We start from the raw sequence: 1,153,433 nt of genomic DNA on the forward strand, positions 1-1,153,433 counted from the left end.
TCAGAGACCTGAGGACAAAAACCTAGCCTTACACTTCAATGCACTATTGAGACGGTGCTGCAATGTCAGAGGACCCCTTTGTTGGGTAAGGTACTAAACTGTTCTCAGACCCTATTCAAGATGAACAGGGCATGTTGCAGCCAATACCTATCCCTCATTCAATATTACTAAAATGGATCATCTGTTCATTACCAAATTGTGGTTTGTGCAAGTTTATTATGTATAAACTGGCTGCCAAATTTCCTAAATTACAACAGCAACTTCAGAAGTGCTTAATTAGCTGCAAAATGCCTTCAAACATCCTGAAGTCATGAAGGGCACTACATAATATCGTTCCTTCTTCTCAAGTCCTTTATTTTTCTAACCAAACAGTGAATCACAGCACTCATTTCTTGTCCCTCACAGCTTTACATTCATTCTTTATTAGACACCAGCTGGCCTAACATTATTAAAAACGTAATTCAAAAATCTGGCAGGTACCAAATAATCACTTGAAAATAATTGTTTTTAAGCAAACCCTATTAATTCAACAAATATGAAGAATTCCTTGAAAGCTACAGAACATTGTAGAGGTTCAATTTGAATGTGGACTGCTTTTCTTTCTTTCCAAAGACAAATTCCGTTGCCTGAAGAGTGCAGTTTTATTCATTCACTTTTTTTTTTACTTTACTGTTGCCACAATTAAAAGTAATTAAAGTTCCTGTTTATGGCCCTCTTCCCCAGTCCCCTGCATTCCTGCTTCGGCTAGCAGGTGTTCTGAGCAATGGGGTGCTTATCCAGCTCAATATTGCTGATAGGAAGTAGATTTACCGAGGCCATAAGAGAGGTCATCTTGAGATAGAACAGGGGCATCAGGAAATGTGCAATCCGTTAATTGTGGGATCACCAGAACAGAGTAATACAATTAACAGAAGCTGAGTTAATGTCAATTAACATGAACCTTACTGACCCACCAAAAGTGAAATCATGTTATTATTTAGCCTACAAGGACAAAAAAAAGGAGCAGGATTAAACCACCTGACCTCTCAAGCCTTCTCCACCTTTCAGTCTCATTATGACTGATCTGCCCCAGGTCTCAACTCTTCTGTGCCAGTTCCCCATAGCCCTCAATTCCATCATCTTTCAACAATTTATCTCCCTCCTCTTTGAATAGCTCTTGTAATCTAGTCTCCACAACCCTCTGGATAGACAATTCCAGGAGTCACCACCCTCTGCAAGAAGAAATTCCACACACCTCAGTTGTAAATGACCTCCCCCGGTCCCTCGTTCAAACCCAATGTTGAGTAAGTACTAACTCTGAGAAATGACCTTATTTTATGGAAGGTTTGCTGTAAAATGAATGTGGATATCAACTGAGAACAGAGAATAGTCCTTATCTCCCATTCACTCAGTGTGTTCATACATGAAGATAAAATACCTGGATAAGATCCACGAAGGCTACTAGTGCTTGAAGAATCAGACCCCAAGAAGTAAAATGATGAATGGACTATTCTATTATCAATATTCTTAGAAAAAATCTTAAGAAATGCAGAAATAAAATACATACACTAAATGCTGAAAGCATTCTGCTGGTCAGGCAGCAATTACAGACATCGAACAGGACGAGGTGTCCTCCCTGCCTGTTTTCACATTCTAGGTTCCCCAACCATTCAAATCTTCACAGCTTTGCTGAATCTTTCATCTTCTCGTCCTCCTCCGCCACTTTCCCTAAAACCATTCATACCAACTCTGGCTCTCAGTTATCTGTCTTTTATATTATCTCTCTCTCTCTCTCTCTCTCTCTCTCTCTCTCTCTCTCTCTCATCTCTCACACACACACACACACACACACACACACACACACACACACACACACACACACACACACACACACACACACACACACACACACACACACAGTGGAAGATCAGCCATAATCTTGTTGAATTGCAGAGCAGGCTCCAGGGATAGAATTCCCTGCTCTGCTTCTGTTTCTTCTGTTCTAATGTAAAATGGCAACAGCACTAACCCAGCATTTATCCATTCAGGAGCTACAGAAGACAATTCCTCCCATGTAAAGAGAAATATCCAAATTTCTCTACTTTCCCTCTTTGGCAATTTGAGATGATACTTAATCACTTGTGACACTTATTTTTGATTCACTCCAACTCATTCCAAGCTGGTATTCTGAGACATCCTGAGACCCAACCATCACCACCTTCCTGAGACCTAACCGTCACCATTTTCCTGATACCTGACAGTGACCAGCTTCATCATTTCCAACAAGTAACACACAGTACTGACTTGAACAAATATTGCTGTTTCTGCCTCATCACCAGGCAAAAATATTGGCATTGCAACCTAGAGAACCAGAGATAAATAATATACATCAAATGCTGAAAGATTATGGAGTGTAGCAGTTCAGGAAGATGGCTGAACAGTAACACCTCAAGGACAGTTAGCAATGTGAAATAATCGTTGACCTAATCAGCAAAGCCCAAATCCTGCAAATGAATAAATTAAACTAATTCACAAACATAGTAATTTTCATCGTGATCAGGATGGTTTTAATATCTGGTGTTTGACCTGCAATGGTCACTCTGTTTCACAGATGCTGCCTGACCTGATGACTGTTTCCAGCAATTTTGTTTTTTATTTAATATCATATCCGGCCATCTGGCACCTGATTTTATCCTACATTATAGGCTAGAGAAAAGTGAGGAAAATATTTCATATTGCAAATTTCCTAGTTGTAAGTAGTGCAGTAAATCAAGATATCACAAGGACTAAGAAGCATTGCTTTCATGATTACAGTGGTTTCACCTAAAGATAATTTTCCATCCAGACTCCATTCTTCCCTTGGAGAATTCCCAATGATGGTTCCAACAGTCTGCAGCAATTTTTTGCTGACTCCTTCTTGTCATTCCAGCAATGGCTGCTTCAGATCCGTGATGTTGCCCAGGGACTCCTCTTCACAAGAGAATGGTCAACTTCACTCACATTGCGACATCCTGCAACAATATTTGACATTTAGTTTCGATGCTGAAAAATAAGGACGGTGCAATAAATCCCACGGAGGATTGTGGGGGATGGGGATGGGGAGGGTGAGAAGTTGTTCTCAGCACTAAGTGATGGGCAGAGCTGAGAAGGCAGAAACCTCGACTTTTCATATGGGGCCTGGATAAGCAGGTCTTCTTAACTTTCCCTCTGCACTATCGTCCCTCTCAGTCCTGATGCAGGGTGTCAACCCAAAACACAGCAATTCTTTTACCTCCATGGATGCCGCATGACCCACTGAGATCCTCCAACCTTTTGCTTTGTAATTTTCCCATTTTCTTACCAACAGAACATACTTAGCAAGAAGCCCATTCACCAGTGTATTGTCCTACTTACCCCTTTCATTGTAGTCACTAAAAATAAACCTGGCTTCTAACTATTTGTGGGAACTTGCGATGAGGAATGTAATGGCCACGTTTCCTTCATTGCAAGAATGGTTACACTTCAGAAGCACAGATAGCTGTAAAGTGCTCTGAGATCTCCAGCTGTCATGAAAGATGCTGTACAAATCCAGGTCTTTCCATTTTTTTAAATTTTTTTCCCATTTTAACAATAAGGTCAGAGCAGAGTACTCCATGTTCTGGAAATGTTCCATCAGACTTTGCCCAGATTAGGGAGAGGGGGTGGATCAGCTGGAGGAAATTTGGCTTGAACTCTTTTATATCTACCTTGGAGAACTCCAGTTCCTGTGCTTTGTGGACATTGTCCAGGGAAGGGGTGAATGTTACTTCTGGTACAATCGTATCGTGGGTATAGCTTGAAGGAAATTCAGCACGTCCCTGTTGACCCTCACCAATTTTTATAGATGCACCACAGAAAGCATCCTATCTGGATGCATCACAGCTTGGTATGGCAACTGCTCTTGCCCAAGACCAAAAGTAACTGCAGAGAGTTGTGAACACAGCTCAGCACATCATGAAAACCAGCCTCCCCTCCATTGACTCTGTCTACACTTCCAGCAGCCTCAGGAAAGCAGCCAACATAACCAAAGACTCCTCCCACCCCAGTCATTCTCTCTTCTCCCCCCTGCCATCAGGCAGAAGGTACGAAAGCTTCAAAGCACACACCTTCAAGCTCAAGGATAGCTTCTATCCTGTTGTTATAAGAATCTTGAACGGACCTCATGTACAATAAAGGTGATCTCTCAATCTATGTCACTGTGGCCCTTTGCACCTTATTTGTCTACCTGCACTGCACTTTCTCTGTAACTGTAACACTATATTCTGCATTCTGTTATTGTTTTTCCCTTCGTACTACCTCAATTTATCTATGTTTTGAAATGATCTGTAAGGATGGCATGCAAAACAAAATTTTTCACTGTATCTTGGTACATGTGACAATAGTAAACCAATAACTACTTTCTTAATGGTATGCCATACCACCCTGTTGGCCTATTTTCCTATCTGGTCCAGAGAAAACAGAAGGTGCAAACTAATTCACAACTTGTTAACGTCTCATGACGTGGAAATGGAGAGGATGATCCAACCATAGCCTTCATCTTCAGTTGCAAAATTGCTTTCCCTGAGAGTGATGGAATTCTATGTTCCCAGCTCCCAGGCCTGCCGAATTCCATCTGGACTCTGATCAGGATTTCTAAGGCCAATATCTAATGAGGCATGTTTCACATGCAAAGGAATAGATTTCCCTCTGTTGTTGGGAGCCGGGAGAGGGTTAATTCTATGTTTTAATATTTGAATAACAGCATAAGGAAGGTCAGCAACAGTTTGGGAGGAAGTATCCAATGTAACACAGAAACACAAATAACCAAAAGAGCAATTATGAAGCAGAGAACTAACTTGGACACATAAATATAAGCGAACATTAGTCACTTAAAGAAAATCAAGTGAACACATGCAGACATAATTATTGAAACAGATGTCGCTATTTAGAATGGAATAACGGAATGAACGTGTTGGGAGTTATGACAAGCTGAAACAGACAGTGATACTCACGTAAATGGTATGGGCTGTGGCTGCATCTTCACAGTGGGTACCACACCCAAGTGAACAACATCAGTTTGCACAACCAACAACGTGTTAAGACCACACTCAGGAGCAATAACAAGGCATAGCCTTCAATGCAGCCTCAGAAGTGACAATCTCACTCTCAAATAACATCAGAGAGATCCCATGCACGCTAGTGTCTACAATCACTGAGCACGCTATTTTGTTAACAACGGCTTTCACACCCTCCCTCTTCGTCATTTTTCTTTCAGGAGATCCAACACTGTGTCCAAAATCAAAAGCAAAATAAAAAGCAGTACAATCATTTATATAGGCAGCTTGAAGTCAAATGATTTTTTTGCCTTTTGACCCCTAGGCACGGGCAGGGACGGTAGTGTAGTGGTTAGCATAAAACTATTACGGCGCCAGTGACCCGGGTTCAATGCCGGCCACTGTCTGTAAGGAGTTTGTACGTTCTCCCCACAAAAGACTCTACGCAAAAGATGCATTTCACTGTGTGTTTCGATGTACATGTGACTAATAAAGATATCTTACCTTATCTTATCTTAGGTCTCACTCCTATATTCATTCACTAAGAGATCGTTGGATCTACAGATTTTTTTATATACTTTATTGTTTTTAATGATTATCCGTGCCATGATTGTTCTTTCAATCTCTTTGTATTACATGTACAAACATTGATATTATATATTAATCTGTATTAATTTGAAAACTAATAAAAAGATTGATAAAGAAAGAAAGATCTCACTCCAAGTTTCAGAGGTGTCTAGGATGGGGGTGGTGAGGGCAAAGAAGTGGGTTTCATCATTAGGTTGGACAAACAAGGTGAGTTTTCTCTGAAGCAGCAGAGACTGAGGGGAGACCTGATAGAGGTTTATAAAATTATGAGAGTCATAGGTAGGGTAAACAGCCAGTATCTTTTCCCCAGGGTCAAAATATCTAATACTAGAGGGCATGCATTTAAGGTGAGGGGGGAGATTTCAAAGGAGATGTGCAGGGCAGGTTTTTTTTACACAGAGAGTGGTGGATGCCTGGAATGCGCTGCCAGGAGTGGTGGTGGAGGTGGGTATGACAGAGGTGTTTAAGAGGCTCTTAGATAGGCACATGAAAATGCAGAGAATGGAGCGATATGGACCATGTGCAGGTCGAAGGGATTCAGTGTCATTATCTTAATTAGTTCAGCACAACATTGTGGACCAAGGGGCCTGTTCCTGTGCTGTATTGTTCTATGTTCTATTAAGTTGAAGCTCCAGTCCCTGCAGCAGTACTTGGGTGGGACTTGCCCTGACCCACCAGCACACAGTGAATTTGCCAAATGTGACTCTGCTGGAGGCAGGCACTGTTACCAAGATGGAATCAGGTAGTCTCTGCCATGGTGGTCGGGGTGGATAGGGAGTTGTCAGCTCTACTTAAGATCAAATAGGTCCCTCTGATTCAACAGGAGACTGCGAATAGGGAGTGTGATAGAACTGGTGCCCTTTCCAAATGGAGTCTGGGGCAGAGGTTACAGTTAATGGCTTTGGTTCTCCTGGAGAAACTGCAGCTGATTTAGCACTGGATGTTGGTCTAATAGAGGGAGGAGAGGGTTGGGGGAGGGGCAGGGAAGGCAGCATTCACTACTTCACTGATGTTGGATGCCATATGTGTACATATGAAACCTTCAGAGAGTTTTCTCTTTCTTACTGAAATGCACGCCAGAGGAAGAAAGGGTCAGGCCTCACAAGTCACCAGCAGATGATACAGGAGTGATTGTTCACCACAACATCCAGAGAACTCAAGAACATGAAAAATCATAAGAAAATAGGAGGAGGAATAGGCCACTCGGCCCCTTAAACCTGTCCCACCATCCATTATGATCATGGCTGACCTACCATAGGCCTCATCTCCTCTTCTGTGCCAATTCTCCACAGCTCTCAATTCCCTAATCTTTCAATAATGTATCTACCTCCTCTTTAAATACCCCTAGTGATCTAACCTGCACAACCCTTCGAGGTAGAGAATTCCAGAGGTTCACCACCCTCTGCCAGAAGTTCCAATGCGCCTCAGTTTTAAATGACTGAACCTCGCCCAGCGCCACCCAGTCTTGTAACCACACCTACTCGTTCGAGATTCCACCACTGATCAAAACAACCTGGATAGAAATGCATTGAAGAAAGCAAGCCTGCCTAGATGTTGATTTGTAATAGGCTCCTGGACCACGCAGTCACCTCAGGTTCACATGGCATAAAGTGTTTCCCTGCCACCTGTCCTCCTCTCATGATCTTGGGAATTCTCACACCCAAACAAACCTGGGAATGCTTACTACGCTTGGCAATGCTGCAGAAACAAGTACAAGCTGCAAATCACCACTCAAATTGTCATCATACTCTAATCTTACAAGAAACTTCACACATCAAATGCCTGTAGTGCAACTGAGCTGCATTGCACCAGTGCATTGGCACTAAAGGTGGGCTTTAAGATACCATTATAACTACCTCTTGATTTGCTTTAATTTGTACCACTGAAAACTATTTCTCTTTTGGAAGCTCAGTTTAGCTCATAATAGAATGGTGCAGAGTCAATGCGGAGAGAGTTTAGAAATTTTAAGGCAAAATGAATGGATAGAAGGTATTGGATTAATTGGATAGTCATTCAAAGAGCTGGAATAGACACAATGGGCTAAATAAACCCCTTTACTGCTAAAACCTTCAGTGAATCTAAGACTCTCTGTGGATGTATCATTCTGGACATGAGTGGCTATAAAAGATAAGATAAGATCTTTATTAGTCACATGTACATCAAAACACACAGTGAAATTCACCTTTGCGTGGAGTGTTCTGGGGCAGCCCACAGGTGTCACCACGCTTCCAGCGCCAACATAACATGCCCACGACTTCCTAACTCATACGTCTTTGGAATGTGGGAGGAAACCGGAGCACCCGGAGGAAACCCACGCAGACACAGGGAGAACGTACAAACTCCTTACATACAGTGACCGGAATTGAACCCAGGTTGCTGGTGCTGTAATAGTGTCACACTAACTGCTACACTACTGTGCCTGCCAGAGAAAGAGAAGAAGACTGAAGCTATCACCGTTCTAATTTTAAATCTGAGGCATTTTCTCCTTGGTGTGTCCACCCAGTACCTCATACACAGGTAAGCACTTGTTTATTGCTTGTTACAGAGCTCTGACATGTGGTGCTGGATTGCACTGGATCCACCGTACACTCCACTGGCAGTCACCCTCCACTCCCACTCAGTACTTGGACTTATCCTTTGCAGCACGGCAGCTTCCATCACACCGCCAGCATCACGGCATCGGTTGTCCCATAAAGTGGAGGGGACTGTGCACAGTGTCAAGGCCACCAGCAGTAGAAATCAAGGCCCCACTCACAGACCACTGTGTTGCTGTCAGCGGCCTTTCCCACTGTTTCCAAATGCCTGACCATCGGAGACATTTAGAAACAGCTGAAAAATATTCAGAGGATTAAAACCTTGAAAATTATTTACAAGGAAGTAAATGTCAGTTAATTAAACACTAATATTAATTAAAATACAGTAATTAAAATCATTTTCCTTCACTGTAAAGGTTGACGACCTGATTCACTTGAATAGGGCTGTGGCAGATGTCTCAGCTATGATCGAAGTAAAGCTGAGGGAGCAGATATGAAGCGTGTCCAATTCCTCAGCTCAATAACTTAAGGAAGGTCCGTGGACTCAGTGCTAAGTCCAAGGGCAGAGCGAGAGGTCCACATTTAACTTCCAATGCATTCCAGGCTTCAGTGTGCAAACATGGAAGTCCAGAGCACAGTGATGTCTGCACTGCAGTTAGTCAACATCTCTGTACTGAACACCTCTGTACTGTACTGTTTATAGGATGCAGAGCTGGGCTGAGAAGTGGCAGATGGAGTTCAACCCAGAAAAGTGTGAAGTGATACACTTTGGAAGATTGAATTTGAAGGCAGAATACAAGGTTAATGCAGGGCTCTTAGCAGTGTGGAGGAACAGAGGGATCTTGGGGTCCATGCCCATAGATCCCTTAAGGTTGCCACGCAGGTTGATAGGGTTGTTAAGAAGGCATATGGTGTGTTGGCCTTCATTAGTGAGGGGATAGAGTTTAAGAGCCGCGAGGTGATGTTGCAGTTCTTTAGAACTCTGGTTAGACCACACTTGGAGTATTGTGTTCAGTTCTGGTCGCCTCATTATAGGAAGGATGTGGAAGCTTTAGAGAGGGTGCAGAGTAGATTTACCAGGATGCTGCCTGGATTTTGAGAGCATGTCTTATGAGGATAGGTTGAGTGAGCTCGGGCTTTTCTCTTTGGAGAGAAGGAGGATGAGACATGACTTGATAGAGGTGTGTAAGATGATAAGAGGCATAGATCGAGTTGACAGTCAGAGACTTTTTCCCAGGGCAAAAATGGCAAACACGAGGTGCCATAATTTTAAGGTGATTGGAGCAAGGTATAAGGGGGATGTCAAAGGTAAGTTTTTTACACAGAGAGTGGTAGGCACGTTCAATGCACTGCCGGCAGAGGTGGTGGGGGCAGATACACTGGGGACATTTAAGAGACTCTTAGATAGCCACATGAATGATAGGAAAATGGAGGGCTATGTGATAGATAATAGAGCAGGATAAAATGCCAGCACAGCATCGTTGTCCGAAGGGCCTGTACTGTGCTGTAATGTTCTACCTTCTATGAACAACCAATTATCCATCAGTATAATCTGGCCCAAAGTGTACTGCAACACAAGAACGGTTTCAGGTGTCCTCAACAGCTAACGTGTTGCATTCCTTCTGGTTTTAAAGACACCGGGTTAGGACAGCCTCCCAACACTGGCTGTGGATCGAGGTAGCCAATACTTCATCGCAGCCTTCCTGGTCGGAGGCTCTAGATCATGATCCCTGAGGAGGATAGGTAGTGGAGAGACCAATCCGTGGACTGAAAGAGGTTTTAGGTGATGCATCCCAAATCTCAATTCCATTGCCACTAAAGTTGAGGAGGACTACTGGTTGTGACCCGAACAATTCACAAGTTAGAAACGCAACCAAGTTCCCACATGGCAGAAGATGCCTGCAGCCCCACAGCTGCTGGCAAAGCTGTCCCGCTGGTCTCCCTAACACTCGATCGTATGTACAGGCTGTACATAAGTCAGACGTTGGTAAACTGGGGAGGACTCATACTGAGATAAGGGAGCAGCAGGGTGTACAGCATTTATCCTCCCACCAGCTTAAGGATGGAGCTCCAGTGGTCTTGCTGGAGAAGAGCCACCGAGGCTAAAACAATTAAATTATGAGGACAGAAGCTTTGTATTGCTTCAAGAATGAATCATTGAACTGTGGTGTTTAAATGACTAAAGGTTTGTGTGGTATTTGGGTTCTTTGTCTTTTCTTGTGGGTGAAGAAGCAAACAGACTCGCAAAGAAACTGTTTGTTCCAAGAACCTGCCCAGACCGGTAGAGTAGTCCTCTGTAGACAATTACTGCAACCCAGGGGAACTCAACAGCCACAGTCACCACTTCTGAATGGATTACAGTCTGAATAGGATTGTGGGAGACCTGATTAAGGAGGCACAACCTTAAAAGTAGAGTTTGGCCATTAAAGAACATCAGCAGGAATTTTTTTCCACACGAAGGGTATTGAAATTTTCACTCTCACCACAAAATTGCTGTTGAGCATGGCAGATGGAATACACTTCACTTATCTGGATGGATGCCACTTCAACAATTTTCAGGAAGCTCGATACCATCCAGGAGAAAGCAACTGGTTTGCTTGGTACCCCATCAACCACCCTAAACATTCATCCCTTCACTTCTGGCTCACAGTGGTTGCAGTGTGTACTATCTACAAATTACACTGTGGTTACTCATGCAGGCTACTCTAACACTACTTCTCAAATCTCTGACCTTTACCAGCAAAAAGGACAAGGGCTTCAAGTGCATGTAAATCTTTTCTTGTTTTGTTCCCTCCCTCCTTTCCTTTGCAGGTTCCCCACCAAGTCACACATCATCCTGATTTGGAACGTCTTCCGGAACTCCCTCCCCAACAGATCTGTGAGAAGATCTTCAATGGAAAAAATCTAGCAGTTCAAGAAGGCAGCTCACTGCCACCTTTTCATGGGCAATAAGAGATGGGCAATAAATGCTGGCACACAGATCGCAAAAAATGAATTTGACAAAACAAGTGTAATGGCACGACACATTTCGCTGAGCTGGCAATGCTCTGTATTATGCATGTCACCGAGCACTCTAACAAACTTCTTCAGATGTACAGTTGAAAGCATCCTGGCTGGTTGCATCATTGTCTTCTACGGCAATTCGAATGTGCAGGAACATAAGAATCTGCAGAGAGAAGTGGACTCAGCCCAATTTATCACTGGCACATCCCTCCATTTGTCACACTCCCACCATTGGAAGTATCTAGATAGGACGCTGCCTTAAGAAGGCAACATCTATCATCAAAGATCCCCACCATCCAGGCCATGCCATCCTCTCACAGCTACTGTCGGACAGGAGGTACAGAAGCCTGAATTCCCACACCACCAGGTTCAAGAACAGCTACTCCCCTTCAACCATTTGGTTCTTGAACCAACCAGCACAACACTAATCACTACCTCAGTCCAACAACACTATGACCACTTTGCACTACAAAGGATTTCTGGTTTTTTTCATTCTAAATGTGACCTTTCTTGTATAATTTATGTTTAATTTATGTTTTTTCTTGCGAATGTTGCGTCTCTGATGCTATGTTCCTGTGATACTGCTGCAAGTAAGTTTTTCATTGCACCTGTGCATACATGTATTTGTGCAAATGACAATAAACTCGACTTTGACTTTATTTTACATGTTGCCTGGACTGCTGGAGAGTCAATACTCACTTACATCACTTACTCATCGTGTGTCCATTTCCTGTTGCAGAATTCTCAAGACAGCAAGTCAGTGCCTCTTGCCAACCAACACAATGCTCCATGTCACCACAATGACCTGAGGAGAGCCAAGCCCACTTTCCTCCATGCTAGGGGATTTTCATGATTTCAAGAGGGAAACAACAGAATGCGTCATTCCTGACAGGTTGTAGCTAGCATTGAATAGGTCAATGAAATTGGGCGGAAGCTGTGGGGTACATCCAACTCCTGAGAGAGGGCATTGCGACTCTGACCCTATTGGCCCAGGTATGAATGGATGCACAGGCTACTCGGCCCATCTCAGACCACTCTACGAATGGAGTGCGGTGGAGACTATCACCCCGCCAAACACACAGAAAGATCGAAAGAGAAAGAGAGGGATTAAAATGCATCTAAAACAATGATCGCACACTGAAATTCAAGAATCTCAGAAAGGAGGACTTGAATGAAAGGGGGAGAAACTGTTGTGTGATTGAAAGAGAGAAATAAAATGAAAACTAGACAAAGAAAGAAAGAAGAGGAAATGAGAGATTGACAGGAGCGTTAGACTATTAATATTGTAGACATTTTCACCCTCCAGCAGGATACGATTCACAGCGTTATGTAAATATTCTTAACGCCAGGGTAATTATTTCAGTGCTACTAACCTGCAAGAGCCAAGGCTAGCCTGAATTCTTCTTTTAGTATCTCTAGGACTTTGTGAACTCCTTCTTCCCCCTATTATTTAAAGAAAAAGTGCAATTAAAGAACAAATTTTGACAAGGCATACTGATAAGATGTAAGCCCCAAACTGTATCCAATTGTTCAGGGACAATTCTACTCACCAGAAATCTTGGGTGGGAAGGAGGAAGAACTTGGGATGAAATAGAGTTCCACTAAGAAGAGAATCACAGAAAATTTACCTTGCATAAGGCCATTCTGCCCATTATGTCCATGCCTGTCAAAAGGGAGCCACCAACCTAATCCCATTGTCCAGCACTAGATCCAGAGTCCTGCAGGTCACAGCTCTTTATGTGTACATCCAGGTACTTTTTAAATAAGATGAGAATTTCAGGAAGTGAGTTCCACTTCCCCACAACTCACATGGTAAAAAATGTTTCCTCATTTCCACTCTAATCCTTCCACCAATTAGTTTAAATCTATGTTCCCTGTTTCTGATCTCTCAGCTGAGGGAAATTGGACCACCTTCTTTTTCTATATAGGCCCCTCATAATTTTAAACACCTCAGCTAAATTTCCCCTCAGCCTCCTTTTTTCCAAAGAGAAGGAATCCCACTTATTTCCAGCATCTGACATTTTTTGCACTTAATCTATACGATTTTTCCTCATGGCTAATCTTTTTTCCCAGTGCTGCCAACTTCCTTGTAAACCTCCTCTGCCTCCTCCCTAGTATAATCACATTCTTCCTGCAGTGTGGAAAACAGAATTGTGCACAATATTCCTAACAATCCTGGAATAAGCTCCCTGCTCTTTTATTCTGTACATCATCTAATAAAAAATAATATCCAATATGCCTTTTTTTTACCATCTTATCTACTTGTCCTGCTCCCTTTAAGGACTTCACAGTCTGTTTATTCCATTACATTTCTCAGTGTTCTCTGATTTATTGTGTGTTCCCTTGCCTTGTTGGACCTCCCAACATGTATGACCTCATGCTTCTCTGGATTAAATTCCATTTGCCACTTTTCTGCCCAACTGACTAAGCCTTCTACATTATCCTGCAGACAAAAGCTTTCCTCCTCGCTGTCGACCATGAGTCCAATTGTCCTACCATTTACAAACTTAGTTATCATGCTGTCTATATTTAGGTGCAGGTCAGTGTTGTATAATACAAAAAGAGAGAAACAAGTACTGAACCTAGCGAACCCCACTAGTGATAGCTTTCCAGTTGCAAAAATATCTGTCAATTATTCCCCTCCACTTCTTGCCACTGCACCAGTTTTTAACCCAACTTTCCATTCTCCCTTGCCTCCTTGGCCTTTACTTTGTTGACCAGTCTGCTATGCAAGATCTTGTAAAAAGCCATGCTGAAATGTATGTGGATTACACCAACCACACCTCCCTCATCGACCTTCCTTGTTACCTACTCAAAAATTCAATCAAAGTCGTTAGACACGACTTTCCCTTGACAAATCCAGAGTGACTCTCCTTGAATAATCCATGTCTTCCCCAATGAAATAATTCAACTAATTTGCCCACCACTAATTAAAGTAACTGGCCTCTAATTACTGGATTTATGAGTTCACCCCTTTTTAATTATCTCTTTTGCATCGGCACAGTACAGTCAGTATCACTCTCAATTCTGAAGGTCATATGTCCAAGTTCCAATCTGGAGATTCAAGCATTAAGGACTGGCCTGATACCCCAAGCAGCACGGAGGGAGAGCTGCACTGCTAGAGATGTCATCTTTTCCGTGAGATGTTAAATCAGTATACTCTCTGCTCTTTCCAATGGACGTAAAAGATCCTGTGACATTACCTTAAGGAAGAATAGGGGAGGAAAACTGGTCACTGATTTATCTCTCAATCAATGTCGCAATAGCTGACCTAGTCAACTTCATCAGTTTGCCAAGCTTGCTGTTCACATGTTTCTTACAACAGTGGTAACACCCTGAATGGATTTGCTTAGTTATAAAGAATTTTCAGGAGATCTGAGGTTGTAAAAGTGCTGCATGGATACAAATCCTCCCATTTTTCTCTGGTGCTAAGTTAAAATTGCTGGAAGCAGAGAGATCAACATCCATCCGTAACCTGTGTTTGCTCTAAAACTTTGTTCTCCAACCTGTTTGACACCAACCCAACTGGAGTGACTAGGCTTACAGCAGGGCAAGGAACACAGGGGCCATTAAGAAGGATACCCACCTCCCCCCCCCCCCACGCCCCCATCCACATTAAGTGAATAAGCCTCCCCTTCACATCCCTGGACTAAAGATGAGGGAGCAAGAGACATGGCATGGTGGGGTTAAAGCAATAAAGCCCCCCAATCACAATAATCCAGAATTGACTCATTCCTTTTTACCTGATAAGCCAACCCCCACAGGACTGGCCTTCCCACAAACACAGCCTTGGCACCCAAAGCAAGAGCTTTCAGCACATCAGTGCCCTTCTGCACGCCACCGTCCAAGAAGACTTCAGCCTTCCCTTCCACAGCTTCAGTGATCTCAGCAAGGGCGTCAATCTGAAGGAAGACCGGACAAGCCAGAAACAGAAACTATCTTTTATTTCTGGGACTGTAAATCTTGTGCCTATTAAAATAAGCATGTCAGCTGTGGCTCAGTTAATGACATCCTGGCCTCTAAGTCAATCTCGGGTTGAAGTCCCACTCTAGAGACTAAAATAGAAATTCAGATTGTAATGGTCCTGGAATAACATAGTACAACACTGGTGTATTTTAAATTATCTGCTTAGGACCTTTATCAAATACCTTAGTAATAAATTTCTATTAGAATGGATAATGAGCTGTTACATTTGAAATGATATGCATGCACACAGGTCCCAAGAAATAACCATCCCTAACGAGAAAAAAATCTAAACGACTACTTAAAATTCTACGGCATGTCCACCGTTGAGTCCCACACCATCAACATTCTGAGGGAGACCACTGACGAGAAACTGAACCGCACATCCACATAAACACAGTGTCTACAAGAGCAAGTCAGATGCAGAGTACGCTGCAAGTGAGTGGTTCACTTCTTGACTCCTCAAAGCTTTACCGTTATCTCTGATTGTGATGACATACCCTTTACTTGCCTGGGTGAGAGCAACTCCAAAAACCTTGAAGAACTTGACACCATCCAGGACAAAGCCGCATGCTTAATTGGCACTACATCCATTCACTTCCAGGGCAGGGGATCTGGATTAATTGGGAAGTTCTTTCAAGAAACGGCACAAACACATTTAGCTGAGTTGCCTCCTATACCATATTATTCTATGATCCTAGGAAGAACCTTCTGCTCCTGCCGCATAAGAACTACATCAATGTTGATCTCTAGGAAAGCACCTTTCTCATAGCACTAAGATGTTCAGGCTATCATTAGATTTTTGACAACTAGAAAATTACAAATTTTCCAAAACTTCAAAAGTTGAAGCACCAAACTAATTTAAACATAGAAACATCGTGCTTTAAAGCCATGTTGTGCATCCAACTCCAGCCCTTCTAATGCAGCAAACAGAACTTTTGTTTAACGTGTTCAGTCACAGCAACTAACATACCTAACTTGCCTGCAGTTCTTTGTCACTGTACACTTTCAGCCAGTTCTGTTATGGGATGAATTTATAACCCTTAGTAACATCTCAGATTTCCAACATAATTGAAGATTTCCTATGACATTCAACCGGCAGCGGCAGGGGAACTATCTGATTGGCCATTCCTTGGTTGCTCTGAGCCCTCTGAGACCACCGTACTGTGTTCCAGGCACGTTCATGGATCATGGTATTATATCATTGAACTACAGGGAACAGAAAGAGGTCATACAACCTATCATGCCTGGGCCAGATCTTGGTTGTTCTGTCCCATTAATCTCACTCACCTACTTCTCATAGCTAAGACATTTTCTCTTTCTCTTTCAAGTATTTATTTAACCCTCTCCTGAATCTTCTGTTACACCTGCTTTCACCATCCCTTCATGCAGTGCCTTCCAGATCACTACTTCCTCGATCGGAAATCTTTCCTTGTTTTGAACACCTCCACCAATCCTCCTTTTAACCTTTACTGTTCTAAGGAGAATGACCCCTACTCTTCCAGTTTTCCACGTAACTTCCTAAGCCTATAATCCATGGAAACATTCTGAAGTCAAGACCCGTGATTAAAGGGATAAGGTAATTGGTATTGGTATTTGTTTATTATTGTCACTTGTACTGAGGTACAGTGAAAAACTTGTCTTGCATACCGTTCATACAGATCAATTCATTACACAGTGCATTGAGGTAGTACAGGGTAAAAACAGAATACAGAGGAAAGTGTCACAGCTACAGGGAAGTGCAACGCAGGTAGACAATAAGGTGCAAGTTCATAACAAGGTAGATTGTGAGGTCAAGAGTCCATCTCATCTCATCAGTGTTCTTAGGGCTAGAGGGATGATGGGATATGGGGAGAAAGTGGGACAGAGTACCGAATTTGGATGATCCATCATTATTTTATTGAACAGCGGAGCAGGCTTGAGGGGCCAAATGGTCTACTCCTGCTCCTATTTTGTATGCTTCTATATGGCTGTCGATGATAAGGCCACTAGTTTTTGCTGATTTTCTTAACTGGGTTCAATCCTGACATCCAATGCTGTCTGCGAGGAGTTCGCACGTTTGGAGAGAATGTGGGAGTAGTGATGGAAAGTGTGGGAATATTAGGGATATTGGGTTTGAGTGCCAGTGGAATGTAAATGCGCACAGTCTTTTTTCCCAGGGTTGGGGAATTAAGAACTAGAGGACATGGGTTTATGGTGAGAGGGGAGAGATTTAGTTGGAAGCTGAGGAGAAACTTTTTCACTCAGAGGGTGGGCCATATTTGGAATGAGTTGCCAGAGGAAGTGCTTGAGGCAGGTGCATTCACAACATTTAAAAGGCACTTGGACATTGGACAGGTACATAGATAGGAAAGGTTTAGAGGAATATAGGTTAAAAGTGGGCAAATGGGACTAGCTTAGATGGGATTCTTGGTCAGCATGGACCAGATAGACCAAAGGGCCTGCTTCCATGCTGTATGACTCCAAAGCAGAAATTAATTCTGTGCCTGTTCTGATTATTTATTGGTAATGATGACTGAAGAATGAATAAATTGTCATAAAATCTTCTCTGGTTCAATACTGTCCTTCAGGAAAGGAAATCCACTATCCTTACCCAGTCTGGCTTATATGTGACTGTATTATGGGATAATGTTCACCAGCAGGGCTACAGCAGCTCAAAAGGTATATTGAGGTACTGAGATGTATTATAGGTCTCAACCCTCGGCACTTGATAATCATTGCTCACCCAAAGCATTAGTATGCCCATTATATTCATGCCAAGAACCCCAGTACATCTTAACATTATGCCATGATGAAACGCAAAGACCATTCTTTGCAGTTAATGTCATGCATAGTAGATTGGTAGTAAGTGGAAGTTAACTTACAGTTGCTGGTACACAATCCAATTGCCTTGCTCCATGATTTGACACAAGTATTCCAACAATTCCATGCTTAACCGCTTCTCTGGCATCATCGGCTAAAATTACAAAGCCCTGGCAGTTAGTAACAGGAGCTAAAATAGTTTCTAGTCAAAATAAAATAACAGCATCTGTACAAACATTCAGGAATGACTGAATAAACTGTGAAAGTGCAAGTTTCCCTAAATGTGTCAGGTCCAGCAAGTCGGACTTGTGTCTTTACACTTTCATGGTCCTTTGCTTTTGTTATGCTTCTTCTCCATATTGTGGGTAAGGTCCCGCCTGTGGTATAGTTTTGCATCCAGCATGTCAGTCAGGTTACTTGGTATTCCTCTGTGCCATTTATCTCAATTTAGAAACCCTTCCACCAGATGTTTTTTTATAGATTTAAGTTATTAATATGATTACGGTAATAATCTGTTTAGTTTAACTGCTTCACCAGGTTATGCCAACATGATTGATTGCTGAATTTGTTAAAGAATAATAAAGTGCCATAGTAAAATGAATTACATCTCCCTCCTCTTGTATCATCCATATCATACTTTTATTTCCAAAAGAGTTTGCTCACCGTCCAAGCAAGCGAACCGGCTCAGCGGTCGGGTCGCGCGTCGTCGGAGCAGCGAGGCCCAAGATGGCGTTGGCCTTCATCTTCCCCGAGCGACAGGGAGAACCTGCGCACGGGAAAGGTTTGATGATGTAGCGTATACATCATTGTCGTTTGAAGTGGGCGGGAACAGTCTCTCTTAAAAGGCCCGCGCAAGGCGGGAAAATAAACCAGTTCTTGTTCTGAAACCCTTCGATTAGTGTCTTGTTTTCACATTGCGGTAGCAGCCGCTACATTGGTGACCCCGACGGTCCAAACGGATTTTGGACCCGCACAATGGACAACAACGCAGCAGCCAACGCAGTGGCACTCAAGCTGCCCACCTTTTGGACGCTTCGTCCCAGCGTCTGGTTCAAGCAGGCCGAAGCACAATTCCACCTTCGGCAGATCACCTCCGACTCCACAAAGTACTACCATGTGGTCAGCTCTCTGGACCAGGAGACAGCCGCCCAGTTCGGAGACTTCATCCAGTCTCTTCCGGAGGAAGATAAGTACCCAGCTTTCAAAGACCTTCTGATTTGGACCTTCGGCCTCTCCCGTCGCGAGCGCACCACCCGCCTGCTTCACCTCAACGGCCTGGGGGACAGATCCCCATCCACCCTAATGAATGAGATGCTGGCATTGGCTGAGGGACACAAGCCCTGCCTAATGTTCGAACAGGCCTTCCTCAAACAACTACCCGATGACATTCACCTGCTGTTGGCCGACGCCGATTTCAGCAATCCATGTGAGGTAGCTGCCCGGGCAGATGTCCTGTGGAAGGCCAAACGCGAGAGCAATTCGTCCGTCGGCCAAATCGCCAGGCTGCGAGCCCAACGCCTGCCTAAACCAGTCCCAGCAACCGAGCGACCACACCCCAGAAACACAGATGGCAACACTGGTGACCAGCTGTGTTTCTACCATCAGAGGTGGGGCGCGGAGGCCCGTCGATGCCGCCCACCCTGCAAGTCAGGGAAACACCAGGGCCAGCCGCCACTGATGGCTACGACGGCTGGCCACCGACAAAGTCTCCTATTTGTTCGGGACAAGCAGTCCGGGCGGCGTTTCCTCGTCGATACTGGAGCAGAGGTCAGTATTTTGCCCTCGACCGGCCGTGACACTCGTAACAGGAAACAAGGCCCGGTACTCAATGACGCAAACTGCACAACGATACGGACTTCCGGTACCCGTACATTTCAATTACAATTCAACGGCACCGTTTTACCTGGACCTTTACCCTTGCCACCGTCGCCCGACCACTCCTAGGAGCCGACTTCTTTCGGGCCCACAACCTGTTAGTCGACCTGTGAGGGAAGCAGCTAGTCCACTCCAGAACTTTCCAGACCTACCCTCTGGGAGAAGCCAGCCTACCAGCCCAGCGCCTGGACTCCACTTCCCTGTCTGGCAATGAGTTCACCAGGCTCCTAGCCGAATTCCCATCAGTTTTGGCACCTCAGTTTACAAATTCTATGCCCAAACACGGGGTCCAACACCACATCATTACCACAGGGCCACCCCTTCATGCCCGAGCACGACAACTACCTCCAGACAAGCTCCGCCTGGTAAAGGAAGAGTTCCGTCGCATGGAGGAGCTGGGGATCGGTCGCCGGTCAGACAGCCCCTGGGCCTCCCCCTTGCACATGGTTCCCAAAGCCACCGGCGGGTGGAGGCCCTGCAGCGACTACCTCAGGCTTAATGACGCCACCACACCGGACCGCTACCCCATCCCTCACATCCAGGACTTCGCAGCGAACCTACATGGGGCCCGCATCTTCTCCAAGGTGGACCTTGTTCGGGGATACCACCAAATCCCGGTCCACCCGGATGACGTCCCCAAAACTGCGATTATCACTCCATTCGGCCTCTTCGAGTTCCTTCAAATGCCGCTCGGCCTTAAGAATGCCGCGCAGACTTTCCAGCGGCTGATGGATGCGGTAGGCCGAGACCTGGACTTCGTGTTCATTTACTTAGATGGCATACTAATCACCAGCCGTGACTGCCAAGAACACCTTTCCCACCTCCGCCAACTGTATTCCCGTCTCCGTGATTTCAGCATCACAATCAACCCGGCCAAGTGCCAATTCGGACTTGACTCTATCGATTTCCTCGGCCACAAAATCACCAGCGATAGAGCAACACCCCTACCTGCCAAGGTAGACGCTATCCGCCATTTTGCCTGCCCCAACACGGTCAAAGGCCTACAGGAATTCCTGGGGATGGTCAACTTTTACCATCAGTTCATCCCTGCAGCAGCCCTTATCCTGCGCCCTTTGTTCTCGCTGATGGGTGGTAAGGGCAAGGACATCGCCTGGAACGACGAGGCTGCGGCTGCCTTCATTAAGGCCAAGGACGCCCTGGCAGATGCCACGATGCTTGTACACCCTAGGACAGACGTCCCAACCGCCCTCACGGTGGACACATCCAACACCACGGTTGGTGGAATACTGGAACAACTAATCAAAGGCCGTTGGCAACCCTTGGCATTTTTCAGTAGGCACGTTAGACCACCCAAACTGAAATACAGCGCTTTTGGTTGGGAACTTCTAGCACCGTACCTGGTGGTCCAGCATTTCCGGTACTTTCTAGAAGGCAGGCCTTTCACCGCTTTCACTGACCATAAGCCTTTGTCCTTCGCCTTCTCCAAAGTCTCTGATGCCTGGTCAGCTTGTCAGCAGAGACGTTTGTCCTACATTTCCGAATTCACAACGGATATCCAACATGTCTCCGGAGAGGACAATGTCGTTGCTGACGCACTTTCCAGACCGACCATCCACAGCCTGTCTCTGGGTATCGACTACGTGGCCCTGGCTGACTCACAGCAAGCCGACGACGAGCTGCCCAGCTACAGAACCGCAGTCTCGGGCCTGCAGCTCCAAGATTTCTTAGTCGGTCCAGGTCAGCAGACCCTCCTTTGCGACATTGCAACAGGTCAACCCCACCCTATAGTTCCTGCAGCCCGGCGGAAACGCGTTTTCGACTTGATACATGGGTTGGCGCACCCGTCCATCAGATCAACTGTCCGACTGGTCGCCAGCAAGTTCGTCTGGCATGGTCTGCGTAAACAGGTCAGTGAGTGGGCCAGGACTTGTCCACACTGCCAGACATCGAAAATTCAATGACACACCAAGGTCCCGCCACAGCAGTTCAAGCTTACCCGTAGAAGGTTCGACCACATCCACGTTGACCTCGTTGGTCCTCTGCCAGTTTCAAGAGGAGCCCGGTACCTCCTTACTGTCGTGGACCGGTTCACGAGGTAGCCAGAGGCAACCCCTCTATCTGACATCACAACTGATTCCTGCGCCCGGGCACTGCTCACAACTTGGATCTCATGTTTTGGGGTTCCGGCCCACATCACTTCAGACAGAGGCACCTAATTTACCTCCAGCCTCTGGTCTGCATTAGTGAACATGCTGGGGACGCAGCTGCACACCACCATGGCCTACCACCCTCAATCAAACGGGTTAGTGGAACGTTTCCACTGCCATCTAAAATCAGCCTTGATGGCCCGCCTGAAGGGTCCTAACTGGGTCGACGAACTGCCTTGGGTCCTGCTCAGCATACGCACTGCCCTCAAGGAAGACCTCCACGCTTCGTCAGCTGAACTCGTGTACAGGGCGCCCCTGGTCATCCCAGGGGATTTCATACCGGCCCTTCGGGACCAAGGGGAACAACCCACGGCAGTCCTGCAAAGACTGCGCGAGAGGCTCGGCACCTTGGCACCGATTCCCACTTCGCGGCATGGTCAAGCCCCATCCTGTGAGCCCAAGGAACTACAGGACTGTAAGTTTGTTTTCGTTCGCAGGGGCACACCTCGGGCACCGTTGCAATGACCATACGAGGGGCCGTTCCGAGTCATCAGGAATAATGGGTCCACCTTTATTTTGGACATTGGGGGCAAGGAATAGGTCTTCATGACGGACCGCCTCAAACCGGCCCATTTAGATCTACAACAACCAGTCGAGGTTCCAGCACTGCGACGCAGAGGCCGACCTCCTAAGCAACGGCTAACACAGCCCGTGGACCTTGGGGACCGTATCGCCGGTTCTGGGGGGGAGGTTGTGTAGCGACTCACTGTCTGAGCAAGCGAACTGGCTCGGCGGTCGGGTCGCGCGTCGTCGGAGCGGCGAGGCCCAAGATGGCGTTGGGTCTTCGTCTTCCCCAAGCGACAGGGAGAACCCACGCGCGGGAAAGGTTTAATGACATAGCGTATACGTCATTGCTGTTTGAAGTGGGTGGGAACAGTCTCTCTTAAAAGGCCCGCGCAAGGCGGGAAAATAAACCAGTTCTTGTTCTGAAACCCTTCAATTAGTGTCTTGTTTTCACATCGCGGTAGCAGCCGCTACATGCTCTTCAAATATAAATTATTCTTTCTACTCCATTTGTCATAAAACTCAGAAAAAAAGCTACAGACAAAATGTTTCTCTTCTGTTCAATGTTCCTCACCTACAAAGGATATATTGTATTTCGGGAAAAGCTTTCATTAAACAGCAGCTGATTAACTAAGAAGGGCCGATTTCACTCTTGCGTAATCATCATGCAGGCATATGATTATTTATTGAGGACAATTAAGCACCACAAAAGTGAAATATGGCTTGCAGAATATCATAAATCACTCAACGGTCACTTCACATCTTCGCACTTTTAAGGCTTCATTAGGAAAGCAGGTACCAAGATTGACAGGGAGGAAGCATGTGTTTATTACATAGCTGGAGGAAGAGCTAAGTACTTAAATCTAACATGGTACCTTGCACCTGAGGCCAGGAATGCCTTTGGACAAGCTACGTACCTCTCAAGATGCCCTTGAGAACAATAGGTAGTTTGGTCAATTGTCTCAGCCAGTCGATATCCTGCCATTTGATAGTGGGGTCAATCGCATTAGCTGTGTATACAGCCAGCCCACTGTCCTCTCCATAGTCCTTTCTGGAAAATGCCAAATCAAGGCTCTTGAAGTTTGCCATCCTGAAAGCAAACAGTTTATAACAAGAAACTTGGTCTCATCCATTAACAGTCATATAAATAAACTGATAGAAAGGCCTTTAGGTCGGCAGATATTTGGCTCAAGGACTCTGCCTTCTCATTTTTGTTATTCACTTTGCTCTATTTTGTTAACCTCAATTCCCTATTGTTTTTCTCTGTCCCTTAACGTCCTTCCTGTCAAGAGAAACAAAGGACTGCAGATGCTGGAATCTAGATGAAAACCACGATGATGCTGGAGGAACTCAGAAGGGTCCTGAAGAAGGGTCCTGACCCAAAACGTTGACTGCCTGCTTTTCTCCGTGGATGGTGCCTGGCCTGCTGAGTTCCTCCAGCATCATCATGTTTTTCATCCTTCCTGTCACAATTATTATGTACCTCCCTTTTAGACACCTCAATTCATTCAGCCTTCGGAGATCCTGTTTCCCTTTTTAACAGGGGCTTTTTTCAGGTTTCTTAAAGCCAGTTTAATTTGAATCCTAAATTCATACCCTCCTCAGCAGAGATGCATGCACGGATTGAGACGCTGTTTCTCAGGTAGTTTCAATATGAAGCCAGAAGAGTTGCAACAAATCAGATTTGTCCTGGGTTTGGTCACCAAAGCATTTTCCGATAAACAAAATGAACAATACTACAGCCACCCTCCTTGGAATAACCTATACCATATTTGAATATTAATTTAGCAAGGTGTTAAACCTGAACATCATTGTTTTGGCATTTTTTAAAGAAGGTGGAAATCTGCAATTAATACAAACAACACTGGAAATATTCAAGGCAACATCTGTGGAGAGAAACACAGACCAGCTGAGTTCCTCCAGCATTTTGTGTGTGTTGACCTGAAACATTTACTTCTTTCCTCTCTCTGCTGATTCTCTCTGCAGATTAACCTGTTCCTCTCTCTTTCTCAGATACTCTGACCCACTAAGTATTTCAAGCATTCCCTGTTTTGTATCACAAATGAAATCAGCAATCTTAGTTGTTCCACAGAATGGGAATGGGAAATGGAACTAACTGAATTTCTCTGCAAAAAACAGCAAGGAGTTGACGGTCTGAATTTCCTCCTTTTCTGCCATAATAATTCTACAATTCTATTCAATGATTCTAAGCAGCATGTTTAATGTCAAACACTCTATGACATTATGTGAAAGAACACATGCGCTATGGATAAGATAAAGAGAATCAAAGGAAAGAGGGAGGGAAGGAAACAAGAAAAGATTTATATTTATATAGCAAAACTTCCCAAGGGCTTTTAAAGCCAATGTTGAACAAAGAATAAATTTGTTCAGGAAACGCTTAGGAGAACTTCCCAGCTCTTCTTCAAAATAGTGCCGTGGGACCTTTCATATTCACGTGAGATAACAGTTGAGGTCTCAGTGAAATATTAAAGTAAGGTGATAGCAAGATATAAGAACTAAAGCGTCATGCAGAATCACAACTGAAACCACGTTTATGTTCTGCTGATAGAATGAGATTAGTATTCCATTTTAAATCCTTATCTACAAAAAAATTTGCATTTAGCAAAGGAAGGCATAATAAAAATCAGAAAGTTGTGATTCTCCTCCCGTATAAGGTGTAGTTTGAACTACTGCTTATAGCAATATTAACTTGCAATGTTATCAAAGATTTAACACTTGCTTTCATTTAATAATGCAGTGAATGTAATCTGTAATCTGGATCTTGCCAATAGTCACCTTGCCTACTTGAAGCAGCCATGCCACTTTCTAGGAGAAACAGAGCTATCAAGCTCACCTGTACCAAGGAAATGTGGGGAGTGCGACCTATTGTCACAAGAGTATGCCCCTGCATTAAAAGAGAATGCAGAAATAGAACAGTTTGTTATCTCTTCTCTTCAGAAACCCTTGTCTAAGATTTCAGGAAGAAGAATTCACTTCCATCCTGTGTTGTTTGTGTTAATTAAAAAGCCATTTGAATAAATCTAACCACATTTATGTTATAAATGATACATCAGAATAAAACACATTTAGATGCTAAAGTAAATACATTTCAGAAACAACGGTATATTTTTATCAGCAGAAATTTACCCTTCAATATCTGATCGCATTTCTTCCAATTCAGGAAGAAAGCAACAAAATAGAAAATGCTGGAGTAACTCAGCATATCAGGCAGCATCTGTGGAGAGAGAAACAGTCAATGTTTTGGGTCTTTGATTTTCACTCAGGAAGAACTTGGATTTCTATGGAGCCTCACCATTCCATCAAAACCCCAAGATGCTTCACAGCCAAATAAATCAGCTTTGAAGAACGAGAACTAATGTTAAATAGGCAAATTACCTCATAATGTGAGATCTGCAGTTTTGTTTTTATTTACATTTAGTTTGCAATGTGTTCACTGAGGTTGTGTGCAGTAAGTCTTTGATATAGACAGGAATGTCCAGCACTATTTAAACCTGATCTGTGTTCCTGCCAGGAAACTTTGTTAGGTACGTGGTATCAGCTCTGCTGCAGTTCAAACTATCAAAAGGTCCCAGTTTGTCCTCTTTCCTTGAAACTCAAATTGAGTCCAACTTTTCCACACTACAAGCATCCGATGGATGAGATGTTAATCCAAAGCCTACTTTTCTTCGCTGGTACAGATTTTTTTGTGCTGCTGCCAACTGTATTTCTCGACATTACAACAGTGACTTCAGAAGTACTTGACTGTAGTGTGTAATGGGATACTCAGAGATTGTCAGGGGCTTGACTTGTGATAGCCATTCCTTATTTGTAAATCGTGACAAGGCCTTAGGGTTATTACACCCCAACTCAACCTCCACACACACATGGTGCTGTTTGAAGAACCAAAATTACTACTGGTGTAGGAACGCAACATACCCCAGTCATTATGTATGCTGTACAAATGAGAATTGTTCTGGTACAAGATGATCTTCGCAATAGCTCTTTCTTCAAACATTTGTGGTATTTTCCTCTTCTGTGGATGAAGATTCCAATGGCAGTATTTGAGAATGAATATTGGCCCTGATGACCTGGGCCAATATTTATCACTCAACCAACATTACCAAAACAATTTTCTGGTTGTAATCCCACTGCCGGTTTTGGGGCCTTGGACAACTGTGATGCCACATTCCCCACTCTGCAACAGTAAACTCCAGTAAAGCTGTAAAGTGCTTTAGAATATCTAGAGGTTGTGAAATACACCACATAGGTGCAAGGCTTCCTTTTCAATCATTCATTCAAGACAGTAAGGCCTAGATATTCTAAAGGGAGCATTCTATGGGGGTCGCATTTTATTGTGGCCACGCCCTCAGGTGCAACTAATAAGCATTGCACATTTTCATACTAGCTAATGGTTTTGGCTAGGATAGATGAGTGGGAGGGTGGGAGAGAGGGTTGTATTGGAGCCCTGGGATGTATGGTAAATGGAGATCCCCACTCCACTCCCCAACATGACCGTTTACTGTGATGAATGGATATCCATTCATCATACATCACAGTAAATGGTCATGTTGGGGAGTGGAGTGGGGTTGAGAGATATTGGTGGACTACAAGGAGGTATGGGAGGGATCAGGAGTCAGAGCTTGACTTTTGGGTGGGTGGCAGAGTTAGGAAATCAAGATGGAAGTTGTTGGGGGAGATGGGGAGAGAGCGAGGAGAATTTGCTTAGAAAGGGGGGAGGGAGTTGAGGAATGAGTAGTAAGTAATGAATCTCGCTGGCATGAGTCCTAGCCCAATGATGCTCAAGAAAGACCAAGTTTACTGAGTGTGTCCATGATGGTCACTCACAGGACAATATGGTCCAAGTTCCCCTGCAATGTCCCAAGAATAGAGTTGCACGGAGAAGGCTGTCATGTGTATCCCTGAGGTAGAAGTCCACAAGGATTACTAGAGGCAGGAAATGCCTGCCCAAGTTTCCAGAGTGATGATTAACCACCCAGAGATTTTTGCTCCCAATTTCACTCTGCGGAGAAAACAATCTTCAGTCAAAAGAAAACAAGATAGTGCGACTGAATTTCTAGGCATCTGAGAGGTCTTTGAGAAACAACAAACACAGCACAGATTCATATGCATAACCAGACTGGATTAAAATTTTCCCTCCATGTGTGATTCATTGTAAACCTGGAACCACACTTTCAATACCACTGCAAATTCCACACAGACGATATCTTATTTCTGTGTTATTAAGAGCAGATTGTTTTTTTTCCTGGAAAATACAGCAGTCCATGTTCCTTAAGCTGAACCTTGCTTTTGTGTAAATTCTGCCACTCTGCATTGAACTTGATGGTGGAAAGGTTGAACTTAAATCCAATAAAGTAACAAAAATGTAAATGAAAATCAAATGAAACAGCAGATGCTGGAAATCTGAGATAAAAACAGAAAGTGCTAGAAACACTCAGGCAGTTTCTGTGGAGAGAGAAACAGAGGTAATGTTTCAGATCAATTATGTTGCAGCAGAACTGACGAAGAGACACCTGAGACAGTAGCTCTGTTTCTCTTTCAACAGATGTCGACTGACCTGTTGAGTGCTTCCAACATTTTGTGTCTTTGTTACAAAGAACGTAAGTAGTTTCTACCTCATCTGCCTTCAGGCTAGCGTTACCTGAATGGTATTCTGTACCTGTGGAATTAAAAAGACATGGGAGAGCATTGGTTGTCATACGCCAATATTACCTGAGGTGAGGGGGCAGTTTGAACTTGTTCCGTACATCTGCTAAACGCTTTCCCAGGTACGGCGTGTCCACGGTAAGAAAGATTCCTTGGTAGCCTGCCTTCTCGGCTCTCCTTACAAGTGATTTGGTGAGCATCCGGTCCTTGTAGATGTACAACTGCAGCCAACGGACGGCGCTGGGTGCAGCGTCCGCCACCTGCTCGATGCTGGAGGTGGCCCAGGTGCTGAGCATCATGCCCGTGCCCTGCGATCTGCAGGCTGCAAGGCCCCGGCAGAGGTGCGAAAACAAAAAGTGTTAGCTGCAGACATAATTGCCAAACAAGTATTAGAAGCGCAACATCTTAACTGAAACACATACAAAACGCTGGAGGAACAGCAGGTCAGGCAGCATCTATAGAGGGAAATAAACAGTCGACGTTTAAGCCAGAATCCCCTCAGTAAGACAGCATTTCCACATTTTGTATTCTATTGCCTGATGGCCATTCTTTGGGTTTCGCTACTATTTGGCACAGGAGTCAGAATCTGAATCAGATTTATTATCACTGTCTTATGGCAGGAAATTTGTTGGTTTGCAGAGCTACCTAAGATAAGATAAGATCAAATATCTTTATTAGTCCCACGTACATCAAAACACACAGTGAAATACACCTTTTGCGAAGAGTGTTCTGGGGGCAGCCTGCAGGTGTCGCCATGCTTCTGGCGTCAACATAGCATGCCCACAATTTCCTAACCCGTACGTCTTTGGAATGTAGGAGGAAACCGGAGCACCTGGAGGAAACCCACGCAGACACGGGGAGAACGTATAAACTCCTTATAGACAGCGGCCGGAATTGAACCCGGGTCTCTGGCACTGTAATAGCACTACACTAACCGCTACACTACCTGGATGAAAATATTAAATTTACCTCAGAAAAGATTAACTCCACAGGACAACCATGCATCAGGAATGTAAATTAAACTTGGCCGAAGCATACTGTATATCCACAATGGAATTTCACACATGCCACATCAGCTTGAGATAATTGGCTTTTTCTTTCAAGACACCCAAGTGAATCATTGCACAGATCATAGTGGACGGGGTTCATTCACGCAATCAAACCAAACAGCGTGCCGAGGTGGAAGGAAGTTCGATTGGGACAACAAACATAACCAGCTAACCTCTAAATACAGAGTGCTGAAGGAAGCTCAGAAGTGAAGGTTTCAGTGTCGCACTGAGAAAGAATATTGACAACAGTCTGCAGTAATCTGGGATTAATGCCAGGATTCAATCTGCACCAGTATATGCATTGTGCACTGGGGCGATATGCAAATAGACAGAATGAAGCAGATCCATCCGCAACATTGCAGGACAAGAGTCATTTAAATTGAAGAGCTGAAAGCTGCAGAAGCTGGCAACCCGAAATAAAAATAGAAAATCCTGGAGAAATTCAACGGGTCAGGCAGCTTCTGGGAAGAGAGAAATAAAGTTGATTTCTCAGGCTGATGGTGCTTCACTGAAAGTTATTTAAATAACAGTGTCTATTGACAGCTGTGTGTTAGAGTTGGATGAGGGTGGTGGTGGTGGGGTGCAGGATGTATCTCTGGGTTTACAGCCATTGTACACTGTGATGGTACAGCCAACAATTGGCTCTGTAAACAGTCATTTTAAAGGATGAAGTGACAATTTGTAAAACTATAGCAATTTCACACAAACTAAGGGGAGCATGCTTATACATGAATTATCTGTTTCAGTTCAAGCTATGTTGCTTACAATAATGTGGTTCCTTGGCTTGGCTAACTGTAAAGTTACTCAGGCATTACCACTCTATTCTGGAATAGCTTTTCTCTATATTCAGCCTTTAAATAATTCAGTATGACAGCCTGTACCCTTAAGAATGTTTCAAAGGCTCCCAGCCCACACTAACCCAGTCATTCCAACCTTAAGATCCCTGCTGACCACGTAAAAAGTATTAACATTAGCCTAAGTTTCAGTAAATTCAACAGTAGTTCATCCCCTGGCTGTATAAGTAGCAGACCAGAGCTTTCACTGTTCTCTGACCCTAGCAGCTATGGGAACCTGACATTTCTCCCATTCAAAACAAGCCAGAACTTGCTGCCAATGCCAAGCTCACCAGACCTGCCACAGCAACACATACTGATCACAGGCTTACCTTTCCTGAATGAGCTGACATTGACTTGTTAGCCAAGACCTTCCCTCCAAAATGGTGAGGCCCTGCACAGCAGCAGAGGTGGTGAGGACTAATACTGTCACAGGCTGCCAGAAGAGGCCCAGTCCATGAACCAGCTGAGAAAAACATTGACAGCCAACAAAGTTAGCCACTGGGCTTTGCCAGCTGTCAAAGCTATCAATAACTTTGAATATTTCTAAATGCTCCTAACAGTCAAAAGCCTATTGAAAGCCAATCAAACAATCTAACATTGAGGGAAATTATTAAATACTAAAAACAATACCTAAAACACAGAAGTATAATTACATAATTAAACAAAACTCTGTCAATTTATAAATATACAAATAGACTGACAGGCTATCCCCAAGTAAGGAACAGGTTCCATATTTTTCCAAGTTGGAAAATACACAAAAATCACTCGCGATGGTAACCAAACCACCACAGTGTTGTAATGAATGGCATCAAAAGCACATAAGACTGATAAGAAAGAACAATCACTAAAAGTGGAGGGGAGGAGCTCTGCCATTCGTAGGAAGAAACCTATGTATGTACATCAGACTTCTGAATTTAATGATATTATGGGAGCTCATTCATATGTAGGGGTGTCCGTAAGTCAGGTGCTTGTAGCCTGGGGATAGCCTATATAATCATTCACGCAGCTATTTTTCTTCATTCAATTGAAGGGGCTCACTGTTCCTGCATCTCATTGATGCAGCTTCGTACCCCACCACTGGATTAGGTAAGGAATCCAAGGTCACAGTACAAATGGGGAAGCACTGGCAAAGAGTGGCCAGCAAGTTCTGGACTTTGATGATTGTGGGGAAATCCTGAGCTTACACAGAAAACTTGCAGCAGTTCAATGTTCCAGTCAGTTCTGGCCCATTGTTTTGCAATGAAAGTGTCTGCAAAGCAGAGGTCTAAGAAGCAGTTCTAGATTGAGAATTGGCTGTAATTATTGTCAGATCCTCTAGGCTAAATTATTACCTTGGTAAATCTTCACAGAAAATAACAAACATTAAATGATTTGAGATTTCAATGGCAATTTCGTAAAGCATAATTCATTAGCTGCAAGCACAGCACAGGAGAATAGATTTCCAAATATTCCTCATAATACAAGGTGCATGTTTTTATCTGAAGAGATTCAGTACAGAAAGCTAACTAAAGTACATGGGAACATTTGTTATTCCTTAAAGGTGCTCAATGTCCAAATCAAGCCCTTTACCTTTCCACCGGAAGTAACCTGAAGTAGCAATAGACAAGATAACATTCATCTAAATCTTAGCACCTTATCAAAATGAGGTACTTAGAATTGTTAAAATGAGTGCAGTCCGGATGTCTAATACCAGATTTTCGAATTAATAGTGATTTTTTTGGCTAAGGCTCCACAGTAATCGTTGAACCAATGCTGAGGTCTGGGGCATCTTAAACAAAACTGAGTTCACTCAATGCTTCAAAAAGCCGGAAACACTCAGCAGGTCAGGCAGCATCTGAGAAAGAGAAACAATGAACACTTCAGCTCTGAGACCTGAATATTTTTGAGTTTCATTCACTCAAAGCTAGTTTGGTGATTTTTTTTTAACACTGGTCTAAGTTTCAGGCCACTCAGAAGTGGCCACAGTTCCGAATCATCTTTCCAAGGTTCCACCAAGAGTGAATGGAAACTCTTCAAAATGCACACATTTTCTTAGGCATACAGGCACTGGCAGGTATGTTTTTCATATCCACAAATATATAGTTTAGGAAGCCGAAATGTTCACCAAAGCAAGTGGAAAGTGATTCAGTGCAGTTTTTTTAAGTCATTCTGAAGACCGGGAGCTCTTAATGAAAATATTTGCTTGTTTGATAAACCCATTTTCAGCTACATTAGTACATCTGTGTCAGGTCACCACTTTTAAATACATCAAGGGATACTTTATAAAGGAAAGAAAAAGAAATAACAGCTTACATTTTATTCCTCTGCCCAATCTCTTGCTGGCTTATGGAATAGTTTACAGTTAGAGTCATACAGTTATACAGCATGGAAACAGTCCCTTCAGCCCAATTCGTCCATGAAGTCTATCCAAGCTAGAACATTTGCCTGCAATTGGCCCATATCGCTCTAAACCTTTTCTATCCATGTACTTGTCTAAATGTCTTTTAAATGTTGTAATTGTACCGTCTCCACAGCTTCCTCTGGCAGCTTGTTCCATATACCCACCACCCTCTGTGTGAAAATATTTCCACTCAGGTTCCTTTTAAATCTTTCCCCTCTCAGCTTAAACCCATGCCTTCTAGTTTTAGACTCCATTAACCTGGGAAAAAGACTGCGGCCATTCACCCTCTCTATGCCCCTCATGATGTTATATACCTCTGTAAGGTCACCCCCCCCCCCTTTGCAATTATTCAATGCATAACTGAAGCAGAGCAATTGCAAGCACGTTTTGGATCCAATTTCATAATTCCACCCACCCAAAGCAGAAATCCTACCATCAGCTCAGTCTTACCAAATATTTCTTGCTATGTTGTCCTCACTGTCAGTTTGGTGTGTAGCCCAGCAATGATTTCACGCTGTGTGAATCGTTTAACACCTACAGACTGATCTCACTGGGCTCCTTGCTCAGAATTACTCTGTATTTTTGTGTGAAACTAGTTCTGAAGACCAATTATTTGGCAGAGACGGGGACAGTGCAATATTTAATGACTAGAACAATGATTACTTTTGTGAAATCAAATCAAATCGATTGAACCATAAGTACCCCTGTAAATGAACTAGTCCCTAGACAGTGGATTAGGAACCCAGGGCAAAAGTCTATGAATACTCATAGAGACTATTCTCAAATCACTGATCAGGAACAATTCTTTTTTTTTCAACTTTAAAATAGTGAATTTTTAAATTTTGCTATATTTAGCAGTGATGTCGACATCCTATAAATAAGTAATAAAAACAAACCTTTTAAAAAATATTAAGTTATTTAAATTGGTAAATTGGTTTATTATTGTCATATGTATCGAGGTACAGTGAAAAATTTGTCTTGCATACTGTTCATACAGATCAATTCATTACACAGTGCATTGAGGCAGTACAAGGTAAAACAATAACAGAGTGCAGAATAAAGTGTTACAGTTACCTGGCCCTACACTCATCACTGGAGCATCTGGACAGTAAAGACACCTACGTTAGACTATTGTTTATTGACTACACCTCCACCTTCAATACTATAATTCCAAGCAAACTCATCTCCAAATTCCTAGTTCTGGGACTCAATACCTCCCTTTGCAACTGGATCCTTGACTTCCTGACCAACAGACGGCAATCAGTGAGGATAGGCAGCAACGCCTCCACCACGATTATTCTCAACACTGGTGCCCCACAAGGCTGCGTCCTCAGCCCCATAATGTACTCCCTATACACTCACGACTACGTGGCCAGGTTCTGCTCTAACTCCATCTACAGTTTGCAGATGATACGACCGTAGTGGGCCGTATCTCAAACAATGATGAGTTAGGGTACAGGAAGGAGATAGAGAGTCTAGTGGCATGGTGTCTTGACAAGAACCTTTCCCTCAATGTCAGCAAAACAAAAGAGCTGGTCATTGACTTCAGGAAGGGGGGCAGTGCACATGCTCCTGTTTACATCAACGGTGCTGAGGTTGAGTGGGTTGAGAGCTTCAAGTTCCTTGGAGTGAACATCACCAATAGCCTGTCCTGATCCAACCACATTGACACCACAGCCAAGAAGACTCACCAGTGCCTCTGCTTCCTCAGGAGGATAAAGAAATTTGGCATGTCCCCTTTGACCCTCGCCAATTTTTATCGATGCACCATGGAAAGCATGCTATCCAGATGCATCACGGTTTGGTATGCCTCCCCTCCTTGGACTCTGTCCTTACCTCTCGTTGTCTTGGCGAAGCAGCCAGCATAATCAAAGACCCCACCCACCCAGGACATTCTCTCTTCTCTCCTCTTCCATCGGGTAGAAGATACAGGAGCCTGAGGGCAAGTACCACCAGACTTAAGGACAGCTTCTACCCCACTGTGATAAGACTACTGAACGGTTCCCTTATACGATGAAATGGACTATGACCTCACAATCTACCTTGTTGTGACCTTGCACCTTATTGTGACACTTTACTCTGTACTGTTACTGTTTTTACCTGTACTACATCAATGCACTCTGTACTAACTCAATGTAACTGCATTGTGTAATGAACTGACCTGTACGATCGGCATGCAAGACAAGTTTTTCACTGTACCTCGGTACAAGTGAAAATAATAAACCAATACCAATACCAATTATATGGCAACTGCTCTGCTCATAACTGCAAGAAACTGCAGTGAGTTGTGGACACAGCTCAGCGCATCACAGAAACCAGCCTCCCCTCCATGAACTCTGTCTATACCTCTCGCTGCCTCGGTGAAGCAGCCAGTGTAATCAAAGACCCCACCCACCCCAGACATTCTCTCTCTTCCCCCTCCCATTGGACTGAAGATACAAAAGCCTGAAAGCACGTACCACCATCTGGAATGCACTGCCTGAACAGGGGGAGGTAACACATTCAATAATAATCTTTAAGAGGGAAATATTTGAAGAAAGATAATTGAAAGTGCACAGGGAAAGAGCCTGTACAGGCACAATGGGTCAGATGGCATCCTGTGCTGTCAGATTATTTGAGCAAGCAGATTCAATTGTACACAGTGCTTCACTGCCCCCTTGTGGTTTACTATGTCTCACAGTCAGGGCCTCTTTCACATTCGCAATTTATGTTGATACTTAACTGCAAGGGAGATTATTACTTTGGAGAATAGCCCAGAATGAATTATAAGGTAAAATTAGTAGATCATACTTAACCATTAAAGTACTGAAGGATATTTATTTGCATGATTGCAAAGTGGTCAGGCATGGTTAACCTCACAGAGTTACTTACACGCTCATAGCCATGGTACTTGTGTATTATCCTAACCAAAACTAAAATGAACGTTGCATTACAGCATACAGTGCTAATATTTTCCAATATAAATCTAGACAAGTGTTGATGGTGCAGTAGGGAGGGTATGCTCCACTCTAGAGGTGCTGCCTTTGGAATGAAATGTTGAACTGCGGCCCAACTTGTTCTCTCAAGAGGGTGTAAGACTCTTCTGAGTTATCTCCAGTATCTTGGGCAATATTTACCTGTTGAATTTCCTGCACTACAACTGTGATCAAACTTGAGAATTACTTCATTGTCTGTCAAAACATTTTTATTGGTATTGGTATTGGTTTATTATTGTCACTTGTACCAAGGTACAGTGAAAAGCTTGTCTTACAAACCGATCGTACAGGTCAATTCATTACACAGTGCAGTTACATTGAGTCAGTACAGAGTGCATTGATGTAGTACAGCTAAAAACAATAACAGTACAGAGGAAAGTGTCACAGCTACAGAGAAAGTGCAGTGCAATAAGCTGCAAGGTCACAACAAGGTAGATCGTGAAGTCATAGTCCATCTCATTGAATAAGGGAGCTGTTCAATAGTCTTATCACAGTGGGGTAGAAGCTGTCCTTAAGTCTGGTGGTATGTGCCTTCAGGCTCCTGTATCTTCTACCCGACGGAAGAGGAGAGAAGAGAGAATGTCCCGGGTGGGTGATGTCACAGCAATGTAAATTCTCCCTCTCTTTGGCTCAGAAAGACTTTGTGCCATAAAGGTTTAATACCCTGCAGTCATGGGTAAAGATATCATTTGTCCAATTTAAACATCCCTGATTGAATACCTGGTTCCCAAATAATGTGGGGCTCCATTACAGTGTAGTCCTTACCCAGAGTGTGCAGACCAGTTAGTATGTTAATTAGAAGGCCTCCCGCTAACTGGGCCACTGGAGAACCCAACAGAGAAGTTCTGCTTCATCCAACCAAAATGCTCCAGGCATTATCCTTCTTGAAGCTAAGAACCTCTTCTTTTTCCTTTGAGCGCCCTGATGGGCCTTTCCTCTGATGGTCAATGCCCCATTGGATGGTGAGCGTATGAACTCCCCATCCCCAGATTCCATCCCACCACCGTTTGCATGTAATCTGCACACCCGATGAAATGGTTTCATGACCACAGAAGGAGATCACGAAGGCCGACACACTTGACAATTTTGGTCTGATAGATTCTTTACTTTCAATTGCGAAAGTAGCGCACTTGCAATTCCAGTGCAATGCACCATCCATGTGGAAGAAAATCACTTCAATGTGTCCTCTTCCAAATCTGACTGAGGGCTCCTGTGCAGTTCTGATTCAAGTGTTGAAGGATTTCAGAGTCATTCTGGTTTTGAAGCAGAGGAAGCACTGATGCACTCCTACAATATGCCGTATGAGAGTGCCAAATAAGGATCCCAAAGTAACAGCAGATGTAAAAATGCAGCCACCTTCAGAGACTCCTTGCAACACTGCTTTGCATATCTAACTCATTCTTGCTCCATCTGCCTCTACAAAAATGTACAGACTTCTTTCTTCTAAGGGCTCTGTTTGGCGAGCAGCCTGCTATGGGCACAATAAAGAGAACTGCAACTGCGCCTCATAAGGTCCAGCATTAACAGGCAGAGGGTCTCTGGCAACGCTCACCCCTCTGGGAGTGCAAACTGCAAACTCTACAACCAACTTAGGGCTTTGAATTACTTCACCAAATGAGTGTTCTGCCTGAAAATCACATCAGGGCAATGTAGACACCTGCTAACAGCAGGGTAGTTCACAAAATTCAACCCCTGCCTGTCCTGGTTCTGAACAAACAGAGCAATTGAAAAGCAGTCCTATTTGCCCAAAAGTCAAGACCATGAGCAAGGTAGAATCTCCCTTTCCCTAAAGCCAAATGGACTCTTTGCACAAGCAAGTCATAAGATAAGATAAGATTATTAGTCACATGTACATCGAAACACACAGTGAAATGCATCTTTGTGTAGAGTGTTCTGGGGGCAGCCCGCAAGTGTCACCACACTTCCGGCGCTGACATAGCATGCCCACAACTTCCTCACCCGTATGTCTTTGGAATGTGGGAGGAAACTGGAGCACCCAGAGGAAACCCACGCAGACACGGGGAGAACATACAAACTCCTTACACACAGCGGCCGGAATTGAACCCCGGTCGCTGGCGCTGTAATAGTGTTACACTAATCGCTACACTACCGTGCCGCCTCCAGTGTGCATCTCCAGTCTGCCTGTTTTGCTCTTTCCATTGTTAGCCTGCTACTTGAACCCTTGAAGTGGCAGTCAGGGAGCACTTTGGCTCTAGTGACTATAATTCTATTAGTTTTAAGAGAGCGATGGAAAAGGATAGGACAGGTCCACAGGTTAGGGTCCTGGAACAGGAACAGGGCTAATTTTGGGGGAATTAGGCAGGATCACGTAAAGATTGATTGGGTGAGCCTGGTTGAAGGGAAAGGAATGACTAGCAAGTGGGAGGTTTTCAAGAGTGCGATATCAGGAGTCCGGGAGCAGCATGTTCCTGTTAGGGTGAAGGATAAACCCAGCAAGTTTAGGGAACCTTGGCTGATGAGAGGTATTGAGGCTCTGGTCATAAAGATGAAGGAAGCTTACATTGGGTTTAGGAGGTTTGGGCCAAGTGAATCCTTTAATGATTATAAAATGATTAAGAATACTCTTGAGAGGGTATTCAGGAGGGCGAAGGATGGTTATGAGATGGATCTGGCACGTAGAGTTAAGGAAAAGGTTCCATGAGGTTCTATAGCTATATTAAGAGTAAAAGGGTGGCGATGGAGAGAGTAGGTCCCCTTAGAGATCAGCTGGGCTACCTATGGCTCGAGCCACAGGAGTTGGGTGGGATTTTTAATGAATATTTCTACTCCGTGTTTACTGAGGAGAAAATCATGGTTGCTCAAGAGATAAGGGAAATAAGTGGCAATGTTTTGGAAGACTTTTTGCAGCCTTACGATACAGTAAGGTGGATAAACCCCCAGGGCCTGACCGAGTGCATCCTCGGATTTTATGGGAAGCTAAAGAAGAAATTGCGGAGGCCTTTGCGGAGATACTTGCTTCATCGTTAGCCACTGGTGAAGTTCACAAAGATTGGAAGAAGGCTAATGTTGTTCCACTGTATCAGAATGGTAGCAAGGACAAGCCAGGGAACTACAGGCCAGTCAGCCTGACATCAGTAGTGGGGAAGTTACTGGAGGGAATTCTGAGGGATAGGATCTACCAGCATTTGGATAGACAGGGTCTGATTAGGAGGAGTCAGCATGGCTTTGTGTGTGGAAAGTTGTGTTTGATGCACCTTTTAGAGTTTTTTGAAGAGGTAACCATAAAGGCAGATGAGTGTAGGGCAGTGGATGTTGTCTATTTGGATTTTAGTAAGGCCTTCGACAAGGTCCTGCATGGTAGGCTGGTCTGGAAGGTTAGGTCCCATGGAATCTGTGGAGAACTAGTTGGGTGGATTCAAAACGGGCTAGGAGGTAGGAAGCAGAGGATGGTGGTTGAAGGTTGTTTCTCAGAATGGAGGCCGATGACTAGTGGTGTGCTGCAGGGGTCAGGGTTGGGACCCTTGTTATTCGTGATTTATATAAATGATTTGGATGCAAAAGCACAAGGCTTGATCAGTAAATTTGCAGATGACATGAAATTAGGAGGTGTTGTTGATAGTGAAGAAGGTTATTGTAGATTACAGGGGGATCTTGATCAATTAGGGAAGTGGACCAAATGGATTTCAATACAGATAAGTGTGAGGTGATGCATTTTGGAAAGTCAAACCAGCGTAGGACTTATACTATGAATGGGAAGGCACTATGGGAGTGTAATGGAACAGAGGGACCTAGGAGTACAAGTGCATAGTTCACTGAAAGAGGCATCACAGGTACACAGGGTGGTGTAAAAGACGTTTCGCACGCTGGCCTTCATCAGTCAGGGCACTGAGTATAGGAGTTGGGACATTATGTTGCAGTTGTATAAGTCATTGGTGAGGCTGCACTTGGAGTACTGTGTACAGTTTTGCTCACCCTGTTATAGGAAAGACATGGTTGAACTGGAAAGAGTGTAGAAAAGATTTACGAGGACATTGCCAGGACTAGAAGGCCTGAGTTATAGGGAGAGGTTGGTCAGGCAAAGTCTTTATTCCTTGGAATGTAGGAGAATGAGGGACAACCTTATAGAAATGTTTAAAATTATGAGAGGCATAGACAAGGTGGATGGTAACAGTCTTTCGCCAGGGTAGGGGAGTCCAAAACTAGGGGGCATAGATTTAGGGTGAGGGGAAAGATTTAAAAGGGACCTGAGGGGCAACTTTTTCACGCAGAGGGTGGTGAGTATATGGAACAAGCTGCCAGAGGAAGTGGTTGAGGCAGGTACACCAGCATCATTTAAGAAGCACTTGGATAGGTACGTGGAGGGGCAGGGCTTAGAGGGATATGGGCCAAACATAGGAAATTGGGACTAGCTGGGTGGGCACCATGGTCGGCATGGACACATTGGGCCAAAGGGCCTGTATCCGTGCTGTATTGCTCTATGACTCTACTGATGCTTGCCACTAGCATGTAATCTTCAGGATCAGTATTGATGCCCTTTTCGTGTTGGTGTACTATGGTTCATCAGCCTCCAGTCATATCTAATGGATTTTCCACAAATTTCCTCCTTAGCACCATCAAACTTCAGACATGAAGTCCTTCAAATCAAACTCACTGAGCTCAAAATCAATTGCCCTGCTGGATGTACTACAAAAACAGGGAGCCAGATGAGTATTATTTGTGGCATAAAAATGCTTCTGAAAAATATTCCTTTGGTATTTTAATTATTTTACCTTTAATTTTGCAGCCAATTTAAGTCTTTAAAGGTTTAACTCCCTGGTGCACTATTTTGCTGTCACAATCTTGAATGAATGTTTTATTACCATGCTTAACATTTTCTGTGTGTTCATCCCTCAGGCCCTCTTTGCACTTCCAACACTTTAATCGGTTTTAGCAATTTCCTCCCTAGGGTTCTCTCTGTTCCCCCGCAGAGTTAATGTGATTTGTTTTTCTTTTTTATATTTTCCATTTTAAATGACCAATACAGCTACTGCAGAGAAAGCTTGCACTGGGACAGAATTCACTGTCAAAATAATGATGAGGCTAATAATGCTCATCCTTATTCAAGCACCAAGCAGACAGCAAATTCAGGAGATACAGTTGCAACAGTCCAGATGTCTGAGATTAGGTGCTTCTCGGTAAAGCAGGCTAAAGTGGTTCCTCACAGAAGGTAGTGAATCCCTGAAGGGCTAGATCATTGGGGAGAAAGTAGTTAAATTTTTGAAAGATCAGGGAATTGAGGGCAATGGGGAACCGGAACAGAAGAGGAGTTGAGGCCTGGGGTAGATCAGCCATGGTCATAATGAATGGTGGGGCAGGTTTGAGGGGTTGAGTTGATTGCTCCTGTCCCCATTTTGTAATGTTCTAAGTTCTCATGCTGCCATTCATATCAAGTTCCTGTGACGAGCTGTTAGATGAACAATGGTGGGATTGCTTCATTTCATTCTAAGATATGGCAAATACCAAAGCAACCTCTCTGGAACTGAAAATTAACCTTTGCAGGTATGAAGCTCCTTTCAGTCATTGGTGGAGAGGTTTTACATTTCCTTTTGACATAAAAAGGGACCATTCCACCCACCAAGTCAATGCTAGCTTGCAGAGCAATCCCATCATCCCATTGAAAACTAAAAGGTTTTAGTAGATGGTTTAGTAAGAGGTTATAGTAGACACACTTGCCATAATGTACCAAAATTCTCTGGACTCTAGGCAGGTCCCAGCAGATAGGAAGACAGCGAATGTCACACCACTGTTTGAAAAAGGATGTAGGTAACTATAAACCAGTTAGCTTAACGTCTGTAGTCTGGAAAATGCTTGAAACTATCATTGAGGAAGAAATAGCGAGACATCTGGATAGAAATGGTTCCATCAGGCAAATGCAGCATGGATTCAGGAAGGGCAGATCCTGTTTGACAAAATTATTGGAGTTCTTTGAGGATAGAATGAGTGCAGTGGAACCAGCAGAACAGGTGGATGTTGTATACTTGGATTTCCAGAAGGTGTTTGATAAGGTGCCGCATAAAGATAAGGATGCATGGAGTTGGGGGTAATGTATTAGCATAGATAGAGGATTGATTAACCAATAGAAGGCAGAGAGTTGGGATAAATAGGGGTTTCTCTGGTTGGCAATCAGTGGTGAGCAGGGTGCTGCAGGGGTCAGTGCTGGGCCCGCAACTATTCACAATATACATTAACAATTTGGAAGAGGGAACCAAATGTAGTGTGTCTAAGTTTGCTGATGACACTAAATTGAGTGGAAAAGCAAACTGTGCAGAGGATATGGAGAGTCTGCAGAGGGATATAGATAGGCTAAATGATTGGGCAAGGGTCTCGCAGATGGAATACAATGTTGGTAAATGCGAGGTCATCCACTTTGGAAGGAAAAATAGAAGATCAGATTATTATTTAAATGGTGAAAGATTGCAGCATGCTGTTGTGCAGAGTGACTTGGGAGTACTTGTGCATGAATCGCAAAAGGTTGGTTTGCAGGTGGAACAGGCTATCAAGAAGGCAAATTGAATGCTGGCCTTCATTGATAGAGGGATTGAATTTAAGAGCAGAGAGGTTACGCTGCAACTGTACAGGGTGCTGGTAAGGCTGCATCTGGAGTACTATGTGCAGTTCTGGTCTCCTTACTTGAGAAAAGATATACTACCTTTGGAGGCGGTGCAGAGGAGGTTGACCAGCTTGATTCCGGAGATGAGGGGGTTAGTCTATGAAGAGAAATTGAGTCATCTGGGACCATACTCAATGGAATTCAGAAGAATGAGAGAGGATCTTATAGAAACATATAAAATTATGAAAGGGATAGATAAGATAGAGGCAGGAAGATTGTTTCCACTGGTAGGTGAGACTAGAACTAGGGGACATAGCCTCAAGGTTCGGGGGAGTAGATTTCGGACAGAGATGAGGAAAAACTGCTTTTCCCAGAGAGTAGTGAATCTGTGGAATTCTCTGCCCAGGAAAGCAGTGGAGGTTACCTCATTAAATATATTCAAGACACATTTAGATAGATTTTTGCATAGTAGGGGAATTAAGGGTTGTGGGGAAAAGGCAGGTAGGTGCATCTGAGTCCACAGCCAGATCAACAATGATCTTATTGAATGGCAGAGCAGTCTCGACAGGCCAGATGGCCTACTCCTGCTCCTATTTCTTAAGTTCTAATGTAAAAACTCAGATGCTGGAAATCTAAAATCAAAAAACAGAAAATGTTGGAAATACTCAGCAGGTCAGACCACATCTGTGGGAAGAGAAACAGTTAACATTTCAAGTCGACAGTCCTTCAGCAGAACCACTCTGACTTTCCTCCCAAAGATGCGCCCTGACCTGCTGAGTGTTTCCAGCATTTTCTGTTTTTATTATACCATCAATCCCATTCCTTATGCCCTTACAATCTATTCTCTTTCACCTGCCCAATCACCCCTCCTCCCCATTAATTCTCCTATAACCCACTTAATTTATCGGATCTAATTACTCAAACAAACAGCATGCCTTTGGGATGAGGGAGGAAAGCAAAGTAACCCGGAGAAACCCATGTGGTCACAGGGAAAGCTTGGAAACTCCATACGGACAACACCAGAGGTCAGGATTGAACCTGGGTTCTGGAGCTGTGAGGCAGCATCACTGTGCCCCCACCAGGAGGGAACTGCAACTGAAGGCATGGTTAACAATGGTGGGGTGATAAAACTCAGGGATGGTCATGGTGTCAGAACTCGAGAAGTGCAGGTATGTGTGAGATTATAGGCTGGGAAAGATCACAGAGATTTGGAGGAGTGAGGCCATTGAGGGATTGGAAAACAGGGACAAGAAATGTAGAACTGAGGAGGTGCAAATAAAGAGGATGTCATTCAGAAAGCTCAGGATGATGGGGTAATGGGGCTTCCTGTAAGTTAGGACGTTGACACCAGAAACCTGAATAACCTCAAGCTGATAAAGAGTAAAACAAGAGAGGACCGGCTTGATGGAATAGAAGTAAAAAGGCATAGATAAGGATTTCAGCAGCAGATGAGGAGTGCCAAGAACAGAGCCAACAATGCATGGGTAGGCTCAGAGACAGGTCAGTAAAAGAAAATCAACAATTGCCGATGCTGGAAATAAAAACAGAAAGTGTTGCAGAAACGTCACTCAGCATCTGTGGAAAGACAAACAGTTAACATTTCTCCATTTAACGGCTACATCATTTCACCCTATATTTGAAATTCTCTTTGTTCCACCCATTGGCCTCCCCCACTTTCTCTGCTACTTAGACTATCTTACTTTCTCTCTTTCTCAGTTCTGATAAAGGGTACCGGATCTGAAACGTTAACTGTTTCTCTTTCCACAGATGCTGTCTGACCTGTTGAGGTTTTTCCAGGATTTTTTGCTTTTATTTCAGAGATGCCTACCACTCTGACCATTCCCTAGTCTACCTAATGCCTTCTAGGAGAAGATACAGGAGACTGAGAGCCCAGATGACCAGACTCAAGAACAGTTTCTTCCCCACTGCAATCAGACCTCAGAACCAATCACCTCCTTCACATTCGCTTCCCAGTGCATTTCATTTTGCACAACTTCAGTTGCACTGCTATACTTTGCACCATTCTGTTGTTTTTGCGCTAATCGCTGTACTTATTGTTGTATTCATTACTACCAAGTATACTGTTTAGTCTGTGAGCTTCATGTGAGCAAAGAATTTCATCGCACCCCAGTGTATGTGACAAAAAAAACTAATCTGAATCTGATACAGCGCTAAGGTTGCAAATAGTTTGGTTCTATTTCTGACATTTATTGGGGAGCGGGTCTGAGTTGGTGGCTTGGGTCTGGCATTTGTGACAGGAATCAAGATCAAGATAGCTTTATTAGTCACATGTACCTCGAAACACACAGTGAAATTCATCTTTTGTGTAGTGTGTTCTAGGTGCAGCCCGCAAGTGTCGCCACGCTTCCGGCGCCAACATAGCATGCCCACAACTTCCTAACCCGTACGTCTTTGGAATGTGGGAGGAAACCAGACCACCCGGAGGAAACCCATGCAGACACAGGGAGAACGTACAAACTCCTACAGACAGTGGCCGCTACGTTTAAGAGGCATTTTGACAGACACTTAAATGGGAAAGGCAATAGAACAACAAGAAAACCACAAGGAGATAAAACCGGAGAGATCACCCAGAATCCACCAAGGGAATGGAAAGACTGCACCGTTGACCCTGTAAAGTTCTCCTTCGCAACAGCTGGGGGTTTGTGCCAGAGTTGGGAGAGCTGTCTCACAGGCTAGTCAAGCAGCAGGCTACACCGAGGCTCCTCAGATGGCACCTTCCAAGCCCACCACCTCTGCCAGCCAGAGGGACAAGGGGCAGCAGGTGCAGGGGGACACCACCCTTCGGGAAGTTGCCCTCCCAAGCCACACCCCATCCTGACTGGGAAACATATCGCCGTTCCTTCACCATCGCTGGGTCTAAACCCTGGGACTCCCTCCCCAACCACACCGTGGGGACACCACACCCCAAGGGCTGAAGCGGTTAGCCAATTTGGAAGTCAACTGGTCAGGAACCAAGGAGGATGGCTTCAATCTTCCCAACATTTAATCAAAGCAAGTTTTGGTTCATTCGGTTTTGTACGTCAAAAGTCACAGTGAGAGATGGAAAGAGCAAATAGTAAGGTAGAGCCAGGTGTCATTAGTGGACACTGGAAACCGACACTGTGTTTAGCTGAAGATAATTCTCAACCTAACATTTAACATTTAAAAGCCGTAGAGGTCTCCCTCCCTGTCTGTATAGCCTCCCTTAGTCCTACCCTAGCCCTTCTCCTCCCTCCAACTCTGGCCTTCTGTGCATTCCTCTCATTGTCCCATCATTGTACCTTCAGTAGCCTCAGTGACAAGCAATGAGTTTTCCTTTCTAAACCTTTCACTTACCCGCCTCTCATTCCTCTATCAAAAGCGATTTAACAGCAGCTTTGGTCATTTGAATTTGAAAAGAATTTGAACCTTTTAGAGTTTTCTGAAGAGGTAACCAAAAAGGTAGATGAGGGAGGGGTTGTAGATGTTGTCTACTTGGACTTTAGCAAGGCCTTCTACAAGGTCCCGTAGGGTAGGCTGGTCTGGAAGGTTAGGTCCCACAGAATCCAGGGAGAACTAGTTGGGTGGATTCAAAACTGGCTTGGAGATAGGAAGGTGGAGGTTGAAGGTTGTTTCTCAGAATGGAGGCTGGTGACTAGTGGTGTGCCGTGGGGTTGATGTTGGGCCCTTGTAATTCATTATTTATATAAATGATTTGGATGTGAATGCACAAGGCTTGATCAGTAAGTTTGCAGATGACGCAACATTAGGAGGTGTTGTTAATAGTGAAGAAGGTTATCGTAGATTACAGAGGGATCTTGATCAGTTAGGGAAGTGGGCTGAAGAGTGGCAAATGGATTTCAACTTAAATAAGTGTGATGTACCTCATTTTGGAAAGTCAAACCAGCGTAGCACTTATACTATGAATGGTAGGGGACTGGGGAGTGTAATGGAACAGAGAGACCAAAGAGTACAAGTGCATAGTTCATTGAAAGTGGCGCCACAGGTAGACAGGGTGGTGAAAAGTGCACTTAGCACGCTGGCCTTCATCAGTCAGGTCACTGAGTATAGAAGTTGGGACATTCTATTGCAGTTGTACAAGTCGTTGGTGAGGCCACACTTGGAGTACTGTGTACAGTTTTAGTCACCCTTTTATGGGAATGACATGGTCAAACTGGAAAGAGTGCAGAAAAGATTTACAAGGATGTTGCCAGGACTAGAGGACCTGAGTTACAGGGAGATATTGGCCAGGCTAGGTCTTCATTCCTTGGAGTATAGGAGAATGAGGGGCAACCCGATAGAAATGTATAAAATTATGAGAGGCATAGATAAGGTGGATGGTAACAGTCCTTTCCCCAGGGTAGGGGAGTCTAAAACTAGGGGACATAGGTTTAGGGTGAGAGGGGAAATATTTAACAGGGACCTGAGAGGCAATTTTTTCACACAGAGGGTGATGAGTATATGGAACAAGTTGCCAGAGGAAGTGGTTGAGGCAGGTACAATAGTGTTACTTAAAAGACTATTGGAGAGGTATGTAGAGGGGTGGGGCTTAGAGGGTTATGGGCTGAACGAAGGAAATTGGGACTAACTGGGTGGGCACTATACTAGGCATGGACTCATTGGGCCGAAGGGCCTGTATCCATGCTATATTGTTCTATGACTCTAAAATGCTTATTTGCACAGATTACACAGAGAAACACACTCTCTCTATTTACTACTGTAAAACAGAGCCATGTTGGGAAGGAAGATCCCAAACTTATACTCAGTCTGGTCTCGTTTTGTGACAATTAGTAATTAGTGAAAGACTTACAATTGCCCATTGACATTGTTAAATTTAATGGAGACACAATTGCAGATACAGGGTCTCAACCCAAATCACCTATAATTCCTTCCCCTCCACACCACCACCCCCCCCCCTCCACCCCCCGACAGATGCTGCTTGACCTGCTGAACTCTTCCGGCAGTTTGTTTTATGTGGTCAGCTTTTATACGGCAGTTTGCTGTCAGCTAAATACCCCAGAGATCATGCCAATATCTACAGAGTCTCTGGGATCTGTGTGAATACATTGAATATCTTCATATTCAATCAGATTGAATGATTGTTAAATCAGCAGAGTAATATCTGAATCATGAATTCAAGCCAAGTGAAGTGCAGAAAACAAAATAAAGGGGGCAGGTGAGAGGAAGGTGCTGGTGGGGGGGGACAGGGGGAAGAGCTTAACAGAGAAGTGTGAAGGACAGAAAGAAAAAAAGTTCAATAATTGACATATTTTTTAATTCTCCAATAATAATTTTGACCTTATGGAATAAGAAATCACACTTGTAAAAGTTAATTTACAGAGAAATATTGGCAATAATGAAGTCTTGCTGTGTTGTTTATAGTCAAGACCAGAATCATCTCCTGTCCAGTTGTTGCTATTAGGTAATTCCATCCTGATGCCCCACCTCATCCCCTCTACTTTCCCCTTCATCACCTGGTTTTCTGTCGGTGTTTGACTCCTGGTCATAATTCCAAGTCTCTCCCTTGTGCACAGCATCACTGTGGTGAAAATCAATCCCGCCAGATTTTACCAATAGGTTTCAGGGTAGGCATGCTCCCTGGAATTTTAACTCATGAAATGATACAGGAGGATATAGCCTCCAATTACGACTGACACACAAGCATTTCCATAAGTTTAACATAAAGTACAATAGCCATGGAGTGTTAGCACAAATCACACGCAAGGAGGTAGGTTTCTACTGTGGGCACCATGTGTTTGAAATTGTGCTCATTTTAAGGAATAAATTTTGCTCAAGGTCCTGCTCATTCATTTGTAAATTATCGAAGAAAAAAAATCTGCTTTGAATCAAGAAAGCTGGGCAGTGTTTTTGAACATAAATTTTTAAGATTAAAAATAAACCTTTAGTCTCTTTAAGATTAACACTGTAGAATAAGTGCAAAGGAAAATGGGTAATAAACAATTTAAAGTGTTAAAGCACCCGTGAATAACTGTTTAAATCAAAAATGACTCTAAAATAACAATAAAGAAAAATTGCTTGTATTGTAGTAATTAGTTTTTTAGCAAATCAAGAATATTGTAATATTGAAACACTATTAAAGAGCTGTCTATTGGTATCCTTGTATTTAAAATAACTAATTTGTTTTTCTTAGGAGGAATCATTGGGCAAGATGGAGTTTAGAAGAGTAAAGGATGAATTAATTGAAACATGTAGGATTCAGAGCAGAAAACCATGATCATGCTGGAGGAACTCAGCAGGTCAGGCAGCATCTGTGGAGAAAAGCAAGCGGTCAACGTTTGGGGTCAGGACCCTTCCTCAGGACTGAAGATAGGAAAAGGGGAAGCCCAATTTATAGGAGGGAAAAGCAGAGCAGTGATAGGTGGACACAAGAGGGGACACAGAGTGAGCACAAGGTGGTGGTAGGTAGATGCAGGTAAGAGATAGTGATAGACAGGTGCAGGGGAGGAGAGGAGAGCAGATCCATGGGGGGATGGGTCAAAGGTAAGGAGGAAAAACAGGGGGTAGAAACAAAAGAGATAGACTAGGAAAGGGAAGGAGAGGCATGGTTTTGTGTGTGTGTGTGGGGGGGGGGGTGACGTGGGGGTGGTGGTTGTTTGAAGGGATTACTTAAAGTGGGAGAATTCAATGTTCATGTCATTAGGCTGCAAAGTACCAAGATGGAAAATGAGGTGCTGTTCCTCCAGTTTGTGCTTGGAATTCTCCTGGGAGTGGAGGAGGCTGAGCACTGACATATCTGTGATGGAGGGGGAGGGGGAATTGAAGTGACTGGCAACGGGAAGATGCAGATCCCAGTTACGGACAGAGTGCAGGTGTTCTGCAAAACGGTCACCTAGTCTGCATTTGGTCTCACCAATGTAGAGGAGGCCACACTTGGAGCTCCGAATGCAGTAGATGATATTAAGGAAGGTGCAGGTAAATCTCTTTCTCACCTAGAAGGATTGTTTGGGTCTCTGTATGGAGGTGATGTAGGGGCAGGTGTTGCACCTATGGCAGGGGCAGTGGCAAGTCCCCAGGGTGGGAGCGGGATGGGTGGGGAGGCGGGAGTGAACCAGGAGTCATGGAGAGAGCAGGGCGGTCCCTGCGAAAAGCAGAAAGGTGTGGGGAGTAGAAGATATGCTTGGTGGTGGGGTCCCATTGGAGATAGCAGAAAATTATGTATTGGATACGTAGGCTGATAGGATGAAATGTGAGGGCAAGGGGGACCCTATCCCTGTTGGGTCTGGGAGAGGTGAGGGTGAGAGCAGAGGTGCGGGAAATGGCAAAGATCCGGGTGCAAGCTCTCTTAACCACAATAGGGGGGAAGCCCAGTAGGGGGGAAGCCATGATTAGTAAAGAAGTTGGACATCTTGGATGTCCCAGAGTGGAAAGCCTCATCATGGGAGCAGATGTGACGGAGGTGGAGAAATTGAGAAAAAGGGATAGCGTTCTTGCATGAGACAGGGTGGAAGAGCTGTAATCGAGGTATCTGTGGGCATCAGTGGATTTGTAGAAGATGTCATCTGCAGTCCTTTGTTTTTCTCTCTCTAGGATTCAAGCAGGTTGGCAGTCAAGATATGGAGAGGATGCTTCCTCATGAGGGAAATTGGAACTGGAGGCATAATTTCAGGAAAAAAAGGCTCACCGCTTTAAGGCAGAAATCAAGAGTAATTTCTTAGAGTTGAGGACTTTTTTGAATTTTCTACTCTAGAGAGCTCTGGAGGTTGTGCCATTGAATATAAGTTAAGGCCAAGGTTTTTGAATTATAGGAGATTCAAGGGACATGGGGAGCAGGTAGGAAAATGGAGCTGAGGCCAGGATCACGTTGACCATGGTTATATTGAAAGTGCAAAAGGCCATATGAATTATTCCTCCTCCTATTCTTTTAAAATTCTTAACGGCCTGCTCAAAAGCCCACAAATGGGCATGTTCAGTGAAAACTCACCAAGGAATTTCAAGTTGTGCACTTGAAATTCCTTTATCTTCCAAGCTAGTTTGCTCACATCCAAGTGAATTGCACTTCAGTGCAACCTTGAAGAAACTCCAAGTCACTAACTTCAGATATTTCAATCAGATTGTTGAAAATCAAGGAAAGAGTTGGTTATGTATTTCAATGTAAATTGTGGTAAGTAGCTACAAAAATGAATGTATTGGGAGCAACATCAATTACCTTTTACTGTTGCCACTTCTCCTTCTGGATGTGCCATCCGTTGCATAGCAGTAGCAGAAACACAAATGGGCATGCTAATTCTTTGCCCCAAGATAGTTACAGATAAATCCATGTGTGACACATCCCTAAGCACACGTGGGCAGAGTTGCCATCTAAAAAAGCAGACAGGTGGGTTAAAACTGCTCTCTGCTCTCCGATGTACTTACCAGCAGCACCAGGGGATGGGAAGAATCAGCCCAAATCTCAATTCCCCAGAGTAAAGTTGTCAGTGAGTAACGGCCTCAGCATTGAGGGACGATCTTGTGGGAATAAATGCAATGTAAAAAATAAAAAAAGACAACATGGCTGAATGAGGAGAGTTGTTTTTGCCAATATATAATAATCCTTTATAAATTTGGCCTTTTGTCTAATTAGGTTTCATTCAAGCCTACCTTATCAGGCTGTCATACACAGTTGATTCAGTGTTTTAATTGTTCTTTAGTGATGGCGTGGTAATGTACCAATGAGGACGAATGCTGCAGAGCCTGTGTGTAATTGTTACAGGGACATAGGCATGTCAGCCAAAGCACAAAGCAATCAAGTCAACCTTAGCAGCAACGGTTGCAAATTTTAGTGTGACGCTTTTCCCACCCCCCTGTCCCTTTCTTTTCAAATGGGGAGTTCCTCCTGCTCTTCCTCCAGGTGTAAACCTCTGGATAGTGAGGTTCTCCAACATTCATGACACTACCACAACACATGAGATTCTATAGCTGACCAGTCTAACCTACCTAAAACCATGCAAGGAGTGTAAACATGTGTTTGATGAACATCCTGGTGATCCTAAGGCTCTGGATGTAACTCATTTATGCAGAGGTGATTTAATCCTAACATTATTTGACATAAGTAGCAGTAGGATAATAGAAATATGTGATAATTAATTACTAGTAGAGTAATAGGTGAAATAATTAATAATGATAATGATAAATAATGTGAGAAATGGGTTGGTTGCTGTGTGGTGAAGGCAGTGAAACAACTACCTGGAAACCAGGCTCACAGCCACATGATTCTCCAAGGATCACTGCTGACCAACAACCTATTCATGCAAAGAATTTATTTCCTGTTAACAAATGCTGCTGACTGTTTTTCTGGTGTCTTGATGTTTACATGTTTGCATTCAATGACCCCTTGCACACAAGGGAAGTCAGCCACTTCAGTGAACCCCTGATTCCTTTCTCTCTGGTGGATTATGCCAGAGAGGAACAGCACGCTGCTGGTCCGATGGGCAATGTTGATGCTGGCAAAGAGGACTTAATAACTTCCAGCAGCAGCTGTGTGATGTGAGCGAGCATTTGAGTAAAGATCAGCGAAGCTAAACATGGCCAAACTGTAGCAAACCTCTGATCGCATCTATAAATCAATACAAAGACTAGATATCTATCTGCTGATGCATTAACGTAGCAGAATGCACATTGGTTCCTGAGCACTGTTAAACTAGTGGACTTTGGTTCATCAATTTCATGAGACATTAGAGAGAGTAAACAGTCACAGGCAGGTAGAGTTATGAACCCTGCTCTCCACTGGAGCTCCATAATTGGAAAGTAATCTCAATCTCTCATCGGCAGCACCGGTCCCTGGCACAAGGGCGTTAGAGTCATAGAATTACACAGCACAGAAATAGGCCCCTCAGCCGAACTTGTCCATGCTGACCAAGGTGTCTTTCTGAGTTAGTTCCATTTGTCTGCATTTCCTATTCATAAACCTGTCCAAATGTCTTTTAAATGTTTTAATTGTACCCACCTCTACCACTTCCTCTGGCAGCTCTTTCCACATACCCATCACTCTCTGCATTAAAAGCTTGCACCTCAGGTCTCCTTTAAATCATTCCCCTCTATCTTGCATTGAAGGCTTTAATTATGCTCTTTCATCCAGGAGGAGGAGTAGAAGGGTGAACTGATGTGAATTAGTTCTAAAAGAAGGCAGTAATAAGTAATAAAGGGTATTAATATGGCAGTATAAAGTAATAAGGGGTATTAGTAAGGCAGTAAAAAGTAATAAGGGATATTAGTAAGGCAGTGATAAGTGATAAGGGGTATTAATATGGCAGTAAAAAGTAATAAGGGATATTAGTAAGGCAGTGATAAGTGATAAGGGGTATTAATATGGCAGTAAAAAGTAATAAGGGGTATTATTGAGGCAGTAAAAAGTAATAAGGGATATTAGTAAGGCAGTGATAAGTGATAAGGGGTATTAATATGGCAGTAAAAAGTAATAAGGGATATTAGTAAGGCAGTAAAAAGTAATAAGGGATATTAGTAAGGCAGTGATAAGTGATAAGGGGTATTAATATGGCAGTAAAAAGTAATAAGGGGTATTAGTAAGGCAGTAAAAATTAATAAGGGATATTAGTAAGGCAGTGATAAGTGATAAGGGGTATTAATATGGCAGTAAAAAGTAATAAGGGGTATTAGTAAGGCAGTGATAAGTGATAAGGGGTATTAATATGGCAGTAAAAAGTAATAAGGGGTATTAGTAAGGCAGTAAAAAGTAATAAGGGATATTAGTAAGGCAGTAATAAGTGATAAGGGGTATTAATATGGCAGTAAAAAGTAATAAGGGATATTAGTAAGGCAGTGATAAGGGGTATTAATATGGCAGTAAAAAGTAATAAGGGATATTAGTAAGGCAGTGATAAGTGATAAGGGGTATTAATATGGCAGTAAAAAGTAATAAAGGGTATTAGTAAGGCAGTGATAAGTGATAAGGGGTATTAATATGGCAGTAAAAAGTAATAAAGGGTATTAGTAAGGCAGTGATAAGTAATAAAGAAAAAGGGATAGAAATATGACTTTGGTCACAAGCACTAATTGGGTTGCCCTTGCGCTCTCCTTTTCCCCATCAATATTGGGGGTGAGGGGGGCAGGGAATAGAACAGCACTCTGGTGTTTGATGGTAGCAATCAAAGTTATTTCCTCCCACAAAAATTCTGCCAGGGCGACAGCATTCAAGACTCACTGGATCGGAAAAAGCCCGAGCCAAGCAAGAAGACAAGATAACAACACAAGAGCAGAGCAATGTGAGAGGTAAAGCTGAGCCATCAGGACTGGCGGCAGTTCAGCTAATGGAAGAACAGCCTTTGTGAAGCTCAGCGTCTGAGATGTGTTAGCAAAACGAAATAACAGGAAATGAAAGGAATATTGAAAAAGGGAAGAATGGTGTTATGCTGGGCTGTATAAACCGCTCAGCTGATTGTCATGAACAGTTATTTATTCTCCATTAAATACACAAGGTCCAAAACATTGTGAGCTGCACGTTCAAGGCCTTTCCTTCATGAGGTTAAGTTCAGGGGCTGGGAGGGAAGAGGTGACCAGGACTGGAGAGGTCTGGGGGTCAGGGATCAAGAGAGGGTGAAGCGTGGGAAGTCTAACCAAGGAACAGTGAGGGAGGGGTAGGTTTAATCGTTAGGGGGATGGGATGTGGTGTGGATGGTCTTGGTTGAGGGATTAAGAGGAAGCCTTGTTAGTTATGTGAGGTAGGCTTGTTTGTCTGGAAAAAGTGCAGGATCACTAGTTGGGGGTGAAATTGTTGGTCAAGGTGTGTTATTGATCAGGGGTGTTGCAACTGAAGACCAAGGGAGGGAGGTCAGCGGTCAGGTGGGTCAGTGGTTTGGAAAGGCTACAATTGGTTGTCAGCAGATGGAGAGGCAAGTCAATCAAGTCATGTTTGGAAGCAACATGGGTGGACATTCTTTGGTGAGGCAGATGGCATTAGGATCCCAATTAAGTACTTAGGTTAAGATGGAACTCCTCAAGTTGCATTCCCAGTGCAAGTTTGGGTTCACTCATATAGGGTCCTTTAAATCCCATAGAAGCAGACTTCAAGGTGTGGGCCACATGCGTTTGAAAACTGTGGAGGTATCTGCCAGATGTGCATTGCTCACCGCCGGGCCCCCATTGCACAAGGCTGGATTCCTTCCTGTGTTGAAGCATCGGAGACACAGAAGATCCAAAGTAAAAATCACATACTTTGTGCGAGTTGCATGAAGTTCCTGACCATTTCCATTGAAATGGATAGTGCAGCATTCAAAACCACGCACTGTGCAGTCCAACGTCTGGACCCAGGTCTCTCTGTTTTACCATCTCCTAGCAAGTTCAAATTATGGGAATCAAAACTGCATGCTAAGACCAAACCTGTAAACTGGTGCAAATAACCCAGGGCCTGAATTTTCCTTCTCATCCAATGGATTCCTTAATAGCTTCACATAAAATCCATCTATACTCAATTTTGGCACAGCATTAAGCTACCTACAATAGTCTGTGCTCAAGTTAAGAAGGCAGACTGAGTAAAATCATTCATAAGTAGCACTTTAACGCAAGTAGTAATCTTTAGCCAAATGAGCTTCATGAAATGATTTGCAGAATTACTATCAGAATACAAAATGCAAATAAATGCACTGATCCAATGTTTCCTGATGTTCGCAACTTCAGAAAATTGTTATAGATTTAACAGACCAATATTTTTCCAAATACAGTGAAAACCATCCTTTGTGATTCAATGCTGTCTATTTTCCTACTTCAAAAGTACCTGGAGAAAGCAGCCACATTGTCCTTTAAGGTCTGTTGTTCATCTGCTCCTGAAGAGTAATAATCATAGACTGCTTTGGGTAGAATGTCTTTTGCATGTTTTTCAAAATCATGAATGCACACTGGATTGCTGGACATGATTTCTACTTTGACTTGTGCAGGAGTCAAAGGCAGTCAGTCAGTAACGACATGGCATTGCACTTTGTTTATCCATGTGGTTAACATTTAACTCTCAGGATGACAGTGGGTTTACCGTGGCAATCGATGTGCAAACGAGATTTATACAGGGGCAATTAGAAAACCAGCAAAACCTCACATTCTGCCACACAGTGGATAGTACGGAAATAACACTCTATTTCAGTACGTGGTGGTGGACTTTATACTCAGCTGCACATGTTGCAAAGCCACAGGATAATCAAGACAGTAGGCTTTTGGCACAGTTTGTACCAGTGCCCTTTTGCTGATTGAGCTTTGATTTGTTTTAGTGTCAATCAATAAAAACTGAACAAAAAGAAAAGCACCCCCAATTGACTGTTTGGGAAAATCTGATTTTTTCTTTTCAACCAAAAGATAACTGAACAGAGTTTTTTTGTCCAAAGTTGACATAAATTACATTTTGATCAGGACACTAGGGGAATTCCCATGTCCCGCTTTGAAGAGAGGTATTAGACCTCAACATGTCCATGAGCATCTCTTCCAAAAGGTTGCGAGCACATTGCCTTCTCCTGGCCTTGGGAAAAGGAGACAGTCATTCAATACCCACTCCCGCCCCATTCTACGCTGCCATTTAAATAGATGGTATCTTAAGTGCATGTGTGCTGATCTTGGTTGCACAGCTTTTGATACCTTAGCTTAAGCCTGTATCTGAATGCAAGTCAGGAGAAGCTATGGAAAAAATAGATGGATATGTCAGTAACAACAGACAGCAAGTCAGCTCCTGCATGAGTGCTAAATGGATTTTGCCGCCTTGTTCATCAGCACCAGCTTGCTCCAAAAGCAAACATGCACCACGCTGGAATCCGTGCAATACAATGAATGCTGAAACAAAAGCTGAGCTAAATTGCTTGTGATTGGTTTTATTGGGCTGGATCTTCCATTGACTGGTCACGACTTTGGACTATTTGGTTCTTCTGTCCTCATCCATGGGAACCTGGTTGTCAAGTGATCAGCTTGGCATAGCTCCATGTGCCAAACATTCTCCTGGAATGGCTTTTGCAGCCAGTGATGGCTTGCCTGGCTCACCTGCTGTCAAATCTGTCACTCAAATTGAATGCTGGTGAAAAGTTCTGATATTCAAATCTAGTCAGGCATTGTTAAAAAATATTGTTATTATTTAAAGTATCTTCAAAAATATGTAAATACATAAAACAGTCAGACAGACTTCAAATGTTAAAATAAGTCTGTGGAGAGCCATCTCTCACCATTGATTTTGATGGGACTGTAGTACTTATACCAAGTCTAACCTGACAACAGTGCAAGTGGGCATGTTTCCCAACCCAGGAGACGAAAAACCTGTAGAAGTCTGCACTAACCCATTAGACTTCATGTGGTCTCCTGACAGTTAACTAGAGTGGGAAATGTCATTGAGTCATAGTCATAGAGTAATACAGCACGGAAACAGGCCCTTCGGCCCAACTGGTCCATGCCGACCACAGCATCCTCTCTACTAGTCCCTGTTACCCGCATTCGGCCCATAACCCTCCAAGCCTCTCCCCTCCGTGTGCCTGTCCAAATGCCTCTTAAGTGTTGCAATTGTACCCACCTCGACCACTTCCTCTGGCAGCTCATTTCAGGTACTCACTATCCTCTGTGTAAGGAAGTTACCTCTCAGATCTCCTTTAAATCTCGCCCCTCTTGTCTTGCACCTGTGCCCTCTAGTTTTGGACTCCCCAACCCTGGGGAAAACTCTATGACCATCCACCATATCCATGCCCCTCGTGATTTTATAAACTTCTGTGAGGTAACCCCTCATTGTCCTACATTCCAAGGAATAAAGATCCAGAGTGGCCAACCCCTCCCTATAACTCAGGCCCTCTAGTCCAGGCAGCATCCTCATAAATCTCTTCTGCACCCTCTCCAGCTTGACAATGTCTTTCCTATAACAGGGTGACCAAAACTGTACACAATATTCCATGTGCAACCTCACCAATGACTTATAACTGCAACATACTGTCCCTACTCCTAAACTCGATGCCCTGACTGATGAAGGCCAGCGTGCTAAATGCCTTCTTCACCACACTGTCTACTTGTGCGGCCGCTTTCAGCAAACTATGCACTTGTACTCCCAGGTCCCCCTGTTCCACATCACTTATCAGTGTCCTGCCATTCACTGTACAAGTCCTACCATGGTTTGAATGTCCAGAATGAATTACGTCACACTTATCTAAGTTGAAATCCATTTACCATTCCACAGCCCATTTCCCTAGCTGATCAAGATCTCTTTGCAATTCAGTGAAGCAGGTTACAATATCAACAAGACTCCCTCATTTAGTATCATCAGCAAACTTGCTAATCGTGCCATGTACATTCATATCCAAATCATTTACATACTTAATGAATAACAGATGTCCCAACACTGACCCCTGGGGCACCCCACTAGTCACAGGCCTCCAGTCAGAGAATCAACCTTCAACCATCACCCTCTGCTTCCTATTGTTGAGCCAATTCTGTACCCACCTCACTAGCTCCCCCTGAATCCCATGCAACCTAACCTTCCTGATCAGCCTGCCATGCAGGACCTTGTCAAAGGCCTTACTAAAGTCCATAAAGACAACATCCACTGCCTTACCTTCATCTATCCCCTTCATTACCTCTTCAAATAAACTCCAAAACATTCATCAGACATGACCTCCCATGCACAAAATCATTCCTGATCAGGCCTTGACTATCCAAGTGATAGATCTTATCCCTCAGAAATCCCTCCAGTAACTTCCCTACAACTGAATTCAGGCTCACCGGCCTGTAGTTTCCTGGCCTATCCTTGCTACCCTTCTTGAACAATGGAACAACATTAGCCACCCTCCAGTCTTCTGGAACTTTGCCAGTGGCTAATGACGAAACAAATATCTCTACAAGGGCCTCCGCGATTTCTTCCCTGGCCTCCCATAAGGTCCAGGGGTGCACTTGGTCGGGCCCTGGGGATTTGTCCACCTTAATGCATTAATGCTGCAAATACCTCCTTCCTCGTAATGAGCATATAATCCAAGACCTCACTACTTATTACCCTCATTTCTTTGGCATCCATGATATTCTCCTTAGTAAACATCAAGGAGAAATAGATAAAAATCTCAGCAATCTCCTGTGGCTCCACACATAGGCGGCCCAGATGGTCTTTAAGAGGACCTAGTCTCTCCCTAGTCACCCTTTTACTGTTAATATAACTGAAGAATCTCTTGGGATTATCTTTAACCCTGCCTGCCAAATCCATCTCATACCCTCTTTTTGCCCTCCTGATTTCTCTCTAATGCCTGGTCTTAAACTTTTTATATTCGTCGAGGAATTCATTCTTACCCAGCTGCCTAAACACAATATACGCTTCTTTCTTGTTCCTGACCAGAGCCTCGATATCACTCATCAGCCAGGGTTCCTGAACTTGGTATATCTACCCTTCACCCTAACAGGAACTTATGCCGCCCTTGGACTCTTGATATGACCCTTTCAAAAGCCTCCCACTTACCAACTGTTCCTTTGCCTTTAAATAGAGTCACCCAGTCAACCCCAGCTAGATCCTACCTAATGCCCTCAAAGTTGGCCCTGCTGCAGTTCAGGACTTTAACCTGTGGACTTGTTCTATCTTTTTCCATAACTATTTTAAAACTAATAGAATTGTGGTCACTAGACCCAAAGTGCTCTCCAACTGCTACTTCAGTTACTTGGCCCACCTTATTCCCTAAGAGGAGGTCTAGTATTACCCCTTCCCGAATAGGGTAGAATACTCGCTATATATTGTGTGAGGAAACTGTCTTGAATGCACGGCACAAATTCCGCCCCATCCAGTCCCTTTGCTCTCTGGGTGGTCCAATCGATACAGGAAAAATTGAAATCTCCCACCCTAATATTCTTACAACGACGTGCAATTTCTCAACACCTCAGGTTCCTGCTGACTAATGGGGGGGGGGGGGGTCTATAATACAGCCCTACCAAGGTGACCATCCCCTTCCTATTTCTAAGTTCTACCCAAATGGCCTCACTAGATGATCCCTCAAGAACATCCTATCTAAGCACTGCTGTTATGTCCTCCCTTATCACCCCCTCCACTCTTACCTGTTCCTCTGTCATGCCTAAAGTATCGGTATCCCAGAACATTCTGTCAGTACTGCCCTTCTCTCAGCCACGTTTCTGCTATGGCCACAATATCCCAGCCCCTAGAGGCAATCCACACCTTCAGTCCTTACCTGTTCAGCTACGTGCATTGAAATAGATGTAATTTAAAGCAGAGGTCCCATGGCTTTCCTGATTGCTAGGTTGCTGCACATACCTGTCTTCTCACTGACTTCACTCTCTTGAATCCCACCCCCCTGTCAATCTAAGTTTAAACCCTCCCTGGTGGCAAAAGCAAATTTCCTCAGTAGGATATTGGTCCACCTCTGGTTCAAGTGCAACCAATCCCTCTTGTACAGGTTGCCTCTACCCTAGAAGAGATCCCAATAATCCAAGAACCTGAATCCCTGCCCCCTGCACCTGCTCTTCAGTAATGCATTCATCTGGCCTAGCCTTCTATTCCTGGACTCACTAGCATGTGACACCAGGAGTAATCTGGATATCACATTATTGTGTTCAGTTCTGGTTGCCTCATTATATGAAGGATGTGGAAGCTTTAGAGAGGGAGCGGAGGAGATTTACCAGGATGCTGCCTGGATTGGAGAGCATGTCTTATGAGGATAGGTTGAGCAAGCTAGGGCTTTTATCTTTGGAGAGAAGGAGGATGAGAGGTGACTTGATAGAGGTGTACAAGATGATAAGAGGCATAGATTGAGCGGATGGTCAGGGACATCTTCAAAGAGCTGCCCTCACTCCCAACACCTGGGGCACTTACTCCACCCCTTCACGCCAAAGTCTCAGCTCTCCACTCTTACACTGGCCCACTCCACTTGACCCAAGCTTTTCATTGGCTGCTGTTAATTAGCTAATTAGCCAATCAACTATTAACTAACAATTAGCAAATGTGCCTCTTTTCGGCTCCTGAAACTCACCAGAAAGTCCTGAGACCCACCTCTTTTAAACCCTTGTGCCTCTCGCTCCAGGTCCCAGGGCTCAGATGTCACAATGTGTTTTTTTTAAACTTACAGTTTGTTATATTCTTGCCAAGATGTCAGAGTGATTCAACAAGGATCGCATGTGTGTCTGGATGGAGAAGGGGTGGGGATTGCTAAGTGGGAAACAGCTCTGAGCTCATTGGGAAGCCAGTTCCAAATCACTGATTTCCCAGTTTTAAGGTGCCCACAAGTAGTGGGCAACCAATCTGTGTGCAGAACATAGGCTGGCAATTTAAATTCAGCCAGGATGACTTTAGGGAGAAGTGCCTTCACAGAGTTCATTGAAGTTTGCTGTAAAAAAAAGGGAACGGGGGTAAAGTAGATTACACTTCATGCTGTGCCTCATCATGTCCAGAGTTTAACTTGTAATACATTACTTGGTACAAGGAGGAGTGGAGTCCAGTGGGGAAGCCATCAAACAACAGAAGGATTAGTTGCCCCAGGAGGGCACAAGTGGCAAAGGCACTGTGTAAATAAATATGTTAACACTATCTAATATATGGACCAAATGACGCTGAGAATTGTAGAGTTTTGCAGTGTTTATTCCTTTTCTCCATATTTTTTTATCAATAAAGTTTATTTTAAAAATTAAAAAATTCCATTGGCTGTAAAGCACTTGGATTCACCACAACATCTTGCACAACTTATTTGATGTCACTTGTGCAAAGGGCCATTGTACATTCAAGGCCTGTGAAAATGCTGATGCTGGTCTTAGCCAGGATTTTGGTACCTAGTTAGCATTGGTTTTTGGGTTTCACTTGATGTTAGCTGTTGTAGGAGTCTCCCAGGTATCCATTGTCCTACAGTTGTTTATGCTCTGTTGACTGGATGGCTTCTAAACCAAACTGATTGAGGCAGTACATAGGTTTGCTCCCTCTCCTCACGCAACTAACCTTGCTACAGGTCAACCATTCAAAAGAGCTTCTTCTGCAGGTGTAACTTCTTTAACTTTCCATCATTACCTTTCAATTATCCCTCGACACCATGCCCCCCCCACCTGACTTCCCATTGACCATCAGATCTTCCCATTACCTCCCCAAAACAACCGCACAGCACCCTTTCTGCCCCCTCCGCAACAAAAAAAACAAAAAATTTGTCCTACCCTTCCCTATTCACAACCACACTGGTTGGCCTCTTCTCCAACAATGCATCCCTTCCCACCCCGTGGAATTGTCTTCTTCTTGCCAACCTCACTCCCCGTCTGATTGATAGAGTCTGGAATGGCATATCACAGATGAAAGACTAATTCTCTCTCTCTCTCTCACACACACACACACAATGTGTGTATATGTGTATAAAAAGTTGGAACATTCCCCCCCACCACCTCTCAGCATTCCCCTTAAGTTGGGTCATAGTTCAACCATCCCTGCACTGAATAGCCCAGTGACTAGCCAACATGTACATATGTGAATAAAAGCTCCTTGACTGACATCCGAGATGCCGGAGGAAGACCAGCAACCATGGATTTTGTGGGTAGTATAGACTGGATGAGGGGAGATATTTCTATGGAAACATCTAATAGAAAGCCACCAACAGCCAAGCAGAATCAGGCTTAGAGATTACAGATATCCAAGTGAAATGGATACAGCATTTTACATATGCTCAATGTGTAAAACCTGGGCAAAGATCTTTGAAGCAGTCTGTGGTAGACACTGTTACGGACTGGGTTACTATTGGTGAATCTCCCTTTAAGATAGAGCTCTGTGTGTGTGTGTGTGTGTGTGTGTGTGTGTGTGTGTGTGTTGGGGGGGGCGTGGTTACGACAACAGAAGATAAAGGACGTAATGACATTTTTGAAGCAGTCAGTCAGAATCAATCGGAGGAGGGAGAGAGAGAGGGAGAGAGGGAGAGAGGGAGAGAGGGAGAGAGGGACACTAGCCTGCTAGTCTCTATCGATGGATGAGAAACAGTAACTGTGTCTGTCACTACAATCCACGTATGGATTTTTGGAAATAATCCGGTGGAGTCCACTTTGTCGTTAACCTGTAGAGGGAAACAGGTATTTGTGTGGACGGCCACATCTCGGATGCCTTTCGGGGTGGCAGATACTTCGGAACAAAGCAGTGGAGTTCACTTTGTTGTTGACCTGTAGAAGGAAACAGGTATTTGTGTGGACGGCCACAACTCGAGAGCCTTTCGGGGTGAGGAAGATGCGGCAGAGTAGTCACTGCTGAGTAGATACTGAGGTGTCGTTTGGGTTCCAAAGTGGAACATTTGGATTTCGTAATTACTCTCTATTTTCTCTCTACATCTACGTTTTGTCTTCAGTCAACGGTGGTTGTTGAAGAAGCCTTTGCTCACGTTTCACCTTATGGCTTGCTGAACTGAACTTTAAGAACCATTCCTGGACTTGGAGTTTGGGAATCTGCCACACATACACACTACGAGTTTAGTTTTTGGGGTTAGTGTTTAAAGATTTAACATTTTTACTTCTAACATTCTTACTTTTATTTTTCTTATTATCATAAGTAGTTATTAATAAAGTAGTTTTTACACTGATACATGACTCTGTGTGTTTCTTTTGTTGCTGGTTCGTAACACCACCCAAAGGCAATGGAGAAGGATGAGATTCCCCATCGCACCTTTGGGGATAGCTGGTCTACGAGAGCCTGTTTGATGCATTTGCTGTGACTGTCAATTTGCATTTTCTCTGTGCAAATCCTTGAATGTTTCAGTTCTGTATCCATTATGGGTTAAAATGGTGCAATATGCAGTACTCGGCAAGATCCTTCACAAATAAGACAAGCAGAAGTGTACAAAGGCATGCTTTTATTGCATTTAACAGAAATAAACGGGTCACTAGAAATAACAGCTGCATTGTAAAAAGTGTATCTCTCCTTCCAAAAATAATAAACAGAAAGTGCTGTGCCAAAGTGATTACATACCTTCTGCCTTCTGACGGGTACAGCTAGTAACATATTGTAAAGCTCAAGTGGAAAGACTGTGCCATTAATCACTTGGTCCATGACACCTCCATTTTGTCTGGCTTCACAGTCTCAGAAGCATCTACACCTTTGAGCTTCAAGTATATTCATCAGTTAACACTGCACAGCATAACAATAAAACTTCTGAAAATAAAAAGGCAAGTTGGATGGATAAGTGCAATAGCCATTTTTTGTTTGTTTTACTGATGCACTCATTGTCACAGTGTAGAGACACGAAAGCTTTCACAAGCCTCTATGTGACTTGTAAACAAGGTCAGCCAAACTATGGGCAAAGCAATAAATACAAAATATAGCAGGTACTTCTGCATTTATCTTACAAAAGAGGTACATCGTGGACACTATTCTCATAAAATACAAAAGGTAATTTCAAAATACAGCCTTCTGTACCCCCTTAATACAAATCCAGAAAGAAATATTCTTTACAAAAATAGTACAAATCTTTGCACTTCAAGCCCAATTTTATAATGAGGGAGGATACCCACCGATTATGTACAAAGAGCAAAAGTTTTGTTAAACCCATCAGAAACACATGGGTCATGCAAACTTGCTAATATATTGCTTGAAATATTTCGAAGTGAACAATGTGATTACATTTTATTCCCAAAAATCAATGGCTCCCTGTTCCTTGAAAGTTACAATTCCAACCACACACACCAAAGGGTCCTTCAAATTTATCAGAGCTTCTGCGGAAAACATGATGCAGTCTAGTACGTCATCTGTGGAATTCATTGCCACAGACGGCTGTGGAAGCCAAATCATTGGGTATATTTAAAGCGGAGGTTGATAGGTTCTTGATTAGTAAGGGCGCCAAAGGTTATGGGGAGAAGGCTGGAGAATGGGGTTGAGAGGGAAAAATAAATCAGCCATGATCCAATGGTGGAGCAGACTCGAAGGACCGAATGGCCTAATTCCGCTCTTATGTCTTATGGTCATTCTTTACAAATCTTGATTTTTGGAAAGGTATGTAAATCAGGAAACGTGGTGCCTGTGTACTATGACAGTTGAATCCTTCCTGTATGGGAGGAAGCATAGGAATGCTTTTTAACCCAAATTAAAGCTGCACTGTCTCTCTGACTGCGTTGCATCTGGAGACGAAGGTTCACCCAGATCAGAAATTCAGAAAAAAACACCATAATCTCAGGCTAATTACTGTGCGTGCACCTAAAATGGACAGACTTCAAAACAGTGGCAATTGGGGTCAGATCCATTTCTGGAGTGGTCTGCAGTCACAAAATATATCGGCCAATCAGGAACAGGAATTAAAAGGCACCCACGATCAGAAATGTTACTGCATGAGTGCCATTAATGCTCAAACTAATTACATCTCTTTCCACTTTAACAGAAAACTTTAACCCACTTATTGAATCAATGGAGGCGGGAGCTTGTACCATGACTGACAACTACCTCTGCCTTTGCACATGCTGCAGTGCAAGGAGTATGAGTGTTCTTCAATTTACAGAAGTGCCGAAAGTAACCAACCCATCCACTGCCCAAGTTCATACACATGCTGGAGTGTCTCATAACTCACTCTCATCAAGTTAAAAGTGCAACATCAAGAACCAAAAGTTCCAACCAGTCTATTTCCTTTAATGCAAATCCTGTTTTAATTTAATTTTACTGGTTTATTGAAATCACATTTCCAAGTGTAGTGTGCCAAAAACTGCACACTCACTACATTCAAAGTTACATACTTTGATGCTTAAACCTTCCAACTTCTATGCAAAGATAGAATTCCTATTAAAATGTGCACTGTAAAAGGGTGTGCAGGAAGCCCAGGGAAACATTGGTTGGGCAATGACTCTGTATACTGTCCGCTAACATGTTAAATTTGTTTTAAAGATAACCTCCATTTGCACCTGTGTGGTCAGCTGCTAAAACATACCTACTGGAGAGCTGCTGCCCTCATCAACCATGGAATATTCATTAAGCCATTAAAAAGAAGCATTACAAAACTGTACAGGTATACCCTGCATATTAAATTTGATCAAGATTGTCATAGCCAATAAATTCAGAAATGAAAAACAAAAATTGAATCCAAACAAGCCAATTTTTTTTTTAAGTTTAAACAAAAAATTTGGGACAAAGTCCCCAGAAGCGCAATTCTTTGGTCCAAGTTCTGGCAAGTGGTATTCATTTATAAATTGTAGCATTTAGGAGTCATCCTTCAGTATCCTCTTCCTGACCACACCGTCCACCTCACAGCTGGAAGGCGGTGCTTCCAACTCATCCTCATGTTCACTGTTTTCAAGATCATCCTCAAAAGGGGATTCATCTCCACAGGCCTTGTCACTCAAGCCATCCCCTTCTGCCTCTGCTTCTGACCCATTTGCTTGCCATTCTGGAGCGTCTTGAGCCTTCTTCTCCCCTTCATCAGAGTCCTCCTCATCAGCCTCGTTCTCTCCATTTTCTCCTTCAATAACCTCTGCCAATACAGAAATCAGGAATACAGTATTCTCCGACACAGTCACTGAACTATATAACAGACTGGCAGCCACCAGATGAACTCCGTTCACCATTTAGCTAACAGTCAGTTCCTAATATCTGTTGGCCCACGTTTTAAGAACATATTAAACCACCTCCCGACCCATATTGCATCGCCTTTGCAATAAGGAGCTATTCTGAAAGCTTTACCAAGGTTCATAAACCAAACAGTACAGAGTCCAGCTTGAATCAGACTGAGAAAAACAGAGCAGGTTCTGCATCATTTCATTGTTCCTTCCTCATCCCTTCACTCTGGCCCCTTCAGATGCACTCTTCCGCAGGGCACTGTGCACCCAGCAAGTGGTTAAAATACAGCTTGCTCCTTCGGTTGCAGCTTGAGATCTATACAATAAGTGAAGCTACCTTGTTAAGTTTGTTCTCCTGACAGCAAGGGGATCGTGCCTCTCACTTTCACTTGACAAGCGTTCAAGTGAAAATTGGAAGCTCAGTTGGGCGAGGATTCACAAACACTGACACACAGTTCAATAATTTACTGCACCGTGACTTGCAACATTTTCAAGTTGACTCCTTGACCAAAGGACAGTAACATAAGTCATTTAAGCAGTTAATTTCTGGAAGCAACAAGAATATTTAAGAAGAATATGAGCAAGTATGTGCTATTCTCAGAAGAAATGTTTGGTTACCTGCAACAATCGAAACCACACAACCAACAAGCAAGTTGACTCATTCCTCCCTGCCTTTCAGTCTCCAATCAATCACTGACCACCCACCTGCCCAAGCTAATCTATCCACCACCTTCCCACCCAAGGTTGCCAACAGTCCTGTAGTGTATAGGACATCCTATATGGGAAAGGAAAACTCCATCCTGCATGAGGTGGGTATGACCTGTGATACCATCAAAGCTTCTGGAGGCAAAGGCCAGGAATCCCTAGGGGAGCCACAGCTTCTTGCAAGACCCTCTGTTGTCATCCACACTCAATGTATCCTAATAACCTGAAGGAACACTGTTGAGAATGCAGCAAAGGATTCCAGCCAACAAATGGGCTCCCTCTGCTGTCTGTCTGGTTCCCAGGTCCCAGGTGACCTTAAGCCTGAGTCTCAAGTAATGTCAAGCCCAAGGCTCACCTGTCATCAGGCTTGGGTACCAGGCTGATCCCTGGGAACGGTCTGAGCATCAGGTACTGGCTTGGGCCTGGATGGGCCTCTCACTGACACTAATCATAATCTCAAAGAGCTCTATTAAAAGAGCTGCAAACTGATCATCCCTGCTCTGGCCTCCCTCTGATATCTTCTTCACAAGTAAGTGAACTTGAGGCATTCCCGGATAAAGCCAAAGCTGCAGAAGATAGTGGTTTGAGGATGGGCGAGTAGGAAATATGTCAGCTTCTTGACGAGCCCAAAATGTTTGCCCTCTATGACCAAAGGTGACCAGATCACTTTCTGAGAAGAAAAAGCACTCAACTTTTATGTACATCTTTGGAGTGGCCTGGACTGTCACCTTTAGAGCAGTATAGTCAGGTATCACAAGTTAAGTTTACTGTCCAATGCACAAGTACATGTATGCACAGGTGCAATGAAAAACTTACTAGCAGCAGCATCACGGGCACATAGCATTAGAACTGGGTAAAAGGCAGATCGTTTAGTTTCCTTTTCCTCTCTATTGTTCTGTGTAAACTCCAGTTACAGGAGGCACCGTAGCCAACCAAACACATGCTGCTAAATGTAGGGCAGGCACGGTAGTGTAGTGGTTAGCGTAACGCTACTACAGCGCCGGCGACCCGGGTTCAATTCCCGCCGCTGTCTGCAAGGAGTTTGTACGTTCTCCCAGTGTCTGCATGGGTTTCCTCCGGGTGCTCCAGTTTCCTCCCACATTCCAAAGACGTACGGGTTAGGAAGTTGTGGGCATGCGCCCGAAGCATGGCAACACTTGTGGGCTGCCCCCAGAACACTCAACTCAAAAGATGCCTTTCACTGTGTGTTTCAATGTACATGTGTCTAATAAAGATATCTTATCTTATCCAGAGATACAGCTAAGCTGCGGGGCTTGTCCCCTACTGTGGAATGCAACCATGGTAACCCTACCTCCACCCAACTGTCCCCAGTCTCCAATCCCTCCGCATGACTTCCCTGGCGAACCAAGAGCCTGCAGATGCTGGAATCTGGAGCAACAAACAATCTGCTGGAGGAACTCTGCGGGTCGAGAGGAGAGGAATTGCTGACGTTTCAGGTCAAAACCCTGCATCAGGACTGAGAGTGGAGAGGCGAGATGGCCGGTATAAAGAGGGGCAGGGGAGTGGTGAGACAGGAGCCGGAGTTGATTGGCGGACTGAGGAGGGGTGTGAGATGACAGGCAGGCGGTGCCAGGTAGGGGAGGGGAGCAGGGGTGGAGTCGGGAGACAGTGGCGGGTGAATGAGAGATGGAGGCAGACAAAGAGAGAGAGGGAAGAGGAGAAAGGAAAAAGGAAATAAAAAACAGATGGAGCAAGGTGGGGGGAGGGGAGTGTGGGGGTGAGGATTGGAGACAGCTGCTGGAGGGAGATAGGCAGGAACACAAATGCTACAGTAGTGTGGGGGCAGGCGCGGTAGTGTAGCGGTTAGCATAACACTATTACAGCGCCAGCGGCCCGGGTTCAATTCCAACCGATGTCCATAAGGAGTTTGTACGTTTTCCCCGTGTCTGCGTGGGTTTCCTCCGGGTGCTCCGGTTTCCTCCCACATTCCAAAGACGTACAGGTTAGGAAGTTGTGGGCATGCTACATTGGTGCTGGAAGTGTGGCAACACTTGTGGGCTGCCCCCAGAACATTCTATGCAAAAGATGCATTTCACTGTGTGTTTTGATGTACATGTGACTAATAAAGATGCCTTATCTTATCTTATCCAGAGATACAGATACACTGCAGGGCATGTCCCCTACTGTGGAATGCAACCATGGTAACCCTACCTCCACCCAACTGTCCCCAGTCTCCAATCCCTCCGTATGACCTCCCTGGTGAACCAAGAGACTGTAGGTGATAATAAAGGTATCTTATCTTATCAGTGCTGGACTCAGATAAGTAAAGGAGGTGAGAACAGGGGAGAGGTGAATGGCAGTTGGAACCAGAACCATATTGGGGTTGGGAGGAACCTGTGGGTGAACTGTGTGGCAAAGAGGGTGGATGGAACCAGGAGGGGCAGGGGGACAAAGGTGGGAGGTCCTCCCACAGATGCTGCTCGACCCACTGAGTTCTTCCAGCAGCTTGGTGGTTGCTCCTGAATTCCCTGGCCACTGCCTGATAATAGAAACCAATCATCCAACATCTAGACAACTCCTCGATACGGTTGGTTGTGATCTGAAAACAGAACCAAAAACTGATGCAGGTCCTGCAACCAAATGCAGTGGGATCTGAGGGAAGCGGGCACATCCTGTCCCTGCATCCATTCATCTTCCCCACAAAAATAGTGGCCCACAAGCTGAATGAGTCAACTAATGAATTTGCCTTCTGGTCAATGCTTCTGGACACCAACAGGGGCACGAGCTGTAATGGGGTGCAAGTTTACTGAAAGATGATTACTCACTGGAATTCAGAAGAACATTATGAAAGGGATAAATGAGATAGAGGCAGGAAGGTTGTTTCCACTGGTAGGTGAGACTAGAACTAGAGGACATAGCCTCAAAATTTGGGGGAATAGATTTAGGACAGAGAATGAGGAGGAACTGCTTTTCCTAGAGAGTAGTGAATCTGTGGAATTCTCTTCCCAGGGAAGCAGTAGAGGCCACCTCATTAAATATATTCAAGACACAGTTAGATAGATTTTTGCATAGTAGGGGAATTAAGGGTTATGAGAAAAGGCAGGGAGGTATATCTGAGTCCATGGACAGATCAGCCATGATCTACTGAATGGTGGAGCAGGCTCGACGGGTCAGATAGCCTACTTCTGCTCCTATTTCTTATGTTCTTATCTGCAACACAGCAGTGAGCAAGAATATCTAAATAAAGGTGCTCTTACCTGCTAGTTCGAGCTTACGTTGGCGCTTTTGTGGACATATACAATCAGCAATTAAGACCAAAATCTAAAAAAAAATGATATAATTGGTCACTGACTTCTCAGAAAATAAAGAGTAAACATTCCAACGTTGCACCAGGCAGCAACTGTCCAAACAGACCAGTAACAATCAACCCAGTGGCACATCTAGTGGAGCTACTGCCTCACAGCTCCAGCAACACAGGTTCAATGTTGACCTCCAATGCTGACTGTGGAGTTTGTAGGTTCTCCATGTAACTGCATGGGTTTACCCGGATGCTCCCATATCCCAAAGGCATGCAAGTTGGTTGGTTAACTGGCCGCTGTAAGTTACCCCCAGTGTGTAGGTTCTGGGGGCAGGGGCAAGTTGGAAGAAATGTGTGAAGAAGGATAATGTGATTAGGATCGGTGCAAATGGGTACTTAATAGTCACCATGGACTTGGTAAGCCAAAGGGCCTGTTAAAATAAGAATTTATTTATTAGTCACATGTACATTGAAACATAGTGAAATGCGTCTTTTTGCGTTACTCAGAATGTGCTGGGGGCAGCCCACAAGTTCCGGCGCCAACAACAGCATGCCCACAACTCCTAACCTATACATCTTTGGAATGTGGGAGGAAACCGGAGCACCCGGAGGAAACCCACGCAGACACACGGAGAGAACATACAAACTGCCTACAGACAACGGCGGGAATTGAACCCGGGTCACCTGTTTCTGTCCCTCCTGACAGAGATAACTGTTTTTAAACATCTACATGAAAATTATTAAAATTAAAATCTGAATCCTCACTCATCTTTAACTTGGAATCCCAAAAGACTGTATCTTTAAATTAAAAAAAAGGGGCCTAAAGGATACAAAACTGTTGACCAACACTTGTTAAACATGTGACACTACAACTATTATATTTTCTATTTACGTAGCACCTTTTTAATGTGCAGTAAAACTCCAATCATTCAACACACTTGGGATGGCACCAGACGAGCTGGTTTTCCAGACTATTGGACGTTATTTTCATTAATTCATCTTTAATTCACTTACTTTTAGATGTTACACAGTATTATATTACACTTAGCAGTAAACCCAGTAAGTTTAAAGAAACATCGGAGCCACCAGGTCCCAAATGAGTTGGAAGGGGAGTGTGGGAACTGGGGCCCCAATGAGTGGAAGAGAACATGGCAAACATCACCTGGTGGTAATCAGAGACTTTTTCCCAGAACAGGAGAGTCCAGAACTAGGAGGGCACAGGTTTAAGGTGAGAGGGGAGGAATTTAAGGGAGATCTGAGGAATTAAGTTCTTCACACAGAGAGTGGTGAATATCTGGAACGAGCTGCCAGAGGAGGTGGTGGAGGCAGATACAATCACAATGTTTAAAAGCCTTTTGGATGGGTACTTGGATAGGAAAGGAGTAGAGAGATACATACACTGTACCTCATGTGAGCAAGTGGGATTAGCACAGATAGACTTCACAGTCAACGAGGATCAGATAGGCCAAAAGGGCCCCTTTCTGTGCGGTATGTTTCTATGATTCTACAAGCCAGATGCCGACTATTGGGATTTCCGAGTAGTCAAGAGACCAGATTGTTGGAGTTTTACGTTGTAACATGTCACAAGGAACTTCACAGAAGCAACCAAACAGAATATGATCCCAAGCCTAATGAGGAGATCATAAGGACAGGTGCTCAAAGGTTCGGTCAAAGAGGTAGGCTTTTAAAGGACCGTCTTAAATGAAGAGGCAGAGATGGTGAGGTTTAAGGAGGGGGCCCAGCACACCTTTAGTAAAGAAGCAATTGTATTGTAGGTATTGGTCTTAGCTTGGTAACACTGCAATGCGAGTGCAAGCAAACCAAGAGATATTACAAGCACTACATCAGTCTAGAATGCAAGGTGAGGTTTCCCTGGGAAAGCCAAAAGACACATTTACAAAGAAGTTACCAAGTACCTCAGAATAAGCATGGCTCAGTACAGATTTAGAATATCAAGTGGGGATATTAGCTTACCAGGCCAAGGATGAGACCAGTCATGAGAGTAGCCACAGCAAAAATGATGTAGGAACCCCAAACTGGAATTCCCAGTGTCTCAGTCAGGTAGTTGTGCATTTGCTGTAAATTAAAGAGAAATATTTGAGACTGACGGTTTAGGTTGTTCAAGACTTCCCTTGTTAATGCTGGAATCCCCATCTTCCTGATGCTTCATGCTTCATGGGGGGGGGGGGGGGGGGGGGGGGGGGGGGGGGGGGGGGGGGGGGGGGGGGGGAGGGGGGACAGTGCGGGAGGAGACTGCCACCACCTCTCAGGATAATCTGGGTCCTTGTTTGTCTCTGATGAGGATCTGGATATCTTTAACAACCATCTGATCCAGTAAAACAGATGCAGAATTCCAGTTCAACATCTCAGCAGGTGTGTGGGCAAAATCAACAACAAACAGAGGCGGTTTTGAATCACTTATCTTATTGAAAGTGCATCCTGATTTTCTTTAAGAAGGCCTGATAACGAGGCCTAAATTCAGATGTGTACTATGAGAGTTCGCTTTGGGTTGATCGAACACCAACTTCTCCCAACACACATTTCAGACGGTTGTTTGCAGCCAATTTGTTGGCTCTGCTGCCCAGTTTTCATTGAATTAGCCCAATGATCTTGGCAAAGTGGCTTTGGTGTTGCCAGCCAGTGTATATTTTACAGGAACACCAAATAATAAAAAAAAGCCCTCATAATCAGAGATGCCGCAAAGAGTAAAAGCACGAAATGCTCTATTCCACTAAATCAAATGGAGCATATAAATAGTCAGCAGCAGATTCTGAAGCAAAGACGACACCCATCCATCAGTACAAACTCAACACTACTCGTATTACTCATTCAAATACAAGGCCCTTTGCAGCAGTCCTATCAAGCAACATTTGACCAAATCATATAAAATAAAACTAGGGCAGATAACTAAGAGTCTGGTTGAAGATGTAGGTTTTGCAAAGTGCTGTGGTGGAGGCACTAGCTGTGGCATGGTGGGTGCAGCCAGCAGAACCACTGCCTCAGAGTTCCAGCAGCCAGGGTTCAGTCCTGACCTTCAGTGCTCTTTGTGTGGAGCTTGCACATTCTTCCTGCAACCGCATGGGTTCCTCTCAGGTGCTCCATTACTCCCTCCCCCCCCCCCCCCCCCCCCTCCCCGCCCAATGTCCTACAGGTTAATTGGCTGCTGTAAATTGCCTCAAATATGTACGCGAGTGGTAGAATCTGGTGGGGGAGTTGATGGGACTTGGGGGGGGGGGGGGGGAACTAAAAGGGGATTAGCATAGGATTAGTGTAAAAGGGTGGCCAACAGTCTGTGTGAATTCGATGAGGCTATTTCCACGACTCCATGAGAGTGATGATACAAAGGTTGGTGGTGTTATGGATAGTGTAGAAGGTTGCTGTAGATTACAACAGGTTATTGATAAAATGCAGACCTAGGCTGAGAAGTGGCAGATGGAGTTCAACCTGGATAAGTATGAAGTGATACAATTCGGGAGATCGAATTTGAAGGCAGAATACAAGGTTAATGGCAGGATTCTTAGCAGTGTGGAGGAACAGAGGGATCTTGGGGTCCACGACCATAGATCCCTCAAGGTTGCCACGCAGGTCGATAGGGTTGTTAAGAAGGCGTATGGTGCGTTGGCCTTCATTAGTCAGGGTATTGAGTTCAAGAGCCGTGAGGTGACGCTGCAGCTCTATAGGACTCTGTTCAGACCACACTTGGAGTATTATGTTCAGTTCTGGTCGCCTCATTATAGGAAGGATGCGGAAGTTTTAGAGAGAGTGCAGATGAGATTTACCAGGATGTTGCCTGGATTGGAGAGCATGTCTTATGAGGATAGGTTCAGCGAGCTAGGGTTTTTCTCTATGGAGAGAAGGAGGATGAGAGGTGACTTGATAGAGGTGTACAAGATGATAAGAGGCACAGATCGAGTCGACAGTCAGAGACTTTTTCCCAGGGTGACAATGGCTAACAAGAGGGGACGTAATTTTAAGGAGATTGGAGGAAGGTATAAGGGGGATGTCAGGGCTAAGTTTTTTTTTTACACAGAAAGTGGTGGGTGCGTGGAACGCACTGCCGGCAGAGGTTGTGGGGGCAGATACATTGAAGACATTTAAGAGACACTTAGATAGACACATGAATGATAGAAAAAAAAGGGGGGTATGTGGGAGGGAAGGGTTAGATAGATCTTAGAGCAGGATAAAATGTCAGCACAACATTGTGGGCCGAAGGGCCTCTACTGTGCTGTAGTGTTCTATGTTCTAGGTGAAAGGAGAGAAGCAGAACGTGTAGGGAGAGTAGTCCAAAGTTTAGGACCATGGACACTGTAAAAACAGTCACTGGTTGTGCAGCGATTAAATTCAGATATGATCCAGAGACCAGAATTGAACTGTATAAGAAATTGAATGAGGTTGTGGAGTTAGGGAGAGGTGAGACCTTGAAGAACCCTAAAAACAAGGATGCAAATTTCAAAAATCGAGACACTGCTTAACCAGGAGCCAAAGGCGGTCACCGTGCACGGTGGTGTTGGAACAGGACTTCACGCGTTTGGGTGGAGGCCGCAGAGTTTTGAATATGCTTATTTAATTAGCCTCGGAAATTGAGAGACTGGGCAGTGGAGCACTGGAATAATGAAATCTACAGTTAATGAAGGCATGGGTGAGAGTTTCAACAGCAGCTGAACAATGGCAGGAGGGAGGTTGGGCAATGTCATGGGGGCGGTAACAGATGACTCGAGTGAGTCCGAAAGCAAAATACTGCAGATGCTGGAAATCTGAAATGAAACCAGAAAAAGCTGGAGATATTCATCAGATAAGGCAGCAGCTACAAATAGAGAATGTATTTTCAAAGTTTCAGTTTGATGAGCTTTCAGTATAACTAGGATAAAATCCAAGCACCTAAAAGGGTGCAGCTCAGTTTAATCAGATTTGCCATTTCCACTGTGCATTTCAATAACACACACACACAAACATAATCTACAGACCTTCGTGACAACTAATTTACAATTCCAACTGTGGAATTGACCATGGCCACTTGTTCAATTCCTTCACTGGTGCCTGAGCACTCGTGGAATCTAAATGGCATTCATAAAGTACTCTATTCATACTGAACATTAAATTAAATAAAAAGATTGGTTAAAGACATTAAGGAGTTTAAAGTGATAGACTGCATGATGCAGCCCATCCATTTGCCATTTAGTTTCAACACAAGTAAGCTTGTCATGTATCTAGACAAATGCTTGCGAGAAAAGTGAAAGATGCATTTTGATGAATAATCTTCTGTTTATATTACGTCTTTCTTTTAATAAAAAGCAATACAGAACCACACTTGAACTGAGATTGCAACCTGTCCACAAGTTAATATCCAAACCTTCCACCTTCTGGGTGAACACAAGGGCAGCCTGCACAAAGGCATTCCTTATTAAGCATCAGTTTGATGCCTCATGATGGGAGGACATCAGTTATCAAGGCTAATTAACTCTAACCAAGCAGGTGTTTGAAATCAAATCAGGAGCCTCACTCCTATCCAACCACAAAACAGTGTTCCACCATTCAATGTAATGCAGACTTCATCCTTGCACAGCAAATTTGACGTTATAGAGAGTCAGTGAGTTAATCACCATGGAAACGGGCCTTACAGCCCAACTCATTCATGCTGACCATGACATTGATCTACACTAATCCCATTTGCCCACATTTGGTCTGTATCCCTCTACCCCTTTCCTATCCATGTATCTATCCCACGGCTTTTTAAACTGGAACTATTTCTGCCTCTACCACTTCCTCTGGCTACCACTTCTCTATAACCAGCACTCTCTGTGTGAAAAACTTGACCCTCAGATCTCATTAATTTTTCCCCTCTAACTTTAAACCTATGCCCTCCATTTTTAGACTCCCCCTATCCTAGGAAAAAGACAGTGACTATCCACTCCATCTATGCCCCTCTCAATCTTATAAATCTCTATATCACTCCTCAGACTCCTGCGTTCCACTGATAATAAACTTAGCCTATCCAATCTCTCCTTACAAGTAAAGTTCTCCATTCCAGGGTACATCCTTGTGAATTTGTTGTGCACTCTTTCTGATGCTACCTGGGGTAAGTGACGAGAACTGTCCATGTTACTCCAAGTGCAGCCTGACTAATGTATCGTACAGCTGCAACACGACATCCCAACTCTTATACTCGATGCCTCAGCCTGTGAAGGCAAGCATGTTGAATAACTTCTTCACTACCCCATCCATCAGGGTCACCATTTTGAGGGAGCTATGAACTAGCACCCCAAGGTCCCTCTGTACATCAACACTCCTGAGGTCCCTGGCACTTATTGGATATATCCTATTCGTGGCAGGCACAGTAGTGTAGTGGTTAGCATAATGCTATTACAGCACCAGTGACCTGAGTTCAATTCCCGTCGCTGTCTGTAAGGAGTTTGTGCATTCTCCCCATGACTGCATGGGTTTCCTCCGGGTGCTCCGGTTTCCTCCCACATTCCAAAGATGTACGGGTTAGGAAGTTGTGGGCATGTTATGTTGGCGCCAGAAGCATGGCAACACTTGTGGGCTGCCCCCAGAACACTCTGTGTAAAAGATGTATTTCACTGTGTGTTTCGATGTACATGTAACGAATAAAGATAAAGATATCTTATCTTAACTGTGTGGGTTTTCCCCGGATGCTCCCATATCCCAAAGACATGCAGGTTGGTAGGTTAACTGGTCACTCTAAATTACCCCCAGTGTGTAGTTCTGGGGACGGGGGGAAGTTGGAAGAAATATGTGAAGAAGGATAATGCGTTTCGATGTACAAGTGACTAATAAAGATATCTTATCTCATCTGGTGTCTCAAGTCCCAAAATGCACTACCTCACACTTGTCTAGGTTAAATTTAATCTGCCACTGTTTTACCCAACTTTCCCTTTGATCTATGTCCCTCTGTATCCTTTCACAACCTCCTTCGCTATCTACTACTCCGCCACTTTCTGTGCTGTCAGCCAACTTACTGATCAGCCCACCTACATTCTCATCCAAGTCATTTATATACAGGACAAACAACATTCCTGACACCGATCCCTGAAGTACACTACTGATTACAAACTTCCAGTCAGGAAAACACCTGTCGACCACTGCCCTCTGCCTTCTCTCACCGATCTACTGACCAATCTATTGACCTAACATTTACAAAAAACTAGCCACCCTCTGTGACTTTCTGCAAGAGAGTGACCCATTATCATTTACCTGAGCATCCACCTCAAGTGAGACCATGGGTGTAGAGATTGGTGATCAGGTTTTCTCACTTATAAGGAAAAGAGGAAGATACTGGTAATATACAGCACGTCAGGAGAAGAAAGGAAGGTGGATGGAGGAGAATGAAGAATCCTGGTTGTTGCCCAAATTGGAGGACTTAATTTAGAGGGGGAGATAGGATAGCCTGGGCTTGTTTTCCCTGGAGCAAAGGAGACTGAAGGGTGACCTGACAGAAGGATGAGTCCTGATGAAGGGTCTCAGCCCAAAACATCCATTTCCCTCCATAGATGCTGCCTGACCTGCCAAGTTCCTCCAGCACTTTTTGTATGTAAGATTATGAAAGGCATAGATACAGTTGGCTGACAAAATTTTTTTTTGCATGTTAGGAGTATCAAAAGCAAGAGAGCATAGGTTTAAGGTAAGGGGAAGAAGCTTTTAAGAGGATCTGAGGAGTACGTTTTTTTAAAAAAAAAGAGTGTGGTTGATACCTGGAACTTGCTGCCAGTGGAGGTGGTGGAATCGGATACAATTGCTTTATTTAAGAGACATTTAGTCAGACACTTAAATAGGCAAGGAAGAGAAGGATATGGACCTGGTGCAGATAAATGAGATTAGTGTAGGTGGGGAGAAAGATTGACATGGATGTGGTGGGCCGAAGGGCCCGTTTCTGTACGGTACAACTCTATGGCAATGACCCAAATTGCTTGGGTCATTGCCATAGAGTTGTACGGTACAGAATATTTTGCTCCAGTTGGTTTATAATGTTGTATCTGGACTTTGTGTTCGGCTTTCTGCATAGCATGAAAAACACGCTGGGCTTGGCTGGGGTAGAGTAATTCCTTGAGTAATGAACATTAGATTTACGAATTTTCACTACACATTCACTCTTTGGGGTATGCATTTGATTCATGAAGCTTTTTTTTCCCCCTATGACTGCATACCACTCTCTGTGCATAGCAACGCACTGTACCAAAATTACCATAGTGCATTTCACCCAGCTTTAATTCTGCTTAACAATATGTTTTCCAGGAACACATTCCATTTTTTATACATCAAGGAATGATTGTACACAGAGATACAAAGGACTGCAGATGCTGAATCTAGATGAATTCCATCAATGATTGTACACATTCCCTAAAATGAAACCAGCACATGAAGGGTTAAATTACAAGAGGAGGTGTACAATTTGATTAGCATTCTCTTAAATTTAGTAGCTCAATGGATAATCCAAGTAAAATTATTTAGAAGAGGGATTTAGTGGAATAGATACAGCAAAATTACTTTCCCTCATGGGAGAATCTAGACAACAGGGTTCAAGTGAAAAATTACAGCTGGGCCATTCTGAAGTGAAATCAGGAGACCCTAGAGGATAGTGCAGTTCTGCAGCACATTCCCACCTGAGGCAATGAAAGCTTTGACAATAATAGGCTTCAAGTCTGAGGTTCATTTTTTTTAAATCAGGTAAGTGCATCAAGGGACACAGAGCAAAGGGAGTTGAGGTGGAGCTGAGGATGTCGATCACTGACTATCCCACTGAATGTTCCCACGCTCCAAAACAATCAGAAAACATTTTTGTTTTAAACCTGATTTTCTGCTTAATTTACTTGCAACTCCTTCAAGGAAGTAATTCCCAATGCCACTTGGAGAATTCAATTAAAAATGACATTACAAAACACAATTTGGAAACATCAATAAGAGTTGGAGGATCGTCTGCCAATAAATCACTGCCAATTACATCGATCAATTCATTTCAATGGGATCAACCAATCAATCATCAGCTAGGACAGAACAAAGAAGACAATAAAAAGGTAAAGAAATGCAGGAAAAAAGCCAGACAGAGTCAAAATCTCTGGGTTACTTCCATCAACGTTTCAGTCGCACGAACATGGAAATTAAAACAGTAATACAAAACATACAGCAGGTAAATACCATTCATGCTTGCTAGTGTGGTCAATTTTACATTTTGGCAACAGTTAAAGCACTGATTCATTTTAGTTCTGACTGTTAAATATTTATTTATACTAAGGTGAATTTGTATAATCCACCTCTCAGGTTTGTGATATTCTGCGTTGAGAGTAGATCAATTACTTTCGAATAAAAATTGCTCTGTGAGGAGTTTTGTGTGGTTGGCACTTACTCTAATCCATACAGAGAGCCGGAAAAGACCTGCCATCCCAGACATCCTAAAGGAGGAATGGATAAAGCAAATTAATGACAGGAACCAATTAGCTCTGCTCCACTATCAGCCACATCATAACAAAGCTTCTCAACGTGACAAAGCCATCTGTTAGACCACAGGATAATGGAGTCAAAATCAGCCAGCACGGTTTCGGTAGGCCAAATGGTCTCCTTCCTTTCTGCATGATTCCATTCCAAAAGGTGAGTGCAAATTAAAACTCAAATTGCCTTCTGCTGATGCTGAATCTTTCTGTACTCCAGCAGCTGCTGTGGTGATTCCCGCTGGCTTCCCCCCCCCCCCCCCATTGCTACCTTCACCAATTATTTATTTCACTTCAAGCATTTCCCCACCTTGGCCGCGTGCCCTATTATCCTATTTCCCTGAACGTCAATTCTATTTAATACCTTGTCCCCGTTCCCAATTCGGTTCCCACCCAACTACGTCCCAGAAAATGCAGCAAATAGCACAAATCTAGCAACCCATTCGCTGGTCTCTGAAAGCAAATGAGCCCATACTGAACTGAAAATTCACATCTTCAGAAAAAATGATACAAGCAAGCCAGAACACACATCGCAGCTTTTAAAGAAGTATACTGATGAGATATACTTTATTCTTTTACACGCAGAGCTGGTGTGGGGTGCTATGTAAAATCAAGGCTGCCCCTTTTTGCCCCAGTAAAAATAAATCTAATCATTACACAATGGAAGATGGAGATTTCCACCCACTGATCGATTCCACAGCTTCCCACTTCTTCTCCTTAATGAAACTTTGGAAGTCTTCCAGCATCCGTGCGCCATGATATTTGCGAAAAACACCTTCTTTGGCACTGTGAAGAGGAAGGTGAAGTGTGGCAGAACCAAGATGTCATCAGCACATTTTAAATTCGAGGCTCAGCACATTCAAAACAATGCAGTCAGGCAACTCACATCTATGTACATAACCAAGATCAAGCTGAAGGAGGTTCAAAGTACTACAGACAGAAATCGCGGAGATAGAGTCATAGTCACACAGCACAGAAACATACCGTTCAGCCCACTGAATCACTGCCAACCATCAAGCACATGTTTAGACTGATCCTAATTTATCATTTTCTTCATTTTCATGAACCCCACACCATCACATTTAGACTAATCCCAAATTTTTATTTTCCCATAGTCCTCAACTCCCCCCATATTCTACCAATCACTACACACTAGAGATAATTTACAAGGAAATGCAGTGAAAATGCCAAAAAGATCCCAACTACTGCTCAAAGAGTAACGTAGAGAATGTAAAGAACCACCAATGTTAGCAGTGTACTGTGCACTCGTCTGGATACCCTGCTTTCAGTCCAAGTCAGTGCAGATTCATGAACATTTCCCCACCAGGGGCACCACGTGCCAGCAATTACTTTTAAAACTGGACAAGACCCATGCTCAGTTTGCAGGATCCCTAACTGTAGGATACACGGAGGCAACCCCGAAATTGAAAGCAGCAGCCGAGAGAAATTATCAGACCCACCCATGTCTAGCTAGCCTTAGCGAATTTTGCTAGCTTTTTATGCAGCCTCCAGCACAAGACCTCACAAGGTTAGGCTTCCTAAAAAAAAGGCACCTTGAGGAGAGGTGTTCTCAAGGTAGGAGGTTGAGTGAAGTTCGCAATTAAAGAACTTTAATCCAACCTCAATAATTATCCTACAGCAATATGAATTTTAAAATTCCCACATTAGCCACCTTGTGGTCCCACAGATTAAGTTTACTGCAGAACAGATTATTTCGTGCAAAAGGACTATGACATCTGAACTTCCTCCCTCTTCATCCACCATTATCTTGCCTTATGCATTAATTAACTTTCCCTTAAATACGTTTGTCTTACTTGCCTCAGTAATTCAGATGTTGGGGGTATGTTCCACATTCTAATCACTCTCTGGGCAATTCTTCCTGAGTTCCTTGGTGCAGATATTATACATTATGGCCCCTAGCTTTGGTCTCACTATAACAGGAAACATTTTCTCCATTTCTATTCTTATCAACCCTTGCCATCCTCTTCAAGACACCAAACACTCTTGACTAATGTTATACCATTGCTGGTGGATAAACTGTCCCAACTTAAAGCCAACAGCCATCAAAACAAGCAGGCTTCCATCACATCAGCTCCAGCTAGGTTTGAATACAGATGCCCGATAATGCGAGAACAGCGAAAAAAAAACTTTTCTTACAGCTTTTGGTTGCAAATAATCTGATCGTTTTAACACTTGTCAGAATGACACTTTGTGTCAATAAATCTGATTTTTGTCAATAAATCTGATTTTAATTATGACACAGCATTAAAAATTGAGCATGGAAACATCATAATAATCTTTATACTTACTGATAAATGGTTGGCAAAGTAGTAACAAAAAAACGACCACTCAAACCTAAAGAAAAGATTTTGAAAAAAAAAAACTTTTATGACAGTATTGTACTCCAATGCCTTATTATGTACAGAATTATTGATTTTAGAAAAGACAATACAATAAAAATTTACTTTAGTTATACATCATGCCCCAAGGACCCAATATACTTAGCATGATGTGTGTTTTTATTTTCAAATAAAACCTTGCATTTATACATTACCTTTCATCACGTCAGGACATCCTAAAGCAAATTAAGCACATCTGTAGTAACAACATGTGTATTCCAGTAAATGCCTTGAGCTTTAATCATTTGAATGGATTTAATTCCTGAGCCAATTTGGAACTCAGTATAGCCACACTTGAGGCACAGTCACCATTTCATTTACCAGTTTAGGAAACATGCCGATACATCAGGATGAGTCAGGGGAGACAGATGAAGCAATGTAATCGGCATTCCAAAACAACTCTACTGCAGATGCCTTTGCGATATATGCTCAGGCCTTATCCAGACGATTACTTCGAAAGCTACGTACGCTCTTGTCTGTGTTGCAAGTTTGCTTAATACAATCAGGGCACGTACAAGAATAATATAAAGGCATTAAAACTCCAGTCAGACAGAACGTAATAGCATTAGCAGCATGTAGCAGAATTCCAGATTGTAGAATCGATATCCTTTTGTGTAAAAAATTCAATTTCACCCATAGTTGACACTTTAAATGTGTTTTGCCAGGGGTCACCAAAAAGAATTTCGATACTGGGATGCACTGATTTTTAAAAAATGTGACCGTGGGTCTCTTCCACTTAGAAGCAGTAGAACATGTTTGCCGAGCTCAGAATGCCTTGTCATTTGCACGCTGCTCGTTGGAAGGCAGGTCGCCTCAGTTAAAGTGCAAGTCAGCTATACTGGTACAGAAAAACAGGGGTGTGCAGATGGGAGGGTCGGTAACAGCACTATAGTCTCCTCTTCGAGACCCACCGTGTATGGAGTGGGGCAATGATGTTTCATGCTGCAATAGGCCCCAGCCATTGCAAGCAACAGAATCATTGGAGGCACAAATCACCCCATCTTCATGCACGGTGCAAAGAGACTGGAGTTGGTGCAGGCTGCCCCGAAAAGATCAACAAATAAAATAACATTCCTGTGGCAACTGTCGAATTCAAGTATTGTGCGTGATTTTCTCCTCATCTTACTGTAAGGGGGAATGAAGATCGTAGGTCAAAACCTTTTAACTTCTGGATTCAATTAGCATTGCACAAGGTTTACGACACATGCAAATGATGCAGGGGAGGAGTGACATCCGGGGTATGTTATATCACACCCCAATTTGTGCAGTTCAGTTTCCCACTGGCCCAAAACAGGAAATTGGCACAAACATTTCAAGACATCTGCAAAGCGACATTTAGGTATGATTTTCACAAAAGCAGCACAATGGGTCCCATTGCTAGCCATTTGTCATTTGATAGCCAGTGAGTTTTTCTGCTTTAAGCTCAAGGCTCTTCCAAGGCAGGAGAAAAGACAACTTCCAGTAAAGCTAAGATATTAGTTTCACAATTGTATCATTCTGGGATTAAATCCACAGGAAATTACAAGCAGGATAACAACCAGACTGGATCCACTTCTGATCGGTCAACCAAAGAATTACATAACCACTCCACTAGATGGTGCAACTGCATTGGAAAATTGGAGTGTTGTGAATCAGGCTGGTCTCAGGTTATCAAGTTGAGTTTATTGTCATATGCACGATTACGGTGAGGTACAGGTACAATCAAAAACTTACTTGCAGCAGCATAATGGGCACGCAGATTCAGACAAGAAGTAGAACATAAATTATACATAAAGTTACACAAGACAATGAAGAAAAAGATTGTGCAAGGCAAGACATTAGTGCAAAAAACCACCATGCCTACCCCCAAAGAGTAATTCATCTCTAAAGCAGATGGACCTGAAGGCAAAATCAACTTTCTGCGATTAAAGTGAGCTCCCTCAAAAAATGCTGCTTCGATTAAATAACTAAATGAATATGAAGTCACTTGAGATCTGAAGAAGGGGCCTGACCCAAAATATTGACTGCCTGCTTTTCTCTACAGATGCTGCCTGGCCTGCTGAGTTCCTCCAGCATCAACGTGTTTTTCATCTAGATTCCAGTGTCTGCAGTCCTTTGTTTCTCTATGAAGTTATTTTATATCTCTTTTGCTCTGGAGACTAAAGTTAGCCAATGCAAACTTAGAAAAAGGTGAAATTAAAAAGAGAAAACCCATTTCTATATTGCTGATTCCTGTGGTCATTACCAAAGATTTTACAAACTGGCTTTACATAAAGATACAGTCCCAATGCATACAAGTAGGATTTGTGTAGATGGGCAAAAATAGTTGTCATGGGCATAGTGGGCTGACAAGCCAGTTTCTGTAGCAAAAAAACATTGTTGGAGTTACTCAGCGAGTCAGCAAGCATCAGTGGCGTCAAAGGGATAGTCGAGACCCTGCATCAGGATTGGGAGTGTAGAGGGGAGATTGCCTATGTAAAGATGAGGGGGATGGGTGAGGCAGGAGCTGACAGGCGATAGGTGGAACCAGCTGAGGAAGGACTGATGGGCTGTATAACTTTATGACTCATGCTTCTCCTCCCTCAAATGTTTCATAGCAGCCAATTTGAGTTGGATTTTGCAGTTCTGGGGAAAAAATAATTAATCTTCCTGGAATTGCAAAATGCAACTCGGGTACAATTTTGTTGAAGGAAAGAAGGCAATATTATCTTTCTTCCGAAGGCTGATTAGTAGAATTTAAGATCTTCACAAAAATACAGATGCAAGAGGTTCTCTTCCACTCGGCAAAGTCAATGAATAGTGGAAGCTTTGGGCCTCTACAATTATTGTGCTTGCTTTCTGATTGTTGCATTTTGAGAGGGGGGAATTGAATAAGATCACAAGATCACCATTCGGCCCATCGAGTCTGCTCCAGAATAAGAAGAGTTATGGTTGGGATGGGTGCATTGCTGGCAAGGCCAGCAGTTATTGCCCACTCTAGATTTCTCTTGGGAAGCTGGCGGTCAGCTATTTTGTTGATAAGATATAAGATATCTTTATTAGTCACATTTACATCGAAACACACAGTGAAATGCAGCTTTTATGTAGAGTGTTCTGGGGGCAGCCCGCAAGTGTCGCCATGCTTCCGGCACCAACATAACATGCCCACAACTTCCTAACCCGTACATCTTTGGAATGTGGGAGGAAACCGGAGCACCCAGAGGAAACCCACGCAGACACGGGGAGAACGTACAAACTCCTTACAGACAGCGGTTGGAATTGAACCTGGAACACTGGCGCTGTAATAGCGTTACGCTAACCGCTACACTACCGTGCCTACCCCTACACTACCATGCCTACTTTGTTGTGGATTTACTCCGATCGTGTTTTTAGGAAGGAAGTTGCAGAATTCTGTCTGGACAACAATGGAAGAATAGCTGATATTTTTCCTGGTCGGGATGGTTGGGGCTTTGGTGTTGAAGCAGCAGGTGGATGGCGTTCCCTTTCTCTGGCTGCCCTTGATGTCACAAGTTTACAACATGCTGCTGAAGAAGCCTTAACAAGGCACTACTGTCCAACTTGAAGGCAGTGCAGTGGAGCAGCAGTTAGTGCTGCTGCCTCACAGCTCCAGGTACACAGGCTCGATCCTGACCTCAGGTGCTACCTGTACGGAATTTGCATGTTCTCCAGTAGCTGTGCAGGTTTCCATGAGGTGCTCCAGTTTCCTCCCACATCCCCAAGGGGTGCTGGCAGGTTAATTGGCTATTGTAAATTAACCCCGCTGTAGGTCAATGGCAAAAGAATAAAAAGGGAGTTGATGGACAGATGTGACAGGGAAATAAGGAGAGCTGGAATGGGATTGCTCCTTTCGGAGTCGTCATGGATTCAATGAACCAAATGGCTTCCTTCTGCGTCATTGTAAATACTTCTACGACTTCCCTTGAATTTTCCCAACATTCAGTATCTCTCGGCCCCAGAGCCGGTGACAAAAATTGTTGGAATCTAGGACAGGAATCCTGGAAGTACCTGGAAAATATGCCATTTCATTGTGCTAAGTGGGTGTGAATTATCAATGGATGATGTCAAGCAGTTTAGCAGGGAACTTTAAGCTGATTAGTTGCCTGGAAATTTACCTGTGACGTTGGTGCTAAATGCCGTATATAGTCAGGTCAGTATAACGTGCTCTGCTTCTGAACTTTATTCCAAGGGCTCCAGCTGAATGAATTTCAGAGGCAGCTCCCAACATAATTATGTCATGGCAGTGATGTTCTCAGGACACAAGTTAAATGAGAAATGATACTGGGGATCATGGATGGAGCTCATGGTTTTGGGGGAAAATTCAGTGCCAAGTCCACACACATCCTCAAGCAGCAAGAGGTGCTGGGGCAGGGACACCAGATTCGACTGGCTTCCCTGCCGTCACCTGGAGAACAGAGGCCAATGTACAATGATCCCAATTCTGCTCCAGTTGAAATCAAGTAGCAAACCACATGCCATGTGCTATAATTAAGCCTGCTCTTCATTCCACGGAGTCCCAATAAAACCCAGTGCTGGGTGTCACTGTAAGAGTGTGGGTCGGAATAGCCTTTAAATTATTGAACCACCCTACCCGCAGATCGAAGAGATTGGCATCAAGTTAGTCTGAGTGCAGTGAGCTAAAATGTGCACAGCGATATTGTAGATTGACATGCAAAGTGAATTATGACAAACTGAAGGATGTTCAGCTTGGGGCGGGTATGATAGCCACACAGTGTATGTAGCTCCCATGTAGAGAATGCTGAACCAATCGAAACAAGGTGTTCGTGCAGTCGAGTTCAAGTGCATAATGCCCTGAGTTCCAGTGCCACTCCAGATAAACTAGGCTGACACGTCCATGAACATAAGTGAGAGTCAGGTGCCGTTGATCAAAGGAGAAACTAAACTGAGGTCCAGGCTAGCCATTTCAGGTTTAGCGGGAGCATCAGTTGACAGGATTTGAGTGACAGTAGATGCTCGTCGCCCATCCAACTACAGCTTTCTCTCAACCATTGTAAACAAGATCATATCAATTAGTCATACCAGTCACATGCTCTTTCTAGGCCCACACTATTGGCCAATTGGCTACAATCACTTGCCAACAACTGAACAAAGAATAAAAATGTTGAAACTGTTTGTGGGTTATGAAGTCTTTCAGTAAACTGCGACGGCACGATAAAATAAGATTAATCCATGCTCCTCACTGCAACAGCTTAATTTTTCAAATGTTTTAACCTTAAAAACGGATGTATACGAGACATCGAGATTTAAGTTTTATTTCAGAAAAATGGGAACAATTTGTTCCCAAAATTACAATTTGTACTGATTTATGGTGGATAAAACATGGAGTCCAGTTTGTGACAAAGCAACTGACCATGATATAAATGTCCAGATAATATCTGGCATGCAATAAAGTTACACTTTATGAAGATAATGAACATACAGTTCTCAGCTTTTGTCTCAGCTTTTGAATCACTGACAACTATTTTAATAAGCAAGTGAAAATAGCATCCAATTAACATATTTAAATAACATCTACCAAGGATGTTATTCTTGATGCGAATAACTTACAAAGGACAGCACTGGGAAAACTCATTTTCTAATTAACCCAACTGATTTAAGCTAGGAATTTCAGGCACCTGTACATAAGAGAATGCAAGGCTCTATTTCACAAAAAGCATGGGAATTATCACTGGGGTCCTGGCAAATATTTATCCCTCAATTAATAAACACCAAACCATATTTTCTGGTCATTAGCATGTTGCTTTTTTGTAGGAGCTTGCTGTGTGCAAATTTGCTGTCATGTTTCCTGCAGCTCCAGTGACCAGGGTTCAGTCCTCGCCTCTGATGTTGCCCGTGCAGAGTATGCACAGTTTCCTCCCACGGGCCAAAGACGTGTGGGTTGCAGGTTATTTGCCTGCTGAAAGTTGCCCCAAGCGTAGCTTTGCAGCAAGAGAATCAGGAGGGGAGTTGACGGGATTGCGAGAAGAAAGCAGGGTGTAGTGTAGACAGGTGATCGGCACCAACGAGGTGGATCAAAAAGCCTGTTTCTGTTGCTATACGACTTATGACTCAATGACAATGACTATCTCAAAACTACTCCATGGGTTGCAGAACATTTTGAAACAACCCAGGGCTGTTATAATCCTGGCTCTTTTTCAGACATCTGAAATTAAGTCTGAGTAAGGTACCTTGCTGATCCTTAGCATCTCTTTGGAGCTCTCAGTAGCTGAGCTGATTTCAGCCTTCCCTGCTTGTTGTGAATAATTTGTGTAATTCCAATGCAAGTTGTGATTGCAATAAACTATTTATTAGCAATGCAAATCTCCTTCGTAAAGAAACAGTAGTTTTGAAAGATCCCTCCCACCCTCCCCCAATTAATTATACACAGGAGTCATTTCTACCAGTTAGCAAGAGAATGGAAATAAACTTAACATATACACACATTATCTGAATAATAGTTTCAAAAGGCAGGGACAACATTAGCTTTGAGTATTATATGCAGAGGATGTTGAGGCTGCAATGTTGCATAACATTGTGGTTGAACATTGTGGTTGAACATTTTGTTTTGCCTTGCAGTAAATATCTGACAATGTTATGAAGGTATGAAAGAGATTAAAGATGATCCACATTATGGGTTCAAGAATGCATAAGAAACCATAAAGGTCTACAGGTACAAAGGCCCTCTAGCAGCATACCTGGCTCTCGAGTGACATCTATCTTTCCCACGTGGATGCCAAGTTCCCCACAGGACTTTCCGAGGTCTTCCCAGTCAGCCTGGATTTGCTTGCATGCTGGACACCAGGGGGCATGGCTGCAGAAGTGAAAGGAAAGCAAAACAAAACAGTTCACAACTGGAATTTTATTCAACCAAACGGTCAGGCCTTGGCAGAAGTTAAAGAATTTTAACACGGACGTTACTTCTCTGCTTCTGCCGCAAGTCAAAAAGACAGCGTTGTGTGTAGGCTGTTCCATGCCCTCCCTCCACACAATGTAAAACCTCCTTATGACAGTCGATGTATTACATGGTCCCCCCCCCCCCCCAGCCCCCCAATGAGCCCCATGCTCATTCATTGGAGGCAAGCCAATGCTGTTAACTGGAGTAGAGATTTTCTGCTTTTGCTAACCAGTGTTAACACCAAAAAACCTCCACTCAACCTTAATTAGTCCCTTCAGTCTAATTGCCCCCAATGCACTTATGGTGTGACATTACTTTTACCAAATCTCCCATCTCAATCTTCACAATAAGCCCTTGAGTGCAATAATGTGCAAAGCCACCAGCATCCTTTATATCACACCCTTTATGCCAACAGGAAGAACTTCATTAACCATTGGTTATATTTGAATCCTGGCTCCAAATATGAAAGCTACGATCCAAACCAGTTCACCACTTAGTCTTAAACAATAGTGAAGAATTGTATTTATGAAGTACCTATCATATCCACAAGATTTCCAAAGTGTTCTGCATCCAATAAAGTGCTCTAATGTAGAAAGCACAGCAGCAAACTGATTGGCACAGTGGTGTAGCTAGTAGAGCTGCTACCTCACAGCTCCAGTGACACAGGTTCAATCCCGACTACCGCCTGTGTGGAGTTTGCACAGACTCCAATTTTCTCCCACATCCCAAAATCTTCCAGGCTAGGAGATTAATTGTCCACTGTAAATTGCCCCCAGTATAGCTTGATGGTAGAATTAATTGGCACATAGGGAGAATAGATTATAGGAAAAATTAGTGGGCTAACATAATTGTTCCATGAGCCAGCATAGATTCAAGGGGCCAAATGGCCTCATTTTATGCCATAAAGAAGTATAATATAAAATATATAACACAGCAAATTCTCACAGACTTGAAGTCACAACGACCAATAAAAGCATAGTAGCACTTTGAGTGATAAATATTGACCACCACAAGTGCTTTGGCAGCTTTTAATTCCACTTGAGGGAGCAAATAGGGGCTCAGCCTAATGTAGGATTGACACCTCAAGTAGGGCAGTGTATCTGTCCTCCAGCATCTATATGATGCTGGACTACCAGCCTGGAATGTGGTCACAGAGAAACACGACACAGGGACGGCCTCTTTGGCCCACTGAGTCCACACCAAGTTGCCATTTACACCAATCCCACACGAGTCCCACTTTATTCTTTCCACAACCCCATTAATCCCCCCTTAACCTCAGATTCTATCACCCACTATATAAAAAAATACAGCATGCAGTTCTGATGGACACAATACAGAAAGGATGTGGAGGCTTTGGAGAGGGTGCAGAAGAGGCTCACCAGGATGTTGCCTGGATTTGAATATATTAGCTACAAGGAAAGGTTGGACAACTTGGATTGTTTTCTCTAGAATGTTGGAGGAGAAAATTATGAGAGGCATAGACAAGAAAGATAGTCAGAGCCTTCTTCCCCATGGTGGAAATGCCAAATACTAGGGGGGCATAGCTTTAAGGCAAGACGGGGAAAATATAAAGGAGATGTGTGGGTTAAGTTATTATTTTTAAACATAGAGAGTGATGGGCACCTGGGATGCCATCCCAGGGAATGGTAGAATCAGTTACAATAGTAACGTTTAAGAGGCAATTTGACAGACACATGAACAGTCAGGAAAAGGAGGGACACAGACCAGGCAGATGAGATTAGTTAGATTGGCATCATGGTCGGCCGAGACATGGTGGGCCGAAGGGCCTGCTCCTGTGCTATATTGCTCTATGTTCTATGTAAACTCAGGGCAAATTACAGTGGTCAATTAACCCATCAACCCACGCACCTTTGATGATGTGGGAGGAAACCGGAGCATCTGAAGGAATCCCACACGATCACAGGGAGAACGTGGCAAACTCCACACACATGGCCACGCAAGTCAGGATTGAACCCAGGTCCCTGGAGTTGAAAGGCAGCGGCTCTACCAGCCCGTTCACTGTGCTGCCTTCTGGTGCAGAAGTGAAGGTGATCCCTGCTGAACCACACCCATGCAACACACATGCTGCAGCTTAAGGAGCAGCAAACATTTGATGGTGCAATGGAACTTAAAACACCGAGGAATTGCATTTACACTGGAAATGCTTCAGTGTGGATGGTTCATTTTTATGAACTCTGCGCATAACCCACAACACAAGTCCCAAAAGTAGAAAAACAGCAGATGCTTGGTTTAAATATAAACATTTCATTCATCCTTCCAGTTCAGCAACCACGATCTTGTCCAATGGAATGCACCAGCTCTTGTTCTCTGTGTGATCTGTACAAGCAAAATCTAGTGGGTGGGCAGCCAATTCAACAGATGACTTTGCGCAACTTCTGTTGTACAACAAATGAAGGGCAATTGAAAAAAAAACTTTAAAAGATGTGTCAAAGGTGAACAGTGTCTGGATGGGACAGCAAGGGGCTGCAAGTGTCGTGGACACACAGTCCACAATTAAAAGCTCACAGTTAGGAGTGACATGGTTCAAAGAGAAACTAAAGTGATAAAAAGAGTGTTGAGAATAAATTTAATGCACTTTGCAATTCCATTAGTTCCTTCTCTGGATTCCCAGTTCAAAGAATAAGAAATCAATTTAGTCCATTACTTGATACCCTTAGTTCGTTCCGGTGCTTGTACAGAGTGCAGTTAAATTAAGGGAACAACACTGTGGTGCACCAGAAGAAGTGTGTAATATAATGACTGATAACTGATTAATCCTTGCCAAGATACTTTGTAAGCCCAACCCTTACCCAAACCCTAAAGCAGGATCAAAAAAGGTTAGAATACTTCCTTTAAAAAGTAGCTAACAACTTTTCACCACAAACTTAAGAGTTAAATCTCCAACCATGCTTATGATTGATTTTCCAGTGTATTCTGTACCTACCACATTCCTCTCTTCAATGATTCACCCACCACTCCTCTTGGCTGGTACTTGAAGTGGCAGAGGTCTAGCTTCCTTCTAACAATTCCAGAATGAGGGAGGCAGCTAGCGAACCATTTCCAAACTTTTTGACTGGGGTACCTCATAGACTAAACTGTATTACTAACCACAGCACATGCAGTACATGGGGAGGGAGGCATGGAATGGGAAATCCTGATGATATGGCATGTATGCAGGAGCATCCACAAGCTCATCCTAGCATCTTGTTCAAGGTGACACCACAGCAGAGAGTTTGGGGGTGGGGGAGAGAACTGTAGGAGACATGCACCTTCTTAAAGGCAGCAAAGAGAAACCAAGCCTAAGAATGATCTACAAATAGCTCAGAGAAAAGGCATGACATCTTTGGCTGCAGGAAGTATATGACCTTCAACCACATTCGACAACAGTAATCACTTGTCTATATCTCTGTAGCCAGCCATGATCTCAATGATTCACCAACTCTGCTCATGATTTTCTTTGCTTCATCATGGGTGGGCTGACCTTCAACTGCCAGAAGTTACACCCACGTCAAGGACTCTGGACTCCCAAATCAGGACAATGACAACTACTCTTGGCTCTCAATGAAAAACAACAGAAAAGAACGTCTCCATCAGGCACTGCCAGCTTCTGATGGAAATGTTAAGTAAAAACTATTTGTATAGTAGACCTGAACTTTTGACAGATACAAACTTCAATGGATTGTGTGCAAGCATTAATGCACTCAAATATATTTATATATGGCATAGTTAACCCACACTAAGGTGATACAACCATGCAGTCCATAAGAAGGTGTCTCTCCAGTAAGCCTGCATCCCTCTAACCCTCTGGTCTAAAACCCAAGAACGGTCAAAGCAGAAGACTGAGAGTTCAGAACAAAAGTTATGCTTTTGTTGCAATTGCCCAAACTCTGGAATTCTATTCCAGAATCTCTCTGTTTCTTTCTCCTTCTTTAAAACATTCTTTAAAACTTCTGACCATAGCGAGGCTTCTGGTCACCATGCCCCGGTACCTCCTTAGGTGTCCCGGTACAGGATTTTGGATGCACGTGCTAAATCATTGTGGGACATTTTGCTAAGTTAAAGGCCCGAAAAAAATACAAATGGTTGTTTATCACTTAAATCATTGTGACAAAGAGGCTATCACAACAAATCTTGGTGACAATTGCTGGACAACAGCATACCAGTCAAGTGAAATCATGATCATTCAGTCTGAACCACAATACCTGGAGCACTTTCTAACAAACAAAATTATTTTAAGCTACATTCATTAAACCCTATCAATATATTGTGGGCACCCTTAAAATTCAGTCCACATTTGCAGTCAATTCTCAGGAGTTCATTTAAATCGGACAATAAACAAAGTTTGCAAAATACACTTACTTTTTGCTCATATTTATTTTCATACTTAACAGTTAAACCTGGATCACAATCTTCAAGGGAATGGCGATTATGCAAGAGAAATTGACTATTGCTCATAAATGCAAGTACATTTTTCCACCTATTTGCATATAATTTTTAAAGAGTAACATTTAAAAATTACATAAATAAGTTTTTAAAAGGTGAAATTGGAAAAGGTTTTACAGCTTCTGCAATGTCAAGCACCAATTTTAAGCAAATATAGTTGTGAGCAGGCTAATAAATGCAACCACTGGATTATTCACCAGTGAATTTCTGAAAGGCACCATTACTTAAAGCCTGTTTGCCTGGTAATTTATGGACATGGAATAATTGCACATAAAAGTGGTGATATTATGTCAAAAGTATAATTTTGTTGGAATAATATCCTGAAATGAAGCCTCCCCCGACTTCAGAAGCTATATTTCTATAATAGTGAAATACAGACATGCTTCATGCAACAAACTGATCTTCCATGAAAGTGAGTCATTAAGAACAACATTATAGAGTCAGAGACCATGGGAAAGAAACAATCTTTCACAGTAGTTACAGCCACATTGAGGAAAATGGACTCCCAACCGGGTCAAAAAATCAGAACTACAACAATTGCTCCTGACTTTCAACAAAAAAAACTAGGCAAGTTACTACCAGCTTCTCATGGAATGACGCAAAAAAAATATAGTAAGCCTGAACTTTTGACAGATATAAATTTAATGGAATATGTGCAAACATTAAACATCAAAACATATTTACACAAGACATAGCTAAACAATACTACAAGCAACCCCCAATTTACAGCGGGTTGCGTTCCTAGAAAATAATCCATATCGCGATTTTCGTAACACGAAACCATGTCATCTGCGCTTGCTTAAGTAACTGGAGTTGAAAAGACCGTTCACAGAAATTCCGGGGTGGGGGGGGCGCGCAGAGGGGAGAGAGAGCGAGAGCGAGAGAGCGAGAGAGCGAGAGAGAGAATTTTATTCCATATCTCATATTCTTGAGTGGTGATTTGTGAACGGCAATGATGGCATGCACAATGAGAAGGGGCAAGCATTCAATTCTGATGAGGACCTGCACTGAGCAGTTGGATCGAATGCCTCTTATTCATAGTGCTCCATCATTTTACTCCATCAACTGCAATGGGTGGGGATGATCAAAAACACTCAAGATGAATATCCATCCTAACTACACATCAAACCCAACTGCCTTCACCAACTCTAAACCTCCATAAAAAAAGCTGTGTACAAGTCACATGGGCACACAAGCTATCCTTCATTTTAGCGACTTCAATTTTAGGAAGATTACTTTTGAGTTGAAAATGTATTTGGCTTTTCCCCCACAGCTTTGCAATGAAAAGAAAATCAATACCAGTTTTGAAATCTTATTTATTCCATTAATGATGTACTGTGTTGCTGTGTTATGTATGACAATTTCATTGCCTCCAATAAAGTTTGGTAAAATAGAAACAAATACGGAAATACAGGCATCCACATATACTTTTTGGAACAATAAGCAGCCAATTCTCCTTAGCCCAATTTTATTACTTAGTGGTATAGAAGCTGCAACAGTTTACAAGCAGCAGCAGCACCAACTCGCCACGTTCTTTAGAGCTTCCTAAAAATACCCAGAATGGCAGGCACTGTAGCGCAGCGGTTAGCATAATGCTATTATAGTGCCAGCGACGTGGGTTCAATTCCAGCCGCTGTCTGTAAGGAGTTTGTATGTTCTCCCCGTGACTGCGTAGGTTTCCTCCCAGTTCCTCCCACATTCCAAAGACATACGGGTTAGGAAGTTGTGGGCATGCTATGTTGGCGGAGGAAGAGTGGCGACACTTGCGGGCTGCCCCTAGAACACTCTATGCAAAAGAGACATTTCACTGTGTATTTCGATGTATATGTGACTAATAAAGAAATCTTATCTTATTATACACCAGAATTTACAGTAATTGTTGAGGAACAGATAGCAAAATAAAAGTATTTTGTTGTTTGTTTTTAATGGAAGCCCTCAAAGCAACAACTGACTGTAATTGCACAAGTTATGCTAGATTAATTTTAATGTGTAAAATTGGAAGGAAAGTAAACCAACCTTTTAGGTCCAATGCAAGTAACTATTATTCAGCACAGATCCCTCAAAGAAAAACAGCCTGTTTCTTGGAGTCATCTACAGCTACTGCAGACAAATTTATTTTACATGTTTAATATACCAGTTTTGAAATCTTATTTATTCCATTGATGATGTACTGTGTTGCTGTGTTACGTATTACAATTTCATTGCCTCCAGTAAAGTTTGGTAAAGTAGAAACTAATATGAAAATACAGGCATCCACATAAAACTAATAGGTCATTTTTGGTAATTTTTGCAGGCACAGTAGTGCAGCAGTTAGCGTAACACTATTACAGCACCAGCAACCTGGGTTCAATTCCTGCTGCTGCCTGTAAGGAGTTTGTACATTCTCCCCGTGTCTGCGTGGGTTTCCTCCGGGTGCTCCAGTTTCCTCCCACATTCCAAAGACGGACAGGTTGGGAGCTGTGGCCATGCTATGTTGGCACAGGAAGAGTGGTGACACTTGCGGGCTGCCCCCAGTACATTCTCACTAACGCAAAAAGACGCATTTCACTGTGTGTTTCGATATACATGTGACTAATAAATAAATATCTAATGTCTATCTATCTAATATCAATACAAACTCCCAGCTGATTTACCCCCAAGGCCAGTGTTAGAAGGAGAACCCCTGGTACTGTGCAAGCTGAGATCAGCTACATCATAAACCAAGAACCAAACCAGCAACCTTCCAGCTTTCTACAACTGAACTGTATTGTCTCTACCAACAGTGCTCATAGGTACTTCCTTCAGACACAAGCAGTGGCACAGAGGTTGCCTCACAGCTCCAGAGTTTGATCCTAACCTGGAGCTTACGTGTTTTCCCTAAGACTGCGTGTTCCAGTTTCCTCCCATATCCCAAGAAGCGTGCGAGTTGATAGGTTAATTGATGACTGTAAATTGATCCCAGTGTGTTGGTGAGTGGTGGAAGTGACAGGAGTGAGAATAGAAAATATGAGGCGAGTGTTGGATTGGTGTATATGGGTGCTTGATGATTGGTGCAGAGTTAGTGGGTTGAAGGACCTGTTTCCATGCTGTTTGACTCTATGACTCTATATAAGGCTCATCAGGTTGATAGCAAGTCTGGCCTTACTCCGTCACAGATATTCCTCTAATCCCATCCATCCCTCCTGCACATCTACGTAACTCAACCCATTCTAGGCAGCTGCCTTAGGTCATCAACAGTCCGAACCTGCACTTCTAGTTCTTCCTAGAGTCATCAGAGCTCAGAACTTCGCAAGCAAACTATTTCATATCCAAATAAATGAGAAAAAAAGAGCTTCACAGACCAAAATAGAGAGTATACTTGATACACATTTGCTGAGCAGGAGAGGAAATTCCAGCACCAGTGTCCAGCTCACCAAAGCATGAGCCCAGGGCCAACCAGTGGTAGAGAAAGCAAATAGCCGGCAATGGGGAAGGGGTGCAACTTTTTTGCGAAAAGCAATTTCATTGCCTTAGTCATCCCACAGCAGGTCCACGAAGTGTGCGGAGGGAAAGGGTGCAGGGGCGGGTTACTAAATTAATACCACCACTCATGCATGAGGAGCAATTAAGCACTCTGAGCTTTTTTTTAAAAACACTCCTAAAAGGGAAAGGCAGAGAGGAGGATAATTGAAGGTCTTTTTAGGGGCTCAATAAATAGTGGAAAAGCTCTTCTACTGTGTACAGAACTGGAGGACCAGAGAGGACTGATTCAAGATGACAAAAAAAATGAACAGTCAAATCAGCTATGTTGTCAACATTAGCATGATTAACATATCCATTAAGCTGTCACTACCAAATGCCTATGGGGAAGCTTTAAGTTGCTTCAAAGTGGAAATAGCTTTTAAAGAAAACTATTGCTCAATTTTATGAGCTCTCTCATGTTAATAAAGGAAGAAGCGGATGTGCAGATTCAGAGTTGATGGCCTAACACGTTGTCCATCAATAGGTTGTGCTACACATTTCAAGCACTTGGGAGAGGGAAAATAAAAGAGAAAAACCCGCAGATGCTGAAAATCTGAAATAAAATCAGAAAATGCTGGAAACACTCAGCAGGTCAGTCAGCACCTGTGGAAAGAGAAACAGAGTTAACGTTCCGGGTCAAACACCTTTCGTCAGAATGGACGGAGGCATAAGAAAATAGTTTTAAGTTGCACCACACCCTTCAGCACTGCTGTGCACCAGAAACTGCCAGCCACCGCAGAGATAAACTTATTAATAAAGGACTTTGTCAAGCTCTTAACTGCACGAGTTCTTTGCAAATCTCGCAACAAGTCCCCATAAATTCTAACATAACCCTGCTCTAATTCTTTCAAAAGAAGGCAAAGAGCCACCCAAATAAAGTGTACAAATCAAGTTTCTCTCTCGACACACTAAAGCACAGTTCACAACACTTGGCAGAGAATTTTGTCAGCAATGTATCTTTCTAGCTATCACCCCGGCTCACCTGGATCCACCTATCTCCTGCCAGCTCTTGCTCCACCCCTTCCCTCCACTTTTTTTATACTGGCTATCTCCTCCATCTTTCAATCCAGATGAAAGGTCTCATCCCGAAATGTTGACTGTCCATTTCCCTCCACAGATGCTGCCTGATCTGCTGAGTTCCTCCAGCATCTTGCTATCTTTTTAGCTACATCTTTATTTAAATAAAGTCCTGTGTGTGTAATTATTTAGAAAATACCAAGTCCTTGTTACTTGTGAGGAAAGGGGCACGGACTTCCCACGGATACCACAAAGGCTGTAATGACAGGGTGGCCAACCCTGCATGGATAATATAACTTCTATGTAAGCTTCACCTTGTCAAAAGAAGCTGAAATATACAAATACTCTGGACCCCAGCTCTGGCTGCAAATTGACTAATTTTTTACTTAACAACTGGCCATCCATCTCATGGCAAAGAAGATTCAACAGACACCACAGGAAAAAATCTCTGGAGCCACATGCTATATTTCCCAACTCTCCTAATAAGATATCTTGTAATAATACAGGACACAGATCCACAGACAGTATGCCAGAAGGTACAGAGGACTTAGTATATTCCAATGATGGTCTGAATGACCTCCTTTTGTGAGGAACCCTCCCACAGTTCTAATTTTAGTAGGAAGCTAACAATGGATTGTAATTTCTGAAAGGTGGCAATGGTCACACATGGTAATTGAAAGCTAATTAATATTACTTGCTTCATAACAAGATATATTGCAAAGCAACAACAAGTATTCTATTTTTTTTAAAAGATTGTGATGCACCAAACCGTTTAATAATTTATCTCTGGGAATTTTTTGGTCAAATCAAAATCCCTCTTTTCTCACCAGGACAAAAATGCTTGTAAAAGCACCCAATTCATTGCCTGGTCTTGACAGTCTTCAGCTGAATAGATGGATAAACCCAAGTTTTTGCAATTTGTTTAAACCTTTTATTTTTATTTCAGTTATTCATGTAAATGGCCTTGAATTGTGTTATGGGCATTTTGTGAAGTTTGAACCAGCTCACCCTTTGTTTACTGATATAACAGGTGCTAATAATTATTCTGGGGGTTTTCAGGCAAGTGTTGATTGACAGCACTGTGCCAGCCAATAAGCTGGTGGGGAAAATCTGTGGCAAGACTTGCAGCAAAGAGTATATTTTTCAGCAAAGTTAATTTTCTCAGCAAACTGTGTAGCAATGCAACTCTGGAGGGCCCCCAACCCTCACACTGCACTGTCACCGCGCAGGCCGCTTCTAGCGCCCAAGTCTGTGGTCTCAACCTCCAAGCTGTTCTCGTCTTGGTGGTGGTGGTGTCGGTGGGGTTATATACTGGCTCTCAGAGAGAACGAAACGATTAAGGGCGGCACGGTAGTGTAGCGGTTAGTGTAACGCTATTAAAGCGCCAACGACCCAGGTTCAATTCCAGCCGCTGTCTGTAAGGAGTTTGTACGTTCTTCCAGTGTCTGTGTGGGTTTCCTCTGGGTGCTCAGGTTTCCTCCCACATTCCAAAGACATACAGGTTAGGAGCTGTGGGCATGCTATGTTGGCACCAAAAGAGTGGCGACACTTGCAGGCTGTCCCCAGCACATTCTCAGTAACACAAAAAGATGCATTTCACTGTGTGTTTCGATGTACATGCAACTTATAAATAAATATATCTTATCAAATTGAGAATACCATATAAACACCGCACACCAAAAAGGAGGGAAAACAGATGTCCCAATATTTTAAACACAATGGGAAAAGAGAAACAAAAGACTGCAGATGTTGGAATATCTAGATGAAAAACATGATGATGCTGGAGGAACTCAGCAGGCCAGGCAGCATCCATGGAGAAAAGCAGGCCGTCAACATTTCAGGTCAGGACCCTTCTTCAGGACTAAAGATAGGAAAAGGAGAAGCCCAATATATAGGAGGGGAAAGCAGATGTAGAGCAGTGAGAGACGGACTCACGAAGCTCCCGAAGACAGGAAGAAGGGACCTGACCCGAAACACTGACCGCCTGCTTTTCTCCACGGATGCTGCCTGGCCTGCTGAGTTACTCCAGCATCATCGTGTTTTTCAATGGGAAAAGGGACTTGGGGAGCTTGTGTACTACATCAAGCGTTTTGCCAAATTCATCAGGAAGGATATGGGCATAAGGGTGACAATGCCAGGCAGTGGGGGACCCTGATCAAAGCCCCCCTGTACATGGATGATGTCACCATCTTCTGCTCAGATCCATGGTCAGTCTACAGATTAATCACTATCTGTAATCAGTTTGAACTGGCGTCAGAGGGTCAGAGTCAATCGCAGCAAGAGCGAGGCCACCTTCTCTGGCAACTGGACTGAATGATCCTCTGCTCCCTTCACCCAGTCAGGTCTGCCTACTTGAAGGTGCTGAGAATCTGATTTGAGAAAGCAGGGCACGTGGCAAGGATTGGCTGGAGTGGATAGTCAAGAGGAAACAGGGATTGGGAATGCTGGAGCGCTTCTCACTCTCTCTCTCTCTTCCCCCCCCCCCCCCACTCAAAGGTAGGCAAGAACCTGGTCATCAGGTGCGAGGTGCTCTCAGCATTGCTGTGTGTGGCGCAGGTATGGCCCACAGCAGGCTCTTGCGCCGTGGCAGACACCCGAGCCACCTTCTGCTTCAGCTGGAGATCCAAAATGGATTGCGTTCATCAGATTGTGATGTACCAGTCTCCAGAGAAAGTGTGGAGGGCGCGGGGGAGACGTACCCAACACTGCCCTCCTTCTGATGGGAACCTTTGCGTGTGGCTGCATCAAGCTGTGAAGTTCGTAAGCATCAAGTGTCACTACAAGCTGAGGTTTTACCTGTCCCCCGTGTTGCAAAGGATGGGCCTGGCTTCCTTCCATTCGGTTGGACTTGCTGCATGCACAACCTGTCTTTCATGGAAGTGTTTCTGCAAAAAAAAAATAACTTTGACCACAATTCCATCAGAGAGTGGTCAGCACAGAACGTCCTGAAAGCCCTGCGGGAGAAAGGCACGATGGATCTTGTGGGACGGTTGCCTCAGGAGACTGTCACAGTCATTTGACAGGATGCCACCGCCGCCAGAGCTCACGAACAAGCACCAAGATCTCACTTGGCTGCCAGTGAGAAGGGCCCCCGAAATGGCTGCAATGGAAATGAGGCAGTCGTCCATCTCCTCGTGGACTGTGCGTTTGCCAAAAAAGTCTGAAAAAGGATGCAAAGGTCCTTTCTGAAGTTTGCCCCAAGCAAAGGACTCTGTGATATATGGGCTGTTCCCAGGGACACATACCGAGACAAACATCATTCGCTCCTGGAAAATTACAAATACTGCTGCCTGGCACTTTGCAAGGTGCAGGAGTACATGCAGCCACCACAAAGGCTCTCTGGAGAAGGAACACAGTCTCGGGTGCTGCCACCTCTGGACATTGAGGGTGTAATGTGTAGCAGTCTCTCAAACTCTTTGTGAGTGTATTGTCAAAGGATAAACATGAATGGCATTAAATCGATTATACATTGAATGTGGAAAAAAATGTGCACTCATTGTATATTTTACGAATAAAGTACATTTTTGAAGTACAACGATAGGGAAGAGGCCCAGAGAGGTTAAAAGGAATGGGAAGAGAGGCCCAGAGAGTCTAAAGGGTCCTCTAATTGTTTGTGGGGGGGGACTGTTGAGTGTACAGTAAGGCCCTAGTGCAATGAGCAGGCTTTAATTTAACTGAAAGTAATTCAAGGACAAAGGGCAAGGATAAAAACTCCCACCTAGACCATGCTCCTCTTGTACTACATGGGAAACTGCGGGAATGTCCTCCTGGAATTATACAAATCCTTGGTGAGAACACAACGAATATGATGTGCAGTTGTATCCTTATCTGAGGACATTCTTGCTATGGAGGGAGCGCAGCAGATACCAACTCCCAGGATGACAGGACTGACACATAAAGAGAGATTGGGGCAATTGGATTTATATTCACTGGAGCTTAGAAGAATAAGAAATCTCACTGAAACTTATAAAATCCGGATGGAGCTGGACAGACTGGATGCAAGGAGGATGCCCTGATGATGGGGAAGTCTAGAACCAGGGCTCACAGCCCAAGGGTAGCCCATGCAGGACTGAGATGAGGAGAGATTTCTTCACCCAGAGTGATGAGCCTGTAGAATCCTCTGCCACATAAGGCAGTTGAGAGTGAATATATTCAAAGGAGGAACCAGCTCTAGGCTAAAGAGATCAAGGGATATTGGGGGGAAAGCAGGAACAAGATACTCAATCTGGATGATCAGCTATGATTGTGCAGTTAGACCTTGCCACTTATTGTCTACCTGCACTGCACTTCCCTGGAGCTGTGATACTTTACTCTGTATTGTGTTATTGTGTTTACCCTGTACTACCTCAATGCACTCTGTACTACCTCAGTGCACTGTGTAATGAATTGATCTGTACAAACGGCATGCAAGACAAGTTTTTCACTGTACCTCAGTACATGTGACAATAATAAACCAATATAGAATGGCAGAGCTGATCCCAAGGTCTGCATGGTCTACTCCTATTTCCTATATTTCTACGTCAACAGAATTTACAAAGTCTTGTGTACAGGAACAAACAGTATTCATGGTCAAAGCAGCAGCAACGTTACGCAATGAAAACAGGGTTATTTCAACACAAATCAACATACAAAGGACTGGAGGAACTCAGCAGGTCAGGCAGCATCTATGGAAGGAAATGAGAAGTCGACATTTCAGGTCAAGACCCTTTATCAGGACAGATGATCGGGACAGATCCGGATTTTAGCACAAAGTTGCAGTGACTTCAGCAGTGCAGTCTCCCAATGTGACTGATGGACAAGTTACCCAATCTTCTCATTTCTGGCCAAGAACAGGGGTATCATTAAAAAGCCAAGTCTCTGCTGCAGCTTGCTGCTGGGAGCTTTGTGTGCTGATCAAACATGGATAGTTATAACCATCACAAACTGGAGCATTAGCATTTAATGAGGTGAAAAAGACGTGAATGTAAATGAGCTGGTTACCAGGCATTTTTTTCATGCCCAAGCAAAAATGTTTGCAAAGTGCACTCAACTTGTCGACTGGCCTTAACAGTATTCAGCACAACAGCATTCAGCACAACAGCCATGTTTTTATACTTAATTTAAACCTTTCATTCCTCTAATTGACTTTTCACTTAAATGGGGTCAATTAAACACCCATTGTTACGACATGGGTGTTGAACCAGCTCATGCACTGTTTGCAAAATTTATTTACTAAATGATAATAGAAGTCCAAACACAAGTCCTACAAACATTCCACTGACAACTCACAACTATTGTTCTCTCTTTCAAAACCCCTAGCCTTTCTTCAATCTCACGTGTGGGCTCGAACCTTATGGTTGGAGTATTTCATGCAAATCAAGTATCGGGTAAGTTTAACAGCCATTATCTAACCCTATCTTCGAATTTATTGTCATGTGCACAAGTACGGTGAGATACAGACACAATGCAGCACCATCACAGGCACATGTTCAGAACATAAATTATACAAGACAGCAAAGAAAAAAAAGACTGTGCAAAACAAGACATTAGTACAAAAAACCCCCCATCTTAAAAACCAGCAGCAGTCAGAAAATGAACAAATTCATCCATCAATTCTAAAGCAAAGTCAATAACTGCAAGCAATGTGGCTTGGAGAACGGGTCACTGATTTGAAATAAAATTCTGTTTCTCTCTCCCTCTTGCCATCTGCTCCCTGACCAGCTGACTGTTTTCCAGCATTTCTCCTTTTGATTTCATCTATCCAGCAATCATCAAGATTTTGCTTGCAGCGCGCCCTTTAAATCTACGTTCCCTGGGGAAGATTCCTTACTCTGTCACTTGGCACCATTGTAACCAATTTTCTGCAAGTTAAAAGACAATTGGACAGGTATGTGGATAGAAAAGGTTTAAAGGGATATGGGTCAAACGCGGGCAAATGTGACTGGCTTAAATCTTGGTCAGCATGGACAAGTTGAGCTGAAGGGCCTGCTTCTATGTTGTATGATTCTATGACTCCAAGTTGGGTGATGGCGACAATTATGCTGCTCATCTTACTAAGTAAAAGGCTGGAGTTGTATTTGCTACTTTTTCTCCTCCTCAAATATTCCCTGTGATTGGAAAATATTAAAAAATGTACTACTAACCTTTCCCAATCCTTGAATACCCTGGGGTGAGGGATGGGAAGACCAAAATCTGGGCCTAGTGAGTGTCCACCTCTTGCGTCTGTAATATGCTGAAGAGCTGTTCTTCGGTAATCACTCTATTGTCCTGACTTATTCTCTTTCTCTCTCATTGCATCAGAAAACACTGCTCAGAATAAGGGCGAAGCATTTCAGCAATGTCCCATTCCTAAATATAATCACCTCACATCCTTCCTCCCTACTTTTCTGTACCACCCAGTCACAATAGTTTTTATCTGTGCTGCCTTCCAAAAATAGCAGACGTTCCACAGCAAGACAGGCTGAAGGGTCTCGGCCCAAAACATCGACTGTTTACTTCCCTCCATGGATGCTGCCTGACCTGCTGAGTTCCTCCAGCACTTTTTGTGCATTGCTCCAGATTCCACCATCTGCAGAATTTCTCATGACTCCAAACCCTGCTGTTTTTGACATGTGCAGCATTACAGATACAAGGGTGTGGCTTAGAACAACACAGCTATGCAGGGCAGGCCACGCCAGACATCTACAGAATGCACAAGTTCCAAAAGTTCTACTGGACGGGGCTCCACTGGGGCAGTGCAGAAGGGAGCCCTCAGAAAGAGGCACAAAGGCACACTCAGGACAAATCTGAAAGGTTGAGGCATTAACAGGAATAAAAACCGAAAATGCTAGAAATACTCAGTGGATCAGGCAGAGAAAAGTTAATTTTTCGGGTGCGAGACTTTTCATCAGACCTGGAGAAGACACAAAATAAGTTAGTTTTCAGTAACAAATAAAGGGGGAAAAGAAATGGATAAAATAAAGGGAATATCCCTTTGATAAGGAGAGACCAAATGAGTGAAATGTAGCAGTCAGAAACACATCATGCTTCACTGTCTACGTTATGTGTGGCCAATAGCAAGGCTGTGGGATGTGCCCAGCAAGGCAGGCTATACTAATAGGAGAAAAACAAAGCAGAAAGGATGATAGGCAGAAATGGCCAGTTCTCATACAGACAAAATGTTAATAGGAAATGGGAGACAACCAAAGGACAGAGTTACATGGTGCACCAGCTGCAGTTTATGATTCAGAGCTTCACTGACCAGGAGTCAGCAGACAGAAGAGGTGCCAGCACAGGGCCTGGACTGTCAATTCACAGCTGAGATAACCAAGTGATGTGTGCAGCTCCACTTGCAGATCACTGAGGAGTGTCGCATCACTCAAAAGCCTGCAGTTGATAGAGATCTGTTATTTCGACAATTCGGTCCAGCAGTAGTTAGCACCCAGCCAATGTAACTGACATTTAACTGCTCGTCTTTGATACACAGGTTCTCTTTTCCTTGCTGTGTTTATTTTGCAGCCTAGGCCAGCTTTATTCTATATATTTCACGCCTCTCTTCACAGACCAAGCTTTAGTTTTATCCATTAAAGACAAAGGTCACTGCAAAAGCTGGAGATTTGAGTTGAGACTGCAAAATAAAGGGCCATTAACTGTTCCTATTGCATTTGGAAATGAATGGAATTGAAAATGAAGATTTCAACAGGTGGACCAACTAGGGCCAGAGAAGGGCAAGGTTACAGTGGTGAAACTGGATAACCTTTATGAAGAAGAGATGGAAACGTGAGACTGAGAGCACCGAATAGAATTGATGGCTGTCAATCACAAATGGTGATCAAATTCTTCCTCATGTTTGGTTGGAGTTTCTTAGTAACCCAGCTGGAAACTGGACTGGGAAGGGGCAGGAAGTTTAAGCAAAGTTCTCGTTAAACAGATCTTTGCCAAAACCAAATCCCCAATCCATTAAGCTTAGCACTGCATAAACTTTAACCTTTGACATGTAAGTCGTACTCTATACATGATGGATTTCACTGCTCGGATAAATAAACAAGTCCAGAGTTAATCAGAATGCATTCACAAAAATAACATAATGTAAACATAAATTATAGAATATAGAACATTACAGCACAGTACAGGCCCTTCGGCCCATGTTGTGCCAACATTCTATCCTGCTCTATTACCTATCTAACCCTTCCCTCCCATATAGCCCTCCCTTTTTCTATCATTTATGTGTCTATCTAAGAGTCTCTTAAGTGTCCCTAATGTACCTGCCCCCACAACCTCTGCCAGCAGTGCGTTCCATGCACCCACCACTCTCTGTGTAAAAAACATCCCCCTTATACCTTCCTCCAATCACCTTAAAATTATGTCCCCTTGCATTAGCCATTTTCGCCCCGGGAAAAAATCTCTGTCCATTCGATCTATGCCTCTTATCATCTTGTACACCTCTATCAAGTCACCTCTCATCCTCCTCCTCTCCAAAGAGAAAAGCCCTAGCTCATTGAACTTTTACAAGAAAGTTCACAATAACAAGAACACAATTAGAACAGAAAAAAAGTCCATTGTTGTGCAGTTTCCTTACACGATGAGATCGACTCTTGACCTCACAATCTATCTTGTTATGACATTGCATCTTATTGTCTACCTGCAATGCACTTCCCTGTAGCTGTGACACTTTACTCTGTATTCTGTTATTGTTTTTACCCTGTACTACCTCAATGCACTGTGTAAAGAAATGATCTATACGAACAGTATGCAAGACAAGTTTTTTCACTGTATCTCGGTATAAGTGACAATAATAAACCAATACCAACAAAAAAAACTGCAGATACTGGAAATCTAAAATAAAAACAGAAAATGTTGGAAGTACTCAGGCCGCACCCGTGGAGAGAGAGAAACAGAGTGGGGAAACTCTTTCCTCACCAATGCTCCCCAAGTATTTTCAGCATTTGCTGTTTCTATTTCACCCCAACACTAAACTTAATGAAAAGTACTCAAGAAATACAAATGCTCACAAACCAGATGGACTTCACTTCCTCCTATAACAGAAGTCAGAGTCAAGTACAGAGTGGCCCTCTGGGGAGTAAAACTACCTTCATGGCTCAGCCACACTTAAACAGACACAGCAGGCTTCGAAATAGGGAAGGAAAATCCAACAATTCCCCTGTGGAACCAAGGCTGAAACAGTTTATAACCCCAATTCTCCAGCACATTAAAATTTAATGTGATACTTAAACAGTTTATGGCCCTAAAGGGCAAGAGCTCTTACACCAACGATAAATGATGCCGAGGACTAAAAGGGCATGGAACAACATAAAACGAAATAAAACACATTTAAATGTACTTGGAACGTAGAAACTAGCATAGCTCCTAACAACTACGAAAGATGCAAACTTAAAAATAAATATAACGCTGTTCATTTTATAAGTGATATTAGGAATTCACTGTACAGTTTGCAGCTCTAAAATAAAAACCAAAAATGCTGGAAACACTCAGCAGGTCAGGCAGCATCTGTGGAAGGAGAGACAGAGCTAACATTTCAATTCCGAGACCTTTCATGCAGCTCTCTAAACACTGACAGGTGCTGGACCAATTGTTAATTTTAAATCTGAAATTAAATATTTTTTTAATTGATCAGAGGTGTTTAGGAATAAAGGGCAGAGTGTGTGTGGTTTATTCGCAGATCAGCTACTGTCTTCACTGATGATAGAATGGTTCACGAGGCTAAATTAGCTGTTCCTGTTCATGATGGGGGAGGAGTAGCAATTTTATTATTTTCTATGCTCTTCTGCCAAGAATGCTAATTAATGCCAACTTAGGCAATAGTGAGGACAATTTTACATCATCATTATAAGCTCCTAAAAACTATTCCACAAACCATTCTTGCAAGGGAGTGGCAAGCTTTATTCTAATAGAAAGTCCTGGCCACTGAAGAAAAAAGAGAGCAAACCAGACCTCACAAAACTGCAAACCTGAACATTAGAAACTTGTCATGCTGTTTAGCAATTCCTTATCCCACTAAGTCATAATAGAAATCGGACGCACAGCACATTTGATCAAGTTTTTCCCAGCAACACGAGTGGGCTGTTCAGTTCCTCTAGTCAGCCCCACCATTCAACAATGGTGGGGTGGCACCTTAACTTGCATCCACCCACTTGGGTCTGTAACCCCGGGACTCTTACCTAACGCAAATGCATCAGCCTTTTTTTGATGTTTAATCCATTAGGGTGTTAGACTGCGCCAACATTATCCACTTTACAGTCTGGTGTCTATAACAGACCTCTACAGATGCATTTATTTTTGCACTCGTGATAACTCTGATATCATCTCCTCACAGCTGCTGCTATCAAGTGTGGCCTCATTGTAGTACGTGTTTTTTTTAACCCCACAAACATTTCTTTTTCAGTACCATTCCCTTTAGAACCGTCCTGATCGTTTCTGCCACAACATTTCTGGTTTGCCGGTCTTGGTTAATTTGTGACTAGTTTTCAGGTAACACTGATGTACGTACTTTCCAGTCCAAGTCTTTCAGCTCAATCAGTGGGTTCTTATAGTGCAGTGCGCCGTTTGGGAACATTCATCCCAGCAGTGTTATCAACAGACCCCATTTAACCTGAACATCCCAACGTTCGCTCAACAACCTCAGCATGAACATGATCCTTCTGAACTCATTGCTGGGACCAGTACTATCCAAGAATATAAAGTGAAGAACCTCTTCAGTATGGTAGGCTAGGATAAATAAAGTGCCAACCGTTACAACCATCCAGTACTGATCTTAACAAGCAAAGGATTATCCTGATTCTTGCAGGAAGCACAGCTATCCTTGGTTGCTAAGACTCTATTCATGTGAATTAATGTCATTTTCTCTTTCTAGACAAGGAAATTTTCAAATGCACATCTCTATTTCTGCCAGTTTCACTGTGCAAATTTAGTCACCGTTACACTTCCACCTTGATAGCTATCCTAGCCTCAGGATTTTTTCAATGAAATAATTTCATTTTGTACTGAGTCTCAACAGGCTTTCATTAATCCTAGGGAAGGCCTTAAGACACTCGACTCGGTTCTTACAACATTCCAAGTGCTGAGCAAATAGATTATTCAATACACAAAGTACTATTCTACATAGTTTTACTTAACATTGGGGACTTTTTTTTCTTTAAAACATTGTTGAAGAAGTTTGGACATTCGAAAAGCATGGGATAATGCAGATAGAAAATGACACAGTTCGTGGAACTGCAGTCACACAGCTCCAGTGACTCGGGTTGAATCCTGACCTTGGGTAGAGTTCATGTGGAGTTTACACGTTCTCCTGGAGATTGTGTGGGTTTCCTCCAGGTGCTACAGTTTCCTCCCAGACCTGTGGGTTGGTAGGTTAATAGGCCAGTGTAAAATGACCTCCCCAGGGTGGGAGGTAGAACTTAAAGGAAGTTGGTGGGAATGTACTAATAGATTACAGGGAAAATTAGTGGGGAGATAGGATTGCTTTGTGAGTCAGCATGGACACAACAGACTGAAATGCCACCATCTGTATTGTAAGGAAATATGGAAACTATCTCTATTTAGTGAGGGCTCCAGAATGCATCTGAAATACAAGGGATCAAGGCCAGACAACAGGTAAAAGGGGTTTCTTTCCTTTACAGACATGGTTGAGAGTCCGTCTTGCACAAACAGAAAGAGCAATTGAACCAGAAATGCATCCACATTTACCAATTAGTCATGCAAGCAGTTCAAAAGGGATGGTGAAAGCATACAGAAGCACCTGGTTCTGAATTAGCCAAAGATGTTTAACATTAACTAAATTTACACCAAGGAAGTGATGGAAATGGAGAATTTTGTTGCATGATTTTTTCCTGGTCGGATAGGTGATCTATAGTTAAATTAATGGAAGTTAGCTGTGCCTTCTGTATAGAATTAGGGCGACAGCTCAGTTGGAAGATAAATATTCGTGTGGACCAGCAAACTGAGTGCCTTGTCAATCAGATCAGCATACAGAATATCCTGGAGATACTTAACCTGAATTAAAAACAAAAGTTTGCCCCATGCACTTTTGCAAAGCTGCTCATATTTTCTTTTCAGATCATTTCCCCGAGTTATCTCAAAGGACTCCCAATCTCCAGCCCAATAAGAGCCATGTGCAAGAATGTGATAAACCCTCTCTGCACGCTGCTCAGAACCAGCCTGTTACAGATGCATGTTAGGGGTGGACCTTATGCAAAACTACTGTAACGTAAGATCAGAAGATTTCCCAAGCAGAATGATGAATAAACTCTTACATGTTTGTCTGTTCTGTGGTGTATGTGTAAATGTACCTTCAAGAACTTGGGCGCTCTGCACACAGCAGAACTAGATAATGGAGAAATGAAAATAGGAATGCTTAACCACATCTATTCCACACCCAAGGAGTGTGATAAGCACAGTTTATTTAAGACCCTCTTGTTGATTGAAGAAGCAACTGTAAACGTACTTCTTCATGGGGAGGCATATCAGTTACCCCTGTTGAAATGGAGCAAAACAGGTTTGGGAACATTTGTGTGAAAAACCACTCAAGCTATGGGAAGAGTGAAGTGTTGCATCTCCAGAAGAATAATAGGTCCAGTTGCTTTTCAGGGTTATGGACTGCGAGCATGCATCAATGATCATGCAAACAATCAAGTCGTAGCAGAGCTGTTGTCTTGAGCTGAGAACTGTTTTGAAGGGATCACTGCATTCGACAAGTGAGGAGATTCAGAAGCCAGTCACACACTAATGTGAACTGGCCACAACTGAGCAGACCACTGGTCGCATGGCCTTGGGAGGCGCAAATCAGTTGGCAGACCTCCTCCTCCGCCCGCTTCTGGGCCTGGCCAAGGTGGCCATTCACAGGTCCGGCCAGTGGGCAGTCAAGTATTCTGCCTGAGCAGACTGCTTACCCCTCTTCCAAGGATACGTCTGTGCCCAGCATCCCTGGAGAGGGAGCACAAGGTTCCTTCTGGCTCTCTGAAGAACTTCTGGGACCAGTGGGCGCCAGAGGGGCTGTAGTGCATTGTAAACAAGGATGATAATGGTTTAATTTGAATTAAATGTGAATTTTCCAAATATGCTGATGAAAGTGATTTAAAATTGTAGGAACGTAAATAAACCTTTTTAAAAGAAGTCCTCACAAACAAACACCAGCAGACCAAGGTTGCAGCTCCTTTGAGCTACCTATGGAAAAACGTTAGTTCATTGATTACCACGCAGCTACCTGGAACTGTAAGAGAAAGTACAGCCTGGGACGAGAGTGCAGTGGATGCGGGCAGCTCTCTCCATGAGACCCGGTGTGGTGATCAAGGCGAGGGTCATGATGCATTGGCACCATTGTAGATGGCATTTGACAACAACGTGCCTGACGAGGAATCTGAAGGTTGGACTGTATGGAGAGCCAAGCAGTTAAACGCAAACCCTTCCTCCTGGGAGGAGATTAACTGGCAGCTTGAGCAAAGCATGAAGATATCGTGTACAAAGAAAATCAATGGAAAGTCAGCGACGCTGCATGGGAGTGAATGGGAACCTGACGTCTCCAGAAGTGGGCTCACAATGCAGGTGGGTAAATACCTTCAGAGAAATAAAGAATACTGAGGGCATTATTGGAGTCATGGATTCGTAGCCGGGTTTCTACCAGAAAGGACCGGTACATGACCGTTTTGCCAAAAGTCAACAAATGACATGGGTTTTATAGTCACAGAGTCATTCAGCACAGAAGAGTACCATCAAGTACAATCAACCATCAAATGCAATCTCTGCTAATCCCATTTACCACCCGACAACACATCAGTGATTCAAGTGCTTGTCCAAATGCTTCTTATGCATTGTTTGCATCGTGGCAGCAGTGAAGTATTAGAGGCAGAAGACGTTGATTAAAGAGGCTAAACACCAGGTTGAGAAACAGATCTGCAAAGTAACAAGGTCAGAGAACTGGACCAAGCTGAGATGCCCAAGAGAGGAGGGGGGGAAACCTCATAGAGGCAGTGGAATATCATCCAATAGGCTGCACCTTCACAGTGCTTGAATAGTCTGAGGGAGCCAGTTCTCAGGAGGTTCAAGACAACAGATCTGCTGCTACAAGAGCCTATAAACAACGCGAGAAGCAGAAGGCTCAGCACAAGCCAGATTCAATCGGGTATCAGCAATATGATACCCGATTGAAACTGGCACAGACAATATTGACAGAGAAGATGAGACTGCACAAGCTCTGGAGAAGAGCCCAGTGTCAACAAGGCCATTGCTATTTATAGAATTACTGAACAACCCAAATGCTGCTCAGATTGAGCTGAGTGCTATAAGAAAGTTCTGCATTGTAGAGTGGGGCAGTTTCAAAACTCTGAAGATCCAATGAGGGATGTCAGAGCATGGATTTACTAATGTTGACCCAGTACAGGACTAGGGTGAGTGAGAGTGCAGAAAGATCAACTGAAAACAGTCAGGCCTTAGGGAAGATTCAGAAAGGAACTGTCAGAGGGGATGACATTGTTACGTCAAAAGTGACTGCAGGAAAAACAGTCCGGTTTCTACAAGTCAGAATCAAGGCAATGTGAATGCTGAGGCACAAAGATGGAGAGCATAAAAAAGCAACCAGAGACTCTTACAACTGAATTAGCTGTATCCGATAAAGTATCAAATACAATATATAACTGGAACGACTCTAGTTATTATTTCCCGCATTAAGCTTTATGTGGATAGTTAATGACAACAACATGGTGATCCAGAATCAGCAACAGAATGTGAAGATACAGATGTGGAAATACATTGTGATCCACTGAACTGACAAGTGCGAAGATCGGACATCATATAGAAGGCACGTGCAGCTTACTAAGATTAAGATATCTTTATTAGTCACACGTACATCAAAACACACAGTGAAATGCACCTTTGTGTAGAGTGTTCTGGGAGCAGCCCGCAATTGTCACCACGCTTCCGGTGCCAACATAGCATGCTCACACTTCCTAACCTGTACGTCTTTGGAACGTGGGAGGAAACTGGAGCACCCGGAGGAAACCCACGCAGTCACGGGGAGAACGTACAAACTCCTTACAGACAGCGGCCAGAGTCGAACCCGGGTCACTGGCGCTGTAATAGCGTTACGCTAACCGCTACACTACTGTGCCTGCCCCAAAAGAATTCCATCCTCCCCGGCAGGGAATTGAATCCCGGTCTCCTGCGTGACACACTATACTACCAAGGACTTGCTGTGAAGAGTTTGGGTAATAAAGAGATCAAGTGAAGTTACTATTGGTTGAATTTACCCACATGTTGATGTAAATAGTCAAGCCGTATATATGTGAATTGTTAATTGTAATTGCATACATACATCAAAGGCAAGAGGTTAACTAGGGAGCAGGTAGAACCACTCAAGGATAAAGGAGGGAACATGTGCTTGGAGGCAGAGGATAAGGGAGAGGTCCTAAACGAGTACTTTGCATCAGTATTTACCAAGGAGAAAGTCGTGGAGGACAGGGAGATCAGTGTGGAGCATGCTAATATGCGAGGCATTTCAAGACAAAGAAGGAGGCAGTATTGGGTCTCTTAAAGAAAATTAAGGTGGATAAGTCCCAAAGGCCTGATAGGATATACTGCAGGTTATTGAGAGAGGCAAGAGATGAGATTGCTGGGGCCTCGACCAATATCTTCGTGCCCTCTCTGGCCACAGGCAAGGTCCTGGAGGACTGGCAAGGAGCTATTGTTGTTCCATTATTCAAAAAGGGAAATAGGGATAATCCTGGAAACTATAGACCAGTGAGTCTCACATCAGTGGTAGTGAAGATAATGGAGAGAATTCTGAGGGAGAGGATTTACGACCATTTGGAAAACCATAGCCAATTAAGGACAGTCAGCATGGCTTTGTGCAGGGCAAGTCGTGTCTAACTCGAATGAGTTTTTCAAGAAGATGATTGATGAAAGTCGAGCTGTGGATGTTGTCTACGTAGATTTTAGTAAGGAGTTTGACAAGGTCCCTTATGGGAGGCTCATCCAGAAGATTAAGATGCACGGGATCCACAGTGAATTGGCCATTTGGATTCAGAATTGGTTTGCCCATAGAAGCCAGAGGGTAATAATCAATGGGACTTATTCTGGCTGGAGGTCTGTGCTTAGTGGTGTTCCGCAGGGATCCGCACTGGGACCGCTGCTGTTTATATGTATATAAATGACCTGGATGAAAATGTAGATGGGTGGGTTAGTAAATTTGCAGATGATACGAAGATTGGTGGTGTTGTGGATAGTGTAGAAGACTGGCAAAGGATACAGCGGGATTTAGATCAGTTGCAGATATGGGCAGAGAAAAGGAAGATGGAGTTCAACCCGGCCAAGTGTGAAGTGATGCACCTTGGGAGATCAAATGTAAAGGGACGGTACACCATTAACAGTAAGACCCTTAACAGAGGGATCTTGGGGTCCAAGTCCATAGCTCCCTGAAAGTGGTTACACAGGTTGATAGGGTGGTAAAGAAGGTGTACGACATGCTTGCCTTTATTAGTCGAGGAACTGAATTCAAGAGTCGGGAAGTTATGCTGCAACTTTATAAAACTCTAGTTAGGTTGTATCTGGAGTACTGCATTCAATTCTGGTCACCTCCTTTCAGGAAGGATGTGGAGGGTTTGGAGAGGGTGCAGAAGAGGGTTACCAGGATACTGCCTGGATTAGAGGGCAGGTGCTATAAGGAGAGGTTGGACAACCTTGGGTTGTTTTCCCTGGAGCGGCAGAGGCTGAGCAGAGATCTGATAGAGGTTTATAAGAAACATAGTCAGCCGTTATTTCCCAAGGTTGAAATGGCTAATACCAGAATGCATGCATTTAAGGTGAGAGGGGGTAACTTCAAAGGAGATGTGCGAGTTAACTTTTTTTTTTAAACAGAGAGTGGTGGGTGCCGGGAATGCGCTGCTGGGGTGGTGGTGGAGGCAGATACAATAGAGGTGTTCAAGAGGCTCTTAGATAGACACATGAATGTGCAGAAAATGAAGGGATATGGACATTGTGTAGGCAGAAAGGATTAGTTTAGTTTGGCATTTGATTACTAATTTAATTAGTTTGGCACAACATCATGGACCGAAGGGCCTGTTCCTGGTACTGCTCTATGTTCTATGTTAACGGTTGTATGGGGATATTTTTTGAAGGGGAAGTCATAGAGAACATATAAGTGTAAGCGTCCTTAAGAACTGAGTGTACAATGTGGGATGAATTTGAAACATTGTTGTAGCGATGCTGCCGTTTAGTAGAGAATTATTTCCTTCATAAAGGAAATTCTGTTGATAGCCCTACATTATGCACGCAGCAACACAAGTCTTCGTGCATTTTTACTAAAATATCCGTGACAGCACACACTTTAACTGGCCTATGCAATACGTTTACAAATGTAAGATAACTAGAAGTACTGTTTGCAAGACCTGAGCTCACGCCCCGCCCAAGATTTTACGTCCAGATCATGTTCTGTGACTTTTCAGTGCGTTATTGCACAAAATCAGTTTTACGACTATTTTAATATCTTGTGATATCAACTTCTTATCTGGGATATCCAAAAACGAAGATTTCCTTGTAACAGTGCTGAAACCTTCAGTCTTTGCTGCATCTCACATCTCTTTGACATTACCCTGCTGTTGACAAGCGTTGGCTAGAAGCTGTCATCAAATACCAAGCAATCTGACATCGCAAGCGCAGATTTGACACAGCACAGGCTCATGGAACAAAAAAACCCACTGGACATATAAAAGCTGGCATGCAGTAAGGTGCAACTGAATTGCAACAATCCTTGCCATTTGCTTACAGTGCGGTATCTGCGTGATTGCACCACTAGGTTTTCAATAGAAAGAGCCTACATGGATTCCACCCTGTAACCTGCACCAAGCTTCCGGAAGCGTGCAGAGCGCGGGCCCACATCCGCACTCTCACCAGCAGCCGCTTGGTGTGCCGCCTTTTGGGGCAACCTCTGGGGGTTGGTCTGTCCGCCCACCCTCCCGCCCCGGGGATCCCCTCGGCCCGTGTGCACCCGGGGGGGATTCCCCTGCGTCTGCCCGGCCCGCGCGCCCCGGGCCCGCGTTCCATTCCTGCTACTCACAACTGCAACATCCACTCGCCGGTCAGGATCAGGGTCCAGTTGGTGTCACCCAGCGATTCGACCGCGGGCGCGGCTGTCACACCGGCTCTGCTGCCCGGCTCTGCCATGCAGCGGGCCGACTGGGCCAGCACCAGGCATAGGCTCAAAATCCAGGACGCTTGCATTGTGCGACCCGCCATTTTTCACTCCCCGAGCTAAATGCAGAAGCGACTGCAACAAATTTTGACGAAGGTCGTAAAAAGCCAGCCGCCTTATTTCAAACTCTGTTCCCGCGCCCTGTGCTACCGCCCGTATCGTTGCTACCGCACAAGCCCCAGTGGGTGAGGTCAGAATTCCTTAAGTAACTCCGCCCTCAAACATAAATGCTGCATAGAAGTATTTACATCCACGTTCTGCGTGTAATGCAATAGATTTTAGAGGTGCGCGGCTACTAAGAAACTAGAAAGAAAGACTCGTATTTTGATACCACTTTTCAGAAACTCAAGATAATTGCAACCAAATTAAAATATGGTGTATGATGGATTTTGGTTCCCCTGGCAGTGAAGGCCTCAAGCACACCAATTCTGAAAAGTTGCAGAGAGGAGGGAACGTAAGCAATTCTTTGGATCATGAGAGTATAGTAACTGGAGTAAGCCATTCAGTTGAATCTCAAACACCTTTCAATTAGATGAGGGCCTATCTGCACCATAACTCCATCCACCCATTATACTTAGATATCTTTCATCGAGCAAAAATTCATCAATCTTTGAAGCAAAATTATTGACCAAGCTACAAACTCTTGTTTTTTTCCCCTCCTTGGTTAAAGTTCCAGATTTCTACAATACTTTGGATATTTCCTCACTTTCCTGGAAGGCCTGGCTGCAACTTTAAGGTTATTCATTTTTTTCCTGGACTGCCCCATCCATGGGGCAAGTGGAGACCCTTAAAATAGTGAAAGAGTACTATCATTTGCCCAAATTTTATGTCTTCTTTAAGAAGATTAGTTTGGCACAACATCGTGGGCCAAAGGGCCTGTTCCTTTGCTGTACCGTTCTATGTCAGAAAATGCAACTTTCTCTGGAATACGTGAAGGAACAAATCCCCTTTCTTCACCATCCCCAATCCTAGTCAGCTGTGTTTACAATAAATTTTATTTCTTATCTACAAAGGTAAATGCAAAAATACTCAGTTTATTGTAGGGCTATCAGTGATTCAAAGCTATTAAAAATCAATAATTTTAGACAATATTTTTTCTAAATTTTGACAATCTGGGCAGGTATGCTGAGATTTTGGTTGCGTGTGTTCCTTTCGATATATTAATATTTATATAATCTATCAATCATCTGTAGTGTCGCACATGGGTTGTCAAGACTAATTATGCTCTTCAGTTTAAGGAGGAGATTTAGTTGTTTAGATATGATGCAACTTCTACTTAATAGCACTGAATTTTGACTTCAATTATATGTTTCTATGTCCATGGAGTAATAGAAACTGCTTATGAACATATGTTGCTATGTAATTGTGTATTAGAATGGGAATAGTTGAGAGGAAAAGTGTGCCAAGATTTAGAAAATATTAAACAAAAGACTAGTCTGACAATAGCACCTGAAAAAGCCTTACAATCAATAAATTACTTTTAAAGTCTAGTTAAAGGTGTAGTACTGTATAGGAAACACAGCAGCAAATTTACATACAGTAAGTTCTTGTGAACTTCTTTGTGCCAGATAACCAGATAACCTGCTTTCCTTAGTTATCTTGATTGAAGGATAAATATTTGGGACTAGATTACAACATTGACTATTCCTAACAGGTACTTTATTGCCTCTAAAGTTCTCTGGGACATTCTGATGTCATAGAAGTTACTATGTAAGTTCAAACCTGCCCTTCATTCTTACGTTTGTTCCTGGTGGTGGACTGAAACAGATCTTATGGATAACATCAATATAATAATAAATAGCTGCACAACTGCTGGTGTTACAAACAACACATTGCCATTCTTATTCCAGTGAACAAGTCATGACAGCAGAAAAATTACATCTGATGCTAAGATTGGTGCATTGGGGAGGATAGTCAGAGTGCTCAAGGGGTGTGGGTTAGTGAAGAACAGAAATGAAAAATTTGGTGAAAAGCACAACCAACAGCAGGTTTCACAATCACTCGCTGTTGATGGGATCTCATGGGCGTAGATTGCTTTCCATATAATAATGGTGATGACACTTCAAGTAGGAAAATCATTGGATGCGATGCACCTTGCAACACATTGAAAAGCAAGAAGACACAATTAAAATGCACATCCCTTTTTATTGCAGGCCATGCATTAAGATGCTGCATATTAGAAAAAGCAGCTTTCCTCACTATGCACTATGTCAATGAACTGACCACTGCATAACTGGCTGTCCAACCCACTGAATTAAGCTCCCCGATCATTTGCAAAGAAAAATGCAAAACGCAACAGGATTGTGAAATCTGCCTTCAACACAACTTTCATGCAAGGAAGTTTGGGTCAGTATCTTTTCTAATATATTATTGCAATTACTCTGTTGATAATTGAAAGGGAATTAATACTGTTGTAAAACCATTTAATTTGCATTTTTATGACTTTCATTAACTTTCTGCTGCTGCCCACTAGTTTTCTTCTGGCTTCCGATGTGCATTTCTTCACCCTCCCACACCCCACCTTCACAGTCATCCGGATAAAGAGTGAATTCTCCACCAACACAGTAAATTACTGAGCCTTTTTGAAGTGGCATATTTTAAACCAGACTACAAATTCAGCAAAACATTTTCATTTTAGGACATCTGAGCTAGGCTGGAGATTGCGGACTGGGTAGGGAAACAGCAGGCATGTTACCTCAAGGTGTTTTATCAAAATTTTGCTGAGGCCCAAGTGAGGCAGAGAAGGAATGGCAGGGTGAAGGAGCCGTGGGTGACGAGAGAGGTGGAATGACTAGTTAGGGAGAAGAAGGTAGCATACATAAGGTATAAGCAGCAAAGTTCAGACAGGGCCCGTGAGGAATATAGAGTAGCGAGGAAGGAACTTAAGAAAGGGCTGAGGAGAGCCAGAAGGGGACATGAAAGGGCATTGGCTAGTAAGGTTAAGGAAAATCCCAAGGCCTTTTTCACCTACGTGAGGGCTAGGAGGATGGCTAGGGTAAAGGTAGGTCCGATTAAAGACAAAGGTGGGAGAATGTGCCTGGAGGTGGCGGAAGTGGGAGAAGTTCTCAATGAATACTTCTCTTCGGTATTCACCAAGGAGAGGGGTCTTGATGACGCGGAAGGAAGTACTGGTAAGGGTAATGTTCTTGAGGTTGTAGATATCAAGAGAGAGGATGTGTTGAAGTTGTTAAATAATGTCAAGATGGATAAATCTCCGGGGCCTGACGGGATTTTCCCCAGGCTGCTTCGAGAGGTGAGGGAGGAGATTGCTGAACCGCTGGTAAGGATCTTCGAGTCCTCGTTGTCCTCGGGGATGGTGCCGGAGGATTGGAGGGTGGCAAATGTTGTCCTCTTGTTCAAAAAAGGTAGTAGGGATAGTCCAGGGAATTACAGACCGGTGAACCTTACGTCTGTGGTGGGTAAGCTGTTAGAAAGGATTCTAAGGGATAGGATCTATGAACACCTGGAGAATCATGGACTGATTAGGGACAGCCAGCATGGCTTTGTGAAGGGAAGATCTTGCCTCACAAGCCTGATAGAGTTCTTTGAGGAGGTGACGAGGAAGATTGATGAGGGTAGTGCGGTGGATGTGGTCTGTATGGATTTTAGTAAGGCATTTGATAAGGTTCCTCATGGTAGGCTTCTTCAGAAGGTCAGAGGCCAATGGATCCAGGGAAGCTCCTGCTGTGTGGATTAGGAATTGGCTTGCCTGTAGAAAGCAGAGGGTTGTGGTGGAAGGAGTGCCCTCGGATTGGAGGGCAGTGACTAGTGGTGTCCCGCAGGGATCGGTTCTGGGACCTCTACTTTTTGTGATATTTATAGATGACTTAGATGAGGGGGGTGGAAGGCTGGGTTAGTAAGTTTGCGGACGACACTAAGATCGGCGGTGTTGTGGATAGTGTGGAGGGCTGTCAGAACTTACAGAGGGATATTGATAGGATGCAGAGCTGGGCTGACAAGTGGCAGATGGAGTTCAATCCAGAGAAGTGTGAGTTGGTACACTTTGGAAGGACAAACTCCAGGGCAGAGTACAGGATAAATGGCAAGGTACTTGGCAGTGTAGAGGAGCAGAGGGATCTGGGGGTTCATATTCACAGTTCACTGAAAGTTGCCTCACAGGTGGATAGAGCAGTTAAGAAGGCCTATGGGATGTTAGCTTTCCATAAATCGTGGGATTGAGTTTAAGAGCCGCGAAGTATGATGCAGCTTTACAAAACCTCTAGTTAGACCACACTTAGAGTACTGTGTTCAGTTTTGGTCGCCGCATTATAGGAAGGATGTGGAGGCGTTGGAGAGGGTGCAGAGGAGATTTACCAGGATGCTGCCTGGATTAGAGCGTATGGAATATGAGGAGAGGCTTAAGGTGCTAGGGCTTTATTCACTGGAAAGGAGGAGGATGAGGGGAGACATGATAGAGATATATAAAATATTGAGAGGAATAGATAGACAGCCAGCGCCTCCTTCCCAGGGCACCAATGCTCAAGACGAGAGGGCATGGCTTAAGGTTACGGGTGGGAGGTTCAGGGGAGATGTCAGGGGGAGGTTTTTCACCCAGAGAGTGGTTGGTGCATGCAATGCACTACCTGGGGTGGTGGTGGAGGCAGATACATTGGACAGGTTCAAGAGTTTGTTGGATAGGGACATGGAGGAATGTGAGATAGAGGGGTATGCGGGAGGAAAAGGTTTAGATAGTGTGAGGGTGGTTTGATGGACGGCACAACATGGTGGGCCAAAGGGCCTGTTTTGTGCTCTATGGTTCTATGGTTATTTGCATCGTAGTTTCACTGATGCCCTGGGACAATGCCAAACCATTTTGACCTGAATGTTAGTAGTGTTGAAACATTATGTGAACTAGTCTCGGGATAACTAAATAATAGCATCTGGAGGACTAACTACAGTTTAACACGAAATTTGTATCATGGTAAAGTAAAAATGATAATTATATAAATTTCTCTTTGAAACAGAGAACTTGACAAAACAGAAGGGGGCCTTTAAGCTGTGGTAAAACCATTTAATTTGCATTTTTATGTCTTTCATTAACTTTCTGCTACTGGCCATCACTTTATTTCTGGCTTCCGATGCGCATTTCTTTCTTTCACCCTCCCACACCCCACCTTCATAGTCACCTGGCTCCACCTATCATCTGCCAGCTATTGCTCCACCCCTTCCCTCCACCTTTTTAGACTAGCTATCTCCCCTCTATTTTTCAGTCCAGATGAAGGGTCTCGACCCAAAATGTTGACTGTCCATTTCCCTCCATCGATGCTGTCTGACCCACTGAGTTCCACCAGTGCTTTGTGTGAGGTCTTCAAGCCCATTGTGCCCCTGGTACAACTCTCAGCTGTAGTCCTGTAGCCTGGAGCACATCCTGTGGTCATCCAGATACTTCTAAGAAAAGATACCTTTATTCATTGTACATCTTTATTGTACATCAAAAGACACAGTGAAATGCATCTTCTTGCGTGGTGTTCTGAGGGCAGCCCGCAAGTGTCGCCACGCTTCCGGCGCCAACATGCCATGCCCACAACTTCCTAACCCATACATCTTTGGAATGTGGGAGGAAACCGGACCACCCGGAGGAAACCCACGCAGACACATGGGGAGAATGTACAAACTCCTTGCAGACAGTGGCTGGATTTGAACCCGGGTAGCTGGCACTGTAAAGCATTACGCTAACCGCTTCACTACTGTGCCTGCCTATGATGTGATAACTATGGTGTGGGTTTTTTTCCTCTGCCACACATTCATGTAGGAATTTCCAGACCTGCACAGCTTTATTTTCGTCATCAACTCCCCTCCAACCTTTCTACCAATCACCCTAATTCTATGCCTCCTAGTTACTGACTTCTCATCCAATGAAAATAAGTCCTTTCTGTTTACCCAGTCTAGTTCTCTCATAATTTTATAAACTTAAATTAAATCTTCACCCAGCCTGCTTTATTCCAAAGAAACAAACCACAGCATAGCTAACCACTCCTCATAACTAAAATTATTTACCCTGGAATCTGGACCCTCCAATGCTATCACATCCTTCCCATTATACAGCCTCACTAGTACTCATACAGTATCTTTATATTCTGCATCTCAACCAATAGAGTCCAGTGTCCTGTATGCCTGAAGCCATATTCAATGATCATGCCTTCCAAAGTCTCTCCATTTTTCTGCACTTCTCGTACTCTACCACTTAACACTTGCTTTGTTTGCCTTACCCAAATGTAATACCTCACACTTCTCTGCTTTGCATTTTATTTGCCACATTTCTGCCCATGGTCAGCCTCTTGTTATCTGCCTGCCATCTGCACCTTTCTTCCTTCCTATCAAATGCACAGTCAGTGTTGGTATTTTCTGAATTTTTCTAAATCATAGCACCCACATTCAACTCTAAATCATTGATGCATGCCACAAAAATTCTGTGCTCCAAGAAACCCACTGCACATCTGTCTTTAGTCACAAAATACCTGTCAACCAATACCCCTTCATTCTTCCCACTAAGACAAATTTGGACCTCACTTTTCACTTGTCCCTGGGTCCTAAGGTCTCTTACTTTTCTGATAGTATGCTATGTGTCTCTTCCTTAAATCTACTTGGATATATTATATTGATCCTCTTTTTAACTTTTCAAAAAAATTAGTCAGACATAATTTTCCCTTAGCTAATGTAGGGTTTCGACCCGAAACATTGACAAATCCTTTCCTCCCACGGATGCTGCTGTACCTGCTGATTTCCTCCAGCAGATTGTTTGTTGCTCCAGGTTCCAGCATCTGCAGTCTCTTGTGTCTCCACTTTCCCTTAGATGACTGTCCTTGATTATAATCCATGTTGTTTAAATGGTGATTTAATGTATCCCTTAAAATATAAGGTTGAATGGCCTATAATTACTTGTTCTATGTATGTCTTCTCTTTCAAACAATAGTATTCATTATCAGTCTTTCTGTTCTGGGGCATCATGATAGAATCTATTAAGAAAACAAAGAATAATGGCTGAACAAGTGAACTTTTAAAATAATGAAAGGAGTTAATGATTTGAAAATGCATCTGTCTTATGTACGATGGAAAATGGATTCCTTTGTTTAATTTGCATTATAAATATAATCTGAGAATACTTTTTATAAAAAACTGAATGTCCATCTTTTCTTTAACCTGAAAGCTTGCTTATATTTTATAACTCCACTACAATAATACAAGACAGATTAGCATCCAAATTGCGCATGACGTAAACTAATAATCCAACAAGCCCTTTTGTAAACATTTGGAATCCAACAGCATAAATTTATTACATTTTTCTGATGCTAAGTTGCAAACTAAATTCTTGGCCAGATCATATCGGTGTTGTGGATTCATGAGCTGGGAGTTGTAACTCCCCACTACCTAAATTATATTTTTTAAAAGTAAAATTAAAAGTTTGAAATATTAAAAGAAACCAGAGCCAAGAATGCTTTGGATCCAGACCAGAAATGTGGAAAGTTATTCAATAAGGAACCTTCCAAGAAGAATGAAATTTGCATTTGCTGTCAAATCAACTAATGTTTGGGCTAGTGGACCAATCCCAGGTGCTAAACTTCTCACTGCTCCTAGTAATTGGCCCTTGGACACTGTAGCCTGGATTTTGCTGCAATAATAACGTTTGCTGTCAGCATTCACTATGATTAACGGGTGAGCTGGACAGCAAGTACTGACATTTGCACATAGGTAGTTGAATGCATAAATTAAGAAGTTGCTATTACCTTTCCCTGCTCTTCTGCCAGCAATACTTTTGCTGTCCTTGTTAATAATCACTGCATTGATGGTTTTGCAACAAGATGATCTTGCTTTATTTGTCCACAACGAAAACAGAGAAAATGATTAGGGAGGGCTCATTCAACGGGAAATGAATTTTCAACCACATTATTACTAAACAACCCCTCTGAAATTGAAAGGTTAATTCTAGTATGGAGTTTCATTCCCTCATTAAATTTTGTTTACTGTTGCTGTCTGTGTCTTTTAGCTTTCTCCAAAAATCCCAGCTGCTCTTCCATTTTTATTTTACTTTCAATTCATCATTTAAATACATTTTGCATCTTCTGCTTCACAGCTCCAGGTGTTGACCCTGCATGAAGCACTTTTGAATTTGATGGGCTGAAGAACCTCGCTTATTCCTGCTCACAGTCTCTGTAGGCCCTCTGCAGAGTGAACCACCCCATAACACGAACCCAATCACAGAAGGTAGAATAAAGCCTGTCAATGCTTTCTAGGCAGCCATCACTGAGGTGCATGGTAAGCATCATTCTTCCATTGCTGGTTGCAGATTACAGCCATAATTTCTACTCTGTGGATCCATTTTGTACTTGTGCATGAAAGTGATGCAAATACCTAACTTCAAAGCATTTCAAAGTAACAAGTTCAGTCGTATTCAATTTCTATTAAAATTCTGTGTGCTCAAATTGAAGTCAGGGTCAAACTGAGAGACTCTGATGGTTCTTAATTAAGCCACAATTTATAACTGAGACTTTCAGTGGCATTTCATATTGATGGAAGGTGAAGTCTGAATCAGATTTTTGTCAGTCGATAAAATTCTGGGCCAAATCATACACAAGATTGCTTTAATTTTGTACATTATAACTAGATGCAAACACGTACGGGTTGAACGTCTCCAGTCTGACACCCTTGGGACCTGCCTGGTGTCAGACCACAGAAAATCTGGACCACAGAAGCTCCCCCTCCCACCACTTTTCAGTGGTTTTCTCAAACTATAGCATGTTTAAACTTAGAAAAAATTAGGAGTGGTACTGTTGATCCTTCGCTTAAATGTGAGAAAGTTTGGAGTCCATTTATTCAATACTTCCATATGATATAAGCTGACCTTTTTCAGATCTTTTTCAATAACCCTTGAATACAGAGGAGCGGAGTTAACGACATAATAATGTTTTTTTTCTTTTTGATTGAAGAAATATCAGTCTAGTTTTCTCTTGAAGTTTTTGGGTTTTTTTGGTTCATTATCAATATTGTTTTCTGATTTGGGGTTCTTCTTTCAGATAATTAAATTTCATTTCTTTTCAATCTTTCCTTTTATATTTGTTCACTTAATAAGAGAGCGGGAGGTCAAGATTACTTTTTTTAACTCCTTGTGATTATATATATTAACTGTTATGATTGTTATTCTGATCTCTTTGCACCATATGTATAATTACTAATGTTATATATATTACTTTGTACTAATTTGGAAATTAAAAAGAAAGAAGCTCCCCCGATCATCTTCCTCTGAGCAGGAGAACTGTTCTGTTTAGCTATTGACACTCCCCAGGTCACGTAAGGGTTCCGAGCACTGTCTGTAACCCAGAGTTTCCATAAGTCAGAAACACTGTAGGCCGAGATCACAAAAGTTGCACTGGTAGGTTAATTAGCTACAGATCAGCACAGGTCTTAGTTAATTTTAGATCTTAGTTAGAATTAGGTAATTAGTATGGGGGAATGGCGGCATGGTAGCGTAGCAGTTAGCGTAATGCTATTACAGCGCCAGTGATCGGGGTTCAATTCCCGCCGCTGTCTGTAAGGAGTTTGTACGTTCTCCCCGTGTCTGCGTGGGTTTCCTCTGGGTGCTCCAGTTTCCTCCCACATTCCAAAGACGTACGGATTAGTGGGTTAGCATGGGTGTAATTGGGCGGAGCGGGCTCATTAGGTCGGAATGGGCTATTACCGTGCTGTATAAATAAAGTATAGATCTGTACTGAAGATTCAAAACATGTTGGACTAGGCTGTATTGCCAGACCACAGAATGTCGGACTAGAGAGTTTTAAACCGTATTTACTGTAGGTAGTGTACAGTATTTATAAATACTTAAATGCTCACATGAACTCCTGTAGCTGTGAATCCATGTAACTTAGATAAATTATTATTGAAAACAGCCGCCTTCTTTGGCAGTGCCTCAGGACTGAGGATGACTTGCTTCTACTCCAGGTCTGTGGGTCTTGAGGTGACTGATGAGGCCAATACATTCGAAAGTCCAACAATCTGCGGCTGCTGGAAATCTGAAATAAAGACAGGAAACATTCAGCATTTCAGGCAGCATCTGTGGAAAGGGGAGCAGAGTTAGCATTTCAGGTCGAAGACCCTGTGTTAGTTCCACAGATGCTGCTTGACATGTGGAGTGAGACCCTCAGATTTTGCCACTGGTTGGGCAGGTGAGTAGTTTGTGAGATGGTACACTCCTTCCACAGTTTATCATGGGCTTCCATGTGCTCCCAGCACCTGGATTTTGAAATGCTCAGTGCAATCCCAAATGCTCCTTCTCCACTTGGAGAGGCCTGGGATTCCCAACAGTCAGCTCAAGGTCACCCCAGCCTCGCTGGGAGCTGACCTGCAGTCTGCGGTCAACACTTGCCTTTGCAAGCATTCAAAGGTTGGCCTCCAAGTCATTACCAGCTTGTTCACTGAAGCACAGGAAAGGATAGCCTTATCATCTGCAGAAGAACTGCCCTGTACCAACTTTCCCCTACTGTACAGCATCGTTCTCTGATGATAGAGCTTCACAACGAGACCCTGACAAAATGTGAACTACTTCCCATATCTCCAACACTAATGATGATATTCACCATCACCTTCAGTGCACCAGAACATCCTTTAGGCTAACTGAGGAAAAGAGTGTTTGAAGATCAGGCACCATAGGTCTACAAAACACAATGATCCTGGTCCTCCTGTATGTCTCTGAGATTTGGATTACCTACAGTGGGTACCTCAAAGCATTGGAGAGATATTGCCAATACTGTCTTCACAAAATCCTCCAAATCCACCAGAAGGACACGTGAACCAATATCAGTCTCTTCTCCCAGGTCAACATCCCCAGCATTGAGGCCTCAAAGTTACACTCAGTCAGTTCCATTGGGTGGGCCGCATACTTCATATGCCTGATGGCAGTCGCCCAAAACGAACACCCCATTCCGAGCTTGCCTTGGAAAGATATTACCAGGTGGACTGAGGAAAGGATTCAAGGATGTACAGAAAGCTTCCTTGAAAATAATGCAAACATCCCCACTGACTCCTGAGAATCCCTGTCAAACATTGATGCCTTTGCAAGTTGCAACTTTGGCAACTGAACACAAAAACGCAGATTGCAATTCCACAAATTAAGTGACAGGTGCCTGGGAAACTGTGGTTTCTCATCTGTAACTCTAGAGCTGAAAATGAGGCCCCAAGACATTTTTTTTGATAGAATCAACAAACAGCTTGATGCCTACCGATATTGATATGGTTTTAAAATGTGATTTTCCTTGAGGATTTCAAAACCACAATCAGAGACCGTGCTTAAGGTTGCGGAGGGATAAAAGTCCTTTTGTTGACTATGATCCACCACCCTTGCTACAGGTGCATATGCAGTTGGTTGGATTAGCTTCGACTGCAAACCTCCAGGGGCCAGCGCACTGAATCTTTGTCTTGCCTCACTGATAATGAACATCCACAGGCACAGTGGCAGAGGGCAGCAGGTGCCCTGGAAACGGTATTACTGCTTGATTAACGATCTCGAGGAGAGAAGGGCGAAGAGTTGTGAATAACTACATTATTCTGCTCAAGTGAGAAGGGAGCTGTAAGGATGTCACAGCAGCCACTTTTGGCATTGCAGTTTTGAACCAAAAATCAAGGTCAAATATTTGCCCTTGTTTCCTTTTCCCAGTTAATGAGACAATCCCATCAGAGTCAACTTTAACTCTGCCTGTGCTCGGGGGAAAAGAGGAAGCAGGTGTTTAAAATAGCCACATTGAGTTGTCTCATTTCACAGAATCACAACATGGTTACTGCACAGAAATGGTCATTCAGCCCTTCGATTCTGTGCTGCCTCTACGCAAGAGCAAGTCAGACAGTTCCACTCCCCTCGCCCTCTCCCCATAGTCCTGCAAATGCATTTCTTACAGATAGTTATTTACAATTGAATCTGCTTCCACTACTAACCCCAGCAGTACATTCCAGACCCCAACACCTTTAAAAAGATTCCTTATTTCACTTATAGTTCTTTTGCTAATCACCTCCATTTTTTATCCCCTGGTTCTTGACTCTTCTGCCAACAGGAATAATTTCTCTCTATCTATGACTGAAGCCTTCATGATTTTAAATACCTTTATCAGATCCCCGGTAACTTCCTCTCTTCGAAGAACAACCTTGGCTTCTCCAATCTGTCCTCATAACTGAAGTCCCTCATTCCTGGAATCATTTTGGCATCTCATTTGCACCCTCCCAAAAATCTTCACATCTTTCCTAAAGTGTGGAGCCCAGAACTAGGCACGATACTCCCAGCTGTGGCTGAACCAGCATTTTATAGAAGTCCATCCTGACTGCCTTGCTGTTGTACTTCAACCACCCATGCTACTTTCAATCAATTACTCATGTGCACCCCTATTTATGCACATATGATCCTGTTGTTTTTCAGCAAGATGCAATTTAAGCCCCTGGAGCAGACGAGCAGGACATTTACTAGAAAGTAACTTTGCTCCTTCTTTAAATGTGAATATTAGGCTCCAACAACGATACAGTCAGCAATTTTAGTCAAGGCTGGTGGTAGGAGGATCAGTGAGCAAAAAGACCCAGAGTAAGCTTGGATTCTTGAGCCAATCACTTTCATGCCTCGTTCTTGACCGTCCAGCAATGATACAGTTTCTGTCTATCTAACGTGTCTCTACCTTTCATACTTTTAAATAACTCTACCAGATCCCCTCACAACCCTTCTCTGTTCCAGAGAGAACAACCCCAGCTTCTTCAGTCAGTCCACATAACTGGAGCCCCTCAATCTTGGAATCACGTTGGTAAAGCTTTTCTGCGCCCTCTCCAAAATCTTCGCAACGTTTAAATAAATGTTTCCTTGTGGACTGACTGGAGCCTCTTTATAAATTCATCCCACGTTATCAGTCCTCCCTGCTCATTAACATCTTTCAGCAATGTCTTCAATTCTGGCCAATCCATGCTGTAGTTCCTCCAAGGGCAGCATATCTTTGCAGAGCAAATACTGGACAAAATACACCAGAAAGGGGAAATTGTCAAGGCTCTGTGCAGCTGAGGCTTCATTTTCTTTCATTTCTATTCAACTGAAATAAAGGCCAACACTCTGTTTGCCTCTTCAATTACTGATTTGTATCTTTACATTCTTGTTTAGTGCTCCATGGATTAGGACACCCACATCCCTTGCCTCCTCCATGATTGGACTCTCGTCTTCTAAATGTTATTGTTCAATATACGCAATCTGCTAACCTTCTATTCCTCCCATCCATACAACTTGCTGTGCTTCCTAACTTGGGCTCATCTCCAAAGCTGGACACATAATTCTATCATCCTCATTCCAAGTCATTTCCTTGCCAAGCCCTCACTACAGATCCTCTGGCCAATGCCACATTATCATGTCCTACCAGTTAGAGGACATTTCTTCTAATCTCCTTCAGAGCAGCCTGTTGAAGTGGCTTGGGATGTTTGACTCTATAAGTGAGAGTTGTGGAGTCCTTCTTGTTAATTAGACCTTTCAGAATTAAATCTTTCTGGTGCCTACCTTCTGGCACAAGGGTGCTTCCAATTCCACAGTAAGGTTCTTTTCTGCTCCATTCCACGTTCCAATTCTTTGAGACTCTGTGAAACAAGAAATCTCTTTGCTGTGACCAAGAATGCACTGTAAGTGGCTTCAGTTCTTTTCTTTATTATTAAGGCATGAAATGTGAACTGACTTTATTTGTTCATGGGAAGCAAGGGTACTCTGGCAAGGTTAGCATTTATTGCTTGTGACTTGTTTTCCTCAAGAAGATGGTGAACCTCTGTAGTCCATGTGGTGGTGAACAAAGGACCACTGTGCTGCTGGGTAGAGTTCCATCATTTAGATCCAGCACCAATGGAGGAGCAGCAATATATTTCCAAGTCAGGATGGTGTATCGCTTGGAGGAGAACTTGCAGGAGATGGAATTCTTGCTTTTCTGTTTGTAGTAATTCAAGGGTTTGCATAACTTAAAGATTGTAAATTGCCTTTTTGTAGGGAACATATCTAAAGGATTTTCTCAGGATCAAGCTGGGTAAACCCATTCAGTGCAAAGTATCAGCCCTGTTTATACTGCAGTTGTCAACCTTTGAGGACTATCTGTGAGGAAATGATCTAAATCTCCAAACAACATCCAATAACTAGCTGTCATACAAATATATTCAGCCATCATTCAAATAGGTTCTGGTTGATTGAAAAAGTTTCAAGATAAATTTCAGTCAAATTTATGAACTGTTACATGTTCCTATACCAAGCTTCTTAGAAAAAGAAAGAATTGAGTCACAAATCAATTCCTGCAAGCATGTTCCTTCACCAATATTTTGTTTTTCAGCATGGCTCCCTACAGCCTTAAAACATTAAGTTTTTCAGAAGGCTTGATTAAATGCATCACCATTAAGGACCCTCACCATTCAGGACATGCCCTCTTCTCATTACTACCATCAGGGAGGAGGTACAGGAGCCTGAAGACCCACACTCAGCGATTCAGGAACAGCTTCTTCCCCTCAGCCATCAGATTTCTGAACGATCCATGAACCCATGAACACTACCTCGTTATTCCTTCATGTTTTGCACTAATTATTTGTTTTTGTAGTTTATAGACTTTTATGTCTTTGCACTGTGCTGCTGCCGCAAAACAACAAATTTCACGTCAGTGATATAAATCTGATTCTGAAATGCAACTTACAAACATTGTGCACATTAATATTTTAATTTGAAGGCCTCAGCTTCTTCTACAAGTCTGGCCTGTAACTTAATATTTTTGATCGAACTTCAGTTTGCTTCCCAAGGAAAGCCTACTCTAAGCTTTGGAATATCCCAAGGCCTTGGAAAAACTTGAGATAAATGTAAGCTTTTCTTCCCTTATTCAAACTGTGTCTTTGCACATGCTTCCGTCAAAAGTTGCATTACTTAAACTACTGGATGATTTGAAGTACGCAGCCCATTCTGAGCAAGAGACTAATTTCACAGCAACCTTTCAGTTGACCTACATAGTGAGTCAAGCTAAAGGAAACACCCACTGAACAGTATCTTCTTGACTGATTATGATTACAAGTCCAAAACAAACCTGGATAGAAATTAATCACCAGTTAGTAACACATGCCGAAAATACCATATAGTCACGGTAGTTTGTGGTATTCCACCTCTGAATTCAGTGCATTGAAGTCTATGGACTGAATCTTGGAGGCAGAGTACATTGTGCTAAAGTGACCATAAAGTGGTTTAGTGCTAACAACTGGGGCTGCATTTCCATGCAGTAACTGGTGGTGTTGATATAACTCCAGTGGTCAGGGGAACAGTTACAGGTTCCAGTTCATCAGAAATTAAAACTGCATTAACTTTGAATTGAGGACATTTATACAAGCTAAAAATGAAATATTCTTCAGTCATTTTTTTTAAACAAAGACTAATAATGGGCTGGATCGCACTTGACACAGCGTCATCGCAATGCTGCCTCTACCACGGTCCCAATAACCTTTTGCGGCTATAAAGATCAAACCGACCTCTGGACCTCACTCTTATAAGGTGGGGTGGTTCATCCTGATCAAAGATGACACAGATTTCATGAAAATATTGTGCAAGTAGTAAAATAGTAAATTTAGAATTATATTTAACTGATACAAATTAATTAAATTAAAGAAAAAAAAGCACACATTTTTTCTACATCCAGGTTAATAACCCACCCCTAAGGATGGAGCTGTGTTACATCTGTCAATTAAAGCTGGCGTCTAACCTCCTGCACACTCCCGACTACACACTGCAATGTGAGCTGCTCATGGCAGGAGCATATCAAATAGCTCCTCTCTTTGGAACCATCACCTCAGGGTCTGGGCCATCAGGGTACCACAATGATGCTTCAGGTAGGTGTCACAGCTGTCTCTCAGCTCCAGTGACTTGGGTTCAGTTCTGATCTCTGACACTGTCGTGTGGAGTTTGCACATTCTTCCTTTGAACGTATGAGTTTCCCCCCAGTGCTCCGGTTTCCTCCAATGTTCCCAAAGTTGTGTGGGTTGATACATTAATTGGCTGCTGAAAATCAATCCTAGTGCAGCTGATTGGTGGGTGAACTAGTTGGGTGTTAACTGGCAAATGTGAGAGAGTAGGAATGCGTGTGTGTGTGCATGTGTGTGGTGGAGGGGGCGGAAGAGAAATGGAATTGAAAAGGTCTTTCTCCCCCCGAAGTGTAGCCATTCACAACAACGTGGAATTGAGAACGCAGAGAGCATATCATATCATTTTTATATCAAAAACACAGAAACAATGAACAACTTAATCATTAGGTCCGGTCCCAAACTAATCTCTTTACAGTTCCATCCAAAGCAGGTTCAAGGAGAGTTAATGATTGAAATCAAGCTGTAGTCTCTAAAAGCTATGCCACATTCATTCTAACAGTTGCAAAAATTGTTGACAGAAATGTATTGGTTGAATACAAGTAAATATATTTCTCTCTACCGGTTTTGCTTTATCCATTTGCCTTGTGAAGTATTACAATATAATGACATTTGAATTTTGCCAACCGACACCGTAAATCAATAGTTTTAATAAAACATCATCATTACATAAAACGATGTCCTTGTTGTAAAACAGCAGATCCTCTCATAACACAGTACATTTTCCATTGGCCCAGCTTGGCATCTACTGCACATCCAATACTCTGTCTTTAACAAAAGTAAATGGTTGTGTTAGAAAACAAAAACTAAGAAAGTGATTGGGCTATGGTCTGTTCGCAGTTAATAGGTTAACATCAATTGCATTTAAAGAATGTTAGCTACTGTAAGTTGTGGCCTTAAAATATTGTGGTAGGCTAGCAATTAAACATGGAGTACAAATAAAGACCACTTTGAAAAAGCAGTTAGTACATATACAAGTCCAACATGTGATGTGTATCTGTCCAGCCACCCTTCATATGTCATGCCTGTACATATGCACATTTCTGTGACACACACAGGTACAAATGTTAATATTCATCAAATGGCAACAAATCTTTTCACTCAAGGATGCAATTTTCCTTCCCTGGACCATGATAATTAGAGAGAAGACTGACGTGCGACCCAGGGCCATCAATTACACTAATAATGGTCAGTGAAGCAGCCTGCCTAATCTCCTTTGGAGGGAATTGAATCAAGATAAACAGGCAGGGGTCCAAATTTCATCATGTGATTGGATTACTTGATCGTTAGCCTGCCCCCACTGATGATCCATAGAAATGAAGTGGTAGGCATTGTCAGGCTACCCAACAGGTGAGTCATAAGAGGCAGGAAGCTGGAAATAACTTTTCCCATCTCTTCAAAATGATGATGGTCTGTTGCAGGTTCTCTGGTGTTATGTGGGAGAGCCCCAGGACACCTTTGCATGAATGGAGATCTGACAGCATACATTTCCAATTCTCGCTCTTCATTGTATCTGGAGAACAACACGAGTAGGAAATCATCCAAGACAACACTGTGATAACCGTCAAAGATGGAAATGCTGTTTACATAAATCTTATAGGAGAGCTATTGCAAACATATTGAAAGAAATAATAAATTAAACATCCCCCCAAAAAAAGAGAAATTAATCAAAATAATTCAAATAGTATGTAAAATTCTTTTTAGCATGCAACATGGTCTCTCACTACAGTTAAAAATCTTAGTATTGGAAAGAAGTTTTGCATTCATAATCTTTTTAAATTATGAACTTAAACTATACAGCAACACTTCACAAGTTACATTAAATATAATTCCCTACCATAGTTTTGATAAGGCTACTCTTCAGAATTTCAGAGCTTTTACTAATACTGCAGCAGTTTCAGCCAATTAGGAGAGCCAATTCTTGTTGGAACACTGCATCAGGGACTGCTTTTCACACTCCCTGTGCACAATATTGGGAGGAACAAGTTGTTTGCTTTGCTTATCAGCCTTCAAGGGGCTACACACAACCCTTGTATTTGTTTATTTTCAGGACCCTGTTTCTAAATAAATTATTTATGATTTTTGTTGTAAATTCATTCATCAAAGCTATGCTTCCCCCCCATCAAATTAATTAAAACAGCAGAACCTCCAAGTCACCAGTGCAATGGAAGAACCGTTAGAAATGAAGTCCGCACAAGATCACAAGCAATCAATTGTTCAACTCCTACTGACATTGCACCAGCTGCAAATGTTGCAGGTAATTTCCAGAAGGTTTAATTACTGAGCACCATTTGTGTGGCTAGATATTTCTAATTGCCAGGCCTAACAGAGCTCATTCATGTGTATGGGTTTAGATTTCCATATATACATCTTTCTGTCATATTAATATCAAACAATTTCCCCATAGCTTTGTGATGCTGAGGACTTGCAAACAGATGCCAAAACCACAGACATGTTTTCACTCTTAAGCCACTAATTACTTTAAGGCTGTGGCTAATTATACCAATTTGCCACAGGTGGCATATATCCAGTGTCATTAAAAGCAAAGCACAGGTTAAAGACAACACTTTTTTTTATTAGCTAAACATTAAACCTACTGTGTACAACTATTGGAGATCAGTGGGCCTTGTATAAATTACTGCTGCTCCCAGCTCTTCTTTCCTTAAAAGAAGTAAGTGTTTTACGAGTAACATTGACTCTACCTTTGTAGTATTTTCTGTTTGATTCAAATTACACACCTAATAGTTGTCATTTTACTTATTTCAACAAAATCTAATTTTGTTTGATCCTTTTTGAATCTCATGGAGTTCGAGAGGACTTCCTCTTCAACAGTGTGATTTTACTTAGTTCATGCCCATGTTGTAAATGCTATTCCTGTAGAATTTTGAAGTGGATGATATGATTCTTTTGGAATAGATATACAAATGTACCTAAATTTGTCATGAAAGGAGATCAGACAAAGGACTCTGGCTGAAGTTGGCTTTTGAATTGGTTGATTTTTGTTTACATGTGCAACACTGTGTGACTTTTGAAGTAGAAAGTTAGTTTAACAATACCAAATGACTCCAAAAGTAATGTAGTGAAAAATGAGATCCATTCTGCTGGCAAGTTGTTGTGTTTTCTGAATAAACTATTGTGGGGAAATATGGTATGATTGAGTTTTGGATATCGTTCTTCGAAGTCCAATTCTTGTGTGTGATTGTACAATGTGTATATGAGCCACTGCGAGAGCATGTTGCCTAGGATGGAGAGATTTACTTTAATAGGAAAGTTTGGCTACACTGAGGTTATTTTCATCAGAAAAGAAGTTGTGGGATGATTTCAATAGACGCATATAAACTGCAGGCCTCAATTGGGTGAATAGGATCGTCAATTTGTCATAAAGATGTTAATAACCAGGGAACAAAGATTGAAGTGAAAGGATTAGAGGGGAGTTAAAGAAGATTTTCCCCGGGGTTGTGTGTCTGTGCAAACTGCACGAAGGGGTATCTGAGGCAGAAAGCCTTGTCACTTGAATAACCAAGTTATGCAGTACAACTTTCAACTCAATCTCCAGATTCCCACTCCAGTCGTGTGATGCCATTTTGTCATGGTTGCTGAGTAAACATCCTGCAACACTGCACTGTGTGAATACTGTCATCCCACAAACTGCAGTGGTTCATTGCCACCTTTTGAGGGAAAGGGATGAGCAATGCATAATGGCCTCGTCAACCGTGCCTGTGTACCCAAAATGTTTTCTTTAAGAGGTAAAATTAGTTGATCTTTCTACTTTCCTCTCTCAATTCATTTTAAAACGTTGTCATGCAGGATTAAATGGAAACACTTGTATAAAATTAGCTGCTAAATCATCAGAAAAAGGCAAAAGACCATGTATATTTAATCAGCAGAAGCAAATAGTTCATGGGCTGAACTTTCAGTCTATATGTCGTTAGCTGCTACTCTTTTGAAGTGGCATTAGGACTGAGTTTTTTTAAAAAGAATCAGCCATGACTCCCTCCCACACACCATCACAAAACCTCCATCCACCCCTATCAAACAAAAGAATCATAGGACGGTTGCCTTCTCGTGTGTGGCACTTAGAATAAGGAGGAGTCGCAGTCCTGACGTGAAGTGTCAGATAATTGGATTGGAGGTGAGGATAACTTTCTTGGCCTTGTAGGATTATGAATCTTTAGAATTCCCTACCACAAATAACTGAAGATCTTCAGCCATCAAATACTTACAGGATTGACTATACTGTCCTGCTCCTCTTCTATCTCCTCTCCATTCCAAATGATAGCTTGCAACAGACTGTTCAGCATTTGAGTGGGGTTGAGGAGGTGAAAGAACTTTCAAGTTTTGCTGCCCTGAATCAGGATCCTTTCGGCTCAAGCTTTTTGGCATTTAAAAATTACTGAAACGTTTCAACATAATGATTAATGCTGAAAGATTATTTGAATTCACTAGCTTTGAGATAATGGGGAAAGGGATGGACAAAATAAAATCAGAAAATGCCAGAAATATTCCGCAGGTTAGGCGGCATCTGTAGAGCGAGAAAAGGAGTCAATGTTTTGGGTCGGTGCCCTTTCATCGAAACTAGGAAGTGTTGAAGATGTATCAGGTCTGTTACGAGTGGAAAAGGAAAGGGTGATAAGGTGGAGGACAGGAGAGATTAAATGACAGTTGGGATCAAGTGAGACCCTGGAGGAGTATAAGGGAGTACACTTAAGTAGGAAATTAGGAGAGCAAAAGGCCATGAGATATCCCTGGCAGATAAGGTAAAGGAGAATCCTGGAAGATTTTCTGAGTATAATAAGGGTAACTAGGGAGAGAGTAGGTCCAGTTAAGGAATAGTGTTGTGATCCATGTGTGGAGCCGTGGGAACTGGGTGAGGTCTTAAATGAATACTACTTGTCTATATTTACCATGGAGAAGGACATGAAAGCTGGTATGTTCAGGAGAAGGAACAGTGATATCCTGGAGCATATCAACATTACAAGGAGGAGGTGTTGGAGGCCTTGAAATCCATAAATTGGTTAAATCCCCAGGGCCTGACCAGGTGTATCCTAGGATGTTGTGGGAAGTAAGAGAAGAAGTTGTTAGGGCTATGGCAGAGATTACTGTATCTTTCTTCACCATGGGTGAGGTAACAGAAAGCTGGAGGATGGCTAATGTTGTGCCTTTTGTTTAAGAAGAGCAGCAGGGATAAGCCAGAGGACTATAGGCCTGTGAAACTTGCAGCAGTGGTGGGAAAGTTATTCGAAGGGATTCTGAGGGACAGGATTTATTTGCATTTGGAAAGGCAAGGACTGATTAGGGATAGTCAGTATGGCTTTGTGCGTGGGGAAATCGTGTGTCTCGAATTTGGTTGTGTTGTTGAAGAGGTAACCAAGAGGACTGATGAGAACAGGGCGATAGACATTGTTTACATGAGCCAAGCAAGGACTTTGACAAGATCCTGCATGGTTGGCTGATCTAGACGGTGAGGATACATGGGATCCATGTGAGCAATCAAATTGGGTACAAAGCTAGGTTGGTGGGAGAGGGTGGTAGTGGAAGGTTATTTTTCAGATTGAAGGCCCATGACCAGTGATGTGCCGCAGGGATTGGTGCTGGGTCTGTTGATGTTTGTCGTATATTAATGATATGGATGAGAACGTAGGTGGCACGATTAGAAAGTTTGTAGATGACGTCAAAACTGGTGGTATCGTGGACTGTGAAGAAGTTTGTCTAATGTTAGAACGGGCTCTAGATCAACCAGGAAAGTAGACAAGAGGATGGCAGGTGGAATTTAACTCTGGCCAGTGCAAAGTGATGCATTTCGGGAAGTTAAACCAGAGCAGGACACAAATAGTGAAAGGCAGAACGCTGGGGCGTGTTGTTGAACAGAAAGATATTGAGGTACAAGTACATGGTTCCCTGAAAATGGCAACCTAGGTAGACAGGTTGAGGAAGGTGTATGGCATGCTTGCATTCATCAGCCGAAGCATTGCGTGTAAGAGCTGGAACATCAAGTTAGTAATTGGTATCTTGATCGAGCTGCCAGAGGAGGTGGAGGCAGGTACAGTAACAACACTTAAGAGGCACCTTGACAGGTTCTCCAATGAACAGGGCACAGAGGGATATGGAATTAATGCAGGCAAGTGGGAACAGTATAGCTGGGCATAATGGTCGGCAAAGACCTGGTGGGCTGAAGGGCCTGTTTCTATGCTGTATAACTCTCTGAAAAAAGAAATCTGGTACAAGGTGATGTTGGTATAAGTAAAAGACTCATATGTATAATGGGATATCTAAATGGAAGTAACAGAATGACTGGGCTAGAATACAAATCTCTAACAGGTGGCATTTAATTTCAATGCTTCTAGAGTTAGATTAATTAAAAATTAAAGGTAAGAAGATTTGAAGTCCCCTCCTCCTTCCCTGTAATTCTCAGTGTAGGAATTAAGCCTAGAAGGCAAAAATCTGAGATAAGCATGCAAATCCTGCCTTGTGCACAAGCATAGAGACCTTGTGGAAATCCTAAAGACTGTAAAAGTACCTGGTCAGATGATGCATTCCCTCAGCTGGTGCTGAGCTTCATTGAAACAGTGTAGGACACCAAGGGTCAGAGTGGGACAGAGAATTAAAGTAACTGGAAATTCAGAGTCAGTCATGTGAAACAGGAAGAGCTCAAACTGTGAGCATTGAAGTTGACTGCTTACTCTTGCATTGACAATTTTTTTTCCCTTCAAACGAAAAATCTTGCTCTGTCATTGAATGCTGTTAAAATAAAAAGCTGTGAATATATGAAGGGTAGTTCTATGGAATAAAGTTCCCTTTGATGTCCACAGTGGTGAGCTTTCACCAAGTAGTCCAAATCTTTCTTTAAGTGTCCAGAGTTTGCTTCCTTTCCCCAGAATCTTCTGAGTTTCAGCATTCTATTTGGTGTACGTATCAGAACTTTAGACCAGGTGTTTAAAAAGGCATGTATTTCATGCCATGTCCCCTCTTGCATTACAGAAGTATAAGCCAGTATTATCCATGGAAATGAGGATCATGTATGACTGTATGGCAGAATACATATTATTGATCATGTCCCTGTCACATGGTCTGGACCAACTGCAGTGAGTGGTTGGATGGAGGCTTGGAATGCGCTGCATCACCTTGTATAAATTCTTTACACCTTGGGTTTTTCCACAAGCATGCCTTGCTTCGGTTCCGTCAGGTATTGATGACTGGGATTGTGCAGAATACACAATAACATGATTTATAATTGGACGAGCTGGCACCCCCCCCCCCCCCCCCCCCCCGAAGGTCGACGACTTAAACACATGCATTTTAAATAGAAGACGAGGGAGTTGGCAGGCCAGACAGACTGGGTATACAGGCCGTCCCTGGGTTATGAATGCCCGACCTGCAGTCACCTGGATGTGTGAACGAGCTCCCAAAATATTATTAAATTCAAAAGTTGGACATACATTTGTTCCTATGAACGGCAGAACTAGTTCGTGCTCTCTTGCTTTCTCTCCCCCCCTCCCCTTTTAGTAATTATTCTTTCTTATCAGTCTTGTGTTTTTATTTGATACCATTCATTACAATACTGTGGAGGTACAGTTGCCATATTGAGTGACCTTTGTGTATTTACTGACCTATGGACAACATTGACTGAAGGACATCTGTAAAAATGGAACCCATTTGTTACCTGGGATGGCTGGTATTGGGGAAATTCGGTAACTGTGATCAGATGCTATTGGTGGTCTTCACAATCAAAGCAAATGTTTTCAATGTTAACATAGAAGAAGCTGGTGAACACACCAGTGCACCAAATAAGGCCATTTAGGAGCAAAGATGAACCATTCTGTGGGTGCAAAAGGGTTGCATGTACATTGGTTAATTTGCTAGCATCTTGCAGGACCATTAATGTCCTGACAGTGAGGTTGCAGAGTCCATTTAATGCAGTACCATCAAAAAATTTTGAGTAATAAATTTAGAAACTGTAACCAAAAGCCTAAAAATTATCACCAACTGTAGTGTTATGTTAAAATATTTTGTGAGACACTGTCATTTCATGATGTTCCTATAATGGATATTGAGAGATTGATTTGCATGTGGGCTCAGTGACAAGTACATTCAGGTGAAGCTCTTCAACACATAGGATCTCATCCTTGACGGTCCATATAAATTATTGCTGCTATGGAAACAGTGTCAGGAAATGCAGGGGTATTTCAGCTGGCACAGGATGTAAATGTGTGTGCAGTATGCAAGTCTGCAATAATGGCAGCATCTCCATCAGGCCTAATCCAGGTGGTCTGATGAGGCATCTTTGGTGGGATAACCTGCCACCTTTGTCAGGTTAACCATTCAGTCTGTCCATGAAAGCTAGTCATCTTAACTGCAGAAAGATGGGGCACACAGTGTCAGTCTGCAAAGCCAGATAAAGCATATTGATAGGAGATGGTGACAGTCTGAAAAGCAGCCATAGTAAGTATGCTGCATGTGCATAAAGTGAATAAGGATCATGAAGAATGTATTCTAAAGAGCATGTATGTGAAGAACAGTGATGGGAGGAAGATAAATGATTTCAAGAGGACTATGATGTTGAATGGCCAACACCTTGAAGCAAGCATAAATGCTGATAGAGAATACATTATTGTGCAAAGAGACAGATTCAGCAATATCTCAGAGTAAGCAACAACATAGTATTATGTACATAGTCACACAACATGGAAACAGGCCCTTCAGCCCAACTTGTCCATGGTGCCCAGGTGCCTTCCTGAGCTAGTCCCATTTTCCTGCGTTTGGCCCTTATCCCTCAACCTTTCCTATCCATGCTCCTATCTAAATTTCTTATAAACGTTGTAATTGTGCCTGCCTCTACTACTTCCTCTGGCAGCTCACTTCATAAGCAGGTCCCGCCCAGTTTACAAATGCCTGACTTGTGTACAGTACTTGTTTAGGAACAAGTGTCTGGGAGACTGGCGGGATGGAGTTGCTGGCTGCTGTGGGGCTGCAGATACCTTCTGCTGCCTGGGAGCTCTGTTTGTGGCACGTTTCTGACTCTGAACTGTCCAGGTTACAAATTATTCACAGGAATGGAACCCTGCCATAGTCTGGGGAGGAACTAAACCCACCACCCTCTGTGGTGGGGGGGCGGTGGAAACATGTCTCTCAGGACCCCTTTAAATCTTTACTCTCTCAACTTAAACATAGGGCCTTCTAGTTTTGGACTCCCCTATCCTGGGGGAAAAAGACTGACCATCCACCTTGTGTATGACCCTCAAGATTTTACAAGCCTCTGATGTCATCCCTCAACCTCCTTCTCTCCAAGGAAAATGGTCCCAGCCTATCCAGTCTCTCATTGTAACTCGAGCCCTCCAATCCCAACAACATTCTTTTGAATCTCTTCTTCACCCTCTAGCTTAATCACACCCTTCCTATACTATGGCGAGCAGAACGGCGCACACTATTCCAAGTGTAGTCTCACCAACATTATACAGCTGTAATATGATGTCTCAACTCTTGTACTCAGTGCCCTATCTGATGAAGGCAAGTATGCCATATGCCGCCTTCACCACTTTGTCTACCCGTGTTGCTGTTTTAAGGGAATTATTTACTTTTACTGCAAGTCTCTCTGTTCTACAACATTCCATATCATTTACTGTGCAAGTTTTGCCCTGGTTCAACTTCCCAAAATGCAATGCTTCGCACTTGTTGGAGTGGGCCTGCTATGTTGGCGCAGGAAGCGTGCTGACACTTGTGGGCTGCCCCCAGAACACTCTATGCAAAATTGCATTTCACTGTTTCGATGAACATCTGACTAATAAAGAAATCTTATCTCATCTTAAATTCCATTTGCCATTCCTTTGCCCACTTTCCCAGTTGATTGAGATCCTGTTGTTACCTTGGACAACCTTCTTCACTGTCCATACCACCAACAATTTGGTGTCAGTGGCAAACTTGCCAATCATGCCACCAACATTCTCATCCAAATTGCTGATATACTATATATGATGAACAGCAGAGGACCCAGCACCAATCCCTGTGGCACACCAGTGGTCACAGGTCTCCAATTTGAAAGACAACCCTCCACTACCACCCTCTGCCTCCATCCACCAAACCAATGTTGTATCCAACTGGCTAGCTTGTTCATGATCCCAAGTGATCTCACCTTCCAGTCCAGTCTACCACATGAGACCTTGACAAAAGCCTTGAAGTCCATGTACACGTTGCCTACCACCCTGCCCTCATCAATCCTCTTGGTCACCTCGTGGAAAAAAAATCAATTAAATTCAAAGGGCACAATTTCCCCCATACAAAGCCATGCTGACTATCCTTATCAATTCTTGCCTTTACAAAAGCGATATATCTTGTCTCTCAGAATCCTCTCCAGTAACTTGCCCACCAATGTTTGGCTCCTTGTGTGTAGTTCCCTGACTTGTCCTTGTAACATTTAGTAAATAAAGGCACAAAGTTAGCTTCCTTTCAATCTTCCAGTAACTTGCCTGTGGCTAAGGAGGATGCAAAAATCTCTGCCAGGACCCCAGCAATTTCTTCCCTTGCTTCCCACAACATCCAAGGGTACACTTGGTCAGGCTGCAGGGATTTATCCACCGTTATGCAGGTTACAAACATTATTGTATACATTAGGTCTCAAACATTATTCAAGACCTCTAACACAATCTCTTTTATAATATTGATATGTTTTAGAACATCATTGTTCCCTCCCTGAACTCCCTAGCTTCCATGTTCTTCTCTATGGTAAGTACAGATGAGAAGTATTCATTTAAAATCTTGCCCATTTCCCATGGCTCCACACATGGATCACCACACTGAAGCTTAAGGTAACTACTCTCTCCCTAATTACCCTTAATCTCCTTTATCTTACCTACCAAGGATACCTAATGGCCCTTTTTTTTGCTCTCCTACTTTCCTTCTTCAGGTAGTTCTTCCTGCACTTCACTCTAACAGGAACATGTTGAACCTGACTCTCTCTAGCTCACTTTTCAAAAACTTCTTGCCAGATGTCCCTTTACCCCCTAACAGCCTCTCCTAATCAACCTTTGCAAGTTCCTGTCTAATGCAATTAGTATTAGCCTTGCTCCAATGTAGAACTTTAACTTATAGACCCATCCTATCTCTTTCCATAACTACTCTAAAACTAATAGAAGTATAGTCACTGTTCTCAATGTGCTCTCCCACTAATACTTCAGTCACTTGCCCAGCCTCATTTCCGAAGAGGAGGTAGAGTGTTTTCCCCTTCTCCAGTGGAGCCAACTACATATTGCTTGAAAACTTTCCTAGACACACTAGGTGACCGTTTCACAGAACACCTGCATTCTCTCCATAACCATGACCTGTATCTCCCCATTGCCAATCACTTCAACCCCCCCCCCCCCCCGCCCCCCGCACACACTATCACAGATATGTCAGTCCTCCACCTCCACTGCCAGGAGAATTCCAAGTGCAAACTGGAGGAACAGAGCCTCATTTTCCCTCTTGGAACCTTGCAGCCTAACAGAATGAACATTTCTCCCACTTTAAATAATCCCCACAACATGTTTCTCCTCTCCTTCCTTTTCCTAGCCTACCTCTCTTTTTCTAGCCCCCTTTCTCTCCTTTCCTTTGACCCATCCCCCAGTGGATCTGCTCTCCCCTCCTCCCCCCGCACCTGCCTATCACTATCTCTGCATCTCCCTTTCACCACCTTGTGCCCACCCCACCTCCCCTCTTTTGTCCACCTATCACTGCTCTGCTTTTCCCTCCTATATTGGGCTTCCCCTTTTCCTGACCTGAAATGCTGACCGCCTGCTTTTCTCCATGGATGCTGCCTGGCCTGCTGAGTTCCTCCAGCATCATCGTGTTTTTCATCTAGATTCCAGCATCTGCAGTCCTTTATTTCTCTACCCCATCAAATCCCTGTGACAGTCCTGGCCAATATTAGGGAAGTTAAAATTGCCTACTATTACAACTGTATCATTTCTTGCAGATATCTGTGATCTCCCCACATATTTTCTCCTCCAATTCCCCATGACCATCAGGGGACCTATAGTAAAATCCCGTCAAAGTGATCACCCCCTTCTTATTCTATCCATAAAGCCTCACTGGACCTTCCTCCAGGAATACCCTCTCTAAGTGCTGCCATGACGTTCTGCCTAATCAAAAATGGAACTCCCCCCTCCTCTCTCGCCTCCACCTCTATGATGCCTGTAGTGAAGACAATGGAATGAATTGTATGTCAAGTTCTCCAAAACGGTCAAGAAGTAAACTATGAGGAAATGTGGTGACACACGCTCGCGTGCATGCGCGCGCACACACCTCTGGTCCATGAGAATGGATTGGGGCATTGTCAAGGAAAATGCAGCAGAGTGCTGAATGTCCAAAGACTTGCAGAGCTGGAACTACTCTGGAAGGGCCAGAGTGTGGCGTAACTATCTCAGAATTTTGGCAATCATATTAGCAGCTCTCCATCAGCTACTGAGAAAGGATGAGCTGTGGCATTAGAATGAGGTTTAGGAAGGACTAATGTGTAAAAGGAGCCCCTGTAGTCAATCATTCCCTGTTCCCTTCAATAGTAAAAGGATGACAAAACTTGCAAGTGGCACCTTAAACTACTGTGTTGGGCAGTCATCGTTCATCCTATGGACAGTGGTCACAAGTAACTAATTGCAAATGTCCATGAGGAAGTGCCAAATGAATTACATGCCTATCAAGATCACAGAAGCCTCTTTTTTCACTGAAGTTTCTACAGGAACAGCACTTTTACGCTTGTGAAAAATCACATAAACCTTACTATCTTCATGGCTCCAATTCGTCTGACCCACTGTAGCAGATCTTTGCTTGTGTGAGTAAATTTCAAGAGTAGTTTTGTCATGGGATCATAATTTGGGATATCAGACCTCATGAGTTGAGGTTGCAAAATGAGTTACAAAATGTCATAGCAAATGCCTTCTTGAGGGATCTGCACAGAGGTTTTGGCAAATAACACTTGTATGGCTGAGTTGGTTGAAGACAACTGCTTTTTTTAAAAAAAAATTTTCAAGGGCCGCTTGGAAAACTTGTATTTTGAAGCAGGCTGACAAACTTACCCTTGCTGGTTGAAGGGGATCAAATGTAGGTCTGTGGTGCTGGAAAGATGAAATAAAAACAAGTACCAGGAATAGAATTGGGGTGTTCAGATATCCAGAGTTCCAGTATGTTTTGGGTTTTTCTAACTGCCCCAACTCATTCAGTAATTGAATAGATCTGAGGGCAGTTATTACCTGGACAACTTTGGACTCTCCCCTATCACATTTTTTTTTTTTTTACACCCCTTCCTTTCTCTGCAACAAGACTGATTTTCCTACTTCTCCAGTTCTGATGAAAGGTCATCAATTCTTTTCTCTGGTTCTCTCACACCATGGATGCTGTCTGACCTGCTGAGTACAAGATAAGGTATCTTTATTAGTCAGATGTACATCGAAACACACAGTGAAGTGCATCTTTTTGCATCGTGTTCTCTGGGCAGCCCGCAAATGTCGCCACACTTCCAGTGCCAACATAGCATGCCCACAATTTCCTAACCCGTACGTCTTTGGAATGTGGGAGGAAACCAGAGCACATGGAGGAAACCCATGCAGACACAGAACGTACAAACTCCTTCCAGACAGCGGCTGGAATTGAACCTGGGTCACTGGGGCTGTAATAGCGTTACACTAACCTCTATCTCCAGCATTGTCTGATTTACCTCAGATTTCCGACATTTGTAGTTTCGATTTTTTTTTTCCGTTTGTGTTTCAAAGGTAAAGCCTGACTGAGGGTGAAGCAGACAACTTCATGGTATCATTGGGTAGTTACTCCAAATGTCTGGAAGGTGTGATCTGACTTCATAGATGAGTAGCGTAAACTCGGTGTGGTATAGTGACTGATGGTCTGAAAGAGATCACAGCAGTGATCATGCCTCAAACAACTGGAGAAAAAAATGAACTACACACTGTGCCATGCTGACCTCCTTGAGCAAGTCCCAAAGCACTGGAGAAATTGCTGAAGTCTTTAAATCTGTTTACATGTGGTTAAAAGTAACTGCTTCCTTTTCTTTCTATTTCTAACTTGATGAGCAAGAGGTGAAGCAGTGTTTGCAATTATGATGTCACTGCATGGGCTGTACTGATTAGACTAGCAATCAGAAGACTTTGAATAAATAACCGCACACTTTATAAGCTCCCAACTCTGTATTTCCTAGAGCTTGCTTACTATGATTTCACCAGGAATGAGACTGGACACGATAGCATGAGTAATTATTACTAACAACTTCACCTGTATGGAAGCAACTATGTAATATATTCTATTGCCAAAGTTCAGTTTCATTGATACCAATGGAGCCAAGTTATGGAATGGGCAGCTGCTGCTATTACACATTCTTTAGTGCAAGTGACTGAGGATGAGCCAAGGCTCTGGTACACTTCAATTATTTGCACTGGTTTCCCCTTGGGGCCTCTGGTTTAGTCGGATGACCTGCTGTGGCTCAGCCTTCACTTTGTCCAAATGGGTAAATCTTGCTCTTAGTGCTCCGTGTACATTTCCGTCCAGTCTACAGTCTGTTATGCATTGAAGAACAAAGCTTATAATGCAGAAGGGATCTGTGGAGACTGACTGCCTCTTGTTCATGCCCTTTGTCAAGTGATTAATGAGCTGAGTTTTTCCTGTGATAATTACTAATTCATTAGAAAAGTGCAATTTGGTATTTTTGGACTCGTGATGAAAAGAGGTCCATTTCAAAAGGTCTCTGCTTCATTGCAATAAATTAAACCATTGTTCCATTTGATTCATTGTGTGAACTGCATCTTGCAAGGGTAAAAAAATATATATAATCAAAGGACTCTGCCCATGTAAAAAGGATAAATCTGCATTTTATTTCAGAATTTTTGCCCCCCAAGCTCCATCCAAAGGCTCTGGCAATTACAGGGAAGGTGGCGAGGACTTCAATCTTATTATTTTGCTTTAACCTTTAATTATTCTGGACCTTGAATCATTGTAAAAAGCCATCTGTTACAGAATTGTTTATTAGGATGGTCAGGATTCGAAACCAATGAAGCAGATGGTGGGCCATCTTCCAGAGTGACCAGAAGATCGATGGGGAGAAGCAAAGGATTGTATCAAAATGCAAGAATTGGGAGATGAATGGGGAAGGAGAAGGGAGAAAAGGAAATGGGGAACTAAGAAACACAATGGGAAGGTTTTGTATGTTGTAGCTAATGCTCAACAAAAATAGCAACAAATGTGGTCTGTTTCACTTCCAAGGGATCAGGAAGGTCCTGACAATATAGTTGTTATCCATGCTGCCTCATTAACTCCAATCTTTGCCAATTTTTAGGGCCCTATCATGGGTACGCACAAGTTGGGGAGGGGGGGTGTCAACAGAGATATTGGGGCACCCAGCCAGCATCAAAAGGAGTATGCATACATCTGTTGGGCCAGATCATGCTCGATCTAGAGCACACCTTTTGTGCTATACTCGTGGTCGTGTGAACCTTTTTGCAACCCCTGTCTATATCAAGCTCCAGGTTCACTTCCAGGGCCAGTACAGGAGGCCAGGAAGTGATGAGGTCCTAACATCCCACCCCCAGAGCTGATGACCTTTCGGCAACTCGCAGCTCGTGCTGTTCAAAGGCTGTTGTACTGCTTTTAAATGTCTGTGGATGAGATGTATTTAAAAATATCTTAAAAGGATTTAAAATAATTGAACTTATAAGTTAACACATTTAACTTTTTGTTTGAAGTAATTCTTATTTTGCAAAATAGAGGAAAAAGCATGAGTCCACTGACCTTTTCAATGCAATCTGGTACCTCCAGAAAGTGACGGGTTGGTGCCGCGTGAAACTGAGAGACTGGATGAAGTGCACCTGACTCCACAACGTGCAAGACTGAGCAGCTGCCCTCCATTCTCGTTCCTCACCACTTTGTATTCCCTGTAGGGCGGAAGTCAAGAATCCGCTGAGGCTCACAATACCATGCACCTGTTCCCTTTGGAACAGTGGGCTGCACCTCCATGTGATCCAAGCCAATGTGAACATAGTAACTGTGCTCCTCCAAAAAGGCAACTTTAAATTCTCCTGTATGCCCCTGGACTCTATCGCTTTAAGGCTAAAGTGGCTATTATAAAAATCTCAAGCCGTCAAGTAATATGAAAATCAGTCTTATGGCACATGCAGGACTTTGACTGTCTTTACCAATTCTCCTCCATCAATTGCAACTGATCTTTTAAAAAGTAGAGCCTTTGGCTTTCGAGTCATTACAGCATCTCTGCCTGATCATCCTCCCCTCCACCTCTGGTGTCCTTTCACCCATTCCACATTCTCTGCTCCTGATACAGCCCCACTCCACTCTCTAATTAACTTCAACGGATACAGAGGCTTATGATCCAGCTGTTCACTACCAGGACTAGTTGGGCCTTGGTATTCCAGCATCGTACTGCAACATAAAGATGACTCTGAATTAATTTCTCTACAGTAAATGTTTTAAAGACCCCTAGCCACAGATTGACCAGCAAGTATTTATTGCAAAGATTGAGACCATCTTTTTTTTATCTTCTCCTCCTCCTTCCTTGCCATAATCAATCAGACTGGGCTTCCTGGAGGTTCCTTATACCCTAGCCCTGAACTTGCATATTTTTTCCTGGTTTTTCTCCTACTATCCCTCTTGTCCTCTCCCAGTTCACACTGTACTTGAGATGCACCTTGACCCTCTTCCCACCAAACTGTGAACCACTTAATCTCCCTTCCCCACCTCCTTCCCTTTATTCCCTGGTCTACTGTCCTCTCCTACTGATTCTTCCTCCTTCAACCCTTTTGCATCTTCTACCTATCACCTCCCAGCTTCTTGCATCACTCCCTCTCATCCTCCCCCCACCCATCTACCTTCCCCCTTTCACCTGCCAGCCTGTGCTTCTCCCCCTCACCCGACCTTCTTATTCTGGCTTCTGCCCTCTTCCTCTCCAGTCCTGATGAAGGGTCTCAGCCCTGAAACATCAACTGTTTATTTCCCTCTGTAGATGGTGCCTGACCTGCTGAGTTCCTCCAGCATTGTGTGTGTTGTTCCAGATTCCAGCATCTGCAGAATGCCTTGCGTCTCTGTAATCTCCCTTCGTGGCCCCCACATTAGCCAAAAACAGAAGTGTAATTTAACTCGGAGCCCCACAAGGATTAAGTCAGCTGAACTAAAGCATGGTTGAAAAGAACTTTTGAAGGAGCTGTAGTAGAGAGACTAAAGGAGGACGTTTGAGAGCTTTTGGCCTACGCAGCAGCAATGATGGCTACTGATGGAGTGGTGAAGATATGCTTGACATTAACTGTGAATGATTAAATATCACTTTACCAGTTAGTATTGATCGCCCAGCAAACAGCAGTGCAATTTGTGATATTTCAAGTTCTAAGAGGAAAAATGTCAAATGGGATAGATTTTTCCTGCTTTTATTTTTGTAGTCAGACTACATGAAATATCTGTTCATGTTGGTCTCGCAATCACTCTGCTTTTGATTGACAGTGGGGAAAAATGATGATCATGGAAGTGTAAAAATAGCACCCTCGGGTCTGGCAGTACGTGTGTTTGGAATAATGGGAGAGTGAATCCATGTTATACATGAGGAACCTGTATCTGTTTTTATTATCTTAATCACTGTATATGTCACAATAATTGAATTTATCAGCTCTATTTTCTTGCTCACTGGCGGGTTATTTTTGTCACCAGTCATACTCTGCAAAGCATCCCTGCCGCATTCCAATAAAAATTAAATGCTAAAGTCAACAAAAAATCTAGGTGATGCAACTGCTGTGTCAATGCCACCTGAGCTTCAGCTGAGAGGAATATTTGGGACAATAGCTTTGCTGTGAATTGTGTGTCTAGATCACACAATCTGCAACTCGGTGTGCTGATGTAATGATACCCTGCAGGGTGTTGCTCCGAAATCTGAGGGCCTCCATGAGGGCAAACACTGTAAATGGTCCACCATTACATGTCAACGTGGCAGGTCAATTGTCAGTCATGAAACAAATGATAGCACCCTCACCTCCATGTGACTGGGGCATGAGTTCAAGCCACATACCTAAAGTTTCAAAGGACAATGAGCTAGATACTATGGGGAATTGTCACCAGGTTTGTGAATCCTGTGCGTGTACGAAGGAAACTGGGAGCCCCAAGTTAACTGGCTGCTCGTCACCAGATTCCTCCAATACCTGTCTGATGGCAGAATGTCATTTGAGGAATCTGCCCAGAACACCATGTTAGACTTGATGAGGGAACACCAAGAGAGAAGGCCAAATATTTTGCAATGTTCATATTAAGTTAAATATTCTCTCTTGTTTTAAAGTGTTTACACTTTTTTTTTAACCTATGTTTGTAACAGAATGCAACTCGCATCTGTCCCCTTTTTGATCTATAATTGTTTTCTTAACAGGGAGGATATCTTTTAACAGACCCACTGGGAAATCCATTTAAGACGTTTTGATATACAACCTTAATGAGAATTCACATCCTCCACTGAGACAGAGATACTCCCTCTATCGTTCTCAAATCAACTTCTTAAAGAACTAAACTACAGATGGGTTAAGGTTAAGTTTGCAGCTTTTAAGATTCCTAGTGTCTCTTGACTTAATTCTTGGAATGAAATAAATATTCAGCAGAATTATCTCATCATTATAAGGAGCGGATTTTGTTGCCTGTTTGTATCACATTTTGCAGTGATTTCTATTTTAAGGAGCAGATGCAAAAAGAAATTTGGGGATTATTTCATCTCAAGTCTTTGCTGTAGACCTAGCTCTTTTGAAAAAGAATACCCAAGTTTTATCCAATTTAACGTCAACTATGGAACATACTGAACAATGGTGCAGTTTAGTCAAAGCTGCTAGGTTGTCCAAGATGATAACCATCAGAAGAAATCTAATTATGCAATCTCTTAAACTGTACTAAATTCAATTTCTGCCAATAATGATGGCACAGTGTCTGATACCTAAAGCTTGATGGTCAATTATAACGTGGGTCTTCCTTTTTTTTTATCCATGTGAAATGACTGAAGTTGGTCTTTGTCTGCTTTTGCTCAGAAAGTTGCAGTTGTAAAATTGTTGAGGTAGGTGACAATTATAACAATAGAGATCAAAGCAGGCCAGCTCCTGAAATTGTGTGTCAATTTCTTCATGAGTCAAGGGATCCAAAGTGATAAGTTCATATTCTGTCAGTGGATGTGTCGGAAGGGTGAAACTTCTCCCTCTGATTGTATTGCAAATGCAGCCCCAGAGGTGGAGGAGGGATTTGTTGGATATGGTACCTAGAACGAGCTGCTCTGCCTAGATAAGGGAAGATTTAAAGCTGAGACAGATTTGGAGAGTGCTTGGGGCTGTGAATTATGGGGAGTAGCAAGGCTAGGAAGATTTGGAGGATTTGAGTAGTCAGCTGGGAGGAGATTGATGGCTGAGAAAAGTTTGGCTGATGATAGGATGCAGGCAGCAAGAATATAGATATGGTGACTCTTGAGTTTTCTCTCATGCAGATATCACGCTTTTACTTTGCAAACTTGCTTTGATTTTAAATTAAACAGTGGGAGCCTGTAGCCAAGGTTGTGCTATTTTTGTTCTAATGAGTTATTTCCCATACAGTTCCACCAGAGTGCACTGGTGATGACCTCTTCCCTTCTGCTATCTGCACAAACACCTGCCACCGAGACTGAGACCTCTACTCAGCTGACAGTCAATGAAGTACTAATTGATCAGTTCATGCTGCAAAGCTTTGAGATTTGTGTTTCCATTTCATTTGGAGTCGTACAGCATAGAAACAGGCCCTTCAAACCACTGCATCCATGCTGACCTTTTTGCCCACGACACTAACCCCATTTGTCCTCATTAGGTAGGTAGCCTTCTATGCCTTGTCTGATCAAGTGTCTATCTAAATGTCTCTTAAATGTAGTGATTGTATCTGACTCCATCTCTGGTAGTGCGTTCCAGATATCAAACACCCTTTTATTCGACCAAAAAAAACCCTCTGATCCCTTTTAAAGCTTCTTCCTCTCCCCTTAAACCTGAGCCCTCCTTGTTTTTGAAGGAAAACATGATATTTGCCTTCTCCACCACCTTTTCTACCTGTGTGGCCACTTTCAGGGAGCAATGGACTTGAACAGAGACACCTTAGGGTTCATCAACATTTCTTAATGCCCTACTATTTACCATAAATGTCCTGGCCTTATTTGACTTCCATTAGCTTCACCCATACTACTATTATGTGGTAAAGCAGCTAAATTAAAATTTTAAAAGTACAGAGCAGAAAAGGGCACCTTTTTCATGAATTATCCACTTCCCTCCACAGATGCTGCCTGACTTGCTGAGTTCCTCCAGAATCTTGTTTGTTGCCCTCTTTTACTGACTCCTCTGGGATAATCTAACCCATAGATTCTGAGAATTGTCAGCAATGATGCAAGCAAAGGAATCCAGAGATTGGCTAAATAATCCATGGGCCTGTTTCTTAAAAACTATTCCCCACAGTTATTGATGTTCAAAGAGCTTTCATTCAAAATGTACATTAACTTGGATGATGTAAAAGTTTATTCCAATTGGGCTTGTAAAAGTGTACTCAAAAAGGTAGCAATTACATGCCATGTTTGTTAATGAAATCTCTTGCATCGGACTATATCGCAGCTTCTGTTTGATGTCTAACTTACGGTGATGTTGATGAGAAATTTCCTTACTGCTAAGAAAGGAAAATGTCTTGCTTAAGAACCAGGTGTTAGTGGCCTGGGTGGTTACTTTATGCTGTCATCCACCTTGTGTGTTCTGCACCTGTGCTGTTACTCAAGACTGGCCTTCAGTCCCAGATAGGGCTGCCTCCTCTACTGCACTTCCTTGAACCCTTCAATGTCAAAAACGGGTGCCTGCTCAACAGCAATCAATTCATCAATGACTAGTTCTTAGTGCCGAAAGAATATCAAAACCTTTGGGTCGGGACTGGAAATCCCAGCAACGGCTCCCAAATATTCCACAGCCAGCCTCCATGGACAAGCTTTCCTGTCACTTGGAACCCATTCAAATTTTCTGCAGGGGAAAAAAAATCATGGGATGCCTATGCAAATGAACTGGAGAAGTAAGCCATCCAAAGTCCAATTTATACCAGCCGTATTCAGGGCCACAGTGTTGGCACTTTGCTGTAAATTGCAGGAAAAGTTTTGGACAAACTGGAGCCTGAAACTTGACTCAATTCATCCTCTTTGGTGAGAGATTGAATGTTCAATTGAATTTTGATACCACCAAAAGAGGAGGAGGAAGGGGAAAGGCAAGGACATGGAAAAGGGTAGAAGGGGATGGGATAAGTTCTGTTTTTTTTTTAAATGGTGATTCCAGATAAATGAATTTACTAATAATATGCAAAAAGCAAATATTATCTTGTTCACATTATTTTCCCTTTGTTGTGGAGTTCATGGGTATTGTTTAATATCAGATAATTTTGTTTCTTTCACACCGTTGCATCAAAAACTTGTTCCTTTTTTCAACAAATTATTCTTGTATTGGAGATGTCTGGGTACTTGACTAAAAATACACTTTCATAATTTCAAATGGCACCAAATATTGGAAACAAAGGGGTTTAAGAATATGTATTGGAAAAGGAAAGTGTTTAAACATTTTTAAACAGAATATTATCTTGAATTACCTACCTGCACTACCAAAGCAACTCTATTAGTTCTGTTTTTGTTAGTGTCTTTATTAAAGTTGTGAAGTCATTATATTTTTAATTTGAGCATTGAGTAGTGCCACCCACAGGCATAAAGTATATTGCAGGTAAATGTTGGCACTTTGTTCTTTAATTACCTCTGGCTTCTGATTGGCAAAGAGAATTTTCAATGCATTTTAACATTGGAATATTGCAATGAACCTACCATTTTCAATAATTTATTGTTCTGTGTCATAGTCATATAGCATGGGAATAGGTTTAACTTGTCCATGCTGACCAAGATTTCCATCTAAGCCAGTCCTATTTGGCCCGTATCTCTCCTAAACCTTTCCTATCCATGTACCTGTCCAAGTACCTTTTAAATGTTGTTAATGTACTTGCCTCAACCACTTCCCCTGGCAACTTATTCCATTTTCTGACCACCCTCTGGGTTAAAAAGTTGTCTCTTAGGTTCCTATTAAATCTCTCCCCTCTCACCTTAAACCTATGCCCTCTAGTTCTTGATTTTCCCCTACCTTCAAAGAAAGACTGTGTGCATTCACCCTATTTATGCCCCCTCATTTTATACACCCGTGTAAAATCACCCCTCATTCTCCTACACTCCAATGAATGAGGTCCCAACCTGCTCGACTTCTCTCCGTAACTCAGTTCTTCAAGTCCCAGCAACATATTTATAAATCTCCTCTGCACTTCTTCCAGCTTAATGGCATCTTTCCTAGAACAGGGTTACCAAAATTGAACAGTAATCCAATGTGGCCTCACCGATGTCTTGTCTCGTACAACTGCAACATAAAGGGAGGTAGTGTTTCCACTACCTCTTACCCAACCAATACCATAAACCATGCTGCGGGTAAGATCTAAGCTAACTGACACGTCACAAAACGTGATTTTTAGAGGGACTAAGAAAGCCCAAATTCTTCTCAAAATCCAGTTTTGTCTTCTGTTTCAGAATTTGTTGAAACTATATGTGATTGTTGTCATTTATTTCAGTGTGGTTTGTGTGAGTTAGCAGTTTATAAAGCCTTTTAATGAGAGCCAGACCATTCAAGTGTGATATCAGAAAGCATCTCTACAGCCAATGGGTGGTGGAAGATGAACTTGCCACCTCCCCAGCCCCCAGCACACCCCCCCCCAAAGAAAACTGGCTGGGGGTTCGATGGATAAGTTCAAAACTAATATTGATAGAATTTTAGCTGGCAAGCATATCAAGGGTCATAGGACCAAGTCTAACAGGCAATGTTGTAATAGTGCCTAAGAATGAGTGATCTAATTTTCCATACAATTACACAGCATGGAAACAGGCCCTTCAGCCCATTGAGTCTACACCAACCATCAAGCATCTGCTTGCACAAACCCTACAATAATTCCATTTTATTCTCCCCACATTCCCATCGCGTCCTCCCAGATTCGAACTCACACCAGGGGAAATTTACAGCAGCCATTTAACCTACCCACCCATGTCCCTGGGATGTCAGAGGAAACTGGAGCAATTGAAAGCTGAAATGAGTTTCTCCTTTTCCTTTTTATTAAACCTTCTGGCTCTTACACAAGGCTGCATCTTCACCACTTTAATCCAGCTTTTGTTCCTCAAGGCAGCTCATCCCTTGTGTGTCTGAATAGCTTGAATGGGCAGGCTGTTGCTACATCACTGGTAATAGGTTGTCTCTGCTGTCCTTTTACTCAAGCGGTGAGGTTTTGTTAAGACGTGGCATTGGATGCCTCCTCTTCAGAGAGGAAGCCCTAATGCTTTGCCACTGTAAAGAGCCAGGGATGAATTTAAGACGGTGTCAATGCAAATCTGAGGCATCTAACTCATGTGAATTGCTGCACTGACAGGTCCTGCTTCTGTGGCACCCACAAGTTTGCTAATGTTTCCATATTAAAAAGGAATAAACACCTACAGTAAACTCTTTGCACATTATACTGTGTGAATACAACAGTTGTGAGAGTAAGTTTGTGGAACTTGGGCAGCAAGCCAGACGGCTAAATATGTATTCTGGTTATCAGAGTATTCAAAAGAAAACAATAAAGTTACTCATTTAGAAAATGGGTTTAGATTTTTTTGGCTCTCTACTAATTTAGCAGAGAGATTTGCTTATTAAATGGTCACTTGTGGGCACTCATCTGAATCTAAGTAAGTAATCAGCCCTTGATATGCTTCACCAAGGTGCAAAGCTGGAATCTATAATCAATAAATGGAAAGAGTAGAGCAGAGAAATTACTTCATGTGCCATTCTTTATTTTCTTGAGAATGATGGATCATTTCTGTTTTGTATAGCTCATTGCATTTAATGTTAGTGGCTGAGACCTGTGAACAAGGGTGAAAGGTCAGACTACATGCAATCTACCACTACAGTATTTGTGCCAAACCACTAAAGTAGTAGTGGTAAAATGTCAGAAAATGCCCTATTTTGTATCTTTGTCTAGCGTAAACCAAATCACTTAAAAATTGCAATTTACTTGTCAAAGATCAATCATTTTAATTTATTTTTCAGCCTTTGAGCATTTTGGTCAGCTCTGCTCGAAGGCACCTGATGCCGCATTGATTTTTTTTTGTTAAAAGACAGTTTTCAAATGGTCTTTAATGTGAATCCTCCCAGCTGTGAGATTTAAATTGCAATTTTCGAACATATGGTAATGTTAACAGAATACTGCCAATAATGAATGCTTTAGTGCAGTGGGGGCCCAGTCCACTGTGGTTCGTCTCCCAGACACCTATTACTTCATCTTCTTGCATGTGGACTATTGCAGAAAGTTTAGTTTATAGAACACTACAGCACAGAAAACAGGCCATTCGACCCTTCTAGTCTGTGCCGAAACGTCATTCAGCTAGTCCCACTTACCTGCACCCAGTCTATAACCCTCCAGACCTCTCCCATCCATGTATCTATCCAATTTATTCTTAAAACTCAAGAGTGAGCCCGTATTTACTACATCAGATGGCAGCCCGTTCCACACTCCCACCACACTCTGAGTGAAGAAGTTTCCCCCTAAACCTTTCCCCTTTCACCCTAAAGCCATGTCCTCTTGTACTTATCTCTCCTAATCTAGGTGGAAAGAGCCTACTGGCATTTACTCTGTCTATGCCCCTCATAATTTTGTAAACCTCTATCAAATCTCCCCTCATTCTTCTGCGCTCCAAGGAATAAAGTCCTAACCTGTTCAATCTTTCCCTGTAACTCAACTCCTGAAGACCCGGCAACGTTTTAGTAAATCTCCTGCACTCTTTCAATCTTACTGATATCCTTCCTCGCTGTCCACTATGCCTCCAATCTTAGTGTCATCAGCAAACTTGCTGATCCAATTTACCACATTATCATCTAGATCATTGATATAGACAACAAACAACAATGGCCCCAGCACTGATCCCTGAGGCACACCACTAGTCACAGGCCTCCAGTCTGAGAAACAATCATTCACTACCACTCTCTGTCTTCTCCCACACAGCCAACCTTTCCATGGATGCCTAGTGACTGAACCTTATGAACTAACGTCCCATGTGGGACCTTGTCAAAGGCCTTACTAAAGTCCATGTAGACAACATCCACAGCCTTTCCTTCATCTACTTTCTTGGTAAGCTCCTCAAAAAAAAAAGACTCTACAAGATTCGTTAAACACGATCTACCACGCACAAAGCCATGCTGACTATTGTTAATCAGCCCTTGGCTGTCCAAATACTTGTATATCCGATCTCTCAGAACACCTTCCAATAATTTACCTACTACTGATGTCAGGCTCACTGGCCTGTAACCACCTGGTTTTTGCAAGATTCAGCATTATTTCTTCAAGTTCTTGGATTTCCTTCCTCACATTTGTCTTTTCACATTCATTATTGTTGGTAACTCTTGCTGTGTCTTGTAATGGAAAGTTACAGGTTCCAGTGATTTTAATATTTGGGAATTACATCTGAGCAACAGAATGATGAGCATCATATCTAGATTATTATCTGAATAGCATGCTAATTACTGAAGCAATAAGCAAATTAGGAAGGTGAGCATCTATCTGAAGGTATGGTGTGAAAAAGAATAATTCCCTTTCATAGCTGTGAAGTGGCAACATGTCTAAATGCAGAAATTAGACAAGCATGTAGTAAAGGCAGGCTGGTTTTAATAGCAAGGCTCAGCAAAGGAGGGAGTTTTTCCCAATTGTAACAATAAGGCTCAATCCCCAGAATTGCTTTGAAAACAGGTTGTCATACAGACTAAGAATAAGGAAATGGGAAAGGAATTCAACAAATATTTTGTGCCTGTCTTCATGGAAAGTTTAACAAAAAAAATCCATTGGGGGGGGGGGGTGGAATGGAGAACAGTAGGTCTAGAGTGAATGAGCATCTTAAGAAACTGACATTAATAAAAATGAAGTATTGGAGAAGTTAAACAGACTGAACACCAATAAATGTGGCTGAGGAGGTAATGAATGCACTGGTTGTCCCAACTTGCATAGATTCCAGAAGAATTCCCACAGATTGGGAAGAAGCAAATGTAACCCCGTTATTGAAGAAAGAACAGGGAGACAAAACTGCATTTACAACCAATAAGTTTGACAACGGATGCAGGGAAAATGTTGGCTTCCATTTTTAAGTAAGTGGTAATGGGGCAAGTAGTAATAATAGGATCGGGCAGATTTATGGACTTATGAAAGAGAAATCATGTCTGACAAATCCTGTGAAAGAATTTTGCAGTTGTAACAAGATAAGGGGGAACTAGTAGATGTATTTCATTTGGACTTTCAGAAAACATTCAAAATAAGGTACCACATAAAGTTATAGACTTGAACAAAATAGAGCACATTTGATTGGCGATAATATACAAGCATGGATCCTGCATTGGAATTGGTTTATTATTGTCACTTGTACCGAGGTACAGTGAAAAACTTGTCTTGCATACTGTGCACATAGATCGTTTCATTATACAGTGCATTGAGGGAGTACATTGGTCAACTAACAGAGTATAAGTGGATCACTTTAAGTTTGGAAGGCTGTGACTAGCGGGTATCAATACTGGAGCCCCAGCTGTCTGTGACCTATAATCAAGTATAATATATCAGTCTGCTGAGTGTCCAAAGCTGGGTTCCAGAGTGGGTTGTGAAGAGGATGGAGAGAATGCACGGCACGTAAACGGACTGAGTGAATGAACAAGAAGTGATAGGTGGAATATAATGTGGATAAATGTGGTGATGTCTATGTGGTTAGGAGAGCAGCAAGTGACTTTTAAGGGTGTTTAGAGGAACACTTTTTACATGATTTGTAGAACACCAACATGCAGGAAAAGCAAGCAGCTGTATTTTGGCCTTTTATTGGCAGAAGTATTTGTGTACAAGTGTATGGAAGAATCACTGCATGTATAATGGTCATCAGTGAATATTCTGTACAGGTTTGGTCTTCCTAAGAAATAATATACTTGTGATAGAGGGGAATGCAATGAAGGTTTACTGGATCAATGACACAAGAGACTGTAGATGGCTGGAATATGGAGCAAAAATCAAACTGATGAATGATACAAGATCTTGACCTAAAACATCGACCACCCCTTCGCCTCACAGATGCTGCTTGACCAGCTGAGTTGGAACAAGGAACAGGCCTTCGGCTCACCATGTCTGTGCTGAGCATGATGCCAAGTTAAACTAATCTTTTCTGCCTGCACATGATCCATATCCTTCCATTCACTGCATTTTCATGTGCTTGCCTAAAAGCCTGTCAGGTGCCACTATTGTATCTGCTTCCACTACCACCTCTGGCAGCGTGTTCCAGCCACCTACAGAACAGGAACGGGCCATTTGGCCCAAATAGTCCATGCCAACCTATTTTTGATAACTCTTGTTTGGCCCCACGGTAGTGTAGCAAGTTAACGTAATGCTTTATAGCGCAAGTGACCCGGGTTTCAATCTCTGGCCACCTGCCTGTAAGGAGTTTGTATGGTCTCCCTGTGTCTGCGTGGGTTTCCTCCAGGTCCTCTGCTTTCCTCCCACATTCCAAAGACATATAGGTTAGGAAGTTGTGGGCATGCTATGTTGGTGCCGGAAGCGTGGCAACACTTGGGGGCTGCCCCCAGAACACACACTGCGCAAAAGGTGCATTTCACTGTGTGTTTTGATGTACATGTGACTAAAAGATATCTTATCTCTAAATCTCTCCTATCCATGAACCTGTCCAAATGTCTTTTAAAGACTCCACTTTACCTGTGCAGCCACTTTCGGGGAGCTATGAATTTGGACTCCAAGATCCTTATGTACATCAACGGTGCTGAGGATCCTGCCAAAAAAAACATGTTTTCCTTGCAGTAGCATATTGACAATGGTTTTCTCTTTAATGGCTTATTACATGATTTAATTGCAGCAGAGGTTTCAGACTACTGCAGGTGAAGTAAGGTCATGCCTTGTCTAGGAGGGTTACCAAAACACCAATGCCAGTTGCCCTGCTGTGGTTTAAGAAGGATGCCCACCATAAATTCGTTTCGGCAACTAGACATGGAGAATAAATGGCCTTGCTATTGATGTCAGCATTTCAAGGAGGAACTTTTGTATTTAAAATTATGCTAATTAGCCCATTTTTCTCAAACCCAAATTCTTCTCATTTGTGAGAGATGATCAGCTGCAGATAAAAATGTTTCAGCTGATGATTTTAATCTTCAGCTGATTCCTGTGGCCATCACACAGACTGAAAGAATATTTATCGAGTGTTCCTGGGGTCACAGCAACATTGCATCTTAAATGCTGTTAAGTCCTGAAAAATTTTTATTTCATTTTCAGGATCTGAGCTGTGCTGGCAAGGCCAGTTTTTATTGCCCTTGAGGAGGTGGTGGTGAGCCACTGTCTTAAAACACTGAAGTTCTTCCAGTCAAGGAATTCCTGCAGTGCTGCTTCACAATGTTTTCCAGAATTTAGACCTGGCTACGAAGGACTGGTGATATATTACCATGTCAGGAGGCTGCATAACGTGGAGAGACACCCACAGGTGTTCCCATGAGCATACAGCCTTCATCCCTGTGGGTTTAGGAAGTACGGTCGTAATAGTCCAGGCATGCATTCTAAGGTAGATATTGGGGAAGATTTGTTATTCATTAGGTTAGAGGACATAATGCTCATTCCCATTGCTCCATTGCTCTCGATTTCTTCCTCCTCCCGCCTGTGGTCTCTTAACACATTGCCACACTTTATTTTCCATTTGATTCCCTACAATTTTAATGTTGCCATACACTATACACTTCTGGCCCTTTTGCAGTGTATAAACTTTTATTTTATTTTTAAAAAAAGGAAAGCTCATTAATTGGAGCATTGAATTCTACAGGCAGATTCCTCCATGAGGACATTTCGTGCTGTAGAGCATTGGGCTAGATTGAGCTGATTTTCTAGGGAATTGCCAGCTGCCAACCATTCACGGGCCAACTGGTTTTGGGCTTGCAGCATGGTCAGCCAAACAAGAAGTCTGAAGTGACCTGGATGTCACGGACTGGCATGTCCAACCTTCAGGTCCTCTGCTTGACATTCACTGAACTCTGCATTAGAGCACTGATGTGTGCTGCAGAGAGGGACTTTGATCTTGTTTTCAACTTAAAAATTATTTTCTTGAATTCTACTTGCATATTTTAAATCTTTCCTATTGGAGAAGTTTAAAAGTAACTCCCAAAACTTTGGGAATCTGTCTAAGACTGCTGGCACTATTCACAAGATGGTCCTTGGTGTTCCAATGCCTATTCATCTTGTTGAGCCTGCTCCAGCTCTCGGGTGGTAAAGGTCCATGGTGGGGAGAAAGAGAATGGCCAGTGGACCACTGTCCAGCATGACCCAGCCTGATGTCACTTATCTTTGCAAGTATTTGCCCTGTCCTTGAATAGATACTCAATCCTATTTAATAGAAATGATTAACAAAATAGTTCACATTCTTGAAATTTTGAGCAGTGCAGCAGGCTGTCAATGTGTTTGGAATATTGTGGGGGCAAAATATTAAATCTAGCAATAATGGCTTTTCAGTTTTGGATTTAAAAGAATGCATATTTATCATCACTAAGCAAACAAATCATCCATTCAGTAGTTAAGTGGAAAGAAAATGCTTTGGTATTTTTGATTTATTTTGTATATTACCTCATCAGTTAGTCATTGAAGTGGATTCAACTGTTATAAATTATGTGAAAAAGCAATCTCTTGGCTATCTTGTCTCTTAGCTTTCTCATGCATTTTGTCTTGCTTACATTAGGTTCATCATCCCTACTACCATAGATAGTAACTCTGACTTTGTCCCAGTTTATGGCTACCTTGTTAGTGGCCGGTAACTAAGCTTTAAAGCCTGGGCATCTGTCTCGGTCCCCTCTTCCAAGAATCGAACAAAAATGAGAAAATGCTGGTAATAGTCAACAGGTCATGTAATGTTGCTGGGAGGGGGCAGGAGAAATAAAGGCAACATTTCCAGCCACTAACCATTCCTTGGAGCTGGGCAAGGAACTTAAGCAAGTTTTTTTTTTAAATGTGAACAGAAACAGCACAAAGGGGTAGGAGGGAGGGATGAAACAAAAAGGGATGTCTGTTATGGGGCGGCAGGCAAGAGTGAATGGACAAAACGGATGATTGTGAAAAGGAATGAAATCTTAAAAGAAAAAAATGGGTCTAGAGAAATGTAAATGGCAACAATAGAATTGTTACCAACAGTTGCTATACTTATAAATTTTTTTTAAAATTGTGGGTAGGGTTAACATAGAACAGTACAGCACAATACAGGCCCTTCGGCCCACCATGTTGTGCTGACCTTTAAACCTCACCTAAGACTATCTAACCCCTTCCTCCCACATATCCCTCTATTTTAAATTCCTCCATATGCTTGTACAGTAATATCTTGAATTTGACCAATGTACCTGCCTCCACCAGTGCCCCAGGCAGCGCATTCCATGCCCCAACCACTCTCTGGGCAAGAAAACTTCCTCTGATACCTCCCTTGAACTTCCCACCCATTACCTTAAAGCCATGCCCTCTTGTATTGAGCATTGGTGCCCTGGGAAAGAGGTGCTGGCTGTCCACTCTATCTATTCCTCTCAATATTTTATATACCTCTATCATGTCCCCTCTCATCCTCCTTCTCTCCAAAGGGTAAAGCCCTAGCTCCCTTAGTCTCTCCTCATCTGATATATTTGAATGCTGGTTTGAACCTGGAATGGTTGGTCAAATGTATTTGGCTCCTAGTATCAGTGCAATGAAGTTCAGAACATTGAAGTTGAGAATAGGAGTGGGCAGTGAATTAGTCAGTTATACAGCACAGAAACAGGCTCTTCGGCCCAACTTGTCCATGCCGACCAAGTTGCCTCTCTGAGCTAATCCCATTTGCCTGCATTTGGCCCATATCCCTCTGAACCTTTCCTCTCCATGTACTTGTCAAAGTGACTTTTAAATGCATTAAAATGACCTATATCCCCAATGCAATCTTGGATTCGTCTCTCCCTGCTTCATTGGCTCGAATGTTCTTCTCTCCACAGGTACTTCCTGAACCACTGAGTATTTTAAGCAGTTTCTGTCTTTATTTCAAGCTTCCAGCATCTATGTACAATACTTTGCTTTTCCAAGGAGGTATTCTCTTTTGTTATGAGCACACTCATTTCACTTGTATTGAAATGAAGGGGAAAGCAAAGGAAAAGGAAATTGGTCTTGCGTGCCAGAAGATACGGTATATTTGTAACAGCAGCTTGGGCAATAACCATATCATAAATGGGTAATGAAGTAATAGGTAGTATCCACATTTTTATCTTGAGCACCCTTCCTCTCATTGAAGTACTTAATTAGTAGTAAAGTGCCTTTGGGATGTCCAAGGTTGTAGAAGGGGCTTTATGAATCCAAGTCTTATTATGATGGACAGAGTGTGGACATCTGGGGTATTGGGGGAAGTGGCACTATTAATGAGGGTAGTTCTGACTATGATCAATTATGCACAGGGGGAATTGGGTGAGGGCAGTCACACTGCTTGGCAATGGAGCAGAGGTGTTCACAAAGGATATTATTATCAACCATGTCAAGGGGCCACAACATTTGAGGGGAATGGGGAGTGATAATATGCTGTGGCCTTGATCACTGATAATAGCCCATGCAACAAAGGCCAACTGAGTTTTTGTATCTAATGCTTTGCCTATCTTTGGCATTTGCTTCAATTGCTTCAGCCAGTTTAGAACATTGTGCCTGAACTGGGTCATCATCTCAGTGAATTAACTAGATGATGAACTACAAGGTGTTCAACATTAAAGTTTGATTTGCTTTTATTCTAGATTAAGTAATACACTTTGTGCCATTAACTATGGACTTCAAAGTAAATTGGATGTCCTTGGCATTCCATTTGAATAGTTTTTCTATGCCATACCACCTGTTTGATCTTCCCACGTAGATATTTTTTCTTCAAACTTTGTATGTACGTAATAGATTTCATTTATGGGCAGGTCTTACACTGGTTTTGTTACCAGCTGGCGTTTTGCTCATCCTTTATAGCAAGCTATGGTATTGAAAGAGATCGGAGTTCTTTTACCTCTGACCTATTTGTTCCTTTCTATTTTGTTGTGTTGCTACGTCCATTTATGAAAATAAATCATCCATGTCCTTAATATCTGCCAGTAATTGAAATGACTCCTGTGATTTTTGTTTAGACTCATTACATGCAAACAAAATTTGACAGGCTGCCTGAAAGCTAATGTCAGATCTGTCGATATCCTGAGTTGTGGACTTTGGCAATGTGCTGAAACTTTTTATTTACTAGTAATGATGTTACTTTAAACTTTTACCTTTTTTCAAGCATATTGATATTGTTGGAAGCATCATGTGTGAGGGAAGGGAGAGAGAATGGAGTTTCCAGGATTGGGTTGGAGGCAATTTGTAAATGTTATGTCCCCTTATTCTATCATTGAGGTGTATCATGAGATTCACTTGCCTTACAAAAGAGCAATAAAGCTGATACCTTTTGTTTTTAGACATGCATTGCCTGGAAGCAGTAGTTCAGGTGTGATGTACTGTCATTGAAGGTACACAGTGTAGGCCTTGGGAACTACTGAACTATAGAACACTACAGCACAGTACAGGCCCTTCGGCTCACAATGTTGTGCTGACATTTTATCCTGCTCTAATATCTACCTAACCCTTCCCTCCCAAATGTTAACCCTTCTGTCCCATTTCTCTATCATTCCTGTGGCTATCTAAGAGTCTCTTAAATGTCCCTCATGTATCTTCCCCCCCCCCCCCCCCACAACCTCTGCTGGCAGTGCATTCCAGGCACCCACCACTTTCTGGGGGGAGGAAAAAAAATTGCCTCTGACATCCCCCTTATCACCTTAAAATTATGCCCCTCGTGTTAGCCATTGTTGCCCTGAGGAAAAAGTCTCTGACTGTCCACTCCATCTGTGCCTCTTATCTTGTAGACCATTATCAAGTCACCTCTCATCCTCCTCTCCAAAGAGAAAAGCCCTAATTCACTCAACCTATCCTCAAAAGACATGCTCTCCAATCTTGCAACTAGGGTTGCAAGTTTTCCTTCGTTCCTGTGGACCACACAAAGGATGATGCACCATTGGAAATGGAGATGGGGACCACAGCTTGGAGGTCAGTGGAGGTCTGGTTGGGGTAGCAGTGGAAGGGGATGGTAAGGGTGGGTCAAATTGGCCATTGGAGGGTAGTGGCTAGGAGCTCGGCTAATAGAGGATCAAAGCTGAGTAGAGGGCTGGCCAAAAGATGATGAGGTGGGGCTGTTGTGCTCCATCATTGGAGGAGATGAGAGGTATAGGAGTGTCGGTCATCACAGTGTTAAGGGTAGGAGGTGAGAGGGTTGTCAGCCATTGAGGGGTGGGCGAGTGTGGGTGTTGGCCGTCACAGGATTGAGGCAATGGAATGGCGTTCTGAGCCTCCATCGGAGTCTTGAATGGGAGTGGAGGGCACATTAGAGATGTCAAGGAAGCTATCGCTCAACCACTTGACCACAGGCTGACTTGGGCAAGGTATAATCAGTGGGTGGGGGGGTTGGTAGGTGGTGGGGAGGTGGTAAAGGACACACGTTAAGTGTATGATTAACTGGGTTCCCAGTCTGAAGCTGTGCAGTGAAAACATTGTCCCGGGAGTGCCCATGAATGATTTATTCTCAAGAAATGCGATCTCATTTCCCTTCCTCGACGACTCTCGACTTTGGTTTCGGTGCACCACTTAATGCCAGGAAGTGTCTGGTTAAATTTCGAGTATGGCATGAACAACCACTGCATTTCAGCTGTCCAAACTGCATTTCCAGTTGTCTAGTTCAGAAATATGCCGTGCTGATTGATGGAGCTTCTAGGGTAGTTTATTCTCCTTTCTGACTGATTATTTACACTGCCTTGGAACAATGACATCACTAAACATACACATACCAGTGCAAGTTGTAAGAATGTTTAATGTGAATGTCCATGCCTAATGGTGAAATGGTATAACTTCTTAGCACGGATGTTGCATTCTACTAATGCTATAACATGTGGTTAAATGATGCATGAGGAAAGTGCTGGTGGATGCCACCCTCAACTAATGTAATACAATTCTTTCATTGCTCTTGGCATGTATTCTCCTTGGTTGATGTACTGTCTTCTGTGCTATGTAGCAAATCTGAAGAAATTTTCCTATTGAAGCGACTCACAAATTTCAGGAAATTGTGATTACAGGTTTCTTGCAGATGTTTCTATTACCTTTTGTAAATTAAAGGAGCATGGGATGATGTTTGGAATATATTGCATTTTGAGTAAATCTTTATTTTCTACTGAGTTATTTTTGAAACAGGTGGAGGATGTAATTTTCTTTGGGTGTATAACAGCGTGTCAAGGTTGGATACCAAGCAGAATATAACCCACTGCCAGAAATGACAACATTTTAAAATGAAGTAACCTTGAAAAAAGCTGAAAGGCTGTTAATAGTGGACTTCAGGCTTTTCCTTCATTCACTTTTATTTATCAGTTATGACTTCCTAATAATGACTTTTCCTTGAAAGAATAATGTAACTTGTTTCCTTTTCCATTTGCTAAGGTTCAAAATGGAAATATTGGTGTCTCTTTTTACTGAGGTGCACAGACTGGCAAACACTAAATGAAAAAGGATTATAACTATAGACTTTAAATGCTCAGTGTTACAAAAATGGGAATGCTTGATCACTTGCAATGAAGCAATTGGAAAAGATGAATTCTACTTCCATTTTTTTTTGGGGGGGTGATACTATCTGATTCTTGGGCACAGAGCTTCCTTTGGCAATGACAGAACTTGATATTAATTTAAGGGCATTACAGGAATCAATGTAACAAGGTAGCAGCCCTTGTTTGGTTCCATATTTGATAACTTCTAGACCTGATCATTTGTGGACCAGAGGTGTGCTTCAGTGCAGTGGTGTCAGCCTATAATACCCACTAACTGAGCCACTGATGGATATACTCTGGCAATGATTCTTTGTTGGAGCAGGAAAATGTCCTGAGTGACATTTCCCTTTTTGAGCATTCATCATCAACACCTTGTGAGGGTAGCCATTGTTTTAATTGGAAGAGGAAAATTTTAACTTTTTATTCAAACAAGTAACACTTTGGAAGGATGTTTTGCATTTAACCACAACCCAGAAACAAAATTAAAATTGTTTCTCAAATCTGTCTATTTAAAACAAGCTTGTTTTTCCCTGACTAATTTTCCTCTAATTCTTATAACAAAATATCTGTGCACCTAATCAAAGACATCAAAACATTAACTTCACTACCAGCACTGCTTGGCTCTTCCCACACTTTGCTGCACTCTCTTGATAAGAGGTCAATTTCCTATTGACTGGTCTCGGTGTTGCTGCCAAGTCAGAGCCATCTCAGCTCACCAGATGAAGTATAACTGAGGATCTCAAATAGTTCTGGCAGCTCTACATTCCAAAAATGCCCTCCCCAGACATTATGGGTCAGTAAGGTCAAATTAACCAACACTACTATACCTGTTCAATGATAGCAACCACATCTCTATTCATTGGGATGTTTTGCTTCATCAGAAACCCAAAGTGATTCACAAGAGGGTTATCAAACAAATGATGCTGAACCATTTTAAGGAAATATTAAGACACATGAGCAAAATCTTGCCCAAATAGGAGAGTGTTAGGAGAAAGAGGCATAGAGTAGTACATTGGTTCCTAGTTAATGAATGACTCTGGGTTTTAAAATTTCTCTCATCCTTGTTTACAAATTCCCCAATGTTCATTGGTCTTTCCACCTCTGTATTCTTCTCCATTTCTCCAAGATCTTTCTGTTCCTCCAATTCTGGCCTTTAGTCACCCCACAACTGGTGGCTGAGACTTCTGCTGGAAGCTTAAGCTTTGAAATCCCTCCCCTACAGTCTCCTTGTGGTTGATCGCCAAGTTTTGTTTGATTACTGTTCATGCAAAGTGCTGAGACATTTTGTGACACTTGTCTTTGTTGTTAAGATGCTCCTTTTGAAAACTTGCTCTTTGATCAAGCATTTGTTTATCTCCTCGCCTGGCTCTTTCATTAAATTTTGTTTGTTAATGGTCCTGTGAAGCATTAAAGTACATTTTAGTAAAATGTTAAGTCTTTGCTGCTTGAACAGATTACAGGTAAACAAGTGTCAGCATGTCGCAATCTCTTCTTGTGTTCCTGTTTCTATTGATATTCACTGATGTGAAATCTCCTCAACTACAGGAAGCTGGTGGGATCAGCTGCAACGCTGGATTTGCACCCTGCCCATGATTGCTTCCTAACAAGAGTAATGTTGAACATGCTATAAAATCGCCAATGCTCTCTGATTGCCTCATTTTCCCATTTGGTTAAAATCCTAACTCCCTCACTACTGCCATCTTAATTTCAACAGTTAATATTGGGTTCTGTTTAAATCTTTATGCCGTGCTTCAAAGCAGACTGCTCTATATACATCCCAGCCGAGTGGTGGGTGCAGTTTTAACGAAGTGGGAATCTGAAGCATTTAGAGAACAATGCTGATTTTTTTTTTCTTTTTGCAGTCTATTCTCCTTTTACAGAGTAGTATCAGGCAGGTTGCAAATCCAGCTGGTTTCCTGATTAGCTAACCAAATGATACTCAGCTCTGACAGTAAGACATTTGCTAGGATCAGGTACATTGCAGAAAATCACTTCTCTTATTTGACCACCATTTGAATGGCAGGAAAACCTACTTCATTGAGGTGTCATAAACAATGAATGAATATCGTAGGGAATAGTTGATGCAGTGTTCCAAAATTGGCCATGATTACTCCCAAAAGAAAGCTCACCTTGAACCAATGGCCTACTTCATGAGTTACTTGAACTTAGGAATTCATATCATCTGGGATGAGCAGCTGGTTCATGAAATGTAATTAAATTTGCCAAACATACTATTATTCCTGTCATTGAATTTGTTTTTTTTTCTCCATGGAGTTTCAGCTGAAGCAGTCATCAAAATCTGGGGGAGGAGGGGTTGGGGAATCAAATATATACTCAACTAAACTAGGGCTAATAGTGATACGTATAGTATGTCCATATTTTCTTCTTTTTTGGATGTCATTGACTTGAACTGTGTATTTCTTATGATTCAATTTGCATCTTTACATTTTATTTAGATTTTTTGTTTATCAAAGGTGAAATATGTAAGTAGCTGAAATGATATGGGTGGATACTTCAGACGTCCAGTGTCTGTTATTTCAGGGCCATCTACAGATTAAAGGTTTTCATCTGTTCACATGTGTTGCAGCCCCAACATTGTCAGCTTTACTTGCTCTCTCTGGCTTTGCCAGGTGAGATTGATAACAAAGCCAGATAGTTCAATGCAGTGAGTGGAGGCTGGCTATTTGACCTTAACCAGATGGGACCTGACCACTGGTGTCGGGTTGGATTTGGATTGTGTGCATATTCTGATTAAAGCGGTTGGGTTGGGCCATGCCTTTAGTAGCTAGGCTCAAGTAGGGCAGGGTGAAGTATTTGAATTGCTAAGGCATAGAGGGCTATGGGCCTGCTGGGGGTAAATGGGATTAGTGCAGATAGGTAAAACAGGCAGCACAGACAAGTAGAACCAAAGGGTGTGTTTCTGTGTTGCATGACTCTCTTTGCTTGTTTTTCTGCTCTTGATCAATATTTGGTCATAGAATCATACAGCATGGAAACAGGCCCTTTTGGCCCACCAAGTCCAAGCCAACTGTTACATACTCGCAGATCACTAGTGTGGTTGGTATTGTTGTGCAATGGTCAGGTTGGGTATGGAAACAATTATAAGTGCTCTGTCTGAAGTCGGGTTCAGATTGGCTGTGATTGGGTTGGATTCATGTCAGGTTTTCATTTTATATCCACGTAGAGCTTTGGCAGTGAGCCAGAGCCCAATGAGCAAACTGCGGAACTATTTTTCAAATAAGACCCATCTAGCCAGTAGAATAAGAGGGATCACAGGCTGGGTAGTGTGTATGTGTACAGCTGAGGCCGAGGAAATCGCCTGTGAAAATGAGTGTACCTTTTCTAATCTGGTCTTCCTGCAGCAGAGCAGGTGACCCGTAATTTTGGGCTATAGATTGTCACTTGAACCCAGAACCCGCTTACTACCTCACCAGACTCCAAATGGCTCAAAGTAAAAAGGTTTCTTTCTTATCATCCTGGTGGAGAACTTCATCCCAATTGGAAAGTTTAAGTGGCCATCTATCTTAATCATCTTCAGTTTAACAGGAATTATTTGGAAAGGGAATTGCTAGAATGAAGGAGTGTCAGGCAAATGGTCTTTTAATTGCTGTGTCAAAAAAAAATTATGATTATATCAGTCCATTTTGTCTGCCAAAGGCATGGAAACTGTTGCCATTTTAGTGGCATTATTAACCGGTTCATTCAGTTTGCATCGGATCTGATTCATGTGATTGACACGAACAACTTCATGCTGTCTGGGCGTAACATGGGAGAATTGAAAACCCCTCAATCTTTTCCATAACTTGTCATAGAAACATTGATAGAGTCACAGACCTGAGGTTTTTTAAATATGTAGAGTGAGTTTTGGATAGTTCATACTTTATTTTGGCATAATTCAGACTGAAGTACTGGGCCATTGACAAGTTATTTTGAAGCACTTCAGTGAAATCAGGATGTACCAAAATGACACCGTGCAGATGACTGACTGCACCATTTTGCCCTGGGGTCAGTTGCACCAGGATAGTCGTATAGCACGTAAACAGGCTCTTCGACCCAATGTGTCCATGCTGACCAAGATGCCCATCTCCAGCAAGTTCCACTTGTCCGAGTTTGATCCATATCCCTTTCTGATAAGCAAAGTATTTAAGTAATACCAGTGTGCCGCTTTATACATTAAAGCGCACCCCATCAGATGGGTAAGGCAAACTTGGAAGCCGCCACTGTGCTTCTAGCTGTGATACATAGAGTGGGCTCCTGCATGCTCATTGAGGTTGGCTCGTGAGGGCCAATTTCCTTTGTATATAAGAGTGGTATCCTGTGAAATCAGAAATACTTACACAGAGAGAAAGAAAATTACAGGAATTGAAATTTGTCCAATGAGAGCAGCCAGTCATTGACAGACATAAGACTGTCACTTCGATCTAAAACTTCCCCTGAGTCCAAGGTGGTGAGATTTATGACAGCTGGACACGCACAATGACAAGTGTGAAAGGAACATTTATCGTGGGGCAGAAGCTCCAGAAGGAAGCATTGTAGAAGATGGTTCATCACTTTGCAACCGTCACAACAACCATTTGTTTTAATCTGGTGAAGTTCCCCAAGGTGCTTCACAAGATAACTATTGACACTGAGCCACATAAGGAGGAAGACGGATGACCAGAAGCTGGGTTAAACTGTGTTAAATATAGTGTGCTGCAAGAGGGAAGAATGGTCAAGGGAGAGATTTGGGGAGGGAATTCCAGAGCTTGATGGTCACAGCTGAAGTCAGAGATACTCGTGAGACAATGTTGGGAGGGTGACGGTACTCTGAAAGTTGTGGAGCTGGTGGAGATTCCTGATCAGGAGCAGCAAGGCAATGGAGATTGTAAACCAGGGCCAGAGTAAAGAAATTAAGGGATGTTCAAATGGGAGTTAAATGTTTAACAATGAGTGCAGAGATAATGGGGGAGCAGAAGGTTACCACTGAATTTTCTGTGTGTATCAAGGAGTGAGTGAATGTGATAAAGAAAGAAAAGCACAGTTTATCTACAAAAGGTTGGAGAAGACTTTATTGACTCAATGGCCAGAATTTCGATAACCTTGCTACTTGTCAAGAGTGACCCAAACCTCTATCCCCATTGTTTCTTGTCTACAGATTAGCCCTTGTGTATGTGAACCACGGCTTTCAAGCAAATGTGAAAGAGGCATATGCTAGATAGAGGAATGTGAGAAAGAACATGTGGCACCTAGCCACCAACCATTTGGGTATTTGTGAATATATTGGTTTCCTACACTTGCTACTTAAGGTGCTTTATATGAAGTTAGGAAAAAGGACAAAATGCCAGATAATCCATCATGCCTTTCCTTGCATGGCTTGGTATAACTCTTATTCTTTCACTTCTATCCCCTTATTCCATACATATAAACACTGCAAATTTACTTCATTCACTTCAGGAAGCTAAAGTAATAAAAAAACTGAGAAATTTCTCTCTGAACAACAAAAGCTCTCTCGAGAGATCACGTTGACTTGGTGACGTAATCTTCAATGACCAGCTGACCTTTCAAGGATAGATAGTTTTATCTTTTGCAAGCACATGACTTGCTTCCTCTATGTTTACTGTGACTTTTTTGGGGTGGGGGGTGGGGTGGAGTGGTGAGAAATGAGCCACATAGAATCTGCTTTTATTCTATTCCTTAATAAATTTGTTTCCTGTCCTTCCCTAATTTATTCAGGTCCAAATGGTCTGTCTAGCTGAACTTTTTATCATTTGAAAGATAATTTGAAGACTAAACCTTTATTAGCTTGTCCTAACAATTGAAAGCCATTAAATAAAGTATTGATTCAATGGAACTTTATTGAATATTTTTCAGACCCAATGTATGTGTCTTAATGTGAAGGAGCCAAAACTGGACACACCCATTGTCACGGTTAATGGGTTGCATGGATTGGATATCAAAGTTGCAACCGGCCCTTGTGGTTAGAGCTCGATGTAGTGGGATTTTAAAGCTCACCCATAAAATAGTATATTTACAAGGGAACATTGCATAACCCAGCAGACTTCTTTCTTACCTGCACAGCCAATGTGGAAATAATAGTTGTCCACCTCTCCAGCTGTTCAGTTCTACTATTTCTCTTCATTGGGGGGTGGGCCTTTATGTCACAATTTCCTACTTTTATTGCTTCCCGAGACTTCAGTGTCAGTTATGGGACAGTTTTAAGAGCACGCAACAGCTGCTTCTTCTGAATGTATTGGTGTGTGCATTATAATCATCATAATTTAAGCTGATCTTGTGAAAATGACATGGAAACAGCTCCTAAGATTGGAAGGGTATGAATGCTACCTATTATTTATATTTTTAAAAAAAATTGGTGAGAGCCAGTAATTGATTAGCCTAATACGCATTGTGAATAAAGTATCATTTTACTTGATATATTTGAGTAACCTCTGGAATGTACTACTTAAAAGGTTGGTGGAATCCATTTTGAAAGGAGCATTCAAAATGTAATTGAAAATACACTTTCAGAGTAATGTGGGGTGGGGGGTGGTGGAAGGAGTTGGGTGTCAGGGAGAAGCTTTGGTATTTATAAATAGTCCCCCGGCTCTAACTCTGGTGGTTGCGAATTCATGTCCCGCTCCAGAGAATTGAGCGCACAAATCAGGGATGACATTCTGATGTACCAGTGAGACAATGCTGCTTTTTCTGAAGAGCCACCCTTTGAAAGAGACTTCAAATTGAATCCCATCTGTCCTCTTGGATAGAGATAACCAATCCTGGTGTACAGCAAAGACCAGGGAAGAAATCCCTCGTTGAAAATCAAAGTGCAGATGCTGTAAGTCTGAAATGGAGCACCTTTTCAGCCCGCTGTGTCCATGCCAACCTCATGTCTGTCTACATTTGCCCGCATTGGGACTGCGTCCTTTTATGCCTAAGCTATTTAAGTGTATGTCTAAATGCCTCTTAAGCATAATAATTGTGTCCTAAGAATAGAAAATGCTGGAAATAGCAAGTGCATCAGGCAGCAAATGTGAAAAGAGCAATACAGTTAACAATTTGGGCTGAAGCCCTTTTGTCAGAACTGAGGAAGTGGGAAAATGAGTTAAAGGGTGGGGGAGGGATAGGATAAAGGGCAAGGCTGGGGTTGCCCAAGGTGCTCTGCTAATTAAGAATCCACTCAGTTTACTCCTTGTGGGGGGAGAAAAATAAACAAAGGGACATGTTAAAGCTGCAAAATGCAGGTCAGAGCTGATGTTGAAACCAAAAAGGAGAACGCTGGCAGCAGATCAATAGCACCTATGAGGAGAGAAAATTTTGAATTGCCATTATAGGTGCATAATTCTGTACCAGAACTGGCCAGATCTGAAACAAGCAGAAAATAGCAAGTCGTCTGAAATTGTTGAACTTGTGGGGCAGCCTCTAAGATCCAAATTTACCCAGGCAGAAGATGAGGTGCGGCTCTTCTGGGCCTCAGTGGAACAGTACAGGAGACCACAGACAGAGATGGGGGTGGGATAGAAAAACTACAGCACAATTCAGGCCCTTCAACCCACAGAGCTGTGCCGAACAATGGGAAACTGGAAGTTCAGGGTCACCTTTCACAGAATTGAGGTATTGTGCAAAGCAGACAACTAATCTGTGGGTTCCTTCAATATAAAGGCAACTACTATTTGAGCATCCAATTCAATACACCAAGTTGGAAGAAGTGCAAGTGAATTGCTGCTTTGCCTGCAGTGTTGCTTAAGTCTATGGCTGGTAGAAAGGGAGAAGGTAAAGGAGCAGGCTTTACACTGCTTTTACATGTTCCTTTTTGTTTTTTCTCTAATTGCCCTCCTTAATTTGTCAGCTAGATGGCTTCACGTGCAATGGAACAACCTTCACAACCCTAACCTCGCCCTATCAGCAATGATCCTTTTATCCTGTCCATTCTTTCACCAATTTAAGACACATACTTTTTTCTCTTTCTTGGTTTGATGAATGGGTTTTAATCTGAAAGAATAATTTCATTTCTTTTTCTACAGATACTGCCTGACCCAAGTGTTTCCAGCATTTTCTATTTTTTTTTATTTAAGATATCTCTGGTGACCAGGCCAATAGGTATTCCTCAGTGAACTTCCTATCAGTATTGCATTGTTTGCTGTGTGAATTGGCTACTTTTTTAATGGCTCTGAAATCTTTTATGATATCCAGAAGTTTTGAGGGGCTCCACAGAAATCTTTATTTTTTTGAACTGAGCAGCTCTTTCAAAGAAAAATCTTTTCATATTACTCAATTGAATGATTATCACTTGCAGACACAATGATTTAAGAGGTATGTTATTATTATCATCTTTCTGGTAACTGGTATTGATTACAATCAATCCTCCTGGAATTTATTCCATTGGTGAACACCAGCACTAACTGTAAACCTGCCTTGCGTTGTACTCTTCCATGCTTCTGAACGTCACGAGGGGCTGTACAGTTGGCGATGTGTTCCTTTAAATGTGAGCAGATGCACATGTTCAGACTGCCTAATCTGTATTCAGTTAACAGAATCGGCTGTGAGGAATAAATATTGTCCAGACGCAGTAGAAGGGTAAGGCCTCCAAATTAAAAACAAAATCCTTGATTACAAGCCACTGCATGGGGAAATATAATTGCCTTTATCAATAAACATAATCATGTAGACATACTTTATTTAATCACTAGTTTGGGGTGTTATATTTTGGATACAGAACAAATGGTGGATGAAGATTTTATTCCAAAAGGATTTTATGTGAATTATGATGAAAGGATGATTATACATTGCCACCTTATGGGCATGTTTGGTAAGAAATTATGACAAATGATTGACTCAGCAATTAAGAACGGAAGAAATGTACATCAAAATATTACACCTGGGTGGGGTGGTTAAAATATACAGATGTGACCAAGAATTATGGTGACCAGAAATAAAATTTTGAATGCTGGAAGTATATTGCCACAGCTGTAAGTAAATTTTCCAGTTTTTAAATGTTTCTGACATTTAGAAGCATTTGAAAACTAATAAAATTGAAGTAAGTAATTTTTAAAAATCACAATGGAAAAATATCAAATATCTTTTTTAAAAGTAACCTGCCTTCCCCATTTCCTTCTAAATTTGAGCCCTGGGGGTTTGTGATCCTGGGACTGGTCAGATCTGGCATGAGCTCTAAGAGCTGATTACACTAATGCTCCATGTGGAGTCCAGCGAGAGATGCACCTGAACAATTTGACTCTCTAAATCTCTCTCAGGAGGTTCTGGAATTCCTTGTTTTCACAGTTCATGCACAGAAGTCCAGGACTTGCTCTCATTTGAACTCTGGTGCAATGATCCCATAAGCTGTACAAATCTGCCCAATGTTCAGTTGATTTAAATTTGAACTCTGTATTAGTTCATTTAAAAATCCTGCTTGCGACTCTTAAATTTTTGGACCATGTGTATCATGACCATCTAGTCTACTATATAATACACATTCTTTTGCAAGTGCCCACTAAAACCTAGCCACCTAACTGTATCTTTCAGTTGTATCTTTCAGTGTGATGATCCATTGGTTAATGATGTATCTGTAAATTTCCTTTTAGAAAAATGGCATAAAAGCATGGGGTTGATATCCATTCATGATGTGTGATAATGTGTCATTTCACAACCAAATCTATACTGGAGACTGTCTGTACTGTACTTGCTAACATTGGGACTGATGTTTTTGGACTCTGTTCAAGTGGTAGTCTGACTGTTTGTTAGAAGCTATCATAAGATGCACCAATTTTCCCTCAGGACTAATCATCATAATATAGTTGACTTTGCATAGTGAATACTAAGGCCTCCAATCAAGAACAATCAATGAAAATTGCAACATGCCTGTATGATATTAAAAGCTTGTGGGTGACGAGAGAAAGTATTTGTATCCTGGCTTTTGGGATAACCTGTGGGCAAGCTTAAACTGGGAAGTACAGATCTTGTACAACTATGCCTGTTTTGTTCTGTCAGAACAGCAATTATGATTTTAAGTGCCAAAGGAAAAGATTCAGTTGCTGAATGATTCACAATCTTGACACAACATCACTATTTAACAGGGGACTGGTTGCGTCATAGCAGCCTGCTTATATGATGAGACATTTGCTGTTCAACCAGAGGGCTGGTTTGCATAGGAACGAACTGTTCAGGTGATGTGGGAGATTCAGTAGCTGCTGTATGAAGAGTGAGTGGTTTGGTTGATTAGCTTTGGAAGGAAGATAGTGAAGGCTATATTGTGCAAAGCATTTAAGAGTTGACTGAGACCATAATTTGTGGCACTGTTGTCCACAGACAATGGAGACAATGCCCAAAAGAAATTTGGAAGTCATTATCAGTTTAAATCCTTCCACAAACAGACCCTGAAATGCATCAGGTGTCCTGCTGATCTGCTAGTGTTAACTTCAATGAGCGATCAGTAAAATCCCAGGGTAGCAGTGTAAATAACTTGAAATAGAAGGTTGTTTACTCCATTTCTCCAAGTTCCTCCAGTCTTCCACTTGACTTCATGATGAGAGGAAGGAGGAACACTACACTATTTCAGGACCATAAAGGGCCCAGATAGTGTGCCCTGCCCCAAAAAGTTACATCCTTCCTTCCTTTGGATTGGGAAAAAATACTTCCTGTGAAGAACCATGACTCATCTCCCTGGTCACAGTTTAAGGTGATGTGGAGGGAATTTTCAACCGCTGATTAGACAATACACTAATGGAGCAGATGGGCAGCCTATTGTTGAATGTTGTTATTAAGCTGGAGAGGTTATGTAGTAAGCAGCTTGTTCAAGCTGCCATTTTTTTCACTGCTGTGGAGAAGATTAAAAATCATTTCCACAACAATACAATGCATATGGGAACATTTAAGCAAGCATGATTTTTTTTTCCACTGAGCTCCTTATTAATGTAGTGGAAAGGAACCTGGCTAACATTAAGATATCTTAGCATGGTTATTAATTAAGGTCTTGTACATCTATACAAAGCATCCATTTGTCAGTGGACAGGCCGGTGCTACTACAAGAGGATCCACTGCTAATCATTTATGTACTTGCATACCTCCTGCAGAATACCCTCCAGGTACATCTTTATCAGTTTGGAATAACCTAACTCTCTCTCCAATCTTTTGTCTTATTTCAGACATCAGCCCTATAGCCTAGCCTTTTGGTTCCTCTTTGTCCTGCATCTGGCAGTGTGAGTGTCTCTCTCAAATAGGTGGAAGGTGCTCAAGACTAAGACAAGCAGAGTACAGTGATAGATGAGGCCACTGAAATGACCCCCATAAAGTTCCTTGGTACTTGGATACCTTGTATTACTGTCATGATAAAATTTGAGTCAATGAGTAACTGGTTAATCCATTACCACGAGTTTCTTATTTTACTACCTCCCCGAATTCTGGTAATTTTCTCAAGAATCAACTTTGACATTCTCTGGGAGATGAAAGTGAAGATAAGGCAGATAAAGGTACCTTGTGTTTGCAAAATTACAGGGCATTTATAGATAACAAAGCACCTCTAGTCAAAATTAATTCATCTATCTAGAACAACACTCTGCTCCATCCAATTCTGCAGCCAATTGTCCCAACATAGTTTTTACCTCCATTACTCTCCTTGTAGGTCCATTGAAACATTGTTCACCCTTTGCATAAGCAACCATGCAAATTGTAAAATTAACTTTTACCAATTTGAACCCTTGTCCTTAATTTTAAATGTGTATTACATTAACTTTTGTTTCTCTACTGCTTATTATCTAACTTGTACACAATCATTTTTTGGTTGTTTTCTTTCCAAATTAAAGAGCCTTGGTCTCTGCACTTTACCCAAATCCTTGCTAATAGGATTCACCCTTGCACTTTTCCAAACTGTCTCCTGTATTTAAATGGCATCATTTTAAAACTTTAAAATTAAACAAAACTTTATTTATACAGCACGGTAACAGACCCTTCTGGCCCAATGAGCCCATGTTAACCTACTAATCCGTATGTCTTTGGAATGCAGGAGGAAACCGGAGCACCCGGAAGAATCCCATGCAGTCACGGGGAGAATGTACAAACTCCTTGCAGACAAAGTGGCGGGAACTCAACCCCAATAGCTGGTGCTGTAGTAGCATTACCATGCCACCCGCCACTATGCTACCATACTGTACCCTGTTGTTTCTTGAAAACCAGAATGGACAAGTACTTTTTTAAAAATGAGTGATTTGGAAAAGCAGAATACAGCTTTCTCACAAAGCCTCTTGTCTTTTCCTCTTTAATCAATATGGCTGAGATACTCTATTGATTTTTCTTGATTGATACTCTGCATTGGTATTTGAATATGCTTGGGCATCTGGGTCTCATTCATCTTTCAACACCATCATGGTTATTTCAACAGCAAGTATGTTTTTGTGTGTGTGTGTGTGTGTGTGTGTGTGTGTATGTATGTGTGTGTGTGTGTGTGTGTATATATATATACACACACACACATACTTGTTCACCTCCTGCATTAACTATCATCTGCCAGTGTTCAGCCCACTCGCACATTTTTATAGATGAATTGCATAATTCGTAGCACATCTTCAATTCAACCCATTTACATTTGTTTCTAAATTTATGTATTGATGCAAGTTAGAAGCAGCAGTGATGCCAAAACTGACCCCTGAGGCACTCCACTCTACTCTTTCCCAGCACCAGCACCACCTCTCCCTGATCTAATATCTTTCCTCTGATCAGTTCCTCTTGTCTCCCTCTTAACCAATTTCTTTTATTCATACCCACACTTAGCCTAAATCCTCACAGCTTTGGGTGCAGTTGGTGGTACGTTTTCACACAAGAATCACCAACTCCACCCAAGTTCCTTTTTGGAAATCAACATCTGTGGTGTTAGAGGATTTGATGCAAGTCACTCCCTCCAAGCATTCAAGAAAATTTTGTCCTGCAGAACCTTCTGCACCCAATGCCAAGTTGACCTGCTGATCAATGCCAGTTGATCGTTAAACCTGCTTATAAAAGTCAGTCAAGTTTATTGTCATATGTACAAGTACATGTATGCACAAACAAACTTGCTTGCAGCAGCATCACTGGCACATGGCATCATAAAATCAGCATTCACAAGAAAAACACAACTTCAACATAAATTATACACAATCTTAAAATGAGAGAACACAATTAGAACAAAAAGGAAGTCCAATTTAGTGTTCAAAGTGGTCATAGTGTTGCTGAACTGTAGTGATTAGGGTTGTGCCGGTTGGTTCGAGAACTGAATGGTTGAGGGGAAGCAGCTGTTGTTAAACCTGATGGTGTGGGACTTCGGGCTTGTGTACCTCCTGCCCAATGGTAGCTGCGAGAAGATGGCATGGCTGGGATGGTGGGTATCTTTTGATGGATGTTGCCTCCTTCAGGCAGTGCCTCCTGAAAATACTATTGATGGTGGGGAAGGAATGTGCCGGTGATGTATTAGGTAGTCTACTACTCTTAGCAGCTTGCGTTCCTGCGCATTTAAATTGCTGTACCAGCAATATCATTGACCCATGATGCAACCAGTCAATATACTTTCAATATTACATCTGTAGAAGTTTGTTAGTGTTCAGTGACAAGCCAAACCTCAAACTCCTAAGAAAGTAAAGACACTGGCACACCTTCCTTGTGATTGCATCCATGTGCTAGGACAAGTCGTCCAATATGTAAATACCCAGGAATTTAAAGCTGCTGACTCCACTGCCGATTTATTTCTTTCCTCCCAATGTAGACAGGTGCATGTTCGCCCTACTTCCCCCTTCCTGAAGTCAACAATCAACTCTTTAGTTTTACTGACATTGAGTGAGAGGTTGTTGCTGCAACACCACTCAGCCGGGTATCCTATCTCACTCAGGTAAGCTGACTTATCGCCACCTGTGATTCATTCAACAACAATGGTGTCATCAGTAAATTTGTATATTGCATAGGAGCTGTGCTTAGCCACACAGTCATGTGTGTATAGGGAGTAGAACAGGGGGCTAAGCACACAGCCTTGAGGTGCACCTGTGTTGGTGGTCAGTGAGGAGATGATTCTAGTTCATCAAATCTATTATTATAAATAGTACTGATGGAGATGCAACATACCTGCAACTGCTTATTTATTCACTGCCTTTTTGAGCCTCTGTGCCCCATTGGAAATTGTGAATCTAATGTCTTGTTTTTGCTCCTTTTGCTTGTCCATCTTTGCCCATGTCGGAACTTGACAGAAAGCAGATGCTGGAGCCCCCACAGAGCTTCCAGGAACTGAAGGGCCTCACCTTGGGGTGGACTGGGGAAAGATTATGGACAGAGCATGGGGGAACAGGAGCAAGGCTGCAGAGAAGGGAGACGAGGCAAACCCTTCATTGAAGGAGCGTGAAGGCAAGATCATGGATTCGCACGTGTTGGCTGGAAAGTCTCCTGGAAAATACACGGACAATGCATTTGTACCTGGGCCGTTTTGGAAAGGAATACAGACCTTGGACTTGAAAGAGCAATGGATGATGGACCTAACATATTGTGAAAACTTGCACTTTATTGACCCTTATTTGTCTGACTGCACTGTAGTTTTTCCACATCTGTAACACTATATTCTGCATACTGTTTATCTTTTTTCCTTTTGTACTATCTCACTGTACTTGCGCACGGAATGATCTGTCTGGATGTCACGCAAACAAAATCTTTTCACTGTATTTAGGTACATGTGACAATACTAAACCGATTTCTAACTGCAGCGGTGTTGCCATCCTACACCTGCGCGGACTGGTGCAACGAACTGAACAAACGGCAGCATCCTCGGGGAGACTGCAAGCACCCTCCCGACCTGCTGAGCATCCCACCCAAAACTGCCAGTCTTAAATTCTCTTCTGAGTGCTCAGACATTCTGCCTTGAAGCTACCGTTAATGGCTCTTCTTTTCGCAGGAACAGAGGGAATTAAATGAGGGAGATGTAATAAATAATTTCACCTTAAAATTAGCTCCCAAGTATTGAAAGTTCGTTAATCTGAAACCGTAACACTGTTTCTCTTCCATCTCTGCCGCCTGGTGCGCTGAGCTTCCCCAACGTTTTTATTTTATTGCATAGCGCCCAACTATTTTATTACTCTAGGTTATTCACACACGTCGCACCACGACAGTGTATAATTCAAAACAAAGGCTCTCTATAATACGAGATCATCATGAAAATCAACGGCAAAAACTTAAAATTGCCTTTATATTTAGGATCGAAGTGTCCCAAAGCCTTTCGACAGGATAGCAAACCATATAAGGCGAATGGCTAAGAGCTTGCTCTAAGAACACGGTGATAAGGAGCCCCTCAAAAGAGGAAAGATATGAACATCAGGCTGTTGATTTTTAATCTTTGTCGAATCACTGGATTTGTCAATACAAGTCGCACGGAAAAAAATAAAGCAAGTGCAACTTCTGGTGGCCGCTGCTCATCTAATCTGCACTTGAGTTTTGGGGACTCATTTTGTACCTGTTGATTCCAGCACACATTTAGAGGGATATGTACAAAATGTGTGTGTGTGTGCATATATATATAAAATCCCAACAAATTAAAAAGATGTTTGGAAGCATCAGTTCTTCTTGTGCTGTGTCTGGGTTGCTATTGGCTATGATTGTAGCTGTTCGCTTGGAGTCGCTGTGCACTGTATACATAGGTGCACAGTTTGTGTGTGAGAGGGAGAGAGGGAGCTGTATTCAACGGAGAAGCAGCCACTCTGGCTCTTTCCTCCCCAAATAATGTTGTTCTCTTTTGCCGGTGGCGTCTCCGGGATATCAGTGCAGCCTTCGCCGCTTGGTGTTCCTCAGTGACCGGGTTGCACTCTCCAGGACCACTGAGGAGACAACGTGGGACGTTGGGGGCTATCCCAGTGTGTGTGTGTGCGCGCTGCCCAGCCAGTTTCGCGGAGTGAGAAAAGAAGGAAGAAGGGACTGACACTTGAGTCATCGTCCCCGCTGCTTTTGAGTGCTCCCTGTTTCCATTTATTTGCCCCCCCCTCCCCTCCCCTCCCCTCCCACCCTCACTTGCACCTTGAGGAACTTTCAATGTATCTCAATGGCAGGAGCACAGCCTGGGGTCCACGCTCTGCAGCTCAAACCCGTCTGCGTGCCTGAGAACTTAAGGAAAGGGAACAAATTTATGAAATGGGATGATGTGAGTATTGACGGCGAGGCGAGCTTCAAGTGGCTTTGCAGCAGCGGGGGTGAAACATAATTTGTAACGAGGGGAGGGGCGGCGGATGGAAGCGACGCGTGACTCAGTGTTTAACCTCGGCGTGCAATCGTTGTACGTATTCCAGTGTGGTCCTGTGCTTGGTGGGTAACCCCCCTCCCCACCTTTACCACCACCACCACCACCCACTGCCCATGCCTTGGGTGCCGTTGCAGCGCTGGGCTCGGCTCCAGCCGAAAGGGTGCGAGCGGAGAACGGTCTCTCCGCAATCTCTCACCGGCCGCTGTGAGGACGGAGGAGGAGGAGAGACGTGTTTTAAAAATAGATCACTGGTCCCATGTCAGCGAGAGTCTGAATACATTGGCCTCAACCTCCCCGGCTGCTCGCTGTCTCCATTTCTCTCCGCCCTTCCACCAGATCTCCTCGCGTTCCCCCCACCCCCTCCCCACACTTTAATGTGTTGAATTGCTCTTGTCTGGTCCTCCAATCTCCTGTAGCATCGATTCGCCTCGATGCAACTCGTGTCATTTATATAAATCTTTGTGCGAGAGGCAGACTTGGGACGCGCCGTTTCTGTGTTTTGTTTCCAGCAAATGCCCTGATTACATCTCTTACTCATGGTGTGCTGTTGGCTACCCATGTGTGTGAGTGTGAGAGAGAGAGAGAGAGTTGGTCTCTTTGTAAAGGAACCTACCAGGAATTGACATTGTGCAACTCCGCAGGTGTGTGTTTTGAGCCTATGTGTGAATGCATCCTTGGGTCATGCTTATGTGAATCTGCGTTTAGTGGTGTGTGTTTAGTAGCTTCATCAGAGTATTTGAGTCTATGTGTGTGTGTGTGTAAATGGTGTTTATGTTAGGCAGTGTGTGCTTAATGCAAGGTTTGCATTTGATCCCATGTTCAATTGTCAGTGTGTATCGGGGGTGTGCATGCCCAATAATTGGTGTGTGTTTATACCAACCTCTTTGTCCAATGGCTGGTGTATATTTGAGCCTAATGATTGGTGTGTACATCAGAAAGTGCTTTTGTAGTAATAAGTGTGTATTTGAGCCTGCATGTCTTTTATGTCGGTGTGTAATTGAGCCTATAGGTGTTGAATGTCCTTTGTGTTTATACTTCCGCCTGTGTGTTATTTAGTCCGTGTGAATCTCTTGGTCAGTGTATGGTTGGCAGTGCTGGAAACTCTTCGATTGTGTGTTGGGCTGAAGATTGAAGGGCTATTGTGGCGCTGTTGGCAAAATGCGCACCCTTCAGTTTCAGCAGTCGCTGGTTCCATACAGCTCCCTCACTGTAAGATCAGAGGTATTTATTAGTTCATCAGAATGATGCCGATGGTCAACTGGTGTGCAATAACCCCTTTTCAAATCAATTTGTAACCGTGCAATTTGAATAGGCTGTTTCCCCTATCATTTAGTGCTATTCCCATGGCTGCACCAATCTTTTGCTGCTGCAGACCTCTTGTGCTCAGAGCCTGGCAGCTGCTGCCAGCCCTGGAAGCAGAATGAGCCTCAGGAGGCAGGTCCTGAGGTCCCATCCCTAGATTTCCCTCAGTTCCTTATGGTGGCTCCTGGTGTCAAAATCCTGTACAACTGCTTCTGTGTGTCTTGGATAATCAGATATTTTTAAAACAGTTGAAATAAACATAAATATTTTTTAAAAATACTACTTTTTAAAAAAAAAAGTCAATAGTAAATAAAATTTAAAACACTATGTGATGTAAATTGATTAAAATCATAAACAATAATTTTTAATAAAGCTTTCACATTTTCCATTTGGGCTGGTGGCCCCACACAAATGGTGCCAAGCTGAGGCAACAGATAAGGTGCATCTGGCCCCTCAGCTCAGGACGATCCAGAACTGCCCCTGGACTCGCTAGAGAGTCCAGGGGCAGAGCAAGAGGTCAGAAGTACTGGTGTCTGATCTCTCGCACATTCCCTGTTCCCATGCTGTGTTGTGCAGGAGCACAAATCTGGAATACACTTAACTGTGAGGGGCTCCTCACTAGTGATTCTCTTCTGAACACTTTGGGCCATTATTATTAGTTTCATACTGCCAAACCAGTCAACAAATTCTTGTCTGATAAGGGAAGGAATGACAGTGGGCTCAATGCACAGACCAAGAGAATTTTGCATGATCTAAAACAGGTCAGCTTAAAGCTGCTGCTGCAGTGTTCAACCTTTATTTAATCTTTGCTTCATCGGCACAAAGTTTTCTCTTCCAACTGACAGTCACAGCTCACTTTTTCCCTCTTTCACACTATTTGCTGCTCCTTGTGGGTTTTCAGTAACTGATGTACCAAGAAGTGTGGAATCAGTGAGTTGTAGTACTCTCTTGACCAAGACTAGCATGATTTAAAATTGTCCAAGACACAGAGGCAGTCTGTAAAGCACAGATCCTCAGATATTCTTGTTGCTTAATTAAAGCAGAAGCTAAATAATCAATAATTGTTATTTGTGTTGAATGCAATTATCTCATGCCATTTACCAACATTACTTTCAAGACTTTGGAAGTGGCTTCAGAATTATCTGCATCAAAAATTCAGAGTAGTAAGACAGAAGCATTGATGATGTAAGCATTACTCAATGTTGTGCATCTAAAAATCCCACAGCTTGATTTTATACTGAGCTTTCATCATAGTAAAGTGACCCAGTTGTTTTACCAAAGTGTTACATATAAACTGTGCATAAACCTTAGATGTACATCTGACATGCCCTTAGAAATTTCCATCCAGAGGTAATTGGTGTTATTCATTAACACCTTTTAACGATTAAGCAGTCACAAGTGAAAAGGGAACTTAATGTTCACTCTCTTTCCTGTTGCCAGGACTCCACAACTGTAACTCCCATTACCTTGAAAGTGGATCCACTGGGGTTGTTCCTTTACTGGACAGATCAAAATAAGGTAAGAACATAAACTCATTTTATTGCCTAGAACTTGTAACAGGTAAGCAATGCCTCATTAGCTCATAGACTTTTGGCAAGTAATACCATTAATTGACTTCCAATGGCATTATCATTATGGAATTAGACTGCTTGCAATGCAATGTGCACAGATTTAGAAACTTTGTACCAGTTATCTTCGATGTTACAGGATAATAATATTAAACTTATTTTCCACAACAAGTGATAAGATGAATGCCACTTACATTTTCTTCCTACTTGAAGGGTTGTTTAAATATTGTGCTAATGTAGCTTTGATTTGCCAGAGAATCATCCTGAGAAGTCTTGTGGTCTGTGAAAGTTGAGGCACTAAAATAGAAGTGACCTCCACTTGGAGAACGTGGAGACAAAATAAAAAAACAGCTGAAATGATGAGAGCTATAAATGGTCACTTTTCAACCATTTTGATTGCTCTCAGCCATGTTGTAATTGGCATGGAGAAAAGGTACTTTCTGTTTTGTATTCACAAGAAAACATGTTGGAAATATGCAGCCTACTGTTCACTCCTTCCTTGAAAGAGGATAGGTTAATGTTCCCAAGATGGGTTAGCTAAGATCTAACCAAGGGTTACACTTTGAATTTTGACACTTTTTTTTCATGTAGTTGTTGATTAACAATGTATTTTCTTCCTTTTTATTTCTAATTTCAGCATTTGTCTATTTTTTCAACTAATTTTTTTTCTGGCAGTTTTGCTGAAATAAAGTACTTTGAGGAACAAGAATAAATCTCGATCACAGCAACTGTTAAAAATGGATAAGTAATGCAATTAATTCTAAACACAGAGCTTTATACTATTTTGAGACCTCTGTGAAATGCAAATTGTGTTTTGCTGCTTCTATTTTTATACTCCCAAATTCCTGCTCTTGCAGTCAAAGATATTTTGTCCCTAGGGAGGCTCGGACAAAGTTACAGGGATGTCCTCAGGCTGCGGATGAAAGCAGTCATTTAGCTGAAGAACTACCAAAATTTTGAAAAGTATTTTGTGTGTGGTATTCTGTCAGAGGGTTGCCTTTCAAAATTTGCTTGTTAAAGACATTGTTTAATGAACAACTTGAGTTTCAACCAGCTTACTCCCACTTTGTTGCTTTTTTTTAATTCCTCATAGAAGGACCAAAGTAAGTAAACTGTAAGGATAATGCAAAGCCATGAATGATGAAAGCCTGAAGTAAAGTTGAATCCGAAGTGCAAAGTAGGTTGTTCAGTAGATTGCTATTTGATGATAAAACAATGATTGTCACAAGTGCAAGCTTGTGAGATGCTCTGTTTTTTTTAGTGGATGGTTGAGTGCAACATAGAGATGTGATATAACCTGCATTAGCAGTTAGCCTGTGATCAATTGGTGGCATTTTTAAAGAATTTAGTGAATTACGTTACTTTAGCCCCTCAGTCAAATTTTTGTGTTGTGAATTACAGCAATGCAACAGCTCTGATTTTCATCACAGGACCACTGTTTCTGGAGATTATTCCAATGTTAACTTCCATATTGCTGGGGAGTCCAGCAATTGCATCTGAAGAAAATGTTGGAAATTGTCAGATAAATGTTTAGAGAGATTGCAGGATGAGAGCCAAGCAGATTGTGAATACTCTCTCCAACTGATGGCCAATGTAGCCAACCTTATCAGACGCTGATCATGGGCTGATCAATTATCTATTGTGAGATGCAGGTAAAATTTTCTTTTAAGTAAACTGACTTTTTTTTTTGGACACATGGAAACCCTTCAGAATGTTTGTGCTTGAAATAGAAATGAGCAGAAAATACATCCAAGTTTCCATTCTAGGGTCTCCTAGCGTAACCACAGTCTCTACATTCATGATGCATGGTGACAAATGCCATAGATAGTTGGGGTTAACACTGAAATTTAACCAGCAAAAGCATGCAGTGTACCAGCATAGCACATCAATTAATGTCACTTGCTTTTTGAAATTCAATTAAGGAATGTGGGGGTGACTGCAAAGCTCCATATTTAATGCCCATCCCTATTTGACCTTGAATTGACTGGATGCTAGACTGTTTCAGAGAGCGGCTAAGAGCCAACCCATAGAAGCCAGACCATGTGTGTCTTGATAACAATCCTGTGGTTTCATTCCATATTTAATCACTTGAATTTAAATTTCCCTGTATCCAGAGTGGTCTTTTGTTCATTTGACCTCTGGATTTCTAGTCTAGTTGAAGTGCCACTCTAACCAGTAGTAGCCTGTCTAAATTAGCTCACCCTATGAATGCGTTGAGCAGCATCTAGATTTTCATCATTGTGGACTTCCGTTTAGATATGTAGAATAAAGCTTAATAGGCAATAAGAAGTATAATTATCATTTCCATTAATTTGTGAGGACATATCTCGAAACTTTAGCTATGGATAATCCTGTTTTGCGATTTGCCCACGAATGAATACAGAAGACAGTTCTTTACAAGTTGCCACGCCCATCCTATTCAAATAGGTTATTCATCAAAGGTACAAAGTCGGGGCTAGGCTGCTGCAACAGTTCTGCTGCGCCAGTGTCCAGCACTGATCAGTGGTAGCTGGTCAGTTATCAAATTTAATACAGACCTGCCTGCCTTGGGTTGCAAATCAGCCATAGAACTTGTCTTGGTTCCAAAGTTCCATCACCAGACGTGACATTTCGGAGCCATCTGGACTGTAAAGGGATGTTGCTTATCTCCAGCTCCCCCATCCCTCGCTCCCTCCACTCCAGAATCATGATAATCACAACTTAATTGCTTGAAGAGGAATGCAGAAATAAAATTCATGAACTGTTTGCTTAAGTATTGTTTTAAAATGATAACTGATCTCATGGTAACATTAAGTAAATTAAATAATTTTAATTAAATTTGTAATTAAAATGTTGACTCAAATGCTTTTGCATTACATGCATGTGAAATTTTAATGAATATCGTATATTTTGAAATGTTGAAAAAAAGTTAGAATCGCACTCCAGAAATAATAGATATTTTAATCAACTGCTTTTTTAAATATGGAGTGCAGGATTTCTTTTCAAATACTGTTTGTCCCATCAAGTCAGAAACATTTGTAAAGGGGTTCTACCAGGCCACAGCTCCTACGTTGCGTGTGATTACACGTCAATACCACTTGTTTATGCAGTAAAGCTTAGATATTCTGATTTCATAAAAGACACCTTTCTAAATATTTCTTTCATTGTAACTGAATGAGGCAGATATATGAAGATGGAAGTTATGGCTAAACAGTAGTCAGATTTTCAACAGTTCCAATTTGAGAAACTTGTGATGTTAGAACTTGTCAAAAGTTTACTCACCTGTCTATCAATCATATATCAATTCAATATGTGGACATGCAGTTCGTTGAAAACTCCTAAATACCTGCAGTATACATTACTCCTGTAGGTGGTGTGGTGCTAGGTTAGTTTCTGCTGAAAGCATGCCAAAGTTCATATTTGTAAGTTAAGAATACACCTTTGAGTAATTGTGCTGCAAGTTGTTCAAAAAGCTTGGTTAAGAAACATTTTAATGACTTTTTTCTCAATAACTTCTATTTCTATGCTAAGAATTATAACTGTAAAATCAAATAATTTGAAAAATTACATGCTGCATAAAGAACATGGAAGAAGGGTTTTTGGAGACGTTGCTCAATTCCCATCCAGGATTCTGTGAAGGAATCAAATGTTCTGAAGTTATTATGCCTCACTGTCAGTTAGCTGGTCACACTGCTTCCTGCAGATGTTCTGAACATAACAATGATTCACGCATGATGAGTCTTAAATACATCCAAGCTCATCCTGTACTTGGCTGTAACCCATCCAAAACCATGTCTTGGCAATGACAGAAAAAAAACAGGGTTTAAAACCCCTGGGCCAATTTCAGAGAAAAATGATTGAAATTTCTTTCTGGTCCAACCCGAGGCAATCCTCCATTAAGTCACTACTGTCCTGAATTCTCTAAAGTTACCAACCTATGTTGTACAGCATGGAAACACGCCCTTTGGACCACCACGTCCACGTCGACTTTTTTGCCAGTTGCACGAATCCTACTCGCCCACAATAGGACTGTTTCCTTCTATGCGTTGCTTATTTAAGTGTCTGTCTAAACGCCTCTTAAATGCAGTAATTCTGTCTGATTTCACCACCACAGTGTGTTTTAGATATCAACTACTCTTGTGCATGTAAACAAAAACCTGTGAGATTCCCTGTAAAACTCCTTTCTCTTACCTTAAACGCAAGCCCTCTTTGTTTTGATGCCACTACTATGAGAAAAAGATTCCGACTATCCACCCTATCCTATGCCTTTCATAATCGTATATACTTCTGTCAGGTCACCCCTCCGTCTCCTTCACTCCAGAGAAAATAAGCCAAACCTATATAATCTCTCCCCATAACTAAAGTTCTCCAATCCAGGCAACATCCTGGTGGATATCCTCTGCACTCTCTTCAGTGCAATCAGATCCTTTCTATGGCGTGGCAATCTGAACTGCCACAGGACTGTTACCAAAAAAATAATTCTGCACGTGGGAAGCTTTAGAGAGGGTGCAGAGGAGATTTACCAGGATGTTGCCTGGATTGTAGAGCATGTCTTATGAGGATAGGTTGAGCGAGCTCAGGCTTTTGTCTTTGGAGAGAAGGAGGATGAGAGGTGACTTGATAGAGGTGTACAAGATGATAAGAGACATAGATCGAGTGGACAGTCAGAAACTTTTTTCCCAGGGTGACAATGGCTAACGCGAGGGGTATGTAATTTAAAGGTGATTGGAGGAAGATATAAGGGGGATGTCAGGGGTAAGTTTCTTGCACAGAGAGTGGTGGGTGCGTGGATCGCACTGCCGGCAGAGGTTGTGGGGGCAGATACATTAGGGACATTTAAGAGACTCCTTAGGCACATAAATGATAGAAAAATGGGGGGCTATGTGGGAGGGAAGGGTTAGATACATCTTAGAGCAGAATAAAATGTCGGCACAACATTGTGGGCCGAAGGGCCTGTATTGTGCTGTAGTGTTCTATGTTAATGCCCATTGGTGAGATGGTAACCTTTTCCAGAGGTCTGCTGTCGGCTGGAGAAAGAAGCAGCCCCGATAGCTGAACCTGGATCTGGGCCTGCACAAAGAAATCTGTGACCGCTGATCCTCAATGTTATGAACCTGTCAGCTCTAACATATGGAATAACTGTGAAATTGCATTTGTGTAACATTGCTGACGTAACTTGCCTGAATGAGTGCCGCTTCAATAACACTCAATACTTGACACCACACAGGACGTAGCAGCCCGCTTGATCGGCACCCCATCCACAACGATTTGCTCACACCACCACTGATGCACAGTTGCAGCACTTTGTATCACCTTCAGGATGCACGTCAACATCTCACCAAAACTCCTTAAACGGCACCTTCCAAACCCACGACCTCTACCAGCTAGAAAGGCAAGGGCAGCAAAAGCATGGGGAGCACCGCCATCTGAAAGTTGCCCTTCAAGGCACACACCATCCTGACTTCAAATCACATCGCTGTTCCTTCACTGTCGCTGGGTCAAAATTCTGGAACTTCCTCCCTAACAGCATTGTGGACTGCAGTGGTTCAAGGAGGCAGCTTGACACCACCTTCAAATTAAATGCTGGCTCTGCCTGCAAAACCCACATCCCTTGAATGAATAACAAAAAAAAACAAAATACCAGTCAGGTGCTTCATAGCAGTGAACATTTCTGCTGCCAAGACACCAAAGGAAATATTTGGGCTTTTGGCCAAAAGCTTGATGGCAAAGGGAGGTATTAAGAGGAGATTTACAAGGAAAGGATAAGTAGAGGTAGATGTGGTGGGTCGTGGAGTTCTCTTGTTCCTGGTCCTTTTGCTGTTTTGTTTATAGTGAGTAAACACTGGAACAGCTTAGTCCCCTGGGCCTATAAAACATCAGTGAAGTCCATATAAAGAGGAGACGTACGGCACAGTGTGCAGCCTGTAGGGCTGCTGCTTCACAGCTCCAGCAGCTTGGGTTTAATCCTGATCTCAGGTGCTGTCTGCATGGAGTTGCACGTTCTTTCTATGACTAATTGGGTTTGCTCCCGATGCTCTAGGCCCCCTCCCACATCCCAAAGACGTACCTGTTGGTTGGTTGGTTAATTGGTTGCTGTAAAATTGTCCTGAGTGCATAGATGAGTGAAGGAATCCAGAGGGAGTTGATGGGAATGTGGGGAGATTACAATTAGATCATTGTAAATGGGTGCTTGGTAGTATGGACTTGTATGGTCGAAGGGCCTGTTTCCTTGCTGTATGACTCTATGAATCTTTGTCTCTGTCTTTGAATCTTTGAACTCTGCCCCGAAAACTATCTCCCTGCATAGCTGGCCATACCAAAATCCACCTTAAGCACTGTATTTTTTTAAGGCCAGATTATCTTTCTTAAACTGATTACAGTTTTAATTTTAAAAAAAGTGTTTAACTGTAATATAAATCAGTACAATTTTGAGGGAAATGAGGGGGAACTGTTGGGGTAGGAAAACAACTGACCTTGCCACACTCATTTTCTTGCTGGTGAGTAAAAATAGACTGGAGGGAAGGAGGGTGTTTGGGTCGGTGCATTCAGGGTATAGATGACTGATGAGAGTGAAAGGGGAATTAGTAAGAAAGTGAGTGGATAGAGAACTGAAAGGATTAGGAATTCATGAGATGGGTTATGGGACAAATTGGCCTTGCAGCCATGGTGGAAAATAGCACCAAGTCCAGATGGAGGGTTTCAACCCGAAACATCCACTGTCCATGTAAGGTATCTTTATTAGTCACATGTACATTGAAACACACAGTGAAATACACCTTTTTGCGTAGCGTGTTCTGGGGGCAGCCTGCAAGTGTCACCACGCTTCTGGCGCCAGCATAGCATGCCCACAACTTGCTAACCCGTACGTCTTTGGAATGTGGGAGGAAACCGGAGCACCTGGAGGAAACCCACATTTCCCTCCATAGATGCTGCCCGACCCGCTGAGTTCCTCCAGCATCTTGTGTGCTGCTGCAGTGGAAAACAGCACATGGCCACCGGGGATTTGCTCTCCTCTCCAAGTCGTGTAGATATCAGCATCTCCCACCTGAATGAAAAGAAGAAATTGAAATGAGAGGGGGAGAAGCAGGAGATGGCAGGTCAGGAGGAAAGCAACAAGACCCAGGGACAGAAAAACAAGGAAAATGATGCAGGAGAAGAGGAGGAAAGTTAGTCAAATAACAACACAGGGATGAGAGATGCTTTATTCCCCACTGTGCTGCATTGAGCCAGAGGAGATTCCTGGTATATAATTTACTTTTCACTGGTAGAAACAACAGCGAAAAATATTCAAAGAAACCAGCCTTATGAAATAATTAGCTGGGCCACTGGGGAATGAACTATCATAATATCATCAGTTTATTAACATGCTACATTATGGCCTGGCATGAGTACAGCTTGTTAAAGAAGGAACGTTACCATCTGTAGTTCTTTTAAAAGAAGAAAAATAATCAAATGCTCAAAATATTGCCATCTGTAGCTTAATGTTCAAATATTATATTTACTGTTAATTCTGATCCTTTTTGCTATTTTCATCTTTTCTTGTTTGATTCAAACATCATCATTAGGAAACTGTTTTGCAGGATTTGGCAATCGTAACAGCTGAATTGAGATGCAGCTGTTAATGGAAACTGCTCCTGTCACTTAAGCTGCATCTGTTAAAGGGGGGTTCTTGCAATGTCAGGCTCAGTAACTCCTACAACACTATTCTGGTGCTGGCAACATCCAACACTTCAACCAAAATCTCCGTACATGTCAACACCACTAAGAGCCGTGTATTATATATAAGAAAGTAAATGAGATGTTCCTTGGAAATGATGAAAATGAGAAACCAGGTAGCCTTGACTCTCAAATACATAAATCTCTAAAAGTTGAAATGCAGGTTGTTAAGACCATAAATAAAGGAAATCCCATCACTGGATTTGCTTTTGAGGAATGGAATTGAAAAGTAGAAAAGCTATGTAAAGCCCATATCAAACTTAAGATTGACTCTGCTTAGAGCACTGAGCACAATTCTGATTCACGTATAAGCAGTGAATAGAGATACTTGAGAGGGTCCAAAAACATTTACAAGGATGGTACAAGTAAGGCGAGGTTATCAGGAGAGAAAAAATACGCTGCATCTCTTTTTATCTTGAAACTGCAGGGAGTGGTTGAGGGGAAAATGCAGGTGCATTTTATGGGAAACTAGATAAGCACGTGAGAAGAAAAGAGAGCATAAAGTTACGCTTGATAGATTTGGGTAAAGAAACGTTGGGGGGGGTGGTGTGGGGGTGGATCTCAAGTGGAGCATAAGTGCCAACCTTGACTGGCTTTGCCAAATTACTTTTTTTTAAAAAGCATTATGTGTGCTTTATACAATCACAAAAGCACCACCACCCTCCTGCCCCCCCCCCCCCCCCCCAGCATTGACAAATAGATGGTTGAAGTTACTCCCAGTTCTTGGAGGGCTATTGATGACAGATTGGAAAAAAGACAAGAGAAGGCATTTTCTGTGGAGTAAGCAAACAGTGGACTGGTGAGATGTTGACACCTTATTGGAGGAAGGTTTGTCTGGTAAGAACTGACAGTCAGAGGGGGAATGTTTTACACTTCAGATTCAATGTGCAAAAATGTGATCGAGCTGCAGAGCACATTACATTGGCTTGTTACATTTTGCTGTTGAAATTCATTGCAACGAGAGTAAATTAGAATGCTTGCAATTATCAAAAATAATCTGATTGTTTCTGTTGATCGTATGTGCAAAAACAGCAACTTGTTTTGGAAATGGCACCTTTAGCAATGTAAAACTTCTCAGGATGCGTTACCTGACAACACGTTAGATGATTTACTCCACCTACTAAGCAGTTGTTTCAAGTCAAGTATTGTAAAAGTGGCACTCTGGTCTTCCATCACCGGCTTGTAACTAGTCCAGTTTACTTGTCAGCTGCTTGCAACTTGCGAAAGGAGGTGACATCTCTATCCCAGGTCTTGATGTAAATACGTAAGTTGCTTCTTTGTAGTTCACATCACTTTAATAGCTGTTAGTGGCAATTGAATTCTATTTGCAGCTATGCATTGAAAATGAATAAATGCATGATGTACCTCAAGTTCCAACCAAGTGATTTGCATGATATTATTTTTCCTATTGTTAAATACCGGTAATGTAATTAGTATGGAAGAAAATATTTAGCCCCTGAAGAACAGAGTGAAGTAATGGCACTCAACACCAGAAGTGACGTATTTCAATGCTTGGTTGCTGTTGTTGGCACAGTGCATGCACTTGTAATAAGTCTTCACTCAATAGACCATTTGAGGAGTTACGAGTATCCTGGTACGTGCACTTGAGAACACCACTTACTTTAAACTTCAGTCATTGTAAGTCTTAGTTTATACTGGCATTCATCTGTACCACAAGTAAGGCACTGAGAAGTGCTTTTGTTGATAATCCACTAATGTAACCCTCAATCAAGTACCTGATTGAAAACATGAAGGTACCAATGCGGGCAGCTCTGCCATTAAGAAGGTACGAGAAAGAAAGCTTGCATTTCTATGGTGTCTTTTGCAACCTCAGGACAGCCAAAAGGACTTGAAATCCTCGGACATCTGAGTGTGGTCATTGTTGTAATGTAAGAAAAACAGCAGCCAATTTACACCTGGATGAGTCTCACTGATAGCAATGTGATAGTGACCATAATCTATTTTAGCAATACTGCTGGAGGCATAAGTACTGTCTGTGACACTGCAGGGACTTCTCTGCTCTTTTAATTTTGAATAGCACAATGGGATCTTCTGCATTCATCTGAGTAATTACATGGAGGCTTAGTTTAAGGTCTTCTGTAAAGTTCAGTGCTCCTTCAGTCTTGCACTGAAGCATCAGACGAGACTCTGTTCAATTCAGTGGAGTGAGTCTGGAACCCACGACCGCAACTTGCTGAATGACAGTCGGTGCTAGATCTTGCGTATTGCTCAGGTCCTGAGAAAGTCAGCTGCCACAAGCACAACGTTGTAAATCAGGACTTTCAAACAACTTGTGCGCCAAAAGATGTTGTTGCATTTGTTGTCCTGACTGCTGCAAATGGTAGAACCACTGAATTCGAGCACATTCAGACCAGAATATCAGCTTCCTAATTCTTTTCTGATGCTTTGATTTTTGTTTTGAAAGCTGCTCTTTCCTCACCAGTTTGTGTCACTGCCTGCTACAATTGTATATACCATACAATTTCTCTTCACTGTCCCTCATATCCAAACAGCCCTGACATCGCTTTAGTCTACAGTAAAGACCACTTCAGTCCAAAATATACCCATCAACTTTGTTGTATAAACATTACTGTCTGAAAAGTTTATGTCACAGATCACATGACTACTGTGGTACATTTTATAAATATTTAAATTTTGCTCTTATTTTTAACTATAGCCACTATATTAGAGATTCATCAAAAATGTCAACATTTTTTTTGTTTACAATAGTAATATTTTAGATTTTAACTCGCTACATGAAATATTTAAAATAATAGAAGCAGTGATTATAAAGGTGCATATTGGCAGGAAGGCAAAAGTGATTTGAGTTGCTGGAAGTAGATGGCATAAAGCAATTAATCATTTGCTGTCTAAGACTATATGACCATGTAGAACACATGGGTTAGATGGGCAATATTGGTGAGGTAACAGATTATTTCATGGGACATGTGAGTTATCAGCAAGGCCAATGTTTATTACCCAATACAAATTGCTTTTGAGAAAGTGATGATGAGACTCTACTCTCTTGAACTGCAGCAGTCCATATGCTAAAGGGACTCCCACAATGCTCTTGTATAGGGTATTCTAGAAACTTGACTCAGAATAGATTATGAGGAATACGTGCAAGTCAGGATGGTATATGACAAGTATTGGTGTTTTTGTGCACTTGCTACCCTTCTCTCTCTAAGTGATGGATGCATAGTTTGGAAAAGGTTTCCAAAGAAGTCCTGGTAAGTAGCTGCAGTGCGTTTTGTGCATGATATACACTACAGGCAAAGAGCATGTCCAGTGGAGATCCGAATGCTTAAGATGATCAAGTGGGTGTCGATCAAGTGGGTGTCAGTCAATTGGGCTGTTATGTCTTGGATAATGTTCCAAGACATTGGGGAATGTTCCAATAAACTCCTGACTTGGGCCTCATTGGTGATGGAAGGGCTTTGGAAGATGAGATGTGAGACATTCACCACTGGATACCCAACCTCTGACCTAGTTTGCAGCACATTATTTATGTGGTTGGTCCAGTTGAGTTTCTGGTTTCTGGTAATCTACAGAATGCAAATGATGAGGAATGTACGAAAGTAATGTAGTTGAATATCAAAGGATATGGTTAGACTTGTGTTGATGGGCCTTCCAGAATTACTTCTTCATGCATTTCAGGAACAGCCATGTTCAATATTGGATAACAAAGTTTTGTGGCTGTTTGTCTCTTTACTGCAGTCGTTGACGTATCAGTCTCATAAATAATTGGTTATTCCTATTACCATTCCAATATAGGACTGAAGAATAACTAAGAGATATTTTAGGTGGATTAGTACAAGTGTAAAGAAAAAAGTGTCAAAAATTATAAAAATGTCAAAACTTAATGGTGAAAATTTGTAAACTTTTGGTTATGTATGTATGTATACACACAAAACTACACCTGGCACACATACAGGCACATGAGCTAATTATTTAACAGCTAAGAAAGAAAGATAATCTCCATAGGAGTACAAGAAGAAACAATTCAAGAAACAGGAAACAGTTGAGGGACTGGGTAGAACAGTGAGCGTGAAATACCGATCTTTCACTTGCGGAATCACAATGTAATCCTCGGTGTAAGAGGAGGTGACCCCGCGCCCCCCCCCCCAACCCCTGTGACGTCTAGTCCTAAACAAAATGAGATTAGACAGACCCGTTGATCATGTGTGCACGAGGAAAATGCTAATAATTCACCAAACTTAGTCTGAAACATTTCAAGGAGTGAATCCAAGCATGGTGTGTGTCATTAATTTAGGAGAAAATACGGCGAAGTTCATTAAGGAGTAACTGATATGGAATTTAAGACTTAGTCACAGTGAGCTTTATGTTGCACCTGATGCTATCCTGGGGGAGCTTGAGAGCATAATTAGGATAAAGGAAGCAATGCTGCATTCAGCATGTGTATGCTGCTGCTCCCGTAATTATACTGCTCATATAAAACAGATGGGGAGAATATTTTAACATTTTGTTATTTGTATTGAAATTGTGAACTCATCGTGTGTGTGTGTGTGTGTGTGTGTGTGTGTTCACTGTTTAATCTTACAAGATCTGCCTGATGAGTAATGGCTCTTCAGGGGGAGGGAAAGCTGATGGAGCAAGCTTGTTCAACTTGCCACTCAACTCGTTAACTTCATCAAAATTCTTCTGCCGTGACTGCAACGATGGTTCAAAATCTCCTCCTCCCAAAAGAAAGCTGACAAGTTTATGCAGAACTGTGGCCGTTTTCCTCTGTAGTTCTGTGGATATGCAGCGAAACCTGCTCATAAACCCCAGACTCCTCCACAGCTGATCATTGGAGTTAGGACCACAGATCCAGAGACCAGTGTTGGAGGGTGAACTTCTCTCTGTCACCCAGCAGCTTCTTGGGGGAATCCACCTGTTTGAATAGGCCCAGTTGCTTCCATTCATTTCAGCAGAGAGCATCAGCTGCAAGGAAGAGAGACATTTCATTTAATTTGCATTTTTTGCGTTAAATTATAGATGCATTGAATCACTGTGCAGTGTTTTTTTTAATGTTTTACTTTTAATTTCTTTATAGAAGTTCAAAATAATGTTATGACATCCTTAAAATAATTTTGAGGATCTGGTGTTGCTGGCATTTATCGCTCATCCCTAATTACCCTTGAGATTATGGTGGTGAACTGCTGCCTTGAACCACTATAGCCTTTCTGATGAAGGTATGCCCTTGGTATTGTTGGGAAGAGAGAGCCAGGATTCAGACTCTGTGACGATGAAGGACTGGCGATCGTGTTTCCAAATCTGGATGACGTGTGACTTGAAGGGGAACCTGCAGGTGGTGGTGTTCCCATGCACCTGCTGCCCTTGTCTGTCTTGATTATAGAGGATGGAATTTTGGGAGGTTGGCTTAGGTTAAGTAAGTGCAGTGCATTTTGCAGAGGGTAAGCACACCGAAGCCAATGTGTGCCAGTGACGGAGGGAATGAACTAATGTAGCGGGTGAGGTGCAATTTGAGCAGGCTGCTTTTTTTTATCGATGGTGTTGATCTCCTTGAGGGTTTTTGGAGCTGCACTCGTGGCAAGTGCTGAGTATTCTGTCAGGCTCCTGACTTGTACCTTGTAGATAGGAGAAACACTTTGGACTGCAAGGAGGTGAGTCATTCACCACAAGACACATGACCTTTGACCTGTCCTTCTCGTATTTGTGACCAGCCTGGTTGGGTTTTGGGACAATGGTGACGCCCAAGGTTATTGATGGTGCGGGACTCGGTGATGATAATGCCATTGAATATCAAGGATAGCGGTAGATTCTTTTTATAGGTCGTTGCTTGGCACACTTGTGGTGTAAATATTACTGGCCACTTACCAGCCCATGCCTGAATGTATCTTGGTCTTGCTGTTTGCAGCCATGTGGTTGGTTCATTTGCTAAGGAATTGCAAATGGAGTTGAATATTGAAATTATCAGTGAACATCCCCATTTCTGACCTTGAGGGTAAAGGTGGATCAATGACATAACAATCTTGTTCAACTGGTCCCTCCTTGAAGCTCAGCTCATTAGCAGCTCATCAAATGTTTTATGCTGTGACAGAGATATTGGCTCAAAATCTCCACAAAGAACGCGGGCGTTCCTGCGTAGAACTATGGACACCTTGCCTGTAACCATTGGGTCCAGGCCACTGTAGTGATGAGCCCCTGGGGCTGAGGTGAGTGACCTCCTCCAACAACAACAACAATAACAACAACAACAATCTTCCCCCTTCTGTGTGAGGTATGACTCCAACAACTGGAGCATTTTCCCTTTCAGGTCCATCGGCTTGGCGTTGGTGAGCAGGTTATTGATGAACAAGTGCTGCATGATGGCACTGTTGATGACACCTACTGTCACTTTAAATGTAGACTGGGAAGTAATTAACCAGGTTTGGATTTGTCCTACTTTTTGTGAACATGATGTACCCAGGCAATTTGCCACAATGCTTGGTAGATGCCAGTGTTGTAATGTCACTGAAACAGCATTGTTAGAGGCACAGATTGTCCTGGAGCATAAGTCTTCAGTAAAACAACTAGGATTTTGTCCCATAGCCTTCGCTGTATCCAGAAATTGTGTCAGTATTCTGCAAAACCCATCTTGTCTTCCTCATGAGGAAGCCAAGATGGGTCTTGTGGAATATTTAAGCCTTGTCTTTAGCTCTCCTATTATTGGGCCCTGCCATGGTTGAGGAAGAGGTTATTCTCAGAGTGTTCCCATCATATTTAATTGTCCACCACCATTCATGACTAGATGTGGTGGGACTGCGGAGCTTTGATCTGGTCTGTTTATTGTGAGTGTCTATTGCAAACTACCTTTTTGCTATTCAGTGTGAATGTGATCCTGTGTCGCAAAGTCACTTGGTCGGCACCACATTTTTGGGTCTTGCTTGTCCCAGCACACCCTTCTGCACTCTTCATTGAACTAGTGTTAGACTGCTGGCTTGATGGTGATGGTAGGAAAATAGGTTATGCTGGGCTTTGAAGTTGGATATTGCAATGGCGTGCATTTTCATTGCTGCTGATATTCCGTGGCACATTTTGAGCTGCCAGATCTGTTACGAGCCTATCTCATTTAGCACAATTCTAGTGCCACGTAGAATGATGAAGGGTGGCCTTGGTGTGCAGGCAGGACTTCTATAAATTACTTCTATAAATTACTTCTATAAATGCTAGCGAGGGCAGGTACATCTCCCACTGGTACAAGGTGAGGTTTTTCCCTTGCATTGGTTCACTTGCAACCTGTCACAGATCTGTGGGAGCTACATTTGTGAGAAGCTGGCAGCTCCAGTCTGTGGTGGTCATTGGTGGACATTGAAGTCTCCCACACAGAATGTATTCAGTGCCTTTGCTCCTTTCAATGCTTCTTCCAAGTTCTGTTCAACATGGGAAAAACTGATTCATCAGCGGAGGGTGGATGGTAGGTGATAGTCGGAAGAAGGATTTCTTCCCCATGTTTGACCTGATACCATGAGACTTCATGGGGTCTGGAATCAAGGTTGGGGACTCTCAAGAATTACTCCCTCCTGCCTGTATACCACTGTGCCACCACCTCTAGTGGGTCTATCCTGCTATACCCTAATGGAGGTGTCTGGCATGTTATCTGTTGGGTATGATTTTTGAAAGGTGGATCATGTCAGACTGATGCTGGACTAATCAGTGGGACAGTTCTCCTAATATAGGCATCAGACCCCAGAAGTACGTGCTTGCGAGTGGCCAGCAGTCTGGCAGTCATTTACGACCAACATCCTGCAGGGTAAATCCTCTGCCTCATTTGAAATAGTTGTGCTGATAAAGGAAAGGGAAATGATCCTCCTTGTGCCTCTTGGTAAGGACGGACAAAGGAAAAATTATGGGTTGACACAATGGGTTAAAATTCCCAGTGCCCCCCAAATCAAATGTGATGACCTGCATTATACCCCCTAGGAGCTAAACATCCTAGGATACACATCCTATCGAAAAGGCAGGCAGGTGGGCAGAGGGGGGTGGGGTGGCTCTGTTGGTAAAAAATGAAATCAAATCCTTAGCACGAAGTGACACAGGATCAGAAGATGTAGAATCCTTGTGAGTAGAGGTAAGAAACTGCAAGGGTAAGAAGATCCTGATGTTATATGCAGGCCTCCAAATAGTAGCCAGGATATGGGGTACAAATTACAATAGGAGATAGTAAGAAGGGCAGTGTTGCAGTGGTTATGGGGGATTTCAATATGCAGGTAGATTGGAAAAATCAGGTTGGTACTGGATCCCAAGAGAAGGAATTTGTACAATGCCTACGAGGTGGCTTTTTTAGAGCAGCTTGTGGTTGAGCCCACTAGGGAAAAGGCAATTCTGGATTTGGCGTTGTGCAATGAACTAGATTTGATTCAGGAGCATATAAGATAAATGAACCCTGAGGAGATAGTGATCATAATATGATAGAATTCATCCTGCAGTTTGAGAGGGAGCAGTGAAAACTGGATATAATGGTATTACAGTTGAGTAAAGGTAACTACAGAGGCATGAGAGAGGAGCTGGCCAAAGTTGATTGGAAAGGGACCCGAGCAGGAATGATGGTAGAGCAGTAATGGCAGGAGTTTCTGGGAGTAATTCGGAAGATGCAGGATAATTTCATCCTAAAGAAGAAGAAGCATCGTAAAGAGAGGATGAAGCAACTGTGGCTGACAAGGACAAAGTCAAAGACAGCATAAAAGCAAAAGAGAGGGCATACAATATTGCAAAAATTAGTGGGAAGCTAGAGGATTGGGAAGCTTTTGAAAACCAATGAGAAGGCAACTAACAAAGCAATAAGGGGAGAAAAGATGGAATTTGAAGGTAAGCTAGTCAATGATATAAAAGGGGATACCAAAAGTTTTCTCAGATATATAAAGAGTAAAAGAGAGCCAAGAGTGGACATCGGATGAACTGATTAAGTATTTTGCGTCAGTCTTCGCTGTGGAAGACACCAGCAACATGCCAGAAATTTGAGAGAGTCGGAGCAGAAGTGAGTGTAGTCGCTATTACTAAGGAGAAGGTGCTTGGGAAGCTGAAAGGCCTGACGGTGGATAAGTCACCTGGACCAGATGGACTACATGCCAGGATTCTTAAAGAGGTAGCTGAAGAGATTGTGGAGGCATTGGTAGTGATCTTTCAAGAATCACTAGATTCAGGACTGGAAAATCACAAATGTCACTTCACTCCTTAAGAGGGGAGGGAGGCAAAAGACAGGAAATTCTAGGCCAGTTAACCTGACTTCAGTGGTTGGTAAGATGTTAGTCTATTATTAAGGATGAGGTTTCAGGGTACTTGGAAGCACATGATAAAATAGGCCAAAGTCAGCATGGTTTCCTTAAGGAGAGATCTTGGCTGACAAATCTGTTGAAATTCTTTGAGGAAGTAACAGGCAGGATAGACGATGGAGAGTCGGTGGACGTTATTTACTTGAATTTTCAGAAGGCCTTTGACAAGGTGCTGCACACGACAAGGAGCCCATGGTATTACAGAAAAGGTACTAGCGTGGATAGAAGATTGGTTGACTGGCAGAAGGCAAAGAGTGAGAATAAAGCGGGCCTTCTCTGGTTGGCTGCCGATGACTAGTGGTGTTCCGCAGGGATCTGTATTGGGTCCGCTGCTTTTTGCTTTAGATGTTAATGATCTGGATAACAGAATCGATGGCTTTGTGGCCAAATTTGTGGATGATACAAAGATAGGTGGAGTGGCAGGTAGTGTTGAGGAAGCAGGGAGTCTGCAGAAGGACTTGGACAGGCTGAGAGAATGGGCAAAGAAGTGGCAGATGGAATACAGGGTGGGGAAGTGTGTGGTCATGCACTTTGGTGGAAGGAATAAAAGACTATTTTCTAAACTGGGAGCGAATTCAGAAATTGGAGGTGCAAAGGGACTTGGGAGTCCTAGTGCAGGATTCCCTAAAGGTTCACTTGCAGGTTGAGTCGGTAGTAAGGAAGGCACTCATTTTGAGAGGACTACAATATAAAAGCAAGGATGTAAAGCTGAGGATTTATAAGGCGTTGGTCAGACCACATTTGGAGTATTGAGAGCAGTTTTGGGCTCCATATCTAAGGGAGGATGTGTTGGCATTGGAGAGGGTCCGGAGGAGGTTTATGAGAATGATCCAGGCTATGAAAGGGTTAACATATGAGGGGCTTTTGGTGGCTCTGGGCCTGTACTCGGTGGAGTTGAGAAGGATGAGGGGGGATCTCATTGAAACCTACCAAATATTGAAAGGCCTGGATAGAGTGGATGTGGAGAGAATGTTTCCAGTAGTGGGAGAGTCTAGGACCAGAGGGCACAGCCTCAGAATAGAAGGACATCCCTTTAGAACAGAGATGAGGAGGAATTTCTTTCGAGGGTGGTGAATCTGTGGAATTCATTGCCAAAGATGGCTGTGGAGGCCAAGTCATTGGGTATGTTTAAACCGGAGATTGATAGGTTCTTGATTAGTGAAGGCATCAAAGGTTATGGGGAGAAGGCAGGAGAATGGGATTGAGAGGGAAAAATAAATCAGCTATGATCGAATGGCAGAGCAGACTTGATGAGCCAAATGGCCTAATTCTGTTCCTATATCTTATGGAATTGTTGGCTTTGATCAAATAAAATGCCACTGACTTTTATACATTTCCTACTTTATGGCCCTTTGCTTAAGATATCAGTATTACCATTATGACAGAAAGGGCACAATGTTAAATGGTACCAAACCAGTTTAACTGAACTCCAGTTACTGTTGTGACAAGTGGAGATTTCATCGAATAAATATTTGAAGTTACTGATTGATGATTGTGCATTTTTCCTTGTAATAAAAGGGAGAGACCTGGACATTCATCTATACCTTGGATTGCACTGAAGGGCCACTGTGGTGTGTGCCAGTCACCATGTTGGTTGTGGGCCTTCTTCAGGTATCTGTGTCCCAAGGTAACAGGGGCTCTATTTGTGGGTTGTTGCACACTTCCATGAGGCTGAGGTAACCACAGTGAGTTACTGCAGTAATCCCATTTTTATTCTCCTCAAATTCTTATCAACTCCCCCCAGACTCTACCACTTAGATACACAACAGGAGATCTTACAGCAGCCAATTAGTCTATCAACTGGCATGTTTTTGAGATATGGGAGGAAACTAGAGCACCAGAGGAAACCCACATGGTCACAGGGAGAATGTGCAAACTCCACACAGGCAGCACTGTCTTGATTTCCCTTTGAAAAGGCGGTGCTCAGCCAACCACAACTGAGTGGCTTGCTGGGCCATTTCAGAGGGAATTTTAGCAGTCAACTATATGGGGTGGGAATGGTGTCACATATAGGGCAGACCAAGGGAGGGCAGGTCTCTTCTCCTGTAGGGCATACATGAATCACATGGGTCACATGGTTATAAAGTCTGGGCCTGGCTATTGGCAATTGGGGGAGAAAGACTGTCAGCCGTTTGAGGTGTTGGGTGGGGACTGCCCAAAGATTGGAGCGTTTGAGGCGGGAGGGAGTGGGTATGGTGTCCGGTGATCAAAAAATCTTGGGGGCAGGGTAAGGGGATCGGGAATCGAGATTGGGGCCCGTTGTGTGTGAACTGGATGGAATGTGGGTGGGGACCAGGAGCGGGATGAAGTGGGTTGGGATCTGACAAAAGTCGGAATGTTTGTCTAAAAGAAAATTTAAAGGGGACATGGTTGATGGGTTTCTAGTGTTGAACAGCCATGGTCCAGGAACCCCCCCCTCCCCCCCCCTTAGATAACTTTATTGAAAACAGGGTGGTTACGGGCATGGCTGCTGACAGATGCTCTTTGGGAGAAACATGACGTAGACTCCCAGGCAGTGTTTCAAAAGAGCAATTCATGGGCTGAAGTAACTAGTCAAGTTTTCAGACTGAAACGATGTGACCTGAAAATTGTTGTGACTGCATTCCACTCTGGAAGAAAGCAAGTTTTCGGTCATGTCAAGTTGCAGAACAGTGCCATGCAGTCATGTTTCTAGGACATGAACTGACCCTTCTGGCTTGTTGCTGTTGCAATAACTCCAGTGGTCATTGGAGCTATGGCCCCAGAGACAGTGAACTGAGAAAATTCGCTCTGCACACTTAATTTTGTTACGGTGTTGTAGCTGCTGCTTCTCTTGTTTCTGAATTGCAAAATGAAATGGTTAATTTCTACTGCAGGCCAGGGTAGGCTGGTAGCAGTGGTTGAATTACCACTCTAGTAACGGAGAGGACTAACAACCCAGAGACCGAAGTTCAATTCCCACCACGGCAGGGGTGAAATTCAGTTAGTAATCTGGAATGTGAGACGATAACTTGTCTCAGAAGCGATGACCATTTAAAAAAAAAAGAAATAAAAAAAAAACACCCGAATCCTTGCAATGAACCATGTGATTCACTGGTGTCCTACAGGAGAAGAGACCTGACCTCCCTTGGTCTGCCCTATATGTGACACCATTCCCAGCCCATGTAGTCGACTCTTAAAATTCCCTCTGAAATGGCCCAGCAGGCCACTCAGTTGTGATTGGCTGAGCACCGCCTTTTCAAAGGGAAATTGGGGCAGTGCTGCCTGTGTGGAGTTTGCACATTCTCCCTGTGACCAAGTGGGTTTCCTTTGGTGCTCTGGTTTCCTCCCATATCTCAAAAACATGCCGGTTGATAGACTAATTGGCTGCTGTAAGATCTGTTGTGTATGTAAGTGTTAGAATTTGGGGTGAGTTGATAAGAATTTGAAGAGAATTAAAATGGGATTAGTGTTAATGACTGGCGTGGACTCGGTGGGCTATAGGACCTGTGTTCATGCTGTATCTCCCTATGTCTAGGAGTGGGCAATAAATTTTGGCTTTGCCAGTGATGCAAAGAGATTGGAAAATTGAACAAACAAAAATACAAGTTCTTGGAATGCACAAAACTTAAAAAGATCAAGAGAGACAACACGTTTTTCATGTTCATTTTGGAGCGTCCAGAGCATTCTGCAACCATTGACGTATGTATGAAATGTAGGTCAATGTTGTAGTGTGGGAAACCCATAAGTTACTTGGCACACAGTAAGGTACCACAAAGAACTATGTGATTATCATAAGATAAACACTTCAATAACTTTGAGTAAGGAATAAATATTGGCCAGACAATTTCTTTTACCAAAACAGAATATTCTGCAACATGGAACAGCCTTTTAATATTTCAGTTTTCTACCTTCCAGCATTGTGGTATGAACTTTCTCTGTATAGTGTTGGATATATCTAATTATGTGATGGTACAGTTTCCTAATGTTGTGGAGTGTTTCACTAGAATTTCAAAATAGCACAATGCATTTGTGTCAAATTACTCTCTCCACAATTTGAAGATCATAATAGTATTTTCATGCAAATGAACTAAATGATCGTCGCATACTTTCTAGGCTTCATGATATTGAAGAAACTGATAACTTAGGGGTTGGGAGGGGGCAAATAAAACTGGAAATTTTAGACTCCTTGAAAATGGTCACAAAATCAATACCAGACTGATCAAAATGAGTACAGATGAAGGGTCTCGACCCGAAGCGTCTTCTGTCCATTTCTCTCCATGGATGCTACCTTACCCGCTGAGTTCTTCCAGTGCTTTGTGTGACGCTGCAACATCGCCACCATTGGTTCTGATGTGGTAATTTCCTTCACCATCTTAAATGTCCCCTACCCCAACTTGTGTGACTGTCCAAATGAATAACAGAAGAGGCTATAAATAAATAAAGGTCCTCCCTTCCTGACTTAAACTTCTCCCATCTCTTGGATCGAGGCTCAGCTCTCATCCAGAGTCTTCTGGGATGACTGCTTTCAATCAGGTACTTGGTCCCACAGTCCATTGTTCAGGTTCTTTCCCCCTCCCTCCCCCCACCCAACCTTAGCCTCTTGTGCTCCTGCATGCTTTCAGTTTTTTGATGTTATTTTGGGGGGGATGGTGGGGGGAGAAGAACTTGGCTTTATAAATGCCCTGTTAGGGTATGACTCTCCAATATGCTTCGTGGCTATTGAAGAAAATTCTAAGTGTAGCTATTATTACAACAGACACCTCACCAAAGACTGACATGGACACCTTTAGGATTGAAGGCTACAAGTTTCAGTTGGTGCTTGTGTGTGCCTCATTCAGGAACATGCACACCAATTGGAGCCAAACCTGGTTAGTCAGCCTGAAAAAGACCTTCCTTTGAGGGGCGTGTATGTGCAGGCTTGAGTTTTCGGGTCATCCAGAGTATTAGGTGCAGTATTCACAGACATGGGTAGAGAGCCAGAATCTTTTTCCCAGGGTAAAAATGTCGAATACTAGAGGGCGTAGCTTTAATGTAAGAGGGGGAAAGTTTAAAGGATGAAAAACACAGTGATGCTGGAGGAACTCAGCAGGCCAGACAGCATCCATGGAGAAAAGCAGGCGGTCAATGTTTCGGGTCAGGACCCTTCTTCAAGACTGAAGATAGGAAAGGGGGAAGCCCATTATATAGGAGGGAAAAGCAGAACGGTGATAGGTGGACAAAAGAGGGGAGGTGAGGGGTGGGCACAAGGTGGTGATAGGTAGATGCAGGTAAGAGATGGTGATAGGCAGGTGTGGGATGGAGGGAAGAGCAGACCCACTGGGTGATGGGTCAAAGGTGAGAGAGAGAGAGAGAGAGAGAGAGAGAGATAGATAGATATTAGGAAAAGGAAGAAGAGAAGAAGCATGGTGTGGGGGGGGGGGGTGGGGGGAGTTTGTGGGGATTACCTAAAGTGGGAGAATTCTAAGATTTTAGAAAGTGAAAGTTTAAAGGAGATGTGTGGGGCATGTTTTGTTTTACACAGAGAGTGGTGGGTGCCTGGAACATGCTGTCAGGGGTGCTAGTTGGAAACAGATACGATCGTGATGTTCAAGAGTCTTTTAGATAGTTACATGAATATGTGGGGAATGGAGGAATATGGATCATGTGTGGGCAGAAGAGGTTAGTTTAATTTGGCAATATGCTCGGCCAGACATTGTGGGCTGAAAGGCCTGTTCCTGTGCTGTACTGTACTGTTCTATGTTTCATTCAAAGCTTCGGTAGTTTCACAATTTATTGGAACCTCTCGTTCAAACCCTGGAGTTCCCAGGACTGGTCACTCTTACGATACCAGATGGCATTCAATTTTCACATAGTAAATTCCCACACACAGCAGTAAGACAAATAACCAGCTAATCTACATGGTGTGGTGATGGCTGACAGGAACGTCGGCCAGGATACTTCAAAGAGCACCATGGGACCTTTCAAGGATGGAGGTGCCTTTGAAAGGTAGTGAGGGACAAATTTGTCATTGGAGGCAAACGCTGAATGCATTTCCAGATGTACTCGGAGCTGAACCCTCACTGCCTGTGTATGGGACACCCTCAATACCACACTGAGGTCTTGGCTCTGATTCCATAATTATTTATGAGAGTTAAGAAGGGTGGATACTGATCTCCCAATCCTCAGTGAGTACAGGTGCTCCCCAGCTTGGGAACACCCAGCGTCCATGCAACCCGTACATATGAACGGGTGTTTGGGTGACTGGTGGAATGGATTTGCTGGCTGCTGCGGGGCTGCAGGCACATTTTGCTGCGGGGCTGCAGGCACATTTTGCTGCCTGGGAACTTGCCTTTTGGCTGCATTTCCGACTTGCAAACTGTCCGGGCTCTGACAGGACTGGATCCTTGCCGTAACCTGGGGAGGACCTGCAGATGTTCGTGGTTATGTTTGCGCCCAAGCTGCGGGTGACTGCTGCATCTTCACCGCCAGCTGGTGCCTCTGAACAGGATGACTGGCAGTTCGTTGGGTGGGAGAAGGGCTGGAATGGACAAGCATAACTCGCAGGCTTGAGCCGACACAAAAATAGTGTGGCTGTGCAGCTGGTAGAGCTGCTGTCCCACAACTCCGGCGACCCAGGTTAGATCCTGACCGGTGGTGCTGTCTGTGTGGAGTTTGCTCCTTCTCCCTGTGACCGCATGGGTCTCCTCCCACATCCCAAGGGTGTGTGGGTTGGTGGGTTAATTGGCCACTGCAAGTTGCCCCCAGCATCCAGGTGAGTGGTAGAACCTGCGGGGAGCTGATGAGAATGTGGAAAAAATCTAAAAATTGGTGTTTGATGATTGGCATGGACTCGGTGGGCTGAAGCAGCTGTTTCTGTGCTGTCCAGCTCTGACTCCATGACCCATGATCATGACTATGGAGTTGCGAATGTACACAGAAAAAAAAATCTCATTGCTGGTCTATTTTCAAGCAATCATGGGCAATTTTGTTGCACAGAGACTAGCATTTATTGATGGCTTGACAGCCCAGGAAGTGCTCCTGAAAGATGATGTCAATTATAGTACAGAAAATGTGACAGCTGGTTTACTTATAGAAAAGTTTCACCAACAATAACGTAATAATGACCAAATTGTCTGTTGATGAACAAATATTGGGCCAGGACACCTGTTGTTTGCAATAATGCCACAGGATCTCATCCAAAAGTGGCATCTTCAACAATGCAGCACTTGCTTGGAGTCAGCCAAGCGGCTCCTGCTCGAGACTTGCACTTGCAAACTGACGACAGAAAGCACGCTGCCAATGGAACCACAACTTGGAATGAAGACACAAGAAATTCTGCAGATGCTGGAATCTGGAGCAATACACAAAAATACACTCAGCAGGTCAGGCAGCATCCACGGAGGGAAATAAACGGTTGACATTTTGGGCCGAGACCCTTCATCAGGACTGGAAAGGAAGAGGGCAGAAGCCAGAATAAGAAGGTGGGGGGAGGCAAGTCCAGGTGAGAGGGGGAAGGTAGTGGGTGGGGGAGAGAGAGAAGATGTAATAAGCTGAGAGGTGATAGGTAGAAGAGGCAAAGGGCTGAAGAAGGAGGAATCCGGTAGAAGAGGGCAATGAACCATGGAATTAAGGATGGGGGTGGGGAGGGGAGGAGGTGGGCAGGTCATCAAGGTAGCGGAAGGGAGTCATAGGATTAAGGGAAGACAAAGGAGTGGGGTGGGGGGCAAAGAAAATGAAGGGGTGGGGTTACCAGAAGTTGGAGATGTTGAGGCCATCAGGTTGGAGACTCCCAAGGTGGAATATGAGGTGTTGTTCTTCATATGAAGGCCATGGTTAAATTCACATTGGTAGACTCACTTGAAAGCAAAATGGTCCTTATAGTCATGGTTGTGAAGGAATAATTCCAAACACTTTCTGGCGCCTGATAGCGTATGAATGAACAAATGAGCAATTTGAACGAAAAATAAATTAACATGTCCTCAAAGATTTTTCTTCATGTTAGAGATAATGATAGGATAGATCACATCATCAATTGACCACTTCTCCTTTGCACTCTTAGTGCAGAAAATATTGATTAATTTAATTATTTAACAAAGGAAATTTCTTTTGAGTTGATATGCTGTGTGGCCAATCGTAAATGCTCACATCTTCAGTTGCACCATACAATTCTTTCCTGCTTTGTTATCTGCCCTGTGAAGCATATTGCCAGAAGTACCACTGGGAAGCTTCTGGTAAATAAATCTGAAGAAACACCTTTTTAGTCTCCTGATGATTACCTAATTAATTTTACACAGTGGTAATGAAAAGATAATATGGCATTGGTGTATAGATAAATTAATATCATTTAAAGGTATCTTGAGTCCTTTCACCCTACAATAAGGCCTTGGCAATTAATACTTCACACCTGACTTCATTAATCTTCTTATTAGCTTTAATATTCATTGGACTCATTTCAGAACACAACAACATAAGAATGAGGAGCAGGAGCAAGCCGTCTGGCCCTCTGAGCCTACTTTGCCATTTATCAAGCTCATGATTGATCTTCTACATTAGCGCCATTTTTCTACATTAGCCCCCAAATCCCTTGATTTTATTAATGCCGAAAGATCGATCAATATCTGTTTTGGAATTCTCTGGGGTAGAGAATTCCAAAGCTGCTTCATCCTCATTCCAGTCCTAAACAGCCAATCGTTTGACTGTGACCCCTGATTCTAGACTCCTCTGTCAGGGGAAACGTCCTGTCAAGACCTGTAAGAATTTTGTCTCATTCTTCAAAACTCTGAGGAATACATGACGAGTCAACTCGATCTCTCTTCATTTGGCAAACCTGCCCTCCCAGGTAGCTGTCGAGTGAATGATTGCTCTGCTCCCTCTTCAGCAAGTATAAAGGTAACCAAAATCGAACACAATATTCAGATGTGATTTCACAGAGTCCCTATATAATTGTAATAAGACATCTTTATTCCTGGAAGATCAAGATGCCATTTTCTTTCCTTCTTTTGCTGTACCTGCATGTTGGCTCTGAGTGACTTGTATACAAGGACTTATAAAGAGAGCTTTTGGCATTTTGGCCTTCATAAATCAGCGTATTAAGTACAGGAGTCGGGATGTTATGTTGACGTTGTACAAGACGTTGGTGAGGCCAAATTTAGAGTATTGTGTGCAGTTCGAGTCACCTACCTACAGGAAAGATATCAATAAGCTTGAAAGAGTGCAGAGAAAATTTACACGAGTGTCGTCAGGACTTGAGTTACAGGGATTGGTTGAATAGGTTAGGACTTTATTCCCTAGAGTGCAGGAGAATGAAGGGAGATCTTATAGAAGTATACAAAATTATGAGGGGTATAGATAGGGTGAATGCATGCAGGCCTTTTCCCCTCAGGTTGGGTGAGACTAGAACCAGAGGTCATAGGTTTAGGGTGAAAGGTGAAATAATTTAAGGGGAATCTGAGGGGGAACTACTTCACCCAGAGGGTGGAGCGAGTGTGGCACGAACTGCCAGCGGAAGTGGTGGATGCAGGTTCAATTGTAATATTTAAGAGAAGGTTTGGATAGGTACATGAATGAGAGATTTATGGAGGGCTATGGCCCGGGTGCAGGCGGATGGGACTAGGCAGAAAACAAGACCAGCATGGACTGGATGGGCTGAAAAGCCTGTTTCTGTGCTGTAGTGCTCTATGACACCTAGGTCCCATTGAATATTGGTGTTTCCCAATCTCCCACTATTTATAAAGTACGCTGCTTTCCTGTTTGGTGCATGGAACTGGAGGCTCTTGCATTTCTTTCCAAGTGATATTCCATCTGCTGTAGTCTCACCCACTCATCCAATTTGCCCAAGGCCCCTTTAGACCTTCCTTCCTAATCTTAATCCCACCCTACTTTTGTATCAGCAGGAAGTTTGGGGAAAATGATACTTGGTCCTCTCAGACAAATAGAGTCTGAATAACTGGAGTCTAAGCACTGATCCCTGTGGTATCCCACTCATTGCAGCCTGCCAGCCTGAGAAAGATCTGTTTATTCCCACTCTTTGCTTTCTATCCATGAACTAATTCCTAATCCATGCTACAGTACTATATTCCCTCCTATTGTATTTCTCTCTTGTTCTTGTTAACACAGCTCCCGTGAGGGGCATTATCAAATTACACAGCACCCACTTGTTCCTCCTTAACTGTCATAACAGCTAAATACTCAAAGAACTCTGGTAGGCCAGCAAAACCTTATTTCCCTTTCATAAATCCGTATTGGCTCTGCTCAATCCTATTATTCCTTTCTAGGTGTCCTGTTATCACATCAGTGATCTCAGCATTTTTCCTACTCCTGACATTAGGCTAATAGGCGACCCTATAGAGGTATATAAAATCATGAGGAGCATAAGTAAAGTGAATGGTTGCGGTCTTTGTCCCAGGGTCATGGAGTCTAAAACTGGAGGGATAAATTTAAAGTGAGAGGGGAAAATTTAAAAGGGACCTGAAGGGCAACTTTTTCACACAGCGGGTGATAGGTACATGGAACGAGCTTGCCAGAGGAAGTGGCAGAGGCGGGTACAATTACAACATTTGAAAGACATTTAGAGGGAGACATGGATAGGAAAGACTTAGTGGGATATGGGCCAAATGTAGGCAAATGGGACTAGCTCAGGTAGGCACCTTGGTTGGTGTGGAAGAGTTGGGCTGAAGGGCCTATTTCCATGAGATACATCACCAAGACTCCCTGTCTTCTTTCTCCCTTGAAAAGTGGGGGTCACATTTTGCTATTCTGCAATCTGCAGGAATAGTTCCTCTCAATGATTATTGGACCGGATTGTTCTGGACCTAGTCTACAGCCCAGCTGACCAATCACAGTCCTCAGCTGCCCAACACGTGTGTTGTCCAGATGGGATGAGCTGATCCTCCAGACCCAGTGGGCGGAATGGGCTCTGAGAGATGTGCAGTCCTCAGGCAGGGCACAGTGAGGACTGACCCTGGAATTTCCTGCTGGACAGCTGTCCAAGGCTACAAGGGGCATTTTAATGTTTCTTAAATTACTCTGTTAGAAACATTTAAACACCAATGAGATAGATTTGAAATATAACAACGATAAAAAATATAACAAGTAAAAACAGCTTCAGAGAGTTAATGAATGAATAATAGAACGCTAGAGTAAAATAAGTGAAGCAATTGCCTGCATGCACAATGTCAGTGACTCGTTCAAATGAATGGGGTTGTGGTTGGTATGCCAGCCCTCCCTGGTGTAAAGCTGAGGATGTGATGCAGCTGGACCCTCTCTGCACTGCTCTGCCTATTGGCTTGATGGGGACACTGATGATGGAGTTAGATGCACTGATGCCTGGATTTTGACTTCTGTGCAGTCGCACGTGGGAGAGCTGGAGTCCAGGAAACCCTGAGGCATGAGCAGATCTTAGTTGGCTGTTCTCTCCAGAAGGGCCAACTAGCAGTCGGCACAATTCAGCCTGCTGATTGATGTGAATGTTGTTGGTGAATGACTTACGGGGCATTAGACTTTAAGTCCAGGATTGGAAAGCTAAGTTTATCGGCATGATCTCCTTGTTCCTTTTCTAGTGTCGTTGAAGCTTAAAGTTGGGAAACTTAAATTTTCTGAAAAATGAAAATCCAATAAAACTGCAGATTCTGAAAATCAGAACATGCTGGAAACACTCAGCCCCTCAAATAGCTTCTGTGAAAAGTGAAACAGTTATTGTTTGAAGTCAGAACATAATTTACTGAATTGGGTTATCCTTGTAAGGAATAAAAGTGCAAATTATTGTCTGATAGCAGAAAACATCAATGCAATTCAAAGCCTTGAATGGGTGAGAGAAGTGTGTTGTGAACTGAGTGGCAAAATCCACATCTGTGTATTTTCTACTAGTTGCAAAAGTGATGCTTAACATAGGAATTGTTGTAATTTGAAGAATGTTGAGTGAGACGCACTTAGTTCTTTGTGTGTCCCATTGAATCAATGCCTAAAATTTGTGGACCTTTATGAAGAAATCTTTGTTTGAAGGACTTCTTTGCAGAGGCTGAGATGGAAATTTCATCCCAAAAATGCATAGCTGTCGGGTGGACATCTGATTACCCCCACACAAAAGCCAACTTGAGACAGGTGATAACAGCTGTTGAAAGTTGTAGGGCCAGAGAAGTGGGAATATCTAGCAATAGCCATGCGACGGATATGAAGTTTTAAGAGACGGATAAGGTCCCTGTTTAGTTCGTCGGTGTGGTTGAAGTGTTCTAACAGCAAGTCCTTTTACTTTTCTCATTGATACTGCTCATCATCAGATTTCTTCAGGCAGTGGTCTCTTAGAGAAGGATCAAATGAAGTCCTAATGTACTTGGATGCAGGTGGCCATAAACACCAGCTCAGGACAGTGTACTGTAATTCGAATGTTTCTGATAACATCACAAACTTCAAGTGCAAAGCTTAAATTAGGTGATGATGTGTTGTTGCAATAGTAATCCTGCACAGTGTGAGAGGAACCGCAGGTGTGGACATTTGGTGTATGCGTTTGGCTGAGGAGCCAATGGTGAACAGCAGTGCATTGTACATTGCCTCTGATGTTCAGTTCCATTGACTTGCACCTTATAAGATAAGATATCTTTATTAGTCACATGTACATTGAAACACACAGTGAAATGCATCTTTTACATAGTGTTTTGGGGACAGCCCGCTAGTGTTGCCACGCTTCTGGCGCCAACGTAGCATGCCCACAACTTCCTAATCAGTACGTATGTGGAATGTGGGAGGAAACCAGAGCACCCGGAGGAAACCCACGCAGACATGGGGAGTATCCTACCACGTTAAAATTTGGTTGCGGTTCCTGAATATAACCAGTGTATGTTGCACGTTCCTATTCTTTAAAATGTGCTGCCTGCTGCTCCTCTCTCGGGTTTGGAGCCACACCTGCATTCCTGAACACCGGGTGGCAGAACTCATGGGGAAGGGAGGAGACCAGAGAGCAGAGTGGCACGATGTTGGGGGGAGGGCAAGATCATGAAGCAGGGCTGTACTTGATTGGAGGGTGGGACCAGGGTTTAGCTGAACATGATAGATGGGAGGGACAGAAGATGTGGGGAAGGGGAGCCACAGATTGGGCATCAGGAGTCCACTGAGGGCTCATAGATTTTTCTAGGTTGTTTTGTAGGTCTTCCAGGTCACTGGTGCAGGTTTTCCAATTTACGGACAAATTCAGCTTGCGCACGTCTTAAAATCGGAATACGTTCGTTACCTGTAAACTCATCGATCGGGCTTATGGTCACTTGAATCTGTTTGTATGGTCCAGTGTCAAATTTTCTGTGAGAATTGCTCATGTAACGCATAATGGAACATTAGTCCTATTTAAATACTAGCTCACATTGTTAGTCACTGAGTCATGGGAGAAGTCTCAAAGCATCTCTGACCAATGATGAGACCACATTGTCTCAGGAACACCTTAAAATAGCACTTCCAAGACAATGTGATCCAAGTTCTTCAGCAATGCTCCGAAAGGAGTGTTGTGCAGGCATTGACGTCCTGCAAACTGACAGGGAAATCTTCTTGGGAACACAAGGGTGATTCATGAAAAAATGCCTATTCAGATTGCAAGATTGTGTGGTTTGATCCAGAAATAGGTTGCAAATGTGATTTATGCTGCATTACGTGAAGTCTGAATCACAAAGCACAAATAAAAACAATATTACCTGAATGGAATTATAGTTCACATTTTAGTGTTTGTGTGGAACCTGGAATAGCCAAATAAAGACTATTTACTGGAAGGCATCTCCAAACTCCAATCGCAGCATCTGAAAGTTTTCAACAGATTGAAGAGGACTTGGGCAAAGGTGTTACTAGAGATCAGAGAAAAGCAAGGTATATGAGTGAGAAAAGTATGGGGAGAAGCTTGCCGTGAACAATTCCGATACATCTCTGGAAATTATTAGGCTGGATTGGATGAAAATTTGGCTCATCAAACATCTCCACATCAAAAAATGTTTACTAGTAATTTTGACCAAGCTGTTTCTTTTATTAGTGCTGATTTGATCTGTGGTAATGGGAAATCAGTATGTTTTCTCTACTGCATGACAAAAACATATGGCCTGATCTAAATCAGCAGAAGCTAGCAGGAAGATTAAATACTTCCGAGGTGACACTGGCTATTATTTTATGTAGAATAAAATTTGTTGGCTGGCTTATGTAGAATAAGTGAGTTGGTGAGAATTTCAACTGAAGAACTATTCTCTGTAAAATAAAACCTGAATTTTTTACGACTTTTGAATGAGGTATGACTTAGTTTTAAACAGTGCACAAATCAATTATTACTGTTTAGCAATCCCTTTGGCCCTGAAAATGTATTTTCATGTGTGGGTTGTCATTCCTTCAGAATTTCAATATTAAAAATTAATTTTAACCAAGTTTGGAATTGCAGAAGCTTTTCAAGTATTGTCCAGATATTGGAGTTGTGTGAACCAAATTAATAGACGTCGATTGTGGTCGACCTGAATAGTGTTGGAAAGGTGCACTGGGGACCAGTAGATGTTATAATGTATCACGTTCTTCGTGGAGGAGCAGCTGTTGTAGTTGAAATAAATTCCTGAATAGTTCTCTTTTCGAAAAAGAAATCTTCACATTAATTAATTTGGAGGGTTATGCTGCCGATGGTAAATGGAGCTTTTAAAAAAGAATTTGTACTGGGCTGTAGAGTAAGCAAATGGTTTGAGTATTAAAATAAGTGAGAGCTGAACTTCTAATATGTGCTTCATAGTATGGCAGTGTCCAGGAGGACAAGCTTGCCTTCATTAAAGATTAAAATTTATTGCCTACGAGAGAAGAGACAGTTGAAGTACTTTGCTTACTGATTATTAAAAGTGAAGCTTCCTGGCAGCTGTTCATTATTTATTGGATCATAACGCTGCAAGGAACCACTTGGTTAGTTAAAAATTATACTCTGGAAATGGATCTGCTCTGTACTTATACGATGAATACTACAAAAAGGACTTCTGTGATCTTTAATGGCTTGAGGATAGTCTAGTTGACACATTTTTTATTAATAGAACACTATTGGATGCAATTATCACAAGATCACAAGACAAGGGAGCAGAAGCAGGCCATTTGGCCCATCGAGTCTGCTCCAAGGAAAGGGAAAAAAGAAATGAAAAATGGGGAATGGGGGGGAAAAAAACCTATTCTAATCCCAATTTCTGGCCTTATCCCCATATCCCTTGATATCCTGACTATTTAGATATCTATCTATCTCCTGCTTGAACGCCCCCACTGATCTTGCCTCCACTGCTGTACGTGGCAAGGAGTTCCACAAATTCACCACCCTCTGGCTAAAGAAATTTTTCCTCATCCCTGTTTTGAAACTGTACCCTCTAATTCTAAGATTGTGCCCTCTGGTCCTGGACTCACCCATCAAGGGAAACAGCCTAGCCACATCTACTCTGTCCTTTCCTATCAATATCTTAAATGTCGCTATGAGGTCCCCTCTCATTCTTCTTTACTCCAGGGAGTACAGTCCAAGAGCCGACAAACGCTCCTCATACGTAAGCCCTTTCATTCCTGGAATCATCCTCATAAATCTCCTCTGAACCCTCTCCAACGTCAGCACATCCTTCCTAAGATGTGGGGCCCAAAACTGCGCACAATATTCCAAATGAGGCCTCACTAGTGCCCCGTAGAGCCTCATCAACACTTCCTTACTTTTATACACTATACCTCTCGAAATGAATGCCAACATAGCATTCGCTTTCTTTACCACCAATCCGACCTGGTGGTTAACCTTTAAGGTATCCTGCACGAGTACCCCCAAGTCCCTTTGTACTTCCGTACTTTGAATTTTCTCTCCTCCTAGATAATAATTTGCCCGCTTATTTCTGCTTCCAAAGTGTACAACTGCACATTTCTCAACATTGAATCTCATCTGCCATTTCCTTGCTCATTCTTCTAAACTGTCTAGGTCCCTCTGCAACCTTCCTATCTCTTCAATACTCCCTACTCTTCCACCTATCTTGGTGTCATCCGCAAACTTAGCCACGAAACCATTTATTCCATTATCCAAATCGTTAATGTAGAAGGTAAAAAGGAGCGGTCCCAACACCGACCCCTGCGGCACACCACTAGTAACCGGTAACCAACCAGGACGAGATCCTTTTATTTCCACTCTTTGCTTCCTGCCAACCAGCCAATGCTCCATCCATTCTGTTATCCTACCCGTAATTCCATGACCTCTCATCTTATTAATCAGTCTCTTGTGAGGCACCTTATCAAAGGCCTTTTGAAAGTCTAAATACACAACATCTACCGCCTCTCCCTTATCCACCCTACCTGTGATTTCTTCAAAAAACTCCAATAGGTTGGTCAGGCAGGATCTTCCCTTCACAAAACCATGTTGGCTAGGACCTATCTTGCCTTGCGCCTCTAATTATATGGAATTGCATAGAACTTGCAGGATATGAATAGGCTGTTCAGCCCAGTTGGCACATGCAAGTAACCAAATACGGTAGTGTAGCGGTTAGCATAATGCTATTACAGCGCCAGCGACCCGGGTTCAATTCCAGCCGCTGTCAGTAAGGAGTTTGTACTTTCTGCCCATGTCTGCGTGGGTTTCCTCCAGGTGCTCTGGTTTCCTCCCACATTCCAAAGACGTTACAGGTTAGGAAGTTGTGGCATGCTATGTTGGCACCAGAAGCGTGGCGACACTTGCAGGCTGCCCCCAGAGCACTCTACGCAAAAGATGTACTTCACTGTGCATTTCATTGTACGTGACAAATAAAGATATCTTGTATTGCACATGAGCTTGCTAGTATCACCCTTATTGTAGTCTTCTGCTCCTTCCTCCCATGAGTTTATCTAGATCTCCCGAAAGATTTATCTCTGCTTTGTTTTGCAAGAACTAGTAAAATATTGAATGACTTGATATGATGAGATCAAAACAGGATCTGAGTGGATGGCGTCGCTTACAGGGAGGTCCATCTCCGCAGACTGCAAGGCCCATAGCTCATGAATAGTGTATATTCATATTAATGAACTGAAGATTGTGGAGTGCCTGCCATGAGTCTGGATACTGGTTCCTTGTCAGCACAGCTCCCTGCTGCAAGCACAAAAGTAACCTCATCAAAAACACTGGAGACAGAAGAAAGACTGCAGATGCCAGAAATCTGGAGCAACACAAGATGCTGGAGGAACTCAGCAGGTCAGACAGCCTCTATGGAGGGAAATGGACAGTCGATGTTTTGGGTCGAGACCCTTCGTCAGGACACTGATCAATAGCACATTGTTCATCTTGTAAACTCACTCTTTACCAGCTGCTTGAAACCATGGAACTTTTTACCCGCCCCAGGCTACCTTTCATCCAACAACTTGCCCCCTTTTATAATTTTCCCCCGTTTTCAAATCGCTTTGCTTTTTGATATATATTTTCAATTCTTTGTAGCTTATTATCTCTGTACCATCTGTAGCCTCTGAGTACTCTGTAGGTCTTCACTCCTATCCTCTTGAACAGCCCCAGTTATTTACTCCTTTTGGTGTTTGTACCTTCGGCTGCCTTGATCCTAACAGTGGGAATTCCCTCCTAAAGAGTCTGCACCTCTGCTCCTTTTAAAACGTCTTTAAATCTCCTTTTAAACAGAGTCAGTTTCCTGTCCAAAATCTAATATTGTCGTATGTGGCACTGTGTTTGCTAGTGTTCCTGAAAAGTGCTTTGAGATGTTTTACTATCTGGAGATGCTGATGTAAAAGCAAGCTGTTGTTTCAAACCTTCATTTATCTGGTCTTCTCTCTTCAAAGCAACATCCTGCAGTCTTTCTCAAAAGGGTTCAAGAGAGGGAAGATCTTCTATAGATGTTTCAATGTGATGCTTGCGTAGTTGAGGGGTTTGGTTCATGTTCTGAGTGGACTTCTCAAGCTGCGGGGTTTGGGAATGAAATTGGGACCATGTCTTTACGTTAGGTGGGAACTGAGCACCCACTTCTGGGAATGAAACTGGGACCATGTCTTTACGTTAGGTGGGAACTGAGAACCCACTTCTCTAAAACACTATTAATGCTCCATCAATTGTACAGCAGAGCAGGGGTGAGGGCGGAATGGCTGACTCGAGCCCTTGTGTTGAGATCGTGTTGATGGCATTTCAGACAAAGATGTGGTTGACTTTCTATTTAAGAAGTGTTCAGCTGTAGCTATGACTATGGTTTTGCAGATAGGCCCTGCTTGTTCCTTCCTATTCTATTGTCATCACAAGTACTTGAATCTGTGCCAGCGCACTGCTGTATTATTCTACAGCTGAAAAATCCTGGTTCCTGTGTAGGATTTTTCACCTTGAGGTTTGAGACATCTTCTCAGCAGGGGGTTGGATTAGAGTTTGAAGAATTGAACCTAATTGGTTCACTTAAACATTTCAAGGAAGAAAAGCCATCATCCTTGTAGAAACCTTGTAGCTCCAGCAACCAGGGTTCAATTCTGACCTCTACTGCTGTCTGTGTGGCGTTTCCATGTCTTCCCTGTGACTGTGTTAGTTTCCCCTGGGCACTCTAATTTCTTCCGTATTCCAAAGAAGTACTGGTTAGTCGGTTTACTGGCTTCTGTAATTTGGATGTAGACTAATGGGCGGTTGGAAGTTGGGAGTGGATGGGCATGGGAGAAAGCCTAGGTCACAGGGAAATAAGTGTGGGAATGGGATTGTTCTGCCATCCAGCATAGACTCCAAAGGCTGAGGAAATATGAGAAATAAATATGAGAAATAAATATGAGAACTGAATCCTTTGAGAGGTGAGGAGAAGGAAGAAATCTAGAAAAAGAACATGTATTATTAAAAGGTATCAGTGAACCTTTGGGAATGAAATCAGGACTACATCTTTTCATATGGTGGAAAAGAGGAACTCATTTCTGCAAAGAATTGTTGCCTTGGTCAACCTTCTGGCAAATTGGGGGCAGGAACTGAATGGCCTCTCACTCCTGTCTAAAATCTTCTTGATGGGTTTTCACCTCTTGTGCAGAGAATTGAAATGTTTAGATGGAAACAAGCTCGCTCACCGAAGTTCAGTTAATGGACTTGTTAAACTCTGGCAGAGTTTCTTTCCACCACAGTCTTTACCAAGTTCTTCTGCCATCTGGTTCTGTGTCACCAATGGTGTATTGAAGTTGGTTGGCATGCTCAGAGGCTTGAGTGAAGACAAGAATTTCCTACCAAACATCACTGAGATTTTCAACTGTCCTACTTTTTGCCTTTGATGGCTTGAAATGATAGTCAGCCATTCCGCCCCTCACCCCTGATCTGCTATGCAATTGAAGTGCACTCCATGCATTTCAAACACACATCCATTTAAACTTGTAAAGAACACCGTGACATGCTCAGTTACACATTTCATTCTTGTGGGAACTTAAAAATCTTTTAAGTTACTTGTTCAAATAAACCAAAAAAGAACTAAATAAACCGACACATTGGTTTCCATACAAAACTGAAGAGCAATGGACAGTTTGAAAGTGCGTGATGTTCTGAGATTCTAAATAGTAAAGTTTCCAAATGAGGATTAACATCTTTGGAAGCTGCAATATACATGACTGCTGGCTGGGTTTCAGTGAGCAAGGCTGACAAAGTTACAGCGCAGGCTTGAAGTAATTAACCTTGATTTTTTTTTGTTAAAAAACAACTTGACTAACACCTGGCTATCTTCAGTAACTAAGTATTACCTTCCAGAGACACCGAGAGCACATCAGCAACTCCACCGGCGAGTGAGTCCCAATGGCTCTCTAATGCAGGAACCGCTATCATTTTGGCTACTGTGTTGGTTTTGTGCAGTGAAGGGGAAGATATATTATGCAACCTCGATCTTTGAATTTTATGCATCCTATAATCATAGTGGTAATCAATGTCAGTGCAATGATATAATTCTTTCTGGAAATGTGCAGCTAAGTGGTTGTGCAGTTTCACTTTACCCTCTGGACAAAATTAAGTGGTGTGGTTACACAGATCCTGAGCTTTTATAATTTATTGGAGGAAGGAGACTGCCTGTCTCCCACCACATCTACAATAGTCACGATAACCTCTATTGTGTGTTTCTTCAGCACCCAGTTTCACCAGGACCCACTAGTTTCAGCTGCAAATCCAAGGGGTTTTGAGTTGCATTACATCTACAGGATCAGGGATTTTGTGAAATGTCTTGGGTGCTGCTGAAGACGAGGTATTTTCTAAAAAAATAGCTATCCTCCGCTGTTGAAATATACATTTCTCTCCCAAGCAGTATTTCTATCTTTTTAGTGTGAAATGTGAATTTATTTAAATATGCCTTCCTAAAATGGAGGTCCCTGTAACTAGGTGACCCATGTGGTAGCTGGGGTTTAAGGTTGGAGTGGGCCAGCTTTCTTTTTTTTAAGGGGACCAAATCAGCACTGAACTTTGCATTTTGATGGTATGATAAATTTGGGAACAAATTTTTGTTGAGATTGCATGCCTAGAAATTCATTTACGTGCAACTGAAAATCGATTGTCTCTTTTCTGGAGTGGAATGTGTTAACAGCCTGAACCTGGATCATTTTGCCTTACTTGGAAATTCAGCCAGCCACCTCCAAGCATTATGTGTCCTTTTATGACCTCCTTGGGCATTTGGGATGCTATTGTGCCCCATACAATCCTGCTTTTGGAACAAAGCAGGGGAACTAGGACCATGATGCTCTGGGAGTGACCATCATTGGGCTGACCTGACCTTCCCAATAGTGTCGAACTGGGATGCCTGCCAGGTTAGTTAACCCTTCTGTGTTAGGGTCAACATCTATAATGTGTAGAATTCCCTCTGCTGCTCACCCCATCATTCCACCCCAACCCCCCACGATTTCCATCACAACCCTCTGATCAGTGTCCCCAAAACCCATGCAGTTTTGTTTCCTTTTCATTGAAAATGCCGACTCTTCCAAAACGCAGTGCTCTGCTGTCTCCCCCACCCTGTCCGACCTCAGGCACAGCAACAGCCAGAACTGCCAGCTCCCCAAACAACCTGCCCTTTTACAGACAAAGCAACAACTTCCTCATGAAGTACGTAACTCAGTACATCTCACTGAACCTTGTAAAGCACTTGGAGATTCCTCTGAGGGTATTAGGTTTCTATAAAAATTCAAGTCTTTATTTCACCATTGCACATTCCAATTCTCTCTTGCGATTTCTTGCAATGCTGAAACCTGATGATGCATTTCATGCATTTTCAAACACCTTTGCCAGTACCTCTCAACAGGGCAGCTTCTCCATCTACATTTGATTGACTTCTAAAATGCAGAGGGGACAGGAGGGTGGATTTTAACCTGACGTTACTGACTCTCACAATTTCTTTTTTAATTCCATTGATTTAAATCAAGCACTTCAGTGATAAAGAAACTGTTGAGAGGGATGAAGATGCCAATCTACCCCTCGCTGAAACTCCAAGCTTCGATTTGCCCTGCCTTGAATTCCCTGATCTCGAACTGCCCTTGAACTGATTTGTTTTATATAGTCATTCCCTGGATACCTGACAAATTAACCATATAAGCCTGGAGTCATGTGGTATTAGAGCAGGTAAGAATGGCCGTTTCCTACTTCGGAGAGCAATAGTAAATGAGTTTACTTTTTACTACAAGCTGGGAGTTTCAAGATTGCCATTCCTATAGCTGATCTTAATTTTTAAATTTATTTAACTAACAGAATTTGAAATTCCCACAGAGCTACAGTGGAATTTGAATGTGTCTCCAAATCATTAGTTCCAATCCAGATTTGTAGTCCAGTAATGTAACCACTATAAAAACTACATGCTGTATTGCCAGAGTAAGAGCACCATGTAGTGCTACAGTTTCCACAGCGGTCCCATTTAAAAATATAATCAACCTCTGTCAATTCACTAAAAGCTTCAGTATTAATTAAAATAAAGTTTAAAGCACAAACTCTCCTCACTTATCTCTATAATGAAGGTCGGCAACCCCATTCAAGTGTCTGCTGATAGAAGTAACAGACAAACTGCAGATGCTGGGAATCTGAAATAAAAGAATATACTGGCAACACTCAGCAGGTCACGCAGCATCAGAGTGACCTAAAGCATTTAACTCTGCATCTCTCCGCAGTTGCTGCTCGAATTGCTGAGCATTTCCAGCATTTTCTATCAAACGTTGACCCCTTGTTCCGTTGCTTGTGGAACTGCTCCTGGGCCCTGGGCCGACTCCAGGCTCGGAGTAAGAGTTCACTCTGGACTTCCACGCTGCAGTGGGCAGGTAATGAAGTCCAGAATGTCGTCACAAGTGGACTGCAGCCAGCTGGCGTTTTTATGTGGAACCACTGGCAAAACATCCGTGCAGTCTGGCCCACTATTCCTGAAGGAGGTGAGGAGCTAAATTAACACAGTTGTAAAGAGAGGAAAACACACCAACAATGTTGACTCATTACATTGACTGTCTTCTAATAATAACGCAGCTTCTTCACGGTTTGGACGTTGAGCATGACAGTCTTTGATGGTGTGATCGGTTATTACTTGTCGAAAGTAGGAAAATATTGTTACTTACCAACTTAATAATGTGGATCTCGACAGTGATACTAATGGTGCCCTTCCACTTTAAACTGCCACCTGTGCCGTTAAAATAGGAATCAAATTAGCTGAAACTGACTTTCTATGTAATTATAACCTGGAGGTGGCTGTATTGGGCAGGCCAGATGAATCCTCTGTTACGTGTATAACTGAAGTGTGGTTGATTTTAACTTGCCCTGTTTCCTTCCTCCCTCCCACCACCCCCTCCAGTTTTGCCTCCTCATTGTTGCCTTGCCACCCATTACTAACCCATCCCCCACTGCCACCCACCAGAATCGAAAAGAGGGAGTGGAGGTATTTAAAATAGAGCAGGGGACTCGTGCATTCCTCCCCAGCCCAATCTGGCTGACTGTATGTTTTAAAGCATTTGGCAGGAGGAAGAGTCCTTTTACTCTGACCCACACTGTGGCTCACTCAAAGAATTGCCACTGCCTTCAGTTGCTGCAACGGTGCTTTCATCCTTAAGGACAGAAGGCTCTGTTGCTGCCATGACTAATTTGTTATACCTGCGTATTTAACTCCCGCATAGATCTGTGGGAGTTAAACCGTCTCTTTAAACTATTGAGGCCTTTAACCCGGTTTTTATTGATATTCTAGCCCCTTCTTCTTTCTTATCCCACCTCAATGTTTGGACAACTGGTGGTTGGTATTTGCTCTGTATGGTTCCCCCATTCTGTACAAATGTTATGAACCAGGAGACAGGGGTGGTTAAAGGTAAAGCTGCAGGTGTGTGAAGTTGGAATTTCACACAGCTTCGAGTAGGTTGTCCTCAGAGATTGGACTTGAGGTACTTTTTGTTTGTAAGATTGTACCTTTTTAGTTTTCATGTGTCATGTGTTGTTAATCACTGTAGATCATGTTAGAATTTGAAAGTGTTCTATATATATTGTTCCTGCTGCAAGTCATAACTGTGAAATCCAGTAGTTACAAAAATTATGAAGATTAAAGTTCTTTTGTGTATTTTTGTTTCAACCTTAGAGTCACTGTCCAGTAGTCAGGGAAAATTGAGCTAATATGTAGATAACATGGTTATTGAAGCCTTCTGGAGTAACAATTATTTCCATGTATTAAGTTAGGTCCTTTGTGTTGAGGATTGATGGACTTGCAGGAATTTTGCCCCAGTTCAATCTCTTTAATGGGGAAGCTAGTTCTTTGAGTTTCTGCTTTGCAGTGTGTAATACTGGAAGGTTGAAGGTGTATGCTAGCACTTCACCATTGTGGAGCTTGGAACTGGAGCGAAGGTGGGGGTTGGAAATTATATGATTAATGAAATAAGAGCATTGCCCCATGCTTTCAGCAAAAATCTCTCATCAGATTATATTTGAGTCGCAATCTTGGTGTGCTTCCAATTTGAATTCCAAAGGTTGAAAAGAGATGATGTAGTTGTAAGGTACAACACATCTGACAGCCATTTAGTAAACAAATGAGCAGCAATCTTGAAAAGGAGATGCTACATCTCACTGTAGACCAAGGTAATTAAGGCACTCAATTGGAGGCTGAACTAAAGTATGCGCATGTTCCCTCGTATATAAAACTGCTTGCTTCAAATCAAGTAAACATAAATTCATCAGTGATTTAAATAACTGTCCAGAAAGCTCGATCGATATTCTATTTAAATAATATAATTGGGCTTTTGTGTTTAATGCATCGCCGAATGAGCAGCTGTGTTGCTTAGATTAACCTGAAACTTGGCAGCTCTGATGGTTTCTGGGTTCTTTGAAATGGCAAATTTTAAAAAGATTTCAGTTCCTACAATATAATGCTGAAAAAGTGTCATGTCTGGCCTTAATGCCAATTTGCACAGATTTTCTTGTCAGCTTTTATTCCTAGTGTCTCTCCAGGTGATACCATACCACGCTGAGAGATACTGCCCTAAACTTTATCCTCCATCGATGAAGTGTCATTGACCTGAAATCTAAATGCATTTTCTCTTTCAGAGACACTACCTGACTTTCTAAATCTCTTTTTTTTATTTTCTGATTTCCAGCATCGGTATTATTTTTTATTTTTCAACTGCTGTTAAAGTTATTTGATTTGCTTAGACAATCAGATCCAAAAGAGAATCCATACCTAATGTGTCCTTCAATAGAGAAAATTAAAAAGAAAACCCTGCAAATGCTGGAAAATTGATTTAAGAGCAGAAAATGTCAGAAACAGCAGGTTAGGCAGTGTTGGTAGAAGGAGAAACGTTTAACATTTTGAGCCCAGGACTTGCTGATTGTTTCTGTGCCTTTTATTAATGCTAGCACAATTGGTTACTGGGTGAGGAAGGAGTCATAGGAGAGGTTAGGATCATGAACAAAATTCATAACCTCAACTTTACAGGACAAGCTCTTGTATTGGACCTGTTTGTTCATTTGGACATTTCCAATGACACCATATAATGGTTGATATCTCCTAAGTCGAGCAGAACCAATATACACATATCCAGACTTGGGAACTGGTTCCAAGGCAGGGACTACTTTGCCTGTGGGCTAGGATGATTCCTGCAGCAATGATATTCTGTGTATCCCCTTCTCCTGTACCCTATAGGATGTCTCTGTCACCTTTCGCAAGTTCATTGGACACTTGAATTACGTTGCTGTACTATTTTCCTGCGTCAGTGTGTACAGAAGACAGTGACCGATTGTGCTGGTGTTATTGAAGGGCACATTGGGTGTAGAATTTGTACTAGGCTCTGATTGTCCAAGGAAACCAAATAATTAGGACAGCGTGAAAATCAAAAACAAAACTGCAAATGCTGGAAATGTGAAAGTAAATAAAAACAATGCTCAGCAAATCAGGAGCATCAACAGAAAGGGGAAAACACTTTATATCGACCTGGAACGTCAACAGTGTTTTGCGTCAGTGCTCCCTGCACAGCAATGTTTTGTTTGTTTTTTTATTTAATTAGAAAAGCAGAACCAACTTGCACTTGACAACTGAGACGTTGTTGGGTAAGTTCAATGCTCTAACTCTCAGCATGGTGTGGCATTACCTGGAGAGATTCTTGGAATAAAAGTTGACAAGAAAGTCTATTCAAACTGGCAAAAGGGCGCTCCCCTCCAACACCTACCGACGCACCAAAATTCCTTAGCTTCTAATCCTGAGTTGATTTCTTGTCACTACGGGCACTGATGGACTGAGCGCAGCTCCATTTATGAACCAAAGTGAGCAGCCATTGCATGAACGTGCACCTGGTCTGTGTCTGTATGAAAAGAATATTCACCCTTGCCAATCTTTAGTTATTCACTCCCAACCATCCCCATCTCCATCTCTGTTGCAGGGCCAAATTTAACGATGACAAGCAGACTGCCACTGCTCCCAGAAACTCCAACATGCTGCCATTGCATCCTTGACTATTTGTCAGTGTGTGTTGCAGTGCAAGAGCATTCTGCCAGAATTGTGTCACTGTCCCCTTCTGCGTGAAGTTAAAGCTGTGGGGACTTGCAGAAGGGCGAGGCTGCTTCACGCAGGGGAGCATGTGATGCATGTTTGACCTTAATGGGAAATGCATGTTAAAATAATGAAGCTGTTGAAATTGCCTTCCTCGCCACTGGCGGCTGACGTAAATTAAACCTTAATACTCTGCAGGACTTTGTCTCCGGCAATTCTCTGTGTCAGGCAGTCTGTGTGGTGATCTGTAGTGATGAAGGTAATTGAGCAACCTATGCTAGATAAGTTGTTTAATAATTAGCTGCATCTGCTCAGTGTCATTACCTGCAATCCTCCGAGTCAAGCCAGTTTGCTCACTGTCGATGCAGGATAAAGATTGGAACTTGCATCTCATTTCTCCATTTTTTAAAAGAAAAAGTACAGACCCCTTGTGCTGAGTAGCAGCTGCAAAAAGTGATGATTGGGGAAAGAGTGCTTCATCTTGGGAATACTTCTGTATAATTGCCAAACTGTCAGTAATCTCACTGCCTCATTGTCCATGGTGCATAATCTCAGTGTAACTGCTTGAGTGAGCATTGGATCCTGAGCTGGAAAGAGAGGGAGAAACTGAAACCCTAAATGCACTCAGACAATGTATTTTGACTGGTCTCTTATTTTCATGCTTGGTGAGACTGAGGATGTGGGAAGGAGAGGAGGGGTGGGACGGACTGGGTTGTTCCAGAGAAACTTGTGTGGGCTCAATGGCCTCTTTCATTTGGTGATGATAATTTGTAATGTCAGCGAGTGGCACTGTCCTCCACTCATTGGGAATTGTTAAGAAAATTCCATCTCTTTGTATTATGTTAAGCATTTTAGCAGAAGAACTTTCAAAGCTGGAAGAAACTTCTCCCGTCAAATCCTCTGGGACAGTGCAGGGGGACTCCAGAATCCTGAACATCACAAACGTCCCATTGATGTGCATTGCTGGCAAATGTGTAATTTATTTAAAAGTAACCAGGGGAAACACAGGAAAAACTCATCAGGATCGGGCAGCGTCTATGGAGGAAAATAACAATGTAAATAGACCAGATTGTGCTTAACCCTGTCTTCCATGGGATCGCTGCTGTTTGTGGCTGTATGGATCTCAGAACCCTGGAGCCCTTGCTGGCATGGCCATTGTAGAAGCCAGCTAAGTCCATGAGTGGCAATTAGACCACAGGTGGTGGTAACCGAGGACAGTCCAGACAGTCCTGATGACCTTCTGACAGCTTGTGCTGTCTACGGTCTTGCCTACTGTTTAAAAATGGCTCTGATGTTCGGAGACATTTAGAAACAGTTTAAATACTTTGGGGGTGAAGGAATAATGTTTTTAAAAGTGAAAAATAAATACTTGAAAACACTTTTCAGCGTGTGCAGATTAATTAAACATAATTAATTAAAAGAAAGCAAGAGAAACCTCTCTGCTTCACCCAACTTTTTCTCGTAGTCTTGTTACCCCATTCAAGTGAATGGGGTCATACTGGATATGCATTTACAGTTGCTTTGGAGCTTGAAGGGCCATTTGCACCTTTATGCAATGCCTCTGGACTCGGTTGCTATGCCCATACACAGAGCAAGTCAGGTGTGTTCCACACTTTTGTGCTCAAGTGTGCAGATGTGACACGAAGGAAGAGGCTGATGTGTATGTATTGATGAAAGTAGCTGGCATTTCTTCATTCCACCAGCACAGCCCTGTCCAATGTTTTGGGTCAAGGATCAGAAATTGAAAATGGTGGTGATGCAATGGTTTTTAAGTACAGCTGCTTGGAAAAGTGAATGGAGGAATGAACAAAAGGAAATATCCTTTACGAGAGAGCGGGAGATGACAATAAGAATGATGATACAAGCCAAGAAAACTGATTATAGTAAATGGGAACAGTGGAATTGTTACTGGCTATAAAGCAGGAAGCATTGGTCTATTACAAGAAGAATTCTGAATCGTCAGCTCCCTCACGTGAATCTGCAAAACCAATGAGCAGTGAAAATTTCTTTGAATAAATTAACTTGTCATTAAGGTGGTTGTACTTGAAATAGTTTGCATGTGGAGGGCAAAGAAAGAAGTAGAATTAGGACACAGAAAGGAGCTGTTAGGTTCAGTAGTTACCTGAGCTGTGCAGTAGTACTGATTCCATTTATTTATCATGTTTTCCAATCCCTTTTTATATTCCCTTCCTTTTACTGACCAGTCCAGTGCACTCCTAAATATTACCATGCCCACAGCTTTAATCCTTAAGTTCAGTACTGATTCCATGGTCTCGCATTCCTTTTGGAATAATCTTCTTCTAAGGCAGGTGGATGGGAAGACTTGCTTCCCCTCCAGTTTTATAAGTTTTGAGATGGTTAATGAGGCCAATGTGTTAACTATGGTCTTGCCCACAGATGGGGCAGGTGGATTAATAGTGTACAAAGTTTTAAATGTATTGTGTGCATCATTCTAAAACATCTAAGGCTCTATTTCATTTTGAAATACTATTCCTGTCTCCTGAGACTGACAAATCCAGGGCGAATTTCATCTAAGAAGTGACAATATTTCTCCTCATCTAGTTGATGAGAATAACCAATATTTCCCTTCTTTCCTTTGCTTTTTGGAATGTGCAGAATGATCTAAGATCCCTGAGGTCCTTTTATCATCCAACAGGAGCTTGCACCAACTGCTTCAGTGGATGGCAAGCAAGGAGCTAAAACTGGGAACTGCATGATCTGGCACACTTTCCAAGCAGCTAGATCTGTTCTGTTTTAGAGCTGAGCATGATTTACTTTTACTCTCTTTCTAACAGACCATTTGTGACCAGCCTAAAGTGGTCCAGTTGAAAAGCAGCCAGAGTTTCATTTTCAGCACCATAATACATAGAAATGAAACCAAGCATAATCTTTCCATCTGTTCTGAGTATGACTGGGCTCGATCTTTCCTCCACCCATCTGGAGGGAGCATAAGGGAGCTATGTGGACACCAGAAACACTTAAAAGGACCAGGCTTTCCATCTTTTTCTACTTTCCCATTTTATGCTCGATTTTATAGAATCATACAGCCTGGAAGCAGGTCTGTTGGCCCACCAAGTCTGCACTGACTATCAGGTGTCTCTTTACACTCTTCCTACTCTAATCCATTTTATTCTCCCCACGTTCTCAGCAACCACCACCCTCACCTCCCTACGAATCAACCACTCACCTACACTCAGGGCAACTTACAGTGGCCAGTTAACCTACCGATTCGAAAGTCTGTGGGATGTGGGAGGAAACTGAGGGGAAACTCGCGTGGTCAGAGGGAGAACATGCAAATTCCACCCTGACAGCACTGGAGTTGACGATTGAACCCAGGTCACTGGAGCTGTGAGGCAGTACCTTTATTAGCTGTGTCAAGGGCATTAGTTATTTTTGATGATTTTTTTTCCCCTTTCTCCTTACAGGTCTTAAATGTTAAAAACAGAATCTTTAACTAAATATTGAGCCAGATTTTATCAGACTGAGCTCAGTGCCCAGAACAGTTGCCTGCAGTCTCTCCATATTCCTGCTTGCCGAGTTTGGGCATGGAGGATTGATCTTGCTGGCTCTCTGCGTCCTTTGATCGATCGGCGATCTATGAGGTAGCGTGCTGGAGAGATTCCGCCTCCGAAATGCCACTAACACCTGGAGGGTGGAGTTTGTTGGCTGTGAAAGCTGTGAATCATTTTGAGTTTTAAATGTCTTTCACATTCAGGAACACTTAACGGTCCCATCATCCATCAAGTAACCTATCTGCACCAATTTTATTTACCAGCTCTTGGTCCATTGCATTCTGTGCCTTCGCGATTCATATGCTTATCTAGATACTTAATTGTTGTGAGAGTACTTGCCTCCATCATCCATTATGCAATTGTTCGAGGGTCTATATGCATTATGCAGGTACTTGGTGCTGGACTCATTGCAAGTGTGAAACCCTTTATAGCTATGTGTGCCAAGGGTCAGTTGTAAATTGCACTTGAGTCTGGGTGAACAACGTATACAATGAAGGACAACTGTGATTTTTTTTCTCTAATTTGGAATTCAGGCCACACTTGGAATTATCTCTTCTGAGTTTCCGACCTTTTAATTTTGTTTTTTTTCCCTATCTTTCCATAACCTCTCAGGTGTCTTTGCACTTAAAGTAGCTTCTTCAAGGATCCAATGATGGAGCTTTGGAAATTCGTGAAAGGTGATTGAAAGACCCAGACGAATCAACAGAGCTGCCATTGGTTGGAAATGCCCTGTGCATAGCTGTATGGTAAATTAGGTATAAACACAGTAAATTATTAGACTTGTACTTTTAATACATTTTAGAACAGATTTTCTTGTTTGGTTTAAGTAAAATTGATTTGTTTTGCGCAATTTGGTATCAATTTCATGTTATCATTTCTTTACTTCATCCTATAACCATTGCCATTTTCCATCCAGATTGTATTTCTCCTTCATCCCTTCTTGCTGATTCATTAACCAAAATGTCATGTTTTGATGAATTACCAGCAATGTGGCCTTTCCCCTCCTTGTGTCTGGGTATCTCTTGCCCCCTTTATCACACTTAGCTTGTTTTGTCAGGTCTTTTGGTTTGATTTATTTTCTGTTTTTTTTTGTTACAAGTGGTATGATTTCCTGTTGAAATAACTTCCAATCAATAACTTTCAAGGCTCCACTTCAGAATTTTGGACCTCATGTTAAGCTGCTGGTCTATTTTCAGTATTATTGAATTACCCATCTCCCTAATTAAACTGCTCAAGCACCAAAAAAAAATTCAAGTGGAGTTCTGAAATGGTCATTATGATTGTTGGCTGCTCACTACCAAACAGGTGGAGCTTCCTCCGAGCCCAGCTCATCGCATTGGTTGTAGTACACAACCTAACCCTTCGCTCGAGGGAAAGCAAACCCTTTTATGAGGAACAGCATTATTATTTCTGCAGGAACTGACTATGTCAGAGTATAACAAAATGTCCAACTTCATGAATACAAACTGACTCACACCACAATAGGTCATGCATTACATTGTCATCTCCAATGCCCTTTCCAGATTTCTCAAGCTATTTATTCCCTCTGTTTCAGGATTTGGGTTTTAAGCTGTCGTGTTTCCCCAAACCACTGTCGTGTTTTCCCATTCCAGAGCGTTAAGTATGAAAACCTGAGCTGATATTACAGTGTTGTGCCATGTTTTTCATGAGGCGTAACACTCATGCGCTGGGTCATCTTAAAGATCTAGTGACAATGTTTTGAATCAAAACAGGGGAGTTAATTCCAGGTCCCTGACTCGCATTTTTTCCCCAATTAACATCTGTTCTTTTTTTATGAACAGATAATCTAGCTATGATCACATTGCTTTCTGTGGGAGCTTGCTGGTCATAAACTGGCTGTGACTTGCATTATAGCAGTGAGTATAGCTCATGAGTAATTCATCAGCTGTAAAGTGCCTTTGGGATGTCCTGAGTTTGTGAAGGGACACTAAATTAATGCAAGTCTTTCTTTAATCCTTTATGGATAACCTATAAATTGAATCAGTGGTTTGACCATAAATTTGGATCTTAATGGACAAATGCTGTGGAGCTGGATAAAGGATTCTGTTTCATCTGTTTGCGTAACTGCTAAATCAGCCTGGATGGGTAATTAATCTCGAGGGGGGATAAAAATCCAAACAAAACTCAGGCGACCTGGCAATAGATTAGAGAAATGTGAAAGAAGGCTGCCCATTAGAAATATCAAAGTAAACAAGCAGGCGAAATATTATACAGAGGAAAAGTGTAACAATAACATTTTTTTTCTGCTTATACACCAAGTACTTGAAAGTAATGGTGAAGGATGAATCCAACTATGTTTACAGTAGAGGAACTGTAATTACCTAGAAGTCACATTGAAGAAAACTATCAATTGCACGGTACGATCCTGATCACTGGTGAATTCAGGGATATAGAATGTATTTCCTTTAATTTATTCATGGGATAAGGGTGTCACTGACAAGCCAGTATTTAGTGACCGTCCCTAATTGCCTTTGACAAGATGGTGATGGTCATCAACAGCAGTCTGTCTGTTGAAACTACTCTGACATGATTGAGAATCAGTATTTAGACCCTGCACCGATGAAGGATTGTTGTTTATTTTCCAACTCTGAATGCTGTGTGACTTGGATGTAATGGTGTTCACATCACCCTACTTACCTTCTAAGTGACTGAGGTGTCAGGTTTGAGAACTGCTATCAGAGAAGTTTTTGCTGCAGTTCCCCATGTGGATGGTACACCCTGTGGGTATACTTGTCAGCATTGGAGGTAGTGCCAGGCAATCCAGCTGCTTTGACGTGAATAGCAGAGAGATTTGTGACCATTGTCGGAGCTATGCTTAGTTGGGCAAGGAAGGATATTGTATCATACTTCTGAAGTGCCTTTAGATAGTGACAAGTCTTCAAAGAGTTGAGATGAAAACTACTCACATGTCACAAAGTACTTAGCTGAGGTGATGGCTTCTCCCTTTTGTGCTAGTTTTTTCCATTGACTTCAATTTTACCAGGGTTCCTTGATGCAACTCTTGATCAATGTCAGTCACTCCCATTATTGCCTCTGGATTCAACTCTTTTATCTACTTTGGATTGAGGTTGCTATAAGGTCAGGAGTCAACTAGTCCTGGCAGAACCAAGGCTCAGTGAGAGAGTGCCAGTTGATGACACCTGCTGTTGCTTTGCTCATGAATGAGAGTGGACTGATTCTGTGGTTATTGGCTGGATAATTGAACCAGGTTTGATTGTAATGTAGAGGAAAGGTTTGTACAAGGCCATTAGGTAACAGTGGTTTGGTGGTGTGCATTTCTAGAACCGTGCAGTAGGGAAACAGGCCATTCAGCCTGCCTTGTCCACGCTGACCAGTGAACACCTATTTGTATTAATCCACTCTTCCAGCACTTGGCCCATAGCCTTCTGTGCCGAGGCAATTCAAGTGCTCATCTAGACACTTCTAAAATGATGTCCGGACTCTGCTTCCACCACTCTTTCCAGCAGTGCATTCCAGTTACACACTATTATCTGGGTGTAAATTGTTCCCCCTCAGATTCACCTCCAAGTCTCTTGCCCCTTATCCTAAATCTATGTCCTCTAGCTTTATTGACTCTGATAAGGGGAAAATTTCCTCCAGCCTACACTATCTATATCCCTTTTTAATTTCATGTACCTCAATCGTGTCCCTTGTAACCTCCTCCTCCCTAGAGAAAACAGAAGAGTCTGCTGAAGAGTCTCAACACCTCATGGATGCCAGTTCTGAGTTGTCAGACCTGCTCTGAATGCAGCCCACTTAGCACAATAGAGGGCGTGAAAATGGGACTTGATCTCTATGATAATTCTGCAGTCATTGCACCCCCCCATTACTGGGGTGGACAGATGCATCTACAATGGGTAGATTGGTGATGACCAAGTTAACTAGTATGGATTATTCAGATTTGTTCTCTTGCCATCTGCTGCAGTCCTATTCTTGCAACTCAGTCCTTCTGTGGTGGTGTAAATCAAGTCCTTCTTGGCGATGGACATTGAAGTCCCCCACCCAGGCTACCACGTGTTTGTGTCCGTGAATTCACCAAGGAGATGCCTTGTGTTTGCCTGTGATGTTTTTCAGGATTAGACTATTCAGCAAGCATCCTCTCTGGCAGGATGGACCGGGAAAATGGTTGCTTGGGCAAGGCTCCAGGAGTCTGCTAGTGTCGGCGGACGCAGACTTTTGCATGAATCAAAGCCTTTGGGAAAGGCTGTAGGGGAACAAAAAATGTGCTGCTTAAGGTGGGGCATAAAGTAGTATTTCACAGCAAAATAAATTCTGCCAGAGACACAGTTGAAACCAAACTGTTGAGGTTACTGTGTGCAGCGACGTTACAAATCCATTCAAAAAGAATTTCACAGTGCATAGTAGCCAGAATAATGCTGCCTGTCATGGCAAAGATCCAAGTTGTTCCCAATCATGTGTGATTGTCTCTGCAGACTTATGAGTGCCACATTCAAGTTTGTGCTGACAAGATGTACTTTTGCAATGCAGTGTTTAAAGCTGGCCTCAGCAGCAAGTGGGAAATAGATTTGCAAAATCAGCCAACAGTGGTAACCTTTGATGGTGTTCTTGTCAATAGATCACTTGTAAGCTCCGTTGAAGGTGCAAAATGAGGGCAAGTGGTTGTATGATTCAATATATTATGATTAAGACTCCCATCTATTTAACCTAAGGCAGTTCTGGATCTTGTTTTGGTTTTATGGATCAAAGATGCACAAAGCAGACAAACTTGATGCAAAAATATGCATGCAATTTTCTAATAATGTCATATGCCAAGATTTGTGCTTTGTCTGTTTCTAATGAGATTGACTTGGGAATAAACCAAATCAGTAGACAGGTTCCAGATAATTGGCAATAGTGTAGAGGAAGACATCTCCATAGAAAATGTGTTCTGTTATTATGCAGTATTGTACCTGGATTTGCAAAGTGGTAAGTATTAACTTAAAATAAATAAGGTCTATTACTCATCATCATGCTTAGGCGGTCAAATTTTTATAGGTTAGTTTGTGTGTGTGTGCACTTGTGCCCATGTGTGCATTTAATGTGTTCTTGCCTAGAATTTCAATAGCATGGTGTTGGTTTCCTTCTCTGCTACATGATTGAAAGTCAATATAAGCTGCAGAAATAGCATTTGCAATTGTTTCTGGGTCAAATTATGGCAATCTAAGCATTACAGTGAAATCAGTCCTGGAATGGCCAGGCTTCAGACGCTCTGAGGACCATGTACTTGTAATTCCACAGCAGCAACCTGGGATGCTGGCATGAAGGTGAAATACTTGTATGATTCCTTGGGGTCCCCTCCTCCTCATTGCATTGACCCTCCACCCTCCTTCTCCTCCTCAGTGTATAGTTGATCTCCCAACACCCAACCTCTTTTCCCCCCCCTCACCAAATGCTCGTTTTTATAAAATTTTCTCATTCCCTCACTCCCCTCGCCCTGTCTCCCAACCCACATGAAAAGCATGTTCTGTTTCTTCCCCTCTTGCTATTTACATGAATTACCCACTTGTTGATGGCCATTACTGACCTTCCAAGTGCAGTCCCTGCTTGGAACCTGAGCTGCTGATTCCCGAAGATAAATTCCAAGGCCCATAGCTCCCCACCCCTCCAAACATCCATAGTCAAAGAGTACTACAGCACAGAAACAGACCCTTCAGCCCATCCAGTCCATGCTGACCTGATCTTTCTGTCTAGTCCCATCTACCTGCACCTGGACCATATCCCTCCAAACCCCTCCCATCCATGTACCTATCCAAACTTCTGTTAAATATTATAATTGAACCTGCATCTACCACTTCTGCTGGCAGCTCGTTCCACACTCGCACCACCCTCTGAGTGAAGAAGTTTCCCCTCAGGTTCCCCTCAAGTACTTCACCTTTCACTCTAAACCTATGACCTCTAGTTCTAGTCTCGCCCAACTTGAGGGGAAAAAGCCCGCAAGCATTTACTCTATTTATACCCCTCATAATTCAGAGAGGTACTGTGCTCCAGGGAATAAAATCCTAACCTATTCAACCTTTCCCTATAGTTCAGGTCGTCAACTCCTGCCAACATCCTTGTAAATTTTCTCTGCACTGTTTCAAGCTTACTGATATCTTTCCTGTAGGTAGATGACCAGAACTGCATACAATACTTTAAATTCAGCCTCACCAACATCTTGTACAACTTCAACATAACATCCCACCCCCTGTACTGAATGCCCTGATTTATGAAGGCCAATGTGCCAAAAGCTCTCTTTCTGACCCTATCTACCTGTGATGCTACTTTCAAGGAATTATGGATCTGTATTCCCAGGTCCCTACCACACCTCAGTGCCCTACCATTCAATCTGTAAGTCTTACTCTGGTTTGTTCTCCCAAAGTGCAACACCTCACACTTGTCTGCATTAAATTTCATCTGCCATTCTTCAGCCTATTTTCCTGGCTGGTCAAGATCACGCTGCAAGCTTTGAAGGCCTTCCTCTCTGTCCACTATGCCCCCAATCTTGGTGTCATCTGCAAATTTGCTGATCAAGTTTACCATATTTATCATCTATGTTAATGATTTAGATGATAACAACAATGGACCCAGCACCGATCCCTGTGGCACCCCACTATTTACAGGCCTCCAGTCAGAGAGACAACTATCTACTGCCACTCTCTAACTTCTCCCACTAAGCCAATATTGAATCCAATTGACTACTGCATCCTGAGTGCCAAGCCACTTAACCTTCTGGACCAGCCTCCCATGTGGGACTTTGTCAAAGGCCTTGCTAAAGTCCATGTAGACGACGGTCCACCACCTCCCCAGCCCCTCCCCCGAAACCACCAAACCTCCCTCCCTTTTTTGGCACAGACCCAATCAAGGCCTATTCTCAGGAATTCAGGATTGGTTGGCACATTTTCAAGGGCAAAGGCAAGGCCTTGATCACTTTTGCTCCATACTCCATGCAGCCCATGTTCCATGTGACCTAACTGTGGACTACCTCCTCGTTCTGTGAGACCTGACTCTTAGCACCCATTGTTCACTAGAACCTGGCTCTGTGTAACTCCCCGGTTCCGCAGGACCTGGCTCTCTGTAGCCTCCCCCGTTCTTCCACATTTCAAAATAGCTTGGTTTAACTAAAGTTTATCAATGTCAGATTTAAAATAATAACTATCCTATATTCAAATGCCTTTGGTGGAAGAGAATTGGAAATGTGAGCAAAACTTTGCATGTGGGAGTCTTTCTAAACTTCATTCCCAGAGCTCTTGGCTCTAATTTTTAGTCATTTTCCAGTCCTAGGCTCCCCAGCCAGTAGAAACATTTTTTTTCTGTTTACCATGTTCTACATCCATTACCAGCTAATGTAGGAATGTCCCAGTGTACATCCAAATATGCATATTGCATTCGAATTCACAGTGAAACATTCTAAATGGCAATTGGTTGCCCAGTATCTATTCTGAAATGATGTGGTTCAAGTATCTTCCTTGAGATTGAAATGTGCACCTTTTCGAATTGAACTAGATGAGTCTGACTACTTGATTCTAAAACATTGCATATTTACGGCACATTTCTCTGAGATGGTTCCAGATTTGTTTTCATTCCCAGGCTGCAGTAGTCTGGTAGATTGCCATGGAAAACTTGGTCGTTTGCCACACATAATTCGCTATCCTATTTAAATGAATGCTGTAGCTGGGCATGTTCACTTATGACATTTCGTTGAAGCATTCTCATAAGCTACCCTGAGCAGGTTGATAAGCTGCCAAACTGCTAGATGGGCACTGTCTTCCAGCCATAGGGGCATTGTTTGAACAAAGGTGGTTGAATGAAAGAATTACTGTCAATAAAAAAGATTTTAAAGCTTCTCAAACGACATCCTAGCCAGTGAAGAGCTTTCAAAACTCATTTGCTGTTGTAGGTAGGAAACTATAATTACATATTCAGCGAAGGTCCCACAAAAAGTAATGAAGTAATGATCAGATAATGAATTTTAGTGAGGTTCGTTATTAATGAGGACATCATGAGAACTCCCCTGTTCACTTTTTAAATAGTGTTATTGGGATCATTTATGTCCCGTCAACAACAGCAGACAGCAACCATATCTGAATAATATCACTCCCTCAGAACTGTGCTGGAGTGCCGAGATTTGGATATCAATGCATAACCTTTGGACTTGGCTCATCGTGGAAAGAAATGATCAAGGGAACCGCTCATGAGAATACAAAACATTTTTGACCCAAGTCAAAGACTTGGTTAATTAAGGTTATCTGTACACAACCAGGAACCTCACCTGATTGGTTTGCCTTGACGGTGTGATGTTGGGTGTGTAGTTAGCTGTAACCTGAAAAGAGGTCCTTTGCTACTCTTTGTCACTCTACACAGGTGTTAATTACTTCAATGACGAGATTAAAATTCAGTTAATGGTATGGTTTTATTTTTGCCTCATCATATCCTGAGCACCTTTAATTACCACTGACAAGAAATCATTTTAGTTCGATGCAATTACTTTAAAACATGGTCAAAACTCTGCCAAAACTAAAGCAGCTGCAGTTTTCTAATTGCAGTCCGTTCTAACACTGACATTCCTCAACCATTGTTGGCCTTCAACCAGAGAGGCAGTAAACCAGTTATCACGGCAATATTTTAGTAACCTCTTTTATTAAGTGGATGCCGGTGCATCAAAGCCTATTCCTTTTCCATCTTCATCCACGTCATTTGCTCATGTCTGTGGTCATTGCTCCAATTAACCTCACAGGTTTGGCAACTGACGTTCTCAAACGTTCAGTCTGTAATCTGCTTGAATTGCTGCAATTGAATTCCAGACGCAGGCTCTTTGCTATTGTTTTCCAGTTTCCGAGATCTGTTCTTTTATGGCACAAGTGGGTTGTTGCTTTTTGAAACAACATTTTCCAGTCAGTGCGATAACCTTGGAGGCCAGTGCACTGCTTTTTCTCGCTTATCTTGTGTGTGCTCACTGCAGCCCACATTTCCAGCTGATTTCTTTACGTGTACGTGTGCACATCACAGTTATTGTTGCCAGTTTTAATGTAGGAAGGTGTAGCTTTTCACTTTGGTTTTATGTGTTGATGCAGTTGAGGGATATGGGCAGAGAAATGGAACACCTTCTCCCTCACCCCCCCTACAGAGTCTGCATCTAATACTCCCAGAAGCTCAATTGCAGACTAAAGCTAGTGTGTCCTTTCAAAATGTATCTTTCCAATACATTTGACAAGTTACTTTCAAAGTACCACAACACTCAGCTCTGCAAACCTCAAAGAGCCACCAATGTCAAATTAGTTTTTCTTATTGCTGATCCTACCCACTGATAACTTTCTGGTTTGCTTTTGGTTCGCATTCAGCAGAGAAGACTTACATTGCCTCTGTGTGGACTGTACCTGAAACAAGGTGTTGGAAGGAATGACCTGGTGCATTTTGCAGCAGTGTCCAGCTTTTGAGGTTAACCAAATTTGAAAATTAACATTTTGGGTTGCATCCATGGGTGGGCATAGTTTGAATGATCAGAAAATGACATGTTATGCAATACAACTTTCTCAGAAGAATGTCAGCATAAGTGAGAGTATTGGTTTGTGAACCAGTATTAGGGAATTCAGTCTGCGACTGCATGTGTCTCCAAGGCCTTTCACTTTACTGTGACTCCATGAATCCAGTTGTCACAATGCAACATTCCTGGTCAGTCAGCACTGTGCAAACTACTTCCCACCCCTTGACATCTGAAATATTTTCCATTGTCTATATACTTTTGACAATAACTCGCACTTCCACAACACACAAAGCATATCACAGGTCTGTGGTAATAAGTGGCTGTTAACACTCACAGAAAGGGCATGGTTGTAATCAGCAGAGGGACAATCTGGAGCTGAGGTGAATTGTTGTCTTGAAGGCAGGTAAGGTAGCAGCAAGGCAGAAATCTTGAAGGAGGTCAAATTCTTCATTTTTAGCAAGAGTTTAATTATTTTTGAAGTATACCACACACAGTACTTGGTTGCTACTGATTTATAGCTCCCCACCTCCGTTTTAAATCCTCCTACAGCCTTTTCTCTTCTTGCCGATCTTGTTTCTCACTGTTTGCCTGCTGCTCTGCTTCACTAGCCCCATTTTATCATTCATAGCTTCTCCTTTGGCTTTTGTCTGGGAATTAAGGGCTATTGGGAACTGGCTCAAGAGGAGTTGAGCCTGGGGCAGATCAGCCATGATCATATTTCAATGACTTGGGACTCTACGCATACTCCTATTTTCTCATGTTATAGGGTCGTAGAGTAAATACAGCACGGAAACAGGCCCTTTGGCCCAACTTGTCTGTGCCGACCAAGATGCTCATTTGAGTTGGTCCCATTTGCCCGCTTTTGGCCCCTATCCCGCTAACCCTTTCCTATCCATGTACCTGTCCAAATTACGGACACCAGCCTCCCGTCCATGGACTCTGTCTTGCTGCCTTTGTGAAGCAGCCAACATAATCAAAGACCCCACCCACCTGGGTCATTCTCTCTTCTCTCCTCTCCCATCAGGCAGAAGATACAGGAGCCTGAGGGCACATGCCACCAGGCTCAAGGACAGCTTCTATCCCATGGTGATAAGACTATTCAACAGTTCCTTTGTACGATGAGATGGACTCTTGACCTCAGAATCTACCTTGTTATGACCTTGCACCTTATTGTCTACCTGCAATGCACTTCCCTGTAGCTGTGACACTTTACTCTGTATTCTGTTATTGTTTTTACCCTGTACTACCTCAATGCACTGTGTAATGAATTGATCTGTATGAACAGTATGCAAGACAAGTTTTTCACTGGACCTCGGTACATGTGACAATAATATACCAATACCAATAAATGTACCTGCCTCAACCACTTTGGCAGCTTATTCGATGTACGTACCACCCTCTGTGCGAAGAAGTTGCCCCTCAGCTCCTTTTTAAATCTTCCCTAGCATTAGATCCCACACAAATAATACTGCCTTTTGTACATTTCGTTCTTATCTTCTGTCCTCAAGCTCTCTCCTTTAACATTTCTGCCGCACCGCTGCCATCCTTAAAAGCTACAATCCACTTTAGCTTCCTGTTTGTCCTTCTGATTACAGTCCTGCCCCTCTGCCCATCAAGCCAACTGATTCCTGTCAGCATGACAGCCACTTATTGCCCCAGCCAGTGAAGTGCCCTTGAGATGTAACGTGTGCTGTAGAAGGCACGGTAGTGTAGCGGTTAGCATAACGCTATTACAGTGCCAGCGACCCGGGTTCAATTCTGGCCACTGTCTGTAAGGAGCTTTTACGTTCTCCCCGTGTCTGCGTGGGTTTCCTCCGGGTGCTCTGGTTTCCTCCCACATTCCAAAGACGTACGGGTTAGGAAGTTGTGGGCATGCTATGTTGGCGCCAGAAGCGTGGCGACACTTGCGGACTGCCCCCAGAATATTCTACGTAAAGGTGCATTTCACTGTGTGTTTCGATGTACATGTGACTAATAAAGAAATCTTATAAAGTGTGACATTGCAAGAAGTGCAAATTCAGTGGAAAGTAGTTCAGATGACAAGAGGTGCGAAATAGTTTGCACCAGTGCTGACTTCTGCCAGGCGTGTTGTGTTGAGGCAATTGGTGTCGTGGAGCACAGGAACACGGAAGTCCTTACCTCATGAGATCTGTGCCATTGTGCACAGTTCCTTGGGCATCATGTGCTGTTGCATTCCATAGTACTGTGTCACAAACTAATGTCAGGTTTATAGTCATATAGCACAGAAACAGGCCCTTCGGTCAACGATGTCCATGCCAGCTATCAAGTATAGGCAATATGTTATAGCTGTCTGCAGCTTTAAATGCCTTGGTGATTCAAGTGCTTGTCTGGACACTTTTATTAAATGTTGTGAGAGTACCTGCCTCCATCCAATGAGCAAGCAGCTTATGCCAGATTGCAACCACCCACTGGTTGAAAGAATTCTTCCTCGGGTCTCCTCTCAACTTCTCTCTCTTTACCCTAAACCTGTGCCCTCCACCTGTGCTATGGACTTATCAGCAGCTCAAGATCTATGTCTGTGGAAGCCCATTGCAGGGTGGTTCACTACCAACCTTGGGGCCCAGCTTGTCTCTTGTCTGGGGACATTGTTAAGCTACCAGCAAGGTAAAGATGCTGGGCATAAGTTTCAAGCCAGTGCTGATCTTGTGCATCAGACCAAGTGATCCTTGTTTGACTGGCATTTAGTTTTCTTAGAAGCTCTGGAGTTAGGTTTGCCTGCTCTGGAGCTTGTATCATACAAGCTTCTTCACCCTGATTACCGCTTCACCCACTCATCCTTGTTCTTTTGCCCTCTGATATTTGTAGAACCAATACGCAAAAGTGTTTGAGGAAAATGAAAGTGTTTTAATAGTGGTGGTATTTCTCCATTCATTGGAGTGAGTGTCCGGGAGATTAATCTTTGGCTTGAGAGAGTTGGCACCATTACATAGTCTCAGCAGTGATAAAACTGGCTGGTGTTCCTGTTTTCCACACTAAGGAGGGTTGTGTGTCGCTTTAAGTCTCCTCTCTGCAGTCATCGCCTCGCCATACCTCTCTCTCCAATGCATAAAATGTTCCTCTGGTCCCTCAATATGAAGACCAGCCAGCACCTCCCCGGGCATCATTACCTTGCACACCCCAAGCTGCGAAAAACCAGTGTCCCAAGAAGTCGTTTATGTGGGTGCATTTTAACAGTGGTTTTGTCACTGTGCTAGTAATTCAGAGACAGAGAGTAATGATCTGGTGACGTGCATTCAAATCCCACCATGGCAACTTGGGGATTTGAATTCATTTAGTTAATTGAATCTAGAATAAAAAATCAGTCAGTTCTGGTGGCCACGATAGTACTGGATTAATTTTAAGTAAAATATCTAGTTTACTGGCTTTCTCTGGCTTTGGAGGCAGTGCAGAGGAGGTTCAACAGGTTGATTCCGGAGATGAGGGGGTTAGCTTATGAGAGAGATTAAGTCGCCTGGGACAATACTTGCTGGAATTCAGAAGAATGAGAGGGGATATTATAGCAGCATATAAAATTATGAAAGGGAATAGATAAGATAAAGGCAGGAAGGTTGTTTCCACTGGTTGGTGAGACTAGAACCAGATTCAAGGAAATAGATTTAGGAGGGAGATGAGGAGAAACTGCTTTTCCCAGAGAGTAGTGAATCTGTGGAATTCTCTGCCCATGCAAGCAGTTGAGGCTACCTCATTAAATATATTTAAAACAGTTGGATAGATTTTTGCGTAGTAGGGGAATTAAGGGTAATGGGGAAAAGGCAGGTAGATGGAGCTGTGTCCACGGCCAGATCAGCCATGATCTTATGGAACGGCGGAGCAGGCTTGACGGGTCAGATGGCCTACTCCTGCTCCTATTTCTTATGTTCTCTCTTTTACCAAGACTTGGCAGGTTAATTGATCACTGTAAATTGCCCCTCATGTGCTTGTGAGTGGTAGAATCAGGGGAGTTGATGGGAATATTTGGGAAAATAAAAGGGGATTATTGGAGGATATGTGTGAATGGTCAGTGTAACTCAGTGGGCTGAAGGGCCTGTGTCTGTGTTGTCTGACTTCAGGTTACCCTGTAAGTAACTCTGTACCTACAGCACTGTGTTAAACGCCCTCTGAGATGGTGAATTTAATGGCAATCAGAAATGGACGGTAAATGCTTACCTTGCCAGTATTGTGCCTAATGAATGAATGGATAAATAAAAAAAAATTGCAGATATGACCTGAACTAAAATTGCAAACATTGGACCTGTAGTGATGCTGAGGATAAGATTTGGGGAACTGTTTATTGACAAAAGTAAGGAAATGATTCCTTTATTTACTTTGTGGGTGCGGTAATGTAGGACTAGTTGGAAGGCAGTGAGATAGTGCCACCATCTCAGTTTCAGATTTTGGTTTCACTTTTGAGGGGGATAAATATCTTGCTTTCACCTAGTGTAAGGATTGAGCTATCAGACTGTCATTAGTTTAGGGAAATAAAAGTTTTCAGTGCAGGTTTTCTTGAAAGGAAATACCCTCACTGCTTTTACCTATGACTCCTGCCCAACACCAGTGGTTTATACTTATCTACTATCCCAGGTGATCTAGGCTGCACTCTGTTGTATCAAAGCAGGTAGCTAGTAATGGGCATAGCAAGTAATTACCATTGACTCCCTAAGCCTGACAATTTTTTTCTAAAGTGATAGAAACCTGTGTCAGAGGAGGTATTCTCTTCGTCATTAATCCTCGTTGTCCCCCTCATCCTTCCCCTCCCCCCCACCCAAATCCTCGCATCTGAAGGCAAATTCTTTTGCCGATGGCTCTACCTCTGTTTGTCCAGTGCTTTATCCAAGTGACCAGTCTTCTTGATGAGTGTCACAAGCTTGACGATCCTTGATGGGGTGAGGGGCCGCAATGCAGCTTGAGAATTACAAAGAGCACATACCTGCATTACTCCACTCCTACTCCACCCTGCTTTGATCTTTGGCCATACCAGTGTATTTAAAAAAAACATTGTTGATTTTAAGCATATCAGTCAGCCAGACTTTTTTTTATTTTCGATGCCTCCTGAAGTCATTAAAGCTTTGAAACTGAAATTTAAAATGTGTTAGTGTGTGTTACCTCTTTTGTCATTTTTGCCACGGACTTGGTTTTGAAAATGGAACTCGATAAATCAGTTTTGGGGGAGGGGAAAGAAAATCCACTTTCATAATTTTGCCAGAGGCAAGGAAAACAAAATTTCTAAGTAAACTCCCCTCCCCTCCCTTCCCCTCCCCCCCCCCAACCCCCACAATCCTTTTCATCATCCACTGGATTTCTGTATATTATGCCCAGAAAATGCTTTACTCTATAACCAGTCACTAGAAGGCACTTGAGTGCAGCAAAGGATCAAAGCTCTGAATTATCCCTCCCCACAAGGTAACACCTACACTTAGCATGGTGGCTTTGCTCAGTAGCATCTCCACCAGCCTAGGGGAGTGGGGTTTGAGGATATAATAATTCGTTGTGGTTGCAAAACTTGATCATCACTGCATTGCTTAAAGAAATCCAAGTAGGTTCTTAGCAAAAGGACTCTATTTTCAAATGATGGCTGTGTGCAATATGTTTCGCCATCCTTGTCTTGTACAGAAACAAACCAAGCTTTGACATGAATGACCAATGTCCATGTTTCTGCTTTTAACTCTGAGCTGCCATTTTGTCATCTGATACCAGCTTCTTTTAAATTCATCGTGTGTTCAAAGCAGAGGGAGAGGACAATTGCAAACACTCTTGGATCTCCTTTTCGTAAAGGGTTATCTCTTCAGTGGTTGATTGAATTAGCTTCTTCCAGGCAGTTGGCAAAACTTACAAGGCTGTAATCAAGGGGATCAGAGAAAGATCTTCATAACCCCGTTGTGGAAGGGAATACCGGGATTGGATGAGAAAGTGAACTTGAGGCCCAGAATCAGCGATGTTCTCACTGAATGGTACAGCAGGCTCCTGAGGCTAAATAGCAAACTCCTGCTCCCTTTCCATTTCCTCTTATGTTGTCCATCCCTCACTAAGTTTTGGTAGGCTTTCTATTGGTTTCAATGACTAGATATTATGCTAAATTAGTTCAGAAGGTATTGAAAGTCAACCACATTGATCAGTATACTGAAATAAAAACACAAAATGCTAGAAACACTCAGCAGGTTGGGCAGCATCTGTTGGAGGAGAAACACTCAATGCTTCAAGTGCAGGACTCTTCATCAGAACTGGAAAAAAAAACATTCTGAAGGGTTCTAGAACTGAAACACTGACTCTGATTTTCTTTCCAAAGATTATGTTTTACCTGCTGACTGATTCCAGAATTTCTGTTTTGTTTTTATTTCAGATTTCCAGCATTTGAAGTTTTTTCGTTTGATTTTCATTTCTTGTTCTGAAAGATTTGAATTGGGGTTTCATGATCATTCAATAATCTTCATGGTTGTTAATTTAGGGCTTTGCAGTGAAGAAATAGAACGAGATAACAAATCCAATTTTTATAAACTCTCTTTGGGATCAGAATTTTCAACTCCTTGCTCATAACAAATCCATGACTCTGGTGTTTCCAGAACCAGCAAGTGATCACTGAACTACAAATGATCAGCTTTGGCCAAATCTGTCCACCTGATCTCAATCGTTTCCTCGTTCGGATTGCTAAACCTCCCAGAACTACTTTCTCTTTCCCTTTAAGACGATCCAACCTCTTTCCTCACAGGGCAACATTTTGAATTGTGGTTATTTAAAATCATGGAATTGTAGAGCATGGAAACAGGCCCTACAGCCCCACTCATCCAGGGCACCCACAATACCCTCCTGAGCTAGTCCCATTTGCCTCCACCTGGCCTTTCCTAACCATGTACCCATCCAAATAGCCATTAAGCATTGTAGTTGTACCTGCCTCTACCACTTCCTCTAGCAGCTTGTTCCATATAGCCCCACACTGTGTGGGGGGGAAACCTGCCCCTCAGGTCCCTTTTTAAATTTTTCCCCTCACACCTTTGCCCTTGAGTTTTATTTGTTGTAGTATTGCTGTGAGATAGTTAAGTAGTTTGTTTTACTGAGCAATGTTCATTCATGCAGGGGCACTACTCCTGCCTCCCACTCCCACCACCTTCTACCGCAATTCCAGATTCTTACCCTGCATGCCAACAGGAGAAGCTTGCTCTTTAAGGTCCCTAAAGTAATTAACTTCATAAGGCAATGCTGGTTCAGTTTTCAGCCGTGGTATTGGAAGATGTACACAGTTTTATGCTTGAACTCCTTTGACCCGTGAATAAACTTTCTTTCAAAGGAGTGTAATGTTACCCAGCCTGCCTCCTGGTACTCGATCCAGCTCCCAGCAGCTGTGTTCGTGTTGATATTGCAGGCAGCCCAAATGACATCATCGGATCAGCTTCAGGTAACTTACGACTGCATGTAGGCAACTCGGATGCGAATGAATGGGGTATGTCCCCATTACAGTCTAGCTGTTGAATGAAGGGGTTAACGATTCTTCTTTTTGTTTTTTTTTCACTCAAGTACCAGAAATGTTTCGTAACTTGCAGAATGCCACCATGATCCCAGTAATGCACTGAACCTAGTTTTGACCTGAACACTGCACATACCTCTGCACCTGTCCCTGCTGAGTTGATGAGGATGCAGCACGTAAGAGTTCTACTTTCCACTGAGGGCGGAGGATGCATTAATCAACTAAAGGCCAGAAGTCCCCTCCTCTAACATTTTCTCCATTTGTACCAGCTGCTGATGCAATTTTCAGGAATCCAGCAGCTTTGCAATGTCCATCTTTGAGATTATTATGTTGTTGGTGGTTATTTAATTGTGGAAAAAGTTGGCATTCGTGGTTTACTGTTGGGGAAAACTTCCTGTTTTAATCAGCCTCTGGTTATGTGCCACAGTGCACTGGATGCTATTTGAGTACTGAGCTTTCTTCAGTATTGCCAGAATATCTTTATGGAAAAATAATGATTAATTTTGTTTAATTTAACTGACCTCTTGTGCATTTTAATATAAAAATGGAGAAGACATTCATATGTTTAATATATGCAAATTTACCTTATGATAAAGTGGGTATTAATTTTGTTTTTAAATCGCTCTGGAAACATTATGGTTTTATTGGTGCATATGAATGGCAAATTCATTTTGCTGATTTTAAATCTGTTAATATCTCAGTCCAATATCTTCTACAGCTGTAATATGCCAGTATCAGTTATGGATTGCTCTTGTACTGGATCCTACTTTAGTGGGCATCATCAGTTTGAAGACCAGTTAACCACAGTAACTTGCAATTTTACTGCACCTTTAGTAGAGGAATAAACAATTCCAAGGGACTTCCCAGGAGAGTAATAGACAAAAGCTGAAGGGGATAATAGCATGGGTAAGCAAAAACTTGGACAAAGGCATCCTTTATTTGGTGCATGCCAAACATCAAGTTTTGGAAGTTAGAGAGGTTGGGATGATGGCCACCCATGGTGGGATGAAGGATGCATAAATTGCCAGATTCTGAGCATTGTAGAGCTCCTGATGGGGTGGGAGGGTGGTTGGGGGGGAGGAAAGGAAAGCAGTTGCATTGTTGGAGGACAAGGGGGGGAGACAAGATTTGGTAGATTGGGATTTGACTTGATGGATTTTAGATGATACAAAAATTGGTACTTGAATTGCCAATGTATAGAAGACTACAGAACTAACGTGGGTGAATGTAATTAGTGTAGGTGGGTACAGTGGGTGGCATGGACATGGCGGGCCAAATGGCCCAAATGCTGTACTACTCCATGACTGAGAAGGAGAAGAATATCAAGCTCTGAAATCTATCTTGGCAAGATAGATGTTGTGAGGGTGTCTAGAACAAGAAGGCATTGTTTCAGAATCAGGAGTCATTGAATAAAAATGGAGGTGAGAAGGATTTTTTTCTCACAGGGCTGTGAATCAGTGGAACTCTCTGCCCAAGAGAGCTGTAGAAGTTGAACCATTGTCTTTACTGGGTGAGAATACCTTCAGGTTTTTGGATAGGGTGTTTGAGGATTATGAGGAATTATGAGGGATTGACAGAAAAGTGGAGCGGGGAACAAGATCAGACCAGCCACAACCTTATTGAATGGTGAAGAAAGCTCAAGAAGTCATATGACCATCTCCTGCCCCTATTTCCTTTTGTTGCTAAATTCGGTCATGCAGTGGTTGGAATTTTAAAATCAAATTGTTGGACTGGGACCCAGGTACAGAAAGTGAACAGGGCTCTGTGTGGTAAAGGATACTGGCAGCTGAGTGATCTTGTAAAGTCCTTTCCCTTTTTCTAATACTCTGTAACTTGAACTGTGACTTAAGCATTGTCATGACCAATGGTGAATGTTTTCTATTCCTATAAATGGTAACAATCTTCTCAGGGAAAGAAGCAGTGACCAGCATCTATGACTTGTGGCTTAATGCTCAAGGGCCAAGGATGGAACTCTTGTTTTCAATTGATTTTGTGTTTAGATAAAATCTAACATTAAATGCAAGACTTTTACAGTAAATGGTAGGGCCCTGGGGAGTGTTATGGACGGAGGGAACTAGGAGTGCAAGTGTGTAGTTTTGCTGAAGCGGTGTCCACAGGTAGGCAGGGTGGTGAAGAAGGCGTTTGGCACGCTGGCCTTCAGTCAGGGCAATGAGTATAGGAGTTGGGAAGTTGTGTTGTAGTATGTAAGACATTGCTGAGGCTGCACTTGAGGTATTGTGTACAGTTTTGCACACCCTGTTATAGGAATAATGTTATTAAACTAGAAAGAGTGTAAAAAGGAATTACTAGCATGGTGCCTGAACTTAGGGGGCTTGAGTTACAAGGAAAGGTTGCCTGACCCGATAGAGGTATATAAGATCATGAGGGGCATAGATAGGGTGAAAGCACATAGTTTTTTTGCCAGGGAATAGGGTGCTAAAAACAAGAGAGCATAAGTTTAAGATTTGAGGCGAGAGATTTAAAAGGGACATCAGGGGCAGCTGCTTCACTCAAAAGGTGGTGCGTATTGGAATGAGCTGCCAGAAATAGTGCTTGAGGCGGGCATACTAGCAACATTCAAAAGCCATCTGTATAAGTACATGGATAGGAGAGGTTTAGAGGGCTATGGGCCAAAGGTGGGCAGATGGGACTAGCTTGCTGGGCAACACACTTGGCATGGATGAGTTGGGCTGAAGGGCCTGTTTCCATGCTGTATGATTCAAGTGAGAAATGAATTACAAGCTTATTAAGGCTTGCAACATCTTGTAGTGTCTCCCATCAGTTTACAAATCCTGCCGTGGTCTTTCCCACTTCCAATCTGGGTCCAACTGGGGCACCAGTGGTGCCTTTGGTGTTTGGGAATATCTCAGAATGACACACACACAGGTTGTTACAGGTACTAAGAACAAATTGATGCCGATGTATTCCATTATGCTGCCACCTTCTGTTTGCCAGTCTTCCTGCACAGCTTGTGAGTTTTGCAGGAGAACCTGCAAACCTCGGGCTCTGCTGCTGACTGCCAATGGAATTTTGCCCATTCCTTCCACCTGTACTCCATGATATGCAATTGGCTGGAGCAATCCCATCCACTGTTGCCGTGGATGGTTAACTCAAGATAAGTTAGACTGGTGGGAGAGAGAGAGAACATTTAGTTGAGAAATGCTGGAAGTTTTGAATGGGGCAGGTTGCATCTGTGGGGAGAGAAAAGGAGTGAGCGTCTTCAGCTGATGAACTTAGCTGATGATGGGTCAGTGACCTGAAATTTTAACTCTGCTTCTCTCTTCACAGATGCTGCCTGACCAGCATTTTCTGCATTTGTATTGGTCGTTATGCTTGTGGAAAAAAATGTTATTAAAGCTTTAGGAGGACTGTGGTTACAGGAGAGAGTGCCAGTGCTCCCACAGACAATGAAGGTGACGTGGCTGCCACCACCTCTGGTAACCTTGTTTGTTGCATTTCATGACGAGAGCCCCAGAGGTGTAGAAATGCCAGCACTGATCCGAGGTTGGGATGCAATAACTCAAACACTGAATGGCCTTTGAGTTCTTTTGCCAAGTTATGCCTGCAGCATTTGATATGGGAAGTCCAAGTAAAGATTGTCTGTAATGGAGGCCAAGTTCCTCTGGTTACAGTCCTCCATCGTCCCCAGGGTGCAACACCCCAGCAGTGTAACTCCTTCCCCAGCTTTGGACTTCTCCCTTGTTTTTTCACCCACAAGTTGTCACTGTTCAAGCACAAGTCCTTTGATTCTGGCAACTTCATGCACTTTGGCAAGTGTTGCAGCACAAGCAAAAATACTTACTGATGTGCAGAATAATGTTGTTAGACCCCCAGCAATCACACCCACCGGAATGCATTCAACACTTAGCTTCTGCTCCCTACTTGTTTGGACATTCACCCAAGTGAAGGCTGACTAAGAGATATTTTCCTAGTATCAACACGAGTGCTATTTTGTGCAGCTCCCACAATGCACGGTTTTCGGTTCAGTGTCTGCACTTGTCCATTACTATTAATTTTACCTTGAATTTTATTGTTCATCTGTTGTAAATCGTAACTTATTGAAACCTGCTCCAGAGGAAACCAGCCATAGTTAGTGTCTGCCAGGTACAAGTGATTTTCCTGCTTTAAAATCTCTGGGAATAATTTCAAGGATGACCTAAAACCTTCAGCATTCAGTGGTCACCCAACAGAGACCAAATGGCCAAGGCTCTGGCCAGTGAGGCTCTGTGGATTGTAGATTGTTAACTTTGCTGATCATTCCTCCTGTTTATCAATCCCTCTTGAATTTTATGACCTCAGTTCTGGGGACACAGGGTTACCGGTACTACAGAGCTCAGTCTCCCCTTATAAACCAAAGGCTAGCTAAAATGAGAGTCTTCTCTAATGCAGGATCAATGTGCATGAGCCAATGAGGGGTACTGCCGAGTTGCTGGTATCCCCAAAGGGTTTGATTATCAAGTTCTTGTCCTATTAATCATCTGTACTGCCATTGAGAATAGTCCAGACATGACTCTCCATGTTTTCCTTCTATGGTGCTTGCACTAAATTACCTAAGCTCAGGACATAAAAGGAAATTGGGTGAAGCAGCGTACACACTGGTAATATTCATTTATGTTAAGGAGAGCAAAATTAGTTGTACAATACCTCTTCTTATCACCCCCTCCCACCACTTTCCACAATTTTGGGAGTTGCTCTTCGCACTGCCTTGAGTTTTAATTTTAAACCAAAAGGTTGTCATGGCACTTAAATCTAAGATAAACGAGCATTAATATCCCATCTTAGCCATATCTTCAATCTTTAAAATATTTGTGAAAATTCACCCTTGCGATTCTTTTATATAGTGTAATTGGAATGATGGACTTGTGCTACTATAAGGTGGTCATTCATCAGTTGAAGCGGAGATGGCAGAAGGAATAGCTGGGTGAAAATTTGAAAGGCAGCGTGTACTGGGAAGGCTGGATGTTTTTAGAGCAGATAAATCACTAGGTCCAGGTGGCTTGTAATCTGGGTTGCTCAGGGAAGCTGTGATGGAGATAATGGAAGGATTTGCTCTAATCTTCCAATATTCCCTTGCTCTGGGGAAAGTGCCAGAAGATGATAGACTGGCAAATGTAACACACTTATTCAAGAAAAAGTGTTCTCATATTCCAGGATCAGTTTAACATCAGAAGTGGGTAAGGTTTTAGAAAAAGTAAATGGGGGGGGGGGGGGGGGGGGTGGGAGGGGTTGGCGGCGCAGAAATTAACAGGCACTTGGACAGGTTTGGGTTAGCTGAGGAGAGCAAGCATGAATTTGTGAAAGGCAAATCATGTCCGACTAAATTTTTTTTGGTGAGGTTAGTGAAAGGAATGCAGGAGATGATGTCTACTTGAATTTGTATTTGACAAAGCCATCCAAAATCCTAGGGATGAATTGGAGTTGGGGGTGGTCAGGGGAGGAAGAACTGTTGTATGTCTAATTTTCTAGTCCTTCATTTAAAAGAACATTACCAGGGTGTTCCGTGCCCCAGCTGATTTCCTTGCGTATTGTGCTCAACAATTCAATGTTCCCAAGCTCCATGACAGGAAAATGTGGCTAATTTTTCTCTGAACTGTTCTCAGTGTCAATACTGTTAATTATTTAACAAAATTGAGCCTTGCGGAACAAGAAGGTCAGTGTCAACTTAGAGAGAGAATTTTCTTAAGGAAACAAAACAGCAAGTCATGGTAAATGGTTGCTTTTTAGACAAGAAGAGAGTGGACAGTGGTATTCACTAAGGGGTCTGTGCTTAGACTGCTGTTTTTTTTAATCTATACATAGCTTGCTTGGCTATTAGAATGCCAGAGTGAAATTTCAAATTTGTTGAAGATGTCAAATTTGAGGAGAAACTAAACTGAGGATGGTACTAATCGACTGCAGCAGGACCGAGGTAGGTCAGCAGAATGGATAGGCAAATGGCAGATGGCATTTAATACAGTGCAAAGTGATGCCTTTTGGTAGAAGGAATGGGAAGAGGCAAGTTAGACAACTGCAGTTTTCAAAGTGCATGCATTTGATGGGGCGTGGGACCAGTGCATAGATCTTTGAAGGTGGCAGAACATGTGAAAGAGAAGTTAATGAAGCAAATTAGATCTTGAGTTTCATGACAGGAGGGAAGGTATCCTAACCTTCAGAGTTCTGTTTAAATCACAACTAGCATATTGCATCCAGTCCCGCAGATTAGGACAGATTTGAAGGTCCTTGAGCGGACGCAGAAGAAGCTTATCAGAATAGTTCAAGGGGTGGGGGGATTTTAGCTACGAGGTTAGTTGATTGGAGTTCCCCTTGGATCAAGAAAGGTTGAGGGACAGGTTGATCAAGACAACCCATTAGTTGTTTATGTAAGGATTAGGGGTCCCATCATTTCTGGGTAAAAGTCATTGGGGGAGGGGGTTTGTGAGGAAAACCTTTTTTACTGCAGAAAGTGGTGCTGACCTGAATTGCACTGTACAGAAAGGTGGGGGAACTGAAGTTGATCAATAATTTCAAAAGAACACTTGATACTCACTGAAGGGGGGGGGGGATCCTTTCAGCTTATGGGGATAGAGTGGGAACATTTCTTCCTGCTGTGCTATTATGACACTCTGCTCTCCACCCATTTATTCCCAAAGCACCTGGCCACGGTAACATGAAGATCTCCTCTGGATTCTTCTGTGATTATTTTTGAAATCCATCGTTCAACCTAGAAAAAGCCATTGGGCTGGTTGCTGTAACTAAACCTGACCCAATCTATGGTCAGCTGCTGATACCAGATATACATTTAAGATGTTCTCGTAGCGTGTGCATAGGTTTACAGTTTTCCCTCTGCTTACCCACATCTTTTGGAGTGGCTTCTTGTACTTCCTGAGGTGGGTGTGGTGTAGCCTGGAAGTCTGGCGGTTGGTATGTTGGGCATGGCCATTTGTGTTGGAGTCTGGAGTGGCTGCTGATCCTATGCCCATGCTTCCTTTCACTCTGTGCTGTGCTATTTTAATTGCTCCACCAATGGATGGATGTGTTTTTGAACTGCTTCAGCCTTAACTCTGGTTACTTCACTGAACTTCTCCGCCTCTTTTCTGTTTAAAACCCAACTCTCTGATAAAGCTTACTGCCTTAATAACTCATTGCAGGATTCAAATTTTGCTTGATAACACCCCCATGAAATGACGCATGACATTTTATAACTAAGTGTGCTATGTAAATACCAGCTGCTGTTGTACTATGGCGACCATTCGGTACTGCATTTGATGTACTTCAGAACCATGTCCCAGAAAGGCTCTACATTTTGATGTCTTGTACTTCCTGAGTTTTTTAAAAAAAATTATGGCCCCATTCCAAATATTGTGGCTAATTCTGGGCGCCGTTCTGGAGGAAGGATGTGAAGATCCTAGAGAGGGTGCAGGAAAAAATTTACTAAGATGGTAGCTTGGATGTGGGACTTCAGACATTAGAGAGGCTAGGCATTTACTCTTCCAGAGCAGAGAAGGTTCAGGGGACATTTACTACAAGTGTTCAAATTTGTAACTGGCATTACTGAAAGAGAAGCTTTTTTTCAGTGGGAGGAGGGTGTCTGACCAAACGTCACATATTGAGGCAATTGGCAAAAGAGCCAGAAGCAAGATGTCAAATCATCTTGTTTTACTTAACATGTCATGATCTGTAATCCTGGAAAGGTGGAGGGAGTAAATTCAGTATTAAATTTCAGGAGATAATTATGTAAATGCCTGGAGGGGAAGTGTTTCCTGATGAAGGGACAGGAGAATGGCTCCACCCAAATAATTTGTTCAGAGACTGACACATGCCATTGATCACCACCTGTGGTGTACTGGACAGTCAGAGCAATGCATTCAAGGGTATGCTCCAAGCATCCTTGGAACAGTCCCACCAACTCTTGGGAACTTCTGGAAGGTGACCACTCAAAGTGGACAAAGTGCGTTTGAGGTGATATCGAGTCTGTTGAGTGCCAGCATTGGGAGTGTACAAGCCCTGTGTTAACAGCAGAAGGAGGGCATCGCTATACATGCGCCAGCCCCGTCAACCATCTGCCCCATCAATGGACAAGTCTGCAGTTCCCACAGTGGCCTCATCAATCACCTCAGAACTTAGGAAACCAAAGTGGAAGCAAATCATCCTCACTGCCAGGGGATTGCCAAAGAAGGTGTACTATTCACACCGGAAAAGTGTGAAGTGATACACTTTGGGAGATCAAATTCGAAGGCAAAATACAAGGTTAATGGCAGGACCCTTAGCAGTGTGGAGGAACAGAGGGCTCTTGGGGTCCACATCCATAGATCCCTCAAGGTTGCCGTGCAGGTCGATAGGGTTGTTGAGAAGCCATATGGTGTGTTGGCCTTCATGAGTTGGGGTATTGCGTTCAAGAGCTGCGAGGTGATGTTGCAGCTTTATAGAACTCTGGTAAGACCACACTTGGAGTATTGTGTTCAGTTCTGGTCGCCTCATTATAGGAAGGATGTGGAAGCTTTAGAGAGGGTGCAGGGGAGATTTACCAGGATGCTGCCTGGATTGGAGAGTATGTCTTATGAGGATAGGTTGAGTGAGCTCGGGCTTTTCTCTTTGGAGTGAAGGAGGATGAGAGGTGACTTGATAGGGGTGTACAAGATAATAAGAGGCATAGATCGAGTGGACAGTCAGAGACTTTTTCCCAGGGTGACAATGGCTAACACGAGGGGACATCATTTTAAGGTGATTGGAGGAAGGTGTAAGGGGGTTGTTCGAGGTAAGATTTTTTTGCACAGAGTAGTGGGTGCGTGGAACGCGCTGCCAGCAGAGGTTGCGGGGGCAGATACATTAGGGACATTTAAGAGACTCTTAGATAGACACATGAATGATAGAGAAATGGAGGGCAATGTGGGAGGGAAGGGTTAGATAGATCTTAGAGCGGGATAAAATGTCGGCCTGTACTGTGCTGTAATGTTCTATGTTCTATTCTAAGAGTTTCTCATTGTCCATTTTTTCCCCACTATACTGTATTATTGTAGACTTCTTGAATTGGCCAACTATATTTGTTTGTTTTGGGTTGACATGAATGTGAGCTACAGTTGAGAGAATGTTCAGCGCTTTTTTTTTGAAATTTGTCCTGAAATTTACCAACAGAAGTCTGTAACAAAAGTTAAATCTAGTTTAACAAAAATTAAAAAGCTAAATGGCCTAAGCTGCTTATGAATTCCATCATCTCATGGAGCTTCCCCTAAATAGACATCAGGGCTTTGACTTCATGCATTCATGGAAGATGATTCATTCAAGATTCAGGGGAATAGATTTAGGACGGAGATGAGGAGAAATTACTTTTCCCAGAAAGTAGTGTATCTGTGGAATTCTCTGCCCAGGAACGCAGTAGAGGCTACCTCATTAAATGCATTTAAGACACAGTAAGATAGATTTTTGCATAGCAGGGGAATTAAGGGTTATGGGGAAAAGGCAGGTAGGTGGATCTGAGTCCACGGCCAGATCAGCCATGTTCTTATTGAATGGCAGAGCAGGCTCAACGGGCCAGATGGCCTACTCCTGCTCCTATTTCTTTTGTTCTTATGGAAATAAAAATCAGGAGAGGTGTAAACTTCTGACTCACCAAAACCCATTCTACACAGTAGAATATTGGAATGACCTTCGGATATCTCAAGGGAATACAGAGTGTAGTTATATTCTTAGCAGAGACGAAATCACATTAAGCTTTGCTTAGGGGTCTTATAGTCCTCAAATCACACTTTGGGCTCTTCACTGAGATTATCTCAGGAAGCACCATCCAGGACAAAGAAATCCACTTGATTGGTACCCTATCCACCATCCTAAATGTTCATTCCCTCCCACCATGATGCATAGTGTACATTTTCTACAAAATGCACCGAGGTTACTAGCCTGGACTATTCCAACAGCACCTTCCAAACCTGTGACCCCTGCCTCAAAGAAGGGCAAAGGCTTCTGGCGCACCACCCCGACTTGGACTTATATGGCTGTTCCTTTGTTGTTGCTTGGTCTAAATCCTGGAACTCCCCCCAACGAACAACGGGAGTGAGCCGTCTGTTGGGAAACAGTTGCTTAAGGAGTAGGTTAGGAAGCACTTCTGCACGTGAAAGGCTGTTAGGAGTTTGGAGCTCCCTTTTACAAATGGCAGCTGATGTTGAATCAGTTTGTAATTTTAAGACTGTGTAGAGTGATTGTGCTATTTTCAGATGGAGTGGACATGATTGGGTGATTCAAGTCTGGTGATCGTGTTGCTGGAAGTGACTCAAATTGAACTGAAGCGCATCATGCAACTATCTTCCACACAGTGCTTTTCCGATGAAAGACCTTGCATTTGCTGCAGTTTCTTACATAATTTCCGCTTCCTCTTCTCTTTAAATAGCCCATTTGCTGAGTGAATTGATGTTGTTAGCTGGGCACTTGACCCCTTGCTGGGAGCCCAGACATGTGTTCTGCCCCTCGTTCATCTCCATTGGCAAATATGAACGGAGACTCTAATTTTTAAATCAGAGACCGATAACTTTTATTTTAACCAAAGGCATTGAGGGAAATGGGAGAAGGCTTTTGGTCACAGGTCAGCCAAGATCTCGTGAAAGGAAGCTTGAGTGAGCAAATACCTGACCCGATGGTTTGCTTGGCACTGTACTGGTACAGATCTGGCTGAATGGGATGGTAATATGATATTTTGGTCCCCTTACACTGACTCGACTGCTGTGTCCCAAGGCCCACAGATGTGATTCTCTGTAGAATTCCCATCTGTTGGTTACTGTTTATAGCAAGTGTTCTGTTGACCACCTCATGACATGTGTTCACTACAAGTTGTGCAGGATCTGATCAGTTTGCCAGCGATTGGGGGGAAGCAGTTTTTCAGGGGAGCTGAATTATTGAAAGCTTGAATTATTACTTTCTCGAATTTAACTTTGGCGGGATGTCGAAACTGCTTTGCATCAATAGCAAACTTGAATGCCAGCCAAGTGCAAAGTCCCAAACTAATTCTAAATTAAGTGACAAATGGCTGGGAGAGTGGGAAGTCTCACTGCAGTTCCGTGCTGAGCCTGGAACCCAAAGCCTGCTGACACCATAATTCCAACCAAGGAACAAGGTGCAAGTGCTTTCTGTTGACAGAGTAGTCGAGTCATAGAATGATACAGCATAGAAATGTGCCCTTTAGCCACCAAGTCTGTACCGAGTACTTTTGTTGTTCAATGTTATTACTTTAAATATCTGATTTTATTGCATTAAAACACTTTTTAGTATCAGGGAAAGATCTGCTCCACTTTTAATCTTTTCTCTCCTTCACAATTATGTAACATCAGGCTCAAATTACTGCCAGCACTATTATCCCACTGATCATATCATATTACATATTGCCACATAACTTAGGAGGTCATTCAGCCCATAAGTCAGTGCTAGCTTACTAAGCATTCCCATCAGTCCAATTTCCCCCACTTATTTTCCTGTAACTACTTCTCCCTCCATGTGCCCATCAGCTCTCTCCCCATTTTCCTGCCATCCGCCTCTACCTAGTGGCGTTTTACAGTGACCAATTAACCTACCTGATCGTTTTTGAGTCATGGAAGGAAATCCATGTGGTCACAGGGTGAACGTACAAACTCCACACAGACAGCACCTGAGGTCAGGATCAATCTCAGTCACTGGAGCCCTACGACAGCAGCACTAACCACAGGGCCATTGCCCGGGATCAAAGTCCTCCCACGGGAACCTTAATGGAACATTAACCACAGATTATTATTGGAGAGGAATTTGGTTAAGAGAATTCTAAACTTTCACTGTGTTGGTTGATTTATTTTGTTTTACCAGACAAAAATAAGCAAACCTTGCTCTGCCCCAGAGATGACAGGAGGGGCAGCAGCATGTCTTTATAAGTTGGGGAGGACTAAGGTTCATTCTTCTGTTGCACTCAAACTGAGGAAGTGACTGGGCCACTTATGCCGTCAGTCCTGAGAGAACTGCTTGTGCCGTGGTCAGAGTTCGAACCTTGCACCATTTTCAACGTGCTGAGTGCAGTGGTTACATGCTGGAGCCGAGTGGTTCTGAATGACAAGCTGAGCCTTGCATTCGCAGGTCTTTTCTTTGTCAGGTGATTTGAGAATTTAGCACTCTCCTTCTCATTATTGGAAGAACAGCAAATTTAGAAGAAGAATATTGTATGGCAGGTATAAAATGCTTTCCATGGTGATCCTGGGTGCAAACATGCCCACACCATTACCAGCCAAACCCAAGGATCACTTTGTTTTGGTGCTCAACCAGGCACAGTTATGATCTGAACGTTGCGCTCACTGGCAAAATGATGGTAACCCTTTTGCAGTATAACAGGGATAAATTTGGTCAGAAAGGCAGTGTATTAAGTGGTGATGGTTAGGAAATGTTGATCTACAAAGTGATCTGAGTGTCCTTGTACATCAGCCGTGGAAAGCAAACAGTTAAGATTTCAATGACGTGTCGGCTTTGATGGCAAAAGGATTTGGGTACAGGAGCAAAGATATCCTTCCTAGAGTGTGAGGTGCTAGTCTGTGTTACTCTTCTGCAGAAATATATCTAGAGTAAGGATATCTAGTGGTGTTCATTAATTTTGTTACTCTTGGTATTTACATGACACAGAGGATTGCAGGTCTGAGTAATTTATTGATCTGTTACATTTTCAAATATGTATGGGAGATTGTGTTGAATTGGCCTCATGGATAAATTAAATGCTGGGCAAGGAAATGGCAGGAGAATATTCAAATGGATAAATGAAAGCAAATGTTTATTGGAACATAAAACATTAAATGCATGCTTTCATTTGATCAGCATTGAAGGGTAACATATTTGAATGTGATTATTGATTTATTATAAAAGCACATGAACGTTCCAAAGCAAATAGGATGTTCAGTCAGTCAGTGTTTATCTTCCTCATGAACAAGGAGTCCAAGTTGCATTTACCCACGTCTACCTCGTCAATCCTTTATTCTAGATTCATCTTTCCAAACTAATCTTGAAATCATTCTTTTTTTTGAAAGGGTACTTTGCAAGATCATAACTTTCTGTGCAAAGAGCTTTTTCTTATCTGCAGCTATTGAATTTGTGAAGTTGTTAATCAACAAGACTAATAACTTAGTGAGGCATTTTTTTCAGGACATTTGATCACTGCGCGTCATGAGGCAGTATTTGGATTGTCATGATCAGTTGTGGACTTCTTAACTTTGGTACATTCAGCAAATTCAAGAAAGTGTGGCAGATCAAGGAGAGACTTGGAAATACACGACAGCCCAGATTTACGTGCTGATTTGCACATAATATGAAGGTTATAAGCTAACGTTAACTATAATCAAAGAAGGATTTCTATGTATTCAGAGACCTTCACGACCTCAGAATGTCTGAAATGTAGCCACCGCAGTAAGTTTCCATGAACAGCAGAGTGATAATGACCAGATAAACTGGTGTAGGGATGTGAATTGTTCTGGCCAATATTTTCCCTCAATCTTCCAAATGGTGCTGTGGGATCTTTGGCATCATCAACTGCAAATACAAATGGAGACTTGGTCGAACATCCAAGATTTTACCATCGAATTTAAGCACCAGGATACTTTAACATAGAAGTTACTGGTCGAGCACCCAGAATTCTGGATTGTTGATCCAGAGACACTAGTTTTAATCCCAACCTGGGGAATTAATTTCAGGTAATTTTGGGACAGCACGGTGGTGGAGCTAGTAGAGCTGCTGCCTTACAGCGCTACTGACCTGGGTTCAACCCTGACCTTGGGTATTGCCTGAGTGGAATTTGCACGTTCTCCCTATAGAACGTAGAACAATTACAGCACAATTCAGGCCCTTCGGCCCACAAAGCTGTGCTGAACATGTCCCTACCCTAGAAATTACTAGGTTTACCCATAGCCCTCTATTTTACTCAGCTCCATATACCTATCTAACAGTCTCTTGAAAGACCCTATCGTATCAGCCTCCACCACTGTTTCCAGCAGCCCATTCCACACACTCACCACTCTGAGTAAAAAAAACTTACCCCTGACATCTCCTCTATATCTACTCTCCAGCACCTTAAACCTGTGTTCTCTTGTGGCCACCAATTCAGCCCTGGGGAAAAGCCTCAGACTGTCTACCCTATCAATACCTCTCATCGCCTTATACACCTCAATTTCCCTTGAGGAATTTCCCTTGGGGGTTGTGAAACAGATTCTGGTTCTCAGAAGGCAAGGACTCTGAACACAGTCTTAGAGAGAAATGATTTATTTACAAAAGACAAACGCAGGGAAAGGGTAACGGGAATAACACATGCACACAGTTTATAGCGAGCGCGGGAAAATCGCAACGGAGTAACACACACACACACACACACACACACACACACACACACAAAACGAACTAGGTACAGACAATCAAGGGAAAACAATACGATACCCGCCACACCTTGACTCAGTTCAGATGCAGCTCTATGCTACCAGGGATACTAACTAGAATGCTCCCAACCCTATTAACAGTGCACACCTTACCAACAATTTCTCCAGCGACGTTCCACAGTTCCTCAGCCAGATGAAGCAGGGTGATCCCTCAGGGCAGGCAACGTAGAGAGAGCCAAGCACATGTGGCACTCTTCATAGTGCTGGAGGGTTGGGGGGTCCAGCCCAGGTAATTTTACAAAGGCCAATGGCCCGGTGCCAGCAAGGACTAATCGATCAGAAAGGCCAGTGGTCAGGTGTGCACTGATGGTGGGGAGGGGCCAAACCTTGATTGGCAGTGGTGCCTTCCTACCAGGTAGGGGCAGTGCTGTCACGTGACAGCCACGACCCTCCACAATACACTTGGGTTCTCTGGTTTCCTCCCTCATCTCAAAGACATGAGGGTTGATTGGCCACTGTAAATCGCTCCTAGTGTATGTGGGTGGTGGAAGCTGGGGCAAGTTGATGGGATGTAAGGAGAATAAAATGGGATTAGCATAGGATTGGAGTGAATGGGTACCTAACACTTGGTGGGCCAAAGGGCCTGTTTCCATGTTATATAATTATCAGCCTCTATGACTCTGTGATCTCACCCAGTAACTTCAGCATTCCCTTAGCACTGCACCAAGGTGTCAACCTAGACTTCTGTGCCTAAGTCTTTGGACGTATACCTTTGGCCTTTGACTCCAAGGCAATAATGACTGCAATTGAGTCAAAAAAGTGTCCAACAGTTTGAACTTTGGATAAGAATATGCAGGAAGGAATAACTTTCTTACAAGCATGCTTGGAGAGCACAAAATATTTTCAAGTTATATAATGACTTGCATAAGACTGTAGACCAGCATCTTTTATGGAATTGGAGTGAAGGTTCTTCTTTAAATTTTTTATTTACTGCGTGGTAACAGGGCCTTCCGGCCCAACGAGTCCGCGCCGCCCATTTTAAACCCAAATTAACCTATACCTACTTTTATAAAGATTCATTCTGGTTGGAACTGTGAACGTGGTGTTCTGGATTGAATAGTTGAGATATTTTAATGCTCGGCTGTTCTGGGTTTTAATTTGCTCAGTGTGTTATATTTAGTGGATTGATTTAAGAGATAGCTATATTTCTTTCTGTGCCATATTATCACACCTGTTAACCCGTTTAATGAAGATCCATTAACCAGCTTGTTAAAAATAGTGCAGAGAAGAAACGAAACACCCAGAGTCCTCCTTGAATTTATCTGTTGCCAGGGAAACCTTCCATTAATGACTCGTTTTACTTGGAAAGTTACCAGTGGGTTTTCAGTACTGTGGAAAAATTAAGGAATTTGGGGACAGCCTCATGTATAGAGAAAAACATCACCGAGCACAACAGAGGTTTGATGGATTGGGAAGTCCGACCAAAGGTGTGCTCACAAAGTTGATCTGAAGGAGGAGAGTATTCTTGAGGATATCAGGAAGTGGATGAGGGCCCAAGTAGTTGAAAGAATGGGCAAGGCAAATAAAAGGGAGGGGATATCCAAGAGGAAGAACTTAAAACAAGTATAATTTATGAAAGGTGAGATACATAGCTAGAAGAGGTTCTGGAGACTGAGAGACGCTGATAACAATGACATAAAGCTCATTGCTTTGTGCCATATCACAATATATGTAATAAAGAATGCAAGTTAATTTGACTCGTGTCAGTTCTCCTCTAAGAATAAACATGAGATGTGTATTTCCGAAATTATGTCCAACATTTCTCCTACCATTTCCCAATGGGGAAATCCATTTCATGTGTCAGGCAGGCTTTCGGTTCTCTGGCCACATGTTACATTGGCGGGTTCCTCACTCTGTTACCTTCAGTTCAGTGTAATGTGTCATTCAAGTAAGCAGACTGCTTATAAGGATGAGGAGGGGTTGGATTTATATTGCAGCTTTCCCTATCTTATGACATTCCCAAGTACTTTCCATCCAGTGAAGTTCTTTTGAAGTCATTCTGGTAATGCTGAAAATGCAGAAGCAAATTTGCACACAGCAGCATTTCCAAACAGCAAAGTGATAGTGGGCTGAAACGTATTCCTCTTCTGTGGGGAAGATGTCTTTTGTGGAGAAGACAACTATTTGGCACGAGAATGTGCAGAGAATGGAGGGATATGGACCATGTGCGGGCATTAATCCCTTGTAAATTGGCATCATTAGCCTGATTAGTTCAGCACAAGATGATGGGCCGAAGGGCCTGTTCCTGCGCTGTACTGTTCTGTCTGTTTTTTTTTAAAGTGAGGTTGGACAGGTGGAGATGATGTAAGTTTGGGGCCTCAGTTTGGGAATAAGATGGCTTGAGTTTGTTAACACTGTAGTTCTGCGGTGGTGAAGTAGTTAGTTATTCTGCATCGAAAAATAAACTGCTGCTGGAAGAACTCAGCGGGTGGAGCATTATCTGTGGAGGCAAAGGGATGGTCAAAGTTTTGGGCCGAGACCCTGCATCAGGTTTTGAACCAAAACTTTGACCATCCTTTTGCCTCCACAGATGCTGCTTGACCTGCAGAGTTCTTCCAGGGGTATATGTTTTTTCCTCCGGATTCCACCTAGTTATCTTGCATTGTTGATAATGCTGGCCCCTGAGTGCAGATGGTTCCAAAGCGAGCTTGTAATTGAGTATATAAGAATATTTTCTAGGGGTTGTTGGGAATAGGTGTGTAGAGTACAAGGGTTTAAGGGCAGGAAGATGAGCTCCTCTTCTGACTAGCTTCAAAGACTGGATGGCCATTGAATGATTGGAATATGCTACCTCTCAAGCTTTATACCAAAGGGAAACAAACCACGAATATTTGTCCTTCCAATTATTTAATTTTGCACCTTCTCATACTGCATGAGCTTTGCACCATAACTCGCAGTATCAACACAAGGTTCACGTTTATCTGGAGCAGCAAACAAGTCGAAACCCTTTATCAACCCTGGCTCCTGAGGCAGGATTTTGACCCAAAATGTCAGCAGTTCCTTTTCTCCCGCAGATGCTGCTCAACCCAGTTGGTTCTTCCTGCAGATTGTTTGTTGCTCCAGATTCCAGCATCCGCAGTCTCTTGTGTCTCCAGGTTCATGTTTAAGTTTTGTACTGGGCATTGTCAATCTCTTGAAATTTTTTCATTAAATATAACAGTTTGTAATGATGAAAATGTATAATAACTGAAAATATCTTTTCAGGAACTATCTTTATATGGTTATTGTGTATGAAATACATAATTTTTGCCAATGAATCTTTTTTATGAACATTCAGCTAAAAGTGTATAATCAATGTTTTTTTCCAAATTTAACATCAGTATTTGGACTCATTCATTGTTAGTGTTTTGGGAATTTTGTTACAAAATTAGAGGAGATTTAGTTTCCTTGAGCAATTCATTTACTTGCTCCTTTTTGTGGAAAAATGGGAGCGTGCAACTCAGTTTGCTTCACAAATTTGGGTTTGTTCCAAGTTGGTTAACGCCAATGGAAAGCAGCCAGTTGTTTTCATTAAAGTGACTTCCATGTTTTCCTCAGTTGCCGTAACTGGTGTGTAACCATCCTAAATGAAGCACTTTTGACTTCCTCGATAATAAATTTTGTACATCCTGTTTTATAGATGGGGACACACATCTATTGATAGAGTGTGAGATCCAGAAGTGCAGTGTCATTTTCAGGCAAAGGAGCTGAGCTGACTTGAATCTACAATACACTGGCAGAAAATGGTGGATTTAGTGATCATCATTAACCCAATTTCCCACTGGTACCTTGTACAATTGAACTTGGAGCTGGCCAATTGATCGCATCGTGACTATGTGATAGGCTTGTGTGAATTCTCTCAGGTGCTGGGTTTATACACTTCCCGGAGCTGGGTCTTGTAAATCTCTTAATTTTAACTCTGCTACCGTCAGCATTAACCAGTGTTTAAAGAATGAAAATGTTTATAAGATGAAGTATTAAGACTTTAATACAAGGTTAGGGCAAGTTAAATTTAATATTGATTGATTAAAGTACACCTTTGCCTTAACTTCCTTGTAACAGAAATTATTAATTTTTTATATGAATGAGTGGGCCAGTTTTTCTGCTCTCATTTATCCACAGGAAGTATCTAATTAACATTTCCACTTTCAATTGAGCCGTGGAATTCTCATTTTGGATCTGTTCTCCAATAACAGTGCTCTTTGTTAACAGTTAACCTACAAAAAGGAAATGCTCATTAGATTCTGTACCGTGTCCCTCCCTTGATTCTATAACCGTAACCTTGTCAGCAGTAGTACTGCACTAGATGAATTCCAGAATTGGGATTAATCTGCTGCAGAGGTTGTGGTGTAGCCCATCATTGCTACCAACAGGTGCCAGGACCACTTCTTCATCTCTCCATTTGAAAGCTCTCCTCGAGTCGAAGGACAGACACCACTGTGGGGAGGTGTCATCACTCAAGTTGAAGTCTATAGAGAGGAGGAGGAAGATGAGAAGTATTAATAGACTGCGCTAACAGGAACTTGGAGGGTTGTTGACAACTTTAGTTTTGTGATGTGGACCAGCTGGAAACCTTACTGGAGAAGTTTAAACAGCATTATGGGCAAGCATCTGTGACAGGTGGGAACTTCCAACAGGATCAGCACCCTGCCTCCCCCGGCCCCCCCCCACCCCACCACCACCAGAAGGAAGTTCTCCACTTTCCACATTGGCCCTCATTACAAGGTCAGTGATTAGGAAAGGCAATAGAGTCAGTCAAATACCACACGGAAACCGGCCCTTTGGCCCAACTCATCCATGCCAACCGAGATGCCCATCTAAGTGAGCCCCATTTACCCACGTTTGGCCCATATCCTGATAAACCTTCGCTGTTCATGTACCTGTCCAAATGTCTTTAAAATATTGTTGTTATTCATTAACAAACTGTGATTGTGTTTTATGTGTTATGATCATGTTAAGGTAAAGGGGCAGTGTTGTATGATCAACGGCATACCAAATTCGTTTCAATAAAATAACTTTAAAGGACTTTTTTTTACTGGTACTCATTTCAGACAAAAAAAAAACCTGGGTTTTGATTACTTTCACAGTTGAACAATTTTGGGTTATAACTAATTGGGTTGCTTGAATAGATATTTGTGATGTACCACATTAGCTCTCCAAAGTGATTTGATGCTACTGAGAATCTTTTTGAAGACTGTTGCAGAAATTGGAGTTCGGGAATGTTCTTTCTGCAACTTAGTGTTCTCATACGAAGGGCCTATTGTGAACGTTCCAAATTATTATATGTTCTAATGGATTTGTTTCAGGGAGCCCAGCTAGAAATATTCCTTGCTAACCATGAAGTATGATACTTGACTTTAATGTGTTCAGGAATTGGTGCCGTTTTGTACCAGCGACTCATAATTTTTCAGAGAAAAGCACCCTATTTTATTCAGTCTTTTGTTAAAGATGATTAGAATGAAACTGATAATTAAGAATATATTTTAAGCACTATGACCTGATTAATGAACTGAATATATTTCCCACACTTTGTCACTTCTTAAGGAAACATAACTGAGATCATGATGCAGGTTGTGTTCTTCCCATTGCTCCTGTTTTTTTTATTTAAGGGGGAAACGCATTATATGCATGAAAAGTCCCACACTTCATTTTGAGGCTTAGTTATGTTATGAGATAACTCTGTTTGAGTCCTGGCAATTCCATGTTCAGGAAGTCTGTTCCCTAAACCTCAGTTCCATCCTTCTCCCTGGCATCTGTTCCGAAATGAACCAGGCTGTTTCCAACCTTGGTTTTATATATGACCCTGAGGTTAGCTTAGAAGCATCACTCAGTGCCTATTTCCACTTGCTCAGCATTGGCTGACTCTACCCTTGCCTCAGCTCTCATGCCTTTGATTGCTCTAGAGTTGACTGTTCTAATATATTCCTGATTGTCTTCCCTCGTTCTCCCAACACCAAAGTCGCTCAAAGCTCAGCAGCTGATTTCAGTATTTGCTCCAAGTCTAGTCTTTCCACCTCCCCTGCTGTGACTTCCAATTAAGGAAGACCTCAATTTTAAATTTCCCACGCATGTTGCTAAATCCCTCCATATGTTGCCCATCTATGCTTCTGATCTTCCCCATCACCACAAACCCTCTGAGATATCTTTCTCCTCCAATTTTGGCTTCTTGAATACTCCACAGTCTAATTCCTCCAAATTATGTCTCTGAGAATCATAGAGTCATACAGCACGGAAACAGGCCCTTCAGTCCGACTTGCCGGTGCTGACTAAGGTGCCCACTTAAACTAGGCCCACTTGCCCATGCTTGGCACATATCCCATATCCCTCTAAGCCTTTCATATCCATTTACTTACCCAAATGCTCTTCCTAAATCTTTCCACCTCTCTTTTCATTAAGATTCTCCTAGAAACCAACCTCTTCAGCCTTTTGAACCCTTCATATTTCAAGAAGAAATTTCACACTTTATGTTGTGGTAGGAAGAGTGAGAAGATGCAATATAATTGAAAGGACACAATTCTAAAATGGGTACAGGATCCGGGAGTATGTGTGCATTGTACGTTGAGGGTGACGTGGCAGGTTAAAAAAAGCTTTTCGGATCCTGGGCTTTAGAGGTTGAGTCAAGGAGTTAACAAGAGCAAGGAAGTCATGATGATTCTTCATAAAACACTGGTTTAGCCACAGCTGGAATATTGAGTCCACTGCTGTGTTCCACAGGGTGAGGACTTTAAAAAAAAACGTGCAGAAGAAATTGATGAAAATAATTCCAAGTCCTTGGTTATTCAGATGGACTGGAAAAACGGATTCATTCACTTTTAAGGAGAGTTAAGGAGAGGGCTGTAGTGCCGGGGTGATCGGGGATGCAAATTCAATTTGGAAAGGACCTGAAGTATTGGAAAGGAAGGAATCTACAGGGCTATAGAGAGTGGGACCAGCTGGATTCCTCTTGCATAGAGTTGCTCAAGATTTAATGGGCTGAATGATTTTCTATGACAATTCAGAATTTCTGTGATTTTTTTTTTAAAAAGGATTTTTGTTTTTAAGTTCACTGTAGAGTTAATTCTAGGTTTATTTGCAAATGGCTTTTGGGGAGAATGGAGCACTTCTTTCACTAATTGGCAGGGGTCTCCAATGAAAGTAGTAGTATTAGTAAACTAATATTTTGACATGTCGAAGTGTGGGATTGAGCATTTTGGGAATGGGTTAAATGTCACTGGTGGTGAGGTCTTTGGAAGAGGTTGAGAAGTCTGTTTAGCGATGCCCAGTTCTTCAACTTTCACACTACTATGGCACCAGACTTCCAGTCAGAAGGTTTATGCTGGCACTTTGGGTCAAACCTTACAATCCAGTTCCAGCTCTAATGCAGAGACTTTCCTGTGTTTTTAAACGGAAGTCTGAGTGTCCTGCACCGTAATGGGTTAAAACCAGCGGTGGCACCTTCTACTATGTTGCCAGCACCCCCTGCAGTGCCCCAGTCGACTCCACGTGGAGTCCAACTGGACAGTGGCAACTTCTGCAACTTGGGTGAGGAAATCCATCTGCTGAATTTGCACCATTTTGGGGCTGGGCAAGTACAATGGCCCCATTCAAATAAGTGTGTGTGCCAGGGTGTTTTTGTCATAAAATGTTTCTTAAAATTTTTTTTTTATTTCTTTGCCTGATCCCAAGTGATTTTCAATGTTTATGTCAGTGGGCTTAAAAAAACAAATGGTGACAAGTTTGAGACACAAGAAATTCTGCAGATGCTGGAATTTGGAGCAATACACAAAAAGTGCTGGAGGAACTCAGCAGGTCAGGCAGCATCCATGGAGGGAAATAAACAGTCGACGTTTTGGGCCAAGACCCTTCATCAGGACTGGAAAGGAAAAGGGCAGAAGCCAGAATAAGTTCACCAGTTTGACAGGTTTGACACTGATGAATCTGGGAGGGTGAGGGGTGGGTGATGCCCATTTGGCTATCAGAGCTATTCTATGAGTGCAGCCAGCTGGGGTCCCAGTAGGAGAGGCAAAGGCCTCCCAATAAAGCAATGAGAAGCCTGCCAACAATTAATAGTAGCTGGAAGCCCAGTATAATGCTGAAAGAAATGGTGTGATCCAAGAGCAGGGGCAATCTAAGGACAATGAAAAAGTTGCCCCATTACACACACAGAACTTGGTGCCATTCTATAATATTGTTGAATCCACTTGCACTGTGTGCTTTTATTTTCTTAGCCACTCATTAAATTTAATCCTTTATTTTTCTGAGCAGGACTTGCACAGTAAATGGCAGGGCCCTGGAGAGTGTTGTAGAACAGAGTCCTAGAGGTACAGGTATGTAGTTCCCTGAAAGTGTCGACACGGGTAGACAGGGTGGCAAAGAAGGTGTTTGGCACACTTGCCTTCATCGGTCAGGACACTGAGCACAAGAGTTGGGACATGGCGTACGAGACGCTGGTGAGACTACACTTGGAGTATTGTGTGCAGTTTTGGCTGCCGGGTTATAGGAAGGATATCATTGAACTGGAAAGGGTGCAGAAGATTCACAAGCATGTTACTAGAACTGGAGGGCTTGAGTTATAAGGAGAGACTGAATATACTCTTTTCTCTCGAGTGCGGGAGGCTGAGGGTTGACCTCATAAAGGTTTATAAAATCATGTGGGGCATACATAGGGTTAATGGTCACAGTCTTTTTCTCAGGGTGGTGGAGTCTAAGACCAGAAGGCATAGATTTAAGGTGAGAGAGGAAAGATTTAAAGGGGACGTAAGGGGCAACCTTTTCACACACAGGGTGATGGGTATAGAATAGAACAGTACTGTACAGCGCAGGAACAGGCCTTTCAGCCCATAATGTCTGGCCGAGCATATTGCCAAATTAAACTAACCTCTTCTGCCCACACATGATCCATATTCCTCCATTCCCCACATATTCATGTAACTATCTAAAAGACTCTTGAACGTCACGATCGTATGTTTCCACTAGCACCCCTGACAGCATGTTCCAGGCACCCACCACTCTCTGTGTAAAACAAAACATGCCCCACACATCTCCTTTAAACTTTCACTTTCTAAAATCTTAGAATTCTCCCACTTTAGGTAATCCCCACAAACTCCCCCCACCCCCCCCCCCACACCATGCTTCTTCTCTTCTTCCTTTTCCTAATATCTCTCTCTCTCTGTCTCTCTCTCTCTCTCACCTTTGACCCATCACCCAGTGGGTCTGCTCTTCCCTCCATCCCACACCTGCCTATCACCATCTCTTACCTGCATCTACCTATCACCACCTTGTGCCCACCCCACCTCCCCTCTTGTGTCCGCCTATCACAGTTCTGCTTTTCCCTCCTATATAATGGGCTTCCCCCTTTCCTATCTTCAGTCTTGAAGAAGGGTCCTGACCCGAAACATTGACCGCCTGCTTTTCTCCATGGATGCTGTCTGGCCTGCTGAGTTCCTCCAGCATCACTGTGTTTTTCATCCTTTAAACTTTCCCCCTCTCACATTAAAGCTACGCCCTCTAGTATTCGACATTTTTACCCTGGGAAAAAGATTCTGGCTCTCTACCCATGTCTGTGAATACTACACCTAATACTCTGGATGACCCGAAAACTCAAGCCTGCCCATACACGCCCCTCAAAGGAAGGTCTTTTTCAGGCTGACTAACCAGGTTTGGCTCCAATTGGTGTGCATGTTCCTGAATGAGGCACACACAAGCACCAACTGAAACTTGTAGCTTTCAATCCTAAAGGTGTCCATGTCAGTCTTTGGTGAGGTGTCTGTTGTAATAATAGCTACACTTAGAATTTTCTTCAATAGCCACGAAGCATATTGGAGAGTCATACCCTAACAGGGCATTTATAAAGCCAAGTTCTTCTCCCCCCACCATCCCCCCCAAAATAACATCAAAAAACTGAAAGCATGCAGGAGCACAAGAGGCTAAGGTTGGGTGGGGGGAGGGAGGGGGAAAGAACCTGAACAATGGACTGTGGGACCAATTACCTAATTGAAAGCAGTCATGTTGAACAAGCTGCCAGAGGAAGCCGCAGAGGTGGGTACCATTACAACATTTAAAAGGCATTAAGGCAGGTACATGGATAGAAAAACTTTAGAGGGATGTGGGCCAAATACAAGCATATGGGACAAGCTCAGTTAGTCGACTTGGTTGGCTGTGGACGAGTTGGGCCAAAGGGCCTGTTTCCGTGCTGTATAATTCTGGCTCTAAATTTTAAACATTTTCAGGTGTTACTGAAGCAAGTGTTCCATGCTACTTTATCCAGCAAGGAAAAGATATTTTGTTTCAGTATCTGTAGTGGTAATGGGTACCATTTGAAGTCAGAGTTTGAAACACTGCCACATTTTTAAATAAATTTACAGATTCTGGAGATATCGGGGGAAAAAAAAACAAAATGCTGGATGTTGCCTGATTTGCTTCGTGTTTCCAGCATTTTCTGTTTTTATTTCATACTGCTGCAGTACTTGATTATTTCCTAAGGTTGTGAAACATGCTGTACAAATGCAAATCCTTTACTAAATAAGGATGGACAGAATTTCCTCACTGCTTTCAGTTTACTGAATACATTGGGGTTGCTATGTGATCCCGATGAATTTAGGAGATGGTAGAATAAACATTGTTGGACAAGATTTTGAGATGGAAGTTGCATAACACATTAATCAAGAATGATTCAATTAAAAGAGCCCACCAAAGAATAACAGCAGCTTAATGGAAAATGCAGACTTTTCACTTGCTTCTATCAACTAAGAGTACTTCAGCAATATGGTTACCATGCTATAACACAGAGAAGGGAACAAAGGATCCAGAGACAAGTTGAAATCTCACCACAGCAGTTAAGGAATTTAAATGCAGTTAATTAAATAAATCTGCAATAAAAAGTTTATTGTCAGTAATAATTAGTACTACTGAGCATGAAGCTACTGGATTGCCATAAAAGGCCATCTGGTTCACCAAAGGGGAAAGGATATTTACCATCTGTACCTGGTGTGGCCTGTATGCAACTCCAGACTCATGACAACATAATGAACCCTGAAAAGTCTTTGCAAATTGCTCTATTTTCACAGACATACAGCAAAGAAACAGGCCCTTTGGCTCTCTGAGATGATGACTAACATCAAGTGCCCATTTTTATTAATCCCATTTTAATCTTCTCACATTCCCACCATCTTCTTTCAGTCCCCACCATGATTAATTGCTCTACATTTTTTAGCAATATCATAACGAATTAACTTATTGACCCTTTGGGACGTGGGAGGAAATCGCAGGACTGTCGCATCCAGAGGAAACCAGCACTAACACAGGGAGAATGCGCAAGCTCCACCAAGGCAGCACCCCAAGGTCAGGATTAAACCCAGTTCCCTGGAACTCTTGAGTCAGCAGCTCTATCAGCTGCAGCTCTTGGCCACCCCAGCTTCCTAGAGAAAAATAGTGATGGGAAACTCATGTCACCCCACTTCTCTTGAATGTGGGAATACAAGTTAATTCTCCCATGCCAAAAGATGACACAATTCTTGACAGCAAGCATGGTCCAAGAGAATGCATACTGCCGCATTCCTAAGTTGTGGCATTTATGTGGTGGCACTTTATTTCCTACCCCAGCCGTTCTTGCTTCTCCCCTCCCTTCCACCAGGCAGAAGATACAAAAGCTTGAGATAATACAATAAACTTCTTGTACAATAGAGATGAACTCTTGATCACTCAATCTACCCTGTCATGGCCCTCGGACTTGATTTGTTGCCTGCACTGCACTTTCTCTGTAACACCGCATTCTGTTTTGTTTTCCTTTGGTACTTCCTCGATGTACTTACGTGTGGAACGATTTGTCTGGATGGTATGCCAACAAAAGCTTTTCACTGTATCTCAGTCCATGTGACAACAATAAACCAATTACCAACAGGCTAATTCAGGATACATGTTCAAATCCTGGGCTCTGACTGACCAGGTCCAGGTCCCCCTTGTGTAAAGGGAGGATATTTTCTTCTAGTTCCACGGTTGCATCTTTTGATCCAGAACCAAAAAAAAATAATGATGAGCATTGTGAAAGAATGTCACTCCCGTACCTATACACTGGTCAGGTGTTTAAATTTAAACAGGAACTGTGCAGTAATGGCAGTACTGTAGGAAATGTTTAAGACGTAGAGTGTCATATTAAACTCTATTGCAGATTGAAGAAAAAAGTTAAGGATTGTGCTAAGTACCGGTTCTGATCTGAGACCAGAGGTTTGAAAGGAATGACTTTACCGTGGACTGGATAAGGCCTTGGATAAACACCCGAGGATAGGAAAAGGAAGATTAATTTTTATATTGTGTCTTTCACAAGCTCTGAATGTCCCAAAATGCCTCACAGACTGAAGATTTTTTGAAGTTTGGTCATTTTTATAACTGCAGCCAAATGATGTGGAGCAAGTTACAACAAAAAACAATGTGATAATGAACGGTAGATCTACTTCCAGTCTCCTGTTTTTGTGATGATGATTGACCAACAGGAGATTGGAGATAGATCCACTGCTGCTCTTTTTGGAATCCTTAAATGTGTGAACCACAGACTCCTCCTCAGATAGGGCAGGAGCTGGGTGACTGGGTTTACCAGCGAGTACTTTTTGAGGTGGCATGTTTCTCCTGCTGTCAATACAGGGCTTCTATGTGCTCCTGTTGTCTGGATTCAAGGATCTCAGTAACATTCCGTGTGCTCCCACTCCACTTCTGAGTGGTCATGAACCAGGGTCTCCCAAAGATTGACACAAGAGACTGCAGGTGTTGGAACCTGGAGCAACAAACAATCTGCTGGAGGAACTCAGTGGGTCGAGCAGCATCTGTGGGAGGGAAGGGATTGTCGGACGGTGACGGGAATGATGGATGGAGGCAGACAGAGAGGAAAGAGGGGTAAAAAAACAGCCTGTCTCCCAACTCCACACAGCTCCCCTCCCCTACCTGGCACTATCTGCCTGTCATCTTACACCCATCCTCATTCTGCCAGTCACCTTGGACTCCTTTCTCACCACTCCCCTTCTCCTCTTCATACTGGTCACCTTGCCTCTCTGCTCTCAGTCCTGATGCAGGGTTTTGACCCGCAACGTCAACAGTTCCTTTCCTCCCACAGATGTTGCTCGACCTGCTGAGTTCCTCCAGCAGATTGTTCATTGTTGTGAAAAAGATTGAGAAAAGCGTTAGGTTGGATGCAACCTTGTCTGACACTGGTTTTCACTGAGATTGTCTCAGTTGTAGACCAATTGGTTACTATGTTGGCTTTTGTGCAATCGCGAAGTAATCGTAAGATATATATTTGCAGGCAGCTGAGGAGGTGCTTCACAGTTTGCCGGGCTGATGGAGACAAAGACTTTACTGGGTCAAAAAAGGCCATGAGTAATGGTCATTGCTGTTCCCCACATTTCTCTTGGAGTGGGGCGTTGTGAAGATCATGTGGATTGTTCCTCTGGATGGACAGAATCCACAGTGTGATTTGGGGAGCAGCTTCTCAGCCACTGGGAGGAGGCAGTTGAGGAGGATTGTGGCAAACAACAGGAAAACCCTTCTGTGGTAACCACGGTTGGACTTGTATCACTTCTCGTTGGTCACAATTATGGAATCACTGAGGTCCATTGGTGTATCTTCCTCTTCCCAGATGTGGATGATGAGATTGTGGACTTGTGAATGAAGCTCTTCACAGGTGTGTTTTTGAACTTCAAGGGGTTAAAAGGGAGGTCTGAAGGCCAATTTGGTGATTGAAGGCATCTTTTGATTTGCCCTGTGACTTGGTTTGGACTGAATCTGGACTGAGAACAAAACACAAGACCACCCACTCTGGGTGATCCAACTGTCCACTCCATAAACTTGCTGAGTAACTGAGGGTTAAAGTAATACATAATTTAATATTTCATCTACCGTATTAATGTGAAAGTACTGAGTTGTTTTAGGCCCACACAAAGGAAGACGCATGCAGTATTTTGCCAAATTTAAAAGAGTTAGCTGACAGACTTGACATACACAGAGTGTTGAACCTATTATTTTCGGCAAGTGTGACTGCTATTTTGTACACTACACCATTGCTCAAACAACAAACCAAATACCAATGAATCTGAAAGGTCATTGACCTGTGCTGTTAACTCTGTTCAACTCTCCACAGATGCTGACTGACCTGCTGGTATTTCCAGCATCTTCTGCATTTATTATGAAAGGTAATTGATCTATATTTGATCATCTTAATTAAGAGAAGAATGTCTGTCAAGAGGCTGCCAAAGCTCCCTTCTCTGCAAATGATTTCACCACCTCTACCGATATTCACCTGCACAGTTTTGCATTTCCAGAGGTCATTTGATAACCTGCCGGTGCTTTGAAATTCCGAAGTACAGCAGGGTTTGTTTCAGCGCTGTGCATCTGAAAATCTGTTTCTGTTTCCAGGGTGGTAGTACTGAAATACTCCACCTTTAATGCTAATGAACGGTACCAGGAGAACATCCTTTTGGACATGTTACAGAATGTAGACAAAAGCCTTTAAAGAGGAGTAGCAAGGGACAAATAAGCCATCAGATTAGATATGCTTCATTTCTACAAATATATATTAATAGTACAGAGGAAGAAGTGATTTTCTGGTGGTTACCATTGTCTCTGAGTAACAAAGAAAAAGCTTTAAATGATTATCCAATACACTAGTGATTTAGTAGAGATTTTCTTCATTGAACACTGAAGGTAATGAATGCAATTTGTGAATGTTGATGCTTCAGTAACAGCATGCATTGTAGATGCACACCTCCAGAGAAAGATTCTGTCGTTCCAAATTCAGCTGCTTAACTGTTACTAGTCATTCTGCTACCCATAGCAACTAGAATGAGATATTTTTAGTTTTGCATGAGTGTAATATTTTGTCGCACACTGCTGTTTGTGGTGACATCTTCAGGCAGGTTTTTTGTAGTTGGTAGATTAGGAAACACTGAATTAATTAAAGTGGGGATTGTTGAGCATTACATCAGCAGTTGTGGTGACCCATGGTTTGCTGCTGTACTTTATATTTTGAATCTAGAAACTGGACTTCAGGCATTGGTGTGGTAAGTGGGTACTGCACTTTGCACCAAATCTTAAGCTGAAGTCGCCAGAAAATGTGAAAGTGGGATATTGTTGCTTTAAGAAAGCATTGGTGTTTGCTTCCTTTTAAGATCCTGTGACTGCCATGAGGGAAAGATGAGGTGTGATCGGAGAAATCACGAGCGGGCTGGTGGAAAGGGGAATGCCATGTGGGGGAGGTCACTTCGTAGGTGGAGTGGCTCAATAGCTTCCTCGCCATGAGAACAGTGATGATATTGGGTCCACAGAATGCGGGGTCTGCAGAGGGCAATTGCTGAACCCCTTGGTCTTCAGAGGGGCCTTTCAGCAGCAACTTCCATGTAAAATAATGGAGCCTGCTGCTTTACATGTTTAAAAGCAGAGCATGTCTGAAGGGCCATACATGGTTCATTACTTCTGGCATGATTGTACCTCATGTTTTTTAAAGTGAGTTATTTGCCAAGGTTGCAGGTTGCAACCATTTGATTCAATTTATGTTGCCAAGTACTCAATTGGTTTATTATTATCACATGAACCGTGAAAAGCTTTTGGTTGCCATCCAGACAGATCATTCCATACATAATACAAACAAAGCCATGCCATGCACATTGATGGCACTGTCACATGTGGGAACTGCAACAGGGAAATGGCATTAGGGTGATTCACAACAGGAGTTACTTGGTCCGGTCACCTGATGGGTAGGATTTCAACAGGGAAAGGCTACAAACATTTCAGTTCGGGTACAGAATGCTTTTTACAGATAAATTTACTCTTTAAAAACAAATGTAAATAGGTCCAGTTTCTCTGCACAAGTTTCCCCATCAGCTTTGAGTTCCATTGAAGACTCATGTTCCAGTGCAATGGTGAGGGTGGGCAGCAAAGCCCTTCATGCTTTTCGAAGCCCTTCTTCTCCCCTCTCCCATCAGGCAGAAGATACAGGAGCCTGAGGGCACATACCACCAGGCTCAAGGACAGCTTCTATCCCATGGTGATAAGACTTTTGAACGGTTCCCTTATACGATGAGATGGACTCTTGACCTCCCAGTCTACATTGTTATGACCTTACACGTTGCCTGCAATGCACTTCCCTGTAGCTATGACACTTTATTCTGTTATTGTTTTTACCCTGTACTACCCCAATGCACTCCGTACTACCTCAGTGCACTGTGTAATGAATTGATCTGTACGAACGGTATGCAAGACAAGTTTTTCTCTGTACCTCGGTACAAGTGACAATAATAAACCAATACCAATTCATGCTGTTTTGGTGGATATTGAATATCCCGTGATACTAATGAAGTAAGAAATTGAGGTTGTCTCAGTGTCTTCCTTGGAGGAGCCATCTCCATCTGACCAGTGGTTTTGATCGTTCGCCTTTGATCTCTGATATTGGCGGCATTGTTGCTCTAAAAATTAATGACTCAGTTAATGATTTTTTTGTTGTTTTTTATCCACCAGCAGCAGTTTGATGACAGATTCCCTTTTAGGAGCATACTCGAGGCAGCTTATAGGGAGCCTGTCTCTGATCTTTCAGGCTTTTGTTTGTCACTCTTCATCACAGTTTACTCTATGGTTCTGTAGTTTGTTTCTACTGCAAGAAGCAACAATACTATGAACTTGTCTCTGTAGTTCCACTTAAGCCCTCGATGCACAGTGTGAAACAGAACAGCATGCATCGATGCTGGAGAGAATGAAATTTTAACTTGGTGCTTGGGGTGGCGATTGATGTTCAGTGCACCACTACAAAGCAAAATAAACAAAATTTTTCAAGCGCTTTTATTTTTGATAAAGAAATCGCATGTACGTGACAAACTCTTGAATATGGAAATGTACCAGCTCTCGAGGAGAATGGAATAACTCTCTTGTAGCTGTGGTGCATGTAAGTGATGGAAGTCCCACTCATGAATGCCTTTCAGCTTGTGCTCAGACCTGCCCTACTTGTTGTTGCCACGGGCACATGTATTGCCATGGTTGCAGCCGACTGAGTTTACTTGACTCTCAAGTATCCGGAGCAAAGCTTTTCAAATCCTGGTTTCAAATCCCTGCCACTCGATGCTGCATGTAACATTGTCTGCAGCTTCACAAACCTCTCGCTTGGAGCACAGTTGCTGAAATATTCAGTAAGCTACTGAAAATCTCCCACTTGCCGCCTCCTGGGACTGATTCAAATTGTGCTGGGATATCAACAGGCTTTCAGGTTTTGAAGAGCTGCTTGCACTTGGACATCCCGGGGGCTTGGTCCACAAAATGCCAGAAAGAAATGACAAAAATGTGCATTTATACATCCCAGGGCATTCAACTGTAGGCTTATCAGGAGAAGTAAAGCTTGGTCAAGTAGAGAGGCTCTGAAAAGAGGAGAAGGAAGCCAAAGATGCAGAGAGATACAGGGAATGAACTGCAGTTTTGAGCTGAGAGAGCTAGGAGCGTGGCTACTGATGGTGGAGCCAAGAAATTGGAGGATATCCGAGTGACCACAGTGAGAAGAAATGTGGAGGTCTCTGAGAATTGAAGTGCCGGTGGAGGCCACAGAGATAGCAAGAATATAAGGTGTAGAAAATTGGGAAAACAAGGGTGTGGATCTTAAGCATTGCCAGGCCGGGAGCTGATGTTGCTCAGAAAGCAGAAGGGTGGAAAGTTAAATGGGGCTTTGTGCCGATTAGGATATGAACAGCAGGGGACAACAATTTAAGACTGAACTAATCTTAGTCTAGTATTGGTATTCAGCAAATAACAAGTCCTGAACAGAAGTACCTCCTGCAGAACTGCTGGTCACAAGAACACAAGAAAATAGGAACAGGAGTAGGCCACTCTGCCTGCCCTGGCTGATCTGTCCCAGCCCAAAAACTCTTGTTCCAGGCCAGTTCCCCGTGGCCCTTAATTCCCCAATTTTTGAGGAGGTAACTGAGCATATAGGTGAGGGAATTGTGGTAGATGCTGTCTACCTTTCTGAGAAGGTACAACATGGTAGGTCCAGAAGGTTAGAATCCATGGGATCCAGGGCAGGCTGGCAAATTGGATCCAAAATTAGCTTGGTAATCGGTGGTGGTGGAGGGTTACTTTTCTGATTGGAAGTTTGTGACGAATGGTGTACCACAAGGATTGGTGGCGGGACCCTTGATGTTTGTGATATACATCAATGACTTGGATGTGAATGTACGAGGTATGATAAGTAATTTTATAGATGATATGGAAATTGGTGTTGCAGAGAGTGAGGAAGTTGTCCAGGGCTACGGCATGATATTGGTCAGCTGGAAAGTTGGGCGGAGCAATGGCAAATGGAACTTAACCCTGACGAATGCGAGGTGATGCATTTTTGGAAGGCAGACAAGGGTAGGACACATGCAGTAAATGGTAGGGCCTTGGGGAGTGTTGATGAACAGAGGCACCTTGGGGTACAAGTCCATAGGTCCTTGAAAGTGGCAGCACAAGTGGATAAGGTGGTGAAGAAGGCGCATGGGATGCTTGCCTTCATTCGCCATGACATTGAGTGTAAGAGCTGGGACGCCATATTAGAGCTTGCTAAGACGTTGGTTAGGCCACACCTGGAGTACTGTATGCAGTTCAGGCCACCACACCATAGGAAGGATGTGATTTGCATTGGAAAGACTGAAGAGGAGGTTCGCCAGGATGTTTCCAGGATTATGGCATTCCAGTTTGCAGGAGAGATTGTTTTCCCCGGTGCTGTGGAAGTTAAGGTGTGACCTGATAGAGGTATATGAAATTATGAGAGGGATAGATGGGGTAGATGGTAAAAATCTGGTGGGGGTGTCTAGACAAGAGGAAATAGGTTTAAGGTGAGAGGTAGCATGTATAGAAGGCATTTGAGGTGGAATTTTTCTCACAAAGTGTGTGGTTGGTGTCCAGAATGCCCTGCCTGAAGAGATAGTGGAGGCAGATAATCTCTCGACATTTAAGAAGCATCAAGACAAGAACTTGAATCGCCAAGGCGCAGAAGGTTACAGTACTAATACGGGTAAATGGGATTAGTGTAGATCGATACAATGGTACGCTGAAGGGTCCATTTCTGTGCTGTATGACTCCATGACTCTTTCCAAAGTTTGAGTGCCTCCTCTTTAAATACCTCCACTGATGTGGCCTCCACAACTGTCCAGGGAAGAGAATTCCGGAGGTCCAGATGACTTAGTAACAGCGCTCCATGCTCCACTTGCGTTCAGTAGCAATAGGTTTCCAGACACTAGTTTGGTGTTCATGTTCTTTCTAACATCTTTCTGTCCTCCCATCGTTCTCCATTCAAAGCCTTAAGTGCAGTAATCGACAAATGACCCAGAGTCAGGAGTTTAAATCCTACCATGGCAACTGGGGAACTTAAGTTCAGTTTATTAAACAATCATGAATAAAATAACATTGCTCTCAGTTACGATGACCCTGAAGCTGGGGGATTGTCCTAAAATCCCCAAATGATTCTCTACTTTTCCCTGGGAGGGAAATTTGGCATTTTTACCTGGTCTGGTTTACGTGTAACTCCATTCCCACAGCTTTTGTTACTCTCAATGGGTGTCTGAAATGACCAAGCTGGATCAAACTGCTTTGTTTAAACTATAACCTACAGTGGTTCTAAAACTGGATTGCCAGTACCTTCTTGCAGGCAATTAGCAATGGACAATAAATGCTGGTCTTGCAGGGACCCTTATATCCTGATAATTAATGTGTTTTAAAAATTGACTACCTTGGATTGTTCTGCCATCAAATACTACTTGGAGAAAAAGACTACTGTTTTCTCTGGGGATTCTGCTTTGGCCCACTATCATGCGGTAAACAGACCTGTATGTTATTTTATTTCCAGTAGCAATTGTGTTTTACTATGGATAATAATACATGTGGAAGATACTTGAACTGATTTGAGGTAACTTTCACGAATCAGAGGGTCTTGGAAGTATTCTTCACAATGCTAAGAACATTCAAGGTGTGATTCCTTGCAGCCCTGGTAGTGATATATTTTAATAACATTCTACAGGATTGTTCAAGATTTCCAGCTTCGTAACGTGGGAATTTCAATATTCCAAGCAGATGTATAACTGGCTGCGACAGTAACATATTCCTCCAATGGTCCTCTTAGTGACAGCTAGGCTTGCAGTATATTTATGTTTAGAGCTGTTGACTCCCACAGGGAGAACGATAAACTGTCTCTTTGCTGAGTTATTAAAGTCTATTATTTCCAGAGCACCATCCGAGACAGGTGTGCGGCGTGAAGGGTGTGGGAAATGGTTCTCTGTCCACTCATCTGAATAAATTATGAAAATAAAAAACACTAAAGCATAGAGCAGTCTGGCCCAGTGCCAACTTGAGTTAAAATACATCCTGGCATAATTGAAAGGACTTGTGAGACAAGTTGTCTTATTTGTAAAATGTGGAGGTCAAAGTTACTTCACTGAGGTTCCCTCACTCTTGACAGCACGGTGTTTTTCTTTATTGATCTGCAGCCAGAAAGCCAAATATAAATATTCATCTTTACTGGGCTGATAGCTGAGGGAATGATCAAAATATCAAACAAGGTTGATAGGTGAGCGAGATTCACCTTTATCCATCTTTAGCAACAGTGGCAACTTCCGTTTATGTTTGCATCCTAAAATTGGCAGGAGAAAATGAGTAGTGAGCCAAAGAGGGAAGCAGAAGGAGGGGCGAGCAGAGGCATCAATTTAGTGCTTGAATGATTTATTCCCTGAGGTGTTCACAGCACTGTTGTCCCGCAGTAATTTTCATGATGGTTCAGTGGTACGGCCCACTTGTCCATGGGTCAGAAGGTTGCAAGTTCAGGTGTGATTTGAGAGATTGAGTCCACAGTGTTGGGACTTTGGTGCAGCGCCGAGGGAGTGATGTAGCTTGCCTGACGCGACATGAGCCACACGACAGCCAAGTCATAGAGGTCACGTGACTGGCTGACTCACGTGTGCTGATGATGTCCCTTCCTTCGTTACACTGGTGATTGACGTGGAGCCCCTGTGGACCTTTCTCGGTTGTGTGCGGCTTTGGGATAGAAAGTGGCTATGTACCTGCCTTTACCACCCCATGAAAGGATACAGTTGAGAAACTTCACCAGGGGTTTAATGTCATTCATTTGTTAGGAAATGGGACGGTGCAAAAAAAAATATTTTTTTTTAAAGTTAATCTTTTCCTTAAAATACTTGGACAGCTTCTGTCTTCAAACTTTTGCCTAAAGTACCTGCACCTTGTTGACTGATATTCTGGCAAGCAATGACAAGGGAACTGCTGAACCAAATTGAACCCCCTCTACCTCCCACCTCAGGAGTACCAGACTGTGCCAGAGACCCCTGAGAAGGGGTGGGGGCTCACTCAGCCACAGGCCTCTTGCCATTCAGTTGCGCTGAAAAATCTTGTTGGGCCGTTGGATATCTGAATGGTGGGAGTCTTCTGCTAAGGAGGCTGGATGGGAATCCATCTCCCCAGGACCCAGCAAGGGGCTTCGTCAGTGAGCGGGCAGTTGGGTGATCAGCAATTCACTCCCATCAGCCCCCACCACCCTTCCCCACTTTATGACTGCAAACAAAGGTTGATTCCAGCTCTTGTGACAGCCCATTGGATGATTCAACCCACAATGAGTTGAGTCATGGCATGGCCTGCCTTGTTGGCACTGACAGAGATGCATGGAGTCAGCACAGAGATGGGCTCATGGAGCCCAATTCAACCATCGAGTACCCTTTTTTTTTACACTAATCCTACCCTGACCCATCATTCTCCCCATATTCCCATCAATTCCACCCCTTCCTTCGATTCTACAACTCGCCCTCACTTGGGATAACTTATAGTACCGAATTAACCTACCGACCTACACGTTTTTGGGAATGTGGGAGGAAAACTGAGCACCCGGAGGAAACCCAAGTGGTCACGGAGAGCGTGCAAACTGCACACAGGCAGCTCTGGAGGGCAGGATAAAACCAGGCCACCAAAGCCATGAGGCAGAGAGCTCCACTATGTGCTGCTCTGCTGCCCTCTTTAACCATTGAAGAGAGCTGCTGAGATAGAGCATGTGTTAAGTTAGCTCAGAGAGCTGTCATTCATGCCTGATGTTCATATACCTGCAGATGAAAGCAGTAGCACCTCAGTTAGGTGTTCTATTCGTGCGGATTCCAGAACCAGAAAATAATTTACTTTTTAACATATGTATGTTTTATTGTATTTATTTAGGTTGTGTGGGCATTCCCTGCAGGCACAACATTCATTGTCAGTATATCATTAACTTCCAATCAGGCAGAAACCAAGAAGGAGGAGTACTCCTTCCAAACTTGTTCGCAAAAACCAGCCCTTTTTATAGATTTGCTGCATGATCATGAACGTGAAACAGTTGTTTCCTTTCTCTCTGCATGAACACTGTTTCACCTGCTGGTTTTATCTTCCTTAATTTGTGATCAGTTCAACTGATAACAAGTATAAAACTGGCTTGTGAAGATAACGTCTCCAACCGACACTGCCAAAGACTTTGGTGATGGCTTATGTTCCCAGACATCTGTAGAGATAAATGTTGTTGGGAGACTTGTTGCATCAGGTTTCTGTGCAATGTCTTGTTTTGCAAGGACTTCTCCTGATGAGGAGCAAATTTCCAGGAGCCACTTCAGCCAAGGGGTGCTGGGCTTTGATCTTAAGCATTTTCATTTCGTGCTCTCAGATCAATCCAAGGTCTCGCCCCTCACTATCTCGGTCACTTCCTCTAAGCCTGCCATCCTCAGAGATCTCTGCATCATTCCAGTTCTTGACTCTTGCTCATTGAGACCTGGACTCAGAAGGCACGGCCACCAGTGTCTGGAATTTCCTCTCCAAATCTCACTACTTCCCACCTTTTGAGAGGCCTCTGTAAAAGTATTTTAAGTGTTCAGTCGCCTGCCCTTCTATCACTCAGTGTCGAATTTTGTTGCTTGGATTTTTCTGATAATTGCCTTGAGTTAGCATCTCAAAGATGCTGCATAAATGCAAACTGTTGTTGCCAGCTCTTCCAGCAGGACCTCTCCACCACCAATTCCCACCCCCCCCCCACCACCTCTGACCTTAGGTCAAGGAAGGCCAATCAACAAGGTGAGAGGGCCCAGGTTGGTACGCACCCGCTCTCATACCAAAGATTTCTGAGCAGTACCACACGAGAGGCTCCAGACTGACCCACTGTGTCTGCAGCTTGCTCCAGATTCCTCCCTAGGCCTCTGGTGCAAAGTGTTGCCAGGACACCCAGCCTTCACCAGCACTGCAAATGGACCTGGCTAATGGCCTGGCCCATCACTTTGGAGCATAGTGGGATTTTGCAGCCAGGACAAATGGCTGAGCTTATCTGTTCTGTGCCTGGGTTCAATGGGAGAAAGAACCTTGGGAATGATAACAGGAGAAAGAAACTTTTACCGTTTGTTTTTTCTCCCCCACCAGCCTTTGCTTCCCTTCCCCACAATCCTCCCACTGCTCACCCTCGTCACTCAGCTGATTGAAGTAGTGAGCAACTAAACCAAACAGATCCAGAAGGTGCCTCACCTCTTTTGTCTGGATCAGCAGTAGCAATACTGCATTTGGCCTCACTACCCAGATTAGGAGATTCAGCTGGAAATATTGCTGTAGTGTCTGGATGGTGGCACCACGGGACAACTTATTGATGGGAGGGGTCTAGAGCGTCCCTCGGGGAACACTGCAAGTAGAGGTGCAGCATTGAATGACTTGCTTGCAACTCTGCTGCTTAATTGCCAGTGGTGCTGCTGTAGTTATGGGCTTTGAACTGACCAGCTGCAAAGATGTTTTCTATCGCTTGAATCGCTTGCGTGTGTTTGCTTCACTCTACAGTGGAGCTAAGCGGGCTGATGGATTTATTGTTCGTCCAAGAGGAGTCCCTCAATATTATGGTTGTTGGACCTGGGAGAGGTTAAATGTATGCACAGAGGAATACCTTTAAATTAAAATGCCTGGAAGATGAATTGATTTAAAACAAAAACCACTTTAGATGCAGCAGCAGGTTAGTGCGTAACAATCATCAGCCCTGTCAGTGCCAATAAAATGTTAAGAGCGAGATTTATGATCGCAAAGTGGAAGGTAGATTGCTTACCCACTTAAACAAATGCAGTTGTGTTTACTTTGAGTGAAAGGCATGAAAGCAAGCAAACATTTTCAATCACAAAGACTACCCACGACTCATACTTAGCGGGTCTTGACCAGACAGTTTATTAGAATAGTTGCCTGTGAGCTCCAACTCTTAAAGATCTTTTTGATCATTTGATCATGCTTTATGCTTCCCTCTTCCCAACCAATAATCTTTACCCCTCCCCCACACTCTCCATTTTGCTTTCACCTTAAACCAACAACACAGTTAAGGGATAAAGAAAACCAAACTGCCTTCTGCAAGTGATGCATGACCTCCTCCAGGGGTATAATGTGAGAACCAAAACCACTTTGAAATGGTCACAATCAGGAGCAAACCAACTTCCAGTAGCTTCGTACTCAGGGAGAAGTAAACTGTCAATATTCCTCAGCTTTATCAATGGACACCTCAAGGTTGATGAAGAATGAAGACCCTTTGAACACATAACTACGCATCAGGATGCAAGTCAGTGGAGCACCCTGCCCCAAGTACTTAGCCCATGCATGCTTAACCAGGACATGATGCAAGTAACTTCTGATACATCTCCCTGCGCTCTAACAGTCCTGTTATCGATTGGATGTATTCACTACATCATACTTTGTGAATATAGAGTACAATGCATTTATATGTGTTATGATTACCATAGTAGCCGAGGCAAGAGAAGTGGCCACAATGTGATTGCATGGTATGGTCATGATCTGATTTATAAATCTACCCTGTGCAAACTATTACTTCAGTGTTCCTTCTTTGCATAATATATTCAATGTCTGGGACAGTGATCATTTCCCTTACTAAGCCTTCAATCACTGGAACCATATGGAGACAGCAGTGACATTACGTTTTAATGATTTAGCAAAAATTAAAGACCCATGACTCATTGGGATTGAAAGCATTCTTTTGGAGAGGAAATGAATGAATTTTGCTACTGCAGCCCAGCAAGCTTGGTCTCAATCCACAATTCAGCTCTCCAGTCTACAGGTGTCTGTGAGCTGCTGAATGCTGAGCTGACGGCTGAGTGCAGACACCTGCTACTGCAAAAGGTGGCAAATTGCAGCACCTTTTGTATTTAACTGTGCAAAAACCAGTTCGAGTGCAGAGTCCATAGAATCGTGGAATGGTGCAGCTCAGGAGGAGGCTGCTTGGCCCATCAGGTTAATACTGGCTCATCTGAAGAGGAGTTAGTTCCACACCTCGCTGCTCTTTTCCATATCCTTGTAATTTTTCCTTCTGTTGTGTCCCGTTCCCCTTTGATAGGTGCTGTTGAATCTATTTCCAGGTATCTGCATTCCAAATCCTAACCACTCATTCTTTTGGAAGCATTCCTTCCCATTCTCAGCTTCTGACTGAGAGAGTTTGTGATGTATAAAAGGCAGATCCTGTTCAGTCACAGGAAGACTGGATGATCTGTCCTTCACTTGTCTGAGATGTTTTCTTGCATGTTCTTTAGAAAAAGGATAGCCTTCTTCAGGAGGTCAGTTTGTCACATGCAGTGATATTTTGAGGAGAAAGATAAAGGCATTCTTTTGGGACCGGTTTCTTATTGTGTTGTATAGGTTTCTTTTTGATGTCTCATTTTCTTGCTGCAAAGCAGGATAATCAGGAAACAAAAAGTAAAAATGTTTTTCTACTCATTGACCAGCTGATGCTTCTGTAAGTCGGTTTTTGAGCTGGCTTTGCAATGGATTGAAACTACAGATGAGAGCCCTGTCTGCACAGTGAAATTGGGGTTGAAGACCATTGACGTAAGATTCACGCATAACTAGATTGGATCCAGAGTATAGTCAAACATTAAACATAAAGGGTTGATGGCAAACGACCCTGCAAACGGGCATGGAGCCTTGGAGGTAGTAATTTTGGGTCAAGAGGTAATGATTTAAAGTAATTGGGAAAAGGTTTGGCGTGGAGAAAAAGGGAAGGAGTTTTCACTCGGGGGGTGGTCGGGGTTTGGGATTCACTGCCACAGCTTCACTCTGCCCTTCCCTCACTGGGCAGGCAGTGCCATACCTTTGTTGACGTGAGAGACTGCAGGTGTTGGAATCTGGGGAAATAAATAATCTGCTGGAGGAATTCTGGTCAAGTAACACAGACACACACACTACGACCTGCTGAGTTCCTTCAGCAGATTATTGGTTACACCATACCTTTGTCCTCTGCTTGCCATCCCTTCCAGTGCCACAGCTTCACGTCCTGCCCTTCTAGGAATGGATTCATACTAATAATAGTCCAATTCCTCCAAGTGTGGAAAGGCTCTATCAATATGTTGCAGGAAGTTTGACTTATTTTTGAATTCCCCAGTCTGAATAGCAAATGGTCTGAAGTCGGATGCTGACTACAGGTGTATCCAGAGTTCGTATTTCATTTTCAGTAGTGACATCGTAATCTTTGTACCTGTGCTGACTCTTTAACCGAGCTCACCACTTAGAAGGCACAGTAGTGCAGCTGTTAGCGTGATGCCATTACAGCACCAGCGATCTGGGTTCAATTCTGGCCGCTGTCTGTAAGGAGTTTATGTTCTCCCCGTGTCTGCGTGGGTTTCCTCTGGGAGCTCCGGTTTCCTCCCACGTTCCAAAGACATAGGGGGTAGGAAGTTGTAGGCATGCTCTGTTGGGCCAGAAGCGTGGTGACACTCTTATGCAGAAACTGCATTTTTCTGTGTGTTTCGATGTACATGTGACAAATATATCTTAGTTCCACTCCACTGTTTTCTCTCCACAGGCCTACAAAGGAGACCTTTGCAGGGTTTCGATCAGAAACATCGACAATTCCTTTCCTCCCACAGATGTTGTTCGACCCGATGAGTTATTCCAGCAGATTGTGTGTTGCTCCAGCTTCCAGCATCTGCAGTCTCTTGTGTCTCCATTATCCACTTCTCATTTGGATGTTATAGTTGAAGCTGCTTCTAAAGTCCAGTTAGACCAAGTGCATTCCAGATTACAACTACATTTTCAGCTTTGCAAGTAGAGCATCATGATGATTTGTCTTGCACAGTCTCAAAGGGTGAATGGAACAGACAAACACTGGAGAGATGCGGAGACACAAGAGACTGCGGATGCTGGAATCTGGAGCATAAAAACAAATTACTGGAGGAACTCAGTGGGTCACCAAACATCTGTAGATGCTGCCTGACCCGCTGAGTTCCTCCAGCAGTTTGTTTGTTACCAGAGAGAAGTACGAGTCTTTTCCACAATCATTTTGCTGGAGGCATTGCTTTTCAGTACAAGTTTAAATTCGCTTTAACTCCATTTTCACTTGAGCTATGTTTATTCTGGTCCATTGTCGTTTCCTTGTTCCATGGGCTTAGTGAATTGTATTCATTCTATTGATATCAGCAAAGGTCATCTGGGCTCTTAGAGTTCATTGAAAGTCATTTGAAGATTTTCTGCAATCATTAGGTAGAGTCATAAATTCTATTCAGTGTGTCATCAGCCTGTAAGAATCCCTCTAAGTACATCAGCACCAATGTAAGTTGGAGATGCTTCTGATCATGTGCCCGACGTCAGTCTGATTGTGAGTAGATCAGAGAGCATGCTGGTGGCAGTGAATGTTTGTAAGAGGAAGATAAATGCCAGAAAATTAAAGTTTGGAATGTGAAGTTTTGAAAAGTGAGGTTTTGGCTCGAGGCCTTGTAATACGTATTAATGACCAGGTCAATGATTAGAAGTATAGTTCTGAACTGCAGAGTTGAAAGATCCCAGGTCGGTCTTTATTCCCAGCTGAGGAGGAGGAGGTAAAAATAAACCATTGACTATCTTTAGTCAGTGAAGTGTGTAAGCATCAGGAGCACATGTTAGGCTTGACTAGTCCCCATCTGGGTAAAGTGGCATGTTGATATTATGTTGATGTACAAGCGCATCCATCTCAACAGTACCCACACAGACAAAGCAGTAGAGGTTGCTCATTGACATTGGGTTAGGAGGGATGGGGGTGAAAGGAAGTGTTGCTTTTGCTCAATTTAGAAAGTATGCCAGTATATCCTCCGAGGCTCTTCATTATCATTCACTTTTCTTCTGTGTTATTGATGCACTTGAGGCCAACGTGGAACTTTCCATCTAGCCGAGCTGATGGATCTATGTTATAGGTAGTCTGTAATGCATTGTAATAAGGGAATAAGCAGCTGATGGTGTCTAATTCTGTCTTCGGCTTTTGCCGTGGGCTCCTGGTATTGCAAATATTTGTGAGCTCTGCTAATTATATTGCAGTTCACATCTCTGGAACGTTTTGAGGATCAATTTCTTTGCGGGTTCCATTTCCTTACAGATCTAAAATACTGCTAGTGCTGGAAGTCTGAAACAAAATCAGATAATACTGGAAGTACTCAGCAGGTCAGAGATCAACTGGAACAAAATTAATGTTTCAGCTCAATGACCTTTTCATCAGAATTCTTTTGGTCATTGATTTACCACTTAATAGACCTACTGCAGGTATCTATACTGGAAGCTTTCCGATGGCAGAGTTGGATTGTCACTGGTCCAATCCAGACAGGAGTACAGCCAGCATATCCCTTACTCTTAGAAGTACTTTGCTTTTTTTCATTTCCCCAGTTGCATTTGATTTCCAGATTTAGTACAAAGCTTGAAAAGCTTGTGTGGGTTTTCTAATGCCTGATGTGCAATCTCAGTTACCTTTCACTAAACAGTTCAAAGAATTCACGTTTTAAAGCTATTGACCTTCCTCTGAAATTTCTGCTGTGCTTCCTTTAACCTTACCAGCATTAATTTGATCATCAAACCCATGTGACTTATCAGGTACTTTTCGGCAATCTATATGCACAACACCCACTCAATTTCCATGTTCAATGCTCTCTTTATTTCTTCAAATAATGTCAGGTTTTATTTTGATGCTTCTAATTTTTCACAAACGTTTTATTGACTGCCCTTAAATAATTCATCTTTCCAGGTTCTGATTCATTTATCCTAGATTATGACCTCTGGAAACATACTTGCTGTTTGTGTTAGGCTGTCTGGTCTATTGCCACCTAGTTCACTGTGCACTCCCTACATGTACACATAGATTGCACAGGCAACTCTCCAGTCCTCTAGTGCGCTCCCAAGGATGTTTGAAGCATTATAGTTGGAGCTTTACTATTTCCTTGCTGCCTTTCTATATGTCATCAGGGCTCAGTGAGTTTCACTGACAATCCCAGAACTGATTCCTTCGTGTTTGTCCAATTCAGTTGCTTAATTTCCTTCCTTCCTTCCTGCCTCTTTATTCAAATTTCTGCTCCTCTCTGCAAAAGGATAAGCGGAGTCCTCATCTAGTGTTTCTGCCTTTTCTGATTTGCTATTTCTTCATTGGCTCTAGCCTGCCTTTGTCTCATTCTGCTGCGTATGTGTTTATAAAACGTCTTTTTTATTGGGTTGGACTACCTGCTCGTCTTTGCTTCCTTGTCAGCCCTCCACTACTTTTTTTGTTGCTGTTTATTCTTTTGCAACAATTCCTATGCCCGCCCTCACCAGTTTTCCAGAGATGTGGGGACATTTTGACAAAATAAGAAGGTCACAAGCAAATCTGAGCTTAGGACGAGCATGCCCTTTTCAAAAAAAAAATTGCTATGGTTTGTGCATATTGTCGCATATCCAGGTCTTACAATGTATGTAGGCAACAGAGCAAGTTATGGATGTAAGGAAATATGTGTGCAAGAAGCAGAACGTCAGAAGTCAGGTTGATTGTGCTCTGGAGACGCAAGGCACTGCAGATGCTGGAATCTGGAGCAACAAATTGCTGGAGGAACTCAACGGGTCAGGCAGCATCTGTGGAGGGAAGTGGACAGTTGATGTTTTCGGACATGGAGGGTCGACTGTCCATTTCCCTCCACAGATACGGCCGACCCGCTGAGTTCCTCCAGCGTTTTGTTTGATTGCCCTCTGTTGTTTTTGGAAATGGCTGAAGAAGGCAATGGGTGCAATTTCTCTGGAACTTTCATTAATAAAATTAGTTTTATCTACAAGTATTACCGGGCAGCTGGTGTATCTTTCAGATTTTCCTGTTTCAGATGAATCGTGAACTTCAGGAGAAAGATCTTCCATGATTGGATAATTTCTTTGTTGCAGTGGAGATAATCTGAGAACAAAAAGGGGGAATGAAGAACTTGACTGATAATGTTATGAAGATGCATACAAAAATGTACTTGATACACAGTTTTCAATGCAGAGCCCACACTGGTGTTTGTTCTGATGTACCTACCATTCATTGTTGTTTCCGTGACAATAGTTTATTCTACAATGACAACACAAGCTCGTGTAGGTGCTTCTCACAGGCAATTCTTGATTCCAGCATCACAAGTTTCTTTTCATTAGCATTGGAACAAAGAACAAAAGATATCTGATTTCCACTTCAGAGGCTGTTGAATAATTGATAATTTCGCTTCGAAAGCAATGGCAAATTTTAAGAATTGTCCCCAGATTTAATGAAAGGTTGAGATGGATTTTATAATAATTCTATTCATAACATGGACAACTATATATTTTTCTTTGGTAATGTTACTTACGATTATGTAACCTTAAGAGCACAAGTCTCAGTATAAAATATTGAATCATTCAAAGCTGAGCTATATTTACAATGCCTTGTATTTTCTCTTCATATTAAAAATTCTTGCTATTGCAATGCACAGATCTACTTAATCAGTGGATGTATATCAATGCTGCAGTTCTGCAGAGCATAGAGTAAAACAGCAAGGATACAGGCCCTTCGGCCCAACGAGTCCATTGCTGACCATGGTGCCCACCCAGCTAGTTCCAATCCCCTGCATTCAGTCCATATCCCTCTTAAGCCCCACCCCTCCATGTACCTACCCAAGTGCTTCTTAAATGATACTATTGTACCTGCCTCAACCTCTTCCTCTAGCATTTGGTGTGTGGCCTTAATTGGCTAAGTTTTGGCCATGACCAAGCATTGTACACGTTAATTCCAGTGAGTATTTTCACTTGGCTGCTGAATTGCATACAGTGAAGCTGCTTTGCCCAAAGCTATGGTTGTCTCAGCAGATGTGTGAGACTCAAAAGGGAATTGATGTAATTGTGCAGAAGACTGGTAAATTAGTTTGTTCTTGTCACATGTACCAAGGTACAGTGAAAAACTTCGTTTTGCATGCCATCCATACAGATCATTTCATTACTGTTGTGAAACAGATTCAGGGTCTCAGAAGGCAAGGACTCTGAACACAGTCTGGAGATGAATGATTTATTTACAAAAGACTAACGTGGGAAAATGGCAACGGGGATAACACATGCGCACAGTTTATAGAGAGCGTGGGAAAATGTGTGCGTGCACACACACACACACCACACACACACACCACACACACAAAACGAACTAGGTACAGACAATCAAGGAAAAACAATACCATACCCGCCACCCCTTGACTCAGTGCAGGCACAGCTCTATGCTACTAGGGACATGAACTAAGACACTCCCAACCCTTTAACAGTGCACACCTCACCAATGATTTCTCCAGCACCGTCCACGGTCCTCAGCCTGGAGTGAAGCAGGGTGATCCCTTAAGGTAGACAGAGAGAGAGCCGAGCATATGTGTCACTCTATAGTGCTGGGGGGGTGGGGTCCAGCCCAGGTAATTTACAAAGGCCAATGGCCCGGTGCCAGCAAGGACAAGTCGATCACAAAGGTCAATGGCCCAAGGCCAAGTACAAAGGTGCTTAAAGGGACCAATGGTCAGGTGTGCGCTGATGGGTGGGGTGGAGCCAAACATTGGCAGTGGTGTGTCTTTCGACTAGGTAATGGGAGGTGTTGTCATGTGACAGCCGTGACCCTCCACAATACAATCATATCAGTGTATTAAGGTAGTACAAGAGGAAAAAACAACAAAATGCAGAGTAAGGTGTTACAATTGTTGAGTAAAGTGTTACAATTACAGAGAAAGTGCAGTACAGGTAGAGAATAAGGTGCAAGGCCATGACAAGGTAGATTGTGAGGTCTATCTTATCGTACTAGGGGACCATTCAGTAGTCTTAAAACAGTGGGATAGAAGCTGTCCTTGAGCCGGGTGGTATGTGCTTTCAGATTTTTGTATCTTCTGCCCCGAGGGGAGAAGGGAGAATGTCCATCGTGGGTGGGGTCTTTGATGATGTTGGCTGCTTTACTGAGACAGCGAGAAGTGTAAAGAGGGCCCATGGAGGAGATTGTTAGCTAGAAGTTCTAGTGCGTCCAGACAGGTACGCCAGATGGTTAAACCAATTACATGCCAACCATTGTTCGAATCATGGGTCCACCAGTTGCATATTTCAAAGGTACCGAAGGCCTTGGGTGCTATGGAAAGCATAATGTACATTTTCATTTTTGAAAATGTGCTGCCTTGTTCATTGGCAGGTCTGGAGTGGAAGAGAAAGGGTCTCAGTGGTTATAAGACAAGAATTGAGGTTTGGGGTTTAATCAATAAGCAATGTAAGTGACCCAGAAGTGAAGGCGGAGAGGGAGTAGGGTGGGGACGAGGCAGGGGAGGTTGCTTGCAAAGAAATATCAGGGACAGGATGCAGGGTCAGGGATTGCAGTCAGGAAGAAGATTATTGTGTTGGTTGAGATGTCCAGAGGAATAAGGAAATTAGTCAGTGGAGGAGGTGGAAGCCTTTGGAGGCGGTCTAGTGGCTTAGGGAGTTGGGACCATTGGGGTTCTGAGGGTCAGGCTTGGTTTAGGGAGAGAATATGTTGGCAAAGGTAATCGGACTACCTGAGTTCCAATTCAAGGCTGTGTTATTGAAATCCTGGTTTCCTCCAAAACAACTTGATCCAATTCCGCTTGCAGTACTCCAAAAGCTGCTTTGGGAATGATATCATGCTGTGTGTGACTGACGTGGGAATTGCATCAGCCATCTATGTTTCACTCGGGGGTAAATTAAATTTTCAGTTGCAGAGTGGTAAGTTTCTGTGCTCTAGAATTTTAAGGCAAATTGCACCTTGCAGTCCAAATGCATGATCGAAAAAAGGATCTGTTCCATTGGATTCTGAGCTCATTAATATCATTTGTGTAATTTACATTTTTGTGGCAAAATCGGCTTTAGTCTGAGGATCAAGTCAAGTCTGAAGTAAAAATATAGATGTTGTATGTCATCTTACTGATATTTCATGTTCAGGGTTCAGATTGTAGTTCTGTTGTGTTTCACTTACGTACTCGTAAAGTGGAATCTTTTGTGGAATAGCAGAAAGTAAATTTTAAGAAGTCACCTGGATTTCATAGACAGATAGGAGACTTTAAGATTCCTTCCGATGACATTTGTTTTAAGGCCAATATTTTGCACTAGTTTCAGTCTGGGGCCAATTATCTCTGTGCATTCATTGTTAAACAGCACAAAAGGAGGCCATTCGGCTCATTGCGCCTATGTTTGCCCTTCTCCCCAGAGGAGTTATTCTGTTCGACACATACCTCCTGTGTCAGGCTTGGGTGGGAAATGGATTACAACCTTGTGAAGTGTTTGCATTTGGGTTGGTTGGATGTTCCCTTCTGTCAGATAGATGGATAGAAAGATAGAGAGAGAGAGCGAGCGCGCACAGGTGACGGTTGTGTCAGGAAAATGCTCAGGCTCAGCTCGGATCCAAGTCTGCTTGGGCCAGGTCCCAGTTTTATATGCAATTTTGGGAGTGGGTAGTTCTTCCAAAGAGCTTGCACGGGCACAATGCACTAGGTGACGACCATTTGCACGGTAGTGAATCTCTGGAATTCTCTGCGCCCACGGGTGGTGGGGGACAGATCATTAGATATATTTAAGGTGGAGGTATAGGGCAGTACAGTAGTGTGACACTGTTACAGCGCCAGCGATTGGGATTCAATTCCTGTCACTGTCCCCGTGTACGTTTTGTACGTTCTGTACGTTCTCCCCGTGTCTGCGTGGGTTTCCTCCGGGTGCTCCGGTTTCCTCCCACATTCCAAAGATGTATGGGTTAGGAAGTTGTGGGCATGCTATGTTGGCGCCGGAAGCGTGGCGGCACTTGCGGGCTGCCCCCAGAACACTATGCAAAAGATGCATTTCACTGTGTTTCAATGTACATGTGACTAATAAAGAGATCTTAGTTCCACTCCACTGTTCTCTCTCCATAGGCCTACACGTGGGTTAACGTGGGTTTAAAGGGTGACACGGGCTCGTTAGGCCGGAAGTAAATAAAGATATATACCTGAAAGATAAAGGAATTGAGGGTTATGGGGAACTGGTACAGAAGAGGAGTTGAGGCCAGCATACATCATCCGTGATCATATTGAATAGTGGTGCAGGCTTGAGGGACCTCGTGGCCTACTCCTATTTTCTTGTGTTCTTGTGTGCCATCTTATAAAAATGAAAACCTGAAGAACTAACACAGAACTAGAACAAGATAGTTGAACAGTGCATGAAATGGTTTGATTTTATTTGCTGTTGTCATCGGATGCACGTTGTAAAATTAAGCATCCACCATTATATTGGGAAATGTCGGATCATAGATAATTTATAACACAGAAGGAAGTTGCTCAGCCAGTCGGGGAGGCAAACTAACCAACCTAATCCCACTTTTCAGCACTTAATCTACAATCATGGACATCACGGTTCTTCAAGGACCTGAAGTGTTCTTTAGTAATTGAACATTGTGTTTACTGCTCCTCTCTCTTAACTCTGTGTGGTCCACCGTCTGTTTCTTGTTCCATTTTTCTGCTTCTGCTGCTGGAATTGGAATTGGTTGATTATTGTGATATGTACCGAAATACAGTGAAAAGCTTTTGTTTGCGTGTCATCCAGATAGATCATTCCGTACATAAGTGTATCGAGGTGGTAAAAAGGAAAAACAGAATGCAGAATATAATGTTACAGTTACAGAGAAAGTATAATGCAGGTAGACAAATAAAGTGCAAGAGCCACAATGAGGTAGTTTGGGAGATCGAGAGTTCATCTTTTAGCGTATATAATTCTTCCCACTTCGTGAGGTGAAGGTTCCACAAACGCTTAAAATTCTCGTTGAGCTGTGAATGTTCGTCGGACTCTCTGTGGGACTTGGGCCACAGTCCATTAATTGCCCGGCAAAGATGTCAGGAAGACCAATGATTTGTACAAAGCAAGAGCTGTTCACACAAAATGGAAGACTCTGTATTTCTGAGTTTGTCTTTGTCTCCTGAGTGGCTGGAAGCATCGTTGCTTGTAGAAGAACCTCTGTAGGCAGAGTTCCATAAATTCTAAGGGGAAATGTGTTTGGATTGGCGTCTTTTACTTTGCTTCAATCCCAATGAGCTAATTTTTCCCGAGAGGTGACAATTTTTTTTGGGTTTCTGGCGAGTGATAGCTTTCCTGCAGTACAGATGCCAGCAGGCAAACCATCTGGCAGGTTTGTTTGCTTAAAAAGATAACATGTACAAAGCCCTTCCTGCTTACCAATCTGTTCATTGGTAGGTGGATGAATTATGCTTGGTTGCCTGTGTTTATTTATCTGCTTCAAGATCAACATGATTCTTCAGTTAATCCAGTTAAAGACTATGTTTAACAGCGGATAGATATGTTAACGGAAAGTTGTACATACCCCGTATAACCAGTTTATTTGGACGATTTTAACCTCTCTCAGCATCCCTGAATTTAATTGCTTCATCGCTGGTGACTGCTTTCAGTTATAGGATTTCCACCCTGAACCTATGCTTCCATAACCACTCGTTCATTTCAAGTATCTAATTAAAACCCATTTCCTTGGCCAAGTTGATTGGTTATATACCCTAACATCAGCTAATGTTGTTCGGAGTCAAAGCTTGTTTGATAAAGTTCCTGTAAAATTCTTTGGGTCATTTTGCTAGTTTATGCATGCTAGTTTATGCATTTTGCATATTTATGCAGAAGTGCAAGTTTAGTGTTTCCCTCAATACAATATGTTTAGAAATGTGTTGTACAGAAAGCAGACAATAATATTAAGCTTGGCAGTTAAATAGATTGCCATGTTGGATGGGTGGAGTTGATAAACAGGAAAGATCTTCATTGTATTTACCTTTATCTCTGGAGGGAAGGAAACCAGTTAGATTCAGTCCCTGGTAACACAGACTATATCTGGTCTGTGGGAGGAAGAAATATGCTAGGATTTCTCTCATTCCAAGATCCTGTTGCATTCTTAGTTCGACAGTTTTGCGGTTAGTGGCGGAGGTAGGTTCATTGGTGAACTCAAAGACAGCTGCCGACAAAGACGCAGTGATGTCAGTGGTGTGGAATTCTCCTTTCGCCAATACAGAGAAGATCCCCAGCATCCCGTAGCTGTGATCTCATCAAACAGTGATAGACAGCAAACCAGAAAGTAAAAGGCAAAATTTATGCCTAATACTTAAACAATTTAATGGAACATGAATTAAATGTTGGAATGTGGCGGATTAAATCTTGGCCTCAATGCCATTTTCCTGCTTCCTCCCAAAACCCCTTGACACCTTCTACATTAAATGTCTGTTTGTCTCCGCCCTGATATACTCAACAACTCTGCATTCGCAGCTCTCTTGGGTAGAGACTTCTAAAGAGTCATGACACTGAGAGAAAAAAATTCTCCCCATTTCCACCTTAACTGGGTGACCCCTTGTTCTGAAACTATGCCCTCAGGTTCTAGTTACCTGCATCCTTTCAGTGTCTGACCTGTTAATCCCTCTCAAATTTTACGTGTTTCAATAAGATCACCTCATGTTTCTAAACTTCAATGAGAATAGACCCAACCTATTCAATCTTTCCTCATGTCAACTCTTTCAGTCCAGGAATTCACCACTGATTAACATCAAAGCTGAAGTATCATAAGTCAGTTTTTAAACAAATATAAAAATGGCTATTACTTTAAAATCCCTTTGTTTTTTGAAGTATTAATCTGAGGGAATTGCAATTGATATGCATAAATTTGATAAGCATTTCTTGTAGCAGACTGTAACATTATTGGGGCACATTACAGCAAAAATATTTTCTCAAGGTACTCATCAATTCACCAATTTTTCTGGAGAAAGCTGCAAATCACTGCACCCTTTTTGTAGACCAGATAATTGTTGATGGGGACATTAGGATTTTTGCATCCAAGTGCAAATGTGTGCAGTTGCTGTCAGTTTTGACAGTGTGACAATGATGAATGCAGACCATTTGACATCATTACAAATGCAAAATTCCAGTCCATTAAAATCACTCAGACATCAAAGAGTCGGCATACAGTTTTATTTCATAACCCAGCATTGGGCATCAGATAAAACCAAAGCAAAAAAAAGCTGCTGGAGGAACTCTGGGTCAGGCAGCATCTGTGGAGGGAGATGGGCAGTCGACATTTTGGGATTGAGACCCTTCATCTGGATTGAGTTCCTCCAGAAACATCGTGTTTTTGCTCCAGATTCCAGCATCTGCAGTCTCTTCCATTTCCATCAGATCAAACCAGACAGCCAAAGTTTCACCAAAAAGGGTAGTCAATTTTTAATTATGAAGAAGAGCATTGCAAGATATAAATAGAAATTTCAACAGCTTGCTGCCTCTGGTATTCAGCAATTCTGACTGATTTCCACCCTATCCTTGCAATTTTGAACGACCACTTCCTTGCTAATTTTACAGAGGTTACTTGTAGTGTATTCTGCTTCAGCTTTGGTCAACAAGCTGGTTATGGTGGATTGAAGCTGTACACTTCTGTATGGGTAGGTGGTACACCAGCTTGTGCTTCAGTCATTGGACTGTCAAGAGAGCCAGTCTTTTAAATTTCACTAATAATTCCCTTTCCCTGCACTTCTTGACATAATAGGTGCACAACATGTGGTTAATTATTTCTGTGTTAGCTTACTGGAACGTGTTGTGGTTCAGATTACCTTGGTTATCATCATCCCTTGTTTTAGGTCTACTTCCAGTGTAGAATCCTCCTCTAGCTTGGTCCAAGAGCCTGAGGGATAATTTTCTATTGTGATGTGTAAGTGATTCAAGACTCACTGCAGGCAAACTTCTGTCCCTATGTTTGATTGCAAGCTTGTCCAAGCTTTGCAAACTCTCACTGTGCTGAGAAATGATCTGTAACCTCAGGGAAACTTTTGCCAACTGTTAAGGGATGGAAGTGACATTTGCTGGATATATCAGGGAGAGAAGACACATTGAATCATTGAGTCAAAGAGTCATACAGCATAGAAACAGGCCCTTTGGCCCAACTGGTCCATGCTGACCAAGATGCCCATCTAAACTAGTGCCATTTGGCCCATATCCCTCTAAACCTTGCCTATCCTTATTGGAAGATGCTTATTTTAGTTGCTTTGATTAAGTTGACCTGATGCATATTTAAATGATGCAATTCTTTTTTGAGATCTTAGGCTCCAAAATCATTAAAAAATATATGGTGCTGTCAATGAGGGTTGTACTTCGAGTAAAGGAACCTGTTGCTGTGGCACACTGAAAAGGAAAGGATGAGTTTACTCTGGAAGAACAACCCCTCCTGTTGACTAATTGGTATGGAGGCGATCCTGGTCATCATAATCCTGTTTCTGAAGGCTCAATGTAGACTTGGATCAGCGTGCAAGAATGTGAAGTGCGTTGGTCAGTGCTGCTGAAGATGATGTTGACTTTTGCTAATCTATTGTGTGGCTCTTGTGAGTTAGCAGTGCTGTAGGACCAATAATGGATGAGATATTTTTCACTGACGAATTGGCTACATGATGTTTGGTATGTCACTTTGGAACCTATAACAATATTAGGCAGGAGAAGACCTTGAGGAGGTCCATCAATTCACATGCAAATGTGCATATTTGCTGCCAAGGCCAGCAATTACTATCCATTTGTAGTTATTTCAGAATGGAGGAAGTATTTGATGGTGGGCCTTAACTCATCTTTGGACCGGCTGGGTAAAGATGTCACATTTCCTTTCCTGAAGGACATTAGTGAACTGGATGGATTTTTTTACAACAATCTAATAGTTCCATGGTCAGCACTAATAATGCTCACTTTTTATTGCAAATTTATTCATTACTTTAAATTCCCCAGATGCTGTGGTGAGTCTCAAATTTGTGACTGGATCAGTAGTCCATGCCTCTGGCCACAAGTTCAGTAACGTAACCATTAATCTACCATTGTGAATGGATACGGTCTGGCCTTCTGCAACATCCCACTCCACTGTCCTCAACACTTCCCATTGACTCCAGCCACTACCAACATCTACCTCACCTGCCCCAAACTTGGATGAGGCCGACAAAAAACAGATGTCTTTGGCCAGTAAAAGAACGGATATATCTGGATATCTCCTCCCAACTGCACTTAAGCAATGAAAACTAATCCAGGAGATTACTTGAACCATGAATTGAACATAAAGCATTGACATTTTATATGCTATGACCTTTTCTGCAGTCAAGAACCAATTCTGTTCCTCCCTTGTTTTTGCAGAGTCAAGACCCATCACTCCGCCTCATTTCAATAACTTATTATTCATTAGGAGAACTAACATCTAGTCTAGTCCTCCACTTGTGTAGTTTAAAATCCATGAGGCTCTCTGAGTAATTAATTTATTCAAAGCTGGAGATCATTTCATTGGCTGCCTTAGCACCTTTCCCAGACTATGGTATCACTCATTGTGTGAAGAGACCAAAATACTCCAATCATTTATCATGCTACAAAGTTTGTCGGATCAATGACTGTAAGTCATCATTTATCTAAAAGTTAGTCTTGCAGGAATGGATACTCGATCACAGTTTATAAATTAAAAAAAAAATTCTTGTGGATTAAATAATATGAAATAGATTACTTGTGCCAGTCCAGTTCAAACAGTGAAACAAGACACATTGTTCAAATTTTCAGACAGGGAACAAAATCGATTTGGAAGAGCTGTGCTATTTTGGTCTCTAATACATCATGTTTTCCAGAGAAGTAGAATGGAAGACTTATCTGTATTAGTTTTGATGCGGCCAGGTCAAATCAACTTGGGGAGTAGTTCATAGCACACAATTATAGATCAAAGCTGATGATTAATATTCCGTGTTAACTTTACATGGCGAGCACCCTGGTGTTAGAAGAGTTTCAGTGGAGTTCCTACTCTGAGATTGGTGTTGAGAAGAAAAGTCGGTACTACCTCCATGCACTGTGTAATGAATTGATCTGTGTGAAAGGTATGCAAGACAAGATTTTCACTGTACCTCGGTATAACTGATAATAATAAACCAATTCCAATTCCCTCACACCGCATTTATGGTTGGCTGAGGACTGTTTGATCCTATCATTGAGTGCAGAAGTTGTATTGTTCCTATGCCCTTGTGCATGTCACCAAGGTGAACATAGGGGTTAAACTTGAAACACACATATGAGATAAAAAAAATCATTTCATCAGTTGGACACCATCCTGTTGTAATTGAAAGAACTGGTAATATGTAATACATTGCTCTCGGGGAAAAAAAAGGCAAAAATGCAACAGCAGTGCTTTAAATGTCTATTTTTCACTGTGTGCTGTATACTGCACCTGAATGATTATTATGATAATATTAATTAGTACACTTTTAAATATTTATTTATATTTGTAATATATAGGCAGGTATTCATGGAGAAAAGATTCCAGCTATAATGCTCTTAGCCACATGAATGATAGAGAAATGGAGGGCTACGTGGGAGGGAAGGGTTAGATAGATATTAGAGCAGGATAAAATGTCGGCACAACATCATGGGCCGAAGGGCCTGTACTGTGCTGTAATATTCTATGTTAATGCATACTGTACCACAATAATCAGGTTAGAGTTGTAGAGTAGCACAGAAACAGGCCCTTCAGCCCTGCTCGTCCACCTAAACTAGTCCCGTTTGCCCATGTTTGGCTAAACCTTTCCTATCCATATACTTATCCGAATGTCTTTCAAATACTATTGTACCTGTCTCAACCACTCTCTCTGGCAGCTCATTCCATATATGCACCACCCTCTATGTGAAGAAGTTGCCCCTCAGGTCCCTTTTAAATCTTTCCCGTCTCACCTTAAATATATGTCCTCTAGTTTTTGGTTCCCTTTCTCTGGGGTAAAAGACTGTGTGGATTCTGTGTGGGGGGGGGAATATCAGCAGCATTGTATGGAGTAGATGTTCTTCATTTCAGTCGTACAGCCAGCTGTCGTTTGATTAAATACAGGCCAATGAAAGGTACGTTCTCAATTAGAGGGAGACAAGATCTGCCCAGAACAGTGCCAAGTGATGCAGAGCTCAAGAGCAAATCCAGCACAAGCCTTTCATCCTCACACTCAGTGTGGAGTTTGGGGTTTGGAGGTGGAACTGTGAGAGTGTGTCAGAGTTCCTGTCACATGGATGGCAGAGACCTGGGTTAATGCATCAAATAATCTTCCCCTCTTCATTTCCCAAACTTGAGTACATCTGATGCCAAACACGATGATGCTGGAGGAACTCAGCAGGCCGGGCAGCATCCGTGGAGAAAAGAAGGCGGTCAACGTTTCAGGTCAGGACCCTTCTTCAGGACTATAGTTCCAGCATCTGCAGTCCTTTGTTTCTCCGGTATATCTGATGCCCCTCATAGAGATATTTCAAGGGTCATTTGAAGCACTTTCTCCCGTACATAAATCGTGTGTGTCAGAGCGCAAGTCATTAGGGGAAAAGCAAGAAAAATTACTTTTCCTCATGAGCTTCAAAGAAATTAAAAATTAAATTTTGCAGACACTTCAAATTGCAGAATCTAGACTTGATTCACTCCACCAAATGTATTTTTGATTTTATTATTAAATCCTTTTTCACATAAACTGGAGATGGAAAGTTTACATTTTGACTGAGCAGAAGTAAACAATAAACCACACTTTACTCACTGTGCACAGAATCATTACAGTCTTCATTCCCACCAGTGGCACGACCTGAATGTTTGGAGATCCATTATGATTATCTGTTGGGAGCATTTAAAGCTCAGTGGCATTGTGTTAACAAAACAGCTTAAAAAGATAAAGCAAGTTTAGGATAAAAAGCTCAGTTGGTGCCTGATTGGGTCTCAAATGTGAAGGCTAAATATAATCTCAATTTTCCATAAAGCCTTTGCATATGTTGATAAATTGAAAATGGATGAATTTTACTGAGTGCTAAAGTACAGCGATAATGTAACAGTTGTGTTGAGACAAAATTGAACAAAATCCAAATATCAAGATTTGCCTAGAAGCTTTTGATTTTTATAATAGATCACTTTTCATCAAACAAGAGCACTATGGAGCCAAATTTTTAAGCCACTAACAGCATTGGTGTCTATTCTAATGCAAGTACATTGCAAGGTGACTTGACGTAAAAAGCTTTGTGCTCGGGGCATAAGTTTTCCATTGACCTTGTGGTTACATGCCAAATAATTTGAAGATAATTGTTGAGGCAAGAAGGAACAAAGAACAAAGTTGCCTTCATGCATAAGGTGTTCCACAGCACCAGCGTGGATCACGGGCATTGAGACCCACTGCAGGCTGCCCATCGCCCCCAGGATCCAGATGTGGACAGCTGGGCTCCCAGACCTTCCGCACCCTGGAGTCAGACAACAAGATCCAGATGGCAATAGGTCTGGCCTGGTGTGTGGTGATTTTTTTCTTCCTATACACTGCCGGGGGATTCCAGAAGGACTGGGCTCAACTGCTTGAGCCTGGCAATAGAACATTGTGACAGATGTGGCATCTGTCACCATTAAGCCCCAGAGTTATTTCATCGTGAATGGCTGATCGCTGACGATCCCCTTTGAACCGATGGCCACAGCCAGGAAGTATTGTGCCATTGAAGTGCGGTCACCACTGACATGTAGCCAATCGTGGCAAGCAAATTTTGCACAGCCAGATCCCAAAAGCAGGAGCAAAATAAATGGCAGTTGAACCATCGTGATGGTAATGGCCAAGGGAATTGCCCTTTGTCCTTTGCTCTTTGAACAGCTTGAGTCCCAATTTAAGATCTCGTCCAAAAAAATGGATAACTTTCACAGTTGATTGTTGGGATTGCTGTCGTGCTGGCTTTGGGAATGTGCAATCCAAGATTTTGGAGGTAAGGGTGCTTTAGAATATCACAGAAGAAGAAGAGGTTATTCAATCCATCAAGGTGGGCCAGCGGATTCATCCCACATTACTGCTTTTTCCTGATAATCCTGCACTCACTTAGTATTTATCTAATTCCATTTTGAAGGCTGTTGTTTAAATTAGTATTGACCAGTCCATACAGTGAATTCAAGTTCCTTACCACTCTCAGCAATATTAGCAAGTTTTTCCTCTGTTGCCTCTGGTTCATGAGCCAATCGTCTATAAAGTCTGTCCTAGCCAGCGATCCTTCAACTGTTGGAATCAGTTTTTCTTTGTTTACTGTGTGAATCTCTTCTGACTTTAATAAATGCCTATATCAAATCTACTCTTAGTTTTTTCTACTCCAAGGAATTTGGCTCCTTTCTGTGTAACTGTAATGTGTCATCCTTGAGCCTTTTATTAAATTTTCATGTCCATCCTGAAATGTGGTGTGTAGAATAATACAGAATTCTCCAGTTGGGTCTGAATTAATGTTTTATATTATGTAAGGGTAGCTTAACCCAAGATTGCTTTATTTTAACTGCTTTATTAAACCTTTGAATGCTGCAGAACAGGTTATGCAATAAAGCTATGTCCCTGCATTAAACTCCTCAGAGTTAAACCATTTGATCAGATGTTGGTGGTTCTTATTTATCCTGTTGTATGCCTCACATTATTTCTTGCTCTGTATTTTAACTGTCATGAGTCCATCCATTTGAGCATCAGGTCTATGTCCTTTCGAAGCATGTCAATATCTTCTTGCACTTCAATTTTGCAATTGCGCCTGTACCCTCAAGACAAAGCAGCAGTGCTCCATTCTGTTGCCCAAAGAATACAATGGAACAACTTCCCTGACTTGAAAAGCAGCCAGTCACCACATTGCCCCATTTTCCAATCCTCGGGATGAACGTTGGATAACAGGAGCACCATGAATACAATTGGCCTCTATCACATCGACAATCCTATTTAGGGCACTTAATCAAATATCTTTTGCAGTCCATCTGCACAACATGGATTCTAGCTTTCCAGAGGAGGACGATATCCTGGACCAGGCTGGGAGAAATCGAGTGACCCAAGGGTGGGCAACCAGAGAAGTTGGTTCCATTGAGCAACTGTTGCCTCATTAAAAGCTCAGTGGTGTTTGTCAAATGTGATTTACAGTTAACCAGAGCATGCTAACTCTCCTTTGTAAGTCCACACTTGTCCAAATGCTAGTTAATTTTTTTAAAAAAGTCTCCTCACAGCTAATGTTAAATTGACTGGCCAGTTTATTCTTCTGCCCTCTTTTGAAAAAGTATTTAATTCTCTTGTCCTCTGCTACCAGCTCTGGAACCAAAGACTACACAATTTCTACCATTGCATCACTCAGCAATACTTCTGTAGCGCAAACCTTTCTTGTAGCAACCCCACCCCTCCAACTTCCAACCATACTCCTCCAACTTCCAACCATGCTTCATCTAGAGAGACATAGGAGACTGCAGATGCTGGAATATAGAACATAGAGCATTACAGCATGGTACAGGCCCTTCAACCCATGATGTGGAGCAACAGACAAACTGCTGGAGGAACTCAGCGGGTCGAATAGTATCTGGGGGGAGGGGGTTCCGGGGGAGGAATTGTCAACGTTTTGGGTCGAAACCCTGCATCAGGACACCTCTAGCAGATCATGAGTTCCTCCAATTGGTTGTTTGTTGCTTCATGCTTCATCTGTTTTTGTCTCTTGTGGTGTTCCAACAACCTTTTCATTTTATCTTTGAGCTGCATTGAGAGTTTAAATGAGTCAGACCTTCTGCTCAAAAGGTCAGATCTGCTTGGATTGGCTGGTGTTTAAGCACGGGGCTGGGGGGGAAGCTCAGGAATCCTGAGCGGAGGCTGAAGCTATAAGGGGTTTGCTCTAGTTAAGTGCCTGCTCTGGGAGGTCTGTACTGCATCTTGGACCTTCCTGAGCTCAGATGAGGCAGCATAGACTTCCTCAGCTCCTGGCCTGCTGAGCAAGGTCAACAGCTCATTAAAATGAATTGAAAGAGACTGCTGCCAACAGAATGGTGAGCTTAACTGTACTTGATTTGTTTTTATTTTTCAGTGTGTAATTAAAAAAAAATAATTTTATATAAATAATACTTTTATTTCTTTTAATATATTTTTTGTTATTTCCTGTGTACTTTCACAAACACTCCATTCAAACAACAATTTTGACATCTGGTTAGCTGGAGGAGGAGCCTCGTTGACTCAAGTTCTTGTTCAGAGTGGAGCCAGCTGCTTGCATTGGGCTGGGACATCACTGAATAGCTGGGCTCTTGGCTTCCAAAGTTTGACAGTGCCCCCAGGACACAATGGAAGGAAAGGAGAGGTCCAAGGGCAGGTGACCAGTGAGTGTGGCTCAACTGTACAGCTGTTATGGAGTGTCACTGGTCAGGCATACTAGCACAGTTGACCTGAGGAGTTTTCTGATACCTGCTGAAATTAGTGTGAGGGCAGGCAAAGGTTTCAAGTTTACAACTGACCTCGTGATTCAAGGATTTGGAAGAGTGAACTGTAGGAGAAGCCAATCCTCCTACTGCACAGTACAGCACTGTTTTTCTCAAAACACTATCAGTATTAAAAGCAAACAAAACCAGCAACAGTACAAAGCTGTGCTGTGGAACAGACAGAATCTTAGGTAATACCTTGTTCAGGATCAGTTGTTATTGACATAGCAATAAATCTCTTCCGACTAAAACTGTTGGTTCAGCTCCAGTCGCACAACTTTAACTTTCTTTTGCAAGCCTTCAAGGGGAAGAAGGAATTCCTTGATAATCTTGCCCTTGTTTTTGTGCCACCCCTCCTACCTTTCACCCACTGCCCCCACCCCTCCCTCTCGCTCTCCATTGCTAATATGTTCAACTCCATCTTGTCATTTTAACAAAATTCTCCAGGAAATGAGACGTGATATCTTTATTACTATTTGTAAATCTGCTGCACAAACATTTCATCAAGCCTGCAAACTAAGTTGTCTGCGGTAATTATCTGATTGCACGGGTAAGGATTATATTTGCTCTTTCCCGGGCTCACCGTTGCTGCCTTCCCCTGCTCTCCCACCACCACCTCGTGTTCTGTGGTACCTATTACAGAGGTTGCCTGTCGCTGCCGGCTTCTGCTGCTTAATTGGACGCATTGGCCACCGGTGCAAGTCTCCGAGTGAAGTCAGCTTCAGGAACCTTGGCGTGTCATTCCTATTCTGAAGACGGGTCATCTGGGGTAGGGAGTTCAAGGTTTCGCCAGGGTGCATCAGGGATGGGTGGGGTGCTCCTGTTCCCACCCAGCCACACTGAGCCCCTTGCTACCAGTAACACTGATTGCTTGTCCTGGTCCCACCACGTAGACGCCGGGGCTAAGAAACTGCACCAGCGCCTCAACTTCCTCAGGAGGCTGAAGAAATTCAGCATATCCCCATTGACCCTCACCAATTGTTATAGATGCACTATCGAAAGCATCCTATCCAGATGCATCATGGCTCGGTAAGGCAACTGCTCTGCCTGAGACAGCAAGAAACTGCAGAGAGTTGTGGACACAGCTCAGCACATCACGGAAACCAGTCTCCCCTCCGTGGACTCTGTCGACACTTCTCACTGCCTAGGTAAAGTAGCCAACATAATGAAAGACCCCACGCCGACTCTGGACATTCTCTCTTCTTCCCCCTCCATCAGGCAGGAGTTGCAAAACCCTGAAAGCGCATACCACCAGGCTCAAGGAAAGCTTCTATCCCGCTGTTATAAGACTATTGAATGGACTTGTACGATAAGATGGACTCTTGACCTCGCAATCAACCTCGTTGTGGCCATGCACCTCAGTGCTTGCCTGCACTGCACTTTTTCTGTAACTGTAACACTATATTCTGCATTCTGTTATTGCTTTTCCCTTGTACTACCTTGACGTACTGATGTGATGAAATGATCTGTATGGATGGCATGCAAAACAAAGTTTTTCACTGCACCTCAATACATGTGACAATAATAAACCAATTAGCAATTACCATGATCCCCTGGACGGCCCCAGGCTTGGCTGATTCCCTTTGTGCATATTCTGCACCTTGTGAGATCTCTGCAGTAGTGCATGGATCCTTGGGCATCACATGTTCTTGATTTCCCAAGCGCTGGTCCACAGACCAATGTTGGAGTCATATAGTCATACAACGCAGAAACCTTTGGCCCACCATGTCCATGTTGTCCATCAAATATCAAGTGGGTAGATTGTTGGTTGGGGGAGCAATCTTGCAGTATAGTGAACTGCTCTGTAGTCTGGATAAAAAGTAAATATGGGAGTTACCCGTTGTGTGCTCCCAGTCTTGCACTGTGCTGTGAAAATACCATTGTCTGAGGAGTATATCATCACGGGCGCCTCTCCTGGAGCAACCTGGTCTCTGTAAGAAGAGGAATTACATCATTTGATGTGCTTCTGACATGCGTCAGATCACATCAAATGCAACAGTACAACTTGCAACAGTACAACTTGCACCGGCAAGTGCCTGGTCAAATTTGCAGAGTGATGTGAAATGACCTGTGAATGGTTGTTGTCATGTTTCACTCTATAGTTAGTTCTTTTTCAAACAAAAACAATGTCATGTCAGATGGTTAGCACTGTACTTGTTAGTGACACCACCATGATAAAACAGTGACTGATTCTTCCAAGTGGTCTTTTTATATATCAGCAAAGCGGACATTCACCACTGAATTGGGATTGACTCTTCCTATTGGTCAATTCACAGTATTTCAAATAATAAGACCATAAGACATAGGAACAGAACTAGGCCATTCAGCCCATCGAGTCTGTTCTGCCATTCAGTCATGGCTTTTATTTTAACCCCATTCTTCCACTTTCTCCCCGTAACCCTTAACCACCTTATCAATCAAGAACTTATCAATTTCTGCCTTAACTACACCCAGTGACTTGGCCTCCACAGCCCTCTGGCTACGTATTCCACTGATTCACCGCCCTCTAGCTGAAGAAATTCCTTCTTATCTCAGTTTTATAGGGACATCCCTTTATTCTGAGGTGGTGCCCTTGGATCATAGACTCTCATACCAATGGAAACATCCTCTCCACGTCCACTCTATCCAGGCCTTTCAGTATCCTGGACCAAATTTGGACCATCCTAGCCCAGATGAAGGGTCTTGACCCGAACCATCGACTGTCCATTTCCCTCCGTAGATGCTGCCTGACCCGCTGAGTTCCTCTAGCGCTTTGTGTGTTGCTCCAGATTCCAGTGTCTGTAGGCTCTTGTGTCTCAGTATTTGTTAATCTTATGTTAAACGTCTGTTACTGCTCCATCCCAACAACTCCCTTTGGTTGCAATTTTTCGATGCTGCCTTGTGTTCCCAACCAAGCATATAATAATTAGCCCCCCCAAACACAATGCAAATAAGTGGCCATTGTCAATTGAGTACATGCAGGTGAGTCTCTCGTCCGATTTCCACTCTCTCTGCCCAGATTTCTGCTGTGTCCCTGTTGGGGAGTGGGTTAATGGCTTCTAATCCATCAACCATTATCGACGCATCATAGAAAGCATCCTATCCAGATGCATCATGGCTTGGTATGGCAACTGCTCTGCCCAGGACCGCATGAAACTGCAGAGTTGTGGGCACAGCCCAGCGTGTCACAGAAACCAGCCTCTCCACCATGGACTCTGTCTATACCTCTCACTGCCTTGGTGAAGCAGCCAGCATAATCAAAGACCCCACCCATCCGGGTCATTCTCTCTTCTCTCCTCTCCCATCAGGCAGAAGATACAGGAGCCTGAAGGTACATACCACCAGGTGCAAGGACAGTTTCTATCCCACTGTGATAAGACTATTGAATGGTTCCCTTATACTTTGAGATGGACTCTTGACCTCACAATCTACCTTGTTGTGACCTTCCACCTTATTGTCTACCTGCAATGCACTTCCCTGTAGCTGTGACACTTTACTCTGTATTCTGTTATTGTTTGTTTACCGATACTATCTCAATGCACTCTGTACTGACTCAATGTATCTGCACTGTTCAGTGAATTGATCTGCAAGACAAGTTTTTCACTGTACCTCTGTACAAGTGACTATAATAAACCAATACCAATACGAACTACTAAGCTGTGATAGTGAATTGGGTCCTGGATCTCTTCATGGAGCATGGTGTGCTTGAGGCAGCTCCTACATGTTGAGGCCACCACCTTACCCATCTCAGTGACCTCAGTTTTAAGCTTGTGCCTCACCCCGAGTGACCTGACCACCATTCTTCACCCTGGTCCACATCCAGTGACTTGTGCTGGGGGAAACATCTGCGCAGTTACACCAGGGCAGTCATGGCTTATTTGGTAGCTCACCTGCCTCTGTGTTTGGAGGCTGTGGGTTCATGTCCAACTCAAGAAGACTTGACTGATCTAGGCTGACGCAGTTTCTGAACTGTGGAATGCTGCACTGCCATGGGTGTGGGTTTTGAGGAGAAAGTTTAATCCAAGCAATCCCTGCTCCCTAAAATGGATGTGAATTTATGCTTTTATCAAAGAGGAGCAGAGATGTTATCTCTGGATTTCTGACTAATATTTATCTCTTAATTAATATTCCTTTTAAACAAATATATTTATTGATTCAGCTGGATGCACTGACGTTGCTGTTGCAGCATGAAATTCACATTTCCTTACAACATAGGAGGGAGCCATTTCAGCCCATCGAGTCTCTGCTAGCTCACAGAGCAGTCCCATTCCTTAATAGTTTTCCCTGTGACAGATTCTCCCCACATAACAAGTCAAGTTGAATTTACTGTCATGTGCACGAGTACGGTGAGGTTACAGGTACAATGAAAAACTTGCAGCAGCATCACTAGCACATAGGTTCAGATGACACACACAATATAAATTATTCAAGACAGTGAAGAGAAGAAAAACTGTGCAAAACAAGACGTTAGTGCAAAAGAACACAATCAGACAAGTCCATGCTGGTGCAAGAGGTGGTCTATCGTGTTTTGTTGTTGAGGTACGATCGGGGTTGTGCAGGTCATTTCAAGAATGTGAGTATAGCAGGGGTTGGTGCCAGGACTAGAGAAGTTTGGTTATGAAGAAGAATTAGCTGGGTTGTGTTTTTATTGTTGGATCAGGCAATGCTCAGGGGAGATTTAATTGAAGTGTATAAAAATACAAGTGAAAACAAGTAAAAGTAATGCTGGAAATACCCAGCAGGTCTGGCAGCATCTGTGGAAAGAAAAATGGTTAGTGTTTTGGGTCTGACTCTTCTTCAGAACGGCAGTGTAATAGGCTTGGATGGCGTTAACCACAGGGATCTAAGACCAGACTAAAGCTGAGGGGTTTATATTTAACTTACTTGGTAAAAGGATAGGGAGCAAAAAAATGTATTGGTTTATTATTGTCACTTGTACCGAGGTACAGTGAAAAACTTGTCTTGCAAACCGATCGTACAGATCAATTCATTACACAGTGCAGTTACATTGGGTTAGTACAGAGTGCATTGAGGTAGTACAGGTAAAACAATAAACAGTACAGAGTAAACTGTCACAGCTACAGAGAAAGTGCAGTGCAATAAGGTGTAAGGTCACAACAAGGTAGATCGTGAGGTCATAGTCCATCTCATCGTATAAGGGAACCGTTCAATAGTCTTCTCACAATAGGGTAGGGACTTCTGCAACTTCTTACCTGAAAAGGCGGTGGAGGGTAAACCTCTCAATGTATACTTAAAATAAAAAACTGGATAAGGTCTTGATAGCTGAAGTGGTTTAAGTATAAATTGTTCTTCTTTTAGCTGGGCATGGGTGTAGTGGGCTGTCTGGCCATCGCTGTTACCAATTCCCCTGATTTTATAGAAGATGCTGCTGATTGGTTTAGGGAGGCGCCCTATCATTTGTAGTTTTAAAAAGTGGTTTAGAGCAACTATTTCTTTTCAAGCAACTATTTCTTTTCAACCAACACCCACTCCCTAGCCCATCTCTAATTTGGCTTCTGCTAGGCAAAGCGAGTTAAAAGTATGCTGTTAAAAGTATGAGTTAAAAAAAAATGGCTGAGATAACCACAAAGAGAGAAGCTTAAGTGTGGCTCATTTAACTATGATTTGAGTCCTGTGTCTGCTTAGAAAAGAAATAACGTATCAATTCAGCTTTTAAAACTGATGCATTAAAATCACCATGAGAATTCTGGAATGAACATTACATCTATTTAATAAATCATTTGTTCCGCAGGTTTCTACATCAGTTTTATGCATGTGAATTCCACACTGTTTGCTTCACAAGCTTTAGATCTGGCATTCTGAGATGTTTGGTAGCTGATCTTAATGTAGTTTCGGGGAAGGATCACGTCTGTTTGAGCCCACACTGTGTGAAAGTGTTGAAACTGAAAATGTCAATGTGTCCAAGTCTGCATCTCACTCGCATGTTTTGTGTTTTGCCTTTCTAATTCTGAAATGGCATGTGAGGCTTGTGTAATGAACATAATTGCTGATGAAAGAAGAATTTCTGAGGGTCTCATTGTGTGTGACAAAGTTGGTCATGTATTAATATTTCAGGTTATTCTCTCCTTCACTGATTCAGCTTCATAGCAGATCAAATGCAAATTACCTGAGGTCTGAAAAACAATTAAACTTGCAGGATGACAACTGGAAGGTTCCTTCTTTTACCACTACAAAGGAACAAATCAGTGATTAAAATTGCCAGTAAACTTTTGTGTGTGTCTCTATGAGTGTATACACATCTGTGTATTTATGTGGATCTTGTTGGTGTGTGGATTATGTCTAACAGCTGTCTGACTGTTAAATTCATTTCTTCAATTGCCCCAGAATTTCCAGAGAATACCCAATAGTTCCACACCAAAGTCCTGGATCTCCTCATTGCTGGTTAGTGCTCCCCTCCCAACGTTGTAGTTCAGTGGTGGAGCACAAGTTCCCAGTGGTTATGCTGGGAAATCTGCCTGCTGAGCCTCTGTCAGACTGGACCTGGGACGGTTCAGCAACTCCATCCATTTCAGTGGAGAGGAAAGGCTGCAAGAGGGAGGGATTAATTTCAGGCAGTTTACATTTTTGTTTGATTTAATTGAATGTGGTGGTAATTATTTTAAAATATCTTTGTGGTTTTTAGTTACATTTTCAAAAATGCCATGACATTTTTATTAATTTTTGAATGCTTGCATGCTGGAGATATTCCCAGACACGAGCTATCTGACAGCTTTCGCAGCTGGTTCAGTCTGTGGGCACGGCTTCACCAGTTCTCGAAGCATTCGCGTGGGATTCGCAATGTGAAGGCCCAGTGAGGCCAATCAATTTGGAGCTGGCTTTGGTGACCCAAGTTGCTGCTGGGAGAAGCTGCTCGCGGTGAAAGCAGGTTTGAGGGGTGGGTGTTTGTGCAGTGCTCATCACATGGAGGATTTTCTGTGCCAGTGAGCTGATTGGGCTCAAGTAAAAACAGAACGATGAAAGTACTTTGTAAGGTGAGGTATCGTCTGCGGAGAGAGACGTGGTCAATGATTCAGCTTGCGGACCTTTCATGAAAACTGAGAGAAATTAGAAATCGAGCATGTTTTAAGTTGAACGGAAGGTGGAGGGAACAATGGGAACGATCCCAAAAGTGTGGAGAGCAAGAGTGCTGGCTGAGAAGTGAATGTTGGTCAACACCTGATCAGAAACGAGGAGAAACAGAAACCAATGAGGGCAGTGCCATTCAGTTTTACGGATGCCTTTTGGGACGTGCACGTTGCTGGTAGGTTAGTGGTACTGCCCACCTGTGGTTGGTGCTGCCGAGCCACTGCCTTTTACTGTGTGGGAGAGGTCGTCCCATAGAAAGTTGAGGGATTTTGATCCAGTGACGATGAAGACTGATCAGTGCCCAAGTCCAGATGGAGCATTCCTGGAGGAGAATTCCTCCAGTCTTTTCAGTGATGGCCTGAAACCTTTGGTGCATTGAGGCTGGTTGTGAGTCATTAAACTACTTCACATCAACTGTGAACATAACAGAGTGATGGCCTTTGCAAATTCCCCCTATTTAACTCAGTATCACTGCTTCCCAGAAGGAGAAATGGAATATGACTTGTGCATTATCCCTCTCCATGGGCTGTACTTGTCAACTGCACCTGATCTTTCCAGACACCTTCAGTGCCAAAGGTCGATCTGGATTTTGGTTTCCGATTGTGGATGCCTATTTCTGAGTATAGTCTCTGACTTCACCAATGATTGCATTCACTTTTTCCATCCTGAACCAGGGGGAGGGTTTGGGCGCTGACGACCAATGGAACTGGCGGCCTCTGAAGTTTGGAAGAATGGGAAATGATCTGGCTGAAATCTCCCAAGTTTCCAAGAAGGCTTGACAGGAATGAAAGAGGACGTTTCCTGAGGCTCGAGGGTCCAGCATAGTGGGTATCAGTTCAGGACAATGAGTTAGCTGTTTAGGAGGAGACTGAGGATTGAATTCTGCAACCCAACAGTGGGGATTGAAATTTTTATAATTATGAAGTAGCCCAAGGAATATAGGGCTAGGTCAGGAAAGCGGTTTTGAGCCAGGGGATCCACTGTGAGATTAAGTGAGTCTAAGGGTCATTTAGTCAGTGCTTGCTCCGGTTGCTCAAGTTTGCTCCTCCTCTTCAGCCCTCCAACTGCAGCCTCTTGCTTTACATGTGAGTTTTCCAAAATGAAAATTGGGCATGCCTGGATGTTGGGAAAGCAAAAAGATTCCCCATGCTTTGATGTTGACCTTCCACTTATTCTGTCACAAGTTTCTCTGCCACTTCTGTGGTTGGATCCTAAGGCACAACGTGATTTTCCTTTCTTAAAAAAGTGTCCAGGGCTATCATTGAGTTGCTTAATATTGATCGTGGTAACATACAGACCAGGAAGATCCTGGAATTGATCACTGCTCTGTGGTGAACTGGGGAAAGGCAACAAATATCACAAAGAATCTTGGCATTCCTGGATTCCAGGGGAATCTACCAACGTTCCCACTTGGTTTTCCCATGACACCTGCTTCGAAGTGCACCTAGAACTGGGTGTTGCACGTAGATCAGGACACCTGGGGAAAATGGTAATGGAAGATGGTATTAGTATTGGTTTACTATTGTCACTTGTACCGAGGTCCAGTGAAAAACTTGTCTTGCATACTGTCCATACAGATCAATTCATTACACAGTACATTGAGGTAGTACAGAGTGCATTGAGGTAGTACAGGGTAAAAACAATAATAGAATACAGAGTAAAGTGTCACAGCTACAGGGAAGTGCATTGCTGGTAGACAATAAAGTGCAAGGTCAAACAAGGCAGATTGTGAGGTCAAGAGTCCACCTCATCGTATAAGGGAACCGTTCACTAGTCTAATCACTGTGGGATGAAGCTATCCTTGAGCCTAGTGGCATGTGCTCTCAGGCCCCTGTATCTTCTGCCTGATGGGAGAGGAGAGAAGAGAGAATGACCCGGGTGGATGCAGTCTTTGATTATGCTGGCTGCTTCACAAAGGCAGCGAGAGGTATGGGCAGAGTCCATGGAGGGGAGGCTGGTTTCCGTAATGTGCTGGGCTGTGTCCACAACTCTCTGCGGTTTTTTGCGGTCCTGTGCAGAGCAGTTTACATAGCAAGCTGGGATGCATCCAGATAGGATGCTTTCTATGGTGCATCGATAAAAATTGGTGAGTGTCAAAGGGGACATGCCAAATTTCTTTAGCCTCCTGAGGAAGTAGAGGTGCTGGTGAGCTATCTTGGCCATGGTGTCAAGGTGGTTGGACTAGGACAGGCTATTGATGATGTTCACTCCTTGGAACTTGAAGCTCTCAACCCTCTTGACCTCAGCACCATTGATGTAGATAGGTGCATATACACCACCCCCTTTCCTGAAGTCAATCCACCAGCTCTTTTGTTTCGCTGACACTGAGGGAAAGAATGTTGTCATGACACCATGTCACTTAGCTCTCTATCTCTTTCCTGTATTCCGACTCATTATTTGAGATGTGACCTACTGCTGTGGAATCATCTGCAGACTTGTAGATGGAGTTAGAGCAGAGTCTGGCCACGCAGTCTTGAGTATATAGGGAGTAGAGTAGAGGGCTGAGGACGCAGTCTTGTGAGGCACCAGTGTTGAGAATAATTGTGGCGGAGGTGTTGCTGCCTATCCTCACTGATTGCGGTCTGTTGGTCAGAAGGTAGGAAGAAGTTCAAGGTTAAAGTCCAGTCCTGGTATCTGGAAGCAGCAGGGCTTTTCAAGCTCCATGTGGTTGGGGAAATTTCTGATTCTGCATTGCTTTTTCATTCATTTTTTGGGCTGTGGTGTCACTAGCAAAGGTAGCATTCATTTCCCAACCCTAACTGCTCTGGAGAAGGCTTCTTGGATGACTGCAGTCCTTCTAGTAAAGGTACTCGCATAGTTCCATGGGGTTGAGTATTTCATGAGTTCGACACACAAACAACGAAAGAGCAGTGATGTATTTGCACGAGAACATTAGAATTAGAAGCGGGAGTAGGCCTTTAGCCTCTTGTACCTGGTTTGCCATTCCTAAGGTAACGTCACATCTTTCATCTCAAGACCACGTACTCCATGTCGCTTGGTACCTTCAACATCAAAAAGTCTACTATCAAAGTCAGGATGGTGTGTGATTTGGAAGAGAACCTACTTGTGAGGCTTGTGGAGGCCGTGTCATTGGACATAGTAACAAAGGAGATAAGTACATTTCTTGATGATCAAGGGGTTTTGGGAGAGTCTGACAACATGGCGTTGAGGCAGATGGTCATCATGATCTCATTGATTGATAGCAGATCAAAGGGCTGAATGGCCTATTGCTGCTCCTCTTTTCTATGTTTCTCATGCACTTGACTGATGATAGAGATCATGGGTGTGGGAGGTGCTGCTGGAGCAGATGAAGTGAATAACTGTGGTGTACTTTGTGAGTAGCACACATTGCAGCCCCATTGCTCTAGTGGTGGAAGGAATGGAAGCTTTGGGTAGTGGAGGGAATGTCAGTCAAGCTGGCTATTTTGTAGTGAGCACAAGGTGGTGAACAATCAAGGTAGGTCAATGACCATTCTTCTTGACGATCCTGATGACAACATCCATTCTGATGTTGTTCATTGTGATGGGTCACTGCCTGCTCACTAGTCATGTTGCTTAAGTGAACCATGCACAGTGTCCCAAGCAGATTTCAGATATTCTTGTTTACATTTCATTTTCTGACCACTGGCAAAATCTTCAAGGGCACAAGGCAATTTCAACATTACAACAGAGTATGCCTGTGTGTGTTGCTATTTAAATTGCACCTATTACATTTTGCAGGAAGACTTTCTGCTTAGTGCATGGAAATAGTGAAACCTTTGAATCTGAATTGAAAGCTAATAACAAATAGAAATAATATATTTTTCTCTGCATGTAAAATGTGCGTTTAGAGTTTATTGGAGTCGGAATGACATATTTTCTAACAATTTTTTAAGCAAGGTAACTTTTTGTTTACATTTTGACTCCAGTGCTTGTTTTCTTGAATTACAGCATGGTGAAATGCTGTTGTTCTGAGACATATTCATATCTGTTCTTAAATTAAATGCTTCATAGTTGTTTCTTAAAGCTTTTTTTTTAAATGCTTCACCATCTGCATTTTACTTTTGGCAATATTTACTCTGAGAAGGTGCGAAGGTTACTAAGGATTTTTCAAAAAACATTTCAGCATGGTAGTTTATGACAGCTTCTTGGTGGATATGTGACAATTAATAATGGGCTGATTTAATTGCATTGGGCTTTGCTGGGTGAAACTACACTAAATCTTTCAGTAGCAATTGTATTTTTTGTATCTATGCTTTTTACCATCTTATTACAAGATAAGATATCTTTAGTAGTCACATGTACATCGAAACACACAGTGAAATACATCTTTTTGCGTAGAGTGTTCAGGGGGCAGCCCACAAGTGTCACCATGTTTCTGGCGCCAAATTGCCATGCCCACAACTTCCGAACCCCTACGTCTTTGGAATGTAGGAGGAAACCGGAGCACCGGGAGGAAACCCATGCAGACACAGGGAGAACATACAAACTCCTTACAGTGGCCGGAATTGAACCTGGGTCACTGGCACTGTACTAGTTGACTTCAACACTACTGTTGACTTCGGTTCATTGAATGCAGATCTGGTGGCTTTGTGTTCTGAAGTGCAACCTGATACCTTTGTTTTCATGTCCTTCCATAGCCCTGCCCCTTCCTCTTTGATTTCCTCCAGCCCTGTGGTCCACTGAGATTCCTGCGGGCATACAGTTTTGGCCCCTTTGTGCCTCCTTGGTTTTTGGTGGCATTGTCTCGATCTGGCTGGGTTTGAAGCTCTGCAATTCCTTCCCTAAACCCTGCTGCGCCTCTCTCCTGCTTTTAAGCCACCCTTTAAATATCACCCCTTTGACTCAGCTTTTGGTCTGCTGAGTCAAGTCAGAGTCTTGATGCCCTGAACCCGTTAGGGCTGTTTTACTAAATTACAGTGGCTATACAAATGCAATTTCTTGTTCATTCTGGACATTTTAACAATGGCAAAAGTACTGCTAAAACCCACCTTCCTGTTCCTGTTCAAATAATGCAGAGTGCAAATAACACATATTTTTCCTCTCTTAACTCTTATCAATTTTATACAGTAACATTCATTGATGTATTCTTTGTTTTGATGAATGATTAATGTTATTTATGCAAAATATTTTCCCCAGACTTAAATATTGTGCATGCAGCTGTGCTTTTGATGCAGCATCATTACCACACCATGGGTCTCATGATAAGCCACAGACATCTGCATTAAAGCTGTGCAGTCAGTTCTCTCACCTGCATTCAGGAAAATGGCTTTCTCCGCAAATTTCTTACCTCTTCCTCTTTGAGACATCGCTTCAAATTTATTTCACCACGCACTTGGTCATCTGTTCGACTGTCTCCTCCTTTGATACAGAGAATGGAGGGATATGCATCATGTACTGGCGGAAAAGATTTAGTTTAATTTGGCATCACGTTCAGTGCAGACATCGTGGGCTGAAGGGCCTGTTCCTGTGGCGTACTGTTCTATTTTCTATGACATTGTCAATTTTCAAAAGCCTTGGGAACTTTCATTGCATTGAAGGCATAGTACAAAATCAACTTGTTTGTGGCATCAAAGGTAATTGTTCAGGGTTTTTTCATGGATACCTGGCTGCATTTTGGTGTATAATGCTTGAAGCACCGCCCCTCGTCTTTTAATGCTCTGTAGAAGCATGTTTACTGCAGCTACAATTACTCCAGTCCCTAATGGTGTTTCTTCACTGGCAGTGATAGAAGGTGGCCCATCTAAACCAGATCTGACCTTTTCCTCATCATGCATTCATATTGTCCTCAGTGGATCATAGCTGAACTGTTGGAGTCCAGTTTTCCAGGTCTACCTGGGGTTCCCACAGAAAAGGACACAGCCCTGGGCATACTGCTACCAGTGCAAGAAAACATTGCCCTTTATTCTTATTGGTTCAGATTGCTATTTACAGTCAGAGAGCCACGGGGTCACACAACACAGAAGCGCAGCTTTCGTCACATCAATCATCCATTTACACTAATCTTTCTTGATTCTCCTTGCATCCCCCCCCCCCTCCCCAGATTCTACCACTCACTTACACAGCAGGGGCAATTTACAGTGTCCAGTTACCCTACCAACCTGCACAACTTTTGGGATGTGGGAGGGAACCAAAGCCCCCCCCCACCCCCCGCTGAAACCCATCCAATCACAAAAAGAACATGCAAACTCTGCATCGAGTGCCAGGATGGAACCTGGATCTGTTTGCTCTCCACCTCCCCCCACCTCCTCTCGCCTGTCTGAAACCCCAAATGGGTTTAAAATCAGGAGCCACCTCCTGTAAGCTTTGGATGCACCTTCAAATATCAACAACTAACATTAAGAAATTACAATAAGAAACTATGTGGATTTTACACAAGAGAAAATGCATCTCTCACCCCAACCAGTCCATGATGTATTTAAGCTCCAGTCAATTTTGCCTTCAACTTCCACCCTGCCCTCAGCTTCACTTGGTCCATCTCCAACACCTCTCTCCCCTTTCTGGATCTCTCTGTCTCCATCTCCGGAGACAGATTAACCACAGGCATCCTTTACAAACCCACTGACTCCCACAGTTACCTTGACTACACCTTTTCCCACCCTGTCACTTGTAAGGATGCCATCCCCTTCTCCCAGTTCCTCTGCCTCCTCTGCATCTGTTCCCATGATGAGGCTTTCCATTCCAGGACATCGGAGATGCCCTCCTTTTTCAGTGACCGGGGTTTCCCTTCCATCACCATCAATGCTGCCCTTACCCGTATCCCCTCCACTTCCCGCACGTAAGCCCTCACCCCCTCCCCCCGCCGACATAACAGGGACAGGATTCCCCTTGTCCCCACGAGCCTCCATATCCAACACATCATTCTCCACAACTTCCGCCCCCTCCAACGGGATCCTACCACTAGGAACATCTTCCCCTCACCGTCTCCTGCTTTCCGAAGGGACGGCTCTCTCCACGGCTCCCTTGTCCACTCGTCCCTCCTCACTGATAACTGCCCTGGCACTTATGTCTGCAAACGCACCAAGTGCGGTTCACTTCCTCCCTCACCACCATTCAGGGTCCCAGATAATCCTTCCAAGTGAGGCAGCGCTTCACCTGTGAGTCTGAGGGTGTCATTTATTGCATCAGGTGCTCCCAGTGCATCCTCCTCTACATCAGTGAGACCCGACGCAGATTGGGTGACCGCTTGTTGAGCACCTTTGCACCACCCGCCACAACAGCCAGGACCTCCCGGTGGCCACCCACTTCAATTCCACATCCCACTCCCATACTGACATGTCTATCCACGGCCTCCTCCACTGCCACTTTGAGGCCAGATGCAGGTTGGAGGAACAACACTTCATATTCTGCCTTGGGAGTCTCCAACCTGATGGCTTCAACGTCGATTTATCTAACTTCTGGTAACTCAACCCCTTCTTTTTCTTCCCCCACCCACCCCCCCCCCCCACCCACTCCTTTGTCTTCCCTTATTCCTGTGGCTCCCTTCCCCTACCTTGATGACCTGCCCATCTCCTCTCCTTCTCTCCCCCATCCTTTTATTCCACAGTCCACTACCCTCTCCTACCGGATTCCTCCTCCTTCAGCCCTTTGCCTCTTCCACCTATCACCTCTCAGTTTATTACATCTTCTCCCCCTCCCTCACCCACCTACCTTCCCCTCTCATCTGGACTCACCTATCCCCTGCCTGCACGTGCTTCTCCCCCTCCCCCCACCTTATTATTCTGGCTTCTGCCCTCTTCCTTTCCAGTCCTGATAAAGAGTCTCAGCCCGAAACATCGACTGTTTATTTCCCTCCATGGATGCTGTCTGATCTGCTGAGTTCCTCCAGCACTTTTTGTGTATATCTCCAGATTCCAGCATCTGCAGAATTTTTTGTGTCTCTGTTTAGGCCTCCTCTCATCCTTTATCAATGACTCCTAATTTTTCCCTTGCTTTCTTTACAATCTAAAAGTAAATCAGCTCCAAGGTCCACTGAGAAAAGATAAAATGATCTCAAAGTGAAAGCCTTACTGTCCTCCCTGATTGTATTCAATTCTTTTTAATAGAAACATAGAAAAACTACAGCACAATTCAGGCCCTTTGGCCCACAAAGCTGTGCCGAACATGTCCCTACCCTAGAAATTACTAGGCTTACCCATAGCCCTCTATTTTACTCAGCTCTGTGTACATATCTAACAGTCTCTTGAAAGACCCTATCATATCCCTTCAAAGTCATGCTGCTGTTGTTAAGTAGTTTCGTGAAGAATGGAAGTAAATATAAAATTTAGTCAAGAGAATTTTTTGTTTACGGAAGGAATGAATCTGATTGTATGAAGGACCAGCAATTAAAGGGAGTTCTGATGGAGCATGAGATTGGTTCTTAAAGCTTTGCAAATAGGTTTGTGTTATCAGCTCTGTTAGACCAACCCCTACTGTCATTGATTTAATCCAACTACCAATGCAGTGGCTTTACTTTGTTTGGGGTATGAGTAGATTTGGTATGTCACCAAAGATACTTGCAGATTTCTATAGATATTCGGTGGAGAGCATTCTGACTGGTTGCATCACAGCCTGGTATGGAAGCTCCAATGCACAGGACCGTAAGAGGGTTCAGGGGGTTGGTTGTAGACTCAGCCAGCTCCATCATGGGCACAACCCTCCCCGCCATCGTGACATCTTCAAGAGGCAGTGCCTCAAGAAGGTGGCATCCATCACTGAGGACACTCACCATCTGGGACATGCCCTCTTCTCATTACTACCATCAGGGAGAAGGTACAGGAGCCTGAAGGCCCACGCTCAGTGATTCAGAAACAGCTTCTTCCCCTTTGCCATCAAATTTCTGAACAGTTCATGAACTCATAAACACTACCTAATTATTTTTTTTGCACAATTTATTTATTTTGTGATTTATAGTAATTTAATGTCTTTGCAATGTAGTGCTGCTGTTAAACAACAAATTTCACGTCATAAGACAGTGATAATAAATCTGATTCTGATTCCCTGCCCGCCTTACCTGCAGCCCATCTCTGAGTGCATGCATCTTGCATGCCCCCAGCTGTCAACATCTAACTTTTGAATGAGATTCCTGACTAGAACGAAGTGTGTTTCTGGATATCTGCGAATGATTTGCAGCTGATGAAATTGGGACCATCTTAGGCTGCTGTTGCTCCATTTCCTATCCGGCAGAGCACCCTAAAAATCACCCAGCATTTCCGAATATTTTGAAGTGAATTAGTCACCAAAGCATTCATGTTGCTCCATGTGGGGCCCCGTTTGAGATGCAATTTTTAACACAGGATGCCAGCTGTCAAGCTTTGACAGAAAAGTCAGAGCTGTGCTATTAACATTGACAGGGAGATGGGGGATGGTGAGCAAAATGAATGGGCAAGTTTATGGTGTTATTTATTGACTGGATGGTATTTAAAGTGACGGCTGATATTTGCTGCCTAGTTTATGACTTTGACAGTGATTGAGAGTGATTGGGTGCACCATTATGTAATGCAGTAACTTTGCACAGTACAGAATCCATTTATTTTTGCCATTTAGTTCCCAAGAGGAGGGATGTGTGTTTGTCAGGGACTTCTGAACAACTGAATGCTGCCTTTGTTGATTGATTTGCTTATGAGGGAGAAGCATGTGATAACATTGTGGATTTTCTTTAAAGAAAACTAGAATGGGACAAAAATAAGCCACTTACAAAAACAAGTGTCAGAGCCTGTGGGCAGGGATCCTTCTTGTTTACATTTCTGTCAAGTGTTCTTAAGAATGGGGAGGCTCAATAGACAAAAAAATTAAGTGGTTTTTATGTAGTTCAGATTAGTCTGTCAATGTCCATCTCAAACAAAGCTGTATACTTCAATACAATGCATTTTAATTTATTCATTTTTTAGGATCTTGTCATCGCTGGCAGTGCCTGCATTTATTGCCTATCCCTAAATTCCCTTGAGAAAGTGGCAGTGAGTCACCACCTTGAGCGATTGCAGTCCTTCTGGACCGTGCTGTTAGGAAGAAAGTTTCTGTGTTTAGAGCAAGTGATTGGTGCTTTGTAGATGGTGGAAAGACTTTGGCATGTCAAGAGGTGAGTCTCTTGCTGCAAGATACTTGGCCCCTGATCTGCTCTTGTGAAAACAGTACTTGTGTGGCTGGTTACGTGGTTGGACTCTTTTGTTGGAGACAGTTGTTGCCTGGCACTTCCAATGGTGTGAATATTACTTGCCATCAGCCCACACCCGAATGTTGACTAGGTCTTGCTGTATGCAGGCATGGGCAAATTCATTCGCTGAAGAGCTGAGAATGGAATTGAATGTTGTACAATCATAAGCAAAAAAATCCCTCTGACTATATTATGAAAGTAAAGATCATTGATGAAGCAGCTGAAGATGGAGGGTTTAGGATGTTGCCTCGGCAAATGCTGGGGAGGTTCTGCACTGAAGCTGACTGACCTCCAACAACCACGACCTTTTTGTGAGATATGACTTGAATCACTGGAATATTTTTCCCGTTTCTTATTTGTTTTAATTTCACCAGCCTCCTTGATGCCTACATTTGGTCAAATGCACGTCACAACGAGAAAGAAAGTCCTCTCACCTCCCCTCTGGAATTCAACTTCTTAGAACATAGAGCAGTACAGCATAGGAACAGGCCCTTTGTGCTGAACTAATTAAACGCCTAACTAACCTAATCCCTTCTGCCTACACAATATCCATATTCATCCATTCTCTGCACATTCATGTTTGTAATCAATGTTGTGCTGAGGACTGGAGACGAGTGGTCTTGGCAAACCCCAAGCTGCCCATCAGTGAGTGGGTTATTGGTGAGTCAATGCCACTTGACAGCAGTGTCAATGACGATCTTTCCAACACTTTGATGATTGAGAACAGACCGATGAAATGGTAATTAGCCAGATAGGATTTATTCTAAATTTTAGTAACGGGACATATTCTGGGCATAGATGTCCAATTGTTGGTTAGATTCCCAGGGTTGTAACAGCTCGACCGGAGCCACGGAAGGTTGCAGGGTACAGGTCTGCAGTAGAACAGGTGGGATGTCATCTAGTCTCTTAACCTTTGCTGTATCCAGGGTTCGTGAGCTGTTTCTGGCTAAACACAGTCAAGTATCAGTGATGGGGATGTGACTTGGAGTATCCGAATGTTGTTAGCTTTCGATTGTCCACCTCCATGCACAACTTGGTGTGGTAGGACTGCAGAGGTTTGATCTGGTCCATTGATTGTGGAATTGCTCACCTTTCTCTATTGCATGTTGTTTTTGCTGCTTGCCGCACACGTTGTTCTATGTTACGATGCCGGCTAAGTTGGAGTGTCTGTGTCACGTCTGAATTTGGTGCCTGGGTCACATGATCTCAATTGTTCTTTCCTTATTCCCTTTCAAGGTAATGGTCAAGGTGCAACTGAGTGGCTTGTTAAGCCATTTCAGAGGGCAGTTGGTCACCTCGACTCTTACCAGATGATCTATAACCTTGGTGTTCAATGATGCCGTCTTCAAAATGATAGCCCACAATCACCTGAGTTTGAAGTGGATTTGAGATGTGGGGTACTGAGGTTTCTATAAGAGAGCAATTGTTTTTTTTGTTTGACTTTCCAACATTTTGAGTGACTTAAGCTTTTACAATTTTAACTCTTTAACATTTTTACGTACATCCTGTCTAAATTTTTGTTCTTATTGCTACATTTTAAATTCCAAAATCCATATTTATACTGGAAACTGCTTCTGGAAATGTGTCACTGTGGAGGTGCACCTTTTTCCCATTGGAGCACCATAGCTCCTAACTAGCGTCCAACCAACTCCAGTTTACTTGAAGGAGTACTCCATGTGCTCCAGTTCTCTGCATTCCATAGGAGCATTAGCTTAACTTTTCATGTGTTTGTCGTAAAATGTGCAGGGGACCTGTTCCCAGCTTCAACTGCTCAATGACTTCAGAGTTTTAGCCAATAATGGATTGTGATTCCAAGCACCACTTGCCCACAGTCTTGACCAGCCCCAGCAAGTGGTGCACGAATCACACTGTGCAGACAGAGCGAGGGCAAGAGAGCTCTGGTGAAGGTTCAAAATGTTAAAATCGTTGTTAAAGCTGGAGGCTGCAAGGTGCCTGTGAAATGTTGTTGACGGGCTGTTCCTTGAGCTTTATCTGAACAGTACCAGAGGCCAAGGGTAGAGTGGTCAAAATTTGGGCAATCACAGCCTACGTCATTGAGTTGGACAACACAGATCCTTCATCCCACCATACTGAACATCTCCTAACCCATTCATCCTAATCCGATTTTGTTTCCCAACATGCCCACCACGTTGTTCGCGTGATTCTACCTCTCACCTACAGAGGATAATTTATTTACGGTGACCAGTCAGCCGCCCAACCCTTATGTCTTTCGGAAGGTGGGGGCAAAACCTGGGATTACCCGGAGGAAACGTCAACGCACGGGTCGTCAGTGAGAACCTGCAAACTCCACACAGAGACAGCATCAGAGGTCCAGCAATCAAAACCTCGGTTCTTGTGCTTCCTGAGTCAACAAGCACAAGCCTGGGGTAAACCTGTGGTTGATTGTCAACATCACTGTGTACAGTAACTTCCTTCGATGTCATGGTCCCTCCTGCTGGTGACTTGGCTGTGTTTTGCCGCCAAAGTGACAATTGTTTCATTTCTTCCACTGTTGGGCTTCCCTCTGATGAGCTTGGAAACTGAAAGAGTAAAATGTATAAACAGGGTTGAGCTAATGCAAATTAAAATGTTGAGGTTTATTCTGCTGATGAGGCAGTTACTGGGTGCATTCCAGCTCCATGGTGGTTCACACTATCATTCAGAAAATGCTCATTAAATAGCCCACACAGTTATTTTTAAACATCCCTGCAATCAGAGTTAATGCCGATAAAGTCATTAATTTGATGTTACATTGTTTGAAATTCCCTCCCAATGAGTATCGCTGGTGTCCATTCATCGTATAAAATGCAGCCTTAACAAACCCTTTATTGCTTATACTTCTTGCATCCATTAGATTATGCGCTAATTAAAAGGGAAATTTATACAACTTGCATTTATTTTAGCCAAAGTGACTACTATAAAGGGTAGAAATATCTCGAGCAGGTAATAGCATTTCTTGCATCAGCACTGATAACAGGAAAGGTAGTGTCGAGGAAATGTAAAGGCAATGTGGCTTCTGGTGTAAGATGAGGATATTTGTTACTTCATACCTATGTGAAAGCTTTGTTTGAGAAATGTACGTAAATAAAATGAGCACAAACAACCTTATCTGTATAGAGTATGGAAAATATTACACAATAAATATGTGAACTGCTGTATTTCTTCTCATCAATATTGGAATTTAGGTTAGGGTGCAATCCATTTAAACAGGGTTGGGTAGGAGATTTCGGGAAACTTAAAGAGGTTAATTACTTTATCCATTCACTGTGTCCATTGCAAGGTACGAAAATTCAATTGGCTCATTATTTTGGTGAACAAGTTAGTGATGATTCGCTGTATAGTGTTAGCCCTGAACAGGAAAGAATTTTATAAGTCCTCTCTCCTCTGAACTTTTGACTATAGACCTATAAGGATCTTGTGTCTTTATATGAGATGGTTTGCAAGCTTGTCAGTGAAACACAAAGATAGCATGGAGATATGGCAAGTGACTGGAAAGGCAAATAGTAAGTTTGATGATCTGAAATTGGTAGTGGTGTGGATAATGAGAAGATTGTCAGAGGCTACAGCAGGATATAGATCAGACAGAAAGTTGGGCAGAGCATTGGCCATGGAATTTAATCCCAGCAAGGTGTGAGGTGATGTATTTGGGAAGCCAAATAGGAGTAGGATAGTTTACAGAAAATGGTCGGGTGCTAAGGAATGTTGATGAACAGAGAGACCTTGGCTTCAAGTGCATCGTTCTCTGAAAGTGTCAGACACAGGTAGAAAGGGTGGTGAAGAAGGCATGTGGCATGCTTGCCTTTGTAGATCGGGGCACAGAATATAAAAGCTGGGATGTTTTGTTGCAACTTTATAAAACACTGGTTAGACTGCATTTAGAATATTATGATTGCCACATTGTAGGGAACAATGTGGTTACACTGGTGAGAGTACAGAGGAGATTCACCAAGATGTGCCTGGATTGGAGGACTTTAGTTATGGGGAGGGATAGGATAGGCTGGGATTGTTTTTCTCTGGAGTGAAGGAGGCTGATGGGGTTACCTGATTGAAATGTATATAATTATAAGTGACATAGGGGAGATTATTAGAAATCTTTCTCCCATGGTAGTAGTGTTAAAATCAAGAGATTATAGGTTGTGAGAGGAAAGACTTTAAAGGAGATTGGAGAGAAATATCTGGATATCTTGCCAAAGGAGATGCTTGGACACATTAGTTGTGTTTAAAGAGACATATAGGAAGTACTTAAATAGGCAAGGCACAGAAGGATATGGACCTAATAGAAGCAAATAGAGCTATGGGCTTAGTCTAGGTGGGCATGGATGTGGTGGGCTATAGAACTCTTTGTTACTCCAGCAGATTGAATATTAAAAGTAGGGAAGCCTTGCTACAACGTGTTACTGAGACAACATCAGATTTGCAGCATACATTTTTATCACCTTATTTAAGAAGAAATATATTGAGAGGAAATTCAACTTTGTTGATTCTTGGGAACTTAGGATCGTGTTATGAGGGAAATTGGAACTTGACACTTTGGGTTAGAAGAATGAGGTGATTTTATCGAAAGGACAGCATTCTCAGGGAGTTTGACAGGGTGGATCCTCAGAGGGATGGTTCCTCATGGTGGGAATTCAAAACTAGAGGGTATAACGCAGAACAAGGTGCTGTCCAAGTAAAACAAATATCAGGAAGTGTTTCTTCTCTCGGAGGGTAATAAATCTTTGGAATTCTGTACCCCAGAGATCAATGAATGCTGAATCATCAAAAATGTTCAAAGTGAAGGTAGGCAAAGTTTTGGACTGTCAGGGAATTGAGGGTTATGGGAAAACGGCAAGAAGGTGGGACGGAGGCAAAGATCAAACCAGCCATGACTTTTTTGAATGGTGGAGCGAGGTTAAGGGGCCAAATGGGCTCTATCTATTATTTTCTTTATTCTTATCTCCTTTCCACCTAACCTTTTGAAAATGCTCAAAAACATCAAATGAGGAACTTGAGCAGGCTGGCTGCCAGCTGATGCAATGTCCTGCCAAATATAAATTGGTGGCCCTCCAGATGAAACCTTCCCCTTGTAGGAGAAGGATACTCACTGTAACTTCATGGGAAAGGAAGAGCTTGCTTTTCCATATGTGTATTTTGCATCCTTTTTATATCCGGCGCACATCAAAGCTGATGAATTCATCTTCGACTTAGCAGTTGCTTGTGCATTGTAGGGCACAAAATTTATGGGTCTGCTGGAGAATTTGCAGATTATGCATGGCAAACACAGCTATTGTGACACTAAGTAGAATGTGTTTGCCAACTAAATCATGTATGCAGTTGAGAATAAAGCAAAGCTAACTTCTGATGCTAATTGTACTTTTATCCATTTTGAATCAACCCACAAGTCTATACTCATCAGCACACTGTGCAAACAATTTTTACTATAGAAATAAAATTAGGATTTTCTTATTTTCCGTGACTGCCTATCAGCTCAACACCACCCCCCCCCCCCCCCACCACCCCGCCACACCATCCTCTTTTATCCCCATCCTGATCATCATCATCTCATTATTCTTTTTCTTCAGCAGTCTCTTGGAATTGAGGATGACTTACTTGCCCACTCCAGTTTTGTGGGTTCTGAAGTAGCTAATGAGGCGCTATGGGAGCCACAGATGGGGCAGACTGGTGGGTATTTTGTCAAGTGGGTACACTCCTCCAACATTCATTGAGATCCTCTGTATACTCCACTGCATGGCTTACTAGTTCTCGACACTGTACCAAATGCTCCTCCTCCACGCTGAGTGGTTGTGGCCCAGAGGTTCCCAAGAGTCGAGAGGGATGTTGCATTTCTTCAAGGAAACTTCGAGCACATCCTTGAATTTTCTTCTCTGTCTTCCTGGAACTCTGAACGGAGTTTGGGAGTCTGGTGTTGAGCAAGCAAACGACACGGTCTGCCCAAAGTAGTTGACCGAGTGTAAATATATCCTCAGTGCTGGGGATGTTGTCCTGGGAGATGACGTTGGTGTTGATTCACTTATCTTTCCAGTGAATTTGGCAGATCTTACGGAGCATTGGTGGTATCTTTCCACTCTCTTGAGATGCTTGCTATAGTAGCCCTTGTCTCAGTAGCATTTTGGAGGGCAGGGATTACTGCTGCCTAGTAGTTTTGTGCCAAGTCTGTGGTCTTGGTCTTCAATATCAGAGCATGGTAGTGTAGCGGTTAGTGTAACACTATGACAGCACAAGCGACCCAGGTTCAATTCCTGCCTCTGTCTGCAAGGAGTTTGTATGTTCTCCCCGTGTCTGTGTGGGTTTCCTCCAGGTGCTCCGGTTTCCTTCCACATTCCAAAGATGTACAGGTTAGGAGCTGTGGGCATGCTATGTTGGCACCAGAAGAGTGGCAACACTTGTGGGCTACCCCCAGCACATTCTCAGTAATGCAAAAAGATGCATTTCACTGTGTATTTCGATGTACATGTGACTAATAAATAAATATCTTATATACCCTTTTCCTCAATCAACCAGAAGCTGTGTTGGTGTATTGAAAATGGTGGTGAATTTCACCATCGATGTCTGCTTTTGCCACGCGATCACTCTCAAGATATGGAAAGCGGTTCATGTAATCTGAGGTCTTGTTGTGAACCTTTATCGTTAGAGGATAGGGTGGTGCGGTGGGGGCAGGTTGGTAGAAGGTCTTCGTCATGCAGCTGTGAGTGTATGGCCCATCCTATCGCAAGCTTCACTGCATGAATTGATGATAGCTTGGAGACACAAGTCCTGATGAAGGGGCTCGGCCCAAAATGTCGACTGTTCATTTCCCTCCATAGATGCTGCCTGACCTGCTGAGTCCCTCCAGCACTTTGTGTTCTTTGCTGACGATGTCTTGGAGTTTGGCTCCGGAGGATGCGCAGATGCAGTTGTCATTTGCACACTGCGGCTTGACTACTGAGATTCTGTACCCTTGGTTCTGGAGTATATTCACCACAGGTTAAACAATTAGCCCCATTCCCTCAGGAGGTTTGTTGGAGGTGAAGTGCAACATTGTGGTGAGAAAGATTGAGAAAGGTAATGAGGCATTGACACAACACACACAGAATGCTAGAGGAGCTCAGCAAGTCAGGCAACATCTATGGAGGGAAATAAATGGTCGATAGTTCGGGTCGAGACCCTTCATCAAGACACAGCCTTGTTTGACACCAGCCTTTTCTGAGATCGGTTGGAGTCGTGGCTTGGGGCATAACTAAAGATGGAGGCGAATTGCTCTGCGCAGTTGAATTTGAGGAGGCTGTTCCAGAAGCCATGGGGATACTTGAGGCTTCCAGTCTCAACCCGAAATGTTGACTCTCCCTTTGCCTCCACAGATGCTGCCTGACCTGCTGAGTTCCACCAGCAGTTTGCTTTTAGCTCCAGATTCCAGCATCTGCATCCTCCAGTGTCTCTCTGTGTGATTCAATAAGCATCTCTTCAGCTGCTAGGAGGTGATGACTGAGGAGGACAGTGGCTATAACTTTCCTCGTGGTAATCGGCAGGGAGACCCCTCTGTAATTGCCCTAGTGGAACTTGTCTCATTTCTTTAAAAACGTTACATTGAAAACATTGAAAAACATTAGGATAGATATTGAAAAACATTAGGATAGATAAGTCACTGGGGCCGGATGGGATATATCCAAGGTTATTACGGGAAGCTAGGGAAGAGATTGCTGCGCCTTTGGCGACGACCTTTGCGTCCTCACTGGCCACAGGAGTTGTGCCGGATGATTGGAGGGTGGCCAGTGTTGTTCCTTTGTTCTAGAAAGGGAGTAGGGATAACCCTGGGAATTACAGACCAGTGAGTCTTACTTCAGTGGTGGGCAAATTACTGGAGAAGATTCTTAGAGACAGGATTTATAGGCATTTAGAGAAACATAGGCTGATTAGGGACAGTCAGCATGGCTTTGTGAGGGGCAGGTCATGCCTCACAAGCCTGATTGAATTCTTTGAGGATGTGACAAAGCACATTGATGAAGGTAGAGCAGTGGATGTGGGTGTATATGGATTTTAGTAAGGAGTTTGATAAGGTTCATCATGGAAGTCTTATTCAGAAAGTCAGGAGGCATGGGACCCAGGGAAACTTGGCTGTGTGGATTCAGAATTGGCTCGCCCATAGAAGACAGAGGGTGGTTGTAGATGGAGTGTATTCTGCCTGGAGGTCGGTGACTAGTGGTGTTTCACAGGGATCTTTTCTGGGACCCCTGCTCTTTGTGATTTTTATAATTGCCTTGGATGAGGATGTGGAAGGGTGGGTTAGTAAATTTGCTGATGATACAAAGGTTGGTGGTGTTGTGGATAGTGTAGAAAGTTGCTGTAGATTACAATAGGATATTGATAGAATGCAGAGCTGGGCTGAGAAGTGGCAGATGGAGTTCAACCTTGGTAAGTGTGAAGTGATACACTTCGGGAGATCATATATGAAGGCAGAATACAAGGTTAATGGCAGGACTTTTAGCAGTGTGGAGGAACAGAGGGATCTTGGGGTCCACATCCACAGATCCCTCAAGGTTGCCACGCAGGTCGATAGGGTTGTTAAGAAGGCATACTGAGTGTTGGCCTTCATTAGTCGGGGTATTGAGTTCAAGAGCCACGAGGTGATGTTGCAGCTTTATAGAACTCTGGTCAGACCACGCTTGGAGTATTGTGTTCAGTTCTGGTCGCCTCATTATAGGAAGGATGTGGAAGCGTTAGAGAGGGTGCAGAGGAGATTTACCAGGATGTTGCTTGGATTGGAGAGCATGTCTTATGAGGATAGGTTGAGCGAGCTAGGGCTTATCTCTTTGGAGAAAAGGAGGATGAGAGGTGACTTGATAGAGGTGTACAAGATGATGAGAGGCATAGATCGAGTGGACGGTCACTTTTTCCCAGTGCGACAATGGCTAACACGAGGGGACATAATTTTAAGGTGGTTGGAGGAAGGTATAGGGGGAGGTCAGGGGTAAGTTTTTTTACACAGAGAGTGGTGGGTGCATGGATCGCACTGCCAGCAGAGGTCATGGGGGCAGATACATTGGGGACATTTAAGACACTCTTAGACACATGAATGATAGAAAAGTAAGGGCTATGTGGGAGGGAAGGGTTAGATAGATCTTAGAGCAGGATAAAACGTCGGCACAACATTGTGGGCCGAAGGGCCTGTACTGTGCTGTGGTGTTCTATGTTCTATGTCACAATTATATTTACAGCATTTCTGAATTCCCCTGGTGTACCCTCATCCCAGAGATTTTAGCTTTATGACTGATGTTCTTCACCGGTAAGTTTGATAAATTCAGCGGGATTACCTTCTGCTCCTGCAGCCTTGTTGCTTTTGAGTTGGGATATGGATTCTTAACAGTCAGGAGTGTCAGCAAGGCTGGCTCAAGTAAGTTGCTGTGGGACAGAGTTAAGGACAGAATTGCAGTCGAAGAGGTCTTCCAGGTGTTGCTTCCAGCAAGTGTGTACCAGCCTTTTGTCCCTGATGAATTCACACTTATTCTTGGCTCTTCGTGAGGTGGAGCCTTGGCTGTTTTGGACCATGGGTTCCTTTCACACAGTTGAAGTGCCCACACTTGTCGTGGTTATCAGTGAGTTGCTAAGCTTATGTTCTCAGTTTGTATTACCAAAACCAAATTTCCGTAAGCTCTCAGCATACCAGGCAGCATGTGTGAAAAATGTCTACCTCTGCCATGAATCAGGAGGATCACATCCACGCTACAGACTTGAGCTCAAAATCCAAATGGATGGCAGCTGCGTGAGTGCCTAACAATCAGAGGTCATGGACTCGCACAGCACGGAAACAGGCCCAGTGGGTGCTGTTTTCAGAATGAGATGTTCAATTGTAGATCCAACTAACCTCCGAGACGTGCATGAAAGATCTAATGGCACTATTTCAGGGAAGAACCAAATTATACCAATGTCCTGGCCCAATATTTACCCTCACTAAATTTCTGGCATTCATTCATAGTGTTGTGGTTGTGATGAGTGGCTTCACCGTTTAATAATTATGACAGTAATTTCACTTCAAGAATAAGTTCATAATGATAAGGTGATTTTGGATGTCTTGCAGTCAGTAAAGACATTACATAAATGCAAATCTTTCTGTCTTTGCACTGTAAATTGAAATTCTTAATTTTAACTGTAACCCAAAATAGTTTTGCAGATATATGCTTTTATCTGCCAGACTTTTCAACTCTCACCTTGTCTTAAGTCAAATTTCATCTGACAGTTTGCCACAGCATTTTGTGTAACTCTTTCAGAGATTATAGTAAATGTCAAAATGCATCATTTAACGGGCAGTTCAGTTACTGTCACTTTGGCGCGTGCTATTTGCGATGCATTTTATGTGAAAGGGGACTGAAGAAATATTTTCCACATCCTTTTATTTTTTTCCAAACACTGCAATGTTTTTGTCAAACTCTGCATCAAGATGTTATCATCTCACTTGTGCATGACATCACCAGGACAAAAATGACCTTCAGCTATTTTTTCCTTCAGTTGCTGCATCGAAGACTTCACTGCAGTGCCATATTTCATATGTCGCAGTGTGTCCTTCAGAAATGTGCACTTTAAGTGATAGCATGTTGTTCTGGGGTTTAGTCAATTCAGTTTCCCACTTTAGGGATGCACAAAAAAAAATCTTGTTCTTGACTAGTTTTGCCATTGCGAGTAAGTGAAGGAAAAACAATCTCCTGTTGAGTCCAGTGAAGGGAAAAAGGTGCAATTGTAGCCTGGGATTAATAGGAGGAATGAGAGGCAAGCAGTCCTCTTCTGACCATAGCCCAGCCAGCAGTCATTCACTAGGAGGAAGTGGAGTGGGTGGGGAATACAGAGTTAGGGGTAGGCAGACAACGGAAGGAAGGTTCTATCGAGGGAAGGAGCGGGCTGCCAGGTAGCACCAGTTTACCCAGTTGTGTTAAGTGTCAGTAGGCTTACCAATGTTTTCACAACTGAAGAACTTGGGATTTGTCTGCCAACCATTGGAAGGAAATAATCTGCTGTTGTCAAAATATTATGAAGTGGGTTATGTGCAGGGAGATGGTTTGAGGGTTGAGTCCTCCATGTCCAACTCCAGGCTTTGATAATGCAAGAATGCTTCTTTTGACACTCCATTTACACCATGAGTTGCGGCCAGGGAACAGGTACAAGCAAGTCCTCTGGGAAAGTATGCTGGACATCTTGGAACTTGGTAGGAGGGTTCCCATCTTTGTGCAGAGTTCTCAAGTGGGAATGACTCAACCTGTGAGAATCCTTCTGGTCTCTTCAATTTGGCCAAACCTTAGGAATTGTTAAATTAGCCTAACCCCTGAAGAACATGTAACTTACTGTTGACTCTGCGCAGCATCTGTGTTGTTTATTTTCCTGTGTATATTGTATAAGAAAATCTTTGAAATAATTTGTTTTAAGGAGTGACAAAGTGAAAATAGTGCCGTGTGGTAAATCTGCCTTTACATGAAGATCAATTGATGTGTGTATGGTTCCGATCAGAAGCAACAGTCTTAATTAAGCAGAGTAAGGCATTGAATGATCTGCTGCATACAACCCCCCTCCCACTCCAAAATCCATCTGAGGTGGAAATGAAAGGAAGCCCAGATGCAGATTTGGGTTTGATTCACTGTCATTTAGTTTCAGGTTTCCATCTGAACCATCTCAAGCAACTCAAACATAGTCAGAGGCATCTTTTAGCAGGAAGGCACTCCAGAGCATCTGGGACCTCCCAGGTACATTGGCATCAATTTCTATTCACATCAGATGCTGGCTCCCTCTTCTGTTGTCGGGATAGGCGAATGGGGAATGCAAAACTCCAGCATTCATCCCAGAGACTAAACAGAGAGCGCTGCGGAAGATGAATGCATTTTCTATAGCTCAGTTCTGTCCTCGGGATCAGAAGGTTATGGCTTCAAGACCACTCCAGAGACTTCAGCACAAAGAGCTGAGTTGTATTGCCAGAGCTGTCATTTTTCAGACGAGTTCAAATCTTTTCATTCAGGTGGATGTAAAGGAGTCTGTGACATTGTTTCAATGAAGCTGCGGAGAGTTCTTTCTGGCAAATATTTATCCCTCCGTCAATATCTTCCAAAAGATTAACTGGCCCATCATATAACTAAGAATCTAATGGGAACTCTAGAGTTCTTCCTATCTGGAAGTTGGTGGGCAGGGGAGGGAGGATGCTGGGAGGCAAAGGCATCAGGTGGACTCCTTGTTTCTGGCTGCTGTCTGTGTTGTTGCTGGAAGTTGCATGTGTGCTCATGAGCTAAGGACCAAACTGGATGTTTTGTTGATGTTGCCATGGCAAAATGACCTGCTGACATTTAACTGCCTTGCTTCCCATTCTTTGCTTATGTGTGTACAATGTCAGCAGAAGCACGGTCCCTTCCATCAAACCACATCAACCTGGTAAATTGGATGATCTTCATATCACCATAAACATTGCTGCCACTAGGCCTTTGTTTCAGGTGTTCTTTGTCTCATTTCATGGGATTACATTACCAAAGATTGATAGATTACGTCAAAAGATGCCCTTGTGTGTCAAAGAGCTCTAAGGCAATGCCAGTTGTCTAAAATATATTTATCCAGCAGCAAAATGAATATTTGAGAATATTGAAAATAAAGAACTAACAATCATCCACTGGTTCTAGTGCCTGACTTTTATGTAATCACCTTAACTGGTGCTCTTATGAAGTAGATTCCCTCACCAAAAGTTTGGCTGTTGATCTTCTATTTGAGGAGGTCAATTGGTTCGGGTTGGAATGGAGCATAGGAGTTGAGAATTAGGTGCCTTGCCTTGGCGACCCTGGTGAGGCCAATAAAGCTCTTTCTAGTTCACATCCATATTCTGCTGGCATTGATGACTAAGCAGTCATCTCTGAGCAATCTGCCCCCGGATGGGGAGCAGCCCCTCCCTCCTCAATGAGTTCCTTCAGTGCTGCACAGGACACACTGACTAATCTTTGCTTCTACAGGCAGTTTCAGCCATTTTAACCCTTGAAGAAACCTTGCTGCTTGTCGTCAACAGGAACCTCTCTTGAGAGGGGTGCCAACTGCCTATAAATGGTATCGGTGTCCTTGAACTTCCAGGAACCCTGCCAGCAGGAATCTAACCAATCAGAAGTGAGGACGGGTGTGCCAAAATCATGTGGTCCTTGCAACTGTGTGCATGTGGGTACATTTGAGTCTGAATGGATTCTCAGGTTGTCTTGAGTGCTGTGGTTTCTTTCTGACACCCCTTTCATGGCATGGTGAGGGCTCAGTTTCTCATGAGCACATCAGTATAAAATTGAAATTAAATTAATGTCAGATGCTGACCTCATTTATTGCCTGGATTTAAAATGACATGAAAACCAAAACCATGGTTTTCCTGCTTACAGAGCCAGCTTTCAGTCTATGTACATTGCCAGTCAGAGCCCAGGACTTTGTCACATCTCATCATATTCTCATAGCTCATCCATCACCTATTGTCAACAAATGTTCCATTCCAATTGCCTTCAAAGTAATATTGCCAGATGTGAAAACCGCTGAAAGTACTTGATTTCCGAAAAACCTCAGCCAGCGGTTACTGTTTTGTCAGTGTGAGATTTGTCAACTCCTCCCACCATTCATGCACATATCCTTGACTCTTTCTCAGACACCCGCAGAAATTCACCCCCCCCCGCCTCCTCTCTGCTCTGCCCCCCTCTCTTGCCCCAACCACCTTGCCCTCTCCCCCCATTTCCCACTTCAAACATGTAATACATAAGGCGATCAATGTATATGAATGCACATTGCCATGAAAATAATACTTCATTTCGGGGAGTTTTGCTATTAATGTTAAAGTTCTAGAATACTTTGCAAGTTTTTTTTCCTTTTAAGTGTGTATATTTTGTGCTTATCAAGGCAAAGAATATTGATGTTGGGAATTTTCTACTTTGTACTTTGGGCTTCCCACGTGGGCAACAAGCACTCGCAGATCAAAAGTAAAATATGCCAACATGGCACCTCACTATCAATCCCTGAAGAACATCATCTTACTTCACAAGCATGATGTTCATAGACTTGCCACAACAGCCATCTTGTGGCTGCTTTACAGTGGGTTGAAAATTTCTGCCAAATTAAGCCTAATCCTGCTGAGCAGGTTGATGCCTCCCAGAGACTGGTGCAATGCTTTCCAAGTCAATAATTAATTTAGAAAGATCTCTTTTTTTTCATTATGCACATTGCGTACTTGCAGACCCCTATAAAGCAGCCAGCAAACACTTGCTTTATAGTGCACTAAAAGCGCCCTGTTAATTAAGCTGTGTTCTAATTCCATCATTTTGTTATAAACAGCAATCTGCCACAATTATTCTTCACACTTGAGCCATTCAGCAGTCCCATTTTTAGCTGCGTAGAGCATTTCATGAGAATATGCAGCTTGAGTGCAATGTTAATTGGATTCAGTTTTAATGTGATTGAAAATATTTGGTAGAGCATTTTATAGACACCTTTTTATACTTTATTTGTTGCTAATGCTTTATTTTCATTTATTTATTTTCTCCATCAGCATTTGTATTTCCATATAAATATGAAATAATCACAGTCTCTAAAGCCTATCAATTTTTTTTTTATTGATTGCAGAGCCTTATATATGGTCAATAATATTTATCTTCACAAACAAAACAAGGTGGCAAGGTTTTCATGATTTCCATTGCATAAGCGATTTAATGCAAATTGTATTTGATGTTAATTTCTTCAGATACCTGTAAAATTGTGAAAGAAAATAAACTGTTGTCTCAGTTATTAACTGTAACCCAAACCAAGACGATCTTAATGTGTGTGCAGAGTTGGCTTGTGATGGCTCATGCTGGACCATCATAATGACATCGGAGAATGTCAGCTGGCCTTTCCAGCCAGTGGCAACATCTAGTGAGCGGGGAAGTGAACAGGATGACAAAATTACTCTGTCCTTGCAATCGAACATTACCCTGCACTTGCAATCAAACACTCTAAACTCATACAAACTGAGAGACATTTCTCGAGGACACCTAGCATTTATAAATATATACCACAGTGTGAACCTTCATGAAGGTCTCTTTCAGGACATTTAACAGTTATTGTTCTTGTGAAGCGTCCTTCAACCTGAAACATTAACTCTGTTTCTCCCTCTACAGATGCTGCCTGACCGGCTGAGCGTTTATAACATTTTCTGTTTTTACTTTAGATTTAAAGCCTCTGCAATTTTTAACTTTCCTTAAATTTTCTTATCTATCCAGATCAATTTTGATCCCTTAACCAACGCCACCAAAACAGTTTGTCTGGTTATTTATCTCGTTGATATTTGTGTGAAATCTGTGTGAAAGTTGGCTGCCGTCTTTCCCACAGTGACTGTACTTAAAATGCTTTGCAGCTAATGAAATACCCCCTGAGCTTATGAAAAGTGTTATGGAAATGCAGGTTCTTTCTTCACTGTCTTGAAACAGAATGAGTTGCATTTCCTGTTCTGCCATTTGTATTCCTATTTCACCAATATTACCCATTGCTTCAAATGCATTGGCAGATAGCAATGAGTCAATGCTGCTTATCTTAGATTTGACTGGTTACAATGCCACTGTTTTAAGAGCGGGGTAACCTTATGCATTAAGCAGACATGATGGAAATGGCTGTGTGTAAGAGCTGTCTTTGTTTTGTCACATGGAACCCATTAAAAGCCTCATCATTGCTTGAATATCTTCTGGAACCTTTCCAACATCTAGTTTAATGGACGAAGCTGGTAAAGATAAATGCAGTCTACCATTAACAGAATCCGGCCATTAGCTTAGTGTCTACCAGACTCTGAGCAAACACCAGCACTTGTTTTCTGACCTGTGTGGTTATTGTGTGGTAGTAAGGATTTGTTGAAATGTCAGCAAAGTAAGTGAATAGACTGTCCAACAATTAATTTTTGTAATGAACCTGACTGTCATATGGCCTTGCTTGCATTGAGCAGTGGAGAGGTAAATGGGCACCATAATGCAGCAAGTTAGTAATTCAGGACGACCGTTGACAGTTGCCCTGAGTTACTGTTGTTGGGCTGGACCCAGGTTATCATTGTGTGGCTGGAGTAAGACTCTTCCTCCATGTTCTACTCAAGTATCCAAACATATCTTGGCTGTCTTGCTGGTGGAATGGACCAGTGCACACTGCAGGTACCTGGCAAATCCAATCCGTTATGCATGGGTTGTGAAGCGGCATTGTGAGTTCCTAGCATCTGCCTGCTTTTCACCGCTGATCAGACTGCATCTCTGTCTTCCTTGAGGTTTGTCAACACCCAATATTGCCACAGCCTTCAACTCGTGCATCTCCTTGGCTCCCTGCTGGATCTGAGCCCACTGGTGCACAGCGAGACGTTGTACTCCTGTCTAAGCTTGGCTCTGAACCACATTCTCAGACAGGTGTTCTGCAAGCTTGCCATCTCTGGGGGTTTGCCCCACCTCATTTGTGCTGCTTTGCAAATGTGATCACACCATCATCACGTTGAGGGTTGTTTCTTTTTCTCAAATGCCTTCCCCCCACGACCCTTTCTGACCTTTAATCATCCCCAACAATTTGAATGTAAAAAATTATCTCCCACGTGAAGTTTTGCACTTCCATTCTTCTTTTGTTCAACTACATTAACTCCCTACATCTCGCTGAATTGATGTCAAGTTTAAATCCTTTAATGTCCCACTCTGGAAATGTAGCTCCAGGTCTTGGCATGTCACATCTATTCCACTGCGTTATTGCTTGTTCTTCAGTCCCCCTTCCACAGTTGGCTTCCACTGTTATCTAAACTCGTGTTATTTCTTTCTTCTGGAATTTTTCATATGGTTTGTCTTTTTCCTTGATTTTTTCCTCTGCTTTGTTTTGCCTTGACAGTCATAGAACATAAAACAGCATAGCACAAGAATAGGCCCTTTGTCCCACAATGTCTGTGCTGAACACGATGCCAAATTAAACAAATCTCTTCTGCCGGTACATGATCCATATCTCTTAATTCCCTGCAACAAAAGAGGAAACCGTAGTGTAGCAGTTAGTGCGACGCTATTACAGCACCAGCGATCGGGGTTCGATTCCTGTCGCTGTCTGTAAGGAGTTTGTACGTTCTCCCGTGTCTGCGTGGGTTTCCTCCGGGTGCTCCGGTTTCCTCCCACATTGTAAAGATGTACGGGTAGGTTAATTTGGGTTTAAAAAATGGGCGGCGCGGACTCGTTGGAAGGGCCTGTTACCACGCTGTAAATAAAATTTTTAAAAAATTTAAAAAATTTTTAAAAAGTAGAACAGATGACAAAAATGCTCGGTGAAACAAATTTGAAGCAATGTCTTGAAAGGAGAGAAGTAAGAAGTTTGAGGAGAAAGCCATTTTCCTAAATGCAGGTGAAAGAACTGGCTGCACAGCTTTAATGCTGATGTATGTAGCATATCTTGAGACCCATGGTGTGGTAATGATGCTGATCAAAAGCACAGCTGCACACACAATATTTAAGTCCTCCAATAACTTTTGCAAGTCTCTTTGCATTTCTGGCAAGGGCCTGAGCATTGACAGGTTTACCAAGCACAGTAAGTGCCATGGCCAAACAGCATCTTGTTCTCAACCAACTCCAACCCCAACCTTTGAGGTGAAGTCACACAATATCATAAGACTCTTGAACAGACCTCTTATGCACTAAAGATCAACTCTTGATCCCTCAATCTACCTCGTCATGGCCCTAGCACCTTATTTGTCAACCTGCACTGCATTTTCTCTGTAATTGTAATGCTATATTCTGCATTCTATTTTAGTTTTTGTGCTATCTCGATGTACTTGTGTGCAGAATGATCTGTCTGGATGGCATCTGAACAAAAGCTTTTCACTGTATCTTTGTACACATGACAAGATAAGATATGATGTTTATTTATTAGTCATATGTGCATCGAAACACACAGTAAAATGCATCTTTTTGCATTACTGAGAATGTGCTGGGGGCAGCCTGCAAGTGTCGCCACGCTTCCGGCGCCAACAGAGCATGCCCACAGCTCCTAACCTGTACATCTTTGGAATGTGGGAGGGAACTAGAACACCCCGGGGAAACCCACACAGATAATAATAAACCAATTAGCAATTACCAATTTAAAAAAAAGATATTCTGACAAATAGTCTTTGACCTGAAACATTAGCTTTTTCTCATTCCACAGATGCTGGCTGATCTGCTAAGGATTTCCAGCATTTTCTGTTCCGTCTGTCAGAACCCAGAGTTAATTCTGCCACTCTACCTGCGTTTTTGTCTCCTGAGTGAGGAGAGGCAGGGGCTGACTGTCGCATTCCCTGTACAGGCTTACTTGTGCTCAGCGGTCAAGAGCTTGTGCCTGTAACAGCCCTGGTCTGTGCATTTCAACAACACACGTTCACCCACTCTTCTACAGTATTTATAACTTTGCTATGTCTGGATGTTACAGTTAATGTGCTTGAGTGATTGGGGGTGGGAGTGGTTAGTAATGGAAAGGAGAGAGAAAGTAACACACTTTAAATTCTTAAAAGCAGAGGAAGTCCATTTGGTCTATCGAGCCTTCACTGGCATTTGTTTCCCTCCTTTGTGTTCCTGCCCCCTCAAGACTCTCCTGTTTCAGCTCATCATTCACACTGTTGCTGGTATTGCTAAGCAAATATAACATTCACCAGAAAGCATCTGTCAACAAGGATCCTCACCAGCCAGGTCATGCCCTCTTCTTGCTGCTACTGTCAGGCAGGAGGCACAGAAGCCTGAAGTCCCACACCACCAGGTTCAGGGACCGCCACTTTCCTACAACCATCAGACCAATGGAACACTACAGACCGCCACTACCATGGACTTGTCTCTGATCGGTTTTTTTTGCACTCATGTCTTGTTTATTTTTACAGTCTTTTTTTTCTTCACCATCTTGTATAATTTATGTTCTGTGTGTTGTCTGAACCTACGTGCCTGTAATACTGCTGCAAACAGTCTTTAGGACACCTGTGTCCTACCTTTAGGACACCTGTGCCTCACTGTACTTGTGCACATGACAATAAAATCGACGTGAAGGCTCATTCCCAGCTTTGTGTGGCAAACCTTGCAGCCATGAAAACGTGGTAGAGCCCACGCAGCAGCCAGTCATCAGTTTCATCCTGGCCAGGAAGCTGCCTAATCTAATGAGCAGTGTGATTCCCGCGCTGTTGTTGTCGAGCACGTCCACATGTGGGGGGTCAGGGAGGGGGGAAACTTGCTGCAATACAGATTCTGCAGATCATCTCTGCCTTCACAATAATCTGTGAAGCTGTGAGCATCTGCTGTGTAGTGAGAATGCAGTGAAAAGTAGCCCCCTCCAAAGTAATACTTCTCTTGTGATCAGAGCTGCATTGCCTTGTAGGAACAAATGAATATAATAGTTGAGGAGTGGTAACAAAAATTGCCAGAAGCACAAAGCAGGTCAGGCAGCAGCTGTGGAGAGAGGAAGTTTCAAGTCAGTGACCTTTCATTAAGTGAACATGCTTTCCCTTAAGGCTGGATAGCCACGTTGCTTGTGATTAGTGACGTTGCAGGTGTGAGGAATAATGTCACCCTCGATACTTTAGTAGTGAAGGTGAATGGCAGTAGTTTTCACAATCACAGATAGCATGAGACTATTTTTGTGTGATGCTTTTGCCAAGAAATAATTGGGAGAATTTGAGTAATATTCTAGCTCTTGAATAGAGTAGCTTGCTAGGCCATTTCGAGCCTGAACAGCAAATGAATCAAACTGAGCTTCACATCGCACAAACTCTCCCTGCTATTTTTAGTTTTGAGCTCGTGCCTTGCTGGTGAAAGCTTTTATTGATTTTAAGTATAGAGCCTCTGCTGCATACTTAATATCCCAGATGAAGAGAAAATAATTACCAGTAACCAGCAGAAATTTTGGAAAGGACATCCATACTCAGTAAGGCTGATGAGAGTTCAGAAGTAGGTGACAGGTGTGAGTGGTCAAATGGAGACTGTTGGAGAAAAGCAAGGAGTGTGGAATAAGCAAAAAGATAATAACTTGGATTAAAAAGTGATTAGAAGTGACTTAGTAGAGAGTAGAGGTTAAGGACAGTTTCCCAAGGGATACAGGAGATAGAAAGCAGTTCTAATCAGCGACCACGTTGATGATGAACTGGACACAGTCAGAGGTGGCCTGTTTTAGATTTGCAAATGAAGATAAAATAGAGAGGGCTTTATAAATAATTCTGAAGGCCATGAGATGTTATTGGAACATCTTAATACAATGGGCAAGAAAGTAGCAAATAGAATTCAATGTAAGTGGGAATTGGTAGTTTGATTTGAAAATTAAAATGTTAAAGAAATTGTACTTTGGTGAATTGTTGGATGCTCATTGAATTAATCATCAAAACACCGAACATATTAGCTTTGAAGGACGGGTTGGGGGGTTGGTGGAAGGCCATGTCGGTTGGAACAAAGGAAAGGGTAGAATGGTGGTCGTGGTACTGGACTCCTGATCCAAAAACGGGAGTTCAAATCACACCAGAACAGCTAGAGACTGTAAATTCAGTTCAATAGTTTTCTTACGGCAGCTGCATGATCAATTATAAAGATCATAAGGCCACCAAATCGTTAGAAAAATTTAGCCAGTAAAAGAATCTACTTGACTGACTCGAGTCCTATCCCAATGTCTCGAACAACCCTCTGAAATGGCCGAGAAAGCTATTCTACTCTAGGGCTACTCGTAATAGGTAATCAATCCTGGCTTTACCCAGCATCTTCCATATCCAAAACTGAAGTAAAAAAAACTTTTCCTATACAGGCAATCTTACAGCTTACGAAGGAGGATGACCTTTCATCTCACACAATGTCATCACAACTATGATTTGAACAATATTAGAAATCTGAAATATTCGGTGGAATCTACATGATGTGCTGCCTCAAGAAGGAAACATCCATCATCATTATAGATCTCCACCATCAGGGCCATGCCATCTTCTCGCAGCTACCCTCAGGCAGAAGGTACAGAAGTCTGAAGTCCCACACCACCAGGTTCAAGAACAGCTACTTCCCTTCAACCATTCAGTTCTTGAACCAATCTGCACAACCCTCATTACTACAGTATAGCAACACTATGACCACTTTGCACTACAATCAACGTTTTTTTTTGTTCTAATTGTGTTCCTTCTTGAAAAGGTTGTGTATAATTTATGTTTAATTCATGTTTTTCTTGTGAATGTTGCGTGCCTGTGATGCTGTTGCAAGTAAGTTTTTCATTGCACCTGTGCATGCATGTACTTGTGCAGATGACCATAAACTCAATTTTGACTTTGACTTTGACTTTAGGTCAATCATTAGCAACCACACTGTGTTTTGGGACAAAGGAGAAGTTCCAATTTCAGAAATAGCTGCAGAATGGAGATTTCATCTCATGCAATAATCAAATATCACAGAGTCACAGGGGAGAGTTTTCGCAGTTCTTGCCCATGCTGGCTTGGGAATATCATGGTGAAGTGACAGACATTTTACTTAAGTGGTGATGAATTTCTGTTCTGTTAAACATGCCTGAAAGTATGGTAGCATAAGCCTTTTATTGCAGCGCAATGCAATTGAAGATTAAATCACGTTTGCCACCATTTCTGGATCAATCACGGCAATCATGAAATTCATCTGGTCGCTTCTGGTCACATCATCTGAGGTATCCTCATGCAATTTCCATGTTGGGAGCACTGTGGGAAATGTAGATTGTGTTGTCCTGGGAGAACCAGTCATTGGGCACTCCCAGGTCCACGTGCTTCTAGTTCCATCATGGTGACCTGTAGGTAAATAAGGAATTTACTCACATCCTCAGGTTAAATCCATGCCCTACACTGTTTCACCTCCACCCTCATTCACCAATATGTGCCCCCCCACCACGGTGTTTCCCCTCTTCAGCCGCTTCCTATCACTACCACTCCACCGCATCCCATCATCTTCCTGACTTGCCCTCCTGTTTTGCTGTCTGATCTCCAGTTCCATTTCTCTCTCCCTCCCCCTTCTCTCTCTCCCTCCCTCCCCCCTTCTCTCTCTCTCCCTCTCTCCCCCCCCCACCCCCCCCCCCCCCCCCAACTCACTCAAATGCTGTGTTCCAACACGAACCAACCTCTGGAGCTGGTCCCAGGCACGGGGACAGACTTGGCACACTTGCATACCCAAAACCCTGTGGCACCAGGTTACTTGCAACTGCTTTAGGGCGCACTGGAATTTCCAGGGCGCAGTTTTTCCAGCATAAACATTGTGTCATCCCTTCACACAATAACTTTTGTTTGGAAATGCAATTTCCATCCAAAGAGCTTTTTATCTTCAATTGAAGTTAAGAGAAGAATAAAGGCAGACTGTAAATGGAAGTCTGAGTGCCTGAAGCAAGTTAAACTTTCCTTTGCTCTTTGCATCTCATTGGTGTGAATTTATGTAAAAATGTTGATGTAAAACAAGGGCTTATTGATCCTTTTGCACAGAGGTGCCAGGAATTGACTGATTCACAAGGCTTATTACTTTGTTTTCTGGCTTTAACACCTAACTGTTGGGATTCAAGTTGGCAGTCATGCATAGAGGATTGTTATTAACTGACAAGGCAAACAGTGCAGGAGATATTGTATGGAAACCTGACTATAAACTTTCCATCATGGAAAAGACATTCCTTCATTCAGAAACAAACTAGAAATGATCAGAAACACTCAGACCATTTGTGGAGAGCGAATCAGAATTAATGTTTCAGGTCAATGAACCTTCATCAGTTGATTCTTTTTCCTTCTCCATAGATGCTGCCTGATCTGCTGAGTATTTTCAGCACTTTTTTGTTTCAGAATTTCAGTGTCTGCAGTTTGTTTTGTTTCAGAATGTTAATGGCAAGGATTGTGAATCATTGAATGCAGAGTGACCAAGTCTCAGCAGGAATACTTTAGTTCAGAGCACCACACTGCAGAAGTATATCAGGGCCTTGTAGATGGTGCAATAGAGATCTACTGAACTGGCGACTGGATGAAGGGCTTGAGTTCAGTGATTAGAGGTGTTGAGCTTGTTCTTATTGAGTCAAACATGAGTGAGAGGCAGTTTGATGAATAATTAACAAAAAATGAGTTGAAGTGATGAAAGCTTCAGTAAATGGATGACGCAAGTTTAAGTGATTGGTAAAGCGAAACCAAGACACTGGGGAAACGTTTCTTTTTACAAGCCATTTATGATCTAAAGAGTGGTGTCAAAAAGGATAGTGGAAGCGGATGAGCATCCAAAATAGAACTGAATGATTAGCCAAAGAGAAAATATTTTCAGAGCATCGGGGAGAGGGTGGGGTACGAAATCAGAGAGCTCTATCAAAGGTCTGGCACAGGTATGATGGGCCAAGCAGGCTTTTTCTGTGACACGTGATTATATGATCAAATCATAAATCCCTCTGTAATTACAGCAGGTTCTATAATTTGTTGAAACAAATGATTGTGATAAGTGGTAGAAACTTTTGTGTTTGACCTCAACTAGTATAGATTCTCGGTGATGCTTTGAAGATCTGAACAACAGTGAAGGGTGGAAATAATTGCTTGGGTCTCTGTAATTATTTGGGAAAGACCTGCAAAATAGGCTTCATGCAATTCTTGTCTGAATGCACATCTAATCACGTTATTATAAGAGTGATAGACTGGGTGGTTCTTCCAGAGCAGAAATTCTGCTTTACATTTTCCCTGTGTGGAAGGAGGGAGGGACAGACAAAGATTGTGAGATTGCAAAGATATTGAGAATGGACAGGTTGAATGAGGCGACAATCACACCTGGCTTCCTCCAGTGTTTTGACATTTTGTGCATTCTACAATTCTAAATTAGCAAAATGGCAATGAATTTGGATCAATACCAGCCCTGTATGATGGGAACACTTTGCTGCCGGCCTGGTTATGGCTCGAGGCAATGTTTTGGCTGTGTAACAGCTTTTCCACTCAAGATCTTGTGCCTAAGATTTTCCCAAGGCTGACAGCATTGGGCATTGTGTTGGTGATGTCACCTACACTGATGTGTTTGTGACCCACTCCAGTCAACTGCCGCTACAGTGCTCACTTGCTACATTGTCTCCTGGTCTAGTAATGCCTTAATTTGATATTTTCATCTCAGTTCGCCTGGGTTTGGTTCTTTCTGTGATCTCCTCCAGCCCTCCAACCCTCTGGATACTCTGCATTTCTCCAGATTTCCTTCACACCAGCCCTAGGGGTCATCCCTTTGGCTCCCAAGACCCAGATCTCTGTAATTTCCTAACTCGGCCTCTCTTCCCCTTCTCCATTCGCAGTGTTCTTCAAATCTTACCCCGTTTGGCTTTCGATCACCTGCCCTAAAATCTCCGTGTCACATTTTATGTGATCAGGTTGATCTTATGAAACATCTTGGGATGTTTTACTATGTTAGAGGAGCCTGCTGATGGGAAGTGGTTGCCACTGGCAACAACAGCTTTTATTTCCTATCCTAATTGCCAAGGAAGTTGAGATTCAACCCTGTTGGTGGATCTTGAGTCACACATAAACAAGATTGGGTAAGCTTGGCAAATTTCCTTTCTCGAAGGAGTTCAATGAACTTGTTCGATTTTTAAAGACAATCCAGTAGTTTCATTCTGGGCTGTTGCTTGTATCCTCAATGGAGAAGACTGATGCAAAATAGCTGTTTAGTTCATCTGTCATCTCCTTGGTTTCCATTATTAATTCCCCAGACTTGCCTTCAATATAGCACCAGTGCTCACATTGCCAGTTCATGTTAACCATTACTGAAATTAGCTTTTATTAATTCCAAATTTATTAAATCACTTCAACGCAAATGCAAGTTCATGCTCAGATGACTTGCTCTTCCTAATGCTTACCAACTGCTGACTTCTGTTTCAGTTCTGTTGAAAGTATAGCAACTGATAAATGAAAAGTGAATGGCATGCTTTCCTGAGAGAGCTCCTTCCAGATCCCCGTAAAAGCAACTTAATGCATCTGTGCCCATTTGTGAAATGATGTTCCATATAGATAAAGAGTTTTTAGGGGCACAGTTACCATGGATGAGTTATTTTTAAGATTCACTGGAGTGTTCTTATCATACTGAACCCTGGCAGTTACATTTCTGGCACTGAATGCATTATTAAATGAAACAGTCACATGGAACTCACAAATTAAGTAAAAGAAATCCAACTGAAAAAGAAGCGGGATAATTGGGGGAAAAATGCAGGCAATATTTAAGAACATACAAGGATACCGATTAGGAGCAAAAGCAGGTCACTCAACCCATCAAGCCTGTTTGTCATTTAATAAGATCCTGGCTGATCTGATTGTAATGTCAATTCCACATTGCTGTCCATCTGCAGTAACCTCACATCCCCTCACTTATCAAGTTTCTGTCCACCTCTGTCTTAATATTCAAAGATTCTGCTTGAGTTCCAAAGACTCGTGGCCTTCAGAGAGAGAGAAAAAACATTGTTTCACCTCTGTTTTAACCTCTTATTTTTCCACTAGGGGAAATATCCTCTCCATGTCCACCTTGTAAAGACCCCTCAGAATCTTATATATTTAAATCATCCCCTCTCACTCTTCCAAATTTCAGCTGGTACAAGCATAGCACATCTGACTTTTTCTCTTAAGGCGATCAGTCTATTCCACATATTTGTTTAGTAAAAGCTTCTTTCAATTGCTTCCATTGCGTTGACATCCTGAAATAAGGGACTAACACCATAGACAGCAATTCAGATGTGGTCCCATCAATGCCCTATATCACCGAAGCATAACCTCCCTATCTTTGTATTTAGTTCTCTGAACAATAAATAATAACTGGCTGTTAACTTTACTAATTACTTGCTGGACCTGCACATTAGCATTTTTGCAAATTATGCACTACTGGATCTCTCTACATCACAGGATTCTGCAATATTTCACCATTAAGATGATATGGTTTCTCAATTTAATTACCTGTCAATATGGAAGCTTTCACATTTTCCCACATCATACACCATCTGACATTTTTTTGCCCACTCACTTAACCTATCTATATCCCTTTATTGCCTCCTTATTTCTTTTTCACAAATTACTCTCCTTTTCATCTCTGTGTGATAAGCAAATTTAGCAACAATACTTGTAGTGCCTTCATCCAGGTCTTTGATATAAATTATTTTAAAAAAAATCAGAGTTCCTGTGGCACAGCTTGCTAACTAGGAAAAAAATCTATTTATGCCCACTCTCTGTTTCCCCATTATCCAGCTAGTTTTCTATTCGCTTGAATATGTTACATCCTACATCATAAGCTTTGATATAACTTTGATTTTTTAACTCGAGTTATCCACAATGTTCCTTCTTCAAAGAACTCCAGCAAGTTGGTCCAACATGACTTCCCTTTGTCAAAACCATGTTAACTTTGCCCAATGACCTTAATGTTTTCTAAGAGCCCTGCTATATTGATAATAGTTTCTGCTCTTTTCCCAGTCACAGATTTTAAGCTAACTGGCCCATGGTTTCTTGCTTTATGTCTCTCTCCCTATTTAAGTAAAGGAGTTAGATTTATAATTTTCTATTGTAATGGAACCTTCCACAATTCTAGGGAATTTTGGAAATTTAAAACTAACTATCTCTCGAGTCACTAGTATTAAGAACCAAGGATGAAGTGGATCAGGACCCATTACTTCTCAGTCTGCAGCTCCAACAATTTGCCCTAGTCATGGTAATTTTCTTGAGTTCCTTCCCCCATCTTCCACTTCCTGATGCCTGGCTGTGTCTTGTATCCTCTATCGTGAAGACTGGTGCAAAAATACCTGTTTAAGTCACTTTGATTTTCATTAATTACCTAGACTCATTTTCTACATACCAATGCTCACCTTGTTAATTTTTTGAATTAACTACAGAAACACTGACTCTCGATCTGTTTTTATGTTTTTGGCTAGCTTTGTCGCATAGTCTTTTTTCCTTATTAGTCTTTGAGTCATTCATTGCTGTTTTAATTTTCTGTCCAGTCTTCTGACCTGCTATCTGCCTTTGTGCAATTATGTACTTTTTCTTTGACTTTCATACTGTATTTCGCATTTCAGATAAACCGTGGATATTTGATCCTCCCCTTGGGATATTTCCTTCCCGTTGAAAGATGTCTATTCTGTGTATTCTGGAAAATCCCCTTAAATGTCAATAATTTACAGAGCCATTCCTTCACCTTTTCTATACTTCCCATCCTTAATAAATGTCATGTACCCTTCAATATTCAGGCCCCAGACTCTGGTTATCCCTCAGCCATGTCTCTGGAATGGCTGTCAGATCATTGTGACATGATTCAAGAATTATTCTAAGGACAGGGTTGATGTATTCATTGCGCTATTAATGAGATAGCTGTCTGACTCACCCACTCGTCGATAATAATGGAGAGGTTTAGGTATATGTTAGTGTTGTGGTTGGGTACTCGATTTGAAACAAAAAGGACTATCAATGCAACTGCTATCACATGACAAAAGATGAAGAAATAAAGTGTTCATGGTCTGATTCTTTGGGTTTCTGTGAAAGGGTGAAGACAATGAAAGGGGAATTGGACTTTTCCATAGTGCGCCGACTGGACCACTGAATACCAGTGCTCCAGAATAGACTGCAGATCCAGTATAGGTGAATCCCATCCACGAAAAGCAGGATAACTGCAAGCCAGCCAATTCATCCGATGATGGTTACATCAGCACAGTGATTTGCAGTGTTGTCAACCAATTTTTCCATTAACCTGGCTATTGATGCTCTATTTAGATGCAGAAATACTTCGTTACATATTTGGTTTAGATGTAGACAAAGGAGCTGAATTCCATTGAAGTTAGAGCAACTGTCCTTGATATTCGGTCAGCACTTGACTGCGTGTGGAATCAATGAGAATCGGGTGATATGGCTGGAAACATATCTCACACAAAGGAGGACGGTTGTGATTGTTGGGGGTCACACATCATTCATGAGTTTTACAGGTAGTGTCAAAGGCCCAATTGCATTCAACTATTTCATTTTTTTTGTCCATGGAAAGGTCAGAAGTGGGGATAGTTGCTCATGACACCACTGTGTTTGGTTCCATTTACTGTTTCAATAGATGAGGAACTATCTATGTGGCATTATCTGGGCAGTGTTAAAGTTAGTGCTGATTTACATTTTTAACACAAAAATGCCAAGCAATGATGCCCCCCAACAAGTGAAGTGCAGAAGCTACCCCTTGATGTTCAATGATATTATTTTATCTAGTCACCCATTGTCAAACTTCTGGGATCAACATTGACCACAAGCTGAGCTGAACCAGCCACAAAAATACTGTGGTTACAGGAGCAGGTCAGACGTGGTTATCCAGTGATGAAAGACTTTCCCTTTGACACCCTCGGGCTTTTTATTTTAAACAACAGCTACAAAGTGCAAATCACAAGTGTGATAGAATATTTGCCACTTGCTGAGATGTGTTCAGCTCCAGCAATGTGAGAGAATCCAGGACAAATCAGGCCTTTTAACTGGCCACCATTTTAAACATTCATTTTCTGCACCACTGACACACTGTAACTGAAATAGGCACCATCCACAAGATGCACTGGCAATTTCCAAACACATCTACTACCAACAAATGCAAGAGCAGCAGATGAACGGAAGCACCATAATCTCAGTGTCCCCCTCCAGACCACACACCTCTCACCTTGGAAATGTGTCACTGTTCCTTCATTGTCTCTTTCTCCCTACCCAGTATAAATATAGGGACCATACTGACTGGAGCAATTCAGGGAAGCAGCTCAACACCACCTTTCCAAGTAATAAGGGTTGAGCAATAAATGTCGGCGTTGCTGGCAACAACTGCAGCCTATATTCTTCACTCTGCTGTGTGTGATTTTGTGTCGGTGATTAAACCTAACTTGTGAATACTTTCTGGCGATTAATGCAAACTCAGCCTTACCTGGACAAGATGTACCATGTTCAATGAGTCAAAGTAAGGAATACAATATGCATGAATTTACTCATCATTTTTGTTACTTAACTCTTTTTTTTGTGCTCTCTTGCCCACAGGAGACAGACCTGCTGGAAATCAGCCTTGTCAAGGATGCCAGGACTGGGAAGTATGCAAGAAATCCCAAGGTAGGGAATGCGCATTGACTTTCAGAAATATGATGCTCCTCTCCCTCTTTACTTCCCCCTATAGAAATGTGAAGCAGTTTGTGCTAGTATTCAAATAAAAAGTCAAAATTGAGGTACTTTCCATCTGTCTCTTTCTCGGTGACTAAAGAATGCATTGAATTAAATACCCGAGGAAAACTGAAGTTCCTAATTAGCCAAGCTTCTGAAACCTTTGCCTGTAGCTCTTGCTGTGTATGTGACTCAGCACCTTGCGTTGATAAAATGTTGATCCATTGTTTTGTGCCACCAGTGTAATGGAAGAGAATTAGCAGAATGTCAAAGAGTTAGGCTGACACACATAACGATGTATAACAGCTGTCGCAACTGGCTGTTGGCCTTTGTGAGGGCTGTGACTTCAAGTCCCAGTGCTGACTTTGTTAGTCGATGAGATCTTCCCAGAGCTCAGCTCATCCAATAAAAACTAGTATGACTGGCAGACTTTATTATTTCTAGGAAGGGCAAGAAGAATGTAGGCAAGATAAAGACGTGCCTATGCAATTACTTTGGATAGCCAGTGAAAATGTCACTCACTGCGTCCCTGCAAGAGCTCATAATTTGTCAGGCTTCTAGTTCACCAGATGCCTTCCTGTGCACTGGGACTTGTGATGGGGCAAGCTGTCACAGAAGCTCATTCAGCTCCAGCATGCCTTGCACCAGGTAAATGGTGCGAAGAACCTCCCTGATAACAATGTAGGGAACAGCTGGAAGAAAAAATTCAGATCACAAATCTGCACAAAATTCTTCATGCATACTTCCCTGGACTCCCCATGTCACTTCCTCCTCCAGCCGGCATGCTTTGTGCTGTTGGCTCTGTGATTTCCTACTGGATTGTGAGCTTCAGCTGGTGGGACTGGCACTTCTCACCTGGCGTGGCAGCCCAGCAAAAAAAATAACTGAAATATAACGTGATGATGGTCTAAGTATTTGGTAATTGATCAAGCTGCACATGATTGCAAGAATTCTGTGCAAGTGAAATGTTTGACCCCTAGGTGTAAAGTAGTTTCATTGACCAACTGAATGGAACTGAGTGTGACGATGATTGCAATTTAATCTTTAACTTCCAGCGACTCAATTCTCATGACTTGGTCAACAACATATTGATTTCCCATTGTTTTCAAAGAAATTGATTCCGAGCAAAAACAATATGAACATGTGGTTGTTTCAATATGAACCAAGTATGTTGTGCATCAAAGGAAATGACTCTATATCTGGATAATTCTGCAGTAAACTAGCTGTTATACCTGACATTGCTCAGGTTATTATGCTTGGTAATCATGATGTTTGCATTTATTTCCATGCAATCGGGTTTTATAACAACTCTTGTAATTGAAATAACATCTAACTCGAATGTATAATTATTCCATGAATAATATAATTAGGATGTTAAAATTTTGTGATTTGACTAAAGTTACCAATAAATGCATACACACTGAAAATAAATATGTATACAAAAACACATTTAATATAGTTATCTCTAAGGAGCTGTGTAAATCTACTTGATTCCAATGTTGAAGTGCTTCAGAATACACTGTATTTCTTTCTTTTGAATCTGGTGTAAAAATGTGCAGATTAATTTTATCTCCAACTCTGGAGCAACCAACATGTAGCTTGAAAAGCAGAAAAGCAGATTGAGGCCAACAACTTTTACTGATTGTCCTTGTACCTTATTAATGCTCAAAGCAAAAGTAAGTTGAACAGGGAACTGAAGTCGCTTGAATTGAAAAGATAGATCAGATGAGATATTTGGTATCTGAGGGATGAAGACATTTTCCCCAACGGCATTACCACTGCAGCCTCAATTATATGTGGAAGTAATTTTTGGTTTGTTAATCTTGTGCCATTGTACAGTATTGGTAGATCAAAATTCCTGGGTAGTATGATTGGTGTTCCTTCTTTTAGTTCAAGATTATATGATGGCGCACTAGATGGTGACAGTGTGTTTAAAAATTCAGCAGGAAAATTTGTACAGGTTGTCCGGGAAGCTTCAAAAGAAGGTCTTTATTCATGGCCTGTGCTGCGTCATTTTTTGGTGCTAAAATTGCTCTTTCACACAACTACTGGTAATTCGAAAGTGTCGAGTGACATTTGGCAAAACAGTTTGAATCAAACCATTAAGTGATATAACAATTTGGCCCAAGTTTTTCATCAAAATCATTCCTGTTGAGTTTTCATCTTTAATTTCCCCTTTTCCTAATTTGAGTAAATTCGAAGTGAACTCTCTTGCAAATGTATTGCCTATTAAATGCACTTGCAGCTTAGTTTCCAAGTGTTTGACATTTTCCCAAATATATGATGTTTTAATTTGGGCTTTCAGTTCATCTGCTTTAGTACCTTGTGGAATTACTGGTAGCATTTGATGAAAATCTCCAGCTAGCATGAAAGTAACACCTTCCATTAATTTAATATCGTATCTAAGACCTTGCAATGTTTAATCTAAAGCTTCAATGGCTGCTTTGTGAGCCATTGTACATTCATCCCAGACGATAAATTTATAGTCTTTTAGAATTTTTTTCATTTGCAGTTCCCCTACAATTTTGCATTGTTGGAGTCTCCACATCTGTCAAATTTAAAGGGAGTTTAAAAGTTGAATGTGCAGTTGCCCCCTACCCCCCCCCCCCACCCCCGCTGTCAAAAGTGTTGAAGCAATGCCTGATGATGTCATGACCAGGGCAAGTATGTTTTACTTTTGAACTTTAGCCAAAAGTATATTCATAAGGAAAGTTTTCCCGTTCCACCAGAAGCATCCAAAAAAAATTCCTTGACTCATTGTAAACAGCCTCTGTAAAATTTTCTAAGGCATTTCTTTGGTATCTCACTAAAATTGGTTCTTTTTCTTGGATCTATTTATCTAAATGGTTTAAACCATAGTTGGTTTTCCACGGAAACTCTGCACAAATTTTCAGTTTCTCTTTGTGGTTCATATAGACACAAAGTACTTAGGACAGGTCTGCTCAACTATCTAGTGCCTTCAAAAATAGATCTGGAAAAAAAAATCTCATCAATTTTCAATGGTCAAAATTAAAATTAGGACCCCTTTAGGTTATGGTGGGGGTGGGGGGGAGTTTAGTTAAACCAGGTGTATAGTGCATATCCTTATACTAAATGTAACTTGCATGCACAATTTCAGATTTCTAGGTTGTATTGTTACTCAGCTTTACGCAGGGTACACAGATATTGATTTTAGTTTACGTCTTAAGAAATTTAAAACATTCTGTTTAAAATTATGTTCAGTATGTATATGTCCTGGCCCTAATAATGGGAAAATGGATTTCATAATGTCAGTTGATGTTACACTTGGTGCTCTGCTTGGGATCTGCACTTAAAAGATCTATTAGAGTAACATTGTCTGCAGAACAGGGTACTTCACTGATGTTGTAAGTGTGTGGCAGTTGGCTTGCAATTGAATTTGGTGTCTGTACAGTAAGATTTCACTGCAATGAATTCCATATGGTCCCAAAATCTGTTTGGTTTTGTGATATAATTACGTTGAACAAAATAATATTTTGTTCAACATAATCATATAACAAAATAAGGTAAATAAGAATCCAGAGAAAATTGTTGCAGCTCCTGTTGGAATATTTCAAATAAACATACGTAGCCCAAGCCTGAGGAATGCTTCTCAGGGTTACCTGAGCCCTTCCCTCTTTGTGTGTCTCCAGTCTTCCCGGTCCTGCTCATTATACAGGTTGCCTTCCCTTTATGCATTGGAACTATTCTTCCATCAGCTGATCTTGGCTGTGTGTCATAGTCACCCCAGGGACCTCTTGCAGAGCCGGACTTAAAGTTACACATTCAGACCCTGCCATCTGCAGCAACAACCAGTGTTGCCTGACCCCAGAAAATCCAGACTGTTGTGCTTGGCATTGCAAGCTTGAATATTTCACTTTCTTGGTAGCCAATACAAGAAGTCATGTTAAGTCAACAAAATTCTAACTGTTGGCAGCACTGCAATTCTCAATCATTGGTGGGAACGTAGGTCAAACTGATAATCTCAAACAATTTATTTATTTTTTTCCTCCCTATTTCTCTTCATCCCTCTTTCCCCTCTACCCCTTTGTCTCGTTCCTTCTCTCGACCCTCTTGTCTCTCTGATTATTAACCCCTCCATCTTCCTACATCACTCAACAACACACCCACACTCCTGCGTTCTTTTGTTTCTCCAGCTCACATATTGCTTCTTGAAGTGCATCCCTGTTTTGAAAGTGATGGACGGAACTCGGATGGTAACAAGCTAAAGACTGCTCATAATTTGAGCATCCTGGGACTCTTTGACGCTGCCACACTCTGTGTATCTTTCCAGATGCACCTCCTAGCACTTGTTTATCGCTGTTCTCATGCCAGGACTGTACCCCATTTTGTATCGACGAAATCCAATGCTGCTGCTGATCACTGAGTGTCATGAGTTAATATTAGCCCTGGCGTAGAATGTGAGAATATTAATGTGTTGTGACAGTTCAATGAAGCTTATGCTCTTTTGTTGTGTTAGTGTTCTGCAGTGCTTTTTAACTCTCTCCTTCTGTTGATCACCTGTCGTCTATTGTATTTTGCTGTTGAGATGCCAACAATTCCTTGTTAGAATTACAGTGATCTCGCCCTGTCCCACTAGCTCGGTCACTTCATGGAGGAGCTTCAACACAAATTCTCAGGTTTCATCCCTGGTCTCTGTCGTGTTCTGATTTTTGCTGGTGTGGATGGTGCACCTCGATTTAAATTTTGGGTTAATGTCAGTTGGGCTTCGGTCCAGAATTACCTACTTAATCGATACCGGATGTTGGGTGAGAACAGGATAAGGTATCCTTTTGTGTCCCGAGAGGCTGAACTGCTGCTGGCAGATGGGTCTGACTCAATGACTTATTTCGTTGAGCTATCAAAGTTAGAGTAAGGACCTTCGTCCCACTTTCCTCTCTTCAAGTGCAAAGTTTGGAGCCGTGAAGTGGTTTGTTGGGAACAGATTGGAATAATCATGTATAACATTGTCAGATGCAAAGGACAAGTGCAGAACCTTGCTTTGACGTTAATTAATGACTAAACACTCCAAGCAGACGCAGGGCAAGAAGGGCTCAGGAATTGATCTCCACTCTCTGATAATCTCAACAAGACCTGTAGCAGGGTGCTTCAAACAGTTCTGCTGCCTGGGCTGAGGAAGGTAAATGGTAGTTGGGTTATTATTGTCACATATCCTGAGATACAGTGAAAAACTTTTTTTGTGTGCTATCCATACAGAGCATTCCAAACATAAGTACATTGAGGTAGTACAAAGGGAAAAGCAGTAACAGAATGCAGAACGTCGTGTTACAGTTACAGAGAGAGTGCAGTGCAGGCAGACAAATAAGGTACAAGGGCCATGACCAGGTAGATTGAGAGATCAAGAGTTCATCCTTATTGTACAAGAGATCAGTTCAAGAGTCTTATAGTAGGAGCTCGTTGTCGGGTATTTCCCCCTCGATCTTTGACTAATGATTTCCTGATTTAGAAGACTTGATGAGGATTTATCCAGCTTTGTGGTGGTGCCTTTCAGAATTGAATAGTGAGTTGCACATGAAGGTTGGCCACCATGTCACAGATTCTGACAAATCTGACAAATGTGGAGATGAGGCCTGGAATAATAGCCAATAGGCAGGAGGAAAAAAGCAACTGAGCTTTCATAGAACACTAAGCATGCAACCCAAAAAACCAGAATTACAGAAGAAAAGGTAAAGAGTTGTGTTTTTCATCTTTTAACAATTGTTTTAAAGGCTCATAGTCTTTACTGAAAATCTTTTGATAAATACTGTTTAGTTTATCTAACATAGTGATACTGTGATACATCTTTGCCCTCACTTTGTCAATGCATTTCAGAATCATCAGTGAGTTGAGCAGACGGTGCTGATGAAATGCATGCTCACAAAGAACCAGTGCCACTTCCAACAAATTCCTTTTAAATGAGCTGTCATTCGTGACTATAGTTTGCTATTTATTCTTTTCCTTGGAAAATGTGTTAGATTTTCATGAGCCAAGAATTCCATATATATATATACACACACACACATCATTCTGAAAAACTGAATTATTGTTGAATAAGACTGTAAGAGCAAGGTGGTAATATTCATTTGTGATCTGTGTCGTTAGGCATATCCATTATTCCTTCCACATTGAAATCCCAGCTCCACCCTCTCTGATTCTTGGATCCAGAATCAGAGGAAGATTTTAAGATCTTTTCCTGTAGTAGATGAGGTTATTGACTCTTGTATTCAAAAGATTAGGTTAATCACTGTAAAAGTACCGCTCATTTTACAATTGTACAAACAGATAAAATTGATAGGCAGGATCAAGATCCATCTGATCCATCCAAATGATGGCCATACCATCATGACTCCCTCCTCCCAATATGTAAGTGAGATTTTGAAATAAAGGAAAAATAATTGCTTTGTTTTATTTAATGTCCTAAAGTCATTGCTGATGTTTAGGTTTTTAAGAATGATACCGCCACTGAGCTTTTCCACTCTGCATTGCTTCTCCTTGCATCAACAGGCCTCCAACAATTGAACCTTGGCAGAGAGCGATAGTAGGCAGTTTGGCCATGGTGAGGTGGTGTATGGTATCACATTGAGCCATAACCCTGGGCCTCTTTGGACATGAACACTTTTCAGTGTAGAGGCTGGTACTTCCAGGTCACTATCATATTGGGGAGTGTATTTCATAGTTGATCCATCAGAGGTACATCTACCAGGCAGTCCAGTTTGCAGCACAATCTGCCCATTCACATTGGTGAACTTGTAAACGTCACTGCACCTTGAGTCCCTATCAGTTCAAACTACGCATTGAACTGCAGAGAAATCCCTCCAGAAAAATTGAATAAATTTGACTTTCATTGTTGAATTTGTTAATTAATAGCATGCCTAATCACTTTAACAAATGAACAGTTGTTAAAGGCACCTCCAAGCACTCCCCATGTCACATTTACAAGCTTCCTGGGGAAAACCAATTTCAACAATTTCATTTTGAATCTGAAACATGATGAACTGACTTGAGGCGGGTTCAGTGGCATGCTAATGGTTATATCTTGATTAAATTCTGTGTGTGGGGGGGAGATTAAGCAGATTGCAAATTGAAAATGGTAAGATTCAACTTTCTAACAAGTTTCTATTATTTTATTCTGCTGGGAGATTTATTGTCTAATTCAGAAGCAGTTTCCTTGCATTTAAGATTAACGGTATGTTATGTACGGTATTTACAGATTTCCCTGATTGGTTAAATTATAAGCCATAATTAAGACCTGTCACTGGGGTCCTGTATTACTTGAGGCTGTAGCAAATCTCCTGAGCTTCCCAACCTAATTTATTTCTTGTTGGGTTAAAAGCAAAACCTTTGGATTTGGAACTGTCATTTGGTGGAATTCTGCATATGATTCAGAATCCTTAACCTTCTGTTAATCATACCTTTGCTGACTACAATTTATACATTGTTATCATCTGCTGACCCTCAGCTTTGATTTCCTCACTACCTGCTGAGCAGTCTTTCACTAAGATACATACACAGATGTCAGACAGATGCAATAAAAATATGCTTATGACATAGAACCTTACAGCCCTTCAGCCCACAATGTTGTGCCAACATTTTATCCTGCTCTAACCCTTCCCTCCCACATAGCCCTCCATTTCTCTATCATTCATATGTCTATCTAAGAGTCTCTTAAATGTCCCTTAATATGTCACTTAAATATCATACTGGAGGATTTCAGTTTCACAAATATTAACTGGGACTGCCCAAGTGTTAAGGGCTCGGAGGGGGTAGAATTTCTGAAGTGTGCTCAGGAGAGATTTTTGATGCAGTATGTAACTAGACCACTATGGGAAGGAACATTGGGGAATGTAGCTGGTTAAGTGGAGAGAGTGTCAGCAGGGAAACACTTTTGAAGATAATGACCATAACTCTGTACATTTTAAAGTGATAATGGAAAAGGATAGAGATGGATCAGTAATTAAGGTCTTAAATTGGGATGAGGCCAATTTCATTCACATAAGGGAGGACCTGGCAAAGTTAGATTGGGAGCATCGACTTGCAGATAAGTCCACATCTATAGAGTGGGAAACAGTCACAGGAGAAATAGCAAGGCTTCAAGGCCAACATGTTTCTGTACAAGTAAAAGCCAGGGATAACCAGGAACCCTGGAAGTTGAGGAATATTGAAGGCTGGATAAAGAGAAAGAAGGAAGCATATGCCTGGTGTAAGGAACTCATGATGGGTGGCACGTCAAGAGTATAAAAGTGGAGCAGGTTACTCCTCCTCCTGATCTGTATGTTTGCATGTTTGTTGTCAAAATGAGTTCTAATGTCATCATTTTTATGAAATTGCTATTCTTGAATGACAATCTCTCCATACCCTACATAGTTCCCTTCTGACTCTTTATTCCAGCTCAAAAAGTTCTCTTGACTATTCAGATTTCTGTTAATCTCATGAAATCCTATAAGACAAAACTGACAGACTTTCTGTATAGATCTTATACAGTAACAAAAATACTCAGGAACCTGAAAGTTGCACTGTTTTTATGTGATATTAAATCTTGCGCTCCACCCTATCATATACCTCTCTTGTGTTCTTTCTTCTCTGACACCACCCACCCAAACCACAGCCTCTTCTTTCTGACTTTACACTTTCATATAAACTGTTAAATCTCTACCCTCGCCCATGTCTACCCTCACCCATACCCTCTGACAAAATGTCATCAACCTCTAATGTAAACTTTGGCTTTCTCTCTCCTCAGACACAAAGTCTCTCTGCCATCTTCTACTTTTACTTAAGATTTCAAACATTCACTCTATTTTGTTTCGGTACAAGTGATGATTGGTGCCATACTTTGCAATTGTATCTGAATCCCAGACTGCATGTATTTTGTATTCAACTCCCCTTCCAGCAGATGGTTCACACCTTCTTTATACCCTGAGGTGATGCACAAATGGCCTGTTCTCAAGATTCTGGCAATACATGCAGTACACCCATGGTGATCATTTCTCTGGTTTTCACCCTCCCTGCTGAACTGGCAATTTTGAACACATTGTGCAAGAAGCCATTTGTAGACTGCCACAGTGCCTCAACCATCCTGAGTAACTGCTGGTCCCTGGTCTCTCTTTTTATTTCTCTGCCATTCCCTTTAATCAAAACAGTAAAGATCCAGTTTACTCACTTTGCTTTTTGAAAGGTTTTGAATGTCTGTTGAAACAGTTTAAACTGAAAGTGATTCCAATAGTATTATTCTGTTTTTCTCTTCTCACCAGCAGCTCCTGTGACAAATAGGGTTCCATTTCTAAGCAGTGATGTCAATGAAGGAGTTTGCCTTTCCGTATTAATACATTAAGCTTGCACATCAAGGATCTTGATGTGCAGTTTTGATTTGGAAATGGCTCTAAATTGGATTAATCACTTTTAATACTTGTGATTTTATTTTTCTGCACAATGGCTGCAGTTCCAAGACAATTTGCCCTGTCAATTAAGTGGAAAAGCGCCAGTGTAAGTAGTAGTATCTGCTCTAATTAGAGGGTATCGCAGGGTAAGAAAACTGGAGACCATAAATATAAGATATACAGAGCTATTAATCCATTACCAAGGCATTATATTGCAGTGGTTGATGGATTGAAGATAATGAGACTTCTCCTGCATTCAAAAGAAAATCAGTTTTGACATAAGTGATGGGTTACATTGCCCATGAAGCGATCATCAATCATTTTTGTGCTGCTGATCGAACTGTATTCCATGCAGATTTGTGGCACTTAAAAGTGTCCAAAATGGACTTCCTGCTCCATTAGCATGAGATTGTTTTATTGTTGCACTGGGCTGGTTCGCGTTGATGGCCAGAGCTGGCGATTACGGGGAAAATCATCGGATTGCTGCAGGGCGCATGTCAGTATCTTCCGGATTTCCACACCTGGCACAATGCAATGTGGAAATCGAGGATGTGTTGGGGGTCAAATGCAGATGTGTCTGACCTCTCGCTTCAACCCAGCACTCGGCATTGACTCTATAAACTTTCTGAGCTGAGAAGCAGGATACAGTTTGTATATGGCCCCTCAGCTTTACACCAGCCATCATGGTGCATCTAATGCAGCCCCATTCATTTGTATTGAGTCACCAATGTTTAAGAAGCTAAGTTTTTATTTATCTTTCTTTACTTCTGTGCCTTTAAGTTTTAATTAATTAAAAGTGGTTTATTTTGTCTTTAAATAAATGTACTTTTTAAATCATATTATATTAAAAGATATATATTAATCAATTTCAGTTGTGTTTGTATGATTCTCATTATCAAAGAACATCATGGTGATGTTGAGGACAGGGTCTCAGGCCTGGCTGGTACTTGTGGGAACTGAGGCCTTAATATTCCCAACAGCGAGAACTGTTGCTACAAAAGCTTAGTGCATCCATGGGCCGGAGAGTGGGAGCAGGGACTGGTGGGCGAGTATGGCAGAAGGTCAGATTGAGCATAATCTGGCCCATAATTTCTGTTGAGCATATTGTTCTCAAACCCCCTCCGGATGGGACCATGGTTGCCTGGCTGCATTCTTATATAAGCTGAAGTAGATGGAGACTCCTCTGCTTTTATTCCTCTGCACCCTCTCATGTTACTAGCTCTGGTAGTTACTACACATCTGATCATGGCTCCCTTCTCTTTCTCATCTCCATTCTCCCTCTCATCCATAACATCTGGAAATACCACCAGTTTCCACGTGAATGTTAACAATGCCCAGCCTTGTCTCACCACCACCCTCTCTTGACTCCTGCATGGCCTCTAGATTCACAGAATCATGCCCAACATATAGTGGTAAGTAGATTGGAAGTTTCCAGCAATTCAACGTGTGGTAGCTCAACATGATTATCCTTGTTTATCATCACAAACTCTATTTCCTGGTGGCCAATCAATCCCTCTCCTTGATGACATCTTTGGCCAAACCAGATTGTGAACAATCATGGTGTCTGACCTGAACCTGAGGAGAACTTCGGACTGCACATCCAAGCTATCGCTAATTTTACCACCTTAGCATTACCCAACTCTGCTATTGTCTCAGCGTACCTGCTGCTTGAGGCATTACTTCGTTGCTTTTTGATTTAACTATTTCATACACTCCTGGCTGGACTGCCTTTTCTATTCCTTAGCTCATCCAATATTCTGCTGCTTATATCTGATCTCACAGCAAATACTATTCACCCATTACCATCATTTGCAAGAGGTCTTGATTTCAAAATCCTTATTCTTTCAAATGCATCTGTGGCCTCACCACATCCTGCCTCTTTGATCTCCCTCATCCACTTAAGATTGCTTTGCTCCTCCACTTCCAGCTTCTTGAGCATTCCTGACTTTAATTGGCCTGTTGTCAAAAACCTTATTTTCAGCAGACAAGGCCCCAATCTTTGGCGATCCCTTCCTAAAGCTATCTACTCTCTCCCTTCCTTTAAAACATGCCATAAAGCCCAGCAACCAAAAAATAAGCGGATGCTGGAAATCAGAAAACGGAAAATGCAGGAAACACAGAGTGCTATCAGTATTTTCTGTTTTTGTTTCTTGAAGCCTACCTTGAGACGATCTGCCCTAATATCCGTTCATCTGGCTGAGTGAGAAGTTTTGCCTGACATGAAGCCTCTTGGTTTGTTTTTGATACACAAGTGGAGCTATGGAAGTATCTTATTACTTTTATTCTTATGGAGGGAAACATTATTAGGAAACAAGTGCATATCACATGCACACAGTTAATTTACCGAAAAAAGGAGTTAATATTTGAGGATTGTACATAAGTGCCCCTATCTGCTCTTGACCGTTTGCAAAACCTGGAGTTGACTTGTTGACAGAGTATTGGCTGTGCTATGGCTCAGCTCCTTTCAATTACAATGTAAGATTAACCTCATTTTACCTTTCTCATTATTCTAATTGGGTCTCTCATCTTGATTTTCCCCAAGCCTCTTGATACCAGTAGTTCAAGCTCTCAACACTTGCCAAGTGCCTTTTTTTTAATTTAACTTTTGTTTCCTTTCCCTTTGAGTTGGGGATGGTTGCCTTGGAAAATGATTGGAGTGTCTCAGTGGCAAGTAGCTCCTGATGGCTTTTACTCCCAATGATGCAATTTCAAGGAATCATCGCATGATTGCAACAGAGGGGGAGGCCATTTGGACTATTGTGTCAGTGCCAGCTCTCTCCAGAGCAAAATCCCAAGCTTCTATGGCTCAGGAAAGCCATCCAAAGCATGTTTCTCTCTCCAACCATATTTCATTGACATTCCCAGTTTGAGTGCAACTTAGTACTGAAGTAAATGTTTTTTTTAAACCTGTTTTGCCTGCCAAGAACAGAACCAAAACTGGTCAATGCTCGAGGAATATCAGAAGCCAGCCTTCCAAGGGTCTCTTTCGTCCTATCAATGTTTATTCCAGATTTGGTGATGAGAGGCCAGTCTCAGTACCCAGTTCCTTCAAACCACCAAAGCCCCAATGATACCTTGCTGAACTGCTTGGTTAGCATGAGCCAAGTTTTACACACCTGACATTATCAAATGGCCAGCCCCCAGTGATGAGTCCCTGCATGGTGGCAAGACTTTGGATATCCACTGGAGTGGGAGGGCGAGGGTGGCTGAACAAAACAGTCAAGGCAAAGCCATTCAGAACTTTTCAATGACAAATAAAAAAAAATCAAACAAGTGAATAAGTTTTTTAAAAAAAATAGACTTTTTAAATAATTAAAACTGTTCAAAAGAATTCAATGAATATAAAAATTGTAAACTACCAACTTCTTAACCTGCTCCCTCTCAACCAGGTCTCTATGCTTAAATGAATGGAGACCCTATTCCTGTTCCTTGCCTAACCCAGCACAGTGTCTATCATCAAATTCACCAGAGAAATATCGGGGAATTGCCTCAACTTGATGCTGTAGTACTGAGCTTCATGAGGCGTCCAATGTCGGAACAAAATTCAGTGAAATCTGTCAGACAGTGGCTGGAATATTTGGTATGTCTTTGATCGCTTGTGGCTTCTGGACTTGGTGGCATTTATGTGGAGAAAGCCCTGTAAAATGCAGTGCCCTGAAACTCCTGTGGTATTTGTGTGTGTGTGTGTGTGTGTGTGTGTGTGTGTGTGTGTGTGTGTGTTGCCCACTGCTGACAGTATCAAATGGTGCCTGCCATTTTGCTTTTGGTACAATTTTCAATTCTGCCCTTCCCCATTAGAACTTGGGTCAATTAGCACCTCAGCTTGATGTCCTAAGCTTCATTTGCTCATCACTCAGTCTGCCAGTTTTCTGTCCAAGCATGCCAGTTCGGTCTTCAACAGGCTTGTTGGGCAGTCTAATCCTGCTTTCCAAGATCCTTTTTCTTTCCACCATTGCTCTACACCCCCACCATCTCCATCCACTGCCTACTTTGATTAAAGTAACTTGGCAGTATGTAAAGTGGACCTCCATGAATCAGCAGCAAACAGTTTGATATTGGGGATGGTTTAGTACAACCCTATGGACTGAGATGCTGACGATCTCTTGTTGCACTCCTGAACTCTTGAGATATGGGATATCAAGGGGGACATTGTTCCCTGGGCAAAACCAGAGTTTAGTAAGGAATGGTGAATATTCTGGATTTCAGTCTGGGAAAATTTGAGGTTCAAGGTGTATTTATACTGCATTTTAAATTTTTTTTAAAATTTTAAATTTTATTTACAGCATAGTAACAGGCCCTTCCGGCCCAACGAGTCCGCGCCGCCCATTTTAGACCCAAATTAACCTACTTGTACGTCTTTGGAACGTGGGAGGAAACCAGAGCACCTGGAGGAAACCCACGCAGACACGGGAGAACGTACAAGCTCCTTACAGACAGCGACGGGAATCGAACCCCGATCGCTGGCGCTGTAATAGCATTGCGCTAACCGCTACGCTATTAAATGGGTTGAATAGATGTGTTAAGAGGGACAACTTGTTGTCTGTGGAATGAATAGCTTTGATTGACTAGTTGTGTGTCGTACATTGCTTCGTATTTTCTTATCAACTGTTTTGTGTGTACCCATAGCGACTTGAAAAATTTAATCAATTTTGATTAACCAATAAAACTGCAGTGCTTGGGTAACCCTTCTCTACCTCCTTCATTTTGTTGTGGGAGTTCAGCACATCCAGGGAGCTGTCTTGTCCTGACTATTATCAAAGCAAACAGCAAACAAAGTTTATTCTATCTGTGGGTGACTGATGCTGAGCACAAACGTCCTGAGGTAGCTCCCTCATTCTTGTTAAGTCAGCTGAACTGAACCGCGTGGATGCCCATGTGTTAGAAGGAGTCAATTCTGCTTTGAATCCCGTGTCTACTGACATGTCCTGCCCAGGATGTACGTTCAGGCAAAATTGGAGCAAACTGTCCACATTTTATTTATTCACTAGATGTGAACATCACTGGCAGTGCTAGTATTTATTGCCCATTCCTATTTGTTCCCAAGCAGAGGAGTCAGCCAAGAGGCATCCACATTTTTGCATCTGGAATACCATGGCAACAAGGCATGGATGATAGATTTCCTTCTCTGAAAGACATCAGTAGACCAGTTGAGTTTTCATGGAAAATCTGGTGGTTTCATGGTGACTGTTACTAAGACTACTTTTTCTTTCAATTCCAATGTTTTCTTTGAAAAAAAGAAGTAATTATGGTGGGATTTGAACTTGTGTCTCTCGATCTGGTCTAGAACCCTGGCTGCAACGTAATCCTTATGTAATTGTACTGTGCAGCAACTTGGAAAGGAAGTCAAGTAAAAATAAGTATTCTTCTGGTTCTTCTCTCTGCTTCAAACTCTGTCCGATCAAACATGAGACCTTAACAAGTACCTCTTGGGGTTTCTATTAGAGTGGGCTGGAAAACACTTTCGATGCTTCAGTCATCCTATTTTTGGGCATTGTTATGGGGCTCAATGAACCTCAGTAGAATAGAATCAGACTTATTATCACTGACTTGTATGAAGTGAAATGTGTTATTTTGTGACAGCAGTACAGTGCAAAGACATAAAAATTACTATAAGTTACAAATATAAATATATAGTGCAAAACGAAAAGGAATAATGAGGTAGTGTTCATGGACCATTCAGAAATCTGATGACAGAGGGGAAGAAGCTGTTCCTGAATCGTTGAGTGTGGGTCTTCAGGCTCCTGTACCTCCTCCCTGATGGTAGTAACAAGAAGGAGGCATGTCCTGGATGGTGAGGGTCCTTAGTGATGGCTGCTGCCTTCTTGAGGTACCACCTCTTGAAGATGTCCTCAATGGTGGGGAGGGTTGTGCCTGTGATGGAGCTGGCTGAGTCTACAACCCTCTGCAGCCTCTTGTGATCCTGTGCATTGGAGCCTCCATACCAGGCTGTGATACAACCAGTCAGCATGCTCTCCACTGTATATCTATAGAAATTTGTAAGAGTTTTTGGTGACATACTGAATCTCCTCAAACTCCTAACGAAGTAGAGCCCCTGGTGTGCAGCCTTTGTGATTGCATCAATGTGTTGGGCCCAAGATAGATCCTTTGAGATGTTGACACCCAGGAACTCAATGAGGACTGGTGTGTGTTCTCCCGATTTCCCCTTCCTCAAGTCCACAATCAATCCCTTGGTTTTGCTGATGTTGAGTGTAAGGTTGTTGTTGCAATACCACTCAACCAGCTGATCTACCTCACTCCTGTATGCCTCTTCGCCGCTGTCTGAGATTCTACCAATAACAGCGGTGTCACTGAACTTATAGATGGTGTTTAAGCTGTGCTTAGCCACACAGTCATATGTAGAAAGAGTAGAGCAGAGGGCTAAGCACGCATCCTTGAGGTGCACCTGTGTTGATTGTCAGTGAGGAGGAGATGTTATTATCGATCTGCACTGACTGTGGTCTCCCGAAAAGGAAGTTGAGGATCCGGTTGCAGAAGGAGGTACAGAGGCCCAGGTTTTGAAGTTTGGTGATCAGTGTAGTCCAGCAAGGTCTGGTGTGTTGGATGGTTATAGGTGTGAACTGTTTGACAAATCCAAAATATTATACTGCATCCTTTAACAAAACTGAGGAAACTAACAGGTGTTAGTTTTATTTCTGAGTATAGAAAAATCCACTGGAGGCCCAGCTAGTTACGACTTGTGTTATCTTCTCAGCAAAAATTATTAGTCCAACATAGTCCCCTGCTTTGCTCTTCCACTTCTGCCAACGCCCACTCCCTTTACACAGCATCTTCCCATACAACCACAGGACAGGTAACGCCTACCCTGAAACTACGGACACAACAATGCTTTTGAAGTACTTCCGTTTGTTGCTCACGATATTGCCTGCTCTACATTGGAGAAATCAAAGCCAGATAGGTAACCACTTTGGAGAACACCTTCACACCATCCACAAACATGAATTTGAGTCTCTTGTTGCCTTTCACTTTAATTTTCTCTTCCCTGCTCATTTAAATCTTGCTGTCTTTGGCCCCTTAAACTGATCCAAAATATTCCCAACACAAGCCCAAGGAACAGCATGTAAATGAAAACCAGAAAACATGGCAGATGCTGGAAATCTAAAATAGAAACAGAAAATGCTGGAAATACTCAGCTGGTCAAGCCACATCCGTGGGACCTAAAACATTAACTGTTTCTCTTCCCACAGATGCACTTTGACCTGTAGAGTAGGTTTGTTATAATTGGCAGGGCTTAATGTTGAATTCAGCAATTTCACATTTCCATCCTCAACAGTTCGTATCAAAACTGAAGGGTTATCAGTCTGAAACATTAATCAGTTTTTCTTTCTCTCTCCACAGAGGCTGCCTGACCTGCTGGTTATTTCCAACATACTCCTTTATTTCAGATTTCCAGCAACTGCGGTGTATTGTATTTCACAGTTCCAGCATCGTTTCTACAACTATATTTCTCTGCCTCCATTTGTATCTGTGTGAAGTAGAGAAGCTACAATGAACAAGGTTTCACCACCTTCTCTCAGCCAACACCACCATCACGTGTGTCATTGAGGTTCTCCTGATCTCCTTGTATTACTGACATTCCCTAAGTTTTTCCACTGCTCCCTCTTCTCTGTAAGTTAAAACATGTTGAATTTCTAACTTTTCCTCGTTGTGATGTATGGTTATCACCCTTCAACATAAACTTCTTTCTTTCTCAACTAATCTGCTGAGTATTTACAACAGTTTCAGTTTATATTCAGTGGAAAACCAGGAACACCCGTACATTATAAAATTTTCCCCAGGAACTAGTGCGACAAAATTCCCACATCAGCTGATGTTTGTCACAGTGTGAACATTTGCTGAAAGATGTCCATTATTTTCCTGATTGTTTTATTTCCCTTTTAAAACATTAAGGTGGGTCGGTAATAATGAAGCCATTGCATCACATAGCATATCTTTTGGTCGGAAAGCAAATCTCAGCAAGAAAACTTCCCCAGCCTCAGTAAAGTAATGAAACTTAAAATTGGCTGTTTTAATTTGTTTGATTGTCTGCTATTTATTAAATGGAGCTGCAAGATTTTTATTGCTTTTCATTGGAATGGGAAATGTATCAAATTCCCAAGCATTTAGTTTTGACTTAGCTTCCATTTAACCAGTGTGTTGCAATTCAGTGAAAATACATATGATGGCCACTACTTAAAATCAATCATACGCATCATCATGTTTTTTTAGTTAAAACCTATCAGCTTGGAAATTCGAGTAAATAGCAGATTTTTTTAAGGCTACACAAAGGAATATAATTTTTTTCCTGCCATTAAACCTGCATCATTTCAAAAATGGACAACTGAATTTCTGATCGAGATTTATCCTTGTCTGACGTGATTTCAATGCTATATGGGATTATATCATTCCCCTTGTAAAGCTTCTTTCGGAACATGGCCGAAATTGGACTATGTTGACCTTGGAGTGATCATTGTTGGGTATTCCTGGCACAGACGGGTCCTTACAACATTGTGTAGGATTGGGACACCTGCAGGTTAAGTCCCATTCTTAACTTTGATCACATCACAGCATAATCTCCCTCCCCCATTATGAGTTTGGTCCCAGCATCTGGAATGGGGGACAAACACCTGCACAGCAAACCCCACAATAACTCCCCAAACAAGGCCACTTAACCGATCACTTTCCCACCACAATGTCTTGATCCTCAGTATATGGCCGCTAGTCGCTCTTTGCTTATCCCCAGACCTGGCCCTGGTGAAGTCCCTGGTGGCAGTCTTCAACAATGAAGAGCTATAAAGCCATTCTGTATTCCTTTGAGGCCACACAGCCATGCTGGGCAGTACTGAAATTTGCAGTGCAAGGCATAAGCAGATGTTGTTGATGCATTGCTGCTATGACCATCCAGTGAATCTATTTGAATGGCAATGATTCTGGACCACCTAATTTTGAACCAAACTTGCAGTTACAGAAATGCATTTTCTGAAATGTTTCTGCTAAATTCATTTGTATAACCATAAATACAAAAGTAGCTTGAACCTGCACTTCAGTGTTTTAAGACTTCACATTTAAAACAAATACGGTAACTTCCTTCATGTATTTAAAAGAGAGAGTTTGTTAAAATGAGGAAAAGAACTGAAAATTGGCTCATCACACACAATTGTGGTCAGTTCGCCATTTGTGAATAAATCAGATTTAAAAGGTGAGAATTAACTTTTTGAAAGTAAATGCTGCTATTTTCTTCCAATATTAACAGAAGAACATCAGGAGTAGGCTGACCAGCCCTACGAGCCTGCCCAGCCATTCATTAAGGTCATGGCTTGCCTTCAACCTCAGCACCGTTTTCCTGTGCTATCCCTATATCCCTTGAGTCCCAGAATACCCAGAAATCTATTGATCTGTGTCTTGAATGAACATGATGACTGAGCCTCCACAGCACTCCCAGGTGGAGAATTCCAAAAGTTCACCAATCCCTGAATGAAGAATTTCTCCTAATCTTCTCCAGAAATGGTCGACCGCTTATTTTGAAACTGAACCTTTGGTACTGGACTCCTCAGTCAGGGAAACATCTTTCCTGCATCTATCCTGTCAAGCCCCTTAAGGATTTTATACATTTCAATAAGACCTCCTCTCATTCTTCTAAATACTAGGAAATATATTTTCTATTTCAGTGAAAAGGACATTATTCCATCTCTGTCTAGTTCAAAACCAGAATCACATTTAAAAGGTTTTAAAGTATACCTTTTAGTGTTCTTATACGTAAGATATAATCTTGATTGATTCTTGTAGCTTCACTTATGGTCTGCAAATAAACACAACTGGTAGAAACTCCCAATTGAATGCAACAAGTTTGTGGGGGGGAGGCTTGCATCTAAAGAAAGGTTTGTTAAACTAGTGCAGAAGGTTGCTTCAAATAACATGCTTCAAGGTTGCTTCAACGTGCTTCAAATAACAATTGTAATCAAGATTCTTCAATCTCTTGCAATGGATACACTGATATTGGGTGAATTACCCCAGGAAAGCAAGTGCATTTGAATTTTGAAGTTAAGATATCCAGCTGTTTCGCTCTTTGTCCTGACCAGCTTACTAATACAATAATTTATGTCAAATGAATACCGTTAGTACACTGTACGTGAAGCTGTAGTTGCCCATTAGTCAGGAGTCTCACGAATTGGAGCTGAGTTCAATTGAGATTAATAGGGAGAAGGTGCTTGGAAAACTAAAGGGGCTTAAGGCTGATAAGTCTCCCGGACCGGATGAGGTGCATCCCCGGGTTCTGAAGGAGGTGGCTGTGGAGATAGCGGAGGCGTTGGCGATTATTTTTCAGGAATCGATAGATTCTGGCATGGTTCCGGAGGACTGGAGGGTAGCGAATGTAGTTCCGTTATATAAGAAAGGTGGGAGGCAGCACAAAGGCAATTACAGACCTATTAGTCTGACGTCAGTGGTGGGAAAATTATTGGAGTCTATCCTCAAGGAGGAGGTTACCGAATACCTAGAGGCGCAAGGCAAGATAGGACCTAGTCAACATGGTTTTGTGAAGGGGAGGTCCTGTCTGACCAACCTATTGGAGTTTTTTGAAGAAATCACAGGTAGGGTGGATAAGGGAGAGGCGGTAGATGTTGTGTATTTAGACTTTCAAAAGGCCTTTGATAAGGTGCCTCACAAGAGACTGATTAATAAGATGAGAGGTCATGGAATTATGGGCAGGGTAGCAAAATGGGTGGAGAATTGGCTGGTTGGCAGGAAGCAAAGGGTGGAAATAAAAGGATCTCGTTCTGGTTGGTTACCGGTTACTAGTGGTGTGCCGCAAGGGTCGGTGTTGGGGCCTCTCCTTTTTACCTTGTACATCAATGATTTGGATGATGGAATAAATGGTTGTGTGGCTAAGTTTGCGGATGACACCAAGATAAGTGGAGGAGTAGGGAGCATAGAGGAAATAGAAAGAATGCAGAGGGACCTAGACAGTTTAGGAGAATGGGCAAGAAAATGGCAGATGAGATTCAATGTTGAGAAATGTGCAGTTGTACACTTTGGAAGTAGAAATAAGCGGGTAGATTATTATCTAGAAGGAGAGAAGATTGATAGTGCGGTAGTACAAAGGGACTTGGGGGTACTTATACAAGATACCTTAAAAGTTAACCACCAGGTTGGATCGGTGGTTAAGAAAGCGAATGCTATGTTGGCATTCATCTCGAGAGGTATAGTGTATAAAAGTAAGGAAGTGTTGATGAGGCTCTACGGGGCGCTAGTGAGGCCTCATTTGGAATACTGTGCGCAGTTTTGGGCCCCGCATCTTAGGAAGGATGTGCTGACGTTGGAGAGGGTTCAGAGGAGATTTACGAGAATGATTCCAGGAATGAAAGGGCTTAAGTACGATGAGCGTTTGTCGGCTCTTGGACTGTACTCGCTGGAGTACAGAAGGATGAGAGGGGACCTCGTAGCGACATTTAAAATGTTGACAGGTAAGGATAGAGTAGATGTGGCTAGGCTGTTTCCCTTGGTGGGCGTGTCCAGGACCAGAGGGCACAATCTTAGAATTAGAGGGTACAGTTTCAAGACAGAGATGAGGAGAAGTTTCTTTACCCAGAGGGTGGTGAAATTGTGGAACTCCTTGCCACGCACAGCAGTGGAGGCCAGATCAGTGGGGGTGTTCAAGGAGGAGATAGACAGATATCTAAATAGTCAGGGTATCAAGGGATATGGGGATAAGGCTGGCAAATGGGATTAGAATAGTTTTTTTTTTCTCTCTCTTTTTTTCCCACCCCATTTCTTTTTCCCTTTTCCTTGGAGCAGACTCGATGGGCCGAATGGCCTGCTTCTGCTCCCTTATCTTGTGATCTTGTGATCTTGTGAATACTAGTTGGAGATTTGGTACTGATCATCTATCAATGGTTACATGTAAATTTACCTGAATATAAACTACATATTAAATGGTGTTTCCTCTATTGATACCTCAGTGGACTTTCGTTCGTGTGCTATCATTAAACTTATTCCATTTCAATGTCTTTTTTAGAAGGTCTAACTCAAGATTTTCCAAATAAATGCTGTTTAATCCCAGTGAAGCTGTAAAGATGTCAGTCCTTGAATGGGTTGAATTCCCATTGCTGCTACTGCAGTCATGAGCTATTATACCAAGATTCCACGTGCTGACCAGATGCATGCTAAAAGTCATGGCACTGCATTGATTAAGGACAGAAACAGTTTCCATCCAATGGGCCTGCCAGTTTTTTCCCTCAATCAACTTTACTAAAAAAAGCAACAAATTATCTGGTAGCTATCACATTGCTGTTTGTGGAATCTGGCTGGAGACAATATTGGCTTTTCATTTCCTGCTTGACAAAACTGTTTACGCATCAGATGCACTTCCTTGGATTTAAAGCACTCTCGATCCTGATGCAGGGTCTTGACCAGAAATGTTGACTATCTCTTTCCCTCCTCAGATACTGCCTGACCTGCTGAGTTCCTCTGGCACCTTAGTTTTTTTGCTCAAGATTCCAGCACCTGCAGTCTCTTATGTCTCTGTATGAATTAATTGTTTCTTTCCTTGCTTAAGCAGTCTCCTGACCTGTTTACTAGTGCCATCCAATATCATAATTTATTTCATCTGAAAGCTGCAATTAAATAGTTAAATTCTGGTTAGAGGTTTTGTACTTGCCATCCATCACTGGAACATGTTGTCTACAGATATGTATTGTATTATCATGGTGGCAGTTGGACATTAGGTTGGTATACTGAGTCAGGAACTAGCACCAACACCTACTTGAAGGAGCAGAAAACTTTGTGCTGATGGTAACATTCAAACAGCAGCAAATGTGCATCATCACGAGGGGATATTTGTCAGCAATTCATGGTTCAGCTTGATGTTAGTTGTAAAGCACAGGTCACAGTGCATCATAGCACGGGTAATTTATCAGCATCATTTTGAACCAGATTTATTTTTATGAATTTTTTCCTCAGTGTTTCAAGCAAATACAATGTTGTCCTGTGGCATTGCATGGTTATGTTGGAAAAGCAGTGTTTACATATATAAATAGAACATTTAGTGATTCTTGAGAACGTTATCAGTTAAATAACAAAGCACTTGGTGTTCGAATGAAATCAGATGCCTTAGTTGTTGAGTTTATTGATTAAGGCACCTAGGTTGTGGTACGGACTTTGAATGTATGTATTTATATGTGTTTATTGCAGCCAGATATTGCATGAAGAAATTCGAAAAGCCTTGTACAATAAATGAGGTGAATTTCTCAGCAGCTTGCCAATCCATCCCAGATACCTAGGTCACTTACTTCCAGAAGTTTACATGCATCAGTCCTGATGCACTGTCTGTAACAGTCTGTCATTTGATTTTCTTTCTTAGTGCAGATTAATGGTTGTATTTGGTGCCCTTTCTTCCCTTGTCCTGTGGTGTCAATCTTCCAAGTTGCTATAAGAAAGGCAAAGGGGTAAAAATTATTTGTCACTGGGAGCATGAATCAATGGAAGAACTGTCTGTTTTACACTGCACCTGATTTTCTTTTCCATTGAAGTAGTCTTAGGAAATTGTGAGAAGTGACTGTATTAATTGGTAGGACAGAGAAACTGGTCTGAAGGAATTGCTTTGGTCTGACCTTTGAATGTCATACATTGTGTCTTGTAACCAATTCAATGGAATTTTCTCTTCTTTGGGAGCATGCTCATCAGCTTTCACTGGTAGGCAACAGATCTTGGGAGCTCTGCGTAGCTTGCACGGCTAACCAGAATTGGCATAATCACTTACTTTGCAGTCCTGATCACTGAATGGTAACACCCAGTACGCTCATCAAATGATGATTGTGTGACTGTAATCGGTGTGGGGATTGAGGTCAAGGGTTGAAAGTCCACCTGCGTTTGGCTGTGCAGAGCTTCCCTTTCTGACCAAAGTCATGACAGTCTTCCTTCGGGTTGGAGGAAGCACCTTGTCGCTTCAAGTGCCTGGGAGCCAGTTGCACATTGCCAGACGTATCAGTCCTTTGGTCCATGCCTTCCATGAGAGTTCATTACTAAAGTTGTGTCATCAGATTTGTGCCTTCCTTGAGTACTCAGTGGGTGTTGCTATCAGCTGGAGGCCTCCATCTCTGCAGTGACGTCCCCTTCTCTCCATGTATCTCCTCAACAGCCATTCCTGGTTTTTGGAGCTGAATAAGTATGGCCTGAACAGACATCATACACCATGAGTGGAGCCCACATTCTCAAAACAAAAAGATCAAGCGTATTTCTCCCCATGATATTCTGGATTGGTATCTGTCAATATAATATAAAAGGCAGCATCATTATAAAGAAATAATTTAAGAAATTTCCCTCGTGCAATCAATAGCATTTCTTGAAACCAGTAATGAGCTAAGAACCAGAATGTTGATTTTGATTTGGAACTGAGTGAAGTTTTGGTGCTGCCACGTTGTGGCAACCAGCCCAATTCAGTCAGATCTTGTGCGCGCTGTAAACACTGAGGAATGCCCAGATGCCTATCACTCATGACATTGCAAGAGTTGTTTGGGTGAAAATTGCATTGTTGCCAATGGTTGAGCTAGAGTGCTCGATTGGCCAAGTTGCTAGAGGTCAAAAAATAATGTGACTGTAATTGGTGCGGGGGCTGAGGTCAAGGATTAAAAGTCCACTTGCTGTCGGTGGAGGCACAAGGAAAGTTGTTGCAAAGCCATCTGCTTTAAGAAAGGAGGACTGTGGCAGACTAATGTCAGGTTTCTTAAAGAACTATTGTCATGTGGCATTTCTGGCTTGCTTCATCGCTAGCAAAGGTCAGTTGGAGAACTGAGGTCGCTGATAATTGGGAAAGTTGATGGCAATGCTGAACGAAACTTGCCTTTCTCTGTACCTTGTTAACATGCAAGAATTTCTGTTTTGAAGACTCAAATTCCATATGACAATGCTTTGTTGAAGTAGCTCCAGTTGAAAAGGAATGCCACTGGCAACAAACCTTCACTTCTGAGAAGTCAGAAGCAGTAATAATGGGCCCTATGATTGATAAGTAGGTCAGTGGCTATTCGAAGCAGCAGCAAGAGTCCAATACTAAACTAAACATTGCTTTGAAGTGAAAATTTACTTATTGCTTCTGAGGATCCAAGTTTTCATCTGCAAATTAGCTGATAGCTCATAATTTTTCATAAGTTAGGAAAAGAAAGGTGAAAGTCAACTTGCTATCTTGTTTTCATCTTGGGAAGTGATAAGATGGAAGAAAGATCTTGCATTTCTACATATATCGGATTACCAAGTTCCCAGTGCAGTATCTTTGAGCCAATTTGTGGGCAAGAAGCTCCCAAAAATAGTAATAACCAGATGATCTGATTTTAATTGCACGTCCGAGGGATAAATGTTGGTCAATTCATTGGAAGAAAATTCCTCTGCTCAAATAGCACTGCGATATCGTTTACATTCACGTTGGAAAACAGATAGGTCATTGGTTTAACTTCGTAGCGGAAATGCTGCACCTGCAAAACACTTTCCACCAATCCTTCTTCAGTTTGCTGCTGCACTGGGAGCATCAGCTTCGATGGAATTTGTGAATGCTTGGGACAGGTATCATGTTTAATCCCTGTCCCATTTCAAACCTGCAGGCAGTGAGTAAATCATTAAGTACAGAACCTGTATCTCTGTGCTTTCTGAAGGAACAGTTTCTCTGCTGATAGCAAGATTTTCCAACAAGTAGCAGGAATTTTAGAGTCCACTTCAGCCTGGAGTACAAAGCAATGGCAGGAGGATGAGTACGTTTTAAAACTGTTTTCAAAACCAAAATCACTCTTCAGTGTGGGAGTTACTTTTTTTTTGGAGAGGGGGCTGGGGAATTACAGTTAACAAATGCCATTGCACCAAGTGAAAGCTTTCATGGCGTGATTGCAAAACCTGAAGTTAGATAGCTAGATCTCAGTCTCATGAGTCACCAATCTATAAATGTGACAATTTGTTACGTGGAGTCCTCCATTCATGTGTATAATGCACAGACGCCCAAAGCACTCTGGGTACATATTGGCGACAGTGATCATTGTTCAACATATGTCAGAGTGGTGGATAGCATGGAACCAGGCCATTCGCCCCACCACATCCACACCAACCACTGGGCACCCACTTGCACGAATCTCATCTCCCAGCACTTGGCCCACACCCTTCTATAACCAGTTGAAGTTCTGCAATGGTGCAGAGGCCAGAACTTTGAAGATTCTCATCTGTATCTCATAAAATAGTACAGCATAGAAACAAGCCATTCAACCCAACTCATCCACAATGACCAGTGAGCACCCTTCCATATTAACCCCATCTCCCAGCACTTGGTCCATAGCCCTTGATGCCCAAGCAACTCAAGTGCTCAACTAGAGACCTCTTAATGCTATCAGCGACCCCGCTACCACCACTCTCTTGGGCAGGACATTCCAGGGTCCTGATGAAGGGTCTCGACCCGAAATGTCCACTGTTTATTTCCCTCCGTAGATGCTGCCTGACCTGCTGAGTTCTTCCAGTACTTTGTGTGTGCGTTGCTTCAGGTTCCAGCACTTGCAGTCTCTCTTGTGTCTCCGTCATTCCAGGTGTTCGTCGCTCTGTGGGTGGAAAAAGGCCTCCCCCAGATCCCATCTGAATCTTTACCCCCTTGCATGAAACCTCTGTCCTCTTGTTATGTCCAGCTTAGATGTGGGGAAAAGTTCAGTAATGTTGCTGCAGAGAAACTGGTCACACCCAGGGAAGCAGAATTTAACAGAAGGAAGCTGCTCCACCCGTATGAAGCTTGGTGATATACATTTACTTTTGTGGTTGCTGGGTTGTCTATTGCAGCACACACCCACTGGGTCAGCTGAGCTGCAAGGATGGAACGGGTGTCTGTTTATTACCCAAAAGAAACCTTCTATATTCGGTACAGATGAAGGGTCTCAACCCAAAACATCGATTGTCCATTTCCCTCCACGGATGCTGCCCGACCAGCTGAGTTCCTCCAGCATCTTGTTTGTTTCTCCAGATTCCAGCATCTGCAGTCTCTTGTGTCTATGTTTTTTTTGGGGGGTAGGGGGACCCCCATGTATCATCTCAAAGATCCCTGGATGGGCATCTTGGTCAGCAGGGACCAGATGGGCTGAAGGGCCTGTTTCCGTGCTGCGTGACTCTGACTCTCTCTCTCACTCGGTGTTCACATCTGCCATCACAATCCTTGAAGTGGGGTGCTCCATCCCAAGTCTGTCTCACCATTCTTCCAAATAGTTCTCTCCAAGCTGCCCCAAAATTTACAGAGGTTTGTTCTCTGTGATGTACATTATTCTTATAATTACCTGTGGTCGAAGGTGCGCAAAGATGGAAAAGATTGCCACTCATGTGCATGTAGTAACAGAACTATTCCTACCTGTTGATTATCAGTCTGCATTTGAGTGACGGCAATTGCGATTCAGAACAAATTGTAATAACGCATTGATGTGTGAGCCACAGGATACCTCAATATTCTGAAGGCTTGGCTTACAGTATTTATTCAATTGTGCATTGCCTATTAGGCACCTTATTTTATATTGAATATGGTGCATGTGATATTCTTGCAAGATGCCAAGAAAGGGAAAGCAAAGCCTGGAAAGAAACATAATGGGTTAGAAACATTCAGAGCAGTGGGTAGATGAAACGTGAACATGCACAAGGGGAAAGTTATGCCATTGGTTAAGTGTGAAAGGGTGGAAGAAATAGTTGCAAAATATTATTTTTCTGAAAATTAATTCCTGAAGGTGGGATAACAGATTCCCTTAGAATTGGAAATCCCATACCAAACTCTTCAAGGCAGAATCACAAATAAACCAGAGGTAAATGTCTCACTGCAGCAACCCTGAGTTATTTATGAGAATTTTTTTAAGTGCATGCAGAATGATTCCCCTGCTCTTCAGAACAGTAACTTGGGATCTTTACATTTAATAGAGAGAGCACAGGGCCTCAGTATCAGCATCTCTTTTGAAAGACAGCACTTCCAGGTGTGCAGAATTTAACAACAGTGCACTCTAGGTGTCAACCTAGATTCTTGTGCTCAGATCTGTGGATTGGTACTTGAGGTACAATCTTCTGACATGGGGGTGGGAGTGTTATCCACTGAGCCACAGCTGACAGAGGCTTAATACTATAGAATCAAAGACAGGTCCGTGTAACCACCAATCTAGTTGGGGTCATTTGTAAAAATAAAATTCCACTGAACTTTTTGCGACACATTGTATGACAATAGGCATTAATTATATTTCAGCAATAGAAATTCCAGTGTTGCCTGAAGTACATTTACTGCTGTGATTGTAAAGTGGATATTTTGTTGGATTGGTAATCTAGAAACGCAGACTAAAGATCCGGAGACAAAAATTCAAATCCCATCACAGCATTTGGGGAAATACGAATTCAATTAAATAAATCAAAAATTTAAAACCTAGTATTATTACTAGTGACCACTGGATATAATGAAGTTCACTCTGATTGACACACACGTTCTTTAAGCTGGGAGAGCTGTTGTCAAGAGCAGAGTGTGGCTGATACGAGACTCCAGACCCACAACACTGCAGCTGAACTTCATTCTGCTCTCTGGAATGGTCTGGCATGCCTTTCCGTTCAACGGCAGCCAGGAATGGGAAATAAAATATCAGCAGCAACCCCACAAATCTTGAGTGGAGAAAAGTTCACTTAACTTTCACGGTCAGCAGTGCAGTTGGAGTATTTATGCATCTCTGATAACAACTCAGTGTTGTTCTTTTATTTTGCTTGTGTAGCAGAAATAAAACAGTCAATGAGAAATCAACGTAATTGTGCTATTTTCATCCCTACGGGGTTTTCATCCCCTACAATGGGCACAGAGTTTAGTGGTGCTTGCACAGCAGCAGAAAGCAGTTAGTTTAAATGGCCATTTTGAATGCTGTAAATTGTTACAAGTCGCATAGAGACCCAGGACTCTTCCAACTGTTGCTTTATGTTCCACTGTCTGAAAATTGGTGATGGCTTGGTATTTCCTGTAGTTTTACTGCAGGAAAACAGGATTAGGATTGAGGCAGACTGCAATAGTACCTGACAATGTTTTGCACAAGCCCACAGAGTGAATTCTGTTTTTCATTCTTACACAGGACATTTCCCAGCAGATTTGCAGTGAGTGATTCTATTGTTGGTGAAAGGAAAATATGGAACAAATTGCATTGGTAACTGTTGGAAAATTTCATTTGCGGTCTTTGTGTAAGAGCAACAGTGTAAGTGGACACCGGAGATTGTGGTGCAGGTCAGGGGTCCAGGTTATGCATCAGCAGTAACCATGGTTAGGTCACCTCTGCCCTCCGAAAAGGTTGAGACTAGCCTTTGGCGATCCCCTCCAGGAGGAACTATGAGGAATCCATGGTGGCAAGAGCTGGTGCAGCAGAAGGCCTTTGTGCACCTGAATGATCTCACATGTGGTGGTCCACGTGAGCCCTGCCTGCAATAAGAAGATGAACCTTTAGAGAATGGGCAAAGCCGTGCCTCCTGAGTTAGCCAGGCTTGCCAAGGACTGATAAAGCATTAAAATACTTTGAATCTTCCTATGACGTTCAGGAACATTTAAAAACGTCCAAAATCTTAAAAATGACACAAGGAACATGTATCCAAAAAGACTTAAAAATCAAAGTTTTAAATGGTGAAAATACTAAATAATTCCCAGCACTTTAAAAGAATTCCGAACACAAAACATTTTTAAAACCCTTCAAACACATTTTAAAAAATCCGTTAGGGATTTTTCAAAATACTATTTGGTATTTAGAAAAAAATAATTGATCCAACAGTCAGATGTTTGAGCAACCCTTCCTATTTTTATTTAAGGCATGGAGAAAACAGTGGTCTTGCATCTTGTTCAAGGGGCATCAGTGAGCACAACAAATAATTGCCGGTCAGTTTTCCCAAGTTGTTGCACTGAACTCTTGAGTCCAGCATTGGAGCCCAGTCGACTGCCCAGGGCAGTCAGTGACAACGGCCTCTGGACCTCCAGGTTCGCATGCACTGACACAATTTTTGTCAGTGATGTTGGCAATTCCATGGATCACTTTCCATTATCACTGTGGGGTTGTTCACTTGAGGGATTCATTGAGAGAGCAGATGATATTTCACATAGTTTCTCTTATTCTCATATATTTCTCCTGTTCTCTTGCAGCAGAGAAAGACGACATTTGACCCATCTGATCTGTGTTCCCAGAATATCCCCAGCTATCCCACTCCCCCTGTTATTTCCCTGTGAGTTATTTTGCCTTTCAGTTCTATTTGGGCGTGATGATGGGCAAGTGAGGAAAAAAAAGGTCACAGGCAAATAAGTGGGGAAGTGGGATTTGATGGGTTTGTTCTTGACTCGATGGGCTGAATAGCTTCTTCCTGTGTTAGCAGGAAATTTGAGAATAATATGAGAGCTGCCACTTAATGAACCGTGACCAATTATCTGACCAGCACATCTCTCCACATTCCCTTCAGCTCCTCCCAGATTCTACCACGTGCCTACATACTAGGGACAACTTACAATGGCCAATTCACTCACCAACCAAAGCTCCTTTGGGATGTGGGAGGAAATTGGAGCACCCTGGGAGAAGCCCACGTGGTCAGACGAATGTGCAAACTCCACATAGACAGCACCAGTGGTCAGGATTGAACCTGGTTGGCTGGAGCTGTGCAGCAGTAGAACTAACTGAACAGCACAGCGGGCAGCAGTCTCCTGCTGGTTATTGCTATCCCCTGGTCAGGGGTTGTTCCAACGTTAGACCAGCCTTTGAATTCTTTTATTTTAAAACATTCAAGATTTGGTGTGAGGTTCCGATTATAAGGATTTGCAGTAAACTGGCCTTTCTGCTCACTGGCATTGTTGAGTACATTTCGTGCCTCTGTTTCCATCATCTTCCGATGTTTTATCCTCCCTCTCTGCTTTATTCACTTCTCTTTCTTATCCTCTCCTTCTCCCCATCCTCTTCCTAGTCCCTCCCTCCCCCACATGATTGCAAGCGCACACCTACACAGTCTAATTGTCTTCCCGTGATTTTGCATGAGAAAATCTGCTGTTAAATCTGGAAATTCCAATAGACGTGGGAGCAGTGGGGAGGGGAAAGCCTGGAGAAACCTAGGTGGGGAATTAGTTTGTTTTTGATCATCTGTTAATTGCTATAATTGCATATCTTCTAGCTCATTACTGCTGAACATTTTGACTGGCTTGGTGTAAATCAATTTTCAAAAGCTCTTTCAGATCCCTGGGTGTTTGCTATACCCATTTGCCAAGAAGAAGCTGTTTTTGAGAGACAGGAACTATAAAGTATCATGGCAAGCAACATGATATTAGTGCAACATTTCTCATTATTATAGCTGTGCCATAAGCACACTGGCCTTTACTTTCATTAACTTTTTTTTCATCCAAAGCATTGAGTATTTAATATGTGGTGGTACAAAAATATACTGGCCAAATTACTGGAGCAGCAGCCAGAGTTTGGGACCATTGATTCAGATAAGAGTTTGAATCTCATATGGCAGCTGCATTCCAGATTGTTTAATTAGTTGAATTTTAAAAAGAAAAGCTCATCTCAGTAACAGTAACCATGAATCGACTGGAGTTTGGTCAAAATCCCTCTGTTAATGTTGCTCAGGGAAGGAAATTTGCGATCCATGCCCAATCTGGTCTTTATGCAACTGGAGATGCACTGATGTGTTTGAGTCTTAACTATCTCCTCAGTTCAGGGCCAAATAGATGCTGGCATTCACACCCCATGAATGAATCAAAATAGAGTAAAACTCCAATAATCTGCTATCCAACCATTCGGAAATCTTGATCGTTCAGCATCTGGCTCAGTGGGTGAAGTTTGCCGGTCTCCCTTCCAAATCGCCAGGGCCCTGGCTCTCTCAGTCCCATTCAATTCATCAGGGCTCCAGTTCCCACGTTCTCATTCAAGTGACCAGGGTCCTGTTTCCCTTTAAACTAACCTGGTTCATGAGGAAATTCATTATAATGCCATGTGACAGCTAAGAAAAGTGAATTAAAAAATGTGTTCCAGATAAATGAATAATATTCAGTAACCTGGAAAAAATTGCAAAGTGTGCTGGATTGTCTAAATTTTACTAAGTGTTAATAAAACTTGCCCCTCTCATTTTTTTTGCCTTTCCACCTGCTGGGTTACAATGCAAAGAAGCACAACTGCCCTCTGCAAACTCCTGGAAGTGCCTGTTCTCCCAGATCAAAGATGGGGCTCAGTTTTATAAATGTATTTATAAATGGAAGATCCTCACAACATTGGAAGATATAGTTAATGAAAGAGTCAAATAATGCAGAAACAGATCCGTTGGCCCACTGAGTCTGTGCCACTCATCAACCACTCATTTACACTAGTCTCATCTTTTTCTAAGTTCCCCACTTTTTCATCAACTACCCCCTCACCCCGCCATCAGTTTCTATCACTTACTTACACACTAGGGGCAATATACAGTAGCCAATTCACTGACCAACCCAGATATCTTTGGGACATGGAAGGAAACACAGGAACATCTGGGAGAAACCCACAGGGAGAATGTGCAAACCCCGTGCAGACAGTACTCAAGATCAGGATTGAAACCGGGTCTCTGGAGTTGTGAGGCAGCGGCTTTACTAGCTGCCCCGAGAGGGTTGCATAAGTTATAAATTTGGAGCGTCTGCTTTAAGCTCCATTACTTACCAGCAAAAAGAATACATTAAAGACGGCATTTAATTGACATATTAGCCTTCAATTGAATTAGCTATGACAAAGCTGGTACAGTGACTCAGCTCTTCAAATCTGAATTTGCAATTAACAAATTTTACAGATTAGGAACTGTGCAGAGGCGATTACCTCGAGCTTCTTTCCGGAAATGCTGTTGAGATTTGTAGCAATTGTACTTGTAGCAGCTTTTGTTTTTTTTTACAGTACTCTCAATCTAAAATATTGTCTGTCCTAAACCACTTTCTGGAGGTTTAACCTGACAAATTATAGCAGATGTTAGAGAAGTGATGAGAAAATTTGACCGTCGCAGTGTGTAGAGGAGGGACTTGGAGGAGAGATGGGTGGGGAGCTTTTATGAGGGGAACTTTTATGAAGGGAACTTTGGAAACCAACTTCTTCAGAACACACACATTTGCTACCTTGATATTGTGCTTAATATTGTCCTGACAACAATCCTTTAGTATGGACTGCTTAAAATTGTCTCTTTTTTTCAATCATTTGTGGATTGGCCTGTTCTAATTTATTCCTCATCTCCAGTTGGCAGAAGAGTTGTGACCTGTTTTCCCGAACTGCTGTTGTCCATTTGCTGCTGGTTTCTTCAATTCCGGCAAGGTTGGAAGTGAGGGGTTTTCATCAGTGATGTTGAAAAATGATGATGTATATCCAATTCATGCACAACTTGGATAGGGTGGTGTTCCCATGTTCCTTCTGCCTTTGTCTTTCTACCCAACCAAGTTAATTGAGGTTGTGCACTTTGGAAGTTCTATTGAAGATGCCTTAGCAAGTTGCTGCAATGAATCTTGTGAATGGTATAAACTGCAGTGATAGCACACCAATGGTGGAGGGAGTGAACTTTCAGAGTGTTGGATGGGGTGCCATTGATGCAGGCTGCTTTGGAAAACTGCAGATGCTGGACTCTGAAACAAAATCTGAAATGCTGGAAGAACTCAGCTGGTCAAACTGCATCCGTGAAAAGAGAGACCAGTTAATGTTTTGGATTGGGGACCCTTCCTCAGAACTGGAGAAGCAGACAACTCTGTTCTAATAGTCTCGAACTTGTTGGGCTTCGCTCATCCAGGCTAGTGAAGGGTATTCTGTTACTCTGGACTTTGGCCTTGTAAATGGTAGTAGGGCTTTAGGGAACTGAGGTTTACACATGGCAGAATACCCAGGCTTTGAACTTCTCTTGTACTTAAAGTATGTAACTTTTATTATTGCAGTAGCGTACTGCTTCACTGTCAGCTTGCTTGCAAATACAAGTGATGTTATCACAGAGCCATTGTGCCAGTGGAATGAAGGAAAAATGCTTTTAGTTCATTCTTTTAGGAGCTGAGCAGGATCTGGAACAAGGGGGTAAAGACACAACATTAAATGTAAGGTATTCAGGACAGAGTGGAAGAGAAAACCTTTTCACAAGAAGTTCAGTCATTGAGCTCAGGATAGTGGTTAGTTGCCAAAGAGGGAGTTGGGGGAATGAAGTAGGCATATGGATTAAGACCCCTGATGACCTAGTGGTTACTTTGCTTGCATAGGTTAATGGGGATGAGCAACTGGTTTCAGCGTTGTAAACTTTTATTTGAAAATAAAATAATTATATCTTGCCTTATACAACCCAAAGAGTTCCAAAATGCTGTGTAGCCAACCAAGTACTCTCGTCTCTGAGGCATCAGGTGGTGGGTTTAAGTCCCGCTGTCAGATGGTGCTGCACTGTCTGAAGTGTCACTTTTCAGTTCAGAGGTTAAACCAGACTCCAACTCTTCTCCCAACTGGGCATAAATCGTCCCACAGTTTGAAGAGAGCAAGACAAACCTCTAGCTAGTTTTATGCAAGATAATGATCTTCTCAAATCTTTCTCTTTTGCTTCCTCCATCCAAACCTCCAACAACAGCTATGAATAGCATGTGGTTTCTTTATCACTGACTGTTCTGCTGCCTCTGCTGCACCCCTTATTGTCCACTTAGCCAAGATCTAGCCCCCCCCCCCCCCCCCCAGCCTAGATCTGAACTCACATTTTATACCAACTACTCTCCTACACCTTCTCCCTGTTCTTATCCAACTTCAGGAGAAACCGTACATATGTCATCATGTTCAAGCCCAAGCTGAGAATCCTTCCAGTGTAGTGTCCAGCACAAACCCTGCCAGCGTTGCCCATCTTGGACAATACTGTGGCCCATCTGCTGCAGAAATTCTCTTTTGTGTTGCCCCTGCTCCAGATGTGCTGCAGCCTTTCTGCTTGCTGATCCGAGGGGAAATTGGGAAATGTCTGATCACAGAAACAAAAATGCAGTGATGCCATATTACTAATGGAGTTATTGCAATGGCAATCAGCCCTGGCCTCCTGCAACTGTGATATTAGTGTCAAACACAGCAAAGCAGAGCACAGGAACAGGCCCTTTGGCCCACCATGTCTGCATCAACTAAGATGCCAAATTAAGTTTACCCCATCTTCCTGTATCCATATACTCCTTGCCTGTCCATATGTCTGTCTAAATGCCTCTTAAATGTTGCTATCATATCTGCTTCTACCACGTCCCCTGGCAGTGTATCCCAGGCACCTCCTACCCTCGGTTTAAATAGGCCACTGAACTTCTATCAATGAACCCAGATTCGCCCGCAGATCTTTTTACTTCATGCTTTACCACAGTCTTCAAAATAGCATTGCTCTAGTTTTGCATGCACAGGAGTGTCAAACTGGTGACCCGTGTTACATTATTCTTGACAGAAAAAGTTCCAGGAAAGTCGATGATAGGTAAATGCCCCTCGGAGAATTCAGTTGGATGTTACAGCCATAACAGACACAGTAATGTGGAATATCCTCCCTAGAAATCTCTTCCAAAATGTATTTCTGCAGGGCCTGCTGGTTTCCAGTTTATTCCACAATTTTATTTTTTATATTGGAACATTATAGTTAAAAGAAAGACTTGGATTTCCATATTTTCTTTTCCATTCTCTGGTTGTCTCGATCTGCTTTATAGCCACTTAAGTACGTTTGAAGTCTAGTTACTTTTATAATGCAGGAATTACATCAAGCAAATTTTCCGCTGTGAGCTCTTACAAATAGCAATGTGATAATGACCAGATAATCAATTTTGGCAAGCTTGCTTGGAAGAGTAATATTGGCCAGGATACTGGGGATAACTCCCCTGCTCTTCTTTGAAATATTGCTGTGAGAGCTCTAAGTTCACCTGAGAGAACAAACAGTACTTTTGTTTAATGTCTCACCCAGAAGATGTCATTTTAGACAATCCAACACTCTCATAGCACTGGAGGATGGGCCTGGATTTTTCTGCTAACCTCTGGAACCTATTACCTTCTTGCACAGAGTGGAGAGGGGGCCCAACTGATCCTTGAATGCTTTATTGTGAGCTTCATTTGCGCATCAGAGTCACAGAAACATTGTTTTATTTTGTGCTGTTAGATAAATGCCACTGTTTAAAAGGACTCACACTGGTGTCTAAGTAATGTTGATCAATGACCAAGGATAGCAAGAGGGATAAAAGAAAAAATTCTGTCTCTCACTTGTTGGTCACGGACCCATACTAGAAAATGCACTTGAAGTGTTGGGCGACGCTATGCACAGTGATTGGTTTATTATTGTCACATGTACCGAGATACAGTGAAAAGCTTTTGTTTGCGTGCCATCCAGATAGATCATTCCATACAAAGTATGTTGAGGGAGTACAAGAGGAAATTAAAACAGAATGTAGAATATAATGTTACAGTTACAGAGGAAGTGCGGTGCAAGGGTCATGAAGAGGTAAACTGAGAAATCAAGAGTTCGTCTCATTGTAAAGAGGTCCATTCGAGAGTCTTCTAGCAAGGGTTAGTAGTTGGTGACTGCCATGTAGCTTGCTCAGACATGAGAAGTGGTAAATGTGTGGAAGGACTACATAACACACAAAGCGCAAAAAACAGACCATTATGCCCAACACATCTCAGCATATTCTGCACATTCGAATTTTCCCATATTGTTATCTCACCCTATCAACCTAACAAGCTGTCTTTTCTCCCTCATCTGCTTATCTGTCTTCCCTTTACCTGCATCTGTATTTTGCCACAAGTACTTTTTGTGGTAGCATGTTCCACTTTCCAGCCACTACCTAGGTGAAGAAGTTTTTCCCCAAAGCTGTAATTAGGTCGATATTGATTGGCCTTTCATTTGTGGCCTCTGTCTTACTGAACTTTCCTCACAGGTGGAAACATCTTCACTACCAACACCCTAGTAGATCCCTTCATAATTTTTAAGACTTAAGTCTGTGCGTACTAGTGTAATAAGATGAGTACAGGGAGAGGAGAAGAGATGGGGCTGGGGCTTTGAAAATAATGAATGGAGAGTTACACATCAAAATGTTGACCCTGTTTCCCTCTCTACAGATGCTCAGTGACAAGTGAGTATATCAACAATTTGTTTTTATGTTGGGTTTCCAGTGCTTGCAATATTTTGCTTTAGGAATTTATTAATTTGTTTTCCAAAGCTCAAACTCTGTTTCAAGTTTATAAAGGAAATCATTATTGTTTTGTTATTATTCATCGCTTCTGAAGAGTAGATTCGATTTCCACTACCATTACCCTCTGAATTTTAATCATCCCTCAGTGTGCATGTAGCAACAACTCATAACCGCCTCCCAAATCAAACATTTGTACAAAGGCAGTTCAACAAAGTACAATGTACCAGGGCCAGCCAGTGGAAATCAGTTAAAAATACCTCTGCTAACCAGAAGCTAATGGAATGAGTTTCAAAACAGGAAATACAGTTGTGCTAACATCCTGTTCTGCAGCATTGGTTTGGAAGCAGCTAATGGGAATATAATGCAATGAAAACTAAAAATATACTGGGGATGAGAAATTCAAATATTAATTCGTGGTATTTTGGCACTGTGCCTGAGAATTAATGAATTTCTGAACAAAATATGTTGCAGTGGCATTGCCACAACAAACAAAGGTACTTTAACAGAAAAATTAACAGCTTACAGATTGTTGGCATGACAATGTTAAGGACATCATTTCAAAGCAAATGCCACTGCCTTTCAAAGCAAGATATCTGGTAAATTTCACTGTTCTGTAAATACCATAGAGACAGTTCAAATATTGGGAAAAAGAAACAGCTAAATTTTTTCAGTCCAATGAACAGATTTTTTTTCTTTCTGGAGAGACTAGAGAGGCTGCAGATTTTGGAAATCTGGTCCTTTTCTCTGCTGGAGGAGATGATGACCCATATTCAACCTTTCTATCAGCACTATTTCCAATTTATTATGGCCAGAAGTGGGCATCCTGGCTGATTATTTTCTGCATGTTTCTAGCTTAGCATTGCAATATCCCTATAGCATCCTGACGACAACAACAACAGCAAATGGCATTTCTGTAAGGCTTTTAACAGGGGAAAGATATTCCCAGATTGTTGCTGGGCAAATTTTAAAACAGAACCAAGAAAGGAATTATTAGAATGGCTGCTTAAAAAGCTTAGTCAAAAAGCTGAGTCTTAAAAAGTAAAAATACAGATTTTCATTCACATGGCACATTTCACATTTCTTTCAGAATGTCCTGAACTTTATCAGCAATGGAATAGCTTTGATGTATTGCCAATTTTGTAACATAGGCAATGCCACAACAAAATTGCGGAAAGCAAGCTCCCACAAATACTGATAAGATGATCCGTTTTAGAAATGTTGATTTCAGGGATAAGCATTGTCCAGGATGCTTCTCTCACCACTGCTTTTCACAAAATTAATGATGTGAGGTCTTTTATATACTTGTGAGAGAGCTGAGGAGATCTTGGCTTAACGTCCCATCCAAAAGACAGCATCTCTGATAATAGAGCACTCCCTCCCTATTGCATTGAAGCAGCAGCTAGGTTTTTGTGTTCAGGTATTAGGTGGAACACTCGAGCCCACAATCCTTTGACCCAACAGTGGCATGGCGAGCAGCTGAACTGTTGTTGATACTTAAAGGAGCTGAGGGCAGTGAAATAGTTTGGGGAGGGACTTCCATATCTCAGGGTCGAGACAGACAAAAGCACAACCATCAGTGACTGGATGCAGAAGTTTAATTGCAAGAGAGGCCAGCGATGGAGGAGCTTAGAGTTCTTGGGTTGATGTAGAATTCAATGTGTCTCTGAAGTACCAGATCATGAGAGGACTTGAGCAGGCGAGTGACATTTAATGATTGGAGGGTTGTGTTGGTGGGGAGAATGGGGTTTGTGGTGAGCACCAATACTTGTAGTGAACCACAGGAGAGATTGGGGAGCACAATTTGGTCAATGTTAGGATAAGGTAAGCTTAAGGAGATGAAGCGATTGGAAAGCAAGGATGCAGAGTTTGTGGCGTGGGCTAAAATGATCGATTTCGCATTCCCAACATTTAACTGGAAGAAGATAAGGTTTGTTCATGACTGGATATTGGAATAAGATGGACCACAACATAGAGGCATTGGCGGCAGGGTTGAGGAAGATGACGTACAAGTATAAATGTGCAAATGGATGTTGCCGATGGTGGCATTAGGATGAGGAAGAAGAGGTGGAGGCAAGGTTAGACACTAAGGTACTCAAGTGGCAATGGTGCTGGTGGATGTTGGGATGGGTTGAAGGTTAGTCTTTGCAGGAGGTGCCTTGGTTATGACTGACAGGTCAGAAGAGACTGACAGGTCATGATCAAGGCAACCCCACTCAACTGGACAATGGAGGAGAGGCTATGGAGGAGGATGGTGTGACCAACTATGCCAAAGGTCAAGAAGGATGACAAAGGATTGAGCATTATAGTCGCATAGGATATCATTTATGATTTTGGGCTAATCCAGTGAGCAGTCACAATGCAAACCGAACTGGAAAAGAAGTCTAGGCTCTGAGGGCTCAGAATAAAGGGACAGCCCTTTAAAACTGAGGTGAGGAGGTATTTCTTTGGCCAGAGGGTGGTGAATCTGTGGAATTCGTTGCTACAGAGGGTGGTGGAAGCCAAGCCATTGGGTATATTTAAGGCAGAGATTGATAAGTTGTTGATTGGTAAGGGGGTTAAGGGTTACAGGGAGAAGGAGGGAGGATGGGGTTGAGAAAAAAAATCAGCCCTGATTGAATGGCGGAGCAGATTCGATGGGCCGAATGGCCTAATCCTGCTCCTATGCCCTATGGTGGAAAGATTCGGATACAAATTTGGCGACTGTAAGTAAAAGGGAGATTTGAGATAGACCCCTGCTTTTTTATTGGATTTCCAGCTTTTCCCCCTCCCCCTCCCTCTCCCCCTCCCCCTCCCTCTCCCCCTCCCCTCAAATCTCTTGTGCGATTGAAGTCCCTTTACATTCCATCTGCCAGGTTGGAATTTAGGTGAGAGAGGTATGTGTGTTGATTTCATTGCAGTCATTTAACAAAAATGGTCTTTGCATTTCCAAAGTTTGTCCTGAATCAATAGTGTAATGAGCTTAAATTCCAGCAACTTCCAGTGTTTTAAAGGCCAGACGTATGGAAGACTTCTTCCTAACTCAGCTCAACAAAAGCCTAACAGCATGCTTTTGCGCCTTACTCGGTATATTAAGAGCCAGGGAACAATTTCATGCCTCAAACATTGAGTCTTTCAGTAACATAAAGGAGAAAGAAAGACCCACAGTGAATTATTCTGAAGCACAGTTCCTATTATGTAACCAAGCACAGCAACACTTTTGTGCACAGCAAGGTTCTGTTGTCAATAATGGGTGAAAGACTAAGTGCTCTATTTTGTTTTCTGCAGACGTTTAAAGGATGCTTAGGTTGTTGAAAGCACATATTTAAATAATATTACGTCTTTTCATAGTTTCCTCTGCCACTAGTGTAGATAGGATGGTCAACACGCTCATAATTAGGGCTCCTTGCAAATCCTGATCGTGCACCTTTTAATTCTTCCTTGGCTTTATTGTTACCACAGTAATGAACATGAAGCATGGTGTAGGTTTGTTTCAATGCTTTATCTTTCTAAATACACTACACTGATAACTTTGATGGCAAGAGTTTGGTTGTCAAGGATACCTTCACTTCCTCTCTGTATATGGTTGTCTAAGGATAAAATGAAAGTCCAATTGCTCCAATGTACAGGAAAGAAGCTTAGCAATGAGGACTAGGATGTAAGTCAATGCTCTTTCAATAAGTAGTATTACAAAATAATAGATGGTACAGTGGCACAGCTGACAGAGCCACTGCCTTACAACTCCAGCAGCCCAGGTTCAATCCTGACCTCGGGTGCTGTCTCTCAGAGTTTGCACTTTCCCCACTTTATCATGTGAATTACCTTCAGGTGCTCTGGTTTTCTCCTGCATTCCATGTGGGCCTATAGATTGATTTGTTGAGTGTGTAGGCCAGTGGTAGAATCTGGGAGGAGTTTAAGGGAATCTGGGGAGAATAAAGTGGGATTTGTGTAGATTAGTACACATGGTTGCTTGATAATGATGCAGACACGGTGGATCGAGGGGCCTGTTTCCATGCTGTATGAGTGTATGACTCTAACATTTTGAGTTCTTTCATTTTAGATCTGAAAGCAAATATAATATTTGTATTTCACAGTCCAAGCTTGTACTGTGATACCCAAACAGTGCAGGTCCACTGTGTTCAAGAGCAGTGTTGCTTGGCTGGCTCACCTAGCTTGTTAAGGTGACACAGGGACCTAGGTCCATCACCCAGAAGCCTTGCACGTTGCCCAACGTGCACCCACGTCCTCTTTAAAAGAAAAAGTGTGTACGTTGTCCCTGACAAACACAAAAGTGTGGATCAGGGCTCTTTAAATGTGGTGAGATTGTTTCTGTGCTTGTCACTGACCTGACTCAGCTGATTTTCACTTAGAAAGCTTCCAGATATTGTTGGTGTATGTTTTTACAGATTATTGAGCAGAAGCCTCTGCAAACTTTCAAATGTTGGTGGTGCCCTTTTTCCCTCCGGCGCTAATGCTAGATAATTATACCCTATCCTGTTTGGCTGCGAGGCGAGCTTTTGCTGTGAGCCACTTTTTTTGTGTTGATGGGTGACATCGATGCCCAGTGAGGATGTCTACAGGGGCTCCATGATCCTGTTGTCAGCAACTGACAGGACTCCGGTTACTTAATTACTGTTCTTTGGATGTCACTGACGATCTTGGCTGCAAAACAGCCTCCTGGAATCTTAGGCTGTGCAATGCAAACTTCAGATCTGCTGATCTCGTGTTCAAATCCAAAATGACAGAACTGAAATTGTTCTTTATAATACCATCTATTTATTTAAAGATTATCTTAGTAGAATATATGCGCACAACATTAACTGCATTAATTTTGAATGCATGGAACGGGTGCAGACTGGCAAAATTTAATTGCTGTATATTGCTTCTTTTGTTGGGTTTGTTCTGCTCATTAAGATGTAATCCATTATCTATACAAGACCCAGTATAACAGCCTATAATTTGGTTCCCAGCAAGGCATCCCACTCTCAGTCTAATCCTAGTTTTAAGTGAAACCACAAAATCAGCAGCAAATTGGACCTGTCCTTCATCATTCTGGGCTGATGGAGATTGTGATCGTTGGGATAAAAAGAAAGAGCACTATTCAATCCCACCACTCTCTGTCTAAACTTTTAGACAATATCACATTATAAAACCCGATCAAAGGTAATGCTATTCCTAGAGCTATGGAAACAATTGAGCAATAAATAGGGGAAGACAAAAGCAAAAGGGGGAAAAAATAATGATTGACAGTTGTAACTGAGTATGATTTGTACTGATATTAGAACTTAGTCTCCACAGGTAAGGGTCAGGAAAGGTGCCTGGGTGAGATGGCTTCATTCCATTGGCCAATGTTGTGTTGTTCACTCTGCTTCTGTGGTAGCAGCATGCTTGGCCTTTATAACAGACTGCATCCTCCCAGGTCATTGTCCATCCTGGCAGTCTGCATGTTCCTCTTGGGGCAGTCTTTCGAATGGAGATTAGGATGTCCAGTCATCAGGCTGCCTTTTTTGAGCTCACTGTATAATAATGTCTCAGGCAGTCGATCGCTGTCTATACACGTGAAGTGGCTCGTCCAGGACATTTGTTCCAGTGTGAGAATGGCTTACACCCTGGACTTGGCTCTTTGTCATACTGCTTTGTTGCTGGTGATTTATTTTCCTTTATGCTGTGTGGATGGTGTTATCACAGGCAGTTAGGTTATTTGATATAGTAATGATAACGTTTGGGAAGAGAGAATTTTAATCAGTAATGTACCTCCCTCTGCATGGATGGTTTAAGCAATTATAGTAATTGCTTTAAAACTGAATCTAAGTGATAACAAGCAGCAAGAGTATTGGTTATTTTAACTTGTGAACAGTTCTGAATTTTCAAATCTTCGGGTACTTTTACCAATTAATAAATCAACTGCTGCTTATAGGACAGTTTCTTGTGATCAAGAATGACTTGCTTCGACTATGATTCTGTGGGTTCTGAGATGACAAGGATCAGGGTGGAAATTGCAGACTCTTCCACAGGTGGGACAGGAGGTGACTGGATTGGTGGGTGGGTAGTTTGTGAGGTGGTCCACTGTGTATGCATGACTTCTGTGCCCTCTGATGCATGGACTCGAGTTCCTCAATGCCATCTTTAAGGTTGCTTCTCCACCTTAGAGTAATTGAGTTGGTAATTGGTTTATTATTGTCACATGTACTGAGATGCAGTGAAAAGCTTTTGTTTGTGTGCCATCCAGACAGATCATTCTGTACACAAGTACATCGAGGTAGTACAAAAGGTAAAAAAAAAATCAGAATGCAAAATAAAGCGTTACAGGTACAGAGAAGATGCAGTACAGGTAGACAAATAAAGTGCAAGGGCCATGACAAGCTGGATTGAGAGATCAAGAATTTGTCTTTTATCGTACAAGAAGTTATCCAGCACAGAAACAGGCCCTTCGACCCAACTCATCTATGCCGACCATGTTGTCTACTTGAGCTAGTTGCATTTCCCCATGTTTGGCCCATATTCCTCTCTACCTTTCCTATCCATGTACCCATCTAAATGTCTTTCAAACATTACAAATGTACCCACCTCCGTAACTTCATCTGTCAGCTTCTGTGTGGGGAAAAAGTTGCCCCTCCGATCCCTTTTAAACTTTCCCCTATCACCTTAAACCTATGCCCACTGGTTTTAGACCCCAGTTTAAGACTGTGACCTTGCGTGGTGATTGGCCAGAGATTCACAGTAGTCAGTGGGGACGTTGCATTTGTTTTTGGAGTATGCTTTGTGCTCATCATAGAATCCTTTGCTCTGCCTCTTTGGCAATCTCTTCCCATGACAGAGCCCAAAACAGAGTGCCTGTTTCCAGAGTCTAGCCTCGGGCGTGCAAATGAAATGGCCTGCCAACATAGCTGACTGAAGGGCTCAAAGCTGGGGATATTGGCCAGCTTATAAATGCATTGACAACAGTCTTTGTGAAGTGATAAAACAAATAGGAAGTTGACCAAACATTTTATGCTGTAAATGAGACCACTTGAGCCACTACGTTAATTCCTGTAAGAACTTTCACATCGATAGAAACTTTCCCTGCAGAGTGATAATGCTTCATTTCCCATTCGCACAACCCTGTCACTGGAGTTAAGGGTGAGTGGTTTGTTTCATTGTGCAAGTGACCTTCGCTCTGTGGACCTGTTCATGCCAATCACAGGGCCAGTGACTATGGCAACCAATAAAAGCCAGGGCAGTGAGCATATACAAACTGCTTTCCCAGTAGTCAGTCTCCTCAGTAACCTCCGGATGGATTTGGCTCCAGTCATTTAGGGGATACTGTTTCTTCCCCCTTCCTTCAAAAGCAAATTATCAGGCACAGTGCAAATGAGAGGCAAATACAGATGTAAATTAAATTTGAAAGAGGGGAATGGGTGGTGTAGGTGACAGGTGGTGTGCAAGCTGGGCTAGGTGGAGGAATTTGGGGGTATTATTGTTGGGGATGATGATGTAAGTGGAAGAGGTGGAGAGGAGGTTAGACCAGTTTTTCAGTGACTGTGTCTGGGATTTACTTTCGAAGTTTCTGTTCCATTGTCACAACTTCAGCACAAGGTTTCTTCCACACTGCTGGCTACGTGGAGTGGAAGCAGCTCTGTGGAAGTCCACAGTTCAGCTTTTTTTTGATGCACCGATAACCGGAGCAAATAATTAACTGATATTCTGGCAATGCTTCCCTTTCTGTTTCTCACTGTGCATCGTGTTAGTCTATCCCTCTGAATATTTGTGGTGGATTGTCTCTCTCGGAATTGATGTCACTTCACTGTTTGTAGTTGTCTGTCCTTTTCTGTCTCTGTGGTGCCATGTCTTTTATCTGTGGTTTTCTGTCTGTTTCTTTGTAGAGTTGATGTTACCAGTCCAATTTCTGGTTCTTTGTCCCTATATTACGATATGACACTGAGATATACCAAGCCGAAATCAAATCTCATTAAAGACTAATTTTGCCCTGGGTAAAAAGTGAAATCAAGCTTTTACAACCCTTCAGATTCTTCATTTCCGATTTCTTAGTCTATTTCAAACTGCTGAAGCAAATGTTCTGCGCTGATTTCAAAAAGGAAGATCATTCTTTGATATCAAGTAACCAACCTATTCTGTTTTTGTTCTCTCTGATCTTTTAACCTACTGTATTAATTGAATCTCAAATTACATCTCCAGCAAAGGATTTGTATTTCTGGTTTCTCTCTTTTCTCTCCACTTGTTGAGAAGATTTATTGGAACTGCAGTTCCTAAAGCAGATGAGTACATGATTACAACAAAACTGAAATGAGATTCAGTGCATTCTAAATTATCTATTATTTAACCATTTTCATTTTTTCCATTGGATATTTAAACTACCAAAGGACTATTTAATAAGCAGATTTTATTTCACGGTCTCCACATTTATTCATTAATTTTGATTTTAGTTTTACATATTCCTTGCTTTTTGTTCACTTCTACGTATATTTGATACAATTCACTTTGGAAAGAATGTGCATTTATATTAGGACTGTCAGTCGGTTAACTTGCAGTTAACACATGGGCATATTAATGCACGTGCTCACAAAGCCATAAAAAAAGGCTGTGCCCGCACACTTTTTGTGTGTGTGCGGAGTGTGTGGCGGTATGTGGTTGCTGGGAATGAGAGTTTGCAGGTGGTTTGCTGAACAAACCCAGCCCACAAATGGTGACACCACTCTCCATTCAGAACTCTTCAAACATGTTCATGTGTTAATCAAATGATTAACATTTTTATCATTATTAAAAACTAAGAAAAATGCATTAAATGATTAAAACACTTAACTAAACTCAATTTATTGAAAATAAATTATTGGTATTCTGTTACAGCTTAACAGTGTGATTTAAGCTGATTGCCTTGTGATTTCTTAAATTATTTGTTAGCTGTAATTTATGCAACATACTTTAACAAAAGTCAAATGAAATATTTTTGAAGAAGTGCCCTTGTTATTGAATCTGCATGCTCATTGTATTTTCATTTCCTTCAATTGCTCACTTCATTTTCCATGAACCTCTCTTCCTTCTTGCATGAATTAATTCCTATTCTTTGCTTCTTACCCTACAGTGCTCACCAATACTGTTCCCTGGGTCCACTTGTAAATATATGGCCTGATTAGGGATAATCAGCCTGGCTTTGTGTGGGCAAGTCGTGTCTTACAAACTTGATTGGGTTTTTTTTGAGGAGGTGACAAAGGTGATTGATGAGGGTAGGGCAGTGGATATTGTCTGCATGGACTTCAATAAAGCATTTGACAAGGTCCCTCATGGTAGGCTGATCCAGAAGATTAAGATGCATGGGTGATTTGGTAGTCTGGATTCAGAATTGGCTTGTCATTAGTAGATAGAGGGTAGTGGTGGACAGGTGTTATTCTAGCTGGAGGTCCGTGACCAGTGGTGTTCTGCAGGGATTCATGATGGAGCCTCTGTTGTTTGTGATATATATAAATGATTTGGATGAAAACGTAGATGGGTGGGTTAGTAAGTTTGCAGATGCCACAAAGATTGGTGGAGTTGTGGAAAGTGAGGAGGGTTGCCAAAGGATACAGTTCAGTAACAGATTGCAGCAGCAGGCAGTTCTTGACCTTTCTGGTCACACTCTGGTTTTAATGGGAACCTGGCTATAGACCCAAAGCCACCTGTTACTTGCCAGGTTCATCTGTTTTAGGAATCAGAATGTGCTGTGGGCATTTTGGGATTGGGAGGCGTGAATATTTTGGCCTTTTGACCTCTAGGGTTCTGCAGCCGCAAATGACCATGTAGGTTGCAACGGTAGAAGTGGCATTCCACAGTCGCACACAAGGTCTGGAGTGGATGTTATGCTTCTCAGTTGAACTTTGCATTCAACTGTCTTAAACCCACATGGTCAAAAGGATTTTTGTCATCCTTGGCCTTTCTTATGTCCTTGCATCTGGCAGTCTAGCTGCTTCACATAAAAGGAGGTTATTGCAACATCCTTAGCTGGCAAAATATATTCTCTTTTCCCCATCATCTCCACCTCCAGTGGGGCACTTGTTCACTTGAAGGTACTTCCTCCAGAAGGGCCAATGCAGCAGATGCACAGAAGCCCAACCACCTGCAGGATCCCCTTTGTATCACACAATATCCTGACCAAGAAATGGATCAGTAGACCCTTCATTGCCACCAGGTCAAAATCCTGGAACCAACGGCCTTTCAACACTACGTGATTACCTTCAACATAATGAAGAGAGGTTCAAAGTGGTGGCTGAACAGCGCCATCTCACTGGCACATGGGGTGGGCATTAACCACTGGCCTTGTTGGTGATGCCCACGTACTGTGGAAAAACTGTGTTGAGGGTTTTTTTTTTGCAAAAGATCATTCCAGGGTGGGGTTGAGTTGTGGATAATTCCTGGATTGAAAAATAACTTAATTGAATGCCCAGAGCATCATCATATTATGTAGAAAACAATTGCATTTCCACAATGCTGAGCGTGAATGTCTGCAGTAATTCCCCCATGCAACAGCTTTAACTTTGGCAAATCACTCTTCACCCAGAGGTTCAGCACTTATTCCATTAAAGTTATGATGAACAGCCAGGAGTACAGCCAAAATCTTGACTCGCTCATTCCTTTCATGCCTTCCCTGACATATCCACACTTAGAATTGATCCCTGCCTCTGTGAACTTTGCTGATTTGCTACTATTAATCTTTTAAAAAAAAAGATTGAATTTAACGCTTATCACTACACCAGAATTTTCCAAAGATACGGTCTAGCCCAAGAAGTACTTTTGAATCGTAGTTCTTGCTTTGCAGGAAATGCAGCTGCCATTTTGCACAAAGCAAATGCCCACAGACAGTGATGCAAACGTGACTGGACAATCCACTAGTCAGGGCTCTTCTTCGAGATAATATCCGAAATGTTTACATCCATCTGAGCAAGCAGGTCTTTGCCTTTAATATCTCTGTTCAAGAGTCAGTACTTCCCGGAGCCCAGTATTGTGGTTGAGGTCTTGCATGATAAGATAGGATCGTACAGCACAAAAGAGGCAATTTTGCCCATCGTAGATATGTCAGCTCTATTAATTCCACAATCTATTAGTTCCACAGGCCATCTCCCCCACTGCCACTCCCCTTTCCTTTTGGTCCTCCAATTTTTTCCTTTTCTGCTTTTTTCCCCTACTGCTTTTAGAAAGTTACTTTTGAGTCTGCTTTCTCCCATGTTCAGGCAGTCCACTTGAGATGTTTGTGAAACAAGTTATATGGGAAGGTGATATGGACAGGCAGTAGAGATGAGCTTATGTTGTTGCAATTCTGTTTCTTTCCTTCAAAGAAAACTCTAAAGATTTTCAAAAGTAAAGGATTTAGAAATCAACTAGAAATGGGGTGGAGGAAGATAATATGGAGTCCAATGAAAGGGAGATTTATTGCATAGGAACAAACTTGTCAACTTAGCTTTCTGTGTTCTTAACAGTTCTCATTACTGATTCTGGGAGTAGATTATCTGTCCACCACACTGGAGGAAGATGAGCACAAGATGTGGAAAGCTATAGCTAATCAATGACAGGCAGATGGTAGTGGTTACAATAGACCACCTCACTGAGATAATGATATTGGTATTGGTTTATTTATCGTCACTTGGTACAGTGAAAAACTTGTCTTGCATACCGATACTACAGGTCAATTCATTACACAGTGCAGTTACATTGAGTTAATATAGAGAGCATTGAGGTACAGGTAGAGTACAGGTAAAAACCATAACAGTACAGAGTAAAGTGTCACAGCTGCAGAGAAAGTGCAGTGCAATAAGGTCACAGCAAGATAGATCATGACGTTGATGAATTGCAAGATACTAACAAGGGCAAGTAGTTGTCATCTTTAAAAAGAGGCTTGCAATTTTGGAGCATCTTCCACAGTTCCAGACAGTCCCAAAGTGCTTTACAAACAATGAAGTACTTTTGAAATGCAGTCACTGTTGGAATGAAGGAAAGGTTATGAGTTTCCACTTCATTAGGTTTCAAGTTTGCTCACCAGTGCTCTGAACATGGTTTGATTTCTTACTGACTTTTGCAGAAGAAGGTTTACTTGGCCTCTAGCCACTTTGGCACATTTTAGCAACAAACATTCTCTACTCATTTGCTGTATAACTCCTTCTCTGAAAATTTAGACTGATGATTATAGCTTTGCTAAATTTTTTGAGGTTAGCAGCAAGCAAACTGCTGGGGCGTAGCTGGGTTCTGCAGATCGCAGTCAATTTCAGAATAAAATGGCACAGGGCAACCGAGCACAGACTCTGTCGTCCTCTCTCACACATCCTGAAGTATTTGATTTTATTGTTTGCTTGTGGTTTTGTGGGTTGGGGCTTTCTGACAGTTCTCTCACTGGATCAGAGTGCTCTGACCTGGCAGACTGAATCCCAAGGCTGCTGCACACAGCTTTTGGGAAGCTATGACTGAAAGTCATGACCACAGTCAGTCCATCAACCTGCATTAATACCCTGTCAAAAAAAAAATTCAGAAGCCTTTTCACAAGTAACAATGGCAAACAGGGGAGCGCATTGAGTGGAGCAGGAAGAGGTTAGTGGGCAATGGCCAAAGTTAAGCGAAGATGATAGGTTTTGAGATTTTTAATGAGAGGGGTGGGAAATTCTGGCCCTAGCTTCAATGATAGAGCAAAGGGGGGTTGAGGGAGAGGTGCGTAGGGAAGACTTTGGAGAAGGACAGAAAGAGAGAGACAGACAGACAGAGATATGAAAATAGTGAGAATAAATAAGGATCTTGGATATAAAGGTCTGAATAGCAGGAGGCCAGTGTAGCCCAGGCAAATGGCTGTAAGAGATGAGCAGGATCTCATCTGGCGCAGGATGTGGGTGGTTGATTTTGTTTAGCAAGGTTAAGTTTGTGATTAAACAAGTACAGGTGAACCCCGTGTTACAGTTATTCAGGTAATAGAAATTTGCCATTACAGACTTCACAAATGACTACCCAAGAATTTGAGATACAGAATGTAATTCGCCCTCACAGAATTTGTGTGAAAAAAGGAGTAAATAAATCAACACAAACTTTATTTTTTTTCAACACACATTTCTTGATGCATGCGCAGATGATATGGCTTTGCATTACGATAAATCGTGATACGGACCGTTGTCTGGGATCGCAACCCCCTCCATAACCCGGGGTCACCTGTCGCCTTATGGCGACCCCCGGCCACAAGGTGGAAGGGTTCAAGGAAGAAATTCAAGAATGCAAAGCTAAGCTGATGGTAAGAGGAGGAAAGTGGGAGACCAGCAATGAGGCTGCTGGAATAATACAATCTAGGAGAAAGAAAATACATGGATGAAGATTTAATTGCAGAGCTGGAGCATAGGCAAGGCATGTTGAAGATAGAAGTCAGTGGTTTTGGTGCTGGATAGGAACTAAGATTGGAAGATTAACTCTTTGTCTAAAGGATGAGAAGATTTTGCATGGTTTACTTCAGTGAACAGGGAAGGAATTTTGGGTGGTTGGGGGTGGGGATGGTGATGGGCCAAAGCACCTGTTGCTCATTGAGATGAATTGGTGACTCACTGAAGAGCAGAGGTCCATAAAGTGATTTTTGGGAAACTTCAAAAGTATAAGAGCTGGTAGGGTATCTGTTCCTGAAAGTGTGCTCAGTGCATTTGGAAAGGTAGGAGTGGAGCCTACCCAAATGGGCTATGACAGCTGGCAAAGCTGGGGGAAGTTTTCAAATGTTTGAGATTTGGAGACATTTAAAAACTGTCAAAACCAAAATAAACAATAAAGAAAAATAAAATATGCTAAAAACATTGAAAAAGTAAAAGTAGAACATAGCCAAACTAATGAAACCAATGACTCCTAATTAATCTAATCCCTCTTCCCCGCATGTCCCTCCCTTCTCAAAATTGTTAAAGTTAGTTAACAACACAGAAGTAATTTAAAACAATAAACTAAGGTAAAAATGATTTTCAAAAACACTTTTCTTCCTAATCCAAGGGCCTGGAATCCCCATTTGGAACCAGTGGGGTCTTGCTTTCTGTTTATGATCATGGGGAATCCCTCCAAGACTCAGCGCCATATCCCTTCAGCCACCAAGTTTCAGCCTTCTATTCACCTTTTTCCTCCTCTTACCATCAGCTTAGCTTTGTGTTCTTGAATTTCTTCCCTGAACCCTTCCACCTTGTGACCAGGGGTTGCCTTTGTAAAAGACGACAGGCAACCCTGGGTTATGGAGGGGGTTGTGATCCCAGACAACAGTTCGTATCATGATTTATCATAACGCAAAGCCGCATGATTTGCGCATGCATCAAGAACTGTGAGTTGGAAAAAGATAAAGTTTGTGTTTATTTATTTACTTTTTTTCACACAAATTCTGTGAGAGCAAATTACATTCTGTATCTCAAATTCTTGGGTAGTGATTTGTGAATTCTGTAAGGGCAAATTTCTGTTACCTGAATAGCCGTAACATGGGGGTTGCCTGTACTTGTTTAAATCATTTTTCTAGCAAATCATTTAATCCTCAATCCTAAATGCCCTTAAGAAGGTAGTACAGAGTCATCTTGCTAAAACAATGTCATCTTTGTCGTGAAAGTGATAATGAAAAAATAACAACAAGTTTCTGAATCTGGATCAGTGTGCAACTTTGAGGTGGTGGTGATGTTCCCACACGCTTGTTGCCCTTGTCCTTTTTGGTGAAACAGGTTGTGGCTTGGAGGCATCCTGTAGAAGAAACCTTGGCGAGTCACTGCAGTGCAGCTGTATATGGTATGCAGTGCGACCAGTAATAGGGAGGCTGAATGCTTAAGATGGTGGAAAGGGATCAGAGTCAAGTAGTCCCACGTGGTCTTGAGTTTTTTTGACTGCTGTTAAAATTATGCCCTTACAAAAAGTATCAAGTATTCCATTGCATTTCTGGCTTGTGCATTATGTAGATCGCGGTAAGGTTCAGGGGAGTCAGAAGGTGAATACCCAGGACATCCAGCCTCTGAGATGTTTTTGTAGTCACATTGTACATGCCGTTGGTCCATTTAACTATCTACTATGGTGCCCCATTCGATATACTGGGGGCATATTTGATGCTGAGAGGAGATGGTTAAAGCTTTTTGTTAGAGGAGATAGCCGTTGCTTGCATTGTATTTATTGTCATTGTCCTGCTATCGTTGTCCTGCACTGCACTTCCTCTGTAGCTGTGACATTCTGTTATTGTTTTTACCCTGTACTGTGTAATGAATTGACCTGTACGATCGGTATGCAGGACAAGTTTTTCACTGTGCCTCGATACAAGTGACAATAATATACCAATACCATTATCAGTTCGGGTCTTGTTTTTTGGGTACATGGCACACCGCCTTCTGAGGAGTTGTGGATGGAAAAGTGCAACCATCGGCAAACGTTCTCACTTTTGACCTCGTGAGGGAGGGAAGGTACTTTGGCCTTTACCACCCTGAAGAACTCCTGCAATATCCTACAGTTCAGATTTTGGCTTTGGCAAGCACACTCATTGTCCTTTGTGGTAACCATGATAGTTCACTGGGCAGTTGCTTAAAATCACTCCACTACTCTTAAGTGTTTCTTTCTCCTCGATGAAGCATCTTAAGATGAAAAAACAAGAAGATGCTAGAGGATCTCAGGCATCTTAAGATGCCTGCTAAACAACTGTGTGAAGTTAACTTCATTCAAGAATTCAACTGTTCATATTTGCTCCTGTGTTTTCCCTAACATTTCTGTGCCAGTATGCAGAAATGATAGTTGCAGAATGACATTTAAAGGGGTGTAAATGTTGTTTCTTCACTGAGCGAAGTGTAACTGGTTACCTAACTTCATTTTACCTGTGCTTCCCTTGCCTGCGGCAAAGCTTTGATTACTGCATGCTGCAGAATGTAGATAACCAACTGGAGGTGGTAGCTCAGGATGATGTTGCTGTTGGCAGCTGGATAAGAAATCATAAGCAGCTTTGAGCCAACATCATCACCTCAAATACGTATAACAATTGCTCACATCAAGGGGAAATGGCAGTCTGCTTGTCAATTGAAAACAGGTTGTTGAAGTTGAACAGGATCATTGTTGTGATGGCGCAAAAGAGAGAGGCTGCCGACATTTGCTAAAAAAAAATTAGCACACTCCAGTCATTCATCATGCGCACTCAGATCACTAATACGCGACGGTATTGGGAAAACTATTTTTTCCCCAACCCCATGTATACCAGCAGAATGCCCAATGCATTCCCACAATGAGTCAGAAGGCACACTTTTATACTAGTTAAGATACAGAGAATGGGGGTGTGCTGCCAGGAGAAGTGGTAGAAGCAGATACGATAGCAATATTTAAGGGGCATTTAGACAGACATGTGAACAGAGAGGGAAATGTGGGATATGGACCATATGCAAGCAGATGGGATTAGTTTAATTTGGCTTCATGGTTGGCAAAGAGGTGGTGGGGTAAAGGGCCTGTTTGTGTGCTGTGCTGTTCTGTGTTCTAAGGTTAGAGTCATAGAGTCATACAGCACAGAATTAGCCCCTCAGCCCACCATGCCCATACTGCCTGTTGTAGCTATCTAGAATAATAATAATATTTATTCATTAGTCACGTACATGGAAACACAGTGAAATGTGTCTTTTTGCGTTAACAACCAACACAGTCTGAGAATGTGCTGGGGGCAGCCCGCAAGTGTCGCCACGCTTCTGGCGCCAACATAGCATGCCCACAACTTCCTAACTCGTACATCTTTTGGAATGTGGGAGGAAACTGGAGCACCTGGAGGAAACCCACGCAGACACGGGGAGAACGTACAAACTCCTTACAGACAGCGGCAGAATTGAATCCGGGTGGCTGGCGCTGTAATAACATCACGCTAACCGCTACACTACCATGCCACCCTTTAATCCCCTTTACCTGCATTCATGCTAGGAAGACGGATGACTGGAGAGACCAAGATCAGTGTTTATTAAATTCTATACTCAGTCCTTTGTGAATTGAATTCCTTTGCTTTGTGGAAAACATAAGTGGATGTCCATGTATATTAATACATTTTCCTTTACCACATATTTGAATTTTGTCAATTACTATTTTTGAAGCTAAGGTTGTTTATCACGGTGACAGATAAAAGTGGGTATCTAGGTTACCATTTGTGCCCAGATTCCAATTTTGCCCAAATGTCACTAAAGATTTTCAAAATAGAGTTTCAAAGTCAAATTTATTGTCATATGCACAAGTACATGTATGCACAGGTGCAATGAAAAACTTACTTGCAGCAGCATCATGGGCACATAGCATCAGATACACAATATTCACAAGAAAAACATAAATTAAGCATAAATTATACAAAATTATACAAGAAAGACAACAATTAGAACAAAAGAGACCAAAGACCATTGTAGTGCAAAGTGGTCACAGTGTTGCTTTTCTGAGGTAGTGATTAGGGTTGTGATGGTTGGTTCAAGAACCAAATGGTTGAAGGGGAGTAGCTGTTTTGAACCTGGTGGTGTGGGATTAGGACCAGGAACTTGTGAATTTTCCAAATGGTTCTTGTTTTGTCTCAGATTTGCGTGCAAGGTCACGTGCAAATGCTTCAATTTTCTGAGGTAACTGAGGAACATTTTAGAGTACAATTGTTCATTCTTGCACCAAAAAGTAAGGTCCATAAGAGTGGCAGTTTGATTAATATTGATAAAAATGGGGTTATCTCAACAGAAGTATTCACTTTAATCAGAGTCCATCAGCTAACTTTCCATCACTTTGATTTTCATAACAGTAACTTCTTTACTAAATTTTAGGTGAAAATAGTTGTCTAATAATGGAGCCTGTTCAAAATTTGAAATATTTTTGATTGATTGTAAAAAAGTGAAGATGACTTGTAAACTACTAAACAGCTTTTTCTAGTTTAATTGGTGGAGAGTCATCAACTTCTTAGAGGTTTTGTTAATATTTAAAAAGCTTCTGAAAGGCATTTATTTGTGCCCCTTGAGTTTGGATGTACTACAGTTGGTACTTAAGTTGCAGAGTGTGATCAGTCTTGCCTACAGGAACAGTGGGATATAGTCCTGGTGATTATCGGCTTTTTGAGAAGATGGTTCTGAGATTTTGGGGAATAGAGGAGTCCCCAAAATCTCAGAACCATCTTCTCAAAAAGCCGATTTTGATTGTACTCCAATGATCTGCTGAGCCTTGGAATGTGACTATTAAAATCAGAAGAAGGAAAATGGTGGAAGGATGAAGGAAAGGAGGAACCTGATATTTGGTAGTTCCATGGAAAGGCAATTGCCAGAAATGGAGGAGCAGAAGGGGGAGATGAGTCTCACCAACACACTTGACTCTAGATTTTGGGTGCTGAGGAGTAAATGAGCTTGACTGAAGAGAGAGGAGCATTTGAATCCCTGTGGATTTCTTCCCTGGTCCTTTGATTTGTTTAGGAATATCTGACGTAGGCACCAAATGTTAAAATAGAAAAAAAATACTGTCCTTCAGCACTGGCATCGCTCATTCTGATGAGCTCACAAATAATAAATATCACAAGCTATTTACTATTCATTTAGCTTTTTCCCAGTAAAAATGTTGTTAATCCGTTTTACTTTTAATTGTTTGTGAAGTAATCTAAAGTTGACATAATGAATCTTGGCCTTCACTGATGGATTTAATCAAACACTGGAAGACAACAATCTGACGTTTGATGAATTATTACATAAATGACCCAAATAAAGCAGAAGCTAGAAGTGAAAATGCAATAACACATTTGTAAAGAATCCACATCTAAAGCCTGATCATACCCCTCTACCTTCATTGTTTCAGTGAATAATATTTTTTCATATGCTTGTCCCAGGGGACTGGCTTGAAGCCAATTTCTATCACTACTTCTGCCACACACAGGTTGAGTATAAGTTATTTTGTTTTGCCAGTTCAATTGGGTCCCAGAGATTTATGACGGCGTAAGAAAAATGGTAAAGTGGTTGTGCTGAACTGTAATTTCCGCAGGTATAGACGCTATAGCTGCTGTTATTTAATTCACCATTCTGAGCAGCACTGAGCAACGAGCAGCACTTTAGACACCGTGACTGACTTAATAAGTTCGGTTTCTTCTCAAGAATTGAAGATTTTGAATGTTATTTTATTTGTTCCAATATTTTGAGGTTATCTGTGGGGGAAAAAAGAATCAAATCCTTTTGAATTTCATAAAACAAAGTCCACGTGGTACAATGAGTAACGAATCTCATTTTAGATTCGGTTGGAGAGGATGACTTCATAGAGGAAGACCTCAGCAGCCAGGACCTTGGCACCGTGTCTGATACTGTGGTCCAGCAGAGGAAGAGACATGCAGTGGTCCAGCAGAGGAAGAGACATGCAGTGGTTATTGGGGATTCGATAGTAAGGGGTACGGATAGCAGATTCTGCGATAGCGATAATGAGTCTCGGATGGTGTGTTGCCTCCCTGGTGCCAGGGTACGGGATATCACAGACCGTGTCGAGAATATTCTGAGGGGGGAGGGTGAGCAGCCAGAAATCTTGGTACATGTAGGTACCAATGATGTAGGTAGGAAAAGAGAAGAGGTCCTGAAGGAGGAATACAAGGCATTAGGGAGAAGGTTGAAAAGTAGGACCTCAAGGGTAGTAATCTCAGGACTACTACCCGTGTCGCGTATCAATGACAGGAAGAATAGAAAGCTCTGGCAGTTAAATGCGTGGCTGAGTGACTGGTGCAAGGGGCAGGGCTTCAGATTCTTGGATACCTGGGACCTTTTTTGGGGGAGGCAAGACCTATTTGCTAAGGATGGGTTGCATCTAAACTCCAAAGGGTCCAATATCCTGGCGGGAATGTTTAATTTAGTTGTAGGGGAGGGTTTAAACTGATCTGGCAGGGGGATGGTAACCAGGATGCTAGGTTACAAGATGCTAAGGTGAGGGAGAAAGTGTATAGAAACGAATCCATTGAGGATGGCAAGAATGACAGGCAGGTGATAAGTCAGGATAATTTACTGAATAATAGAAGTACGACAAATCCGGATGTTAGGATACAGAATGTTAGGATCGGGGATGAGGATGTTCGGATACAGAATGTTAGGATAGGGGATGAGGTCTACACGAACATGTCTAAGATAGTAGGTAGCGAAGATAGTAAGAAGGATGGACAGGTAGAAAGTCAGGATAATCTGCTGATCAATAGAGGTACAATAAAATCAATAGCAGATACCAGTCTAAACATACTATATTTAAATGCACGTAGCATCAGGAATAAAGTAGATGACCTAGTGGCACAACTACAGGTTAATAAATATGACATCGTTGCAATCACTGAGTCGTGGCTTCATGATGGATGTGATTGGGAACTGAATGTCAAGGGGTATACAGTATATAGGAAGGATAGGAGGGTAGGCAGAGGGGGAGGTGTGGCCATGATGGTTAGTAGCGATATAAAATCAATAGAAAGGAAGGACATTGGGTCAGAGGAGGTGGAATCCTTATGGGTGGAGCTGAGAAATAGCAAGGGTAAAAGAACAATAATAGCAGTCATATATAGGCCCCCGAACAGCAGTCAGGAAGTGGACCATAAGTTGCAGATTGAGATAGAAAAAGCATGTCAGAGTGACAATGTGAAGATAATTATGGGGGATTTCAACATGAAGGTGGACTGGGAAATGCAGCAAGGCGGTAGTACTCAGGAGAGTGAGTTTGTGGAATGTCTAAGGGATGTTTTTCTGGAGCAACTTATTGAGGAGCCCACCAGGGGATCGGCTGTTTTGGATTGGGTGCTGTGTAGTGAACCCGAGGTGATTAGGGAACTAAAGGTAAAGGAACCACTGGGAACAAGTGATCACAATATGATTGAGTTTAGTTTCAAGTTTGAGAAGGAGAAGCTGATAACTGGTGTATCGATATTTCAGTGGAATAAGGGAAATTACAAAGGTATGAGAGATGAGTTGGCCCAAATTGATTGGAGGAGTAAGTTAGCTGGAGGGACGGCAGAGGAAAAATGGAAGAAATTTCTACAGGAAATAAGGACAATGCAGGACAGATATATTCCAAGAAAAAAGAAGGTTTTGAATGGAAAAAAGGCACAGATGTGGATAACGAGGGAGGTGAAGGATAAAATAAAAGCAAAAGGGGCGGCGTACAAAGTAGCAAAAATTAGTGGGAAAACAGAAGATTGGAACGATTTTAAAAATCTGCAGAGAGAAACTAAGAAGGTCATTAGGAAAGCAAAGATGAGTTACGAAAGGAAGCTGGCGGACAACATTCGCAAGGATTCTAAGAGTTTTTTTAAATACATAAGGAATAAAAGAGAGACACGGGTTGACATAGGACCAATTGATAACGGTGCAGGAGGTATTATAATGGATGATAGTGAGATGGCAAGGGAATTGAATGAATATTTTGCATCGGTCTTCACCGTGGAGGACATAAGCAATGTGCCCATTAGTCAGGAGTCTCACGAATTGGAGCTGAGTTCAATTGAGATTAATAGGGAGAAGGTGCTTGGAAAACTAAAGGGGCTTAAGGCTGATAAGTCTCCCGGACCGGATGAGGTGCATCCCCGGGTTCTGAAGGAGGTGGCTGTGGAGATAGCGGAGGCGTTGGCGATTATTTTTCAGGAATCGATAGATTCTGGCATGGTTCCGGAGGACTGGAGGGTAGCGAATGTAGTTCCGTTATATAAGAAAGGTGGGAGGCAGCACAAAGGCAATTACAGACCTATTAGTCTGACGTCAGTGGTGGGAAAATTATTGGAGTCTATCCTCAAGGAGGAGGTTACCGAATACCTAGAGGCGCAAGGCAAGATAGGACCTAGTCAACATGGTTTTGTGAAGGGGAGGTCCTGTCTGACCAACCTATTGGAGTTTTTTGAAGAAATCACAGGTAGGGTGGATAAGGGAGAGGCGGTAGATGTTGTGTATTTAGACTTTCAAAAGGCCTTTGATAAGGTGCCTCACAAGAGACTGATTAATAAGATGAGAGGTCATGGAATTATGGGCAGGGTAGCAAAATGGGTGGAGAATTGGCTGGTTGGCAGGAAGCAAAGGGTGGAAATAAAAGGATCTCGTTCTGGTTGGTTACCGGTTACTAGTGGTGTGCCGCAAGGGTCGGTGTTGGGGCCTCTCCTTTTTACCTTGTACATCAATGATTTGGATGATGGAATAAATGGTTGTGTGGCTAAGTTTGCGGATGACACCAAGATAAGTGGAGGAGTAGGGAGCATAGAGGAAATAGAAAGAATGCAGAGGGACCTAGACAGTTTAGGAGAATGGGCAAGAATATGGCAGATGAGATTCAATGTTGAGAAATGTGCAGTTGTACACTTTGGAAGTAGAAATAAGCGGGTAGATTATTATCTAGAAGGAGAGAAGATTGATAGTGCGGTAGTACAAAGGGACTTGGGGGTACTTATACAAGATACCTTAAAAGTTAACCACCAGGTTGGATCGGTGGTTAAGAAAGCGAATGCTATGTTGGCATTCATCTCGAGAGGTATAGTGTATAAAAGTAAGGAAGTGTTGATGAGGCTCTACGGGGCGCTAGTGAGGCCTCATTTGGAATACTGTGCGCAGTTTTGGGCCCCGCATCTTAGGAAGGATGTGCTGACGTTGGAGAGGGTTCAGAGGAGATTTACGAGAATGATTCCAGGAATGAAAGGGCTTAAGTACGATGAGCGTTTGTCGGCTCTTGGACTGTACTCGCTGGAGTACAGAAGGATGAGAGGGGACCTCGTAGCGACATTTAAAATGTTGACAGGTAAGGATAGAGTAGATGTGGCTAGGCTGTTTCCCTTGGTGGGCGTGTCCAGGACCAGAGGGCACAATCTTAGAATTAGAGGGTACAGTTTCAAGACAGAGATGAGGAGAAGTTTCTTTACCCAGAGGGTGGTGAAATTGTGGAACTCCTTGCCACGCACAGCAGTGGAGGCCAGATCAGTGGGGGTGTTCAAGGAGGAGATAGACAGATATCTAAATAGTCAGGGTATCAAGGGATATGGGGATAAGGCTGGCAAATGGGATTAGAATAGTTTTTTTTTTTTTTCTCTCTCTTTTTTTCCCACCCCATTTCTTTTTCCCTTTTCCTTGGAGCAGACTCGATGGGCCGAATGGCCTGCTTCTGCTCCCTTATCTTGTGATCTTGTGAAAATGCTTCATGAAGTGTTAAATTGGTTTTGTTGATGATATTCTCATCTCTTGCCAGAAAGGTGTGGATTCACCTTTCACTGCATAGACTTCAGCAGTGACGGAAAGCTGCAGTTTTGGAGGAGCTATCTTTTGGTTGCATTTAAACCCCAGTTCTTTCTCAGGTGGATGTAAAACTATGTTAACATTACTCACCTGGAGTGTTGTTTAACTGCGCATAAGTATTTCCTGCTATGTAGAACAATTACCCTTTTTCATTGGTTGAACAGACATCAGAATCGCTCATTTAGCCAAAGTACTGGGAAAGTACATCGAGTTATGATTAAAAAATTCTTGGATTTGATCACTAACATTGCAGCGGGATTGTGGATGGTTTACTTGCTACAGAAATCAGTGATTGTGAAATTATGGAGTGAGTATTGGGTGGTTTCTTGAAGTGGCAGCTGATCTCTGGTGCCATTTGTCAGTATTAATGATTTGGGTCCAGCCCTCCCTCCAGATTTATTAAACATCGAAGCATAACAAATGGAACAGGAGTAAGCAATTGGCCCTTCAAGGCTGATCAGCCATTTAAATTTAAATTTTTTAAAAAATTTTATTTACAGCATGGTAACAGGCCCTTGCAGCCCAATGAGTCCGCAGCCCATTTTAAACCCAAATTAACCTACCAGTACGTCTTTGCAATGTGGGAGGAAACCGGAGCACCGGGAGGAAACCCACGCAGACACGGGGAGAACGTACAAACTCCTTACAGACAGCGACGGGAATCAAACCCCAATCGCTGGCGCTGTAATAGCGTCGCGCTAACCGCTACACTACCATGCCGCCCAAAGAATATCAGAATATTAAGATATAGTTTACCTTCTGCCTCACCTCAACCTTCCTCAATTATCCTTCTATCCTTTGATTCCCTTGGAACCCAAAAATCTCCATCTTGAATTTACTTGATGACTACGCATCCATAACCTTCTGGGGTAGATTTTTCCAAAGATTCACAGTCATTTGTGTGAAGAAATTTCATCTCCTCAGCCCTAAATGAACAACCCCATATTCTGAGAAGTGGCCACACATTCTAAATACCCTGGTATCATGATACAGCCTCTCAGCATGTGCCCTGTAAATACATTTAAGAATATTAGAGAAACAAAGGATTGCAGATGCTGGAATCTTCTTGAAAAATACAATGATGCTGGAGGAACTCAGCAGGCCAGGCAGCATCAGTGGAGAAAAGCAGGCGGTCAACGTTTCAGGTCAGGACCCTTCTTCAGGACCAAGAATATTACGTGTTTCAGTGAGATCCTCTCTTATTCTTCTAGATTCTAGGAAACATAAGCTTAATCGGTCCTCTGAGGATAATCCACTGGATCCCAGCATTCAATCTAGTGAACCTTTGCTGTACTTTTTTTCCTTGCGTGAGAAGACTTAATCTGTACACCATAAACTATACATGGAGATTTCTGCACTTTTGTTCTGTGCATGTGGACAGAGATAACTGTGGTATCTGTTTGAAAATGTACTAGACCTTCACTTGATAACAGGAAGCTTGAGTAAGAGGTCTTTAGAAAAGACAAATCAGTGGTGTTACAACCCGATAGTAACAGGATAGGAAGCAACCCTCTGAGGGAGGAATGTACACTGTCGCAGAGGAGAGCTTCCAACATCTACCATCTGGCAGTTTATTGGAGTTTACCAGATAAACGGGCTTTAAATTGTAAGAAAATCCTTGGAAAAATGTTTTTTCTTTGTATTTATGTCAAGACAATCCCTCAGGAATTTCAGCATGTAAAGTTTAGCATGATCAAGGTAGGCCTTTGGGAGCTTTTAAGAAAAAAATATTTGTGTAGTGAATATCTAGAGATGATAGACACACAAGAGACTGCGATGCTGGAATGTGGAGTAACAAAAGATGCTGGAGGAACTTGGTGGGTCAGGCAGCGCCTGTGGAGGGAAATGGACAGCCGACGTTTTGGGCCGAGACCCTTCATCTGGATAGAGTGGGGCCTCAAACCAAAATGTCAACTGTCCATTTCCCTCCACGGATGCTGACTGACCCACCGAGTTCCTCCAGCATCTTGGTTGTTATGTAAAGATTAAAAATTTTAAGAATGCCAAGACTGGAGATTTCTTAAAATACACATTTTTTTACAAAATAGAATCTGAGACGTGATGTTTAACACGCACAAGAAAATGATTACATTCTCCAGTACTTTTATCTGAGGGTGTGCTGTAATGTTTCCTTGAGCATCCTCAATCCAGCCACAAAGGGATGTATGCCATTAATTGCTCAAAACTGACAACCTAGAGCACTGAACACAGAGTGCAGCAGTGAGGGTGTGCTATAACATCCTTTGGATCAGGTCTTCTTCTGCTCAGCCAGGTGGATGTAAAAGATACTATTGCACTATCCTGAAGAAGATTAAACAAGTGGCGTTGCAACCTGAAAGTAGCAGGTGGTGGGAGTGGAAGCATGTCTCTGTGGGAGGAATGTGCACGACAGCAGGGGAGGACTTATGAGACTTGAGCCATCTTGCAGTTTTGTACAATTTAGTGGCACTCATCCCTGAGCAGCCAGGTTGCAACTGCCCAGATAAATATTACTCAATGCCATGAAGACAAAAAAGGTAATAGGATGTAATCTCTTTCTTGTGCATGTAATTAGTGCTCATGTCTCAAATTGTTAATAATTGTAATTTAAGAAACCTCCAGTCCTGGCATCCTTACACTTTTTAATCTCTGTGTTAACTTCAAAAACACATACTCTTAAAAGTTCCAAAGACTATATTATTCCTCAGCATCTCACAGAAAAACAGATTAACTGACACTAATGTGAGCTTTTTGCATGCATGGTGACTGCAGCATTTCTTATATTGCAGCAATGACCGCACTTTTAAATTGTGCTTTGTTGACTGTGGGCCCCTTTCAATTGTCCTGAAGTCAAGATACATGCAATTTTCTAATAAATTGTACTAAATTGTTTGTCTAAACTGTAAGATCATAGTGCAGCTGGTGTGGGAATATGAAAATATTACACTGCTGTGTATTAGGAGATTCTTTTGTGAATAACGGACAGAGATGTGATTTAATCAGATGATCTGCACTTTCCTCTCTATCTATACCTGACTGGGGACCAATTGGTACGAGCATTGCTTGCTTGAAATGGGAAGCTATTATATCCGAGAGAAGCAAATACTCTTTTTGATGTAACTTAGGGCAAGAGGTACAGTTCAGTCAGATCACTGGCACTTTGTTTTCTATCTCAGTGCACTGCACCTAACCTGGGAGCAATTGGTTCTGGCATTGTGTGCCTGAAAATGGGGACACGTTATGAACTAAGAGAAGTAAACACCCTTCATGGCATAATTTATTCCTTGCTACTTTTTGGATGGAAGGTAGTCCAGTTGGAGTGATGCTGAAATGGAGGTGGATGCATAGCATCAACAAAGGTCTCTGAGCTGGAACATTAACTCTGTTCCTTTTTCCACAGATGCTGGCTGATCTGTTGAGTGTTTCCATTGTTTCATTTTTATTTTAGATTTCCAATATCCAACAAATTTTGTGTTCAATTTGTCTCGGGCTGGAAGCCTTACTTTTTGGCTGAAAGTCCAACTTTTTCACACTCAGTGACATACATGCCCCCACCCCATAATGCCTCATGTTATCACAAGCTGTTTGCCTTAAGCAGCTGGGCTGTCCCTAGAATTCCCAGTGGGTGACGGCAGCCCTAAGCTAGGGTAATCAGCATGGCGAGCACATTTATTTGTTTTTACTTTGCTTTTTGAACTCTTTAGCCAAATCATTTCAACAAAGCCTCATGTAATCTCATATAACGGTAGTGTAGCGGTTAGCATAACGCTGTTACAGCGCCAGCGACCCGGGTTCAATTCTGGCCACTGTCTGTAAGGAGTTTGTACGTTCTCCCCGTGTCTGCGTGGGTTTCCTCCGGGTGCTCCAGTTTCCTCCCACATTCCAAAGATGTATGGGTTAGGAAGTTGTGGGCATGCTATGTTGGCGCCGGAAGCGTGGCGACACTTGCGGGCTGCCCCCAGAACACTCTTTGCAAATGATGCCCTTCATTGTGTGTTTCGATGTACATGTGACTAATAAAGATATCTTATAATCCCTGCACCCCACCCCCCACACAATCTTTGGTACCCCTCTCTCCGAGGATGTCACACGTGCTAAATTTCAGAATTGCTGGGTAAGGAATTCTAGGCTGTTTATGTAGAACTTGTAACCAGGAAATTCAGTTCTTCAGATATGAGGGTACCAATAATATGAAGAAAGTTCATTGAACTGAAATGTTAATTCTGATTCCTGCTCTGTAAGTTGAACTTTCTGATAACTTTAAGCATTATATATTTTTAATTCAGATTTCCAACATCTGCAGTATTTTGCTTTTGTACATTTGAAATGCCTTCATTTGCTTCTTTTAGTGGAGATCATTTAACATAATTCCATTTACTCCAAACAGCTGCCTCTGAAATGGCGGAGGCAGAATCATTTCAGGATATTGCACTAAATGTAATTACAGCAAAATAAAGTTTATCTCCCGTTTTTCAATTAACATTTGATTTTTGAGAGCATTTCACAAAGTGATTCGTAGAATAATTTAAGATAGCCTCAGGTTGCATTTCCTGAAGCTCAGCTGTGTGAACAGACCTGCTGCTTTTGTCTCAAAGGCTACAGCACCAGTGAAAGAACTGTCACGGTTAGCTTGTTCGAAATAAAATTCCTACAGATATTAGCTCTCAAAATACTGAGGTTCCTCACCTGCTACCTCTTTTTTACTTGGTCGGGTTGCTGGTCGAGTTCTGGATCCGTGAGCTTGAGAGATGTGAGTTGAAATTCCATTACTGCAACTGGAGATTCAGATTTGGTGAATTAAGTAAATCTGAAATAAGAAACAGGAGACCTGAAAATGCCAAATTGTAAAATCCTGTCTGGTTCACCAATGGGGAAGGAAATCTGCCATCCTTACCTGGTATGGTGTTGTGTGAAAAGGTTCTTTTGGAATCTTAAAGATGGAAGGCTCTGGACACAGGCTTTGGATTTTAAAAATAGTTTAATCACAAAGGCAAACGTAGGGACAGAATGAATGGGAACAGATGCACACTTGCACACACACACGCATGAGACCGTGAACGTGAGGGGGAAATCGCAATGAGGATGAGACATACACACACACTCATGCACACAAACACACAATAAACAAGGTACAGCTTATCAAGGGATAAACACTTCAATGCCTGAACTCCTTGATCCAGACAAGCATTGGCCCTAACACTCCCTGGAATCTGACTAAGATGCTCCCAAACCACATGGTGGTGCACACTCTTACCAGTGGTCTCTGCAGTGTTGTCTCACTATTCCTGGGGGAGTTGAAAGAGGAAGGGCCAGGGGAGTGCAACACCTTTTATAGTGCTGGGAGGCTGGGTGGAGCCCGGCCAGGTGATTTAGACAGGTCAATGGCTTGGAGGTCGAGGACAAAGGTGTTTACCAAGGCCAATGGTCAGGCAGGTTCAGGAGCAAAGGTGCTCTCCAAGGCCAATCCCTATGCCCACACCTGATGGGTGGGGTGGAGCCAAACCTTTATTAACAGTGGTGTCACTTCTGATTCAATAAGCAATGCTGTCCTTCGACCAGAGAGGTCAGTGTTGTTACGGTCACGTGACAGCCATGTGCTCTCATACTACATAAGGCTAATCTGTGACTCCAGGTCCACTAAATTCACTCTGAGATGCCCTGGTCACTCAGTCCAGTGGATGATGGGGAGTGGGCAATAAATGATGTGACAGCCACATTCTGCGGGGGAAAAAATGTCTTTCTCAGAACCTTTACTCTGAAGTGTGACTACTGGAGAGTCTGATCACTGAGTGAGCAGATCAGTGGCAAGCTTTGCATTTTGAGTCCCCACCCTTGGTCATACCTGCAGCTTTTCCCTAACCCACAACTCATACTGGGACAAGAGCACCATGTGCAAGGGTAAAACATCTCCTGGAATTTTCCTTGCAAGTCTCTTGCCAGTCTGACATGGAAGTACACCGGTGTTCCTTCATCTCTGATCAGCCAAGGTCCTAGAATCTGCCCAAAAGCACAATGGAAGTATTTTAGAGTCACAGAGTCATACAACATAGCAACAGACTCTTCGGTCCACTGTGTCTGTACCAATCAGCAGGCATACATTAATAGTAATCCTATTTACCAGCATTTGCCCCATTGCCTTCTATACCTTGGAGATTTGATTGCTCTCATAGATACAGTAAAACTCCCAATAATCTGCTGTGCTCAGGCCTTTGGTGGTGCCAAAGTGGCAGATTTTTTCGACCCTTGATGTTATTCCTGTTTATATTCCAAAACACTATGAATTCACTTTTTATTTTAAGATGTTGCACTGTATTCTGAAAAAAAAATTCCAGTGGGCACTTGAAAGGGCCTCTGTGAGTTGAAAGATAATGCAGCAAACATCACACAGAACAAGTGGGGTTTCTGAACAGTCAGACTGCAAATTATCAGAGTTTTACTTGATTCCTTAAATGCTGTGAAAGTGTCTCTAGCACCCCCTCAGCCACTGCATTCCCAATTCCAATAACCCTCTGAGTGAAAAAGATCCTCCTCCAATCCCCCTCTAAACCTCCTGTCCTGCACCTTAAACCTAGCTTTTGACACCTCTGCTGTGAGAGAAACTTTCTTATGATTTACTCTCCTGCTGCCCCTGATATAGTTGATTGGCACAATCAACCTCCTGCGCTGTAAGGAAAACAAACCTGGCCTATCTGCTCATATTTTCATCTCAAGGACACCAGCAATTCAACAAGGGATTCACCATCTACTTCTTAAAGATAATTATGGACAAGTGATAAATGCTGACCTTGCCAGCAATGCCTATGCCCCACCTATGAATAAACAAAGTTGCCCCAACAAAGGTTTCAATCGATGGAGCGGAAACCGACCTCCAAAAGGTACAGTTGGGGTAATTTAATTGCAACTTTCAAGTCGCATAACACCGCTGTTTCATAAACAGCGTACTTAACTGGATCACGGTTGTGAGTCAGGTTCTAATATTAAACTCATTCAACAGAGCATGAAGCTGAATTGATCGCCACTCTGTGGTACTGAGCTGAGACTGCTAATTCTCAGTTACCTGCTGCCAAATTCTAGATTATGATTTAATCACATAATACAATTGAAGCACAACATAAGCCACCAGTGAGATTTCATAATTGCCATTTGTAAGGCTGGCTATGACACAGCTCAATGGGTAATTATGTCACGTCCTTTTATTTACTGGCATGGAAGTTGTGATGATAATGACCAATACTTTTCAGTCATTTTGTACTTTAAGACTTCTTAATTATTCTTGCAATCTGAATAAAACAAAAAGATAATTTTGGTCTGGGAGTATTGAACACTCTGTTCAGGAAAAGTAGGTGCTAATCCTTTGGGTTTGTTTGCTCCTGAGTTTTGCTGCATTTCCCGTACTGTGCACCAGACTCCACCAGTAGAAGATGCGCACTTTGCTTTACACAAATGAATGTCAGGAGTCTGTACAGTCAGACCTCATGTTTTGACACTAGTCCACTACTGGAACAGGCTGCACCCAAATTCAGACCAGCACATTTGCTTCCACATGCATGTGCTTTAAAGGGAAAGGCTGCTCTTGCCTTCAGTTTTGACCTTACAAATTTTAAGGAAGGGTTGCTTTTATTCAGTTTCACAAACTCTGGAATACCATAGTGCATCTGTCACACTAGATGTCATTCCTCATGCCTTTTGGAGCTTAAGATCTTTATTAGTCACCTGTACATTGAAACACACAGTGAAACACATTGAGCTTTGCAGGGACTGTAGAACAGTGGTTTTTAACCTTTTTCATGCTGTGGCCCCCCCAGAACATGTCCTTGTTAGATGGCGGACCCCCAAAGCCCACAAAATCAAACAGTTGATGATTCATGCATACAACACTTAAATTACTGCACAGAGGCCCTATTGAAATAGTGACTATTTCAATCACTGATAATTACCAGCGATGTCTTTCAGTGTTCAGTTCAATGTGAAGGTTGTGCCTGTTTTGCACTGCAGAGTTTGTCCAAACGTGGTGGTATGTGCGACAAACATACGCATATGTCATCCTCAATATTCAGTCTTGATCTGTATTTGGTTTTCATGGCAGTGACTGCAGAAAATGCTATTTCGCACAAATAAGTGGTTGCAAATGGTAACAGAACATTGACGGCTTTGCCGGACAGCAGTGGATGCTCCTGGGAATGTGCTATCCAGAACGACAACAGTGACATTCGGTTGAACTGCAAGCGCAAAGTCCTGTCAGATGACAGGTCAGCCAATTCTTCTTGTTCACGTCCAGTTAAATCCGTAAGCCTGCATTCAAACGGATTTCGAATCCAATCAAACATGCTCATGTCATCGTCACCGAAATACTCATGGAAATAATGTGACGGCTGTTGAATATGGTTCAAAGGGGTGCTCGCAATGGCCTGTGTCTTAGTCTCGTTCACTGTCAGAAAGTCAGCCAGCAATGGAAACATATCATAGACGCCTTGCTCGCATCTTCCCTTCCAGATACAGAGTTTTTTCTGGAAGGCATTGATTTTGTCATGCGTTTTAAGAACACTTGAGCCAGGTCCTTGCAATGATAGATTTAAGCTGTTCAAAATGTTGAAAATATCTGCAAGATAAGCTAATCTGGCAACCCACATTTCATCTGTCAAGAACTGTGCCAATGATCAGTTATGCTCATTTAGAAAAATGAGCAGTTCATCTCGCAATTCATATACACGCTGCACAACGCAGCCTCGTGACAGCCACCTGACTTCTGTATGCAGCAACAAATGCTTATGCTCAGCTTCCACTTCACGGCATATGTTTTCAAACAAACGATGATTGAGCTGCCTGGCTTTGATAAAGTTAACGATTTTAATGCACGTGGAAACCACATCCACAAGATTTTCATCCATATCCTTTGCAGCCAAAGCCTCACGGTGAATCATGCAGTGGGTTGCTCCTACGTGTGGAGCTACTTTTTTCACTCGTGCGACTAGACCTGACTTCCGTCCCGTCATTGCGGCAGCACCATCCGTGCATACACCAATACGCTGTGTCCACGCCAATGCCGATTGTACAAAAAAAGTGTCAAGCACACGGAAAAGTTCTTCACTGGTTGTACGCCCTGGGAGTGCCTTGCAAAACAAAAAGTCTTCCAAAGCCTCTCCTTCCCAGCAATATCGAACATAAACCAACAACTGCGCAGCACTGGTAACATCAGTACTTTCATCGAGCTGAATCGCAAATCTGACTTGCTGAAGGCGTGCTATCAGCTGGCTCCGTATATCTTCTGCCATATCTCCAATTCTTCTGCTTACTGTGTATCAGACAGTGGAATGGCTTTCAGTTTTTGACTGGATTCTTTTCCCAGTACAACTTTGCACATATCTACTGCTGCAGGCAGTATAAGCTCTTCTCCAATTATGTGAGGCTTTCTGGAACACGCTATTCGTAATGCTGCCAAATATGATGCGCGAAGAGCCCTCTCATTTACAGTGGCGCAGGCTGTCATTTTGCCTTTCTGCTTGAGGTACGCCTCCTTTTGCCGCTCAGAATATTCTTTCGGCTTACCGGCAACATCTAGATGCACTGTTGTTAAATGGCGCTTCAATTTCGCTGGTTTCATTGCATCGTTGGACAGTGTTTGCAAACACACAACACAGAGAGGTTGGTCCGCATTTGTCCCCACTGCGATGAAGCCATATGAAATGTATCCTGGATCGTATTTGCATTGTTTTCTCTTTCGGTCACCCTTATCCCCTTCGTCATCAGAATCTTCCGGTTTCTGGTGAGCTTTTCTCTTCAGAAATTTCTCTATACTCAGCAATACACGCTGGACAGTTTAATTACTATTACTGATAAACAAAATTATCAAAACTAATCTAAAATTTACACGCTTGCGCACTTTTCGTTTAATGATGACGTCACTGTGGCGTAAATGCACGGTAAGTAAGCAATATTATTAAGGCACACCAACAACGTCACTCAGTCTCGCTAACACTACAGTGCACAACAGAATAGTAGTGAGTAGTGAACACTACTGACTACTCTGACGACACAAATCGAATATTAAGCGGCAGCTTACCAGAAGGGAACACCATCTAAGTCTCTAAGATTGTCGCCTATAACAGATAGAGTAGATATGGCCGATTTTCTGAATAGTGGAAAACTGGAGCAAGCAAGTAAGCTACGTCTTTGTAACAGGTCGCTTTTCCATTTTTTTTTTCTTGGCTTGCTCGCGGACCCTCAGGGCCCACAAGTTGAAAACCTCTGCTGTAGAAGACTGAGTTGGTACTGGAAGTGATGATCTCTGGTCACACCCAGGACAGATGGGACTTAACAATGCAGTGCTGGATTAGGGTCCCGGAAGGCAAGTCCCATGCTTATCTTTGATCCTTTGAGCCAGAATCACTGACCTACGCACCATTCTCTGGCCTGACTCCCCAATCCCTTCATCCCCCAACCACACCTCCCACCCAAATACCCAAGGTAAGACCACCTGATCCCTTACTGCCTAGACCCCTGACCCACTGATCCCCAAAAGAAGCCCCAGTCTCCACCCTGGGGGCAAACCCAGCAATGGGCCTGATCCCAGCACACAAAATCAATTGCTCCTTACAAATTGACCCTCCTAGCCCTGGTTTTTGGTACTTGTACCTCTCCCTGCCTGGTATCTTGCTTGACAACCTGCTTCCAGGCTCCGTTCAGGTCTATGACTGTCTGCCCCGTCTCCCCACTGAATCTCGGACATATTGCGTGTTTTGTAGCAAGGTCTTGATTGGGGCTTGAATTTGCACTGGAGGTCCCTGCAGGGACTTTGAACACCATGGATTTGCCATGTCTTAGTTCTAGTTCTGACAGGCTATGAGACATCATCTTTGCCCAGACCAGTCCAGGTTGGGGTGTCAGTTTGTTCACGGCCGACTTGAGAACATGTCCAGCTCTACCCAATGGAACCTAATTATCCAACTTCTCCGAAGGAACACAGGGACAAGAGCAGCAATTCAGCCCTTTCAGTGTGTCCTGCCTTTTACTGGGATCTTACCTGATCTGTGACTTAATTCCATGTTAAGGCTTATCTATTCAAATCCCTCACTACCTCTGAGAAATAAAAACCTAACAGCTGTGTAGACACAGGATAAGATTAAAATTGGTCTCAGATGTAAGGCACAAACTGTGGTGGCAGTGACGGTGATGTTTAAGTTCAACCTTGAGTCGCAACTTTTCATTGTGACACTGGCCGGTGCTGAAGTCCATGCCCTACAAGCACTGTGTATCTTAAAGCAAAGTTAAATACCATGAACTGTGTAAGGTCTTCAGAATTCACTTCAATTGGTTTATTATTGATCACGTGTACCGAGGTACAGTGAAAATCTTTGTTTTGCGTGCCATCTATGCAGATCATTTCATCACATCAGTACATTGAGGTAGTGCAAGGGAAAAGCAATAACAGAATGCAGAATGTAGTGTTACAGTTACAGAGAAAGTACAGTGCAAGCAGACAATAACGTATAAGACCGTGACGAGGTAGATTGTGAAGTCAAGAGTCCATTGTATGGTACAAGAGGTCAGTTCAGTAGTCTTATAACAGCGGGATAGAAGCTGTCCTTGAGCCTGGTGGTACATGCTTTCAGGCTTTTGTATCTGCTGCCTGTTGGGATGGGGGAGAAGAGAGATATCCAGGGTGGGAGGGGTCCTTAATTATGTTGGCTGCTCTACCGAGGCAGCGAGAAGTGTAGACAGATTCCATGGAGGGAAGGCTGGTTTTCATCATGTCCTGAGCTGTGTCCACAACTCTGCACTTTCATGGAGATACTGCAAACATACATCCAAAGAGATGAAGCTGTATTGGCACAACTTTTACATGTTGAGTCTCTTAAGAGTTTGTGGTGCTAAGTGATCATTTGTGAATTGTAACCTTGTGCGTGAAGTAGGCATTCAGTCTGAATCTTCTTTTGAATAGGATCACAATGCAAATATTACAGAAAGCAGCATGTACCATCCCTAAAGATAAATTCAAAACTGTCATTGAATGCTAAAGCACAGACTGTATTTGTTGCAAAGGAAATATATACTGTGGATTGGTATATATTTGAGTATTCCCTTCATGCTGAAATTGTGTTGGCTTGTTGAACATGGGAAAAGGTCATTCAACTGATCATGTGACTTCAGGCACAAAAGTTTTTTAACCACCAGGCAGCCTGCTTCTTGAAAGCTATTCACAGTAAATGTCTGGACATGCTTTGAATGTGGATGGTTGCATTATAATTCAGGTTTAGAAATGTTATTTGTTTTAATGACTCCCAGAGGTGCACTTAGAAAATGCTTCAATCCGCTGAGTTCCCTTTCGGACCCTTTCTCCTCAAAAAAAAGGTCATTCAGCTGCCTCATTTTGACAGAGAAAAAGTCCATTAGACCTGCTGTGCCCAGGGTAGTATCTTAACACAAAACGTTAGCAGTCAGATACGGCATACAGTTATGAAAGGAAAAGCATGTTGATCTTAATTGCAAGAGGAATGGAGAAGGCAAGTCTTACAATTCCCACAGGGCTTTGAGATCACACCTGCAATACTGCAATTGGTTCTTGGCCCCTTATTTAAGCAAGAATGCACTTGCCTTGGAATCAATGCATTGAAGGGTTAGAAGACTGATTCCTGCAATGAAGAGGTTGTCTCATGAGGAAAGGTTGAGTAGATTGGCCAGTGCTTTCTTAGGTTTAAAAGAGTGAGAGGTGACAAGGACACAACGAGTCAGACTTCCATCAATAGAAAAGTAACAGAGAGTTGATTGTTAGCACTACGTCAACTAGTGTTGGGGGTGATGCTCACTGCAAACTTCCTCAGTAAATAGACTGTTCAAAGAGCACAGGAAATGAACGACAACAATCTCTCCTGGTGAAAACAAGGCAATTTCTACAGAAGAACGCAGTTAGTGGAGGATTGTTACATATCAATTGGGCATTTGGACAGGTACATGGATCGGAAGGGTTTCGAGGAATATGGCTCAAGTGCAGGCAAATGGGATTAGTGTACGTTGGGACCTTGGTCGGCATGGACGAGTTGGGCAGAAGGGCCTGTTTCCACGCTGTATAACTCTATGAGTCTATCTCCAGAGTTCAGAGTGGACTTGACCAGGTAGCTCTGTGAGGATGTTCCCCCAGCAGTGAAGAATGGAACTAAAATGTATGACCCGAGACATGGAGGGATTCATTCTCTGAGGGTGACGAATCTTTGTTATTCTTCACCCAGAGGCTGAATCATGAAGGTTGAGATAGATTTTGGGGGTTGAGGCTTCTTGATCTCTTTTTATGTTAGAGAAACAAAGGACTGCAGACGCTGGAATCTAGATGAACAACACGGTGATACTGGAGGAACTCAGCAGGCCAAGCAGCATCCGTGGAGAAAAGCAGGCGGTCAATGTTTCGGGTCAGGACCCTTCTTCAGGACTGAAGATAGGAAAAGTGGAAGTCCCAATATATAGGAGGGAAAAGCAGAGCGGTGATAGGTGGACAAAAGAGGGGAGGTGGGGTGGGCACAAGGTGGTGATAGGTAGATGTAGGTAAGAAATAGTGATAGGCAGGTGCGGGGGAGGAGGGGAGCAGGTCCGCTGGGGGATGGGTCAAAGGTAAGGAGGAAAAAAGGGTAGAAAAAAGAGAGAGAGGCTAGGAAAGGGAAGAAGAGGCATGGTTGGGAGGGGGTGGGGGGCTGTGGTTGAAGGGGTTACTTTAAGTGGGAGGATTCGATGTTCATGCTGTTAGGCTGCAAGGTTCCAAGACAGAAAATGAGGTGCTGTTCCTCCTTTTACGTTAATTTTGTCTGTGTGATCATCGGGGAGTGAAGGATGGGTGTTGCATTTCCAGTGGTTGTGTGGGAAAATACTGTAAGACAGGGAGTAATCGGTGGGTGTGGAAGAGTGGGCTAAGGGGTTGAGAAAGGAAAGAACCTGAATACTGAAAGGGGAGGGGATTGTACCTGGTGGTGGAATCTTGTTTGAACTGACAGAAGGTCCCTTCCCAATATCCAGGGCCCCAGCTGTCTTCCCAGATGAATCAATGATTGCTTGCACTCCCATTCTAGTTCTCTGCATTCAGTCTTCACATTGTGGTCTGCTCTACCAAATGCAGATTTGCCGATCTCTTTGCAGAGTATCTGCATCAGTCCGCAGGAGCTCCCTGTTGCCTGCCACTTTAGTTCTCCATCCCACTACCACTGACTAATCTGTCTGTGGCTTCCTGCACTGTTAGAGCGAGACCCAGAGCAAGCTACAGGAACAACACTTCAACTTCCATCTGTGCATGTTACAGCCATCCAGACTCACTACTGACTTCTCCAGTTTAAGGTTGCTCTCTTTCTGTCTGCTCCAGAGCTGGCCATTTTTGCTCCAAGTCACTTTTGACACTGCTTTTCTCTCTCCATTGGTACAATCTGACTTGCTGGGCAGGTCCCACAGCCCTGCTCTTAGCAACATGCAACACAGACAAGGAAGCATAATCACTCTTTAATTGCCCAATTCATCCATTTGACCTAGTCTCACCTTATCACAGATATTCCTTTTGTCCTATCCACTACTCCCCCCACCTTTTCTGCAACTTACAATTATATTTTTATCTCACTTTCCCAATTCTGATGAAGAGTCTCTGAAATGAAGCATTATTTCTGTTTCTCTCTCCACAGCTGCTGCCTAACCTGCTGAGTGTTTCCAGCATTTTCTGTTTTTATTTTCAGATCTCCAGCATCTGCAGTTATTTTTGATGCTTCAGGAAATAACTCCAATGATTTCAACTTTTAATAAATCTTAAAAAAATCTTACAAGAAGCTATTGATGATTCCAGTCAGAAAAGCAATTTGAAGAGATATTCCTGCAATTGCTAATTCTTGGCAACCAAACAGAATCACCCATCCAGCAAAATCAGAAAGAAAGAAAACCCTTTTAATTATGCTGTGTCATTTGCAATTTCCAAATGCCCTGAACTTTCAATGTAATTGCAAAGATTTCCTCTGTTCACATCTTCCAAAAGAAGGTAACTGTGATTTTTTGAGATTGATTGAGATTCATAGATTTATGGTGCCTCTACATTTAGTGACAAAAGGAACTTTTGCTTTAACTGGCATTTTATAGGATAGAATTACTTCAACTCCAGGAATGAGAAAAGGGAACCAGCTCGGCTGCCAGTAACATTCAACTTTGGATTATGCGTGTATCTTTGCCTGTATTATGTGTGTGTTTGTTTGTGTTAATGTGTGTGGGAGTGTGTATAGATGGATCTATGTTTCTGTCTGTCTTTCTCTAACTCCCCCTCTAGCTTCCTTCCTGGAGATAAACTATCTGGAAGAGAATAATTGGGGATAGTGTTTCGTGCTGTGTGCTATTTTTAGTTAAGGGCTGTGCAATATTTTCTATTGGATGCTTTATATGGAACAATTATTGTCTTGTTTCCCAATAAACATCTGAGATAAAATAACACAGCCAAAGGATTAACACATGTTATAACTAGCACATGGAGCAAATTTGTGTCCCTTAGACTGATAGCAGATTTGAAAAAGCAAGGACTTGATTTGGACTTGGGTTGCCTGTATTAGTGAGGCAGGTCTAGCAAGAAGAATGGTGGAGGTTACTAACGCTAATCTTCTGAAATGCAAGCAAAGTTAATGAAGATGTAAAAGTAGATAAAAAAAAAGAAAGGCACTTATAATAGCTATTCATAGTCTATGTTTAAACAAAGTTTTCTAATTAACCTGTAGGAAGGCAGATCTGTCTACTTAATCTTCATTGGTTTTATCTTTCTTGGGGCTCTTCCTGCCATCGTGTGGACATGTAGACCATGACAGTCTTTACTGAGAAAGAATGACCAGTGTGCTTTCTGTGTTCAGAGAGGAGTGCAATCATTGGATTGGAAAGTGAATGGAAAAGGCAAGAAACCTATCCTAGATTGATGGCAATAATATAAGTGTATGGAATTTCCTTCCCTCCTCTCCACCCCCCACCCTACCAAACTTGCCAGATATTCTTAATCCTATGTACAAAGACTCATTTGAAAGCCACTAGTGTGGCGACTCACCGTCTAGTCGGGCGAACCGGCTCAGCAGTCGGGTCGCGCGGCGTCGGAGCGACGAGGCCCAAGATGGCGGCGGGCCTCGTCTTTCCGAGCGACGGGGAGAACCCGCGCGCGGGAACGTCCTGATGACGTAGGACTTACGTCATTGCCGGTTTTTTTGGGCGGGAGTTTTTCTCCCTTAAAGGGCCCGCACAAGGCGGGAAAATAAACCAGTTCTGTTTGGCAATCCTCCGAGTAGAGTCTTGTTTTATTCCGCGGTAGCAACCGCTACACTAGTTTAATTTCTGTGACAATAAGGTCATCATAAGCCAAGAAACAGGAAGATACATTGTTTTGCTCTGACCAAGTGAACCCTAACCCTGGCTGTGGCTCAAGAAGTGATGTTGCATTGACGTTTGTAACTGCTGGGCCATCTGGCTCTCTGCTGTGGTTCCTTGAATCATTGTTCACTCCCTGAGTGTGGTGTTGGAATGCATGCTTTTATCAGGACTGTATGCACAGACGTAGATGTTCTTGAAGGGGCACAGTTGAGTCAACCATGGCTCAGCGATTAGCACCCTTGCCACTGAGTCAGAAGATTCCACTCCCGTATTCAGAGATACGAGCTACATAATCTTGGCTGATGCTTCCATGCAATATTGAGGGAGTGTGTCACTGCTGGGCGTGATGTTTCATTGAACTGTGGCCCTCCCTGCCTCATCAGTTACATGTAAAAGATCTCTTGCCATTCTTTCAAAGAAACGCAGGGCCAATAATTAAACCTCAAACAGCACTTTAGAAAAAAATACAAAAGACTATCTGGTCATGAGGAAATTTGGTGTTTGTGGGGAGGTCACTGTGTGTAAACTGCCAAGTTTTCCACATTAACTACAGAGGTTACACTTCAGAAGTACTTTATTCACTTGAAAGCAGTTCTGAAAGAGTTATAAGATGATAGAAAGATGGAAACATAGAAAAGTATAGCACAGGAACAGGCTCTTCGACTCACCGTGTCTGCGATGCCAAATTAAACTAATTCCATCTGCCTGCACATGATCTGCATCCCTCTATCCCCTGCCTGTTTATGTGTCTGTCTAAATGCTTCTTCAACATTGCTATTGTATCTGCTACCACTGATTCCCCTAACAGCGTGTTCCAGGCACCTGACCACTCACTGTGTTAAAAAAAAACACTTGCCTCTCAAATTGACTATAGACGCTACCTGTGCCTCTGATGGTATTACAGACTTTTATCGGGTTGCCCCTCTACTTCCGTGCTCCAGAGAAGACAATTCATGTTTGTCCAACCTCTCCTTGTACCTAAAATACATTCCAATCCACGTATATCCTGAGGAACCTCTTCTGCACCCTCTGCAAAGCCTCCACATCCTTCCTATGGTGTGCTTACCAGAACTGCACACAATAGTTCAAATATGGCCTGATCAAAGTTTTATACAGCGAAAAGATGACTTCCCAACTGTTATAATCAATGTGCCCCTCCCCCCCCACCCCCACCCCGCCCCCACCCCTTGAATCAGGGCGGTATATCTGGTAGAGAGGGTAATAGCTACAGGGGACTCCTGCCTGTCCTCCTGGTAGTCACTCGTCTATATGGCTGAACCTGCAGTGTGATACCACCCTGAAACTCCTATCTATGATACTTTCTCCCTCCTCTAAGCTCCTCAGTGAGTCTAACTGCCGCCCCAACTGATCCATGTGGTCTGAGAGAAGCTGCAGCCTGCAAATGTGGTCGTCAGGGACACCTGACCTCTCCCCTATCTCCCAAGTCTCACAGTCATTCACTAACTGCCATTTCTACCCCTCAAGTTACTACTGCATTAAAAGAAGGAAAGAAGAGGAAAGACTTTACCTTGACTCACCTTCTCATCGCTCAGCCTCCTCACCGAAGCCTCCCTCGTCAAAGCCTCTGCACTGAGACCTCAAGCACACCATTTTGACCTCAGAATGGCCGCTCCCAATAGAACTTGCCTCCCTTTTTTATGCTGTTCCTCGATTTTAGCACTGGGTCAACTGGTCAGAAAAAAACACTTTGCCTTGCATTCCACTGCCTTTTTGTTTATCTGATCTTTGTGATGGACCAGTGTGTTTTCTGTGTTCGGAGAGAAGTGACATCAGTAATTAAGGAGCAGTGGCAATGATTTGAGGTGGCTGACTGCCCCAAATGTGGGAAGCTCAGTCATCCTCTGCCTTTCTGAATTATGTTCTCCCTTAACACTTTATCTTGGGCCCCATATGGAATTGGCTGAAATTCTGATCTCTTCCCAGGATTTTTATTTGAATAGTGTGGCATAAGTTTTGTTTTGATCAGAGATATAAGCACTCCATCTTTGTGTGGAGTTCTAAAAGGATTCATCATACTGAAAATTGGTTAAATTGAGGGGACTTGCTCTATTCATTAAAATTGCTATCAAAAACACTTACCTGCTGAATTCGGAGTAGATGCATTTGGAGTAGGATTTTATATATTTAAAAATTTAACACCTTACTCCGACCACCAATCCATCAATTCCCCAAAAATTGTATGTACAGATACTGCAGTTGTATTGTAATTCTCATCTTAATACCAAATTAGATTGGCTGCTAACCCACATGAGGAATATTCTTTCACTTTTTGGCACTTCTTCTCCCAGAGCAGGTGCATGTTTTTCACTCAGCAGCTCTCCAAAGTAGCATTGTTGAGTCCGGGGATTCATTAGTGTTGCTATTAAACCTGTCTTTCATCACTACCATTGTGGCATCCACTGGCAAGATATGTTCTGCTCTCATGAATTGTGTATCAAGTGTTCGGAATCGCAAACAAGACACTTCTGTTATCAATAAGGCAGACATTTGGACCTCACTTGAATAATGGATATTGGCATCATGCTAAATGACAGAGACCTGAAAGGTCCCTGTGTCTGTTTGCGATGAGTGGCCCCAGCTGGAGAGGCTGAGGAATAAAACATGGTTGGCCTCATTGTCCCTGCACCAGAGAACATCAAGCTGTTCTTTGCATCCCTTATCATTTGACCACTGACTGCTCCTGTGAAGGCATGGGGCAAGCTCAGATGCCATGCTCATATTTTGTCAACTCTCCACTGATAAGCTGACAGAACTGTCTTTGGCGCTGCGCTGCAGTTTGAGTCCCAGCCTTTGAGAGAAGGAAGGAGAATGGCTGATTGGAAAGATGTCATCCTGCTCTCTGGTGATAGCAAAGGCAGCAGATGGCAGGCCAAGTTCACAAAAGATTTTTTATTTTAAACCCTCTTTTTTGACAGCTTCAAAAATAGCATCTTCATACAAATCACTTCCATTAAGATTCCTCTTTCAAAACTGCCAAAAGTAATGTTTGAGATTAAAATTGCTGCCAACTGTCTGATGCTATCTTTGACATCACCTCATGGGTTTCTCGATGAGTAGGAGTAACAGTATCTCTGAGTCTGTGGTTGTAAACAGGAGATGCTGACTGATAAATTGATCATTTAAATCATAGACATCATTGGAAGTAGCTCTAAAATTGCAAAGGGGAAAAAATGACTTGTGAATGGATATTTGTGATTTGTAGACACTGTTGAGAATTTTTGTTTGGTTTTTCACAGATTTTTTTATATTCATTGTTGGAAAGTGCAGACTGCTGACAAGGTCAGTACTTACTGCCCATCCTTGGGCTGCCTTCTTAAACAACTGCAGTTCACGTTGGTGAAGGGAACATCCACACGGATGTTAGTTACGCAGCAACTTTCAGAACTTTGACTCGCCAATGATGGCGCAACAGTTAGGTGAGTTCCTGTGAAGATGGTTGTGATTTCTGGGGCCAACCCAGAGATAATAGTGCTGCTAGTCACTCACTTCCCATGTCTTGCTGGGTGCTGGAGTCTGCCGGTTGTGATTTGCTGTTGATGAAACATTGTCGTTTTGCTGCTGTCGTTCTGTATGTAATGCACACGGGTGCCACATAATGCACACTGACCCCAGAGTGGAAAGGAGAATATCGGAGGTCAGATTCAGATCAGTTTATTGTCATATACACCAGGACTCAATGAAATTCCTTGCTTGCGCAAAGCTCACAGAGTAAACAGTGTACATGGTAATAAAAAATACAACAATAAATACAGCGGGTGCAAAAACAATGGAATGGTGCAAAGATAGTAGCGCAAACTGAGGTAGTACAAAAAGAAACACTAAAGTGACAATAATGGAAGAAGTAGAAATCAGGGTTCGAGAACATGGCAGCACTGCCGGAGAAGGGGGTGTGAAAGAGGTGATTGGTTCGGCAGTCTGATAGCAGTGAGGAAGAAGATGGTGAAGAGGTTTGTTCTGGATGCTATCTTGCTCCTTGAATGCTGTTGCAGTTGCGACGTCCTCCTCCCACCCCCGTCCCCGCCCCCCACCCTCCCCCAACCTTTTTCCCCCGAATGTGTTACACTTTTGAGATATTGTGTCGGTGGTTGTGGAAGTTCAGAATTTCTCAACAGAGAATACCCAGCTTTTGACCTGCATTTATATGACTGCTCTTACTGAGTTGATGAAAATGGATTGACTAGTGATAATATCTTTGAATGTCACAGATCCTTTGGATCTGTTTGAATGGTGTGGCATGAATTTTGTTTTAATCAGATGCAATTGCTCCATCTTTGTGTGGATTTCTAAAAGGATTCATCATACTGAAAGCTGGTTAACTTGAGGGGACTTGCTCTATTCATTAAAATTGTTATCAAAAGCACTTATCTGCTGAATTAGGAGTAAGATTTGCATATTTGACAATTTTAACACCCTACTCCCTAAATAACCTATTGTTCGATTCTCTCTTGTTGAAATTTGATTATTTATAGGAACTTTGAGTCATGAATTTTACCAACCATCTCTCAGTCTGTTTCTCAGCCAGAAAAGCTCATGTGCGGTAACATACTGGTTTGGCTGGCTGATTGGAAATAGGGAGTAGGCCTAAACTGACATTTTTTCTGATTGGTAAAATATAATGAATGGTGTGTCACAGGGATCAATGCTGGGGCCTCTTCTTTTTACAAGTTAATAAAATTGATTAGTATAGATGATACTTGATGGTCAGCATGGGCAGGGTGAATTGAAGGGACTGCTTCTGTGCAGTATGATGCTACGACTAATTTATATCATGACTTGGATGAAAGCACTGGAGGTCTGCTTGCTAAATTTGGTGGCACAAAGGTACGGAGGAGAGCAAGTTATGAGAGGGACAGAAGGAGACTACAAAGGAATGTAGACAGGTTAAGTGAGTGGGCAAAGATCTGGTAAGTGAAGTAGAATATGGGGGAAAAAGTAAAATTTTTTGCCAGGAAAACAAAAGAAAAGTGTACTATCTAAAGAAAAGCGTACTATCTGAGATGCAGAAAGAGCTGGGTGTTCTAGCACATGGTTTCCAAAAAGTTCAGTATGCAGATACAGTAAGTAATTAGCAAAGTTAACAGAATGTTATCATTTATTGCTATGGGAATTGAGTACAAAAGTAGGGAGGTTATTCTTCAATTGTATTAGACATTGTTGAAATCATATCTGAAGTATTGTGTACAGAACTGGTCTCCTTATTTAAGAAAATGTGTTAATTGATTGGAAACACAGAAGGTTTACTCGACAAACACCTGGAATGGGTGGCTTGTCCAATGAAGAATGGTTTGACAGGCTTAGATATCTGCTGGAGTTTAGAAGAGGGAGAGGGGACGATTGAAATATGTAAGATCCTATAGGGTCTCAATGGTGAATGCAGAGAGGATGATTCCTCTTGTGGATAATCTAGAAGTTATGGATTACTGTTTAAAAAAAATAAGTGCTATCCCATACCTGAGACAAAATTTTTACTGAGGGTTGTGTACCTTTCAAACTTCCTCACTGGTCTTAAATGCAGGTACCACAAGTAATTAAGAAGCAGAGTCTTTGAATATTTTAAGGCAGGGATAAATAAATAAGCAAGGAGCTGAAAGTGGACAGGACTACAGATTTGAGGTTACAATCAAATGAGCCATAATCTTGCAAAACAGCGAGGAAGGCTAATGGAGCAAAGTGCCTACTTTGCTCCTAATTCCTCTGTTTGGATGCTGTTCAGGTCTTAAAGGAGGTGGCCATAAACCGTTATTTGACTTGGAAATGGAGTTCAACGTGATTATAAGCAAAGAACGCAACTTTTGATCTTATAATGGAGTAAAGCTTATTGATGGAACAGGTAAGCATCATTGGAGCAAGGTACTGCTTTGAAAAGCTCCCGCAGACGTTCCTGAGACTGAGCTGATGTGTCTCCAACAACCATTTACCTTTGTTTTAGCTATTAATTAAGCCGATAGAATAAATTTCTCCTGATCTCAATTCACCTCAGTTTTACTCAGAGCCCTTAGTAGCATAGTCAACCAATCGCTTCCTCGATGTGAAGGGAAAATTCTTGCATCTTACCTCTGGGAATTCAATTCCTTTGTCCACAATTGGAACAATGCTGGAATGAGGTCTGGAGCTGAGCAGTCCTACAGAATCCAAACTGAGTGTGAGTGAGAAGGTTATTGGTTTGGTAGTTGTGTTGACAACTCTTTTCAGCACTTGGCTGGGGATGGAGCGTGTGCTATATATATATATATATACACACACACACATTATATATATATGTATGTATATCTCTCTCTCTCTCTCTCTCTCTATATATATATATATATACACACACACACACACACACACAGAGGAGGGAAAAACAGAGCAGTGATAGGTGGACAAAAGAGGAGAGGCAGGGTGGGCACAAGGTGGTGATAGGTACATTCAGGAAAGAGATAGTGATAGGCAGGTGCGGGGGAGGAGGGGAGAGTAGATCTACTGGACCCTGCTCTCCAATTCAATTGGACTATCTCCTGCACCTCTATCTCCTTCCTTGATCTTTCCATCTCCATCTCAGGAGATTCCTTATCACTGAAATCTTCTGCAAACCCACTGATGCCCACAGCTACCTCAATTACAGCTCCTCCCACCCTGTCTCTTGCAAGGATGCTAGCCCTTTTTCTCAATTTCTTCGCATCCACCACATCTGCTCCCATGATGAGGCTTTCCACTCCAGGACATTCGAGATGTCCAACTTCTTTTCTAACCGGGGCTTCCCCCTGACTGTGGTTGTGAGAGCTTGCATCCATATCTCTGCCATTTTCCTCACGTCTGTTCCCAGACCCAACAGGGATAGAGTCCCCCTTGTCCTCACGTTTCGTCCCACCAGCCTACTTATCCAACACATCATTCTCCGCCACTTCCGCCATCTCCAACGGGACCCCACTACCAAACAAACCTTCCCCTCCCCACCCCTTTCTGCCTTTCGAAGGGACTGGTCTCTCCGCGAATTTCTAGTTCACTCCTCCCCAACCCCCCCCCCCCCCCCCCACCATTCTGCTCCCACCCCGGGAACTTGCCACTGCCCCCACCAACCCACCATAGGTGCAACACCCTGCCCCTACAACACCTCCATCCAGGGACCCAAACAGTCCTTTCAGGTGAGATAGAGATTCACCTGCACCTCCCTTAATATCATCTACTGCATTTGGTGCTCCAAGTGTGGCCTCCTCTACACTGGCGAGACCAAACGCAGACTAGGTAACCGTTGCGCAGAACACCTGTGCTCTGTCCGTAACCTCGATCTGCACCTATCCATTGCCGGTCACTTCAACTCCCCCTCTCACACTGTCACAGATATATCAGTCCTCGGCCTCTTCCACTGCCAGGAAAATTCCAAGCGTAAACTGGAGGAACAGCACCTCATTTTCCATCTTGGAACCTTGCAGCCTAATGGCATTACCATTGAATTCTCCCACTTTAAATAATCCCCACCCCCCTTCCCCACAACATCCCCCCTCACCAAGCTTCTTCTCTTCTTCCCTTTCCTAGCCAATCTCTCTTTTTTCTACCCCCTTTTTTTTCCTTTCTCTCCTTACCTTTGACCCATCCCCTGGGGGATCTGCTCTCCCCTCCTCCCCCACACCTGCCTATCACTATTTCTTACCTGCATCTACCTATCACCACCTTGTGTCCACCCCACCTCCCCTCTTTTGTCCACCTGTCACCGCTCTGCTTTTCCCTCCCATACATTGGGCTTCCCCTTTTCCTATCTTCAGTCCTGAAGAAGGGTCCTGACCTGAAATGTTGACTGCCTGTTTTTCTCCACGGATGCTGCCTGGCCTGCTGAGTTCCTCCAGCATCATCGTGTTTTTCATGGAGTGTGTGCTGATGGATGGGTAATTGGCCAGATTGGATTTACTCTTTTTGTAGAAATGGATACTTCCCATTTTATTGGGCAGATGCCAGTACTGTAAGGTGTACTTAAACAGCTTGGCCAGGTGCCCAGCTTGTATTGGAGCACAGGTTTCAGCACCACAACTGAGACCTTATTGAGACACAAGAGATTCTGCTTGTGCTGGAATCTGAAGCAATGCACACAAATGCTGGAGGATGCAAGTTGGGCAGCATCTGTGCAAGAAAAGAAACAGTCCGCGTTTCGGGTTGAGACCCTTCATCAGGACTGGAAAGGAAGAGGGCAGAAGCCAGAATAAGGAGGGAGGGAGATGAGCATGGGCTGGCAGGTGATAGGTGAGTCCAGGTGAGAAGGGGGAAGGTAGGTGGGTGGGGGAGGGAGGGAGGGAGGGATGAAAGGGAATGATGTAAGAAGCTGAGAGGTGATAGGTAGAAAAAGCAAAGAGTTGAAGAAGAGGGAACCTAGTAGAAGAGGGCAGTAGACCATTAGAAAAAAGGGAAAGAGGTGGGGAATAGATGGGCAACTCATGAGGGTGGGGGAGGGGAAAGAGAAGGGGTGAGGGGGCCACAGGAATGAGGGAAGACAAAGGGGGAGGGGGGAAGGGGTTACCGGAAGTTAGAGAAATCAAGGTTGGAGACTACCAAGGTGGAATATGAGGTGTTGTTCCTCCAACCAGAATGTGACAGCAGGGATTGAGATTGGAAGCAATTGTTGTGTGCACTGCTCTCAAGCATTTCTTGATATTGCATAGGATGAATTAAATTGGCCTAAAAATGGTGGGGATCTCAGGAGGAGACAGCAAATGATAATTTCTTTGGCACTTCTGGTTGTAGATGGAACCATAGAACAATACAGCACAATACAGGCCCTTCGGCCCACCATGTTGTGCCGACCTTTTAAACCACACCTAAGACTATCTAACCCCTTCCTCCCACATATTCCCCCTATTTTAAATTCCTCCATATGCTTATCTAACAATCTCTTGAACTCGACCAACATACCTGCCTCCACCACTACCCTAGGCAGTGCATTCCATGCACCAACCACTCTCTGGGTGAAAAACCTCCCTCTGATATCTCCCTTGAACTTCCCACTCATTACTTTAAAGCCATGCCCTCTTGTATTGACTTTAAAGCCATGCCATCTTCAGTCTTGTCCTTTGAAGATAGGTACTGCCCGCTCCCCAATTACAATAGCCTGAATTCCATGAATTACATTGGCCAGAAAAACATGAATTGATACATGGATTGTGCACAATTTTTACAAGAAAGAATGGGATTGGAACAAAAAATATCTGGATCCACCTATTACCTGCCAGCTCTTGCTCCATCCCTTCCCTCCACCTTTTTTTACACTGGCTATCTCCTCTCTTTCTTTCAGTCCAGATGAAGAGTCTCGACCTGAAATGTTGACTGTCCATTTCCCTCCCAATGCTGCCTGACCCAGTGAGCTCCTTCAGCGCTTTGTGTGTTGCTCCAAGTTCAAGTTTATTGTCATGGGCATAATATGCCAGGATATAAATTGGAATTGGTTTATTCTTGTCACATATACTGAGACAGAGTGGAAAACAAGTTTGTAAGCCATAAGACCACCATCGGAAGTACCTACATGAGGTGCTGCATCAAGAAGGCAACATTTATCATCAACGATCCACACCATCTGAGCCATACCATCTTCTCACAGCTATAATTGGACAGGAGGTACAGAAGCCTGATGTCCAACACCACCAGGTTCAAGAACAGCTACTTCCCTTCAACCATTCGGTTCTTGAACCAACCTGCACAACCCTAATCACTACCTCAGTGCAGCAACATAATGACCACTGTGACCACTTTGCACCACAGTGGACTTCATTGTTGTTTTTGTTCTAATTGTGTTCTCTCTTGTATAATTTTGCATAATTTGTGTTTAATCTATGGTTTTCTTGTGAATGTTGTGAATCTGATGCTATGTGCCTGTGATGCTGCTACAAGTAAGTTTTTAATTGCACCTTTGCATACATGTACTTGTGCATATGACAATAAACTCAACTTTGACTTTGACTCAGCTTCCCATTAGCCTTTTGTCCCAGCCACATTCACTGAGGAAATCCAGTTGGAAAAATAAGGCTGATGAAATCACATGGTGAGTGCTGTCAATATTTTGATGGGGTAGTTACCATAAGATCAGGACATTCAGGAGAAAAATTTGGAAGCACATTTTCAAACAAGTCATGGCAGAACTGTGGAACTCTCCCAAAAAAGACAGTAGACGTTCACTCAGCTAGTGATCTTAAATGAGATTGACAGACCTTTGAGGGAATATACAGAGTTAGGATGCAGATCATTGAATATATCAATCAAAGTATCAACTCCTTTCTTCATTCATTGGTAAGGTCAGCGTTTAATGCCCATTTCCAGGAAAGCCCATCCATATCTGCCCTTGAGCTGAGTAACTTGCAAGGTGACATGCTACGAAGCAAGATAATACAAAATAACTGGAGGGTTGTTGGATAATAAGACATAGGAGCAAAATTAGGCTATTTGACCCACCGAGTCTGCTCCACCATTCAATCATGGCTGATTTATTTTTCCCCCTCAACCCCATTCTCCTGCCTTCTCCCTGTAACCTTCAATGCCCTTAGTATTCAAGAACCTCTCAACCTCCACTTTAAATATACCCAATGACTTGGCCTCCACAGCCGTCTGTGGCAATGAATTCCACAGATTCACCACCCTCTGGCTAAAAAAAATTCCTCCTCATCTCGATTCCATAGGGGTATCCTTCTATTCTGAGGCTGTGCCCTCTGGTCCTAGACTCTCCCACTACTGGAAACATCCTCTCCACGTCCACTCTATCCAGTGGTTAGACGCTTGTTGAGTGACACTTGTTGTACACACTTGGTGAGTGTGTTGAGGGACATTGGAGTGACATGCTAATCATTAAAAGGAACAAGACAGTTCAAAAAGATGTAGCCCTCTGTTCCTTTCTCCCCACATGCTTGCCCAGCCTCCCTTTAAATGTATCTATGCTCCTTGATGCATCCACTCTCTGATTAGGCTGGATGGCAAGCTCTCTTCCAATGATGGGCTGAATTGCCTCCTTTTGTGTAATAAATTTTCTATGATTTCAGAGGGCGATTATGAATCAGCCACATCACAGCAGTCTTAGAAATGGGCTAGATTGTACAAAGACGGGAAATTCCCTTCACTGAGGGACTGATACATCGATTTTTATGACAAATCAGTAGTTTAATGGTCACTGTTACTTATACCATCTTTTCACTCCCAAATTTAATTAATTGGATTTAAATGTCCTCACTGGCAAACTGCAATTTAAACTCCTTTCTCTGGATCATTTGTCAAGGATTCCAAATTACTTGCTCAGTAACTTTGCCATTATGTTCCCTTACCCTCTGTCCTTGTCCTCATCTATTCTGATGAAAGAAATCTCTGCTCCGGAAGCGTGCTCTCTTGAAGACTCAAAATTGGTCAGGTTCAACAAGGACATGGAAATTAATTTTAAAGCTGTTCTTATTTTGGAGAGAAAAGCAATCAGGTTATCTCAATGCCAGTCAGAAGTCTGAGGAGCACCATGTCAGATTTAATGCAATATCCCAGTATGATGACTCTTTTTAGTTTAATTTGTGTGCAGGATACAGACATTACTCGCAAGGTGAGCGTTTATTACCCATCCTGAAGTGTCCTTGAGAAGGAGGAAGGGAGCCGCCTCCTGAACTGCTGTGATGCTTTTGGGGAGGGATGAAAGGGCAACAGTACATTTCCAAGTCAGGGTAGTGTGGAGTTTGGCAAGGAATTTGTAAGTTGCATGTTCCCATGAGCCTGCTGCCCTTCTTGTAAGTGGTAGCATTAGAAAGCTTAGAAAGTGTTTTCAAAGAGAACTTGGTGTGGTCCTGCAATGCATTTTGTGCATAACACACATGCAACATCCGTGGCGCTCCTGTTTCATTGCAAAAATACTCAAAAACATCGGGGAATGGAGTCATGAGACTTGGAAAGAAGCCTGGGAAACAGCTTTAATCTACGCTGGGAGTAACATAATTCAGCTGAATATCTGCTTAGCACCTGGCAGTGTAAGGATATGAGTAATTCAACATTGTACCACAGGTAATTTGGCAAGATTTGATTCTTCATTGCCTTTCCTACTTTTTCAAAGGCAGAAGCAGATCCACTTTCACAGGAAAGCAGAATGAGAACAGATGGATGCAAGGACATGTTCGCTTGGTTGCAGTCTTGATATCAAAATCCTGTTATACACTCACTGAAAGATAGACTTGCCTTTGTGGAAGGCACATTATGCTGGCATGGAGATCCAAACCGCAGCCATCTGCTTCTCACTGGGAAAACACTGCATCAGAAAGTACCCATTTAAAAGCAAATTGTTTAAAGTATTTGTATGAATTTGGGAATAGATTAAAAAATTAATTTGGAGATGAAGGGACTGCAGATGCTGGAATCTGGAGCAACGAACAAAATGCTGGAGGAACTCAGTGGGTCAGGCAGCATCCGTGGAGGGAAATGGACGGTTGACATTCATTTTGGGTTGAGACCCTTCATCTGGACTGTATTTGTGGACTGTATTTGAGTCTACAAATACAGTTCAGATGAAGGGTCTCAATCCCAAACGTCGACTGTCCGTTTTGTACCAACGACATAGGTAGGAAAAGGGAAGAGGTCCTGAAAAAAGACTATAGGGAGTTAGGAAGGAAGTTGAGAAGCAGGACTTCAAAGGTAGTAATTTCAGGATTACTGCCTGTACCACGCGACAGTGAGTAGAGGAATAGAATGAGGTGGCGGTTGGAGTGTGAGGGGCAGGGATTCAGATTTCTGGAACATTGGGGCCTCTTTTGGGGCAGGAATGACCTGTACAAAAAGGACGGGTTGCACTTGAATCCCAGGGGGACCAATATCCTGGTGGGGAGGTTTGCTAAGGCTACTGGGGAGAGTTTAAACTAGAATTGTTGGGGGGTGGGATCCAAACTGGAGAGACTGGGGAAGAGGTGTTTGACTCTCAAATAGAGAAAGCTAGTAGTCGGTACGAGAGGGAAGATAGGCAGGTGATAGAAAAGGGACGTGCTCAGACCTACGGTTTGAGATGTGTCTATTTTAACGCAAGGAGTATAGTGAACAAGGTGGATGAGCTTAGAGCTTGGATGAATACTTGGAGCTACGATGTGATCGCCATTACAGAGACTTGGATAGCTCAGGGACAGGAATGGTTACTTCAAGTGCCAGGTTTTAGATGTTTCAGAAAGGACAGGGAGGGAGGCAAAAGAGGTAGGGGAGTGGCACTGTTGATCAGAGATAGTGTCACGGCTACAGAAAAGGTGGACGTCATGGAGGGGCTGTCTATGGAATCTCTGTGGGTGGAGGTTAGGAAGAAGAAGGGGTCAATAACTTTACTGGGTGTTTTTTATAGGCCGCCCAATAGTAACAGGGATATTGAGGAGCAGATAGGGAAGCAGATCCTAGAAAGGTGTGATAATAACAGAGTTGTTGTGATGGGAGATTTTAATTTCCTGAATATCGATTGGCATCTCCATATAGTGAGGGGTTTAGATGGGGTGTGTTCAGGAAGGATTCTTGACACAATATGTAGATAAGCCTACAAGAGGAGAGGCTGTGCTTGATTTGGTATTGGGAAGTGAACCTGGTCAGGTGTCAGATCTCAGTGGGACAGCATTTTGGAGATAGTGATCATAATTCTATCTCCTTTACGATAGTATTGGAGAGAGATAGGAACAGACAGACTAGAAAGGCGCTTAGTTGGAGTAAAGGGAATCATGAGGCTCTCAGGCAGGAAATTGGAAGCTTTAATTAGGAACAAATGTTCTCAGGGAAAAGTACGGAAGAAATGTGGCAAATATTCAGGGGATATTTGTGTGGAGTTCTGCATAGGCATGTTCCAATGAGACAGGGAAGTTATGATAGGATACAAGAACGGTGGTGTACAAAGGCTATAATAAATCTAGTCAAAAGGAGAAGAAAAGCTTACAAAAGGTTCAGAGAGCTAGGTAATCTGGAAGAGCATAAGGCTAACAAGAAAGAGTTTAAGAAGGAAATTAGGAGAGCCAGAAGGGGACATGAGAAGGCCTTGGCGGGCAGGATTAAGGAAAACCCCAAGGCATTCTACAAGTATGTGAAGAGCAAGAGGATAAGATGCGAAAGAATAGGACCTATCAAGTGCAACAGTGGGAGAGTGTGTATGGATCTGGAAGAAATAGCAGAGGTACTTAATGAATACTTTACATCAGTATTCACTACAGAAAAAGATCTGGGTGATTGTAGTGAGGACTTGCAGCAGCCTGAAAAGCTTGAGCAAGTAGGTATTAAGAAAGAGGAGGTGCTGGAACTTTTGGAAAATATCAAGTTGGATAAGTCGTTGGGACTGGATGAGATGCACCCCAGGCTGCTGTGGGAGGCGAGGGAGGAGATTGCGGAGCCTCTGACGATGATCTTTGCATCATTAATAGAGGCAGGAGAGGTTCCAGAGGATTGGAGGGTGGCGGATGTTGTTCCCTTATTCAAGAAAGGGAGTAGAGATAGCCCAGGAAATTATAGACCAGTGAGTCTTACTTCAGTGGTTGGTAAGCTGATGGAGGAAATCCTGAGAGGCAGGATTTATGAACATTTGGAGAGGTATAATATGATTAGGAATAGTCAGCATGGCTTTGTCAAGGGCAGGTCCTGCCTTACGAGCCTGATTGAATTTTTTGAGGATGTGACTAAACACATCGATGAAGGGAGAGTAGTAGATGTAGTGTATATGGATTTCAGCAAGGCATTTGATAAGATACCCCATGCAAGGCTTATTGAGAAAGTAAGGAGGCATGGGATCCAAGGGGACATTGCATTGTGGATCCAGAACTGGCTGACCCACAGAAGGCAAAGAGTGGTTGTTGAAGGGTCATATTCTGCATGGAGGTGGGTGACCAGTGGTGTACCTCAGGGATCTGTTCTGGGACCCTTACTCTTTGTGGTTTTTATAAATGACCTGGATGAGGAAGTGGAGGGATGGGTTAGTAAGTTTGCAGATGACACAAAGGTTGAAGGTGTTGTGGATAGTATGGAGGGCTGTCAGAGGTTAAAACGGGACATAGATAGGATGCAAAGCTGGGCTGAGAAGTGGCAGATGGAGTTCAACCCAGATAAGTGTGAAGTGGTTCATTTTGGTAGGTCAAATATGATTGCAGAGTATAGTATTAATGGTAGGACTCTTGGCAGTGTGGAGGATCAGTGGGATCTTGGGGTCCGAGTCTATAGGACACTCAAAGCGGCTGCACAGGTTGACACTGTGGTTAAGAAGGCATATGGTGTATTGTCCTTCATCAATCGTGGAATTGAATTTAGGAGCCGAGAGGTAATGTTGCAGCTATATAGGACCCTGGTCAGACCGTACTTGGAGTACTGTGCTCAGTTCTGGTCACCTCGCTACAAGAAGAATGCGGAAGCCATAGAGAGGGTGCAGGGGAGATTTACAAGAATACTGCCTAGAATGCGGAGCACGCCTTATGAAAGCAGGTTAAGGGAACTCGGCCTTTTCTCTTTGGAGCGACGGAGGATTGCGGGGGAGGGGGGGAACCTGATAGAGGTATATAAGATGATGAGAGGCATTGATCGGGTAGATAATGGGAGGCTTTTCCCCAGGGCTGAAATGGTTGCCACAAGAGGACATAGGTTTAAGGTGCTGGGCAGTAGGTACAGAGGAGATGTCAGGGGTAAGTTTTTTACTCAGAGTGGTGAGTGCATGGAATGGGCTGCTGGCAACGGTGGTGGAGGTGGATACGATAGGGTCTTTTAAGAGACTTTTGGATAGGTACATGGAACTGTGAAAAATAGAGGGCTATGGGTAAGCCTAGTAATTTCTAGGGTAGGGACATGTTCGGCACAGCTTTGAGGGCCGAAGAGCCTGAATTGTGCTGTAGATTTTCTATGTTCTATAACCATGACTCCTGCTTGCTTGGAGAAATGCAACTTACAACTATGTACAGTTGATTTTATATAATGACATAAAAATGATTTTCAGTTGCAAAATGCTGAAAATAGGTATGGTATGTTACTGAATTTCCAGGCATGAATATTGCAAATGGTACCTTTTCCCCAATGGACAACAGAAAAAAATTCCTTTATTGCAGGATGTTGTTTTCCTTTCATAAAAATGTAATCTTACTGACACTGCCCCTTCAAACATTTTCCCCATTGTTGCTTCCACTTAACTACACCATTCATTTATAATCTTCATTGTTCTTTGAGTCTCTATGGATTTGTCCATTGCAGCCTGGAGCCACGTATTTTAAATTGAGGCACTCCACCATAACTCCTCGTGGCACTGCTGTACTCCACAGAGACATGGACTGCAAATATTTGCCAGGAAACGTGCAGGGAATTTAACAATTGCAATGGCTATTTAAGTAGATGGATTTGCACAGTTGGTGGTTGATTATTGTATATTCTGTCTGTCAGATTGTTTGTGTCTTGAAGAATAGATCCCTTAAATGTTTTTAATCTAGTTTAATTGCAAAAGTATTCTTGTTGTGACATTGAATTACTAGAATAATTCATTTTATAACTCATTCTCGATTAGTTCTGCTTTAAGCATTAAATGTTTGCATCTATTGACTCAAGTGATGGGATTTCGGACTTTGGAAAAATCTCTAGTCAGGCAATGAATGAATCAGTTGAAACCATTTCGAGTGCCGGTGGCAGATACAAAAGATGCATGCTTTCTTCCAGTTCTTTCCAAGCAGTTTGTTGGGATTGTTATTACAGGCTGGGCTGATGATGGGCAGAGGGAAAATGTAAGGAATTGGGTGTGATTAAACACCATTCACTTAAATTACCAAAGAATATGAAAGTCATGTTTAACTGTCTCACAATATTTTTTCTGACTTTGCATGCCTAGTGGTGAAATCACTGTAGAAATACCTTAAATTTTCCGTGGCTTATTTTTGAATGGATATTGAAGCTTTAGAAAAGCAGCACAGATTTGCTTCAATGCTGTTTTTCAGGATTTGTTGCTCCAATAGGATTTTTTTATTGTTTTGCTGTAAATTATTGTGCCCTTACCTGATGGGGTGTTAAGGTCTTCTTAAGCCTCTCACCTCTCCATCACTCCTTCCCCAACTCCTGCCTCTATTTTAAATCACTTAAAATCTCATTCTCATCTATCCCAAAATCTTGCTTTGTGCTCATACCCTGAATTTATTTGGAACATAATTTGGTGTGTTTACATGTCAAAGAGGAATTAAAAGCATTGAGGTGAGACCTGATCCATCCATTTTTGAATGCCAAGAGGAATTAATAACTGCAGGCAGAATATTTTACCAGCGCTGTGAGGCAAGAAGTATAGTTCAACACACTTTAGAAAAGATGAGATTACAAGGTTTTCCTTAACAGTGCAGAAAATAGGGGAACTGCCTTCCAGTTAATGCAGTTAATCGTATGGTGATGATAATGTTGTTGGGGATGGGATGATTAGGCTGCTGAGGCAGCCACTCTTTCTAGGGCAGGTCATTCATTTGTGCCTAAACTGCAACTCAGCTTTTATGGAGAATTTCCCCTGCATGCAATCTAATCATAAATTAAAGGAGCTTTTGCTGTTTTCCATTTCCCGTTATCAGACAGGGGAAATCTGCCCCTCATGAAGATATGGTAAGCAAGTAAAGGGAGCTATTATCCAATTTTTGGCTTGGGTATAAAATTAAAACCCAACTTGAATGTGACCCATTGACAGCCACCTAGTGGGTCAGGCAGCATCAGTGGAAAGACTTAACACTTCAGGTCCAAGACTCTTCATCAGGACAGCTCTGAAGTTCTATTCTGGCCAAGGGTCTCTGACCTGAAGTGGTCTACCCTTTTTCTCTGAATTTCAAGGATAGCTCACCAATCTGTTGGAAAAGGACATCACAGACAATCATGGTGTCTGCCTCGCAGCCTGATCAGAGTTGTTCTGAAATTTTGTCCCTGCTGCCATCATAAAATTGACACGTCAGTAATGTATCTGTAAGCAGGGAACACACTATTCTCTCAGTATCTCATGATCCAATTAGATTGAAAAGACATGCGGCACGCCTGTTTCTCAACAACTTAACAGTTTCTGATTTTGGAGCAAATGTGATGGAGGCTGGATTGTATTTAATGTGGAGATATAGAAATTTTTGAAGGATTGAGGAATCGGTGATCTGGCACAGAGGAAGAGTTGAGGCCAGCATAGATCAGCCATGATCATATTGAATGGTGGTACAGGGTTGAGGAGCCTGGTGGCCTACTCCTGCTACTTTCTTGTGTCATTTAGATTTCTGCACAGCATAAAGTTACAGTGAAGCAAATGTGCAATTTTGCAACAAGAAGTAGAGCATCTTGATTTGAAATCTGCTGCCAAATTCTTAGAACCAGTAAGATAACAAGTAAAGGCTATCACCAATGCACCAAAGCTGGTAAATAGAGCATAGCTCAGATGGAGTATTGCACACAATTCCATGTGGAACCTACGCTGATGCCAACACCATTGCAATAGTTGTTGAAAAGATTGTGAAATGAACATAAAGCAAGGAGTAAAACAAAAGTGCATGCAGTCAATGTCAGCAAAGCTGTGCAAAGGGAGCTCTCACTGTTTATTACCATTCTGTGCAGGTTGAAGGTGCCTTGTGATGTCTCAAGGTGTGGGGTGGGTGCAGTGACAAGTGTTGTGAAGGACAACCGATAATGGGCAAGAGAAACCCAATTGCTTTTGTTTCTCATACTCTGACAAGGAACATGCACACTTGTGCATAAATGTGGAAGGAAGCACTTGAAATCATTTTTGGAATCAAAAAGTTACATAGGTTTTTGCTAAGCCAGCTTTTATTCCAGTAACAGATCCTGAGCCCCTACAAGCAATATTAGGTCTTAAATCAGTGGCTATCTATAATGGTGGCATCGAGATCCTGATATCCAAACAGTCCATTTCAATACTAAAACCAGGAAGGAGATCAGGGAGACTCTGGAAAGTAGTTATTAGACGACATTTATGGTCGTTATTGATAAAATGCACATAGTGATTGTTTTCGTATCTCACTGTTGCTTATAAAATAGAGCAAAGGGGTCAGTTTGTAATGTAACTTTAAGCATGGAACATGCTGTTCTCTCTGCAGTTGCATAGGAGTGTCATGTGGTATACCTGCTTCTCAACAATGTAACAGTTTCACACATTAGGTTTGCAGCAGGAGGTTGGACTTTCAGCAAATAATAGTTTGTATTACTGTCCAATAAATAAACCTGTCCATTACTGTCCACCTAAAATCTGTAAATGCTATTCAATGTATTTATAAATACATGACTGAATCTTAATGCCAAAATCCCTGAATTAGCCACCACCTTGACCTTTGCAAGTCTCACTATCATTGTCAAACTACGGCTTTGTACCTTGAGGTCCAGTTACTTTGGAGTTCTTGGGATAGATGTTGCTGTTCAGTTGGGCACTAGTCCAGGCATCATTGTAAATAGCTTTAACTGTCATTAACTTCCGGGGTCAGTTCACAACACCAGGTACCTCCAAGAAATCAGCTGTAACTTATGCTTGAATCTTCACCCTGAGTGTTGGACAATTAGTTCATCACAGTGTACAATCAAACACCTCGGCCTTGCAGATTTTTCCTCTCCCTTGCAGATGTCTGTATGCAGCTCTGTTGTAAGTTCAGCCAAAAAGAGCTAGCTCAGCAGAAATTAGTGAGCTTTGTGGTCTGTGATGGGTCAGTGCTGACTGGGTAAATGTGCTGAATCATTATTGGAGTTGAAACCTCAGGATGTGGCTCACAATTAGAAAAGCTTATTTCAAGACTGGCAAGAATATTGTCCTCCTCATTTACAGCTCAATTTGGAGCAAGAGTTTCTGACTTGGCTGTGTGTGGAAGCTTTTATCCATTGCTAATGGAAGCCAAGTTTTTCATATTTTCATTTCCCACTGGTGATATATATTTTATTACATCAATATATGGCTCACAGAACAGTGCATCATGGCAACATTCACAGGGATTAAAATTGGATAGCTTTCAAAGTGGGTGTTTGATTTGTTATGTTGGATTAACCCACATTAAATCACACCAGCTATACTGTCAGTTTATTTTAATGCTTCCGATATCCAACCGGAGTTAACCATGCTGTTAATTGACTATATGCAAAGACAGGAGGCCTTTTATCATAACTCGCCAGTCCCGGTTAAAGTCAATTTTGAATTATAAAAGGAGGTGGACAGCACTCAGAGCAGGGAATTACCACTCATACAGGAGGGGTATGTCATCGTCATTGAGTCCTACAGCATGGAAACAGTCCCTTTGGCCCAACTTGTCCATACTAACCAAGATGCCCATCTAAGTTAGTCCTGTATTTGACCCATATCCCTCTCATCGTTTTCTATCCATGTACCTGTCCAAATGTCTTTTAAGTGTTATTGTACCTGTCTCATCCACTTCCACTGGCAGCTCGTTCTATATAACGAGTGGAAAAAGTTGCCCTTCAGGTTCCTATTAAATCTCTCCCCTCTCATAAACCCGTACCCTCTAGTTCTTGATTCCACAATCCTGGGGAAAAAGCTGTGTGCACTCACCCTTTCTATACCCCTCATGATTTTATACACCTCTATAAGATCACCCCTCAGTCTCCTACGTTCCAAGGAAGGAAGTCCTAGCCTGCCCAACCTATCCTGATAAGACAGTCCTTCGAGTCCTGGCAACATGCTCGTAAATCTTTTCTGCAGTCTCTCCAGCTTAATGGTACCTTTCTTATAGCAGGCTGACTAAAAGTGTGCACAATATTCCAAGTACAGCCTCACCAACATCTTGTACAACTCTTTGACCAGGGATTCAATGAACTATGGAACAACATGGGAGCACGCAGATTCCCAAACCTTTTGGTGGCGCTCATCCTCGCGGATGAGGAAAATAGGAGGGATGATAGTGCATAGAGGAAAATGAACTCCTCTAGTCTCATCCTACTGAGGCCGTGGGAGCAGATGGCCATGAAGTTTGGTGGCAACAGTCAAGACCCAAGGTCTAGAAGCAGTGCTGCAGGAGGTTCAGTGGCTTAGCACAAGTGGTTGCAGTCAGTGAATGGATCTTCGAATGCCATACATGTGCAATCATTTGCACCACTAGCCTGAGATGCTGCTCAATCACCCTATGCCGTCATTGAGCTGTGTCGATCAGGACATCTACCCATTATCAATATACACCACCTCTCTCTCACAGACTTACCACTGTTCCAAGCCACACAGCCACTTTTCAGTTAGCACATGTTGCGAGCTGTTGAGTCAAGAATATAAGTGAGCATTAACCAGTGTTGTGCCATAATGTCTTCTTTGTTTGGACTTCCAGCATGTTGCATCATAAGTAGGCATGTCTCAGTATTGAGTGCTATTTTGGCCACAAAATTTGGCACCAATGGTGCCCAAACAAGAGGCACTATCAACTTCAGTTTTGCACCACATGTGTTGAGACATTGGAAGATATCTTCCAAGCAGTGAGGAGATCTTTATGTTCCTACACATTTTGGCACATTTCAGCTTGCTGGACTGATATTAAAATGAAAATTGTAATGAGGAGAGCAGTAGAATGTTGAGATAATTGCAAGTATTAGTCGCACTCAAAAATTGGCCATCTTGCGGTGTTATTAAAATCATGGAATTAAAACATCACCTTATGTGACCTGCTGTGAAAATAGGATCACTTAATTATTACTTAGCAGAGCTCTTTTGTTTAATTTTGTGACCTTTTATTGTAAATTATCATGGCTGGGTAAGTCTCAGAGTTGCCAAGAAAAAGCAGAGAGATCTCACAAGGCTCAGGATTAAAGGACTTCATGTGGAGAGAGTAAAAAATGAACAATGTTCCCTGCCCCTAGATTTCCCTGTGGTATATTTGGGAGGATAAAATCATGAATATTCATAATCATAATTTCTTCATTCCATGATTATTTGTTCCAACATCATACCATTTTCCCAGTCTCTAAATAGATCACCGATGTGATCTTTGTCCTTTTGTTTGAAAGGCTGCACTCCGGACATCAGCAACAAGGACCATCAACAAATAGTCTTACCATAGGTCTAACTGCAAAGTATTCCAGCTCAGGGATTCTGCTAGAATAACTGAAGAACATTCTTGGAATTTTATTTCTGGCCATATCTGGAAGGTGAAGAGTGCAGAGAGATAATTGGAGGAAATGGAGTGATACGGCAGCAAAGTGGAGATGGTAGATGACAGTGTAGACCTAGGCCAGGGTCGCATGCAGCTTAAATGAGGGACGAAGGCATTTCTTGGAATAATGACCACACTTGGGAGTATTGTGTGCAGTTCTGGTTGCCCAACTATTGGAAGGATGTCACTGAGCTGGAAAGGGTTCAGAAAAGATTCACAAGGATTTTATCGGGACTAGAGGGCTTGATTTAGAAGGAGAGACCAAATGGGCTGGGACTTTTTTCCCTGGAGCATAGGATGCTGAGAAATGACCTTGTAGAGGGATATAAACTCATGAGGGACATAGATAAGGTGGATGGTCATAGTCTTTTTCCCAGAGTAGCGGACTCTAAAATTAGAGGACATAGATTTAAGGTAAGAGGGGTAAAATTTAATGGGGACCTGAGGGGCAACCTTCTTACACCAGAGGGTGGTGGGTATATGGAACGAGCTGCCAGAGGAAGTGGTAGAAGTTGGTACAAATACAATGCGTAGAAGACATTTGGACAGATACATAGATAGAAAACATTTAGAGGGAATGGGCCAAATGCAGGCAAATGGGACTAACTCGGATAAACATCTCAGTTGGCATGGATGAGTAACGCAGAAGGGTCTGTCTTTGTGCTGGATAATTCTACGACTCTACGACTGTAGTGCTGAGAGTTGGGACGGAGTTAGGAAGAGAAGCTGTTGCAGGAATTTGACCAGGGATTCTGACCAGAGTAACTCAAACACACATTGGGAAAGCAGGACACAGATTTGGGAGGTGACTACACTTTCAAAAACCTTGTTAGTGTTTGGTTGGATAGAACTAGGTCAACAGTCGTAGAAGGACAAATGGATCAGGTAAATATTTTGACTAGAGGTGCTGATGGCCATTTTAAAAATGATGAGAGAACCCATTTACACACTCTTAACAGCACATAATTGTGACAAAGAAGCATAATCTGCTTACAATTCCCAAGTTAAGCCATTTGGTCTTGCCCTATAAGAGATATTCCTTTGCTCTCCCCAACCCACTCCTACCTTCTCTGCAACTGGAAACTAACTTGTTTACTCTCTTGGAGACACAAGGGACCCAGTCCAGACCACTTGGTCTCAACCCAAAACATTGCCTGTCCATTTCCCTCCACAGATGGTGCCTGACCCGCTGAGTTCCTCCAGCAGTTTGTTTCTCGCTTGTTTTCTCTCTTTCCCAGTTCTGATGATGGGTCTCAAACCTGAAACGTTGGCTCGGTTTCTCTTTCCGCATGTACAGTTTCGTTCCAAAATTATAAGCCTGTTTTCCATTGATCTTGATGACTAACAGCTTTGCTGAACATTACATTAAAATATTAGAACTCAAATTCCAGCATAAAAGCATTTCAACCTGATTAAAAGTCCAGAGTATAATGCCAGCTGCCTTGCTTATTAATTTCAGAAGCTGGGGCCTGTAGCTCTCATTTTGCACATTGAACATAACTTGCTGTGGAGAAGCTTTTTTTTAAAGAACCATTTTCTGATGCCAAAAAGAAATTCAAGTTGTGGAAAATGGTGTCTGGAGGGAGAAATAAAAGTAAGAAACTCTTAAAAGAAAATAATGCCATGAAACACTGGATATATTGCTTGTGGGCCCAGCCATGCGTTGAAATTTAAGGTGTAAATTTACTATCATTACCGGAAGGTTCTGTTTGCTGGCAGTCTGTATGAGACTAATGTTATAAGAAAGGGAAAAAAAAACCTTTCATTTATGTGATGGTTTTCACAGCATCAGTACGTCACTTAGTGGTCAATGTGTAACTTATTTGCAGGCTAGCATTAGCGGATAGCGTAATGCTTTACAGCGCCAGCGACCCAGGTTCAATTTCGACCGCTGTCTGTAAGGAGTTTGTACATTCTCCCCGTGTCTGCGTGGGTTTCCTCCGGGTGCTCCAGTTTCCTCCCACATTCCAAAAGACGTACAGGTTAGGAAGTTGTGGGCATGCTACGTTGGCGCTGGAAGCATGGCGACACTTGCAGGCTGCCCCCGAACACTACGCAAAAGATGCATTTCACTGTGTGTTTCGATGTACATGTGACTAATAAAGATATCTTATCTTAAGTGTTGTAATACAGAAGCCATGGCATCAGATTTGTGCACAGCAAGCTCCTGTAAACAGCTATGTGATCATAATCAGTTTTTTGAGTATTGCTTATGTTTCAAATGTCAGGCCTCACACATACTGTTCTTCAAATTTATGGCATGGGATCTTTTGCATACACCTGCAAAAGCAGACTCAGGTTTGGTCTAATAAATCATTTGAAATACATTTCCGCGAGCAGTCTGAAACCCTTACGGTATTGCACAAGAGCATAAGCGTTGCTTATGTCTTCAAGTCAACGGATTGTGATATGAGCCCACATCCTGTTGAGTGAAGGCTAGGCTGTGAACAGCTGAGCCATGGTTGATGCCTTATGTTAACAAGCCAAGTGAGTTGCTTTGACTGAAACTTGGGAGCAGTGCAAATGATCAAGGGAACTTGCGTTTGACAATGTTTCACATAATTCATAGATAATGTGGATGGTAACAGTCTTTTCCCCACGGTAGAGGAGTCCAAAACTAGGGGGCATAGATTGAGGGTGAGAGGGGAAAGATTTAAAAGGGAGCTGAGGGACAACTTTTTCATGCAGAGGATGGTGAGTATATGGAACAAGCTGCCAAGGGAAGTGGTTAAGGCAGGTACACCAGCATCATTTAAGAAGCATTTGGATAGGTACATGGAGGGGCAGGGCTTAGAGGGATATGGGCTGAATGCAGGAAATTGGGACTAGCTGGTTGGACCAAAAGGCCCGTATCTATGCTGTATTGCCCTTTGACACTTTGACTTTGACTCAAATCAGTTGACAAATCTCTGGGTGGAGGTGAAGGTGGAGTGGGCACAGAGGGAAAGGTGCAAGCAAGAAGGCAACATCCATCATCAAAGATCCCCACCATCCAGGACATGCCATCTTTTCGCAGCTACCATGGGGCAGGAGGTACAGAAGCCTGAAATCCCACACCACCAGGTTCAAGAGCAGCTACTTCCTTTCAACCATTCGGTTCTTGAACCAACTGGCAAAACCCTAATCACCACTACAGTTTAGCAACACTATGACCACTCTGATCATTTTGCACTAAAATGGACATTGTATTTTTTTTCTGTTTGTGTGATTTTTTTGTAATTGTGTATAATTTATGTTTTTCTCGTGAATGCTTCTTATGTGATGGTGCTGCAAGTAAGTTTTTCATTGTACCTGTGCCTACATGTGCATGTGACAATAAACTCAATTTTTAGCTTTTTTTTTTGACTTTTTTGAAGCCTGCCCTTGCGTTCTTGGTACACTAAATCCTTTGTGGAAATTGTGAGCCAAAATATTTCTGTGCAAGTCTTCTCTAGTGATGAGAATGCATAATTCCTTGAATTCTTGGGTGGTAAAAGGACAAGGCAGTGTCAACAATGGGTTGAGGGCTGGTGGTGGATGCAAGATTGCTGGGTGACGTCGTTGTCATGACGGAATTTTGTAGCATCCAAGGCTCCAGCTTGAACCTCTTTTCTGCAGTTCCTTCGGCCCACCTGTGTGTACAGAGGCTGTGTTGAAATGGGATAAAAAAGAAGCTGAATCTTTGGAGAACCCAACCCTGTCCTGAATTCAGGATGTCTCCAGTTGTGGTAATAGTTACAAGACCATCAGGCTCAAAGACTCCATGCAAGTTCTGTGCAGCAAGCCAATTAATATTTTATTCAAGTTAAAAATATCAGCTGCTCTTGTTTGAACAAATCATTATTCTTCAGTATGACAGCAGGATGAATTGTTACTGATTTCAGGTTTATGTTGCAGAAGAGCTGACAGCTTGCACGTGCATTTTTTCAGCTGTAAGCCAACCATGAGAGTGCACAAGATGAGGGATTATGGTTATGTGGCCAGACCAAGAAAGCTGGGACTGACCTCCTTTGATCAGAGAAGGCTAAGAAAAGATTTGAGTGTAAGTGCTTAAAATCCCAAGGAATTCAGGTAGAATAATTGAAAGGAAATTGTTCATGGAGGCTGAATGGTTAATAACCAGAGGGGAGACACTTAAGGCAAAAAACCAAAACCAGCTTGTGGATAAACTTTTCAAGGCAGCAGTGGACAGGGTTTGAGATACACTACGAGGTAATGCACAGCAATAAGTTTGTAGACTTTCAAACACGATCAGATAAATGTCTGAAGCAAAACAAAATAATGCAACAAAGTAAGGACAGCTCGTGGATATGGGACAACCGAAATTGGGCTCTGAATTGAGTTGGTCAATTGGTCAATGGGTTGAGTGTCCAACTCCATGGTTCTATAATGCGTGGCAAATGTGTGCAAGAAGATGGAAAGGACTTGCAAGCAGTGACATACATCATTGTTACAATGACCAGACGATCATTTATTGTGAGCTAGGAATAAAAATTTGCCAGGACCCCAGGAATAACTTTGCACTTTAATTTTGCCTTGTGATCTATCGTGTCCACCTGACAGGACACTTGAAGCTCTCATCTGAAAGTCTGCATTGCGTATATTATAACACTTTCTCAATACTGCATCAAAGTATGAATCAAGCCTTGGAAATTGGAACTAATCCCCAAATGACCTTGGGTCATGGATGTAAGCACTGACCCCTGAGCCAAGGGCCACCATCTCCCACCTCCACAACATTAAGCACACCTAATATTTTCTGGTAACCAAGAATACATTAGCTTATAAATTCTACTATATTGGACAGCATTTACATGCACCATGCCATTGAATTTCCAAGTAACAATTCCTCATATAAGTGGAGGAAATTAAGATATGGACTGTAAAGTACAGTGTTATTTTTCTGGGTCTTTTTGTGGGGATGTAATAATGCAGTAAAGCACATGCACATAACCTTCCAGCAAATATAATGCATGTCTGGATTCCCACTCCTGGGACCTTCGTTCATGTGTGTGTGACATGGGAACTGCACGGACCACTCATGCTAATGGAGGTTTTAACAAGATGTTTCTGGCCCCCTTTATCATAGATTCAAAGCGACTCTGCCCTTGGATTCCAGTGCTGAGAAACGGCTTCAGGTAGATCCACTTCGAGAACAGAATTTACTCTTGTCTCATGCCCCCAACTTCCCTCAGTAAGCTTAAAGCTGTCATCCTACTGGGCTTTATTCTTGCAGCTGCTTCAGTCGATGGGCGTCTATCTGCTTTTAGTTATTAGTCCATGAGGTTAGCATTTTCTGCCCGTCGCTATTTTGTCCTTGAGATGTTGGTGCAAAGCTTCCTTGTTGGGCTGATGTAGTCTGTGCTACGAGGAGCTCCCAGAAGCGCTGTTAAGTAGGGAATATTTGTATTTTTGTCCTTGTGCTGATGAAGGATGGGTTACTCATGATATTATGACGAATGACTCATGATAGACTTGGAGGAGAACATGGTGGTGGTGGTGGTGGTCCTCATCTTCCTTCTGACCAAGTCAGGATAGACTTGGAGGAGAACATGGTGGTGTTCCTTTTGTGCCATCTGCCCATGTCCTTCGAAATGGCGGGGATTGTGTTTGAAAGGTGTTGTTGAAGAAGCTCTAGTGAATTGCTACAGTGCATCTTCCACTCAATATTTTAGATTTCCAGCATCTGCAGTGTTTTGCATCTTTGTACTCAATTGAATTATTGCCTAGAAACTGCTGCAGTTCATCTCTTATACTTTATTCATGTTCCAAGCAAAACATTGTAGTAGCTACAGTCAGCTGGTTAATTAATTGGCCACTGTAGGGTTACTGCAGCATGTGGCAACATGTGGCAATAAGCTAAATAGCTTGATTAAAGTGCAACATTTATTAAAGAGTATTGGCAAAAAGATGACATGACGGTGGCATTATTATATCGTGCCCATCTTGCAGATGTAAAAGTGTTTTGTAATCTTTTTTTTTCTTTGCAATAGTGCCATTACTACTTTAAAGAGGGAAGGGTTTGCACAATGATTGTTAGAGCTATGGATGGTAAGTCAGAGATCTCTGTCTTGTTCTAAATCCCAGAGCTGACCATGGGATGTAAATTAATTGCAACCTGATTCTGGCCACAAAGTTGGTGAGCTGGGATGATGATTATCTTACTGGACTTGTCACTTAGAACCTCAAGTTTGAGGTTCTGGAGGCACCAATTCAAATCCCACCAAAGTTAAACAATTTAAATTTGGTTAGTTCAGTGTTGGGAAGTTGTGCTGGAAACTAGCATGTAGTTAGTTAATTAAGTAAATCAGGAACAAAGAAGCTAGCATCAGTTAGGATGCCCGTGAAACTCTCAGGTTTTAGTCAAAACTTACCTGGTTCAATAATATCCTTTTGGGAAGAAAGTCTTCACTCCATAACTTCGATTAATGTCTATAGTAGGAAAAAATCCAACAAAATAGTGAAAGATCACGGAAGTGGGGCAACCTGAATTGCTCTTTGATAGGGCAGGTTAGGTTCAATGGTCTGAATGTCCTCCTTTATTAGTGTCCAGTTCCGTGCTTTTTTTTTGTTCCTGATTTACATCCCATAAACTGCAACAAAATAGGGAAAGATCCAGGAAGGCTTGGCCTCAGATGGTCGATCCTGAGGAACTGCTCCAAGACTGCTTTTTGCCACCTCAATGCTAGCAAAAGTCTTTGAGCTACTTCTGACTGTGTTTTGGACAAGGAACATTTTGAAATATTTAAAGCATAAAAGTTACTTTAAAAATAGCTTTAAACCATTATCAATGCCTTTAACTGCTACAAATTCATTAGGAAATTAAGGTAAAGAAAAAAAATACTTGCATTTATTCTTTTCGCTCAAGGTCAGGGTTGGCGTAAAGCTCAAAGACCAGGTGCCAAGTGCAACTAGCTCCTTAGTTAGGACGGTTGCACTTTGTCCCTGAAACCAATGAGAGGGAGGTATCTGATGCACTGGTGTCTGACCTCCAGCTTGTCTCCAGCTTCTGCCTTGCAACACACAGGGGCAGAAGCCATACTTGAGCTGACCCATGCATCGGACTTGCTCTTGGTGCTTCTCTCTGATACCGCTGGCGCAAGTTCAGTATGTGCCAGGCCAATTAGAAAAATGTAGTCTGTTTGCTTGACTACTAAATTGGTCATGTACGGTTGTGACATTTGCAACAGTCAGATCAGTAGAATCTCAGCTAGATCATGTTAATGCAATAGCATTCAGCTCACTGGCACTCTGGTTCAAACCCTTTTTGGCAGCCTGAGTACCCAAGAGATCTGTATGTGATTGGCAGCTATATTTAATTACAAACGGCTCGCCTTTTGAACTTACCTTGGCCTGGTTTGGAATGAAATAAAAATAAGGAATAATTGGTGTCCCTGCATCAAGATTTCTATAGCGAATATCTGCATCACCAGACAGTAATGAGTTGGGGCTGATAGATTTGTCTATAAATAACTGATTTCATGAATAAATGTCACCTCATGGACTTTATACTGAACCAAGTGTGTAACTTCTGAGCTCCCACAGAGCTGCTGCAAGATATTTCATTGTTTTTGGGATAGATTTTCTAAGTTAGATGAACCACTGTGATTCATCCATCTGCTGTAATTTGACGTTTTTGTCTAATTTTATTTCTCAATAAATGTGATTCATCGTTGCAGCCGGCGATAGATGGTTTCCCTGCATGTCATTTGTCTGTTAGTTGGAGAGATTTGGAGTTTCTATTTCCAGTGTAAATGTATTGAGTAAACGGAAAGATATATCATTCACCCAGGGCATGCAGACTCTCAATACTTCATACATTATGTTGCATTTCCGAGGGCATGAGGAAGATTTGTGTGGAGAGTCTGTGAATTGTAACACTCTTAAAATGGTTCTCTTCCCTCTTCCGAAGGCATTGAATCTCTTGGGGAGGACCTGCAGCAGACTTGGACATTCAACACTTTCTCAGCAAAAGTGCCTTCAACCCCGATATATTTACTGACTGTGGAGTGAAACACAAGGTTGATCTGAGCAGCCCCAATAACCATGTGCATTGATAAAGGGATTGGGGAGTGGGAACCAAAGGGCCTTGTAAGTACTATAATCAGTGCAAGTGCAAGATTGACTGTCGCATCTTCACAGATAACCATTTTAATGCTTTGCACTCAGGATGGCCTTTGTTTAAAAATGTTTCCTTCATTGAGTAATTTACCCTCTTGTGTCAGATGCGCAGAATTCTCTCCAAGTGTTACTGACTCCCATCTGATCTTAAAGATCTAGCTGTGGAAACTGTCTTAGTCAGTGGAGAGCCTATGAAAAAATATTCATCTCAAAGCCACTCTCACCTGCTAACCACACTGCAACCCCAACTGGTCAAAACCTGTACTCATCAATTTTCCCTTTCTTTCTATTGGATTGTATTTAGTGCCTCCCAGTTGCTGCCAATTGTGATTCGGATCAGAACTTGGAAAAGACTATTGCTTTCTTTGCCAGGACGCAAATGCAGACACGCTCCAGTGCTCAGTAGAGCAGATTGGGTCTCAGTTGTATAATTAAAAGTTGTTTCGGTTCGGAAGAGTACATTATGTTTTGTTTCTGAATTACGTAGCCGGGAATGCCTTGTAATCAATCTTCCAATCCATGATGGAAGTGGTGCCAGAGAGGTAAGTAGGTTTGGCAGCATCTGTGGACTGAGAAAGAGAGTTAACATTTCAGGTCAATGAATGCAGAGTTAGATGTGTTTCTCTCTCCACAGAGAGAGGTGCTGCCTGACCTGCTGAGTATTTCCAGTATTTTTTGTTTTATTTCAGATTTCCAGAATCTGCAAAATTTCCTTCATGAAAGTCTATTAATATTGTCCGTCTGAGCACAAGAAACAAGCCGACAGCTCCATCACTGTCCAATGACCCTCACTGCAACCGTCATTGTGAAAACAGGAACAGATTGGGTTATGTTGCCTCCAGCTCTTGGGTAACCTGTCAGTCAAACAAGGAACCTATGACTCAATGTGCCAACTTGATACTTTGAGGAAAAGGAGACAGGGAAAATGATGGATAAGCATTTGGGGGAGATGCCATACCTGGGGAGCTGGACCCCAGCCAAGAATCAGACCTGTGGGAATTGGGAAAATTGTCAAAAGGCAAACAAGGAAATGGAATCAAAGTAAGAAATCATTAAGCATATGGCCAATGCAGTGAGCTGTAGCGCAGAATGAATATTTGTTCAGGTTGTTGTCTGAATCAGCGATGCATGTTTGAAGTGACCAGGACTGGTTCGAAGCCAGTACTTTATTAATCTGTTACCTGCAAGGGCAGCTGCTACTAATGTACCTTCATGACCCTCGCCTTGCATAAATGAGGAGTGATGAGATTTGCATTCTGCTTGCATCAGCATTTGGTGAATCATTCCTAAGATTAATTGGTTCTGTGAACTGCTAAATGATAAACCTGCTTGTAGGATCATTTCATCATGCAATCTTCTTATAATAATATGATAATAACAAAGTATGTTGAATTGATTTCAGTAATTATGCTCATGTGACTGCATGTTCCACAGGGCTGCATCTGAGAAGATCTGCAGCTGTTCCATCAGACATTTATGTAGTTTGTACTAAACTGTACCACCTTGGCTGTGTATGATAACCAGTTCAGCAACTGTTTTAATGTGACTTAGCAGGTGAAGATATTTAACAGCTGGTGTGGTACAGGTCGGACTGGTTATTTGCTCCCACGTTTTAGGCAATTATCCATTCAGCCTTGGCCTCAATTTGCCTTTTGCAATTCGTCTCAGTGCTTTGCCTGAGGCAGGGATCAGCAAGTCCTTTCTGTCCCATTCTCGATTCACTTGCTCTTCCTGGAATATGTCTGTATGTGGAGATAAGCAAGAGTAGTCCTTTTTCTTGTACAGTAAACATCTGAACGTGGGCTGAGGAGTGAAAGTGGGATATTCCTCGGCTGTATAGCTCAGAGTCAAAATATAAACTTTTGCCAACTGAAGCAACATAACTATACAACTGAAACCCAAAGTGCTCTCCTGAGCATGGTGTGTATCCACTTAATACCCCGACATGGAAGGCAACAGATGAAATCTCAGGTTTAGTTTTGGCTGCCACACTAATTGTGCACCCTTTGCAGATACTGCTTAAGCCTGCACACCAATCCATGCGATTTGGTTGAGGCATTGGAAGGAGCACAGTGGTGGGGGCAGGTTGCCGTTGCCTGGGAAACATTGCTGCTGGGAGAAGGAGGATACAAAGAAGACAGAAAACAAGAAAAATGAAAGATCCCCCATGAGAGCATTTGGCAGTCTTGTGGTTGAATTGTTTCTTTAAAAAGTCATTGCACTCTGTGAAAATGCAGCCCTGTGACACAGAGGGAAAGTTAGTCAAGGTGCCCAAGTGTGTGTGTGTGTGTGTGTGTGTGTGTGTGTGTGTGTGTTGTCAGAACTATTCTTCTGATCACTTGTCCCAGGTAGCTTGAGTGGACAGAGCAGCATATTATTAGCATATGGTATATTAAACAGCAAATTTAGATACTGTAGATCCTATCATTCATATTACTGTTGTGCAAATCAGATAAAGGTGGCAGGAGAATAAATGGCATTTTAAGTGATGCCCTGAAGGTTTGATGCCCAAACAAATATAATAACACTTAGTTAATCTTACAGATCACTTTCCTCAATTTACGGATTATCTCTCCCCCTCAACAATACTGTCCTCCCCAGAACCTCCGTCCGCCTCTCTCCCATTCGTCTTAGTCACAGAGTTGTACAGCACGGAAACAGGCCCTTCAGCCCAATTCATCCGTGCTGACCAAGTTGCCGAACTGAGCTAATCCCATTTCCCTCTAAACCTTTACAACCTGTGTAACTGTCCAAATGCCTTTTGACTGACATAATTGTTCCCTCCTCTGGTTTATACTTACCATGCTCTGTGTGAAATTTCTTAAAAATTAATGCCAGGAACCTGACTTGTATATTTTTTTTACTGCACCATGTGATTTGGTTTCTATAAAAGTGTGATAGAAAATTGGGGATATGACTTGTGAAGTTCTCTGTTTTCCTCCGGGTCCTCATGGAGGAACCAAGCTTGCGCAATGCAACCCTGTGACATGGAACTCGTGTATGGGTTCCATATGAAGCCTGCCTGGGCCACTCTATCTGCAGAAGCAGGCCTTCATTGCGCCGTGAGTCCTACCACATTACTAGCTTTGCACTTCAGCTAGGGTCCCTCATTTTAATTTGCTAACTGAACTCTCCCCACTTCACTGACCTGCACAATGGCCCAAACCGAAGGGTAACCCATCCCCACAAGACTGTAATTGTGACTGCACTTTCCCAACAACTCACTGTTGATCTGAACCAACTCATCTTCACCCCACCTTCCCACCTACTGATCTGCCAACCAGAATAGACTCTTGTCCACTAGAATCACTTAAAATGCCATTTATTCTCTTGCCAACTTAACCTGATTTGGATACCAACTAACGCCACATACCCCATACAACTGATTGCCAAGCACCAGTTGCAGCTCACACCCATGAAATCCTGGCAATCTGTCCCCTTCCTGATCCCCTAACCTGCTCAATCCAATGCCTATACTTGCCAATCAATCTCCTTACCCTTCTGATGCTCAGACCTCCCACGAGTTAACCCCTGCAGACGCGACTCTGAACTTAGCTGGTTTCCCTCACACACTGCAAGATGACACAGCACATGAAGGAAAGGCCTCTCCTTAACCAGGGCTGGTTCATTAGCATGTGATACCTTCGGTCCCGTGCAGCACTGAACTTCCCAGCTTCAGGCCTATCATAAACTGACCAGAGTGCCTTTCCAGGTACTGACCAGTTTCCGGGCTGGTGCTCATAATAAAGCTTTTTACATAGCAGTTGCTTTGTGACTCTTTTACATTTTTAGACTTATTTATCAAAAACAGTCGTGGCCATTGACTTTACTCCAGGATTGAGATTCTTTTGCAGGTCTTTCAAATTGATGTTTGCTGCAAGGCTCCTCCCCATGGGTGTTCAAGGGTTAATTAGCTTGTCAGTGCTCAACTCTTAAAGTTCATGTGTGAGTAATGGCTAGTTGGGTGAGGTAAAGGATGATAAATCGTGCCTGTGGGTCTCTAAACTGGGAAGCAATCTGAAGCAACCCCGATGGATGCAGGTGAAAGTCATACAGATGACCAGCTTACTTTTATTTCATCTAGACTCTCAGGCAGTGTCCCTTATTGCTCCTCTCTAAAACTCAAGGAGATGCAGCACTCAAAGCACATTAAAAATTGTGATCATGATTGGCTGTGCACTAGACCACTTGTGACATTCACCTGGAAAGGGAATCACTCTTGTAATCGTATGGATCGCACTTGCTCACACCAGATCTTCTCCTGTTTTTCTCTCTGATTGTGTTGAAGGAATTTCAAGTCAAGCCTGGATCATATTCCACCCTAAAACAGTACCATGAATGCAGCAATTAAATTAAGTAGACAGAACAGTGACATTGGGGCAACTTCCATTACAGCAGAGAAGACTAGGTGGGGTGGTAAGATAAGATTTAATAAAAGTGTTTAAAAATCTTGAAGGATTTTGAAAGGCTAAACAAAAATAAATATCTAGAAATTCTTACCTGATTGGTGGAGGACACACAGTCTTGGTGCTGTATGACACAATTTAAGCTACTGACCAGGGATGAATTTCCAGGTCACTTTGTTTAGAGTGGCAGAAGAGCTGGTAACCAGAGGTTACCAGTTTAATGTAATTGACAAGAGAATCTGAAGTGAGATGGGAATACCTAAAATCAAGAAAAACTGCAGATGCTAGAAATCTGAAATAAAAACAAAAAGTACTGGAAATGGTGAGCAGGTCAGGCTTCATCTGTGAGAAGAGAAAAAGAGTTAACATTTCAGGTTGAACTTGGGAATATGTTTGGGCACCAGTTATTTTTTAATCTGGGATCCACTGTCCAAAATGCTGATGGAAATGGCTTCAGCAATGGGCTGAATCACACTTGTTTTGGATGCTGGTTCCAAGGGGAACTGCTGGTGTTCAGCCAGAAGAACCAAAGCAAGCTTGGACTTGGTGTAGGCGGTGTGAATCATGGAACAATACAGCGTCAAAGGAACCAATTCAACCTGCGTTCTGAATGACTGAAGCTGCTACATCTGTCACTGTGTCGTATCACTGGATTCTTTGTGGTATGGAGTCCAATGGTGTGGCCCATGCATGCCTGGATTCAGAAGCATTAATCTGGAGAATCGCATCTCGGATCCCGTTCCGGTCAGATCTAGTGTGGGATCTGACTTGCTATTGATTTCAACAGAGATTTTCTGGCAAAGATATAGGAGGCAAAAGGGAAAACCTATTGTAAAATTTTAAAAGGTTACTAATTTTTAATGATTCTAATTATTTGTTTTAAGGGTTTTAGTTAACCACTTTTTAAATTATTTGTCGTTTTAAAGATTTAATTCAATTTTGATAGCTTTCAAATGTCCCTGAATGTCTGAGATATTTAAAGACTGTTAAAAATACTTACAGGTAACAAAGCTCCATCTCAGCTTTGTCTAATTTTGAAAGTCTGTTGGGGATCACTCCAAGGATGGAGCCTCTATCCTCCACACACCACCCCCGCCCCTCCCCCCCCCCCCACCAACCAAGGCCCAGTTGCTATTCAGATCTTGTTGCTTGACTCAAGGTTGTGGAGTCCCAGCAAAATTAACCCTCTACATCCAGCCCAGGTAGGTGCAGGCATGCTGGATCCATAGATGGTGAGCTTCAACCAGCCAAATCTGACCCAATCTTTTCTTTGCAAAGGAAGTTGAATCAATAAGGTAAGGAAAAAGAAATGTAAGGCTTTCTCTAGAGGGGATACATGTGGCAGGGCAGGCGATATGGGCTGAAAAGGTTCCTTTGGTGCTGTTTCATTCCATGATTCTGCAAGTGACCTTCCAGTGTTCCACCCAAGTGTTCAATTTTCATGTATTCAGTGAGAGAGCAGCAGATGCTGTGAGAGCGATGGACAGAGAGAGCCTGTGGCCCCTAATAGGGGAAGGTTGCACACATACCTTTTCAAGAAGGAACAAAATTGTTGCCTGATTTTGTTTTCCTGAGCGATCCAAATATTGAAGTCCATAAGAATTAGGAGCACAATTAGGCCATTCGGCCCATCAAGTCTTCACTACCATTCGATCATGGCTGATTTATTTTTCCCTTTCAACCCCATTCTCCTCAGAACCTTATTTGGGTCAACTGAATCAATACTCAATACCACAACCTGGGCTAACTTGGCAAAGACCAATGGTCATGCTGGGGATTTAGTTGTCTATTTGTCAACTGCTGTTTCTGGTGTTCAATGCATAAATAAAACTGCCACCATTGCACATTTAGAAGATTTTTTTTCTCTCTTTCTTCTGCAAACTTCTTTTCACAGTTGCCACAGAGTTTGTACGTGCAAAGGAAAAATCTAAATTAGCTTCAAGACGCATTTTCTTGGAGCGCCATTAAACAAGAGAGGGAGTGATTATAAAAAATTAGTGGGGTGCTTGAAAGTAACCATAGTAATGGTGCCATCCATCTGCTTGCAGAGATGTGTGGCACTGGAGTTTAAGCAGAAACAGCCAGTGCTGAAGAGACATGCAGAGTACAGCAAATGCTTAGCTGTTAAAAGTAAAATTCTGAATAAATTCTCACATCAGACTCACATTAGTAACAGTTGGATGCAGATTTCTACCCATTTCTCTCAGTTGTGAGTACTTCATTTCACGTGAGGAGGTCATTAGCCAGAAAAAGTGAGTTGAGTGCAGACTTCATTCCTTTAAAAAAAAATCTTGAGAAAATGTTGGTGTGTTGGTAAATTTCCCAGCTTTTGAGTGAACTGTGATTTCTATAATGTGCCTTCTGCCTGCTGTTAATATTGGATCAGATTACAATGTGTTGTATCTGTAGTATCAGGAGGCTGACCTTTTTTCTCTGTCGATTCACTTACTGGATGGAACATATAACAAAAAGATTTTCGGCAGTGTTTTATGTTTTGAACTTTAGCTCCTTTGGTTCTCTTTCAGTTCCTTTGTTTTTGCAATAGCACTTCTGGTTGTGGAAACACTGCCATAATGGTGTCTTCCTTTCATGTAGTGTTTATTGTGTAAATCCTGGGACTGAAATAATTCGAACACTAAATTGAATCAAAATAATGTTTACAAATTGCTCCCTCTCTTCTTCCAAATATTTGCCCTGTAATCCCCATTAAAATCTGACTGGCGCAGGATGTGAAGTGTGATCTCCTAGAATAATGCTGGAAAATCCCCTGAAAATCTCAGCCCTGCCATTGGACTTCACGTGGAGTTCAGCAGTAGGATGTAGTGATAGAAAATCAAAAGATCTGCAAATGCTGGAAATTTGAAATAAAAACAGAAAATGCCAGAAACTCGGATTAGGCAGCATCTGTGGAAGGAGAAACAGCGTTAATCTTTCGGGTCAAAACTTAGGTTTTCAAAAGCAGAGAAGATGGGAGGGGGATGGGAGGGATGGGTGTAGAACAGAGGGAATATCTCTGATAGGGTGAGACCAATGGGTTAATGTAGCAGTTAGAAGCACATTATGCTGCTTATGTGTTGCTGATAGCAGAGCTGTGGGACATGCCCAGCAATCCAGACTGGACAGATAGTAAGAGAAAAGCTGAGCCAAAATCACAGATGGATGACAGGCAGAAAAAGTGAGTTACCTAAAGTTTGAGAATTTGATATTGAGTCCAGAGTGATAGATGTGGCAGCGTCTGTCACTCTGAATCTCGGATTCACAGCAGACGGATGTTAAATGTGGGGATTAATTATATCATGTTGGTTGAATGCCGGTGTTTCCCTTTCTAGTCACCAGCCATGTCAAGCATTTTGGGGCTTAATACATAACTGGCTTCTACAAGCCTTTTTGATATTCTGTGCCCGCTCTTAAACTTCATTGCCTTGTCTTGCTTCTGATTCTTGCTATTTCATTGATCACCCTGGACAACCAAGATTTGGAAGCACTGAAATAATTCTTTAGCAAAGTCACTTTGGAAACATCAGACATCCAAAAGTACAGTACATAATAAGCAGCATTCGATTGTTTTTGGCTTTTAAATGTGTTTACGCAGGATAAGTTGAAAAGTTCACCTCAGCTTCGTAAACAGTAACTTCTGCTTAAAAAAAGGAAAGGAAATGTACAACATAATTGCCTGCTAGAGTTGGATGTCTTAATCTGTGGGGAGCTGTTAACTCGTGTTGAAAGACAAAGGAAAGGCTTGCATTTCTGTGCTGTTTCTTTTTTTTTCACAGCCTTGGCTTGTTCTCTATTTTTAATTTCAAAAATAAACTTTATTCAGAAAAATATATACAAGTACAGAAAGCACAGTACATGGCTCTCTTTACATTCCCGGTGGTGTCCAGTCCATACATTCGCAGTGTTACCGATTTTGTACATTGGTAGTGATAGCACGTTTTGTGTACACAGCATCATTGCAACTCATGTGGCATCCTGGGATGATACAAACCTCATGCTTCAGGGGGTTCTACGTTGCACTTATCCCCTCAATATCTAATGGCAGAGGACCCTAGACTGCAGTCCTTCCCCACAAAGCCTTTGTGTTTCTTGTCCTATTGTCCTGACCAGTCGGTGAAGTACTTTTGGAGTGTAGACTTTGCTGTCATGTGGGAAACAGACCTCATTTTTTCCCAGAAACAGCAATGTGATAATGACCAGATAATCTGGACTTCTTTTGGTGATTTTTGAATGATTGATAATTATTGGTCAGGATACAATGATAACACCTCTTCTTTTTTCAAAGTACTACCCGTGAGTCTTTTATTTACACCTGACAAACTGGACAGGACCGTGGTTTTAACATCTCTTCCAAAGGATGGGATGGCAGCTCCTGTAGTTGAGTGCTGATTTGTTTTCTTCTTATCAATCCTCTCATGGTAGATTCACTGTGGCATATTCTGATTTACCAGCACTGGCACATTGCATTTCTCTTAACCTTGTTGGATAGCTTACATTGATCACCAAGAGAAAGGGAATGCTTTCTGCTCAGCATCTCCCTAGTGTCGCCCTTGGCCTGACAGATGAGTGGGAGGAGGACACGAGGCCAAGCAAGCAGTAAAGAGGAAGAAAGGCAAGGTGGACCTCCAGCCCCCAGTTCCCAGACCCTGACTGCCCCAGCCTTCCCCTCTCATCCCAATGGGTACAGGGTGAAGTTCTTCTGGACCCCCTCCCCAGGACTTCCAGTATTGTGTCTGCAAATCTGAGCTCTTGAGCTGTCCTGAATCCAGCCGCTTTGTGTCAACGCACAACTCCAGGCCCTCTTTGAGATAGATGTGACGATCCAATGTCTACTGCTCCTTAAGCAAGGCTTCTGATCAGCTTCTGCCTTACACGTACAGGCAAGTCATGGTAATCGACAACTGGGACCAAAATGTCAAGCTAAAACCAGACTTAGAAAGAAGCACATATTATGGGACAGCACCCATTTTGTCCTTCCTAAACAAAATAGGTCCCACTGTTTTGATGTCAAAGTTGCATACCTCATTCAGTATATTTTTTTTAGCCAATGACAACGAACAAGGAGACTTTTCCGTGATAGAAACTTGTTTGGATAAAAAAGATGCATGTAAGTTCTTTTCCAAATGTTGGTGGCAATTTGATGGCAAACATATTTTTCAGCAGATTATAAGACAAGTTAATTTCCTTCATTTGAACAGGTAAGTTGTAGCTGTGAAGAAAGATTAGATAAACGAGGCTGCTTTCTTTGGACCAGAAGGCTGAGGGAAGGTAAGATAAGATCTAGATAGAGCAAATGGGAAAGATCTACTTCCCTCTGCACAAGGGCCAAAAACTAGGAGGCATAGATTTAATGTAATTGATAGAAAATTTAGGGTCAGAAATGAGGAACAATTTTTTCCCCTGAGGATGGAAATGGTCTGGAACTCACTGTCTGAAAGGGAGACAAAAGCCTTCATCACATTTAAAAAGGATTTTGTTGTGTAATTGAAGATCCATGACTTGTGAGGTGATGGACCTTGTGTGTTTAGATTAGGTAGCTTTTTTGACTGGCACAGACGTGATGGTCCGAATGGCCTATTTCTGTGCCGTTAATTTTCTATGATCTTGAAAGCATTTGGGGCTGGCTGTTTTTTAAACCAGACTCCAAACTTGCAGAGGTTAACTGGAATCTCCTCTCATTAAGACAAAATGAGACACACAGACAGCAGTATGTTTTCCTGCCCCACTTCCCACCTGACACCCAATATAACACCATAGAACATAGAACATTACAGCACAGTACAGGCCCTTCCGCCCACAATGTTGTGCCAACATTTTATCCTGCTCTAAGATCTATCTAACCCTTCCCTCCCACGCACCCACCGCTCTCTGTGTAAAAAAAACTTACCCCTGACATCCCCCTTATATCTTCCTCCAATCACCTTAAAATTATGCCCCCTTATGTTAGCCATTGTTGCCCTAAATGTCTCTGACTGTCCACTCGATCTATGCCTCTTTTCATCTTGTACACCTCTATCAAGTCACCTCTGCCATTGCCCATCCACTTCCTAATACCTCCCTATTTGGATTACTTAATGATTCCCATGGATGAATTTAAACTCCTGTAGCACATATAAAAATTATGTATTAAGAAACTCAGAGAGGTGACATTCGAACATTATGATCTTCAAGATTCCTTTGACAGACATGCTGAAGTATGCATATTTATCTGGTATGTGTCCAGTGGTTGTGCCAGATAATATTTTATTTCCCAATGGCAATGCAAAGCTACTTGGAACTATATGTACTTGAAATGCAGAAGATAAGGCTTTAAGTAGATCATAAGGAGGTGGGAAAAATGCTGTTGGTGGTGATACTGTGGCCAAAATAGTAAGCTAAATGAAAAGAAATAAAGGACTGCAGATGCTGGAATCTAGATGAAGAACACTATGGTGCTGGAGAAACTCAGCAGGCCAGGCAGCATCCGTGGAGAAAAGCAGGCGGTCAATGTTTTGGGTCAGGACCCTTCTTCAGGACTGAAGATAGGAAAAGCGGAAGCCAAATATATACAGTAGGAGGGAAAAGCAGAGCAGTGATAGGTGGACAAAAGAGAGAAGGTGGGGTAGGCACAGGGTGGTGATAGGTAGATGCAAGTAAGAGATAGTGAAAGGCAGGTGCGGGGGAGGAGGGGAGCAGATCCACCGGGGGATGGGTCAAAGGTAAGGAGGAAAAAAGGGTAGAAAAAGAGAGAGGCTAGGAAAGGGAAGAAAAGAAGAGACATAGTTGGGATGGGGGTGGGGGGGGGATGTTTGAAGGGATTATTCTAAAGTGGGAGAATCCAATCTTCATGCCATTAGGCTGCAAGTTTCCAAGACGGAAAATGAGGTGCTGTTCCTCCGGTTTGTGCTTGGATTTCTCCTGGCAGTGGAGGAGGCCGAGGACTGACATATCAATGATAGTGTGGGAGGGGGAGTTGAAGTGCCTGGCAATGGGGAGATGCAGATCACGGTTATGGATGGAGCGCAGGTGTTTTGCGAAACGGTCACCTAGTCTGCATTTGGTCTTGCCACACCTAGTCTGTGTTTGGTCACTAAATTGCAAATTACAAAATGAGTGACATTCAGTTAGAAATTAACATTTAGTAATTTTTATAGGGAATGATAATTGCAATTATAAAGTTATTTGTTTAACTCTACAAAACAAACCTGAAATATTTTTATATCTGACACTTTTTTTGCGATGAAAATTTTTTTTGCCTGTGATGCCATCTTTGTTGGACGTCAGAATTGTGTCTCAATCCTGCTGCAATTGGGCACTTCATCTAAATTTTCTTTTTCAACTTAAGAGTCAAATTATATTGAAAAACTGCTTCTCAAGAGTCTGTATGTAAAAGCAACTGGGAATAAAACCAAAATAAAGACTCCAGTTTCACAGAAAACTTCTTGTGGCTGATTATGAGCTCATGCCAGAAGCTTTGTGCCATTAAACCTTCCTCTATCTTTTCACGAAGCTATCCAGTTTGTTGGCTAAAGTATCTGATTTCCTGGAGAATACAATAACATTGATCTAATGTGAAATATATTTCACACTTTTGGCTAATTGTTTAACTGCACAGTGAAAGGACGGGAAGTCAAATGTCTTTTCAGACACAGATCTTGGCGAAGTTCCATAATTGAGTCTAAAGGAACTCGTTCTGTCTTCCTTTGTGATCGGAATAAATGAAGTTAACAAATAGAACAAAAGCAGAGAGTTCAACATGGGAGGATGTTCACTGGAGTCCGAGGTCTTGGGAAAACCTTTTATGGATTTTAGTAATGATTGATGTGATCTGCATAACCTAATAAACACTCAACTGATTTTACATTTCCAGCAATGTATAATCACTTCCACTGCATTTACACTTTAGTCTGGTGCAAGCAAACAAAACCGATGGGCAGGAAGAGACCTGCTGGTCCATCAGTTCTGATGAAGGGTCCCAGGCCTGAAATGTTAACTGTTTCACTTTCCATAGACACTGCCCGACCCTCTGAGCTTTTCAGAACATTTTATTTTATTATTGTTGATCCAAGCCTGTTACAAATCTCATGAGGGCTGATTGGACAGAATCTCCACTTTGCCGAGCCAATCATCTATATTCACAGACTTTTTACCGTCCACTGACCACTCATGTGGCATAACGTTCCTGACTCCTGTCCAAGGCAGCATGAGACTTACTCCTCCAACGCTGCACCTGGGGTGGAAGGAAGGCTTAGAAACAGATGCAAGAGTTAATTTTAGCACAGCACAATCTTTTTCTAAGCTCAAGGCCTTGCTGGGTTGCTTCTGCCCAATACGTTATGTAATTTGTTTTTAAAAAAACTTGGTCAATTATAATTATTCCATATACTTCTAAGGACCATACACACATTGGAAGGGAATATGAACCTAGAAATTCAACTGTACAATGCTGTTAGGTACAGTTGGAAATTAATATTTTTTCTCTGGAGTGAAGCACAATAATGGCAACATCAGAATCAGGTTTATTATCACTGACATATGTCGTGAAATTGTTGTTTTGCAGCAGCAGTACAGTGCAAGACATAAAAATGACTATAAGTCACAAAAATAAATAAATATTGCAAAGGAGGAATAACGAGGTAGTGTTCATGTGTTCATGAACCGTTCAGAAATCTAATGGCAGGGTGAAAGAAGCTGTTCCTGAAGTGTTGAGTATGGGTCTTCAGGCTCCTGTACCTCCTTGCCGATGATAGTAAAGTGAAGAGGGTATGTCCTGGGTGGTTACAGTCCTTAATGGTGGATGCTGCCTTCTTGAGGCACCGCATCTTGAAGGTGTCCTCGATGGTGGGGAGGGTCTGTTGGTGGCACTCCATGGACTGAGTCATAATTTGGCTTTGGTCCAGGCACTTTTCAATCTATTATTTACCACCCTTTAATAAGTCTTTTACAATACTGGCACAAGTTTAATCTTGATTTTTAACTGTGAAAATGACCACCAGATCTAAAGCCTCTGCTAATGGTAAAGGTATTGGAGAACAACCTACTTTGGAAGCTATTTCTAATCTGGACAGAAAGTTTGATCGGAGCTTTGCCGAATTGAAGTCTATTTTAAAAGACTTTGAAGAAAAGCAAAATACACTTATCCAGGAAAACGCCAAATAAAGGCAATTAATTGCTGAACTCGATCAAGCTGGTAAAGAGAGAGATGCCAAACTCCACTCACTTGAAAAAGCCTTAATTACGACCAAGCAAAACCTGGAAAAGCAACAACAGAGGATCATCGACCTGGAAGGATGCAGCAGGAGGAAAAATTTAAGGATCATCAATTTTCCAGAAAATACCGAGACTGGTAACCCTACAGAATTCTTCTCTAATCTTTTGGTCAACGTTTTTGGTTCCGAAATGTTCCCTCGTCAGCCCATTTTGGATAGGGCTCACAGAGCATTAAGATCCAAACCTGCTCCGGATCAAAAACCTCGGCCAGTAATACTGAGATTTCATTTTGTCAATGTCAAGGAGCTCCTGATTCGTACTGCTCGTAGACATGGAATGATTCAATTTAAACAATGGAAGTTTCGAATAGTTGAAGATTACACCCCAGAAGTTATGAAAGAAAGGCTGACCTACAAACCAATTATGGCTCGTCTTTATCAAAGCAATTATCATCCTGCATTATTATTCCCAGCAAGGCTGCGAATTACACTGCCTGATAAATCTCGGAACTGGTTTAAATCTATTCAAGAAGCCGAGAATTTTCTATTGAATTAGCTTTTAATTTTAGAAGCTAAGAAATTGCAGAAGAGACACAGTGTTTTGCCTTTGATTTACTACCTACTTGTTTTATTATCTAATTAATTTTTAGATTTAAACCTTTCTTTTTTCTTCTTTTAATATTTTTAATGTCTTGTTTTAATATCAATTAAGAATTTAACAAAATAACTGATCGTTTGCTTTCTTTTCGAAATAATTATTAAACTGTATTTTTTAACTGTCGGCTGTTAACGCCCTTTGGCTCTGCTTCAATCTCACAACTATGTTGTGAGTTCGTTATCTCTGTTTGTATTATGTTGTTCATTTTAAGACAAAACATGGGTGGTTTATATATTTTTTCAATTTGGACTATTGCCACCAATAGAACAGGGGTTAGTTCAATTAGAGGGTAGTGTACTGGCTGCCTATTGGCCAGTTTTCGGGCTGTTGGGGGAGGGGGGTGGGGTTTTTACATTTTTTTTCTTCTAGGCTAAACTACAAATTTTTCTAAATTGTTGTCACATCCGTTTCCTCTGAATATTTTTTTTTACTTCTTCCTGTTGGTAAGACTTGGAAATATTAAGATTAACCCTTTACATACCATATTTTTTTTTAACCTGTTAAAATGGATAAGACTATTAATTTTATTTCATGGAATGTTAACGGCTTAAATAATCCACTTAAACGTAAGAAGATTTTTAAAGTTTTTCATAGACTAAATGCTCAGATTATTTTCGTTCAGGAGACTCACATCAGGAAGAAAGATAATCAACGTTTTTTTAGATTTTGGAGGGGTCAACAGTTCCATTCGAATTCACAAGCAAAGGTGAAAGGAGCTTCTATTTTTATAGACTCCTCAATTTCGTTTGTTAATCATGAGACAATATCAGACCCAAATGGTAGATTTTTATTAATCACTGGTCTGCTTCATAATAAAAAAGTTGTTATGGTTAATTTTTATGCACCCAATGTAGATCACCCTGAATTTTTTAAACATCTATTTGCATTTTTTCCTAATTTAAATGAATACACTTTGATTATGGGTGGAGATTTTAACTGTTGTCTAAACCCTTCCATGGATAGATCTGCATCAAATCCTGCACTTCCAAACAAATCCACTGTCTTTATTAATTCCTTTTTAGTTGAATCTGGAATTTTAGATGCTTGGAGATTTCTACATCCATATGATAAAGAATTTTCAATCTACTACTTAAAAACAAAAGTCGATTTTATATACATGGTGACAAATCCGGTAAATTATTGGCCAACCAATTGAAAGCTACTTTATCTAAACATCAGATTAATAAAATTTGTAAACCAGATGGTACTTACACGATAGATCCTGTTCAAATCAACAAATCCTTTCAAGAATTTTATTCTTCTTTATACCAATCAGAATCCCCTGAGGATCTTACATCAATGTATGAATTTTTAAGAGATCTGAAGATTCCCCAACTACCTTTAAATGAACGTTCTACATTAGATGCTCCCATTTCGGAGGAAGAAATAAAGAAAGTAATATTTTCAATGAACTCGGGTAAAGCACCTTGCCCTGACGGATATACAGCTGAATTTTTAAAATCCTTTCCTGATATTCTTGTTCCCTGGTTAGCCAAAATTTTTAAAGATGCCCTATCAGTGGGTAAACTACCACAATCTTTCTATGAAGCAACTATTTCTTTAATTCTTAAGAAGGATAAAGATCCCACTGATTGTGCATCTTATAGACCTATTTCTTTATTAAATGTAAATTCAAAAATATTTTCCAAAATATTGGCCTTTAGACTGGAAAAGGTTCTCCCACAAATTATCTCTGAAGACCAGACAGGATTTATTCAGAATCGTTATTTACATTTTAATATCAGGAGATTAATGAATATTATATATACTCCTTCATCCCAAATTCCAGAATGTGTTGTTTCACTAGATACTGAAAAGGCGTTTGACAGAGTCGAATGGGAATATCTATTCACCACACTTCAAAAATTTAATTTTAGCCCTAAATTTATATCTGCGATTAAAATGATTTATTATACACCTATGGCTTCAATACTTACTAATAATCAAAGATCTCCTTTGTTTAGGCTTTTTCGAGGTACTAGACAAGGTTGCCCGTTAAGCCCTTTATTATTTGATATTGCTTTAGAACCCTTGGCTATTGCACTTCGGGACTCTTCAATTGTATGTGGCATTACTCGCGGACAGAAGATTCATAAGATATCTCTCTACGCCGATGACCTGTTACTTTATATTTCTAATCCGGATGAATCTAGCCCCGCAGTACTATCACTACTAGATCAGTTTAGTGTTTTTTCTGGCTATAGATTAAATCTTAATAAGAGCGAACTTTTTCCATTGAATATGCAGACCACAATTTATAGCCAATTACCTTTTAGATTGGTAACTGACTATTGTATGTACTTAGGTGTTAAGATTACCAAGAAACATAAGGACTTATTTAAAGCTAATCTATTGCCTTTAATTGACCATGTTAAACAATTATTTACTAAGTGGTCTCCACTGTCGTTATCATTGGTAGGCTGAATTAATGCGATTAGGATGAATATTTTACCAAAATTTTTATATTTATTTCAAGCGATTCCAATTTTTGTCCTGAAATCTTTTTTTGACACAATTGATTCTAAAATTCTTTCATATATTTGGCAGAATAAAAACCCAAGGTTAAGTAAGAAATATTTACAAAAATTAAAAAAGGATGGTGGTTTGACCTTGCCTAACTTTAGATTATACTATTGGGCAATTAATATTAGATATTTAATTTTTTGGATACAAGATGCTGATGTAATTCAATGCCCCAAATGGGTATGCCTTGAGCACCAATCAGTTCCTGACTTTTCATTAGTTTCTATTTTAGGTGCTTCTCTCCCTTTTGTACTTACCAAGTTAAGTAAACATACAACTAACCCAGTTGTTAAACATACAATACAAATATGGTTTCAATTTCGTAAATTTTTTGGATTGAATAAATTTAATTTGTCAAGTCCCATTCAATCTAATTTTTTCTTTCATCCATCTAGAGCTGACTCAGCTTTTTCCATATGGAAAAGGAAGGGAATAGTATATTTTTGGGATCTATTTATTGATAACTGTTTTTCATCTTTTGGACAATTGTCTAATAAATATAATTTGCCTAGATCACACTTCTTTCGATATTTGCAGATTAGAAATTTTTTAAAAACTGCTATACCCTCTTTCCCGACACCTTACAAAATTGAAACTACGGAAAAAATTTTAGGTCTTAATCCTTATCAGATGATAGCGATAATTTATGATTTAATTGTGAAAATACATCTAGAATCATTAGACAAAATTAAGAATGAATGGGAAAGTGAACTCCAGACATCTATACCTGTAGAGACTTGGAAGAAAATTCTTCATTTAGTCAATACATCTTCAATGTGTGCCAGACACTCGTTGATACAGTTTAAGGTAGTCCACAGGACCCATATGTCCAAAGATAAGTTAGCTCATTTCTATAACCATATAAATCCTATATGTGATAGATGTAAATCAAATGTGGCTTCTTTGACACATATGTTTTGGTCCTGTCCTCTTCTGGAGAAATATTGGAAAGACATTTTTAACATTATTTCAAACGTATTGAAGATTGATTTACAACCTCACCCTATCACTGCAATTTTTGGATTACCAAGGATAGAGTTTGGCCATTTATCTCCTTCCGCTAACCGTATGATTGCTTTTGTTACATTAATGGCCAAACGATCCATTTTGCTTAAATGGAAGGATCCAATACCCCCTACTACTTTTCAATGGTTTTCTCAAACTATATCATGTTTAAACTTGGAAAAAATTAGGAGTGGTACTGTTGATCCTTCGTTTAAATTTGAAGATATTTGGAGTCCATTTATTCAATATTTTCACATGATGTAGATCCCCTTTCAATAACTTTCCAACTTGGAGGAACGGACTTGACGGCATATTATTGCTCTGTTTCTACTGAGAAATTTTAGCCCAGTTTTTTTTTTCTTTTTTTTGTTGTTTGTTTTTCTTTTGAAAAGTTTTTTTTGTTTAGTTTATATTGTTTATAATTTCTATTATTGATTTGGGTTTTTTTAAAAAAAAATTATATAATAAATCTTTTTCTTTCGTTTCTTTTATATTATATTCATTTACTAAGAGATCATTGGATCTACAGATTTTTTTTATATTTTGTTGTTCTTTATGATTATATATGCTATGATTGTTATCCTGATCTCTTTGTATTACATGTATAAATATTGATGCTATATATCAATCTGTATTAATTTGAAAACTAATAAAAAGATTGAAAAAGAAAGATGGTGGGGAGGATTGTGCCCGTGATGGGCTGGCTGAGTCTACAACCCTCTGCAACCTCTTTCGATCCTGCACATTGGAGCTTCCATACCAGGTGGCAATGCAACCAGTCGGAATGCTCTCCACCATACACCTGCAGAAATTTGCAAGAGTCTTTGATGATGTACCAAATTTCCTCAAACTCCTAATGAAATAGAGCCACTGACGTGCCTTCATTGTGATTGCATCAATGTGTTGGGCCCAAGATAGATCCTCTGAGATGTTGATGCCCAGGAACTTGAAGCTGCTCACCCTTTCCACCGCTGACCCCTCAATGAGGACTGGTGTGTGTTCTCCCGACTTCCCCTTCCTGAAGTCCACAATCAATTCTTTGGTCTTGCCGACATTGAGTGTGAGGTTGTTGTTGTGACACCACTCAACAGCCGATCTGTCTCACTCCTGTGCACCGCCTCATCGCCATCTGAGATTCTGCCAACAACAGTGGTGTCATTTACGAATTTATAGATTTCTAGGTTGTTTTGAATCATTCTGGAAATCCAGCCATGTACTTCCAACTACCTTGTACCTTGATGCTTCTGATATAACTTGTATGTCAATCATGCCTAGGATGGTATTGCTTCACCATATAATCCTCCTTTTTGGAGCATTGTGGGGGAAATTGGATCAAGTTCAAAAATAGGAAATACATTGCAGCCATCATTTTAAGATGTGTGTATGTCACCAGTTGTTGAAAAGCTGTTACTTTGATGAAAACTGTGATGAGACTCTCCAAAATTTGCAGGATTTGCCAATCAAAATAACGTTTCCAAAAAGCCCTTTTGACTGGAAAGGGAAATGATCAGATGAGCAGATCAGAAGGGCGGGGAGCAGATGATAATAGGCTGTGTTGATTGTGGGGAGATGATCATGTAAATTAGTTTTAGTGTGGTTGGGATTGAGAAGGTAGTGGAAGATTGGCTGGCGGGGAGTGGTAATGGTCAGTTGTGAAGTTTGGAGGGAGTTTTATTTGTGAAATCTGTTATATTATAGGTGTTACAGCAATACAATTGTTTTGACCTATTGATTTGTCACACTTGTTGAAAGTTTTCCAAATGAACCTCTCGCCTGTCAAATCTTTGCAAAACTGCTTATGTGTACTGTGCCTCTCTTTAAATTGTGTTTTAAATACCTTCCAAGGTAGGATGGATTGGCTAGATGCTACTTCCTCTGACATGCAGTTATTATCATGAGCATTGATCACTTAAAAAAAAGAAACAGGAATTAAATTTTCAGCATAGCAAAGAAAAACACAGTGTACTTTTGGCAATGAGAGATGAAACCTTTTAATGAGGAGTATGAGAGAAAACAACTTCCAGTAGCTGAATGAAGGATTTCCAGAAGAAAATCGATTCAATTCACTTTGAATAATGTCGAGGAATTTAAGAAATATTTTTTCAATCACATGAAAGCACATTAATATTGAAGATAATCAGACCAAGCAACAATCATGCTCTTGACCTGCTGTCCACAAAGCAAGAACTCCTTATGAAATTCGACATCAAAGGCTGTTAGAAATAGCTATCGACTGCATGAACTAGGTGAATCAAAATGTTCAAATCAAGATTTTTCCTTTAGCAATTGAATTACTTTACTCTGAATACTTTCATATCAATCAAGTGTGCCCTTTTCTTTTTGCTATTTTTAATGATGGGCTGTTTTTATGTGTCATTCTCTGTGCAAGTCTAATCCTTAGCAAACTTCTGGTACCTTTATTAAAGAACCAATGTTTGCTTTGCTGCCACCCAAAAAAAGTTTTGGCCTTTTCTCCTCTCCAATGTGAAATGCCCCATTCAGTGGTCTGAGGCATTCTTTCTTCCCCCTCCTGCAGCCAAGTCTTGCCTTTTACATGTGTGGTTAAAGCAGATAGGGCTGAAGTCTCAAACTCCATCCTGGAATAGATAAATGGTGTTTTTTTTCTTTTGTCAGTTAAATGTCATTGAATTGTAGAATGACAGATATTGAAGTGGGGACGGGGAGGGAAGCATCTAGTTCATTGTGCCTGTGGTGGCTCTTGGTAACAGCTATGCAATTAATGTCAAACTTATAACTAAGTGCTGCCCTACAAGATTTTGTTACTGCTGTTATGGGAAAAGCGTGGTACGTTTGTTGTGTTAACGATTCTTTTTGACTTTTTCTGAAATCTGGATAATTCCATATATTTTCATTTCATGTTCACAATTATTTAGTAGTTTGGGTGTGACATGCTGAAGACAATGAACTGACAACAAAAAAGGGTCTACGATTCAATTTCCTTTGAGATGAAGAACTTGCTTGAGTCCTGCAACAGGTTAATAAAATTACCACTGGTGTGTCCATGTACACTGTGAAACTAGTGTACACAGTGCAGAAAAAAATGCACAGTGCTTCAATATGACCACAGCATAACAAAAGTAAATGCCAGATCTGAAGTATCGGATGCACCTCATGATGCCTGTTCTGCCCTCAGTGTGCCTGTACTGTTAAGGCTTATTTCACCATGAGTGGCCATGGCATCACGCAGCACCCTTGGATTATTCAGACTCAAAATGTATTGCAGTTCTTAGACGCATAGAACTCCACATCAAATTACACCTGAGCCACGTGCAGAGGTTGGAGGATTAACGTGACAGTGCTTTGCCTTATGTAACAAATTCAACACTCTCAATATAATCACAGCTATATTGTGAAAGAAAATTTTACTCTGAATCACATTAGGAAATATTGAGGCAGATAACTAAAGGTTGGTCAGAGAGGTTGTTTGAAGAGGCAGCTTGAAGGAACAAAGAGAGAGGCAGAGAGGTATGATGGGCTTTCTGAGGGTGCAAGGTGACAAACCATTGAGTTCTTCAGAGGAATAGTTAAGTTGAAAGATAACAAAGTAATGGTTGGAGGAGATGAGGCAAGGTTAAGGTCAGATTATGTTACAGGAGCTTCATTTCCCTTCAGTGGGGAAATGACATAGTGATATAATGGAGGTATTAAAAAAATTATTGCAGTTAACAGAGGCAGTCTGGCCTAGAAATGAAATGGCATAGTATAACTTTATTATATGCTATGCGATTAAATCTTTTTGGGAAATGTTAAATGACTAGGTACCTTGTTGATCGACAAACATGGAGACAGAAGAACATGCCAAGTTACCTCAAGTAGTGCACTATTGACATCATTCCCATGATTTTGGCCACATCTACATGCTTTATGGATGGGATGGATTTCAGCTGCAGGAACAGCCTTGCCCAGAGGTTTATGGTCCACTTCTGTGCCAATTAAAGGGCCTGGGGAACCTGGTTGTTGAGATTCACCCAGTTTTTGTCACTCATGAAGGCTAGTTCCTGTTTTCTCTTAACATTCTCAGCAATCACCCTAGTCTCTACCATATTGGATTCAGTCCCCACTGGATTGGACACCAATTCCTTCTGTAACCCTTCAGGTATCCTTCACTGCTTCTCATATCTCTCTCAGTAACGCTACTTCCACATCCCCTTCCCCTAGCCCCACCATCAGTGCCACCACTCTTTGCCTGTCCCAGTCCCATCCCCTCTCCCCATGACCTTCTCCCCAGAAATCCTGACAATCTCTCTGACTCCTCCCATGGCCCCTAACCCTAGCCTTTCTCTTTCCTAATCCCTGCACATCCTCCACCACCAATTTTCTCCCTGTATTGGTATTGGTTTATTATTGGCACTTGTACCAAGGTACAGTGAAAAAGTTGTCTTGCCTACCATTCATACAGATCAATTCATTATACAGTGCATTGAGGTAGTACAAGGTAAGATCAATAACAGAATACAGAGTCCTGTCATCTATTCCCCATCACTTTGCCCCCTCCACCATGGTAGAAGACTAAATGCACGTCTTAGGACTGGGATCGCCAGTTTAAACATGCACCGTTGGTGTTGCGTGTATTGGAATATCAGACTCCAGCAACCACACTCAAAACAGGCACAGAATCTCTGTATGACATTGCTTCAAAGTGTGTTAATGCAGGTCTTTCCATCCTTACCATTGTTAGTCTTTGACAGCATCTGTTTAAACCATGTGAACATAAAAACGAAGAAAAACAAAATTGAAAAGCGAGAGTTGTGAAGGAATGAAACTTCAGATTATAAATGATCACAGTCTGTCAAGCAATTTTATGCACACCATCATCTGCGTTTACTGTGGAACTGTAGCATACTTGAAACCTTTTTGCCTTTTGTTTAAAAACAAAGTGACTTATTTCTTCCTGATAGAGCAGATGTAACTGGCATAGGGTGTACCATCCCATCTAATGTCTAACTCTCATTTTCCCCAAGGAAATCATTAGTACTGCATCCAGAGAATTTCAGAATTCTCAACTATTTTGTGAAGTAAACTGCTGAATTCAGTTTCCTTTCTGTGACTAAGAATACTAACTTGAAACAAGTCCCATCGTTTTGTAAGTTAAAGAACTAAGCAATCTTTGAGTTTTACAGTTATATCTTTCTGCCTTGTCTAAAAAGTGATCACCGTTGGGAATGAATGGCTTCCAAGTTTTGGTTTATAGTTTCTTGTACTGCAAATCCGCTGTCATCTCTTTAATTGGATATTTCTGAAGCACTTAAACTATGCTTAGGAACATAGCAAATGTCAGAAATGGCTTTGGTGAGAATAGGGTGGCTTGACTTTCACTACTGTCATCTTGTTGGATACTGCAGTTGCTATTGGTAACTGCTTGCACTGTTGTAAGCTGTTAGCATAATTGCTAACCCTTCATCCTCCCCAGCAGGACAACACTGCCTCTTTAAAGCCTCATCATCACTGTCCAATTATTTACTTGTCAATCTGGTAATTTGAAAATTAGTCTACTTTGTACACCTGCCGAGGACCAATATGATTACTGCAAACAATTACAAATAACTGTTGATGAAAGATGGCCAGGCTGATATTTTTAGTTATATTTAAACAGAATCATGGTAGTTTTATTTATTGCAGATTCACTTCTGACCTTCCATAGACCTATGAGTTGCATCTGCTTTTAATTAATCTTCTTCCTGCATTTAAACATAATCATAAATTGCCTTTTTGTTTCAATTATTGAAAATGTTTCTTTGTTAACTGAAAATGTTTAACTAGACCAACATGCTTGTTGCCTTGCTGAAATTAAACTCCATCATTCTCTTCACATCTGACAAATGCGAGATCCCAGCCTTTAATTTCTGTGCTGATTTTTTCAATATGTTTTAAAAGTTCATATTTGAGGTACATTCGTTTTATCTTCCATTCTAGTTGCATTTGCTTACTCGTGTTTTATGTGGAACATTGCGTTTGTTTAATTCTGGCTTCATGCCTCTTCATTTTCTTTGCTTCACTATTAGCAGCCATGCTCTGGACTGCCAAGATCTGAAACTCTGAAATCCTCCCATTAAATCCCTTTTGTTCTTTTACTCTTTTGATTTCTCGTCTTCTCTCGCTCTTTCTTGCTCTCTCCCCCACCCCACCTCTCCGTGTCACTCCCCCTCCCCACTTCTCCGTCGTGCTCCCCCCCGCTGCCTCCCCACCTCTCTCCCCACCTCCATCCCCCTTCCCCACCTCTCACCTCCTCCCCACCCCTCTCTCTCTCCCCCCCACCCCCCCAACACATATGCCCCTTAAGACGAAAACACCAACTCCTGTGCAGCTGGCATCGAAATGCCTTAGATAATAGGGAGTGTTCTTGGGTGTTTTGCCCTATTAAAGGCACTAAATTACTGCATTGGTATTTTTCTCGGTTTAAACTGCCAAACTACCAGCCAGCATTAAACAGTAAATGAAATAGTAATGAGATAATGATACCACAGAGTAGCAGAAATTGTACATTTGCAGTGGCCCTAGATGACTTAGTCATCAATGGCTGTCTACAATGGTTTTGGAGGAAGTTTATTGTGTCCATGATCTTTGAAATAATATTGGGTGTTAATGGAGTTGTTAATGCTGTATTTGTACTGAATGGAAGCTGACAATTAGCAGTCCTGGAGGCAGTGCAAAGTGATTTCAGCCAGCTTTGTAGACTTATTTTAATTCTAGTCCTGTTGGATAGAATGGAATGGAACCCATCACACCTGTCCCTACCCCTCCTCCCTCACCACTATTCCAGGGACCTAAACAGTCCTTCCAGGTGAGGCAGACATTCGCGTGCGCTTCCTCCAACCTTGTCTATTGCATTCGGTGCTTTCGATGTGGCCTCCTCAGTGAGACCAAGCGCAGACAAGGTGACCGCTTTGTCGAGCACCTGCGCTCTGTCTGCCATGGCCATCTGGAGCCACTGGTTGCCAGCCATTTTAGTTCCCCTCCCCATTCCGGCACCAACCTGTCAGTCCTTGGCCTTCTCCACTGCAAGGGTGGAGACCAGACGCAAACTAGAGGAACAACACCTCGTATTCCGCCCGGGTAATCTACAACCTGACGGCATGAACGTTGAGTTCTCCAATTTAAGGTAATCTGCTCCCCCTCTGTCCCTTCATCTCTCCTCCCAGTCTACCCTGTTCCAACTGCACACACTTAACTCCCCCCCACTACCATTGGGGAGGAGGTACAAGAGTCTAAAGACCCAAACTCAATGATTCAGGAATAGCTTCTTCCCCTCCACCATCAGGTTTCTGAATGATCCATGAACCTACCTAATTATTCCTTTTTTTTTGCACTATTTATTTATTTTTGTAATTTATAGAATTTTACGTCATGCCACTACTGCTGCCGCAAAACAACAAACTTCACGTCCTGTATCAGTGATAATAAACCTGATTCTGATTCTGTTTCTTTCCCCTCCTCCACCTACTCCATCCGCTCATTACCCACACGCTCCTCCCACTGAGTTCTCTCCCACCACTGTTCCCATCAGCCTCACAGCTCCAGCAACCTGGTTCAATCCTGACCTCTGGTACTGTCTGTGTGGAGTTTGCATGTTCTCCCTGTGACCACACTGGTTTCCTCTAGGTGCCAAAGGAGTGTTGGTTGTTGGGTGAGTGAGCCCTTGTAAATTGTCCCTGGTATGTAGCTGAGTGGTAGAATCTGGGAGGAGTTGATGGGAATGTGGGGAGAATAATAATGGGATTAGCAGTGTAGGATTGGTGTAAATGGGTGCTTGGTGTGGCTAGGGGAGCCAGAGGCCAGTTTCTGTGGTGTATGACTCTATGATATAACTCGATGGAAGCCTGAAGAGGAAATTCAGATGCTGAAGATACAAAATTCGTGCTGCATTTCAAAGGAGACAGGTTGTCACAAGAACAAAATTGAATTTATAATCATGTCCTTAAGCTTAAAGACAGAAATGAAGATTTAGATTTTCCACTGATCAATCAGGCTGTTATGCAGCCAAAGGCCTAAATCCTGTCATTCAAACCACTGCCCTTGTCTCAGATCAGAAATTCTCTTCTCTGCTCTTGATTCAGATCATGGTTGTTATATCATTGCAAACAGACCCCACTGATCTTTCTCTCAGTACTTTCAATTTAAATGGGGTCCATCTCTCTGTTTACACATGAACATCATGTTCTTCTGCTGAATCAGGTAAGACTGTGCACTTCTTCCAGTCGCCAGCCCCGCCATGGCTACCACTTCCTCATTGCACTCACTGTTCCCACTCCCCTTTCCGCCTCCCTCAAGAAGCTTCTCCCTGTCCCAAAGTACACAGCCTATTTCTGCCACTCCCCTTTTCATTTTCATTATTAACTTCACGTCTGCTTCACTCTATTTTCGAGCAATCCCACCAGCCCTACCCCCCTCCCACCCCTCCCCAACCACCTCTCACTTTAACCCTCCCCCCACCCCCCATCCCAGTCCATTCTTCCAACCTCCTAACATCAGCTGGTCACCACAGGTTGCCCAATCCATTCCTGTCCGAATCCCTCACAGCTCTAAAGGCACAGCTTTTAATTCCTGTATACTGTAGACAGGAACACAGTTTCTAATGCAGTAAATGGGGGAGACAACTCAAGCTATAGAGTAGGAATGAAAGAATGTACCTTTAGATATTTTTTTTCATGATCTCGAGCTGATGCACAGTGCTTCGCAGCCAACCAAGTCTCTTTTTTGAACTGCCGCTATAAAACAATTTCTTGGGTTCATTAGAGATGCAGGCATGAATTTGTTGACATGAAAAGGTACCAGGCTCAAAAAAAAAGTTTCTGAAATTTCAAACTGTTGTCTGTTGGCATGAGAGTTCTCAGGATATGTAAGGCAAAGGAAAACATTATTTATAATCTTAATAAGATAATAAAACAAATGCTGATGGCAGTCTGGCTGTGGCTGATGAACATTTGCATTCCAGTTTGGAGAATTGATGTTATTTAAAATAGCATTGTTTGCAGGAGAAGGACAGTGAATTCTAACATTAATGGCTGAACATGTTTATCATCTTAGTGTTCTGGTATAGACAATACATTTACGTAGACCTAAGAATTAGTGGTAATAAATCAGGAATTAGCAACAGAAGGCTTCCCTCCCCCATCCCAACCAATATACCAACCTCACGGGAAAACTGGTGGAGGAAAAGACTTGAGTGTCCATTCCTCAGTACAAGGCATGAATATTTGTACACTTCATTTTGGGGCTTTGTGCACAATTGAATATTTTTATTATTTCAAAATACTGTTCATTTATAAAAGTTCTAAAATATGTAAATTCAGAGCATTCAAGTCAACATTTTCTGAACAAGTAATGCTCTTCCGTTACTAAACATTAACACATCATCAGTTATCTATTTACAGACTTAAAGTATTAAATAGTTCACGAAATTTTAACACAAATGTGGCTCTACTCCTTAGAGACATTACAATAGAGGAGTGCAGTAAGGACACAGCCACAAAATGTGCATTAGTTCACCCATGCATTGCCAGTTAAACATGTTCTTCCTGGTATGGGACATAGAATTATACATGATTTACAACACGGATGGAGGTCACACAGCCCATTGTGTCTGTGCCAGTAGAGAAAGCTTTCCAGTCCAATCCCAGCTTCCAACATTAGCCCTGTTGTTCTGAGTCACATCTCTTCGAGTTTGCAGCCTAGTACTAGACAAGGGTCCTGACCCGAAACATTGCCCGCCGGCTTTTCTCCATGGATGCTGCCTAGCCTGCTGAGTTCCTCCAGCATCATAGTGCTTTTCATTGTAGCCTAGTAGTGTTTCAATATGATGGTTTCTGCCTGGTAAATTTCCTTTGAACTGCCTTCAATGCTGCCGTTTTTTTTGTTAGCTCAGGGGCCCGAAACTGTGCACAGTATTTCCAGGTGTGGCCTCTTAAACACCCTGTACAACTATACCAAAACCTATTCTTAAACTCCAGCCCCTTCACAATAAAGGCAACAATGCTATTTGCCTTCTTATCTACCTTTTGGACCTGCCTGCTGACCTTTTCTGATCCATGTACTACAACACCTATTATTCCTCTAAACTTCATTCAGTTTTGTTCACTTTCCCTTTAGATAATTATCTACCTCTTCATTATTCTATCAAAGTATATGACCTCGCACGTCTCCACATTAAACTCCATTTGCCAGGTTTTCGCCCAGTCACTCAATATGGTGTTGCAGAGTCACAATGTCTTCATCACCACATGCCCTTCCACCTATTTTTGTATTATCGGAAAACTTGGAAACCTTAGATTTTGTTGTCTCCTCCAGGTCATTAATGTAAATGTTAAACAATTGAGGGCCAAGAACCAATCCCTGAGGTACTCCACTATTTTAATCCTTCCAGCCTGATAAGGACCTGTGTATTTCAACACTATTTTCCATGTGACAGCCTGTTTTCAATCCATGTTGACATCCGTCATCCAATATCTACCTATTAATTTATGTACCAGCCTCCTTTGTAGCACCTTGTCGAGTGCCTTTTGGAAATCTAAATACGCTACATCTACAGGGTGCCCTCTTTCAACTCTCCCTGTCACATCCTCAAAGAATTCAAGCAAATTTGTCAAGCATGACTTACCTTTCAAAAATGTTATTCAGCTTTCCTAAATGATTCATTATTTCCTTTTTGATTATTGACTCCAGCATCTTGCCAACAATAGATGTTAATCTAGTTCCCCACCTTTTCTCTTCCTTTTTGGACAAGGGAGTAACATTGGCTGTTATCCAATCCTCCTGTCCCCTCTTGGAATTCAACAATTTTACAAATTCAAAATAGGTTTTGTTAAAAACCCTTTTCTAAACTTCAATGCAAATTATCTCGGCAAGCCTTTCTGTTGCTTCCTCAAAAAAACAAATTGAGTAGGTCAAGCATGAACCTTCCCTTACAGATGCACACTGACCCTCTTCTTTTGTTCTTAATAACTTCTAAACCGTGGTTTTGGTTTTAATTTAGGTGTACTTTGATTTACTGACATGGCAGAGCCTTAACACTTGTGTGCATTTCAGTATCAATGTTTCAGAAGTAGAGACAAAAAGAAAATCAGAAAATCTAGAGAAGGGAAAAAGTAATGATGAGGTTGGTCAGCATTTGAAAGTGAAATATCAATTAACACCTAAGGTGTGGCATAGATGAACAAGAGGCTAACTTATTCCCCTTCATACTAAGAATCTTAATTCATTGTTCACTTGATCAAGGTGTACAAGATGATAAGAGGCTTAGATCCAGTGGACAGTCAGAGACTTTTTCCCAGGGCGACAATGGCTAACACAAGGGGACATAATTTTAAGGTGATTGGAGGAAGATATAAGGGGGACGTCAGGGGTAAGTTTTTTACACAGAGAGTGGTGGGTGTGCGGAACGCACTGCCTGCAGAGGTTTTGGGGGCAGATACATTCGGGACATTTAAGAGACTCTTAGATAGACACATGAATGACAGAAAAATGGGGGACTACGTGGGAGAGAAGGGTTAGATAGATTTTAGAGCAGGATAAAATGTCGTCACAACATTGTGGGCCGAAGGGCCTTTACTGTGCTGTAATGTTCTATGTTCTCACTTGTAACTGATTAATCATTGCTTTTATCACTTCAAACAGAATAGCTGGTAACCTATGTCTAATAACCCCGAGTGACCAAGAACTAATTTTTACCTCTGTGATAATTTCGTAAGTGGAATTTGGCACAATCCCATACCCGTTAAAGTGTTTGTACGTGAATTTGCTTCAGTTTTTGCTTGTGATACCTCATCTGTGAAATCCTAACTCACATTTGTCTTTGACAGTGCAGCAATTTTTTTCCAATTATCTTTCCTGTCTGCTCGATCTCCCTTTGCCTTGCTCACACTCAGAGGAAGATACATTTTATGACAAAAACATCAGGGCATGGAGATGGATGGAATAGGCAAGATTTAATCGAGCAGTTTTTAAGAGGAAGTGCATTGTTACTTAAGTGTTTGTTAGTGGGTCCAGTGAATGTTTAATTCATTTTAATTTGATAAGAAGAGATGTAACATGAGATATACAGCATAAGAGGAACAATGGAACAGCAGACCAATTAAATATGGGAGAACCTGAGAATTAATTTATTGCAGAGATGGAATGGTTTTCACTATTTAAGGTTTGAACAGTAGTGGAAGAAAACAGGTTATTGATTTTTTTTGCATCTAGGAATATTAAAAGGTCATTATAAGCTTAGTTTCATCCTCTTTATTGTTAATAAAAAATATATAATGTGTACATAAAGTAGTTTTTACAAATCAGAAATTGAGATTTTACATAAGGCAGTAAACTGGGGAAAAGATGGTGTCACAGCTATAATGTGAGAGAGAATATCGGCGTGGAAATGGAAGATGGGGGTTGGAGGAAACTCGGGGAATGGATAAAGAGTTATGAAAAGGGTGAGAGGGCAGTGGGCCGGGAAGTTAGGCTAGAGTTGGAGGTTGGACATAAAAGAAACAGTGGGTTAAAGGACAGAAGAACAAAGGTACAGCATGGGATAGAGAAGCAAGTAGATTGAGCACAGTTACAGGTCAGGCAGGGAACAATGAGAGGAAGGTAGAGCATAGGCAGAGGCCACAGGCGAGTTACGTGTTGGAACCTGGAAGGATTCACTTTAACACTTAAGCAAAACAGGAGCAGAGCTGGAGCATGGGTACATTCCTGTGATCAGTGTTGCCCTGTGTTCAGTTTAGCAATAATGAGTTGTTTGGGGGGTGGGGGACGTGGGCAGAACAGGGAGGTGATGAAACAACATGGACGTGGAGGGAAGCAGAAGGAGAGAAAGTGCAAAAGAAGAATAGGGGTGCTGAAATAAAAGGAGTGGAGAAGATAATTTGAGGCATGTGATTGACAAAACTAATAATGAAGCAGAAGTGATTCCGAACACATGATATTGCCCATGGTAGAACACAGAGTGGCAGAAGGTGAGCAGAGAATTTTGGGAATCTGATCACAACAGGGTATCTCACAGAAGGGCATACCAAACTGCAGAGCCTCTGAGGAGACCCAGAGTTGCAATTAAGAAACTGTGAGGAAGTAGAGAAGCTGCAGAGAGTAAATATTCCCTCATCCCTTGGTCCTGATGCAGGGTTTTGACCCAAAACTTTGTCAGTTCCAAACCCCCACCCCCACAGATGCTGCTCGACCCACTGAGTTCCTCCAGCAGTTTGTTTTTTGCTCCAGGTTCTGGCATCTACATTCTCTGGTGTTACTTGTGTGGTTGCCATCCCGTCTCCGTCTCCACTGCATCTGCTCTCAAGATGAGGACTTCCATTCCAAGACATCTGAAATGCCCTCTTTCAGGAAACGTGTCTTCTTTTCTGCTGCAGTTGATGAAGCCTTCTCCTGCATTCCTCTGTTTCCTGGACTTCTGCTCTCACTTCCCTTCCTCCAAACAGAACAGCAATGAGTTTCCCAGTTCCTCACCTTTCACCCTACTAGCCTCTGCACTGAGGACGTTATCCTTCGTCATTTCTGCCAACTTCAATGGGATCCCACCACCAGCCACATCTCCTTCCCACCCCTTTCTGCCTTCTGCAGGGACCACTCCCTCTGTGATTCCCTGGTCTGCTCATCTCTCCCCACCCACCCCTCCCTGACCCCTGGCACTTTCTCCTGCAACCGCAGGAGGTGCAACAGTTGTCCCTGCATCTCTTCCCTCACCACCATTCAGGGACCTACACAGCTCTTCCAGGTGAGGCAAAGATTCACGTGCACCTCCTCCAACCTCGTCTATTACATTTGATGCTCCCATTGTGGCTTCCTCTGCATCAGTGAAACTGGACAGATGAGGCAACTGGTTTGCAGAGCCCCTGTGCTATGTCCACAGTGGCCATCCCGAGTTCACAGTTGCTGGCCATTTCAGCTCCCTTTCCCATTTCCACACCAACCTGTCTGTCCTCGGCCTTCTCCACTGCCTGACAGAAGCCAAATGCAAACTAGAAGAACAGCATCTCATTTTCTTTGCCTGGGTAATCTACAATCTAATGATATGAACACTGCATTTTCCAATTTCAGTTAATTCTTATGTACTGTGTTCTTCTTTCTTTCTCCTTCCAATGTTTGTCACCCCATTTTTGTTCCCTTTTCCATACCCCCTCTCCAGCACCCCCCCCCATCACCCATTTTTGTCCCTCCCCCCATCCTGGTTCCATGCACCTGGTACCCACACACTTCACCCACTGGATCTCCCTCCAGTCTGGCCCAGTCTGGTTCTATCTGCCCTTCACTTCTCTCTTAATTTTTAAATTTTAAATTTTATTTACAGCATGGTAACAGGCCCTTCCTGCCCAACGAGTCTGCGCCGCCCATTTTAAACCCAAATTAACCTACCTGTACGTCTTTGCAATGTAGGAGGAAACCGGAGCACCCAGAGGAAACCCACGCAGACATGGGGAGAACGTACAAACTCCTTACAGACAGCGACGGGAATTGAAACCCGATCACTGGCACTGTAATAGCGTCGTGCTAACCGCTACGCTATCATGCCGCCCATCATCACCTTCCCATACTTCCCATTATCACCTTTCTTACATCAGATTCAAGCACTAGAAGCCTTTGTGTTCCCACTTATCACGGTCTAGCCTCTGTCTCCACCTTCACCCTCCCCTCCCCCTACCTGGCTCCATCTACCTTTTGTTTCCCCTTGTCTGCTTCCAACTATCACCCACCTGCCTCTGTCCCCCAGCCCTGCCCTCCCCCTCTCCTCTTCATACCAGCTATCTTCCCTCTCCATTCTCAGTCCTGATGCAGGCCTCAACCTGAAATGTAGCGGTTAGCGTAACACTATTACAGCGCCAGCGACCTGGGTTTGATTCTGGCCGCTGTCTGTAAAGAGTTTGTATGCTTTCCCCGTGTGTCTGCGTGGCTTTCCTCTGGGTGCTCTGGTTTCCTCATACGGGTACGGGTTAGGAAGTTGTGGGCATGCTATGTTGGCGCCGGAAGAGTGGCGACACTTGCGGGCTGCCCCCAGAACACTCTACGCAAAAAAAGATACATTTCACTGTGCGTTTCGATGTACATGTGACTAATAAAGATATATCTTATATAATTCCCTTTCCCCCCACGGATGCTGCTCGACCTGCTGAGCTACTCCAGCAGTTTTTTGCTCCAGATTCCAGTATCTGCATCTCTTGTGTCAACAGAGAGAAAATAATCTTTAGTAATTGAGCACATGAGTTCCAAAAGGCATTCCGTGCTCAGAAGTTTTAATCTGTGCTGCTTTAATTCATTATTATCTGCTTGTGGCCAAATATTTGTTGAAACCTTGTGCTTTGAAATTGAAAGTTAATTGTTGCTGCAAAGTGGCAAAAGGGAAAGGAAATTCAAAAATATCTAATGCACTTTGCATACAGTTATTTATTATGACTAAGAGTAAGCAGTATCAACGATTAATACAAATATCTGTTCATTTTGTTCCTCTAATTAGCAGTATTATTTATCGTAAAGATTTGGTAAAGTGTGCAATTGTAACTGAATGGACAGAATCTTTAACCAACCCAAGTTTTAATAAAGCACACCTGAAAATAGGAGCAGGTGTGGGTCACCTGGGCCCTTGGACAGTGCCCCATCACTCAGTCTGACCATAGCTAATCTGCCCAAGGCCTCAACTCCTATACTGCACCAGTTCCTCATAGCCCTTCATTCCCATGTGTTCCAAAAGTTTATCAGCCTCCTTTTTCAATGCTTCCAATGATCTAGCTTTTCCATCCTTTTGGGATGGGGAATTCCAGTGATTTACCACCTTGGTGAGAGGAATATTTTATGAATCCATTGTTGCTGATGCTACAGAATGCTGTTTGGTTGCTTCAGTCCTTTATACAGCATGAACATGAAGTAGATGGTCTCTCTTTCAGTGTGCAGTGTTTTGCAGATGTTGGATGTTAAAGCTGCACAACCATACAATCTGTTCTCTTCAGGGTGATGGCGCTCAAGAAATTACTGTTGCTTTTCTTTTGTAAAAAGCATTTCTTCAAGATCCATTTTGTTGAAGAAATATAAATCTGGGAAGGCAGTTGATTTCTTTTTTAAACCATTATTGGGCAAGTCAGAAACTGATTGGGAAAAAAAAGGACAATTACCAGAAATTCAACAGATTTTCCATTTTGATATTTCTTGCAAATTCAAGTCTCTACTGGAGCAGTACTTTCGTGCATGCCAGTGTCTTGATCAACCATCTTTAAAGGTGGTGTCTATAAATCAAAGTGCTTTGGAACATGAACTTTAAATTGGGGTATTATGTGTAAAAATTGATTAAACATTCTTTCAGTTTTATTTACTCAACACTTCAAAGGTTCTCATAATGTTCTGCTCCTTCACGCATGTAAACATAATTTATTCGTGGAATGATAGATTTTTCCTGATCTTCTGTTTCTGCGCATTGCCAATGATTTTAAAATGCATCAAAAACTTTGCTTACACACCATTTTTTTAAAATGTATTTTTATTCATTTTGCTGTATTCAGATGTGGCTAGCAAAGTCAATCCAGGTTGCCAAGTAGGGAGTTCCAGAATTTGGACTTGGCAACAATGAAGGAACAGTGATATATTTCGAAGTCAGGATGGTGTGCCCCCTGGAGGGAGACAGGCAGGTCTTTTGTGACTAACACCCACACTTTAGCATTTTGGTCAGGTTGAACCCTGTGATTAACAATAGTGTGATAAACAATGACCTAATGTTATGCATCCCTGCAGGAGAGATGCGGCAATGTGGACGGTTTTGAATAGTGGTTACCAAAAGTGTTGAATTGTTTTAACAGTAGGAAGAAACTGGTTGCTTGCAGTAAATCATGCAGCACAGTAGCATAGCTTATAGAGCCGCTACCTCACAGCTCCAGAGACCTGGATTCAATCCTGACAGCAGGTGCTGTCTGTGTGGAGTTTACACATTACCCCTCCCACCCACCCCCGTGACCATGTGGTTTTCTTCTGAATCCAGCGGTTTCCTCCCACATCCGAAAGACGTGCGGGTTGGTAGGTTAATTGGCTGCTGAAAATTTTCCCTGGTGTGTAGGTGAGTTGTAGAATCTGGTGGGTGGAGAGCTGATGAGAATGTGGGGAGAATAAAATGGGATTAGACTTAGTGTGTGAGTAGTTGATGGTTGGTGCAGACGGTGGGCTGAAGGGCCTGCCTCTGCGCTGTATCTCTCTATGACATTAAATCCTCAAAGTATGTTATATCTTTCAAATTGCTCGATATTGATGCTGGTGTTGTGACTATCAACACGCTTCTTCACGGTTGTCTGTGTTTAACTTTCTATGATTTTTTTCTTTGCTAATTGGTAATTTCTGAATTTTATCTCACAGTGCCAAAACTTCTCTCTTTACTTCAACTTTTCACTTAATCAAATTCCACTCTGTCAGATGTGTTACAATGCTACTTTATCAAATTCCAGCAAAAATATCTTCCACAAATTTCTGTTTGCATAGAAACATTGATAAAAATAACATACAATTGATTATCGCCTATCATAATCTTATGACTGCCCAAAGTACTTTAAACCCAAGGAGGTACTTTTAAACTATTGCTCATGTCATAATATCAGGAGAACACAGGCAATTTATGTTCAGCATAATCCCACAAACAGTAGTGAGGTGACGATGAGGCAATCTGATTCCTATTGATATTGACTGAGGGAAAATATCAGCCAGGCCACCACAAAGAACAACCTTTGTTCTTCTAAGTATGATGTGAATTTTTTTTCGAGGAGAATTGGGGCAGCAATTGATGGTTTTGAGTAATACGCACCTTTGACACTGTAGTACTCCCTTAGTACTGCACTGGAACATCAGTGTTCGTACTCCAAAGTCTGAAGTGGTTCTTGAACCATCTGACAGAAGCAAGAGTGCCTTTTATTGAGCAATACTTTTGTTGATATAGAGGTTATTTTCAGTACAATGACCTAGAAATCCTAAAACATAATGCAAAGGTTGTGTCCACAGTGCAATGCAGTCATTTGCAATACATAAGCCTTTACGTGCTGGACTGTTTTGTTTAGTTTCTTTGTGCATCTTACACACTAACCCAATGAGGTGCTGGAGTAGGTGCAGACTTGGAACGTACATCTGGATACCATTACCATGAATTGTTTGCACATGTACGCTGGGCCACTTCTACAGAAGCAGCCTTCACGAGATGTGAGGTTTGCTTTGTCATAAGTTAACTGGGTTCTACTTGAGCTGGTAGTAGGGCTTGAAGACTGGTGCTGAAAATCTGCTTTAGTGAGTACATTGTGCAAGTCTACTCTGGTATTTATGTACTGTTTTTCACTTGGATGTGTGTTGGTTAAACTTAGCAATGTGATCCTGTGGTCTACTAATGCACGTAGAACAGAGGGACCAAGGAGTACAAGTACATGGCTTCCTGTAAGTGGTGTCACAGGTAGTCAGGGTGGTTAAGAAGGTGTTTGGTATGCTGGCCTTCGTCAGTCAGGGCACTGAGTACAGAAGTTGGGACGTTTTTACAAGATGTGGGTGAGGCCAATCCAGGAGTATTGTGTACAGGTTTGGTCGCCCTGTGATAGAAAAGACGTCATTAAGCTGGAAAGAGTGCAAATAAGATTTACGAGAATGTTGCCAGGACTCGAGGACCTGAGTTATAGGGAAAGGTTGGGCAGGCTAGGACTTTATTCCTTGGAGCGTAGGAGACTGAGTGACCTTCTAGAGGTGTATACAATCATGAGGGGCATAGATCTTGTGAATGCAAACTGTCTTTTTCCCAGGGAAAGGGAATCAAGCATTCAGAGCGCAAAGGTTTAAAGTGAGCTGAGGGTCAATTTCTCACGCACAGGGTGTTGCGTAAATGGAATGGGAAAGGTACTTGTAAAAGGTACTTGGACAGGTACACGGACGGGAAAGGTTGAGAGGGATATGGTCCAAACACGGGCAAATGAGTCTTGGTTAGATGGGCATCTTGGTTGGCATGGATGAGTTGGGCCAAAGAGCCTGTTTCTATGCTGTATTACTCTACGACTCCATGTAAACCTGCAAAACTGCATGGATATCTTGGATATACACCTGCCTTGTGTGCTGATTATCCGAATAAACAAATGGTACGGAGAATGACAGTGCAACTTGAAAAAGAGTACTCGGCGGAACTACTGTTGGGGGATGGATTAGGAATATAGCCACAGGGTTTTGCTGAGAAAATGAAGCAGTCAATTGACAATTAGGAGTTCAGATAAGAAAGTGAAACAACTCTGCTGCATAAGGATCAGGGAGTGAAATACCGTGGTTTGGGCTTGCATCCAGTCCCAGTTGTTAAATTTATCTAATCGGTATTGCAAGCATCAGCTAAAACTTAGCAGCAAGATTCAGAATTTGATGCTTCAGTATTAAATCTTTCCACTTAATTCTTTTCATCCTGGTTATTGATTTTCTTCAGTCTGAATAGTCAATGATGGTGAAGAAGGCACTTTGCCAGCAACAACCACAGCTACTAGTGAATTTGCTGGCCTTTGAACCAAATAAAATGTTAAGTTAGAAATAGTTAAGTTCATTTAAGTATTTGGCCCCATGACGAAATGGAAAGGTGCAGGAGAAATTGCCCTGACTCTTCCTTGATTGAATGAGTTGTTTAAAATAAAATGTGAGTACAGCTCTGCAGCTTTTCTTGTGTTTTCTGAGTAGGTGCTGGCCCCAATTTACAAATGCTGAAGCTCAGGCTGGAAAAGACATGTAAAATTGTTCCTAAAACAAAGCAATGAAAAGTGGGTAAACGTAGGCTGGGAAACTACTCACCTAATGGAACAAGGGGATGTTTAATAAATTTGTTTGACTTTTTTTCCTCTCTGTCTCAGGTTTTACCTTGGTAATATTAAAAAGTCTAATAACTTTACACCACAATAAACACTGTCGGGATTAGGTGCAAATTAGCACTGGAACCTCTGAGGTGTCGATGTTTGTGCAAATCTACACGAATGACAGCTAATCTTATTTGATGCCGGAAGTCATTCTACTGTTAAGTCATGTCCTGGAACATCTGGAAGTGCCGTAACTTGTGACTTGCGATACCCACCCAGTGTGGTAGCCTGTTGCAGAGAGCTGGCGAAGCTGATCCTCCATACCCAAGAGACATCCCACAAGGCACAGCAGCTGGTGGGCAGTGACTCAGTCTCAGGCAGCATATCTGGAGGCTTCGCCCTTAGAATATCCTGATTGCCTTTGACAGCTCACCAGTGTCAAAGGCCTTTGAACTATTATTACATGTCTCTAATAGTTCAAATAAAACTAACTAAAAATATATTGGAGGTATTTTAAATAAGAAAACATCTTAAACGCTACAAATTAGAAGATAAAGTTAAATAAATGAATGCTTACCTGGACATCCTTTCACTGATGATCAGTGATCCCATTTCAAACTATGAAGTCACACTTCACATATCAGCCACTCCTGGCATAAAGCTGGATGTACCTTGTAATCTGTCTCTTTCTGCAGTGAATAATGAGGAGCAGGAGCAGGCCATTCAGCATGATCATGTTCTATCACCCACTTCAGTATCCTGTTCCCACCCGCTTCCCATATCCCATGATCACATAAGCATTAAGAAATGTATCTACCACCATGAATCCATTAAGGACTTGTCCTCCACTGCCACCTCTGGTAGAGAATTCCACAGGTTCCACAGGTGACATTTCTCCTGATCTGGGATTTAAATGGCACATCCCATATCCTGACGTTTTGACTCCTGGTTTTGGGCTCTCCAACCATCAGGAGCATTTTCCTTGGATCTTGTTTGCCTAGTCCTGTTTGAATTTTATCGGTTTTTGTGAAATCTCCATTCATTCTTTTAAACTTCAATGAATATTGACCTAATCAACCCAATCTTCCCTCATACATCAGTCCTGCCATCCCAGGAGTCAGTCTTGGAATTGCTCCCTCTGTGGAAACAATATCCTTCGTCAGATAAGGAGACCAGAACTGCACACACAGCTCCAGATGGGGTCTTACCAAAGCCCTGTACAACTGCAGCAAGACATCCTTGTTCCTAGAGCAAAAGACAAGCTGCTGGTAAGACACAGCAGGTCAAACAGCATCTGTGGAGGCAAGGGGATAGTCAATGTCCTGTCCTGATGCAGGGTCTCGGCCCAAAATGTAAACCATCTTGTTTTTTCTCTCTCTATCCCAATTCTGATAAAGGGTCTTTGACCTGAAATGTGAACATGTGGCTGTGGTAGCAAGTCTGAGTGAGAACTGGGTGAGTCCAGATGAAGGGTCTCGATCCGAAAAGTCAATTTCCCTCCACAGATGCTGCTTGACCCACTGAGTTCCTCCAGCATTTTCTATTTTTGTTAAACTTCTATGGGACTTTGCTGTGGGCAAAACTTGCTGTTTCTTGGGAAGCTATGGCATGTCATACTTCAATGTCGGGTTCTGACACTGTCCAAGTCAATATTACTCATTTGTCTTAATTGAGTTCTTTGAGTTGCATTTGTTAATAACTTAAACTTGGAAGTTAATAATTTAGAGCTTTGCTGTGATATGGATTTTGAGGTTAAATCGATAATAATCCAGCACCTTCAGGATTTTTTGGACTATTGGATGCTATCCAATTAATACTCCAACACATTTTTAATTCCCCTTTTTATGTTACACGGTATTATAATAAATTTTCCAGTGAACCAGATGTTTAAAAGGGAGCATGGGAAATAGGGTCCTGTTAAGTGTAAAAGGAATATGGGAATGCAGCCCAGGTGAGTTTAAAAGGAGATCCTGGTGAATGTGAAGCGTACGTCAGTGGTTCAGTTAAACCCTTTGAGACAGGAAGAACGTGTGGCTTGGTAGCAAGTCTGTGTGAGAACTGGGTGAGTCCAGACGAAGGGTCTCAATCCAAAACGTCGACCGTCCATTTCCTTCCACAGATGCTGCTTGACCCACTGAGTTCCTCCAGCATTTTGTTTGTTGCTTCAGATTCCAGCACCCACAGTCTCTTGTGTCTCCACAGTGAACAGTGACATCATGTTGAATTCGGTATCTTCCTACCATTGGTTTTAGCTTTAAGATGCCAAAGGTAGGGGAGTCAGTGATGCAGAAGTTGAGCAAGAAGTCGTCCTTCTCTGGATTTTGGAGTTTGAATAAAGACTTGTTGGGTGGAATGAGAGCCTGCTCTCTGCTCACTAAAAGGTTCTATTTGGTGTGAGGTTGTCTAGGCTCAAGTCTTTTACAGGCTGCCACAAACCCACTGATAAAGCTGCTCATTTAACAGCTATTGGAAACTCAGTCAAGCAGGAGCACTTGCTCATAGTGTCTGAAGAAGCTGAAATCTGTTTTCATTGCAGGTGAAAATTACTGCTTTTGGCAGCAATTCTGGGTTCTACCATTTCTCTGGAAATAAACAGTGCAATTTAAACAATTGCCACATAATATATTATGTTGCGGTATCCCCAATTTGCCTTTCCAATTTATTTTTTTTTTGCAATGGCTTGCTGCAACCATCAAAATCAAAGTAGCTTTTTAGTGCACTTGCCAAAGATTGAGGTATGTTAATGACCACACACAGTGATTGCAGAGGGAAATGAAATTTAAATGACAAGTGAATATCACATTGTAGGGAGCTGTACTATTAAACCAGTCAAACCTTGACATCCAGATCACCTGCAAGTTGCAGTTTCCCATCCTATCTTGTGCTTTGGAAGACTGAAATAGAAAATCCTGGACATCAGCAGCAGCATCTGTGAAGAGTGAAGCAGACTTGATGTTTGAGATCGGATCTGGGAAAAGCTGGAATAAATAAGTTTTGAGAGACTGCACAGGAGGGGGAGAGAACCAGAGTGAAGTTCTTGGATAGAGTGGATTGCAGAAGAGGTTCAATGAGCAGGTGGATGGCAGTTGAAAGTGAAAGAGGCAGGGGCAGTTCTCTATGTTGTTTTATTAATCAATTGAATGTTCAGCTGATGAGTAGCAGAGAGCTACCACCACTGGATCTTAGCCGTCTGATTTCTCATCCTCCAGGTTTTGCTTTACTCTGGTGTAACACTGGTATAGCAGAGCACACAATGCACCACAATACTTGGGAAGCAAGTGCGGAGAGGTGTGTACTCTCAGATTTTCAAATAATGTGCAAGGTAAATGCGTAAAGTGGAACTTGTTGAATCCATAGTCTGCTGTTCCAACAATCCAGTAATTTTAATTAATAAGCTGGAACAGAGAAAAACTAATTTTGTCTCAATAGTACACATTTTTGATGCACCTGGAATTTTTGTGGGGTAGGAGAGAAAATATAAGCTTTTTCTGCAAGGTTATTGGGAGGAAGTACCGTGTGAGGGGGTTGAGACAACAGGCTGTCCGTGGGTAACAAATGGATTACGTGTACAGACGTCAATAAGTAGATTTTGTCCTTAAGTTGAAAAATGAACAAAAATCACTCTATGGTAACTGTACCTCCACAGTATTGTAATGAACAGCAATGAAAGCATGTAAGACTGATAAGAAAGAGCAATTACTAAAAGTGAAGAGAGAGAGGAAACTCATCCTGCCATTTGTAGGAATGAACCTATGTATTTACATTGGGCTTTTGAATTTAATAATGTGATGGGAGCTCATTTGTATGTAGTGGTGTCATAACCTGGGAACTGCCTGTATTTTGGAAAGCTCTTTCAAAGGAATCAGCACAGGCTTGACGGTCTGAATGACCTCCTCTGTGCTGTAAGATTACATGAATGGAGCAGAGTTATGTGTACTGTAAATTACTCTTGCAGGTTGATGGAAACTTCAATTGAAGGTCAACAGCATTTCTTTGAGAGTCACTGTCATTTGGGTCCTACTGCATTGTTGTATTGGTTGTCCAGTCGTCTCCATGGCAACAGTTCATCAAATGATCAGTAGGCAGTACTCCGAGTTCTGTCTTTTCAAAGGATTTATTAAGAACAGAGAGAATTGACTGGAAGGTGGTGATGAACTGGGGGGAATTATTTGAGTCGGTGGATTGGTATTGGGTGGGATTTGGCAGCAGATCATTGAATTTCGCCCCAAATGAGAACCCGAGAAGAACTTGTAAACTGATGGCCTCAAATTACAAATTGCCTCATAATTACTTGCCTAGGCTACTCTGAAAGTACCTTGCACCCCCTTCTGACTTTGAAGTACATTGCTGTTCCTGCATTGTCACGGATAAATCTGAACAGCCGTGGGCAAGTACCTTCTGCAGAAGGGCTGCAGTGGTTCAAGAGCACAGCTCACCACCATCCTTGCAAGGTCAGAGAGAGTGGTGGTGAGCTGTGTTCTTGAACCACTGCAGTCCTTCTGCTGAAGGTACTTGCCCACGGCTGTTGTGCAAAGAGTTCAGATTTATCCCAGTGATGACGCAGGAACAGCAATATACTAAGTCAGAATGGGGCACAACTTGGAAGAAACAGGCCATAAATGTTGTCCATTGTCAGTGATGCCAATGTGCTGAGAATTAATAAATAAAATATAATTTCTATTAGGCCACTCAAATTCGTGACTTGTTTTCATTGTGAAGCAGTAAACCAACAGGGTGCCCCATAAAATGGTTAGTCAAGTAAAGAGTGAAAAAGGTAGATGTGAAGGATAGGAAGGTGTGCAAGTGGTCCATTTCCGAGGCTGAAATCACGTTGGGAATAGGGTAGAAATTGGCAGGTGCTATAGTTGACCCAGTGCCGCGATGCCTTGAGTTATAGAAAGGATGCATTGTTGGAAATGATTCATAACGTGAAATTCCATGCATCGATAAGGCTGGGCAAGACACATAATGAAACTTTTGGTACATTGTATTCCTCTAGCCGGGTAGTAGAGCGCTAATCAATATGGAGAAAATAGATTTAAGACACAGAGAGACATAATCCAAAGATTCAGTGGCAATGTAGTGAAAATTACTGATGTGCGTGCAAAATAAAAATCTGTATGCCATTCTGAAGCATTTTCACACAAGTTCCTGCAACAGAAAACACACCCCATTTTTAGTCATTGCTAGTTCTAGAAAATGTAAATTTGTACTGTGCCAACAACACTGGCACTGTTTTGTAAATCATTCTCTTAAATTTGCTGTAATCCTTGCTCCTCTTTATCCATTTGTGTTTTGTCTGTCAATAGGACCAGAATCCATTAATAAACGTGTAGGGTGCTTTGGTGGCACTGTTAATGGGTTCCACTACAATGGAGTTCTTTTACAGATTACAAATCTATTGAGTTCATTTGAAAATTAATTTTAGCATGTGATGCATCTAGTCATAATCTGGCACAGTCTGCATATAAAAAGAAAGATTAACTTCTTTTGCAGTGGAGTTTAATATTTCAAGACCTACACTGTATGGTTTATGGTGGTGCTAAGGCATAAATGTTGCTTGGGCTTTATTCAGGCATGATGTACGTCATAACATCAGCTTTATTAAGTGGAGCCACAGGGCCATCCATTCATTGTAGCTCCCTTGTTCAAAGAGATGGTCATGACATCAAGCAGTGCACAGTGAGTGAAAGAAAGAAGCAAAAAAATCCACACCATGTTTTCCAAGAACTTATTAAATTATCCTGGATCTAACAAGGAAACTGGGATTCTGTCAGACATCTTGAGTGTGATTGGCAAAACTGGTTTACTGGGAGATGTGAGTAGGAGATTTTGGTCACCTCTCTCAATGTATTTGTTGTGATTTACTTCCAATTTTTTTTTTGCAAATTCACTGCTTGTCAGGGAACTAACTCATCCACCAAGTCGTTTTCCGGTTATCCATGTTTTGCTCAGGCTATATTTGTCAATGCTTGTTGCACAGCCACTGGTTAAAATGGACTTCGTGGTGACCCAGTAGATCTAGGAAGTTCTGGTAGGATTCACACCCCAGATTGATGGTCAGTTGACTTTTCTAAGCCAAAATGATGGAAGGATACAGAAAGGGTTTCAAAGAGGAGGAATGTAGGAACTATGCAGTCTTTGCTTCACATGCACTCAATCTTGCTGCATTTCTTCAAACCTTTTCTAAAATTCAAGTCTTCAGCCAAACTCCCTCACCACATCAACCACCAATCCCTGCCTTTCCCTGAGTGGGTGGGTGGTTGTTGGTTTTGGAGAGTTATAAAGTGGTCAGTGTAGAATAGACTACCAACCCACTGCCTCAATCCTCAGAATCTTTTCTAACAGCACCTCAATGCTATGACTGAATGCCTCAATGTGCAGGTGGGGGACCCTGGTTACTGTAACTAAATCAGGCTACTGTTGTGGAGTTTTAAGTCCAGTTATGAAATTGGCTGATCTGCCACATGGGTTTCCGAGGGACAGGGAAACAGCAATGAAATGGAGGTGAGAATGGCCAGTGGATGCTTCCTTCAGCACTGCTTAGGAGTTGCGAGGAGGCACAGTACACCCCCCCCCCCCCCCCCCCCCGTGCATACCTCCACCTCCCCTGAATACCCTCAGGGAAACCCTCAATCTCCATCAGCCACGATTTGCCCACCTTCCTTACCACACTTGCAATTACTGATCTCCCCGCCCACCCCTTCCCAAACACAGCCGCAGTTAATGTCCCCACCTCTCTCCCATTACCAGGTACCATACCCAAGGTTTCTCAGCTACATGTTCCCGCTCCTGATGTTTCCTCCCATTCACCTCCCAAGCTGAGCATTACCAGAGCAATTTTGCATCTGATTTATGCTGAAACCACAAAACAGTTAAATGAAACTTGGATGTAGCTTGGATGTAGGTCTCAGGGAGACCCAACGAATGAATTCCCTGCACTGTACTGACGCTAGTGCTGCAGAACGTCAACTAGAAGGGCACAGTTTGTGTCTCCTTCTCTGTCCTGCAAACTACTTCATATTGAAAGCCCTGGTGAAAGAGTACCCCTCCTGGAAATGCCCATTCGTACAAAGCAATGTATGTATGTTTGACCAAATGTCACAGGCTATAGTGAATGGGACACATGATTTACATTGATATAGTGCCCCTCACATCCTCAAGTTATTTCTGAGCTAAGTACTTTAACAATGCAGTTACTGTTGTAATCTAGGAAACAATACAACTTATGAACACCGTGTTCCCACAAGCAACATGGTGACAATGACTGGGTAATGATGTTGATTGCAGAATGAGGGGCACCAAGCAGAACTCCTTTTCAAAATAGTACTTTTCAATCCACCTGAAAACTCAGTTCAATTTAATGTGTCAAATGCGAGAGCACTCCTCCGCCACTGCCTCATCACGAGACCTTATAATGTTGTGCTACAATGTTTGGAATGGGTCTCGACTCAGAGGCAAGGCGCTGACGCTGAGCAGTAACTGGGTTTGAGCATCCTATTATCTTGAAGTGCCTGTAAACATATTTATGCAAATTATGAGGCAAGACGTGTTCATGCTTGCTTAAAATGCAGGGGCACCGTGACATTGGTAATTTAGAAAACATGAATTTTGACTAGATTGTTTCCTGAGTGTTCCAAGAGCCAATCTGTCTTGTCCTATTGGCATTCCTTCCTCTAGCATCCCTTGTATTTGTGCAAAGTGATCACAGGTACCCTGTCCTTGGGTGTAAGTACAACATTAATTAATGTGGGAGCCAGGAGGGAAGTTTAGATTGGAGTTCATTGATACATTTATTCAGGCTGCTAGTTCTTCTAAACTCATCTACTTTGCAGTGGATTTTCTGGGCGTGATTAATTGCAGCCATCAGTGCTGACAAGCAGATGGGTTGTGTGGGACATGTCAGGATCTTATCAAGCCTATGCACTGGCAGCTTTGGATTTGCAACATTAGTGCAGTGGCCCTGTTTCAGAAGTAGGAGAGAGTACACAGGTGCTTCTGACAGAATTAGTAAACTTAGCTTATTTGCTGCTGAAGACATCACCAAAGAATTTAACTCCTCTGAGGATTTCAGTGGATTAATGTTTTAAACTCTTTGATCTTCTGTAGAACTGGAATTGAAATTAACACACACAGTTCTGTCTCCTCTGCTGCCATATGGGAAGATCTTTCTTTGGAAGTGCATTTAGAACTTTTTTTTTTAGATTTTTCAGGTTAAGTGTTGAAGAATGTATTTGCTGGTTCATATATTTTAATGAATTACCATCCTTAATGAGCAAAGATAAAGATTAATTATCATTCTTAATGCCTCTTTATACGTTTCAACAACTCAGCCAATTTCAACATCATTTGGTTTAATTTTGTTTGCATCTTTTGTTTTAGCAGTGGAACTGAATTAACCTTGAGTCATGACTACTTGCTGACTTAAGTATCATGGTCTTAGCCTTGACTGAACCCTGACACCATTGAATACTGTAATTCTGTCAAGCCAGCTTCCTTAATATTTGTCAAGTAATTAAGCAGTCACTTCAACATTAATCGAAGCTGTAAATCAGGCAGGATTGGACTGGGCATCCATTGCATGCCATGTCTTATTTTTCAGCTCTGATAAAGTCTTTGCAAAGGTAATCAGAGGGATGGGTGGGCAGAAGGGTTTCAGGGTGACATGTTCAGTCTATTATCATTTGTTTAGCACCTTTGCCAAATTATCATAGAATTGTGGAAAATTATGACCTCTCCTACCCTAACAGACAATGAGTTCTGGACCTCTTCAATCCTTTGTGTGTCAACATTATTCCCCAATTCTCTCCAGTCATTCCATTAACTACTTAAAATCTATGCCTACTGCTTTTTGACCCTTCTGGGAAGGTAAATAGGTTCTCCCTATTTATTTTATCTTGGCCTTTTTTTACTTCTCAGTTAAACCTTCCCTTTGCCTCCTCTACTTCAAGGAAAGCCCCAACCTATCTAATCTTTATCTGTATTCATAGCTTCAATTTTTTCTTCCTGATTACATTCTTGTGAATCTTTTCTGCACCCTTGAATGATATCGTTCCTGTAATGTTGAGACCAGATTTATACACAGTACTCAAGCCATAATCATGCTAATGTTGTACAGAGTTCAAGCACAAGCTCTTTGCTCTTATATTCTATACCTCAATAATGAAGAAGGGCATCCAGCTTGCCTTTTTACCCATCTAACTGACTTGTCGTGCGACCTTAATGGATTTTGCACACACTCTCCGAGGGCCCTCTGATCCTCTATGCCTCCCAGAGCCTTTCCATTTATTATGTATTCCCTGATTCGTTGTACCTCCCCAACTGGATTACCACACACTTAAACGGATTAAATTCCATTTGCCATTTTTCTGCCCAGCTAAACAGACCAGCTATATCTTCCTGAAGTTTTAAGTTTTATTTTCACTGTCAGCCATGTGTTCAGTTCTGAATATCATTTGCAAATTTCTTTATGGCACCCCCTAACATTTAGGTCAAAATCATTAACATGTTTACTAAATGCAAGGGACCAAATACTGAGCTCTGTAGAACCCACCAGTTACAGCCTAACAATCACACAAAACACCCTATTTGCTTCCTGTCACTGAGCTAATTTTGGATCTAATTTCCTTCTCAAAAGCTTTGCTATAGTTGATACAAGCTGCATTAAACACTGATTGAACCTCCTTGTTGCTTTCTCAAACAACTCAATCAAGTTCGTCTCAAACAACCTTCCCTTAACAAATTCATGCTGACTATTGGTGGTTAATTTGAGCCTTTCTAAATGAAGCTTTAAACTACCCCTCAGAATTGATTGCAGTAACTTGCCCACCAATGAAGTTAAACTAACCGGCATATAGTTACTTGGTTTATCTCTTCCTCCTTTGTAAACGACAATGCAATGTCAGTGGTCTTCCAATCTTCTGGGACCATTCCTGGAGCCAAGGATTGAAAAACGTTCACTAAAGCCTTTACCTTTTCTTTCCTTCTTTTCAAAGTCAGGGATATATTTCATTTGAGCTTGATGATTGAATCACTTTCAAAGGTGCTCTTCATCTGGTCCAATATTTCATAGCCTTCCTCCTTAATCACAACATCAGCAATCTTTAGTGAAAGCAAAATCAAAGTATTTGTAAAGAGTCTTACTTACATCCTCTGCCTCCACACATAGGTAATCTCTCTGGCCACCCAAAGGTCCCCATCTTTCCTTAGTTATGGCCTTTATGAATATATGTTATATGCTATATTACATTATATACTATGTCTTTATATTTTCTTTGGTTTTATATGAAGATTAAGATACCCTCAGAAAACATTGGTCAGGCACTTAATATTTTCATGTTTCTTGCTTCCTCTTAATTTTTCAGAATATTGACTGGTTCCTTGGTTATGGTCATCTGATGTATCATTATTCTTACCATAAGTCAACATGATAAAAGTTAATAACGTGCAAAGCTTTGGAAGAAGTTGTTAGGAGGGAGGACTAGTGATGTAGAGAAAGCAAGTTAAAATCTCTTGGCAGTTCATAAATTTATAGTCAATTTAAAGAAAAAAAAGCTATGGGAGTAGAAGTGACAGTAGTGCTTTTAGACTGTTATAAATGCCCAATATATTTACTTGTGTCCTATTGTCCTTTCCTAATCTAGTTTCAATGGGATTCCAATGGCACACCAATTAACTGCCCACTGTCACATTCTCTGGTCAACTAGCCTTGATCCTTAAGTGCTGCTGTTCTGTTAGCTACTCGTATCTCAAGAACAAATACATTTTTTAAATGTTGATATGGAGCAAAATTCCAGCACAGATCACTCCTTCCATCCTCTGCTTTTAGCTGTTTTAATGTTGCCTGAAACTCATAAAATTGTTGAAACTGGCTATGCCACAAAAGATAAACGTCCATTGTTTCTTGAACCTGTGTGCAATAAATCACCACAGCTGGTTTAATACATACAATAATGATTTCAAATCATTCTTCATTTCTTCCTTCAGTCCTGTACATATTATACCTTCTAGACTTCTGTATCTTCCTGTGTCATTGTTGATTTTTTTAAACATAGTCACAGATTCCTCGGAGCCTGATGCAAGGAGATTCTTGATTCCCATTTTACTTTCTGCATCAAAGTAGTTAAAATCCTATGAATGTTGACTATCTCCTGACCCCTCAAAAGAAGTGTCATACTTCATATTTGCGAAATGTGTGTTGACAAGCAGTCTGAATGTACAAGTTGAATGCAATTCTGATATGATTAGGAAACCATGCTCTTTATGTTTGAATCAGGAGCATTTTCCTGTCCAAAGAGTTCTTTATTCTTTTATTCATTTTTCTGTATCTGGGCATCATGACAAGGCAAGGATTTGTTGTCCATTCCAAATTGTCCTCAAGAAGGTGGTGGTCAGCCACTTTCTTGAACCAAAGTTGTCCCTTTGGCAAGGTTACTCCTGGAGTGCTGTTGGGGAGGGAGTTCCAGTGCTTCGACCCATAATGATAAAAAAACAGCTATGTATTTCCAAGTGGGGGAAGTGTATAACTTTGAATGAAAGCTGCAGTTGGTGGTGTTCCCTTGTGCGTGATGCCCATGTTTTTGGTGGTAGAGATCTTGAGTTTGGGAGATGCTGTTAGAATAGTCTGAGCAAGTATCTGCAGTGCATTTTATAGATGGTGTACACTGTAAACCCTGCAGTGGTGGTGGAGGGAATGAACGTTTCAGGTGGTAGATGTAGTGCCAGTCAAACAGGCTGCTGTGCAATGGGTGGTGTCATGCATCTTGAGAGTTTTGAAAAACACTATGATGCTGGAGGAACTCAGCAGGGCAGGCAGCATCCGTGGAGAAAAGCAGCCAGTCAACGTTTCGGGTTAGGACCCTTCTTCAGGACTGAAGATAGGAAAAGGGAAAGCCCAGTATATAGGAGGGAAAAGCAGAGCAGTGATAGGTGGACAAAAGAGGGGAGGTGGGGTGGGCACAAGGTGTTGATAGGTAGATGCAGGTAGGAGATAGTGATAGTTTTCATCTAGGAATTCCTCCAGCATCACAGTGTTTTTCGTCTAGTACGGACGCTGCCTGACCTGCTGAGTTCCTCCAGCATCATAGTGTTTTTCATCTAGATTCCAGCATCTGCAGTCCTTTGTTTCTCCTTCATCTTGAGAGTTTTTCTAGATAAGTAAATGGTATTCTATCGCACTTCCAACTTGAGCCTTGTAGAAAGTGGAAAGGCTTTGGGATGTCAGAAGGTGAGTCGCTCACTCTAGGCTGTGCAGTCTCTGATCTGTTCTTGCAGCCACGACGTTTATGTTGAGCTTCTGGTCAGTGGTTGACCCCAAGGATATTGATAACATAGAACAGTACAGCAGAGGAAGTGGCCCTTCGTCCCACAATGCCTGTGCTGAACACGATGCCCAATTGAACCAAATCTCTTCTGCATGTACATGAGCCATATCCCTCCATTCCCTGCATATTCATGTGTCTATTTAACTGCTTCTTGAACACCACTATCTGCTTCCACCACCACCCCTATAGGCACATTCCAGGCACCCACCACTCTGTGTCAAAAATAAAAATTGCCCCACACATCTCCTTTAAACTTTCTCCCTCTCACCTTAAATGCATGTCCTCTAGTATTGGACATTTCTGCCCTGAGAAAAATATTCCACCCTACCTATGCTCTCTTAATTTTATAAACTTCTAACAGGTCTTTGCTCAGCCTCTGATGGTCCAGAGAAAACAACCCTAGTTTGTCCAACCTCACCTTATAGTTCATACACTCTAATCCAGGCAGCATCCTGGTAAACCTCTCCTGCACCTTTTTGACTTGCCACTTCTCAGCCCATGTCAGGATGTTGTCTTGGTCTTCCTTCAAGCAGGCATGTACTGCTTCATTTGCTGAGGAGCTGCAGCTAGAATTGAGCAATTGTGCAATCATCAGCAAACATTGCCACCTTTCACCTTATGAAAGAAGGAAGATCATTGAAGTAACAGAATATGGTTGGACTGAGGACATTGCCCTCCTGCAGTTGAGCACTTTAACATATTGCAGGATGTTTTCTGTCACAAATGCACAAGAGGAAGATTTTTTGGAAAAATGAAACTACCTGCATTTGGATACCAATTTAGATTATGACAATATCTACTTTGCACCTTTAGTAAAAGGTAGAAGTGGCATTGATCAAACAAAGGAGCTGGGACTGTAATGAAAATCTGAAAGTTCGGCAGATGGTGGAAATCCAAAACAAAAATTGTGTGGCGGAACAGTGGCGCAGGTACCAGAGCCGCTGTCTTACAGAGCCAATGACCATGGTTTAATCGTGACCTCGGGTGCTGTCTGTGTGGGAGTTTGCACATTCTTCCTGTGATTGTGTGTGGGTTTCTTCCAAATGCTCCAGTTTCTTCACACTTCCCAAAGATATGCAGGTCGGTAGGTTAATTGGCTGCTGTAAATTGCCCTGAGAGTGTCAGTGAGTGGTAGAATTTGGGGGGGAATTGATGGGAATGTGGGGAGAACAAAAAATAGGATTAGTGTAGAGTCGATGGGCCGAGGGGCGTGTTTCCATGCTGTGCAACTCTGAGTGACAACAGAAAATGCTAGGAAAACTCAACAGTTCATGCAGCATCTGTGGAAAAAGAGACAGTTAACATTCCAGGTTGAAAACCCTTCATCAGAATAGTGAGGAGGAAAACAAAGTTGCAGAGGAGGTGGGGGGAGGGATGGGTGAGACAAAGGGAACATCTGTGATAGGTCGAGGCCAGGGTTGTCATGAGGATGGGTTCTTAATGGGCCAGTAAGATGACAAAAAATTGTGATGTGCTATAAACAGAAGGTCAGTGTGTCCGAAGAGAGGGGGAGAAAAGCAATAAAATTACAAAAAATATACCCAAGCCAATATCATAGATGTATGACTTAAAGCAAACAAATGGCCTGTTCTGATATAGACAGAGACTTGGATTGTACCATGAGAAGAAACTACCTGCCAACAGTCTGATTAAACTATTTAACAGACTGATCTGTTAATAGTAAGGAGGGAAAAAGGTTGTTTACCAGGAGTGAGTCAATTCAGGAGATGTACAGTTTATGGGTGGTGGATACATTTTCTGTAAGGGGAAACTGGTAGAGGAACATTGTCATCATGGAGTGGAATGTGTCATCAGGAATGAGCTAGTCTGGTATCTTGGTTACTCCCACTGTGGAATAACTGAATGTCTCATGGCCACTCAGCTCACTCTAACATGGAACCACCCCACTAAGTCGCCAGCACACTGGAAACTATGGATGAGGTAAAAGAAGGATTTCTACTCCAACTTTGAAACGAACCTGGTCTGTGTGCAAACTGATCCTCCTGGGCAACTTCAATGCCTGGGTCAGAAAAGACACAGACACCGGCAAGCCATGATTGATAAGGGACAGAGTAAGGAAAGCTAATTGCGCGGAGCATGGTTTTGCCATAATTAGCACCGTGTTTCACAGGAGAGATGAACACTTGCTCTCATGGCAACACACCCAATCTGTGCACAGTGAGATTATATCCTCAACTGCAAGAGAGTCTGCAAGGACGTCAGCATCATGGCAGGCGCCAATGACTTTTGGGATAACTACTGCTTAATTTGTTCCCTTACCTCCACCAGCCTGACTCCAGAACAATGGCAACAACAGAAATGTTCCCATGAGCAAGTCAAGGTTGCAAGAAGGCCATCAAGGTAGCTCTCCTCAGTCATCATCTTACAAATAACCTGATGACCACCCGCACCCCCCCCCCCCCGCCCCAAGCAAGGTGAGGAGCAGTGTATCCACCATGTCTGGACTGCCCTCTGTCTGCCATCACTAGCACCTGTGAAGGGACGCAAGTTCTTCACCTCCTCTGGGAAATGGAGGATATGCCGGGGACTCCAAAGATGTAATTATGACCATCTTCAAGGAAGGAACCTTCCTCTGATCGTGGTAACTACAGAGGGGTTTCCCTGCTGTCTGCAATTCGGAAAGTCATCACCAGAGCCCTCCTCAACCACCTCCTCCCAATGGCTGAGGAATTGCTCCCTGAATCGCACTGTGGATTCTGTCCCTCCAGAGAAAAATTCACGACATTATCACAGCACACCAGCCCCAAGAAGACTGCAGTGAGCAACATCAACCACTCTACGTAGCCTTTTTTGATCTCACAAAACTGTTTGCCTCTGTCCGTCAACTGCCTGCAGAAGTTCTTCTCCATCTTATGTCTGCTTCATGATGGTATGCAGGCCGTGATCCACAGCGGACCCAATCTCAGTACAAGCAGGTGTCAAGCCAGACTGCATCTTTGCCCTGACACTTTTCTTATTTGCAGTATCGCACCTCACCTCTCAGATTCCTCCTGGACTTGAACTCATCTAAAGACAAGTGGGAAACTGTTCACCCTCTGTCGCTGCCACTCCAGAACACAGGTCAACCCAGCTTGAGCCATTGAGCTGCAGAACACAGACAACCTTTGCATATGTGCATGTTCAGAGGCCAAGCACTAAGTCATTGTTAAATCTTTTGTGGCTGCATATGAGAGGATGAACTTTGTACCTTAATATACCCAAAATGAAGATACTGTATCGACCTGCCCCCTCTGAACAGCCCTTCCCCCTAATGACAAAGATCCACAGGAGATCCTGGAAAAGATGGACCACTTCCCATATCTCAGGAACCCACCCCAGTGATATCGATGAGGTTCACCATTGCCACGGGTGTGCCCACACAACCTTCAACCACTGAACAAAAGAGTAAAGATCAAGGCTGTTTGTGATGTACATAAATGAACTGGATGAGTATGTTGATGGGTGGGTTAGTAAGTTTGCAGACAATAGCAAGATTGGTGGAGTTCTGAATAGTGTAGAAGACTGGCGACGGATACAGCATGATATAGATCAGTTACAGATGTGGGAGGAAAATGGCAGATGGAGTTTAACCAGGATAAATGTGAGGTGTTGCATCTTGGTGGGACTAATGTCAAGAGGCAGTACACTCTAAAGGGCAAGACCCTTAAATGTGTTGAAGAGCAGAGAGACCTTGGGGTGCAAATCCATGTCAGTGTGTCCTAAGAGAGGAGGAGAAAAGCAATTAAAGTACAAAAAGTATATCTAAGCCAATATCATAGATGTGTGTATTAAAGCAAAAAATGGCCTCTGATGTAGACAGACTTGGATTGTACCATGAGAAGAAACTACCTGCCAACAGTCTGATTAAACTATTTGACAGACTGATCTGTTAATCGTAAGGGGGGAAAAGTGGCTACACAAGTAGATAGGGTGGTAAAGAAGGCTTATGGAATGCTTGCTTTCATGAATCGAGGTATTGAGTACAGGAGTCAACAAGTTATGATGCATCTCTATAGAACTCTGGTTAGGCTGCATTCAGAGTATTGCGTGCAATTCTGGTCACCTCACTATAGGAAGGATGTCAAGGCTTTAGAGGGGGTGCAGAGGAGGTTTACTAGGATGCTGCCTGGATTAGAGGGCATGTGCTCTCAGGAGAGACTGGACAAACTTGGGCTCTTTTCTCTGGAGCAGTAGAGGCTGAGAGGTGATCTATTGGAAGTGTATAAAATTATGAGGGGCATAGATAGGGTGGACAAGCGATATCTTTTTCCCATTATTGAGCGATCCAATACCAGAGGGCATGCATTTAAGGTGAGAGGGAGTAGGATCAGAACAAACGTCAGAGGCACGTTTTTTTTACTCAGAGAGTGGTGGACGCCTGGAATGCGTTGCTTGATAGGGTGGTGGAGGCAAATTCATTGGGGGCTTTTAAGAGGGGCTCGGATGGGCACATGAATGAGAGCAAAATGGAGGGATATGGGATTTCTGCAGGTAGAAGGGATTAGCCATGTCGGCATAACATTGTGGGCCGAAGGGCCTGTTCTGTGCTGTACTGTTCTATGTTTTAGGGCTCATTGTCTACAAAGTAGCAGTGATCCCTGCCACCTACTGTATACTCTTCTGAGACATGGGGCTAACTACAGCAGGCACCTCAGCACACTGGAGGGAAACCACCAACACACCTGCTGCAAAATACTCCAAGTCTACCGATAATATGTGAAAGAACATCATCAGTGTCCTTTCCCAAGCAACCAGCCCCAGTATTGAGGCTCCAATTACACCCAATTGGCTCTGCTGGGCATGCCGCATCATTGGTATGCCTGCCTCCAGGTTCACGAAACAAAAGCTCCCTTCTGAGCGATGTCACAGCAAAAGATTACCAGACAGACAGGAGAAGCAATTCAAGGAAGTCTCAAAGCCTCCTCGGGTGTGGGGGATGGGAGCGGGGCTGGTAAGTGCCTGGCCCAGGGCCCTTTAGGGATCCTTCAGGAAGTCATGGAAAACTTTCAGCCCATGGGTCAGGAGCTCACAAAAATCCAGTGTGAACTGTGGAAGAAGAGCATTGCCTTTCAAACTACCCACCCTGTTAAACACACCCTGCTCCAACTGTGGCAGAGTCTGCAGGTCCCACTTTGGGCCTCATCAATTCGCTGAAAATCCACAGAACTGGTGTGGAAGCAAGTCACCCTCAGCCCCAAGGTAGCTATTTAAGAAGAAGAGCTATCAGGTGTGCAAGTCATGGTCCACTCTGTTTATGCCTCCAAACTTTCTTCCTTTTTTAACATATAAATATTTATAATTAGTGTCTTTCATCCAATTGGCTCTGGTGGGCAGGCCACATCATTGGTATGCCTGCCTAACAGAGCCAAGTGGATGTAATTGGAGCCTCAATGCTAGGGGTGGTTGCTTCGGAAAGGATATTAGTGTTCTTAGAGACATTTCCAAGTGCTTCGCAGCTAAGTACTTTCATAAAGAGGCCAAATTTGAGCATGTCAACGTCCCACAAACAGGAATGTGGCCACATAATCTACTTTTTGGCATTGGTTGAGGAATAATATTGCCCAGAACAGCAGTGATGACTGTTGTACTCTTCATCAAAATGATACCTTGGGATTTTTTCTTTATGTCTGCCTGAAAGAGCAGTTTAACATTCCATGCAAAGACCAGAATTTGGAAATCCAGTGTGGCTGTGTTCCCTTTACTTACAAACCAAGGAATATTGATTAAAAAAAATTGAGTTGAAGCAAGTCATTGAAGTATGTAAGATGTAATCCAGCATTGACAAGGACCAACTAAGATAATTGAAATACTGCATGTCAAGAAAGCAACACCAGGGTATTCTGTGATTTAGTGGAAAGTAAGTTTAGAATTGACATCAAAACAGCATCTTAATGCAGAGTGGTAAATATTAAGGTAAAATGTAAAAAGGATTTCAGGAAATCAGTCAGCAAAATTAATGTTGGAGGGGGTGAGCCAAATAGCCTCTCTAATTCCTGAAAGTTCTCCTTTGGTTGTAAACTCTGCCCCAGGCTAGAATCTGCCAAACAGCCAAATGAGTATTTTGTTGGGTTAAGTCACGATTATTAGAACTATCAGATGTCATTCTCTCATAAATAGGGCTTACATTGTCATTTAATCCATGTTCATGGGGCACCTATTCAGTGCAATCAAAACTAATAAGGTGATATTTCTTTTATATATATACAAAAACATTTCTATCTTGCCTGGCCTGTTATGTTTAACCAATTTACTACTTAACATTAAGTCTGAGACCCTCATATTACTGTCTCCAGGATGGATACAGCTATTGCCTTTGTGTTTTTTGATCATATCTCGGTGTCTTTAACATTCAAGTGCCAACTTGCAAACTCTCCCTCGGTCAGAAATTGGTGCGTGTCTGGCTTGGAATTTTCCTTCCAACCTGAACCACTGTCATGGCTTTGGTTGGTGCAGTGGTGCAGCTAGTAGAGACGTGGTGTCACATTTCCAGAGACCCAGGTTCAATCTTGACCTCTGGTGTTCTTTGTGTGGAGCTTACACTTCCTCCCTGTGACAGCATGACTCTCCTCTTGGTGCTCCACTTTCCTCCCACATCCTAAAATTGATATATGCTTATTGGCCACTGTAAATTGTCTCTAACCTGTATGTGAATGGTTAAAATCTGTAGGGAGTTGATTCAAATGTGGAGAGAATAAAATAGGTTCGGATAATAATGTAAATGGGTGCTTGATGGTTGGTGTGGTTTTCTTTTACTCTCTCTCAGATGCTTATGGGTCTTTGGAACTCTCTTCCTCAAAGGGTGGTGGAAGCAGAGTCTTTGAATTTTTTTAAGGTAAGGGTAGATTGCTTCTTGATAAGCAAGGGGTGAAGGGTGACTGCAAGTAGACTGAAATGCAGAGTTTGGTTTACAGTCAGATCGAATTGAATGGTAGAGCAGGGTCAAGTAGTCGAGTGGCCTACTCCCACTGCTGATTCATATGCTTGTGTGATGTTTGGGGCTTTCTGCCCTTGTCACCTCCTAGCCTTCTGCCAGTACATACCACTGCTTTCAAATACCTCTTCTACCACTTCTTCATTATGCATCACCATTAACCAATGCTTTCAGCCCTAAGAATTCCACATCCATTTGCCTCCTTGTGCTGTAAACTCTGGTGCACTCTCACTCCTTGCCAGCACACATTAGTACAGCATCCTTGCACCTTATGCACTGAGTGTTTTCAGACCCTTGTTTCCTTATTCACATTACTGTTGCCCCCTCTACTGTCAGGCAGCAAGATAATCATTTAGAAAAAATCATCTTCCGAGTTCCCTTAACTCCTTCCAAATCCATGCTCCCACCTGTGGTAAGGTTTTCTGTCAGCGCCGTCATTACTGTTAGAGCACGCCCAATAATTGCTGCTAAATGCTAACACTGTGCTGTCCAGTTCTACTGTAACCTACCTTAACAATTTCATCTTCTGTAGTACTCTGCATCCTCCTAATCACCTTGCCATTGAGAAAACTAAAACATAGCAATTAATTATATAGATTAAGGAACTTATAACTTTTGGATATTATTTGAGCTATATAATACCTCTATAACACCCTTTGGCAGAAAAGGTAAAAGAGAATCCTAAAAGATTCAGTGTCTATTAAGAGCAAAAGGGTAACTGGGGGAGAGAGTAAGTCCCCTTTAGGATAAGCGTGGTGATCTATGTGTGGGACCACAGGATGTGGGCGAGGTCTTAAATGAATACTTCTCGTCTGCATTTACTGTGGAGAAGGACATGGAAGTGAGCGAGTTCAGGGAAGAGAACAGTGATATCCTGAAGCACATTAACATTACGAAAGAAGTCCTGAATCCCATAAAGGTGGATAAATCACTGGAGCCTGACCAAGTGTATCTTGGGATGTTGTGGGAAGCAAGGGAGAAAATTGCTGGGGCCCTGGCAGAGATTTTTGTATCTTAGTTTGCCACAGCTGTGCTACTGGAAGACTGGAGGGTGGCTAATGTTGTGCCTTTATTTAAGAAGGGCTACAAGGTGAAACTAGGGAACTATAGGCCAGTGAGCCTTGCATCCATAGTGGGAAAGTTAATGGGAGGGATTCTGAGGGACAGGATCTCTTTTCATTTAGAAAGGTGAGGACTGATTAGGGATGGTCAACACGGCTTTGTTTGCAGGAGATCATGTCTCTCAAATTTGATTGAAAGTTTTGAGGAGGTAATGAAGAGAACTGAAGAGGGCAGGACGGTGGACATTGTCTACATGGACTTTAGCAAGCCTCTGACAAGGTCCTCCATGGTAGGCTGGTCTAGAGGGTTAGAATACATGGGAACCAGGGTGAGAAAGCAAATTGGATACAAAATTAGCTTGGTGGTAGAAGGCAGAGGGTGGTAGCGGAGGGTTGCTTTTCAAATTGGAGGCCTGTAACCAGTGGTGTGCCGCAGGGATTGGTGTTGGGTCCTTTATTGTTTCTCATACACATTATAATTTGGAAAAGAATGAAGTGGCATGGTTCGTAACTTTTCAGATGACATCAAAATTGGTAGATAATGGACAGTGGAGAAGCTTGTCTCAGCTTACAACAGGATCTAGATCAACTGGGAAAGCAGGCAAGAAAATGGCAGATGGAATTTAATTTGTATAAATGCTAGGTGTTGCTCCTTGGTAAATTAAACCAGGCCAGGGCGTACACAGTGAAAGGCAGGGCCCCGGGGAGTGTTACTGAACAGCGAAACCTTGGGGTAAAAGTACCTAGTTCCCTGAAAGTGGTGACACAGGTAGACAGTGTTGAAGAAGGTGTATAGCATGCTTGCCTTCATCAGCTGAAGCATTGAATATTGGAGATGGGACGTCATGTTGTACAAGTCATTGGTTGGGCCGCACTTGGAGTATTGTCTGCAGTTCTCGTCACCACACGAGAGAAAGAATGTGATTAAGCTGGAGACGGTGCAGGAAAGATTCACAGTAATGTTGCCTGGACTGGAGGGCTTAAGTTAAAAGAGAAGATTGGATAGGCTGGGACAGTTTTCTCTGGAGCGAAGGAGACTATCAGGTGACCTTGCAAGGGTTTGTAAAATTATAAGGGGCATAGATAGGATAGATAGTCGCAGTCTTTTTCACAGGTTGGGAAGTCCATAACTAGAGGGCACAGGTTTAAGGTTAAAGGGGAAAGATTTAAAGGGGATCTGAAGGGCAGGTTTTTCACACAGAGTGTGGTGGGTATATGGAACAAGCTGCCAGAGGAGGTGCAGAGGTAAATACAATGAGAATGTTTAAAAGACATTTAGACAAGTACTTGGATAGGAAATGCTTTAGAGGGATTTGGGCCAAACGCAGGTAAATGGGATTAGCATAGTCAGGCACCTTGATCGGCATGGACAAGTTAGGTCGAAGGGTCTGTTTCTATGCTATATAACACTATGAATCAATGTACCGAATATTAAAGTGGCACTCTTTACACTTCTGATGACATAGCAGCCTAGAGTACTTTTGTTTTATTTTTGGTGGGGAAGGTGTAGTGATGCTGGCAAAACCACGTTACCTGCTCGTTCTTGGTTGCCTATAAAGATGGTGGTGGTTCAGGGGAAGTGGTTGCATTTGAAGGCATGTTGGACTCAAAGGGTGGAAATTCATTCATAACTCTTCAATATTGCAACAGCTATGTGTTGTACACGTGCTTCAGAAATACGAAAGAGAAATTAAGCATGAAAGCAACTGAAGATGAATTTCTGCTCTTGTCTGCTTTCTTGCTGGCTGTGAAAGTGCCACTGGTGCTACGGGTACAGGGCACCACTAGAGTTAAATTTACTTCAGGATTTGAATTTTCCATCAGAATCGCGTACTTAATTCTGAACGAAAGGCTCACCAATCGGTGGCAGATGCCTCCAATACCTCCCAATACATAAAGTAAAATGATGGCCTGTAGTAGCTCAGGAGATAAGGATGATGCCCCAGTTTGAAGGCTCTTTTATCCTTGTCATCTGGGATTAAAATTCGGATTCGTGTTTATTGTCTGACGAAGAAGTTTCAAACATCATTGTTCTCCTTGTTTATGATTTATGCAATTCGTTTAGCGTATTGGATTACTTTTAAGTTATGCAAAGGCATGTCCAGGCAATGTTATGCCTCAGAAAAATTGCACGTCCAAATTACAAGCAACCTTACCACACTTAATTAAACACACCATGTTTCAGATGCTAACTTATTGATTTATCTCCAAAGCTTCAATTCATCTCTGACTTATTGGCCGAAACATGTTCAGGTTGTGTGAGCAACAACACAAGTGGCTGAACTTTATTTTCATTTTACTTTAATATGAACATAGCCATAAATTTGTGGCTCCCAAACTCCCCTTAAGTCACCAGGAGGGAACTTTCTGGCTAGATTCAATAGGGAACAGCATTTCTTGGCTTATTTAATCTGTCTCTGATGGAGATTAATTGTGGCATCCCAATAGTACTCTGGCTGTAATCAAATAACTCCTCCAAAGACAAAGGATTACGTGTAATTAGTGCATCAATCATTGTAACCATTCTTGCCAATGTTCACAGGCCCAGATTTGGGCAGGTAATCAGATGCTGCAATAAACTTGTCTCACTGGTTTGAAGGCTTCCAGCAAGTTGGGCTGAATGCCAGGATGGTCAGGCAGGCATGTAAATATTTTACGCTGCTTTCTTCTCTCTTTCGCCTTCTGGCCTTGTTGCTGAATGTGATGATTCTTTGGACCTTGCCAAGGTGGCCATTCTTCTTTTGTGAGTGCACCAAGTGAGTGTTGGTTAGGTCATTCTAACATGGGAGCCTGACCACATCCATGTCCACATATGCGCTCTTCCCAATGTTAAGGTGATCAGTGACTCAAAGCCTGGCTTTTCCTCCCTAACCCAAGGGTTCTGGAGCCAATTATACAGTCTGGTTGCCACCTCTGTTTTTTTAATTCATATAGGATGTGTGCTGCTGGGAAGGCCAGAATTTATTTCCATCCCCACATCTGGAGTACTGTGCACCGTATTGGTCTCTTTATTTGATGAAGGATGTAAATACATAAGAGTCGGTTCAGAGAAATTTATCGGACTGATGCCTGGAATGGGCAGGTTGTCTTGTGAAGAAAGGTTGATCAGGCTCAGCTTGTACCTAGGATAGGATAGGAGAGCTTTATTAGTCACATGTACATTGAAACACACAGCTGCTGGAGTTTAGAAGAGGCAGAGGAGAGACTTGACTGAAACATACAAGACCCTGAAGGAACAGCAGATGTTGGAATCTGAAGCAAGGGAAACAGAATACTGGAAGAGCTCAGCAGGTCAGTCAGCATCCGTGGAAGGAAAAGGTGCAAGTTGATGTTTTAGGAGAAGACCCTGCATTAGGATTGAGAGAGAGAAGAGGAAAGGTTGTTAGTACAGTTCTGTTACTATGCTATACTGTTCTATGTATATAGTAGTACAAGAGGGCTTGGGATTGAAGGCAGGTAGATGATGGGTGGAACCAGATGGGGAGGGGATGATGGGCATATGGAACCAGGTGGGAAGAGGGGGCAGGAAAGGTGAATACAGAACACAGAAGAGTACAGCACAGAAACAGGCGCTTTGACTCACCACGTCTGCACTGACCATGATGTCAATCTGACTGATCCCATCTGCCTGTTCATGATCAGTAGCCCTCAATTCCCTGCTTATTCATGTGTCTGTCCAAATATCTCTTAAACATTGCTATCGAATCTGCTTCTACCACCTCCCCTGGTAGTGTGTTCCAGGTACTTACCACTCTGTGTGTAAAATAAAAATTGCCTCACAATTCTCCTTTTAAACTTTCCCCCTCTCACAATAAACATATGCCCTCTCGTATTTGACATTTCCACCCTGGGACAAAGACTCTAGTTATCTACTTACCTATATACTTCTATCAGGTCACCCCTCAGCCTCTAGTCCTGAAGAGAAAATGACCCACGTTTGTCTAACCTCTCCTTATAGCTAAAACACTCCAATCCAGGCAACATCCTGGTGAACCTCTTCTGCCCCCTCTCCAACCCTCCACATCTTTCCATTGTCTGGTGACCAGGACTGTACACAGTGCTCCAAATGTGGCCTAACCAAAGTTTTATCTAGCTGAAACATGACTTGCCAATTTTTATACTCAGTGCCCTGACCAATGAAGGCAAGCATGCCATATACCTTCTTTACCTCCTTATCTGGCCCTCTTCTTGTTACTATCATTGGGGAGGAGGTACAGGAGCCTGAAGACCCACACTCAGCGATTTAGGAACAGCTTCTTCCCCTCCGCCATCAGATTTCTGAACAGTCCATGAACCCATGAGCACCACCTCATTATTCCTCTTTTTGCAGAATTTATTTATTTTGTAATTTATCGTAATTTTATGCCTTTGCAATGTACTGCTGCTGCAAAACCACAAATTTCATGATATATAAGTCAGTGATAATGAATCTGATTCTGATGATCCACTTGTGTTGCCACTTTCAGGGAGTTCTGGACATGCACCCAAGATCCCTCTGTACATCAATGCTCCTAAGGGTCCTGTCATACTGCATACTTTCCTCTTGCATTTGAACTCTCAAAATGCATCACATCACACTTGTCTGGACCAAACTCCATCTGCCATTCCTCTGCCCAAATTCTCAACTGATCTATATCCTGCTGTATCCTTCCTCATTATCCACAACTCCACCAACTTTCATGAAGGGAGAAGAAGACTAGATGAACAGGTGAGTGTGTGGGAGAGGAGAACATTGGAGGTGTGTGTTACCTGAAAATGGAAAATTCAATATTCATTCCATTGGGTTGTAAGCTACTCAAGCGGAATATAAGATGTTGTTCTTCCAATTTTTGTTTGGCCTCTCTGCAGCAATAGAGAAGACAGAGGACAGATGGGTCGGTGTGGGAGTGGGAAGGAGACTTCACTGTACTGTCATAAAAAAGATATGGGTCCACTGACGTCTTATACTCTGGGCAATGTTTGATAGGCCAGTGCCCTGCAATCTTTCTTGCCCTCAAAAATTGCTTAGGAAGCCACCTGGCTCAGGGCTATTAGAAGTGAGCAGTAAATAATGGTGTTGCAAGGTGATATCCTTACCCCATGAACGATCAGAAAAATATCTGATCATGACAGTGAGTGTGATACAGTTGAAAGCACATCACAACCTGTTAAAATTATACTGAAGCACTATAACTGCGAAGGCTCTGAGACACTCAGCTGGCATTCATGCCAGGACCTTGAAATGCATTTGGTTCAGTAGATTGCTAAGAGATGTATACAAACCACAATTGGCTTTGTGTTTGCTGTTTATTTCTGAAACTGAAATAAAGGATTATCTATTACTGATGCAAATGATGTTGTTGCTTCTGAAAATCATTAATCTGTGATTTGATCTTTAATGACATTCCCCATTAAGCAACCCTTTCCTGCTATAATGCCACTTAATGCAACACTAGAATGCCAGTTAGACTTGCCTTGTACTCATCCACTGCAGATTTCACCCCATTTAAAAACAGATCATGTTTAGTGCCTTGTTGCTAGGTAGCTAGCTGGCCAAGTACCGTTTCTAGGGACACAATTCATGCTTTGTGCATTTAAATGCAACCTCTGTGAAATGTACAATTGATTTTGCCCAAGCAAGCTTCAACTCTCTCATTACACATTTCCATTTTTAGTAGCCAAGGTTGGTTAGGTTCTCTTTACAAGTGCAACATAGCTTGAAGCAGAGGCTATCCACCATACACTAAGACTGTGGAGAAGTTAATCAGCTGTGGAAGGTGTGTGAGGCTATTAATAGCCAACAAGCTTTGCAGCCAATTAAACATAGCATAGTTTCATCTATTCGATGAAATTTTATTTTTATTCAGTTTAACATTTGCACTGAATTACCAATTATAATCTATGAAAACATCAAGAGGTGCCACTAGGCCGTCAAAGATTGGGACACCAACCCACATACACTGTTTTCTAACTAGCGAAAGCCAGAGTTCCTTGTACACTGAGTTCACAGCAGTCGCTGTCCAGAGACCCAAATGGGTCAAGCATTTCCTCAGATGAGAGAACAGGGAGTGATGCAAAATCCAGGGAAAAGCTCTTGCCTCAGGAGTTTGCCACAGATTAACAGTGGTCCAAGGGCAGGTTATTTGTAGTCCTCCCTGTTCTGGCATTGGGCTTCATGCTAAAAACCGAGAGAGAGTTTATAAATCTAGAATGTTAGATACTTTTAACAAAAAAAACTTTGTCAGCAAACACTTAATTTGGTTTTGTAAAAAGATGATTTCATTTGGTTGAAATGCAGGATTAAGAGAGCAAAACAAAGGGAATACATTGGCCAAATTGAATTTTTTTGTTACATTCATCTTCTGAAAACAGCTGAATAAAATGTTGCTTTTCATTATTGGATCATAACTTGGCTGCTTTACATTTATTCCTGCCTTGACCTTAATATTACAACAAAATTCTTTCTTTTTGATGTGATATTATATTGTCATTTAATTTATGCAACAGGGACACAATTGCTGTTCTAATAAATGGGCAAGACTTCCTCCAACTTGCATTCCATTCTTTCAGCTATATTGTCCAATAGTTTATATTGCCCTATTGATTCCTGCTGTGTGGTGAATGAATGTATTAATTGCTAAGAATCCAAAATCACCTGTTTTTCTTTCCAATTCATTTTCAGTATTTTGTCATGACTTGTGAAGTTTATGGTTCAGTCAATTGTTTCTAGATGCAATGGGAATTGTATTTCCCATTGCTCTGTCAAATGGCAGACTTCATCTATTTTGTTTGATGACTGCCTCTTATTTAGTAATCACTTTTACCATTCCTTGTATCCCTATCCCTGTTCAATCCTGTTTATGGTCCTGGGCTAACAATCCAGAGTTTGCATGTTTAAATCAGTTCAGGCTTGATATGACATGAATTTCAATAAATCTTGTATTTTGTGCTCTGGAGCCAGAATTGCCAGTTTGCTTTGACAATGTCTTCCTGGAAAGGGACCTATCAACTCCAACTTGCATATGCTTTGCCTCTGCAATGCTCGATTAACTTTTAATCCCCTTTGGCCAATTGCAAAGACTCAGTAAACATATTGTTTGGATCGCCAAGGAAAGACTTTTTAAAAAAAAAGCTTGATGCAACCAAAGTAGTTTTCAAATACCTACCCAGAGCTTGAACACAGACATCTAGGCCTACCTTCCAGTGCATTGCTGCGCTATGCATTGTTTGAGGTGAGACATTAAATTTAAGGCTAAGTCTTCTCTCTCAGATGGGGGCACTATTTTGAGGAAGGGGAGGGGATATGTCAGCTGTGCTCTGGCTGACAATCATCCCTTACACAACATTATGAAAACACATTGTGGGAGCCTGCTGTGTACTGATTAGAACAATGATAATACTTCATAGGTACTTTAGGACACTCTGGAAGGTGCTTTGTAAATCCAAGTCTTACTTTTCTTTCTCTCATAAATCTGTCGAACCCATCCTAAATGTCCATGCTCAAGTTGTTATACTTGCTTGTATTGTCTTCGATTATGGGGCCATGTTACTAACATATTCTCCACTTAATTGTTGAATGTACAGTTTTGTGATCACTCCTAAATTATGTCATCAATCATTTGTCATATGCTAAAAACGATGTCCTACAAGTTGGGCTTTCCTTAATGAAGACAAGTTAAGATGTCCGACCTGAAAACTCAAGCCATCATAAGCAGCATGTCCCATTGGGATATAATAGTAAGAGATGGTTCAACTTGGATAAAATCTTCTTTAGAATGTGACAAATAAAATGATAAACAAAATTTAGGAGTGAACACAAAACTGTATGCTCAGCAATCACATAGCCTTTTATACAGGATAAGTTATGACCTGCGGGATTATCAATAAAATCTCACATAATTAATGAATCTACTTTCATAAATTTTTTTGCCAGCTGTGATATTCATCACCAGTGGGAAAGAGTGCTCAAAAGCAGGTTAAAGTCACATTCCCTCCCTCCAGTTTGAATGTCACCCATGCACATGTCTTTGTGGATTATAAAGCCACTTAGGAGCAAAGTTGGGCACATAGTCAAGGAGCCGGAGAACAGAAGAGATTACAGAGGTCTGTGATCAGATCGCAAAGTTTGTGAGCTTGAAAATGCTTGATATCTGAACAGCTTGCATCGTGGTGACCCTACTCAGTGCTTTAGTCATCTTCTGACTTGTTCTGTTATTGATTGCTACATAATTGTCCCTTCTAACTCTCAATTTGAGCATAGAGAATTTTCTTGGTAGCTCGGGCTGATAACTAGATGTGCAGGCCTTTAATCAGAAGGCAAAACTTAAGCAGGTTTGACTGTTGTGCTGCTATATAAAAATAATACATAAACTTTCAAAGGAGTCCTTCTGATAGATAATCTGAAAAGCTCGTTTACTTATTACATCGTACGATGGTCAAGATTTTTCAGTTCCAAGTGATGAGGTTGTGTAGCTTTGCCAAAGTTTACACTCCTGGGCAAAGCCAGAGTTGAGGATTTCTTCACAGTTGCTTGGTGCTGGCGGGGCAACTGTGCTCTGGAGTCTGCTGGAGGAGGACAAGCATCCACAGATTTCCCAGCACAGTTTGGGAAATCTGCCTGTTAAACCAGGCATAAATCCAGCAAGCCTTTTGATTTCAAGGGAGAAAATCAGCTAGAAGGAGAAGAGTAGAGATGTTAATTTTTTTCCTTTATTATTTAATTGAGTTGAATTAAATGTATTTAATTATTCTTAATTCTTTCCATGTGTTTCAAGTATTATTTTTACATTTTGCATCATTTTAAAATGTGTTGATAATTATTAATTTTGAATGTTTTTATTGCTTCTGGGTGTTGTTGATGTCTGTAAACATTCCATGTACTTGACAGCGTTGTGAGTTGCTTTACCTGGGAGTGGGGCTTAACAGGTGCTCAAACTAATTCTGGGGGTGGACTCTCTCAGTGTTAATTAGAAAGGTTTCACTGATCAAGGTGCCAGCTTCTCAGCGGAAGGTTGTGCCAGGGATTGCTCCAGTTATACATGAACCTCAAGATTTGACACTTGGGCAGGAGGGTTGGTAGAAATGCTATTTTCATTTGCCCTGCTCCCTCCCTACCCCTACCAAAATCTGCTCTCATCAGCCCAGTCCTCCTCATACCTTACCTACACCTTATGCTGCAGCAGTGTTCAGAATCAGGTTTATTATCACTGACTTGTATGTCTTGAAATTTGTTGTTTTGCGGCAGCAGTACAGTGCAGAGACATAAATTTACTATAAATTACAAAATAAATAGTACTGATAAAAAAAGAATAACGAGGTAGCGTTCGTGGACTATTCAGAAATCTGATGGTGGAGAGGAAGAAGCTGTTCCTGAATCACTGAGTGTGGGTCTTCAGGATCCTGTACCTCGTCCCTGACGAGAAGAGGGCATGTCCCAGATGGTGGGAGTCCTTCGTGATGGAGGCCACCTTCTTGAGGCACTGCCTCTTGAAGATGTCCGCGATGGTGGGGGAGGTTGTGCCCGTGATGAAGCTGGCTGAGTCTACAACCTGCTGCAACCTCTTGCCATCCTGTGCATTGGAGCCTCCATACCAGGCTGTGATGCAGCTGGTCAGAATGCTCTTCATTGTATATCTATAGGAATTTGCAAGCGCCTTTGGTGACATACCAAATCTCCTCAAACACCCAACGAAGTAGAGCTGCTGGCGTGCCTTCTTCATGATTGCATCAATGTTTTGGGCCCAGGATAGATCCTCCGAGATGTTGACGCCCAGGAACTTGAAGCTGCTCACCCTTTCCACGGCTGACCCCTCAATGAGGACTGGTGTGTGTTCTCCTGACTTCTCCTTCCTGAATCCACAATCAATTCCTTGGTCTTCCTGACGTTGAGCGTGAGATTGTTATTGCGACACCACTCAACCAGCCAATCTATCTCACTCCTGTACGCCTCCTCGTCACCATCTGAGATTCTGCCAACAACAGTAGTGTCATTGGCAAATTTATAGATGGTGTTTGAGCTGTCCTTGGCCACACAGTCATGAGTGTAGAGAGAGTAGAGCAGTGGGCTAAGTACAAATCCTTGAGGGCGCCTGTGTTGATTGTCAGCGAGGAGGAGATGTTGTTACTGATCCGCACTGACTGTGGTCTCTCGATAAGGAAGTCGAGGATCCAGTTGCAGAGGGAGGTACAGAGGCCCAGGTTTTGAAGCTTGTTGTTTAGTTCTGAGTGGTTGATGGTGTCGAATGCTGAGCTGTAATCGATAAACTGTTTATCCCAGCTCCAGAAGTTTCACATTCAATGAGTTTACTAGACATGGTTATTTCCCAGTGGAAGGTTGTGCCAGGGACTGCCTCAGTTGTGGGTGGGCTTCAAGGACAGGTGACAAGCAAGCTTAGGTAAGTCTGCTTGCCAGCAGAAGACTTGAGCCAAAGTTTACAGTGTAGAAACTCTGCCTCAGATCTGTGCAAGTGCTTATACTTAACATGAGGCTCATCTGTCTAACCCCATTTAAAAAAAGGGGGGTTTTGGGGGCATCTGGAATGGTGAAACCTTGGCCTAGTTTAGTACTTGCATCACAAAACCCATCAAATGTTCTGTGGTAAGGATAAGATGATCTGTATGTTTTTGATTGTCCAAACAGTAGGGCCAATCCTGTTGAAGTTTGGGGAGCCAGAATTTTATTGCAATACATCAGCAGGTTGGAAGATCCGCAATCCAAAATAGATTTCAGTCCACAATCAAAATTTACCATTTCCCAGTGCTTTCTCAGTGGCAGTGAAACAATCTCCCCTTCCACCAGGGTCTGGAATGGAGGCATGCTGTATCTGTGTAATAGTGCCATTGGGGACGGTCTACTGGGATTTGGGAAAGGTGACCAAATTCAGATTTTTCATCATGGCTACTGCAAGGTGTGAGCACATGAAACACCTGCTTCTGCACCCTGCAGACCAAAAGACTTGGCACCCCTGCAGGAATGTTGGTAGAAATGCTATCTCCATTCATGCTGACCCACTCCCCCACCCAGCGCCCACCAAAATCTGCTCTCCTCAGCCTAGTCCTCGTCACACGTTGCCCACACCTAATGCTACAGCAGTGTTCTCCCAGCCCCAAGGGTTTCACATTCAATGAGTTTACTGAACATGGTTATTTCCTTATTCCATTCTGATAGGTTATACATATGCAGGCAGATTTTGCTAGTTATCAGATTGAACTCTTTTGAGTCAATTGCAAAGCATCTCCAAATATTGTCAGATCATGCCATCAGTTCCAATAGTTTAACATGTTACAGAATCATACAGCACGGAAACGGGTCCTTCGGCCTAACTGGTTCATGCCAACCAAGATACCCATCTAAGCTCATCCCATTTGCCCGCATTTGGCCCATATCCCTCTAAACCTTTCCTATCCATGTACCCGTCCAAGTACCTTTTATGTTCTTCTAAGTATAGTGGAATGAGAATGTTCCTTGTCCCTTGGAAGATTTAGTGGAGGTTTATAAAATCAAGAGTTCTGGGCGGGTCCCTTTTATTAATTCAAATTCCCATCACCAGGAGGTTAATAACTGCTCAGTTGAGAGAGATAGAACAGGGGCAGGGAGTGATAGATTTAAAATGATAGGTGAGGGAAAATCTTCTCACCAAGGTTAGTTGGGAGTCTGAAATTCGCTGCATCAAATTTGCAAATACTTTGCATTGCTGAATTGTACAAAACTAACTTTATACTATTGAATTAAGTAGGCATGTAACATTTATCATGGAAATATGAATTGGTACAGCTAGTTCAGTCGATTTACAGAGCTGCTTCTGCTGCTAAGTTTTTGAAATGAACTCCCTGGTGCGTGACCAGAAAGATTGCCTTCGATGTGATTGATACATACCAAAATTGTTTGAATGCATTAATCCTCCTTCACAGTCTGAATGCTTTATCAGTCTGTGGCTCAGCTGGGTTGTAGAGTGTGTGTGCTCAGTACTAAGTACACTAAAGTCATTGCACAAAACTTTCTGATATTTGTAGAATTAAGTAGTCCCATACGACATTGTGTACAAGACTCCATTTTGAGGAACAGTGGAAAGTTCCAGCCAATCAGGTAATGAGCCCAACTTTCCTGACCTCACCTTGTTGAGGCTGAAATACAGGTGCATTTGTGATGAAGTCAGTGAACATGGTTTTCAATAAAGGTAACATCTGCTACCTCCAACAAATGATTTAATGGATGCATTCACCAACTGATGTCCGTAAACCTTTCACAGACTTAAAAGAACCCAGAAGCAGTCTGAGATGACCAATTAGCTCATCTGGGTCAGAACAAGGTAGGAATAGCATTATACAGCTGATCTCTGTGCAAGGGAGCTAGTGTTTATAATCACTTAACATGAATCTCTGTCAGAAAGTACTTAGCATAAATGCCACAATGATGTCATGTATTAACATATCTTTATCAGGGGAAAGCATTGTGTTACGGAGAGACGTTTTTCTGAGGAGGTGCTACACAAATATACCAATTGAAAATTATCTCAAGTAACCCGAATAACTTTTTCTTCTATGCAATCAACATGTAATATCCTGCAGCTGCTTTCAGTATGAGAAAAACAGCTATCTCTCAAGTTCAGTGGGTTGTGTTTGAAGAAAGGGAAAATGCGAATTCACTTGTGGCTTTCACTGAAGGCACACAAACCTACAAATTTGGTCAGTGAGTTGTTTATCTTCTGCCTTGCTTGAGAATGACTTTTTCTCAGGAGTGATGTGCACATAAGTGAATGGTTGTTTGTGTACCTTCAATGTATTAGCATTTTCCTTCTGGAAATAATTTAAAAAAAGAAAAACCCTCATAAAACCTCTGTATAGACACTTTTCAGTGGAGGTGAGGAGCCTGGTGCTGCTTCCATATTCCAATACCCTCTCCTGCCAATGGTAAGATCTATAACCCTCCAGTTCAATGCTTTGGGAAATATTGATATATCTCTTACTATTTTAAAAGCTTTGCAATTCCAGATGTCTTTCTAGCCTTTAATGTTTTCTCTTGGAAAATTAATAGTTAAACATTATGCTACAACATGGCCTTCCTCTCTCCATTCTTTCTTTGGCCACCATTTGGGTGACGCAGTGGTGCAGCTAGTAGAGCTGCTGCCTTGCAGCACCGCTTCAGCCCTGACCTCTGGCGCTGTCTGCATGGAGTTTGCATGTTCTCCCTGTGACTGCGTGGGCTTCCTCCCACATCTCGAAGAAGTTTGGGCTGTTGGGTTAATTGGCCATTGTAAATTGCCCCTAGTGTGTAGGTGGGTGGTAGAAATTGCGGGGATGGGGGGGGGGGTGGGCAATCGATGAGAATGTGTGAAGAATAAAAAAACAATGGGATTAACGTAAATGGGCGGTTGATGGTTGGTGCAGGCTCAGTGGGCCGAAGGGCTTGTTTGTGATGAAAACACGATGATGCTGGGGGAACTCAGCAGGCCAGGCAACATCCATGGAGAAAAGCAGATGGTCAACGTTTCGGGTCAGGATCCTTCTTCAGGTCTGAAGATAGGAAAAGGGGAAGCCCAATCTATAGGAGGGAAAAGTAGAGCCAGTGATAGGTGGACAAAAGAGGGGAGGGGGGTGGGCACAAGGTGGTGATAAGTAGATGCAGGTAAGAGATAGTGATAGGCAGGTGCAGGGGAGGAGGGAAGAGCAGATCCACCGAGGGATGGGTCAAAGGTAAGAAGAGAAGAGTAAACAAGGCCAGGAAAGGGAAGAAGAGAAGCATGGTGGTGGTGGGGGGGGGGGGGGGGGGGTGGGGATTACCTAAATTGGGAGAATTCAGTATTTATGCCATTAGGCTACAAGGTTCCAAGGTGGAAAATGAGGTGCTTTTCCTCCAGTTTGCGCTTGGAATTCTCCTGGCAATGGAGGAGGCCGAGGACTGACATATCAGTGATAGTGTGGGTGGGGGAGCTGAAGTGACTGGCAATGGGAAGATGTAGGTTGCGGTTACGGACAGAACACAGGTGTTCTGCGAAACGGTCATCTAGTCCTGTTTCTGTGCATTATCTTTCCATGAAGCATCATCATCTTAAGTGTAATATTTTCATGAGCAACAATACATTCATGCCTTGAATAACACCTGGCATTTAAACCCACATACTTCCTGTTTATTGCCTTGTAAGCCTCCCAATAACCAGAGGCATTGCCATGAATAAAACTATCAGGAAAGTAAGAATGCTTAAATTGGTTTTGCCAAAGCCATGGCAAAGTATCATCAAATACAGTGATCAATTCTGTCAGCCCCTCCTCGAACTTGAATAGTGGCGAGTGATAAGTGGCATAGTTGAACCATCCCACAACTGTGCCAAGGATTTCCATGGTCTCCTCATCCAAATGGACAGCTGCACACATGCCAGCTGGGAACAGTTTAAATGCACCCACCTGCACTGTGACAGATCAAACCCTTGTAGACACTTAGTGGTGAATCAGCGAGGAAGGAGTTCAGGAGTAGATCTGCTGCCACTAAACTTAGGCAGCATCAACCTGCAGCTGAAATGTTGCATATTAAAAAATTGGTTAAATGGTGAAAGAAAGAGAAGAATAGTCAAACTAACATGCAACAGGTATCTGTACATACTAACACCATATTGAGGAGGGCTTTGTTGTATTTGTTAGCATTTAAATTAATTCTGTTGTTGAAACATTATAGTGCTGCTTCAGGTAGTGTGTGATTGGTAAGCTAACTAATTCAGAATTTTTCACCTTATGAATAAGTATTGCAGATGTAGCATGCTTTCATGAAGACAACGTATCATGTTAATTAATCATGGGAGCATTTAAATGCTTTTGTTCTATGAAGCAAAGCATTTACAGCTTGGAACGTTGCTTAAGACAGACTGATTTGATCAAATTGGCTCGATCTGAAAATCAAACATACTCAGTCTCCTTTACAAAACTGAATTCTTCCTGAAATCCAAGGCATTTAATGAGTGCACATGCAATTAAGGAACTACAGGATCCATTTTTTGGTTCATTAAAATGCTTGAACTGATCTCGTTTTTGAAGGAATTACATTTATCAATCTTCTAATGTGTAAAAACTGACTTCTAAGTTCTTTCCACAACACTTGGATGCAGGAGAGAAGCTAATTCCACAGGCTGTGTTATTTGGAAGTGTTATGCGACAGGTTTTAAAGATAGTTGTGCCATCTGTACCTCATAAAGATCCAACTGTTAAGAAGAATTATGTTCAACTGTCCTGTTTTTTTTACTTTAAACAGTTGCTAATGATGATTGCTCTAGGGAGTTGACTTGGAGGCCTAAATCTGTTTTGAAATTATATTTGAAGTACTTTGCACGAATGGATATTTCTATATTAATGTTAATTTCAGTACTATAATTGCACAATAACACTGTCACTGGAGAAAACCAAGTCTGCTAAAGCATTGCTGTCACATAAATGACTGGTGCTCATGCTCTGATGCTTTTGCCTGTTTGACTGAGGAACAGTGATAATAGTGGCATAAAGCTCATTGCTTTCTGCCATATCACAATATACAGTATGTAATAAATGTAATAAAGAATGCCAGTTAATTAGACATGTCAGTTATCCTCAAAAAACAAGCAGTCCCCTCCCCCCACCCAATGAGATGTGTATTTCCGAAATTATATCCAACATTTCTCCTATCACTTCCCAAATGGGAAATCCATTTCACATGTCAGGCAGTCTTTCGGTTCTCTGGCCACGTTACATTGCAGGTTCCTCACTCTGTTACCTTCAGTTCAGTGTAACGTGTTGCTTCAGAAATCAGACTGCCTGAAAAGTCGAGGAAGAGTTGGATTTATTTTGAAACTTTCCCAATCTCATGACATTCCCAATTACTTTCCATCCAGTGAAGTTCTTTTGAAGTCATTGTGGTAATGCTGAAAATGCAGAAGCAAATTTGCACACAGCAGCATTTCCAAACAGCAAAGTGATAGTGGGCCAAAACGTATTCATCTTCTGTGGGGAAGACAACTATTTGGCACATAAATATTGCAGAGAATGAGGGATGTGGACCATGTGCAGGCAGAAGGGATTAGTGTAATTAGGCATCATTAGCTTGCTTAATTCAGCACAACATCGTGGGCCAAAGGGCCTGTTCCTATGCTACAGTGTTCTACGTTCTATTGGCAAGGTGCTCCTCACAAGTCACTGTGGAAATGCAGAGTATGCAGGAGGTCAGATACCAGAGACTTCCATGCCACTGCTGGACTCTGTTGTGTTGAGGAGGGAGCACATTTGTACCCAACAGTAAGGATGCACACATTTCACATTACTTGGCTGGTATGAACTTGGATAGAAAAGGTAATGGAAGTGAATATAAATTAATGTACAACAGTTAGTGTTTTTGGTTACTTGGATCTATTACAACAGTTCTGTTGAAAAGTTGAAAGGCCATTTGAAAGCATGAGTTGTCAAAAGTTTAATAGGACTCTCTGGAATCAGGGTCTTGGGATCTGCCACCCAGTTGTCGCTCACTAATGGAGTGACACCCAGTTGTCGCTCACTGGTGGAGTGACACCCAGTTGTCACTCAGTAATGGAGTGACACCCAGTTGTTGCTTACTGGTGGAGTGACACCCAGTTGTCACTCCACGACCTGGCAACCACAGCAGCAAGGGCTCAACACACACAAAATGATGGAGGAACTGAGCAAGTCAGGCAGCATCTATGGACAGAAATAAACAGATGACCTTTCGGTTCAAGACCCTTCATCAGGACCTGATGAAGGGTCTCAACCCGAAATGTCGACTGTTTATTTCTCTCCATAGATGCTGCCTGACTTGCTCAGTTCCTTCAGCATTTTGTGTGTGTTGCTCCAGATCCCAGCATCTGCAGAATCTCCTGCGTCTCAGCAAGGGCTCAAGCTTGACTTGACCCATGGAGTAGCCAGTGGTCACTGTGACTGAGAGGATTGTGCAGGAGGGTGAGCAGAAGGTGTGGGCTGCATCATACACAATCCAGCCAAGGACAAGATAGTTTGATTAGAGTAGAAGTGTTGATTGAAAAACAAACACTCTGGATAACTTCCTTGATGTTCTTGGAAGTCGCATCCTGTGATCCTTTAGACCCACATGGAAGCTAGATCATGTCTTGTGATTAGAGATGGTACCTTTGATGCTGTTGTCGTGGAGCATCAGTTAAGAGTTTTGTATTCCAGTTGCTGAAGTGAGACAAACACATAACACTCTCGCTCTGAGTCAGAAGGTTACAAGCTGAACACTTTCAAGCAATGCTTTCCCACTCAAAACCAAGGTAAATTATTGCACGAGCTTCACCAAAACAAAAGGATTAAGATTAAGATGTCTTTATTAGTCACTTGTACATCGAAACACACAGTGAAATGCATCTTTGCGTAGGGTGTTCTGGGGGCAGCTTGTAAATGTCACCATGCTTCCGGCGCCAACACAGCATGCCCACAACTTCCTAACCCATACGTCTTTGGAATGTGGGAGGAAACTGGAGCACTTGGAGGAAACCCATGCAGTCATGGGGAGAACGAACTCCTTACAGGCAGTGGCCGGAATTGAACCCGGGTCATTGGCACTGTAATAGTGTTACGCTAACCGCTACACTACTGTGCCTGCCTGTATTTATTGTTAACAATATCTCATTGCAGAAATTTTGAATTGGCTGATTGATAAGCATTCTTGAGAAGAAGTCAAATATATGAATGAAGGAAGATCTTTCTCGTGTTATGTTTGTGAATAAGCAGAGTACAGTTTCACTAATCTTCCAACAGGAGAAATCCTGTGGAAATCTGCAGATGCTGGAAATATGAAATAAAAGCAGCAAATGCTAGAAACAGCACACAGGTCTGTGGAAAGATAAACAAACTTAATGTTTCAGTTTGAAGACCCTTCGTCAGAACTTGGAAGGAGAGAAGTCAGTGTTTCACTTGGCCTTATTGGAAGGTATAATTAAAGTATCCTTTTCCGAGACAGATAAAGAAAAAAATCAAAGATGTCCCTTGGTCTTTTCCTCAGCTCTCTAGGTCAAGGATTGACTACGCAGCTGTCAATTAAGCATCATCTTAAATGAGAAAAAATGTCCCATGGTGTGGGAGTCATGGCAACCACATTGTCTGCTTCATTGAGATCCCTTGATGTGTTTCTCTAAAATTAAACCATTTAAACATTAGTTGTGTGAAAACCTCCATCATCTGTTGGATGACCAACACAGCCCCTCCCCCCATCATGTCTCTAACTTATAGTTACTTTGCCTGGTGCTCCAACTAATGGTCCTTATCAATATTCTTTAAATCTCTTACATTAAAAGGAGTTCACCATCTGTGTTACTACTACAACTTCATAGCAACATTGTAATAGAACTTGCTCCAAGATCCCTTTCACCCTGAATAATTTTTTTGAAACTGTCAGTGCTACAGATCGGCTGAATGGATTTTTCACCTCTGCATAAACTTGCATGGGAGAATTATAGTATTCAGGTCATCTTGTAAGCAGATCTACACAGGCATTAATAACAGAAAATGCGGGAAATACTTCACGGATCAGGAAGCATCTGGAGAGAGAAAGAGTTAGTGCTTCAGGCTGATGACTTCTCACCAGAATGAATGAAAGAGTTCTGATGAAAGGTGAAGGTGATTGGCCTGAAACGTTAACTCTGTTTGTCTCTCCAGATGCTTCCTGACCTGCTGAGTATTTCCAGCATTTTCTGTTCTTGTTTCAGCAACCATGGTGCTTTGTGTCTGTGCAGCTGCCTTCTGGCCTGTTTCCATTTCTCTGCCTGGTGCTTCTGGTGTCCTGTAGTCTGTTGTGCAATGCATTGCAGTGGAAGTGAGGGGACTCCCACGGAAGTGTGGCCATCAACACGGCGGTGATACTTGTACCATGAAATATCTGACAGATGCTCGTTGTTCATCTTCTCGCATGAAGAACGGTGGAGGCACCAGATTTCGGAAGGAGCATGTGGAATCAAACTGGAAAGTGGTTTGTCACTCAGAAAAGGAAGGAAAATTTGGAAAAATAGCAGCCAAAGATGGTGGAATTAGAAAGTAGCAGGTATGTATTTCAGCATGCTCAGCCTATGTTGGAGCACTCCTCAATACACTGAAAATGCTCCTGTTATCAGTTGCACCAATTCTTCAAGAAGAGCTTTCATAGTAACATGTGCCCTGCAAATTCACCAGACACCAGGAATCTTACGATGATTAAAACTTGCTTCGTGCTTAAACCATTGAACAAAATTGAGTGTCAGCCACTGAAGTAATCTGAAATCACAAGAGGTTACCTGACCAAGGGTGTGTGTGCCCAAACCACCAGGTTGCAAATACAACCCCCATGAGTGCTGAAGAGCATGTATGCCCTTGTCACATTGCTCTTTCACAATGACTGCGGTGCTGTGGTGAAAGGTTCATGCTGCTACAACAAAGTGTGAACAGCTTCTGGAGAGTGCTTTCGTCAGGCTGTGGCAGTGAAATGAACGATTTGAAAACGAGATGAATACTGTGGTAGTGATCTGAGTTCTAAATGATAAAATTGGAATCACTTCAACCATGGCATAATTTACCAATGAAAGCTTTCATGCCTAATTAGCTTGCCAATTTCTGAAGGTTACACATTGCTCAAATGCATGCTGCAGAATTTCACCATTTTTGGCCAGAGTGTTTCTCTTTTTTCCTGAGACAGCAAGGGTCTTAGAACACAATTCCACATGTTCTTCTGAGCTTCAGTGCCAGACTGTTTTTCATGTCTGAAGGCCATTTTTCACCTGTGAGCTAAGCTAATAAATGTCAGTGGTCTATTTGGGCATGATAGACTTGACAGCCAAATTTGATCCTGTCCTTGTCTGCATATTGACTTTCTGATGGGGCTCATGAGGTAATGACAAGAAATAATTATTTCCTCTGTTATAAAGTTTGAAGCAGAGGAACAATTGGCCAATATTTTTCAGCATGATAATATCCTGGATTCAGCACCTCTCAGATTTGACCACGCAGTGCCTTATGTGACATTTGACTGCAGTTTTCAAATGTTAGCAGTGAGGCTCACAAACCCAACTGGGATAGAAATTCATCCTTGGTCATTGGCGCTAAACGTGCAATATTGCAATTGATATATGGCTTCTGGACCTTGGTTCCATTGAAAGTGGTGGAAGCGTCATTCTGAAAGCTGAGTAAAATGCAGAGACCTTTCAGTATTGTATGTTGAGCCCCACTGAATCAAGGATAATTTTCTTTCTCACTCACTTGCTTCCCCGTCCACCATTTCTTCCCAAAGGTACTGAGGCGAGCTGTAACAAGAGGCCAAGACCAGGTAACTTGAAGTAATATATTTTTCAAGGACTATTTTTCAAACTTGATATGAATGGAAAAAATCAGAAGTCCAAGTACAATTGAAGTTACTTGTCCAACCATCAATAGTTCCAAGAAAAAAATGTTTCCATTGTAGACAGGGCCTATAACAACTTCCTGAAGCACTTTCCACACAATGAGATACTTTTGAATTTTTGTTGCTGATGTAATATTGGAAGTACAGTTGCCATTTTATGTACAGTAAGATACCACAGAGCAATATGATAACCACCAGATGATCTATTCCTTGCTCTTGTTTGAAAATGAATGTAGGTCCTCGCTGATTTTTTGCATCTGCTGAGGCTATTTTGACATTTTGGCTGAAAAGAAAGCACCTCCAGCGAGCAGCCATCTCTCAGTACTGTTCCAGCAGTCAGGCTAAATTTCTGGTTCCAGTTCTTGCTTGAACACACAAGCAGAAAAACAAATAAAGCTGCAGATACTGGAATTTGAAACTAAAACAGAAATGCTTGGAAAAACTCCCCAGTCAAGTAGTATCTGTGGAAACAGTTAACGTTTTATGTCAAAGATCCTTCATCAGACCTGAAACATTAATTGGTTTCTCATTCCACAGATGCTGCTTGACTGGCTGAGTTCTTTCAGCTTTTCTCTTTCTGTTGTTGAACACACAAGCCCTTGCTGCCTCTAGCAACAGCAAAGCGGCCAACCAATGAAATTGTCAGGATAAAAAAACACTATGGTGCTGGAGGAATTCAGGAGGCCAGGCAGCATCTGTGGAGAAAAGCAGGCGGTCAACATTTTGCGTCAGGATCCTTCTTCAGGATCCTGCTTTATAGAAGTCCCGAAGGGTCCTGACTGGAATCGTTGACCGCCTGCTTTTCTCCACGGATGCTGCCCGGCCTGCTGAGTTCCTCCAATATCATAGTATTTTTCATCTAGATTCCAGCATCTGCAGTCCTTTGTTTCTCTAAATTGTCAAGATATTTGGGAATTTTTCTGTAATTTCCCCCCCAAAAAACACGACTAGCATTGGATCGTTTAACAAAAGAAACAGCAGAGACAAGAGGGGGCAAATGGCAGCCACCTTGTTGCAAATATCTATGCTTCTATCAGCTTCTTTCTATCACATTACAGTACACAAGAGCCTAATCAGTTACTAAATGAAATATAGTTTAAAAAAAATGAATAATAAATTATACATCACAAAACATAAGAGTTCGGCATTGAGTCTAAAGCAGTCTTTATGAGCTCTGCAGCTTCATTCCTGTGGTCTATGACATCATCAGACTGCTCGATTGAATTAGTGCCTTGTTACTCACTGTCAGCCCTCTATTATCCAACAGCTATTTTGGTAGAATTACGGTTCCTGGACACAGCACAGAGGACAACTGTGGCTCCTTTTGATGTAAACGGCTTTTGTCTAGTGGAAAGTGATTGGAACTAAAATAATCGAATGAGCAGACAGGAGCTATTGGTCCCAATACGGTTCATGTCAGAAAGTTGTTACCCTTCCATCTTTATGCATTGGGATAATCTTGTTTGCTTTAATGAACTACACAGTACTTTTTTGATCTTTACACAAGGAACCAGTGGGCACTATGTTAATAGACTTTGCTGTTTCTGTGAGCATGAAACCATTTAATATTATTTAAAAACAAGTACATAGAACATAGATAGAACATGGAACAGTACAGCACAGAACAGGCCCTTCAGCCCACAATGTTGTGCCGACACAGCTAATCCCTCCTACCTACAGAATGCCCATATCCCTCCATTTTCCTCTCATTCATATGCCCATCCAAGCCTCTCTTAAAAGCACCCAATGAATTTGCCTCCACCACCCTATTAGGCAATGCATTCCAGGCATCCACCACTCTCTGAGTGAAACAACGTACCCCTCAGATCTGTTCTAAACCTTCCCCCTCTCACCTTAAATGAATGCCGAAGTGCTGGAAATGCTTGGGAGTTGGCCACCATTTGTGGAGAGAGAAACAACCTTTCATGACCTGTTGCACCTGCCTTGGGAAAATACCTTCCTCTGCTTAAGAGTGCAGACAGTTCTAGTGAAAGATCACCAATCTGAAATGCTAATTCAGTATCTCACTCCACAGATGCTGCCTGACCTGCTGAGTGTTTCCAGTGTTTTCAGTCTTTTTTATTTCAGACTGTATATAACTGTCCTGGAAATGCACCAAAGCAAGGAAATTAAAACAAAAATGAGACCCTTCAACAGGATATGAGTATATTAGTTTATTTCCATTGTTATCTTCTTGCGCACAATGCAGTAAGTAAAGCACCTGTACAAGTAGAGGTTGGAGAAGGCAGGAGCTGATTTTCCACAAAATGCATTCCTGAAGGATTAGATAGTGCTAAAGCCTTCAGATGATTGTTTTCTGGCCCAGTGCATTCTAAAAAAGTCACTAACAGCTTTTGAAAAGTGATGAGTGTGTTTTCAGAATCGAGGTAGCAATATCTAAATATTGGTGACCCTGCGATGCTTGGTGTGAATGGAACTCCAGGCATCAAAGCAGATGCTGGAAATCCAAAATAAGAATACAAAATGCTGTAAATACTCAGCAGGTCGGGCAACATCTGTGTAGAGTGGAACAGAGTTAACATTTTAGGTTCTTGCCATTATGCTGCATCAAGTAAGAACTGCATTCTGCTCTCCCAATTTCAGTTGTATCTGTTCTGATAATGATATGATCCACACACCATGACTTCCTTTTACCTCAAGCATGGTTTCCACTTCACAGCAGTTGTCAGAGTTCTCATTTGAGTTCCAATTGCCCACCTCTGCTTGCGTTCTCTCCCCATCCCCACTTGTCAGCATTCCAGAGCAACCTTTTCCTCTGCAATACTCCGGTCAACTCCTCCAGTACCTGCTGTCCCCTCACGATCTTCCTAAGCAACTGCACAGATCCAAGACAATGCTTTTACCTTTTTCCTTCCTGTTATCCAGTGACCCAGGCGTTCTTTCTGAGTAAAACAGTGATTTATTTGTTCTTCCAATTCAGTCAGGAGCATATGGTGGACACAGTATGGTCACCTCTACATGGGGGAAATCACAGATGGATAGGGTGACTGCATTTAAGAACACCTCCATTCATTTTGCGGGGATGTCTGTTAAGTCATCAGCTTTCACTTGCCCATCATTTTAGCTCTTCAAACCACTCCCACTCTGACTTGGCATCCTACATTGTTCCAACAAAACTCAAGGAACAGCACCTTTCCCTCATTGTAGTCTCTCTGTCTCTCTCTGTCTCTGTCTCTGTCTCTGTCTCTGTCTCTGTCTCTCTCTCTCTCTCTCTCTGTCATTCTCTCACTCTCTGTCTCTCTCACTCTCCGGGTCTTTGCGTCTCACTCTCTGCGTCTCTCTGTCTCTCTCTCCTTCTCCCTCTCTCCCTCTCCCTCCCTCTGTGTCTCTTATCCTCCCGATATATCATCACCCCTTTTCAGCTTGCATCAGCACCACTTGCCTCATTCAATCTCTCTTGGTCTCAATCCTGCCACAAACCTTATCACCTTTCATTTTCTGTCCCTTTCCCCAGATTTCTTTGTCACTTAATATTAGTTTTAGTTCTAACTTTTCCCAGCTCTGATGAATGATCATCTATCTGAAACATTAGTTTTTGCATTTCCCTCTCAACATGCTCCACCTTCAGCATCTCCTGTTTTTCTTCAGATTTCAAACATCTGTACAGTATTTTGCCTTTCAACAAACAGTGAAATTATCCTCAAACACTGTACATTCACTGGTTATTGAGTAGGGAACTCACACCAGGCTGACTTTTTTTTAGAAAAGTCTTATGTGCTTTCATGGAACCGCCCCACTCCCCACCACTGAGGAGCCTTTGAGTGGCACTTGTATGTGTGTGTCAATGGATTGATCTGATACGACCCAGACCTCACCCTGCAGAACTAACTTACCATTTATTAGAAGTATATAAGTTTATATACAATAGGTAGTTGTTCTGCTGTAAATAAAAATGGCATTTGAATAACATTTTTGAAATATGAGGAAAAAGCTTTATTAGCTGTTCCCTTTCAGAACAGTATCTTGTGTGTCTTCACTACCTTAGCCCTGTTTCCATGGTTGCCAGCAGTGTCAGAACAGAGTCATTTCCTATAAGAAAGAAAAGGAAGATGACCACATTTATTTGAATTGAAAAATGCTTTGTATTTCCTTTCAACACAGGAGACGAAGTAATATCTGGATCATTTCCTTTATAGCAGAGAAACATTCAGCACAGAAAGAGGCCATTCGTCCATTTGAATTTGTGCCGGCTCTTTGAAAAGGTTGTCCAATTAGTCACGCTCTCCTGCACCTTCCATGGACCTGCAAATATTTCCCGTTCAAGTATTTATCCCAATTTTGTTCTGAAATTCATTATTGAATCTGTTTCCACCATCTTTTCAGTTAATTTCATTCTCTCTTGTCTCCTTTTCCCTGGTTCTTTTGCCAATTATCTCATTTCTTTTGATGTTCAGTTTCCACCTCTCGCTCATTACTGTCACTTTTTCATGGTTATGTACTTAGGCATGTGTGCACATGTAAATGTAAATTCTTGAGAATCTTGCAAAAAATTAATCAAAGGAGGAGCTGTGAATAAAATCTCTGTTTGATATGACTCCTGCCAATGACTCTCTGCAGTGAAACTCACAGGAAATTGTGATATTTGTCAGAGATAATAAAATTAAAAGCGTTGAAACTCAAAATAAACTTTCAGGCACTTTTCCTTACATGGCAAATCTCAAGCTAAAGTTTATTGTCATAGGCATGCATACACAGGGTATAAATGTCATGAAAAATTAGCGTTTTGCAGCAGCTGCACAGTACATGACAAGCATAAGTTAACCTAAATTATACATAACTAAGATGACAAAATAAACATAATGACATTAGTGCAAATTGAGAGAGAGAAGTAGAAATATTGTCTGAAATAGTGTTAGGAAAGAGAGAAAAAAATAAGAGATCTCTGATGCTGCTTTTTTTCATTTTAATATGGCAACACTCTTCACTGCAGTTTGATTATTTTCTCTCATTTCTGTTACGCTACACTTTATTTAAATGCTGGCCGACTGTCAATGATTATGAAGCATATAATTTCTGTTGATACTGTTGAACACCCAACATTGGAGTCATGGGTTGCCATTTTGTGCCTTGAGGATTTTTGAGAGGACTGACCTCCATTTAACATCCCAACCAAAAGATGGCACTCTTGACGGTGCACCATATCCTGTGCACAGCATCGAGGTGCCAGGCTTGATCACTTGCCTTAATCTCTAGAGTGGGCTGGTGTTGGCAATTTTTTGACTCCAAATAAGTGCTGTTACTGGTAATTTCAAGCAATCAAGTAAATTGACAGGTGTTTTGGAGGCTTGTTGCCCAGACATTGAATGGTGAGGGGTGGACTTCCGGTGATATAACATTCTGTGGCCAGTGGCCTCGAGGAAAAAAATGCATGTGAGCAGATTAGTGTTTCTGTGTTTTGATTTTGCCTTACTGAGAATGGTTGGATTCTAGGAGGAATCATCGAGCATGTGATTAAATAATCAAGCTAATCAATGCAGCAGTTTCAAAATACTCATCCCTCCCTATCCCTATAATCATCCAAGATCTCTGTTCTACTCGAATTCTATTCTCTTGATTGTTCCTGATGGTAATTGCTCCACTATTGAAGGTCATGCCTTGAGGTGCTAAAGCTGTAAGGTCTGGAGTGAACTCTGTAAACTTTCCCACCTTTCCAGCTCTCTGCCTCTCTTTCTTCATCTTGGCAAAGAGATTGGAGAGCTTATGGAGGAGAAAGATGACCAATCCATTGGCCATCTGCCATCGTACATCATTATATGGCGATTTCTGTTAGATAATGCTGTTATGAAGCTGCTTGAGAGCATCTATAAAAATGAAGCTGTGGTTGTTGTTGTTTTTGTCCATTGCAAAAAGAAGCAATGATTATCCAGTAACTGCAGATACTCCATTCTTTAGACCGATACGGAAAATATTATGATGAAAAGACAATGGTGCAACCAAAAAAGAAGTTACTCTTGCTGGTAAGTTCAGATGATCAACTAAATAGACAGTTGTCGTGTTAGTCACGTTAGGAGCTTGACCTCCAGCTGTCTTTAGAGCAGTTTCCATACATGTACCCAAGATAGTGTGACCCCTAACAATTATGTAATGAATACTAAAGCATATAAAGACATGAATATGGCCATTAACTGAAGCATCATTGAATTATTAATGGAGTTTCTGAATAATACAGTAAAAGAATGCACACATGACTTTCTTTCTCATGCGTAAAAGACAGAAAACCATGCCTTTCACATTCTGTTCCCATTCTCAACACCCACCCCAACCACCTCCCTCAACTAATTTGAAAGAACAATTAAGAAAGATATCAACATCAACTGTCTCCTGCTCTGTTTTGGCCTTAGTCCACACCAAGAAATATCAAAATGTGTTGGCATTATCTCACATACCAAGCATTTATTAAAGCGGCAAAGCAAGTAAGGGGAATGCTAATCAAGTTAAAACACAGATTCACCTTCATTCAAACAATGGAGAAGCTGAAAGGTCATTTCCCACTATAATTACCTCTTGTTTGTCTTTGACTATGTCAATCTGTATATAGTTTATCTGCATAATTCAGTGATCATTTTGAAGCCATTGTGCACTTTATTCCCAATGTTTTGCAGAGCGTGATTTGTAAATCTTTCTGCAATCAAATGCATTCATTTAATACATTTTTAGAAATGGAGGTTGAAGTGCAAAATAAGTACTTTTTTTTTGATCTGTTGCCAGCATTAGATGGTGTTGAATCAATTATAGTGCAGATCAAAAGCTAGGGGGTTAATTTTAAACCCTCCCCAGTGAACCTGGGAGTGTTATGGTGACTGTACAGTCACTGTACTGCCCTGTTTCTTTGATTTTGCACATACTTCAAGCATTATCTACAATAGCCTGGATCTTCCAAGAATGAAACCCCTTCCTGTAAAGGGAACAAAATTTTGACTTTCGTTTGAACACAGGCTGTTCAAGTGTCAGTTTACATCAGGCATCAGTATTGTTTAAGCAAAATATTGAAGAACTCCCATTGTGATGTTCAGAAATAACTCCACAGCCTTGGGTCCAGGATCCAGTGGAGACCTGGGAAGTGCAGAAAGCATAAAACGCTCAGTAGAAAGCAACTGTGGAAAGAGAAATAATGTTTCAGGTCAAAGACTATCAGTGTTTCCAGCATTTTTTTTTTGCAAATTTCCAGTTTTATGGGTTTCAGCACATAAAGCAGATAGGTCATTTGTCAGGCTTCAGCTTGTTTATAACTCATCCCCATCTACCTGATGCGATTCTGCAGCCCTTGATACCCTTGATGCTGATCTAATAACCTCAGTCTTAATTTTTTGAAATGACCCACAGCTTCAAAAGCACTCTGAGGGTTCTGTAGGTATTTCTATTGTTTAAGAAAGTCACGGTAGTGTAGCGGTTAACATAACGCTATTACGGCGCCAGAGACCTGGGTTCAATTCCCGCCGCTGTCTGCAAGGGGATTGTACGTTCTCCCCGTGTCTGCATGGGTTTCCTCCTGGTGCTCCGGTTTCCTCCCACATTCCAAAGACGTACAGGTTAGGAAGTTGTGGGCATGCTATGTTGGCGCCAGAAGCGCAGCGACACTTGCGGGCTGCCCTCAGAACACTCTACGCAAAAAGATGTATTTCACTGTGTGTTTCGATGTACATGTGACTAATAAAGATATCTTATCTTAATAACATCAACCCTGAAAGACTAATTTTAAGTTTAAAGCCCCTTGATTTGGATTCCCCTGATAGAAGAAATTATTTATTTCCAATTTAATAAATAATTTTATAATTGAAAGCCTTACCCAATACTCCAGTATTGTACTGAGGTTTGAACAGAGCTGTGAACTGTTGCTGTCAGTGTGTTATGCCAGGCTGCAGTCGGTGAGTTGGCACGCTTTGGCTCTGCTGCATCAAGCAGGCACCAGATGGAACCATGCAAAGGGCTGGTGTGAATGTCAACATGGACAACCGGAGCCAAGATGAGCAGATTCAACATGAGCGCACTTGTTTTCATTCTTCCTCTGGTCTGACATAGATCCTTCTCAGAACTGAGGAGGAGTGAAAACAAGTTAGTTTGCAGTTGGAGAGAAAGTGTGGGAGGGAGGAATACCTCTGCTTGGGTGAGACCAGAAAAAGAAAGGGGAACATGTGTTTGGTGGTGAATTTGCAGTTCCCTCATTAGCACCTCAGAATTTACAACACCAGAGTGGAAGCAAGTCATCCTGGATCTTGAGGGGCTGGCTAAGGGGAAGAAGCAGATCAGTCATGGCATTTTCAAATACGGTGCACCAGACAATAGGGACAGTCAGGTTGCGGTAGTTGGTGATTCTGTTATCCCAATATGACTCCACAATGATCAGTCTTCAAAACAAAACTCAATTTAGGATGCTTTATCCAGTATATTACCAGAAGATTTTTTACCTCGTAATTAATGGATGATGATCTTCTAGTCACAGCTACAGACATCACTAAGAAAAGACTAAGGTGCACTGTATGAAAAATCATGGGTATGAAATGTTAACTTAGTTTTTCCCTCCACGTTTCCAGCATTTTCTGCTTTTATTTCAGATTTCCAACGCTTAAAGTATTTTGTTTATGGACAGAAAGATATGATTCTGAAATGAATCTACGAGCATACTCTCAAAGATTGGACCAAATCAGATAAGCATCTAAATGTGTTTTTGCATCTGCTTCACAATAGAAAGTTGACCTCGCCACTGAGCAAGGATGTTTGAAGTGGATAGCAAGTAGTTGTCATCAACATTCTGACCAAATGAGTCTGAAATAAAGTGCTTTCAAAGCATTGTAAATGTGAAGACTGTTACCAGCAGCTTCATGTTTTAGCCAGATATTGACAAAATTCTGCAAGGTTTTGTGTCTGTCAAGAGGGCAGAATGAAACCATCACAGACAGACAGGCAGAGTTACTCAATATGATAATATCTTAGAGTCCACCTTGGCTTTTACCAGTTAGACAAGGACATCTTTCAAATACTTTGAAGCACTCATTTGAAATTCAAATGTGGGATCATATACAGAACAGCAGAACATAGAAGTGAGATGGATTTTTGCAACTCATGGTATATCTAAAGAGTTGTTCTCGGATAATAGACCTCATTTCACCATGTCTTTTTGAAGATATGTGAGGTGCAATGATTGCAAGCATTCATTAATTCTCCCATATTTTCAGCCTCTAACAGTGCAGTTGAAAGGTCTGCATACTCTCCTAAGGAAGCCTTGAAGAGGCACATTTTGTAAAAATTGTTGGAATAATTATTTTTACCTAACTAACTTCTAAATCAGGATCATTGAATGCAGCATCCTGCCATAGGATTCGCCCCAGTACTATAGCTGCGTTGTGCACTTTGACTGCACTTGTGTTACAACAGCTTCGCTTGGAAGAGAGGGTGGAAGGTCCGCAGATGAAACATTAGGTTTATGATGAGGTACTTGTAGAAGATAAAAGCTCATCATGTAGAAGGTAACATAGCTTTGGAGCACCTAGACAACAGCAAAACATACATCAGGCTGCTGTTTATCCATTACAGCTCGGCATTCAACGCCATCATCCCGTCAGTACCAATCAACAAGCTTCAAAACCTGGGCCTCTGTACCTCCCTCTGCAACTGGATCCTCGACTTCCTTATCGGGAGACCACAGTCATTGTGGATCAGCAGTAACATCTCCCCCTTGCTGACAATCAACACAGGTGCACCTCAAGAATGCGTGCTTAGCCCACTGCTCTACTCTCTACACTCATGACTGTGTGGCTAGGCACAGCTCAAATGCCATCTATAAATTCACCGATGACACCACCGTTGTTGGCAGAATCTCAGATGGTGATGTGCAGGCGTACAGGAGTGAGATAGATTGGCTAGTTGAATGATGTTGCAACAACAACTTCACACTCAACGTCAGCTAGACCAAGGACTTGATTGTGGACTTCAGGAAGGGGAAGTCAGGAAAACACACACCAGTCCTCATTGAGGGGTCAGCGTTAGAAAGGGTGAGCAGCTTCAAATTCCTCAGCATCAACATCTCAGAGGGTCTATCCTGAGCCCATTGATGCAACCATGAAGAAGGTGCACCAGCGGCTTACTTCATTGGGAATTTGAGGAGATTTGGTATGTCACCAAGACTCTTGCAAATTTCTACAGATGTACGGTGGCGAGCATTGTGACTGGTTGCATCACCGCCTGGTATGGAGGCTCCAATGTGCAGGATCGAAAGAGGCTGCAGAGGGTTGTAGACTCAGCCAGCTCCATCATGGGCACAACCCTCCCTGCCATTGAGGACATCTTCAAGAGGCGGTGCCTCCAGAAGGCAGCATCCATCATTATGGACCTTCACCATCCAGGACATGCCCTCTTCTCGTTACTACCATCGGGGAGGAGGTACAGGAGCCTGAAGACCCTCACTCAGTGATTTTGGAACAGCTTCTTCCTCTCCGCCATCAGATTTCTGAACGGTCCATGAACTCTACCTCATTATTCCTCTTTTGCACCATCTATTTATTTTTGTAACTTATAGCAGTTTTTATATCTTGCACTGTACTGCTGCCACAAAACAGCAAATTTCATGACATGTGTCAGTGATAATAAACCTGATTCTGATTCTATTAGTTTGGGTAGAAGATTAGCTGGCTAACAGGAAAATAAGAGTAGTCTTAAGTGGATCCTTTTCTGGTTGGCAAAATGTAATGAATGGTGTGTCTCGAGGATCAGTGCAGGGGCTGCAACTTCTAACAGGTTTATATAGATGACTTGGGTGAATCTACCACAGGTATGGCTGCTGAATTTGCTGTTGACAGCAAAAAGGGAGGGAAATAAGTTATGACAAGGACATCAGGAGGCTACAAGGGGATATATGTAGGTTAAGTGAGTGGGCACAGATCTGGTGTATAATATAGGAAAATGTGAAATTGCCCAATTAGCAGTAAAAAAAAAGAAAAATCATCTAAATGGCAAGAGATTGCAGAGCTTTGATTTGTGGAGGGTTATGGGAAATCTGGTACAGGGTTCCCCAAAGGCTTGTATGCAGGTCCAGCAAGTAATTACGAATGCCAACAGAATATAAATGCATCAGAAGAAATTCAGAGAAGGTTTGTTCTACATGTGTGAAAAAAACATATTCAAAAAGGGAAAGCAGTCGTGTGCACATTTGAAAAATCAATATAAATGCACCAGAATGATTCCTGGACTCAGTAATAAGGTGAAACAATTTAGGCAGTCCTGATGCAGGGTTTCTACCCCAAACATAGACAATTCCCTCCACCTTCCCCCCCCCCCCCCCCCCCAACAGATGCTGCTCGATGCACTGAGATCCTTCAGCAGATTGCTTGACGTTCCAGAAGGTTAAGGGTGATTCTGTTGAACAAATGGTTTCCTTTAGCTTGCCCAACTGGGAGACCGTTTCTTTGCCTGCCCCAGTTGGCGGTCGTAGTCTAAAACTATATCCAAGCCCTTCAGAAAACATTTCAAAGGGTGGTGGATATTTGGAACTCTCCCAAAAATGCCAACTGAGGTTGAGTCAGTTAAATTTAAGTCTGAGATGGATCAATTACAGCTTTCCAGAAAACAGTATATGAAGGCAGCATGGAGTTGTTCAGATCCCTAATAATTTCATTCAAACGTGGAGGAGACTCAAGCAGCCTACTTAGAGTTACGGAGGCATGCAGCATGGAAACAGGCCCTTCGACGCAACTGGTCCATGGCGACCAAAATGCCCATCCAAGCTAGTCCCATTTGCCAGTGTTTGGTCCATAACCTTCTAAACCCTTTCCTATCCATGTACCTGTCCAACTATCTTTTAAAAGTTGCTATTGTACCTGCCTCAACCACTTTCTCTGGCAGCTCATTTCATATATGTACCACCCTCTGTGTGTAAAAAAAAAGTCACCCCTCAAGTTCCTATTAAATCTTTCCCCTCTCACCTTAATCCTATGCCCTCTAGTTCTAGATTCCCCAACCCTGGGAAAAAGACTGAGTGCATTCATCCTATCAATGCCCCTCATCATTTTATACACCTCTGTAAGATCACCTCTCGGTCTCCTACGCTTCAAGGAAAAAAGTCCTGGTCTGTTCGACCTCCCCCTATGACTCAGTCCTTTTTTTGTCTTATCTTCTCACTTTTGACTTGTTTTGTTCCCATGTTCCTTGATCATGTGCAGGATGTTATATGTAGAATCAAGTCCACACATTTCTTGATCCCAGGAATGGATTTCTGAAGTTAATTTGTGGCCTATTAAATGAATAAGGATCCTGGAATATCTCTGTAATGTTTCATCTAATGTTGCATTCCTTAGAACAATCATTGGTCTTCATCTGGCATGTTGACAGGCCCCAAAGCTCTGATATTATTGTGTCATGTGAATGCAGCGTATACGCATAAAGTTTCCACAAAAAGCAATGTAACAATGATGAGTATTTTTGTTTCTTGTTCTACTCTTGGTCAGGAAATGTGTTTGGCCAAGACACAGGAAAAGTCCACTGTTCCACTTCAAAATAGTGCCAAGTGATCATTCAAGGTCAGCGGAGAGGCAGAAATGCCTTAATGTAATGGTTCATTCAAAACCCGGTGGGCTAGAATTAGCAATACTGCCTTTTAATGGTATTCTGGGCCATTGTGTTGCTATATGTGGAAGTTGCATGAAGATGGAGAAGTTCAGTTGCGATGTTCACAGTTTCCAATGTAATGCCACACTGACACTGATTGAGATGTTCTGTGTCGAGGTGTTGCAACCTCACACAGATCTCTGCACTTAGCCCAGGAGGTGCAATGTCTTAAGTCAGCTCTTAAAGGGATATACCACATTGAGATTCACACTCTTCTATCCACTGGCAAGTGTTGCTACTGAAAGAATGTATACTGTGGTGAAGGGAGTGAGATGGCAAAGTATTCGAGTAGGGAGATGGGGGTTGTCAGAGGGATCTGAATAGCTGATGAAGAACGGTGCTTATAGGAGGGCATGTTCTTGGCTCTGCATAGACCCACTAGCGCTACAGTCAGGTGCTGCTGGCAGGAGATTGGCAGGAAGGACTCTTAAATATGAGTCATAATATCAGTCCTGATGAAGGGTCTCGGCTGAAAAGGTCAACATTTCCCTCCATAGATGCTGCCTGACCTGCCGAGTTCCTCCAGCATTTTCTGTGCGTTGCTCCAGACTTCCAGCATCTGCAGCCTCTCTTGTGTCTCAGATATGAGTGCAGTCTTTGAATGTTTGCACTTTGGGGAAACTTGCAATGCAGGTAAATGCCTGTGAATGCTGTGCCTGCTTCTGTGGGCTGAAGTCTCTCTCCTTGAGTATGAAGTTTTGGTGAGCTCCCTGATGCACAGTGTGCGGCAACTGCAGCACTAAGATGTGGCTGAGATCAGTAAGAGACCGGAATGACCCTGAGTCCAGGAAGCAAAGAGTGACTATAGTGTCGATCTCCACAGGCAAACCAGTCCAGACACGCACATAAGACTCTGTTTGAGGCTGCTGCAAGTCACAGATTCAATGAGGAGAAATAATACATTTTCATTATTTAAATAGCACAGTTTCGAGATAAAACCTGGTGTTTCTGTGAATAAGTTAGGACTGTCATTTCTCAGACCAGTGAGCTCACTACGGGCATATTTTGCATGTTGTGCAACTGTCGATGCCATTTGGGCAAGTTTTATGCCAAAATAAGTTGCTAGGCAAACAAAGATCTCGCCAAAAAAAAAGAGTCACATATTCTGAAGGAATTTGGACATTAAGGAATTCTGCAACATTGCCAGTTTTCAACTCGACAACACATTATTTTTGGAGTAGTACAAATGAAATTTTATACTGATGTTTCTGGCAATGCAGCACCCCCTCGGACCACCAGGGAGTTGGCTTGGACGTTTATATCCAGATCTCTGGAATGGGACTTGAACCCAGAAGCTAATTATTTGTAACCAGAGGTGCTTCTGACTAAGCCACAGTTAATGCGAGAAATTCATACTGTTTTTAGTCTGGAGTTAGTTTAAGTCAAGTTTTGGAAGATGAGTTGCCATGTGTTAGTTTGCAATGTTGGCATCACTAAATACCAAGAAGAGATTCTGATACTGCAGGTCCATTAAGGGAGCAGTTTAAATCTGGAATATCCCTTAAAGTTTTAAACCATTGGGGCATTAGTGCAAAAGTAGCTATGTGAAAGAACTACCAATAAACCATCGCAAGCAATGTTTGTTGGATCATTATTTTAAAAGTATTTTTCAGTACTTTTTAACTGCTTCCATTAACTAAAAGCTGTGTTAAGTGAATGGCAGAATTCATTAAGTCAGCAAGAAATGAGTGCCCCACATACACCATTGATATTTAGGTTTTGCTCTGATCCTTAAAGTGCTTCTTTTGGTGTTCAGCAGCCTTATACACAGCAATCTACTCTTGTTTCTGGCTCTGTGTCATTTCGGCATGTTATCTTCAGCACCTTATTGGGTGCAAGTATTATTGAAGAGTAACAGATTGTGAAATGGCAACTTTTCACATTTGTTTACCTTTCTCTTTTTCCTTTTCACAGTTCAGTGATTTAATTTGACACCAGTTTTTTTTTCCCAAAAGTATGTGTTGTTACAGGAGTGATAAGCCCAATCTCTGTTATGTACTATTCAGTCATTCATGTGTTAAACTGTTATCTGTACATTTAATTAGAAAAGGGCTGTTTGATATTTTTGTGAAGAGGGGTGGAGAAACATTTTCTGTGCAAATATTGATTTGCATGCCCAAAAACACTGAGGCTGTTAACAATCAAAGTCAGTCTCTTATAAGCATCACTTTGTTTTGATGAAATGTGCCTTATGCAACTGTGATATCAGATCCACAAATTGTTGCTCTGATCCAATTATTGTGCTAAAGCCAACTGCTGTGTCTTCCCTACTCCCCCTCATTTCCAACAGAACTGCACATTATAGCTAAAGGTTATCACTACCTTGAACTTTAATCTTTCTGACATTTCCTCGCATACCAAGATCGTAATATCATGGACCTCACCTCCAGGTTAGTCGATCACACAACGCAAGACTAAGTTACTGAGGGAAAGCATGAGGGTGCGTTCCTTTTTGATACGAGTAAATTGATTTCAGGACATGCTTAATGCTACAAATGTCTTCTGAGTAATTATATGGTGAGGGAAGCAACTCCTGCAAGGCTGAATGAGTGCAGCACTGTTGAAGCTGTGTTGGTTTTTCAGATGAAGTGTTAAACACCTCCGGACGTATAGCTGTAGTAGAAAGTTCTTGATCACCCCGGCCCCCCATCTCTGCCATTTCCTCCAGCCCTACACATTATAGGTATTGGTGCTCATCCAGGAGTTCTCTCTGGAGCATCCCCGAATTTATTAGCTCTGCCATCCTCTCTATGGTGGACACAGGTGATCCCTTGCATAGTTTGAAAGAGCAGGGGAGGTCTTCCTTGTGCCTTGGCCAACATTCATCCCTCAGTCAGCATAAATAAAGGATAGTAGATTATCTGGTCATAGCCACATTGCTGTTTATGGAATCTTGTTGAGTGAAAACTGCCTCTTGTGCTTTCCACAGTAACACCACTTCAGAAGTATTGATTGGCTGCAAAGCGTTTTGTGATGTTCAGAATTTAATGAAGAGCACTTTATAAATGTGTTTTTTTCTGGTCTTTAGTTCTTGAAAGACTCCTTTTAAATGCGAGCTCTTTTCATGTAGGCACCACTGTCGCAAACTGTATTTGTACAGACGTTGGGTATGGGCAAGATCAGACTAAGTTGTGGCAACTGATGTTCATCACCCCTATCTTCCAACGAAGAGTGTTTAAACTGAAATTTTGACTCTCTTTCTCTCTCCACAGATGCTGCCTGACCTACTGAGTGTTTCCAGCATTTTCTGTTTTCACGTCAGATTTCCAGTTTTCTTGATTTTTATTTGAAACAATAAAAAAAATCACTGTAGATACTGGAACCCAAAATTATTGGTTTGTAAAGTGTACAAGATTCTGATGTGTGTATGAACCAGAAAAAAGAGAGGGATGACCAAACTAAGAAAATTTATGAACAAACTGAGAGAAGGATAATTCTTTTCTGATGCGACTGTGCATTTCTTTTTAGAAAAGAACAAGAAACAGAAGCAGGATTAAGCCATTCAGCCCCTTTACACCTGCTCCAGGGAGCAGACTTTATAATAGCAGGCTAATAAATGGCATTTACCATTGATTATATGTGATATCTCATCAGTCAGCTCAAAATATCTTTGCCCACGAAGCTGCTGAAAGCATGAATTAATGATAGTGCGGCAGGGAAAACAATTAAACCAGCAGATGCCGGAATCTGAAACAAAAACAGAAAATGCTAGAACTCAGCTGGTCAAAGCAGCATCCATGGAAAGAGGAGCCATTTAGGGGCCCTTCCTCAGAACTGGGGGGAAGAGTGGAAGGAGGTGAGGTTCAAGACAAGATGGAGATTGGTTAAGATAGATTAAGCGATGAAGAGCAGGGGAAACATGACCTCTGGAACCCAAATAAGCAGGAAAACCAACGAGTCCAATAAAGGAAGTGAACACTGGAAAGACTAAAGGGCATAGTGAGGGTGGTATTATTGCCAATCCCTTGACAAGGTGATGGTGATGCACCTGAGAGGCTTGCTGATCCCATTTCAAAGGACAATTAAGAATAAACCTTGTTGCCATGGGTCTGGAGACATAATTCCTGGAAACACACACATGAACCAGATAATGTTCTGGTAGCTTCATGGATACTAAAGTGATTCTTGCTATCTTGTTTCCAGATTATTTAATTAATTGCATTAAATTTGTTGAATTGCTATGAGATTTGAACTCAAATCTCTGGTATATTACTCCAGTCTCCTAATCACTAGTGCGCTAACGTAACCAATCTTTTCAGGTAGAACATATCTGTAAGTAAATGCTAATAGTCTTGCTGTCACTTTGGCTGCAAATTCTGGCTCAAAATATTCAAAATATTGTCATTAATTCAGAGGAAATTGAAGCAGGGAAGAATATTTCTTTTGATCTAAGCACCACTGGATATATTGCAATTGCTGGTGAAATTAGTTTTTAACTACCTCTGCTGAGGTGTTGTCAATGTTACTGCCTGATCTGATTTCCTTTGATCATTACTGGTGAAACATAGCAATGGTTTACAAACTCAAAACTTTTCTCTCAAGGACATTCAATAAGGTGTATCCAGGATCTAAATCTAATCACTTTATAAGTCTGTACATAACTACAACCAGGTAGGTAATATAGAAGGATTGCAATTTAATTGCATTCAAAGCACTGCAGATGGATAATGTGAAAATTTCCAGACAAATACTTACAATATTTATCGCCATTGTGGGAGAGTTGCAGTGTTTTTGATGTGTGTGGTTTCTTTTACTGCTGGTGCTCAAATTCCAATTGCTTTTCTTCCTAGAACTCGAAGTATGAACCATTTTGAAATTTCTAAATGTTAGAAGTCTATATATTCTGTGAATCTCAATCTATTACAGAGCTCCCATCAGAAAAGCTGCATTAACTGTTAAGATTGTTATCTGGATCTCTTTGCACCATATGTATAATTATTTATGTTATATATATTAATTTGTACTAATTTGAAAATTAATAAAAGGATTGAGAAAGAAAGAAAAGCTGCAGACTGTAGGTGGAGTGAGGGTCATTTTCAACACCCCAATCTCCTCTGACACCCTCTTTCCCCACCCCCAATATCTCGACGACGGTAAACCTGCACCCCCCGCGCCCCCCCCCCCCCCCCCTACCGAATCCTCAAATTTGCTTCAGCATTGGTGGTTATACCTTCAGCTGCCTAGACCCAACTCTGGCCTTCCTGCGACCTATCTGGCTCCCTATCACCTTCTTCAGATCCCCCTTAAACACTATCTTTGATCAGGTATTTGGTCACTTGATATGATATTTTCTTACATGGTTAGATTTCAACTTTCCTTTGATAATTGCTCCTGTCAAGTGCCTTGGGCATGCAACGTGTTAAGAATTCTGTATAAATACAACTGGATGATGCTGCTACAGCCAAAGAGCATTGCGAGTCAAATACCCTTTATAGCAACCACTTAATATTGCCTTTTATTGATTGTCATGGTCAACCTTGCCTGAGATATACCTTCAATTAAAAAGCAGCACACGTGCTGAGAGAATGTGCCAAGTTGTACACTTGACAGAGTGGCATGGATAAAGGGAGGAGGCGTTGCCTCACGATGTTTCTTTTTGAAGAGGAGGTTTTTCAAGTTGAACTGATTGCTGTGTGATCTGTTTGTTATTTTACACTGTGGTTCCCACTTCCTTCATTAGCCTGATGTTTGAAGGAAGACTTACTCACCTTGCAGATAGTAACGGTGCAGCATTTCCATCATGTGATAATTGACTGTAAATGTAACACATAGCAGTTGAGAAATCTTAACCGTTTATAATTATCAGCACTTGCCAAACAGAATACGTCCGTAGGCTTTCATCCTTTTGAACCACACTGCCTCATTTGTTGGGTAAAATCATTTCTATTGATTCAATAAAAAGCCTAAGAAAATTCAACACCTTTATGTCTATCATATGCCAGAGCTCTACATGGAAAGCTTCAGGTGGATTTTATTGGCCTTGCCTCACCACAGAACGAGGGGTTGGAAGTGTCCTTTTTCTGCAATAGTGCAGTTGGCCCACAATTGCTCTCCTTCCCCATCAATTACTACTTCCTCCAATCACTGACCCCTCCCTCCACAATCACCGTCACCCTCTTCTTTCCATCACATGGCAGACCACTTTCTCTCTTCTCCCAGTTATCTGCCATTTCAATCCCCCTTTTGGGCTAATGGCCTGCCCCTCCATTCACTCCTTTTCTCCATTCACTCCCTCCCACATTTCCCTGTCCATCGGTCCCTCCCCTAGGAACGTGGATCTGTGCTTGACTAAGTTTGCCAAGCCCTGATGCATCATTGATTTCATGGCCCTCTCCCAGCCCTGATGGGTCATTTCCTGCAGTCGCTCAGACCACACTCAGGAAAGAAAATGATGCCATTTGCAAACAAGAACATATTTTCAAATTTACTTAATCTCAATGCACCAGTGACACTTTTCAGTGGATTAAATTCTGCAAGTTAACTTAATTTGAAGGGACACAAAAGTTCCCCCTAACCATTTCATGGGTCCCAACTCCGGCCACAAGACTGTTTAACTGTGTTCACAGAAGACATGCTCACAGCTCTAATGAATCTGACTTCTTCCAAGCATGACTGAATATTCAGAATGTTCTATACTTTTGCTCTTGATATACTTGTGTTAAAATATCTCTTCTTTCCCAAGCTCCTGTGCATCGACTCATGGGGACACTTGGTCCCCTGGTTCCTTGACTTTCCTGACCCTTTATGCCTGTGTCAAAAGCCAAAGGAATGGAGCTCACGCACCCGGTTAGGTATTTATGTGTGAGTCATGCAATGTCTCATTGTTAAAGTGGGAAAGCCAGAGTGGGGTCGAAGGGACTTGCCCCAAGTTTTCTCACTGAAGGAGCATGCATGGGCCACCAAGACCACAAGGAAGTAAAAAAGTATCAAAATAAATTTTTCCCTGGACCTATTGCAGGCCAGCAGCCACAGTGTTGTTTTGGCTTGCAGCATGAGCCTCGTTCAGTCCATGGGTTAAAACTGGAGTCAACTGAGCCTGATCGTTTCAGCAAAATACCATTGGATTCCCACCATTGACAAATAGAACCCACAAGAAAGTAACTAGATTGGAGAAGGAGGACACTGCATCCATTAAAACTACCTGCCCATTTCCGGCAAGGTTTAAACCATCTCTTTTGTTGTGGAAGAGATGGAAACCATGTTTTAGAGAATGGAAGGGCCATATGAGAATGAATGTGTCTGGAAGTGGCAAATTTGCTGAGGAGTTCATGGACTGCATTAGGTGAAGAAGCAGCGAATGGAACCACACCAGTGATTCGAGTCAACAACAACAGCATCAATCTTCCTGCTGGAGAAAACCGTGGCTCATTCACTTGATGCCAAAAAGTTGAACAGTACAAATGTGGTCAAGGGGTCAGGGCAAGTGATAAGGAGCAAAGTTGAGTAGCTTCAGTGGATGATATCTCTTGAGTTAGCTGAAGGTCGATAACGATTAACCTTAATACTCAGCTCACTTTCAGAGTCCATCAACATGCAGACACAGGAGGAGAATGAATTGCTGGAAATACACATGGACAGACTTGGAGGGGAAATCCATGGAAGTGCAGTCTCCCAGGATTTGACAATAGAAGGAAGTGAAGTTAGTCCACCACTTCAAGTACTGCAGAAATGTTGGGGAAAACATGGAAGAACAAATGAAATAGCCATGAGCACAAAGAATATTTTTCATTTCTCGGTGCAAAAGCTGTTTAAGTGATTAGCTATACTGGAGGGATTTGTGTTGGACAGAGTTACAAGGCAATGAGGCGTCTGCTGTGCAATACTTCCTGACAGGAAGGAGTATCTCCCTTCCGAGAATCCTCATGTACTTGGAAATTTCTAAGTGCAAGCTTCTGTCAAGCTATGTGAGAAAGCTTCCCTAAGTGAATTAAAGGAGTCTTAAAAGCAAATTTTTTATGAGATATCTTTATTAGTCAAATATACATCGAAACACACAGTGAAATGCAGCTTTTGCGTTGAGTGTTCTGGGACCAGCCCGCAAGTGTCGCCACGCTTCTGGCACCAACATAGCATGCCCACAACTTCCTAACCTGTACGTCTTTGGAATGTGGGAAGAAACCAGAGCACCCAGAGGAAACCCACACAGACACGGAGAGAACGTACAAACTCCTAACAGATAGCAGCCGGAATTGAACCCGGGTCGCTGGCACTTTAATAGCGTTACACTAACCACTACATTATTGTGCCTGGGGCAAGAAATTAGAATGAACTCTTGCAGAAATCAGTGTAGTTACCTAATAGAGAATTTAAACTCCAAGTAATAGTTTTTATGTTTCCAATCTTAAGATGGTAGCTTTTGAATTTCCTTTGTGAGCAGTGGTCCAGTGTGCAGTATTGGAGAACCATTGGTAACTTGTCAGATTTGATGCATATATTGGATGTTTTAAATGCAGAATCACAAATACCTGCCAATGAGTTGCAGTTCAAATTTGATCAAAAAATTGGGATTGCGGAGACGAGCAGTGCTGTTGCATTTAAGGCACAGTAAAAGCAAATAAGAGGAAAAGGAAAAAATTATATGCTGATAGGGTTATATAAGGTTATTTACTGGCTCATGGGATAAGCACACAAAAACACTGGCATAGAGAAGTTGAACAAATTGGTCTGATTATCTGTTGCGATTGTGTGTAACCTGGGGGTAAGACTACAAGAGTTCATGCTCTCTAAATATGAGATTCCCATCTCAATCCCTGGCACCTCCATCCAGAACTTAGACTTACAGTAAATAGGCAGGAGGGTTAGAGGGGAGATGAGGAAAATACTTTGCAACCAAAGCGTGGTGGGACTGCTAAATTGGGTGGTGGATGCAGTATGACTGGGACGATTGGGTATGGAGGCAAGATCACTGTCACATTTAAAAAGGTGAGAAGTGGTGAGGGTTTTTTCACCGCTGTAGATGAGATGAGTAATACTGTGTTCTTCTATGTTCTACTTCCTCTCTAAGTTTCAGAATTGTGGCACAATAGAAGTCATAAGGAAATGTCAAATAAGGTAGCAATTATACATAATTGTCTGCTATATGGAATCGATATAGAAGGAAAGAAAACTACTAGAGGAAAGTTAGAGAGAAATAATAGATACTGTAATATGTGAGACTGATGAAGTAAACAAACGAAACAGCAAAAACAAAGGCTGTGCCCTTTTAATGGAGCAGGCAATTGGAACTGGAGAGACAATATTATTGTATTTAGGCAACAGCTGTTGCTCAGTGTTTAGAGCCTGAGGGATCACTAATTGGAAATATGAAGAATCCTTTCTTTGTTTGTGAGACAAAAACTTCAGAGTGGGTAGCAATGATCACATCTTGAAGAGTCAGTATATTAACTACAGTGAAAAACTACAGAGGACATTGTTGAGCAGACAAAAAACAATACAGTGCTTTCCTTTCTCCTGAGCAATGGAATGCACTATTGTTTTGTGCATTTCCAAGTGGGTTTGATCTAATTCTTGCCAGTAACTGAGACCTTTCACTTCACAGAAAGGATTTTGTTGCAAGTTGGTCACAAACTTCCTCATTTCATGGAAGAGTTGCACCTTTTTACTATAAACAGACTGGACATCGACAGCATCAGTAAATGTTAAATAGCACTCCAGTCAGCCCTCCACCAGGAAGCCAAAAGCAAATACTAAGCTTTCAGGACGTCACTAGGTTTTTTAAATCTCCCTCTGATGCCCCCTCCGAAGGTTCAGACAATGAGTCAGAGTCATACAGCCCAGCATATCCATGCCGACTGATGTACTTTTCTATACGAGCCCCATTTACCTGCATTTGGTCCATAGCAACGTTTGCATTGAAGCCTTCCACTTCGAAGCAGTCATAGCTCAAGAATTGCCAGGATACGTTGGGCATGTTGAACTTTATCAAAGGAGCTTTGAGAACATCCTTGAAGCATTTCCTCTGTCCCCTTACTAATATCCTCCTGTGACAGAGTACAGAATGTCTGTTCCAGTGGCTTGGTATTGGGTTTACCCAACAAAACTGATTGGGTGTGATGAGGACCTTGATAGTGGGAGAGCTGGGGTAAAAGTGGCTACCACACTCCAGTACCTTAAGTAAGTGGCCAATGTAAAACTTTCACTCTAGTTTTCAAACTCCTCCATGGCCCCAGCCCTTCCATTTTCTGTATCCTCATTTGGACTGCAGCCCTTCAATGTATCTGCTCTGTTTCTTTTTAACCTCTTGCATATCCCCTATTTTAATTGCTCCATCACTGGTGGTCACGCCTTCAGTGACCAAGACCCAAGACCTGGAATTGATAGAACCTGGGGGGAGGGGGATGATGGGAATGTGGAGAGAATTTTTCTTTAAATGGGATTAATGTAGAATTAGTATAAATGGATGCTTAATGACTGGTGCAGACTTGGTGAGCCAAAGGCCCTATTTCGTGCTGCATGCCTCTGTGGCTCTAATTCTCGCCTTGAACCCCTCTCACTACATTCATTGAAGATGCTTTTTGAAACTGACCTCTTTGACCAGGCATTTGGTTGTTTGCAATTGTATCTCCTTACTTAGCTTGGTGTCAGAATTTGTTTGATCACATTCTTCTGTAGTGCCCTGGGACATTTTGCGCTATTGAAGGTACGATTACTGTTGTGGAGGTAGTTGAGTGGTGAGCCCACAAAATTCAAACTGTGAATTGTAGATGGTATTGCAACTGAGTCTGATTTTTGTTTTCCCCCTCCTCTTCCTAATCTTTTTTATCTGCTAACTTTTGCACATGTACACTTTTCCATTATAATCATTGGATAACTTTAGAGAGAGGGATTCCAGCCAATTTCCTCCGATTCCATTATCCTACTGCCCAACTTCCTGCAACCTCTGCTCACATCTGCTTTTTCCTGAAGAGCGTAGAGCAGACCAGTGTGACTTGTGTCCACCACTTCAATCAGGGATTATTTTTCGACCAAATAATACAAAAAAGAATTTATGCTGTTGAGTGATATATAGTTCGATCTGCTATCCAGGATTAATTATATTCCAGCAGCCCAATTTCTCCATACGTTGCAAGTATTTCCCTAGTATTTAACCCACATGCAGTGATCAGGAAAGTGAAGCACATACAAATATTAAAAAAACTTGTACAGTTTACCTTTTGTCTTGCTTTATCCTATTTTGCCAACTAATAGATGAAAATGCATATACTATCTTTTACCTGAGACTCAAATGAAACACTTGTGCATCTGAGAGAGATAATTTCAAGACACTCTGGAAATTTGCATGCAACAATCTATACTGAAACTCCGATGCAATATCAAGGGAGTGCTGCACTGTTGGAAATGCTATCTTTCAGCTTTGCTGTTTAATCAAGGTGTGTTCTCTTAAATGTGTGGGGACAATTCCATGATCACAGAAGATATCCCTGTCCTTGTGCCAAAATGTACCCTTCACCAAGAGATTACCTGGTCATTATTTGTGTGATATTGCTGTGAGGAACATTTTTTCCTACATTATGACTGAGACTACCTTTCAACAGTACCTTAACAGTGGCTGTAAAGTTGGCTGAAGTAATAAGAAAGTGGCATGTAAATATCAGCCTGTATTTCTTTTCAGTATTGATATCATCTGTCTGAAAGCATCTTCTACTCATTTTTTTTTAATTTACTATTCAAAGCTGCTTTAGATAACTCGTGTATAAGCCTGCAGGCCATATTTGGCAAACATATCAAGCAACCCTGCAATGGGATATATAATTCCCAGACTGACAGGTTTGTTTTGGGGATCTGGACCATAGTGGAGCTCACTATCTCCCTCTTGTGACTGATATCTGTTATCATTTGATTGGTTTGATTGCTGCTGTACGAGAACCCCGCCAATGACGCATTAGTGCATCCACGTGTCTGGGTGCCTAGCCTTCAAAACCTTACAAGCACCTCTATGAACATCAGGAGGCATCACAATTATGACAGGTAGTAATCAAATTGAATGTACTTTAAACATACAGCAGTTTTTGCTCCATTATTGGAAATGTAATCATAAAAATGGGTTTTTGAGCGGGGTGGAAAGTTTTTTTAAAATAATGAACGTTGTTAAATTTGAACGTGAATTACCACAAGTCCCCACTGGTCCAGATTTAAAGGAAGATGGGTAGTGTCTCCCAGGAGGCAAGGTGCTGATTTAATTTTTTTTACTGAGGCTGTGAGCCTCAGATTTTTGTCTTTATCTCGGCTTTACTGCTGGTCAGTCAGGTTTACAAGATCTGAGGAAACCCGGCAGATAAAAGCAGACTTGCACTGTTGCATGGAATAGCTGGAATGTCATTCCAGCCTCTACTTGCTTCTTAACAACCCCACGTCCCACCTTCTCTCCCAAGTAGAGACGTTAACTTCCTCAGCAACCTGATCTCACCTCCTGTGATTGGATGGCCTCTCAATGTTCCCATGGTGTACGATTTACTTACGAGATACCTGCTTCCCTACATACCTTCCTTTAGTCTTCTGTAATCTTCTACTCTGATTTCTCCATCCCAGGTTATTGTCCCAGAGAATCCCGATCTCTCCTCCTCTTTCACTGCTTGGTAGTCACCCAACAGCTAACCAGCAGCTGATATTCTTGGAACCATTCAGTGCAAATGAAAGCCAAATTTCTTCCCAAATAAATTTTGTTACATAGATATGGGTCCAGAAATTGTTTCTCAGTCCCTTGCGTTATTTGCATAATAATTTAGTGTCTATTTTGTGCATTGGAACCAAATTTCAGAAAGCAAATACAACTACCCATTACTTTAATGAACATTTGGATCGGTCCTACAGGAATTGTTTTTTGCCCCATGACTTTGTTTCGCTTTGTTGGCTAACTTTAGTGGAAGTTCAGCATTTTCCATTTTGGAACCTTTAACCCTAACCCTTCAACACAATGTTGAAGGTACAGTAAACTCCAATAATCTGTCTGATTGTTCAGAAATCCCAATGGTTTGGCACCTGACTCACCAGGGCCTCGTGTCCTCCATTACCTTTAAACTCGCTGTGGCCAGGTTTCCTGTGCTCCCTTTAAACTCACCAAGGCCCCATTTCCTGCACTCCTGAGTAAATTCACCAGGGCCCCACCCTGCACTTATTGTTTGCTCACTGGGTCCCCAATTTCCATGCTCATAAACACCCTGCTCTCTTTAAACTCATTGCATTCATTGGAAAGTTCATTATACTATTATGTAACATCTTTAAAAAAATGTATTGCTTTTATTAGGAGTAATATCCAAGAGTCCAGAAAATGCAGCTGCTCTCTACAGATCTACTCATTACCCTTACTATAATCATTCTGCACTTTTAAACTTACCTCAATGTACTCTGTACCAACTCAATGTAACTGCACTCTGTAATGAATTGACCTGTACGATCAGTATGCAAGACAAGTTTTTCACTGTACCTCGGTACAAGTGACAATAATAAACCAATAACAATACCAAAATGTGCTAGTCCAACACTGCCATTTATAAACAGACTCCATTAAATTAAAGATGAATAAAACTCTGCTGCCCATCTCCAAACTTGCAGCATCCAATTCCTCTATCAACCTTTTATTAACATTTATTTAGGAACTATATTTATTTCAATATAATTCACAATGAGGTGGTCTCTTCAGGTGTCATGTGACTTTTCCCAGAATTGTCATGGAGGAAACACTTTTCAAAAAAGCACCTTCAAGTTATTCCTCCTCAATTGGGGGAATGCCCAACTTCTCATCAGCTCATTGCCCTTTTAAGACTCTCAGCCTTAATTTCAAATTTCTACCTGGCATTGATCCTTCCTGTCACAAGAAAATACTCCAATTCTACAACTCCTGAAGATTTCTTATGCTCCACTATTTCTGGACTTTTGAGCATTCCCTATTTCCTTCACGCATATGTACGTTGCCAAAGTGGCCCTCAGCTCTGAACTTCATTTGCTAACTCTTTACGTCCCGATACCCCATTAAAGGGATCCTTTGAAACTTTTCTGTTTGGCCCAGTGTTGATCTATCTTAATATTTGCCTCAACTCTGTGTCAGTTTTTGTTTTGACTGGTGCATCTGCAAAGCCTCTCAGAATGTTTTACTACGTTATAGATCTTACATGAATGCAAGTTATTACTGTGGGTTCAGGATCCAACCCAGGATTTAATCATAGGCTCCAGGCTTATAAAAGGGATTGTGGTTTATCTGAAGTGACTTCATTTTGGATGAGGCTTGAAACCAAAGTTCTGTGTGCCCTTCCTAATTGAGAAATAGGAGATCCCAAGGCAGATATGAAAAAGAACAGAACTGTTCTCATTGTGCTTTGACCATTATCTATCTCACATTCAACACCATGAAAGCATATTATCTGGTAACATTTTTCATTGCAGTTTATGAGATCTTTCTGTACTTGAGTCTGCTGCCCCCTTTCCTATACTGGAACCTAACCCACTCTTCTCAGTAATTCATTGGCTGTGAGGTGATTTGGGACACTTGGAAGTCATGGGACATGTTGGACTACTGAATGCTTGTTCTTTCTTTCCTATTTTTCTGATTATGCTCACGTTTATCTCTATCAGGTCACTTTTACATCATTTCCTAAGGATAATATTGCCTAAAGCCATTTTCAATTAATTGTCTATTTGCATTTGTAATGTCCTAACTACATCAAAGGAGTGTGAACCACCTGCTGCTGGAACATTTTGAGTCTGCAGACATTCTGGACACTGCAGTATTCACTGGTGCTGAAAATATTGGATGCACATCACTGGAGGTCATTTTGCCATGAGTAATTTCTGATTGACGTGAAACCACAGAGATAAATATTTACAGGCTTTGTGACTGATAGGGAACTAGTGTGGCTGGAGAGACAAATTGCAATTGTGCCTAGATTCCCAATGAACAATGTAAATTCAAATGAATTGCTGTTGATTGAACACTGTGTATCTATCCATTGTGACAGCGCCAACAGATATACCACAGGGCTTGGTGAGAAGCAGAGAATAAAGGCCAAACTGTCATCATTCTGTCACCATCTTGTTAACAACACTGCAATTGAATTATATCTTTGAAGTCCGTAATGGTTTTCTGATGTTTTGTTATAATAGAGTTGACCTTTCCAAAAGCAAAGCATGGCTGTGGCCATACACACTCGACACACAATTGCTCAGTAACTGAGAAAAAATATAATAGAATTTGAATGAAAGTATTTCACAACCTCTCTTCAGGAACAATACCAATCGTCATTTGATAATTTCGCACGCAAAGCATTATTTCACGATAACAAAATGAGCTGCTTCTTTGTAAATATACTCTTTCCATCTCTCTTATACAATTAACAGAAAATATATTTGTATTGGGTAGGACTTGGATGATTGTTGTCTTTTTGTTGATAGTTGAAAACTAGTTCTTAAAAGTTTATCTGTTAACAGTGCATAGTACAAAGTTTAGTGTTGGTGGGCAGGTGTTTCAGCTTCACAGCCTGTTGAATGCAGAATGTGGACTGGTTATTTGCTGTTATGTGTCTTCCAACAGAAAACAAACAAAATTACCTTCTTCCCCGCCTCAGCCATGAAGTATTAAATATAGCCCCATGGGGTTGAACTTAAGAAAGGCTCCCCTCTTGATGAATGTCATCCTCCTCCATGTTAATTTGTATTCCTGAGGGCAGCACAATGGCGCAGCTAGTAGACCCGCTGCCTCATAGCGTCAGAGACCAGGGTTCAATCCTGATCTCAGGCGCTGTCCGTGCGGAGTTTGCATGTTCTCCTTGTGATCACATGGGTTTCCTCTGGGTGATTTCCTCCCACATCCCAAAGACAGGTGGGTTAGTAGAGTAATTGGCTACTGCAAATCGCCCGTAGTGTGTAGGAAGTGGTAGTGTCTGGGGGAATGTGGGGAGAATAGAAAATGGGATTGATGTAGGATTAATGTAAAAATAGGTGGTTGATGGTTGGTGCATACTCAGTGGGCCAAAGGGCTTGTTTCCATTGTGTATCGCTCTTCATGTATTTGGACTATAAGCACTGTAGGGACAACAGATCAAGAACTCTTTACCATAAAAGCTACAAAAATAGTGGGGTGCCCCTTAATGCATTAAATTGGGTAATATTTTTGCGTGGCTGTGTCAGGAATTTCTATGGAATCTCTTGCAAGACTTTTATTCTGCGATTATTTTTGAGGTTTCACATACCAAGAAAGTGTGCACGTGAGGAAAAAAACACACCACAACGGGGCATGATACTAAAAGCTATTGGAAACAGACCTGTCTCCTTCCATATCGCAGATATTGTTGATGTGCTTACCACTTATCGCACACCGCTCACTGGACCTGAGAAGTGGGCTGCCACCTTGACCAACTACAGTCAATGTGATGAAAGTTCTCCAGCAGTGCTGTTGGGTAAGGAGTTGCGGTATTTCAGATGACGCACAAGCAGCTATATACTTCCAAGTCAAAATGGCACGTGACTAGGAGAGTAATTTGGAGTAAAAGCCGTGGAAAAGGAAACAGTTAATGTTTTGGGCCCAAGACCATTCGGGCCCAAGAATCAGATGAAATCATGTTGATGGGTTCACATTAGTACAACAAAGAGGGGAAGTGATGGTGTGGGTCCAGTGGTCCTCTTTCCGTGTACTGAATAGTACAAAACCTTAGGTGCTCTAACTGATGGCAGCTCTATAGGAAGTTGCAGCATATTATCATAAGGCAAACAAGTACTGTTGTTACACTGATGGGAAGCAGATTACAGAGGAGTGTCTGCAATTATGGTGCTCTCTATTCTTGGGTTTCTTCCTGAGTGGAAGATAATCTGAGTGCACTGATTGATAGATTGTTCTGCTTTCATTTCAATTTTTAAATGTCCTTTAATTCATTGAATGTGAATGTCACTGGCAAAGCCAGTATTTGATGGCTCTGGAGAAGGTGTTGGTGAGTCATCTTCTGCTTGTGGTGTTTCCATGATGCCGCCAGATCGAGAGTTCCAGGATTTTGACCAAGTGATGACAAAGAAACTCTGATATTTTTCCATCAGCAGTGGGAATTGAAGGCACTGGTATTCTTGCAGCCTGCTATCCTTCTGAGTGGTGGAGGGCACAGGCATGGGGAGTGTTGTCGACAAAGCCTCGAGGGTTGTTGCCGTGCATGTTGAGGTTGGCACACACACAGTGGTTGGGTTGAACCGGGAGAGAAGGGACTGAATGTTTGCCATCAAAGAGGTGCCAGTCAAACTTTGTCCAGCATGTCCTTGGTGTCAACCTTTGTGCAACACAGGTGAACCCTGGGTTATGGCTGTTCGAGGTACGGAAATTCGCCGTTTTGGAGTTCACAAATCACCACCCAAAAATTTGAGATATGGAATAAAATTCACTCTGACACTATTTGTGTGTGTGGGGGGGTGGGGGTGGGTGGAAATAAATAGACAAAAAACACAAAAGGAACAATAAGTTTTGTCAGTTTTTATTTTTAGTCACTCAATACTGTGGGGCAATAAGATTGAGATGTGACATCACCGTGTCCATTGGGTTGGCAGTCCCAGCCAAGTCCCTCCTCTGCCACCGAGGACATGTGAAGAGACGTCTCAGAGTGCATAGCTGCCTTGCTCGTCATCTGAGAGGCATTTTCTCTGACGCACTGCAGTGTGGGGAGCCACGGTAGCCATGGCCAGCTCTTTAAAGTAATCCCTCCACTTTTACTCCACTTCCACCAAGTCACTGCGCTTTAACTCATTACACCCCCCCAAACTCCTTCTACACCACCTTTCTCCCATGACCCCCAATCCTCAAATACCATCTCTTTCCCTGATATCCCTGCTTCCTAAACCCTTTCCTGCTCTACAAGCCTTACATGTCAGAGAAAACTCCTCACAGATGAAGAGGGGCAGCGCTGCACTCTGTCCACATGTCCTCGGATGGGAGAGGGCCAACCCAATCGCTGCAGTGATATCATATCCAAATCTCCTTGGCCTACAGTATTGAGTGACCAAAATAAAAATTGACAAAATGTATTTCTTTTGCTTGAGACTTCTTCATCCCCCCCCGAGTCTAACGTTAGACTCCATAGTTAAATAACAGCAGTGGGTCACTTTGTCATTGCCAATAAAATAGCTTAATTAAAATGGCAAGAAAACATTCCATAGGAACCCATTTCTGCTTATGACATGCGATTCAGTGGGAAAAGAGGGCTGACATTCCAGAAAATCGTGCTACGGTCGTTTTTCAAAACGAGGGGTTTGCCTGCACAGCAAAGCTGGAGACCATTTGTATTGCTGTGGAAGTCCAGATCAACTCCCTTGAGGTATCTTTATGTTTGTTCCTGCCCTGCAGCTGACTTTCTTCTTCCCCATCATCTAAGCACTGGTTTTGACTTTCTTTGGACCTCGTGGACCTTAATAGACTGCTATTTTTTTCTTTGGAGCCACCTCTGCTCTCTGCATGCCTTACTGCTAAGGCGGGCTGTTCCCCTAGAAACACTTTCTGTCCATTGATGAAGGTGAATAATCTATAAAGATACAGACATAGAAATTTTGAGTATATGACTTAATCAGATTAGTACCTCTGAATAGATTTTTTAAAACAACTGGATTAGATTTGTGTGGGCAATGCATCACTGACATTGTGTCTTTCAGTTGCTCGTGGAGTTTAATCATTTACATTGTGTAACATCGAAAGATCTCTCAACAACATATAATTTAACTGCAGCTTCACAAAATAAAAGGATAAAATTATATAACCCTGCAATTTACTTTTTTAAATTCTGAAATCCGGAAAATAGACCCTGACTTGAAGAAGAAACAGAAGCAGCTTTCGTTTGACGTAATGGTCGAGAGTGGCATCGGTTATATTTGGTGGTAAATAACATGTGACTGACAAAGAACTTGGTGTTTGCATAGTGCCTGTTATAACCTCCAGAACATCCTAATATACCTTAAGCGTAATGTAGGCAATCTGTGAACAGCACGATTTCACATACAGCACTGTTGTAATGTCCAGAAAATCCATTTTTTTAAAAGTTATGTTTGCTGAGATATCAATATTGGCCAAGATAGTTGGCAGAACGATCCTGCTCTTTTTCAGCATCGTGTTATTGGGTTAGTAATGTCCAGCTGGCAGAATAGCCGAGGTGTTGATTTAACATCCCATCTGAAAGGTTGTGCCTCTGACAGTTCAGTGCCCCCTCAGTACTGTGCCCTGCTTTTCACCTTAGGCAGAGTTGACTAGAATGGGCCTTAATCCCAGAGCCTACTTCCTCCAAGGGAAGAGAGCTGCTCTTAAACCACAACTGGTACAGGAGAATCAGAACTGTAAAGAAGATGCAGGCAACATAACCAAGCATTTCCCTACTGCTCGCACTGTAATGGAGAAATTGACGTTTTCACCTCCAAACTAATGTTCTTTAAGCTTGTGTTTATTTATTCTGAAACAGAATGTTAATTGAAATAGAAAACGTGGCTCAGAGGTGGCTGTACATGTGACTACTTTCAATTCTCACAGTGTATCAATGAGGAGTGAGAGCCTTCTGTCTAATAGCATTGGTGGTGATAGTTTATTGCAGGTCATAATACCAGGTCAATACCTCTTCCATGCCATGACAAATGTTGTAGTCAGCCCTTTGTTCTATAACCATGGGGCAACAGACTGTTGGTAGCTGGGATTGGGGGCTTTATTAGTTAAGTTCAAGCTTGTCACAGAGTCGCAGAGAGAGACAGCACAGAAACAGATCCTTTGGCCTACCGAGTCCATGTCAACCATCAACTACCCATTTGCACTAATCCTACACGAATCCCATTTTATTCTCCCCGCATTCTCAATAACTCTCCCCAGATTCTACCACTCACCTACACACTTGGGGCAATTTGCAGTGGTCAACTGACCAACCAACCAATTTGTCTTTGGGATGTGACAGGAAACTGGAAGAAACCCACACAGTTATGGGGAGACTGTGCAAACTCCACACAGACAGGATCTGAGGCCAGGATTGAACCCAGGTCTATGGTGCTGTGTGGTTGACCGAGAACTGCACACAAAGAAAGTCAGGCATTCGTGACTATCTTGGATGAATAAATTTGTGAAATGAGGTATAACTCCGCTACAAATAACATTTTACTCCAGCTTTCTCTAGACCGCTGCCCAAGCAATGATAAATTTTCTTGGTGATTCAGTTTCTTAGCCACAACAGTGAGTTGTCAGGTTGATGAATTTTGTCCATCCTCTGCTCTATTCCGATGTAGTGGTAGTATTGTTTTACCTTGCTTTTTGCATCCCTTTTCACCTTTAGAAATACGTTTAACACCAGGCTATAACTCAACAGCTAAAACTTTTTGAAATTGAGCAAAAGCCCTGTGGTGAGGTTTGGACAGGATGGGGCAGTGGAGGTGTGGAGAGGAATGCAAGAATTCAAATGGCTGTTATTTAGAGGGGTCACATGCATGTGTTATTAATATTATGGGGTAAACATGCATGGGTGTGTATCCAAAACTTTTTTTCTCTATCCTTATTCAGGTGTGTTCCTCCTGTTGCACACCATGTCCATGCCACTTGGTGGGGAGACTGGGGAGATAGCTGCAATCCAGTTGCACGGTTTTGTGGAAGTCATAAGTGACAGGCAAACCTTGAACAATTTTCAAAAGCTCAGGAGTATCTTAATGTTAGGCATCTTATTGTCTGCATATTCTGTGTATGGATCCATTAACTTTGATTACCATTTATACACAATAGCATGCTCTGCAGTGCAGCTTTAATAAATCAGTATACTGGGGAGCCATCTTTCAGTGTAAGAGGGATAATTGTAAGGTGTTACCTGAAAGGTATATGGTGTCACATCATTAAAATGATGGTAACATCCTGTTTTATCAAGCAATGGGTTGCCAGGAAATGCACTGTATGTTAAAATATTTTATTGCTTTAACATTGAAAAGTTAGCATTCAGAAAGCTACAATTAGTGTACCTATTTCCCTTGAAGACAATTACCACTTGTCGTATCTGATGCATTGTGCTTGAAATAGTCAGTCCTTTAACTCTGTTGGTGCCTTCCACACTTCCAGTTCTGTTCTGTTTTTCATTTCCTCGTCTCCCAGCAGTGGCAGGATCTTAATGCCTCTCTGTCCCATGCCCTGCACCCCATCTGTTTACTACATGCCTTTGAAATCCTCCTGTAAGCAGATTGTTTCTGCATTAAACCACCTCCTTTCCACCCCGAGTTAAATTTTTAGCTTGTGGCCGAAGCTGACACTTCAGTGTATTACTCAGAGATGCTTTGCTCTCAGTCGTGGTGCCTTTTCCATGAGAAGTGAAATCGAGGCTTTCCCTGGCTTCTCTGAGGGAAGTAAGATATCTTAAGAGCAGAGAAGTTCTCCCCAGTTGCCTGGTCCCAATGTTGGTAAATGGATAACCAGATCATTATGAGTACTTGTGGGAGTTTGCTGTGAAATGCTCTGAGATCCCCTAGCCTGGGAAAGGCATACAGTTTTTTTTTCCCTGTGACTCACCTCCTCACACTCCAAAGCTTTTCCACGAGGCACAACTCAAGTGTGTTGTGGAAGACCCTCCACTTGCCTGGATGAGTGCAGCTCCAAAAACACTCAAGAAACTTGGCCTCATCCAGAACAAAACATCTTGATTGGTACGCCATCCACCACATCAACCAATCATTCCCTGCACCACGTTGTACGGAGGCTGCAGCGTGTACCATCTTCAAAATGTGCGACAGATTGGCCACTTCAACAGCACCACCCAAACCTGCAACCTCTGCCATCAAGAAGGACAAGGGCTTTGGGCGTGTGGGGATACCGCCACCTGCATCTTTACTTGCTATCTTGAATTGGAATTATATCGTGTTTCTTTAATTGTAGCTGGACCTAAATCCTGAAACTCCCAACACAACAGCACAGTGGGAGCAACTTCACCAGAAGAACTGCTGCGATTCAAGAAGGTGGCTCACCACTATCTTCTTAAGGGCAATTGAGGATGGGTGGTAAATATCAGCAATGCCCAGATCCCAAAAATTAATTAATTAACAAGAAACATTGACTTGCAAATCAGCTTGGAACATTTCTCTGTGTCCTTGGTGCTGTATAATTGTATCAAGGATCTGCTGTATTTCATTACTGTAAAAAGTTGATTGTTTTTTGTCAGTGAAGTTCGAGTTTCTGAATCTCTTATTCACAAGGTTTGAGGCAACAATTTGCACCTCTGCCTAAACCAATCCAATTAACGTTGGCAACCTAGACAGCTCAAGGGGAGCAGTCTGAATAATGAGTAATGAGCATTTTTATTGGAGCTGATAAGGTCAAGTAGAATGGTTCTTTTGTTAATTAGATGCTGCTTTTAGTACAAGCCTACACTGCCTTCACTGCAGAATCAATGTCAAATCCTTTCCTTATTCAAAGTATGTTTGCACCATTTTGGGAAGAGTTGAAAAATCATTGCAGTTCTGACAACTGAGTTGGGTGAGAAAAAGAGGGTCAGTAGTGCAGGATAACATGAGGTAAATGCTGAAGTAAAATGAATTATTATTCAAGCTATGATTATTTCTCCACGTGTATGTATTCCTTGCAACAGGCGGTAAGATTCATCTAATACATTAAGTATACCAGTCCAAAATGTTCCCAAAGTATCACATAGTATGTTTAAAACTCTGAATATTACCTGAGTTTGGTGCATGGCTATCCACTGAAGTATATGTTTCTGTGTGTATGTCTGTGGAGGAAGGGAAAATCCATTAAATAAGGTGTCTCGAAGTCTGGTACACTAATTGCAGTAGTTTCCTTGATACTGTTGGTTCTGTGCTACCAGATCCATCTGCTGAGCTTTCCTTTTTCAAAAAGTGAATTAGCAGAATTAGCAAAAGTTCATACAGATCATTTCATGCACTGTTGTAATGAATTGTTGTAATGAAAAGGACCTGGAGCTGCTGCAATTTACCTACCATCACAACAGGTCTACAGTGGATGCAATCTCCCTGGCTATTCACTCGGCTTTGGAGCACCCAGACAACAGCAAAACATACGTCAGGCTGCTGTTTATGAATTGCAGCTTGGCGTTCAACACCATCATCCCCTCAGTACTAATCAACAAGCTTCAAAACCTGGGTCTCTGTACCTCCGTCTGCAACTGGATTCTTGACTTCCCTATCAGGAGACCACAGTCAGTGCGGATCTGTAATAACACCTCCTCCTCGCTGACAGTCAACACAGGCACACCTCAAGGATCCGTGCTTAGCCCACTGCTCTACTCTCTCTACACTCACTACTGTATAGCTAGGCACAGCTCAAGTGCCATCTACAAATTCACCGATGACACCACTGTTGTTGATAGAATCTCAGATGGTGACGAAGAGGCATACAAGAGTGAGATAGATTGGCTGGTTGAGTGGTGTCACAGCAACAACCTAACACCCAACATCAGCAAGACCAAGGAATTGATTGTGGACCTCAGGAAGAGGAAGTCGGGCGAACACACACCAGTCCTCATTGAGGGGTCAGTGGTGGAACAGCTTCAAGTTCCTGGGCATCACCATCTCAGAGGATCTATCCTGGGCCCAACACATTGATGCAATCATGAAGAAGGCATGCCAGCGGCTCTGCTTCATTTAGGAGTTTGAGGAGATTTGATATGTCACCAAAGAATCTTGCAAATTCCTATAGATGTACAGTGGAGAGCATTCTGACTGGTTGGATCACTGCCTGGTATGGAGGCTGCAATGCACAGGATCGAAAGAGGCTGCAGAGGGTTGCAGACTCAGCCATCTCCATCATGGGCACAACCCTCCTCACCATCAAGGACATCCTCAAGAGGTGGTGCCTCAAGAAGGCGGCATCCATCATTAAGGACCCTTACCATCCGGACGTGCCCTCTTCTGATTGCTACCATCGGGGAGGAGGTACAGGAGCCTGAAGACCCACACTCAAAGTTTTAGAAACAGCTTCTTCCCCTCTGCCATTAGATTTCTGAACAGTCCATGAACACGTGGACACTACCTCATTATTGCTCTTTTGCACGATTTTTTTGGTAACTTATAGTAATTTTTATGTCTTTGCACTCTACTGCTGCTGCAAACCAAGAAATTTCATGACATATGTCAGTGATATTAAACCTGATTCTGAATTCATCTGTATGAACAGTATGCAAGACAAGTTTTTCACTGTACCTGGGTACATGTGACAATAATAAACCAATTTACCAATTTTAGCATGAACTGAAAATCAACTTTATAATTGAACTAAAAGGACTGGAGCCCTGTTTAAATGTTACCTAAAAGTCGGATAATGTAGTTCTGAGCACCGTGTACCAGAGAGGTGTCCTGCTTTGTTCTCTATTTATTCTGGTGAAAGATTGCAACATGCTGTTGTGCAAAGGGACTTGGGAGAGCTTGTGCATGAATCATAAAAGGTTGGTTTGCAGCTACAACAGGTTATCAAGAAGGCAAATGGAATGTTGGCCTTCATTGCTGGAGGCAATTTAAGAGCAGGGAGGTTATGTGCAACTGGACAGGGCACTAAGGAAGCCACACCTGGAGTACTGTGTGCAGTTCTGGTCTCCTTACTTGAGGAAGGATATACTTGGCTTTGGAGGTGGTGCAGAGGAAGTTCACCAGGTTGATACCGGAGATGAGGGGGTTAGTCTATGAGGAGACATTGAGTCGTCTGGCACTATACTCGCTGAAATTCAGAAGAATGAGAGGGCATCTTACAGAAACATGCAAAATTGTGAAAGGGATAGATAAGATAGAGGCAGGAAGGTTGTTTCCACTGGTAGGTGAGACTAGAACTAGGAGACATAGCCTCAAGATTCGGGGGGAATAGATTTAGGACGGAGATGAGGAGAAATGCTTTTCCAAAAGAGTAGTGAATCTGTGGAATTCTCTGCCCAGGGAAGCAGTAGAGACTACCCAATTAAATGTACTTAAGACACAATTAAATAGAATTTTGCATAGTAGGGGAATTAAGGGTTATGGGGAAAAGGCAGGTAGGTGGATCTGAGTCCACGGCCAGATCAGCCATGATCTTATTGAATAGGGAAGCAGGCTCGACGGGGCAGATGGCCTACTCCTGCTCCTATTTCTTATGTTCTGATGAGTTAATGAGTATCCTGAGGAGGCAAATGGGGTTGAAATGAAGAAGTGTTCCCAGTTTCTGCTCAATACCCCATGCTGCATTTACATATCGTTTGAAGAGAAGAATGCGCCACTGTCAGTCTGAAGACATTATCAACCTTCACCTTCCAAGCTCATGCCTGAAAATTAAGCAGCTTGGATGAATTTAGAATGGCAGTTGACATCTGAAAAGCTGTCCCCAGTAAGAAACATTTCACTTGTCTAAAACTCATCGGATCTGGCACAGCTAGCATCTATTGTCCATCTCTAATTGTCCTCTGAACTTAATAGCTTACTAGTAAATCACTTTGGTAGCTTTTGAGTCATATATAGGCCAGAGCTGGAAAGGATGGCAGATTTCCTGAAGGGCATTAGTGAAGCAGATAGATTTTCACAAGAATCCAGTAGTTTCCCTGTCACCATGATTGATAACAGATTTATTAGTTACTTCAATTTGAACCTGACCTTTGCTGTGGTGAGATTTGAACATGCATCTCTGGGTCAATAGCCCAGGAGGATACAGAGCTTGAGGATTGCAATGCTTCTTCTGCATTACTATCTAACTGGTGGACAGCTTATTAATAATAGAGTTGCACTGCTCTCCCCAACTCCCAACACTCTCATGCTCATTTCCCCTTTCATTGTCCTCTGCTGAAAGGTTGCAATGCCATTGTGATTAAGTTATTGGACTGTCATCCAGAGGGCATAGATTTATGGTGACTGACAGAAGGACCAGAAGTGAAATGCGGAAAGATGTTTTTACAGGAACGGTTAGGTTCCCTGACAGAGCGGTGGAACCAGTTTTAATGGCAACCTTTAAAAGGGAACTGGATAATAGTTGGAGAAAAAAGTTGCAGAGATATGAAGAAAGTGTGGGGTCATTCTTCGAGGGAGCTGGTGCAGACTCAAGGGGCTGAAAGGCCTCTCCTGTGCTGACTGATCTATGGTTTATGCGACAAAATTCCCTTCAGCTGTGACACAAGCTGGACGTGCATTTATGCTGAAATGTGTTAATCTTTCTGGAGCAGAGGGGCCTTGAAGTGGAAACACTTTAAACAAAAGCATTTAATTGCATTGGAATTTAAAGTGAGTAGGTGTGAGGGAGCAAGAATTGGATGAATCTTGCAGCACTGCCTATCTTTACCTCACTTTTGTCTGCTCTAACATGAAACTGGTTAGTCCATACTCATACTGAACTGACCTCAAAAGAGTTTGCAGTTACTTTATTGCTTGTGATATGATATGGCACTTTCCTTTCTTATGCAGTATGAGAGTGGAGAGCAAGGTAGGAGTTGGGTGGGAGGGGGTGTGGAGCAGTGCTGTGACTGGATTACTAATGATCTGTTTTCAATTGTAATGCAGAAGTAGTATAGGAGTCCTCATGGGTCAGTATATGATTCAAATTTTATGTCAACACCCACTCATTCAAAGATCTTTATTTTTGCATGGAGAGATTTAATTAACCCATGCACTCTCCTGCACAGACAGAATAATGCCTGATTCCTTCCATTCATATTTTGCTGCTAAATAATTGAGTTACTCAGATTAGCATCAACTTTGCTGGCTTCATTTCCATTTGAAAATGATTGCTGTTTGTATGTAAAGCAGAAGGTAAGGTGAAAAGTGAATGCTGGCTTCCTCTCGAGCATTTCCTAGGGAGCGCCTGTCATGACATGAATGTCTCAATCCAGGGGAATTTCTCAATGGGTTCTGATGTAGAGTCTCGACCCGAAACATTGATCATCCCTCTGCCTCCACAGATGCTGCTTGGCCTGCTGAATTCCTCCAGCAGTTTGTGTTTTTTTGTTTCAATACCAGTCTCCGGTTTGGGGTTTCCCGAATTTGAAGCTGGCTGGGGAAATGGTGGTATATTGTGTTTGAATATAAAGGCTGGATCATGCTTGGCAATACACGCATACACACACATGCACACACTCGCACACAGCTCTAACCTTTGTGGCCCCAGGTGAGCTGCAGGGTTCATCAATCTGGCCCTGAAGCAAAGAGATCTGTGGGTGTTGAGTCAATTAAGATTAGATAATGAAAACTTATTCAAAATAAAATTAAAATAATACGTTTAAATAGTATAAATTAAATTTTTAAAAATAAATTGAAATAATAAAAAAGTCACATTTACCTTTCCCATCCAACCTCCATGCAAAGGAGGACAAGGGACGCTCTCACCTCCAAGTTCCCCTTCAGGCGGCACACCATCCCGAATTGGAAATACATCACCTAACTCAGCTCCTTACTGAACATCACTATTGGGGGCACTTTTCACATTAAGGACTTCATGGATTCAATCCTCACCACCTCCTCAGGGGCAGTCAAAGATGGGCAATAATCCTTGGACTTTTCAGCAATTCCCACAAAATAAACAAATTTCTCTCATTTCCCAATCACATTTTCCAACTGTGAAGCCTTTCAATCCACCAAACAAAAGAGACTGCAGTTTGGAGACATTTCATTGCCCAGATCATTTTAAGATGTGTTTACCATCCTGAGGACAATGCACGGATGCAAGTTCTTAAAGGTGGGAAGGTGACTGCTGATTGTCAATGAGCATTACTGGTGTTAACACTCAGTAATTCAGGCAGGAAGATATGGGCGTCGGTAACTCATTGATCTCAGCTGGTACATGTGTTAGGTTCCCTGTAAACCCAATAGCCGGGTGTCTCATTTCAACACCATTCTGCACCCACGTGAGCTATTGAGCCCCACAGTTACCACTAAACAAACCCGAGACCACTGTCAAGTTAGCCCAGAATTTGGACAGCTTTTACTTTTGTTGTAGTCTTTTATTGAAAATATATTTCAATCTCTCATCTAAATTATACCAAAATGTAACAAAACCTGTGAATTTGTATTTAATCCATTTGCCAAACATTTAATTTGTCTTGCCTTATACCAGAAATTCAACCTGCAAAGCTCCTCTCACAAGGGGACTTGCTTCCTGATTTGTCCTTTTATGTAAATACATTAAATTTTTTTTTCACATTCTGGATCATTAGCTGCACATACAAGACAAAAAATTCATACGTCTGTGCATTTGACAACAAACGTTTGGTAGGTGGTAAAGCTTATACAAAATCCAATCACGAGCCGCAGGAGATCTCCACTCACTGCAAGCATTGATTCTCATGCACCACGTGCTTGGACTACAGGCCAGGAGTAATTACATTCAGCTCGGTAGGCTGGGCTCAGGGCTGCTCAGTGGAAAGTACGATTCTTCTCAGCCTCTGATCTGTCATAGCTTCAGGTTAAAGAGGTTTCTTCAGTGCACCCTGCTTGTAATTTGAATGCTGCCCTCCACTTGTCTGAAGTCTGTAGGTTTGTTGTGACCCCTGAGCTGAGTGATATGGGGAATTCATGGGGGAATAACATGCAAATGGTTCAGTGCTTCAGCCCAACAGGCGTGAGGAGCAGGATTTCCAGCTCTTGCTTGATGTGTTTCTGGAGGCTTCATCGCCTGACCAGCTACCCTGCAACCTTGCCCCTTCCCTCCCCTGCCCCTGTCCCATGCTTCTGTCATCTTCCATTAGAAGGAGATGAGACTCCACATTACCCAACTAAATGATGCTTGACCATCAGTCAACCAGACACTTTACCTCCCTGTCTCCAATATTCTCAAAGCTGATAAATAGAACTGTTCAGATAGATTGGAAGCAACACGCAGATTTGAAGGCCTAGATTATGTTTTCCCCTGGGTTATGATACCATTATCTGGAGATTCATCTTTAGTCAGGACAAACCTGGAGGGATGGCAGCCCTCTTGAAGGGACAAAGAGGGTAAAAATTAAATTATAAAGTTTTGAATATACATAGCACCCAATCACACTTCTCAGAAACGTTTCCAAATACTCCATGTACAAGGGAGGCTCTCAGTGAACCCATGCCTTTAGCTCCCAACAAAGCCCACAGGGAGTTAGGGTTTTGGTGTTGCAGCCCATCACCAACTGGTTCTTCCTTTGAACCAAATTCCCATGAGGTTGTGGATGTATCCCTGTATTGAATGTGAACGTGGTTGTCAATCTGTTCAGGGCATGTTCTTCAGGATCTTAAATATGCAAATCATACCATGGGATACTTGCTAGCCATTTAAGGCACTTGAACAAGCTGATGGGACTTTGGTTTAATATCTTACACAGAAGATATAGTCTCTGACAGTACAACACTGCCTTATGGTTTCACCAGCGTTGGACAAGATCATGTATTCAGCTCTGGAATGGGCCTGAAGTTTCACTGCTTCAGATCTGCAGTCGAGAGCATTCCTGCCATTGGGTAAATACAACCATCAAAGAACACTGCTGTCATTCTATAAGTTCCAATATTAAAGTCCTCTGACAGCTAATCTAATGCAGTGTAATATTCAATCTGCTGAGGTGTCTGTAAATTACTAAGGATTGACCCAATTGACCTTAAAAGACTTCTGTTCAATCAGTAAATTTGTTTTCCATTGATTTTGTGATGGAAATACTAAGGTATCATGCTTTCAACTTAATGGTAGCTTGATCCAGTGTTTTTGATTAAGTTGTATTGTCCGGATTGTTCTCAGTAAATTATAGCTGAGAGGGATGAAAGATGAACCAGATATCTACCTCGTTTACACTTAAAGCTGGATTGTTCCCAGTCTGAAGCTCTGTGATGGCAGAATCTCAAAACAAACTAGAGCAATGTTAATATGTCATTGCCATGTTGGCTATCGTACAGTGAAGGTATTATTGAAACAATTACCTGATACTTTAAAGGAAAGGCTCACACAATGATTATTTAGTACCTTTCTCTGGCATCATAGTCCAGATAGCAAAACAAAACTGACATCAGTGTTTAACCTGCTAGGAATAGTTGCCATAACCAGTGAAATTAAATAGCAAAACTATTGAAACATTAAAGATTAATATAAGATATATTTTAAAATTGTGAATAATATCCTGTTCAAATTCTGCTCTTTTTGCCTTGTTATATTTATATATATTACCTCCACCTATCTTATGAGGGGTTTTGCTTTGTACACATTGCTCTTATTGAAAATCAATGCTTTTGGTATTGGTTAGAGTAAATGGCTGCATGTTACATAGAACAATACAGCACAGGAACAGGCCCACGATGTTATGCCGAACTAATTAAATTAGTAATCAAATGCCCAACTAAACTAATCCCTTCTGCCATCACAATATCCATATCCCTCCATTTCCTGCACATTCATGTGTCTACCGAAGAGCCTCTTGAATGCTTCTATCATTTTTGCCTCCACCACCACTCCTGGCAGCACATTCCAGGCACCCACCACTCTCTGTGTTTAAAAAAAACTTGCCCCGCACATCTCCTTTGAACTTACCCTCTCTCACCTTAAATGCATACTTATCCTTGTCTATAGCTATCTTAAAACTTAAGGAGTTATGGTCACTCCAGCTGACAGTACATTTCAGACTGCTTTTTGACCAAGTTTACATTATGCAAAGAGCAGCATGGACTATTATAAAGAGTACCAACATTACTGAGTGAGAAATGAAAATAAGCTTTCAGCAGCTCCTACCAAGCAGTCTAATTTGTCAGAAAATTCATGCATGCTGCTTCCAAAAGAGAAAGCAAATTGTCATGGAATTGCTGGGAGAAATTGCTTGATCAGAGGCATTTTAAATTTAAGAAGAAAGCACGTTCATCAGTAAATGAAAAGCAAGAAACTGCAGATGCTGGAAATACAAAATAAATACAGCAAATGCTGGAAATGTTCATTGGGTCAGGAAATGTTTAAGGTGAGAGAAACAGAGTTAACATTTTGGGTTGATGATAGTTCTGAAGAAAGATCATTGACCTGAAACATGAAGTCTGTTTCTTTCTCCATAAATGCTGCCTGACTTTGAGTACTTTCAGCATTTACTGTATTTACTGCCTCACAGTAAGTACTTGCAATCGCATCTGAAGGGAATAAGGAAGCTTAGAGGAACAGAAAGGTTTCAGGAAGCACTTCTGGAGCTTAAGAGTTTGGCTGTTGAAGGCATAGGTGCAACGATTAACATTGGGAGTGAAGAAATGGCCAGAGTTAGATGAATGGAGTTACCTCAACCTTAAAAGGGCTGGAGGTAAATACAGAGAAAGGAAGAGGTGCAACCACAAATGAGTTGAAAACATGGTTGAAATTTTTTAAATTATTGCTTTTTAAGGAGCCAGTGCAAGTTAGCAAGCATGGCAATGATGGGTGAACAGGACTTTAGGGTGAATTTAAGTTTATCTAGAGGAGAAAGAGGGAGGCCAGCCAGGAGTACACTGGAAAAGTCCAGAAGTTAATGCTGCACAGACAGAGTGAAAAGATCAAATGATGGAAGTGCTCAGCAGGTCGGGCAGCATCTGTGGAGAAGGAACAGAGTTAATGTTTTGAGTTATTGTTAATATTTTGAAAGATCAGGAGATTAAGGGCTGTGGTGAACTGGCACGGAAGAGATAACATTTGGAGCACATTAGCCATGATCATATTGCAGAGCAGGCTCAAGGAGCTAAGTGGTCTAGTCATGCTCCTATGTTCTAATGGGTCTATGAAGTGATCTGTTAACAGCTCATTAACTCTGTTTTTCTCTCCCTGTGGATGCTGCCTGACCTGCTGAGTATATCCACCACTTACTGTTTTTAATTTGGATTTCTAGCATTTCCAGTGCTTTGTTTTTGTATAAAAGTATGGGTTTTCAGGAACAGAAGAGGTGAGAAGGTGGAAATAGTCATTCTTTGGGTTGGCACCATTATGTGACCATTATCTCAGGGCCAAATGTAATAGTAATTGTCTGGTTTAGATTCAGGTGGTTGTCCAAGGGAGGGATGGAGATGATGATGTTGGAAAGAGTTTGGGAAAGGACCAAATACAAGTGCAAGATATTTTTAAATGGTAAGAGATTGAAAGCTGATGGTGATCAGAGGGACCTTGGTGTCCTTGTCCACAAATCATAGAAACAGAAACAGGTAAAGCAAGCAATCCCTAAGGTAAGTGATATGTTGGCAGTTATTGCAAGAGAATTTGACTATGAGTGAAGAGTTGGCTTTCTCCAATTAGATACATACTGTAGGTTGCCCAAAGATGGATATACTTACAAGAGAGGGAGAGTCCTGAAAGTTCACCTGAGTGATTCCTGAGGAGGGGAAGTTTGTCCTATGGAGAGTTTAAGCAGACTGAACCTATACTCTTTTGAGTTTTGAAGAATGTGACATGATCTCATTGAAAAATGCAAAATTCTGAATGGCTTGAATGATTAGATGTTTCCTCTGACTGGGCAGTTTAAAACCATGGATCTCAGTCTTAAAATAATGGGTCAGCCAATGAGGATTGAGACCTGGAGAAGTTTCTTCACCCAGAGGATAGTGAATCTTTGGCATTCTCTACCCAAGATGGCTGTGGAGGCTCAGTCTATTCAAGATAAATATTGCTAGGTTTTTGATATTAAGGGATGTGATATTAGTTCAGGAGGTGAGGTAAGAGATCAGTCATGATCTAACTGAATGGTGGAACAGCCACAAAGGATGAATGGCTTATGCCTGTTTCTATTCTCTGTGTTGCTAGTCCAGGTAATATAAATCTAAAATAGGACTGAAATGATCAATCAGCAATATTTTTCCTTAGGTAACAAAGTTAATCCCTTTGGCACTATTTCTGGTGAAGTAAATCTTCCAGTGTTCCATGGAATTTGGGTTTGGAGGTTAGGGAATTTTCCTTGAAGTCCATAAATTCTTTCTGACACTGAACTTTCAGTCTAACTCAACCATGTATCAGTATAGTTGTTGAACAGCTGGCGATTACAATTACAGAGACACTCAGTAAGCTTGACTACACCTATGAGCAGTGGAGCAAAGTTAACTTTTCAGGTCAGTGAGTTCTCTCAGAATTGGGAAAAGCAGGTTTTAAGATGCAAAGTAAAAGGGGGGAAGAAGAAAAGACAGCATCTGTGATGGGAGCAAAGGCAGGAGAGATTAAGTGGCAAGAAGAATGATGGTGCAAAGTAACAGAAGTGCAGAGGAGCTGAAAGTGCAGAATGATTATCCAACATTGCCAAAGGAATTTTGAAGAAATTGAGGAATTATACATGTTGGGAAACTAATTATCTGAAATTGCCGATTTTCATGTTGAGTTTGGAAGGCTGTAGTGTGCCCAGTGAGAATACAAGGTGCAGTCCCTCAAGCTTATGTTCAACTTGACTGGAACAGTGTAGGAGGCTGAGGAAAAGGAAGTCAGAATCGGAGTGAGATAAAGAGTTAAACTGACAAGCAACTAGGATCTCAGGCAGATATTTGCAATCTGAATGTTATGTGTTCAGCGAGCAGTTGCCTGATCCGTGTTCCAGTTCTTGTCGGCCCATTCTGTTTTCTGCACTCCTGCTTTTATTCCTTTCCCCCATTCCAAGAACCAGGATAGGATTCCCCTCGTCTTCACATTCCATTTTCTGTTTTTATTTCAGATTTCCAGCACCTGCAATATTTTATTTTGTAATATTTAATTTAACACTGAAACTACAAAAGCGCTGTAAACCTACTGCCATGTACACATTATCTGAAAAAAGAAACCACAAGAGTAAGGCAGCAGACCTCAGAAGCTCACCCTAATATAACTTGCCCTATTCAAGCAGAAAAGAGGAATTAAAAAAAAGTTTGAAAAGAAAATGACCTCATTTTTCCATTGTGAAGAGTGTGAACAAATTCAACCTTTATCTTTAATTAAATTGTCATTTTACTATTGGTAAACTTTACCCACTCAACATCAGAGCTGTCACTGTGAAAGCTTTTGAACTTTCAAAAGAAGTATCATTTCATTCATCTGTAGAAATTATTTTCTACATCAATTGATTCTGATTATTTAGCATCCTAAGATGGAACAAAATATAAATATCTTTTGCTTGTGTTGTCTATTTTAATGTCAAAGTGTTCATCATAAAAAGGCAATGCTTAACTTACCCAGGAGACATGAAATGTTGGAATCTGGAACAAAAAACAAACTGCTGGAGGAATTCAACAGGTCAGGCAGAATCTGTGGAGGGAAATGAACAGTTGATGTTTTAGGTCTTAACCTGAAATGTCGACTATCCATTTTCCTCCATAGATACTGCTTGATCTACTGAGTTCCTTCAGCAGTTTATTTTTTGCTTACCCAGTTATTTTTTGGAGGGTCCCAAGGTTATTTGGGTGTTGAAGAATTTGGAGCTGCATGTGCTGTTATTGGATGAGAGTTTGATTGGCTTGGCTCTGAATCCCACTACCTTGGTGAAATGATCCATTGATACTCATCTGTATAAGATGCTGGAAGGTCTCTGGTGCCAGTATGAGCTGGAGTTGTAAATTGGGGGTGAAATAAATATTATTTGAACTGAAATTACTCCTGAAAAGAAGATCAAATGTGGACAGTGCAGTATAATTATGAAATTTCTCTGTCTGTAAGATGCCATTGGGACACAAAAGTTTGCTCCAAGCATATATGTATGGACATTCTCACAGCTAAATTGCTTCTCAGCCAGTACCTGATGCTTCATAGGACAGTCTGAAAAACCAAATATAATATTGGACAAATCACAAATGGTAATAATTTGTTACCAATAGCCTTGAGCATTGAAAATTTTCCCCTGCTCTGCCTCCCATCTTGAAATTGACTAACGTCCATTGCACTTCATGGATCTTGCATCAGGTCCCATTTTTGATCTTAAATGTTAACTTGAGCAATGCAAGATTTCAAAAGGGTTTGAGATGAGAAACATCACAGTGAGGCGCAAGGTATTGGATGGAACTGTAAGTAAGAGGGCAAGGCCATACATGAAGATCAGAATAAAACTGTGGATGTTGCAAATCTGAAATAAAAACTGAGAATGTTGGAAAAACTGAGCAGGTCAGGCAGCATCTATGGAAGGAGAAACAGTTGATGTTTAAGATATGCAACCCTGCATCAGATATCATGGCAGCTGTGCCTTTAAGTGTCAATGGCTAAAATCCTCATTTAACATATATGCCTCTTTACCCCTTTCATGTCCCTTTATGATGCTCCTCAAAACCTCTCTTTGAACAATATTCTTGTACACTATTGGTGTCAAATTTTCTTTGATACAGCTCCTGTGTGGCATCCTTGGGACTCTGAGACATTTTACCTTGTTAAAAGTGCTATATAAATGTAAGTTGTTGATGCTAAAATTGAAACCATCTCACCTGCCACACCACCTCGGTTCCTACCCACTATTGCAGGTAATTTGTAGTGATCTAATGGTCAGCCTCTCTCCGGCTTCCTCCCTCTCCCCTCACCTCTTCTCTGCATCACCACCAGTAACACGTATCCATCTACCTTTGAGACCAGAAGCAATTAAGATCAATTGTAGTTGAAGCAGGTGGCATAAAAAAGATATTGATAGCATGGATACAAAGTTAGTGAGGTAACACTCAGCAGAGGCTAATGGTGAATGGTTGTTTGCTGACCTGAAGGAAGGTGAGTAGCAGGGGGCTGGTGTTCTAACCACTGTGATCTATGTTAATTACCTAGATCTGGAACTGCAAAGCACAGTTTCTAAATTTACAGATGATACAAAACTTGGTGGGATTATGACCTTCAAAGAGAACAGTGATAAATCACAGTAGTATTATAAACGTTCTGGTAAAATGAGCAGGTTCATGGCAGATTAAGTTTAATGTGGAGAAATCTGAGGTGATTTGTTTTGGTAGGAAGAATGAGGAGAGGCAATATCGCAGAGAGGATACTGCTCTAAAAAGGGAGAGGAGCAGAGGGACCGAGGGGTATGGGTACAGGTCATTGAAAGTGGCAGGGCAGGTTCAGAAAACAGTCAGTAAGTCTTGTATAATTCTGAACTTCAATGAATGCATAAAATATGACAGCAGAGAAGTTATGCTGAACCTTTATAAAACACTGGCCTGTCCCCAACAGGCAAGGTAAGTCTTGTCGCCTCATTATAGTATGGATGTGAAGGCATTAGAGAGGATGCAGGAAAAGATTTATGAGAAGGATCTCTGGGATGAGGGACTAAAGTTACAAGGAAAGATTAAAGAGATTGGGACTTTTATTTTGGAGAGAAAAGAAGTTGAAGGTATATCTGATGGAAGCACATAAAATGAAGAGGGATCTGAACAGAGTAGATAGATGCTTTTCCTGTTGGTGAAGTGGTAGAGAATTAGAGGTATAAAATAAAAAGTAAGAGAATTAGGAGTGATTCAGGAAAAATCTCTTTTACACAGCTAATGACTGGAATCTGGATTGCACTGCCTAAAATGTGGTGGAGGTGGTGGCCTTCAAGAGGAAACTGGATAAATGGATGGTTAGGGGAAAATTGGCAAAATCTACAGAGAATGGTCCAGGGATGTAGAGCTGGTGCATTGTTCTGATGGAGAGCTGGCATGGACATGATGGACTGAATGGTCTCCTGTGGTTTTAACTGCTTTCTGATTCTATGTAATGTCATTAGCTGAAACTATCTCAGCTTCCTGGGCCATAAAGCAGAATACAGCTGCCACTGACCTTCATTTTTTTCATGTTATCTGGTAAGCACTGCCTTGGAGGTTCTGGGAACCAGATTCAAATGTTAACCCTTAAAGAAAAACGATAAATATGTAAACCTCCATTTTTTTTCTTTTATTGAGGAAAGAAGAGGGGAAATGGGATTAATTGAGTAGCAGAAATGAAGAAAATGTCTGTCTCTGGGTTGCACGTTGCTAAGATTTCTAAATTGTTATTATTAAACTTCTTATTTGCATTAGGAACAAATATATTCTCAGCACCTTTTTACATTTACTTTTAACTATTGTCACAAATTCAAACTAATCACTGCATTGCTCATCATAATGACAAGTTCCATTAGAGCTATTGAAGTTGGCGTTACAAGAAGGTGATATATTTCTCTGTAACGTTCACGAAGCGATTCACAAATTAAACCTCTTTCTCAAAGGTCTTATCGAACAGATCAGGCCTTGTCCCGTTTTCAAGAGGTAGGCAACTGGACACTTTGCCAAAGGCTTTGTGAGGGTGTGTCAGCACAGACACAAAAATCACATTGTTTCAGTGATTATACATGGTGGAGTGCTTCATTTAGTATCCATGCTTGGTTTCAGAGTATCAGCAGTGACTTGTTGGTTAGCATCCTCCACTCCTTGTTAGACAATTATGAGTTCAAGTTCCTTCCAAAGATTTGAGTGTAAAAACCTAAGCTGGCAGTCCAGCACAGTTATGATGGAGTACTCCAGTAGCAGCAGTGCCAGCTTTTGGATAAGGCAAATCTAAGTCCTGCCTGCTCCTGCAGGTCAGCATAAATGATCCTGTGGCACTATCTCAAAGAAGAGCAGGGATGTTCTCCCCAGTATCCTGGCCAATCTTGCACATATTACACCACCTCGATATATAGTCATCTGGAGATTCATTAGTGTCATCACCTATTAGAAGATGCAAAAGCCTGAAAGCACATACCACCAGGCTTAAGGACAGCTTCTATCCCACTGTTATAAGACGTTTGAACAGTCCCCTTGTACAATAAGATTGACTCTTGACCTCACGGCCTACCTTGTCAAAGTCTTGCACCTTATTGTCTGCCTGCACTGCACTTTCTCTGTAACTGTTACTCTTTATTCTGCATTCTGTTATTGTATTTCCCTTGTAATACCTCAGTGTACTGATGTGAAATGATCTGTATGGATGGCATATAGAATAGTTTTTCAGTGTACCTCAGTATATGTGACAATAATAAACCAATTTACCAATTTAATTTAACAATTTTATATTCCATCAACGAATAATAAGACACTCAATGATGCATAAAAAAGTACAACTGCTTTACAAGGATCAATGAGAAAAATAGTTTATACCCTGATGCAGGGTTTCGACCTGAAATGTCGCCATTTCCTCCCCCCCCCCCCCCCCCCCACCATGACAGATGCTGCTTGACCTGCTGAGTTCCTCCAGCAAATTGTTTGTTGCTCTAGGTTATGAGTAACATCAGCATATGTGGTTTCCAAGTGCCAAGGGAAGAGCAGAATCACTTTGCTTGGCAGAGTTGGTCGTTCTATAAAGTGCAGTTCTTTATTATATACTTTGTTGAGGTAGCACATTGCTGCTTCTACTCAGAGTGATTAAGAATGCATTTCAAGTATAAGTTCCCCCTCTAATGGTGGATTATTCTGTTGCAGTGACTGGGAGTGTGGGTGGAAGAGGGAGGATGAATTATATCATGGGACATACATTAGTATACCAAGTGATACACCCTTTTTCTGTACAGTTCATCAGCTTGGACTCCTGAAAAGTCTGAATCATGATGCCAGGCAGCCAGTTATTATAGATAATGTATCATGGTTACAATATAAATGCTTGTAAGGGTGAAAAGGACTATGGGAGTACCTGACACAGGCAACATAATAATAATGTTCTCACTGTCACTTCCTGGCAGCTGAAGTCTCAGTATATTATTCTCCACAGTAAATATGCCATCTAAATCGATATAAAAAGCATTGTTTTGCAGTTAGTTTTGTGTTCAGGTATACAGTAAACAGTCACTCAACCAAGAAAGAAACTGTACAATTGCAAAAGCACATCTATCAACTTGGTATTTTTTTTTACTTTGGTTTACCAATAACATAAATGTACCTTTTGCAAGGGTGAATACGAAACAAGCACTTTTTTTAAACAAAAAGTTTTTCTAAATTGGTTACACATGTTAACATGATGCAACTTCAGAAAAACATTTGGCATTCAGTGATTATCCAATCATACTTGGATAAATATTTGAAAGGGGAATATTTGCTGAGTGATGGAGGAAGGATGAATTAAATAGCTCTCTTTGAGTTTTAGGAGGAAACCAGTACTCCGGGAAATAGAATTTGGGTCCGGGGATGGAGGGGTTGTAATTGATGGGAATGTGGGTAGAATAAAATAGGTTAAGGTAAGGTGATTGATGGTTGGCATGCACTTGAGGGGCTGAAGGACCTGTTTCTGTGCTGTATCTCTCTATGACTAATGGAAAACCTCTGTATGTCCAAGACAAGATGATGTGCAAGTTGAAAGGCTACTTTGAAATAATGGGTCAAGACCATTACGTGTTTCAAGGGTGCACTTCTTTTTGGGAAGAAAATCATTTTAGTTGGCAATTTGTCCATTGAACAAGAGGACCATGAAATATTGGTTGTCTTGTGTTGTCAAGGATTGATGAGTGTAGCATGGACGGCAAGAGGCAGGAAGTCTTTTGCAAAAGGAGCAAATTCCAGACGCAACAAGCCAAGGTGTAAGGGGAAGCGATCAGTGCAGTGGGTGACTGTGAGCTGGGAGCAGCTCATTGTTACAATGTGATGCCCAGTACTGCTGTTCTGCTAATCCTGGCTGCATTTTGGAAGCCCAGCATTGTGATTCTCCCATTCCCTCCAGCAGCCTCTCCTACTTACCTGATGGAGCTTGATTAGTGATCATAAAGCAGTTAATGCATCTTTATTAGGCAGCCAGTGCAGCAGAGTGGTAATCATTGAACTAGCCACATCCGGGTGCAAGATCTCACATCCAGTATATATTTTCTATCCATTTATCTCTGACTGCGATCAATCTGCAGAAGGATCAATAGCCTGTGGGTAATTAATTACCGGAAGGATTAGAGCAGAGTCATAGAGTCACACAGTGCGGAAACCGGCCCTTCAGTGCACCAAGTCTGTGCCGACATTCGAGCACCTATTTACACTAATCCTACACTTCCATTAACTCCTCCAGGATTCATTCGCTCACTTGCACGCCAGAGGCAATTTACACTGGCTAAATAACCCACCAACCTTGGGATACAGAAGGAAACCGGAGCACATTGATGGTAACCCAAGTGCTCACAGAGAAAATGTGCAAACTGCACACGGACAGCACCAGAGTTCAGGACTGAACCTGGGTCGCTAGAGCTGTGAGCTGGTAGTTCTACTGGCTGCATCACTGTGTTATTCCCCCCCCCCAACCCCCACCCTCCCCCGTTGAAGATTTCTTTTCTTGCATCCAGAAGGTAGTGTTCACTGAAAAGATGACAAGGTGGATACACACATGACTTTTGCAAAGTTTTTGCTTGAGCATTTGATGTGGCATAACTCGCAAGGCTGCTAACCAAGAGGCATAAAGTGGGACTAGTCTGCATGGTTGCTTTTCAGCCAGATTGGTTGATTCGGCTCTCCAGACCGTGAATTTTCTGTGGTTCTAAGATTTATTCTGACTGTATCATATGTGCATTTCACTCTGGATCTAATAAGAAAAGAACAACCTCTATTTATAAAGTCCTTTCTTGACTTCTGAACATCCAAAAACACTTTGCAGCCAACAAAATACTGATTTGTTGGCTGTTGTAATGTTGGAAATTTGGCATGGGGAAACCTTTCATCAACGACAAAATGTTAATGCCTAAATAATCAGTTTTAGTGATGTTGATTGAGGGATACATTTGTCTGAGACTTGGGGAAGTCACCTATCTACCCTTCAAGATCTTGGAGGTCCATCTGAGCAAGCAGGAAGGGTCTTAGTTTAACATCTCAGCTGAAAAACCTCTGGCAGTGCAAGGTTCTCTCAGTGCTGTACTGAAGTGCCATCCTGGACTGTTGTCCTCATCTCTGGAGGAGGATTTGCACCTGTAAACTTATGGCACGGAAGCTGTAGATTTGACTCTTAGTTCCCCTTAGACAAGGTAACATTGATATTTAATGCTAACTGTATTTTACAGACAGATCAGAAGTCCAGAGAGCTGGGATACACTTTGGAATCTTAGTTACTTCAAATCTTGAGCAGAACTCAATTTGAATCAAATTGTTCTGCAAAGAAGCATCATCTTTCAAGAGGAAGTTGACATTGAATGTGTTTGTGAATGCATACACCAAATTTTTATAATTGCATCTGGCTTCCATGCCTGGCAATGTAAAATCATCACTTTCATATTGATGGCTGACTGACAGATACAATTGCTTGGTGTTCTCTAGCTGCCGCTAGCACACTGATACAAAGCAGGCAATTGCCATTCTCAGATCTTAGCTTTTCATTAATGTTGGAATTATAGAAAGTACAATCTCCTTTCTGATGGTTCAAACAAGAGCCAGAGGAACAAGAGTAGGATTGGTGGCATATAAGCAAGTGAGGGAGAATGTTTTCCTGATCTCCTACTGTTAATTCAACTGGAAGTCAACATAAACCTTTTTATGACTGTTGTTTTGAGATTCTCTTGGTGGAGTTAAGATAAACAGAACATTATCTGCAGAATTACAGGCCACAGTACAGTGTACCCCACGTTACAGAAGGGTTGCGTTCCTAGAAAACTGTCTGCGTCGCAATTTTCCATAACCCGAACCCTTTTTTCCCATTGAATCCCATGTTATGAGTGGAGATGTGTTCCTGTGGGCAGTTCTTTCTCACAACAAATAATATCTCCGTGGTTGTGCCGTCTATAGGCAAGAGACTTCTGATTGTATTGTAGGCAGAAGAGTAAGGGTTGTTGTTTTAATTAACTAGAAATTGATGCTGTATTGTTTGATGAAGTATCACTGTATAAGTATCAATAGAAGATATTGCCTTGTCAGTTTCCAAAGCAAATCCCTTAAGTGGCCTTCCGCTGTGAACCAGAATGCCTGTGATCCTTGACCTTGGTAAACTAGTTTAGTTCTCCGAATACATTGTGTTTCTTTTTTTTCCACATAGATTCTATAAGAGCAAATGTTAATACTATATTTCAAAAATTTTTGGTAGTGATTTCTGAATTCCATAAGGGCAAAATTCCATTAACTGAACTGCTGTAATGGGGTAGACTGTACTTGGGCAAATAATGTGGCTTTATTTGTAAATGTAGAAGTGATGACAACATTTGACTAGAGATGAATAGTTGTAACTTATTCTGATAGATTCCAAGTGAATTTTGAACACCTTTTAAAGACTACAATTTATTTTCATCTGTCTGGCAATGTCCATGAAAGTAAATCACACAAGAAATAAAAACAGAAAATGCTGGAAACACTCAGCAGGTCAGCAGCAGCTGTGGAAACAGAAACAGTTAACATTTTTAGGTTTGGGACTCTTCTTCAGGACTGGGAAAGAGATAAAACAAGTTAGTTTTTCACAGCAGAGAATATGAAGGAGAGATGGTAGAACAAAAAGAATATCTCTGATAGGGACAGTCCAGCTGATAGGGCAGTTACTAACATATTAAGGAGATTCAAAAAATTCTGCAGATGCTGGAATCTGGAGCAATACACAAAAAGTGCTGGAGGAACTCAGCAGGTCAGGCAGCATCCTTGGAGGGAAGTAAACAGTCAACATTTCGGGCCGAGACCCTTCATCAGGACTGGAAAGGAAGAGGGTAGAAGCCAGAATAAGAAGGTTGGGGGAGGGGAAGGAGTACATGCAGGCAGGTGATAGGTGAGTTCACGTGAGAGGGAGGGGGAGAAGATGTAATAAGCTGAGAGATGATAGGTGGAAGAGGCAAAGGACCTCTACCTGAAGAAGCAATCCGGTAGGAGAGGGCAGTGGACCATGGAATGAAGGATGGGGAAGGGGAGGAGAAGAGATGGGCAGGTCATCAAGGCAGGGGAAGGGAGCCACAGGAATAAGGGAAGACAAAGGAGTGGGGGAGGGGAGAAAAAGGAGTGGAATTACCAGAAGTTCGAGAAATTGATGTTGAGGCCATCAGGTTGGAGACTTCCAAGGCGGAATATGAGGTGTTGTTCTTTTCTCTGTGTAATGCATTGTAAACGGTGAGGATGTAGACCACACACACAAGACCAGACTATACAAATAGAATAAGAAACATGATGACAGGCAGGAATAGCCAGTTCTGATACAGATCAAAAGGGAGAGTGAGCAACCCAAAGTTCGAAAATTTGCTCTCTAGTCCAGAAGGCTGCAGTGTGTCCAGATGGAAGATGAGGTGTTGATACTCAAGGTTGCATTGGACCCAGTTGTAACAGCATCTTTCCACAGATGTGACCAAACTCGCTGAGTATTTTAAAAACACTTGCTGTTTTTTATTTCAGATTTTCCAGCAACTGTGTTTTTTTTTTAATTTCTTAGATCACAGAAGTACTGATTTTGCTTCAGGAAATGGGTACTTTTGTATTAAAACCAGTCAAGATCTGTGAGCGCTGAAACTTCCAGTAATCTGTGTATTTTCCCATGTATTCATTCATTCCAGTTAACAAGCTTATCTGACAGCAAAAGGGAAATAACTTGTTGCAATGTAGCACCTCATGGCGAATCCCATAAAATTCCAGACGTGTCACATGTAGCATGATTAATTGCCTGTGTGTACAGATTTGCATTTAGAAGTTCTACAAGTGAAATGAATGGCAGCTTAAGCAGATGTAGGCAATATCTGGTTCCATGAATCACTTTCTGTTCCTATCATGTAGATTCAAAAGCCACTCCAGTTATCAGCCACATTCATAATGCACAGACAAAAGAGATCAGTTTCTCTGTGTTACGTGTTTTAAGCTACATCTTTTTAATTTAATGGCACAATTTGTTAAGTCCATGAACTCATTAGAAGTACGTGATCAGGAATGGTTCTTAATTTGAGAATGACGTGATCCATTAAATGCTACAAGCAAAGCAATTGTGCTATCTTTGTCCTTGAACAAATCTATTGTGTGAAGTCAGTGGTTATGTTAGATTGCATTGCAGTTGTTCTTGTTAATCTTTAGGATGGGTACAAAGACAAGTAGTGGAAATAAGTATGAGGCTCTCTTCTGAAATGAAAAACACACTATAAGGCGAGTGTGGCTGATGCAGAATTAATTTCTGAGAAATGGCAAACTTTCGTGCCTTAAGCATGCTAAACCCAGCTGCAATGTAGGTCTCTTTCTTAAATTTATTCACTGAACATGGGTACCAGCAGCAAGGCTGGCATTTTTATTGCCCTTCCCTCACTCTGCCTGAGATACTAGTGTGAGGTGCCATCTTGAACTACTGCAGTCCTTCTGATGAAGCTACACCCCAGCAATATTGTTGAATATGGAGTTTCAGGATTTTGCTCCATCTGTGCTGGAGGAAAGTTGTTTTATCTCCACATTAGGATGGTCTGCGACTTTGAGGGAAAGCTGCAGGTGGTGTTGTACCCATACACCAGCTGCCTTACTCCAGGGTGACAGAGGTCATGGGTCGAGGGGTGGTGTCAACAAAGCCTCCGTGAGTTAAGTCTTGTCTATTAACACTGACTGATTTGGTTCAAATTCTGTGGTTAATTTATATGGTTCTTTTGTCTTTTTAAACTTTATTATTGTCTGTAGCGAGGAATTTTAGACAAAGATAGTATTCAGCGTCATCCAATTGAACATGCCACTGAAATACAAACTGGGCCGGCAGCAATGGAAAACTTGGCTTCTTGCATTCACATTCAACGTAAGCAGTCCTGCCGCCCTATTTATCTTCTTAGGCAGTCCCTCAGGGTCGAGGATAGTTTGTTTTCACTCCAGTTTTGTGAGATCTGAGGTGGGAGAAGAAAATAAATCCCCACCCCTGGCAAACCAAAGGCACAGGCTTCTCTGCAGCTTAGTGGCTTCATGATGATTCTTTGTTAAGATTCCAGAGGATTCTCACGGAACAACTCCTGTTCCAGTATCCCACTTTCACTCACAGCCAGGTTACGGCGGTTGTTTGGAGGAAGATCTTGATCCTTGTGAAATTTGCAAATAAAGCAAAAGTTTATGGAACGATGATGAAAAGTAGCGTGCAGGAGAGAGCTTCTGCTGAATTCCAATAGATTGGTAACAAGATTCCAACACATTCTCCTGAATCAGAGCAAAATACAGCAGGATTTTAAATATCGATAAATTGTGATTAAAACCATTTGCGGACATTTTTTCTGCAATGTTTTGTCTGGTTTAGGATCTGATTGGTAACTGACCACACCTCCAGGTAAACAATAAATGATTCTTCCAAATGCTCTGGCTTGGGAAGTGCTAGCAAGCACAATTTGAAAGTGTTTTCGTGGCCAAAAATAAGTTGTTGAGTAATTCATCAATGACTGCAGAAAATATAATTTCCAATTAATTTATAGGGATTTTTCCAGGAATCTTAAATCAGGCCAGACACAAGTGGAGGACTACACAACCTCCACTACGCAAGGACTTCTTCTTGTTAATAAACCCAGATTTAATAAAACAGCTAGGTTGCCACATTTTAATAGAACAAATATATGTTTGCATTATTTTATGTTATCCCATTGCACAGATTTTACATTTGGCAAAGTTGCAAAGGAATTTTATTGGAAACCTGAAGGGGAACCAATCAGGCACAGTCTGAAATTTTTTGATTGCACTTGGAGTAGATGCTGTTCCCCGCCTGTGGGTAAATCAGTTAACCAACAGCTACTGAACAACTGGTTATGGTGAGCCCTTCAGCTGATGGAAATGGCTCTGAACATCTCAAATTGTTTGTGTGGTTCTCTATATTGATTGATTGTGTAAGTAGAACCAGATCACCCTCCCCACCTGCACCCCCCCCCCCCATCGTACTTCAAAGCAACAAGTGGCAGCTCCTGCATTTTCCATTTCTCTCCCTCTCCAAACCGCTGCAGATATTTTATCCTATTTAGCCAACAGATAGATAAAGAATATCAGTCTCAGCTGCAACTGGAATCCTATACAAATTCTAGTCTCAGTAAATAGATAAATTTCCGATCAGCTGCCCTGTCATTTGGCATTGTGCAAGGTCTTGCAAAGTATCTGGGATAACGCAAAGGAGGACATGGTCCAACTTGGGCTGTTATGGAATGGGTATCTCTTCTTTGCGAAACTAATGTCACATCTACAAGCTTAAGTTTCTTTGCATTGATATTTTCCTAATATGTAATTGAGGGTCGTTTCGTGTCATAGCATTCTGATTTCACAAGATGTCTGAGGGAATAGTGAGGTTCTGTCCTGCTCCACGCTGCTTCTGGAGAATTTCCAACGGGTTCTGCAGTGTTTCTGTGCTGTTAAGAAAGACTTGAATTTCTGTTGCACCTTGCTCAGCTTTGGGATGCTTCCCATGTGAGGTTTGACTACTGCTGTGATGTTGGAAATGGGGCAGCCAGTTTACATGCAGCAAGCTCTCAAAATCAGCAATGTGAAGATAACCAGGTAGTATTCATGTTTTGTTTTATAAGATAAGATATCTTTATTAGTCACATGTACATCAAAACACACAGTGAAATGCATCTTTTGCGTAGAGTGCTTTAGGGGCAGCCCACAAGTGTCGCCACGCTTCCGGCGCCAACATAGCATGCCCACAACTGCCTAACTCATACATCTTTGGAATGTGAGAGGAAACCAGAGCACCTGGTGGAAACCCAGATAAACATTGGCCAGAATACGTATGTGAAGATTAAGAGGATGACTAGAGTGAGGGTAGAACCGATCAGGGATAAAAGAGGGAAACACGTGCCTGGAGTTGAAAGAGGTAGGGGAGGTCCTTAATGAATACTTTGCTTCAGTATTCACCAGAGAGAGAGACCTTGACATTTGTGAGGATGGCGTACGACAGACTGATATGCGAGGGCATGTCGATGCGAGGAAAGAGGATATGCTGGAACTATTGAAAAACATTAGGATAGGTAAGTCACTGGGGCCGGATGGGATATATCCAAGGTTAATACAGGAAGCCAGGATTGCTGCGCCTTTGGTGACGATCTTTGCGTCCTCACTGCCCACAGGAGTAGTGCCAGATGATTGGAGGGTGGCAAACATTGTTCCTTTGTTTAAGAAAGGAAGTAGGGATAACTCTGGGAATTACAGACCAGTGAGTCTTAATTCAGTGGTGGGAAAATTACTGGAGAAGATTCTTGGAGACAGGATTTATGGGCATTTAGAGAAGCATAGGCTGTCAGCATGGCTTTGTGAGGGGCAGGTCGTGCCTCACGATCCTGATTGAATCCTTGGAGGATGTTCAAAGCACATTGATGAAGGTAGAGCAGTGGATGTGATGTACATGGATTTTAGTAAGGCATTTGATAAGGTTCCTCATGGAAGGCTTATTCAGAAAGTCAGGAGGCATGGGATCCAGGCAGGCTTGGCTGTGTGGATTCAGAATTGGCTTGCCCATACAAGACAGAGAATGGTGGTAGATGGAGTGTATTCTGCCTGGAGGTCGGTGACCAGTGGTGTTCCGCAGGGATCTGTTCTGGGACCCCTGCTCTTTGTGATTTTTATACATGACTTGGATGAGGATGTGGAAGGGTGGGTTAGTAAGTTTGCTGATGATACAAAGGTTGATGGTGTTGTGGATAGTGTAGAAGGTTGCTGTAGATTACAACAGGATATTGATAGAATGCAGAGCTGGGCTGAGAAGTGGCAGATGGAGTTCAACCCAGATAAATGTGAAGTGATACACTTCTGGAGATCAAGTTCGAAGGCAGAATACAAGGTTAATGCAGAACTCTTAGCAGTGTGGAGGGACAAAGGGATCTTGGGGTCCACGTCCATAGATCCCTCAAGGTTGCCACGCAGGTCGATAGGGTTGTTAAGAAGGCATACTGAGTGTTGGCCTTCATTCGTCGGGGTATTGAGTTCAAGAGCTGTGAGGTGATGTTGAGCTCTATAGAACTCTAGTCAGACCACACTTGGAGTATTGTATTCAGTTCTGCTTGCCTCATTATAGAAACAATGTGGAAGCTTTAGAGAGGGTGCAGAGGAGATTTACCAGAATGCTGACCGGATTGGAGAGCATGTCTTATGAGGATAGGTTGAGCGAGCTAGGGCTTTTCTCTTTGGAGAGAAGGAGGATGAGAGGTGACTTGATAGAGGTGTACAAGATGATAAGAGGCATAGATCGAGTAGACAGTCAGAGACTTTTTCCCAGTGCGACAATGGCTAATACGAGGGGACATAATTTTAAGGTGATTGGAGGAAGGCATAAAGAGGATGTCAGGGGTAAGTTTTTTACACAGAGAGTGGCGGGTGCATGGAATGCACTGCCGGCAGAGGTTGTGGGGGCAGATACATTAGGGACACTTAAGAGACTCTTAGATAGACACATGATTGATAGCAAAATAGGGGGCTATGTGGGAGGGAAGGGTTAGGTAGATCTTGGAGCAGGATAATATATCAGCACAACTTTGTGGGCCGAAGGGCCTGTACTGTGCTGTAGTGTTCTATGTTCTAATACCATGGGAACTACGCTACTTTTCTTTAAAATAATGGCTTGGATTCTTATCAATTACCCTGAAAGAACAGGAATGGCCCCACTTTAATTTCTAATGCTGAAGTACTGAGGCTGCTATGTGCCGGTGCAGGATACCCTTGTATAAGAGCAGGACTTGAATCCTGAAATATCTGATTCCAAACTGAAAATAAAAAAAACGAATCAGATACTGCAACTGTGAAATATAAACAGAAAACCCGAGAAACAAAGGCAACTTTGGTGGAAAGAAAAGCCGAATTAATGTTTCAGGTCGAAGATCCTTCATCAGAACTGGGAAAATGAGAAGATGAGCATGTGTTAAATTGAACAAAAGATGGAGTTGGATGGGGGCACAGTAGATGGATGAAACAAAAGGGGAATCCTTGATAGGAATAGGCCAGGGTTGCTGAGATGATCCCAGTGTCTACAGAGGGGTCTAGTTAATTGATTATGAAAGCAGTTGGAGTGAGAGAAAATAAATAAATGCAGTTCAGGGTTATTGCTCAAACCTGAAATCAAAAGAATGCTGAAAATGCCCAAGGGTTTGCGCAGTGTTTGTGGAGAGAGAAAAAGTGAGTTAATGTTGCAAATGGATAACCTGCAGCAGAACTGGCCAGTTCTGATACAAATAGAAAAGCAAGTGATCTGAAATCATTTTATTCGATATTGAGTACCGAAGGCTACAGTATGCCAAGACAGAAGATGAGGTGCTGATCTTCAAGCTTACGTTGGTCCTCGTTGGACGAGTGCAGGAGTCAACAGTGTAAAAACACAGTAAATGTCAGCAGACAGTTCAAGTGCGGGCTGTTTCATTGTGAAGTCCAGCCCTTCCTCATCTGAAATCTATGTATGCCTACTTTTAAAATGGTGTCATTGGATAACAATATGGAACTAGAACTCTTGCTCATTCCAAATCAATCATTGCCAGCCTAAATTGTGATTAACTATGTCAAAACAGATGAAATATTTAATCTGTGACTTTTCTGGTCACTAGCACTCCACCATGACTAATTATTCTGTACATCCTTTACAATATTTTGTTGATTTAGCTGGTGTCTACAGAATGACTATTCAATTTTTCTTTATTTGCTTCTCATTGGCAATTTTCTGCTTCAGTAACTTGACACTGTGCAAAGCATTTATTTCAAGTTTTGTTTGTTTTCCTCTTCTATCAAATGGTACAAAATAAAACTCCATTCAATCACAGCACATCTAAGAAATTCTTTGGCATGCACTTGTCTTCCATCTCGGAGTAAATCCAAAAAACACTTGCCAGAAATTTCGTCACCACTTCTCTCATTTGGGAGACGAACAGTTATCAGAAACTATGGATAACTAGAACAACCAGGAAATTAATAGCAAGCATATTTAAGGCAAAGTAAAAATATTACTGATGTATCCAACCATGTTTACAATGGTTGTAGTGGTTTTCCATTGCTCAATATAATGTGGTAGGTCTCATCGACTGGTTTGAACTTGAGCATATCAATGCTTCAGGTCGTAGACCATAGAGTTGAACTTAATTCAAGGCATTCAAGACAACATAAGTATACAGAGAACGCAGTGTTCTCTTTGCTAGTTCATTACATCCTTTGCCTTTCTGAATAAATGAATCAGGAATGAAATATTCCCAGGACCCTATGTCCACCTCAGATGTTCTCAAATCTGTCCAAGGTACTGTACAGAACCAAGTCAAATAAGGAGGTATTTGGGTGAGATGTTACCAAAATTGATTGTTTCCAAAGTTAGATTTCATACAGGGTCTTAAAAAGCAGCTGTTGTGAATGCAGCCAGCAAAGGTCAAAGAGAATGGGTGCAACCAAGGTGCTCTTGCTTCAGGTGAAGAATGCAGGGAGAGGGCACAGTGCCTTGTGGTGTTGGAGAGGATGACAGAGATATAGAAAGGTAAGACTGTGAACACAAGCATGAGAATATTAATATCACTCTGCTGCTAGAAAAAAACAATACAAGTTCACAAGCAATTGATAAATGCAAGTTGGTATCCTAGCAGAGTTTTGGATTGGGATGAGTTTATGGCAGGAGAGTCAAAGATGACTGGCATAGTGGAGTGTGGATATCTCCCTCATTCCCACAGACAGTCCCTCAGATTCAAGCATTATCTGCTTCCACTTTAGTTTTCAGTTGGCTTATGAAACCAATGTCAGATCTGCAGACTCCTCCAAAGGTGAGGCAGTGGTGTCCGACAAGGCAGGTGGTGGATAGTTTGTGCGCCGCTCTTGCCATTTACGCCGGGCTTCCATGTGCTCCCAACCAGTGGACTTGAAGTTCCCGATTCTCCTCCACTTAAAGAAGTCACGTGCCAGGGGTTCCCAGGAGTTGGTGAGGATGTTAGACCTTTTCAAGGGCACTTTGGGAGCATCCTTGAATCATTTCCTCTGCCCACATGGTGTCTCGGCATGGTGGAGCTCAGTGTAGATTGTATATTTTGTGAATCTAGTGTCAGGCATGCACATTATGTGGTCTGCCCATTTGACTAATTATGTGTAATTACGGTCTCATTGCTGGGAAGGTTGGCCGAGAAGAGGACACTGAGGTTGGTTCATTTATCTTGCAGTGAATTTCGAGGATTTTCTGATCATACTGGTGGCATTTCTCCAATGTTTTGAGCTGCCTGCTGTTGGTAATCCATGTCTCTGAAGTGTACAAGAGGGCAAGAATCAAAGTTGCTTAGTACACTGTGAGCTTTGTGTCAGGTCTCAGGTCTTAATCTTCAAATGCTCTCATCATCAGACAGCCAAAGGCACTAAGGCAATGATAAATTTCATCATAAGTGTCTGCCTTCATTGAGAAATGGCTCATAAGATGGGGGAAATAGTCCGTATTTTCCGGGATCTTGTCACAAACTTTTTATTGTCAGGAACCTTTATTGCAGCAGGGCCAGGTTTTTTTTTACAAATATTTAGTGTACGGCCCATTCTCCTGCCTGCGAGTTGGTGATGACTTGGAGCTCGGCCTGTAAATGTGCACGTACACAAGTGTCGGTTACATACTGTAGCTCAATGACTGAATCTAGGGTGAAGAGTTTCCTGTTTGTCCTATACATTAGCTTCACCCCAGCAGGAAGGTTGTTGCAGGTGAGGTGCAACAATGTGGTGAGTAGGATCAAGAAAAATATTGAGCCTTTCTTGGTGCCAGTTCACACTGAGATTTGCTCTGTGGTGCACCTGTGGGTTAAGATCATGGTTTACATACCATCATGTAGTAGACATAAGGTGGAGACAAATTTCTGTGAGCAGCCAAATTTAAGAAGACTGCTCCATCGTCCGTCTTGATTGATGGAATCAAAGGATTTTGTGAGACAGAAATGGCCAGGTATAGTGATTGTTGCTGTTCCCAGCATTTCTCCAGGTGCTGAGATGTGGTAAAGATCCCTGGTGCCTATAAGTGGATGGAATTCACACCAGTTCTGAGAGCAGTTCTTTCCACTCACCATCATTTCATTAAGTCATTGGTTTTCCTTGGATCTCAGCAGCCAATTGGCCCTGGAGCTGTTTCGTTTGCCTTGAGGTGTGGTGGAGATTCCAATCCAAGAACGCCTTGCAGTTGGGGTTAGTTAGCACCTAAATCCCCTCGTCCTTCTCTGCAAACCAGCCCTGGAGTTTACTGTTGGAGAAGCCAATAGTTTCTTCATGGATGCTTATCATGATGGACTCAGGCAATGCACACTCTGCAGCTCCTCTTGGTTGGTTGGTGGTGGCTGGGTTGTCAGTGAAGAGCTAACTTTTGGGGACCTCAAGACCCTCAACATTGATTTTCTCACAGCAGCAGTCTGTTGGGGCCAGATGGATGGAAAAAGTAAGGTGGTCAGCCCAATGGTCATTGGTACTTGACTGTTGTTTGTATGCCAGAGGTATTAGTTATGACAAGTCCTCCTCCTGAGAAATGTCTGAAGATGGCCTTGTTATAACCAATACCTCTGAGAGACAAACATAAGATCGCATGGCAACACCCTCTGTTAATAGACCACCACCTTCTCGATGATTTCATCTTCTGAGCAACAAACAGCATGGATGCCAACACCACCAGTGTTGTGACAAGTGCCAATGACTGTTGGGCTGACCACCTTACTCTTGCCATCTGTCTGGCCCCAACAGATATGCTGCCACAAGAAAATCAATGTTGAGGGTCTCAATCAGCTTCATTCTTTGAGCTGCTCATCTCTACCCCTTCGTATCTCACTCAGTGCAACAATATTGCTGTCAAAGTATTTGTGATAGCAGCACGATGTTTTGGTCTGTTGCTGTTGGAGTTGTCTGTGAGGGCCCCAATGTTCCAGATCTCAAACTTCATGCAGAGGAGTTGAACTTGCCTGCACATGACTCCTCTTAATAAGGAATGGCAGTTGCACACCAGCTCTTACACAGATGCCGCAGGGCATGGTCCTAATTTAATGGCAAGGGGGTCCAAGATGATTGGGGTCCAAGATGATTGGAGACCAAGCTTTGCTGAATGGAGATTAACACACACAAGCGTAAGTGGAAATGCACATAAGTGCACATCGACATGTACGTACACGTTGGTGGTCTCAGGTTTCCAATGCCTCAGCTACTGCCTCCTCCTTGCTTCCTGCCCCCCCTCACCCATCTTCTTCTCGACAGCTCACACCTTTGATCTCCACTGGCTCTGAATCTCTGTTCCTGCTGTTGGCTCCTCACTACTAACACCAACGCCCACCTTCAACTCTCTTGCATCCTACCGCCTGGCCCCTTCTACCTTACCTGCACTGGGCACTCCTTTCTGCAGACCTCTACCCTCCACTCTGCACACTTTTTCTCACCCCGTGCCTTTCCCCATGACTTCCTTTGCTCTTCACCCCTCCAAAGAACCCTTTGCCCTGTCACTGAGTGGCGTTGGCTCAGCAACAGGTGGGTGGTGGCCTTCAGTCAGTGGGCTGGCACTGTGGGAAACCACAAACCCTTCCTTCTCCTAAACCCACGTCTACTGTGTCTGCTGCTAGCCCTAACCTACAGGGTCTCTATCCCTTGCTCTGCCACTTAACCCCCAGGGTTTCTCTCTCCCACACTGCCCTAAAACTCATGGGACATCAGTCTCTTGCTCTGCTTTTGGAGTCTTAGAGTCATACAGCACAGAAACAGGTCCTTCAGCTCAACTGGTCTTTGCTAGCCAAGATTCCCATCCAAGCTCGTCCCATTTGCCAGTGTTTGGCCCATAACCTCCTAAACCTTTTCTCTCCATGTACCTATCCAACTGACTTTTAAAAGTTGTTTTTGTACCAGCCTCAACCACTTCCTCTGGCAGTTCATTCCACATATATACCACCCTTTGTGTGTGTGTAATAAAAAAAGTTGCCCCTCAAGTTCCTGTTAAATTTTTCTCCTCTCACCTTAATCCTTTGCCCTCTAGTTCTTGATTCCCCAACTCTGGGAAAAAGACTGAGTGCATTTACCCTATCTAAGCCATTCATGATCTTATACACCTCTATAAAATCACCTTTCAGTCTCCTCAGCTTCTAGGAAAAAAAGTCCTAGCCTATCCAACCTCTCTCTATAACTCAGTCCCTTGAGTCCTGGCAACATCCTTGTAAATCTTTTCTGCACTCTTTTCAGTTTAGTAACGTCTTTCCTATAGCAGGGTGAACAAAACGGAACACAATACCCCACAAGTGTTTTAAACCCATGGGTCATCTTATTTCTGGCACTGTCCCTGAAGCCATCATTTTGGCACCCAGCATGGTACTGGAGAGGGGCCCCCAGAAATATGGTTCAAGGGACAAACCACAGAAGAAATTCCAGATGGCTCCAAATGTAATAAAAGCAAAGATAAGACTTTCAGCAATGACAAGATAAGTCTGATGTTATGGAGCCAATAATTATCTCCTAATCTACTGTACTCATTCAGGCTCTTCAGAGGCAGAGCCCTGTAATTATCACACATGACCAGCAGGTCAGCTGTTTTATTCCACTCATCCACCAGTGCTTTGTTTTCCTGCAATACGTTGTGTATATTCATTGTTGGAAAGGAGATGTGGTCACCAGGGTTACAGTGAAAGCATTGCCGAGATCATGCTGCACTGTGGCTTCGAATGTTTGGTCTCTGACTTAATTATGTGCTCATAACATTTAAATGATTATTTAAAAGAATAAAATCATAACAGTTTTGAGCAAAAAAAAACACAAACTGCTGGGGGAACTCAGCAGGTCAGGCAGCATCTGTGGAGGGAAATGGGGCAGTCGATGCTTTGGGTCGAGACCCTTCTTCCGGACTGAAAGGTAGAGGGAAGGTGGCTGGTATAGAGAGGTGAGGGGGTAGGTGGGGGGCAAGGGCTGGGAAGTGATAGGTGGATCCAGGTGAGGAGGGGTGATTGGCAGGTGGAGGAGGGAAGGGTGGAAATGGTGACAGAGGCTGGGAGGTGGAGGTGACGGGGGGCTGCAGGTGATGGACTCTGACAGGCAAGGAAGGTGGAGCATGGAAACAAATAAGGGAGATGGGGGTGGGCAGATGGGACCAGTGGGGGGGAGGGAGGAAGAGGACCCAGTGGAAGGAGTGTGTGGGTGATGGGCAGATGGCAGAGGAGGGGAAAGAAACTGGGTGATAGGAGGCTGTGAGGGTGGTGCAGGGGGAGCTGGGTAGACCAGGAGGAGAGAGAAAAGGGACAGAGGGGGAGCAGGTAGGTTACCCGAAATTGGAGAATTCTGTGTTCATGCCATCGGGCTGTAGACTACCCAAGTGGAATATGAGGTGCCATTCCTCTAGTTTACGTTTGGTCTCTCCCTGGCAGTGGAGGAGGATGAGGACAGACAGGTTGGTGTAGGAATGGGGAGGGGAATTAAAACGGCTGGTAACCAGGAACTCCAGAAGGCCATGGTGGATAGAGCACAGGTGCTCAGCAAAGTGGTCACCTGGTCTGCACTTGGCCTCACCAATATCGAGAGCACCAAATGCAAAGGAAAAGCTTGGAGGAGGTGCCTGTCGAACATTTTCAATATGTTCCACGCACAGGGGTTCCCTGGGTTACATGAGGGTTCCGCTCTTGAGAACTGTCTGTAAACTGAAGTCAGAAATGAACAATTTCCCCCAAAATCGTAACATGAAGTCTTTAACCTCAATAGCCCCCAGGGATTGATTTGCAAAGAGTAGACTGGGGAAGATCAGTGTAGGTGGTGGGAGTTATTACCTGCAGTGAACTGTTATAAATGTTTGTCTGAATGTAGCCCGGGTAGAGTGGTGGTAGGGGTGGGGGGTGGTTTGCTGGAGGTGGAGGGCTGATTTGCTAATCAGTGAGAAAACTGTTGGCAGTTTAATAAAAGGAAATGTGCAGTAACGAGAGGTGGCTTGGGGTTCGTAATGTTTGATCTTACATTGGCTTTTTTTTATGGGTGATCTCTGCACTGGTTCCTGGTGAAGAGATTCGAGGGCTTAAACTAGTTTGCGAGGGGGATGGGAACAGGAGGAGTAGGTCAGAGGAAGAAGGGGATGGGGAAAAGTCAAATCTAACAGGTAGAGAGGCTTTGAGGAAGGAGAAGCAGAGTACAGGCTATAAAATTAGTAAGGCAGATGGGCTAAAGTGCATTTACTTAAATATAAGAAGCATCAGGAATAAGGGAGATGAACTGAGAGCTTGGATAAATACATGGAACTATGATATTGTGGCTCTTGCAGAGACTTGGCTGTCATCAGGGCAGGAATGGATACTGAATATTCCTGGATTTCAGTGTTTTAAAAGGGATAGGGAGGGAGGAGAAGAGGAGGAGGGGTGGCGATACTGGTCAGGGACACTATTACAGCTGCAGAAAGGGTGGATAATGTAGAAGGATCCTCTCTAGAGTCAATATGGGTGGAAGTTAGGAACAAGAAAAGACCTGTTACTCTACTGGGAGTATTCTGTAGGCCCCCCGGTAGCAGCAGGGATACTGAGGAGCAGATTGGGAGGCAGATTTTGGAAAGATGCAAAAATAACAGGGTTATTATAGTGGGAGACTTCAACTTCCCAAATATTGATTGGCGCCTGCTTAGTGCCAAAGGTTTAGATGGGGTGGAGTTTGTTAAGTTTGTCCAGGACAGATTCCTGTCACAGTATGTTGACAGGCCGACTAGAGGAAATGCCATATTAGATCTAGTTTTAGGTAATGAACCAGGCCAGGTGACAGATCTATCGGTGGGTGAGCATTTGGGGGACAGCGACCATTGCTCCATAACCTTTAGAATTGTCATGGACAGGGATAGGAGCAAAGAGGACGGGAAGGTATTTAATTGGGGAAAGGCAAATTATGAGGCTATAAGGCGAGAACTTGAGAGTGTAAATTGGGATGACATATTTGAAGGGAAATGTACTATAGAGATGTGGTCGATGTTCAGGGATCTCTTGTAGGATGTTAGGGATAAATATGTCCCGGTGAGGCAGAGAAGGAATGGCAGGGTGAAGGAACCATGGGTGACAAGAGAGGTGGAACAACTAGTTAGGAAGAAGAAGGCAGCATACATAAGGTGTAAGCAGCAAGGATCAGACAGGGCTCCTGAGGAATATGGAGTAGCAAGGAGGGAACTTAAGAAGGGGCTGAGGAGAGCGAGAAGGGGACATGAAAAGGCTTTGGCGAGTAGGGTTAAGGAGAATCCCAAGGCTTTTTTCTCGTACGTGAAGAGCAGAAGGATGGCTTGAGTAAATGTAGGTCTGATTAAAGATAAAGGTGGGAAGATGTGCCTGGAAGCTGTGGAAGTGGGTGAGGTTCTCAATGAATACTTCTCTTCAGTATTCACCAAGGAGAGGGGTCTTGATGACCCTGAGGACAGTGTTGGTAAGGGTAATGTTCTAGAGTATGTGGATATCAAGAGAGAGGATGTGTTGGAGCTGTTAGAAAATATTAGGACAGATAAGTCCCCGGGGCCTGATGGAATATTCCCCAGGCTGCTTTGTGAGGCAAGGGAGGAAATTGCTGAACCGTTGGCTGGGATCTTTGATTCCTCGTTGTCCACTGGGATGGTACCGGAGGATTGGAGGGTGGCGAAAGTTGTCCCCTTATTCAATAAAGGTAGTAGGGATAGTCCAGGGAATTACAGACCAGTGAGCCTTACGTCTGTGGTGGGTAAGCTGCTAGAAAGGATTCTAAGAGATAGGATCTGTGATCATTTGGAGGATCATGGACTGATTAGGGACAGCCAGCATGGATTTGTAAAGGGAAGATCTTGCCTCACTAGCCTGATAGGGTTCTTTGAGGAGGTAACCAGGAAGATTGATAAGGGTAGTGCAGTAGATGTGGCCTACATGGATTTCAGTAAGGCATTTGACAAGGTTCCGCATGGTAGGGTCCTTCAGAAGGTCAGAGGCCAAGGGATCCAGGGAGGCTTGGCTGTGTGGATTCAGAATTGGCTTGCCTGTAGAAAGCAGAGGGTTGTGGTGGAGGGAGTGCATTCAGATTGGAGGGCTGTGACTAGTGCTGTCCCACAGGGATCGGTTCTGGGACCTCTACTTTTTGTGCTATTTATTAATGACTTAGATAAGGGGGTGGAAGGGTTGGTTAGCAAGTTTGCAGATGACACAAAGTGGATAGTGTGGAGGGCTGTTGAAGCTTACAGAGGGATATTGATAGGATGCAGAGCTGGGCTGACAAGTGGCAGATGGAGTTCAATCTGGAGAAGTGTGAGGTGGTACACTTTGGAAGGACAAACTCCAAGGTGGAATACGAGGTAAATGGCAGGATTCTGGGCAGTGTAGAGGAGCAGAGGGATCTGGGGGTTCATATCCACAGATCACTGAAAGTTGCCACACAGGTGGATAGGGTAGTTAAGAAAGCTTATGGGGTGTTAGGTTTCATAAGTCGTGGGATCGAGTTTAAGAGCCACGAAGTAATGATGCAGCTTTACAAAACTCTGGTTAGACCACACTTAGAGGACTGTGTCCAGTTCTGGTTGCCTCATTTTCAGAAGGATGTGGAGGCATTGGAAAGGGTGCAGAGGAGATTTACCAGGATAGTGCCTGGATTAGAGAGTATGGATTATGAGGAGAGACTTAAGGAGCTAGGGCTATTCTCATTGGAGAGAAGGAGGTATACAAGATATTGAGAGGAATAGATAAAGTGGACAGCCAGCGCCTCTTTCCCAGGGCACCAATGCTCAATACAAGAGGCCGTGGCTTTAAGGTAATGAGTGGGAAGTTCAAGGGAGACGTCAGAGGGAAGTTTTTCACCCAGAGAGTGGTTGGTGCGTGGAATGTGCTGCCTGGGGTGGTGGTGGAGGCTGATATGTTGGTCAAGTTCAAGAGATTGTTAGATAAGCATGTGGAGGAATTTAAGATAGAGGGATATGTGGGAGGAAGGGGTTAGATAGTCTTAGGAGTAGTTTGAAGGTCGGCACAACATGGTGGGCCGAAGGGCCTGTATTGTGCTGAATTGTTCTATGGTTCTATGGTGTTGTACCCGAGAGCAGAGTCTGGGAGAATTTACGTAAAGTTAGATTTCCCTAAGTCAGGTCTTCCGAAACCCAGGGGCCCCCTGTATATAAAATGACATGCAATTATGCAGATAGATGTGTTGATTAATCAATTGGTTATAATCATTGTTCTTCAAAAGTTATATGTGATTTTATGTAATCAATTAAATATTTAGTTTTATGTGTTTGTGATATTTTTAGGTTTCAAATCTGTTAAAATATAACTCGATAACATAACAAGATTCAAGGGTGGATGAATAATAGATTTTGTTATATAATGAAGTGAATGAGTGCCACAGCTTGACTTATTACTTTATTGATAGGAGTGGAGTAACTGATGAGGAACAAATTTATATATTTATGTATGTTCTCAATTATTCCTTTTTCAAATTTGCAGTCCTGAACACATTGTGAATAGCATTAAATATAATCTACCTTTAATCTGACATTCACTGCCAATCAAAGTGATGCTTCTTTGCACCCAGACTGGGTGACCATAGTGTCTAAAATATCAATTCATGATTTCTGATCTGCTGACAAAAGACATCGAGTTATAGAGGGACACAGCACGGAAACAAGCCCATCAACCCACCGAGTCCACATTGACTGTCAACTACCCATTTACACTAAACTTTAAACTTTATTTTTTCAGCACGGTAACAGGTCCTTCCGGACCAACGAGTCTGCGCTGCCCATTTAAACCCCATTAACCTACCTGTACATCTTTGAAATGTAGGAGGAAACCGGAGCACCTGGAGGAAACCCACGCACAGAGAGAACATGCAAACTCCTTACAGACAGCAACGGGAATTGAATCCCGATCGCTGGCACACTAACCGCTATGCACTGTGCCACCCATCCTACATTAATCCCATTCTCCCAACATTATATCAACTCCCCCATATTCTACCACTCAACTACGCATTTGGGGCAATTTGCATTGGCCAATAAACTGACCAACCCACACGTCTTTGGGATGCGGCAGGAAACCGGAGCACCTGGAGGAAACCCACGTGGTCATGGGAAGAACATGAATTACCCCTTAGAGGCAAAAGAATCAAAGAAGGACTTGGCCTTGTGGGAGAAAATAACTTGCAGGAATACAACTAAGGAGAGGGGGAAAGTGATTGACGGGATTGCTTTGCTGGGAACCAACATAAACTCAGGCAGCTGATTGGTCCCCTTTTGTGTTGTAATAAGTGAGTTACCATTTTCACCTGAGAATGCTGTCAGTTCCATGACCTTTCATCAACCTGAAACATTAATTCAATTTCTCTCACCACACAAGCTGTCTGACCTGCTGAGTGTTTCCAGCATTTTCTACTTTCATTTCAGACTTACAGCATCTGCAATTTTTTTTAACATCTGAGAAATAAAGGACTGCAGATGCTGGAGTCGAGATGAAAAAACAACAAGGTGGTGGAGGAAATCAGCAGGCCAGGCAGCATCCGTGAAGAAAAACAGACAGTCAATGTTTCAGGTCAAGACCTTTCTTCTGGACTGAAGATAGGAAAGGGGAAGCCCAATGTATAGGGGAGTAAGACAGAGCAGTAATAGGTGGACAAAAGAGGGGAGATGGGGTGGGCACAAGGTGGTGATAGGTAGATGCAGGTCAGAGACAGTGACAGGCAGATGCGGGAGAGGAGGGGAGCAGATCCACTGAGGATTGGGTCAAAGGTTGGGAGACATCCCCTGCTCTCTGCCCCCCCCCCCCATGCCGCTTGCCACCACCTTTTGTCCACCCTGCCTCCCCCTTTTGTCCACCTATCACTGCTCTGTTTCTCCCTCCTATATATTGGGCTTCCCCTTTTCCTATTTTCAGTCTTGAAGAAGGGTCCTGACCCAAAACGTTGACCATCTGTTTTTCTCCACGGATGCTGCCTGGCCTGCTGAGTTCCTCCAGCATCTTGTTTTTTTTTAACACCTGGCCTTTTTAAATCACATTTTAACTTAGAAGTATTTCCTTGTTGAATTTTGTTGTCAATGTGGGAATGCTGGGAGAGGTTCTACACAGAGCAAAATCTTGTGAAAAGTGAAAATTTTGCATGCTGTTGCAATTTGTGCCACTGATCGCTGCATGTGAAATGACGGTCAGCAAAGCTCGGGTAATGGATGTGAAGAGGCAGAAGAGTCAGACTGATCATTATTTCAGGAGCCATGGCTCTTAGTAGGAAAATGAGGTTGGAAGGTTTGAAATAAGATGTACCTTTTTAAGATGTTACTTCTGCTCTCTACAGTGTACCTCTACAGTGTACACATGGTGCATTTTAAAAATAAATGAAGCTCGCTTGAATTGTCTGCTGAAGATGAAATCTGGAGCATCAGATTAGAAATAATTCACTGGAAACACAGGATTAGCTCATTGCCTTCCTGTTCAAAACAATGGCTTTATCTGTCAGCTTTCTAAAGCTGAATTTATTGACTTGTTACACTTGTTTTCAAAATATCTGTATTTGCCTTGTTAAGTCTGGGTCAAAGACAAATATCTAAGGCATGTTAGTTTCCAGCTGATTTGTCCCACCTACATTAATTTAAAAGTGAATCTAATCTCATCCTCTGTTTAATAAGGAATTTAATCACATGTAATGTGAGAGACTGGACAACGATGGGTGAATTTTCTAAATAAGATGAAGTTGAAGGTGACTCACATGAGAACTTTGTACAAAATACTTCAGACAGAGCTTATGCAAGTAATCAAAACTGCATTAAACCCAAACTTGTTATTTTACTATCTATTTGCAATTTCAAGAAAGCATATTGTGACCTTAAATCATTTAGTGTTGATGATGCTTCAGCAGAATGAAAATGTAATTTTACTGTCAAACTTCTCCAATATCAGAAAATGGTCTTAATGGGATTCTACTATCCTTTTTATCCAACCAGCTACAGGAATCTCTTACCAAAATTGTCAGTGTGTATTTTAAGCTATAATCATCTCAAAGGGTATATTTTAATGTTAGGTTAATAGTGCTGTGTGTGCAGAGGCAAACTGATTCAACTTGATGAATGGCCAAGGCATTTCATATTCATAGTGTCTTCACTGGTGATGTGATAAAAATCCATTTCACAGAAGCTGAGAAAAATCTGTAAAACTGAGCAAAGCTGTCATTAGTTAATATAAGAAATCCGTCATCTCCCTCACTGGCTTAGGGTTGTCTATCACAGATTCATTTTCTATAGCTCTGTTCAGTGTGATATTTGCAAATATTGAATCTTAGCCTGTCTCTTAAAATGTGAATTCCTCAGGGCAAAACGTTGGGAGGCTTGCTTCCTTGATCACCTAGCAATCTGAAATAGACTGCTCAGCCATGTAGTTTATTATAACTGGGCAAAATGTTTATCCTGTGGGTTCAGGATTATCATGTGGTGATCAACTCCTTGTTTTTAGATCAACTCAGCTGGTAGTAATTGTGCACTTGCTATAAGTGTTTATGGGTTCACGTACTACTCCGAGTTATGATCACAATTCCTTGGTTAGCATCAGAAGGACTGAGATGTCATTAAGCAGCAAGGTGTTGAACATAAATTCAATCATCTGTGGTTTAAATGGAGGCCAAAGAGCCCATGGATGATGACGTGTGCAAGTCATTGCTATTAACAATTTACAGTGATATAGTCAATTGATATTTATGATGGTTAGCTTCCTAAGTTGTATCGTCAGCTATTTCTGGCAAAACTGGTGCTACTTTATATAGACCAGGAATTTTTAAACTTGGTCTTTCTGGACTTTGATTACTTTAATTATGGTTGAACATAAAATTACATTTAGCATTGCAGAAGGTCGGGTAGAAAGAAGATAATCATAGCTCGCGCTCTGGATTATCATCCGTGAACTCCGTTAAAAGATGGAAATTTTACTGGCTGAGGACAAATTTAGCACTCAGGGATCACACATGAAGAAGGGCTCCTCAGGTGAGACTCCAAGGAGCTAGTAGTTCCCATCAAACTGCACCTTTAGCACGAGCTGGATGTTTCAGGAGAGGAATGAAGTGCAATATAACTTTGCAGTGGGGAAACTGTTAAAAAGGATAATTACTTGTCACAGGAAGAATTTAGTAAAAAGAAGCCAGCTTGGATTTGTTGAAGACAAATCATGTTTGACTAAACCAATTTTTTTAGAAAGATCAAGAAGGTTGATAAAGAGAATGTAGTAGATGCCCTCTACATGGATTTTCAAAATTCCACACACAAGACTGTTAGCAAAATTGAGCCCAATAAAATAAAGGAGTCAGCAGCTGCATAGATAAAAATTGGCTTAAGAACAGAAAGCAGAGAAGCATGGCAAATGGTTGTTTAACAGAACTGAGATTGGTAAATGGTGCTGTTCTAAAGGTTCAGTATATTTCCTTTGATAGGTATTAAAGACTTGGAAATAGGTGTTCAAGGTAAAATTCCGAACTTTGCAAGTGACACCACACCTGGAGTAAACAGCAAGGGATATAACAAACTTGTAGAGAATTAAGACTGGCTGACAGAACGGACAGACAAAGGACAAATGAAATTTGATGCAGGGAGGTATGAAGCCATACATTTTGGCAGAAAGAACAAGGTCAAAGTCGAGTTTATTGTCAAATGCACAAATACATGTATGCACAGGAGCAATGAAAAACTTACTTGCGGTAGCATCACAAGCACATAGTATATAAGCAGCATCCACAAGAAAAACATGAATTAAACACAAGTCATTATTAACACTTAGTGATATAGTCAATAGATAATTATGATGGTCAGCTTTCCAAGTTATATAGTCAATAGTTATTTCTGGCAGAAGTGGTGCTTCTTTATACAGACCAGGAGTTTTTCCAAATTGGTCTTTCTGGATTTTGATTATTTTCATCATAATCAGATGTAAAATTAGATCAATTAGAGAGATAACATAGCTAAAGTGGAGCTAATTTAAAGAATGTGCCGGTGCATAAATCTTCAGAAGTTGTTGGACTTGTTAAGGGAACAGATAGTAAAGCATCTGGGACCCTGGCCTTCAGAAACAGAGGCAAAGCATTAGAGTGCTTTGTGTTGAACGTTTATAAAACACTAGTAATGCCACAACTGCACTCAGCCCTGATCATTGCACTTAGGAAGCATTCGATGGCCCTGGAGAGAATGCACAAAGATGTTTACCAGAACACCTCTAGGAATGAGAGCTGGCAGCTGCAAGGTTAAACAGGCTATGCTGGACATGTTCTGCTTGGAGCAAAGAAGGTTCAGAGGGGATTTAATTGAGATGTACAAGATCATGACAGGCTTAGCTGGGGTAATTAGAGATGAGCTGTTCCCATTAGCAGATGGTTCAAGAAGGACCAGGGGACAAAGTCTCAAAGCAATGAACAAAAGGAGTAGGAAGATGTAAGGATTTTATCTGCACATAAAGTGGATCTAATCTTGAGCTCACTGCTTATAAGGATGGTGGAAACAGAGGCAATCAAAGCTTTCAAAAAGGAATTGGTTGGGGACATGTGAGGGAATAATTCTGAAGTCTACAAGGGAATGGGATGAAATATATTGCTCTATGAGAAGCCAGCATAGACTCAACAGAATGAACAGCTTCCTTACATGAGTTATGATACTGTGATTATAAAGGGTTAATTAGCCAAATAAAGTGAGCCAGTGAATGATTGTGACTTGTGATGGTGCATTTGTATTCTACACCGCAATACCAGAGACTTATTATGTGATTCCAATATATTTCACGCCAGCTTTATAAGCCATTTTGGGCTCGAGCTGTTTTTGAGACAGCAGCAGTCCTGTGAGTCTGGTACATTTAGATCTACTTAGTGAATTTTCATTATGGCACCAGCCAGTTCAGAAGAGGTGAGAAGCAGCTCAATTGGCCAAATGGGAATGGTTAAAGTACCCTCCAGTTTATCAGAGTTCTCATTAAAGTAAATTTCAAAGGAGGTGAATAAAAACAATGGCTGTAAAATGGCATTTAAATCCATTTATGTGTTGGACGTGGAATAATCTATTTTAATCTGGACGTGCTGTCAGAGTTTTCGTTCCACTTCTGAACTAGCAGTGTATAATTCCAATCATGGCTACTGTATCCACTTCCGTGGAAAGGCAAGAATTGAAGTCCTTGGGTTTCTTGACAGAGTCCTGATGTGTAGTTGCAGATTCAAATAAAGTTAGGAATAAGGAAAGGCAGTTAAACCCATTCACTTGGTACCTTCATAGATTCTCATTTGTGGTTCTCAGAGCTTACTTTTAACTCCCACCTCAGAACCTTTCTATTCTTGCTGAATCTGGAACGTCCTTTGATTACTGCACTGCCTGATGTAGATTTCATGTTCAAGTTGATTGAATGAATGAGAACACATTCCTTAAATCTCCATGGAATATTTGACAAGGGTGGTGTAAATTGCAGTGCAGTCTGCCCACGTTAATTTTTGCTACTGACTACAGGATGTTATTTGTGGGCCTGAGCACCTCCTTCAATTTCCAGACGAGGTAAGGCACATCTTGCTGTGTAGATTCACACAAAGGCATATCATTTGTAGAAAGTTTGGAGAGTTAACTTGGGTATATTATCATGGTGAAGAATGCTGCTTAAGGAGGGTAAGAAAGAACTAACCAATTGCATGAATGAGCAACAAGAGAACATGCAAGTATCTGTCCTAAACTAAACAGGGACGCAACGGTCCTTTCAGGTGAGAGACAGATTCACCTGCACCTCCCTTAATATCATCTACTGCATTCAGTGCTCCAAGTGTGGCCTCCTCTACATTGGCGAGACCAAACGCAGACTAGGTGACCATTTCGCAGAACACCTGCACTCTGTCCGTAACCACGACCTGCATCTCCCCATTGCCAGTCACTTCAACTTCCCCCCTACTCCATCACAGATATGACAGTCCTCAGCCTTCTCCACTGCCAGGAGAATTCCAAGCGCAAACTGGAGGAACAGCACCTCATTTTCTGTCTTGGAACCTTGCAGCCTAACTGCATGAACATTGAATTCTCCCACTTTAAATAAGCCCCACACCCCTTCCCCACACTCACCCCCCCCCAAAAAAAACCATGCTTCTTCTTTTCTTCCCTTTTCTAGCCTATCTTTTTTTTTCTATCCCCTTTTTTTCCTCCTTACCTTTGACCCATCCCCCAGTGGATCTGCTCTCCCCACCTTCCCCGCACCTGCCTGTCACTAACTCTTACTTTCATCTACCTATCACTACCTTGTGCCCACCCTGCCTCCCCTCTTTTGTCCACCTATCACTGCTCTGCTTTTACCTCCTATATATTGGGCTTCCCCTTTTCTTATCTTCAGTCCTGAATAAGGTCCTGACCTGAAACATTGACCGCCTGCTTTTCTCCATGGATGCTGCCTGGCCTGCTGAGTTCCTCCAGCATCATCGTGTTTTTCATCCAGATTCCAGCATCTGCAGTCCTTTGTTTCTCCTGTCCTACACTAAATATGTCTGCCTTGGTTCAGAAGGTTGGAGATGTAGTCCTACTCCAGAGTTGAGGTTGATACTCCAATGCAGTCCTGGGGTGGTGTTGCTCTGTTGAAGGTAACAACTTTTGGATGAATTTGTTTACATTTGGTTTCATCTTCCCCTTCAAGTGGATGTGAAAGATCCAGTGGTAGTAATTCAAAAGGGGGAATATCCTAGTCCATGGTTTTTCCATCAACCAAAATCATTAAAACAGATAGTAATCTCCCTGCTGATTGTGCAAACTGGTAATGTGTAAATTGGCTATTGTATTTCTTACATTTCAAGAGCACTTGATTGACTGTAAAGTGCTTTAGGATATTGAGGTCATGCAAGTTTTCATTTAAATGCAAGTTCCTTTTAACTCCTATATATTTACATTTGAGATACCAATCAGCTCCTCTAATGAAAATAGCAGAGCCTAGCCAAGTTCCTAGTTCTGGTGAAGGATCCTGGACCTGAAATATGAACTCTGTTTCTCTCTCCACAGTTGTTGCCTGACCAGTTGAGTACTTGCAGATTTTCTGTTTTTATATCAGTTTCCAAGCAGCTGAAGTAATTTTATTTGCTTGATAATCTTGCAATTCTTCACGTTGAAGTGACCAATATAAGGGCAATTTTATGCAGGGCAATGGAGAAACAAATTTCTTATGGATGCAATGTGCAGCGACTGATGGGTGCAGGAAATGTGAATCCACGACCCTCCATAAAAATTGTACACTGAATGCTCAGTACTTTGAAAATTGTATGAGAGGCAAAAAAAACCTTCAAAGCATGATCTCCCATCATAGCAAGAACTCATAATTAGGATTGATTTGGGGCAATGCTGCTTTCATGTGTCAGAGAGGAGATGTTAGCAAGTACTGCACATCTCCAAAAGCCAATGGGACATTGCACCATTGTAGGCGGGTGCTTGAGGCAAGTGCTGATGTGATCATGCGGTCTTTCTTCCCAAAAAAAGAAACAAGCCTTCCATGACAACTCTAGACTGCCTCATCGATAAACTCCACAGTAGGGATTGAACCTTTAACTTGTGCTGGAACTGGCCTCCAGGACTGCTGGAGAAGCAAAGTCAGTCATGACTTGCAACACATTGAGTGTAAGTCAAAAGCATGGGAAGACCTTGGTGCAATCTACCATAGTTGCTAGATCCACATGGAGGTCCTGATTACACCAAGCAATTGTCCTTGATCCAAAAGTTGATGGCATGTTGATTAAAAATGTTATGCAGTACAATCGGATTTCTGGCTCCATGTATAGTCACTGATATGTTGTCATTATTTTTTAATGAAGCTTTCTATACCGAGTATTATTTTCTTTCAGTTTTTTCAGCACCAGAGCTAAATGGCACAGTTTGTAGTTTCAGACTAATTCAGTGATTTAAACCTGTGTAAATGCCTTTGGAATGGTTGCCAATCCTTGTTGGATATACATAACAGTAAGCTTAATTCACAAGGAGATCTTGGTCATGCATCCAACTGAACAAATCACAGAGTATATTTATGTTTGGATGTAGTTGGTCTCTGCTGTGTGACTTTTCCAGAGACAATCAATCAAATGAATTGAGTTATATTTGTACTGAGTTAAACTGGAGATATAATCCTAGGCGCATTTGGCTTTCAGCTCCCTGGTTTTCTGCTGAACTGTTCTCAGCTGCCCTAATGTAACATCCTTAATGCAACCCTTCACATTCTTCACCGAGGGAAAACAGATGCCATTGGGTATTCAGCAACAGGGTCAGGCAAGAGGAAATGAAACCTATCGTCTTTGCTGGAGCTAAATATCTGTGTTCTACTGTAAGGGTTTTGGTTTATGCTAGTGCATAGAATCTTTACTGCTGCAACACAGGAGGAATTCAGCCCATCATCCCTATACCAACTCTTGGACATAGCTACTCTATCTATCTGTTCTTTCCACAAAGTATGTTCTTTCCATGTGTTAAAAGCTGATTGTTTCTGGTTCTACTATCAATAGTACCTTCTGTCATTGGAAACAGTTCCTCCTTAATTACTCTATCAAAACCATTAATGATTTAGTATATTTCTGAGAGATCTCCTCTTGATTTTGTCTTGTCTGTGGAGGACAGCCCCACTATCTTCATTCCAACATTCCTAGTAAATTTCATCTGCACCTCTTCAAAGCCTTGACATCATTTCTAATGTGTGATGTCCACTGCTCAATGATTGGCTTTATTCCCTCTTATATAGTCAAAGACCTTGTAAACATTTTCATGTTGAACACTGAGCATTTTTCGTACATCTTCAAAAATGAGATGCTCAGAGAATGATTAATAGCAGACAGAATACCTGAGGCAGAGACATAAAAGACTGCAGATGCTGGAATCTGGAGTAAAAAAAAACAAACTTCTGGAGGAACAGCAGGTAGAGCAGCATCTGTGGGGGGAGGGGGGACTTTTGACATTTCAGGTCAAGATCTTCTATCAGAACTGAGAGCAGAGAGGGAAGGTAGCTTGTATAAAGATGAGAGGGGGATGGGTGAGGCAGGGCCTGATATGTGATAGATGGACTGAGTAGGGGTGAGGAATGGTGGGCAGATAGGTCGGTGAGGGAGGGGAGGGTTGGAGACAGAGGCAGGCGGGTGATAGGTGGAAGCAGACAAGGAGTAAAAACTGAAAAAACAGATAAAAAGGGGAGCAGATAAAACCAGGTGGGCCATGTTTTGAATACCTAAGCATCTGTTGTAAAATTCAGTTTCTGCTTTAGTGCAACGTATGTATTTGTTGTCCATGTCGTATAAAAGTAGGGAGATTGTACTGCAATTGAACAGGACTGTGATGGGCACATTACATGGAATACAGTGTGCAGTAAACCATTAACTTCGGCATATTTAATTTTCACAGATAATACCCAGTGGTGCAATACTCCCAGTGAGCCTTCTGGGTGGCCCGATCATGACAGAAGAGTTGGTGTGATTAGCTTTCTGTCTGCGTAATATTTCTGATTAGAGCATTTTGAATTTATTAGTTGAACGATCCTGCTTAGAAGCCACACAAACTCCAGATGAAGAGAATAACTTTTCTGCACTCCAATTGCTGTTAATGAAGTCCTCTTAAGCAACACTCTTTTCTCTGTAGCAGATCTGTTGAGGGTATTCGACTTTGGTGTAACTTTTCAATCCTCTTCGACCTGTTTTTTTTGTTTTGTAACTTGTTTGCAAATCTAACCTGTGTCAGGTGCCTTGCTGTCCCAATTTACTGTCCTGCTTTAACCCCTTCTATCCAATGCAAACTTGTTACAGGTCAGCTGATCGATTTCAACTCTCTGCGCTTCCCATTGCCATGGTTATGTATAAGAACAAAGCTGCCCTGCCTTTGCTGTATAGTATGTAAAAATGGTATTTGCAGTTTTGGGGTTTCACAGGCATTTCTGGAATATATCCCCTGCAAACACTGAGGGGTTACTGTGTAGTTTTGGTCCGCTTATTTAAGGAAGGATATACGGGTTGTCCCCAGGTAACGAATGAGTTCCGATTTTACAGACATCCATAAGTCGATTTTGTCTGTAAGTCAGAAAATACACAAAAATCACTCAATATGGAAATCGTACCTCCACAGTATTGTAATGAATGGTAACAAAAGCACATTAGATTGATAAAAAGAATAATTACTAAAAGTGGAGAGAGAGAGAGGAAACTAGTTCTGCCGTTTGTAGGAATAAACGTGTGCATACGTCATACTTTAAAATGTAATAATATTTTGGGAGCTCATTCATATGTAAGGATCTCCATAAGTCAGGCATCCATAACCCGGGGACAGCCTGTACTTGCATTAGAGACAGTGCAGACAAAGCTTATTAGATGGATTCCTGGGATAGACTTATCTATTTCCTCACAACATTGAAGGAAGCCATTCGGCCCATTGGTTCATGCCTGCTCACAGAGCCATCCAATCCCTTACAAGACTGAGCAGATTTGACATGTACTCACTGGAGTTTGGAATGATGATAGGTGATCATCTTCAGACATGGGATTCTGAGGGCTTTGATAGGGCAGTTACTGTGACAATGCTTCCCTTGGAGGGGAATCTGGAACTTGGAGGCAGTGTTATGCCATTGAAGACCGTGATGAGGAGAAACTTTCTTTTCTCAGTGTGCTGTAATTCTTTGACAGGCTGAGGTAAACTGATTTCTAGATACAAAAGGATTCCAGGACTACTGAGACCAATGATCACAGCAGCCATGATCTTGCTGAATGGCAGAGCAGGCTTGAGGGAAGCATGTGGCCCAATCTTCCTCATGTTTCTATTGGTCTTATCTCTAGTTGTGTTAAGAAAGTGGTGGCAGTGATCTATACTGTCTTGTTGGACCTATTCAGAGGATATTTGCGAGTTAATCACATTGATCTGGGACTGAAATCATATCCTGGGTTACATAAGGGTTCTGTTCCTGAGAGCTGTCTGTAAACTGATTTCTTCGTAAGTCAGACACGGCCATTTTCTATAGCTACCATATCATATCGCTCTACATACATCCTACTATAATTCTTCCATTTCATTGAATAATTACCCCCAACACTACCCATTATTAAACTGATGGAATATATACTGTATCCAGTCATTAATGAATACCAAGAAATATTTTATTATTATTATTATTATTGTTACGCACTTGAAAATTGTTTTAAAGTGTATGGGAGAATTTGTACAGTAAGTCAGGTGACTCATAACCCGGGGAGCCCCTGTACTTGATAGATTGGGCAACATCTCAGCATTAGTGAGTCATCTTTTTATATAATAATTCTACTTCAAGGCAAAGGGTACTGTTTGCAGGAATTAAATTTTCACATTTTTGAAACAAAAACTGGATTTGGATTCTCAAAATCCCATGGTGAGATTTGAATCTGGGCTCACTGGATTAACAATTTAGTAACATAATCACAATAATACCATAAACCTTGAATATATTTATTTTTTATAGTGGTGATTACTGGAGGAATTTGAAGAAATTTGTTTGATAATACCAGCTTTCTGTTCAGGGTCTGTCTTCTCCCGGCTAATGCAAAGGTCAGATTTCTGTGGGAAAATGCTACTTTTTCTCAGAGAACTTGTATGTTAAGAGCATATAGCTCAAGAATAAAATACATTTAATCTGGTTCGGCATGATTCTAACATTTTTGACATGTCTGATCAGTGGAGATTATTTATAATGCAACTTTTACTGCAGAGCGAGTATCAAGCAAATGGTTTATAAAGTTGAAATGCTTTATTTATGAGGAAATGATCTGTCTGGTTACATTATAAAATAAGACCTGTCTGTTATTGGGGTAGTCTTTAAATAGACAGTATGAATTCAGATAACCAAAATGTCTGTTTTAGAATCTCAAGCTTATATTAAAAAAATCCTTCAGAATCAGGAAGCACTAGAGTGCTTAGATGTGACAGGGAGCACAAATCAGAATATCACCTTTATTAGATCCAAATCGTCGTTATATCACTTCAAATAATGATGCAAAACCAAAGGGAACGAGGCAGTGAATGTGGGTTTAACAGGAGTTATTGCAAATAAAGTCTAGATCCTGCACAATTTATCATAAATCACTCTGTCAGAGGTATGTTGCCAGGTTGCCATAAACCATCACAAATTATTGCCTATTTTGAGAAAATAATGCTGTTTGTTTAGGAATAAGTCAGATAGATCTGTTGATAGTGAAGTTAAATAGTGTTTAGGTGATTCAGAAAACCATTCTGTAGCAATGTTTGGTTATAATTAAACAGTTTGGCCGTGCCTGTTCAATAAAAAGGAAAAAAAGATATAACTTTTCCACAGTGTTCCTTTTGTAAACTTGGGCTTAACTAAAATTTTCCTGTCTGGTATCTTGCACCGTGACCATATTCACTCGCCCCTCCTGTACTCACTGACCTGTACTGACTGTTCACTCCTGTACTCGCTGACCTGTACTGACTCTTCACTCCTATACTCACTGACCTGTACTGACTCTTCACTCCTGTACTCACTGACCTGTACAGACTCTTCACTCATCCCTCTTGTACTCACTAACCTCTACTACCTCTACTAACTGCTCATTGCTGTACTCACCAACCTGTACTGACTCCTCACTCCTGTCCTGACTTAATTAATACACCTCTCACCAAGCTATTGCAATGCAACTAGAATATCAGTACCTACCCAACAACGTCTAGATGTGTTTTGCCTGCAGAAAGCATGATAAATCCAGTCCAGCTACTTACTGCCCAGTCGACTTTCAATCATCAGCAAAATGATGAGAGATATCATTGACAGTGCCAGCAAGTGACACTCACTCACCAAAAACCTGTTCACCAATGTCCATTTTGTCTTTTGCTAGGACCACTCAGTTCCAGACCCCATCACAACCTTGGCCAAACCACGGTCCAAAGACTCTTCCACAGCTGGGGCAAGTGGTGGTTGAAAGAGTGAGTGGGTGGGTAGTTTCTGAGGTGGCCTGCCCCTTCTGCCATTTATGCAGCACCTCTGTGTGCTCCTGTTGTGTGAACTGGTAGTTCTTAATACCATCCCTGAACCCCCATCTCCAGTAGTCCCGGAGTAGAGATTTCAGGGAGTCGCTGGGGGTGCTGCATTTCTTTGAGGCTTTGGGTACATCCTTCAATCTTTACCACTCTCTGCCTGATAATCTCTTCCTAAGACATTTCCAATAAATGGCAAACAACCATTATGCCTTTGAAGTACCAACCATCCTCCCCAGCGAGAGAAGGTCTAACTGCCTATCTTTGGCTGTTATTTTAATTTCTTTAAAACCGAAAATTGAAGTTATTTTGAAACAAAGGAACAATTGCACGCACACATAATGGAACTGGGGGATAAAGGCTCAAAAAAAGGTTAGATACAGAGTGAAGCTCCCTCTACACTGTTCCATCAAACACTCCCAGGCCAAGGACAGCTTGAGCAGAAAAAAAGTAGGCATACAGTCACAGAGCCCTCTGCTATTTTAGAGAAAACATCAATGATAAGACGGGAGTAAATGTTCTAAATGAGGATGAGGATACTTTTACAAGGTTGAGAAGTGATTTAGCAAAAGTCGACTAGAACCTGCTGCGAGAGGGTGAACCAATCCAAGCAATTAGAGGCAATAAAGATGGAAGTTCAAGAGGTTCAGGGTAATCATGGTCTTACAGCACATCAACAGGCCCTTCAGCCCACCGAGTCCATAGTGACCATCAAACACTGAATCGCATTTTATTCTCACATGCCCATCTACTCCTCCCTGGATTTTTACCATACATCCACACACTAGAGGAAATTTTACAGTCACTAATTAACTTACCAAAACACAGGTCCTCAGAATATGGGAGGAAAGCAGAGCACCTTGGAGTCACAGGGAGAACATGCAAACTCCACACAGACTGCACCCCAAGTCAGGATTGAACCCAGATCTCTAGATCTGTCAGGCAGAAGCTCTACTAGTTGCGGTTCTGTGGTCTGCTTAATGCCTCCAAAACTCCATGAAGAACACCTCCCCTTTCCTGCTGAAAAGTCCAAGCCATAAATTGTATTTTCTTTAGTGGAGGAAATTTGGAAGCCTTCTTCTGTGTGCTAATTCCCCTGCTCATCAGTATACAGATCAATACACGATATAATATGGTCATAAGACAATTTATTATAAGTTATATATAAAGTCATGGACTGAAATGGAAAGAACATAAAACTCCGTAAAAATTGACAGCTCCATTAATCAGAGTTCCTTTGAGCCAAGCATTGAGAAAGCAGTTGCTGAATTTATTCATTAGGAAGTCTAATTTTACTTTGCCACGATGTCATTGGTGGTACATTACAGGAGTAATCTCTTATGCTGCCAATAATTGCCATCAAAGAGCACAATTAACACGATCTCAAATTAGAGTGTTAATGTTTTTCACGAGTCATTTAAAGTACTCATTGAGGACCTCACCCACTTCCTCTGGCTCCATGTGGAAATTCCCTCCTTTGTCCTTGAGTGGGCCTACCCTTTCCACTCAAAGACAAAGGAGGGAATTTATGCTTGGAGCCAGAGGAAGTGGGCGAGGGCATTAATGATTACATTGCACCGGTATTCACCAAGGAGAAGAATTTAGATGACGGTGAGATTAGGGAGCAGTGTATTGATACTCCAGGGCATGTCAACATTAAGAAGGAGAAGGTGTGAATATCTTGAAAAACATGGGTGGACAATCCTCAGTGCCCGTGGGATCTATCCCAGGATAGTGAAGGAAGAAAGGGAGAAAATTGCTGGGGCCTTGATAGAGATCTTTGAATTCACTTCAGCCATGAGCAAGGTGCCAGAACTGGAGAATAACCAATGCTCCTTTGTTTAAGAAGGGCACAGGTCCAACCCAGGAAATCGTAGGCCAGTGAGCCTTGCATCAGTGGTAGAAAAATTATTGGAGATTTACTTGTATTTAGAAAACCATGGAGTTCTTAGGGATAAGCCGTTGTCTGTAAGGAGTTTGTACGTTCTCCCCGTATTTGCATGGGTTTCATCCAGGTGCTCCGGTTTCCTCCCACATTCCAAAGACATACGGGTTAGGAAGTTGTGGGCATGCTATGTTGGCACCAGAAGCACGATGACACTTGCGGGCTGCCCCCAGAACACTACACAAAAGATGCATTTCACTGTGTGTTTCGATGTATATGTGACTAATAAAGCTGTCTTACATTATATCTTATCTCTTAGTTAGTATGGCCTTATGTGGGGGAGGTCCTGTCTCACAAGTTTGAGTTTTTTGAGGAAGTGATGAAAATGATTGGTGAGGGTAGGGCAGTAAATGTTGTCAACACAGACTTGAGGAAAGCATTTGACAAGGTCTGTCATGGTAGGCTGGTCCAGATGATTAAGTTGCATGGGTTCCACTGTGAGTTGGTAAATTGGGTACAAAATTGACTTGGTCATGGAAAACTGAGGGTTGTGGTAGATATGGTGGGCCATAGGACCTGTTTCTGTGCTGTATAGTTCTCTGTTTGACATTGTTTTCCCTCATCTGCAGCTCATTGCTGAGGATGCTGGAACCTTCACTTCACATTCCCCTCCCTTCTCTCCCTTCCTTTCCCTCCCCAGTCTTCTCCCTTCCTAGTCTCCTCCCCTCTTCTCCTTACCCCCTCATTCCCCTCTCCCTCCCTTTCTCTTGCTCCTCTCATCCCAACCTGCCCTCCTTCCCCCTCTCCATCTCCCTTAGTATCCCTCTCTCCATTCCCCAGTACTCGCCTTCACTTACCCCTTCTCTTCACTCCCACTCACCCTCATTTCCCTCTATCCCCTCACATTTCCCCACTCTCACTCTCCTCTTTTCCTTTCCCAAACCTCCCACTTCTGCACACCTCTCTTGCCCCCTCCTACCTTTTCTCTTGCCCACTCTCTCCCCTCACAAACTCTGCCCCTCTCTCAAAGGCAAAATATTTTCCTTTTGGTTCATTCAAACATTTTGGTAATCAATTATTATTTAATAATGCAATTAATATAGTAATTAATGACAGTTAACTTTTTGCATCATTCATTAGCTCTGGTAATTTCCATTCTGGGATTCATGAAAAGGTGGGGAGAATAAATAATGGGACTAGTATAGGATTGGTGCAAGTGAACGGTTGGTGATTGGCGCAAACTCAATGGACCAAAGGGCCTGTTTCCATGATATATGCTCTATGACTCTATATTTAATTTGCTAATCTGTGTGTGTAAAGTTCCAGTCTGTAGTCTGAGTGTGGTTGCCTAAGGACTGCTTTGGAATAATGTGGGCAATATTCAACTTGTGCACATTACTCATCTACTGAAAATAGCACAGAGAAGGATTCTTTAATCCTAAGGTTTTAATGTAATGTTATCACCCTGACTATTGCTTTTACAAAAGGCCTTTGGAGTTAAATTGCCGCAAAGAAAAAGAGGAAACGGAGAAACCCTTTTTTCCCTTTTAATTCTCCCTTTTAATCTTGTAAAAGCACTTCCTTACTTGCTTTGCAAGTGATCTGATAGGATTTCTAGCCAATGTGATCTCTTCCTGCCACTGCTCCATGCTTATGAAAAATCCATTCTCCCGTTTTCCCATCAGTTCCATTGCCCACTTATCTCCATGCAACCTATTCCCCATCACTTGCCCATCAACTCCCCCCTGATTCTCCTGCCACCCAGCTACACTAGGGGTGCAGTAGTCAGTTAACCCACCAGCATGTCTTTGGGACATGGGAGGAAACCAGAGCAGCTGGAGGAACCCACGCGGTCACAGGGAGAACGTGCAAACTCCACACAGACAGCACCCGTGGTCAGGATCGAACCCAGGTCTCTGGAGCAATGTGCCAGCAGCAGCTATCCAATAATGCAAGCACTGTTACGGTGCTTGGGTTAAACATTAACTAGCATCGCATAACTATGGTAGCACTGCCAACCCATCCCCACTGATTTCAAGTCTCCAGGAAGGTAAAATCACAAGGACAATGGGATGAGCAATCAGGAGGTAGATCACTGGGTCCTCATTTGATCTGATAGTAATATTTCCTTTGGATACTTTTGTTATGGGACAAAGAAAAAGATCACTGCTTGTCTAGCCTGGACATTTGGAGGCAGGCAGGTGAGAAGAGAACAGAAGACAATGATTCCAGGTTTATTGGCAAGTTCTGCAGGTTTGGGAACTCTTCCAACCCTTAGCAGCTCACTGCCTCACTATTTTCACACTGATGGAGCATGCCAGCTAGCCCCAGGCATAGAACATTACAGCACAGTACAGGCCCTTCAGCCCACATTGTGCCGACATTTTATCCTGCTCTAAGATTGATCTAACCCTTCCCTCCCACATAACCGTCCATTTATCTATCATTCATGTGGCTATCCAAGAGTCTCTTACACCCCACAGAAGCTTGAGCTATGGTGATGAAGCCAGGACCAGGGGTTCGAAGTCTCACAAGAAACAGAAAATGTGGAAATGGTTAATCAGTCAGGCAGCATTTGCGGAAGGGAACAGCGTTAATACTTCGTCATTGACCCTCAGTCAGAATTGAAGTTAGACAAGTCTCAATCAACTACATTAAAAGGGACGAGCTGAATACAAATGGGATGATCTGTGACTGGGAGGAAGGTGGGAGATCAGGATAAGAGAGGGTGGTAAACAGGGAAGGAAAGAACACAAAAATATGAAGCTTTCTTGGTTTGCAAGCTACTAAAAAGAAAGACAATAATTAATTCTTATAGCCAAAAGTGACATAATTCTTGTAACTAAACTGATTGCATTTGTCGCCACAATGTGTTGATGCTCTGCTACACAATGTGCTCGTCCTTTCCGTACTTGGTGTTCTGCATTTCTGTAGGAAGTTGGACAGCAGTAATCATGATGTAATTGCACTGCAAACTGGGGAGCAAAACAAGAGCTCCTCTATTTTCATTTGCTTGTCATTTACATTGTTTTATCCATTCACTTAAGCAAGTACAAATGTTGCTCGCTATGGCCTTAACTATTCTTGCAGAATACTTAATTAGCAGTTTTGAGTTAAAGACTTTATTTTTTAACACATATTGCCAATTGCTTACTTAATTGCTGTTATTAAGGTGGTTGATACCATACTTTTGTGTGTCAAATGATGAGGTTACCAGCTGTGATTGAAGACATTTCTGGAGGCTTGATCATGTCACATCTGATTGCATGATTAATCAAGCGGCTGGAATTGCAGATATTCTGGGGGGGAGGTGGAGGTGACAATGCCAGAAGAGATTACTGAGGGAGCTAGGTCAAGATACCAAAGGAGTATGAAGACAAAATGATAATTTTTATGTCAACATGCAGCTAGTGCAGGGGTGGTGGGTGATTGAGACTCGATGTCAGTGGAGTTTTGGAAGATCTCAAGCTTACAAGGGTCGACAGAGGAAGACTAGCCAGAAGTGTATGAGAATAATGGAGGCTAGTAGTAGCAGAGAGTCCCACCAGCAGAGAAATGAGTAGAGATGAATGATAGAAAAATAGGGGGCTTTGTGGGAGGGAAGAATTAGATAGATCTTAGAGCAGGATAAAATGTTGGCACAACATTGTGGGCCGAAGGGCCTGTACCGTGCTGCAGTGTTCTATGTAGATGCATACCTCTCAAGCCTCACTGGTTGTCTGTATTTCTTATGGGATCATTTAAACTTTGCACTCTTACAGCTGTAAGACAAAAATCTCAAAACAGTATACAGTTCAGATTCTCGTTACTGTTCCCTCCTCCCTGGGGTCAGACACTGCCAGGACTGTTCCCTGAGACCAAACTGTCAGCTTCCCTCTGGCTCCTGCAGCCTTGGCATGCTGTGTCATGAGGAGAGGCAGTGAGGGAACCTTCCTGAGGCTCATCAGCAAAACTGTAGGTTCCTAATCTGGCTGTCGGGAAGCAGGAACAGCCGAAAGAGAGGAGGAAAGGGGAGGGTGGGAGAGAGGGAGAGCGAGGGGCAAGGTGTGGCAGGAAAGAGAGGTGGGAGAGAGAGAGAGATGGAGAGAGAGAGATTCACTTGTCCACTTGCAGACTTGAGACAGCATTCCCACCCTGCATCTCCCTCCCCCCCTCTCTCTGCTCTCACACCTCCTCTGCCTGACTCCCCCTCGATAAGTCCTCTCTCTCTCCCTCTCTCCCACTATTCCTCTCTGCACGCAGTCCCACTCACTTTTCCCATTAACTCCTCCTCTCTCTGTCCCACACACCTCTGTATCCCACTCCCACTCTGTGTCCTTTACCCTCTTCCTAGCTCCCCACTCTCTACAACTCCATTTCCTTTCCCTATACCTTCCTACTTACGACAATCCCACTCCCCACCTCCCTCTACTCCTCACTCAGTCTCATTATCCCTGTCACTCCTCTCTTCACTGCCCCTATCCCATGTCTCTACACCCAGCTCCCCCCTTCCCTACTCCCCACTTCCTCTTTCTCCCCCCCCCAATCCCTGTCTCTCTATCCCCCAAAGCTTTTTCCTTCCGTACTTATCAAAAATATTACTATTATGTTATTGTTTTACAATGTAATTAAAATTGCAACTATCTCACAAATTTTTATACTCGCATGATTAATTGAGCTTAATTTTCTTCATCACTCAACAGCCCTAATTATAACATTATCATGTTAGAGGTGGCAATGATGTTGTGGTACATAATATTGTTTTAATGGTCATAGTGAATGATGCAACTGATAAAACTTATTATTTTTCAGATTTTGGATAAGTTAAAATTCTTTTCTTTTTCCATCATTTATTATTTCATAGTCTTATGTTATATTTTGAAATTAGTTTTTTTTAGTCTCGGCCAAATAACTAATGCATTTGAAAACTCTTGTCGACAAGTTGGTCTCAATGTGGCAATGGGTATAGAGTCAGGCAGCGCTGAGGAGGTGGTAATTGGTGATCCTAGTGATGGCACAGATGTAAGGTCTGAAGCTGATCTTGGGACCATGTTTGATACTTTGGTTGAACATTAGAACATAAGAAATAGGAGCAGGAGGAGGCCATCTGACCCATTGACCCTGCTCCGCCATTCAGTAAGATAATGATTGATCTGGCCGCGGACTCAGATCCACCTACCTGCCTTTTCCCCATAACCCTTAATTCCCCCAACTATGCAAAAATCTATCTAACTGCGTCTTTAAATATATTTAATGAGGCAGCCTCTAATGCTTCCCTAGGCAGCGAATTCCACAGATTCACTACTCTCTGGGAAAAGCATTTCTCCTTATCTCCATCCTAAATCTATTCCCCCCGAATCTTGAGGCGATGTCCCTTAGTTCCTGTCTCACCCACCAGTGGAAACAACCTTCCTGCCTCTATCTTATCTATCCTTTTCATAATTTTATATGTTTCTATAAGAACCCTTCTCATTTTTCTGAATTCCAGCAAGTATAGTCCCAGGCAACTCAATCTCTTCTCATAGACTAGCCCCCTCATCTCCAGAATCAACCTGGTGAACCTCCTCTGCACTACCTCCAAAGCCAGTTTATCTTTCCTCAAGTAAGGAGACCAGAACTGCAAGCAGTACTCCGGGTGCCACCTCACCAGTACCCTGTACAGTTGCAGCATAACCTCCCTGCTCTTAAATACAATCCCTCCAGCAATGAAAGCCAACGTTCCATTTCCCTTCTTGATAACCTGCAAACCAACCTTTTGTGATTCATGCACAAGCACTCCCAAGTCCCTCTGCACAATAGCATGCTTCAATCTTTCACCATTTAAATAATAATCTGATCTTCTATTTTTCCTTCCAAGTGGATGACCTCACATTTACCAACATTGTACTCCACCTGCCAGACCCTTGCCCACTCACTTAACCTATCGATATCTCTCTGCAGACTCTCTTCATCCTCTGCACCATTTGCTTTTCCACTCAATTTAGAGTCACCAGAAAACTTTGATACACTACACTTGGTCCCCTCTTCCAAATCATTAATGTATATCATGAACATTTGCAGGCCCAGCACCGACCCCGGCGGCAACCCACTCATCACTGATTGTCAACCAGAGAGACACCCATTTATCCCAATGCTCTGCCTTCGATTGGTTAACCAATCCTCTATCCATGCCAATACATTACCCCCAACTCCATGCGGCCTTATCTTATGGATAAGTCTTTAATGTAGCACCTTATCGAACGCCTTCTGGAAATCCAAGTATACAGCATCCACCTGTTCCCCTCTATCCACTGTGCTCATTATATCCTCAAAGAACTCCAGTAAGTTTGTCAAACAGGAGCTGCCCTTCCTGAATCCATGCTGTGTCTGCCTGATGGAACTACATCTGCCCAGATGTCTCGCTATTTCTTCCTTAATGATAGCTTCAAGCATTTTCCTGGCTACAGACGTTAAGCTAACTGACCTATAGTTACCTGCCTTTTGCCTACATCCTTTCTTTAAACAGTGGCGTGACATTCACTTTCTTCCACTGGGACTTGCCCAGAGTCCAGAGAATTTTGGTAAATTATCACAAATGCCTCTACTATAACTTCCACCATTTCTTTCAGCAACCTGCGATGCATCCCATCAGGACTAAGAGACTTGTCTACCTTTAGGTCCACTAGTTCACTCATCACTGCCTCTTTAGTGACAGCAATTGTATGGAGGTCCTCACCTCACCTTCCCACCGCCCCCCCCCCCCCCCACCCCACCCCCCATTGCATCCATAGCATCTCTCTTTGGCATGTTAGATATGTCCTCCACTGTGAAGACTGACACAGAATAGTCAAGGCCTCGGCCATTTCCACATTACCCAACGTTAATTTCCCCCTTCTCCTCTTCCAAGGGACCTACCTTCACTTTAGCCACCCTTTTCCGCTTTATATAATTATCAAAACTTTTACTATCTGTTTTTATATTTTGTGCTGTAAACCACGTTTCTCTATTGGCCACTAAATCACACCCCTTTGTACTGATTTGTGCCACAAGTTCACTGACCTTGTTTTGAATACTACAGTTGTAGTTGACTGACTCAATTTCACATTGATGCCAGGTAAAAGGGAAAGACCCAATTGCTGGGGAAAAAAAATGATGTGGGAACTAAAGATAATGCTTTTGAACTACTACTTTGTCTGTTCTTATGCCTTCAGCTCTGGAATTTCCTGCTGAAATCCTTCTACCTCTCTTTCCTCTTCTAAATTGCACGCAGATATATGAACATATGAATTAGGAGAAGACTATTCAGCCCCTCAAACCTGCTCCAGCAATCAATAACATCTTGGCTGATCTGATTGTGATCTCAACTCTACATTCCCACCAACCCCCAGTAACTGTTCACCCCCTTCTTTGTAAAATATCTGAACACCTGTGCCTTGAAAATATTCAGAGTTGCTCCTGAAAACCTGCTCCTTTGAGCTAGCTTTTGGTCATCAGCTCTACAAGCTTCTTCTGTGAATTTTGTTCAGTGATGCTATTTGTCACATTAGAGATAGAATATGGAACGTAGAACAGCGTAGCACAGGAGTAGTCGCTTCAACCAATGATGTTGTGCTGAACTAATTAAGCTAATGGTGCCTAATTAAACTAATCCCATCTGCCTGCACATGGTCCATATCCCTTAATTCTCTGCATGTTCATGTGCCTCCATGAGAGCCTCTAAACACCTCTATTGTATTTGCCTCCACCACCACCTCTGTCAGCGCATTCCAGACACCCATCACTCTCTGTGTAAAGAAACTTACTCCGCACATCTCCTTTGAACTCCCACCACCTTAAATGCATGCCCTCTAGTATTAGACATTTCAACCCTGGGCAAAAAGATGCCAGCTTTCTACTGTATCTATGCCTCTCATAATTTTATAAATTTCTATCAAGTCTCCCCTCAGCCACCACCGGTCCAGAGAAAACAACCCCAGTTTGTCCAACCTCTCCTTACAGCACCTGCTCTCTAATCCAGGCAGCATCCTGGTAAACCTCTTCTGCACCCTCTCCAAAGTCTCCACATCCTTCCTATAATGGGAGATGTAGTTCTAGTGCAAATTGTTCTTGTCGCTTTTGATCACTTGATATTCAGTCAGTCAAACTTGGGTCAGTCGTTGGTTATGTTCATCTGGACCCACGGACACAGCTCCAGAAAGTGCTGGTGTCCCCAAGCAGATGGGGAAAAAAAAGAAAAAGAATGCGCAAGTTCGTCTCAGGTCCTATGATCTTGAACAGAATGAAAAAGCTGACCTGCTTCAAACCAGACTTCATGCACTTTCTTACAGGTTTCCTGAGCTACTAATCTTTCAATACAATAGATACATTAGGTTTGCATTTTTATTGTTGATCATTAATACTGAAAGCCAGCAATAGCAGCAATAGAAAGTTGGAGCAGTGCACCAAGGCAAATGTCAAAAAAATTATTATTTGCACAACAACGTTTTAAAACCAGTTCTGGCTTTAATGAAAGTAATTCTGAAACTGGATTATCTGATAGATGCACCAGGCTGTGTCCATAATGCATCTGAAATTCTTCTTGAATTGAATTGAGATTGTGTTATTTGTAGTGGTATAAATAGAAGTCATTTGATACATTGATTCACTTTGAACGTTTCTGAAATGCCTCAGCTTTGTTGATTGGAACCTGCTGTGAAATATTCTCTGATATGCTGCTTTTCTCTGTTCACTGCTGACCAGCCATTGCAATTTATTTTCCTGGCTCAATTTTTCACCGTGGTCTGCCAAACGTACCGTGGCAGAAACAAAACCTGACCAACCTGTAGCCACAAATTCCCTTTGCGAAGCCTGACACTAATTCACTTGACCTTTTCAAGTGCAGAGAGACAGAGTAGGATCATATGGAGTCAGCAGAGGTATCACAGGCACACAAAAATGTTCAGATCCCTGCTTATGAATTCCTCATCCCAATTATTTCTCTTCCATCTGAAGCTGATCATCAATTCTTGACCCGTCAGTCAGTCCCAGATTTTTACAAACCTGCTTCAACTACAAGGATTGAGTTCTTCCAGGTCAAGGTGCTGAGCATGCTTACTGAATAAATACACCTTAGCCATAACATCAGCTGTTGCTGTACATACTCCCTGCATTGTAGTTTCAGGAATTCCTTGTGCTAACTAAGAATGTGACTGAATTCATCTAAACTCATTTAAACTGAAGACCCTTCCAGGTTACTGAGAGAAGGCTTCTCATTCATTCTCTCTGAACTTATGTGATGTTATTGCTGACCAACCAATGGAACTTAATTGTTTTACCCTCTTAATGACTAAAGCCGTTGTTGAGGAGCTATTTCTAAGCTAAATTTCTTAGCAGTAACATGTTGTCCTTTTTGCTCACCAGCACCATATATGTGTGCAAGTTCCAGATCCTGATCAAACCCACCTCTACATATTCAGCTTCATTAGAGTGGGACGGAATGTGCAGAGGCACCAACACCATTGGCTGATACTTGTGTATATATTTCGCGCTCCAGGACTAATTTCTCCCTTGTTATTTCCTATATCACCTTTTGCCCACTCTTAGAATACTGATTGCTTAGTAAGATTCCATAAAATTGGATAGAAATAGCTGTTTAATCCATGCCCAGACAACTATATTTTGTCAGCTCTTCAACAAAGCAGTTCATCTTGTCAAACCAAGTTCTGTCTAATGAACACAAATGATTACACTTAACATTACTGCTTTTGCCAAAAAAAGGTTTACAATATTTTAATAGTTTATGGTTAAGCAGAGTGTCATTTGACAACCTTATCAGCCAATGAGTTGCAAGTGGGCAAGCATATGACTTGCCTCACAGCAAAGAGTCTGTTGTAAAACAAACAAAGGTAGACACAAGAGACTGCAGATGCTGTAATCTGAGGCAAGAAAAAAACTGCCGGAGGAACTCAACAGGTCAGGCAGCATCTGTGGAGGCAGAGGGTATTGTCGACATTTCAGGTCAAGACCCTGCACCAGAACTTGTTCTTTTGCCCTTGTGAAACAAAGTCAATTTACTTAGAAATTAGAGTCTATTAGAGACTGGAGGAAACAGAAAGTAACAGAGAAACTGCAGCAACTTCATTCAATAAAATCAAGGTAATTTCTTCAGAAAAATGCACAGAGTGGAGGACAGTTGGAAATAAATTTATTGGATGGAATAAATCTCAGGCTTACATGGATTAATATTGCAATTGTATTCACTAATCAGAGGACTGCAACTTAGAAAAAAAAATCCAAAACAAGTACTTTGTCTTTCACATGACAACACAGGTGAATTCTGAACCACATTGGTGCCATCAGAGGGACCGCCTTTTTTCACTTCTGCAGTGTCCCCTGACTCCACCCTGAATCGGCTCGTTTGCTGCTGAAACTCTCATTCATGCCTTTGTATCCTCTGAATTTAACTATTCCCATTCATTCCTATCCAGACTTCCTCACTGTACTCTTTGTACATGCCCAACTGGTAATACCAGATGTGTTCTCATTCAGCATGTTATACTTCACAAATTCAGTTCATTAAAGCCAATGGGCCAGATTGCAGAGTATGACACACTGCTAGTACTACTTAGTGTGCTTAGCTCTAAGGACCAGGGATGAAATCAAGATAGAGGTCCTAAAAATCTGCTGCCTAGTTCCCAACAAGATCCATTCCTACATTAAGCCTATGTTGATTGTACTGATTTCTATTTTGACATCAGCTCAATTTTAAAATTCCCATCCTTCTTTCCAATAGCTTCAAGGCTATAACCTAATCTATCTCTGTGCATCCTCCCATTTTATAGCCCTGCAAGATATTGACATTCCTCTAATTCTGGCCTGCAGCTCAAAGCCCAGTATTTAATTGTTTTATCATCAGTGGCTTTTGGTCTGGAATTCCCTCCTGAAATCTCTGTCTCCTGCTAAAACCCTTCTTTGAAGTTCTTGAGATTTTGATAATTTGTCCTAATATCATCTTTTGTGTTTCAGTGTCAGTCACAGTTTTGTAATGCTCCTGGACTGCATTAAAAGCATAATATAATTGAAATAAAATAGTATAGAATGCCTTTTGGATTAAATTTATTAACTACTACAGCTGTTGGAGCTGGCTTGTGTTGTCAGTGTTCTTTGCCTTTTAGACTGATTTAGTCAACAACCCAAATCTTATGATGTCTGCAATTAAAAGGGGAAATTTCACATTAGCAACCTGTTTTTTTAACAATGATAAGAATCATGTTTACCCTGCAGTTCTTTTGTGTTTCCTGCCTGACATGTGCTAACCATTTTATAAATATTTTATGCAAAGTAGTGATCTGGCTTGGATTGATTGATGAGCAAAGCAGACTCCTTTTCAATACCATATAAACGAGGGCAACAGTTAATCAATCTTTTATATGTCACCAGTCTGTGCAGATAGACCTTTAGCCCTTTTATCTGCATCTTTTAATTCCACCAGCTCAATTTGTAAGTGCCCTTCAGATGCTGAAAGGGAGATTTTATAGATAGATAAGCTCAGGATGATTTTGGCATGTTGGCTTAATGGAAAAAGGTATGAGAGAACGCAGTGCTCATAATGCAGAAGATGAAATGAAAATGACTGACAGTTTGGAAGAATCAGAACTCTATACAAGTGACTGATTTACATGGTGTTTCAAAACAAATAGAATTTCAACTAGCTTGAGGATAAATTACAGTTTAACCTTTAATAATTGTAAAAGTGGAATTTGTTCTAGTTTGATCAGTAATCTGTTGCTCTCAATGAGAAACTCAGCTACAAATATGACAATGAAAAGCAGCACTTCACCAGGGCCCTGCTCTAAATAACTTGGTTTGCAATGTGGTTGTCGTGAATGTACAGCAGGTCCAACTTTGGTGGAAGATGAAGAACTGGAATTGCTGATGAGGTTCTGGACCATTGCAGTGATTAAAAATGGGTGCAGCACTTACGTATAAAAGACTCTGGCCTCAGGATGCCCTTGTTGAAACGATGTATCATTGAGGATACTTATGTGCGTTGGTAATTTGTCAATTAATGCAACCACTTTCAAATACCAGCTACATAGAATATATTTGAACCATACGGATCTAGAATATCTGGACTTCTATACAGCACCCTAGAGTAGCCCAAGCAATTAGTCTTCATTATCAAACTGGTCTCATGCTAGTGGTTGACTCACAATTAACATTGTCTGGATTAGATCTATTCAAGGCAGTGTTGTAAAGTACAAATTGGTCTGCATGTAGTACCGTGCTGGGCATTTTAACGGCTATCTGTCCATTCAAAGGATGTGTAATCGGGAAGATTCCTAATGATCATTCCTTGTCCAGTTGGAATTGCCCCTTTCTTTTGAGTGGCCTATCTGTTGAAAATATCTGCCCACCATCTGCCGTGATTACACTTCCACAGGAAAGTGGCTTTAGTGACCCAAGGAGCTTCACAGGAACAGTCTGTGCAAACCTTTCTTTCTTCAAATAATACTCAGGAGGATCAGGGTTTGAGTTTCCATTGTGATTCTTTTCGTTGCGAACATAACTGTGACAACAGGTCTGTGCAAGTCCCAGAGGAGCTCATCTGCAGTATGGAATTTTTTTTAGGTGCAAGAGATGATCAGGAAAAAAGGAGCTAGGAAATTCTAAACATAATCTCACTGTTTTGTAAAAAGGAACTGATATACATTAACACTTGGTCTGAATATTAAAGAAATGCTTATTCCTGATATTTATATATAGTCTCTTTAGTCTGGCACCTTTGGAACCTACCAGTGCAGGACCACAGAAAATTCAGACCACAGAAAATTCGGACCACAGAAATTGCCCCTGTCGTCATCTGAGCAGGAGAACTGTTCTTTTTAAGTATAGACACTCCCCAAATGGTGTGAGGGTTCCAAGAACTGTACGTAACCCAGGTAGGAAATGCTGTTGGCTGAGATCGCAAACATTGCACTGGTAGGTTAATTAGCTAACATAATAGTACGGATCTTAATTAATTTTAGGTCTCAGTCTGATCTTACTTAGATTTGGTTAATTAGTATGGGTCTGTACTACAGATTCAAAACATGCCGGACCACAGAATGCCGAGCTAGAGAGTTTCAACCTGCATCTAGTTTGTTATTCCAAACAGCTAGTCTAGTCAGCAACAGCAATAACTAATGAAAGCAAAATGTTGGTTTATTATTATTGTCACTTGTACCAAGGTACAGTGAAAAACTTGTCTTGCATACCGTTCATACAGATCAATTTATTATACAGTGCATCGAGGTGGTAGAAGGTAAAACAGAATGCAGAATAAAGTATAAAGCTACAGAGCAAGTGCAGTGCAGGTAGACAATAAGGTGCAAGGTCATAATGAGGTAGATTGTGAAGTCAAGAGTCCATTTTATTGTACTAGGGAACTGCTCAATAGTCTTGTAACAGCAGGATAGAAGCTGTCCTTGAGCTTGGTGGTATGTGCTTTCACGCTTTTGAATCTTCTGCTCGATGATGGGAGAGGGGAGAAGTCAGAATGTTTGGACTAGGTTAAATAGAGTTAATATGGAACACTAACTTCAATAAATAATAGTAGAAAGTTTGAAACGGGTGAGGCAGAAGCTGAGGGGAGAGAGAGAGGGTTGCTATTTCAGGTCAAAGCCTCATGTTATCAGGGTTTGCTATTGTGATGCCCTCCACAAACTGACAATTGTCTGTAATTTGTGTTTAATTTCAAGGAGGAAGTGTAGCATATAACTCTAATTTGTTGAATTATTTCTGCTTGCTTTTAGACATGATGATAGGCATATTTCTTCATGGATTCACTGCAGAGATTTCAAGAATCTGTGATTTAAGGTATAGCCCCGGTCAAATATGACCACTGGGCAACTGAAAAAAATATTCTCCAGAAGTATAAAGACTGAAAAAAAATAGTGTCATAAATTAATATTTACTCAGAGAAGCACAAAGTAGCAGGTGGAGTGGAAGATTTCATCCCAATTCTTTTCATTATCTTTCTGTTCCACACACCGCTTCAATTTAGAATTTTACACATGGCAAGACTTCATTGTCTATTGTGTCATCTCTCATGGATGCTCAGCTGACTTATAGAATCTCACTGACTTTTGTCCTTGGTGGTTTGGATTTGTGATGGTTTATCTGAGGCAAATTTGTCACTCACAGCTTATCAACACAGCTTTTTACTGAGTTCAGTGAGAGAGATATGATGGAAACTGATGAGACCGGCATTCATGTTGGTGAAACCTTGGCTTAATTGACCCCTGTGCATCTAGCTAGTCATTTTGCCTTAGCAATTACACAGATAATTATTTTATTCAGCAGTTAATATGCAGATTTAACAAGTGGCAGTGTTAGAACAGAGTTTCAATCAAATAACAGGAGTAAAATCAAAAGGGGTTGTGAAGTATGGTCTTTTATTTTGTGCCATATGCATTTTAATTTTGAAATGCAGAAATAGCAACAAAACTTCAACGACAACTCCATTCATACAGTTCCTCAATGCAATAAAATGCTGCAGTACACTGCCAGGGGTTACCAGAAGCATTTAAGATAGGTGACAGAAAGCATCAGCAGAGTGTTAGATTTGTAGGCGGATCATAAAGGAAGCACAGGGAGGGGAATATTAATATATTTAAATATTTGCAATTTAAAATAGGATTTTTTGTGAAAAAGGGACCTTGCATACCTCAAGATGTCTAAAAACACTTTTCTAAATTGCTCTGAGTGAAGCAAGAGTAAGCCACGTGGATCCTTGAGCCAATTCTGCCATTCAATAAGATCATGGTTGGTCTGATCTTTAACCTTAACCTTCCTGTCCAATCCCCAAAATCTTCAACTAAAGATCTATTATCTCAATTCAATATTCTTACCAACAGAGTGCCAATATCTTCATTGCTCTTAAATTGCTTTTCATCTTGGACTTAGTGGTTGGCCCCTTTCCTTGAGATTCTTTGCAACCCGTTTCTTGAATCCCACGTGGGGAATGTCCTCATAGCACCCACACCGTCAAACGCCTTCAGCAGGATTAGCTCTCAATCTTCTCAATGCCAGAGACCATTGATCCGTTCTGCTCAGTGATTCCTTATAGGGCAGCCCTCATATGCCAAGAATTAACCCAGTGAACCTTTGCTGCACCATTCCTCGGGCAAGTATATTTCTCCTTAAATAAGGAAATTATTAATAGTGCCCAGTTTTCCATGTATGTTCTCACCAAACAAGAGAACACAAGAAAATAGGAGCAACAGTAGGCCAGCAGGCCCCTCAAGCCTGCCCCGCCATTCAGTATGATCATGTCTGCTGGCCTTAAATCCTCTTGTGTGCCAGTTCTCCATAACCCTTAATTCCTTAATCTTTCAAATATTTATCTATCTCCACCTTAAAGATCTGGCATCAACTACCCTCAGGGACAGAGAATTCCAGAGATTCACTACCCTCTGAGAAAAGAAATTTCTACGCATGTCAGTTTTAAATAATTTTTTTTAAGCAAGCTGATATCGATTGAGTCTGGCACAGACAACACTGATGGAGAAGAACTCAGTCTCCACAAGACTTGTTTTTTTACAGAATTACTAAATGATCTGAATCAAATGCAGATTGATTTGAATCCACTTAGACGAGACTGCATTGCAGTGTGGGTGCAGTTCAAAACCTCTGAAGATACTACAAGGGATGTCACAACAGATATGGACTTATTGATATCAGCCCAATACACTGCAGCCTGAGCATGGAAAGACAGATTGAAAGCAGGCATGTGACGCTCAAAGCTTTGGCTTTGATTCAGAAAGTGAAAGTCACAGGTGATGCCTTTGTGTCTTCACAAGTGGCACATGAATGAAGAATGGTCCAGCGCGTATAGGGTGGAAGTCGGGATGAAAGATGGGTGCGATAGAGGAGGCACCAAAGAAAAGGACCTTAAGAAGCAGCCAAAGTAGAGAGTGTCACAGACACAAGAAACTGCAGATGCTGGGATTTGGACCCAATTACAGACTGCTGGAGGATCTCAGTAGTCAGGCAGCATCCGTGGAGGCAGAGGGATGGTCAACGTTTTGGGTTGAAACCCTGCATCAGGACTGAGATTGTTGCAGTTGACTTCGTGATATCAAAAAATATACCCAATACAATGTATGATGTCATACTTGAGAAGTTATTCACTCTGTGTTAGTTTGGTGTATAATTATATAAAAGATGGTGGTCAAGAATATGTAATAAAATGTATTCTACATAATGAAGACAATTACATTGAATCATTAACTGCAGGACAGGATGTAAGACTAGATGTGTATATTGCCTTCTCTGGAGAAGTGATCTACTGGAATGGCTAGTGCCTGGAGTAGATTAAACAGACCTGTCAAAGGTAGCCTACAGTGAAGAATGAGGAAACCAAGAAATTGAGTGAATTCATAATTGATTGAATTTGTAAATAGTTAAACATAGGTTGTAAACTGATTGTATAGTTTGACATGTAAATTGTTTATTTGATTATATGGGTTTATTTCCTTTCTTGAAGGGGAAGTAGTGTTATGTATTTATATGTGTAACATACCCCTACGACTGGTTTTATTATGTGGTATAATGTTATATTGTTGCACCGTGACTGTGTTGTTCAGTTGAGTGTTCACTGATTCAATAAGTTATGAAGATGATAAATGTTCTGCACCTATTAGTGCTATTGATCAACCTAATGTACATAAAACCTTACTCAGAGAGTAGTGAGTTCATGCCTCAGTCCAAAGACTTGAAGAGAATTCCAGGCATATACACTAGCATTGCAATGGAAGGTGGATCTTTTTGGATGAGATCTTAAGATGAGACCTGGTCTGCTCTCTCTGTGGAGGTGGCACTATTTTGGAGAGACAGGGCCTTCTCCCCATGTGCTGGCCAAGACTTACATTCCGAGTCAAGATCATAAAAAACACAAACTGATCACTGCACCATATTTCTGATATAACAGCACTAACTACTCTTCCAAAGTTCTTCATTGGCTGTAAAATGCATTGGAAAACTCTGAGGTGATTTTGAAGGGCACTGCATGAATATAAGTTTTTCTGGTTTCCTGCCAGTTTCAAATTAGTGCTTGGGTTATTGTCACGTGAAGGCATTTCTGTGAAGTGTATCTGTTGTTTTAATGCAAGACATTAGTCCAATGTAAGATAGTGAGAATCCCATGTCTGCTCTTAGGAAATGATGAGCTTGTATTAATGCACTTTTTTCATGTCTTTGGGATGCCCAGATGTACTTAACTGTTAATTAATCTCTTTTGAAGTGTGGTCACTCTTGTAGGCAGTCAATTTGTTCATAGCAGAAATCTACACAGCCAGTGTGAGATAATGGCCAGATAATCAATTTTTATTGCTTTTAGCTGTGTGGTAAATCTTGGCTAGAACAATAGCAATCTTCCTTTAAATGATACCTTCAGATAGTAAAAGGACCCAAGGAGCTTCATAGGAACATTAAACAGGACATCCCTGCCCTTTCTTGAGTAGAACCAAAGGATTTACCAAAAAATGCGGATGGCCACAAAATCCCTTCAGCAGAGAGAGTAATTGATGCAAATGTGTTCAGTGTGTCACAGAAACTTTTAGGGTGCAGTTCCTTCACCACTTCAACCAGCCTTTAAGTCAGATCCACAATGACACCGTAGAAGTTCTTTCACTCTGTCCGCTCTGCACTTTTTCTTGTGACGTAGATTTAAGAAACTTTGAGCTATGTTCTCAGAATACAAGGATTCACAGTGGAAAGTTGCATATAGTTCAACGCAAGTTAGCCACAGACTGGAAATTTCACACATGCCTTGGTGTGGTGTGATTCATGCAGATGCAATAGGTGATTGTCCTTACAGTGTTTGAGATCCAGGCATAATCCTGTGATTAATGGAGCTACCTTGTTGTGTATTTGATACAAGTTATGTAGGGAGATTTGGTTGTTCACACCAAAAGCAAAATACATTCTATTTCTCAGAACTGCTATCTTTAATCTTAAAAGATGATGTAGAAATGACTGACTTCTTACATATGGAAAATCAAAATGAGTTTTTAGCAAATATATCTATGCACTTTATAATGAAGAATTAAATGTTTTTGATTGATACAATATTGATCATATATGCTTGTTGAATAATTAGTTTGTTAAACTGATCAGAGGAGATGCATTAAAAACCGATGTTCCATTTTTGTTTGCTAGGACACCAAGCTCCGGGAGTTGTTGGATGTTGGAAATCAGGGAAGTCGTCTGGAGAACAGGATGGTGACGGTGGTTTACGGTCCTGACTTGGTCAACATTTCTTATCTCAATTTCATGGCCTTCCAGGAAGATGCAGCAAAGGTACTAGTGCAAAAGCACAAATCCCATCCAAACCAGTGCAGTGTAAATTTTGAGCTTAGAATTGCTAATTGGTAACTGGTTTATTATTGTCACATGACATACAGTGAAAAGTTTTGTTTACATACCATCCAAACAGTTCATTCCATACATAAGTACATCAAGGTAGTACAAAAGGGAAAAGAAAATAACGGAATGATAACTAAAATAACTAATATAGTGTTGCAGTTACAGAGGAAGTGCAGTGCAAGTGGACATTTAAGCTGCAAGGGCCATGAAGAGATAGATGAAAGATCAAGAGTTCATCCTTATTGTACAGGAGGTACATTCAAGAGTCTTACCCATCGTTCTGTATCCTGTGCGCTCAGGCACACCTGAAAGGACAGCAAAACAATTTTCAGAGAAGGTGCATCTCCTGTCTTTTTTCTGACTCCAGAAAACTTGCAGTTGGCATTGAATTGATCAGCTGAAGCTGAAGTAAAAGCCAACCTCTTGCATCCCTCCTCTTAAATTCTAAGTTCCCTTTCTCAAAGAACAAATGCAAGCCAAAAATCACTGCATTTATCCATGAGGCTGGAGCTGAATGGAGTTCAGCTGCCTAGACTCGTTGCTAATAATGCCCGCCCGCCCGAACTTGTCTGGGTCAGATACTGAGAGTCAAGCTGGTCTTCTGCTCCTGGGAAGCATGTTGAGAAGCACAGCAAAGTGTCAGCAGTGAGCAGACCTCAGCAAGCAGATCATAGATTTCTAATCCCGAGGGTGGCTCAACAGCCTTCAACGGGAGGCAAGGCTGTCCAACTTTCTGGGTATTTTGAATGGATAGTTGTCAGCACCTGGAGTGCATTGAATAACATAAGCAGATTCAAATCATGTTTCAAAGAGGAAATGGATAAATACTTAAAGGAGAATAAAATAGAAAGTGATGCGGTAAAAGGCAGGAGAGTGGGACGAACTGGATCCCTCTTTCAAAGAGCTGGCAAAAGGTCAGTGGGTTGACCATCCTTCCATGTTATTATCATTATTGTGGGGAAAAGGTGGCCCAATTGCACTGAAGAAAAATCTTTGCTAATATAGGGTATAAATTGAAAGCCTTATTTCCCAAAGGATATTCATCTTAAAACCACCTATGCAAGTGAAAGGAAAATTTACAACCACTACTATTTATGTAGTGATTTTAATATAACAGAGTGCTCAAAGTTACTTCACAGTATCGTTATCAAACAAGATTTAAGGCTTATCCATTAAGGAGATGTTAGAGCAGATGAGCAACACTTAGCAAAGATAGGTTTTAATGAGCCTCCAAAAGGAGGTGAGAGAGGAGTAGTAGTATGGAGCGGAAACTCTGGATCTTATCGCAACCAGTGGTGAAGTGCTTAAAGTTTCTTGGTGAGCTAGTGGTCAGAATTAGACGAGCATTGATAGCTTAGAGTTGCTTGCTTGGTCCACTAATGGTGGAATAATGCCGGAATTTCCAGAGCGATAAATCAGGGAGTAGCAGGGGCTGGAGGCATTTACAGAGATAAGGAGGGGTTGAGACCATGGGAAAAGTGTGCCATTGCTCAACTGGGCGCCAGGTTTAGGATACAGCCAGCACAGATTTAAAAGGTCTCAAGCTTGTAGAAGGTAGACTAAGGGACATGACAATAGTAGTCCAAGAATTGCAACTCCAATTTGTTATTTAGTTGAATTAAGTATGATTTCTTACTTTCTGATATCCAGAAAAGACAGTTTTCCCTTCTCTTTCAAAACCAGAGAACCACTTGTAATTGAAGTGATAAGTTTGTGAGCTGTTTCCTGTTCTCATTTAGTCACTGAAAGATATAGCAGGCAGGGCACAGTTCACTTTAATTTGATTGCTGGAGCAACATGCATGTAAATGTAAATATAGGACTGAGGTTTTCAGATGAACTCAAGTGCCTGACTACCACGGTACTGCATTCTGCCTAATAAACTCCTGTGCTGTGCAGCCCATTTGCTTGTCAGTACTGTTCAGTTCCCTGCTCAAGCCTTTGTAGGACTGAAAGCAGAAAATGCTGGAACCATCCAGCTATCCAGGCAGTTTTTGTGGAGAAAGACCTTTCTGGCTCTTATTCTCTCTCATGCCACATATTCTGCCTCATCTGTTGAATATATGAAGTACTGCTTGCTTTAATATAAGATATCTAGCAGCTGTGGTATTTTGTGTCAGTATTGCAGGGACATAAGAGTTTAAGACACAGAAGCAGCAACCAGAGGAGGCTATTTGGCCCCTTATCTGCTCTGCTGTTCTATAAGCTCATAGCTGATCTTTAACCTCTCCTGCACTAACCCACCATTCCTTTCATTCTTTTAATATCTAAAAATCTATTGATCTTGCCTTGAATATACTCAGCAACTGAGCCTCCAGAGCCCACTTGGGTGGAGAATTCCGAAGATTCACCACCTTTTGGGTGAAGCTACTTCCCTCATCTGTCCTGAATGACTGACCCCTTATTTTGAGACCGAGAGACCTGGTTCTCGACACCCCAGCAGGGGGAACATCATCCCAGCATTTTTCTTAAACCTGATAAGAATTTTGTATGTTACAATGAAGTCACCTCGCATTGTTCTTTACACAAGGGAGTACAGGATCAGTCTGTCTAATCTCTCCTCATATGTTAACCTGGTGAACTCCCTCTATAGCAAGTGTATCCTTCCTTGGGTAAGGAGACCAGAACATAATTTTGTCCTTATGCACACCCCCCCCCCCCCAATACCAGGGGCACAAAATACCACAATTGCTTGAAATGTGAAATTAAATCAAATAGTGCTCCCTGCATTAAACAGGTGAAGCAACAATTTTCCCTGTGTGGTCTTATCAGTTGCCATATATGACTGTGGTGAGATGCCTTTACTCTTGTACTCAAATCTTCTGGCAATAAAGGCCAACACTCTATTTGCCTTCCTTATTCATTGCTTTGCCTGCACTAACTTTCAGTGATTTCCTGCACAAGATCATCCTTACTCCACTTTTCTATTTTTTTCATACTAAGCTAGAGGACCTTACATATTTCACATCATTTAGTGTCTTTACCATTCACATAGCCTTTCTGTCTTCCAGAACTCTCTGTGTATCCTCCTCAAAACCGACAGTGGCATCTAGTTTTGTATCATCAGCCATCTTAGATTTATTATGCTTGGTCCCCTTATCCAAATAGATAGTGTCTGCAAAGTGTCTGCTCATTTAACCAATCTGTCCATGGCCTGTTAACACTCTCCCCACATTCATCTGTTTCTGGTTATTTGCTAGAGGGACAACATCAGGCACGGTAGTGTAGCAGTTAGCGTAATGCCTTACAGTGCCAGCAATCTGGGTTCAATTGTGGCCACTGTCTGTAAGGAGTTTGTATGTTCTCTCCATGTCTGCGTGGGTTTCCTTCGGGTGCTTCAGTTTCCTCCCACATTCCAAAGACATACGGGTTAGGAAGTTGTGGGCGTGCTATGTTGGCGCCGGAAGTGTGGCGACACTTGCGGGCTGCCCCCAGAACACTCTACGCAAAAGGTGCATTTCACTGTGTGTTTCAATGTGCATGTGACTAATAAAGGTATCTTATTGGGCAAAGCACCTGCAAAGAACTCCCCTCCAAGTTTTCTGCGATTAAAGTCACAGAGATTGTTTTAAATTTGGAGCCATGATTTAACAACTTAAGCTGAACATCACCACCTCCAGCTATGGAGCAACCCCTATGCACTGGATGCACATGCCAGCCTGGTTTATGTGCCTGAGCGTCAGATGTGGTGTTGGAACCCACAGCCTTCTGACCTGGAGGCAAGAGGTTGAGCAAATGAACCAAGGCTGTTTCCTGTTTCTTCAAGGGCATTGGACATTTCAATCAGTGGCCTCACTGAGACAATGGGTAGACTTCAGCTGCAACAAGAGGCAGTCTGTCTTTTTCTCAATATTCTTCCAGGAAGTGGATGGATGTTTTAACCTTCCCCCTCTCAATTTACTGGACAAACAAGAAATGGGTGAGTGTGTCATCATCATACTCTGACCCATCAGATCACCTTTAATGGAATAATAAAGTCATTTACATTATCTACTCAAGCAAATGGTGATCAGCATTTCATAGTCTAACCTCCTTAGACTAACTGGCAATGGAGAGAATCAAGGTTTGCATCAACCTATCTACCTCTACATTGGGATTGAGCAAACACATCACTATTCTGAGCCATTTTCCTTCATGAAAGCCCAGCAAAGATTGACTAGAGACACGACTCCTCTAAAACTATTCAACTTCTTGCATGCAAGACATTTTTTAAAAAGAGATTCGTAAGGAGCAGTGGGTGGAGTTGGGGAGCAGTAGGTGCTGGGTTACTTGTTAAGTTGGTAAAAATGTGGAACATGAAGGTGCCAACTTTCAGTTTAACTGTGGTTATGTATGGGCAACTGCATAACTTGCTGTGTAGAAGGAGGGAGCCTTGTGTTATGTAAATGAGGTGGTGCTTCAGATTCTATCATTAGTTCAATGATTTCCAGGTGTTTGGAACGCTGGCAGCCAGGGGGAGGCAGGAGCTCTCTGATCCAACGTGTGGATGCTTCACTGGTATGGGTTGAAGGCCAGAAGCAAGAGCACTTAAGTTCACCAAACCCCCATCCCCTATTCTCTTTTTCCCTTCAAACAAACATGTCTCCATCTCATATTCATATTTTGCTCATGTGACTCATGACGTTGAAGGAGAGCATTCGGCCCTTTGAATTTATTCCAGCCCCCAGTGCAATCCCATCAGTCCCATTCCCCCACTTAATTCTCTGTAACCTCTTCTCTCTCACGTGCCCGTCAACTCCACCCCACTTCTCCTCCGTCCAGCTACACTAGGGTTTACAGTCGCCAGTTAACCTACCAAATCACCTGTCTTTGGGATGTGGGAGGAAATCGGAGCACCCGGAGGAAACCCATGCGGTTACAGGGTGAACGTGCAAACTCCACACAGATCGCACTGGGGGACACGATCGAACCTGGGTTTCTGGAGCCGCGGGGCATCGGTTCTTCTGCATCTATCTGCACTGTGATCTCTCTCTCTCCTTCCCTTTCCACAGCAGCATTCCAAACCACTGACCCCTGACCTCTGGTCATGTGACCTTCCTGGCTGGCCAGCCTCTCAGTCGGGTCAATTGATGGGCAGCAAAGGGAGGAAAGAGGAAGGTGTAGTGAGTTTTGCATTTAAATTCAACATTATCTGCATCTCCCTGACACCCCTCAGCTGCTGACACGTTCCTTTCCTTTGATGCATGAAGAACGTGGAGAGAGCTTGAGCAGGTTGGGACCTTTTTTCATTGGAGTGTAGGAGAATGAGAGGTGATCTTAGAGAGGCATATAAAATTATGAGGGGCATAGGGTGAATGTGCACAGTCTTTTTCCCAGGGGTGGAGAATGAAGAACTGAGTGTTATAGGTTTAAGGTAAGAGGGGAGAGATTTAACAGGAAGTTGAGGGGCAACTTTTTCACCCAGAGATCAGTCAGTATGAGCTGCCAGACGAAGTGGTTGAGGCAGGTACATTGACAGCATTTAAAAGGTACTTGGACAGGAACATGGATAGGAAAGGTTTAGAGGGATATGGGCCAAATGGGGGCAAATGGGACTAGTAGCTTAGATGGGAATCTTGGTTGACGTGGACCAGTTGGACCGAAGGGCCCATTTCTGTGCTGTATGACTGTATGACCCCGCAAATAGTGGGACCTGAGTTTCTTGCTGCCCACTGCCTGAAAGAGTTAGAAAACGGTGACCCATCAGAGCAATGGGCTAAAATGAATAGTTCCAATCGAAGTGATGTGGTTCTGAAAACAGGTATGAATGGCCTCATTTTTTTTATTCACTTATGAATCAGGGGCAAGTAAGTTGAGGATTTTTGCTTCTTCGTTAGTGTCACAGTGTCATACCACATGGAAACAGGCCATTCAACCCACCACGTCCATGCTGATCAGTGGGCACCCATCCATACTAATCCCATCTTCCAGCATTTAGCCTATGGCCTTCAAAGCCTCGGTGATTCAAGTGCTCGCCTCGACATTTCTTAATTGCTGTCAGTGACTCTGCTTCCACCACTCTCTCAGACAGTGCATTCCATGTACTCGCCACTCTCTGGGTGAAAAAGGTGACCCTCAGATCCCCTCTAAATCTATTGCCCCTTACCCTAAATCCAGCTGGGTGGATAGAATCTCCAGAAACAGATGGACTCTTGTTAGACCACCCACCATTTCTCTACTAGAGTAGAGGAATAATTAGATAAATTAGCATTTGACTTGTGTAAATACTGCTTATTGGATAAGAATTGCTTAACAGGAATATTTTTATTTATCATACTTCCACTTTTTAGATCTTAATTCAATAATCCATATCTGAAATGTCATGGGCCATTGCTCTCTAGTGACTTAACATTTGTTGCTGATGTGGAAGTGCTTAAGTAAGATCTGTACCCTGCCCCACCACTCAGACATAACCTGAGGGGGAGAGAGAGGCCTGGAAGTCCATTACTTGCAGTGAGGGTTTTGACAGACTATTATGAACTGTACATACCCCAGGAGACCACATTATCAGCTATGAAATTCATCCTAAATCAGCTACTGTAAACTTTTATAAGACTTTTGAAGCACTCTGTTGTATTATGTGTTATTCATTGTAATAAAGTGAAAGTTGGCAGGAGCTCGGAATGGAGTGGAGACATTTAGAGATTTGAAATTGAGTGTAGATGGTGGTATGTGAATGCAAGATTGAATTCAACTGTTGAAGTAGTGAATTAAATCATTGCATTAAATACAATGTTCTCTGCTCCCCGTTCAGTGAACTGTATTAGTGCACTGCAAATCAAATTTAGCAGACCCAGTGTTGACAATTATAAAGTTACTTGTTTATTGTCGATAAAAAATTCAGAAACGACAGAACCAAAGTCAGAAAGAACAGTAAATGTTTGGTTGTCATTTTCCAGGCTGATTATTTTATAGTCATCAACTGTTTTGAAACCAACTATTTTTTTAATGTGAACATGCTTAAATTAATTGAAATTATTTTTGTCTCTGCAATTGTTACCCCTCCTTGCTTCTAACATCACTGTTTGGGCAGGGTCCTATAAATGCCAGATGCCCTCCCATACATTGGCCAGGTGGGCATTCTACGTGTGTGCTATGGACTGAAAGCTCTGTCTAATTATGTTAGCTCTTATGTTAGACAAGCCATATATTCAGTTATCTAATGTAGTGGTGTGGGATATGGAAATCAAACCCTTGCTTAGGATCTTATCTGTAGTGCTAAATGTGCAATATTGTAACTTGTAGCAGATATGACTGCATTTTGAAGGAGTATAACCCTGCTACTTTATAGTGAGTTTAGTACTACCAATTGAGGATGCATTTTTAGACACCTGTTACTTGTCTAAAATTCTGAAGTACTTTGCACATTTACGTAACATAATAATTATATAATTCCAAAGACGTATGGGTTAGGAAGTTGTGGGCATGCAATGTTGGTGCCGGAAATGTGGCGACTGTTGCAAACTGCCCCCAGAACACTCTGTGCAAAAGATGCATTTCACTGTGTGTTTCAATGTACATGTGACTAATAAAGCTATCTTGCGTGTGACATACAACAAAAATATCAAGTATTGATATGGCAGATAATACCTCTGGTCTGTATGACCATGCAGGTAGCATAAAACCATGAGAGTGTGAAGTCTTTTCTCTTCTGAAATTGGCTTAAGGTTGATGAATACCCTTAATAACCTTCTGTTTCTTCAACCAAGTCACAGTTCCCTGTTTGTCTTTCCAGGAATGGACTGATGCTCTATTCAACCTGGCAACCAACCTGCTGGCACAGAACCGGTCAAGGGACACCTTATTACACAAAGTGTAAGTGTGATCTTTTTTGGCTTTTATTTGACCTGTTTCAATACTCTCTAAAATACTAAAAACATCATGCCTTCAAGATCTTGAATGTATAGTCCACAATTGGAATCAACACTTTGGGGTTTAGCTTAATCTGGTTTCTAATGTCATTTCAATGGTTTATGCTTTGACTTTGCACCATGATCCAGAAACGATCACCTCAATTAAACATGCGACTGGAATATTACAGGTTTCCAAGAAGTTTGGACATTTGGTGAGAATATGTCAAATAGCAAACGCCATGTGACATATATAACCAGGCACCAAAAGAATTAAAGAGAAAATACTGACGTTCTGGTTGTGTTTCACTTAGGAAGAGAAATCACATAGACTGGGTTTGTTTTCCTTCGACCAGATGTGACTGAAGAGATATCTGGTTGAGGGGCACAAAATCACGAAGGGCACAGCTAGTGTTGATAGTTAGAAATTATTCCCCTAAGCAGAGGGATATAAAACCAGAGGGCATAGGTTTAAGATAGGAGATGTAGGTTTAGATGGGATCTTGGGAAGAAATTTCTCTCCAGAGGGTGATTGGAATCTGGAACACGCTGCCTGGGAGGACGGGAACGTGTAAAAAGTATCTGGAGAAGTACTTGGATTATCAATGCATGGAAGTCCATGCATAGTGCTGGAAAATGGGATTTGTACAGGTGCATACTTGATGATTGGCATGGAAACTGTGGGCTGAAGGGCCTCTTTCTGTTCTGCGTGACTGTGACTCTCCTCAGCAAGTCAGGCCAAATCTGTGAAGAGAGAAACAGAATTAACGTATTCAATCATTTTCAAGTGTATTGTTAATTCTATTTCTCTCTCCACAGTTGCTGCCTGAACTCATAAGTATTTTGCTTTTATAAAAAAACAATGTGCCAGAGGTAGTTAAGATGACAGTAATGGTGCTTCCTCAGGAATGGACTAATCGTGGTGGAAGGCATCCTCTTATTGGTAAAACAAAAAAATGTAGATGCTGGAAATCTAAGATGAAACCAGGTAATACTTGGCAAGTCAGGCAGTATCAAGGGAGAGAGAAACTCAGGGTTAATGTTCAGGTTGATGCCCTGAAATGTTAATTCTGTTTCTCTCACCACAGTGTCTGCCTAGCCTGCTGAATATTTACAACATTTTCAGCATTTATTTTTGCATCTTAGAAGGGAATTTGTCTCAGTTGACCTCCCTTTCCAGTCTGGTAGGTGTCATTGTTAAGCCCGTACACCCCTACTGAACCAATATTGCCTATTGTTCACACTTCTTTTTATCCCCTTTTTGGAGGCTACAATGCGTAGCTCCAAAAAGTGGTGCAAGATTTTCTCTTGTATTTTGCTTCTGACCCAGATGGCATGGCAGCTCTGCTGTTTGCTGATTGGCATGATTATAGCATGCAGCCGCAGTCTGTACTCCACGAGAAGAGCCCAAAGTTGTGTGAGGCTGGCACACTCAGACCCAACATGGTCTACTGAAAGCCAGACCGCACCTTTCAAAGTGACGAGGGCAGTTAGCAGATTTGACTGCACGTGCCCACGATGAAGCGCAGTTCCCTTCACTGTGTTCGGTGAAGTGAATTAATTCAATTCACATCTAACCTCCTCCTGAAAACCTTCCTCCCAGCCATACACCCAATCCTCTTCTGACAGCTGTTCATTGTCATAGAGTCATACAACATGGGAAAAGGCCCTTCAGCCCACATCTGTGCTGGCTGTCATTCACTCATTTACACTTATCCTACACTCATCCCATTTTATTCTCCACATAGTCCCCTCAACCTCACTTCAGTTTCTACCACTAACCTACACACTAGGAGCAATTCACAGTAGCCAATTAACCTGCCAGCTTGATGGTCTTTGAGATGTGGGACGAATTCAGAGCACCCGAAGGAAACCCACCTGATCACAGGGAGGATGTGGAAACATGAGACCCAAGGTCAGGATTGAACCTAGGTCACTGAACCTGAGGACCAGCAGCTGTACAAGCTGTACCACTGTGTCACCTAAACAATTCCTTCTCTGTGTGCCGTCTGCTCAGTCTCCTGGTTTGTTGTATCCCAAGGGAAATGCCTACCAGGACACTTGTGTGCAAAAGCTTTGAAGTCGTCCTGCAGAAGCTGTAACACACACACTGCAGAGTTCAGCAAGTTTAAACAAAAAGCACGAACTGCTTATACAATTGTAGCAATAGAAAGTAAAATTAATCCGAAATTAATCCAATCCCTTTCAATGACAGTAGTTGGAGAGGTGTCCCTCCTGCTGCTGAGCACATGTTGAGCAGTAAATATGTAACAGAGGCATTAGCTGGGGCATTGAGCTTCAATCTAGCAGCACTACTGTCAAATTAGCATCGTGCGCTAGCTGAATTCTGTATCTGTCTGCTCTGCATACTCTACTGTACATGTGCCGTTGTCCAAAGCAAGATGATCCTCAGCCTAATCTGCCCTGCAAGTGTGCACGTGCACTTCAGGTGCCACTTTGGAACTCATTGCACCCAAGTTAAATCTGGTTTTGCCCTCAAGGAATGAGGAAGACAATGGTTTCCGCATTCATCCATCTGAAAGGATTTGTTGTGATTAATTCTGCATTGGCCTTGAAATAGTCAACAGCTTTCACAAATGTAAAACTACTGATGCATATACAACTACTGGAAGCAATCTGACGAGTCAAATTATGATTACATTTAAACTGTTGCTTTCAGCATGCATGGATTATCAGAAATGTCTGCTGTGTCCAAGTATGAAAAGCATTGCAGCTCTGCAAGAGCTAAAACATACGTTTAGAATGACCCTTTGCTTTCCAGTCACAGTAAAAGCATTGCAGCAAAAGATAAACAACAGACATGTTATTCCTATTGGATTAAACTTGGGGTTTGAGAGTGAGGACATCATTTATAGCTCTCGATGGAGAAAAGGTACATTTGCCACGCAGAGCCATTGCCTGGCTTATGAAGATGTGCATGTTTGACTCAGTGTGGTCTTCAATGCAGCTCTTTCAGTTTAACAAGAGACAAATGAATGGAAGATTACAAATAGTGGGCAATGTTTCTTAGATGGCAGCAAGACTGCGGGGAAACCCAGAAAGTGGAGGTCCTGTCAAATTTAACTGGTTTTGCCATTTTTGTGTCAGAAACTGGTTCCAGTTCACCTAATGATCTATTAGAAGTCAATATGTGCTTTTGAGAAATGCACAACAGTAAGTAGTCTACAAGAACAAAAATCCTGAGAACCAATTTCTGGGACAAAATGCCCCAGATCAGAACTTGATATTTTGTTAAATTGTGAGTGAATCATTTCTAAATTCAGATGTCTCACATATGGAGAGAGATGACTGAAACGTAGAAATCCATTAGAAATATGTTTCTTACAACTTGACTATACTTAAATGATGAGGCACTTGGTCAGAAGTGGAAAGTTGCATTTGTCTTCTTCTAACTTTACGTAGAGTAACCTGCCACCTATTACCTGCATAGTTTAGGTATGTGCTAATAAGATAAATACATTTCAAATGTGCCTCTCCTTTGTGAATTTGTCCATCATTTTCTGTTCTTCTTTCAGATTTCCCCATTCAGAGTATTTTGCTTGTATAACCATTCCCTTGTGGCCATCACTGCATCTGTATTGCAGTTGTTCACCCACCTGCAATGATTTAAATTGCTGATTAAACATTGCAATTCCCTGGAGGTTCTAAATGCTGATAAATCTATTCTTGCCAACATAAATGATGATTGACATTGATGGGTATAATTATCACTGTTATAGACTGCTGTGGTAATATTTGATTATAATTTGAACTGAAAATAAGTGGAAGCAAAATATTTTGAGATGTGTGTATCACAATCTCTTTATTATGTTTGTATAACCCCTTTGGAAGAAACAATATTTGTAGATTCATCATCATGAGTTTACAACTAAATTGTCTTTTCGTCATCTCTCCCCATATGTAGAACATATGAACTTACAAATGATTTACTCCCAATTTAACAAAATATCCTCAAGTTGTGATTAGGGGCATTTTGTCTCAGAAGGTGGTTCTCAGATATTTTTTCTTGTCGACTACTTACTCTTGTGCAGTGTTCTGCATTTCTCAATTGTACATATTGCCTTCTGTATCATTGTAGCAGCTGGTTATGTGATAACCTTTCTAACTGTGCAGTAAACATTTCCACTGTCATTATGTATTCCCATGCAACCTGCTACTAGTTCCTGTATGATAAGGCTTTTGAGTATGCCAACAATTACACAGTTGCAATCTTATATGCCGCTGTTTTGATCTGGTACAACAGTAGGATGTAATGCACATTTGACATGATGGTCGTCATGAGTTATTATAAAAATACCTCACATAATATTGAATATCTGTACATATCACATGGTTAAATTTGCGCAAAAGAAATTGAAACTATCTAATGCCCACACAGTAGGAGGGTTGTAGGCAAGATGCCTTACTGCTATTGTTAAACAGAATCATATTCACTCTATAAAGGCAGGGATTTTGTAATCTGTGCCAAAATAACAATGCCCACTGTTTGCTCCAATGGTAGTTGCCCTTAAAAGGTATTGCAGACTTTTGAGTGAAGACTTGATCCAATCTGATGAAATGGAGCATCCTCTATGGGAGCATTTGTGTTGTCCATAGCCAGGAAAGAAACAACAAAGCTCTACAACTAATCACATTAATGCGGCATGTAGGTCTGAAGCAGAAATATAAATTAGATATTGAAAGCAAAAAAAAAGAATGTTGGAATAAGAGAGATAAAAGAGCCAGACAAAAAGAGGGGAAGAAGAGCTTTTTAATCTCCAGCTCCAATAAACATCTGAAAGAATATAGACCTATTAATTATCACATCACATTGCTAAAAAAAATTCACTTGCTCATAAGAACACCAACCTTAACTTTGACAGCCATTCTTAGTGGGGAACCCATAGGTAAGTACTGTAACTTCACCCTGTTACATTAACTTCAATGCTGATTCTATTGGCAAGGTTCTGTTACAGTGAAATGGAGACACAAAGGACTAGAGATGCTGGAATCTGGAGCAACAAACAATCTGCTGGAGGAACCCTGCAGGTTGAACAGCACCTGTGGGAGGAAGGGAATTGCTGACAATACCTCTCCGCCTACAGATGCTGCTTGACCCACTGAGCAGATTGTCTGTTGCTCTGTTACAGTACAATTTGTGGAGTGCCAGCATTTTTAGGCGAACCATTATTCCTATGCCAATTCCAGGCCATTACCTTTGGGGTCACTGGTTTGTAAAGGCCAAATAAATTTAGTTTTGTTTTTAACTATTGCAAAGAATTAATGAAATTACACTGACGTGCAGGGATCATATTCGATGATACTGGACAGTGTTGAGAGTGCAAATGTGCATTTCAGTAAAACTGGGGAGCCAATTTCTTTATTCACTTGAGTTTTTTTGTGTCACTTGTATTCTCAACAGTGCTGCTAAATGTAAGCCTATTAAAATAGGAGAGTTAAAAGATATGATGAACTGATTTGTCATATACTGCCCAGTACATATTGGAAATCCAAATTGGCATCTCAGGAAACTGATGATGGACGGAGAATTGATTCTTCTGACACTAAAGTGATGTTGCTGAGGCAATTTGAATATTAATGAGTTCTTTAAACTATATATAGAATAAACACAAGGAATCTTCTTTAATATTAAAAGGGATCTTTGAATCCCTGCAGTGTATTTTGTTCAAAGATGTGGGAATATTGTTATTTTGAAACTGGATATAAAATGAAATCTGAATGTTGAAATAGTGCGGTGTACAAATGTACTAACTGAGTGAATGATGTAGATGTGTGGCCAAATACAATAAACATTAAAATAGTGCAGCCTGATAAGAAAGATAATAATTTTGAGTGTCAAGTGGTCAAAAGTCATAATGTTTCTTCATGTCCCGTTATAAGCAATAGGCAGTAACCATGGATGTTGCAAACCATGGTTGCTAAAAGACTTAAAACCCCTACTAAATTCCCCATGCTTTGACAAGACAAATGTATCAGTTGTGGGAAAATTCATGATTACAGTAAATCATATGTAATATATCATAACGCTACATTTTGTGTTCAGGCTATTCGTGTACAGTTGTCCCTACCAGAGTAGTGAGAACTCCAAACTGTCTGCCTTCACTCAGATGCTACATGCTCTATTTTGTGTATCCCAACCCATGCAAATGCAAAAATTTTGGTTTGTTACAATTCCAAAAGGAAAAGTTAAATAAGAGAGCTCATATTTGGTGAAAATACAATCAACAAAAGAGGTATTCATATCTGATATTTAAAAAGTGACCTTGATTCTCTTTTATTGGTCTATTAAACCTTTTAATTGTGACACGGCCTCATAATGTGGTAGTTTAGTTTGACAAATTGTGCACACTTTGGTTAAATCCCAAAACCAAGGCGAATGGCTGGGTGATGCAATTTGTTTAGAAGCAGAGCCCCCTAGTGGCCATTCCACTCCCACTCTGGCCCAACTGTCTGTGGCTTCCTGCAGTATTAACCAGACCCAATGTGAGCTTGAGAAAAGCACCTCACTCTGGACCCAGTGCAGCCTTGCGGACTTGATATTAAACTTTACGGCCTCAGGTAACTCACTTTCTCTATCCATATCAGAACTGGCCACATACCTGTGATATTGGCTCAGTTTTTCTCTCTTCATTAGCACACCCTGACCTTCCAGGCTTCACACCTCTGCATTTTGTGCCTCGCCCTATCTCACCCTGAGATATTCCCTCAGTCCTCACAATCTGTCCCCACCCTCTCTGCAACTTAAAACCAACTGGTTTTCTCACTTTATGGCGATGAATCTTCAACCCAAAATGTTTCTCATTTACAGATGCTGCCTGACCTGCTGAGTGTTTCCAGCATTTTCAGCTTTTATTTCAGAGTTCCAACATTTGCTCTTTGTTTGATTTCTATCCAAACTTGGTGCAGTTAGCTTCCTGTTCATACATTTAGAAGGCAGTTGTAATACAGTGGATAAATAAACAGTGACTTGACCCCATGAGATTGTTCTTGTGAAAAAAATGACTGGTGAAGAGGTCAGACTGTATTTTACTTATTATTAGAACTAAATCAGTAAAAGATGTTCCATAAAACTAATATTCTGTGAAAGAGGTGTATGTATCAATGTGTTCAATGTGCCGTTTTCTTTGTGATCCTCATACAAATGCTGCAAATATGTGAGTCTTTGAGGTTGAATTTCTTAGTGTGATATGCTCATTTCATTATATAGGTTCAAATTCAATGTATGGTTTTTGCTTGTGCTGCCAAATGCTTCCAGCAACCCTTTATATAAATTTTAACATGGTTTTGAACCCACTTCTAAAATGAAAGACAGTGGGAGATTTAAAATCAACTCCAGCAGCATCATTTATAAATCATCCCCAGGTGCTTCACAAGAATGTTTCCAAATTGACACTCAGCCACATGAGGTGACAGTAAGGTGGATGACCAAAAGGTTGGTCCAAGGGTTAGATTTTAAGGAGTGTTTGAGAGTGAGGGAAGGAATTCTCAAGGATTGGGCCTCAATGGTTTAAGGCATGGCCACTCCTGCTGCGGTGCATTGATGAAGTTCAGAGTGCTCAGGAGTTCAGAATTGGAGGCATGCAGAGAACATTGATGTCTACAGACTGGAGAGGATTACTTAGACAAAAGGAGCAAGAGAATGGAGAGATATGAAAGCAAAGATTAGAATTTGAAAATCAAGGTAATGTGCAATGTGCCAGTCTAGATAAGGGGGTAGAGGATTCACAGATGAATGAATCTTGGTGTGGGTTAGGACATGGACAGCAGATTTTTGAATTAGCTCATGTTTGGACTCGGTAAAGAGTGTGTTAACTTATTGAGTCTTCAGGTAACAAAGGTACAAATGAGGGTTTCAGTGGTAACTCAGCATAATATAGCGACAGAATAAGGCAACATTATGGTGGTCTTACTGATATCACTCATACAAGATTCAAAACTCAATCAAGATTCAAAATCAGGGTTTATTGTTTATGGATTGTGGTTACATTTGAATTTCAAAGAAGAATTGGAAGTCTATTGATTTGTCCAACAAATTTTTTTGTAATTTGCAGGTACACCAAGCTGAGGCTTCAAACAAACCAGGATGCCCGGATCCCTGTCAAAAAGTAAGTGATTCCATGTAACTATCTGGCCAGGTCAGACCATTTCAGAATCTTCCAAACAGCTATTGCATCAGGGGCCAGTCTTTACATTGAACGATTTCCTCAGCTGGTTCACCTAATAGGTGCATTGTCTACTGTCAATCTAAGCCAGAAGAACAAACAGGGTCACAGTTGAAATGGGTTGTTTGCACTGTTAAAAAATGGGTCAAATCAGCCTCAATATCTCAATGGTTCTGGTTGGAAAACACTGGTGTGGATTTCGGGGAAATTTTTTGTGGATTTCTTATTTCCTTACAAAAGAGGAGTTGATTTGACCCATTGAATCTATGCCAGCTAACAGAGCAGACATGTCAATCCCATTAACCCAGTTATTTACACCTAACCATTTTTCTCTCACCACTAGGGTACCTTGTGGTAGCCACTTAACCTGCCAAATGGTATGACTTTGAGATGTGGTAGGAAACCAGAGGACATGGGGGAAACCCACACAGTCACAGGGAGAACATGCAAACTCCGCACAGTGTTGGAAGTCAAGTTGCCCAGAGTTGTGATACAGCAGTGCTTTCTGTAGTACAGTGTGCAGCAGTAGAGCACCTTCAAGAGAGTAGGCCTGAAATTCAATGCGAAGCTGATATTGTTTTCAATATTTTGATAAAGGTTTGAATATATAGTGGAATTCCAGGACTCAGAAGTCCAAACAAAATAACATTTTCTGATTGAGTCCTCTTTTGGCTACTCCAGAAATTATTTTGATTCATTTTTTATATTGGCAGACTCCCACTCCTTCTCTCTGGATCTCTTTTCCTTTGCCATTGTATAAGGCTTGGAGCTTTTTATAGGGTCACATGTGATTGTCTTTCGGCATTTTGCTGACCCCTTCCCTGGGATGTGGATGGTTCATATTTAATAGCTAGTTTAGGTGGGACAATTGATATTTAAACTGTACAGGTGGAGGATATGAATCCAATTTGTAGTCCTAATGATCTGAGGATAGTTAGGCTCTATAAAACTACTGCCAGACAATTTCATATTTGAATTTTTCTTTTGGAAATTTGGAATCTGTGCAACTGCACATGAACAATCTGTTGTCAGTATAGTTGAACAGCAAAGTTCCCCTTGTGTCTATAGAGCTACAAAAAAATTATCTCACAAAAATGTAAGAGCTTTTCCTTGGAACCCTTCGTAATCTTGGAATATTTGTGTAGATCTGCCCTTTATTTGATTAAATTAATGGGATAGATTCAGTTGAACCGTATATTTATATGGGCTGTGAACTGGTTAAGCCCAAGGGAGTTATCCTTTTTTTTAAATGCTATATTAAATGCTTTATTAACACATTAAATATCATTAATCATGTGCTGTTTGAATCATTTTCATTGTGTGCAGCATTTTCCGTTTGTTTTCTGCCGACCGAAAGAGAGTAGAAACTGCATTGGATGCTTGTGGGCTTCCTTCAGGCAGGGTAAGTACCTTAGTCAGACCTCTCAATTAACAGCCATGACCTTAATGTTGAAGAGAACTATAGACTGGTTTTTGTTTGTTCTAGCTAGCCACCGGATCGGATTGAATTGTCCCTTGGCTTTTGTTTACTTTGCGAAAGTGCAACATTTGTTTTCTGTTTTCAGCAGAAACAATTTTTTCTAATCTTGAAATTTTGTATGCAACATCAAGCACTCAATGCGGGATACATTTTCTCAGCTCCTGGAGAGCTGAGGAAAACAATCCCCTGAAAAATTAGGGGATTAAATTAGTAAATGTTTTGTGAAAGAAGTTAGTATCATTGAAAATTAATTTTGCTTATGATAAAAAAACTGTTGGCACTATTGAATTGTATTCTTGATTGCACTGACAATTACATAATAAAAATAGCATTTCTACTTCTTTGCACTTCAGTGTGACACACTCAACTAACCAAGTACAAATATCGTAACAATTATTGCTTCAAGAAATGTTCAGTTAGTGTAAATATTTTCATCAAATGTATGATTGATTATCAGGAGATTTATACAATTCCTTGGGGTTTGCAAATAAAGGGAATCTTATTAAAAACAGTCATTTCAAATATATATTACTTTTTTTCTATTGTATGATTCTATTTTATTCAAGGCATTTCTGTTATGCATCAAAGGAAGTAGATAAGAATTATTATTTATCTCAGTGCACTTGAGCGAACCGATTTAATGGGCATAGTTGCCGTGATGGGGTTCACTGAGGCATCGTTGAGTTGAACTTCCAGAATGTCAGATCTCAGCCAGCCACTAAATGTGCAAGAAGGGGTAGTCATTTCATTGGAAATAATAGAATGGACATAAAATAGTGCCCACACATTGACCGTTCCTTCCAGTAGTGAACAAAGTAGCACACAGACCTGGTATAAACTTTTTTTTTGGTTCTTGTTTAATGCTTGATTCAAAGTGAATTAATTGGGAATGCACAAATTTACATCACATTTGTTTCTTCCTCATGAAACATCTGACAGCCCATTGGAGGCCCAGGCAGTGTTAGAGAAGTGAGCAAAGAAGGGAGAAGTGTAATGAAACTAATTAGTAAAAGACTTTCAGTGGATCTTGCAGAATGTGTTTGGTCAAACCTAGGCCAGACTTGTTAAAAGAAAAGGTGCAGCAATGATAGCAAAAAAATGACAACTCTGGCTACTTAGGGTTATAGTTAATAAGGTTCACAGTCATAGAGTAACACAGCATGGATCTAAGTTGGTCCCATTTGCCTGTGTTTGGCCCATATTCCTCTAAACCTTTCCTATCCATGTACCTGTCCAAGTGTCTTTTAAATGTTGTTAATGTACTTGCCTCAGCCATTTCCTCTGGCAGCTCATTCCATATATGGACAACTCTCTGGGTGAAAAACTTGCCCCAGTTTCCTGTTAAATTTCTCTTCCTCATCCCAAACCTATGCCCTCCAGTTCTTGATTCCCCAACCCTGGAAAAAAGCAACACAGACAAAATGCTGGGGGGACTCAGCAGGTCAGGCAGCATCCACGGAGGGAAATAAATAGTCAGCGTTTCGGGTCAAGACCCTTCCTCATACTCCTGATGAAGGATCTCAACCCAAAACGTCGACTGTTTATTTCCCTCCATAGATGCTGCCTGACCTGCTGAGTTCCTCCAGCATTTTGTGCGTGTTGCTGCAGATTCCAGCATCTGTAGAATCTCTTGTGCCTGGGAAAAAGACTATGTGCATTCAACCCATCTAACCCCCTCATGATTCTATACACTGCTTTTAGATCAGCCCTCACTCTCCAATGAAAAAAATCCCAGCCTGCTCGACCTCTCTCCATAATTCAGACCCTCAAGTCCCAGCAATATCCTCATAAATCTCCTCTGCACTCTTTCCAGCTTAATAGCATCCTTCCTATAGCAGGGTGACCAAAACTGAACTCAATATTCCAAAAGTGGCCTCACTAACATCTTGTACAACTGCAACATAACATCACAACTTCTATACTCAATGCCCTGACTGATGAAGGCCAGCGTGCCAGAAGCCTTCACCACCCTGTCTAACTGTGATGCCGCTTTCAGGGAACCGTGCACTTGCACTGCTAGATCCACCACCACCCCCCCCCCCCCCCCACCCCCCATTCTACAAACACACCCCAGGGCCCTACCATTCACTGTGAAATTCCAACCCTGATTTGTCTTCCCAAAACTCAACACCTCACACCTGTGCAAATTAAACTCCATTTGCCATGCCTCAGCCCACTTACCCAGCTGATCAAGGTCGCTTTGTAATTCCTGATAACCATTTTCATTGTCTAATGACTAGCTTCACTGTCTAGTTCTTGAGGTATGGGTGTCACTGGAAAGCCTGGCATTAATTGCCCATCCATTGTCTCCCTGAGAAGGTATTGGTACATCTTGAACAATTCCATGCCTAGCACCCTCTGTGCTGTAGGGTTAAGACTTCCAGGACTTTGATTATGTGGTAGTGAAAGAACAATGATGGTTCTCCAACATTAGAGGGATTATGCTGTGGAAGGGAAATTGAAGATGATGATGTTCCAATGCATCTGCTGCAGTTGGTCCTCAAGGGATGGAGGTCACAGATTTGGGCAATCTGCCGTAGACATTTTGGGAAATTGCATTTCTGTTGATTGTATGTACTGCAATCATGTACACTTGGGGTGAAGGGCTGAGTGCTTAGGCTTGTGTGTGAGATAGCAATAAAATGCAGTCCTTTATCTTGAATGTTGTTGAGCTTCCTGGATGTTGTTCAAAGTCAAAGTTGAGTTTATTGTCCTATGCAAAATTACATGTATGTACAGGTGCAATGAAAAACTTACTTGCAGCAGTGTCACAGGCACACAGCATCAAAAAAGCAGCATTCACAAGAAAAACATAAGTTAAACATATGTTATACACAAATTTTACAAGAAAGAACATAGAACAAAAAAAGTCCATTGGAGTGCAAAGTGACCAAAGTGGTCATAGTGTTGCTACACTGAGGTAGTGATTAGGGTTGCAGCTGCACCTGTTAGAAAGATGATGGGTCTTCCACCATATTCTTGACATGTGCCTGGTAAGTGCTGGAGAGGCTCTGAGCATTTGGAAGTTGAGCCACTTGTATCGAATAACCCAGCTTCTGACCTCCTTGAGTAGCTAGGGCATTGGTGCTATAATCCAGGTGAAAATTCCACCCTGGCTTCTCTGGTCTGACAATGTGTAGAAGCTGGGATTGGCAGAGATGGCGGGGAATAATGTGTTGATGTCAGTTCACTAATGGGTTAGATTTGTCCTGCTTTCTGTGGGTAGAGCAAACCTGGGTCATTCCCAATATAGCAGGCATTGCCCATCTTTTCACACATCAGTGCAGCTGGAGATGTGCCAAAGCTGGAACACAGGATTCTGATGACGATATTGTCAGAGCCTAAAACCCTGGCTGTGTCCAGTGTCAGTCATTTGTTGGAATGAACTGAAAACTGCCATCCGTAATAGTCTGAACAATGGGATGAGGCTGGACAAAATCATCCAGGTGGTATTTCTGACCAGTAGAGAACTGCAAACATTTTGACCTTTTGCACTCACATTCTGGTCTCCACCTCCACTGAGGATAAGGAAGCTCCTTCTCTGTGTTTGCATTATAGTCAACCCATATTTAGTTGTGGCAGCTCCGCAAGGCTTTGACCCAATCTGTTGTATGAAGATCATGTAGTTCTGTTTATAGTGTCCAGATTCTGCTGCTCAGCATAGAGTTCTTCTCTGTTGTAGCCTCACTGGTCTGCTTTTGGCGTCCTCTTCTCCACTTCTTATTGAAAGAAGGATGAAGGCATCTGAACCTGTAGCTGGAGGTGCAATACAAATCTCCTCCTTCACCTGAGCCTTGATGATATCTGGAGTCGATATGAAGGACAGTCAGGCCCAGACTCATGTGGCTGTATTCCGCTGACCCAGTCAGATATTAATGGAAGAGTCTGGTACAATTTGGTGAGAATGCCTTTGTCATGCTGTTGGTGTGGGTCATTTCACCCAACTTTGCAATAAAACCAGGAAATGCTGCAAACGCTCAGCAGGCCAGGCAGCATCTTTGAGGAGAGAAACCGAGATATGGGGCTGGATTGCGCTGAGAGCAAGCCAGCAGCCCTGCAGGGAAGCATTGGCTAGCTTCAGTCTATTGCGGTAGCATTGTCTGCTCTTCCATGCCTGAGCAATCAGAGCCAAAGTATGGAAGGGGCAGGAGGTCAGATGCTGGCACATCTGACTTCTGCCTCTAGTGGACTCAGCACAGAGTCTGGGGCAAGTCCTGTAGCACAGAGCCCAGTGAGCTGAGAGATGTGATACCCATTGTATCAGTTCCCTCAGCTTTAACACTAGCCATAGCTGACACATCTCACACAGCCCCATTAGTTTATAAAAGGCTGCCAATCTTCACTAAAATGCTAAATGGACTTTTTAAATATTTAATTAATATCTGTGTTCTCAATTAATTTACATTTGTTGAATGTGATTTGCCTAGGTTTATATTTTAATCGTGTATTATTTTTTGAATTATTTAAATAGTTTTCAAATGTTCTGAGTGTCTTTATTAATCAACCAACATCATTAAAAGCAGAATATCTGGCTGCTTTCTCCTTGCTGTTAATGGGAGCTTGCCACATGTCCATTGGCTGATGTACCTCCTGTGTTGCAAATGATTTTAAAAAAATCATTAGCTGTGGAGCACTCTGGACATCCTGAGATAGTGAAAGAAGAATGAAAATCTCTTTCTTTCCTTGCACGGAATGAGGAAATCTCCTGCAGGTATGCGTTTGCTGAATTGTAGGTAAAAATCAGACATCCTTCACATGCAGCCTACACATGTCTCAAACTATCTACGGTCTGTCTCTTAAAGTGCTCTAATCTCAAAGAAATCTATCTAATATGTGTTTGAGTGAATTTATTCTCGCTGCTTCCAGTATCTCTCGAGGGAACATGGTTCATGGATTAGTAATATAGTGGAAGACATCACCAACAAAGGATAAAAGAATAGACAAGGTAAATCATGATGAAGTGATTAGTTGACCCCAAGGTTAAGTAGTAAAATTGAACAAGATTGCATTACTATTTATAGGTCTGACTACCAATTACCTTATACACTGTATTGGTAGAATTTTACTTTCAAGGATGTGGTGATGTCAGTCATACCTGCCTGAATAATTTAACAGAGAACATTGTTCGCCCATATTTAGTCACTCCATTGCAGTAAGTGGAGGTAATAAAGATATAAAAAGGGAGGCTTGTTTCTTAACTGCGAAGAGCTGATCACTGTTTATCCATGTATGTAACCAGAACTGACTAGACTAGAGAGTTTGCTCTGTTGGTTCACTTCCATCTCCAGCTGGAAAAATACATGACAATTCATTTTGTTAGCTCCAGTACTTTACCCAACGCCATGCAGTTGCAGCTTTTTTTTCCAGAGTTACAGCTGAGGTAATGCATCCTGAGCCTTTCCTCGCAGAAGGCAGCCTGCAGCAAACGGCAGCGACTGATGGGGCTCGGTTTGCCTAACTGGCTGAGTTGTGCCCAAACTCGAGAGTTATCTGACTTGGCAGAAGGGGAAGTGAGCTAGGAACTGGGTGTGTCAAAGGTGACTGAGGGGTGAACCTGTAGCTGTGTGAGTATAACTCCTGCTTCTTCTGTTGGAAGACTCTGGGTTCAAGTCCCATTCCAAGAAGTTGAACATAACGATCAAGGCCAACAGATACACAAGAGACTCCAGATGCTGGAATCTGGAGCAACAAATAGTCTGCTGGAGGGACTCAGTGGGTTGAGCAGCATCTGTGGGAGGAAAGGAATTGTTGACGTTTCAGGTCAAAACCCTGCATCAGGACTCATTGGTCGATAATTTATTTCCTCCCACAGATGCTGCTCGACCTGCTGAGTCCCTCCAGCAGATTGTTCATTAATCAAGGCTAACAGTGTGATGCACTACTTGGGGACACAGCACTGCAAGAGATGCTGTGTTCTGGACAAGGCATTAAACTGAGACCTTGTCTGCTCTCTCAGGTGAACATAAAAGATCCAATGGTACTGTTTCAAAGGCAAGCACAGGAATTTTCCACAGTGTCCTGGTCCATATTTATCCCTTAAGGAACACAGTTAAAAAAAAACATGGATTATCTGGTTTTAATCTCACTGATGTGTGCAAATTGGCTGAAACATTTCCTACATTATAACAATGATTGCACTTCCAGAGTACACCATTGATCTAGTGAGCACTGACGTGTTAAAGGTTCTGCAGAAATGCCCATCTTCCATCTGCCAAAGCAATGTCGGCCAATCAGAATTAATGGGTGAAAACTACTATGGTGCTGGAGGAACTCAGCAGGCCAGGCAGTCAGCGTTTCGGGTCAGGACCCTTCTTTTCTCCACGGATGCTACTTGGCTGGCTGAGTTCCTCCAGCATCATAGTGGTTTTCATCTGGATTCCAGTACCTGCAGTCCTTTGTTTCTCTAGAATGAATGGGTGGGGTGACAGAGACACAACCCTCACCTACCCCTCCATTGTGTGGCATCATGCTGGCACTGGCATTCAGAAAACAGACAGTGTTTGCATCCTCCTCCAACATTATATCATGGGGATGCTAGGCTGGAAGTTGTACACCATGTGGGCAAACTCTAAAACTTGTAAGGGCAATAGTATTCCTGTTTAGCAGAGTAAGAATTGCAAATATGCGAGGTAGAAATTATGTATTCTGTCATCAAGTGCAAAGCAGTGTTTCTGCTCTGCCACACGGAACAGCTTGATGTTTTATTTCAACTTGCAGAAAGGACACAGATGTTATAGAGGGAAATAAGTAGTGTTAGATCACAATGCTCACCTCAGCAGCGGGAAACAGTCCAGAGGTGCAGATTAGAGACTCTTAATGAGGTTAATATGGCAGCCCAACCAAATAATGGGTAGAGGTAGTGAATGAAGAAAAATTGGCTTTTATTCAGTCAAGATATAGCATTGTCATGTGGAACAACTGTCAAACTGGCCTGAATTAACAGGAAAATCACTTCTTTACTGCAGTGCAGTTTGTGCTGGGCTGAGCTGGAGGTTGTACCACCCAATACCCTGCAGACACGAAGCAGGGAAGTGTTGCCTTCTGTACCTCAGTCGAATTCTGTTCAGCATCAGCTGTATTTGCAGGCCCACCCTTCGAGCTAATAAACAACTTTCAGTGATGTACCCACAATGTAATGCAGGCTACTTTACACGTGTGGAAAACACACTGGATCGGGCTACGTTAGAAGGATATGAGGAACTGGCAGCAGTTCAATAGACTCAGAGCAGGAATTTACTTGACATCTGGTTATAGCATGCTTTCAGAAACACAAGACTCATCCCAAACCAATGTTTCCCCTTTGCCACCAATAATCTGTGAGCAATTGCAGTTTGCCCAATGCACTTGCTATTACAAAAGCTATTTCAAACACATGCACAGGACTATATATGTCTGCAACAAGTGAGGGAAAACTGCCAGTGGATTCAGAAGCATCTGTAAATGTTTACCCTGCAAATATTTAACCAATGTCCTTTTGTAAATTATTACTGACTCAATTTTCATCACCCTTTCATCCAGTACATTTGAGATCATAACATCTTGCTGGATTTTGTCTGTTCTTTGGAACTATTGGAGAACTTTTCTGTCACCTTGAATCTGAATGTATATGCATTTTCTCCCTGGAAAGACCAGCATCAATCTGCGTAATTTGTTTTGCCAGTGGCTACATATCACCTGAACGTTGAGGGAAGTTCTAACTTTCTCTGTTGATGAAAGAGATGGCACTATTCGCAAGGGCAAAACTGATGATTTGCATCACCAATCACTAACACACTGTTTTTGGAAATGACACATAGCTTGCAACTTTGAATCCGCCTCTCCATCTGGGGCTACATACCGATGTTGTACTTGTCATACATTGGCACACAGATAAAGGGAGCAACTGTTGCCTCTTTCATTCAGCAATCAATGCACTAGCTCTTATTGCTGTATCGGTCCCCAGATACACTTAGTGTTGTCGAGGTTTAATGTTTTCACTTCCATTGCTGTTCAAAGGTTGCTCATTGCAGGAACAGTCCCAGGGCCTGGGATCGATCCCCACAAGGCAGAACCACTTGAATTATTGTCCCTCTGTGGGATTTAACTAGACAGCATATATTACTCCCCTTGCAAAATGGAAGTAGTTAATAAGAAAGGATGGTGATCATATCCCTTGACCTTAAATATAGAGGTCAAGCCCATGAGCCCAACAAGCAAGAAGTCAAATCATCCTGCCTGTCTGATAAATTGAATTTGATTAGAATAAAGAACTGAAACACTAAAAAAGACAACGAAGGTGATGTAAAACCCAACTGTATTACTATGAGTTGGGAAGGAAAGCTGCCTTCCTTACATACTCTGGCTCATATGCAATTCTAGCCATACACTATGTGGCTTTCTCTTATCTGGTCTTTGAAATGACCGAGCAATTAGATCAAGCTTCTTTAATAAAGATTAATACCCGTTGGATTACTCGTCCATGATATAGGCATTGAATCAGAACATGATAAAGCTGTATCTGGGCTAATCAGCGATGCAGAGTCCTCATCACCAACATCCAGGCACCTTTAACAAAGTTGGGAAGTCAGTTAATCACCCCATTTATCATTCAAGCTCTCCTAGCTGCTAACCTATCATACACCTGTCACAGTGTGCTCTCCCTCCCTCCCCGATTTCTGCACCTTTAAGCATTTAGTCCCTCACTTCTGATGACAGATCATTTACTTAAAGTCTTGAGCTGGACCCTACTGAATCCAGCCCAGTCCTTGCATTTGCCCCTTCCAGTTGCCTCTCTATCGCAGCTGTCCCATTCAGAGGGTGGTCAACTCGCAGTAACCAGGCCACGGGCAGCGTAAATTTAGGCCCTGTGCCTGGGTGACCTAGGGAAGAACTCCCCTGTTATGCTAGGTGTTTGAGATTTTCCACACTCAGCTGAGAAGGCAAACATCAACTAAGCAACAGAGATTGATAGCTACCATTGTCATCAACTATTGAATCTTGTAGCTCTCAGAGAAGTAGAGGGTGAACAGTGACACGGGTCTGTCTTTCATCTGTCAGCTGTTATTTAGTGGGTAGCATTCCTGCCTCTAACTCAGGAGGTTGAATGTTCAAGTCCTACTCTTGAAACTTGGCAACAAGTTAATCCAGGCTGAAGGTATTGTCTTTGGGATCAGATGCAAGACCAAGGCCTAGTCTTCTCTCTGGAGATGTATTGCCTGGAATTTAAATGGCTAAGTGTGAATTATGGGGTAAGTAGCAAGTATTGAAATATTTATTATGGAATCTAGAATGGTGGCAGAGTCAAAAACTTAGATTTTTTTTCAGGAGTGAGGTTAGGAATTACCTGTACACAAAGTGTGGTAGATATTTTGAACTTTCTTCTTCAAAGAGCAATTTACATTAGTTAAATTGTTAGTGTTCAATGTGAAATTCTTCTTGCTATCCAAAACAGAAAATGCTAGAAATACTTAGCAGGTCAGGCAGCATTTGTGGAGAGGGAAACAGAGTTAACTTTTCAGGTCAATAACCTTTCATTAGATCTGAGGAAAGCTAATATAAATAAGTTTTAAGTTTTCAGAGGATGTGGAACACGTAAGTGGAGTTTTGTAACAGATCACCAAGATCTGATTGAATGTTGGAATGGTTTAGGTGAGCTAAATGGCCTATCGTTCCCTTGTAGCTCTAAGGTAAATGTAAATGATCCCATGAGAAAATTTTTAGTGAAGAGCAATATGTTGGCCTGGTCAATTTAAGCACTCAGCAACATCAGGAAAAAAAGACTTTATTACTGTTTATGGGAGCTAACTGTTTGTTGGAGCTTGCAGTGAACGAACAGTGCTGCATTGGCACTAAAGTGCTTTGGGACATCTTGATATTGGGAGAGGTATAATACTTCCTAGCAATTCCTTTGTTACTTTTACATCTTTTATCTTCATGATACATAACATGCAGGTGTGGTGATTTTAAAGGTTTTGTGATAATGAAAACTTTCCCAACCTAGACTAAACCAGAAGAAAACTTTGCACTTAGTTTAATTAAACTTTACCTTTTCCAAAAACTGGGCTTAGGTTTGAGGGTTCTCTTTTGTGTTCCAGATTGAACTTGCTTCTATCTAGTTTTATCAGGCTGCTGGTATTTTCCTCCCACGTTTCAATTACATGTTTCACTTATGAAAGCAGCAGCTGAAGGACTGCAGCAGTGAAAAGTTAATGCACCACTCATGTCACTTTAATTGACGAAGGACTCTTTGTTTACAAAACCTTTGCACCTAATTATATAAAAAACACAAATCACAAAGTAGTTCAGAAACAGGTGCAACATTTTCATGTGGTTTTTAGTAAATAATGACATGTGTTTTAAATGCATCTTCTTGCTGGATTTATAACTTTAAATAGAGTGTGGAATTATGACATTTACTGTGAATAGATCCTACACTTAACAAAAAGTGGTGCTTAAGCAATCCATTCAGGTATCCGAACTTGTAAAGGCTGGAAGAAGTTGACAGTCTCTTGCTTGAGGATACACTGCATGTATGCAGCCAAAATGTACACTCTTCAAAATAAATTACCATCACTATCAAAAACCAAAATTGCAAATTGAATCTTTTGTCATTACATGAGTCAATTAGTAAGGGCATTAGAGAGAGTCTGGAGAAGATTTATGAGACTGGTTCCTGGGATGAGGGACTGCAGTGACAAGGGTAGATTAGAGATGCTGAGCGGAAATTTAATAGCAGTTGGTATAATGATGAGGGGTCTGTACTGAGTGGACAGTAAGGAACTGTTCCCACTGGTGGAGGTCTGGAGGTCACAGGTATTAAGAGTGACATGAGGAAAAACATTTTCATGCAGCATTTGGCTGGAATATGGAATGCACTACCTGCAGATGTGACCGAGGCAGGTTCTCTTGTGGCTTTCAAGAAGAAATTGATAAAAACGCAAAATTTGCAAGGCTAAGGAAAAATGGGTCATGGTTGAGACTAGAGTGTTGCTCTGGTAATGAGCCAGTGTGGACCTGATGGGCCAAATAGCCTCCACCTGTGCTGTAGCCATCCTGTGATTCTGTGAAAGGCCTTGCCTCCTACAGGTGCTGGAAATTCAAAAAAGAAACAGAAAGGGCTCTAAACTTTCAGCAGTTCAGACAGTGGAGAGTTAACATTTCAGGTCAGTGATCTTTCATCAGAGCCCTAACCTTAATGATATTTCAGTGGCTTGAAAGATCACATCAGGGGCTTAGTGAGAGTTGGTGTAGGGTGGCATGTTTTTACAGTAATCCAGCACAATCTGTTTTTTAAAACTAAGTCCAGTTCTTCACTTTCACTTGTTTTTAAAACTGAATTCAAAAATTCTCAAGCTGTAATGCCACTGCATTTGTTCTGGGAAGGTATGGATTGATTGTAACAAAATGGAAGGAGAGTGACTGTTTTATCTCTTGTGCTCCATATGTGGGTGAGGACCATTTCACTCCCCTGTGGCTTCAACAGACACAGGGTTCCAAACCTCTTTGATCATTGTGAGCTTAACTATAAGATATTCAGATCATGAAACCATCAAGGCCATGGGGCCCATCTTGCATGTAACAGCAATCCAATTAGACCCACTCTTTGCATGTAGTCTGAAATATTGCAATTTCAAATGCGTAACCAATTCCTTCTTGAAAATTGCTTGAATCTGTTTCCTCTGCCCCTTCAGGCAAGGAATTCCAATGCACTGCAAAGCCAGAATTGAATGCTTCTACTCTTGCTTACCAGCAACAGGGGTACAAGGAAAGCATAGAATCAAAGAGCACAGAAGGAAGCCATTTAGTGCCTTTGTACCTAGGTTGGCTGCTTTGAAAGGATTGTCCACTTAGTCTTAATCCCTTGCTCTTTGCCCAAAGCCCTGCGTTTTTCTTTCTGATTGTCTATCTCCATTTTAAAAGCTGCTATAGAATCTGTTTCTAACCACTTTTAGGGCAATGTATTCCAGATTATTACACTTGTTTGCGCAATTAAAATTCTCTGTATTTTCCCTCTTTTTTTGTCAATCACCTGAAGCAGGTGTATGTGTTTTTTTAAAACCAATTCTCCCACAAATGAGAAGAGCTTTTCTTTTCGCTGCGCACTCCAAAACCCTCTGGATTTTGAGCATTTCTTTTAGCTTGCCCCTTAACCTTCTTTGCTTTGAAGAAACAATTACAACTTCTCTGATCTCCCTTATCCCTCACCGATCATTTACTATGCCTTCTCTACACCTCAATACCAGCCAAAAGAATTGGTGCCCAGAAATGGCTGAAAGAACCAAGTTTTCATCTGGAATTCGTGTTGAAGCTGCTTTCACAGTGTGATTTTACAGCAATGTCTTGCAAACAGTTAAAATGGAAATTGGCAAGATGCTGTTGGAGATGCTGTGTTTTCTAAAATTAGTATCACTCCGTCAGCTCATTATTCTGGCATGTAGTTCCTGCACATCTTCATAGATACAGAATAAACTTGCCAAAAACAATTGGGACTTGACCATTCAAGTGCAGGTCCTCTCTGAACAGTCAGTCTTACTGCAAAGCATCCTCTACACCACCGCACATTCTTTTTTATATTTTTGGAATCTCATTCCTTCACATTTTAATTATCTTTCCAGATTCAATTAATATTTGTCATTTGCCAGAATTGTTTTCTGACCTGCAAGTGTTTCTTTTCTGAATTATTGAACATTTGGATCTGATGTCAAAATAAAAACTGAAGCTAAAAATAACAGCACAATTATGCAAAATTTTAGGAAAGTAAATTGGAATTGTCAGATATTTCTAGAAGGACATCTGGGTTAGAGTTACAAAGGATGCAGAACTAGAAAGTGAAATAACCGAAGAACAAATCAAATATTTCTTGAGCTTGTTTTAGGATGTACAAGTTGCAAGCGTGTCTTGGATTTTATTTGATGGATGAAGGTTCATGAAAATTTTACTTGGTGTTGTTATTCATGTAAGGTTAAGATGAATGAAAATTATTGGACAAAAGATAGCTTTGACACTACTGCTAGGATTCCCCAAAGACACTTCGGGCAACAAAATTAATAGTGGAGAACCAACATGAAAAACTAGTTAAGTGGTTATTAATGTCTTTTAAAACCTTTTTAAAAAGGAAATTCTGCTCAACTTGTGCTGATTTCCTCAGGGAGCAATGTAACAAGTTTCCTTTTCTTTTTGTGAGATTAGGTGTTGGTTTTCATCTGAAGGTGTGAGTCAGCTCAATGGTTTAGAATTGGCCTAAAATATTAATTATTTGCTCCTAAGTTTCTTTTTAAATTCCTTCTTGTCATTTATAGCAGTTCACTGATAGTAATTGAACTGAATGGTGATGCTGGGTCATTTCAGAGAGCATTTAGGAGTCATCCACACTGATTGGAGTCACTAATTGTGATAGATATGACAGATTTCTGTCCCTGACTATATATTATTAGACTATTTGTTTGCGTAATTATTCACCGTATCAGGTATCAATGCTGACGAATGTTAGGACAACACAAGAAGCCCGAAAAGAAAATTCCCTGAAAATCAAAAGTAAAAAGATGGAGGCAATCATCAGGCCCATTTCTATGGTAAAATATTGGCTTGTAGATCCAAGTCTCATTTGTACCAGCCCAGCACAGGACAACTGACTGAAAACTATAAAAGAGTTAACCACCTTTTTTTTAGAACCATTGGTACAAAATGCTCACAAAAACCCAATTCCCAATATGAAAATTAAAATTAAAGTCCTTTCAAAATAGCTTGTCAGAATTAATGGGAATCTTTTAAAGGCTCTCTTCCCTGAAGCTTTCTTTCCACTAGACAAGCAAAGTTTGCTATGATAATAACACAGTTCTTTCACCTTCACTAGGAGATTTGACTGATTCTAATATCCACCATTGGGCTTGATCAGTAATATGCGTGAGGCTGAATTTCAGGAGTAATAGTATAAATGGTGGCTGCAAATCAGACATTAAAATCAGCCTCAGATGTTATAAGAAATGAGTGTGTGTCTGATTTCACTTACACTGTGGCAGTGTTATGAGATGAAGGCTATGCTACTTATGACTAACTTAACAGAATACTACCCCGACCCCTCTTCCCCCACCACCACTACTACGCAGCTGAGATAACCAAATCAGCATCAACTCAGCCTGCTGCACTATTCTAAGGAAGAACTTGCAATATTCTTAAGCAAATATATATTTAAGAGGCTCTTGGATAGGCACATGAATATGCAGACAGTGAGGGGAACCATTCAATAGTCTTATCACCGTGGGATAGAAGTTGTCCTTGAGCCTGGTGGTACGTGCCCTCAGGCTCCTGTATCTTCTGCCTGATGGGAGAGGGGCAAAGAGAGAATGACCCAGGTGGGTGGGGTCTTTGATTATGCTGGCTGCTTCACCAAGGCAGCGAGAGGGAAAGTCAGAGTCCCCGGAGGGGAGGCTAGTTTCTGTGATGTGCTGGGCTGGGTCCACAACTCTCTGCAGTTTCCATAGAAACCATAGAACAATACAGGCCCTTCGGTCCACCATGTTGTGCCACCCTTCAAACCACACCTAAGACTATCTAACTCCTTCCTCCCACATATCCTTCTATCTTAAATTCCTCCATATGCTTATCTAACAATCTCTTGAACTTGTCCAATGTATCGGCCTCCACCACCACCCCAGGCAGCGCATTCCATGCACCAACCACTCTCTGGGTGAAAAACCTCCCTCTGACATCTTCCTTGAACTTCCCACCCATTACCTTAAAGCCATGTCCTCTTGTTTTGAGCATTGGTGCCCTGGGAAAGAGGCGCTGGCTGTCCACTTTATCTATTCCTCTCAATATCTTGTATACCTCCTTCTCTCCAATGAGAATAGCCCTAGCTCCTTAAGTCTCTCCTCATAATCCATACTCTCTAATCCAGGCAGCATCCTGGTAAATCTCCTCTGCACCCTTTCCAATGCCTCCACATCCTCCTTATAATGAGGCGACCAGAACTGGACACAGTACTCTAAGTGTGGCCTAACCAGAGTTTTGTAAAGCTGCATCATCACTTCGCGGCTCTTAAACTCGATCCCCCGACTTATAAAAGCTAACATCCCATAAGCTTTCTTAACTACGCTATCCACCTGTGAGGCGACTTTCAGTGATCTGTGGATATAAATCCCTAGATCCCTCTGGTCCCCCACACTGCCCAGAATCCTGCCATTTACCTTGTACTCCGCCTTGGAGTTTGTCCTTCCAAAGTGTACCACCTCACACTTCTCCGGATTGAACTCCATCTGCATCCTATCAATATCCCTCTGTAAGCTTCGACAGCCCTCCACACTATCCACAACACCACCGACCTTTGTGTCATCTGCAAACTTGCTAACCCAGCCTTCCACCCCCTCATCTAAGTCGTTAATAAATATCACAAAATATCAATAAATATCTGGATGCATCACGACTTGGTATGGCAACTGCTCTGCCTGGGACTGCAAGAAACTGCAGAGAGTTGTGGACACAGCCCAGCACATCACGAAAACCTGCCTCCCCTCCGTGGGCTCTGTCTATACCTCTCACTGCCTTGGTGAAGCAACCAGCATAATCAAAGACCCCACCCACCCGGGTTATTCTCTCCTTTCCTCTCCCATCAAGCAGAAGAAACAGGAGCCTGAGGGCATATACCACCAGGCTCAAGGACAGCTTCTATTCCACGGTGATTCGACTATTGAACGGTTCCCTGATACAATGAAATGGACTCTTGACCTCACAATGTACCTAGTTATGACTTTGCACCTTATTGTCTATGTGCAATGCACTTCCCTGTAGCTGTGACACTTTACTCTGTATTTTGTTATTGTTTTTACCCTGTACTACCTCAATGCACTGTGGAAAAATTGATCTGTACAAACTGTATGCAAGACACTTTTTTCACTGTACCTCGGTACAAGTGACAATAATAAACCAATACCAGATATGGACCATGTGCAGGCAGAGCGGATTAGTTTAATTAGTTTAGCACTACATTATGGGCCGAAGGGCCTGTTCCTGTGCTGTACTGTTCTATGTTCTAAATAATGCAAGTAATGCATATACATTTATTAATATGCTCCTGAAACTCATTAACATAAAAAAATTCCCCTGTATACCTGGAATAACTAATTTGCTTACAATTGCATTATCAACCATTCTTAAATTAAGTGGAATGTGTTCATTGAAATATAATTCAAAGGAGTATGTGAAAATATCACCTTGCCAAAAATGGTGAATCCCAACTCTTGTGTCTTTGAAAAAGAAATCTATACTTGATGTTTTTCACATCCCAGTGCACTTTACAGCCAATGAAGTGGTTTTGTAATAGCGATATCTCTGTTGTAATATAGGAAACCCAGCAGCCAATTTGTGCACAGCAAGTTTCCACAAAAATCAATCTGTTAATGACCAGATAATTTGTTTCCTGTTGATGTCTGTGACATCCTGGAGTAACTCACTGATCTTTTACAATAGAGTCATAGAGTCATACAGCATGGAAACAGGCCCTTTGGCCCAACTGATCCATGCCGACCAAATGCCCACAGTGTCAAAAAATTTTTTATGTCTGTTTAAGAGACCAGCTGGAATCTTAGTTTAATGTCTCATCCAAAAGGCAGCATCTCTTGCAACACATTATTCCTCAGTACTGCACTTGAGCATCAGCCAATGTTTTTCCAATCAATTTACAGCCTTAATTTATTTGAAGCCTTGGTTGACAATCAATGAAGATTTTAAGAAAATACAATAGCAGAAAGTACAGGAGAACCTAAGTGTTTTTATACTATTAATACGCAACAACAAGTCTGCAGAATGCTGATGAGGAGACCACTGCAGATTGCCTTGAAGCTATTGAGCTGCTTTCGCACACATCCATCAGATATTATCAACATGAAACGAGAAGAAGACACATCCATTAACAATCTTGTTATAACAAAATGTTCAGACAAACAAAGTTGCGAGCAATGACAGCATACAAAATTTCAAATATGGTGAAGGCAAATTGCTCTTTTCAAAGGCATTCATCTGGTTATGTTAATTTAGACCGGAGCTTGAACAACAAATTCTTCTGAGTGCTTTTGATTTATTTTTAGCAATGTAAATTGCAATTTATATTACTTGCATGATTAGCTGAGCAGTATGGTGGTATTGGGTTTGCCTTTGTCTTGATAGAATGAGCAACAAACAATCTGCTGGAGGAACTCAGTGGGTCAAACAGTAACTGAAGGGGAGAAAGGAATTGCATCAAGGTTTTGACCTGAAACGCCAACAGTTCCTTTCGTCCCACAGTTGCTGCTCGACTCGTTGAGTTCTTCCAACATATTGTTTGTTGCTCCACATTCCAGCATCTGGAGTCTTATGTATCTCCTCTTGGTGGAAGGGTTTGTGAATTGGCAGCAGACATTTGTTCTATGTTGCTTGTGATATAGAATAATTATTTGTGTATTGATAACTACTGCACTATGTTTGTGAATTGCTCAGAATTTTTTTATATCCTCTGTATTTTGTTGCATCCCTCCTCCCCATTACCAACTATAACTAATGTAAAAGTATCTGAACATATTGCTTTGTGTATTGGTAATAGGTTACTGTGTATTGGAGCAGATTTTGTCAGTGTGTTGGAAGAAGGAGTTTGCCTCCATCGTGGTAGTGCAAGAAAGCTTGTTAAAGGTGCAAGAGAGAGATGAAATCCATTTACTAGTGGAGGATGGGAGAGATTTAGATGGTGAATGAAGGAAACGAGAGTACAGTTAGTACAGGAATTAGGAAGATGCATCGATCTGAAAAAGAAGATATACATCTGCACAGTTAACATGGGACTACAATAAATCCTTCAGGCACCAATGGGCTTACAAATTCTCACATTTGTCAACTGGTTGGATAGCTTATTGACAGATGGAGGAACGTGGGAATAAATATCTGTTTGATTCATATTCTTGGGACGTATGTCAATTATGATTCATTATTTTTGTGATGTGGGTATTCCTGGCATGGTGAGCATTTATTATTTATCCCTAATCGCTCTTGAGAAGGTGGTGGTGATCCATCTTAATCCATTGCAGTCCTCCCTGCAAAGGTGCTCCCTGTGATTTTTGGCTGGGGAATTCCAGGATTAAGACCCAGCAACAATGAGGGAATAGTCATATTTTTCCAAGTGAGGATGATGTGTGACTTGGAGGGGAAAAGTTCAGATCATGGTGTTCCTTTGCGCCAACTGCCCTAGTCCTTCTTGATAGTCGTCGTCATGGGCTTGGGAGGTGTTGCCAGAATAGTCTCGGTGAATAGATTGCACTCATTGTAGCCACAGTTTGGCGGAGGGTGTAAAAGTTCAGGGTGGTGGATGGGTTACTAATTGAGTAGAATGCTTTGTCCTAGATGATGTCAAGCTTCTTGACTGTTCCTGGTATGTTGGTAGTGGAGCTTGATATCAGTGATGCAATTGAATGTTAAGGGCAGGATGTTAGACTCGCTCAATTGAGAGATGGTCATAGAGATCAAATGTTACTTGCTGTTTATCAGCCATGACTCAATATTGTCCCAGTCTTGCTGCATGCAGGCATGGACTAATTCATTTGCTGATGAGCTGCACATGAAATTGAACGTTCTGTAGTCATCAGTGAACGTTACCACCTCTGACCTAATCATGGAAAGTGGGTCATTAATGAAATAAATAAGATACTTGGACTGTGTTCTGAGGAACCCCTGCAGTGATGTCCTGGGGCTGGGATGATTGACTTCCAACAATCGCAACCAAGTCAAGTTCATCGAGTCAAGTTCAAGTTTATTGTCATCACCATACATACCCAGGGTATAAATGCCATGAAAACTAGCTTCTTGCAGCAGTGGCACAGTCCATTACAAACATAAGTTAACATTAACTTGAATTAATATAAATTATACACAACTTACAGGACAAAAGTAAACAAGCCAAACAACATTAGTGCAAGTTGAGAGAGAGAAAAAAGAAATATCGAAATATAAAGCCATATTCCCTTATGTGAGGTATAACTCCAACCAGTGGAATGCTATAGTCTTGAAAGCAAGCTAGGAGCTAACACAAGAAAACTTGTAAGTTGCTATTGACATGATAGCTCATTAATATAATTGGCACAATTAACATCGAAGAGGAAATTATCTACCAAAATTGTCAGGAGCAAAATTAACAAGACTCAAGGTCGGATAACAAGCAAGGCCGCAGCATCCATGCCAAGAAACTGCGAAGTGTCTATCGCCAAAATACCTACTTAAGAGAACAATGTTAAAAGCATGTAAATAGACTAAAAGATTTTAAAACAATTTAAAAATGAAAGTAGTCATCTTGATCATTTGCAAGTGTTCTCTTCTGTTGAAGTCACTGGAGGAGCTGTCCCTATGACTTTCTGCACAACTTCTGAAAATTTGAGTGTCAGGGTATGTTTGGGAAGAATCCCCAGGACCACAACTTCAGGACCTCAGCTGTTGTTCTGTCAGTGCTGATGACTCCCCATGAAATCTGTGACAATCTTCTTCTGAAAACAATTCTTCATTTCTTCATTGTTTTATCTTTTCCTTTGTTAAACTATAATGCTATTTTAAAGGAATATTACCAATAGGTGGGCTCACAATCTATTCCTACAATAATACAGGTGTGGGTTCTCATTAAATACCGCGCCTTCTAATCAGCACACCTCTATGCAAGGAAGTGCAACTTCTCATAGTGATTTGGAGTTGCCATGGTGTCTAATTTGGGCGGCACAGTAGCACAGCTAGTAGAACTGCTGCCTCACAGCTCCAGTGACCCAGGTTCAACCCTGACCTCCGGTTTTGTCTGTGCAGAGTTTGCATGTTCTCCCTGTGACCACATGGGTGCTCCTGTTTACTCCCACATTCCCAAAGACGTGTAGGTTTGTAGGTGAATTGGCAACTATAAATTGCATCTGCCATGCAGTTGAGTGGTAAAATTTAGTGGTGTTGATGGGAATATGTGAAGGAACAAAATGGGATTACTGTAGGTTTCGTGTAAGTGGGTTGATGGTTGGCACTGACTCAGTGGGCCAAAGGGCATGACATGTAAAGGGGTTGGTTATTGCTTCCATCTTTTCTCAAGAATTTGCAGAGGAGATGGTACCCCAGTTGGGCAACTTTTACATTTTTGTGCATCAACTCATGGGTTGCAAGCACCTCTCACGATGTTTACCCCATACTCTTTTGAGGCTTTTTGTTCCTTGTGACGAGAAGCCTGTGACCTTTTGACTTCCTCACCTGTTATGTATTACCACCAAATCCATTGAGAAATCCTTTCTGAAGCTGTGCCACGCTCAGCTTCACCCAACCACAAATGCAAAGATCATTACACTCTTCTAGTCAGCTTCACATACAAACATGTTTTAATTGCCACTCATCAGTACCCCTCCCCGTGACATGTTGTCATCCGTTGCCCTTGCTCAGAAGTATAAGTGGATTCACACACACACTTTGCTCCTCTCTTGCCTGTTAGGAAAAAGAGAGGGAAGCATTAAGACTTATTGCAAAATATTTTATCATAAGTGGGCACAAGATTCATTTGTTAATTTTCCATCCCCCTTCTGCATTCAGAATCCCAAATGGAAGTGAGATCATTGTTTCTTCCTCACATGCTTTCTTGACTCAGCTGTCTGACAATAACTATCTTTGACAGCCTTCTTTTCACTTACTTATGGCAAACTTATTTCTGATGGGTTTAGTTGCAATGGAATGAGCAGGCTTTCAAAATAAATTTGTTCCATGTTTCAATTTCTGTGACACCCAAGCTGAAGGATCTTTCTCCCAAATTCATCATAATCTGAAAGCCAGTTGGTTGATGTTTGTCGGTTCCATTTTTTTTGCGGTATCTGATGTATGTTACCACATGTCTCAGGAAGGATCAAAGCACATGCTCAGAATTGATGCCTAATATCAGCCAAGGATTTATCTAACTGTAATAGACAAGCTGTGTGTTTTTCTGGTCACCTACTTAAGATCAGTTTCTCTTGTATACTTTTTGTAAGTGAAGAGTTCATTATATTGATGATTGTATCAAAATAACATGGGAGCAGAAAACTGAGTGTACCAGTTCAGCAGGTCATATTTAATGCCCTTGCCTAGAAATTGCATAACTATGATAAGGCTGGGGGTGAGCCAGGGTCTCTGTTGGGTCCGGAAATGAATCAGGGTCCACGACCAGGACGTAGGCTGTAAACAAGCCAGGGGTATGCCAGGGTCCACAATCAAGCCAAGGACGAGTCGAGTCAGGTGGAGTTTATTGTCATATGCACAAGTACGTGAATGCACTGGTGCAATGAACCTTACTTGCAGCAGCATCACAGGCACACAGCATTAGAGACACAACAACATTCGCAAGAAAAACATAAATTAGACAATGTTATACAAGAAAGAACACAATTAGAACAAAAAAAAAACAGTCCACTGTGGTGCAAAGTGGCCATAGTGTTGCTATACTGAGGTGGTGTTTAGGGTTGTTCGGGTTGGTTCAAGAACTGAAAGGAAGCAGCTGTTCTTGAACCTGGAGGTGTGGGGCTTCAGCCTTCTATACCTTCTTCCCGATGGTAGCTGCGAAAAGATGACATGGCCCGGATGGTGGTCTATGATCAGGTCAAGGATGAGCTGGAAACTGTGATTGGGCCAGGCACTAACCAGGGTTGGGATTGAGCTGGGGTCCTGAATACATCCCATGCCACAGGTGGGAGATATTTTTAATACGGTAAGTTTTACAGAGGAAATGGTGGTTCATCTTTAAAGTATAAAAACGATGTTCCAGTGATCTTTCTTTAAATCGACAGTTCACTACTTGCAGTGTGAGGTGAACATTCTTGAACCATGATTTAATTACAAAGGTCATAAATAGCGACCTACTTATCCAATTTCTGCTGTTAGGTAAACAGTGGGAGCAATGCAGTTCATATTGTCATCATGTTTGTTTAACCCAGTGGGGAAATGACAGCCATGTTTGGGCAAATCACGACTGGAATTGCTTTGGCCAATATCCCTTTCAGCAGGACTTCAACAGGAATTAGTGCAAATACTTCAAAATATGCACAAAACATTTTATTGTGCAATTTATGTAGGAAAAAAATGGCAACGGTGTCTAATCCAGTTTTTAAGTCCTGCCTGCATTGCTTGTTTAACTCATTTGTATACATTGCCTGTATTCCAATGAACCTGACCTGTACACCCTCCTGAAATAGTTTAGGGAAGAGAACTGAAGGCAATCAGCTTTTTGCCAAACTCATCACGGAGTCTGCATGGTGTCATAAAGAGTTTGCATTCTCCAGGGTGCAAAGAAAAAATGAACTTTTGTATCAGACTGGGTATGAACAGCTGACAATCAATGAGCTTCCTCATTTGCATGAGCTGCAGGTAGATGTGTGCCCAGATCTTATTAAAGTTGCACTGAGAAATGTTTGAATTGTTGACGGGTCATTGGCAGTGATATATTACTGCAAAGGCTTTTGAATTGCTATTGAGCTGCCAACACAGTCATTGCATTATCGTAAGTGACTGAAACCCAGGAACAAAAAAAAACATAATATAGCAGATGTTGAACAGATCTTGGCATTAAGTGGCACATTTATTACTAATTCTACAGCAGAAATATTACGAGGATACTGCAGTTTTGGTTTACTTTTAGTATAAAATGCATTGTCTCAATAATAAAGTCATGCTAAAGACATTAAGGAGAACTTAAATTTGGCCAAGCAGGTGCAATTTGAGAGTTTGAATAGAATAACTATTCTAAATGTGTTGACAAACCAATTTATAGGTCTTAGGGAGCCAGAACCAGGGGCTGCTGACCAGCCCGTTCCCAGGATGCAAGTTGACATCTTGAATATATATTAGAACATAGAACAGTGCAGCACAGGAATAGGCCCTTCAGCCCACAATGTTGTGCCAAACTAATTAGGCTAATGACACCGAATACCTTCTGCCCGCACATGGTCCATATCCTTCAATTCTCTGCATATTCATGTGCATATCTAAGAGCCACTCCATCACTTTATCATATCTGCCTCCACCTCCACCCCTAGCAGCATATTCCAGGCACCCACCACTCTCTGAGTAAAAAAAAACTTGCCCACACATCTCCTTTGAACTTGCCCCCTCTCACCTTAAATGCATGCCCTCTAGTATTAGACATTTCGACCCTGGGAAAAAGGTACTGGCTGTCTATACCTCTAAAAAAAATACTGTCTATTTATACCTCTCATAATTTTATAAACTTCTATCAAGCCTCCCCTCAGCCTCCGCTGCTCCAGAGAAAACAACCTTAGTTTGTCCAACCTCTCCTTATAACACATGCCCTCTAATCTAGGCAGCATCCTGGTAAACCTCCTCTGCACCCCCTCCATAGCCTCCACATCCTTCCTATAATGGGGTGAGCAGAATTGAATGCAGTACTCCAGATGCACCCTAATTGAGGCTCTGCAAGTTTTCAGTGGGTTTACAGGTTTGCCAGTCATTGGGGAGTGGACCAGCAACGGAGGTATGGTGGGAACAATCTCAGGGAATAGGTAAATACCTTCACAGCATCGCTTGTGGCCCATGAGGAGAAGGAGGTGGTGCTTCTTCTCCCACCCCACGAGTTGTAAGCATCATCAGACTGCTCACTAACCATACAAATTGCATCCTGCCCACCCAACCCCATTCCCAAGATAAGAGGCCAGATGTTTGGACCTCTGTCATGATTCAAAACACATCCAGCACATGATTCAAAACACACCCAATTAATCCTTCATTTCCCACAGTGGTTAGAGATTAGACAGAGGGTACAGGATCCCACATGGGCATTGAGTTCAAGAGTCAGCAAGTTATGTTGCAGCTTTATAAAACTCTGGTTAGGCTGCATCTTGGAGTATTGCATTCAATTCTGGTCACCCATTATATGAAGGATGTGGAGGCTATGGAGAGGGTGCAGAAGAGGTTTACCAGGATGCTGCCTGGATTGGAGGGTATGTGCTGTAAGGAGAGGTTGTACAAACTAGGGTTGTTTTTTCTGGACCAGCAGAGCTGAGGTGAGAGATGACAGAAGTTAATAAAATTATGAGAGGCAAAGATAAACAGCCGGTATCTTTTTCCCAGGGTTGAAATTTCTAATATTAGAGGGCATGCATTTAAAGTGCAAGGGGGAAAGTTAAAAGGAGATGTGCGGGGCAGGTTTTTTTTTAACACAGGGAGTGGTGAGTGCCTGGAATGCACTGCCAGGGGTGGTGGTGGAGACAAATACAATAGAGGCATTTAAGAAGCTCTTAGATAGGCACATATATACGCAGAGAATGGAGGGATATGGACCATGTGCAGGCAGAAGGGATTAGGTATGATTAGCTTAGTTAGTTCAGCACAACATTGTGAGCCAAAGGCCCTGTTCCTGTGCTGTACTGTTCTATGTTCTATAATGGCCCATAATGCAGGGTCAGGAATTAGACCTGTATCATCCTAGGGTCTCCTCTGAGTCAAGCCTGTTGATTAGGCTGACTCCTGGGCTGGTGTTCTTTGCTCTGGATCTAATGACCAGCCTATTGATATGATTTAAAAAAAAACGTACATCTTTGGGATAAAATCAGGTTATGTTAATCATTATATTGTTAGTTAGTTTCATTAGAGCCATACTAAAACATGCAAAAAGATATATAACCCAACAGAGTGAAACATTTGTGCCGAACAAAATGATAAAATCATCACCACAAAAGGAAATGTTACAAGGCGTTTTAATGGCAGCGATAACTTCAATTCATGACTGCAGTTATGGAACCAGTTGCAATTCAGGACCATGTCACCTGCTTTTGGTTTAAGGAGCTTGACTAACTCATATTTCAATATACCTCTGCTTTCAAGTCCTCATACTCACCCTAATTTAAGTTTAAATACTTATTTGGACCCATTCTTCTCTACCTCGCATTGAATACTTGTGGGCAAATGAACATGTGCATTCTGTTGCTCATCATCAAAGTGTACAATCAGATTGGTAACATCTACCTTATCAAAGACCAGAGTCTCTGACACTACAGCACCACTTCAACACTGCACTGAATAGTCAACCAAGATCATGCATTGCAGGACTGAAATGGGCTTGTAGATAAGGTACTGTACTTTCATCTATTTCCAAGCTACAAGAAGTTTCAAAAGGATTGTTTTACAAATTTATTTTTATCTCTTATAGGATTAGTCTGTGCCTCTAATTCTCCAGCATCTTTGGCAGCCATACATGGCATAAGCATTGACAAATAATTTGATCACGGGACATCACCACAGGGCCAAATATTTAATTACTGGCATCAAATAGTAATCAGTAGTGGGAATACTAGATATTTCCCTACAACATGACTCACGTGCATTGAAGTGATTTCAAGCAGTATTGTCCTTTACCGTCTGTAACCTACCCACACACAAGAAGTTTGGAATTAAACAAAGAATTTTTTTTGTTCTTTATGGACAATGCATTGCATTTGCCCACAAGTATTCAATGCGAGGTAGAGAAGAATGTGTCCAAATAAGTATTTTAAACTTAAATAAGGGTAAGTATGAGGACATGAAAGTAGAGGTATACTGAAATGTTAGTCAGTCAAAGTACAGTGGCAGGCATTTATGGGGATTTTTCAGAATGTACAGAATCAATATGTACTGACAGAAAGAAAAAAAAATCCGCGATGGACCCACTCTCCCATCCATGGTTAAATAAGGAATTTAAAGATAGCATCAAAGAAAAGGCATGTGATTGTTCAAAGGCAGGCGGCAGGACAGAAGAATTTTTTAAAAACAGCAAAGAATGATGAAAAGGTTACTAAAGAAGGAAAAATTAGAGTGCCAAATAAAGCAAGCCAGAAACATTAAAGCAGATAGATAGGAAGAGTCTCTTTGGCTATTTAATAAGAGAAGTTAAGAAGTCATTGCTGGTGCTTCGGAAAGTAAGTCTGGGAAATTAATAATGAAAAACAAGGAGATGGCAGATGAAATGAACTGGTCCTTTGCATCAGTCTTCACTACAGAGTATACATCTCACATATCAGAAATAGTTGTAGATCAGAAGGAAGGAATCCAAGAAAATTACCAATACCAGAGCAGTGTGAAAGAGAAGTTTGTTGGAGGCACATTAAATGAATGGACAAAGATCTGGCTAAATGGAGTTCAATGTGGAAAAATGTGAAATTACTCACTTTGACAGAAAAATGAAAGAGGTGCATATTATTTGAAAGGTGAGGGACTGCAGAGCTCTGAGAAATCCTAATACCTGAATCACAAAAGGTTAGTATGCAGAGAGAGCAAGTAATTAGGAAAGCTAACAAAATATTATTGTTTATTGCTGGGAGAACCGGATACAAAATTAGGGACGTTATGCTTATTATTATATTGGAGGCATTGGTGAAGCCATTTCTGGAATACTGTATACAGTATTGGGTCACGGTAGTGTAGTGGTTAGCATAACACTATTACAGCGCCAGCGACCCTGGTTCAATTCCCGCTGCTGTCTGTAAGAGTTTGTACGTTCTCCCCGTGTGTCTGCGTGGGTTTCCTCCGGGTGCTCTGGTTTCCTCCCATATTCCAAAGACATACAGGTTAGGAGCTGTGGGCATGCTATGTTGGCGCCGGAAGAGTGGCGACACTTGTGGGCTGCTCCCAGCACATTCTCAGTAACACAAAAAGATGCATTTCACTGTGTGTTTCGAAGTACATGTGACTAATAAATAAATATCTCGTCTCATTTCACTTTATCTAAGGCTGTTAATGCATTTGAAGCAATTCAGTTTTCTCAACTAATACCTAGCCCAAAGATTAATCAGCACCTGCAGAGGTGCAGGAAGGTTGGCCAACAATCATTTTGGTCATGGGCTTAAAACTATAATGGAGGAGCAAAGTGAGTAGAGTTTTGGTCTCGTAGCTCTAAGGACCAAGGTTCAGTCATGACCTCCATTGCTGTTGGTGTGGAGTTGTTGCTTTGGTTTTCTCCCACATCCCAAAGACATGTGGATTGTAGGTTAATCAGCCCTGAGCATATAGGTGAAGTTGATGGGAATGTATAAAGTGGGATTAGTGTAAATGGGTGCCTGATAATCAGCACAGACTCAATGCATGAACAGACCTATTTTCCATGCTGTATTATTACAATAGTGCCCCTGTTACAAGATGTCAGCCTTTACAAAATGGGTCTTGCACACAGCCCCTCATGTGCTGTGCCATTGTGGAATACTCTGAGGGAAAACACAGGTAGATCCAAGAGTGGAGCTGATCTAGGATGCCGTTGGCAAGAGAAGCTTGGTAGTCGGGGTCAAAAAAGCTCATGTATTCAGAGGTCAGGAGTGAGGATTTATTGACTAAGGATCCTGAGTTAGTGGTTAGTTGGGCACCGTGAACAGGAAGTACTGAAGGAGTGCAAGTAAGTAAGTAACTTAAGGCAAAGTACCTGATTTGGGTTTCCAGCTTCAGCCTGAGAGCTGTTCAGGGAGGCCCCCTTTAGATCAAGCAATGCTGTGAAATCTGAGGGTCTCTAACAATGGGTGCATTTCCCCAACAATGCTATATAGTCGTGTTGCATGGGAATTTATGTCGTTCAATTAGTTTCATCATTACAAACTTGCTTCTTGACCAGATTCCGGTCAAATTTTGGGAGTAGCACGATTTAACCCAAAAAGAATCATAATCTCTTTCCACTTCAGAAAAAGTTAGTGATCATACACTCAGCACTGAGGAAAAGCAAAACTCTGCATCCCAACCCAGACCTCCATTTTGCCTGTATTTTCAGAACTTTAGGAAGTCCAAAAGCACTTAACAACCAATTGAACACCTTTGAAACACAGTCACCATTCTGTCATAGGAAATACTACATCCTGTTTGTGCACAGCAAGCTCCCACAAATAGTTGTGAAATAAATGAGTAGGTCATCTGTTTTCCATTTAGCTGGAGAGCTCCCCTGCTTTCCTTCAGAATGTGCTGTGAGATCCATTACATGAGAACAAATGGGCAGTTTGGCCGACAGTGTCTGTGACTGAATAGCACTCCATAAGTATTGCAGTCTCAATTGTCAAATACGACCTCTGCCCAATTCCAGGTCCTGGAATTAGTTTGAGGCCATATTGTTTTGAGCTGGGACTATTGTCATCTGACATTTATGTTGAAAAGATGCATTAAACTGAAAACTAGAAAAGTCAATAAATTAAATCCATTGAATTAATTTCAAAGCTTGACACAAAAAAGACCATGTCTCAAGACCCATTTTCAGACACTCAATACATACGTCAAACTGAAAAATGCCCCATCTTAATAAAAGTTTGATTTACTTACTATATAATGACTTTGGGCTATTAAGGGGAAAAAAAAATCAAAGACAAAACAAATAAAACTGCAGATGCTGGAATCTGAAGCAAAAAAGGAAATGCTGGAAGAACTCAGCCAGTCAAGCAGCATCTGTGGAAAGAGAAACCGGTTAATGTTTCATTTCTGTGACCACCTCCTCAAAATATTTGTGTTTTTGTTCAAGAGTCAAAGGCAACTTGTTCTCAAAACATTCAAGTAGTTGCCAAAGAATTACCATTACCAACTTTATTGCACCCATCTCCTTTGTCAGAGATATCAGCCTGAGTGAGCTTCTGACGCTGGCTGGCAGCGAGCATTGTCAATATTGGTTTAGGGATAAGCAATTCTAAAGATGCTTCAGCTTAAATAGTAGGTGTTCAGCTTCCTTCGGACTCTATGATCTTGGTGATCCTTCCAAAATGCTGCCTCTGTTTATGTCAGCAATGTTGAAAGCAAAAATGTCATTTGATAAGAAAGCAGATTGGCAAGAGAGGGAAGAGAAACAAACAAATTCTTTACTAAAGTTTAAAAGACCAGCACTTCCTGAAACAGTATTGCAGTATTTTGTAAATTCTCTGTGGCTTAATGTACACAATTAATGAGGCTAGAACAAAGACAGAACAAAAAATATTCCCCTCTCACATACCTGCTAGCAATCTGCATTCATTAAACTCTTGGGGATATTAGGAAATTACTAACAGAATTTGAAGTGTTGTCATTGTTGTTGTTTTTGAAGCTCCTCTAAGTTCCTTGTCAGCATGGGGGAGATGTGGAAATTGTGAGAGTTAAGAAATATAAGCAGGAGTAGGATCTGAGCTGCTATTCATTAAGATCATGGTTATTTCTTTATCTTGGCTTGTCTTGGTTATTCTGTCTCTACATATCTGTTTATTTCTGTCTGTACACAATGTTCCTTGAAACCTGTTGTGTAACAACTTATTGGATGCTTTCTTTTTACTTTATAATTTAACTCTGATGTTAAAGATAATTATGTCTAAAGGGAAATGAAATACCACATCAACATTTTTTAAAATGTCAGATGAATAAAGCACTACAATGAACATTAATGTCCTTCATGATTTAACTGGGAATTGAGTAAACTTGAGTGAAAATGTCTTGAAGTCTCCTTAAATAGCCAAATCAGTCTGATAATTCTCCTGTGAGGTATCTTGGTTAAGTAATAAAGTTTTACTTTATTGAATGCGTTTTTTAAATGCTAGTTGTTGTGAAGCTCCCAGGTCTTTAGGCCTAATGTTGTTACAACATGTCCAGGGATGACTTGTCTTACTTTAGTTGTCCTAGCTGTCACAGTCATGCTGTTTCAGAGCTGACCTTCCGATCACTACAACTTCTTCACTGTGACTGTATTTTTGCCTTTCCCACATAGATATTCACTTCATTGTTATTACATATTGTAGAATAGAGTTTGGTATTGATGGTCTGGATAAGCAGAAATTTCCTTCAGATAAATATTGGTCTTGTCCATTCTGTAGCTATCAGCCACTCTCCCCTCAATCTGAAACTGAACCAGAGTGTTTGCATTCATGTTTGTTATTTGATTTCGAAATGAGCTTCAGCTGACATATCGAATCCATCATATTAATCTCCACCTCTGTAATATCACCCAACTCCATTCCTGCCTCAACTTACCTACTGCTGAAAGCCTCCTCCATGCATTTAAAACCTATAGATTTGACCATTCCTGATTAGTCTTTCTGATTCTGTTGCATAGTTTCTCGAGTCACACCATCCCATTCACCCTTCCACTTGTTGATCTATGTTGTAACATGGTTAAACTATGCTTCAGTTTTAAAATTTCCATCATTGTTTTCAAATCCCTCCATGGCATCATCCCTCCAACCCTTTTAATCTCCAACCTATGGCCACCTGAGAAGTGAACACTCTTCAAATCTTGCTCTCTTGAATATCCCTGCATTTAATTGTTCCACCATCAATGGCCGTGCCTTCATCTGCCCAGGCCCTAATCTTTCGAATTAAATTTAGTCACCTGTCTACCTCTCTCTCCTCCATTAGGATGCATCTTAAAGCTATTAACTTTGACCAAGCTTTTGATCATCTGTCCTAATATCTTCTTGAAGCTTGGTGTCAAATTTCATTTGAAAAGGGTCCAGTGAACCACTTTGGGAGTCAAAGTTCTAGCAGCAGTAGGACTGATGATGATTGTTGTTCAGGAAGTTATGAATTGTGGATCCAGTAAACCTGTGATTCTGACTGAAATCATATGAAAATGTAAAATGTGTGTATATGTGAGGAGAGAGGAAAACCAGAATAGGGACAATAATATTCATCTAAAAGCATCAGATAGAAACAAATGTGTTTCTAGAAGCAGAAAGTAGAAGGAATGGCAGGTTTTGTGGAAAAATTAGCTGATGACATGAAAGGTGACTGATTGAAGTCAGCCTAATCCTTTCAGCATATTTTGGTCAATGTTCCCGAAAAAGGAAATTCCATAATAGATTCATCAGAAGGCTAATGTTTCAAGTTCAGTTGTTTGTCCTGATGAAAATGTACATTTTTCATTCTCTTTTTTTTTATTTAACATTTCCTGCACTTTTTAGTAATCTTATCACATCCTCAGAGACGATGATTATGTTTGCAGAAAGTAAATACATTTAATACACACAATGACAACAGCTTATACCTCAAGATAAGTTTAAAATATTTTCCTTCTTTATAGTGTCTGAAACACTGGGAAACTGTAAAATTAAAGTAAATGTTTTATTGACAGTGAGAGGTGCAGTTGTTTCTAAATAACATTAACACTGAACCTTCTCAGGATATTAGCAGTCATGGCAGCACTAAAGCTTCCCACAGCATCTGCTGTCTCTCACATAATACTATAATATCTTTGTGAGATCTGTTCATTTCTGTCTGTACAAAATGTAGCTGAAATTAATTTCTTAAAAGGCAATATTTTCCAGTACCAGTAACATGCTGTTTTTATCATTGCCATCTGCAGAATGACTCCATTCCTCAAGAAAATTTCACAGCTGAAGTATTCCGAGCGTTCTTGAATAATATTTGTCCTCGGCCTGAAATTGACAGCATCTTTTCAGAATAGTAAGAAATCCATTTTCTTATTTGATTCAGTGTTGCTGTGTGATGAGTTATCTTAGACCTTATGTTTGAACTGAAGACTCTTTTTGTTTTGGCTGCAGTACTAATGAGGTAATCCTCTGTTGTATGTGTTTCACTTACAGAGCATTGTGTAAATGCAGAAAATTGGGTTCTCTCAGGATTAGATGGTTTGTCACAAAATAAATGGGATTCAATGTAACATGTCAATCTCTGAGTGTGGGGTGTCAACAGGGGGATAGTGTCCCCAGTCCACAACATTAATTGAGCTAGATGCTACAATGATACCGGAGCAAGAGCCTTCATTATTGTGAGGAGAATGGAGAAGCTAGGGTTGCTCACCTTGGAGTAAAGAATATTAAGGGATGGTGTGACAGAGGTGTTCGAAATGAGGAGTAAGTGAGAAACTATTTCCAGTATGAGAGAAATCAATAACCAGAGCTTACAGGTTTAAGAGGATTGGCAGAAGAATCAGGCATAACATGAGGATTTGTTTTTGATGCATTGAGTCTTGATGATCTGGAAAATGCAATGCCCAAGTGTATGATGGAAATAGATTCAGCAGCAAATTTCCAAAAGGAAAAAGGTAAATATTTATAAAGGGAAATAATTGCTCAGATTCGGAAAAGAGCAAATGAGTGGGATGAACTGGAGCGAAGTGGTACTGGTGTGATGGACTGAGTGACCTCCAGTTCTGTATTTTGAAAGACTTCATGATGAAAGCTACTGCGGGCCCCCATGCTCGACCCTGCAAAATTTTGCAGCAGAAGTAGTCACAGGAGAGAAATATCCTTGAAGGGAAGTAATCTGACATGACCCAGATGTGTACCCAGACTCCAGGTAATATGCTTGACTTCTAACTGCCTCATCAAGCCATTCTGGTCAAGGATAATTAGGGATAAGCAAGCTCCCACAAATATTGTCCTAGCTAGCATTGCACATGTCCAATGAATGAATAGATTATTTTAAAATTCTTTTGAAACAGTGTTATCCTCATAACGCAGTGTGGTGTCTCTTCACTCGACAAGGACTGACGTCTCTATCATAGAAATGAGTTGACATTGACTGTTGTGGAATGAAAATTGCAGCAGCAGATCAGGCCCTGATATTTTGTGGTTTGAGCTCAATTTTCCAACGCCCTCTGCAGAGAGTATTTGCCATTTATTGCAGTGCTGAATTCGGAGGCATTGAACATTTATCTTGTGATTTTTGCTAGTGCTCCTTTATTTTCCATGATAAACTTCAAAGTCAGCATGAAACAAAAGAGCTGGAATATACAGAGGTTGCCTCATTATGCAATTTTCAAAGAACTGCATGCCAACACACATTGAAACCAATTGTCATAACAGAGAAAATAATCAATTAAAATATGTATCTTTGTCCAAGGTAATCAAACCACTTAGTTTCTGAGTCATTGGTTAAGTATCCTAAGTGGCAACAAATTTACAAAGTTCAAAATAATTTCATTCATTCATTCTGCCTCTACATTCTCTCATGGTTTGGTGAGGCTGCACATTGTGATGATTACTGCTGGTCGTGAATTGTGCAATGTGCAACTTCCATTGGTCAGTCCCTGTTGAATTAGCTTCAAGCACTACTTTTGCACTCCACCTTCATGGCAAATATGATGCGAATACAAAACCACGCCCAGAGCAGCTGGAGCATAAATTCTATTCTGTTGTACCTGTGCTGTGAATGCACAATGAGAGCCAATCTAATGGGCAGAGGTCTCTATGGACATCTGGACCTAGCTAGCATTGCGTACATCCAATGAAAGGCCTTGAATTAAAGACAGCCCCACATCTGTCTGAAATAATAGGCCATTTCTGGATTCGAAAATACAACGGGAGTAATCAGAACTAGCACCACTCATTCTCCAGCCAGTATTCCTGGGCTTTGAGCAGACTAATTGGCAGATTTTTAAAAGCATTGCCTTGGTCCCCCAGGAAAAGGGAAAAAAAGATATTTTGAGGTGTGTAGTTTTTTTTATCTGCAGTTGAAAGGGCTTCTGGATACTCAACAGAACTCTACCTCTGGCAGTCAATGTTTGCCTGTGCACAGGATAGTGGTTAAGTCACTGGACACAAACCTGGAGGCATGGGCTATTGATCTGGAGACATGGGTTTGAATATCATGGTGCTCGTTTGGATTTAAACTGGAGTGATTAAATAAATTCGGGATTTTTTTAAAAGGCTAGTGTCGGTAATGGAGCTCATGAAACTGAAATTATCATTAAAGGCTATTTGGTTCCCTCTTCTCCTTTGGAAGAAGAAATTTGCCTTCCTCAAGTTTTCTGACCTCTCACAACAATGTGATTGATAATTGTTCTCTGAAATCATCCAGTAAGTCACTCAGCTCAAGGAATGGTAAATAAATGCCAGTCTCACCAGTTATATTCACATCTTGTGAATGAATAAAAAATAACTAGGAAGTCTAGCACTGTAGTTATAAGGTTGGAGGAACAACTGAGGGTTGTTCTGAGGAGCTGAGGAACAAAAGACTCAAATTGTGCCTATCCTTTCTAGGCGTGTCCTTGCTCATCACTGGGGCCTCTATTCAACTTCTACCCACTTTGTTTTACAAAACTGGAACCATGAGTAAGGCATGGGATGGTGAAAAATCTGCCTTAGCACATTTTGCAGACATTATCGAATAATCTTTTAACCATTGATCAAATTAACAAATGGAACTGAAAAAAATGAAGCTGGTCGAGCCATTAAGCTCATTCTTTTCACAGACTATGAGTGGATTGTACTTTCACCCTGGATCTCACAAGAGAGATTAATAGGCTTACAAAGGATATATTTCTCCCTAAATTCCAAATATAACTGAATGAAACTCTATGTTTGTAACCATAACTACGCTGATAAGAATCTAATATATTTTTTGATCTCTTTGCAACGCCCCTTTGAAAGATATGTTGCCCAAAACAATGACCGATGCCTGGCTTAACCAATGAATTGCATGAGGTTCAGAAGAATATAATTAAATCCTCAGTGATTAGCAGTTATTACCTTCACTTACCATGCTTACTAATAGAATGTGCAAACATATTCAAATTCACACTGTGTAATATTCATATGCACATCAAAATGCACCAGTTATCCTTCATTTTATTTAAATAATTGGCCCAACTCATTTTCAGTGCTGTCAACTGTTCTCTAATTTGTCAACTGAATAAATTATAGCACCATTTTCATCTGAGATTGATAAATTGTTGTGACAAGCCAGGTAGATAGAGTTGAGAGACAAATCAGCCTTGACCTTAGTGATTAACAGAACAAGTTCACTGGTGGGACATATGTGGTTGAGGTGGGTGTGCCCGGGTGGGAGTTCAATGCCTTATTCCCATTCCTATCTTCCCTCCTGATTGTGATGTGGTATTGAGGCTGGAGTGTGCTTCCTTCTTGGGCTAGCCAACCTACATCTTTGCCATATTAATTCTTCTGTTCTGAGTTGCTAGGAATTTCTCACAGTGAGTCAAATGTTGCTAAATAAAGAAACATTTTCAGTAATTAGAGTTTTCAGAATCTGTCTCCCCGAAATGACAGAAAAAAATAATTTATTCTCTTTATCTGCAAATGCAGTAAATGTGATTTGTAAGACTGTGTGAACTAGTTCTTTAGAATTTAGAAGAATTGTTTCATATATTGCACAAATTCAGCTCTTATGGCTGCCTGGGAAATAAATATGGTGCATTGCGGAATTTACTGCAAATTATTGGAAATCTCTGAATGTTGATGTGATTTATTCAGTGTTTTGAAAAATTCACAGGAAAGATTCAAATCTAAAGCCTCCAAGGCATTTCCGGCTTACTTCCATTTATGTTGAAGAGTTTACTGTATATTTCTTCAAGAAATAAAACAAATGAACGTTGCAGCAAAAAGTGTTATTTGGCCAGGAGTGCCTTTGGTTGGAGCAAAATATCAGCGGGACTCTGCTGGGTTTTGCTGGTAGTGAGAGAAACAAGAGAACAGAGCAGCCAATAAGATTGAATTACTGGGAAATAACCAATGGGAAGGACTGAGTAGGAAGGAAAATGAGGAATTCAATGTCATATTAGGTGCAGGAAGAAAAATAAAGAGAGGGAATGAAAGACTGGATCGAGAAATTAAAGGAAAAGGCTTGTTTTTTTTGGTTGCAGAGTGGTTTCATTGCCATTGCATATCAATTATCATGAAAGAATACTTGAACTTCTAATTATCAGCCCTAAATGTTTATGGAGTGTTTACTTTGTATCTACCCTTGCAATTATAGCAATATCATATCATTCAGTGCATTTCAATGAGGATCCAGGCAGCAACCTGCTGTCTCATAAAGTGACAGGCTGAGTCCCAACTATGTCAGCAGTTTTTGGCTTTTTGCTTCTGCTTCATACTTAAAATAGTAATACTATTTGTGCGTAAATAGTGGAAAGTGCCATTATCTTTACCATTGCCTTGATAATATAAAGGCTTTTAGAAGAACCTTGCATTGATTTTGAGAGCCTGAAAGTCAAGCTAATTAAAACAACAGTTGTGCTTATTTACCTGTCTCCTGATTACTGTGAAATTCTGAAGTTCTGACTTAAACTATTATTGTGAGTTTGTAAGTTGATTGCCACATTGTTTTAGTTTGCAGTGGTGGGGCGTGAATTTGTTTCCCTCACAGTTTGGTAGTTTCTGTCATTAGCTGGATTGGAGGTAACACAAAAGTGAGTGAAAGGAGATTTTGAAAACTTCGTCTTATATCTTCTTATTACCAGATATTATGAGTTCTTCCAGTGCAATGAAAACATATCGAGCCTTATTCTCCTTCATTTATTTCAGTGGTGCGAAGAGCAAGCCATACCTATCAGTGGACCAGATGACAGACTTCATCAATTCTAAGCAGAGAGATCCACGTTTGAATGAGATACTCTATCCTCCCATGAAACAAGAACAAGTGCAACAGCTCATTGAGAAGTATGAGCCAAATGACAACCTTGCAAAGAGAGGTTGGTTAATTATGGAGTTTATTCAGCTTGCATGCTTTGGGGGATTACAAAGTGGCAGAGTTAGACTGGGATTGCAATGCTATCCACTGATTAAACCGGCATTTGTGCTTTATATAATAAAACACACATATTGGGATGTACACGTGTATGCACAGAAAGCAATATATAGGTAATAATGCATAAGTTGGCAACCACAGCTAGTGACTTAAGTGATATTGCTGTCTGTGAGACTGAAGTTTGAGTGGGTTTGCAACACCTTCTCTATTCAGAGATTTGTTACCACGCTGAAGTTCATTTCAACATCATTCTATAAATTTTTGCCAAGGATGTTATAGGCATTTTGCAGTAAATTCCCAAAATAAGTGACAGTAATTAATTCTGAATTACATGATTCATAATGTGTGACTCATATTGGACTGGAGCTTTTGCTTCACGGTGTGTTACATATAGAATGGCACATAAGCTAATTAAACAAGGCAATAACACATCAAAGGATAGAGATGACATACCATCAACCATGCTTATTTCTGAATTGTCATCTCAATGTGCCCTGCATGACATTCAGAATCTCACTCCTAGCTGTGTTACTAGTGTATAATATCTGAAAGCAGATGCAAGTTAGCTAATTGTTTTAGAGAACAACAATTAACACATATTGTTGATATTGCCGAGTGCTCTAATGTAATCTAAACTTGACCTGAACCGAAATTTGGCATCAGGTGATGTGAATTGCAGTAGTATCTGGTTTTATTTCACAGCTTGTTAGAGGCATGAAAATAATGGCATAATAAGTGGTGATTCACTATTTCTGTAGAGCCTTTCACACACGTTAGTGGGCATGCACTGATGAGCACCACTCAATGCATGCATGTTCACATTCTCTCACACTCACATGTACAAAACAGACACACACACACACACACACACACCACACCCCCCCCCCCCCCCCCCCCCCCATGGGCACCACCTCTTGGTGAAGGCAGACATCTGGCACAAAATACATAATTCACCAGGCAGAGTGACCCCTTCTCTAAACTTCTGAGACTTTGACTACCTACAGCAGAACCTCAAGGCACTGGAAAGATATTACCAGTGTCTCTGCAAAATTCTCCAAATCTCTGAGATGGCAATGTGACAATGATCAGGTAATCTGTGTTGATGAGGTTGACGGAGGGAGAAATAACAGCCAGGACCCCAAGGATAATGTTCTTGTTCCTCTTCAAAAAAAAGTGATACAGGATCTTTTGCATTCACTAGAGAGAGCAGACAGAGCCTCTTTTTTGTTTTCTCATCTCAGTCAATACCTCTGCCAGCACAGCATGTGCTGCACTTGTGTCAGTCTAGATTGTGGTGCTCAGGTCTCTGGAGCAGCACCTGAACCTCCTGGCTCAGAGGTAAGAGTGCTGCCGATTGATTGCAATAACTGGTCCTCAGTCTGGAGCCATTGTTCAGGGGCTTGGCCACTGATGCTGGAGGACCACAGCTGGCTGACAGGTGAAAATGGGCCATGCACCAGCATCTTGCTGTATTTGAAGAGCTCTGTGACTGAATGGAAGAATGAAGTCAGAGACTAGATTTTCCTACAAATAAAGCCTATGCATTATTCTATGGGGATCTCTTTAGAGTTGGTAAAGGGTTGAATGCCAGCCGATTTCATACCCCTACTGCAAAATTCCCCTTCATTCTTCTCTCTTCCCCACTCCTGGACCAGGTTATCCAACTGTATGGTTCTGGAAGACCCACACAGTGCATTTCTGCACTGGATTGCTCAGGGGAGTTTTTGATGTTCATCAGAAATTCATCTCATGATGAGATTTGTTCTTCTACAGAACTTCTGCCAAGTTGTTCCTCACCAGAATTGCCTTGCTAATCTGGAATACATACCAGCAAGTGCAGGACAAAGCTCTTGCGAGGTCAGAAGTGGAAGTCCTGAAGCTACTCACCCATCATTGGCATTGCTCTTTGCAATGTCATTCGGCAGAGGAGCTGGAAAGTGCTGGGAGTCAGCTTTCGGAACCTATACCAGGCTAGATATGAGACTCATCTGTGTAAGGTTGTGAAAAAGACAGGGAAGAAGGTTTTTTGTTTCAATTAGTTGTATTTTGCTTAATATTCTTAATTATTTAAAACTTTTAAAGATATTTTTAAATGCTAATAATTTGTAGTTTTTTAAATTCTTTATTTCATTTTCAATATGTTCTTACATGCTTTTGAATATTAGAGACATTCGGGAACATTTACTTTGGATGTCGATGTGCACAGCCAGCAGAGCTGGAAGATTGGTTTTGCAGGCTCTCTGAGCTGTCAGGGGACTTTCGTGAGTTGGGGCCTTGCAACCACTCAGGACCTCTGCACCTGGATTAGGGAGGATGGTGAGTGTGGGTTAGTGGCCCATGCACCAGTATCCAGGTCCAAAAAATGGTTATGATGAGACAGGCTGCATCTGTTACAAACAGACACCTGCAAAAGATGTATTTAGTTTGGTGCTTTCAGCAGTGTTGTGTAAAGGCATTATAATTGACATCAGTATTTCTAAGATCTGGGGAAGAATGTAAAGAATCCCTTTCTTTCTCAACATATAGTGACACTGGTGCATTATCATCAGATGAATGCAAGGTTCTTGTATGTCTCTCACATCTAGATATCTGCCAGCATTCGCAGTCTGTGCTCACACATGATAAAGGCTACAGAGGTGAGATATCTGACTCACCCAGTTGCTCCCTTCAGAAGACAGGAGAACAACGAGGGGAAGATAGGAGGGGGCAGGGAGAAAACATGACTCTGTCACCCCCTTCCTGTTCTGCAGTCAGCTGTTCAGCATGGAAATTGCGATCTCATTGATCGGGTAGCTGCTGCTGGAGATTGATCCCTGGGCATGGAAATTTCCTGAGGACATTTGTGATGATGGCCCTGAACAAAGGTAATGCTGGACACTGAGGTCGACAAAGATGGGCAACGACCGACAGTTCCTCTCTTTTGTGGCCACTGACTTTTTCGATCCACTGAAGATTCAAGCAGAAGTAATTAGTAACTGACTGGGCTACTACTCATCATAATGCACCAACAAAATCATTACTAGTATGAACCTGAAGTAAAATGCCATTCTATAGCTTTTGGGGCTGGTTTTTGAGGCTCAGATCCACTAATGCTGATCCTCTTGAACACTTTGATGGTATGGTGTCATTATTGGGCCAAGTGCTTACATGAGTCAACGGTTGCGTGGGCTACTCATCGCTTCTTTCCAGCATTTTAATCCCCAGCCTATAACTATTTTTGACAGCAGTGGATGTTGCAACTGAAGTGGCTACCATGCTAATGTTTGATCCTTGAGCCAGAATGAACGCATGTGGAGCGTGTTCCCTTGTAACCAGAAATGACTAAGTGCATACCCATCGACCTTTAGTTGAACCATTTGCTGCAATGCTTCTTCAAAGGCTTTACTGTAAATCTCTCAGCCAACCATACAACTGCAAATAAACAAGCCAAGACACAACAGAAGATCTTTCTTTAGTCTCACGCAGCCACTTCATTTAACCCAGGACTGTATATTTTGTGATTCCCTACTTGTTAACCACGTTCATATAATTTCTTCAGGGATTAATATTAAAAGTGCATCAGTACTTTCTAGAGCCCCTGGTTCATCTGAAGCAGTTGCTGCCTTTGTAATTAGTTAGACACTCAGTTTAAAAGGCAACAGAATCACTTGGATCTGCGCCATTTCAAGCATTTAACTGAGTGGAAGTGTTTGTCTACGGAGCTGGTTTTCACACCAGTTAACCTCTGACCATGGGGTACCTGCACTGTGCTGGTGCACTCTTCAAGGAGTCCAGTGGGTTAGTGCAGAGTTCTGCAGCTCTCAAGCTGGGAATCTGCCAAACCTGCACTGAGATGACCAAATATGAGCACTGCAACCCATTGAAGTAAATAGGAAGAAACACTTGCTGAGAAACCAATATGTAGGCCTTATTAGTTCATGTGTTTTTGTGCCTGCTTTTTTTAATAGCTTAAACTTTGCAAAACAAAAAAAATTTAATAGCATTTTTCTTCCCAGATGTTTTTTTGAATGCTTGTTAAATATCACAATCGTTCAGTTTCAGTGACATTGAGAGTTGGGAGACTAGGGAAGGGCTTCACCCACTGTCAAAGCCTTTCAAAGGAGCACTTTCATTGGGAAGGGCCCTGTATTGCAGTAAACTGCACTTCAACTCCCTGAACATCTGGGAGCCAGGGGATGATGGTGCTTGAAGAAACATCACGATCCAAGGGAGGAGACTGGTGAGATTGGGAGGCTCACCAGTGAATGGAAGATCCATCCCAACATAGAGACATCCACACATTGACCTCAGTCCTGTGTCCACGGGGAGATCCAGTTCTGTCTTTGGAGCTCTGGGTCAGAGGAGAGGACATGTTAGAAGTTCCGCTATCGGTCCCGGGAAGGGCCATTCAATAAACGTGAGAAAAGGTCAAATGAAACTGAATCTGTGACAGTGCAGATTAGGATATGAACTGCTGAGGCTTGGGTGAGTTTAGGTCAGTGACCAGTAACACTCTTTCCAAACAGCTCTGACAATTGTCTAAATATGTGATGGAAATTTGCAGCCAGTTCCTTAACGACTGCGTGATTAATGTGCCTGAAATTTCCCAGGACTGTTTGAAATAGAATTGAGGATTAAACTGTTAGATGTAGCAACTGCAACAATAACCAATTATATAAAATTCTTTCATTCTTTGGCATGTTAAAGAGCACAGAGCACTACAGCTGAGAATAAATGGGTCATTCATTGCAACAAAGATGTGTTTCAGGATGAGATTCACAGGATTTGTTACAGGAGATCAGCTGCAACAGAATACTTGCACTAATAATAATTGTTTTCTGCATTTTATAGTGTGGTGCTCCTGCAATTATAAAACAGCACATCCTCTGTCTTGCAGTGAAACTAATTGTCTTTAGATTAGCAATAGCTGAGGTGTCCATGCCAATTCATTCAAACAGTCGCAAATAGCCACAGCTGCCAAGTTCTGATACACTGGCAGGGATACTGCATGTCCAGTGTGCTAAGGGGAGAAAAGGGGGAAGTAATTGAATTAATTTGGCTAACTCCAGGAAGTAGGTACAATATATTAAATCAGGATAGCTAATTAGGAAATTTTTGAGATAAGAAAACTGTCCAGTTTGGAAAGAGTACCAATATTTCTGAATGAAAATCAAAATAAAAACTGCAGATGTCAGAAATCAGAAGTATAAACAGAATATGCTGGAGACACTCAGCAGGTCAGGCAGCATCTGAAGAAAGAGAAACAAGGTTAACATTTCAAGTCTGAGACTCTTTGTCAGACATGGGAAAGACAGTAAAGAAGTTAGTTTCAGTTGCAGAGGAGTGGGGGAGGGATGTGGTTATAACGAAGGGAATATCTCCGATAGGATGAAACCAAATGAATAAATGTAGCAGTTAGAGACTGATTATGCTTCTTTGTCTGTGTTTAGTGTCACTAATAGCAGGAATGTGGGAGATATTCGGCAGGCCAGAGTATATAAATTGAAAGAGAAAAACTGAGCTAAAATTACAGATGGTTGACAGGCAAAAATGACCTGCTCTGATACAGAGACACAAGAAGTTCTGCAGATGCTGGAATCTGGAGCAATACACAAAAAGCTCTGGAGGAACTCAGCAGGTCAGGCAGCTTCTATGGAGGGAAATAAACAGTCGACGTTTCGGGCTGAGACCCTTCATTAGGACAGACAGACTGAAAGACTGAGTGAAAAGCAAACTGCTGGAGGAACTCAGCAGGCTAAACAGCATCTGTGGAGGCAAGGAGGTAGTCAACGTTTTGGGTCTGAATCAGGACTTCTTTTTTGCTCCAGATTCCAGTATCAGCAGTCTCTTGTGTTTCCAAGAAGGACTGAGTTACCTGTATAAAGTAGAGGGAGAGAAAAATGAGCCAAAATCGCAGACTACACTGTTAGAACATGGCTTAATTCAAGTTTGAGGAACAATATCTCTCCTTCCATCTGGTCATGTTTGCAGCCTTCTCAGCTGGATATTGAATTCCCCGACTTCAAGTAACTCACTCTGTTAGTGAGTCTTAGATCTGAAACGTTAACTCAGTTTCTCTTTCTTCTTAATTCTGTTTCTGATGTTCTGCTGAGTGTTTTTAGTATTTTCAGTTTTTATTCTTTATTTTTATTCCAATATGTTGAATAGCCACTTAGGATAAATTACAGGAGTTACTTTTTCCTCTTTCAATCTTGCCTGCACTTTTCTTCTCTTGAAGAAACTGAACTCTAGCTGGGAAGAGGTTATTGATAATCCACTCCAATATTCTCCCTATGTAAGCCTGAACAATGAGTTTTAAGGCTTGTGGTCATAGGTGGAGTCGTAGCTAAACCTTGTCATGTTATCACGCAGTGTCCAAAGATGGATTGTCTTTTGTGCCATTAATTTTCAACCCAACAGGTAAAATTCCTTCTCACGTCATGGGCCACTGTGAAATCAAACAATCAGGTATGGACTGGGGGTCAAACCTTCCAGCTTCCACCAAATCAGGCTCATGGTCTGGGAGCTGAAAAATAATTAGTTTTTTTTATTTCTCTTTGCCAATTGAAGATTGCTTTATGGGTTATTTGAACATAATGGGCAACTCTTAATTTAAAAAAAGCTAAAATATTAACATGTAAGATCTTTGCTTTGATTTTACTTAGATTTTTTTGGGGATCTGGGCATCATGTCAAGGCCAGTATTTATTGCTCATCCTTAATCACCTTTGAGAAGTTGGTAGTGAGCCACCATCTTGGACCCCTGCAGTCCTTCTGGGAAAGATATTCCCACGGTGTGCTTGGGGTGGGAGACTTCCAGCATTTATGATGGAATAATTGCTGCGTTCTCACTTCTCTTTCAATTTTGTTGGGCTTGTAAAGAGGTTATGAAAATCAAAAGAATGGCAAATGTTGCAATTTTGAATTAAAAACAGAAAATACTGGGAATGCTCCACGTGTCAGGCGACACCTGTGGAAAGAGAGACAGTTAATGGTTAAGATATCTTAATTTGTCACATGTACATCAAAACACACAGTGAAATGCATCTTTTGCATAGAGCATTCTGGGGGCAGCCTGCAAGTGTCGCCACGCTTCCAGCGCCAACATAGCTTGCCCACAACTTCCTAACCTGTACATCTTAGGAATGTGGGAGGAAACCAGAGCACCCAGAGGAAACCCATACAGACACGGGGAGAATGTACAAACTCCTTATAGACAACGGCTGGAATTGAACCCAGGTCACTGGCGCTGCAGTAGCGTTACGCTAACTGCTACACTACCGTGCCATCCCAGAACACAATTAGAGCAAAAAAAAAAGTCCATTTCAGTGCAAAGTGATCAAAGTGGTCATAGATTTATTAAACTGTAGTGATTAGGGTTGTGCAGGTTGGTTCAAGAACAGGATGGTTGAAGGGAAGTAGCTGTTCTTGAACCTGGTGGTGTGGGACTTCAGGCTTTTGTACCTCCTGCCAAGAGCTCATTGGAAGTGGCTTCACTCAAATCTCCTCAAACTCCAAACGAAGTAGAGCCGCTGGCCTGCCTAAGGTTAAGGTCTGGGATCCTTCATCAAAGAGCTTATCCTACTTCTTTTGAGACCACACTCAAAATATTCTTCCTTCCTAACTGCTTCTGGTACGGTTCAACTTGCAGTATGTATAACTGCACTGCTGTTCCATTTCCTGATTGCCAACCCTGATATTTGCTTTGTATCTCAAACAACACTTTTAATGAAGCCCTGCGTCAGGAAATAATCGTAAAGTGAAATGAATTCCCATCTATTTACATTTGGTGGCACATGGAGAGGGATTGATCAGGACAGATGTGGTTTCCATGTCATCTGCTGCTTCACAGTCATCAGCCTGAAAAACAGAGGAACAAGATGCATTTTCTTGTTGAGAGGGAAAATATTTCAGTCATCCGATTTGACTACAACACCCTTCAGGCTGCCCTTTTTCAGATGTACTTCCTGTCAGTTTTTCCACTCTTACTTACATTTGCCATAACCGTTCCCTGATTCTTCACAATAATTGGGATTGACAGTCTTGTCAAGACTGTCAGACCAAAGCACTAAATGTTTTCCCCAGCTCTGTCACCTGCCACTTCCAGATCAGCTTCAGTTAGAACTCCATTTGCTCTGGCCTAATTTCAAAAGAACTCTTCTGACCTCACATACCAATCATCCTTGCACTCCTTCACTGAGATTGCCAGTTTTGTTTTTGTTTTTCTTTTATTATTTATTTAATATAATTTGATATAACAATGGTTTAGTGTTATGGGCGATCAAATGGGTTGCCCTCTGTTTCATTTATCGTTGATTGTACCGTACGAAGATTGCTTTGATATTACCATCTCTCATTTGTACGAGTGGTATGCAAGACAGGTTTTTCACTGTACCTCGGTACAAGTGATAATAATATACCAATACCAATGGTGTGCAATTCTCAGCTGCTGTTGTATTTGAACCTTGGCCCCCGCATAATACTGCAGCCAAATTTCAGATGAGTTTATAGTTTTGCCACAAGCATAAGGGAACTGGATTGAGTAATTTAAATGTTGTGGTGTGTTGTGTGGACACAGGGATGTACAGCGGACTTCACTTTCACTGGCTTCTGCAGGGGTGCGTGTTCCCATGCTTAATGCATACAGGTTGCACTTGTGCATGCATATTCACTACCATGAGGTTGAGTTCTTGTGGTGATATTAGTGGGGAAAGGAGTGCCATTGTCTGGCAATGGTGCAAGAGAAATAGAACCCTATGGGCATATCGAGATTAAGTCTGTGCAGCTGGCTTCTTAACCATGGAGGGTTGAGGGGGTGCAAGAATGCATGAGAAACCAAAGTCAGAGGAGTGTACAGTTCCAGAGGGAACTTTTTGTAATTGTTCAAATTTTTTTTGGTATGTGGGCATAGCTAACATATATTGCCCATCTCCAGTTGCCCTTGAGAAAATGGTGGTGAGCTGCCTTCTTGAACCACTGCAATCCTTCTGATGTACGTAGCCTCACAGTTCCAATATTTAGGCAATGAAAGATTGGTGGTAAATTTCCATGGCAGGATTGTGTGCATTTGGATAGGGAAAGTTCATGCAGTGTGTTCCCATGTACCTGTCTATGTTCTGTTCGTTGGTAGAGGTTGTGGGTTTTGCAGATACTGTTAGAGTGTCCTGGGCAAGTAAATGGAGTGCATTTGTAGGTGGTATGTACTGCAACCACTGTGTGCAAGTGGTGGAGGATGGAGCATGGAGTGGTTTAGCATGGAGGATGGGGTGCCATCAAGTAGGCTGCTTTGCTCTAGATGATGTTGAACTTCTTGAATGTTTTTGAAGCTGCACACATCCATATGCAAGTAGAGAGTATTTCATTATGCTCTTGACTTATGGCTTTGGGGTACCAGCTTTTGATCTGCTGTTGTAATCATAGTATTTATGTGCTGTGTCCCATTGAGTTTCTGGTCAATGGTGTCTGCCAGGATATTGGTAATGTGTGACCCGGCTATGATATTACCACTGATGATCAAGCGGAGGTGGTTAGACTCTCTCTTGTTGGAGATAGTCATAGCCTGACACTTCTGTGGCATAAATATAATTTGCCACATTAGTCCATGCCTGAATGTTCTGTAGCCTTGTTGCATGCTTCATTTGCTTAGGAGTTGCAAATAGAATTGATCATGCTGTGACCCATCAGGAAACATCTCCACGTGTGACCTTTTGACAAAAGGAAGATGAAACAATTGAAGATGCTTGGACCTTGGACTCTGCCCTGTGGAATTCCTGCACTGGTGTCCTGGGGCTGAGATGTTTCAGCAACTACAACCATGTTCCTTTGTACAAAGTATGACTCCAACTATTTCCCTTGATACATGTTGACTTTAGTTTAAGCAGGGCTTCTTGATGCCACACTGAATCAAATACTGCCTTGATGTCAAGGGCATTTGCTCTAACCTCACTGCTGGAGTTTGGCTCATTAGCCCAAGCCTGTCATGAGCTTTGGAGCTGATGGCCTTGGTGAATTGCAAAGTGGGCAGGTTATTGTGGAGTTAATGCTACTTGACAGTGCTGTTGATGACAGCTTCTTCACTTTGTTAATGATTGAGAGTAGACTGATTGGACAGTACTTACCTAGATTAGATTTTTTCCTACTTTTTGTCATATCTTGGTAATTTTCCACATCATCGGGTGGCTGCCAATGTTATAATTGTACTGGAATATCTTGGTTAGAGTTACGGTCAAATCTGGTGTGCAGGTCTTCCGTACTGCAGCTGGGATACTGTCTGGACCTATAGCCTTTACTGTATCCAGTGTTCTCAGTTGTTGGGGTAATAGAATCATGGACTCGTACAGCCCACCAGGTCCACACTGACCATGAAGCACCCATTTACAGGAATTCCATCTTATTTCCCCACATGCCCATCAACTCCCAGAGATTCTACCATCCATCCACACACGAGAGGCCGAACTGGACTGAGGTAGCCTGAAGCCAGGTTACAGTGGCCGATTAACCCATCAACCCACACGCCTTTGGGATGTGGGAGGAAACCGGAGCAACTGGAGCACCATCCAATCATGAGGAGAACATGCAAACTCCGCACAAGGAGTGCCGGAGGTCAGGAATGAACATGAGTCGCTGGAGCTGTGAGGCAGCTTCTCGATCAGCTGTGCCCCTGTGCCGCCCCAGTGTCACCTGGAGTGAATCAAATTGATTGAAGGCTGACTGCCATGCTGGTGGGGATCTCATGATGAATCCAAGGTGCATTATTCATTCAGGACTTCTGGCCTTACGTGGTTGAAAGTGTAACCAGTGCAGTAAACGAGCAGGTGGTGGGTGATAGGGGTTAGAGCAGGTAAAAATTGTCAGGTCCACTGACCTTTACAGTGGGTGGAGCCTGGTCAGCTGTCCATAGGAGCATTGGAAGGTTGGAATAAAACAGCAAATGCTGGAAATGCTCAGCCAATCAGGCAGCATCTACAGAGGCAGTTGAGGCTGAATGTTTCAGATCAATGAATTTCCATCAGAATGTTTCATTTGGACTACCTTCCCACCCACTTTCCTCAGGGTCTTCAGGCTCCCTCAGTCCAGCCCTCAAGTAAAAGGTTATCTCGTACACTTGTAAGGGGAAAAGTCAACACTGAGCCATTGGCATTATTAGGAAGCATGATCATTTCTTCAATGATTCTCAAGTTTCTGCCTTGCCTCCTCAAGCTGAAGATTCATCCACACTGATCGTCTTTGTAAACAACAATTTTCTTTTGTTAATCCTCATATTATCTTCCTCTGATTTTGAATCTGTGCCCTAAATTGTACTCCAGAAGTTCAATTCAAAGTAACGCTAGGTTATTTTGTTCCACACGTTTATCACCACCTCAGTCGTGTTAATGTCATCTTGATCACTGTACCGTACTGCTGTTGTTAGAAACCTCAAAATCATTGGCAAAGTAAGCAAGGTATTATATATTGATGCATCAAGGTTATTGATGCAATCAAAATAGAATATATTATTCTTGGGAGATGTAGAGTCACACAGTATAGAAACAGACCCTTCGGCCCACCATGTTAATGCTGACTCTCAAGTACCTACCTATACTAATCCCATTTGCCAGCACTTGGTTCATAGCCTCCACTCTGCCTTGGCTTTTCGAGTGCTCATCCAGATGTTTCTTAAATGTTGTGAGAGTAGTTGATAGTGTTGTGAAAATTGCTGGTGGTGTTGATAGTGAAGAGGGCAGTGATATTGATCAGCTGGTAAAATTTTAAGTAGGGCAGTGGCAGATGGAATTTAATGCTGATAAGAATGTTTTGTAACAAGGATCGGATGCGTACCATGAATAGTAAAGCACGGGGGGTATTGAAGGACCTGAAGGTTTCAGCACAGATAGATAACGTGGTGAAGAAGGTACATGGGATACTTGCTTTCATTAGCTGAGACATGAGATATAAGCAGGAACTTTGGGTACATATTTGGTCAGCACACTAGAGGAAGGATGTGATTGCACTGGAGAGGGTGCAGAAGAGATTCACCAGGATGTTGCCTGGGATGGAATTCCTCAGTTACGAGGAGACACTAGATCAGCTGGATCTGCTTTTCTTGGAACAGAGGAGGCTGAGTGGGAACCTGATAGACATGTACAAAATGATGAGAGGCATAGATGGGGTAGATGTTAAGAAACTTTTCCCCAAGGCAGAACTGTGTAAGACCAGAGGGCATAGGTTTATGATGAGGAATAAGAGGTTTAGAGAGGATCTGAGGAAGATTTTTCACCCAGAGAGTGGTTGCAATCTAGAATCCACTACCTGAGAACGTGGTGGAGATAGGGACTCTTGCGACATTTAAGAAGCATCTGGACAAGCATTTGAATCATCAAGGCGTAATAGGCTATGGACCAAGTGCTGGTTAATGGGATTAGCATAGATGGGCACTTGATGGCCAGCACGGACATAGTGGGCCAAAGGGTCTGTTTCTGTGCTGTGTGATTCTTTGATTCTATCTGCCTCCACTGCTGTCTCAGACAATGCATTCCAGATTGCAACAGCCCTCCACTTTCTCTTCTCTGAGATTGGGATAGAAGAGGAAGGACGGGAGACGTCAAACCTCAGTGAATTTACCTCTGGATTCAACAGGCTGCACGTAAGCAATTTACTTCAAAGGCTTATTACAACCTCTGTTCTCACCTTGTTTAATTCAAGGTCAGTTCGAGTAAAATAAGCATCACAAGGGTGGAAGCTTGAATCAAGTGGCGTGGAGTTGTGTTGGATCTATGTGAGGGGTTAATGAGGCTGCCAGAGGGATCTAGTTTGGCAACCGTTATACATTTTTTTCTCTCAGATCTTTTGAGTTTAATGAGCTTGAGATAAAAATCTCAGAGTCCAAGGCATTTAGATGAAGCCTCATGCATAATAAGTTTGGATTAAAGATGTTGGAGTAGGTTCAGGAGGATTAAGATTTAGCCAAGTGTCATTTATTATTTCTTTGGAGCTTTATCAAAAGTTCAGCAATAAATTGAAACAGTTCCATTGATTTTCCATGCTTATCTTTTTTTCACTTCAAATGCATTAGATTTATAGTTTAAAGCCTACGGACATATTCCCACAGAACTTTAATAATTTCGACTATCGAAAGGGTAACAGAAAGTAAAAGGTCTTGTGGAAATTTTGAGTCTAAACACCAGCTCCATTGGGAATGCTACATCATCAGTTCTCATTACATGGAAGTTGGAATTTACCCTTATTTGGTGCACTAAATGGGTGCTGAATTTGGCACCAACATCTAATTGGACAACCAAACCCTCACCCCCGGAAGACGAAATTGGGAAAATGTATCTTTAAATGGTCCTTAGAAAAGTTTTCATGCTGATTAATGTGACCTGTGCAATTCCCAACGGGAGCTACTTGTCGAGATCACAGCTGCTGTGTCATTATGGCCAGAAATCATGGGAAGTGGGTCACAGCCTGAAAGAACTCTTCCCATGGCAGCCCAGTATAGCAGCATGAATGGTTGCTATGGAGGTATAGAGGTGTAGGAGAATGTTGGGTAGGGCAGGGGGAATGAGGGGGACATTGTGCATGGCCACACCTTGTCGCCCATCCCTTCACTCTACTCCATCTTCGCAGATCAGACCCTGTGCCGCAAGTAGCCCCCACCACTGCGTGGCACAGGCTTGTTATCCCATCAGAGGTGGCAGCAGCTCTAAGCTGCCCATTGAAAGTCTGCAGAAGGGAAGGGGAGAACCAGCAATAAGCACAGGACTGGAAGCTCAAATAGGCACCTGCAGACTGCACACGACCACATCCCAATCGAGACTCCTTAATTCGTGTCTCCCAACCAATTTGCTGTGGAGTTTGTTCGTGGTTCACTTGAAGTTGTAAACAAAGAGTGTATTTTTGCTTCATTTTCTATCAGTAAGAGGGTTGCATGTTGACATTGCCATTACACACTGGGACACTGGTACCCGGTCCACTTTATTGATGGGCACAGCTTCTAACAGAAATAAAAATCAAAAAAAATTGTGGATGCTGGAAATCTGAAATAAAAGCAGAAAATGCTGGAAAAACTCAGTAGGTCAGGCAGCATCTGTGGAAAGAGAAGTGGCCATTGTTTCAGGTCTGAGACTCTTCATCATAGCCTTCCATCAGAAATGATCACTGCCTTGTTCAAACTTACACTAAGTGGTTGTTATATGAGTGGAAATAGATCCAGTTGCTTTGCACGTGCAGGTCTAGTCACAACCTGGATCGCAGAGAAAGGAACCTGAGTTATAAGTCACTGAGAACTGGAATATAAATCTCTTGTAAACATCTTAAAATATAACATGCTTTTTACGGAATCACAAATCCAGATAGCAACCTACTTAATCTTTCTCAATGCTCTTGGCAACTCGACAATGTAACCAGGGTCTGGATGACAACGTACTCTGTTTGCATTGGTCAAGGAATGACACAGAGCTGGGACACAAACTAGGCTTACAGCAGAACCCGTAAAACCTTCCTACAACATCCCTTGTGTGTCATCACTTGCTGTGAACAACTCTGATACTCCTTGTCAGTTCTCATAGGCATTGGACTGTCAATTGATATTCTGCAGACAAAATGACACATGGTCTAACCCACACGTTAAGCGCTGCATACAAATCCAATCCACGTGATTTTGTGTTCCTTGCTTTTGTAGTCCTTTCTCGTGGGTTATGAAGCAAAGAAGCTGATAAATAAGGTTTATAATTAAAATATTAAGTAAATTGTTTCATTGCAACCTGTCACAATCTATCAGTCCTCGTATCACTCAGTTGTAATAGTCTCATATTAGTAACAATAACATAACAGAACACTTTGACTTTGTTTTTATTTTGTTTACTCGACTGTCAATTACCTCACTCAGGTTTCCTCAACTTGCCCGCAGTTATGAGGGAAAGGTATTTTACATGGATCACATATGACCAGAAATTGTCCATCAGAGATGCAGGGGAAAATATCATTCCACATGCAATGCTTGTTTTAGAGCCCCACGGGATTTTTTTTTCACACTGCAGCACCAAACTGGGTGGTTAGCAAGTTTAGAATCATAGAAATTTACCACATGGGAGGTGGCTATTCTGGTCAAAAAAGAATTACCCAGACTAATCCCCTCTTCCGGCACTTGATCAGTAGCCTTGGGGTGCCCAACTCTTTGAATATAATGAAGGTTTCTGCCTGTACCACCATTGGAACCGTGACAGATGGAATATAATGTAGAAAAATGTGAGACCATCCACTTAGAAGAAAAAATAGAACTTTTTTTAAAAAGGCGTGAAATTAAAAAAATTCAGGGGCTGTTCGAAAAGGTGCTCAGAAGGTCTGCATGTCCTTTTACATGAATTACTAACGGTGGTAAATAAAGCAATTTCGAAGGCAAATGGCATGCTTCATTGCAAGATTATTTTTGTATAAGGGTAAAGACATCTTAATGCAATTATATTAGGTGAGACTATACCTAGGTTTGTGAACTGGTCTAGTCTTTCTACTCAAGGAAGGTTATACTTGCAGTAGAGGGAATGCAGCAAAGGTTCACCAGCTTGAATCCTGGGACGGCAGTTTTGTCCATTGAGAAGAAATTCTTATAAACTCTTGAGTTTATAAGAATGAGAGGTGATCTCATTGACCCATTCAAAATTCTTATAGGGTGTGAGAGAGCTGGTGCAGGGATGATATTTCCCCAGGCTAGGGCATCCAGCATCAAAATAAGGGGTTGACCATCCAGAACTGAGAAGCTGTGAAGGTTCATTCACTGTGTACATTCAAGAGAGAGGATATTGAAGACAAAAATCATCAGGTTTTTGGATATTAAGAGAATGAGTGGATATGGGATTAGTTCAGGAAAGAGGTGCTGAAGTAAAAGATCGATCAAGAACTTTATTGAATGGTGGAGCAGGTGCAAAGGGCCGAATGGCCTCCTATTTCTATGTCCTGGCAATGAATTCTGGATCCCTACTTTGTAGGGGAAGAGGTTTTTCATCTCTGCTCTAATCATCTGCCAATCTATACCCACTGGTGTTTGAATCCTTGGCTGTAGGGTATAGGTCTTTCCTATTTACTCTGTCATTATTATATACATAATATTTGTTCCAAAGAAAACACCCTTAGCCTATCCAACCTTTCCTCATGGCTAAAATTTTTCAGTCCCAGCAACACCGTTGTTAGTCTCCTCTGCACCTTGTCCAGTATCATCACAACCTTCCTGTAATGTTACCAGAACTGTTGTACTATGGAGAACTATGCAGTCCTCAAGCTGTGGTCTGACTGTCGTTGTATACAGTTCTGTCACGGCCTCCCTACTATTAAATTGCGTGCCCTTGGCTAGTAAAGGAATGCATCCCATGCTTCCTTTCTAACCACCTAATTGATCTATCCTGCTTACCTTTAAGGATATTCTAAGCTTCCTTTGCCCCTCCGCCCTATTCAATATTTTTCCATTCATGGGTATTTGTTTGCCTTGTCACACCTTCCCAGATGCATTACCTAATATTTTCCCTGGATTAAATTCCATTGTCACTTCTCTACCCAACCAGTCAGACTATCTACATCTTCCTGAGTGGGGCCAATTTTTGTATCATCTGCAAACTTCTTTATCATATCTCCTACATTTAAGTCTAAATCATTGGTGTATAATCACAAAAACATCTGGGTACTGAGCCCTACAGAACTCCACAAGTTGCAAAAGCACCTGTCAACCATTACACTTTGCTTCTTAACACTAAACTGATTTTGTATCCAAGTTGTCAATGTCCTGGATCCCATGGGTTTTATGTCTTTAATCAGTCTGTTAAGTGGGGCCTTGTCAAGAGCTTTGCTAAAACCCATGCAGACTACATCAAACACATTGCCCTCATTGTCCCTCCTTGTCAATGCCTTTAAAAATTCTACGTGGACTTCAGCAAGACTTTTGACTCCTGCACAGGAGGCTGGTCTGGAAGGTTAGACAACATGCAATCCAGGGTGAGCTAGCCAATTGTATACAAAATGGGCTTGGTGGAAGGAGGCAGCAGTTGGTAATAGAGAGTTGTTTTTCAGATTGGAGACCTGTGACCAGTGGTTTGCTGCAGAGATTGATGCTGGGTCCATTGCTGTTTGTCATGTCTATTAACGATTTGGATGACAGTGTCGTTAACATGGTTAGTAAGTTTGCAGACGACACCCAAATTGGTTGTGTAGTGGACGGTGAAGAAAGTCACCTAAGTTTACAAGGGGATCTAGACCAACTTGCAAACTGGGCTAGAGAATGGCAAGTGGAATTTAACTCAGACAAGTGTGAGGTGTTGCACTTTGGGAAGTTAAATCAGGGCAGGACTTGCACAGTAAATGGAAGGGCCCTGGAAAGTGTTATAGAACAGAGGGACCTGGGGGTACAGGTATAGGTACATAGTTCCCTGAAAGTGGAGACGCGGGTAGACAAGGTGGTGAAGAAGGCATTTGGCACGCATGCCTTCATCAGTCAGGGCATCGAGTACAAGAGTTGGGATGTCACGTTACAGCTGTACAGGACGTTGGTGAGACCGCACTTGGAACGCAGAGTGGGGTTCTGGATGCCTGGGTATAGGAAGGATGTCATTAACCTGGAAAGGGCGCAGAAAAGATTCATGTGAATGTTACAGGGACTGGAGGGCTTGAGCTATAAGGAGAGACTGGAATAGGTGGGACTTTCTTCTCTGGAGTGTGGGAGACTGAGAGGTGACCTTGCAGAGGTTTATAAAAGCGTGAGGGGAAATCATGAATGGTCACAGTCTTTTTCCTAGGGAAAGGGAATCAAAAACTAGAGGCCATAGGTTTAAGATGAGAGGGGCAAGATTTAAAAGGGATCTGAGGGGAAAGCTTTTCCATGTAGAGGATGATGTGTATGTGGAATGAGCTACCAGAGGAAGTGGTGGGTAGAATTATAATGTTTAAAAGACATTTGGACAGGTATGTCAATAGGAAAAGTTTAGAGAGATATGGGCCAAATGCAAGGAAATGGGACCAGCTCAAGTAGACAACTTGGTCAGCATGGACAAATTGGGCCGAAGGGCCTCTCTCCCTGATGTATAACTATAATTCTATCAGTTAGTCAAACATAGCAAATCTATGGTGACTGCCTTGATTGATTGTGTTTTTGTTCTAAGCAAAGTGCTACTCTGTTCCTCAGACACGATTCCAATAAGTTGCCCACTACTGAGGTGAAGCTAATGGCCTGTAATTACTCAGTTTGTTCCTTCCTCTCTATTTAAACACTGGTACTTCAGCAGTCCCTCAGACCTCTGGCATCGTTCCTGCAGCCAAGGAGGATTGAAAAAATGATGGCCAGAGTCACTGAAATTTTTCCTTGCTATTTTTTAACAGTCAGTGATATATTTCATCCAGCTTCAGTGATTTATACACTTCCAAAGATGTCAAACTTCTTATACCCCACTCTCTTGCTGTTTCTACAATCCAATATCTCATACACTTCCTCCTCATCTACATTGTTGGCACTGCCCCCTTCCTTAGGGAAGATGACCATGAAATATTCATTATGTGCCTTATCCGTATCCTCCAGCTCCACACAGAGGTCACTTATTCGGTCCCTGATAGGCACCCCCCCCCCCCCCCCAAATTCCTTTTCTGAGTTATCCTCTTACCCTTTATGTCATCAGAAAACAACTTTGAATTGCTTTGATTTTTCTTGATCATATATTTTTCTGCCTTTTCTTTGTTTCCTTAATTTCCTTTTTTAATTTCATTCCCATACTTCTTGAACTTTTATGGGCTTTCTGAATGTTAAGTACATGGAATTACAATGTTGTGGTCATTACAGAGACTTGGCTGTCGCAAGGGCAGGAGTGGCTGCTTGATGTTCCAGGATTTAGATGTTTCAAAAGGGATAGGGAAGAGGGTAGAAGGGGTGGGGGGGGGGGTGGCATTGCAAATCAGGGCTAATGTCACAGCTGTAGGAAGGGTGGACATCACAGAAGGATTGCCTATTGAGTCAGTGTGGGTGGAAGTCAGAAACAGGAAGGGAGCGATCACTCTATTGGGAGTATTCTATAGGCCCCAGAATAGCCATCGGGACACTGAGGAGCAGATAAGTAGGCAAGCTTTGGAAAGGTGCAAAAATAACAGGGTTGTTGTCATGGGTGACTTTAACTTCCCTAATATTGATTGGCATCTACTTAGTTCAAAAGGTTTAGATGGAACAGAATTTGTCATGTGTGTCCAAGAAGGATTCCTGACACAGTATGTAGACAGGCTGACTAGAGGAGAGGCCATGCTGGATCTGGTATTAGGCAATGAGCCTGATCAGGTGAAAGACCTCTCGATGGGCAAGCATTTTGGGGTTAGTGACCACAACTCCCTAACCTTTAGCATAGCCATGGACAAAGATAGGAGCAGACATTATAGGAAAGTATTTAATTAGGGGAGGGCAAATTATGGTAGTATTAGGCAAGAACTTGGGAGTGTAAACTGGGAACAGATGTTCTCTGGTAAATGTACGACAAAAATGTGGAGGTTGTTTTGGGACCACTTGCATGGGGTTCTAGATAGTTTTGTCCCGCTGAGACAAGGAAAGGATGGTAGGGTGAAGGGACCATGGTTAACAAGAGAGGTGGAAGGTTTAGTCAAGAGGAAGAAGGAAGCGTATTTAAGGTTGAGGAAGTAAAACTCAGATAGGACTCTTAAGGATTATAAGGTAGCCAGGAAGGAGCTTAAGAAGGGACTGAGGAGAGCTAAAAGGGGACATGAGAAGGCCTTGGCAAGTAGCGTTAAGGAAAACCCTGAGGTATTCTACACATATGTGAGGAACAAGAGGATGACAAAGGTGAGGGTACGACTGCTCAGGGATAAGGGGGGGAAATGTGTCTGGAGGCGAAGGAGGTAGGGGAGGTCCTATATGAAAATTTTACTTCAGTGTTCACCAGTGAGAGGGACTTAGACGAATGTGCAGTTAGTGTAGAACAGGCAAATGTGTTGGAGCATGTCAAGATTAAGAAAGAAGCAGTGTTGGAGCTACTAAAAGGTATTAGGGTAGATAAGTCCCTGGAGTCGGACAGGATATACCCCAGGTTACTATGGGAAGCGAGGGAAGAGATTACTGGAGCATTAACGATGATCTCTGAGTTCTCCCTTGCCACAGGAGTGGTACCAGAGGATTGGAGAATGGCAAAAGTTGCTCCATTGTTCAAGAAAGGTAAGAGATAATCCTGGGAATTATAGAGCAGTGAGTCTTACGTCAGTGGTGGGCAAACTATTGGAGAGGATTCTTGGGGGCAGGAGTTATGAGCATTTGGAGAAGCATAGTCTTGTTAAGGACAGTTAATATGGCTTTGTGAAGGGCAAGTCGTACCTCATGAGCTTAATAGAGTTTTTTGAGCAAGTGACAAGACCAATTGATGAAGGTTGTGCAATGGATGTGGTATATATGGATTTTAGCAAGGCGTTTGACAAGGTTCCCCATTGTAATCTTATTCAGAGAGTCATGAGGTATGGGATCCATGAAAAATTGGTTGCGTGGATTCGAAATTGGTTTGCCTACAGAAGGTAGAGGGTAGTTGTAGAAGGGAAGTATTTGACCTGGAGGTCAGTGACCAGTGGTGTTCTGCAGGGATCTGTTCTGGGACCCCTGCTCTTCATGATTTTTATAAGTGATTTGGATGAGGAAGTGGAAGGACGGATTGGTAAGTTTACAGATGACAGGAAGGTTGGTGATGTAGTAGACAGTGAAGAAGGTTGTCAAAAGGTTGCACCGGGATTTAGACAGGATGCAGAGCTGGGCGGAGAAGTAGCAGATGGAGTTCAATCCAGAGAACTGTGAAGTGATACACCTTGGAAGAACAAACTTGAAGGCAGAGTACATGGTTAATGGCAGGATTCTTAGCAGTGTGGAGGAACAGAGAGATCTTGGAGTCCAAGTACATAGCTCCTTGAAAGTTGCCTCACAAGTGGATAGGGCAGTTAAGAAGGCGTATGGTGTGCTGCCCTTCATTAACCGGGGGATTGAGTTCTAGAACCGAAAGGTAATCTTGCAGCTCTATAAGACTCTGGTTCGACCACATTTGGAGTATTGTGTTCAGCTCTGGGCACCACACTATAGGAAGGATGTGGAAGCATTAGAGAGGTTGCAGAGGAGATTACAAGGATGCTATCTGGGTTGGAGAGCATGTCTTATGAGGAGAGTTTGAGCAAGTTAGGGCTATTCTCTTTGGAGTAACGGAGAATGAGAAGAGAGTTGATAGAGGTATAAAAGATTATGAAGGGCATAAACAGAATGGACAGCTGTCATCTTTTCCCTAGGGTGACAATAGCCAATACTAGAGGTCACCCATTTAAGGTGAGTGGAGGAAAGTTCAGGGTAGATGTCAGAGGTAGGTTTTTTTACACAGAGAGTGGTAGGTGCCTGGAATGCACTGCCGGGGGTGGTGATAGGGGCCAATACGAAAGGGTCATTTTAGAGACAAAAGAAAAATGGAGGGTTATGGGAGGTGAAGTAGAGAGGGGGATAGATTGAATGGGGATAAGGTTCATGGAGGTCGGCACAACATTGTGGGCCAAAGGGCCCGTACTGTATTGTACTGCTCTATGTACTTATAGTGAGTACTGCTGTAAAGTGATTACCAACAACCTTGGGCTTCAGAACACCTCCCAACCCTTGCATCAAAAGCACCCCTCTACAATCCTGATGTCCAGCTCTATCCCTGGCCCACACTTCATAGATTGGTAGAGAGATACAGCACAGAAACGGGCCCTTCAGCCAACTGAGTCCACGCTGACAATCAACCAACCATTTACACTAACCCTATGTTAATCCCATTTTTATTCTCCGCATTCTCATCAACTTCACCCCCCCCCCCAGATTCTACCACTCACCTACACACTAGGGACAAGTTACAGTGGCCAATTGAGCTACCATCCTGCACATCTGTGGGATGTGGGACGGAAGAGAAGCACCTGGGGGAAAGCTGCGCAGTCACAGGGAGAACGTGCAAATTCCACGCAGAGAGCAGCCGAGGTCAGGATTGAACCCAGGTCTCTGGTGCTGCGAGGCAGCGGCTCTACTGGCTGCACCACGGTGCCTCCCTCTCCAAACGCGCTGCCGCTCCTGATTTTCATCCCGAGCCTTTCCTAATATCCCTCCATCCTTCAAAACCATTGCCAATTCATTCTTAACAACCCAGATCTCCCAAGTCCACAGTTCCAATCCTTCCCATCTCCCCCTCCCCAAAACCCAAGAATTCCAGAACTCTTCCCATCCAACCCCAAATCCAAAATAACAGAATTGCCCTCAAGTTGAAAATGCCGACTTGAACACCCAGAGGAAACCCACACAATGTTAGGAAGAACATGCAAACTCCACATAGACAGTATTTGAGGTAAGGATTGAACCTGGATCTCTGGCACTACAAGCCAGTAGCTCTGTTAGCTCCACAACTGTGCCAAACTTACCCATCTTACTTCACAGAGCTCGCTAAGCAAAGCACCACTGCTGCGTTTACACTGGCAGCAGCATCTTCTGCAATGCTGTCTCTGCTCCTTACTCCCTGCTGCCCCTGGACTGCATCGGTGGACTCACTCTGGCATTCAATAGGACAGGGTGAACTTCCACAGGCTGTCAAAGCCCTTTTGAGAGTGCAACTGGCCATTGAGGTTTGTAAAGACCTTGGTATTGGTATTGGTTTGTTATTGTTACTTGTACCGAGGTACAATGAAAAACTTGTCTTGCATACCGTTCATACAGATCAATTCATTACACAGTGCATTGAGGTAGTACAGAGTGCATCAAGGTTGTATGGGGTAAAATCAATAAAAGAATACAGAGTAAAGTGTCACAGCCACAGGGTAGTGCATTGCAGGTAGACAATAAGGTGCAAGGTCATAACAAGGTAGAATGTGAGGTCAAGAGTCCATCTCATCATATAAGGAAAGCGTTCAATAGTCTTATCACTGTGGGATAGAAGCTGTCCTTGAGCCTGGTGGTACGTGCCCTCAGGCTCCTGTATCTTCTGCCTGATGGGAGAAGAGAGAAGAGAGAATGATCTGGTGGTTGGGGTCTTTGATTATGCTGGTTGCTTCACCAAGGCAGCGAGAGATAAAGACAGAGTCCATGGAGGGGAGGCTGGTTTCTGTGATGTGCTGGGCTGAATCCACAACTCTGCAGTTTCTTGCGATTCTGGGCAGAGCAGTTGCCATACCAAGCCATGATGCAACCAGATAGGATGCTTTCTATGGTGCATCGATAAAAGTTGGTGAGTGTCAAAGGGGACATACCAAATTTCTTTAGCCTCCTGAGGAAGTAAAAAGGGCTGGTGAGCTTTCTTGGCCGTGGCATCTATGTAGTTGGACCAGGACAAGGCTATTGATGATGTTCACTCCCAGGAACTTGAAGCTCTCAACCCTCGCAACCTCAGCACCATTGATGTGGACAGGTGCATGGACACCGCCCCCTTTCCTGAAGTCAATGACCAGCTCTTTTGTTTTGCTGATATTGAGGGAAAGGTTGTTGTCATGACACCATGTCACTAAGCTCTCTATCTCCTTCCTGCACTCTGACTCATCGATACTTGAGATACGGCCCACTCCGGTGGAATCATCTGCAAACTTGTAGTTGGAGTTAGAGCAGCATCTGGCCATGCAGCCGTGGGTATATAGGGAGTAGAGTAGAGGGCTGAGAACACAGCTTTGTGGGGCACCAGTGTTGAAAATAATTGTGCTGAAGGTATTGCTGCCTATCCTCGCTGATTGTGGTCTGTTGGTCAGAAAGTCAAGGATCCAGTTGCAGAGGGATGTGTTGAGTCCTTTGTGTGACACTACACTGCACTAGGCTATGCCAATGTCAAAATTGAGTTTATTGTCAAATGCACAAGTCCATGTATGCACAGGTGCAATGAAAAACTTAATTGCAGCAGCATCACAGGCACAAAGCATCATATAAGCAGCACTCAGGAAAAACATAAACATAAATTGTGCACAATTTTTGCAAGAAAGAACACATTTAGAACAAGAAAACACCCATTTTAGTGCAAAGTGATCAAAGTGGTCTTGGTGTTGCTATTCTGTAATGATTAGAGTTGTGTTGGTTGCTTCAAGAACCAAGTAGTTGAAGGGAAGTAGCTGTTCTAGAGCCTAATGGTGTGGGACTTCAGGCTTCTGTACCTCCTGCCTGATGGTAGTTGTGAGAAGATGGCAAGGCCCAGGTGGTGGGGATCTTAGATGATGGATGTTGCCTTCTCGAGGCAGCACCTCATGTAGATACTACCAATGGTGGGGAGGGATGTGCCCCTGATGTATGGGGCTGAGTCCACTACCCTCTGCAGCTTCTTACGTTCCTGCACATTTGAATTACCGTATCAGACCATGATGCAACCAGCTGTGTTGTGCTGGGACTGTGGTTCAAAGGCAGGCAGTAGGTGCTCACAGAGTCGGCAGAAGGTCTGGTCCCAAAGGATTTATAGTTCCATCTTGCAAGGTGGTTCTGTCGTGGCCAGAGAATGAATAAGTCTCCACTCTGCATCCCCAGGCAACACCTCAATCCAACCTACCATGAACAGTTTTAATCTGATGCTGGTGTTCTTCTATTAACATGTTAATAAGTAAATAGCAAATGGACCAGATTTCACTGCAGGCCACATTCCCAGCTTTATCCATTTTCATTCCACTTACTTCTATTATCCTTGCCTTGTTTTGCAGTGTGTGAACTATTCCTGATAGAGGTCCTTATGATTATATAAGAGCTTTCTGGGATAGACATAGTGATGGTGGCTCAGATTTGGCAACAGTGATGATTGCAAAGCTTTCAGGGTCACTACCTTCCTTTGTCAAGTTAGCAGCAGCTTCAGGATTTCTGCTCATGTAGCTCAGTGCACAGATCCCTAAGTTGCTGTTTGCAATTCAGGGCTCCTCCACACACTGCCCTTCTGCAGCCTTCTCCATTGCAATCAAGGGAAATCACTTAAATTGACATGAAATTAAGTTACTTATAAACCAGTGCCACGGTTAAGAACCTTAAAAGTCTTTCAATTCATTGCATGGAATATAAATGAGTTTTTAATGGTAGATGAGGAAAGCAAAATTTTATTTACTGCTTAGCAAATGATTTGGCCCTAAAAATCTCATTTTCTGTCAGCATATTGTGCTTCCCTTATAGATCAGGAATTTAAAATTAAAAAAATGTTTCATTAAGTTTTAACTTCAGTTTGTATCACAATTATATTGTGTGCCCCATTCTTTAGTTAGCAACCTGTAAAATGTTCAAAAGGTTAACTGAAAATTGTTTTTTGTGCTTTCTAATTTACTGATTTAATGCTTTTTTGAAATTTGCTCTTTGGTTGGCATGATGGCATCATAATTGCAGTATGCCAGATATCCTGTTAAAGAGGTGTGGGAAGAGAGGAAAATCTTACCATAGAGGTCATTATGTCTTTGCAAGGAGTACAGTTCAGGTCACTGGAAAATGCCATTGCTTCCCAGCTGACCACGCATTCTGGGCTGTTGATTGCACTGGTGGGAAAGAATCATAATGTGAAGTCATGAACATCAGATGGTCACTAATAAGACTAACAGGGAATTCAGGAGAAATTTCCCTTCCAAATTGTGGTAAGAAGTTAGGCCTCACAGTCACAAGAAGTGGCTCAGGCAAGTTGGCTAGAAGCTTTCCAGAGGAAGTTACAGAAAGGAGAGGGGAGTCAAAGAATGCTCTCAGAGTTGGGTGAAATCAGTGTGGAAAATGTTCTGTTGAATTAAATGGCCTTTTCAGTGATGTGGATTTTGCTCCATACAATTATAATGTACCCATATGGATGCTCTGAAATGCTGCAGGAGCAAGGTACCAATGGCAGTATTAGGCATTAGCCAACCACATGAACCATTAGTTGCTGCCAAGACCCTTGCAACATATTGGCATTGCACATTTTTATATCCAAAATGTGCTTCCCTCATCTTCCCCGAGGCTGGGTTTGTCTGCTTATCAGCCATAGGCCAGGAGGAGGGAAGGGGGCACTGGAGCCCAGCATCTTGGGCTGGAAATCGGGAACAGGACGGACAGCCTTCTCAACCATGGGGAAATGGGAGATGATTGCCATCTTGAGCTTGGGGGGCAGTCCTTTTCTTTTGGATTTGGGGATTAGACGGGAAGAGTTCTGGAATTCTGAGGCTGAGTTTTGGGAAGGTGGGTGGGAAGGTTTGGAACTCTGAACTTGGAGGTCTGAGTGGCAATGGTTCTAGGAATGGGGGTGCATTGGGAAAGGCTGGGGATGAAGACCAGGAGCGGCAGCACATCAAAAGAGGGAGGTGCAGTAGCACAACAAGTGACCTCGGGTGTTGTCTGTGTGAAGTTTGCACATTCTCCCTGTGACCGTATGGGTTTTCTCCTGGTGCTCCAGTTTCCTCTCATGTTCCAAAGGTGTGCGGGTTGGTCAGTTAATTGGCAAATTGCCTCAAGTGTGTAGGGGAGTGATAGAATCTGGGGCAAGTTGGTAAGAATGTGGAGAGAATAAAAATGGGATCAATGTAGAATGAGTGCAAATGATTGAAAGAGTCTGTTTCTGCACTGTATCTCTATGACTTCTATGAGATCCAACAGAAGCACTGGTGTCAGGTGATAAGTCTGTCCCTATATTCTGGCATCTTGTTGAAGTTTAATCAGCAGCATTGAGGTTGTTGAGTACTTCAGTAAACCACTTTGTAATACTTCAGAAAACAGCTTGAAAAACTTCCAAAATAACACTGGAGACATGAATTATTTAATGTGTTATGGCTCAACCAGCCCACTACAGCTCAATGTGAATGATGGCAAGCTGCATTTCTGAATGTATCAGATGTCTTATCAAATAAATTGGGCTGTTCTCGAGACTTGACCACATTCATCAAAATCCAAAATAAATGAATATATTTGTACTTCAGTTTTATGCCAAATCCATCTTGGCTGCAAACTGTTGGATTTGTTACAAACATATCACACAATCCCAAAAGCATCAACCCCCTGGCATTATCCAGGGGAGATTTTATTGAATTTGAACAGACAAGCCATATTTTTGAGAAGACTTTTCAACACTATTTTAACTTGCTTAGACAGTGCAGATAGCAGCATCTAACTTATGATTGTTCTAACATTTTCTCAGTTTTTTTTGCGATGAATTGGGAAGTATCGCTGTCATTGTTTAAGATGAAAGAAACGTGTGCTATTTCTTAAAAAGGTAACTCTCCCACTAAGCTGCTGCGTGGGCTGTTTGTAAATGAGAAATGCTGCATACTTGAAAGTTGTTATTCAATGGTCCAGAATATTGTCAGCATGCACTCCAAGTTACAAGAAGTTAGTGCGTGGACCAGAGGAAGAGAAAGGGTGTGTCTTGCACTTAACATCCTAATCCTGCTCTAGAACCACTGAGTTTCTTCCATGTGATTTGGTTTCATCCCAGGCCCCTGAGATGTGCTGGTTGGTAGGTGAATTGGCTATTGAAATTTCTTCCTAATGTAGGTGGATAGCAGGAAAAGATAGTAGTGGGGGGAGTTAATGGGGAGGTGAAAGGAGAAATAGGATTAGTGCACATGGATTCTTCATGGTTAATAGGAGCACGGTGGGCCAAAGGACCTGTTTCTGTGCTTTACACTCTATGATGACCACAGGTCCTAACTTTCAGTTGGCTCATCGTGGGAGGTATGATCAAGTGAACTGGGACATGGCTGGGTGTCAGGATTGGTTACGAGGGTGGGAGAACGTGGTGGATAGCTGAATGTTTAGGTTAGGTGGAGAGTGGGGAAAGAGAATCTACCCTCTCCGTCTGGCACCAATAAAGCACCCATTTTGGCATCTGGGATCTGACCTCGAACTGTTTCAGCCCTCCTGGCAGCAAGAAAGGGCTTTTAACAAGTACCTTCCACTCAGTGTCAGCAGCTGAATTCTCCATGAAAGTGTAGGAAGTTAAGTCAACCCTGGTAGCAACAATTTCCTCAGTCAATATTCACAAAGCCGGTGAGTTTGAATTTGGCACACCGCAGAGATCTAATTCCTTGGCTCCACCTACAGGTCAGAGCTTGCAAAAGCATTCAATAGAATTAAAGAAATTTACTTCCTATTCTTGAAAAGCAAGAATCTATTCAAAATGAGAACAAGGAAAAGTAGTAGGTCTTGCATTGCTGAGGCCATGCTTGATCTTTAACCACAACTTTGCTGTTTCACCGTGTCCCCAAATGTTTAGACAGACAGTTTTAGTGTTCAGTATAAGCATGACTAACTAGTGGCATCAGGATGTTTATCCTTATGCAATATTTTAATCAGACACTCTGTAATGTACAGCTTCAGTGTGACTCACACAACAGATCTGCATTGATGGGGTTACAGAAACCAAAGTCCTTCTGCTTACCCTAGAAATACAGCGACTGTTGTTACAGAAGCGAACCTTTTCTAAAGAAAGCATAATCTTTTCAGAGTGAATTTTCTTACATACAGTAACACAAAATGGAAAAGTATAGCTCTACAGAGAGTGTTGCTTAGAAATTGGATTCCACCCACTTTGATTCACTAAATATACTGTATATTGCAATTATGCAGTCGGATCTCTCACAAGTATTGGGTAAAAGTGCACTAGAAGCAGCAGAATGTTATTTTGAAACCAGAATCATGCACTAAAATGGGATCTGTGTGGTTGTTGATCGGCGTTGCGTGAAGAGCTTGCAATTGCCGCACGGAAGAATGTTAGACCTTAGAGGAACTACAGAACAGCTTCAGTAGAAGATGAGGAAAATGTGACGAAGGGTTCACAGCAATCTACTCAGTGTGTGAGCACCCTTCTCCCCATACAATGATCTACCCTGACTGAGCCCCATGCTGTCATTGAGAGTTGTGGGTTGTTTAAGGGGCCAGTGATAAAAACACACAGCTCCAATATGATTCGTACAAGATGGCTGTGAAGACTGAAGGGAGAACCACTGATTCAGTTTCCATTATCCTGACCAAGGTTGATCGATGCTGAGTGCAAGGCATCAACATCTCAGTGTGGACTCATTACTTGCTGTCTCCTTTATAACCTCCTGAAGAATGAGCTCCCAGTTTTTCCCTGAGTGATTAAGACAGGTTGTAGGTTGCACCCAGAAGCTCCAAGTTAAGTTGGGAATCAAGGAAACATGCAGTGCGTGACCTGCAACGTCATTCGGTGTACAACTGACCTTGAGAAACCCTCAGCTGCGCTAAAATGAATAGTGCACATCCGTCTCCAGGTCACTTTCCTGACGGGCATGATCTCATGTTAGCTTGCATGAACTACATCCAGTAAAATTGCTTGAAAAACATGGGCAAATTGGTCCAATTTGTAATCTATTTGAAAACTGTTCATAATAAGAAACTAAAGCAAAATGCCATGAATGCAGGAAACAGTATATAAACTCAAAATATTAGAAACACAGGCAGGACTGGTGGAGAAAGAAACAGTTAAGTTTTTTTGGTTGATGACTATGTGGAACTCTTGCTGGTCAGTGGTCAGAATTACAGTTTAATGATGAATACAGTTGTGATAAGCCAACTGAGCACAGATTGAGGATTAAACCATGGATTTTCTGGCCTTCGTGGCCTAGTGCATCAGTGAGTTTGAAGGAGAAAGGTCACCTGCCATCAGTGTTATTGCAAACTTTACCCTGCTCCTTTTCAATCCCCTGTATTTACTGACTTGTGCATTGTAGCTGTTAAATAATTCCTCTTTGTACCCAATTAATATACTCTGTGATCACTCGGCTTAGTGAATTGAAAAGCAAAAATATAAACTGCATATATTAGACATTATGCAAGGTCATCACCCTGAACTAGTAACTCTGTCTCCTGAGACACTGCCGGACCTGCTGAGTATTTCCAGCATTTTTTTGTTGGTATTGGTATTGGTTTTATTATTGTGGCATGTACCAAGATACAGTGAAAAACTTTGTTTTGCATGCCATCCAGACAGATCATTCCAAATGTAAGCACATCGAGGTAGTACAAAGGGAAAAGCAAAAACAAAATGCAGAATGTAGTGTTACAGTTACAGAGAAAGTGCAGTGCAAGTAGACAAATAAGGTGTTTCTGTATCTGTTTAATCAACACCCAAATAATTAATAAATAGCAACACTTTGGGATGTTTAAAAACTCCTCTGCAATGATGGATTAATACAAATTTAATTATGTGGTGTGCTGGAGTTACCTTAGATATTGATCTCTTGCCTTTCAACTGTCTATCAGATAGCAGGCTCCAAGAATGAATTGTATTGATGTTGCACGGTTGACCTCCTTTAAGGTTAAAACTTTCCAAATTTCCTACTCACAGCCAGTAGATGTATGAGAACAAGAATTGTTCCCATTTCAAAGCAAATCTGCCTTTCGTCAGGGGTGAATGTGTGGGATGGCCATACAAGTGTTTTTGTTGTGAGAAGTGATGTGTTGACAAAATATTCATGTGGAATGTTTGTTACTAGAGATTCTATCCCTGCTGGGCATACAGATTTAGTGTATTTATCCGTTGACCGACCGTGGTGTGTATTGATTCTTGCTTTGGGTGAATTTTGTTATTATCCACAGGAGGAACAGAAGTTTTGGAAGTTAAATATTTTTTCCCTTTCATTCACCCAAAGGGCTGATTTAATGCTGTTGATAGAGGACTTTGCACAGCAACCCAGATGTCAGGCAGTGCAACTGCATTGTTTCAATACTTGCTTCTGTCCTATGAGGCACCCCACTGATGGTTGTCAGTGTCACAACCTGGAGTATCATGAAATAAAAACAGAAAATGCTGGAGATGCTCAGCAGGTCTGGCAGCATCTGTGGAGAGAGTCACAGAGTTAACACTACGATCAAAGACAGTCCTGATGAAGGGCCTTGGCCCGAAACGTCGACTGTTCATTTCCCTCCACAGATGCTGCCTGACCTGCTGAGTACCTCCAGCATTTTGTGTGTGTTGCTCCAGATTTCCAGCATCTACAGTCTCTCTTGCATCTGTGATCAAAGATCTCAGATGTTGCTGACCTGTTGAGTATTTCCAGCACTTTCTGTTTTTATTTCAGATTTCCAGCATCTGCAGTTTTTTTTTTCAGTTTTTCAATTACTGGTAAATCATGACTTGGGCAGAAGCAGGAAGAAATTGATCTTTGGCCATTGTTGTTAAAAGAGGTGCTAGATTAGCAGTTACCTCTTGTGTTCCTCTCCCAACATTCAGTTTTATTAGTTTCAGTGGAACCAATTATAATGGAGAGCCAATACTCTGAAATTCTTCATTGCTAATGATCAAAGTGAATTTCTCCCCATAGTTTTCCTGTTTTTATTTGGACGGTCAAGTGTTTGACATCCTCAAAAGCCCAGCACTTGGCTTCAAGGGTCTGCAACCTAATTAAGTCTCAGCCTTGGTTCAGGGGTAGCAGTCTTGCCTCAGAGTCAGAGGGCAGAAGGTTTCCTGAGTAGTAAAAGGAATTTTTACAGTGGTAGTGGGTTTGTTTTCATTAATGAACACATTGGTTTTTGTTTAGCCTTTTCTCTTTTGGTGAGGTTTTGTAGTCATCAATCGAAGGAAAATTTGTGTTGTGGGAATTACAGATTTGTCGTTTAGTACAGGCACAAACTCCGTTAACTACATTGGAGTTCAAGCATGAACAGAATAAAGATCCCGCAGTTTCCTCTGAAAGCATGCACAAGCTTAACTAGCTTAAAAGGGTTCAACCTATTCCCCAGAGAGAAGGTTTCCAATTCTTCTTTATGGTATTCCGAGGTGAGGCTACCAATTTCATGCCACTTTGTGGCAAACTTTGCATCTGATGTGGCTTAGCGATTACTGGGAGCTCTAAAATTGATACCGACCGAGTCAATTTCAAACAGGTTCCATTCGGTTGACAGAGTAAAAGACTGCTTATCATACTAATCTGTGCTGTGTTCCCAGCCAGTGAAGTGCTTTGGTGCATTAATTCACTGCACAGTCCAGTTTCTCTTTTTTTGTTTCTTTCTTTAACCTGTTTCCCAGTTTGACACATCTCCCCTTGCACTGTACAACTAGCTATGGGTTGTTCTGCAGTGACTTCCAAACGTACTTCTGGTTGTTAATCATCTTAGAAATTTCTGTGACAAAATAAGGATTCACATACCTGAGTTAATAGAATGGCTCATGGTTTTTTGAAGAGGGCAAGGAATTAATATTGAACTGTTGTTTCCTTGGTGGTTAAAAGGCTCATTTTTCAGACCTAAATATAATCTCTTTGGAAGGATAAGCTTAAGTAGAAGCAAATCTGTACAAGGTGATATTGACTCATAAATGCTATTTATTTTTGAAGTGGGTATTGACTTCAGCCAATTTTGCTCTTTCCCTGGCTGTATACAGGTCCTCCCCAGGTTACGATGGTTCTGTTCCTGAGAGCTGTTCGTAACCCGAACTGTTTGTAAGTTGGAAATGAACAACAGTGTGTGGGAGAGGATCACAGAAGCAGCTGTGACAGGAGAGCGAGCAGGCGCGGGAAGAGCGGCCGCCAGTCGGCCTCACTGACTCAGTGAGTTTGCTCGGCTCGACCCAGCTCCTGCTTGTTGCAACTCAGGTGGAGGGAAGGGACGAAAGGCACACAGCAATGCCCCCTTCTGTTCCCATCTGGTAGGTGATGCCTGCAGCCCCTCAGCAGCCAGCAAGTCCATCCCGCCGGTCTCCCAAAAACTCATTCTTATGTATGAGCTGTCCTTAGGTCAGGCATTCATAACCTGGGGAGGATCTGTATGTTGATAGCTTAAGAGGGGTGAATGATAGCTTGCAGTCTTATTTAAATTAAAACACTCCATTTTAATTAGCCCTTTTGCCCAATTACTTTTTTTTGGAAGGTTTCTACATAGCCTTGCATCCAACACTTTTTTTTTGCGATGCTTTTTTTACCTTTGCTGTTCCATTAACTTGCTCGCTATCCTGAACCTTAAGCAACAAAATGGTAATGTTCAAAGCCATGTCATCTGGGGCCCTGGTCTAATGATCCAGTGGTATCAGATCAACTCCTCCCTTGGCAAACAAGAAATTTAAATACAATGAGTTGCTTCAATTTTTTTTCACTTTGTTGCATATGGGTGTTGTTGGCAAGGTCAACGTTCCTTGCTTGTCCATTATTGTCCTTGGATAGGTAGAGGTAAGCCAGCTTCTGCAGTCATATAGTCCTGCTGGTGATGCTGCTTCCACTGTGTTGTTGAGAAGAAAGTTATAAGATTTAGATCCAACAGCAATAAAAAAATCATGATATATTTTGAAGTCAGGATGGTGTGGAAAGTAACCTGCAGGTGGTGGTCTTCCCATGTGCCTGTTCCCTTTCTCCTTCCCGGTGGTAAAGGTTGTGGGTTTGAGGGGTGCTGTTGGTATAACCTGGGTGGGTAACTGCGGTGCATTTTGTAGATGGTACACACTGTGCAATAGTACACACACAATGGCTGCAGTGTGCACCGTCTACAAAATGGAAATGAATGCTTGGGGAGGTGGATGGAATACCAATCAAACAGCCTTTTCTAAACCACATAGTATAAAGCTTCTTGAATGTTGAGGGAGCTGCACTGATCCATGCAAGTGGGAAGTATTCCATCAGCTTCTCGATATATACCTTGCAGGTGGTAAGTGGGCTTTGGGGCATGAAGCACTCACTAAAGCATAGCCAGTTTCTGACATGCCCGAGGTCTTCATTTAGCTGGTTCAGCTAATGATGTTCGGGGATCTCTTGGCAATGGTAATAGCATTCATTGAATGTCAAGCATAGGTGGTTGGACTTTCTTTTGGTAATTTCCTTGTTCTAATTAAAGGAAATGTTAATCCTGTTTCTCTTCTGTGCTCAACCCCCAGGTAATTTCCATCATATTGATTATGATAAGTTCCTATTGGAGCACCATCCATGACTTGGAGGGTGGCAATTTTGACTCTGAATCAGAAAATTATGGCTTCAAGTCCCACAGTTTTGACTTGTACACAAATAATAGGCAGACACTTGAGAGTGCAGCACTGAAGGAGTGATGCTCTGTCATAGGTGCTGTCTTTCAGATGAGCCATTAAACTGAGGCTCCTCCTGCCTTCTCACATGGCTATAAAAGATCTGATTGCACTATTTTTCAGATGACCAGGGTATTAGATCAATGTCCTAGCATGTATTTATCAGCTTCACAAAAACAGACAGTCTGCTTGTTATATGATCATTGTTTGTTGTAGTTTGATATACATGGGTTTCCTACATTACAAGAGTGCCTATATTTCAGACATGGCTTTCAAGTACGTCCGAGGCCATTAGGGGCATCATCTAAATGCAAATTGTTCTTTTAGTTTATATTTCAATTTTATAACTTTCACAGTATGTTGTCATTTTAATCTATTTCTATGCTGTGATCTTTTTTCCTTGGTGCTACATCCCAAAGAAGACAAGAAACATCTGTAATTACAGTTGATATGCAGTTTGTCTTTGTGACAGCTAAAATATCTTTTCAGTGTTAATAGATCTGACTGGCAGTTTGTAGTCTGTTAGATTGTTTATTCGACAGCTTTTTGACATAACGTCATGTATCCAGTGAACTGAATTACAATGGCAAAGGGTCCATTCAACCCCTTGTTTATTCTGACAGCAGGCTTTTGCAATTTTCTAATTTGGATCTTTTTTCTGTACAGCTTCATCCTCTCAGGTGGATGTAAAAGATTCCTTGATCCTATTTTGAAGAAGAGAAATTCTCCTTGGTGTCCTTGTCAATACATATCTTTCGCCCAGCACTTAAAAAGAGATTGTCTGACATTTCTATTTCTTGCCTCTTGCTGTGTGTAAATTATTCTGTGCATTCCGAAATTAAAACTATTCTCAAAAAATATTCCATGAACTGTAAAGTGCATTAGAACAAACTGAGGTGGTGAAAGTTGTATAAATGGAACTCCTCATTTTCTCATAATGATATGCTAATTTCAGTTAGATTTAACAAGTAAATCAGACAGGCTGATTATTTAGATGTCTCTTTTATCCCTGAGAATTAAATGTAAGTACTCATCCTTTGATCAGAGTAATGGTTTCACATCAATGTTAAAGTAACAGGAGTCATTTTATAAAGGCATTCTGTGTTAGTAATATCTGTAATCTGCTCACAGCACATTTCTTGTTCTAAGTCTTTGCAGTGTTGGCAGTTTGGAGGCAATGTTATGGGCCTAAGATAAATAGATGACAGCTATTTTGGCCATTAACAGGAGTTAATGGATAATTTTGATTCCTAGCCATGTAGAGTATAATCATGGAATTCAGTTGTCGTGATTAATTTGGCTGATTACCCAAACATACACTATATTTGACCAGTCCTGTGGCCCCATATAATTTACTGCTCCATAGCATTGATCAGCACTTAAAGCAATTGATTAATCAACTGGTCAACCTCTCCTGATGCACTGTTCAGGATTTTATGTCTTAATGTTCAGTCCTTTTGTCCTGCAAGAACAGCCGTGATTACTCTGCCCTGATGTGGCAAACAGGAAACATTTATAAACTTCCAATCAGAATGGGCTGCCTAGCATATTGGGGAAGGAAAGCCACTGGTGTCAGGAACCAGGCCTGAAAAAGGTGTTTGGTTATCTGCACTTGCTAGTAGGGTCTGTTTGAAGCCGCCATGAACATATGAATGGTTTTCCACTCAGTTGGTCTGCGGCCATCACGTTACACTCAGTAGAACCCAATCTTGATCTGCAACCAAAAGGTTAAGTGTAAAATTGGCCTGAATGTGTAGCTGCTGGTACCGCGGTCTTGGATGGATGCTGCTCCCACTACTCCAGCCTCTGAAATCGCCTGAAAAACATGATGATGCTGGAGGAACTCAGCAGGCCAGGTAGCATCCATGGAGAAAAGCAGGCGGTCAACATTTCGGGTCAGGACCCTTCTTCAGGACTGGAGATTACAAAGGTGGAGTGGTGAGAGAGGGAGTCACAAAGCTCCCGTCAAAGAGAGGAAGAAAACTTCTTCAAAGTGGGCATCCTTGAAGAGACTTTGCAGTGGAGCAGTAGTACCCTTCCTGAGGTCCTGAAGAAGCGTCCTGACCCGAAACGTTGATCCCCTGCTTTTCTCCACGGATGCTATCTGGCCTGCTGAGTTCCTCCAGCATCATCATGTTTTTCCTCTAGATTCCAATGTCTGCAGTCCTTGTTTCTGTGAAATCACCTGCTCCCCAAGTTCATCCTGACTGCTCTCCTCTCACCCCATGATGCTGACCTCACTTACCTGAAGGCTGGTAATCGTGGACCATTTCCTCAACCCTGTTGGGTCCTTGTGTCACATCAACTCTGTTAGATTGTGTGACTCGCCACTCAATTGCAGGGAATGTATCTGCTCTCTCCTCCACTCCACGTATGCTAATTTCTACCCCACTGTTTGAATATGTACTGCCCCTTAACCAGCTACCTGTACAGCACTGCTCAGAATGCCAAAGCTCTAAGTGCTCTATTGCTGCATTTTGTTTCCCTTCTACTCCCATCTAGAATCCGTCATGCAACATTTGTCAACCCTGTGGGCAGCTGAGCCCTCTTGCAAGGAAAACAATGTCGGAAGTTCCAGTTTCTATCAGTTTTGCAGAATTTAGGAGCATTCTTACAGTCAACAAGAAATCAAGTAATTGCATTATGGATGCATAATTGAGTTTATACTGTATCTTGTGAGTGAACTATGTATCAGCTCTCTGCACCATTCTTCTCCATCTAGATTTTCATCTGGATTCCAGAATCTGTAGTCCTTTGTTTCTCTATTCTTCTCCAGGGCTTGGTTCTCATGTAAGGTCAGCTGGAACTGTGTAGTTGAAGTCTGGCTGATTCCGCCCAGCTCACACCTCCTGCACATAAGATATAAGATATCTTTATTAGTCATATGTACATTGAAACACACAATGAAGTGCCTCTTTTGCGTAGAGTGTTCTGGGGGCAGCCCGCAAGTGTCGCCACGCTTCCGGCTCCGACGTAGCATGCCCACAACTTCCTAACCCGTACGTCTTTGGAATGTGACAGGAAGCCAGAGCACCCGGAGGAAACCCACACAGACACAGGGAGAACGTACAAACTCCTTACAGACAGCGGTCAGAATTGAATCCGAGTCGCTGGCGCTGTAAAGCATTACGCTAACTGCTACACTACCATGCCTGCCCTACACAATCCCTCACCAGCATCTGATTTTTCAGCTGTGTTAGATATCTCCAAGTTGTCCTCCTTTATTGTGACCCACCACACCGTGATGCCATTCCTTTCCATGCATTGTTAATGAATTAAGATTCCTTTTACTTCTCTTCATCCAATCCACGAGCAGCTTCCCAGTACGTGACCTCCTCCTGGAATAAGGGCGGGAGTGTGTTGGTGACTGTCTTGCGATGTCTCTAAAGAATGCACTTATCTTGGTGAGAAAGGAAACAAGCCCCTTGGCCCAACTCGTCCATGCCAACTAAGATGTTTATTCAAGCTAGTTCCATTTACCTGCATTTGGCCCATATCCCTCTAAACCTTTCCTATCCATGTCCTTATTTAAGCGCCTTTTAAACATTGTAATTTTACCTACCTCTGGCAGGTTGTTCCATTTGCCCACCACCCTCTGTGTAAAAAAAAAAGTTTCCCCTTGGGTCCCTTTTAAATTTTTCCCCTCTTTTAAATCTTTCCCGTCTCATCTTAAATCTATGTCCTCTCATTTTAGACTCCCCTACCCTGGGAAGAAGACTGTGACCATCCTCCTGGTGTACGCCCCTCCTGATTTTATATACCCCCATAAGGTCACCCTTCGGCCTCCTACGCGCCAGGAAAAAAATGTCCCAGCCATCCAGCCTCTCCTTATAATTCGAGCCCTCCAGTCCTGGTAACATCCTTGTGAAGCTTTACTGTACCATTTCCAGCTTATTGACATCCTTCTCATATCTGGGCGACCAGAACTACTCACAATACTCCCAAGTGTGGGCTCATCAGCAACTTGTGCAGTTGCAACATGATGTCCCAACTCATGTACTCAGTGTCCTGACTGATGAAAGCAAGTGTGCCAAACGCCTTCTCCATCACCCTACCTACCTCTGTTGACACTTTCAGGGAACTATGTACCTGTGCCCCTAGGTCTCTCTGTTCTACAACAGTCTCCAGGAGAGTGCAAGTTGTGATGGAGTGAGGGATGAAATAGAGTCAGTTTACTGTGAGGGGATGTAAATAATGATGCTGGAGATGTGAGTGAGAGAGCATTGTTGTTACCTTGATAATTCTGTTGAAATATTTCAACTTGTATCATTCTGGTGGCCGTGTCCAGGAACTAAACATACGGCATTCACTTGCTTTTCCAATCTGCCCCTATTGATACCTGGAAGGCTTCCTACCTCTGGATATTCCATGTTTGCAGTAGAGCCTCTGGGGGTCAGCAGTGGAGAAATTGGGGGTTGTAATCTGCTGCTGACAACCAGATAGATAGAACAGAGTACAGCACAGGAACAGGTCCTTCAGCCCACAATGTTATGCCAAACTAATTAAACTAGTAATGAAATGCCTAACCAAACTAATCCCTTCTGCCAACAGAAGGTCCATATCCCTCCATTCTCTGCATATTTGTGTGCCTATCTAAGAGCCTCTTAAACGCCTCCATCTTATTTGCCTCCACTACCACCCTAGCAGCGCATTCCAGGCACCCACCACAACTTTCCCAGCACATCTCCTTTGAAATGTTTCCTTCCTTCTGCAGTCAAAGTGCCCCCCACTTCCAAAGGTTGTCACTTCTGAAAGCTGGCATTAGAAATGCTTGATTTCCAGCATTGCCCCCAGCCAGGTGTGTTTCCAATGGTTAGTGTAGGCAGTGGTGACAGCAAACCGTACTGATGTTACAGGCTGCCTGAGACAGCCTTAACAAACCCACTTTCAGGCACAATCTAATTTCCAGGCCATGGTGTCAAAGTCTGGTAATTCAGCTGATGAAGGCAATGAAGGGTCTAGATAAGGTCATCTCTGCCACTCTCACTCTTCAATAAGCTCCCTAGAGCTACCTTTCTGACTGAGCTTTCGATCACAGAGCTCCAAATGTGCCCTGTGTCAACTTTTGTTCGATTATACTTCTGTGAAACTCTTTGAGATGTTTCCCTCCAATTAACTGGGCTTTATAAATGCAGGTGGGTGCTTTTGGTTTGCAGAAAACCTGCCAGCAAGGTTGAAGGATGGAAAGCAGTCCCGAGGGGCTAGTGGGTCGATATTCAGTCAAACTTTTTTTTCCACCACTGTGTCCAGCTCTTATCAGTGATGTTGCTGGCACTGAACAGTTCAGCCATGTCTCTCCGTACCTACTGAGCCATCTGTGGGAATCATGACCTTGTTACAGATCTGACTTGTTCACTGTGCATCTCCAAACCATTGACTGAGGATGACCTATCCCCTGGTTGGTTCTTGCTCATCCAGAAATCAAGGCTCAGAACTCTGCTGATAAAATTAACCCACTCCCCTTTAAGGAAGGAGAAATTCTCCGGCAGTGAGTTACCTTTGATTATACCCGTTAGCACTGGCAACTCAATACCCTATTGGAATCGATCAGGTCTTCTGCCAGCAGCATTGGTGGTCGGACAGAACAATCGACCAACACACTGCCTGCCAAATGCATGCAATGCCTGAATATCGACCCACTGGCCACTCGGGACTGCTGTCTGTCCTTCAGCTTTGCTGGCAGCTTTTCTTCAAACCAAATCCGCCTGTGTTTATAAAGTCCCTTAAATTGGAGGGAAACATCTCAAAAGAGCTTCACAGAAGTATAATCGAACAAAAGTTGACACAGGGCATGCTGGCAGCTCTGTGGTCGAAGGGTCCGTCAGAAAGGCAGTTCCAGGGAGCATCTTAAAGAGGGAGAATGAGGTAGCGAGGAGGAGAGTTTAGGAGGGAATTGCAGCTCAAGTTAAAGGCGCATCGTCCAATCGTATTCGTATTGAAGCAGGCGCATTTTGTAGCAGACGTTTATTGAGTGAATTCAACCCAGGAAAAATGGGAAGCAGGGGTTCCAGGAAAGGTTGTTCCATCATGGAGATGTAGAGCATCCACATCACGTCCACTGGTGGGCACCCATCCACACGAATCCCATCGCCCAGCACTTGGTCAATATGCTCCAAGCTGAGGCAATTCAAATGCTCATCCAGAACCTTCTTAAATGCTGTCAGAGACCCCACTTCCACCACTCTCTTGGACAGTGCACTTCAGGTACTCACCACTCTCTGGGTGAAAATGGTACACCTCATATCCCCTATAAATCTCTCCCCTCTTCCCTAAATCTATGTCCTCTGTTTTTGGGAAAAGTTTCCCAAAGTCTACCAATATGCCTTCTTAACCACGTTATCTACTTGTGCCGTGACCTTCAAGGATCTCCATCTGCCACTTATCAACCCATTTTACCAGCATATCGATATCACTCTGCATCTTCAGACTAGCCTCCATATTATCCACGACTCTGCCAATCTTAGTGTCATCTGCAAACTTACTGATCATGCCTTCTACATCCACAGCCAAATCATTCACATATGTTACAAACAGCAAAGGTCCCAGCTCTGATCCCTGAGGAACACCACCAGTAACAGGCATCCAATCACTAAAACAACCCTCTACCGTCACCTTCCACAGATGCTGCTCGATCCACTGAGTTCCTCCAGCAGGTTGTTTGTTGCTCCATATTCCAGCATCTGCAGTCTCTTGTGTCTCCTCTGCCATCACCCTCTGACTTCTATTACCAAGCCAATTTTGGATCCAGTTAGCCAACTTGCACTGGATCCCAGGGGACCTAACCTTTTGGACCAGTCTTGTCAAAGGCCTTACTGAATCCATGTAAACTACATCTACTGCTCTGCCCTCATTGATACATTTGGTTACCTCTTCAAAAAGTTCATTGGAATTGGTCAGTCAGGATCTGCCCTTGACAAAGCTGTGTTGGCTGTTCCGGATTCGATCCTGTCGTTCCAAGTAATCATTAATCCTGTCCATCACCACTTTCTCCAAAAACTTCCCTTTCAACTGGATAATGCTGCCAACATTTCAACAAATCTATGTAATTGGCTTAATCTGCTCCATTTCGGACAAAATCCACTGTCATTTATTAAAATGTGCCTTTTGATTGTTTTTTTTTGCAAATTGAGCTTGTTTATTTTTCCATTGTCTGTTATCAGGTCAGATTTCAATTGATGGCTTCAAGAGATATTTGAGCGGCGATGAGAATGGAGTGATTCCACTTGAGAAATTGGATCTGAGTGAAGATATGACTCAACCTTTGTCCCACTATTTCATCAACTCCTCACATAATACCTACCTCACAGGTAAGAAATTGCTACTGCACATTGTGCCCTAAGTTCCTTCACATCAGAGGTAAATGTCACATCAGGCTGACTTCCCTAACAGTTGCACACTCATTGCAATTGAGTAGAATAGAGAAAACCGAGAATATGGGCATTTCCTCAACCATTGGCTGCCTGCTTCTTTTCTGCAAAATGGCTGGCAGCCATTAAATGTTAAGATCGGGGGAACGAGTGAAAGGTCCCCTCCGCTGATGTCTAAAGTCATTCCTGATGCAGTCTGCAGATAAACTTGTAAACAGGCAAAGTGTGCACCAGTTTGAAGCAAGAGGGATCTCTTAAATGTTGCCAGGTATAGGATGTTAGTATGCACCATATTTGCCTCACCTATTTATACTAGGCACGGTATCTCATCTACTTCACACACCTCTATTCTCACCCCTTCAGACATTCTGCAGAAGTGCCTCTGAAATGTCTTCCCTCTTTAACTGTGGCTTCCCCTCCACTATAGTGACTTCTCCTCCACTATCCTTGACTGGATCTCATGTATTTCACACACCTCTGCTCTCACCTCTTTGCAATACACTTTTTTGCCCAACTGAGCCTTTCAGTCTGTATTTGTAAAGGGTGTGCGGAGTTGGGGGGGGCGGGGGTGAGTTTGAATTGGTTTTGATGGAATGAGGGAAAGCAAGAAATTTCTTTGAGTTCTCTACCAACACGAGATGGTCTCTTCCCACCTCCGTGGAACTGCACCTCACCCACTGATCTAAACTGCTCGCTGATTCATCGTGGGAGTCAGATGTTTCATCTCCCTCCCAGAACTGGTGAGCACCAGTTGGGCACCTAATTTACACCCACAAATCTCCGGTGGCATTCAGACCTGGTCCAGAAGTGCTTCAGGCTTCACAATAAATAAAGAATGATGACCAAATATTTAACATATTACAGAACCTCAGAACTTACCTGATAAATGTTCAAAATTATGGCCTGGTATCTTTAAACCTCCATCTGAAGAGGCAGATGGAACCACAAATTAATGTCTTGTCCAAAAGTGGCCTCATCTAACAATGCAACACTGTCTCACAGAAGTGTTTGTCCAGATTATATATTCAAGTTGTTGAAGTGGGGCTTGAACCTACAAGCTTCCAACCCAGGGTGAGGGTGTTAGCAATGGAGGAGAAGAAAATAAATATCAAGTATGCTGACTGAAAATTTGGTAAAAGGAGGTAGATCTCATTGAGGGCTTAAAGAAAGTGCAGGGATAGTGGTGCAGAGAAATAGCAGACTTTTGGGCCTAGATCTAAAAGCATGTTGAAGGATGAGGGGCAAGGGGGTTTGCAATTAGATTTGGAGGAACAAACGGTTCTCGGGTTGAAGAGGTTATCTGTGGGAAGACGAGCTCACAAAGCAATCTGAATAGTTTTAAATTTGACTTGGGTTGGTGATCACACTCAGAGTGCAGGGACTGGTCTGAACAAGGGTTGGTTGGTTGGTGCAGGAGAGTTTTCACTGAGCTCAAGTTTATGAAAGGTGAAGGAGAGGTGACCAGGAGTGTACTGGAAGGCATAGATGAGGAATGTAAATAGCATTGTAAATATATTTTTTTCACTGATATAAAGATACAGAGTATGGCTTTGAGTGTGCACAATATGGAGGCTTTAAACAGCTTTGGAGCCAAAGGGAAAAGTTGGAAAGAACTTGTCTTTGTATATTGCCTTTTCCAGCTGCCATGCCCCAAAACTGTCATCTAGAGAAGTACTACATGAAGCCTAGTCACAATTGTAATGTGGGAAATGGATTAGTCAATTTCCACACAGAAAGATCCCACAGACACAAACTAGATGATTGTAGGAAGATATAAGGGGGATGTCAGAGGTAATTTTTTTACACGGAGGGTGGTGGGTGCATGGAATGCACTGCCGGCAGAGGTTGTGGGGGCAGATACATTAGGGACATTTAAGAGACTCTTAGATAGACATATGAATCATAGAGAAATGGGGAGCTATGTGGGAAGGAAGGGTTAGATGGATATTAGAGCAGGATAAAATGTCAGCATAACATCATGGGCCGAAGGGCCTATACTGTGCTGTAATGTTCTATGTTCGATGTAGATAAACTGTTTTAATGAGACTAGCAAACAGTAAATATAAGCCAAGACTCTGCAGTAGATCCCCAATGTAACTTGAAGTACTGGGAGAGAATGTTTAAGAATTGGAACTTCCAACAAAATTTGCAGTGCTCTTGCTGAATCTACTAGCAAGGTGTACAATCTGTATCTGGAGCATGAATACTATCATTTAACAAGGGACTTCCAGATCAAATGTTGCACTGTCCATATTACAAAACATTTAGTGGACAGAAAGAGGCCTCACTGGTCCCAGCCAGTGTGTTTCCTTCTTCATCTAACCGCATCAACACATAACTTTAAACTAGTTCCAGTCAAATGGATCTATGCCTGTTATCCCAAGTACCCATTATAGTAGCAACTTCCATATTCTAACTGTTCTCTGAGCAAAGGCATTCCACTGGGTTTATTACTGTCAATTTTGCATTTTCAGCCCCTCATTCTGGTCTCCCCACAATTCAAATTATCTTCTGCTATGAAATCCTTGGTCAAGTCATTCCTTTATCTTCCTTAATCTGGAGAAATGAGACCTTGCCTGTTCAATCTTTCCTGATGTACAACTTCTCAGTTCTGGTATCAAGTCAATATTTCTCCTTCTCCATTGCTTCTATATCCCTTTCAAAACCGTGCTCAGAGACACAGCACAATAGGAGCAGAGGCTTTGCAGTCTTGTCCACTACTCACCTTCAGTTGTGTAATGCTCTTGTCCTTTGGATTGCGAATTATCCGCACGGCCTAAAGATCAGTCTGCATGTTTTATTTCCCATCCAACTACATCATGGTAGTTTTGAATCACCTTGTATTCAGGGTGACAACAGTATTTGCCAAACACATTTGAGTTCACATTGGAGAAGAGATACTTGAAATCCAGCCACATCTGAAGGCATGCATTCAGCTAGCATAGTAATTCTGTGAAATAGACACCTCTCTGTTATAAATATGTGGATTGCACATTCTCCATATAAATTTGTTCTAATGTAGTTATTAATAGAATACATCAAAGGGGTATGTTTTAAGGCATTAGATAAAGAAAGTCTTGGGGATTAAATGAAGTTGAGGTTCATGTTAAACTCAAAAACCAACATGGACCTGTTATGCAGTATAGCCTCTACCTATGCTGTAAATATTATATAAGTAAAGCAATGCTTTACTTGGAAGCCCCTTGTCTAGATAGGGATTGTATACCCAGCTTGCAGACTTTGTTTAATTCTCTCCTGGGGGTGTTGGTGGCAAGGTCAGCATTTAATGCTCATCTCCTAATTGCACTTAAGAAGGTGGTTTTGAGTTGCCTTCATGAATCACTGTAGTCTTTCCGTGAAGATACTCCCACATTGCTGTTAAATAAAGAGTTGTGGAGGTTCAGTATAATGGAGAGGCTTGCTAGCTATTTCACAGGGTAGGTGCAGCAGTTAGGGCGTTAGTGAACTGCAAGTTATCATCATTACTAATACCAGCAATGAATACTTTATTCAAGATTTCTTTAATTATCTGAACTCCCCAATTTCTGTGGTGGGATTTGAATTTGAGTTGCCAGATGTTTTGTCAAGATCTCTGGAATATTGGTCCAGTACTTCAACCTTTTTATCACCATTCTCCTGATTCAACCTCAGCATCAAAAGCAGAAAATACTTAAAACAATCAGCAGGTCAGGCAGCATCTGTGGAAGGAGAAACAGATAACGGTTGGGGTTCTGGACTGGGAAAGAGAGAAAAGCAAGTTAATTTTTAGTGGGAGAGAAGATTGGGGAGGGATGTGTAAAACAAAGGCAATATCTCTGATATGGTGAGTCCAAAATGGGTTGATGACGAGTTACCAGCACATTAAGTTTCTTTAACTGTATTGTGCATGGAGAGGCTATGAACGTGTCCAGCAGGCCATCCTGTACAAATAGAATAAGAAAAACTGAGTGAACATGATGACAGTCAGAAACAGCCAGTTCTGATACAGACAGGAAGAAAGAGAGAACCACATAAAGTTGGAGAATTCATTGCTGAGTCCAGAGACTGCAACGTGCCCAGACAGAAGGTGAGGTGGGAGTGGGATGCTGTGGTAAAGTGACAGAGAAACAGAAACTCAGGGTCACTCCTACAGAGTGAGTGCAGGTGCCCTGCAAAGCGGTCACCCTATCTGCGTTCAGTGTCTCCATCGTAGAGCCTTGCCACCCTCAAAGTGAAAGTTGAGAATCAGAAATTGGTTTCCACCTGATTTTGGAATGTTCGTTGCCTGTGCTCATTCGGATGCCTTGCAACCATTATTCAAATGGTCCATGAAACAGCATCAGGGGATTTTACACCCAGAAACGTGCCCTGTGGGGTTCTCAACAGGTCCAGACACAGTTGGATGTAGCTTTTGATACCTCACTGTGCACAAACCTGAGAAGGGCATCCGCCCTTGAAGCAGTAGCCAAACAGCAGCAACACACACTGGAGCTGCCATGGAAGAGAGAGGATGCAAAGGAGAAGGACAGAGCCATTAGATTTAGAGAGAGAGAGATCTGGACATGATCATTGGTGAGAATAGTGCCAGGAAGGAGGTCCTATTGGGGAGGGGGGGGGAGGGGGCAACCAGAAGATCTGCTGGGACCACAAACGAAGTGCCCTACAGGAGGTGGCTCCAGATGTCTCCCCCAGGTGTGAGAATCCCACTCAATTGAGAAACACACAAATAAATTTCATGTCCTCGTCGAAATTGCCAGGGCGAGCTCCACTCCAGACCACTGAAAATATTTCGCTAATTGAATCAAGGATTTATTTATTGATGCTTCATGATTGGTGCAGGTTGACCTGCAAAGCTGCAGTGAGGAATTACTAGGAGTAATCTGCCTAATTATTTGTCTGCTGTCTTGTTGATGATCATTGGTATATGGAAACAGTCCATAACTAAACCAAGGGACCATAATTTATCATGCTCTGTATGAGAAGCATCTTTCTTTATATCGCAAACAAACAATGACAAGCCTTCTCCAGGAGAGTCTCTAGAGACACCACACCTCAGGTGGACCTCCACATGTCCTGTTGCAAGGTTCCCAGCTCACCCTAGCCACAATGAGGCCTCCAGTAATGGAATGCTGTTTAAAATTATCACTACTGAGGCACCATTTCAATGAACTTATTGCTGGAGAAAACACTTTCTGGTAGTGTTAGCACACTGTGGAATTTGGCAGATGACTGACCAGTGACAAAATTTGCATTTTACTTCCAGCAGTTTGGAATAAGTTCTACATCATGAATACAGCTACCAAATTTCTTATTGAAATGTCACATTCTTTTATAGTACTGCTGATCGCCAGAATGATTGCAAAACGTTGAATGCTTTAATGTGGTATTTTCAAAGCATCAAATGCTGTGTTGTTGCAGATTACATACTTGCAGTGATTTTTATTGCTTTTTCTGCCTCTGAAATTGTAAATTCAGAGTCTGCCATGCACCGTTTGTGGCTGGAAGTGATATCAAACTCCAGACAGACTTTCTCATCAATGTGTCACTGTCGCGTCACTACTTTCTACTTTGTGTTGTGTTATCACAGCCGGACAGCTGGCTGGGAACTCTTCCGTTGAAATGTACCGCCAAGTCCTCTTGGCAGGATGCCGGTGTGTCGAGCTGGACTGCTGGAAGGGGCGTTCTACTGAAGAAGAACCAGTTATCACTCATGGATTTACAATGACAACCGAAATATTATTCAAGGTGATTTTCTTTCCTTTATTTTGCAAATGTATCCTTGTTGTGTTAAGTTTATCCGTGTGACACTAAAATGCTGCACATTACAGGAGAGCCTTTTTACCCCATGGGTTTAAAATGAGCTGCAGATGGGACTTAATTCATTATTGGGATATGCAGTGGCTGCTTCAATGTGCAGGTTTTGTGTGCAACCTTGACTGTTTTCAAAGCACACAGCAACCCAGCTAATTAAATATGTTGCACATGTGTAGAATACACAGTTCCAGTTCAGGCTGCAGAGTCATGGGTTTTTGGTTGTTGGACAGTCCACAGAGACACTTGACTCCAGAAGAGAAAACTTGGTGCATGATTTTAATTGTGTTAGTTTGCAAGATCTTAAATATTTTCTTTGACAAGAACTTGTCTCAGACTTCAGTAATATGAGGAAAAGTGGTGATTGAGTAAACATTTCAAGGGTATGTGAATGACTTATGGGAATTTGGTGACCGAATTATGTGACCACTGGATAGTTAATATTCCTAATATCTAAAAATAGAATTGTAAGAGCAATATCTCTTATTAAAAAGGCAGATATCAAAATAATTAATAATGATTTTTAATCATACATGCACCAAATGTTTGTAGTATGAGACATAATATCAACGGAAACTTTTGTGCAAGCACTCCAATGATTCTAACCTGCAGTTTTGATTGACTTCTAAGAATGGCTGCAGGTTAAACCAAATTTGTCATTTCTCAGACAGTCCACTTAAATACACAATGGCCCAGAATAGGCAGCAAGAATAACAGTGTTGTAATCAGTGCTCACCATTACAACGAGTAAGCAACTTCCAACATCCAGATTCACAGTTAAAAATGAACAGTAGAAGTTGTTTTCACTGGCTTAGTTGAGAGATTCAACATATACCCTCTGAATACTCACAAAAAATTAGAGCTTTTGGTTCAAGTAACTCTGAGTTACTGGAAAAGAATTTCTCCAGGAAGTTCACTTTTATAATATGGAATCACACTCATTCAGATTTTATTATTTTTGAAGACAATTTCAAGTATTTTGAATTGTGTTTCTACTTTTCCTTTTCCTTTCAGTCTGTGCTTTCTCTTTCCCTCTCTCAGTTAATGATTTTACATTGAATTGAGGACTGCTCAACAGATACCTAACATTTTCATTTTGATAATGTAGTTAGTGAGATACAGCAAGGAGATGGAGTACAGCCATTTACAACCAATATGCTTTGGAGTACAGCCCTTTACAACCAACATTGTTAACTCAGATGAGGTGGCCAATGATAATATATTCATGTCTGCCATCAATAGAAAATTAAGGGGGATAAAAGGTGTGAGATCAGAATCAGAATTAGAATCAGGTTTATTATCAATGACATATGTAGTGAAATTTGTTGTTTTGCAGCAGCAGTACAGTGCAAGACATAAAAGTTACTTTAAGTTACAAAAATAAATAAATAGTGCAAGAGACGAATAACGAGGTAGTGTTCATGGGTTCATGGGCAGTTCAGAAATCTGGCGGCGGAGGGGAAGAAGCTGTTCCTAAAACGTTGAGTGTGGGTCTTCAGGCTCCTGTACCATCTCCCCGATGGTAGTAACGAAAAGAAAGCACATCCCAGGTGGTGAGGGTTCTTAATGACAATGAGAATCCTCAGGTGGGCTCAATGCAGGTGGAAAGCAATATGGATAGGTTAAGTGATTGGGCAAAAATGTACCAGATGAAGTACAATACAAAGAGAGACAAAGTTATTCAGCAGAAAAATAAAAAATAAGAAGCAAAATAGTGCAGAGACTGGAAAAATGGAATAAAAACAGAACATGCTGGAAACAGGTCAGGTAATGTGGAGGGAGAAAAGGAGTTAACACCTCAGGTTGATAACCTTCCAGTTGAAAGGAGAATGTTTTGTAAGCAATGAGAGACTCATTAATGTTAGCATTCAATATCTTTATAAATGGAAATTAGCATGTAGGTAGAGCAAAAAAATTCAGAAAACTCCTAAAAATTCTCTCACATTGGTTATAGTTTTTTTTAGGCCCTGTGTGGTTAAATTAAATCTAAAAATTGATTCCCTCAGCTTGGTGCTGGGGTTACGTAGGCTCCATGTTGGTTCCTGTTCCTCATGTGCACGTTTGCCACATGTACAGAGGCTGCCGGACATAAATAGGAGCCACAGACTGTGGGTAATACTTGTTTTGGCAATGCTTCCACTAAATTCAGTTGCACATGTATGTGCTGCAAATGGTGTGGGTGGGCGGTGGCGGGGAGGCAGGGGGTGCTACTGAGATGTGAGGATGGTTCTGTGCTGCTTGGAGGGGAGGGACTTAGCTGGTCTATCACCATGCTGTTTGATCCTTTTGAACATAGGAAAGTACAGCACAAGAACAGGCCCTTCAGCCCACTATGTTGTGCTGAACTAATTAAACGCCTAACTAAACTAATCCCTCTGCCTACACATTGTCCGTATCCCTCTATTCTCTGCATATTCATGTGCCTGCCTACGAGCCTCTGAAACACCTCTATCATATTTGCCTCGAGCACCACCCCCAGCAGTGCATTCCAGGCACACATCGCTCTCTGTGTAGTAAAATCTGCCCCACACGTCTCCTTTGAACTTTCCCCCCTCACCTTAAATGCATGCCCTCCAGTATTAGACATTTCAATTCTGTGAAAAAGATACTGGCTGTCTACTCTATCTATGCCTCTCATAGTCTTACAAACTTCTACCAGGTATCCCCTCAGCTCTGCTGCTCCGGAGAGAACAACCCAAGTTTGTCCAACCTCTCCTTATAGCACGCACCCTCTAATCCAGGCAGCATCTTGGTAAACTTCTTCTGCACCCCTTCCAAAGCCTCCACATCCTTACTATAATGGGGTGACCAGACTTGAATGCGATACTCCAGATGCGGGCTAACCACAGAGTTTCATAAAGCTGCAACGTTATTTCCTGACTCTTGAACTCAATGTCTCAACAAATAAAGGCAAGCATGCCATACGCCTTCTTTACCATGCAATCAACTTATGTTGCCACTTTCAGGGAGGTGTGGACTTGGACCGCAAGATCCCTCTGTACATCAACACTGTTAAGGGTCTTGCCATTAACAGTGCACTGTCCCTTTGCATTTTATCTCCCAAAATGCAACACCTCACATTTGGCCGGATTAAACTCCATCTGTCATTTCTCCACCCATGCCTGCAACTCATCTAAATCTCACTGTATCATTTAGTAATCTTCTGCACTATCCACAATGCCAACAATCTTTGGAGCAGACTCGATGGGCCGAATGGCCTACCTCTGCTCCCTTGTCTTGTGATCTTTGTATCATCTGCAAACTTACTAACCCACCCACTCACACTTTCATCCATGTCATTTATGTAAGTCACAAATGGCAGAGGTTCCAGTATGGATCCCTGTGGAACATGACTAGTCATGGACCTCCAGCCAGAAAAAGTCCCATCAACCACTACCCTCTGTCTCCTATGGGCAAGCCGATTCTGAATGCAAACGACCAAGTCACCGTGGATCAGGTCCTTTCCAATTTTAACTTGCCCTCTACATCCAACTCGTTCTTGTCATTTGGCTTTTGGACCTGCCAGCATCGGACTCTAGAGCAACTATTAACCCCGACTCCTCATTCCAAGCCACTCACCGTCACCCCTTCACACTGCTGCCCCTCCCACCCTCAATCTCTGATAACATCTGACCCTAATACCATTACTCTGGGCCTCTCTCAACAAGCCCCATCTACTTTAATCAACAGTTTCCTATCTTTGCTCTTCCTGACAAAGGGAAGGCCTTTGTGTGTATTTGGGTGACACTCTGAAGTGTGCAGTATTCTGGGTCTTATGCTTTGCCAAGCTTTGCTGTGGAGAAGCTGAACACATGTGTAGGCTGCTCATGTAACAATTTAACATAAGGGAATTTCTAACTCATGGCATTTAGCCTTTAAAACATTTATATTAACACCTGTCACTGCTTGAGGTTGTCTCAACAAACATTATAGTAATGAGTTCCTTTTGAAGCGTAGGTAGGCAATGTTGTACCATAGGCAACACAGCAGCCCACAAGATTCTGCAAACAACCATGAATTAATAACCAGACAATGTGTTTATGCAATGTTGAATGATAAGTATTTGCCAGTGCGACAAGATCTTTTGCATTCAGCAGAGAATTTAGGCCCTCGGTGTAATGCCATATGCACAAGACAGTATCTCTGGCAGTGTGGTGCGCCCTCAGTATTTTTGACCTCTTGTCTCTGGAGTGGGGCTTGAACCCATAATCTTCTGACTGAGAACTGAGCGTGCTGCCAACTGCTCTCAGATTGGAATAGAATATTAAAGAAATCCTACTGATGTGTAGATCCTTGGTGAAACCACACATGGATTGCTGTGTACATTTTCACTCTTCTTACCCAAGCATAGATCATATTGTTTTAGTGGGAATGAACAAAAAATCATCAGGCTGATTTCTGGGAAGAGGAAATTATTTTGTGCCATGAGATTGACTCAACTGGATCTGTGCTCCATAATGTTTAGAAGAATAAGAGATGATCTCATTTACACATGTAAAATTCTTAAAGAGCTGTACAAAACCAGCAAGCAGATTATGTGTTGGCCGTTATTACAGGGGCTTGAAGTACAAGAATAAGGAAGTCTTTTACAGGACTTCGATGAGATGAGACCGTGAGATCTGTTTGGATCTTTAATCTCCCCACTTTCACAATAGTGCAGGCCATTTTCTTACAAGCAATGCAGCACAAAGTAGACCCCAGCCACATGGCCATTGCCCTAAGAGAAGAGACTGAGTTGGATTGCACTATTTACACTAATCTTCTAAGTGACCTCATTGAAGCATTGAGGGATTGTTTCCTTCGACTGAGAGTCTAGAACTTGGAGTACAGTCCCAGAATAAGGAATCTGACTTCTTGGACTGAAGTAAGAAATTTCTTTGCTTAGAGTATCCTTAGAATGTTCTTTTGCAGTGATCTGCACATACTTAGTGAGTTTCAAAGAATGGTAGGAATTTGGCTGTAAGAATTGAGGGTGTTGGAGGTGGTGCTGAGATGAGGAGGTTAAGTGGAAGATCATTCACGATCTTATTGAACAGCTGAGCAGACCTGAGCAGGTGAAACTTCTGAATTAAATATTTTTATTTCCACTTCCCAGCTAAGAGTGCAAGGAGTACGTTAACATCTAAAAATGGGTAAGTTTGTGAGGGGTGGGACGACTGCCAACAGATTGTACAATTTTTCTCCTGATCTACAACTGTCTCCCAGAGTGATCACACTAAGCCTGGAAGCTACCCAAAGTCATTACATCTTTCCCTCACCCCCACCTGACCAAACCCCATGATTTCTATCTCAGCAACAGGAAATCTACTGGCTCCTGCCCACAGGCACCCAAGCCTGTAAATCAGGCTTGCTTGCAGTGAGGATACTTTTCCGATGAAAAGGCAAAGACGATCTGGAGTTAAAACTTCACCACCTTAGATGAACCCCAGACTCTGCATTTTTCTGGATTATTCGGTCTGATTGGTCTTTGATTAGGCAAGATCTCAGTAAATGGCAGAGCCACCTTGAGTTGCTGTGTAGCCTAATCCAGTTGCAGTCCTCCTGTAGAGAAACACTGATCCCTGTTCACACTGTGTGGTCTGTTGGATTTCTCTTCATAGTGCAAAAACCCAAATCATCTATGTACAATTCCAAGTGTACTGGCAATTTAACAGCTCTTTAGTAAAATCTGGGCCTTTGTATTGAAGTATCCAAATCACAGATTTATATTGGTGGGGGGTGTGGGAAAGGTGGTGGGAGAGGGGGTTGCATTGTCTCCATCAGTCTGCAGCAGATCAATGCAAATCTTTCCTTTCTGATACTTATCCAGGTCTCTGCAATTGAATCTGCCTCCACTAACACCCCAGACAGTGCACTCCAGACCCATACCATTTCCTGCATTTAGAAAAAGCTCATTAAGCTGACAGTGAAGCCCTTAGAATTTGTGCACGATTTCTTAGCTCTCTTGAGAACCAAATTCGCAGTTACAAGTGAGGAAGTCTAGAATGTCCTTAATTTGTTTTTCCTACTCACCTGTTAGATGGGTGAATATTTTGTTGTATACTGATGCTGCACAGTTTAATTGAATGGGTCTAAAGCTTGCTTTGTGTGCTTTTTCCTTCAGTTTTAATTTGAAATGTGCTTCATCTATTCTTTCCCCACAACTTTCAATCATTAGTACTGAAACTTCTGAATGTTGTGTGAAGTTGTGGTTAATATAAAGTGATATTCCAGTTGTTCATCATGCTTTCAAAGCAAAGTGAATCATTTGGTGATAATTCAGACTTTAAATGTCCAATCCAGAGGGTTATGTTTTCATGTCAAGACATAAGTAAGAGTTGTCCAAGGTTTGTAGGATATTGAAGACAGTCAACTCTGGTTATTCAATGGAGGACGGGTGGCAGGTAGGCTGGAGAATCAAATTATCTCCACAAATTGCAGTAGGCATGGATTAGATGGGCCGAAGAGCCTGTTTCTGTGCTGTAGTACTCTTATGACTTTAAATGAACTATTTTGTCTTCATCTCTTGTAGGAAGTAATTGAAGCTATCGCTGAGTGTGCTTTCAAGACTTCTCCATATCCAGTGATTCTTTCTTTTGAAAACCATGTTGACTCGTAAGTACAGGCAACCCCTGCCTTATGCCGTTCAGGTTACAGAAACGCCCCATTACAGAATTCATGAATCACTACCCAAAAATTTGAGATAAGGAATAAAATTCACTCTCGTGGAATTTATGTGAAAGAAAAGCAAACAAATCAATACAATTTTTTTTTCAACTTGTTTCTCTTGACATGTGTGCAGATGACCCGGCTTTGCGCTGGGGAAATTCATGATTGGGACAGTCTTCAAGGAACACAACGTTCCCGTAACATGGGGGTTGTCTGTATTTATAACAGTTGAACTGAGAAATACTACCACACTCGCAAGAAGGGGAAGATTATCAGGGCAGGCCATGTGCAATCCAAACTGCATCACTCACTCATTCCTCACGCTATTCCCACACCTGCATTCTTGTGGCTTCACAGGTCCAGTTGACCTGGAGGCCTTGAGGCAAAGCTGTCTGCAAGTGGCAACAAGGCCTCAGGTGGCAGATTCTGAGGCCACAACCGCCGGTCTGCCTGATGGCCTTTTGATCGCCCACTATTGCCAAAGAACTTTGAAGTGCTTTTAAGTGCCTCTGATTGATCAGTTCAAAAAGATTTAAATAATTTTAAAAAGAAACGAGTATTGAAAAATATTTACATAAAATAACGTTGAACTGATCCAAATCAATTAACAACATTAAGGTCAAGTAAAATAGAGAAAAATCATTTACCTGCGAGTACCTTTTCTATCAAGGGTGGCGGCCCCATTCAAATGAACAGGGTCGCTCTGTGTGGTAAAGCTGAGGAAGCACTTGTGAAGTGCCTCCAGCCACTCTGCTCAGGATGTCTGTACCACACTAAGACGTGAAGGAAGAACAAAATTGCTAGAATGCTGAGCAGATCAGGCAGCATCCACCAGAGAGAGACAGAGCAAATGTCTCACGTTGATTACTTTTCATCAGAACTGGATGAAAAGTTGTAATAAGTGGTCGGCAACCCAAAAAGTTTTTATCTTCTCCACATTACTTTCAGAATCATGTGATCTTTCTTCAGTCAGAAAGGAAATACAGATAATCTTCATTGTGCTTTTTAAACAAATACAGCTGGAGTATCAGAACATAGAACACTACAGCACAGTACAGGCCCTTCGGCTTACAATGTTGTGCCGACATTTTATCCTGCTCTAAGCTCTATCTAACCCTTCCCTCCCACATAGCCCCCTATCTTTCTATCATTCACGTATCCATCTAAGAGTCTCTTAAATGTCCCTAATGTATCTGCCCCCACAACCTCTGCCGGCAGTCCATTCCAGGTAACCAATTGCGGTTACAAGGCACAGTGCACCAAGGTGCATTTCCTGTTTCCAAATCTACTGAGTCTCCAGACTCAACCCTGGGCAACTGGCTCCCATACTGTTGAGTTGGAGGAAAAACATCAATAAGGAGGCCTAAGGTAAACTCATCCACTTTTTGTTTGTAAGAGGTGGATGCCATTGGAAACATCAAAAGGAGGAGAAACTGAAAAAGTAGAGAGCACTTGTTATGTATGTTCCAGAATTGATTAGTACTGCTTCATCACAATTTTTATTTATGTGCCTTTAGTCCCAAACAACAGGCAAAAATGGCAGAGTACTGCAGGTCGATATTTGGTGATGCGTTGCTAATAGAAGATCTGGAAAAATACCCGGTGGGTGCAAGATTCTTTTTCATTGCACTTTAATGATCCACACTTCATAAAATCATTGATTTTGGTTCTTTTTGTTTTATCTTTTTTAACTCTCGGATTAATGGAGGTTAAATCTTTCCTTAACAACATATGAGATGATAACTTTATTCTTCTGTGATTAAAGTTTATGAAAAGCAGGTGTTTCTTTGTAGCTGACAATGTAAAAGACTACAATTTAACTTGCATTACAAAGACAAGGAAAAAAGACTTCTCTTATGATTTCTCAGATTTTATACCAGTAAAATCTTGCATCAGTGTTATATTTACTGTACTGTGTATCCTATGTGGCTGAACACTCCCCTTGTCTGGGACTTGGGATATTAGGCCAATTTGGACACAAACATGAACTGCTTGCCTCTGTCAGCCACCAAACCCACTGTAACCTCGTAAAGCAGATATTGCACTTGACTTAATATTGTGGACACCTGATTCTGAATTTTGTGTCCTCATATTATGTCATTGACATCGTCACATGCACATTAGTCCTTTGCATTTTCACCTACATTTTTATCAGTGATCAAGCCTGACCCACTAATCGCAATGGAAGATCAAACAGCCTGCTGATGCTTCAAATCTGAAACCAAAACTGGAAAATGCTGGAAGTGCTCAGCAGGTCAGGCAGCATCTGTGGAAAGAGAACCAGGGTTAATGTGTCAGGTCAAGGACCCTCCTGAACGTTAAGTGTGTTTCTCTTTCCACAGATGCTGCTTGACCTGCTGAGTGCTTCCAGCGTTTTCAGTGTTTATTTCTTGTGATTGTGATGTGCAATTTCACGTGCAATGCAACACACATTCTTCATCCGACCCTAAAGCCAACTGATTTCCTGGGAGTTTCAAAGCAAAGAGATAAGATGACCAGTGGTTGGCAAGGGAGGACTCAGGAAATTCCTTTCCAACCCAGTGTGGGGTGTGACTTAGATAACCCAGATGCAAGTAATTCAGTTCTGTCCCTACCTTTTTCCATGAGGTAATCTCTGCCTCACCTGGAAACAGATCCAGCTTCCCTTTGAAGGAATTTATTGAATCCTCAGCCTATGCGCAATGTGCAAGTTCTGGATACCTATGTCTAGCCCCCTGCATGGTTGCCAAAGCTAGTGAATGAAAATGGCTGTTCTGAGTGTTAAATGGGTACAGGCAGGATGGGGAGGTAACAGTTCACTTTTCCCTGTATCTTTCTGCCTCGTGGATAAAAGGAGGGGCAACACAAAGTTGCAATGAACATTGGAATCAAAGTTAAATCCCCAAAATTGGCCTCGTCTCCTCAATCAAGAACAGGAAGCAAACTCTCCAGCTGAGGACTGAAAGGAACCAGTGAACCTCAAATACTGAAGCCAGCTGTCAGCTGAGCATCTTTAGTGTTTCACGACACCATCTGACAGCCGAAGTTCTATAATCAGTGCTGTCACAAACCACCGGCTCACCTTTCTCTGGGAGGGCATTATCAACGAGGTAAATGAAGGGCTCAGGAAGCCCTTGTTCCATGCCCACTTACTTTCCTGTCTAAGAATATGATCTCCTCTCGTTTGCCTCATACATACTCATCTTTGTAACGTATAATCACAAAGCACTGGAAACTCTCGGCAGGTCAGGCAGCATCAGTGGAGAGGGAAGCAGAGTTAATGTTTCAGCTCAGTGACCTGTCTTCAGAATTGTTTGGTGATTAACATTTTAGCAAGTACAGAGAAGGTATGAGGTGGGGATGGGAAATGGGTGAGAACAAAATGATTGGCAATCTTACTAATTCATTTCTGTCAATGGTTTGAATATTTCTTGGGCTTCTTTGTGTTGTTCATAACAAAAGATGTGAGATAAGGTGATAAAGAACTAGATCTAAATTCGAATTGATCCCAGAGTAGTTTTAAGAAAAAAAAGTGCACTTAGTCTGGCAAAAAGTCATACTCACAACTTAGCAATACAGAGTTCACTAAAATGTTTGATTGTGACACTTTTCCTGTGCCAGATTTGGATGTAAAGTTGTTTTCACATTCTCTTTTATATTTTAGCTTGAGTCAGGCGTTCCCCTTCCAAGCCCACAAGAGATGATGGGCAAGATTCTTATTAAAAACAAGAAGAAAGCTCACAAATCTTCCGATGGTAGTGCCAAAAAGAAGCTGTCAGAGCAAGCATCAAATACATACAGTGACTCATCCAGCGTTTTTGAACCCTCTTCTCCAGGTGCAGGTATGTTAAACCTAAACATCATATTTGCTGTGTTAGGTTCCTATTTCCTCATCAGCATAAGGATCGATCTCTATAACGGGGCCACAGTACAAGGAAGCCAATCAGTCTGTCTTTGAAGTCTGACTAAAAAGAACTAGTTTTTTCCTACCCCCATCTCTCTCCTGTTTCTTCCTTAACTCCATGGCTGTTGCTTCATTTTTTTTTACTTATATGAGAATCAGATATTTGAGAAATTTTTGTTTGTCATCAATCTTAAATTTATCTTTTTGCCAATTTAAACCAATTTCCTTCTCTCATGCCCAGGTTTAACGTGAGGTGGCCAACTGAGAGTCCAAACTGTATTGGGAATGAAGACACAGGAGACTGCAGATGCTGGAATCTGGAGCATCAAACGAGAAACTCAGCAAGTCAGGCAGCATCTGTGGAGAAAAAGAGGCAGTCGATGTTTTGGGTCGAGAACCTTCATCTGCACCAGATGAAGGATCTCAACCTGAAACGTCGACTGTCCATTTCCCTCCACAGGTGCTGCCCGACCCACTGAGTTCCTTCAGCATCTTGTGTGTTGGGAATGAGTTTCCTTACGTGATCCTGCATGACTTGGCGAAGGCTGCTCCGGCAATACCTTCCAAACTCCCAACTTTTCCAAGTATCTGCTGCTCTTGCCTTTCTTGGTGTGGTCGAAGTGGGGGATTTGGGAGGTGTTGCCATAGTAGCCAAAGTGAGTAACTGCTGAATAACATAAGGAAATTCATCCCTGATGCACTTTGGGCTATCAGTTGGCAATCCCATGGTAAACCAGGGCATGAGAAAAGAACCTGGTTAAAATTAATGAAAGGTAAATTCAGGATTGATTGCACTGTACTGCTGCCACAAAACAACAAACTTCATGTCATATAAGTCAGTGATAATAAACCTGATTCTGATTCTGAAAAAATGTTCTCAAATGATTAAATCTCATGTAAGTTAAAAAAAAAATGTGAAGCAACATCCTTTTCAGTTTGGGAAGACACGGCGAGAGATGGAGTGGTTCTTTTGAGTCAGGATGTATAGATTGCTCAGGGTCCCGATGCAGGGTTTTGATACAAAACGTCGACAATTCCTTTCCTCCCACAGATGTTGCTCAACCCGCTGAGTTCCTCCAGCGGATTGTTTTTTGCAGGAGAGAAAAGATATTGGGATGATGGGTTAGAAAGGAGGAGCAAGTCTAAGATACTGTGGAATATTCTTGTGTCACTGAGTGGCTGAATTCATGGCTGCCGCAAGCAGTCCAAACAGGAAAATTAAATGATAGCTAAGTGTTTTACTTCACCAGTGCAGGCTACATAGGCTCCATTATGTAGTCTAAGTGATGGATTGGGCATCAAATGAAGCCTAGGCTGTTTCTAATTGCAAGTGAAAATAATGGAGACTAGCTGTGTTTTAGATTGATTTGAAACTCGTTATTTTTATTTTCACACAAGGTGAAAGTATAAAAAATTCTGACTGAGGTGATATATGGAAAGACAGAATGTATAAACCAGAGGCAATGCAAAAATGATGTATTCGAAGACGAATATTGAGGATGTAGACAAAGAACATTTAATGTTCTTTGATGAAGGCTTTCAGCAGAGTACACATTCTACTCAATTTAAGATTTAAACACTGGCTTTGGGGATTTGACTGCTGCACTTCCTCAGGTTGCTGTCTCATGAGATCAAATACACCAAGTCAGCTCCATTATTGGCTGCACAACAAGAAATATTGGCCTGCAGAACTTTGTACCAAATCAGCCAGAACTTCGGCTGACTCAGCGCCTGGGCTAATCTTGTGTAACTTCATGGATTTGTAATTGGCTGAAAGGGACGACAGAAAGATGCATTCCACTTGTACATCTGGTAGCCGTCAAGTTATTTCTATTAAAAGTAACTCCTTCTCACTGAATAAAGTCGCCACAGTTAACAGGCACTTCTACGGATGAGACTACATGGACTGTTCTACATGGACAAATATTCTAGGAGAGGTAATTCCCTTAATCCATTCTGATAGAACTCTGGACTCACTATTCATTGTTGATTACAAACTAATTTCTGGTCACTGAACGCATCAAACCTGCATTCTTGTTTTGCTAACACTTATGATAAGGATACTAAAGAACAAGTTCCCTTCTTAAAGCTAACAAGTCCAGATGCCCTCCATTACCAGATTACAATGATCTGGATGAAGTTCGACCCATATGGGTATAAAATATTTCCCACTACATACTTGTGTTGACTTTACTGGTAGGCATTACTTCACCCCCTACACCCAGGGAAGCCAGGGTACACTCTTGGCTTGGTATCTCTCCAACAAAAGTACTTGAGGGTGGCATACCAAGGGTAAAGAAACCTGAATACTTGTTTGATGCTTCTCTGAGGATTAATGAAAACATTAAAGGAAAGAAAAGAGGAAAGTAGGTTAATGTTTTGGGTGAGGCCTTCCATCGGAACTCAACTTTTTGTAAAAATAGAAGCAAAATGCAGCAGCTGCTGGAAATCTGTTATTGTCTCCAGAGATGCTGCTTCATACTCCCTGTATTTTTTGTTCTTATCTTAACTCTTTGTGGCACTTTCTATTTCTCTTTTCAAATCTAAAGTGTTTAAGACGTGGACTTAATTTGTGGCAAATGTAATTAACTTTCTGAACGTGCAATCTGTGGCATAATCGTAGGAGCCTCTTAGATTCAGTTTACTGAGGGCTAACCATTAAGTGCTCCATTGGCCCCACTTTAAGGGAGCTGGAAGGTGTGTAAAAGGTAGTAGAATGGCACTGATTTCCCTCCCGCACCTGTGTGCAGCCTGGCATGTTAGGCTACTGATAACAGTGAACCAGCATTGCGTTCCGAACATTATCACATACAGAGAAGAGCATTCTCGGAGATGGAAAATGTCAGTGGTTTGGTCATAAAAACAATCCCTTGGTCTAGATTCTGAAACATGTGCAACAAGAATGATGTGTAGTTTTAAATTTCACCACTTCCTAATGGTGTGCCCTGGGTACACACACAAGCCCTTCCCCATTTTTATTTGCTTTCTAAAAGTATTTTGTTATGATCTCTAATCCTCTGAATGTTGTATTTTGTGGAACTGCAGCCAAGGCACAGTGGTCATTTTATTGTGGAATATGACAGAAAAAGGTGCTGCAGGAAGAAACAGTTATAGAGCAAGTCTCCCTGCCTTGGCACTTTACCTAAGGATGTAATATTTAAGGCTGAATGGCTCCATACTTAAGCTGATGTTGCATTTTTGCCCACTTGTGAATCAAGTTGACTTTCCTCTTAAAAGCAAGCCTTCCAACTAGGCGGCATATTTGAAACAGTAACCTGCTGCCTTGATAGGGACTCATTTGACTCACTGAATGGACTCATTGAGGCATAGCTTTTCCTGAACAGAAGTGAGACTCCAATGCTATGCTGGGAGACAGCAAATTAAAATTAGTAGCTGAACTGGCAACAGTAAACAATTCCAAAACAAACATCCAGTGATGAACCGCTGTCTGTGTAAGTGCTGGACTCGTGTGGACCCTATTTTCGTGGGAATTCCAAGCTTTGTAGATTAAGTAAGGAGTGGTAGGTAAGTTTGGTCAGTTTACATAGAATAGTACTGCACAGGAACAGGCTCTTTGGCCCACAGTGTCTATGCTGAGTACGATGCCAAGTTAAACTACTCCCTTCTGTCTGCACATGATCCATATCCCTCCGTTATTTGCATATTCATGTGCCTATTTAAAAGCCTCTTGAATGCCACTATTGTATCTGCTTCTACTTCTGCTCCTGGCTGTGAATTCCAGGCACCTACCACTCTCTGTGTGGAAGAAAAAACTACCCCCGCACATCTCCTTTAAACTTTCCCTCTCTCACCTTAAAGCTATGGCCTCTAGTATTTGACATTTCTACCCTGGGAAAAAGATTCTGGCTGTCTACCCTATATCCATGCCCCTCATAATTTTAAAAGCTTCTGTCAGGTCACCCCTCAGCCTCCAAACCTCCAGAGAAACCAATCCAAGTTCATCCAACCTCTGCTTGCAGCTAGTACCCTCTAATCCAGGCAGCATCCTGGTAAACCCCTTCTGCATCCCCTCCAAAGCCTCCACATCCTTCCCGTAATGGGCCAACCAGAACTGCACACAATACTCCAAGTGCGCCCTAACCAAAGTTTTATACAACTGCAACATAACTTCCTGGCTCTTGAACTCTGTGCCCCGAGCGATGAAGGCAAGTATGCCATATGCTATCTTTACCACCCTATCTACTTGTGTTGCCACTTTCAGGGAGGTATGGACTTGGACCCCAAGATCCCTCTGTACATATATTAGTTAATTATTTTATTATTTTATTGCTTCATGAGTTAATTAATTATAGTGTTTAATTGTTTAAGAACCTTCAGTAATTTTTATTTTCTTTATTAAGTATTGGTTTGGTATTGGTATTGGTTTATTATTGTCACTTGTACCGAGGTACAGTGAAAAACTTGTCTTGCATACCGATCGTACAGGTCAATTCATTACACAGTTCAGTTACATTGAGTGAGTACAGAGTGCATTGAGGTAGGACAAGTAAAAACAATAGCAGTACAGAGTAAAGTGTCACAGCTACAGAGAAAGTGCAGTGCAATAAGGTGTGAGGTAAATCGTGAGGTTAGAATCCATCTCATCGTATAAGGGAACCGTTCAATAGTCATAGAACCATAGAACAATGCAGCACAATACAGGCCCTTTGACCCACCATGTTGTGCTGACCTTCAAACCACACCTAAGACTATCTAACCCCTTCCTCCCACATATCCCTCTATTTTAAATTCCTCCATATACTTATCTAACAACCTCTTGAACTTGACCAACATATCAGCCTCCACCACCAGCCCAGGCAGCGCATTCCATGCACCAACCACTCTGGGTGAAAAACCTCCCTCTGACATCTCCCTTGAACTTCCCACCCATTACCTTAAAGCCATGCCCTCTTGTATTGAGCATTGGTGCCCTGGGGAAGAGGCGCTGGCTGTCCACTCTATCTATTCCTCTTAATATTTTGTATACCTCTATCATGTCTTCCCTCATCCTCCTTCTCTCCAATGAGTAAAGCCCTAGCTCCTTTAGTCTCTCCTCATAATCCATACTCTCTAATCCAGGCAGCACCCTGGTAAATCTCCTCTGCGCCCTCTCAATGCCTCCACATCCTTCCTATAATGAGGCAACCAGAACTGGACATGGTACTCTAAGTGTGGTCTAACCAGAGTTTTGTAAAGCTGCATCATTACTTCGCGGCTCTTAAACTCGATCCCACGACTTATGAAAGCTAACATCCCATAAGCATTCTTAACTACCTTATCCCCCTGTGAGGCAACTTTCAGTGATCTGTGGATATGAACCCTCAGATCCTTCTGCTCCTCCACACTGCCCAGAATCCTGCCGTTAACCTTGTACTTCGCCTTGGAGTTTGTCCTTCCAAAGTGTACCACCTCACACTTGTCCAGATTGAACTCCATCTGCCACTTGTCAGACCAGCTCCTCATCCTATCAATATCCCTCTGTAAGCTTCGACAGCCCTCCACACTATCCACAACACCGCCGATCTTTGTGTCATCTGCAAACTTGCTAACCCAGCTCTCCACCCCCTTATCTAAGTCATTAATAAATATCATAAAAAGTAGAGGTCCCAGAACCGATCCCTGTGAGACACCACTAGTCACAGCCCTCCAATCCAAATGCACTCCGTCCACCACAGCCCTCTGCTTTCTACAGGCAAGCCAATTCTGAATCCACACGGCCAAGCCTCCCTGGATCCCTTGGCCTCTGACCTTCTGAATAAGCCTCCCATGTGGAACCTTGTCAAATGCCTTACTAAAATCCATGTAGACCACATCTACTACACTTATCACAGTGGGGTAGAAGCTGTCCTTAAGCCTGGTGGTACGTGCCCTCAGGCTCCTGTATCTTCAACCTGACGGAAGAGCAGAGAAGAGAGAATGACCTGGGTGGGTGGGGTCTTTGATTATGCTGGCTGCTTCGCCAAGGCAGCGAGAGGTAAAGACAGAGTCCAAGGAGGGGAGGCTGGTTTCCACAATCACAGTAGTCTTTAACATACCTTTAAATATTGGAGGGAGGTTACAAAGCTTCAGCTGAGTGTGATAGGAGGTGAGCCTCTGCCCTCGGACTGTCAGGGCATTTTAAAGCAGGGCTGGAGCAGTCACCACCTCAACAAGTCCTCACCGGACTGCTCCACCTGCAAAGGTGCAGCTCACTTGGCCCCTCCACATCTGGGCCAGGAAAGCGGACGGTGAGTCCAGACAGTGGGCCAAACCCAGTTCAGCTCAGCCCATTCGTCGTCGTTATTTTGTTGGCAAAAGCTACGAGCTTGCTACGTGGCGAGTGTGTGTTAGGCACTGTACCATCATGGTCTGTCATTACTATCACATCAAGCCTGCATTCTTGTTTTGCTAATACTTATGATAAGGATATTAAAGAACAAGTTCCCTTCTTAAAGCTAACGAGTCCAAAAGCTCTTCGTTACCAGACTACAATGATCTGAATGAAGCTCGACCCATATGGGTATAAAATATTTCCCACTGCATACTTGTGTTGACTTTACTGGCAGGCATTACTTCACCCCCTACACCCAGGGAAGCCAGGGTACACTCTTGGGTTGGTATCTCTCCAGCAGAAGTACTTGAGGGTGGCATGCTGGGGGTATGAACATGAATGAGAAACCAGAGCAGAGGGTGACTGGGGCTTGTATTGAAGCTGTGGGGATCTGAAATGAGATAAATTCTTTCAATCCAGATGTAATTATTTCCTTTATTCATTCAAGGGATGTGGGCTTCACAGGCTGAGCCAGCATTTAATTGCCCATCCCTACTTGCCCTTGGGAAGGCAACTGCTGCAGTCCTTGAGGTGTGGGTATACCCACAGTGCTGTTGGGGAGGGAGTTCCAGGATTTTGACCCAGGGATTGGCAATTAAACAGGGATACATTTCGAAGTCGGGAGGGTGTGTGGGCTGCAGGGCAACTACCAGCTGGTGGTGCTCCCATGTCTTTGCTGTCTTTAGATTGTTTCTGTAATCCACGATTTTCAGTTCGCTGAGTGGAAAAACTGAGATCCTAATGACAGGAGGTGTTTAGGAATCTGCAGGATGTGGAAAGGAGTTCCCTTCTCGCTGCCATTTCCATTTTGCGGAGCCAGGTTAATTGGTCTGTAAAAACCAGCATTTACTGCCCATCCCTAATTGCACTTGAGAAAGTGATGGTGAGCTGCCTCCTTGAACCACTGCAGTCCTCTAGTGAAGGGAGTGCCACAGTGCTCATGGATAGGGAGCTTAGACCCAGCAACAATGAAGGAATCTGGATGTACTTCCAAGCCAGCATGATATGCGACTTGGAGAGGACCTGAAGGTAGTGGTGTTTCCATGCATCTGCTACCCTTTGTCCTTCTTGACAGTAGGGGTCACAGGCTCGGGAGATGCTGTCAGAATTGCAAAGATGAATAGCGACAGTACATTTTGTGGCACCGGCAGGGGAGGGAATGAGTGCGGAAAACAAATAAAACTGCAGATGCTGGAATCTGAAGCGAAAACAGAAAAGCTGGAAGAACTCAGCCAGTCAGGCAGCATCTGCAGAAAGAGCAATAGGTTAATGTTTTGGGTCAGAGCTATTCTGAGGAAGAGTCACTGCCCAAAACGTTAACTGGTTTCTCTTTTCACAGATGCTGCTTGACTGGCAGAGCTCTTCCAGCATTTCTGTTGTTGTTTGAGGGAATGAAAGTTTAGGGAAGTGGATGAGATACCAGGCAAGCAGGCAGCTTTATAAGAGATAGGATAAGATATTTATTTATTAGTCACATGTACATCGAAACACACAGTGAAATGTGTCTTTTTGTGTTACTGAGAATGTGCTGGGGGCAGCCCGCAAGTGTCACCACTCTTCCGGCGCCAACATAGCATGCCCACAGCTTCTAACCTGTATGTCTTTGGAATGTGGGAGGAAACCGGAGCACCCGGAGGATACCCACGCAGACACATGGAGAACGTACAAACTCCTTACAGACAGCAATGGGATTTGAACGCAGGTTGCTGGCGCTGTTATACCATTACGCTAACCGCTACACTACCATGCCGCTCTTAAGATATCCTGGATAGTGTCAAGTTCCATTCATCCAGACAAGTGGTGAGTACTGCACTGTGCTCCTGGCTTGTTCCTCGTAATTGTAGAGAGGCTTTGGTGGTGTCAAGGCAAGTCACACACCACAGAATACCCAGCCCCTGACCATTTCTTTCAGCCCATAATCCCAGTGCACTCTATTCTGTGATGAAGCTGATCTCACTCTTCACACAACCCTTTATCGATAGAGCCACTAACTTCCAGTTACCTCCAGTGACCTGAGCTCGATCCTGACCTGGGGTGCTATCTGTGGGGAGTTGCACAATCTGCATGTGATTACATGATGTTTCCTCCCACATCTCAATGAAGTGCTGGTAGGTTAATTGGCTATTGTAAACCGCCCTTACTATGGCTAGCTGCCAGGGGAACTGGGGAGGGAGCTGATGGGCATGTGAGAGAGAATAGGTCACAGGGAAATAGGTGGGGCAATGAGATTGCTGGGATTGCTCTGAAAGCCAGCATGGACTTGATGGGCTGAATGGCCTCCTTCTATGTCATAAGACCGTATGAAATATAACACGAAATACTCCCTGCCTCAGCTGCTCCGTGGGGCCAGATATTCTGACAATCACATTTCTCATTACCTTTCACTTCTTTTACTTGGTGATTATTTTAAAATGATGATCCTTCATCACTGACTCCCCAGCTAAAGGAAATGGCCTCTCCCCAGTGAATCTATCCAAATGCTTATTAATGATTAATGCCGGATATAATGAAAGAGAATGGGCACTAAGAGTGACAGAAACAAATTGGGACACCACCACCTTGCATGTCGACTCTACGCAAACTTTGCATCATCATCTGAAATCCATCTGCTGGTTCAGTGGAGTACTTAGCTAATTTGAACTACATATTTGTTTATTTCCAGTATTGGTTCCAACCAAGAGCTGCGACAGCAACTTACGATAATGAGCACTAATATATGTTAACTGATAATGGTACTCTACAGTATTACAGCAAATGACAAGGAATTAATGCAGCTTGTTCCTCCACAACTTTATGGGCGACTTTCTAATTCAATAGTACTTCTGATTGTCCACAAGGAAACTCTTAACTTCAGAGGAACCGTGTTCCACCTTTCTTCTCGGGCAGAATATTAACTTGGTGTCCTACCACTTGAGATATTTATATAAATATTAAGCGCAGGTGTACCTTTAAGAACTGACTGTACCATGTGGTATGGAGAGCTTACATCAACAATGGATCTTCTGTATATAGTTCTAGTTCTGTTATTTACAATACTAGGAGCCTACAGATACTACAATATCCTAATATTTTTGCCCATGAGTTGTTTATAGTGAAGTAATGATTTTTATCTTTCAGATCCTCATAGTTCTGATTGCCAGTGCAGTATCTCAGATATTGTTCTTTCTGTCATTTGTGCCTCCTGAGCAACTGCATGTCTTATCTTCTTCCTGGTTCTCTTGGCTTAACTTAGTCCGTTCGCTTCAGCTTAAAGCAATCCACCAGCATAGTCCCCTCTCCTTCCCCCCGCCAGAATTCCAGAGCAAGACATGATGGGATACTTGACCTTCTAATACTTTGTAGAATATTCTGTAAATTATCTTCTCTTGAGGATTCTCTTGAGGCCACCAAGCGATATGGATAGATTACGTGTGTGGGCAAAGATCTGGCAAATGGAGTTTAATGTAGGAAAATGTGAAACTCACCAAGAGCTAGAATGCAGGGTAGGCTATAAGAAATAGGAAAAGAAGTTGTCCATATAGTCTCTCGAGCTTGTTCTACCATTCAATAAGAACATGGCTTATCCAACCTTCTTCAAGTCTACTTCCCAGCCCTCTCACCGTAACCCTTGGTTCACTGACTGATCAAAATTCCATCTACCTCAGCTTTGAATAGGATCCAGCCTCCACAACTTTCTAAGCAAGGAATTCCACAGAGAGAGAGAAGAAATTCTTCCTCATGTAAATGGGCACCCACTTATTCTGCAACCATGCCCTCTGGTCCAAGACTTACTTGCAAGGAGAGATATCTTCCCAATATTTATGCTGTCAACCCCCCATGAATCCTATCTGTTTCAATAAGGTTGCCTCTCAATCTTCTAAAGTCTCATCTGTACCCTGGCCAAACCTGTCCAACCTTTCCTCAGAAGATGGTCCTTCAGTCCCCAGGATCTTCGCTGAACTGCCTCCAAGGATAATAAGGGGTCCAGAACTGTACGCAGTACTTTACACATAGTCTCACTAGTGCCCTGTACAGGTGTGGTAAGACTTCCCTACTTTCAAGTGAAGTGTGCAGCTTCATAACTTCCCCACACTATATTCCATTTGCATGATTTTGCCCACTCGTGTAACCCATCAGTATCTCTCTATCCTTCTCGCAGGTTATCTTCCCATCCTCTTTGTATCATCTGCACATTGGGCTACAGTGATGTTCCTCTAAGTCATTGATATATATCGTACACAACTGCAGTCCCCGCACTGATCCCCGTGGCACCTCACTGGTTCCAAGTTACCAGCCCTGAAAATGATCCTTTTATTCTACTGGCTGCTTCAACCCTCTGTCCATGCTGATGCGTGAACTCCAGCTCTTGTCTTGCAAAGTCACCTTTTGTGTGGCATCTTATTGAATGTCTTTTGAAAATACGAATCTGTTACATCTACTGGTTTCTCTCTGGTTGATACTTCCTCAAAGAACTCTAATATGTACGTCAGAGATGACATCCCCCTCGTGAAGCCATGCAGACTCTGCATGGTCAGGTTCTGACTTTCCAAGTATTCTGCTATTACCTCCTCAGTGATTGTAACATATTTCCAAAGATATGTTGGATTAACCAGCCTATAGTTGCCCAGCTTTTGCTTCCTACCCTTTTTGAATGAGGGTATCACCTTGGTAGTTTTCTAGTCCTCCGTTACTTTCCCATTATCGAAGGAAAATTGAAAGATTACAACACTACATCCATTATCTCCAAGGCCACTTCTTTGATTCTTCGTGCAAACTATCAGGTCCAGGGTATTTATCAGCCTGTAGCCCCACTAGTTGTCTAGCGATGGCATTTAATTCCTCCCCAGCATTATTTGGTATTCAGCATTCAGTCTTCTACTGTGAAGACAGATGCAAATACTTGTTTGACTCTTCTGTCCTTTCCTTGTTGCCCAAAACTGTTTCTCCAGCCTCATTCTCTAGACTTGCAGAAAGTCATTAGGAAAGCTAACAAAATGTTGGCATGAATATTGAGTTCTCCACTTTAGTTCATCCCAACCCCCCTTCCCCACAACCCTCCCCCCACCCACCATGCTTCATCTTCTTCCCTTTCCTAGACTCTTTTTTTGTACTTTTTTTCCCCTCTCTCTCCTTACCTTTGACCCATCTCCCGGTGGATCCGCTCTCCCTTCTTCCCCCACACCCGCCTATCACTATCTCTTACCTGCATCTACCTGTCACCACCTTGTGCCCATCCCACCTCCCCTCTTTTGTCCACCTATCACTGCTGGGCTTTCCCCTCTGACATATTGGGCTTCCCCTTTTCCTATCTTCAGTCCTGAAGAAGGGTCCTGACCCGAAACATTGACTGCCTGCTTTTCTCCACGGATGCTGCCTGGCCTGCTGAGTTCCTCCAGCATCATCGTGTTTTTCATCTGGATTCCAGCATCTGCAGTCCTTTGTTTCTCTAAGATGTTATTGTTTATTGCTCGGGGAATTGAATACAAAAGTAGTGAGGGTATGCTTCAGTTATGTAGGGCATTGATGAGTTTACGTCTGGAGTTCTGTGTGTGGCATTGGTCTCCTTGGTGCTGATGTGTGTAACCAGTTCAGAGGAGGAATGGGTGGGTTGTCTTGTGAGGAAATATTGAAATGGCAAGGTTTGTGCTTGCTAGAGTTTAGAAGAGTGAGAGAGGACTTGTTGCAACAAAGAAGATCCTGAGGGGCCTTCACATTGTGGATGTGGAAACGTTTCCTCTTATGGGACAATCTGGAGGCCAGTGTTTAACTATAAAAGAGGTTACATTTAAGACAGGGACAAGGTGATTTTTTTTCTCTCTCACAAATTTTTGGAACACTCTTCCTCAAAGGGCAATGAACCTACAGTCTTTGAATATTTTTAATGCAGAGGTAGAAAGGTAAGCGGGGGTTACGAATGTTTACAGTAGGTGGATGGGAATGCGGAATTTTGGTTACAATCAGAGCAGCCATGATTGTGATGGAGCAGATGGGAGGATCTGAGTGGTCTATCCCCTGCTCCTAATTCCTACGTTTATATACGTCGAATAATGCAGAGAGGAGCCTTCGATCGCGGCCTTAAATGCATGAATAATGCTGTCACCAGTGTCTCATATCAAGGCCCCTTGAATACGGTGCTAATGAATGAAGTGTTTCCTTGTCAAAACATTTACACCAATGTATTTCCCTCTTTGAAGAGCTGAGCAAATCATCCTGAATCACATCAAAACAATACATTTCTGGAAACTCAACATATGAGAAAAACACATTGTGATTTCTGATGAACAGTCTCATCTCTCTCAGGTGCTGCTGATTCAGCAGTACACTTGCTGGTGTTTGTTTTCACGTTATTCCCATCCTCCTTCCCCAACCTTTCACGTGCTTTTTGCATATCCGCACTTATTCCCCAAATGACTTTCTGCATTGCTAGGTTACATAGGACATAGAACAGTACAGCACAGGAACAGGCCCTTTGGCCCACGATGTTGTGCCGAACTAATTAAGCTAATGGTGCCTAATTGAACTAATCCCTTCCACCTGCACGTGGTCCATATCCCTCCATTCTCTCTATATTCATGTGCACCCCTGGCAGCACATTCCAGGCACCCACAGCTCTCTGTGTAAAAGAAAAACTTGCCCCACACATCTCCTTTGAACTTTCCCCCCTCACCTTAAATGCATGCCCTCTAGTATTAGACATTTCAGCCCCGGGAAAAAGATACCGGCTGTCTACACCTCTCATAATCTTATAAACTACTATCAGGTCTCCGCTCGGTCTCTGCCGCTCCAGAGGAAACAACCTAAGTTTGTCCTACCTCTCCTTATAGCACACACCCTCTAATCCAGGCAGCATCCTGGTAAACGTCTTCTGCACCCTCTCCAAAGCCTCCACATCCTTCCTATAATTGGGTGACCAGAATTGAATGCAATACTCCAGATGTGGCCTAACCAGAGTTTTATAAAGCTGCAGCACAACTTCCTGACTCTTGAACTTAATGCCTCGACCAATAAAGACAAGCATGCCATACGCCTTCTTTACCACCCTATCAACTTGTGCAGCCACTTTCAGGCAGCTAAGGACTTGGGCCCCAAGATCCCTGTGAACATTAAGATCCTTCTGTGCTCAGAACCTGCTTTCACCTTCACCCAGCACCCCAATCAGCCATGTGATCCAGAGTGCTGCAACGGACCTCAGGTTCTCTTCCCAGTACCTTGCAACTCGTCTGGTTACTTATTAGAGGTGGGGGCCAGTTTCTGTTGTGGAAGCAATCGTGGGAGAGGGACAGTGGGCTCTTCACTTTGTGTGACTACATGGTGAATGGACTTTTACAAATGTCCTCTGCTCGATGATTTTAATGAAATGAGGAATACATTTTTTGCAAGCATTACGGATGATTCACTTGCCTTGCACCTGGTGAAAACCACTGTACTCCCATGGGATTTGTGTCAGAGAATTTGGGCTGCACTTGCATAGCCCCATCTCTGATCCCACCCCTGTGCTTGTGGATCACTGAATTAATTCCTGTGAGCGTCTTGGTGCTCAATAATTCATTGACTTAAGTGTTACTGTTGGATTCGACTTTTTTAAGTAGTTTTTTAACATGTATAGTGTTTAATACACCTCAAGTGGCTGTCCAAGGTATAACCACTTTTTAGCTTATTGGTTCACTCATCAGGTGAATATGTGTTTTCTCATTGGTTGGTGTTGTCACAGGTGTTTTCTGATTGGACTATTGTTAGCTAAGGAGTACCTCTTATCTCAGGTATAAAAGGTGTCGTTTTTGTTAATCACTCTTCTTGCTTATCTTGCTCTCTCTCTCGCTCTCTTCCCCCTCCCACTAGCTCATTTTAGTTCCTTTTGTCTCGGCTCATCTCCTAATAGTAAAGCTCGTGCCGTGTGCTCTGTGACTGCTTCTTTATTTTAAACTTTTCCAATAAAACTTTGTGAAGCACCAAGTTGTTTTCAACTCATTCTTGGACTCCTGAAAGAACCTGCGGATTCGAAAATAACTGGATCTGACAATTTCAAACCAAAATTGTTGAATGTTAAGAAGACCAAATCTTTTACTGTATATTAACTCATACCCATGAAGGCCAGTTTTGTGTTGCTATTTGGAAGAAAAGCCACAGAGCAGAATCTTGGCCAACATTTATCCCTGAATCTCTATTCCTAAAATGCATCATTTGGTAATCGTACAATCATATTGTCACACGGCACAGAAGCAGGCCCTTCCTTCAGCCCACCTTGTCCATCCAACCATCAAATACCTGTCTATACCAATCCCACTTGCCAGCACTTGGTCCTTAGCTTTCTAGGCCTTGGCAATTCTACTTGTTGCTTGTGGTGGCCAAATTAGCCGTCAGGTTAAAAATACATTGGCTGCAAAACATTGGGATGTAGTGAAAGAAACATGAAAGATGCCATATGAATTCAAGTCTTGTCCCCTTTTCACAAAACATTTCCCACACTGTGTAATTTTTATTGACAGCAATGAACAAGGTGTATGCGAGGTTATTAATTGTGTTCCTGCAATTAGGTTTAATTGATACTTTAATAATGCAATAAAAATGGGTCCAAGTGTGCTGAGAGTGATAGTATTATGATTGCCATTATTTGGTCTGTGCTGCCATCTAGCGTTCAGCTGCAATAATAAAACAAGCATATTCTTTTCATTTTCAGGACATTACACCTGAAGTAGATCTGACATTTTTCAAATACCTAATCGATTCCATTTAATATCATTTTCATGTGTCATTTTTGATTTGTTGAAACATTGCAGTTTTCTTTACTCATGATATATTTTTGTTTAGTTTGACCCTTGAGACTCATAGGGCTAGAACGATGATTAAACTCCAATAACCTGGCACCCTTAGGACTGGTAGTGTCAGACTGGCAGGTGTTCTGGACCATTGCATGTTATTCCTATTAATACTCCCAACACACATTTTATTTCACTCTTTTATAGATATTATACAGTGGCATAATAAGTTTTCCAGTGAACCTGGTAAGTTTAAAGAGAGCACAGGAAACAGGCCCTGTTGAGTTTAAAAGAATTGCTAGAAGCAGGGCCTACTTAGTTTAAGGGGAGTGTGGGATGCAGGGCCCTGGTAATCCAAATGCCAAGCAATGGGGTAGCACATAACTGGAGTTTTACTGTAGCCTATTTTCATTCCCGCTTATCGGCCTCGGGTTCATAACCCCTTGCCTAACAAAATCTTATCAATCTCAGTTTCTCAAATTTTCAACTGGATCCTGGCATTTTGAGTGTAAATATTCGAGGTTCCCATTACATTTTGTGCAGGAACGTGCTTCCCACCAGGCTCAAGGACAGCTTCTATCCCACTGTTATAAGACTAGTGAACAGTCCCCTAGTATGATAAGCTGGACTCTAGACCTTACAGTCTTCCTTGTCGTGGCCTTGCACCTTATTGTCTGCCTGCACTGCACTTTCTGTGTGGCTGTAACACTTCATTCTGCATTTTGTTGTTGTTTTTCCTTGTATCTCAATGTACAGATGTGATGAAATGATCTGTATGGATGGCATGCAAAACAGTTTTTCACTGTACCTCGGTATATGTGACAATAATAAACCAATTTACTAATTTACCAATTCCTGACACCAACCTTGAACAGCATAATTCCAGCTTTAAGGTTACGTGCTTTGCTTCAGATGCCCCCCCACAATGGAAATAGCTTTGCTCTCTCAATTTAACTGAACAAATTCTTTACTCAACCAAAAAACCCCAGTTCAATCATCCTTAAAGTTTTATATTCAACCTGTCCTCAAAATGTTAGCCCCTCAAACAAAATAAGATGGCTAACTTCGAGACGCTGCCAATAACTCCAGCACCAACTGTGGAAGAGGCAGGTACATGTGTTGATAGACACAGTCAGTGTAAAGGCCACTGCCCTGCTCTGAGATTAGAGTTCTGCTTGAAGCTTTAGGCAGATTTTAAAGCTGATCTCCTTAGGATCAGGTGACTTGAGCCTTCATTGTCACTGAGTTTCGTAGAGTCAGAGAATTGCTATGGCACAGAAAGGGGCCCATCAAGTCTGTGCTAGCTCCTGGTAGATCACTCATCTCAACACCTTTCCACTGCTCCTTCTCTATAGACCTACAATTATTTCTCTCTCAAGTGCCTGTCCAATTCCCTCTTGACACCACTGATTGATTCTATTTCCATCATCCCTGTCTGCAGTGAATTCCAGACCTTAGCTCTTCTCCAAAAGTTAGAATTCTCTGAGCCAGTCCCTTCTCCCTCTCCCTTCTCCCTCTCCTAGCTCCTTAGAGCGATCTTACTAATGGCCATGCTCCATTCCAGGAGGCCAGTCTTATGGAGTCATACAGCACGGAAACAGGCCCTTCTGCCCAACTCGTCCATGTTGACTGAGATACCTAAAATGCTGCATTTAGCCCATTTCCCTCTTTTCCTGTCCTATTCCTCTATCTGTCCAAATACGTTTTGAATGCTGTGATTGTAGCTGCCTCCACTACCTCCATGAGCAGCTTGTTCCAAATATTCTTCACACTCTGTGTGGAAAAATTTACCCTTCCTGCAGTGCATTCATGTCCAGAAGCACCTCGCTGCTGCACTGTCGTTGCCTGGTTCAACGCATGCAGCTCCAAACCATCCCCTGAGTCAGGCACAACATCAAGATGTGAGCTGGAGACTGTGAGTGTGAAGTCCCATCATCACTGTTCTCTTGATCTCGCCACCCCTGCCTGGCCAGGTGACATCGCTAGAGTATCTGAAAGGGCAAAGTCACAGGCTATGGTTGTGCTTGGTGGCATTCAGGGAAAAGTAAGGGATGTACTCCCAATATCCACAGCTTGTAAGTAGGAAGAGATTGCACAAGTAGAGATAAGTGGAGCGTGAGGAGGAGAACTGCATGATGAGGAGTGGAATCCCTTTTGTTTCTGCTGTAGGCATGTGGTGCCCACACACCATGCAGTTTGTGGCTTCTGCAATCATTGCAAAGTCCTGTGTTCTCTCTACCTCTGGAAAGAAAGAGTGAAATCTAGCCGGCTCTCTCTGAAGGGAGAGCATCGGTGGAAAGCAGAAGTGAGACATTGCAAATATCTCTAATCCCAGCCTGAAAAAAGATGAGCATAAGATTGGATATCTTTATTAGTCACAGGTACATCGGAACACACAGTGAGAGGCATCTTTTGCATAGAGTGTTCTGGGGGCAGCCCGCAAGTGTCGCCGCTCTTCTGGCGCCACCATAGCATGCCCACAACTTCCTAACCCATACGACTTTGGAATGTGGGAGGAAACCGGAGCACCCGGAGGAAACCCACGCAGGCGTGGGGAAAACCTACAGACTCCTTCCAGACAGCGACCAGAATTGAACCCGGGTCGCTGGCACTGTAACAGCGCCACGCTGACCGCTTCACAAGGTTAATAGCCACTGCGACAGCTACGCAGAGAAGAATCTGTGGCTCTAGTATTGGCAACAGCAAGTGCCGTGTTCCACTGATGACATCCCAGCATGGAGCACACACCTTGCATGTTGCTCGCTGAGCTTCAGGTAGGAGTACAGTCTCCTGCACATTGTAGGGAGGATACGAATTGCTGCTGAGAGATCCTGTCTTCCTCCCCATCACCCCTCTTACTTGCTCCGCTCAGTATATCGTTCTCTGCTTGCAGTGCCAGCCGTGCTCTACTTGTAAGGGCTGAGGCCAAGGGGTTTGTGCAGACGCCTCGAGATCAGCTGACTGTTGTGAGTTCATAGGACCCCACTCTCTGCTACACTAGTACAATGTGAGGTAACAGTAGAAAGCACACACATGAATGATTTACTGACATCTGGAAGAATTAAAGCAGCAGCTATACTGAAGCTGGTTGTTGAACTCTTTAAACAGCAGAGGCAGAATCTTTGCTGCTGCTTCTGAGTTGTACAGAATCACCAGCCCATTCAGTCGAAAAAGCTAGGGATAAAGAAAACTACATTCTTTAAAATTATTTGTGTCTACATTGATGTTTTAAGTTATTTAAAGAGTTTTTATTGATGATAAAATCTCTTTAAATAACTTAAAACATCAATGTAAACACAATTAATTTTAAATAATGTAGTTTTCTTTATCCCTAGCTTTTCATACATTTTTTATTTGAAAAATGTAATAATTTTTAAAAATGTTTACATATTTATTTCATTTCTAGTAGTTCATAGATTTCTGTATGTCCAGGACAAACAGAGACACTGGGAGCTTTAACAGACCACAAAGCTGGACTCTTGGCCATCTGTCAATAGTTTCCAGATGAGTTCTGTAGATGGGGCTTGTCCTGCCCTCTGGTGCCACCAGTTTGTTGTTTGCGGCCTTGGGCAATATCAACTTAAGGATCCAGGGTAAGTTCAGAATATTGGGGAATGTGAGCAGTAAGTGTGGACAGTGAGCCCAACACAGGAACATCCAGACCGAGGAACTGGGTCATGTTCCAAGGAACATGGAACATAGACAAGGAACCAAGGTCACATTTCTCATCAGATGTGCTGCAAACCTCTGCAGAGCATTGAGCTTCGGGACTCGGTGCTTGCCAATGAAATCAGCTCAATATTATGACAAGCTACTGGCACTACGCAAGTGCAATAGCTGAGAAATGTGATGTACAGCCTATGAAAGTTACTTATTTTACCAGAACAAAGGCATGAACCAAGTGTTATTAGTCTTGCCACAGACTTGGAAGTGACACATGCACCTTGTGAGATTGCGCAAGAATTGGGGAGCAGTGATATCAGCAGAAGTAGCAATACAATTTTATCAATATTATTTTACCAGCTACTGTATTTAATATTGTAAACACTTGAACCTAATATATGATATTTTATCAGCTAGCTTTGTCAATTTTGGTCACTTTCTATGTTTTGAAGGACAGTTGTTCTGGACTTCCATATGGGTGTGTTATCTGGACCCTCTTCATAACCTTTCAATCGAGACACTGAGATTAATATAATGGTGCTTGGCCAATGTTTAATTCAGAGAATATAAGAGACTTCAAAAGAGACTTAAAGGCAGATCAGATAGGCTCAGGGAGAGGTGGTAACATCTGCACAAGTACTGCAAGCTAGAGGGCCGCCGAGGAAGGAAAGAATTTGAAAGAGGTCATCAGTGGGGAATTAAAATGAACACAAATGCATTTAATATTATTGAAGCAATTCCAATGTCACCTGATCAAATGTCACATGATCAATTCCCCAGAAAATGTTTCACCACATTTAGTGATCAGAACTGCAAGGACACTCATGTGCCTGCAAAGAAATGCTAATGAAAGAGCCTGACCCTTGAGCCCAACTGGTTGAATAAGAGGTGGTGTCATCCTTTGCCTGGTAAGGTAGTAGTGAAAAAGCTTTTTAGGTGGCCTCTGATCCAGTGTCTGTATTGATAACATACAATACCATTACATTCTCAGTACATTTCAGAGGCTGTTCAAGGTCAGCCTAGGACTCTTTTCAATGAGGACAGCAGAAAGACCATGATTAAAAGCTCTGCTGGCAACATCGTCTTTACAGAAACGGCAGACTTCTTTACTGAGTGTTCCTGCAATTTTATCAGTGGGTCGTTACATACAGAGTGAAGCAAGTGTTTTCTGGATTTTCATCAAATGAGGAATGTCATGAGGTGACCTCATTCACAATGGACTTCTTCGGAAGATGTGAAGATTGAGCTCTCATGTTCCCTGCCAGGTTCTCTCTCCTTTCTTTGACCAAGGGTTCCAGTGTTATAAGGAGAGAACCTCCTCCCTATGCCAGACAAACCAAAACTCTGTGACTGTCTTAGGAGCTGGATATGAAGAGTACTAAGTAGGATAGGTTGGTTCATACGTCTGTCTCCTGACTAGCCTAATGAAAACTTTGGTGCATTTTGTTGTTCACCTCTACTCTGACCAGAAGATCTGTTGACGGGACCCCTGGAAATGTGTTTAAGAATGCTTTGAAGAATAACCAGTGGTTGGGACATTTTCTGTAACATTTGCCTTTCAGATTAAACAACAGATACAAGGGGGAAGAAATAACCATCCAAATTCACAATACAAGAAGAATGTACGTTTTAGGAGAACCTTAATGTGTGATAAGGCACAGTAGAAATAAAGACAACAAGGCTGACATCAAAATATGAGAGAAAGGCCATGAAGAGGGGATGAAATATTGATCAGAGATCTAGGTCCATTGGAAATGTTTGTATAGGTGAAGAAGTGAGGCAATTTAAGAAGCAAATTCGGGAAAGATCAGAAGAGAAGGGTTGGGCAGTTGAAGCTCTGCTAACAATGGTAAGGCTAACAAAGCCAGGAGCCGTGTTTGGGAGAAATTAACAGGGTGGTGGACATACCAATGGAGAGAATCATGGACTAGAAGGTGGATTTTAAGTTTCATGAGCTGAGAAATGGAAAAGCAACCAAGAGGGCAGAGAAATTTTAACAATGCAAATTAAATTTGTCATTCCAGTGTCATACTAGAAGACAACTCTTTCCTTTTGTCTTGCATATGTTCTCTCAAACTATAAAAGAAAACTTGACAGCAACACTAGACCTGGCTTGCATTGCAAGTTAAACCAAAGGAATGTTGTGAAATTTTTTTTTAAAAAGCTGCAGATGCTGGAAATCTGCAAATAGACCAGAAAATGCTGGAAGTACTCAGCAGGTCAGGCAGCATCTGTGGAAAGAGAAACCTAACTAACCTTTCAGTCAAGCTTGAGGGACTCCGACCTGAAATGTTAACTCTTGTTTCTCTTTTCACAGATGCTGCCTGACCTGCCGAGTGAATCCAGCATTTTCTGCTTTTATTGAAGGAATATTGTAAATTGAAATGAACAGTTCCCCAACCTTAAATCGCGGTGCTGTAATTCTGGATTGTCGATCACAAGGGCATGCCAGTTGTCAAAGTGAATTTTCCACAAGGGACAATTTGCTCCTTTATGGAAAACGTTACTCTTGATTTATATTATATCTAGCTGTTGCACACTTAACTTTCCTATAATGTAGTGACCAGAACTGCAAACAGTATTCCACTGTGGTCTAACCAATGTGTTATAAAGTTGCACCAAGACTTCCTGGGTCTTGTATTCTATACGCAAGCACCCCATATGCCTTCTTCACCACCCTTCCTCTACCTGTGCTGCCATCTCTAGAGGTCTTTAGACTTGCACACCAAGGTCTCTTTCTTCCTCAATAATCTCTGGGGCTCTACGATTCAGTGTGTCTGTCCTACCCTTACTTGACCTCCACAAGATGCATCACCTCGCACTTACGTGGATTAAATTTCATCTGTCGTTGCCCTACCCAATTTACCAAATGATCAATTTCACTGAAAATTAGTGGTACTGTTGATAGTAATAGGCTAGGACTATCCTCCTTCCTATCAGCAGTACCACTAATTTTCACAACATCTGCAAACTCATTAATCATACCTCATACGTTTACATCTAAATTGTTAATGAATATAACAAACAGCAAGGGTCCCAGCACCAAATCCTGTCACTGGTCAAAGACTTTCAATCACAAAAACAACTCTCCATCATCGCCCTCTGTCTCCTTTTATCACGCTAATTGTTATTAAATCCAATAATATTAATTATAAACACAAAAAATATTATTTGTCTGCATTAACTCAACTTTATTATTAATTTTCCACCTGCAGCTTTCACCTTGAGTGATTTATTGTTCCTTCCCTATATGCTATACCCAGAATAGAAACTGCATGATCTATCACTGCATGTTACCCCAGGCACAAGCTGATCTTATTTTCTGAATGGATGGTGTATTCTCTGGACAATACAGTGTTCTCTATTTTTCAATCACTAATAACTTGGTTTTCATTAAAAGGCATTGATTTCCTCATCCACAATGTGTTAAAGGCTCTGTTAACACAACAATTTAGCACAAAGAAGCATTCATGCACTACTATTTCAGGAGCTCATCTTTGAGACAGAAACCTTTTTGATTGAATTTCTCCAGGACTGTGAAGAAATAACTACCAGGTCTTGTTACTGAAAACCAAGTTATTAGTGGTTGAAGAACAGCAGGTCAAGCATCATCTGACAAGATAAGAGGCCGGTCATTTAAAATGGAGTTGCATAGAAATTTATTTTTGCAGAGGGTGGCAAATCTCTGGAATTCTCTACTTCAGAGGGTTGTGGAGGAGAGATTGTTCAGGTGGAAGCAGATACATTTTTGAAAGATCGGGGAATTGAGGGCTGTGGGGAGCTGGCACAGAAGAGGCCTGTGTAGATCAGTCATGATCGTGTTGCATACCAGGGCAGGCTTGAGGGGCCTGGTGGTCTACACGTGCTCATATTCCTTGATTTCTTGTGTGTTCTTGTGGAAAGTGTAACAGGATAAAGGTTTCAGGCTAATGACCTGTTATCGACATCTTATTGACGGTTTAGTGTTTATCGTCAGTCTCCAATTAGTATCTTTATGCAAAATACCACATGCAACAATTTGTACCTGACAGCTTGCTCAGTTCTTGTGAGGACAACTGATTAAAAATTATGTCCTTTTTAAAATATGCACTTATTCAAAATTTTAATTCTTCCATCATCTGTACAACAGCCTCATCCAACCACGAGGAGCCAGACGTAACCCAACAGTCCAGTGCGGATGGAGCAGAAAAACCTGTGGAAAAATTAGGGAAGGAGGTGGTGGAGCAGAAGGCAGTTGGCAGAAAATCAATAGGTCAGAAAATGCGTAATTATTTTTAGCATTGCCATAGCAGAGATCATCCGCTAAAAGGTTAAGTAGCTGAATGCAAAAAAAATGTGCTTATCAGCAGACTTAAACTTACAGGAATGGCTGTAACAGTACATTGCTGGAGAAGTCACTGTGGGAATGGGAGTAGATCTTATAGCTCCTTGAATCTGTTCCTTGGTTGATCTGTATTTTAATGCCATCTGCCTCACTACTGGAGCCAGTGGGAGTGTGGAGGGAGTCAGTTACAATCCTTCTGGGCCCTAAAATAAAGGTTGGTAGGGTATTCTGCCCGAACACACATATACACAGGGGTCCCACAGTAAAATTTGCAACTCCCTCACCCCTCCTTCACGTTCCATCTTGACCTGTCCACTTGGGTTCCATAATCCTTAATACTGTTGGCTAACAAAAATGTATCAATTTCATTAGGGATTTGGATTGATTTCATGTTTTCCTATTCAGTTTCCTCCTACCATCTTCCTGAGGTATATTTCCTAGAATCTCATGGGTACTAATCAGGTTGCTTTATAAGTACATTGACCTTTTGGTTAAAATAGCAGAGGGAAGAATCTAGTGCAGAGATATTAAGCATTCCATACCAAAGTGAGCACTGCTTATGTGAGACACTGTGGGCTAAAGTTCCACTGTTTCATTACAAGCTGATTGGCTTAGAAATTGATTCGGACTTCATTATTATGATTGACGACTTGGTTTCCATGAAGATTTTGTCAATCCAGTCTGCGGGCTAAAACGTGAGCATTCTTTGATACACTGAAGAGGTCTTTCAGTAAAAAGGAGGCATCAATAATCTTCTAAATCAACTGTAAATCCCATCACAGAGATGGATGTGCAGAGAGGCCACTGTTGAAAGGGCTGTAGGTTTAAGCATGATTCAGTGAAGAGAAGCAAAGTGACAAATCTGTTCAGACACTTTGTTTGCTGTCACAGTCCTAGCAGCATGTTAGTGCAACCCAGTAGTCAGTCTATGTTCTTACCTCTTCCTGCTATCAATCATATAGAATAATAAATGCTGTACGTGTTGATGTTGAACCTTCAATGCAGAAAAATGGGGCAATTCACAGAAGATTAACTGAACAAAATGAGACGCAAGCTGAGTTAAGGAGATGTTAGAAAAGCTAAAAAAAACTGCAGATGCTGGAAATCTGAAATAAAAGCAGAAAAATGCTAGAAATACTCAACAGGTCAGGCAGCACCTGTGGAGAGGTAAACAGATTTAACATATTAAATTGAAGGCCTTTCATCACTATTGTTCAGTTCTGACAAGGAAATAGTCAAACTGAAACATTACCTACGTTTCTCTCTACATAGATTCTACCTGACTTGCTGATTATTTCCTGCACTTTTGTTTTTATTGAAGGAGATATTAGCACAACTAACTAAATGCTTTGCATAGGAAGCGGCTCGAAGGTGGGAAGAGAGAGAGAGAGTGAGGAAGAGGCTCTTAGAGCTAAGGGGCTTGTTAGCTTAAAGCAAAGGAGGCATTTGAGAGATGGTAAAGGAATTGGAGGAGTGCAGGTAGGAGGTCAGGAGGAAATTACAAAGTTCTTAGAGGGCTTGGGGAGAAATGGTCACAAAAAATGAAGGATTTGAAAACATTTGAGAATTTTCAAATTGAGGCGTTGCTCACCTGGGAACAGTTGTGGGTTGGCATGCATGGGGCCAATGGGTGTGGAGGACAGTCTGAGTTAGGGCACAGGCAGCAGAGCTTTAGAAGACATCTACTGGAATATTCAAGCCTCGAGGTATCAGAGGCATGGTGTGTGGAGCCCTTGGTGGAGACCAGAGGTAAAAGTGCAGGAGGTAGAAGAGGAACCAATGCAAGCTGTTCTTTCAATTATTTAAATAACTGAGAATGGAGTCAGGTGGGTGCATCCCAAGACAACAGGATGGCAGCAGTGAGGTATTGGAGGAGGTGGATGTTGTCAACCTTGACAAAGGTCAAGGTGGACAAGTGGGGCCAGGTTACCTCGCACATAATCATAAGATATCTTTATTGGTCACATGAACATCCAACCACACAGTGAAATGCATCTTTTACATAGAGTGTTCTGGGGATAGCCCACATGTGTCGCCACGCTTCTGGCGCCAACATAGCATGCCCACTGCTCCTAACCTGTACGTCTTTGGAATGTGGGAGGAAACCAGAGCACCCGGAGGAAACCCACGCAGACACGGGGAAACATACAAACTCCTTACAGACAGTGGCCAGAATTGGAACCCGGGTCACTGGCGCTGTAATCGTGTTACGCTAACTGCTATACTACCGTGCCTGCCCGGTTGGGGGCCATCAGAGTTCTTTCAGACCTGTGGCAGGGATGGAAGGAAACCTGCTTGGAGGGATTCAGTCAAGGAGTTTTCGGTAATGCAGACTGAACTTTGGGAGTGTACAACACATTCAGGCATTCTGGAGAGGAAAAGGAGGTTGGAGGTTGGGCAACAGATTTCCAAGCATCAAAGATTGGATTTTTGAGCAGGGCATGATAATGGGTACCCTCTTGCGTAAAAAAAAGCCTCAACTTCAGTGAGAAAAAAGAGACCCATCTCCATTTTTAGAGGCATTGACCCCTTTATATTGAATGTCCTTATTTGAAGGGAAGTACAGATGGTTAGGATATGACTAAAGCAGAGTTTTGGTAGACAAAATCCCTTCACCAGCCATTCCTCCAAGAAAGAAAGGTTCAACTAGCATTTTGAAATTAAAATTTCTGCAAGGATTTTGGAACTGTCAGGGAAAAGAAATTCCCCTCTCCCATGCACTCCTAAATCTTGCCGAAGTTCTTTTCCAAGGACCCTTGCTTAAGTAACTTTTTGCTTGATGCAGTCTATCCCCTGAAAGAAGCAGTTGTGTAGGTCTGGCACAGCCCATTGAAGCCATGGAGCAGGAGTTCTGATGGCTTTGAGGGGAAATTGAAATCACTGTTAGTGCATCAGCAAACTGAAAGTCTTAACACAAAGCTTGTTTTTGTCTCACTAAAAGTAACACCCTCTTGAATATTATCTGCAGGTGAAGGAGATGCAGAGAGTGAAGAGGACGATGATGATGATGAAGATTCTAAAAAATCTTCAATGGATGAGGTAGGCAGTACTGTTAACTCATCCATATTACTTTGTTTATCTGTGCAGTGCTCATTTTATGGTAAATCAAATTCTGCTGAAGGACAGAATAGTTTCCAGGATCTTTAATTTGGAATAGTGTCCAAGTTTGATGCTTTGAATCCAATTGAATTTATTGCTTGAAGCTAGACTCTGGGCATTTCCACACAGGTTCTCTGAAATCAACCTTTATATCAGCGCTCTCAGTCTGGGTCTGCAGTCCTAATGAAGGGTCTCGACCCAAAACGTCGACTGTTTATTTCTCTCCATAGATGCTGCCTGACCTGCTGAGTTCCTCCAGCGTTTTGTGTGGGTTGCTTCAGATTCCAGCATCTGCAGAATCTCTTTTCAGTGAAGAGTTTGGAAGGATGTATTGCGCTTCAGTGGAAGATGAGGTGCTGTCCCTCAAGCTTGCTTTGAGTTTCATTGGAACGTTTGTGATTGGCTTCCTCAGTGTAAAGGAGACCAAATCATGAGTACCAAATGCAGTTTATTGAATTGGAATAAGTGCAAAGGAACTTCTGCTTTACCTGGTAGAAATGCTTGGGTCCCTAGACAATAGAAAGAGAGAAGGTAAAAGAAGGTGTTTCTTGGTACCATCTGAAGTTGCACGGAAAGGTGTCAGGAGAAGGGGTGTAAGCAGAAGAGTCAACCAGGGTATTGTGGTGGGAATAGTCTCTTTAAGTGCAGAAAGAGGCAGGGAAGATGTTTCTAGTGGTATCACTATATCAGATGAGTGGGATATTACAGAGGATGATCTGTTAAAAGTGGAGGGTGGTGAAGCAGAAGGAGAAGACAAGGTGAACCTCATCCTTGTTCTCAGTGGGAAGAGACGGGATGAGAGCAGTACTGCAACAAATAGAATAGACATGGTTGAGAGCCCCGTCAACCTAGTGGAGGAAAAAGGGAGACCTTTTGGATGTGCTGATGTGGATGGTGGCACATCATCAGAACAGATGCAATGGAAATGGGCAAATTGAAAAAATGGAATGGAACCCTTACAGGAAGGGGTTGAGGGAGGAAGCATGGTCAAGATAGTTGTGGGAGTCCATATGTTTGTAGTGGATACTGGTGAATAACACATATCCTGAAATGGAGGTAGAAGCAGAGAAAGGGAAGGTAAAAATCCGAGATGGACCACGTGAATGTGGGAGCAGGTTTGCCAACTTTCAGCTGCCTGTCAGTTTAATTCTCCATCTCACTCCCACTCTAACCTCTGTCTTTGGCCTCCTACATTGTTCCAACAAAGCTGGCCATAACGTTAGGACAAAGACTACCTCATTTCCAACAAGGTGTAATGCCGCCTGCCAGACTCAACTCCTATTTGCACGTCCCCCAGATGTACCATTTGTTATTGACTGCCCTTTACCGGCATCTGCCGGCTGACATCATAGTCTCTACCCATCTCCACCCAACCACAGACCTTCTTTTCCCTCTGCCCCTCCCCATTTCTCCGAAATCTAAAACTTGTTTTATCTACAACATTTTCCAGTTCTGGGGAAAGATCATCAACTTGAAATGATAACTCTTGGTTTCCTCTCCACAGGCGCTTGCTGATCTGCTGGGTATTTCTAACGTTCTTTGCTTTATTTCTAAATGTGATAGTTTACTCAATGTTATGGGAATGTTCTGTTTTCATCAGTTGTCCTGGGATATCTTATATCAGAAAGGAGACAGGTGAAATTGGAGTCAGTGAGTAGGCCGAGATCAGGGACTGTGTGAACATCAGAATTGTACAGAACTGGGAGGAGCCAAACCAAGGTAGAGAGAGTGTAGAAAGGAAGGAGTGAGGTGTGTAGAGAGGTGAAAGAATATATTAGGGAAGTATTTCATTAGGGTGGCTCAGCGACACAGTTAGTAGAGCTGCCTGCATCACCGTGCCAGCGATTTGGGTTCAATCCTCAACTCTGGTGCTGTCTGTATGGAGTGTTGCATGTTCTCCCTGTGGCCACGTGAGTTTCCTCCAAGTGCTCCGATTTCCTCCACATCCCAAGGATTATATAGTCATAGAGTTTTACGGTACAAAAACGGGCCCTTCAGCCCAACAGTTCCATGCTGACCTTTTTGTCCATCTACACTCATCCCATTTGCCTGCATCAGGTCTGTTAGGCCCCTATCTAAATGCTTCTTAAACACAGTGATTGTACTTGACTCCACCACCTCCTCTTGCAGTGAGTTCTAGGCACCAACAACTCTTTGTGTAAATTTGCAGGTGGGTTAATTGGCCACTTACATTGCCCCCAGTGCACAGCTGAGTGATAGAATCTGTGAGGAATCAATGAGAATGGGATTGCTCTGTGAGCTGGCACAGATTTGATGGGCTGAATGACCTTGTTTTACGTTGAAAGAAAATTTGGACATAAACGTAGAAAAGGGAATCCAGAATTGGTAGAGGAAGAATGCTTTCACAGCTTTATTCATTTCTAGGAAAACATGGGGCTGTTATCAACTGAGCTTGCTCCTAACACCCAATACAGCTGTCCTTGGCACATGTTACTGTTTAAACACATTTTAAATATCCCATTGTATGCAGTGCAGTTAATATGTTTGATATTCAACTCCAGAACTGTTCAGAAAAAACAAGTATTACTTGATAGTCACAGTGCACTTTCTGAAAGGAACCTGAGAACAGTTAAAGAGGTTACGTAAATATTGAGGCTGATTCACTTTAAATCTCAAATTTATGGAGTACTCTTTTCTCACCTACTGTGTAAGCAATTCACAGCCATTAAAATAAATGTATTTTTGGAAACTATTCATTATTCCTTTGGCATGTATTATGGCATGCTGGTTGTGTAAAAAACATCCAGGAAAATTAGGATGATGTTCAACCAAATCACTACTGGGACTTAATTGCATTGTTAAAATGCATTTGTGGCATGTCTGATGGGCATGCAGCAGGACGTGGGGTATTTCGTTCACCATAAATTACAGCACTAACTATGCAGAGAATAAAGTAACCATGGAATAAAATAGATAGGACTCCATAATTCAGAAGACAAACATTTGTTCCCTATTTTTGGAACTAGACATAATATTTAAATAGAAAAAGGCATTCATCAAAAAGTATTAGGTTTTCATTTTCTTTGCTTGGAGAGTGATTAAATTTTAGGTCTTGTCCAATATAGATACAGAATTGATTAAGTTTACATAGTATTGTCCTTTAGCTATAAACAAATAGAGCAGTACATCATATTGTTTCATAATATAACTGTCCTTTTGTTTTTGCATGCTTTGATGGAAATGAAACCAAATTACATTTAAATCACTCCTTCAGCATTGAGAAATATCTGAATTCATTTCACAGTATAGTTAGACAGAAAATGGATAACAGGATAGAGAAAGAGACATCAGAAAGAGAATAAATTATTCAAAGAAGTCTAATTTATTCACATTGTAATTTTTAATAAATGTTTACAAAAAACATTCAAATCTTGCTGCATGCACTTCAAATGTGAAACGTAAGACATGCCAGAAATGTATTTTAACTTACAATATGTACTGAATGTCTCTGTACAGGTTGATAAAATAAAGTCATAACTTTCATGGATGTTTTTTCTACCACCAACATCATGTTTCAGAGATTAATAGTGGTTTTAAGAAATACAACATTTATTTTACTGACAGGAATGCTGACAACTGTTGGTGAAAATGATGCACCATAAGATGAATTAAAAATGAATGTGCTTTATTGTTTATTTCGGCTCTTTGGTGCTGTTCTCAGTTTCCCATAGGGATCTGCACTGTCACTGCCAGGTAACGAATACATTTTCTGAACAGCTCTGAAGCTGAAAACCAAACAAAATAGACAAACGATACAAAGCAACATATTTTAAGCAGGGCCTTGAAAACAAAGGTGGAGATGAACAGGTGGAAGCGTTGAGGAAGGCAGTTCTTGAGCTCGAGACTCAAGAAACTGAGCCACCAGTAGTGGAACACACACAAGAGGCTTGTCATTTAAGAGCAGCCAGTTAAAAGTTACAACGCTAAGAGATGTGGAGAGATTGTGAAAGTATTTAAACATGAGGAGGGGAATTTTAAGCAAGAATTTGAGAAGTCAGGAACCAATGTAGATCAAGGTCAATGGGTAAAAATGGTAATGTTTATTCTCCCCCTGTTTTGGAACATGATACATCATGTCCCAGATGAGAGAGCCATTGGAATTCTTTTCGTATTCCTCAGCTGGTGTAAACATTTCCTTGATAGGCAAAGAAAATAAAGGGGAGATTTGCTTCTTATCGCACCTTTCACAAAATCAGATATCCCAATGACTGATCATGTCAGCTCTGAATAAGTTGACGGGTTTCTCTCCCATAAGTCAGAGGTGTGGGCTGTAGGCCCATCCCAGAGCAGACCAATCCAGACTGATATTCCAGTACTGTACCAAGGAAATGCTGGACTATTGAATGCGCTGTCCATCGAGTGAAATATTTAAACCAAAGCCCATTTCGCACCCTCAGATGGATGTAAAGATTTTGTCATGAACCAGCAACAAAAGAAACACACTGAGCATGATTCAGTGTTAAAAACTATTTTATTAATCACTACTTATGATAATACGTAAAATAAAAGTTAAAAAAAATGTTAGTATGTTAGAATTCAAGAATGTTAAACCTCGAACGTTAACCCCAAAACTAAACTCTTCATGTGTGTGTGTGACAAAGTCCAAAACTCCCAGTTCCTGAATGGTTCTTAAAGTTCAGTTCCGCAAGCCATAAGGTGAAACATGAGCAAGGGCTTCTTCAACAACCACCGTTGTCTGAAGATAAGATGTAGATGTAGAAAAACATAGAGAGAGTACATACGAAATCCAAATGTTCCACGATGGAACCCAAACGACACTTCAGTGTTTACTCGGTAGTGACTTCCTCACCCCGAAAAGCATCCGAACCGTGGTCGTCCACACACAAATACCTGTTTCCTTCTGCAAACAAAGGTAAATGGATACCTTCGTCCCAATCCTTGGTGTTTTCAAAGCAATAAGTCTTCAGCATATTTTTGAGAGTAGAATGAAATCTCTCCAGAGCTCCTTGAGATTCTGGGTGATATGCAGATGATACAATCTGCTTTGCTCCCAGCTCATAGACTATTTGTTGAAAAATTTTTGACATAAAATTACTACCTTGATCAGATTGGATTTCTTTTGGCAAACCAAACAAGGAAAAAATTTTACAAGAGCCTTTGACACCGTCTTGGCCTTAATATTTCTAAGGGGTATTGCCTCTGGAAATCTAGAAGTGGCACACATGATGGTTAACAAATACTGATTTCCAGTCTTAGACTTTGGTAATGGGCCAACACAGTCCACAATCACCTTCGAAAAGGGCTCCCCAAAAGCAGGAATTGGTTTCAATGGAGCCACAGGGGGTTTTTGATTTGGTTTACCCACCATCTGACATGTGTGGCAGGTTCGACAAAACATCACCACATCTTTTCTCAAACCAGGCCAATAGAATTGTTTCAAGATCTTCCCTACAGTTTTATTCACCCCAAAATGACCACCCAAAGGCATACTATGGGCCAGGTTTAAAATCTCATCCCTATAAACTTTTGGAACAACAACCTGATGAATAACTTCCCATTCCTCAGTAACAGGAACATGAGGAGGTCTCCATTTCCTCATTAACACTCCATTTTTGACATAGTATCCAGTTGGCACCTTTTCAATCTCCTCACTTGAGAGTGCTTTTTCTTTCAATTCTGTCAACTCAGGGTCCTTTGTCTGTTCCACCATAAAATCCTTCCTCGACAAAGACAAATCTTTAAATTCAGGCTCACTATAAGGATGTTGATCCTCCAGTGAAGACAGAAAAGTCTCAGATAAGGCATCATAATTTTCTTCCTGTTTAGGACTGTCACAAGGAACCACATCAGACTGCACCGGACTGTCTGTCTTGGCTAATTCTCTAGCTCTAGCTCGAGTCACCGCACATGATGGGTAAACATCTGGATCATCCTCAGACTCATCAATCCTTGGTTTGGTTGTTAACCGTACCACAGGATCACTTTCTCCATCTGCAAGGTCATTTCCCAATAACAAAGAAACTCCTTCCACTGGCAAACTAGGTCTTATCCCTATCTCGACTGGTCCTTCTACGAACTTTGACTTTAAAATCACCCTGTGAAAAGGGACAGACATGGTCTCACCTGTAACGCCTCGTACTAGATTTACTTCACCAGTGTCACTTTCTTCACCAAAATTTAAAACACTGTCCAGCAGGAGAGATTGACTAGCCCCAGTATCTCTAAGAATTTTCACTGGCACCTGGGGTGACTCATCATTCAGTGAAACAAAACCCTCTGATACATACGAACGGAATTCTTTTCTCACCTCCTCCAACTTTTCCGCTTTTCCCTCTTGCAAGGACTGATCTTTAACAGCATCTCCTAAACCTTTTTGATTTTTAATTGCCTGAAAGCAAGCATTGGGCCCAGCTTCCTTCTTTTTCTTCAAAAGGGCACAATTAGATATCACGTGGCCAGGTTTCTTACAGTAATAACAAGTACGCTCAACAGGTTTCTCCAGCCCTGGCTTCTTTTCATCTTTTCCTTTTTGATTACCTCCCAATTTAATCTCCGGTTTACCTGGATTGTCTTTGTAACTCTTTTGAAAGGTTTTAGGTTGTCCCCATTTGGATTTATGGGTTAAAGCATAATCATCTGCCAACCTAGCAGTTTCTTGTAAAGTTTCCACTGCCTTTTCATTTAAATATGTTGTTAATTCAGCTGGAACACATCTTTTAAAGTCTTCCACTAGTATCAATTCTGTCAATTTATCATAATCCCCATCTACATTTTTAGCCAGGCACCATCGTTCAAAACATATTCTCTTTCCATTGGCAAATTCCATATAAGTCTGATCTGCAGATTTCCTCAAGTCTCTGAATTTTTGTCTATAAGCCTCAGGGACCAATTCATAGGCCTTCAAAATAGCTTGTTTTACCTTGGTATAATCAGCTGCATCCTCAGCAGACAAAGCAGAATAAGCTTTTTGAGCTTTACCTTTAATCACACTCTGTACCATAAGAGCCCATCCTTTCCTTGGCCAGTTTGAACTCACAGCAACCTTTTCAAAATGTTGGAAATACTGATCAACCTGATCTTCTTCAAACGGAGGGACTAATCGAACCTCCCTGCTGGCTGAAAAACCATCATCAGAATCAGATTCCGAACTCCTACGCTTCATTTGTAACTCATGCTGCCTCTGTTTCTCCTTCTCCTCACTATCCAGCTCCATCCTCTTCAATTCCATCTGCTTCATTGCTAGATCAGCCTCTATCTTCATCTGAGTTAGCTTTTGTTCGGCCTCTAATTTCTTTTGTTCGGCCTCTAATTTCTCTCGCTCGGCCTCTATCTTTAACTGGGTTTGCTCTCGTTCGGCCTCTAATCTCTTTTGTTCTCGTTCAGCTTCTAATTTATTTTGCTCTCGTTCAGCTTCTATCTTTAACTGGGTTTGCTCTCGTTCAGCTTCTATCTTTGCCAGCTGCACCTGTGCCTCAGAAATTGCTATTTCACTGCCAGGAAACTGTTTTAACACTTCCTTCTCAAACACCTTCTTTTCCACATAATGGCCAGCTATCAATCTCTGAATATCTGCCTTTCTCATAGACTGCTTTACTTCTGTAAGGTTTAGCCTTGTAGCAATCTTTATCAAATCATCCTTTTTCGCCACCTCCAATCCCTTTTGGGTTGGTGACTCCAAAAATGCCTTAATATCCATTGCTGCTGGTTTCCACACACACAAGCCAATTAAAAAGAATTTATCAGACCTCCCTCAAAAATCTTTGGATTGAATCCCGAACAAATCTCGTCAATCTGGGGTACAATCCCAGACGACACTCGTTAACCTTGGGAACTATCCCGGACGAATCTCGTTAACCTTGGGAACTAATCCCGGACCTCTCGCACCCCAAGCGAGAATCATACCCCTAGACCAACGAGATAAAGGACGTAATGACGTTGTTGAAGAAGTAAGTAGAAGAAGAAGGAGAGAGAGAGAGAAGGGAGAGAGACACCAGCCTGCTTGTTTTCTCTATCGATGGATGAGAAACAATAACTGTGTTTGCCACTGAAATTCATGTATGGAAGTTGGGAGTAATCCGGTGGAGTTCACTTTGTTGCTGACCTGTAGAAGGGGTATTTGTGTGTGGACGACCACGGTTCGGATGCTTTTCGGGGTGAGGAAGTCACTACCGAGTAAACACTGAAGTGTCGTTTGGGTTCCATCGTGGAACATTTGGATTTCGTATGTACTCTCTCTATGTTTTTCTACATCTACATCTTATCTTCAGACAACGGTGGTTGTTGAAGAAGCCCTTGCTCATGTTTCACCTTATGGCTTGCGGAACTGAACTTTAAGAACCATTCAGGAACTGGGAGTTTTGGACTTTGTCACACACACACACACGAAGAGTTTAGTTTTGGGGTTAACGTTCGAGGTTTAACATTTTTGAATTCTAACATACTAACATTTTTACTTTTATTTTACGTATTATCATAAGTAGTGATTAATAAAATAGTTTTTAACACTAAATCATGCTCAGTGTGTTTCTTTTGTTGCTGGTTTGTGACAGGTTCCATGGCACTATTTCAAGGAAAGCAGGAGAGGTATCACCATTGGCCTGAAAAATATTTACCCTTCAGTCAGCATTATAAAGAAAGCAGATAACCACATGCTTTGCAAGAGCTTACTATATAAGAATGTTGCTGCATTTCCTACAATACAATAATGAGCATACTTTAAATGTACTTCATCGGCATTTTTGAATGACATGATGTTGTAAAACGTGCTATATACATTCAAGTTGATGGCTGCCACAGAATTAGTTATTGGTAATGAAGTACCTTTGAAGTCAATCTCGGAAATGCAGTGGGGAGTTTGCATTCTCCAAGGTTCCTAAATAGCAATGTCAGAATGATCGGAAATCCCCATCTACTGATCTTGATGGTGGATTAATTTTAGCCAGGACACTAGTGATCTCCTCTGCTCTGCTTCAAAATACTGCCTTGGGATCTTCCCCTTCACCCATCCCCCAACCCAGAGAGAGGAGACAGATCCCAGGGTTAATATCTCATTCAAGAAATGGCAACTTCATTAGTGCACAACTTTCTCAGAACTGCACATTGTGTCACCAAATATTTTTTTTCTTGGATCCTTGAAGAGTAACTTGAATACACAATCTTCTGATGGTAAAGCGAGAGTACTAGGAATTCTGGATGGTGTTGATTCTGTTGCTGAGATAAGTACAAAAGCCGTCTAAACTGCTTCCCACATGCCTTCAGCTTAAGAAGATGTGCTCGACCTTTACTCTGTGCTCATGCAGTACAGCAGAGTCAAATTTACACTGTGGAGTTACAGTGGGGATGTGTATGAGACCTGCAACTGGAAATGACACATTAGCAATACTTAAGTATCTGATGCTACATTCAGAAAAAATCTTCCTTCACAAGACTGATATCATCGGGAACAAAATGCAGTGGAGTAGAAATTCGTCCTTGATTGCATTAACTGTGCAATCTTGTAATGTTTGCACGTTGCATTCCATTTCAAAAATTTCAGTCATAGAGACCTAAAAACAGGCCCTTTGGCCCACAACGTCCATGCCAACGATCAAGTACCCAATTATGCTAATCCCATCTACTTGACCAATAGCCCACTATGCCTTGCCGATGCAAGTGCCTGCATTGGTACTTATTTGGTTGCATTGACTTCAATGGAAACAAAATTTTGATGTCAGAGTCCAATGCACATCTGCTGCTATGTTGCACATTTGGGGATGTGACCAGGGACAAATTTCTACTGCACATGTACTCGGTAGCAGCTGCATACTTCTAACATTTTTGCTGACTTATATTGCAGGGAACTGCTGGATGTGAAGCAAATGCCACAGAGGAAATGTCCAATCTGGTTAACTACATTCAACCTGTAAAGTTTGAATCCTTTGAGGTGGCAAAGAGTGAGTGTCTTTTTATTTGTCTCATTGCACTGTACAGAATATCATGGTTCTTTGCTGTAATTTTGAGATTGGCCCGGCAGCCAAATGTAACCTGTAGGGAATTCAAGGGAAGCTTTCTTTGAGAATGGGAAACTTGCTGTTAAAAGGTATGCTTGAGGCAGAGGTGAATTTAAGAGGAAGTTAAATAAATATCTGAGGAAGAAAGGAATAAAAGAATGTGTGGGTAGGGCTGATGCAGAGGGAGGGATTAATGGATTATGTGTGGAGTTTAAAGAGCCTGCTCCTGTATTGCAGACTCCTCCACGCGACAGATGCTTCTGCAGTTCCTGACTGCGACCATCTGCAGGGCTGATGCATCATTCTTGCCCTGAGCGGTGAGAAGAGAGTCAGAATCTTGCAATACACTCAATGTTTCAGCAGCAAGTTGACTACAGAAACTAAATTCACAGGTTTTTCTTTGAGGACTTACTTACATGTCACAAATTTCTTCTGTTTTGGTTGCTTACTAATATTGCTTTGAGTTGGAAAATCCTCCTGCCTAGTTCTGTTTTGGTTAGTAAAATGACAGCCGCTATTTTCATGGAGATCTGTCGACGACCTGACTGAGGACATTGTGAAAGGCTGCACATCTGAGCTCCAAAGCGGTTGTAAATGGCACTTTGATCCTTCTGGTTATCTGTGCTCCAGGGAATTCTTTCTCAGCAACATTAATTCATTGAGCCCTTCATTACTTAATGCAGAGAATGGCTATGTACCTTGGAAATGTTGAAATGATACCTCATGTTATTGAAAGTTGGTCGGTTGTTCTGTCATGCTTGGCAGCCATCCAGGATTTATTGTGGCATGTCAGCAGTTTGGAGGTAATATCTTTTTTTTAAAGGAAAGCAGGATGGAAGAGGCCCTCACAATCAAATGGCACTATTGCTGATGGGAAATGGTTAGTGAGGGTGGGTGGGATGGATGTCAGGCAGGTGGCAGTAGTGCTTTGAGTAAAAGAGGGGAGCAAGGCTGAGGGTTGTACTTGGAGGGGTCGGGAGTGGTGCTTGCTTGCATGTGGGCGTTGGACCAGACAGGAATGGCACTTGTCAAGGTAGAAGGAAACTTGCAAGGAGCTGGAGGGAACAATTGTCTTGTTGAACTGGAGGAGGTGCAGAATGACAGCAGAGTCAGGAGAGGGCGATGACTGCCATTTGAATAGAGGAGGAATTAGAGTGCCGGCAGGAATCGAAAAGACACAGAGGGTGTGAGAGCAATCAGGATTTTCCTTTAAGTTACAGCCTGATTTGGGACAGTAAATGGAGTAAGCTTCTTGGAAACTACTACTCAGATGCTTAATTATTATGCCAAACAATTATTATGGCATAATAATTAAGCACCTGAATAGTAGTTTCCAAGAGTCCCCCTTAAGGTCCACTAGGAGTATTCTCTGATTCATATAACTGGTGTGTGGCTGACTCCTCCAACTCATCTCCATCAAATTTTCCCCCCATTTAAACGACAGTAGGAACTGCAGGAAGGTATCGTTGATACACTGCTACTGAAGGCTAATATTGTTTTGCTCACAAAGAGACTTCTTCAACACTTGACAATTTGAATCAGGCCTGATGCAGTTAATAAAAAAGTTCCATAGTTAAAGTTTTTACATTTAATTTCATTTAACTCTGGTCAAAGATCATGTTTTCATTTGGGATGTATATTTACTATGAGATGAAATTCAATTCTGGTATTTTGCAGAAGAGATTGCCATTTTCAGAGAGATTAGAAATGTGGATGTTTGAGTCAAGAGTCACAGAAAGTCTCTTTACCTTTATTCATCACAATTCTGACCCAGAGATTGTAAAATTAGGCCTTAATGAACATCTGGGCTTCAGAGGCAATGCTTGCCTCTACCTTCACCAGCCTAGAGTTTGGTGGGGAAATCTTGCTAAACTGTAGGTGACTTCCAGTGGGAAAGCACTACTGAGTGAACCAATCAGGTCACTTCTACCTTAGATTTCTTTGTATTTGGATCATTGTGACCCAGATCAATATCCTCTGCTACTTTAGTCAGGGAACTGGTCCCAAAACATCAACGGATATGTTGGAAGGGTGCAGTGCTTGCTGTACTAGCTCTGAAGGCAAGGGGACAATGAGAGGCTTACCTTACAGGTTGTATTGGTGGCTCAGAAGGGAAGCCCCCAGTATTCAGCTGCTCCCATGTATGTGACTTTGTATGGAGTTTATTGAGGGAATCCTATCATTAACTTGGGACATTGACTTCTCTTATCCTACACCTCACTCACCTGACGTTGGTCCAGGCCCCCATTCATTTGATTATCGATTCCAGAGTTGGGCTTAAGAGCAGGAGATAATTATTTTTTTGTATGTTTTATTTTGAAGTTTTTATTTCTGTTTTTGATTCTTGATTCTTTCATTTTTAAAAAAATACTTCTATATTTTAATAATTTAAAGGAATCTTTAAAAGTTTTTGAATGTTCATGAAAATCAGAGAGGGTCTGATGATGAGGCCACAGTGATATGGTTCCCGAGGCCTAGTTGCCCCCGAGACCTCACTACAGCTGGTGGCATGGGCTCATGGTTGTCGCTAGTTGTGAATGATCTGCTTTCTTGGTAAGGTGCTACACATCATTCAGTAATTTCCTTGGTTGTTGAGTTTATTGCATTTTCTTACAATGAATGGCTTACCCTTTCTTTTGAGATATATTTTGCAGTAAGTCCTTTTTTTTAGTCTTAGTAGAAAATGCATTTTACTAGATAATTTTCTGTTGCTTTAAGTATAATTTATAAGTGAATGCAATGTTCGGTGTAGCTGCAAGATAATTAAAACAATGCTTTCACGATTAGTTAGAATGCATACATTCCTATATTCACATATTTCAAACTTTTGGGTTAATTGAATTTAATAATTTTCTCTCCTCCCTCCCTCCATCCCTATTGGCCATGACTGTTTGGCCAAAATGTATCTTTGATGTTGAATCTTAGCAGCCTAGCCTAATTGTAGTGTGTGTAATGAAAGACATATGACTACTGGCATGAGACAGTGAACCACAATTTTCAAAGACAGTTGTACTTTGTTGAGAAATAGCTGGTATCAGTACTCTTTATCTTCCCTTAAAGCACATGATTTGTGAGACAAACAAGAATCTCAATAGGTTCGGGCTGTATTAATTCTCTTGTTGCGATGGCTTTGAAATTGATAACGAGAGTAACACAATGATGTGAGGTATCTCACACATGGACTATACAGAGGCCAACGACTTTTGTAATTAAGTAAAAGAAGATGGTGATTCGCTCTCCTTTCACTCTGAATTGTCTCTTGGGGGTTGTCAGGAACATGTGGCTTCACTGAAATTTTGAATTCATATTCAGCATCTAGCCCACCTCAAAATATATATTGTTTAACTGCTGCTGCACAGATAGCAAGGCACGGTTTCACTGGTTTGTTGGAGAAACTGGGTGTTCAGACCAGTTAATGATGAAGAGTAAATGAAAATCAAACTGTTGATGCTGAAAATTTGAAATAAAAACAGAAAACGCCGGAAACACTCAGCAGATCAGGCAGCCTCTCTGGAAAGAGGAACTGCGTTGACTTTTTCAGGTTGTCAAAAGCGTCTGACCTGAAGAGTTAACTCTGCTTCTCGTTCCACAGATGCTGTCTAACCTGAAGAGTGTCTTCAGCATTTTCTGTTTTTATTAATGAGGCTTGGTAATTGGAAATTAATTGGTAATTGGTTTATTATTGTCACAAACTCCGAGATACAGTAAAAAAAACTTTATTTTGCCATCTATATAGATCATTCCGTACATAAGTATGTCAAGGTGCGAAAGCAACACAGTAACAGAATGCATTACAGTTACAGAGAAAGTGCAGTCTAGGTAGGCAGATACGGTGCAAGGGTCATCACGAAGTAGATTGTGAGATCAAGAGGTCACCTTTATCACACGAGAGGTCTGTTCGAGAGTCTTATAACAATGGGGTAGAAGCTGCCTTTGAGCCTGGTGGTATGAGTTTTCAAGCTTTTGTATCTTCTGCCTAATAGAAGGGGGAGAAGAGAGAATGACTGGGGTGGGAGGACTCTTTTATTACGTTGGCTGCTTTCCCAAGGCAGCGGGAAGTGTAGACAGAGTCAGTGGAGGGGAGGCTGGGTTCCTGGGGCAACGATCCCAAGGCTTCGTCTCATCGGCAAGGGAACACAGATCCAAATTGTACCATGACTCAGCAGTGAGAGAAGAGTCTCGCTGAGACCTTGGGGAAAGATTGGGCTTGGTGAAGAGTTAAAAGTTGTTGAAGGGGAGAAGACTGCTGACAAATTCAAATGCATTTCCGAGTTGTTTTCCATGATTCTACAAATTCGACTGGGCATTTTTCAGTAAGAGTCACATTTGTATCCCTGACATGTTTTCCATGGGAAGGACAGTAAGGAAAATGCCATTCCTCATGCAGAATTCCTTTTGGTGCATTGTAGGAGAAGGTGTTCTGGGAGTGCCTATAGTTGGTCACTGTTTGGATAACCTGGTCCTCCCAGCACAGCAGAGGACTGATGTGCCACCGGGTAAATGAATTACAAGGCTTCACCCTCCAACTAGCTGCTCCCCTGCTGCACAAACGACGCCCCTGCCCTTGCTCCATATCACCCACCGATGTTTTTGCCTGTGTCTTAGTCCCCAAACTGCTGTTTCCTGACACCTGCTCACCTCCATCCCAGACACTGAGCTGCAGCCCTCTGACCCCATGGCCATCCGTCCCAGACACTGAGCTGCTGCCTTCTGACCCCATTGCCATCCATCCCAGACACTGAGCTGCAGCCCTCTGACCCCATGCCCACTCAAGTCCCAGACCCCATTCCAGATCCTCACCTGCTGCCCCTGACTTGATGACAACCCAAGTCCCTGACCCTATGCCTCAGCCAAGCCCCAGGCGCCAAACTGCTGGCCCATGACAACCCATCTTGGACCCCAGTTTGCTGCCTCAAGATCCCATTCCCACCCAAATTCCAGATCCTGATCTTACACCTTCTGACCCCATGCACACCTAAGTCCCAATCTACCCAATGATCACCATCATCTAAATAGCTATTCCAATTCCTACCCCGCCCTCACACCCCCCACCTCCACCATCAACCAAGTCGTCTTTTGGTCCCAGCCTTCCTCCTCCAGCCTCAGCCCAGATCTGAACGACCCGAGAGTGTGCAGCACCCAGTCAGTCGTGCCCCAGGGCCATCTGGAATTTCAAGGCAGATGCTGGTCTCGAAAGAGGAGGCTGAACTTCTTGCAGTGATGGAGGTGCAAGACTTCCATTTGGAAGACGGAGAAGAATAGGGAATCAAACCCTCCAGCTGACTGGGACTTTCCTGACTGGGACTTCCCTGTTTTATCTGTAATTTCCTCTTCATCAGCAGCTTGAATTGCCCCTTGTGTGGGGTGGCCATGTGAACTGCACGCAGTGATTTGAGATGTTATAAGTAATGACTGACTGGTGAGTTGCTTTAGTGTATGATTGGTGTAACTGGGTCCGTGCTGTGGACGGTCGGCAGAAGGGCCTATTTCCACACTGTGTGACTCTGATCGAGCTGAATTGAGAGGAGTGGAGCAAGACAAGTTACAGAGAGTGGAATGGACCAAAACTGGAGAATTTTCAGTGGAGCCAAGGCTTCCAAATCAGAATTGAGCAACATTTTATTGGCAGTAATTGTCTTCTGGCTGATGCTCATTTTCCTACTGCAAAACATTAGCCCAGCACTGGAAGGGCAGGGAGAGGGTGAGTTGCAAGGGGGTGTTTGAGCACCAGGCTTACGTCCATGGTTCAACAATGCTGTCTGCAGGAAGGCACATTACAGCTGGAAGTTGGGGCCCTGCATCAAGTAAAGCTCCAGGAATTATCACTTTATGCGTCCAGGTCAGGTTACACACTCCACACTTCGAGGCACTCACTTTCCCTGCCAAGAGGCCGGGGTGGCATCTCTGTTTGGTGATGTAACTGCAAACATGTCCAGCAGAGGGACCACGTCAGGCATTGAGTAGGTTTCAGGATGAGTAGGAGTTCAGTTGTAACGTGTAAATAAATCGGAGGCATCTTTTGGGTTTTATGGCTGTGATGATGACAACATTGTTGACATTCGCTGTCAGTTCACCAAGAAGCTGACAGCATTATCTGTGGTCTACATATGTGTAGCTGAACATGGAACTCCAGAGTTGCTGACAGTGATTCGCTGCTCCTCCTACACTGTGTCACTTAACTCCAAGGATATGCATGTGAATGATTTTTACCTCTTGGGATTTGCGCATTATTCTGTCTGTAAGCTACCCTGAAAATATTATCTTTGACTGCATATGATGTGAATGAGTTTTTTAATAACATACATTTGGTAGCAAATTCTGTGATCTTGAAAAAGAAAGGGATTTCCCCTCTCTCTATCATCATATCAAACCAGAGTGCCTACTGTGGTTTAGCGAGCAGTGCGGAAATGCATCACTCTCCTCAGATTGCTGTAACCCAGCATCAATGCCTCCTCCATTACACTGTTAGGCTGAGTTCCTATTCTCCAGTCTCCCACTCTCTATGAGGCCCCCTTCTTCCCCCCCCTCCCTTCGCTCTTTCTCTCACTTTATCTTTCCACCCTTCCTCTCTCAATCTTCTTCTCTCTGTGACCCCCCCCTCCACTTCCCTCTCCCTCTCTCCCTACTCCCATCTTTATCTCCAGCCTCCTTTCCCTCCCTTCCGTCCTCTTCATAGATGGGCTGTAGGTTTCGTCTACCTTTTCCTCAAGAGGAGTAAATATCCCAAACTATTACCTTCCTCAGGGTAAATTAATTTAGTTGATTTGAGTTTAGATGGATAGTAATATTCTCAGATATTATAAGGGTCTCCACAATATTGAAACTCCTCATTGTAGAGGGTACAGAAATGTGATTTGTGGGTAGATAAAGTATATTACGAGAGCCCATACAAAAGGTACAAAAGGTTTTTTAAGGAAATGATGTAATCAACAGGCAGTGAGTTCCAACAACCACACAGTTTCTTAACTTTATAAAATTAAAATCTTGTTTCCAGCTGCTACCTATAATTTCCTGAGACAGTTGGTTTGCAACATTAAGAAATAACTAAAAGTGCAAAGTCATAACTTTATTTAAAATAATGAATACAATATCTTGAGCTTATCACAGATCTTAAAATTAGCTCAACATGAAGTTATTAATATATTCATCAACTGATAAAGTAGACTTTACCTTCAAACCCCAAGCAGGTTGGAAGCTCATGATTATACTCATGGTTAAGAAATGCTTCAGCCCTTAAAGTGAATCTAAAAACCTTGAGCTGAACACATATTTTTATGCTATTTTTCATGGGTTGCTTGATATACGAATGTGAATATCTCATTTGAGGACTCAACTGAGTTGAATGTTATTAGATGACCATAGCGTTTCATAGCATGTTGAACACAACTGGCAAACAACCCTCTTACATGAGGTTTAGCTGATGTTACATTTTTGAGCATGATTATTCTTTGTTTAAACAAGTCTTCATGTTATCTGTGGACTAAGTTAATTATTCCTGATCGCATGGTTGCATTGTCATTGTTCAGTCAGCTGTTCTTGAACAAAGTCCGCAATTGTATTGTTATCATTGTTTCCATAAACTTGGTTAGCTAAACGTCTTCAATGTTTGATTAGTCACATTCCTTAAACAACCATTACAAAGTTTCCCTGATGATGTAATTCCAAGGATTGCCAGCATTTTTAACCTAATGACATTTTACAAAATCTTTTTAGCTAGAGAGGATTCATGTGATTTATTCAAACTTCACATCCACATAATCCATAAATGTCCATACCTCAAGGAAAGTAACTTGATAAGCATTGTTTAAACATAAATCCATTGAAGCCAGTGTGTTGGAAAGCAGGCATCTAATTTGTGAACAACATAACAGGTAGAACACTACTTTTTATTTTCATTTGCTTAAGTTGTGTTTCTTTTGACATGAGTGTGAACAATGAACACATTAGTGAAAAAAGCACATTAATTTGCATTTGTGTTCATCATATGAGTTAACACAGAGTGATGGCTCTAATAAAAACACAAGGTATAGAAGCGTGAGTCCAAAAGTGAAGTGTTGCAGATTCTGGAAATCTGAAATTAAAACAGAAAAGGCTGGAGATACTCAGCAGATCAGGCAGCAACTATTGGGAGAGAAACAGAGTTATTATTGTAGGACCTTTACCCGGAACTGGGGAAAGTTAGAGTTAGAAAAGTTTCAGATTGTAGAGAAATGGGGAGAGAATAAAAGGGAAGATCTGTGATAGACTGGAGACTTTACGTGACACAGGCAGTGGTGGAGCAGGTTGAGAGAGGGCAGGAACAGTAATGAATAACTAAATAGTGAATCAGATAAATCTGAGAGAGGTCAAAATAGAAGCAGGAGTTGCTCACACAGCACTTAAGCCTGCACTGCCATTCAGTAAGATCATGGCATATCCTGTGCCTCATTTGCACTTTTACACTCAATCCCAATATCCCTTAGTGCAAAACACTGTTGAGATCAACTTAGATTACCTTCAGTAATGGAGCATCCACTACCCTCCAGAGATTCACAATGCTCAGGCAGCATGGTGGCTGTTATTGCTGCTGCGTCACACCTTCAGTGAACTAGGTTCAATCGTGCCCTCAGGCGCTGCCAGTGCACTCTTTCTCCCCATGATCGCATGCATCTGGTTTCCTTCCACATCCCAAAGGTGTGCTGGCTAGTAGGTTAATTGACCACTGTAAATTACCCTTAATATGGATGGGTGGTAGGAGAATTGGGCTAGAGTGAATGGGCATATGAGAGAGAGCAGGTTATGGGGAAATAAGTGGGAGAATGAGGCTGAGCTTGTTCTGAAAACCAGCAGAGACTCAGTGGCCCAAATGGCCTCCTTAAATGTCATGAGAAATATGAATATGTTAAAAAAAAAATCCCCATCTCACTCCCAACTAGCTGACCTTTTATCTTGAAAGTCTGTCAGTATGCCTCATTACTAGCTCTGGACCCCCTCACCCCATTAAGAAGGAAGTATTTTGGCATCTTCCCTGTTGTTCCCTCTCAGAATCGATGCGACCACCTCTTGTTCTTCTAAACCCCAGTGAGTTTAGGCCGATCTTTCTCAATTTCTCCTCACAGGACATCACTCTCGACCCAAGAATCTCAATCTAGTGACCATGCACTGGACTGACTCCAGGATAGATTTATCCTGTATTATTTATGGGGACTAAAACTGTGCACAGAACATTGTTCCTGTGCTGGTTCTAGAATAGACCTCGCCAATTAGTCACATTCTTGTTCCTCCTCTATCGCTCTGAAGATGTATCTTTATTTTCCTCTACATCCCCTTCCTTCTTGAATGTCATTATTAAATCTGCTTCCTCCTTCCTTCCAGCTCATTGCTGGTCTGGTACATGGACATCTTGGTCTGTCAGTGGACATTAAAGAGATGGAAGATATCAGAAGGCAGTTCCACTGCATTGAAGGGCTGTGCAGACAATTCCTCCAAAACTACTGCAGTAAACAATTTAATAGTGAGCAATGTTTGCCACCGACATATCAAAGCTTTATAACAGTTGGAGAATCTACTTTCCAGGAACGGTGCTGTGTTGCATTCCATTCTCAACTGAGGTTTTCAAAATCCTGCAAGGTTTTGGGAGAGTAAACAATAAAACAAGATCCGCCTTTTCTGGGTAGAGTTTAGGTTGACTAAATTTACACAGAAGCAAGAGTATTCAAATAGATCCTTAGGATCCCTGTTCTACCAAGGGGCCAAGTCAAGTCCACTTTGTTAAAATACTTGCAGGTAGTTACTGGCACAGTGCAGTCGGGTGTTTTGCATTTAGGTTTTTGTAATAACGTGTCTATATTGGTTTCTGTTGATATAGGAATGAATATGTTAACTCCTGGTACTCTGCCAAGCAATAAAATTTGATGGCCAGCATTTCCCACAGCCTCACAAGGGCTTCATTATGTTTTATCAGGCCCACTCATCACATGAGTCATGCTCTCAGCAACCAGCTCAGAAGATAGTTGGCTGCAAGTAACTACCCATCCACTTCAAGGTTTTAAAATACTTTTGCTTGTTTTTCTTCTTTAGGTCGTAATATGATTTGAATTCCTCTATTAAATTACATCACTCCCAAGTATGCAGTGGCCTATTTCTGAAATAAATCCTAAATTATTTCACTTTTGGTGCCAAGTTGGATCAGTCTTAAAATCTATCTGTGGTTGAAATCTGGTGTTTATTGAATGTGTGTGCTTTACTTACAGAGAATAATAAGAGTTTTGAAATGTCATCTTTTGTGGAGACAAAGGCTCTGGAACAGTTGACCAAATCTCCAGTGGAATTTGTGGAGTATCCTTTCAAAGATGTTGTACGTAGCCAAACGCTATCTTGTGCTTCAAAGCACTCTCTGTCACCATTGGTTGAAAGTCATTCAGTGGAGCTGGTTCCACGGAGAGAAGTGATCTGCAGAGGTTCTAGTTATACTGTGTGATATAATCATATGAACAAAATATTAAACCATGTAAACTAAACAGGTTAATGTTGACTTTAAAATTGGACAAAGGAACTCATGTTAATGATCTAAAAGTACACAGCACAATTTTGAACACAAATAATGTTCTTCAAGCCCATCCAGAGTATTTAATCGAGTATTGGGAGTTAGTCAAACATTAATATATTTTGCTCTATAATTTCCTAACCAAAACCATCTCCTGAAATGATCTTTCAGAAAAAGAGCAGAAATTAATGAGAAATTAAAGAAAACCCAAACCTCAATGCAAAGTTTTGGAAGGAAGGTCTATGTTTTTATGAAGGGGCAAGGAAGACCTTCATAATGAATATTAAAATTTTTCTGGTGATATGCAGTAATCTTATTCTGAATCCAAATGTTGCCATTTGCTGCGACCAGTGGCTTACACCCTACTCTGTTTAAATATAAAGAAAATGGGTTACAACGTTTATGTATATTGCAGTGTTTATGTGCACCATGCAATAGAATTTCATCTGAGAAACGCTGCTGTATTTTTTGCAAGAGTCAGTAAATTGTCCATGAATCTTCAGTGCAGACGGTGGGCTTACTAACAGAGATGCCAGACCTTTGCAATGACACCAACGCAGTGTGTAATGCAGATTTGGATGCCACTTTTGCAAAATTCGTGGTGTGCACATGGATGGTAAGTAGCACACTCAAGCAAAAGCAGGCCTTCACAATAAATGTGAGGGCTGCTTCAGCAAAATTTAAAGGGATCCTGCCTGACAAGGTCCAATAGTGCAGAGGGCCATTGCCATGTACAGGTTGGTCCCCGTTACATTCTGTATATTGGCCTCTTCAAGCAGCTCCCTTGGGCATCCCCACCATGACTGCTGCTCCTCCCCAGCACCCTATTATGTCCCCAAGCTCCTCTCCCACCATCACAGCTTCAAACTTCCGCCTTTTCCCCAATCCCATAATGACCCAACTCAGTGCTCTCATCTCTGTCTCCCCCCCTGACTGAGGCTGTGACCCACACAACCAACACCGCCCTGCAGTCCTCCACTTGCTCCACAGTGGCAGAACGAGCTGGGACAAGGTGGTCCTGCGAGTTAAGGCATGCAAGACTATGCGCGGGGTGCCTCGGACCTCACCTGCAACGTAATTTTGCAGATGGAGCCCATATTGCAAAACCTGCCTTGGCCAGCCTCACTTCACCACTTCTGTACTTTGTTCCAGGCCCAGATCAATTGGTTAAAACTGGACTGTTCTTCCTGACAATGACCACTGTGTGGGGCTGTGTCTCAGCTGACACTGACAGCAAGAATCCAGTCTGATTCAAATTGATAATTTTAGTCACTCAAGCTATTTAAATTATTATTAGTAAATATAATTCAGTAAGTTCAGACTACGACGCAAGCCATAAGCAATGTTATTTTATATATGCAGGGCTTGGACTGCTGTTTGAAGAAGGTTCTCCATTTGGAAGGTCCTTGTTGGTACTCCTGTGGGAAAATGATAGGATCAGCTGCCTGCTGGTGGCATCAGAATTTGATTCTTCACCTTTGATCTTAAAACATTTTCTCAAAAGAATTCCCAAAATAACAAGTGTTACAAGCAGACACTGCTGAAGATATAAAGGCATATGGAGCCAAAATAAGTGGACAGGAGTTGGGATTTCAATCATTCCCCGTTGAATAGCCTGCTCCTGTGTTAAAGCCAGTCAGGAGTTCCTTTGGATCCTTACACAGTGATTACATTTGTAATACTGTTTCCACTTTCATCTGGAAAAAAAAATTGCATGTTCCTCATTTTCTGTTTACTCTTCCTTAGTAAATACTCTGCAGATACAACAAGCGACAGCTTAGTCGCATTTATCCCAAGGGAACCCGGGTGGATTCTTCCAATTACATGCCTCAGGTATTCTGGAATGCTGGATGTCATTTGGTGGCCCTGAACTACCAGACTGTTGGTGAGTAGCACAAGTGTATAAAATTCTTAAGAGTTTTTGACAAGAATGGATCCTGAAAGGCTTGTTTTCCCAAACTGGGAAGTAGAAGGTCACACACTCAGGACAAAGAGTTGCTTATTTAAGACCAACAGCAATTTCTCACAGAGGGATATTTAAAACCCAGAGAGCTGTGAGTGCAAAACACTGAGAATATTCAAGGCTGAGATGGATAGATGTTTGCACCTGAAAATAATTGAGGGTTATGGATGTAACAGAAATGGAGCTGATGCAGGAGATAGCCATGATCTTATTAAATAGCAGAGCAGGGTCAAGAAGCCATGTGGCCTACTCCTATTCCTATTTCATGTGCCTCCATGTAGCTCTGGGTAGAAGGTTCAGTTTTACAATAATGAAGCCACTCACTAGAATTATGTCCTTTGGAGTTGAAGCAACAGTTTCTGAGGCTGGAAATTGTAGGGCAATGAAAAGATAAAAACAGATGGTAAGAATTTCTGTAGATACTTAAGATAAAAAAAAGTTAACAAAAAGGAGCACTGTTCCTACAGAAAGTGAGTCTGGGGAATTACGAACGGTAAACAAGGAGGTGACAGATGAATTAAATAGCTATTTTGTCTCAGTCCTTGTTACAGAGGGAATAGGTAACATCTCAGAAATAGCTATAAATTGGGTATAGGAAAAGAGGAAGGAACTCAAGAAAATTACAACCAGCAGGCCAATAACATATCGTAATAAGTTGTTGCTGATGGACTTCATCCTTGCGTCTTAAAAGAACTGGCTAGTGAAGTAATTAATGTATCGGTTTTAATTTGCAAAATTCATTAGATTTGGAGAAGATTCTATCAGGTTGGAAAACAGAAAATTTAAATCCTTTACTCAAAAATGGAGACAGAAAGCAGGAAACTAAAGGCCAGTTGGCTTAACATTTGTCATTGGGAAAATACTTGGGACTTTTGTGAAACAAGTCATGACAGGGAAGTCAACATGATTTTGTGACAGGGAAGTCATAGAATGGCTACAACGCAGAAGAAAGTCATTTGGCCTACCGTGTCCACTCTGGCTCCACCTTTTATACCATGAACCTCAACACTGTTGATAAACCTGTTATGTGGCATCTTATCAAAAGCCTTCGGGAAGTCTCTGTACACCACATCGACTGCATTACTCTCATCAACACTATCTGCTTCCTCATCAAAAAATTCAATCACATTTGTTAAACATGATTTGCAGATCACTGCTGGATTGCCTTCAATCTTCCCTTTCCTCTGGGTGACTATTAATCACATCCCAGACCAATGTTTCAAAGAGCTTTCCCACTTCCATGGTGAAGGAGGTGCACAGGAGGGGGCGAGACAATTCCTTATGGTTGTACTGGTTGAATGAAGGGTATAACCATTTAGCTCTAGTACTTCTATTAGCTTTTACCCAGTAGCGTTGTATAAATTTCCCCTTCACTTCTCTTTGGTTATCATTATTGAATCAGCTTCCACCATCATAGATTCATATGGCATGTAAGCAGACCCTTCAGTCCATCAAGTCCATGCCAGCCATCAAGCACCTGTTTACATCAGTCCTTACACAGATTGCAATTTATTTTCCCACATTCCCATCAACTCCCCTCAGATTCTACCACTCACCTACACACTAGGGGCAATTTACAGTGGTTAATTATCCTTCCAACCCAGACATCTTCGGGATGTGGGAGGAAATCAAAGCACACAGAGGAAACCCAGGCAAAAGCAGGGGAAATGTGCAAACTCCACACAAGTAGCACTGCAGGATTGAACCCACGTCATTAAAGCTGCGAGGCAGCAGCTCTACCAGGTGTGCCACTGTGCTGCCCCATCCTTTCAGGCAACTGATTCCACATGAGCACTGCTGTTTGTGACTGATGTTAAGCACATCAGAGGAGGCCTTAGTGAAGGTGCGAAACTCTAACATCTGGCGGTGATTTCACAAGGTGTTTTTAATGTTAAGCAGATGCAATTAATGTTTGACAAGTAGGTGCCAGCAAAATGCTCGTCCATTTTACATGTTTAAGATTTGTGGGTGGACAGATGGTCTACTCCTGAATGTTACTGATTTGCCACCTCTGTTAAGTGCACTACACACGCACGCACACACACACACGCACTCACACACACTCTCACACGCACACACACTCTCTCACACACACACACACACACACACACACACACACACACACACGGGGTGAGAATTGTTGCCTGATGACACATGATCAAGACTGCCATGTGAGAGGTAGTTGTTTGGCTTCTACTTCTTCTGGAAATTGACCCAATGAAACTCCTCTTTCAGACGAAGAATGGGAAAGCTGCAGGGTTATTAATAATTTTAGATATGAAGGGAATCATGGGATAGGGATAAGTGCAAGAAAGTAGCACTGAGATAAAAGCTCATCCATGATCATATGGGATAGCAGATCAAGCATGAGGGGCTGAATGGTCTATTGCTGGTTCCATTTTTATGTTCTTAAATCTTCATGACACTTTTTCTGTCATAACAAAATATTGATGGGTCCCAATCCCTACGACTATGATGAAAGTCCCAAGCTAAATTTTCTTTCACTTTTTATTTTTTGCGTTAACGTAACATACCATGTACATGCAGAAGGGTGAAATCATAAAGCTAAAGTATCAATCATTTTTGTTTTTCTCTTGAATAATTTACACAGACCTGCCTATGCAGCTGAACATGGGGATGTTTGAACACAATGGGAAGAGTGGCTTCCGCCTGAAGCCGGAGTTCATGAGACGAACGGACAAACACTTTGATCCTTTCACTGAGAGCACAGTTGATGGGATCGTGGCCAACACCCTTTCAGTGAAGGTGCGAAACTCTAATATCTGACGGTGATTTCAAAAGTGTTTTTAATGTTAAACAGATGCAATTAATTTTGACAAGTACTGTAGGTGCCAACAAAATGCTAGTCCATTTTACATGTTTAACATTTGTAGGTAGACGAACTGCTGATTCACAGATCTGTTTTGCTACGCCCATCTGTGTACTCAATGTATCAGAGTAATACAGTTATTTTATGAACCTAAACTTTAATCTGCTGTTAATTCCATCAAAGAAGCAATCTGGAAATCTTTACTAGATTTACATTATACTGAGTTATACTCTAATTTCACTAAATCGTATAAATGTGAACTAACAAACATTCTAAATAATCAGCCCTCTATCAAATTGTATACTAAAGTATTTCAGCACATGTAAGTACTATGTCCTAAAAGCATTGTTTGAAACAATTACTATGCGAGTCTCTTGTAGTTTGTGCCTTATGTTTGCACATGAGCAAGCAGTAAAGAAATGAAGGCCTGAAATCCATGTACGCCAAGGAAAAGACAAACCGCTGGAGGAACTTGGCATTGTGGAGGCAGGCAGATGGTCAACATTTCAGATCAAGACCCTGATCAATCTATTTGTGGAGCCAGGGGACGTGGCCAGGGACCTAAACAAATACTTCTCATTTGTATTCACCTTGGAGAAGGGCATGGAAGATAGTAACTTCAGGGAGGGGTACATTGGTGGTCTGGAGCATGTCAGTCCTGATGCAGGGTCTTGACTCGAAACACTGGCCATCCCTCTACCTCCACGGGTGCTGCTCGACCCGCTGAGTTTGTCCAGCAGTTTGTTGTTTGCTCTAGATGCCAGCATCTGCTGTCTCTTCTGTATCCACATATGCAAATGTGGTTTCTATACATTTCTGGTGGTGAAATGTATAGAATGAGGGTGAACAGCTCTGTGAAGATTCTGGCCAGAGATACTGTATATTCAATTATAATTCACAAGACACATTGGGAGGGGGAAATGTTTTGCAATTCAGGAGGTCGGGAGTATGAGTGATTAAGTGTGATGGAATTATTCTCTCGATGAGTGCTGCTCCAACTATACTCAACATGCTCAACACCAACCGAACCCTCTCAATTGGCACCTCATCCCCTACATTTAACATTCACTCCCTCCAGCACCAGTACACTGTGGCTGCGGTGTGTGCCATCTACAAAATGCACTGCAATAACTCGCCCAGACTATTCCAACAGCATCTCCTCTGCCATCAGAGAGGATAAGGGCAGCATGTGCATGGGAACACCTCCAACTACCGATTCCTATCAGAGAGGCACACTGTTGTGACTTGGAAATATATTGCACTCTTTTCATCATCACTGGGCCTAAAGTTCTTGGACTCCCTACCAAAAGGTTTTGTGGGAGGACCTTCAGCAGAAGGATTTAAGTGGTTGATGAAAGTGGCTGCTTAAGAGCTATCAGGAATCTGGTATATACTGTATTGTTGGCCTTGCTAGCAACATTAATATCACCTGGGACTCTATGCTCTATGAGCTGTTCCCAGGGCTACATAATGAGACAAGCATCAACTGCTGCTGGAAGATAGGACGTATTAACTCTGCCTAAACCTTGCTGGTTTCCAGTGCAGGGAGCAGTCGGCAGCCAAGTGTTGCTGACTGGCACATTCCACAGTCCAGGACTATGTGTTGAGAGACATAGAACGTAGAACATTGCACCACAATGTTGTGCCGACATTTTATCCTGCTCTAAGATCTATCTAACCCTTCCCTCCCACATAGCCCCCCATTTCTCTATCATTCATGTGTCTATCTAAGAGTCTCTTAAATGTCCCTAATGTATCTGTCGCCACAACCTCTGCAGGCAGTGCATTCCACGCACCCACCACTCTCTGTGTAAAAAAAAACTTACCCCTGACATTCCCCCTTATACCTTCCTCCAATCACCTTAAAATTATGTCACCTCATGTTAGCCATTGTCACCCCGGGAAAAAGTCTCTGACTGTCCACTCGATCTATGCCTCTTATCATCTTGTACACCTCTATCAAGTCACCTCTCATCCTCCTTCTCTCTAAAGAGAAAAGCCTTAGCTCACTCAGCCTATCCTCATAAAACATGCTCTCCAATCCAGGCAACATCCTGGTAAATCTCTTCTGCACCCTCTCTAAAGCTTCCACATCCTTCCTATAATGAGGCGACCTGAACTGTACACAATACTCCAAGTGTGGTCTAACCAGAGTTCTACAGAGCTGCAACATCACCTCGCGGCTCTTGAACTCAATACCCCAACCAATGAAGGCCAACACATCATACACCTTCTTAACAACCCTATCGACCTGCATGGCAACCTTGAGGGATCTATGGACGTGGACCCCAAGATCCCTCTGTTCCTCCATACTGCTAAGAGTCCTGCCATTAACTTTGTATTCTTTCTTCAAATTCAATCTCCCAAAGACGTGCTGAAGTTTGTTATAGCTGCTGCAAACAGCATCCTCTGTTGTGTAAGGCCACAGTTTAAAGACCCAAAGGGGTATTCTACGTGTGGAGCCAGGTGATGTGGGTGGGTCTAAATGAGTACTTCTCATCTGTATTCACCAAGGAGAAGAGCATGGAAGGTAGGGAGTACAGGACGGAGTACATTGATAGTCTGGAGCATGTCAGTATTACGAAGGAGGAGGTGTTAGATGTCACAGAACCCATGAGTTGATAAATCCCCAGGGCTGGATAAGATCTATCCTAGGAAGGGAGGAAATAGGTGGGGCCCTGATGGAGATTATTGCATCTTTGTTAGCCATAGGTGAGGTACCAGAAGACTCCAGGAAACCTAATTTTGTTCCTTTATTTAAAAAGGGCAGCAGGGATAAACCGATCCAGAGGGATAGGCCAGTGAGCCCCACGTCAGTGGTGGTGAAATAAATGGAGAAAATTTTAAGAGATAGGATTTATGTACATTTGGAAAGGCAGGGGCTGATCGAGCATAGTCAGCTTGTTTTTGTGCGAGGGAAATCCTGCCTTACCAATTTTCTAATGACTTTGTTTGAGGAGGTAACGAAGAAGATTGATGAAGGCTGGGTGGTTGACATTGTCTATATTGGACCTTAGTAAGGCATTTCACAAGGTCCTACGTGGTAGGCTGGTCCAAAAGGTTAAGGCACATGGAATCCAAGGCAGGCTGGATAATTGGACCCAACTTGGCTTGGTGATAGGAGGCAGAGGGTGATGATGGACGATTGCTTTTCTGATTGAAGCCTGTAACCAGTGGTGTACTGCAGGGAATGGTGCCTGGGACCCCTGTTGGTAATGACTTGGATTTGATACTGTAATCTTGCAGATGACACAAAACTTGGCGGTGTTGTGGAGGGTGAGGAAAGTTGTCTAAGACTACAGCAGGATGTAGATTACGTAGAAGGTTGGGGTGGGGGAATGGCAGATGGAATGAAATCCTGACCCAAGTGAGAGGCAATGCATTTTGGGAAGTTGAATAGGGTAGGATTCAAATGGTGGGGTACTGAGGAATCCCGATGAACAGAAGAACCTTGGGGTTCAAGTCCATCATTCCTAAAAGTGTCAATATGGGTAGATAGGGTGGTGAATAAGGTGTATGGAATGCTTGCCTTCATAGGTTGGCACTTAGAATGTAAGAGTTTGGAAGTCATGTTGCAACTTCACAAAATACTGGTAACACTACACTTGGAGTTTGTGTGCAGTTCTGGTTGCCACTATAGGAAGGATGTGGTTGCGCTGGAGAGAGTGCAAAGGCGATTCAGCAGGATGTTGCCTGGATTGGATACTCTAGTTATGGGGAGAGGTTGGATAGGCTGGACTTGTTTTCCCTAGATGAAGGAAGCTTTGGTGACCTGATAGAGATATATAAAATTATGAGAGGCATTGGTAGGATAGATAATCAGACTCTTCTTCCCATGGTAGGGATATCATAAATAAGAGGGCACAGGGTTAAAGTGAGCGGAAGGAGTTATAAAGGTGATTTGAGGGGAAAGTTTTTTTTTTGCACAGAGAGTGGTTGATATTTGGAATTCTTTACCAGATGTGGAGTCAGATACAATCACAATGTTTAAGAGACAGTAGACAGGCATTTGAATAGGCAAGGCATAGAAGGATACTGACCTATTGGGATTAGCATAGATGGACAAAAAGGTCGGTATGGCTGTGGTGGGCCAAAGGGCCCGCTACTGTGCTGTACGACTCTGTGACTCAATGGTTCTTTAAGGCCCACCCCAACACTGCACACAAGGAAGCTGAAACCCACTGTAAAAGCTCCTTGGAATGACTTGATCACCCTTCTCCCCAGCCTTGATCTTGCTCACTGAAATCCCGCACCACCACTCCTCACCGATCTTGAGATCTTACAGTTTCATCCTTCCACGGCACTTTATCCATTCACTAAGTTGACCTCGTGACCCAATCTGGCCGACAGCCACAAGCCACCTCTCCACCGCAGACCCATCTCTCCACCACAGGCCCACCTCTCCACCACAGGCCCACAGAGTCTGACCTAAGTCCAGGCATCACATTTTCAACCATGGAAAATTGCAAAGCTCATTCCATAGTCTTGAGCCTCAGGCTCTTACAAGGGCAGTACTATCATTGGTGCATCCCTGCCATAACCAATTAGCACACTCATAAGTGTTCACTGGGGATTTCTTAAGCCATTAACTGCTTATTATCACACTGCCATATGTGGGAGCCAGCGTTGTCCAAATCTGCTGCCATGTTCCTTTGACGGAATTGACTATAAAAAGTATTTCATGGGTGGTAAGGCCCTGGGGTCTCAAAAAGCATGTTAGAAATGCAAGTCCTTTTATTCACAGCACCAATTCCCTGCTTAAAAGAACTGGTAGTGAGATAATCTCTGCAGGGAAGCAGCATTCTTTCTCTGTGTCAGCTTGTTCCATGGTTGCAGCGTTTAGGTTAACGGAGGTACTTGAATCACTCCTGAAGTTAATCTCCGATGGCCATTCAAATGACCCTCAAGAGATCTTCTGTAAGATGTATTTCTTTTTTTTCCCTTCAGGTTCTCTCTGGTCAGTTTCTTTCTGATAAGAAAGTTGGGACTTATGTGGAGATTGACATGTTTGGTTTACCTGTGGACACGAGACGAAAAGCTTTCAAAACTAAAACTTCACAAAATGCAGTGAATCCAGTCTGGGAAGATGACCCTATTGTGTTTAAAAAGGTTTGTACTTTAGCATTCGAGACAAATAAGTCTTACCATCTTTTTCTTTGTGAGCTGAGACAGAAAGCAAAACACATCATCCCGAGGTATATACACAGCCACGTTTAATCTCTGACTCATTGCATGTAAAGTTATACTACCCTTGTATATCAGTGGATCTCTGCAGCAATCCTTGTAGCACACCACTGTAACAAGATGAGCTATTAGGAAATGGAAGGGATTCAAGAATAATATGAATAGTCAATAAACTAAGTGATTGCAATGAGTTCCTGCAACATGTAGGCCTATTTTAATACTTACATTGGCTATGGTGGCATTATTTCCTAAAACATTTGGGGGAATTATGATACTTTTGTTGATTCTCATTATCTATTTGCAACAGAATATATAGAACACACATGCATGCTGCATCTTGCATATATTCCTATGCTGCACAATTTAGCAAATGCAACCAGGGGCAAATTTCTACCCTTTTTCTGCTTTATAAAAAAAGTTTTATTCCTAGCTAACACACAACATTTTATGAAGGCCACGGGCATTTTTCCAGCCATTTTCATCATTTTATTTTTTGTCGCTCCATTGCAGTGTACGAGTGCTTTACTTTAGGTCAGTCACAAAGCTCAATGGCTTGGACATGATAGGGCATGTACAGTAAGTGCACCTCATAGGCAGGCATTTAAGTACATTGGCAGCAGAACCTTCAGAGTGTTTCACCGTAAGCCAGAGGATTTGCTGAATCATGAAAATCAACTGGAATGAGAGCGAAGCCTTTAAGTATATACCATTTGTGGAGCGTAAGCCAAGTATACAGAGTCGTTTTCCTTCAAGTTCACATCCTCATTTCCTTCCTAATATAGAGAGAGAGATTTCTAAAGAGCACACCCAGTGCCAGGTTTTAGGATGGAAACAAAAAGTGGCTGTAACCTAAAAAAAAGAGCCCTGTCCACAGTTATCCAAAATAAGCAACAATTAATCTTGAAGATGCAAGCCAAGAGTAAACCATTTAAATTCCTGATAGCTTTTTATAAATGCCTTCCCATGAACTGGTGACATTAGAGGCTCAACTAGCTGAAGCGAGAATTTTGAAAATCTGTGTTTCTGGCATATTTGAGACAGAAATAGCCCACGCATTGAAGTTCCAAACACAGACTCACAATGCACATCGTGCTCACAATAGTAAATGATTTGAGCTAAGTCATTTATGGGCTTGCAGTTAGCCCCAGTCAACCACCTTGCTAATTTCCGTGGAAGCGTTTAATCAGCAGAAGCCAGAGATCTGAAATGGAATCAGCAGGAAGGCAGTAACTGGAGAAAAAAAAACAGAATTAACCTTTCATCAGAACTCACCCCATGAGCTTGTGAGGAGTTCCAGTCTTTTCTGCTTTATATTAGTTCTCTCTGTCCTCCACAGACTAGAGAAGGATGTAGCACTTTGTCAAAGTTAGTTCAGAGGTGTCAGCATCACTTGATTCAGAGTTCAATTGCACAGGAGCTGTGCAGGCATTTGTTTCGGGCTGCTGAGCCAGAACGTAGCTGACCAACTGACTCGGCCTCAATTAATTTGTGTGCCAACGTCAGCAGGTCCTCATTCCCAACGCTGTCTTGGCCGAATGACTGTCCTCCACACCCCATGAACTTGAGATCTTACAAAACTCAGTGACCGTAATTTAACTTGCACCATGTCCCACTCACCCCATCACCCTGTACTCCCAGCTTAGCACCAAGGTTAGCTCTCAATTAAACAATGCCTTGATTTTAAAATTCTTATCATTGTTTCAAATCACTCCCATGTCCTCTTTCCCCTTGTTATATCTGTAACCTCCTCCACCCCTAAACCCCCTCTGAGATCTCTGCACTCCTGTAGTACACTCACTAGATGCAGTCCTTGCAGCTCTGTAGCCCCTAAACTCAGCAATTCCTCCACTAGCCCTTGGCACTTGACTAATTGCTTCTCCTTCTTTAAGAACTGTCCAAAATATTTGCTGCCTAACCAAAAATCTCCCTGTGTGTCTCAGTGTCAATACACAAAAAGCACTGGAGGAACTCAGCAGGTCAGGCAGCATCTCTGGAAGGAAATAAACAGTCGACGTTTCGGGCTGAGACCCTTCACCGGGACTGCAAAGGAAGAGGGTGGAAGCCTGTGCCTCAGTGTCAAATTTTGTTTTGACGATACCTTATGACACTTGACTACTTTGATCATAGGATCATACAGCACAGAAATGGGTCCTTTCGACCCACCTCGTCCGTGCCAACCATGATGCCTGTGCTACTTGCCTGCATTAGGCCTGAATCCCTCTATGCTTTTCCTATCCAAATGCCTTTTAAATGTTGTAATTGCATCTGCCTCTACCACCTCCTCTGGCAGCTCATTCCAGGTAACCACCACCCTCTGAGTGGAAAAACTTACCCCTCAGATCTCCTTTAAATTTCTCCACTCTCACCTTCAACTTGTTCCCTCTAGTTCTAGGCTGTCCTGCCTGGGGAAAAGAAAGACTCTTACTATCCATGCCCCTCATAATTTTATAAACCTCTAGACGATCACCTCAGTCCCCAGCTTGCAACGTTGCAGCCTATCCTATTTCTCCTTATAACTACAGCCCTCCATTTGTCTTTGAAGATATTCCCAAATGTCTTTGGGAATATCTTCTGCATTCTCTCTGTTGCTACAACATCCTTCCTGTAGTGTGGTGATCAGAACTGTACAGAATACTCCTTTAAGGTAAAACGTAAATGCCTTATTATTATTTCAGATGACAGGGAAGTTACTCTAATTGAATGTTTATTCATCTGGCAAGCACAAGCCAGGGACCTTCCTTGCTTCTGCACTTACCACTGAAGCTAATGACAGAGGCACACTTACCACTGAAGCTAATGACAGAGGCACACTTACCCCTTGTGCCACAAGTAGGAAAATTGCACCGGTACCTCTGATTAGGACATCAGAGATCTGCTGCTTCACTGGTTATTCCTGAATCCACTGCCAGCTGCAGAACTTAATTCTGTCAACCGGTTATTTAATGCATCTGCTGGAAGTGGAAGCCAGATAATCATTGTGCATTCGGTGGGCAGTAGGACCCCTGCCTATTGTCTACTCCTGACCTTTACCCTCCCACCCCACCCTTTATCGTATTGATTATTTGCACCTATCTGGATGCATCATGGCTTGGTATGGCAACTGCTCTACCCAGGACCGCAAGAAACTGCAGAGAATTGTGGATGCAGCCCAGTGATCCATGGAAACCAGCCTCCCCTCCATGGACTGTCTATACCTCTCGCTGCCTTGGTGAAGCAGCCAGAATAATCAAAGACCCCACCCACCCGGGTCATTCTCTCTTCTCCCCTCTCCCATCAGGCAGAAGATACAGGAGCCCGAGGGCACATGCCACCAGGCTTAAGGACAGCTTCTATCCCACGGTGATAAGACTATTGAATGGTTTCCTTATGCGATGAGGTGGACTCTTGACCTCACAACCTACCTTGTTATTACCTTGCACCTTACTGTCTACCTGCACTGCACTTCCTCTGTAGCTGTGACACTTTACTCTGTATTCTGTTATTGTTTTCACCCTGTGCCACCTCAATGCACTGTGTAATGAATTGATCTGTACGTTTGTAACGAATTGATACCATTCGAACAGAACAGTATGCAAGACAAGTTTTCCACTGTACTTCAGTATGTGACAATAATAAACTAATACCAATAATTGAGTTAATTGAGCACAGCACAGTGATGCAGAGAGTAGAGCCACTGCCTCACAGTTGGTGGTAAAAATTAGAATGTGGAGAGGGTCACTTGACTTAAATTAGGTACTGTGAATTTTCAGGCTCCTTAGGAGAAGTGGCTCTTTATCAGGGAATCCTATATAACTGGTGCCAACAAAGCTTCCCTCCTTCACTTATCTGTAGATACTGAGCAGGGACATTCCCCTGGTAGAAGCCTCCTCCCTCTTGGTCTCTTGCTCCTGCTGTTCTTCAAGCTTTGCCTCGTGGCCCTCAGGCTCCGCGTCTCCTTTCTGCTCTTCCCCTGGCTGCCGTCTTCGGTTTGCAAGATCGTGCAGCAGGTAGCACACGATGAGAAGGTCTCTGCATCTGCCAGGCATCCCCAGTACCGACCACTGAAAATGTCTGGCAGTGCGAGCTCCCTTAGGGTAAACAACTCTTGTGTCCTCCCCAGACATGTGGTGTTCAGCTTGAGGAAATTCCTTTCAGAATCCAAAACTCTCCTCTTCATAAAGAGATCCCTAGTAGAGGAACCCTTGTGGGCACAGGAGTGCAGTTGATGGCTGCCTGCATTTGTAGGAAGCCAGCAATGCTGGTGGATCCCAGTGCCCAAGGTGCCAGTCATTCCTCGCTGAAATCAAAGCGGGTGACCTAATTTCTTAGTGCATAGGGTGCCTGCGTGACTGCTCTGATGCAGCAGTGAGCAGCATATTAGGAGATGTGGCCAGCTGGAAAGACTTGGAGTTGATGTGAACTTGACCTCCATGGAAGTGGCAGTCCAGGCAAGAGTACATGACTGAAGGTCTTCCTGCAGACTGTCACAGCTTTGACAAACCTGAGCCTGTGAATACATAGGTCACAGAATACTGCCTCCTACCAGCATCAGACCCCCACCCTACAATTCACCAAGTCTGCTCAACCATCATATTATTGTCTGAGATGTGTCAACAAGAAGGCTCTCTGATGATGGCCACATCTTTGTCTCCTGTTCACCTTCAATACTATAATTCCAAGCAAGCTGATCTCCAGACTCCGAGATCTGGGACTCAACACTTCCCTTTGCAAGTGGATCCTTGAGCCCGGTGGTACGTGCCCTCAGGCTCCTGTATCTTCTGCCTGACGGGAGAGGGGAGGAGAGAGAATGACCTGGGTGGGTGGGGACTTTGATCATGCTGGCTGCTTCACCAAGGCAGCGAGAGGTATAGACAGGAGTCCATGGAAGGGAGGCTGGTTTCCGTGATGAAACGTGCAGTGTGTGGCTGCTGATATGAGGTGTGCTCCTGATGCCAGAAGGAAATGGAGCCTCCCTAATATCAATTGCAAATGAAAGTATCCGATCCACTTTCAAGTTTGGTGCAATTCCACCTAGAAATGCTCACAATATACTCCAGGTAAAATCAAGTTTTGTAAGATTATCACCTTAAAAATGGACACTACCGAATCGAATTTCTGGTTTTAGTTCAAATGGTCATGCCTACACTCCCTGTTCCTTCTGAGGTTTTCAATGACTGATGGTTAGCCCTCTTTATCAAGCCCTCTTTAGTAAACCACATAAAATAAGGAGGTGTGATGGTGCGACTTTTACAAATGTAACCTTAAATAATTGATAGAAAAATAGGTGATTAATCAGAATGTGCTTTTGGAAACGCTTTTAAACAAAAATTACCAAACTCTTATAAATTTGATTTGATATAGTTTAAGATATCCCATTAATTCTCTGAAGTTGCAGTGCTGTCCTGACATGTTTTGTCCCCCCATTGGGGGATCACTTCATTTCAGGTTGTGCTGCCATCATTATCTTCCTTGAGGATTTCTGTCTATGAAGAAGGAGGTAAATTTATAGGTCACAGAATACTGCCCGTACAAGCTATTCGTCCAGGTAGGAAAAGTGCACATTTCCATTCCTGTGTTTATTGCTAACTTCTTTTGCTACCAGTTTACCAATTCTTCTCTGATGCTGGTTTTCTGAAATGTTTTAGGCTACCGCTATATCTGTCTGAGGAATGAACGGAATCTCCCACTGACGCTCCCTGCAATCTTTGTTTATATCGAGGTTAAGGATTATGTCCCTGATACCTTTGCAGGTAAAAGCAAGCAGCTTTGTTGTTTTTTCAGCTGAATCCAGTGGTGAATAAACCCAGCAGCACTGTTGCTGGTCAAAATAAGATATCACGTATATATTTTTAATGCAGTGAATATGAAGTTTTTTTTTTAAAATTGCCATCTACTCAAAAGTCTTTTTATGTAATTGTAATCCAATAAACTCTTCATCCCTTACCCAGTCCACTGAGAACTTGATCCAGAGGCTGATATAACTCTTCCATACCTTCACGGTTCAATTTCATTCACTGTTACAGATGTGATTGAGGCTCTGTCTAATCCAATTCGATATGTGAATCTGATGGAACAGAGAGCTCAACAGCTTGTGGCTCTTACTCTAGAGGATGAGGAAGAAGAAAAGAAAGATGTAAGGAATGCTTTCATCTTGTTTAATTGCACAAATGTGTTTAAAGCAGATACCAAAGACTTGAATTTTAACCTGGGGATGAGTTCTCTGCACTTGTGTGGGATTGAGGCTAATGACAACCTCATGTGGTCAGATGAATGGGTTTCCATAATATTCAGAAAATATTAACTGCAGGAATCTAGCAGACTTGGAGGCCTATCGACTGGAAGCCTCTGTCATGGGACTGAAGCCTATGAGTGTTGGGAGAGAGATCATCAGAGGGTTGAAGGGAGGGAGCATTGTGCGAGTGGAGCAGCTTCAATCGAAGAGCAGCCTTTGAATCTGGGGAGCATCACCTTTGCAGGAGAGGACCTGATTATGGAGGAATGCACTTTGCACAGAGGTTGGGGAGTCCAATAACCGTCAGGGGTCCTGATTGTAGGGTGGGGGTCTGATGCTGGTAGGAGGGGAGCAGATACTGTTTGGGGGTGTCCATTAGTGGTCAAAGGAGCAGATAGTCGTCAGGGAGCAATTGTTGTGAATGTTTGATAGTGGTTGGGAAGGTGCTGCAGTCATGGGGTCAGACAATAATATGATGGTTGAGCAGACTTGGTGAAACTAGATGGTAGTAGCCCCTATGAAATACTACCAGACTTGAAGCAAGATGGTTGTGCACTGAATCTTGCATTTGAGTAGATTCCAGTGCCATATAATTGATATTACAAAGGCTGTTTGGAACTGAAACGCACTTGGCACTGAAGCCAGTTGAAGTAAATGAATAGGTAGGTGGGGCAGTAGACGTTTGGACGATGAAAGCGGAGAAAAGGATTCATAGAGTCAAAGGGTCATACAGCATGGAAACAGGCCCTTCAGCGATATTTCCTAATTTTTGGCACAAAATGCTGAAACCAATCATAGCGTAACATACCCGTAATATGTTTATCTCTATGGCATCTTAACGAAGGAGTTAAACCATATTGTAACTGGCTCACACCCTTGTGGAAATGATAGATGAATTTTGGAACAATGCATTTGCGCTTCTTCTGTGATATGCCAAGTTGTAATGTCAGGGGTTTAGTGTCAACACCAAGTTCCTCTGTATTTTGCAGTACATCCAGAATAGATTTCCTTTGTTGTTTAACCAATATTTCTCATCTCTGGTCTTTGCACCTTCCTCCATAAAACATGACATTTGCCTTTCGCATTTCCCACACCAGACCTCCGGGAGAGGGATTACCAGTCTGTTGCTAATTAATGCATAAAGAATAGTGCTGTAGCGATGTGTCAGTAAAAGAAAAGTGGGTTGATATTGCTAAATCTTTTTGAACTTTACAAGGGACACATCCAGCAGAGGGAAGCTTTCATAAATGACTGAACTGAATTCAACATCAGGTCCCAGAGGCATAAATGTGATATGCTTTCCTTCTCAGACGTTGTGCTGTCCAACACCAACATCCCCACTTCAGACTCTTAATTGCTGTTTAGGGTCATATTTTCATGAGACAGGTTACTGTTCTGATATATAAATAAGACCAGTGAAGCAAGGTCAGTTAATTGCCTTTCAAAATTCCCTCTCTTCTATTGGAAGAGAACTATAAATTGAAGCAGTCAGAAGTTGGCAAGCTTGCACAAAAACTTAGATGACAATTCATTTTCATGCTCAAGTTAGCAACTGCAGAGTCATTCTGAAAGACCCATTAATCATCTGTAAATAGTTTAATTTCTCCAGCGCAAGACTGCTTCCTTAAGTGCCAGTCAGTAAATCTAGTTGTTGTGCAACATTCTGACATATAACCTTGACCAGTGAATCCCATCGTGTACATCATGCCTTTCTGATTGAAACAAAATTTTTATTGGGTTGGACTTTTTCAAACTTTTCTGATTCCTAATTTTCTTTACTTTACATTTCTTAATTTTGTGAAGAGAATGGGTAAGTTATTTTCAGTTTTAACTCTTTGGTGGTATATTTTAAACCCTCACCTGTCTGTCACCACATCCCACTTTGACGTTTGAAGTGTGTTTTGAATTTTCTCTTGTGCTGGTAATTTTGTGATCATCTTTGCTAACCTAGGGGGATAGAGTCCAAAAGCAGTGGGATTATGTTAAATTTGCCTGGAACCTTGGTTAGACCAGGTGAGAAGCATTGTGCTGAATTATGCATGCCATATCGCAGAAGGGATAAAAGTACAAATTGCAAAAGAAATGTCGAGGGGGTCAGAGAGTAGGATGGCACAGAAACGAGCCTATGGCCCATTGTCTCCATGCCAACCACTGTACTTATCTGTCTTAATCCCATTTACCTGCATTTGGTCTGCAGCATTTTATGTTTTGGTGATTCAACGCATAGAAACCTTGTAACTATGAGGAAACATTGAACAAATTGGGACTCTGTTCCCTGGGAAAGAGGAGGATGAGCATGACTTATAGGGGTCTTTAAAATTATGAAGACACTTGAAGATGTGTACAGAAGATGATAATTGCTTTATTATTGTTGCATGTACCAAGATACAGTGAAAAGCTTTGTTTTGCCTGCCATCCAGACAGATCATTCCACACATAAGTACATTGAGGTAGTACAAAGGGAAAAGCAATAACAGAATGCAGATTGTAGTGATATAGTTACAGAGAAAGTGCAGTGCAGGTAGTTAAATAAGGTGCAAGGGCCATGATGAGGTAGATTGAGAGATCAGGAGTTCTTTATCGATCAAGAGTCTTATAAAAGCTGGATAGAAGCTGTCCTTGAGCCTGGTGGTATATGCACTATTAGATGTTGCAACTTGTGGACAGTTCATAAATAATGGTTATGAACATGAGACTCCAACGTTGTGAGTCCCAGATCCATCTGGAATGCCAAGTTCCTGCTGCAACTTCACTGTTCTGACTGGAGTGCCAGTCAGAGCTAACTCTGCCATCACTGGTCATCATGGTGATAAGTACATTTTATTTTTAGGCATGACTAGCAGTGGTAGCTAAGCAGCAAAAATATTGAATCCTGGCCAACACTTCTTAAAGGGGAGGCGACTTGTGACTGAAACTGTTGGTGGAAGTCATTCCGCATCTTGGTCACCAGACAGAAGGACTAACCGTGGCATGGTGCGAGTCCGTGTTTAAACAATGCAGTGCTTGAGACATTGGTGGATGAATCAGAAAGGAACAGAGATATCCTCCAGCAGAGATGCTGGAATCCATCAAGGCATACTGTCAATTGGGAAGAGGTCGCAATGGAAATGAACACCATGAGTAAAGGTCCAGCCCAGATCCAGTGCAGAAGAAATTTAATAAACCTTGCAGAAGTGGTCAAGGTCAGTGATACACCTTTACCACTTTTCGCATCCCCTCCACCAAACTAACCTCAATGCATTGCTCAAAGCAAAGCACCTCTGGCTCTCCACCACCAACAAACTCTATCAAGCAGTTGGTAATTTTGCTGTGTCCCTTCACACATTTACCACTGGCGGGAAGGATCACGTGATGGCACCGCTCACACAGGTGCGCAGCTGCGTTGTGAAAGATAGCGACTGAACTGAAAAAAAGAGAAACAAAAAGAGGGAAAGCGAGGCGGAAGGGAAAGGAAGAGTAAGGAGTAACACAAATAAAAATACAGAGAGAACAGCAGTAAAAATAGTAGGCAGGAAAAGAGTAGACAACAAAGGAAGAATAAAGGTATGGGGGTATTATATGGTGCAGAGCAAAGATTAAACATATTAATATCATGTTTTACCGTCTTTGACCATGTAGTGTTGGCTGTCTTCACAGGGCAAGTGGGTTAGTCTGTATGGCACTTGTTTTTGGGTCATTAAAACTGGAGAATCAGGACTCCACACGTGTAATCTCGTTTCTGCTTAAAGCATAGCTCAATGCTCAATTATTACTAATAATCAAAATAACCAGCAGCCTCACCAGAGTTGCTGATCAGTGGGTGGCTTTTGCTTGAGCTACAATGGAATTCGAGTTGGAAGGTTGTGGGCTTGAGCTCCCTTCCATAGAATTGAACGCAAAGATCTAGGCTGGCACTCCAGTACGGTACAGAGGAGGAGTGCACTGTCACTAGCGTCCTCTTTTGGATGAGATAGTGAACAGAGTCCTTGTCTTCTCCCTTGGGTGGATGAAAAATATCCCATGACACCATCTCAGACTACAGCAGTGGAGTTTACCTGTTCACAATTAATTTCCTCAATAAAACAAATATTTTGCATGGGTGAGCTTGATGTGTGCAAATTGGTTGCTGCATTTCCTTGATTCCTTCAGTGTGACAGCACATCAGAAGTGCAGCATACACTGTAACATACTTAGGGGCTCCAGTGTCCGTGAAAGACGCTGTGTCAATGCAATTCATTTTGTTAAATTTACCTATTATTTGAAGAGGTTTGGCTGTGTCTGCTTTTGTAGTTGTATACATTGACCAGTGAGGTACGTTAAAAATCCTCTTGAAGCTGATTTGTGATTGGCGATTGGCTAGAAGGACTACTTCTGGTGGTTGCCAGGAAACATGACTCAGTAGCTCTAATGATAACTGAAGAATTTTGGTGACTCAGAGCTTTTGAAAAGAGACTGGAAAAACACTTCAGAATTCCCCCATTTTGATAAAGGCCATGCATGCAATGCCAGGGGACGATGAGATGCCTCAGACAATGACCACCATTGAATTGGATCAAAGCCCGAACGACAACCAGCAGCCAGTGGGCAGGTCAGCACTTGGAACTGTGAGTATCCCAGCCTGTTCTGGGGAGTCTGTTGCTTTTGAGAATCTGTTTTCATTGAATAATTGTTCTGATCCTCCACTTAACATATAAAGGTCTATTTTCTCACTGACCTTTCAACCACTGAAACATGGTTGGTGAGTTGCTGTGTACGTTTTAGTCAAGTTGGATGAGAAGTGAATTAGCTATTTTTTTCACTTCTCCATGAAGCAGGTGGCAAAGTGGAGAGACCCATCAGTGTTGTGTTATGAACACCAATTCCAGAAGGCTTGTTAGGATTGGCAGTTCCTCCAAGATTGCTCTGGAATCTTCAATAACTGAAGCTTAGTCTCCAGGACATTACTGATGGAGCATTTAAAGTAAAAATAAACTCTCTGCTCATTTGTTACGTAAACATCGGTGATAGAATAAAAGGCTACCTGACTGATGGACTTGAATCATCCCATTGTGTAATAAAGAGTCTGATTTTCATTTGGTTAGGGGGAAGGCAAGGCAGTGTGAGAATGGACACGATGAGTGGGAGTGTGGGGACAGGCAATTAGATGGAGCCCGTAATGTCATACAGCTAGGGTTGACAGTCCCGATGAAGGGTCTCGACCCGAAACGTTGGCTGTCCGTTTCCACTGATGCTGCCTGACCCACTGAGTCCCTTCAGCATTTTGTTTGTTGCTTGACAATCCCAATGCCAGCTACTGTATAAACATGAAGCTTGTAGTACTCTGCGCATATGTGCAAATGTGATATAGCCAAGGAGCTTACATACATATAGAGCTGTTACCCAAAGAGTAAACTTCAATCATTTAAATGAGTGTTGGTTTGAAGACTAGCCCTGGCTGATATATTAATGAGATGTGCTCTCAGGATATTTCACACCAGTCATGTCCAGAGGTAGCATCGTGCACAAGGATGCCTTTCAGGCCACTGCAACTGTGCTGGCTCTTTGAACAAGTGACTCAAATCGTCTCCTGTGCACCTTCCATTTCTTTTTTGTAGAATTTTCCCTTTTGAAATATATATCCAGTTCTCTTTTGGAAGTTACTCTTGTGTATGCTTCCATCATCCTCTCAGGATGTTCCAGATGGTAGCAACCCACAGCATCATTTTAATATAAATCACATCCTAATTTTAAAATGCTTGATTGAGCTCTTCTAACTGTTGCTAGGATGCCAGGAGACACTCTGAAAACATAGCACAGTCTTTCAGTGCATGCCCGAAGGTTCTCTCTGTAGTGCTTGTTTCTATGGTAGGTATAATGCAATCCCTCTTCATGGTTCACTCCTCAGATCTGAAGATATTGGGATCTCAGACCTGGGTTCAAGTTAAAACCTGTCATTTTTTCTTTGGTCTGAAACGGTAACTGTTCCACAGTATTTTATCATGTGGTAAAGTAGCCATGGCTTATTTTTATAACACCACCAGGCAAAGTGTATGAGGCCTGGTGCCTCAGAGAAAAGGAAATCATTTAAAAAGCAGAACATCTCGTTGGTAAAGCCACAACACCTTAACTCTGTCTCCCAATTCCCGCCCCTGAAAAAAATAAAACCATTAATTTTGGAGAGCGTTTTCAAATTGTTAAGGCAGTAAGAGCTGAGGCTATTCTGAAAAAGATTTATCTGAACTGTAAAAAGCATTTAAAGGGTTGTGCTGTTCTAAATAAAGATAACTTTACATATGCAATCGTCAACGGTTATTTCACTTCCAAATTAAGTTGTAGGTGTCAGCAATATTTTTTTTAGCTCCAGAACATTAAGTTTGTTAAAAAGAAGCAAGGTACGTATCAGGGGAAAGGGCATGGAAGGACAGCAATGTGACGATTGTGAGCTGACCTTTCCTCTTTTGGAGGTATATAGAAATCGCATTGCTGCTAATCTCTGATGAATATACAATTAATCATTCAGCCATGCATCATAAAATGACAGATTTATCAGAGCTGTCCCTGTCTGTGCAATTTAAGCAAAAGTCTTGGCACTGAAGGACTGGATAATGGCTTGCAGGAGCTTTATTTTATTCCCTGCTCATTGCCTGTAATTACCATCGAGGAGCAAGAGGAAGGCTGCCTGAAGAACAAATCCAAGCACACAGGACCACTCAATCAGGCGCCATGGCAACTGGTCATCAGAGTTTGGCCATCACAGGAACTGAATTGCCTATAGAAAGCAGACGAGTATTTTAAGAGGACATTGAAATGTGTGTATGGATGTGTGTGAACTGCTGGAGATTTGGCAATAATATGCCCACCGTTCAGCTGTCACCAACATTAAGCTACCAACAGAAGCAGTGAAGAGGGATCTATATAGAATGTTGAAATATGTTTCGAAAAATCGGATATCACAACCACGTTTACACGTTTTGCAGCAGCACAGAGGTACTGTATCATCTAAAATGAGCAGACGGCTTTATTCGAGATGAATTTTACCAACTTGTTCTCTCTTGTGGGCAACAGGTTAGAGTCAAGCATTATGTCATCTGGCATCATAGAAATGATCATTTTGTTTTTTGAGCTTCTCACAGTTCTGGGTGATTGCAGTTTTTCTGAAGCCAAAATTAAATGGACTTGTTGTTTTATAGCAGTGGCTGTTTTCAGTGCAATCAGTGGATTCCTTTGTTCTGAAGGATAGATTACCTGTTTGTGTCCTTCCCGCAGGCTGAGCCTGGTGACGTTCCCACAGAACCGAATGCTGAACCGAAGCCAGCTCCAGCAGAGAACGGTGTGAGTCCCACACCTGGTCTAACACCCAAACCCCCCACACAAGCCACCCACATTCAACCAGCCCCAGGTAGGGTTTTAATGGATTTTTGAGTTTGATAAACGGTGATGAAATAAGCTTTTACCAACAATTTATGATGCCTCTATTAATCAAAAGTCTCTTTTAATTGTGTTAGCTGCAGTTAAAACAACTGGTAAGGCAGAAGATCTTGTTCAAAGCGTCTTGTCAGGTAAGCTATTAAAATCTGTGTGGCATTTTAAATAGTTCCATCCCAGAAAGGAAGTCTACTGATGAAGTAAGAAAAAGAAATTAGAGACAGAATAACAAACCAAATACTTACCGAGTGCATATTAAAATTCATGGTGAAAACATTTAAAATAAATTAAAAATTCTTGCATGTATTCAAATTAACATGTATACAAACTTGACAGTGTAGATTCATTAAAAAGGTTTAAGTATAAGAATGCAACCAGTGCCTGGCATGTGGCAGACAAATGCAATTTAACAAACATGCATGGGGTAAGCCTGCCATTCTGTGTATCGTATATGATAATGAATATCATCTTCACTAAGCCATGTTATATAAATAGACTTTTTCTGTGTGACAAAAAAGTTGAAAAGATATTCTTTTAGTTGTGGACAAAAAGAGGCAGGTTGTGTATCACTTTTGTTACAAGGAAGTTGTACACTGGTGGACCACTCGCCCACGTAACCTTACTGAATTATTTCTTTTTAAATGAATAAGAAAATTTTCCTGTGGACCGTAGCTATTTCAATTAAAAAAAATTGACCCAGTGCATAAAACAGTTAATGATTATGGATCCATCTTCAAAACATTATCATCTGCTTACACCTGAGGCAGAAGATTGTAGTGCTATTTTAACAAAGCGTTCCAAAGGCATTGCTTTATTATGTTGACAGATGTGTTAACTCATTTGGCAACTCTGTTAAAATAGCAGCCCAAGGAATCTGAAAAGAAAGTGCCTTTGTCACTCCACGTCCTTTCAAGGCTCTAGACATTTGTTTAAAACATCCAATATCAGGTGAGATCAAGTCACGGAGAGGTACAGCACCAAAACATGCCCTTTGGCCCATCGAGTCTATGTGATCATAAACCACCCATTTTATACAAATCCGACATTAATCCCTCTTTTTCCTTAATATCTCCATATTCTCTTCACTTCCCCCAAAGTTCTACCACTTACCCACACACTAGGGGCAATTTACAGTGTCCAATTAACCTACCAATCTCCACATCCTTGGGGTGTGGGAGGAAACCCAAGCACCCAAAGGAAACCCACACAGCCACTGGAAGAACATGGAAACACCATACAGACAGGACGGGAAGGTCAGGATTGAACCTGAGGCTCTGAAGCTAAATAAATTTTCTGTCAGTATAAATTATGCAAGTGTAATACATATCCATTCTGCAGAATGCTCAAGTGGTATGCAAAGTGTTGAATCAGTTTTGAAAAAAAATGTATTCAGAAGTAAATGTTGTGTGCACAGACATTTAGAAAATCTCTGAAGGCAAAGTTAAAGCACATGCTAACTGTGATCACTATATAATCTGTTGACATCTTTCAAAGAGATGGCATGAATACAGTGCAATGAATGACCTCCTGTGCAGAACATTTAAGATGTGTTTAAATCTGAAAAGATTTTTAGAATAAGTTGGTAACTTTAAAATCCCACTTCATTGAATGTAGATATGTATGGTATTTTTTTCATAATAAGAATGATATAGGACAGAAGCTCATTTTATCCCCTACAGTTCTTTCAAAGACTTGCCCAATTAGTCATACTCCCCTGCTCTTTCTCATTGGACCTACAAAGAATTTCACCCTCAAGGGTTTACGTACTCCAAATAGATCTCATTATTGCAAAGCCCTCTCCAAGGATGCATTGTGGTCATGGGTTTAATTCAGCAAACTGTGCAGCTGCGCTAAGACACTTAGTAAAGGCAGAAAGAGGTTTTTTGAAAAAAGTATTTGATGTGATAAAATGGTTTCTATAAATCACTGCAGAAGTGGAAGCCCAGACCGTGGAAGAGTTGAGACAACAAAAGGCATTTGTGAAACTTCAAAAGAAACATTACAAAGAAATGAAGGAGTTGGTGAAGAAACACCACAAGAAAACCACTGACTTGATTAAAGAACACACTGCAAGATCCAGCGAGTTTCAGAATGAGTACTTAAGACGTAGGGTAGTTCTGGAAAAATCAGCAAAGAGAGATGGCAAGAAACGGTAAGTGATCTATACTCAAATGATTTTGAGAGCCCTCAGAGTGGAGCCATGTGTGATTTCTAAATTGTTTTATCAAGGCCTCCTTTCCACCAAGATAATCAAGCGCCAAAGCACTTCTCAGTTTAAGTTAAAATAAATGTGTGATTTTATATTATGGTTTATCTTTAGATAATAAAGAATGACAAGACATTTATTTTAATTCCAGGCACTTCCGATGAGTCACCTCTTGCATTGTTACAACTGATTTCACTCAACTATTCTCTCAGAAACATACTGTCGATCTATTGGCATTTAAAGTATGTGGTATTCCATATTACGTCTGCTGAAATATAACAAAAATAAAACTCTGTTAGGAATCATGTTGCAGAGCCATTAAACGAGTTCTCAACCAACCTATTAACATTTCATTTAAAGATAAAATAGCCTATTTCCAGTGCAAATTATAACATGTGACCTGCAAAGAATATATCTTGAATGTGTGGGTGAAATGAAGAAGACAAATTTATCATTACTTGCTCACAATTTCCAAATAATCACATTGGATCTACTCTTCTTAGATTGTCATTGTAGGTTTATCCATAACACAATATGCGTTTTTAAGTCAGTCTTATATTTATGATCCAGCACACATCACAGAGCATTCCTTTAGAAAAGAGGGATTGTTGAAAAGGATTGTGATTTGCATGAATGTGCTAGTTTAAACACTGCATCATCAGGTGAACAGATCCGGACCAAGTATGGATTTTGTAACGTGAGGCAACTGCAATAAAGTTTCACAGTTTGAAAGTGCTGTGTGAGCAATCTTTGATGATGTTGGCCCACGTTTTCCTAAGCGGGGTCCAATGCTTGTCTTCCTCTTCCTCTGAGTTTATCTGGAGCTGAACGTTGGGCAGCCTATTGACAGTCGGGCTCCTCCCATGTCCCCAGCTTTGCCAACCATTGAGGCTTTACTATATTTCAGAAGCATTTAAAACGATCAAAAATGATGTTATCGTTTGAAAATAAGATTAACAAACAACAATTAAAGCACATTTAAATAATTAAAATGTTAATCAATTAATCATAAATAATTAAGTAGAGGGATTTATTTATCCCTTTCTTTGTCATGGTCCTACAATCCTCATTCATGACAATAGATTTAAGGTTTTTGCACCAAGTCTAATGTGGCACAGCTGAGAGCAGATCACCAGTGTAAGCACTAAGGAATCTCACCAACATCTTTGTCCATCACTGGACTCAGATGGACAGCTCCTACAGCAAAAGGCAATTGCAAAAATAACATTGCTGTTCTTATTTTCCTATTTGACTTCAAAGATGTGTTAATGGGCAAAGGTTGCATCTGTGACAATCAGTCATTTAGAGAAACGCTCCAGCATAGTGATTTTTAAGCAGGATTGTTAAGTTTTTCAATGAATTTCCTGACTAAACGTATCAGTTACCTGTTTGATGGGGAAGACAACTCCTGAAAAATAATGGGCAATGGGCATAACCATGGAGGGCAACACTGATCTGCCAACCACCAGCTGCGTTGCAAGTTGGCCTCAAGTCTCCATGCAACAGATGGGTGAAGGACTGCCCAGCCAATCTATTTCCACCTTGAAAGGTAAACAAAATTCTGTACTATGGTGAAGGTCAAGATTACAGCTAAGAGGAAGGAAAGTGGAATTGAGTAAAGATCAGCTGATAGAGAGGCCATTTGGTCGACTCTTTGGATCCCCATGGCATGCTTTAGCTTATCTTATTCCTCATCTATGGCACACGCATTTGAGGCACTTACTGGTTAACGAATTTTAGAACGAGGCACTCAACTCTGTTGTGATCGAGGAAACATAAATTAAAACATAAGAACTGTGGAAAACAATACCCAATTAAAAACATCTGTAGGACTTTTAATGCTGCTGTTTTATTAAGGCAAATAACAGAGGTAGAGCTGTCAACAAAACATATTTATTAAAAGCAGTCAGCTCTAGTATTGGCTGTGTTTGGTTCGATAACAGTCAAATCATATGGTACACTCAATTCTTAAAAGAATACATACATTTTGCATACCACTATACAATAAACAGTGCACAGAAAATTGTATAAAGGCATTTCAAAGGTTTTGGAGTTCCCTTCCCTCTTCAAATGAGTGCAAAAAAAATTTTAGAAGGCTATCCAAATCTCTCTGAATAATGCTACACATGTACTTAAATACCAAATCTGTATTCTTAATGACAATAACACACAAAGGGGGCTCAGGCACCTTGTTAAACATGGTGGAGAGCCGAGTTGTTGCTTAGGAGGAAGCTGACTTGTCTTTAAACATTACTGTGGACCCAAAGGGAAAGGGAGCCACAGAAGGGACACCATGACCTAGCACTAGAACCACGCACAAGGTTGTCTTAAGGGAGTATAACGTTACAGACAAATGTCACGGTTTTCAATTTATGTATCATTTTATTTCACATTTTTATAACAGATTCTCAAGACATCCCCAGTGTTCTAAGGCATTCTCATTTTGGGCAATTAATATACATCATTGTGCAGGAATAAATCACATTGGTGTGGCAACTGCTGTCATCGTATTATACCATGCCATGCCTCTCCTAGAAAGGTTGCTAATGCTATTTTTGTCATGAACATGTTTGACCTAAATCTTGTTTGAGGCTGAACATTGAGAAACGTTTTATTCTTAAAAATTATATCCTCAAAGCACTGGGCCACATGATTGTGAAATATTTAGAAATATCATATAACTGTAATGTTTTCCTAGCAATGATAGTTTGTAAGACCTCCAATACTATTAACTATTATCTCACGATTATTATTCTTTGCTTATTTGGCTTTTACAATAGTTATTGTAGCCACGTCTGAGAACAGAACCCTATGAGCGGCACAGAAATATTAAAGAGGTCACGTAAAAAAATGAAACATCTGCTTCACATTGGCCTTTATCTTTGAAAACCTGCTTTATATGAGGGATTGAAAGTGACAGACTTAGATGAGAAAGAACTCATGAGAAGTGATGGTAGGAAGACATCTACTGAGTTGATCGGATCCAGCTGTTGCAAGCTGAGAGAAATGCGGTGTTCCTGCTGCTGCAGTTTCATCAACTGTGACCCATCATGACCTTGAAATGGCCTATTATTGTATTGGCTTAGAATGAACTTCAACTGTAGTCTCATGAGGGATATCACAGTTTTTCGCAATTGTGGACTTGAAACGTTAATCCGTCAACACACCTCCCTATCTTTCGAATGTCAGACTGATGTGCATGACTGTCAGCTGCTCTAGTAACACTGCTGACTAGCCACTATTGATGTTGAGCAACAGTCCACTTGCTGTACAGGACTTTCCCCATGTTTCCATTCCTGGACATTCAGAGTGAGGGGTAATTGATTACAAATTGCAAAGCTCTTCAAAGTCACTGCAAGCTGCATGCACTCTCAGACACAAATGCAATGCATCAGTCCTCCCTTATAATGGAGGAGCCTAGCCAGGGACTGACCCTCTGAGCAGAGATCTATGGAGGAAGCCTAGGGTTGCTTGCAACTGAAATCTAGTTATGACAAGAAGGTTGAAGTGGTTCAAGTTCAAGTTTATTGTTGTCACAGGCATACATGAAAGTATAAATGCCATGAAAATTAGCATTTTGCAGCATCTTTTACGAGGACAAATGCAAATTAATGTAAACTTAAATTAAGATAAATTGCACGTAATTTACACGTGTGCAAAATGAACATAAAATCACTAGTGCAAGATTGAGAGAGAGAGAAAAAATAAATAGACCGAGGTAATGTTAAGATTTTTCAGGTCGATTCAAGAACCTGATAGCAGTGCTTCTGCTCATAGATGAACATAGAACACTACAGCACAGTACAGGCCCTTCAGCCCACAATGTTGTGCCGACATTTTATCCTGCTCTAAGATCGATCTAACCCTTCCCTGCCACATAGCCCCCTGTTTTTCTATCATTCGTGTGTCTATCCAAGAGTCTCTTAAATGTCCCTAATGTATCTGCCCCCACAACCTCTGCCGGCAGTGCGTTCCATGCACCCACCACTCTCTGTGTAAAAAAACTTACCCCTGACATCCCCCTTATACCTTCCTCCAATCAGCTTAAAATTATGTCCCCTCATGTTAGCTATTGTCGCACTGGGAAAAAGTCTCTGACTGTCCACTCGATCTATGCCTCTTATCATTTAGTACACCTCTATCAAGTCACCTCTCATCCTCCTCCTCTCCAAAGAGAAAAGCCCTAGCTCACTCAACCTATCCTCATAAGACTTGCTCTCCAATCCAGGCAACATCCTGGTAAATCTCCTCTGCACCCTCTCTAAAGCTTCCACAGCCTTCCTATAATGAGGCGACCAGAACTGAACACAATACTCCAAGTGTGGTCTGACCAGAGTTCGAAAGAGCTGCAACATCACCTCACGGCTCTTGATCTCAATGAAAGATTTTGTATTCTTTGACTTAAGGTTGTCCAGAGTTTGCTATAATAAATGCTCCCCCTAAAGATGATGACCAGAGCTAACTTTAATTTTTAAATCCAAGATGAAACAATAATTGGACAAGATTTAGGATGAGCTGCCAACTCGTTAATGCTTATTTTTCACCAGCAAATTAAAATTAACCCAACTCTTCTTGTGTATTTCCCTATGGACTTTGCACTTACTCCATTTTCATGAAGACATTATTAATCTGTTCCTTTCTCTTCCCAGATGTTGATGGACTTGCTGTGTATCTGCAGCAAATTCCTTTGTCTTATTGTGCATGTGCATACATTGCACGTGCATTCTTAATAAATTAATTTAGTTTGTTTTTTTACATTCTCTCCTTTTGTTTTGTCCTTTCTACTCTTAAATAATTTACCTCATGAAAAGTGTAAAATCTTTTTTCAAGGTGACATTGAGCTTATTAAGTGGTTTTAACTTAGTAAGACATTCCAATGGAGTTTTGTAATTAAACAAAGAGTGACACTGAGTCACGCAAGGAGATATTAGGATAGGTAGCCAAAAGGTAGGTTTTAAGAAGCAGACCAGAGGAGGAAAGAGATACATAGAAAATCAGAGAGAAAATTACATTGTTTAGGACCTAGGCAACTGAAGACTCAATCGATAAGAGGAGTAATTAAAATCAAGGCTGCAAAAATAGGCCATACTTGGAGGAACACAGAGATCTCAGAGGGTTGTAGAGCTGAAGGAGGATGCAGAATTAGGGAGGGTCAAGGCTATTGAAGAGAACCTCAGAATGGGCTAAGTTAGCAGTAACTCCATTGCTGCACTCATTGGTGGCAATGGAAACAGTATTTTTTTCAATTAAAAAAAGATAACTGTCATGATTGGTCAAAAGGAAACAATGGCAATGGTTCACGAAAAACATGAATCAGATCAAGAAAATGCAAATAAGAGTACCTGGAGGAGAAAATTGCTTACCTTTTTTTGCTGGGATTCTTCATAAGAACTGAGTTTGATGGTGGCTCATAATGAATATCATAACCTCTCTGTCTCTTTCAGGAATCACTTGTGGAGCACACATACAATATGTGTGTGTGATCGGTGTGTGTAATGCAGTGTCAGGTGATTCTGCAGTGAGGAGAAGGAATTTATTTTCAGGTTTTTTTTAACCATGTAATAATACAAGTATATTTTGATTTTCTTCTGTTATGACAGGTCTGAATCAGCAAGTCCAGATCATGCAAGCTCAACTATCGAGAAAGAACTTTCTGCCCTTGATGCAGAAATGACACAGAAATTAGCAGAGCTCAAGGAACAACAGCAACAACAGTTGTTGAACCTGAGACAGGAGCAGTATTACAGTGAAAAATATCAGAAGCGAGAGCATGTTAAACAGGTGGGGACAAGTGCCTTTCAATACTTTGTGTCCCAAAGGTATCGAAGTATAGATTTTTTTTCTTAATGGGTACTTGATCTTTAATTCAGTCATTTCAATTGTTCTTGACAAATGAAGTGAAGACAGATCAAGTGGACAAATGCTTACTAATTGTAGTGCATGCTAAAGGATGTGCTGATGGAGAGGCCACGTGCATGGTGATAATGTGGTGGAACAACTACAGTTTTGGTTATTATTAAAATTCACTTCAGCCTCAGTCACAAGTTAGCAGTGCTGCTCAGTTTAATCCCTGAAAATGTGACGTTTAGTCTCTTGGTACTCACCAGAGCCACCCTGCGCCATGGTGGAGGGAATAAATGTTTTGGGTGGTAGTGGGCTGCTTTGTCCTGGATGTGTCAAGCTTCATGAGAGTTTTGGTACCACACTCATCTTGGCAAGTGGAGAGTTTCTGATTTGTGCCTTGTAGATGGTGGAAAGGTAATCACTTGCCACAGAAAACTTGGCCTCTGACCTGCTCTTGTAGCCACGATATTTATGTGGCAGGTCAAGTTGAGTTTCTGGTCTGTGGTGACCTCCAGAACATTGATGGCAGGGTTACTATGAAGGTAATGCCATTAAACATCAAGGGTAGGTGGTTAGATTCTCTCTTTACCCCAGTACCAAATCTGCACTGGGTGCAAGTGTTTTCTATTCTCCCAGAAAAAAAGAAAATGATGCACCATTCTGTCTATTGAAGAAGTAAAGCTGGGGCAGAACCTGCTGTCAATGGCATGCTGCCTTTGCTTGCCCCCAAACCAAAATAAGTGCACATTTAAGCCGGGCGATTCTCGTCATGAGACCTTGCCGGGAAAAGTTGGCCTGATCCCGCGCAGCAGGAGCAGGCTCTTCCGTGACCTAGTAAAATCAAGTTTGGAGGGATTGGTGGAGGTGATGTTCAGAGCAAGTCACGCCCACAAAAAAAACCCATAGAAAGCTTTGACAGATGCCTAAGCCACAGCCCCTAACTTAGAACTGCCAGTAGCTGAATGTTTCTGAATATTAAACATCTAAAGCTATTAAAAATATTTTAAAAATTTAACAATAAAACAATTGGAAAAATTAGAATATTTGAAAATTTATAGATATTTAAATGCTGCTTCAATATTTAAATACCTCAACCTAAATTAATATATACTGAACAGCAATTGCCCCCTCTATTGAAATAAATAGCTGAAGATCTTCATTGTGGTTTCACATCATAAATTATGGGTAATCTTCATAATTTTGTACAGACACAAAACTCCATGAAGAATTGATTATCAGCACCATCAGCTGGTCAACAGCAAGCTACTGATTACAGCTGTTGGATTTCCAGATGTTGACTGTTTTGCCATCATTTTCCCACAAAAGATGTACCAGTGACCATTTGAATCCTTGCTTCATAAATGCATCAATAATTATTGTAGCAGGATGTCAGGCTATTCTGTTGTGAATGTCTATGTAACAGCAGTTGCTCAATTTCAATGTAATTCATTACATGTGAAGCTCTTTGGGTTAGTTGAGAGAGATGGGATAATCTTTTATCCGAAGACATCTTTCTTTAAGATAATGATAATTGTACATATCTGGGAGTGTTCAGTGACTACAGAAAGATATTATTATCTATATAAATATCTAGAGGCCAAGTTTTAATATGAAGTAAAGATATTAAATTTTGTTGCTCCATTTCCTATAAAAGCATATTCAATGTAAGAATTTGATTTTATTGAAGTTTCAGGGCCTGCTTTCTTGCAAACCAACACTTTCCCTCATGACTCTTCTTCACTCTTATTGACATAGCCTTGCTTCTCTGACCTTTGCTCTTCCCTTTTTCATTACTTTTATCAATGCAACCCACACACTGTAAATCACAGAAGACTTTTCTTTTCAAAACCTTGAAGTTCCTTTCTGCATACAGCCTTTCCGCAAGCTTTAGACTCTAAAACCTAAGATCACTGCCATCTAACCATTACTTCAATTTACTTTTCTCCTCATTTTCTTCTTGATCTAACTAAACTCATGTTAGTTAGATCAAGAAGAAAATGAGGAGAAAAGCCCTTGTGGGCTTATTTTATGGGACTGATACATGGTATGAGTTAATTGTCAGTACAAGGTTTTACCTAGCATAAGCCTACACAACAAATGTCACTGGACTGTTTGACTTCTGCGAAGCTTCATTTCTGAATTCAATCCACCACTCGAGGTCTAGAAATAAACACCATCCAGCCACGGTCACTGGATTCACATAGAAGCAGAACTCCTGGTTGGTCACCTTCACCCCAGGTATTACCAAGGACAATTCACATTCTCTGAGATCAACCAACTCAGTATTGATTAAGAATGGGACCTGCAGTCTTTGTAGGAGTCAGTATGACCCGAGTGATAGCATTCCTGCCTTTGATTCAGAGGCACACATCGCAATCTAGAGACTTCGGATACAGAATCTCCATGAATGCTTTAATGGACTACTGAAGAAATGTTGCATTGTCAGAGGAGGCACCTTTCAGATGAGATGTTATATACACCTGGTTGAGTCGCATTATTTGAAGAAGACAACATAATTTAACCCATTGTCTTGACTAATCAGTCAGCAGCATTAAATCAGATTTTCTGTTCCTTTATCATATTTCAGTTTGTGCAAACTAGTGAGTACATTTGTCTACACTTCAAAAAAAAAGAGATCATTGTTGTTCAAGGCTGTGGGGCATCCTGTGATAATGAAAGGTATTATATAATTGTATGTTCTTTCCCTCTTTGTCACCCCAAGCAATGCACTGAGCACTCTTGCACTGGATGTCCTCATGTGGGTTGTTCTCCAGAGCAGTAACAACCTCTCTTTAAACTCAAGCTCAAGCTCAAACTGAAAGGAATGTTCCTTATGACTCTTGTGTCACATTCTGACATGACCTCTGGGTTTAAAAGAGATTGGAAATTTAGTTCCAGATCATTTTGTATTATGAACAGTTGCTGCTGTATACTCACACTCACAAGGAATAGCATTGAGACCATACCAGCTCAGCTATTTAAATATGTTGCAGCATCCATGAAAAGAAATTTACTCCCACTAGACTGGCATGAATACAAGCCAAAGGTGAAAGTCCAGAGCCTGTTATTGTTGCCAAGCGTACTTCCACTGCCACCACACTTTTAAGTTCCTCTCCACTCCCACTGTTGTCCATTGTTACAGCTGTGATTCTGGTGCTGTACCTTTCACTTCAGCCTGAGCCACACAGTGATTGACAAAGTTCTCAAAGATAATTAAGATCATTCCCTCTGCAGGCAGCACAAATTGACAACTCAATGTCTGTTCTCCAGTGAGACAACCAAAAATGGCACTGAAACTAACTCATCATCCAATACTTTAACTCATTGTTTCCTGAATATTTTTTGCTGAGCCCCACGTCAGAGAGGTTTGATCTTTCTGACCCCCTCAACCATTCTCCATGTTTATTGTAAACAGTAATTAATATTTAATTTCACTTGGTGTCTCCACACATTATTGCATTTCACACTCTCTCTTTGAAATCAACCCCTTAACTAATTCTTGTGCTATCAAAATATACCAACACCTGACAGACATATTAAATCAACTAATCATTCTGATGCAGTTGAAGGAAGAGCTCAAAATGACAAATGCACGTATGTGACTATTGGTTCTGTGGCCTCTGGAGAAACTAAAGGGAATTGAAAGTGTGAAGCTACGAACTTATTTTACCACTGCATGGGACTTGTTGCCATGTGATCCCAAGATTGCATGGTGCCTTCTCCACTCTTCTGGTCATAATCTCTTCCCATTAATCCTTTGTTGGCTTTGATCTACTCAAATCCTATTGACCTAATCTCTTTCCACACTTCACTTCTGGCCTCTCTTATCAGTTCCCAACATCCATCTTTCTCTTGCTCCTCACTCCTTGATCTTCACCGTGAATTGTTCCATGTTCAATCGCCTTAATTCCATCCAAGCCTGATGCCCACCCCCACCTTCTCTTCACATGGACAATTCATTATTGGTGGGACAAATATGAGTGCTGTCCTTTTTCTCCTCTTTTTAAAAAAAAGCACAGAAATTTACAGCATTTGGTTTGAAGAACTGTAATAGTAGTCCAAATATTGCTCCTGCAGAGTGTCCAACTGCATCTGCCCTTGGTTAGATTACTGCTGGGGCCTTGAGCTCCAACCTATATATTTGGTCCACAAAAGTTCTTAAGATCTGAGCTGATAATGAAGGAAAGTGGGCATCTGGACTCAGGGATCAAGGGAGTCATCCAATGTGTTTCAAGGATTAGAAAATAAAGACAGAGAGGATGGGGAAAACCTAATGACAACACAGGTAGATGAAGGATATAATGACTGGAAAAAGATAAAAGGTAAATAAAGGGAAACAGAAAATGTAAGGAAAGAAAACATAAATTTGGTATGTTTGAAACCTCCCTGAAAATCTCAAAAGCTGCAGGAATGAGACTCCTGTAATCAGTAATTAATTTACGGGTGAATGAGACTGATTAACAGTTATTAACACTTAATATGACATTATAAGGTTAATTATACATGAGCAAGCAAAGCTTTATATTCTGAATCAAGTTTAATAACTAATTATTGATCAACTGCGGCAAGTTCCTTAAACCTGATCAGAAGGCTAGGGGTGAGGTGCTGTTAACACAAAGTTAGTGGAGGAGCAGCACAATTCGGATTGTAATCTTTGGACATCTACGCACTGCTGTACTGAGGTTGATGAATGATATCACACTGCCAGTATTTTGACAGTATATTCTGTTCCATTGTGCTTGTGTTTTTACTTAAATATAAGGTTAAGCAAAGTATTATAAAGGACACTTCGGAATTTTAAAAGTTAAGTAATTTTCTTGATTACAAGCAACACTGCTGTGAAGTTCAACCACCATTGATAAGTGCACTTTGTTTTTCACAGCTGGTACAAAAGCTCACAGAGGTCGCTGAGGAATGCCAGACCAACCAGTTAAAGAAGCTGAAAGAACTCTGTGAAAAGTGAGCCTCCTGCACGATACTCCGACATCTTTACTTAGAATCTCTGGCTGTGATTTACGATAATAAATAGAATTTTTGTCGTTTACTTTCAGGGAGAAGAAAGAATTGAAAAAGAAAATGGACAAAAAGCGTCAGGAGAAGATCAGCGAGGTGAAATCAAAAGACAAAAACCAAATGGAGGAGTGAGTCTTTCAGTCTTTATATAATAAGCATGTGCATTGTTGTGATAATCAATGGAGACTCCACAGAGCTTATTATGATCTGAGCAACTCCTGCCAGCAAAGACCTATATCTTAATTTTTTAAAATGATATTATAAAGCCAGGAAGAATTCTTAAGCTCCTGCATTTCCACAACGCCCCAATCCAACCACTCCAGGGACTTGAGTTCAAACACATTTAGCAACCCCCTATCTATCTTTTCCAATAGCCAAGTTTTCTGTGAAAGTCCGAAGGGCTCCCTACCTAAAACTACTGCTCTTTTCAAATGATTAATTCCTTTGGATAGCTGAAGGAAACTTTTGAATGACTTTTCTCTCAAACCCAAGTATTAATGAGGTGCACTACCCTGCAAATGGGCTTATCTTGCTTAAACATTTCCGATTCGGAGAATGAAACTCAGTGAAGATTTTAATTTAACTTAATAGCAACATTTTTAGTACAAGTTGCTACAAAGTTAATTAAGATAGAATGGTCAAAATCCCAAAATGTAGAAAACAAAATGAATCTTTTTAGAGGGAGTCTATCATTTGAAGATATTTTTTAAGTTGCATTTGATCGTTCTTCTGTCACATTTAAAGAAAATCTCTCTTTAGCAATGCTCAAAGACTTGTTTTTTGATGAAAGGGTTAATACAGTCTCTGAATAATCACATTAGTTTGGTGTCCATGAGTCACCACATGCTACAAAGAGCTTTGCTTTGTTCTAATTGTCCTCAGCAGCGTGCGACTCCCACACTTCAATTAAGTACCTCAATCAGTGACCCTGATATTTAAAACGGACATGAACAGTTTTACTGCTTTATTCACCCCAGACAAATGGAACTCATTTTCTTAAGTACAGGCCACAGCTATAGATTCAGGGTTGCCTGTTGACAGCTCCCAAGCTCATCCTATTTTCTCGTTGTGTTCTTACAAAGAACCAGAGGGCTTGCCGTCACCCTGATGGAAATTGTATTGAACCATTTAGAGTCTTATTTATTCTGAACTCTACATTTGTGGTGGAGCACCGTTCGGGGGAACAAAGAGTAGCAGGGATCCTGAGGCAATGTGTGCTGTTTCCTTCATCAGAATGTCTTGAAGTCTGTCTTAATTTCCCTTTAGCAGCCTTGGATCCAATTTTTATGCTACGTAGCTATTTTCATCAGTCACGGCATAAGAAAGTGCAGAGACTGCATAACAGGTGGGAACAAAATCTCAGGTTACCATCACAGATGTTTTCTTTTCATGAAAAGGTTTGCATGTTTACTGTTGGCTGTAATCTGTTTCTATCCTGGATCTTTTTGTGAGTACCAAATTGATTTTAATCATCCAATAGCAAAATACTGTAGATGTTGGAAATCTGGGGGAGAAAAGCAGGATACGCTGAAGATATTCAGTCAGGCATCATTTGTGACACAGAAATAGGGTTAATGTTTCAAGTTGATGACTTTAATCAGAATGGGAAAATTTGAAGGTAAAATGTGTCTTACCAGGCAGATGAAGGTGTTTGGGGCACAAGAGACTGCAGATGCTGGAATCTCCAGCAACACACAAGATGCTGGCAGAACTCAGTGGGTCAGGCAGCATCTGTGGCCTTTGTGTCTTCAAGGGTATTTGGGGGGTGGTGGTGAAAGAGGACTAAAGTGAAGATCGATCTGAGGGAGGGGTTGGGTGGTGGAGACAGGAGAGATCAAATAGTAAAGGGGGTGATGGATCACTCGCATCTAACCATGATGTGGTTCTAATCCAATGAGCATTCTAAAAAGCAAGTTCTTTTAATAAGTTTGTGGCGACTCACCGTCTAGTCGGGCGAACCGGCTCGGCAGTCGGGTCGCGCGGTGTCGGAGCGACGAGGCCCAAGATGGCGGCGGGCCTCGTCTTTCCGAGCGACGGGGAGAACCCGCGCGCGGGAAAGTCCTGATGACGTAGGACTTACGTCATTGCCGGTTTTTTTGGGCGGGAGTTTTTCTCCCTTAAAGGGCCCACACAAGGCGGGAAAATAAACCAGTTCTGTTTGGCAATCCTCCGAGTAGAGTCTTGTTTTATTCCGCGGTAGCAACCGCTACATTGGTGACCCCGACGGTCCAAACGGCTTTTGGACCCGCGAAATGGATGACAGCGCAGCAGCCAACACAGTGGCCCTCAAGCTGCCCACCTTTTGGACACTTCGGCCCAGCGTCTGGTTTGACCAGGCTGAAGCGCAATTCCACCTTCGGCAGATCACCTCCGACTCCACGAAGTACTACCATGTGGTTAGCTCTCTGGACCAGGAGACAGCCGCCCAGGTTGGAGACTTCATCCAGTCGCCTCCGGAGGAAGATAAGTACCCGGCTTTCAAAGATCTTTTGATCCGGACCTTCGGCCTCTCCCGTCGTGAGCGCGCCGCCCGCCTGCTTCATCTGGATGGCCTGGGGGACAGATCCCCATCCGCCCTAATGAATGAGATGCTGGCATTGGCCGAGGGACACAAGCCATGCCTGATATTCGAACAGGCCTTCCTCGAACAGCTCCCCGATGACATCCACTTGTTGTTAGCTGATGCCGACTTCAGCAACCCCCGTGAGGTGGCCGCCCGGGCAGATGTCCTGTGGAGGGCCAAGCGCGAGAGCGGTTCGTCCGTCAGTCAAATCACCAGGCCGCGAGCCCAACGCCTGCCTCGCCCGGCCCCAGCAACCGAGCAGCCACGCCCCAGGGACGCAGCTGCACACCACCACGGCCTACCATCCTCAATCAAACGGGTTGGTGGAACGTTTTCACCGCCATCTAAAATCGGCCTTGATGGCCCGCCTGAAGGGTCCTAACTGGGTTGACGAGCTGCCTTGGGTCCTGCTCGGCATACGCACTGCCCCCAAAGACGACCTCCGCACTTCGTCAGCTGAGCTTGTATACGGGGCGCCACTAGTTGTCCCCGGGGATTTCATACCTGCCCTTCAGGACCAAGGGGAACAACCCCCAGCAGTTCTACAAAGACTGCGCGAGAAGCTCGGCGCCTTGGCCCCGATTCCCACCTCATGGCACGGTCAAGCCCCATCCTGCCAGCCCAAGGAACTACGGGACTGTAAGTTTGTTTTCGTTCGCAGGGGCACACCTCGGGCGCCATTGCAACGACCATATGAGGGACCGTTCCGAGTCATACGGAATAACGGATCCACTTTTATTTTGGACATTGGAGGCAGGGAACAGGTTTTCACGGCGGACCGCCTCAAACCGGCCCATTTGGATCTGCAACAGCCTGTCGAGGTGGCCACGCCACGACGCAGAGGCCGCCCCCCTAAGCGGCAGCTGGCACAGCCCACGGACCTTGGGGACTGTCTCGCCGGTTCTGGGGGGGGTTGTGTGGCGACTCACCGTCTAGTCGGGCGAACCGGCTCGGCAGTCGGGTCGCGCGGTGTCGGAGCGACGAGGCCCAAGATGGCGGCGGGCCTCGTCTTTCCGAGCGACGGGGAGAACCCGCGCGCGGGAAAGTCCTGATGACGTAGGACTTACGTCATTGCCGGTTTTTTTGGGCGGGAGTTTTTCTCCCTTAAAGGGCCCGCACAAGGCGGGAAAATAAACCAGTTCTGTTTGGCAATCCTCCGAGTAGAGTCTTGTTTTATTCCACGGTAGCAACCGCTACAAGTTCCTCTTTAATAAGTCATCCACTTGACATGATTCTTTGAAGTTAACAAGGTGAGGAGAAGAGAAAAATGTGAAATAAAAACAGAAAATGCTCAAAATACTCAGTGGGAATGGTAGCTTCTGTGAAGAGAGAAATAGAATGACAGGCAGCTCGGGGAGGAGATTTGCTCAATAACCTTTCACCAGAAATGGAAAAAGTTAAAAAAGGAAACAAGTTTTAAGTTGCAGAGAAAGGGGAAGAGGCAAAGAGACCTTTGATATGGTGGAGACCAAAAAAGACACAAATGGGGGTGGAAGAAGGTGAAGGCTTGTTTGAAGAAAGTACAAATGGGAGACAATGAAAGAAACCTGATGCAGCAGAAAAGAGGGAAAAGAAACCTGAAGACGTGGCTTTCTCTCAAGTTAGAGCCCCTTTATAGATTCAACAAGAGGTGCCAAAGCCTATCAGAGAATAACTCCCTAATCTACCCATTGAGTCCTATCAACATGCAAATACCACAACCTTTCCATAACCTATTCCCAGCTGACATGACCTGCCAGGTATTATTGGCGTAGGCCCACTACCCACATCTCCTCCTGTGACATCCCAAACTTACCTCACAGAGAGCCCACCTTACTGGCCAGGAGTACTATGGACTCTGCCTGTGTGGTCTGATCAGCAGCAGGGCCTCTGACAACACAGTGAGGAAGCCCTGCCATGAAATGCCTCTGAAAGCTTTGACAGTTCTCCAGATGTCCAAAGTTGTGAGGGAATTTCAATAGATCTTAAATGTCTCTGACATCCAGAGATATTTTAAAAATTATTGAATCAAAATAAATAACAAACTGATTGAATATTATTAATTATATTTTAAAATCATTATAATAAATTTAATATTTGCTGAATGGACATAAAAAATAAACTGCCCTTTCCCTTTGTTTTAAACCATAAACCATAGAACCATACAGCACAAAACAGGCCCTTTGGCCCACCATGTTGTGCTGTCCATCAAACCACCCTCACACTACCTAACCCCTTCCTCCCGCATATCCCTTATCCATCATCCTATAACCTTCACTGAAGTTCCTGAGGTTGCAGATCCTGCATCAGGTCTCATTGAGTATCGAAGTTGGGATGTTATGTTGCAGTTGTACGAGGCGTTGATGAGGCCACACTTGATGCATTGTGACACAGAAGATGCTACAGATGCTGGAACCTGGAGCAACACACACACAAAAAGTGCCGGAGGAACTCAGCAGGTCAGGCAGCATCTATGGAGAGAAGTAAACAGTCGACGTTTCAGGTCAAGATGCTTCATCAGGACTGGAAAGGAAGAGGGCAGGAGCCAGAATAAGCAGGTTGGGGGTGGGGGGGGGAGGAGCACACACAGGCAGGTGATACATCCTCCATCCCTTTATTACCTTCCCATCTATTCCCCATCTCCTTCCCTTTATTCCATGGTCCACTGCCCTCTCCTACCGGATTCTTTCTTCTTCAGCCCTTTGCCTCTTCTATCACCTCTCAGCTTCTTACATCTCCTTCCTCCCCTACCCACCTACCTTCCCCCCTTACCTGAACTCAACTATCCCCTGCCTGCAAGTGCTCCTCCCCCTCCACCAGCCTTCTTATTCTGGCTTCTGCCCTCTTCCTTTCCAGTCCTGATGAAGGGTCTCGACCCAAAACGTTGACTCTTGATGTACTGTGTTTAATTTTGGTCACCATGCTGTAGGAAAGATGTTAGTAAACTGGAAAGAGTGCAGAAAAGATTTGCAAGGATGTTGCCAGAACTTGAGGGACTGAATTGTAGGGAGAGGTTGGAGAGGCTAGGACTTTTTTACCGTGGAGCATTGGAGGCTGAGAGGTGATCTTATAGAAATGTATTAAATTATGAGGGGCATAGATAGAGTGAGTGCACTCAGTCTTTTTCCCTGGGTTGAGGAATCAAGAACTAGAGGGAGTAGCTTTAAGTTGAGAGGGGAACGATTGAATAGGAACCTGAGAGGTATTTTATTTACACACAGAGGGTGTTACATATGTGGAATGAGCTGCCAGAGAAAATGGTTGAGGCAGGTACAATAGCAACTTTTAAAAGACAATTGAACAGGTACATGGATAGGAAAGGATGAGAAGGTTATGGTCCAAACATGGACAAATGGAACTAGCTTGGATGGGCGTCTTGGTCGGCATGGACCAGTTGGGCCAAAGGGCCTGTTTCCGTGCTACATGACTCTTAAGTTAATCGATGAGATCTTGCTGCCCATCTTTCAGATGGTAGATGTACTTCATATTATTGCAGTGTATTGCATTAATGCATACACAATCTGCTTACAGCATGGATTGTACATAATTTCTGTGAGTTTCTCTCCTGTCTACCACAACTTAAGTGATAGAACCGAAGAGTCCCTGGAAAAATGCCATAAATGTCTTTTTATGCTACTTTCTAAGTGTTTATGCAGCTTTCTGAGGTCAAAGTAGGAAATGGAGAATTCCCTGCGAAACAGAATTCTTAAATCCCCAAGGAATATATTAAAAAATGCTGTTACTTTATGACACAGATATAAAGATAACAAAATAATTTGAAGTATTCTACATTCATAAACCATGATAGCAACAACTTATTTTTTTCTGGTGGGGATGACAAATCTGTAAATGACTCGCTATCATCTCTAAACGAGCCTAGCCACTTAAATAATTGACAAATAAAAGTCTCCTGGATCTCTTCTTGATTTCCTGGATTCCAGCTGTGGTAATCGAATTAAAGACTTCTTCTCAAATTCATTGTTCCATATTCAATGAATTTAGTTCTGAATTTAAGCTAATTATGAGAAACTGATTTATTTTGAGCATCCCAACAAACTGCTGTGCAATTAAATGGGAGATTCTGTTAGTTTTGTTTTCATTTGCGCATGAGCTTTTTTTTCTACTTAGCCTGTTTCTATGGGAACTGTGATGTGAATTGCATTGCTCTGTCTCTGGAATGCACTCACTGCACTTTAACCCCAACACACATCTGTTCAGTTAGCAATATAACAGCTCAACACATGGGCATTAGATGAGCTGCCTTGCTGTACTGTTTGATAACATGTGAAGCTAATGACGCTTGTGTTTGAGATCGCATACAGGCTTTATTAGTTTTCCATGAAAGGCCATTTATAGAACTCACTGAGTACAGTTGTTTTATGGAATATTCAAGCTTTCTATTGTTCCACACGATTGACCAGAGGCATTTGGCACATTAGGACTCAGTGGTGGGGGTTAGGGGATTGACCTACTAAACCTTTTATTACATGGAATATTTGCCGTGCATCACATTCAGCTTTTGGTTATTTTAATCCATACATATCCCTGTAAAATCTAATCCCATTCTCACCCTCCCATTCCCAACCAAATAGTTTGAAATAATTAATTATTCTTTCTTTGAAAGTCTGTTTCTTGTGTATAATTTTACCATGAAAGATTAATATTGTCTTGTTCTTCAGGGGATGATGGCTAACTTCTTGAATTGTGAGTTTAGCAGCCTGGATTGGATCAGGCTATTTGTTTAAACATCATTTGGCCCAATTCTGACTATTTGCACAAGACTATTTGTGTCACTGTTTACTCAGGTGCTGCAGTTATTCCACTTGTTTGGTATAAAGTTAAATCAATATCAATGGTGTTGAGACTTAAGATCTAATTGTTTGTTCCATTGAAACCAATTCACTTACTGTAAATTTGGATTGAAACTGTTGCACAGCATAATGTTGATATATGAAGGTTAGGCAAAGGGATATAAAGGTTTTTTTGGCAAAGGAAAAAACAGCAGAGAAAACAGTGAAGAAGTTGGGGTGTCAGTTATCAATGCACAGGGAGTTTATATTGCCAGTTACACCCACAAAATGCTGAAGGAACTCAGCAGGTCAGGCAGCATCTATGGAGGGAAATGAACAGTCAAGTTTTCGGGTCAAGATCCTTCATCAGGACTGGAAAGGAAGAGGGCAGAAGCCAGAATAAAAGGGGAAGGGGAGGGGGAGGAGCACGAGCTGGTGCGTGATAGGTGAGTCCAGGTAGGGTAAAAAGGGAATGATGTGAGAAGCTGGGAGGTGATGGGTGGAAGAGGCAAAGGGCTGAAGAAGGAGGAATCTGATAGGAGAGGACAGTAGACCATGAAATGAAGGGAAGGAGGTGGACAGGTTGTGAGGGCAGGGGAGGGGAAAGAGAAGGGGTGAAAGGGCCACAGAAATGAGGGAAGACAAAGGGGGGGGGCAGATAAACAGAGGCAAGTGGTTACCGGAAGTTAGAGAAATCAATGTTGATGCCATCAGGTTGGAGACGACCAAGATGGAATATGAGGTGTTGCTCTCCAACCTGCGCCTGGCCTCAGTGTGACAGTAGAGGAGGCTGTGAACAGACATGCCAGTGTGGGAATTAAAATGACTGGCCACCAGGAGATCCTGGCTGTTGCGGCAGATGGAGTGAAAGTGCTCGATGAAGCGGTCCCCCAATCTGCTTCAGGTCTCACTGATGTAGAGGAGGCTGCATCCGGAGCACCGGATGCAATAAATGATCCTGATGGATTCACAGGGGAAGCACTGCCTCACCTGGAAGGACTATCTAGGGCCCTGTATGGTGGTGAGGGAGGAGGTGTAGGGGCAGGTGTGACACTTTGCAGTGGCAGGGATAAGTGCCAGGATGGTGATTGGTGGGGAGGGATGAGCAGACAAGGGAGTCGCAGAGAACGCGATCCCTGTGGCAAGCGGATAGGGAATGGGAGCGGAAGATATGCCTGGTTGCGGAGAATATGTTGGATGTGGAGGCTCTAACCCTAACCCTGTTATGTTGGGTGGAGGGGGGAATGGGATGAGGGCAGTTGTGTGGGAAATGGAAGAGATGTGGGTGAGAGCTGCATTGATGGTGGTGGAAGGGAAACCCCGTTTTCTGAAAAAAAAGAGGACATCTCAGATGTCCTGGAATGGAAAGCCTCATTGTGGGAACAGATGAGGTGGAGGAACTGGGAGAAGGGGATGGCATCCTTGTAAGTGACAGGGTGGGAAGAGCTGTAGTGAAGGTAACTGTGGGAGTCAGTGGGTTTGTAAAAGATGTCTGTGGTAAATCTGTCTCTGGAGATCAAGGAAGGGGAGAGAGGTGTCGAAGATGGACCAAGTGAATTTAAGGGCAGGGTGAAAGTTGGAGGCAAAGTTGATGAAATTGACAACTCCATACGGGTGCAGGAAGCAGCCCCAATGCAGTCATCAATGTAGCGGAGAAAGAGTTGGGAAGCGTTACCAGTGTAGGCCTGGAACATGGACTGTTCTATGTAGCCGACAAAAAGGCAGGCATAGCTGGGGCCCATGCGAGTGCCGATGGCCACACCTTTGATTTGGAGAAAGTTGGAAGAGCCAAAAGAGAAATTATTGAGGGTGAGCACCAGTTCTGCCAGACGGAGGAGGGTGGCGGTGGACAGGAACCGGTTGGGTCTGTTGTTGAGAAAGCAGCAGAGAGCCTTGAGGCCTTCCTGTTGGGGGATGGAAGTGTACAGGGACTGGACATCCATGGTGAAAATAAGGCAGTCAGGGCCAGGGAATTGAAAGTTATTTAAGTGATGGAGAGTATGCAAAATGTCACAGATGTAGGTGGGAAGGGACTTAACCAAGGTGGGACAAAATGGAGTCGAGATATGAGGACACGAGTTCAGTGGAGTAGGAGCAGGCAGAAACAATGGGCCTACCAGGGCAGTTAGGATTGTGGATCTTGGGTAGGAGGTAGAAACAGGCAGTGCAGGGTAGGGGAACTATGAGGTTGGAGGTTGTTAATGGGAGGTCTCCAGAAGTGATGAGGTCAGTGTTGGTGCGGGAGACGGTGGCCTGATGCTTCTTCATGGGGTCCTGGTTGAGGGGTAAGTAAGAGGAGGTGTCTAAGAGCTGCCGTCTGGCCTCAGCAAGGTAAAGGTTAGTCTGCCTGACAACAACGGTACTTGTAGCCTTCCCTTTATTCCATGTTCTACTGTCCTCTTTCAACAGATTCCTTTTTCTTTAGCCCTTTGCCTCTTCCACCTATTACCTCCCAGCTTTTTCACAGGTAGGGGAAGGGGAGCTTTTCCACCCCCCCCCCCCCCAGCCTTCCCCCTCTCACCTGGACTCACCTATCACCTACAAGCTCATGCTCCTCCCCCACCACCCCCCCCCCCCCTTTTATTTCTGGCTTCTGCCCTCTTCCTTTTCAGTCCTGATGAAACATCTCGGCCAAAAATGTCAACTGTTCATTTCCCTCCATGGATTCTGCCTGACCCGCCGAGTTCCTCCAGTACTTTGTGTGCGTTGCTCCAGATTTCCAGCATCTGCAGTCTCTCGTGTCTTATGTTGCCAGTCTTTTTTGGGCAAGGAAGGCAGATTAATAGTAGCAGGAGCATGCTGTAGAGTGTTCAGAAGTTACAGTGCTGTTAGTCAACAGTTCTTGTGCAGCACTGGATTTGAAAGTGATGGTTGACATTCAGACAGCACAAATAATTCAATTAATTGGGGATTTTTTTTTAAGGGGTTCCTTGAATTTATCTGCACGTTCCTGGCTGCAGATTAATGGAAACAGGTGAAAAAAAAAGTTTGATAAAAGTGAAGTGCAAATCTGCTCAGTATCTGACCAGGAATGTACGACTAATTAACTGTCTTGTTGCAGGGAAAAGACCGAAATTATTAGATCTTACATACATGAAGTAGTGCAGTCTATCAAAAGGGTAAGTACAAAGTATTTTCATTATGCTTTCCCCAGCTGGAGCTTTGTGTCACATTGACCTTTATTGAAATTAATATTTTCTCTTATCAGAAGCCAGTGCTTGAGAACAGAGCGTATATCTATTTTTATCTCTGCAGTATAACTGCCTAACTCATCCAGGTCAAAGATGCCATGGTCAGAAGTAAAGTTAAGCATTATTTACACACAGTGTTTTTATTAAGATCACAGAACAGTTTTATAATGGGTTGGAGGAGTGAATGCCATGAGGATATGCACTTTACTTGTGTTCTGGGATACTCATTCTACCCACCTCTTTCTTAATGTTTAATTCAACAGTTTGAAAAGGATACTAAGATGTGACATAATGTAAAATGAGCTCTACATGAATGCAAGGTGCTGGTACGTAGCGGTTAGCCTAACGCTATTACAGCGCCAGCAACCCGGGTTCAATTCCGGCTGCTGCCTGTACGTTCTCCCCGTGACCGCGTGAGTTTTCTCCCACACTCCAAAGACGTATGGGTTAGGAAGTTGTGGACATGCTATGTTGGTGCCGGAAGCATGGCGACACTTGCGGGCTGCCCCCAGAACACACTGCCCAGAAGATGCATTTCACTGTGTGTTTCCATGTACATTGACTAATAAAGATACCTTATAAGTATGTTTTCTAATCAAGAGAACTGGATGCTTTTAGCCAGAGCTAGGTATTGGTATATTATTATTGTCACATGTACCAAGATACAGGGAAAACCTTTTATTTTGCATGCCATCCAGACAGATCTGCCATACCTTCTCTCTTCTCCCCTTTCCTATCAGGCAGAAGATCCAAAAGCCTGAAAGCACGAACCACCAGCTCAAGAACAGTTTCTATCCCGCTGTTGTAAAACTATTGAATGGTTCCCTAGTAGGATAAAATGGACTCTTGACCTCACAATCTACCTCGTTATGACCTTGCACCTTATTGCATACCTGCACTGCACTTTCTCTGTAGCTGTGACACTTTGTTATTGTTCTACCTTGTACTACCTCAATGCACTGTGTAATGAATTGATCTATATGTCTGGTATGCAAGACAATTTTTTCGTTGCACATCAGTACATGTGACAATAATAAACCAATTCCAATACATAATTACATTGAGTTAGTAAAAAGAAAACAGAATGTAGTGTTGCAGTTACAGAGAATGTGCAGTGCAGGTAAATAAAGTGCAAGGACCATGACTAGGTGGACTTAAGATAAGGTATCTTTATTAGTCACATGTACATCGAAACACACAGTGAAATGCATCTTTTGCGTAGTGTTCTGGGGGCAGCCTGCAAGTGTCGCCACGCTTTCGACGCCAACTTCCTAACCCGTACATCTTTTTGGAATGTGGGAGGAAACTGGAGCACCCGGAGGAAACCCATGCAGACACGGGGAGAATGTAAAGACAGTGGCCGGAACTGAACCTGGGTCGCTGGCTCTGTAAAGCGTCATGCTAACCACTACAAGAGTTCATCTTTTACCATATGAGAGATCCATTCAAGAGTCTGTTAACTGTGGGATAGAAGCAGTTCTTGAGTCTGGTAAGTTTCCAATCCCAAGTATAAAGGGGCAGTATACAGACATGTATTTGTTCATCGGAACTCAAAAACAAAGAAAATCACGAACAAACCATCCTAATTGTTCAATATGATTGTGGCTTCCTATTATCTCAGTGCCATTTTCATGCACTATCCCCTTGATTCTTTTAGTATTTAAAAATCTAATCGCTCTCTGTACGTTATTCTTAAGATTTTGTATATATTTATCTTTTTGCATAAGATTGATATAAATGGTGCCATTTTAAGTTTTTATGTGCAGATAAAACTTACCAAACTTTTGTGTCCATGGACTTGTTTGATCAGACCTTGAAAGGTTTTCGAGCGACCAAATAATATAAAAGCTTTATAACACTTCAGCAACTGTGGGAAAGGAATTTTTCTTCCTCTTATTTAGATCTGAGAAACAGTTTCCAAGATCATAAAATTGAATTGTACTTTTTAGGTTTGGTTTATGTGCATAATATCTAAACTGAAATATTACATGACTGCATACAAATGCTGATTATCACAATTAAATTAAAATGGCTTTCTCACAGTCATTCATCCTTAAGTAGGGATAACCTCATTAAGCATCAGCTTCATGGGCAGGATGCATTGCAAATGAAGTAAAACCAAATATGCAAACTTCATAGCATATATGTGATGAATAATGAAATACTATACACAAAAGTAAATGAGTTGTCAATGCTCCTGATAATCATTGATGTTCTGATTGTCAAGTTTAAAATGTTATTATACAGCTGCCCAGCAGAGGGAGCCAAGTGCTGAAGGTAATGACTTTCTCCGTACAGTGGAGTCCTGGCTGCAAGAAACAGTATCACACCTGGAAAGAGAAATCCTCTCTCCAGTCCTCAAGAAGAGTCCTGACCCAAAATATTGACCATCTGTTTTTCTCCACGGCTGCTGCCTGGCCTGCTGAGTTCCTCCAGCATCTTGTTGTTTTTTTCAGATAGCCACACTACCCTTGTGAAATGACTGTCTGTGATTTGTATCCTGCTTTGCACAAAATGTCAAGTCCAATGAACTCTCTAGATATCAGTCTTGAATACCCACCAAATATTGCCTTTACTTTTCCCTCTTCCTCAACTTACTTCTGTTAAAATCCTTGCTCCTTTCTACAAAATGATGTGCAACGAAACATTGCAGGGTTGGCCATGTTTTAATTGCCACAGCACAACAGATGTACCTCAATGCCCATAGAACCCTTTGGCTATGAAAAACACCATTAACTTCAGCAGTATATACTTAAAAAAAATACCCCTTTCCATATATATTTCACTACCCATGCAACTTTAATCTGTAATTTAGACATCCAGACACACCATTTGAAAATACCCTCTTGCTACCACTCAAACTCCAATGCCGACATCCCATACCATGCAAGTTCCTGCTCATCCAACAACCTATCCCCATTGGGTCTCTGTTACCAACAGCACTGATTGTAACAAATACAGAAAATGCTGGAAACACTCAGCAGGTGAGGTAGTATCTGTGGAAAGAGAAACAGTTAACATTTCAGGTCGAAGACCCTTTGTCAAAACACTAAAAGAGAAAAATGTTGGTTTCAAGTTGCAGAGAAAGTTGGGGGGGGGGGGGGGGGGAGGGATAGTACAAACAGGAAAATCTGTAAAGGTTGAGACCAGAATTGCCATGGGGATGGGTCGTTAATGGGGGCATTTAGGCCATGACAAAGAAGTGCGATGTGCTGCAAATAGGAAGTCAGGGTATGCTGATTGTAAAATCATCGTATGAAATGAAGAGCTCATTACTAGAAAAACTAGTTGAGGTGAATAGTGTTAATTAATTTCAGGGGACTTAGATAAAACATATTCAGGAGGAGAGAAGCTATACTGGGGATTCTTCCATATACATGACTTTGTTGGTCCCAGTGTTAGAAGCCTTAAGTTTAACAGTCTCGGCCCTAAGCTTTGACAAGTTATCTCCCACCATCAACCATCACAACCATCTACCACTGAAAACTTTACTTCAACTATCCTCCTGCAACACCCCTTTTAACAAATTTCTCTTTGGGTTGGTTGCCAGTTTTTGCTTCTTTGTGCTCCTGTACATCAGCTGGCATTAGTTTACAACATTAAGTGACAGTGCTTGTAATGTGAGAAAGGTGCTCTTGTCCTCTGTTGGAGAGAGGAATAGAGAAACTACCTTCATAGACTTGAAGGGAAGAAAACAATGTATGCTGTTATGGATGTAATTACCTTTTACCTTGGAATTTTAACCATGATTCCAAACCTGTTTGAGGGATCTCTCACTTCCTCTGCGTGTTAATCCCAAATACTGAAGTAAAACCAGCTGTTTCTGATATGAATGGTAAAGTGAAGAATGCAGAATATTTACTTTGAGTGAGGATGCACACTTCTGATGTGGCTTTATTACATGGTTGGTTGTGTTTCACTAAGGTGTAGAGGAGTCCAGCTGGTTATTTTTACAAGAATGAAAAGTATTTTGTAAGAATGAAAAGGCTTTTTATCAATTTTCATATTCAGCTGTATTCACTGTTAGTCTGGGTGGGGAGCAGAGGTACTGAGCATGCTCCCCTTATTGGTCAATAAGGAGGACTGTTTGGAATGGGGAAAGACAATGAACATAAAAACATGGAGATTACATGAAAACAGGAGACATAAGATACTGCGGATGCTGGAATCTGGAGCAAAAAACAAACAACTTAAATGAAAACTCTGTTTTCTCTCTCAGGTAAGTCCAATGGTACTCAGAAAATATTTCATCAAAAGTAGAGCAGTGTGAAGAATTTTCTTTGTAATTATAGTTTCTCCATGGCCTAGCAGGTAAATGCACTGCCTGCTTTGGTCAGTCATCATTACCTGAGGTATCAACCTTAATGATGTGAATGCCTTTCAAACAGGAATTTAACTAGAAATATGCAACTGTAAAGGTACAGAATCATAATGGTTATAATTACAGTGTTAGTAGTCCAGAGACCTGGAATAATGAAATAGTAACATGAGTTCAACTCCCACCAAGCCTACTGGGGACCTTAATTGCAGATACTGAAGTAAATGTGAAGCAAGAAGCTGTGTCAGTAACTGTGACAATGATACTGCTGGATTGTGCAAAACCAATCTGATCCTTTAAATGAAGAAATGTGGTGCCTTTACTGTTTTTGACTCACAATCCACAGCAATGTGATCGCCTATTGGCCCAGCAACCCACTCAGCTCCTCCAGAAACTCCAAACGCTGTGAGAATGCCTTCATCACTCAGACTGCAACCCTTTGGGGAGGCGGCTAGCCTCGTCACCAGCTTTGCAAGGGCAGGAGATGCTGGTCTCACAAGAGGTGCTCACGTTCTTTTGACTAAAATATGGAAACCTGAAAAACAGAAAAGGCTGGGATAACTCAGCAACATCTGCGGAGAGAGAAACATTCCCTAAATGTTGTGCTCAATGTTTAAGTCGACCATGGGAATTAAAAGGATGTATAGAAATTATATTGCAACACACATCACTGTGTTTTCAGGCTGTGGTTTCAGTGATAAACATGTTTTTTGCAGTTGACATGGAAATTCAATTTGATAGCAATTTTTTTTCTAATTTTATGCAATTTAAAATTGACTTTACCTGGCATGAAGAGAAATGAGTACCATTTCTCAGTTTTTATACATCACTTGGGAGATTCAACCTGGCATTTCCTAAAGTGATTTACCCTTGCTAGCCTGGTTTAATTTCTGTGTCAGTCATGTACAAGATGATAGTATTTCCCACACCTTGGTCCATTTAGAGCATTGTGGGGGAAATTAGGCCAAGTTGTCCTGGGAGTGATCATTGTTGGGCAATTCCTACAGTTGCCCTCTTTCCATAATGACAATGCTGGATCGAGGCCTCTGTAAGGACTATCTCGTACTTGCCTTTGATCGCTCAGGCTGACCTGCTCACAACTCTTGATGCTTCCACTGACATTCCCCTCTGGCCCCACCAAAGTTAAGGTCCCAACCCTCCAATCCCCAGATCCTCCCCAACCTCTTGATGTTCCAGGTCCACGATGGTCCTGACCACCACCCCACCCCCACATATTGTACTAGGTGTCAGTGAAATTAGCAAAGGGTTCCTTTGACCAAAGCTGTCATTACTCATTGCAATACCCATCTATTGCACCCATCTGGATGCCCAAGAATCTCTTGGCTGTAAGGCAAAGTTTAAAGTCTACAATGATTATCACTCTTAAATGACTGGAATGGCTTAGCTAGAAGCACATTTGACTGAATTGGATAGATGTGAGTTCGTTTCCCTTCTGGAGACCAAAAAAATGATCAGGATTGGCATTCTAGGATTCCAGTCCAGCGTTGTGGTAAGTGGGGAAATGGGACTGATGTGATTGCTCTGACAGCCTGCATAGACTCGATGAGCTAAATGGCCTCCTCCTTACATTATAGGAATATATGAGAAGTTGGAAGAAAACTGAAGGAGTTCAGTTATATTGTCAGAGATCAGTGTCTTTGGATGAAAATTTAAACCAAGGCCTCATCTACTTACTCGGATGGATGTGAACTAGCTCAATACATTATTTTGAAGAAAAGTAGGGGTTTCTTCCCCTATGACCTGACCAGTATTTAGTCCTCAATTAACAGCAGGACACATTATCTGATAACTTCCACACACTATGAAAGATAAAGCAAGCTACATTAACTACATTACAACAATGGTTGCACTTCAAAAATACTTAATTAATATATCTAATTAGTTGCAAGGTACCTTTATGGCATTCAGAAGCTGTAAAAGGCATTGAATAAATGTGAACTTCTCTATATTTCTGCGTTTTACTGATGGCTCTTCACATTTTGTCAATTTTCCAGTTGGAAGATGGCCAATCCAAGAGGCAAGAGAAACTGGTGGATAAGCACAAAGAAGTGCGTCTGCAAATTCTGGATGAGAAACCAAAGGTACAACTAAATGACTTGATCTGGATAAAAAATGTAATTGCATTATATGTGATGAAATGGCTGCTTCTTCTCTGGACACAGAGTTTATATTGTAAATACTGTGTCAGGAGTTTTTTTTTTACAATTTATATCTTTGCTTATCCTGGAATAGGGTAGGACTGTACATGATTGGCTATATCAGTTATTCAGACTAAATTGTTCTCACACTGTTTTGTTTTCTCCCCTTTCTGGTAACCTGTTTTATGCAAATCTCTACATAAATTGGTATGAAAGTGTTAGGATTCGGAAATTTTGCAGCATTGTGAATGCATTTGAGTGATCTATAAATAGCAACACTGTGAATGCATTTGTGTAGACTTATAAATTTATGATCAGTTAGTATGTTTATAACCTTGCTAGAAATAATTGAACAAACCTTCACAAGTGTATTTCTGATGTTTGCCATATGTAATCTGCCTAACATATTGTCTTCACAAAGGAAAAGAGTTCTATCATTTCCAGCAATAGAATCAATAGCTTTTGAAATAAATTAACATCGAGGGAGAATATGAAGAGATACGAATATAAAGCAGTTTGGTGATGAGAATTGGAGTACAAATACATCACACCTTTAATTATTTTTGCTATTCTGTTTGTAGAAAAGTGGTTCTCCAAGTACCTTATTCATAAAATAAGGTCAAGGTGAAATTAGCCTTGGCAGTGGTAACAATGTGATTGAGAATCACTGAACTCTTTTTCCACCCCACTAATTTCAATTGGCAAAAAAACCCAGACAAGCTGTAAAAAGAGCTGCCAATTTATCATCACCTTTATAACATTACAGCCCCAAACCAATTTTACTTTTATCATTGATGAACAACGAAAGTTATGACATAGAAAGCAGCTATGCAGCCCATGAGGATTCTAGAGTGACTCTCCAGAACAATTCACTCAGTCACATCCCTCTGTTCTGTCCCTGGAGTCCTTTAAGATTATTTCCCTCAACTGTTTATTCAATATCCTTTCGAAATCATTGATTATCTCTGCAACCACCACCCTCCTAGTCGGCTAGTTCCAAGTTTACCATTCATGGCATAAAAGTAGTTCTTTCTAACATCCTCCCTGGACCTCTTGCCTGAAGCTTTAAATCTGTATCCTCCAGTCCTTGTACCTTTTGCTAATGGAAACAGCTTTACATAGCATTCCCTAAAAAGAATTCATGGAGTCATTGTACAGCTGCACGTTAATCATGCACACACCAGCCCTTTAAAGGAATCATCAAGTTAACCCCTCTGCCCTCTATTTCTCCGGAGTTCAACAAATTATTTTCAGTATTTAACCAACCTTCCTTTGAGAGTTACTGTTAAATCTGCTTCCACTACCCTTTAAGGAGATGCACGCCAGCTCACTACATTAAGAAAAAGCTCCTTTCCATCCCCAATCCTTGTGCAGATTTAAAAAAAAATTAGTCATTCAACCTTACGAAGGGTGTAGGTGGCTGCCACCTTCACAGACCATTCTGTTGCCACGGTAATGCCACAGGTACATCATGCAACACGCTTACAAGCATCAACAGTTAAGGCGGCCATTTCCACTGTGAACTAAGATAATATCTTCAGCAAATATCATTTTTATGTTGAAGTATTTAATTATTAGGACTTGATAAATTTGTTCCTGAAGACCATAATCATAGAGATGGCAATTCATCCTTGATCTATAACTTAATATTATTAAATGTGGACTCTATCTGAAATTCAATTCCAACAACTTCGATGGAACTGATTTTCAGGAGCAGAATATTTCAAGTCAGATCACGCTCGGCCCAGCCTTGTGGTCACCCCCTCACGATCCCCACTGCCACAACTCAGAGAGAGAGAACTGCTTTAGTCCTCCTATGAAGTGGAGTGGTCCACAGCCACATCCAGCCGTCAGTTGGTGAACCCAAGCCTCTACCCTCGGACCATCCTGGCAGCCTACTGACTACTTGTGCTGTCAAGGTCCTTTACAACTGTTTCCAAGTCTCTCTGATGATCAGAGACATTTAAATACAATTAAAACAGATCCAAAATATTAAAAATGCACCAGATATGTTGTGCCCTGCTCCTTACCTGAGGAAGATCTGGAACTACTCCTGCAGGGACAGAGCATGAGGTTAGATGTTGCAGCATCTGACCTCCAGTGGGTTCCTGACGTCAGTAGAGTTCATGAAGAGGTGGCCTGCACACCGATGTTGGTCGGTGGTTCTCCAGGTAACCACTGGCAGTACATCAGCATAATCTGACCCACTGTCTTGAGCATCCAGCTGAGGACATGTTTTAACCCCACAATAGCAGCTAAGCCCTCACTCCTGAGTCGTAAATGTCCATGGTTGGCCATTTGACTTGTGCTGGGTTAGCTGAGTTTGGTAGGGTAGAACACTACCAAATTCAGCTATGGGGATGAAAGTTCCTGCTCCTTTGTGCATAGAAATTTCTCCTTACTAAGGGTTGTTAATCTCTGGAATTCTCTAACCCTAGACAGTAGTGGAAGCCTGATCATGAGAATTTTTTTTAAGTGGAAGTAGATAAATTGAAAGATCAGGCAGTTGAGGGTTGTGGGGCACTGGCAGAGAGGAGATGAGGCCTGTGGCAGATTAACTGATCATATTGAAAAGAGGGGCGAGCTTGAAGGGCCAGGTGGCCTAATCCTGCTCCTGTCGTGTTCTTGCGTTCAAGGTTATAAAGCAACACACGCTGGACATGGAGATTAGGGGAGACAGGCTTGAGCGATTGCCAGAGTTTTCATACTCACTTTCAAGCCAACTTGATTATTGGGCATTTGGATGAGCTACAGGAGTGCAGTCATAGGTGAAGCAGAATTGGAACTAGTAAAAAGTGATTGTCTCCTTGATGGGAGGATTTAGGAGGAAGGAAATTGGTGATGGAAAAAAAAAACTGGAAGTGGAGATAATTTTGTATCTGACATGAGTAACAATCTAAACCTGGGCTATACTCTGCCTTAAAAGATGGTTAAAGGTTGATTTCTTCTGGTCTTTCATGTTGATGACTATTCAGAATGACATCAATAGAGATCCTGATTTAATTTTGCAAGTGTTACTTGTAAAACAAATACTATTTATTTGAGTGAACTACCCAGATAAGAAACAATAATCAGTGCAGATTAATTTCAAACAGGGTGTTGTCATTTCCATCTAAAACAAAGATTAACTGACAGACTGCTGACCCTTAACTCAAATCACATGAGGTCCTGCCTTAATCAGTAGGCATGCCATGTACCACCTTCAAGAAATTCACTATCTTTATTGGCCAGGTTAATTTTTCCTTTATCTAATTTTCTATTGATGTTCAAATGACCTCCTTTATTTTGCTGCGGCAAAAGCTTCACACAGCACATTAAATTCAATAACCTCCATGAACCAAACATTAATACAGTAATGATGATTATGTTAATCTCTTTCTCCAAGGCCTCTGTGTCCTCCTCCAATGCCACCATTTCTATGAAACTGATATTGAAACAAGTTGATTTCATAACTCTGTGGTTATTTGCATTTTCAAGCTGTGCAAATGTAATTATAGAAGTAAATGACAATTCCCAATGTCCTTTAAGTTGAGGAAACAGATATGAAAAGTTAACAACTCACCACTTTGCTGCCTTCTATAGCTCTGATATCGGTATCCGAAGTTGGAAAAATTTAGCTGCGATTGTGTATGTGCTGTGTACTCACCTGTATTACACTTAATGTAAAATGCATTCCCACCCTTCCACTGACTGTACAATGAAATTATTTTTCTGAACAAAAATGCCATGCACTTTTCACAACATCAATTGTAATTATTGTTTATTATTCACACGAGCTATGCCAGCAGCTTCCTACGTACACTCCCCGAGTCTGATAAATTTGAAACTGTGGGCAGGATAGGGGAAAGATTTTCAATGCAGATTAATAATGCAGCTGTGAAATATCAAAGTCATATCAGGAGGGATGTAGAAAATGACATGATCCTTTTGATCCTCTTTGAATCTGAGTGGGTTCTACAATGAAATGTTACTGTTGTGCAGGCGATAAAAGCAACCCAGTGTTCTTCCAGGAGATCAAGATGAAAGTTCATTTTTAATTCAGCGTTTAACCCATTCAATTTCCATTCACTCTATTGAGCATTCTCCAATTTTGTCAACAGAATGAAATTATTATTACATGTATACTATATTAACATGCTATATTTGACTCTATATGATCCCAAATCAAAAAAGTTAGATTCAGGACAGTGTTAGGAACTAGTACTGAATTGCAATGCATGTCTATTTAAAATAGTTAAACATAAGGAAGTTGATTTAACGTTATTCATCTTTTGCCATTAAATTGCTTTGGTGGTGCAGCAGTTAGTGCTGCCGCCTCATAGCTCCAGGGATCCAGGTTCAATTCTGACCTCTGCTGCTATGTGGAGTTTGCACATTCTCCCTGTGGGTTTCTGCTGGGTGCTGCAGTTTCCTCCCACATCCCAAAGATGTGCTAGCAGGTTAATTGCTACTGTAAATTACCCAGTGCAGGTAAGTGGTAAAAGAACTAAAGGGGAGTTGCTGGGCACGTGGGAGAACGTTGGGCTAGAGGGAAATGAGGAGGAGGACTAAGACTGATGGATTGTTCTGTTGAGAGCAGGCATGGAGCCAATGGACCTAATGGGCTCCTTCTGTTTCATAGTAAATTGTGTGTTTACTTTGCAACATATAAAATGGGGGTAATTGTATTCAAACAACAAATTATGGAGCAATTCACAATGGTCCCAATATTCTGCAGTTCACAATACTTGCATCTGTTTACTGTATCCATCCTTACTTAATACACCATGTAAGCAGAGGAACACAAATTCTCTACTGAATGAATCTCTGCCCACTATCTCCAAAGGGGTCAGTAAAAGTTCTCCCCTTGCACTTTCCTGGACACTAAGCTGGAAGATTGTGGAAGTCAGGGGTGAATGCATTCTGGATTCATCATCTGGGTCCTATTTTATAGTCTACAACTGTCCATTGAAAAGATTACATAATGGGAAAGGTTTCCCACTTTTTCATTTAAATAAAAGGGATTTAACTGCCCTGCTACTCATTGTTGAGACCAGATCTTACTGAAGTCGTCTATTCTTGCTAGTTGCAAGGCTGGTCTCTGCATTGAATAAAAGCTATAAATGTGAATGATTATGAAGTTCTAGTGTAAAAACACATGAATGATCTGCATTCCATGAGAGAGAGTGAAGAGCAATGGAGCCATAATCAATCCAAATTTCATTTTACAAGCAAGTAGTTTCATTAGAAACATAGAAAAATAAGAGCAAGAGTAGGCCATTCAGCTCTTCAAGTTTGCTCTGCCATTCAATATGATCATGGCTGACCCTCTAACTCAATACCATATACTTCTCTCCCTATACTTCTTGATGCTTTGTGTGTCCTCTCCATCTCCTTCTTAAATGTATTCAGTGACGTGGATTCCACAGGATTCTGGGGTAGACAATTCTACAGCTTCACATCCCTGTGCTTTCCCCTCCTCTTAGCCACAAGTGACTTATCCCATAACGTGATACAGAAACTCCTGGTTCTAGGTCCCCCAGCCACAGGAAACATCCTCTCTGCAGCTAGCCCATGAAACAGTGTCAGAATTTTATACGTTTCAATGTCATCTAATTTTTCTCAATTCCAGTGAATACAAGCTTAGCTGTCATAACCTCCCCTTGTACAACAGTCTACATCTCAGGAATCATTCTGGTCAGCCTTCGTTGCACACCCTCGGTAGAAAATATATGCTTTCTTTGATAGAGACCAAACCTGCACATGGTATCCATGTTCAGTCTCAAAAAATCCAATTCCATTCCAATTAATTTACTGTTTGTTTCTGATATACAAGATTTATGACATACAATTAATATTTATGTCGGCAATCCTTGTACCAATTCAGCATATCTAATAGTTAAGAGAATGCAGTCATAACTGTTAAGTGATGCATGGAACTTCCTACTCAGCAGCACTGCGGGAGTATTTTCATACTAATTGCAGCAGTTCAATAAAGAATTATGACCACCTCCTTAATCAGGCGGGCAATAAATGCAGGTCTTCTCTGTGAAACAATAAACAAGAGCTACATATTAAACTGTTCCCAAGTATATGCACACCGACCTTACACAAACCAACGATTGATTGCTTCATCTGCTCCTGGGTGCACGTCAAAGATGTGCCTATGCTGATATGCTCCAGCACTTTAATCATGCTATCTGGTGGTGCTAATTCTTATGCATGGCACTCTCCCCTGGGTATAGCAATCCTTAGCTGTGACATCACCTATAGCGTGATCTGCAAAGCCTGGTTCTTGTATGTAGCCTTTGTGTCTTCAACCAAGTTGCAGCCTTATAAACTATACTTTAGGAGTTGCTGGTACAGAAGTGTTCATTCCTTGACTACTGCCAGCACATCCCACATTGTAAGTTGAAGTGCTGGCAAATAGTACTGAATGTATTGATCTCACTTTATTGGCTATGGTCAATCTTTTCAGTTTCACTACTTTGTGATTATTGTCACCCTCAATGTTAAACTAAATTGAGGTCAATTTTAATTCTGAAGGTATATGATCTAAATATTTTTGTCCAGCTAAGTAAATTTGAACTTGCCATTTTTAAAGGTTATTTTCTTCTTCAGTTGTTCAACCAGCCATAATAATGAAACACCAACATACTTTGATGGGCTCTTGGAGGTGGAGGTTGTGCCTCCCTTGTTCTTCTGGGTGGTAGTGGTTGTGGCTTGGGAGCCGAGTCGCCAGAGTTGACCTTCTTTTGCAGCTGCACTCTTCTAGGCAAGTCAAGAATTTTTCTTCATGCTCCTGGCATGCTTTGTAAATGGTAGAACTGCTTTGGGAATTGGAAGATGAGCCATGCAGCAGAACATCCAGCCTTTAACCTGCTCTCATGGTCACAGCACTTATATGGCTGGTCCTGTTAAGCTTCTGGTCAGTGGTGACTCCCCAGAATATTGAGAGCTGAAGACTGAAGGTTGCTAATGCCATAGAATGTCAAAGGGAATGGTCAGACCCACTCATATTCAAAGGTGGCTGTTGTCCAAGTCTTTACTGTAATTGTTACTTGCCATGTCTGCCCAAACCTGTTCCTTTGGACTTGATACAGGCCAATGCAGACTCATTTGTTATTTGAAGAACTGCAAATGGAACTCAGCGCTGTGCAATTGTAAGCAAGCATCTCCTTTCTTGATCTTGTAATGAAGAGAAGTTCTTTGATGCAGCCAAAGGTGATTGGGCCATCCCTTTATTGCTCTTCTCTGTACTCCTGGTGCACCAATTCTTGAGGGAGAATGCAGGGAACAATTCCATATACAGATCTTTATGAGTGCACGAGCACGTGTGATTTTTACCATTTCACTGTCACTGCAGATCTTATGATATAATTTCCTTACCTGGCATTGAAGGGATCAAGTACCAGTGTAATGCCAGGATAAGGTCCCTTGGGGCTGCATGTTCATATTTGTGATGGCAGTTCCCTCACCTGGCAGAACTCATCTTAATAATCTCATTTTCCATTTGAATGTTTCTTTAATATTAACTTGCAGAAGAAGACTGCACAAGTCAAAAATCACCACTAGAGTGCATGGGATTAGTTGTCAATACAACATAACATTATATATGTGGAGGCATAGAGGGAGAGAGAAGTTCCCAAATTTATATCCTCCTAGTATCCTCCTAGTAATTGCTTGTTCATTCTTTCACACACTGCCCTTCAATAAAGCACCTCAGGGCAACACACCTCACTTTCTTGCCATGTGCAGCTATGTTTCCAGGGTATTTTACTGCAGATGGTGAGAGTCATGTTCTTCTGGTTCTCCAAGTGCCCACCTTTGAGCAATTGCACAACCTCAACCTTCCATTCAGCAGCACCAGTACAGATATAACGAGTTCAGATCTGTGGACAATTTCCAAGAAGGCAGGCTTGAGAAAGCAATAAGCACAAATGAGGAGAGAGTGCAAGGGCTGACACAAGCTGTTGCCCAGACATTCCAATGTCTCGTTTAGCTACTGAGCTCAGATTTCCAAACATCATTGAGCATGCCAACAAATGTTCATTGGTAGCACAATATCAACATTTCATTGGAATCATTGACACTGCTTTTCAATCTGAATCGTTTGACTGTGTCTACGATTGAGTTAACAACCTTTGTCTGTCTGGTGCTGTATGACGGCTTGACCAGGCCACAGGGTTATAATATGGCCCTCTTTGGGAGAGCTCCTTCAGACAGGATTTGCATCCCGGATTTGGTCTGAATTATTTGGACTGGTGTTTGGTTGACCGATTTCCAAGCAATGTCCAAAAATCAAACTGAAATAACATTGTCAGCTGTTGTTCATTTCTTAGTACTCTTTTTGTTGGAAAGTTGTGAATTCAAGTTTTGGCTTTGAGCACAAAAATCTAGGCATGCAACCAACCTACTGGTATTGCTGAAGGAGCAATGCAACATTGTGGATGATATCTTTCAGATGAAACATTAAATCAAAATCCTATTTGCACGCTTAAGTGGATATAAAAAATTTTGCGGCACTATTTCAAAGGTGAACACACGAGGTCCTGGACGATGTTTATCTCTTAGTGTTTCGATAACAGATTAATTGATCACGATCAATCATGGGAACTTGCTATCTGCAAATGGCAGCTACGTTTCCTATATTGAAGCAGTGATCATAAACAATAAGAAGATCCTTTGGCCCTATGCCTCCTGCATCACAGTATGCAGACTTTTCACATCACCTAAAAACCATATCTTTTCAATGGAGAGACAACAAACTAGCTAAAATCATAAGTTAATTCTGGGGACATGACAGGAGATAGAGTAGTAAAGGGATAAGGAAAACTGCTATCTAATCAACTTGGGTGATGAAAATAATCAAAAACGCTACTCGGGCAGAGATAATTCCTTCTCATTCTCGTAATCAAGGAACAGGTCAATTTCTGAGCTGAAGAAACAGTAGTTAGGGCAAGTTTCTCCAGGTACATCCAGGTACAAGACAATGGCCAGGTGTGCATATCCGTCAACAAAGAACATGTCCAAGTTAAAAGTAAAGGTAAAATCCACTTCTCTAGCTTGCTTTCTCCACTTCCTTCCTCCTGTAGCCCTTCAGCTGGACACTAATGAAATCTCCTTCAAAATGTGACTATACACTCACTGACAACAGATATACATTAAGGAACTAACAAAAAGGCTGTTACAAGAGTAACAACCTTTGTTTCTGGATGTTTTTAATTTCATTTTTTGTTAGGTAAGTCGGTTGGTAAGAGACTGAATTAATAACAATACCTTCAAGGAACAGGGTGAAAGAAAGAGTCCTCTGCAAGAGCAACCATTTTATGGAGTTACTGTTCAAACCCCTCAAATGCATGATGAGGAGGCATACCCATTGACCTGCATACACAAGATACAGTATGTGCAGGATTTGCATCCTTTAGCCCAAGGTCATTTTCCAGGGTCACCCTGGTTTAACCCTATTTGAGACATCCCTGTTACCCCACCATCCCTGCAGTTTAACAAGCTCCTTTTGTCTCCTTCCCAGTTCCAATGAAGGGTCTTCGACCTGAAACGTTAGCTCTGTTTCTCTTCCCACAGATGCAACCTGATCTGCTGGATATCTCCAGCATTTTCTGTTGACTTCCAGCATCTGCTGTTTTTTTTTATTTTGCATAATGTAAAATGCCTCTCATAATTGTTATAGGCCTATTACGATAACTTTTTTCAATCCAATTAAACTGGCACTCTGATGCTGTCACATGTAAATAAAGTCTGTATTACATTTTTAGAGGCAATTGTGCAAGGGTTTTAAATGGTCCTGTCTTATGAATCTAACTAAAGTTATTGGGAAATTAGAAGGCAAGCCCAAGTTTTTTTTTTGGTGTCAAATCTTTTGGTTGTAAACTTTCTGAAGTTGTCGGCTATGGTTGCTTTTAAAATTCTTAACCATTTGGAAGATTAGCAATTTCAATTTGTAAAAAGTACTGTAAAGGTACCAAAAACATATGTGTATGTACTGCATATCATTTTCCTTTGAGAGAACTCAAACAATTTTCATTCAATGAGAGGAGCTGCCCACTTCAACAGATTACTGCTTAAAAACAAAAATCTCACCCACTCTAATCCATTGATCCACAGTGAAGGAACTGTACAGATGTCTTATGAGGATGATCACATACCAGATTTACTGGACTTCAGTTTGTCTTCTGTTTACTTGATCCATGGATTGTATCCAGGACTGTCTTATGATCCCATAATGTATCCAGTCTTGCTATCAATTAGTAGAATGAGCTACACACCGATTGCACTTTATGCTATGCAAGACCTGTTACCAACATTACTGGTTGCATTTATCAAATTTTAACTTGGAAATCTCCTCAGGAGATCTAAAAAAATCCACTAGGAAAATTTATGATGTAAAAATGCTGTAGACACCTACTGGTATTTTGATAAATGCATCAGTACAAATTCAACCAGCCACAAAAGGCCCAATAAATACAAATACAAGGTTTGTACAATCTTTTCTGTCAAATTAGCGAGGCACTTTCATGCTTGGTTTCAAAAGAGATTAATAAAGTAGGATTCAGGGAAAATCATCTTTAGCAGTAACTTGGCCTATTACCAAAGTCCTTTCTGCAATCAACTGTTGCTATATTGGAAAAAGTTGGTTGCTGTGCAAAGCAAAATAATTGTCTTAAATATATGTAGGGGTCTAGAATAAAAACTAATGAACGCAACCTCCTGAGCCTCCCAAGAATTTGCCAAAGAAATATTTCAACCTTAGAGAGAACTACTTGCTTAGATAAGTCAGTTTTTTTAATGTTTGGAAAGGAAACCTTGTTCTATTTATATTTAATAGAAAACACAGATTAACAAAGTATTATTTCTTTGTAATATTAATATTATTCAACCATAGCATTTTATTCCTATTACAGTGACTTTTATTTTTAATTTTCTGCGTGGGACTCAGACACTGGTGGAGTCCGACAGGGGTCAATGTTGGTTTCCTGCCTTTCACTATTTTTTATCAGTGATTTGAACAAAAACATAGTGAGAGCTATTCACAAGCTAGATAATGACAGCAAGTTACTTGCAATTACAAGGATATTCAGTGATAAAAATCGATTCCACTTGGCTCTGGGTGGGATAGAGGAATGGACAATGTGGGATGCATAACTTTTAATATCGATGACCAAAGTTTGGATAGAGACGATTCCCAACATGTGCTGTGTGCTCGAGGCTTGGGGAGCAAGTAAAAGACCTGGAGGCTGTTAGATTCAGGTCACCCAAGATCTATAACCAATGCTGTGAGGTTAATGTAAAAGCAAATAAGGTGTTTGGGTTTGCTGACAAAAAAAATTAAGTGTAAATTTAAAAGAATTATTTTCTTTTTTTTAAACCCTGGCAAGTCACATCTGAGCTATTGATTTCCCCTCCAAGCCAAAAAATGTAGAAACTCTAAAGAAAGTTTGGAAAAGTCACATCTGTACGCCATCTTAATCAGGTTCAGAGCTGAGACTTTTTAAAACACTGGAGAAGCATAGACTTAAGGGAGATTTAACTGAAGACTTTAAAGTAATAGAAGGGTTAGACTCAGTTTAAGTGGATAAACTCTTCAAGCCAGTTATACTAGGCTAGACCAGGGGAAATAAATACACATAACAAAATGATAGAAATTAGGTCAAAGTGTGATCACTCTTCTAAACATACTTCATTGGCAGCAAAGTATTTCAGATGTCCTGGAGTTGTTAAAGGTGCTACGTAAATGGATTTGGTTCAACACTGAGAGGTGTTTCCTTTTGCCAAGAGTTACAAATCAATGGAGTAATTTGCCACTTAATGCAGATGGTACAGAAATTCTTCATTTAAATGAGACCTGGCAGATTTCAGACAGTGAATCGCATAGACACAGCTGTATGGGAGCTGGATCATCAGATGTCATCGTGCAGTCACTTTGCTTTTCTTGTGCTTCCTGATCCCTTCAAGACTGAGAAAAGAACTATCCAGACTTTTTCTTCCTAAGTTGCCTCAAGGTTTACCCCCATGCCTCTCCCCCACCCCCCCACCTCAATTTGGCTTCTTTGCCAAGGGAGCGTATGGCTGTGTGAAGTGGGAAAAGAATGCCTGTGGTGAGTATATAAGAGTCATATAGTGCCTACTCAGTACAGCTGCTGGTTTTTGCTGTCTTTCCTCTACGTAAATGTTGTAAGTTATCTGCAGAGATATTGTATCTAGAAATTCATCCTTGATCAGTAGTGTTAAACACATAACAGTAAAAGGCCATTAATCCAGCACAATCAGGACTTTGATGGTACCAGAATAGGAGTTTTTTTTGGACAATCAGATGGCATTGTATTAATGCTCCAACACACATTTACTTCACATTTTCCTTAAATGTTACACAGTAGAATAATACATTTTACAGTTTAAAAGGTGAATGGGAAACAAGGCCCCGGTAAGTTTAAAGGGAGTGCGAGAAACAAAACCGGGTGAGTTTACGGAGCACGAAAACAGGAGCCCCAGCGAACGGACAAGGAGTGTGGGAAGCAGAGCTCCAGCGAGTGCACAGGGAGCACAGTAAACATCACCTATCAAGCCAGATGCCAAACTATCAGGATTTCCAAAAAGATAGGGGATTATCACAGTTAGCACATTGTACTTGAATACATTTCAAAGGCAGTGTACCACACACTACTGTTACTTTAGAGCATTTTTAGTACTATTGACGGAGGATAATTTTCCAGCCTAAGACTATAAAACAGGAATAGTGGACAAGAGGTAAAAAAAGAGAGCTATGCAAGAGAAACAGATTAGCTCCATAGTCATTAATACAGAGCAAAAATAAAACAAAATGATTTTCCTACTTGTATAGATAGAGGAACTTTATATTTTACTGAACTTTGCTTCTGACATGAGACAAAGCATGAAGCATTTGATACTCGTATGTTTGTTAATGCCCATAAAATATTGTCATTTTAACAAGAAAAACATAACCTCAAAAAAACATTGGGTTTCAGTTTCTAATTCATTCAATAAATGCAGGATATGAAGTAATTTTCCTTGAACTAATCTCCGATTCTGTTCTTTTGAATAATTGTCAAAGCTTTTGTGTGTTCTGAACAAATCTATATATAAAGTAGAAGGGATTTGTGAAGATGTCAAGAAGAGGATTAAAAGATCAAAAGATCATGTGACTTGATTCAGGAAATTTGAGGCCAGGGTATTCCTGATGAGTGATATTAAAAAAAATGATTAAAAACCCAACATTTTATATAGTAATGGAAAGCTTTAAATGAATGAACTGATGTGGTAGTAAATACTTGACTAAACATTTCAAATATCCCTGACATAAATAATTCAGGAAGCAAAATTGAGACATCAATAAAGAGTACATCAAGCTGTTTTTTTTTAAAAACTCATTTCTGTTCATTGCTTTTTGACAACTAGAAAACTAAAAGAAGTGCAACATGCTCTTGCAGAACCTCTAATATATCCACTGTCAGAACACCAAGCATTGAGACATAGTGATCATGATGTTCCAACAGATGGCACCAGAGTGATTCAGAATCAAACATTTAAACATTTTTGGGCAGTTCTTTCCAGAAATTGAGTAGGTTCTCACATTGGCTTGGATTTCATTTCCATTTGGTTTTAAAAAAAACACTTTGCCTACTGTGTTTGAACTTGAAGTGCACTTGCACATGTAGTTAATGTTTAATAGGCTCTAAGCTTTATCTGAGGCAATGAAGCAGCTGTCATGCTACTTACTGAGCCGGAACAAAGCTTTTCACAGTGGTGTGGTTAACTATTTGAAGTTGGCATCTTAAAGTAATGAAGTCTGAAATAATTAAAATTGATATATATTTTAGATATGTCTTTGAAATGACCATTTTATCATATTTTGCAAAATTACTTAAAATTGTGCAGATTTTAAGGTACATGTTATGTGTGTTTTTCAATCAATTTCTGTGATGCTTCTTTATAATATTATTTTCATTCTCCCCATTTTGCTGCAGTATTTGCAAGACATTGAGGCAGAATGCTCTGAAAAAAATGTTGCTCTTGAGTAATCCCCCCTCAGAACTCTGTGTTACTTTCCCTGTAAGTACAGACAAAGACAAAAATCATTGTGCACAAAATGCAATCGTTATTCCTTATTTTAATTATTGGTTCATCAGTTTGTTTTTCTGAATTATTGTGTCTGATTTCTCCAGCACATGTGAAAATAACAGTCGAATCATTGTGTTATTATGCTAGCATGCATCCAAATTTGTTGTCATGATTACAGAGGAATAAAAAAAATTTCATTGCCAATCACTGACCCCATTAGCTGATTAGAGCATATGTTCAGACAGGAAGTTCCGTAGACTCTGCCTAGCAACAGAAAATGGTAATAATTCACCATTGGCTAAAGAGCAGCTTGCTAATGGGTGTGATCTGGTACTGCTATCAATGGAAATGAATTTGTTGCCTTAGTAACTTGCTTGTCCCCTGGCATTGTGAAGACTGGCTACTTGTTTCACTAGCAGCTTGTTTTAAACTATCAATTGTATGATATTTGCCTGAGTTTAGCCTTGGGCACAAGATTAATCAGACTGCTCAAACAAGGGAATATTAGCAAATGTTAATGTTGTTTCAGTGATTGGGATTATTACAAAACTTTACTTTTTTGAAAATTCTGCACTGGATGCAGAGTTTTCTTTCGGAGTTTGTAATTTAGGTTAATAATTAGCTAGGGACTTAAACTGCAGCATATTTTTCATGTTATAACTGTTATAAATTGAAAAAGCATTTTTACTTTACACTAATTAAGTAGCTTGTTGCTATTTTAGGTTTGACCAAAGACACTCGTTGTCCATGCACCCACTAAGAGTATTAATTCATTGTAGTACATTTTGAAGGGTATAACACCTTCATGCCTATCATACTAATGATTTATGGTGCCTACTATAAAGGAGAACTCCTACTCCATTACTAAAGGTATTAAAAGCCTCTTAACAGATTCTTTAGAGATGATATAATATTTCTAATGAGAAATTGGGGAAATTATTTTTCATATTGAATTTTAAAATAATAAACCTGACAGAGATTGAGCACATGTAAGAATGTTAACTTTATTTTATGGGGATGTTTGCAGCATATGTTGCTCATCTCCAAATGCTCTCAAGAAAGTGGTGATAAGCTGCCTTGTTGAACTGTTGGCATCCTCCTGGTGAAAGTGCTCCCAAAAAGGAAGCTCCAGGATTTCGACCCAGTGATAATGATGGATCAGCAATACTTTTCCAAGTCACAGTGAAGTTTGACTTGGAGGAGAAACTGCATATGGTGGCATTGCCAACTACCTGCTACCTTTGTCCTTGATGGTAGAGGCTCTGGTTTGGGAGATGCTGTCAGAGTAAACTGGATGAGCAGTTACAATACATTTTGCAGGTGGTGCACCTTCCAGTTATAGTGCACCAGTAATGGAACATTTACCCTGGTGCAGGAGGTGCCAATCAAGTGTCTGCTTTGCCCGACATAGTGTTGAGCCTCTTGTGTGTTTCACCCATCCAGGCATATAGGGAATAATATGAAGTCTTTTGTCTGCTTGTAGGCCTAACAGAGTCAGTTGGTCCACAGATCCTCACCTTTCCTTCAGTATTAAGCACATCTGTAATTTTTCTTTTTTTTTGCTGTGGATTAACTCAGAGGGTATACACAACAGAAGTGAAAAGTACTTCAAAGAAGTGCATTGGGGAACTGGGGCCATGTGGTCATCTGAGGAGATGGTGGAGAGTATGGCGAATAGTGAACATGTAAACTAAATGGCATAAATTTTACAGACAGGAATACCAGGACTAGATTTGAGGATACATCCAGATAGATATACTGCTGAGGCCAGTATCACGGTATTCAACAAGAATAGAGAGTATGAGTATCGGGCTGCATACCTGAGAGAAATGAAAGCTGAGCACCTGTATGTCTACATCTGTGGATCTGTCTCTAGTTCTGTTCATGAGATGGGCAAGTCATTAAAGCTTTCAGGTGAGAATGTAGCAAAAAGCAAACCAACTTTTCATCTGGAATCTATAAGGAAAAATAGCAAAAATGAGTGTGTTTGCAAAAAAAACTTACTGAATATTTTAAATCTTAAATGGTATAAACAAGATTAAGTAACATTGCCTCTGAAGATCCCCGGGGGAGTTGACAGACTCCTGCCAGGAATACGATTGAATCCTGCTGGTTTTCATCTAGAGATAATGTGGGCCTCCTGCCAACTTTCAGGCCCAAAAGGGGCTAAATTCAGTAGCCCATGAAAACAGGCATGAAAATTGCAAGCTGTGATTAACCATACCTGGGCAATAGCATGTCCAGTGCTAATTTCAATGATTTTAGCATGTAGGCAGCATCAACCATGTTGTAGATCTGCTGGATGCATCTGTAAGGACTCAATATCACGAGCAGCCAGCTCCAGTTAAAGCTAACCTACAGTGTTTGATGGGGAATCGGTGACTCTTGGAGAGGTGCATCATCACCGGAGCATTTGCACAGGAAATATTAACAATGATCTGGAAAACAATGAAGAATGCCTCAACATGGGATAATGTAAATTCCCATGTTTTCCAACTTTTTCACTGGAGGCCTTAGTGCAAAGTATGTGACACATCCACTATCCACACAGAACCAGGTGTTCTGCACTCATGTCAAGGCAATGGGAGTAGATAGCCATGGAGGTCAATGCCAAGAATTGAATCCCAAGGACCAAGATGTAGTGCCACAGGAAGTTCAGTGACAGGTCTTTAACTGTGACAGCTAAATCATCAAAATGGACTGCACAATACTCATCGACTCCCCTCTCCTTTGCAAGGTGACATGGTAGCTGCCTCTTGTTCGCCTTTGTAGTTTCTCATACAGTTGGCACAGTGAGCTGCTCCATAATAAAGGGATGAGTTCCGTCAGGATACCCTGCGGCAGCCTGCACGAGACAGACGCATGGTCACAAAGGCATCATTTGACAACACGGCTGCTGATCTTGGGGTGGAACCCATGCTTACACAAAAACCATGCTGCCACATCAAATCTATTGGAGCAGATTGCTGACATGCTGAAATGTTGCTTGCTTGTGCCTGGACTGGTCAGGAGAAGTCCAACTGCAGTTGGCAGAGTGGGTGCCTTGATTTGTGAGGCCCCCTTGACACCAGCTATCTAGCAAGCAACCAAGGAGGAGGTTGAGTACGAGGATCAGGAGAAGGGGAGGAGGGGTGTTGGAGATCCCATCTGCTTGGATGTTGGTGACGACATATCCTGAGAAGAAACAGTGCAAACACAAGCCCAAATTCCTTTTCACCAGCAGTGCAAAATCTCCCTTTTATTTTGTCATAGTGCCCATTTGGCCATACAGCTAAATCCAATGTCATCACAAAATAACCATTCTTAACACATCTGTAAATGAAACCTTGCCATAGTCTTCACCACAGTCAATTAATTACCTTTGTGCATTTGCTAAGTGCCTTAGCACACAGTGCTCTGACACAGCAGCTGGATGTTGAGAAAGTGGAATCTCTTTCAATCCCACTACATATAGTGCTTGGAAAGCAAAATGTATTCAGTCATCAACATCTTGCATTGGAGAAAGGCTGCAACATAAGAGCTTTGTTTGGTCTCTCAGCCTGCTGATCTGTGGCAAGAGAGAAAGAAAGGTAGTCAGCTCACTTTGAACAGAAAGCCTTAGTGACTTCCTTTGTGTCAGATATTTAAAAGTTAATTGCCATTAGCAGTATGTGATTTGCATGCTCAGAGGTTGCAGCAGCAGTTGCTGCAAACCATAGGTTTCAGTAAGATCATCCTATGGAAGCACAGACATCTCAAATTCTTCTTCACCGAGGCTTGGGTTAAGGAATTGCTGCCGGAACAAGCTGGGCAGATGCACCCTTCCCCAGCAGCTCTACAATCATCCCTCTGGCAACGAGTTGTAAATATCAACCACTCTCTGTGTAAAAACCTTTCCTCTCAAATCCCCTTTAAAACTCCTTCCTCTCACTTTAAACCTTTGCCCTCTTCGTTTTGCTATACCTACCACGAGGAAAAGATCATACTCCTCCCGGTGTGATGTGGTATCTGTGTCCTCTGCTGATTCAGCTCAGTCATTCCTATGAATGTACCCCTGCCAGCAATCCTCTCCAACGGACTGATGCAGCAACATGACTTTTATTGTAAGCATGTGTGCATGGGTTCCACACCAGAATCAAATGATGACTTTGTGACCTAGTAGCTGCCTTCTGCAGGTCACTGCTCAGTACCTCAGGATTTGCAAAAGCCTTGAATTCAGCAAAATGCCTTGTAGTATTAGCCATTCACTGTAGACTTTTGCAACTTGGAACATCTTTAGAAATCATCAACATCTGCAACAGCAGCCAGAAGAAATAAACGGCAAACTAACCTATACTTAGATACAGTGGGGAGGGAAGAAGGGAATGCTGTTTAATGGTGTTCCGACATGTGCAGTTAAGAGAGAGCTTTAACTGGAGCACTTAAACCTAAAAAGAAATCACTGGCTGTAAATCAGCACTGAGGCTGGATTGGCCTCATAATCTATCTGCTCTGCATATTTTCAGTCGGCAAGCACCATGTGCTTCTACGGCCCTTCACATTAAGATGCCCAGCATGATTTTTCCCCACACATATGCGTGCAGATTACAGAGGGCATTTTGGAGCATTAAAGTTGCTCACACCATCCAAAGACTGGAAATTAGTATTCCCAGTTTTTCATGTCTCTTTAATGTGGATTTTTTGCAAGAAGACAGTGTCTTATTAGAAGAATGTCTTGGGAATGAATGGAAAGCACCTCCATCAGAGACAGTGGTTAGCTGACTGCATGAGCAAATTTCAGTACTGGGTGCAGAAATCATAAATTTGATAGGAAAGGTTTCATGAGATATGATTTTCCTTAATTTCTGTACCATACTAGTGACGTGACTTTATCACACTAGTTAACAATCTAATTTCAGATACTGGACTACGTGATAGGTCTCAAATTAAGTTGTATTTAGTAATGGTTCCACCATGGGACCACCACAGTGATGGTGAGATGTGCTGCAATGTAAAAAATGTTGAAATTAAAAATACTTATTATCAATCAAAGAATAAAGGTTGATGTATTTATTAATGTAACTATAAGCTTGACTATCTAAACATCTAGACAACTGGAAAACACTTTGTTTGCTCTGGACAGCTGTTCATCTAGTTCTGAACAGTCTTCTTTCCAAAACACATATTAGGCCTAGAAGGGTTCCAAAAACCCTTGTCTGCTTGTAGGCCTAACATGGTTAGTAGATCCACATGGCCACAGATCTTACCTTTCATTCAGTAAGGGAAGTGAAATGGTATTTGTTCAGTTAAAAAAACTAGCATATGTCTCTGAAGCACCAAGGGAGTGATTGTCTCTTTAGGCCCTGAAGGAACTCAGGGTCACTTGGTCATCGAGTACCTCACCCGCTTTGGGTAGACTGTTTACTGATTGGCAGAACCACTGATATAAACATGAGTAACAAAACTCTCAGGCCTAATCTCCAAGGGACACCTTTGATCCAAGATCCTCGAGCAGATTTACTAGTTACTAATAATAACGCAAAAATGTAATAAGTAGCAGAAGAATTTTAGTACAGCACAACATCGTGAGCCGAAGGGCTTGCTCCTGTGCTGTACTGTTCTATGTTCCAAGAAATTTGGGGTGACAGTGGTGCAGCAGGCACAGCTGCCACTTCACAGCTCCAGCGACCAGGGTTCAATCCTGACCTCTGGTGCTGTCAGTTAGCATTTGCACTTACTCCCTGCGACTGCATGGGTTTCCACATCCAAAAGAGAAGAGGATTAGTCGGCTAATTGGCCAGCGTAAGTTGCTGCTCATATGTAGGTGAGTGGTAGGATCAAGGGAAAGTTGATAGGAATATGGAGAGAAGAAACTGGGATTAGTGTAGCTTTAGTGTAAATGGATGCTTGATGGTCACCATAGACTGAATGCGCTGAAGAGTGTGTTTCCATGCTGAATGACTCTATGACTAAGCCATGCTGCCCTTTAAGGCTACTCTGCCATTCAGTAAGACCACAGCAGATCTGATTATTGGCCTTAACTCCTCCTCGCTGCCAAATCATGTTTGATTTCACTGGAGTCCAAAAGTTTATCCATCACTGCCTGGGAAATACTTAAATACTTAAGTATTTCCCAGGATTTAATTAATCCAGGGAATCCTCTCTGCACTGCCTTCAATATAAATGTGCTCACTCTTAGCTAAGGGAAACAAACAGGAGGCAATGGTGCAGATGTGGCCTCTCCAAAGTCCTCTGTAATTTTGACAAGGCTCTCCTATCTCTGTACTCCTTCCCCTTTGCAATAGAGACCAACATTCATCTGCTTCCTGAATTATTTGTTGTATATGCCCAGTAACTTAGTGCTTCCTGTACAAGGATACCTAGATCTCTTTGAATATCAGCCTTTATTAGTCTTTCACTGTTAAAGGAAAGTTCTATTTTTCCATTCTTTCAAAAAAAATGGATTTCCTCACATTTCCCCACATTACACGCCATTATTTAGTCCACTCATTCAACCTTTTGGAGAGCCTTTGGTCTGGAAGCTTTTCTGTGATATTTCTTGAACATAAAAATGTCAATACATGGCTCTGGAATGCTGTTTATAAGAACTCTTAAAAGATTGCAAGATTTGTTAGCTCTGGTTGAAAAATAATTGTCTTCTGTATCCTTGCATAATGCTCTTCTGTTTGAACAACAGACAGCAACACTGGTCAAATTTCTCACTGCTGCCCGTCACTTAGACACACAGCCAAGAGCTTATCAGCCAGTGTTTAAAGGCACAGGCACGCAACACCGCCGGCACTTATCCAGCTTCTGGAGAGTGCCGCTGGTGTTTTGCTAGTTACTTCATCAAAGCTGCTCCAGTGATTCCTGAAGTCAGGGACAGGGCTCCTGGTTTACTGACAGGCATCTCGAGAGGCTGATGGATCACATCAGCTGCAAGAGTGTCCTCTGTTCAGGAGGCCTATAGAGACTAGGGCTGCCAGCAATAATTTTAAAAGTAAGGGGCAGGATACTTTGTGGAGGGATAGATAATTTCCCAATGAAATATTGGACTCCCATCCGCTGCAGGACCATCGAGTACCCTGACAGGGCCACAGCCAGGCACTCCTGGCAGTAACTGCCAGGGGAGAGTCTGTAAGGACGTGAGTGCAGTCTCTGAATGCCTGCACCCTGGGGAGGCTTGTGGTGCAGGCAAAGTGTCCAGTTCTACTCTGCCTGCTCCTGTGGTTTGACAGGGAAGTGGATGAAGTCTGATCTGGTTGAAGCATCAATGAGTTCCCCAACGCAAGTGACCAACTAACTGTGAAATGTGGCATTTTAAGGCAGCTGCAGGCTGGAATGATCCCATGGCTGGGAGATTGAGAGCTGGGGCAATTTGGACCCTTTGGATGCCTGTGTTACCTGCACACCCATGTAATCCATGAAGAGTAGTCTTGGGCATAGACAAATGAGCAATGGAAGGCAGGTTTCATTGCAGCAAAGTGCTTGAGGATTCTAGGAAGGGTGAGTGTTGAGGATAGGCAGTGTCCAGAGTATGAATGAGCTTCCAGAGTAGTGTGAAGCAGTCTGACTGTGGAGGCAGATTTGGTGCAATCTAAAGTGTTAGTAAAAACTGGCTCTCTGTGAATCAACTGTACCAGTCATCATTCATGTTTCAATTTTTCTTACAAACTAGCAGGCCATTTCAGCCCATAAAGTCTATGCCGGCTCACAGAGCAATTCTAATACCTCACTGATTTTCCTGTGTAATCTATTCTTCCCACATTTCCATCAACTCCCCTCAGCCTCTACTGAGGGGAATTTACCTACCAACCTGCACATCTTTGGGATGTGAGAGGAAACCCATGGAGTCACAGGCAGAACATGCAAACTCCACATCGACAGCACCAGAGGTCAGGATTGAACCCAGGTCACTGGTGTTGGGAGATAGCAGATCTACTATTTGTGCCACATAATGGTCAATGTTTCATCTCAGTGCCATTTTCTTGTACTAGCCCCATCCCTTGATTCCCTAAATATCTAAAATTCTATCAATTTCATTCTTGAACTCAGCAACTGAGTCCCCACAGCTGGAAAATTCCAAAAACTCCCCACTTCCTTCTTCTCATCTCTGCCTTAATCAGTTGACTCTTTATTTTAGACTGTGGCCCTGGCTGTACCTGCCCAGCAAAGAGGATCACTCCTGTGTCCATCCTATCATGTCCACAAAAGAATTTGGTACAGTTCATTCTTTTAAACTTAAGAGAATACAGGTCCAGGCTTCTTAACCTCTCCTCATAAGAGTTTATCCTCCCTGATGTAGAGAGACCAAACTTCTGCACAATATTCCAGATGCAGTGTCACCATCTCTCAATATAACTGGAGCAAGATGTCTCCATTAGGGTAGGCACAGTGGTTAGCTTAACGCTTTTACAGTGCCAGCGACCCGGGTTCAATTCCCGCCGCTCTCTGTAAGGAGTTTGTACGTTCTGCCTGTGTCTGTGTGGGTTTCCTCCGAGTGCTCTGGTTTCCTCCTACATTCCAAAGACGTACGGGTTAGGAAGTTGTGGGTATGCTATGGTGGCGCCGGAAGCGTGGCGACACTTGCGGGCTGCCCCCAGAACACTGCATTTCAAAGTACATGTGACTAATAAAGAAATCTTATCTCATCTTTCTTGTACTCAAATCCTCTTGCAAATTGCTTATTGTATCTGGATGTTAACTTTTAATGGTTTAAGTACAAGGACACCCAGATCTCTCCAAATACCAGAACCTTTTAGTTTCTTACCATATTAAAGAAAATCATTTCTATTTTTACCACTAAACTGGATGATCTCACGTTCTCCACTTCATATTCCATCGGCCATGTCCTCACCCATTCACTTAACAGTCTACATTCCCCTGAAGTCTCTCCTGCATTCTCCTCACAATTCGCACTGCCACCAAATTTTGTATTACATGTTAGAAATTCTTAAAACATCCTGAAATGTTCACAAAATTTATTAACACGACATCATCTCATGATTTTCAATTTTGCAACATTTGTTTCTTCTGCATTGTATAGATGAATTTCTGTAACTTTTTCTTCTTCACTAATTAGGTTCACACTTATCTTTGTTTTCTCAGCAAACACGAATACAATACACTCAGTCCCTTCATCTACATCAATAACGTAAATAGTAAAGAGCTGAAAGTCCAGTGCTCCATGAGCCACCCTACTAATTCCAGCTTGCCAACATGAAAATAACCAATTTATTCCAACTTTCTGTTTGCTGCCAGTAAACCGATCTTCAGTTCTCCATCCATGCTAATACCACAAGCCTTTATCTTGTTTTTATCACCATCTTTATCTATATATAGTATTTTATCAAGTGCCTTTTGGAAATCCAAATTTACTTCATTCACAAGTTGCCCTTTTATTCATCCTATTCATTCCACAAAGAACTCCAAAAGTCCAACTTAATTTCCTTTTCATAAAAATCTTATGATTTGCTAAATTTCTTGTTACTACTTCTTTAACAGTGAACTTCTTCCTGTTGATGGATATTGGGTTAACTGGTTTTCTGTTTCCCAATTTCTCTTTCCATCCTTTCCTGAATAACAGCATTATATTTGTGGTTTTCCAATCTGTTTGGAACTTTCCAGAACTAGGAAACATCAAAAGATCATACTCAATACATCCCCCATCTCTTTGGCCACTATTAAAAATGATTTTCTGTTTCCTTTTATCCAGTTTATAGCTCCAACCTTAATACATTCTGATCATGTGTTTCCAAAAAGGGACCACATAAAGTTTCCTAAAATCAGTTTTTTTTAAAAGATCACTACTTTTCTTACACTGTTGAAGAGTCCCAATGAATTTGTTAGGCAGTATTTGCCTTACAGGAATCCCTTGACTTTTATTTAACACTCATGCATCTTCATTAGCAATGGATCAATAATTTTTCCAGTGATGTCAAATTGACACATTCATAGATGTCGCTTCTGTCCTTTATCACTCAAACCAAATATATTCAGTGGCTAAAATGAAACTTACAAAGTATGTGGAATATTTGTCTGTGGTTCACTGATTTCAGTAGTTTTATTTCATTTCAATCATCTGGTTTTTTTTTGATTACATGAAGAAATCTAAAGAAGAAACTGTTGAGAAAAGTATTATTATCACAGTTGAGCTTTTCCTCTCTCTCTGTGTTAACAAATAACTGCTGGCCATTAGTCCACATTCCTGAATTCATTGTTTTAATTAAACAGCTAATTGCTCTGTAGTGTCCTGGTCACACAGCATTCTCTGCTACCAACAAGTTACAGAGAATATTTAGCCAGGAATTTTATAGAAACCTGACCCCTGAAGAGAGTGCTGCTTTAAGTGCACATTCTGGGTATGGCCTTGAATGAGTAGAAGGCTTCTCCTTTAAAAATAAGACTTCATCATCATCATCTCTCGTGGTGTCTTTTTTTTACACACACTCACTTAATGTTACTATTACCACATCTCCCTAGTTCAGAATTTTCTGTGCTTCTATAGCCTTGATTACTACCTGATCCATATACGAGGGAGATTTAGTTTAAATTGGCATTCTGGTTGGGACAGACATTGTGGCCGAAGGGCCTATTCCTATGCTGTACCGTTCCGTGTTCAATGAAGTACCTGGATTTCCCTCATTCCTTCTGGGAAATGGCACAGCTTCCAAAGAAAGAATCTTGTGTCAAATCTTCTCTCATTTTGCACCTTTGCATCTGGTTTTCCCTATTCATTTACAATAATATCATCAATATCATCCATTGGATGCAATTTGATATGTACACTATTTCTGTCTACCCCTCTACAACCACCATATTATAATACTGTGTATCAACATGCAATGCTACATGGACTGCAATTTCTTCAAATTATTGGGAAGACTGATCAAATTGTGGTGGGGGTGGATGACAGGCTTCATTGCTTTAGTGTTACTTGCTTTGCTTGACTTGGGCCAAACCTGACAATGTTAAATCAGATGTGAGTTGCAAACTAAGTTAAACTTCCAACCTCATTTCCACTCCATGATAAAGGTTGCACGCTTCCACTCCCTTCTCGCTTCCTGTCTGAGCCCATCTACTGGAAGACATTCATTTTCCAATGATGATGTGATGAAAAACATTAGTAAATATTGCCATTCACAATATAGTTTTTTTAAATGGAACAAAGTGTCAACTAAACTTTTATCTCTTGGCTTGATTATCCCAATGCTCTCCTTTCCAATTCCCCAGAAACTTATACTTATCCAAAACGCTGCTTTTCTCATCCTAACTTACACCAAACACAGTTCTCTCATCATCTATGATAGTTTCCAAGTGTAATTTTAAAATTCATGTGTTTAAATCCTTCTATGGCACTTCCAATTTTCTTCCCCATCTTTGTAAACTCCACCAACCCACCCACATTTCTAATCTAGTGTTCAGCCTCTTGTGCACTTTGACTTGTCCATCTACTAATAGTGGCTGTGCTTTCTAAGGTCCAAGTTCTGGATGACCTCCCTCTAACCTTCGTCACCTCTGCAAGCCCCTTAAAAAGGTATTCTATAAACCAATTCTTTAAATAAGCTTTTGGCCACTGCCTTTGGAGTGTTGCCAATTTCTGGCCTTGACTGTTAACTTTAAAGAGGTAATTTAAGTCTATCATCTCTATCCCTCAATTACTTTTTAAGCATAAGCAGCAATATTTTTATATTGCTGTTTCTTAAAAGTATGCCAATCAGTTTAACTCAATGTGTGAGCTAACTATTAACTGCTTGTTGACAGTATGAATAGCTTGCAGATTAACTGGTTTTTGAATGCATCCTTAAATAATACACAACAGTGGCTAAAGAGAACAAGTATTAAGTACTTGGAAAACAAGCCTTACTTGTGCTTTCATTTGTCATTATTTCCAAAATTTACATATATAGGGACTGATACTAAACTAGATAGGAAAAAAACGAAACTGAATGTGAAACATCCATATTCAATTAATTTAAAATAGACAGCAGTTCCAGCAAAGTATCTGCAAATGTTGCATAATTTATTAGCCATTCAACTGAAAGAATTGCTTGTTAGACAGATATGTCCTTTGGTATTTCTTGGCTGCTTTTAAAATATGATGGGAAATTTATTAAATATTGTCATTCTCAAAATAGTTTTTTTGCAATGAAACAAGGTATCAACAAAACTCCCGGCAAAATGGCTGTCATATCTTTTAATCACGGCATCCCCAGTTCAGTTCTTACAACTAAAGCCAAATATTCACAAAGCCAACTTTACAAATGGGCTATCTCAGTCTTCTCCATTGGGAGCAATTAAGAGAAGATATCTTTATTAGTCACATGTACATCAAAACACACAGTGAAATGCATCTATGCTTAGAATGTTCTGGGAGCAGACTGCAAGTGTTGCCTTACTTCTGGAGCCAACATAGCACGCTCACAACTTCCTAACCCATACATCTTTGGAATGTGGGAGGAAACCCACGCAGTCACGGGGAGAACATACAAACTCCTTACAGACAGCGGCCGGAATTGAACCCGGGTCATTAGCACTGTAATAATGTTACGCTAACCGCTACACTAATGTGCCTGCCCAATTAGCAGCAAATTACAAACATCCACAAATACCCACCAATGAATGGGAGGTTGAGAGAAGCAGAACTGCATGGTACAGATATGTACTCCTGATGGCTTCTGATCTACCCTGTGTACATTTGAGAGTTCAGGCAGGAAGGATCAAACTTACTCCAGTGTAAGTTTCAATCAATTTAAGATTACTAGATGTGCTTTGCTATTATGTAGAAAAGACCTGTCATTTTTGGCTTACCACTGTGACTGTCCACTTCGTTCTAATCTCAGGAGCCATGCTGGGAGCAGATGGGTCAAATATTCAGCCTCAACCAGTCAAGCGCACCAAATATGTGGCAAAATTAAAATTTTAATCAAAGACTTCATGTGCTTTGCTGGAAACTAAGCAAGCAGATTGTTAGCTTTGTAAGTAGGTCACACATTGTGTTGAGCAATCTTGCTTTGTCCTTAGCCATCTGGTATCATGCATCAATGTCAGGTGTATGAAAATATAGCAAAGAAGGTGACCTTGGTAAGTGTACTCATCCAGCGAGCTTAGACCACAAGAGGTTTCTCTGCTTCTACGAGAATATCTTAAGGGCTACCTAAGTACCTTATGAGAACGAGTTATTTTTCAGAAAAGTAAAGCAACAGGAATCTGAGAATTATACATAATACATTAGGAGTGTGGGAAAAATACACAAGAACATGTTTATGTACTCTGCCATAAAGCATAGCCATTAATTTACTGGAGTCAATTTCATGAACTCTCACAAGCTAGTGAGGCAGATCAGTTTTATTTCAGCGCCTCCTTAATTGTGTCATTAGGGAAAAGTTGCATTTAGAAAGCGGCAACACATCTCAAGAAAACTTTAAGGAATCTCCCAGTTACTATTTTTAATTGCAGCTATAAAGGGCAACAACAAGTCCATACAGTAAAACAATGTAATACCATTTACAGTCAGAAGTAAATTTTGAGTATATGTTTAGGAATTTTGATGAGTTCTAGGTATTACGGTAAACTCTTATTTATCTGGCATTCATGCATCCAGAATTCTTATGCAAACAGCAAAAAATTCGAATAGTGAATTTTATTTCAAGTGTAATGCAAAATAAGTGTGAAAAGAAATTTTTAGTTTATTTACATTTATACACAAGGGCAGTGCAGTTGTAGGCTGCTTAGCAGCAACATCTTTGAAGATGTGGCACTTTGTATAATGGTGAGTACAGTCATTCACCTCAGTTATTTTTACTGTATTTTACATTAATATTCTTTAGCCTTAAAAACCTAGAACTGCAGTGTAACATATTGTTTATAAAAGGGTAAGGAAATGACATATAGTTTGGCAATTTATTTAAAGGTTTATGCATTGAATACTAGTGTGTGATGTACAGCGATCTTGTTTTTGGAGCAATTCTGATGCAACCGGGATATTCATGCAACCAGCACCCGCTAACCCCCATGGATGCTGGATGGCTGAGAATTTACGATATGCGAACGTAGATTAATGCAATTTGAGGGCAACAATTGCTTTTTAATTGTAGTTTATAGAGATGGCAAGTTAACATGAAGAAAGCAGAAAAATTTGAACCAATGCAAATGATCTAATAGCAGAATATTTGTATTAATTTTGAAATAAAACTAGGTGACCCAGAAGTCAAGAGATACAGTTAATCTAGGTTTATAATAAACACCTCAAGCATCATTTGAGCATTTTACAAATTCAACGTAGAAATAGAAGTTGTGGCAATGAGAAAGTTACTCCATGTAGCCCCAGGAATGACCATTCCCGGGACAACTGTATTTTTAATAGCACAGCACTGAATTCAAACCCCTCTGAAGCAAGTCCCAAACTTACCATCTATCCTTCAAGTATACTGGCCCTCCCCCCAACCTTTCACACCCATAACTGAATTGAATTTCACTACTGCCCCCTTTTAATCTTGCCCCTCTCCCCAATCAGCCAAGGAATCTTCTGATGCCCCGATAGCCCTGAAATCCTCATCTTCAGCCCATTGCTCCAATCCTACGATTGCTTGCTTTTGCCCCCAAATCAGCTGAGTTGCTGTCAAGCCTACTCCCCGAACCCTGATCTTTTATTTGCTGGTCCTGATCCTCCAATAACTGCCTTCTTGCCCTCCAACCCCCAAGCCCCACCAAATCCAATCTTCTGACCACCAACCTTCCACTTTGCATAGGGGCCCCTATCCCTGATGATTCAAATGACTTCCCCAGCGTCAGTCCAATCTTTGCTACTCCCTCTGATCCCTCAGCCCCGATTTACTGATAGCCAGCTTCCCATTGAACCCAGTCCTCTGATCACTTCTCCCCCAATCCCCATGCTTTCCCATTCCCTCTTACCCACTCCAGGCCCTACTCCTTTCATTGTCATTCCCTCCCCCCACCCCTCTGAGGGACTCCACTGACCTTCCCCTTCTTTCTCTCGCTCTCTCTCCTTTTCTCACCCCAAGACCTGTCCTTTATCAAAGACAATGCAATTCCTTTTACCTGCTCTCCTGCCCAAGAAGGAAAATGTGCAACTCCACTTCAGCAGCTCATGACTAAAGTGGTCATTATCTGTACAATAGCCATTTCAGCACACTACATTTCTGAGTCCTATTATTTTAATATTACTTATATGATGAATTTGCAATTTGGATAAATAACTAGATTCAGGACAAAAGAGAAACTTTCCTGCCCTGCAATTATTTTTCTCTATAAGGGGTAATACTGCATGATTAACAGTAGATAATAAATCAGAAAGCTGATACAGATGTCTACAGGTATGTGGATCATTCCAAGCTATAACCTTAAATGCTTTTTGACAAGCCTCACAAACACGGATACTTTTTCTGGGGAATTAAAGGATTATATTTTAATCCCAGTAATCAAAAAAGTAGAGAATTGTACATCAATCTAATGGCAGTAGTGGGGGAAAATACACACAAACATTTTTGTACATGCTGATAGTAATTACCTAAATAACGGGGCAGGCACCATGGATTAGAAGCAAGCTGTTTCACCTCGGTAATCAGTTTGGATCCGCTGAAAAATTTACAGGTGAAGGTTTCCCGGGATCAGTAGCTTGATATTCAACTTCCATGTCCCCTGCCAGTCTTCTGGTCTTCCTGTGGGTGATGGTCATATTGAAGTAGGCAGTAGTCAGAGAAGAACGCCAGTGTGAGGTGGACGGATCTGACTGCGAGTGCTTTGGACACAAAGAGGAAGTCTATCCAGGACCAGAATGAGCAATCTGGTCTCAACCAGGCGAACTGCGACTGTGCTCCATCTGCAGAGTCACACAACCTTGTGAATTTTATTGTTTCCATCAGGAGTCTAGAGATGCCATCTAATCTTTTGATCAGCCCTGCCGCATTGTCCAGCCACATTGACGACGCAGTTGGAGTCATCAGCGGTGGGGGCAGCTAGAGGATGGCCAGCCCTTCGTTCTGCAGGAGCAGGGTGTACACATTGATAAGCTGGAGTGGAGTGTTCTTTATGTTGCATTTGCCACAAGGAGTCACCCACCAACCACCTCTTTAACTTTGGTGACTGTGACAGCAGCAACGTGGCCAGGCCAGAGGTACAGCAGTTGTTGCCCCCAGACCACAGTGATGGCCCATGGGCCCACACAGACTTCAGTTTCAAGAACAACTATCTAAAATTTTCAAGTACACGATCATCTTCATCAACAATACCCTTACATTCATGCCATGCTCTCTTGCATTTGTTAGACCGAGTATGCAACCTTTCCCAAAGTGGAATTGTCATTAGTTATTTACAACAGCATCCATCTGCTAGCCCTTAGCAAACCTACCAAATCTATCAAGATTACTTTTAATATTGTCTGTCTCATAATCATCATATGGCCACAGAGTTCTGCACAAGTACCAAGTTTTATAAGAATACTCTATTCCTTCTTGTTGTTAGTTATTTGCTTCAGTGGCCATTCATGTGGATTGTGGTCACTATCTACTGATCAACAACCAAAGACTGTTAATATTATTACTTATTAAGTGGACCAAAATATTGAATGCTCCATAAATGGTCTTGATTTCCTTATCCAGTTTTATGTTGTAGTTTAGTTCTCTGTCCGTGGCACCAACATTTACTTAGCAGTATATTGAAACAGCTAAATGATTGTTTGAGGGCTATTAGGACTGCCCTCCATAAATTCTGCTAACAGGAGAATTTGAGTCCATATCTCCATACAATGCTTCCCTTTTTAGTTTATTTATGGGATATAGTTATCACTGGTGAGGACAACAGCTGTTGCCCACCCCTAGTTGCCCCTTAAGGAGGTATTGTTGAGCCACCCTTTTTGACTGCAGCAGTCCTCTGGTGAAGTTGCTCCCATAGTGCTGTTGAATAGGAAATTCCAGGCTTTAAGCTCACATATGAAAGACTGGCCAACTATTTTCCAAGTCATGATGGGTGTGCAATATGGAGGGCTATCTGCAGGTGGTGGTGTTCCTCTGTACCTGCTGCCCTTTGTCTTCTTCTGATAGAGATTGTGATTCGAGAGTAGCTCAGGAAGTAACTGCAGTGCATTTTGTAAATGGTACATGCTGCAGCCACTGTACGGTGGTGGAGCAAATAAAGGGCAGTGAATGAAGTGCCAATCAGATAGGTTTCTTTGTCCTGGATGACGTGGAGCATTTTTTTGAGTATAGCTGGAGATAAACATAAAATGCCGATATCTCACAGTTCTGGTGGCAGGTGGAGGGAACCCTGGGGTTAATGAACTATCACAGAATCTCAACTAACCACAAATAATTGATGTAAAATTAAGGTTTATGGGTGGGTAGATGGAAACAATTCTGTTGCATTGTTCAATGACAGGCTTTGGTTGCACTCCCAGAGGATTGCCTTGCTCACAATAGCAGAATTCAGTGTTCGGAAACTGTCAGTTTGCCCTGTTCCACCAAGGATTCCTATAGAAGACTATTTTCTTGGAACACAAGAGTGTTTCTTTTTCTTCAGCTCTCCTTGAATAACTAAGTGTACATTCTAAAATAGTTTTGCCATGTCCTCTTTTGAGAATTATTTCACTCATGGCATTATATAAAAATACAAATATTTTATTACATCTCCCAGAAATGTCCCAAAGCATTGCAAAAACAATGAATAGTTTGTGCAGCTGGAACAGTGTTTTTTTTCTATTCAATGTTTATTGTTTTGCCTCCTATTTTGGCCACTGAAAGATATTATAGATTCAGACTACTGTGTACTTATTAAAAATGGTAAGAAGAACGTAGGGAGCAGCAGGAGCCTGTAGCTTTTGACTCCATCAGGCAGGAGTGACTGTGGAGTAATCTCATATTCAGCTGCCCACAGAAACGTGATTCCATTTTATGTTTACTTTATGATGCCACACAAGCCATGATCCTGAGCAATGGGCATACAACAGAACCAATCACTATGTCAAATTAGGCTGCGTCTTTGCCCCAACGCTTGTCTCAAACTTTTTCACTGCAACGTTGTTGTGCATCACCTCCAACAAGCTTCCCCCAGATTAGATTAGTTCCAATGGTCAACTGCACTCCAGAACTGACGTCACCCACACCTTGGGTATCTGGGCTGCAGCGTGCAGACAGTGCTCGTAATTTGACCGCTCGAGGCCGAGATCCAAGCCATTGTTGACTAGTTCACTGAAGCGTACAAAAGAATGAGCCTTAAACTCAACATCTGCAGGACCAGAGGTCCTCTACTAACCTGCACATGCCAATTCACATCGTTTTACAACCAGAAGCCACCACTTGGTGGAGGCAGACGTCAGTGATGAAATTCACCATTGCCTTCAATGCACTGGCCCAGCCTTTGGCCTTTTAAGGAAAGAGGTGTCTGAAGATCAAGACCCCAGACCTCAATATTTTATACAGAGTTAATTATATTTACATCTACCAAAACGAGGCTTAAGATCACATAATTGACAGTACTCAGATGACTGAGTAAATTATTATCCAGGAGAGATAAAACTAATCCGTCTCAACAGGGAAACAAAGGGAGAGATTAGTGAATACTGATTGGAAAGGTCTAATTGATGAGAATACACTGCAGAGTCAAATCCTAAATTTGGTCTTCTCCTAGGACAAGGGTACTGTGAACTGCCAACGTGTGTGCACCAGTCATTAATCATCAGAGCATTTTCAGATAAGGATGTGAAAGCATATATACCAGTTGACACTTATTTCATTTATCTCCTAAATGGCTTATGCATTGCAGCAGAATTTCTAAGCAGTGCTTACATCTTTACACTGATAGTTGGATTGCACCATTATATTAGAATATACATAAGAAACAGGAGCGGAGTAGATCTCAAGCCTGCTCTGCCATTCAATAAAACCATGGCCTCAACACAAATTTCCCACTCCCTCCATACCACTCAACTAACTCCCTTGAATATTGATCAATCTGTGCCTTGTAAATATTTAATGACTCAGTTACAAGACACACGGGTGTGGCATGTGCATGTTTATGAATGCAGGGCTCTATATAACAACTGTAATATATCAAAAACAAGACATTATTTCTGATAAAGCCATTTGCTGAAAATATTAGGAATTTGAAATGAAATGAAATTAAAATGCAGCATGCACTTAGTAGATCAGGATATATCCGTGGAGAAAGAACAAAGGTTACTTTAATGTTTTATTCCACATCCCTTTTGCTAGAGCTCCAATGAAGATATTGGAGTTCTGATGAAGGGTTATCAACCATATGTTAACTGCACCTCTCCAGCAAAGGTTTCTGACCTGCTGACTATCACCAGGATTTCCTGCTTTTTATTTCCCTCAGAAATTCTTGTATGTAGCATTACCATCTCTTAATTATTAGTTTTCCCAACAGTAAAGCATTTTGCATACTTATATCAATAGTTTCTCAGGTTTAAAGAGAAAAGGAATTCATATATTTACACACACACACACACATTATTTATTTATGGTGTTTATGAAAGTTTACACTGCTGCCTTGATATTTCCTGGGAAAAGCACATGCTTGGGAATCAAAGCAACGTCATAAAATATTGATGCATTGACACCAACAATTTAATTAACCTTTTAATTATTTTGAGATGAATATTTTCACATTTCTGTTCATAATCTATATACAGTTTACAAAAATCAATTTACCACAAAAACTAGTGTACAAGTCGCATGGATATGCAAGTCGCTCCCCCTTTGTGGGGACTTCAATTTTAAGAAAATACCCTTCTTGAATTTAAAACATATATTTAGCTTTCTCCCTCCCAGCTTTATGTTAACAATGAAAAAAAATTCACATTTTGAAAGCCTGTTTCTTCCATTAGTAATGTACTATGATGCTGTGTTTAAACATTGTGTTGCTTCAGGTGAAATTCAGTAAAATACAAAGACATGTGGAAATATCAAAATCAAATTCACCTAAAAGCACTGCTGTTGTCACACCCAGGCCTAAATGCAAGCAGCAGACAACTGAACAAGTCGCAGGAAGCTCGATAAAAGCGCCATAATGGCCTTGTTAAAATATTCAAGATAAGCTGCTGACACAAACGTCAATGTCATCCAAGTCCCAGGAGATGGGTTGGGACAGAGGGGCTGCGGTGGGGTTTGAGAGTGTTGTGTGCAGGTGTAATTGCCATGCATGTGGATTTGACAGAAAAATCTTGTCCTGGCTCCACAGGAAGGTTTTTATAATATTAGCAAAAGATTCTAAAACTAAACTAACTAATTCCAATGCTTGCCACCTAATTTCTGACTAATTTCAGCAAATAGGGATTAGGTCCAAAATAATGTTTAAGAAGCCTAATGCCTGCTTTAAGCTTCTTCCCTAGATTGGCATGCTCTGTCTGCAGCATTGAATGGAAGCTGATTTCTACCCGAGTAGTTTCTTTCTGAAGTTTGGTGAGCCTTGGTCAAAGTACATTATTTTCCCACTGTTTACAAGGGGGACCTTGAGGTGTGTCATGGCCAGGCCTGATCCTTTCCTTCCATATTTATACACCCCACTGCCACCACCCACCATACCTATTTTCGGCAAGGGCAACAGGTATCAGCAGCAGAAATCCTAACGAGCCTGGTTGTTCTGGGTGAGCCGAGATTCGCTAACTCAGTACAGCCAGAAGAACAAAAGTGAAAATGGACAGATCACCTAAACACTGCAGATAACATAAAAAAATGGTGTATTGGGTGATTAGACAGAAATACTTCAGGAACCCATGAAGACATGTTCCCTGGCTGAACCAGAATCAGCTGTGAGTTTTCACAGACTTCCATGCTGAGAGTGCATATTTGTAAGCCCAGGAATTAATGCCATTCAACATGCTAAATACTAGTGGTTCCATTTGGAAAAGATGGCATTAGCCAGCAAGGTCTGACTTGTTCACTTATCAATCTTCATCCAAGAACTTTATGCACCAAGGTTTGGAAGGAGACCTTGGAACAATGATCCAGAATAAGGGGAAGTAATTGGCAAAGAAAAAATATTTTTGCAAATACTTTCATCATATTTTAATTGATCAATGGTCTGCCTTCCCACCAGGCTAATGTTAAAAAAAACGTGAATTGTTAAACTGAAAAGGATTAACATGACTTACTAAAGCAAATGTGTTGTTTATTCCTTTTTATCCCACTGAAGTGTACTTAAGTGGGATAAAAAGGAACAAAATTCCTATACTGCAGCAATTAAATCAAAATTTGTTGGTTTGGAGAATTTATTACATTAGACTTTTTCTATCGTTTGCAGCTACAAAGTGACCTTGATCAAGAATACCAAGATAAGTTTAAGAGGCTGCCTCTGGAAATCCAGGAGTTTGTACAGGATACATTAAAAGGAAAATTCAGTGAAGATGGAGACCACAGTGCTCCACCTCCCTCCCAACCTCCAGATGATGGGAAACTTAACCACAAATCCCCAAATGAAAATGATATGGAAGACAAGTCAGATAAAGTGTTTGATACTTCACTTTAATAAGCAGATCCCATCTTTAAGCTTAATTAATCTATTACATTTTTTTAAAGAATTGCTACATACAGGATGTAGACAAGAGAATAACCACTTGGTCACATGTTTGTGCCATGGACAATCTTCAAAAAAGTAGTCAGGACTGTGTGTGTGTGTGTGTGTGTGTGTGTGTGTGTGTGTGTGTGTGTGTGTGTGTGTGTGTGTGTGTGTGTGTGTGTGTGTGTGTGTTCAAGTGCCAGTGCAAAACTAATTGTACAGCACTACACATTTCATTTGAAAACCATCAAAAAGAAACTTGAGATTTACAGTACTTAATTGGCAAAATTCAACAGCCACATATTCATAACACTGCATGTTTGCACTGTGTTGCAAGAAACCTTTGCTTTAAGCTGCAAGCACAGGTTTGCCATTGTCTGTGTTGTATACACAAGTACATTTACCTAAGTAATTGTACATTGCTGCATACTTTAACTTCAGCATTGCTGAATTAAGAATGCTGCTTAATATAATGGAAGTTTTGGTTGTGCAATTCTAAAACTTTCTGTATAGCTTTGTGAAGTATATTAAAAGGGAAACACGTTTCAGGGATGCATGCTTGGTGGAAATAATGTGGTTATCACTGTGGATACTTTAAAAATATAGTTGTAAGGAGCAGTATTGTTGTGCAGTTTGTGCTGTAATGTATTTTGAGGTAGCTTTGCAGGGTTAAAATGTGTAATTGCCTTCTGTGTATGAAGTACAGTTACATTGATATCACAGTTTTCTAAACCAATGTTACTATTACACGTTAATGTAAGTGATGTAACTGAAAGTCCTGATATCCAACTGCACAATCAAAATATGTAACTTGTTACACATCTAAGTTTTTTTTTGTACAAGTGGCTGTAAATAACTCGAAGGGAAAAAAACTGCAAGCAAGTCATTGTTCTGATGTGGACATATGCACTTTGTGAATGAAATTTTAATTTCAAAATTAAACACTGAAAATGCGATATTACTGATGATTTACTTAACACTGGTAACTATACAAGCATCTTTATGGCGACAAGTCAGCTAAGCAGTCTGTGCAACCTGAGCTCTTTGGCATTATTCACTCTATGGCCATGTATCCAGTACAAGATAGACAGAAGTACTATAACAGTTGAATTAGCTGGAAACAAATCAAGATTTGAGAAAATATTTTACTGCAAAACTATTTCAATTCATAGTGGTTGTCAAACCATATATTGAATAAAGCTAAAGGCTCTGGTATTTCCATTGCATTCAGTGCATACAATTATTAAGTGAAAACATTTCTTTGCCATTATTTGCAGTATTTGTCTAATATGATGTTTTAGTAAAACATTTAAACATCTCTTTATTTTTATACGATTTAACTTGCTATTTTAAGGAAAACCCCACCAATGCTGGGGCTAGCCATTAAATGCTCAATTTACAAAAGAAGCATTTCTCATTTTTTTTTAACTTTTTATTGGTTTTAACAATGTGACAGATTATTGCAAAAATAGAAATTCATGGTTTTGTTTATTCTATATTACCCTATGGTTTTCAACTTTTACCAGAAGATTGTTTGTCTGTGTGTATGTGTGTACCCACATGTGTATGTATACATATGATGTATATAATACAAAAATACATAACCACAGGCTTTGTTTGTTGTTTAACGTTACTTGAATTAGTTTGTTGAATTTTAAAAATCTAAGAAGGGGTCTATATGATGTGAAAGTCTTGTGCCTTTAAAGTGTTTGCCTTGTTCTGTATCTATCTAAATAGAATATTCAAAGTATTGTGGAACTATTATTGGCTGTTCTGTCCTGAACTAGAATGTACATGTATTTCATGTGACAACTGCAAACATGACAGCTTGTGTTCAGCATTAAATGCGGGTCATTTTTGGATTAAACACTATAAATGTTTCACAAACTTTACCTTGTGCATCACATCTGGACAGATTACAAAATGGTTCGTAATAGTGAGTGAAGCAGAACCCTCTTTATCTCATTAATCATATTAGGTAGATCGTTTGTGTTCTGTATTATTACATTGTTTTGATTTAAGGTTGACTGTAAAATAACTAATGGATTAAAGGGAATAGTTCACATTAAAAGGATGTAAATAATATTGACTTTAACAATGATAATTTGTTCTGAAATGCATATTCAAATTTTGTATGAATTCTATGCAATTTTCTGGCATGATGTTTCTTCCACTTGTAATTTTATGTGCATTCATCAGTTCTAATAGAGAAATAAAAATTCTTTAAACATGATTATCTCTATGTCAGCATTACAGAAGGTTTTGCGAAGTCACTTAATTAAAACTTCATTCCATTCAGTTAAAGACCAACAAAATACAAAAAAAAAGTTTCCGATTACTGCAGATTTCCAAAATATAGAAGTTGATAGCATCATTGGCAGCTCCTGGTGTATCACCAAGATTACTGATGTAAACTTACAGATTGGTACAGAGCATATGGAAGTAAAAATATGGAAGTACCTCTTCTAAAAAAAAACTTAAAATGCTGGAAACACTCAGCAGGTCAAGCAGCGTCTGTGGCAAGTGAAACAAAGTTAACGTTTCCATCCAAGGCCTTCATGGTGGTTCTGATGAAGTACCTTCAACCTGAAAGTACCCTAAATCACTGAAGCATAATCTCCCTTTTTGTATTCAATGTCCCAATAAATGCAATGAACAAAATAATATCGCTAGCTATCTTAATTACTTGCTGTACCTGCTTATTTGGTCATGCACAATGTCAGCCAGATCCCTCTGCATCTCAGAGTTCTCCAGTAACTCACCATTTAGATAATATGAAGTAACCAGTGGAGTGCTCAAGCATCAGTTCTTGGCCCTCAATTATTTACAATTTATATTACTGACCTGGAGGTGGGAGCAGAGTGTAAGGTATCCAAGTTTGCCGAGGACATGAGTCAGTGGACAAAAACCTGGCAAACAGAGTTTAATGTGGGAAAGTGCTGGCTCATGCACTTTGATAAAAGGAATCTAAAGGCAGACTATCATCTAAGTGGAGAAAGATTGCAGATCAGTGAAGTATGAAGGGATCAAAGTATTCATGTGCACAGATCACAAAAAGTAAGCAGGTAGGTGCAGCAAGTAGTTAGGAAAGCAAATGGCATATTTGCCAATATTGCAAAAGGGTTGGAGTCCAGAAATTGGGTGCTGGTGAGACCATACCTGGCAGACTGTGCATGATTTTGGTCGGCTTTGGAGGCAGTCCAAAATAGATTCACTGGGCTAGTGAGATGGGATTAGATTGTCATTCTTTCATGAGCAGCTAAGGATACTAGATCTATACTGTTTGGAGTTTAGAAAAAATGAGGGGTGTTCTTATCGAATCGCAGAAGATTCTAAGGGGGGATGACAAGGTAGATTTTGAAATATTTCCACTAGTGGAAGAGTCTTCAACGGGGGAACCTTTTACAAGATTACATGGTGATCATTCGAAACAGGTGTGTAGAGGATGCACAAATCTCTGGAATTCTCTGCCATAGAGTGTTCTGGAGGCTAGATCATTGGGATCATTTAAAGAGGAAGCAGATGAGTTTTTGAAAAAAATAAGGAATTGAGGCAATGGGGAACTGGCACAGAAGAGGAGATAAGACCTGGATCAGATCAGCCACGATCATACTGAATAGCAGGCAGTCCTGAGGGGTGAACTGGCTGCCTCCTGCTCCTAATTTCTTGTATTCTTGTGTGATTTTTTTTCCCACCAAAAATAGGCAACTTCACATTTTCCTATTTTATACTCCACTTGCCAGATCTTTGCCCACTCACTCAACCTACCATATCCATTGAAGCCTCCTTATGTCTTCTTCACAATTGTTCTATCTGTGTCTTTCTGTCGTCAGCAAATGTAGCCACCAGACCTTCAGTGTCTGCATCCAAATCATGTATATAAACTGTAAAATGTTGAGGCCCCTGCGACAATCTTTGCGACACAACACTCACTATATCTTGCCAACCAGAAAAAAAAGACTCATTTAGCTTACTCTCCATTTGCTATTGACCAGCTAGTCTTCTACCCTGTCAGAATATTATCTTTTAAACCAAGAGCTTTTATTTTCTGCAAAAACATTTGATGCAGCACTTGTCAAATACCTTCGAGGAAATCAAAGTATAGTACACCCACCAGGTCTCTTTACTGATACCACATGCAATTCCTTCAAAGAACTCCCTTTCACAAAACCATGGTGACTTTGCCTGATCACCTTAATCAGATCAAGTAAAGTGAAATGTTTGCTGATGATTGCAACTCCAAAGCAAACAAAAGAGTCTATGCCTGCATGCAGCAAGACCTAATTAGCATGGCAAGCATGTTCTGATACATGGCAAGCAACATTCACACCACAGAGGTACGAGTCAACAATCATCTCCAGAGTGTCTAACCACTTACCCTTGATGTTCAACAGCAATAGCATGGCCAAGTCTCCCACCACTAACACTCTAGATTTGTTGTTTCCCAGAAACACAGTTGAATCAGCCACATAAATACTATGGCTACAAGAGCAAATTCAGAGGCTGGCTATCCTGACATGCCAAATCACTCTTCTGGACATACTTGTTTATATTAAAGGCATACTTTAATATAACCTAATTCTAACTCTTTGGCAAACAGCTGTACATTATATCTGTTTAAGCAACACCAGTAAGATAACAGATGCAATTTTAATTAGTTATACAAACTGAGACCTCCCATGTCATTCATGCTGTATAAAGATTCCCAAGCCATGAATCTTATATTTTCCTCATACTTCCTCACAAGGCAGGACGCCATTTGGCCCCAATCAGTCCATGCCTATTCTCAAAGCATTCACATTGGGCTCAGTTCCCCACTTATTTATCCTCTCTCACATCTATTCCCCTGACTATCTACCCACCCAAGAGATCATTTACAGTAGCCAATTAACTTGCCAGCAGGTTTTTGGGATGTGGGAGAAAACTGGAGCACCTGGGGAAAACCAACACAGTCACAAAGAGAACATGCAAACTCCACACAGACAGTGGCCCTGGAGTTGTGAGGCAGGAACCCTCACTGCTATGTCATCATGCCGCCATATTTTAAGAAGGTGAGGCGTTTAATTTGAATGCATCCTCTCATCATTTTTGCCAGTGCTTCTGCAAGTTCTCTTTTACTATAAAAGGGGAACAAGTGATTTGATTGTCCTTATTATCAAAGGGTGTGAATCATCTATAGTTGCAACAGATCAGGTGCGAGGAGTCCGAGTTTCAGGTTGCAAAGTAATTTTCATTGCTAAGGTCTAGAAAGTTAGGCAAAAGTTAGCCCACTTTTGAGATAAATTGCAGAATTCTGTTCACTAGATGGCCACATGGTTTGCATCACTGCCTTTACATTTTTTCAAATGCAAAATTCTGATGAAATTGCACAGCCATGTCCTGCACGTTTTCAACAGTGAGAAAGGAATCGAAGGTTCTGGCTGTGCATTGGTCTGCTGTTCAATGTCGTCCAACTGTGAAATTCCCTGACCCCTAATGGTAGGCTGATCCAGAAGATTAAGGCACATGGGATCCATAGAGACTTGGTAGATTGGATTCAAGATTGGCTCAGCTATAGAAGACAAAGGGTAGTGGTGGAGCAGTGTTACTCTGACTAGAGGTCTGTGACCAGTGGTGTTCTGCAAGGATCAGTGCTGGGACCTCTGTTGTTTGATATTGGATGAAAACGTAAGTGGGCTGATTTGTAAGTTTGCAGACGACCCAAAAATTGACGGAGTTGTGGATGGGAGGAAGGTTATCAAAGGATTCAGCAGGATATAGACCAGTTGGAAATGTGGGCAGAGAAATAAGACATCTTTATTAGTCACATGTGCATCGAAACACACAGTGAAATGCATCTTTTGCGTAGAGTGTTCTGGGGGCAGCCTGCAAATGTCGCCACGCTTCCAGTGCCAACATAGCATGCCCACAACTTCCTAACCCATAGGTCTTTGGAATGTGGAAGGAAACCGGAGCACCTGGAGGAAACCCACGCAGACACGGGGAGAACGTACAAAGTCCTTACAGACAGTGGCCAGAATTGAACCCGGGTCGCTGGAGCTGTAATAGCATTATGCTAACTGGTAGATGGAATTTAATCCAGACAAGTTTGAGATGTTGCACTTTGGGAAGTCAAATGTAAGAGGAAATTATACAGTAAATAGCAGGACCTTAGGAGCATTGATGTATAGAGGGATCTTGGGGTCCAAGTTCATAGCTCCCCGAAAGTGGCAACATGTATATAGGGTGGTGCAGGCGGCATATGGCATACTTGCTTTCATTGGTCAGGGTGTTGAATTTCAAATTTGGTAAGTCACGTTGCAGCTATATGCAACTTTGGTTCTGGTCACCGCAATACAGGAAGAATGTAAAGGTTTTGGGGAGAGTGCAAAAGAGGTTCACCAGGATGTTGCCTGGATTAGAGAGTATTAGCTATAAGAAGGTGTTGGACAAACTTCAATTGTTTTCTCTGGAAGGTTGGAGGTGGAGGGGTGACCTGATATGTATATAAAATTATGAGGCATAGATAGGGTAGACAGGGTCTTTTTCCCCAGAATGGAAATGTCAAATATTAGAGGGCACAGCTTTAAGGCAAGAGGAGGAAAGTTTAAAGGAGATTTGTGTGGCAATTTTTGTGTTCTTTTTATACCCAGAGAGTGGTAGCTGGCTGGAACACACTGCCAGGGGAAGTGGTGGAAGTCGATACCAGAGCAACTTTTAAGAGGTATTTAAATATACACACAGGGAAGAAATTGAGGGGTATAGACCAAGTCCAGGCAGATGTGCAGTTTAATTTGGCATCATGCTCGGCACAGACATTTTTCGCCAAAGGGCCTGTCCTGTGCTGTAGTGTTCGATGTTTGCCACCTATCAAAGCTGTCAAATTTTCCCAGTGTTTCTTAATGTCTCCAACCAGATTCGGGAGATTTCCCCAGTGTAAATCCTAGGGAATTTCTCCAATCCCCTGCTCTGCCATTAGATTCCAAGGAAAATCATGAAGTGGGGAGCAGCTGGAAAATCATTAGTCAAGTTCAACCATTAAGACTGGGACTCCCAAGTTATTGTAGGAGTCCCAAAACTTACTAGCACTTATGCTGAGAAATATCGACAGTTCCATGCCATGTCTTTTCCCCATTTCCTGTCCTCAATTTCTCCTGAAATCTTGTAACTGCATCATTTGCAGATCGCCTTGGCAATTTTTTTTCTGGAAAATATCTCTCTACTTTTGTTCCAAACCCAAAATATTCTTCAACTGTCGTGATACCAAACTTAAACTAAAAAGGCAGAAAGAACCCTATGACAAAGTCAAATGGCCAGTAAGATAATTGGAGAAAAAAAAATCAAATATATAAAACCAAACATCCAATCTTCGCTGTGTGCTCATTCTAGATGAGCAAGTGCAGTGCACAGAATGATCCCACCCCAAACACAAGAAATTATGTATGCTTGAAAATCACCTTAATTACTCAATGAAGCTCTTATACATTTTATACTTCAGGCTGATTTGATCAGCTGGAAGATTGTGTATTGCACTAATTCACCGAGTTCCAAGTGAACTGCTTGTCCAATTATTTTTTGGCATGTTACACAGAAATGTACCTGAATGTATCTTTTTGTCAATAGTGCATATCATGACTTAAGAATAAGTTGATCAATCATCTAATAAATGTGCAACTTACATTTCCTTTCATGCTGCTAAGGTATACTTTAAAGTGATTGCTGGTCATTTAAGCAGAGAAATGAATCATTATGTTAAACAAGTATTAAATGATCAGCCCCTCTGCTAATGCCTTGCATTGGACAATCATCCACTAATATTGGCAATGAGTAATTTTGTCTAGACTTTTAAGATGAATCTTAACCTCAAGTTTGCAACACTCTACTAATTGTCCATCCATCAGGAACTATCCATGGGTGTATTTTCCAGAGGATGAAATAACATTTTTAAGCAACCCAAATGCCAACATTTTGTTTACCTTGATAGTTTTTCAAAATTCTGAATAGATGTCCCAGGGTAATAAATAACCTGTTAATTAGAAACATCATTCAAAATGAAGTATTGTAAAACATATCCTATCTGAGACCATTTTAACAAGGGCTTCCTTCACAATTAAGTCAAAAGGCAAGCCAAAATGTTTTCCACTCTGATAAAAAGGCAATACCACCACCAGCTAGATATTGTCATGGTGCAGATATACAGGAATGGCACATTTCTGTCACTCCATTAAAAACTATCGAAAACGAGGGTTGATTATTTTTAAAAACTGCCTACGTGAAGGTAGTCAATAGTGAGATAAGGAGTTTTTCCCCTCACTGTGCCTAAACAATCTATTTATGTATCTCCCAATGTGGTGTAAAGCTCTCAGATTGTTGACTATGAAGAGAGAACAAAAGGTGCAGAGGGAAAGGAAATTAAATTTTTGAAAAGCAAGCATTTGGAGTCAGTCACAGATGTGGCAAATGCAGAAGCCTTTGAGGGAAGAAACACTGCATTAAATGACAGTCTCAATAAAAGAGAAGAGGCTACAGGAAAAGAATATTGGGGACTGGGTCAGCACAGGCAAGTTATAGTAGACAAGGTAACCTACTGATCTGAAGATCAGTATGTTAACTAGTGCTAACCTTTTTCCATTAGATAGGATTCAGTTACAAAGGCATTGTTATCTTAAATGTGCTCAATATTTCAAACTGTTCAATAGTTCACCTTGCAGCAAACAACTTTAAAAAGATCTGTTGGTCTCTTTCAACATTCAATCTTTGAGCATTTTTAGCCTCATTTCTACATTGCTAAATTTAGATCACTTTAGCAGTGAGAATCCAAATATATCTGTTGACAATTAGAAAAGGCAGTAGTTAAATGCAAATTGGTTACTTACAATTTAGTTTCACCATCCTCTACATACATTGGGAAAACCACAGTATCACATATAACATGCTGTGAATGGTGAGAGCTTTTCCAGATTAACATTTCCTCCTGGGTATTATTTTTCCTTTGATATCTTAGGTGACTTCCTGGGTTTTGGCATGGATCCTATCACAATTGAGGACTTTATCAATAAAACCCAATCCATACAACTTTCTTGATTGGTTTTGTACATGAGGGAATTGGGCAGGAACCTTAAAGTATTTTTCTCCCTTACCAAGTCTTTAATTGGGGAAGAGGGGTGGCAGTGTGGATTGAAGATGGGGGCTGGGATGGAAGTCAAGGGAATGGGTTATGTACTAGCTGTTATGAAATGAAGCAAATTTCGTAGACCAGCTGTTCTTTCCCTGCCTGGTTTTGTATGCTTGTCTGTCTGCACATTTTGATGTGCTACTTGTTAATGTACTCGAGCCCTGCTCAAGTTTATTTTGTAAGTACATGCACATACCCTGGCTTCCCACCGATTTCTGGCTCCTTTGTGCCAATCATTAAATGCTGGACTTTTGAGCCAAGCAGGTAGCCCTGACTTGCAAATCTTAAGCATTGCAATTGGCAGGGATTATCCTTATTTGCATCCTATGGCCACATGTGGAATGGGTTATGCAGCACTGAGAACCAGCTCCTGGGAAACAAAAGAGGGAGGAGAAACAGACCTAGGCATGAAGAAAGCAGAACTTCCTAGGGGCCCAACACAGACCTCCAAGAAATTGGTGGGGCAGACAGCCTTTGAGAATGGAAGATAATCCAAAATAAAAAGTCTTCTGGTCACATTGTGTAATAGCCAGTACTTGGAGTGGGATTGCCCTAGTGCCAGCAAACATTGTTGATTATAGATTAGGCAACACAGCTAACTGTGAGATTGACCGTGCTGATGACCAGTCTGTTTCCAACCAAAGGGAAAGGAAAGGATCCAGAAGAGCCCCCAAGGCTGTTACATGCCACATTTCAACACAGTGTTAGCAGTGGCTTATCATCACAAAGCAGTATCGATGTGTTACAAAGTATTTTCCTAAGATTGCACTTTGAATTTAATACAAATCTGATATCAATGCAGACATTATGGTGCAAGCAACAGAATTGATTTGATATGCGTAATGACATGGTCAATATGCTTGTAAATACTTCTAAAGATCACTTTTTCTTGCCAACTCTTAAAAGCATTGACAAATAGTTTGTTATCGATTTTGTCAGAAGACAATGAAAGAATGCTTGGATTCTCAGTTACAATGCGCAAAAGCAACCTGCTTCTGTCATTGAAAAGCATGGAATTTAACAATTCATGACATTCACGATGCTGCCTGACCTGTTGAGTATCGTCCCTTATTTCCAGCAACTGCCACATTTTGTATCTTACAGTTCCAACATTTCTCTCTCTCTCTTCTGTTTTCATTCATCTCCTCCTATTTACTTCTTCTCCAACTGTGATTAACAAGCCTTCACCAGTCTCTCTCAATCAGCATTATCGTCCACTCCCCGTGTCCTTCAGTGTCCACCCTATCACAGACATTTACTTTGTTTTTTTCCAGACCTTCTCCTCTGCTGTAACTTAAAACCTGTTTGATTTCTGACTTTTCCAAGTTCTGATGAAAGGTTACTGACCTTAAAGATTAACTCTGTTTCTCTCTTTGCAGATGCTTCCTGACCTGCTGAGTACTTCCAACATTTTATGCATTTGTTTGCTTCCATTGTAGATTGTGCACTATACATTCACTTTGAATGACACAAGATAATCATTTCCGACTCAATGTGGTTAAAAACTGAACTTTTTAAAATACCCATCCAGAAGTTAAGCATGCAGCATGATATCCACATTAACAAATCTTTTCTGCAAGAAAACATTTTAGTTTGGAGAAAGCTTAACAATCAGAAGATTATTCAGAGTTATATTTATGTAAATCACACCGCCTTCCTTTCTTGTCATTTGTAAATTCTCAGTTCAAACTTTTTCCCTCCATACTGCACCCTTCAGGATTGATCTTTTTTTTAAATTGTGAACATACATTTTTGTTTTACAATCACACTAATACTGTGTGCTTAGGACATCAAATAATATTAGCCTTGAAAACAAACATTTTAAGATGTATTCAAAAGCACTGTGAGCAGATTTGGCTGAAAAACTTATACTTGCAACACCAGTTTATAATCTCTGTTACAAGGTCATCAAAAGTCACTCTCATTTTGGATTTAACCATGTTTTATAGGTTTGCTGCACATCAACGTTGTATTTTTTTCAAAAGGGTGTTTGTGCTTGAAAGGTGGATGACAGAGGCCACATGTACTGCTCATCCACAATTGCCCGGAGGACATGATAAATCTAATCTTTAAATCACCAGTCATTATGGAGAGCTTTGATCTGCTAATGTATCCCTGGGCAAACAGCCATTTCTGCTCACCAAACTACAAGGCACCCAAAATTTAAAAAGGTTGATGGTCATTGCTTCTAAAGGCCCATTAAACAGGCACTTCATGACCAACAAATGCTGTTCTTGTGCACCCACCACTCACGAATTTAATAGCACCGAATCCACTGTGGTACAGAAGCAGTCAAACACAAGGAAATGTCCTTCCTTCATGTGCTCCACCAGAGCTGAGTGCATGACGAAAAACATGCACCAAGGCTAGATCCAAGAAAGTGAGAAGTCACATGGGAAAGAGATGACAGGGAGGGTTGTAGATTAAGGCAAGTAGGGCAAGATAATAATGTAATTATCCCACATTACTACTACTACTACAACTACTTATTACAACAGCAACAAACATTTGTTTGTTTCGTGCCTCTGGTGCAACAATAAAGCCAAAGCTGCTCCAATTGATTGATAGCAATTAACATTTAATACCAGCACTCATAAGGAGGTATTGTTTGAAGACCAAAGTATTGGCTAAATGTACAAGTTAAGGAGTATCACAGTCAGGAGCTTTAGCAAGGAGGTACAGGCAGCAGGTAGTTGGGTGACCACCAGGAAAGGTAAAGGATGTAGACAGGGAGTGCAAGATTGCCCTGTGGCCATTCCCCTCAGTAACAAGTATATCATTTTGGATACTGTTGGAAGGGATGGCCTTTCAAAGGAGAGCAGCAACCAGGTCTGTGGCACAACAATTGGCTCTGATGCAGAGCTGAGAGGGATGGAGTCGAGGACAGCTGTAGCAATTTGAAACTCGATAGTTAGCGAGACAAACAGGAGATCCTATGGTTGCGACTTCAGGATGGCAAGACACCTCCACAGCACCTGCCAGCTAAAAGGCTAGGGTAGGAAAGATCCAAGAATTTCCTGCCAAGCCTGGGAACATAATGCCTTTCTCCTCTGTTCACACAGGTAAACATTACCAACTTATCTTTCCTGAGCCTCATCCAACAGAGCTCCTTCAGCCAGGCTGCAAATCAAAATATCAGCCAGATTGCGAATGGCAGCAGCAGACACTGATTTGCAAAATTAAAGAGGACCAGGTCCATTTGGGATAGAAATAGCTTCTGCTGCAAATTAAAATTGTAGACAAATTGTTTAAGCACAGGTATAGTAGAGAAGGGGAAGAAGTCTCATGTTCCACTTGCACAGTTAACACCCTCCAACTCCCCTCCCCGGATCTCTCATATGCTAAAGATGAACTCTTGATTTCCCAATCTACCTTGACGTGGCCCTTGTTTACCTACACTGCACTTTCTCTCTGACTGCAACACTATATTAGAACCATACAGCACAAAACAGGCCCTTCAGCACACTATGTTGTGCCGTCCATCAAACCACCCTCACACTATCTAACCCTTTCCTCCCGCATATCCCTCTATCTCACATTCCTCCATGTGCTTATCCAACAAACTCTTGAACCTGTCCAATGTATCTGCCTGCACCACCACCCCAGGCAGTGCATTCCATGCACCAACCACTCTGGGTGAAAAACCTCCCCCTGACATCTCCCCTGAACCTCCCACCCATAACCTTACAGCCATGCCTTCTCGTCTTGAGCATTGGTGCCCTGGGAAGGAGGCGCTGGCTGTCTACTCTATCTATTCCTCTCAATATTTTATATACCTCTATCATGTCTCCTCTCATCCTCCTCCTTTCCAGTGAATATTCTGCATTGTTTTCTTCTTAGTGCCTTGATGGACTTATGCATGGCATAGCCTGCCTGGATGGCATGCAAACAAAAGTTCTTCCACCGTATCTTGGAATGCATGACAATAATAAACCAATACCAAATCCAGTTTTGCCAGAAATTAACCCAACTCCTGCTATCTATTTTCATTATCTGCCACCCGTTAGTGGTAATGAAGACAAACATCTTTATTCTTGGAAGTGAGATCTTCTTAATAAATATTGATATCTTTTACCATGGAGAAGTAAAAAAAATTAATTTGACTTTAATTTCCAATTCAAATAATAATTTAAAAATAATTACATACCCATGAATAATAAGTGCATGCAACACAGTGAGATGTGCAGCTGTATTTTTGAGGTAATTTTATTTTTAACCTCAGATGTCTGTCTTATCCCAAGTCAATAATAAATGTGATTAGACACACATCATATGAATGCATGATTATAGACAAATAAGTGTCTCAAAGTACAATTATCATGCTGATTCTGCATGCTCCATTGGTGAGTAGAACCTCCATTAGGTTAAGCACGTCGACTTGGCAGACAGAGAAACCGAGTTTGTAATACTTTATGCAAAGGCAACCTGTGATGATCACCATCTCCCTTTTAGCTACAACAATGTGACCTGAATGAAATTTGTAAGTTGTGATAGAACCCTGCCCTCAAAATTCAGCTTATCAAGACCAAAATACAGAAAAGGAGGCATCATCCAGAAAGGGTACAAAATCCATGCTGCTAAAACCTATAGGAGCATCAGAGTTCCAAACAACAGCAATTTACAGTAGATGAACAGAAATGGCTTGTATTTATTTAATATGGAAACGGAATCATATCACCCCATAACCAGAAGCTTGGTTACTTGTAGCACAGAGACAGCACATTTGGTCCAACTAGTTTGTGACAGTATTTCTGCTCCTAACCCTTGTCCTCCCATTCCATCTAACTTGTTACATCTATCAGCATATTTTTCCACAGTAAAACTCTGATATTCTGCTATCAAATATTTGGAATTCCCAATGGTTTGGCACCTGGCTCACCAGGTGATGTTTGCCAGACTCTCTTCTGACTCACCAGGGCCCTAGTTCCCGCACTCTCTTTACACTTACCAGGCTCACGAGAAAGTGTATAATACGGTGTAACTTTTTTTTAAAGAGAAAGAGTATGTTGGGGCACAGGAATAACATCCAATAGTCCAGAAAATCTGCCAGTCCAGCACCACTGTGGTCCAAGTGTGCCAAATTAACAGAGTGTTACCATATTCCCTCGTCTCTCATGTCATCAGCTCGTGTCCTTTTAAAAGGACAAGTTATTTCTGAGGCCATGTGTGCAGTATCATACAGAACCTGCACGACTTGAACGTGATTATGTACTCTTGATGTGCAATTGTTGTCGACAATCATGGCTAATAACACCGATGATAAACACCTCAAGTAGCAGTGGAATACAATTAAGAGGTGTATGCATGGACCCAAATTGCTGTGTATGGTAACAAAACAAAAAGGTGCTAATGGAAGTGGAGATGCACCCAGATAATCAGGTAGTTGTTGACGACTCATCCAAGTAATTTCCAAATCCTTCCCAGACTATTGCATAATATTCCCAAATACAGAAACAATTTCATGGCTAACTCTTGTATCTTGTAGAATCTAATCACCCGAGACCATGATCAGTAATAATACCATGTAATGAGTAGGTTTTCTATTCCCATATCTTGCCCTCTCTGTGTTGAGCATTATTTACTCTCCACCACATACCACAATCCCCTTCTTTCTCCTGGATTTTCCATTGGAAAACACACCCCAAATATAAGGAGTGAAACAACAGATATTGTTTCTGCTGCAATTTAAATCACAAGATTTTTGTTGGTTTCCTTGTCTGAGGAATGATGTGTTTCCCTTGGAGGGTGGATAACAAAGGTTTACTAGACTGATTCCTGGGATGGCAGGACAGACACACGAGGAAAGAACAGGTAGGGCTAGAGGTTAGGATCATATTCAGCTGGTGTTTAGAAGTGTGAGAGCAGATCTCAGAAACTTATAAAATTCTAACAGGACAAGACAGACTGAATAGAGGGAAGACCTGGCCCTACACTCAGCTCTGGAGCATCTGGACAGTAAAGACACCTACGTTAGACTTTTGTTTATTGACTACAGCTCTGCCTTCAATACAATAATCCCAAGCAAGCTTGTCACCAAACTCTGAGACCTAGGACTCGACACCTCCCTCTGTAACTGGATCCTTGACTTTCTATCAAATAGACTGCAATCAGTGAGGATAGGCAGCGATACCGCCAACATGATTATTCTCAACACTGGTGCCCCACAAGGCTGCATCCTCAGCCCTCTACTCTACCCCCTATACACTCATGACTGTGTGGCCAGATTCTGCTCTAACTCCATCTACAAGTTTGCTGATGATAGGCCGTATCTCAAACAGCGATGAGGCGGAGTACAGGAAGGAGATAGAGCGCTTAGTGGAATGGTCTCATGACAACAACCTTTCCCTCAACGTCAACAAAACAAAAAAGCTGGTCATTGACGTCAGGAAAGGGGGCAGTGTACATGCACCTGTCTACTTCAATGGTGCTGAAGTCGAGAGGGTTGAGAGCTTCAAGTTCCTGGGAGGGAACATCACCAAAAGCCTGTCCTGGTCAAATCACATAGATGCCATGGCCAAGAAAGCTCACCAGCTCACCCTCTTCCTCAGGAGGCTAAAGAAATTTGGTTTGTCCCCTTTGACTCTCACCAACTTTTACCGATGCACCATAGAAAGCATCCTATCTGGATGTATCACGGCTTGATATGGCAACTGCTCTGCCCAGGACTACAAGAAACCGCAGAGAGTCGTGGACACAGCCCAGTGCATCACGGACACCAGCCTCCCCTCCTTGGACTCTGTCTTTACCTCTCGTTGTCTTGGCGAAGCAGCCAGCATAATCAAAGACCCCACCCACCCAGGACATTCTCTCTTCTCTCCTCTTCCATCGGGTAGAAGATACAGGAGCCTGAAGGCATGTACCACCAGACTTAACGACAGCTTCTATCCCACTGTGATAAGATTATTGAACGATTCCCTTATGCAGTGAGATGGACTATGACTTCATGATGTACCTTGTTGTGAACTTGCACCTTACTGCACCACACTTTCTCTGTAGCTGTGACACTTTACGCTGTACTATTATTGTTTTTACCTGTACTACATCAATGGACTCTGTACTAACTCAATGTAACTGCACTGTGTAATGCATTGACCTGTACGATCGGTATGCAAGACAAGTCTTTCACTGTACTTCGGTACAAGTGACAATAATAAACCAATACCAATGTTCCCAAAGGCTGGAGAACCCAAGACCAGGGGTCAGCGCCTCAGGATACGGGCTATACCATATGGAACAAAGATCAGGAGATTTTTCTTCACTCAGAGTGGTGAATATGCACAGTTCTCCAAGTCATTTCAGAAGGTCGATATATTTCTTAAAGGGATGAAGGGATATGGAGAGAAGTTGGGAAAAGGTGCTGATATGGATGATCAACCACGATGGTGTTGAGTGCTGTGACAAGACCAAAGACCACCTCCTCTACTATTTTCGAGGTTTACTCTTTTCCTGCATCTTTGATCGGCATTGTGGAGAAATGTTTATTAGCATTTGGAATAGGTTCCCTATCTTGACAGATAGATCATCTTCATAAGAGACCTTTATAGGGCAGCTATGTGGTGCATCAAAACAATTAACTTCTCAGCCTGATGAGGACCATTGCTTAAAATACTTGGGTAGTATCCGAGGGACAAGATTGGGAGACTGAAACGTTTAGAGAATTTATCTATTTTTCTCTGGCTCCTCAAAACACATAACAATGAACTATCCCCCCTTCATGCCACACCTTGGGAAATCTAACATTGTAAAATTGCAGGTGTTGCATTGATGCCAAATGCCTACAGGAAGGTGGACTGGATAGCATGAGCAAAAATAAAGCCTTTCATTTCTATTGTGTTTTCTATGACCACATGATCTGCATTACAACCAATGAAACATTGCAGCAGTGACTACATTGCAAGAATATAGAAAACTACATAAAGAATATCTTTATTCCCTGTTGCATTGGTGCACAACCAACTGACTAATGTCATAAATATCCCTAGAGGTAGCCCAACATGACACTGTAGCAAAGAATAAGAGCAGTGAAGACCCATTGTCATCATGCTGACTGCAGTGATTTCAAAGATCAGCTCATGATGTAGCTCCTGAGGAGCTTGACACATGGAGCAACGTGTCCACAAGCATAATTCATTTTCTCAGTTGGAGAGATAGCTATAGATGTAAAAGTAAGTGGTGGTAGGGTAAATACTGTCAGGAGCCAAAGATGCTACCCTGAATTCCTGCTCATCAATTAATCTCCTGTTCATTAGAAAGAGAGGGATTTTGAACAGAAATCTCCATTGGATTTATGAGGAATATGCATTTCCACAAGCTTCTGAGAGGAATAACTAAAATTATTCATACAATGGATGCTCAACAACAAGTTTACTACATGTACAATTCTCGGTGCATTATCCCTTGAAATCAGTTTCCACTAATTGGCAACTAGCTTCTAACACTGATGGTTCTCACATGCTTTAGTTCCAAGTGATGGAAATACATTGATATTTGCATTTAAAAATTGTCTCAACAGCTACCAATATCTCATTGTGCACTTCCAGCCCTTACCAGTATTTCTGGCAGAAAATCGCGAGGTACATTACTCTGTATCTCCCGTGCCTTGTTTCCTTATCCTCTCCATATCGAAACTGCACAATCATCAGCTGTCAAAAAATAGGGAAACTAGCCAAACACATCTGATATCTGTCTGACAGGTGATGGTGGTGTTGCCTGATGCTTCACAATTCGCCAAAGGATTCCTCATTTGCCTGTGCCAAAAGATCAGAAGCAAATGAAGCATATTTATAAACAACCTCTGTGCTTTTGGGATGGATTGTCTCTCCTAGATGGGAAATTGCACTCTAGTGTTAATTCCTCACTCACTCCCAGCAGACAGTGGCCAGGTTGAGTTTAATCTCTGGCATTAATTACTGTGCAAAGTGGGTGAAATTTAATTGCTGGTTAGGGGGGGAATTCCTACGGCCATTGGCTTGCACCATGGTTCCAAGGGCTCCTTACTGATGGTGGGACAAATCTAAGGAATGGAAGAGTTCTGCTCTTCCTAGTCCCACAAAAGAAAAGGGGGAAAATAAAACTTTCCTGTTTGACTTCTTTGGTATTGGTATATTATTGTCATTTGTACCGAGGTACTGTGAAAAATTTGTCTTGCATACCGTTCATACAGATCAATTCAATTACACAGTGCAGTTACACTGAGTTAGTACAGAGTGCATTGAGGCAGTACAGGTAAAAACAATAACAGTACAGAGTACAGACCTTCATATTCTTGGCAGGCTACAGTCATCTTCAGTTGGTGTACGAAAGGCACCACAATTGCTCTGCTCAGGCCTAGGTTGAAAGCTGCATCATGGCATGAATATCTCATCAGACACTATTCAGCCACACCACAGGAAGGATGTGATGGCCGTTCCCAGGGACACATGCAAAAACAGACACCAAGTGCCGCTGGAAGATCATCAACTCAGTGAAAGACTCTCTTTGGCTTGCCCGAAACTTGTTGGTCTTCCAGCACAGCGAGATGTCTGTAAGAGAATGCTGTCAACTGACACATACGAGGCTGCAGGACCTGCTGAGGGATGAACTGGCTCTGTGGGGAAGGACCACAGTCGAGGGCCCTTCCACTACCGGACATTGAGGGGCTGAATCGGGTGGGGAAGCCCCTCAAACAGTAAAAGGGTGTATCATCCCGGGGGCCACTTGAGTGCCAATGATACTATAGTTTTTTAAAAAAAGTATTTTGAATGTATTGACCAAAGAATGTAAAGAGTTTTGCACTGTGTTTTTTTCCTTTGTGTATATATAATTTAATATGAATAAAGTTTATTTTTGAAATAAAAAATAGGAAGGATGTGTTTTCACTGGAGAGAGTGCAGAGGAAATTCAGCAGGATGTTGCCTGAATTGGTGCACTTCCATTATAAGAAGAGGTTGGATAGGCTGTGTTTCTGTTTCCTGGAGCGAAGGAGACTGTGGGGTAATTTGATGGAGGTACACAAAATTGAAAGGGATCGATAGGTTAGACAGTAAGAATCTTTTTCTCATGGTGGAGGTCTCCCATGAGAGGGAATTTTTTTCCACATAGAGAGTAGTTGGAATCTGGAATGCACTGCCTGAGGTGGTGGAGGCAGGTACTCTCGTGACATTTAAGAAGCATCTAGACAACTATTTGAATTGCCAAGGCATTGAAGGTTATGAACCTAATATACTGTGGGTAAATGGGATTCATATTGACAGATATAACAGTCAGTGTGGACATGGTGGACCGAAAGGCCCATTTCTGTGCTGTATGACTCTGTAACTCGATGAAATTTTCTAGTGTAAAAATTGCACACCCCAAGATCTGGACAAGGAAGATGAGATGATTTTAATTACTCATCGAGCTGGTTTGTGCCAGGCGAGTAGGGTTAAAGTCTGCCCCAAGCTACTGCAATGTAATTTTGATTCTCAGGTACATGCTTCCTTTAAGCAATTCTGCAGTGACAATGAAATCAGTACATTTCCACTTCAAAGTAAACATGTGAATAAGACTTCACTTTAAATTAAAGTTACCTCTCACAATTTCTTCCGGGTACAAGAGCCTAGAAATTGGGCCAGTCTTTTCTTGTGTGAAAGATGCTTAAAGAGCAAGAATTTCAATTGCAAGAATCACGGAAGTGTTGCTGGGTTTCCCTGTTGCAACAACATGCTGAAACTGTTCACTGTAGCATTCCCTGCTGATGTGCTGCAATATTTTGAACCTCCCAGGTGTGATCATCACACCCAATTCTTAAATGGACACAATCACAACACCACACTCTTTCAGCAACAGGGCATTTTTACATCTGAAGGAACAGCCACTGCAATGATGGGAGAGGGCTCCTATGGAGGTCAGAGGGTCACAAGGAGGCTATTGAAGAACCATGTCAGCAGAGGACATGTTGCTTGTACACAAGACCTTCTAAGACTACAATCTGGGCACTCCAGGCTTCAAGGGAGCTCTCCGTACAGATGCACATATGCCTGACTGCCTGCACTTTGGGAAGCCTACCCCATAGGCAAATGACTGCACTCATTCTGCCTTCTTCTATGGGCATGAGTATGGGAGACCTCCCAAATACAGCAGTGAGCAGAAACCTATGAGATGTGGTAGAGATCAACAACAACTGCCTGGAGTAACCCCGGGGCTCATAAGCTGACAGTGACTGTGACCCTGACTTCAAGGGGCAAAATAATCAAGGCACATACAGAGATATATTTGAGGTTTCAGGAGGTCATAGAACACGGTGACAACAAAGAACACAGATGGAGTTTTGGCCCTTTAAATTACAGGTTTGGGGGAAATGGGTTCAGTAAAACCTGATTGCCCTGTGATTATATAGGAACAGGGTGCAGTGGAAGTTCACCTCGTCAACTGTGGAATTTAAATTTGATTAACAAGTTTGAAATTCAAAAAGAAATCTGAGTAATGTGGACCACAAAAATGCTAGATTGTTGTAGAACACCATTCACTAATGTCCATCAGGGAAGGAAATCTGCCATCTTTACCTGGTCTGGCTTATATATAGTTCCAGACACACCAAAGTGGTTGGCTCTTAACTGCTTCTTTAGTCAGCGACCATTAACAATAAGCAATAAAGGTCAACATTGCAATCCTAAAAAGTGCTGTTGTTTTTCCAAATCAGCGAGGTTCAAAATCTCAATGCAGATGTATTTGGGGATTGGGGGTCAGGGGTAGGGAGGTGGGGATTTTACAATGGTGAAAAAAGTGTGTGGACAAAGATCCCTCCAAAAAAATGAAGACAAATTTCCCAACAGACATGAAGCCACCCATTAATGCTCTTACAATTGCTCAACTCCAAGCCCATTTTAAACAAAGCAACTCTGTTTCATTGGAACGGTGTGCATAACTTCTCAGTTCAGTGTCTATAATTCTTTGGAATATTAAAAACACATTTGCCAAGAAAATGGAGTTCAATCTTATTTGGTATAATTAACTTTTGCTGCATTTAGAGTATTGCCCAAGTAGGGAATTTGTCCAGCCAAAACAAATCATAAAATTAGGAAAGTTTATCTTTTAGAAAATCAAGTACAGACAAGAACACATTGATGTCCCAGTTGGGGCACTTTAATTTGTATCTCCATGTTGACTTGAGTTTACTGATATTTATAAACCAATGTAGGTGGTATATTATTAGTCATAGAGTTATACAGCATGGAAACAGGACCTTCGGCCCATGCAGATCAAGCTGCCTTCCTGAGCAAGTCCAATTTGCCTGCATTTAGCCCATATCCCCCTAAACATTTCTTATCCATGAACCTGTCCAAATGTCTCTTAAATGTTATAATTGTACCTGCCTCTACCACTTTTTTGGCAGCTTGTTCCATATATCCACGACCATCCATGTGAAAACTTTGTTCCTCAGGTCCCCTTCAAATCTTTCCCCTCTCACCTTATTGCTCCAATTTCTTTTGGTGAGGCAAAGATGAGAGTCATGCACCTGATGGCATCATTACATGCACAATAAATACCAGCAGTGCTGTGTGAATTGTACCCAGGAGTACCCAGTCCAATCCTGCAGGATTTCAACAGGAAGTGCTCACTTTTGCATTAATACACGAGCAGATTGGTTTCTTTAAGTGATCAGATCAGCCATGATTTTATTAAACAGTAGAGCTATCTTGAGAGATCGAATGTTCTACTCCTGCTCCTAATTTGTTTGCTCATGTGTTCAATTTGTGAATTAAAACAGGCAATCATGAGTTGAGTTTCTAGGTTTAATCATCTGTGGGTCGTGCCATCATTGCATTGGGTATGCAGGAAGCTTCACTTGATGCAAACGCTACCAGGCAGGCATGGTAGCATAGCGGTTAGCGTAACGCTATTACAGCACCAGCGACCCAGGTTCAATTCCGGCCGCTGTCTGAAAGGAGTTTATATGTTCTTCCCGTGTCTGTGTGGGTTTCCTCCTGGTGCTCCAGTTTCCTCCACATTTCAAAGACGTATGGGTTAGGAAGTTGTGGGCATGCTATGTTGGCGTCGGAAGCGTTGGTGAGGGCTGCCCCCAGAATACTCAATGCAAAAAGTGCATTTCACTGTGTTTCGATGTATGTGTGACTAATAAAGATATCTTATCTTAGCTCTTATCTTCTTTCCTCCGCCCTATATATTGCACCGGCTTCCAATAATAATTTTTTTTAAAAATCAGGGAAAAGTATAGCACAGAAGGAGCTCACCTTGACACTGCTGGCTGAATGAAGGAAGTTTCTCAGTTCAGTTCCACCTTTCACCAAGAGTTTCATAGCCCTGATGATCACAAACTTCAAACACACATCAAAATACTCATTAAGTATGATAGTTTCTGCCTCTACCATCCTTTAAGCTAGTTAGTTCCAGTTCCCTACCACCCTCTGGGTGAATGTATTTTTCTTCCTCTCTGCCCCAATACTTCTACCAATTATTTTAAATCTATGTCCCCTGGTTTTTGACTGCTCAGCTAAGGAAAATTGGTCCTTTTGCTTTTCTCTATCCTTAATAATTTTACATACCTCAATTAAGTCCTTCCTCAGCCTCCTCTGTTCCAAAGAAAACAACCTCAGTGCAAGTGATCTTTCCACATTGCTAAAATTTTCCAATCTTGGCAAAATTTTTATAAATTTCATCCTCCACCTCTCCATTGTAATCACATCTTTCCTATAATTTGCTGATCATTACCAAATATAGTACTCACACTAGGGTTGATCAAGTGTTGTGCACAGTTCTCACATTACCTCACTACTCTTATGTTCAAGTTTGAAGTTTATTGTCATGGGCATATATACCCAGGGTATAAGTACCATGAAAATTAGCCTTTTGCACCAGCAATAGAGTACATTACGAGCATGACATCATAAATTCCATAAACTTGAATTAAATTAAATTCCTTGCCTTGGCTAAAAAAATGCATCCCACAGTCTTTTCTTATATATCAGCTTACATCCCCATCTTTCTACCTTTAAGAATATGCAGATCGCTTTTAGATTTTACATAGCACTTTGCATAGCCTCATGATGTCGCAAATCATGTTATGGCAAATGAAATACTTCTGAAGTGTTGTCAGTGTCGTAATGCAGGAAACGCGGCAGCTCTTGCAAGATCCCACAAACTGCAATGTAATAATGACTTGATAAGCTACTTAGAATTTTCAGTTGAGGAATGAACTTGGAATCATTCGTATCATATACTATTGGCTTCTGGTGATCACGTGAGATAGATCACAGTGAATCAGCAGGAAGTTTTACATCACTTATAACTCCACTATTTTTGGAAAGCTGTGGGCCTTGAAAAACTTCTGCGGCACAGTGGCACTGCAGGAAGTGCTGTTGCCCCTAGCTCCAGTGACTCACGTTCAATCGTGACCTCCTGTACTGTGTGTAGAGTTTGCACATTCTCCTGGGAGCTGAACAGTGTCACCCAGGTGCTCCATTTTCCTCCCACATCCCAAAGATGTACTAAGTGGCCACAGTGAATTCTCCTGAGTAGAGGTGGCTGGCGAGAGAATCAGCAGGGTGTGAGGAAATACACGGGGAACTAAGTGAGAACTGTGCACAACAGTTGATCAACCCTAGCGCAAGTACTATATTTGGTAATGATCAGTAAATTATAGGAAAGATGTGATTACAATGGAGAGGTGGAGGATGAGATTTATGAAGATATTGCCAAGATTGGAAAATTTTAGTAATATGGAAAGATCACTTGCACTGAGGTTGTTTTCCCAGCAAAGACTCAATGAATAAATGTCCCCTTTTGTGTCATTATGAAGTTATAAAATTTCCCATTAGCCTTCTCTGCAAGTGAAAGCATCCAACACCAATAATTAAAAAGATTGCTGTTCTTTGCCTGTCATCCAACTTACTGGAGAGCCAATATGTTTCATGTCTTGCACTAGCCCCTAAAGTTGAGCCAATTTATCTTCTAAGCTAGAGAAGCTCCTGGTATAGGAAGTCTGCCTGCTATCTCCACTCCCTTGTGATATCGGCCTTGAGGGTAAGGCAGATTTTTACCCTTCAGTCACTAGAAACTCCTTCAGTCAGTGGTGCTGGAGTAGAACAAGGTTTCCAGTCAAAATACTTGGTTGACTGGAAGCACTATAAACAAGAGGGCAGAATTCTAAAAGGGCACAAGAACATAGAAGTCTGGGGCATATGTTTGCAATCTATTGAAAGTGGTAAGGCAGGTTAAGAAAATGTTTAAAAACACAGTTTTATAAATTGATGTAAAGAGTACAGAGGCAAGGAAATCACAAAGAAAACACTACTGGGCTTCAACAGCAATATTGCATGTGTTTCTGGGTACCAAACTGTAAGGAAGATGTGAAGGTGGTTTGCTGATATGATTCCTGGAATAAAGGACTCTATCCTCCCAACCACCTTTGCTCCAAGGAGAATAGACTGAGTGTCGCCATTCTATCCACATAATGAACGCATGGAAACATCAGCATCACGAGGTTCACACACCACACTTAGACACATCACAATGTTCCTTCATTGTCACTGGTTTAAAGTCCTGGAACTCTTCACCTAAACGCGCATCGGGAACCTTCACAACAATCTTATCAAGGACAATTAGAGAGAGGGGTAATAAATGCTGGCCTTGCCAACAACATCCACATAACTTGCCAAATTAAAAAAATTGCAAAGAAACAGAAGCAAACTAAAGTAGCCCAAGGGTTTCTCCCCTAATGTTGACCAATTCTACTCCCTGCCAAAAATGTACCAATTCCTGTCTTATACAGCTGAACCCAACTATATCCTCACTCAGAGATACATCTGCACAAGTAATTCCAGCACAAATTTCTGGATCATTAAGAATAACAATTCTATATTCCTGGAGAAAGAAGGGACCGAGGTAAGGGTTCTCTAATCCTGTATCCCTCCATTTTCCAGGAACACTGTGGTAGCTGTGGTACTTAAATTGACTTATGAGGAGGATTAGACTTTGACGTTCCACATATAATTCTTTTAAGTGCCACTCCACACAATATACTCTGCTTAGCTAATAGCTTCTGTTGACCACATCTTCTTCTACTGCCTTTTTGTGAAGAAGCTATACCTTCAACAATCACATACAAACCTTCCTATCTTCTCAGTCTTGCATGAGAGAGGAAGTCTCTAATCATGAAAAATGTTGCTTCTTTTAAATCTCAACTCTTGTCACTAGAAAGTCCATGTTCTGGTTACTAAAATATGAGATTTTTCATTTCCATCTTCTTTTTATAATTTATTGCTGTATTTCACATGTTTTAAATATCAAGAAAATCAGCCACAGACAATTACAAGTTCTCTTGCAGAGATGAATGATAAACGAAGGATCCAACAGCTGCATTGTTGTTTCACAGAACTGCATCATTTTAGTGCACAAACTACTGTGGTAGTTAGCCCCATTTGAAATATTATATTTCAAGTGGGGCTAACTACCACAGCAGTTAAATCATCAGTGTTACACCTTCAGTAAAACTTAAAGTGAAACATTATGCACATCATGAATCACCTTGGATCCTTTAATAGTTGGAGATACAACACAAGAAAAGTTGACTTTCTTTATGAGATACTGTTTGCTTGAAATCCTTAAGTGCTATTAATTATAGCAGACACTTGAATTCAGTAAGGCGTACAGTTTTGACATTTGAACAGACATCAGAACAAAAAAGTTGCAATTAGATTTCTATGTTGAAGTTTCAATGAAGCTGCAAAAAAAAATCCAATAGCACAATTTCATGGCATTTCATACAACACTTGACCTTTGAGGACATTTAGATGCACAAGAACAAGAAAGTCTTATAATTACATTACATTGCAAAGTAGTTCTGAATCTGTATCCAGCAACTTTTTTGAAAAAGATTTCCTGGTAGGCAGAATAAAGATTTTGGCACAGACTCATTGGGCTGAATGGCCTCTTTCTGTGCTGCAATGATTTTGTGATAACATAATGCACGCAAACTTTGCAATAACACAGGAATATTTACCTGCCAATGCTAATTTTGCACCCTTATGTGCTATTGTTGCTTACACGTTGTGGTACGTAATGCTAGTAACTCATTGCTATTTTGTTCCAAATGCCTCTCATTCTTTTTAAATGCTTAAAGGCAGGAGACAGAAAACGTTTAAGTGACTTCACCCATTGGGAAGAAAGCCACATGCACTGGGATCTAGAAGATACAAAAAGCAAAAGGAATAAAGAAGACTGCAAAAAAGGAATATCTCTATTCAATGTGGTGAGCAAAGTATCTGCAGAAGGAGTCCTTGTTAAGAGAGTCTATCCTGAGATCCATATTGCATTCGGAACTGGACATTCCATGATTGATAGGTTCCTCACACTGGGCTTGTTGCTAGCAGGCAATCTCTATGTACTATTCACAGGCATTTGAAAGGGATTAGCAGGAATGAGATCTTCTCAATGCCGTCACAAACTGACTGTTTACAAGTGTTCTCCATATTCAAGAAATTTCATTTGGGAGTCAAGGCAATCATCCGGAATGAGAACAAGGCATCATCCAAGTTCAGCAATGATACTGGAATGAAGCCTACCAGATTTTACATCAACCTCTCCAAGCATAACTTTGGAAATGATCAATTCGGAGAACATTACAGCCAAGGATGATCTTACCCTATCCTCGTGTTCACACGTTTTTTCCATAATATTATATACTTTAATTTACAGAACAACTTAAGTTTATATACTTTGCTGAAAGGAACAAGGAAGTTCCAGACAACACAGCTCCAAACCAATACACTGCCTGTCATACACAATGCAATCTTATTTTTTGTGACATAGAACATTATCAGCACCCATTAATAGGTTTTGTTTAAAAAAAGCCAGCAGTGACTTTTCATGACAGCCCACTGGCACAGATCCCTTGCAACGTGCACCACATATCAAGAGAGAGTCCAACACTAACACAAGGATTTCCAGTCGGGTTCTAGGCTTTTGGGAACATCACAGGCATCAATGCACCTTGATAACAATGGAATCGCCACGTCCTGGGAGAACTGCTTTATATTATGTGCGTTAGGAAATAGCAGGAATCACAGTGTATCAATCAGAATGCACGCCAACTAATTTTTGTTCCCTCCTGAAATGCTATTTAAATAAACGTGCCAGCATTTAAAGAAAATGACCCCTTTGGTTCGTGACAGATGGCAGAATTCAAAGAAAGGAGATGGGAGAACTCAAAGTTCATTCCAACATTGCAATGCCAGAGTACAAGAAATCATGTGCAGCTTACATAATAAATGTGATTTTATTTACCAATAAATATGATGTATATCAAACAGGCATTTGCAAAATGAGGTACAGACAATGTTTAGGCTTTATCTAGCAAATACATAGAAAGGACTATGGACAAAGGAGGTTTTAGTGAGGCAACATACAACTAATCGTCCATTGCCAATGATGGTTTGAAATTTCCACTCAGCTGCTCGCTGCACATGCACGGCTGCCACTAATCCTGCTCCGACCAAGACTAGGCCCTCCCTCCCTCAACCTCCGCAAAGAAAAGCAATCCCACCGAAACGTTTCGAGAACCGGATAAACCATACCCCAGACTGCACCGAATGACATAATTATCAGAGGGCCAAAAAATTGGTCAATATCTCTGGCATTCGATAAACATTCCAGAACTATTAACAACTAAACACATATAAAAATTCAGATACCTAAACAAATCAGAACAAAACGACTGGAAATCAGGTAACTCATTTAAATACATATAAGTTAATCAAAAATGTAAATTACCTTATATTCATTCTTTTGAATCTCTGGAATCCTTCTTCTTTCAAATTTGTTCCTGCGTCAGGTCCACAAGATGCTCTGATGCTTGAGGAACCAGGTGGTCAACCCGTGCTTCTATTTTCGTGTGTTCTTGGACGTGAGTGGAGCAATAGGACAAGTTCTGGGGGAGTGTGCAGAAGTTGATCTTCCAACCCTGGACTCCAGGGTTGTGCAGTATCGGAAGGCAATCGGGAAATCCCAGCAGTCAGCTGCGCAGAAGCGCAGTGAATTGTGAAATTCGGCACCGGAGCTGAAGTGAAACCCAGCAGTTCCACTTGAAACTGCTTGCTTCTGAGTGATGTATACTAGGTAATATAATTCTACAAGCCCTTTAAAACAGAAGGGAACGGAACATGAAATAAAGTTTTCCCCCCAAATTGTGTTGAAAGTAGACTTTTAGTAGAAATAAGAACATATAGAAACGGCCCATCAGTGCCAATTCATATTCGCTAAGAACTCACGAATGTTTGGCAAATTTCCTCTGGCCTCGTATTGGAATACAGGAGTCAGAGTGTCATTTGCTCGAGGCAGCACTAACCTCGCACGGATGCGATTTTCGTAGCTAAAGTGTGAACATCTCGTTCCTTGGAGTTTCAGCCCAATCACCGCAAACTCCATCTTAAAAATAAAAATCGCCTTGCCTTCGAATGAATGGTGGAAATAGCAAGACAGAAGAATAAAAGTAGATTGAATATTTGAATCTCTTTTATAAAAAGTGAAATAAGTGAGTAAAGGGACTTTTAACTCTTCCCAGGGGAGCAGATAAAATGAAGCAACTCCTTTCCAGTTAATTTCCCCCTCTAATTTTGTTGCTAATGCTGGAATCATTAAACTGTATCCCTTTCCACATAATGATGTTGAATGAGTAAGCAACTTTTTAAATTTTTCGATTTCCTCCTTTAACTTGGTTCTTTTTTGTGACAAGGACTTTAGTAATCAATGCAACAAAAACAGAAAATGCTAAGGAGAAACCCAGCAAGTCAGGCAGCACCTGTGAAATGAGAAATAGTCAAAGTTTCTGGTCTGTGACCATTTATCAGATCCTTTGTCACAGACCAAAAATGTTGACTGTTTCTCTTTCCATACATGCTGCCTGACTTACTGAGCTTTTTTTCCAGCACATTCTGTTTCTGTTTCAGATTTCCGGCATCTACTGGTTTTTTCCCCACTAGCATTGCAAATTGGGGTCCCCTGTTATGGAATGGAAGCTGCATCCAAAAGGTTGCTGTGTTTGCATCCAAGGTAAGCTCTCAGCAAGGTTTTTTATGATGCTGAAAGGATGTTTTTTTTCATGAGGTGAAAACAGCTACATTTCTTTTTAATTATATTTTGCATGTCTGTGCCCAAACTTCAGACTCCCAAGGTGCCTAACAGTCAATGTTGAAAATGTGTTGGTCAAGTTGATCACACTAAGCTTCCTCAAACAACAATGTTATTTGATCAAATAATGTTTTTTATGTAAATGGATATTCAAAAAATTTGCAGATGCTGAAAAGCTGGATTAAAACCAGAAAATCCAGGAAACATTCAACAAATCAGGTAGCATGTGTAGAGAGGCAAATCGAGCTGATGAAGGATATTCAGCCTGAAACGTTAACTCTGATTCTCTATGTATGGATGCTGCCTGGCCTGCTTAGTGTTTCCAGCATTTTTTGTTTTTATTTAATCTATTTTTAATTGAGTGATAAATATAACTTAGGACATTGGGGATACTTCTGCTCATCTTTGAAATAACATCAAGGGATCTGGGAGAATAGAAGGGTTAATGTGTCATCCGAAAGACAATGCTGATAAAGACAGGATTGCACTGGAGCATCAAGCTAGATTTTGCATCATGGGTCAAATCGATGTGGGCACCAGCTCCATGGGAAACCACTGCCCTTCTGCCCTCTGACATTCCGCATCAGTTCTGCGCACTGCAACACAGAAATCAGAGATGGCTGGAAGTCAGGTGCCGGTGCACCTGAGCTCCTACTTTGCCTCAGGACTTGCTGCCAAATCCAACAGCAGTTCTGGATCATGTTAAGCTGAGGAGCCAGATGCACATTGCATTCCCTATTTGATTCTGTAATTATGCTTTTCATTAATTTACCATAATTGAATGCATTTTAACTGATTTTTAATGTGTTAACTAATTTTGATTTTGTTTACTTAATTAAATTGTTTTTAAATATCTCTATCACCTGTACCTGTCACCTCTCTTCTGGTGGTAGAGCTTGTGGGTTTGGGAGAGGCTATTGGTGCAGCCTAAGCTTACTTGTAGTGCATTTTGCAGGTGGGGCACACTGCATCCATGGTGCACCAGTGGTGGAGGAAATTAATGTTCAGGCTGTTGGATGGGGTGATCATCAAGCAGACTGCTTTGCATTTGATGCTGCCAAGCTTCACCCATGTTGTTAGAACTGCATTCATCCAGGAAAGGTGAGAGTATTCCATCACGTTTCTGACATCCCTTGTAAACTGTGGAAAGTCTTTGGGGTGTCAGCAAGTGAGTTGCTCCCCATCAGATACCCATCTACTTACCTGCTGTTAGAGCTACAGTATTTGTGTGACTCATCAATTGAGTTTCTGGTCAATGCCAATGCTCACTATTTAAACCATCTATGCTCCCTCTGGTGCTTTTACAGATTTCCAGTTGCAGCCAATTTAATATGATGCATGCACCAAATAAACTGTGAGTAAATTTACCCATTCACATTTCAATATGTGGTTACTCTATTAACTCCTAATTAGTCCCAGAGCATTTTTAGAAAATGAGCAAAAGCTAGTACTGACTAATAAAATTACTACACAATAAACAACAAATAATGTGCTGGCACTATCAGTCCAAGCAAATTAAACTTAGAGTATATCAAATAAGCCATGAGTTCAAGAGTTCAACTGAAGTGGTTAAGTCAGAAATTTCATGGGGATTAAAGATTTTAAATTTGGCATTACTGCAGGAGAAAAGTGAAAAAAATATGTAAACTTAAAAAAAATCATAACTGATGAGGTAAACATGATGCACTAAATAGAACAAAAGTTGTTAGAAATGCTGGACAGGTCTTTTGGACAGAGAAACAGAGTTAATGTCGCAGGTCAATGATCTTTCAGGATGAACAGAGTGATTTTCGTCATTGTGAGCTTTTCTTTGTATTCGAAACATAATACGATGCCAAAAAATATGTGTGTTGTGACCTGATGATCACTTCAACAGATCACAACCGCTCAGTCATAATGTATTTTTAAATGTCATGCTTACAGACAAAAATCACTTTTACCATCAAATCTTCTTCAAATTGTTTATTGCCTTCCATCAGATTTACCGACAACTGATAATAGAGCTGACAGCTATTATGGTTGCATTGTCAACTGGAAATGCTGACATTAAGCACTGCATTATTAAATACACCTGTGTTATTCATAGGGAAATGAAAGCTACAAAGCAAAAGTTATAGAAATTATGCCTCTAAGACAGCTGAATGACACAAGTTAGTATGTTTTCCAACCATGTCAAAAATGGGAATGAATTCAACTCGAAGTGGAAGTCAGCATATCATTAGGAGGCAACGTAATCCTTCAGACAGCTACTTTCCAAGATTGCATTCAAGGTATAAAGCCTCACCTGATTCTTGCTTTTGCTACTGTAATGCAAATCAACAGGGATTGTGCTCATGACCTTTTTAAGTGCCAAAGGAACAGTAAAAAATGAAGATAAGGTGGATCAGCAGCTGCAAGTGTGGCTTTGCCATCCAAGTGGCAAGAGTTGTGTCAAAACTAATTGGTATTGCTTTGTTAGGGGGATGATCCTGTCAAACCAATTTGATTGAAACTTTTGGAAAAAGTAGCGAAGTTTTTTTGATGAGGATAGTGGAAGAATAACCAAAAGGTTAAAGAGGTCTAGGGGAAATAGGTAAATTGTATCCAAATCTGATTTGGTAAGAGACTGTAATGTGTGATAGTGGCAGGTTATTTTTATGATTGGAAGCCTGTGACCAGTGGTGTATCACAAGGTTCTGTGCTGGGACCCTTGGATGCGAATGTAGGAGGTTGGATTATTAAGTCTGTCGATGACACAGAAGTTGGTGGTGTTGTTGATAGTGAGAAGGGTGTTTTAGCTATGGGATGATATTGATGAGATGTTAGGATGAACAGATGGAATTTAATCCTGGTAACTGTGAGGTGATGTACTCTAGTTGGATTAATAAGGCTAGGGCATACACGAATGATAGGGCTCCAGGGAGAATCGAGGAACAGAGGGACTTTGGTGTATAATTTCAGGAATCCCTGAAGGTAAAAACAGAAAATGCTGGAAAAACTCAGCAGGATATGCAGCATTAATATAAAGAGAAACCGTCTATGGTCCAGTGAGGGGTTGTAGACCCGGGGTATCGACTGTTTCTCTTTCTGCGGATGCTACCTGACCTGATGAGTTTTTCCAGCATTTTGTGTTTTTGTTTCAGTTTTCCAGTATATGCAGTTTTTTGATTTTTGATCGCTGAAGGTGGCAGCACTTGGAGATAGCATGGTTAAGGAGGCAGATGGAATACTTGCCTTCATTAGCCAGATCATTAAATATGAGAATAGGGAGATTATAGTACAGCGTTATAAAACTTTGGTTAGGCCACAGCTGGAGTACTATGCACAGTTCAGAAGTCCTGGTCACCACACTATAGTAAGAATGTGATTGCACTGCAGTGTATGCAGAGGAGACTCACCAGGTTAGTGTCTTGGATAGAACACTTCAGCTATGAGAAGAATCTGGACAGAGTGAGTTTGTTTTCCTTGGAGCGGAGGGTGCTGAAGAAGGACCTTTACGCCTTGAATGCAATTATGAGGGGCATAAACAATAAGGAACTCTTAAACTTTCCCTGTCGCAGAGATATCCAAGACCAAAGAGCAATGGTTCAAGGTGAGGGGGAGGAGGTTTAGATCTGAGTGCAATCTGAAACACACTGAAGGGGTGCAAAGGCAGATACTCTCACAACTTTTAAGTATCACGAATTGCCAAATCATGGAGGCTGCAGGCAAATTTTGGAAAATTCAATTAATGTCAGGAACCTACCATGCACATCTACTTACCTCTGGGCTGATGCCGGAGACATTGACTCCACAATCCCTGCAATTGTCTCTTTAATAATATTTCACATACTATAACTGTAACCACATTAAAAGTACCTTACATATTTGGGGCTTCTTTAGAATGTGAGAGGTGTTTGTATAAATAATAGTCACAAACCTAATGTGGGTTCCTTTTTAAATGGTTTTCCAACAGCTACATTCTGATTTTTTAAATTATTATACTGCATGCTTTGAATAGTTGAAATAAAAACGTGGCCATACTATATTTGTTCAGCAATTACATTTTTGGTATGTTTCTCTTCAGCATTTGCAACATCTGTGTCTGTGAGAAGCAGCAAAAAAAAATTGGCCCTTAAGAATTCAAAAGCCAAAATATGGAAAAAAGCTTCATTTAAAAAATAATGAAGGAATTAAGTGCACTGAACTCAAACAGTGCTCTTTTCATAACTTTATAGAATCCAAGATTGAAGCAACTTTAATATGGGCACAAATCATGGCAGGGTAGTGTCTTTGTTGTGGTGAGCTGCATGACTGAAAGTTTCCCAGCCATGCTTAAAGATTCCAAAGCTGCTTGCAGAAACCTAAATGAAAGGTTTGAACATAATTGTCATTTGCAAATGGAATGTGAAAATCCATGCTTAAAGTGGCAATCACAATATCTCAGAAGTGAAACTGATGAAAGGAATTTTTAGAGTTGCAGTCAGCCAGTATTATAGGCAAACTGAGTGAAGCAAAAAGCAACATCAATATGTATGTGTTAAAGGAGCAAAGATAAAAGAGATGAAATATTGACCTTGTCGAGATTATTTGGACAGAAAAGTTGATGTTAAACACCAGCTCTACAATGAAAAGTATTCAGACATGAGATGAGTTGGATTGGGTGCTTGCTAAAAATATTTGCCAATCAGCTGTAAAGGAATTACATTAAAGATCAGTGTCTGTGCATGAAAACAACAAGGATCTTCAAAATACCTCGAGACTGGATCTTGGACATTATGTTCCTGAATTATGTGCTTCTGAGTATCTTTGGTTTCACTTATTTCATTCTGGTCTTCTTTATAATGAGGTATAAATTTTATTGCTAAGTTAATGTAACTTTATCTGTGCAAAACAACTTCTAAGTTTAATAATCTTCTGATTTGAATTTCATTAGGCCCTATCATTAGAGCAAGCTAGCCTTTACTCTAGAATCAGCAAATTACTAAATGCTAGGACACATTTTCCAGTTGTGAAACTGAAGTGAAGATTCGCAGCACCAGTACTGAAATTTTGCGCACATTTTTGTCCAAAATTGATTAACATCTTGACAAAATTCCAAGTGATTTCCTGGGACAGATTGACTTGCTGAGACAAAGTCATTGTCAGCAAGGATGAGATTATGTGCATCTTGAAATCTGAATAAGGAGTCTTTGTTTCCATTCTTCCAGTCAATAGCTAAATTAGTCAGCTGGAAAGCAACGCAAGGTATTTCCATTTCCAGTGCTGCATCATAGATGGTTTTGCAACAAGTATGGATTCCTTGGGACTACAGGGCACCTATTCAACTGAAGATGAATGCAACAAGTTATTGCTCTACTCAATAACTAAAGAAAAGGAGCAAATGAGGAAGAAGCTTAACAAACAAGAAATCTGCCAAAGTGATGTTAATTAGTCTTTCACTTTATTAGTTTGTTGCCAAAATATGCACAGTAGGAAGATGTTCTTCTTCAGGCATTGTACCATCACTGAGGCTGATTGTTAAGCCTTTATAAAGTACTCACTCAGCCTGGCCATAAGCCAAGTGGGTTCCACCTGACCAGATCTAGTCATTACTTTTGACTCAATGCATGCACCTGTCTCTCAATATTATTCCTAAAATACTCACAAGAGGTTGAGCTTAGATTAATACACATAGTTGTGAAGATAAGGAAAGGTCTGATTATGTGCTTCTCACTGCCTTAGTAAAGCAGTCAGTGCAATCAAAGACCCCACTCACCTTGGACATTCTCTCTTCTCCCCTCTCTCATCGGGCAGAAGATACAGTACAAAAGCCTGAAAGCACATACCACCAGGCTCAAAGACAGCTCCTTTTCTGCTGTTATAAGACTGTTGAATGGTTCCCTAGTGTGATAAAATGGACTCTCAACCTCACAATCTATATCGTTATGACCTTGCACATTATTGTCTACCTGCACTGCACTTTCTCTGTAGCTGTGACACTTTATTCTGCATTCTGTTATTGTTTTACCTTGTACGACCTCAATGCACTGTGTAATGAATTGATCTGTATGAACAGTATGCAAGACAAGTTTTTTGCTGTACCACGGTACATGTGATGATAATAAACCAATTCCAATTAATTTCATCCCCTACCATTTTCCTTCAAATGAAATAACTAAATAATTTCCAGAAAATGGGCAACAATTTAACTGTAACAATTAAAATTGGGTGTAGCCAAACAGTTGGAGATCATCAGTTCTTCTAAAGGAATTTAAGAGAATTTAAAAAAACTACAGATGCTAGAAATCTGAAATAAAAACACGAAATGCTGGAAACAGTCATTAGGTCAGGAAGCATCAATGGAAAGAGACACCATTAATGTTTCAGGTCTGAGATCCTTCTTCAGGATACTCAGGAAAGATATTTAGGAAATCAAATTCTCAGGTATCAACAATTAAAGTGCAGCTTCAAATATTATTACATGTAAAGTTTATTTAGGCCATATTATACCTGTAATCTTCAGTCCAGCTCTGTCAACCTAGATTTCATTGTCTATTTCAAGTTGTCACAATTAACCCCTATTTCTACAAGAAATCAACAAACTGTTCTCATGTTCATTAAAACTGATTTAAACAAAGTTCTTCCACAGCTGGCTGGCTGAAATATCTCTATAGATTTCCAAATGACACTAAAAAAAGTCCCACACAAAAAGTTGTTACATGAGATTAGTGATCATGGAATGGGATAAAAATATTAGAACATCGAATATAGAACAGCACAGTGCAGGAACAGGCCCTTCAGCCCACCATGTTGTGTTGAACTAATTAAGCTCAAGACACCAATTCCCTTCTGCCTGTACATGATCCATATCCCTACATTCTCTGCATATTTATATGCTTATCTAAGAGCCTCTTAAACACCTCTATCATATCTGCCTCCACCACAATGCCTGGCAGTGCATTCCAGGAATCCACCATTCATTCTCTCTCTCTCTCTCTTTAAAAAGACCTCCCCCGCACATTTCCTTTGAACTTTCCCCCTCTCACCATAAATGCATGGCCTCTGGTATTAGATATTTCCACCCTGAGGAAAAAGATACCAACTATCTATTCTATCCTCTCATAATTTTATAAACTTCTATCAGGTCTCCCCTCAGCCTTTGGGGATCCCCAAATCCTCTGCATCCTTTGTCTCATAGGGAGACCAGAATTGAATGCAATGCAGCAGATGCAGCCTAACCAGAGTTTTATAAAGCTGCAACATAACTTCCTGACTCTTGAACCCAGTGCCTCGACTAATAAAGGCAAGCATGCCATATGTCATGTTATCTTGGACTGAGGACTGGTTAACAAACAGAAAGCAGAATAAGTGGCTCATTTTAAGTTTGAAAGGTATATTTCTTGGGGTGCCATTTCAATCAGGGCTTGGGTCTTGCCTACTTCCAATATTTACCATGGGCATTGTGTTTGTTAGAATGTCAGATAGTGAATGGGTTTGAGGAATTGGGGAAGGAGTGAGAAGTGTTTCAAAGGCATTTGTGCTCTTCCCCAAATTTTCCTTGCATTTCTTCACCTGTTGGATTTTTCTGTGAATGCCAGCCACTCAATATAAAATCTACAAAGCAGATTTAATCAGCTACTCCTGGCCTTCTGAAAACATAAAGTGCTAGCTCACCTATTCAGAGCAAGCCTACCACTTACTCTGGAATCAGCATGTTGGAACTGACTTGCTATACATTCAGAATTTTTCACAGTTTTTTTGTCCCAGCCACATCTAATGAAAATGTACTTTCTCCAAAATAAAATTTCCATCAACATTTGGAAAAGAGAAATGCTGAAGGGGGCAAATTCTTGTTCTAGTTTGACTGGTTCTCAACACTTTGAGGAATTCACCCTATCAAGAAATTCACAGATATTAATTGGTGTAGAGATTAATGACAGCTCTTTAAAGAAAAATGCCATGACAACCAAAGAAACTAACAACACAAGTGAGCAAACTTGCTCAGGGTTACTTGGCCTGATGTCAAGAATGCCTGTTTTGTGAAATACAGCCTAATTTATGGAAAGAAATTGTCATCCATGATATACTATGGCTGGTATTGAAAAAGTACCTTGTAACGCTCAATGAATGTGCTTTATATGTCCTTGGAGACAGAGAAATAAGAGAAGACTATTTAACCCTTAAAACCTGTAACATCATTTGATGACATCACATCTGATCAGTAACCCAACTCCATTTGCCTGCCTTTTACCCATACTCCTTAATGTCTTTGGTTAATAAACATCTAGCACTCTCAAGTTCAATATTAACCAGGCATCAATTGCTCTTTTCAGACAAAAGTTCCAAACTTCCACCACCCTCTACAAATGCAAGTGTTTCTAACATCAGTCCCCAAAACCCATAGGACATAGGAGCAGAATTAGGCCATACGGCCCTTCGAGTCTGCTCCACCATTCGATCATGGCTGATTTATTTTTCCCTCTCAACCCCATTCTCCTGCCTTCTCCCCGTAACCTTTGATGCCCTTACTATTCAAGAACCTATCAACCTCCACTTTAAATATACCCAATGACGTGGCCTCCACAGATGTCTGTGGCAATGAATTCCACAGATTCACCACCCTCTGGCTAAAGAAATTCCTCCTCATCTCTGTTCTAAAGGGACGTCCTTCTAAGCTCCAGTGAGTACAGGCCCAGAGCCATCAAATGCTCCTCATACATTAACCCTTTCATTCCTGGGATCATTCTTGTAAACCTCCTCTGGACCCTCTCCAATGCCAGCATATCCTCCCTTTGATATAGAGCCCAAAACTGCTCACAATACTCCAAATGTGGTCTGACCAATGCTATATAAAACCTCAGCATTATATCCTTGCTTTTATATTCTAGTCCTCTTGAAATGAATGCTAACATTGCATTTGCCTTCCTTACTACCGACTCAACCTTCAGGTTAACCATTAGGGAATCCTGCACTAGGATTCTCAAGTCCCTTTGCACCTCCGATTCTGAATTCGCTTCCCGTTTAGAAAATAGCCTTTATTCCTTCTACCAAGGTGCATGACCATACACTTCCCCACCCTGTATTCCATCTGCCTCTTCTTTGCTCATTCTCCCAACTTGTCCAAGTCCTTCTGCAGACTCTCTGCTTCCTCAACACTACCTGCCCCTGCACCCATCTTTGTATCATCCGCAAACCTGGCCACAAAGCCATCAATTCTGTCGTCCAGATCATTAACATATAATGTGAAAAGTGGCGGACCCAGCACCGACCCCTGCGGAACACCACTAGTCACCGGCAGCCAACCAGAAAAGGCCCCTTTTATTCCCACTCTTTGCCTTCTGCCAGTCAGCCAATCTTCTATCCATGCTAGTCCCTTTCCTGTAATACCTTGGGCTGCTATCTTATCTAGCAGCCTCATCTTGTCTCACCCTGGTTTCAATTTTTATATTCTTCCTCTCAAGTCCTTAGTTTCCCAACCAGCAGAAGTCATTTATCTGTTCTTTCCATTTCCCCTAATATCTTGAAAACTTCAATCAAATCACCCCTGAACTTTCTAAGTTCCAGGGAATACAATCCTATTTCTGCAAACTTTCATGACAGCTTACCCATGAGAGCAAATATCATTTTGGTATTTTTCCATGCTACTCCCCTGAGGAATATCAAATTGATCCCTAGAAACTGTTACTGTTTACTGTTGCTAGAAGTAAATTTTAAATAAATCGGATCTCTGCTTAGAGTCACTGACACTTTTGAAGGTTACAGCTCTTTTTTCCACCCCATTTACTGGAAAAAAAAATGCATTAACCAAAATTATGTTGTGATTATTTAATGCTCACATCTAAATAAGGATTTTTTAACAATTACTTAAAATAGGTTTGGGTTATTTTACTATGGGGTGTAATAAATTTTGCTTTGGTATCATAAGTTCAATGTGTTGACTTGAATTTACATACAAAAGAAATGCAAAACAAAACATTCACAACCATCCGCATTCTGTCTACTGATGTGCAAGGAAAAGTCTTAGATTGTATGACACCTTTCACATGCCTAATGCATCCAGGAGTGCTGCTGTTTTAAGTGCAATCACTAAGTATGAGGAAAGTAAACATGCAATCAATTTTTTCCATAGCAAGGTTCCACAAAGTGATTGTTGGAGTGAACAAACAACCATTTTGTAGTTAAGTTGGTTGAGGAATAACCATTGACTAGGATTTCCCCAGTTCTTCACAGAGCAGATAGACCATGAAGCAGGTTATCAGCCCCTAGTGGTAAACTAGAGCATTGCAGGGGTTGAGATTTGATAGATGGTGCATCCTAACCTATACAGGTCCTCAATGATGAGCGCCTCAACAATCTTTCATCAGTGCTGCTCTCTGAAACAGTTCTAAATTTCTCTGCCATTGCTTTGCTTCAGTCCCCAGAGGAAAGAAGCATGGCCACTGATGACCAGCCACTTACTATTGTGAAGACGTGCAATGTGCCTTACTGTTTGCAGAACAGCAGAGTAATCAGGTGCTTTAATTCATAGCAGTATTCATTACTATGTAATCTGCATTATACATATATTCTAAGTGCTTTTCTGCCTTTTGTTGTAATTTATTGCGATGTCTAAAATGGTGTATTTATGTGCTATTCAAAGGAAATGAGTGCCATTAGGTGAATGATGCAGCAATCAATGCAAGGTCACACATAGATCAAATTCTCTTTTTAAGTCCTTGCAATTCAGCTTCCACGCTCCTCACAGCACAAGGGTGACCCCAATCAGAGTCACAAATAGCATTAAGTGAAATGCTTTATTCCTCCTTATCCTCCTTAATCCATTCCAATACAATTTACAGGGTGTTCTTCTCCAAAGCTTCTCCTTGTTGTCTAGATGCACAAAATAACCTTCCTAGCATTTGGCATCTATTTGAACACAGCCACTGCTTCTCCTGCAAGGATCTCTCCTGCCTCCTTTGCCAGGTCGCCTTGGGTTTTCCATTACTGTAAAATCATCACAGAATCAAAAAAGTGCTTTGGCACAACCAGAGGATATTCAGCCCATTGATCCAATGCTAGCTCCAAAAACAACAATCCCTTCAGTTCTTATTCTTTCCTCAAAGCCCTGAAAGTTACTTCCTCTTCAATCTCAATATAATTCCCTTTTGAAGGCAGTGGTAGATTCTGTTTTTTGTCACCATAACAGTCAGTAAATTCAAGCTTTCCTGAGTGAAAATATTCTTCCTCACTGTCATCTTGTACCTTTTTCTTCCCCTGTTCTTGAACGATCCATGAATAGGAAAAGCTTACCTCTATACACCCGATCTAAACCACTCAAGATCTTGTATATCTTGTTGATTGTCAACCCCAGCCTCTAAACCATGTGTTTTGATCATACCCCACCCATCTGCCTCACTTAATGTATTAATGGGCTTTCTTTATTAATTATTCAAGATGTGGATGTTGCTGACAAACCTAAAATGTATTGCCCATCCCAAGTTACCCTTAGGGAAATGGTGCTGAGCCATTCTCATGAATTGCTGCAGTGCCCTTTGATGAAATGACTCCCCTAACACTGTTAGGTAGGAAATTTCAGAATTTAGACCAAATGATGATGTAGACCGATGATAAATTTCCAAGTCAGTATCATGTGCAACATGAAGAAGACACTGCAGGTGGTGGTGTTTCCATATGCCTGCTGCCCTTGCCCTTCTCGGTGGTAGAGCCCACAGCTATGCTGGGTGCATAGATGTGGTGCATTTTGCAGGTGAGACACATTGCCACCACAATCTGCCAGTGGTGAAAGGGATGAAGGCTTAAGGTGATGAATGAAGTGCCATTGGTGTAGACTGCTTTGTTCTGGATGGTTCTGTGCTACACGATTGTTTTTGGATCCGCACTTATCCAGACAATAGGAATGCTTTCCATAATGCTTTTGACTTATGCCTTGTCGATAGTGAAAAAAACTTACAGGTGACAGGAAATGAGTCACTCACAGTAGAATACCCAGCCTTGCACCTTATGTGACTGGTCTAGTTGAGACTCTCTGGGTAATGGTAACCCCCACAATGTTGATTGCGGTGACTAAGCAATGGAATTCCCTCTGAGTACCAATGGCAGGTGGTTTGACTGTTTCAGCGGAGATGGCCATTGCTTGGTACTTTTGGGTTACTACTTGACACTTGTCTGGATGATGCCCATTCCAGCTGCATGTCATGGACTGCTTCATTGTCAGAGGGATTGTGAATGGTATTGAATATTATTCAATAATTGGCAAACATCCTCATTTCCAGTATTTAGATAGAATAAAGGTAATTGATGAAGAAGCTGAAAATAATTGTACCTTGGACACTGCCTTGAGGAACTCCTGCAACGATGTCCTGGAGATATAATGATTGATCTCTGACAACCATAACCATCTACCTCTGTGTGAGGTATGACTTCAACCACTGGGTTTTTTTTCTTTTGATGCCCATTGACTTCCATTGTACTAGAACTCCTCTGTGACACACTTAGTCAAATGCTGGGTTGTTATCAATGATCATCACTCTCATCTCAGTTCTGGGCCTCAGCAGGCACGGTAGTGTTGCGGTTAGCATAACGTTTTACAGCGCTAATGACCCGGGTTCAATTCCGGCCGCTGTCTGTAAGGAGTTTGTACGTTCTCCCCGTGTCTGTGTGGGTTTCCTCTGGGTGCTCTGGTTTCCTCCCACATTCCAAAGACGTACAGGTTAGGAAGTCACAGGCATGCTATGTTGGCGCCAGAAGCGTGGCAACACTTGTGGGCTGTCTCCAGAACACTCTACGCGAAAAATTTGCATTTCACTGTGTGCTTCGATATACACGTGACTAATAAAGATATCTTATCTTATTTTATCTTATCAGCAGTTATGAGGTCCAATAGTCTAGATGAGCACTTGAATCACCCAGGCATTATAGACTATGGGCCAAATGCTGGAAGATGGGATTAATATGGATGAGTGCCCCTGGTCAGGGTGGACATGGTGGGCTGAATGGCCTGCTTCCACAATGAATGACTCTATGTTCTCATTACCATTTCCTTCTCCACTAATAGTCCATTGGCTCACACCATCTTCTGACATATTTAATATCCTATCCTCACACACCAATAAAACTCTTCATTGCTACGTCCCTTACAATCTGCTTCAGGATTATATGCCCTCCACAGGACTCCTGTCCATTGACCATAGTCATCCATGCATTAATGTTGTAATCTGACCCTTGGCACAGAGCTTTCAGCTGCACCAATACAAGTTCTAGTTGTGGCGCTCCTATTATTTGATGAAGTTTGTAGTTCCTTCACCTAAAAGCAATGAGCCTTAACTAACTTGTATATGCAACAGTCCTCCTGAGTATTGAGGCTTGTACCTGTGAAATACCATCATTTATTTCTGGGGAAAAGTACCATTTGCTTTTCACAACCTAAAAGCAAAATTAGTCACAAAGTTTTCCCGATGTTTTGTCACCTGGAAGACAGGTGTATGTTCCATTGAGACTCATACAGTTGTTACCATTTTCATAGAATTGCCCCTCAGCAAGCTTATTGTGCTGCTAACTTTAAATTTCAGTGGATTTGTCCCTAATGAGCTAATGTTTGCCCATGTAATTTATTTTGATGCTCTCATTGTTCAAAAGTAAGCACACTTGCGAGATGCATACATTGCAGTAATTGTCTCCATTTATTCAGACTGTTGATTTCTGTGCTATAAAAACTGAGTTGCTACATTGCATACCTCTGCTGATAAAGAGAAGCATCGTCTAATGACCTCTTATAAATGCTTAAGCTGTGGTAATGAAATATTAAGCATCAGAGCTTCCAGTCCAGAGGTACCAATGTACCCAGATGATGAAGGCATACCATGCATTTGGCCCAGTTTAACTTTTCGAACTTATTTCAGGCTCTTTCATTGACAGTTTAGCAAGGGGTTCAGAGGATAGGGATTTACATTTTGCACTACAGAGAACTTGTGATGATTCTTCTGTTTCAATGCATTTTTTCATTAACAAAATGCTGCAACATTTGTCACAGAAATATGTGGCATTGTGCTATTGTGGAATTGTGCTATTGTGGAATTGTGATCCTCTGTCCTCGGACAGACCTATTCCTGGAAAGATTATGTGTGGAAGGACCCAACCCAAAAACCAGGCCTACCTGGAAAAGATCTTTTTATTTTCTCACTGATAAAAGTCCACTCTTAAATGGCAATCATTCAGAATTTACTTTTTTCTTCGGGAAGTTACTTATGGTTTTCAAAGCAGATTGCTGATCAATCCCTCTTGTCTGTGGGATGAGCCGGTTAGTGGCGATGGCAGTGAAAAATTGTGGAGGAGTGAAAGCTCGGGTGAAAATTAGACAATAAAACTAAAGAATGAAAGAAACTGAAGATTTTCCAAAGATGTTCATTCTCCAGGTTTCCACTTTAAATGGTGTGTGTTATCCAGTATAAACTTGTGAAGAACCTCCAGTACTTAAACAAGCTGCAAATCATCATGGTGAAGGAAAATCGAAGAAATGTTATAACTGACAGGATCACTTTTGACTCCAAGCCATCTTCCTGGCAGATTGAAAAGTAGGCTTGCTTTGACCCTGTGTACATTTGAATAAAGTGCATTCACGAATAATGATATTCACTGGCTCAAAAGAAGCAAAGTTAAGACCAGCCTTTATCACTGTAGCTAGTATGTAGCAAGGGTCCAAACTGTGTACTTGTCTAAAATCAGGACAATTAGTTTTCAAATCACAATGTAGCTTGCCAAATCAGTACATGGATATAAAATTAGTCCATGACTTGTTGTTTTGATATAGTTCTGTTTATAGAGATTGGAAGAGACCGAAGTCCATCTTACTGACTGAAGTAATTGTACAACTAAAGTTAACCAATCTTCTGATATGCTAATCAAAACTCAAAAACATCCCTGAAGAGAATGGAAAATAAAAGCCAAACATTCATGTCCTAATCATCGACCAGAACTTTCTGCCAGTATCAAGCAATCCATGTTTGTGGCTGATCTATGCAGTAAACACAGACTCTTCCAGAAAACACAGGATCTTTCCCAGATCAGAATCAGGTTTATTATCACTGACTTTTATGTCGTGAAATTTGTTGTTTTGCAGCAGCAGTACAATGCAAAGACATAAAAATTACTATAAATTACAAAACAAATAGTGCAAGAAAAAAAGGAATAATGAAGTAGTGTTCATGGACTGTTCAGAAATCTGTTGGCGGAGGGGAAGAAGCTGTTTCTAAATCGTCGAGGGTGGGTCTTCAGGCTACCGTACCTCCTCCCCGATGGTAGTAACACAAAGGGGGCATGTCCCAGATGGTGATGGATGCTGCCTTCTTGAGGTGCCGCCTTCTTGAGGCACCGCCTCTTGAAGATGTCCTCGATGGGGGGGGAGGGTTGTGCCTGTGATGGAGATGGCTGAGTCTATAACCCTCTGTAGCCTCTTGTGATCCAGTGCATTGGAACCTCCATACCAGGCAGTGATGCAACCAGTCAGAATGCTCCCCACTGTACATCTGTAGAAATTTGCAAGAGTCTTTGGTGACATACTAAATCTCCTCAAACTCCCAGTGAAGTAGAGCCGCTGGTGTGCCTTCTTTATGATTGCATCAATGGGTTGGGCCCACAATAGATCCTCTGAGATGTTGATGCTCAGGAACTTGAAGCTGCTCACCCTTTCCACCACTGACCACTCTATGAGGACTGGTGTGTGTTCTCCCGACTTCCCCTTCCTGAAGCCCACAATCAATTCCTTGGTCTTGCTGATGATGAGTGTGACAGTGGTGACTTGTTGCCCAAAGGGCCATCTTGAATTAAGTTTAAAAGGGCCCTGCATACTGACAGGATATTGCACAAAGTAATGTCGTGATGTGGATGGGTGGGGTATGATTGGGGACAGTGGTATTTCTAAGCCACCATGTCCAAGCAGTATCAAAATATTTAGTTTTAACAAATTATGTCATGGGGAAAAGAGCATCAAAGTAGCTGTTTTATCACTATGACTAAGTCAAGGGTAGCATTTTTGAATCCAAGGACATTTGTAGTTCATGCTCTGCTTTGCCAAATTGGATACAGGAAATAACAATTTATTCATATCGCTGCAAACATACAAGGAAATAACAATGGTGAAATATGAATCTACGAGAATAAATGTTTAGTTTCCTTAACATGTGATTTTTTTTGTCACTTCTACAACTTAATCTGCAACAGGACAATTGCAACTTTGTATTGCCAGCATTCCAATCCATCTCTGTTGTCTTGCCTCTTAGATCACAAGATCACAAGACAAGGGAGCAGAAGTAGGCCATTCGGCCTATCGAGTCTGCTCCAAAGAAAAGGAAAAAAAGAAAAAGAAATGAGAAATTGGGGGGGGGGGGGCAAAAAAAACCTGTTCTAACCCCAATTTCCGGCCTTATTCCCATGTCCCTTGATACCCCGACTAATTAGATATCTATCTATCTCTTCCTTAAACGCCTCCAATGATCTGGTCTCCACTGCTGTACATGGCAAGGAATTCCACAAATTCACCACCCTCTGGCTAAAGAAATTTCTCCTCACCTCTGTTTTAAACCTGTACCCTCTAATTCTAAGATTGTGCCTTCTGGTCCTGGACTCACCCACCAAGGGAACCAGCTTGGCCACATCTAATCTGTCCAGTCCTTTCAACATTTTAAATGTTTCTATGAGGTCCCCTCTCATTCTTCTGTACTCCAGTGAGTACAGTCCAAGAGCTGACAAACGCTCATCATACGTAAGCCCTTTCATTCCGGGAATCATCCTCGTAAATCTCCTCTGAACCCTCTCCAACATCAGCATATTCTTCCTAAAATATGGGGCCCAAAATTGTGCACATTATTCCAAATGAGACCTCACTAATGCCCCATAGAGCCTCATCAACACTTCCTTACTTTTATACACTATACCTCTCGAAATGAATGCCAACATAGCATTTGCTTTCTTTACCACCGATCCGACCTGGTGGTTAACCTTTAAGGTATCCTGCACGAGTACCCCCAAGTCCCTGTTCTTCTGTACTTTGAATTTTCTTGCCTTCTAGATAATAATCTGCCCGTTTATTTCTGTTTCCAAAGTGTACAACTGCACATTTCTCAACATTGAATCTCATCTGCCATTTCCTTACCCATTTTCCTAAACTGTCTAGGTCTCTCTGCAACCTTCCTGTCTCCTCAATACTCTCTACTCCTCCACCTATCTTGGTGTCATCCACAAACTTAGCCACAAAACTATTTACTCCATCATTCCAAATCGTTAATGTACAAGGTAAAAAGAAGCGGCCCCAACACCAACCCCTGCGGAACACCACTAGTAACTGGTAGCCAACCAGAACAAGATCCTTTTATTCCCACCCTTTGCTTCCTGCCAACCAGCCAATGCTCCACCCATTCTGTTATCCTACCTGTAGCTCCATGACCTCTCATCTTATTAATCAGTCTCTTGTCGAAGGCCTTTTGAAAGTCTAAATACACAACATCTACCGCCTCTCCCTTATCCACCCTACCTGTGATTTCTTCAAAAAACTCCAATAGGTTGGTCAGGCAGGATCTTCCCTTCATGAAACCATGTTGGCTAGGACCTAACTTGCCTTGCACCTCTAGGTATTCCATAACCTCATCCTTGAGGATCAATTCCAATAACTTTCCTACCACCGACGTCAGACTAATAGGTCTGTAATTTCCTTTATGCTGCCTCCCACCTTTCTTATACAGCAGAACTACATTTGTGACCCTCCAGTCCTCCAGAACCATGCCGGAGTCTATCGATTCCTGGAAAATTATCACCAATGCCTCTGCTACCTCTAAAGCCACCTCCTTCAGAACCCAGGGATGCACCTCATCTCGTCCGGGAGACTTATCAGTCTTTAGCCCATTTAGTTTTCCTAGCACCTTCTCTCTAGTAATCTTAACTGAACTCAGTTCCATTCCGTGAGACCCCTGACTAACTGGTATATTGCTGATGTCCTCCACAGTGAAGACCGATACAAAATACTCATTTAGTTCTTCTGCCATCTCTTTATCATCCATTATAATCTCTCCTGCACCATTATTGATTGGTCCTATATCAACCCGTGTCTCTCTTTTACTCCTTACATATTTTAAAAAACTCTTAGTATCCTTTCGAATGTTATCTGCCAACTTCCTTTCATAATTCATCTTTTCTTTCCTAACAACCTTCTTAGTTTCTTTCTGCAGGTTTTTAAAAGTTTCCCAGTCTTCCGTTTTCCCACTAATTTTTGCTTCCTTGTATGCCCTCCCTTTTGCTTTTATTTCAGCCTTCACCTCTCTTGTTATCCACATTTGTGCCTTTTTTCCATTCAAAACCTTTTTTCTTGGAATATACCTATCCTGCATTTTCCTTATTACTTGTAGAAATTCCTTCCATTTCTGCTCTGCTGTCCCTCCAGCCAGCTTACTCTTCCAATCAATTTGGGCCAACTCCTCTCTCATACCACTGTAATTTCCTTTGTTCCACTGAAATATCGATACACCAGTTATCAGCTTCTCCTTCTCAAATTTGAAACTGGACTCAATCATATTGTGATCACTAGTTCCCAATGGTTCCTTTACCTTTAGTTCCCTAATCACCTCCGGTTCGTTACACAGCACCCAATCCAAAACAGCCGATCCCCTGGTGGGCTCATCAAAACAAGTTGCTCCAAAAAACTGTCCCGTAGACATTCCACAAACTCACTCTCCTGAGATCTACTGCCTTGCTGGATTTCCCAGTCCACCTTCATGTTAAAATCCCCCATAATTATCTTTACGTTGTCACTCTGGCACACTTTTTCTATTTCAAACTGCAACTTATGGTCCACTTCCTGACTGCTATTAGGGGGCTTATATATAACTGCTACTATGGTCCTTTTACCCTTGCTATTTCTTAGCTCCACCCATAAGGATTCTGCCTCTTCTGACCCAATGTCCTTCCTTTCTATTGATTTTATATCATTACTAACCATCATGGCCACACCTCCCCCTCTGCCTACCCGCCTATCCTTCCTATACGCTGTGTACCCCTGGACATTCAGTTCCCAATCACATCTGTCATAAAGCCATGACTTGGTGATTGCCACAATGTCATATTTATTAACCTGTAGTTGTGCCACTATGTCATCTACTTTATTCCTAATGCTACATGCATTTAAATATAGTACATTTAGTCCAGTATCTGCTATTGATTTTGTTGTATTTCTATTGTTCAGCAAATTATCCTGACTTTTCACCTGCCTGTCCTTCTTACCATCCTCACTACACACTATCTTGGACATGTTTCTATATACCTCATCCTGGTGAGTAACATTGGTTTACCTTATTTTTCACACTTTTTATGCAAGTTGGTCTCAATCTCAAACGGTTGTGGGGACACTGGAGGCAGCATTCTCCTTTAAGTCGACTAAAGGTGCATAAACAATGACGACATTTTATTCCTGTAGTTAAACTGGGAAGTTGCTTTTCCCCAAACTTCAGCCACCAACTCCCACCAGCCCTCGTTCTTCCCCGCACCCTTCACCCCCATCTCTTGGCCTCTGTATTTAACGACTAAGTTGTCACAGGTTAAGTTTGTTTGCATAATGTCAAAACTGGTGCAGCAGCTCCAGCTTTCTGGTTTTACATAGATGGTGCACTCTGGCTAAGTGAGACTGAGGCTGATAGACTTGGCAAAGGAGTGGCACAGAAATTAATCCACAGCTCTAGCAACCCAGGTTCAATCCTAATCTTCTGTGTGGAATCCCCTGTGTTCTTAGGTGGGTGGTGGCAGAGCAAGGGAGGTAGTTGATAGGCATACGAGAGAGAATAGTGTTACAGGGAAGTAAGTGGGGGATTGGGATTGTTCTGAGGGCCAGCATACACTCAATGGTCCAAATGGCCTCCTTCCATGTCATGGAAATATATGAATTTTGATAGGTTCAATTGATTTCTGATAAAATGAGTCATTTTGTAGCCTGAAGAATCAAGGAGATGAAAGAGTGAATTCTGCAACAGGAGAACAATTTTGCTCAGTACTTACTTTTCCTCAATACAAGGCCATCTTGGGCATGTAAAGGGCCCATCCTCCTACTTCATTTGGAGGAGGAAGTTTGCTTCAGTTGGCAAGAAGGTTATATTTTGCTGAAAAAGCCTAGAACATTTTACAACAGGGCAGCAATTATAATTCAATGCATTACACAGGCAAAGCAATTTGGAATCTCCACCTGACAGAATACCTCAGTACCGGTGTGAGAAGCATAGAGGAGCTATATTGCCACCAATATATGACAGATTTTGTAAATATTGGCTCCAAGCATCCATAATCCTAATCCATCACCACTACTGGGATAAAGTGTATAGTTTATTGCAGCACAATTGACCCAAAGAGTTCTTGAGTTCAGGCTTTTTGAACAAAGTGGGTGAGCTTCTATTGCAGAACAAACACAGCTGAGTTATCTGGCCAACTTGGTGAAAGAAGTAGCTGTGTTGGCCAGGCACTTGACCCAAATGCCAGCAGGTCTGGTTCCTTCCAATGGAGATAATCTTCTAAGGAAGCTCTTTTCCGTAGCAAAGTCAATTGGTTCACAAATGGCTCTCATGAAGTATCTGACCTTTCTATAATTTTTGGGCAATACTTCTGTATCTCGAGATATTGCAGATCATTATGTTTCCATGGGATCACATCAGTAAATCAGTCCCACTACTTTCTCTTTTGAACATTAGCTTCAATGAGAAGCAGAAGCAGGAAATGACTGTCCCACCATTCATGGAAATGTAGTAGTGATCCGGTGTAAATGTCCCACCCCAAATTTCACCTTTACTATTTGTATAACCATGAACTGATAAATTTTGTCAATAATGTCAGCACAATCACCTCCCAGGACCATCAGTCCTTCTACAAAATCTGTTTCATTTACCCTACACAAGCAGAGAAATCTTGAGTTTTGCTCCCAGAAAATCCAGTTTAAGTTCATAATGCCCTTCTTTGCAAAAAATACATGGTATGCAAAAGTGTAATGAAAAATTTATTACTTAAGCAGGCACTTAGTCTTGGGAATAACACTGTAGAGTCAAAAAAAATCTTGCTCTTGAGGACTTAAGTTCCCGGTGTGGGCAGAGATGGACATAGAAAGTAAGCTTCACCCTATGCTTAGCTGAAAAATAGCGATCCCAAAATGAATTTCTCTGCAGATAGCTGAATGTCTCAAGTGATGCAGATCATAGTTAAATGGCTGCTAAGCCACTTCAGAATTGTGAAACTGGCATTGTCAGGGGTAATTTTGAATTGGCCAGATTTCCAGTGCTAACGCTAATGCCCAAGTTGTGAAAGATAGGTCCCAGCGGAAGAAATGTGCGATAACACATGGAAGAATTTTAGTGTGCATAAACTGGAAAATTAGAGATATTAACACTTGAGAGCTAAAAGCAGAAAAATGCTTCTGTTGTGATTCTGATGATGGTCCAAACAGTTGCTAAGTACTTGGTAAAGATTTGAATTTAGATTTAAATGTTCTCTATAATATTTTATTAACTTAAATATTCTAGACAGTATCTCTAAGACTTTCCTAGCAGTTAAATCTTTGTTTATCTAATGAAGAATTTATACATATTCCTGAAAGCTATTGTCTAATCAAAGTTAGTGTTAACAATGATATCAAAGAAACCTCTTTGCCACCTTCCCATTGCACTAATAGAAATAAAGGATATTGCATCAAGTCCAGTGTATATAGTTTAAATTAAAACACTTGTATTAATTAAGTTTCTGTCTCATGCAGCTTCCAATATTGTATTTTATGAGAGTTTGATTTGAATGCCAAATCTTCCATACCGAGTGGTCAGGCTGTTTTACCTACAGGTACTGTTCATCTCACAGTAAAGCTTCTGAGAAAATATGTTATAACATATGGCATCCAGGTGCTGAAGTCTACAATGAGAGCATCTTTAGCACCAGCCCAAAGTAATGCTCATTAAGTACTTTCTTTTCCTTCAGTATTATTAACTTATTCAATTAGTATCAAGATAATAGGACATAAACTAATTTTTTTTTCTATTTGCTTGCACATAAAATGACTACAACGGGCAACTGAAAATTAAATACTGGATGTTGTCAGACTGAAGTGTTCGAGCAACACTTTATCCATGATTGAGGAAATCAGCACTGTCCTTGACACCAAGGCAGCATTTGATTGAGTGTGGCGTTAAAGAGCACAGGTAAAACAGAAGTAATGAGGTATCAATGGGAAAATACTCCAGTCAGAATCATAACTCGCACAAAGGAAGCTCATTGTGATTGTTGGAAATTAATCATTCCAGCCCCAGTACATCTCTTCAGAAATCTCTCAGGGCAGAGTCATAGACTCAACCATCTAAAATTGTTTAATCAATGACTTTCCTTCCATCATAAGAGCAGAAGTGGGGATGTTTGCTGATGATTGCACAATGTTTGATTCCATCCGCAATTCCTCAGCAAATGAAGCAGCCCATGCCTGCGTGATTTAATCATGAACTGATGTGGTAAGAAGCTTGTGCACCACAAAAATGTCAGGCAACAACCATCTCTAATAAGAGAGAATGAAACCACATGTCCTTGACATTCAGTGGCATTATCATCACTGGGTCCCTTACCATGGATCAGAAACTTAAATGGACCAGCCACATGAAAGTCATTGCCAAAAGAGCAAGTCAAGGAATGGGTATCCTGCAGTGAGTGAAACCCAAAGCCTTTCATATATCATGAGCTTGATGGGATTCTCCCCACTTGCCTGAATAAGTGCAGCTCCAACAACTCTCAAGAAGTTCAACACCATCCAGAACAAAGCAGCCCACTTAAATGGCACCCCATCAATCACTCCACACATTCATTCCCTTCTCATCCTCAGGGCCCATATTGGAATCTATTGCTTCTTAAACTGTCCAAATAAAAAGAAAAGTAATTCTTATATTTGATTTTTTTTTGTTTCCTGAGCTATCACACAATGTAAACTTTCTGGTGGTGAAATCATTTTTACTCCCCTGGTATAAAAGCCCAGAGCACTGAGTGGAAACTTCCAACTTGCAATGCCTGCTTTTTCCATTGTCCCAGACTTGCTCCAGATATGAACATCAAACTTACTTGTTGAGATGTCTCAGAACCAAGTGGGATGACATCCTGCTGTACACAACACCTCTTGCTTGTAGGAGGTACTTCTATGGATCCTAATACTGAACTAATTAATGCAGACCTTAATTTTAATTCCTACTGAGTATGCAGGTTGAATGGCTGATTGGGGCATGATTAATTGTATGAGATAGGTTAATGCTTGAGTTGGGACCATCATCAGAAGATCATTTTAATGGAATAGTCTGTACTCTCATTGTCAAACTGCTCTCTTCTTGTTAACAATACACAAAAAGTGCTGGAGGAACTCAGCAGGTCAGGCAGCATCCATGCAGGGAGAATAAACAGTCATCGTTTTGGGCTGAGACCCTTCATCCCTCTTCCTTTCCAGTCCTGATGAACAAATCAACTTTTTCCAATTACACAAATATGGTGCCAAACAATATTCCAAGATAGAAAATTCTGTGCAACAGGTCTGGAGATTTTGTGGATCAGTTGGATTGAAACAAATAAATGGGTCATTTATAATACTCACAAATGAACTAGAAATACATATTAATTCATTTCAGTCTTCTGAAATAAAACATGTATTCCCTACAAATACCAACATTAATCATAAACATACTGTAGTCAACAGAAATACTTCATTTTTGTCAGGGTAGAAGCCTACTGATTAAACAGAAACCCGACCAATCTAGGTGTTTTATGAAAAGCAAAGAACCCCACACATCCTTTAAATCTGGGGATACTCAGAATGTCAGGCAGCATTAGTGAAGACAGATACAGAATTAACATCAGTTTCTTCCTACAGAGGTCTATGACAGCTTTGATTCTCTCTGCCACTTTTACTGTTCTTAGTTTTCTGGTCCCAACAGGCTTGACTTCACCATAAACATTTGATTACTCCATGCCTCCATCCCACACAAACAATAATTTTAAAGAAGAGTTCTGATGGAGGATCATTGACCTGAATTGTTAACTCTGTTTTTCTCTCTCCACAAATGCTGCCTGACCTGCTGAGTATCTCCAACAGTTTGTGGCGTTTTTAAAGATTTTGAATAGTGCAAAGTAAATCCCTCCAAGCCTTGCTTATAATGGATGACCAAAGGCAATATAGAATACAGTTACTTACGGAGTGTATCTATTCCTCCTCACATACAGAAATATAAAGCTACTTTAACTTTGCCATATTCCCATCTGATAGTTTGGATTAAAGTTAGTCCTGCAGTCCCTGGGTTCTAGGAGAAAAGTTTTTTTTACTGCAATGTCCAGGAACTTAGAGAAGCAGTCTGATGAAATCCAGCACTTGTAACAATTATTAACAGAAAAATATTTCCTGCTTCTCTTGCAACTTCATGTGATCATGTTATGCATCTCTGCAACATATTTTAACAGCGCACAACTACTGATAGGAAGCAATGAATATGTATTAATAAAGTGCTACTTACTTAAAGGTCAGAAGTGAGTGATCAACTAATTTGCTTTGATATAATTGGATGATTTACAATCATTGGGCTTGAAACTGAGAATGCTCCTTGTTTCTCTTTGAGTTGTGCAGTCTGTTAGTATCCGACTACAACCATCGCAATGAGCCAGACAATTTACAATACCTCTCATCCAAAGGACTGTAATGTTGTCAATGCAATATTCCTATAGTACAACATTGGAGTGCTAGCTTACACAACAGCATGAGGTTTGAGTCTATAAAATGTTGATCCAGAGCTAAGACTTCTCCTAGCCAACTGGAGCCCATGTACAATATTGAAATACAGAAACCACGTGCTTTCTGTATATGCTGAGCTACTGTTTATGATTGTGGGGGAAATAAAATACTATTTTGATTTGATTGTGACGGTTTGATGGTGTGGAAAAATTCAATCAATTGTAGGATATTAAGTCAACAATAGTATCGATCCCCTTTATCATGTTAAAGATTTCAAACATTTCACCAATTACATGTTTCTTTCATGAATAAGGCCAGATTTCCAGAGGCTAAGCTAATAATTAAGATCTCTGTGACAATAACTCAGTTAGCCCTCTTCTGGCCTCTTGGCAGGACCTTAATAAATACTTTGTATCAAAACTTTATATAGTATTCTCCTGTACAAATTAAGAATCAAGTTTTATGTCTAATTGTCCCATAACCTTTAGGCATGGATAATGGAACACTAATGTTTTATAATTTTCATGCTATTCTGTAAAGACTTTGACTAGATGGTAAAAGTAAAGTAAAACCAATTAACCTGGAACTCTCAAATACTGACTTACTACCTTTCTTAACTTTAAGAACCATATGGGCCTTACTTCAGTCATTGGGAACAATCCCAAAACTCAGCAAGCTCTTAAACACTTAACTTGGCAGCTAGCATAACACAGTCCTACTTGTTTCGTAGATTGGGATGAATACCATCAGGGTAGCAGCCTAATCTGTTTTTAAGAGCTCTGTCATGCTCAGGATTATTGACTCACAATGACGTCCATGTTTATCTCTATCTGTTACCACTGGCATCTCAGCACCAGCAATAACAGTGAAAACAGATGGAAAGCAACCATGAAGAGCTCAGCCACATCTTGGGACTCCACCCAAATAAGCCCTGCAGATAGCCTCACGCAGTTCTTTATCACTGTCAAAAAGAAATTACTTTTACTGGCACTCATAACCACATTGTCCTTTTGGCACTCCCATAATTTTTATTTATTATCAACTGAACCTGACCAGCTTTCCTTCCCCTTTCCTATTTCCTTTTTATTTGATAGGATACTTCTTCTTGAGTAGCAATTCGTAAATGGATACCACCATCCAGGATGCATTTTAAGGCATGATCTGGTAATCATTCTTGGTTTCCCTGTCCATGTATGGGTTCAAAACATTCAGTTTTTCATCTGTACGAGTTATCCCTTTCGAATAACACCCCACTTATTTCGAAAGCCCATTACATCTAAAAAACGGTACGTTTTCTCTCTGATATTTGTTGTTGTGAGACGTTGCTCTGAAAATAGATGGTGCAGAACTGTATGAATACTTGAAATGAGTTGCCATGAATTATCTTCTTGCTGATGCAGTGACCATTTAACATGTTTGTTTTTAGTAGTTTACAAAGTTTCCACTAGTTTCCAGTTAAAATTTGAAATATCTGGAAAATGTAGCTATTGTTTAATTAGTTACTTCGCCAAGAACTGTATGTTTTTCTTAATGCAAAGATGCCAAAATTTCAGAGTTGATCCTGGTAACTAAGACCTCATGGCTCTCATTACAATCGAGCCAGTGGATCAACCATGGTTCAGTGAAGAGTGCAGAAGGATGTGTCAGGGGCCGCAAGAGTCTACTAAATATGAAGAGTCCACTTGGTGAAGCTGTAACACAGATTAGCTGTGTTCTAATTATAAAATTGGAAGGAGGAGGCTTCAAGAATATTACCATGCTCGGTGATGGTAGGAATCATTATGTGAATGCTAAAGACAGGGTTGAAGCACTCTCAATCATGTTCAACCAGAAGGGTCAAGCTGATGATCCATTTTGGCTTCCCCCTGAGATGCCTACCATCACAGAAACCAATCTCCAGCCAATTTGATTCACTTCACATGATTTCAAGAGACCATTAGATAAGGCAAAAACCATGGGCTGAGATGAGATTGTAATTGTAGTACAGAGGACTTGTGCTCCAAGTTAGCTAAAGGCAAACCATGCATAACAGAGGGGTTGCTTTCCTAGAAAACTATCTGTAATGTGATTTTCAATAACGCAAAACCCTATTTCCCATTAAGAGGTTGTTATAAGTGGAGATGCGTTCCTGTGGCATGTTATTCTCTCGACTGAAATTACCGAAAGAAAGTGTAGAAATTATAGTAGAGGCGTTTGTGATAATTTACCAAAATTCTCTGGACTCTGGGCAAGTCCCAGCATATTGGAAGACAGCAGATGTCACGCCACTGTTTATAAAAGGATGTAGACTAAAGGCAGGTAACTATAGGCCAGTTAGCTTAATGTCTGTAGTTGGGAAAATGCTTGAAGCTATCATTGAGGAAGAAGTAGAGAGACACCTGGATATAAATAGTGGTTCCATCAGGCAGACACAGCATGGATTCAGGAAAGGCAGACAAACTTACTGGAGTTCTTTGAGGATACAATGAGCACAGTGGATAGAGGGGAACAGGTGGATGTTGTATACTTGGATTTCCAGAAGGTGCCACATAAAAGACTTAGCTATAAGATAAGGATGCATGGAGTTGGGGGTAGTGTATTAGCATGGATAGAGGATTGGTTAACCAATAGAAGGCAGAGAGTTGGGATAAATGGGCGTTTCTCTGGTTGGCAATCAGTGGTGAGCAGGGTGCCGCAGGGGTCAGTGCTGGGCCCGCAACTGTTCATGATATACATACATGATTTAGAAGAGGGGACTGAGTGTAGTGTACCTTTGTTTGCTGATGACACTAAATTGAGTGGGAAAGCAAATTGTGCAGAGGATGCGGAGAGTCCACAGAGAGATATAGATTGGTTAAGTGAGTGGGCAAGGGTCTGGCAGATGGAATACAATGTTGGTAAATGTGAGGTCATCCACTTGGAAGGAAAAATAGAAGATCAGATTATTACTTAAATGGTGAAAGACTGCATCATGGTTTTGTGCAGAGGGACTTGGGAGGTCTTGTGTATGAATTGCAAAAGGTTGGTTTGCAGGTTATCAAGAAGCAAATGGAATGTTGGCCTTCATTGCTGGAGGGATTGAATTTAAGAGCAGGGAGGTTGTGCTGCAACTGGACAGGGTACTGGTGAGGCTGCACTCGGAGTACCGTGTGCAGTTCTGGCCTCCTTACTTGAGGAAGGATATACTGGCTTTGGAGGCGGGGCAGAGGAGGTTCACCAGGTTGATTCCGGAGATGAGGGGGTTAGTCTATGAGGAGAGATTAGTTGCCTGAGACTATACTCACTGGAATTTAGAAGAATGAGAGGATATCTTATAGAAGCATATAAAATTATGAAAGGGATAGATAAGAAAGAGGCAGGAAGGTTGTTTCCACTGGTAGGTGAGACTAGAATTAGGGGATATAGCCTCAATATGTGGGGGAATAGATTTGGGATGGAGGTGAGGAGAAACTGCTTTTCCCCAGAGGGTAGTGAATCTGTGGAATTCTCTGCCCAGGAAAGCAGTGGAGGCTACCTCATTAATATACTTAAGACACAGTTAGATAGATTTTTGCATAGTAGGGGAATTAAGGGTTATGGGGAAAAGGCAGGTAGGTGAATCCATGACCAGATCAGCCATGATCTTATTGAATGGCAGAGCAGGCTCGATGGGCCAGATGGCCTACCCTTGCTCCTATTTCTTTTGTTCTTATGACGAGCACCACAGCTGCTTCTTCTTGTCAGGGAACCACTTTTAAGAGATTTGCTTTGGAAACTGACAAGGCAATCTCTTAAGTGGTCAGCAGCTGCGTTTGGAGACACGAGTGACTGCAGATGCTTATCACCTTCCACCCTTCAGTCTGAATCGGAATTGGTTTATTATTGTCACTTGTACCGAGGTACAGTGAAAAACTTGTCTTGCAAACTGATCATACAGGTCAATTCATTACACAGTGCAGTTACATTGAGTTAGTACAGAGTGCATTGAGGTAGTACAGGTAAAAACAATAACAGTACAGAGTAAAGTGTCACAGCTGCAGAGGAAGTGCAATGCAATAAGGTGCAAGGTCACAACAAGGTAGATTGTGAGGTCTTAGTCCATCTCATTGTACTTTTAAATGCATATCAAATATAGGTAAGATAGTTTAATGATATAGCTCACAATAAATAACAGTGGCCATTTAGTTTTACAACTTGCACTTAAACTTACTGGCCCTGTTTCAGACATCTTGAAGGTAAATAATATGGAAAACTATTGGGAAAAAAAGCTACTGCATAGCAAAATGAACCTACCGTGCTAAAGAAACTCCACATTATCTGCACATGCATCAAGAAATGCAAGCTGAAAAAAGTAAAAATAGACAAAATTTGTTGTTTCTTTTGCACATTGTGTTTATTTATTTAACCTTTTCCCGACACAAGTTTTGTAAAAGTGAATTTTATTCCCTATCTCAGATTTTTGGGTAGTGATTTGTGAATTCTGTAAAGGCAAATTTCCATAACTCAAAAGGCCATAATGTGGGGGTGTCACCTGTATGTCATCAGCTAAGTTCCAGTTCAAAGACAACACTGGCATCTATCTGAACGTGTGGAAAATTGCCCAAGAATGCTGTTCACAACAAGCAGGGCTAATCTAATGTGGCTAATTACCATTCAATCAGTCCACTCTCAATCATTAGCAAAGTAGTGGAGGTGATCATCAACAGCACTTAATCATCAATAATCTGCTCACTTCTGCCCGGTTTGGATTTTGCCAAGATCACTTGGCTCCAGCCTTGATACAAAAATGAATGAATGAGATGAATTCTTGGGCAAAGTTAGAGGCAGAGGAGTCTGCTTCTTAATAAATAACTTGCTCAGATGTGACGATCCTGGCGAGTTCCTGCTCACCCAGCCTGGAATATCTAACAGTGAAGTGTCGACCATTCTACCTGCCAAGGGAGTTCACTTCAGCTATGCTGATGGCAGTCTACATCCCACCAAAGATGGACATGAAGCCTGCACTCAATGAACTATATTCTGTGGTCAACAACCTTGAGACAGGATACCCTGAGGCCCTCTTCATTATTGCAGGTGACTTCCAACAGGCCAACCTCAAGAGTGTGTTACCAAAGTACTACCAGCACGTCTCCTGCTCCACCAGGGGACCTAACACCCTTCACCATTTCTATACAACTATCAAAGATGCCTTCCGAGCCACCCTTCACCCTCACTTTGGGAAATTGGACCACCAGACTGTGCTCCTTCTCCCTGCATACAAACAGAAACTGAAAAGGGAGGATCCGGTACAGAGAGTTGTGCAGTGCTGGTCTGAGGAAACAGATGAGCTTCTACACGACTGCTTTGAGTCAGTGGACTGGTCCATGTTCAAAGACTCAGCTGCCAGCCTAGATGAGTATACCACCACCATCACAGACTTTATCAGCAAGTGTGTGGAGGACTGTGCACCAAAGAGGACAATATGAGTGTTCCCAAACCAGAAACCATGGATGAACTGGGAGATCCACTCCCTACTGAAGTTGAAGACTGCTGCACAAAAATCTGGTGATCCTGACCTGTACAACAAATTCAGATATGACCTTCGGAAAGCTGTCAGGAATGCCAAGAGACAATACCGACTCAAAATAGAGTCCCAGACCAGCTGTCAATTATGGCAGGGCTTACATACCATAACAGGCTACAAAATGAAGACGGGCTGCATAGTGAACAACAGCGCATCCCTTCCTGATGAGCTTAATGAATGCTATGCGCGTTTTGAACAGAAGAGGATTGTCACCACCCACCCTGACAGCCTCCAATGCAGCTAAACCTGTGGTCACCGCCGAGGACGTAAGATCAGTCTTCCGGAGAGTGAACACGGGGAAGGCATCTGGCCCAGATGGTGTCCCTGGCCGAGTGCTCAGATCTTGTCCTGATCAGCTGGCGGGAGTATTTGCAGACATATTTAACCTCTCCCTGCTTCAGTCTCAGGTTCCCACCCGTTTTAAGAAGACCACTATCATCCCGGCACTGAAGAAAAGCAAGGTAACATGCCTTAATGACTACCCAACCAGCGGCTCTGACGTCCACCATCATGAAGTGCTTTGAGAGGCTGGTCACGGCACGCATTAACTCCAGCCTCCCAGACAACCTCGACCCACTGCAATTCACCTATTCGCCGAAGCAGGTCAACAGTGGATGCATTCTCCCTGGCACTGCATTCAGCTGTGGAGCATCTGGACAGTAAAGACACCTACGTTAGACTGTTGTTTATTGACTACAGCTCCGCCTTCAACACTAAACAAACTCGTCACCAAACTCCGAGACCTGGGACTCAACAGCTCCCTTTGTAACTGGATCCTTGAATTTTTGACCAACAGACCGCAATCAGTGAGGATAAGCAGCAATACCTCCAGCAGGATTATTCTCAACACTGGTGCCCCACAAGGCTGTGTCCTCAGCCCTCTACACTACTTCCTATATACTTATGACTGTGTGGCCAGATTCTGCTCTAACCCCATCTACAAGTTTTCAGATGATACCACCATTGTAGGCCGTATCTCAAATAACGATGAGTCGGAGTACAAGAAGGAGATAGAGAGCTTAATGGTATGGTGTCATGACAACAACCTTTCCCTCAACACCAGTAAAACTAAAGAGCTGGTCATTGACTTCAGGAAAGGAGGTGGTGTACATGCACCTGTCTACATCAATGGTGTTGAGGTCGAGAGGGTTGAGAGCTTCAAGTCCCTTGGAGTGAACATCACCACTTGCCTGTCCTGGTCAAATCACGTAGATGCCACGGCCAAGAAAGCTCACCGGCACCTCTACTTCCTCAGGAAGCTAAAGAAATTCAGTATGTCCCCTTTGACACTCACCAACTTTATTCGATGCACCATAGAAAGCATCCTATCTAGATGCATCACAGCTTGGTATGGCAACTGCTCTGCCCAGGACCACATGAAACTGCAGAGAGTTGTGGACACAGCCCAGCATGTCACAGAAACCAGCCTCCCCTCCTTGGACCTCTCACTGCCTTGGTGAAGCAGCCAGCAAAATCAAAGACACCACCCACCCGGGTCATTATCTCCTCTCTCCTCTCCCATCAGGTGGAAGATACAGGAGCCTGAGGGCACATACCACCAGGCTCAAGGACAGCTTCTATCCCATAGTGATAAGATTATGGAACAGTTCCCTTATAGGTTGAGATGGACTCTGACCTCAAAATCTACTTTGTTGTGAACTTACACCTTATTGTCTACTTGCACAGCACTTCCACTGTAGCTGTGACACTTTACTCTGTACTGTTATTGTTTTACCTGTACTACCTCAATGCACTCTGTACTAACTCAGTTGTAACTCCACTGAGTAATGAATTGACCTGTACGATCGGTATGCAAGACAAGTTTTTCACTGTACCTCAGTACAAGTGACAATAATAAACCAATACCATACCAATACCAATTCAGAGGTGAGCTGAGAAATCAAGGCAGCACTTGATGAAGTGTGGCATCAAGGAGCCGTGGTAAACCTGAAGTTAACGGACATCAAAGAGGCAAAAAACTCCAATGGCTGGAGCCATACCTCATACAAAGGAACATGGTTGTGATTGTTTTAAGACAATCACTCCAATCCCAGTACATCACTGTGGATGTTCCCCAGGGCAGTGGGTTAACCAAATCATCTTCAGCTGTTTCATCAATGACCCTTCTTCCATCATAAGATAGAAGTGGGGATGTTTTTTGATGACTGCATAATATTCATTTCCATTTGCAACTCTTCAACAAATAAAGCAGTCCACAGCAGTAGTCAGCAAGGGCTTCACAGCAGTCAGGCATGGGTTGATAAGGAGCAAATAACATTTGGACCCCAAAAGGACCATCTCCAAGAAAGAGTCTAACAAGCCACCTTTGATATTCATGATATGACCATGGTTAAGCCCCCAACCATTAACATATTGGAGGTCACTGTTGACCAAAAACTGAACTAGACCAGCCACATAGATATTGTGGCTACAAGTGCAGGCCTGAGGCTGGTTACCATATGGTGTTTAACTCATATCCTGACACCCCAAACCTTTTCAAGCAACAATAAGCCACAAACCAGGACTGTGATGGAATACCTTCCGCTTGTCTGGATGAGTGCACTTCTAACAACACTAGCTTGACACCAATCAGGACAAAGCAACCTTGCATCCATCAATCACTCAAACCATTCATTCCTTCCACTACAGACAGAGTGGTTGCATCAACAAAATGCATGGTAGCTACTCACCCACACTACTCCATAACATTTCTCAAGCTTTCAATGTTCTACTACCAAGAAAGACCAGGGGTTCATATTCATGGGAACACTGCCACTTGCATGTTCTCCTCTGAGTCAAACACTACCTTTACTTGAAAATATTGCTATTCCTTCCATTTTGCTAGGTCATATCCTGGCACTCCCAATCTAACAGCACTGTCAGAGTACTTGAGGCAGATAAATTGCAGAAAATAATGAAGGGAGTCCCTCACCAACTTCTCGATAGCAAGTAGGAACAGACAAAAAAATTCTGGCCTTGCCAGTGATGCCTAGATCCCGTAAAATGAATAAATAAATATTAGACTATTAAGTACTGGTGATCTCTGAGCTTCCACTTTTTTTCTCTGTTCAAAGTTTAATGAAATACTATTTCTGTTGACATGGATATTAGTGGAAAATAACAGCTGGACAAAGTTATGTGTGATCTATCTTTTATTGTTCTATGTTATCTAGAATTATAAAATATTCTAGCATTCCTAACTATATTTATTTTGTTCATAATTAATGTATTTGCTTATGGATGTTCTCAAATATTGAAGTTAGTTTTGATATACTTCTGAGAAAAAAAATTGTGCATACAATTGAACTGATATGACTTGTGCCAAAGGGCTGAAAAGTTCCTCCTGAAACATCAGCCAGGATTTTTCTTAAGTTTTGCTATTTTAAGCCGACTGAAAGCCAGTAAATGAAAAGAAATAATATTTCCAACTCTCTTTTGGTGGTTAATATGTCTGTCTGGGATTAGGCCACATGTTTTTGAGGTATTCTTCAGCTTTCAGATCTAATTTATATTGTGCATTCAGTGCCTTGTACTTGCATTAGGTATTTTGCATTCCTCTTACTTTAGGATTGAGTTAATAAATTCAGATTTTAATATTAATTCTTATTGTCTATACAAGCTTAGGATGGTGACAAGGTGCAATGGATGTTTCGTTTATTTTAGGGCACAGTGGTGTGAGATAATTTGCTGCTTGATTTGATGTGGGAACCCAATCCTTCGTCAGAACATCATATTAAAAGAGTAATTGGCATTCTTGTTGACAGCCTTTTTTTTAAAATGTGTTCCAACTTGCACTTAGTTCCTGCTTCTACTTGGGATCTCATCCCAACACCCATTACATCCATCCTCCTAAATGTTCCTTCAAATAAAATCTTCGATTCATTTAGCAAGTTTAGCAACCTCTGCTTGTTAACAGAAATCAAGCAGAAAATGCTGGAAAAAAAAAATCAGTCAAGCAGCATGTGTGTTCTAACAAAGTAACAAAGAGTTAGAGAGGATTTGTTGAAAGAGAAACAGTCAACGTTTTAGGTCTGTGACTCTTCATTAGAACACAATGCTATCTGACCTGCTGAGTTTTTGCAGCATTTTCTGTTCTTATTTCAGATTTCTAAAACCTACAATTTTTTTAGATTTTCATTTTCTTATTACCCTTTGGTTATTAAAGGTGCTATGTAAGTCAGTAAATTAAGTACTATTGAAGAACTGCTAATCTTGCACTAAAGAAAATAGCACAACAATTTCCCATAAATTGTGACATGTCAATGATCAGAAAGTTGCTTTTGAGGTGATTCCCCTGTTTTTCTTCAAAATAATGTCACAGGACCTTCTGCATCCTCCAGGTGACATCTACAAATCTGCATCATTCTCTCAATTCTGTACCAGAATGCTGACCTTGATTTTTGTGTTCATGTGTCTGCAGTGGGAGAGCAGTTCACTTGTTATTTGAACATCTTTCACTTATTTTACTATGGTTTTTTCCTGCAACATATTTATATCATTTAAATTTTAACCACCTCCAAGTTTATGTGCAGAATACACTATTTTACTCCGTCTCTCAAACTTCTTTATCTTCAATTTTCTTGTCCATTCCCTTTTTCTGAAATTTTATAAATGCTGCTGATCTGAATACTTTTCCAGGTTTTATGAAGAGCTGTACTTGAAATTTTGTGTAGTCTTTTTCCTCCTCAGATGCTGTCTGACTTGCTGAGTTTTTCAGCACTTTGCTTCTCTTTCAGATTTTCCAGTGGCTGCGTTTCTCCAATTGACAGGCACGGTGGTCTGGAAGTTAGCGTAACGTTATTACAGTGCCGGCAACTGGGTTCAATTCCGGTCGTTGTCTGCAAGGAGTTTGTACGTTCTCCCCGTGTCTGCGTGGGTTTCCTCCAGGTGCTCTGGTTTCCTCCCACATTCCAAAGACGGGATAGGAGTTGTGGGCATGCTTTGTTGGCACCGAAAGCGTAGCGACACTTGTGGGCTGCCCCCAGAATATTCTACGCAAAGATGCATTTCACTGTATATTTCAATGTACGTGTGACTAATAAAGAAATCTTATTTTATCTTATCTTGTTGTGTCTAGTACATGAATTATATATATGCCTTGTGAATTCTAACAAGACATAACAGCTGTAGGGATCACATTATTCTATTTAATTTTGTGTTTTGAATTTATCAGAAATAGTAAATTGTTATATATTTTTAGTAAAGCAGAAGTTAAAATCTAAAATCCATTGGGATATCACTAAGATAGGGATGATTCTGTTTTACCTTTAGCAGCACAGTGGCACAGCAGCAGAGCTGCTGACTCGTAGCTTCAGTGACTGGGGTTCAATCCAGGCCTCCAGTGCTGTCCATGCAGTGTTTTCACGTTCTCTTTGCGTAGTGTGTGCATTTTCCCCAGGTGCTCCAGTTTCCTTCCACATTCCCAAAAGCATGCAGGTCAGTAGGTTAACTGGCCACTGTAAATTGCCCCAAGGGTGGCAGTGAATGGTAGAATCTGGGAAGTATTGATGGAAATGAAGGGAGAATAAAATGGGATTACTGTAGGATTGGTGTAAATGAGCACTTGATTGTTGGCCTGATTCTGTGCTTCATTACTCCACGTCTATCTTTGACAAATATCGGAGTGTGAGGTTAAACATATATTTGCATCTATCAAAGGTGAAAACATCTGCACTGGTGAAAAGATCAAATTGAAAAAAACTGTTTATGCCAAAATAGTAATAAAAAGACAAAAGGTTGAGCTGATCAGAGTCCATAGACAATCACTGGCCTAGCTGCACTGCATGTACACTTGACGTCTTGCTCTGCCCCTGAACTCCGTGCCTTCCCTAAGTTGCCGAGCTGAGGCACCGGAAAACTGTGCATTTCCTCCCTCAGCTTTATTGCCAATCATGGCTGGCACATCAAATTCAGCCCCATTCATCTGAACAGGGTTACTGCCCTTAATTGTTTAAGTGAGTTTATTGATTTTTTTCTTTTATTGGCTGTATATGTATTTTGTAAATTAACAGCAGTTTAATATGTTTAGAATTTGATTCTTTATATGTTTCTGATTATTTTTATTTTTTAAATCATTAGAAACATTTGGGAACAGTTCAAAAAGTTCTCTGACAGTACAAGCTGATCTGAAGTCCATCAAAGCAGCTCATGCGCTGGATCTCAGGTTCCAGTGCCTGAGGCTGACTTGCTGCTTTCAGTCAGCTACACTTGAGAACTGTGCTGGCAAGGCCTCGAGGTTATTAGGAGCCATATGGCCAGAAGAGGTGAAGGCAGTCATGGGGCTAGCTGTGAGACAACAATGAGGTCAAGTCATAATCTGACCCAGTAGGTTTGGATATAGATACAATTTCTTTATTAGTCACATGTACATCAAACCACACAGTGAAATGCATCTTTTGCGTAGAGTGTTCTGGGGCAGCCCACAAGTATCACCATGCTTCCAGTGCCAACATAGTATGCCCACAACTTCCTAACCCGTACATCTTTGGAATGTGGGAGGAAACCAGAGCACCTGGAGGAAACCCAGCAGTCACAGGGAGAACGTACAAACTCCTTACAGACAGCAGCCAGAATTGAACCCAGGTTACTGGCGCTGTAATCGCATTACACTAACTGCTACACTACCATGCATGCCGTGTACAACTCTGAGAGAATCCACACTTTAGCATGAACAACCTCTTTCCAAGTTGTAAACTTTTCATAGTTATGACACGATAGCTGAGATCTTCTAGTTATAATGAGGGGAAACCAGTCATCATTCACAGTCAATACACTTACTTTTGGAGAAACAAAGGGCTGCAGATGCTGGAATCTAGATGAAAAACACGATGATGCTGGAGGAACTCAGCAGACCAGGCAGCATCCATGGAGAAAAGCAGGCAGTCAACATTTCAGGTCAAGACCCTTCTTCAGGACTGAAGATAGGAAAATGGGAAGCCCAGTATATAGGAGGGAAAAGCAGAGCAGTGATAGGTGGACAAAAGAGGGGAGGCGGGGTGGGCACATGGTGGTGACAGGTAGATGCAGGTAAGAGATAGTAATAGGCAGGTGTGGGGGAGGAGGGGAGACCAGATCCACTGGGGGATAGGTCAAAGGTAAGGAGAGGAAAAAAACTTTTGGAGAATGTACATTTGTATTAAAACCCAGAAATCTGCTGTTGAAGTTGCTGTGGGTGATGCTCCTATTCCTCCACCAGGTGTGATGTTTTTCAGCCTTCTCCGGCATAATTTCCCAGAATCAATAAATCGACAAAAATGATCTATTTCTGTCATTAAGTTGCCTGAAAGTTTTAATTCTTATTGCAAGAAGTGTAAGAGAATTTTTGCAAACTCTGTGACCTCCCCCAAAAACTTATTTTATCTATCGGGATTGAAATTCCCTCAGGCGAATGAGATACAACATAGTGGGTATTAGAATATTTTTATAATAATGTTCTGATCTTTGTTTCAAACTCTGTGAAATATTTAAAATATTAATTTAAAAATGCATTTTCTTTACTTCCTGGTTTGCTACCTATGAAAATTCATGAATGTGATTGGCTGTTCTGTCAGCTTGGTGACATCACTAAGTGAATGCTTGAGTTCCCATGTGATGGCAATCTCTGTAGGAAAAGCAAAGTTTACCACAGGTGTTCAAATCTTTGTAGAGAGCTTTTTTCAAGTTTGATGGTGTGTCCCCTCACTTATTCAATCTAAGCTAATGTAATTTTATAATAAACATATTTAAATAGCAGCTGGTTGTCAGATGTGATTTCCTCATTTTCCTTTCTGTGAGACAATTTTCCTTCATGGATAAATCAGCAAAAAGTAAATGTGAGAAAAATTAAGACAATGCCATTTTTCTCAATAAATAAAATTTCATTGATGAAACTGGGAGATGTCTGGGTAATTGGTAGCTTAACTGATTAGAGTGGGAAATTGATGGATTCTGATCAATTTCCCCACATGTCAGTTAAATTGTCCCATGTGATTTCTCAGATTTTGTCATTGGATCATTAAAGTGAAGTATTCACATTTTCTATTAAAACAGCAGTTTTGTTCCATGCTTACAAATGTCTTCCTCAAACACAACAGAATCAACAAATACAGTATATAATGCCCCATTGTTAATTTAATGTTAGCTTCATCCTTGGATTTTACTACAAACCCAAGAAACTAATCAAGCTGCTGTATGGAGCTCCCTCTGTTGGGTAATGGCAACACCAAACATTGTATTACATCGATGGCCCACGTTCACTGTATTAGCCATGGCGGAAGCTGGAGTCTTACAATCAACCATATCCACCTTGGTCTGAGTTGTGATGAAAACATCACTTGTGCTTACTAGCAGTTAAAGTGGATGTAATGTCAATAAGTTTTTTAATTGCTTCTGAAATAATTTCCCCCAAAATAATTATAAATTTCTATATATAGTGTACAATGTAATATGTGCTATATGTTATATAAAGCAAACAACCCTGTCACCATTACAGCTTCATTCCCAGATGCACCCCGACTCCTGCACTTAATCTAAAGCATGTCTCTATTCCAGCTGGCAGCTCCAGGAAACATTTTACTCTAATTCTCAATCTTAGGTACGCCCCCATTTCTATCCTCAGTTCCAGGATATGACCCTAGCTTCAGAATCTGGAGCATCCAAGTTGCCATCATAAGTAATGACACATTGTGCTCACAGGCACAGCTTCAGAAATATTTGGTTAACTCCAGAAAAAGAAATCACATTTGTGATTCATTTATTGAATGCCTTTATGCCCATTATTTAATGTGTCCAGTAATTTATTATTACTGTTAAGAAAATTCCTTCTAACTTCAACCCATAAATGTTTCCAAGTTCATCCTCAGCTACATAATATTCCTTCTTCCAGTCTAAGGACTAGGAACACCATTATGTCTTTGTCTCAGCCTGAGGAGTACTTCCTGACACTTTTCCACTCCATGGAATGCAATCAATTATCAGTCCCTGAAATAGGAACAGGAAACAGAGAGAAACTAAGTTAATGTATCAAGTCAAGGATTTTCCATCAGAACCATTTCTGACTAAAAGCCTGATATGTTGTTTCTCTTTCTCTCTCCACAGATGCTGCCTGACCCTCTGAGTATTTCAAGCATTTTCTGTTTTAATTTCAGATTTCCAGCATCTGTAGTTTTTTTGCTTTTGATTTGCCCCAGGAATATTGCTGTCCATTTATTATTATCTCACACAATGCTGAGTCTATTTTTGTTGCAACATTTATCTTATTTGCAATATGTTTCTGTTTGAGTTCAAATTGTATCTCTTTCTTGCCCACCCCCCCCCATTCAATTCCTTTCAATTGTTCCAGTCCCCAACTTATGTCCTGCAGTGCAAAATTGTAATGCCATGTGAGATTCATTGGTTACAGACTCTATCAGGAAATTGAATGTGTCGATTTAAAACCAATGCTATCATAAAGGTTTTCATTTTTTATCTATTTTTTTAACATGTTTGACTTGCTCCTGTGATCATTCCAAACCTCTTAAGTAAAACATTCACAAGCAACCTACATATGAACAGGAAATGCTGGAAACACTGCTGGATCAGGCAGCATCTGTGGAAAAAGAAACACAGTTAACATTCTCATTTTAACACTTAGAGTTCTGACAAAGAATGCACGGCCCGAAATATTAACTCTGTTTCTATCTCCATGGCTACTGCCTGATCTGCTGAGTATTTCCAGCATTCTCTGTTATTTCAGATTTCCAGCATCTGCATTTTTTAAATTATTTTTAACCTTCATGTGATATGCCTGCAAATAATATGTTGATCTTGGGTGGGGAAAAAAAACATAAATAGAGATCTTCCTATAATAGTCTTACTGATTTTTATTCCCCCCTCCCCCCATAGCCTCTTATATTTTTCTCACAGTTCTAAATTTTGAGTCTTTTGTTTTCTCTGAAAAACATTGGAATCTGTGGACAGTCTGTCGTAAGCTTTGTGGTATTGGAAGCACTGAACACAGAGCAGCCCTGAGCACCAGAGGGATGGGTGGAGTCATCTGACTGGATTTCTGAACCATGGGAAGGTTGGGTGGTAGAAGCAGTGGGGTGAAAGAAGGAATCGCAATAAATGAGGAACTGACAAGGTTAATCTATCTTTTCTGCTCAAGAAATATATAACCTAATGGTTGTATATTTTCAATAGTATCAGTTTGTTATCCTTCCATTTTAGTGTAGTCCTGCCAAAAAAATCTTATCTTCATGATTCTTTAGTTAATAGTCCTTCACTTCTTACTGTTCTTATTCACTTCCGCTGCAATCATTGTTATTGTCCTGGTACTCCGCACTCATGATTCTTTGTTAGTCTTTCTCTTGCTGCCTGCTCACTTTTGGAATCTCTTACCTCGTATTATCTCTTCATATTTCTCTTTGTTACCCAGGTAGTGGAGTATCTTGGTGTCCATCTTTTTTTTCTTAAATCATGCCAGCATTAGTTGCAAAATTTATAGACTATTGAGTTGAGCTTGGGTAATTATGCAAAATTGTCTTAACATTTATTTTGAATCAAATTAGCTTGCAACCAGATGGTTCAAAGGACAGCTTTGATCACTGTCTTAAAACCACCAATATAAAGATTAGTTAAAAATCAAATATCTTTCCAGTCTCTTTGAAAGCAAAGTGTACAAAGGGTTAAAGTGCAGGGCCTTTTGAGCCCATAACCATATTGTTAAAGTTTGAGAACAGGAAACAAAGGGATGATGAAAATGTTTCTCAGTATCATTTTCATTATTGTCTGATAAGAGAGAATTGTTCGTGAATTTGAATTGGACATTGAGGATGTGATAATTATAAAGTCAGTATAAGATCATGAAGAAAACTTTTAGAAGGTCATGCTACACAAGTGACAGTTTACTTAAGTTACTGCTGGTCCTTGGAGGGGGGAAAATAAACATCAGAGTGAGATATGGAACAGGTGGAACTCTTCTCTGCAATTGTAGTCAAAAGCAAATGTTGCTCAATGGAAGGCCAGGATTAGTTTTGTAGCCTAAAGCTAAACCTGACCAATATTAAGATCACCATTCAAAAATCCAAATATGCACTGGTGCCTCCTGATCTTTTTTTCTCTGAAAGCAGTAAACCAGAAGACCATCTTACCCATTGCCCTAGCAATAATAGGAACTTTATCATCTCATAAAATGTGGAAGGATTAGGCTGATGACTGCAAGACATGGCACCTTCAGTCATGCCTCGTTAGCATGATTCCCGGTGTTTAACTCCAAAGGCAAGGCCAATGCTACCCAGGAGCGGAACAATCAGCTGAATGCCCAAAGGTTGAATTGTAAAGCAAAACCCATTTACCTGAGTGTGATGGGTGTAAAGTGTTCACTGGGCTTTCATCAATGCTTGAAAAAGACAGCAAAGCAAATCAAGGTGGACAACAACCTCCTTAATAGGTGGTTGGGTTTTGATGTAAGACCCTCAGCCCTAAGGATGTCAGCTCTTGACATCTCATACACTGAGATAGAATGCAGCATATCAGTCAGGAAACAGATGTCCCACAATAAGAATGCAGATTTGCAGCTACGTCAGTGATGCAGGTCATTTTAAAATCTCACCCCTCACATTGTTGCAACTAGAAAGCTGCTGCAGAAGGTCAACACCAATCTCAGCCTCTGCTCTGTCAATCTTTTTCACCTTCTCCATTTCTAGCATCCGACAACCAAACTGGTCCAAATTGCCATAGCTGAAATGCATGACATAGACCTTCAGGAATGAGGAATGAGATCAATGTTACCACCAAACAAATTCCTTATCACACATCCTACAGTCTGCCCACTCATCTTTAACCTGTAATTGTTCAGTAGGACTTGCTGAATAGGTTCTGGTTAGGGTAAGATCTAGGTACAGCCAATCCCCTATAATTGAGGTCTTTGTAACCAGTCAGACTGTGGCAAAGCACTAACCCTGTTTTGTAAATGTCTGCTAAGTTGAATGTTACTTTACAAGAACTGCATCTGGCCATGGAGGATGCAATTATGTGCTCTGTGATAACGCACTTGCTGGCAGACCTACTGAATGTATATCTCCAGTGGGACCATCATTAAAGAATATCACATAATGACAGGTGGGGTTAGGGAACGATCAAGACTGCTACCAAAATCTAAGGCTGCCAAAATTCTAGATGTGAACAATAGCCAAACCATGTATTAAGCAAATAAATGTTTTCTCCAGTTGCTTCAATGCTGCCATTTTGGGAATCTGAAACAAAATGGCATACAATACGAAAATGTAAGACAGATTTGTGAACATTTGCAAATAGAATAAAACAGGTTAACATTCCAGGCATCACCAATTAATTCTCCAGAATATAATTTTTTTCTCCATATAAGTGCTGATTACAAAAATCTGCAAATAAAGTGGAGGTAGTGTCCATGTGTGAGGGATATCATATCTGGTAAATCACAAACGGCTTATGAAGATTTTCCTCACAGGTCGAGAAAATGGTAGCTTACAAAATCAGGATTATCTTTAGATGCTAATGTGATGGTATTTTCTGGCCACATGGTAACATTCTCACAGATTGGCCAGTTGTTGGGCTGGTTTCATGAATATGTCAACTTAAGGTGACAGAAATTGGAATCCAAACCTTGAAGCTGACCCATCTCTATGGTTACCAATGGAAATGTAAGTGTGTGGCCAAGAGCTGCAGTTTTACACCATTGCCATAACTATAGCGGAGCACAAGTTTTATCCTGTTGGTGTGTGAATCCCTGGCTTTTCTGGGTCAAACCATTTGCTTAATAGGTTTGTGAACACACCAATATTTGTGCTGTACTTTCATACATTAAATCAGGATACACATGAATACTCAAAGGAATTCAGCATAGGTAAGAAAATGCGGCAATGGCCAGGCGTGTTGACTTAAAACAAGGAAGAATAAAATTACAATAGAACATTATACCCATCAGGCTAAATGTTGTCTAAGCCTTTCAATTTTGGCTGGAATACAAGGAGTGGCTGTTATGTTTCAGTTACATGAGGCTGTGTTCAGACCCCATTTTGAGTACTGTATCCACTTCTAAACAAAACCCTACTGGCTAGATGAATAATACAGGTGATTAAAGGATTTAGTGACTAAGGTGGTTAATATGACTAATGGATTTGATAGGGTAGGTTGGTAGGGGATTTTGTGCTGGGGTTGGTAGGTAACCTTTAAGTTAGTACCTAGCCATTCAGCAGTTATCAGAAAGCACTACATCACACTGAGAGCGAAGGAGGTTTAGATTGGTCTGATTCTGGTTCTGAAATGAGGTTTTCAGGGCAGTCTCCAGAGAAAGCTTCAAACTCAACAATGTTGAAGCCATCCCTGAGAAATTATTGTCAACTATCTTTCAATAATTCCAGTCTATTCATTGAAATTTTAAGAAAGCCTCTAAGGCATTTGCATTTGTAGAAATATATGGGCAGAATTATTTTCATTATAGTTCTCATGGAGTCACAGCTTATCATTCTTACATAGTTCCAAGAAAGTGGCATTGTTGCTTTTCAGACATTTTCTGGAAAGACAGCGGGCCACATCTTGCCGGTGTGGGCCCAGCAATCACAATTGCCACCCAACACCTGAACTTAACTGACTTAAAAGACTTATTTTTCTTGGCCAAAGCAGTGATGAGGCCTGAGCAGCAGCAGGGCCCTAAGTGGCACACTAATGAAGCCATCGCCCAAAGCAACCCTGGAAGCTGTGGTTTTGCTGCTTTTCCAAGCTGTGGTTTTGCTGCTTTTCCAAGATTTTGTTTTAAATGATTCTGAAAGTCTCTTTTAGATAATTAAAAATGTCAAACAAAACACAAATAATTTAAAAGGTAACTTGCCTTTTCTTATCTTTCTTTCCTACAGCCCAACAATGTCTATTGATATCAATGCACTCATAAATCCTATCTCAGGTCTAACCTGGTGCAGAATCTGAGAGGCGATTTCCCCAGCACAGATGCTGAGGAATCATAGCAAGGGAAGAATTGATGGAGAGGTATTATATTCGAGAACATATGTGCCACTCATTGGATCGGTGGTAAGTGCACTCCCTTCTCACTCACCAAGTCCCCAGTAACCGTGCTCCCTTCCAACTTACCAGGTCCCCAATAACCATGCACCCTTTCAATTCATCAGGGCCCCAGCTCCCATGCTCCTTTCAAAATGTACCTGGTTCACTGGAAATTTTTTTATGATACTGTGTAATATCTAAAAAATAGTCAATTCAAAGTATTAATAAAAACAGAACCCAATAGTCTGGAAAATCTGCTCGGCCGGCACCATTAAAGTCCCAAGTGTGCCAAATTGTTGGACTTTCACTGTAGTTGCTGAAGTGCTTTGCTTAATATTTATATTCATAGCTGTTAACCAGGCTTATCTTTGGAGATGATTATTTTTACCTCCTTGTGGGCGAGATGTGGAGGAAGTGCTATGCTTGAGATATTAATGCTGTTAACTGAAGATTAGATGGTCATTTCACAGAAGAATGCACATCTTAGCAAATACCCATAAGAGTCTCTCAGATTTTACCATTGGTTATTATTTGACAATGGGCCAGATCATACTCAATGGAACCTGCCACCTGTGCTCATCAGCTTCCTCTGCCTTTCTGCTGTTCTTTGAAACCTCATTCCATGGAGTAGTCCCTGGAATTATGATGTTGTGGCCATTACAGAGACTTAGCTGACACAAGGGCAGGATTGGCTGCTTGATGTTCCTGAATTTAGATGTTTCAAAAGGGATAGGGAGGGAGGTAAAAGGGAGGGGGGTTGGGAAGTGGCATTGCTAATCAGGGATAGTGTCACAGTTGCAGAAAGGGAGGCTGTTATGAAGGGATTGTCTACTGAGTCAGTGTGGGTAGAAGTCAGAAACAGGAAGGGAGCAATCACTTTATTGGGAGTATTCTATAGGTTCCCCAATAGCCACCACGACAGTGATGAGCAGATATGTAGGCAGATTTAAAATAACAGGGTTGTTGTCATGGATGACTTCAACTTCCTTAATATTGATTGGCACCTCCTTAGTGCAAAAGGTTTAGATGGGGCAGAATTCATTAGGTGTGTCCAGGAAGGATTCCTGACATAGTATGTGGACAGGCCAACTAGAGGAGAGGCCATACTGGATTTAGTACAAGGCAATGAACTTGGTCAGATGACAGACCCCTTGGTGGGTGGGCACTTCAGAGACAGTGACCACAACTTCCTTTAGCCATGGTTGAGGATAAGAGCAGACGATATGGGAAAGTATTTAATTGGGGGAGGGCTAATTACGAAGGTATTAGGCAGGAACTTGGGGGTGTAAATTGGGAACAGATGTTCTCTGGGAAATGCACATCAGAAACATGGAAGTTGTATAGGGACCATGTGCATGGGGTTCTGGATAGGTTTGTCCCACTTAGACAGGGAAAGGATGATAGGGTGAAGTAACCATGGTTGACAAGAGAGGTGGAACATTTAGTCAAGAGGAAGAAAGAAGCATACTTCACGTTTAGGAAATAAAAATCAGGCAGGGCTCTTGAGAACTATAAGGTAGCCAGGAAGGATCTCGAGAAGGGAATTAGGAGAACTAGCTGGGGACATAAGAAGACCTTGGTGAATAAGATTAAGGAAAACCCCAAGGCATTCTACATGTATGTGAAGAACAGGAGGATGACTAGAGTGACGGTAGGACCACTCAGGGATAAAGGGGGAAACGTGCCTGGAGGTGGAGGAGGTAGAAGAGGGTCTTAATTAATACTTTGCTTCACCAGGGAGAGGGACTTGGACGAATGTGAGGTCAGCGTACAACAGGCTAATGTGCTGGAGCATGTTGAGGTTAAGAAAGAGGTAGTGTTGGAGCTTCTAAAAAACATTAGGATAGATAAGTCCCTGGGCCGGATGGGATATATCCCAGGTTACTACAGGAAGTGAGGGAAGAGATTGCTGGGGCATTGCTGATGATCCTTGCATCCTTCTTGGTCACAGGAGTGGTAGCAGAGGATTGGAGGATGGCAAATGTTGTTCCATTGTTCAAGAAAGGTAATAGGGATAATCCTGGGAATTACAGACCAGTGATTCTTACGTCAGTGGTGGGAAAAACTATTGGAGAGGATTCTTAGGGACAAGATTTACAAGCATTTGGAAAAGCAGAGTCTTAATAGGAAAAGTCAGCATGGCTTTGTGAGGGGCAGGTTGTGCGTCACGAGCCTAATTGAGTTTTCGAGGAGGTGACAAAACAGATTGATGAAGGTAGAGTGGTGGATGTGGTGTATATGGATTTTAGTAGGGCATTTGACAAAGTTCCCCATGGTAGGCTCATCCAGAAAGTCATGAGGCACAGGATCCATGGAAAATTGGCTGCGTGGATTCAGAATTGGCTTGCCCACAGAAGGTAGGGGGTGGTAGTGGATGGAGAGTATTCTACCTGGAGGTCAGTGACCAGTGGTGTTCCGTAGGCATCTGTTCTGGGACCCCTGTTCTTTGTGATTTTTATAAATGACTTGGATGAGGAAGTGGAGGGGTGGGTTAGTAAGTTTGCAGATGACACAAAGGTTGGAGGTGTTGTGGATAGTGTAGAAGGTTGTCGCAGGTTACATCGGAGTATATATAGGATGCAGAGTTGGGCAGAGAAGTGGCAGATGGAGTTCAATCCAGAAAAGTGTGAAGTGATACACTTTGCAAGAATGAAGTTGAAGGTGGAATACAAGGTTAATGGCAGAATTCTAAGCAGTGTGGAGGAACTGAGGGATCTTGGGGTCTAAGTCTATAGATCCCTCGAAGTTGCGGTGCAAGTTGATAGGATAGTTAAGAAGGCATATGGTGTGCTGACCTTCATTAGTCGGGGGATTGAGTTCAAGAGCTGTGAGGTAATGTTGCAGTTCCATAAAACTCTGGTTAGACCACTCTTGGAGTATTGCGTTCAGTTCTAGTTGCCTCATTATAGGAAGGACGTGGAAGCTTTAGAGAGGGCGCACAGGAAATTTACCAGTATGCTGCCTGGATTAGAGAACATGTCTTATGAAGTAACGCTGAGTGAGCTAGGGCTTTTCTCTTTGGTGCAATGGATGATGAAAGGTGATTTAATGAAGGCGTATAAGATTATGAGGGGCATAGACAGAGTGGACAGCCAGCACCTTTTTCCCAGGGTGGCAATAGCCAGTACCAGAGGACATCTGTTTAAGGTGAATAAAGTTTAGGGGAGATGTCAGTGGTATGTATTTTACACCGAGAGTGGTGGGTGCCTGGAATGCACTGCTGGGGGTGCTGGTAGAGGCTGATACAATAGGACATTTAAAAGACTCTTAGACAGGCACATAGATGTAAGAAAAATGGAGGGTTATGGGCTGTGTAGGAGGGAAGATTTAGATTGATCATGGAGTAGGTTTATATAGGTTGGTGCAACATGGAGGGACAACTGTGCTGTACTGGTCTATGTTCTGTTATATTGCAAGTGGATTGTCCTGCGAGTGGCAATCAAGCTGGGGGATGATGTATCCTGCGTCAATCAGAAACACTTAAAAAGTTTTTTATGACACTTCTCAGATAGATTTTCTCAAACAGATCTGTAGGAGTGGTAATTTCATGATCAACTTTCATTAATTTGAATATTTGACTTTACACAACACTTGAGTTCTCCAGAATAGAATACATATCTGAATATTTTCACAAGGCTAATTTGGTTACTTTATACTCAGATTATTCTCTAATCAGATCTCACTTACAAAACTTTTCCACCTTCTATATCCCGAAATATTAATCACACTAATAATCACCAAACAGATAATCAAATAGAAGAAAAGCATATAAAAATAATATAATTATAAAATTGCTTTTTCTTTTTGAAGTGGCTATTTTCATGGCTAGTTAGGACTTTTCAAAGGTGAGAATAAACAAAGACCAGACTATTGCTTTAAAACCCTTTTTAGAAAAGGGCCAGATTGACAATACAATGAGGCCCAATGCAAACTTGAGGAGCAGCATCTCATCTTCTGTCTGGGAACATTGCAGCCTTTCAGACTTAAGGTTGGGTTCCCTCTCTTTGTCTCAGAACTAGCCAGTTCTGCTATGGGTTATTCATTAACTCAATATTTTTTTCTCTCTCTTCCCTGATCTGTTGGGTATTTCCTACAACTCTGATCTTAATTTCACAACTTTTACACATTTTCTCTCTCTCTTATTCCCCTGCCAGCTGTAAGTCACCCACTCACCTTTGGGTCTCCTGCACCTCCTGACTGTCCAGAGATAACTGGATCATTGAATTCTTGTAACTTAAATTCACACTCCTCCCCTGTCTTCTGTTCTTGATCATCATCTTCTTGGGCATTTCTTGCATGTACAATTGACCTGTGTGAAGCTTCTGACTTCTGTGGTCCATCTTTACCACAGAGTTGCTGACTCCCAGCACTTCCACAATGCCCCTAAAGCTCCATCTTGAAAATCCACCATGGTTCTCAATATAGCATCCAAACTAAGCAGAAACCAAACAATGCTGAAGCGTCCCACAGAAGGAGCATAACTCAGTGATGTTAGTTGGTTCTCCCATATATTTTTCTCAGGGAGGTCTCTGCCCATTCTTGTTGTTTCTGAATCCCAGTGGGACAACTTCAGGCTGCATGAATGTACATGTGTTTGGTTTCACCCCTACATTGTGTTCCTGTAATCTGTTGAGTACCTCCCCCAGCACCTTCTAGTTTGATCTTTATGGCGATGAGGATATCATCCTGATTGCAGAGACACCTCAGGGATCCTTGCAACATCTTATCATTACTGACTGAAAGATATTCACAGCTGACTTAACTCAATATGAGAGCTTGGTGTAGGTATATAACCCCTTATGTATTTTGGTTGTCTAAGAACTCTGCCTCTGAGTCCACATTCAACAGTGTGTAAGCAATATAGATCCAGCTTGCTCAAGTTTTTGTTGATAAATCAGACTTAGTTCATTGTTAACTATTCCATTTAGGGCTACTTTGTCATCCCCAACTGTCTGTGGCTTTATTTACCTACTAACAATGGGGTTGTTCACACAAAATACTGGACCTTCACCGATACCCAATGCTATTTACAGAAGCTTCTGGAGACCACTGCATATGGGCACAATGTTGAAATGCAATGCCCATCTCTAATGTTTCTCCATCAGTATCGACTGCCTTATACAATTGGCCACATTGTACTGGACTGTTCATTACATTACCCCCAGAGTCTGCAAGATTATCCACCATGAGTGCATTGATCTTCCCTACCTTTTGGGCCTTGTGATCCAAGAATTTCCTGCAGAAGTCACTTCCCATGACTATGTGGCCTGATGCTGTGGACAGAGAAGGAGATAATATTGTTACCATCCTTGTTTGCTTCTCCAATACTTGCTCTCCCACCCCAAGCAAAATGCCCTTGTGTTCTCAAAGATCATTCCCTTTCTCTCATTCTACTTGTTCTCTCAGATGTTAGGTCCTATGTATGAAGTGGTTTCCCTGAATTCTTTAATTTGCTCGTCTGCATACTAAGTGATTCTGCAACCCTTGGGCTGAAAGGCTGTGGAAATGACACCTCTTTGCCAGTGTCTTCAGCCTAACTATATGCTCACTAACTGGTTCTCCTGGTCCCTGTTGCATGTGCCAAGCTTGTAGCTCTCGGAAGTGTCCTCCAATGGGATCTCTTCTGAAATTCATGGTTCTAATAAACTTCCCAATGTGTCATATGTCTCTGGTGATACCACCAAGCTGGCAGTGTTACCTACTCAAGTATGGCTGTTCTCTATCCTCTCCAAGGACATCAACAGCTTGGGAATATTTCTATTTATTGGGCTAATGGTCAAGTCCACTCGTATCTCAAGCTCACTGATATACCCAATACATCTAATACCTGGCGCCATCACTGTTGTACTTTGAGAACACTGATTTCTATTTTCTTTGCAGTCGTTTACTGCCTTGCTGCTCCCTTTAGCAGTAACACCTCTCCTCGTCGGCACTGTAGCACCTGAAGGCTTCTTTTGTGCTGCTGCGTGCATAGGTGAATAACACAGAACTATCAACAGAATATTCTTTTGATGGCTGTAATTCTCAACTAACAGTAGAGGCTGATACAACACTGTACAAGGTCAGCCTGGGGTCCCCTTACACTTGTATTCTACTGTTAGTTTTCTTTAGTATGAATGCATTCAATAGTATTGTATCCATTGTGAATCATACTATAACTGTACAATGTGATATCATCCCCAATGTGAACCAATTTGATCTTCACAGCACCCAAAAAATGCACAGGATGGAGGTGAATTTTATTGCCAGTGTTTAAAGCATGAGGTAAACACCTGATTTAAAATGATGTTGGCTCAAAACACACCAAAAAAAATGAGGAGTTTCTTTTGCACCACTTTTACAAAGAGGTCTGACAGGTCCAGACGTTTAGTGTCCCTATATTTTCCAAAATGGAGTAAAATCTCCCTCTTCTCCTTATCCCTCGAATGCAATAAGTTTACTGAAAATGCATTTGCTTTCAATTGTGGGTGATAACTGATCAGGAAGAGAAAGCCAGTTTACCAAAAATGCTGCAACACAACGACTCCAAACAAGACAACCCCAGACCTACACGATACTGATTTCTTTTTTATGTAAGACGTGACGTACGTATTTCCCAGTAATAATGGTCACATGTCGTTCGGGGGGACCGTCCAATTGGCTTTCTTTCACTTCCCATTTCTGACTGCAGGGTTCGCACCAACTGGAGGAGTTACAGTGAGAATTAATTAACCTTGGTCGTGCACGCGCAATCTGGCACGGCGCTGCTCTTTTCATCTCAGTGCGGGCTCCGCACCCTTTGCCCTGCCCCCCGCTGTGGCGCGCAGCTCCCCGCCGGAACGAAGCCTTGCACTGGGAGCACGAGCTGGGCGCGCTGTCGAACCTTTGCCCGGGATTGGAACGTGGCGGAGCGGAGTCCAGCGCAGCGCGTGCTCCGGACCGACAGTCAGGATAGCCGGCGCTTCGCTCTCTCCCTCCCTCTCTCTCTTTCTTGCAAGTCTTGCTACATTTGCAGTGGGAACCGGTGGTACCATCTCCCTTTTCTATTATGCTTTTTTTCTTTTAAATGTAGTCTTGTGGGGTTTGACGGGAAGTAAAGTCTGGATAAGAGAAATGAGGGGGGACTAGAGATTGAGGACAGCTGAACTGGACAGACTCTTATCGCCACAGCAACCACCACACATCCACCGAGCATTGGAGTACGCCCACATCTTCCTGTCTGTTTGATGTAAGAAATTACTTTTTAAAAAATAAAATGTTTTCATGCATATATGCATGATTACTTTCCCCGTTCTTCCTGATGCGGTGCCGTTTGAAGCTGTTTAATGAGAAGCAGGGGATGCGGGCTGGGTGTGCGCGCTTGCTTGTTTCCTGAGTGATTTTTTTGCTGAGCTACTTGTAAACACAAGAGCAGCGCTGTCCTGACAGGTAGGAAGACAGCTCCCCGCCACTGACAGGGTAGACACCGGCGATTGGAACTACCGAATCATTTTGTTTTATTCTTTCTCCTCTCTCTCAATCTATATGTTAGCGCAACATTTGTGCTGCTGTTTCAAGGGCAGCAAAAGTGCAGCATACACCACATGGTGTGGTATTGATTTATTATGACAAAGCAGAAAAATGTCTAATTGTTCTTTCCTATTAGTTTTTTGCACGAAAATATTTACAATAATTGGTACGCAAACATATCACCAAAGTGTCAGAAGCTGCTCTGAAAGGACCTCTTTGGGAGGTAATGGAGTGAACTTGCTGCAAAATGGTTGGTTTTGGCATAGGTTACATGGCATATGAAAGAAGAAACCGGTTTGTACAGCAATTTTCCATAGTGTTTAAGTGCAAGCAGTATTTTGGTTTCGGACGCCTATTGTGCAACCTTGTTGCTGACAGTCCTTGTGTTGACAAAGGATACTCATTGATATTGCGTTATCTCTTGCTCCGTAGCGGTGATTTGATATCTCGGTTGCTTAAAATCTTCGCATTTCGGTGTTTCATTCCCCAGCCAAAGTTAGCGCAATAAAGATTATTGTTTTGGTCCAGAATCTTACATCATCAAGGAGAAAGTAAAATATTTTTTTGTTGTTTTGATATATTCCGAAATTGGCATTTAAAGTAATTTGCATTTTTTCGGAAGGATACATGCCTGCGTACTTTACTGCCTTGATGTTGTAAAAAAAATTGTAGATTCACAAGTTGTAAGGAAACGGCTTGTAGTTGATTACCACATTTAGAAATGTCTGCTGTTCATATTACGTTTGAAAAATTCTGGAAGTTGTTAAATACATTTGCCCTGTGCCAATTTCGATAGGTTGATGCAGTGGTTCCCTATTTTGGTGATGTATTAACCCAAAATGTGGTTCAATCATTTTATTTTTTATTTCTCTAAACTCAGCAATCTAGTTAAAAAGTTAATGATACCAAAGTTAGCATCATAACAAATAAGGTGTCATTGATCAATACGCCAGCAGAAAATGTAAGGAACATCTGTTGAATATTTTCCGTGACGGAGCTTAAAGAGACATATAACAAGCTATTAAAAACAAGCTGGAGATGATAAACTTGTGAAGTAGAAGCACCTTTTGCATATAATTCAATCTGTCACAAGACTTGTGAATTTTGGCAAAATTACAGTTCCTTTATTTGCAGCCGTTTGCCTTCAGAATATGTAGCAAAATAGAGCTTGTAACACTCAAACCAATGCAATACTGTGTAGCTGTAATAGAAACTATTTGAATGACAACGGCACCCAAAATTGCTATGAAATATTACCTGAACAATGTATATTTTAAGTTGTGAGTGCAAATTATAACATTTAAATGCAAAAAAAACTGATTTTCAGTTCAATTGCTAATCCAGATTAATGATGATAACTGTTTTATCCAGAAATATAGATGCATAAATAATACTTCCCTAGCTACCCAGTTAAATACTCATTTTATAAACAAGGAAGTCAAAGCTTTTTAAGTGTTTTGGGGGCACAATGAAAGTGTATTTGTTGTCAAATTCCATTGAACCATTTACCTACCATACAGCTAATCACTTGCTGTGGTAATTACACAAAGTTCAGGTTTTTTTTGAAAATACACAAATTATGTATAAAAGTTGATCACAAAGTTTGAAGCAGCTTCTAAGCAACAGTTTTTTTATGTACGGTAAATAATGATGTAGGTCATCATGGGCATATCAAGGCATCGGTAGTCCGTAGCATTTTTGTATCATTCTCCTGTGATAACAGCTGATGATAACAGCACTTCTGTTCTTGTTGTCCCTACAATTTATATTTACTGAGTTACTTATAAATTTAACACACAGTATTCAATCATTAGGCTCTCTCTATTTCTTTCTTTTTCTGTGACCCTACCATACCTCTTCCGACCGTGCACCTCCCTTTTCTTCCCCCATTCCTCGTTTTCTGGAAAAATCTATTTGAAGTAGTTTCGGGGTTTTTAGTAACTGCTAGAAAATAATAGGTGAAGTTTGGAATTAATACAACCGTACAGATTTGGTTAGCCTGTTCATTGGAATTTGTTTCACCATGCAATTAATTGCCTGACAAGTGAAATGTAACTGTTGCTAGTAATTGGTTTAAATTGTTATGAAGGATGAGTGTACATATAATTGCCAAAACAGATAGATACAGCAAGGAAGAGTAGTTATAATTATTTGTACTGACACTATTGTTGCTTGAACTCGGGTTCATCTTGTTCAAATTTATGGTCCGTAAAATAGGTAGGCTTATTGTTTCAAACTCTTTGTGGTAATTAGGATGACCATGGGATGTTTTATCTACTGCACTAGTTATTCATAGTCAATTACATCAGTTTAAAGCAAAGTATTCATAACCAAATTAAACAAATGAGCCTTCATGGAAATGAAGTCTATTTAACAGTGAGTGCATCAAAAGAAGCCTGCTTATTTGCAAACCAAAATATTCATCAGTGTGTGTTTTATATTCTCCACTTGCTGGTTTCTTTTCATTCATTCGATAAAATGACTTTTTTACTTTAAGAATTGCATAGTTTCAATTGCAGAATATATTTTTTGGTTGAAACTCTTCTGTAGTGATATTTAATCACTAGTTTAGATGTCATGGCATGTAACGTTTTCATTCATTCAAGGGATGTGGGCTTCGCAGCCTGAACCAGCATTTAATTGCACATACCTTATTGCCCTTTGAGAAGGTGGAGGTGAACTGCTGCCTTGAACTGCTGCAGTCCTTGAGGTGTTATACTTGCAAAGCTGTTAGGGAGGGACTTCCAGGATTTTGATCCAACAACAGTGAAGGAACAGTGATATATTTCCAAGTCCAGATGGTGTGTGACTAGGAGGGCAACTTCCAGGTGGCAGTGTTCCCATGCTTTTGCTGCCCTTGTCCATCTAGCTGGTGGAAGTCACGGGTTTGGAAGGTGCTGTCTAAGGAGTCTTGGTGAGTTGCTGCAGTGCATCCTGTAGTTTGTACAAACTGCTACTGTGCATCATTTGTGAAATGAGTGAATGCTTCTGGATGGGGTGCCTTTCAGATGAGCTGGTATGTCCTGTATGATGTCAAGCTTTCTGAGTGTTGTTGAAGCTGCACTCATCTAGGTAAGTGGAGAGTATTCAATTGCATTCTGACTGGATCCTTGCAGCTGGTAGGCAGGCTATTTGGAGTTAGGAGGTAAGTCACTTGCTGCAGCATTCTAAGGCTTTGACCATCTCTTGTAGCCGCATTGTGTATACAGCTACTCTGGTTCAGTTTCTGGTCAATGGTGACCTTAAAGATGTCGATAGTGGGGGATTCAGTGATGGCAATCGCATTCAATGTCAAGGGGTGATTGTTTGATTTTTTTCTCTTGGCCAATAATGTTGTTAATATTGCAGCCACAATTTATTTAGCTTTTGTTGTCTTATTTGGAGTTCTCCAGCATGGACAAACTTGATGTAAATTTTTCCCCCTCTGTTACTGTAGAATTTTAGACAAAAGATACCCTGAAATTGTCTTGAAGGTTACTTTTAGACTGAGAAGCATTGTTACATGAATGGCTGGTTTTAGGTGCCCTAATTTCCTTTCACTGAGCAGCACCTTCTTTATCATTCAATTCAATACTAGCTTATTAACTCCTTTCAAAGTTACAGGAATTATTATCATGGAAGTAACAAATAATTTGGAAGGGATGCATTTTATTACTGGTTAGGTAAATGGAGCTTTTAGTTATTGATATTTATGTATAATAACTGATAAATGGGTATCACTGCAGATGTAATTTTGTTTTTATTTTTGTTGAATCATAATCTTTCATTGGAACTCGGTCTGTATTTTGGTTGGCCATCCTTTTATGAAGCATAAGAAAATTACATTGCCTTGACAAGTCAGTATAACATAGTGGCAAGTTTTAATTTGTTAAAGTTGCTGCTATATTTTCTTTCAATTACATTACAAGGAGTTGAACCATAACATGTTTTTCTATCTTATTAAAATATTATTTCTCTTTCTAGGGAAAGAAGACATTTCCTTTACAATGAGAACAATAGGAAAATAACTAGATGCAGAACTGGTAAGTTGTTAGCAATTATACAATAATTCAGTGTTTGTAAATATTGTACAGTTCTATGTTGGAGCATATGCATGACTTTAGTGTTGCTTCCAACTAAAATAACAGGTATTTCTATGACCTATAAAACCCCTTAATGCAGTAAAATGTCCTATGATAGAAAGCCTTTCACGTAAAACTGAGACTATTAGGGCAGATGATCAGAAGCTTCAAGTAATCAAGTTTGAAGTAACTTCTCAACAGAGGAAAGAGTGGTGGAAATGCAGACTGTTTTAGGGATCAAACTTTAAAGTTGAGATTCTGAGCAGCTGAAGGTGTGGCAGTCAATGGAACACTGAAATTTGGGGATGTGTAACTGCAGATATCTTGGAATGTTATGCGGAGGGAAATTGCTTCCAAATCCATCTGTCTGTAATGATGAGAATTGTAAAGTTGAGACATTGTGCGGCCACGTGCAAGGGTAAGTTAATGAACATAGATGATGGATGAACAACACTTGATGAGTTGAGACATAGGTGTCAGAATGTTGGGTGATCCCAAGTTCACTGTTGTTAGAACATACAGACTATATAGGAGTTTGTTGTAATAGTCTGGAATCATTGTATGGGAGCGTTAGCAGCAGATTAGTTGAGGCAGGAACTGTTATGGGTTGATATTACTAGTTGATCTTATGAGGTAGGGCAGGTGGTGAAAGTGTCTGTCGATAAGCATTTTGGGTCCAGTGACCATAATTCCATTAGTTTTAAAATAGTTATGGAAAAGGATACGGCCAATTCACAGGTTAAGCCCCTGAACTGGGCTGGAGCAAATTTTGGAGTTGCAGTTGTTGATTGAGCGAGATTGTTTGCAGGGAAAGGAGCATTTGCTAAGTGGGAGGCCTTTAAAAGTGTGATGCCTGCATATTTCTGTTACGGTGGAGGGCAAGGCTGGCAGGTTTAGGGAACCCTAGTAGAAGAAAGATATTGAAGCTCTGGTGAAGAAAAAGGGGGAAGCATGCACTGCACATATGTAATTGGGAACTAGTGAATCTTTTGATGACTACAAGAAATGTAGGAGTGCACTTAAGAGAAGTTAGGAGGGAAAAATAAGGATATGACAAGGATCTGGCAGGCAAGGTGAAACAAAATCCCAAGAGGTTCTATAGGTATATAGAGTAACAGAGTGGCTGGGAAGAGAATAGCTTCCCTTAAAGATCACCATCGCCGTATGGGTGTGGAAACACAGGAAATGGGTGAGATTTTTAATGAATATTTTTCTTCAGCTTTTACTGTGAAGAAAATGATGGCGGGTTGGGAAATGAGTGGTGGTGTCCTGGACCACATACAAATCAGCAGGGAAGAGGTATTGGAGACCTGGAGATGCTTTAAGGTGGGTAAATCCCCAGGGCTTGATTGGTGCTTTCTCAGACTTTGTGGGAAGCTGGAGAAGAAATTGCAGAGGCCCTTGCAGAGAATTTTGCTTCAACTCTGGCCACAGGTGATGTTCTGGAGAACTGGAGAGTGGCTAATGTGGTACCTTTGTTTAAAGAGGGTAGCAAAGACAAGTCTGGAAGCTACAGGTCGGTGAGTCTGACATCAGTGGTGGGTAAACTGCCAGAGGGGATTCTGAGGACAGGATATACCAACTTTTGGTGAGACAGGGTCTGATTCGGGACAATCAGCCCAGCTTCGTGTGTGGGAAGTCCTATCTGACAAATCTCTTGGAGTTCTTTGAGAAGGTAACCAAGAGGGTAGGGCAGTGGATGTTGTCTAGATGGACTATAGCAAGGCCTTTGATAAGGTCCCTCATTGCAGGCTAGTCTGGAAGGTTAGATCACATGGGATTCAGGGAGAGATAGCGGATTGGATTCATAACTGACTCAGTGGTCGAGGCAGAGGATGATGGTCGAGGGATGTTCGTCAGACTGGAGGGCAGCATCTAGTGGTTTGCCACGGGTCGGTGCTTGAACCTTTGTTGTTTGTAATTTATATAAACGATTTGGATGTGAATGTACAAGGCATGGTTAGTAAGTTTGTGGATGATACTAAAATAGGTGCTGGTGTAGATAGTGTAGAAGGTTATGAAAAATCTTGATCAGCTAGGTATGAAGCTGAGGACTGGCTAATGGCTTTCAATCCAGATAGATGTGAGGTACTGCATTTTTGGAGATCAAACCAGGGTAGAACTTGTACAGTGAATGGTAGGGCCCTGGGAAGTATTATGTAACAGATGGATCTAAGAGTACATGTGCATAGTTAGCTGAAAGCGGTATCATAGGTAGACAGGGTGGTGAAGAAGGCGTTTGGCACGCTGGCCTTCATCAGTCTGGGCATCTGAGGAGTTGGGAAGATGGAACTTCATTATAAAAGATGTTGGTGAGGCCGCACATGGAGTATTGTGTATGGTTCTGGTCACCCTGTTACAGGAAAGATGTTTTTAAAGAAATATCTTATTAGAAAGAAAACATTTACCAGGATGTTGCCTGGACTTAGTGGGGCCTGAGTTACAAGGGGAGGTTGCATAGATTGGTACTTTATTCCCCAGAAAGCAGGAGATTGAGGGGTGACCTGATAGAGGTACATAAGATCATGAGGGGCATACACAGGGTGAAAGCACGTAGTCTTTTTCCCAGGGAAGAGGTGCTAAAAACAAGAGGGCATAGGTTTAAGATCAGAGGTGAGAAATTTAAAAGGGACATTAGGGGCAGCTTCTTCACGCAAAGGGTGGTGCACATTTGGAATGAGCTGTCAGAAATAGTGGTTGAGATGGGCACATTAGCAACATTTAAAAGCCATTGAGATAAGTACGCGGATAGGAGGGGTTTAGAGGGCTATGGGCCGCAGATGGGACTGGCTTGCTGGGCAATGCAGTTGGCATTGGTGAGTTGGGCTGAAGGGCCTGTTTCTGTGCCTTATGACTCTGACTCCAAGTTTGTCACTGTCCTGATTCAGTCTCTGACAGGGGAGAGATGGATTTGAGGGCAAATGAACAGGGTTTGTTGCAAGGATTAAAGAACCATGGTTTTGGCCTTCTCAGTATTTGATCAGAGGAATGCTTTAAACATCCAGACAAACATAAGTAGAATTGGTGAAAAGTATGCAGGATAGTGGTTAGCTGGAACTAAATACCAGCAGCATAAAGGCTGAAACTATTTTTGGGTAATATCACTGAGAGGCAGCATGTAACTGAAGAATAGATGAGGATAGATCCTTCGGGTTGTCAGGTAATGGGTGCAGGACCATGAAGAAAAGCCACTGCAGGTGATCTGTTGGCTGCTTCTGGATAGTGATGGCTGAAAACCCTGGTAGGGAAAGAGTGGAGAGCTGTTGGTGATAAGTTGCGGAGGGAGGAATGGTTTACTTTTGTCTCAATCACAGAATGTGATAAGCAACCATGATAAAAATGATTAAGTGCAATGCTAGGGGTGGACTTCTGACTAGGGATTTAAAGAGTTCTAGAAAAATGGACTGTGCAGAGGAGAGGAGATGAGGTGGTGGGTGCTTTTCCTGAGCGGCTTGATGAAGGCAGATTTGAAGGAGAGGGGCACGATTTTTTGAGGTTGAACTGTAAGAAGTTAACATGGTGACCAGGAAGACAAGTGGTTGGTCAGTAGTTCAATTGGAATAGGACCGGGAAGAGCAAGATATAGGTCTCATGGACAAGGTGAATTTGCACAAGCATTGAGTGAAGATTGAAGATAAACTGGCAAAAGATATGAATTCAGAGCTAGGACAATGGAAATCTAGAGGAAATTTTTCCCTGACTGGCCGAAGTGTGATATGTTTGAGAAGTAAAGGGCATGTTTTGATTCTGCTGTTTCAAAAAAAAATTTATTGCTTGGAGACAGTAGATATCTAAGACAGATATGATTTCTTTTTTTATATATAAGTGAAATCACACTTGAAGCTCTTCTCAAATGAGAGATTGTTTATTTTATTAGGTGCTTGGATCCCAGTTGAGGTTAAAGTATGTACAGTATGTCTTTAAATAAACTGTTTCATTTGATTTTGTAAAATTGTGCTGTCTGGGCTAAGAATTGTAACTGTAGTCATTGTGCCTTAAATATTATTAGTTCAAAAGTATCAGAAGTGTTAATAGTACTTTCGGTTAACACCTAAAGTAAATAGTTCAAAGATAGTAATGTTCAGACATGTATTTATTTGAATTCAACATTTGTGATTGTGATTTTTCTTTTCCTGAGAATGAAGTTTGGTCTCCCTCCCTACACCAGTCTCACACCCCAGGTGTTCTTTTACACTTGCCAAGCATGGGATTCCTATTTTCTTATTCCAACACACAGATGCCATTTGGCCCACTGGGTCATTGCTGGCTCCAGGCAGACCAATCCCATCAGTCCCATTTCCCCTTAATTCCCTGCAACCCATTCTCTCTCTCGTTCCCATTCACTTCTCTTTTGATTCTTTCTGTCACCTACCTATACCAGGGGTTGTTTACGAGAGCCAGTTAACGCACTAGCACGTCTTTGGGATGTTTGAGGAAACACTGTGTAGTCACAAGGAGAACATGCAATCCTCACACAGATGGCATCAGAGATCAGGTTGAACTTGGGTCATGAAATATGTGAGGCAGCAGCACTGACTACTGCGCCAGCCACATCTCTTCTCTCAAGCAGAAGCCTGGTATCCAACCAGCACTGTTGGCGGGTCTGTATCCAAGACAGTGAAAACAGAAAATTGTGCAAACACCTCTGCAGGTTGGGCGGCATCTGTGGAAGGAGAAACAGTAAACATTTCTGGTTCAAGACCTTCTGTCAGCTTCTGCAGTTTTTGAGACTTTCAACTTAGTGATCTTGTGTGTGGGGAGTTGTGACCGACACTGCACTTAATACCCTAAACTGTGCTGTGCTACTAGATAGGTAAGGTTAGGTATTCAGGTACGGTGACTTGAGGCAAATCATACATGCAGGAATCAGGAAATCGAGCAAGAAGACTTTATGCCAAATTTTCTTCCGAACAGAATGCTTCCAGCACTGAGTTGTACTTTGTGTGGGAGTCTTATTTAAAAGTAGCAACACAGGTTAATAAGGTCATGAAAAATATGCAAGCCAAACACTGGGGGTCCTTTCTGGAGGGATAGAATAGAAAAACAGAGCGATTATGTTAAACGAGTACTGAACAACCTATATTTAAATACACTATGCAGTTTTGCTAACTGTTTTTAAAAGAAATGCAACAGTCTGAGACAGGTGAAAGATCATAAAGATAATTTCAGAACAGAACAACTATTTATTAGAATAGGATGAATAGACTGGGGTTTATTCCCCCTAACCACCCCCCCCCCAAAAAAAAATCTACGAGGGAGGGTTCTCTTTTCTAATGGCTGGTTTGGAGAAGTTTGTTTCCTAACCAGTCTGGTACTCTTGAGAGGGCGTTTTACCTCTGTAGTGTCACCATCAGAACAGTAATGTTATGTGTGGTGTGGGATTGCAGAAATCCATGCTGCAGTAACTTTGCACATTTGGATTTGATTAAGAGTCGTGAGTGTTTTTTTTTGTGGCTGGTCAGAAACTATCACTGGAGGACCCAATAGAGGTATTTGGAGATGTGAAGGAGTTTGATGGGGTAGACTGAGAGAAGCCGTTTTCATTTGTGGGATAAAACAAAGTTAGAGGCTGTGTATAACTGACTGTCACCAAATAAGTCTAATATGCAATCCATGGAAAGAATCTGGAGCTTGTTCCCTTAAAAATTAGTTGAGGTAAGTAACGTATACTGTATATGGGCCATCCCCAGGTTACAAACCCCCAACTTATTGGATACCTACACAAATGACAAGCTTCCATAATATTATTACATTGAAAATTCTGACGTACATACATGCATATTCATTCCTACAAACAGCAGAACTAGTTTCCTCTCTCTCCACTTCAGTATTTTTTCTTTCTTCTCAATCTTGTGTGCGTTTGATGCCATTCATTAAAATACTGGAAGTATGGTTGCCATATCAAGTGATATTCGTGTATTTTCCAACTCATCAACAAAATTGACTTAAGGACGTCTGTAAAACATGAAACTGTTTGTTACCTGGGAACAGCTTGTATATCAGAGAGAGAGGTGAATAAATGCATGAGCGAGAAAGAAATAGATCATACATCGATATGTTGGGAGAAATCATTTGTGGAGCATAAATGTGACTAAGTGACCCACCTCTGCTGCCTCATTCTATATAAAAGCCCAGATTGTATGTGTAAAAATATATTGTTTATCCTGGTGCAATTTCTTGGATTTTTTGGTCAGGATTGAAATATTTGTCTGATTTAAAACCATCTTAAAATGATCTTAAGAGTATAGGATTTGTATGGAATTTTCCTTTCCCAACCCCTCTTATGGCAATATCCTTTTATCACTAAATTTTTTAAGGTAGGTTTTTGTTTGCTGTCACATTTTTATTTGTAAGTTTTAAAATTTGGGGGTAATTTTCATTTTCCAGTAAGTATTTTACAAAACTGCTTTATAAAAAATGTTGCTCATTCTTAGCTAAGTCACAGGGAAGTCAACTGTATTCAAAGCATTTATGTGACCCGAAAGAACAAGGACAGCCAAAAGAAAAGCTCTTTGAATGCCAGCGTTCACAAGACTTTATGGCGACAGTGAAATACAAAGATTACTATGTTGTAGCGATTAACAAATCAGGTTAATATTAATAGGGATGACTTCAATGTAATCTAAAGTCTGTCTTCCTTGGTTGAAATTGTATGCAGTAAAGAAGGCAGATAGGAGCCATGGTGCCTTTAACTATTATAAAGATGCCAGCTATGTTTATAAGCCTCAACATGCCTCCCTCGCAATAATCGGGGAAGTTTGCCATCTGTTACCAATACACTTATGGGGAAATTAGAGCGTAGTGACAACTTTGCTAGTAGTAGGCAAGTTTTCTGCCAGTTTCAAATTTCATGTTCCAAACTAGTTGCATTATCTGTTAATGTGTGATCCATACATGTGCAGCAGGTGGCTAATGCATTGTTTAACATACCCAGCACTTTCATCTCCTGATCAGCGTCGGGAACATGACAGAACTGCCAATTTTACTGCACTGCTATATCTCTCAGTGCGCAACAAACCTGTCAGACTTTAAGTGCTACTTGCTATTTGTACCTTTTGCAGCCTGTTTGACTTGATGTTACCTAATCGCTCATTAAAACTTTTGAACTGTGATTACTGCCGCAATGTCCGAACAGAATCCAATTTGTGCATAGCAAGCTCCCACATGTAACAATGTGATGATAACCTTCCTATTTTAGAAATGTTGAATGAGGGATGTGTATGTGCTTTCATGCATTGTGAACTTTTGTACGTGAGAGAAAAAGGAATGGTTGGATTTACAGTGCCTTTCACGGAATCGGAATGTCTGAAATTTTCCTCCCGTCGTGGGAGTACATCTGAAATTTGGTCATGGTTATGATGTAGGAGGGGACAGCTAACAATGTGGTGGGATCTTGTTCTGGGCTATGCCACTGGCTAATGCAGACCTGCAAAGACAGAAAAAGAACAAACATTGGAATGCTGGTTTCTGATGCACATTTGAAAAAAAAATGCTTACAATTCACAATAATATATGCCATATCTGCCAAGATTTTGTGTATACCTTCGGAGAAAGGACTGATAAACAGGACAAGAACTGAGTGTACTACTCTTGAGGGCAGAGTATAATTGTGGCCTCATATTTCCCTATTTTGCTACCGGCTGTTTTGTTTTGTAAATTTGTCCAATATATCTTCCTGTAGGGAAATTGGATCTGTGTTTTTGAGCTGTTCTCCTCATCTGTTCCCTTCTTAAGTAAATTGCTGGCTGAAATAACACGTGTGCAGAGTGAGTCCATGTGGTGACGAATCTGCAGCCATTATGGTTGTCAGTCAGTGAGCAGGCCTCCAAAAATGTCTAACCTTCTGGTGCAGTATACATCTCTCAGCCCATTACATTCAAGCTAAGAGATCAATGCTAGCTCAAAGAAGGGTATGTTAGGAGCAGCACGGGGTTTAACCTAAAAGTGTACTTCTAGATTGGTGAAGTTGCAATGAAGAAGTACATGTATGCTTGATGGTAAAGGCAGCATGCTGTAGAGGGGGTTAAGCAATCTTGCAACCAGTGGATCTGAGCAAAGATCTGCAGCCCTACCACATCTAGTTACAAATTATGGTGAACATCTAAGGAGAGGAAGAGTCTTCGAAACAACCCTGTTCTCAGTATTCTAGGCAGAGACTAGCTGTGACTGCTAAACATGTGGCTTCACAGCCATGTTCACCTGGAAGTACTGAGTGTTTGATGCATCTTGGCTTCCTCCTGAGGTCTCCACCATCAGAGAGGTCAACCTTTAGCTGACTGATTTCACTCCCTGTGTCATCAATAAACTGCTGACAGCACTTTGATATGGTGAGGCCCAGGCAACATCCCAGCTGTAATACTGAAGGTTTGTGCTCCAGAACTAGCTATGCCTCTAGCCAACCTCCACCTTAGTTACAACACTGATGTCTGCCTGACCACGTGGACATTACCCAGGTATTAATTGTTTATAACAAGCAGATGTGTCCGATCCAGTTAACTTCTACCGAATTAGTATATCCTCCATCATCCAATGACAGAGTGTGTTATTAGCAGTTCTATCAAGTGGCACGTACCCACCACTAATTGCTCATTGGTGCTTAGCTTGTATTTCACCAGGATTATTTGAGTCCAGACTTCATCACAGCCTTGGTTCAAGTGTGGACCAAAGAGCTGAACTCTAGACATCAGGTGAGAGTGCTTGACCTTGATGTCAGGAGTGGCGATGTTTGCTGACGATTGACAATGCTCAGTTCCAGTCACAAGTCTTCATCAAATGAAGCAGTCTATGCCAGCATGCAGCAAGACATGGACAGCAACCTAATGCTGGCTAAAAAGTGGCAATTGATACTTGCCACTTTCAGGCAAAGGAGAGTCTAACCATTGAATGCTATTGAGTTCCTGCATCAACTTCCTGGGGGTTACCACTGATCAGGAATACAATTTGAACAGCTACTTCGTTTTTGTTTTCTTGTTCATCCACTCGTTTCCAGACTTTCTGCTGGACTTGTTCAGCCAGACGTTTGTGTCAGTAGAAAGACAAACCAACATTTTTTAAGTGAGGAAAATGCTGGCATTTGGACTGTCTTTACTGGAGGTGGCTTTTGTTGGAACCAAACCACACCAAATATCTCAAGTTCACAAGCATTTATTCCAATGGCTGAGCTTTTATTTAAAAAAAAATCCCTTTGCACAGAGTTCAATCTTTTGAATGTAAGTCTGCTGAGTCACTTTGTCCTTGGCTGTTAATGTCCAAAGAACCACATCGATCTGCAGTTACATAGCATCTTCAACAAAGTAAAATATCCCACTATAGTTCTTCGGAGTAACAGAAGCTAAACTTGAAACAATAGCAAACTCTTCTATTTTACACAGGATAAATGAGTTTTGGTTCAAAGGTGAATATTCTCAATGTTCTGGTTTTATTCTTTGAGCACCCCACACCCAAACTTTCTCGTGACTTGCTTTCACGATCGTAGAATTAGGACTACAACCTGACTGTATCTAAAGTATTATGGAATGAAACTGCAGTGCAATTTGGTTCTGCACTGATGATGACTGGATTGCTGTGTGATCTCACCCCTTCTCACTGATCCTTTCACATTTAAACTGTCCAGATATCATCAATATTTACTGCAGTGCAATGTTACCAAGATCACTTAAAGCTGCAGTTGCCAATTAGAAATAATATCATAGGGATTAAAAAATACATACGAACTCCAGTCTCCTCTGAGGTATAAATGCTTGATTTAATGTAGTTTATAAATGAACAAGCTGTTTTTTGTAAAATGCTTGAAAATGGGTTTCCAAACTACTCCAAGTGACCAGTTAAATGGTACAATGTAAGATGCACTGTTAAATTGTTGCAAATTTCAGAGAAGAATGTCTGAGCTTGCTAACCACACTTCATATGCTATGCCCAAAAATATTTTTATCATAATTCGCACATTCTTCAATAGAATTCTAATAATGTGAGAAAACACAATGTACACGATTGTCACTTAAAAGTAAATGTCAGTAGAAGTATAACTATTCATACTCTTTTTGAAATATCGTGTTCCTTCACTCATTGGGACGGAAAATTGGAAGCGTTAAAGAAGTGACCAGGAAAGATGAAAAGAAACACCATATGGAAGGATGATACAGAATTTCTTTGCTGGCAAGGTTAGTGTTACATTGCACAAAGCATGTTGGCACCGTGGTTGGCATGGACTAGTTGGGTCAAAGGGCCTCTACTGTATTAGTTGTGTCGAAGGGCCTGTGTTAAGTGAATACCTAGACTTCTGTATTGCTATGTGACTCTAAGTGCAGAAGAGTTACTTCAGTACTTGAGACTCCAACTTTATAGGGTCCCTGTCATACATCCCTGTGACTCAATTTCTCTGGAAGCAGTTCTCTTCAATGGCAGATTAAGTGAATGCCTAGAGTTCTTTTGGTCTTGGAAGAATGCCTTCTTTTGAGCAACTTTAATCATGGCAGGTTAATTTAAGGTTGTATCTAAAACAATTATAAAATGTCCTTACACGCTGCCTGTTGTTTGCACCTGAATGACTTAAAAATTGGTTATGGAAATTACTTTGCCCCATTGAAATTCTGGAAATGAGTTGCTAAAGGCTTGCCTTGGATTGATTTGGTGGACAATGGCAGTACCTAGTGGGTGTTTAAAGCAGACATGCCTTTAACTGAATGACATGCCAATAACTGAATGATTGATTGCCATCGCAAAAATGTATAGGAAAAAAATTAATTTTGTTCAGAATAGAGTTCAGTGCAAAACCAAACAAAACTTTTTCCACTTGAACTAATTTGAACATGAAAGATACCAATTCAAAACATATTTCTTAGAATTGGATGGGATGTGGTTGAGAAGATCCAAATTTCAACAATCTATCTCTGGGTTTAATGGCAGTATGCCAGAGAGGAGGCAGCCAGCTCAGTACAAGGAGGCAAATTTAGTTATTTGAAAATAGCAATCTGGTTGGGAGGCCTACGCCTGTTTTGAATTCTTGGCTTTTGGGAATACCCCAAGGTCTCAAGGAGGAGAAGACAACTTTGGGGGAAAGCCAAGTGCCCTATAGCATTGCATGTAGGCTAGAACGAGTTGCTGTGTCCCAACTTAATTGCTACCAGAGTTAAAATTTCCTATCCCCAATTTACCTAAGATACCCCTACAGTAGAATCCAGAAACTGGCTACTACCTCCAATTGGATGTCTAACTCTCATTACAAAAGTTTTCCTGTTACGGCTATGATTATATTGCTGAAATAATTGATTTGCTGTGAAGTGCTTTGAGGTTCTGAGGTTGTGGAAGGTTTTGTATTAATGTTAGTTTGTCTTTTTGTCTTCATAGGAAATAGCACTTTTAGCCCCTTGTGCATGTTTTGCTATTCGGTGAGTTCATGTCTGATCTGTGATGGCTCATTTTTGGAGTTGAAAAAAAATAATTAGAAAAGGCTTTGCTTTCTAAATTCCAGAGTATTTTTCTGATAAATCTGTGCTGTCTTCCCTCCGAGGCTGATATATCATTCCTAAGATGTGGTATTCTAGATTGACGTGTCAAACCAGGTTATTGTATTGTTTGTAGTCTGGTTCTCTGCTAAAAATTAGCATTCCTTCATTATTTTGTATATATTCAGGTTTTAATAATTTATGTATACACAGACTCCTGCATCTCTTTGTCCAGCAGACTTGAGCTTCAGATCATTTAGAACTGTTTTATACTTTATGTCCAAAGTGGATGACTACAAATTTGCCTGCATTAAACTCTATTTAACAGTTTCGTCCATTCTGTTAACCTCTCTTAGCAATCCAGTTTTTCTGTCTACCATGTTTTCCATCTTTTTTTCAAAGTAATTATTTCATCTGAGGAATAGTGATAGTGATCCCCAACAGTGGCAAGTTAGCAGCTGTTTATATCTTGCCCTCTTTATGCATACTGTCCCTTAGTAAGTTTCATAACTAGGCTAATAATTGTTTTAAATTTCAGGGTCTTAAATTTAAATGAGGCACTTTAGCAAATGTCTTCTGGATGTCCAAATAGATAACATTCATTGAAATTTACTAATCTACTTTGTTACCTCTTCAAAACAATTATCTTTATCCTGTGGTATAATTCCTTTGCATTTGCTCTGGTATGAAAATCAACCATTAAGAGGTTAGCTCAAAACAGGCAAGTATGCTCTTGCAAATCAATTCAAATACAATTGTACTCTGACTAAACTGCGGTAATTAACAGAAAAAAAACTGGCATGTTTTCTGCTTTAACTTTGAAACCTCATGAAAGAACTAGGCTTTCTGTAATGGATGATTCAGATCGATTGACTAAATGAGTATTATGACATTTTAGATAAATACAGGTACGGTTCCTTTAAGCTATATTTGCTTTTAAGGAATAAAAGAAGTGACTCTACTGCTGCAAATGAATGTCAAATTCCTGAAATTTCCAAGCATTAGATTTGAAGTCAAGTGAGGGAACACTGCAGAGAAATGGACTCTATTTTAAAGTTCAGACCTGGATATGGTAAAATTGTTTCATACCCATGAAGGTGTTTCTTGGATAGTGCAAAAGTAATCCAAGCGATTGACACATGTCTTCATGACTTAGTAACTAATGCGCTGAATTCATAACCCACTGGCTAATATGTCAGAGAGCTTTCCTTGTTCTTAATTACTTACTGTCAGAGATATGGGAATGTCTAAGCATTTCAGTAATGGTGCTCACCCAGATTCAGATTAAGTGTTTATCTCTGACTTTAATTCTTTTTATTTTAATTGTGCATTTTGATGTTTCTCTGCAGTTTTGTCTGGCATAATGGTGCCAGTTTTGACTTTGGTAAGGGGGACAAAAACACCTTTAATGAATTGCACATTATGATGTGTCTCAAAATGATCATTGCTTTACAACTATAATTCTGATTCTTAAAGTTAAATGTGGTGGCTATCTTAGTAAATGTTATTGTTTGTATCCAGTCTCTATGAATGTACCAGTTCTCCTTAGATCTTGGAAATCAAACAGTAAAGGCATTGGAGGCAAAGCTGATCTTTAGTGATTCCAGTGAGAGAGTAGTTTGTGCAAAGTGTAAAATGGAAGGCAAGTTCTCAAATGTAGAAGGCCGACTTCACATCATTTGTATCTTTGTAAAGATTTATGACATCCTTCGTATTGTATATAATTACGTGGCTATGTGTGCTGCAGTGATAGTGGTAGTATTGATGTTTAAAGGAGGAGGAATAAAACTTAACAGCGTTGACATAGCTTGACCCTCAATCATATATGATGCAGGCTGTTTGATAAAATTAGAACAGAATCCTAACTGATCAAAAGGTTGGGGGGTTGGTTAGAGGGGGTGGATAAGGTGAGGGAAAATGTTTTATTTTCCGGCTTGGGAAAATTCTCAACTCGGTGTAAAATAAGCTAACAAAGTTCTGATGCAGGGTCTAGACCCCAAACATCAACTGTCCCTCTGCCTCCACAAATGCTGCTTGACCCACTGAGTTCCTCCAGCAGTTGTTTTTTGCTCCAGATTACAACAGTCGCTTGTGTCTCCAAAGTAATTCAGTGAATGTTATGTAGTAGTCTTTGTTCTATATACCTGTCTAAATCATTCAGTATTTCACTTTGGTTGTGCATCAGTATAAAGTCAGAGTAAATAAACTTTCTTTAGAGTGGCACTGTTTGGAACAGTATATTTAAACAAGTGATTGTGGATACTACACCTGCAAAGTGTGCACTAAAGACTGGGTGATTGAGAATTGCAACTCTATGAAGAGGTTTTGATGATTTAAGATGGATTGTAATATAAAAATTGCTGGAAACTCTCACTTTCAGGCATCATTGGTGGAAAGAGAAAAAAAATTCATATTTTAGCTCAGACCCTTTGTTAGAACTGAGGAAGAGAACGCCATTTAGTTTTGAGTAGCAGGGAAGATGAGGGAATGATGGATGGAACAAAGGCAATATCTCTGATAGAGTGAGATCAAATAAATTAATGTGGCAGTTGGAAGCAGGTTATACCTCTGTTTGGCTGATGTGTTGCTTACAGCAAGGCTTTGGAACAGGTCCAACAGATAAAACTTTACTCATAGAATGAGAAAAATTAAGCCAAAAAAATGATTGATGGCAGGTGGAAACAGCAAGTTCTGATGCAGACACAGAATTTGAGTTTGGAAGGCTGGAATGTGCCCAGAAGGAAGATTGTGTTGTTCCTCAAGCTTGTATTCAGCCTTATTGTAACAGTGCATAGGGCCACAGACACAACTGGAAGCTTGGGGTTATTTCTGAGGACTTAACGTGGGTGCTTCACAATTGATCACCCAATCTGCTTTTGGTTTCCCCAGTGTAGGGGAGACCACATTAGGAACTCTGAATGCAGTGCACTAGATTGGAAGAAATGCAAGTGAATTGCTGCTGCTTCTGGAAGAAATGGTGTGGGTCCCTGGATGGTGGGAAGGGATGAAAGGACAGGTGTGCATCCACTGAAATTGCATGGGAAAGTGCCTTAATTCAGGGAGTGGTTAGTGTGGACATGAGAGGGGACCAAGGAGTCGTGAAGGGACTTAAACCCTCTTAAGGGGAATATGTGTCTGGCGGTGAAACCATGGTGGATCTGGAGAAAATTAAGGATGATCTGTTGAATCTGGTGGGGTGGAAGGTGAGGACAAGGGGAATTTTATTCTACTCTGTCCAAGAGGAGAGAGGGTGAGAAGAGAGGTGCATGAAATAGATGAGGTGTGGCCAAGGGCTCATTCCACTGTGGTGTAGGAAATGAAAGAAGAAAGGCATTTCAGAGGCATCAGTGCAGAATGTCTCATTGTCTGAAATAATGAGGCAGAGGGATTGGGTCAATATTCTAAAGAAGGGTCTTGGGCCTGAAATGTCAACTGTTTCTTTTTCCATGGATTCTGTCTGACTTGTTGAGAATATCCGATGTTTTCTGTTTTTATTTCAGATTTCCAGCATCTCCATTTAAAAAAAAATCATTTGTAATCAGAAATATAAGGCTGGAATGCATTTCTTAATTGCATTTATTATTCTGTAAAAATATGTGTGACTTTAATAACCTATTTACACTGGTATTACTGCTGCCCTGTGGAGCTTCTGAATTTGTCCACAGCTTAATTCACTTAATGACGTTCAAAATAATTCCTGATTGACTTCTTTACTTGTGCTGCAGTAATTGCACTCTACATTATTCCTGAAGGACTTTGCAGAAGATTGCCAGGAAAGTCACAAGTATTGTTTGTTCAAGATGAAATAAATTCTCTTTTAGTAAGTTGTACATATGTGCTCACAGACGTCAAATTGAGATTAAAGCTGTTACTGAGCCTGGTATGGGAGATTGTTGGGGATACAGGAATTGATCAATTTGCCAGTGGTTTATGTGGAAAATGAAAGGTTGTTTTACTGGAAGTGCACAGCAAGCACCAATTGTAAACTGTACAGCCTTTGGAAGGTTTTCTCTCATGTTTTTATTTTCAAATTTTGAGCAATTTTCATTGATGTAATCTTTTTTAAAATTCAAATTGGATCACTTTTTAATTAAATATTAGGTGGGTAACTGAAGAGTAAGTGGCAAATTCTTTTTGCATTGTCAGAACAACTGATGTAAGTGCTTTTTTTCCTAAACCAGTTTGTAATCTCACCAAAGTTTATTATTGTTGAATCTTAATTGTACTTGGCTGCGGAAATCATTTCATCACTAATATAACTGATCCTCTTTTAGTTTCATTTGAGAAAATGTGTGTGAAGCACCATAGGTCTGTACATTTGCTGAAAAGCATGGAATGCTATTAAATTAATATTTCATTTGAATTACACTGATCTTTTATAAGTGCCTTCCTCTTATTAGACTTTGGAGTTGTGCTCAGAGGGGAACAGTCTGTTTTATGTCCATCCATTCATTAATACCAACGTAATTACTACCTGTACAGAAATAAGAATTCTAAAGTTGGCTGGCAAGAAGTTATGTTCTTTCAGTGCCCTGAAGCCCTCAGATGTGGTGTCCCTTATGAGTTGCACACATTTCTGAGTCAAATTGAGTTGATTCTATATAGGTCAGGGCTTTAGTATGTGTGTGATGCAAAATATCCAGTGGATGTATTCAAAGCAGAAAATCATCACATTGACCAGCACGGAAGATCGACTTGTCATTAGCACTGTCATTGTAGAGCTCAGCATTCTAGTTAGTGCTCTCACTGAACTTCGCTTAACCTAATACAGGGTAAGCAGCAGAAAGGATTCACAATCAGCTTAATTTATAGGGAGCAAAAGTGACTTCAAGATCACTTGCTGGTTGATTTCGTCAGGTTTTTGTGATTTTACTCGTTGCTTTCTGTAGGCATTTAAAATTGTGAAAGTTTGCAGTGAACAATATGGCAGATTTTGAAGAGCTCTACTGTTTTGACAGTTCTGCATAAACCTCTTAATCCTTGATATGGGTGCACGAGCGATCATTTAATATGACATGCAGACATTTAATATGACAGGGAACATGAGCAGAGGACATGAAGAGCAGGATGAGATGAGGAAGAGAAGGATTCACTCAGTTTCTCATTGTCCACCTTCAGTGACTGGATCCTCAAATGCCATCCACATCCTACTGTCTGCACCACCATCCTCAGACACTACTCATTTCACCACCTCCCCAGTACCTACTTAACAATGACCTTCATCAATTATCACTCAAAGCCAATGTAGTTTACACCTACTCAAACCTGCATCTTGTGGTGTCCCTGCACAGCAGCAAATCGAACACAAAACTCACATTGCCCCAGACAATTGCACAATACTCATCAATACCCTTCACTCTTGTAGACCCAAGTAATGCACAACCAAAGCTAACTGGAGAACAGCATGTCCTCTTATCTTGCCTTTTGTGTAACCATGGACAATGAATTATTTGGGTCATTGTTTTGCATCCTGGCCATGATTTCAGCAGTGGCCAATGTCTGCCCAAGTAATGGCCAGTACAATCTTTTCCACGGGGGTTACGGTCACCTTGACTGCTCAGGTGAGGCCACTGAATTTCTTCTAGCACTGTTTCCACATCTTCTGGGCTTAACTCCTGATCAGGCTTTGACTCCCAATTTCTCAGACCTCACAATTTACACTCACTGCCTTCTGAGGATGTCTTGAGGGCTTTCTGGCTCTTGATATAGGACATTTCTTTTATTTTGCATCTTCTCCACAAAATCGTTCAGATCAGCAACTGATACTGCGGAGACTGCTCCCATGTTCAGCCATTCTTTACTACCTTTGTTACTGCCAGAATCTGTTTCAGCCACATTGTACCTCCCCTTTGAGAGAGTCTGGCTAGCTTTAATTAGAGTTATTACAGATTGGGCATCTGATGCATCCAGCTAATCACCAAAGCCATTGATATGAGCGCTAGAATAAAGCTGGCATGCTGCCTGTATCTGTCCAAACAATTGTTGTGTTAATTGAGCATCATGATTCTGCATTGTTTTATGGAGGTGAAGGAATTTGGTACACAACAGCCCTTCCGCTATGATATTATTCCTCATTTGCATCAGTTCCTGTGCAAGCAAAGATTCTGGGTATGGCTACCTCATTCAGGCTCAAATTAATGATGGGTTTCTTGGTATAAGAGCTCATTTTATTCAATTAACATTCATTCATAGGATGAACATGGAGCACAAGTATAGGGACTGGCTAAAGTAAATTTAGGTTAATCATTTAACAGCACAGATGACAGATTAGTCAAACTGTTTCTTAAAGTCTTTAGTAATACTCTAAAAGATTGAAAACCTAAAAACTGGAAGTCTGAAATATAAAAATTGCTGGGGATGCTCAGCAACATCTGGAGAAAGAAAAGTTGGCAACTTGAAATGTGAATTCTTTCTCTCTTCACAGATGTTGCCTTGACCAGCTGAGTATCTCCAGCATCTTCTGTTTATATTTTAGGTCATCTGCTGCATTTTACTTTTGTCTGAGTGAGCTGACTTGTTCTTCTATAAAGGGTAAAGCTTGCTCCTCCATTCAAAGATGACAACTCCTCTGTCCATCCTTGTACGGGATTGAGGTGTAGGGGGTTTGGACATCCATGGTGAAGATGAGCTGGTTGGGAGCAGGAATGCTCAGGTGCCATGACACAAAAACACTAGATGCTGGAAGTCTTCATGAACAATATTGATGACCAAAGGCACATTCTTCATGCATGAGCGATGTGTCTTTGCAGAAACAGGAACATTAATGTTAGACAAGGTAATTTGCAGAGAGAAGAATTTTGGAGGGAGAGGTGTGTTTAAGGAAATGGTTGGTGGTAAAGATCTGTGACAAATAAGATCCAACTTTCCTTGTTGTGTTTCTGCAATTTCACCTGACTGGGAAGTTACCATAAACTTTGCTCCAGCTGCAACAAAAGTAGAGTTCTGGAAGCACTCGCAGGTTGAGCAGCATCAGTGGAGAGAGAGTGTTTCTACTTCTTTCCCACCTGATGCTGCTTGACCTGCTGAGAGTTTACAGAGTTGGTTTCCAGCATCTTTGGTCATTTGCTCCAGTTAGGACTGAAATTACAGTCAATGCGGTCTTTATAACCCAGATCTGATTCTTTAGGGGAGGACCCTGCTGACATTTTTGTTCCATTCAGAGCAAAAGATTAGTGCTATCCAGACAGATCATGCCTTACATAATTACATTGAGGAAGTGAAAAGAAAACAGAATGCAGAGTATAGTGTTACAGTTGCAGAGAAAGTGCAGGTAGACAAAGTGCAAGGGGCACGACAAGAAAGATTGGGAGATCAAGGGTTCATCTTTTAACGTATGAGAGGTCTGTTCAAGCTAGAAGCTGTCCTTGAGTCTGGTGTTATGTGCTCTCAGGCTTTTGTACCTTCTGCACGATGGGAGAGGGGGAGAAAAGAGAATGACCAGGGTGGGAGAGATCCTTGATTATGTTGGCTGCTCTCTTGAGGTAGTGTGAAGTGTAAACTGAGTCAGTGGAGGGGAGGATGGTTTGCGTGATGAATTGGGCTGTTTTCACGACTGCTGGCAATTTCTTGCTGTCTTGGGCAGAGAAGTTGCCATACCAAGCTGTGATGCATCTGGATAGCGTACTTTCTATGGTACATCTATAAAATTGGTGAGGGTCATCTGGGACATGCCGAATTTCCTTGGCCTTCTGAGGAAGTAGAGGTGCTGGTGTGCTTTTTTGGCTGTAACTTCCCTGTGGCTGGACCAAGACACATTGGTAATAGTTACACCTTGGAACTTGAAACTGTCAACCATCTCCACCTTGGCACCATTGATACAGACAGGGTCGTCAGCTCCACCCCGTGTCCTGCAGTTAATGATCAACTCCTTTGTTTTGCTGACATTGAGGGAAAGGTTGTTGTCTTGACATCATGCCACTAGACTCTCTATTGCCTTCCTGCACTCTGACTCATTATTTGAGATCTGGCCCATGGCAGTGGTGTCATCTGCAAACTTATAAATGTATTTACAGCAGAATTTGGCCACCCAGTCATGAATGTATAGTGATTACAATATGGGGCTGAGGACTCGGCCCTGCGGGGCACCAGTGAGGGTGATCATGGAGGAGGTGTTGTTGCCTATCTTTACTGATTGTCTATTGGTTAGGAAGTCAAGGATCCAGTTGCAGAGTCCTAGCTCTAGGAGTTTGGAGAGGAGTTTGTTTGGAATTATGATGTTAAAGGTGAAAGCTATAGTCAATAAATAGGAGTCTGACATAGGTGACAAGCATGTTTTGCGTTTTGAAAGTAATGTGCATTGATGGAAACCAGGAAGAGAAACTTCATTTCAAAGAATTGCAGAATGTATTTTTAACCTTAAGTACGTTTGGTTGCATTATAGCTTCTGTACCTACTGGTATGCTTTCATAAGAACATAAGAAATAAGAGCAGGAGTAGGCCAGCTGGTTCATTGAGCCTGCTCCACCATTCATTACAGTTATGGCTGATCTGGCCGTGGACTCAGCTCCATCTACCTGCCTTTTCCCCGTAACCTTTAATTCCCCTACTATGCAAAAATCAATCTGTGTCTTAAATATATCAGAGAATTCTACAGATTCAGTACGGTCTAGAAAAAGCATTTCCTCCTCATCTCTGTCCTAAATCTACTCCCCTGAATCTTGAGGCTGTGTGTTCTTGTCTCAACTACCAGTGGGAACAACCTCTCTGCCTCTATCTCATGTATCCCTTTCATAATTTTATGTTTCTATAAGATCCCATCTCATTCATCTGAATTCCAGTGAGTATAGTCCCAGGCGACTCAATCTCTCCCCATAGGCTAACCTCCCCTCATCTCCAGAATCAACCTGGTGAACCTCCTCTGCACCACCTCCAAAGCCAATATATCTTTCCTCAAGTAAGACCAGAACTGCACACAGTACTCCAGGTGCGCACTTGCCAGTACCCTGTACGCTTGCAGCATAACCTCTCTGCTCTTAAATTCAATCTCTCTAGCAATGAAGGCCAACATTCCAATTGCCAACTTGTTGCACCTGCAAACCAACCTTTTGCGATTCATGCACAAGCACTCCTAGGTCCCTCCTGCACAACAGCATGCTGCAATCTTTCACCATTTAAGTAATAATCTGATTTGAGAGCTTCAGGTTCCTGGGAGTGAACATCACCAACAGCCTGTTCTGGTCAAATCACGTAGATGCCTCGGCCAAGAAAGCTCACCAGCTCACCTACTTCCTCAGGAGGCTAAAGAAATTTGGTTTGTCCCCTTTGACTTTCACCAACTTTTACTGATGCACCATAGACAGCATCCTATCTGGATGTATCACGGCCTGGGACGGCAACTGCTCTGCCCAGGACCACAAGAAACTGCAGAGAGTTGTGGACACAACCCAGCGCATCACGGACACCAGCTTCCCCTCCTTGGACTCTGTCTTTACCTTTCGTTGACTTGGTGAAGCAGCCAGCATAATCAAAGACCGCACCCACCCGGGACATTCTCTCTTCTCTCCTCTTCCATCGGGTAGAAGATACAGGAGCCTGAGGGCACGTACCACCAGACTTCTACCCCACTGTGATAAGACTATTGAACGGTTCCCTTATACAATGAGATAGACTATGACCTCACGATCTACCTTGTTGTGACCTTGCACCTTATTGCACTGCACTTTCTCTGTAGCTGTGACACTTTACTCTGTACTATTACTGTTTTTACCTGTACTACATCAACACACTTTGTACTAACTCAATGTAACTGCACTGTGTAATGAATTGACCTGTATGATCAGTTTGTAAGACAAGCTTTTCACTGTACCTTGGTAGAAGTGACAATATTAAACCAATACCAATCTTCTATTTTTCCTTCCAGAGTGGATGATCTCACATTTACCAACATAGTACTCTATCTGCCAGACCCTTGCCCACTCATTTAACCATCTCTATCTCTCTGCAGACTCTCTGCATCCTCTGCACAATTTGCTTTTCCACTCGATTTAGTGTCATTAGCAAACAAAGATACACTACACTCAGTTCCCTCTTCCAAATCATTGATGTATATCGTGAACAGTTGCAGGCCCAGCACTGACCCCTGCGGCACCCCCGCTCTCCACTGATTGCCAACCAGAGAAACACCCATTTATCCCAACTCTCTGCCTTCTATTTGTTAACCAGTCCTCTATCCATGCCAATGCATTACTCCCAACTCCATGCGGCCTTATGGATAAGTCTTTTATGTGGCACCATATCAAACACCTTCTGGAAATCCAAGTAAACAACATTCATCTGTTCCCCTCCATCCACTGCACTCGTTATATTCTCAACGAACTCCAGTAAGTTTGTCGGACAGGACTTGCCCTTCCTCAATCCATGCTGCTTCTGCCTGATGGAACCATGATGAGGATCCAGAAGTTTCACTGTTTATTAATGATAGCTTCAAGCATTTTCCTGACTACAGGTGTTAATCTAATCGGCCTATAGTTACCTTCCTTCTGTCTACATCCTTTTTTAAACAGTGATGTGACATTTGCTGTCTTCCAATCTGCCAGGACCCACCTAGAATACAGAATTTTGGTAAATTATCACAAATGCCTTTGCTATAACTTTCGCCAATCCCTGGGATGCATTCCATCAGGACCAGGGGATTTATCTACCTTTATGCCCACTAGTTTACTCAGCACTACCTCTTTAGCGATAGCATTCACATTCACTTAACCTTAGCGATCACCATTTATTCAGCTATACGAGTTTAATGCTAAATGTGTATGAGTCAAAAGGTTAAAAGAGTTTTTGGTATCTGAGTCAGAAATTATTTTAATGGTATGTAAACTTCTTTCACTTGCTGTTTTCAGCAGAATGTAGAAGAATAGGTCAAACATTTACCCAGACATTTTTACCATTTTATTTTTATTCATCTTATACTTGAAATACCGATGAGGATGAACAGCCTGCATTTAATCCCCATGTATTGTCAATTGTCATTCAAATTATTACAATAACAAAAGACTAGGCTTTTAAATGGTTTTTTAATTCCCCAGTGGTTTTGGCATCATGTGGGAGGCTCAACAGAAGTGAATTTTGTCTAGTCTGTCCTTTTCCATTGCCAAACAGGTACATATTTTTCACTTGAATTTTAGATCTTGAACTTTTTATTTTCTTCCAATATTTAAGCTAGCATCTTGACAGGTTTCACTCACTGAAAGGTTGGAGAAGATACTTTCAGCTTCTCCTTTATTGATGCTTTTTCTTTTGCCTCACCATGGAGATTACATGACTTTGAGTTGGTTCAGATGTAACAGGAAAAATTAAGCATTTAATATTGTGATGCACTAGTTGTGATGTGGCAAGGACTTGAGGGGCCATTTTGGCTCCACATCTATCAAATTTGCTTCTTTTCAATTCTTGTCCTTATCTGAAAATGTACTTACCTGAGCAGCTTTGGGAGGAAGCTAAGAGATGAGATCAATTTGGAAATGCTTGATTTAAAAAGCAAAAATTTTGTTTGTTTAGGTTATATTAGAATTTAATTTGGCTTTAAATTCCTCCAATAATGAGGTAGTCGATACCTGCACGCAACAAGAACTGAATGACATTCAAGTATGGGCTGATAATTCTTGAGCAAATTCTATGACCTACAAATGCCAATAAAAGAATATTCTTAAGATTTAATAGCATTGCTATTGTTGAATTGCTGTTGACCAGAAACTAATTTAGTCACATATATACCATTCAGCAAGAACTGGTTGGAGCCTGGATATCTTATAATGCATGACTCTCCTCCTGACTCCCCAAAGTTATTCTGCCATGTACAAGGCACTTCAAAGCTTTGATGAAACACTCGCTACTTGTTTTGTAAGTTCAGTTCTGTCAATGCTGAAGAAGCTTGGAGCCATCCTTGGCAAGAGCAGCTTACTTTATTGGCATTTCATCCAGCAAACTGTACATCAACTTTCTCAATCGTTGGTGCATCTTAGTGCAGTGTGTGCCAACCATGAAATACACTGTCCCAATTATACGTTCCAAACTTGTGACCTTTTGCATCAAGATCAGGGGCATTTGGAAACTGCAGTTTCCCCTTCTGGGCACATGTCAATCTAACACAGAAAAAGATAGTTGCTCCTTTATCATTTCGGAGTCTAAATCCTAATACATCCCCTACCCAACAACACGAGGCATACCTTCACCCTATGGTCTGCTGCTTTAAAGCAGGCAGTTTGCTACTGCCTTGATGAGGGCAATTAGGGATGGGCAGTCAGTGCTGGCCTTGCCTGTGATTCTTTCATCCCACAACTCAATGCAAAAAAAGTACAGATTCAATTTTCAGCTTTATTTTTGGTTTAATAAGCCAAATCACAATGGAAAGTTAATTTGCATTTTGGACCAAAAATATTTATTTCTTTGAACTGTCGTCTCTTTGAAATCTAACTGCATTTTTGAAATGCATGACTACAGATGAGTGCAATATCCTTCCCAGGTAGGATTGTAAGCATGTATGAGCATTTTGTAATCATTGATGGAGTGGATATCAAGTTAATGCTTTTGGTGAAACCCTTGTTGAAGGAATGTAACATCAGAAGGCCTGCACCTTCTTGTGAAACCAGGGGGGGAAGAAGCCCTGCTTCGCTGCATGCCACTGTGTATTAAATGGGAGACCTGAGGACCCACTACGGCTGGCGTGCCAGCTGATTGTGTGTGAGGTGCAAACCACTTTCACTGTTGCCTTAAAATGGTCAAGTTATTGTGTAAATTTGAGCAAAGGATGTTTTTGCTAGCTTTAGTGGAGTGACACTCTGAATCAAGCCCAGCTAGCTGCTGAGCGCGTATGAGTTGGGGTGGAGGGTGAGAGGAGAGTGGGGTACCAATCCTTTCCCATCTTTCGAGCCGAAACAGCCTGGTTTCTGGAGAGGAGACATGGAAGTCTCCCTGTTGGCTTGGATCGTATACAAAAAATGGTATTATATTTTCAACAATAAATAATTACCCTTTGTGGAATGTGCAATACTGTTTTTTTTCAAATAATTTAGTTACTCAAGCATAAGGTTAGAAATTCCAGTCTGTATATTTGTTCATACTTTTTTTCCACAACTTCAGGGGTTAGTGTACCAGATATGGGCACAAAATGTCAAGATCCTCCAGAATTGTATAAAAGTATAACAGTTGTAATAATGTGTCTTACTGAACACTCATTAATGACTCAATTCAGAATATATGAAAATAATTTGTTTAAAGTATAATGAAGGTTTCTTTTTGAGCAGCATTGGATAAGAAAAAGATGAGCATTTTTGTTCACTTTCTTAAGCACAGTTGTCTCGTGGTTTAGTTTTAGTGGTTAGAACGATTATCCAAAGATTTGTTAGAAATGTGGACATCATTGACTCAGTTGCTTCTCTGGATGTTTTATGACACATCTGACGTGAAAAGCTTCAACTTGTATGTCCCATTATTAGTCAGTTCAGTGGTCTCTTGAGAAAAATGAAGTGTTCCCGCAATAGATTTTAAAGGGCAGATTGATGTGATGTACTTCATGATTTGTGACCCATGACCACAATTGGATTTTAAGCAATCTATCATTTTCCATTTGTGGAGCACATGGCTACACCATGGCATGTGTGAATCATGTTGTGAGATCTCCACTATCATGAAGGGAAAGCAAAGCTAGGGACCTCTACTATAGGGCTAGTTTTAAGGTATTTGAGGTATTCATTCCATGCAGTGGATGCATCCCACCTTTTTCCCAGCTAAATAATGGAATTGAACCCACAGCATAGCATTGGCAGCATGGGCTTTCCTGTGCAGCAGCTGGGAATCGCCAACAAAAACTCTGGGTTCTGCATTTAATTTTCCTGTGTTAGAGTGGTGACTGCTGATGGCTTCAATTACTCCCTGGGCAAATTCCATGGCTTGATGGCTGCACAGAATTTTAAATGCATATATCAGTGTTCTTGAGGATGAAAATGTAACTCCTTTTTCCCATGATGGATGACTAGTAATTGTGAGCAAATATGGGTCAACATGTCAACATAAACCTAGTTCCCTCTGTGATCATTTGGCTGTTGCTCTTGGCTCTCCCCATTAAACAATGTGCAATTGCAATTTCAGGCTGCCAGCTACCAAGGCTTCTGTTTCTACCTCTTTCTCGTCATTAGGATGCTCCTTAAAATAAAATGTTTCTTTGGCAAGTTTTAGGAAATTTGACTTGAAGCCCCCTTTGTTATTCTGTGGAATTTTTTGTTTTGTATTGCTGCTGTGAAGCTCCTTTTGGACACTTTGGTGCACATAGCTGCTATTTGAGCATACATTATTATTGGTCATATTATCAATTTTGTATTATTCCTGATGGTGCTGCTGTTTATGTTGTAGCTTTAATTAGTGGGTTAGCATGGGACTAAATGGATTCCTACATTTCTATGATTACATTCTAATCAGTAAAACTTCATTATTATTCAGAACATTTATTTTCTAGACTGTAAACAAAATGATTCATTACATAAACTGTGTTTGGGACTAAACCACAAAGAAACCTTTATGGGATTAATGTTATGTATACTTAGAGCAAAGTAAATTCTGTGATAAGTGGGATTACTATTTACAGTTAATCGCACTGGCAATGCACTTGCAAGTTGGTTGCCTTTATTGGTGGAGCTCTTCAGTTTTGGTTGAAGATTAATCAGAAGTGAAAGCAGTTTTCCACTGGCAGCTGATTATCATGGTTTTCATAACCCAATTGTAATGTAGGATGGATTATTGTTGGGAACATAGCATTGGGGGAACTGAAATATTGCAAAATAATTGTCACTTAAAAGAGACTGAGAGGATGGAGAGAACCTCTGTCAGTGCACCACAATGGCAGCCTTGGTCAAAGAGTAAGGTGAATTGTAAAAACATAAGAATGGGAAGCAGGTGTAGGCCAAGCCTGGTGTGCCGTTCAGTAAGATCATAGCTGATCTAGTATTGGCCACCACACTACTTTTCTAATGTACTTTGATTCCCATGTAATTAAATGGCTTTCACTTTGCCTTGGACGTAATCAATGCCTGCACAACCTACAGCTCTTCAGAGAATTCCAAAGATTCTCATGCTGCTGAGAGAAGAAATGTCTCCTCATTTTTGTCTTAACTCGGTGATTCTGTATTCTGAAGACCTGCCCCCATGAGGGGGAGCATCTTGGCTGTCACCCCTGTCAAACTCAAATCTTATGATTTCAACAAGATTGCCTCTTAATCTAAACTCCAATAAGCATAGAACCAAATGGCCCAACCTCTCCACATGTCATCCACTTCATCACAAAATCAACGAAGTGAACCTTCTCTGTGTTGCCTCCAATGCAAGCACATCCTTAAATTCAGAGCCCAAAAATGTACAAAGTACTCCAGATTCAATGTCACCTGTGCCCTGTAAAGTCGCAACAAACTTCCCTACTTTTATTCTCCAAATCCTTTAATGATTTAACATTCCATTAACTTTCCTACTTGCTGTGCCTACATGCCAACAATTGTATTTTATTTATTAGGAACTGCAGATATCTTTGTACTGGGACATTTTTGCAGTCTCGACTTAATGAATCATTTTCTTTTACTATTCTTCTTTCAAAGCTGGATTACCTCATATTTTCCTATATTATACTCCACTAGATGAATCTGTCTGTAACCCATTGAAAGCTCTTGGTGTTCTCCTCACAACTTGCTAACCCACCTAACTTTGTATCATCAACAAAATTGGCTGCACTGCACTCTCCCTTTGTCCAACATAACAGGTGAATAACTGAGGCCTCTACTGATACCTGTGCACGTCACTAGTTAATGACTGCTAATATGCAAATGACCCATTTATCCCAACTTTGTTTTGTGTTAGCTACTCCACTCTCACTATCAGTATATTTACTTCCCCTCCCTCTCCAAGCCTGTGTATTCTTGTGCAGTAAACTTTAATAAAGTACCTTACTAAATGCTTTTTGGAAATTTAAATACGTTACCAAGTTCCCCTTTATCCAACCTATTTATTACATTTTCAAATAACGTGATTTCCCTTTTCATAAAGCCATATTGACTTGCTTAATTATTCCTCGGATTTTACTAAATGCCCTGCAAATATCTCAATAATGGTATTTAGCTTTTTCACAATGACTGGCTTACTAGCTTATAGTTTTCTGCTTTGTCTCCTTCCCTTAAGGGGTGGGTATAAGAAATAAATTGAAATAAAATCTGAAAAGGTATGAAACAGAGTTTGCTATTACGATGGAGAAACTAATGACTGGTAAACTGTTGATCTGACTACGCCCCTTGGATTGGGTGGAATACAAGTACACGTTGTGATACCAGCAATAAAAGAGTTAGATTCTGAGGAGAAGATGCATTGCTTGTAGTCCCTATACTATAAAATACTGAGGGACTTTATCATTGAAATGTTTAAGATAAAAGAATTCAATAATATTTGAAGCAATATTTATTATGGCTCTAACTGCAGGCTTAAAATAAGAGGCAGGGCATTCAAATGTCATGTCAGGAAGCGCTCTTAACACGCCACAGTAGTGGTATTGTAGGACTGCTTTGCACACTGCTTGTGACCCTTCCTTTCCTCCAAAAATCAGGGGCTAAAAGTGAGTTGAAAATTTTAAAAATCGCATGGATTATTAAACAAGGTTTGCAGAACTAAAATGGTTTAATACAGATCACTGGTGATTCAGAAGAATGACAGGACAGGTTTGAGGTTCTATTTTGCAACTTTCTTTTCCTGCAACAAAACTTGTATATTACTGATTGTGTTGATGTATTCCCAAACAAGTTATCAGTGAAAAGCTTGTTTAGTTGAAATTACCTAGCTTCACCTCTCTACTTGCATTAAATTAAAGACAGTGTGGCCTTTGCACTTGTGTCAGTTTTGAAAGGGTGTAAATCAGCAAGCAATATTTTAGATGCATTAAGGTTGTGCTCCAGGCTTTTGAAGTGCATGCTCTATTTTTCCTTGCTGACACCTGCACTATACCTTGTGTAACCTGGAAAGATTTTGTTTGGCATTAGAATCAATTGGATTAAGAAGAAAAAAATGTCCTCAATGACATTCTTGTGAACTTGTTGACTGCAGTCTCCTGTGCAATGTCAATATAGGCAAGAATGAGTTGCAGATGTGATTACATGATGCCCAAATCTTTTTTTATTATTGTCTTTTCTAAGCTGTTCACCCAGATAAATCCCTATCCACAAAACCAGCCACTTCTTTGGTCTTAAATGCAAATATACACCAATTGCACCTGTTTGAAGATTAATGGACGTGCAACAGATTTTCAGTTTTAACAGGGTAAATCATTTTTTGTTTCTTTTCTGCATTTTCTCTTGCTCAAAGTCATAGTCATACATCACGGAAATGGGCCCTTTGGGCTAACTTGTCCATGCCAATCATGCTGCCTATCTACGCTAATCCTATTCGCCTGCATTATACCTCTACTCCGCTCCTGCCTGAATACTTCTCCAAATGCCTTTTAAACGATGGCAGAGGCAGATATAATTACACTTTCTCTGGCAGCTTGTTCCATGGAATCACCACCCTGTAAGTGGAAAAACTTGCCACTCAGATCTCCTTTCAAATTTCTCCCCTCTTACCTTAAACCCATACCTTCTAGTTTTAGAATCCCCCACCTTAGGAAAAAGACTCTGACTATCTATAATTTTTGAAACCCCTATAAGGTTACCCCTGCAATGTTTTATTGAGACTAAACCCAGCCTATACAATCTCTCCTTGTAACTACAGTCCTCTATTCCAGGCAACATCCTGGTGAATTTCTTCTGTAGTCTTTCTAATGGTACTATATCCTTCCTGTAGTGTAGTAACCAGAACTGTACACAATAGTCCAAATGCAGCCTGACCAATGTTTTGTACAGCTGCAATACGACATCCCAACTCTTATACTGAATGCCTCCTTTACTTCCTTTATCACCATTTTCAGGGAGGTATGAACTTGCAGCCCCAACGTTCCCCTGTACAACACACCCGGTGTCCCTACCAGTGACTGTATATGTCCTGTTAGTATTTGACATCCCAAAATGCATCAACTTGCATTTGTCTGGATTAAATTCCATTGGCCACTGCTCCACCCAACTTTCTAACTGATCTATGTCCCTGTGTATCCATTCACAACCTCCTTTGCTCTATACGGTTCCACCAGTTTTTGTGTCGTCAACAAACTTGGTAATCGGTGCATCTACATTTTCGTCCAAGTCAGATGTATGTGACAGACAACAGTGGTCCCCTGTGGTACATCACTGGTTACAGACTTTCAGTCAGAAAAACACCCCTCGACCTCTACCCTCTGCCTCCTTGCAAAGACAATACCATTTAGGTTGCAAGAATACATCATCAAAAATGGCAATTTTTTTTCTTGAATTCAACGTTCTTTAAACTTGCTTTGCCTGCAGACTAAAACGATAGATAAATTCACTGGAACACCTGTATTCATTTGGAAGGAGTAAATATTGGGTGATTTTTTTGTTTGAAGTTGCCCAGTTTACATGATGAGTGCATGTAAATTACAGTTTGAATCTTTAATTTTCATATTAGTTTTAAAGAGAGCATTTGGCCCATAGTCATGCTTTGAGGGTGCGATCGTTGATGCTGATTTTTATGCTTGTTTTAACATTTGGTCAGCTGGTGCTGATATTCTCAGGAAATTCTGGTTGAAGTTGTTACTGGATGATCATTGTAGGAAGTGGCACAGTTTAATGTAACTTTGATTTGAGAAGATTCCAACTTGTTTGATACACGATTAGGGCAATATGTCAGTATCAATATCTGCTGACAGGTTTAACTTGTGTGATGAATTCCATGTTTATTCACTGCTACTATTGATCTGTCACTTCATGATGTACTTGTCTTTGAAATATGATGTTTAAAGTTCACAATGCTACGGAATAGTTGTATTATTTCCTGTGTTTTTCAGAACAAAATGTAGTGAAGCTTAGAACTCCAGCCATGCCTACTGAAGGCAGGGCTAATCAATGTCACAGCTTCACGTTTGGTTGTGGCAGGCTAACAAGGGATGATATGCACTCACCAGGGTCAGGAATATTTCTGTACTTAGCACTCAAAGTGCATTAACAATGGAAATGAAAGAATGCAAGTACTGAAAGAACACGTGTGTGGAGAATTTTTTTTTTCTCTCCTGGGTGTGAAACACAATGATGACCATTTCCAGACAAGATTTTGATCTCCCTGCAAATTCACAAGTTTCATGTCAAGCATGCAAGGGATGAGGTCATTCCCCATTCAATGGTCCTTTTGGAACGTAGCAGGAGAACTTGCACTAAATTGTCTTAGCATGCCCATTGGTGGGCACTCCCAGCACAATGTGTTCTTATTTATGGAGCCATCAAAGGCAAACTAATTACTCCCCTACACCCTAGATCCTCTAAAACATTGAAATGGCTGCTGACCTCCAGCACTCCACTGCCCCCTGACTCTGTAATTTCCCATGATCCTCTTTGCTCTTGACCCTCTCCTTCCCCAAATTTATTGCCTGTCCTGTTTTATATTCTCCTGCATGCTTCTGTGCCTTATCCAAAAAAACACTCTGATGATCCTGGGACCCTTGTTTCCTTCAACTAGAATTTGTCCTCCATCCTCGTATCACGTATTGGTTTTAACCTGCTATCATTTGCACCCCCTCTCCCAATCAAAAGAGAAAACCACTGCCAGTTTCCCACTCCTGATCCCAAACCACTGCTGGCCCTAGTCCTTGTCCTGTGCCCTACCAAGCCTGGTCTCGGGGAAGGAAGAGCTGGGCAGCACAGTTTCAGCCATGGCAATATTCGGTGGCTATTCTGTTGTGCCTGAGGCCCTCACAGAAATTTTTCTTGAGGTCAACACCAAAATGTTCATTGGTGTTCTACTGCTGTGCCAATCTAGCCTGTACTAATGGGTAGACTGCAATTTCCAGGCATTTGGCAGCAAGATGTTAAGGGGATGAGCAGGTATGAATTGTGCAAAAGCAGAGAGAAACATTGAGTAATCGAAACTAATTGTGTTGTCCTGTGCAAAAGGAAAGAGAAAATGTATCATCACAATTGCCTAAAGCTCTTCAGTTTTGAAAGAAGCCTATATGAGCCAGCTGCTATTTGAGTACTGATTTCATAGGAAAATTGACATCTAAGGATTAGATACCCACTTAGGTGCTGGAATATGTCTTGCATTGTTGCCATGCTACAAGAACTTGTCTGGAGATAAGGTGAAGTCATAGTCATGCATCAGGGAAACAGGCCCTTCAGCCCAACTAATCCATGCTGACCAAGATGCCCTATCCAAGCTAGTCCCATTTGCCGGTGTTTGGCCCATAATCTCCTCAGGCTTTCTAATCCATGTACCTGTCCAACTGTCTTTTAAAAGTTGTTACTGTACCTGCCTTAACCACTTCCTCTGGCAGCTGATTCCATATGGATACCACCCTTTGTGCAAAATTACATCCTGCTTACTCAACAAACTTTTGGATTCCTCCCAGTCAAGTTTAAATTGCAGCATATGTAAAACTGCCATGTGGAGTGTAGCCCACATGATTACTAAACGTTACAGCCTGCATTGCAGCACATTTGCAGCTTTTGGCAATTGGAATTCTCGATACAATAGACAGTGGAGTGCCTCAAGTATGCATTAAATCACTATTGGAGTTGGTGTCAAAACTGGAAGAGCTGCCTCGTTGTTGAACAAAAACCTGTGATGATCATAACCTGTTTGACTAACAAGAGCAAACCATCAGAAATAGTGGAATAGTAGTATACAGTCAGAAAATGTATGCCTGGAAGTCCTCAATGTATACTCCCAAGCCTTTGAATTCGAGTGAGGTCAGGTTGACCATAAGCAAGGGTATTGCTGATTTTTATCCACTCCCTCTGTCAGTTGACCAAATTATGATCCTTATGAAATGAAGTCCATGGGAATTGAGAAGAAAACTTCATTGGCTGATATAGCTCTTATAAAAACGTTTGATTATTGAGGTCAACTATTGATAATGTTTGATTATTGTAGGCCCCAGGAGTTCCTCAGGGCACTGCTCTAGGACAAGCCACCTTCATCTCTCCACAATATGATGAGAAGTAGGGATGTTTGTTGATGCATCCAGTGTTCAGTTTTTCCGCATAATGAATTACACAATATCCTTGTTTTAAATGTATCCACGTACTTCAGATTCACTCTGGAGGCACCAAAAGATCAGGATTGTCTACCTCTCTCTGTGAGGTCAATCTGGGATGTGTGGCCAGAGGTGGGGTCCAGAGTGTGGGTGGGGTACATGGCCAGAGCAGAAGCTGAAACTTGCATACAAAATAGTATAACCATGGAGGGGTCATTTGCAGCTGCCATATCCACATTTATTTTAGTTAGATGTGAGGATTCCCGTCTTCCACCCCTTGCAAATAAGCCATGTCATCCACGCCTGGATGCAGTTAGGTCTGGACAACAAGCTTGAATTGAGAAAAGCCAAGAAATGATCATGCCAAGCAAATGTCAGTGATCATTTTACCTTCCCATAATGTCCAAAGGCAATTGAGTTAACTTCACTCCCAACAAAATCCCAGTGTCACAATTAATTACTTTTACCAAGTAACTGCTGTGGTTGAAGTAGGCATCGAATTGCCAACTTCAACCACAGCAATTGGGAATGTTTATGTATGTCTTCTGAATGATTTAAAGATGAGATAAAGCTACGTTCGCTAGTGTTGCCAATAGTAATTTCTGTGTAAGGACTATGTGAATTGAGTTGCATTTTGCCTAGGTTGCTGATGACTTGCAACACAACTTCTAGTGGAATCTGATGTAATATTTATATTTGGTGGACATTACCATATACACTACATATGGTAATGAAAAACCAGCTGTATTTTGGAATTTACTTCATCAATGCTAAAAGATGTAAAGCTATCTGAATGTTATCAACTGAATTTTTCCCTTGGGAAACTAAACTGGTTATTGCTTCAGCCATCTTCAACCTATGGTTTCATAATTGTCTTTCACTGCTCACAGCTGAGAACTATAAAAAGTTTGCTGAAGTAACAAGGTAATCTTTTCAATTACCCTACTGATCCTAACCTTCAATGCCCCTCCATAAGGATTTGTTGCAGAAAATCTTTCTGATGCTCTATAGGACTACTGCAGGAATGCTACTATTTATAGATATAATTTTTACATAAATTGTCAAACCCTGGAGGACAAGAGATTTTAAAATAAATTTTACATTAGGTAAACTTGAGATTGGGTGTAAAAGGTTTCATAATCATGATATAAAATAAAAGGAGCTAATTAAAATGTAGCATTAACCTTTTTGATCTGTCTCAGGTTTTTCCAGGCAGTTGATTCATATTTTATAAATTCTTGCTGCTGCCAATCTCTCAAAAAATGTAGATAATCATTCAGAATGGTTTTATACCTTGATCTAGAAACTATATTTAACAATATTGCTGTATGAACAAATGTATTAATTTCATTTGTTTGCAACTGTTAACCAGATATGTCAACTGCACTAGAATAAATGGGTTAATATTTCTGTTAAAGTAACTGAAGGATAATGAATATGAAGATTTGTTGGTTGTTTATCTTCAAGGCCTGTTTCTAGTCATATTAATTCACTATTTTGAATGTGAATCTTACAGGAATGTCATTGCATTTATACAGTGTCTTTCTTAACCTTTAGTTGCAAGGTGCATTGGGGCATCCATGAAGTACTCTGGTAATTACAGTATAATCACCCTTGTAATGTAGGAATATGTGGCACAACAAAGTCTTGTCAGCAAAGGTGGCCTATGATGTATTAATGTTGGCTTTGGGATTTTGATTTAACACTTTAGTAATATAGTACTTCCAACAATGCAGCACTCGTGTAATACTGTACTGAAGCTTTAGTCTTGATTTTGTGATCATGTAGGACTTGAGCACGTAATCTTTTGTTTAACTTAATGTGTTTTTTTTAAACTCTAAAAGTACGCAATGTAGTATGGTTTACACAGTTGACTAGGGTTATTAATTGCTCAAAGGAACCAAGGAGATTCCATGTCTAAAGCAGCACCATTAGCTGCTTGTTAGACTGTGTACTGATAATCCTTAACATAAAACTGTGGCATTGATTATCAATATTTATGCAGAAGTAAAATTTATGTTTGGCCGTATCTTTGGATCCAATTTGTTTTATCCCCATTCAGTCTTTTATTTCTGTTTAATGTTTTGAATTGTCTTGAGCTCTTGGGTGAGGGTCTGTTGTTTGCAAAGTTCATAGAAGAAATAATCAGTTCCTAATGAATATCGATGAAATTGATATTACTTATTAACTGCATTTCAGTTCTTAATTCTTTTTCTATTTAAAATCCCATTGTTATGGTGGGATATGGTCCTTGGGTCATTAGTTCAGTCTTCTAATTTTCTGATTCAACAACCTAAACACCAGACTGCAGTGCCCTAAATGAAAATGAAATATGCTGGAAATGCTATCTCAGCCTCTCCTATTCAGGTTTCCATTATTTGCAGTATTTTGCATTTGTACAACTATACATTTTGTGGTTGTTGTCCCTTAGGGATGTTGCAACTTTAGTTTCTCTTCCATTATCTGGGTCATCTGAGAATGCCACATCATTTTATTGATTGCCTCTCATGGCTTCCCTGCATGCAGTCATGATTGATTTTTGCAGTGTATTTGCCAACTCTGACTCCAATCCACTTGGGTTTTCCTGTTTTTTTATATATATATATAATGGGTTGATTGAACGCTGCTGTTAAAACATCTTTCTGTTCTTGCCCACTTTTCATAATGCAAAGTGTGGTTTTACTGTGCTGTTCTTTTGAGGCAAATCCCTCAAAGCAGCTTAGCTTCCCTGACATTAAATTCAGAGAAGTGGATTGCTAGCTCCTATAGGATCAACATTTAAATGTTCTCTCAAGATGTGGGCATCACTGTCAAAGCTCCTGTTTATTGCCGAAAACCATTTTCCCTTGAGGAGGTTATCTAAACTGCTTCAGTCTGGATGGTGCAAGTGCTTCTACATTTGCTTTTTGGAAGATTTGAGCCACTGGTGGAGGAAGTGTTGCAACAGCTGTTCAAGTCAGTATGATGCGGAGGGGAATTTGACAGTGATGGTGTTCTTTTGTGCTTCTATGTGGTGGATCTGGTGGAGAAATGTTGACATGTGTACAATCTGTACTGCAACAAAGTTATGTTGATGGAGGGGAGGATGGATATTGAAGTTAGTCTGTTAAGTGTATTTACTTCACAATTGTCCATGATGTTTATGGTTGCTTGCCAACTTTTCTGTCTCTTCTGACTTTCCTGGACACTTGGTATTAACATGCCTAAATTTAGGCAAAGGAAAATAAGTTGTTATTACTTCTATCATTTTGTAGATCTTTTTCTGCAACTTTCCTCTGACGTTATTTATGATGCATTTTACATTACAGATTTTCAACCTTTCATAGTTCCCTGAATGCTTTTTCCCGGGCTCCACTGTGTCTACTTGAGGTAATTTTAAGCAGGTCACTGTTTATAAATCAGTGAGAGAAGCTTCTTTATTCAAAAAGTGGTAAGAATGTATTTATTGCTGTACCAATGTGTACATGTATTTAAGGGGAAGCTAGTTAAGCACTTTATGGACGATGGAATAGAAGGTTGGGTTTCTGGTGTTAAATGGAGGGATCGGGCTAATATGGAGCATAAACATGCACAAACCATTATTGTACAATGTCTGTTATGTATGTCCTATGTTCTTTGTAGCTGTATGTACAACAGGTGACTGATGTAATATAGCATCTGCTGCACCAGTGCTGAGTGGTAATTTTAACCTAGTGAAGGTCTTCTGTGTTTTATTTAGACTTCTCCTGTCTTTTTTCATCCCCTTCAAATTATCTTAAATGTACAGAACTAAGTTTAAAGTGGGGAAGCAATTTGGGAACAGTGACCATAATCCTATTGCTTCTAAAATAGTCATGGAAAGGGATACGACTGGTCCATAAGTTAAAGCCCTATATTGGGGCAAGGCTAATTTTGATGGCATTAAGCAAGATCATGCAAAGGTTGATTGGAAAGGCTCTTAACAGAGAAAGGGATGTCTGGCAAGTAGGAGGCTCTTACAAGTGAGATAGGGAGAGTTCAGGGTCAGCATGTTCTGGTTGGAGTGAAAGGCAAGGCTGACGGGATAAGGAAACTCTGGCTGATGAGGGAGATTGAGGCTCAGCTCAGGAAAAAGAGGGTATAGACAGCTGGGATCAAGCAAGTGTCCTGAGCATAAGAATGTAGGAGTGCACTTATCAAGAAAATCAGGAGGGCTACAAAGGGAACCTGAGATAACCTTGGCAGATAAGCTAAAGGATAATCCTAAGAGATTCCACAAGTATATTGAAAGCAAAAGGGTGACGAAGGAACGAATAGGTCCCCTTAAGCATCTGTGTGCTTTTCTGTGTGGAGCCACGGGAGATGAGCGAGGTCTTAAATGTATACTTCTCACCTATATTTACCATGGAGAAGCTCATGAAAGCTGGAGAATTTGTGGAAGTCCCGAGGTTCAGTGCACAATGATGTCCTGAGCATATCGACATTATGAGAGGAGGTGTTGGCAGTTTTGAGGCACATTGGTTTCTGACCAAGTGTACCTTTGTGGGAGGCAAGGGAAGAAATTGGCCTGGCAGAGATTTCTATATCTTCCTGAGAGGTACTGGAAGGTGGCTCATGTTGTGCCTTAAGGAAGGCTGCAAGGACAAGCCAAGGGACTACAGGTTGGTGAGCTAACATCAGTGGTGGGTAAGTTGCTGGAGGGAATTCTAAGAGATAGCATCCATCTGCATTTGGGAAGGCAAGGACTGATTGGGATGCTCAGCATGGCTTTGGGTGTGGGAAATTGTCTCTCTCAAATTTGAAATTTTTGAAGGGGTGACCAAGAAATTGATGAAGGCCAAGAGATTGGCAAGATTAGTAAGTTTGCAGATAACACTAAAATTGGTGGTGTGGTGGACAGTGAAAAAGGTTGTCTAAGGTTACAACAGGATTGAGATCAACTGAGAAGGTGGGCAAACGAATGGTAGATATAATTTAACTTGGACAAATGTGAATGTGGAACAATACAGCACAGGAACAGGCCCTCTGGCCCATGATGTTGTGCCAAACTAATTAAACTAGTAATTAAATACCTAACTAAACTAATCCCTTCTGCCTGTACAATGTCCACATCACTGCACATTCATGTGCCTGTCTAAGAGCCTCTTAAATGCCTCTGTCGTATTTGCCTCACTAGCCCCCTGGCAACACATTCAGTGAAGTGCATTTAGGGAAGGTAAACCAGTGCAGGACTTGCACAGTAAACGGCGGGCCTCTGGGGAATGTTGTAGAACAAAGTGAACTAGGGATACAAGTACTTAATGCCCTGAAAGTGGTGATACAGATTGACAAAGTGGTGAAAAAGTTGTATGGAATGCTTGCCTTCATTGGAACAGATAACCAAGTACAAGAGTTGGGACATCACGTTACAGCTATATAGGACTTTGGTGAGACTGCACCTGGAATATTGTATGCAGTCCTGGTTGTCATTCAATGGGTATGATGTGATTACGGTAGAGATGGTGCAGAAAAGATTTAAAAGGATGTTGCTGGGATTGGAGGGCTTAAGTCATGAGGAGAGAGTGGATAAGCTCTCTTCTCTGGAGTGAAGGAGGCTGAGTGGTGACCTTTGCAGACGTTTAGAAAATCATTAAGGGCATAGGTAAAATGGATGGTCACAGTCATTTTCCCAGGATAGAGGAGTCTAAAACTCGTTGGCATAGGTTTAAGGTGAGAGGGGAAAGATTTAAAGGCGATCTGAGAGGCTAGCTTTCCCATACAGGGGATGGCGGGCATGTAGATCGAGCTGCGAGAGGAAGTGGTAGAGGTGGGTACAATTGCAATGTTTAAGAGGTATTTGGACAGATTCATGATAAGAAAGGTGTAGAGGGATATGAACAAAATGCAAGCAAATGGGAGCTCAGGTAGGCACCTTGGTCGGCATGGATGAGGTGGCCCAAAGGGCATGTTTTTGCGCTTTATAACTTCATGACTCTATAACATAATGCATTTATAAGCTATGCTATCCTCCATGGAAAATTATCTTTCTAACTAGACTGATAAACGTCTGATTTAACTCTGCGAGCTAAATGGCGTATCGGATCCTTTATAGAAGTACTCCTTAAATGATTCAGGAATCTGTATATTTTGCATTCAGTTTCGATTGTCAGTTTTCCTTAACCTGTTATGAATGTGTCATATGGTGACTGTGAACTTAACTATCTAGTGTCAATACATTGAAGTCCCCTTTCTAAACCCCTCTATCTCCCTGTACCTCTTAAGACCATCCTTAAAAGTCATCTCTTTAACCCAGGTGAAGGAAATGCCAAATGCCTGCTTCATTTGACATAGCATCAACTTGCATGATCTCATCTGTATTGTCTTGGAAAGTTTTCATATGTCAGAGCTGCCGTGTAACTGCAAATTTTTTTGTTGCCATGAGTTGCAGAATAATGTGTAACTATGTTGCAGTGTTAACTGGATTGTGAATAGAACGAGAAGTTGAGAATCCAGTGAGTGAGGAGGAGGTGCTTTTTATTTCCTTGACACTATAGAAACTTTTATGTCAGCTTAAGGCAGTAAGTACTTTTAATTTTATTCAGTTTTTTTTAGTGGTTTGCGCCATTTAGTCTGTGCAAAAGATGAAAACAAATCTTTAGAACAGACAAAGTTAATTACAAATACTGACTAAAATAAGAATCAATTGTAAGGAACTAAGTTGCAAGACTTGACTGACCGTATTAGTCATTTCCCTCAATGTCAACAAAAGAGCTGGTGATTGACTTCAGGAAAGGGGGCGGTGTACATGCACCCGTCTACATCAATGGTGCTGAGGTCGAGAGGGTTGAGAGCTTCAAATTCCTGGGAGTGAACATCACCAACAGCCTGTCCTGGTCAAATCACGTAGATGCCACAGCCAAGAAAGCTCACCAGCGCCTCTACTTCCGCAGGAGGCTAAAGAAATTTGGTTTGTCCCCTTTGACTCTTACCAACTTTTACCGATGCATCATAGAAAGCATCCTATCTGGATGTATCACGGCTTGGTACGGCAACTGTTCTGCCCAGGACCGCAAGAAGCTGCAGAGAGTTGTGGACACAGCCCAGCGCATCACAGACACCAGCCTCCCCTCCTTGGACTCTGTCTTTACCTCTCGTTGTCTTAGTGTAGCAGCCAGCATAATCAAAGACCCCACCCACCCAGGACATTCTCTCTTTCCTCTTCCTTCGGGTAGAAGATACAGGAGCCTGAGGGCACGTACCACCAGACTTAAGGACAGCTTCTACCCCACTGTGATAAGACTATTGAACGGTTCCCTTATACAATGAGATGGACTATGACCTCACGTCACTTGTTGTGACCTTGCACCTTATTGCACTGCACTTTCTTTGTAGCTGTGACACTTTACTCTGTACTGTTACTGTTTTTACCTGTACTACATCAACACACTTTGTACTAACTCAGTGTAACTGCACTGTGTAATGAATTGACCTGTACGATCGGTTTGTAAGACAAGCTTTTCACTGTACCTCAGTACAAGTGACAATAATAAACCAATACCAAATACGTTATCCAGGTTTATTATCGACTGTGCTCTCTGGGAAAGCATATTCTGACTAAGACCTCTTCAAAATAAAAGGCAGACTAATCACAGAATCTACCCAACCAGCCCCTGTGCTGTGTGCCCCTGTTGAAGTCTATACAGCTTGTAGTTTGCTGGGATCTTGGCTCATAATGTTTATTAACAATGACCACAGAGAAGCAAGTTTGCTATGACTACTCCTGAATTATTCTGCAAGTTTATATATATATATATATATATATATATATATATATATATCTCATGAGATGTGTAATCTAAGTTCTCAAAAACAGACATCACTTTCAATGGAAAGATGTGGTTGGATTTGGTGGTTGCTGTTTTGGAATAAGTGCAACTTGAGTATTTTTACTTGTGCTTTTCTCACACCCACACATCTACTGAACATCCCTGCCTTTCTTTTGGATGGTAGGTTGCTTTTAATGGTTTTACTTGTGTTTGCAGATTGATAACTCTAATTCGCTGATATCTATTTTGTCACAAATTCAGTCGATACACACGCACAAGCTAAATTACTGAAATAAGTTGATATGTTTCACTGGAGGTCTATAACACCCTTGTCTTCTGCCCCCAAAACAAAGCAGCTTATTCCTGTAGCTTTAATTGTGCAGAAGTTGCATTAAAGTAATTCTTTTGGGCTCCTGTTTGAATAAGTCAACGATCCATTTTAAAACAATTTGTTCATGTCTTGCATACTTGTCGACATTCAGTGCAGAATTCATTTAGGGTGCAAACAGAGAAACATAGCTGAACTAATTGCCCCAAACCATCAAACCCCTGAGACAACATTCTGCCACATCCTTTGAGTACAGTAGCACATTGCTTGCTCAAAATACATTCACAAAGTTTGTCGTGCAAATACAGTTGTCTTATTGATGGTTGCTGGAGCACTGTGTAGTTCAGCTTTGCAAAAGCTAATTAAGCGTGAAATAGTTTCAGTGTGCAGTATTTTTAGAACTGGTTTCTTAAGTGTAGAGTATTTTATGGATAGATTTAATTGGACTATGCTATTAGCTTTAAACAGTAGCTTTTCAAGGACTCTAGTTATGGCCCAATGTATAAAATAAATTGGTGCTATTCTTAGACCAGTAACATTTTAATATCATCTTATTTATAAAGTATTAATCCATAAATAGTTACAAATGCCACGGATTTTAATAATAAAATCAGCCCGGTCCAATCAAGTAAAAATCAATGTTTTTTGTAATGTTATCTCTCAATGATAAGTAGTGTATTGGAAAATATTTTAATGTTTGCAGATTGATAACTGCTTAATTCATTGTGATATCTACTTTTGTCTCGAATTCAGCAGATGCACGGTCAGACAAGGTTATGGAATTAAGTCGATATGTTTCACAGAAGGCCTACAACACTCTTGCATTCTGGCCCCCAAAACTACACCGCTTATTCCTGTAGCTTCAATTGTGCAGAATTTGCTTTAAAATATAATTCGTTTAGTTGTGTTGGAAATATTTTTTAAAAATCTGTATCTTGCATTATGTCTACTAATCTCAGACTGGTACTCTTCCCTGCAGACCAAATAGTGTTTGTGTCATGACATTGAAGTCCTCGTGTTATCTGCAAAGCTTCAAAGATATCTACGTTTCTCCTCTGGAGGCTTCTTTAAAGAATCTGGCTATCCATGCAAAAAGCTAAGACACTTCTTATAACCTCTGCTGTATTAAGGTCTGGCGTTTTCTTTTGTCCCAGCACAGAAGGAAACAACATCTGAAAATGTTCTCAGGCTTAGCCAATGTATTGGTCACGTTGGAAATCTATGGCCATGCGTTCGCTGAAGCTTCCCTTGCATGTCAACTTCCTGGACTTGGACTAGTCACCTGTGCCTCTACTGGGAATGAGGTTGGGGTGAAATGAAGAAGAAAAGGGGAGGCAAATCAGATAAACTTTGTTGTATGATTTAGTTTGGGAATGGCATGTGTCTCACCATGGAAGGAGAGAGGGGGCAAAATTAACTGCCAACTTTGTAATAATCGGCCTTGTGCTTCATATTTACTGATCTTCTGTGCTCCTAACTGTAAAATGTAGTTATAATGAATGCTGCTGACCTTGCTCATTTCAGCCACTTACTTAAATCCAGTTCTTTAATCACTGCAGATGAGACACAAGACTACATATGAAAGGTCTCAATCCAAAACGTTGACTGTCCATTTCCCTCCATAGATGTTGCCTAACCTGAGTTCCTCCAGCATTTTGTGTGTTGTTCCTTAATGACTGGTTGCTTTAAGCTCTTGTATTTCAACCACTTAAATACTGAGTACTACAGAGGTGCAAGCCATACAGTTGTATAGCCAAATAGGTCTTGTTTGATTGGCAGCAACTTTGCAACACCAGGCTTGTATCTCTTCTGTAAAATGGCTGGACTGCTGATTATGATATTTTGCCAAGTCTGAGTCCTTGCATTTCTCAAACTGACAAGGATGTGTAAACATTAAAAAAGAGAAGTAAATTAATAATGAAATTTATCACTGCCATCTACTTTTTCTGTGTATTAACTTGACGAAAGGAATTAGTGGAATCGATGTCCAAAAATGTATTTTTAAAATCAGGCGAGAATTTGTGTTTGCCTAATGCTGAAGTAAGTTAAGGGTGGTATATCTTCCTCTTGAATGACAAAAACTAATAAAGAAAGAATGAGGAAAACAAAAGATTAATAGCTGAAGATGAACAGGAGAGAAAAGGAAGTGGGAAGAGGCTGACAAAAGTAAGAAAGGAAACAGCACGATTTTTTCCAATAATATATTGTAATGTTTGTGTGGAGACTGTGATCCATCAAATCAATGCTCAGTTCTGTTGTATCTATCCTCCTCGATCTCACTGTATTGGAGTTGGATGGAGAGGAGAAGAAAAGAGATTTGTAACCCCCTCTGATGTGATGCTTCCATTGCCAACCTGATTTGGTGACTCAGTCTGGCTGCCTTTGGTGCACCATTCTCTTGCATTGTACGAAAAGCATGTCCCTTCTAGCCTAGACCATATCTGATCCAACAAAGCACTGATAAGTCTGGGACTGAATCAAAGATTTAACAGATAACAGTATTTAAGGCTAATGCATGCAGTCTGTCATTAAGAGTTGCATTCGCTGTGAATTTGCAGATAGGCGGATGGCTTGTGCAGTTGGTCAGTCAGCTGAACAGTTTTATTACATCTAGGGTCACCCATTTAAAATTGGTTGGGGTCTCATAGCAATCTTGCCATTCCAGTCCATTGTTAGTTCTTGATGCAATTCACCATTGCCCTCCACACTCCCCTCTGCCCAGCGTCAATCCCACCACTTGGTAAAATCTACTCCTGCTTTTTTTTTTCTTAAGTACATTTTGGTCCTTGAATGATGGCTGGTAAGTTCACTTAAAGTCAAACTTAATTTGTAAATAAAGTTGGTCCTTTTTTTTTTAAAGTATTTTCATCTGGAAAAGAATGATTGTCTTTGTGTAAAGCAACTTTTGAGGTCAAATTTCTGTTAACCAGAACCAATTTATTGTGCAACATGAAAAAAGTTAGCGTATTTGTGGAAGTAGTTTTGTTGGAACAGCCCCGCAATATCCACTGCTTGCCAGTCAAGGAGACAGAGGTACGAGCATTATAATTGTCAGTGTTGGTCAGAACTGACAGCAGCAGCTCACAAGTTGATTTTCCACTATCGTCAATTAGAATTGTTGCAAAAAATTGAAAGCTGAAGTGATAAAGAACAAGCTCAATTTCAAACAAAAAGATATTCAAGTGGAGAAGTGCTTCTGTGGTTGAAGAAGTACCACTGCAGCCAGTGTCAATGGAGTCATAAAGCCCCTCAAGCATTAGTTAGTACATGGTGTATTTTTCAACCTGCAGGACATGAGCAGTGATCCTGAAAGAAACAAACTAGATGGCAGTCTGTTGTCGGGGAGACTGCCTGGAGATATGAGAGATATCAATCATCAATATTGTAGACACTACGTACTAACTAATGCTTGAGGGGCTAGTCTATCTAACTTAATAGAGCTATTCATACATGATGCTGCAGTTAAGTGTTACTGTGTTGGCAGAGTTGACTGCAACTCAAGTGGAAACAATACCTCCACCAAGATGCAGCAGTTGACTTCATTGACACTGGCTGCACTGGTATTTAAAACATTGCTTTACCACTTGAATATCTTGGTATTTAAAATGGAGGTTGTTCTTTATCACTCTAGCTTTCAATTGCTTGTATCAATTTTAAGTGATGATAGTGAAAATCAACCTATGAGCTGCTGATGTCAATTCTGACATTATTATTGTAGTTTTCTCCCATAGAACACATCACCTGTGGCGTTGGGTATACAAAGCTTTGTGGATTCTATATACAAGGGCAAGAATCTCAAATGTCAACTGTGGTTCAGTTGGTAATTCTCTTGCCTCTAAGTCAGGAGGCTGTGGCTTCAAGTATCACTCCAGAGCCTTGAGCACATTGTCTCGCATGACTCTTCATTGCAGTAATGATGAGATGCTGTTCTTTTGAATGTGTCCATCTCAAATGGATGTGAGAAGAAATATATTCTGAGGCTCTATTCCAAAAAAAACAAGGGAGTTCCTCGTTGTATTTTCTTTTAATGGAAGTGATTCCAATTGAAGAATAAATCCCTCAATATGTGGTTGGATCCAAATCAGTTTTTCCTCTGCAACAGCTTAATATGTTTGAATTTTCTTCCCTATATATTGTATAGACCCTGAAACTGCTCCACACTGATACCAAATGGTAAGAACTATGCAACTGCAGTCAGGCCCAAGGTGGTAACATATGTCGCTGAAAAGAAAATTTAACTAGCATATGTAACAGAATAGCTATTAGTTTTTTGCTCAATTTGCACCTGTCAAGCATACAGTATTGCCACAACTGTAAGTGAGTTCAATAAATTTTACATATTGTTTTAACATCTAAAGGGTTACAAACTTCAGCTGCCAATTCAATGTTGAAATCTTTTATCACAGGGCTGCCAGCAAGACAAACTAGTACTGGAGGTTGATTTAATGGAAAAATTCCTCAGAGGCTTTGAATACAATTAGAAATAAAATATTGTTAACTGATTATGGTTTTTTCTAATAATATGCAAGTCGTACCTAAATTTTAAAGAGTTGTTTTCTGTCATGCTGATTGAATCGGTTCTTGCACATTACAGATAGAATTGAGACTAAATTGGTAAGTCTGGCATAGTGACATGCTGGAATCATTGAATATCTTAGTTCAGTTGAATGTACTTTGAAGAATACAGCAGAAAGCAGAAATGAAAATTGGATAAAATCTTCTTTCGAAAGACTTTCTTAGAGTACTCGATAGCTGGCAAAGAAAGCAGGGTAATAATACCAGAAAATGCTGGAAACACTCAGCAGGTCAGTTAAAGTTTAAAATGGAGTTAAATTTTCAGGCCCAAGACCCTTTGTCAGAACTCAAGATGTTAACATCACAACATTAACTCTAACTCTATTTTTCATCCCACACATGCTGCTTGACCTGCTGAGTGTTTCCATCATTTTCATTTTTTATTTCAGATTTCTAGCACCTGCAGTTTTTTTTTCACTAAGGAAAAAGTATGTGCCTAAGGAATTCAAAAACTTGAGCTGTATTTTGATCTGGAATAGCCAATTTAAAAAAAAATTACAAGGGCAGTATCAGTTAGCAATGTTGATGGATTATGATAAAAGTAAGTCAAATTGTGAATAATTTCCTTCTCCCTTTTGGTTTAGTATCTTTCTGAACAATGTAGTTGTCTAGCGATCTTTTTATTTGAGATCGTTAATGATGTATAGGTGTATCACCAAGGAAAAGTGCATGTTTCTTCCTGCAAAACAAAACATGTAAGGTTTTTATTTGTGTAAAGCCATCATTTTTCTCAGGACCTTCTAAAACTACTTCATTGGCAATCAAAGGCTCTGAAAAATGATGTTCAGAAAGCAACATGAGTAGTCATTTACATTTGACTGCTTTGGAGGGATGCTTTAATGCATGTGTATTTTATTTCTAGATACTCGTGTATCTTCAACAGGTTGTAGGATTACTGGGGATCAGGTCTATGCCTCTGCACCCTATCCCCTTCTCTCCCTTGCACATTCCCCTGAAAAACAGTCACTGACTATGACAATAAATGGCCTTTCTTTGTGCAACTTATTTCTATATTTAATCCTTTTAGTAATGGCAATTCTGAATTAAACAATAATGGTCCACATTAATATTTGTACTTGTATTGCTTAAACTTCTTCGGATATTTCCACTTGTGTGTCGGTGTGGGGTGGGGGGCGGGGTTGGGGTTAAGACTGAGGGATTTGGGTTGTATGACATTGTCAGCTTGCCAGCAGATATGTCAGTGCATCACAGTTAACAGTGGTCAGTTTTGTTGCTGAGATGATTTGAATGTGCTTTTTGTACTGCATATTTACTGCAGTTACTTGTGAAATATTTTTGATGCTCCCAAATGAGATTTGCTATTAGATTCGTTTAGAAATAAAAGCCGATGTTCTGTTTACAGAGGCGCAGCTCTTCTGCTATTAGTTTAATGAGGTAAGCAGTCTATTTACAATGATATTGTATTGTTGATATTGATTTCCTTTTTTATGTAACAGTTAAATGAAGTATTTATGGAAATTAAATTTGGCATGCTCTAATTTTGTCATTTAAGAATGTGCCATCTTTTATTTATGTGATCTGTTGCAAGTCATACCAATGAAAATTGCTCTTTTCCCGTTGAACTCTTCAGCAGTGATATTAAAATTTAATTGCAAAAAAATTAAGTACTAATAAAATGTACATATTTTGTGTGACACGGATGCTTGGGATCTTACAGTGGTAGAGATTTTTTTGTATTTGTAGTTGTGCTGTAGTATCTATATGTTATACAGACTTATGCAGTGCATACCAGCCATAGCCTTATTGCTATCATTTTTCAATATAGTGAACATGCTCTGTGATTTCTGCAGATGCTGTGCGTATTTTTGAAGGCTGACACACCTAGGGTTTTCTCAAGGGCCCTTCTGATTTTTGCATAATATATTTCTATAATTTTGTTGCTTTTTGTTTAGCAGGTTGGCATTTACTTCCCAACCCTAATTACCCTCAAAGTGTGGTTTATAAGGCCATTTCAGAGGCTCTTTAAGAAGGCATTTAAGGGTTAGCTGCAATAGTGGGTCCAGTGTTTTATATATAGGTCATGACATGTAAGGATGGCAAATTTCCTCCACAAAGCGCGTTAGTGAACCAGACGCAATTTTACAACAAACCAATGGTTTTGTGGTCATCATTACTAATTTTTTTTTAGAAAGAAATTTCAGATTATGAACTGAAGTTAATTTGCAGTATGAAGTGTTGTTCTTCTAGTTTGGTTGTGGATTCTCTGTAGCAATCGGGAAGGCCAAGGACAGACGGATAAGGGTGGGATGGGAAGTAACGTTCAACTGGAAACCCAATATGGTCATTGTGGGCAGAGTGCACGTGATCTGCAAAATGGACACCAAGTCTATGTTGGGTTTCATCAATGTAGAGGAGGCTACATATTGTGCTTACAACCCCAGAGTATGAACGTAGAATTTTCCATTTTCAGGTAACCTACAGCGCCCGGTGTTCTCCCCCACATACTCATCTGTCGACCTATTTTTTTTCTTCTTCTTTTTCTCACTCTATTCACCTTTCCCATCCCCTCCTCCCACCTGATTCCATCTGCCTATCATCCATACCCCATCTGGTCCAAACTATCATCAATTGGCCTCCATCCCAACCCATACTGCTGTACACTAGCAATCCTTCCTCCTCCCTCTTGGTCCTGATGCAGGGTTTTGAGTTGAAATGTCGACTTGCACCTTCTGCCTCCACAGATGCTGCTTCCAACATTGTTTTGATTTGTTCCAGATTCCAGCATCTGCAGTCTCTTTTGTCCACTGGATAGAATTTGTCCTTGGGGATTTGATTACTGTCTATATATTTCCTAAGTATTTTCAGTATTTAATATTTATTTCTATGCTGTAATGAAGAATACACCACTGAAATTTTTTATTGTTACCTGCTTTGTGTACAGTGTGTGCTGTGTGTCCCCACAAAGTACTTCAAATTACCATCGTCACCCAAGCCAACATCCCTGACACTGAGACCTTAATTTCATTTAGTTCAACCAGTTGGGCAGATCACATTGTTTAAATGCCTGACACTAGGTATTCTACTCCAAGCTTTGCAGACAGAGGAAAAAATTCAAGGATATTGCCGAAACCCTCAATGGAAAAAAATGCAATGTCTTTACTGACTCTTGGGAATCTGTACTTCATGAACACTCAGTGGAAAAGGAAGATTTGGGACAGTAGAACTTTATGGCCCTCTATCAGGATCACACAGGAACCCTGCATAAACAGCAGTAGGAGTCCACCATCTTATAAGCTACCTATCTGCCTGCCACATAAGGCACTTACTGTCCCGTCTGTCGTTCGCATATTTTCTTCATTAGTCACCTTCAAACCCACAAAATGGACTGGAAACAAGTCGTCCTCCATCCTGAGCAACTGTTGAAGAAGCATTGCTCTGGAAATGGGTCTCCTGTTTGTGCCCTGATTATTGATCTAATAAACAAGTTGCATCTTGCTTGCTTTATCACAAGTTCAGTTTGAGTATTTTGCGATTTGCCGACTTCCAAGACACTGTTGTTATTTCTTTTAGTTCCCACCCATTCTAAAAACACAAGGATGAATGTGTTTGTTTTTGTTTATCTGCTCCTTGACCACAATGTTGAGAATAACGATTCTTCATTGAGGATGGTGTCTTCTCTCTTGTCACCCTCTCTTGTTTGATGAACTGATCTTGTGCTTCCCTTATAACAATGCTGATGTTGCAGGAGCTACTTTGCTTGTTTCTGCAAATACATTTCCAAGGTACTCAGAAGGGAAATTGAAAGAAAGCTAGAGGGAGTGGATGGATTAAAGGAAGAATATTTTTAAAGTAAAAAAAAAAGTGAACAATAGTAGAGTACCTGGATATTTGGCCACACGGATGTGCATTGCATCCTAGAGACATGAGCATCTGGTCTTTTGTATTTGATTGGTTCATTTGGCCAGTGCTGCACTGTCAGATGATTTGCCCTTTCAATGAGGCATTGGCCCAGATCTTACTGGCTGATGCCCAACAACACTGAAGGGAACTGCTGGCTGACTTGTGCGCATGTGTAGTCAACCATGGAAGGTCGCATGCCAGTGCATCTGACATGTCTGTTCTATCGCTGGACTCAGCATCAAGTCCAGCAGCAGCACAGTGACTTGCTGAAGGAAGGATATGGGCATGCTGCATCTTTGTGTCCCATGTGAGAGTGAATTATTTCATGGCACCATTTACAGAGAGGGAGGGTATATCTGCCAAAGTCTTGTCAGAATTTATAACTTGACTAATACCAGCAACCAGAAATGTAGATGATCTATTGTATCATCACAGTGATGTTTACATTAATTTGAGTTTAGGGAAAGAGGATGTTGGAAATTGTGTAAGAACGTATGCCATAGAAAATTCTGGATTTTACTTCTGTGGCTGTGAGAACTGTGAGAGTAGTAAGATTGGCAAAGCACAGCAGATACCTTATTGGGCAGAAGGCAGAGAGAGAGAGAGAGAGCTAGTTTGGACTTGATTCTTTGTTTTTTTTAAAAAAAAGTTTTATGTATGTTGGTTCTTTTGAAGCCATGTGACCATCATTTCCTTTCAGAGAGCATCTGACTGTCAAATGTTTTGTCGTTCAAAGCCAAAGAATTGCAGATGCTGAAAATCTGAAATAAAAACACAAGTTGTTGGAAACATGGAACAGGTCAGACAGCATCTGTAGAAAGAGAAACAGTTGCAGATCCTCAGAATTGGAAAGAGGAACAGAAGTCAGTTTCAAGTTGCAGAGAAGTTGTGGAAAGGATGGATTGGACAAATGGAATATCTCTGGGGTGAAGCCAGAGTTGTCAGGGGGATTTGTAGAAGTCATCCAGTTAATGATCTAATGGGGACAGTTAGGGAAGAGGAAATGTGGATCAGAAGCTTTGAGATGAAGGCAGTTGGAGAGTGAAAATAGGAAACAAAGGAATGTGAAAAGGTCAAGCTCTGGTAATGGAGAGAGAGAGAGAGACTGAGCCATTATCACAGAGGGATGGTGTACAGCAGAAATGGCCGGTTCTGATGCAGACAGAGAAAGCAAGGCATCTGAAGTTGTAGGACTTGATATTGAGTCTAAGGTTTCAATGTGTCCAGATGGAAGATGAGGTGCTGTTCCTCACGCTTGTGTTGTAATAGTGCAGGACGTCACAGACAGATGGGTCAGAGTCGGAGAGGGATGGAGAGCTTAACTGGCAGGCAACAGGCAGCTCTGAATTGCCTCTGCAGACTGAATGCAGATGCTCTGCAAAGGCAGTCACCTATACAGTGTTTGGTTTGTCTACTTGTGAACACCAAATGCAATAAACTCGGTTGGAATGAGTACAAGTGGAAGTTGCATCATCTGCAATTGTTTGGGAAAGTGCTGGAAGATGGGGATGGCAGAGTGGATCAGGGAGCTGCAAAGGGAATGGTCCTTGTGAAATGCTGAAAGGGGAGGAGAGGATGTGTTTGGCGGTGGAATCTTGTTGAAGCTGGTGGAAATTGCTAAAACTGATACATTGAATGTAGAGGCTGGTGGACTGGGAAGTGCAGACCAGGGGAACTCCATCGTTGCTCTGTCCAGGAGGGGTAGGGTGAGAGTAGTGGTGCAGGAAATAGATACGATGTGGTCAAGGGCTCTTTCAACTATGATGGGAGGGAATGGAAATAGAAAGCTGACAGACTCCCTTTACTATCTTGCCCCCATTAAGGACTCCATTCCATTCTCCCAGTTCATCTGTCTTCCTCACTTTTTCCAGTGATGATACTTTCACAAAGGTGCTCTGGCATCTCTTCCTCCTTGAATTGTGGTTTTGTTTGGTCCTCACCTTTTGTCCTACCAACCTCTGGATTCTGTTTTTGTGTTGATTGTTTTATGATTATATGGTTAACAACTAAAAGCCTTTGACCTCTATGACTGACTAAATGGTACGCTTGTAACAGCAACACATAGTGAAAGATGGTTTCTTTTCTCCAAACTTTTTATTGGTGGGTGGGTGGAGACTGGAATTTTTCCTTGATCAACATGTACTAAAATGATGAAAGAAACCATAAAATGCAGCTTTGAAGGGAGATCCTCTTGAGAATTTTGACCTCGATCCAGTTGACTGGTTTGCTGGAAGTGGTTCATTATGAAAGCAATGTAGAAGTGGCAAAAAGTCACAGTACCAAGCCAGACTAGTTCTTACTGAGAGGCTTGAAAATCCCGTTGTGGACTACTCGTAGATAATTTTTTTTAGCCTGTTCTGGTCAGGTTCTATGCTCTGATTTTTGAATTGGTAGGAGACAATGAAAATATTATTTGAATCATGGTGCATATTCCTGTTGTTAAATAGGGTAATTGTTGGCCCTAGGCAGTGAAATCTTGGGTGCAAACTCAATTCATGAAGGGCATAGCACAAGTAAAGTTGGAGGGGTGGTGGTGAAGGGGAGGAGTTCCTTTGAATTAGTGGTTTGAGACATGGGTGGCCTGTACAGATGGGTGTGAGAGAGACAGGAGAGTCCTTTTGGGAACTTCAGTGAGCCCCTTGAGAGGAAAGTATTTTTGGCTGAAGAGGTTTTTCAGGCTGGTTAAGGAGACAATGCAGATAAACATCTGTACATTGTGGGAAGGGATACAGTGTGAGAATAGACTGAAAGAAATCCTATTGTTCTGGATCTCTGATTTTTGCTCTGAGCAGGAGCGATAGTGTATGCCTGCTACTGGTGGGTTCAGGTGTCATTAAAATGTTCTCTTTCTGATCATCAACACCATTAAGCATCTACCAGACATTAACAATATACTGATTTTAAAAAGCTAGTTTTGTCATTTTCTTAACTTGGAAAATTCACCCCGATGAGTCCAAAGTAACTTTTTGTTATTACATTTTTGAATTAGTTGCTGGCAAGAAGAAAATAAATCCAGGGAGTAGACAAAGAAGAAAAATCAACAGTTTCTTAAAAGCATGAGTATTAATGCCTTTGGCACAAATGCACCATGTGGGTGCTTGTAATGGTTTTGATGGATAAAATCTACTGCAAAACTTACCTCCTGGGAGTTGGAAGAATTTTTTTTAGAATGAGATTTGGAATGCAATGTCCTTAGCGCAACTAAAAGCATCAAAGGGCCTTCTGGTACAATGAACAGAAATTAAATGTAGGGTAAGTTGCAAATCAAGACATAGAGGAACAAAATGACCAATTTATCTTGTGATTTTCAGTGAAAGGATATAGTATAATTAATGACAAAATAAGTGCAGTCATTTTTGTTACTTTAACATTTACTAGTTGCAAAGTGACAGATAAAATGATTAAGGAAAATAAAATGTTGCAGCTGCTGGAAATATAAAATAAAAACACTGATGTAAATACTCTGCAGGTCATAGTGTTGATGGAGAAAAGAGTCGTGGTTTGTGGTCAACGACCCTTAATCAGAACTGGGATTTTCTGTCAAGTAGAAGTAAAGTGGGTTTTAAGATGCAGAAAACATGGGTGGGGGAGGGAAAAAAGTTAGAAAGATCTATATTAGAACAGAAGGAATAAGATACATAAAGGTCAAACAGGAGGTTGTAAAAACAGAATAATTAATTGCAATTATAAGAGAAGGTAAAGTGGTCAAACTATAATATTCTAAAATTATTGAACTGCATATTGTAATATATGACTAAACTGATATTGGAATTTGAATTTGGGGTGGAACAGTGGTGCAGCCTGTGGGGCCACTGCATCAGCTCCAACAACCCTGATTAAATTCTGACCTCCAGTGCTGTTTGCGTGGAGTTTGCAGGTTCTCTCTGTGAATGCATGGGTTTCCTTCAGACATTCTGATTTCTTCCCACATCTTAAAGATGTGCTGGGTGGTAGGTTAATTGGCCACTGTAAATTGTCCCTGGTCTATACTGTAGGTGGGTAGTAGAATATGGGGTGGGGGAATTGATGGAAATATGGAGAGCTTAAATTGGGATAAGGATTAGTACAAAATGCATGAAGGCTGGCGTGAACCTGGTGGGCTGAAGGCCCTGTTTCCCCGCTGTATGACTGTGATCCCTATGATCTATGATTTGTTTTAAGTTTTTTTTTAATCACAGTTTCCTAAATAGTGCTGTTTAATATTCCCTTTGCTGATTACTCTGGCTCTTTATTTGAAACAACAACAGATATTTATCTGTGGTACACCAGTGAGCTGCTATATTTCATAGGCTGTTTCATTACAATTGTAAAATTGAAACTGAATTTAAAATTATGAACTCATTCTTAAAACAAATGGGTGTCTCAAGTAATAAGGGTCAAATTTAAAAAAACAAACACCCTTGGATTTAAGTGCTGTTTCATTTGGCCATTTTTCAAGCAGAGTTTAAAATGAACAAAAATATCTTGTACTCTGATGTCAGAAGACGAGCATAGCAACTGTACAATATCTTTCATGATTTACTGTTTGCAAGGATGGTGACAAAAGTTGATGATAAAACCATGATGTATTCCATATATATATAAAAATATATATCTGTCTCTACCCCCCGTCTCTCCCCCCCTTTTTTTTAATCTAGATCACTAAAAATCTGTTGTTTGCCTGTTATATCACTAATGAAATTGCTACCTTTTAATCCATCAGGTTCAGATTAATTTAGAATTTTGCTTTGTCCTTGCAATAAATAAATTAGCAATGCTCCGCAGTGGGTGAAAATGTTCTGGAAAGTTTGAGTGGTGGTAGCTTGTGACATGTTGTGGCCTGCTTATGATTCACCCAGATATTTGCCTTCATGTGTGTTTGATCCAGGTGTGTCTGCTTGCGTTGAGTGGCGACACGTCAGTAGGTGCAGCAAAGAACTGATGGGTTTGTTTTCTGTTCATTTGTTAATGGAATATGGATGTCTCTGGCATTTATTCTCTATCCCAAATTGTCCCTAAATGGAGGATGTGGTTCAGTGTCAACCACATTGGTAGGTATGGAGTCGTGTGTGAACATCAGGTAAAGGAAGCAGATTTCCTTCCCTGACAGACATTAGTGAACTAAGTGGATTTTTGCAAACAATCCCAGAGGTTTCATGACTGAAACCGGCTTTTTTAAAAAAAATGCATATTTATTGAATTACTTTAATTTAAATTAAATTCCCCTGCTACCAGGGTGGGGTTCCATGGTTCAGACCTCCAGCTGATAGTCCAGAAACTTAACCATTGAGAGCCAGTTGTTTGTTTATTTGCTGTTTGTCAAATGATGATGATCAGTCCACAGTATCAGCCATTGTGATCTCTGAGCACTGAGCAGTCCTTTGCTTTGAGATAAGTAGAATCTGTCAAAGCTGCGAGTTGTTCCATGAAATGAATCACGAATGACTTGATTTCATGACTGTTTTGTGCCTTCTGAGGTAGCTAACAGTGCCGATCTAGGAAGTTTGTAATTTGGTATGCTGCTTCTGCCACATGTGCAGGGCTTCTGTGTGCTTCTGAAGAAAGGACTTGAAGTTCTCAATACCATCCTGAATGCTCCTCCAGTTGTCTTGGGCTAGAGATTCCTAAGAATCAGTGGGGACGTTGTAACTTTTTTTTCAAGGAAGCCTTTAGCACATCCTTGAATCTTTTTCTTTGTCCCCTTGTTAATTTCTTCCCAACACAGAGCTTGGGATAGAGTGTCCATGTAGGGATCTGGTGTTGGGCTGTGTGGCCTGCTCAACATAACCAATCAAGTTTAACTAGGGCCTCAACATTGCTGATGCTGGCCTGGGAAAGGCTACTGATGTTGATTCACTTAAGCTTCTGGTGAATTTGGAGGATGTTGCGGATACAGCATTGCTGCCATTTCTCCAGTACCTTGAGATGCCTGGTATAGGTAGTCCAGGTCTCAGAAGCTTGCAGGAGGGTAGGGATGCTGTTGCTGAATTGACCATGGGCATGGTGTCAGATCTGACGTCTTGATCATCAAATGCCCTTTTCCTTAATTAACTAAAGATCGTGGAACATTGGCAGAAGTGAATTTCATCATTGATGTCTGTCTCTGTCAAGAGATTGCTCCTGAAATATGGGAAATGTCCACATTTTCTGGGATTTTGTTGTGAACCTTTATTGTCAGAAGGCAGTGTGGTACAGCAGGGTCAGGTTGGTAGAGAACCATGGTCTTGAAATATTCAGTGTAGTATGCTTCAGAGAATGTCTTTGAGCTTGGACTCCCGAGCATCTGCAAATACAAGCATTATTTGCCTATTGCAGCATAAATACTGAGGTACTGGAGTGTAGTTGTTGTAGGTTCAGCAGGTCCCTTTGGTTCTGAGGATTAGCTTCATTTTGTTGGAAGTGAGGTGCATCATTGGAGTGAGAAAGTTTGAGAAAAGTGTTGGGGCAATGATGCAGCCTTGTTTGACATCAGTCTTCACTGAGATTGGCCCTACTGTAGACCTGTTAGTTAGTCTTTGAGTTTGCAGGCCTTCATGGTGCAAATGTAAGTTGGACGTGAATTTCTGTGAGCAGCCGAGTTTGAGGAGGGTATTCCACAGTACCTCCAGATGTATGAAGTCAAAGGCTTGTGTGAGATCAAAGAAGGCCACGTTCTGTGGTTGGTGTTACTCCCTGCACTTTTCTTCAGAATCGAGTTTATTGTCACTGACTTAAGTGACCCAAAATTCGTTGTTTTGCGGCAGCAGTACAGTGCAAAGACAAAGTTACTTTAAATTACAAATAATATTAGTGCAAAAAGAAGGAATAATGAGGTACTGAGAGGAAAAAGCTATTTCTGAATTATTGAGTATGAGTCTTTAGGCTCCTGTACATCCTCCCCAATGATAGTAATGGGAAGAGGGCCTGTCCCAGATGGTGAGGGTCTTTAGCGATGGATGTTGCCGCCTTGAGGCAACGCCTCTTGAAGATGTCCTCAGTGGCCTGGAGGGTTGTGCCCGTGATGGAGCTGGCTGAATCTACAACCCTCTGCAGCTGCTTGAGATCTTGTGCATTGGAGCCTCCGTACCAGGCTGTGGTGCAACCAGTCAGAATGCTCTCCACCATACACCTGTAGAAATTTGTAGGAGTCTTTGATTTTCTTGACATTGTCAAGCTGTGAAAATCATGTCCACTGTGCTTCTCAGAGGACAGAATCGAGTGCACTTTGTAGCATTGGATGCCAGAACATATAAATGACTAGTACATTAAAACTCAGATAATCTGGCAGGTTTGGGAGAGACAAGAGACTGCAGATGCCGGAATCTGGAGCAACAAACATCTGGAGGGTCAAGCAGCATCTGTGGTAGGAAGGGAATTGTCTATGTATTGGGTCGAAACCCTGCATCAGGCTTGGGACTTTAGTATCAGACTATGAGATTTCCTGGACTATTTATTGGATGTTATTCCTATGAATACCCTTTATGCTCCTGTAATTCACTTTTTTTTAGATGTTACATGAGAGTATTAGATTTAGAAGTTAATAAATTTTCCGGGGTCCCACTGAGTTAGGAGGGAATACAGGAGTTGACTCCCCAGCAAGCTAGGAGGGAGCGTGGGAAAAGTCACATAGTGAGCCAGATGCCAAACCATTGGGATTTATGAATAGTCAGATTGGGATGATCAGAGTTTATCTCTATAGATGTGGTTGGAATTACAAATTTAACAAAGTCAATGATATTTCTTATTAAATACCAGACTTAAGTAATATTTTTCTTTTGTATCTCCTAAACCTGATGGAAGCTGCTGTCTGTAGGTCTATCAAGCTCTTCAGCATTCCACTGCATGGGTTGATGTCTGTTTGGTGAGATGACACTTGGTGCAGTGGTAAAATTGTTGTTTATTCTTTCTATCAGAATGATGGCATATCCAAAAGAAACATATTTGGGGATGGCATTACTGGACAATTAGCAAATTTTATGGGTTTTATTCATTAAGTTTAGAATGTAAAAGTTTGTGGAATTGTTTGACAGCTGATCGTAATTTTGTGCTGTTTATGTGACGTTGTTCTTCCAATCATTATCCACTTCATTTTGTTTTAGTTTGGTTCCTACTATTTTGGTTCTAAGCCAAGTTTGTTAATTTCCTTCCATACTATGTGATAGTTATAGTATAACTGGTTGGTTGTGAATACTAATGTGCCCTGCAAATCAATCCGATACTTCTATTTCTCTTTTGCACTGGTATAATTATAATTTAGTTGTACATTTTGGTGCTTTCACCAAAATGTTAGGGCCCACGGAATGTAGGGCAGGTGGGGAAATTGGATCCAAAATTGGCTTGGCAGTAGCAGACGGTGATAGTGGAGGGCTGTTTTTGTGATTTAGTGCTGTTCCACGGGGATTGGTGCTGGGACCCTTGCTGCTTGAAGTTTATATGAATGATGTGGATGTGTAAGAAGGATCATCAATAAGGTCACAGATGGTTGGAGATGCTGATGGTAGTCTTAGGCTACAGGTTGACATCAAATGTGTTGGTGAAATAGGCTGAAAAATAGCAGTTGATAAGATATCTTTATTAGTCACATGTACATCAGTGAAATGCATCTTTTGCACAGAGTGTTCTGGGGGAGCCCGCAAGTGTTGCCATGCTTTCAGTGCCAACATAGCATGCCCACAACTTCCTAACCTGTACGTCTTTGGAATGTGGGAGGAAACTGGATCACCCGGAGGAAACCCACGCAGACACAGGAAGAACGTACAATCTCCTTACAGACAGCAGCCGGAATTGAACCCGGGTCACTGGCGCTGTAATAGCGTTATGCTAACTGCTACACTACCGTGCCTGCCCGGTAAATGTGAGGTAATGCATTTTGGGAGTGCTAATGAGACCAGGCCATGCACCTTGGAATGCAAGGTCCTTGGGAGTATTGAGGAATAGAGGGATCTTGGCATGCAAGTCCAAAGGTCCTTGAAGGTGGCAGTGCAGGTAGATAATGTGGTTAAGAAGGCACATGGGAAATTGGCCTTCATTAGTTGGGGCATTGAATACAAGAGCAGGAAGGTTATGCTCCAACTTCACAAAACATTGATCAGACCACAGCTGAAGTACTGTGTGCGGTTCTGGTCACCACGCTTTAGGAAAAATGTGATAATGCTGGAGAAAATATAGATTTAGGGTAAGGAGTAAGGGATTCAGAGGGCATCTGAAGGGAACCTTCATCACCCAGAGAATGGCGAGTACCTGAAATGCATTGCTAGAGAGAGCGGTGGAAGCAAAGAGTCACTGATGGCATTTGATAAGTGTCTAGACGAACACTTAAATCACCTAGGCATAGTGTGCTCTGGGCTAAGTGCTAGAAGGTGGGATTGATATGGATGGGTGCCCACTGGCTGGTGTGGGTGTGGTAGGCTGAAATAGTCTGTTTCCATGCTGTATGACTCTGTGCCAACATATATTGGGCTGCCAAGTTTTTGTTTACATTCATTCTTGTTTCCCACTTTGGAATCATGTCTGGCCTGATATGGATATATTTCTGATCTTTTTTTCATAAATTCGCTTTAACGTTGCTTTGACATTTGTTTCTGGTGTTTTGTGACTTGCATCTCTTTCCATTAAGTGTGCTTTGTCACTTCCTCAAGCTGTTCACTATGGTCTGTTCTTGCTCTGTAAGCCTGACTTTAGATTTTTTTTTCTGCTTTTCTTCTCATTTATCGGAGAAATGCACATTTGCCAAATGGATTATCCCACATTTTCTCTTCATAGAGATCAAGCAACTATCTATCCACTAATGTAGCATGCTTGGTCGTGCTTTCACATTTCAGGTTTGCTGCTGCTGAAGTATTGGGCTTGCTTTCCTTTCCCAGCAACAGACTGCCCTCTGGCTCTTCTGTCAGTGCCAAAGGTTTATGTCATCATGAGTATGACTAAGTGTACTGAGAAAAGGAGGAGGAAGTATTACTTGCTGTAACTTATGCAAACTTGCCATCACTTTAGAATGCAACTACATTCAGTACTGGCAAGATGTTAAATATTGCAGCCCCAGGTTTGCTCCAGTCACATCCTTCCATGTTTCCCCCATAAAACTTTTAAAATTTTCTTAACAATGTTGCGGCTTACCTAAAAGATGGAGGAATAATAGAGTTAATTAGTTTGTGGAGTAATGACAGTTAATGATAGTTGTGGAATAATCATAGTTAATGATAGATTAACGTAGTTAATCTGTAACAGCTGGCAATAGTCCTCTCTTTCTCTTTTCTACTTTCCTTCTGTATTTATCTTTCTTGTTTGTCACTGACTTCCTGACTATCAGTCCCTTTCTCTTGGACAGCCTTTACATCTCAGCTTTGCGGTCTTTTATTACGCTGACCTCTTGGCCTGGTATTAAGCATTGGGCTGGAAGTCTTCTCCTTGCTGAGTCCTTCTCTTTCCCAATGTCTGCTCAGTACCCACTCTGAGACATTTCCTTGAGACATTTGAATAACTTCAGAGGGATATAAAGTTGAAAAGATGATTCTAAGTGTGACCTCGTCAAGCCTTTATCAAACAATAAAACTGACTTTGCTTCAGGCTTCAGTCTATACCTTCTAGTTTTGGACTAGCTCAGATGGCTAAGTCAGGACAAACCTGCTGTAAGATAACCCTGTATTTATGTGCTTTTAAACTTATTACTACACAAAAGGAGGCTACTTGGCCTATCTGGTCCATGCTGGCCACCCACTCCGCGAGCCCATCAGTCCCCTCCTTATTTCTCCCTTATTTCTCTGTAATTTGTCTTATTTGCTCCCATAACTGTATCAACACCCCTTTTTGTTATTTAGCTACTTATCTACACTAAGGAGTGATTTACAGTAATCAGATAACCTACTTGAATATCTTTGGGATGCGAGAAGAAATTGGAGCACATAGATAGCTGCAGATATGGGGAGAGTGTGCCAAGTTTAACAGACGGCACCCAAGGTCAGGATTGAACCTGGGTCCCTGGAGCTGTGGGTCATAATTTTCTGTGAAATGGTCTTTAACAAAGTACCCTTTATTACAGTTTTCCTCTCTGAAGGAAATGTGACCTCACAGTTAACTCCTAGCTAGGGTAGCTATCATTAACAAAGGACGGCACTTTGTTTTCTTTGTGCTGGAGTCTCCTACACTGAATAAAAGGCAGAGTTATCATTTGTATAATAGGGACCCCCACATGCACTTAATCCTCCAGTTAAGGTTCTTGGAATGGTGTGCAGTTGCTTATATTTAATATTTGCTCCGCCTAGGTTAAAATTTTTGTCTGGGATCTGTGCTCTTTCTTCTCCTGTAGAAGAGCCACAAATTCTGAGCCACTGGGGTTGTGACACTATTTACATCGAGACAAATACTGATACTGACAATGAAGACTACATCTCCTCATTGCATCTACGGGCCTGGGAGATGCTAGAATATTCTTTTCATCTGTGAGCACCCTGTAGATAATATTGGTATATTAATTTGCATTGACCTTCAACTGTGTCAGTCCAAATCTATGTTCTTTAATACCAACTTTATTTTGTCTCTCAGATACCCACATGTTGTAATGCTATCTTGATTCTTTCAAAATCAGTTTCTTTTTGGGATTTGTGGTATTATTCAGTTGGCCCTCCCTCTTTTGAATCATGTTATTATTTCATAAGAACACAAGAAAATAGGAGTAGGAGTAAGACATCTGACCCTTCCAGCCTGCCCTGCCATTCAGTATGATTATGGCTCATTTGCCTGAGGTCTCAACTCATCTTCTGTACCAGTTTCCTATAGCCCTAAATTCCCATTTCATGGTGTGTTGCAGTTAAATAACTGTGCATGGCTGAGGTGCACTGTTCAGTGCAAATTCTCCTTGCATGTAGTTATCAGTTTATCTAAGGTAGTTTGGTTAAAATAGACAACACAAACCTTGTACATTTTATATGCATTGATACTCTCCTGTTTGTTGTGAAAATGACCTGACTGAAACAATACTTGAGGATCACAGTTTGTTTTTTTGATTGGCGTAATGTATTAGCCTTGCTACTGTGCATTGAATACAAAACCTCCAATCTAATTACCTCTTTTCCCCACCCTGCTTCAGAGTCCCACTATCATTCTCCATCCTAACATGATTTTTCCTATTTGTGCAACAGCCTCTCATGATGACTAAGCAGCTGTCACATTGCCTGATAAGCCACTGAAAACTAGAGACTTGAAAGCACGATATTGTGAACGTTCATCTGGAACAGGAACAGCCAGTTCAAGAGATAACAATTGACAAGTCAACTAGCACAGGATAGGAGGAACGAGTGGAGATAGCTGCAGGTGAGTGGAAACAAAGGGGAGTAGGAGGATGAAGGCGGGTGCATCTTTTGCATGGATTGTGCTACACAAAGGACATAAAACTCTGTAATCCCTGGTGAATGGAGCCTGCTAATCAATGCAAGTGTATCAGATAGTTCGAGAATCTTCAGTGTTTCTCTTATAAAATGGCAGAGAGCATACTTCATTACAACACAGTCATCAAAGCAGGCTAGTGAGAGTGAAACTCAGTCCATGAAGTGACTGACAATCCCATGGTCACTTGTAGGCAGGCACCCTTCTGTTTCACCTAGGAATAGAAGATAAAAGCAGTTGCTGTTTTGCTGCCCATTACCATGTCCATTTTGCTGGAGATCCTACTCTTGATTTGAAGTTGCAGGAGGATTGACTCGAAGGGGCATTGATGATAACTTCAACATCCCCCTAGTGCCCCTACAGGAGTCGCTGGCCTTTCTGCAAGGGGTACACGAGCAGCACATGTTTATCAGTTCCCAAGACAGTTGTTCCTTCGGAGGGAGGTGGAAAATGGATAGGAGAAGCCTGCTCGAGATGCCACAATTCAGCAGAAGGTGAATAAAATACTATAGTCAAGCTGAGAAGATGGTATGAAGGTGTAGCAACCTGCCCCCACATTCGGACCTCCCATTGATGAAGAAACTCAGTTAGCGAGTAGATAACATGCATATGCAAAGGAAACTAGCACTGAAGCAGAGATGTGAAGTTTAAGTAGGAAAATTGGATTAATATTGATAATGCAGCTGGAGATAATAGTCAAGCCTTTTTATTGGAAGGGTCATTTTATTTTAAAAGAAATGCTGGCTAGGTCACATTTGGTGGGCAATCAGTGGGTGAATGCCTAGATATTTGTTGAGAAACAATGTACATAAGTCCAGCTTGCACCTCAAGGAGATGCTTGACTGATCTGCCAATTAAATTGATGTTGGTGGATTGTTAGTGGGATTGAATGCTAAATTCAATGGTGTGGTTTTCAAAATATTTAATTTATAATGGGCTCTATAATAACAGTCCAGTTTAACTGGTGGCACTTTCTTCTGAGTTAGTGTTGTGGGGCCTACTTCTACAGTCCACTGAAAGAGTCTTGCATATTCCAGTCATAAAGAGGTACAGCAGGGAAATAGGCCCTTCAGCCCATCGAGTCCATGCTAACCATCAACCACTCATTTACACTAATCTTATAATAATCCCATTTTTATTCTCCCCACATTCCTATAAACTCTCCTCAGATTCTACTACTCACCTACGTATTCTAGGCAATTTACTGTGGCTGATTAACTTATCGACCCACACGTCTTGAGATGTAGGAAGAAACCGGAGCATCCAGAGGAAACTCGCCAGAGGGATGTACAAACTCCACACGAGTATCTGAGGTCAGGATTGATCCAGGGTCTCTGGCGCTGTGTGACAGCGGCTCCACGAGTTGTGCCATGTATTGAGATGTTAATTCAAGGCCTCTATTGCTGGCTGCAGTAGATATAAATGATTCCATGATGTTATTTAAAAATGAGAAAGAAGTTCTTGGGAAGGTGCATCCATAGTTAGTCATTTGTTTGCTGTTTTTGGGACCTTGGTGTGCACTGTTAGACAGCCAAATCTCTCAAGCAACAAGCAACTGTTTTTGAAAATGTAATGCATCTGTTATAAAGCACTTCAGACTGGATGCTCTGATGGCATATTATGGTGTAGAATGACATTATTTTAAAATTAACATTCAAATAGAATTTGACCTTGTACTATAGACTAGCCAAGGAATGTAAAAATTATGTACCACAGACTAAGGAACATTCGCTGTCTTAACTGCCCAAAATTCCAGCCATTAATTCTCATAAGATCTTATAAGATATCTGTGCCCGTGAGTCCCTATCTGCTAAAATTATGCCCCTTCCACTCCATTATGCTTCAAAGAAGTGTCGTGGTTTGTCTGTATGATGCCTGCCAGCAAGAAATGCCTAATTTTACATATTCCCAAGTGCAGTAGAATAATGAACCTTACACTTAAATCATTTAAATCCATTGGGTGTACAGCCTTGGCACTGTTAGTCAGGTAGCCCCATAACCAATCATAGCTAAGCAATTAAGCATTACTAACGTAGATGAGCATTAGTGGCTGGCCGTGTATCAACAGCTGCCGGTCTCCTGTGCATAAAATAAAATAGTTTTTATGTAGTTTCCTCAGATATGCTTGAACATGTTGAGTTCAAATGTGACTGCAGCATAAGAGGATCAATGAAATGGCTTCTGAGCAATATGTCAAGAATTTATCGAATGTAGACAGGTAACACATTATGGTGTAATGCAGAGCAATCATTCAGAGATGTTTGTGGTTTATGTTGTTGGGTACCTCTCATAAATAGCTTTCACATTCAGGAAGCGAATGCATGAACGTTGAGAGCTGTTTCTATCAAGATTTTCTGTAAAGTCCAAAAGTTGCAAAAGTAATTTAAAATGTTTTCTCCCTCTGAACTGTTAAATTTTTTTGATACTTTTTGTTTATGGAGTGAAGATGTTTTTTGAGAATTTATAAAGCTTGCAATGCGGAGAAGTTATTAGAATTGGTTACAAGTTTACTTTTCGGCATTCCTGATCAGCCACTGAATCCTTGGGAAACGTTGACAGAAACGTAATTTCTACTGATTGTTTGCCGAGTGTTAGTTGGGAGAACTTAAGGAAATTCTCAGTGATCTGGTCAGCGACTCTGAGTATTAATTCTGAATAAGCATACGGCTTGTTTCCATTTTCTGGCTCTTCAACCCATCCAGGTTAGCTACGCTCCATCAGTATAAGTTACGATGATTGCTTCTGCAAATTTAGTTCAAACATATCAGAAAGCAGAAAATGGTATGAAGAATCTTGTAAGTTGATTACAATTATTAAGCAATTTTCTTTCAACCACTTCAATAAATTTTTTTCTCTGCTTCAATTATACATTATTTCTATCCCTTTTCCCTTCTCCCTGCAGCATATCACCTTCTTTGGCGTTTTTTTTCCTGTGCTTAACGATGCATGAATGCACCCATTTCATTCAGCGCTTTATGGATCATGCTTTAAATTTTTCTGTAATGAAGATCCTTTCTACAAAGATTATCACCCAGACTATGGGATCAGACTGATGTGATATGGAGTTGCTGTCATATAAAGTGGGCGCATTGTCTCCACTGGAAGGCAACCTGGAATTCAGAAACTGTAATCTTTCTATTCACCGGCTCTGTTTGCAATGGAGCTCAACTGAGAATGCTGCCCGTTGTACAATGTACAGTGACGGTGATCAGTTTATTCAGTGGCTAGTTCAATTTTTCCCAATTAGGATCCATAACTTTTTAAATGTAATTGGTTGATTACATGAAGTAAATTCTTCTATATTATAATTTTTGAAGTCATCGAATAACAACATTAGCAATTCAATTAACCATCCCATTTAGGCATTTGGCTCTGTTTTTTTCATCTATCCATTTGTTTAAATAAATAAAAGATGACTGCAATCAACCTTGATTCAAGTCAACTGCTCTCCTTTTACCGCTTCCATTTCTCATAAACTCAAACTGGTTCAAGACTTCACTGTTACTACCATCTCACATTTTCAATCAATATCAGATGCTGGGGGAAATTAGCATACTACTGATGCAATTGTGTTCTTTCACAAACAGGCATTGATTAAACTGCTTTGTTATTTGGCATTATTCCGATTCATTGCCTTTTTTTTGCGAAGAGAAGACATGAAGTAGACCCGTCTAATCAATTAACTTGAATATTAAAGCAAAACATATCAGCGACAAAAAAAGACACAACTTGAAATTCTATTCCAAAATCTGTATTTGCTTGCTTCAGACTTTTTCGTCAAGCTACTTGCAGGGGATTGCCAGACACTCTGATTTCTTTATTGTTCTTAAAACAAGGCAGTGAAAATATCAATTCCCTTGATATAATTTCTTCACGTGTCTTGGCAGTGTGGAAGGACAAAGGCAGTAGGTGCAAAGAAACACCATCTCCCTAGTTCTACTGCATGTCTGACAAGACAGTGACTTGGACATGCTTTCTTTACTGAGTTAAAATTCTGGAACTCTATATATAGTGTGAATTCCTTCAGTATATAGACAGTTCAACTGGAGGCCAGTAGTAAATGCTAGTTTTGGCAGCAGCATGCATATCCTGAAAAAGATAATTAAAAAAAAATCTTTATTATTTTATGAGAATACACAATTAAGGTTACATGGAATGTAAAACCATTTGACCCAGTTTGTCCTTGCTAGCCTTTATGCTTTGCTCACCTTCCATCTTTCCCCATCTAACTCCTTTTGCATATCTTCTGCTGCTTCTCATGCTTATCCAGCTTCCCCTTAAATACACCTGTGCTATTTGTCTTAACCGCACCCAGTATTTATAAGCTGCATATACTTGCCAATTTGCTATGTGATTTCTTACCGGTGATTTTGCATTGATGGCTTTAAATTTCGCCATAACCCACATGTAGAAACACTCACTCTGCCTGCTTTCACGAAACTGTGCATAAATTTAAAGACCTCCGATAGGTCACCTTCCTTTGGCCTTTTGTTTTGAAGAGAAAAGAGGCCCAGCTGGTTCTCCAATCTTGCAAGTTCCATCTCACTCAACTGTTCTCCTGCATCCTTTCTATAACATTGGAATTATTTACAGTACCCCAAATGTTGTCTAATCTGTCATTGATAAATTTAGCATAATCACTCTGCTTTGATGTTACCCCTATCTAGTAATAAACCCTATTTCTTGGATTGTTGTTTTATGGCATTAAATTGAATTGCTGTTTATAGTGATTTATGTGTTTGTTCCTCCTAAACTATTTGGATTCTTAATTTGAGGTATCACATTTTATTGAGTGTTAATTTATTTTTCCAGTTATATGCCTGTTTGACAAGTTTGATGTTGCCTTGTACCTTGTCCTGGTTGTTCTAGTTGTTGACGGTCCTCTAAGTTTGGTGTCTTCTGCAGATTTAGAAATTGTGATTTTTGATTACAGACCCTAAATTGTTAAGATGCATTCTGAGCAAAGGTGATTGCAACATTAATCCTGGTGGGAAATCACATTATATTTCTACACTTCATAGGTACATTTCATCTCTGCTCTTTGTCTTGAACATGAGACCCATATCTAGCATATAAATACTAGAGCTGAATGATGCAATAATATATAGAAGTGGTTATGTATCTTGCAAGCTGGATGGAGGAATCTGCTGCAGTACATGACGAAGAGCTCCAACTCATGAAGCAAAGTGTTTGCACATGTCTAAGAATATGTGGCTAGCTAGATTAAATTGGGATTTTGCTGTTATTGCAGGATATTGGAGATGCAATAGTTATGTCCAGACCAGGCATTCTGAGGCTGTCTTGCAATTTCATTGAGCACATTGTCATTCTTCTGACTGAAAATAATGGTGAACTTTGACTCATCCTTTTTAATGGAGAATGATTCATTGAATATCATTATTGCTTTCAGTAGATTGCTGAGTTGGAGTGTATGTCTTGGATAGACTGTAAGATTTGCCCACACGTTGACTTTTTTGTTAGCTTTTTGAAGAAATTTGAATGAGACCTTACTATTATTAATATACATAGTTTTCACTGAGTGATACTCTTTGACATCACATTGTGCTGTAAACTGCCTGAAATTTCCTGCTGAGAAAATGTAGCTTTAGGCTTTCTGATTAGTTTTCAGGTCTCCAAGGTAATAAATATGTGTGCTAAACCAATGTGAAGAAATAGTCGTAATAGCAAGATTCGCAGTTACTGGAATCCCCTTGAAGATATACTATAACTGTACTGAGCATATATATGTCTCAGAAGAGGAAGATGCATCTGTCTAATTGTTTCTGTCACCTTCTGCTTAGAGAAACAGTTAATAACACACAGTGCAGAACCATCTCCCTAAATACTTTATATCATTCCTCTTTGCTTATTTTCATCAGTCTCATTTGTCTATAAGCACCAATAAATATTATAACACTTAATTTCTCCAGTATGACTTGCATGTTTAATCTCTGAAGCTTCAAGTGGTTATTTGTCACCAGCTACCTTGCATCATGAATCAACATATGACATACATTTTCACCCTGTTAATGGACTGCCAGGCAGCACTGGAAATGCAGTTTTGGTCTGAAGCATGATAAGCTGTCACCATTCTTGCAGAATGGAATTGGAGAAAAATAAATATGCTGCATTTTAAAATTGTGTATTTATTGAAATGGTTATCATCAAGGGACCATTACAATTTGCAGCCCAGAAAGGAGCCATTTTACCTTTCATATCTGTACCAGCCTTTTGCTAGAGTAGTTCTAAACTCGCCCTGTTACCCCTGCTCTGTTTTTGTAGTTCTCTGCTGGATATCAGTTTCTTGTTGAGCTCCATCAGTGTCTTATTGTCGTTGTACCCGAGGAGATGTACAGGCCTCGGGTCTGTGACATTGGAATTAATTTTTTCATATTTCAAAAATAAACTTTATTTATAATATATACAAAGGAAGAAAACTGCAAAATACAAAAGCTTAACATTCGTGATTGTTGCATTCAGTAGGATAAACTTATGTGGCTCTATGAGGTGATATCCCTTTCATTGTTCAAGGGGCTTTCCCACCCACTTCTGCCCCTCCATCTGTGGTAGCAAAAGGAGCCTAGACTGTGGTCCTTCCCCACAGATCCTTAGCATTGGCTGCACCGACCTTCAGTGCATCCTTCAGTACTCCTGTAGCCTGGACTGTGCCAGTCTGCAGCATTCCCTTACAGATATCTCGCTGTGATGGAAGACCAAGTTTTGGGCAGACCAAAGGGCATCTTTCACTGAGTTAACATCTCAATTGATCACTGTGTTGGATGCAGAAACTGTTATTGGTAATCCTGCCAGTGATAGTAGGGGTGCAGTAGTAGCCAGGGTTTGTGTGCCTTTATTGTTATAGTGACAGATGTAACAAATTGCATTTGCATGAATTTCAGCTAGTGACAAATTCGAGCTTCACTGGTGGTTACTGAAGTTGAGCACGCAGCAACACTGGCTACTAAAAAAACTTGCACAAGTAAAATTATTTGGATGAGGTATGAGATGGTGTTTGGACTCCTATAATTTTCCTGCAGCACTTGCAACTTCTATGCAATATAGGAATTGGGGGACTAAAATTGTTCATAAAAGCTGGCAAGAGATTTTCTTTAAATTTAACTTTAGGATGTGGGCTTTGTTGGCAAGTATTAGTAATGGTTAGCCGCTTTGAATTGCTGCAGTCCTTCTGGTGAGGGTATCCTACAGTGCTTTGGATTGCAAATTCCAAGACTTGGAGTAACAACAGAAGCTTGAAGGGCTCTGTGGTGTCAAAAGTAAGCCATCCATCACAGGATACGAGCCTCTGAGTGGCTGTTGTAATGTGGCTGGTTCATTTGAATGTCTAGTCAGTGATGACCTGCAGGATGTTTATGGAGGGGACTTGAGGAATGTATGGTATTGAATGTCAGGGAAAGATGGTTAGACTTCCTCTTGCTGGAGGTGGTCATTGCCTGACACTTGAACACAAATATCATTTTCTGCTAATCAGCTAAAGCCTGACTGTAATCTAGGTTTTGCCAGATGCTGGCATGGACTTCTTCATAATCTGAGTTGTGAATGGATTGAACATTCTGCAATCATTAGTGGACATACTCATTCTTTTTTTTTACCTTTTTTATGACATACCCTTGATGAATTAACTGAAGATGGCATGGCCAGGAGATGCCTTCATGAAATTTATGCAGCACTGTCCTGGGGATGAGGTGATTGATCTCGAACAATCACACCTGTCTTTGTTAAGTATGATGCCAGTCTGTGGAAAGGCTTTTCCTTCATTCCATCAGCTTCAGTTTTACCTGGGCTCTTTGTTGCTACCTTCAGTCATGTGCTGTCTTGAATGGGCAGTCCATCATCACACCAGCCCCTCCCCCCCCCCCCCCCCCCCCCCCCCCCCCCCCCCCCCCCCCCCCCCCCCCCCCCCCCCCCCCCCCCCCCCCCCCCCCCCCCCCCCCCCCCCCCCCCCCCCCCCCCCCCCCCCCCCCCCCCCCCCCCCCCCCCCCCCCCCCCCCCCCCCCCCCCCCCCCCCCCCCCCCCCCCCCCCCCCCCCCCCCCCCCCCCCACTCCCCCGGAATCCATGCTTGGATCGAGACTGCAAGGAGATCGGATTTGAGAGATTCTGGAAGAAATCAAACAGCATCAGTGAACAGGTTGTTATAAAATTCGCATGTTCGCACTGTTGACGACACCTTCAATCATTTTGCTAAAGAGGTGGTGATTAGACAGATTGAATTTATCCTTGATTTTGTGAACAAAGTGTAACTGGACAATTTTTCACTTTGTAGGTCGAACAGCAGTGTTACAGACTTACTGTGACGACTTGGCAACAGGTAAAGCTTGTTCTGCAGTGCAAGTCTTCATCCTCTATTTGGAGGTAGTGTCTGCTCTCATAGTCTTAACTGCATTTAGCCATTTCTTAAAATAGTACAGAGGATAGCATTGCTGGAAAACTGGCTGCTTTCATGCTGAGGATCATGAGATCATCCACTCAGCAATTCCAGTTGAAGGTGGTTGCAAATGCTTCAGACTTGGCTCTGGCTCTCTGTTGTTGAGGATGCTCTTCAGTTGCCTCCTTTTAGCTTATTCAGTTGTGAATAGTGGTGGATGTGAAAGGATCCATTAGTTGTGGGATTGCTCAGCTCTATTAGAAGATGCTTTTCTTGTTTAGCTTGTGTATTGTTCAATGTTATGGATTCACCTGGCGCTGCTCCAGGTATCCCCTTGTGCATGATTCATGGAACCAGGGTTGATTGTTTTCGTCTGACTTGGTGGTCATTGTAGAAGTGAGGATTTTTCTCAGTCTGTCTTATTTCAATACAGGTTGAGGCCATTTGATTCCTATCAGGTCTCATCTCCCATTCCTCCTTGCCTTATTTCCAGGTACCCCTGCAATGTATTTCCACGCACATGCCCATAAGCTCACCTTTTGATTCAGATACCACTTATCTACACTAAAGGATAGCTAATTAAACTTGCCCTTTGGGGTGTGGGAGGTAACTGGAGCACTGGACAGTAACCCATGCAGTCACAGGGAGATTGTGCAAAGTTGACACTGACCCAAAGTCAGGATAGAAGATAACTCCCTGGAGCTGTGAGACACCAGCCCTAACTGTTGCACCACCATGCTACCTCTAACCTCGGTTGCCACAGTGGGATTTCAACTCTGTCTCTGGATTAGTTGTCTTGTATATTAACTGCTGCCCCATCACTGTTCTACATGAAGTCTGCGCAGAGCTCACTTTAACCCTGGCTGTCATGGCCAGGTGGATCAGAATGGGTAGATAAGTGACCTTGAGGTCAAGTAGGTGTGATTTATTTGAAGAAATACTGTAGCTGTAGCAGTTGTCCAATTTCAGTCAGTGGACCAATATCTTGTACAAATTCCTCCTGTGTGCATTCCATCTTATAGCCAAATATGCTGACTTGGAATGATAGTGTAGCGGTTAGCATAATGCTATTACAGCGCCAGTGACCGGGTTAAATTCTGGCCGCTGTCTGTAAGGAATTTGTACATTCTCCCCGTGTCAGTGTGGGTTTTCCTCTGGGTGCTCTGGTTTTCCTCCCACATTCCAAAGAGGTACATGTTATGAAATTGTGGGCATGCTATTGTTGGCACTGGAAACGTGGCGACACTTGCGGGCTGCCCACAGAATATTCTACGCAAAGATGCATTTCAGTGTGTGTTTTGATGTACATGTGACTAATAAAGAAATCTTAAAATCTTAGATATGGGATATAAAAAGCAAATGTGCAAATGGTTTTGAATTGTACCAGAGTGCACATATGTTATATACTCCATTTTACAATGTAGAAAATTGGCTTCACAAAATTTTTGGTTCAACAAGAGCTATACACCACTAATCCCATCATCTGTTGCCTGTGACTGCACATTTAAATAATTTCTTTAAAAAAAAATGGGTTGAAGGTTTCTACCTCTTTCAGGAAGTAAGCTCTTGAGCACTAAGGATGGAAATATTCTGCCAACTCTCCCTCCTTAGCCTTCCAACACCGATTGCAAATATGTATAACAATGTAATATCTGAAGCTTTTCAATGTCGAGTGTTTCAAGGAATTCACCGTTAGTTGCTGCTGTCCTGTTTAACTTCATGCGGAGTCCAGCACATTGTCTAGATTGTTTCCACCAGTTCTGGGAGTCATTTGGGACAAGTAAAGGGAACAGTCAAATAATCTCAGGCTTTGTTTAAAAAATCTGAGATGCAGATTGAACACAGTGGGAGAAAATGTGATATTTCCCCCCCCCACCCCACCCCACCCCCACCCCACCCCACCCCACCCAAGACTGAATCCTATTGGTTTTGGAGGTGGATACAATTTCCTTGCATAGTTTCTCTAATAACTGTTTCACCTCAACTTGTACTGTATTCCTTGTAAAATAACAATTGTTTGAAAATTCACATTTCAGATAATGGTTTTCTGCAGTAACTGGTAATATTTATTTTTTATTAAACTTTGTTTGAAAGCTTGCAGCTGATGTATAACTGAATGCTGTTTTGCAAGATCATGTACTTTGCATTTGACTAAGAGTTTTCAGGATAATTATGTTCTCATTTTGTATGCTATTTCTGAAGCAAATATTTCTGTTAAAAAAAATATTTAACTTGCTGTTAAATGTGCATTACAGACAGGAGTTATTAACCTGTAAATACTGTTTTATTAAGTGCTACAAACATACTGCAGTTTAGGAATTTTAATCTTAATAATGATGTGCATTTTTGGAGATTATTTCATTGGAAGAGAAAAACATTTTTGGTTAAGCCTAGTGCCCAAGCCAACAATGAAACTCAAACTTAGCTAATTTATCCCTTAATTGCATCAAGGATTTTTGATGTAGAATTTGGTCCTAAACGTCCAACTTATGGGAAAAGCCAAAGCCACGATCAAGGTGTTACACGCGCACGCACACTGCAACCCTTGGTGTGTGTGGATTGGGAGCTAAGAATTAAAAAATTCAGAAAACCTGCCTCAGTCAACTTGTTCTGTTTTTAATGGGGAGAAGTGTGTGATCCGCTCTGTCTCCGGAGGTGGGTAGGCTAATACAATTATCTAAAAAAGCATTTTGTCTCTATTTTAGCTTCATCTTCACTCTTATCCATAGAAGGAGATTATGGAGTCTTGGTTAATCAGACAAGTTAAAGTAGGTAACAAGGTTGCATCTGCGAAGTAAATGCTTTCAAAGCAATGGCTGTGAGCAAATCCAGCTGCACCTCTCTGCTTCCCTTACTTTTTGTTTTACACAGCTAGACTATTTTGTATTTCATTTTTGCAGTATGTAATGGATATGTAATCTTAAATGTACATCATAAGAGTCCCTCAGAAGCAGAGTGGAAAATAATACAGTGCAGTTTTATTAGTATTCAACCTGTGTCCTGTAATTCAGTCTGCAAACAAACATGCTTAAGTTGGGGTTTCCACAAACCACTATCTTTTAAGTTTCAACGTGGTGGTTTAAGTTCTGTTTGATTAAATAAATACCAAATAGAGTTCAGATTTTTAAAAATCACTAACAGGTAAAAAGCTTCATTTTATACTGCATACTTTCCTCAAGTTGGCTTTAGAGCTGTTGTGTGTTTGAACCATGCATCAGCTTTGCAACAATATCATGTCAGTGTTGACTTTCAACTATATCCCTAGTTAGTTAGTTCCATGACCAACCAGGCCAGTTGATTGTTTTGTTGCTGGAAAGTTTAAGTTCCAAATAAGGAGTTTTCCTAAACATTTTCTTTATTGAAAGGATTTATTGATGAAAATTTAGGTCAGTTATTAAATAACCCTCAACAATCAATGTCATTATGAGGATGATAGATAAGCTAAGAACTTAGTTCTCTCTGCTTTTCATTTATGTGGTTCTCAATTCTACCCTGTACCCTTCACCTCCCTACCATCACACCCCCTAACCCCATCCACATAAAAGCAGCTCACTCATTGTGGATTGATGTGAGCAGTGTAGAAAATGGTAAGTGGCTCATTGGGAGTGGACTCCACGTATTGCAAATGGCCCCTTGTCGTCAGGGCTATTATTTTACTTTTGGTTTTCCATCTCGGTATTGAATCATAGGCCTGGAATTTCAAAATAGCAAAAGAAAAAACACGATTGCATGTTTTGAGGAAAGTAGCACTTAAATGATTTAAGTTAGTTACAGCTTAAAAAGCATGGTTTTCCTTGATTTACTGAACTTGTTATGGCACAGAAGGAGGTCACAGCCCTTGCAGTCCATGCCTTCTCCTATCCGATCGGTTCCATTCCCCTTCCCTTATTCCCCTGTAGCTCTGCAACTTGTTCTCCCTCACGTAGCCATCAATTTAACTGTAATTATTTTTCCACTTGCCTAAAGTTTAATTTACAGTAACCAATTAGCCTAACAGCACAAATTTGGGATGTCAGAGGCAGTCAAAGGACAGAGCATGCAAACTCCACACACAGCACCCAAGGTCAGATCAAAGCTTGTCCATGGAGAGTGTGGCACAGTCAGCTTTATGATATCAGTCCACCTGTTCTTTCTGCTTTTCATTTGCGTGGTCTGAATTCACCCTGACCCCTTCATCTCCCTGCCACTGCCCCCCACCCCCCCCAACCCCATCCACATAAAAACAGCTCATTCATGTTTCTTTTATTTATAGTAGTAATGCAATGGTTTAAAAACTCTTGGTTAGTTTATCATTTTTCTTTCAAGAAAATGGACATTATTATCACCATTTACATTTTATTGTTCAAAGAAGGTAGCTTGCTAAACAAATAACTTAAGCTGTCAAGTAGCAACTTCAGTAACCATCTGAGATTCAAATACTTTTTCATGTTCATCAAATGCCAATGGCTAACTGAAATGAACACATCATTCATCCGTCTCCACCGGGACCTCACCACCAGGCACATCTTCCCCTCCCCACCCCTTTCTGCCTTTCGCAGGGACTGCTCTTTCTGCCACTACCTCATTCACTTCTTCTCCTCCCCTTCCCCCCCCCCCCCCCCACCCCCCAAACCCAACCACCTATCCCGTTCCACCCGGGAACTTTTCCACTGCCCCCAACATCCCACCTACCCTTGCATCACCTCCATCTAGGGAGCCAAACAGTCCTTTCAGGTGAGACAGAGATTCACCTGCACCTCCCTTAATATCATCTACTGCATTTGGTGCTCCAAGTGTGGCCTCCTCTACATTTGGTGAGACCAAACACAGACTAGGTGACCGTTTCACAGAACACCTGCACTCTGTCTGTAACCGTGACCTGCGTCTCCCCGATGCCAGTCACCTCAACTCTCCCACTCACTCACTGATATGACAGTCCTCGGCCTCCTCCGCTGCCAGGAGAATTCCAAGCGCAAACTGGAGGAACAGCACCTTATTTTCCATCTTGGAACCTTACAGCCTAACGGCATGAATATTAATTTCTCCTACTTCAGGTAATTCAGCCACCCCCCCCCCCCCCCCCCCCCCCCCCCTTCTCTTCTCCCCTTTACTAGCCTCTTTTTTTTTCTACCTCCTTTTTCCTTTCTCTCCTTAACTTTGACTCTTCCCCAGTGGATCTGCTCTCCCCTTCTCCCCCGTACCTGCCTGTCACTATCTCTTACCTGCATCTACCTATCACCACCCTGTCCCCAACCGCCTGCCCTCCTTTGTCCACCTATCACTGCTCTGCTTTTTCCCTTCCTATATATTGGGCTTCCCCTTTTCCTATCTTCAGTCCTGAAGAAGGGTTCTGACCTGAAACGTTGACCGCCTGCTTTTCTTCACGAATGCCGCCTGGCCTGCTGAGTTCCTCCAGCATCATCGTGTTTTTCATTGAAGTGAATAGACCGTCTGACACAGTTCTCAGAATTACCTAATCTGTTATTTTGTGATTTACTGAGGTGGATTTTAATGCATTGAATACAATATATTCTGAGTACGTATCTGAACAGGAAACTACTGGTTCAATTCAGTAATACAATTAAACAAAAATTTTTCTATGAACCACAGTTCAGGTGTACTGGTTGTGACAACTCAGCTCTTTTACTTCAAATAAAAATAACAATTGGTTTACTGAATTAGTTCCACAAGTCATTGATGACAGTGGGCTTTGCTGTAAGTAGGTTTGAAACTAGTAAAAGTATTTGAGATAAATCAGCATTGATTCAATGTAAAGGAAGCTACATAAGTATTTGTCAAAAGGGTTGTTGGGTTGTAAAGCATAGGGTGTTTATATGGGGTTAGACGATAAAGAGTACCAGTCTGTTTTTGTACTCTATCTACAATGGTTTAGATGTTCATTTGTGCTGGGAGGCAAATGATAACTTGCCATTGCAGGTTTTGGGTGCTCATGAAAAGTCCTTAAATGTGCATTAATTTGCTTGACGTGCTGTTGTAGAACCCACAAAGGAAGGTAGTGGGCAGGTATGGGAGTGGGTCTGGGTTAGAGATCAGAAATCCAATCAAGACAAGGAAATTGTGTGGCAAGTCCAAATGGGCCTATTGAGGGATGTGGGGGAAGAAAATTTTGGGGGAGGTTGGGAGTCCCAAGGGTGGTGGTGGAAGTTTGAAGTTGGGGTGTGAGGGAGTGATTGGTTGGAGGTTTTAGCAGGTGATCAGTGAGGGTAAATGCTCTGTTCCCAGGAGTGGAAAGCAGCAGAGCAATGTAATCTGGTGCCTCGATGAATGACATTGTTCTATGCACGTCCTGTGTGGAAATCTCATCATTGACGTGTGTAGTTTGCAACTGGAAAATCATCTGTTTGAATTTCCAGAATGGAATGATTAAGTACAAAGTAGCTCTTCAGTGTGTTTCATTCTAGAAATGAGTTTTATTTGAGGAGCAATTGGAAAAAGCTGTGCCACACAATGGCATATTGAAGCCCATCAATAACCATGCTATCAAAAAACTTAGTGCATAGATTTTATAAGATATTTTTATTAGTCACGTACATGGAAACACACAGTGAAATGCATCTTTTGCGTAGTGTTCTGGGGGCAGCCCGCAAGTGTCGCCACACTTCCAGCGCCAACATAGCATGACAACTTCCTAACCTGTACGTTTTTGGAATTTGGGAGGAAACCGGAGCACCTGGAGGAAACCCACGCAGACACGGGGAGAACGTACAAACTCCTTACAGACAGTGGCCAGAATTGAACCCAGGTCGCTGGCACTGTAAAGCGTTATGCTAACCGCTACACTACCTTGATTTGATTGATGTTATGAAGACATGACTAAATCAACTGTTGATAAAAAGCATTTTTCACCCACTTGTAAGGTAGAAAATGGAATGCAATATAAATAATTCAAATTCCATTTCAATGTTTTTTTTAATGATCTGGAGTTGACAAATGAGTTTTATTATTCCTACTACCATGAATGGAGCACCAACCTGCTTAACCTCTATATGCTCCATCCAGGAAATTCCAGCCATAAATAAGTGTGATTTTAAAAAGTGAACTTTTCATTGCAAATGACTGCATACTTAGGAGTTAGAAGTAACCAGAACCATGCTTCGTTTCAAGAGGGATAGAATTGAAACAAATGTTTATTCTAAACATGTTTAGTATTTTGTTTAGATCACACTTGGAGAACTGTAAACCATTCCGATCAGCATTTACTTAAAAGGACGCAGAGGCACTGGAAAAGTTGCAGGAAAGAAAAAGATTAGCCAGAATGAAGTAGAAGGGCCTGTACCCATCAGGAGTGATTAAGTAGGCTGGGACTCTTTAGGAATGAGATGACTGACTGGTGACTTGATGGAGTCTTAAGATCATGAAAGCATTTAATAGTCTAGTGTGGTCTGGATGGCTGTAGTACAGTGAGGAAATCCTTGCCCTTGTAATGCTTCTGAAAGTTTTGATAGCTGCTAAAACTTGGTGTGGTTTTACCAGCTTTCAAAGTTGCGAGGACATTTAGATAGTATTAACATTGAAGCAAAATAAAAAAAAAATTGCTAAGCGAAAAGGAAAACTGAAGCACCTAAATTATTAAAAACATAAAATTAAAGCAATTTTAAAAAACTGCACTTTCCCTTTGCTTTCTAATCCATACTCCCTCAGTTCCCATTGAAACTGGTGGGATATTGGATCTTGCATCAGGTGTAACCTGGTCCAGGATTGGAGGGGTACTTCCAGCAAGACTGGGCTCTCCTACTGGCAGGGTGACCTGTCAGATTTGGCTTTCTCAGCAAGTCCAGGACCTCTGTGTTGACAGCGCACGTGCAGAGGTCTCCAACTTTGTCCTGTTCAAATGAATAATTTAACCAGCACATTGTGAGTTACTTTGTTTATCACTTAACCTATTCATTCATTTGCAAATGTAAATGTTTGTTATTAGTGCTGGTATTGTGAGTTGGTTGAATGAATCCTATGTTCTGTTATGTTGCAGTTCTGTTTAGTTTCTGTGGTGCAGTTTTGAAGGCTAAACTTGACAGCTTAAATCAATGCCTTGACAGCTTCCTTCCATGTCATTTTGCATGAGAAATTATAGCTCAGTTGTTCACTGGAGAAAGTTCCTTTGATATCTGGCTTGCTGTGCCAACTGAAACACTGATCTGCAACCACAGGATAAAAACAAACTGCTTTCTGCCACTCTGCTGGATGCATGGCTACTGATGGAAGCTTCATGTTGTAAATGATGATTATTATGATATAGTGGTTACTAAGGCAGCCTTGGCACAGCTGTGCATAGTATCAATAACTGCATCTTCTCCTTTCACAGTCCCTTGGATCAAGGGCAACTTCCCTTCACTCTAGTTCTTTGGCCTCATCACCCACCTCCAGAATCTAATGTGGGATTCTCAAACTCTGCCACAAATAGGGCAGGAGCTGCTTGATAGGGAGAGTGAGTGGGTAGTTTGGAAGGTAATACACTCCTGGAGCAGCAAACAATCTGCTGGAGGAACTCAGTGGGTCGAGCAGCATCTGTGGGAGGGAAAGGAATTAATGACTGTTTGCATCGGGACTCCAAACCCTAATCTTATGCTGGGCTTCTGTGTGCTCCCCATGAATGATCAAGGTTCTCAATGCTATCTTTATCATTGCTCTTTCCATTTTGAGCAGTAATGGGACAAGGATGCTCACAAGTTGGCAGGGTTTTTGTGCATTTTTAAGGAGGCTTTAAGAACAAGATTGAATTGTTTCTTCAGTACACCAATTAATCTCTGACAGTATCTGCTTTTAGGAATCAGGCATACGAACGATGTGGCCTACCTATAGGAGCTGACTGAGTGTAATTAGGGCCCCAGCGCTGCAGATGTTGGCCAAGGAGAGGATTTGGTGTTTGTTCGCTTATCCTGCTAAATGGATTTGGAGAATTTTGCAGAGAACATTTGATGGTATTTCTCTACTCCTTTGAGGTTCTTGCTGCATCTCCGTTGCATAGGAGGGGAGGGATTGCTACTGTCTGGTACATCATGAACTTAGTGTTTGAGATCTTGGTCTTTGAAGACTCTTTGCCTCAGTGGGCTAATGGCTGTGCCAGTGCAATAAAGGCAGTGGTGAATTTAATCACGAATGTCTGCCTTCATTGATAGTTGGCTCTCAAGCATCAGGATGCAGTTGCTAACTTCCAGAATCTTGTCATGGACCTTTTGTTGTTTGGGTTTGGTTGATGGAGCAGCTTTGTTTGCAGGTGTTAAGCACAAGGCCCCTCCTCCCATGTGCTTTAGAGTGCAAACTGATGATGCGCCTACATGCTGAAGTTGCAGTGAAATAAAAACAGAAAATGCTGGAAGCAATCTGCAGGTTATTTATTATTGGTTTGTGTTTGTCACATGTGTAGTGAAAAGCTTTTGTTTTCATTCCCCTCCAGGTAGATTTATGCCATACATAAGTACATCAGAGGTAGTAAAAAGAATGCAGAATATAGTGTTGCAACTAGAGAGTGCAGTCCAGGAGAACAAATTAAGTGCAAGGGCCGAGATAGGCAGCAGCTGTGGAACAAAAAGTGAGAGTTCACATTTTGGATCCCTGACCCTTCAGAATTGGAAAAGAGGAAAATCAAATTAGTTTTCAGTAGCAGGGGAACAGGTAGAACAAAGGGAATATCTCTGATAGGACAAGATCAAATGAGTTAATAAGTCAGCTGGAATCAAACCAAGTTGCTTTGTATCATGAGCTGCTAGTAGCAGGGCTGTCAGACATCCAGTAGAAATCACAGCTGGACGATTTGTAAAAGTGGCTAGCTCTAATTCAGACAGAAAAAGGGTGTGTTCTTAAAACTGGTGCCCCACAAGGCTGCATCCTCAGCCCTATACTCCCTATACGCTCGTAACTGTGATCAGATTCTGCGCTAACTCCATCTACAAGTTTGCAGATGATACTACCGTAGTAGGCCGTTTCTCAAATAATGATGAGTTAGGGTACGGGAAGGAGATAGAGAGCCTAGTGACATAGTGTTGTGACAACAACCTTTTCCTCAATGTCAGCAAAACAAAACAGCTGGTCATTGACTTCAGGAAAAGGGGTGGTGTACGTTCACCCGTCTACATTCACGGTGCTGAGGTTGAGAGCTTCAAGTTCCTGGGAGTGAACATCACCAATAGCCTGTCGTGGTTTAAAAAATGGATGCCACAGCCCAGAAAGCTCACCAGTGCCTCTACTTCCTGAGGAGGCTAAAGAAATTCAGTATGTCCCCTTTGATCCTCACTAACTTTTATCAATGCACCATAGAAAGCATCCTATCTGGATGCATCGCAGCTTGGTATGGATCTGCCCAGGACCGCAAGAAACTGCACAGAGTTGTGGACACAGCCCAGCACATCACGGAAACCAGCATCTCCCCTCCATGGACTCTGTCTATACCTCTCGCTGTCTTGGTGAAGCAGCCAGTGTAATCAAAGACCCCACCCACCAGGGTCATTCTCTCTTCTCTCCTTTCCCATCAGGCAGAAGATACAGGAGCCTGAAGGCACGTAGCACCAGGCTCAAGGACAGCTTCTATCCCACGGTCATAAGAATATTGAACAGCTCCCTTTCATGATGAGATGGACTCTTACCTCACAATCTACCTTGTTATGACCTTGCACCTTATTGTTTTCCTGCAATGCACTTACCTGTAGCTGTGACACTTTACTCTGTTTTCTGTTATTGTTTTTACCCTGTACAACCTCAATGCATGTGCAATGCATTGATCTGTACAAATGGTATGCAAGACAAATTTTTCACTGTACCTCGGAACAAGTGACAATAATATACCAATGCCAAAACAAAAATATATAATCTGCCTTGTAAATCTCCTTTAAACTTTCCCCCTCTCACCATAAATCTATGCCTTCTGATATCCTGGGGTAAAAAAGCCTCTGACTGTCTACCCTATCTATGCCTCTCATAATTTTATGAACTTCTATCAGGTCTCCCCTCAGCCTTCAATGCTCCAGAAAAGAACAACCAAGTGTGTCCAACCTCTCCTTATAGCTGATGTTCTCTAATCCAGGCGACATCTTGGAGAATCTCTACTGCACTCTCCCCAAAACCTCCGTGCTTTCTGGTATGCAGCAACCAGAACTGCACACAATACTCCAAATGTGGCCTAACCAAAGTTTTATACAACTGCAGCATGACTTGCCGACTTTAATACTCAGTGCTCTGACCAATAAAAGCAAGCGTGCCATATGCTTTCTTCACCACCCTATCCACATGTGTTGACACTTTCACTGCTAGGATCAGAATAGACCTCTGTGAAGGCACTGACTAGGAAGGAGTGGGGTAAACCATGATTTTGTTAAGCTGGAAAGGGTGCAGAAAAGATTCACGATGATGTTGCCGGGACTGGAGGGCTTGAGTTATAAAGGGAGACTTGATAGGCTTGTGCTTTTATCCCTGGAGTTAAGGAGACTGAGAGGTAACCTAATGAGGTAGATAAAATAGGCATAGATAAGGTGAATAGTCAGTCTTTTCTCCAGGATAGGGAAGTCTAAGACATAGACTTAAGGCAGAGAGAAAAGATTTAAAGAGGAACTGAGGGCCAACTGTTTCATACAGCAGTTGGTGAGCATGTATGACGAGCTGCCAGAGGAAGTGGTCGAGGCAGATACAATTACAACGTTTGAAAAACATTTGGATGGGGACATGGATGAGAAAGGTCGAGAAAGATGAGGGCAAAATGCAGGGAAATGAGACTAGCTCGGGTCGGCATCTTGGTCGGCATGGATGGGTTGGGCCTGTTTCCGTTCTGTATAACTAACTCCAGTGGAGTTGTTCTTTTGGAAGCAGTGCCTGGAGCGTGATCTTGTCATATCCAACACCACATTACACAAAGTGATGAGCACGAGCTCTGACGCAAGCAAAACTAAATGTTAGATTATATTACCAACTGAGCAAGAAAACCATAAAAATGTCCGTATCACCTGCATCAAGATGGGTACCAATGATAGTTGGGCTGACTGCTGCCTAATCCTGAATCGGTTGGTAATAATCCAACATCTTATCTTTTCCTGCATCGGATTTTGTGCTCACCTCTTTGATGTTAGATATGACGAGGCTATAACTCCTGGCAATTTTCAAGAGAACAATTCCATGGAGTTAGTCATAGAGTTATGCAGCATGGAACAGGCCCTTTGGCCCAATTTATACATGCTGACCAAGTTGTCTACCTGTTACAATAAAGAATCTGCTGGAAGAACTCAGTGGGTCAAGCAGCATCTGTGGGAGGAAAGGAATTGTTGATGTTCGGGTCAAAAACCCTGCATCAGGACCTGTTATATCCATTGGCCGAGTCTCAAAAATAACAGCAACAGAAATGTTGACACAGGGAAATGAGTGTTGAAGGCCTGAGACTTGCAAAGGTAGCTCTCGTCGGATAGTGCCTCTCAAACAGTGTGATGATCCCCACCCTACAGGAGGTGCACATAGTGTACATTATCTGTACTGCCCTGGGTTCCATTATAATTAGCACCTGTGAAGAGACTCCTTGCTTCTCAACCAGAAAAGACCAAGAATGACCAACCAGGAGACCCAGGAACTAATTAACCACATACGCAGGTGTCCTTGTATTGCAGACTTGCCTCAATTGGAAGAACCGGAATCACAGACACCTGAAGGACGAGGTATAACAGAAAAGCAGTTGTTGAAGGTTGCAGCTCACCATCACCTTCGCAAGGCAGGTAGTCATGGGCATTAACTGCTGTCCTTGTCAGCCCTGCCCACAGCTTGTGTTTGAAAAAATATCTGGTTCAGTTTATAACACAATTTATCATTCAAAATAATGTACTGCAGACAGCGGTTGGACAACAGCAAAAAGCATTGTAGGTCAAAGATCTGAAATGTTAATTGTTTATCTCTCTATTAGCTGATGTCTTGAGTGTCTCAAGCATTTTCCCTGATTATTTAAGGTTCTCTACAATGACTGCTATTGAAAGAGTAGTTCTAGTTATTGGATTCTGAAATATCGAGGGTTTCAGGTCCAATCTGTCTTGACGATTTGAGTCATTCCTGAGTAAATTTCCCTGGTGCTCTATTGATTTACACGTACTATATTGGGTGGAAACAAAGAAACACAGCTAAATATGACTATTTAGAATTGGTGCCAGCCAAGCAATACTTTGTGGGCATCACCTGGCTTGGAATCAAGCTTTCCTCTAGCTTAGAGCAAGCTGTCTGTGCATGGTTACATGTATGTACAGAGATCTATTGCTGCTAAATTGTAAGGACCAAATGGAAAGCCTCTTGGCACCTGTTTCATGGGTATGAAATGAGCGCAGCAAGAACCAAATTTGAGCATCAGTATTCTGTATCCCAAAGATGCTTGGAAGCTGGGCAACCTAATACTAGATTGGGGCATTTTTCAGACATTGCTGGCAACAAAGTGAGAAGCAGACATGAGACATTATAAATGCAGGACCCAAACACAGTAGACTCATGATTAAACATTGGCTGCTTTCAGCATGTAGATGGTTAATCATGCAGTATTCAAAGGCTCATGTTGTTGGTTTAAAAGCCTGTCTCCACAGACTACAGCAAGATTACATTAAAAAAAAATTAAACCTTTCAGGATATTGAAGCTTATTTACATAGTACTGTATCCTAGAGTCATGATTTACTGTAAAAATGTCTGCAAATCTCTGTAAACAGAACGTGATTTGACTATTGAAAACTAATTGGAGACCTCAAAGCTGGGGAACGATACCATTTTAAAAACTACTCTCAAACAAACATCGCTGAGTGTTTCAATAAACAGTGAAGTAACCACTGGACCAAACATCTGATGCTTTTAATGCACTTTATATCATCCATTGTGATCTCTATATTTTAGCATCTTCATCAATGCGCTCCCCTCAGTTGAGAGCCAGCCATATTGAATTTGGATATTTTGCAAGCATCTGAAATTAATAGTATTTTACATATGTAAATGCAGGACCCAAATATTTATTTAAGGTTCCCATGTTGAAATTGGATTGTGATGGTCAGAGCAGGGGTTGGGCCAGTTCCTGGAGAGATTCTAAGTAACCGTCACTAACATTTGTTGAGTTCTTATGTATAAATGTTGAGGTATCATTGCTGAAGAGCCAGGAGGAGGAGGAGCTCTTCCATGTCCTAATAGTGTTGTTTGGTTCCTCCTTTATTGTTGTTCAACATCCCTTAGGTCTTTGTTAAGAGACGTTACACATGAGGTCTGATGTCCAACATTTATCTATTTAAATTGAATGAGCTGTTTGGCTGGTGGTAAATAGCCCAAGTAATATTGGAGAACCAAGGCTCATGATGCCTAACCTCCAGCTTGCTGCAGTCTGTCTTATCTCCAGTATGGCCATTGTGTGGTTCTAGCTGCAAATACAGATGAATAGCAGAACTAATTTGCAAGGATTGAAGCCATCATCTTCATCTGCCAGAAACTCTGTATCCCACTTCACATCTCTTCCAGCTGCTGGCTCTGACTAAACTTGGTAAAACCTAGCCTTGGTTTTAAGTTTGGTTCTAAACTAGCTTTTAACCCCAGTACCCTCTGTTTAAAAATGCACGGTGGGCATTTACAATCCTAATTGCTCAACAGTTCTTCTCCCATGTGGCATTTGCTTAATTCTAAAATTCTCACTTCCTTCTTGGATTTTTCCTCAATGGTATGATATGACTTCATGGCAACAAGGTTTTTCTTTTTAAGTTTTTTACAGACCAAATGGCTAGATTGTTAGTCATAGAATCTTGGGTAATAGAGCAGGGAAAGAGACCCTTTGGCCCATTTTTGTCCATGCTGGCTAAATTGCTCATCTAAATTAGTCCCATTTGGTCCATATCCCTCGAAACCTTTCCTATCCACATATCTGTTCAACATCTTTTAAATGTTCTTATTGTACTTGCCTCAATCACTTCCTCTGGGAGCTTGTTCTATAAATGCACCACCTCTGTGAAGAAGTTGCCCCTTGGGTCCCTTTTAAATCTTTCCCCTCTCACTTTAAATCTATTCCCTCTAGTTCTTGATTCCCTTTTCCCTGGGTAAAAGACTGTGCATTCACCCTGTCCATGCCCCTCAGGATTTTATACATCTCTATAAGGTCACCCCTCAGTCTCCTATATTCCAAGGAATAAAGTCCCACCCTGCCCAACCTCTCCCTGTAACTCAGGGCCTTGAGTCCTGGCAACATTTTCATAAATCCTCTTTGCACTCTTTCCAGCTTGATGATGTCTTTCCTACAAGAGGGTAACCAAAACTGTACACAGTCCTGTTACATAATCACTGTACAGCACTATCATACTAAACATGCTTGGCTCACGGTGATTTAATAATAATACTAATCAAATCATCTCAGCACCAATTTCCTGCACTAGCGCTATATACCTTGAATCTCTTGATGTCTGTCTTGAATATACTCAGCAGCTGATTCTCCAGAGCCCTGTTTGGTAGAGAATTCCAAGGATTCTTCATTCTCCATGTGAGGGCATTTCTTTTCACCTCAGATCTGGATGGCTGACCCATTATGTTCAAACTGTGACTTTGTGTTTTGGACATCACTGCCAGAGGAAATTCCTAGAAGGCTGTTCTGATGGAGAATCTTCCTCTGCAATATTAACTCTTTTTCTCTTTCCACAGATGCTGTCTGCCCTGCTGAATGATTCTATTTTTATTTCAGAAAACCCCTTAAAGTTTTATGTTTCATTATGATCACCACTTATACTTCTAAACTTGAGAGTGTAGGCTTAATCTGCTTGATGTCTGCTCAGGAGAAACCCACCATCTCGGGAATCAGTCTGGTGAACCTTAGCTGGACTCTGTCCTATTGCAAGGATATCCTTTCTCAGGTAGGGAGACCAGACCTGCACACAGTATGTGTGTGGTCTCAACAGGGCCCTATATAATTGCAGCAATTGCAGTCAAATCCTCTTGCAATAAAGGTTAATACACAATTTGTCTTTCTAATTACTTGCTGTACCTTAATGTTGCCTTTCAGTGATGCATGTGTAAGAGCACCCAGGTCCCTCTGAACACCAACACCTTTCAATCTCTCACCATTTAAGAATGCTCCAATCTTCATTTTTTTTTAATCAATGTGATATCCTCATGTTTTTCCACATTGTATTCCATCTGCCAAGTCCTTGCCCATTCCCTTAGGCTGCTCATATCCACCTGAAGCACCTCCGCATTTTCCTCATAGCCCATGTTCCCACCCAGTTTTCTCAACAGCAACTTCAGTTTATTACTCCTGAATCCTCATTCATATCATTGGTACATGTACGTTACGAATGGGTGGGGTGCCAGCAACATTGGTCTGTTCGCCATCTCACTTGTTACGGATACCCGCCCCAAAAATGACCCATCATGAAGGAGGGGGAGATTTTTCTGGACGCTGTTCTGGGAGGCACTTGCACCCATTAATGACCTTGAATTTGATCAGTGGTCAGGGGCAGGAGGGTGTGACAGTAAAGGAAGCAGGTAGAAGGATCCATTGGTTAGCTCTGGAGAAGTCTCTGGCTTTACCCTTGTTTAACAGGTTCAAGGTTATTGTTCCTTCTTTGGATGAGGTGGGAAATCCTGGGGAGGTTTGTGCAATCTCTCCATAGCACCATGGCATGGGGGAGGGGGTGTATGTGGTGGTGGTTGGGCAGTTCAGCAGGGGAAGAGAAATTTAGTAGTCATAGGGGATAGCATAGCTAGGTGAGCAGACACTGTTCTCTGTCGAGAGTCCTGAAGACTGTGCTGCCTATCTAATGCCAGGGTTAAGGACATCTCTTCAGGCCAGGAGAGTAACTTGGAGTAGGAGGGGAGGATGCAGGCTCTAATGACATGGATAGAACTACAAAGGAGGTTTTGCTGAGGGATTATGAGCATCTCAGGGCAAAACTGGGGTGGAGGGATGAGGGTTCACATGACAAGAAATCAAAAAGAAAGACTAAAGTGAAGCGGTGAATGAAAATCTAAACATGATGGGCAGAAAATACAAGCATTAGTGTTCAGCAGAAACTGGAAACTGAATAAGTAAAAAAAAATTATAAAAATTCAAAGCTTAAAGCCCTTTTTCTGAGTGCACACAGCACTTGTAACAAGACCGATGAGCTGATGGCACAAATAGAAATCATCAATGAATTTGATTTAATAGCTGTTACACAGCTGTGATTGTTGGGTTACCAGGGTTGGGCACTCAGTATTTCAGGCTTTTTGATTCTCAAAAATAATTAGCAAAAAGGGAAGGGAGGTGGTGTAGCATGTTAGTCAAGAAAGACATTATTGTGGTGGTGGTATAAATGCAGTAAATCGTGATATGAAATTGGTTTGGATGGAAATGGGGAATAGCAGGGAAAAGAAGACATAGGTGGGAATATGTCTTTCAAAATCTCAGGAAGTACCTCATCAGATCTTGGGGATCTTATTGCCTTTCAGTCCCATTAATTTCTTTAATAATAACATTTTATTGGTGTAAATATTTTCAGTTCCTTGTTCACTCTTGACCTGTAGCTATTTCTGGGAAGTTTTCTGTGTCGTCATCTTGGGGGGGGGGGGGGGGGGGGGGGGGGGCAGGAAATAACTCTTTTATTTGTCTGCCATTTCCTTTTTCCCCCAATATAATGTCTTTTGTTTCAGTCTGTAATGGATCCACATTAACTTTTGCTTATCTTTTCATGTATTGTAGGAGTTTTTATAGTTTGATTTTACTCTTGTATCTACTTACTATTTCCTTGTCAATGCTATTTCCTTGGTCCTCCTCTGCTGAATTCTAAAGTTTTCCCAATCTGCAGTACATCTGTTTTTGGCAACATCAAAAGCCTTTTCCTCGATCTAGCCTTTAATCTCTCCTACTAGTTGTGGCTTTTCATGTTTTATTTTCGTGCCTTGCAGGGGTATGTATTTTCAGTCATCTGTGTATTATTTCTTTCAAATGTTATTTATTGTTTGTTATACCTTTTATTGCGTTTTCCATTCCACCACAGCCAATCATTCTTGCTTTGTTTGGATTAATGATCCTCCTTTCACACTGAATGAAATCGCATTGAATCTTTAAGTTTCTGTTAAACAATGCCATATGTTACCACTTCTGTATGAGGACTGACACATAACTTCCACCAATATTTTCTACTTTGTTTCTTAGCTCCAGCCAAACTGATTCTACTACTTGATTTTCTTACAGAGACCCCTTTACTCTGCTACTTAATATGAGCCCTTTACTCTGCTACTCTCTAAATTACGATTGTTTATTAGTGCAATATTTTTCTTAGCCAGATTAGTAAGAGTGGAAATATCTGCAGCTTGTGGTACCAAAAATATCTTGTGTATGGAATATTGGTTGTAGTTGGACTTCTTCAAACTAAGTCTATATGTCACTATTCTAAATGCTATGAGCAGGTTATTAAAAAGAAAAGAAAAATATTTTGGTTACAGTACAGAAGAAACTGGGTGGTGAACAAGTCTTTGTGCCTCCCTTACATGCCTCTCACTGACTGACAAGACTGGCTTGTCAAAGGCCTTATAATAGTTCTGCAGTGCATCCTCTGTAAGGTGTGTACTCTGGGGAAACAATCTAAAAGAGGGAAATAGTGAGATAAATTAACAATAGTGTATTCAATTTCAAATTCTGTTCTTTAACTACCTTGAGCAAATGAGTTTGATTTGAAAAGCTGTGTTGTCAGGAGGCAAGAATGTGTTTGTGTTTGGGCCAATAAATAGGCTAGGAAAATGAAACCATATCAAGTAGTCCTCCAGTTCATTGTCGGTAGACTATTTTAATTCACTGCTTATCCCTCCCGCTTTGAACAAAGATTCCATAACTTAACTGTTCAGCAAAGGTTAACTGTGTTATCTTTGTCACCTTAGTGAGACTGGTTCAGTAAGATGTCTTGATGAGGCAATGGGAGCAAATTGTGACTTATCAATATTGATAAAATCGCATTTTGTTCTCATTTTCTCTCAACTTTCTTTGACCTGTGCTGGAAACATTTGAGATACATTAAAGCTTTCAATTAACATTAATAATGTTGAAGTGACTGGAAATTCATATCTATTTATATTAATCTATTGGCCACCAGTTTCCCCACCAACTGAATTATCAAAAAAAACAATTAACTAGTCATTTTTCACTTGGCTACCAGAAGTGCTTATATAAACAGAAACATTCATGTCAAAAGTAAGTAATTGAACTGTGGCATTTTTAGTTCCCCTGAGGACGTGATGAGGTACAATACCAGTTAAGCTTGTATACACACTCTAAATTACTTTGCTACCTTGCTGCATTGTTTAGTGTTATCAGGAGTGTTGCACTATAAGAATATCTCCATAAGTCAAACATTTGCAGTTCATAACAGACATGGGCAACTTATCCTTTCCAAGTGCTTTAATGTACTTTTGTGCACAACTATTACAATAGACATAATACCATTAAACTTTTCAAACAATCCACAAGTATGTGAAATTGCCCAGGAGGAGATTAATAGATCCTTCAAACGTAATTCTTTTGGAGATCTTGCTGGTGATATTCAGAGTTCCTCAAAAAAACCTGTGCCAGGGGAATTTGGTATTTAAAATTTAGTACTGCTTCTGTTAATGGAAGAATAGGAGGCTGGAATCTATCATCATCTGTCTGTGGATATACATGAGGAGAAACTGGATAGCAGGTTAAAATGATTTCCAGTATTAATTGTTCCGTTGCTCACCTTTGGTATAACTACAATGTCAGGAGCAGGTAACACAAAGTAAAGTACTGCATTTGCTGGAAATCTGAACAGAAAATAGAAAATGGTGAAAATACTAAGCAAATCATGCAGCAACCACAGAACAGAAACAACTCATATTTCATGTCACCAACTGTGAAGTGGTAACCAGAATTATTGTTCCAAGTCAACACCAGTTGAACCTAAACGTTGATGATTGGAGGTAATTTATGGCTGCAAATGCTGGTGAAAGTCAGTCCACTGCTGGGAGCACACGGCAGCATGAGGTGTCGGACTAAGGAAAGCAGTAAGTGCCTTTTTTTTCTTGGAGGCATCTCCGGATTCATTTCCGCCAAGGTGTTTAAGAGAACAGACGTCCTCCACAAGGATGCTCTAAGCCCCTGTTGGAGAATGCACACACTGTCATCCTATTCAAGTTACTGGTTGTCATAATTAATGCAAAAAAATATTTGCTGCAGATTTGTGCATCAGATGGGCAGCATTTGCCACTTAGAGCACTTCTCCAATACAAAAATTTCCAGACTTCGCCAGGTTCACTTTCTTGTGAAGCAAGCTGCAAGTCAAACTGTTCACAATCTGCATCTAACAATGCATTGTGAATGTACAATTCAAAGTCTTGCCCAACAGTGATTTATTTAAGCTCACAAGTAATATATTAGCTCCACAGTATTTCTTGGGTAGCTGGCAGACTGAAGAGATATTTATCTGGGACTAAGCTTAAGATTTTTTTTTGATTAAGGCTGAGGGCTGAGCTGGTTACAAGCTGTATTTAGAGCTTAAAATGAAAGTGCTGCAAAGACAAAAAAAGCAGCTAACATAATTCACATAAATATGGGGTGAATATTTTGTTCAGGTATTCCTGGCCCAGTGTAGCTCTTAATCCCACAACCAGCAGCTGTGTGCCAGCTGTGATCAAAGTTAACAGCTCCCCTCAGCTATCGTTAATGTTTCTCAGTGGATTGGTCCAAGTACATTTACGACATAACTACTGTATTAGTTGAGCAAACAATTAGTTATGTCAACTTTTTCCTGACTGCAGTTGTGTACCAGGCTTAATGGAATTAATGGACATTTGCATACCTGTGTCAACAGCACCAAGGCATTTGCCGTACATCATACTTTTATTTCATGCACACAATTTTATTAGTGTGCTTGCTACAATCGTTTCTGGCACTGCATGCAGCTTTGCTCTTTCTGTTTTGACATTGCCTTCTTTTTACAAATACAAGCTAATGCCTCTCTACTTGGGGGGGGGGGGGTTGTGAACTATTCTAGTTAGGCACTTTCTTTATATGTCAAGTGCAATCTATCCAGTAACCTGTGCAGTTTCATCATTTATGGCTATCTTCCATTCTAGTTGATTAACAACTCTGATTTATGACAAAGGACAAAATCATCTTCCTTTACCTTATTAACTGTCATGAAATACAGCCTTCTAAAGGCATTGCTCTCCTTTAAATATCACTGCAGTCTTACTGATCAGTTTATATTTGTCTTGGCCAACTTCATATATGTAGGTGTTGTTATTTTTTGATAAAATGTTGTGAGTATTCTTCAATCAAATGTGAACATCTGGAGTTTAAAAAAAAATACAATTTGTGAGATTGATTTTACTGTTGAATCTGTTCATCTATTCAGACATTTCAACAAATTTCCTACAATGTATTTGATTTTTTAGAAGATGTTGCTGTATCCTAACAGTGATGGATGACAAAGAAAGAAAGATGCATTTTGTTTGAAGATCAGAGAGCGATTACCAAACTTTTGCAATATGTTGCATGAGGCAGTTTTGAAGGGTTAAATGAGGAGAAACTGTGAAACAAGGAGAAACGGTGAGAAGGTTTGACAAAGGGATCAATGGGATGATGGGAATTTTTTTGGTAGTGAATTGCAATGATCATGAATGCATAATGGAAAAGGTGAGAGAAGGAGTATTTAAATGGTATTTGATAAATACTTGAAAGGACAAACGTCTATGGGTGAAGGATAGAGGAATGAGAGTAATTGCATAGTTCTTTCAAAGAGCTAGTAGAAAGTCAATGGACAGAATGGCCTCCTATTCTGTATCATAAGTGTGATTTTAATTGGAGCGGTAATATGTGAAATATTTGTGAAAATAATCAGCATGAAAGTGTTAATTTACTGTGATTAATGCTATAAGGCACTAACCCAAAAAAGATGGTTGCATGAGGAAGTGCTTCATCTGGGAAGGTGCTATCATTATAAAGGAAGGGAAAATTGGAGCAAGGGTTCATGTTGTCTTTTTGGATTGTTTCTCATGTTTTCTATTGGCTGCCTAGAGAACAGCATTGATACAGGTTTAAGCTCAATCTGAACTGCATTAGCATGAGTGTATAACTGGGGCAGAGGGAAGGCAGGAAAATAAAATAAGATTTACTTTCAGCCGTATAAATCGTTAAAACTGCAGTTGTATGGAGTGAATTTAAAATGGATATCAACATTGATTTTATTGCAAAATGTCGCAATGTAATATGTAATGTTTATTCAAATCTCCAGTAGCTGCCTTCATATGGAAATGTAATATGATTGTATAACTTGTGACTGATGCTATTAAAATGTCTAGAATTTTATTTAAGAAATTTGAATAGCTAGCTTTCCAGACTGCAGAGCTGATTAATCATGACCACTGAATCTTGCTGGTCTGCCCAAAGTGTTAATAACTTTCTGTTTATGGATATATGCGCTGTATTTGAGAATACATCTTTGATGGCACTTGTGAATTTGATTTTCAATGGAAATATTCCTTTTTCATATTTAATTTTGTTTTGATTATTTTTAAAATTGGCATCAAGAACTCTGATATTAAAGCATACATGCTGTTAAATTATATTTGTACGTATTTAAAAGAATCTGTAGAAAAGCGGGTTTAGTAAAAGTGCGTGTATGTAATATGTATTCTGCATGTATGTATATTGATGGTAATGTCATTCCTCAGCCAAGGAATATTTTCTTCTAGATTCTTTGATTACTGTTGACCACTATCTTGTGAAATAGTGAACTAGTTATTAAGTAAATTATTATTGACATTGATCTTTAAAGAAACACCAGTCATTTATAAATTTTCTAGCTCAAAGAAATGAGATTGAATAGAAACATAGAAACATAGAAAAACTACAGCACAATTCAGGCCCTTCAGCCCACAAAGCTGTGCTGAACATGTCCCTACCCTAGAAATTACTAGGCTTACCCATAGCCCTCTTATTTTTCTCAGCTCCATGTACCTATCCAACAGTCTCTTAAAAGACCCTATCGTATCCATCTCCACCACTGTTGCCGGCAGCCCATTCCACGCACTCACCACTCTCTGAGTAAAAAAAAACTTACCCCTGACATCTCCTCTATACCTACTCCCCAGCACCTTAAACCTATGTTCTCTTGTGGCCACTATTTCAGCCCTGGGGAAAAGCCTCTGACTATCTACACGATCAATACCTCTCATCATCTTATATACCTCTATCAGGTCCCCCCTCTTCCTCCACCACTTCAAGGAGAAAAGGCCGAGTTCCCTCAACCTGCTTTCATAAGGCGTGCTCCGCATTCCAGGCAGCATCCTTGTAAATCTCCTCTGCACCCTTTCTATGACTTCCACATCCTTCCTGTAGTGAGGTGACCAGAACTGAGCACAATATTCCAAGTGGGGTCTGACCAGGGACCTATATAGCTGCAACAATACCTCTCAGCTCCTAAATTCAATTTCCTGATTGATGAAGGACAATACACCATATGCCTTCTTATCCACAGAGTCAACCTGCGCAACCGCTTTGAGCGTCCTATGGACTCGGACCCCAAGATCCCTCTGATCCTCCACACTGCCAAGAGTCCTACCATTAATACTATATATTGCCATCATATTTGACCTACCAAAATGAACCACTTCACACTTATCTGGGTTGAACTGCATCTGCCACTTCTCAGCCCAACTTTGCATCCTATCTATGTCCCTCTGTAACCTCTGACAGCCCTCCAAACTATCCACAACACCCCCAACCTTTGTGTCATCCGCAAACTTACTAACCCACCCCTCCACTTCCTCATCCAGGTTGTTTATAAAAATCACAGAGCAAGGGTCCCAATACAGATCCCTGAGGTACACCACTGGTCACCGACCTCCACTCAGAATACGACCCTTCAACAACCACTCTTGCCTTCTGTGGGCCAGCCAGTTCTGGATCCACACTGCAATGTCCCCTTGGATCCCATGTCTCCTTACTTTCTCAATAAGCCTTGCATGGGGTACCTTATCAAACGCCTTGCTGAAATCCATATACACTACATCTACTGCTCTCCCTTCATCGATGTGTTTAGTCACATTCTCAAAAAATTCAATCAGGCTCGTAAGGCAGGACCTGCCCTTGACAAAGCCATGCTGACTATTCCTAATCATATTATACCTCTCCAAATGTTCATAAATCCTGCCTCTCAGGATCTTCTCCATTAGCTTACCAACCACTGAGGTAAGACTCACTGGTCTATAATTCCTGGGCTATCCCTACTCCCTTTCTTGAATAAGGGAACAACATCCGCAACCCTCCAATCTTCCGGAACCTCTCCCATCTCCATCGACGATGCAAAAATCATCGTCAGAGGCTCCGTAATCTCTTCCCACAGCAGCCTGGGGTACATCTCATCCAGTCCCGGTGCCTTATCCAACTTGATGCTTTCCAAAAGTTTCAGCACCTCCTCTTTCCTAATATCTACATGCTCAAGCTTTTCAGCTCGCTGCAAGTCCCCTCTACAATCCCCCAGATCTTTTTCCATAGTGAATACTGATGTAAAGTATTCATTAAGTACCTCTGCTATTTCTTCTGGATCCATACGCACTTTCCCACTGCTGCACTTGATAGGCCCTATTCTTTCGCACCTTATCCTCTTGCTCTTCACGTACTTGTAGAATGCCTTGGGGTTTTCCTTAATCCTACCCGCCAAGGCCTTCTCATGCCCCCTTCTGGCTCTCCTAATCTCCTTCAGCTCCTTCCTATTAACCTTATACTCTTCCAGATCTCTAACATTACCTAGCTCTCTGTACCTTTTGTAAACTTTTCCTTTTGACTAGATTTATTATGGCCTTTGTACACCACGGTTCCTGTATCCTCTCGTGACTCCCCTGTCTCATTGGAACATGCCTATGCAGAACTCCACACAAATATCCCCGGATACTTGCCCCATTTCTTCCGTACTTTTCCCTGAGAACATCTGTTCCCAATTTAATCTTCCAGTTTCCTGCCTGAGAGCCTCATAATTGCCTTTAATCCAAGTAAACGCCTTTCTAGTCTGTCTGTTCCTATCTCTCTCCAGTGCTAACGTAAAGGAGATAGAATTATGATCACTATCACCAAAATGTTCACCCACTGAGAGATCTGACACCTGACCAGGTTCATTTCCCAATACCAAATCAAGCACAGCCTCTCCTCTTGTAGGCCTATCTACATATTGTGTCAAAGATCCTTCCTGAACACGCTTACCAAACTCCTCCCCATCTAAACCCCTCACTGTCTGGAGATGCCAATCAATGTTTGGGAAATTAAAATCCCCCATCACAACGACTCTGTTATTCTCACACCTTTCTAGGATCTGCTTCCCTATCTGCTCCTCAATATCCCTGTTATTATTTGGCGACCTATGAAAAACACCCAGTACAGTTATTGACCCCTTCCTGTTCCTAACCTCCACCCACAGAGATTCCGTAGACAGTCCCTCCACGACGTCCACCTTTTCCGCAGCAAATCTTGAATATATTAATATAATAATCATTTGCACATGGAACATTCTCTTGAAATTATATGGGAAGTTTTAAGGCCATTTGCCCCAATATGATTGCCATTTTGATGAATATCATTATCACCGGAATGAGGGAAAATGGAGTGGGTAAATAAATGCAAACATTTAAATTGATAAATCATTGAAAATGCTATTAATAAATCGTATCTTTCCATCTGAGTTTATGTACCAGATGCCTTGTTGTCCTTAACTATTGTGTATTACTGAGGCAATGTTTAAATATAAGATGCCAGCAGGTAGTTGGAAAAATTCAGAATATACTTGATCTAATTTTAAAAGAATTTCTTGTTAATAATTAGATTTGCACACTTAGAATTCTATTTGCAAAGGTTTGGTTTGGGAGGTATTCTTGCAGGCCTTGTTTGAAGTCTCTCAGTGTGTACCATACACAATTTAGTGCTCTGTTAATTTGCACCATTCTTGAGATAACACATACCGTAAGAGGAGCCATTTCTAGACAAAATGTTGCATATGGTAGTACAATCTCTCATGCAAATGTGAGAATGTTTGTCAGAAACTAAATGAGTAGAGAGCTAAATTAATTTCTAATAAGAATTGCATATATTTAAATGAACATGTCTGGACTTGACACTTCTGATACAAGATAAATTGGCCAGTTGGAAATGAAAATGAATGAATTTTCCACCCTCTCTAAACTCCTGCACAGTAATTTCTGAAGAGTTTGGACTTGTACAGCAGAGGCATCAGCCACAACTAGTTATGGTCTTTATTTAGAAGTGAATTTGGCAGCATGGGTGTCTTGATTTTCATTTCCTGTTGTAGTGATATGACATGTGCTGTATTGAGGAGTACAGCATTGTTGAAAGTGCCATCTGTTGGATGAGATGTCAGATCAAAGTGTGTTTGCTCTGTGAAGTGGACCTTAGTGTTTTCTTTCCTCCTCTCGGCACCCACCATCAGATAAAACTATTGCTGAATTGATTTGCACATTGTTTATTGTGGAAACTACAGCTTTGAATACCAACGTCAGTCGCTCTGTTACTGAGCCGAATTTATATTAGACCAGCAGCTTCAGAAATTCAAAAATAGTAAATCTAGCTCTTAGATGATACATATGCTAAATATCAGTAAAGTGACAGAAACGTATACATGCTAAATCCATCGTCTCTAATTAGCTGTATTGCTGCCCATAAATAGAGAATTTTGTTTTGTTTTTTCTGTTTATGGAAATTTGTTTTGTTATTTCTGTTTATGGAAATTTGTTTTGGTAATTTAATTGTGATGGCAGAAGACCTGTTGGAGAGTTGAACATATCAGAGCATCTTCTGCATAGAGTCCGAAACATTTTGGAGGTGATTAGTATCTGTGATGTAGTGCATCTTTTCTGGTGAACTAAAATGGTTTATGCATGACTTGCTTTTGTTTCCTTTCATTCCTTTTAGTTTAACCTTTGAAGCATAAACTTTGCAGGGGGTGATGGAGAAAGTATGATTGAATAAATTAGAGTAAATTATTTTCCAGTTTGCACTTAAACAGGATTATCTTTACTGAGTTTCTGTTTGAAAGAAGCTTGTGAAACTTGATATTCTGTGCATCGGAGAATGATGTCATCAGGTCATTACCATATGATACTTTCCCTGTAATTCTATCTATGGTGATTTAAAAATGTTCTGATGTGTGCATTTCTATTGTTTCTCCTGGTTGCTGATGTCTACATTAAATAACTGAATTAGTACTGATTTTTCTGTTTGCAGATTCTTGAGATAGCAATCACTTTAATCCTGATGGAGTAGAAGTGTGTTGACTAAAGGAAGCAAAGGCATATTTTATTACGGATATAGAGATTGGCAGGGGAAAAAAATGAACAGAAAGACTTTTCAGTTCTTTTGCAAAGTGATTGATGTCACCACAAATCAATAGACATAGAAGTGGAAAAGGTCATGCTTATAATGCAGATTGAGTCCAGGTTTGCATCTGTAGTTGATTAAATGTTTGAATACTGACTGATGTTCCAAGGTTTGAAAATATAATGGGGGGAAATCGCAACAAATTGACAATTTAAAGGCACAAATAAATACGCTTCTGAGAATTCTTTTGGGAAATCTTCTGAAATGGTATGTAAATATAAGTGTTGTAATGAACCAAAACACTTTAACTTCTGAATTTCATATGTAAAGTTTATTTTCCAAGTGCTTATAATAAAAATCATAAATGCATTTCTTATTGACATCAGGCCCACGAGATTTTTCTTTTGCTCCTTCAGTGTATTTTAAAGGCGCTGGAAATTTTGTGATTTGTTGCTAGTTGGGCTCCATAGGACTGTGTACTCAGTACCTTGTTTCTTTAAAATGTATGTTAATGATTAGACCATGATGAAGAAGTTTGCAGATAATGCAGAAAATGGCAGTATTTTTGACAGTGAGGAGAAGAGCTTCTGACTGCAGTAAGATGAGAATGCCTGGTCAGTTGGGTTGAACAATGGCGCATAGAATTCAATTCAGAGACGCATAGCAAGGGAACAAACAATGAATAGAATAATACTGAATGAGGTAGAGGAACCCAGTGACCTTGGTCTGCATGTGCACAAATCTTGAAGGAAGTAGGACAAGTCGATAAAGTGATTAAAAAGCTAAGGGATAGAATGTAAGAGCAGATGGGTTATGCAAGAGCTCTGTGCAACACTAGTTAGACCACAGCTTGAGTATTACATATTGTTTTGGATATTACATTACAGTAAAGATGTGATGGCACTGGAAAGCACATGGAGGGGATTTATGGTGATGTTGTCAGGGCTGGAAATTATGAGTGGTAGAGTAATTTTTCTTTAGTAGAGGGGTCAAAAACCAGGGAACACAGAAATTGATTGAAGGATTAGAGGGGAGATTCCATACGAGTCCCCTCCAAACATTCTACAAATCATTTGAAGTGGGGCTCTACCTGAAAGAATGATAGTGGCAGAAATACTTCTCTTCATTTAAACTGTATTTGGGCAGGTACTTTCAGAGTTACTGGGCTAGTACTGGAAGGTGGAATTAGGTTGAGTAGCTCTCTATCATCAAGGGGTTAATGGCCTCGTCCTGTCGTAAAGTTTCTGATTACAAAATTATATGATACCTGAAAAGATACGTTAAAGGAGTGCTGTGTGGGGCAAGATGATCAGGGGCTTGGCAGCAAACGATGGCAGTGAGAAGTGAGGGGGTTGATGGCAGCAAGCCGCTTGAAGGAGGATCTCCTGGGAAGATGGGTGCCTTGGATTGATTCCTTAGCAGCAAGCCGGAGAAGGTTCGATCCATTTTAACTAAATTTAATGCAGGCTTTGAACCTCCAGCTGAGGCATGCTTCAGTGCACAAAATCTATACTGTCTATGGGCTTTTGATGCATTGAAGGATTGTACATACGTGGCATCAAAACGTGATCCATGCCAATTCATGTCACCATGCATGCCCACCAACTTTCATAGTTATGCATGTCACATAGAGCACCCTCATTTAATTTAAAGGCTCACTATATTACTATACAAATTGTGCTCATGTTTTTCATCCAATTCAATTGTGTAGCACAGAAAATCATTGTGTTCCCCGATAGAGTTTGTGGTCCATGGATTGCTTTTGTTGTTTTTGATTCCTTTTCATTAAAACATTGTGAGTACAACAGAGTTTTAAGAGAAATTGTATATGATCTTTTTTTTAAATAGCGCTTCAATTTGATCCCATTTTATTCCAATGTGTGCCCGTTCTTTGATAAATTGGATGCCATTTTGCATTTGGCAATATTGCATTATAAAACTTGATGTGGCAGTTTTTTGACCTGTAGATGCTCCAAAGTTCTTGACAGCCAAGTGCTTTGAAAATAAAATCTGAATTTAAAGCAAAAGAATTGCCCTCTGGGCATAGTAGCTAGAAAAGTTGCAATAACAATTGTGGGATCCTGAGTCAGATCAATTTTGGTGTTCTCACTCTTCTGAGCACAAAACTACCCTGAATGTTTTTCCCTCAAGGTTATTGGGGACTGCATTTATTGGCACATAGGTCAGGTGTACTGAAACGTGAGTGGATTAAATTCCTGCATTCGTAAATTCCAATCTATTACTCATGTTGGTTTAGCTCAGTGGGAACACTCTGGATTAATTAGCTGCTGATTCATACCATGCTCCAGGATTTGAGCATGTAATTGAGGTTGGCACTTCAGCATAAAGTTGAGATAATTCCATTTTTGATTGAACAGGACTAGAGGAGCAAGAATTTTTTTTCCTGGTCAACAGGACTAAAACATTTGCATTACTTGCTGTTTCTCTGTTGTGGATATTCTGGGATTCCGTGCTGTTCTACTTCCTACATCCATAGTGCATTTGTGTCACCTGTGATTTTGCAAGTCCCAGCATCTAATGAATTTAAGTTTTGAAAGCTTTTTTGCTTAGCTTACACATTTATGGGCGAAGTCTTTCTATTACCTTGTTCTGCATGTTTTTTTTACAGTTATGTAACCAGAAATTATAACTTCTGGTCAGTTGCTAAAGTTTATTTTGCACGTTGAAATTGATTTTGTTTTTGAAGTACACATCAGCTATAAGAGAAATGACAGATCATATGCTTTGCCCTGATGCTTCATCAGAAGTTGATATTGAGGTTATTAACTTGCCTTAACTCTGAAAGAGGGTTTTCAATAATAATGTGAATGGTAGGAGTCTGCTTAGTATTTATATAATTTATGTTGGATTTGAAAGGCAAATTTCAGATGACTTTGAAATACCAATGAATGGACCAAATAGACTATCAATTGTCCATCACAATTTCCTAAGAACATTATTTGAAACATGCCAGGAAGTATTCTTGTAATGTCTGCCATGCTGTCTTTCTGTTGGAAATGCGCATATCAAGGACTATCGCACACGTCAGTTTTTTTTAAAGAAAATCTTGATAATATTTGTGAATTAAGTTATGATATGGCTGTGTTCCACTGCCCCTTTGGTGTAACTAGTTTTCTGCATATTTTTGCCTTATAGGGCTGTTTTAAATTTCCTAATTACTTGAGAGTTTTGGCTCGTATCTGTTTCTCTGGGTTGACAAGTTCATGCAGCAATGACCTGCATTTATACAGCAAAAGGCTGCAGGGTAGATCACAGGAAGAATTTTCAAATACAATTTGTTACTGAAGTATAATGAAATATCAGAACAGGTGACTGTCTTTAGCCAGTCCTTTATAGAACAACTTAAAGGGTGAGGAAATTTCAGAGTTTAAAGCCTGGGTGGCTGAAGACACAGCCACCAGTGGCAGAGTGAAGAAAATTAGGGACTTGCGCAGGTCAAGGAATAGAGGAGTGAGAGGCTGCTGTAGTGGATCAGCAAACATGACTTAAGCATTCAGCACTCTAGCCATGGAGGGATGAGAATTGTAAAATCAAGACTCCTCTTCCAGGTCACACCCATACATATTTAGAAATGTGTCATCGTTCCTGCAGTGCTGCTGGGTCTAAATCCTAGCAATCCTTGCCCAACAGCACCATGTAAGTAGCTTCACAAGATGTACTGTAGTAGTTTGAGCTCACCATCATCTCTTCGAGGGCAATGATGATGGGCAATAAATGCTAGCCTTGTTATTGATGCCTAGATATAATCAATTGATCAATCCACGAATGGTTAATAGGACGAGGAGGCAATGTAGGCCAATGAACACAAGGTTGATGGGTGAATCGAGTTCGTTGTGACTCAGAAGATGGGCAGCAGACTTTGGATGAGCTCTTGTTTACCAAAGGTGAAAGGTGGGAGATTGGACAGAAGACCACTGGGCTAATAGAGGTTAGAGTAACAAAGTTCATGATTGAGGTTTTCAGCAATAAATAAGCTGAAATGGTGGCAGAATTATAATTAGGCTGTAGAAGATGGAGGCAATATTAGGTTGAAAGCTTGCTGTCAGTTGGATGACTTGATGAGAAGTGTACAATTATTAAATCTTCTGCACTGTATTTTTCAAATACATCTTTTATTTTGGGTAGAATTTCATTCCAGTTACAGTATTGCATTTTCCTGTAATTTTGATTCATTTATGGTTGAAAATAATTCTCTATTGTAGAGGACTTCCTGTATCTGAGCAGAAACTGGTCTGTCCTGTATGCCTTTCCAGTAAGACCAACAGAGGTTTGGGGGGGCAAAGCTGAGAATTCCTTAAAAGCTGCTGCTGACCCAGTTTACCACAAAGCATTGTGATGTGTGATGACCTGATGGAGCAGTGTGGTGGCTGCAGCTGAACACTTGAGATATAAGCACAAATTCCCCTTTTTTCTGCTGAATCCCTGGCTCCCACATAATGCTGGGCCCCAGAACCAGATAACAGCCTGGGCCTGTGTGCCAGGGAATGTCCAGACCTGGACAGGCCTCTCGCTGACACCAACAACAGTTTCAACAAACTTTTTTAAAGAGCTGTTACAGTACAGTGAGCTGCAGTACTCCTTGAATGACCATCCTGGCCTTTTGCATCTCTCACATTTTGCCATTTTTAGAGATGGATCCATGTACACTACCTCGAGAGCTACTCCAAATTTCTGAGGGTGGAAGGGGGATTGATATGACTTGGAAGTGTGTGAAATGTTTGAAAATTAGCTTTTTGGAATAAAAAACACTTGAATGACCTAAAGTGTTAGCTTTAGAGTTTAGTGGTCAGATATCAGGAGTAAATAACAGGCAGATGCTGTATTATATTTTCTTTTGTCTCTTCTGCCATCATTTCTCATATAGTCATTGATTATGGTTTCTTACAATGACTGTGGTTACAAGAGTTGGTTGGCTCACTGAGCCTGTGGTACTCCCAGGATCTTCTGTAATACATTGGGGCTTGTGGCTCCATCCACAGTGTGACCCTATTTGTTGGAATATGATGTCAGCAGCCCTACTGTGGCTCAAAATGATCCAGGCAGTAGGTCCAAGGCAGGCAAAAGCCCTAATTGTCTGATGCTGTCTCACCACTACGATATCTTTTGTGCTTTAGTCTATCATCTTGATCGGAATGATTCTTTTCAAAACAAAGCTATGGAGGTGTTCCAAAGGAAAGAGGCAGCACTAGGGGGAAGCTGATTTTTCAAAGTGCCAATGAATATCAGCTAACATGACAACTATTTGTGTATTTGGCTCTGAAAAGTTCAACCAGTGGACTTGTGCAGTAAATGTTAAGTATATTTTTTTAAAAAAAAGCTATAAGTGGCTCTGGTCTGGACCTGCAAGTGATTTAAAACAAAAACTGTGGATGCTGGAAATCAAACAGAAAAACAAAAATGGGTTGGAAGTACTCAACAGGTCAGGCAACATCAGTGGAAAGAGAAACAGGGATAATGTTTCAGCTTGGGGAAGAGTCTCTGACCTGAAACATTATCTCTGCTTCCTTGCTGTTTGCTGTGCCTCTGGTAACCTGCAATACCATTTTTATAAGTGATGTTTAATTCTTGGGGCCAGTGACTAGCATTGGGATAAGACATCTGAATGTGATGTTCTCATTTCTAAATTACAATGATATTGAGAGTTGAAGGGACAAAAAGTAGAACTGAGGAAAGTCCAACAGAGATTTAGTATAACTCCTGTCTGTTTCACTTTTCTTTGAACATCTCTATTCTCCCCAAGAACTGCACTGGAACTCGTGAAAAATATGGAGTTCATGTTTAAGCAATATGGTAGAGTGATCAGATGTTTTTAATCTTGTCTTCCCATTGTGAAAAAGGCAGCCTCATCTAATAATCTGTTTAGTGAAAGATAAAGTAAGATGAAGGGTATTCTGGATTTAATAAGTAAAGGCATAATGTTTAAAGGATTGAAAGTTAGGCTGAACCTGTGTTAACTGTTAATCTGAGCTGAGCTGAAGAACAGTAAATCCCAAAGGTTCGGCATCTGGCGCACCAGGTAATGTTTTCCCTGCTCCCCTCTGATTTGTCAGGCTCGTGGTTCCCACACTCCCTTCCAACTTGCTGGGATTCTGGTTCTTGTTTCCTTCCAACTCCCTGGTGCCCCAGTTTTGTGTCTAATTCAGCGCATTCTGTGTTAGGAAGGAAGTCAAGGTGTTGGAGATTTACCAGGATGCTTTAGATTGACAGATTACAGTAATGTATCGGAGACACTGAAGTTGTTCATTCTGAAGTAGAGGAGATTAAGAGGCATTAACCTCTGTAACAGTTTCTAAAATCATGAAATAACTGACAGAAACTTTGGACCAAATGGCCTCTTCTTGAACCCTATACTGTTCTATGATTCTATAAGGAGGCCATGAAAATGGGAATATCAACCCAGCATCTAAATGTTTGGTGTTGTGACGTGCTACTTTTTCAGCACACTGCTACTTGAATACAAGTGGTTTAAAAATTTATTGTTGGGTATAAAAGTTGTTTTAAAAAAAAGATTTGCTTGCTTTTTTTTGCTTGCTCTAAAATACCTATTCTGTGCCAAGTAAGTTTGCCTTGAATTATGAAGAAGTCGATTTATTATGCAACTGAATTACTAGATCTACTTCACAGCAGTCCTCCAGCAGCATTTTACCTCTTGATAACTTGTTAAGGTAATCAGCTCAATGTGCTATCAAGAATATTTGCTTGGTGCACCTTGTAAATCATGTTGCAAACAAGTATTTAATTTCATGAGTCACGTCTTCATTCAGTTGTGAACTTCAATGGTATAAGGAGCATTTTCGTTATTCCAAGTGTTGTCAACTTGGGCAAAATAACATACCAACTTCTGACGTGGCAAAGGTCATAAAGTGCTTGTAAAATATTTTATCTCTTACTGTTCCAGCCCCAAAGTGGCTCTTATCTATCTATGGAGGTCATGCAACATTGGGTGACCAATGTACTGCAGAGAATTACATCTAGTACAGCACAGAAACATGCCCCTCTGCCCATCTAAAGTGTGCTGTTGTTGATTCTCCATTAAAAGCTTCTTCCCACTGCTCATCAACTCAGCTCATCAAAATAACTTTCATTTCTTACTTCCCTCATGCGTTTATCAAGCTTTCTCTTCAATTCACAGAACCCAGATTTGAGATTCAGCACTGCAGCTGTGGATGTGGTGAGAAAAATGCTGAAGTCACTGACTCTTCAGTTTGATCTTCATGTTAATTTCTTTTTATGGCAGTGATCACCATGGCATGATTTTTATGACAACGCACAAAATGCTGAAGGAACTCAGCAGGTCAGGCAGCATTCATGGATGGAAATGAACAGTTAATGTTTCGGGCTAAGACCCTTCATCAGGACTGGAAGGAAAGGGGGCAGAAGCCAGAATAAAAGGGTGGGGGGAGGGGAGGAGCACAAGCTGGCAGGTGATAGGTGAATCCAGGTGAGGGGGAAAGTGGGAATGATGTGAGAAGCTAGGAGGTGATGGGTGGAAGAGGCAAAGGGTTGAACAAGGTAGAATCTGATAGGAGAGGACAGTAGACCATGAAATAAAGGGAAGGAGGTGGGGAACCAGAGGGAGGAAGGTGTGGGAGATGCCTGTCCCTCCCCACCGATACCCCTCCAGACACTTATCCCTGCAACAGTGCTAAGTGTTAAACCTGCCCCTACACCTCCTCACTTACCACCATTCAGGGCCCTAAACAGTCCTTCCAGGTGATCACCTGATATTCTGTCTTGGTATTCTCCATCCTGATGCAATAATATTGATTTCTCTAACTCCCCCCCCATTTCCCTGCCCCCCCCCCTTTTTGTTTTTCCTTATCCCTCTGGCCTTTCTACCCCTTCTCTTTCCCCTCTCAAGCCCTCATGACCTGCCCATCTCCCACATCTTCCTCCCTCTGGTTCCCCACCTCCTTCCCTTCATTTCATGGTCTACTTGTCCTCTCCAATCAGATTCCACCTTCTTCAGTCCTTTGCCTCTTTCACCTATCACCTCACAGCTTCTCACGTCACTCCCACTCCCTCCTCCCCACTCACCTATCTTCCCCCCTCACCTAGATTCACCTATCACCTGCCAGCTCGTGCTCCTCCCTCTCCCCACCCTTTTATTCTGGCTTCTGCCCTCTTTCATTTCAGTCCTGGTGAAGGGTTTCAGCCTGAAACAGCAACTGTTCATTTCCCTCCATAGATGCTGCTTGACCTGCTGAGTTCCTCCAGCACTTTGTGTGTTGCTCCAGATTTTCAGCATCTGAGTCTCTCTTGTGTATGATATAATTTGGAGCCTGATTTAAATTTAAAGTATAGTACTGCTTCAAATGTTTATAAGGTAAGATATATTTATTAGTTAGATGTACATCGAAACGCACAGTGAAAAGCATCTTCTTCGTAGAATGTTCTGGGGGCAGCCCTCAAGTGTCGCCACACTTCCGGCGCCAACATAGCATGCCCATAACTTTTAAACCCATACGTCTTTGGAATGTGGGAGGAAACCCACTCAGTCACGGGGAGAACACACAAACTCCTTACAGACAATGACGGGAATTGAACCAGGGTCGCTGGTGCTGTAATAGCATTGTGCTAATTGCTACATTACTGTATCTTGAAGAAGCACCCAAGTAGGAAGGAGGTGGGAGTTGCCACCTCTGGACTTGAGTCATTGTACAACATTCTTTAATGGCCAGGAGTGTTCTTAGCACTGGTCTGCAGATGAATCACCCCCTTTCTTCTCTAAGCCCTGACCAACAGATTCACTCTTGCGTGAGTTCTTCAGGTGAGTGTCTGAGTATTAGTCTGTGATGTAGACTGCAGCATAGAGAAAGAAGTCGAAGTTCTCCTTTGAGTCACACCAGATCAGTGAACCAAGAAAAATTGGGGCTAGTTAGAGGACCAAATCTGAGTTGACTCTTCTGTCTGAAGTGTTTAAAGAAAAAGTTGCTTCATCAGTTTTCAAGTTCTATTGTTCTGGAATAATACAGTTCAGGCTATAAATTGTTGAATGATGACTTTGTTGCAGGAAGTGTTTCCAGCTGCAACTCCTTTTGGTTTGCATGGATTGGTTGGAGCTGAAGTTAGACTCGCCAAGGAGCATACAGGAGGCAGAAAGTGTCATAGATAGAAGTGTCATAAGGTGGTCACATCACAGGTTTGGCTGGATGGTAGATGGCCGACTGTCATGAAGAGCAGGCAGGCAGTGCAAGAGTCCCCTGTCGCTATTCCCCTCTCTAGCAGGTATACCGCTTTGGATGATGTTGGGGTTGGTCACCTTTCAGTGGAAAGCTGCAGCAGCCGGTGGCACCACAACTGGCTCTGTTGTACAGTGGGGAAGGACAAAGTCTAGATGAGCAGTAGTGACACAGGACTCGATAGTCAGGGGGGGCAGATGGGTATTTCTGTGGCCATGAGGGAGACTCCTTGATGGTGTGTTGCTAACCTGTTGCCAGGGCCAAGGGTGTCTGCATGGAGAGGGTGAGCAACCAGAAGATAGATATGAAGAGAGATGTGGTCCTGCAACAAGAATTTAGAGAATTAGGTAGAAAGATGATAAGTGGACATCTAGGGTTGAAATCTCAAGTTTACTCCCTGTGCCACATGCCAGTGAATGTAGAAGTAGGAAGATAGGACAGATGAAATGTGTGGCTAAAGAGCAGGGAGGGTGACAGCATTTTGGATCATTGGGATTTCTTCTGGAGCAAGGATGACCTTTAGAAGTGGAAGGGGACTAATATTTTTGCAGGAAGGTTTGCTAGTGCTGCTCAGGAAGGTGTAAACTAGTGAGTCAATGGGGTGGGATTCAGAATGACAGTACAGCAGGTAGGGAGGTTGACTCGTATCTGAAAAATAGAACAGGTCAAGCCTAGTGGGAAGAGCAGACAGAGACAGGAGGGGAAGCATGAGAGGGCTGGTAGGCCTAACAACATTTACATCAATGCAAGGAGCCTCACAGACTGAAGAACTGAGAGTGTGGATCACCACATGGGATAATGATATTGTTGCAAATGCAGCAACATGGCTGGGGGAAGGACAGAACTGGTAGCTCAGTGTTCCAGGATATAGAAATTTCAGACATGAGGGAGGGGGTGTTGCGCTGCTGATCAGGGAGGACACTACAGCAGTACTCGGGAGGATACCCTGGAGGGATTGGCCATTGAGGCTAATATGGGTAGAACTTATGAGTACGAAGGGGCAATCATTTCTGTGAGGTTATACTATAGGCCTCCCAATAGTCAATGGGAATTAGAAGAACAGATGTGTAGCCAGATAGCAGAAGAGTATAAAAACAATAGGGTTATAGTGGTGGTGATTATAACTCCCAATATGGACTGGGATTGCCTTATACGAAGGCTTAGATGGGTGGAAGTTATAAAATACATCCAAGACGTCTTCTTTGACGTAGTATATGGAGAGTCCTACTTGGCAGGAGGAGGCTTTTCTTGACATCTTAGGGAATGAGGATGGGCAAATGATTGAAGGGTGTGTGGAATAATCCTTTGTGAGCAGTGACCATAGTTTGGTAAGCTTTGAAACAGTTATGGGAAAAGATGAATTTGCTCCTCAAGATAGTGATCCAAACTGGGGGAAAGCGAATTTCAATAATGTGAAGCGGGATTTGTTGGAAGTAAATTGGGAACAGCCACTTGGGGGGGAACAACATCTGATAAGTAGGATATGTTTAAAAACGAGATAGTAAGAGTTCATTGCTGCATGTCACTGTAAGGGTAAGAAGCAAAGATGGTAAGTTCAGGGAACCTTGGCTAATGAAGGATATTGAAAGTTTGACCAGGGAATAAAAGGAAGAGTATGTAAGGGAAAGGAAACTGGTATCAAATAAATCATTGGAGATTGATAGGGATATAGAAAACAACTTGAGAAAGAAATGAGGAGGGCAAAAACTGGTCATGAAATGACCCCTAAAAACTAGGATTAAAGAGAAGCCTAAACTTTTTATAATAGAATATCATTATGTTATTTTTGTTTTTTTTTTGTTTGTTAGTCATGTAAGATGTGCTAATTTATGTTAATTTCATTTTATGTAATTTATGTTTGTTGTGTTTGTAATGTACTGTGCTGCTGCTGCAAAAAATCTAATTTTTATGGCATTTATACCCTGGGTATGTATGTCCATGATAATGAACTTGAACTAGAAGTAAGAGGGTAGCTAAAGAAAGAGTAGTTCCCCTCAGAGACCAACAGGGTAATCTCTATGTAGAACCAGGGGATACGAGGAAGCTTTTAAAGGAATATTTCCTATTAGTATTCTTTAAGGAAAGATTATGTAGGCTGGAAAGTTAAGGGAGGGTACGCTGATATACTGGAACATGTCTGTATCAGAAAGGAGGAAGTGTTAGAAATATTGGAGCACATTAGGGTGGGTAAATTTCCAGGGCCTGATGGGATTTATGTTAGGATGCTAAGGGAAGTAGAGGAAGAGATGGCTGGAGCTCAGATGGAGATCTTTGTATCTTCGTTAGCCACGGGTGAGGTACCAGAAGACTTGGAGGATAACTAATGTTGTCCCTTTATGCAAAAAGGGCAGTAGGGATATTCCTGGAAACCTATAGGCCAGTGAACCTTCTGTCATGTAGGGGCGTTGTTGGAGAAGATTCTGAGGGGCAGGATTTATGTTCACTTGGAAAGGCAGAGACTGATTAGGAGGAGTCAGCATGGTTTTGTGCAGGGAAGATCATGTCCCACAAATCTGAGTTTTTTTGAGGAGTTAACGAAGAAAATTGATGAAGGCAGAGCATAAGCATGGTTTACATGGACTTTAGTCAGGCTTTTGATAAATTCCCACATGGTCTAGTCCAGAAGATCAAGGCACAGGAGATCTGAGGGATGTTGGCAAAGTGGATCCAAAATTGGCTTAGGAAACAGCAGGTAGGGTGGATGGGTATTTTTCTGACTAGAAGTCTGTGATAAGTGGTGTACCATAAGGATCTGTACTGTGACCTTGTTTATATGTTTTGTTTCAATTAAAGCTCACCAAGTGGGTTGATCATGCCAAAAGCAATGAAAATACAATTCATGTGTTCTATAAATGAGCAGGGGACCAATATCATAAACCATGTAACTATCGGCATGTAATATTCCATGCACACATCATTAAGAATTTCAAATATCAGTATATTTTAAAAATTTGATTTGGGACTAAGCATAAAATGCTCAGAAACATGCAAAGGTTATGAAACTGCCTGTCCAAAAGTGTGATAAAGTTAAGGAAGTATTGTCTTCCAAATCCGTCTGCAGTTCTCTTACCACAGTTTTGAGGAAGGCAGGTGGATTTGGGTGTAGCTGATCAATCTGTTCTCAGTGTTTTAATGAGTCTGTGTGCCTATATTCAAACAGATTTCTTGCTTCTTCCATATACAAGGTGTACTGACCCAGCAGATAAATTGAATTCTGAAGAGTTAGATCAGAAAGCCAATAAGCGCATCTGTTTGCCCCTGTGAAAGTCAGATCTACCATGACCATGTCAAATTTGACCACCCTACCACAATCTCCTATTCTCTTCACCCTCTGATTGCAAGCTCAAGCTCCATTTCTCAGCCTCCTGTCCTATCATATGTTTCAGCCAAACTCTAATCTCCTCCACACCCAACCACACCACCTAATCTCCAATTTCCCTTACTCTGATCTCTGACTTCCCCACACTTTATCCTACCAATCTGATAATCACTTGGCTAATTCCCTGCACGTCAGTGAAGCTGGTCATCAGGTGGAACAGCGAAAGGGATTCAAATTGTGTCCTGCAGAACAACTGGAAAACCCTTAATTCTAGATTTCCTTGCCAGAAAGCCTTTCCAGCTGTCCTCATGACCCAATGAATATCCGGTCCTCTGCATTTAGTTGCTCCTAAGGCATGAATACAAGTAGTTCATAATCAACCTCTTAGTTAGAAATGTTTCTGTCGACTAAATGTTATTCCAAACTCCAGGACACAATGTTTGACAAAGTGTCACTGACAGAAATTAAGGAAGGAATTGTAATGTAATGGTGCTTCTGTATTTCTTTACCAATGTTGGTTCGTCTGTTGCCTTGGGGGATACGAGCACAGCCAGGATTTCATGTCCCAAATTGTTTTTCAAGAAGGGACAGAACTGCTTCCACGATACCTTTCAGATGGAAGTTCAAGGATTCTGAGCCATTGTGAATTGGGATAGTACTGATTTTCCTGATCAAGCATGATATTGCCAGATATTTCCTCTCAATTTGGTGATAGTGTCAAAGTATGGATACAGTGTGCTAAGTGGACTTAGTGCTGATCAGCTATGACCTAATTGAATTGTGGAAGAGCTTTGAGAGCCTTCAGAGCTCTGCAATGCTGTAATATGCCAATCCTATGATACCAGGCCATCTTGAGACTAGGTGGCTCATGTCACATCTATGATGAGGCTTTTGCACTTGCACCTATGATCTGCCTCCCTTTTGCTCTCTCATGACTTACTGATTTCCTGCAAAATCCATTTGTATCATGCACTTGACTGGTCATCTTAACACTAGTGGCCATATAACACATGCGCTTGTATTAAGTTGGTTTGCCCGAATTTTCATCCATGTTAAGTGATCTGCAATGTGTCTTCTAAAAGGATCTGCACTTTGCACTTTTTTTTCCACTATCTTTAACCTGGCCCACGTATCTGCCAATCATTCCTTGGTGCCTGAATTGCATGTACCACACTTGTAGTTCTTGAAAATCAACAATGTTGGATTAAAATGTCCCCTTTCAATTTTTGCTATGCCCTCTTGTGAGACCTCCTCTGTAGTTTGCCGTGCTAGCAGACTCTCCCACATTTTGTGGTTTCTGGCCCTACCACCTGCACAATATTGCTTTCTCCTCTTCCATGTTGCTGTGTTTTTCTGTTCTGTGTCTTTCCCTGGATCTTGATGATATAATTTGTCCTTAGGAATGTTAAGGTATTTATTTATTAGTCACATGGACATTGAAGCACACAGTGAAATGCGTCTTTTTGTGTTACTGAGTATGTGCTGGGGCAGCCTGCAATGTTTCACATACAAATGGCAAGCAGCTGAGTTTGCTTTTACTGATTGAATTCCCCAACATATCTGACATGTCCACCACCTGCCATTGTTACGATTTAGAAAATCCTGTTCTCTATTTACTTTGCACTAAATCACTGACCCACTACTCTGTTAAGCAACTGCATCCCAAAATTGATGCCAGTGCAGAATCTGTAGTGAAAATACTTGAAATACTGTGGAAAGAGAAACAGTTAATGTTTCAGGTTGAAGAAACCTACAAGATCTGCATTATGAAACAAAGATGGATCTACAAATAGAATATCCTTTTATTGAAGACAGGAACTTTACTGTACACCCTGTCTAGTTATAACAATATATCACTAATCACACTGTGTAATACAAAATGATTCTTAATCGGCACAGGGCCTTGGTTTCACATCTCATTCAAAATTTGCCGCTTCTGACAGTGAAACTCTCTCCAACAAATCTTACTTCAATCTCTGCATGGCACTGAAATACCAGCCTAGTTACTATCCTCTTAAGTCTTTAGTGGATTTGAGCATACATTTTCAATCCTGAACCTATTTGGCCGAGAGGGAAGTGTGATACTGTTAAGGCCAGTGTTGTCTCCTTATATCTTCACTTTATGTGTTTGGAAATCACAAAACTGGTCCATTGCTTAATGATGAATGCATTGTTATAATGGAAAGTATACAGCCTTGTAATTTGAGAGCCTTTAAAACCAACCTGCCACTTAAATTGAATGTCATCACTTGATTAGACTTGCTGTTGAGAGACTGATGAAGCTTGGCAATTGAAGCTTTGGTGGGCTTGACATTTACTGCAGACATCTGATCTGAATAAGGGAACTGCTGAGCAAACTTCAGCCTTCAGTTCATTTAAGTATTGTTCATCATTGGGATACCGCAGGGCAAAGTTCTAGTGACAAATTAATAATATGAAGCAGATTTTGTCGAGGTTAGCAGCCCCTCTCTCCAAGTGGTTATTAATTCTGAAAAATGTGCACCCAGGAGACAATGTGTGAAAATTGCATGCAACTGTGGTTGACCACTGATTTGTGAATGAAAGTTCTCCAAGATAATTGATCTCAAGACCACATGTGGCGTCACTAATTGTTACTTGTGATGGGTGTTTTTTTCCAAATTTCAGTTCAGCACTTCAACACTGATTTCTGTTGACTTTGTATATAAACAATAACAGTGTTGTACTGTAATCCTGCATTCCTAATCCTTTGCTTCCAGTTCAGCAATAGGGGCAGAGCTTAAAAATTTGAAAATAGAGAACACATCACTTAACCCACCAGCTAACCCATGCTGTGACACTTCTGTATGATGCAAAGGAGGGACATTTCATTAACTTATTTAAATCATGCTCCCACAGTGCTGACTGAAGCCTGATTAAAATTTTTAGAATTGCCGTCAGGTCTTTGAGGGCCTGGGAAACCTAACAGCAGAACATAGATGAAAGCAGTTGGCACCAGTGGCTAAAACACAAAGTGAAGAATGGAAAATAAATTGAGAAGGGAAAGAGAGTGCAACAGAATGTTGAAGTAGCACAGCACAACATAGGACTGGTCTGTTTTAATGGCTGTCAGAAGTGTTCTTAAGGAGGTTTTGGTAATTGGCACCCTTCCCAAGATGCCTGGTCTATGAACTTGGTCATAGATTTGAAGGAATCTGAAGGAGGCTGGAATGGTGTCAATTATGAAGTGGATGGCCCAAAGATGAGTACCAGTAGGTGCTGCCTTTTAAACTGTTTCAAATGTATGCCTGAGACCCACAGAGATTTAAACCCACTGTCCCTGTTCACCATGTATTCCTGTCCATTGAGAGCACACATGTCCTGATAGACTAGGTTGAGGTTAACTGGGATGGCATGATTTTCACAGGCAAGTGTTTTAAAAGCTCGAGATTGACATATGTTGTCAAGCTACAAGGAAATAACCAGGACAGTGAGATTGCCGATGCACTTTTGTATCATTATATCATTGCAGTTTGTCTGCAAATATGTTTTTGTGAATATGTATGTACGTTTATGTATACGTGTGTGCATACATGCATTTTTGAGGATTGAAAGAGATGGTGTGAGAAACGTAGAACAGGAGAAAAGAAGAGATGGGGAGAAAGAAGTTCTTGTGTGCTTAATGTAATCTGCAGAATGTTAACCAATAGAGCAACTTGTCATTTAAATAATGTAAGATTGCATCTCCAGCAGTATGTGCATGCCATTGTTATTTGCAGAGCAACCAGCTGGTCCCACTGAGACTGTTGACTGGTACACTTGAGTGGTGACCTCTGAGTGGCATTTTCTCAACAGTTCTCTGCAGAGCCAGCAGTGAATCTCAGGATTTCCCAGCCCAGCTAAGGCAGAGACCTTGGGGTTGTAAAGAATTCATGATATCTCTCACACCATTTGTACCAGGGAACAATTGTATCTGTACCTAACGAAGGCAGATAGATAGAACATCCTTAAAATAAGCTACCTCTGCACCCCCACCATCCCCAATGTTTAATAGTTTCATAGAGTTACACAGCATGGAACAGGTCCTTCGCCAACTCGTCCCTGCCAACCCAGATGCCCATCTACACTAATCCCATTTGCCTGAGTTTGGCCCATATCTCTCTCAACCTGTGAAATGTTTTTCTTAAACGTTGTAATTGGAGCCGCCTCTACCACTTCCTCTTGCAGCTTGTCCATATACGCACCATCCTCTGTGTCGAAAAACTTGCCCCTTGGTTCCCTTTTAAATCTTTGCCCTCTCAACCTTAAACCTATATCCTTTAGTTTTAGACTCCCCTATCATGGGAAAAAGACAGTGACTATCTACCCTATCTATGTCCTTCATAATTTTTATAACCTTCTATAAGCTCACCCCTCGGTCTCCCTCGCTCCAGGGAAAATAGTCCCAGCCTACCCGGTCTCTCCTGATCACTCAAGGCCTCCAGTCCTGGCGACGTTTGTGAGAAGCTTTTCTGCACCCTCTCTAGCTTAATCACATCCTTCCTATAGTGTATCGACCAGAACTGCCACCACTACTCCAAGTGCAGTCTAACCTATGATTTATACAAATTCTTCCACTCCTTTTCTCTCTTCTACTGATTTGCTTCCCACTTTAAGTAAGTGTGCTGTTCAGATCACCTACTCACTCTGGTCACATGTTCCACAGTCTCTTCCTATTTTGCGTAAAGGAGTTGGCTTCTGTATCCTTATTGGATTTATGAATGATTCTGTTATACAGGGGGTCTCGGGTTCCGTTCCTGTAAACTGAACTTTCTGTAAGTTGTCCCAAACTCTCCTAAAAATTTAATCCAGGGTAGCAATGAAACAAATAAAATATAATGAATGAAATTTGCTTATACGTACAGTATGAGCAGATAGATACACACTGAATGTTATCCTTCTGATATACCCACTCATATATGCACACTAGTAGACTCACCAAGATCACGCCCAGGTGCATGTTCTTTTATTTTGAACTTGTACCCCATCCTGAGGGGAGAAGGTTGTGGAGGAGGAGAGAGTGCCATGTTTTTCACATTTGCACCCTTTCAAATTGCAGCTTACAGCTGACATCTTGGTATACTTGCACCTTCATTAAAATTGTAGAAATAAAATTTATTGCAACATAATCAACCAGCCTGCTCTTCAATTAATTCCGCAAGATGGTTTGGCCACATTTATTATTTTGCCTATTTTATGAAATGCAGCAAAGTGACTTTGAGCAGCCATTGTTATTCGTTCAGTTGGTCTTTCATTCACCTGTTTGATCAATCTTTCTACCAGGCCATTTATCATTGAAATGTATTATATTGTACTATAGCTTATCTTAGTGAAACTCTTTGACAAGCATGATGAAAGTTGATGCTTGATACAAAAGTGATGCTCAACTAAATCAAATTTTCAGGTCCCCTAGCACCTGTTCCACTTGTTTAGTACTGACCTTTGTGACTGGAAAATAAAACTTCATATCAGTATTGGTTTATTATTGTCACTTGTACCGAGGTACAGTGAAAAGCTTGTCTTGCAAACTGATCGTACAGGTCAATTCATTACACAGTGCAGTTACATTGAGTTAGTACAGAGTGCATAGATGACGTACAGATAAAAACAATTACAGTACAGAGTAAAGTGTCATAGCTACAGAGAAAGTGCAGTGCAATAAGGTGCAAGGTCACAACAAGGTAGATCGTGAGGTCATAGTCCATTCATTGTATAAGAGAACCGTTCAATAGTCTTATCACAGTGGGGTAGAAGCTGTCCTTAAGTCTGGTGGTACGTGCCCTCAGGCACCTGTATCTTCTACCCGATGGAAGAGGAGAGAAGAGAGTATGTCCCGGGTGGGTGGGGTCTTTGATTATGCCGGCTGCTTCACCAAGGCAGCGAGAGGTAAAGACAGAGTCCAAGGAGGGGAGGCTGGTGTCCGTGATGCGCTGGGCTGTGTCCACAACTCTGCAGTTTCTTGCGGTCCTCGCTGTTCATTTTGATGTATAGTGGCTATAAACTAGTTTTTTTAATATCTATAATTAGTACATCAAAGTCTGGTTTGATTTGATCAAATTAAACTTCTGTCATTTTGTTTACCTTGATATTAAGTATTTTGATTGATGCTTTGCCGTGCTCTGAGACTTCAAAATAGTGATGGTACCCTAAGTTTAAATAAATTTAAGGGTGATTTAGACGGACTCAGAGAGGCGAGGCAAGGCATAGAGGATATGAGCCTAATGTGGACAAATAAGATTAGTGTAGATGGGTTAAAAGGTTAGCATGGATGTGGTGGGCCAAAGGGCCAGTTTCTGTGCTGTATGACACCATCTCCACTGTGAGATGAGCAGGGCTTACAGGCCTTCATTCCAGAAAGATTGTGTTCTTCCAACATGGCATCGTGGGCTTGGGAGCACAAATTCATGTTTTCCAAAGCATGTTATTCAGTTCCTGGTTTTTGGCTCTGCTTTGACCACTTGTGGGTTTAGCATAGTACACATAGTTAACCATTTTGCTTTGGACATCTGAAACTAAGTTAACGATATAAATTGGCTCCTGAGAAACTAAACTTTTCCCATTTCTGATGAAAGTTCATCAACTTAAAATGTTAATTTGATTTCTCTCTCCACTATCGGTGCCTGACTTGTTGGTGTTTCCAGTATTTTCTGTTTTTACTTTCAGATTTGCAGCATCTGCAGTATTTTTCTTTTAGATAATTAATTTAATACTGTGTGTCTTTTCTGCATATGTTGTAATGTGGAGCATTTAAAAAAAGTTCTTCATAATCTTTTTGCAATCCATGTCAACTATCGTGTCTCATACAGCAGCTTAACTAATCTGTTCCATTATAGGATGTCTCAAAAGGTACACAGAACTGCAACAAGCATCATCATTCCTTGCTTTTGTGTTTAGTCATGTATAGTTGCTCTATTTATTAGATGATGCCAATTTAAAAGTTGGAATGTTGGTCTCAACATTCATCTAGGAGAACATAAGGTACATGTGGTTAATTATTAGGGCTGATGATGATATCTGCATTTTGAGTCAGATCCCAGTGTAACAAAATAGTTTTAATCAGTATTTGTCGGTTTGGGTGAGAGGAAAGAAGAGGAAGATAGACCATTTAGCTGCAGTAAAAATATTACTCTGGTGCGTGAATTTACTTTCTGCTAGTAAATTTTATTTCATTGTCAATTTGTTTCCCTGAATTTTTGTCTTAGTGCCTTTGCTTTATGTAATTATGCCCAGTAGATAACACTGAAAATTGAGCTGAGAGTGGCAACTGAGTAGCGATCTGCTTTGCCTCCAAGTGGAAATTACTAAAATCAAGTAGTGAGTACCTTTTTAATTGCTTGTTACAAGCTAGTTAAGCCCAATTAAAACGTGATTATTTGAATGCCAGTTCTTCTTGTGCAATCCTCTGTTGCATTTATTTAATAGCCTTAGTTGCTGTTTGCCTTTATGGGTGATTGGGTACAATGTTTGTTTTATGATTTTATTGAAGTTAATGAAGAGTGATACTGGCAGGTGCAATGCTGGCATTCCACCTGGTCTCATGAGTTTCCCACCTGTCTGATTAGGCTAAAGTTACCCGATTTGAAACAGAGTTAAGTAACAGGAGCTTATATTATTAGTGTATATTTTTTCTCACACTTGCAATGAAAGCAGATTTATTTTTGCATTCTGACAGCCTCTTCCCCCACAAGAAATGAAAGTGAAATTGAATTCATAAAGTGCAGTACATCCTCTGCATGTTACAAAGCTCTTCACAACCTAATAACTTGCTTTTGAAGTCTTGTCAATGTTGTAATGTAAGGAAATGCATCAACCGATTTGTGCACAGCTAAGCACTATAAAAATAATGTGAAATAAACAGATAAGCTTTGTAGTGATAATAGTCAAGGGATTTAGTGTTGGTCAGGATAATGAATGTACTTTCCTGCTCTTCAAATATCGTCATAAAATTAGCCTGTCTGAGACTACCATTCAAACGCTCCTTCATAAAACAACACATTGCATCTATTCCAAGAAAACTAACTAAATCTCTTACCTTGGTGTCCGCAACACAACAATGCAAATGACTGAAATGGAATGCCACTGAACTCCTGATGCTCCATTTGGATTTGGCCCCAAGTCTATCCCACAATGTGTCCAGTATGGCTGAAATGTACTCTTGGTTTGAAAGTGATGTCCATCTTCTCCAGAAACTATGGGGCATGTTTAGAAGAATGTGACTGTGGTGTGAATACACCAGCCTATTCACTGCACCCTCCTGTGGCAATAGAGTATCACCTTCATTTTCTCAAAGGTGACCAGGATAGCAATGGAAGATGGCCGGTATGGATTTGCACTGGTGAATAGTGCTATCTGCCCAGTCTTTGCTTGATGAATAAGCACTGGAGATGTTGCATAAATATCCATTCATCATTATGGATATAGTGAAAGCTTATGAATATATTTCAAGCCAAAACTGTGGGAGTATCAGAGAAACATGTTAGAAACACAAAGGACAAGTACTGGAAATATGCAGTGTAACTGAGAAGCAGTTCAGGCTAGCAAAAAAAAAATGAGGATTTTCAGATTGTGTGAATATGTGAATCTTTTCATTCCACTAGAGCACTATTTGCTTAAAGGCAGTTCCATCATCATCAGCATAGCCTTGTACCACAGCAGGGCGTTTGTGTGCATGTTCCATAAAATTAAAAGTGGGGAATGCATTGGATTGTGCAGAACAAGCTCTGTTCACAAAACTGGGTAAACTTTGACAGCCATGTCTCTCGCTTAGCTGGTGATCAAAACTTTGAAAAATTAAGAATAAGTAATTTAAACATGTTCCAAACATAAGATTATTCAAACAGTAAAAGGCATTAAAATATTCAGACACAAATGTATATACAGAAATACTTAAAATAACAAAACATTTAAATAAATTAACTTATTAAAAAAAATTCTGTGGTTGTTGTAAATGAATGGAGATATTGTTCAGTCAGGCACAAACTTGGATTGGAGTGTATTTCCCATTTTGTGGTGTGGAATTGTTACAACTTTGTGCTTCCCTGCTAGAATTGATGAGGAGTTTATTGCTGGATTGCATTCTGAGCTACTTTGGTGAACAGCTATCTGGAGAATTGTGACTTGTAAATTCCAAATGAGGGGAGTACTTAGTACTTAAGTATTCGCATTTGTGGAACTACTAGGCCTTTCATCTTTGAGGTGAAGTTGGATGTACACTAAGGGTTAGATTTTAGCATATTTCTAAATGTGATCATGCTGGATGTGTATACTGGGAATAAGGAGAGCACCCTGGGATTCAATGAATGACAGTGTTACTTGCATTTAGAGTCTAGAGAAATTACAAACTACAGTAACTGCTCATTTATCCAATGTTTATGCATCCGTAATTCTTGTGCAATTGGCAAAAATTTCTGAAAATATTAAGCCTTCAACTTTGACTCATCAGAGCATCCAGAACACAGCAAATAAGTTGCACTGTCCTTTTGACATTTAGGATTAAGTGATTTTAGTTTAATTTGTAGCCAAGCTCAAAGTCTATGCATAGCCTACATAAGATTGCTTTGCTTTTATGAAAATAAGCTCAAACAGTGAATTTTATTTCAAGTATTATGCAAAATAAGTGTGAAAAGACATTTTTTGTTTATTTACATAAGGGTAGTGCAGTTGTAGGCTGATTAGCAGCAACATCCCCTTTGAAGATTTGGCACTTCATGGGATGGTGTGTATAGTCATTCATTTAACTTTGTTGTATTTTACATAAATACTATTTAACCTTAAAATATTGAATTACAGTGTAAAACATTACTTAGAAGGGTAAGAAGATGACATATAGTTTGGTAATTTATTTAAAGGTTTATGCATGTGTGATGTGAAGTAATAAAAGTTATGTTTTTTTGGAGCCATTCTCATGCAACCAGCAATGCTCCACCCCCCCCCCCCCCCCCCCCCCCCCCCCCCCACCCCATTCCCCATGGATGTTGGAAAGCTGTGTACTGTGATTTGGAACAATGGAGACAAAATAGAGCATGAATGAAGAATTGCTGACCCAAACTGAATATAGGCACGAAGATTTCTCTGAGCTACTTGATGTTGGAAATGTGATACTAGATGGAATTTAAGTGTCTGTGGGCAGCCATTCAGTAGAATGCAGAGCTTGTTGAAGAGTTGAATAATCAAATAAAAGCAAGGAGGGTAAACTGTATGTTGGTGCAGGAATGTAGTATAGCAGGAGAGTAGTACAAGTTAAGGGGATATATCAATGTGTGCATCGATTGCTTTTGAAAGCAGCAGATACATGATCCATGAAGAAAACTCAACTCAAGGAGACTAAGATGGAAATACTCTTGATGGATATGTGTGGTAACAAAACTGGTCAATGTGAGAAATACATCAAGGGATCAGAAGAAATAGTGAAGGCATCTAAGAAAGCACAAGAGAAGAATGCCATGGTGTGGACATGTTTAGAAGAAAAAGAATATGTAGGAAAAGAAGTTGTCAAAATGGCAAAATGCAGAAGAAGGGAAAAGGAAGGAGAAAGTCTGTTGGTGAAATAGTGATATAATGTGGAGAAATAAGTGAGAAGCTGGAAAACATGATTGAAGCTTTTAGAGAACCTGGATCTGAAATGATGTTTCTGTTTAGGCAGGACAAAGGAGTAGGGAAGAAGAATAGTTATGACTGCAATGCAAATACATAACTTCAACAACAACCCCTCCATCTTTTGGAAATTTCAATGATTGTTGTGCCGCAAACATACTTTTTCTTTTTGTTTTGCAAATGATGACAAACATCACTTTTTCCTTGGAATTGAGTTGAATGTTACTTATGGTTGTTGGGTCTTCAAGTGCTAACATATTTGCGTCTTAAATATCCTTCAGCATTTTAGGGTTTATTGTGAGACATACAAGATGGTATGATATATATATAAGTAACCTCACCTCCATTTTCTAGATTATCTTGATGTACTTGTGAATCAAATGTTCATATTCTGTGTTCATGATTAATATTTCCTTTGCATATAATGCTGATCCAATTCATGAAATGCTGAACTGAATATTATTCAACTTCATTTAGTTTTAAACCTTAACTTTACCAGATTAGTTGGCTATAGCTTTAGGACTCTTTTTAAAAAAAAAAATGATTGCCTTAACAAAACCATCTGCTGCAGAGTGCCGAATGTAGTTTTTATTTGAATCCCTTATGCTGGTTCACTTACTAAAGTTTTCCTGCACTTCCCTTCACTTTAGACTGGGACAAGCAAACTTGCAGGCATCTCCAATATATTGGGAGCAGTAATTACAGGATCTGAGGTGCACATCAGGTCCCAGTGTGTTTGACCAGTATGTATAATAAATCTCTTCATGAAAGATATGGAAGCATCAGCTCCCCTTAAGATCTGGAAAAGACCTTATTTGCCTCCTTTCTTCCCTTGAATCTCAATGGTTATAAAAGAATGGAAGAATGTCTGTGGCTGAGCCTTTACCTCAATGATGTTTTCTAACTTTAAATGAATTTAAGGGAAATGGGGATAATGTCCAGAAATCTGTTGATCTCTGTTCTGAATGAACACAGTGACTGAGCTTGTCAGGGTGGAAAATTCCAACGGTTCACCTCAATCTGAAGAAGTTTCTCTTACTCTCAGTTGTAAGGATCCTTTCCCTTTGAAACTCTACCCCTAGTCCTAGACTTCTCATTCAGGGGAAATGTCCTCCCTGCACCTAGCCTGTCAAACCCGGTAAGTATTTTCCCAGCCACCGATGTTAAGCTGACATGTCAGCAGTTCCCTGTATCCTACTTCCCTCCTTTCTTAAATAGTAGTTTCACCTTTGCTGTCCTCCAGTTTTCAAGAACAGCTCCAGAATCTATAAAACTTTGGAAGATGATTACCAGAGCATCATTCCCTCTATAGCCACCTCTTCCAAAACTGCAGAATGTAAATCATTAGACCTTTTGGATTTGTCAGCTCTTAATTTCAAAAACTTCTTCAATACTTTTTTAAACTAATATTTAGTTCCCCTCGATCCTTGTTCTTGACAGACCCTTGATTCTCCAAAATATCTGCCTCCCCTCCAGAAATAAAAAGTGCCAGTAATGTTTGTGCTGCCAGTGGCTCTTTCTTAAATGTGGGGATCACAAATTTGAACCTTATCCACTCTGCACAGAAGTTCTCCTGATAACCAATGCACGGGCAAATAAGCATACTAATAAGGTGATCTTGCTATAATCCTGTGCATGTAAGTTACAGGACCACTTGAATAAGGCCAGAGACAATGATGCATAAGGCACCACATTACCAGCCCTTGTGTTCCTTCCTTCCATGAACTAAATCACATTATTCTGACCATTTATTCCATTGATTGCAATTCCTGTGTTACTGATCTGGTGCCTCATTTGTGAATACAGAAAGAGAGAGAGATATATAGTCAATGATACATGCTTCACTGCTATTCTCTTTGAATACTCCACTTCACACAGCAGTATCAGTGACCACAGTCCTCCCACACTAATCGGTTTCTTTTTTTCAGCCCACCAGAGTGTTTGGCCTGAATTGGAATCATGCTGGTGACTGCTAGTGATTTGCGTAATTGGTGGCATTGCTGCCAGATAGTCCAAATGTGAAGGAATTTGCTCCAAGTTAAAGAGTGTTTATTCAAAATCAGATTTTGTAGTTTAGGTTACAAAGTAATATAGGTCGACGTTTCACTAAAGCACCAAAGGAACATTGCATTCAGGAATGTGGGAATAATAAACAAATGAATGAAACAATTGTGTCTGAAGCAAGTAATTGAAAATTTACTTTAAGAGATGAAGGACTTTTATATCACATAAATAACTTAGAATTAGGTGGTTTTGGAGTGGAAAGTATGTAAATATTTAATTTGAAGTATGCTAGTAGGTAAATGTAATGTAGTATTTGGTTTTGAATGTCAAAAAAAGCAACAGATGCTGGAAATCTGAAATAAAAACTGCTGGAAACACTCGGCAGTTCAGGCAGCATCTGTGGAAAGAGAAACTGAAGCCCGGACCTGATGCGTTGACCTTGTTCCACTTTCGACTGCTGCTGCCTGACCTGCTGAGTGTTTCCAGCATTTTCTGTCATTGTATTTGATTTTGCTGCAGATAGTCCACGTCTAGGAGACTGGTTTCTGATGTTTGCTAAAATCCTACTGGCCTTGACACAACAATGGTGTATGGATCACTGGAATGGTCAACAATATGGATGTATTTCCATTTAGTATATCCACCATTTAAGAAGGGCTTCTCCTCTACAGCCTGGAGACCAAAGGTCAGCAGAATACCTCTGCTCAGACTACAAGCATGTGCTTTAACTTTCTGCCCCATTCTTATTATATCACTAATCTCTTGCATTGTCCTGTTGAAGCATAATGTAAATTTAAGATACAGAACCTCATCTTTTGATGAGATACACATTGTAGCCCTCTCCACTCAATATCAAGTTAAACAATTTCAGATAACAATTTTGGCTCTTGCAGTGTTCATCTCTAAGCCCACCTTGTCCTTTTTAAACCAGTCACATTAACAAATGAAAATGACGGAAACAGTTGGGCAGCATCGATTGAGATTACATTTCAGATCAATGGCCAGATACTAGATGAAAATGTTAAACAGGAAAATGGGAGAGAAGATGAAATAATAAATGGGAAGGTCAGTGAAAGGGTTGAAGCCAGGAGTATTTGAATAATGAAAAGGCAAATGGTGCCAGGCAGAGGGAGATGTTAATGTGACTGGTTGAAAAAGGACAAGGTGGGCTTAGAGATGAACATTGCAAGAGCCAAAGTTGTTATCTGAAATCGTTTTACTTGATATTGAGTGGAGAGGGCTACAATGTGTATCTAATCAAAAGATGAGGTTCTGTATCTTAAATTTACATTATGCTTCAAAGGGACAGGGCAAGAGATTAGTGTTATAGTAAGAATGGGGCAGAGAATTAAAGTACATGCTTGTAGTCTGAGCAGAGGTATTCTGCTGACCTAACTGTCTTTGGTCTCCAACTGCAGAGGAGAAGCCCTTCTTAAATGGTGAATATACTAAGTGGAAAGAAATTCAAGTCAATTCTGTTTCACCTGAAGAGTTTTTATGCAGTGATTGGTGGAAGGGAGATAAAAGGGCAGGATTACACCTCTTGCACATTCATCGGAAGGCGGCAAAGAAAGGAGAAAGTGTGTTAGGATTGATTGAGGAGTGGACTCGTGTGTAAAGGAGGGAAGCTTCCCTTTGGAATGCTGAACAGGGAGGGAAGGAGTGTTTGGTGGCATTGTCATAATGCAGATGAAAGAAATGGGAGAAGACGCATCAGTAAATATGGAGACTGGTGAAGTGGAAGTTGGATACAACGGGAATCCTGTTGTGGTTTTCAGAGAGATGTGAGAAGTGCAGGAGATGAAATGGGGATGGTTAAGAACCTTGTTAACCATGATGGAGAGGAATTCGTGGATGAGGATAAAGTAGGTCATGTCAGAAGTGACAATATGGAAAGTGGAATGAACAGAAATTATGTGGCTGAGATAGGGAAACCAGGTGAATGCAATAGAGTGTGTACAGGAAGCTAAGTGGAAGCAAATAGTGTCATGAAAGCTGTGGGAATCAATGGGCACATAGGGAATATTATTTGATAGCCTGTCTCTGGAACTGGAGGTAAAAAATCAAGGAATTGTAGCCAAGAGTCAAAAAATTTCCATGTGAATAAGGAAGAAAAGTGGAAGCAATGATGATGAAATTTTGTAGTTCAAGGTGAAAGAAGGAAACATCATTGATATTAATTTTTTTGATTTGGAAGGTATGCACAGTTTCATGGGAAAATTGTTCAATGTGATGATAAATTCAGTCAGATAAAGAAAGGTTGTGGTGAAGGTCAATGGATTTGCTTATCTGCAAGAAAGAATGGGAAGACCCTTCCTGTATCCTTCTGGTGTAGTTAAGAGGGGAATGTGTAGAGTAGTAGAGTGATTGGATGACCATGTTAAAATTGAAGTATTGGGAGCAGGAAAGTGGAAACTTAGTGGTGAAAGGCTTGACAGAGTCATGGATGTAGACTAATAAGAGGGTTAAAATATTTAGGTTGGAAAAAGTTCCATGGAGGAAGAACAGATTAAAGTTGTAAGTTCACTGTGATGGTCCTGTTTGTGGGCTTTGGGAAGGAGGTAGAAATGAGGTATGCAGTATTTGCAGGGTCATCTTAGAATGTCTTTGAGAGGAGATCAGATCAGTGACACTTTGGAAAATGATTGGCTTGATTTGCAGTGGTGAGGTCAGGGTCTGGAGAAACTGAACAACATGTCAGAGAATAAGTGTACATTCTCTGCAAGATGGACTTTGGATTGCCAAATAACAAGTGTTAATTGCCACTATAAAGTTGTTAGGGATATAGATCTTGTTCACTCTTCCCCGAACTTCCTCCTTTGCTCTAACTTCTACAGTGGATTTGTAATATTTGTTTGAGGTGGTTGCTCTGTTTGTTTTTTTTATATATGGTTGCATTGTAGATTGGTTGGTTATATTTCTTCCACTTTACTGACTTCAGCCTACCCCAAATTAAGAGTTAGTATAACAATGTTTGTTTGCATTAATTAATGGTGCTGACAGCCTGTATTTTAGTTTGATTGATAATTGTTGCAAATGGGCTGTGGTCAGCAAGAGGACAGGGCTACAACGTGCAAGCGGGAAGGTTGCTTCTGGACCAATGTTGTGAGTTTGGTCTGGGAGGAAATTCATAACTTGAGCAGAAAGGAGCTAGTTCCAAACAATTTCCATTACATTTGCTGTTCAAGATGACCAAAAAGACAATCCAAGCAGGATCTACCTTTGCCAACCATTCACTATCCACTGGTTGATTTTTAACTATGTTGTGGACTGACTTTGTTGGTAGAGATTTCAGAAATGAATTCCAAAATCTGCTGTCCTGACTTACATGAGCTTGTCTGTGATAACTGGATTCTTTTCTAAGCATAAACTTGACAGCTTTCGAACTGTCCTGATTCTCAAAATGATGTGAAATAGGTTCAGAGCAAAGGATGGATCAAGAAAATCTTGGTACTGGTTAGTTTATTCTCTTAAATATGTATGTTTCTGATATTAATACTGAGGTTTGACTGATTTGGTTGGCTTCCTTATTGAAGTTTGTGTATGTTAACTGTTTTTTGGACTTGACTACACATAACTGATAACTTTATTTAACAAATAAAGTTGCTTTTTGGTAAGTACAGGTATTGTCACTGTTAGAACATAGAACACTACAGCACAGTACAGGCCCTTCATCCCACAATGCTGTGCCGACATTTTATCCTGCTCTAATATCTATCTAACCCTTCTGTCCCACATAGCCCCCTATGTTACTATCATTCATGTATCTACCTAAGAGTCTCTTAAATGTTCCTAATGTATCTGCACCCACAACCTCTGCAGGCAGTGCATTCCCCACGCCCATCCTCCTTATACCTTCCTCCAATCACCTTAAAATTATGTCCCCTCGTGTTAGCCATTGTCGCCCCGGGAAAAAGTCTCTGACTGTCCGCTCAGTCTGTGCCTCTTATCATCTTCTACACCTCTATCAAGTCACCTCTCATCCTCCTCCGCTCCAAAGAGAAAAGCCCTAGCTCGCTCAACCTATCCTCATAAGACATGCTCTCCAATACAGGCAACATTCTGGTAAATCTCCTCTGCACCCTCTCTGAAGCTTCCACATCCTTCCTATAATGAGGCGATCAGAACTGAACACAATACTTCGTGTGGTCTGACCAGAGTTCTATAGAGCTGCAACATCACCTTGCGGCTCTGTTACTTGAACTTGCCAAAAATAAGTGTAGATTAACAATGGCTTTGAAGCCGATCTCTATTTCTACTCTTGAATTAAAATAAAACTTATTTTATTGAACGTCAGATGATGTTTTTGAAGTGTAACACTGAAATATTTGATTCTATGCAAGGCTGACTGGTGTAAGGCTTGTAATTTTCAATGATTCTTGTTTTGAATTTTTATCTTACAGAAAAAACAACCCATGACGCATTTGACAAAGTAGAGCATATTCATCCAAGCATAGAACATTTTTAGGTAAGCAACCCTTTTTTTCAAAAAGTAGAAATTATCAAAGGGATAACAGTTTTCAAGCATCTGTCCTTAATTTTGACAGAAGGTGCTGGAAACACTTAGCAGGTCAGGTAGAACTGATGAAGGGTGTTCAACCTGAAATGTTTACTATTTCCACAGGTACGGCCTGACCTGTTGGGTGTTTTTTTTTAGCATTTTCTGTTTTTGTTTCAGGATTCCATCATCTGTTTTGCTTTTGGTTGTCCTTAATTATTATTGCTGCCTGTAACACTGCTGCTGCTGTACATTGCTCTTGTAGCACTGGGCTGTTGAGCTCTTACTTGTGTGTTTTAGCTATTTGTTGGCATCTGCTGTTGTGGTGTTTGGAAAATCCTCGGGGTACGGCAGCCTGAAATGAGCAATGGCTCTGTGTATGCACGATGCCCTCAACGACAACAAGGCTCAACAAATTGCTATTCCAAGCTCCCAGGGGTGATCTTGCATGCTCCCCCACCTCCCCCGGATTTCGGTTGGTGTCCAGCTGCAAAAGAACCCAGGAAGCAAGTTATTTGTACATATTTATTGCACTGGGGGGAGTTTCTTTTTTACCATCTCATGAAGATTTTGCTGTGTATCCACCTGGGACGAAGGTTCTTGAGTAACCTCATAGTTGGAAGATTATGGTCCTGAACTTGGTGACTGAATTTCCCTTGAAGGTTGTAGAGGCGAAATAAAATCAAAAAGTCCGGACTGGTAGAGAGAAGCTTTATTGCGCAGTACTGATTAATCGGGGGAATAGCTCAGAAAGTCTCTGAGACTGTTCTGCCCAAGCACAGTTTCCCCGTTTATATACTTTTAATGTAGATACAGGATCAAACAAAACAAAAATATCTTTTGCTTATTCAATCATTTCCCCACAGGTGTTAATTTAGTTAATGTATCTGCTCTTCTTCCTTGATCGTATCAATTGGTCCTGTCCTCGTCTCATCTGCCTTTGGTATTGCAAGGTTAGTGTTAATCAGATTAATTTTACAATACTTCATCAAGTATTCCACAATGGTTTTGAGAGACATTTCAGATTTAATTAACAGAGGTTCTCGCAAGCCTCCCTTTCTTTCCCAGCACAATATGCCCCAAGGTGCAGCTATACCCAAGGACAAATAGCAATCACTTTTGTTTCCACCCTTAACCCTTCAGAATAACTATTAGTTTTGCTAATACCTACTTCTCCTTATTCCATTCTATAAGGTCTACCAGGACAAATCAATTAGGGGTTTTGAGGGTTTGTATTGCTTCCAATAATTCCAACATAGAACTGTACTAACTTTTGGGCTTCTGGAATTAAAGTCCCAAGCATAACTTCTAGACCTAAATGTGAATTGGCTCTGACTCCAAGGAAGTAGTTTTGCTTGGCATTCATTAGCCTCCTGCATTAAACAAGCTGTACTCTGAAAAGCAGCCAAGTTCGGTAGAGGTTAATTTGGACCAGTGTGAATTATACACTACTTGCCGTTTTGAAAGCCAAGCTAAAGCAGTGTTTTTGTGCCCTGTTCTCTGACGGTTGTTTGAAATAGTGCTGGATTATGATAATCTTCACTCTTTTAATGTAGCAGTCAAATAAGCAGTTAAAAGCTATAATGAAACTCTTTCAACAGAGCAGTTTTAAAATTAAATTATTGTATTTGACTCATCAATATTCTGTTATAGCAATTGGACTTGTAAGCAGCAACAAGCATTCTTTAATTGCAACGGCTGCGACCTTAAAATACTAGAGAGTAACTGGTAATGGCAAGTTCACTGAAATGATCTTTAAATTGTAAATTTGCTCATCTATATTTCTGCACTAAAATAAACACACCAACAATAATCTGGCAGTTTCCTCTCCTCCCCTATTTCAACAGGCATGCCAGAGTGGAGATGTGTATCATTTCAAATTCACTAGTTCTATTGAAAGGAAATTAAAATCTTGTGAAATTGGGTTCGAACTTGTGTGTTCCAATGAAAGTTTCTTTCGTAGCCATGATTGTAAAGTTTTAATTAAATGCATCTTTCAAATTTATATTATGAGATGTTGAAGTGCATTGTCCCTTTTAAGCAATTCCCCTTGAAGGCAAGCAGATGCCCTTTGGTGGGCTGTACAAGTTGCTGGAGTGATTTTTAGAGGAAAAGGTTGCCCGCGTATCAGCAAAAGTTACCTTTTTCAAAGAAGTGGGTTCTTCAGAGATCCAGATACTGATAAATAGACTGTAAGAGACAAAGAGATGAATGGAGGATCTCCAAGTAATAGGTGACCTTAGAATCAGAGAAGGGTACAGCAGCAGGAGACCTTTGCTTGCCTTTTGAAGGAGATTCCATTCGTCTCACTCCCTGTTTTTTATTCTGCATAACCCTGTCAATTTTTCTCTTTCAGTATTTCTCTTTTCAATGTTGTTATTCTTTCACTTCTGTAAGTGCAGTCTCGATTATAGGAACTTGCTGTGTAAAATGTATTTTCATCATGGTCTTTGGTTCTTCTAACAATTACTTTAACTGCAATGCTGTGAGGTAGAGAATTATAAAGTTTACAATATGCTAAGGAAAACAATTTCTCCTCATCTCGGACCTAAAGACCTTACCCCCTTATTTTGAGTGCATGTCTCAAGTTCCTGGAGAAAAGAGTGCATCCACTGTGTCAACCACTCTCAAATTCTTGTATGTCTCAATGCAATCACCTCTCAGTTTTATAAATTCTGTTGTGTTCGGCCAACTCCCTCTTCCCAGGAATTAATCTATTGAATCTATGTTAGGCTGACTCCATGGCAAATACATTCTCCTCCAGGTGCAAAGCCCAACATGACACTGGCCCTGTACAACTGCGCTCCATCCCTTTCCATTAAAGTATAACGTGCCATTTACCTTCCTAACGGTTTGTTGGCCAGCATATTTATAATCTGCATCTCATTCATTATGATCAGCCAGACAGGCTTGAAGGGCCTGTGGCCTATTCCTGGTCCTATTTTCTTGTGTTCTTACACATTAACCAGCACACCCAGACCTTGATCTACACATATGTATTAGTGATCAACATTTAAAAACTATTCTCTTCTACCTAACAAAGTGCATAACCTTGCACATTCCCACATTATTCTCTGTATGTCGTGTGTTTGCATTCTTGCTTAAATATTTGCAGATTGATTTGCTCATGTTTGCTTTCCCACCCACCTATGCATCATCTGCAAACCCGGATATGTTAAATTCACATTATTGATTCAAGTTGTGAACAGCTGAGGACCCAGTGCTAATCCTTCCAACAATCGTCTGCTGGCCATAAAATGACTCATTTATTCCTACTCCCTGCATTCAGTCCTCTAAACAATCCAATTTCAATGCTAAAATATTACCCTAATGTTATGAATCCTTTATTTATGAGCAGCCTTTTGTGTGGTACCTCTTCAAATGCCTCTTGAAAATCCAGATGTACTACATCTACTTAAAACTTCTTCTATACTCTCTGAATTCCATCCTCACAAAACCTTCACCAGATTTGTCAAACATTACTTCTTTGCCATGAAACTATGTTGACTTAATGTAATTTATAATGATTTCAAATGTTAGGTACAATTACTAATATCAAGTTAATTGATCTGCAGTTGCCTTTCTTTCTCCATCTTAAAAAAAACTTTTATCTTAACTTGCGTTGATTCTCCTTTCTGTTCTTGCATGTCATCATTTCTCATTGCCTTTATGCTGTTCTTTATTATTGGGGCTACCCCACTTCCTTTCCACTTTTTCTGTCACTTGCAAGAGTGCCTAGATTTGCCTTTGTGGGATTATTCAGTTGCTTTGCCATACTGTGATGATTGGTGGAGTGATTCTGGTTGCAATGACTGTCATCTCTGTCAATACAGCCTGCACCACGTTATGGGGCTAATGCTGTAGCTCACAATAATCTTGATGTTGGTTTAACACATCCTAAAAGGAGGAAACCTTAATTCTAGCTGTATAAATGCAATTTCCTTCTTTCCTGCAGCAGTAGACTTATCAGTGGCAATACCGACACAAATAGCCATACATGCGAAGTCACTGCAATGAATTCTTATAAGAGGGCAAGATTCCCAATTCACTGCCAACTTGCCAAATGGAGGGAAGTTCCGTCTTCATAAAGCTAGTTAAGACAAATCTGTCCCATGCTGCCATCAAATAAAGTGTTTGAATGTCTATGAAATTGATTTGTTGTATTCAAAAATTAGGTTAATCTTAAAAGTCAGCTGTTTTCCATGTTTCTTTGCAAGTTTATTTTTAAAAAGTTGGAGAATTTTCAGCTTGGGTAGTTTGTATCCTTTCAATGTAATTTTAATGAACAGTAAACGTGGAGTAGAAAATGTTATTGTATATTGGGAAATTATAACGTGAACTGTATGTTGTAATGTCTGTAAGCGTTGGCTCATTTGGTTGTTCTCTAGCCTCTGAGTACAGAAATCTACATTGGCATTCTGGTAGAGTACTAAGTGATGAGAAATACCAAGCTTTGGATAAGATATTAAACAGAGGCCTATCTACAAAGTACTGGAGGAATACTGTCTCCACAGAATCCTCTAAATATATCAAGGATAAGTGAACAAATGGGCCACTATCCTAAGCAATGAGGCCATAATTACGTCAGTCGGCTCTGATGGGCTGGTCACGTCTGCACACCCAACACTATAGAGTTCTGAACGGAGCACTCTATTCCAAACTCCACTGTGGCAAGAAATTCCCAGATGGAGAGCAGAAACAACTCAGAAACCTTCTTGAAAAAGTATGATGTTCCCACCGACTTACTGGAATCCCTGGCCAATGGATGCTCAGAATGGAGAAGGCGCAGTCAGGATCGTATGAAAACTTCCCTTTGTTGGAAGCATTCAGAAGCCTACGATAAATGGGAGAAGCAGGGTACCACCATCCCGTCCAAGCACCTCCTGGTTCACCTGAGGCTTCACGTCCTGCATTGGCCTCAGCATTCCCTCAGAATCCACTGAACTGGAATGAAAGCTGGTCATCCTTAACCCCGAGAAACTGCCTCAGGAGAAGGGAGGATACCCAAACTTAAGCAGTTTTGTGAACAGGGCAGATAGCTTGAAAGCTCTGGTAAAAGCATGCAAGTATGATATCTTAGCTATTACTGAAACGTGGCTTAGAGAAGGGCAAAACTGGCTGCTTAACATTCCTGATATGCAGAGTTTTCAGATGCAATAGAGAAGGGAATAAAAAGCTTGACAATATTGGGTGAAGAGCAGATCACTGGTGTGAGAAGAGATGAAATGTTAAATCATCAAACAAAACTAAATTTTGGATTTAGCCACGGGGAACGTAGCTGGGCAGCATCTGAATTAGAATCATGGTTGTGAAGCTAAATTCAGTTAGATTTTGTATAGTTTTGGGAAGGGACAAAGGTAAAGTGGGAGTAAAGATTCTAAAGTGGGTAAGGCCATTTTTACTTGAATTGGAAGTTAGTCTGGAAATGAGCACTCGAAGGTAAATTGGTCTCAGACAAATGGAAGACATTTAAGGATGTTCAAAGAGTTCTTTGTAAACATGTTATACAGAGTAAAGGTTGTTTGGGGGGTGGGGGGGTACATTGCAAGAGCTGGAAACGCAATTGATAAAGATGTACACAAGGAATAAGATATGGCAAGAAAGGGAAGCTTCTGAAAGACACTAGGAGCTTAATACAGAAGAAAGCATCGAGAAGTACAGGAAGTATAGGAGTGAAGATCAAAAGAGAAATTGAGGAAGTAAAGAAATGGTGCAGACAAGATTTACAAGGAAATTGTACCCATAAAGAAAGATCATTGAAAACCAGGGTTCTTTTGTTTAGATAAGACATCTTTATTAGTCACGTGTACATCGAAACACACAGTGAAGTACACCTTTTGCATAGAGTGTTCTGGGGGCAGCCTGCAAGTGTTGCCATGCTTCCGGCGCCAACGTAGCATGCCCACAACTTCCTAACCCGTACGTCTTTGGAATGTGGGAGGAAACCAGAGCACCCGGAGGAAACCCAAGCAGACACGAAGAGAACATACAAACTCCTTACAGACAGTGGCCGGAATTGAACCCGGGTCGCTGACGCTGTAATAGCATTCAGCTAACCGCTACACTACCGTGCCTGCGGGAGAACTATAAAATTATGAGGGGCCTAGATAGAGTAAATAGTAAGGACCTATTTCCCTTAACAGTGCTGTTAAAAACAGATTTAAAGTAGAAGGATTAGAAGGGAGGTGAGGAAAAAATTTCCACCCAGAGGGTGGTTTGAGCCTGAACCTCACTGTCCAAAACTGACCACACTTGAACAGTGCTTAGTAGAGTACATGAAGAGCTGTGAACTGCCGAGTGGGAGACATAATGCTGGAAGATGGGGTTAGGCCATCTGAATAGCACAATCATGATGGGCAGAATGGCCTTCTACAGTGTGTGTTTTCTTTTGCTGTTTGTGGGAGTTTTCAGCATTCAAAGTGGCTGCCCTGTTTCCTATGCTACAACACTGACTAGAGTTTAAAAATGCACTTTGTAACTCAAGGCTGTGGAAAAGGTATGTTTCTTCTGCTATACCGTATCAAACAAGGAACTTGTTTTGAAGTGGACTTCATGAGGATATTTAAAAATCTGTTGCCTTAGCATTTAAACTACTGACTGATCAAGAGATTTTTCCCTATCCTTAAATTGACAGGATTATTAAAAGCGTTTAGATGGATTGAAGATATTCTAGTATGAGGTACTGTGTTGCTCTGGTGTTTTTTGGCTTGTTCAGTTTCTGGCTTGCGAGGAGATTTATACTTAAGAGACTCTAAAGCAGAGTTGTGAGAAATCAATGAAGCCAGATTTTCTGTTCATCTGGCTTCTGATATCACCACATCTTGTGTATCTAAATTCACAGAACTTAAGTGAAGAGAGGTAAGAAGGGGAAAAAAAGCAAACCTGGCATTTCTATGGTGTGTTTCATAGTCTCAGGATGTTCCAAAGCACTTTGCATCCAATATTTCTGAAGTAAAGCTTCTGTTGCAATGGAGGAAACTTAGCTGTCAATTTATGCACTGGCAGGTCCCACAGTAGAAATGTGTTAATGAACAAAAAATCTAAAATTGTACTGTTCTCAGTTGATGGATGAACTTGGGTCAGGGCACCGGGGAGAACTCCCTGAGACATATTTGAAAAATACCACATCTCTTTGCCCACCTGAGAGGGTGATGCCTTGGTTTGATGTATCATTTTAAAGGTGACACCTCTGAGAATAGAACATGTCCTGAGCACTGACCCAGAGTCTCAGCTGAATGTCAAAACCCATGTTTCTGACTAGGACTTTGTTGCTAAGTGTGTGCAAGAGTGTTGCTGGATTTTAACCAGCAGAGGTTATATAGCATGAATTTTTCCTTCTGTTTGCCCACCTTGGACATTGATTTGTTCAATCTTGCTCTCCATTTCTTTGTCCAGATGGGCAGTCACCTGGAATTGGATTATTGAGCTTGCTGCTATGTTTGGGTTCTATTGTCAGACTTCTTGTGGAACCACTGCATTAAAGGTTCACTGAATACCTCCTTCCTCCTCTTTCCTTTCACCTTTGATTGTAGTCAGTTGTAATACTTGAGCCTTCACCCTCCAAACAAATGTTTGGATATCCTTGTATGGTAATTCTAAACATTGGGAGTTTGGAGCTTGTAGAGTGTATGTTTGGCTCTCCGATCCAGTCACAGCAGCCTCCAGTCTTTGGTTTGGAATACGAGCATTTTCTTTCAGTGAGTATCTTCCTGCGTTACTGACTTTTCAATCTGAGCTTCGTTGTTTCCTTAAAGAAAATGTTCCTTCAACTTGCAATGCACCACCATGCTGTTTGGCATTCCTCATTACTGTTCAGGTACTTGTGATAAGGATATATTCCGCTGTCAGATTTTTGACTCTGCAGGCATACCCAATGCTAGGCAAGCCATGTAAACATGGAAGGCAGAAGTTTTGTGCAATCGTTTTTTTTCCCATAACTCATATTTATGGGAAAACCATCTCATAACTTAGATCTGGATCCATCTAAATATTAAAGGAAGCTTTTACTTTTATACCTTGGATCTGAACTTGTGAAAATGAACAGATTTTCACAAACAACTGCTTCTTTATGACAAAAATCTCCAAACCTGATTGGTAACTTTGACCTAATTGACTTCTCAATTCCTCTTTTATTTGTTCAATTTTCTGAGTTCCAGTTCAGACAAAAGGTTAATGGAATTTAAGCTTTTGCTTCTTCAAAAACAAAGCCTTTTTCCATTCCTTTATGTTGAGCTGTATGCTTCCAGTGTTTCTTTTCTGGTGAACGTTACCCCATTATACGACCTGAGAAGTTTTAAGAACATTTTCGGAGAATCGTTGACTTCATTGTTTTCACCTTGTGATCATTTTGGATGTAATACAAACTTGTTTAAAAAGAATTGCAAATAAGAGGCCCTCTTATAGGTAGCAAGAGCTAATCACTGCAGGCAAACAAGAGGATCTTAGAAGTTTCATTATTAGATATCTCCATCAACTTTTCTGGACAGAATGGTGGGCTGGTCATATAGACCCAGCAGTCACTCTGTAAAGGTTGCCATGACAGTCAGTGATGTCAGGTGAGTGTAACATTTAAGAGCTGTTTATCTTTAAAAAAAAAAGAGGTCAGATTATTTTCTAATGAAACAGAAAACCAATGGAGTCAAAATTTGAATAGTGAGTTTAGTTTGCCCATTTATTTTGCACTTGCATCAATTGTACTTTTGCTTATGTAACATCACTAAACTTGAATGAATTGCAACAATGAAATTTATACCAAGTGGGCAGTCAATGATTAAGATATTTTTGCACAAGCTAAATATTAGATTTGAATAGTGATCAGATTCTCGAAATCTGTTCTGGCCATTTTACAGATGGTCTTAGTTTTATTGTCTGAGCAGTTATTGAGATGGAAAACTGCCTTGTAATAGCATGGATCATCTCCAAGTTGTCTATTACTATACATTACTGCATAGGCACATCACTGTTCATTTGGGATTCAATGTGTTTGGAAGAGAGTCAGTTATCCTGACTTAATCATTTTTTTTCATCTAGTGATAATCAATAGTTTCAACTTTATAAATCTAAGTAAGTTTAGGAATTGACCTTAACCCCAAGTACACAAATGACAAATTCTGTCACAAAATCTATTATCTCTTCTCATCTTCATTGATTTCGCTGCATCCTTCAATACAGTCAACTAACGCATCAATTCAATACAATTGCCTTTGCTTGTTTATACAATTATCAATCCTATCATAACCAGAGCATCTCCAGCAGTGGCTTTACTTCCCACCCCACCACACTGACTTCTAATCCCCAAGGTTCCTTCTTGGTGCACTTGCCCCCATTTCCTCGCCATCTTACTGTCCTCGACTTTCACTTGGCAACATCACTAAAATACTTCAAGATTAGCTTCCATATTTACATTGAGAACAGCCGGCTAAATTTTTCCTTTGCATTTTTTTTCCCAACTCATCCACTTTGTTATTTGACTGCTTGCCCCACATCCACTCTTGCAGGAGCCACTGTTCTTGTTTTGAACACTGCAAGGACTGAAGATGCAAATGCCTTGCTGTACTTACTGTCCTTGCCAACACTGATCAATAACTGGTGACCCAGGAATGGAGAGGAACAACATTTGACAGGCTTCTTGTCTTTGTCTTTGACCAGTGATCCTTGTTGAAAGTTGACTGGATGAGGAGAGGGTCAGGTAGGGTCATCCATGTAGGTTTGTATGGGGAAAATGAACTGTGAGAGAGAGTGGTGGGAAATGCACATAAAGGCCTGGGTGACAAAGACATAAAGGAGAAAGATAAGTAGTTGGAAAGATGGGAGGGTAAGGGAAAACTTTTGGCCACTTTGGTCAATTTTTAGATCATTCATGAACCTCTGTACGATAACCTCCAAAATAACTCTGAATTCCAGTTTTTGTATTAAAGTTAACTAAAGTACTAATTGTAGGTGATACCTTTGAGTAGTGGGAAGGTACAGAATTGTGGCTTTTTTAATAATTATTCCATTGAAAGTGAAAAGATGTGTAAATGAAGAAAATAGAAGCAAAGGTAAGAATGCAAATAATTAAGAGGACTGACTGAAAATGAAATGATAGAAGCAAATTAAAATGTAAAAGATAACGTTTCTCATTTAGAACAAATAAAAGAAAAAACACAAATCACATTTTCAAAAGTGAATATTACAATTGTCCTGTATCATTGTCATAATATTGACATGAAAGTGTGTGTTTATTTGGGTAAATTTAAAAGTAAAATGTGGGCCCATCCTGGCCCTTTGAGCAACATTATTCAGTTTAGACTAAAATGATTGGGAATCAAATATGTGCATTCCAGATGTCCAGGGTGACAAGTGTCTGTGTCTTTGCAGTGTTAAAATTAAAACTAAATTAAACATCCAAATTTAAAGATGTAAAAAACAGCAGCCTATTGTTCGCTGCCAATGATGTTGACAAATACATGTGTCAGAAAGGAAAGTCATCTGTATCTTTGAAATTACATAAGATGTACTTTCACATAAGAGGACAGACAGGACCTTGTGTTAATGGCTCATTCATGAGACTGTAAGCCCAGCTATGGAGGCTTCCTTTAGCACTGCACAAGCGTGCCAGACCAGATTTTTGTGCTCAGATTTCTGGAGTGGGTCTTGAATGAACAGTCTGACTCGGCCTTGAGAGTGCAAATCAGCTGAAGCACAGATGACATGAACTACAGAAAACTGTCAGGCTGCTACACAGCTGTATATTTCATAATTGTACTATGGGAAACCTACAACCTGAAGACTTCAGTGTTCTTGAAGAATCGTTGCACAAATATAAGAAAGCCAGAACAAGCTAAAGAGAGAAACTTATTTCATTACATAAAAATTATTTGAGCAGATTGCAAAGATAATTTTAAAAACTGAATTGAAGCTCATTTGTTTCTTGCTTTCAAAACTTGATTATAGAAACAAAATATTTTCTTTCTTGTCTGTAAATCCTTTCAGATTCTGAGAATGCATATGATAAACAATGAAATAGGTGATATAATTCTTTGAGCCTGTTGTGGCATCCCGTATGATTTTTGGCTGATCTGTGATCTAACTGCATGTACCTGCCTTCCCCCCCACCCCCCCCCAGCCCCCCATATCCCTTAATCTAAACAAACATCAACACATAATATTTTAGATGGCACAGTACAGACAGCAGAGTTGGACTCGGTGCTTTTGCTTAACCACCTTGTCATTTTGTAAATTGGATTGGAATGGAGCTAATAATTTGTTTTGCAAACCTTTCTACAGTTTTTGTGCCATGACTAACAAACTTGACCTTTTTTGTGGCTTTGAAGTTCATTTGGAGAAGTGAAATGACTGTTAATGTTGACATCCTCATTGAGTAGATTTCAGAAAGTTCGGTGATTAAAATCCTCTGGATTATAATGTGTGAATAATTAGCATTCCTGCAGGATTCCATTAAAATGACAAGGTTGATAGTTTCATAAAATGAAAAATATTCTCTTTGGATGTCAGCTTCACTGGTATACTTAAATCTGTGAAGTGAATGACAGAAGTGAGTGATCTGCAAGTTATATCTACACACACTCGTTTTGTGTTACTCTTGCCAGTGGCTTTGTCAGCTCTGGCTGTTAAATAGCATATGGTTCTGCACATTGAACAGTAAACTTGAAATGGCAGTGGGTCTGAGTACCCGCTGTCATTTCACTGCACTATCAGACCTGATGGGCCATTAATTGTAGCCATGGAAATGAGCACAAGCTGAATTGTTCTGCTCTTCCAACTGGTGAGCGTGATTCCAAGAAACTAATTTGTAGGAAGCAGGGAAAAACATGAAAATGATACAAATTGTATACCAAAAGAGTTTGAGCAATGATATCTTATTATCTTTTTTCTTAATTTCATTATCTCTCGCATGGAATGTTAGTCACGCACTCCATTGGCACTTCCTGATTTCCCATTTGATTGCAATTGCAGGAAGTGATTCAAAGCATTGCAGATTTTTTGCATATTATCTATGAAAAGATTTAAAGATAGGGTTGTTCAGTCTTCATCACTATCTAGTGCCATCTTAAAAAAGTACTGCAGTGCCCTCACTTTTGTTATTCAGACAGTAATTAAGGTCCTTGGTGTCTTGCTTGATGTTGATGTGTTATTTTCGAAAAGATAGAAGATAAGGAAATTTTTTTCCCCTGTTGGCTCCTTTTCAAAATGGTTGTTGCTGTCTGAAATGGAACTACAGTTTTGTTGGTAGCACAACATAGAGTAAAACAAAATGTTCTCCAACTGTTATTCATAGTTTAGGGGTTTCATGCTCAACCTTTTAGAGGGATTCATTAATTTGATTCTATAAGTGATCACTTTTAAGAATCAAAATCATGAAGCCCTCTAAAAGGAAACCTCTACGCCACCAATAACGTTAGGAGATTTTTTTTGCTGTATGCCTGTGCTACCAATAAAACCAGAGTTCCATTTCATGCAGCAACAACCATTACTCATGCCTTTATTTATTCAGCAGTGAAGATGTTCATGGCAAGATTGTTCCCCAGCATGTGGCAAAAAATAGCACTGCATCTTTATGTACATGTCCTCTATCTAATCATTTGTTCTAACCTATGAAATTGCAAATTCTGAAGTGTTGACACTTCAGAAAAAAATCTCCTTGATTTTTATTAGTTAACTGGAGATTGCTCTTAATTGCTACATTCTTATTATGGGAATCAAGTATATTCATGCTGGCAACTACAGAAATATGCCAGAAGTGCTTTTAAACTAAAATAGAAATATTTGTCAGGAAGCATTCAACTTTGTATTGTGTTGTTAAAATATATTCTCAGTACTGAAATGCTGCAAAGGCACTGACACAAAATGTGCATATAAAATTTTGTTCAGATATATTTATAATAGATTGTAGTGTATGTGAAGTTAGATGCTCAGAAGGATTTCAGGATCATTATGTTATGAATAATTAGCTGTAAGTCCAAGTTTGTCAATTTTTGTATCTGGTGCGCTGGCATGATTGAGGCAAGTTTGCTTTGTATTTGATTTGGTGCTTTTTAACAAGGAAATGGCAGTTCTTGGGTAATTATTTTGGCAGTATATGCTTAGTCCTTCAACAGAACACTCTGAGACAGTCAGTAGTGGTGAAAACATTTCAGTAGTTATCACAGAACATTCTCAAATATAATAATGCAAAGTGTAACAGTGCAGACAAATATGACTAACAAGCCATCTAGAATAACTCATTTTTCTTTACAGCCCATTACCCTCTTTCTCTTTTCCCTTACTCCATCACATCTGTCTTTTTGGGTGTCACTATGGCCAGCTGTAATCTATTGAAAAGTATGCATTCAAAGCACAATATATTGATTGACAAGGATGTTGCTGGGACTCGAGGAACTGATTTATGGAGAGAGGTTGAGCAGGTTGGGACTTTTTTCTTTGGAGCGTAGAAGAATGAGGGGATGATCTTGTAGAAGTGTACAAAATCATGAGGGAGCATTGATAGGGTCAATGTACACAGTCTTTCTTAATCTTAATCTTAGGATTGGGGAATTGAGAACTAAAGGGCACAGGTTTAAGGTGAGAGGGGAGAGATTTAATAAAAAACCTAAGGGTGGTCAGTTTATGGAATGAGCTGCCAGAGGAAGTGGTTGAGGCAGGGACATTAATAACATTTAAAGGACACTTGGATAGGTACATGGAGAGGAAAGGTTTAGAGGGGTATGGACCAAACGTAGGCAAATGGGACTAGCTTAGATTGGAATCTTGGTCAGCATGGAGCAGTTGGGCTAAAGGGCCTGTTTCCATGCTGTATGACTCTGTGTTGCTTTCGTATATACTACAGGAAACATGACTGGGAGAATCCAAATTCTAAGAAATAGATTTTATTTTATTTATTTATTTATTTATTTATTCCTCTTCTAAATTATGCAATGTTTTCTGTTTGTATACTGTTGCTGCCCACAACTTCTGCACCCTTTGGTCAACCTTCAGAATGCATAAGGACCACTAAAAAAAGAACACAGTGAAATAGGGATAGGTCACCTTGTCCCTGAAGTCTGCATTGCCATTCAGTATGATCATGGCTTGACTCCTGTGGTGCCAGTTTAACATTGACTTCAATTCCTTAATCTTTCAAAAATTTACCTATTTCTTTAAATGCCCCCAGTGATCTTGTGTCCACCTCTCCTGGTGTGGAGAATTCCAGAGATTCACCACCATCTACAAGAAGAAATTCCTCTGCATTTCTGTTTTAAATAACGACCCTTTATCTTGTAACTATATCTCCTTGTTCAAGACTCTCCCACTAGTGGAAACATCTCACCCTGTCATGCTCTATTCAGGCAATGAACACAGAAGTTACCTTTCCGATTTGGCATAACAAGGGTGACTCCAAGGCTTGCATGAAAGAATTTAAATTCCTGCAAACTGTCTTTTTCACTTGCAGTGACATTCAGCAGTAACCACTCAGCTATCAAGCGAATCAGAAATTATGATGTTTCCATCAATATACTCATAAATCTAATGACATAAAACATCTCTGGGACAAGGTCAGACTATTGCATACAAAGCTCCCAATCTAACAAATAACAAGTTAGTTGTGCTTACCTTTTTCCTTTGCATAGCTCTTTCTCTCTGTCTCATTGAAACGAAAGCCTAAGAATTCCTCAACACCATTTTATGAGCATTAAAACAGCATTGCGTCCCTCCTTAACAGCGTTTTCAAAAGCTCCAAAAAGATGATGGTGATGCACAACATTTAAAAAAAACAAAATGGGGTTGTCTGGTACCCGAGTGTAATACTACGAAAAAGCTACAGTTTAGGTCTTAAATCTAGGTGCTCTGAGTACCTAGCCATCCAGCTGAAACCTCAACTGCCAGCCCTCAAAGACACCTGTGCCACAACAGTACTAGTTGTGCACAGGTGTCTTGAGGGCTGGCAGTTGAGGTTTCAGTCACTGGACTGTGCTGTAAACATCCACATGCTACAACAGTTGTTTCAGAGGGTGGTGAACATGCTCCTGGGTTTAGTGAGAGGGACCTTGAGTAGCTGGTGGACCACATTGCCCACAGGAGGTAGGTCCTTTATTCAAGGAGGGGGTGCAGGACAATAGTAAGAGGAGGTTGCCAGAGGGATTTAAGCTTGAACAGCATGTCCTTTCAAGATCTGTGAAGGAAAGTTTTCAGAAATGAAGATTTCTTCTTCACACCTGCAATTGCTTTCCTTGACAATCCATTTGCTTTGCTAACATTTTTTCTTCCAAACTCAGACTCTCTGTCTGTCAGTCTGTCGCGCTCTGTCTCTTGTGCTCTCCCTCCTTTTTTTCTTTTTGGTTCATGCTCTTTTCTTGGCCATTTCACCCCTTTCCTTCTCCCTGCTGTCAGCCACATGCGTCTCTCCCTTTCTCTGTTGTCCTCTATCTTCTTGCCTCTCTTCTCACCTGCCTTCCTGCCCTTCCAATTGTTTCCACACAGTTTCAAGAAAGTTGCAGTGTGATCTATTTAAGCACCTCTTGTGATTGCTGTCTGCTGCAGTAAGTGCATGGCAGAACTGACCAGCCTTTGGAGAACAGGTTGACACTTTTGAAGGAGAGTGATGGACCTTAAACATACTGGGGCAGGCACGCCCCAGACACCAGGAGAAGCAGAATCTGCCTCAGATCCTCAGGGTAAGAATTAAGACTACCTTGGCACAATCTCACTCATCACTCCAAGTGTCTTCACTGCTGGGAGAGCACCTATATCCAAGGGGCTCTTTTACAATTAATCTCAAAGAATGGAATCTCTCTGACATTAGCTGAAAACAAAGAATGGCAATAATGCACCTATCACTGAACTGTAGTTTGCCAAGAGGACATCCCAATGTAGTTTGAGGTATATGGACTAACAGCAAGTCCATGTATTGGTACTTTCTTCACAATCAAGTACAATACTCAAGGGTCTACTCATGATCACTAAAAGGGAGTAGTAATAAATAGATTTTGATTTACTATTTCAGTAAATTTCCTTTGCAACCATATATTCTGTTTTCTTAAAGTCGGGGATCTGTTTATGCAAGTCATGCTGAGTGAAGCTGTTTTAATTTAACTGACTGTATTTTTGCTCCTTACCCTTGGTTATTCAAGGTAAGTCGGCTGAAAGCATTGGGGTGTTTGTGCAAAGCTATCCATTGGGGTGTATGTCCTAAGGCAACTTGTATCCTGTCATCATGTGCATCAACAGTATAAATTTCCTTTCTTGTGTGATGCTTGTCTATTCCTAGGATAACATTTGCGTGATGTTTCGAAGAGTGCAGCTTAGCTCTGTGAGGTCACTCTGGGGTTCCTTGTCATGAAGTCACCCAGACTACTTCATGCAGTCTGCCATCAAAGAGTAATCAATGCTGCTGGCGGCAGTCTCCTGTTATCAAGCTCCCTACAGCGTATGATTTTGATATTAGCAATAAGATAAGATTTCTTTATCAGTCATATGTACATCGAAACACGCAGTGAAATGCATCTTTTTTGCGTAGTGTTCGGGGGGGGGGGGGCAGCCCGCAAGTGTCACCACATTTCTGGCACCAATATAGCATGCCCACAACTTCTTAACCCGCACGCCTTTGGAGTGTGAGATGGGAACCGGAACACCCGGAGGGAAACACACGCAGACACGGAGAGAATGTACAAACTCCTTACAGACAGTGGCGGAAATTGAACTCGGGTTGCTGGTGCTGTAATAGCGTAATGCTAACCGCTACACCACCATGCCTGATTTAATGGCTTAGTATAGAGGCAATGTCTTCTCAAAAATATAGTGATAGTACAGGGTGACACTATGATGAGTCCAATTGCATAGGCAGAGCCAGTAGCTATTGAGCCAGGATGTCTTTGGAAGTGGGAGGATGATCTCAGGTTTTGTGATTGCACTTCTTTGAAATGCCAAGTATTGGAAAGGTTTTGTCCCTTTTTTGAGAAAGGCCTGTCAATTAAAACTCATTGTTGGGAGAAGGCAGAAGAGCAGAGATAGATATAACTCTGGGGAAACAATGTTGCACGACTCTGTTGCAATGTTTCTTTTGCAGAAATGCTGTGGGAACACTAAGATCTGACAGCAGCTGTCAAGGTAAGATCTTAGGACTGTAATCACAGATTGATGTGCGAGATGCGGTGTGGTGTTGGAGGTTTGGTGCAAATTCAAATGGGACCATCAGGTGACTGTGTATTTCTTGATTAGGTGACTTCATGACTATTTGCAGCTACTGTCTGAGTATTCCATTGACTTAAGAAGAGATTATTAAGTGCTATTCTGATCTTATTGAGCAGTCATGTGACTTTGTATTGTTCTGATCCTACGTATATTGTACCTGACTACAAGTGTTCTTTGAGCATTTAATGAGTACCTGTAAGGCTTGTAAATAGGAAAAATTGCTTGCTGTGATGGTATTCGTCCTCTCATGAGATTAAGTTGAGATGCAGCAAGTGTAATACGGCATTTGGAAAGTGAGGAATACATATTTATACAAGGCTTCATTATGATGATATTGATTTAGTAAAAAAACAGCTTGAGGTACTCAGCATATCGGGCAGGATCTGTGGAGAGAGAAACTGAAATTATGTTTCAGGTCAGAAATGGAGGAGTGCAAAAACAAGCATCCTTTAAGATGTGGGGGTGGGGGGAGAGAATGAAGAATGTCTGTGATAGAATGGAGATTGAGGGAATCCAGATGACACGCATGCTATTTTTGTTATTTATGAGAGGGCGCTGCTTAATCGTAGCTGATCTGTTTGGGGGATGTATAAATGGATAGAGATAGAACATAGAACATTATAGTACAGTACAGGCCCTTCGGCCCACAATGTTGTGCCGACATTTTATCCTGCTGTAAGATCTATTTAATTCTTCCCTTCCACATAGCCCCCTAATTTTCTATCATTCATGTGTCTACCTAAGAGTCTCTTAAATGTCCCTAATGTATTTGCCCCCACAACCTCTGCAGGCAATGTGTTCCACGCACCCACCACTCTGTGTGTAAAAAAAACTTAACCCTGACTTCCCCCTTATACCTTCCTCCAATCACCTTAAAATTTGTGTCCCCTTGTGTTAGCCATGAATGAAGGCATTGAGTCATAGTTGTACAGCATTGAAATAGGACCATTGGCTCACCATTATGCCTATCTATGCTTAACCCCACCTGCCTGTATTAATTCCCTATCTTTCTATGTCCGCTTCATTCACATACCCATCTAGATAACTATTAAATGTTGTTACTGTTCCTGCCTCCACGACCTCTTCTGGCAGCTCATTCCAGAAACATTTACCCTCTCACCTAAAACCTCAGCCGTCCTGCTTTAGACACTGTACTGTGGGAAATGGACTCAGGCTATCTGTCCTGTTTATGCCCATCATCATTTTATGTAGGTCTATGGTGTCACCTCTCAGCCTCCTTTGCTCCAGGGAAAACAGAGTGAAGAGATGGGGAAAACAAACATCGAATGCTGGAATTATGAGGTGCACAATTTGAAATAAAAGAGAAAGCTGGAAATACTCAGCAGATCACATTGCTTCTGTTGAGAGAGGAAATATTTTGTTAATGATACAGGTGGATGACCTTGACCAGAACTGGCCAGTTCTGACACAAACAGGAAAGCTGCCTATTTGAAATTCTTGAATTCATTATTCTGTATCAGAAGCTGAAATATGCTGAGATGGGGTGCTGTACTTGCAGCTTACGTTGAGGTTTGCTGGAACGGTGCAAGGAGGCCAAGGGTAGACAGGTCAGAGTGTGAGTTGAATGAAGAGTTCAAGTGACGGACTGAAACCACAGGATCGTCCTTGGAGACTGAGTGGAGGTATTCTGTAAAGGGGTCGCCCAATTTGCATTTGGTTTCTGCAGTGTAGACAAGCCACGTTGTAAGCATCGAATACAATACATTAAATAGGAAGAAGCATAACTAAATTGCTGCTTTACCTGGGAGGGCGGTTTGGGTTCCAGTCTACTTGCATTTGAGGAGAAGTAGATGAATCTCCTCTTCTGGAGTCCAGGGCCTCAATGATCTTGCTTATGCAGTGGTTAAGCAGAAGATATGGGACCCATCAGCAGCTGCAGTCTTGCATGAACCCGAGGCTATGAAGTTAAGAGCAAGATTGAGCTACCTTCATTTGTGTGAGTGGTGTAGGCACATATGTGAGCTTGTACTTGAAATCATAGCTGTTTGTGAGGACTACCTTGTGGAATCACGGGATCTGAATAAACATTACTTCTCTGAGAAGTGCAACCTGAGTGGATAAGTTTGAGTTCTGAACCCTTCTATGCTTCTTGCGACACAGTCTTAGTGGCTGGCCAGGATGCCTGGGAGGCATTTGGTTCACACCCATGTTGATCATGAGGAAGAGTGCTGGGTCTGGACAAATGCATATAGTATGCTTATGTTGTTGTGAAGTGTTTGAAGATATAAGGAAGGGTTGGTCATTATGGTGCAAAATAAGCTGTGTAGTCATCTGTCTTTGAATGCAGGTTTAGTATGAATAGCCCTAAATATGATGTTATTTCTGATGATCAACTTTAAAAAAAAAAATTGGTTGGTTTGTGAGTGAACAAAGCCTGTTAGGATTTTCAACCACATTGGTCTGAAAAGTGATGATGAATTTTGAGTGTTTCACTTGAGCCAGTTTCACACCAGAAAAAATGTGCTAATAAGCACTAACTGTGCCTAAAAATGAGGGCACAATGTTATTGATGGGCACTGTGACATCCAGAGATGTGCATAAAACTGGCTTATTCTGCATTAGTAGTGGACTGCCTTTCTTTGGAGCAGACTAAACTGACTTCTAGCCCTAGGATTTCCATTCTGCATCTGTCATTGGGAATCCATTTTACACTGGTTAAAGTGACTTAAAAGCAAAGGTGAAGTTATTCATAAAAAATGGCTGTACTTTTGGCACATCTTGAAGATTTACGTCCTTTTGTTTTTACTTTCTTCCCTCTATCATGTTGGTGCTGTCTTTTACTGGTGTTCAGTTTCCACAGGCTCTGATTCTCATCCATACATAGTTTAACATGTAAGCAGGAAGCACCATCATTAACTTTGAAAACAGACAATTCCTTCTCGAAAGGCCCATAATTATATGGTCATGGGATGTGATCCCGAATAATGTGTATGCTTTACTGATTAAAGTCGCTTGCACTATCTATGTATGTCAAGCTCATACAGCTACAGAGACCCAGTAGCCTTTATATGACCTTGCATGTCTTTTTAGTTTGAAGAATATAAGCATATGAATTTATTCCTTGTCAAAGCTGCACTTTATCTGAAGGCATAAAAGATTACCTCATATTCTGATATTCTGGAGCATGGAAATTGAGAGACTAGTAACAACCGCCTTTGAGCGTATCGTGCAGTGAAGCAGCCAATGAATTGTTCTGTATGTGGGGAATCTGCCTTGATAATTGTTTCAGATTACAGAATTAGATTTGGCACACTGAAGCTTCCTGGTTCTCTGTGAAAGCTTGCTTGTCCACAGAACTGTCATAGTCTTTGTTGCTAAATTGAAGAGGGTACATATTTCGTAGACTGACAACTGAAGAAAGGCTCAGATTTTCCTCATTATTAAAGTCATTGCTAGTCATGCATTTTCACCTGGATAGTATGTGTTGTGACGTGGCCCAGGTTAAGTTTTCCTCACCCATTTGTGCAATTTCTCTGTATATTACTTGTGTAGGTAGGCCAATGCTATTAGCAATGCTCGTGGATGGACTGCCTTAGTTGGCAAGTTGGGATGTAGGGGGTGGGGGTGGGGGGTAGGGAAGGGAGTTGAGGAGAAGGGAAATCACATGCTTGTGGCGACTCACCTTACTGGTATTGAACCGGCTCTTGAGATCGCGAGTGTTGTTGGAGGCCCCGAGCCAAGATGGCGCGGGGCCCTCCTTCTTCTCCATCGTTGGGCTAGGAAAGCCCACGCGTGGGAAGGTCAGGTGACCCGCGTGTGACATCAGTGCGGGAACTGAAGTGCGTGAAGAGTTTCAGTATTAAAAGGTGCACCCCACCCCTGTCGAGCAATCGACTTCTGACTTCAAGCAACAGACTCCGTGTCTTTATTCTATAGTAGTGTAGCTAGCCGCTACGTTGGTGACCCCGATGGGCCCAAACGTTTTTGGACCCACAATGTCTGCGCAACAAGAGGTACAGGCAATAGCCCTTAAACTGCTCACCTTCTGGACCCTCTGGCCACGTGTCTGGTTTGACCAGGCCGAGGCCTAGTTCCAGATTCGCCCGGTCACCAGGGACGACGCCAAGTACTTACTACATGGTGAGCGCCCTCGACCAAGACACCGCAGCCCAGGTAGAGGACTTCATCCAAGCTCCCCCGGAGGAGGAGAAGTATGATAAGTTCAAGACCCTCCTTCTTGAGACATTCGGCCTTTCCCGACATGAACGGGCCTCCCGTCTCCTCCACCGCGATGGGTTGGGTGACAGACCCCCCTCTGCGCTCATGAACGAGATGTTGGCCCTGGCAGATGGCCACAAACCCTGCCTGATGTTTGAGCAGGCCTTTCTAGAGCAGTTACCCGATGACATCCACCTGCTCCTGGCGGATGCCGACTTCAGCGACCCCCCAGAAGGTGGCTGCCCGTGCTGATGTCCTTTGGCGGGTGAAGAAGGAGAGCGGGGCGTCTGTCGAGCGCTTTGCCACGCCATGTACCCAGTGGTCCAGCAGGCCAGACCCGGCAATCAACCGCACCCCACCTGCCACCAGGTCTGAAACACCGACCGACCAATGGTGTTTCTACCAGCAGTGGTGGGGCGCAGATGCCTGCAGGTGCCGGCCACCATGCAGGTTTCTGGGATACTCCAGGGCCAGCCGCCACTGATGGCTATGGCGACTGGCCACCCGGATAGCCTCTTGCATGTGTGGGACAGGCGTTCCGGCCGTCGTTTCCTAGTAGATACCGGGGCGGAGGTCAGCGTCATGCCTCCCAACAGCCACGAGACTCGCAACCGCACACCAGGACCCACCCTCAGAGCTGCCAACGGCAGCGCCATCTGGACCTTTGGCACCCGTTCGGTGCAGCTCCAGTTCGGCACCAGCAACTTTACCTGGAAATTCACCCGGGCCGCCGTTACGCAACCACTCCTCGGGGCAGACTTCCTTTGCACCAACAGTCTGCTGGTTGACCTGCGGGTAAGTGTTTGGTACATGCCAGGACCTTCCAGACGTTCTCATTGGGTGAGGTCAAGCTACCGGCCCCACACCTCGACTCCGTCACCGTGTTGACCAACAAGTTCGCCAGGGTCCTGGCAGAGTTACCGTCTGTACTAATGCCCCAGTTCTCCACCACCTTGCCCAAGCATGGCGTCCAGCATCACATCCCCACCCAGGGCCCACCCCTCCACGCCCGTGCCCGATGGCTACCCCTGGACAAGCTCTGCCTCATGAAGGAGGAATTCAAGAGGATGGAGGAATTGGGGATCATCTGCAGGTCGGACAACCCACGGGCCTCTCCGCTACACATGGTCCCCAAGGCAGCCAGAGGCTGGCGACCCTGTGGCGATTACCGACGCTTGAACGACATAACTACCCTGGACCTGTACCCCGTGCCGCATATTCAGGACTTTGCTGCCAACCTGCACGGGTGGTCCATTTTCTCCAAGGTCAACCTCGTCTGTGGCTATCACCAGATCCCGGTGCATCCGGACGACATTCCAAAGATGGCGCTGATCACACCTTTCGGCCTCTTTGAATTCGTCCGGATGCCCTTTGGCCTCAAGAACGCTGCTCAGTCCTTCCAATGACTGATGGACGCGGTCGGGCGCAACCTTGACTTCGTCTTCATATACCTCGACGACGTCTTGATCGCCAGCAGCAGCTGCCAGGAACATCTCATGCACCTCCGCCAACTCTGTTCTTGCCTGAGGGATTTCGGCCTGACCATCAACCCAGCCAAATGCCAGTTTGGGCTTGAGACAATCGATTTCCTGGGCCATCGGATCGACAAACATGGCGCCACGCCCCTGCCTGCGAAGGTCGACGCCATCCGTCACTTCGCCAGACCCACCTCCATCAAGAGCCTGCAGGAATTTCTCGGTATGGTAAATTTTTATCACCGGTTCCTACCATCCTCGGCCCGCATCATGCATCCGTTGTTTGCTCCCCTGTCGGGCTGAAGTAAGGACATTGTTTGGTCAGAGGAGGCTGACACTGCGTTCGTCAAAACCAAACAGGCCTTGGCGGACGCAGTCATGTTGGTGCATCCTCGTACGGACATCCCGACTGCCCTCACGGTCAACATCTCCAGCACAGTGGTTGGAGGTGTTCTAGAGCAGCTCATCGAAGAGCGTTGGCAACTGCTGACATTCTTCAGCAGACACCTTCGACCACCAGAGCTCAAATATAGCGCCTTCAACCGTGAGCTGTTGGCGTTGTACCTGGCCATCAGACACTTCTGATACTACTTCTTAGAGGGCAGGCCGTTTACAGCTTTCACTGACCACAAGCTGTTGACCTTCGTTTTCAACAAGGTCTCAGATCCCTGGTCAGCACAGCAGCAGCGGCACTTATAGTACATCTCAGAGTACACCACTGACGTCCGCCATCTGTCCGGGAAGAAGAATGTGGTCACGGATGCACTTTCATGGCCCACCATCCAAGTTGTGTCCCAGGGGATGGATTTCGGCGCCTTGGCGGAGGCACAGCAAACAGACATGGAGATGCCCAGCTATCGCACCGCAGTCTCGGGCCTGCAACTGCAAGACCTACTGGTAGGCCCCGGTGAGCGCACCCTCCTCTGCGATATCTCCACAGGTAGATCCCGCCCCATCGTTCCAGCTGCCTGGCGTCGACGGGTGTTTAATTCCATCCACGGCCTGGCACACCCATCCATCCGGACTACTGTCCAGACGGTGTCCGACAAGTTCATCTGGCATGGCCTGCGTAACCAGGTTTCCGAATGGGCCTGGTCCTGCACACACTGCCAAACCTCAAAAGTACAGCAGCATGTCAAGGCCCCCCTGCAGGACTTTCAACCTACCCGCCGGAGGTTTGACCATATCCATGTCGACCTTGTCGGTCCCCTCCCAGTCTCCCGAGGAGCGTGGTACTTCCTCACGATTTTCGACCACTTTACCCGCTGGCCCGAAGCCATTCCCCTCACGGACACCTCCACCCAGTCCTGCACACCGGCCCTTTTGTCAACTTGGGTGGCCTGTTTCGGTGTCCCAGCCCATATCACCTCATACAGGGGAGCTCAATTCACCTCTGGCCTGTGGTCTGCCGTCGCCGACTTGTGGGGTTCCCGGATCCACCTCACCACCGCCTATCATCCGCAATCCAATGGGCTGGTGGAGAGGTTCCACTGACACCTGAAGTCAGCACTCATGGCCCACTTTAAGGGGCCCAACTGGGTGGATGAACTCCCCTGGATCCTGCTGGGGATACGTACCACGCCAAAAGAGGACCTGCATGCCTCGTCCGTGGAGATGGTCTACAGAATGCCCTTGGTCGTCCCGGGCGGGTTCCTACCAGCCCCTCGGGGGCCAGAGGAAAACCTGCTGCAACGCTCGACTGGCTGCGCGAGCGGCTTGGCAGCCTGGCCCCGATACCCACCTTGTGACATGGACAGGCCCCGACCCGCATGCCGACATCCCTCCGAGACTGTAAGGAGGGGTGTGCACCGAACACCGCTGCAGCGGCCGTACGAAGGGCCATTCCAGGTCGTCAAGAACAATGGGTCTACGTTTGTGCTGGACATTGGGGGGCACGAGGAGGTTTTTACAATTTAGGCCTGGACCAACCGGTAGTGGTTCAGCGAGCGCGACGCAGGGGCAGGCCACCCAAGTCATAGTTTACTTAATTCTGGCTTTCGTGACGGTATCGCCGGTTCTGGGGGGGGGGGGGGGGGGCGGTGGGGGTTAATGTGGTGACTCACCTTATCGGTATCGAACCTGCTCCTGAGATCGCGAGCGTCATCGGAGGCCCTGAGCCAAGATGGCGCGGGGCCCTCCTTCTCCATCGTTGGGCTAGGAAGGCCCACGCGCGGGAAGGTCAGGTGACCCTCGCGTGACGTCAGTGTGGGAACTGAAGCGTGGGAAGAGTTTCAGTATTAAAAGGCGCACCGCGCCCCGTTGAGCAATCTGACTCCAAGCAACAGACTCCGTGTCTTTATTCTATAGTAGTGTAGCTAGCCACTACATGCTATGGGATCACGTGAGCGGCTTTAGCATCATACAACCATTGTACTTGAGTACAGATACCAGGATCAGGTTCTTGGATCCAGGAACCCCTTATTTAAACAGTTTTATAACATTTGCATTGTTAGCGTGAAAGAAGATGGAAATAAACTCAGAATTTGCTGCGGATACTCAACAGGTGAAGCAGTGCCTGTGAAGACGGAAAGAGTTAACCTTCTGGGTTGATGAACTGCTGAGTATCCCATGTAACATTTTTATTTCATATTTTCAGCAAATGCAGCTTTTTCTTTACTTTTCAATGAAAGAAAACTACTTCGTCATTTTTCTTAGAAGTAGGTAAGACTGCACATATTGGAAATCTGAAATAACTGAAAATACTGGAAACACTCAGTGGGTCAGACAGCATCTGTGGAAAGAGAAACAGAGTTAATGTTTCAGGTCCAGAACCCTTTGTCAGAACTGGGGGAAAAGAGGAAAACAAGTTGGTTAATTTTATTGTGCAGACAGTGAAACATAATATGCCTGCAACTGCCTTGGGAACCCATTTGGACTTGCCCTTTCAGAGATATTCCCTTTCTTCTACTCACCCCTCTATCCTGTTTTTCTGCTCTTTCCCAGTCCTGATGTGGGGTCCTGGAACAATAGCTGTTTCTCTTTCCACAGTTGGTGCTTGACTTGCTGGGTTGTTTCAGTTTCCGTCACAGCATGGTTTCCCTTCTTGTTTCTGTGTTGCACACTCAGCAGTTCATCTCTCAACAGCTTATAAAGAAGCAAAAGTGTTTTCATACTCTTGTCCTTGCAGCAACTCTTCTTATGCTCACATCCTCAGAAGAACCAAAAAACCTTATAAGATTATGCCACCTTCCTTCAACCTTCTGCACACCCAGTATGGTTTGCTCATTGGCACCTGGACAAGTAATCTAAGTGCGTTCACACCGTCAGATTTCCCCTTAAGGCTGCAGATCATCTTGATGGCAGACAAACTCTGTCTTCTCATCTAACTCAAAAAAATTTAGTTTGGTGATACTGGGAATAAAGAAATGATGCCACAGTCAAACATTAGAATTGAGAGACACCAGCTCCAGGCTGAATGGACTATTGGTTTTCATTACAGCTATGGAAATACTATCAACAGATTTTTAGATTCTCTTCAGATATTAAGGGACCCAAGGGATACAGCAAGAAAGTGGCATTGAGGAAAAAGATCAGTCACAATCTTGCTGGAGGAACTCAGCAGGCCAGGCAGCATCCGTGGAGAAAAGCGGTCAGTCAACGTTTCGGGTCAGGATTCTTCTTCTGAAGAAGGGTCCTGACCTGAAACGTTGACTGCCTGCTTTTCTCCACGGATGCTGCCTGGCCTGCTGAGTTCCTCCAGCATCATCGTGTTTCTTATCTAGATTCCAGCATCTGCAGTCCTTTGTTTCTCAGTCACAATCTTACTGAGTGGCAGAGTTAGGCACAAGGAGCCAAATCACCCCTTCTGCTTCTATTTCTTGTGTAATATCGGACAACCCAAAGTATTCAGAAAATTCTAACTTGCTTTACAAAGTAGTTTGTCACTGGGCATATGGGCAACTCCTTTTAATCAGTTTGTTTTAAACTTAACTATTGCAGCAGAAAAGAAGCTATTCGGGTCATCGAGTCCAGCTGAGCAATCCCATCAGACCCATTACACCTTATTCATTGTAAACCTACAACCTCCTCTCTCTAACATGCCTATCAACTTCCCTTTGATTCTTCTGTCTTTGCCCACAGTGGAGATAATTTACAGTGGCCAATTTACCAGCATTTATTCAGGATGCGGGAGGAAACTGAAGCACCTGGGAGAATTTGCAAACTCCATAAAGACAGTTGTGGAGGTCAGGATTGAACCCCAAGCAGGAGGCAATAAAGTTGGGCCAGTGGTTTACTGGTTTCCATTGCATTATTGTGTATTACACAAATCTGCCCCAGCACAGAAGTGTTGGTGTGGTAGAGCCAAGGCACTGTGATCTTGCAAAGGGGTCCTGACTGCAAGGAAGAATTGCACATGGCATCTGAGGAGAAAGCTTTTATTTAAAAGAAAGAAGCTAGGAAAAGCACACATCACCTCTGCATGTAGTTGATGGAATGCTGCAGGATGCTAAGCAGTTTAAAGAAGGACATTTGCTTCATCCGTTGTGCCCCAGGGATATTTGCAAACCAATCTACTCACCTCTGGAAAGTGTGGTGGCAAATGATTTCACCAGCAATTCAATTTTGTGTTCTGCATTGGGAGCTAAGTCTGCTCCCTTTGAAATATTCAGAATTGCTCAGCAGTGAACAGCTTCTCGTAGTTTCCAAGGTACAAATGCAAACAGTCGGTTCATCTTCTCGCCCAATTGTGGGCAAAGAAATCCAGAGGCCAATGTTATGGCCTGCTAACTTTGCCCAGGCTTACGATTCTGCTCTCAAGATATTCTCACCAATGTGTCTCCTAGCCAACGCCCTTAAAGGCCTTAATGCAGCCAGCAACTCTATGGGGTCTTCAGTTTTCCTGAGAGGAGGGCCATCTCGGTGCTAGAAGACTCCTGCGTGAATTCAGTCCTCAACTTTGAACCCTGTTGGAAATTAAAGAGGTTGAATGTTGAGTCTTTGATCCATCCAAATGCAGGCAGAAATAAAAATTATTGTTATTTCTTGTATTAAGGTTTTATATATCCTGATATTTCTTCTGATTACTTAGTGGAGAGTGGTATCTGAGGTGATAAGCACAGAAATTTGGCACAGAATTCAGTGAACTGCTGAGAACTACAGAGCTTAACAATTCCTTGGTGCCAGGGAGGATCCATTAAATTGAGAGTGCGTGGTGTACCAACCAGTGATTTCTTCAAATTGCCATCAAGATAACATAGCACAAGGTCGGTGGGGAGAGAAGTCTAGACAAGGTAGAATAAGGGCAATAAGTCATGAGGGTATCAGAACTTTGAGGATCAGTTTGGGCATTTGGTACAGGATGGCCTGTTGGGATGTGCATATTGCGATCATAATCAGATTGGGGGTGTTGGGGTTCACAACCTGGGAGCATGTGAGTTGGGGGTTCACATCAGAGTTGGAGAACCTAGGAAAGAAATTATGAGGGCCGAGAGAGAGCCTTTGTGGGGAGTAACTTTTGGGTTAATGGTCCTCTTTGATGTGTGTTTTCAGCACTGGATTTGACAAATCAGACTTGCTCAACCAGCTTCCCTTGATGCAACGTTGAAGTAGGCTCATGAGCTGTCTGCCTCTTGGCATCACTGTGTGTGCGTTGCTGTGCGTTAGGTAAGGAAGCACGGAGAATCCGGAAATGGCATAGAAAATAAAAATGGCATATCTTTTCATTGTTCATCCCTAATTTTTTTCAGCAAAGACATTTCCGTGGAAATTCAATCATGCAGCACATATAAACATTGTGGTGTGTGATAGAATTTCTAAGCACTGGTATTTACAAACTAATCTTGATTTCTATATTAAATAAAAACAAAAATTTGAAAACATTATGTTTTGTTATCTGAGATGTAACTGAGTTCTTGGTGATTTTACTGAACCATAACTACCACTTAATAGCTCCTCTGGCCTTGGAAAGAAGTAATTTTAAATGCATGGGTTGCCATTCCCTCAGATTAATGGGTAATTGGTTTATTATTGTCACATGTACTGAGAAACCGTGAAAGACTTTTGTTTGCGTGCCATCCAGACAGATCATTCCAGACGTGAATACATCGAGGACGTACAAAAAGGAACAATAAACAAAATGAAGAATATAGTGTTACAGTTATAGAGAAAGTGCAGTGCAGGTAGACAAAGTGCAAGGGCCTCAACGAGGTAGATTGAAAGATCAAAAGTTCATCTTCATCGTATAAGAGGTCCATTCAAGAATTTTATAACAGCAGGTAGAAGCTGTCCTTGAGCCTGGTGGTGCATGTTGTCAAGCTTTTGTATCTTCTGCACGATGGGGGGGGGGGGGGGGGGGGAGGTTGGGAGAAGAGAGGATGACCAGGGTGGGAGGGGTCCTTGATTATGTTGGCTGCTTTTCCGAGGCAGTGCGAAGTGTAGACAGAGTCAGTGGAGGGGAGGCTGGTTTTTGTGATGGACTGGGCTGTGTTCACAACTCTGCAATTTTTTGCAGTCTTGGGCAGAGCAGTTGCTGCACCAAGCTGTGATGCATACGGATAAGATGCTTTCGATGGTGCATCTGTAAAAATTGGTGAGGGTCATCAGGGACATGGCAAATTTCCTCAGTCTTCTGAGCAAGTAGAGGCGCTGGTTTGCATCTTGGCCACAGTGTCCATGCAGCTGGACCAGGACAAATTGTTGGTGATATTTACACCTAGGAACTTGAAACTCTCAACCATCTCCACCTCAGCACCATTGATACAGACAGGGGTGTGTACTCTGCCCCATTCCTGAAGTCAATGACCAGCTCTTTTGTTTCACTGACACTGAGGGAGAGGTTGTTGTCTTGACACTGTGCCACGAGGCTCTCCATCTCCTTCCTGGGCAAGTGTTGAAAATTTATTGAAAATTCTGTATTTTACTTTCTGGTATGTCATCTGTAAGAAAACTTCAACGTGATTAGCTGCTGAGCCTATTAGGCAATCTCACTGTTTTTAGAATTCACAGATCCCCGAGAACTGATGCATTGACATCAACTGATATGGGTGAAGGTGAAACGCTCGGCACTGGGGTTGCTGGAGCTTTGCTGGCAGTTATCTTTGAGATCAGCAGCCAATGCTGTCAATTTGCCTCTAACACAAAATCTTGGTCATAGTTACCCTTACTACAGGTAACTGTTGGTTGGTTACCTGCTTGCCCTTGTCCTCTGACATCTTATTGACCCAGAATGACTGTCCCTTCATTTGATACCAATTTGGGCTCATTAATTGTCATACTTCTAAACCTGATGATTACGATGGTGGGAACTTTGGCTGGACCATCTCTGCTGGTTTGTTCTGCCCAGGACCACTTTTGACCTGAACATCTGAAGATTACCCCCAAATTGCTGAAAGTCTGTTTCAGTACAATTCTGGTGGCTGGCTCCCTGAGACTTGTTGCATTAGTGTTATGAGATTAATTATTGAATCACAATGTCATACAGAATATAAACCAGCTCTTTGGCCCACCAAGTCTGCATTGGACATCTATCTACACAAATCTCATTTGCCAGAACTCAGCCCATAGCCTTCTATACCATGGCATTTCATGTTCTCATCTAAGTGCTTAAGTGTTGCAGCTATGGTTCCACCAATCATGCAAGTCACTTTAAAGCAAAATGTTTATAAATCTTTGTCAGTTGGAGCCAATCAAGTCAAAGAATGAGGGTGATCTTATTCAAGCATGCAAGATCCCAAGAGGGCCTGACAGGCTAGATGTTTTCTCTAGTGGGTGAATCACAAGCAAGGGGACATGGTTACACAATAAGATGCTAGTCATTTTTTTTCTCAGAGGGTAGTGAGTCTCTGGAATTCTCTGTCCCAGAGAGTAGTGGAAGTCAGATCATTAGATGTATTTGAAGTGGAGATAAACATTTGAAAGAAATTTGAAGGAATCAAGGCCAGCATGTATCAGCCATGATCATGTTGAATGGTGGGGCAGGCTTGAGGGCCCGGGTCCTACTTTTTTGTGCTCTTGTGTAGGGTCAAGTATCTTCACAGTAGTCTGCAACAGTTGTAAAATGGGAAAGTGTTTTTTTGGGGGGAGGAGTGGGGAGACAATTACAAGTTATGAGAGGATTGTAATGTGATTTCTAAATGGTTGGAAACATTTTTGCCAGGTGGTGGGCAGTATTGAATGTGTGTTTTGCAGGGAGAGGCCAGAGTGTGGGGATTGGGAAGGAAAGCTGCAGTGGTACACAGTTTGCTGTGACATGAAATTATCTGTAAAGTAGAATGCCGCTTGATGCCAGAAATGCATGTTAAATGTGGGAATAATTTACCCCAATATGTACAGTGGTTGGGAACAGAACTCAAAAGCAAGAATTTGGCTAATTTAGTGGTAAATTTCCAGCTGTAACTTATAACTTTAGCTTAGTTTGAGACATCTTGCAAATTGTCCTTTTTGTCAATGAAGGTCTTTAATTCTTGCAAGTTTCTCTCTTAAATTAGTGCCCTTTTTTATATCATAATCTTTGTTCTCAAAACAGAGTTGCCCCTAGAAACAATGTCAAATGGTAATGCAGTAATGTAATGAGAATGATTGTGGATTCTTTCTGTTAATCTCAGCAAAATTACCATCACGCTTATGGAATAATGAGATAATTTGCATACAAAATGCATTTAGGGGTTCATTGACTATTTCCTGCAAAACCTGTCTTGTCGAAAATCGGAGGGCATACTTATTATGCTGTTAGAGGTAACATTGTAATAAAATATAGTAATTAGACCTGAACTGCAGATTCAAATTAAGTTAATTACAACATAGTCTTTCTTTAACTGTTCAAAAAATATTTTTATCACCGATGTCTTCCTTTGCCCATGTGATTCTTGCCTCCTCCAAATCTCTGTTGACTCTGTTCCACTTTCAGATGCCATGCTTTCAGTGATTTAGGCCCCACGTTGGTTTGTTTAGTCACAGCTCTAACCACATGAGGGAAGTCTCTGGAGTTTGACAGTGATGGAAATGAATGTTGTGTGGAATTCTGCAAAGAGGTTGAGGATGGTAGAGGGGCGAGCCTGTGTCAGAGTTGTGGCCTCAAAGCCTGTCGTCGGTGACTTTGGCCAGGACAGTCTTGTGGAGAGGTTTGGAGAACACAGTGAATCCAGCCCTTAAGTGTTGCCTTTCAGCTACCTCTGAGGCCAATAAAATCCAGCCTGCTTGTGTTAACTGTAATAATTGTGGTAAATTGTTTGAAGTGGGGACTGCCCACTTCGATGCTTTTTGAAGTGGTCTGAATACTTTGTATATCTCTATTTTTCCTTAAGATTTCCATTGAGGCTGCAATGAGTTGGACTTGAGAGGGGTGGTGGTCATATGGCAGCATACCTAGGAAGTAATACGATACAAAATAAAGCAGTCTATTTCCTGTAAACAGCAAATCAAGTCAATTTGCAGAGTTAATTTATGAAGAAAGCACAGTAAACACGACTCGGAACTAAAACTGCAACAATATCTCCCAATAAAAGCAGAGTGATTTATGCGAGATGAACTGTGTGTAAATCAATCCTTGTTACTCATAGCAATCTGAGCTTCAAAGTATTCCATTCTTCTGAGATATAGTAGTGCCTTGATATGCAGCCTTTTTTTTCTCGTGCTTGGGGAGCTTGCTTTGTCTGATTACCACACCTTGTTGTCCATCACATTGTGTCTCATACCGCCTTTAATTTGTCACAATAACCACCTCAGCACTCCTGTTATCCATTTAAGTTCTTTACAGTTGATTCAGTTTCCTTATGCCTGTGGATGTGTGTTTGTGTGTGCATGTTTATGGTTGAGTATGCACGCATATTTTTCTTAAAAGCAGGTCAGGCAGCACCTGCAGAATGAGATTTGGAGGTACCATTTCAGGTGGAACCATGAAACTGAACAAACAAGTTACTTTTAAGTTGCAGAGAGAACAGAAAAGGGATGGACAGGGCAAAGAGAATATTCCTGAAAGGATGAGGCCAGGGTTGGAGATAAGTTGTAGGTAGAGTCAACTGGTTGAAAGATAAATATAAGAAGTTAGAGAGGGAGAACATGAGCAAAGGCACATAACAGCTGTGAAATGAAGGAAACTAAAAGTTGTGAAATGCAGGGCTGCAGGAAATGCTGAGCAGTTCTGTCAGTGCTAATGGAGAGAGGAAAAACTGAGCAGTATTATGGATGAATGACCTACAGCAGAACTGGCTATTTCTGATACAGAGGAGGTGAGTTAACTGAAGTTGTAGAATTTGATTTTGAGTCCAGAAGACTGTAACATGTCCTGAAGAAAGATGAGTTACAAGCCTCAAGCTTATGTTGGGCCTTGTTATAACAATGCAGGAGGCTACAGACAGATAGATGGAAGAATTAAACGCAAGCTTAGAATTGCCCCTCCGGAACGCAAATTGGTCCGTAAAGTGCTCGCCAAATCTCTTTGTTTTCCCCACTGTAGAAGAGGCCACTGGATGCAGTACTCCAGATTAGATGAAATGCAAGTGAGTCGCTGCTTCGTGTGAAAGGACTGTTTGGTTCCCTGACTGGTGGAAAGGGAAGGGGTGAAAGCAGAGGTGTTACATTTCCTGTGGTTACTTGGGAAAGTCACAGGAGGAGAGTGGTTGGTGGAGGTGGAAGAGCAAATCAGGGAGTTGTGAGGGGAACAGTCCCTTCAAAATGCTGAAAGGAGAAGGGAAGGGAATATGTGTCTGGTGGTGGACTCTCATTTGACGTGGCAGAAATTGCAAAGGATGATCTGTCGACTGTGGAGGCTGGTGCGGTGGAAAATGAGGACCTGATTTCCAGCATCTGCACTTTTTTCTGATCTTTGTGCATTTTTTTTCTTCAAATTCTCCTTTTCAAATGTGGTTTCTCTGTGATTTCTTCCAGATCTACACCTGAGTATTGTAACATATGTTCTCTGGATCAGTGCCTCTTGGCTGTTGCCAGCATTTTCTGTTGTTTGTTTCAGAATTCCAGTGTCTGTAATTTTTTGAACATTGTGTTTATATAATTTACTTAAGTTACTCCGCTTAGTGATTACCACTTGTTTAAAGTTGATTGGAACCATGGATATCTGTTTAAAAGTTTACGTTCAGTTTAACAGCAATGGAAATACTTATCAGATTAATTACAGATATACTTCTGCTGTTGTCTATTGCTAATCACCATTGCACTTGAATGTTTTTCAAAGGATTATTATTGCTAAAGTACTGAGGAGCACAATGTGAATTATCCTAATACTTATCTAAGCAATTCAAAGTGTTCTTCATGAGAATGTTATGATCTGGAAAGGAAAATGCGCACTAGGCATGACAGAGCAGTGCCTGTGCCAAATTTGTCATTGTATTCAAAAGAGCTAGACAGTCTATCAAATGTTTGCTGCTCCCGGTCTGAGTGTTAAGTATTTAAACTGATCCAGAAAGAAAAATTAATCTTCTGTATCAATGCAGATTTTCTGCTCAGACCAAAACATTTAGCATGGGGGATATTAAATTATAATTGCAAAATGAATCAGAAAATACAAAGGGAATCTGTGATTTTTAAAAAAAATATGTAATGTATGTATTTATGTAATTTTCATGCTGTTAAAACCACAAGTACACCATAATGGTACAGAAGTCTCAATAGTAATGAAGGGACAGAGGTTAATAAAAAAACATAAACTACTTTGAAATAGTGTTCCATTGCATTTCAATTTCTTCAGGCTCTATAACCAGTCCTTTCAGAAAGTGGATGAATCTGTTGGTGGTGTTCCTCAACATGTTGGAAATTTCATTTCTGGTAGACTCATTATCTGCTGCTGCAGGTACCAAGTTTAGTTCCAGAATGGTGCCTGATCTGCACATGCTCACTTGTGGCCTGGGGGTGCACAGGATGCCATGTTGGTGGACATGTTCGTGTGTACTTGGATAAAGCCCAGTGACAGAAGATACCTGACAGCAGTGTATAAGATTATGGGAGGCAAAGAAAGGGTACATAGTCAAAATCTTTTTTATGTGGTAGGGGTTTCAAATACAAATGGGCAGAGGGTTAAGGAGAGAGGAAAGAATATTAAAGGGGATCTGAGGGATGGGCTTTTTATAGAGAATGGCTGATATCAGGAACTCACTGCAAGAGGAAGTGGTGGAACCAGATATATATTTACTATGGTTAAGAGGCATTTAGACACTTAAATAGGCAAGGCATAGAAGGATATGGTCCTCAGATGATCAAATGGGATTAGTGTAGATGGGCAGAAAGGTCAACATGAATGTGGTAGGCCAAAGGGCATGTTCCTGTGCTGTACTTCTCTATTATTCCATGCCTATAAGTGTATGAGATAATTGCATGATTTGACAGCAACTCTGCTTCAAGTACCATTCTTCTTTACCTCGCACACCTGAATGCACGACCCGCCAGTGTTTAAAACCCAGAAACAGGAGGTTGAGGAAGAAAAGACGAGGCATCTGAGAAAGCTCCTTTCTGGCCCAACTGTTAGTGACCAACTCATCTGACTCTGACACCAGTAAACCAAATCACAATTTGGCATTCTTCTGCAGTCACACTTCAGCTCAGCACTGCAGGTCAATGCATGAAAGAACTCAAAGTAAAATAAGCATTCCTAAACAATTGTAGAGAAAGAAAATTTAAAAGCATGCCACATCATCTAACCTCTGGTCTACCTTTGTCTTTGTGCTGCTGAACTGAGCTGACCCATTGACTTGACTGACTTTCAATGGAGGCAACTGTGATGACCTTGGATGATGTCCTTGAGCAAGTTGTACAGTAATTCAGCATGGAAACAGGCCTTTTGGCCCAACTTGTCCATGGCAACCAAGATGCCCATCTAAGCTAGTCCCATTTGCCTGCTTTTGGCCCATGTCCCTGAAAGCCTTTCCTATCCATGTATCTGTCCACTGTCTTTCAAAAGTTGTTATTGTACCTGCCTCTATCACTTCCTCTGGCAGCTCGTTCCATATGCGCAGCAACCGTCTGTGAGAAGAAGTTGCCCCTCGGGTCCCTTTTAAATCCTTCCCATTTCTCCTTAAACCTATGCCCTCTAGTCCTTCGTCTTCTACACGCCAATGAATAAAGTCTTAGCCTGCCCAACCTCTCTGAAGCTCTGAGTTGATAAGGATTTCTTTAGGACTGCACATTCTGAGTACAGCTGGCAGTTTTCTGGACTGGCTGACTGATAAGCAAGACTAAAGGCACTCAGATTGTGGGAGGATTAAAAATGCCATTGAGAGATGATTCTGCTTCTCCCCAGGGTAGTGCCTCAAGCAATTGATTGCTGGGCTTATGCACTATTCTGCCAGTCCTTTTGAATACTGGCATGCCCAGCTATGACATTAGCAGTTTGAGCAATGACTGATGTAACCATATGCAGGCTGTCTTTTCCTGGTGCTGCAGTGGAAGCTGAATTCTTGGCTATCAAACATTGCTCCATGGTTGAATCTATCAAAGGTATTGTCCCCAGGTCCTTGCTAGAAATGGGTTCCAAGCTCTATGCAAAACTGCACAGCATTAGTAGCTGAACTGGTGGGAAGGCATGTTAAAACCAGTTACAGTGTCTCTTTACCTTCACTCTTAGTGTTTTTTTTCCATGGCTTTGCTGGGTTATAGTTCAAGGCTCGGGTTGTGGTAAGGGGATAAGATTCATTGAGGTGCACGCTCACACCTGCAGATTGTGCATCAGAAGAGATTATGGGATGTGAGAAAGAGGACTGGGCATGAGGAGACAATCTGTCGTTTAAGCTCCACTACTGACCAACCATTGCTTTGATGACAACTATCACTACATCCTTCACAGAGTGAGGTTCTGCACTCAGTCCCATTTCACACTGATAAACTGCTGCTGCATCTGATTTTCTGCACCAATGGGTCACTTTTTACTGAAAGAGAAAGGGAAATGCATCACCAAGTGTCTTCAGTACTTTTGAATAATGTGGCTGTCATGGTTCTGTAGTTGCAGTGTGTGTGTGTGCAACTTATGAATTGTCAATATGAAGCTTGTCCAAGTGATGACAATGTTGGGGTGAGGTGAACCCAGAAGCAGTGTCATTATTAGTCATTGAATGTTGGGGGTCTGGTACATTGAGCCATGAAGTTAGTTAGGGTGAGGATCGTGAATTCTAGTGACATGGTATCCTGACCAGGCATAACTCCTGATATTGACCGCCACAGTTATTTGCTTTCATAGTCTTTTTAGTTTGGCCAGAAGACAACCTGCCCCACTGTTGATAGAATACAACTATGTTCCGCCATGCAACGCTGGAAAACCTTGGATAGGTCTCTCTTTTGTGCAGTACTACGGCCCAGGTTGACAACTGATAAAACTCCCATTACTACTTGCAGCCAGACTGCACCTCCACTTGAGAGATTCCGGCTGGCCTTAATTGGCGCAGTCCAACTTTAACCTACATTCACTTCTCAATATTTACGCATTGGTTGGATGTGAACCCACTCAATGGCTTGTTTTAGTTCGGGCTGCATGCAGCAATTGAGCAAAAGAACAAGAAGCAAAAATTGCTTGCTCTGGAGGCAACAGACGGAGGTTAGTCTCACATCATGATACCCGTATCCATTTTCAGAGTTGATTAAATTTGGTCCTCATTGGTCTCTAGAAATTTGGCTTTTATTCCTGTATTCACTGATTTATATTTCAAATGGGCTGCTTACCAACAAAAATGTTGCTTTAATAGTTGAACATTTGGATGTCAAACAGAAAATTGCAGGCTTAGTGCCACCATGCTTATCACTCCAACTGGCTTGTATAAAATGAATATTTATTAGCTCCTAGTTAGACAGTCAGAGAAAGCACAGCATTGCTAAGAACTAAAGGGGAATGACAGGGGGGAAAAAAGGTTGTTTAAACCCATCCTGTCCTGAGTTGGTTGTCCTTTTCCTATTTATGTAATGACACTGATAGCTGTAAAGGTTTGTAGCCCCTGCTTTCTCTTCTCTCTGAAAGATGTGATGTGAATGTGAGCCTAGATGGATTTAGAGAGCAAAAGTGTATGGGAGATGACCAGTGTGGCAAGAAACCAAAGGAAGTGGGTTTCCAAATTTGAATCAACCTGTTAAATGGAACCATTTAAATTTTATTAGCCTGGGACTTCTGTTTTGATGCTTCTACTTCACATGTTTTCATTTTGCCATTATCTTTAACTCATTTGGTATTGGTTTATTATTGTCACTTGTACCGAGGTACAGTGAAAAACTTGTCTTGCATACCGTTCGTACAGATCAATTCATTACAGAGTGCACTGAGGTAGTACAGGGGAAAAACAATAACAGAAAACAAAGTGTCACAGCTGGAGGAGGTGCAGTGCAGGTGGACAATAAGGTGCAAGGTCATAACAAGGTAGATTGTGAGGTCAAGAGTCCATCTCATTGTGAAAGGGAACCATTCAATAGTCTTATAATAGCGGGATAGAAGCTATCCTTGAGCCTGGTGGTATGTGCCCTCAGGTGGCTGTATCTTCTGCCTGATGGGAGAGGAGAGAAGAGACATTGACCTGGGTGGGTTGGGTCTTTGATTATGGTGGCTGCTTCACCAAGGCAGCGAGAAGTATAGATAGACCATGGAGGGGAGGCTGGTTTCTGTGATGTGCTGAGCTGTATCCATGACTCTCTGCAGTTTCTTGTGGTCCTGGGCAGAGCAGTTACTATACCAAGCCGCGATGCATCTGGATAAGATGCTTTCTGTGGTGCCTCGATAAAAGTTGGTGAGTGTCAAAGGGGACATGCCAAATTTCTTTAGCCTCCTGAGGAAGTCGAGGTGCTGGTGAGCTTTCTTGGCCATAGTGTCAATGTGGTTGGACCAGGACAGGCCATTAGTGATGTTCACTCCTAGGAACTTGAAGCTCTCAACCCTCTTGACCTCAGCACCATTGACGTAGTCAGGTGCATGTACAACGCCCCCTTTCCTGAAGTCAATGACCAGCTCTTTAGTTTTGCTGATATTGAGGGAAAGGTTGTTGTCATGACACCATGTCACTAAGCTCTCTATCTCCTTCCTGTGCTCTGACTCATCGTTATTTGAGATACGGCTTACAATGGTGGTATCATATGCAAGCTTGTAGATGGAGTTAGAGCAGAATCTGACCATGGAGTCATGAGTATATAGGGAGTAGAGTAGAGGGCTGAGGATGCAGCCTTGTGGGGCACCAGAGTTGAGAATAATTGTGCTGGAGGTGTTGCTGCCTATCCTCACTGACTGCAGTCTGTTGGTCAGAAAGTCAAGGATCCAGTTGCAGAGGGGGGTGTTGAGTCCCAGGTCATTTCATGCTCAAGTTATTTTTCTGCATTTGTCCTTTAATTGTTTTTAGTCTTCTATACTTCTCCAGACTAGAGACTACTATCAGTTATATTAGCAGACAAATTTCTTTTCTTTTTGTGTGACATTAATCTGCCCAAGTTTTAACTTGCTGAAGTAAAAGGCTCCTTTGAAATATTGGACAAAAGAACATAAAGGATAAATCAATTAAGTGCTTGCTGTTAGAATTACCATTAATAATTCTAGTATGAACTTCTGTCTGTTATGTTCTTGATACTTTGCTTTATTTTTACTTGAGTATTTTTCTTTAAGTACATTGTTCCTGCATTTTTAATTTTTTTCTCATTTCATTCTTTAACTTCTATAAATGTATTTTTAAATAGCATACATATCCAGTGGCATGTATATACAATATATGTATCCTTATATCTTGTAGATCCTGCATGTTAATGGTCCAATATAAAATCAATATAGGTTTTGCATTGTTCCTCAAGAGTGCTGGCCTCTAATTTTGACCCAGATCAAATCTGAGCCAGAATGATTTTGCCCGAGTAGTACAAAAGAGGGAATGTCACATTGGTTCAGCTGATGTGCTTCTCTGAGCTGGGGCATAGACACATTGCCTTGAGGTAGAATAAACGGAATAATACTCTGAATCCATCTGTCTTCTTGATTTGGAACTGCTTGATGCTGAAACTTGGGTGCACAAATTGAGAAGTGATTCTATCTTGTAATGCTAACATTCATCACTGTTCAAACCATAAAAATAAAATTTATCATTGAAGTACCGAGATGCTTTTGTGTTCTGTATGTTTATTTTCTTTTAAATTGCAGTAGACTATATATCACAAATGTTGGATTAACTATCCAGGAAACAGAATATTAACATGCTTACCATAATTTAGCTCGGATGTATTTGATAAATCAATATGTGCTTAAAATGCATTTTAATTTACATTTTTGTATTTGCTGTATTATTAACAGATGTAAACTCCTTGCTGTTATTCAAAATAATAAATGTATTGGCAAACAGATTTCAAAGGGTGGAGGTAGACCACCAAATAAACGTATATGTACTTAACACAGGAAATGGGAGCAGCAATAGGACAAACAGCTGCTTGAACCTGCTGTGCCATTCTGTAAAATCGTGGCTGATCACATAATTCTCACCATCTTTCTCACTCAACCACCATATCCCTTGAAAAACCTTGCTCAGAGTTAACCTTGAACATATTCGATTACTCAGCATTCACAGCTCTCCAAGACAGTAAATTCCAAAGATTTTATTACCAACTATAAAACTCTGATAGTCCACTCTCCTATCATTTGGAAATCTAGATAGTTTGGCATTTGTCTCACTGGGTGATGTTTGCACTTTACACTCACTGGAGCTGAGGTTCCCACACTCCCTGTCTACTCACTGGGATCCTGGTTCTGGTGCTTCCTGACCACTTGCAGGCGCTTCGGTTCCCACGCTCCTTACCATTTGCTGGGGCTGGGGCTTGGGCTCCTACTCTCCCTTGTACATGCCAGGGCCCTGATTCCTGTGCTTCCTGTCTGCTTGCTGGGCTCCCAATTCCCATGCTCACTTTAAACTCACCTGGTTCTGTCAGCAGTGTTTCCTTAAAACTTACTGGGTTCACTGAAATGTTAATGTGTAACTTTTTTTTTAAAAAGTGAATTAAAACTGTGAAGTATTAATGAAATAGCATCCGAAAGTCCAGAAAATCTGCTGGTCCAGCACCACCAAAGCCCTGAGAGTATTGTGAATTAATGGAGTTTTACTGTACTGTTTAAAGAAAACCTCATCTTGCTCCAATGTGGCTGACCCCTTATGCTGAAGCCATGATCCCTGATTCTAAACTCTTCAACTTGAGGAAACGACCATTTAGCATTCTCATGTTCCAATAGACTTGTTCAGTCACTCTCAGAATTTTGTACATCTCAATGAGATGATGATTTTCCATTCCTAACTGCAGTTCCAGTGAGTGTGGAAACCATCCAAACGACAGGGATCATATTATCATGTCTTTTAAGATAGTGCTTTTAAAGACCCAGAAGACCTTGGAGTCCAGGGTAATAGATTAAAAAACAATTTTTAATAGCTGAAATTAGAACTAGCACATTGCAATGTTGGCAAACAACAAAGTAGAACATCAATATGAGTTCAGCAGAGTCTAGGAAGAACATATTCTACAAACAAAATTAGGATGGGACACTGGTAAGATATGGATGTACAGAGACTGGGTTTGGTGAGGGTGGGGGAGAAAACAATGTATAAAGAGAGTATATTGATGGCAGGGGAAAGTACCACAAGTTAGAATTCAAAGGGATTAGGTGAGAAGTTTTTTTTAGAAATGAATAAAAAGCCAAAGGGGAAATTAAGTTATCAAGAAAAATAGCACAAAATTGTGAAATATTCTATAGGCACAAAATTTAAAAAGTATGGAAATGAGGTCACTAAGGGATGGGCAGAATAAAATTATGGACAATGACAGAGAAATGGCAGAAATATCAAATAATTATTTTGCTTAAGTATTACTGAGAAGCAGATCAGTTAGGCATAGCATGGGAGGGTGAGATTAGAAATTGTACAATTCTGTTTAAATTAAAAAAAGAGAAATATTAAATTAATCAAACAAAGTAAAGCTCTCATATGGACAGATTGTATCTGCACACTTTAAAACAACTAACAGAGGCGATAGCAGAACTATAATTACACACATTTTGTAAAATATTATAGGAATGTGTAGTGCCAGAGGGTTGGCAGAAAGCTAACATTCTCCTCTGTTTGGGGATGGAGGTGGAACACATTCAAGGACCTAAGAGTACAAATGCTCAAATCACTAAGTGGTAATATAGGCTTAAGTCATAAAAATGAAAAGCGACAGGGTTTACATTGATAAGGATAGAGGTGTGTGTACTTAAGAAACATGTCTATTGCCATGAGGAAATTGTTTTCATGATCCACAACAAGTTGTACATTCAGGGAGTAGAAACCTCTCCTGTTAATGAGAAGATCTGTGTTTTTCATGGAGCCTTCATGAGCACACAGTCAATGACTCCCTTCACTTGTGAGGAGGCACCATGGGCCTGAAGGATCAGTTATTATTCTTCAGTGAACTTATTTCTTTGTGTATACAATATGTAGGTGACCTGTAACAGAGGGCAGAACAGGGGTAGAATGCAGCAAAGATCTCCCTGCTATGGCCGGTTGTAAAATTTTGTGGCAAGAAGATTGAGAGAATGTGACATTGATCTATGTGGAGAGAGCAGTCCAGGAATGGGAACATGACCGAAGCTAGTCCTGCAGAATGTCATGTCGCTCAGTGTTGACCGCCTTGGAAAGCTGAGCCTGAAAATGAATTGTTCACTCAAGACCTTCAGGTAACCTCTTGTGTCTCGATTCTAGGTAGGATGTGGTGTCTCTGAGAGTAGACTCTTCACTGATGAGAACATCTTTGCCTCTGCCCCTGGCTTCTGACCCACCCTCAGTCGTCAACCATGCCTCTAACGATGCCTCCAGTGTCAGTATTGAGGCACCCATGAAACAAGTAGCTCAGCAGTTAAATAGGGGAGGAAACCCCCTGGGAGCTTAAGCACTCTCTGAGGACTTTGAGGTTTTTGAGCAACCTGTTTAGAAACTGCCCAGTTAGTCTCTCAATGCTAGTAGTCACCCTTTAAGTAGTGCAATAAGTTATTACCTAATGCAATGTGGTGCTAATTCTACTAAAACTATCCTATGTTGGTCGTAGCCTGGAGCTTTTAGCTCCAATTTTTCTCAGTACAGGTGTGTCACAAACAATGACATCAGTTTGTGTCTACCTGCCATCAGGAAAGAATCAGGTATGCTTGTGTGGAGTGTGCGTGGAAGTGCCCCATTCAGTTTCGTGAATGTTGTGATTTCACCTGCAAATACTGGCAAGCATGTTCTAGTGTGGATAAGACTGCCAAAAAAAATGGATGTTATGTGATCTCATTCTTTTAAAGCTGTATCAAAATATACTTGAAACTCAGTGTATACTTTTAATTGCATAGAAAAATACATAAGAGGGTTTGGAGAAAAAGATTTTTTAAAGCCGAAAGGTTTCTGCTATCAGGAAAAGGTGAAAGGCTGGGTCACTTCTAAAAATGAAAAAATGAAGGATAACCTAATTGAGGTCTTGAAAATGCTATTGTTTCATTGTTAGAGGGAGCGCTTGCTTTTGTAAGATTCAATGGCCAACAGCATGAGATAGTCAATTGGATTGAGAATTCAGAAGAATTAGCCAATGGTGGGAATGTAGAATTCATTAAAATCGGAAGTGCTTGGGGCATATTAAAAGGGAGACAAGATAAGCTTTTGCAAGAGAAGGAAATAAAGGTTTCTCCTAAGATTTGGATGGGAAGAGGCTTGATGGGAATCTGAATGGTTTGGTTGGGACAAAATGGCCTGTTTCAGTGCTGTACCTTCTGTAATTTTATGTAGAACTTGTTGCATTGTTAATGTAATAAAACGTAATATTAGGTAATTCAATATATGCTAAGTTATGCATCATTGTTGAAGTTTGGACTAGATTGTTTGCTTTGCTATTCGGGAGTTACATAGTGCATATTGTGACTGACTGGAAAACTTAATTTTCTGCAATTTGCGATGAGCAGAGAAATTCTGATTTAATCCCTAAAGAACAACAGTGATGTAATTCCTTCAATATTTGAATGCAGAATTGTATTCTGGGTGTCTTACAGGAGTTAAGAATTGTATCTGATTATTGTCATGGGAAAGTGTGATTACTGGGTATCTAAAGAACAATCTGCAGAATGGAATGTGACTAGAATTATTTCTGAGTAGTCCTATACAGAAGATGGCCAAGCCACAAGTGTAACACATGACAACTAGTCACCTCCTTTCACCTAGCAACCTCTCACATCCTTGTTCAGGTTTCTTGCCAATCAAAAGTTATTATAGTTATTAACCGCTAATTCAAACAGAGAAGAATTAAATCAAGAAGACATTTACCTCTCAAGACACCTTTTCTCACAGTGTAGCACTTTACTGGTGGGAACTTCAGTGTGGAAGCTGCTTACATTCAAGTTTCTTCAATGAAGATATGTTTACACTGTTCAGCTCATTCTGTTCAGTTCTTTCTCAGCATTATCTATGTGAGATGATCTGCTGTCATGAAAATGCATCAAACAGAAACACACCACTGATATTACGTACTTTGTTGTTCACAGAGCATATACCATAAAAGAGATATTTTAACAAAATCCTTTAAAAGGTTCCAAAGCACTACACAAGATCCCAGATGAAGCAATTACTGTTTTTATGTTGATCCTGTAGCCCATTAGGTTTGTTGCCAGTTCAGTTTGTGTTGCATAATTCGTAAACACTGTAGAATTTTATTTTCCAGTGAGATCACATCTTGTTTTCTGATCCCAGGTGATTGTAGACCAATCTTGCTCAATTCCTTTTATAGGAGAATGGTCAAGTAATTCTCTTCTGCACTGCTTCAAGGCAAAAAGATCATTCCTTGAATATGGAGACCAAAATATACTTTGTGCTCTAGATGTGATCTCACTGAAACCCTGTGTGGTTGTAGGGAATTCTTGTACTTCAACATTCATGCAATAAAGGCCAACTTGCCAGTTGTTATCCTAATTACTAGGTATAGTAACATGTTAACCCTCTGCATTTTCTGTGACAGCATTCTCAGATCCTTTCATACATGAATATCCTGTGATGTCCTTATATTTGAGTAATTCAACATTTCCCTACATTTGGCTGCAGTTGTATCTTTTTTGTCCACTCACTCAATTACGTTATAGTCCTTCAAAGACCTTCTGTATCATCCTGGGAACTCACTTTTCCACCTAGCTTTGTATCATTGGCAAAGTTGGATATGTCACACTCTGCCCTTTTATCTAATTAACTAATACAGGTTCTGTAGGCTTAGGACTCTATTAGGGATAACTTTGAAAAAGATCTTATTGCAGATGGCTAATGGTGATTCATTTTTAGCTGATATAACCAACTGCTCTAGATGTTTCAAGTAGCGGTGACTGTAATTATAGTTCTTAATCTTCATTGAATTTATAATCAGAGCTGTGTCATAAGCATTGTTCACACATAAGTTAGATCTGCAATGATGTCAGGAGCTCCAAATGCTCCAAACTCTGCAGTAATCGTTAAAAAAAAATACAAAATATCACTGCTAATAACTTCCACTCTTCTTGCTTGTGAAATTTGCTCCATATGGTCATTATTTGAAAATCTGTCAAAAGATGTAATTTCCTGAATCATATCATTGGCAACAAAACAGTGGGTTTTTGTGTCTTTTTCTTATCGGCCATGCCCATAATCCCTGAAAATAATGATATAATGTAAGGAGGCCTCAAGGTATCGACCTTGGTTAATACCTGGGATATTTAAGATTCTCCCCTCTGAATCTGCATTAACATGATGGTGCAACACACTAAGCCAGTGAAATACTATGGCACTCCATGGAAAGGTTTGTTTTATGTATTAATTTGCATGATATGGAAGTTACTGACAACACTGCTGTGCAAAATTCACGTATGTTAGAGATAAACTACTGACAACTGGTGAAATATATAGCTAGCTTTATTCAAATTCTTAATCACAAAGATAACATACAAGCAATTACACCTTACGCAGTGTACTATCTATCAAGAGATGAGGTGATCATCCCCATCAGGCTTGTGGCTTTCTTTTATCTCTTGAGTCCCAGACTTGTGAGTGTTGATCTTTGGGTCTCTCTGTAACCCCATGTTCTCGTGCTGTTTCAGATTTTGTTAAGTAGTTAGATTCTATTTTCAAAACCCATCTCCCTCCTGTTCCCTCTGATCTGTGATAAGACGGTATCACATCAGCAGTCCATTCGAGGTAGGCCAGCTTCATCCTATTGCAGTTGGATTATTAGTTGTCGCTCCATTTTACATTTGATTGATTGTGTGGGACCCTAGTTATTGGTACTTACCCAGTCAGGTACAGAGGAGTGTGGAATTGATTGGTCCTGACAGTTCATACAAGGAACTCATTCTCCATTCAGGTCTAATATCTAAGCTTCATCACATGGATATTTTCTGTCTTAACTGAGGCCCCCAGTTATCTCTTATTACTGTTGTAATGGCCAGATATAATACTGTTGCTAAGGCCCTGGATACTGTTAGAGGTATCTTAGAATGGTCTTACTTTTCTTACCTCACTACAGCCAGCTGGCTACTGTCTCATTGGTTCCAATTCATTCGGCCTCAGACTTTGGATCTCAGTAAAGTGAGCTAAATTCCCAATTTAATACTGTTGATAAGTGAAGCTGAGAGAATGTTACATCGGGGTATTTCCCTGATTTCATTAGAAGGTAGATATGTGTATTCACAGGGTATTAATTGTCGCCACTGATGTCTCAAAGCAATTCTTGATTCAGAATCCTGTAATCAATCAATCGTAGAGATTCACTCTTTTGATTAAGTTGTTATCAATCTCTCTGCTTCTTGAAGAGACTTCACAGACCATTAACCAGCCCAGGATGTGGTAAACTGCAAATATCTGATGAGCCGGTACATACTATCCATTATTCTATTCTGTGATGGCTATTTTAACCCTCTGACTACCACAGCCTCCCCTTGAGGCTGTGCCTGAAAGTTTCATATTACACTTGTGTCTCTGCAGAGCATCACACCATGCAAGCTGCTCTACATTCAGTTGATTACATTGGCTACATAATGTGTATAAAATAGCTTTATACACAAAATACATTCAGTGTATAAAATTATTGAACTTACCATATGACGTACAATATGGATAAGATTATTAACATCATGGTATTGGTTTATTATTATTGTCACATGTATCAAGATGCAGTGAAAAGCTTTTTATTTTGTGAGCCATCCAGACAGATCATGCCATGCATAATTACAATGAGGTAGTAAAAAAGAAGACAGAATGCAGAGTATAGTGTTACAGTTACAGAGGAGGTGCAGTGCAGGTAGATGTATAACAAATTATTGATTATAGCTATGTAGCTTTCTCTATTTATTAATTTTATGACTAGCATGATAACTTCCTATACTAGGCTTGTGCTTTTGCTTATCTTACATCTTTTGCACTTTGCATGCATTATTACCAATAGATTAAAAAAAGCAATGTTCATTTATAATATATGGGATATAATCCTTATCTAGGGATGTATCCATCCTTTCATTCCCCAATCCCATATATTATTCCACCAAGTAGTTACCTTTATGCTTGTTATGCCTTGTTGTACTTTTCCAGTTTTCTGCTGCAGAAGATAATGTCACTCGAACTGATCTAACCCTTGTTTAATTTGTGTTAAATGTACAGGTAAGAGCGCTTTGGAGCAGAAAAGTAGATTTACGTACGCTCTTAAGTTCTTGTGCAATTTTCCCTCTACATTAAAAGGCACCTCCTCTCTTTAGTGTATGAAAACCAACTCCATTTGTCCTATTATTGATAACAATGGGGTAAAACATGCAGTATTATATCTTAGAGGATATTGTGTTCCTCCAAGCCAAAGTAATTTCTAGAAGTAATTACACAATATTTTCCTTGTCCAACATTTTCTTCTCTACGCCATAGGTAGAGTGAAGATACACTATCGTTTTTTTCCCAAATGACACACTGTCAGTAATGTTCCCATCATATTATTAAACTGTATCAGTTCAGTGGATGTACATTATGATACATATCATGATATCCTTGAATTATTCCAATTTATAAACTACCCAGGTTCACTCTTCCTTTTTATAATAGAAAAGAATCAAGCCCATGACAATTGATGCAAATCCTTCCCTTTGTAATTGTCTAGTTTAGTTCTTATGAAGCTCTACATGCTAAGCTACTTAGTCCTGTGTCATCCATTTTCACTGAAGAGCTGTAGTGGGGAAGAGCTCTGAGTTATCAGCACTTGAAAGAGTTCCTACTTTACTAAAATCTTGCACAGTCAGATAGCTACTTAATACCCATGCATAATTGCCCTGGAGAAGCTGTTGAGCCATTTCTTGAACAACTACATTCTTTGTTGTAAACGTGTATCCATAATGATGTTAGATAGTTCTAGGATGTCAACCCTGCAACAGTATAGGATCAGTGTTACATTTCTGAATTAGGATGCTTTGGAACTTAAATGGCACTTGGAGGCATTGTCCTTGTCTTTTATATTTGGGAGGTGCTCTTGAAGGAAATTTAACAATATGCTGAATTGCACAGTGTAGATCGTACAAACTGTAGGCACACTAAGCCACTGGTAGTAGGTTGAGTTTTGGATTCCTAACAGGATGCCAGACAAATGGGTTGCTATGAGCTTGATTGTGTCTTTAATTTTGTTGGTGCTGCTGAGTGGAAAATACTCCATCACACTGCTTATCTATGCCTTGTAAATGATATAGGATGGCTTTGGGGAGCCAGGAAGTGAATCGCTCACCACCAGATACCTAGCCTCTGACCTGCCTTTTTTCAACCCCAAATTATTGGTGTCACTAGTTCTGTTAAGTTTCTGGTCAATGTTGACCTTTGCCAGAATGTTAATATTATGGGATTCAGACATGGTAATGTGGTTACGTTTCAAGGATAAGTGGATAGATAGACCCCTGCTCATATTGGAGATGATCATTACCCGGGTCTTATATGGTGCAGGGTTACTTGCCACTTACCAGCCATGTCTGAATATTGACCAGGTCTTGCTGCATGCACGCATGGATTGCTTTACTGTTTGAGGAAATGCAAATGGAATCCAACATTGCAGACACAAATCTTGTATGAATGGTGCATTGCTAATTGTCAGCATGTAGCAATATCCGCATTTGTATTTCTCATGTAATGAAAGAGATCTTAATGCAGTTTAATGAGTGAGGAAAGCAAAGTCATGGAGCTACTGAGGAGGGGTGATCATCAAGAAAAAAGAAACAGCAAGTAAAACTGAACTCAATGAAAGGTAGTTAATGTGGTCTATGATCTAGATATTTTTAAAGAGGTAAGCATAAACTAATTGGCTGAGCTGGATATTGTAGGCTGTGCACATACATTCCATGCAGTAATTCATTTCAGGCATTAGGAACCCTTGCCTGAAATAGGTGAGGCCCATTGCCTTTGCAAACAGTGGGCATGCTGCACATGACAACATGATAAATAGGAACTAGAAAGCATAGAAATCAAATGTGTATATTGTGGACCAGCAAGAGATATCATCTGGGTAATTTAATTCTTTCTGCATTAAGTGTGGTACAAGTTCAATAAGAATATCATTTGTGCTGATGGAGCAAAATGTTGTTGAAAATTTCCTTCATTATTCTCATGTTAATTGTCACGATTTCCATAAAGCATGCATTAGATTGTTCCAGAGTTCTGCAAGCCTTATCCTTGTCAACCCAAAAACCTTCGATACATTTGATATTAAATAAATTAGAATTACTACCATTTGATGTTTATCATGGGTAGGTTTAGTGTCACTGAGCTAATACATGATATTTATAAAACTAAATCTACTTATGATGGATTGATCAATGGGTCCATCTGACCTTAACCATATTTTTCAAGATTTCTTTTACAGTTTTTAAACAGTCTGTATGAACATTAAGTGCACGTTGAACTCTGTGAGAGCCACAAGGTTCAAAAAATTTTGATATATTTTGTGGTATTGGTATAATTGAAATTAAATGAGGAAGTAATTGTAAAAGAACAAGTTTCCTGCCACTTCACTTTATTTCATTCGTGATTGGCAATGAACCAGAGTATAATAAATTCAAAGCAGAAAGGTCATCACCAAAAGAGAATGGTTTTATTGTAATCGCAACAGAATACCTTTAACAAACTTAGCAAATGTGATATATCAAGAGAATTTCAATAAACCAATAGAGAAATTGTGGGAGGAATCCTCTTACAGGCATCCAAGATCCTTGGGCAGGATCTTAACTGCAGTAAGAACAAAAACATTGATATGTATGATGTGTTTTGATTTTAAGTGTCTTATCTGACTAGTGTGACTGGTTTTGTAGCATTGTAAGTTGTGATGATTGGAAGTTATTGTCAATCCAATAGAACTCTCTCAGGAAATTAGGATTTGTGAAGTGGGCAATTTGTTTATCTGAGTTCCTGGTCTAAAATGCAATTCTAAAATAGACCATTGCAGTTTCTCTTTTGGGGTTTTAATATACTGGAATATGTGACATTATTTACAATTAAGCTTTTCTTGTGACAGTCCAATTGTATTTGTGAGTAATGAGCAAACCAATTACTACGATGAAAAGGACCAGAAACTTTTGCTGATCTAGGCAATATGGCTGAGAGCTAGATTAAGTACACAGTTACTAACAGATGCCTCTTTTCAAATTCAGTTTACTGGACGGAAAAATAAAATGCCTTTATTTAGAATTAGAATCTCTTTTCGTTTAAAACTGTGTTTAAGCAAGTGCAAAACTCCAATACTGGTACAAAATGCTGTGTGCTGTTGGATCAGATTTTAGATTTGTACATAAACTTATTTTGCACACCGAATTGTGACTTCCATTGCTCTGTCTGAAAACGCGATGGAAGAAGATTCCATGCTAATTTTAAAAGAAACTGGATTTTAAAAACAGAAGCAAAAATTGGTTAACTTGACAGCTTTTAACAAGAGTTAACATGCACTCACTGGGCTGCACTTCCCATTTTTGTTTTGCCTGATC

At 41.8% G+C, this 1,153,433-nt stretch overlaps 4 protein-coding genes across 20 annotated transcripts in view; 2 read left to right on the plus strand and 2 right to left on the minus strand.

Annotated features, from left to right (window-relative positions):
* Nucleotides 1-360: 360 nt before the first annotated feature.
* hao1 (hydroxyacid oxidase (glycolate oxidase) 1) lies at nucleotides 361-54,766 on the minus strand. 3 transcript variants are annotated; one of them, XM_052012093.1, is made up of 9 exons: nucleotides 54,628-54,766; nucleotides 50,068-50,219; nucleotides 28,198-28,453; nucleotides 23,385-23,557; nucleotides 17,983-18,074; nucleotides 14,899-15,057; nucleotides 12,706-12,756; nucleotides 12,529-12,598; nucleotides 361-2,990 (listed from the first exon to the last, which is right to left on the minus strand). In XM_052012093.1, the coding sequence occupies exons 1-9, from the start codon at nucleotides 54,762-54,764 to the stop codon at nucleotides 2,920-2,922; spliced, it is 1,161 nt and encodes a 386-aa protein (XP_051868053.1). In that variant the 5' UTR covers nucleotides 54,765-54,766; the 3' UTR covers nucleotides 361-2,919. The 3 variants fall into 3 exon arrangements, with proteins under 3 accessions (XP_051868053.1, XP_051868054.1, XP_051868055.1); XM_052012094.1 differs by lacking the exon at nucleotides 12,706-12,756; XM_052012095.1 differs by lacking the exons at nucleotides 12,706-12,756; nucleotides 14,899-15,057.
* A 7,867-nt stretch (nucleotides 54,767-62,633) lies between these two features.
* tmx4 (thioredoxin-related transmembrane protein 4) lies at nucleotides 62,634-115,281 on the minus strand. Its single transcript, XM_052011684.1, has 8 exons — nucleotides 114,967-115,281; nucleotides 87,808-87,923; nucleotides 81,047-81,092; nucleotides 79,395-79,523; nucleotides 78,656-78,701; nucleotides 71,272-71,373; nucleotides 69,257-69,320; nucleotides 62,634-65,248 (listed from the first exon to the last, which is right to left on the minus strand). Exons 1-8 carry the CDS (start codon nucleotides 115,143-115,145, stop codon nucleotides 64,977-64,979), a joined length of 954 nt encoding a protein of 317 aa, XP_051867644.1. The 5' UTR covers nucleotides 115,146-115,281; the 3' UTR covers nucleotides 62,634-64,976.
* Nucleotides 115,282-181,344: 66,063 nt separating this feature from the next.
* LOC127567834 (1-phosphatidylinositol 4,5-bisphosphate phosphodiesterase beta-1) lies at nucleotides 181,345-893,264 on the plus strand. Of its 4 annotated transcripts, XM_052010954.1 has the most exons (34): nucleotides 181,345-181,812; nucleotides 184,654-184,731; nucleotides 353,980-354,048; nucleotides 643,538-643,678; nucleotides 651,458-651,537; nucleotides 659,645-659,698; nucleotides 661,082-661,157; nucleotides 692,482-692,582; nucleotides 697,406-697,572; nucleotides 738,678-738,824; nucleotides 744,451-744,608; nucleotides 751,186-751,268; nucleotides 752,840-752,924; nucleotides 754,966-755,143; nucleotides 778,043-778,165; nucleotides 781,206-781,276; nucleotides 791,154-791,250; nucleotides 801,540-801,624; nucleotides 803,593-803,717; nucleotides 806,407-806,561; nucleotides 811,573-811,734; nucleotides 817,234-817,333; nucleotides 817,434-817,538; nucleotides 817,812-817,921; nucleotides 825,245-825,377; nucleotides 825,484-825,537; nucleotides 827,336-827,555; nucleotides 833,210-833,390; nucleotides 838,336-838,412; nucleotides 838,505-838,594; nucleotides 848,860-848,917; nucleotides 855,323-855,409; nucleotides 869,449-869,533; nucleotides 890,777-890,912. In XM_052010954.1, the coding sequence occupies exons 1-33, from the start codon at nucleotides 181,714-181,716 to the stop codon at nucleotides 869,500-869,502; spliced, it is 3,603 nt and encodes a 1,200-aa protein (XP_051866914.1). In that variant the 5' UTR covers nucleotides 181,345-181,713; the 3' UTR covers nucleotides 869,503-869,533; nucleotides 890,777-890,912. The 4 variants fall into 4 exon arrangements, with proteins under 4 accessions (XP_051866914.1, XP_051866913.1, XP_051866915.1 ...); XM_052010953.1 differs by lacking the exon at nucleotides 869,449-869,533 and having other exon boundaries at nucleotides 890,777-893,264; XM_052010955.1 differs by lacking the exons at nucleotides 181,345-181,812; nucleotides 184,654-184,731; nucleotides 869,449-869,533 and adding an exon at nucleotides 194,095-194,114 and having other exon boundaries at nucleotides 890,777-893,264.
* A 77,939-nt stretch (nucleotides 893,265-971,203) lies between these two features.
* Nucleotides 971,204-1,153,433, plus strand: part of LOC127567769 (1-phosphatidylinositol 4,5-bisphosphate phosphodiesterase beta-4) — a 473,077-nt gene continuing 290,847 nt past the window's right edge. For 9 of the 12 annotated variants that reach the window (XM_052010774.1, XM_052010778.1, XM_052010782.1 and 6 more), the window contains exons 1-4: nucleotides 971,205-971,702; nucleotides 975,947-976,005; nucleotides 1,037,208-1,037,379; nucleotides 1,102,636-1,102,700. The gene's annotated coding sequence lies outside the window, so the exon portion shown is untranslated. Of the gene's footprint in view, nucleotides 971,703-975,946; nucleotides 976,006-1,037,207; nucleotides 1,037,380-1,102,635; nucleotides 1,102,701-1,153,433 lie in introns of all 12 variants that reach the window. The other 3 variants (XM_052010784.1, XM_052010783.1, XM_052010786.1) reach the window with 1 other exon arrangement.

Source organism: Pristis pectinata, chromosome 3, assembly GCF_009764475.1.
Source record: "Pristis pectinata isolate sPriPec2 chromosome 3, sPriPec2.1.pri, whole genome shotgun sequence".
Lineage (NCBI taxonomy): Eukaryota > Metazoa > Chordata > Chondrichthyes > Rhinopristiformes > Pristidae > Pristis > Pristis pectinata.

What these genes read in the sequence shown, in the direction of transcription:
- tmx4 (XM_052011684.1), bottom strand. Translation starts at nt 115,145, where the DNA reads ATGGCGGGTCGCACAATGCAAGCGTCCTGGATTTTGAGCCTATGCCTG. An exon ending in AGATGTCACTCGAGAGCCAG is followed by an intron (nt 81,093 to 87,807) that starts GTATGCTGCTAG and finishes TCTTTTCTTTAG; the next exon opens with GTTTGAGTGGTCGTTTTTTT. An exon ending in AAATCTCCATCTTCCATTGT is followed by an intron (nt 78,702 to 79,394) that starts GTAATGATTAGA and finishes TTCCTCCTTTAG; the next exon opens with GATGTCTGGGATGGCAGGTC.
- LOC127567834 (XM_052010953.1), top strand. Translation starts at nt 181,714, where the DNA reads ATGGCAGGAGCACAGCCTGGGGTCCACGCTCTGCAGCTCAAACCCGTC. An exon ending in AAAAATCTTCAATGGATGAG is followed by an intron (nt 781,277 to 791,153) that starts GTAGGCAGTACT and finishes CTTATATTGCAG; the next exon opens with GGAACTGCTGGATGTGAAGC. An exon ending in AGCGAGAGCATGTTAAACAG is followed by an intron (nt 833,391 to 838,335) that starts GTGGGGACAAGT and finishes TGTTTTTCACAG; the next exon opens with CTGGTACAAAAGCTCACAGA.
- hao1 (XM_052012093.1), bottom strand. Translation starts at nt 54,764, where the DNA reads ATGTCCAGCAATCCAGTGTGCATTCATGATTTTGAAAAACATGCAAAA. An exon ending in TCTCAAGGGCATCTTGAGAG is followed by an intron (nt 18,075 to 23,384) that starts GTACGTAGCTTG and finishes TTGTAATTTTAG; the next exon opens with CCGATGATGCCAGAGAAGCG. An exon ending in CTTCCCACCCAAGATTTCTG is followed by an intron (nt 12,599 to 12,705) that starts GTGAGTAGAATT and finishes TTTAAATAATAG; the next exon opens with GGGGAAGAAGGAGTTCACAA.